Genomic DNA, 1147957 nt, shown 5'->3' on the forward strand with positions numbered 1-1147957 from the left:
TCCTCACACTTCCCTTCCTTCCCATTCCCTTATTCACCCCTTTCCTTCCATCTGAGCCCACTAACCTTTCTGCCCCCCCCCCCCCCCCCCCCGCACATCTCTGTAGTCTTTGGCTGGGAAATCCTGCCAGCCCTTTTGGGTTGCCTCTTTGTGAGGCCTATGAGTTACTGGTTTATAATTACACCGGTGCAGAATTCCAAAAATTCATATAGTTAGAAATTAAGCTGTCATTGAACCGACCCCCAAGAGTGACAAAGGCAAGGCTCTTGAAGTGGATGACAGGGATTCTGTTTTCTGGCAGGTAAGAATCATTCCCGCAGCAGATTAGCAGGGAGACACTATGACTTACAGGACAGAAAGAGAGAGAGAAAAGGACTGGAAGGAAAGAAATGTTGCGGAACAAGGTTGCTGAACTTGTCAGTGGCTGCGTGCCAGGACTTGTCCGTGCAGGATAAGAATGTGTGCCCCACCGGCGCGAGACAGAGCTCGGCTCAGGGTGAAAGGTGCAGGTGGATCCCTGTGTCCTACTGGTGTGAGGCGGAGCTCGGCTCAGGTGGATATAAACAGGTGGGATCCCATCACCTCTAGGGATTGTATCGGCAGACCTCTCCTTCTTAGTGAGCTGTGGAAGAGGAGAGGCATGAGGATGCTGTGGAGCAAGCAGCACACGAGAGAGCACCGCACACACGCAGCAAACCACGTAAGCATCTGACTTTTCTTGTCTTACTCTTAATGTGAATGCTTTTTATTTTTGTACTTTGCCCTCTGTTCTTACCCCCACACATGCACGCACCAGGCTGAGGCTGAGACTGTAAATCCCCAGGCAGCCACCGGCTGGAAAAGAAACGTCCAGTTAAAATGCAGCCACCCCCCTCCTCCCACCCACCCTAGAAATAATGAACCCTGCATGTCTTCTGCCATCAGGGGGTCACCGTTAGAAACCCTTCTGAAGAATGCATTTGATTTCTGCAATGGTGAAGCCGCCAGCCTCGTTCCCTCAGTAGAGCCAGTGGTGGCACTTAACTCAGCTCCAGGTCCCCCTGCAATGGTCGGCCCACCCTGATCTTCCGGCACCCACTGCAGTATAGGCTAAGCTAGGTAACTTCACAGATGGTGATGTGACAGAGGTTAGAAAACCAGGCCCAAACCAGAATCTCATGACAACATGAAGTTAGTCGGGTCACCCTTTGTCTGTGCCCCACCATGCGGCATCTCCTCTGTGGCCAAACTGATTCTCCACTTTGGAGGAATTATAAGTAGCTGAACAAAGAAGTTTCTCATGCTTAGCAGAAAGGCCTCTTCCCTGTGATCTCCTGCAGGTCTTTCCTGGGGTGGCTTTTTGACATGCAGTCACTTGTAATGTTTTGTAATTATTATTATTTTTTTTTTTTTGCAATGGGGAAGGGGGTGTTAGATGCACACCAAAATAAAGATACCAGTCCCTGCTTGCTGTATCCAGTCTCTGTCAAGATGGTGCTAACACAGGTCCTATAGCAAAAAGTGAAGATAGCAAAGCTGATTTAAATAAGGATTGATATCCTGCAGGCAGTCAAGCTCGTGCAGCTGACAGCTGGGAGATATACTTAGCTAGAGCAGTGTAGGCAGGGGCAATCTGGCAGACTGGGTGGGCCAATTGGTCCTCATTTGCTGTCATCTTTTTGTTATTATATAAATTTATATTTAATATATAACTGCAGCAACAACTAGCCCTTCATGGAAGGACTGAGAGGCACGAGGAGGATCTTTCAAAATTGTCAGACTTTTCTTTCCTATCAGCAGTGACCTGAAAACCAGGAAAAAAGAAAGTTAGATTTGTTTGTTACAGATATTGATTGGATTGTTTAAACACATCATTGCTGTTTGTTCAGTAACATTTTCACTCCCCAGTACACCTTACAATTATAATGCCTTAGACACATGCAGGCAGCCGCCACTGTGGTCCGTGATCATGATTATAGGGTTGCCAACAGTTCCGTGTCTTAAGAGACAGGCTGATACAATCCTGGTTTTAAACACCGAGCATGCATGGAAGTGCAGTTCTGAGTCCTTGAGAAAAATGAAACTACACGTTCTTGAATGCAATGGGGTAAAGCCAGTCTGGCCCGATGTCACAATGGACAGCACATTTTTGCAGCCTGGTGTTGTATAAACGTTTCCAGATGTTGAGGAGCAGGTGAGTCAGTCCTGGTTTTGTTTTGGGGTTGTTTTTTTTACCTCCAGTTTCAAAGTATTCTGGGAGTTCCTCGCTGGGAAATACTTGGACACAAACATTGCAAACCTAGTAGTGACTCAGGCATTCAACCTAAATTTGTGGCCTGTGTATGTGTTTGTGTTCCAGGAGGGAGATTTTATTGGCCAGTCCTGGTTTTTGAACTTGTATTGTATTTGTAGTAATTGATTCTATGCGTTGAAATAAGCGCTGTAGGTACCAGAATACATCAGGATGGGGGATGGCGTTGTCAGAAATCCAAGATTTATCTAAAATCTCCCTCCTGAAACTGAGTAATTTGGCTGTTCTGCGAGAGTTACTGTGCAAAAGGAGCTTTCACATACTTTAGAAGCTTACATAATCTCAGGAATCAAATCTAATCAGACTGGAAAGGGCTAAACTTGTTACGTTTGGCGGATCACGGGACTGCCCGGTGAGCTGCTACGCTCACCCCCACCACTGACCAATGCTGCCAGAGGCCTTCTGATGCGACAGAATGCTGCTGCCGTCGCTGCTGATGCTGCCACCCACTGCTAGTGCTGCCTTACTTTATGCGCACGCGTGTGCAGGTGCGTGCATAATATAGGCCCTGCAGCAGGAAACACTGGGCGGCACCTCCCGATGATGTCAGCCCGACTGGGCTATTTAAGCAAGGGTCCTGCAGCATTACTTCGCCTCAGCAACAGGTCTCCTGCCTTGCAGTATGTGTTGCTTGCGTGTTCCTGTTCTTCTGCGTTCCTGAATCCAGGTTTGTCCTCCAACCTTGCCTTCCAGCCTTGTCTTCTCCAGCCTTGCCTCCCAGCTATGCCTTGTCCAGCCTTGTCTTCTTCAGCCTTGCCTCATACAGCTTTGCCTTCCAGCCTTGTCTTCTCCAGCTTTGCCTTCCAGCTTTGCCTCGTCCACCTTGTCTTCTCCACCCTTGCCTCATACAGCTTTGCCTTCCAGCCTTGTCTTCTCCAGCTTTGCCTTCCAGCTTTGCCTCGTCCACCTTGTCTTCTCCACCCTTGCCTCATACAGCTTTGCCTTCCAGCCTTGCCTCGTCCACCTTGTCTTCTTCAGCCTCACTTGTTCTATCCACCTTGTCCAGTGTCTTCAGTGTGTCTTCGTCCACCCTTGGCTTGAGTCTCTGGATCTTGACCTCTTGCTTGGACTTGACCACGATTGCCTGCTGCCTAGACCTGCCCTGACCTTGGCCTGTCTTTGACTCTGTTTAGTCTGTTGTCTGCCCTAACCCCTGTGTGCCTTTGGATTCTAGTTCTCTTCACTGCCCTAGGGACCCAACTAGGGCAGCCACTGGAACCCAATGGCTCAACCTGTGGGGGAGGCAGCTGGTATAGATGAAGCTCCAGACAGTCCCACTACAGGGCACCTTTGCCAGCTAGGGTTTGGAACCGGGACCACTTTTTTTCAATTTGTTTATTTACTGATATTGCTGAGGTACTGGAGGGGAAGATATAATTATTAGCAGATGATACAAAAGTCTTTGGATAGATGTACCGAAGCAGTAGAAAAATGAAAGGGGATTTGAAAAAACTGGAAGATTTCTTAACATCCAGTCAGATGAATCCAGAACATATGGGTTATGCACCTCTACCAGCAGATGGAGATGGAGCAAACTGACGTCACAGTATATACACCCCTGCAGTGACATCAGCCTGACAGAATTTTCTACTTCCAGCAAATGGTGGACGAGCATCTCCCTACAGGAGATTGCTTTGATTTGAAAAAGGAGAAATAAAGAAATTAAATTCTCCCCGCTCTCCAGCGGTGATACCAAAAGGTCCCTCCCCCAGTTGAGAATTCCTGAAGTGATTTCTGTGGTCCCTCAGAGGTGTGCCTTGGTCCGGTAGCTGGTTGTCTTGGTTAGTGAGGACCCCAAAGGGAGTTGGAAGCGAGAAACCCCCAAGGAGCGGGTGTCTAGAGCTTCTGCTGGAGCAAGGCCCTTAGCGTGAAAGTGGCGTCTAAGCGTACAGCTTAGAGCAGGCAGAGTAGCGAAGCAAAGTCTTTGCAAACTCAAATTGGTAGCGGAAGCGGAGGCTAGATATACCCGGAGGTATTGATGTCATGCGGTGGGGCCACCCCCGAAGTTCCCGTCATGACGGGTATTTGAGCATCTGAGATGTGTGCGCTCGCGCCCTAGGAGGCCACAGGAGTGAGCATGGCAGATGGGGACGCCCATGCTGGTCTGGAAACGCCAAGGCCCTCGGCACCAGAGACAGCCATCTTGCCCAAAGATAGAGAAAGGGGAGAAAAAGAGGTAAGGCAGAGCGGTCGCAGCCATCTGCGACCAACGGACGCAACACAATGTCATTTGCCAAACCATTGAGAAATTACTATTTTCCCTATATGCATGACCTTGCACTTATCCACATTAAATTTCATCTGCCATTTGGATGCCCAATTTTCCAGTCTCACAAGTTCTTCCTGCAATTTATCACAATCTGCTTGTGATTTAACTACTCTGAACAATTTTGTATCATCTGCAAATCTGATTATCTCACTCGTCGTATTTCTTTCCAGATCATTTATAAATATATTGAAAAGTAAGGGTCCCAATACAGATCCCTGAGGCACTCCACTGCCCACTCCCTTCCACTAAGAAAATTGTCCATTTAATCCTACTCTCTGTTTCCTGTCTTTTAGCCAGTTTGCAATCCACGAAAGGACATCGCCATCTATCCCATGACCTTTTACTTTTCCTAGAAGCCTCTCATGAGGAACTTTGTCAAACGCCTTCTGAAAATCCAAGTATACTACATCTACCGGTTCACCTTTATCCACATGTTTATTAACTCCTTCAAAAAAGTGAAGCAGATTTGTGAGGCAAGACTTGCCTTGGGTAAAGCCATGTTGACTTTGTTCCATTAAACCATGTCTTTCTATATGTTCTGTGATTTTGATGTTTAGAACACATTCCACTATTTTTCCTGGCACTGAAGTCAGGCTATCCGGTCTGTAGTTTCCCGGATCACCCCTGGAGCCCTTTTTAAATATTGGGGTTACATTTGCTATCCTCCAGTCTTCAGGTACAATGGATGATTTTAATGATAGGTTACAAATTTTTACTAATAGGTCTGAAATTTCATTTTTTAGTTCCTTCAGAACTCTAGGGTGTATACCATCCGGTCCAGGTGACTTACTACTCTTCAGTTTGTCAATCAGGTCTACCACATCTTCTAGGTTCACCGTGATTTGATTCAGTCCATCTGAATCATTACCCATGAAAACCTTCTCAGTACGGGTACCTCCCCAAAATCCTCTTCAGTAAACACCGAAGCAAAGAAATCATTTAATCTTTCCACAATGGCCTTATCTTCTCTAATTGCCCCTTTAACCCCTCGATCATCTGTCCAACTGACTCCCTCACAGGCTTTCTGCTTTGGATATATTTTAAAAAGTTTTTACTGTGAGTTTTTGCCTCTGCGGCCAACTTCTTTTCAAATTCTCTCTTAGCCTGTCTTATCAATGTCTTACATTTAACTTGCCAACATTTATGCATTATCCTATTTTCTTCTGTTGGATCCTACAAACAGTCTAACTTCAGTTAGTCAGCCAGAGTGACTCACTGCTCTCTTGATTAACAAATGTTGGTACCTATTCAAACCCAATCACACTACCTCAACACCTTTCCAAGGTGAGTAACTGAGCTGAACTATTCAACCTTTTTACTTAGGTATACACTGCTCCTAGCTTATTTCTAGCTTCTGGCTACTTTTTGGGGTTTGGTTTTTTTTTAATACAAACATTCAGTTTGTATTAAATACAAACACTCATTTCTTTAAAAGTCTGCAGAACACTCAGTTCTGCAGACTTCGCAAAACAAAGGACTTCGCAAAACAAAGGACTTCTAAAGGTGCCTACAACATAGAGCACACCCCTAACACAAATAAGAGACCAAATGTTTTCCTTAGCAGGCCCCAAGTTGTGGAACTCCCTTCCAGAGTCATTACATCAGATAATAGAAAGAAAGAGTTTCAAATGGGAACTGAAAACATGGCTCTTTAGGAAAGTATGCAATCTAACATAAAATACCAACATGCCGATAACAATAACGTCAATGCGAGAACCTTAGATTATGTTAGTTGACTGAGCATTAAGCATTGAGCAATATAAAGTGTAACAAGACAACATACTGAGTATAACATGAAGGATGTTGAAATGGAAATTATAGGTTAACTTGTTAACTTGTACTTGATGCTTATGTTTGACCTAGAATATGTATTTGCTGTTGTGATGAGCTTGATTATGTCTGAATATGATCTAGAATATGTAATTGATGATGTATTGACCAAGAATATGAATGTTGACCCAGAATGGGAATGTTGACCCAAAATCTGAACGCTGATTATGTAAACTGTTGTGAGCTTATTTTGGAACAACGGTGTATATAAAACGCCTAAATAAATTAAAGATTTAAAGATTTGGATTTGGAATAACAAATGGTGATGTTTATAGAATGGGAGAATGCGGATGGAGTGTGGGGAAGGCCGACTGGTGGGATGTGCTTTTCAGTAACCCAATCATATGGTTACCATGGCAAGGACAGCTGTGACTATGTAAGTCTTCTTGATGGATGATGGAGTCTTCACCAATTGCGTAATTGAAAGAGGCAACGCTTAGCATTGTTTGGAATTGTAGAAGCCTACAGGCTATAATTTAGCTGCATAGTACTGTAAAACAAAAAAGTCTACCATAACCAAAACCCCACTGGGCTAGTCGGGCCACTGAAATAATAGGAAAGTAAGTTTTGCTCTGTGCTTTTCACCGTATTTCAGTTAAACCTACTCTGAGTTATTTAGGCTGTCTTACTGCATGCTGCTGTTATCCTGCCCCTTCTGATTTCACCCCCCACACCTTGACAATTGGGTGGCAGCACCAGTTATCTGTCTGGGCTAAGGAACACAAAGCCTCCTCTATGACCTTTAGTGTCTTTGCAGGGGTCACAAAATTTGCATGGGACAAGGTCACCGCTGAACCCCTGTAGCTCATATGTCTGTCATCCTCAGTTCATGTCTATGAGATGAGAAGCTCAAGGTCAAGTGAGTCATCACATGAAACTTGGGGGGGGGGGGGTGTTTCAAAAGGAACATTAGAAAATGATATCTGGGAACGTTCCGGATTTCCCCCTGAGACTCAAGGAATTTGCCTCAATTGCCAGATCGCAGGGAAACACTGAAAAACTCCAGCTACTTGCCTTCCTCAGTAAGCAGCAGTGAACAGGCGAGGAGGAGATGATTCTGGAGCACGTGGGGATTTGGGACTCAGCTGAGGGAGGAGAGAAGGTGTGTGCAAGTCAGAGGGCTGTGACTTATGGGAGAGGGGGAGGAGTAAAGAAGTACTGGGGTCAGGCAGAGGGGAAGGGGAAGAATGTTGGGTGTCATCACTGGAGGGAGTGAATGTTAGTGATGGTGGGTAGGTGGGGAATAAAGAAAGTATGGATAAGTGGGGGGTGGGGTGGAAGAGAGAAAGCTGATATATATTTTTTCTTCTCCCCTCCCCCCCTGCTAATGAACAGCAATTTCAGGGTGACCACAACTCAAAAGTTCTCAGGTATGCAGAAAATACATCATCACTGAGAGGGTGGTAGATGCCTGAAACGGGTTTGCCAGCTCATGAAAATGTCTTACTGACAGTCTGCAGATTTTTACCGACCACCTAACTTTATTAGGGGCACACATTTTACTATTGCCATTTTGCGCACAGCTGGACTTGCTATGCTAAAAGTCATCTCTTTACGCACCGCGACGTAGTCCTTGACTCCGTAGTGGTGCAGCCTCGCAGAGCTTGAGCCCATGGCGCCAAAGATAGACCTAGTCGCTCATGACATTTTTACTGACATTAAATTGTTTTTTACGGACATGTCATTTTTTTGTTCTTTTTTCAATAGATTTTCAGTAAATTTACTGACAGTTGTCAATCCTGGCCTGGAAAGGAGGAGATAGGGGCTAAAACAGTGGAAGGATCCAGGCATGCATGAAACAGATGTAAAAGGACCTTGGTGACAGGTGACAGGGGCAAGGAGGGGGAAGGCCAGCCACTGAATGGGGTCTGCAGCACCACAGTAAGCAGGTGTGGAATGGGCAGTCCCAAAGCAGATGTTGCTCCTGGACCTGTCCAGAGCTATTTGCTTCTTTTGCTAAGCTTGCTTCATTCCTGCTCCCTGTCTTCAGGACACTCCCAGGTCCCAGCCTCAGCTCTCCACCCGCAGCTCACATCCAGCATGCCCAAGCCAAGGGGGCTTCAGTAATAATAGTGGGAATCAGACATCCCACAGATTTCCATACCCCAAACATCGTGAAATTCCATTTACAATACAAACACTGGGGGTCAATTTCCCAAACTTAGGGGGCTAAATCGTCCCCTTTGAAAAATGAACTTGGGTGAGTGCTAAATTTAGCTACTGAAAGTGTGGGTGGCCCCATGGGATGGGGTTTGGGGAAAGTAAATTAGTTTCCTAATGCTTATTTTCAGCACTTAGCACCTAATTTAGGAGTCCAAATTTAGGGGAAAACAATTGCAGGGTTAAGTCTGGCCGGACCGATTTAAGTTCATTTTCAGTTTAGGTTTGACCTTCTTAACTGACAGGTCAAAATCTGAGCAGCTATATGAGGCAGTCCGGCCCTTTTTGAAACGTGACCCTGGTTGGCAATGGGAGGGAATTCCCTGTATTAGCTAAATTGTGCATGGCTGCCACTTAACAGTAAAATTAGTGCAGAAAACGTGGCACTGCACGAACATGAAATCTCTTGGAGGTAGTCAAAGCTGAAGGCTAGGACGGGGTTAACCGTATATGACGGTCAGTAATACTGACAGACGGAAGGAGACTTAAGGTCCATCCGATGAGAGATCCCCCCATCCCCCTCTCCATGCCCGCATTCTGCTGCATCACATGAGCCCCTATACCGTGCACACCAGGTTTAATGAGTAATCAGTTGCTATGGAATTGAAAGCACAAAACAGAGCTTGGAGAACTCGTCCCTAGGCTGGGGGGTATCTATACCTACACACTGCATTCCTGTCCCTTGGAGACAAAGGGAAATTGTTACTCGCCACCTGTCAGGTGACAGCCGACATTGATTCTGCCCTGTCTCAGATGTGACAGCCAGAAGAGGCCCATATTGAAAACACCCTGACCACCACCCCAACAGACAGTGATCACTGGAGTCAATTTTCCTAGCAACTAGAGCTGATCGATTTCGTCACTGTAATGGAAAATGAAACCATTGCTGGGAAATGCCCTCTGCTGTCACCGTGCACTCCACTGGACTCACATCCCCCCCCCCCCCCCCACACACACACACACACACACACTCTTTCTCTCACACTCACACACACAATCTCACACTCTTACACACATATATACACATTCTCTCACATACACACACTCTCTCTCTCTCTCTCTCTCTCAAGATGTGGGTATGTATGAGAGCCAGATACATGGAAAGTCATGGGAAGAAACTCTGATAACCAGTGAAGAAAACTGTTAATGAGTGGAATCAGAAGACTTGCCCATAGTGTGAGGGAACTTATCTTCCATTATCCAAACAAGTAGCAAAGTTTGGTGTAGCCCTGGTCTAAATTTGGAGACTATATGTATCTTTTTAATTGTACTTCACCTCTACTATTTAATCTCTACCATTAGTCAGATTGGGCAGATGGTTCTGCAGTACAAGATAATCTTTATTTGTCTGTTAATTTAAGTAATGTACTGAGAGAGATGACCTCTAGAGGGAGTATATCTCTGGTGTAGTCATCAGAATTTTGGCCTGTGGGGGTTGATTATTGAGACTCTGGAGCGGAGAAGGAGTTTGAAGTCCAAGGGAACAGAACCCTGGGTCCTGGGATATTCCTTGGGGCCTGCTGGTTTTTCCACTCCAGTAGGGCCTCTCCTTTCCCATGGATGCCGGTGTGCCAAAGAATAGCTCCTAGGTACATATGCCTTGCCTCTTGTCAAGTGCCGTGGGGGGAATTACAGACATTGCTATCTAGAATTGCAGTTTCTCACCAACAAGAATCCTATGCAGATGGGCTCAGGGCTACAACTAAGTAGTACTTGGCTTTGTCATGGTATCCTTGTATGATCCTGGAGCCAAGGGAGCCTTAATTGTTTTTTCTGCTGTCAAGGTTTAGAATCTGTGGGGTAGATTTTATAAGAAGTGCATGGGCGTACTTTTGTTCGCACAACCCTGCACAAACAAAAGTAGGCTGGATTTTAATAGATACGCGCGCAGCCGCGCATATCTTTTAAAATCCGGGGTTGGCACGCATAAGGGGGTGTACATTTGTGCACCCTGCGCGCGCTGCCCGTTCCCTCCAAGGCCGCTCTGAAATCAGATGCGGCCTCGGAGGGAATTTTTATTTTGTTCCCCCCCCCCACACCTTTCCCTCCCTTCCCCTACCTAACACACCCCCCAGCCCTAACTAAATTGCTTCCCCTACCTTTATTTTAAAAGTGACGCCTGCCAGCGCACCATTCTCCGGCCCAGGAGTACCCCGGAATGCTTCCGGGCCGGCACCACGCCCCCAACACTCCCCCCAAGCAAAGACCCGGGACTTACGCGCGTCCCGGGGCTTTGCGCGCAGCAGCAGCCTATGCAACATAGGCTCGGCGTGCGCAGGGGGAGCTTGGGGCAGATTTTCGCGGGGGGGGGGGGGGGGGGGGGTACGTGCGTATCTTATGCGCGTACCCCTTTGAAAATCTGCCCCTGTGTGTGTGTATAGAAGGCTGTCTGTTACAATTTCTTCAGTTTGGAGCCTGTGACTCCTTCCATTTTTATTTTTTACTGCTGGTACCTTAGAAGCTTAGCTAAAAGGATCTCTATATGCTCCACCGGTCAAAACCTCATTAAGAAAACGAGCAATCTCTACAGCTGGGCCCACCCTTTGGAACTCACTGCCTCCGGAGCTTCGCCAAGAACCATGTCATCAAACTTTTAAGAAACACCTCAACACATGGCTCTTCCGACAAACCTTCCCGGAGTCTCAAGAACACTCTGACACCGGTCAAAGGGCATAAAGGTCCACTTTGGGATCCATGATCATCCTTACTTCCCTTAGGGCCCGCTTACGCCTGATTTGGATAGTCCAAAGGTTACGAAAGATACCCTAGTAGATACATTAGTTCATGTTACGCCTATTAACACTGTTCGATGTTACATTTATTACTATTTAATATTTGCGTTCTATTGTTCAGACGCCTTGTTTAATGTAACGCCTTAGCCGTGACTGTTTTGTTATAATGGAAACCGATATGATTTGATATTTGTATCAAGAATGTCGGTATATAAAAATTCTAAATAAATAAATAAATAATAAAAGCTTGATAAGCTGGACCATAAAGCCATTGTGTGACTCCCTTTCTTGGATCCCCCGGTGTGGAAGAGGCCAGTGGATGACAACCTGGCAAAAGCGGTTGGATGGTCAGAGAGGAGAAAAGTGTTCGGGGGGTTCTGTTCCCTGCCCTACGGAGTGATGCACTGCTTTGCCCTCCGAACCTGATCCAATCGAACATCTCGCCAATCATATTTCTTTTTTTGTGAACAAGACCTCTTCGTTTATGTGGCCCCTAGCAGGGGTTACATGGGTTAAAAATAGGACCCAGATTATTTTCCAGCTGAGGATCAGATTTAAGAGACGAGCCTGAGGATCCAGACCTTGGTTTCGTTCCTCTGAAAGTAAAAATCTTTTCATTTCCCGGTACTTGTGCTTTGTGACTTTGTTCTCTCTGCCCCACCTTTCTTTCCCCTCCTGTCCCTGCTTTCCAGCTCCAGCGGTTCCAGGACGCCGGGCGGAAGGTGATGATCCTCCAGGCTGTCACCAAGCACATCATCCGCATCACCGAGGACGCCCTGGGCTCCAGATTCTGGGGAGATGTCAGCGTCCCAAGAACAAGGTCTCGCTGTAATTCAAAGGTGAGCCGAATCCCAAAAAGCTCGAAGCTCAGAAAGAGACTAAATGTTAAAAATAAATTAAAAAAAAGATTATCTGCCTGCCAACTCCCTGTAGGACTATTTGTAGGGTTTTTAGAAGCGATGGCACCGGAACCGGCCCGGTAGCAGCGCTGTGTCCTTGCACACAGAGGGCCTGGGTTTGATTCCTGGGTCAAGTCATCTGCGGGTACCGAGTTCACTGCCCCCAGTCCGTGTGACAGGATTTACAGCCCCTGAGCTCAAGGATCATGAAGGTGTGTGGCCCTCAGCTTGAGGACCATTGCAGCAACGACTGAGCTAGGTGGGGACATAAAATAGACACACAAAAAAAAAATCTGACCAGGTAGTTGAGAATGAAAACTTGTGGCACTGGATCTCAGCTGCAGTTCTGATTGTGCAGAAATGAAAGGAGCAGGAAGAGACCTCCAAGTCCAAAAGAGAAAATAAAAGTAATTGCGCATCTGAGGCACTTCATGTGACGTGCTGGGGGTCCTGCCTGCTGAGGGGCATCCTGGGGGTCCTTCCTTTGGTCATTAGTAAACAGATATGAGCTTTCTAGTCTCATTTCATACAAGCAAATCATTGGTTGATGATGGTAATAAATATCATGAAGTTGATTGCTAAGATGCCCAAACAATAAAAACCTTAATTTTTAGGGGTTAATGTACTCCCACCACCCATGGTAGATCTTTGTGCAAAATCGAAATGAACTAAGAGTTTGATTTCAATGACCTGTGGACTGCAGAGTTCTTAGATTTGGTCTGTGAACAAGTATAGAGCAAGGCAGGAAAAAAGCAGGACTGTAACTACACAGGCAACCAATGGAGGTACCATCAATAAGGTGGCTTATCGATGGTACCTCGCCCCTTCAATAATAGAAAATTAGATTAAAAATAAGACTAGAGTTCCATTAGTTATATTCAACCTTCTTAAAATCCAAGAAACTTCATTGGCAAGACAAATCTGTACGTGGTGCGTTGCCAAAGTACGAGAAGGCTGTCTAAGGTTGCTCCCTAGTGGTAATCCAAGGGAAAGCCCAAAAGAAACACAGTCACGGCAGGCTTTGTCTCTCAATGGAAGAATTACCTTCATGGCTCCGAAGCATCACGGCCCACAATCTGCCCCTAAAATCCAAGCATTGTTTTTAACCTGCAGGAATTCAGGCAGCCTCCTCATAAACATTCCTATAGATGTAACCAGGTCATATTCCACAGTTTTATACTCTCAGTGTAAAAAGAAAAATCATTTCTTTGGAGATGATGCAAGTTCATGTCTAATCTCAGAGAATGTTCTTTGTGCTTTTTAAGTAATTCTGGAGGTTGATAGCTCTGTTCCCTTGCATGATCCTTATACACCCTTTTATTATATTTATACAATGTAGTTAAGCTCTCTTATCAACTTTTAGTTTTCAGAGGAGGAGTCCTAGTTTAATCGTCCTTTCCTTGAAGGGCAGTCATGCATCCCTTTAATTTAGCTGCCTTTGCCAGTTGTTTTGCTAAAAGGCTCCAACTCTATCCTATACCCACCAGATGTAGTCTAACGAGGGCTTTATACACTGGACAGAGATTTCTTATTCCTCAGTTCTATGCACCAATATTTGCCCGGTCTAGGTGACTGCTGTCCAGTTTGGAATACCCATTTCTGATCCATTCACTTTTCATTCTTCAGTTTTGTGACCTGAATGCCTCAACTTGCACGTGTGCACAGTGAGACTTATCTACCTCCCAACAACCCACTCCTTCAAGAATATCCAGATCTCTTTTGTAGGAGCATGGTATCCAGAAAAGTGTTCATAAAGTGAAAAACAAAATCCTTCCAGAGAATTTATGAAAGGTTAAATGGGTGCAGATTTAATGCCAACCATCAGGGCTTGTCACTCATCACTCTGCACCACTTGAAATTAGAGATGGGCTGATCCACAATAATTTGTAATCTAGAGATTGTGGCCCTCAGACCACACAACTAGTGATCCATGATTTGTCCTGCTTTAAAAAAAAACTTCTTATTTCTTAAGCGGATAGTTTGCAAGGTACATATGCAACTGCAATCTGAACAATTCAGAGGCAAGCTGATCAGTGCAACAAATTGTAGATTGTGCATGCAGTAAGAACTATGCAAGGTGAGAATAGAATGTCTAATAATTCTTTGGTTTCACATCAATGCAAAGAAGTGTAATAGTTCCCAAACTTTTCTCAAATATTTTTATATGTTCTGAGTGATCCATTGAGAGAATATGACAATTCTTTGATCCAAGCAATTTCAAAAAATTGAGACCTCCAGCTATCTATTGCAGGGTCTGTTTCCAGAATTGCGCAATTGTAAATCTGGCAACATTTGTTAGATACATTTTTTCATTTTGCTAACTATGGAAAGATCACCCCAGTATCCCAATAAGGTTTGACTAGGTCTGGGAAGGGTACAAACTCAAAATCTATCTATGTAAATTTCTGTAAACGCCTTTGCCCAGAAATCTTGCACAATTGGACAGGTCCACCATACGTGCAAATGAAATCCCCTTGAACCACACTTCCTCCAACACCGTGTGCTCTACTTATGATTGAAGATATAATAAAACAAGAGAAATCTATAAGTACAGTGTAAGAGTCCAATCACTAAGTCCGTTCTTCTGTGACATATTGAATTATGGTGGGCCTTTTCCCGTATCTCACTCCAGACCTCAAGATCAATGGAAAGCTCAGCATTCCACCTTGTTATGAAAGAGAATAAATAAGAATCTCCTGCTTTTGTTTTGAGAAGTTCATGATAAAGGGCTGCAATATCTTTCTTTTTGGAGTTTCTGCTGCACAATGCCAGTTCCATTAAATTCATCTGTTTATTAATCCATTTGCTCATTCTCCATTTAGTAAGTGTCTGGTCGATTCTGGTATTTTGTATTTGTGAATCGAGTCGGTAAGGGAAAGCATATTTTCAGCCACCCAGCGCTGAGCTACAAATCGGAGACCTTTAGAGTCCCACGTTTCCAAATTATCAAAGAAGGAATTTACAGAAATGGAAGGATTATGCCAAATCAAGAAAATTGGTTTATTCATCCTACCGAAACCATTTCAAACCTGTTTCCATATCAGTAGAGTGCGAGCTGTCACTGGGCTACTTCTACAAATGTTCCTGATATTCAAATGTGATGGAGAGAAGATAAGCAAATAACTCAGGTCCATCTCTTTTACAAATGCTTTCTCAATTTCCAACTAACTGGAGGATAATGGAACTTTTAGAATGAAAAAAAACAAGTTCCAAAAATTCACTCTATCAAAAGGCCGTTGTGTTTAAATGGAACTGTTCATAATTCTGACCTCATACAATAGATGCTAGAGTATGATTTTTATGTGTAACATGTTTCTCTAGAATAATCCTAGGTCATGGATGTTTTTTTGTTGAAAAAGTTTTTATTTTTTTTTGGTGATTGCAGATAAAAATGTGACCTCTTATTTTTCTTGATTATAGTCCTGAGCCTGACACTTTTCAGTCTTTTGAGAGCCATGTCTGCATCAAGGGCATAAAAGAAGGGATTCAAATTAAATATTATTATTGGGAAGTCAATAAAAACATACGAGTAAACTGCTGAAGTATGTTAAAGCAAAATGTCATGCTGGTTATTCAGAAAAAGTGGCATCTTATCTTTTGGGTGATAACTGATTCAGCTGCAACTTAGATTTTGGGAATGAACGTGTTTACTGCTGCAGTTAAGCTAACCCGTAAACCACAAGTTACGTATTAAACCTCAATAAACAGGTTATGGATGGACCTCACCTTTCTTCTTAACATTAAAAATAGATTATATATTGAAGACCGTACTCCCCTGGCAAAGAGAGCACCATATCAGCAAAGATGGCCTAATCTCATTTTTCCTGTAAGGATAGACAACCATATCTGCAGACGGGCTGGATGTCCATGGCGATGGTCAAGTCCGGGGCAGGCTGCATTCAGACATGGTCAGAGGCAGGCAGAGTTCAGGCATAGTCGAGTATCAAACAAGCTGAAGTCAGAACCAGTGATCCATCTGAGGGTAGGCAAGATGGATAAGCAGGCAAGAAGCAAGGAACAGCACAGGTGGGCAGGCAATGACACAGAAGACACCAAAGAACTGAAGACTGACCACAAGATGAGGGCCTGACAAAGAACTGAAGACTGACCACGGACGAAGATGAGGATCAGGAACACAGAAACAAAGACCAGGAGCACAGGAACAAAGACTAGGAATGCTGAGGCAACTTGCTCATCTATACCATAGTCGACCTATTGCCGAGGCATATGTGACGGACCTTACGGTCACACCACCATTAAGATCTGGTTGAGTCCCCTGTTTTAGCTAGAGAGTGAATAGGTTAGAATAGAGAGAGGTGCCATTCAAATGCAGCTCCTCCCTTCTGTGGAGTCTGGAACGCCCGTCCCCCTGGAAGTCTATTTAGGAGCGCACCACAGTGAGCTCAGGAGGTCGTCTCTTTCTGTTAGCACAGAGTGCAGAGGTGATAGGAGCTTACTTTTTGTTGTTTTACAATCAATAAAGGCAGGTTAACCCAGTCTGTTGGTCCTGACCATGGTCGGGAGGGTTTTCCTTCCAGTTTACTCACCAGCTGGTTGGGGTATCCCTCTGGCTTGCTTTTGAGATTTTTATTAGGAGCCTCACTGGACACCTGGGCCTGTTTTGCAAGTAGGGATTGGGGATTGCAAGTAGCTCAGTTAAAACAAATTAAAGAAAATTATTTTTCAGTCAGTACATAGATAAGTTCTGGAATTCATGTGGTTACAGCAGTTACTGTAACTGGGTTTAAAAAAGGTTTGGATAAGTTCCTAGAGGAAAAATCCATAAACTGCTATTATGGTAATTAATAAACAATAGTAGCTTGTGATTTATCTATTGTTTGGGTACTTGCCAGGTTCTTAGGGCCTGGATTGGCCACTGTTGGAAACAGGATGCTGGGCTTGATGGACCCTTGGTCTGACTCAGTATGACATATCTTATGTTCTTATGTTCTTAATAATTTGCACATATTATCTTGCATATCCATTACTAATTGACTATGGCTAGCTCATTTTAACTAACTTTGTTTATTTTGATATGTTTTTAATGTCCCATATTTGATTTTAAGTTTTGTTATGTTTATGAATCAGTTTTGATGTATTTTATGAATATTTTCTATGTAAGCCACCTAAATATGCGTCCCCTCCTCACAAGGACATCACATGACCCCCCATTCGTCCTGGCTTTTGTGATCCCACCCAGCAATTCAGGATTCATGGTCTCTGGTCTGTGTGCAAGAGTTCCACTTGGCAGATTTTGTCTGAATAACTGAGAGGGTAACATCGTCCCCATAAGTGGAAACTGAAAGACAGTGCAAAGTGTGATTGTGGTCACCCAAACCAGACAATAAGCTGAAGTCCACGCCCATTTGTAGGCAGACTTGACTCTATAAATCGTGCTGTTACTCGAGCTATCCAACGGTTTACAAATCTGGCCCTGAGCATCTTATTTGTGCATACCTGCCAAATCCACCAGAAGAAGATGTGGGTAGCAGGCCTTTTTAGAATTATTTTAAACAAGATGTGGAGAGGACACAAGGAAAAGGGGACTGAAGTACCAACTATTTTGACTCTTTCTGAATGGTATTTCTGTCACTTATGAATTGCAAACTGAAATTTGTAATCTGGGGACTGTGACCCATTCATTTGACTGCTAGTGATCTGTTATTCATTTTGTTTCTTTGCGATCCTATTCACCGATTTGCAGATGCACATCATGATATGTGATTGGATAGGGAGTTCTGAATTATTTTATCCCGCCTCTACTACGAGTAGGTTCCACTAATCCTGACTTGTTAGAGCAGAGCTTTCCAAAGTGTGTGTCGCGACACTTTACTGTGTCGCCTGAGGTGTGCCGGTGTGTCGCGCAAGCCCGGTGCACGTGACACACCGGCAAGTGCAGGGACCGGGAACCCATGGCTCCGAGCCAGATATGCTGCATCTGGCTCGCAGACAAGTATCGCCACACTTTCCCGCTGACCCAGCTGCTCCCCGGTCCTCCTCCGCCCGGGCGGAACGCGGCAGGACAGCTGGAGTCAGCGGCACCGGCGTGCTCTCTTCTTCCCGCCCCCCCCCCCCCCCGGAAGAGGAAGTGGAGAGTATCGGGTGAGTGCGCGGCAAGAAGAGGCCACGCTAGTGCGCTCGGCATCGGCCCGAAGAAAAGAAGACTGCAGCGCGGCTCGGAGGAAAATGAAGAGGTTAGCGTTGGGAGGAGGCTGCTGCTGCTGCCGCAAGTTCCCGGGGTGGGGGAGAGAGAGAGTGAATGCTCGCTCATTCACTCTCTCTCTCCCCCACCCCCACCCCGGGAACTCGCGGCAGCAGCAGCAGCCTCCTCCCAACGCTAACCTCTTCATTTTCAGCCCTCGCGGAGGCGGAGTCCCATCGGCCGCGGTTGAACATTTTCCTCCGAGCCGCGCTGCAGTCTTCTTTTCTTCGGGCCGATGCCGAGCGCACTAGCGTGGCCTCTTCTTGCCGCGCACTCACCCGATACTCTCCACTTCCTCTTCCGGGCCGCGGGGCCCTGTGTGTGTGTATGAGAGAGTGAGAGATTGCATGTATGTGAATGATTGAGAGCCTGTACATGTGAAAGAGAGTATGTCTGTGATTGAGAGCCTGCCTGTGAGAGAGAGAGCATGAATGTAAGTTTACCATTGGGAACCTGTATGTATAAGTTTGTGATTGAAAACCTGTTTGTGTGAAAGAGTATGTGTGTATGATTGAGATCCTTTGTGTGTGAGAGAAATCATGTGTATGTATGATTAAGAGCCTGTGTGTATAAGTAAGAGAGAGATCATGTGTGTCTGTGTGTGATTGAGAGCTGGTTTAGGTGATGGAGCATGTGAGTATGTGATTGAGAGCCTGTGTTTAAATGAGAGAGAGAGATCATGTGTGTCTGTGTGTGATTGAGAGCTGATTTAGGTGAGGGAGCATGTGAGTATGTGATTGAGAGCCTGTGTGTAAATGAGAGAAAGAGAGGACATGTTTGTAAGCATGTGAATGAGAGTCTGTGTGTGAGAGAAAAAGACAGCATGTATGTGTGTGATTGAAAGCCTGTGTGTCTGTAAGCGTGAAAAGATAGACAGCATGTGTGTAAATGTGTAATTAAGAGCCTATATAAGTGAGAGAGAAAAAACATGTGCATATGTGAGTACTGAGAGCATGTGTGTATAGGTGTGTCATTGAGAGCCAGTGTGAGAGAGAGAGCGCTGGTATGTGACTGAGAGAGGAGAAAGTTCCAAGCAAACCACCCCTCCTCCTGCTAATTCAGAACAATCTCAGGACACCTGGATATCAAACGTTCCCAGGTATGCAGAGCAAAAAAATGTTTGTATCCTTATTATTTTTCATTACTGGGTCTTTGTGTCTGCTATTTTGAAATATTTTGTTGGTATCTGGAAATGTTTTATATGAGTTTTTAATTATTGGATATTCCACTCATCAGCTGTTTCGAAATATGTTCTTTTTGTTAGTACAGTTTTACTGCTGATGATTTTATATTTCTTGATTTGTTTTATAAGGATGGGTGATGTTTCTTTTTTCCTTTGTTACACTGCATACAACCTCTGGTTTGCTAGTAGACTGAATTACTGTGTCCCGAAATTATGTTTGTCTAAAAAGTGTGTCACCAACATGAAAAGTTTGGAAAGCTCTGCGCCTCCCAGCTTGCTGGTTTCTGATCCAAAGATAAAAGAATCCCCTTTTTTAGGTGTTCATTTACAAAGTAAAAGAGCGAGCACCTAATGCAAGGGTCCCCAAACTTTTTTTTTTTAAAAAAAACTCTATTTTTTTTTTATTTATTTATTTATTTTTTGTTTGAAATGTTTTATTGCTTAATAGTGTAACATTACAAATGCCCAGTCTGCATAGAAATGCACAACTGAATAGTGCAACAATACAAATGTCAATTCTGCATAGAAATGCACAACTTAAGAGTGCAACAATACAGATGTCAATTCTGCATAGAAATGCACAACCCAATAGTGTAACATTACAAATGTCAATTCTGCATAGAAACGCACAACGTAAGAGTGCAACATTATAAATGTCAATTCCGTATAGAAATGCACAACTCAGCATGTACTTGAAGAAAGTAATAAACAGCACAATAAAGAGTGAGCATAAAACAACAAATGCCTTGTCAAATGCCAATCAACTCACTTATGCACGGTATCAAAAATGAACACTGTAAGACATCAACAGGTACCTATAGTGCATAGATTCAAGATTCAATTCCCTCTTCCCTCCCCCCTCCCCCCTCCCTCTCTGTTTAACATGAGTGTTATATAGTATACTAAAATGAAAGCGCATAGTATGAAGGAAAAACGGCCTTTCCTATCCATTACCAAGTCCGGGGCCTGGCTGGCCCTTGGAGTCTCTTCCCTCGCTCATGGCACCGATGTGCCCACTAATGAGTCCTGGTTTCGTTTCCAAAGAGAAAACAGTCTCCAAGTGCGCCTGAAGGGGATCTCAGTGTGCCGGAGGTAAGCTGTGATTTCAGCCAGTCGATAGATTTGCTCCACTTTGTGTTGAATATCCGACAGCGAGGGGAGTCGGGATGATCTCCATCGCCTTGCAATTTCAATCCTGGCTGCTGTAAAAATAAAGTTAACCATGGTATTGGTGTGTTCCCTTCCTTGATGTAAAGGGAATCCCAGTAGGGCTTGTTGAGGAAGGACTGAAATGGGAGAATGATATAATTGGGTCAACCAGGCGTCCAAGACACACAAAAGGAAAACCATTCTTTTGCAATGCAGAACATCGGTTTACAGGAAGTAAATGACAAGAATATTCGCCCAGATGTTTGGCATATATTCTATATCATATAGCGCTAAATACATATCCAGTCCCAGAACAGATCTCTGGGGCACTCCACTATTCACTTTTCTCCATTGGGAAAATGTACCATTTAGCCCTACTCTGTTTTCTATCTTTTAACCAGTTGGCAATCTATAATAGGATATTGCCCCCTATCCCATGACATTTTAAAGTCCACTGTTCCACTGAAATTTGCTAATGCACGCTAAGTGAAAGAGAGTTGTGCATGTTGGATGCAACTGAACAAGTAAACGCCACTTCTACATATGTGCAGCCAAAAAGAGTACATCCTATATACTTGTTTTCTTACTTTGTGTAACAACCTTTCAAAAATCAGAGCAAATTATCTCTCCTGCTTCCTACCTCTAGGGATTTGCTCACATTGGGGTAGATTTTAAAACCCCTGCGCGCGTAAATCCTCCCAGATTTACGCACGCAGGGCACTCGCGCGCCCGCGCGCACAAAGTCCCGGGACGCGCGTAAGTCCCAGGGCTTCTAAAAGGGGCGGGAGGGGCGTGTCCGGGGGCGGTCCGGGGGCGTGGTGACGGTTCGGGGGCGGGCCGGGAGAGTGGTCCCGAGTCCCCCGGCACTGTGGCCTGTGCCGGGGGATGCCGGGGCGGCGCATGCAAGTTACGCCTGCTTCAAGCAGGCGTAACTTGCCCAACAAAGGTAGGGGGGGGGATTTAGGTAGAGCTGGGGGGTGGGGTAGATAGGGGAAGGGAGGGGAAGGTGGGGGGACGCGGAAGGAAAGTTCCCTCCGAGGCCGCTCTGATTTCGGAGCGGCCTCGGAGGGAACGGAGGCAGGCTGCGCAGCTCGGCGCGTGCAGGCTGCTGATTTTGCGCAGCCTTGCGCGCGCCGACCCCAGATTTTATAAGATACGCGCATATCTTATAAAATCTGGTGTACTTTTGTTCGCGCGCACGTATTTTTTGAAGATCTACCTCATTATTAAGAAATTTCAAAACACTGATGAGGTTGCTTTGACCTCTGAACCCGTGTTGATTGTAGCTAATTCTTCCCTGCCTTCCAAGATGCTTATTGATTCCCTACCTTGACAATTGCCTACCATGTCTTTCAAGTCAAGCTTGCTGAGCTGAAGTTAATCATTTCTGTTTTAGTATCCTTTTTAAAATAAGAGGCACCACATGAGTGGTCCAGCACCTTGCCTACTCTCGAATACAGCCCTTGAGACATGATATATTGATGAGCCCTTGTCTTTAGCGATTTATTGTAACTGAACCTTTTGTGGCACCTGTTAGAATGTACTATAGTACGCATTTACCTACATTAATTTATGTGCCTACATGTAAACCGTTGCGATGGTATATAACTTAGCGACGATATAGAAAAGATTTTAAATAAATAAATAAAATTACGTATGGGAGCCCCTTTCAAGGGTTTTTACAAGCTGCTTAAGAACTTTTGAATTAATGCCATCAGGACCTGGTACTTCAACCACTTGGTGTATTCCAATTTTACACTTACTGCTCTCTTTAATAAAGAAATTGTCATCTTTTGTTCTGTTCTGGATTGATTGATTACAGGGGTCTGCTCTGTCCATGACATTTTTCTAATAAATATAAATTGAAAGAAACCTTTAATATTTTTATTTTGACCCCACAGTTTCCTCCTGCTCCCTTGGGTTTTCAGTTCATTCGGAACCAGAGCTAAAATTTGGAACCATGAGCCTTCGTTTCCATCTATCTGGGGTTTTTTCCTTTATTTTATAATCCCCCCACCCAATTTACTTTGGTTCAGTCATTGCAGCGACAGCTCTCGCCTGTAATTTTGGACCCTAAATCCAGCCACTACGTTTAGCTGATGCCTAATGACTATGGCTCTCTCCCTCCCATAGACTGTGAATGTCACAGCATTTCTGTTTTCTTTACATCCCCTGTTGATCTTATGAATGATGATGTAGGCATGAAACTGAGCAAGGATTCACTTTTATCAGTGAGGTTTACTTGTCCCTAGTCAAAATTTACACACAAAATGGTATAAAAAAAGCTGTATGTTTTTCCCAATTTAATTTTAAGGGGGTTTTTTTTTTCCTCCAACCCGTCAATTTGTCCACAGAAAACTAAAGGTAAAAAGCAAAATTCCAAGAAGCAAGACCTTGCCTTTGATACCAACGACTTCAGAAGTCAGTATGAGGTAAGAAACAATGAGGGGAGAAGGGGGGATCCTTCATTCACTGATATCCCAAAAGGCAGCATGGGACCATTCAGAGGATCTCTGAGGGAGCAGTAGGGACTGTAGAGCTGAGTAATTGGTGTGGATGAGCAGACAAGATAAGCCATATGGTCTCATTCCGCCATCATGTTTCTTTTTGGTACTCTAGGGTCAGCCTTGGCTCTAATGATGTTCACGGTTATCCCACTTGCTAATTTTCTGTCTTGCCTCTCACTGCCTGAACAACAGAGGGAGCTAGAGGGAAACTGTTCTGCTGGCATATCATCCCAGTCTCTCCAAAAAGCAACTAAGTAGTTCATGAATAGCGTTCCCTAGGCTTTAAAGTGCAATTGTTCTTGGAGTCCTTATTCCTTGTCAGATAAAGTTACCGTACTCTCCTCCAGGTGAGTTCTTCCACCAAGGGACCCAGAAGGTACTGTGTGTGGGTAATTTAATGTATTAGGGAGGCAGTAGGATGACGTATTAGCAATTTGGTCATATCCAGATTCACAGCAGGAACGGCAACAAGTTGTTGCTGATTCTTTCCACCTTCACGTTATGTTCTTCCCACCCTCATTCCCTACAGGAAGGCATGAATGCGGGTGGCAGGCTATATGTGAACTGACTGGAAGAGGCTGGGACTGCAGTGCCTGTGAGGCGGGGGACTGTGGTACCTATTTCACACAGTGACTCCTGCTGGGAGAGGCAGGGACTTCTGGAAGCAACCATAACTATATCAGCTGTGATTTCTCTCACCACACACACACACACACACACAGTCAGTGCTTTTATCCCAGTCTTACCAGTAAGCCACTTCTTCGGAAAGAGTCTATCTGACTGGAGCAGCAATGACTTTTCCTACTGTTGGAACCTCCAGTGCCTGTACACAGCACCATTCTCACTAGTGAATCTCGTCAGGGGCGTTTAGGATCTGTGAGGCTGTGAGCTGGTTCCCCAGGGAGCCGGCACGACTGTGCTATTCTCTCGTTAGAATCAAGGCACCATTCTCCTTACTGACTCCTGTTAGGGTGGGGGAGGCAATGCACCATGTGCTCCTCCCTTCCTCCACTGCAAACCTCACATTTCACCACCACTGCCAGGACAGCACTCTCATAGGAAGCCACTTCCTAGCCTTAACTATGTCATTACCTGGCAATAGCAACACCACCACCCTCTTCAATATCCCTCCCCCTCATCATTCACTTCCATGGGCTTCAATGAGATCACCCTCATTAAATGTTTCTTCTCCTCATCCTTCATCTGCATAGATTTCAAAAGCCTCACTCTTTCTAATGTCATTGGGGTAGATATTGAAACACATCCATCTATGTAAGTTAGTCAGATAAGACTTATCTGGCTAACTTGCATGGGATATGCAGCATCACAGCTGTGCTCCTGAATATTCCCATGGAGAGCGCCACTTAGCCGGATAAGTCTTATTCTAGGTGGATAAGTTGCTACTTATCTGGCTAAGAAGGGCTGAATATCGGCCTCATTGAACCTATTGGATGTCAGAAGAATTCCCTCCCTCCTCTGTGGGTTCAGCAGGGTGAGAGAGATCCACAAGGGATCAGAATGAGGCAGTGGGGCAGTGACTCCGACTCAAAGTCCAGCTCTCTGCCCATCCTTCTCTCTCTCTCGTCCTTCCTCCACAGTTTACCTTTCCAGAGAAGGCCGTAGAGATTTCTTCACTCAGGCCGGAAGAGCGCTCGCTGGACGATGTTTGGTTCATCCGCAGCATGATGAGGGGCATACTCAGCTTCCGCCATTATAGCAACACCATGCAGCTGATGCTGGCCAGGGTCGTTCATTACAAGAGGTCAGTGAGGGCGGGGCAATGGACACCGGTCACACGCACCTCGCCGTGTTTCAGCGCTTTCACTCTTGCTTCAGTCTTCCTCTAATAGCTATGGGGGAAGAGGATGGGCGGGGCCACCGTCCATAATCAGCCTCTGTTGCTATCTTTGGCCTCTGCTGACCAGTGAACCGCTGAGTGCATGAAACACACCAGTCTGCAGAACTGGCTGCCCCAGTTACGGATCGTGCCCTTTCTGTGGGTGTTAGTGGTACGGAGACCCGCAGGAGAGTAAGCCAGGGGCCGCCGGTTGCTGGTGTACAATGTTTATTTTTTTTAAATCACAGTAGGGGATTTCTCTTTGGAAGTGTATTCAAAAGAGGAAATTTGGGGGCTGGCCCAATAGCCCGGTGGTAGGCTGATCCCCAGCCCCGACTTCTGCTCTTCTGGCTGGCGGGGGCTGGGGATGCTGCACAGACAGTGCAGGGAGGAGGGATCGCAGGCTCCCCCCCCGAGAATTTCTGCCATAATGGCTGGGTTATAATGGGAGGCAGGTGGGGCCTAATCATGGGAAAACCCCTGTCAGAGGTAGAAGAAACCCTGTGGCCCCTCAGCTTTGGATCCCACCCATAATAAAGGGCAATGCCTGGCGCTGTGGCAGGTCCCGCCTGTGCTGGACGCTCAGGTGAGGTGAGAGCTACGCAGCAAATACAAAATAATTACTACTTTCTAATCTGCCACTAATTCTCTGTCTGATCTAGGGCAAAGCTCTTTAATAGTTAATTTAATAGTTGTTTCACAATAGCTTGTAGTTTATTATAGATTACCCGTTCATTATTCACAATATGTTCCATGTAAACCGCCTCCCCGGCGATAGTTATCCATGTTAAATGTGAACCGGAGTGATATGTATTGTATACAGGAACTTCCGGTATATAAAAACCAAAAATAAATAAATAAATAAATAATAATATTATTCCAGCTTCTCTCTCCAGAGTGGAAGCTGCCATAATGTTTGGTTTGTATTCTTTTAATGGCAGGGGGGCTTTTATGGCCAAGTTTTGTTTCACTGAGGAGGAATTTTTTTTCCCCATTTTTTATTTGTTTCGGGAAACAGTGCGCGATATTTCCTGAAATAAAAAAAAAAATCTGAATTTTTGCAGGATTTTTTGTTGTTGTTGTTTGGAAACAATTGTTTTGTTTTTCCCTTTCATTTTCAAATGATTGCACATCCCTGCCATGCAAATCAGATTCCAAAAACTGAGAACCAGGGTCTCCTGGGTGGGTTGCGGGCAGCTTCTGCCATATTAAACCGTGAAGCGTGTTGGGATCCAGTTTGGATGAAAGACGTCATATAAATCCCAGCATATTATCAACACTAATAGTGACCTTACTCTTCCGGGGTTGTTTGCAAGAGTAAATGCATAGGAGAGAGCTCGCCCGACCAGGGCCTGGAGCATTCACTGCCAACCAGAGATCTCTCCTCGCGGGCCTAAAGGGGAGAGCATTCACTGCAGGCTGACCCTCGCTGCCAGGCCAGTCCAGGTATGGGGAAGCGGGGAACCGCCAAAGGCCAGGGTACCCTCCAGGAGCATCTGTGGGCTGCCGCTTATTAATGTAAGGAAAAAGCAAAAAATCGTGTTGCTAGAATTGAATATATCATATCAAAAAATGCAATGAATAATTATTTATAAACAGACCTTCATACCACTCAAGGCGAGGGGGAGCCAGAGTTCGAAAATTAATTCAACAGGAACAGAAATGGATCTTCCAGCTACAAACGGTTATTCCATCCGGATTAAATAATGAAAATTGAATGGAATGTCTTTTTCTAGTCGTTCCAACATTTTTCACAATTAACCATATAATTTCATTGGACTGTCACTCATGCTGGCCACGCCTACTAACATTCACATTAAAAACAGCGCCAACACGTAGCAGTTCATCAAATGACGTTTTGGCGCACTTGAGAAGCGATCTGGCATTCAGTAAGTAGTTCTTATTCTTGATCCTGTAACAAAACAATGTCCTTTGTTAAGTGGCATTAAAGTTTTTTGGTTATTATTCATTTTTTTCAGAAAAAAGTAAATTTTCCCGTGGAGATCTATGCAATTCATGCTTATAAAATGTTTCTCAGAATTTCATTCACAGCCCCTGAAGAAGCAGCAGCAAAACATGATATTGTGTTGGGCTTGCTCGATGGTTCAACAACGCGTCCTGCTGTTGCGCGTCCCGTCCGCGCTAGGCCCACACCCAGGCCTGCTTACCTTGCTCCTGCACTGTCAGGCCCCGGGCCGTCCTCTTCCGCTGCAAGTGCCTCCCGTCCATGGCAGCGTCTCCCAGGCCCTCCAAGTTGGGCCTAACTCCATGCCGGGGCGCGGCATCCTCTCTGGCGCTGGCTCCACCCCTAGGCGCGCATGCCTAGGGGTGGAGCCAGCGCTCCACCCCTAGGCATGCGCGGGAGCCAGCCCTTTAAAGGGCTGGCTCCCGCCCGGCCCTTTAAAGGGCCAAGGGCGGGAGCCAGCTCCGAGGCACAGCCCGATGACGTCATGTAAACCTTATATAAAAGTGAGGTCCTGACCCCCAGGACCTCGCCTTGGCAATTGGGTCGACATCATGGTGTTTTTTGCCTACTCCGTGTTCCAGCGTTCCTTGTTCCAGTGTCTCCTTGTTCCAGCGTCTTCCTGTTCCTGAGTCCTTCCCAGGTAGTACCCCTTCGGACTGACCTCTGGTACTGACCTCTGCCTGTCTGACCATTCTCCTGTCTGCCGCCTGGAACTGACCTCTGCCTGCCTGTCCATTCTCCTGTCTACTGCCTGGAACTGACCCTCACTTGCCTTGACTACGCTTGGACTGACCTTGGTATTGACCCCTGCTTAGGCTGACTACTTCTGGACTGATACTCTGGCTTTGACCCTTGCGCTTCACTCGGACACTCTCTTCTGGCCTACTGTGACTACCAGACCAGCCTGCTGGGAATCCACTCGCGGCTTCAACCCGACTAGACCCGCAGGCGCTGCCTGTCTCGCCCGGGAAACCTTCCGGAACTGTGACCTCCCTGAGGTCTCTGGGGCTTCCAGTTCAGGTCTAGTCCATACTATCTGCGTTAGCCGCGCACCCTTGCTCGTGGTGGGCACACCTCTCCGCTACCTCTCTGGGAGACCATCTGAGGCCCACCTAAGTCCAGGGTCCGGGTACCCAAGGGCTCAATCTGTGGAAACCCCGGACTGTTATTGGTGAAGCTCCAGTTAGCCTCTGTCTCCTCGTGTGCTCCGCCTCCTGGTGGCAGGCGCTCTCTGGGTCCGACCAGAGGGCCTACCAATCCTGCACCAGGCCAAGAGTCCACCTCCAGCGCAACATGAATAAAAAGACGAAAAAAGAAAGAAAGCAAAAGAAAGCAAAGGGACATTTTTTATTAGTACTTAAATTCAGAATGCACGATTTCAAGGCATTACACATTTTTTATATTTGGACCGATAATTATATGAGACCCGTTTGGTTATTAAGAACACAAATTGTTCATTCACCTTGGGTGGTATGAAGGTCTGTTTATAAATAATTATTCATTGCATTTTGGATATGATCTATTCAATCTAGCAACACGATTTTTGCTTTTTCCAGTGATTATTTTCGGTTGCAGCACATTTGGACTTTTTTTGTTTTGTGCTTGTTAATGTAAGGCCATTCTGGAAAATAGGGATTGGCCAAATGGCCAGAGGGGCGACTACTTTAGCTCTAGTTCTCATTGGAGCACAGGTCCAGGTATAAAGGTTAATGGTGATGGGAGCCACTTGGAAACGGTGAATCGCAGCACAGTCAGGGGAGACGTAACCGCTGGAGGGAGAATAATGAACAAAAACTACTACGCTACCGTTTAACTTTATAAAGGGATAGCATGATAAAATGAGGTAATTAGTTAGAAGGGCACTCCAAGGAGCAGTTACCAGAGTTAAGAGGGTGCAGCATGAGGCGTGGAGACTGTTTAAAATTGCTGTCTTGGCATCCTTGATAAAATGTATTCCACGGGTCACAAAGAAGAACAAATGTCTGCCAGCTCTGTGAAAAAGGGCTATTAAAGCTAAAAGTGGAAAATAGGAGTCACAAAGGAAAATAACAAAAGCTTTTTAAGTTAACACTGAAAACTAGAAACCCGGGTGAGAGTCAGGCAGGCCATTAGATGAATGGGGAAGGACGTTCAAGGGAGGAGAAGGCTATAGCAGAAAAACCAAATTAATTCTTTGCTCTATCGTCACTGTGTAGGGGGTGTTGGGGAGATTCCCCAAACCCGAGCTGTTTCTTTCGTAGGCGATGATTCAAAGGGACAGATGCAAATCAGTGTGAATCTGGGTGAGGTGCTGGAGCCATTCGATAAACTGAAGAGCCTGTACCCCGCCTTAAACTGTGGAATAAGCACAGGATAGCAAGTTTTTTTTAAATAAAAATAAACGAAACGAACCGGTGGCAGATTTAAAACCCGTTTAAGAAAGTATTTATCTCAGTCAGTGCACAGTTAAGCTGTCCCGTACTTATTCCTCAGGGGTCATGGTTAGTAGCATTGCTGGGTTTTACAAAGATTTGGACCAAGTTACTGGAGGCCAGGGGCATTTACAGTTATTAGCCAGGCAGATGTAGGGGCTGCCGCATTCTGGGAACGTGCGACAGGGGAGGGATCTTTCCATCCAGGCCTGCCGGGTACTTCCACGTGACCTGGGATGGCCACTGCGGGAGGCAGGATGCTGGCCTGGATGGACCCCCTGGTCTTGGCACTTCTTATGATCCTCTGCCAGGAAGGAGATTTTCGACCAGCCCTAGCTTTGAACTTACACCCGAAGACACCGTGGCAGGTGTAGTCCTTGCTTCCTCCATTTAAAATCAGCACTGCAGGCACCAAATGCATCAGAAATCCGAACCCCCTTCTTCGATGGGGATCACAAGCAGGGCTGCTGGGACTAGGCAGTCGCCTAGGGCGGCATCAGTGGGCAGGGTGCTGCCAAGGTAGGCTGTCTCTTCCAATAAACAGTAATTGTATGTCAGCAATACTTGGGGCAACTTAAACCCAAAGGTTCCTATTGTAAATCAGCATGTCCGACCGTAGTCTCCGCTCTTATCCATGGAAGAAACAGCATCACTGACTGGGAATAGTGGAGCCCCTAAGGCAGCGGCTGTAGAGCTGCGAAACTCGGCCTGAGTCGGGCAAGTTTATGGATACGTCTCTGCATCAATAAAGTGTCGGAAAAAGATCCAGGCATCTATTCTTTTGTGTTTACCTGACGGCTATCATAGATCGTCTACCTCTTTGTTTTCTTAGGGCATGCAAGGGTGCCATTTTCAAAATGTGAAAGGAGGGGATGACAGCAGTCGCGGGGCATTTGGTAGTTTTGTGTGACATGATGTAAGCAATTTGAGAGTGAGAGGCCATAACTCTATATATCTACCACTGTTAGAGGGACACATTCAACTCAGGATGGATTGGGGGGGGGGGGGGGGGGGGGGAGGGGCCGGTTACATTGCTCTGCCTAGGGCGCTACAGACCCTTGCACCGGCCCTGGTCACACAGCAGCTCTGATTCTGAGTTCTCCTGGGGAGAGAGCGTTTATGCAGTAAGACTAGGGCAGCTGAGACCCCGCAACGATATTTATTAATATCTCCGCTGCACTGCCACTGCGCACAGCGGTCCGTGAAGTAATGGGCATGGTTACGGTGTCCCTGTCTGAAAGAGCTCAGAATGACAGCTGACCACAGTCACAGAGTATGGGCAGGGGGTGGTCTTTAAGCTTGGTTCCCTAATGGTGTTCTTCCCGCCACGCCGCGCTGCCAGGCATTAGAACTAGCCCCCTACGGTTGGCCGCCAAGGCCCCAAAACCAGCCGATTTAGAATTTTCCTTGCTTTTCTCTGCTCCAGGTTTGGGAAACGCCGGGTCGTGGTCCGCAAAGGGCACCAGGGAGACAGTTTCTACTTTGTGTTCTCGGGGGTGATCGCCGTGACGCAGGACGAGGACGGCACCAGCGCGCTCCTGGACCCGGAGCCCATTCTGCTGCGGAAGGGAGCCAGCTTCGGGGTACATCTGGCGGCGCCGGGGCGAGCTGGGCGAGTCAGGCCTCCAGGGCTGGCAGGCAACCACCGGTTCCGCTTTGGAAGGAGAGCTGCCGTTTTGCTGTAGCCCCGTGAGTGGTGAAAGGCAGAGGCAGCGCCTCCACGCCATCAGACCGTGCGTGTTCTTCACTCTCACGGTCTGCGCGGCCACACGCCGTGGAGGCGGTGGCAGCTGCCAGGGTAGGCAAAAGCTACCCAATAGAAAATCCAATATGTTTTTATTAAAAAAAAAGAAATAAAAGTAAAAATACAGATTTTTTTTTTCCCAAAATTGTAGCGGTAGCTCTCCCCCCTTCCTGAGTTAATATGTGCGTTTGACCTGTGCCGTACGCACATTTTAAAGTTTTTACTCGTTTTTATCTCCCAATGCATTAGCATAGCATTAGCTTACTGCATTGCGAGTTTTTAAAAAAAATAATACTCTGGACGTTAAAAATGTGTGCAAAAAACCGTACACGTTCTAGTAGCGCCAAGATTATTGCATTGGCCTGTCTGCCTGGCTGACTTGCACAGCACCAGGAACTGTGCTTTGGTTTTTAATTTGCTGGTGGTTTTTATGGAACATTTTTGGTTCCTTTTTGTCAGTACGGCAGTCTGGTGCTTGCCAATAAGAGGAGGAAAGACATAAAAAGTTTCATAAACTCCATATAGTTCAATTTTTTTATTATGTTTAGGCAAGCAAAATATTCGGTGTATCAGCATCAAGCCAAAATGTTCATATTAAAAAACCAACGATCCCCCAAGTCTGTGTTAGCAGGGAGCGCAGGATTGCTAACAATCTCCTAGAAACCTAGCCAGTTCAAGATCTGAAACGGGGCAGACGAGATGATGCTGACAGAGCTTGCAAGGATAAATACTGACTTACCCAGCTACCTGATAGCGCCTTCCCACTGCCAGACAGACGGATAAATCAGTATTTATTCAGCGGCTGCCGGCACTTACCCAGAGAGTTACAGACTTTTGTTTTTAAATTTTTAAGCTTTTTTTTTTTTTCCCATAGCGCTGGAAACGTAATGCCAGCCCTGACCTAGGAGTTAGGTTTCCAGCGCTAAAGAAGGCGCGCCGGCCAGCTTCAGTCCCTGCATCGGGGAGTACTGCTGCTTAATGCCCTCATTTGCCTGGGATTTCCATGCCAGGGCGCCAAGCAGTAGTCCCATTAAGAAACACGCGTTTTCTGCGCGCAAAACTTACTCCCGACGCAGCAAGGAGTTTTGCGCCCAGAAAATGCGTGCTCAAGTGCGGGCGAAAAAAAGGTGAGTTCGAATGAGCAAACCTTCCTGCATCGGCCCGAGAGAGAGAGGGGGCACTCCTGTGGAGAAAGGAGCTCTCCACACGCTGGGTTTCCTGCCATTGTGGCCAGTTCTGTTGTTCCACGCGAGTTTGTGAGTCCTTTGATAATGTGGCTGAAATTTGACTTTGTCAGAGCTCCACCTACAGCTTCCAGCATCCCTATGAGGGAGCTCTTTTTTGTCGACCTCCCTCGATGGCCATCTCAGCCAGGTTGGCCCAAACACGCCGGCTCAGTCCTGGCTTCACCTCACGGCGTGCGTGGACTTGTAGCTCTGATTTCCCTAAGGTGACTGTAAGAGCTACATCTCCGTGTGTGCAATGGGGCAAAACCCAGGCCCGAATGAGTGTTTCCCGGGACCTGGGAGAGTTGGCAGCCCTAAGCAGCTTGTGATAGAAAAGCAGTGCTCTGAACGGCCGTTAAGGATTTTGCAAGCCTCTCTCTTTCTCTCTCCCTCGATAGTTGTATTGCAGTTCACTTATGATCCGTTGCTTCCTTCCGCCTCCTGTGTCGTATCTAGACCAAGTGAGGCTTCCCCCACACACCCCCAGCCACGCCTATTAAATGGAACCACAGCTGGCCTCACGCCGCTGGAAGGGCCCAAGCGGTGAGGAAGTGTTTCGTCCCGCAGTCACCGTCTGCTTGCATTTCTCCTCCTCTCCAGGAAGTGGCCTTGCTGAAGGGCCTCAGGAGAAACGCCACTGTCGTCTGCATGGAGGAGACCGAGTTCCTGGTGGTCGACAGGGATGAGTTTTTCAGGAACAAGCTGGACCAGGAGCTGCAAAAAGAGCTGGAGTACCGGTTCCGCTTCTTCAGGTACGTGCATGACCCGAAACGGGGGCCGGAGGGCCCGGAAAGCCGTGGAAATCAGTTAGAGGATTGTTCTGCTTTCAGGCGCACACTGGGGTAAAGTCCTCACACACCGTACTGCAGGGAGAGGCCTGGCGCCGTGGCGATTTAGGTCGGCCGCTGTCACATGGATACATGACGGCGGCTCTTCCTGAGCATGGCCCAAATAAAGGGTTGCAATCTAGACTGGGATTTGGCGAGATGGGTGGGACGGATTCCTAATGAAGAGCTTACTGCCAAGAAGTGTTTGCTGTTTTGAAAAAGAAGGAAGAGGAGTGAGGCGCTGTAAATTAGAGCCAGAACACTAGTAAAATGTAATCAATCCATCGTACAAGGTTTCAGTCTTAATAGGGACCATGAGTCCTGTTTTGCTGTCCTGGGGGAGGGGGGTTCCACAGCATTTATTCCCTGGGATACGTCTGGAAAATCTCACTTTGAGCATCGGTTTGCCGATATAAGAACATAAGAACATAAGAAATTGCCATGCTGGGTCAGACCAAGGGTCCATCAAGCCCAGCATCCTGTTTCCAACAGAGGCCAATCCAGGCCATAAGAACCTGGCAAGTACCCAAACACTAAGAAGATCCCATGCTACTGATGCAATTAATAGCAGAGGCTATTCCCTAAGTCAACTTGATTAGTATCTGTTAATGGATGTAAGATGTGCCATGGGGGTGCTGCTTAATGCAGGATAGGATTGAACCAAAATGTGTCTTCCAACAACTATTCAGGTGGATTTCAGCTGCAATCCAGCAATTTTGCTTTGCGCAAATTTCTTTTTTTTCTTTTTCTTTTGCATTTGAGGCCAAATAGTGATATGCCTGAAGGAGCTGTATGCAGAGGAGGAAGACAGTCCACCCAGAAAGAAGGGATGTGCCATGGACGGGACACCGTCTCCTGGGCTGGGCTTCCTTCTCAAACCAGCCCGGGAAGCTTAGGGCCATCGTTCCTTGCACCTTCTTCCACCTGCACCAGCCCTGCTACTTCTTACCAGTGCTCCTCTGGGCCTCTCTTGCACCCGTTTCCATGCCTGCATGCCCGCACTTCCTACTCGCCCGCCCCTGCCAGTGCGGACAGCTCCTGCTCCTCATAGGAGCTTAGGTTAGATATGTGCCATCTGGGGAGGCTGGGGCAGGGAGAGAAAAGCAAACCGCGAAACTCAAAATCAGCATTTGCTAACGATTGCAGGACATGCAGCCAAGGAGAGTGAGGCAGGGCAGCTAGCAGTTGTTAGGCCTGGAATTTTAGTCATGGTAGGTTGCGAGACCACAGATGTATAATCTAAAAAAAAACACACAATCACTTACCTTTGTGCTTTTCCCAATATCGGGCTGCCCTCTCAGATTTAATTTTGTTCTCTCCTAATTCCTTTCGTTTCTCTTTCCGTTTTCCTTTCCCTTCATGTTCTCCTCCTTCCTCTCCATCTGACACTGCTTTCTCGTGTATTTTGCTCATCTTTTCTCTGCTTCTTTCCCCTTTATTACTCTTTCACACCTCACTAACCTTATCTCTCACCATTCTCTCTCCCCCCCCCATCATGTTCTTCCACTCCTAATGTCTCTTCTAGCTTTCCCTCTGCCAGCCTTCCATCCATCTCTGTCTCCCCCGCTCTCTCTCATTCCCTCCCTTCCCATCTCTTCCCTGGTAGGTGTAAGGTGAGCTGCAGGTGCTTGCCCCCTCCCAGCCGTCTGCCCCCCAGGATCTCTCACCCTCTGTCACCCACAGGGCCTCTCGCATCCTCCCAGCCCTCTGTCACCCCCCATGGTCTCTCGTCCCCCTTCCCAGCCCTGTGTACTCTCTGCTCCCCCCAGAATCTCACCCCCCCTCCTTCCCTCTGTGCCCCCCCCCTGCTCTTTTCATGTCCCAGCCTGGCATCCCCCCCCCCCCCCACACACACACACGTTTCACCCCTCCCATTCTCACCCCTTTCGTCTTTCTTGTTTCTTTTTCCCCCCGTCCCGGATCTCTGCACTCTCTCTCCCCTCACCTTGTATAAAATAAGCTATGAGCTTGCGGGGTCAGGGATCGAGAGCAGGAGCTTTCTGGCCCTAGCAGCCTCTTCAAGTAGCAGCAAAAGAAGCAGTGGTAATTGTCTTTTTAATAAAAATAAATAAAAATGTACTGGGTCAGGATCAGCCGCGGCAGGAAAAGGTTTTCCAGAGCGGTGACCTGGTGGGAAATCAGCACCGCATAAACCATAAACACCATTCCTTCTTTCTTTCTGTCCTAGAGATTCCACTGCACTTTCCTCTTCCTGATGCTAACCCTCCCCCACTCTCTTCCTCCAAACATTACATTTACTGTTCTCATTCTCCGCTCCAACCCCAGCCCCAGCCATCCTCTCTTCTGCCTTGTCAACAGCTCCTAAACTTCAGAATTTTTTTTCCTGTCAGGCAGCTGTCAACACGTTCGCCTGCTTCAGGGGAAGAGGATGAGGAGGAGGATCGCTCAGCAATGTCCTGGAATTAGCACATCTAATTTTGCAGGCGGATAAGTGCCCTCTCGTGGCGGCAATTCAAAACGTATCGCAAAACGCAGCCAATCTAGCAGTTCATTTCTGGGGAAACAAAACACACGTGAGGTTCCATATAGGCAGAAGGACCGCCGTGTTAATCCGGTGTAGCAAAAAAATGGGGCGAGGCGGGCGGAGCCTTTATAGAAACGCCACTTAAATCAGGATAAAAGATGCAATTGGTCCCGCGGCTGGACATTTCACAGGCCAGTCAGAGCACACGCTACACAGAAGTTCACCCAACCGTGCACGAGACTCAGGCAACTAACTAGCGAGTGACCGAACAATCCTCCTTGCACAAATGCTAGCCCTGGGTCTTCCGTCGGTTTCAGCTCTTGGGACTTTAATTTGCGACCAGACGTTTGGACTCTGAGAAGTGTAATCGTTTACAAGATAAGTCTGAGGCTCTTTCCAGTTTTATTTAGATTATTATGAATTGAGGACACTTTGAGTGATAAATGCACACCTGTTTCACAAGTTTAAAATTAAAAAAAATGTTTTATAGGTGAATGATTATATGTATATACCTATTTGCTAGGACCTTTCTATAGCAATCATCTAGCACTATATATATATATATATATGACACCACATCAAAATTTTCTGGGTCAGAAATATTCAAATCCCTCCAAAAAAAAAAAAAAGTCCACCTTTCCAAGGCTGCTCCTCCCTGACCATGGCCTTCTTGACTTAACCATTTCCACAATATATAAAGTTTCTCTTATGTGTCTTGATGAGGTTATTTGCATGGAGCAGGGACTCTCTGTTATACATGTCTGTACAGATCTGCATATGCCTCGTAGCATTACTCTTATGTTTTCCGGCTCACTCGCCCCTCGCTGCCGGCCCGGGGAACGCCATCACCAACCGGCCACGCGGCAAGACACCGCCAACGGACTTCTTTGTGGCTAAACGCAGTCACCTCAACTCCTCTCCAGCATGCAGGGTTCAGGCCTTCTTAAAAGGCCCATGGGCGTAAAACTCCACCGGCGCCTACTGATGGCCATCAGGCCCTTTGCCCTATAAAGAGCTTCCCTCAGCAAAGGGTTGACCTCCTCCAGGTAGTGTGAGTTGCCACTTCAGATCTCCGTCTTCAGCCTTGTCTTGCCTCTTTTTCTCTTTAGCCTTCCTCATCTCCAGTCTTGCCTTCCTTGGACTGTCCCTTGGTACTGACCTTAGCCCGCGACCTGACCATCCTTGTCTGCCACCTGCCTCGACCACGGCCTGACTACGGAGCCTTTCTTAGCCTTCACCAGAAACACTCACCTAAGAGCTACCGGCCCCCGTAACCCAAAGGTTCAACCCGCGGAAAAAGGGGGCGGGCGGTATAGGTGAAGCTCCAGTTAAGTCTCTGCATCGTTTTCTGCCGGTTGGCAGTGAGGACCTACTGGGCCTTCCCAGTAGGTGGCATCAAGCTCACTCCAATACAAGGATCCACAACCCTAACTACCACAGAAGTAAGCAGTAGTAATAACAGTAATAGCAGCAGCAGCAGCAGCACTTTCAGCGTTTCATTAGTGTGATTATCACCCCTGGATCATGTTTATCTCGCCGTGTTTACTTCTGCCTCTTTACAGCCGATCCTAACCTGCTACAGTTAACTGCTGTCCTCCAAGGGCTGGCTTCCATGTACCACATGCACCCTGTGGAAGGAATTTTTCGACCCTAGGCAGTTTTCTCTTAAAGATAAAAGAATCTCTCAGCTTTTTATACATTTCAAAGACCCTTGTAGTAAATGGCAAAGCATTAGCAGTCACGTACATCCGAGGTGGGAATCCCACAAACTGAACAGTGGGCACTGTCCATAAACCGAAGATCACAAGTCTACCAGTGGCGCTAAAAGAGCAGGGGGGTCACAGAAGCACTGGTAAAAAGCCACTTGTCTCTTGACACGCCTGTGACGTCAGAGATGCTTTCTACTTGTCTGAACATCTGGCACTTTGAATTAGGCTATCTTCATACTTAAAAATATACTTCTGCTTACTACAGAGGAGCAATATATTATTTTAGCTCCTTTAATAAAGGTCACTTATTCCTTTGGCTTTTAATCAAACTCACATTGCTATTAAAGTAACTTGTCCTCTATCTAATAGTACCAGGAAAACCACAAGGCCTCTTCCTGTGAATGCTAACCGCACGCCGGCCTGCATAAGCCTTGAAGTTCTCTTCTGACGTGACTGTCACCTTTGCAGAGCAGCTCACCATAACATAGAAATTTAAGCTTTATTTATTCTTAAAGCAATCTCTTAAAGTTAACTTCTTAATTACTCATTTCAGGCTTACCCAATATTTCAGCATACAAGGCCTTACCCACATTATATTCCAGCAGACAAAAGCACAACTAAGCATAGGCCAGAACAGATCAGAAGGAGACCGGACCTAAGAAAATCTCAACAACACGATTAAACCATCGGCAGAAAATGGAAACCCCACCCAAACTTCCAATTTAGTGAAAATACTAGCCTTAATTATAGTGTCATCTTTTTTCTTTATGTGCATGCTGATGAAGGGTTGTGAACCTACTACCTCCCCTTTTTTTAATCTGGTAAAGTTTGTGCGCATGGTGAAACTGTATATGCATGCATTCAGGCGGCTGAAAATCCACATACCCGCATAGGACTGATGGCTTGCACGTATTAACTCTATTTTTACTCGTGTAAAAGGTGACCAAGGCTTTGAAAAAAAATTTCCCCCGCTGTGCTTTTCACCTCAGCAAGTCTTCCCCCACTGATGTAACTGGGAGCAGAATTCCCATTCTGTCAGCCAGCCCGCCCGCCACCCTTATTTAAACCATTCATTCACCATCAAAACGAATGTCAGACTGTGCCATTTTTTTTTCCCATCTTCTAAGAAATTTACAGAAAAGTGGGTGCTTGCCCGAAGCCCGTAGGCATCCTCTGGCAGAGTGAATCTCATGGTTTTCCATGCAGACTCTAGGGATGGCCCTGTACATATTTTTATTTATTTGTTTAAAAGGATTTATTGACCGCGTCCTCCAATGTTCAGGGAGGTTTACAAACAAAACATACATAATAAAGTATATATTATAAAAGTACATTATAAAATTCAGCAAATAAAATATATAAAATATCAGCTAAAATTAGATAAACACAAGCCAGGAAAAATCAAAACCAGACTATAAAATTTACATAGGGACATCTGTACTGTCTACTACAGTAACAGTGAATTGAACAAGCTCGGGATGAGTTCTCATGGCTGACAGATCGGATCCTATGCCTGTGCTGAAGAGGGGGAAACTCATGATGAGGTGGAAGTGCTGGGGGAGGGAGGGGCCAGTGCCAAAGGATAAACAATTCTGAAATATGCACCAGGGTTGCCAGCAGCCAAAACAGCTCAAACTCCATTGTGCTTTTTGTAACTTGCGGATCAGTAAAAGCATTACTCCCCCCCCCCCCCCCCCCCCCTTGATTGAAGTGCCGATGCGTTTACTCTTTCAACCACTGTTCTTGTCACCATCCTGCTTGCCTGTGGCAGGGCTTGAGCATTTGCTTTTGTGGTCAGTGCAGTTAGTATAGCTGTGTTTAAAAAAGGATTGGATAAGTTCTTGGAGGAGAAGTCCATTACCTGCTATTAAATTCACTTAGAGATTAGCCACTGCCATTAGCACTGGTTACATGGAATAGACTTAGTTTTTGGGTACTTGCCAGGTTCTTGTGGCCTGGTTTGGCCTCTGTTGGAAACAGAATGCTGGGCTTGATGGACCCTTGGTCTGACCCAGTATGGCATTTTCTTATGTTCTTATGTTCATCCTCCTCTCAGCCATGGGCAAGAGGAGCTTATCAGCTTATTGTGGTGGAGAAGGTGGAGTGGAGGCCAGAGAGTTATACAGAGTGAGACTGAAATAATTTTTGCCAGAACTAATACTCACCCCCATTGCTCTCCAGATCACTGGACCTTTTCTCTAGCTGGTCAGACGAGTCCCTGGAGAACCTGGCCGAGCACTGCAAAACAGAAGAGTGTCACTATAGTAGGGTGATAGTGAACGACACCAGTGAAACCAAGAATATCATCTTCGTCACTAAAGTAAGGAAGGTTTTATTTATTTATTATTTATTTTATTTATTGAAATTTCTATTCTGCCCTCTTACCTGATTATCTGTTCTGGTCGGATTACAACAGAGTAAATACAGTAACAATATAATAATTAAAACATCAATAAAAATACAATAGAACACAACAAGCAATTTAAATCATCTAGTGCATGCAAAATAATTACAATGCAGTATTATAGAACAATAAAATATCGTCAGTTCCTAAGACCTCTTAAAAGTCTCATTAAATAAGTGAGTCTTCACTGCTTTTCAAAATAGTTTATAATCAGAAAGTAGAAGAAGTTCTAAAGGTAATCCATTCCAGAGAACAGGAGCGACACAAGAAAATGTTTAATGATTATTTTCAAACGTTCTGATTAACGGACCATAATGTGCGAGAAGGAACGTTCTCAGCTACAAGCCTCATCAAGTAAACTAGATCTTCTGCATACACAACATGGGGTGCCAGGGTCAGTTTTTTTAAACTTTACATGTTGCTCAACTGGGAGCCAGTGTAAATTTACCAAAATCGGCGAGATATCACGGATTGAACTCCCTGATACCAACCGTGCTGCGACATTTACCAAATGTTGTGAGGCTCTTAGATCAGACTTTGACAAACCAATATATAAACTGTTACAGCAGTCAATAACAGACAAAAGACTGAATTACAGTCCTGAAATCACATTGATCAATGATATGCTTTAGGCAATGAAGCTTACACAATTAAAAAAAACCCTAACATTACACACAACCAACTATAGTTGAGCCATTAGACTAAAAGAAGTATCTAAAATAATGCCAAGTGTTGCGTTTGGCAGTCCCTGGGCTAACCCCACGAACTGTCACGCTCGTCTCCTGCTCGGATCTCTGCCACCCTCGACTGACGCCAGCATCCCTGTGTGGTAGGAGGCCACCAGTCCCTGGCTGCCAGGCTCCTGACTAGTGTGGTCGCTGCCCTCTTCGCGACCGACACGGTTGATGACACCCTGCGATACAGGCCTCCTTAGGTGCACATGCGCGCCTCAAGCTGAAATTTAAAGGGACTGCGTCGGGAGCCTGCCACGGTACCTATTGGTGACATCAGTCAGCTAAAGCCTATCAAAAGCTTCCAAATCCTGACTTCCTCGGCAATAAGTTAGCTTCTCCAAAGTGTGCTGGCCTCAGCATTCCTGTTCCCAGATCTTGGTTCCAGTATTCCAGTTCTTGTTCCTGTACTCCAGTTCTTATTCCTGAGTTCCTGGTCTTCACCTTCAGTTCGTGTCTTCTTCTGTGGTCAGTCTTGCCTGCCTCCAACCTCAGCTTGAACTTGACCTTGATTGCCTGCTGCCTGCCTTAACTGCTGCTCGACTCTGACTTCACTCCTTCTCTGTGTGCTGACTTGTACTTTTTGACTCGATGGATCTTCTCCTCCACAGAGGCCTGCGCCTAAGTCCAGCCAGCCCCAGCACCCAAGGACTCAACCTAAGGGGAATGGGGGCTGGTATTGGTGAAGCTCCAGTTGAGCCTCTGCTTTATCCAGCTCCGCCTGCCAACAGTGGGGGCCTGCAGGGCTCCTCTCTGCAGGTGACACCAACTCCACTTCAGTCCAAGGGTCCACGCCCACAACACCAAGTCACGGACTCAATCAGAGAAAACAATCAAATGCTCATCCACCTTTAAAGAAAGTATTTTAGACTCTGAACTATGAGAAACAAGTACTACTACTTTTTTTTTTTTTTTTTTTTTAATATTTAGAAAGAGGGCATTAGAACACATCCAATTCTTGATTCTTAGCACAGATTCACTTATTATATGTAACATAGACTAAAGAGTCAATCACAGGAAATAAAAGCTGCAAATGATTGGCGTACATACAGTAAATAATCCCTAGTTCCTACAACAAATGACCTAAAGGGAATAAATAGATATTATAAAGTAAAGCTAAAAGTAATGAGCCATGAGGGACACCAATGAAAATCTTTTGATCCTGTCTTTCTTCCTTTGTAGTGTCTCAGAGAGACCAGGCATGTGCTTTCTCCTCAATGCCACCATTATGTGCAGAGCACACTGCAGTGGAAGCCATGATCCAGTGTCAGTATAGTGCACGCAGGTTTGCCCCTTATGTGCATGCACTGGAATAGCACTGCACGGATTATACAGAAGAGGACCATTCAAAGAACTTACTGAATATCAGTAGTACTAATTGTAAACCGTCAAGGGGGGTTTAAACTGCTGGACTGGCTGACACGCCCCTTTTTGTGTAGTGCCACTGAATGCTTTCTACAAGCACCACATCAAAAAATGTTGAGTCAGGACATGCCCCTGACTGAAATGAACTGGACTTTTACCTATACCAGACCTGTTCTCTGCAAGCTCAGTCCTCAGATTCCAGGGGCCAGCAGGACTTAAGCAAGTGTCCCAAGGGGTAGCCAGAAAGAGAGAGTCCAAAGACAGGCTGAGGACAGGGCTTGCTGCAATCAGACAGTTACCGGGTACTAGCTGAGAGTCAGGGCAGGCAGCAAGCAAGGCATAGTCGGTATCTGTAGCTGAGGTCAGTGGCACACTGCGGGCACGAGAATGATCTGAGTCCATAGCAAGGTCAATACCAAGAGATCAGGCAGAGAAGGAACAGGAAGCAGGAGTGAGACAGGAACAAGGCAAGGCTGAGCAGGCTAAGTAGGCAGCTGCCAGCTGCCCTCCCACTGCCAGCTGCCCTCCCACCTTACTTACGATCCTAAGTCAGGGAAAAGACGACGTGTATGTTCCTCGGAAATAGACCCTTGTTTATCAGGACATAGCATTTAGAAAATAGCAGCAATTCCTATCTTTAACATCCTGGCTACTAAGCCCAGTTTTCCCTAAAGAAAGTTCTGTATCAAGGGTGATAACAAAACATGCCATAAACCTTAGCCTGCTTAAGATACTAATACTTATGACTAACTTACTTACCCCTGATTCTAACTTTCAGGCGATTCCTCTGTTTACCTCTGAAGTAAGTTCTGGCTGGAGTGCTGGAGAGCATGGGCAGGGGAGAGGCTTGCTTCCTGGCTTGGTGCTGGTTCTCACCCTTCATGATAGCAGGGAGATCTGGTTGGCCTCGGACCCTCCTTTCGCTTCCACGGACACTTCAGCACAGGTTCTCGCTCTCAGGGTTTTCTCCCCTCGTTTGCATACAGGATTTGTACCTCTTCTTCCTCTGGGGGGTCCGTGGCTTACCTCCTTGCTCCCTTTTGGTTTCAGGATCTCTCTGCCAGGGGGTCCATTGCTTTCTTTCTCTCAGGGCTGCTGTCCCCTAGAGGGGTCTTTTCTCTTTCTTTTTCCTTTCTTATACTTCCCAGCTGATAAATATGCATAACCTCGTGGTGGGTGAAGGGTCTCTTGCCGCATTGCAGGTCTTTTTCTTCTCCCCTCCTCATTACGTCAGGAGGGGTCCTGCCATGCTGCAGGACCTTTCTCCCCTCTCGTTTCTTTGGGGGGAAACTGCCATGTTGGCATGCATTGTCTCAGGCTGTCCTCCTTTCTTGAAAAGGTGGAGGGTCTCTGCTTGCTTGCTTGAATGTCCCTGACACTTGCTTAGGATCTTAAGTCGTATTTCTCTCCTGTCTGGTTTCTTTAATTGCACAGGAACTGACAAACAGGCACATCTGATAAGGCGTCCTTCTCTACATTAGGACAAGGCCTCTAGTTTCTACTGATGCAATGCAATTTAAAGTTCACCTGGGTAAAATTCCTTCTCTTGCTGTAGCAGGGTCTGGGCCTGTCAGAATTTACCCTGACATGGCTATTATAATTCATAATTGGTGCATCATTGGTAAACAGCAGATATCGCCCTACAGCTAGGCAGACTGGACAAGACAAGGCAGGCTGGTTCATGAACACAATGGGCAGGATCTGACACATGGCAGACAGGACCAGGAAGCAACATGCACTGTAGAGACTATAGGAGGACTAGTTACTGAGGCAAGGTATGGAGTGCGATTGGGGTTTAAATACCCCAACCATGTGATGTCATCACTGAGCGCCAGTGATCTGTTTCCCACCGGATGGCCTTGAAGAATCAGTGTTCCGTGCATATACATGCCTAGAGAAGAGCCAAGAGAAAGGTGGCAAGATGGCATGCAAGCTGTGCAAGCATTTGGGATGAGTGTGGCTGGTTGTAGGGCATCCCACAGCCGGCCAAAATGTTACATGAATGGTGGTCTATACTCCTTGGACTAAGATTTTTTTTGCCAACCAAACTATGTTGGGGATCTCCATTCTCCCTTCTCTTTCTCATGTATCTAACCTGCTCTATCCTCATTGCCAATGTCAGGAGTTTCCATGCTCTTCTCCTGTAATCGGTGCTATAATCTAATGACGCTGTCCTCAGTACTAAGGTATCAGATCTCCATGCTCTTCTTCCGTACTCAGTGCTATAACTGAATGCGTTCTTAGCACTTTAAATTTGGGGCCTTCTCAAACTCTTGTCTTTCCCATTCATATAGCATGGTGCTCTCCTCAGCCAAAAGGTGATACAAGATGACCTTCAGTTGTCCTACTCTCTGATACAAGCTCAGTACAGAAATTAGTTAAGCTAACTGCTGCTGGCCACACAATGTACCAGAAATGCATAGAATAATCTGTGTATCCAGTATACTTTTCAGTTGACTTTTCATTGGTTCAGATGGGCCCTGTGACATGAACAGGTGCCTCCAGCCTACTGCCTTTGGAGATGCTGTCTTCTGTAGTCTCGCCACACATTAATTGTTATAGCTTTACCTGTGGCAAGCACTGCCTGACATAGTAACGTGGGGACAGAGAGCAGGTGCATCCATGTCCCAGTAATCGTGTCTCTTCCGGACCGTTTGCAGGGTCACTGTGATGTCCTGCGATTGGTGGATCTCAGTCAGTGTCCTTCCTACCTGAAGTGGATCAAGCGGCAGGAGGCACTGCTTGGAAAACTGATGAGGAGCAGCCAGCCAGGTGAGCTCAATCCCAGGGTCAGCTAATGAGAATTGTATTTTTTAAAATGTATTTTAAAAAATGTATTCATGTAAGATTCCAGGCTTGTTTACAAAAATATAATCAACAACAATGGCATTCACATAGAAAGTTCAGGTTTTGAAAAATCATAGCACTAGCGTAAGCTTAGAAGACCATCATAATACCCGGCAGCAAGATAGACTGTATATTGTCAATTGGCTTGCACAGGTCATTAATAATCATAGGTCTCACAGCACCACAGCTGACCAAATATCTTTATACATTTTCTTATGCAGGTAAAATATCAAAAAGATTCACTTCCCTCATGAAGCATGGTCCTCTCTTTAGAAGATAGGAAGTGTATGGCTGTAGTGTGGCTGTAGTTTATCTGATTAGCAAACTTTTTTGCATTTCACATTCTAAATCTTTGCAGCAGTTACAAAAACATAAAATACAGAACATTTCCTTGTGACGTACATAACACATACACTAACAGAAAATACAAAACTTAAAATAGAATTAATTACATTAAAAAGCAAATCCATTTTAATGTTAAAAGTAACTGAAAACAATCAACAGAATGGAACCTCATTTATAATTACATGCGCCCCCTCTGTTATAAGTGGCCACTGCAAATAAGCCAAATGCTGGCAACTGACTGTACAGTATCGGCTCTGCAGGACCACAAGGAATGGAGGAGGAGGCGGTCATATAAAAAGAAACAGAAAATACACAAACTTAGAAAAATTAAAAAAAAAAAGTTTTTAAATTGTACATGCATTCACCTATAGTAAGTCTATTGTGACCTGAACTGAATCTTTAGAAACTGATAAGGGGCCCTAAATTCAAAACACTTAATCGTGCAAGTCAGGAGATTGCACGGAAAGGAAAGAATATGTGCCCATTTATACACAGGTGTGCCCTACATACTCCCCCCCCATGTCTTCAGCAATTTGCTGGAGTCTGCAGAATTTCGTCTCGTGGATTTGTATTTTTCTGGAATAGTCAACAGTTTGGGGTTCAGGACTAGGGCAGGGTTGGAAAAATGTTTAACAGAGATTAAGGGAACAAGACACTGGTAGGGCTTCTAAGACAATCAGTGCAACATCTGACAAAGTGGACTCTGTCCCAGAAAGCTCGTGCTTCGATACATTGGTTACTTTCTAAGGTGGCACCTGACCCCTGTCATGTGGAACTTCACTGTGATGGATTTAGAGTGCCAGTGCAGTCTTCTGGGGCTTGCAGTAATACGGGAACCTTTTGGGATGGGTGACTAGGTGAAATCAGCATTTCAGATATACAGATAATTACAGATTTGAAAGGGCTGAAGCCAGCGATTCGCATGGATTTACAGATATCAAAAATGGAGAAATAAGGGTCTATCAAACAAATTGTAGGTGATTCCTTTTTTTTTTTACTGGATTTAACTTAATGCATCTGTGATGAGAGCTAAATTCCCTTCATCAAGTCAGAGAAGAGACAATGCAGTTACATAGGGTTTAACTAGTACAAAGTCAGCAATGGCATGAGTTTGTCTGCATGCGCCATTAGAGCTTGATAGAGGAATTTGGGTAAAAAGAGGTTGACAGAGGTGGCAGAATTCTTGAAATGCTCATCACAAGTTTGAGCCAGTTCAATAATAAATTATCACCTGCAACTTTGTTTGCTGACCCATATTTTTACATATTCAAGTAAATTAACACAGCAACCATAAAACTTTGCTCAGATGCTAAAAAGTATAACCTGAAAGTAGAGCTAAGCCATATTAATCAGAACCTCCTATTCGAGCCATGATCTGTACGCCCAGTAGTAGGATTGCTGAACATAAAACAAACTGCAGATCATTTCTTGGGAGTTTCCTGGATCACTGCCCCTAGATCATGGTTTGGAGTGGCCCCACCTCCATACCAAAGTGATTTCTGGAAAAATGAGAGAATCAAGTTTGGCGATGGAGGAAGCGAGAGTTGCAACCCCTGGGACAGGGAATTTCAGCCATCGCTCTCCGGTGAGATCAGCTAGGTGTGGGGTGCACTTGTACCTGGTTCTGGAGGGAGCCATTCTCTGTGGCTTCTGGCCAAGGATTATTGCTGAGAAGGCTAGATTACACTGTGCGGAAGGGGTAAGAGAAGCTGGGTAGCTGGGAGTGAAGGCTTATAGCATAGTAGACCGAGTTTTTCGGCATGCTCCAATTTTGCTGGAAGCCAGAAGGTGCAGGAGGAAACTCCTGGGCCAAATAAACAGAAGAAAGGAAAGTTCATGCCCAAATTCACACATAGGCAGTTGCCTTCAGTGCCAAATGTTGAAGATGCCATCCGATCCCTATAACTGAGAAATCAGGGTTACTGCTCCAACCAGGAGAGTGCAGTTGTCAATGAGGGCTGAGGGGGAAGAATACTGGGGTCATCCTTGAAGGGGTAAAGAGTTGAGGGGAGAGAGAGAGAGAGAGAGAGAGACACTCGATAAGCAGTGGGTTGGGGCGAAAAAAAGAGAACAAGTTGATAATGCATTCCCCCTGCTAATCAACGGCAATCTCAAGGTGATCACAATCCAAAAGTTCCCAGGTGTGCCAATCCCATCTACAGCAACCGCCCAGAGCTTAGAGCATGACAGCAGGGATCCAGATGGCACAGAGTCTATCCCCTCCCTCCCTTTCCTCCAGCCAGGTCCAGAGTAGTAATGGAAAGAAATGAGAATGGGGCCTGTGAGTAGGCAGGTGCTAACAGGGCCCTGTAGCATTCTCCTCCCTCCCCACATGGTTTCCATAGGAACAGGAAGCCCTTGAGGAGAAGGAGGGCAGGGCCACTGAAGGACCTGTGAGCATGTGCCTGCTCACAGGCCCAATTCCATTTTCTTTCTATTGCTGCCACTGGCTGAGTACAGGAGAGGAAGGAAGGGAAGAAGGCGATCTGAGGGGTTGGGTGCAGATGGGAAGGAGTTGGGCAGGGGCACCGTACAACCCTCCCCCACTGCCAAGAGTGCTCAGGTTCCCCTCCGCCCCCTGCCAAGAGTGCCTGTGGGCACCAAAGTCACAAATCTAGCCCTGGGAATCCCAAATATAGAACTGAGATTTCTGAGGGATTTCTTTGCCCGGAAATTAATAGAGACTTCAGTCTTAGAGACATTCAGTTTACAGGAAGTTAAGAGAAAGTCATAAGCTGATCTTTCTTTTGTTCAAATCCTGTTTTCTCCTTGCAGAAACAAGGGCAGGAAAGAGGGATACAATTTTTGTCAAGTCCAAGGCTTCAGCGGCTCAGGCTAGGGACATACACAGTTCACTTCTCGCCTTTCCGGGTGGAAGAAACACGTGGCGGACCTCCATGGCTTCACAGGCCTTCTCAGATCTTGCTGCAGCAAAGGTGTCTTCCAGCAAGCCAAGGGTCACCCATGCCATCGCGCACCCCGGCAGTGCCAAGGAACCTGGCACTGTGAGGTTCAAGTAAGTCAACAGCTGGAGGCCTTCCAAGAATACCTAAAACGTCACACAAGGCAGAAGAAAATTTCTTATTCCAGGCTCTCCTTCTGATGTTACTCCAGAGTCTACCCCTTTTTCAAGCCTCATGCTGTAACCTCTTGTTCTAAATCTTTTCCGCTGAAAAAAGGTTCTACTTTCTGTGCATTATTTATACCTTCCCGGTATTTCAGTATCTCTTAAATGTCTTCCTCATCTCTCTTCTCCCCCAGGCTGACCCATTTAGGCACTTGACTCTCATCTCATGGGCAGGGGTGAATTTGGCCATCTGGCAGCTCTAGAAAATGTCAGAAGTGCCAGTCTTCTCGAGGGCCGGCAGCTGCTCCTCACATACTGGATTTCTGAGGCGTCTGAATTAATGTAGAAGGAAATTGCACATTCTGAATATACAACAACCCTGTTCCTCCATGAATTTGTTATGCTTAGGCTTGTGAAACCTTGGGCCAACAGGAGGATGGTATACCTTAGGAGGTGGATCCTTAGGGTCTCCCGTCGGGTGGCGAGGCGAGACAGAAGATGTGATTGGCTGACCCTCGGCACTGGAGACTAAGGCAACTGTGGTGAAGGCGAAGAGTCGAGACTTTGGAGAAGCCAACTGGGTCTTCGCCACTGGAAGCCCGCGGTCCCCCCGGGAGGAGCCCGTAGGGATCCGGGCCGCTGGGACTTAGGTGGATCTTTTGAGAGGTCAAGGAGTAGTGAGGACGGTGCAAGGGCTAACTGGAGCTTCATCCCTGGAAGCCCACGGTCCCCCCGGGAGGAGCCCGTAGGGACCTGGGCCGCTGGAGAAGATGGTCCAGAAGAAGTCCAAGGTCAAGTGCCAGAGGGTCGTCGCGTACCAATCCGAGGTCACACACCAAGGGATCGCCGCTTGCCAGTCCGAAGTCAGGAACCAGGAAGCAAGGATCCGTAGTACAAGAAAACTCACCGAAGCAAGCAGACCTGACCAACCACGAAAGTTGCCTCTGATCCGGTGCATGGAAAACAGCTGTGGTCAATTAAAGGGGCGAGGTCCCTTTAAATCTAGGAAGGAGGCACGGCCTCGTGCCTAAGATGGCGGCGGCCATCTTGGATTTTGGCCACGGAGGAAAGGCTGCCCAACGCCGTGAAGGAGGAGCAGGGACGGCTCCCAGCCCGGCATCCACCGTAGAGGCCTTGCCAAACCGTGGGACCAACGGGCATTGGGCCACTGACGTTTCCCCCAAAGTTGCCGCGGCGGGTCGCCGTCACTGGTCAGGTAGGGGACCGTGGCTGCGGCCGTCCACGGCCGCGGAACACAACACCATTGGATCTCTAATCATTTCCATCGCTTATCCGATGCCCCTGAATTATGCTGGAATTAGTCAGATGTGATTTATGATTGGCCCTTGTTGGCTAAGGTGCACCTGTCTGCGCCGGGTTATAACATTTTGTTAACTTTGCCTTGTGTCTTCAGAAAGAAAACATTGTCTTTGGTTTCTTTGGTTTTTTTTTTTAACAAGTGTCTGGACTTATTTGGTTTTATTTTTGGAGCCCGGTAGCTTCCTCCTCTGAGCTTCCAGCTCAGCTGGAACTGTTTTACATTCCCTCTCTGCCCACCTAGGCCCAGGTATTGCAGTGGAAGACCTAGGCTGGGGGCCGTGCTCCAGGGATCCATCCAGAGTCCTGCAATCATGGGCCCAGAGTTGGACACTGTTTCACGATGACTGAGATTCCCTCTCCCTTTATTCCCAGCCTTGGCTGGCCCGGGGAGCAGAACCCCTGACCTGGCTGACCCATTTATTCTTCAGTTTTGATGGTATAGGGAGCAGAATGTACTAGTGCCTGAAGTCTATAAAAGGCATCTCCGTGCATCCTGTAGATTAAATAAGGTCACCGTCTTCAGCTCCTGTACAATAGTGTCACCTGCCCTCTCAGTTATTCCCCCGCATCCCGTGGAATGCTGCCTTCCCTTCCACCATCTCCTATACAATGATGACTTTTCCTCTTTTGCATTAAGTGGAGCGGTGCCGTTTGCCATTTTCCCGTTCATTCTTCTCTCTCTGAATTTAGGGTGGCCACTAAGACAACCCCAGAATACAGGAGGAGATCCCCCTGGGTAAAAGCTGTACCAGACATTGTCATGTTTAAAAGGCCCTCCTCCCTGGCAGTAAGATCAGCAGCGGGAGGCCGGCAGCTTGGGGACGCAGTAAGCGCACGCTCTCAGTCTCTGCTCCTCTTCCTGTGCTTCCTAATTACACCACTCGCCCCGAGCGAAAGACGTGGGATGTGGAACACGGGCTTGCCTTGCTGTGTCCCCCCTCCCTGCACACCTGCCAATACTCTGTCCATAAGACCGTGCTCCCAGGAACTAGGAGGAACTGGTAAAATAAGAGAGGGAGATAAAGAGGAGCCTGGGGAGAGGGAAGACATCTCTTGTTCTTCACCAAGAGAAAGGAAAGGATAGCCAGAGAGGAATCCAAGAACAGGGGGAGATGGACGAAGGGTGAAAGATAGAAATGGAGGGAAAGGTGGGGAAAGAAAGAGGTAAATGGGAGGCGGGTAGGTGGAACCTGGAACAAGCAGGAGGAGCAGAAAAAAGCAGAAGGGAAGACAAGTATGAGATGAGTTGTATCCGTCTACATTTAGACCTGCTATTGAGCAGGTCTCATTTAGAAGGGCATCTTATCCAGCTAAGTTTAATTATCGCTACTTAGCCGGCTAAGTAGCACCATCCCGATCCGCCCACAGTTCGCCACAAAATTCTCCAGCTAAGAGTTAGCCGGATAAGTGACTTCTCCGACTATCTAGTGGCCACTGAACTTAAGCAGATATTCGGTGGCTGCTAGGTAGCCTGATAAGCTTACTTATCTGGCTATCAGCTAGCTGAATATCGGGCCCCCAATAATTAAAACTAATAAGAATTCCATTCTCGATCCCTGGGAACTTCTGATTTCCAGTCACCCTGAGATTATTGAGGATTAGTAGTGGGGGGGAGTGGGGAGGCTGCACAAATTCTATCCTGCAGGCCTCGCCCTCTCTTCTTTACCACCAGTGGGATGGGGTCCATGGCAGTGTAGCAGGGCCTCTTCTTAGGCCGCTGGCTGCATGGAGCTCACAGCAGCTCCCACCAGGTTGGGATCCGCAATGGTTGGGCAGGTTCTCTTCTTCTGCCACTGGTGGAGGCTTGGGGCACAGAGGAAAGGTCTTGGGGTACAGGCCCCGTGTGCCTGGAGCTAATGACATTCCTGGGAAGCTGCAAGTGGTTGAGGAGGAGGGAATGGAGGTAAATGCTGAAAAGGGGTGGAGACGAAGAGGATGAATGCTGGAGGTGAGTAGGGTCACCAACTGGCACCAAATTCACCTTGCAGGATTGATCCAGTGGCATATGTAGCAGACTCTTCCCGGGTTTCAGCATACAACCTGCTCTCTCCAGGGAAGTCTAATCTCCCAGAATTCACCTCACAGGATAGCAGTAAACAGATTTATTTCCTTCAAGAAAGAAAGCCACACTCTAGAATTGTTGTAATTCATACAAAGCATACATGACATAACTGAAATATCAATACAGAAAAAAAAACCAACTTTGTAATCAGAGCAATTATGTACAGACAAATAGCAGTCAACCATTACCTTAAAGAAAGACTTCTCCCAGGTTGATACCACTAGAGGGACCCAATGCAAGGGCAGGCCAGACTGTATGAACTACCTTTTTAAAAAGGGAAACATACACAAACCAGAAAGTATTGAGGAGAATTGCAGAATTTGAATTGAAACGTTTCATATATTCCACATGCAGAAACTTGCAGTCTGCCTTTCCTTAGGAAAATGCAATAGGGGAATTGGAATTAGAAGCTCTTGGGAGAGGTAAGGAGTGTGATTGCTGGGGGAAAGCATGAGGAGGGGTAAATGCCAGATGTGGTGAAGGGAGAAGGAGGGTGACTGAGAGCCAGAGGTAGGGATGGGCATAGAGATGGTGAAAGAGAGCCAGAGGAAGTATTTTGAAGGAGAAAGGGTTAAATGGGGAGAGAGGGAGAATGTGTGATGGGGGGGTTGATGTGTGAGAACCAGATGAGAAGGTGGAAGGGGAGCTATGCAAATGAGAGAGAAAATAATTGGGGGATGAGGGAGACAAACTGCAAGAGATGAGTGTCAAGTTGGAAGCTCCTGCAGTACAAAGGCACTGGGAATGGTGTCTAAATGCTAGGTTATTGTTAGACACTCCCTGACTTATGATGCACTGCAGGTACATTATAAATAAACAGGTACCTTCAGTCAAGCTTGCCAACACTCATGGTTAAGGTAAGGCTTAAATCCAGTCCATTTATCCATTCCAGATCAGTTGCACAGTAATTCCTCTTCATAGACAAACACAGTCAGTACTTGAGACACAACTTCTACTCATAGGGACCAACACAGAGCGTCAAGACTTTCACATCACACACAACACATCGGAAGAGCTCACGGCTCTATCCTCTGGGATCTCTTGGTGTTCCAGCACACCTTTTGGAAGGACCAGTCCGGATCTTCAGAGGCGGGGGCCATACCCCAGGCCATCCACAGTCTGAAGCTGGACTTCTTGGAGCCGTTCTATGTCTCTACACACAGCACACGAGTAGACTCGGGTTCAAGGCCGGCTACAACGCTTCTCACCCTAACAGGGAGCGGCCTGACCGCAGGCTCTTTTCCCTTTGCACGGGAATCCGGAGAGGGTAGGGGCCTGTGAGCATAGGCTTTAATCCCTAGGCTCACTGCACTTTAAGGACTGCTAGAGCGAAGGCTCAGGCGGAGATCCAGAACAGGCTTTCAGGACAGCGGGGGAGAAGAGAAACTCAGTGCGGGGATGATGGGAAGTGGAGAGAAGAGGGGTGGCTGTTGTGGGAGAAGGGAGCTAGATAGGAGATTTATGGGGGGAGCAGCCCTGTGAAGGGGAGATGGAGAGGGGGGGGGACCTGAAATGTTGGGACAGCGAACTGGAGGGTGAGAGATGAAGGACAGAAGAGGAATGAAGGAGGAAGGATGAGAGCCAGGTGTGAGTGGGCAGAGAATAACACGATGGTGATGTAAGGAAAAGATTTAGAGGCAGAGAAGAGAGAAATGAAGGAAAATTACTTAAAAGAGGAAAAGATAGTTGTCACTAGAGAGGAGGAAGTGTTGAAAGCAGGAGGGAATAAAGAAAGTAAAATGGAAAGCAGAGCCTGGAAAAGGAGTTAGTGGGCCTTCCTGTGGCACAGGCTGAAGATGTCACATCTTCCAAGAGTATATAAGGAAGTTCTTGCAACCAGCCAGCATTTCAGCAATAGGTCTCCTGGTTCCCTCTTGTTCCAGCCTTGTCTTGTTCTTGCCTTGTACCTTATTCTGTGTTCTTTGTCTTGATTCCTTGCCTTGTCCTTAGCTCCTCTGTGCTCTGTTCATTGTCCAGTTCCTTGCCTGTCCGTTCTTGCTTGTCCCCTTCCTTGCTTGTCCTATTTGTCTTTGACTGACTAACCGGATTCTGACCCTGGCCTGGCCTCTGTCCTTCTGCTGTCTGCCTCGACCTCTGGCTTGTTACTCAGTCTGCCATCTGCTACCTGCCTTGACCCATGCTTGCCTGGACTCTTCTCTTGGATTACTCTAGGGACGCACTAAGTCCTGCTGGCCCCTGGAATTCAAGGGCTCAGTTTGAAGGGAATGGGGCTGGTATAGGCGAAGCGCCAGTCGGTCCCTCCTCAGGGTTTCTCCACCAGCTGACGGGGTGGTCCTAGTGGGCTTGCTCACTAGGCAGCATCATCCACCCCTCTGCACTAGGCGTCCACTTCTTCAACAGGCATTACCATTCAGTGTTAAGTCATTGTAGGTTCCATGTAACATTTATTATCTTATGATGATGATGATGATGAACAGAAGACCCATCTAGTATCTTACAGTGGCAGAATATATTGCATTATTTGTTGATGATGGAAAAACTTAAGCAAAGGAAGATTCGTTGAGAGAAGTTTTTTTTAGGATATGGGAAGCATATTAAAATTATTACACATAAATCTAGAAGTGTGGTTTTATATGACTTATAGTTATTATACTTGTACACTAGAGAAGTGCCGAGTTTGTTTCTGCTAAATTTGCTTGTTTGAGTTTGATGCTGTTAGGGTGAGGGATAGAAGAATTATTGTATTACTACAAACCAGGAATTTGTTGATGACATGGTATGTGTGAAGCAATGCTATGTAGTATGCCTCATATGTGTTTCTAATTTCTTTAGTTAAAAAAAAAAGACAAAGCTAAAATGGGTTCTTAAAAAAAATGGAAAACTGACACAAATGATGAAAATAGGCACGAGCATAAGCACTGACAAGTTAGATGTAAAACAATAGTTAGACAAGTCAAGGGAGCCTTTGAGAAAAAGTTTGCCAGTAAGGCAAAAACTAATAACACTTTCAAGTACATTCAAAGCAAAAAGCCTCTGAGGGAGTTAGTTGGGCCACTAGATGACCAAGGGGGCAAAAGAGGTTTCAGGGAGGACAAGGAAAGAGCAGAAAAAAGGAATGAATTAAGAACATAAGAACACATGTCTCAGTCTTTAAGGGGGAGGATATTGGGAACATACCCACATCTGAAACATTTAATGGTAGAGACAACTGAGCAACTCAAACAATATCTGTGACAAAAGAGGATATAATAGATCAAATTGACAAACTAAGTGTAACAAATTGCCAGGACCGGATGGCATCCACCCCAGAGTTCTAAAAGAACTAAAAGATGAATTGCTAACCTGTTACTAGTACTCGGTAACTTGTCATTTACAAAAGCCATGATTCCTGAAGACTGGAAGGTGGCCAACGTGACATTATTTTTTTTTTAAAGGGTTCCAGGGGTGATCCAGGAAACTATAGACTGTTGAGATTGATGATGGTGCTGGGCAAAATGGAGGAAGCCATGCTTAAAACAAAATCGCTGGCCATATAGATAGACATGGCTTAATGGGGAAGAGCCAATATGATTTTAGCAAGGGGAAGACTTGTCTTACCAATCTTTTATAATTTTTTGAAGTTGTAAATAAACATGTAGATAAAGATGAGCCAGTTAATACAGCTTATTTGGATTGTGGTAACTTGGGCAATAGCCAGAATGAATAAGGAGTCAGACTCTGGCAGTTTCTCTTTTGTGCAATTTATTTACAGTGAAAACCGAAGTGCAAAGCAAAAAAAAAAACCAAATTATGCAGCTCATCTTAAAGTTCAGATAACACAGACACATCGCACATAGCAGGTTTTCTCTTTCAGTAGCTTCCTGCTTGCTCCCCAGGTCCTGTTTAACTCTTCTAGGCCCTGAGTTCTTATGGTCTGGTGAGGGGTTCTCTCTTCACCCAGGATTCCTTGTAGGTCTGGATCTTAAGAAAGACTGGGCGAGACAGCTGGGCCTGGTCCCTTGAGGTAGTCTGAGAGAGTTTCCTATAGACTCCCTCACATACCCTCCCTCCCCCTCAGCTCATCCTTGTCGGGATCAGCACCTGCTTGTACTAGGGACACCTTTCTTTAGACAGGAAATCTGCATTAGTGTTTTCCTTGCCTGTCATATTTTATGGTTCCTGGCTGTAGGGCCAGGAACCATAAAAGAGAGGATCAATGAACACCAGAGTTCTTTATTGAGCACAGAAAGTAATAGAAGCCCGACTTTCTGTGCTCAATAAAGAACTCTGGTGTTCATTGATCCTCTCTTTTTTGGTCGCTACTGCAATATTGGATCAATTTCCGATCTGTTTCTTTGGGCCAGGAACCATGTCATTACTCTCGCATTGAACTCCTTATTTCTATTCATCCATAGGAGCAGTTGGTAGCCCATTGCAAACATGAACTGCCGTCCAAGCAGGTAATATCGCAAGGCCTCTTAAGGCCCACTTGAATGCTAAGGCCTCCTTCTCAAATGTTGAGTAACACCTCTCCCGTGGAATCAGCTTCCGACTAATGTATGCCACAGGATGTTCTTGGCCGTCCTTCTATTGGACTAAGACTGCTCCCAAGCCTACTTCTGAGGCATTGGTCTGTACCATGAAAGGTTTGGTGAAGACCAGACTCTCAGGACTGGTTCAGAACGTAAGGCATTTTTCAAAGCCTGGAAGGACTCCAGTGCATCCGCTGATCACTGGACCTTCTCTGGTGCTTTCTTCAACAATAGCCTTGTGAGAGGCTCCACCTTCTTTAAGTAATTGGTGATAAACCTTTTGTAATACCTTGTGAGACCTAAGAATGCTCTCAATTTCGCTTTTGTTTGTAGTATTGGCACCCAGGTGATCACCTCAATCTTCTGTGGATGGACCTTGCCCTTCTCCAGATTGTAGCCAAGATACTGGATTTCTTGATCCCCCAGCAAGCACTTCTTAGGGTTAGCTGTTAGTCCTGCTTTCCTCAGACTGGTTAGAATAGCCTGGAGTTGACTTAGATGTGTCTTCCAATCTGGGCTGTACACCACAATGTCATCCAAGTAGGTGGCTGCATACCCTTGATGTGGGTGGAGCAGGTGGTCTACCAAGCATTGAAATATTGCAGGGTGTCATGGAGTCCAACAGGAGGATGGAAAACTGGAAAAGTCCCTCTGGCATCAAGAATGTAGACTTCTCCATCAATGTTGGCATGAGAAGTACCTGGCAATAGCTTTTTATAAGGTCCAGGATAAAGAAGAACTGGGCTAATGCCAGATGCTCAATCAGTTCAAGCACTTGTGGGATCGGGTACACGTCAAGTTTGAAGACCTCATTGACCTTTTTAAAGTCAGTGCAGAACCTTATACTCCCAGCTGGCTTCAGTACCAACACTATGGATGAGGACCAATCACTGTTCTATAACCCCGAGCAGGAGCATCTCCTTCCTTCGCTTTCAATGATGTGGCAACTGGCCTCAGGAATCAGATAGATTTGTTGTGGTACCACAAATCCAGGAGGCATAATGATGTCATGGTACAACTTGGGAGGTTCGAGAAGATCTACTTGTTTTCTCCAGCAGTTGCTTTATGTCGGCTGTCTGTGTGGTGGACAGCTGCTTTCTGAAAGGAAACTGGGTTTGGTCCACTTCAGGTCCAATCTCTGGACCAAAATCGTCTTCTTGCAACATGCCACACTTCTGTGCAATCCACTTCTTCAGAAGGATTATGTGGTAGATTTGAGTTCTCTTTCATTTATCTGGTTGGGCTATTTTGTAATCCATGGGTCCTGTTTTCTCCAAAACTTCATAGGGTCCTTGCCAGCGGGCTAACAACTTGCTTTCTGAAGATGGGAGGAAGACAAGGACACGGTACCCCCAGCTGGAATATTATTTGGACCATAGGATGATTGTAACTTGAGGCTTGGGTAGCCTAAGCCACCTCTAGGATTAGGCAGACTGCCTCCCCAGCCTTATTTAGGCAATTCAGCACTTGGAAAACATAGTTAATGAAGTTCTGTCCAAGGTTCCTTTCATCTTCTTAAGTCTTGCATGCTATATACAAGATTCCTCTTGGTTTCCTCTCATACAGCAACTCAAAAAGGGAAAACCCCAAGTAGCTCTGTAACACTTCGTGGATTGCGAACAGCACATAGGGTAGCAATGCATCCCAATTCTTGCCTTCTTCAACCACAAATTTTCTCAACATGTTTGAGCGTCTGATTGAAGCGCTCAACAAGGCCATCAGTCTGCAGGGGATACGGTCAGCCAAGACACTGAAATATGCAGAGTCTTGCATACTTCAGTGTCTTGGCTGACTTGCAAAATAAAACTCTGCATACTTCAGTCACTGAAGTATGCAGAGTTTTATTTTGAGCAAGGTGCAGAGTTGTTTCATTACTTGGATACAAACAGGGTTCCCTGGTCCATCAGGATCTCCTTGGGTAGCCCCAGTCATGAAAAAAACCTTCATTAATGCATGACCATTCGAGTTTTCATATTCCGTGGTGTAGTCCAGAATGATGAAAATGTACTTATTTCCTTGATTAGATCTTTCTAGTGGCCCCACAAGGTTGATGCCCACCCTTTCAAAAGGAGTCTTGATTATGGGCATTGATATGAGAGGTTCTGCCCATATGCTGGCAGGCATTGTGAGTTGGCAGGTAGGGCAGGATTGGCAATAAAACTGGACCTGTTTATGTAGGCCCAGCCAATAAACTGTGCTAATATCTTCTCTTGAGTCTTTTCTTTCCCCAAGTGACCCCATAGAAGGTGACTGTGAGCTAGTTGCATAACCTTCTGGTGATATGATTTTGTAACTAGGAGTTGTTCTATCAATTTCCTCTCCACACTTCCCTTTGTAATTCAGTAAAATAGGACCCCATTCATTATGAAATAAGAAGGAATAAGCTCTGTTAGCTGCATCCCAGGGACTAGCTTTCCTTCGTCCCTTTGTAAATGCTCCTGGGCTCACTTAAAGGACTCATCCTCCCTCTAGGCCTATTTGAAGCTGTCTGGGTCACCCCCCTTTTCCCACTCCAAGAGGCAAGGTAAGACATTCTGGGTAGGTTGCTGTTCTTTCCCTGACTCTGACCCTTCCTCCCCGGATGCCTCTAAATTAGCAATGTAAATATATTTGTCCTGTCGGCATTGCCTCCATGACTTAGGAGTCTTAGAGTCTTTATGATACAGATTTGGATATCCAAGGGAACGAGTTCTTGAAACTCTAATTATTCATTGTTGTGGTTGGATGAACCCATTGTGAGCTGATTCCAGAGACTTTTAAAAAGTTTGGACAGTCCCATCCTATCACCACAGGGTAGGGTAGCTAAGGAAGAACTCCCTCCTTAATTTGTCTTGGCTGACCGGGGTCTTCAATTGTACCTGGCTTGTTGGATACTTCTCAGTTCTAGTCAGTCTGGTCCTGCCATCTAGCTCAACCGCAATCTCAAAAGTAGAGACTTCCTGGCTGGGGACATCCATGAAATTACAAAAGTGTGAGGTCACATCATTAAAATCCATTGGTTCCTCTTCCCTGCGGGGACAGTCTCTGGCAAAATGGCCCCTTTCTCCACAGCTGAAACATGGCAGTAATGCAGAGGGTTGTGCTTGAGGTGAAAAGTTCGGCTGGATCTGCGCTACTGGTTGTCGGGGCCTCTGGCTCTTAGGAGTCCGACTTCTTCTACCCGGGTTAAGTGGTTTCTCTAGGATCCATAGTGACTCAGGCATGGTCTGGGCCTGGTAATAAGCTTCCGCTACTTCCAGCACCTTTTCAAGTGTAAGGTTTGGGTGTCGGCAGACCCACCGCCACATAAGTTGTTCCAGGTTGTCTAGGAATTGTTCCAGCAGAACCGCTTTGACTACCTCCACTCTGGTCTTCCCTTCTGGGTGCAGCCACTTCCAAGTGATATCTTTGAGTCTATGGAATAGGTTCCTTGGGTTTTCCCCAGCTTAAAGGACCTCCCTGCCAAAACTGCTATCGGTAGGCTTCTGGGGTGAGTCCCACTTTCTCTAGAATGGTGGCCTTGACCTTCCTGGTATGTGGCCCTCCCTTCTGGATTGGAGGTTTGGAAGGCATCTTGACTACTCCCAGTGAGTAGATTTCCCAGATAGGTAGCCCACTGAAGCCCCCTGGCCAACCTGCCAGTCAAGCTGAGCATTCAAAGTTTTTCAGGAAACCATCGGGGGTCTATCTTAAGTAGTGTGACAAGGGAGGAGGCCTGGTTACAGCAGTTTGCCCAGCTTGTGCATCACCTGTTCTCGCAGTGCCTGCTGCTGCTCAATTTGAGTTTGTAATTGCTGCTACCTTGTAGCAAGGACCTGGATCACTTCCTCCATCTTCCCTGCTTACCAAAATGCCTCTAAACTGGGTATTTCCCCAGGGTAAGGAGAGGTACAAAAAAAAAACCTGCTGGCCTGTCCTGCCCCGACTCACTACTTGAATCCTCACTGCACAGGCTGGGCTGCCCCTTTAGCCTGTTGTAGCTTCAGCTGGGTGAATGGACCTGGAAGGCCCCAGGAAAAAAAGGAAAAAAAAAACCTCTGCAGGGTTTGGGGTTTTTTTGTTAATTTTTCTTTCTGCTGCTGTGGCTGTGGGCTCCTGCCTGTGCTTCCTGCTTAGGCGAGAGATCCCACTGCTACCACCATATGTGGTAACTTGGGCGATAGTGACTTGGAAACAGACCAGAAGGAATAAGGATGCAGATTCTGGCTGTTTCCCTTTTGTGCAATTTATTTACAGTGAAAAACAAAGTACAAAACAAAAACAAATGATGCAGCTCACCTTAAAGTTCAGGTAACACAGAGACATCACACATAGCAGGTTTCCCCATACAGTGGCTTCCTGCCTGCTCCCTGGGGCCTGCTTAACCTTTCTAGGGCCTAAGTTCTTATAGTCCGGTGAGAAGTTCCTCCCTTCACCCAGGATTCCTTGTAGGTCTGAATATTAAGGAAGACCAGGTGACACAGCTGTGCCTGGTCTCTTAAGGTAGTCTGAGGAAGTTTTGCTATAGACTCCCTCAGATTTATTTTCAGAAGACTTTTGGCAAAGTCCTCCCTGAGAGACTCCTCAAGAAACTACAAAGTCATGGGATAGGAGGCAGTGTTCTGTTGTGGATTGGGAAGTGGTTAAAGAGCCAGAAATGGGGGTCGGGGGTCACATGATGCTGCAGTGATGGGAAGACACACATCTGACTAGTTCCCACTGTCCCTGATTAAAACATATATTTCAAATCCCTTTTTCATTCATTCTTAGACACTAAATGGCTGATAAAGATTTTAAGTCAATCCCCATATTTTAGGGGGAGACCCAGCCTCGCAATTGACACATTCTGGCAATAAAACCGCGGTTGACAAAACACATGTGGCTGATGAAATGGCAGCTGCAATGGAGGAGGAGATGGCCCTGAATGTGCCAGAATTGCCCAGCACTATGGTGGCAACTATGAATGCCATGAAGCAGCATTTGGCTGACAAGATCCACTCCAGCCTGGAGGCGAGGCTGGAGAAGGTAGTGGACCACGTGGGGCAACTGGTGTCAACGTCGGAGAGATGACTGCATGGATGGACAACGTGGTTAAACATGTGGAAGACATGGAGATTTCCCCTCGTGTTCACTACGCAACACTTAGAAGTTTTAGAATGCACGAGGAATTTGATGACCTATAAAATCGGAATTGCCAAAACAACCTGCACATAGTAAGCCTGCCGGAGAGAGTTGAAGGTAATGATCCAGCCAGGCTCCTGGCCACAAGGCTTCCTGCAGTGCTGAATTTGGAATGCAAACTTGGCAGGCTAAAAATAGATCAGGCGCAGAGGGCCCTAGTGCCTCCCCCTGCAGATAATGGCTGCCCAGAGCTTCTTATTCTGCACCTCCACCACTATGGAGATAAGAATTGGGTATTGGAGGCCAGTAGGAAACTCAAAGAGGTCACCTACCAAGGAAAACACATTTACTTTTCCCAAAACTTTTCAGAAGAGGTGCAGAAGGAGAGAGGGTCTTGTGGAGGTTAAGAAGGAGCAGGGTTGCGGCTCTCCCATGAATGGTGCTACCTTGTTCTTCAACGATTCTAAGGCGGCGATGCGTTTTGTACAGCAACTTGAGGCACTCAGGTCTGGAGCCGCCTGTCTTCATATCATGTATCCTTATCTATTTTAATTTTGTTACACTGGTGGAATTCATTGGGTCTGACTGAAGAAGGGGTTTGTCTGAGTGCGGGGTATCCAAAGAAACTGGTGGAGCAGGTTGGGGGTGTGAGGGCTATTCATTTTGGCTAATTTACGAGGCTAGGGGTTGGGTGGGGGAGCAATAATCACAAACTGGTATATTATTTTCCCTTTCATAGCTACTGTGCAGCTGGAATCCAGTGCATTAACTGCTCTGAATGGCTCTGATGAGAAATGCTCTGAAGGAGGTCTGCAGTTGCTCTGTGCATGGGCAGGCGATGGCGTCGCCATACAGAAACACGTGGCGGCAGACTGAAAAGCAGGGCAGCCGCCACACACTCACAGAGTGGCGAAAGATAAATGCTGCAGTGGCAGACCATCAGCCTACGCAGAGACTCTGCTGAGGGTTCAGAGAGGGGGCTGGGGAAAGGTGTGGAATTCTGGAAGGGAACAGGGGACGTGTGGTCATGTTAATGGAGGGACCATAAGGCGGGACTTGGTTTTCAATTTCTGTATCAGTGTTGCTGGGTCTCAGGGGATCTTTCACCCGGATACACTGTCAGTTCTGTAGGGAGGGGGGTGGGGGCAATGCTGTGCGGGAAGCAGATAGTTTTCTACCATGCCCTGAGACCACAAACATTTGGGGCATTGTTGTATGGTTGCTGTTGTTGGGGGAGGGAATGGGATGGGGCTTAAATGGTTAAAATGGAAGCAGATGCATCGACACAGGACAGGGATCCATGAGCAGCAGTCAAAAAAAATCAAACAGGATGTTAGGAAAGAACCGAAAGGGAATGGAGAATAAAACTGAAAATATCATATTGCCTCTGTAATCGAGCCATGATGTGACCTCACCTGGAGTACTGCGTGTGCAGTTCTGGTCGCCCTCCATCTCAAGAAAGACAGCATACCTAGAAAAGGTGCAGAGGAAGACAACACAAATAATAAAGGGGTTAGAACATCTCTCCTATGATGAAAGGCTACGCAGGCTGGGGGGCTCCTCAGCCTGGAAAAGAGACAGCGGAGAAGGGACACGGTAGAAGCTTATAAAATCATGAGCGGGGTGGAATAGGTAAATAAAGGATTGGTATTTACTCTTTTAAATAATACTAAAACAAGGGAACACGCCATGAAACCAACAACCAGCAAATTCAAAACAAATTGTAGAAAGTACTTTTTCACTGGGTGCACTATTAAGCTGTGAAATCTATGGCCAGAGGACATGATCAAGACGACGAGTTCCTGGAAGAAAAGTCCATAACATATTATTAGCCAGGAGGACTAAAAAAAAGCGAGTAACAGGAAATAAATCTACTTTATGGGATCCGCCAGGTACTTGTGATCTGAATTGGCCACAGGATGCTGGGCTCAATGGACTTTGGTCTGACCCAGCATAATAATTCTTATGCTCTTGAATGTAATTATCAAAATCTCAGGAGGAGACCATAGGGTCCCGAGCTCAGTGCTACTTTAAAAAAAAAACAAAAACCCCCACAAACAAAAATGAAGTTACCAGATCAAGGCCAGCTGCAACTCTACTTCTTCTATTTCAGCTGCAGTGGGGCAAAAGAACCAGGGTAAAAAAGGTTCCAGGAGAGTGACTGGGCAGAAAATCGCCACTGCTTGAGCCCTGTGGTCCCGAGTTCTGGGTCTTTTTAGTACCTGGCAGTACCTCTGCCTACCAGTATCTTGCAGTGATCCCCCTTTTCCTCCTGTAACTCTTGTAGCACGATGTCGCCCACTACTTCCTGTAGAATACTGCTGTGTAGTGTATCCTGAGTAATGGTGCCTTCCCCTCCTCTGCCTCCCACTCTCTTATGTGGAACGTGCTCTGGAAAGGGGGCGGTTCTAAATGACACCTTACTGTCTTTCAGAGATTCCTTCTTAACGCTTGAGGAGCTCGTCAGGAAGAAGTGGCGCGCTAGAGTGAAATCCAGGGCTCCCATGGGAGAAGCCTTACCGAGTCATCTTGTAGCATCGGCCTACCTGCGCATTGATGCCCTCCGACCCGGACAGTATTTCGTAAGTGTGCTCCACATCTCTTGCCTGTCTCTTGGGATCTGTACTACAAACACACCGATGAACCAGTTTCATTTTGACTGCATATAAAGCTGTAAGAGGCTCGGATCCTTCTTCTGGAAATCTTAAGAGGTGAAATGTGCATACATAGGGATCTATTGTCTTCTGCATTTTTTTTTCCCTAGGGACACAAAATATCCCGGTTAAAACGATGCACGCACAATTCCACCTGCTGTTTGCTGCACATAGTTTTGCTGAGAGAATTTACATGCACGCTTGTAAGTCCCAGCCCCGCCCTGACTCCACCCCCTCTGGAACGCCCCTCCCCTCTGCGCATAACAGCATGCACATAATTTTGGCTATCGGCTGCACAATTGTCTATAGGGCCATTTCTGCGGGCAAGGCACTATTTTACCCACAGAAGTCCCTTTTGGAAACGCTCCTCCCTGTGTTCAGACGCTCTGGAAGCTGGCATTAACTTATCTCCGTTCAGTAGCTGCCTGGTTAAGCAGGCGTCTCAGTAGAGAAGGCTTCTATCTGGAGGCAGAGATGTCATTTTCAAAATTCAGACCTGGAGCAGGAGTGGACACAAAGTTACCGAATGCAGGCACTCCTGCTGCGGCTATGAAGGGGTTTTATTTTACCTGGGAGGGTTTGTTTACTTGCTTATTCATTTCCAGCATCAATTTCCTCCCACTTTACAGAAAAGCTGTTTCTCTCCTTCTGCCTGTGCAGGCAGGGCCGGCGGAAGCACTAGGCGAACTAGGCGGTCGCCTAGGGCGCCAGCTTCCCGGGGGCGGCACTGCCCCGGTAAAATTAAGAGAGCTGCATTAAGCCGCCGCCGCCCCCCCGAAGCCGCTGCCAGCAGCCCGCCCCAAAAGACCCATCTGACCTCCCCCAGCGGTTCGCGTGCTCCCGGTCTCTCCCGCTGCTCTTTCTTCCCTGCTGCCGTTGCCGCCGGGCTATCAGCACGTTCAAGCCCAGCGGGAACGGCAGCGGTGCTAGAAAAAGCTGTGGCATGATCCGCGGCTGCCCTTTTCTTCCTCCCGCCCCCCCCCCCTGACCCGGAACAGGAAGTGATGCGCGGGAAGGAGAAAGAGTCGTGCCGCATGAAAAAAATAGCGGCAACAGCAGCATCGGCCCCCGAGCAATTGAAGCAGCCGGGAATCGGGAAAGGAGTCAGCAGCACGAGCCTCCTGCGGCCGATGGGATTCTTCCTTCTTGGCCTGCGGGGGCTGGAGGAGGAGGCTGTTGCAGCTACCATTTGTGCTGGGGGGGGGGGGGGGGGAGGAAGTGAGTGAGAGAAAGAGAGAGAAGCAGCCAGCCTGCCTGTGTGATTGAGAGCCTGTGTGTAAGTGAGAGAATGTATTTGATCGAGAGCATGTGTGTGTGATTGAAAGAAACTGGTCAGAGAGCTGATGTATGTGTATATGTGAGAGACAATGAAAGTGACTGCTCAAGGAGATGACTGATGTGTGAGAGTGTGAGACAGTCAGGGATGTGACTGATGTGTGAGTGTGTGTGAAAGAGAGAAAAAGCATGGAAGTGAGAACTCTGGGTATGTGAGAAAGCATGGGAGTAAGAAGCCTGGTGTGGTGGGGGTGTATGTGAAAGAAAGCATTGGAGTGAGAAGCCTGATTATGTGAGAGAGAGCATGGGAGTGGGAAGCCTGTGTGTGTGTGCATGTATGAGAGAGAGACTGGTTGGTAAGGTGACGGTGTGACTGGTGTGTATGTGAATGTGAGAGAGAGAGAATGTGATTCAGGGAATGAGAAGCCTGTGCACCTGGAGAGCGAGCATGGAAATGAGAGAGAGACTGGTGTATGTGTCTGTGTGATTGTAACAGAGAGAAAGTGATTATGGGAATGAGAAGTCTGTGCATGTGAAGAGAGTGAGCATGGGAGTGAGAACCTGGGTGTGTGTGAGACACAGCATGGGAGGGAGAAGCCTGTATATGTAAGACAGAACAGATGACTGGTGTGTGTTTGTGTGTATGTGAGAGAGAGAAAGAAAGTGATTATAGGAATGAGAAGCCTGTGCATGTGAAGAGTGAGCATGGGAGTGAGAACCTGGGTGTGTGTGAGACACACCATGGGAGGGAGAAGCCTGTATATGTAAGACAGAACAGGTGACTGGTGTGTGTTTGTGTGTATGTGAGAGAGAGAAAGAAAGTGATTATGGGAATGAGAAGCCTGTGCATGTGAAGAGTGAGCATGGGAGTGAGAAAGCTGGGAGTGTGTGAGATACAGCATGGGAGTGAGAAGCCTGTATATCTGAAAGAGAACATGGGAGTGGGAAGCCTGTGTGTGTGAATGCATGAGAGAGATCAGGTGACTGGTGTGTGTGTTTGTGTATGTGTGTGAGAGAAAGAAAGTGATTATGGGAATGAGAAGCCTGTGCATGTGGAGAGAACAAGCATGGGAGTGAGAGACTGGTGAGTGAGTGTGTGTGTGTGTGTGTGTGTGTGTGTGTGAGACAGAGAAAGTGATTATGAGAGTGAGAAGCCCGTATATGTAAGTAGAACACAGGAGTGGGAAGCCTGTGTGTGTGTATGGCATGAGAGAAACTGTTCAGGAAGGTGACTGGTGTGTGTGTCAAAGACTGTTTGGGAGATGATTGGTGTGTGAGAGACAGAAACTGGTCATGGGGGCATGACTGATATGGTGTGTGTGTGAGAGACATGGGCCTTAAGGAAGAGGACCATGAGTATAGAGCTTAGCCACTACTGCTGCTTCTGGTGTGTGCTACAGCCTGCATGGAAGGGGAGTAAGAGAGCTGCTGGAGGGGGTAAGTAAAGATGGCTTTTTAAGTTTATTTTTCTTGATTGACTGCCATTTTAATTATTTAATATTATGTGATGTGTCTGCTTTTTTTGTTTGAGCAACAAGTATAGCTTTGGTTTATGTTTATTTTATTTATTTTTATTTATTTATTTATAAAAGAGTTTCTATACCGTCGATAAGACAAATCATCTCAATGGTTTACATGGCATAAAAATGTCAAATAAGTGTTCTGTTATAAATACAGACTCTGTTATTTTCATTAATGCACAATGTAAGTTAATTGTGTGTGGAGGCGGGGGGGGGGGGGGGGGGGTGGCATAGCTGACGTTTCGCCTAGGGCGCCTAATACCCTTGCACCGGCCCTGTGTGCAGGTGTTTAAAGATGTTTATGAAGAGCCTTACGATGTCCCGCACAGCCTCCACTGAGACCATTTGGATATTATAAATGTGCTTCATGTTTTTTTATATTTATATTAGGTTGCTTGTATGTGTCTGCTCACATCCGCATAGCTTTGCTGGTGAAAAATCTCTCTCTCACTCTCACGTTTGTTTTTACCTGGTTCAGACCAGGCTGCCATTAAAGAGTAACTGTTGTGTTATTGGAGTAAAAGAGAGAACACATCCTGAGCTTTCTATTTCAGTTCTGTATGCAGAAGCGCTAAAAAAGGATTTTTATCTGAGCTGGACGTAAAGTTTAAGAGGTGTCTGTGGGTCATAAGGGTTTAGATTCATTGCGTGCAGGGACCCTGTAGTTCCCCTGTTTAGCTTAAGGGAAATCAGAGCTGCTCCTCTTCCCTCCATGCAATGTGATGGAGCTAAAATAGATTTAAATTGTCCTTTTATTGCCTAAGATGCTCTTCACCCATTTGTCCAAAGGAGTGTGGGGGCAATTTGCAGAGTCCCCTGGGTAGCCTGCAGATCCACAGGTGCAATTCAGCTCATCTTCGAAGGGAAACTCCCCACAGGGTTTCCCTTTTGCAAAGGTATCCGCTTGTACACAACAGGTACAAAAATACCCGTGGACTAAGCATCTGCTTTACAGTAAATGCACTTCTCCTCGCCCCCCTGCCCCTTTTCCCCATGTATGCACCTCACTGGGGGAGGGTAGTGGGGGGGGCAATTTGCCCACATAAATAATCTTTTGAAAATTTTCCTCCTGCAACATTTCTTCCTAATCCTTCTGTTACACTCGGCAGCTTACAGGCGGCCCCATGAGCCACTGCACTTACCCCCAACACAGCCGGATTCAGTACACACCCAGCATTTGATCTCGTGCCTCAAACCCAGTGCAACGTGACCAGAGACACTGGCCATCCTCCCATAGGTGCACGCGCAGAGCATGCCTGGAGCCTTAAAAGGGCTGCAGCAGGAAATCCCCGCGAGGGCCCTATGATGATGCTGGCAGCATTTCACTATTTGAGGATTTGTCAGACTCCTCTTCTCTGTCTTGGCAACAGGTCCCCTAGTCTCCTTCAGTCCCAGTGAGTGTTGCTATCCGTGTCTTATCCTTGCCTTGCTCCTTGGTTGTCGTTTTGTTCCTTGCTTGTCTTTGCCTTCTCTGTTTTTCCGTCCTTGGCCTGTTCCTTGCCCTCACCTTCTTTATGCCCTCGTCTCGTCTGTCTTGTTCTTTGTCTCTCTCTGTTCCTCTCCAGCTTGTCTCCCTGGTTCTGACCCTGCTTGGATCGTATCTTCACTTGCCTGCTGCCTGCCCTGACTTTCGCCTGTACAGACTTTTGCCTGGCCACTATCTCAGGGACCCTCCTAAGACCTGCCAGCCATCAAAACCCAAGGGCTCAACCTGCGGGGACGACTGTTGGTATAGGTGAAGCTCCAGCCTGACCCACTCGGTGTACGACCACCAGCTGTCGGAGCAAACTGGTTGGGCTTGCTCATTGGTAGCATCAATCACACCATAGCACAAGGGTCTGCAACCCTAACACCCTCTAAGCACTGGCAGTTTGTGAAATTAAGAACATAAGATGTACCATGCTGGGTCATGCCAAGGTCCATGGAGGCCAGCATCCTGTTTCTGATAAGGCCAATCCAGGTCACAAGTATCTGGCAGGAACCATAAAGTACATCTAATTCCTGTTACTCACTCCCAGGGATAGCAACAGCTTTCTTTAGTTGACCTGGCTAATAGTGTGTTATGGACTTTTCCAATATTAAAGAAAATCGCACCGTATGGGTGGTATGAAACGTCAACCCAAATTTGGTAAACCAACTCGGAAACATTAATGAAAATGTTATTAAGTGACCATCATAAAGAGACCCAACTGATAATACTTTTTTACCAGCAGTTCATAATCTAATAATCAGTCCTGTATAAGTCATATTGAAGTCCTTAATGTTGGACTCACTAATACAATGCATTTTTTGCATTAGACTCACTGATTCGATTCAATATTTTGTATTTTTTTAAAATGCAACTAAAGTACTTATCTTCTTACAAAGCACAATTGTCTTCTAGGAGAAGCAAAACATTCAAATCCTCTTGTCTGATCGGAAACCTGACCTGGGTCTGTGTTGCTTCAAGTACTGCATCAGGAGGCTTCTCTGGACTTTAAACAGCTGAAAATGAGGCCCCCTTCAGAAGGTGACTGGCAACCACTGCCTTCATCTTTTGGGTAAACAATATCTAAACATGGAAGTCTTGCCACAAATTCGACAACCAACTTAACCTGAAAAAATTCGTAAACACCACCACCAAAGAATGCTTCTTCAAATTTCAGGTACTAAAAAAACTAAAACTACTCCTACACCTCCGAGACTTCCGCTTGGTACTACAATCTATCATCCTATCCAAAGTGGATTACTGCAACTCCCTCCTTCTGGGTCTACCCGCCAACACAATTAAACCACTTCAGATGGTCCAGAACGCTGCTGCCAGGATCCTCACAAACACCAACAAAAGGGAACACATCATACCCATCCTGCAAAACCTTCACTGGTTACCAATCAAATTCAGGATTCTCTTTAAAGCCCTTATGATGATCCACAAGGCTTTGCACGATATCTCCCCTCTCAACCTAACATTCCAACTACGGCCATACATTTCAAGCAGACCCATCAGAAGAGCATACAAGGATACGCTTTTCGGCGCCCATCCGCCTTCCGCGCCACCTTACCTCTGTCGGGGCTAACGCGATCGGCGTGGCCCATTCGGGGCAAGAGCCTGCTCACCCCTCGTGAGCCAAGCAGAGACGAAAGCGGCATAAATTAAATTAAAGCGGAAGGGAAGTGAAGAAAAAGGAAAAAAAAACTAAACCCCGACGAAGCAGAGAGACATCGCGGTGAGTCCTAAACCGCGCCCCCAGGGCAGCCGGTCTATCAGCACGCAGCTAGAGCCCTTTAAACATTCGCGCTTCCCGGCGGCGTCGCACACACAAAGGAGCGCGACCTAAGGGGCCTGCCCCTTAGTGCGCCCCTTCGTGAGCCCCAGGAACCAGGACAGGGGCCCTTCCCGCCTACACCTCTCCTTCTACTATCCCACACCGAGATATCCACTGGATTCTTCTCCAGAGGGTCCACTCACCCCACATCTTAATCCTTTAGGACTACTGTACAGCAATCACCAGTAATTTACACCCTTCAGCAATGGTCAACCTACAGGTCGCTTAATGGACTCCCTTCTCTACTGAGGACTTAGATTTAGGACTAAGGCCCCCTCTTACGATAGTCTACCCCACCCCAGCATTGATGCAGTCGAGTCACAGCCAACATACTTACTCCTCATCCAGCATTCATCCAGCCTCATCCAGCCTTCATCCAGCATCATCATCCAGCCTCATCCAGCCTCTTACAGCATTCATCCAGCACTCAACCCATCCCCTATCGCATAACTAGACCATTATGCTACCGGGATTCCCAATTCCTATTCTTCACCGCAGCTTTTACAACACAAATAAAGCAACAATGCAATATCATCCACGCTCTTCCAAAACACTCATCCCGATCCTGATCACCCCTCTCAGCCAATTCCATGGTCTCGCTTTATTCTCCCTAACTCTTTTCAACGCACAATCCATCACTAAGAAAACTCTGATCCTCAATGACTATCTCCTAGACACCAAACCAGGTATCTGCGCCATAACGGAAACCTGGCTTAAACCAACAGATATAGCCCTAATAAATCAACTCCCCACACAGATGTATGACTTCTTTTCCCTCCCCCGTCTAAAGAAAAGGGGAGGGGGGACTACTTCTAGCAACCAAAAAAGAGTTAAGAGTCTCCCAACTCCCAGTAAAATTGGATTCAAAATTAGAAATGGGCCTCTTCAAAACATCCCAACTCCAAATCCTCTTACTCTATGCCCCTCCAGGCCTCCTTGATTCAGATGCCTCCCCCATAATAGAATTAATTGCAAAACCCATTAACCTGGACTCCCCCGCCGTGATCCTAGGAGATTTCAACCTTCATGTCAACAACAATACACGCACAACCAACTGTGAAGCCTTACTCTCCTCACTTACAGCCATGGGCTTCCAACAGATTATCAACAAGCCCACCTACAAAGCAGGCCACACACTGGACCTCATCTTCACGAACTCTGGTATCACACACTCATCCCCCCCTATTTGCACTCCGGTCCCCTGGTCGGATCACTCACTAATCTCCACTACTTTTTCAATAACAGAAACCCGTAACTCTCACCCCCCTCAATCTCAATTTTCCTACAGAAGATCTTGTTCTTCCGATGACCTCAGCTTCCACCTGGCTAAAGAACTTCCACACTTAAATCTTTCAGATCCCAACTCAGCCTTATCTTCCTGGAGCAATATCACAGAGGAAATAGCAAATAAATTATGTCCACTGTCAACAAAAACACTCAACCCAAATTCCCCAAAACGACAACCATGGTTCACCGATGACTTACGGAAACTCAAACAAATCCTCAGAAGTAAGGAAAACTTATGGCGCAAAACCCCTTGTCCCAGCACACTTTCCACCTACAAAACTGCCCTCCACCACTACAGGAACTCTACCCTAAAGGCAAAAAGGGATTTCTACGCTCTCAAGATTCACGACCTTACCTTCGACGCCAGAGCCCTCTTCTCCTACGTATCCGAACTAACACAACCTAACACACCGTCCATCCCCAATGAACAAACTCAATCCAAAGCCGATGAACTAGCCCTATTCTTCCAAAGTAAAATCACTAATCTCTTAACCCTCCTGCCACCGAGCCCCACACCTCTGACCAGCTACTACCACCTCCTCAACAAAAGAATCTCACTGGATTCGTTCGAACCTACTACCGCATTAGAGATCCAATCTCTGTTAAAGAAAATGAAACCTTCCTCCCATCCCTTCGACCTAATACCGTCAAAACTGCTCCTGCTAATACCCGAAAACCATCTCCAAACCACTAGCGGACATTATAAACTGTTCCTTATCACAGGGAATCTTCCCAGACGCCCTAAAAACCGCTTCTCTTAAACCACTACTAAAGAAACCAGACTTGGATCCCAAGAACCCAAATAACTTCCGCCCTATCTCCAACCTGCCTTTTGTAGCAAAGATTTTGGAAAAACTGGTCAATTCGCAACTCTCTAACTACCTCGAAGATTACAAAATACTACACCCCACACAATACGGGTTCCGCAAGGCTTTAAGCACTGAACATAAGAACATAAGAAAATGCCATACTGGGTCAGACCAAGGGTCCATCAAGCCCAGCATCCTGTTTCCAACAGTGGCCAATCCAGGCCATAAGAACCTGGTAAGTACCCAAAAACTAAGCCTATTCCATGTTACCATGGCAGTGGCTATTCTTTAAGTGAACTTAATAGCAGGTAATGGACTTCTCCTCCAAGAACTTATCCAAACCTTTTTTAAACGCAGCTATACTAACTGCACTAACCACATCCTCTGGCAACAAATTCCAGAGTTTAATTGTGCGTTGAGTAAAAAAAGAACTTTCTCCAATTAGTTTTAAATGTGCCCCATGCTAACTTCATGGAGTGCCCCCTAGTCTTTCTACTATCCGAAAGAGTAAATAACCAATTCACATCTACCCGTTCTAGACCTCTCATGATTTTAAACACCTCTATCATATCCCCCCCTCAGTCGTCTCTTCTCCAAGCTGAAAAGTCCTAACCTCTTTAGTCTTTCCTCATAGGGGAGTTGTTCCATTCCCCTTATCATTTTGGTAGCCCTTCTCTGTACCTTCTCCATCGCAATTATATCTTTTTTGAGATGCGGCGACCAGAATTGTACACAGTATTCGAGGTGCGGTCTCACCATGGAGCGATACAGAGGCATTATGACATTTTCCGTTTTATTCACCATTCCCTTTCTAATAATTCCCAACATTCTGTTTGCTTTTTTGACTGCCGCAGCACACTGAACCGACGATTTCAATGTGTTATCCACTATTACACCTAGATCTCTTTCTTGGGTTGTAGCACCTAATACGGAACCCAACATTGTTTAATTATAGCATGGGTTATTTTTCCCTATATACATCACCTTGCACTTATCCACATTAAATTTCATCTGCCATTTGGATGCCCAATTTTCCAGTCTCACAAGGTCTTCCTGCAATTTATCACAATCTGCTTGTGATTTAACTACTCTGAACAATTTTGTGTCATCTGCAAATTTGATTATCTCACTCGTCTTATTTCTTTCCAGATCATTTATAAATATATTGAAAAGTAAGGGTCCCAATACAGATCCCTGAGGCACTCCACTGTCCACTCCCTTCCACTGAGAAAATTGTCCATTTAATCCTACTCTCTGTTTCCTGTCTTTTAGCCAGTTTGCAATCCGCGAAAGGACATCGCCACCTATCCCATGACTTTTTACTTTTCCTAGAAGCCTCTCATGAGGAACTTTGTCAAACGCCTTCTGAAAATCCAAGTACACTATATCTACCGATTCACCTTTATCCACATGTTTATTAACTCCTTCAAAAAAGTGAAGCAGATTTGTGAGGCAAGACTTGCCCTGGGTAAAGCCATGCTGAGTTTGTTCCATTACTCTTATTGCTAACAGACCATCTCATCATGGGCTTGGACAAAGGACAATCATTCCTATTAATTCTATTGGACCTGTCGGCAGCCTTCGACACTGTCAATCATGCCACCCTCCTTAACCGCCTTTCGGACATTGGAATTACAGGCACTGCTCACTCATGGTTCAAAACATTCCTTTGTAACAGAGGTTACAAAGTTAAAATCAACAATAAAGAATCCCCACGCTACAATTCCTCACAAGGAGTTCCTCAAGGTTCCTCACTATCCCCAACTCTATTCAACATTTACCTTTTTCCTCTATGCCAACTGTTGACGAACCTACAACTAAAACATTTCTTATACGCCGACGACGTACAAATTCTGATACCCATCAAAGAATCTATCACAAACAATGGGAAAACTGCCTCCAAGAGATCAACCGACTCCTCGCAAACCTAAACCTAATTCTAAACTCTGCCAAAACGGAACTCCTCATCATCACCCCCAAAAACAGCAACTCCCCACAAATTGCTCCAGTCAACACCATTGTTACACAGCTAGAGACCTAGGGGTAGTAATAGACAAACATCTGAATTTAAAAACATTTATTAACAACACAACCAAGAACTGCTTCTACAAGCTGCAGGTAATCAAAAGAATGAAACCACTCCTACACTTTCATGACTTCCGAACAGTCTTACAATCCGTAATATTCTCCAAAATGGATTATTGCAACTCTATCTTACTAAGTCTCCCGTCCTCATCCATCAAACCACTTCAGATGCTCCAGAATGCGGCAGCCAGAATTCTGACAAATTCCAGAAGAAGAGACCACATCTCTCCCATTCTAATAAATCTACACTGGCTGCCAATACACTACAGAATCCTACACAAGTCCATCACCATCATCCACAAATCCATCCACTCCCAAGCCCCTCTTAACCTCCAAATCCCCCTCAAACTACACACATCATCCAGACCCATCAGAGAAGCCTACAAAGGATCCCTGACTGTTCCCCCAACTAAATCAACACACCTTATAGCATTCAGAGACCGGGCCTTTTCTACAGCGGGCCCCTCTCTTTGGAATACCTTACCACCTGATCTTAGACTTGAACCTTGCTTATTAACATTCAGAAAAAGGCTTAAGACTTGGCTATTTAAACAAGCCTTTCCCGAGTCTAATATCCATTGAGAGACTTGTGAAGGCTCACCGCCCGTGCTGCCCTGGGTGCCGCTCCACTGCCTCCGGTTCAGGCCCCTCGCGAGTCCTGGATATCCCTGGAGTCCCTCAGACTCACAGGACTCCCTGGGTTCAGGTCTCTGCCGGCCCTGGTTTTGCTGGGCTTCTGGGTTCTCTTTGTATGGCATGGGGTTGAAGCAGTCCCCCAACCCCCAAAGATAACACAGAGAGAGAGAGAGGTTCCTCAAAGCATTTTTATAAAGGAGAGTAGCTGAATCTGTTACATTGGCTCCGTCCCCTCAGGAGCTGAACAAATGACCCTGCCCCCGCTCTCCAGCAATCTAACCCCTTAACACATGTGCTGGAGCAAAGGTACTGTTTGAGCCCCCCCCCGGCTCTCCAGTTCCCCAGCAAACCCCCTTAACACATGTGCTGGATTAAAGGTACTGTTTGAGCCCCCCGGCTCTCCAGTTCACCCGCAAACACACCTGCCCTAACTTCCCTTAGGGTACAGGTTCTCTGTTTCCCTTTTCAGGCTAGGCTGTGCCCCTGAGACAGCTGGAGGATTCCTCTCCCCTGGAACCTACCTCCGTTTCCTTCTCCCCTTTGCTTCCTGGCACTGGCTTTTTCTGGCCACTGCTGCTACCTAGGCACGCCCTCTTCCTCTAGCTCCCCAGGCTCACCTGTGTGACTCATTAGTGTCAGAGTCTGACACCTGCTCGCCTCCAGGCTCTCTCTACAGGTCAGGTGGTGGTTCTAGGAACCTGGGATTTGTAGTTCTCGCCTTCACCTGCTCCCCCTGCTGGCTGGCTCTAGTATTACTAGCCGCCATATGGTATCTTATCCATTCCTGCCTCCGGCAGCGCTGCACTACATCACAGACTTTACTGCATTATTTATTTATTTATTTATTTATTTATTTAGAGTTTTTATATACCGGCAATAATGAAAACATATCTTGCTGGTTTACATAGAACGGGGGTGCGATAAATACATAGAACTTAAAAACATAGAACCAGAACTGAGGTGACAGAAGGTACAGTTACATTTAACAATGGAGGCCAAACTTATATACATAGAGAGACATTACCGCACAATGTAAATTAATTTACTTCTGTAAAGATTCTATTAATCATGTCTATTCTTCTCTTCTTCCTTCCCCAGTTTCAACAACCCTGTTATATTGTAACTTTTGCTTCCTCTGCACATGTTAAAAGAACAAAGTTATTGCACCCCCTGTTCTTTGTAAACCAGCATGATATGATTGTATCATGAATGCCGGTATAGAAAAGCTTTAAATAAATAAAATAAATAAATATATTCCACCAGCTAAAATCTCTTTAAGGAAGCACGCCCTCTCCACAGCGGGTCCTTCCCTTTGGAACTCACTCCCGCCGGACCTCCGTCATGAACACTGCCCCCTGGTTTTCAAAAAGAAACTGAAAACTTGGCTCTTCAGCCAGGCCTTTGCTGAGAGATAACCTGTGCATTTTGGCTTCCCAGGTTTATGTCCAACCATAGACCAGATTAGTGACTCTAACCCTCCTATCTACACCATCACTCCATACAGCCCCAGATCTCTGACTACTCTAGGAGACAAAGTCCTCATTAATCCCATAACCTAGCCACGGACCTTCGCTCAGCTACAAACCACTTAATCCCTCTATGAATCCTTCTAAATTAAATGCCTCAATGCACGGTGGTCCTCTTCCCTCACAGCCTCCTGTAGACCAAGTTAGCCTTCTCCCGTCGTCCATCGGTTTTTGCCACTTCCCAGATCCATGCTATCCAGTTACGCCACCTCTCCCTCTATGTCACTTTCTCCTAAAGACGATTTAGAAATTTTCATCAGGCATAGCCCTTTGTTTCTATTTTATGTCATTTTATTTATTTTATTTTTTCTTTATTAACCTTATGTTATCTTATTATTATTGTAACCCATTTTTACCTTCATTTCATTTATTATATTGTTATTTTACTATATCATAATGTATTGCTAATGTCCCACATGTTCAGTGTTTCGCATGTTCATTGTACAACTTGTTTCGCTGTATCCACCCCTCGGCGACAGTTCAGTTTCATATAAACCGGTGCGATATGTATCCTATACAGGATCATCAGTATATAAAAGTTAAAAATAAATAAATAAATAGATTTTTTGAAAGTACACCTCATAAAGTCTAGAGTAATGCACAATTTTATCATACAAAGGGTTTTGAAAATGCCAGAGGGCAAGTGAATTATACGAGAACATAAGAAATGCCAAGTTGGGTCAGAGCAAGGTCCATCGAGCCCAGCATCCAGTCTCTGACAGTGACCACTCCAGGGCACAAGTGCCCGTCAAATCTTCAATAGTTGATCTGTTTCTTGTATCTCACTCCCAGGGATAAGCGCCGGCTTTCCCAAGGTTACCTAGCTGATAACTATTCATGGACTTTTCCTTCAGGAACTCGTCCAGCCCGCTTTTGAATCTCACTGTCGGGCCAATACCACGGGCCCTCCTTTACATATTTTTCCTTACTGAATTGCACGCCCAGGAGAGTGGCCTGGGCATGTGACGGGAGAGCGGGCACTCGCCGGCTCTCCCGCGGGTTTTTCTGTATCATTCCATGGTGAGACCGCACCTTGAATACTGTGTACAATTCTGGTCGCCACATCTCAAAAAAGATATAACTGCGATGGAGAAGGTACAGAGAAGGGCTACCAAAATGATAAGGGGAATGGAACAGCTCCCCTATGAGGAAAGGCTGAAGAGGTTAGGGCTGTTCAGCTTGGAGAAGAGACGACTGAGGGGGGATATGATAGAGGTCTTTAAGATCATGAGAGGTCTTGAATGAGTAGATGTGACTTGGTTATTTACATTTTCGAATAATAGAAGGACTAGGGGGGATTCCATGAAATTAGCAAGTAGCACATTTAAGACTAATCGGAGAAAATTCTTTTTCACTCAACGCACAATAAATCTCTGGAATTTGTTGCCAGAGGATGTGGTTAGTGCAGTTAGTATAGATGGGTTCAAAAAAGGTTTGGATAAGTTCTTGGAGGAGAAGTCCATTTACAGCTATTAATCAAGTTTACTTAGGGAACAGCCACTGCTATTGATTGCATCAGTAGCATGGGATCTTCTTAGTGTTTGGATAATTGCCAGATTCTTGTGGCCTGGTTTGGCCTCTGTTGGAAACAGGATGCTGGGCTTGATGGACCCTTGGTCTGACCCAGCATGGCAATTTCTTATGTTTTACAGTACCTGAATGTAATCTGGTATGAAGTGCCATAAAGCAGAATATACTATAAATCAATTAAAGGAAGAAACAAATAACTGAAAGTGCAGGACCTTTTATTGACACTCTCTCCTTTCCTGTATAGACTCCAGGCTTCATTCCTGTATCCATACAGAAGAAATGGTTGAACAATGCAATCAAATAATTTTACTGGCAGTTTTACAGGATGGTTGAAACTGTCTGAAGTTTTTTACTTGTATAGAAGGTCACTGGAACGTTTTCTTATCGTGTCTTTTACAGTCATTTTGAAGGCAGGGCGCTTTCTGTGGGGGTGATTGTGATGTGTGGAAACATTGCTTAGACTTGTCCCTGTGTCATCCCCACCCCTCAGTACTTCTATCTATAGATACCTCTGCCACTTACTCATAAAGAAAGCTGGCATGCACACCCTCTTCACCCATTATTACCAAGCCAACGATCAAGGAAGGGGGGGATCAGTTGGAGGCTCTATCAATGATTTTTGCCAAGGGCACCATTAGCCCTAAAGCTGACTCACTCTGCTTGCAAGCTCTTGTCCTCTCCAAGTCTATTTCTTACCACATCTTTCTTTTCTATATCTATTTTACATTTCTGGCTTTGAAGAACAAAGTTATACTTATGATGTCCAAAGCATTTCCGACACCTAGAGCAACAAACAAGGGACGTTTCCATGACCAGAAATATAATTTTATTTATATAACAGTTTTTTTTATACCGGTATTCATGGCTACATCATCGGTTTACAGAGAACTTAACAAGAAATTACAAAAAACAGGGGATTATAGAACAGGGAAATTAAAATTACTTGCATTCTTCAGGGTTCGCCTCTTTTGGGTTGTCTGTTGAAGCCAATCTAGCTTGGGGTGGTGGTACATCATCATCAGCCACTAATACCCCACAGGTTCATAAACTTTCCAGCTTTCTCTTAAAAACACCAACTGATGCTGAGATTCTTTTTTATGGGAATGCTACACACACACATCGAACACTAGCATTGATGATGGAGGAGTAGCTTAGTGTTTAGAGCAGCAGGCTATGAACCAGGGAAGCTAGGGTTTAAATCCTGCTGCTGCTCCTTGTATCCTTGGGCAAGTCACTTCACTCTCTATTGCCTCAGGCTATGAACCAGGGAAGCTAGGGTTTAAATCCTGCTGCTGCTCCTTGTATCCTTGGGCAAGTCACTTCACTCTCTATTGCCTCAGGTATAGGGACTCATTTACTAAGCATTTTTCCCATAAACCCAGAATGGGAGAAAAGCCGTAATAAATCAGGCCCTTAGACTGTGAGCCCTCTGGGAAAAGGGAAATACCTGATTTGTAAGTGCCACAAGAGGCTGAATATAAATTAAAAAAATTATTTTATTTTTTGTTATTTAAATTTTTCCCTTCATATTTCCATTTATTTCTGATTTTTGCAGAGAGGTGTGGATATTGAGTACATCGAGTCATGTCTCGAGAAGGACGGCAGGCTGTGTCAGCAGGAGGTAATCTCTGACTAACGACGATGAGACCATTATTACAGACAATCTGGTTTACTATGTATGTTTTTAATTTGTAAACCGCGTGCATAGCTTGCTTTACAGGCCGTATATAAAGACAAATAAATAAAATAAATAATCCAAACTAAGGAGAGCTAAATAATCACTCTCAAACAGGTTTTCTGCTTCAGGAATTTCCCTAAAGGGATCTCACCTTCCTGTTGGAGACCCTACCTGATGAGATTCTCCCACCTTACAAAGCATCATCCTGAATATCTCCTCCAAATCAGGGAGATGGGCTTTCCAAAGCTGAAGGTCTCTTTTTACACCTCATGTCCTTTTTATGCCTTAGAGTTGTCTGGATGTGCCAGTACATAGAGACCCTAGAGCGATGGTCATCGTTAGTCAAGGCTCAGAGGTCATCCGAGTCAAGCTGGATAAATTCTGCGAGCTGGTGGATCTGCCCACTGTGCAAAAACTGAAGGAGGAGACACGGTATCCCAGGTAAAAGCCCCCAGAGAGGAGGGTGGGCTAGAGTGGCGGTCAGGGAAAACATGTCTGATAGAGGGAGGATGTTGTACTGAAAACTGATGAAGTGAACTACAAAGGGCCTGGGGGAAGGAGACACAATACTACTGCCTAGGTCAGTGTGTCCCAATCTTTTCAAGCCCTAGGCACTCTTACATTAACCAAAGTGTTGTGTGTAAGACCCACCTCTGCAGAGCAGGGACTGCTGACATGGAGAGAACTAGGGAAGCACTCAAAGCCCCACCAGTCTGTTTTCCAATTTTAAAACAAAGGAAGAAAAGGGGTGGAAACGCACATGGACCTAACACAATGGAGCAGCATTTCAATGACTTTTGAGATTAACTAATGCACCTGTGTCACGGAAGAAGACTCTGGCAGCTCCCGCACACTACCAGCATTAAGCGGATGTGGTTATAGACCAACATATACAGGCTCTTGGCTTATTCAAGAGTAACAACTGAGACATCAGACCTTTAATTTTAGTGTTCTTGGAGCATATCCCTTCCATTCCAGATATCTCTTTACCCAATCATACCTTACTCACTTTGTGGTCTAAAAAATGCCTTATTTGGAAATAAGCATACAAATCCCCCTGAGCCAGAGAATATTCATCCCTCAGGTAAGCAAAACTAGCACTACCCCTTTAGAAGCAACCTGCCCCAAGCAAATAAGCCCCAATCCTTCTCATTTTTGAAACATTCCTCTATGCAAAACCCAGCAAAAAGCCCCTGTTGTATTGTATTGGTATGAGTGGAGAGAGTCTCCCCCGTGTAACCAAATGTGTACAATATTTGTCCCATATCTTCAAACTATGTTTGACATATGGATTGTGTATTTTCCATGAAATTCTATATTTCTTTTCTACCCATATGTACGCTCGAGGGGGAGTTTTACTTGTAAAGGTTTGTTCTATAGATATCCATTGCTTAACTACCCCTCTCTGTTGCCAATCCACAATCACTCAGAAGTTGGAAAGCATGATAATAATTCTCTATATGTGATGCTCCCAAGCCTCCTACTCCTTTTAGCCTGTGTCTCCAAATAAAACTCTGAAATTTCTTTTGCATTTGATTAAACAAAGTTTTGGGAACCTCAATTGGAAGTGTTTGAAATAGATACGATAGTCATGCCAAGGCATTCATTTTCAGCACTGCCACTCTTCCTAGCCAAGAAATTAAGTCATTCAACCATATCTCCAAATCTTTGTATATTTTCCTCAACAGGGGAACATAATTTAACTCTAATAATTAATGTATGTGCACTGTAAGCCAGATACCCAAGTATCTAATATTTATTTATTTAGGCATTTTTTTTAATACCATATTTTCAGAATAAGATCACAATGGTTTACAAAATCAGCGTTCATATTCTTGGTTAACAATCACATTCTGTCTCAGCATTCATAATCTAGGTCAGCATCACAGCAGATATATGTTCTTGTTCATATTTGTGCATATTCTTGGTCAACTTTGCTATGCTGGATATGCGTGAAGTATCAGACTTTCTCCCCTGCTATTGAAGCAGAGAGCTATGCTGGATATGCATTGAAAGTGAAGTATCAGTCTTTCTCCCCTGCCGTTGAAGCAGAGAGCTACGATGGATATGCATTGAAAGTGAAGTATCAGGCTTATTTGGTTTGGGGTAGTAACTGCCATAACAAGCAAACTACTCCCCGCTTTTTTGTGAATGCAAATCCTTTTTTCCACATTTCCTCTTGCTGTTGAAGCTTAGAGCATTGTTGGAGTCGCATTAACCATGTATATGTTTATTGAATAAAGGTATTATCTCCAGGTAGTAGCCATCATTCCCGTGAGCCACCCACTCTTCATTCACATCCTCTAGACTTTATTTATTTATTTATTTATTTTTGGTTTTTATATACCGGACGTTCCTGTATAATATACATATCACTCCGGTTCACAGATAACAGAGATAACTATCGCCGGGATGGCGGTTTACATGGAACATAACTTTATGGATCCACAGTGTTTATCCCACGCCTCTTTGAAGTCCTTCACAGTTCTGGTCTTCACCACTTCCTCCGGAAAGGCATTCCAGGCATCCACCACCCTCTCCGTGAAGAAATACTTCCCGACATTGGTTCTGAGTCTTCCTCCCTGGAGTTTTAAATCGTGACCCCTGGTTCTGCTGATTTCTTTCCAACAGAAAAGGTTTGTCATTATCTTTGGATCATTAAAATCTTTCAAGTATCTGAAAGTCTGTATCATATCACCTCTTCTCCTCCTTTCCTCCAGGGTGTACATATTTAGATTCTTCAATCTCTCCTCATAAGTCATTCGATGAAGACCATCCACCTTTTTGGTCGCCCTTCTCTGGACCACATCCATCTCTCTCTGTCCCTTCGGAGATACGGTCTCCAGAACTGAGCATAGTTCTCCAGGTGAGGCCTCATCAAGGACCTGTATAAGGGGATAATCGCTTCCCTTTTCTTACGTGATATTTCTCTCTCTATGCAGCCCAGCTGTTGCGATCCCCCCTGCTGCTGTGCTACAGGAGGTCTCTTACCTTCCTCTGGAGGCCGCTCTGAAGCCAGGGCCTCGCCTGCGCAGCATCCAGGACTTGCTCCAGGGCCTGAGAGGCCTAGCTGCTCCTGAGGCATGCCTGTGGCTTGCAAGCCTCAGCGTTTGGACTTCCTGTTTGGCGACGCCCTTCTCCTAGGGGCTGGCCCGCAGCTCTCCACCTGACTTTATGGCCAGCGGTGGGCGGTCCTGGCAAGCTCCTCCCAGGGAGTTGCCTTCTGCCTCCAGTATTTAAGGACTGCCTGTTCACTTGCAAAGGGCCTTCGATCAGGCCTTACAGTTGGCTGTAACCGTGCTGATCCAGGTCTTCCATGGTTCCTAGTCCAGTGTCTTTGCCTGATGTCTGCTCCTGTTTCTGCCAGCCGAGGGGGCTTCGGATGTGAGTATCCCAGCATCGGAGTTCCTGTTCGCCTGAGTCTTCCCCGCACCCTCCTCAGCGTGGTCCGCGACCAGCCTTCCTGGGCTGTGTAGGGCGCGTCTGGGACAGGGTGGTCCGCGACTCAGTCCCACGGGCGGGCTGAGTAGGGCGCCCTGATGGACAGTGCAATGTTCCCGTCCAGCCTTGTCTTCAGTGTCTGCTTCAGCCCTTGTCCGGATGTCTACCTGTCTCTGCCTTGACCTGGTTCCTGAGCCTTCTGTCCTGTTGGGCCCTGGAGTGGCCAACAGGAGGGATTCGTCCCACGGGCTCTTGAGCTTCTGCCAGCCGAGGGGGCTTTGGATGTGAGTATCCCAGCATCGGAGTTCCTGCTCGCCTGGACCTTTCCTGTGTCTCGCTTCAGCCCTTGTCCTGATGTCTCCGTCTTGCTTCAGCCTGCTTCTGCCCCATTTGATGTCTTCTGTTTAAGGACTCTGTCTGCCCTCGCCTCTGTCCGGCCTGCTGCCCATTGCCGTTCCCTGCGGCAGGTCCGAAAGGGCCGGGAACAGTTGGAGGACCGTTCATTAGTCAACTTCCCCGTGTTGGCTACCATGGGCATGCAGGTCCGGCTGAGGGTCGGACTCCCTGCTTCTGTTCCTGCCTGCCTCGCTCACCATGCCTGCTCAGCTCACCTCCCACGGTGTGGCCTTGGGCTCCTCCTGGGGTCCTGCCGTGGCCCAAGGGCTCACCACCCGCCCGAGACGACCGCGCCCGCGCGCGCTCGTAACACCAGCATTCTTCTGGCTTTAGCTATCACCTTGTCACATTGTTTCGCCGACTTTAGATCGTTAGACACTGTCACCCCAAGGTCTCTCTCCTGCTCCATGCACATCAGCCCCCCATTGAATACAGTTCTTTCGGATTTCCACACCCCATAAGCATGACTCTACACTTCTTGGCATTGAATCTCAGCTGCCATATCTTCGACCACTCTTCCAGCTTCCTTAAATCCAGTCTCATTCTCTCCACTCCTTCCGGCGTGTCCACTCTGTTTCAGATCTTAGTGTAATCTGCAAACAGACAAACCTTACCTTCTATCTCGTCCACTATGTCGCTCACATAGATATTGAACAGGACCGGGCCCAACACCGATCCTTGCGGCACCCCGCTTAACCCCGCTCTCTCTTCAGAGTAAGTTCCATTTATCAGCACACATTGTCGTCTGTCCGTCAACTAGTTTGCAATCCAGGCCACCACCTTGGCACTCGCTCCTAAGCTTCTCATTTTATTCACCAGCCTCCTGTACGGGACCATATCAAAAGCCTTGCTGAAATCCAAGTAGATGACATTGAGCGCTCTTCTTTGATCCAAATCCCTAGTCACCCAGTCAAAAAAGTCAATCAGATTTGTCTGACAGGATCTTCCCCTGGTGAATCCATGCTGCCTCTGGTCCAGCAATTCTCCTGACTATAGATAGTTCACTATTCTTTCTTTCAGCAGCGACTCCATCACTTTTCCCACCACCGAGGTGAGGCTAACCGGCCTGTAGTTACCAGCCTCCTCTCTGCTCCCACTCTTGTGAAGCGGGACCACTACCGCTCTTCTCCAATCACTTGGCACCACTCCCATTTCTAGGGATCTATTGAACAGGTCACACAGCAAGGGGGTGATGTGGTCAAATTTCCTTGACCCTAGTTTTGGAGTAACTGTAGTGGTTTTAGTAAGCTTGAAGGTAGGCCTGGTAATATGGAGTTGCAGTAGTCTTAAGTTTGAAAATATTAGTGTTTGTAGGACAGTTTGGAAATCCTGTATTGATAGTAGAGGTTTCAACTGGTGTAGTATTCTCAGCTTGGTGTATCCTGTTTTTATTAATTTGCTTATATGCTTTTTCATAGTGAAGTTCTCATCGATCTGTATTCCTAGGTCCCGTACTTGATCTGAGGGAGCAATATTAATAATTCCTAGGTCTACTGTTGGCGGTTTGATTATCATTGTATCTCTCCTTAACCATACAATTTCAGTTTTTGGGGGTTTAGAGTTAGTTTCAGTTGTGAAAGTTTTTGTTGTATTTCCTTCATGTATGTTGATGGGAGAGGTGGTGAAGTTGCTGTCTGGTCTTCCCTGGCTGTAGAGGGAGCTTCACGTTGGGACTGGTTGGGGGGGGGCGGATAGCAGGGTAGTTCATTCCCGCCCTGTCTTTGCTTTCTGTGCCCAGAGCTTCTTTTTGCTGTTGCAGGCATGCTCTGGCTGGTGGTGCCTTCGGCTGCCCACCATCAACCAAAGAAAAAGGAGAGGCCCCCCTCAGCCATTGGAATGAAGCCAAAAAAAAAAAAAAAAAACCAGGCCTAACACTGACAAGGCCATTGGCCCAAAGAAAAGAAGCCCCGCAGGGCCATCGGCGACCCGAAGAAGAAAAGAGGCCTGCCGTCGCTGTTGGCCAGAAGAAAGAAAAAGGCCCCGCAGAGCCAATGGCAGACTCCCATCTCACCGATGACCCATAGAAGAGGAAAGGCCTCACAAGTGCGTCAGCCTGAAACAAAATTCAACCCCGTAGGGTACTCTTTCGGATAGTAGGGTACTCTTTCGGATAGTAGAAAGACTAGGGGGCACTCCATGAAGTTAGCATGGGGCACATTTAAAACTAATCGGAGAAAGTTCTTTTTTACTCAACGCACAATTAAACTCTGGAATTTGTTACCAGGGGATGTGGTCAGTGCAGTTAGTATAGCTGTGTTTAAAAAAGGATTGGATAAGTTCTTGGAGGAGAAGTCCATTACCTGCTATTAAGTTCACTTAGAGAATAGCCACTGCCATTAGCAATGGTTACATGGAATAGACTTAGTTTTTGGGTACTTGCCAGGTTCCTATGACCTGGATTGGCCACTGTTGGAAACAGGATGCTGGGCTTGATGGACCCTTGGTCTGACCCAGTAAGGCATTTTCTTATGTTCTTATGTTGCAACCCTGTCAGTGCTCCCCATCCTGCCGGCGACTTAAGAAAAAGAGGCCTGGAGGGCTATCGGCTAGAAGAAAGAAAAGGCCCCCACTGAGGCACTGGCCAACCCCATCCTGTCGGCAGCCAAAAGAAAAGGAGCCCAGACTGAGTTTGTGTATGTGTGAGAGAAAGAGTGCATGGGTGTGCGACAGAGAGAGAGAAAGATGGCACGGGTGAGATTGTATGTCTGCGAGAGAGTGAGTGCATGGGTGGCTGTGGGTGACCATGTGCTTATAAGGACAGAGAAGAAAGTTTGTGTGCTCTTCCCTCCCTCCAGTAATCTAAGAGAATCTCAGGGTGAGTGAAAATCAAAAGCTACCTGATATGGAGAGTGGGGGATTTTCAAAGCCTTATTAGTTTTAATTATTGAGGGTTGTTTTATGTGTCTGCTGGTTTGAAATATTTCATTGGTATTTGGTTAATTAAAAAAGAAAAATTATGAGTTCTTAATTATTGGATGTTATCCTATTTGTCAGCTGTTTTGAAATATTTATTCTTTTGATTTATATGGTTTTCTAATTATGATTAATGTTTTAAATGTCTTTATTTTATTGTTTGGTATTTTATGAGGCTTGGTGATGCTTGGGTTTTCTATATTTACTCTGCATACAGGTTTTGGCTTTTGGTTTCCAGTTCGGCTTTTGTCTGCATGTTTCTGTTTATGCTCTCTTTATTGTCATTTGATGAGGGTCTGTCTGTGTTCTGCTAGCGTGTAGTTTCTGTGTAGAGATCTATAGCAGCTTGGTTTGTTCTGTTTTCCTGATAGGAGATATATTAGTGTTTAAGGATTGCTGTCATATGTGTAGTGTTGCCTTTTCGTAAGTAAAGTTTGAGTTTGAGTGCTGTTGATTAATGCTGTTTTGCTATGGGAGGTTTATTACATTGTAATTGAAATTGTTTACTCATGGTTTTCCGAGGGCCAAGCCCACAGTCAACACGCGTTACAATAAACTTAATACCATATGGGTTCCAAGAGTCTTTTTATTTTTTTGCAGGGTTTTCTGGTTGGCACCACAGCTGTGTATGTAAATATAACATACATGTTATTTTAAGTGATTTTTTACCTCAGAAGAGTGTACTTTGAATGTGCTTTTTCATGTAAAATCTGTTATAAATGCATCATTTTTAATTGTTTGTGGAGAGGGCCATGGGTGGGGGGCACAAGGCTGCAAGTTTCACCTAGGATGTCTAATACCTTGCACCATTCCTGATCGAGAACCACACACAGAAAAGTGCATATGGAGAGAAAGAGGAGACCATAACAGCACCTGCAGCCACACAGAGGGAGAGAGAGGAAACAGAGACAGCAGGAGACTGGGAGCCTGGAGGGAGATCAGTGATATATTGGCCATAGAGGCAAAAACTCATAATAAAAACTTTAAAAAATATATCCGAAGCAAGAAACCTGTGAGGGAGTCGGTTGGACCATTAGATGACCGAGGGGTTAAAGGGGCTCTTAGGGAAGATAAGGCCATTGCAGAAAGACTAAATTAATTCTTTGCTTCCGTGTTTACTAATGAGGATGTTGGGGAGATACCAGTTCCGGAGGTGGTTTTCAGGAGTGATGAGTTAGACGAACTGAACGAAATCACTGTGAACCTGGAAGATGTAGTAGGCCAGATTGACAAACTAAAGAGTAGCAAATCACCTGGACTGGATGGCATGCATCCTAGGGTACTGAAGGAACTAAAAAATTAAATTTTTTTTTTTTTCAATTTGTACTTTATTAAATTTCTTAATACATTTTTAATGAAAAAGAAAAACAGGTAAATGTTTGGAACAACATTACCAAAGTTTTAACAAACATAAAAAGAAAAAAGGAAATTACTTTTATGTTTTACCAAGTTTAAGTCCTCTATCTGGGAAGCCATCAAATAAAAGAAAAACATTTAGGAAATATTCAATCAATGTGAATACTTAGAGCCATATTTCCATTTAAACCAGTTACATTATCCAATAAAAACTGTTATACATCCCTCATCCACCCTTATCAGATAGAAAAACTTCTAGGTGTGTAGAATCAAGAAAGATAAACTTAAAAAAAAAATTAAATTTCTAATCTTAAACCATTACTAAATGAAACGAACTTCTGAACTCTCCTACAAGCTCTAATATTTGCCAGCACTGACTACTGTAATGCCCTGCTATTAGGATTACCATACACGACAATAAGACCACTCCAAATACTCCAAAACTCAGCCGCAAGAATTCTGACTGGCAAAAGAAAAAGATCATATCACTGAAACACTAGCTGACCTACACTGGTTGCCAATTAAATACAGGGTAAAATATAAAACCCTTTCTACAATACATAAACTAATCCATGACGAAAAAGCTGAATGGCTAAACACAGCTGAATGGCTAAACACAGCACAGAAGCCTGAGATCTGCCAACAAAGCCCTCTTAACCATCCCCTCAGTCAAAACTGCAAAACTAACACAAGTCAGAGAAAGAGCACTATCATTGGCCGGACCGATACTATGGAACACCATGCCCATAGAGATAAGACTACAGAGAGATTTCAAGACTTTCAAAAAGAGCTTAAAGACATGGCTCTTTAGAGAAGCTTTTTCATAAAGCGAGCGAGAAAGAGAAAAACGCTGAAAGCTGTACACACAAAATCTTTATACAGCACTAAGCACATTATCTGTATGTATGTTATGCTTTGTTTATCGCACCTCTTAACTTGAATGTATAATCTAACAGTTTTTATTGTAGACAAAGGTCAGATTAGACAACAATGAACATTTAGCCATTATTATGAAACTATGTTACCGAGTTTATTAGGCACCTCCATTACCAATAATAGGAACAGATACATGTACAATTTACTATATGTGCCTCTATGTAAACCGTTGTGACGGTAAGCTACTGAACGACGGTATAGAAAATATTTTAAATAAATAAATAAATCTATTAGTTAAAATGTATAACTTATCATTAAAATCATCCATTGTACCTGAAGAATGGAGGGTGGCCAATGTAACCCCATTATTTAAAAAAGGCTCCAGGGGTGATCTGAGTAACTACAGATCAGTGAGCCTGACTTCAGTGCCGGGAAAAATAGTGGAAACTATTCTCAAGATCAAAATCGTAGAGCATATAGAAAGATATGGTTTAATGGAACACAGTCAACATGGATTTACCCAAGGGAAGTCTTGCGTAACAAATCTGCTTCATTTTTTTGAAGGAGTTAATAAAACGTGGATAAAAGTGAACCGGTAGACATAGTGTATTTGGATTTTCAGAAGGCGTTTGACAAAGTCCCTCATGAGAAGCTTCTAAGAAAACTAAAAAGTCATGGGATAGGAGGCAATGTCCTTTCATGGATTACAAGCTGGTTAAAAGACAAGAAACAGAGAGTAGGATTAAATGGTCAATTTTCTCAGTGGAAAAGGGTAAACTGTGGAGTGGCTCAGGAATCTGTACTTGGACCAGTGCTTTTCTATATATATATATATATATATATATATATATATATATATATATATATATATATATATATAAATGATCTGGAAAGGAATACGAGTGAGATTATCAAATTTGCGGATGATACAAAATTATTCAGAGTAGTTAAATCACAAGCGGATTGTGACACATTACAGGAGGACCTTGCAAGACTGGAAGATTGGGCATCCAAATGGCAGATGAAATTTAATGTGGACAAGTGCTAGGTGTTGCACATAGGGAAAAATAACCCTTGCTTTAGTTACACGATGTTAGGTTTCATATTAGGAGCTACCACCCAGGAAAAAGATCTAGGCATCATAGTGGATAATACTTTAAAATCGTCGGCTCAGTGTGCTGCAGCAGTCAAAAAAGCAAACAGAATGTTAGGAATTATTAGGAAGGGAATGGTTAATAAAACGGAAAATGCCATAATGCCTCTATATCGCTCCATGGTGAGACCGCACCTTGAATTCTGTGTACAGTTCTGGTGGCCACATCTCCAAAAAGATATAGTTGTGATGGAGAAGGTACAGAGAAGGGCAACCAAAATGATAAAGGGGATGGAACAGATCACCTATGAGGAAAGGCTGAAGAGGTTGATCTTGAGAATAGTTTCCACTATTTTTCCCGGCACTGAAGTCAGGCTCACTGATCTATAGTTACTCGGATCACCCCTGGAGCCTTTTTTAAATAATGGGGTTACATTGGCCACCCTCCAGCTTGGAGAAGAGACGGCTGAGGGGGGAAATGATAGAGGTCTTTAAGATCATGAGAGGTCTTGAACAAGTAGATGTGAATCGGTTATTTACACTTTCAAATAATAGAAGGACTAGGGGGCATTCCATGAAGTTAGCAAGTAGCACATTTAAGACTAATAGGAGAAAATTCTTTTTCACTCAACGCACAGTAAAGCTCTATAATTTGTTGCCAGAGGATGTGGTTAGTGCAGTTATTGTAGCTGGGTTCAAAAAAGATTTGGATAAGTTCTTGGTGGAGAAGTCCATTAACTGCTATTAATCAAGTTTACTTAGGGAATAGCCACTGCTATTAATTGCATGAGAAGGATGGGATCTTCTTAGTGTTTGGGTAATTGCCAGGTTCTTGTGGCCTGGTTTGGCCTCTTTTGGAAACAGGATGCTGGGCTTGATGGACCCTTGGTCTGACCCAGCATGGCAATTTCTTATGTTCTTATATTCCCCAAATTGTTGAGCACAGCAGTCTGTGTTTACTGTCTTATGTCAAGAAAATGCTATCTGCCTCCCATGGTACAGGGAGAAACTCATAGAGGGTCCAATAGAGTCCAGATTTATACATTAGACCAGTGGTTCTCAACCTTTTTTCGGCCGGGACACACCTGAAAGATGGTTCTCACATGCGTGACACACTGAACATGTGACCATCATGGGACTAAATGTAAACATGCACTCTGCATCCACAGGAATCCCCTCAACCCCCAGCAATGAGTGCAGAGCAGATCTAGGGCTTTACCCTGTACAACTCGCCATACAAAAAAGATATTCTGGTTCTGATGACATCTCAGTAAAAGCAAAACAAACTCCCTTTACTGGCAGGCACAATAGCCTTCCTTATGAAAAGACAGTAATTTACCACTAACGCAAGTCCTATGAGAAAACACAACAAATAAGACTGATACAAATGCCTACATCTTAGTAAAATACCTCACCTCTGTCACACACACAAAACCGACCTTCACCAAGTACATAAAGACCACAAATTATAAAAATGGATGCAGAAACTGGAATGGAAACTCAAAAAGCCACTCTGCATGCAGTGCAAACGTGGAGAAATGGAAAGAGAAATATAGCACCTAACAGTCCTAGGATCTGCAATAACGCACACAAACTAACCCGCACAAAGTTACACCTGGATTATGGAACACACTCAAACAGTAACAACCCTATCTATGAAAAGGCAATACTAATAAATGTTACAAACAGCTGATGAACAGAATAACATCCAACAATTAAAAACTCATAAAAATTATTAAAAACTGTCCAAATACCAGACATCACATAATACCCAATAATTAAAACGGTAGTCATTAAAAAAAGATAAACTTAAAAGGCCACCTTTGCTTACCCTCTCCAGCAACTCTCCTATTCCTTTCCCTTGCAGGCCTAATGCACATACCAGAAGTAGCAGTGGCTGCTGAAGCTCTGTCCTCATGGTCCTCTTCCTTATGGCCCACAACCAGTCACACACACACAGTCTCTGTCTCACACAGACCAGTCACCTCCCTGACCAGTCTCTGTCTCATACACACACACACATCAGTCGTCTCCATGAACAATCTCTCTCTCTCAGGGAAATACATCACCTCCCTGACCAGTCTCTGTCTCTCATACACATACTAGTCACTTCCCTGACCAATCTCTGTCTCTCTCACACACATACACCAGTCATCTCCCTGACCAGTCTCTCTCGCTCTCTCTCACAGAAACACATCACGTCCATGACCAGTCTCTCTCTCAATCACACACATGCTCGCTCACTTACATACAAGCTCTCAATCATACATAAATGCTCTCTCCCCCTCTGGTTTGCTGTCACTCATGACCTCCCCTCCTCCCCAGCACAAATGGCAGCTGCAGTAGCCTCCCTCTCCAGCCACTGCAGCCCGAGAATGAAAAATCCCATTAACATTGGGGGCTAACTCTGTTCTTTCTCCCATCACTGCTCACTGGATGCACTTCATTTTGGTCTGGGCTCACACTGCTGCCAGTACTTTATGCAAATACTTGGGAACCTTTGATTTACAGTCACCCTGAGTTTTCATCCATTAGTTGGCGTGGGGCAGGCTCCAAGGTATTCACACAAGCTTTCTCCTCTCATGCACAATGCACAGGCTAGGAAAATGGACACTCTAAAATTGAGTGTCCATTTTTCTAACTGGCTGACAGCCAACCTCGCCTGGGCGCTCACTGCCAAGGGGACGCTAGGGGCAACAATTTCCCCTAGCGCACATCTTCCGCTCCCTCCCTCCCAAGCAGGAAGAGTGGTGGGCCGTACAGCCTGAAGACAGCAGGAGGCCCACAGCACCACAGCCCAAAGAGCAGGAGGCCTGTGGGGCCATGGTGGAGCTCATCCCACCACGGTCCGATGATAAAGGGAGACCATGTGTGTTTGTGAGCTTGTATGCATGTGTGAATGAGTGAGAACCTGTGTGTGTGTGTGTGAGAACCTGTCTGAGTGTGTCACATATAGGCTCTCACAGGCACGTGCACACACAATGTATCTGTGGGGGTGAGGGAGAGGCAGCCTGTGTATGGTAGAGAGAGGGAATGTGTGAGAGAATGAATACGTTATTGTGCATGTGTGGGAGAGAGAAGATACAATTTGTGCAGCCCTACCTCCCCCAATCCATGACCATCTCAGGGTGACTGGAAATCAGATCCCAGGTATGGAGAGCAGATTTTTAAATCCTTATTAGTTGTAATTATTGGGTGTGATTTGATGATTCTGCTCTTGTAAACATTTTTTTAGGGGGTGGGAATAGTACATTTTTTAATTGGGTTTTTTATTCATCAGATTTTTTAAAATATTTTTTTGGTATTTGGGAAATGTTTGATATTCTATTCATTAACTGGTTTGAAATATTCTTTTTATGACTATGACTTTACTATTATGATTAATGTTTTATATTCCTTGATTTTATTTAATGTTTTATGAAGAATGGTAATATTTCTATTTTTCCATTGTTGCTCTGCATACAGAGGCTGACTTGTTGTGGTTTCCAGTTCAGTTCTTCTCAGCACATTTCTGTTTATACTTTCTGATCTCTTTATTCTGTATTTGGTCAGGCTCTCTCTGTATTCTGCATTTGTGAACAAGGTGAGGCATTTTGCTGGCATGTAATTTCTGTGTAGGGATTTATAGCAGCCTGGTTTCCTAATAAGAGCTTTTATTGGTGTTCTAGGGCCTGGTGTAATATGGGCAGTGTTGCCTTTTCATAGATAAGGTTGTTAGGGCTGTTTTGGTATGGGAGGTTTACTATATTGTGATGGTAATTAAGATTGCAGAGGGAGGGAAGAGGAATGCTGCCTGTAATTGAGAGGTCATAATTCTTGGCTGTTGAGAATTGCAGTGCTGATTTCTCAGCTCTGTTTTGCACAATCTTGATATTTGTTTTGCACAAAGAGCAATCCTCAACCAGTGCTGGCTGTCAGCTCCCCTCCTCCCCGAGTTGAAATGTGTTAAGCCTTTGCTGACCACACATTTTAACTCCCGATGCACTAGCATGACATTGGCTTACTGCATCAAGAATTAAAGCTGCTTGTACGTTAGAAACTGTGCGTTGAATTTCAGCGCACAGCTCTTTGCATTGGCCTGTTGGTTAGTTAGCTTGACTGCTGCATGTGGCTGCCAGAGCTCCTCCACTGCTGCTGGTTCCAGCACTTGGAGTCATTCTGGTACAAAGCAAGAACTGGCGATCCATTCCCTCCCAGAGCTCATGCTACAGCTGAGAATATGTGACTGCATACGTGCACAGAAAGTAGCTCCTGCACATTTAAGATCCAGCACTGGTGCCCTTTTGTTGCTGTGAGGTGCTGAGGGCAGAGCCCAGGTGGTGTTGTTGTTCTGGACCCAGACATCACGCAGTGACAAGGGCAGCTCAAGGCAATCTGCTCGCTTGAGGCGAAGAATGAAATGGCACCCACCTCTCTCCCGATATGGCCGTATGCAGGTGAAATCACCAAGGGCCAGGGCAGGGGGAAGGCAATGGAGGGTTGCTCAAGGTCATAAGAAATGGCAATAGGATTTGAATCCCGGCTTCCCTTGTTTGCAGTCCATTGCTCTAACCACTCAGTTTTTGGGCCTGTTATTTTTTTTGTTCTCAGTCTTCAGCGTCCACACTAGGAGGCGCCAGAGAACTGTTCAATGGGGCAAGAAAGCCTTTGGCCACCCCACCCCTCAGTCTAGAAATAGGACTCCTCCATTTCCTATTGCCTGTCTCCCACCCTTCTCCAGGATCTGCCCCCTGGGGGTGTGAGAGGTTGGTGAATGGTGGGAGTCTGGGTGTGTGACACACTCTCTCTTAGGGCTGATACAAGGGTATTAGATGCCCTAGGCAAACCTTACAGCCTTTCATTCCCCCTTCCCTCCCCTCTCCACATATTTAAAACTTATGCATTCTTTTCCATTTTAAAATTTATTAACTTCCCCAACCTAAAAAGGCAGATTGCATATGGAAAATAGACATTCAAAGTACAATCTTCTGAAGTAGAGATATCACTTACAGCAACATATATATTATATAGGCTTACACTGCAAAAAAGCACACTTTCAATAATAATACTTTAATAGACTTAATAAACTACCTTTCTCTTAGTAATCAAGGCAGTTTACTGGATCCCATATGGTATTAGGCCTATGGTAAAGTGCACTGGATGTGGACTTGGCCCACAGAAAGCCAGGAATACACTGAGCTATAATTCCAATATAGTAAGCCTTCCATATCATAACTGCCAGCACTCAACCTATGAAAAAGCCATACTGCAAATATTACATCAGGCCCTAAACACCAATACATCCCCTATTAGGAAAACAGATTGAAGCCAGGTTGTTGTAAATCCCTGCACAGAAACCACATGCTAGCAGAATACCTAAAGCCTCAGTCACACAAGCAGAACACACATAGACTCTCATCAAATACAGAATAAAGAGATCATAAAATATAAATTAAAGCGTACAAACAAAAACTGAACTGGAAATCACAAAAAGCCAAACTCTGTAAATAATGCAAACACAATCAAGAAATATTAAATATTAAACATACCAATAAAAAGAATGTCAAATCTGCTGATAAATTCAGCCAATTAAAAACACATATAAACATGTTTAAAATATTACCAAAACACCAATAAAATATTTTAAAACAGCAGATACATCACATCCAATAATTAAAACTAAAAAAGATATAAAAAAAAATCTCCCACTCTCCATACTTGGGAACGTTAGAGTTCCAGTCCTCCTGAGATTGTCATAGATTGGAGGAGGGTGCACAAACTTTAACCTCTCACATACATATATACAGGTACTCTCACACATGCACACACATGTGCGCAGGCACTCTCTCTCATAGACACACACATACACACCCACCCACCACCCTCTCATATACACACACAGGCTCTCACCCCCCTCCAACACATACACAAGCAGTTACCCATCTACCCAGGCAGGCAGTCACCCACACACCCATAGGGCCTAGGCCTTTTTTTCAGCTGCTAATAGGATGGGGGTCTGCTGTCAGCCACTGCGCCCTCCTCCTCTCTTAGGTCCCAGTTGCGGGGTGGGCGGCAGCAAAAGTCACGTTTATCGCAAGACTGGCCCCCGGCAGCAGGAGATGAAGTTTGGTAAATGCTACTCTTTCTGCCCAGGGTTAGGGTCGTATATTGCCACTGAGCAAATGGGGCAGGGGTTTGGTACGTGTTTTTAATTGGCTGAATTTATCAGCAGATTTGACATTCTTTTTATTGGTATGTTTAATGTTTTATATTTCTTAGTTGTGTTTGCATTGCTTACAAAGTGTGTGTGTGTGTGTGTGTGTATATATATATATATATATATATATATATATATGAGAGGATGATTTGAAAATTAACAGTTTGAAAAAAGAAAGAAGTAAACAAACAATAAAATATAGGCTTCCCGTGCCCCTCACTGGTTGAGTTTCGTGTGCGATTACATAACTAATTTTAATGTTACAATATGGCTTATGCAGCATTACCATGTACAAAGTTTCAGCCTAAAGAGAACTTGAGGTTAACGTTCTTAAAGCTAAGAGTTTCTAAAAAAAAAAAAAATAGAGAGAGGGATGTCATGAGACCGTGAATAAAGATAAGTATCACTCACCGGGAGCATCCCATACGATTAGGGGTAGAAAAACTCAAGCCAGAGTTTACGGGCCGATACAGTAAGGGGTGGTAGAAAGAGGTGCATTAGTGCCCATTGTACCCGCGTTTGCTGCACGCACAGTTCGGATCACCTACCGCTCGAAACTGTATTTAAATGGCATGCAAATGCAAGCCGCGTCCAACGCGCGTCCATGAAGCACAATCCATTTTACTGTATAGGCGCTATACAGCGCCTATACAGTATCCTGGGTATGCTGGTACCTGTCATTTCAAATGACATTTGAAATGACAGGTACCTGGTACCTGTCATTTCAAATGACAGGTACCAGCTGGACGTCCAGCCGGTCACGGCGTGTGCGCATGCGCCTTCGCTGCCTTGAGCGTCCATATTGGACCTACAGGGGTGCACGTATTCATCTTCGCCGGCGGGGCTGCTGAAGCCGCTCTCTCTCACCGCCCTTCTACTGCTGCTGCTGGGGGCTTGCGTGGCCGCGGCCAGGGCAGGTGAGCGGGAGCTGGGGGAAGTTTGGGACTGTGAAATTTCCTCTCTCTGCTTGGGCTTGGATTGGATTGGTTTGGTTTGGGACTGGGCGGGTTAGACTTATGCGGCGAAATTGTGAGTACACAGCGGGTTAAAAACGGGGTAACTGCGGCCGCGCTTTACTGTATCGGCCTGTTAGTGAGGCGGAATTGACTCCACCCTACGGTATGGAGGTCAGTGGGCGGGACAGAAGTGATGCCTGCTCGCGCCCTGGAGCTCAGTGAGGAGGACGGAACTGATCCATGCCCCGCCCGCTTTGGAGCTGGGCTGGCTGGACAGGAGTGCAGTGGCCTGGCTAACGTGAGGTGGGTTAGTGGAGGCAGGTTTCCTCTCCTTGAGGGCCTGTGGCTTAGCTTATCAGAATGGGGCAGGTGAAGATGTCTGCTAGGAAGTGGTTCACCAAGCCTCTTCTTCTTTGGGTCTCTCTCTTTGTCGGGATTGCAGTCGCCTTCATGAACAGGTCCGATGGGAGGGGAGAGAGGCTGCAGTATAATCTTATAAAGCTTGGATAGATATTATTTACCAGTTCCTTCGCTGACAAGACAAAATCAGTAGCAGTAGGGCTAAAATAAAAAGGCGTTGCCAAGATAATTTGTACAGTGTCCCTCCTTCATGTCTTGCTTGTTTGATATGGTTGAAGCAAAATCACTTTCAACAGTAGCAGAATTGTCAGGCTGGGTCCTCTGCTGCGGAAAGTTACTTTGTTAAAAGAGGCGCGGATGCATTTGCACAGCCCAGGGCAGTTCTTCATGAGGCAGGGTGAGGCGGTGGCTGCAGTAGAGGTGTTTTGGAGCTGCACTTTTTCTCACTTTAAAATTCTGCCGCCTGAGGCCACCGCCTCCATCTGCCTCATGATAGAACCGTCCCCGAGCAGTGGTTTGTTTCCGTGGCAATACCTGATCCAGTCTGACAATGATTGGGGGAAAAGCTGAGCTGGGCTAAATTTTACCCCATTGCGAGGGTGTAGTTCTGATTTCTCAAAGAAAAAATGAGCACAGCTTCATCGATGTATTGGAGTAAAAATCAGGAACAGCTCAGCTTGCCTCCTTTCACAGGGAGCTAATATCAGGGGTTGGCAACGCTGGTCCTCAGATGCCCCCAGTTGGTCAGGTTTTCAGGAAAGAATATGCAAGAGATAAATTTGTATGCACTGTCTCAACTGAATGCAAAGATCTACTTCATGCATGCACATTCATTAGGGTTACACTGAAAAACCGACCAGTTAGGAGCCCTTGAGGATCAGAGTTGCCCATCCTTGAGCTGGATGGGCAACTCCAGTCCTCAAGGGGTCACCCTAGGCCACCTTTACTTTTGGAGATCTGGGTTTAATTATAGCTAGAATGCAGAGACAATAGAAGTCTTAAAAGTCCATGGGTCTATAGCCTGGAGTTAGATACTTGTGTTTTGCAGTAAGCAAGATTGAGGTGATCAATTGCCCACTTGTAACAAAAATAACTTTATTGCTAAATGGCTTGTGAATGCATGCACAATAATACCAGGAGAAAAAAAAGAGGAAGAAGGCCTGGGATAAAGCAAGGGATTATTGTATGGACTTCTGGAAAATAAAGCACCACCCATACTGGCAGCAAAACGTCTCATTAATTCTACTTTTCTGTTCAGAGGTAATGTCCACAGCCTTTGGGGGGGGGGGGGGAGGGGAGGGGGAGGAGGGGGGAATAGGAGGAAGGCCAGTAGTGGTAGTAGTTCCCCTATTAATGACACAAAGGCAGCATCTATGGCCAGATTCAAGGTGCAATGTAATCTGTGGTCCATGGCTAATGACTATTGCTACAATTACTGGGCTAATTGGACAGGGGAGAGGGTTAAAAATAGGGGAAGCTATAAAGAACAGGAGATAATCATTAATCTTAAAAAAAATAACCTCCCCCCCCAAACAAAAACCAAAAAAAACCAACAACAAAACAAACAACTCCATGTATATTGGGCAGCTGCATGGCCTTTAGTGATGCAAATATTCAAAGAGAAAATCTGCCTTGGAAGTGAATATTATTTTGTGCTTGTTAAGATCCTGCAGAGATTCACAGAAACCTGCATTAAATGAGAAAGCATTGTTATTTCCTAGATGTTAGGATCCTGTAAAGACTCCGCATTAAACATTTATTATTTATTTATTTATTTAAGGTTTTTATATACCAACATTCATCTGGGATATCACATCGGTTTACATTAAATGTTAAAAACTGCACCTGAAATGCGCTTGACATATAACAAGAGAACAGGTATATATAGAACAAATTAACGGGGTACAAGCCTAGATGTATGCATGATAAATATGGGAGACAGGGAAGTTGAACGTAATGGTAACTTAAGGATTAGGGCTATTTACAATGAAAATACAATGCTATTTGAGATGAGGAAGATCTTGAAACAAGGAAGCCGAGGATCTATGCTGGGAGTGTATGATTAGGTGTACGCTTGTGCGAATAACCATGTCGTTAGGTTTTTTTTTTTTAATGTTTTTAGGCAGTCTTCTTGGCGGAGGTCTACAGGCATTTTGTTCCTTAGGGCAGGGCCAGCTAAGGAGAGAGCATGTGCGCTGGTAGAAGCCAGATTGTTGTTTCTTGGGGAGGAGGGTGCGTATGGAAGCAAGATATTGGCTTCGAGATGGTTTGGTGGGTTGGTGGAATACTAGAGAGTCATTGAACCAGTTCAATTCAGGGTTGTGGATTGCCTTGTGTATGATGGAGAGAGTTTTGTACTGGATTCAAGATGCTATGGGTAGCCAGTGCAGTTCCTTGAGCACGGGTGAAATGTGTTTGTAAGTATTCGTGCAACTGTGTTTTGCAAGATCTGCAGTGGGTAAGTGATGTTTTTAGGAAGGCCTAGGAGAAGTGAGTTACAATAATCAATTTGAGAATATAGTAGTTTGCAGTACTGTACGAAAGTCAGGTTGGTGGAGTAAAGGTTTCAATTTCTTTAGGGTGTGTAATTTAAAGAAGCATTCTTTCAGGGTGGTGTTGATGAATTTCTTGAAGTTGATTTGGTTGTCTAGCATGACCTCTAGATCTCGCACTTGTTGGGAAAAAGGGATAGATAGAGATTGTGGGTGATGTAGGAGGAGGTTAGAGGTCTGATTTTGTGGGGAGATAAGCATTATTTCAGTTTTTGCCGTGTTAAGGGCAAAGTGGATATTGGAGAGGAGTTGGTTGATAGCTAGGAGGGTTGATTTCCAGATGTTCATAGCTTTAGTCAATGTGACTGGTACTGGGATAAGAATCTGAACATCATCTGCATAGATATAGTGGGGAAGTTTGAGGTCAGATAGAAGATGACAGAGAGGAAGGAGATAAATGTTGAAAAGGGTTGAAGATAGCAAGGAGCCTTGTGGGACTCTTTGTACAAGAGGTATAGGTTTGGACACGAGTGGAGATTCGCAGAAACTGCATGAGCAGCGTGTGCTGTAGTCCCTGCACTGGGAAACCATGCACAGATAACTTGCGTAGTGCATTCTTTTCTAGGAAATCCTGCCCCCCCCCACCCCCAACAAGAAAAATCAGAACTTGTCACCGTGTCTCTCTCTGTCTCTTTTTTTATTTTTAAATACAACAGTGATAATAAGCTCTGCTGTATATTTCTGGAAGAGAACCGCTGGAAGATTTTCAAACGTGACCTCATCAGTGACCTAAAGCGAATGTCAGGTCCCTTGCGGAGCCTGAACCCCCGCGCCTCCCTTCCGCAACAGCATCAGGGGAGCGAATGGGATTTTGGAAGTCAAGGGATCTTACATTTGGGTCTAGAAGGCAAAGACAGGAAGGTAAGTGGCAGGGGATCAGAACATAAGGTGGGATCGCACAACACTGAGCTTTAGTTCCATTAGAAGGAATGACAATATAAGTTAATATTTAATGCAATAATCTACTGCCAGATCTAAGACACATCATGTTAAAATTAATTGAAAGGCAGGCCCTATTTTGCATCGATGTGACTGCCAGACCCCCCCCCCCCCCCCCAAAAAAAGCTGTCCTCCAGGCTATTGGGTGAACAGCTTGCTATAAACACCCAGATAGGACACGTTCAAACATGTTTTAAGCTTGTTAGACTGCCAAACTTTGGGGAATTCCTTTAGTAAACAGGAGTTTCAAAGGTAATACACTGAGAAATGACCTCCATCTACCTCTCCAGGGAAGCCTATTGACTGAAGGTGACCACACCCTGATTCATTTTCACCCCCAAAGGAGAAAGGTGGGCACCCTGTTCAAGGGACTGGCTTTTTTTTTTTTTTTTAAGACTCTTAGTCTGCTGCATCTCATGAGGATGCCAAGCTAGATAGAGAAGGATAAGTTTAGCTGATAATCCATTTTAAATTGGAATTCCCCAAACTAAATTTTACCATCAAAAACTGTTCCTGTGAATTTATTTTAAAAGGTTTAAAAAGTAATTGCAGGGAAGCAAACCAAATTTCTGACTCTTGCCTTACTTGCACGCCGGATCCCATTATTGTTAACTTTGGGATAAAAATCAAGGCAAAGTGGCCATATTGCCAATACAAAATTCTAGAAAAAAGTGGAAGTAAGCAGCACCCACTTCAAAGGAAAAGCAATCTTTGCATAAAATGCTAAAAGCTTTGCTTTTTTCTTTATCAGAATATACAGCATGTTGGAATTTGTGGCATTTGTTCCTACTGGGAGGGAGCTTTTCCTCCAACATCAAGGCCTTTGGCAGAGACTGTACACAGTGTCTGACCTGGTGCCTCTGCTCCTGTGCCCTGGTCTTTGTAAAAGCTCTATTTCTGATCCCATCCATTTTTTTTTCTCTCTCTCAGCTCTGGATAGCACCTGCAAACCCAAACCTTTTGGCATTGGACAGTAAAAAGATGGAAAAGCTGCCACCAGTGCAAAGGCTGATTCATGGCATAGATATCCCAAAAGTGTGTGGAAAGAGAGTCATGTGCTAATTGCTGGAGGTCTAGATTCAGATGACCAGTCCTGCCAGGACATCCGGGAGGCAAAAGAAAGGAGAATTTAATATATATACACACACATCACCACCACTACAGCTTAGTATATTTAATGAATGCCATGTGATAAAACTGTTCTAGTTCTGGAGCACTATGCCCTTTAATTCCGTGTGCAAAAAAAGTTCTCATGTGCAACATTCTATACACATTTGTACACGGTATTCTTCGAAACCTCATTTTCCTTTTCCTGTGTGTGCTGTTTTTCTGTGGGCACTAGTTTCACAACTTATGGGATGCACTGTCATACACAGTTTATGGGGAACATTAGTCTGAAGCAAAGGCTGTTATTTAATGAGCCTTGAGGACGTGAAATGCCACAACTTAAGAGCAAGATTCCAAGATCATTTTCTATGCATAGGGAATTGTATTTCTTGGTCATGCAGCTCACTTTAATTTCTGATTACATGACAAATGAACTCAGGCGGCTTTAGAAGCTTTCAGAAGCCAGCAAGAGCCTAAAAGTGACCTTGCTGAAGGTGAATCATTTCCCCTCATTATCTCTGAGAGTGATAAGGAATGTAGAGCAGAGCAATTGGGGTAGAGGGGCAAACTAGATAAACCACCTGGTCTAGTTCTGCCATCATGTTTCTATGTATCAGTCACAGGCTCATTGCAGCTGGTATTATTACTGGAACAAAAGAGGAAGTTGTCTGCAAATATAGCATAAAAAACCATTTGCCATTGAACTATTTCTCAGATATAATAATCTAGTAGGTATACAAGCAATGAGAATCATGACTGAGGTAGGAAATGTACTCAGAGCATACAATTATCACATTTATACTGTTGAGTAGCTATTTCAGCATGCCCAGTTTTTCAGCTGAGTTTAGCACTGTATTACTTTAAGAATGGTTCAAGGGTTGGACATTTCCAATTTCAAGGGATGTTGCAGAATTCAAGGCTTTGCATTTAAACTCCACAGACCACATGGGAACTAGAGGGCATTCAACTAAACCATTATCTTCATTACTACTTCAAAAAATAAACACAGTGGAGACTGGCAGGGAGGCACAGTTTACAACTACCAGTGAGATCTATAAGCCCAAGTAACACTATTAGCCCTCTGGGTTGTATGTAGTTCTCTTGGTTAGGATTCCTGCCATTTAAGAGCAGGGCTGATTCAGACTGGCTGCATTTCTTACCAATTTCAAGTGATGGATAGTCTTCCATGAGTGGGTGTGGTTTTAACTTTCTAAAAATATTTCAATACAACTTTAATTATTGAATTGAAGAAGGAAATAATAGAGTAATCCTGAGTTTGTAATACGATCCAGTGTGTTAGACTATGAACACTGGATCTCTGCTAGCTTGGTTTTGCTCAACTGTTCACAGAGATTTAGAAAGCAAAGAGGGACACTACAAAACAACCAGAGGAGAGCTGGTAGCCCTCTTGCAATCCAAGGCACCTTGATCGACAACCAATTAACAGTCATGTCAAACCCTCAAGTCCTTATGAGTCCCCCTGCTGCAGTCCCATCAATGAATCCTTGTTCCAAGAAGTCTTATATTGCACACAGTTCTTGAATAAGGATGATGTGGAGTAGCTGCACTTTGTCCTCTGGTTTTTCCAATGGGAATTTAGAGAGGACACAAATAAACATCTGTACAACCTGTCATGCTTCAAAAATAGCTGTCGTTCACTCTGGTCTTCCTGTTGCTGAATCAGGGAAGTGATTTGAAATACAAATTAAATACAAATTAAAAAATAATGAATCCTGGAAACTTTAAACTGGTGGTAAAAGTTTGGAAATCTTTCCAAGTATAGCTCATGAATAAGGGCAAGAGAGAATTAAATAATACTGCTTAATTAATAGCAGGCAGACTGCGTGGAAGGGGCTTTTCCAAGCCCATAGCAGCCAGAAAGTCTAGTGCAATTCAGGTTTCAATTGCCATTCTGCGACTGGTTAGCTACTGCCCAGAAGGGCTACATAAGCTAAATGGAGATTATTATTATTGGTTGAAATTTTGAAATATATTCAAACGCTTTGTGGGTTTGCATTGTGGGGTGTCTGTGGTGCTTTGCTGGGGATTGATCAATCTGATGCACTATGGGGACAGGTAGAGTGAACTATTGAGTTTAAATAGTAGCAGTGCTAAGGGAGAGAGAGAATTAAATAATTAAAGAATCCTGCCTAACTAACAGCAGGCAGACTGTTTTAAGAGGGGCTATCCCAAGCCCATAGCAGTTAGAAAGTCTAGTGCAATTCAGGTTTCAAGTGCCATTACCCATAAGAAAAAGCTCAATGAGCTGGATGACTCAGTCATCAGAGGCACTAATATGGGAACGCTTTTCGAGAGAAACACTATAGTTAAAGGCCTTCCAGGATCATCGACTGATATAAACGCTATTCAGATAATCAATGCAATCCAAGAAGAAAGGACTCTGAAGTTGATATTATCATCCACCTGGGAACCAGTGACCTTGCTAGAACATCCAAGTGATACAGAGAGATTTCCAGTCTCTGGCGAAGCAGATTAGTCACACAGCAAAAACTATTGCCTTTTCAGAAGTATTACCTGTTCATGATAAGGGGAAAGAGAGGCTAAGCCATATAGATACTTAGTGTAAGGAGCAAAGTTTTGGATATATTGGAGGCAACGGCCATGTATGGAACAGTGAAGGGTTCTATGTCAAAGATGGCTTACATCTGTCTGTGGCAGGAAAAAGGATCCTAAGGGATAAATTCAAATCCTACGCCATAAGGCATTTTGACAAGGGTGGCAGAAGGAAATTGGAAAGTCACCCCCCAAATTTAAAGCAAATGGATGAAGGGGATAACAAAAGTCAGCTGAATAAAGCACAAAAGAAGTCCAAGAAGAGCAGTAACCTGAAGGAGAGAAGCTGGAAAGCTATGATCACAAATGCTCGTAGTCTGGCCAATAAAATCCCAGACCTGCAAGCCCTAATGGTGGAAGTGGACTTGGACATCGTTGCTGTTACAGAGAGATTGTTCACGGATTCTCATGATTGGGATATGGCATTACCGGGTGATAAGTTGTAAAGGAAAAACAGAAAGGACAGAAAAGGAGAAGTAGCTCTTTATGTCAAAAACAATATCCAAGCAACTGAACTGCAAGGAAGGTGAGGTAGAGAAAAAGCATTATGAGCCGTCCTAAAAAAAAGATGATGGTGCATCCATTTTTATTGGAGTGGTTTACAGGCCTCCAACTCAAATGGAAAAACTTGACAGAGATCTGGTTGAAGACATCCAAAAGGCAGGAAAGAAGGGAGAAGTGTTGATTGTTGGCGATTTTATCTTCCGGATGTAGGCTGGAGAATCTCTTCTGTGGAATCTAACAGAAGTAGAGAGATAGTGGGATACCCTGCAAGGGGCTCTGTTCAAACAAATGGTAATGGAACCCACGAGGGAGGGAGCTTTACTCAATTAGTGCTCACTAAGGGAGATAATGTCTCTAATGTCCAGGTGGGTGCCCACCTCAGAACCAGTGATCATCAAATGATATAGTTTTTAATCGCAAATAGGATACAGAGAAGTCACACAAAGACCCGAGTTTTGAATTTCAAAAATACAGAGTTTGTTGAAATGGGGAAGTACCTGGAGGGAGAACTTGAAGACTGGGAGAAAATGAGAGATGTGGAACTACAGTGGGCCAAACTAAAAGGAGCAATAACCAAGGCAACTAATCTATATCAGGCCGATACAGTACATGATTGGACACGCGTTTGACACGCTAGCTTTACCCCTTATTCAGTAAGGGGTAATAGCGTGTCCAAGCCCCCGAACCTAATAGCACCCGCAACATGCAAATGCATGTTGATGGCCCTATTAGGTACTCCTGCGTGATTCAGAAAGCAAAATGTGCTGCCAAGCCAATTCAGAAATTAGCGCCTACCCAAAGGTAGGCGTTAGTTTCTCCGGGCACCGGGAAAGTGCACAGAAAAGCAGTAAAAACTGCTTTTCTGTGCACCCTCCGACTTAATATCATGGCGATATTAAGTCGAAGGTCCCGAAAGTTAAAAAAAAATAAATTTTTGAAATAGACCCGCGGCTTGAAAACCGGACGCTCAATTTTTCCGGCGTCCGATTTCCAAACCCATGGCTGTCAGTGGGCTCGAGAACAGACGCCGGCAAAATTGAGCGTCGGCTGTCCCTAGTCGGCTAGTGTCCCTAGCGCCTCTTTTTACTGCCGGCCCTAATTTAAATAATTTACTGTATCACGCGCACAGGAGAGTGGGCGCTCGCCAGCTCTCCCGCGATTTTTACTGTATCGGCCCGTATGTTAGGAAAGCAAGAGAAAAATGAAACCTATCTGGTTCTCAAAGGTGGCTGATAAAATAAAAGCTAAAAGAACAGCATTTAAGAAATATAAATGATCCCAAAGGGAGGATCACAAGGAAAAATATCTGGTGGAACTGAGGGAGACGAAGAAAGTAATCAAGGAAGCAAAAAGTCAAGCAGAAGAAAGGATTGCCAAAGAGGTAAAGTGAGGTGACAAAACATTTTTCAGATACATCAGAGAAAGGAGAAAAGTCTGAAGTGGTATAATGAAGATGAAAGGTGAAAAGGATCAATGTGTGAAGAGAGACTAAGAAATGGCGGAAATATTAAACAAATACTTCAGTTCAGTGTTCACTAAAGAAGTCCCTGGAGAAGGACCGTCGCTAGTTAACAAGACATTGGAGGGGGCTGGAGTAGACAGAACACCGTTTACAGAAGAGAATGTATGGGAAGAGCTAGGAAAAAAGTGGACAAAGCCATGGGGCCTGATAAAGTTCATCCCAGGATACTGAGGAAGCTCAAAGATGTGCTGGCACGTCTGCTGCACAACCTGTTCAATAGATCCCTGGAAATGGGAGTTGTGCCGAGTGACTGGAGAAGAGTGGGAGCAAAGAGGAGGCTGGAAACTACGGGCTGGTTAGCCTCACCTCAGTGGTGGGAAAAGAAACAGAAACTCTGCTGAAGGAAAGGATAGTGAATTATCTACACTTAGGATGATTGCTGGACCAGAGGCAGCATGGTTTCACCAGGGGAAAATCCTGACAGACAAATCTGATTGATTTTTTTGATTGGGTGACTAAAGAATTGGATCGAGGCAGTGTGCTCAATGCGATTTACTTGAATTTCAGCAAAGCCTTTGATACAGTCCCGCATAGGAGGCTTGTGAATAAAATGAGAAGCTTGGGAGTGAACACCAAGGTGGTGGTGTGGATTACAAATTGGTTGATGGACAAAAGACAGCATCTGATGGTAAATGGAACCTATGCTGAAAAGAAAGCAGTGTTAAGTGCAGTGCCACAGGGATCGGTGTTGGGACTGGTCCTGTTCAACATCTTTGAGAATGACATTGCGGAAGGGATAGAAGGTAAAGTTTGTCTAGTTGCAGATGATACTAAGATCTGCAACAGAATGGACACACCGGAAGGAGTAGAGAGAATGAGACAAGCTTGAAGAGAGGTCGAAGATATGGCAGCTGGGATTCAATGCTAAGAAGTGCAGAGCCATGCATCTGGGGTGTGGTAATCCAAAAGAGCTGTATGTGATGGAGGGGTAAAGGGCTGTTGTGCATGGAGTAAGAGAGGGAGCTTGGGGTGACAGTGTCTAGCAATCTGAAGTCAGCAATGTGACAAGGAGATAGCTAAAGCCAGAAGAATGCTGGGCTGCATAGAAGAATAATCAGTAAGATAAAGGAGGTTATAATCACCTTGGTACAGGTCCTTGGTGAGGCCTCACCTGGAATACTATTGTTCAGTTCTGGAGCCCTTATCTCAAAAGGGACAGCGACAGGATGGAGGTGGTCCAGAGAAGGGTGACAAAAATGGTGGGAGGTCTTCATAAAATGACATATGAGGAGAGGTTGAAGGAGGAGAGGAGGTGAGCAGAGATATGATACAGAGCTTCAGATACCTGAAAGGTTTTAACGATGCATATTCGACAAACCTTCTCCATTAGAAACTCCAGGGAGAACAACTCAGAACCACTGTCCGAATGCCCTTCTGGAGGAGGTAGTGAAAACAAAAATGGTGAAAGATTTCAAAGGGGCATGAGATAAACACTGTGTATCCCTAAAGACTAGAGGATGGAAAAGAACGCATGCTGGTGTGGCAGTTATTACCCTCAACCAATAAGCCTTCATACTGTTGATGAAACTCATTATTGCTCTCTGCTTTAACAGCAGGGGGAAAAGAGGAAAAGGGGAATTATTTTCGGACAGCAACCAACAAGGACGTTGAATTTTACGGTCTGGGAAAACAAATAAGCATGGGGATAACTTGCAGATGCGACTGTTACTACCCTTAACCAATAAGCCTTAAACTTGTGATGTAACTCCAACATTGCACTTGCTCAATGGCAAGAGGTAAAAGATAACGGGGAACTGGACTCAGACAGTAACTAACAAGGGCCCTGACTTTAACAGTTTGGGAATCTAAGTATGAGGGTAACTTGTATGCCATAGCAGATGCCACTCCCTGGTGCTACCATTAGAGGGGAGACCTGTATGGTGTGGCTGATGCTACCATAAGTTTGCAGGGCAGATTGGATGGACCGTTTCGTCCTTTTCTGCTGTCGTTTCTATGTATACTATATGGTATTTGTCATGCAAACTTTGGATGGTCATGTGACAAGAAAGGAGCAAGTGACAGTGACAACATTTTAATAGTGTAAACCCTGGTGCTTGTTGGCACACCGGCTAATATTGCTGGATCAGTGCATTTCAGTGAGACACTTTAAATATAAACATGTCTAGTCTTCACCATTGTTTTAAATCTTAGCATTTTGATTCTTGAAGGTTATGCACTGTTTAGAATAAAATGTATTTAGGGTTGCAGCCACAGGATTGGTTTTAATAGATCCCCTTCCCTAACTCTTTAGCTATGCTCATGCTTTACATATATCAATGAGATAGCTGCCTCCGTACGGGGCTGCTGATCAGTCTCAGCAAAGCAGAACCCCGATATACTAAGTTCACGATAGCAGAAGCAGCTAAGCAAGAAACAAAAATTACAGAACACTAATCTTTCCTTGGAAAGACATAAAAGAAGGAAAGAAGGCCTTAATGATTTTAATGGCCAGTTTATTTATCTCCCACAAAGAAAAGGGAGAGAGGTACAAGTAGCAAGAGACAATATGTGAAAACACACCTTTGACTATCAGTGGGATATCAGACACAAAGGGACTTGGCAACATAGATGTCTATGGTCCCAGAAGCATCAATCATTTATCTTTTGGAATACATCATTCTTTTAAAGCTGAGAACGATACTGAGCATGCCCAGTTTAAGTCCAACACAAACACAGAAAGATTTAAAAAAAATACAACCCTAAAAAATCAGGAGTCCAATCTCGTCCCGATATCTGCCAATGTTTCAACCAGATAAGTTTATACTTACCGTGTTTCCCCGAAAATAAGACCTCGTAGAGGTTTTGCCAAATTGCTAAATATAAGACCTCCCTCGAAAGTAAGACCTAGTACATAATTCATGTAAACGATCGAATTAGCTACGGTATTCCCTCCCATACAGTAACGCGCACCCCTGCCGTTTTGCCGCGCGTTTAACCTGCTAACTTACCGTCTACCCTTACCCCTGCGTTAGAGGCAGGAGTAAGGGTAAGCGGCAAACTTTCCCCCAGCCCCCGCTCACCTGCCCTGGCCGCGTCCATGGGTACTGGTCTCCAGGGCAGCCCCAGTCCTCTCCCCTCCTCCCGAAGCAACGAAAGCGGAAAAAAAGCAAAAAAGCAAAAAAAAAAAAAAAAAGCAAAAAAAAAAGTTGCAAGAGAGAGAGGGGAGCGAGGACGGGCAATCCTACGCTCGGGATTGCCTGTCCTTTCCCCTCCTCCCGAAGCAAGGCGGGAAAAGCAGCCTTGCTCCGGGAGGAGGGGAGAGGACTGGCAGAGTACGGTAAAGCAACGAAGTGACTTACTTTTTTCACAGCCCTCCTCCGGAGACGGATCGCGGCTCCCCTGCCTCCCGGCGAAGATGGATGCCTGCACGGGCGAAAGCGGCCCCTTGCATGCGATTGGGGCCGCTCAATGCGTGACGTCACGGCGTTTGGCGTCACGGCATGTGACGTCACGCATTGAGCGGCCCCAATCGCACGCACAGGGGCCGCTTTCGCCCGTGCAGGCATCCATCTTCGCCGGGAGGCAGGGGAGCCGCGATCCGTCTCCGGAGGAGGGCTGTGAAAAAAGTAAGTCACTTCGTTGCTTTACCGTACACTGCCAGTCCTCTCCCCTCCTCCCGGAGCAAGGCACGAAACACGGTAGCAGATGGTACGTTGCCTCTTCCTGCTGCAGTTCAATTCAATGGCAGCAGCCTCTATCTTCCTCTCGGGGGGCGGGAGAGGTTCATACACATTTTATTTTTTTGTACTAAATTGCTTTAGTGATGTGTTGCTTTAAAATTGTGTCGAATTGGTTGCATCAAGAAAATGTGGTTTATAAATTGTTAAATTCAAAGCCAGTGAAGAAAGGAAAGTGCAGAGTTGGAATGAGGATCTAGGTGTGTCTAATTCCATCCAGCACAAGTGAACTGATGCCGTGGGTAGAAGAGCTGTTCTGTGTGTGTGAAAAGCATGTCACTGACTACTGAATAACTATTTTAAAAAGACTTTTATTCAATCTGACATGGCCAGTTAAATCCTTTTATTTGTAGCAGGTGCAATAGTCGCTTTTTTAGGATGGATGTGCCCAGCAGGCCCTCGAGGAGCGAGTTCATTTTTTTGGTTCAACAATATACCGGTACCGGTATGTGAATTCTTCTTCATGGAAAAATAAGACATCCCCTGAAAATAAGGCCTAGTGCATCTTTGGTAGCAAAAATTAATATAAGACACTGTCTTATTTTCGAGGAAACAGGGTAATATTCCCCCATCAAAGGCTTTTCCGGCCCAAATGGTGGCTGATGCTGGGATGAGACTGGACACTCAGGGACTTACTCGATTTTTTAAAACCACTTTCTTTGTGTTGTGTTGGACTTAATGCTATAGAGAGTTCCCAATTTATCAGCTTTAAAACACACACACAAAAAGTAATGACATTTATTCTGATACTTCTGGTATTATAGGCAAAGACATACTGCCAAGTATCTTTGTGTCCGATTTCCTACTGAATGTTATTCAGAGGTGTGTGTCACACATTGTCTATTGTTATTTATACCAATCTCCATTTTCTTTTTGGGACATTACTGCTTTGGAGGTAGTGGTTTTGCCTTTTTTTTTTTATTTGGTACATCTGTTTATCTGAAACTTTTTTTTTTTGCGCTTTAAATTGTGTGAACCGAGCATACTATTTTTATGCATTGTATATAAAGCAACAAACATCGAGGGCTCTTTGTGCTTAATTCAAAGCCAAAACTAACACCCCCACAATGAGGGGGAGCAAAACGCAGTGATTTGTGTTTATGACAAACCCTAGTTACACTGCTCTGACTTCTTATATCTCAAAGTAAACTATGTCCAACAGTTAAAAAAAAAAAAAAAAAAAAAATTTCTAACAGCAAAGACTCCTAGCCTTTTCTTTTTTTAATTAGTTATCCCTTGAAGCCCCTTAAGTCACTCTATAATTTCAAAGCATGCGGGGAGAAGACAATGCGAATGAATTATGTAGGAAAAGTGTCACCACAGGAAGCACTCCAGTTAGCTAGCGTGATTACAGTAATGGAGGATGAATCACTCCATCACCGCGCACATACTCATGCTCTATCAATTGAGTCACACTGATGGCGGTCGCTTTTTGGAATAATTTAATTACAAAAAGACAAACAAAAATGTAAAATAAAGAGAATGAATATATGAAATAACTTGTTACAACTGAGTATTCAGTGAGGGGGGGGGGGGGGGGAGGAAGGGTAACAGAAAAGATGTCATCAATGCACCCAGCATGACAACTGTACATAATAAAAGTACATGCCATGCCCTTCACCATTCTGCTAGTGCACAGAACATACTGTTTATTTAGTCAGACACTACCTTGATGTTTTGTTAACATTTCAAAAGGTATTATACTGCAGGCTGAGGCGGCACTGTACTCTGACAATGGGTCCTGAAGGGGAGATGGGAACGTTTTTCAGCTTTAAATGGAAAATACAGGAGTACGCACTGGACACATGCTAACAGACACACAGAGAAGTTAGCACTGACATAAGTTGGAAACTTAGCAGCAGCAGCAGTGCCAATCAGTGACGCTCTAACTTTGAGTATTGTTGAGAGCCAAGCAAAGGCTCATGTTTCGAACTTGTGCTAATTTAACCCCTTTATATGTCAACTTTACAAAACAGCTCATAGCCTGTTGCACAAAATACATTTTAGGTCCTGGCTACTTATCCCCTGATATTATCATCATTAATATATCTATCTTGCTTTGCTCCCAGTCTTGGTGCCCCCCTCCCCCATCCATCATTTTCACATCACTTATGCACAGTGTCCTTGCTCTGAAGTAATACAGGGGTTGCAGTGCCTCTAGATGAATGATGGAAGCCATTTTGGTTACCGATGAAGACCAGGCAGGATGGAAGCACCGGTATGCTGTGTCTAGTATTGCACTGTGCCACCAAATCAAGAGGCATCACAGGGGTTGAGAGGAAGCTGCAGTAATCCACCCTGTTCCAAAACCGAGCTTCCAATGCCTATCAAGTGTATGCTCTGAGGCTTTTGGGCTATACTCAGTCTGAATCCACCTCTTGCATTGCTGATTCAACTGCGGATGCCAAACTGTCAGCTTGTCCTTTTAATCTTTCTCCTGCAAAGAGAACAGAAATCCCACTGAAACAGAACCTCCCAAACAATCACACCGGTAGGATGTGCCTTTGATGAACGGAAGGAAGGAGACTTTTGAAGTTTCATAATCAAATTGTGCACATTTCAAAAGTGGGCAACAGTGCTATCATCCAAGAAATTAAGAACATTTTATATTTATAAACACAGCTGTAGATGCAGCTACATTTTCTGAATGATAGGGGTATGTGGCAATACTGACGCAGGCCTGCAGACCAATGCTGGGCAGTAAGATCAGATGTGAATACCATAAGAGAAGGCACATCAAATGCAACGATCATAAACCAAATATAGTCATTCCCTTAAGAAGCCCAATTCAATGCCTATAAAGAACAACTGTCTGATCTAAACAGATTAAAGGAAAATACATATTCATTAGAACAAGTAAGAAAGGGAAAATTAAACAAAACAAATCAGAGATGTGCGAAGCCCGAACCTTTTGGGCTTCGCACATCTTTGTTTCTCGGCCCGCCGCAGGAAATTTCATATTTCCCATGTTTCGGGCCTTTTAAATTCAGGGGGACAAGAATTTCAGGTTAGTGAGCACTAACTCCCCGTTAGTGTGCGCTAACATTTTTACGTTAGCGCGCACTAATGTTGAGATTACTTACCTGATAATCTCCTTTTCCTTAGTGTAGACAGATGGACTCAGAACGAATGGGTATAGTATCCGCGTGCTAGCAGTTGGAGACGGATCTGACGTCAGCACGGGCGTATATATACCCCCACAGGAAGCGTAGCAACTTAGTAATCTTCCTTGCAAAAGCTGTTATGGATGTGTGTACTGATGCTCAGTGAAAAGTGAAACAGGATTCCCCTGACCGATTGACAGTGGCTGGAGACCGCCAGCATTCACAACCAGAAGGCGTGGACACCTGGTAGAGTGTACGCTCTTATGGAAACAGATGACATGGCGTACCTTGAATCGGTGAAACCCATGTACACAGGCAGCTGGGCGGGATGCTGAGTCCATCTGTCTACACTAAGGAAAAGGAGATTATTAGGTAAGTAATCTCAACATTTCCAGGCGTGTAGCCAGATGGACTTAGAACAAATGGGATGTACAAAAGCTTTACTCCCAGCCTGGGCGGGAGGCTGCCTGAGGACCATGTAGTACTGCCCTCGCAAATGCTGAGTCCTCCCTAGCCTGGACATCCAGACGGTAGAACCTGAGAAAGGTATGGAGGGAGGACCATGTCGCCGCTTTACATATTTCTGCAGGCGACAGCATCCTGGATTCCGCCCAAGATGCTGCTTGTGCTCTGGTAGAATGAGCCTTGACTTGTAGAGGCGGAGACTTCCCAGCCTCCACATAAGCTGCTCTGATAACTTCTTTAATCCAGCGGGCGATGGTGGGCCGAGAGGCCGCTTCCCCTTGTCGTTTCCCGCTGTGCAGGACGAACAGATGGTCTGTCTTTCGTAGTTCTTGTGTCACTTCCAGATATCTAGGCAACAGTCTGCCTATGTCGAGATGGCGTAGCAAACGTCCTTCTTCAGATTTCTTCAAACCTGCCGTGGTAGGCAAGGATATAGTCTGATTAAGGTGAAACCACTTTAGGTAAAAAGGAGGGAACCGTGCGAAGATGGATAGCCTCTGGGGTGATTGTCAGAAAGGGATCATGACAGGAAAGTGCTTGTAGCTCTGAGATGCGGCGTGCTGAACATACTGCCAGCAAGAACACCATCTTCAAGGTTAGAGAACGGAGAGACAGGCCCCGAAGGGGTCTGAAGGTAGATCCTGCGAGGAAATCCAAAACAAGATTGAGGTTCCATAAGGGCACAGGCCACTTCAGTGGCGGACGAATATGCTTGACTCCTTGCAGGAAGCGAGAAACATCTGGGTGCTTGGCGATGGTCTTGCCATCCCTCCTGGGGCCATAGCAAGACAGCACAGCCACCTGAACCTTGATGGAGCTGAGGGAGAGACCCTTCTGAAGTCCATCTTGCAGGAAATCCAACACAATAGGGATCGAGGTCACATGAGGATTGGTGCCATGAGTGTCGCACCATGCTTCAAATACTCTCCAGATCCTTACATAGGTGAGGGATGTGGAAAACTTGCGAGCTCGGAGGAGTGTATCTATCATGGGCTCAGAGTAACCTCTTTTCTTCAGTCTAGCCCTCTCAATGGCCAGACCGTAAGAGAGTATTGAGCCGGATCCTCGTGGAGGATGGGACCTTGACGTAGAAGGTCCCGGAGAGGAGGCAGGGGAAGAGGCTCCTCTGCCAGTAGTCTTCTCATGTCCGCGTACCAGGGTCTTCTTGGCCAGTCTGGTGCCACTAGAAGAACTAGGCCCTGGTGTTTCTGAATCTTGTGGATGATGGCGCCCAGCAGAGGCCACGGAGGAAAGGCGTATAGCAGAGTCCCTGGAGGCCATGGCTGAACCAGGGCATCGATTCCGCGTGAGAATGGGTCGCGCTTGCGGCTGAAGTATCTGGGCACTTGAGCATTGGACCTGTCCGCCAGTAAGTCCATGTCCGGAATCCCCCAGTGATCCACAATCATCTGGAAGGCTGTGGGTGACAGCTGCCACTCTTCCGGATTTAGACGTTCTCTGCTGAGGAAGTCTGCCGTGGTGTTGTCCTTCCCGGCAATGTGGACGGCGGAGATGTCCTGAAGATTCGCCTCTGCCCAAGCCATCAGTGGGGCGATCTCCAGAGATACTTGTCGGCTTCTGGTTCCGCCCTGACAGTTGATGTATGCCACCGTGGTGGCGTTGTCGGACATCACTCTGACTGCTCTGTTCTTCAGTTTGTGAGCAAATCGAAGGCATGCCAATCGGACTGCCCGAGCCTCTAGACGGTTGATGTTCCACGCTGACTCTTCTCCGCGCCACCGCCCTTGTGCGGTGAGTCCTTCGCTGTGTGCTCCCCAGCCGCTGGCATCTGTGGTGAGCAGGGTCCACGTGGGGGAGGACATCCTCGACCCCTTGCTCATGTGGTCGGTCTGCAGCCACCACCGTAACTGTGTCCGGACTCTGGCAGGCAGAGGTAGGTGCGTGGAATAGTTCTGTAGACGAGGGCTCCAGCGAGAGAGCAGGGAGTGTTGTAGAGGTCTCATATGGGCCCTTGCCCAAGGTACCACTTCCAGGGTGGATGCCATGAGACCAAGAACCTGCAGATAATCCCAAGCTATGGGCCGACTGGCTCCCAGCAAGTACTGGATACGCGTCTGAAGTTTCATCCTTCTCTTGGTAGTGAGACTGACTGTGTCTGCCTGCGTGTCGAACTGTACTCCCAGGTATTCCAGTGACTGGGAAGGCTGTAGGCAACTCTTGCTGAGGTTGATTACCCAGCCCAAGCTTTCCAGAAGGGCGATCACTCTGTCGGTTGTCCGATGACTCTCCTCTCGTGATTTCGCTCTGATCACCCAATCGTCTAGGTAGGGATGGACCAGAATTCCTTCCCGCCTGAGGGCCGCTGCTACCACGACAACCTCCTTGGTGAAGGTCCGCAGTGACGTGGCCAATCCGAAGGGCAGAGCCCGGAATTGGAAGTGGTGACCCAAAACCTTGAAGCGTAGGTAGCGCTGATGATCCGGATGGATCGGGATATGCAGGTAGGCTTCCGACAAGTCTAATGCCGTGAGGAATTCTCCTGGCTGTACTGCGGTCTTGACAGAGCGCAGAGTTTCCATGTGAAACCTCGGGACCCGTAAGTATCGATTGACGGACTTGAGGTCCAGGACCGGCCGAAAGGTGCCCCCTTTCTTGGGTACCATGAAATAAATGGAATAGTGTCCAGAATTCACTTCCCAGGCAGGTACTGGGATGATAGCGTTCAAGGACAGGAGCCTCGCCAAGGTAGCTTCCAGTGCTGCCTTCTTGTGTATGGGACATGACGATTCCACAAACTTGTCCGGAGGGAGATGATGAAAGTCCAGATAATAACCCTCTCGGATAATGGCGAGGACCCACTGGTCCGACGTGATCTCGACCCATCTGGGGTAGAAGAGGCTTAACCTGCCCCCTATGGCTCCGTCCCCCAGATGAATCGACAGATTCACATTGTGAGGCGCGGCCGGGACCTGAGCCCGGGCCTGCTCCCCTCTTGCGCTGCTTGGTCCGAAAGGACTGATTCCTGGCCTGAGGATGTGGTGCCTGGTAGCGACTCCTGTAAGGAACAAAGCGCTGTGAACTCCTGCCCCTGGAGGGCCTTGGAAAGGCACACTGGTTCCTTCTGAACCGATCTTCCGGTAGTCGAGGTACTGGAGAAGCGCCCCATGTGCTGGCCAGTTTATCAAGGTCGCTGCCAAACAGGAAAGAGCCCTTAAAGGGCAATCTGGTGAGGCGTGTCTTTGAAGGCGCATCGGCTGACCATTTCCTGATCCAGAGCTGCCTCCTGGCAGCTACGGAGGATGAGATCCCCTTGGCTGTTGTTCGGACTAGGTCTGATGCAGCATCCGTGAGGAACGAGAGAGCTGACTCCATGTCAGCTGCTGGAGCGTTGTTCCTAACCTGTGACAAACAGGCACGAGTCACCACTGTGCAGCAGGTTGCGATCCTCAAAGATAGAGCTGCCACCTCAAAGGTCTGTTTCAGAATGGCGTCCAGTCACCGGTCATGAGGCTCCTTGAGGGCCGTCCCCCCCTTCAACTGGAATGGTAGTGCGCTTGACCACAGCGCTAATCAAGGCGTCCACCTGAGGGCACGCCAGCAGGTCCTGAATAGCCGGTGCCAATGGGTACATGCCCGTCAAGGCCCGGCCCCCTTTGAAGGAAGCCGCTGGTGCCGCCCATTCTAAATCTATCAGTTGTTGTGCTGCTTGCAAGAATGGAAAATGGTGGGCTGTAGGACGAAGACCTTCCAGCAGGGGGTTCTGCGCAGAGGGTACCGTAGCGCTGGGACCTGTAATATCCAACTCCGCCAGACACTGAGACACCAGGTTGGAGAGATCCTCCTTGGGGAAGAACCGCCTCATGGTTCTATATGGCTCAATCCCTGGGGGAAGCTCCCCCTCGTCCAGGAGGTCAGACTCGTCCGGTGAAACCTCCTGGTCCAACTGATCTGGACTGTCCAGCGGCAGAAGGTCCCGCTCACGATAAGGGCGTGAGGGTCCAGGAACAGGATCTACAGGAGCCGCCACCGCAGCAGCCGCCGCAGTCACCGCAGGAACCGCCGAAACAGCAGGAACCGCAGGGCCTGGACGTGAAGCCGTTTGCATCTGTACAAAGGCATGAATCCCCTTAAAGAGATCCACCCAGGAAATTGAAGCAGCCTCTAATCGCCGGGGTACAAGATCCCCCGGGAGTCCCGATTGGTCGAGACTGACCGCTAAATCCAGGGTAGCCCCTGGGGAACTATCAGCAAATCGGGGATGAGACTGTTCCTGGCCCGAGGGTCCCACGGCCTCCTCACATTGGGCACATAGGGAGTCTGGCTCTTCACTGTGCGTGGCTCGAAGCTGGCATGCAGAGCAGAGGCCGAGGGCTTTAATGCCGGAGGCAGGCGGCGCCGCCGCTGAAGACGCTGAGGCATTCTGTTCCATTTGAAAAGTAAGCGCTGAATGAAAAGCGGCAACAATATACGCTTAATAGAACAGGCGCACAATAATAATATGCGGCAGCAATATGCGCTTAATACAACAGGCGCACAATAATAATATGCGGCAGCAATATGCGCTGAGCACCACAGGCACTTTAAGAATATGCGGCAGCAATATGCGCTTAATACAACAGGCGCTCAACAATAATAATAAGCGTCAGCTATATACGCTTAATAGAACAGGCGCTTAAGAATAATAATATGCGGCAGCTATATAGACAACAAGCGCTCAGCCATATGCAATATGCTCTCAGCAATAGGCGGCCATGAATACCCGCTCAATTGTATGCAATATGCTCTCAGCAATATGTGGTTAGCAATACACGCTCAATGGCATTCAATAGGCTCTCAGCAATAAGCGGTTAGCAATACCTGCTCAATGGCATTCAATAGGCTCTCAGCAATAAGCGGTTAGCAATACCCGCTCAATGGCATTCAATAGGCTCTCAGCAATAAGCGGTTAGCAATACACGCTCAATGGCATTCAATAGGCTCTCAGCAATAAGCGGTTAGCAATACACGCTCAATGGCATTCAATAGGCTCTCAGCAATAAGCGGTTAGCAATACACGCTCAACGGCATTCAATAGGCGCTCAGCAATAAGCGGTTAGCAATACACGCTCAATGGTATGTAATATGCTCTCAGTAATAAGGCAATATACGCACAATAAGGAATATAAGAGGCGCTTAGCATAGAGCTGCGCCTATTACGGGCGCTCAATACCTGAACAAGGCCCACAAAATGGCGCCCTCCACGGCGTGCCACGCCGCCGATCCTCTGTTCCTCGGAGACCAGAAATAAGAGATGTACGCCTTACCTGATCCTCGGTGCTTCCCGGCTGGAACTTGGGCGGTCTCTGGCTGCGGGGGGAGAGGGCAAGTACCTTCACCGCCGCGTTTGAGGATATGCACCCGCTGCCTCGTCCACGCCGGGACCGAGGCGCCTCGTATGCCTCACCCGAACCTCGCCCGGGGGCTATGTCCCTGCCGCGATTCGGCCACTGGACCGAGGACTTAGACCTCCGGGGGATCACGGAAATCACCCCGGGAAACTCTACTGGGGGAGGGACCTTAGGGTATCACCGCAGGAGTGCGGGGCTCGATGTTGTAATTGAAAGAAAGTAGAAAATAGAAAGTAGATTTGGAAAACACGCTCAGCGAGCGTGCAGGCTCTCCAAACTGCTTTGGAGACGGAAATTACTAAGTTGCTACGCTTCCTGTGGGGGTATATATATGCCCGTGCTGACGTCAGATCCGTCTCCAACTGCTAGCACGCGGATACTATACCCATTCGTTCTGAGTCCATCTGGCTACACGCCAGGAAATGGGGAGTTAGTGCGCGCTAAACCCGAAAATGAATTTTTCCCAAAATTTCAGGAAAAACTCGTTCGGGATTCGGGCTCCCCGAACCAGGACGAATTAGGCAATTTCGTTGAAATTGCCTAATTTGTCCTAGATGAATGTACATCCCTAAAACAAAGCTCTTTGTTAGTTCCACTGGTTCAGCCAGAAACAGTAGCACACAGTATGCTGCAATAGGGAGCTTTATTCTATGCAGGCTGAACACTCCCCTCCAGTAAAATGTAAGGCAAAAGGCCAAAGGTGAAGTGACAGCAGCAATATGAGACTATGGGAGTAAGAGAAAGGGATATCAATCTTGTACTGTGTATCAAGGGTACAGTACCCTACCGCAAGGATGCTATGAGCGTGTTCTATGTGGAAACAGACCAGCTGGTCGCAGCAAAAAGGCAGAAAGATAATAATAGTATAATAAGAATGAACTGATCAGACTTGTGAAAATAACCAAGGCTATAGAAATGTTAAAGTATGGTAAAGGTCAACATTTAAATTTCAAGTCTGCCTTCTGGGCTCAACTTACAAGAAATCATGACTTACAAAAATGCAGTTTTATTAGCATATAAGAGATAAAAGCATTAAGCAGGTAGAAAAGTTTTATGCTTACAAAGAAACTAACCCATTGCTGTGCAGATTTGGGGGACATGAATATATATAACCTATTGCATGCAGCCTTTGCCATACTTTAGCATTCTGACTAACCTTTAATGTACATTAACATTTCTACAGCCTTGGCTATTTCCACAAGTTTTATCAGTTCAACCTTATTATTCTATTATCTTTCTGCCTCTTCACCACCACCAACTGGTCTGTCTCCACAGAAACCTCCTCAAGGCACCCTTTACACTACAGCAATTAGTAAGTCTACTTTTGTATTACTTTTCGAATTCTTTAAGCTCAGAAACACACAAATACCCAATTCACACTGGATCTGCTTGGTCTACAGTGGCTATGGTGTCACAAATGACATCACACTATGAACCAATTGGATACCACTCTACAGGCTGGATGTATTAAAGATTTTTTTCCCATTTTGTATCTATGGACACAATGTATGATAATTTGTGAGTGTTCCAAATAGTTTTTCCAGAAGCTTAGAAAGCCACATGGCAGATGCTTGAAGAAATTCAAAAACAAACAACTTTGAGGTGTCTTATCCTAATTCTAATGCAAACAAAAAAGCAAGATGCAGATGATAATAATGGACTCAGAAATCAATCTAAAACAGCACATATCGCTAAAAGTAAAAGAAGGCTATGCAAAACTCATGGTACTCAGAAAACTAAAACCACTACTAACATGAACTGATTTCAGAATAGTACTTCAAGCACTAGTTTTCTCCAGCACAGACTACTGTAATGCCCTTTTACTAGGACTCCCAAATTCAACATTAAGGCCACTTCAAAACACAGCAGCTAGAATACTAACCGGAAAAAAAAGGAAGGACCATATAACTGAAACCCTGGAGGAATTACATTGGCTACCTATTGAACACAGAATTAAATACAAAGCCCTATGTACCATACATAAACTAATACATGATGAAAAATCAGACTGGCTAAACACAGCTTTGCGAGTGCACGTCTCACACAGAAACCTTCGATCGGCAAACAAAGCACTCTTAACCATTCCCTCAGTAAAAGCAGCGAGACTAACTCAGGTGAGAGAAAGGGCCTTATCTTTAGCAGGCCCCACACTTGGGAACACAATGCCTCTAGAGATCAGATTGCAAAGAGATCTCAAAACCTTTAAGAAAAGTTTAAAAACATGGCTTTTTAAACAAGCATGTTATAAAGAGACTAGAAAATGAAAATATACAGGAATAGGCAGAAGAACACCAGCACTATTCTAAGAATGTGCATTTTAATAATCTATGAACTCTACCTCACAATAAACGTAATTGTAAACACTATAAATATGATTTTTACCCGTGAACCGTACCTTACAGGTACACTTGGGTCATGACTAACTTCACTAAACAATTGATTGTCTTTAGCAATTTATTGTAACTGAACCTTTTATGGCACCTGTTAGAATGTACTACAGTATGCATTTACCTACATTAATTTATGTGCCTACATGTAAACCGTTGTGACGGTATAGAAAATAATTTAAATAAATAAAAATGTTTTAACATGGGTCTACTAGCAAAAGTGCACTGGCCAATCATACTGTAGCCTGGCTGAACATCTTCTCTCAGATGCAAAGGCATGAAGGGGAAGGCAGAGATCAGCAGGGGCTTAAGGCAATGTGGAAGAATGAAAGTGGGCAGACTAGGTGGGTCTCGGTTTCTCAGGTTTTTGTTTTAACTCCAAACAAACTGTTTATAGGCACCATCACATGGATGTTCAGCCATCTCCACCACAAAGAATGGGTGCCACTTTCTACCATGTGGAAGGAGGTTGCTGGATAGAATTTGTACATACCAATACTAATTTATGACAATGGCTTATTTGACTAGTTTTGCATTGCTCATGGAAATGAGAGACCAATAGGACTGGAAAGAGTCAGATACAGTGCAGGTAAATGCTATGCATGCTCTTGCTCTCCCACAATACTTTTTCCAGTGCACCTCCATCCTGACTATAAACCATCTGCAGTTCCAATCCTGTCCTCCACACACATAAAGCTTTGCCAGTGTGCCTCTGTTCTGACTTACAATTATATTGCTATCCTAGGGGAAGCAGAAACAGACAAGTGTGTCAAGCTGTGTGCCAGTTTTGTGAGTTTCTCTTCAAAGCAAATAGGCTCTCAGAGTCTATTGACACTGACATTTTCTGCTGTCAGCAGATTATCTGACAAATTGAATTTCTCTCTTAGATGCTTTAATTTGCCATTTATTGTAGAGATTCTCTCTTTATATGCAATTACCCAAGGCATCTTAATTCTTTCACTTGTCAAGTGATTTAAAACAAAATTCAATGCTGCATACATCCAGAGAATTAGAGACAGTACAGCAGGAAACAGAGAGCGAGAGAGAGAGAGACATTTGAAAGAGTATCCCAAGAAAGATGCAATTACATACATATGGCAAAATGTCAAATTATTATTATAGGAGGTTTTACAACCAAAGAAGATATATTTCTCCATTGGGCAAGCATCAAATTACAGCTCCATATCCTCAGATGTGCCAATTTAATTGTTTTTCTTCTCTACTCCAGAAACTTCTGGATTATCTTTTGGGCATGTGTGGGGCTTTCCATTCTAGTGTCACCGCATGACCTCCCCTCAGTCTACTTTTGTCCACTTCGTGAACGGTCACAAATCTCTTCACACGTCGCTGCAATCAGAACAATTTGGCTTCAAACTTTTTTCTTCTTCGAAAGAATCAACTATGGCATAGCAAGCTGTCCAAGGTTGTGAGAATATCTTGGTGAAAGATTTTGATGAGCCTATTGTAATATCCTTATGGTATTGTCCTCCAGGGGCAGCTAATGATATGGTGAATAGGGTTGTGGAAATAATTCTTACTCAAGCTTTGAAATTCCCTTATTTATTAGTTATGGGAAATTTTAATGTACAAATACATGTGAAAGATTGTAAAAAGGCAGATGATTTTTTGGAATCATTAAGGATAGGTGAGTTAGAACAAATAGTGTATGGACTTCCCATATAGGTAGAGGCATCTGTTTAGTGGAAAATTACCAGAAGAGTTCCAGGAGGCATTGCTAGGTCTTGAAACTGTCTTTGAAACTGTCTCACACTTAGATAACAGATCTGACAAATGTATCTCTTTATAGTTTTAAATACCACAATGAAGAGTTATAAAAAATGTATGTATTCAAGGTCAGTTAGTGTTCTCAGGACACTTAGAAATGTTAATGTCAGCTAATGTTTTTCACCTTGTGATCTTAAATCAAAGGAGTGTTGTACTAATCTCCTGGGCAAAAGTGTATTTAAGTAAAGTCAATTGGATATCTGATTAAGTCAGGCTCTCCAACCTTGGAGCTGACTTCCTTATGCGCATAAGAATAAAAACGTTTAATTCTGAGAAACATACAGTCTCTGTTGTTGTTGTGTCCTTGGTATAACTTTTTACATTGCAAGGGCACACAGATTTGATTTTTGGACCCCCCCTATGGCAAGAACACAGGGTAATTTAGAGTCTGTGAATTCAGACAGGCTCTAGTGGACTGATCACTAATTAACTGTAAATTTGAATATCATGCAAAATCTAAGAATAAGGTTGAGGAAGGCCAGCAACATCTACAGACTAATAAATTGGTAGACGTTTTACCAGACTTCGTGGATATTTATTTACCTAGTAAGGTAGAAAGTGTTAAAGACTGGTTAACAGGATGGTATTCTATGTTGGAACAGGGAGTGCACATGGCTGATTTGGCTGATATGAGAAAGGGGAGATTAGAATTATCTGCCAATTAAAGCCATTCTTGGATAGGCAGGCATTGAAATCAGCAGTTTATGCCCTAGTTATGGCAACAATCTATTACTGTAATAGTATCTATTGGGGCCTTGCTGGGGCATTAACCCAATGTCTGCAGATCATACAGAATATGGCAGCAAGAATTGTTATGGAATATTCAAGATGTGATTCAGCAAATCCACTTTTTTTTTTGTAACTTATGTTTATTCATTTTCACAATGGCAAAATTTTACAGACGAGATACAATCAGTGTAGTCTTCTCATGTCCGCGTACCAGGGTCTTCTTGGCCAGTCTGGTGCCACTAGAAGAACTAGGCCTCTGTACTTCTGAATCTTGTGTATAAGAGCGCCCACCAGGGGCCACGGAGGAAAGGCATATAGCAGCATCCCTGGAGGCCATGGCTGAACCAGAGCATCACTCCCGTGAGAGAACGGATCCCGCTTGCGGCTGAAGTATCTGGGCACTTGAGCATTGGACCTGTCCGCTAGTAAGTCCATGTCCGGAGTCCCCCACCGATCCACAATCATCTGGAAGGCTGTGGGGGACAGCTGCCATTCTCCCGGATTTAGGCTTTCCCTGCTGAGGAAGTCTGCCGCGGTGTTGTCCCTTCCGGCAATGTGGACGGCGGAGATGTCCTGGAGATTCACCTCTGCCCAAGCCATCAGCGGGGGCTATCTCTAGGGACACTTGTTGGCTTCTGGTTCCGCCTTGTTGGTTGATGTATGCCACCGTGGTGGCGTTGTCAGACATCACTCTGACTGCTCTGTTCTGCAATCTGTGAGCAAATCGCAGGCAGGCTAATCGGACTGCCCTTGCTTCTAGGCGGTTGATGTCCCACCCCGACTCTTCTTTGTTCCACCGCCCTTGGGCGGTGAGCTCTTCGCAGTGTGCTCCCCATCCGCTCAGGCTGGCATCTGTGGTGAGCAAGGTCCACGCGGGGGAGGACATCTTCGACCCCCTGCTCGTGTGGTCGGACTGCAACCACCACCGTAGCTGGTTCCACACTCTGGCGGGTAGAGGTAGATGCACGGTGTAGTTCTGTACACGTGGGCTCCACCGAGAGAGGAGGGAGTGTTGTAACGGTCTCATATGGGCCCTTGCCCATGGTACCACTTCCAGGGTGGATGCCATGAGACCGAGAACCTGTAGGTAATCCCAGGCTATGGGCCGGCTGGCTCCCATCAAGGACCGTAGATGGGTCTGGAGATTTAACCTTCTCCTGGTGGTTAGGCTGACTTTGTCTGCCTGGGTGTCGAACCGGACTCCCAGGTATTCCAGTGATTGGGAAGAATGTAGGTAACTCTTGCTTAGGTTGACTACCCATCCCAGGCTTTCCAGAAGGGCAATCACTCTGTTGGTTGCCCGATGGCTCTCCTCTCGGTATTTCGCTCTGATCAGCCAATCGTCTAGGTAGGGATGGACAAGGATTCCTTACCGTCTGAGCGCCGCTGCTACTGCTACGATCACCTTGGTGAATGTCCGCGGCGCCATGGCTAACCCGAAGGGCAAAGCCCGGAATTGAAAGTGCTGTCCCAGAACCTTGAAGAGTAGGTAGCGCTGATGATCCCGATGGATCGGGATATGCAGGTAGGCTTCTGACAAGTCTAAGGCCGTAAGGAATTCCCCTGGCTGTACTGCGGTCTTGACTGAGCGCAGAGTTTCCATGCGAAACCGCGGGACCCGTAAGTATTGGTTGACTGACTTGAGGTCCAATACGGACCGGAAAGTGCCCTCTTTCTTGGGTACCATGAAATAAATGGAATAATGCCCAAAATCCATTTCCCATGCAGGTACTGGGATTATGGCTTTCAAGGATAGGAGTCTCGCCAGGGTAGTTTCCATTGCTGCCTTCTTGTGGATTGGACACGGAGATTCCACAAATCTGTCCGGAGGGATGTGATGGAAATCCAGATAATACCCCTCTCGGATGATGGCGAGGACCCACTGGTCCGACGTAATCTCGACCCATCTGGGGTAGAAGAGGGTTAACCTGCCCCCTATGGCTTCGACCCCCGGATGGATCGGCTGATTCTCATTGGGGGGTGCGGCCGGGACCCGAACCCGAGCCGGCTCCCCTCTTGCGCTGCTTGGTCCGAAAGGACTGGTTCCTGGCCTGAGGACGGGGTGCCTGATAGCGACCCCTATAGGGAGTGAAGCATTGGGAGCTTCTACCTCTGGAGGGCCTCGGAAAGGCGCGCTGGTTCCTCTTGGACCTGTCTTCCAGAAGTCGAGGTACTGGAGAGGCGCCCCATGTGCTGGCCAGTCTATCTAGGTCACTGCCGAACAGAAGAGACCCCTTGAATGGCATTCTAGTGAGAAGTGTCTTCGAAGGAGCGTCAGCTGACCAGTTCCGTATCCAGAGCTGCCTCCTGGCTGCCACTGAGGATGAGACCCCCTTGGCTGTCGTACGGACTAGGTCGGAGGCGGCATCCGTAAGGAACGAAAGAGCTGACTCCAGGTCTGCTGCCAGAGCATTGTTCCTGACTTGTGACAAACAGGAACGCGTGACCACTGTGCAGCAGGTTGTAATTCGCAGCGACAGAGCTGCTACCTCAAAGGTTTGCTTCAGGATGGCGTCCATGCAACGGTCATGAGCATCCTTGAGGGCCGCCCCCCCCCTCTACTGGAATGGTAGTGTGCTTGACCACAGCGCTAACCAAGGTGTCCACCTGAGGGCACGCCAGCATATCCTTGATTGCCGGATCCAGGGGGTACATGCCCGACAGGGCCCGACCCCCTTTAAAGGATGCCTCCGGTGCATTCCACTCTAAATCAATCAGCTGTTGTGCTGCTTGCAGGAAGGGGAAATGGCAGGCTGTGGGATGAAGACCTTCGAGCAGGGGGTTCTGCGTAGATACCCCTATGGTGCTGGAGCCTGGAATAGCCAACTCCGTCAGGCACTGAGAGACCAGGTCGGAGAGATCCTCTTTGGGAAAGAACCTCCTCATAGTACGATATGGCTCTATCCCCGAGGGGAGTTCCCCCTCCTCGGGGGGTTCGGACTCATCCTCCGAGACATCTGAGTCCGCATGAGCAGGACTGTCCGGAGGCGGGTGCCCCAGATAAGGGCGCGAAGGTCCAGGGGTAGGGTCAGCTGCAGCAGGGCTTGGCTGGGAAGCTGACTGCACTGTACAAAGGCATGGTTCCCCTTAAATAAGTCCACCCAGGAAATGGAAGCAGTTTCTAGCCGGCGGGGTATCAAGTCCCCCGGAATTCCTGGCTGTTCAGGGTGCCCCGCTAGATCCGGGGTAGCCCCTGGGGAACTGTCGGTAAACCTCGGTTGAGACGGGTCCTGGCCCAAGGCTCCTACAGCCTCCTCATGTTGGGCACAAAGGGAGTCTGGCTCCTCGCCTTGTGCTGCTCTGAGCTGGCATGCTGAGTAGAGGCCGAGAGCTTTCACACCGGAAGCAGGAGGTGCCGCCTCTGAGAACGCCATGGCGTTTAATTGTTCCATCGCGGCTTGCGAAAGCAGAGCGCCGGCGCTTATTCTGCTAGAACAGCTCAACAATAATATGCGCTTAATAAAATGCGCTTAATGTACAATATGCGTTCAATATACAATATACGCCCAATAATATGCGGCCAACAATATGCGCTCAATAATAAACAATATGCGCTAAACAATATACAATATGCGCTCAATAATATGCGATCAGCAATATGCACTCAATAATATACAATATGCGCTCAATAATATGCGGTCAGCAATATGCGCTTAATAATATGCGGTCAGCAATATGCGCTCGATAATGTACAATATGCGCTCAATAATATGCGTTCAGCAATATGCGCTCAATAATATGCGTTCAGCAATATGCACTCAATAATATACGGCCAGCAATATGCGCTCAATAATATGCGTTCAGCAATATGCGCTCAATAATATGCGGCCAGCGATATGCGCTCAATAATATGACCAAACGCTGAGCAATAGAAATGCTGCGTTGTGCGCCCATCAACAGGCGCCTAACATGGGTGCTCAATACCTGAACAAGGCAGACAAAATGGCGACCTCCCCGGCGTGCCACATGTAGGCCACGCCGCCAATCCTCGTACCTCAGAGACCAAAAAGTAAGAGATGTACGCCTTATCTGATCCTCGGCGCTTCCCGGCTGTAACCCGGGCGGTCTCCGGCTGCGGGGGGAGAGGGGAAATACCTTCACCGCCGCGCTTGAGGAAATGCACCCGCTGCCTCTAAGCCACCGAACTTGCTCGGGGCTAAGTCCACGCCGGGACCGAGGCGCCTCTCAGCCAGGCCCGAGCCCTTCTCGCTCGGGGGCTAGGTCCCTGCCGCGATTTGGCCACCGGACCGAGGCATAGACCTCAGAGGGATCATGGAAATCACCCCGGGAAACTCAACTGGGGGAGTGACCCGAGGGTATCACCGCAGGAGTGCGGGGCTCGTCGTCTGAGAAATTTAGTAAGTAAAAAGTAGAAAATACAAAGTAGATTTGGAAAACGCGCTCAGCGAGCGTGCAGGAGCTCCAAACTGCTTTGGAGACGAAAATTACTGAGTTGCTTCACTTCCTGTGGGGGTATATGTACCCGTGCTGACGTCAGATCCGTCTCCAACTGCTAGCACGAGCACGCTATACCCACTTGTTCTGAGTCCATCTGGCTACACGCTAGGAAAACTTAGATTGTGAGCCCTCTGGGGATAGGGAAGTACCTACACTACCTGAATGTAAATCACTTTGAAGCGCTGTGAAAAATGGAATATAAATCATAAACAAATAAATAATAATATTTTCTTCAAGCCTTATATGGAGCTTCTCCAGCCGCTACCATCCAATATATACCGTGGCTATGTCCAAAGTCTGTTACTCTCTCTTGCGTAGCAAGATAGGGGTGGCTCGATATAACTTTGTATCTGGTACATTAAAAAAATCATCATCTTTTTATTGCTTATTGACAGGAAGCAGCAACCAAAATAAAACATGTCACACCTGTAAACTCTTAACAACTAATGTAGCTCCATGGTCTTTCGGCCTGACTCACACATTTTATATTTATTTTATTTAAAAGCTTTTATATACCGATGTTAATGTACTGGTACATATCATCATCATCATAGGACTTACTTATCAGCTCTGCAATGGCCCTTTGTGTTCTCTTCTCTAGTTTCTCCAGTTTCTTGGCCACGTCTCTCTTTAAATCCCTGCAAAGGAAGTCAGTGTTTACTTTCAAATAGAAATTCGCAAGGATGTGAGGGCAATGTCAGCAACAAACAAAGACGCAACACCCTTCTTTAAGGAAGCTATTGACTCCAATAAAGGAGCCAACCACCGTCGCCTTGCTACATCCGGCCAAGTTCTTCCTTCACATCTGGCCAAGGGAAAAGTTTATTTCTGTAGTTAACTCTGGGAAGGCTGTACAAACAAGTGTTTATTAAAATGCTGAAGGGACAACCTGCACAGTATACTGAGATGTGTCACAATCCGTGCTGACCAGAAGTACATTTTCCATCAGGGACTTTCCAGTTAGGTTTGAATGGGATGCATCCCTTATCCCCCATGATGATTTTTTGTTTTTTTTTTAACCCAGCAGTTTTCTTCTGCTCCTTTGTACTTCCAGCTCGAATGGAACAACCAGGGCTGGGATCTTTTCTCATGAGCCTTTATTTGCAACTATGTGGGGATTTTCTGCCAATTTTATAAAGCTCCTCGCTCCCAGCATACTTAATCTGGTCATTGCAGTGATGATCCTGGGCTGGGGGCCATACACTAGTTTTCTTCTAGAATCCTGCAATCCTGGGCCCTGAATCCAGTCACCCTTAAGCAATGACTATGCCTTTACAGCATTCCCAACCCCAGCTGAACTAAGGTACAGAAGACCTGATTCAGGAATCAAACTGGGTCATCTAAACCAGTGGTTCTCAACCTTTTTCCCATCATGACACACCTGACAGGCCACGCTCACACGTGTGACACACTGCTCATTACAATTCATGGCGGAAATAAAAAATCAAGGTCCAGTATTATTTTTATTGTTAAGAATGACACAAGGGAAAGATAAGTGCTCTGTCTGAACAGAAATTGCATAAATAGTAAACATCCCACACCAAAACACCAATTTCCAGGACTCAACCAGTAACCACCTTGCCTAAGAAAAGGCAACACTGAAAACATTACACCAGGCTTTAAGACACCAATACATCTATTAGGAAAACGGAACAAAGCTAGGCTGCTATAGAGCCCTACGCACCAGCAGAAAACCTCACCTCAGTCACATGTGCAGACCCTCACTAACAAAGAATAAAGAGACCATAAAGCATAAACAGAAACATGCAGACCAAAATTGAACTGGAAACCGCAACAAGCTAGAGAGACTGTATGCAGTACAATAAAGGAAAAAGAGAAACATCACCCATCCTTATAAAACAAACCAAGAAATATAAAATCAGTGACAGTAAAACCATACTAACAAAAAAAAAAAACCCAGATTATTTCAAAACAGCTGATGAATGGAATAGCCAATAATTAAAAGCCCATATCAAAAATTTCCAGATACCAATAAAATATTTCAAAACAGCAGACAAAGATCCAATAATGAAAAAGAAGGATAAAAAATGCTTTGCTCTGCATACCTGGGAACGCTTGATATCCAGGTGCCCTGAGATTGTTTTGAATTCGCAGAAGGAGGGATGCACACATTCATTCTCACACACACAGACCCCCCAGGCAGGCATCCATGCATTCACACAGATACACCCCCGGGCAGACTCCCATTCATACAAATGCACACACTAAAGGCAGACCCCCCTCGCTTTCTTTTGCCAGCAACCTCAGAGCCTCTCTCATTCCTCTGCTGCCACTGTCACTGCTGCAGCATGGCTACTGGGGTGGCGCTGATTGCTGCTACTGACACTGAAGCCTTCTCTGTGCAGGCCCCGTGGGCTTCCACTTCCTCCATGTTGATCTCGTACATTGTGAGATCCGCATAGAGAAAGTGCTACTCTTGCACATTACCAAAGATTACATGTGCCAATCACTAAAAAGTAATTTTTTTTTTTTTTACCTTTGCTGTCTGACCTTAGTTTTTTAATCGGTTGCTCACAGGCTTTTTTGTTCCACCTCCCCTTTCTTATATTTTTGCCAATTCCTTTCATATTGTCTTTTTTTCTATTTCTTTTCTCGCCATCTATCTTCTTCCCTTAAACATACAGTCAGGTTCTCATTCTCACATGCTTTCTCTCTCTCTCAGACACACACAGGCTCTCACTCTCACATGCTCTCTCTCATACAATCATTCATACACAGTCTCTCTCTTGCACATGCTGTCTGACTCTCACACTCCCAGGCTCTCTCTCACTCCCACATGCTGTCTTGCTCAAGCACAGGCTCTCACTGTCACATGCTCTCTCTCATACAATAATCATACACACAGGCTCTCACTGTCACATGCTGTCTCTCTCACACACACACACAGGCTCTCACATGCTGTCTCTGCAAACATTCAGGTCCTCACTCCCACACACAATCTCTCAACTCATCTCATACACGCACAGACACACGATTTCTCAACTCATCTCATACACGCACAGACACACAATCTCTCAATTCATCTCATACACGCACACAATCTCTCAACTCATCTCATACATGCACTCTACGGGCCCTCAGCCTCTCTCTTACCTCTGAGCCTCCTCTTCACGGGTCGTTGCAGGATGGGCTCTGCAGCGGCCCTGATCTTCTCAGGCCAATCCGCGGTGGGGACCCTGCTACCGGGCCTCCTCCTCTTCTCAGCCCGCTGCAACAACGCGGCTCTTCTTCTGCACACGGCTGATGCTCCTCCTCCTTCCTGCCCGTGCGGCTCTGGCAACATTTTTCTTCCGGGGCCGCGTGGGCAGGAAGGAGGAGGAGTACCTGCACGTTTAGACGTGACCTTTTTCTTCGGGCTGTGGTGACGTGAGCTCCACCACGGCCCTGCCGATCTTCCTGCTGTGTGTCTCCGGCACAGCACAGCGATATTTCACTTCTCAGCCGCCAGTGGGATGAGGTCCACATTGGCTCCCACTTGCCGGTGTGTCACGTGCACCGGGCTTGCGCGACACACTGGCACACTGCAGGCGACACACTAAAGTGTCGCGACACACACTTTGGAAAGCTCTGCCCTACAGGATATAGCACTTGTTTATCTGGGCCATAAAGCTGGCTTCCCTATCATGATTTTATCTATCATTTTTATTCAAACAGATTCCAAGATCAGTTTTTGATGAAATGTTTTTGCAGAAACGTATTTTTACAAGCAGAAACATTGAACAGTTTAAAAAAGAAAATAAATAAAAAGGATTAAAAATTAATAGTTTTAATTTTAAAGCAAAAATACATGTTTTTAAGTCCCAAAATATAGGTTGTACACCCAGAGCTTAATTTGTGAAGGAATGCCCTGGAATGGAGTTCTGACACACCTTTTCAGACTTAAAAGGCAGAGCAGCAGGGATTTTCTGCAGCCTGCAGGGAAGGAAAAAAGGAGAGGCTGAGCCTGGAGGAGACAGCAGAAAACAGCCTCTCTGCTCCCTTATCCAGCCCCTCCTCTCCTATTCTGTAGAGAAGGGGGAGGGGGGCGCAAACCTGAGGTGGACATTGCAGAGCAAACAAGACACAAAAATAGGCTGAATTAGCACAAGTTTGAACTTGTGAGCAGTAGAGCCAATATCAAAGCTTCAAGCCTGGCCTTGATAATTGGCACTACTGCTCACAAGTTCCAAACTTGTGCTAATTCAACCCATTTTTGTGTCTGTTACTCAGGACTTACTTTTTGGCAGAATAACCCAGAATGGTATTCTGCCCTCATTTTTTTCCAGGACCTGAGGGAATCAGAGCAGAGCCAGTGGTATAAATCTGTTTTGGTTCTCCTGCCAGTGGCAGCACAACTCATTTCTGGCCTCCCAGCCTTGGAGGAAGCAGAGTAGAGTGCGCTGGAGCTGCTTACTCTGAGATGAGAGCAGCCACATGGGCATGATTTCTGCATAATTTCCCACCATAACTAAGGAGGCCATGAGGGAGAACAGCCAAGGCTGAAGACTGTGAGCCCCATTGGTTTTGCCATTACAGGGTGTGTCAGCTTCCTAGTTCCACGTATACTTATTGCGCTGGTTTCCCTGGGCCCATCAGCTCTGCCACTGGTGTCCACGCTTGGGGAGTGGGAGGGGGCGAGTCCAGAGAGAGGGGAGGGTGAGTGAGTGAGGGGAGGTGGGCAAAAAAAAAGAGAGAGAGGGAATCAGAGGTGGATGAGAGGGGATGGGAGGGGCTGTGAGGTGTTATCAGCTAAAATCTTTTTCGGTTATGTCATTTTTTTTTTTCAATTCTTTGTGCAGATCCCCCACAATTTTCCTGAACCCCAATATAAGCCATCAACTCTCACAAGTTCCCCCATTCGATTTATATTGCACACTAAGTGAACCAAGTAAACCACATTCCATGGGAAATAATTTATAAGTACTGGCCCTCCTTTCAGCAGGATTGGGAGGCGACAATTTAAAAAAGGAAGACACACTAAAGCGTGCTGAGCACAGTAAGATGGGTGAATTAGCTAAAGACTGAAACTTGTGAATGCTGGTACAAGATAGTAAGTATTGAAGGGTTGATGATGCTATTGCTGCTCACAAATAACTGAAGTAATATGTGCTGGACAGCTGTGTTCTTTCTGTGCTGCGCGGTTGAAGAGAACGCCTGAATCACATATGAACAGCTGAAGCTGCTAATTAATTTTCTGGGCCTTGTCAGGACAGGGTGCAAGGGCACCGCGTCTGTTCCAGCACATCTAGAAAGCAGTTCCCACATGAGTCAGAGCTCATCCTATGGGAAGATAAGGTGGATATTACCGTTTGCTGCACACACTGCTGAAATACTTATGCACAGATGACAGTGCTTTTTTTTTTTTTTAAAACTAATACTACATTCTGAGAAATAAAGCAAGTTTACTTACCGTAATCTGGGCTCTCCATGGACAGCAGAATGAATTAGCCATGATATTATGGATAACGTCATCCAATGGTGCTGAACAGACTCTTCTTTCTCAGCTGATAGAGCTTTTGCTCTACTGAGCATGCATGGGAGTTCCTGCGTGAGTGTTGCTTCGTAAGCCTCTCAGATGATTGAAGAACTTAGCTTCAGCTCAGTAGTCAACTCTCCAGGGAGGTGGGCGGGTACTAAGCATGGCTATTTCATCCTGCTGTCTATGAAGAACTTTTCTCCATCGACAAGCAGGGCTGAATTAGCTATGACATTGGGGAGTCCCAAGCTGAGCATTACAGTGGCATTATTACTGAAAAAGCAACCTAGACCCCACGGTGGAGAATGGGCTACTGGGTGAACAAGCTGCATAAAAGTTCTTGCTCAAAGTTACTGCCACTTCTTGATAGATTGTCCAGACAGTAAAGGGATGTGAAGGTGAGAACTGACTACCAAGGTGCAGCTTTGCAAAATGTCTTCAACAGGTACAGCTTGCAGCTAAGCCACTGAGGTAGCCTTGGCTCTAACTTGATGAGCCTTGACAGAATGTGATCTGGAGGCTGACCAGAGCATAGCAATGCGTGATATAGCAAATGTTGCTTACCTGATGTAACAGGTGTTCTCACAGGACAGCAGGATGTTAGTCCTCACAAATGGGTGACATCGAGGATGGAGCCCACCACGGAAAACTTCTGTCAAAGTTTAAACAGAACTTTGACTGGCCCCTACTGGGCATGCCCAGCAAGGCACTGACCCTGCAGCCAGCAGGGGTCTCCCTTCAGTCTGATGTTCAAAGCTACAGGCAGTGCCTAGAAAGTAAAAACAAAACAAACCCAACACCGCGGGGTGGCGGGCGGGTTTCGTGAGGACTAACATCCTGCTGTCCTGTGAGAACACCTGTTACATCAGGTAAGCAACATTTGCTTTCTCACAGGACAAGCAGGATGGTTGTCCTCACAAATGGGTGAGTACCGAGCTGAGGATGTCCTGACTTGCACCAAATGCACCCAACGACGTGCAACAGGCACTACAACTGGGGTGGAATTTGGTAAAGGGCATCCGCACCCTACCGGGAAGGTGGAAGGGTGTTGGTACATCACGTTGGAAAAAGGTTACGCAAGACAGATTGGCCGAAGATGGAGTCCTGTCTTCCAGCTTTGTCCAAACAATAGTGGGCTGCAAAGGTATGGAGAGAACTCCAGGTTGCAGCCCTGCAGATGTCAGGAAGCGGCACCGATCGAAGGTGTGCCACTGACGTAGCCATGGCCCTCACAGAGTGTGCTTTGACACGGTCTTGAAAAGGAATGCCCGCTTGCTCATAGCAGAAAGCAATGGAGTCCGCCAACCAGGAGGAAAGAGCCTGCTTACCTACAGGTTGTCCTAACTTGTTAGGATGGAAAGAGACAAATAATTGAGTGCTCTTCCTGTGAGCAACTGTACGGTCTAGATAAAAAGCTAGAGCTCGTTTACAGTCTAGGGTATGCAGAGTTTGTTCCCCGGAGTTGGAGTGGGGCCTGGGAAAAAAGATAGGTAGTATTATGGATTGATTGATATGAAACTCAGAAACTACCTTAGGTAAAAATTTAGGGTGAGTGCGGAGTACCGCCCGGTCCTGCAGGAGTTTAGTGTAAGGCGGATAGGTAACTAGGGCCTGTAATTCACTAACCCTGCGAGCTGAAGTGATAGCCAAAAGGAATAACACTTTCCATGTGAGATACTTTAACTCACAGGAGTGCAGAGGTTCGAAAGGAGGTTTCATTAGACGACCAAGAACCAGATTAAGGTCCCAGGATGGGGCCGGAGGCCGTAAGGGTGGCTTCAGATGGAGCAAGCCTTTAAGAAAACGTGTTACTAGGGGTTGTACTGAAATAGGGACACCCTGTACACCTTTATGGAAGGCGGCTACCGCACTGACATGCATCCTAATGGAAGAGGTTTTAAGACCTGATTCAGAGAGATGCCATAAATAGTCCAAGAATTTGGAAATTGGACAGGAAAGGGGATCAAGGGACTGAGAAGTGCACCATGATGTGTACCTTTTCCATTTGTATGAGTAAGACTTTCTTGTGGAAGGCTTTCGTGAAGCTATCAGGACTCGAGAAACGGAATCTGAAAGGTTGAAAGGCTGAAGGACTAACCTTTCAACATCCATGCCGTCAGGGACAAGGCTTGGAGGTTGGGATGGAGGAGGCATCCGTCGTTTTGAGTGAGCAGATGCGGGTCCTTTCCCAGAGGAATGTGCCTGCGGATGGAGAGATCCTGGAGTATTGGAAACCATACTTGGCGTGGCCAGTAAGGTGCTATCAGGATCATGGTTCCTCCGTCCTGGCGTAGCTTCACGAGAGTCTTTGACACAAGAGGAAGTGGGGGGAATGCGTAGAGCAGACCGGTTGTCCACTTGAGGGAGAATGCATCCCTCGGCCGAGAGTTCTGGCTCCGAATGAGAGAGCAGTAATCGTCCACTTTGTGGTTCTGAGGGGACGCAAAGAGGTCTATGCGGGGAGAACCCCACTTGTGAAACAGAGAGGTCGCTATCAGAGGATCGAGTGACCACTCGTGCGGTCGGAAGACACGGCTCAGCCGGTCTGCCAATACATTGTCTACTCCCGGCAGGTAAGTGGCCCTGAGGTACATGGAGTGGGAGAGGGCTTCCGCCCAGATCTGCGCAGCTTCCTGACACAGAAGGAAGGAGCCTGTGCCTCCCTGCTTGTTTATGTACCACATGGCCACTTGGTTGTCCGTCTGGATTAAGATTATCTGATGAAAGAGATGATCTTTGAAAGTGCGGAGCGCATAGCGGATTGCTCGAAGTTCCAGGAAATTGATCTGGTGTTCGGCTTCCTCGTTGGACCATAACCCTTGGGTTTGAAAGTTGTCCACATGGGCTCCCCAACCGATGTGAGAAGCGTCGGTGGTTAGGATTACTTGCGGATCCGGTGGAAGAAAGGGTAAGCCCTGAAGGAGGTTGACCTGAGTCGTCCACCAGGTTAAGGATAGGCGCAGCGCTTGTGTGACTGTGACTATGGAGGACAGAGACTGAAAAGCTTGAATCCATTGGTGTCGTAGAGTCCATTGTGTTACTCTCATGGCTAGTCGGGTCATGGGAGTGACTTGAACCGAGGATGCCATGTGTCCTAGGAGAATGAGGAACTGGCGAGCCGTGGCCGTGTCTTGAGACTGGAGCTGGTGAGCTAGGGACATGAGAGTTTGGACCCGTTGAAGCGGAAGGTAGGCCTTTGCCTGTAAGGTGTCCAAGTCTGCCCCAATGAAAGATAAGGTTTGAGATGGGACGAAGCAAGATTTCTCGTAATTGACAAGAAACCCTAAGGAAAGGAGTGTGTTGATTGTCAATTGTAGGGAGGACCGGGCAATCTGAGGGGTGGAGGCCCTGATTAGCCAATCGTCCAGATAGGGGTATACGTGGACACCTTCCTTCCTGAGGAATGCTGCTACAACTACGAGGCATTTGGTGAAGACTCGTGGAGCAGATGCCAGACCGAAAGGCAGTACTCGGTATTGATAATGGTCGCGGCCTACTAGAAACCGCAGATATTTGCGATGGGATTGTGTTATCGCAATATGGGTATAAGCTTCCTTGAGGTCGAGGGAGCATAGCCAATCCCCTTTTTGCAGCAGAGGGAGTAACGTGCCCAGGGTTACCATCTTGAACTTTTCTTTTTGAAGGTACTTGTTGAGGGCCCGAAGGTCCAAAATTGGACGTAGCCCTCCTGACTTCTTTGGAATTAGGAAGTACCTGGAGTAAAATCCCTTGCCTCGTTGAGAGGGAGGGACAGGTTCTATAGCATTTGATTGCAAAAGGAGGGATACTTCCTGTTGTAATTGAGTGAAGTGGCTGGATAGACTCCACGCTTGAAGAGGCGGGGAGTCTGTCGGAAGAGTTATGAAATTGAGGTGGTAACCCTGTGCGATAATTGCCAGCACCCACTGGTCTGAGGTAATCCGTATCCAATGCTGTAAAAAGTGGCACAGACGACCCCCCACAGGGATGTGGGGGAGTGGGATATGGCATGTGCTCCGTGTCGGGAAGTCAAAGGCCTGCCGCAGGTCCGGGAGGTGGGGCTACAGCAGGTCTTTGTTTCCGAGGTTGGCGTAGCTGAGGTCTGGTGGAGGATCGAGCCGGACGAGGCCTAGTCGACGGAGGGTAATAACGACGTGGCCGAAAGAATGACTTTTTAGAGTCCTTCTTAGGTGGTGGTTTGGAGGATACCTCAGATGGAACAGACGAAAGTTGTTTCAACGTCTCGTGGTGATCCTTCAATTCCGCCACAATCTGTTGAATCTGTTCTCCGAACAGATTGTCCCCCAAGCAGGGTAAATCGGCTAGACGATCCTGGACCTCTGGGCGAAGGTTGGATGATTTTAACCAAGCCCAACGTCTGGCTGAGATGGCAGTAGCTGAGACTTTCGTGGAAGCATCGAAGATATCGTAGGCCGTTCTGATCTCGTGCTTCCCAGCTTCAAATCCTTTGTGAAGGAGGGCTTGAAGCTGTGGCTGGTATTGGTCCGGTAATGTGTCAGCGTAGTCCTGCATCTGTTTAAGGATAGCTCTGTTGTATTGAGTCATATAAAGTTGGTATGAAGCTATGCGAGATATCAACATAGCCCCATGATACACTTTCCTTCCCACACTATCAAGGAATTTGTTGTCCTTGATAGGGGGAGTGGAAGAGTGTGGTTTTAGGCGCTTGGCCTTCTTTTGCGCAGACTCAACTACAACAGAGCGATGATCCAGTTGAGACTTCTGAAATCCTGGTGCTGACTGAACGAGGTATGTTGAGTCAGCTTTTTTATTAACTGGCGACACAGATGAAGGTGATTCCCAGTTTTTCTTTAAAAGATCCAGAAATACCTGGTGAATGGGGATGGAAGCGATAATTTTTGGGGCATCCAGAAATTGGAGCAGCTCCATCATTTGGTGCCTGTCATCGGTCTCAGATTGCAGCTGAAAAGGCACAATTTCTGACATCTCCTTTACAAAATTTATAAAGGAGAGATCTTCAGGAGGAGATCGTTTTCTACTCTCTGTAGGAGATGGTGGGGATGGTAAATCTGTATCTGAAGATGTATCATCACCCCAGGTATCATAAGGATCATGTAGGGCTTGCAGTCCTGAAGGACCTGGTAGAGGATCCAAAGGCATCGATGGAATCGGTGCTGCAAGCGGAACTGTGAACGGCATCGAGGGCTTCGGGGCTACCGATGGAATCGGTGCCGATCTTGGAATCGATGGAGCCGAAGGATAAATCGGTGGAAAGGTATGTGAAGGCACCGATGGAACGACACCGGACGGGGGAATCCGGAACGGTGTTTCTCCTGTCGATGAATGTCCTTCCGGAGATGATGGTGTAGTCGGTGCTACTGGAATCACCGATGGAAGGGCTCGCATGAGTGCCTCCATACGATTTAGTATCGGTGCCAACGCTTCCACTAGAGGCTCGGTGGTCGGTTCCCTCCTCGGTGGCAGAGTCGGTGCTGAGGTCGGTGCCTGAGGCGGTGCCGGAATCGGTGCCGGAGGCGGTGCCGGTGGAGGCTGGAATCTTCGCATCGCATTCTCGATGGCCTCCTGGACCAGCCGGTCCAGTTCTGCCCGGAGACCAGGGGTAACCATACCCGGCTCGACGGGAGAGGGAGGCTGAGGCAGGGCCGGAAGTACCACCGTAACCGGTGGGATCACGGCCCCCGCACCCCGGGAGGGTGAGGGTTTCCTCGGTGCCTGCGAACGAGACGTGGACGGTGCCAGGTCTGACCGAGGCTTTTTCGTCGGTGGCTCGGCCTGTTCAGAGGTCGATGGTTGTGGATCCTCGACGGGCCGAGACTTGTGCCGTCGATGGCGATGCTTATCCTTCCGATCTCCTCGCCCATCCGGGGAGGGGACAGGAGTCGACGGCCGAGAAGTCATCGGTGGAGGACGGTCACCGGAGGGTTGACGATGGTGGTGCAACTTCGACGGTGCCGGTTCCGATGACGTCGATGCTATCGATGGCGTTGGGGTGGGTGCATGGAAGAGGAGCCCCATCTTCTCCATCCTGGCTTTACGACCCTTAGGTGTCATTAGGGCACATTTAGTGCAAGTCAGGACATCATGCTCACTTCCCAAACATAGAACACAGACCCGATGGGGATCTGTGATTGACATAGTCCGGGTGCAATCCGGACAACGACGGAACCCCGTCGCCATGGCCTAGGGCCAAATTTAGCCGCGGGATTGGTAAGTGCCAACAGGCCTCTAGGGCCAAAATCGACGGCAGTCGATGAAAATCGGCAAAAAACTTACCGGCTTTCGCGGAGGTGACAAAAATTTGTCGAAGGGAGACCCCTGAGGGGCAAATTTTCTTCGGAAAGAAAAAACCGAATTCCTGTCAGGAACGTGGTAAGAGAGCTCCTTTCACCGCGTGGCAGCTGCTGCGCGGAAAAAAGAAGACTGAAGGGAGACCCCTGCTGGCTGCAGGGTCAGTGCCTTGCTGGGCATGCCCAGTAGGGGCCAGTCAAAGTTCTGTTTAAACTTTGACAGAAGTTTTCCGTGGTGGGCTCCATCCTCGATGTCACCCATTTGTGAGGACAACCATCCTGCTTGTCCTGTGAGAAAGTCTGCTAGCCAGCTGGACAAACTGCACTTGGCAACTGCTATATCCAGTCCATTAGTATTATAGGAGATGAAAGGTTGTGAAGCCTAATAATGTGATTGAGTTCCTGTCAGACAATAAGCCAAAGCCCTCTTGCAGAAAAATAAATATAGGGCCCTCTCACTCTTGTGTGCATGTAGCCTTGGAAAGAATGTAGGTAATACAATGGCTTGATTCCAATGAAAAGCTAAACCACTTTTGGCAGAAATTTGAGGTAAATGTGAACCCCACTCTTATGGAAAAATAAAACGAGTAATGTACCAATGCCTGACGCTCACAGATTCTTCTAGCCACCATAATCATAATTAGGAAAATAACTTTCCATGTGAGGAACTTCAAGGAAGTCGACTTTAACTGTTCGTAGGAGGCTTCATGAATTTTGCCAATACTACATTGAGATCCCATGAACTTTGACATTAAAGGATGCATGCATATTGGTTTGCCATCCACTTGAACATGGTAATCCGCTATAGGCACTGAGATGCACTTTGACCGATGATGTACGGAGATTCGAGAAGGAGAGGGAGAATATGTACTGAAGCAACTCCCTTGGCTTGCAAGCGAACGAGTCCAGGGAGCTCTCTTGGCATCAAGAAATTTTGCTGATGATTTCCAGTTTTTTTGTCAAAGTACTCCCTACATGGTCCAATATAGTCAGCTTAATTGGAATCTGTCAGCCTTTGATAATGGTTCCATTACAACAAATTGGCCTTGAATATTTCCAAAACTGAATTTATGACAATTCTATGTTTGAACAATGATTCCATCCCTTGGAATGGCTGCCCTATGAGAAAAGACTAAAGAAGTTAGGGCTGCTCAGTTTGGAGACGAGGCGACTGATGGGGGGATATGATAGAAGTCTTCAAAATCATGAAAGGACTTGAACAAGTTAATGTAAATCGGTTATTTACTCTCTCAGATAAACAGAAGGACTAGGGGGCACTCCATGATGTTAGCAAGTAGCTCATTTAAAACAAATCAAAGAAAATTCTTTTTCACTCAGTGCATAGTTACGCTTTGGAATTCATTGCCAGAGGATGTGGTTACAGAAGTTAGTGTAACTGGGTTTAAAAAAGGTGTGAATAAGTTACTAGAGGAAAAATCCATAAACCGCTATTATGGTAATTAATAAGCAATAGTAGCTTGGGATGTATCTAATGTTTGGGTACTTGCCAGGTACTTGTGACTTGGATTGGCCACTGTTGGAAACAGGATACTGGGCTAGATGGACTCTTGGTCTGACCCAGTATGGCATATCTTATGTTCTTATATTCATTAATTTTGGACGAGCATAGGTTTTCCATTTTCTTGCATGCCAAGAGCCTTGGTGTATGGCTAGATACTAAACTATCTTTACATCACCACATTAGAATGGTCCTAAGAAATGTTTCTTTCAAGCTCCAGGTCCTTTGTGGCCTAAAGAATTTACTGGACTTTAAACTGGTGGTACAGGCTTCCATGTTATCTACGCTAGACTACTGTAATGTCATTTATGTAGGATTGCCAGCCTTATCACTGAGATCACTACAGCTGCTTTTGAACGCTACAGCTTGTCTAATCAGTGGAAAAAAACATACTGAACACATTACACCGATGCTATTCCAACTTCATCAGCTGCCTTTCTAGTTGCGGGTATGGTTTAAAATACTACTTATAACTCACAAACTGCTCAATGCTAGTTCTTTCCCATGGACACATTTTTTGCTACGAATTTACCAACCAACACGAACCCTTCGATCTCAGCAAAGATCATGAGAGGTCTTGAACGAGTAGATGTGACTCAGTTATTTACACTTTCGAATAATAGAAAGACTATGGGGCATTCCATGAAGTTAGCAAGTAGCACATTTAAGACTAATCAGAGAAAATTCTTTTTCACTCAACGCACAATAAAGCTCTGGAATTTGTTGCCAGAGGATGTGGTTAGTGCAGTTAGTGTAGCTGGGTTCAAAAAAGGTTTGGATAAGTTCTTAGAGGAGAAGTCCATTAATGGCTATTAATCAAGTTTACTTAGGGAATAGCCACTGCTATTAATTGCATCAGTAGCATGGGTTCTTCTTAGTGTTTGGGTAATTGCCAGGTTCTTGTGGCCTGGTTTTGGCCTCTGTTGGAAACAGGATGCTGGGCTTGATGGACCCTTGGGGTCTGACCCAGCATGGCAATTTCTTATGTTCTTTAAGAGGACTCCTTTAGGTACTTCTCAGCGAAAGCAGAATGATTGTCAGCGACAAGAGACTGTGCCTTCTTTGTGGCTGCATTCTCCATCTGGAATACAATTCCTAAAGTTTTAAGACTTATGGAATGCACAAAAACCTTTATAGCACTCCTGAAATCTTTTTTGCTGGGACTAGCTTTTGCTTTATATTGTGTGTTTAGAACACTTTCAAATTTGCAGATATAGATAACCTCCTAATACAGCTGCCCTCGAACACTTCCTCTCCTACTAGCGCATTTCATCTCCCTAACAAAAACATATCTCTTGAATCATTTGAACCCATCACCGCTTCAGAAATCCAAGCAGTTCTAAAGAAAATGAAACCTGCCTCTCATCCTTTCGACCAAATCCCCACTAAACTGCTCTTGATACTTCCCGACAGCATTTCCAAAACACTGGCCGACATCATAAACTGTTCACTATCTCAGGGAATCTTTCCGGACGACTTCAAACTGGCCTCTCTCAAACCATTCCTAAAGAAACCAAATCTGGATCCTAAAGATCCCAATAACTTGCGTCCAATTGCCAATCTTCCTCTTATAGCAAAGATCATGGAAAAATTAGTTAATACACAATTATTTGATTACATTGAAGATCACAAAATTCTGTTCCCCTCCCAATACGGATTCCGAAAAGCATTAAGTACAGAATCCCTTCTCATATCCCTGACAGACCACCTCATCATGGGCTTTGATAAAGGTCAATCTTTCTTACTGATACTCCTGGACCTCTCGGCAGCATTTGACACCGTTAACCACTTCATCCTCCTAAACCAACTGTCGAACATCGGAATTACAGGAACTGTATTCGCATGGTTCAAATCTTTCCTCAGCAACAGAGGCTACAAGGTTAGAATTCACAATAAAGAATCAGCCCGCTATAACTCCTCCGTAGGAGTTCCCCAGGGTTCTTCCTTATCCCCTACCCTCTTCAACATTTACCTTCTTCCACTATGCCAGCTACTAACCAAACTGAATCTAAAACACTTTCTATACGCTGACGATGTCCAGATCTTGATCCCCCTCAAAGAATCCATTACTAAAACACTTGAACATTGGGAAAACTGCCTCCAAGAAATCAACTGCCTCCTCGCTAGCCTAAACCTGATACTAAATTCATCTAAGACAGAACTTCTTCTCATCTCCCCAGAAAACAGTATTACCACTTCAAGTCCTCCAGCCAACCTACAAACATTCAAAGCTAGAGACTTAGGAGTAATAATCAACAATCGTCTGAATTTAAAATCATTTATCAACCAAACAACCAAGGACTGTTTCCATAAACTTCAGGTACTGAAAAGAATAAAACCACTCTTTCACTTTCAAGATTTCAGAACGATTCTGCAAGCAATAATCTTTTCCAAATTAGACTACTGTAAATCTACCTTACTCGGTGTCTCCCCTCATCTTATACCAAATCGCTTCAGATGGTCCAAAATGCGGCAGCCAGAATATTGACAAACACCAGGAGAAGAGACCACATATCCCCATCCTCAAAAACTTACACTGGCTGCCAGTTCATTTCAGAATTATTCATAAGTCCATCACCATTATCTATAAAGCCATCCATCACCATGCTCCACTACACCTACATATCCCACTCAGACAACATACCTCTTCCAGACCCATTAGAGAAGCATACAGAGGATCACTACAGGTACCACATACCAAAACCACTCATCATCTAACACTTAGAGATCGGGCATTCTCAACAGCAAGACCTGTGATATAGAATTCCATCCCACCTGATCTCAGACAAGAGCCTTGCCTTCCAACATTCAGAAAAAGACTTAAGACTTGGTTGTTTACACAAGCCTTTCCAGAGCCCAACTAAATCTCAATTTATCAACAACCATAGTCAGTCATTTCAGAACACTGTAAATAATTGCTCATCCTGATGTTAATTTCCTATAGCCTTTCTTTCTTTACCCAGTTGTGATTAACCCCTGTTTATCGTAACTTCAATGTTTCTCGTCACTTGTTACATTTTCAAGTTCTGCTTACACACCCTGTTAATTGTAAACCAGCATGATGTGATTTTATCATGAATGCCAGTATATAAAAACTCTAAATAAATAAATAAAAATAAAATATAAATGATTGTAGAAAAGGACCAAACGATCCATCCAGTCTGCCCAGCAAGCTTATGGTAGTATCTGCCACGCCGTCAGGTCACCCCCATACTTAACAGTTTCCCAACTGCAAAGGTCAGGGCCCTTATTTATTGCTGTCTGAGTCCAATTCCCTGTTATCTCTTGCCACTGAAGCAGAGAGCATTGTTGGAGTTGCATCAAAAGCATCAGGCTTATTGGTTAAGGGTAGTAATCGCCGTTCCAGCAAGTTACGCCCATGCACTTTTTTCTTCATTTCCATCCTTTAGCCTTTAGGGATTCAGTGTTTATCCCTTTGAATTCTTTCACTGTTTTTGTCTTCACCACTTCCTCCGGAAGGGCATTCCAGGCATCCACCACCCTCTCCATGAAGAAATATTTCCTGACGTTGGTTCTGAGTCTTCCTCCCTGGAGTTTCATTATGTGACCCCTGGTTCTACTGATTTCTTTCCAACGGAAAAGGTTTGTCAATTGTGCATCATTAAAACCTTTCAGGTATCTGAAGGTCTGTATCATATCTCTCCCCTGCACATCCTTTCCTCCAGGGCATATATATCTTTAGGTCCTTCAACCTCTTCTCATAAGTCATTTGATGGAGACCCCCCGCCCCCCACCATTTTGGATGCCCTTCTCTGGACTGCCTCTGTCCATTTTGAGACAGGATGGAGGTGGTCCATTACGACCTTGGCAATGGTTGCTTTCGCCTTAAATTAGCTTGTCTTATTTTTGTCTGTCTTAAGTTTGAATCTTGTACTAATTATGTATGCTATGTATATCGCTTAGGGCCCAGGCACAAGCAATGTAAGTAATCTGGTTGAAAGCTTCCTGGCAGAAACCATAAAGTCTTCAACTTCCTTGGCTAATGATAGTGAAGCCATTAGTGGGCGCTCAGTAACCACACCTTCAAGTTGAGAGAGGAAAGTTTTCAATGATATAAACAATCCTCCTCTTGAGTTAAAGTCAAAACATAACCCAGAGGGATCAGAAGGCTGACTGACAACTGGATGAGGTACAAAAGCCACACTTGGCCGGGCCATGCTGGAGCAATTACGATCAAGATTGCCTGATCCTTGAGCACGTTCTGCACTGTTCTGGCTACTAATGGAAGTGGCAGAAAAGCATACAGTAAATCTGCATCGCATTTTTGAGGAGAAAAGCATCCAGAGTTTATCTGAACTTGCTTCAAAGAATGGACCAGAATCTTTCCACCTTTCTATTGACTTCCGATGTGAACAAATTGATCGACAGGCAACCATAAAATTAAATAACCTGTCTGCCATTGCTTGATCTAAAGACCACTTGTGAGGAAAAAAACACTCTGCTACAGCAATCAGCCACCATCGGCAAAATGGGAATCTGCCGACCGTTCTGTGGGGTCTTTTTCTTTGTTCTGGCTGACAGCAACGATGGAGGCCACAAACGGCCCTACGGGACTTCTTCTCTTCTTTAGGCCAAAGACCTTGCTAGATTTTTGTTTGTTTTGCTCTTTTCCGAAAGTGCAGAGGGGCACCATCAGCCAGAGCATACAGAAGCAAAAAAGAAGCAGCAGCAAAGAGAACACGCAGAGTGGGAGCAGACTACCCTCCTACCCGCACCCCCCCCCCCCATCCTGATGTGAAGCTCCGCACAGTTGGCAACCCTAGTTGTGTTGCTTAAGGTGTGGAGTCTCTTTCTTAGTAGCTGAGGAGTGAAAAGCCAAGACCTTACCCTTTGTTTTGTTTTTTTTTCACGCCAAGCCAGTAGTAGCAACAACAGTAGCAGTGCCGTGGTCAGTACTAGACAACCCAAATTTCACCATCTCTATCGCTTCCTTCAATAGCCAGGCAGCAGCACAATTTGAGCAGGGCTTTAGCACTGCCGCATGCTCAATGAAGCTGTGCATCACGAGGCAGAAGAGGAGCACCGCAGTGACATGGGATGCTCATGCCACTCTGGTAACGTGAGGCATTGAGTCAGATGAGGCAGACGCTGCAGGGGCATTTTTTTTGGGGGGGGGGGGGGGGGGTGTCGCCTCACCCTGCCTCATTATAGAACCACCCCTGCTTTGTGATCTTCTACCATACAGATTGATCCTCCCCTCTACTGGAGGTGTCAAGGCCTAAGAGTTGAGACTTGTCAAAAACTAGGCTCAGATTTAGGCTAGGTTTGTTGCGGTGCTTTCACCTGTGGTCTCTCCCATTGACATCTGCAAGCCAGAAGCTGTTGCTGTAGAAGCATATGGTGTGCATGAAACTGATGGAACTGGCAGAAAGGGTGCCTCTGGAAGCAGGAGCGCTTAAAAGTAAAGTAAGGACATCTCAATGAGGACAGTTACTCAGAGTCCATTGAGAGAGACTGAAGAGCAACATGATGCGCCTTGATTTGGGCAACCATTTCTCTGAGCTGGTCTTCAAAAAGATTTACCCCAGAACACTGCATATCTGTCAACTTAAAATGCATGTCTTCTCGCAGACTATTGGCTTTCAACCAAGCAATTTCACATGCTCCAATGACTGCTGCTGCCGATGATCTGACTGTGGTATCAAATGATTCATATATTGAGCGAAAAAAATGTTCACACTCCTCTGTGTCTTAAAGAGCTTGCAGATACCCCAACTGGTTTCCTTCCCCCAACTCCAATAGTGGCTTCAGCTTCTCAATGCAATCATGCAAGTACTGCACCATATAAAATTAGTGGTCCCTAATGCGAGCATTGAGCTCTGAAAAAGTTTTTTCCTGTAGTAATCCAAGATTCTAGGGTCTTTGCCTGGTGGGGTATTGGAGAAAATCCTTGTTGTCTTTGCCTATTTCAGTGCCAATTCCACTATGACCAGTTGTTATGGTAGCTAGAGTACTTAAGGTCCAACTTCCTGGCTTGGGAACAGGATGTCAGATATTCCCACATTATTTGTAAAACTCACAGGATCAAATGCACCAGGATAACTGCGGGTTAAGCTGGAGTTTCCAGGATGTGGAGAAAATCTAAACCTCCATGTGGGAGTCCTTACCCTTGCGAATACAGACTCCTTGGGCCTTCTCCAGCTTACCCCAGAACTTGAAATAGGAGAAGTCTTCTGGTAATGAAGAATGCTCCAGAGAATCAGGTAGGGAATCAAAGGGAATGCCCATCAATCTTTCCTCCAAACTGAAGGGTAAGGGAACACTACCCAGGATCCCAATGATGATAAAAGCAACTGGGACAAGGTCCTTGGGTCATCTCAGAGAGAAATATTCCTGAGGCATGTCCTCAGAATGGCTGGACTCTGCAGCAAGAGAATGGTAGGAACTAGACTCCACCTCTGGGATCTTTGATGCGACCTTCCTCAGCATAGTAGTGAGAGGTACTCCCCCTTGGAAGAACAAATAATACTCTGGTCAGGAGAGATTGAAGATTACCCTCCTTGTCCCTAGCTGCAAGCATGGCAAAGAAAATCTTCACCAACTCTGCTACCTGGTCTATGAGCTGCTGTGTCCTTTGCCAGGAGTTGAGGGGGATGACATCATCTTCCAAATCCAATGTAGACTCTTCTTGTTATGAAACTCCCACTGGATTCCTAAAGGTGGCACCTTCCTGGAGCAACTGGACCAGTGGATGCATGGAAAACAATGACAGCACAGAACATATTGGGTCTGGTGTCTACAGGCAAAGCCCTTATTCCAAAACCCTCAGAGATATTGTCCTGGAGATAGGAAATGGTAAGTAAAGCAAATCTCCTTTGGGGCATCCTGCCCTCTTCAAGTACATTGAATGAGATGGGGTTAATTCTTATGTTGTGATAAACAGCTGCATCAGTTAAACTGAGGTCCGTTGCATTGACTATGTCAATGGCATGAATGCTTGTGTTCCGAAAGCTGGTGCATCGACGGTGTCAAGTGGTTTGTTGGCACAGAGCTCTAATAGGCCGATGGCTCCAAGGCTCAATATGGTGATGGAGCTGAATGCGCAGAGCCCAACCTTAGCCTCAATGGTGCTGCTGACTCTGACACTTGGTGTTTCTTCTTGTGCACCACCAAGCCCCAACAGGCCTGTGAAAAACTCAAGAACTCCTGTGAATGGCATTTCCGCACTTTGCCCAATCCTACTTTGCTAAACTCAGCACCAGGGGAGCTCAAGAAGGCTCCACTCCAGGAGAACGATTAACTTTAGCTCTTCACTGACTTGAGTAATCCTCCATCTTCCAGACTCTGGACTTCTGAGTCCTAGGAGACATCGACCACAATGGTAACATTTAGGTGCATTGTAGTCTGGCCCCAAACACTGATAGCAAATGTTGTGTCTCTTGATGAAAGACATCTTTCTGCCACACAAGCAGTCTCTGAAGCTGCTGAGTGTGGCCTTCTTAGAACTGTACATATCTTTTTTTTTAATTCCTAGCATTGAAAAGTGCTATTGAAGGGTTGCCAAGGCAGTGAGACAGCTTTAACAATATCATTGAAAAGAAAAAATAGAAAGCAAAATTAGAAAAAAATAAGTTAAAGAAAAAGGGTTCAATCTCGTGCTGCTCAGTAGAGCAAAAGCTCTATGAGCTAAGAGAGATAGATCCATTTGGCGCTGTCGGATGTTATCACCCACATGTCATGGCTAATTCAGTCCTACATGTCAACGGAGAAAGACTTAAGCCCAAGTAAACCAACCTTTAAACTAAACATAAAAGCAAACATTTGACACTTACCAATCAGGTTTTCTGGGGGCGAGATTTGCCAAGTCCTAAAAAAAAAGAAGAAATTTCAAAGAAAGCTTTTTCAGAAGAAGAGTGAATAGGTAAAGATTTGCACACACAAAAAATTATTTTCTGTAGTGCTACTAAATGTTCATAAGGCTGTACAGATACATTTGAGACCGTCAAGACAAATAAGAGGCATCAGGAAATGTATTTATTATGGAGAACATAGTTAACCTACCACTTCTTCAATGACAGGCTCTAGCTTTGCGGCTTCTAGCTGGTCCTTCACTTTCTCCTCCACTAGACGGTGCAATAAAACAAAGCATGAAATTACCAGAATAAGCATGACCAAAAAAAAACACTAATACAGAGAAAGTCATACTGAATCATATCTTATTGTTCTTCCAAGACGGAATAAGATTCTCTGCAGGCTGGGACCAACATAAGAATTATCCAGACACGATGATGTTGATGAGCTCATTTGGAGAAGGGACCTGTGTACTCTCTAACTCATTTATATAATCTTCTACGGATAATTCCTATGCTTGTCCCAGAAAAGGTTATGTAACAGCTAACAAAGAATTTAGTTTTCTCAAGGATAAATGCAGCTACTAGAACTCTGCACCTTCAAAGCATTTAACAAGTAATTATTTTAATTTTTTTTTTTAATTTCCAAATACACAGGCTAGCTTGTTATGAAAACAAACATTTAACATATTGCAGCATTCAAGACAGGCTCTATCCACATCTTTAAGGCTTTAGGGCAGGACATTTAGGGCATTATCTGTAATATGCTTTGCCTCTACACCTATGGAATACTAAAGCTCTGAAATATTTCAGGAAGGCCTTATAAACCTTCCCTTTCTCAGCCACTTTCAAAGACTTGCTGCCCGAACAGCTGACCGACAGGCCGATTCAGTACTGTGTGCTCAGCCAAGCGCACCGTTTAGCACCTGTTTGGCTGCATGTTTTCGATGCGTGTCTATTACCCTTTATACTGTAAGGGGTAATAGCGCCTTGAAAACACGCGGCCAAACTTGCATAAACTAATAGCGCTCATCACATGCAAATGCATGTTGATGAGCCTATTAGTTAGTCACCCGAGATACTGAAAGTAAAATGTGCGGCCAAGTCGCACATTTTACTCTCAGAAATTAACGCCTTCCCAAAGGCAGGCGTTAACCATAGACAGCTCCAGGTACATGTACAGAAAAGCAGAAAAAAATGCTTTTCTGTACACCCTCCAACTTAATATTATAGCGATATTAAGTCGGAGGCCCCAAAAATAAAAAATACCCAAAAACCTCTTGGAAAAAAAAATATCTGCCAGCCGGTCGACGTGTTCAAAAACGGACACTCAATTTTGCCGGCGTCCGTTTTCCGAACCTGCGGCTGTCAGCAGGTTCGAAAACAGACACCGGTAAAATTAAGCGTCAGTTGTTGGACCCGCTGACAGCCGCCGCTTTGACTAATAAGGAGGCGCTAGGGACGCACTAGTGTCCCTAGCACCTCCTTATTAGCGCGGGCCCTAATTTAAATAGAGAATCTCGCGCCCAGGAGAGGTGCCTGGGCACGCATCGGGAGAGTGGGCGCTGGCCTCGGTGCACCGACTCTCCCACAGGTTTTATATTGCATCAGCCTGCTGAGGCATCTCCTGTAAATTTTCCTCAGACAACTCTGAACTATCCCACAAGTTAGACTTTGCAAACCGTAAGCCTGCTTGGGTCTCTGTCTTGTTATTTTCTGTATGACTGTGTTCTTGTTTTAACTTGTTCTTATCTTTTATTATACTCTGCCACGAACCCTGAAGGGTGCAGGCAGGTCATAAGTGAATTTTAAATAAATAAGTAGTAAGAAAATCCCAAGCTGTAACTGGAGTGGGATGAAATGCGTTCCTGATCACTGGCAGAAAGATTTAGGAAAGACATTCTGGATAAAAGCAAATGCCACATAGCTGTAAGAATATGCTTAAAAACCATAGTAGCATGCCCCAGCATTTTGTCTATATAGCAAGGGTTTCAGTTACTTCTAATTACAGTTATTACTTGTCTACACCATACTGTAGCTTTTCCCTCATTCCTTGGAAATTGTTCCACTTTATTAGAGAGTGTGTATTGTTTTTTTAAGAAGAAATTCTACAGCATACTTCCCCATTCCTGAGCAATGCATCACCAGAAGGTGAAACACGAAACGCAGGTTTATGAGACCAATTCCAACCTATCCCTACCCAGGACCCACTTCATACAAATACACAGGAACTCACCAGAAAATCCAAATACCCTAAATGGCAGCTCTTACTGCCCACCCCAAACTCCCTCCCTTGCAATTTTAACTCTGTAAGTGTGTCAAACTGAAATATCCTTAGATCGTCATATGACGCCAGAGGGTGCCAGGTTCCACTATGGTTTTCCTGATGGCATTGCATCTGGTCATCCACTTGCAAGTCTTCTCTGCCCTGCCTTTGTCCCCTGACCCCCAATGGACTAATTAAATTGTTCTCAGATATACACACTATCTGCTGCGCATGTGCAGTCTGGCCAGAATATCCACATGACAAGACCCAAAGCTTACAGTGAGAGCACCAACTTTTACCAGACCTTTTAAAATGGGCATAAATTTAAAAAAAATGGAAAAACTTATTTAATTTATTTTAATATTTTTAAATTGTTTAATGTGAAAATTCCTTCTAGTATAATGTTGAGGAGAATGGGAAAAGAGAGTTGGTGATATGTTTTGAAGTATTGCTTAACCTACCTCAGCACCAGCGATCACCAAATGGTGTGGCTTGATATCGCAAATGGGATATAGAGAAGTCACCCAAAGACCCGAGTTTTGAATTTCAAAATAACGGACTTTGTCAAAATGGGGACATACCTGGAGGAAGAACTAGAAGACTGGGAGAAAATGAGAGAGGTGGAACAACAGTGGGCCAAACTGAAAGGAGCAATTACAAGAGCTACAAATCTATATTTTAGAAAAGTAAACAAAAGTGAGAGAAATAAGAAACCAATCTGGTTCTCAGAGGAGGTGGCTGATAAAATAAAAGCACAAAGAACAGCATTCAAGAAATATAAAGGATCCCAAAAAGAGGAACACAGGTAAGAATATCTGGTGAAACTGAGGGAGACGAAAAAAGAAATCAAGAAAGCAAAAGGTCAGGTGTAAAAAAGGATTGCCAAAGAGGTAAAGTGAGGAGACAAAATATTTTTCAGATATATCAGAGAAAGGTCCCAAGTGGTACAGTGAAATTAAAAGGAGACAAAGATCAACGGGGGGAGAGTGACGAAGAAATGGCTGAAATATTAAACAAATACTTCAGTTCGGTGTTCACTAGAGAAGACACTGGAGAAGGACCATCACTAGTTAACAAGACTGTGGATGGGGTTGGAGTAGACAAAACTCCATTTACAGAAGAGAATGTATGGGAAAAGCTAGGAAAACAAAGTGGGCAAGGCCATGGGGCCTGATGAGATACATCACAGGATACTGAAGGAGCTCAGAGATGCGCTGGCGGGTCCGCTGAAGGACCTGGAAACAGGATTGGTGCCGCAAGACTGGAGAAGAGCAGTTGTTGTCCTGCTTCACAAGAGTGGGTACAGAGAGAAGGCTGGAAACTACAGGTAAGTTAGCCTCACCTTGGTGGTGGGAAAATTAATGGAGACTATGCTGAAGGAAAGGATAGTGAACTATTCACAAACCGGTGGGTTGCTTGACCCAAGGCAGCATGGATTCACCAGAGGAAGGTCCTGTCAGACAAATCGGACTGATTTTTTTGATTGGGTGACTAAGGAATTGGATCGAGGAAGAGCACTCAACGTGATCAACTTGGATTTCAGCAAAGCTTTTGATACGGTCTCACATAGGAGGCTTGTGAATAAAATGAGAAGCTTGGCAATGAGCGCCAAGGTGGTGTCTTGGATTACAAACTTGTTGATGGACAAAAGACAGCATGTGATTATAAATGGAACCCACTCTGAAGGCAGAATGGTGTTAAGCGGAGTACCACAGGGATCAGTGTTGGGACCAGTTCTGTTCAACATCTTTGTGAGAGATATTGTGGAAGGGATAAATGGTAAATTTTGTCTATTTGCGGATGATACTAAGATCTGCAACAGAGTGGATACGCCGGAAGGAGTAAAGAGAATGAGACGTGATTTAAGGAAACTTGAACAGTGGTCGAAGATATGGCAGCTGGGATTCAATGCCAAGAAGTGCAGTCATGCATCTGGGGTGTGGTAATCCAAAAGAGCTGTATGTGATGGGTGGTGAAGTGCTGTTGTGCACACAGCAAGAGAGACACCTTGGGGTGATAGTGTCTAGTAAGCTGAAGATGGCGAAGCAATGTGACAAGGCGATAGCTACAGCCAGAAGAATGCTGGGCTGCAAAGAGAGAGGAATAACCAGTAAGAAAGAGGAGGTGATAATCCCCTTGTACAGGTCCTTGGTCAGGCCTCATCTGGAATATTGTATTCAATTTTGAAGGCCATATCTCAAAAGGGACAGAGTCAGGGTGACAAAAGGTCCCTCAAAAGGGACAAAAGAGAAGGGCAACAAAAATGGTGAGAAGTCTCCATTAAATGACTTATGAGGAGAGGTTGAAGAAATTAAATATGTATACTCTGGAGGAAAGGAGGCACAGGGGAGACATTTATTTATTTATTTAAATATTTTTATGCGGACGTTCGTTTGCACATCACATCAGTTCACAGACAGTTTAACGAGGTTTTGGTAACAGAGGAGGAGAAATGGGAAATTACTTTTTAACAGTTTTAAGATATGATACAGTTGGAAAAAAATCAGTAGAACTAGGGGTCACGGAATGAAACTCCAGGGAGGATGACTCAGAACCAACGTCAAGAAATATTTCTTCACGGAGAGGGTGGTGGATGCCTGGAATGCCCTTCCGGTGGAGGTGGAAAAGACAAAAACGGTGAAAGATTTCAAAGGGGTATGGGATAAATACTGTGGATCTCTAAATACTAAAGGATGGAAATGAAGAAAAGAGTGCAATGGGTGTAACTTGCTGGTGTGGTGGTTACTACCCTTAACCAATAAGCCTTCATACGGTTGATGCAACTTCAATGCTCTCTGCTTTAATGGCAGGTGGAAAAAAGGAAACGGGGAAATAGATTCAGAAAGCAACCAACAAGAACATTAAATTTTAAGGTCTGGGAAAACAAATAAGCATGGGAATAACTTGCTTATGTGGCTATTACTACTCTTAGGGGCTGATTTTAAAAGCCTTACGCGCGTAGAGGGAGTTACGAGTGTTGGACCTATTTTAGAAAGGTCCAGCGACACGCGTAAAGCCCCGGGACACGTCTGTCCCAGGGCTTTACTAAAGGGGTGGTGAGGGGGCAGGGCGGTCCAGGGAGGGGGCGGGGTCAGAGGCCTCTGACACAGCGGCCATTACTGCTGTATTGGAGGATCGCGTGCCGGCAGGCTGCCAGTGTGTGCAACCTGTGCCTGCCTATAGGCAGGCGCAAAAGGTATGTTAAAAAATTTAGGGGGTTTAGAGTAGGGCTGGGGGGGGGGGAAAGGTTAGAGAAAGGGGTGGGAAGGTCAGGCTAGGGGGAAGGGAATGGGGGAAGTAATAAAATTGGGCATACATGTGTGCGCGCCGGGTAGCACGTGCACATGTACGCCTGCGCGCTCCTTTTATTGTTAACGGTTTTTATTATGGATACCAACAATGACAGGAGTTACAGTCAAGATAGCGGCCTGGAGAAGTTGTGTACTGACTTCTACACAGACCTTGCAATAACAACATCCCAACAGATACCCAGCAACCTTCCCCCCCACCCGCCCACCCACCAGAAACGTATAAACAAATGTCCAAGGGTAGAAACCATGCACGTAGTCAAGCCTTCAGTAAGTCCAGCCAGTAGTAAATGTCCTCAAGAGTCACCGCTATGACAACCTCAGCAATCGTTGACGACCAAACTGCGGGAGCGATGAGACAGAGATTGCAAGTACGGGTCCCAAATCAGCAAAAACTGCCGTCGAGAGCGGGGATCCACTCGGGAGTCCAGTTCCTCCAGGCGTAACAAGTGGTGAAGTTGGTTGCGCCAAGTCCAAAAAGACGGAACATTAGAGTCCCGCCAATGCAACAATATAACTTTTTTCCCCACCATACACGCTTTGTGAATGAGAAGACGTTGACCTCTCTTTAAAGAGATACGGGGAAAATGACCAAAAAGAAAAAGTAATGGCGTTATAGGCAATTTAACTCCCAACAGGTCCATTAAATAAGACGCAATGCGTCCCCAGAATCGACGAACCTTAGGACAGGCCCAAAAGGAATGGGATAAATGCCCAACAGTTCCTTGACATTTACTGCAAAGCGCACTGAGGGTCAACCCTGAGCGATAAGCAATGTATGGGGAGATATAAGCCCTGCGCAAGAACTTAAAATGCATCTCCCTATAATACATATTGACGGTTATTTGATTAATTCGGCCAAAACTTGCCTTCAGAATAGAAGCTGTGAGAGCAAACAGCCCATCCCTATTCCAGCGTTCAAGCAGCATGGCATATGGTTCATGTTTCGTGAGGGATTTTAGAATTTTGTAATACAGAGACAGCCTGGGTACCTGCTGGATATTAAAACGCAGTACTTTATCCCATAAAGTCAAGACCTCCACCGGTCCAGGCTCTAACAGTAACGACTGAAAATAATGCTTAAGCTGGAGGTAAGAAAAGACATGTGAGGGATCCAAGCGATACCTAGATCGTAATTCAGGAAATGACAACAACTTACCCTCATCGTCAATTACGTGGCCCAACCTAGTAATACCCAGGGTCCGCCAGGTTTGAAACCCTTTAGTCTGGGAGCCAGGGAGAAAGGCACTATTCCCCTGTATAGGCAACAGCGGGACACACACCCGAGGGACCTTCAATAACTTTGTGACTATGCGCCAAGTCTCCCTCAATGGTTCAATTGACGGGGAATGAAGGATAGAGGAGGGGAGCCCTTGGGAGGGAGCCTGAACTACATAGGAGAGAGCATGGGGTGCAACCAATGCTGACTCCGCTGAGAGGTGTACGTAGGAAGATTTATCAAGCATCCAATCCCGAAGAAGACGGAGATTGCATGCCAAATTGTAAAGCTGCAAATCTGGGACTCCCAGACCTCCCTCCCCCCACCGCTCTTTAAGATCCACCAACGATATTCGTGCCTTCCCTCCCTTCCAAAGAAAATTACGAAGGGCTTTATCAATGGACCTAATATCCGGGCGCTTAAGTAAAAGAGGTAAGTTTTGCAAAAGAAACAACCATTTTGGCAAGAGCACCATCTTGAATAAATTAAGACGGCCACAGAGGGAGAGTGGCAAACCTTGCCAGGTGCGGAGCTTATCCAATGTCACTTGAAGTAGGGGTTTAACATTAGCCACATAGAGACTGTTAGGGGAGGTGGGGAGGATCACCCCCAAGTAACGTAGGGACCCGTCAGCCCACCGTAACGGAAAGGCACCCGGCCAACCTTCTCTAAGGGTGGCCAGATAGGCCAAGACTTCAGACTTGGTAGGATTAAGTCGAAGGCCGGCAAAGCTACCAAAGTGATCAAAAAGCTGCAGTAAGGGAGTTAGAGATCGTTGGGGCCTGGTCAAAAAAATCATAACATCGTCAGCAAAAGCCACATATTTGAGAATTTCTGTGTGCATGCGAATACCCCTTATCTGCGCAGTATTCAAAATAGTCAGTAACAGAGGTTCCAACTGTAGGAGAAAGAGCAACGGGGAAAGAGGACACCCCTGTCTGGTACCACGTGTAATAGAAAAAACCTCAGAGTGAGCATTATTAGCAACAATAACCGCAGTAGGCTCATGATACAATAACCGAACAGCATCGAGGAACCAGCCGTCAAACCCCATCGTTTGCAAAATGAAAAAAAGGTAACCCCACTCCACTCGGTCAAAGGCCTTTTCTGCATCAAAATTGATCAGAAGATAGGGCTCCTCCATCGATTGACTCATTTCCATGGCCGCTAAAATCTTGCGAATAGTAGTTAAAGCATAGCGTTTCCGCACAAATCCCACCTGATTTTCCCCAATCAGTGTAGGAAGCACGTCAGCCAGCCGATCAGCTAGGATTTTTGCCAATATCTTCTGATCAACATTAAGAAGCGAGATTGGCCTGTAGGAGGTTAAAGCTGTAGTGTCCTTGCCCGGTTTGGTAATGAGTGTGATATGAGCTTGATTAACAAGGAGGGGGTATTGACCCTAGGCAATTAAGGTATGATAAGTCTGAGCTAGAACGGGACTGACGAATTCCACCAAGCTTTGATAAAACTCCGCCGTGAACCCATCGGGCCCCGGCGCCTTAAAACGTTTGGATTGTAAAATCGCCCGATGGACTTCGTCCTGCTCTAGAGGGCGGCTAAGCTTCGCCTTCTGTTCCAGCGTGAGGACTGGCAAATCCAGCCGCTCGCAAAACTGAGCACAAACTTCCGGGTGCCAGCCTTCTGTAGTATACAAGCTAGAGAAAAATGTCTGAAACTGTGCAAGAATTGCTGTAGTATCAGTATGCAGGTCGCCAGCAGTCGTTCGTATTACTGGAATGTGTCTAGAGGTGCGTGACGCCTTCACTAAGTTATGCAACAATCGGCCCGACTTATTACTAAATTTATGCATTTGATATTGATAATAGAGGAGACTCTTTCTTTCCCGTTGGTGAAGGAGAGTGTTAATCTTCCCCTGCACCACCCGGTAAGCTTCCCTATCGCCCGGGAGATTAGTGCAAGCCAAACGCCGTTTAAGAGTCTGCAATTTAGTACTTAAGGTAAGAAGACTCTGATCCAGGACTTTCCTGCGGCGCGCAACATAGGAGATGATATCTCCGCGTAACACCGCCTTGGCCGTATACCAGAAAAGAACCGGGGTGGACTGATGCTCCTCATTAAGAGTCGCATAATCTTTCCAACGTAATCGTAAGTAGTCCTGGAAGGAACTATCATCTGCCAAAAAGTAAGGGTACCTCCATATCCGATTAACAGGTGCAGAAGGAGAGACCTGCACGTCCAACCAAACTGGAGCATGATCGGAGAGCGTAATATCACCAATACAAGCATCATTAACCTTAGTGAACTGTTTATCACTTATAAAGAAATAATCTAAGCGAGACCAAGTCGCATGGGCTCGAGATAAGTGAGTAAATTCCCTCTCTGTAGGATGTAATATCCTCCACACATCCAGAAGACGAACAGACTGCTCGAGCTGTAGTAAACTATTGCTAAGCACCCGATCCCTAGGGCTAATCGTGGATTTGTCGAGGTGTAAATTCCTGACAGCATTAAAATCCCCCCCCCAGAATAATGAAATCGTCCAAATATGGGAGCAGTAACCCCTGCAACGCACGCAGAAAACTCACAGTATCACTATTTGGTGCATATATATTACACAGTATGATGGAAACATTTTGGATTTTTACAACTAATACCAGATAACGACCTTGTGGATCCTTTAACTCCTGCATAATAGTAAAGGGTACATTTTTACCAAATAATATGGCAACCCCTGCGGACTTAGATGAGGCCGAAGCATAATATACATCCCCCACCCAACCTCTGCGGAGCTTGGCATGTTCTACATTGGTAAGATGGGTCTCTTGGAGGACCTGTTTCTTTCTAAGGTGATTCAATATTTTTGACCTCTTAATGGGCGAATTTATGCCACAGACATTCCAAGACATAAATCGAAGTCCACTAACCGGCATGAGCTAAGAAATTTACAGACATACCAATGAATAAACAGGTATCAGAACCAGGAAGGTTCTCCCAGCCAAAACCCCCCTGTGAAAACAGCCCTGTGTCATAACATAAAAGGACCTCCGGATCAATGTGCATGGAACCCATACCCTGCCAAACATAAAAAATAACCTTTCCCCTACCCTCCCCCCGTTCCCCCATCCCCTCCCAATCCAGGCTTACACGAATAGAAGCCACCACCATGCACACAAACACCCACCCCCCCTATCCCAACATTCCAGCCCCATCCAGTCAACAGATAAAAGAAGTAGGACCTGAGAGGCCCAGAGGAAGGCACAATCATAAAGATAATAGAAAAACCAGAAATTGAGGAACTTGTAGGACAGTCCAACAACTTGAACCCCGGAATTAGGGTCCTGAACCAAAGAGCAATAGGCAGGTCCGTCGCATACAACTGCAAGGAAACAAAAAGAAAAAAAAAATTGTAAGAAACAATGGGCAAGGACCAAAACTCAGCCAACCAAGGCCAAGGCATCCGGCAGAAATCCAGCCAGCTCCAGTACAGTCAGTCCGGGTCCGCACTGTTGTTAAGAGAATTCTGAGCGCTCCCACGATTAGAAGCACGCGCAAACTCCTGCGCCTCCGCCAGCTCCGTGAACCACTTGACACCTTCACGGGTGACTACCCGCAATCGAGCCGGATACACTAACGTGGCCCGATATCCCGAATTGATGAGTTGGGTGCACACTGGGGCTAGGACACGGCGTTTAGCTGACAAGGCGGCTGAAAAATCTTGAAACACCATGACCTTCGTATTCTCATACATTAACGCCTTGCCTGCCCGGGTAGCCTGCAAAATCTCCCCTTTATGCACAAAATTAAAAATTTTTGCAATAATGATGCGAGGCCGCTGGTCAGAGGCCCGTTTCTGGCCTAACCTATGAGCGCGTTCTATACGTAGGGGCCCATGCGCGTGGGTAAGACCCAATTCTTTTTGCAGCCAACCCTCCAAGAAAGGCACTAGGTCCCGGTCAGGTATAGTCTCCGGGAGGCCCAGGAACCGCAGATTCGACCGGCGAGACCGGTTTTCTAAATCTTCAAGCCGGTCTGCCTGCTTGGTAACCACCATTTTGAGTGCTGCGACCTCAGCCTCTACTGTCTGCGCCCCGTCCTGCAGATCAGACACCCGCTGTTCCAATGTAGAAAATCTCGCCTCACACCCCGCAAATGCCGAGGCAAGTTCGGTAAGTTTGGTCGAAATACTTTTGAGTTCGGGGCCCAACAGTTCTGATATCGCGGTTTTTATTTCGGAAATCGCCACCTTAGCCGGTGGGGGCGGGGTGACTGGCGCCATATTGGCTTGCACCTCCGAACCGCGCGGCTTATCTTTTTCCTTGTCCTTTTGTTTGAGCCGGGCTGCCATGTCACACACCAAGCCCAAATAGCGTGCAGAGCAAGTTCTCACAGTTCCTCGTGAAGTGCCTGGGTTAAAATAGCCGTGGATGGGGATGGATGCGGGAGGGTCGGCGCTGCGAGGGAAAAATCACGTCTTTCCCCTGCACTGCATCACGTGACCTCTGCGCGCTCCTTTTAAAATCTACCCCTTAACCAATAAGCCTGATACTTTTGATGCTATCATAGGCTTGCTGGGCAGTCTAGATGGACTGTTTGATCCTTTTCTGCCATCATTTCTATGTTTAAATGCTTTGCTATAAGGTTTTATTGTTACTGTATTAATTGAAATTCAATAAACATTTTTCCCAAAAAAATATTGATGCTTGTTAAGCAGGCAATTGTAAGTTGAAAGTGTCCTTGGTTAAAACAACCAAACTCCACCACCCCCCTCACCACATAACAAACTTACTACAGGTCCAAAATCAACTACGAAGTCAAATATTTTAAAGCACATGGAAACAATTTAACAATTATATATAATCACCTTTCTGGAGTTTCTGACTGTCATACACTGATGAAAAAATAAACTTATTGGACAGGTTAAGAATATGGGATGCTGATTTACCAAATTCACACCAGCACGAAGCTACATCTATACACTGTACAGAGAGTGGGAATAAACAGAGAAATTAGTCTGTTCCTGGAGTCCACATAGGCAACAGACCCTATTATATCCACACATGGTAGGGAGAACCTCATGAGAGGCAGAACAATTCTATCCTGGAAGAGAGGAGGTGCAGGGGAGATATGAAACAGAACTTCAGATACCTGAAAGGTTTGAATGATGTACAAACTTCAAACCTTTTCCATCAGAAAGGAAACAGTAGAACTAGGGGTCACAAAATGAACTCCAGTGGGGACGACTCTTCACAGAGAGGGTGGTGTATGCTTGCAATGTCCTTCTGGAGGAGGTGGCAAAGAAGAAAATAGTCAATGAATTCAAAGGGGCAAGGGATAAAAAACTGTGGATCCCTAAAGGCTAGAGGACAGAAATGAAGATGAGGGTGCATGGGGATAACTCTCATGGAGTGGCAGTTACTACCTTTAACAGAAACCATGGGGATTACTACCCTCAATCAATAGCCTTGATGCGTTGGACGTACCTGCAACATCGCTCCCTCCTTCGACAGCAGCGGGGGGAACTGGATACAGACAACATCCAACATGGTTTGATAAGATCAAGCATTTACTTAATCTTATCATACCCCTGACCACTTAGCCTTGTATTAGAGATTGTAATGAAATGTAATATAATGTAATATACTTACGGTTAATGTAATGTAATATACCGCATACTGTTAATGTAATGTACTGTTACATTAACTTACTGTTATGTAACATTAACTTTAACATTACATTAACTTACTGTTAATGTAATGTACATACCTAATCATTACCCCACTAGCTTTTTATTATATTGTACAGTGACACCCTTATATGCCCCTCTGTTCCATGATATTAGTTTGGTGCAATCCACTGTTGCGTCAATCCCTAGTTTTCTGTTTCGTAGTTCAAGATCTTAGCCTCTGCTATCACGTGTGTATTATATTTACTCTCTCCGAGACACTGTTTTCTGTATAAATGTTAAATGTTATCTGCTTGTTTTATTGGTTAATAATATATTATTCTTATCGGAATCCTTAGTTCTTTGTAATTGTTCTCTTTTGAAGCTCTGTTAATGTTCAATGTAATTGCTTTCATTTACTGAAGCACTGTTTCTGTTCAATGTAAACCGAACTGATTTGTAACCCCTTACAAGAATTTCGGTATATAAAACTGTTAAATAAATAAATAAATAATGTAATGTAATATAATTACGATTAATCTATCCATCTTCCTCTCTCTGGGTCCCTCTGACCTTTCTTCTCTCTACCCCGTTCCTTACGAATCCACCTGTTAGATGTAACTATCATTTTTCTTTCCATCTGTTAATTTGTTACCCCTGTTGTATGTATTACAAGCCTTCCCCGATCTATGACATCCCCTACTGCTACAACTAGGTATAGGATACCATGTATAGTGGATTACATTCAGTCCTGAATACTAGAGTCTATTATAGCCTTATGTATATATCTGTATATTATTTATTTCTGAGACTAAATACTACCTATTTCTATGCTAGCCACTACTCTGGCTTTTCCTCCTCCCAGTTCAAGTACCCCTGTTTATTGTAACTTTTCACTCTCTCCCTCTCTCCTAGCCTATTGTTCACGAAGTTGTTAATTTTAATGTTATTGCACCACTGTTTATTGTAAACCGATACGATATGATTGGTATCATGAGTGTCGGTATAAAAAAGACCTAAATAAATAAATAAATAAATAAACCGATATGATATTCATTTGAATGTCGGTATATAAAAGCTATAAATAAATAAACATGGGCCCTGACTTTTACAGTCTGAGGTGTTGACATGCAGACATGAGAGAAAAAGCACAAGTAGACTTCTACAGCCAAAGTCACAAAGCTAAGAATGTTAAGTAGCATTATCTGAATTATCAAGAAGACATAAGAGAAAATGCACAGGACGGCTTCTACGGCCAAGTCCCAAAGCAAAGAATGTCAAGCAGCATAGTCTGAACTTCAAGAAGGCTCCTCACCCAGTAAAAATGTTGCTAGCAGTAGTTTTTGAGTTTGACAGTTGCTTGGTTTTGATTGATTATAAATATTACTACCCCTATCATAAGGCTTTGAGGTAACCAGCATGGAGCAGCAGTTACTGCCCTTGAGAGAAACATGGGGTATCCTGCATGGCGCGATATATACTAACATAAGAAGCTTGCTGGGCAGACTGGATGGGCCATTTGGTCCTTTTCTGCCATCATTACTATGTTACGTCCCATCAGCTGCTACACACTAGGGGAATCTGTCTGTACGTTTACCACACACTTCTTATTTATTTAAAAAAATTTTGTATGCCGCTTAAACACAGCTGTAGGGAAATCACTGCATTTCCATTGTATCTTTAGATTTAGATCTTTCTACATACAGATCACATTCCTTGAATGCCACAGGCTCTGTCTGTACAATCTTCTAAGTAAGCATTTGTTTGCTATCTACATACCTTATCACTATGTTTACATACTGTGCTTTATAACAGAATTTTAGCACTGTAGTGCTCCCACTAGTTCTCTATGGTATGACTCAATTACTCTCTCTCCCTTGGCATGATCCAAGTTTGCTACAGCACATAAAAAAACAAAAAAAAAACTCCAGGAATTCCCTGCCCTATGTATATGGCCTGAATCCTCTAGCTTGATAAATACCAACAAACACATGGTATCTTCATTACAGTTTTCCCTTGGAGTGTTGTGGGGTGCTAGAACTTCCCACTATATACATATACACACGTATAACGAATTGTAATGTGTGAAAGGCAGGAAATCCAATCAAAATAAATATACAGTTTTGGTCTGTCAATTGTTGCCATGGTAACAGTTCCCAACAGCCATGAATCTGACCCAGGAAGCAGACACAGCATGAAAAGAGGATGTGATTGGCTGGGGAAGATAAACTGATGAAAGCAGCAGAAGCAGATAGTACCGAACCTTTTGATGAAGTGTGTTGGGGAGAGAAAGAGAAGGGAGGGAATGAGAGAGGGAACTGGCTTAGGAGGTGGGACAAAGTCAGGGATCAAATCCCATTGCCATGCCCTTTGACCTTGGGCGAGTCACTTCCTCTCCATTGTCTCAGGTACAAACAAACAGAGTCCTCTGGGGACAGAGAAATACCTACAGTCCCTGAATGTAATCTGTTTTAAAGTGCCTGAAAAAGTGGAATACAAATCACATAATAATAATGCTAAAGGAGGAGGAATCTTCCTCCATCCACTGACATGTTTTTCCAGTTATAAAAACCAGTTCCAAAATGTCCCTTTTCCCACTGTGTAAATCGAATTAGATTAGTAGTTCTAAGGCTCTGTCTAGTGCCTCCCCAAGAGCACCATCTGGTTTGCCAGTCGACTGGCATTTCTATCTCAGTTCTCTCAGTTGGCACAGGAGATGAGAACACCTGCACCAAGCACACCAGAATATCAGAATAGTAAGAAAAGTTGTGCATTGTGGAATCCCACCTCTGGGCTTCCAAATATTAACCACAGAAGGCTGAACATGCATGTTTAAGTCAACCTGAATGTACTCGGATAATTTCTTATCGGGCAGTAACCTACATGTATGTGGTGATGGTGCATGCACGGGAACAGGGAGACAATGCGTGAAGGAAAAAGCTGGTAGAATTTCCTGTTTTATTTTTAAGGAAAAAGGTGTGCATTAACAGTGAGGCTCCCATGGACTGTGATAAGAATAATGCTGTGGGCTTTTTGCTTCTTGAGCCAGCAGAGCTAGGGATGCCTCTCCCGTGGAGAGAGTCTGAGGACATGCACACTGCTGAAATCTACTGAGTTTTTAAAGGGAGCTCTGGTCTTTGAAGCCCTTCTGAGAACTGTCAGGGCAATAAGTGGGCAACAGAGAAGGAAGAGGGAATAAAAATAGAGGGAAAGGCCTCCCCCTACCCCTTCCCAGAATACTTGTGAAGAAAGGCTCGAGATGCCAGAGTCTCAGATGGGACAAGTTCCAGCTGAGCTGGAACCCTGAAAGGAGCAGGCAGCCATGATGCCATGCAAAAAAATTATATTGTAAATGGAAAGTTTAATCCAGGGGGTCCCCAAACTTTTAAAAGAAGGGCCGCATGTGAGATTTCAAACCAACAAGAGGGCCGGGGGAGGTGTTGCAGGATGGTTGTCCCTTGCAGTCTGGCATCTTTCCATGATTTGAAATGCTGCAGAAGAGGGGAGATAGATGGCAGGGTTCCTGCAGAGGTATGGCGGCTTGGGTAAACATATTTCTAGAAAGCTGGCGACCCTACCACCTGCCCCCCCCCCCCCCCCCATTTCTTTACCATGTGTATCTCTCCCCCGGTGACAGAGGAGAGGGGGTGAATGGCAGGGACATTCATTTGTGGCATAGTCTCTCTCATTCATACTGCCTATACACTCTTGCTTTCTTCTTACCTCCCCTTTCTCACCCTTCTTCTCTCATCTCAGACACACACCCCACTCAGGCTTGCTCAAAAGTGTACACAACCCCTCCCCCCCCCCCCTCCCCAACTATCCCTCCACCCACCCAGACACACACCCACACCCCCCCACACATGCATGCTCTTAGAACCTGGGTCTCTTCTTGAGCTTGGTCCTCCCTCTCTTTTCAGCAGCCAAGGGATGGGCCTTTGCGGTGGCCCCACCCAGCTTATCTTGCTCTTCAGTAGCCAGTAGGATGGGATCCCACTGGTGGCCCACCAAGTCCTTCCTCTCTCTTTGGCCACTACAGGATGGGCTCTGCGGAGGCCTGCCTGGCCTCTCTCGTAATTCGGCAGCCAGCAGGATGGGATCTGCAGGCAGTCACCACGGCATTGTCCTCTTCAGCTGCCGCAGGATGGTCTGCAGCAGGAGCTGATTTGAAAAGAATTACATCTCCTGCTGCCGCAGGTCCAGCCCCAACGTGTGTTGGTAGTGTGTGTGTGTGTTTAAGGGAGGATGACAGTCACTTTTCATCTGCTACCAGCACTTCTTTCTTCTTCCCTGGCACCGCACAAGACACTGACTTACTAGTGGGAGCTGGGAACCTTGCCAACACTTTCTGCTTCCCTCGCTACACTCTGTTAAAAAAAAAAAAAAAAAAAAAAAATGTAAACCTTGCCCTGCAGGCTACTCTGGCCACAGGCAAGAAAGTCTTTGGCAGGCTAAGCAAAATTTCACTTTGGTCCAGATGTAGCCTAAGGGACCATTAGTTTGGGGACCCCTGCTCTAATTGCTTTATATAGGATGCTGTGATTTTGTAAACTGTTTTTCCAAAACTGGTCCACTTTATTTTATCTTATTTAACAAGTTGTATACAGTCAAATCTGCTTTTACATAAAGTATAAGTGCATACATGACATAAAATTCCAAGACAGAAGAGAGAAAGTAGAGTTGCAGGTGTTCTCCAAGGATAGCAGGATGTTAGTCCTCACACATGGGTGATATAATTGAATGGAGCCTGGCACGGAAAAATGTCAAAATTTCTAGAAACTTTAACTGGCATACTGGGCATGCCCAGCATACCACTATCCTCACAGGGTCCCTCTTCAGTCTCGTAACATAGAATTACGAAAAAATAAAATAAACATAGGAGAAATCCAACTCCTCGGGGTGGTGGGAGGGTTTCGTGAGAACTAACATCCTGTTGTCCTAGAAGAACACGTTACACGTAAGCACCTCTGCTTTCTCCTAGGACAGGCAGTCCTCACACATAGGTGAATATCAAGCTACAGGCTGCTCCCGAGCAAAAAGAACCAACAGGCTCCTAACCGGGTGCCAACGGGCACAAAAAACAACGGTGCTGTTAACAGAAGGAGACAGTCTGAACCAGAACAATGGGCCCTAGGCAGGAAGAGTTGGGTTCTACAGCTGAAAGAGATTCTGAAGGACAGATTGGCTAAAGCTGCTATGTCGGCCATCCCTGTCCAGATAGTAGTGGGCGGCGAATGAGTGGAGAGAACTCCATGTCACAGTCTTGCAGATTGTGGCTACAGGTAACACTCATAAGTGGGCTATCGAAGTCATCATGGCTCTTACAGAGAGAGACTTGACGTGGCCTCCAAGCTGAAGGCACGCCCACACATAACAGAAGGAAATACAATCAGCCAGTTTGATAGTGTCTGCTTGGTAACTGCAACTCCCAATCTATTTTTGTCGAAATAGATGAAGAGCTGTGTGGGCTGCCTGTAGCCTGCTGTCTGCTCGAGGCAGAAAGCTAAGGCCCTCTTGCAATCCAAGTTGTGCAGAGCCCATTTGCCCTGGTGCAAATGAGGCCTGGGAAAAAAGGTGGGCAGAACGATTGACTGGTTAAGATGAAAATCAGTCACCATCTTAGGCAGGAGCTTAAGGTGAGTACGCAGGACCACCCTATCACGAAAGAATTTTGTGTAGGGCGGATACATCACCAATGCCTGAAGCTCGCTGACCCTGTGGACCAAAGTGACTGCAACCAAGAAAATGACCTTCCAGGTCAGGTACTTCAGGTGATAGGCGCACAAGGGCTCGAAAGGACCTTGCATGAGTCGAGTCAACATCATGTTAAGGACCAAGGACACAACAGGAGGCTGCACGGGTGGCTTCAGCTGAAGCAAACCCTGCATAATCCACCCCACCATGGACTGCATGGAGATGGGCATACCACCCACATCTTGATAATTAGCATTGATGGCACTCGAGTGTACTTTGACTAAATTGGTCTTTAAACCAGCCTCCAAAAAGTGTAACAAGTAGTCAAGCAACTTCGGAGTGGAGCAGGTGAACGGATCCAAGCCATGGCCCTCATACCAGACGGAAAACCTCTTCCACTTCAGGCTGTAATACTTCCTGGTGGAAGGCTTCCTGGAAGCTACCAGGACCCGAGACACATCATCAGAGAGGTTAAGGGGCTGCAGGACTAGCCTTTCAACATCCAGGCAGTAAGAAACAACTCCCTGAGGTTGGGATGGCGCAGCCTGCTCTGATCCTGCGTAATCAGGTCAGGGGAGGTCCCCAGACCAATCTGTTCTCTGACGGAGAGATTCCACAGGAGCGGGAACCAAACCTGTATCGGCCAATGAGGGGCAACGAGAATCATGTTCTCCTGTCCTGCCAGAGCTTCAAGAGAGTTTTCATCACCAGGAGAAGCGGAGGATACGCATACAGGTCCTTGCCCCAATGGCTGGGAAAGGCATTCGAGACTGGCCTTTTGTCTCCCCTGAACAGGGAGCAGAAGTGCCTCACTTTGCTGTTGCAGGGGGAGGCAAAGAGGTCCACATCTGGGATTCCCCAAAGTTGGAAGATGCGATCTGCCACTGCTGGATTCAGGGACTACTTGTGGAGTTGGAATGCTTGAGTCAGGCAGTCTGCCACCACATTCTCCGTCCCGGCCAGCTCCAGGAAGTTGATCTGGCACTGAGTTTCATGAGCAGACTACAGACCTTGCGTGCGGAGGCCGTCAATATGCGCGCCCCAACCCAGGGTGAATGCATCTATGGTAAATACAACTTGAGTCGGGAGAGACTGAAAAGGAACACCCTGCTCCAGATTGGGTAGCCTCTCCTACCAAGACAAGGAGATCTGGAGAGGTGGCATAATGTAGATGCGCACACTGAGGTCCTGGGTGGCCTGCTGCCACTGAGACCGCAGGGCCAAATAAGCCCTGCACATGTGCAACCAAGCCAAGGAGTAACATGGACAGACACAGTCATATGGCCCAGAAGGTGAAGCAAAAGGCGTGGCAAGACATGCCGGCTTCGGTGGACCAGACTCGCCAGAGACACAAGAGCAAGCACCCGATCATGGGGAAGATATGCCTTGACCTGAGCAGAGTCTAGCCGGGCACCAATAAAGCTCAACTGAGGCGATGGGGCGAGATGGGACTTCGGGAAGTTGATGACAAACTCAAGAGACTCCAGCACCTGAATGGTCAAACACAGAGAGTGAAGCACCCCCTCCTGGGTAGCGCTCTTGACCAGCCAGTCATCCAAATAGGGGAACACATGCACCCACAGTCAGCGGAGATGCGCACTCACTACTGCCAGACACTTGGTAAAGATCCGCAGGGACGAAGCAAGGTCAAATGGCAACACCCTGTACTGGAAGTATTTCTCACCCATCAGGAAACACAGATACTACTTGTGACCTGGGAAGACCTCGATGTGGGCTTATGCGTCCTTTAAATCGAGGGAGCAAAGCCAGTCCCCTCTTTGCAGGAGGGGAATTAGGGTGCCCAGCAAGACCATCTTGAATTTTTCTTTTTGAGAAATTTGTTCAAGGCTCTCAGATCCAAAATAGGATGGAGTCCCTCTGTTCTCTTTAGAATCAGGAAATAGCGTGAGTAGAATCCCTGCCCTTGCTGCCACAGAGGAACGGGTTTGACTGCTCTGGCCATTGCGAGGGTGGAGAGCTCCGTTTAGAGTATTTCCTGATGCTAGGACCGGCCCCGAGAAGGCCAAAGGGGAGAGTCTGTGGGAACACCCTGGAAGTTCAACCGGTACCCTCGACGAATGATGATGGACAAGACCCACTGCTCCGAGGTAACCTGGGGCCAGTGGTGCATAAAAAACCATAGCCGGCCTCTGACCGGAGGGCCTGGCGTTGAGGGTACAGTCTCAAGGCTTATGCTCCCCTGCAGCCAGCCAAAACCCAGTAGTGAGGCCCGGCTGGGGTGCCGGCTGAGGCATGGGGGTCTGTTGCTATCTACAGTGATCCTGGAAGTACAAGCGCGCGAGGCAGGAGGATAGTATTTTCTCTGGCGATAAAAGGACCTCCTGGAGCCCTGATGCAAAGACTTCCTGGCAGAGGATGGCGGGTCCAATGTACTGGCTGAGAGATGCTGAAGGGTTTCATGGTGATCCTTCAATTGAGCCACAGCATCTCTCACCTTATCCCCAAACAGGCTCTCACCAGTACAGGGCAGGTTCGCGAGCTTCTCCTGGACCTCTGGTCAGAGATCAGAGGCTCGGAGCCACGTGATTCTACAGGCGCCAATGCCTACTGCTGCCTCTCTAGCTACCATCTCAAAATCGTTGTAGATGGATCGCACCTCGTGTTTACCACACACCAGGCCCTGCTGAGCAACTGCCAAAAAAGCGTCCTGTTGCTGCTGGCAAGGTGCTCAGATAATTCCTGAACTTGCTTCAGAGGTTCTGAGTATACTGGGTCATGTACAACTGGGAGGAAGTGATATGAGCAATTAACATAGTGCCCTGGTACACCTTCCTACCCAAGGCATCCAATGCCTTCTGCTCCCGACCCGAAGTGTGGGTGCAGGAATGCTTGGCCTTTTTGAGGGCTGACTCCACCACTACTGACTGATGTGGAAGCTGACGCATCTCAAATCTCAAGGCCTGCTACACTAAATAAACCGCATCTGCCTTCCAATTGACCGGAGTAACGGAGATGGATTGCTCTCAAATCTGAAGGAGTAACTCCTTAAAAATATCATGGATGGGGAACAACCACTACCTCCTTCGGGGCATCGACAAACTGGAGGACCTCCAGCATCTTATGTCAGATATCCTCCTCTGACAAGAGCTGAAATGGAATGGCTTCCGCCATGACCCAGACAAAGCCTGCAAAGGTCAGGTCCTCCAGCAAGGACCGGTGCCTTTCCTCTGGAGGGGACGGGTCTGAGGGAAGACCTCACTACGGTCCCTGCCCAGGCATCTCGGATTGCGTATGAAGGGCATCGAGGGCACCATGGGCACTGAGGCCCCTGAGGGATCGGAAACCGGAATGGCCAACACCAGACGTGGTATCAAGGACCCCAACAGTGTGGCAAGCCGCAGTGAAACATCCTCGGAGAAATTTATGATGGGAATTGCACCGGATAGTGGAGGCTTCAGTGGCTGTCGGGGCATTGATGGACCCCCGGACACTGGTAGCTACTGCGTACACAAGATGCCCAGAAGGACATCCAGGCGCAGCAGCAGCGGCACCAACATTGCAGGTGCCTGCTCCGGCACTGGTGTAAGTACCGGTGGAGCCGGTGGCTCGATGCCCTGTAGAGCTCGGATCACCACCAGCTGCACCCTGCGGTCCAGCTCCTCTTGAAAATCCACTGAAGCCAGAACAGATTGAGGAGGAGAAGGTGTCACCAGAACTCCCTTGGAGCCCTGAGGGAAATTGGTGCCTGGCACTGATATCGGTATGGAATGCCAGGGACTCCCAAGTTCGATGGAGGTCAATGCCGCCTCTCCACGGGGTCGCTACAGTGGCATCGCGTTAGTCGCCGGTGCCGACCCAAGCCCAGTGCCGGGCAATGACGTTGACTGGTGGTAATGCTTCCGTGGCTTTCCTTGGTGCTTGGCCATGCTTTCCCTGGCACCGAGGATGGCTGAGATGATCCCGATGTCCTAGAGTGTGACTACATAGAGGATGGCCTACCTCCGGCCCCTCTCTGCCGAGAGGGCCCCGATGGAGGGGTGGACAGCAAGGGTTCTGTGTCCATAGGTTCCCCATGGCCTTTAGGCATTGATGCTCACAACGCCGAAGTCGACAGTTCAGATTTTTTGAACCCAAAAAGCTTCTCCATCTTATCTAGATGGGCATGATTGCCTTTGGGGTTCATTTGATCACAAGAATGATGCCCCTGGACATCATGTGATGCCCCCAGGCAGAGGATGCATAACTCGTTGAGATCCATGAGAGGCATGGTCTGCGGGCACTGGGGGCATCAGCAAAAAGTGGATGATGCCATAAAAAAAAGCCGGCAAGTGGTTAATGAGTACCGGCCACCAATCGAGTGACACACTGGGAATCGATTGCAAGGAAGGGGGGGGGGAAAAAAAAACCAAAATAAAACTTACCGTGCCTCCCTACAGAGGCACTGACCGTGAAGAGAAGGGCCCGGCACAGAAAATTTGATAACCGACCAGGAAAAATCTTTTAAAAAAAGAGCAGAGCTCCACAACCAGAAGATGAACGCTTTGCAGAAAAAAGCAACCGAAGAGGGACCTCGCATGGACGCGTGGAAAGTGGCATAAGTTTTCTGTGCCGGTCTCCATCCGATGATGTCACCTGTGTGTGAGGACTAGCATCATGATTGTCCTAGGAGAAAATAATGCTTCTCTTGCTGAAAGATACAAAAATAGTCAACAGCAGTCCCTGTTTTTTATATAATATGTCATGGCACAGAAGGTATGCTATAAAATTTCCAAAACCAGTCCCAAATAGCATCATATTTGCTCTTAGGATCCATCAAACAGTAATGTAACCTTTCAATGTTAGCTATAGTTCTTGTTTGAGCTCTCCAATTATCCATACTGGGATTAACTTTCCACCTAGAAGCAAATGAAAATCAGGCTGCCAGGAGCAATTGAGAAACCAGAACTCTACTATTCACTGGGACCCCTGAACCCGACCATTAACCAAGCAGCTCAAGAGCCTGTGACAAATATAAGGGGCTTCCAAGGATATCAGATATTTCCTGAGTCACAACTGCCCAGAACTGACTAATCCCACGGTATTCCAACCACATACGTAAACAGAAGCCCAGTGCTCCACACCCCCTCCAGCAGCTGAAGCTCATTCCGACCAATATATCTGTAAAGTAATATGGCATGTGGTAGGTCCTATGTAGCAACCTAATCGTCAGCTCTCACTTTTAGCACATATAGAGCTTTTATGCGCAGAGACCCACAGATGCGTCCAATCTTTCTCACTAAGCATGTGGTTCAGACTCTCGTTCCAGTTAGCAATGAGTCAGGGATTTCTACTGTTTCCAAACTTAGCTAGTAGACTACACCAATACATAAGTGAGATACTTTATCAATAAAGATGCAAAGAAGAAAGGTAAGATTCGAATAAATTAGGTGTTCAGGGAGGTTGTTTCATCTCCGTCACACGCAAGATATTCCTGCAAAGCTGGAGATAAAAGGCTCTTGAGCTCTCATCCAGGTCAAACTCTTCCTGTGGATCAGCAAAGGACCTGAGCCCCATCTCATCCCACAACTGCGCTGCAAACATAAGTCCTTGCCTTGCTCATGTCCAATAACCCCTCAAAAATATAAGTCCAGCTAATCCAAGGTTCTAAAAGATGAGAGAAAGAGGAGGTAGTCTTTCATTAGCAAGATCAAGGTGCCATAGAAACTCTCTCCACACTCCGACTGTGTGGGCCAAAAGGGGACTATTCCAACAAACCGTTTGAACAATAGAGGAGGGTGAGAGAAAAAGAAAAGAATGTAAACCCGAGTCTCCCACCAACGCCCTTTCACAAGAGAACCATGCAGGACCCCCCACCCCCATTGAAACCAGGATTTCAGACACTGCAATCTTGCTGCCCAATAGTAATAACAAAAATTTGGAAGTGCCATACCTCCTTGCTTCTTAGGCTGCCACAGAGTGCTGAGATTAATTCGCACAGGGTGGTTAGTTCCAAACTAATTTCATCACACGACTATGCAGCTCATCAAAAATCATAGCCAGGACATTACATGGTTAAGTGCAGAAAAAGGAACAGCAATTGAGGAAAAATGTGCATTTTAATCAAGTTGATCTGGCTGGCCCAGGATATTGTCAGGTTTTCCCCACTGCATCAAATCAGTTTTGACAGTGGCCAAAATAGGTGAAAAGTTAGGCAAAAATAAGTCTTTGGGAGAAGGAAAATTCTAACACTAAGATATGTAAACCCACCCCTCGCTATCATCAAAAAGGGATAACTCCCCAGGGATCAATATGCCAGTTTTCAGCGGAAAAAGTTTCCAACTTGGAATAATTTATCTTGTATCCAGAGATCTCCCTCATAAGGTCAGGAACAGATTTCTGAAGATCTGAGATATAAATAGCACATTATCTGCATATAAGGAAATTTTATGCTCCAAACCTCCCACCAGTAACCCTTTCCCTCCGAATGGCCACCGCCAGCGATTCTATTGCAAGGTCAAACAGCAATGAGGATAAGGAGCATCCCCGCCTCGTGCTCCTCCGAATATCAAAGAAAGGAGACAAAACTATTTATGAGCAATCTGGCTCTCGGGTTAGCACACAACTCATATTTTCCTTCAATAAATCTGTCGGGCAAACCAAAATACCCCAGAGTGGCAAACAGGTATGGCCAATATACCCTGTCAAAGCTTTAGGTTCATTTTATATTTTAACATATTTGAGAAAACGATCTTTCAAGTCCATCCCAGGAGCTGTCCAGACTACAATGCAGAGCAGTAGTGAAAAGCCCTTGGTTTTTATAGTTTGTTTTTGTTGTTTTTTCATATGCAATTTTCTCCTTGAAGCCCCATGTTTACTTTAATATAAGAGCATGGTAAAGGAACTCCATTTCTATCTCCATCATCATGTAAGAAATCATTTGAAACATTGGTGTCATTTTGAAAAAAATATAAAAGATGCAAAAAAGGAAGTTATATGGCATACACCAAGTTTACAGGAGGTTCCAGTAAGCACAGAGATGAGGAGAGAGCACGACAGAGATGCAGTTCCCTTCACAATGGCAGAATCTGTGCATTCCATGGCATCATTAAGGCAGTTCCTCTACCTCTCAGTTTTTAGAGAAGGAGATGCTGCCGTCAGGCTCTTGCTCCTTCAGCCAAGCGGTCACATGGTCCCCTCCCACCTGCAGACCATCAGAAATTTTGACATCACAACAGACCTTCTGCTGCCCAAGGTTTATTGGTCATAAGTTTTGTTTTTTTTAATGTGGGAACCTGGCTTCTCATGTTACTACATAAAAACATGGCCTGCTGTGACATCACAGTGACATCACTGCAGGACCTGGATGACTGCAACCACACAGGAAGCCCAATTCCCAATACTGCAGCAGCGCATTAACAAATTATAAAAGGGACTAATTTTTAAAAAGGCAAGAGTTTCCAAAATCATATCATCCTATGCAAGTGATAATAGCACTCATTTTTAATAATATTCATTAAAAAAAAAAATTCCACAGAGGTCTAATTTTAAAGGCAGATGCAGCACTAACACCTGGTACCCTTACTGTGCGAATTACCCAAGTATTTATTATCCAGGGCCTGTGACTATTTAAACAGATCATTTCTGTGGCCCATATGCCTTTTACATGTTATTTATTTAGATTTGTTTCCCATTTCTATCACAAAACTGCTTGTAGCAGCTTACAACCAGTAAAAATACAAAAACATGTATTCGCAGGTACAATATCTTCCCCACATTACTCTTAAGTCAACCATGTTTTTCTCTCCCTACAAGGCATACCAGAATGCAGCTAGCCAATGACTGGAAAAAGTGGTTCTTAGAGACCAAGGCTGAACCAATCAATACTGCTCCCAAATTCAAAGTAAGTTATTGTCAGTTTTCCCCACAGGGCCTGAATTCAACTCCTCCATAGCAGGACTGGACAAGATTTTGCACAGTACTGGCATCACATATAGAAGAGATTGCCTTTTTTCTAGTGTTTGCTGCTTCTCAAGTCAATCTGTCTCCCTGCACCTGCTGCTGAGCAGATGCACTTAGACATTCATTTTTCATAACAAGAATAATGCAGCTTAAGAAAGTTCCTTTCTGCAGTGACAGAAAACTTCAGGCATTGATTAAGCTCTTCATACTAGTTTGGCCAAAACATTGGTTGAACACCTACCAGAAGCTGGCTTGGCCTGGGGCATCTGCCTTTGCTTAAGGACCTCATCTTGTGGGATGTAGTTCCGTAGTTTCAGTTCCCTACAAAAGAGGAGACAAACGTTTAATGACCCTGTGATACAAGGCCAAACCTATCACTTATGATCACAGCTGCTATCTCAGATTTCCTGATTAAAGCTCTCCTGGATCTTAAGAACAAATTAATGTACTACAGAATAAAAAAAAAAACCCCACAGGCATAAGAATGAATGCTAAGGTTAATATTAGTTCTGTTTTGCTTACGTTGGTGTCACCCAGTATTTGAATTTTACTCTTAACATGAAATCAGAAGCCACTCTTTGTCTAACTCCAATGGCAGATTTGACTCACACTATGAGTTGCACTATAACTTGTTCCCCCAGAGTTATGTATCACTGTTTCCATACTAACATAGTAAATGATGGCAGAAAAAGACCAAAATGGTCCACTTAATCTGCCCAGTAAAGATTCATCCAATTTAGGTAGATGGACACACAAATTCCTTATGCAACCCAACCCCTACTCCTCCCTTCCCCATCTTTTATCTGTTCTCTCAACCTTTTACCCCAACCAATGTCCTCCACATTTTTCCTCAGAATGCCCGAAACCTGCCAAAGTTCGGACCTCCACCACTACTGCCAATAGGCCATTTCAAGCCCTGCCATCTTCAACTTTGCTTCCTACAAAACCAATACCCAATTCAATATCCAGGGTCTCCTTCTTGTATCTTCAATTGAAAAGGATAACGATTGTCTTCCTTACACTGAGATATATCACTGCAGAGCATTCCTCTGCCAGAGTGAGAGTTCCCTTTGCTATGCTCTATCAGCAGATCTTGGGCCTTCTCATCTGGCGCTATATGTCCATCAGCTTCAATCTTCTACCCACTGACAGTGCCAATAACATCTGGAAGCACTACTGCATGCTTTAAGCAATCAAACTAAAAGATGAAGAAACCGACCTTCAAGGATGCATTTCATAAAGCAGAATTGCTTACCTGTAAAGCAAAGTTACTTACCTATAAAAGGTGTTTTCCAAGGTCAGCAGGATGTCAGCCCTCACACATGGGTGACATCATCAGATGGAGCCCAGCATGGAAAACCTTTGTCAAAGTTTCTAGAAACTTTGACAGACACACTGAGCTTGCCCAGTATGCCACTATCCACACATCCATGCAGGGTCCCTCTTCAGTCTTATAATATAGAATTCGTGAAAAATAAAATAATAAACCGAAAGAAATCCAACTCTATGGGGTGGTGGGCAAGTTTTGTGAGGACTTGGAGAACACCTATGACAGGTAAGCAACTCTGCTTTCTCCAAGGACAAGCAAGTTGGTAGTCCTCACACATGGGTGAATACATAGCTACAGGCTGCTCCCAAACATAAGATATGCAGCAAACAGGTGCAAACATGCACAACAACCAGTGCTGCTATAACACTGGGAGAAAGCCTGCACTCGAATAAGGGGCCTGAGGCAGGAAGAGTTGGGTTTTTATGGCCGAAAAAGATTACGGAGGACCAACTGACCAAAATGACTGTTACGTCACCCATCTTTGTCCAAACATAACGAGAGGTGAAGGTGTGGAGGGAACTCCAGGTTGCCGCCCTGCAGATCTCGTAAATGGGCACTGCACATAATTGAGCTACCGAAGCTGACATGGCTCGAACAGAATAAGCCTTGACATGGCCCTCAAGTTGCATTCCGGTTGTGCACAGCAGAAATAAATACAATCCACTAGCCAGCTGGATACGGTCTGCTTAGTCACTGCGACTCCCAATCTGTTCTTGCCATTGGAGACAAAACTTTGCATGGACTGGCGGTGCGTCGCCATCCAGTCCAGGTAAAAACCAGGGCTCTTTTACAATCTAGAGTGTGCAGGACACGCTCACCCTGATGAGAGTGTGGCCTTGGGAAAAAAGGTGGGCAGAACAATGGATTGATTGAGATGGAACTCCAGACCACCTTCAGAAGGAACTTCGGATGTGTACGCAAAACTATCTTATCATGAAAAAAAATGTAGTATAAGGTGGGTATGATACTAAAGCCAGAAGTTTACTGACCCTGCGTGCTGAAGTGACCACTACTAGGAAGATGACCTTCCAGGATAGGTACTTCAGGTTGCAAGATCTCAGGGGCTCAAACGGTGCCCTCATGAGATGGATCAAGACCAAGTTGAGGTCCCAGGATACTGCCGGGGGTTGGAGACTTGAGCTGCAGTAAACCTTGCATAAAACACCCTACGAGCGGATGGGTTGAGATGGACGAGCCTTCCATCCCCTGATGATATGCTCTGATGGCACTAAGGTAAATATCTGTAATCTTATGCCCATTCAAGATAATGCACTTGACTGGTTTATAAAAACATCATGTCCTTGAATGCAGGCCCAGGAAAGGAGAAAGTGAGGAAAGACAAATGCTGCTACTATGATGGCCCCCTACCAGTCAACAAGTGGCATGGAGGGTATTTCTTCAAGGGGATAGCCACCCAGCTCTCAAGACCAGCAAGGGTTTCTTGTGTTGCCTATGCATACTCTCGGGGGGGGGGGGGGGGTGTAGGGAAGCGGAGTCGACAAAGACCACTGGGGACATTAGATCTATTGGTTCAAAGATGGAATATTTAGTATGTGATACCTTTTATTAAAGATGATGCTATACATGAATTTTCCACACCATATATGGTCTCTTCTTCAGACTACTCTAAAAAAAAAATAAATAAATAAAATAACTGAAGATGCATTGGTGATTCTTCACTTTCTTACGTTGTATGGTACTACTCATAGATAGCTGCAACAAGTTTTCTGCTTTCTTTGCTAGATACGAACATCTGATTCTCTGGGATTGTTGCTAATAAAACTGTTTACATTTTCTTTTCTGTGGATATTGACTTCTCACTGAATGACATAAATGGTTGTCTTAGACATCTGGATACAAACACTGGGACAAAAATGCCATTCACTACAGGAGAGCCCACTAACTTATTTTAGTCTTGTTTCCTATACAAAAACTGACTGGTTAAGATCATGTTATGTCTGTCTCCCCAATAATCGCTCATCCAATTTGTGTCATAGTCAGTAGGGATCACTGTGCCCTTGACTAACACTTTTCATGTGCCCTAGATGCCCAACTTCTACCCCGTTTCTTTTTACTCCCTACAGGAAAACCGGCCAGCTCAGAGCTCAAACAAGTCTGAGCAGACTGAGATGTCTTCACGCATGTCTTACAGCTGCCCAGCCTCTGGAGAGACTGCAGTAACACCAGCTGACTCCATTTCTTGTCTCGTTTTCTATAGGGACAAACCATCTCTTATGTTTAATGAGGTAGTTATTATGCATAAGGAATATTGTCATACCCTTGTGCAAATTTCTGTACCAAAGAAAGAAACAAGGCATGATGAAATTTACACATCGCCTTGTTTCAGCTTGCATATCAAACAATTCCCTTGGATCGTTCTCCTACTGCCATGCTAAAGTGCTATTAAAAAACAGAATGCATTAATTAGCATTGTTCCTTGACATAAAGAGTTAGTCATTAGTTGTGTAGTGCACACCTCTAGCATTTACTGCTGTATATGCGTGGGGGGAGGGGGGTTTAGGGAAAACCTGTAATTATGCCAAACTGACACCTCCAAGCCTCTACAGTATCAGCAACAATGCTTCGTTGAAATTCATCCTTCTGTGGAAGTTTCAAAGCAGCAATGCTAGGAAGCACAAGTCAAAGATAATTCAGTTGCAAGTTTAAACAAAGTAATTACAGCTACTACTTCATTTTGGAGCAGTATTTTATGTTGTGAGCAGAGCATTCCTACAATCTCCCTTGCAATTTATACAGACAAGGGCCGAAAGGACTTTTTCGGGGGGGGGGGGGGGGGGGGGGGGGGGGGGGGGTTTGTTTTGGTTTTTTTTAACACAATGAATATGAACATTACAAAAAGTACACATCTATTAATAAAAAAATATATATTTTAAACATGTTATATGCTGCCTTTCTAATCAAAGAACACAAAGCAGTTAACAAAAAACCCAGATCTATTAAAAAACAAAACAAAAAATCACACACACAAAAAGCAAACAAATTAAAATCAAGAATAAAGAATAACTCAGCACCTCACTTATGATCCCACCCAAAAGGCCAACCACCCAACACACCCAAGGAAATTCACCAAAGAAAATGATCTAATATGAACCCTATTTCCCCACTATCAGCATCGAAACAATGAAAACTGCACAGAACATAAGAACATGCCATACTGGGTCAGACCAAGGGTCCATCAAGTCCAGCATCCTGTTTCCAACAGTGGCCAATCCAGGCCATAAGAACCTGGCAAGTACCCAAAAACTAAGACTATTCCATGCTACAGTTGCTAGTAATAGCAGTGGCTATTTTCTAAGTCAACTTAATTAATAGCAGGTAATGGACTTCTCCTCCAAGAACTTATCCAATCCTTTTTTAAACCCAGCTACACTAACTGCACTAACCACATCCCCTGGCAACAAATTCCAAAGTTTAATTGTGCACTGAGTGAAAAAGAACTTTCTCCGATTAGTTTTAAATGTGCCACATGGTAACTTCTTGGAGTGCCCCTGACACACCTATAACACAATGTCCTAAAGGTTTTCATACCAAAAATTGACTGACAAAAATCAGATAAAATTGGGCCAACAGGCTTCCGCAAAACACTTTAGTAAACTGAAAAGCCATAGATAAAAAACCAGAGAGAAGCAAAAAAGACCCAACAATCTTTAAAAATTCAACTAATCCTCAGGCTCCACTAAATATTCAGGTTTTCAACTTCTTTCTAAAAGCAAGTAAGAAAAAGTATTTAAAAAAAAATAAAGTATTTTAGGACTAAAAGAAAATATAGAGAACTTGAAAAAGACCTAAAAAGGAGGTAAAAAGAAGTCAGGAATCAGCCAAGGTTACACACTGAGGAAATTAGCTGGTGTTTTGCTGTCTGGAACCAAGTATTCCCGCTCTCTAGGGGTATTCAAGTGTTACCCTACAAGTGTTGGCATGAAGTTCTTTCTGCCCAAACTTGTTTGAAATAACATGCTTAGGTCACTAGACATCCCTCTTGCAAGATGTTAACCTGTTACATGCCTCTGCAAACTTCATATTCACAGCTGCTTCGGAAAGTTTTCTATGTTTGCACAACAGATGGGGAGGACTGATGGTCTGGCATTAAGTGCATGGGGAGGGCACCAGAGCTCAGGATAAACAAGGTTCAGGTACCCACACACAGAAGTCATGCATTGAAATGAAAAACAGCCACCCCCGACGGTAGGAAAGGGACTTGAAGGGGGATTAGAGTCTTCTTCCGGCCCTCAGACGGCAGAGACTCTACAGAATGCAGCTGGCACACAGACTGGGAGGAGAAAAAAACCCAAAATGATTAAAAAATAGATGCAGAAGCCTGCCTGAAGTATGACCTGTGTGCCATAACAAGAAACCATGAAAACCACTAGCTGTCAATAAATCAAGAGGGATGCTTGTTAATGCTTCCCTCTTTTCAATCTTAACTCACTTCCCTTGGTTCTCTTTTCTTGTAATACATTACTTTCTAAGTTTTGATGATCCTTGCTGGAAAAGGTACAGGAGCAAGTACTACTGAAGTGGTTTCTAGCACTCCTCGCCCCATCCTTGATGGCTGTGAAAACTGCCTCTCCAATTGCTCCCTCCACTCAAGATCTGAAGTCATCACAAATCCAGGTCTTCTAAGAGCGTATTACACGAATCACAGAGTCACCCCCAGTCCTTTTCTTCTCCCCTTACTATAGCACACCGCAGCTGGGTCAATCTTTCCATTGTGACTGATACTTCCTACTAAAAGAGATGGAGTCTCATTAAAGAAAACACCACGTATGGAATCCAATGAATAGGTAGACATCGGCTCTGGGTGTGCAAGAGTTTGCTTCTTCCTGTGGGCATTTAATTGCTGCTCCAGACCAGCCAGTGTAATCCTCTCCTTAGGAAGGGGCCCAGCTGATTAGAATAGCAGTGTCACCCTCGAGACTCTTGAGCCTTTCATCTAGCAGGTCAGGCCTGTGGAAAAAATGATTCTCTTGGACTTAATGCAGCTCTACTGCGTCCCCTTTTAGCTTATCTTTCCTCTCTCATCCTGTTATATGTTCTCCCTTACATTGTGCCCTTCCTTGGTTATAAAAACCTGCTTCCCAACCTCTTTAGCCGTGTTAGTAAGATGCCTGCAGGAGGTTCTGATAAATATCAGTGTAATGGCCCAATGTACTTAATTTCATAATAGTGAAAATAGCTGGGGAGGCAGGTGGAGCTTTCAAAAATGTTTAAATATCTTCTCGGGAATGCAATAAAAAGCGTAACTGGAATAGCTTTAAAAAAATTGTTGATGGTCATGATGCTTTAAAGGGCATTTCAACATGCTTTAAGAGCACACTTCATGGAAGCCTTACTAGAAGCTATTAATGTACAGCCAAATGCTGCACAATAACACTTCTGAAATAAGCTGGAAAACGGCCCAACAGATATTTCCTGACTCACATGCTAGTGCAGCTCCTAATTCCACATGCTATCTTAAGGAGCCCCACCTTCCAGTCCTAGGTAACTAGTTTATAGGCCTGGGCGTCCTATCCTACATGACTAGTATATGGGCCCCAGCTCCAAGTGTTGAGCTCTAGTCTAGAGAAGAGCTCCTGTGTGCAAGTGTAAGGAACCTTTGCTTCCAATCTTGCTTCTTTTTTTTTTTTTTTTTTTTTTTTTTTTAAATAATCAAAGTATGGTCCCTGTTAGCAGCAGGACAAGGGCCAAATAATCTTGGTTTCCAAGATGAACATGATGTGACTAATTAAAGTCCTTTTCACAGTATAGTCTGTGGTCTTGGGCTAGAGCTTCAGGTCCCAGTACAACTAATGGAAATAATGCAAAGTGGCCATGTTCTGTAATGAGAATCAAGTCACTGGAGCATATCTAGGCAAGTGCTGTCCATTGTTCAAAGGTCAACAAGGACTTCATTTTGTATGAGTTTAGCTGGGCAGACTTTTAGCTGACTAGCTCAGACCTAGTCTTCCCCCACCAAATAAATTGTATAACCACAGATTTAAAATTGCTAATATCACTTTGTTTCACCCAGCAGGGAAACATCTGTAGGGGGTATAATGTTTTCGGCAATGCTACCATTTTTACCAATACACATCTCCCATACAAGGAAAAATGCATAACTCTAACTGGTGTGTAGAATGGAGCAGGGGGTGTTGTGCAAGGCTATAAGTTTCACCTAGGGCACCTAATACCCTTGTACCAGCCATGAGTTCGGGGGGGGGGGGGGGGGGGGGGGGGGGGGGGGGGTTGAGAAATGGTGTCAGTTTTTAAAGTTTGAATCACTGAAGGGAGCTGGGTGGGTTTTTTTGGTGGGCCCAGTGCAGAGAATGAACGAACATGGGAGCAGCACAGTAATTATTCACACAGGGCAGCAAAAAAGCTAGCACCGGTCCTGGTTGCAGAGACATGTGGGGAAAGCCACAGATCAATTACAGTGTTTGAAACTGCAACAGGAGTGAATCAGGTATAATAGACGGGCCTTATGGTCTTTATCTGCATCATATTGTAATGCTGCTGTGATTTATTTCACACCCTTGCCAGCACAGTTTCAACAGCTGATATATAATTGGTAATACATTTCCAATGGTAGACAATCAGGGGTAAATCTAATCACGCACATAACAAATATACTGCCAGCTCCAGAAGCAGGGGTTCAGCAGTAATCTTATATATGATGTAATGAACCTGGCCCCAGACGTTCTGCTCCTTTAGGCAAATCCAACAAGATCAAAGAAGATGCCAAACCACCCACACATTTTTTCAAAAGGCCTCAGAAATACAATTATTCACGCAATGCAGCCTAGAGAGCATGAGAAAGGCTCCATGTGGTTGAAATTCAAAAGCCATTTAGATGGCTATCTACCTGGGAAGATGTCCCCTTTTATACCTGCTCCCAATTTACTTTTTAGTCCAGTCCTCAGTCGCGGGCTAGGCACCAGAACTCCATCTGGAACTCTACAATCGCAGGCCCAAAGCCCAGCCACCAATGACCTCCCAGGGCTGTGGACGGTGCCTCCACAGCATTCCCGACCTGGCTGCACCCTAGTCTGTCTGCCTGGCCGTGCACGGCACTGCTACTCAGCCACTATTAATTCTGTAACTATGGGTTGCAATATTTCAGAGGTTAATAAGCAAGTGATGGTTGAATCTTTGAAACTTTAAATGCAAACTTCAGATCTGAGTAAATCTGTTTTTGTTCAAATGCCTGTTTATTGAAAATATTTATATTCTGCTCATTCCAGTAATCCTATTGAAGGCTCCTTAAAAAATAATTAACAGGTGAAATGTTTGGAAAAGCATCTTTGCATCATAAAAGTCTGCTAACTGAAGGACGTGGTCGTATAAGGCCATTCAAAGAGATGCTTAACAAGACTTTGAAGATTATTTTTTCTTTACATTGATATGACACTACTGGAAGTAATCAAGTCATCCATACAATTAGAAAAGTATGACTGAAAATACTGCCTGCTTACCATCTTTCTGTCCCCAATAATATAAAACAGGCACCTTCACACCAAAGTTAATTAATATATTTTATGAAGGACCCAATCGGTTTTAGGCCTCTCCACCATCTTGGCAAGGGAGTGTGTGTCAGTAAAGTGAGCCTAATGCATGTAATGTATTGGCAGTCATGTTTACAGTACACTGCTCCCTTGCTTGCTGCAAGTCAATGTGTCACATTCTCCAGCACTAAGCACGTAAGAAATACCTTGCTCAGTTCGTGGCCAGACAAATGGAGACATTTCCCAATTATCAACTATTTATTGTTCAGTTTTTTTTGCTGCACAGCATGCTCTACAGGAAATGAGTTGACAAGTTCTCATTAACAGTAAATACCCTCAGCAAGGAAGAATCCCTGATGAACTAAGTGTGGCACAAGCTCTTCTCGCTTCCATTTCACGCTCACTGGCTGTGGTATAAACATGTCTGATTATTTTCTGAATAGGTACCTTTCAGCATCGGCTTCTAAGTAATATTGTAAAAAAAAATGCACAACTTTAAAACTGATTCAAGGCATAAAGACAAGTTGTGAAAAGAAACTGCAACATAACTATACAATCAGTTTAAAATTCTGTTCCATATTTTAAGATCTGGAAACCAGATTTTATTATAGAGTCCAATTAGAGAGAGTATTTCTGTTTAATAATGTTGTGTGGGATATGTAACCTACACTGGATGAAAAAAATCGAGTGCAAAATTTTGAAATGTGGAAGATAATTTTACATTTAAGACACAGAAACACAGAACATGAAGGCAGATAAAAGACCATACAGCTAATCCAGTCTGTCCATCCACATCTCATGCTCAGCTTTATAGTCCCTTCCTATCCCTAAGAGATCCTCTGTGCTTGTCCCATGCTCTTTTAAATTTATTTTATTTAGACATTCTATATACCATTGTTTAATGTAAAGATCACAACAGTTTACAAAAATATCATACACAGGTGTAAATCAGTAAATAATGATCGAAACAGAGGTAGTATTCGTAAACAGGCATTAACATCTACCAATTGAAATGCTCCAATACATAATAACTAAAGATCTAGGATATAAGGTGAGAAGTATAGAAAACTAAAATAAAATATTACAAATTTCACATATTAGTCAGTACACTGTATTGAGATTCTTACAATCTGCTCATTGGAGGAGGAATAGCCTAGTGGTTAGAGCAGTGGATTATGAACCATTGCCTCAGGTACAAAACTTAGATTGTAAGCCCTCTGGGGATAGGGAAATACCTGAATGTAAACCAGTGTGATATCTCGATTGAGATCGAATGTCGGTATATAAAAATAACAAGCCGTTAAGCCCGTTAAAACAGGCTACATCCCTCTGTCTCTCACCTCCCCCTCATTCTCTCTCCCCTCACTCTTCACCACCCCCTACCTCCCTCCCTCCCCCACCCACTCCTCCCCACCCTCCCTCTCCTCTCACTCAGTCCCTCCCTCCCACTCAGTCTCACTCCCTCCCCCCTCCCTCTCACTCACTCAGTCCCACTCCCTCCGTCCTCTCCCTCAGTCCCACTCCCTCCCTCCCTCTCTCTCTCTCCCTCAGTCCCACTCACTCCCTCACTCAGTCCCTCCCCCTCACTCAGTCCCTCCCTCCCACTCAGTCTCACTCACTCCCTCCCCCTTCTCTCCCTCCCTCTCACTCACTCAGTCCCACTCACTCTCACTCAGTCCCCACTCCCTCCGTCCTCTCCCTCAGTCCCACTCCCTCCCTCCCTCTCTCTCCCTCAGTCCCACTCCCTCCCTCAGTCCCACTCACTCCCTCTCACTCAGTCCCCCCTCCCTCTCACTCAGTCCCTCCCCCTCACTCAATCCCTCCCTCCCCCCCTCTCTCACTCAGTCCCACTCACTCTCCCTCAGTCCCACTGCCTCCCTCTCTCTCCCAGTCCCACTCCCTCTCACTCAGTCCCCCCTCTCACTCAGTCCCACTCACTCCCTCCCTCCCTCTCACTCAGTCCCACTCCCTCACTCAATCCCTCCCTCCCACTCAGTCCCTCCCTCCCACTCTCTCTCTCCGTCCCTCCCTCCCACTCAGTCCGTCCCTCCCTCTCTCCCTCTCTCTCTCTTCTCCCTCCCTCGCTACTGGCCGCTACCGCCGCCCGCTACCGCCGTCGCCGCCGCTCGCTACCGCCGCCGCCCGCTGCCGGTACCGCCGCCGCCCGCTGCTGCCACTGGGCGCCGCCATTTTTTTTCTGACGCTGGCTCAGATCGACGTGCTCGCCCGCACATGCGCGGTAGAGCTGGTCTCTACTGCGCATTTGCGGGCCGTCGGTCAGAGCCCATTTATAAGGTAGATAGTAAATAAATAAAATAAATCTCTTATTAATTTATTCCTCATGTTTCAATTAATCTCTCTTGTCCTTCTTGTTATAGTAGATCTCTACTTTCTTATGATTTTTAAGTTAGGTGGAATGCATTTTTTAATAGCCCTGTTTTTAGCTCACATTTTAATCTCTTTCTATCTGGTATTAAACATAACATCTCAAGTAGAGAATTCCAGAGTTTTGGGCCCGCTATGGAGAACACACGATCTCTTACTTGCGTCAGATGTGTGCTCCATATTGTGGGAACAGTCAGTCGTCCTTTATTTTGAGATCTTAGTGTTCGCTGCGGTGTGTATGGTTGTAATGTCACATCTATCATACTTGTGTTGCTGAAATGAGTGATTCTGAATATTAACATTAATACTGTAAAATATATTCGGGATTGCACTGTCAGCCAGTGCAGTGAGATCAGCTCCTAACAAAAGTCTTGCTGAGGCATTTTGTAGTAATTGTAATGGTTTTAAGAGACATGCAGAAAGACCGAATAATAAGAAGTTACAGTAGTTTAGGTCTGAGAAAATTAGAGTTTGCAATACAGTTCTGAAGTCCTCGAAAGTTAATAAAGGTTTCACTCAATGCAATATACCTAAATGAATACAAGTTATGCCACGTTATGTGCTTTTTCATAGTGAGGTTCTCATCTAGCTGGATACCTAAGTCTTGTACTTGATTTGAGGGAGCAATTTGAAAATTACCCAGGTCTAATCGGTGGTTTAACTACTGAAGAGTTTCAACTTAGCCAAATGATTTCAGTCTTTTTTGGGGTTAGTGTTAGTTTAAGCTGTGATAGTTCCTGCTGTTTTGCTTTCATATAGCTTGAAAATGTCAATAATGTATTTTTAAATGATTTGGAGAATGGAATGTAAAACTGTATGTCGTCAGTATACAAGAAGAATGTGATTCCTAAATCGGCCAGTAATTTACACAGTGGAAGCATACAAATATTGAATAGTGTTGCCGAGAGAGCTGAGTCTTGAGGAACACCTGTATCAATACTGAAAGTATCAGATATGTGATTTCACAATTTGACTTGGAATATTCTATTGGATAGAAAAGAAGAGAACCATTTGAGAACACTATCGTCGATACCAATGTTGCTCAACTGATGGCACAACATGGTATGACCCACAGTGTCAAAGGCGGCTGTTAGGTCGATTAGCACAAGGACATAAGATTCATCAGTGTCAAACCCTCGTAAGACAGAGTCCATTAATGAGATGAGTAATGTTTCAGTTGAATGATGTTTCTTAAATCCAAATTGATTTGGGAAGAGAACATCTTGGTCTTCCAGGTGATTTACAAATTGGGATAACACTGCTTTTTCAAGTACTTTTGAGAGAAAAGACAAATTGGATATTAGACGATAGTTGTTCCAGTCATCGATTCTACCAGTTTTATTTTTAAGAATTGGTTTTATCACAGCTTGTTTTAACCCTTGTGGTACAATTCCTTCTGAGAGAGAATGATAAATTAAGGTGGGAAAGTTGGAGTGATAACACTGTGTACTTGTTTCAGGGAACTAGTTGGAATTGGGTCACATGGATAGCAGGATTGATTTTAGCAATGATTTGACTAATTTCAAGATTAGTTACTCTATTGAACATGGACCACTTAACCAGGCCAAGTGAATTTGTCTAGAAAGGATGTGCAAATTCATTGCAGGTAGCCTTTGAGAAGCTACAGTTATTTGAGATGGAAGATGATGGATCCTTAATTACTTTTTAAACATCAAAGAGCATTTTAGAATTAAAAATTACCCCATGAATCTGTTTAGCTTAGTAATCTTTTTTTTGCTTTATTGGTTAGTGCACAGTAATTTGTTAAGAGAGATTTATATTTTCCTAGGGATTTGGACGATGGGCTTTCCGCCATTGTTCCAGCAGGGCTGTTTCCAATTGATCCTTTTCACTGATGCTTGTCAGTGAAAGGACCAATCCCCTTTCAGGACAGCCTTCTGAAAGGGGATTGGTCCTTTCACTGACATGTGACAGTGAATGGACCATTGGCAGTAAGTGAAGGAGTGAATAAATTAAGTGCCCGATACTTAATGTTAATTTATTCACTCTCTTAAATCAGGTCAGAATTTGGGGATGCTGCTTTCTGTGGTTCCTCTTACTGTAATGCAACAATACTAATAGGAAGAACAACAGAAAGCAGGATTTTTTTTTCGTGAGCCCTTGATTGCGGTATGCTTTAATGCCTGCTCTTGGGCAGGCGTTAAATTTGCTGTGTTAAAATAAGTGCCTTGGCCACGCAGCAATTTTTGGCATTACAGGTAATAACTAATAACTTCATCTACATAGAATTTGCATATGATGAGTGCTATTAGCTACACGCTTGATTGGATGCACGTTTTGGATGCGCTAATCCCCGTATTTCATCAGCATAAGTCTAGTGTCCAAAACATGCGTCCAATTGCATGCTGACCCGAGTGCCCGATATTGCATTTCCCTGAAATGGTAGAGCATAGGAGCTGTAGCTGGAATCATAGGACTGAACATTTTGTACAGTTTCAGCATTCTTTCGAGCAATTTCAACATTGACCAAGTGGCAAGAGGGTAAAACGCCCATGGCTTGGTCTGCCATCTTTAAGATATCCATTGAAATACAGAAGTCTGTTTGAATTATAGTAAGTAGAGTATGGAATATTTTTGACCTGTTCAGTAACTTTAAGTAATGGTCCTTATTTTTTTTTCTTTTTAGAAATTTTCCCTGATGAAGGCATCTGCTTGACGCAGACACACAGGCAGTGATGTTATTTTGTGCAAGTCCAATGTCATTTGAGTGGATACATCTACCATGCTGTTTTAGTGATCTATCAATGCACTGCAAGAGCTAAGTGCCAATATTTTGTGATATTGTGGGACATTTTCCTGCAGAAGTCCAGTTTTACAATATTGTCTTTTCAGTATATTTTAAGAGTTCAGTGTGGGTATTTTGGGAAATTATTTTCAAGAAGAACGTTTAGTTTGTTATGATTAAGAGACAAATATATATATCTTTTAATATTGCTATTCTATCACAAACATTTTTGAGTCAGTTGGGACTTTAAATTGTGATTATATTAAAAAAACAAAAATAAAAATCACAAAAACGTTTCTTAGCATGGTATGTGATTATAATGTACAATGATTACACTATAGTGTTTATATTATGATTGTGTTCATAGTCAAAGCACCTTGTTTATGTTACCCTGTCTCATTCATTAAAACATTATCAGATTTGTATCCTGCATTATTGCAGGACAGATTTTCATGTATATACATATACTTTACTTCTTTAGTGTTTTTAAGAGGGTAACAGAGCTATCCCTCCTTACTTGATTGGAAAAACATTAAATTTTTGAATTGGACACTGTCACTCCCAATGGATTTAATCAGGCTATTGAATGAAATGTGCTCCTGTAATATATTTTGTGATTTGTCTGTTCTCTCCATGTTTCAGTGAGGCTATGGGGATTTTTTTTTAATTTAAATTTTTATTGAACCATCAACACCGCAGTCTCGCAAAGAATCACAGTGCACAGAGACATAAAATATCACATCCACTTCAAAAGCTTATCTATGGTACATAAAAAGATTTTTCCATTTTCTTCTCCCAAAAAGGTACCAATCCCCTTCCCCCTTAATCCCAGTAGCCCACGGAAGAGTCATTTTGATGAGTTTTCTCCCTCTGTGCTGCAATTTGTTTAATTGCAATTCTTTTTCCGCATTTCTCCAAGGATCCTCATTCTCTGATTTCATGACATTTCTTAATAGTTTGGGTAAAGATTTAGCAGCAAGTAGTAGCATTTTCTCCCTTTTCAGTGCAAATATGACTTCCTGAGCCTTTAGTCTACTGCAGATGGGTATTTGTAATCCTATGCAGTTTGACTTGCTTATGGGAATGTTTTAGCCCTTTTCTATAGTCACCGATTGTCTTGCATGCTGGGTTTGTCTTTGCTGGTGGCACCATTCTTGTGCTATGGCAAGTATCAGAGGACATTTTTTGTAAATTTTTCAGAGTCACTTATGTATTCATCTCTTAGCTTTGAGATAGTTTTAAAATATATCAGAAACATCTGCTTGACACAGTGTAATACAGGATTTTGATCCAGTAACTTGCTTTTGTTTTCTGTGGATGGCACGATGTTGGGTTGTGCATTTATATTATGAAATGCTATACAGTGCCATGATGAGCTGTTTGCTATTTCTCCACAGAATACAGGATTTTAAAATTCTCACAGAATCAGTTATGTATGATGATTCTCGTTTCCTGTTTTCATTGGCATTGATATCTTGTGAATGACCCTTTTTCCTGATTAAAGTTGTAAACTCCATGGAGCAAGGACTCTCTCTTATGTGTATCTGTACAGCGCTTTAGAAATAAGTAGTAGTAGTAGTAAATAGTAAAGATGGAGAAAGCTTGATGATGTGAATGTGGTTTCCCTTTTGGACTATTTGATATATCCTGAAGCAGGCACTATGTGCTAGGTGTAAGCATCTAGTACTGAAACACTGGCATGTGGCAGTCAGCTACTGTATGTTGAGAAAGGTCTCTGCCTTCTGGCTGCAATTTTTCTTCACTTTAAAGGAAGCATCAGATAAATAATTATACCCTATATAATATTTCTACCATGGACAGTTTTACACATTAAAAAATTGTGATCTATGATTACAGCTATTGTGAATGAGAAACTCCCATTTTATATATGAGAATCCCATTAAGCAACATACATTTTTCGTTCTTTCACCTTCTGTACTAAGCATACTGTATGTTTTAGGCTCGTTTTGCCACCGTTTTTCTGCTTTATATATGACAGGTACCTTGAATTTTAACTCACCTTAAGCACAAGTTTAGGAAAGCGAGTAATTAAATTCAAATTCCAAGGTTACATAACACAGTAACATAGTGGATGACAGCAGATAAGGATCAATTCTCTCATTCAGTTGTCTTCCTCTCTGGGTCTCTACCATTTTGGATGAACATATAAATTTCCATACTTAAGCACCATCTCCCTTCCCTTTATACCCAGCCTCTCCACCCTCCTACCACTGCTCTCCATATCTCTATCCTGCACATGTGAAATCCCATTAAATTGCTGACCTCTTATCTCTCCTGGTAGGTTATGCCAGGCACTATCATCTTCCTCTTTGTTCTTTGAAGACCCATATTTAATCAAACATACAGGCCTTCTCCCATGTCTTATCAAAAGCTTTGGAACAATCCAAACAGTTACCAAAACTAGTAAGGTTGCAGTCAGAGCAATTGCAGTGTGTTTGCGTAGAAGGGATTTATAAAAGCGAGTGGGCCTTTTATTATGTTATCTAAAATGTTTACCAACCTTTTAACCTAAAGACCTTCTGTACACAGTAAGGGGGTACAACTCGACCATCATCTTTCAAAGGAAACCCACATCTCACCTGTGTTAAAGATATCCTTCATGCATCTGTGGCAGATCTGCCAACTGTACAACTACTTTGAGAAAGGTGATCTAGCTACTGTCATACACTCACTGATCACCAGCCGCCTTGACTACTATAACTCCCTTTTTCAGGGCATCCCACAACACAACCTCAAATGCCTTCAACTGCAGAGCTATATTTTTGGTAAGGGTTAAATCAGACCATGTAATGTCAATTTTTCGTCAGCCAGTTGAGTGCAAGATAAAATTTAACACACATTTAGTCTTCAAATGTGTAAATCAACTGGACCCGGAATATCTTTCCCAACGTCTATTCTCTGACACTCCCACAAGGGAATGTCTATCTTCCCAAGCATGCCCTTTTATCCTCTCCTTTACTGGCTTCGGCTAGAGTAACACGCATGAGATTTCACACCTTCACCTGCTCTTCCCCTAAAATATGGAACAAATTATCTCTAGCACGGCATCAGGAAATAGTTACCTCTGGGTCTGGAAAAAAAAAAGTCAAAGCTTGGATGTTTAGCCAAGCCTTCCCCTAAACTCTATAGTTAACACTCTTCAATCTACTACCTACCTAAACTCTTTCTGATCTCAAGTCCCGCAGGATTCATCCACTTCTGGGTTATTTCTATGTCTTAATATTTCTCACACCTAGAATGCTTAACTTATTTTTTTTAACTATTTATATGCATTTTCTATACCCTATTAACCCACACATTTATTGCTTCCCCTTTACACCTCTTTCGTACCTATTTTAATGCCTCACTTATACCAAACGTACCTTACTTGCAAATCTACCTCATATCTGTATATTGTACCCATATATTCTCTCTTATATGCTAAATGATCTTCTTAGAATATATATATATATATATAATTTATTTATTTATGAACTTTTAATATACCGACATTCATAGGACATATCACGCCGGTTTACAAAAAACCGATGCAAGGCAGAAAATACAAAAAACAGGGAGGGGATAGGGGGAGCAGGCAAGAAAAGGGTGAGAGAGGGGCAGGGCAAGAACCGCGAGAAAAGATAGGGCAGATGGAGAGAGAGTAGCAAAAATAATAATTGAGCAAATATAAGAACAAAAAACATAAATGTAACTGGGTTCTAAATTATACAATAAGGCGAGGTACTTATTTACATTAAATTTATAGACGAATTACTTGTTTGGGTTATATCTTTAGCAAGACCGTATGTCTGGGAGGGGGGGACGGGGGAGCAGAGGGGAGAGAAACAGGGAGTAGAAAGGTGGGAGGGGAGAGCTTCCAGAGGCATGGGGGGAGTGGGCTGGGGGGGGAGAGGGATGGCGGGAAAGGGGTGAAAGGAAAGAGGACGGAGGCGGAAGCAGATAGGGAGTGGGCTAAGTTTGATTGGTATCTGGGTAGGCTTGCCTGAAAAGCCAAGTCTTGATGCCTTTTTTGAAGGTATGTAAGGAGGGCTCCAGTCGTAGGTAATATATAATCCACTTTGTGCCTATCTTTATGAAGATGGCCTATCAAACATTTATAAACAAAAATAAAATAGATCTTCATTTAAAATATGACTAATATTCTAGAAGGGTCATGATGAATCAGCTCCTTTCCTCTGGGGTCTCTTACTTGGACAGTTGCACTCTGACCCTCAAATGCTGATGGATTAAAGTAATGCAATCAGCTAATGAGGCTACTTTGTGATGTCCAACTTGTGCTGTAATGCCCGGGTAGAAATGCTGGATGTGAGATGCATTCATAAATTTAAGGATTCATGGTTTTGGTATGTCCTTCTTTCCATTATTTATGGTGACATTATGACGTGCCAGTCTTAATGCAAATAAAACTCAAAGAAATCAAGCAGCGGGCAGCCTTCAGGCTTTGCATGTCCTGCTTCATCGGGACACTGCAGCACTCCTTCGGTACAGATTGTTTTTGGCTCGCTGAGAATTTGAGCTCAATTTCTGGCTGTTTTTCAAGCTGAAGTGCTTATAAATTCAGTGTGACTTTGCTTGTTTGATTTCTGTAAGTAAACTCTGATTTCCTGGTAGATATCGCTTCCCACCCACCCAGCTTCCTGTTATTACATGAAGTCTGATCCCTGATTGGGGGCTGGAACTTCTGGTATCACTACTCATGCAGGCAAAACAGTTTCTGCTATTACTTCCATTATTCTGATGGTAATTAACATAGCAAGCCGAAGAATGAGGGCAATATTGCTGTGCAACGTAATATCAGAGTGGCAGCAATATTCATTAAAGTTCTGTAGAATCTTCAATGCTCTCCCATCTGGGTTCTTACCCTCCTGCTTTGAAAGAAAAGTTAGGTGAACTGCAAAATAACACAAAGCAGGCCATCTCTCCTTAATAAACTCACGCAATAGAAACGAGGCACATCATTAATAATGTTGCTCTTTAATTTCACTCAATATCTATTTGTGTAATAGTTGACCCTGCATCGGTTAACTTCTACAAGTGCCTCAAGATGTAATCCACCGCCTCTTGCCACACAATGGGCTTCAAGTGGTATCACCAATAGCACCTTTTTATCAGTCATCCGCTGGTTCACTATGCCTACCTAACTAATTATTAATGAACCACTATTTTTTCTTTTTTATTTGCAAAAAGTTTTCCAGACAAAAATCTTTTTTTTTTTTTTTTTTTTTTTAAAGCCACTTGAAAGTCCTGGAATATCACTACTAATTCTTCAATGCACCCTTTTAGCAGCTGATACTAACTTATGTTCCAGCTGATTTTACTGCCCACTTCAGGAGTTAAATCATTCTGCCCTGCTTTTCAGAGACCATTCCCCCTGACACCTCTGGCCAGCAAACAAACTTGTTTGTGGTATTGTAAGAACATAAGAACATGCCATACTGGGTCAGACCAAGGGTCCATCAAGCCCAGCATCCTGTTTCCAACAGTGACCAATCCAGGCCATAAGAACCTGGCAAGTACCCCAAAAACTAAGTCTATTCCATGTTACCGTTGCTAGTAATAGCAGTGGCTATTTTCTAAGTCAACTTAATTAATAGCAGGTAATGGACTTCTCCTCCAAGAACTTAGGCAATCCTTTTTTAAACACAGCTATACTAACTGCACTAACCACATCCTCTGGCAACAAATTCCAGAGTTTAATTGTGCGTTGAGTAAAAAAGAACTTTCTCCGATTAGTTTTAAATGTGCCACCCTTAATGGAGGGTAATACCCCCTAGTCTTTCTATTATCCGAAAGAGTAAATAACCGATTCACATCTACCCGTTCTAAACCTCTCATGATTTTAAACACCTCTATCATATCTCCCCTCAGCAGTCTCTTCTCCAAGCTGAAAAGTCCTAACCTCTTTAGTCTTTCCTCATAGGGGAGCTGTTCCATTCCCCTTATCATTTTGGTAAGGGGAATGGATAGTGCTTGAAGCCCACTGTGTAGCAAGAAGCAGTGGATTACATCTTGAGACACTTGTAGAAGTTAACCGATGCAGGGTCAACTATTACACAAATAGATATTGAGAGTGAAATTAAAGGGCAGCATTATTAATGATGCTCCTCTTTTCTGTTGTGTGAGTTTATTAAGAAAATTTGCCAGACTCAGGGCTGAGCTAGAGAGGGTTAGCAAAACAGTATCGCTGGCATGGAGGCCTCTGAAAAGGATGGGAATACATCTTACCGCTTGCTCAGGGATGACTTGAACAGAGGATTCACAGTCAACTGCCATGTTCTGCTCCTACACACCAAGTTTCCCATGCACTTGTACAGAAGCAGCCATTAGGGAGCCCAGTACAGGGATTACGTTACTAGAATGGCCTGCTGTGGCAAAGACTTTGAAAGAAACAGCAGAGATAGCCAAGAAAGAAAAACTGAGAGGGGGATGAACAATGAAGGGTACAGAGCTGGGAAATAACCACAGGGAAAGGGAAGCTCTTTGGCTGGCAGGTGCCTCAGCTTGCAGGGATAGCCAGCAAGTCCAGAGGTTAGTTACGGTGATCAGGCTGCCTGAGAAATACACTTATTCGACTTTTATTTAGATTTAGCTCATGCCGTTTCATTGGCAGCGCAAGCAAGCTATATTCAAGTACAATAGGTATTTCCCTGACCCAAAAGGGCTTACAATCTAAATGTGTACCTGAGACAATGGAGGATGAAGTGACTTGCTAAAGATCACAAGCATCGTCAGTGGGATTTGAACCCTGGTTTGCTTCCTTTTCTTTACTTCTGGGGCCTATTTTTCCTTTATGTAAATTCATTATTTATGTATTTATTTATTTATTTTACAAAGCATGCAATAAAATTTAACACAGCAAGAAACAAGTCAATGTGAGATGCAGAAAGTGAATACAGTTAGGTTATATTTCAGTAAATTTGTCCACAGGTTTCCAGATGTCAAGATGCTTCTGCAAATTTTTGAATTTCTCTGCCTCAACAATCTCAGATTTAGAAATCCTACGAAGAGCATTCCGGCAGAAGTTGAATTCACTAAGAGTATAATCTTAGAAGCTCTCACTTCACAAGAGACTACTGCTGTGCAAGACTGGACAGCAAGCAAGTGCATGAGCGAATGAATGCCCCACAGCACAACTCAGGCGCACACTAATTCACACGTGCCTGAGTTCAGTACTTCTCCCTGTCTCTTTTGGCACAGACTAGTTCAGTGAACAAATATTTGAAATGCTAAGCATTAAAAATAGCACCTAAGCATTGTGAGAATTGTAACATGGCTGAGGGAGATCGCAAGTCAACTTTAAATACTGACTTTACTAGCTTTGTACCTCCTGAATCTTCAGATTCCCACAAGCCCTTGGCTGCACTCGAAAGGCCTTAATTTCTATAAAGAGGCAAACTGCACAGGATCCAAATGACCCATCCAATCTGCTCAGCAAAGGGCTTAGGTTTGTAACTGCTGCTCTGTGCAGGTTACCCCCATGCAGAAATGTCACACCACAGGTTACCCTGCTTCTTCATTCCCATCCTTTAGCCATTAGGGATCTTCTGTGTTCATCTCGTACTCTTGAATTCCATTACCTTTCTAGTCTTCACCACCTCTTCTAAGAGGGCATTCCATGCATTCATCACCCTTTCCATGAAGAAATATTTCCCAATGCTGGTCCTGAGGTGAATCCCTTGGAGTTTCATATTATGACCTCTCGTTCTACAGTTCCCTTTCCATCAGAAAAGATTTGATTCTTGTGCTTTCGGGTACATAGAAATCTGTATCGTATCTCCTTTGTCCCTTCTCCTCCAAGACAACAAATAAAACTGAACAGGCTTTTAAGACCACGGAAGCAAAGTGTGTCACAAATAACACATGCAGGCAAATATGTAACTAATTTCTCTGCTCATTTAGGATAAATTAAGCCATGCACAAAAAAATTGAGCCTATGCAAATACATGTGTCTGCACTTACATTGTAAAGGACAACCATCATCCAAATTCAAGGAGACATTGTCCGGCTAGGTCTGGAGAAGGGACCTGCATGACCTCATTAGCTCTTGGGCATATTGACCACTGGATAATTTTCATTCTGGTTTCATAAACTACCACAACATCAGGCAAAGAATCTAGTTTTTTCCAGGACAAGCATGGTTACTAGATCTCTGCATTACAAAAGTACAAAATAGATTAGAATGTAAAAGGAATCATTTTGAAATTCCTAACTGAATTATCTAAAATGTGCTATTAGAAAAAATGGCAAGCAGCAGCTACTTACAAACCTTTTTTTATTTTTTATAGAAAATAATATTTAAACCTGCCACTGGCCACATTTAAATTCAAGCCTTGCTTTACTGACTAAGGTCTGGCAGGTTTTGACCTGGTGTTACATTTGTCTATGTATAAGCAAGTTTGCTTACCGTAAATGGTGTTTTCTGTAGATAGCAGAGTGAATGAGACATGCTGATTGGGTGTGACATCTCCTTGCGACGCAGCTCAAAACCTTCTCCTACAGCAGAGCTTTTTTGCTCTGCCCATGCGCGGGTGTTCGCGTGCAAGTGCCTCAGCCGTCATCAATGGTTTCTTTCAGTTGGTATGCAAGAGTACAGACTACGTCTGTCAAAGTCTGCCAGGAAGGTGGGCAGGTACACATGGCTCATTCACTCTATCTACAGAAAACAGCAAACTTGCTTTTTTCCGTCGATAAGCAAATGAAAGAGCCATGCTGACTGGGGAGTCCCAAGCTGAGGGTTGCTGCCTTTCGAGGAAGACTAGAACAGAAGATAAGTCAGAGCGCTTATAACTGTAACATGCAACCCAATCACCTAAGTGGCAGGTTCTGTATAATTTCTACTCTGGTTAACAATGTCTGTCCCACTGAACTGTGACTCAGACAGTTTGTCCAGACAATAACGCGCTGTGAAGGTATGGACTGAGGATCATGATGTCCACTATAGGCATGATCCTTAAGTGTGCCAGAGAGGTTACTGTGACTCTTATCTGATGTGCTTTAACCCTTCCAGGAAAAGGTGTGGAAGACATGGCATGATAGTGACGAATACAGTCCGTCAACCAGTTAGCTAATGTCCTTTTAGAAACTGCCACATCAAGATTGTTTGGATTATAGGAGATGAATAATTGCTGTGGGTTTGCATTCTTGCCTTATAGTAGGCAAGAGTTTGTTTATAACCCAGTGTATTTAGAGTCTTTATTTTTTGTGTACTATGGTGTTTGGGGAAGTACGTCGGAAAATAAAAGGATACATTTAAATGAAAAACCGATACAACTTTTGGCATAAATTTAGGGTGGGGCCATAACACCTTGCAAGGAAGGACTGCAGATATAGTGAGAAGTGGTTTTCAACGCTGTCATTTTGAATTTCTCCTTTGAGTGTCCTGTTTAACAAGCACAGGTCTCTCATGCATTTGGGAATTAGGAAGTATTAGGAGTAAAATCCCGTATTGTGGCGAGACGGTGGAACGGTCTGAATCACCTTTTGAGCTAGCAACTTGTTTGCTTCCTGTTGTAAGAGGGGGATTTGTCCGAGATGTCTTGTTGGTGGGAGATGCAAGGGCAAACGAAAGGGAGCTTTGAATTGTTCGCTGGTAAGGTAAACGGACGCCGATAAACTTGGCGTTGCATTTCCGGCAAACAGTATTTACGAAAACCAACACCAGGTTTATCGGCGTCAGTTTTCAGGGCTGTCCGCTGGTAAGGACTTGGTGTCGGTTTTCCTTATTGTTATACGCCGGTCACGAAAACCGATTGGGTTTGCGTTAGCAAGGTTGCGCTAGAGTCGCGCAAGCGAACCTAGCACCTCCTTGCTAACGCGACCCCCTAATTTTAATATTGCAAGGCGCCACACACCCCCCCCCGGGGTGTGTTGAGAGCGTGCGCTGACTTATTAGCGCCCGCTTTCTACGCGACTTTATTGCATCGGCCCCCAAGTTTGCTATTGATTAGCAGAGGAGGGGGAGGAATGCATATCAATTATCTCTGTCCCCTACCCAGCATCTCTTTCTCCACTAATCCACACTCTCTCACACACCCTTGCCTGATCGCACACTATATATATATCACTCACAGCTCCCTATCTTGTACTCCAGGGTGCCTTCTTCCTCCTCCCCCACTCTGACCTCAGCTGAGTCCCAAGTCCTGGGAATACACTCAACTGCAGAATAAGCTGTGTCTGCTCCTGCCCCTCCCCTCCTATTTTCCTCACATCCTGCTTTTTAAAAGAGGAGGGGAGGAGGTTGAAGCTGGAGTTGATATATCAGAGCAAAACACAATTGCGCTGCTCCTTTTACCAGCCCCTCCCCTCCTGCTTCCTGCCTGAAAAGAAGAGGCTAGACAGCAAATTGTGAATTCCTAGGAATGGGTAAAAAGATGGCACCAATGCATAAATCTGGGGCTACTGTCACTCATATCACCCCTCTCCCCCACGATATAAGTGGAACTGAGAGGTGTCTGATGCAGCCCAAATAACGATAACGCATTTAGTCTGTGTGCTCAACTTACATCAGCCCTCCCTAGAGCACAAGGCTCCATGTTTTCTCCATGAGCTGTAAGGCAGTGGAGGAGCAGTTATATGGAAGGATTAATTGTGGCACTCTATCTTGACTGTCTCTCATAAGGTTTCTTTTCTTTGACTGCATCTAATCGCAGATTCAAAGAATACAACTGGGTGAGGCGTGACTATTCGTGTGCACAACTCTTTAAAGCAGCACTCCATGGCTGAAACTTAGAAAGAAAAGTTGTTTTCATAGTATAGGCCTCCTTGATATTACAGGTGGGCTTGTAGGTTATATGTAACCTAGAGCATGTCGGCTGACCCCTCAGTCCTCAAGTTGAAAAGGAAAATGGAGTAAACAATAAGAAGCCAATTATTAGCACAGCACACTGCATGCAGATGAAGCTGTATAATTAAGAACTATAAATATTTCACATTTACTGTGAAGTTCAATTTAATCAGGAAATGCTTGGCTTAGTCAGTCTGCTGTTGGTCTATTAGCTTACAATTGGATTTTATCCCAACTTTCCATCAGGAACATCAGTTTAAAAAAAAACAAAACAAAAAACACAACTCTATGCAGCCCCCACCTGCTTCTCGCATGTCCTGCGCAGCCTCTCAGATTGCTGACCTTTCTTTCCAAGGTTTCTTCCCCAAAGAAACTGGAGATGTTGTCTTAAAAAGAGCATAAAACCTACTTGCACCCATCTTTCAAGAGTCATCAGAATAAACACTGCTGATAGGAACACAAAAAGGAAGTGGGATCTGGGCGAATGACCCAGCACAACATATGTGCAAAGGGCATGTTAGTCGCCACCACATTTCACTCTCAGCACTTCTAGAAAAGGAGCCACAAGACTTTGAAACTGTGCAGGCTGCAGCTCCTGATACGATTTTTGGTTACCCTGTTACTCAGTCAATCCAAATTCTTACAATTGATATAAAAATGTAAAACCAAAATAGGTTGAATCCAACGTATCTTGGGAACTGTCTGACATCGAATTCATATATACTATCTGGAGTCCACCAAGAGACCTGTTAATCATACTTCACCTCAGACTGGTGGCAAGATCCCAGTGCTGATGACATTCAGCTATTGATGCCACTCAACACTAACCAAGACACTGCCATCACCAACCTCAATAACTGCCTGGACAAAACGGCAAGCTGGCTACGCCAAAACAAAGCAAGCCTAAACCCCAAAAAAGACAGAAATGCTATGGATCAGAAAATACAAACCTAGCCTTCCTCACCCAAACGTGACCCTTGATGGAACAATAACCATTAGCTCCCAAACCTGAAGCCTGGGCTTCATTTTGGACTCCCAACTAACCACAAAATCTGAGACCCAAGCAGTGACCACAATGGCCTTCTTCCATCTCCACCCTTCCTGGATGACACTGCCTTTGTATTTGCTGTTCAATCTATAGTACTCTCCTGCCTAGACTATTGCAAATTTCTCTATGCTGGCATCTCTAACACCATTAACTGCTTCTTACAACTCATAAAACACTGCAGTCTGCTTAACAATAAATGTAAACAAACCAGTTCTAAAAACCCTGCAATGGCTCCCAATATTCTACTGCAGCAAATAAATCCTTAATCTTAGTCTTCCAATGCCCTGAAAGGCCTAGCACCTACCCACCTCAAAGGAACTCTAATCCCATACATACCTACTCGCTCCTTCTGCATGCTGGCACAAGCTCACCTAGTACTGCCATCCCTAGAACAATATGAGCCAACAACACAAGGAAGAAAACCTATGCAGATCAATCCCAACTCTGTGGGACTCTACTGCCCCACATCAGACCGGCCCCAGATCTACTGTCCTTCAGAAGACTGGTAAAAACAGTGTTATACAACAGTTAGGCCGATACAGTACAGTGCGCTCCACTGGAGTGCACTGTTAGCCCGCGTTTGGCCGCGTGTTTTCCACGCGCTATTTTTACCCCTTAGACAGTAAGGGGTAATAGCGCGTGGAAAATGTGCGGCCAATCCCCCCGAAACTAACAGCGCCCGCAACATGCAAATGCATGTTGATGGGCCTATTAATTATTCCCGCGCGATACAGAAAGTAAAATCTGCAGCGAAGTCGCACATTTTAATTTCTGCCAGCACCGGGAAAGTGTACAGAAAAGCAGAAAAAACTGTTTTTCTGTACACCTTCCGACTTAATATCAGCAATATTAAGTTGGAGGCCCCAAAATTAAAAAAAAATTAAAAATTAAAAAAAAATTAAAAGTCTGCCCGTGGCCCGGAAGACGGACGCTCAATTTAGCCGGCGTCCATTTTCCGAACCCGTGGCTGTCAGCGGATTCAAGAACCAAGGCCAGTAAAATTGAGAGTCAGCTGTCAAACCCGCTGACAGCCGCTTTTTCTGTCAAAAAGGAGGCGCTAGGGACGCGCTAGTGTCCCAAGCGCCTCCTTTTACCGCGGGCCCTAATTTACATACCTGGGCTTTCTGAATCACATGCCCAGAAGAGTGGCCTGTGCGCGCTTCGGGACAGTGGGCGCTCGCCGGCTCTCCCATGCGTTTTTCTGTATCGGCCCGAGTTTTAGCTAGCTAGAATAGTAGGGATAGTTCAGCATAGCTGGCTGAATACAATACAGATACTATTTATCAAGCTATAAAACAGTGCAATAATTAAATAAAAGGTTTCATTAGGCTGAAGAGATAGTGCTGAGCAGTGGGTTAATGCTGTAAACTGGTATAGAGGGGATTATGTACAAAGTTTTAGCAAGGTTTGTTTTACTGATTGGCATCAAAAGCTGCCTCAAAGAGCCAGATATAATGGTTCTATTTGTAACACATACTGATGAAGTACTCAACTACCTACGATGCACTACTGCTATTGTGCTTGCCAGTGTGAACTATTGCACTGTACCATACAAAACAGTTTTATCTGTAATATGCTTTGAACTCCCTGGTTGGAAAAGCATATTTAAAAAGAAACAATGATGATGAAAATGGAGGATCCCACTTTAGGAAGGTTCTTCCAGGGAACATCTCCAGCTTTAGCCATCTTCTGGATCACAAGGCTTTGTTTCAGATGTCAAGTTTTACTTCACGAAATTGGCATCTTTGCAAAATGTGACACCTTTTATTGAACCATCAAAAAACAAAAAAAGATAACCGAGTACATTCATTTCTTGTTCAAGTTCACAAAGGATCTCTGTGGTCTCAAAAGCTCTTGTGCTACAACATCTTTTTTCTGTTAGGCTAATAATAGGTATCACAGCCTACAAAGATTCAAGGTTTCTCTAGAACAAATACAGCCTCTAGAACTCTGCACTAGTCCATACAACTGTAATTTTCATGTAACACGGTAATATAACATAGTAGATAAGAGAGAAAAAATACCAATCGGCCCATCCACTATGCCCAGTTATCCCTGTCCATACTGTCAAGAATATATCCCAGCTGTTAGCCATAGAACTTGATCACACCTTAACCAAGACAATCTTTATCTTCATTCCTTGCATTCCACCTTCTTCATTAGCTGAGCATGCAAGATCTCCTATTTGGTAGACACCCAGCACATGTCCTCCCCCATATCTATCCACAGTCCTGTCAGCCACCCATACCAGCATGGTTGCTGCCAAAACATCCTGTGGCCTTTCCAGACAACGCCCCGCCACCACAAGAAGAAGGGGTCTGAGCGACTGAATTTCTGCTAGGACTTTTTGTCATTATTATATTTTCAGTGTGCCACTCAGACATAGCTGCTAATTAATGTCATCATTACTGCCTGACAGACAGAGCCAGTTGAGTAGTTTATGCTTTGTAAAAATAGCTAAGAGGTCACATTTGGGAAAAGGAATGACCCTACAATCTTTATAAGGTGGCTGAAAAATAACTTATGACCGATACAAAGGAGAGAAGTTAGAAACATTTCAGTCATCAACTTTCTATGCAATTCATTCAATGAGACCCTCCTTCTCTCTCCAGTAGTGCCTTGGCCTAACAGGATAAACAGTGGTCAGGCCATACACAGACACCAATTCCACTTCTCATTAAGTGGTAGGAAGATAAAGACCGCCAGAGAACCTGAGCTAGCTCATTCCTTGGTACCTTAGTGCCATTCATTGTCAGTCCATGACATGCTGGCCAGAGAGCTGGTTCCTCCATTGACCATACTAGGTAACTGCCTAGAGCAGAGGTGAGCAAACTAAGGCCCATGGGCCTTTTGGCCCGCATACATTTATTCGGTTGCTATTATGTCCAGCACTCAGATGATGAACACAACATCATCATCATCATGAGCCCATCGTCACACATATTAGGGGACCTCTTAAGACTACTTGTCAGCATTGGCAGGCCTCTATAGATTACTGCGGCTGAGGGCCTCTTGATAGTGGAGGGTGATCATGCTTGCAAGATGCGGGCTAATGAGCACAAGGAGGAACAATTTAAGAAAAATCATCAGAATCTTTTAGGCTGTTAACAGCAGCTGAAGGGAATCTCATTTTTTTCCTGTTGTCCTCTAGTCTCATGCTTAGCCCGTTTCTCTTATTAAAACATATACAAATGGCTGAAGGGCAGATGCAGTTGCTAATGGTTACCTGCCTCAGCTGGGACTCTTTGGTGGCGCACTGAGTTGAATCTGTCTTGCCTTCTTGGATTTACCTGATGGATTTTTAAAGTAACGCTTTTGTATTTTCTTTGCTGCTGATTTGTCCCTTTCACTATGTCTTGAAGTAGTATCATGTCACTACTGGTGAAGCTCTCTCAAAATATTACTGGCAATTTTTTTATTTTTAGTAAAGCTGTATTACCGGTAATCTTTTTGTTGCTGGTTTGTTCCTTTCACTGTTTCTTGGATTATTGCTACTTTACTAGCTTACTTGCCCAAACCTCAATGCTGCTGCTCTCGTTAAACATTGCTGACATATATATACATACACACATATACATACATACATATATATATATATATATGTGTGTGTGTGTGTGTGTGTGTGTGTGTGTGTGTGTGTGTGTGTGTGTGTGTGTTTGAAATGTGGTGTTTCATTAATGCTGCGAGTAGAAGAGTTTGTGATCTTTTGAATATTAATCCATAGAAATTGGATATTTAAAAATTTGTAAAACGTTTTTTTATGTACTTTTTAAGGAATGATAAGTATTCTTAGGTTTTTTGAATACTGTGTTATATACAATAAAAATAAAAGACAACAAAAATGATTTTTGGGTTCCTGCTTTAGTGATATTTTATATATATACAAGCCGTAAAGCCCGTTAAAACGGGCTACATCCCTCTGTCTCTCACCTCCCCCTCATTCTCTCTCCCCTCACTCTTCACCACCCCCCCTCCCCACCCACTCCTCTCCACCCTCCCTCTCCTCTCACTCAGTCCCCCCTCTCCCTCACTCCCCTCCCACTCAGTCCCCCCCTCTCCCTCCCACTCACTCAGTCCCCCTCTCCCTCCCTCCCACTCAGTCCCTCCCTTCACCCACCTCCATTTCCTCCCGGCGCCGTAAGCGCGACTTTCCGCAACCCTCACCCGGCTCCATTAACTCCTCCCGCTCCTGCCGGCAGATCTCGGGGGGGGGGGGGGGGGGTCACTCCCGCGCGCGCGGCAGTGACCCCCCCGAGATCTGCCGGCAGATCTGGGGAGGAGAAGTAGCGGCGCCGCTGCTTCTCCTCCCGCTCCTGCCGGCAGATCTCGGGGGGGTCACTGCCGCGCGCGCGGGAGTGACCCCCCCCCCCCCCCCCCCGAGATCTGCCGGCAGATCTGGGGAGGAGAAGCAGCGGCGCGGCGCCGCTGCTTCTCCTCCCGCTCCTGCGGCCCCACCGCCATTTTTTTTTTCTGACCGACGTCCTTGCCCGCACATGCGCAGTAGAGCTGCGCTCTACTGCGCATTTGCGGGCCGTCGGTCACAGGCCATTTATAAGGTAGATATATATATATATATATATAATATCATATAATATATATAATATCAGAAAACTACATTGGTTACCAGTAAATTTTAGATTCCTCTACAAATCAATCACCCTAATACACAAATCTATCCATCATCAACTCCATCTCGACCTTGAAATCCCCTTCAAATTACACTCTTCCAACAGACCAATTAGAGATATTCACAAAGGCACATTGAATTTCCCCCCTACCAAAGCCTCACGCCTTTCCTCTACAAAAGACAGAGCTTTTTCAATAGCAGGACCAGCTATATGGAACAACATTCCTTCAGGCCTCCGATTAGAACCTTGTCTAACTACGTTCAGAAAAAAACTCAAGACGTGGCTATTTCACCAAGCATTCGATGACCCTCCAGACAATCACTAATCATATTTTATCTCTCATGGACATAGAGGATAGAGGTCCACTATCCTTTTGAACGAAGGACAATCACAGGTTAAAACACATGATGCTCTAACCTAAATTCCTATTGTATTATGTTATAATTCCTTCTGCCTTTCTTTCTCCCAGCTTTAAGCTTCCCAAGTTTTTACTCCTTGTTAAATGTAACTTTGCCTTATTCTCCTCTCTTGTTAATTACTATTTTATTTATTGCTTCAGTTATACCCTTGTTCTATGTAAACCGATCCGATATGGTTATTACTATGAAGGTCGGTATAAAAAAGTGTTAAATAAATAAAAAAAAAAAAATATATATATATATATATATATATATATGTTTTGTTGGGTTTTTTTTAAGTAATGCTGTATAATTTTTAGGCTGTTGGTTTATTCCTCAGTGTCTAGTGGTGTTCATGTCACTGTTCATGTCAATTATGTATTTGAGTTCCAAGCTCCCTCACCCCCAAACTAGCTCTAGGAGTTGTGGAGAAAAATTTGTAACGTAGCTCTGGTAGAAAAACATTTGCCTACCCCTGACCTAGAACACAGCAATTTTGGGGACAGCATCAGGAGCTTCTATGCATGAGCATACAATAGAGAAGCATCTGCAGGGAATGGAGGGGGAGAAGGAGGAGAACCTGAAGCAGAGCACAGTGCATATCGAGCAACTCATTATGAGAATACTTTCCCTTCAGATGCTTTTAGAGTGGCAGTTTTCAAAAAGCCATTTTACCCAGCTAAAATCAGTATTTACACACATAAATGGTCCTCCTTACGTCCAATTATGTGTTGTTGTTTTTACAGGATTGTTCTGGGACATGATGGTTGGATCATTATGATTGTTGAGTTTAATTATCAAAATTGCAGCGGATAGGCTGACCTCAGGGTCTGAAGGTAATAGGAGAGAGGTGGGCACAGTACTGAAGGTTTGCCTAAGGTGCCTAATACCCTTGCATTGGCCCTGGCTGGGTAGTATAGACTCAGTTCTACTTGGCTCAGTGTATCAGATAACCAGCTCTGGGAATTCAATAGCACCTCATTCACTATTCACCTGTCTTCCACTTTGTTAAGCCTTCGCGTGTCAGCCCATTCATTACTGAGTTCAGAATGGATAATTCATTTGTGACAGGGTAAGGGTTTCCATGACACTGCCAAAGAGCAGGAGGAGAAAGACAAGAACACTCCACCTGCTCTAACACAGGTAAGAAAATCTTCAGACAGTTCCCTTTTTACATTCTGAATACCATTTTTTCCCACAAAAAACACATAGGATTAAACCCCCTCCAATTAATTACCTGTGCTTTACCTCTTCTTCTTCTTCTTCTTCTAAAACCTTCTTATTCTCTGGCTCTCCATCAACTTTAGTCTGCAAAAAGTCAAGAATCATCTGGTTATATTAATGCATTACTAAGGAATGTGCACTGAATTAGAGGAATACCTGCATGAAATCCACTTCAAAGTGGATTTCATGCAGGTACTATAACGCCAAAGGATTGGTTTATACAATTTGCGAGACTCACAAACTACCCCTTATTTTACCTCTAGATTTAGGAAAGTCAAACCGAACTAACCGATATGGCAAATACAGCTCAGATGTGCCACTGTGTAATCAGCATGAACCCTAGTCCAAGAAAGCCATACATATTGGGCTGAGAAATAACTAGTTCTTGTTTCTGCTGCTTCCAATTTTACGCATGAGCAATGGCCACACTGATTCTCTGAGAACATGTGACAAGGAAGACATCCTGAGCAATATGTGGGCTTTTGCTTCAAGCAAACTACACAAGAAAGGGAAAGGCGTCAGGGTCCACTTGTCCACATCACTAACTGCCAAGTGATTGTCATTAGGGAAACCAATTTATTTATTTACACATTTTATAGACCGCCATTCGGAATATACCATCATAATGGTTTACATAAATAATTTAAAACAAAACAGTTAAATAAAATAAAAACAAAATACAATCTTAATCAATAATACTATCAAAACAAAATAAAACATAAAATACAATAGACTCAAAATAATAACTCAAAAAGTCAATCATAGTAAAAGAAAACAAAACAATAAAATAAACCGCTAAAAACACAGGTGAAAAGCTTAGAGTTTTGCTGGACTCAGAAGTAACCATGCTTCCACACAAATCCAGGCAACAGGAAATTTATGTACTTATAAAATGTTTGCGCTGCATTATCCAATATTCTAAGCAGCTTACAAAATATATTTTGTAAAATTTTTAAAAAGTGTGCATTTTTCCCAGCCAACTATGTTTCTAAACATAAGGCACTTATCTGCAATCTGCCAAACTAAGGACTCAAGAGTCTAGCATTGCTGCAGTTACAGGATCTAATTAAACACCTCACTAAACAAGTGTATCTTCAGGACCTTTTTACATGTCTTAAAGCAAAACTCCTTCCAAAAAATGTCCGGTAGCCGGTTCCATAATATAGGGCTAGCTACTGCAAATCTTTCACGTGATTCTGCCAACCTCACTGCACGAACTGTGGCTACATCAGGGAAGCAGCAACCAGTGGATCTTAAACTTTGTTCTGGTCTGTAAATCTTCAACACTGAGCTAATGCAATACAGTGCCTTGTTATTCAGAGCTTGTGCATTAATTTTATTATTTTGGATTTTATTCTCCATTCAGCTGGTAGCCAATGGAGTGCAAAAATATATAAGCATAATATGATACTAACAGCTATATCCAGTGATGACCCGAGCAAGTGAATTCTGGATTATCTGAAAGGCCCTCAGGATGAAGCAGGAAGACCCTAAGTATATTGCATTACAGTAGTCTAGGCCTGCAATGATCAGAGCCTAAAGCACTGTGTGAAAATCATTTTCATCCAAGGCTTTAGCTTCCAGAACATCCAGAGCTTAAAAAGGCACTTCCCTCTTTCAATTATGTAGCTTATAAAGACTGCATCCTCTTATTGAAAAGACAAACTTAATCCCAGTAGTTCATGCCACGATAACCATAACACTCTGTTCAAGGGTCTACCAGATAAAGCCCTTCACATTCTCCAGTTAATACAAAACTGGCACATGAATGACAGAAGCATACAAGCCACACGACCATATTACACCTGTCCTACACAAACTACACTGGCTACCAGCCCCCTACAGAACCAAATTTAAAACCCTGATGCTAATTTTAAAGGCTCTAAGAAGAGATGGACTTATTTGAGAAAAAGGATGTCCTTATACATGTCTTCCAGAGCACTAAGACCCTCACTGGAAGCCTCTATAACTCAATCAACAAAAGAAATCAGAGCAGATGCCCATCCACAATCTTTCTCGGGAACAGCACCAGCCCTATGGAACTCTATGCCAGAAGAGCACTGCCAAATGCATGACTATTCACTTCTGGAAACAAGTAAAAACTTGACTCTTCCCCCAGGCCTTTTATGCCAAACCCATAACCACCTTCACTCTAGGAGGCAACTGCAGCCTTCCCACATGCTTTAGAGTTAAACTGACTGCAATAAACTGTCTGACATCTTTCTGAAGTCTTGAATGTGCTGCTACAGCCTATTGTTTTTGCTGAGATGTTAAGTTTAGTAACTAGAATTTTGATGAGATTTTGTTCAAGCTTAGTCATTATTGTTGATCTATTTCAAGTTCAGTCCCTACTGTGCACCTTAATATTGTTAAACTGCTAATGATCGCCGATTATATGCTGTGCCCCACCTTGGGAGAATTTCTTATTCAAAAAGGTGGCAATAAATCCAAGCAAATATTGAAGTGTAAGAAACAGAAAACGTTTTTTTAAAAAAAGGCAAGCAGGAAATTGGGGGGGGGGGGGGGGGCGCACTAATTGTACCTGTTGGACTGGAATTTTGTTCTATTTTCAATGTTTGGTGAAAAATTTAAAATAAAGGTGTTAAAAATGCAAAATATACACTTTTCAGTCTTTGTGGCAGCCCTTTTTAAGCTTTGGCTGTACAGAGTGCTGAGAAAGGGGTGAGACAAAGGTTAATCGTGGAAGAAGCTTGATCTGCAGCGATGGTTTGGGGATTAACACCGTGTAACACATTAAGTGATTCGCCCATCATGGGCACTGCAGGGCAGCAGCTTTAAGCACTCACAAAAGTAACCGTTTAAATGTGACCACCTTAATTGATTCCTGGATAGGCTTGCTATTTGCTGTGTGAACTTTCAAAATACTGGCTAATACACACTGAGTTTTGATTATTATTATTATTTTTTTTAAATAAAAAGGGACCACCGCAGCCAGGTTGCATTTACTTCTCATCTCAAACCTCTGCAGCCCTGAGCCACCTTCAAACGCAGGGGTTACAACCCCCACCACACCAGGGAAATCAGCAAGAAAACAAGCCTCATATTCTTAGCTTTCTACTTTTAAGCACTGAAAGTGGAGAGCCAGAAAAGGCGCATAACTGCGCAGCAGGTACAGTCAGGATAAAGGGATGACTAACAGAGCTTCAAGCCCTCACGTTATGGGGTAAAAGAAGAAATCACAGTTCAGAAGGAAATGAAACGTAGTAAACGACAGAAAGAAAAAAAAAATGACTCAAGTGATCCATCTAGTCTGCCCAGTATGTTATGAAGTGGAAGTGGAAAAGCTCACTGGACTCATCTTATTCTTCAGATCAGTGACCAGTTTCTTAAAGGGAAAATTATAATAAGCATATTTATATATAACAATGTAAAATTCTCCTGGCTACAAAGTCAAAGACATCAGGAATCAGTTTATAAGACTATTATAATGAAAAAAAATGTATGCTTTCATTCAAATGGAGACCTTTTGTTGCGAGCGTGGGGTGCGATTGCTTGCTCGAGAGAAAGTGAGCCCTTGGATCACGGCACGACCTCAGGGCGAGACTCCAAGGTAGGCACCATGGGAGGCGAACCTATCCAGGCACGGGCTAGACTTGGAGCGCAGCTTGAACTTGGAGCAAGCTCACTTAGACCTCCACTGAACCTGTATGCACAGAGTGAGACCTAATGCAATGCTGGTCTCTGGGGTAGCCCTCCAGTCACTTGAGAGCCCTTTCGGACCTGCCACTTGGAACAGCAAGTGCGTCAGGACAGATGAAGGCTGAGGACAGGACATGGCATGAGAAGGAACTAAGAGGAAGACACTGAAGGCTTGGAACTTGCATGGAGGCTCTGGAGACGAGGACCATGGACAAAGGCTCTGGAGACGAGGACCATGGACAAAGGCTCAGGTTCAGGTTAGAGTTCAGCTTCAAAGGGCACTGCACTGCAGCACGACCTACACAACCCAAGGGCTGTTTGCGGACCACACTGTCCCACTGTGTGCCCACAGATTGGTCGTGGTCCACGCCAGGAGTGAGACAGGCTCTGGACTGAGACTCAGACGAGGACAGGAGCCAGGACATCCCTTGGAACAAGGAACATGGCTTTGAAAAAGGATCAAGGAGATCCACTAGCTGGACAAGCTCCACGAGACCGGAACTAGAAACATGACTTGGAACTTGAAACTTGGAATTCTTGTCCCAGAGAAGACTTGGAGACAGGCCTTGTGCCAGGAGGTGCCCTACAGAACCCGCCGTGGACTGGTCATGGACCACGACACTGGCATACCTAGAGGAAGGCATACCTGGAAGGAGGAACTTGGAACAAGATTGGAACATCAGGAATTCTGAAGACTTGGAAGACAAAAAGCCAGGGACAAGCAAAGACACAGAAGACCTGGATGAGGCGGTGACTCCGAAGACTTGGACAAGGAACCAATGAGAGAACAGGAACATCCAACGAAGAACATGAAGACCATCAAGACAGGAACATGACCACAGAAGACCTTGAAGGAAGAAAAGCCATGGACAACCATAAGGATCCTTTCAAAGGCCCCAAGAAACTGGCAGAGAGCCCTTTTATAGGGCTGCTGAATTGATGAGGTGATGACATCAAAGAGGGCCGCAGAGCTTTTCCCACCACAGGATCTTTAAATTAACAGGAGAGGCGCGCATGTGCACCTAAGCAGAAGCCTGCGTCGGGCAGCATCCTGGCAATATAGCGAAGGTAGAGTTGTTGGCAGCCTCCCAGCTGAGAGATGGACAGCAGCAGCGGTGGTTCCCAGCTACGAAAATGGTAGGGGCGACACCAGACATTGGCAGCCCCACTGGCCCCAAGAACAACGTTGGCGACACTCTTGGCTGCTTAGAAAAGTAGCATCGGCTGTGGTCCAGCTGCAAAGGAGGGCCAAGGTGGCGGCTCAAGCTGAGAAGAGCCAGAAATGGCGGTGGCATTCAGGCTGCGGCTCCCATGGAGGCGTCAGGACTCCAAGCTGCAGGGAGAGCATGGGGCTTGCATCCAGCTGGCAGACAGGCGAGAGGCTGCTCGCGGGCTTGTCCTGTGATGGCATCGTTAACACCTTTCACATTAAAAAGCAATAAACCCGATCATCCTCTCCAGCACAGTGCAACAACATATGACTCCCAGTTCTGAATATCCCGGGGGCTTTGGGCACTTCAAGGTGGTGTTGTGTTTGGATTCCAATGTGAGAGGAAGAGGAGGCCACTATTTCTGTAGCAGCCCTGCTGGTGCAAGCATTACACCAAGAAGTGAGTCACAAAGACTTTCTCTCTCCAGGATCTGCTGCTGCCAGACTCCCTTTTATCTATGTAGGGAGGGGAAAAAAAGGAACTAAACTTTATTGGACAGCCACATAAAAGTGCTCACCTAGCTGGAAATTTGATTTCAGCAAACACTGGATTTCAGAACTAAACATTTTATAGTTGTCCTGAAAGCTCCTGGTCGGCTAGGCTGGCAACTTTACCAGGCTGTGCAATAAAGGTTCTCATAACCAATGTTAACATTCTCCTTTTAATGAAATCAATGAACATCCAAGAGGAAGAGAGACACAACCATAGAAAAGATGGACACTGGAGCTCAATGCAACAGAAGTTCATCTGCAATGGCCTGTGCAGGAGAGACCGAAAAGGAGATATTCCTCAGACAGTGTAATGCAGCAGTGCCTCCTGCTCATGGATCAGCAGCCTCCTCTGCCTTGTCTTGTCATCATAACCTGCACTACAGGTTCTCAGGGTACCCCCAATTAAAGATTCACCAGATATGTCTTTGCATGAATCTGGCCAAAAGATCATTTACATTTGCATACTTACCCAGAAAACCAAAGCAGTTTAGGGTATTCAAGAACTGGATCTGAGAACCACTGGCTGGGGGCCATTCTAACATCAGCCTTCCCAATGGGCTGGTGTCTGATGAAAAGGAACAGAGGGACTGCTTTTCAGTAACTAATTCAAAAGGAAAGGTTTTCTTTCCTGAAACAGGTCCATTTTATTAAAAAAAAAAAAAAGAAGCACACACTTCCTGGCAGTTTTGTTCTCACAGTAAGGATTCACCGCATTGAGGCACCACTACTTGAAAAACTCTTTCAGGTCGATCCAGTAAAGTGTGCTCCGTCGGAGCGCACTGTCACCCTGCTCTGGACGCGTGTTTTCCCTTACCCCTTATTCAGTAAGGGGAGGAAAACACGCGGCCCACCCGCGGCACCTAATAGCGCCCTCAACATGCAAATACATGTTGATGGCCCTATTAGGTATTCCCGAGCGATCCAGTAAGTAAAATGTGCAGCCAAGCCGCACATTTTACTCTAAGAAATTAGCGCCGCCCAAAGGTCGGCGCTAATTTCTTCCGGCGCCAGGGAAGTGCACAGAAAAGCAGTAAAAACTGCTTTTCTGTACACCCTCCGACTTAATATCATAGCGATATTAAGTCGGAGGTCCCCAAAAGTAAAAAAAAAAGTAAAAAAAAAAAAAAAAAAATTTTGAATTCGGCCCGCGGCTGTCGGGCCGAAAACCGGACGCTCAATTTTGCCGGCGTCCGGTTTCCGAGCCCGTTGGCTGTCAGCGGGCTCGAGAACAGACGCCGGCAAAATTGAGCGTCGGCTGTCAAACCCGCTGACAGCCGCCGCTCCAGGCCAAAAGGAGGCGCTAGGGACGCGCTAGTGTCCCTAGCGCCTCCTTTTCCTCGTTTGCACCGCGTCGCCTAATTTAAATACTGGATCGCTCGCACCGGCGAGGGGCCGGTGCGCGCACCGGGAGAGCGGGCGTTAGTCCGCTCTCCCACGGACTTTACTGGATCGGGCTGTTTGTAATTTAGCTGTCTACAAGAGCACAGTGATGCAGTAAACACTCTCTTAGAAATTCTCACTGGTAGCCAGATTTCTCAATTAGCACCAGCGGACTTAGTATTTTCTGGGTCTACACAAAAGGGATAAAACTGGCAAAAGTTTGGGCAAACAGATGGGAAAGAGTGCAGCAAACTATTCCAGGCTGCAACAATGTTTTAAAGAGACCCATGCTGCTCCTATAAAGTCACTGCAGGCGCTAAAATGCTCAGCTGCAGTTATAGAGCACAAGAAGCCCTATCTATAAAAACTGCCATTATTTAGCATGCTAAAGGTCATTTTCAAGCAATAACATTATCATATACATTACAGCAAAAGAGGACATGGGAAAAGCTGAAGCTCAGTACGCCTGCCTAGACTACCGCAACCTACTCTTGGTCTCCCCTTGAACCATCTCTCTCCAGGATAATGTATTCAAAATTCAGCTACGTGACTTATCTTCTTTCAAGGTTATGATGATCTTGTAAATCCTCTTCTCATGGCACTACATTGGCTCGCCATCCACTTCCACATTCAGTTCAAACTTCTTTTACAAGTGCATTCACTCTGCAGATCCTCATTAACTCTCCTTCCTTATCTATCCCTACACTCGCCTGTGTGACCTCCATTTATCAGACAAGCTGCACTTCTCATCCATCACCAACTCCCGACTCCGTGCTTTCCACCCTGCTGCACTGCATACCTGAAACAGCATTCCTGAGTTGGTGTGTCATGCCCTCTTCTCTGGCCATGTTCAAGTCCTGCCTAAAACCCCATCTTTTTGAGGTTGCTTTTAAACCTTAGGCTCTACCTAACAGCAGCCTAGTTGAGTTTGATCATTTTTCCTATAAAACATTTCCTGAAGCTTATTTGCGTCCTGAGCAGAGACTATCTACATATGTGATCTGTATACAGGGACCTTGATTTTCAGTTTAAATCAATTTTCATCCATAAATTCCCAGATTGTTCACCCTGATTTTTGTGTGTCAGACTCCCAGTGCAGGCAGAAAAGCCTGCTATATTTCAAGACCCTTCCTCTCCCTCCCCACCAAGCAATAAAAATGTGCCTCAGACCTTCTCCCGTCATCAGCCACACTCCCCTACAGGAGCCAAGAGGAATCTTGCAGGCTCAGCTCTGCTAACCTCATCTCTGTTCACCTGGGAAGCCACTGGTTAGGTAAAAGCTTTTCAGACGCACAGAGAGGAGATCACACACACACTGAGCCTGCACTGCTCCTTTCGGCTCCTGTAGAAGAGCATGGCGGCCATCAGAAGGGTCGGGCTACTGCTTTAGCTCCAGGAGAGGGCTGGAATGAAAGCACTGTTGCGTTGGCCAGAACATGGGCTCAGTCACCTACCACTACTCAAACTTCCTAGCAGGATTCCTGCCACTCTGGCTCAGTGCAGACTCATAAGGTACAAACCAACAAAGGTAAAATACGTTGATTCCAAAAACTCTATTATCTTAAACATGAAGGAATCATAGAATACAGTAATCATATTACATGTATCTTTAATTAATGGTCACAATAACTTTAAAATATTCCATAATCAAAAGCATCAGGATACAATGAAATTACATACAGTAGATGTGTTATCAATGCTTAATCATATATGTACACTTAGAAAAACAATATTCATATATATATACTCACACACAGAAAACTAATAATAATTGGCATCACAGAGACCTGGTGGAAGGAGGATAACCAATGGGACAGTGCTATATCAGGGTACAAATTATATCACAATGATAGGAAGGATCAACTTGGTGGGGGTGTGGCACTTTATGGCCGGGAGGGTATAGAGTACAACAGGATAAAGGTTGGGTAAGAGTATAGTGATAGGAGTATACTACCGTCCACCTGGACAAGATGGTCAGACAGATGATGAAATGCTAAGAGAAATCAGGGAAGCTAACCAATTTGGCAGTGCAGTAATAATGGGAGATTTCAATTACCCCAATATTGACTGGGTAAATATAACATCAGGACTTGCTAGAGACAAAGTTCCTGTATGTTATAAACGACTGCTTCATGGAGCAATTGGTACAGAAACTAATGAGAGAGGGAGATATTTTAGATTTAATTCATAGTGGAACGGAGGATTTGGTGAGAAGGTAATGGTGGTGGGGCCACTCAGCAATAGTGATCATGACATGATCAAATTTAAACTAATAACCAATAAGTAAATCTAGAGCTATAACACTAAATTTTCAAAAGAGAAACTTTGATAAAATGAGGAAAATAGGAAAAAACTGAAAGATGCAGCTGAAAAGGTTAAAAGTGTTCAACAGGCATGGACATTATTTAAAAATACAATCCTTTTTCAGAAAATTTCCTTTAATGTTTTATGGTCAAGCAATTAGAATATATCCGGATCTGGCCCAAATTACACAAATTAGAAGGAGAGAATTTCTCTTTTTAAGGCAGGATGTTGTATCTCTAGGATATGCCTTTACACTTCGTTATCCGTGTAAGTGTAGTTTGAAGAAAGGAGATGAATGTTTTATTTTTTTCCAAATAGATCAGCTTAGTCAATTCTTAGATGCTCGCAGACCTATAACATCTTCCCCGGCTGACTAGTAAGGGACATTAAAGTAATAATTCCAGTTAGTCCTATGTTAATGTCAATACTGCAATTATTTGATTCTTAAGATTCTCTCACTTTGTTTTTTCTCTTGCCTTCCAACTGTATCCATTTGAATTTCCTGCAAATTGTATTTAAATTGTCAACAGGTAGAAATTACGTTATATACTTCCTTTATATTTAAAGTTTCAAGAGTGGAAACTGGATAATAATTTTGTTTCTTGTAACGAATATTGATTTTATTTTATTGTATTTACTTTTATATCCAGAGTGTAGTAACTATACCTAAAGAAATACCTTCTTATTGTATTGGAAAATGATAAAGAATTAAAAAAAAAAAAACCAATCCTAGATGCTCAGTCCAGATGTATTCCACGCATTAAGAAAGGTGGAAGGAAGGCAAAACAATTACCGGCATGGTTAAAAGTTGAGGTAAGAGAGGCTAATTTTAGCCAAAAAAAACATCCTTCAAAAATTGGAAGAAGGATCCATCTGAAGAAAATAGGAAAAAGCATAAGCATTGTCAAGTTAAATATAAAACATTGATAAGACAGGCAAAGAGAGAATTTGAAATGAAGTTGGCCTAACAGGCAAAAACTCATAATAAAAACTTTTTAAAATATATCTGAAGCAAGAAACCTGTGAGGTGGTCAGCTGGACTGTTAGATGACCGAGGGCTAAAGGAGATCTTAGGGAAGATAAGACCATTGCAGAAAGACTAAATGAATTCTTTGCTTCCATGTTTACTAATGAGGATGTTGAGGTGATACCAGTTCCAGAGATGGTTTTCAAGGGTGATGCGTCAGATGAACCGAACGAAATCACTGTGAACCTGGAAGATGTAGTAGGCCAGATTGATAAACTAAAGAGTAACAAATCACTTGGACCAGATGGTATGCATCCTAGGGTACTGAAGGAACTAAAAAAATGAATTTTCTGATCTATTAGTTAAATTTTGTAACCTATCATTAAAATCATCCATTGTACCTGAAGACTAGAGGGTGCCAATGTAACCCCAATATTTTAAAAGGGCTCCAGGGGCGATCTGGAAAACTATAGACCAGTGAGCCTGACTTCAGTGCTGGGAAAAATAGTGGAAACTATTCTAAAGATCAAAATCATAGAGCATATAGAAAGACATGGTTTAATGGAACACAGTCAACATGGATTTACCCAAGAGAAGATTTACCTAACAAATCTGCTACTTTTTTTTGAAGGGGTTAATAAACATGTGGATAAAGTTGAACCGGTAGATGTAGTATATTTGAATTTTCAGAAGGTGTTTGACAAAGTCCCTCATGAGAGGCTTCTACGAAAACTAAAAAGTCATGGGATAGGAGGCGATGTCCTTTCATGGATTACAAACTGGTTAAAAGACAGGAAACAGAGAGTAGGATTAAATGGTCCATTTTCTCAGTGGAAAAGGGTAAACGGTGGAGTGCCTCAAGGATCTGTACTTGGACCGGTGCTTTTCAATATATTTATAGATGATCTGGAAAGGAATACGATGAGTGAGGTTATCAAATTCGCAGATGATACAAAATTATTCAGAGTAGTTAAATCACAAGCAGATTGTGATACATTACAGGAGAACCTTGCAAGACTGGAAGATTGGGCGTCCAAATGGCAGATGAAATTTAATGTGGACAAGTGCAAGGTGTTGCATATAGGGAAAAATAACCTTTGATGTAGTTACACAATGTTAGGTTCCACATTAGGAGCTACTACCCAGGAAAAAGATCTAGGCATCATAGTGGATAATACTTTGAAATCGTCAGCTCAGTGTGCTGGAGCAGACAAAAAAAGCAAACAATGTTAGGAATTATTAGGAAGGGAATGGTTAATAAAATGGAAAATGTCATAATGCTTCTGTATTGCTCCATGGTGAGACTGCACTTTGAATACTGTGTATAATTTTGGTCGCCGCATCTCAAAAAAGATATAGTTGCGATGGAGCAGGTACAGAGAAGGCCAACCAAAATGATAAAGGGGATGGAACAGCTCCCCTATGAGGAAATGCTGAAGAGGTTAGGGCTGTTCAGCTTGGAGAAGAGACGGCTGAGGGGGGATATGACAGAGGTCTTTAACGAGTAGATGTGAATCAGTTATTTACACTTTCGGATTATAGAAGGACTAGGGGGCACTCCCTTGAAGTTAGCAAGTAGCACATTTAAGACTAATCAGAGAAAATTCTTTTTTACTCAACGCACAATTAAGTTCTGGAATTTGTTGCCAGAGGATATGGTTAGTGCAGTTAGTGTAGCTGTATTTCAAAAAGGTTTGGATAACTTCTTTACTCCTGGGGGAATTCTGCACAAAAAAGTCTAAGATTCTGCACACAAAAACTTAAAATTCTGCAAAATTTATATTGGTCAAAATAACACAATTTACATGACAGTCTTTAAGTAATTACATTTTAAATACAGAAAAAGTTTATTACTTAAAGATGCAGAATTTTAAATATTTTCAGCAGAATTTCCCTAGAAATTCACTGTAAGTGTCCCTTCCACTCGCTCTCCCTACTCCCCTGGCCACTTTGCCCTGTCAGGCCCCAACTCCTCCACCTGCCAGTATCTCTCCCCTCCAGCTCTAGGCTCAACCCCTTCCACTCTATTGCCAGTCCCAGAGTTTTACCCCGTTCTCAGTACTGTCCCTCACACAGGCTCCCTCTGTCCCTCCCTCTCTCACACACATGCTCCCCCTCTCTAATACACATACATACACCCTCATACAGGCTCCCTCACACTCTCGCACAGACACATCCCCTCATACAGGGCCCTCTCTCTTGCATACACCCCCACACAAGCTCCCTTTCTCTTTCACCCATACGTACTCACACAGGCTACCTATGTCTCTCGCTCATGCACCCCTTCACACAGGCTCTGTCTCACACATACACAATCCCTTCACACAGGCTAGCATCCTCACATACACATAATCCCTTGTTCATACACACGAGCTCCCAATCTCACACACACACACACACTCCTTCACAATCTCCTCACATAGGCTCCCCTCTCTCTGAAACCAACACTGAAGCACCCCCCCCGCTCTTACCTCCCATGCTCTTTCACACCCTCCCCTCCCCTCATATAGACTCCCTCTCTCTGAAACCCGCACTCAAGCATCCCCCCACCCCTCCTTTACCTCCCATGCTCTCTCTCACACCCTCCTGCTCACACCCTCCCCTCCCCCCTCTCACACACACTCTCTCTCACCGGTATCCCCTCTTACTTCCCATGCTCTCTCTCTCTCATCCTCCCTTCCCCCACACCCTCTCCCCTCTCTCACACACACACACACATTCTCTCTCACCAGCATGCTGCGAATGGAGTGCGTCCCGCGTGGGGCTCGGGATGTGCTCTGTTTGCAACGAAGATGAAGGCCCGGGTGCACCCTTCAAGGGACACGGGGGCCTTCTATCTTCGCCGTGAGTGGAGCACACTCCATTCGCGGCACAAGGGGGCCTTCCCTTTTCGCCATATACGGCGCACCCGGGCCTTCATCTTCGCCGTGAATGGAGCGCATCCTGCAGCACACGCTCCGTTCGCGGCATGCCTGGGTCTCCTGTGCTATTTTCTGCGCAGAATTTGGCGCTTCTGCGCAAGGGGGAATTCTGTGCTCCGCGTAACGCAGAACTCCCCCAGGACTAGTTCTTGGAGGAGAAGTCCATTAACAATACTGCTCCCACGTGTATCTTCTTCTTCAGTTAATACTGTTCTCCTAGGATTGTTCTTCAGTTAATACTGTTTACTTAGTTTTGGTTTTAAGTTAATTCTGTTCATTGTAATGGTTTGTGCCACATACTTAGGCCTGTTTATTATTGTTCCCTGTAAACCGATACAATGTGAAAATGGTTATCGGTATATAAAACCCATTAAACAAATAAATAAATAAATAACTGCTATTAATCAAGTTGACTTAGGGACTGGCCCCTGCTATTACTGGCATCAGTAGCATGGGATCTTCTTGGTGTTTGGGTACTTGCCATTCATATATACCCAAAACGACAGTTACTATATATAATTACAATATGTCATTCAAATTTAAACATTGTATCCACTTCAAAACCAATAGTGCAATGTTCATGACAACTAGAGAACATGTATCACAAGGCATAAAACAGATATTAAAGCTGATGGTAAAAGAGACTTAGTTTTCAATGGGCTAGGTCTATTGTTGAAGTATATCCGTTTCAGAACAGAAGGGGAACTTGTAAGTCAACAACTTTTCCTATTGGAAAAAATAATTGTATAGCTGTCTCTCTATCAAAGCTGATGGTAAAAAAAATACTTTAGTACGATGTGTTCTTTTCCTGTGTAAAGGATTCACTATGCAGATGTGCGTCAGATGAGTCCCAACAAGGAAAATTCTCTTTGTTTCACCTTATCTAGGCTTCCTCGGGAGAGAAAGGTAAATCAATTGAAACCAGACATGCTATAGCATACTCCCAATGTTTATGACAACCTATTGGGGAACATCCAAATCAAATTACAGTTTTATCTAACGTCTGCATCAAGAGTAGTAAAATCAAAATACATTACCAGTTCCTTTTGGTGAGTTCGATTTCCACAACAATTTCTTATAAATCATTTTTACCAATGTGACTAGAGAGTTTTAAACATCAGGAGAATCTGTTCAAGCACATCTATATGTCACCGCTGTGTAGTTTTTCTTTTTCTAGGGCGATTTCATTGCATCTCCTTGCTATCACCATCGCACCATGCTATCCAGAAAACTAAGTATCTTTTACCACCAGCTTCAATATTTGTTTAATACCTTGGGATACATGTTCTCTGGTTGTCATGAACATTGCACTACTGGTTTTGAAGTGACACAATGTTTAAAATGTGAATGATATATTGTACTATATATATATATATATATATATATATATATATATATGGTAACTGTCTTTTCGGGTATATATGAATGGTTTGTAATATATTAGTCAGTTAGTAGTTTTCTGTGTGTGAGTATATATATGAGTTTAGTTTTTATAAGTGTACATGTATGGTTAAGCATTGCTAACACATCTATTGTATGTAATTTCATTGTATCCTGATTGCTTTTGATTATGGAATATTTTAAAGTAATTGTGACCATTAATGAAAGATACATGTAATATGATTATTGTATTCTATGATTCCTCAGTGCAGACTCAGACATGCAGTGCAAAGGCTGCGCTACACAGCTCGGGAACATGAACCATGGTGCCGAAAAAAAGATGGGGGGGGGGGGGGATTTTTGTGAGGGGAAAGAATGAAGAGTTTTAAGGGGGAAGAGAAATGGCTGAATTATTTGAAGAGGGCAGAGAGATAGGGGATGGATTCTTTGGGGGAAGGGAGGTGATTTTGGAGGGAGGGAGGAAGATTCTTGGGAGGAGAAGGTATATTTTTGGGGGGGGGGAGGAGGATATTTCTGGAAAGGAGGGACAATGAAAGAATGGGAGAAAGGGGAAATGCAGGGGAAAGGAAGTAAGGGATCTGTATCACTTGAAGAATCATTTGTAGGGAGGTAATATAGGCGGGTCAGTGGAAAAACCCAAATACAACCTGCCAACAAATAATTAGGTGCTTGTTTAGATTTGCTCCCCCAAGGCAGCTAGTCACCTCCTTCACGCCACCTTCCCTGCAGTCATCTAGCCCTCTCAAGTTTAAAATAATAATGCTGTGAGATATGGTCTTGGCTTTCTCTAAAAACCTAAATAACAAAAAAATGAGCTAGCACTACAATTCTTAAAATGTAAATTGTTCAGGAGAGAGACAGTGTGTGGGAACTCTGTGGAACCACCTACAGAGTTTTTCCATGTATGACTGTCCATCGTTGAAACAATTTAAATTTTAAGAATTGTAGTGCTAGGTTTTTTTGTTGTGGTTTTGATTATTTAACTAGCTAGTTGTATTTTGTGTTGTGTGTGTTTCTCTAAAAACCACATTTTTTATTGGCAGGTAGCTCAAAGCAAGTTACATCCAGGTACAGTAGGTAATTTCCCAGTACATGAAGAGCTTACCATCTAAATCTGTATATGAAGTGAGGTGATGGACAATGAAGTGACTTGCCCAAGGTCACAAGGAGCATTAGTGGGACCTGAATCCTTGCTTCTCTGGTTCTCTGCTTGTTTCTTTAACCACCTGGTTACTTCTGGATCCCTTCAGCAAGGTTTCTGAACCTACCCCTGCCAGATCTCACTTTTGTTTTGCCAAAAAGCAGGAAGGATAGAAGGGCTGGCTCCAGCTCAAGCTGCATGGACGTGGCAGACTTGAACCACTCTCTTTCTGCTGCTAGTGGAGAGAGATGATCTTGTGGGAGGTGCACAATCCTCTTGTGGATAACTGTGATGGCTGGGCTTGAAGAAGATTTGCATCAATGGGGATAAAGAGATTTCACAGTGGTGGAGAGATTGTAGGTCTGGAGAAAAGAAGCAAAGGTAGATTTTGAGGTTGCAGTAGGGCAGATCAGATGAAAAATCTAGAATCAGATTGAGGCAAGTAAGAGAATGGCAGCAGGGAGAAAGATTGTGAAGATGGCTGGGAAAAGTTGATAAATCTCATGTCCATCATCCAACCAAGTCCATCCTCCATTTTTCCAGGCTGCTACTCTTTCAATTTGCTGTGGTAGAGTTGAAGAGATACACAGTAAAAAGAGAACAAAAAACTGTAGTACAATGGCTCAGAACGTAAGGAGATTTTTGAAAGCTTTAAGAAATCCAAAACAGGAGAAGGGAGTGAAATGGAACGTTTATACGACAAATAGTGCAGCATCGAAATTGACACCCAGTCTGACTGAATTAAATAACATTTAGAGAGCAAACAACACTTAAAATTAAAAGAAGATGGGGAAAACAGAAACAAGCAAATAGAGGAATCCGCATTCATATGTGCACGGCAGAAAGAGTGACATCAACATAATGTAACATGTGAATTTGTCTGGGTACTATGTTTTTCAGGGCAGCCATTAGACCTTGGGGAATTTTTGTTAAAAATCTCTGTCCGATTAGGAGCAGACATGCAGGGTATTGTTGTGTGGTTGTTCCCCCAAATGCTAAAGGAGTTTTCAGATCTTGGGAGGATGGGGGGAGGGGGGGGAGAGTTTTCTCTATTAAGATCCGTTTTTAACATTGGAGCTTGGAGGTACCAGACAAAAAAGACACATCTGGGCCCAATTGTTCACACTCTGCCATTTGGAGTTTGAGAGACCTGGTTTGTTTTGGAGGGGAATAGAAAAAAAGAGACAGACATTAGAAAAGAAAGAACAGATATATTATAATTGAATGACTGTTGTTCTTATCTTGTCAGTCTCTTTCTTGGTATTTCACGTTATGATGTAGTTAGCTCTTTGATTTTCTGATGGATCACCAGATGTTCCAGATGCCCTAGCACAGCGATCTTGTTTCCTTTTTTCAATTTTGTTATAGAGAAGCCAGTACTAGTTTTGGCAAATCTACAGTTTGTAACATCAACAAACAGCCAAACAGTACCATCCTGTGTCTGTAAACTTTAAATGAATATGATCTTTCCTGGAATGACCTGGCAGCAGTGAACCAGGATTCAGCTTCCTGCTGCGCAAAGTTTACACAAGGATGTGAAGCTGAATGAAAAACCTGAATGTGTGGGTTTGTTTTGCTCTGCCCACCTACTACATTTTGCTCTCTCTCATGCAATGTCTATCCCCAAATTGGGTGATTTTTACAAATTTTTACAAATTCCAATACCAACAAGATGGTGTAGTTTCTTTTGGCTGTGCAGAGTGTACGAACAGCATGGCAAGTCAATACATCTTTTAGATCGTGAACTGTTCCAACAGCGAAAAAGCCAAAAAACTGAAAATGCAAGCAACCACACAAGAAGTGAGGTAAAACCTTCATACCAAATTTGAATTTCTGATTCATACAATGGTCAAAGTGTTTCAAGCACATAAGAAGCTAGAATTCTTTTCTAAGCAAGCTTTCTCTAATACAGGGGTATATGAGGTTCTAGCTAACAATATCACTGCAGAACTTTCTTGCAGAAGCGTATCTAGAGAGATTCCAGAAAAAAAAAAAATCTTTTCATGTCCATGCTCTCAGTTGATGAGTAGGAGACCCATATTGTTTTCAAAGTTTTCATGAAGAGCTGTCAAAGAAGTGGGAAGCTACTGTCACTCACAATCTGTCTCTTGAAGCTTTGCACAGCACTGCATCATTCTGGAAAGTAACTATGCTGTTTGACCCTCACTGCAAAAGTGATCTTCTGTTTAACAACAATTGCAATCAATTTTGTTCCATGTTCATCTCAGGTAAAATGGAAATGGATGAACATATTGTTTGCAGCCTTATTTGAGCAGTGGTGTAGCTGAAGCATTTCTGTCATTCCCCTGAAGAAGAAAATTACACTTTTGAAATGCTGCCCGTGTTGGGTTTCCTAAGGAAGATACTGCATCTCATCGAAGACTTATGGGTTTCTAAAGGAAGACACCACATCTCAACAAAGACTCCTAGCAGGCTCAGATAATTGCTTATGAATATAGAGTATTTCAGAAGGACTGAGTATTTAAAGGACCTTTTTAAAAAGTTATCATTTCAGCACTTAAAAAAAATGTTTCAAAAAATTAATTTTACAGCATAGTTGGAGGGGGGCGATGATGATGATATGGCTAACCAGTATTGTCAAGATTTCCTTCACATGCTTTGTTTGTCTTTTTTAGTGATCAGATAATCTAATAAGATTTGATTCCACAGCATGGCTGGCAGAGAAACTCTCTCTTAGCTCTTCACAAGTGTCTCATTGCTCATGATTACTTTTCCATTTAACCAAGATGCTTTATGACAAGCAGTTATCAAGGATCTTTAAATGGACCAAATTTCTTACAGTTGCTAGAAAATGATGTGCAGAAAAACAGTGTCAATGAACATCTGCTCTTAATGAAGTGCAATTCAGCCTCTGTTTAGACAAATCAACAGGCTTGTGATGTTGAAAGGACAGCTGTAATCATGCTGTGCTGTGTACTGTTTCAGAAGCGCAAGTGGCACAGACCATGTATCGGCTAGGACTTGTAAGGTAATTTTGATTTGAAAAAGGTCAATGTGCACTCTTGTAAATTTCCCTGAACACAGCCGTGCTCTGAACAGTCTCTAAAATTATGTCATCTACATTGGATTCAATTGGTCCATAAATAGTATCGCATACAGCACTAAACAAAGGATACAACAGGACACCAGGTTAGTCAGACCCATCTAATCTTCAAAAAAGACAAGCCTACTTTATCTCAGGCTTCAGCCTCCCTCCCCTACCACTAAAGGATCCTCTGTCCTGATCCCAGGCTTTCTTGAAGTCTGCTATTTTTGTCCTCACACTTTCATCAGAAAAAAAAACACAAAACTCTCCCATGCATCCACCATCCTCTTTTTTTTTTTTTGGTATTACTTTTTGTTTAAACAGATGGTACATACATCATTGATCAGATATAGACTGTTACAGTTTGCAATACTATAATGCAAGGATAAAAATACATGTGCAACATCACATGGTTTTGAGACTAAGCATAAACTCCCAACAGACAGCACATGGGTATCTGGATTACTACTCAGTTATTCAAATAATCCCAAAAAATTACCCAAAATCCCATCATTTATTTATTTATTGAGTTTTATATAACCGTCGTTTGGTTTCGCCATCACAAAGGTTTACAAAGTTTCAATGTTTAACAGAGTTTCCAAAAGGTTCTTGTGATTGTTAACATAGATATTGTCAGTTTTATAAATGTACCGTAGTTCATATGTCAAGCTATACAGGTTTCGGTTATGTGTTATGTTACTTTCTTGCATTGGTTCCACATGTCTGCATAGGATCATTAGGCGGGAGTGGTGTTTTAGAGTCATTGGGTAAGTTGGTAGGCTTTGGTAAACATCCAGGTTTTTAGATCTTTGAAGGTTTTTAAGTTTTGTTGTGTTCTGAGTTTGATTGGGAGGGTGTTCCAGAGTTTAGGGCTTCCTAGTGAAATTGCTCTCTTTTGAGTTGAGGTGAGTTGTTTGGAAAGAGCAGGTGGGATCTTTAATAGACCTTCATTAGCTTATCTGAGGTTTCTGTTTGGAGAGTGCAACTGTATGAATGTACTTAGCCAGTTTGTTTGTTTTTCATATATTATTTTGTGTAGTATGGATAGTATTTTGTATTCTATCCTAAATTTTATTGGGAGCCAGTGTAGTTATATAAGTGTAGGAGTAATGTGATCATGATTTTTAGATCCAGTGAGTATTCTTGCAGCTGTGTTTTGGAGGATTTGGAGTGGTCAAATGGTGGTGAAAGGTAAGTTGAAAAACAGGGAGTTACAGTAGTCCAGGTTGGAGAAGATGAGTAGTTGAAGGACTGTTCTGAAGTCAATGGTGGAGAGGAAAGGTTTTAAATGACGTAGGGTTAAGAGTTTGTGATATCTGTCTTTGATTTTAGTTGTGATGTGGTTCTTGAAGGAAAGTTCCTTGTCAATTATGACTCCAAGGTTGCGGGAATGATTGACAGGTGAGATTGCCGCTTTTTGGTTCATTAGGATGAGTGGTGGTAGCTGAGGAGCGTTGTTCTTTCTATCCAGTATGATTATTTCAGTCTTATCGAAGTTTAGAATGAGTTTCATGTTGGTAGTAGTTGCTTTATTTTGTTGAGGTAAGTGGCTGTTTTTTTGTAGGTTTCTTTCCAGTGCAGTGTATACATTATTTTCTTAAAGGCAACATCAAGTTGTCTTTCCCATTTAACAACATAAAAACATAAGAAATTGCCATGCTGCGTCAGACCAAGGGTCCATCAAGCCCAGCATCCTGTTTCCAACAGAGGCCAAACCAGGCCACAAGAACCTGGCAATTACCCAAACACTAAGAAGATCTCATTCAACATATCACGAGACACCAACCAATGGCAAAACAACCTAAAAATACCTGATGAAATTACAATGTCACGAAATGAAACTCCAGAGAGAATGACTCAGAATTAACATTTCTTCATGTAAAGTGGTGGATGACTAGAATGCCCTTCCAGAAGAGGTGGCGAGGATGAAAACAGTAAACAAATTCAAAAGAGCATGGGATAAACAATGTGGCGCTCTAAAGGCTAGAGGTTAGAAATTAAGAAAAGAGTGCATGGGGTTAACCTGTACGGAACGACAGTTATTACCCTTAATAGAAGGCATGGGAACTACTATTCTTAACCAATTAGCCTTGAAGTTTTTGATGCAACTGCAACATCGCTCTCTGCTTCGACTGCGATGGTGAAAAGGGAAATTGGATTTAGACGATAGTCAATGCTGAGCACTGAATTTTACAGTCCAGAGTACTGATACCAAGCACTTTTCCAATACAAAGTTACAATATCTCTAGTAGCATGAATACATTGTGCAAAAAGAACTTTATCCTTAGTAGAAAGCTGCATAGCAACATCTCTTCAATAACCCAACAAACCCAGAAGAGGTGTAAGTACAAAATCACATTTGCAGATCAGCTTAATTTCAGCCTCTATTTTCCCCCAAAATTAGAACACCAAGGAGCAGGACCACCAGTCATGAAAATATGAACCACTGAGGCTAACACAATGAAGAAGCTGATCTAGAGAAGTTTGGTAAAAACAATGGGTATATATACAAATGGTGTAGAGGAGTCTTATCATTACTTTCACTCTCCAAGCACACAGAGAGAATAAATGTGCTGAAAGCCAAAATTTCATCCCAATTTATATAAATGTAACTTGTAAAAATCCTTGTTCCATCTTCTAATAGGAGATTGCATCCACCTGGAAAGCTGCTCTGTATTCGTAAAACAGTTATGTATAACCATGATATAATCTGGCCTTTTAGATTAGGGGCTCTAAAGCATCTCTCCAAAGGATAAATTAGGATTTCAAGGTGCTTATCCCCCTATCCCTGTTTTTTTCAGGAATTTTTCCAATTGTAAGTAAATGTGTGGAAATGTCAACGTGATATGTCTTTTAGTTCTACAAATACAGCAATTCTGGCACCTCTGCACATCTGAGAGGAGTGGTCAAAAAGTGGGACATCCATAAACGATAGCAAATTATAGCAAAAGTTTATTTAGCTTCAAGCTTCAAAGGCGCAACAAGCAGTAATACATATGTAGAACACTTTCATGGTCCCCCGACATGGTCCGTGTTTCGACTGACTGCAGTGGGAGGGACCTCAATCCGGAGTTTCAGTGATACACTATGTACATCCCTCTAGATGCAGTCAACCGAACACGGTTTGTGTCTGTTCAATTGTGCATAGTGCTAGCTAACAGCAGGGTGAAATTAAGCCAAAAAAAATCTTTTAAAATTTGGAGAGACTAAGATACCCAAATTGGGGAACTCCTCGGGTATCTTTTTTAACCTACTCATACATTTTAGGATATGAAGTTTGTTAACTAGCAGAAGAATCTCAGATTTCCCAAAATAAATCTGATAGCCAGACACCACTCCATAATCATCCAACCATTGCATCAACCGAGGAGTCAACATATCTAAATTAGTCAATAAGATTAAAACACTGTAGGGGTATAATTAAATTTTAAGTTCTTCCCCCCTCAACTTTAAAGCCGCCGATTTCACCACAAGGTCTAATCACTTGAGCTAGGAGCTCAACTGCCAAGTCAAAAAGAGGAGAAAGTGGATTACCCTGTCTTGTTCCTCTAGAATTCAGAAAAGCAGATATTAGTTCATCATTCACTTGAACAAAGGCCCTTGGGGAGTTATACATAGCTCTTATCCATCTTCTGAATTCTTCTGGAAACCCAAATTTCTCTAGAACCCCAAATAAAGAAGGCCACCAAATTCTTTCAAATGCCTTATTGGCAGCTAGAGTAATGACTGCCCCTGAATCTTATATGGTTTTGCTATGTGAAGAATGTAAAAAAAGTCTTCTAATATTATTTGTGGACCACCTACCTTTTATGAACTCTGGTCCGGATGTATAATTAGAGTTAAAACGTTCTCCAGGTCCTTAGCCAAAATGTTTATATCCAAGTTAATTAATGAAATTGGCCTACAGGACCCCCACTTTTAAATAAGAAAAAGGGAGATGAATTGAAAGTATAATGTGCGCATCATTTAACTCAGCTATTGAAACAGGTGAGTTAAGACCAGGCAGGAGCACTGTACTGCACCTTTTATAAAAATCTGCAGGGTATGCTGGCCTCTTGCTTAATAATAAACTACCATTAGTGTTATGTATCTACAGCTCAGAGATTGGGGGGGGGGGGGGGGCATCAAAACTAGTAGCCTAGTGGCTACAGCAGTGGGCTATGAACCAGGGAAACCGGAGTTCAAATCCCACTGCTACTCCTTGTGACCTCAGGCAAATCACTTTACTCAAAATTACCTCAGGTACAAGCTGAAATTGTAAGCCCTCTGGGGATAGAGAAATATCTACGGTATCTGAATGTAATCTGCTTTGAAGCACCAAAAAGCGGAATATAAATCAAATAAATAGATACATTGTCTATTCATTAATTTTAGGAAGTATAATATTTCCCATAAAAGCCTCAACAGACAAGGTCACTTGTATGGAAAATTAAGAAGCTCTAGCAATGGAGACTGATGCGGAATTGGAAAGGAAAGAAGAAACCCAATGCACACAGAAATTCCATTAACATAACCAAAACCCTGAAGAAAAAGTTCATTGCGCTGGCAGACTCAGTCATCAGAGGCACTAATTTGGGAACTCTTTTCGAGGACAACACTATAGTTAAATGTTTTCCAAGATCCTCAACTGATAGAAATGCTAATCAGACAGTCAATGTAATGAATGAAGACATTAAGGACTTTGACGTTGACCTTATTATCCATCTTGGAACCAACGACCTTGCTAGAAACAACATCCAAGCTGTACCAAGAGATTTCCAGAATCTGGGGAAGTAAGAACATAAGAAATTGCCATACTGGGTTAGACCAAGGGTCCATCAATCCCAGCATCCTGTTTCCAACAGTAGCCAAAGCAGGCTACAAGTACCTGGCAAGTACCAAAACACTAAGGAGTTCCCATTCTACTGATGCCAGTAATAGCAGTGGCTATTTCTTAAGTCAACTTGATTAACAGCAGTTAATGACCTCCTCCTCCAATAACTTATACAAACCTTTTTTAAACCCAGCTACACTTGAGTTACGACCGGTTTGACTTACGAACAAGTTGTCCGGTTTTGAGTTACGAACAAATTTCGAGTTACGACCAAACGTTTTCCATGTTTGGGGGAGGGGGAGAGAAAGAGAGAGAGAGAGACTAGCCATAATGCCCTCATACTAGGTAGGTATTTGTACCCCTATATGAGGCCCACCTAGTTACTCGAGGTCAGGTGTAGGTATTAGTGTACGGGTTAGAGGCCACGTTGACATGCAGAGTGTGACATACGAACAGAACAATGCACTCTTGTGAAGATTTGATGACCTTCGGAGTGAGGAAACTCACCCAAAGATGAGATTTGTGCAATGTTCTCTCAACCTAGCTTGATGTTATCCAGGTAGCGAGTCCATATACATATATTGTAAAGGAACTGGTGGAGGAGGTAAAATTTTTGTTTCTGGTAGGCTAGGCACATTTTAGAACTTTTTGGTGAATACACTAGGAAATTATTGGTGTTTCTGGTAATTACAGACATTATACAACCATTTTTTTTTATTATTTATTTATTTAAAGGTTTTTTTTCTATACCGAGGTATGGCGATGTGCCTTCACCCCGGTTTACATGTACAACAACCAAATAAATTTGACAGTAGAATTTAACATTTAACAGTTTAAACATTTAACAGATTAACATTAAGAAGATTAACATTTAACAGATTAACATTTAACAGATTAACATTTAACAGATTAACAGTTAGCAGTAGCCAATTATAGAAATTGTTAGGTAAGGGGTGCTTTTGGGAGGTTTGGAATGCATTATGGGTATTTCCATTATTTCCTATGGAAAAAATAGTCTTGACTTACAACCAGCCCTCTGGAACCAATTGAGTTCGTAAGTCAAGGGTCCACTGCATCTCATCTTGATAAAGAATTTGTTAAAGATTTTTCACATGCCCCTGAAGAAGCACTGCTGTTGCGAAACACTGGCCGTGTTGGGTGCTTCTAAGAGATGTTTGAACATACTTCCTGGACTGGGGATTACAATTATAAAATATTTTGAAAAAAATTATTTTGAATAGTGTAATAAAGTTTTTGAAGGTGAATGATTGAGAAGACCGGTTGGTTTTGGTTGAAACACACAACGTTAGGCTTGCTGACACCTTCATTTAGGCTTTATTAATATTCTGATTTACAGTTCCCATTTGTTTTTGATTAGGTTACTTCCTTACTTGGGTAACTTTATGACTCTCTTTGATATTGAATTGTAATTTGAAATCTCCCATTATTACTGTACTGCCAAATTGGCTAGCTTCCCTGATTTCTATTAACATTTCGTAATTTGTCTGATCATTTTGGTCAGGTGGACGGTAGAATACTCCTATCACTATACTCTTACCCAAACACATGGGATTTCTACCCATATAGATTCTACTGAGCACTCTCTTGTATGATCTTTATCCTGTTGGACTATATACCCTCCCGGACATAAAGTGTTTCACCCCCACAAGTTGATCCTCCCTATCATCGTGATATAATTTGTACCCTGATATAGCACTGTCCCATTGGTTATCTTCCTTAAACCAGGTCTCTGAGATGCCAGTTATGTCAATCTCCTCATTTACTGCTATTTACACTAACTCTCCCATCTTACTTCTTAGTCTTCTGGCATTGGAATACAGACATTTCAAAGGGCGGTTTTTTTTGTTTGTATTAACAACCTGCTTTTCAGTTTATAGGGATAATTTGGAAATCTTTAGCTCAGGTGATTCTTTATTTATAGGTACATGGACTACATTTGCTTTTATTGGAACCTTCTCTTGAAATGCCCCAACTCTCCTGTTTCATTAGTATCCTTCAAAGATACATTCCTCTGAACCATGCACTGCTGAGTGACTGTCAGTTTCCCCCTTGTTCTAGCTCAAAAGCTGCTCTATCTCCTTTTTGAAAGTTAGCACCAGCAGCCTGGCTCCGCTCTGGTTAAAGTGGAGCCCATCCTTTCGGAAAAGTCTCCCCCTTCCCCAAAAGTTTGTCCAGTTCCTTATAAAACTGAATCCCTCTTTCCTGCACTATTGTCTCATCCATGCATTAAGACTCCGGAACTCTGCCTGCCTCTGTGGTCCTGCACGTGGAACAGAGAACATTTCAAAGAATGTCACCCTGAGGGTTCTAGATTTCAGCTTTCTGCCTAAAATCCTAAATTTAGTTTCCAGAACCTCCCTCCCACATTTTCCTATGTCACTGTTGCCCACATGTATCTGTTAAAACTGAGGGAGATGAAGAAAGAAATAAGGAACGCAAAAGATCTGGTGGAAGAAAGGATGTCCAAAGAGGTAAAGCGAGGAGACAAAACATTTTTAAGAAATATCAGTGAAAGAAGGGAGGTCAGAAGTGGTATATTGAAATTGAAAGGCGAGAAGGAGTAATGTGTAGGGAGTGACAAAGAAATGGCAGAAATATTAAACAAATACTTCAGTTCGGTATTCACTAAAGCGACCCTGAAGAAAGATTGTTGCTGGTTAACAAGACATAAGGTGGAGATGGAGTAGACAAAACTCCATTTACAGAAGCGAATGTATGGGAGGAGCTAGGCAAACTGAAAATGGACAAAGCCATAGGGCCGGATGAGTTACACCTCAGGATCCTGAATGAGTTCAGATGTTCTGGCAGGTCCGCTGAAGGACCTGTTCAATAGATCGCTGGAAACGGGAGTGATGCCGGCGAGACTGGAGTAGAGCAGTGGTAGTCCCGCTTCAAAAGAGTAGTAGCACAGAGGAGGCAGGAAACCACAGGCCGGTTAGCCTCACCTCAGTGGTTAGAAAATTATTGGAGACTCTGCTGAAGGAAAGTATAGTGAAATATCTACAATCTGGTGGGTTGCTGGACCCGAGCAAGCATGGATTCACCAGGGAACGATCCTGTCAGACAAATCTGATTGGGTGACTAGTGAATTGAATTGAGGAAGAATGCTCAATGTCATCTACTTGGATTTCAGCAGAGCTTTTGATACTGTCCCACATAGAAAGCTTGTGAATAAAATGAGAATCTTGGGAGTGAGTGCCAAAGTAGTGGCGTAGATTACAAACTGGTTGACTGAAAGGAGACTGAGTGTAATGGTAAATGGAATGTACTCCGAATAGAAAACCGTGTTGAGTAGAATGCCACAGGGTTCAGTACTGGGACCGGTTCTATTTAATATCTTTGTGATTGACATTGCAGAAGGGATAAGAAGGTCAAATTTGTCTATTTGTGGATGATACCAATGTCTGCAATAGAGTGGATATGCCTGAAGGAGTAGAGAGAATTAAAAATGATTTAAGAAAGCTTGAAGAGTGGTCGAAGACTTGGCAGCTGGGATTCAATGCCAAGAAGTGCAGAGTCCTGCATCTGGGATGCGGTAATCCAAAAGAGCTGTATCTGATGGGGGATGAAAGAGTGATGTGCACGGCCCAAGAGGTAATTTTGGGGTAATAGTGTCTGGAGATCTAAAGACAGCGAAGCAATGTGACAAGGCGATAGCTAAAGCCAGAAGAATGCTGGGCTGCATAGAGAGAGGAATAATCAGTAAGAAAAAGGAGGCGATACTTCCTTTGTACAGGTCCTTGGTGAGGCCTCACTTGGAGTACTGTTTTCCATTCTGGAGTCTGTAATTCAAAAGGAATAAAAGCAGGATAGAGGCGATCCAGAGAAGAAAGACCAAAATGGTGTGGGGCCTCTATGAAAGACTATGAAGAGAGACTGGAAGATCTGAATATGTATACTTATAGTCCCAGTTCATGAACCCTTGTTAATTGTAACTGCTTCTCTTCTCCATGTTTATCTATGTTTTTGGTTATATTTTTGCACCCCCGTTTTCTGTAAACCGACATGATGAGAACGAGTTCTTGAATGCCGGTATAAAAAAACCTTAAATAAATAAATAAATAAATAAATATACACTTGAAGAGAGGAGGTACAGGGGAAATAAGATAAAATCTTTCAGGTATCTGAATGTCAGTAATGATGCACTATTAACAAGCGTTTTCCAATGGAAAGAAATCAGTAGAACTAGGGGTCATGAAATTAAACTCCAGGGAGGACAACTCAGAACCAATGTCGGGAAATATTTCTTCATGGAAAGGTAGATGCCTGGAATACCCTTCTGGAGGTGGTGGTGAAGACAAAAACAGTGAAAGAATTCAAATGGGCATGGGATAAACATTGTGGATCCCTAAAGACTACATGATTAAACTGAAGAAATGAGTGCATGGGGGTAACTTGCTGGTGTGACGGTTACAACCCTTATCCAATAAACCTTTATACTGTTGATACCACTCCATCATTGCTCTCTACTTCAATGACAGGGGAAAAGGGGAATTGGATTCAGACAGCACCAATGAGGGCCCCAACTTCTACGTTCTGGGGAAACAAATAGGCATGGGAGCAACTTTCTGATGCGGAGATTACTACCCTTAACCAATACGCCTGATACTTTTGATGCAATTAAATGGTGCTCTCTGCTTCAATGGCAAGAAGTAATGAGGAACTGGATTCAAACAGAAACCAACAAGAGCAAGACTTTTACGGACTGGGAATCTGTTAAGCATGGGGGAAACCTGCATAGTGTGGCAGATGCTACCGTGGGCTTGTTGGGCAGACTGGATTGACCATTGGTCCTTTTCTGCTGTCATTGAAACAGTTCCAAACTCAGCATCATATCTCTAACAGTGGTCAGTCCAGATCACAAACACCAGGCAGGATCATAAAAAATAGATATATTTCTTGTTACTCACACTCGGTGATAGCAATAGCTTTTCCCTAGTCTACCTGATTAACAATGTTTTATGGATTTTTCCTCCAGGAACTTGTCCAAATATCTTTTAAACTCTGCCAGTCACCTTGACCACAACTTCTAGCAACAGCCTCCACAGTTTGATCATGCATTAAGTGACGTACTTTCTATGATTTGTTTTAAATCTGCTGGTTGTTAATTTCATGGTGCACCCCTTTGTTTTAGTATTATTTTAAAGTGTAAATAGCCATCCTTTACTTTCCCAGTCTAACCCACTCATGATTTTATAAACTTCTGTCATGTCCCTTCTCAGCGGTCTCTTTTCCAAACTGAAGAGCCCTAGCCTGTGTAGCCTCTCATCATAGAAAAGCAGTTCCATCCCCTTTATCATTATGGCACCTTGTTCTGCACCTTTTCTAGTTCTGCTATGTCTTTTTAGAAATGGAATAGCCAGAACTGCACACAGTAATATAGGTGTGGTCACACCATGGACGGCTACAGAGTTAATATGATATTTTCCGTTTTATTCTCTTTTCCTTTTTAGATCATTCTTAACATTCTAATTCCTCGTTTGACACTGAGCAGAGGATTTCAATATGGTATCCACAAGGACTCCAAGTGCCTTCTCCTGGGAGGAGATTCCTAATACAGTATTGACCAATGATTAAATATAAGGTGGAGTGTGAAAGTGAAGCTATGCTATACGATGAAGCCTATTATGAAGGTCAATGAAGCCTAGTATACATATTCACTTTAAAGGTTCTTGGTGAAGGAAATATTAATTTGTATACTTTGTGACTACAGGAAATAGTTACCATTGGTCCTACTCAGAATTCAATGGGCAACAATGAAAGTGTTACTGACCTAAAAAGGTCCTACTCTGTAGTATCTTGATATGCTGATCACGAATATGACCATGAAAAGTTTTTATTGGCTCTCGTTTTGAAGATATTTAATATAGTTCACTTTCTATGTTTAGTCATGTAAATTTATCCAGTAGGACTGTAAATAAGCCTAGAATGATGTAATATTGCATCATATTGCATAATACCATCATGCACACATCATCCAGAGTTTATTACATCATTTTCTGATGCAATGCAGTTCTACTGCCATGCTTCTGCTGAGTAAGCTGACGTCAGCAGTGTACTATATGAAGCCCAGTCAGAAAGGGTGAGCATCTGAAATATTCATGCTGGCTGACTACTGCTGGACACTCCGCAGAGATGCTCCCGAACAGGTGTACAAGAGACAAGCAAAGAAATCTAAGACGTAGTCTATGACTTCATTTTTCAAACGGTATTAACCATAGGTCTCCTATTATTGGCATACAATTCAAGATGTAATTATATTATTGCGTATTACAAAAAAAAACTAGAGCCAATTTTGCATTTTTACAGTCACATTCATGTTTAGCACATGGAAATTTATAAGAATTGACTAATTTCATTTCAGTAACATGACTTTTGTGAAAATTTGTTGCCTAGTGAGCTATTGGCATACAGTTCAAGATGTAATTATATTATTGCATATTACAAAAAAACTAGAGCCAATTTTGCATTTTCACAGTCACATTCGTGTTTAGCACATGGAAATGTATAAGAATTGACTAATTTCATTTCCGTAACATGACTTTTGTTAAAATTTGTTGCCCAGTGTTATCATCAATTTAAAGTCTGTGGTTACAGTGTTGGATTGCAGTAATTTTCCACAGAGTTTTGTTGTTTTTCATGATGTGGACAAACGTCTTCAGTTATTCAGAAGAACATGTAACTCAAGCATTACAAGGGACATTATTACTGGATGGTACTCCAGATAAAACAGACAACAAATCCTGGACACAACTAGCTGATCATCAAAAGCGTTTGGCTCGGTCAGAACTTAACACTGCTACTCTATTACAATACATTAAAGATGAAAGAATTCCCAGAGGTTTACGAATTAATTTGGAGCCGTCTATCTATGAAGAATGAAGATTTTTTTGACCAGGTGGCTTGCAATGTTGAACAAATGTTCTTTGGACATTATGCTTCTCCTCATAGAAACCACCAATAAACTATCTGAGACGGTTAAGATTGTGTGAAGAAACATCTTTTCTTCAGGCTCAAGAATCGCTGGAGGATTTTGACAAAAAATTACACGAACACAGGCAGATGATTGAAAAGTTCCATATTGATCTCAAACAAAGCAAAATAGCCAAATTAAGAAGAGATGAGAAGGATTATTCCACCAGTTACATCTATGCATGGCAACGTAGAACTATGAATAAACCCAGAAAAGTGGCTTTCGCCGGATCATCGGACGACTCCTCAAATAGTTCTGATGAAGATCAAATGACAACGTCTGTTACCAATAACACCTACAGAGGTTATGATCAGCGTCGAGGTAATTACCACCCCTTTAACAGAAACCAAGGACGGAGAAATTTTCGATATACTCGTCAACCACCATGGCCAGACCCCAGACAAGGTCACAAAGCCGACATCCAATGTGATCAATCTTTCGGACATGTTTTGACATCTACGCAGATAGAGGTATTGGACAAAGGATTGTCATACATACCATCCCATCATTATGATGCGTTTCAATGTCGCAGAGATCTTTTTCGGTTCTTTAGAAAACTTCAGGTGACACTCTTTTTTTCAACACAAACTCCGTCTTTAGATTGTTCGATTGTTCATCCCAAATTGAATTGGATTCCCCCCCCCCCCCCCCGGGGCAGTGGATTCCCACATAAAAACATATATGGATTTAATTCTTGAAGAAGTCTATCAGATAGCACAAGAAGTGTTTCCACCTCGATATAATTTGACTAGAACCCAAAATGATGCTCTTTAATCTCTAAAATCTAACCATTCGATCATTGTGAAACAAGCAGATAAAGGAGGAGCCATAGTGATACTTGAGAGGAAAATACATTAATATGGTTCTGGAACATCTTCGAGACCCTGGAAATTATGAAGTTTTAACACAAGACCCGGGCCCATCTCTACAAGATTCTATTGGCAAACTAATAGATGAAGGAAGAGTATTGGGCTTTCTGACAGCCAAGGAAGCGAGATTTCTAACAGTCAAATTTCCTACAACACCCACTATATATATGGTGCCAGAAATGCACAAAAATCTAGTGAACCCCCCCAGGGAGACCCATTGTGACTACCATTGGATCACTCCTGGAACCTCTATCGACTTTTGTGGACTATTTCTTACAACCCTTTGTTTCTCAAGCGAAATCGTACTTAAAGGACACAAAACAGATGTTGGTCAAACTACAGATATTTTATTCTGCAAATTGAGAGATAGAGATTAGCCTATGTCAATTATTAAAAGGGCTTACAAGCGACCGTTACATGCAGGACAGTGGTTACTTTTGGAGAAGACATCAAACCCAGAAATTCCTCTTGTATGCACTTTGACATATTCTGCTAAAGTATCGACCATAGCTTCAATCATTTTGCGCCACTGGCAAATTTTGCAGTTACATCAAGTCTTTAAGAACAGATCGATCATTGCCTATAGTCGTGGCAAGAACATTAGAGATTATGTGACACATTCATATTTATCACCGATTCCAGACAAAGATGCAGAGATGCAAACAGAAATGTGAATTGTGCCAACAGGCCATTGTTGGATCTAGCTGGACAGACAATACAGGCAGACTACACCACAGCTAATCAATTTTCAGATTGTTCGACGAGTAATGTGGCATATTTAATAACATGCCCTTGCAATCTACATTATGTAGGTCGTACAAAACGTACCATAAAATCTTGCCTTATTGAGCATCGGAGCTGCATTAGAATGGCCAAAATACAGGCACCAATAGTAGCACATTGTATTCAATATAATCATACTTTTTCCGATTTAAAATAGCGAGTTATTGAAGTGGTACACAAGAACCCAAGAGGAGGAGACCCAAAGATAGTTCTAAATCTGAGAAAACAGCGATGGATTTTTTGCCTGAACACCATCTGAAAGGTTTAAATGCTGCTGTGGAGTGGTACTCCTGTATTTAAGACTAATGGATTTTCAGTCACAAGTGGTGGGAGGTGGGCAATCTATTATATTTGAGAATTTCAGCCTTTGAAATATTTCAACATATTTAGAAATTTTCAGTGCATTTTGCATTCACATTTTATAATTCAGAGTTCTTGAAAGTCTTTTTTTGACATTTCAAAATGGCCGCTGAGGATTTCTATCCCGTTAGGTAATTGGAGCTTTAAAATCACTACTATAGTTCTCTATCACTTCAGCCTTTTTGATTGACAGCTTAGTCCTTTAAAAATGGTGCTACAATGGCAGTCTTTCTGCTGATACCGGAAATGAACGCCATCAAGTCATCATGTTGTAAGCGGAAAAATTGAATGCGTGAAAATAAGTTTGTTCCGGGCCTGTTTCAAAGTTTGACGTCCTCTAAACATCATGAGTTATTTTAAAATGAAGTGTTATAAATACTTTTTTCATGTATTACATCTGAACCTGTTTATATTTCAGTAAATGAGCCCTTGAAAAAAGATCGTTTCGACATTCGAAACACGGTCCCATGTCGGACAGTTTCTACCGGGCTATATGAACAAAGCAGCTTCTATATACAAAGCTAAGTAACATGACTGATAAGATTCGGTAACGATTTATAAGAGCACATTACAGGTGGCATTCACATGAGAGGATTTGCAAGTTAAAAATATAACAAAAATTAGACATCAGTATTGACCAATGATTAAATATAAGGTGGAGTGTGAAAGTGAAACTATGCTATACGATGAAGCCTATTATGAAGGTCAATGAAGCCTAGTATACATATTCACTTTAAAGGTTCTTGGTGAAGGAAATATCGATTTGGACACTTTTGGTATTCTTTGTGACCAGAGTAAGCCTTGATATGGCCCACTAGATTCAGTCCTGCCTGGGTATGACAAGAAAAGATGTTCTCTGCTAGCCAATTAGATAATGTCTATTTGGCAAAGGCATACCCAGTTTGTTAGTTTCAAAAGAAACAAAGAGCTGGCTGGAATTTCTAAGGGCTTCAGTCCATTCCAGGTAGAAGGCCAAGGCTCTCTTGCAGTCCAAACTATGCAGTGGAGAGATATTGCAGTTGCATAAAAAGAATCAATGTTTACTGGTTAAGGGTAGTAATCCCTGTGCCACCACACTGAGCAAGTTACCCCATGCATCCTTTTCTTCATTTCCGTCCTCTAGCCTTTAGGTATCCACAATGTTTATCCCATGCCCCTTTGAAGTCATTTACTCTTTTTGTCTTCACCACCTCCTCTAGAAAGGCATTACCCTCTCTGTGAAGAAATATTTCCTAAATTTGATTCATCCTCCCTGTAGTTTCATTTCATGAGCCCTTGTTCTACTGTTTCCTTTCAAACGGAAAAGGTTTGAAGTTCGTGCATCATTAAAACCTTTCAGGTATCTGAAGGTCTATATCATATCTCCCATGCACCACCTCTCTTTCAGGGTATCATATTTAGAGAGGGGATACAGGGGAGATATGATACAGACCTTCAGACAACGAAAAGGTTTTAATGATGCACAAACTTCAAACTTTTACCAAAAACAGACATACTGAGGTAGGGAGGGGGGGACAACAAAAAAATATACCCTTAAATACAGAACTCAAAAGCATGAACCGCTTGTTGTACACTTATTTACGAGTTGAAAACCGTACAAAAAAGTATCCTAAAAACTGATTATGTATATAGCCAAAACATTGGTAGTCGCAGATCTAGCGGGCAAGTCCTCATGATGCAGGCAGAAGCCAGCAAGTAATTATCCCCAAATCTTATCATAAATCAAAATTTACAACAGAGTTTCCATCACTCTGTAACAGAAGTTAGCCCCCTATGCACAAACAAACTCTGCACTTAAAGAGGCAAAGGACCTTTCTACAAACCAAGTTTTATACTGACTGACTAGGCACAAAATTCAGACACCTCACTGCCTATCACTTATGGCCCACAGTCTAGACCAGTGGTTCTCAACCTTTTTCCCATCGTGACACACGCTCTCATGTGTGACACACTGCTCATTACAATTCACAGCGGAAATAAAAAGTAAAGGTCCAGTAATTATTTTTATTGTTAAGAATGACAAAAGGAAAAGATACGTATTCTGTCTGAACAGAAATTGCATAAACAGTAAACATCCCACACCAGAATAGCACCAATTTCCAGCACTTAACAGTAACCACACCTTACCTAAGAAAAGGCAACACTTAAAATATTACACCAGGCCTTAAGACACCAATACATCTATTAGGAAAACGGACCAAGTCAGGCTGCTATAGAGCCCTACACAGAAACTACACGCCAGCAGAAAACCTCACCTAAATCACATGTACTGACCCTCACCTAACAAAGAATAAAGAGACCAAAACGCATAACTAGAAGCATGCAAAAACTGAATTGGAAACCGCAACAAGCCAGAGTCTCTGTATGCAGTGCAACAAAGGAAAAAAGAAACATCACCCATCCTTATAAAACAAATCAAGAAATATAAAATCAGTAGCAGTAAAACCATACTAACAAAAAGAACAGATTATTTCAAAACAGCTGATGAATGGAATATGCAATAATTAAAAACTCAAAAAATTTCTAGATACCAATAAAATATTTCAAAATAGCAGATACAAAGACCCAGTAATGAAAAATGATAAGGATACAAACATTTTTTTGCTCTGTATACCTGGGAATGTTTGATATCCAGGTGCCCTGAGATTGTTTTGAATTAGCAGAAGGATGGGTGGTGTGCTTGGAACTTTCTCCTTTCTCTGTCATACACCAGCGCTCTCTCAGACTGGCTCTCAATCACACATATATACACATGCTCTCTCACTTATATAGGCTCTTAATTACACATTTACACACATGCTGTCTCTTTTCACACTTACACGCACAGGCTTTCAATCACACACATACATGCTTTTTTTCTCTCACACACAGGCTCTCAATCATATACTCCCTCACCTAAACCAGCTCTCAATCACACACAGACACACATGCTCTGTCTCTCACTTATACACACAGGCTCTTAATCATATATACACATGATCTCTCTCACAGACAAAGGATCTCAATCATAAACTTACATTCATGCTCTCTTTCACATATACAAGCTCTCAATCATTCACAGATATGCTCTCTTTCACATATACAGTGTTCAGGATCTGTTGCCTGATGGGAGGAGCAATCAGATAAGCGTTATCATATAGGAGAGTTGTGGGTGGATCCTTGGGCCGGTAGCAGATGACAACGCCCCCGGGGAATGATCCCGAGAGGGATCACCGGTCAGGCTCAGAATTTGGAGACAAACACACACTAGTTCTTTTATTAGACAGTATACTGAACCACCAGAGATGGCAGTAGTGAGCTGGTAGCCCGGCTGGGCTGCAGTTCCTCAGATACTGGAATAGCGATCTCTGGAGGCTGAGCTGTAGAGAAATTTGAGATATAGTGAGTAGGCAGGGTATGCAGATGGTAACACACACACAATGTCCCAATGAAGCCCAGGAGCTGGAATGTATAGGCCCTCGAGGAGCGAGTACCTGGCTCTAGGGAAAGCTCAGAGAGAACGATGGTAACTCACTGATGTAGCTGATATAGTTGGTAGTGATGACTTCCAGGCAGAAGAGTATACGGAGAAAGTCTGGGAACGAGGGCCCTCGAGGAGCGAGTACAGGTTCCAGACTGTCACCTGAAAAATAAAGGGGAGAGCGAGGCCCCCGAGGAGCGGGTACCTCTGGTAAGTCCCAGGAGGCAGAGCAGCTAGGAAGTTGGAGCGAGTCTGATGACATTCCTTGCTAACTCGAACTGTTAGCAAATACTGAGACCTTAAATATCCGTCATGGGTGACGTCACTTTCGGGGGGACGCCCCCGAAGTTTGCGCCATCGCCGGTACTTCAATCGGGGCCACGCTGCGCGCGCACCCCTAGGCCTCCAGGAACATGGCGGATAGCAGCGATGAGCCAGTCCAGGAACGCCCGAGGACTTGTGGCAGAAGAATGCCACGAAGCCAATCTTCCCGCGGTCGGAGAGGGAGGCGCCAGAGAGGTAAGGAGGGCGGAGAGAGGGCGTCTGGCACCTAGGACATCATACAGGCTCTCAATCATTCATACACATGCTCTCTCACTCACACACATACAGGATTTCAAACACATGTGCTTGCTCATTCACTCTCTCTCCCCCTCCCCCCCGGAACTAGCGGCAGAGCAACCTCCTTCATTTTCAGCCCTCGCGGAGAAAGGAGTCCCATTGACCGCGGGGGCTGACGTAGTTCCTTATTTTACTCCGAGCTGCGCTACTCATCCTTCAGGCCGTGCCTCTCTTCTTTTCTTCGGGCCGATGCTGCCCGCACTAGCACGGTCTCTTCTTCCCGTGCACGCACCTGCTGCTCACCACTTCCTCTTCCGGGGAGTGGGAAGTAGAGACCATGCCAGTGCCGCTGACTCCAGCTGTTCTGCCGGGTTCCACCTGGGCTGTCAGCATTTTAAGCCCGGGTGGAGGAGGACCGGGGAAGCAGCTGGGTCAGCGGGGGACCAGGAAGTGTGGAGACACACCTGCGTGTTCTTGGCGACACACTGGTGTGTCGCGACACGCCACAGGGGAAGAACTGCTGGTCTAGTCTACCTATTGTGTTATCCATAAGCCTCAAAGAGGTGGTGTAGTCTGGAGATTAGATATTAGAAGAGAATCTCAAATTCCTAAGGTTGAATTTTTGCTCTACCACCGCCTGTCTGGGATCTGAGGCAAGCCACCTTACCTTCCTGAAGCTCAGGTTTAATCCTGGCTCTGCTGATGGTCAGGATTAGTTTATTAATTCATTAGTCACCTCTCGCACAATGATCGAAGCAAGGTCCAGTTAAAACATTTGTAAAATAAAACCACATGTACACAAACAATAATAAGATAAATGAACTGAGCTTACTAATACCTAAATGAGAAAACTGGCATAGTCACAACGTATTAAGAACATAAGAAATTGCCATGCTGGGTCAGACCAAGGGTTCATCAAGCCCAGCATCCTGTTTCCAACAGTGGCCAATCCAGGCCATAAGAACCTGGCAATTACCCAAACACTAAGAAGATCCCATGCTACTGAAGCAATTAATAGCAGTGGCTATTCCCTAAGTAAATTTGATTAATAGCCATTAATGGACTTCTCCTCCAAGAACTTATCCAAACCTTTTTTGAACCCAGCAACAAATTCCAGAGCTTTATTGTGGTTAGTGCAGTTAGTGTAACTGGGTTTAAAAAAGGATTGGATAAGTTCTTGGAGAAGAAGTCCATTACCTGCTATTAAGTTGACTTAGAAAATAGCCACTGGTATTACTAGCAACAGTAACATGGAATAGGCTTAGATTTTGGGTACTTGCAGGGTTCTTATGGCCTGGATTGACCACTGTTGGAAACAGGATGCTGGACTAGATGGACACTTGGTCTGACCCAGTATGGCATGTCATGTTACAAAATAGTGATTCCTCAACGTAAATTAACTCATTACTATGCCTTTATAAGCCATCCAGTCAACAAAAAATGTACTTGATGTTCCATCTCCAAGGTTGGCACACTTGGGCATTACTTGTGATAGGGCTTTTTTGGTTGCTGGCCCCTGCCTCTGGAATACTTAGCCAGAGTCCCTGTATGCAACCGTATTACCAAAAGACTTTAAGAAGGCATTAAAAACCTATTTATTCTCAAAAGCCTTCAGTGCTAACTAAAGTAGTGCCTGGATTTAAACTTATGCATATTACTTGGTACAGGCAATTTCTGTGGCTATCTCCTTCCTGTATGTTTTTTTGCTGTTTGTTTTTAAGATTATGGATCTGTTTTGATCATTATGTGCATGAAGTGGAATACAATTTTTTTTTTTTAATAAATGTTGCATCAAGCTTTTCTAATATTTTTTTACTTAACTGCATACTTCTGAAAGTATGCGACTTGACAACTTGAATCCTCCATTTACCCATAGCCAAAGTACAGGAATGCCAGAACCATGTCCTGACCATGGACCTCAAGCATGCTCCGAAGGAATCACATCTAGGGCTGAGAGGGACTTCTCCAGGGGTTAAGAAAAAAAAAAGAAGAAAAAAACTTGGAATCCAGTCAAAATGTTTAGAACTCAAGGATAACTATTTTCCCCATATAAACAAACTTTTTTGCTTGTTAATTTGTCTATTTTTTGTGGTGGTGGGGGGGTGTTCTTATTTTGCTCATTTATTTATTTTTTTGCTTTTTTTCCTCTCCCCATCTCTCATTTCCTCTTCTTTTGCCTGTTTTACTTCCCCTCCAATCTCTTTCCCCATTCCTTCCCTATCTCTTTTCTGTGTGTGTCAGGGGACCAGCTCCTCCTAACTATAGGATATATATATATATATATATATAAAATATCCTTTTGAGACCCAAGAACCACCTAAGAAACGTAATGGAACTCAAAGGGGCATGGGATAAATACAGAGGACCCCTAATGGCTAGAGGATAGAGTTGAAGAAAAGGGATAACCTATTGCTAACATTTCTAACAGGAGTAACCTGCATGGAGTGGGAGTTACCATCCAAACAACTTGCTGGGCAGACTGGATGGACCATTTCAATCTTTATCTGCCATCATTTTACTATGTTACTAACCAGTAAGACAGAACCCACATTTTTGTCCCAGCAACTACAACCCTCTTCTTTGTACTCTCCAGTTCAATCAGAACCAGCATGTTATCTAATGTGAATCTTCATTCGCAACTCCCTAGGGAATTCTGTAGGGCCAAAATGGTAACCCTACCCAGCTATGGTGACTTGGCAGCATTCAGCAGATTACTTTTAAAGGCTGTGAAGACCACATGTGATACCCCTGACTTAGAGGATACAAGGATAAAAGCCACAGATCAAGGCAAGCTTTGCGGTATTACAGCATAAATGGACAGAGGAAATAGGACTTGCAGTGCTTATCTGCTGCCACATTTTCTGTTTCTATATGAATCAGACTGCAGCAAGCAACTCATTTCACACAGTCCACACCACCTTCACCTTCAGTCACTACTGCTTATCTAGTAAAGCAAGCATCCTTGCACAGCTAATCGTTCTACACTCTATAATCCTTCCTGCAGGAAACATGCTAAATTTGTTATTCCATATCACTTTCTACTGCATGGCTCACTTCCTTCCAGAGCAACTAAAATATCTGTATTTTTTACTGCATTTCACAGCGATAAAGCAACACCAAATATAGAAGTTATTTATATTCAAGCTATTTTTCGACAAAACTAAACTCCTCAAGATACTGAACAACCTTTCATAATGAGAAATCTTTCCTGATCCAAGGGTGGGAAAGCTCAACAAAGAACAAAACTACAGAATGTACAATTTGCTGTCCAGGGAGAGGGAAAGAAAAGTCATCACATACCTGGTATTTGCCAGGAAGAGGACAACAGAAAATGTGCATTATAATCTCTTCAGGCAAAGGAAATGCAAAATCATGAAAATCAGAAAAGAATGGTTAAATAAACAAAACCCCAAGGATTCCCTGAGAGGTGTAATAAAAAAAAAAAGTCTTCTTTAAGCATGAGCTTCCATACTCCCATGAGATGATATTCTCAAGTTTGTCTGAAGTATTTCAGCTCTGAAAAATCATGGGTCTTGGATATAAAACAGGAGTGCATAACTCCAGGCCTGGAGGGCCACAAATGGATCTGGTTTTCAGCTATACAGCTGAGCCTCTCTCAGGAACATGCATTGTGGCTATCTTACGAAACAGACTGGAAAGTGGTCTGTCAAAGCCAGAAGGCAAATAGAAAGCAAGACAGACCAGTTGCCTTAGGTAAGGATTATTTATTCGCACATATCTCTTGATAAAAGCGCCCAACTCTGGCCGAGTTTCGCACAAGGCTGCTTCAGGGGTTACAAAATAACCAAACATTGAGGTAAGTATAAATAAATAAATACACAAGTATTAACATAAATAATAAAACACAAACCACAGGACATGTATAAGAAAATAATCACCTCATGGGTTGCCCCCCCTTTTTTTTTGCGATCACTAATCGCTCCACAATGATTTCTTACTGTTTATAAGAAAATTAATTTGAGTCATCCTTAAACTATATCGTAGAAAAAATGGTGGCCCCAGACAATTCCACGTTTTTAAATGATGCACTGGGCAACAAACACCCAGGTTATAAATATCAAAAGTGGGCATATTGCCAAGGATATGGCAGTCGAGCATAGAGAGCACACCATACCCCTAGAAATAAACAACTTTACTCATTAAAAAAAATAAAAATAAAGGAACTGGGACAAAACTAGTAAATATATGCAAACAAAAAGAGCAAAGAGATGGAAAGGTACAACAAATACCCAAGTCAGCACTGGATAGACCAAAAGGATGTAGAAAGCTGAAGGGAAGAGCAGGCCAGCTCTGGCCAGCGATAGTACCTTGGATGGCGAGAATGTGAGAACCAGAGATATTAGGACTCTATTGCCGAAGCTAACGAGGGCTGAAAAACTTTCTTTCCTATTTTTGTTAAAAAGAGATTCAAATTGAATTAATCTAGTATGAATTTTTTTAATAAAGGAGCTAGGATTTGCTTCCAAAGGTGGGCATCAGAATGATGCTCTTATAGGAATCATGAAAACATTCTATTTCATTTATTGTGTTGAGTTTAGACTTTGTTTCTGGAAGCTTTTCATTCTGAATCATGTCAAATCCAACCACTTGGGATAATATTTTCGTTTCACAATTTCTAAAAGAAGAATTGGATACTCCACCTTTATTTGCCTCCTCTTCAACTAATGAAGAAAATTAGACCAATATTATGCAGTTAAATAAGAGATTAATAAAAACCAATTTCCATGCAGGCATGTTAATCGAGTAATATAGGGTACAGGTTTATTCTACAGAGGTTAAGAATCAATAAAGAGCAGTGTCTATATGCAGAGCATAGTGATTTTGTTACAAAATGGAATCTAATTAGTAAGTGTTCACTAGACCATATGTTTTTATTTATCAAACAAGCCAAAGCTACAGCCAATCAAATTCAACTTGATCTAGATGGTTTTTTGAGAAATGTTCAGTCTCAAAGTGTTATTGAGGGTTATGATGTTCATTTTAAGGAACTACAGTCTAGATGGTGATCAGCAAGAGTGGATCACTTTAAAGAAGTTTCGTTTCTTAAGAATAGGCTATCTAGTAACCCCATCCTCCTGGACAACCAATTATCTCAGCTAAAAGTTCATTACTAGAGTCGCTCTCTATGTTTATGGATGTTATTTTGCGTCCATTAGTTCCAAAGCTTCCTTCCTAGATTTGTAACTCTTTGGATATTATAAACGTATTAGAACAATATGATGGTCCTTTTAATGATTTGTATCTGATCACAATAGATATTTCTTTGTACACATGCAAAATATTCAAGATGGTACTTCGAATATTTTGCATGATGCTTTAGAGACTAGAGAAGCTCCTGTTACAACACCCACATCATTTATTTGTGAATTGGCAGTTTTAGCCTTAAAAGATAATGTTTTCATGTTTGACAGACAATCCTACAAACAAATAAAAGATACCGCAATGGGTACCATAATTGCCCCAGATATGGCAAACCTTTATGTTGGTAATTTCAAAAATAGGTAGTTACCCCAGTATCCTTTTTTTCAGGATATCACTATGTAGCGATGCTTTACTGATGATATCCTAGTTTTGTGGACAGGTGGGAAAGAACTTGTTTCAGATTTTTAACAGGTTGAACTGTTGTGATTCTAAACTACAGTTTCTAGGTTTCTGTCATTTTTGGATATAGTGATTAAGTTATCCAACGGAAGATTTGATTTTTCTATCTACCAAAAGCCTACAAGACTTGGATTTCAGCAAAGCTTTTCATACAGTCCCGCACAGGAGGCTTGTGAATAAAATGAGAAGCTTAGGAGTGAGTGCCAAGGTGGTGGCCTGGATTGCAAACTGTTTGATGGATAGAAGACAATGTGCGATGGTAAATGGAACTTACTCTGAAGAGAGAGCGATGTTAAGCAGAGTGCCGCAAGGATTGGTGTTGGGACTGGTCCTGTTCAATATCTTTGTGAGCGACATTGCGGATGGGATAGAAGGTAAGGTTTGTCTTTTTGCGGATGATACGAAGATCTGCAACAGAGTGAACACACCGGAAGGAGTGGAGAGAATGAGATGGGATTTAAGGAAGCTGAAAGAGTGGTCAAAGATATGGCAGTTGAGATTAAATGCCAAGAAGTGCAGAGTCATGCATATGGGGAGTGGCAATCTGAAAGAACTGTATTTGATAGGGGGTGAAGGGCTGATATGCATGGAACAGGAAAGAGAGACCTTGGGATGATGGTGTCTAATGACCTAAAGTCGGCGAAACAATGTGACAAGGAGATAGCTAAAGCCAGAAGAATGCTAGGCTGCAAAGAGAGAGGAATATCTAGTAAGAGAAAGGAAGTGATGATCCCCTTGTACAGGGCCTTGGTGAGGCCTCACCTGGAGTACTGTGTTCAGTTCTGGAGATCGTACCTCCAAAGGGACAGAGACAGTCTGGAGGCAGTCCAGAGAAGGGCAACCAAAAAGGTGGATGGCCTTCATAAAATGACTTATGAGGAGAGATTGAAGAACCTAAATATGTACACCCTGGAAGAGAGGAGGAGCAGGGGTGATATGATACAGACATTTAGGTACTTGAAAGGTTTTAATGATCCATGGTCAACAATAAACCTTTTACGTTGGAAAAAAAAAAATCAGTAGAACCAGGGGGTCATGATTTGAAGCTCCAGGGAGGAAGACTCAGAACCAATGTCAGGAAGTATTTCTTCACGGAGAGGGTGGTGGATGCCTGGAATGCCCTTCCGGAGGAAGTGGTGAAGACTAAAACTGTGAAGGATTTCAAAGGGGCATGGGATAAACACTGTGGATCCATAAAGGCTAGAGGATGGGAATGAAGAGAAGAGCCATGGGGGTGGATTACTGGAGTGGAGGCTACTACCTGGTGATTACTACCCTTACTCAATAAGTCTTTGCATAGTTGATGCAACTCCAACATTGCTCTCTGCTTCAATGGCAAGGGGAAATGTGGAAAAGAGGATTTGCATTCAGACAACGACCAACAAGGACTGAACTTCACAATCTGGGTAAACAAATAAGCGTAGGGGTAGCTTGCATATTACAGCAGTTACTACCCTAAACCAATTAAGCCTGATACATCACTTTGAAAGCATATACAGCGATGCTCTCTGCTTCAAAGGCAAGGGGAAATGTGGAAAAGAGGATTTACATTCAGACATCCAACAAGGCATTGATCTGTGCAGTCTGGGTAAACAAGCATCGGGGTAACTTGCTTGATGCGGCGGTTACTACCTTTAACCATTAAGCCTTATGCTAACCTTTGATGCAACTCCAGCACCAATGCACCAATGACAGGGGATGGCAAGAAATTTGAATCAAACAGTTACCAACAAGGACCCTGAACTTGGTGGTTGATGAAACAGATTAAGTATGGGAAAATAAGTGTGGAAGCTTGCTGCGCAGACCAAATGGGCCGATTGGTCTTTTTCTGCCATCATTTCTATGTTTCTATGTTAAGACAGAAATACTTTCTTACACTATACTAGATGTCATCTACAACTCCTCAGAGATAACATATTTTGGCCATTTTTTGAGACTGAGGCATCTGTGTTCCTCTATTGAAGAATTTCAAAGCAGAGCAGTTGAGATGCATTTGATATTTTTGGAAAAAGATTATCTTCTCTCCATTATCAAGAAAACATACAAAAGTGCTAGATGGAATGACCGAGACTGCAAGCTTTTTAAGTTTGTGTAATTCACCCCAGAATTATAAAATACAAACGACTATTAGAAAATATTGGCAGATTTTACAATTATATCCTGTATTATAATGTGAAAGACTTGGTGGCTCACTCTGCTTTAGATGATGATCAAACAGTTCAGGACGAACAGAGGGGCCATTACTCTTGGAGGTGCTGTTCTGTTTGCTTTCAAGCTTCTAAAGGTAACACTTTACCACTGGAGTCCCTTCAGTTTTATAGATTACATTCATATACTAATTAATTTATGTGATTTGGTGCCTTTGTAAATTGATTTATATAGGGAAAACCAAGAAAGCACTCAAAAGAAAGAAGCCCGCTTGTAGAACATTGTTTAGCAGCATACCATTATTTTGAGGAGTTAAGATTCTCAGTATTGATCTTGTTCTTCATCAAGAACAAAAATTAATATACAAATTAGATACAGTACATTCAAATGGCCTTAATCGTGAAATTCATTGGTCATGTTTGCTTAAGCTTTAAACCAATAGTCTTTTGGAGGTGGGCTTAATATGAAGGAACTGTATTGTGATTTGCCAGGTAGCCCTTATATACTAAAACAGTGTTTCCCAACCCTCTCCAGAAGGCACACCTACCCAGTCAGGTTTTCAGGATTGCCACAATGAATAAACATGAGACAGATTTACATACACTGGGTCTCAATGTATGCAAATCTATCTTATGCATATTCATTATGGATAGACTGAAAACCTGACTGGTTAGGTGTATCTCCAGGAGAGGGCTGGGAACACTATACTAGAATGAATCTTGGTGTTTTTGAGCTGTACTGCCATTTTGAAAGATTTGAACTGAGAGCTCCGTAAAGTGATATGAGAGTATGAAAAGTGGTTGGTTTGTTTTATAATTTTACATTTTTGTTTTGCGTGTATGTGTATCGCTATATGTATTTTGTTTTTAGATACTGCCTGAAGAAGGCAGTCTTGTTACTACCAAAACATTGGCCATGTCAGGCAAGGTTTGAGTGAGCGCACTTTTGATATTTTCAGTTCATCTAAGACGACTTTGAATTTGCATTTACCAGATAAGTAAATTAAATTTTCTTTTGTGATAAGGGCCTTTTTCAACTATGAGGAATTTTTAGAGATGTTAAATAATAAATACAAATTATATATAGGTTTCGATGTAATTTTTGGAACTGGTAGATTTAATCTACTGTGCTTCAACAGGATTCTGTCTGAAGCCCCTTGAAGGCAAGACAGTGAATTATCATCTTAAGCATGTTTTGACTCTGATACCAAGTTCCAAAAGATTTCAGATTAATTAACTTTTTTATTGTTGTTTTGAAACATTTTACACAATGATAACTGATCTGAATCTATATACCAATTATATTACATCTCATTAACTAATGTAATGGTACCAGCCTTACCAATAAAAAGCACTTACATTTTAAACTCTCCCAGTGCTTGTAGTTATTGGAAAGGGAAAAGATTCCACAGCCAGCCAGCCACCCAACAAGAAAGAGCCTCGCAGGCTTGTAAAATGCCTGGTGGGGACACCAAACTTGTAAATGCGCACCCCCTCCTATCACAAAATATCATGGAGGTCATCCCTTGTGGGGTTACACTGGTATGTAAGTGGTAGGAGGTGATATCTTGGAACTGGAGCAGTGGGGGGAGCTGGGTATGTGGATACCTGTCAATTATCTATGCTCTTATTTCAAATAACATCCAATGTCTTGAAGATACAAGATCAGACTAATTGCCTCCTCCCTTCCTTACGCAGATGAGCCATATACCAACAAATAATGCCCTGCAATAAGCACACCAGCTTATTCTCACTCTCACTCTACTTATCAATATGTGCAAATGTTTTTGTGGTTTATGCGGATCCATTCAATATGTGCAAATGTTTTTGTGGTTTATGCGGATCCATTCAGTCAAGATGGAAACTTGGTTGACTGCACATTTTAATTCTGATATTATTACAGATGTCAGGTGCCATTTTAATATTTCATTGATTTTATGTTTGTTATATATTTTTTGGATGTTGCATTAACCACCAAGAATTATGATTAATGTAGCATAAAAGTTTTTAAAAACATATAACTGAAATGAGGACTGAGATTGCTCTTATAAAGCCTGAAACCTCAGTGTGACTGAAAACCAGAAAATACATGGGACAAATTTCCTCAAAGTAATATACCAGCCTGCCCACAACAATTCTTTAGACATACTGTGTCACTGTTTGTGCCATGCTGTGTTGTACCAAAAGGCAAGAGTTGGATTAGTTTTGCTGAGCCAGTCTGAACAAAGCCAGAGGTGAGACGAGCAAGTTTGCTTACCATAAACGGTGTTTTCCGTAGATAGCAGATGAATTAGCCATGCTGTCTGGGTACGTCCTCTGTGCCACTAGGTGGCAGCGCTCTCAAAGTCTAGGTAAATCTTTTAGCCAGATACTCCCTCCTTCCTGTATCATAACAGGATCACCTCAGGCTCCTCAGTCAGTATCAAAGCAAGGTAGGTATGCTAGAACTGTCCGGGGAGGCGGGCGGGTCAGCATGGCTAATTCATCTGTTATCTATGGAAAACACCATTTACGGTAAGCAAACTTGCTCTTTTCATGTAGATAAGCAGCTGAATTAGCCAAGCTCTCTGGGCGTCCCCAGCTGACGTATTGAGCTGTTAATGTGTGTAATTTGGTATATTCGCTTAATATGGGAGATTGAGGCGGACAGTTCCTATGAAGGTTATGTATGAGGAACAAGTGCTCTTCTGTAGGATAGTCCATCCTATTAACGCATCATCCGCAGTTTGTTTATCAAAACAGTAATGGGATGTGAAAGTGTGCAGCGATAACTATGCTGTCGCTTTACTGAGGTCTATAATGGGAACCACAGGTAGATGGGCCATCGGGGTGCAATTGCACGCACCCGGTGTGTCTTTGGATTCGTAGGTAAAGTTTGCTATCGTTGGAGATACAGTTCGATATAGACGTAGATAGAGTGCATTTTGTTACCGGAAGTTCCTGAGTGTTCAGATTGAACATAAGAACATAAGAAATTGCCATGCTGGGTCAGACCAAGGGTCCATCAAGCCCAGCATCCTGTTTCCAACAGAGGCCAAAAACCAGGCCACAAGAACCTGACAATTACCCAAACACTAAGAAGAACCCATGCTACTGATGCAATTAATAGCAGTGGCTATTCCCTAAGTATAATTGATTAATAGCCATTAATGGACTTCTCCTCCAAGAACTTATCCAAACCTTTTTTGAACCCAGCTACACTAACTGCACTAACTACCTTCTCTGGCAACAAATATAGAAAGAACTGTGAAGGTCTGTCAGGAAATGAGTGCGCTGTTTGTAGTAGTCTAGCACATGTACAGTCCAAAGGATGGAGTTTTCTCTCATTCCCATTCGCATGAGGATTTGAATGGAAAGTGGGTAAGGTGATGGTTTAGTTGATGTGGAAAGTTGAAATCACCTTCCCATGGAAGTACTTCCCATGAGAGATATCGAAGATGACTAGTGTCTAATGGTTCAAAGGGGTGGAAGTATTAGGTATTCAATAATCATAGAAACGTCCCACGGCACTGGAGACTAGTTTATGATATGAAATGGGCTCCCCATTGAGATGAATGTGGTAATCCACTACAGTGCATAAAGGAACACGGAGTGAGGAAACAGCAAGGCCCTCACTGCAGAGTAGATGAAGGTAGGAGAGAAGCTGTTCAGGTGGGCAGTTAACGGGTCAATACCCGTTGTTGAACACCAAGAAGCGTAGCGTGACCACTTTTAGTTGTAATTGAGTCTGGTTGACAGTTGTCCCAAGGACAGTAACATGTGCTGAAGATCAGGAGTGTGTTTAGGTGTTGGTATGTGACTTGGCCGATCCCCATGCAGTGAGGTGTAGGGAGGAGTGAAGAAGATGTGAGAGATCCCTTGTCCTGGGTGAGTAGTTGAGGGCTGCTGCCCTGAGGAATTGGGTCGCAGGTTGATAGGTGCAGTAAGTAGCTGCGCCATGGTTGCGTCGCCACACTGGCGCAATCGAGATCAGATTTGCTTGGTCTGCGATGCATCTCTGGATTGTACGAGAGATGAGTGGTATCGGAGGGAGCGCATACCATAGGTTGTGAGACCCATTGACTAGAAAAATGTGTGGAGGGACTTTCTGTGGGCTTGGGAAACCGAGAAGGTTTTCAGTTTTCTGTAGTCTCCTGTTGCAAACAGGTCGAGGGAAGGATGGCTCCCAATTGATAATATGTGTTGAGCCACCTTCTGGTATAATTCACATTCGTGGGGATGAAATATTCTGCTGAGCTTGTCTGCACTGGAGTTTTGGATTCCGGGCAGATAAGTTGCTTGAAGAAAAATTGAAGCACTCCAGTATCTGGAGTGCTTCCTTGTAGAGGTTTCAAGAACCTGACCCTTTGTCTTTGTTTATGTAGAACATCGTGATTTGGTTGTTCTTAAATGAATCATTACTATCTTCCCATGTAGGGAGTCTCCGAAGGCTCAAAGGGCATTTCTCACCGCCTTGAGTTCTCGTAGGTTCATGTATTGCGAACGGTAGTATGTGGTCCATAGATCCAGTGTCGATAATTGGTCTAGTTGAGCTCCCCAGCCCCTGGGGAACGCGTCCGTGGTGAGTATTATCTGATGTCGTAAGGAATTTAGGAACGAGCCCGTCGTAAGTTGACGGGAGTAGTCACCCTGAAGGTAGTTTTTTCATGCTGTTGGTGAGGGTAATGGGCAAACAATGGATGGAGAAATTGAATCCATTAGGTCCTTAGTTTCCATTGCAGGTGACACATATGCAGGTGTGTATGCGGGACCACATAGATGGATATTGTCATGTGACCTAGGATGGCCAGGATTTGTCTAGATGGTGAGGATCAAGTCAAAGAAATTATCACAAGGGTGCCTTGGCTAACTGTCACGGACAGGTAGTCAGGTAGGAAAGATCATGATGCTATGTTGTCGAAAAGGAGTACCAGTGCGCAATCCCTGGCGAGGATTCTTTAATCAGTAGAGACTCTCTATGAGAATTCCTATTCCGATTTGACGGAGGCTATAGTCCTGCATGTCAAGCGAAGCAGTGTTAATGAAGGTTAGAGCGGGGAAAGGCAGCACAAGTGCGGCGAAGATGAAAAAATGGAAGAAATCGGTCCGTATAGAATCTGAAGAGTAAGTACGGGTTGATCTGTGTGTTAGGACAGAACAAGAAGAAGAGGTTGCTTCTCACTAAAGGTGGTGGGAAATAGGGAGTCTAAGAAATCCACCAATGGGTCATGGAAGCTGGCAGAATTTGGAGAACACCGCCGTGTTTCCTGTGAAACTGAAAATTGAAGTCAACACCAGTGGGACAGGAAATGTAACCTGGTCAGTAGAATGATATAGATGAAATTCGTTTGACCTCCAGTTTGATGGATCAGCTACGGCAGAGACATGAGTTTTAGTTTCCATGCACATTGGTGAAAGAAGGATGTTCCCCTTGCACGTAACTTGCTATTGCATTGTGCAGTCTGCGAGGATAACTTAAGTAAAAGACTCAATTGTGTCTGTCGGTGTGCTACACATAAGAATGCAGGAAGACCAGGGTGGTTGGCATTCGACAGAATACTGTGCTTGTCCCTGGCAAAAAATGGCAGGATGCACAATTACTACTATTTGTTTTTAGCTGTGGAGATCATTGAAACCAGCTTATCTGCATATAAATAAAGAAGGTATCGTGAAGTATCCCATGTTCTGGGAGAGAAACTTTAGACTGGAGTCGTGTGTGGAAGACTACAATTCACAAAAATATTACCTTCTCCAGTGACGTAATAGTAGCGGATATTGGAGTGCTTGTTTAGCGAAACAAGATATTCAATGTCCCCAAGGCAGGGGGCTAGAAGAAGGTAAGACCCTCTTTTTTTTTTTTTTTTTTAATGTTATGTCTATATGCGAGGAAGATAGTCGTCCGTAGGCGGGAATCTTCCCTTGCCTGTTTTTTGTTTTTTTTTGGCAACGCTCAGTGCGAGTCAGAAAGACGGATCCACCAAAGGAGAGATTTCTCACCAAGTAGTGCAGTAGGGAGTGAGCAGCAGTCGCAGAGAAAGTAGCACTCCCGATAGGAGAACCTGAAGAAGATCTCTGTATGGGCCGACGGCGGAGGGAATTGGAGCCTTCTGGTGCATTAGGAGTCCTCGAAGGCAATGCGTGCCCTCATGGAGGGTTGTTAATAGCCAAGTGGAGTGGAGGAGTAGTCTGGCAGTTAGAGCAGAGGGCTCGAACCATGAGATCAGGGTTCAAGTCTCACAGTCACTCCTTGTGACCTTGGGCAAGACACTTTACCTTCCATTGCCATAGGTACAAACTTAGATTGTAAACCTCAGGGGATAGGGAAATATACACCATACCTGAATGTAATCCACTTTGAAGCACCGAGAGAAGAGAAAGGATTCACGGCGCCAAAGGGCAAAAACCATGATGTCCTTTGAGGCAGATGCATCGTGCGAGTTGCAGCCACCTTGGCAGCGAGGTACTTGGCCACACTATTACACACGGCTTAACGCTGCAATGCAGAACTGATCTGTCGACGCTGCACGCCCTCGCATTAGTGCGCCCCAATTGAATTGGTAGCCAGCAGTCATGGTAGCGTGTTGGCTTGCTCGTGGGCATGTTCCATTATTCATGTGGACACCTTGGTGATTCTGAGAGTGTCCCTCAAGTCTTGAAAGCGCTCATGTTCAATGGAGACTGTGCTACCTTCTGCACTGATCTATTTTTTTTTTTTGTACATGGCGCCCACATCGGTGACCCCAAGTGCCTGGCTTCCGTAGAAATGTCCTGGCGCCCTCGTCGCCCGTGTCCACACTACCGATGGCGCATGCAAAGTCCGCGCCAATAGTTGGTGCGCTGTCAACGCCTTGTGATTTGTAAAATAAAAAACATGCCAGTGTAACGCTGGACGACTCCCTGAGTCGTACCTGCTGAGAGGCTGGGTGCCTCGAACCTGCAGAAGTTCTAGCCCCGGCAGATGTCTTGCATGGATGCACCGGCAGATGCACTGTGTTGACATGCCAGCGTGCGTCGATGGTCGGCGCGCCCGGCACCTGCGCCGATACAGATACTCCTTTAGCGCTGTGGAGCAGTTTTTGCTCTGTTAATCAGTATCCAAAGGACTCAACTCGGAGCCGGACCCGCTAAACCGGGAGGCTACTGAGGAGCTAGAATTAGAAAACGGGGAAACAGCCCAATCGGGGCCCCCTGAAGTCATGCCTTGGCACGCCTGCAAGGAGTCAAGTCCTTTTCTGTCCGTGAGTTGACTTACAATTGATATAGTGCCCCTCCCTCTGGTTCCACTCAGTACCGGCCTGGACTGGAGAATGTACCGAGGAGGTTGAAGTGCAGGCATTGAATCGGCTGAGAGAGGGGGGAGGGGGTGCCCAGAGACGTTTAGAACAGTCTCGTGAGGGCACGTCTTCTGAAGCAGATTTCATTTATTTTATTTTGTCCTTTCCTCTATTTCTGTTTCTTGTGTTTTGAAGTGTTAATTATGTGTTTTCTAAGTAAATTGTGAGGAGAAGAAGAGAGCTCCGTGCACTCTGTTGCGCAGAAACAATTTGATTGAGGAGCCTGAGGTGATCCTGTCACGATACAGGAGGGAGGGAGTACCCAGCTAAAAGATTTACCTAGACTTTGAGAGCTCGCCACCTAGTGGCACGGAAGATGTACCCAGACAGCATGGCTAATTCAGCTGCTTATCTACGTGAAAAAGGTAATGTGGTGGGGACGCTTGGCAATAATAATCAAAATATGTCAAATCTGAATTAATGATTAGAAGGGGGACAGTAAGTAAATCCATGGCTCTAGCACTAAACTTTCAAAGGGGAAACTTTGATAAAATGAGAAAAATAGTTAATTTAAAAAAAAACAAAAACTGAAAAGTGCAGCTACAATGGTTAAGAGTGTGCAACAGACGTGAACACTGTTAAAAAAAATCCATCTTAGAAGCACAGTCCAGATGTATTCCATGCATTAAGAAAGGTGGAAGGAAGGCCAAATGAATGCCGGCATGGTTAAAAAGTGAGATGAGAGAGGCTATTTTAGTCAAAAGAAGTTCATTCAAAAATTGGAAGAAGGATCCATCAGAAGAAAATAGGATAAAGCATAAGCATTGTCAAGTTAAATGTAAGACATTGATAAGACATGCTAAGAGAGAATTTGAAAAGAAATTGATCATAGAGGCAAAATCTCATAATAAAAACGTTTTAAAATATATCCAAAGAGAAAGCCTGCAAGGGAGCTGATTGTACCGTTAGATGATCGAGGGGTTAAAGGGACTCTTAGGGAAGATAAGGCCATCACAGAAGGATTAAACGTTTTCATTGCTTCGTTGTTTACTGAAGAGGATGCTGGGGAGATACCCGTTCTGGAGACAGTTTTCAAAGGGTGACAATTCAGATGAACTGAACAAAATCACAATGAACCTGGAAGATGTAGTACGCCAGATTGACAAACTGAAGAATAGTAAATTACCTGGATTGGATGGTATACACTCAGGGTTCTGAAAGAACTCAAAAATGAAATTATTTCAGACCTATCACAATTAATTTGTAACCTATCATTAAAATCATCAGTTGTACCTGAAAATTGGAAGGTGGCCAAGAAACCTGGAGTGATCCAGGAAACTATAGACTGGTGAGCATGACTTTGGTGCCGGGAAAAATTGTGGAAACTGTTATAAAGAATAAAATCACAAAACATTTAGACATGGTTTAATGAGACACAGCTAGCATGGATTTACCCAAGGGAAGTCTTGCCTCACAAATCTCCTACATTTTTTAAAGGGGTGAATAAACATGCTACAAAGGTGAACCGACAGATGTAGTTTATTTGGATTTTCAGAAGGCGTGGGACAAAATCCCTCATGAGAAGCTTCTAAGGAAACTAAAAAGTCATGGGATAGGAGGCTATGTCTTTTTGTGAATTGCAAACTGGTTAAAAGAAAGGAAACAGAGTAGGATTAAATGGTCAGTTTTCACAGTGGAAAAAAGATAAAAAATAGAGTGCCTCAGGGATCTGTACTTGGACCAGTGCTTTTTAATATATTTATAAATGATCTGGAAAGGGGTTTGATGAGTGAGGTGATCAAATCTGCAGATGACACAAAATTATGCAGAGTAGTTAAATCTCAAGCGGATTATGATAAATTGCAAGAGGACCTTGTAAGACTGGAAGACTGGGCTTTCAAATGGCAGATGAAATTTAATGTGGACAAGTGCAAGGTGCTGCATATAGGGAAAAATAACCCTTGCTGTAGTTACATGATGTTAGGTTCCATCTTAGGAGTTACCACCCGGGAAAGGCATCATAGTGGATAATACATTGAAATAGTCGGCTCAGTGTGCTGTTGGCAGTAAAAAAAAAAAAGCAAACAGAATGTTAGGCATTCTTAGGAAGGGAATGACAAATAAAATTGTGGATGTCATAATGCTTCTGTATCTCTTCATATTGAGACTGCTTGAATACTGTGTGTAATTCTGGTCGCCACATCTCAAAAAAGGTATAGTTGCACTACAGAAAGTGCAGAGAAGGGCGACTAAAATGGTAAGGGTCATGTAACAGCTCCCCTATGAGGAAAGAGGTTAGGATTGTTCAGCTTGGAGAGGAGACAGCTGAGCGGGGATATGATAGAAATCTATAAAATCATGAAAGGACTTGAACAAGTTAATATAAATCAGTTATTTACTCTCTCAGATAATAGAAGGACTAGGGGGCACTCTATGAAGTTAGCAAGTAGCTCATTTAAAACAAATGGAAGAAAATTCTTTTTCACTCAGCGCATAGTTAAGCATTGGAATTCATTGCCAGAAGATGTTACGGCAGTTAGCGTAACTGGGTTTAAAAAAGTTTTGGATAAGTTCCTAGAGGAGAAGTCCATAAATTGCTTTTAATCATTAAGGAATAGTAGCTTGGGATCTAGTTAATGGTTGGTACTTGCCAGGCACTTGTGACTTGGATTGGTCACTGTTGGACACAAGATACTGGGCTTGTTGGTCTGGCCCAGTATGGCAAATCTTATGTTCTCATGTAAGTAGATGAGTTCTTAACAAGGTGCTACTTCACATTCCTTTGCCGTTAATCAATGCGTAGGACTCCTCTATGACAAAAGTTCCAGGAAAACAGCACATACAAAAGCTTTGATAAGAAGAGTGGGAGGGAGAGATGACAAATACATACAGAAGTTTTATTTTGAATACCTTAATAGGGAGAAAGATTCCCAAACATCTTAATCCGGCATATGTTTAAAAACTGCCAAGCGTGGTTGCAGTTTCTGTACCACGCTTCGAAGGGCTGTGTCATTATCTGCAGATAAAAAGGTGCCCGATAACAGATATTTGTTTCCATGGAGCCCACGCCAAAGCTCTATGGGGACAAGCTCCCAGAGTTACAACTGGAACCAAAAAGGCAGCTGATGGCTTACAGCTGAGCAGCTCATGCTGAGATGGAGCAGAATAGCTTTTGATTGGTTTTGATAGCTAATGAACAAAAAAAAAAAAAAAGTATACAAAACCCTCCCAGAACAGTTCTCCATTACCATGGCAATGTGAGCCTCAGATGGGATTAATCAGCACTGCTGTCATGAAATCAACAGGGGGAAAGCAGAATTAGATCACATCTTCTTCCTGAGGACTGATGCAAACCTGCACAAAGCAGACAGCTGGCCTTCCATGACATCTAACCTTGGCCGTGCCACTGGATCGGCGCTGCAAAGCTCTGCCTGTAGGCTTATATCCCAGATCCTGTCAGGCAAGGCTGAGAACAGCAGGCCCCCGGAACTCTCCAGCCACTGCTTTGCCACCCCCGTTACTTCCTTTTAAAGGTGGAAGGCAACATAACAAAAATCCCTGCAAAGCAGATGAGCACTTATGCCATTCAGGCTTCCAGTGTACATCCACAGAAGATATTTTTAAAGCGAACCTGGTTCTGACAGTCATGTAGATAATGTGCTTTATAATTACTCGGCATTCCCCGACTGTTTTCTTAACTGTATGTGTTGACAAGGCTCCCTGAGCTTCTGTATAAGAGGGCTAGAGGGCACTTGGCAGGCTGTTTGGTTTCAGGCGGATAGAATGGTGAATGGAATCCCATAAACTGTACAATCACTTGAGTTGCCCAAACCTACGATAAACTCTACAAGATTTTTTTTTTTTTTAAATGTACATTTTAAATGCAATCGCTCCCCACGCTCAGTTAGAATGGGATAGTGTCAGTGGTGAGGAATCATGCCATTGTGGGTAGAAACCTACATCAGAAAGGGGAACCAAATAAACAGTTGGACTTACCAAGCAGCGTGCCGTACTTTATAACTTAAAGACAGCTTCGTGTACTCAATCTAGCCTTTCAAAGCAGAGTGAGAAACCTCAAGAAGCCCTGACTAATGATAAAGCCACTCTGACACCAATTGGTAGCACCACAGTGGTCTCTAATTTAACCGAGATGCTTCAACAAGCAGGAAAAAAAAAAAAAAAGATGGGATGTAAAAAGTGAGTCATTTTTGTTATTTAAAATTTAAAAATGCATGCATGCTTCTTGGCACCAGAACATGTTATAAACAGTGTGAACCAATGAAATATACATGAAAGCATTACAATGTGGTTCCCACATGCTGAAAGCTTGCTGTCCCTTGATCTCATGGAGCACACATCCCCATCACGTTATCACCCACAGCGTACTCCAAGGTTGTATGATATCGCCTACAAAATTTTCTTCTAGGCATCCGTGGTTCTGTCTTGCTCCTTCTGTCAGTTCTCATTTGATTGTTCTGTCATCGGAAAGATTACAATATCTGTATGGGCAGAAAGGTTAAACGACTTGTTTCCACACAATAAGCAGCAGGTTGTGGACTGGACCGTGAACCTCTGGATTCCCCCTCCATGCTCTAACCCTACTGCCAGCCCTAGACATTTCGTTAAGTAAGAAACTCCTGTCTGCAGTTAATTACAATAATCACAGTGTTTTGGTCCGCTGGGAAAAAAACTCTCATTGCCCACCTTTACACACTGCAGCCACCATCCCTGGCAAGCTCCCCATGTTTCTAACACAATAACAAAAGCTGTAACCTAACAAGACATCTGGGGACTGAAGAACTCCCGAGCACTGGAAAGGCAAATAATTAAAAAAAAAAACTCTCCTGATATTAAGACTCTTTATAACCAGCTAGCTGTCGTAGATTGAGTGAACAATACTAGAGCAATTTCCTCCACCAGAAAGTATATAAACTGCAATCCTTATCTCACACCAACAGCAACCCAAGCACATTTCCTCCTTGCCTGTATCTTAACGCCACCTCTTCACTACTAGAAAGGTCAGAATCCAGACATTTCAATACGGGGGAAGTGCAAGGGAAGCCAAGCGGCAAGCTGGGAGAGAAACCAGCGGCATGTTTCACTGCCCCCCCCCCCCCCCCCCCCACCAAAACCTCACATTGTTCTATGAGTAATGGAAGAAGTGAAGCTCAAGCCTTCCTGAAGAGCATCGGAGCCAGCAGAATACGCTGGATTTTCTCAAAGCAAAGAGCCTGCATGGTCCTAAGACCCCAGGAAGCGCTACGCTGGCTCCACAGAGCCCAGCATCCTAGCCGGGTCCCTTAAAATACTCAGCAGGTCCGAATGGGGAATTCCAATCCCTGTTACTCCCAGAAGTAAGAAGTGGAGACACACACAAAGTCTAGTTGGCTAATAATTAACGAATCCTGTCCAAACCTCCTGTAATCAAGCTAGATTACTAGCCTTGACAACATTTTCCAGCAAATTTCACAGCTTTAATTGTGCATGGACTGAAAAAAATAAATACATCCTAGCTATGTTTCAAATCAGTTACCAGTTAGTTTCATGAAGTGTCCCCTAGTCCTAGTGCTATCTGAAAGAGTAAATAAGTGTTCCCGATTAACATGTTCCAAACTAATCATGATTTTATAAATCTCTAGCAAATCACCTCTCGGTCTTCTCTTCTCCAAGCTGAAGAGTCCTACCCGGTTTAGTCTTTCTTCATAAGGGAGTCATTCAATATCCTCTCTCATTTTTGTTGCCCTTCTCTGTACCTTTTCTAGTTCTGCTAAAGCTTTCTTGAGATGTGGCAACCAGAATTACATACAACACATCAGTGAGTGGTTGCACTATGGATCCATACAGAGACATTTTTGTTTTCTCTTCCTTTCCATATAATTCCATATAATTCAAAATAGAATTCCAATTACATTTGACTTCAAATTTACCTTTATAGGATTGTAAAGATATGAGGTAGGATCATATAGTCATCTAGATGTATCAGAACATGTGCTAAATGAAAAATAAGGAGTAATGCTGAAAAGGTCAGTACCCAGTGTATAAGAGATGTGTCTTTGAATAAGAAGTTCTAGGGATTGTAAAGGTCAGATGACCGAGCAGATGTCAATTCATTAAAAGAGACAAAGTGATTATCTTGGATTTTACAAGAAAGTCTGGACAAACAAACAGACCTTAACGTGATTTCTGAAGGTAAGGTATCAATCTTGCTTTGAGATGAAAAGAAAATTATTCCTTACCTGCTAATTTTCGTTCCTGTAGTACCATGGATCAGTCCAGACGGTGGGTTATGTCCCCCGTCCAGCAGATGGAGTCAGATCAGAGCTCGAGAGTGTCACCTCATCTACCAGCGCACCCTCTGCTGGAGCTCAGTATCATGAATAACAAAGCTCAAAAACGAGCAAGAAACATAAAACAATTTGGATCAAACAAACTGGCGTAAGTAAACACCAAGAACAAGAACAGGGACGACCCATAACTAGGTCGCAACAGTCAAACTTGTGAGGAGCTGTACCAACCCCCATAGCAAGAATATAGAAAGAGACAGCTACAGACACAAAGCCGAGCAGAGGCTCCCAGTCCCAAAGCGGTGGGCGTCTGGACTGATCCATGGTACTACAGGAACGAAAATTAGCAGGTAAGGAATAATTTTCTTTTCCCTGTACGTACCAGGATCAGTCCAGACGGTGGGATGTACCAAAGCTTCCCTAAACCGGGTGGGCCCCTGAGAGCCCTGCTCGGATAACCTGCTCGCCAAAGTGCTCAGAAGCCGAAGGCGGCAGGTGTAGCCGATAATGCCTAGCGAAGGTATGCAGTGACTTCCACGTCGCCGCCCGGCAGATCTCCTGTGGAGAGACCGCACGAGACTCCGCCCAGGACGCAGCTTGAGAGCGTGTAGAATGAGCTCTGACGCCCCTAGGCGGATCCCGACCGGACCCAATGTAAGACGCGGAAATGGCATCCTTGATCCAGCGGGCGATGGTCGTCTTTGATGCGGCGGAGCCCTTTTTAGGCCCCGACCAGAGCACAAACAGGTGATCGGAAACCCGGAAGTCATTGGTAACCTCCAGGTAGTGTAGGAGCACCCGCTTGACGTCCAAATGACGCAGAGACTTTGCATCCGCGGGAGAGAACGCTGGAAGCTCCACCGTCTGATTCATGTGGAAGGAGGAAACCACCTTCGGAAGGAAAGATGGTACCGTACGAAGCGAGATCCCCGCTTCTGAAATGCGTAGGTACGGTTCCCTGCAGGAGAGCGCTTGCAGTTCCGAGATGCGGCGGGCAGAGCAGATCGCTACCAGAAAAACGGTCTTCATAGTGAGGTCCTTCAGCGAGGTGCCATGTAGAGGCTCGAAAGGCGCGCCCGCCAGTACTCGAAGAACCAGGTTGAGGCTCCACGACGGACAGGGATCCCGGACCGGGGGCCGTAAATGTCGAACTCCCTTCAGGAAACGTGCGATATCCGGTTGGAGGGGCAGAGAGACTGTTGTCTGTACCAGGACATTCAGAGCCGCGACTTGCACTCGGAGAGAATTATATGCCAGTCCCTTATCCAGCCCGTCCTGCAAGAACTGAAGGATCAGTGGGACCGGCGCCTCCGTGGGACGGGCTCCATGGTCGACACACCAAGACTCGAAAACCTTCCAGACGCGAACGTAGGCTACGGAAGTGGAAGGCTTGCGCGCCCGGAGCATCGTGGAGATTACCGCCTCTGGATAGCCTCTGCGGCGGAGGCGGCGCCGTTCAAAAGCCAGGCCGCAAGACAAAAGAGTGCCGCCTGTTCGAAAAATACCGGTCCCTGTTGCAGGAGCCGGGGAAGATGACTCAGACGGATCGGCCCGTCCACCGACATGTGCAGCAGGTCTGCAAACCACGGCCGACGCGGCCACTCCGGCGCCACGAGAATCACGGGGCCGCTGTGATTCTCTATTCTGCGAAGTATTTTCCCCACCAAGGGCCAGGGAGGAAAAACATAGAGCAGCTGACCTTCTGGCCATGGCAGAGCGAGAGCGTCCACCCCCTCTGCCCCCCGCTCCCTTCTGCGACTGAAGAAGCGCGGGGCCTTGGCGTTGAGCGCGGTCGCCATCAAGTCCAGGCGGGGGGTTCCCCAGCGACGAACCAGTAGAGCCATCGCCTCGTCGGAGAGAGACCACTCGCCGGGATCCAGCCTTTGTCGACTCAGGTAATCTGCCTGAATGTTGTCCACGCCGGCAATGTGAGAGGCCGCAAGCCGAGCCAGGTGAAGTTCCGCCCATGCCATCAGAGGCGTGGTTTCGGCTGAAACCTGAGCGCTCCTCGTTCCTCCTTGACGATTGATGTAAGCCACAGTAGTCGCGTTGTCCGAGAGAATCCGTACTTCCCTGTTCCGAAGCAGGGGAAGGAAACGTTGGAGCGCGAGGCGCACTGCCCTGGTCTCCAGACGATTGATCGGCCACGTCGCCTCCACCGGAGACCATGTCCCCTGTGTGGCGCTGCGCTCGCAGACGGCGCCCCACCCCACGAGGCTGGCGTCGGTGGTCACCACCACCCAAGATGGAACTTCCAGAGAGACGCCGCGAGCCAGGTGAGCCGGGACCAGCCACCACTCTAGACTGTCGCGAGCCGACTGAAGAAGAGGCAGAATCACTTGATACTCCTGTGACAACGGTTTCCAACGAGAGAGCAGGGACGCCTGCAGCGGGCGTAGGTGTGCAAATGCCCAGGGAACCATGTCTATGGTGGATGCCATCACTCCCAGAAGCTGTAGATAATTCCAAGCGGTGGGTTCCGGCAAAGACGCGAAGTGTCTGATGTGCTCCTGCAAGGAGAGGGCCTTGTCCGCTCGTAGGAAGACCATGCCCTGTTGAGTGTCGAAGGTCGCCCCCAGAAAATCCAAGCGCTGGGAGGGAACTAGGGCACTTTTGGCCAGATTCACCACCCAGCCGAGAGAGCGAAGCATCTCCAACACTCTGGACACCGAAGCCTGTCCATGCGAGAAGGACTTTGCCCGCACCAGCCAGTCGTCCAGGTAGGGATGTACTAATATCCCCTCCCGCCGAAGGGCCGCCGCCACCACCACCATGATCTTGGTGAAAGTTCGAGGCGCCGTCGCGAGACCGAAAGGTAGAGCCCGGAATTGAAAATGCTGATCCAGAACTTTGAAGCGGAGATATCGTCTGTGGTCCGGACGTATAGGGATGTGTAGGTACGCCTCTGTCAGATCCAGAGAAGCCAGGAACTCCCCCTGGTGGACTGCTGCAATTACCGACCGCAACGTCTCCATGCGGAACCGACTGACCCGTAGTGAGCGGTTTACTTCCTTTAAGTCCAATATGGGTCTGAACGAATCGTCCTTTTTGGGAACTACGAAGTAGATGGAATAATGGCCCGAGCCCACCTCGGCGGAGGGAACGGGAACAATAGCCTCGATGTCCTGGAGCCGGTCCAACGTCTGTTGAACCGCCATCCGCTTGAGATCGGAGCCGCAAGGAGAGAAGACGAACCTGTCTCTTGGCGGACGGACAAACTCCAAGGCGTAACCGTGTTGTATGGTGTCCAGCACCCACTGGTCTGAGGTTATCTTTACCCACTCCTCGAAGAATGCCGTGAGCCTGCCCCCGATGGGCGGGCTGGAGGAGTGGGTCGCTCTGGCATCATTGGGAAGGCTTGGTGGAGGTATTCCCCTGTCCCGAGGCCTCTCTCGCGGGACGCCGCCCGCGAAAGGAACGGGACCAAGGCTGCGATCTACTGGGAGCTGCGCGAGAACCAGGCTGTCGGTACGACCTGTAACGCCGCTGTGCTCTAGCCCTGGTTCTAGTGAAAGCAAACGCTCGGTAAGGACGCTGTCTGTCTTCCGGCAGGCGATGTACCGAGTTCTCCCCCAGCGACTTGATGATTTCGTCGAGATCATTGCCAAATAGAAACTTCCCCCTAAAGGGAAGGGATCCCAGGCTCGATTTGGACGAGGCGTCCGCAGACCAATTACGCAGCCAGAGGAGTCTCCGAGCCGCCACCACCGAAACCATGGATCGAGCCAGCACCCGGAACAGATCATACAGGGCATCCGCCCCATAAGCAACAGCGGACTCCAGGCTGTCGGCCTGGGCGGCTTCCTCCGGAGGCAACTGCTGGGACGTCAAGAGCCGCTGAACCCAGAGAAGGCTGGCCCTCTGAGTCAAAGAAGTACACATGACGGCCCGCATTCCCAAGGCCGAAACTTCAAACACCCTCTTGAGAAACGTCTCCAGCTTGCGGTCTTGCGTGTCCCGTAGGGCCGTTCCGCCCGTGACGGGAATTGTCGTCCTTTTCGTCACCGCTGAGACCGCAGAGTCCACTTTCGGAAAGCGAATGAAATCCAAGAAATCCTCCGGCAAGGGATATAATTTTTCCATGGCCCGGGAAACCTTCAACGACGCCTCAGGGACGTCCCATTCCCCTGTGAGGAGCTGCAGGAAAGACTCATGTACTGGGAAAGCCTTTGCCCGAGGTCTGAGAGCGGCCAACACTGGGTCCCCCTTCTTTGATGATGTCGCGATCGCCGGAGCCACCGGTGCCGGAGGGTCCGGTGGGGGATCCAGATCCAGCTCCTGCAGGGTCTGCCGAAGGAGATCCTCCAGCTCTTCCTTATGAAAAATTCGCAAGGCGCGAGGATCGTCGCCCTCCGCCTGTCCCTCCTGGGGCGAAGGGTCCGAAGGATCCGAGGGGTCAAACCCCGACGGGGAAGCCGCTCCTACCAGCCGTGGCTGAGATGGCAAGGCCGAGGTCCCGGGAACTGCCCCAGCCGGAGGCAGGGACCCTGGAGGGGCGAGCGCAAGTTTAGGAACCTTAAGGCGCCGTGGGACCGGCTGAAGCACCTCCCGGATCTGCCAAGCCCTGCAAATAGGAAGTATGCAGCTTTAAAATAAAATCCGGAGAAAAAAATGGCAGCCCGGGAGGTGCAGCAGCCGCAGCCGGGTCCCCCTGATGCAGATGAGCAGGCCGACCTTCTTCGGGGCATCGGTGTAGGCGAGGGGGCCCCTTAACTGCGTCCTCATCCTCCGGCGAAATGGCAGCGCACGGATCCTCATCTAAAATGGCCGCCCTTCCCGCCCTCGGCGAAGAGGTGGCCGGCCCACGCTTCCCGGGCTGAGGCGAGGATGGCGTCGGAAACGCCCCCGAAGTGTGCGCCTCACCTTCCCCATCGGGAAGGCACCGGGGGCAGAGTCCCTCCCGCGAAAAGCGAGACCCCGGGTCTCCACAGGACTCACACCGGGAGAATCGCGGCATAGCCGTGCCGGCGAAAAGCAAAGCCTCGGGGGGGGGCCGAAAAACAAGATCGCACCACGGGGGGGCCGAAAGGCCTCTCCCTACCCGACAACGAGTCCCCCTGCACCGGCGGGAATCCCCCTGCCGGCGCGCCCAGGCCCGCGAGAAAGTTTGCCGGGCCGCGGGACCGAAGTGCTCAGTGGCCGGTAAGCCGACCAAAACAACAAAGCAAACAGCTGAAAAGAAAAAAACCACACTTACCCCGAAGTATAGAGAGGAAAGCGCAGAAGGAGGCAGAGCAGAGGAAAGCACGCCTCCTCAGAAATTAAACTACTTTTCAACTTTTTTTTTTTTTTTTTTTAACTTGATCCAAATTGTTAAAGACACAACAAAATGACAGGAAGAACTGTTAATAGAACGAAAATAAACCAAAAACCTGTCACACTGGGGAAGCACTGAATTCCCCAACTCGCATCTGCTGGAGTCAGAAAGATACTGAGCTCCAGCAGAGGGTGCGCTGGTAGATGAGGTGACACTCTCGAGCTCTGATCTGACTCCATCTGCTGGACGGGGGACATAACCCATCGTCTGGACTGATCCTGGTACGTACAGGGAAGGGGTAATTGTAATTTGTTCTAAAGTTTTGGGGCAAAGCAGCTGAATGCGTGAAGTGTTGTACAAGTTAATCTAGCAGATTAAGACTGGAAGATAGCTAATGTAACCCCTATTTAAAAAAGGCTCCAGGGGCGATCCGGGTAACTATAGACCAGTCAGCCTGACTTCAGTGCTGGGAAAAATAGTGGAAACTATTCAAGATCAAAATCATAGAGCATATAGAAAGACATGGTTTAATGGAACACAGTCAACATGGATTTACCCAAGGGAAGTCTTGCCTAACAAATCTGCTTCATTTTTTTGAAGGGGTTAATAAACATGTGGATAAAGGTGAGCCAGTAGATGTAGTGTATTTGGATTTTCAGAAGGTATTTGACAAAGTCCCTCATGAGAGGCTTCTAAGAAAACTAAAAAGTCATGGGATAGGAGGTGATGTCCTTTCGTGGATTACAAACTGGTTAAAAGACAGGAGACAGAGAGTAGGATTAAATGGTCAATTTTCTCAGTGGAAAAGGGTAAATAGTGGAGGGCCTCAGGGATCTGTACTTGGACTGGTGCTTTTCAATAATCATATAAATGATCTGGAAAGGAATACGACGAGTGAGGTTATCAAATTTGCGGATGATACAAAATTATTCAGAGTAGTTAAATCACAAGCAGATTGTGATACATTACAGGAGGACCTTGCAAGACTGGAAGATTGGGCATCCAAATGGCAGATGAAATTTAATGTGGACAAGTGCAAGGTGTGGCATATAGAAAAAAAAAAACCCTTGCTGTAGTTACACGATGTTAGGTTCCATATTAGGAGCTACCACCCAGGAAAAAGATCTAGGCATCATAGTGGATAATACTTTAAAATAGTCGGCTCAGTGTGCTGCAGCAGTCAAAAAAGCAAACAGAATGTTAGGAATTATTAGGAAGGGAATGGTTAATAAAACGGAACATGTCATAATGCCTCTATATCGCTCCATGGTGAGACCACACCTTGAATACTGTGTACAATTCTGGTCACCGCATCTGAAAAAAAAAGATATAGTTGCAATGAAGAGGGTACAGAGAAGGGCAACCAAAATGATAAAGGGGATGGAACAGCTCCCCTATGAGGAAAAGCTGAAAAGATTAGGGCTGTTCAGCTTGGAGAAGAGACGGCTGAGGGGGGATATGATAGAGGTCTTTAAGATCATGAGAGGTCTTGAATGAGTAGATGTGAATTGGTTAATTACACTTTCGAATAATAGAAGGACTAGGGGCACTCCATGAAGTTAGCAAGCAGCACATTTAAGACCTAATCGGAGAAAAGTTCTTTTTCACTTCAATGCACAATAAAGCTCTGGAATTTGTTGCCAGAGGATGTGGTTAGTGCAGTTAGTGTAGCTGGGTTTAAAAAAGAGTTTGGATAAGTTCTTGGAGGAGAAGTCCATTAACATGCTATTAATCAAGTTTACTTAGGGAATAGGCCACTGCTATTAATGTCATCAGTAGCTATGGGATCTTCTTAGTGTTTGGGTAATTGCCAGGTTTTTTTGGCCTGGTTTGGCCTCTGTTGGAAACAGGATGCTGGGCTTGATTGACCCTTGATCTGACTCAGTATGGCAATTTCTTATGTCCTTATGTTCTTAACTGCTTAATTTATCATGTCATTGTGAATCAGTAAAGTTTAACACAGGTGGTGCCAATTCACTCTGTATATGCTTTTGAAGGCAATTAGTTATATTGGAGCTTTAAGTATTTAGGAATGCTACAGAAGTACAAGGGTTGGACACTTATCCAACCAAGCTCTTCCATGTTTTTATTTGTGCTGTATTTCCTAAGGAATTCTGGAATATATTTTTCATTTGGCAGTTGTGGGGATGCTTAATGTTTAATACATTTTATTTCCAGACTATAAAACAACAAAAGGTGAACATTTTGGAAGGTATATAGACTTTCTATAGCCACTATATGCACCCAGCAGCGGGATATGTTACATGATTTGAAGAAAGTGTGGCAGAAATCCAGTGATCAGTGGTGGCAGTAAAAACAGATTTGACCAGTAGTTTTTATCAGCAAGTGGCTATTATCATTAGCATGCTCGAGGGAGCTCTGCCCTTATGCTTAGAGACATTTATGTAGCTGGCAGCTGGGTAAATATAATCAGGCTAAAGGCTCTGATAATACCTATTAAACAAATAAAACCTGATTGTGGTTTTTGAATATGCACTTTCCTGGTAAATAGAATCTGGTTGTGGTCTTTGGAGATTTTGTTGCATGGTAAACTTGCTGTACAACAGAGAGAGAACCCAGTTGTGACACATTACCTCTTGTGACTTCCCCTGGATATGTTTCTTGTGCTTTGAAACCCAGAGATATTTTCCACAAGCAAAGTTTTATTCCTCTTCACTGGGTACTATTTCAATGCTATAAAAAAAATATCTACATAAGGCTTCATTTAGCTTCTAAAGTATACAATACAGTACAGGACTCGGGTATGCCAAGATTTTGGGAGGAAACAAACTGAAACTTATCTGTACCTGCAGCCTGATTGAGATTCTCTTGGTCTCTTAAATATCACAAATAACATTTTCTGAGTGTTTTCCATAGCATAACCCAGTTACAGTGGTAACCCATGACTTGCCCTTCATCCACCCTTGGTAGGAGCTGTGTTCCTGGAGTCCTCTCCTCCCACCCAAGAGATGCCATAAGGGGGCAGAAAGCTGCAGTTTAGAAGTAAGACGAAAGGTGGTGGACTGGATTAGAAATTGTTTGCAGGACAGACAACAGAACATGCTAGTAAATGCAGTTGCAGAAATTCACTTCTTATCCCTGGGATTCTTCTTATCTCTGAAATTAATTGCCAGAGGATGTGGTGAAAGCCATTCGTGTAGCTGCATTTAAAAAAGGTTTGTATATGTTCCTGGAGGAAAAGTCCATAAACTGTTATTAAGGTGGAGTTGGAGAAATCCACTTCTTATCCCTGGGATAAGCAGCATGGTATCTATTTTCCCCTTGGGATCCTGCCAGGTACTCGTGACCTGGATTGGCCACTGTTGGAAACAGGATACTGGGCTTGATAGACCTTTGGTCTGACCCTGTATGGCAAACCTTATGTTCTTATGAGTTCACTCTGAAGAAAGAAATGTGATGAGCAGAGAGCCTCAGGGGGATCAGTCTTGTTCATTTTTTTTGTGAACGATATTTCAGAGGGGTCAGGATGAAAAGTTAATGTTTTTGTGGGTGATGCTAAGGTCTGCAACAGAATAGACATGCCTGAGGGAATAGACAGAATGAGTAATGATTTAAGAAAGCTTTGAGGAGTGGTTGACTATTGTAACTACATTTTTAGTACTGAATTTAGAGTTATGCGTTTCAGGTAAAGAAATCTTGCTAACACAATCCCTACAGTAAAGAAAGGTGGTGACAGCATTATGTTGTGGGAATGCAAACATAACTTCTAGCCTAATTTCAGAGAATGTAGACAGTCTTGGTAATATTTGCTGGGATGATATGACACATCTAGTTGGCCTGTAAGAGAATAAGTATGACAGCACACCATGGTAGACAGCTCTAATGAAAGACATAGAATTTTAAAAGCACTTCTACATTTTACTGGTAGCTAATTTAATTCACACAAAATCAGGGTTATGTGTTCAAAGTTTGCCACATCAAAAATAACCATGGCAGCTGTATTCTGTAAAAGTTGGAGTCTCCTTAAAACTAACCCTTTGCATCCTACACTTTATAATAATTAATTCTGGATGTAACAAATCTTAATTTCTGGTTTCTCTTAAAAAAAAAAAAAGTGGGGTACCAACTCCCTCTAGCTGAGGAGCACCTTTCAGCAGGACAGTGATCCTGAGCACAAAAAAAAAAAGGCAACAGTGGAGTGGCCCAGTCAAAGCACAGGCCTGACTGAATCCAATAGAAAATCTGTGGCAAGATTTGAAGATTGCAGTCCAAAGATGATCCCCAGCCAACTTGAAAGAACTTGAGCTCTTTTGCCAAGAAGAATGGGCAAAAAATGCACTCTCTCACTATGCAAAGTTGGTAGACATTTATCCTAAGTGACTTGTGGCTGTTATTGCTGCAAAATAGGGCTTCCACCAAGTATTGAGTCAAGGGGTGTAAAAATTTATACAGTTAAGACTTTTTGGTTGTTTTATTTTTAATTACTTTTGGAATATTTCTATAATTTGTTCTTTCACTATGAAAGTAGAGTATGTTGTGTAGATCAGTGAAGCTAACTCCTTTAATGCATTTTGATTTGTATTTTTTAGACAGCAGAAATGTGAAAGGGTGGGAAAACTTTGGCAAGGCACTGAATATGGTTCAGCAGTCAGAATTGAATAGAGTAAAGAAGAAAGCCTGTTGTGCAGGAGATGGACCCTTGGGCCGAGGTGGGGTTGATGCTACCCGCAGGGCAAGCCCTTCAGGTCCCCACGGTCGGCAGGCGCAGCTGGTTGACTGACGAGGCAGGCTGGAGCTTCACCAATACCAGCCCTCGTTCCCCGCAGATTGAGCCCTTGGGTACCGGGGCCGGCTGGACTTAGGTGGGCCTCTAAGATCTTCTCAGGGATGACAAGGTCAGCCAGGGGCCAGCAGCGGTTTTAGAAGTAGGTGGTCTGATCTGGACGGGGCTAACTTCATGGAGTGCTCCCTAGTCCTATTATTCGAAAGTGTAAATAACCGAGTCACATCTACTCGTTCTAGTCCTCTCATGACCTTAAAGACCTCTATCATATCCCCCCCTCAGCCATCTCTTCTCCAAGCTGAACAGCTCTAACCTCTTCAGCCTTTCCTCATAGGGGAGTTGTTCCATCCCCTTTATGATTTTGGTCACCCTTCTCTGTACCTTCTCCAGTGCAATTATATCTTTTTCAAGATGCGGCGACCAGAATTGTACACAGTATTCCAGGTGCAGTCTCACCATGGAGCGATACAGAGGCAATATGACATTTTCCGTTTAATTCATCATTCCCTTTCTAATAATTCCTAACATTGTTTGCTTTTTTGACTGCTGCAGCACACTGAGCCGACTATTTCAATGTATTATGCACTATGATGCCAAGATCTCTTTCCTGGGTGGTAATTCCCAACATAAAACCTAACACTGTGTAACTTCAGCAAGGGTTATTTTTCCCTATATGCAACACCTTGCACTTATCCACATTAAATTTCATCTGCCATTTGAATGCCCAATCTTCCACTCTTGCAAGATCCTCCTGCAATTTTTAACTTACTCCTGATATATTTAAAAAAAAATGTTATTATGAGTTTTTGCCTCTACGGCCAACTTCATTTCAAATTCTCTCTTCGCCTGTCTTATCAACGTTTTATACTTAGGAAAAAACATAAGCATTTTCTACAGATGGATCCTTCTTCCAATTTCTGAAGGATTTTTTTTGGCTTAAATAGCCTCTTTCGCCTCACTTTTTAACCATGTCAGTAATCGTTTTGCCTTCCTTCCACCTTTCTTAATGCGTGGAATACATCTGGACTGCACTTCTAAGATTGTGTTTTTAAACAATGACCAAGCCTGTTCAACACTTTTAACCTTTGCAGCTGCACCTTTCAGTTTTTTTTCTATTTTCCTCATTTTATCAAAGTTTCCCCTTTTGAAAATTTAGTGTTAGAGCTATAGATTTACTTATTGTCCCCCTTCCAGTTATTAGTTTAAATTTGATCATGTTATGATCACTATTCTCAAGAGGCCCCACTACTGTTACGTCTCTCACCAAATCCTGTGTTCCACTAGGAATTAAATCTAAAATAGCTCCATCTCTCCTTGGTTCCTGAACCAATTGCTCCATGAAGCAGTCATTTATTACATCCAGGAACTTTGTCTCTAGCAAGTCCTGATGTTACATTTACACAGTCAATATTGGGGTAACTGAATTTCCCATTATTACTGTACTGCCAAATTGGTTAGCTTCCCTGATTTCTCTTAACATTTCATCATCTGTCTGACCGTTTTGGTCAGGTGGATGGTAGTTTACTCCTATCACTATACTCTTACCCAACACACATGGGATTTCTACCCATATAGATTCTTCTGAGCATTCAGTCTCTTGTATGATCTTTATCCTCTTGAATTCTATACCCTCCCGGACATAAAGTGCCACACCCCCACCAAGTTGATCCTCCCTATCATTGCGATATAATTTGTACCCTGATATAGCACTGTCCCATTGGTTATCCTCCTTCCACCATGTCTCTGAGATGCCAGTTATGTCAATCTCATCATTTACTGCTATATACTCTAACTCTCCCATCTTATTTCTTAGACTTCTGGGACTGGCATACAGACATTTCAAAGTGTGTTTTTTGTTTGTATTAACAACCTACTTTTTAGTTGATAGGGACAATTTGGAAATCTTTAGCTCAGGTGATTTTTTATGTATAGTCACATGGACTACATTTGCTTTTATTGGAACCTCTCTGTTGGGATGCCCTAGCTCTCCTGTTTCATTAGTATCCTTCAAGGATACATTCCTCTGAACCATGACTGCTGAGGGACTGTCGGCTATCCCCCTTGCTCTAGTTTAAAAGCTGCTCTATTTCCTTTTTAAAAGTTAGTGCCAGCAGCCTGGGTCCACTCTGGTTAAGGTGGAGCCCATCCTTTCGGAAAAGTCTCCCCCAAAAGGTTCCCCAGTTCCTTACAAAACGGAATCCCTCTTCCCTGCACCATTGTCTCATCCATGAGAACATAAGAAAATGCCATACTGGGTCAGACCAAGGGTCCATCAAGCCCAGCATCCTGTTTCCAACAGTGGCCAATCCAGGCCATAAGAACCTGGCAAGTACCCAAAAACTAAGTCTATGCCATGTAACCATTGCTAATGGCAGTGGCTATTCTCTAAATGAACTTAATAGCAGGTAATGGACTTCTCCTCCAAGAACTTATCCAATCCTTTTTTAAACACAGCTATACTAACTGCACTAACCACATCCTCTGGCAACAAATTCCAGAGTTTAATTGTGCATTGAGTAAAAAAGAACTTTCTCAGATTAGTTTTAAATGTGCCCCATGCTAACTTCATGGAGTGTCCCCTAGTCTATTATCCGAAAGAGTAAATAACCGATTCACATCTACCCGTTCTAGACCTCTCATAATTTTAAACATCTCTATCATATCCCTCCTCAGCCATCTCTTCTCCAAGCTGAAAAGTCCTAACCTCTTTTGTCTTTCCTCATAGGGGAGCTGTTCCATTCCCCTTATCATTTTGGTAGCCCTTCTCTGTACCTTCTCCATCGCAATTATATCTTTTTTGAGATGCGGCAACCAGAATTGTACACAGTATTCAAGGTGCGGTCTGACCATGGAGCGATACATGCACTGAGACTCCGGAGCTCTGCCTGCCTCTGGGGACCTGCACGTGGAACAGGAAGTATTGATTATCTCTGCTGGACAGTACATTTCAAAGCAAGACCTAACCATGAGCACCAAAGTGTTGTCAAAAGAATTCTGGGACAAAGCTGTGGAAAGACACAGATCTGGGGATGGGTATAAAAGAACTGCAAAGTCTTTGAGCAACCCTTGGAACACAGTCAAGTTGATTATTAAGAAGTAGAAGGTGTATGGCACCACCAATACCCTGCCTAGATTCAGCTGTCCCTCTAAACTGGATGATGAAGCAAGAAGGGAGATCAAGGACGTAACAAGAATGCTAATGGAAAAAACAAGTTTGCTTACCGTAAACGTTGTTTCCGTAGATAGCAGGATGAATTAGCCATGCTGTCCTGGGATCTGTCAATCAGGTCCGGGAGGCGGAGCTTGATAAAGCAGAGGATAGATCTTTGTTCCCTCTGCGGCTGTGCGTGGGTTCCCGCGCAGGAAGTACAGATTCTCCTCAGTCTGTGATTAAGCAGTGGTCGATCGAAAAACAGTTGATTGCCAGGGAGGAGGGTGGGTCAGCATGGCTAATTCATCCTGCTATCTACGGAAACAACGTTTACGGTAAGCAAACTTGTTTTTTCCCGTCGATAGCAGGGATGAATTAGCCATGCTGTCCTGGGAGTTCCAAGCTCCCAATCACGTTCAGTGTATCTTTTTTTTTTTTTTTTGAACGTGAAATGGTTGTGGCAATCACTTCGTCTGAGCTGTTGCGGACTGTAGGATTATCTGACCTAACATCGTATCCGCCGTAGCTTGTTGATCCAAGCAGTAATGTGCTGTGAAAGTGTGAAGCGATGTCCAAGTCGCCGCCTTGCATATATCTATGGGCTGAATATTCCTGAGGTGAGTCCACGTGGTGGATAGGGCCCGCACTTGGTGAGCCTTCGGTTTTTGAAGTAATGGTAAGTTCTGTTTGTTATAGCAGAACTGGATGCATTGGATTATCCAGCTCGATATGGTCCGCTTTGTGACCGGAAGTCCAGGCCCTTTAGGGTCAAAGGACAAAAATAGTTGAGATGGTCGTGATGAAGCAGCCGTTCTATTTCTGTAATAAGCTAATGCTCTCTTACAATCTAGGGTATGTAGTAATGACTCGCGTTCATTGGCATGCGGTTTTGGAAAAAAGGTTGGTAGGTCAATAGTTTGATTAATATGAAATTGTGACACGACCTTTGGCAGGAAGGAGGGATGAGTCCTTAGTACTACCTTCTGATGGAAAAACTGTAGGTATGGTTCATAATGAACTAATGCCTGTAGTTCGCTTACACGCCTCGTTGAAGTGACTGCGACAAGAAATACTACTTTCCAGGTTAGGTATTTTAAGTGTGCGGATTCCATAGGTTCGAATGGAGAATGCATAAGTTGTTCTAATACTATGTTGATGTTCCATGGAACTGCCGGTTTCTTGGAAGGTGGTCTAATGTGGAGCATGCCCTTGAGAAATCGAGCCAGAAGAGGATGAGCCGCTATTGTTACATTATTAACTGGCCTATGGTAGGCTGCAATAGCGCTCAGATGGACTCGAATGGATGCTGTTGCTAAGCCCGCTTCGTAAAGGGTGTGCAGATAATCCAGTAATTGTTGTGGTGTGCAATCCACGGGAGATATCTGGTTCAAAAGACACCATGAGGTATATCTCTTCCACTTGTAACTATAGTTTAATCTAGTGGAGGGTTTTCTGGATTCGAGAAGTATGAGCTGTGCCCTCTGAGAAACTTCTTGTTGTGTTAGCAACCACCTGTCAGCCTCCAGGCTGTCAAATGGAGGGAGGAGTGTAGCGGATGGAGCAGGGTTCCCTGTTCCTGAAGAAGGTCTGGACGATTTGGGAGTCGGATCGGATCGTCCACTGAAAGGCGAAGGAGGTAACTGTACCATGGTTGGCGTGGCCAAGCTGGGGCAATGAGTATCATTTGTGCTCTGTCTGCTATGCACTTTTGTATGGTCCTGGTGATCAGGGGAATCGGTGGAAAGGCATATAGTAGGCCTGAAGACCACGTGATCAGAAAAGCATCCTGCGCTTGCTGGGATGGATGGAACAAAACTTGGGAAGCTGCGTGTTGTGTTCCGTAGCAAACAGGTCTATTGACGGAGTTCCCCACTTGTTGAATATGTGGAGTGTTACCTCTCCGTTGAGGGACCATTCGTGGGGATGAAATATACGACTTAATTTGTCCGCTCTTGTGTTTGCTATCCCTGGAAGATAAGTAGCCTGCAGATGGATGCTCTGTTTTTGAGCTAGGTGAAAAATCTGTAGTGTTTCTCTGCACAGGATCCAGGAGCCTGAGCCCCCCTGTTTGTTTATATAGAACATTGCTTCTTGATTGTCCGTATATACCATGAGTCTACGGCCACGCAAGAATGTCTGGAATGCCTGCAACGCCAGGCGAATGGCTCGCAGTTCCAGCAAGTTGATCTGCAGGGATTGTTCTGCTAACGTCCATAATCCCTGCGTCTCGTATACCTCTAGATGTGCTCCCCAGCCCTTTCGGGAAGCGTCTGTCGTGAGGACTGTGTTGTGTATGGGCTGTCGAAAGAGAGCCCCCTTCACTAGGGTGGATGGAAGGAGCCACCAAGATATGTCCCTGAGCATTTCCCTTGTTAAGAGGATTGATTGAGTGAGAGGCTGCGAATGCTGTTTCCACTGTCGTTTGAGTCCCCACTGTAATCTTCTCATGTGTAATTTGGTATTCGGAACTAGGAAATTGGCTGCTGCCATGTGGCCGAGGACTACTAGCACCTGACGTGCCGATGTTCTCCGCATTGTGCGTAACTTCAGTAAGAGCTGTCGTAACTGAAGTTGTCTGTCCTGCGGCAGATATGCTCTGGTTCGCGTAGTGTCCAGATATGCTCCTATAAATTGGAGTTGTTGCGTCGGTTGTAAGTGAGATTTTTGGAAGTTGACTACTAACCCCAATTGTTGCAAGCATCGTAGGATGCGATGTAGGTGAGAGTTGAGCAGTTCCCGGGTCGGAGCTACTACTAGCCAATCGTCCAAATAAGGGAAGATTGTCATTCCCTGTTGTCTGAGGTGAGCCACCACCACTACCATGCACTTGGTGAACACTCTGGGTGCAGCTGACAACCCAAAGGGGAGTACTCTGTACTGGTAATGATTGTGCTTGTAACGAAAGCATAGGTAACGCCAGGAAGAGGGGTGCATTGGAATGTGGGTGTATGCATCCTTCAGGTCGACTGAACACATCCAGTCGTTGGTCTGCAAGAGTGGAAGGATTGATTTCAGGGATACCATCTTGAATTTTTCCTTTATCAGAAATTTGTTGAGTTCCCGTAGATCTAGGATCGGACGTAGGCCGCCTGATTTCTTTGGAATGAGGAAGTAGGGGGAATAGAAACCTTGGTTGTGAAAGTTCTTGGGAAGAAGTGCTATGGCCTTTGCTTGACAAAGAAGGGATATTTCTTGTTGAAGCTGTGGGTGAGTCCGCAGCTGCCCTGGAGAGGTGAATTGTGGAAGGTGAGGCTTTGACTGAAAATGTAGATGATACCCCTGACGTACAATGTCGAGAACCCATTGGTCCGATGTTATGTGTTCCCACACCTGTAGACGAGCTTGGATTCGTCCCGGCGGTAGTGATGGATGTGGTGGTGGCATTAGATTCAAAAAGATTGAACCGGCTTAGCTGCCGCCGGTTGTGGTTGGGTTTGTTGGCGTGGCGCACGTTGTTTGCCCCTTCGTGGGATTTGAGCCGTGTGCTGGTTATTTTGTGGTCTATGGTATGTAGAATACGGTTGAGCACGGTATCCTTGATAAGAGCGATATGGACGACGTCCATATGACGATCTGCGAGGGTATGGGTAGCCCCGTCTGGAAGATTGGTAAGGTTGGTGTGATTGAAGCGACTGTACCGCTAATGCTTCTTCTTTTAGTTTTCCCACCGTCTCTTGTAGTTTGGTGCCGAAAAGGTGTTCTCCAGTGCATGGAAGGTTGGCGAGCTTCTCATGCACATCCTCTCTAATAGAGCTGGAGCGTAGCCACGCGGTCCTCCGCGCCGCTATGGCTGTGGCCGACGCTCTTGATGAAGTTTCCATTCCCTCGTACATGGAACGTAGGAGATGCCTTGAGCATTCCTCCATATCATGAAGTGTTTGTGGTAATTTCTCCGCTGTTGTGGAGAGGAATCCTTTAGTGGCCTGTATGCACTCGTACATGTATTGAATCATGTAAAATTGGTGGTGGATGATACGAGTAGTGAGCATTGAATTTTGATAGATTTTCCTACCAATTTCATCTAGGTACTTAAGGTCCTTATTGGGGGGATATGTGGCATGAAGCTTTTGTTTTCGAAATCGCTGCATTGCCGACTCCACCACTACTGATTCGTGAGGTAGTTGAGGGAGCGTGTACTGAGTTTCCTTCTTTATACGAAACTTAATATCTGATTTCCTAGATACTGCCTGTAGAGAGAAGGGAGTTTCCCATGACTTTAACATGAGTTTATGCAGGAGATCATGCGGCGGAAGGGTGGTGGGTTCCCCCGGTACATCAAAAATTTTTAGCAGTCCTAGGGTCTCTGCTCTAGGGTCAGGCTCCTTTAGGAATTGTAAATGGAGGATGTTCGCCATCTTTTCTAAAAAGCTAGGATATGACAAGTCCTCCAGAGGTGAGTATGGTTCCGGCTGAGTGTCTGGAACATCCGAGGGATATCCTGTGGATGAAGTGGGGGACTCAGCTGGTGATTGGAAGTGTTCTGATGAGGTCCAATGATGTGGAGAGGGTTGTGGAGTATCCCGATCAGGCGAGGTTGGTGTTTCATCCCTGTCAGGCGATGGGGGTGTGTCTTCCGATCCCGGTTTTGTGTTCCTGGGATCCTTCCCCAATTTGAATGATGATTCCAATGTGCTATAAAATCCCGCCAAGGATTGGGATAGTTGCCAGAACGCATCCTTGGTGGCTTTTGTCATTTCTGGTCTATGTTGGCTAATACTAGGTCCAGTCGCACCTTTTGGTGTGCTGGAGGTCTTGGATGGAGAGGATGCCTGGGAGGAAGTCACGTAAATAGGGGAATGTGATCTCCGTGACCTGGATCGTTTGGATGATCTGGAGGTGGAAGGGCTGACTGTCCTGTCCTGTCTGCGTCGATGGTGAGCTTCCCGTCCATGCGTAGAATGTCTTGCTTTTGAGATAGTCGAGTCATGGGAAGACTGTCTCTTGTAGTCCCTAGATTCTCTGGAAGGAGATTCCCTACTACGTTTGTGGGAATGCTCCCTATGATGTTTTGAGAGGGAGTACAATTCTGGACGTCTTCCCGTATGTTCCGTGACAAACCTTCCCTCTGGGCGTGTCAAGTTCTTTCCTGACTCTCTGTCACTTTTGTAGGATGAGTGAGGTGAGGCAGGGAGTGGTCGCTTCTTTGGACGTGTTTGTGACCCCAAATTGGAGGTTCTCTTCTTATGTACTCCTGTCTTGTGTGAGACCGATGGAATTGGTACCTTCTTTGGAGCTGATGTTTCTGGTGAATCAGCCCTGGAGCCCGGCTCCCGCGCCGTTGTCGGCGCCGTCGTTTCTTGCGCTGGTATGGGTGCCGGTGATTCATGTACTTTCGACGGCTCCGATATCTCCTGCTCCCGTGTCGGCGCTGGCGTTTTAGTCGGCGCCGTAAGAGACGGCGCGTGGCTGGATTTTCCCCGCGCCGAGTGAGTAGATGTTTTCGGCGCCGTCTGCTTCGGAACTCTATGATGGGCCGATTTTGTCTTGGCCTGGTGTTCTGATCCCGGCGCCGTACGGTGTTTGGAGATCGGCGCCGTTGAACTTGGCGCCGCCTCGTGACGTATCCTCGGCGCCGTGAGTGTCCGCGCCCCTGGACTCGGCGCCATCTTCTGCGCTGACTCACTCCGTGGAGTTTCCGGCGCCGTCTTATGTATTTTCTTATGCGCCATGTCTGCGCGCTTGTTTGGCGATAGGCCACACTTCGAGTCTCTGCTCGAAATACTGGGCGCTCCATGCTTCTCGGGAAAAACAGAGCCCTGTTTCCCTACCTTTTTGTCACTGGGGCGTGAGGTGTCCGACGACGCCGTCCTTGGAGCGGAATACTTTAACTTTTTCACCGGGCCCGGTGAAGAGTGTACCTCAGAGGGGTCTGAGGTACTTAGAAGTTCTTGTAAACGATATGCTCTTTGTCGCTTGGCTCTGGGAGACATTTTGGAGCAGAATTCGCAGTTCGGGACATCGTGGCTACCGCCTAGGCATCGGTAACACCGGTCATGGCCATCCGTGACCGACATCACCTTACCACAGCGGCAGCGCTTGAAGCCCGATTTTGACATTCTGAGGAGAGTGTTGGCTCCGCGTGCGATCCCGCGCGCGGAAAGAACAGACCGAGGAGAATCTGTACTTCCTGCGCGGGAACCCACGCGCAGCCGCAGAGGGAACAAAGATCTATCCTCTGCTTTATCAAGCTCCGCCTCCCGGACCTGATTGACAGATCCCAGGACAGCATGGCTAATTCATCCCTGCTATCGACGGGAAACTTTGAAAGCCCATATAACTAAAATGGTGTCCTTTACAAATTGCTAGCCATCAATGTGGCCATCATAATAGGCACCCCCGGCAGCAAACTACCTTCATTTGACTTCTAAGTAATCATAGGTCAAAAATTATTTTTTATATATATTCTGCAGATTAAATGCACTTATCTTATGAACATAAGAAGTTGCCATACTGGGTCAGACCAAGGGTCCATCAAGCCCAGCATCCTGTTTCCAACAGTGGCCAATCTAGGTTACAAGTACCTGGCAAGTACACAAACATTAAGTAGATCCCGTGCTACTAATGCCAGTAATAGCAGTGGCTATTCCCTAAGTCAACTTGATTAATAGCAGTTAATGGACTTCTCCTCCAAGAACTTATCCAAACCTTTTTTAAATCCAGTTACACTAACTGCACTAACCACATCCTCTGGCAACAAATTCCAAGCTTAATTGTGCTGAGTGAAAAATAATTTTATTTATTTGAAACTTTTATATACCGGCATTCAAAGGACATCACATCGGTTTACATTTTCTCCAGTTTGCTAACTTCATGGAGTACGCCCCTAGTCCTTCTATTGTCCGAAAGAGTAAACAACTGATTCACATTTACCCGTTCTAACCCTCTCATGATTTTATAGACCTCTATCATATCCCCCATCAGCCGTCTCTTCTCCAAGCTGAACAGCCCTAACCTCTTTAGCCTTTCCATCCCATTTATTCATTCTGGTCGCCCTTCTCTGTACCCAGCTTATTGAACATAAGAGTTGCATCAATATCAGCATTATCCAGGCTCTGACAGTAGCACATTGTTTGGAGTATACACATCAGTTTTATTACTCAGGTGGGGTATTCTGGAGCAAGTCAGAGAAACAAGAGGAGAGAATATACTACCCAGTTAAATTTGAGAGAATTTTGGAATTTTTATTTGGACATTGTAACTCCTCGGGGACTGAACCTGGAAATTGAATGGTACCCAACAATTTAAATACATAATAAAGTTTTTATTAGCGACACAGAGTACATAACAACCATTCCCTCATATGCTGACTCTGGCTTCTGGTATATTCTTTGGTGCTGAAAGTATACCATGGCGAAATGGGTAAAGCTTCTTCTACAAAAAGGACAACAGCTATTTTCTAATCTAAAAATCACTACTCTATAAGTTTTTAGTACAATTAGTCCATGTTATTTCTGCTTTCATACTGCTTTCAAATATTTAACTATGTATTTTGGGCACTTTGTAAATTTATAAGTTGGAGTGGATCAGATCTTACTTTTTACCTTTTATTTTAGTAAATGACAATGTCTTCTCAAAATATAAAAGAAACAATTAACATTACAAGATAAAATCCCCCTGATGCACACACTTGAAACACAGTCCTGTGTGGGAAGTTTGTTCTTCAGAGAGATTAAGTGCATTTTATCTGCATAATATAAAAAAAATTAAAAAATGAACTTTTGCCAATGATTAAACAGAAGGCAAATAAAGGTAGTTTGCTGCGGGGCGTGCCTATTATAATGGCCATATTGATGGCTAGCAATTTATAAAGACAACACTATTTTCGTTTTATGATATATTTGGGCTCTTCAGTTATAACACCACAGTCTTTGTTATTTCAACTTTGAAAGACCTGCAGATTTTCATGGTCAAGCCTGGTCAAAGTGTGCAAGCAAAACCAATATCCCACAAATCTGACCTGTATAGTAGGATGGCAAAAAGGAAATCATTATTCAAGAAAACCCACCCTTGAATCCCATCAGAAGTATGAAAGGAAACACTTGGAATATTATAGCCATGTGGCAAAATGTTTCGGGTCTGATGAAAATTAAAACAGAACTTTATGGTCTGAATACAAAGCATTAAGTTTGACACAAACCAAACACAGCACATCCCCTAGAGCAGCACTTCTCAACCGGTGTGTCGCGACACACTAGTGTGTCGCGGAACACCGCAAGGTGTGTCGCGTCTCCCGGGGTCCCACTACCCCGTTCTACTTTCCTTTTGCCTTTTTCCAGCTCACGCAGGCCAATTGGAAGCCTCCTTTCTTCCTACCCCCATTACACAATGGGAAGCCTCCTTCATTCTGCCTGCCCCCGCGCAGGCCAATCGGAAGCCTCCTCCCTACCAGTGGGAGTAGGAAGAAGGGAGGAAGCCTTTGATTGGCCGGTGAGGCAGGCATCAGAATGCCCGGGGATGGGGTGGGAGGAATAAAGTTTTGAACTCTGACGAAGCAAGATCGCGCAGTGAAGAGGAAACCCGACCCCCGACGAAGCAAAGCCGCCATGGGAGCCCATTCCCATGGCGGCGAAGAGGAGACCTGACCCCGACAAAGCAAGGCCGCCACAGCCTGTGGCGGCGAAGAGGAAACCCGACCGAGGCCACCACGGGAGCCCATTCCCACGGTGGCGAAAAAAGAAGGCCCGCCGGAGTAAAGCCGCGGAGGAACTGGAGCCCATCCCTGCAGCGAAGGAAGAAGATTTTGGTGAGAGCTGGTGCATCTGTGTGTGAATGAGTGCCTGGCTGAGAGCCGGTGCGTCTGTGTGTGAATGAGTGCCTGGCTGAGAGCCGGTGCGTCTGTGTATGTGAATGAGTGCCTGGCTGAGAGCCGGTGCGTCTGTGTATGTGAATGAGTGCCTGGCTGAGAGCCGGTGCGTCTGTGTATGTGAATGGGTGCCTGGCTGAGAGCCGGTGCGTCTGTGTATGTGAATGAGTGCCTGGCTGAGAGCCGGTGCGTCTGTGTATGTGAATGAGTGCCTGGCTGAGAGCCGGTGCGTCTGTGTGTGTGAATGAGTGCCTGGCTGAGAGCCGGTGCGTCTGTGTGTGTGAATGAGTGCCTGGCTGAGAGCCGGTGCGTCTGTGTGTGTGAATGAGTGCCTGGGTGAGAGCCGGTGCGTCTGTGTGTGTGAATGAGTGCCTGGGTGAGAGCCGGTGCGTCTGTGTATGTGAATGAGTGCCTGGCTGAGAGCCGGTGCGTCTGTGTATGTGAATGAGTGCCTGGCTAAGAGCCGGTGCGTCTGTGTATGTGAATGAGTGCCTGGCTAAGAGCCGGTGCGTCTGTGTATGTGAATGAGTGCCTGGGTGAGAGCCGGTGCGTCTGTGTATGTGAATGAGTGCCTGGCTGAGAGCCGGTGCGTCTGTGTATGTGAATGAGTGCCTGGCTGAGAGCCGGTGCGTCTGTGTATGTGAATGAGTGCCTGGCTGGGAGCCGGTGCGTCTGTGTATGTGAATGAGTGCCTGGCTGAGAGCCGGTGCGTCTGTGTATGTGAATGAGTGCCTGGCTGAGAGCCGGTGCGTCTGTGTATGTGAATGAGTGCCTGGCTGAGAGCTGGTGTGAATGGGTGCTTGGGTGAGAGCTGGTGTGGGTGTGAATGGGTGCTTGGGTGAGAGCTTGTGCATTTGGGTGTGAATGGATGTGTGGGTGGGTGTGAATGGATGCCTGGGTGAGAGCTTGTGTGGGTGGGTGTGAATGGATGCCTGGGTGAGAGCTTGTGTGGGTGGGTGTGAATGGATGCCTGGGTGAGAGCTTGTGTGGGTGGGTGTGAATGGATGCCTGGGTGAGAGCTTGTGTGTGTGGGTGTGAATGGGTGCCTGGGTGAGAGCTTGTGTGTGTGGGTGTGAATGGGTGCCTGGGTGAGAGCTTGTGTGTGGGTATGAATGGGTGCTTGGGTGAGAGCTTGTGTGTGTGGGTATGAATGGGTGCCTGGGTGAGAGCTGGTGTGTCTGTGTGTATGAATGGATGCCTGGGTGAGAGCTGGTGTGACTGTGTGTGAATGAGTGCCTGGGTGAGAGCTGGTGTGTCTGTGTGTGAATGGGTGCCTGGTTGAGAACTGATGTGTCTGTGTGTGAATGGGTGCCTGGGTGAGAGCTGGTGTGTCTGTGTATGAATGAGTGCCTGGTTGAGAGCTGGTGTGAATGGAAGCCTGGTTGAGAGCTGGTGTGAATGGGTGCCTGGGTGAGAGCTGGTGTGTCTGTGTGTGAATGGGTGCCTGGTTGAGAACTGATGTGTCTGTGTGTGAATGGGTGCCTGGGTGAGAGCTGGTGTGTCTGTGTATGAATGAGTGCCTGGTTGAGAGCTGGTGTGAATGGAAGCCTGGTTGAGAGCTGGTGTGAATGGGTGCCTGGGTGAGAGCTGGTGTGTCTGTGTGTGAATTAGTGCCTGGGTGAGAGCTGGGGTGTCTGTGTGTGAATGAGAGCTGATGTGTGTGGGTGTGAATGGAAGCCTGGGTGAGAGCTGGTGTGTGTGGGTGTGAATGGGTGCCCTGGTGAGAGGTGGTGTGTGTAGGTGTGAATGGAAGCCTGGGTGAGAGGTGGTGTGTGTGTGTGGGTGTGAATGGGTGCTTGGGTGAGAGCTGGTGTGTGTGGGTGTGAATGGAAGCCTGGGTGAGAGCTGGTGTGGGTGCGAGAGCATTTGTGTGTGATTGAGAGCTTGTATATAAGAGACCATGAGTGTGATTGAGAGAGAGACTGGTCAGGGAGGTGAGAGAGACCGAGACTGTTCGTGGGGTCTAATTGGAGGTATGTGTGTGAGTGACTGGTTGTGGGCGCCAAGGAAGAGGACAGTGAAGACAGAGCTTCAGCAGCCCTTGCTGCTTCCTGTGAGTGCTATTGGCCTGGAAGGGAAAGGAGTAGGAGAGTTGCTGGAGAGGGTAAGAAAAGGTGGCTTTTTAAATTTATTTTTCTTGATTGCCATTTTAATTATTGGGTATTATGCGATGTCTGCTGTTTTGAAATATTTTATTGATATTTGGACATGTTTTAATAATTTTTATGAGTTCTTAATTGTTGGATATTATTCTGTTCAGCAGCTGTTTTGTAACATTTTTAGTAAAGCTTTACAATTATTTCTGTGTGGGGCGCTATAGCAGCTTGGCTTATTCTGTTTTCCCAATAGGAAATATATTAGTGTTTAGGGCCTGGTTTAATAGTTGTATTCCTTAGATAGGGTTGTTACTGTTTGAGTGTGTTCCATAATACAGGTGTAACTTTGTGCGGGTTAGTTTGTGTGCATTATTGCAAATCCTGAGAGTCTGTTAGGTGCTATATTTCTCTTTTCACTTCTCCAGGTTCGCACTGCATGCAGAGTGGCTTTTTTGGTTTTCCATTCCAGTTTCTGTCTCCATATTTATAATTTGTGGTTTTTCTGTACTTGGTGAAGTTCAGTTCTGGGTGTGTGACAGAGGTGAGGTATTTTACTAGCATGTAGGCATTTGTATCAATCTTATTTGTTGTGTTTTCTCAATAGGATATGCATTAGTGGTAAATTACTGTCTTTTCATAAGGAAGGCTATTTTGCCTGGTAGTAAAAGGAGTTTGTTTTGCTTTTACTGGGATGTCATCAGAACCAGAATATCTTTTTTGTATGGCGAGTTGTACAGGGTAATGCTCTAGATCTGCTCTGCACTCATTGCTGGGGGTTGAGGGGATTCCGGTGGATACAGAGTGCATGTTTACATTTAGCCCTGTGACGGTCACATGCTCAGTGTGTCACGCATGTGAGAACCATCTGTCAGGTGTGTCCCGGCCAAAAAAAGGTTGAGAACCACTGCCCTAGAGAACCTCAGCTCTCCTGTGAAGCATGGTGGTGGCAGCATGTTCTGGGGATATTTCTCATTAGTAGAAATCAGGGCACTTGTCAGGAGATAAGTGACAATGAATGGATAAAAGTAAAGAATAGTCCTTAAGGAACACCTGCTGCCCTCTGCAAGAAAGCTGAAACTGGGATGGAAGTTGACCTTTCAGCATGACAATGACCTGAAGCACACAGCCAAAGTCTGATGCACTGATACAACAAAATATGAATAATGTTCAAGAAGGTGTAGACTTTCTGTAGCCACTGTATGACAAAGTAAACAATTATACAATGCAGGGGTGAAAACAGGTTTAGAAAATCTAGCCACCAAAAATGTCTAGGTGCTAGGGAAAATGTTCTCTTTTTCATTATTTTCCTTGTTATTTTATTTGGCTTGTCTTCTGTACTGTATTTTTTTGGTTTATTTTTTTGCTTTTTTTCCCCTTTATTTGTATTTTTTGTTTTTCTGAATTTTAGGCATCCAGATGACCTGGCTCCTGGGATTTTTTTCAGCACATACATTAGTAAGGGAGATTTCTTACTGCTGCTCTCCACATCCTCAGACTTTCCAGGGCATTATGCCCTGTACCTGAGATTATCCTAATGCAGAAAAGTAGAACTAAGACTTAGCAACACTTGGTTCCAACAGTTTGCCAACGAAAACACAAAAAATTACTACAAAATAAAATCCAGTCTTATTCTGTGGAACATATCTACTATAATATGAAAACAGTCTGCAGCCCACAGCTCATAACTTCTTCACAACTTTACTATGACTGGGATTGAGGGGATGCAAACACTAATAGAGGGCCAGACAAAATTTCACTAACATCACCAGAAAGTATGAAGGATCAAGCATTTATGATTTGCCAAAAAAACATTTATGTGATCAAGCACCGAAAACATAAGAAATTGCCATGCTAGGTCAGACCAAGGGTCTATCAAGCCCAGCATCCTGTTTCCAACAGAGGCCAAACCAAGCCACAAGAACCTGGCAATTATCCAAACACTACGAAGATTCCATTCAACATATCACGAGACACCAACCAATGGCAAAACAACCTAAAAATACCTGATGAAATTACAATGTCATGAAATGAAACTCCAGAAAGAACGACTCAGAATTAACATTTCTTCATGGAAAGTGGTGGATGACTAGAATGCCCTTCTAGAAGAGGTGGAGAGGATGAAAACAGTAAACAAATTAAAAAGTGTATGGGATAAACAATGTGGCGCTCTAAAGGCTAGAGGTTGGAAATTAAGAAAAGAGTGCATGGGGGTAACCTGTACGGAGCGACAGTTATTACCCTTAATAGAAGGCATGGGGACTACTATTCTTAACCAATTAGCCTTGATGTTTCTGATGCAACATCGCTCTCTGCTTCGACTGCGGTGATGAAAAAGGAAATTGGATTTAAATGATAGTCAATGCTGAGCACTGAATTTTACACTCCAGAGTACTGATACCCTGACATTAGGGAAAAAGCGCAGGACAGCTTCTACAATCAAATCCAAATACAAAGCACATTCAAGCAGCATTGTCTGAATTATCAAGAAGCTGCTCACCCCGTAAAAATGATGCTAGCAGTAATTTTGTTATAGATTTGACAGTTGCTTCATTTTGATTGTAAATAGTACTAATCTTAACATAAGACTTGGGGTAACTGGCACAGAGAGGCATTTACTACTCTTAACAGAAACATGGGGGTAACCTGCATGGAACGGCAGTTACAATCATAAAAAAATTGCTAGGCAGGCTAGACGGACCATTTGGTCTTTTTCTGCCGTCATTACTTTGTTACTATGTATACAATGTGCTGTAAACTCTGTCTCATTTCAACTGAGAAATGTGAAGTGCAGGCATACATGCGCTCGCCTGCAATCCTGAATTTTGGCATAGTGAGGGGATTTGACTTATTTGGGTTTGTCCCTCAGAGTCACCACCACTAGCAACAAGCTAGGTCTTAAAGGTCAACATGTAAACGCCCCTTCTCCTTTATTCTTAACACATTTAACGTTATTCTGTTTTTAAAACGTTTATTGCAAGGGAATTAGCGAGAAAATACTTTCTGACCGCATCTGTTCTGAGATGTCGGATCCGCACCTCCCCAGCCTCTCATCCCTTCCCTCCCCATGATAGACGGGTTTTGCTCTTCCGCTCCCCCACTGCAGGAATGGGAAGATCAATCCTTCCCCATTCAGGAATGACCCGACCCAGGACATATAGTCAATCCCCTACCTGTTAGATAACGGACTGTAGTCCCCTCTCCCGGTACGAATGCTTGCTTGCTCCCCGCGACTCCTGAATTATGGCAGCTCTGCACTCCCTCATGCTCGTGAACCCCAACACACTTCCTCCCCTCCCCTCCCGGCCCCCCTAGTACTGGCGCGCGCCACTTCCTCGCCTCCTGCCTGCAGCGCTTTGCCTTCCCCGGAACATTCTGGAAAGCCCGTGAAGGGGCGCACTCCTACCCTTCAAAACAGACCTGCAGCTGCTTCCCGCGCAACGCCTTCAAACGCTCTTTCCGGCGCAGGGCCTCCGCCTGCAGCCTTCCGACGTTGCCCGCCATCTTCCCAGAGTGCACCGGTTCTGCCAGGGATGCGCAATCCACCGCCGAGCACAGGTCGGCCGGCAGCTGGGCAATGGAGGCAGCTCAGGTGGCGGTGAGGAGCTTAGAGCGCATCGATTGGCGACTGGATTGTGTATAGTGATAGAAAGCACTAAAGGGAGAGGGAGACAGATGGCACGCTGTTTTCCATTCGGTGGGACAAATACTACAGCTTATTATTATTATTATTATTATTCAGTCCTATGTTTAAAAAAAAACTTCCGATCTAATGCATTTCCGTGCACTTCAGGACCTGTCCCTAGGGTGGCCAGTTCGGAATACCCCTAAAGAAAACCAAGTAATCAAAAAAAATGCAGGGCAAAAATTTGTGTGTATATATATATATATATACACATTTATATTTATATAAATATTTATATATATATATATACAAATATATATATATATATATAAATATATATATAAATGCTCCAGGTGCTAGTACTGAATCAGGCCCCTTCTGCCCCCATCAGTATGCCCTCCCCACGACCCTTTAACCTCGCAAACTAAGCAGATAAACTACTACTCCACTTCCATCTCCATTTCCATAGCATGCCTACTTTTCCATTCTTACATCTTTCTTGCCACCAACTCTCCTTTTTTCAAAAGAACATAAGATGTGCCATGCTGGGTCAGACCAAAGTCCGTTGATCGCTGTTACTGTTTCCAACAGTGACAGGCTTGGATCTCATGTATCCTACAGACCCGAAAAAGTAAATCTATTTTTTGTTAATCCTAGGGATAAGCAGTGGCTTTTCCAAGTCTACCTAGCTAATAAGAGTTTATGGATTACTTCTCCAGGAACTTGTCTAAATTTCTTTTAAAACCTGTTATACTAGTCACTTTAACCAACTTCTCTGGCAATAGATTCCACATCCTGATTATGCACGCAGTGAAAACAAATTTTCCTCTGCATTCTGTCAGGTCAATTCCACCAGTGGGTTATGCACCTCTGCCAGCAGCTTCCCTTCTCCCAGAATCCTTTGTGGTGCTGATCGTTAAGGAGGACCTGGCCAGACAGCTGTAGATGGTTTCTTACTGTAAGGTGATATGAGGGAATTTCCTGTACACTCCTTCACATACCCTCCCCCTCAGCTCACCCTTATTCAGTTCAGTGCCTGTCTGTACCAGAGACACCTCTCTGGACAGAAAATCCACACTGTTTTTCTTTCCTGTCCAGTCATATTTTATAGATGAAGGGCCAGGAAATATCTCATTACCCTCACATTGGACTCCTTATTTCTATTTATCCATAGGAGCAGTTGGTGGACCGTTACGTGTGAACTGCTATTCCAGCAGGTAGTACTGCAAGGCCTTTAAGGACCACTTGACTGCCAAGGCCTCCTTCTCAACTGTTAAATAACATGTCTCCCATGGCATCAGCTTCCGGCTAATGTATTCCATAGGATGTTCTTGGCCTCACTTCTCTTGGACTAGACTACTCCCAAGTCTACTTCTGAGGAATCAGTCTGCACCATGAAGGATTCAGTGAAGTCCGGACCTATCAGGATCAGTTCAGAGCATAACGCCTCTTTGTTGCATCCGTCAGTCTTCGACGGTTTCACCCCACCTACCTCTCTCTACTTGCGGCTCCTCCCGCTCATCTTGGATTGATGGCCGCCGCGGTGTCTGCTTGCCGTTCTCTCCGGCGTCCCCGGACCAGCTTTGGTGCTGCTTCCCGCCATTCTCCTTCAAGGTACCTCTAGGGCGCCGCCCTCATCTTTATCTTCACGTTGGCGCGAACCTCAGGGGCATCCCCCTGTTCTGACATCACGACTCCAGGGTATATCTGCCTACAGTATTTGCTAGCTCGTTGAGTTAGTAACAGGATTCGTACGGATGGGATTCGCTGTCCGTTCCTAAGCTACTCTGCCACTCCAGCTCTACCTGGAAGTCTTTCTACCCTTTGGGGTCGCTAACGGGGTACCTGCTCCTCAAGGGCCTCTCTGCTTCTTTCAGGTGCTATCAGGAAACCAGTACTCGCTCCTCGAGGGCCCATGTTCCCTGAGTCGCTGCCTGCTACTTCTACCCTTCTACTTGGAAGAACTAACTTACAGTCACCATCAGTGAGTACAGATAACATCTCTCTCTACAGTACTGCTTTGCCGGAATCAGGTACTCGCTCTTCGAGGCCTGCTCTCTGCTCTGGTGCCAGACCTCTCGTCTAGTGGAATCTCTGCTACTGGTAGTGAGTACAACACCATTGAGTCTCTCTGCTCTGAGGGATCAGGTACTCGCTCCTCGAGGACCTGCTCTCCCTGTCTCGGAGCTCTCCTATTTCTATTTGGGACTCTGAATGCTAATCTTATTGTGTACTCATATCTCTCAGTCTCTTTCCACTAAAGCACTGCTCAACAGAGGATCCGCTGTTCCAGCGTTCTGTGAGAGAGGCGCCCAGCTGGGCTCAACAACTACTACTCACTACTGCCACCTCTGGTGGTTCCATAAACTGTTTAATAAAAGATTCAAATCTGGGTTTGTCTGTCCGGAGTTTAGCCTGACACTGTGGTCCCTCACAGGACTGCCCCCGTGGGCGTGGTCAGCTGCCACAGTGTCCAAGGATCCACCCAAACACCATTAACCATAACACTCTTTCAGAGCTCGGAAGGCCTCCTCTGCTTCAGCTGACCACTGGACCTTCTCTGGTGTTTTCTTCAACAACAATCGGTTTTTTACTCTTTTGGATAATAGAAAGACTAGGGGGCATGCCATGAAGTTAGCATGTGGCACATTTAAAACTAATCGGAGAAAGTTCTTTTTCACTCAACGCACAATTAAACTCTGGAATTTGTTGCCAGAGGATGTGGTTAGTGCAGTTAGTATAGCTGTGTTTAAAAAAGGATTAGATAAGTTCTTGGGCGAGAAGTCCATTAACTGCTATTAATTAAGTTGACTTATATAAATACCACTGCTATTATTAGCAACGGTAACATGGAATAGACTTAGTTTTTGGGTACTTGCCATGTTCTTATGGCCTGGATTGGCCACTGTTGGAAACAGGATGCTGGGCTTGATGGACCCTTGCTCTGACCCAGTATGGCATGTTCTTATGTTCTAATCCCTCTAATACTATAAGGAATCAGGGCCCAGAAGGGTTAGAGAGGGCTCAGGGAACAGGCAGAAAGTCAGAATACCAACAGATGACTTATGTTCGATGCTTTTGGAACTGCAAGGAAAGACTACTGAGGTAAGCAGCCCTTGGAAGCTGTTTACTTTTTCTGTTTTTGTAAATAAAATTGTATAGAAGGAAACAGCCAGAGTCTGCCTCCTGTTTCCCAAGCCACGACTACCCAAGTTACCACAGACATACTGTACATCCAGAAGAAACATATTTTTTATCCAGGTCTTTCATCTTCTTGGTATTCTGACCATGGTTAGCAAGAGTGAGCCCCTTGAAAAAAATGTTTCTGCTGAATATCGCTGCGGCTTCCCAGTTACTAATTGTTTCATCTTGCATAAAAAGCATGTCATGAGAGACAAATAGTCACATGACATCCTAAAGAAAATGACGCTGCATCCTTGCCATCCAAAACTGGGGAGGGAGGAGGTGTAATCTAACTTTTGACACTCCTCAGCAAACGTATTGCTCTCTGTAATTCAACTTCCTACATTTCTATCCTCAGCTTTGGCTGTTGGTCAAAGGCACCATATAATATAACACAACAACAGTTTCTATTTCAATTATCTTCCATCTTATTTACCTATTAACTCATCTTCTCTCACATACTCTCTTATCCCTGTCCCTCTGCATAAATCTTTAACTTCTAATCTGCCCTGCTCTTGGTAGTCCTCCACTTCTATTCCGTCCTCCCTAAATCCTCTTCATTAGAAATGACTGCTTATAGTATTGCAGCCATCATCTAGTTATATTAGGAACTCGGGTTTTTGTTTTGTTTTGTTTTCTGGGATTACTTTTTTGCATTTACAAAATCAGAGCAGAGACTGTGATCCAAGAAAGGGAACATGTCAGAAAATACTCAGATTGTGACCTGCCCCTTGTGATTACTGAGTTCCCTAAAAATTGTCCCTTTCACCTCTCGTCTCTCCTTCTCCCTAGTGATCCCTTATTCCCCTGTCATCCCTATCAATCAAAAGCTTGTTACCTCCCTGTCGTCCTATATCTTCTTGCCTGAATCATCAGGAAAACTAGATCAGATCCAGCAGGAGTTGCAGATCCTTTATCAGGATGAGCTACCATATGAACGTTCCTCTGTCTCGCTAGACCATGAAATACACCAGACCCCTGACCACTTCATGACCTGTTCTCCCAATCGGCTAGACTTCCAAGTCCCATGCAGGACAGCAGACAACCTTCAGTTCTCTATTGCTTTAACCCTTGGTCTGACCCAGTATGGCGTGTTCTTAACTTGCCTGCCTGTTGTTACAGGATTCTCTGTGTACTTCCCCACTCCAATGCCTTCATCCTGTGTCTTTTCCTTACCTGTTGCCTTTTGTCATCATCCTCCTATTAATTTACTTTTAAAACCTTCTTCACTGGGTTGGCAAGTCTATGGGCAAAAATATTTTTCCTATTCCCTGTAAGAGATCCTATTTCTAAATGCCAGCATTCTTTCTGATACTACTGTAATATGATCCAAGAAACCAAAGCTCTGTCCTCAACATCATCCTCACTGCCATATGTTCATCTATAGATATATCTGTTCCTGGCCATACCTTTATCTTTGACCCAGGACTTAATATTTTGTTGCTCATAAGCAGGAACAGAGAATGGGGCAGGAGGAGAGATCAGACTGTGGGTGAGGGGAGGCAGCGTGTTATGGTGTCAGTCCTTTGATCCAGCATCGGCACATAGCCCTAAAGCTGGTGGAAGCAGGCTTCTCATCGCTGTCTTCAGAATTTACCGTGCTAGGCAGTTGTCTGCGTTGTTGATGTCTAAATCTGGGCCTGCTTTGACTGGAAGAATAGATGAGAACATTACCCGTGCCTTGTCCCTTTAAACTGTACTTCTTCCATGTTTTCCCTTTTAAGCTACTTAGGAGTACAGTTGGCAGCATCATAAGTGCCCAGGTGGATGAGTACGTTCAGTGCCGCCATTTTATATTATGCAGATAAAATGGACAGAGGATCTGTTAAATTTCAGCAACCTTTTTGGCTGCATCTTGAGTTCAGGATTCTGGCAGACAGCAGCACAGCTTGCCAGGTATGATCGCAGATCAGCAGGCAGAGCCTCTCTTCCATGCAGAAGGGAAGCACTGACATCAATGACATTGTTGTGGTGATCGGTCTCTGGAGTGCTCCACTTAGGGAATGAGATCCTTCTGTCATTCGAGGACCACAGATCAGACTTTGCCTTGCACTGGGTTCTGTACAAAGGGTTTCAGCACTGACTATAGACATTGGGCATCATCATTCTGCACGTCACTCCTCTGGAGTGCTGGGTAGTTGGGTGAGCTCGGATCTAGGGAACACTTGCCAGCACATTATCCTATCTGATTATTAGCTCGGTGAGCGAGTAGATTTAAGGACTTTTCCTTCCTGTTTGCCATTCCTCTCACTTCCCTTCAGGGACCAGCCTGGTTAGGATAAAAAAAAAAGCAGGATTTCTAGGGTGGGGGGCAGGGAAGGGGGAAATCATAGTTTTTCAAAGACAAGAAACAAATGTAAGCTCAAGTTGGTGCCCCTTGGTTTCCCTTTTATTAAAATAGGTACCAGACTAAGTACAATTCTACATCGGAGAGCCCTCTCCAGGTTTACCCAATCCAGTTTCAGCACATACAGTTTCTGAATGTAAGCAGAAGGGATCATTAATTCTGAAGGTATTTTTATGTTCACATTGTTACCTTGTCTCGCTGTCCTTCAGGTCTGCCACATGCCACCTGTGCTCTACATCTGCCTTGTGTGTCCTTCCTGTGCATAATGGGATCTCTCACCCTTAGTCCCAAAATCCTAATATGTACACATTTTTTTAACTCCTGGATTATATTTACTAGGCAGGAAAGATGTAAAGCTTTCCATGTCAGCCTACAATAACATGTTATACCAGATGCTGGTTTATAAATCAGAACAGTTTTGAATTTTAGTAGCAGTCACCCACATGATTCAGTCACTTTATGTCATTTTTCTTGGCTTTTTTTAAAATGTATGCTTTGCATTCCTGGCACTTTTTGCTGCCATGTTAATCAACAGCTCTCTTCATGAATTCCAAGTGCTTGGGGGAGTACTGGCCAGATGCAAAATACGGGCAGGAAGCCAAGTCAGGGATAAGCATTCAAGTTTCCTGAATGAGAAGATACACGAGACGGAAAAGGACTGAACCTCGCCAGTGAGTGCAGCTCGCAACTGTGTGACTTGAGAGCTGATGGCTGGTGGGCTTGGCAGAGCTAATGTCTTTATATTCATAGGGCTGGCAGGATACAATGGGACAGTAATGAAAGCACAGAGCTTAGAGACCCCCAGTGTTATTCCCTTATCCACCACTCACCTATTAGACAGAGACTTATATTCTCACATATCCTGACTGAGGGGGAGTGTTTCTGTAACTCACTGGTATGTTTAAGAAAGGTGTAACTTCCCACCTGCTGTGGTTCTGTTGTGGTTCTGTGACTGTACCAGGCAGGCTGCATTTGTGATGATATCGATCAGTGCAACTGACTGTGACGTCTTTTGCATCCATTTGGCAGCATTCCAATTTCAGAGTACAACTTCAGGGAGGACACAAGAACATAAGAAGTGCTATACTGGGTCAGAGCAAGCTCCATTAAGCCCAGCATCCAGTGTCCAACAGTGACCAGTCCAAGTTACACGTATTTGGCAGATCCTAAAAAGTAGATCCATTTCTTGTTGCTCCCATGGAAAAGTGATGGCTTTCTCAAGTCTACCTGGTTAATAACTATTTATGGATTTTTCTTCTAGAAACCTGTCCAAACCTCTTTTAAACCCCCTCTATGCTCGTCGCCTTGACCACATCCTCTAGCAACAAATTGTTAGCTTGATTGTGAACTGAGTGAAAAAATATTTTCTACAATTTGTTTTAAATTTGATGCCTGTTAGTTTCATGGAGTATCCTCTTGTTTTAGTATTTGAAAGGGTAAATAATTGTCCACTATTTACATCTTCCACCCCACTTGTGATTTTATAAACTTCTATCATATCCCCTCTCAGTCATTTTTTCTCCTAATCTGCTCAGCCTTTCTTCAAAGGGAGCCGTTCCATCTTTTCTGTCATTGTTGTTGTCCTTCTCTGAACCTTTGTTTTCTAGTTTCAGATGGGGTGACTAGAACTGCACATAATACTCAAGGTGCATTTGCATCATGGATCAGTACAAAGGCATTATGATAATCTCCAATTTATTTTCTAATCCTTTCCAAATAATTCCTAATGTTCTATTTGCTTTTTGACTACTACTGCACACTGACCAAAATATTTCAACGTATTGTCCTTTTCCTGAGTGGTGATTCCTAATATGGATCCTGACCTTGTGTACCTGTAGTTGAGATTATTTTGCCCTAGGTATATCACATTGCCCTTTTTCACATCATGTATCATCTGCTATTTAGATGCCCAGTCTTCTGGTCTCACAAGATCCTTCAGCAATTCCTCACAATCCGCTGCATTTTTAACTTTGAATAATTTTGTGTCATCTGCAAATTTAATTACTTCACTCATTGCTCCCTTTTCCAGATCACTTTTGAATATATTAAACAGCACAAATCCCAATACAGATCTATTTATATTGCCAGTGATTTTGATTTTAAGAATAGCTTCCACCATTTTGCCTGATCACCCCTGGAGCCATTTTTTAAAAACTGGCATCACATTGGCCACCATCCAGTCTTCTGCTACTGCGGCTGTTTTAAATGGTAGATTACAGATAGTAGAAACAGGTTTGCAATTTCATGTTTGAGTTCTTTTAGAACTCCAGGATGAATGCCATTTTGTTGTGTTCCGCGGCCGCGGATGTCCGCGATGGCAGCCCCCTACCTGACCGTGATGGCGACCCGCTGCGGCAGCATCAGGGGAAACATCTGTAGCCCGATGCCCATCGGTCTCAAGCGTCGGCGAGGCCCTCTGCGGTGGACGCCAGGCTGGGAGCCGTCCCTGCTCCTCCCTCGCAGCGTCGGGCAGCCTTTCCTCCGCAGCCGAAATCCAAGATGGCCGCTGCCATCTTGGGCGCGAGGCCGTGCCTCCTTCCTAGATTTAAAGGGACCTCGCCCCTTTAATTGACCTCAGCTGTTTCCTATGAGCCAGAGCAGAGGAAGTATATAAGGAGACTTCCTTTGCTCATTCCTTGACTTGGCAACGTCCTCTGTCAGCGTTGCTTGAGTCTGCTTGCTTCAGTGAGTCTTCTTGTGCTTCGGATCCTTGCTTCCTGGTTCCTGTCTCATCTCATTGATTCCTTGGTTCCTGACTTCGGATTGGCAAGCGGTGATTCCTGATGTGTGACTTCGGACTGGCAAGCGGCGATCCCTTGGTGTGTGACCTCGGACTGGTAAGCGACGACCCTCTGGCACTCGACCTTGGACTTCTTCTGGTCCATCGTCTCTAAGGGCCCACCTAAGTCCCAGCGGTCCAGGTCCCTACGGGCTCCTCCCGGGGGGAATGCGGGCTTCCAGGGGTGAAGCTCCAGTTAGCCCTTGCACCGTCCTCACGTCTCCTCGACCTCTCAAAGGTTCACCTAAGTCCCAGCGGTCCGGGTCCCTACAGGCTCCTCCCGGGGGGACCGTGGGCTTCCAGTGGCGAAGACCCAGTTGGCTTCTCCGACGTCTCGACTCTTCGCCTTCACCACAGTTGCCTCAGTCTCCAGTGCCGAGGGTCAGCTGGTCCCATCTTCTGTCTCGCCTTGCCACCCGACGGGAGACCCTAAGGATCCACCTCCTAAGGTATACCATCCTCCCGTCTGCCCAAGGGTTCACAAGCCTGAGCATAACACATTTGGTCCCAGTGATTTGCTATTCTTTAGTTTGTCAATGTGATATATTACATCTTCCAGTTCTGGGTTTCTAAAGTAGTATTTTTAAACAATATCCACCTGTCATGCAGACGTTTAACCATGGCACCCCCTCCTTGTAGTTTTTTTCTAATTAACTAATTTCCTCATTTTATTGTAGTCTCCCTTTTTAAAGTTAAATGCTACTGCAATAGTTTTACTTAGTATCTACCCTCCAGTGCCTATGTCAAATGTAACTGCATTATGATCGCTAATACCACTGGATCCATCACCTTTATCCCTTGCACTATTATACCCCCCACCATCTCTCAACTGTGGGATTTAGAATGGGCATGTCTAACAAACCTACACAACTAAAGGGTCTCCCAGGGATGGGGAGGAGAGGCTGGAACAGGAAATAGAAACATACAATAAAATAAAACCCACAATGTGTTATTATTACTATTGCAAATGATAGAAACAAAATCAGTGTATGCACATTTACATAATAGATTAGGATTCTTATATTCTATAGTAAACAGAGGCACATGGCATTATAGTAAAAGAAAAATGTATTAGCATTGGAAGATAAAGAAAATTACCTTTTTGTAAGTTATAAGAGAAAACCACTAAATTTATTTATTTATTTATTTATTTAGAAACTTTTATATACCGGTATTAGTGGGGACATCATACCGGTTTACATTTGAACAATAGAGGATTGAAATTACATTTTAACAGGGAGAGAGAACTGGGAGGGGGGATAACAAGGCGCAGAGTGGAAAGACAGTGTAACGTAACATTAACAGGCATAAATAAACAGTATAAACTAAATCTGTCCAGAGAAGGGCAACCAGAAAGGTGGATGGTCTTCATCGAATGACTTATGAGGAGAGATTGAAGAATCTAAATATGTACACCCTGGAGGAAAGGAGGAGCAGAGGTGATATGATACAGACTTTCAGATACTTGAAAGGTTTTAATGATCCAAATACAACAACAAACCTTTTCTGTCGGAAAAAAATCAGTAGAACCAGGGGTCACGATTTCAAACTCCAGGGAGGAAGACTCAGAACCAATGTCAGGAAGTATTTCTTCACGGAGAGGGTGGTGGATGCCTGGAATGCCCTTCCGGAGGAAGTGGTGAAGACCAGAACTGTAAAGGACTTCAAAGGGGCGTGGGATAAACATTGTGGATCCATAAAGTCTAGAGGACGTGAATGAAGAGTGGGTGGCTCGCGGGAATGACGGCTACTGCCTGCAGATAATATCCTTATTCAATAAACATACACATGGTTAATGCGACTCCAACATTGCTCTAAGCTTCAACGGCAAGAGGAAATGTGGAAAAAGATTTGCATTCACAAAAAGCAGGGAGTAGCTTGCTTGTTACGGCGGTTACTACCCCAAACCAAATAAGCCTGATACTTCACTTTCAATACATATCCAGCATAGCTCTCTGCTTCAACGGCAGGGGAGAAAGACAGATACTTCACGCATATCCAGCACAGCTCTCTGCTTCAACGGCAGGGGAGAAAGACCAATAATTCACGCATAGCTTTCTGCTTCAACGTCAGGGGAGAAAGTCCGATACTTCATGCATATCCAGCATAGCTCTCTGCTTCAACGGCAGGGGGAATGAACAAAAGTGGATCTATATACAGACAACAACCAACAAGGACTGAATTACATAGTCTGGGTAAACAAATAAGCATGGGTGTAGCTTGCTTATTGCGGCGGTTACTACCCCTAACTAATTAAGCTAGATATTCACTTAGATGCAGTTCCAATACTGCTCTCTACATTAATGGTGGGGGTGGAAGGGAAATAGAACCAAAAGGTTACTAAGAGCCAAGACTAACAGAAGTAAGAGAAAAATAAATAAAAAGTGCAAAGCTTACTGGGCAGACTGGATGGGCCGTTTGGTCTTCTTCTGCCGTCATTTCTATGTTTCTATGAATTCACAGTTCAAGAAAGATTTCAGAATTCCTACCTAAATTCTGGCCAGAATATTAGCATTAGTTCTCAGTTAATTCTCACATGATATTTGAATCCTTTAGAAGGACTTCTCTGCCGTTATGATTGATGAAGCAGCTGCTGCTTGGGGAGACTTGTTTTCCAGCATTCCATATGGATCTAGGATCTGCTTGCTTCCCAGAGAGGATTGTTCAAATCTCACAAAAAGAAACCATTTTCCTTCTCTACTTTAAATAAAACTGCGAAAAATCTTCCAAAACTTCTCTGAACTAAATTATCCTAATCAAAATAAAATTTATCTAAGAAAGTCACTTTAATTCTCTTGCTAAAAAAAAAAACACAACAAAAGGCTATGGGGGGATTAGCGTGTCCAAATTCATGTTGATGAGGCTATTAGCTATTACCCACTTACATAAAAAATAAATGTGTGCTCGACATGCACATTTATACTCTCAAAAATTATCGCCTGACCCGAAACAGGCATTAAGTCTTGAGGAGCCCCTAAAGTTAACAGAAAAGTAGAAAAAACTGCTTTACTGTAGTTCCTCCGACTTAATATCGTGGTCATATTAAGTCAGAGAAAACCAAAAAAGGAGCAAGGTAAAAAATAATTTAAAAAAAAAGTCTTGTCAGCGGTCAGGTTAGGAAAACGGATGCTCAATTAACAAGCGTCCCTTTTTCTACCTGTAGCTGTACACAGGTTAGGAAAACAGTCACTCGTTAAATTGAACGTCTGTTTTCTTAACCCGTGCACAGCAACTTCTCCCGGGTGCCTGATGCTGGGGAGTTGCGAGGGATGCACAATTTTCCCCTCGCGCCTCCTTTTTAATGCTTCACGCACCCGGAAGAGGTGGATGGGCGCACGTTAGGAAAGCAGGCGTCCAGTTTGCATACGCAGTTCTTTTGCATCCATATTGCACTGGCCTGTATGCTTGTTCCTGCTACCAGAATAAAAAGCAACAGAAGAGAAAATACTTTTACTTTCTTTCTCAGTCTGCAACCAGTTGTGGATAAACCTCAGAACTACATTTCTGTATCTCTCCTCTCTTTGTCTCTCTGCTCTCTCCCTCTTAAAAAAAAAAAAAAAAATCATTACCTTTTATATTAAAAAGGTTCATTAATATTCAGTCCCTTGCCCCTCACTGGCTCCAAGCAGGTTTTGCCCACCCAAGCTCTGATGCAAGAATATTTCATTTGTCAGTTCAAATTTAAAATAGTAAGTTACTCATAATAAATTCTAATATCTTTCTTTCCAGTCATATCCACTGGGTGTCAATATATTCTAGCAAAGAGTACACTACTGGCTTCCAGCCAAACACTCCCTTTAATATGACGGGGAAATGTAAATAACATTACACTTAAGTGAGAATGACTCTTCTGTCTGCGTCAAAGGAATATATGGCATTTGCATTGCACTGTAACCAACAAAGTGGCCAGGGGTTATCTCCTTTGAAATGTAATTCACCCTAGATAGGCAAGGAAACCACTTACTTATAACTATGGCCTGCATTCAATTGAGAACTCCATCTAAAGTAGATCCCCTCTTCTCAGTTCCATGACCACAACACTTTGTATTTCTTAACAATATTATTGCATGTGAACAATATAATCACTGTCATATTCAAAAAGGCAGGTAATAAATCTAAATAATAAATACAAATAAATATAGCAGGCAGTAATTTTTGAACCATTGCCTTGCTTGTTCTAATAAGTCCTTTCCTTTATATTTTAATGTGGTACATGTGGCTAATTAGAACAGTACAATGGCAATAGTGTTACCCTTTTCTTTGAAGTGGCATTGTTATGACCGTCGGTCACAGACGGCTGCGACCGCTGCAACTTACATCTTGTGCTGCCCTTCTCTCTTCTCCGGGCTTTCTCGCGGCAGGGGCTAGCCACTACCGCTGCATATCTCAGCTCTCCCAGGGTTCCTCGTGGCAGCCTGGACGCCGCCACCATCCTCACCAACTGTGGGCCTTCCTAGGCGTGCATGCGCGTGCCACCGGGCCCTCCATTGAAGACTGACGGCAGGAACCTCAGGGGCATCCCCGACTGATGACATCACTTGGTCTGGGTTCTTAAGCACCGCCGTCGCCCCTTGCTAGCTGACTTGGCAATGAGTTCCTTCTCTACTGCTGCTTGCTCCTGTTTCCTCGGACCCGTGGTGGCTGTATCGGTTCTACCTTGGACTCTGGACTCTGGCTCGGGTACCCGCTCCTTGGGGGTCTGCTTGCGCTCTTACCGGAGACCTGGTCTCCAGGCTTCTCCCGCTCCTCGGGCTAGCCCTGCGCTCTCCAGAACTTCTACCTGCTGGCCTCCCTGCTCCTCAGGGTTGCCTCTCAGAACTGCCTCACTACCTAGGAGACTCTACTCTGTGCTTCCCCGCTCCTCGGGGCAGTGCCTACATTTACACCGATGATTGCCTGCGCCAGAGACTGTACTCTCACCTCCCCACTTCTTGGGGTGGTGCCTCCGTACCTCTACTAGAGGTTCATTGTGCGCAGCCCCGTTCCTTGGGGTTGCTCATGTCATCACTCGGAGACTCGACTCAGGCTTCCCCGCTTCGCGGGACAGCTACATCATCTCATCAGTGCCTTCCTCGCTACGCCCCTCGAGGCTGCCTCTATGGCACCACCTGAACTTCCTGCCTTGCGCTCCCGCTCCTCAGGCCTGCATAGCACTGCTCTCTCGGAGGTCTCTACTCTGGCACTTGCTGTCCAGTCTAGCCTGTATACTGTGGGGTCCCTCTGAACCGAGTCTCTCACCTCGCTCCTCGGGACTCCCACAGACTCCTTTCCATCAGCTCCTGCGATCACGTGACTACAACGCAGGATGCTCTCTACACACTACTGCTGCTACTGACCTCGCCTCCCGACGGTGAGGAGCTGTGGAGCTCCTCCCCACAGGTGGTACCAACCCTCACCTCGGGCCAATGGCCCACGAATCCTAACAGGCATATCTCCAAAAGCACACAAAAACAATTTATACTAGAACTGACTTCACTGGTGCTTCTTCTCTCCTGCTTGTTTTATCCCAGTGGTGAATTCTTTCTATAGGGGAACACTGATGCTTATGGCCCAGGCGATGGTGTGAATCTCTCAACAATATGTGTCTGCTTATCAGGTTGTTTGCTCTAATTCTAGGCACAGATGGGCTGGACACAGGACGTCAAAAATTAAATCAATGTCCAATTAGTAATAACAGAAGTTACAGTTGAATGTCCTCTCTGGTGTGTGTCCAGCTCAAGTTCCTCAGGTGATTCCTATCACTCATGCCTGAATGTGTAAGAGGCCCAGTCCCTGGGCTTAAAAACCCACTCTGTGTGGGTTTTTTAAAACATTGAACAATCCTACCTGAGTCCAAAGTTGGTTTTGTCTTCCACCAAGCCTGTGCCTGTGACCCTATCACTTTTTCTTCCTTTCTTCTCCATCCTCAATCCGGTTGACCATTCAGGGGGAAAGGTCTGTAGCTGAAAGAGACAAAGCTATATAGCCCAGTCTCCATGGGAGAGGAGGGGATGACAGAAACCTCCTCTCAAACAAATAGGGAAATCGGAAAGCCTTTTCTCAAATATCCAAAGAACCTCTGGGGTGCTACTGCCACTGCAGTCCTTCTCTAACCTAGAAGATTACTAGCAGGTCTTCAGTGTCCTGGCCTCTGAATTCAGGGGCTGGCCATCTCTAGGAGGAACCCAGGCTGCATTTCTATAAAAAAAAACAACTCTCAAGGAGACAATCTTCTTAACTAAAGTCTCTGTTCTAAAGTTGAGATAGATCCTTAACAAGTAGGGAGCGGCTGGAAAAGACTTTCATAAAGAAATATCCTCAGTGAGGGGAATAGGCCTCATTCAAATGGAAAATACTCTGAGAGATACTCACTCTTCAAAAACTGAGCTCAAGGGCCACATTTAACCCTCTCCTAGCCCCCACTTATAGGAAAAAAGGGTCCACCCACTTCAGACAGCCTCTGAGGGAGGTGCTGATAAAAAAAGATATCTCCAGCTAGCTAACTAATTCCTAGGGTAGGGACCTAGGACCATCTAGTGGCCAACTGGGGGGTTGCAACAATGTAGTTGCTGTGATTTCTCCAATGGATCCATTGCAGTTCAGTGAGAAACCAGTCTTCCACTTATTGATGTATTACAATTTTTATGTATATTGATTGTCATGTTTGGCAGCTCGCATACTATCCTGCAAGACGCCACTCTAAACCCAACACCACCAGCTGATCCCGAAGCTGCTGCTCCTGTATCATGGCAGGAAGCCGCCGCATTCTTCCAAGGTTGCTCAGGGCGGTTCAGAATGCTGTCATGACACTCTCCTCCCAGCTTCCTCCTAGGTGTTATTAATTTTCAGAGTGGGTGACAATTTCATTTGGTGGGCCACTGCTCTAACCTGCTGAAGAATGAAGAACAGTCAAATAAACCTATGTGCAAACTTTGTTGAGGGCATCTTAAGACGCAGTTTCAGGTGCTTAACCATACCAGTTTTCCAGGCTTGAATTGTGCCAGCCGGCTCCCCTTGTCAGCTTGGTTTTTTAATCATCTAACAACTGTGGTGAGCAGCTAATGAGTTCTCTGCCATAGGTCCATGAGATCATGACTCATGCCATTGGCTGTGCAACAGGATACCAAAAGAGGGCCTGGGAGTGATACTCTAGAGTGGTACTTGAAATGCAGATGATCTGGTAGAGCTCCCAACATAACTGTTGTGGCAGAACTCTGCCATGGGAGGAAGGAAGCCCAGTCGTCTTGGCATTCATTGACATATGCTCACAGGAAGTTTTTGAGGATCTAGTTGACCCTTTCCGTCTGCCCATTACTTTGTGGGTGATATGCTGATGTGAAGTCCAGGTTGATGCCAAACCTTGAACAGAGACTTCTCCAAAACTAAGCTGTTAATTGAACTCCCCAATCTGAGAGGATATGAGAAGGGAGCCCATGTAGACGGAAGATATGTTGCACAAAGAGGCAGGCCAGTGACGGTGCAAAAGAAAGATTGAGGAGCGGTGTGAAGTGAACCATCTTAGAAAATCAATCTACCATGACCCATATCATAGTATGACCATTAGAGAGGTCAAGGGCCATAACAAAGTCAGTGGCCAGATGGGTCCAGGGTTCCTCAGGAGCCAGCAATGACTGTAACAGTCCCCAATGGTGAGCATGAGAGATATTATGTATTGCACAGGTAGGGCAGGATTCCAAGTAGAATTTCACAACTTGCTTCACTTGAGGCCATCAATAATAGCAAAGATTTAGTTCTAGGATTCTGGAGCCCGTGGGATGTCCTGCCAGGTGAGAATCATGAGCCCAGTTGAGTACCTTTTCCCTGAGTCATTTGGGAACTACAGTTTTCCCATCCAGTATGGGAACCACAGTCATGGCCACTAACTGCTGGGTCTATGATATAGTGAGAAGGTTCCAGGCATATTTGGTCTCAAAGCAACATGACAGAGCATCAACCTATTGGTTCTTCTCCACGGGACGATAACATATCTCAAAATCGAAGCGATTGATGAACAGCGACCACCTAACCTGTTGAGGATTTAACTGCTGGGTCTGTCGCAGATATTCCAAGTTCTTGTGGTCAATATAGATTATAATTGGGTGTCTAGCTCCTTCTAATAGGTGACACCACTACTCTAATGCCAGTTTCACCACCGGGAGCTCATGGTCCCAGAATGTATAGTTCTCTGCTGGAGTGAATTTTTTGGAGATATATGAGCAAGGCAAGAGGGTCATTGTGTTGAGCGAGAACAGCCTCTACCCCAAGGACAGAAGCATCTACCTCCCAGACGAAGGTCTGGGTGGCATAGATAAGGTTGTCATAAGAATTCTTGTTTGAGACAGTGAAAGGCTTAGATAGCCTCCTCTGGCCAATGCTTGGTGTCTGCGTCCTTCTTGGTAAGGGAGGTAAGTGGAGCCGCTAACAAGGAGTACCTGGGTTCAAGCTGCTGTAATAATTTGCAAAGCCCAGGAAGCATTGTAACGCCTTGAATCCAACAGGTTGGGGCCAATCTAGAATGCCCTTTACCTTTGCAAGGTCCATTCATAACCCATGTCAGGAAATGATATAACCCAGGAATTGCAGCTCTTCCTGTTCAAACATGTATTTCTCTATTTTGTGTATAAGTGGTGCTCCCGGATCCTCTGTAATACTTGCTTAACGAGCTCACAACATGGTGCCAGAGATCGTGATGAGATGAGTATATCATCTAAATACACCACTAAGTGAGAGTACAGAAGGTCTTGAAAGATCTCATTGACCATGTATTGGAAGATGGCGAGAGTGTTACATAGACCAAAAAGCATAACAAGATATTCATAATGGCCATCTCTGGCACTGAAGACCATCTTCCACTCGTCTTCTCGAATGCATATAAGATTTTAGGCCCCACGGAAGTCAAATTTGATGAAGATCTGCACCTCTCGAAGGCAGTTAAATAGTTCCTGTTAGGATTCGTGGGTTTCATGGACCCTTGGCCCGAGGTGGAGGTTAATACTACCTGAGGGGCAGAGCCCCACAGGTCCTCACCATCGGGAGGTGAGGTCAGCTGCAGCAGGGGACACAACTGTAGTTCAGTAGAGTGAGAACGTCCTGCGTCTCTGCCACGTGATCGCAGGTACCTGCACTGAGATATACTGTGAGGTGCCCCGAGGAGCGGGACGAAGAGGCACAGGACTGAAGATACAATGTACCAGAGCAGGAACCTCCGAGACCGAGGAGCGCTAGGCTGGCCCTGAGGAGTGGGGAGCGCGAAGACAGGATCTTCCGGAGGAGTGATGCAGAGACTGTCCCAAGGGACAGGACAGTGTAGTAACAGAGTCTCTGGTGTGATGATGTAGGGGCTGCCCTGAGGAACGGGGAAGCGTAGAGTAAAGCCAGTGGTGTAAAGATGATGGCACTGCCCCAAGGAGCGGGGAAATGTAGAGTCAAGTCTCAGATAAGGTGACGTAGAGGCTGCCCTGAGGAGCAGGGAGCGGAGAGATGGCATCTCAGATAGGCAGTGCTTGAGGCTACCCCGAGAAGCGGAGAAGCGAGCAGGCAGGACCTCTGGCGAGGAGCACAGGAGCTACCCCGAGGAATGGGGAAGCCTGGAGACCAGGTCTCCCAAGGAAGCGCAAGCAGGCCCCCGAGGAGTGGGTACCCGATCCAGAGTCCAAATCAGCAAGTGGAGATCCAAGGCAGGAACCATGGGTCCGGAGAGACAGGAACAAGCACCAGTCAGGCGAAGGAACTCGTTGCCAAGTCGGTTAGTGTAGGCCAAGGGAGGTGCTTATAAATCCCAAGCTTGTGATGTCATCAGTCGGGGATGCCCCTGAGGTTCCCACCATTGGGCCTTTAAAGGACGGCTCAGTGGCATGCGCGTGTGCCTAGGAAGGCCCGGAGTTGGTGTGTAGGTCGGTGGCATCACAGCCGCCATGAGGAGTCTCAAGAGCCAAGAGGTACGCAACAGTAGCGGCTAGCCACAGCCGCGAGTTCATCCGGAGAGAAGAGCAGGTCAATATATGACGTGTGTTGAGTCAGTCGTGGCCGCCCTCGGTTGACGGTCATAACAGTTCCTTAAAGAGGGGCACAGGGTAGCAATTCTTTCTAGTGATTGCACTGAGGCCCCTGTAATCTATACAGAGCTGAGGGAACTGTCCTTTTTCCCTGCAAAGAAGAAATCTGCTCCTACAGGGAATGAGGAAGGCTGGATGAAGTCCCTTTCTAAATTTTCTTTTATGTATTATGACATAGCTGTTGTCTTAGGTGGCGACAGAGGGTAAATCTGCCCTTGGGGTAGCATCTTTCCTGGTAGGAGGTCTATCAGGCAATCATACAATGGGGGCAAGGTCTCAGCCTGCTGCTTACTGAAGACATCTGAGTATGCTGCATACTGGGGCAGCGAGCCTGGGAAGGCAGAAGCGAAGGCCTGATCCATGGTAATGGGAGGCAGAAGCAGAGATAGACACATTTCAGCACATGTAGGACCCCTAATGAGCTAACTGCAGTGTGCCCCAATCAATAGATGGTTGGGGAAGGTGGAGCTAGGGCAGCCCCAGGATAACAGAGTTGACTGCCTTGGGTAGCACATAGAAAGTGATGGTTTCCTTATGGAGGAGACCCGTCTGTATGGTCAAAGATGTGGTGATCATAGTGAGATGACCTGTAAAAGGCTCACTGTAAACAGAAGAGATGATAATGGCGCTTTCCAAGGAGGTTGTGGGCAAGCTGTGCTGGCAGACCAACGACTCTTTGCTAAAGTTACCACCTGCCCTAGAGTCCAGAAATGCCTCGGTGTGGATCATAGACTCTCCTATGACAGGCACCAACAGTTGTAGAGAGGGAGGAATCTGACCTAGGGTTGCCTCTCTGACCAATCCTAGGTTCAGGAGTTTACCAACTTCTCAGGGCAGTGGCTGGCAAAGTGCCCCTGGCCAGCACAGTAGAGGCGGAGCCCTAATAATCTCCGTATCCATTTTTCCTCTTCGGAGAGCCTAGACCAACCAGGCTACATGGGTTCCTCAGCAAGGAGCATCGACTCTGGGCCAGGTGTGGGCACCAGGGGGCATTGAAAGTGAAGAGCCAGACAGATGAGCCGACGGGTTACTCTGCACTACCGGGCCCACTCTTGAAACCTCAGGTCCACCCAAATAGCCAGAGCGATCAGGCTTTCTAGTGTGGGAGAGATATCTTGCCCCGCCAGCTCATCTTTTATGCGGCCAGATAAGCCCTGCCAAAAGATGGCCGTCTGGCAATCCTCTCCCCAGTGGAGTTCGAAAGCTAGGTTACAGAATTGCACCGCATATTCGCCCACAGTGCATGTTCCCCGGTGGATTTGTAGTGCTTCTGTGGCTATGGACGAGGCACAACCTAGCTTATCAAACACCATGCAAAACTGATGAGGGATTCATCCAGGTTCTGGAGGAGTGGGTCATTACATTCCCATAACAGAGAGGTCCAGGCAAGAGCAGTGCCACCCATCAGGAAAAACATATATGTCACCATTGGGTGGTTGGACAGGGCCAACTGAAGCTCAAAATGCATCCGGCATTGGTTTATGAATCCCTGCGTTCCTTGGGATCCCCATGGTACCTAGGAGGCAGAGACAGGTGTGGCATGGGTCCAGGAAGACGGGCTGGCTCAGGTGGAGGTAGAGCTGCAGGGGCTGGTGCTGCATGGCATCCATTTGTGCCACTAGCTGTTCAGGCAGGCCAATCACTTGATTCAGAATTTCTTGCTGCTGATGGATATGCCGGACCAATCCTGGAATATCCTGGATGGCAAGCGAGTCCACCAGGTCCATGGCCTCAACAAACTTGTAATAGTAGTTTGTACTGTGGCGTGGTTGGCACAGCCTAGTAGATGAACCTACTAGGCTCACGCCGACAGCTGGCAAACATGCCCTTACCTGGGACAAGTCTGGACTTTCACCTATACCAGCCCTATTCCCCGCAGATTGAGCCTTTGGTTTCCAGGGGTTGGCAGGACTTAGACGATAGTCCCACAAGGCAGTCAGGAAGAGAGAGTCAGGGATCGAGCTGATATCAGGACAGGCAGTGGTCAGACAGTTACTGGGGTCAGGCCAAGGATCAGGGCAGGCACAAGTAAACATAGTCGAGGTCCATAGCAGAGGTCAGAGGCAGATAGCAGGCAAGAGAGTTGTCCAGGTCCATAGCAGTGACCAGTGGTAGGCAGCAGGCGAGAGTGTAGTTCAGGTCCAAGTAGTGGTCAATACCAAGGTAGACAAGCAAAGGACTAGGATGAGGTGAGACTAGAAGCAGTACAGGCAGGGTGGACTGGTCAAAGCAGGACAGACTAGATGATGCAAGGCAGGATGAGACGAGGCAGGCTGGACAAGGCAAGACAGGATGAGGAACACTGAAGCAACTCGCATTGCTAAGAATCAGGATGACCTATTTCTGAGGCAAGGTTGGAAGCGTGGCTGGGATTTAAGTTCCCAGCTGCGCCAAGGTCATCAACGAGTGCTGCTGCCTGAGTTCCCGCCGCAGGGCCTATATTATGTGCGTGCCTAAGGAGCGCCAGCCGGGAGCCATGGTGGCACTGGAGGGGTAGCGTCAACAGCATACTTCAGGTCTAGGCAGTGTCAGGGCAAGCGTGGTCGATCACGGGCCATCCCGTGACTGTCCAGAAGTGACACATTAACATCAGCATGTCCAAGCTTGATTGTTTTATACCTATTTTTCAAAGGTGCAAGGCATGGTTAATTGCTTAAAAATTCCTTGGGTGAGGGGTTCGTAACAAATTTTTCAAAGTCATTTAACATGTCTCACTGCTACTGTGCGTGTCTTAATGCTTCAAAATTCTGATCAAATCAAATTAAATCGCACTCATTAAATAAACAGTGCAGCATTGAAAGTCCAAGGATGGCTCTTTGGTAAAGATCCTTTATGTGATCAGCTTTTAAAGAGCCAGTCACCAGTTTTATGCTGCAATTTTTCAACTAGCCCTAAAATAGCAAGAGCCTGTTTTGTCAGCTTGGACCCAAAATTTATCCCACAGAGATTCAGGTAGTTAAACATTTTTGCCATATTTACCTAATTCAGACTCTGTGGTGTAAATATTCAAAAGCCTCACCATGATCTATATGCTGAGTCTGTATGAATGGATTTTTAGTATGCACATATTTTCACATCATTTAAGTTCATGCGCATATTTTTAGCTGCATAACAAGCTGATAGTCAAAGACAATGTGCGCAGATATGGTCACATAATGCTGCTGTAGCAGACAGAAGCTAAAGTGCTGAGCTTCTGCAGACTATTACTTTATCCTTCCTTCTATTAGTGCCGTCTAATGCTCAAAGGGGTAGATTTTTAAAGAAGCGCGTGCGCATCCATGTTCGCACGCTTCCTGGCGACTTAACTATCGCATCAAGGACGAATTAGCAGCCCGTGAGCTCCCTGATACCTTGGACTCCCTCATTGATCTCGCGGGACGAATTGATCGTCATTTGCAGGAACGCTCGCAAGAGATAAAGCATCCTAAGAAGATGACACCGGGAGTTCCACGCTCTCGTCCTGCTCGTTACACAGACCACTTCCATACCCAGTATCAAGGAGGAAGAACCCATGCAATTGGGCCGCAGTTACCTAACAGCCAAGGAGAGGTGTTATCTTAAAAGATTAGGCCTCTGCATGTATTGTGGGCAACCTGGCCATGCAGTTCCCTCCTGTGCTATCTGTCCGGCAAACTCGCAGACCTAGGATCTGCCGGAGGACTCTTCCTAGGTCTAACTTCTCCATCTCTTCCACTGACTCTTCCAGTCTCCATCATTTCGAATACACTCGAGTTCCACACTTTAGCCCTAGTTGACTCCGGAGCTGGGGGAAACTTCATACTCAGACAACTCGTAAAGCACCTACGAATTTCCACTGTCCAGACACCTACGCCACTGCTGCTGTCATCCATACACAGCGAGCCACTTCCTGGTGAGGTCACTTATTCTATTCAACCTATTCGTCTCCGCATGGGGTCGCTCCACTCGGAGACCATCTCCTTCCTGGTTTTGGATAAAGCTATATAAGCTGTACTTGGAATACCCTGGTTACAGACACACTCGCCCCAGTTTGATTGGAACACCTTGGGGAAGAGATTGCCATGGGAAATGTCTACAGGTGGTCACTCCCATGACATGCCTGACCACTGCCTCCTCCCTTCTGGGCCTACCTCAGCAACATGCATCCTATCAGGATGTATTCTCTAAGAGGGCAGCTGATACTTTGCCCCCTCACCGATCCTTTGCACCATTAATTTAGTACCTAATTCTGAGCCTCCCAGAGGAAGGGTGTACCCACGTTCTCTGTCAGAGACTCAGGCTATGTCAGCCTACATTCAAGAGAACTTGGCAAAGGGCTTCATCAGGCCTTCTAAGTCTCCAGCCAGGGCCGGAATCTTTTTTGTGGGTAAGAAGGATGGATCCCTTCGCCCATGAATAGACTACCGCGGATTAAATGAGATCACCATGAAGGACCGCTACTCATTGCCACTGATCTCTGAACTCTTTGTTCGGCTTCAAGGGGCCAAAATATTCACAAAGCTGGACCTCAGTTGGGCATACAACTTGGTCCGCATACGCCAGGGTGATGAATAGAAAACAGCATTTAATACCCGTGATGGCCATTTTGAATATTTAGTTATGCCCTTCGGCCTTTACAATGCCCAGTTGTATTTCAAAACATGATGAATGAAATCTTCAGGGACATGTTATACAGTTGTGTAGTAGTATATCTTGACGACATACTGGTCTTCTCTCAAAACCTATAGAGCCATCAAATAGACGTCACCAACGTCCTCCAAAGACTCAGGGATAACCACCCATATGCCAAATTAGAGAAATGTTCTTTCTATCAGGAATCCATTCCATTTCTTGGCTATGTGGTATCCAGCCAGGGATTCCAAATGGACCCGTAAAAGATCAAAAGCATCCGGGACTGGCCCCAACCTACTGGACTTAAGGCTTTGCAAAGATTTCTCGGATTCATGAACTACTACAGGTCCTTCATTCATCACTATTCCACCTTGACCACACCTCTTACAGCCATGACATGAAAGGGAGCCAACCCCTCTCACTGGTCTACAGAAGCCATTGATGCCTTTCAGAAACTTAAAGAAGCATTTATTCAGGAACCATGCCTACGCCATCCAAATCCCTGACGACCATTCATGGTCAAGGTAGATGCTTCGGACGTTGGAGTTGGTGCTGTCCTTAGTCAACACAGTGACACCCATACATTACATCCCTGCTCCTTCTCTCGGCATTTCTCTCCTGCCAAGCAAAATTATGGGATAGGAACAAGGAGCTACTTGCCATCAAATTGGCGTTCGAATAATGGCGTCCATGGCTCAAAAGTGCACAACACCAGATAACGGTTTACACTGACCATAAAAATCTTGAATACCTACGTCATGCACAACGCTTGAACCATAGACAAGCATGCTGGTCCCTATTTTTTAATCGATTTGATTTCTTATTGAAGTATCGTCCAGCGGACAAGAAAACCCGGGCAGATGCACTCTCCCGTTCCTTTGTTCCAGAAGATGTCCCGGACACACCACGACATATCATTGACCCTACCAGGGTATTTATCTCAGCCACATACACAGTTCCAGCCAGAAAAACAGTGGTACCTCTCTCCCTCAGGAAGAAGGTCCTCAGATGGGCCCATGATTCCCTGCTCGCAGGTCACCCTGAACAGGCCCGAACATTCACCACCTTACAGAGATACTATTGGTGGCCCTCTATTAAGGAAGACGTAAGGGCCTACGTAGAGTCATGTCCCACCTGCACGAGACAGAAACCTCCAGCCGGCCGTCCCTGGGGACTCCTCCAACCACTGTCTGCTCCTAGTGAACCATGGACACACATTGCTACAGACTTTATCATTGATCTATTTATTTATTTATTTTATTTATTTGTTAAAATTTCTACACCAGCATTTGGTGGGAACCGTCATATCGGTTTACAAGATTACATAAAAACATTTAAACTAAAAATAAAAAAATTTACAAATAATAAAATGACAATTCTAATAAGTTAAAACTTCATACAATTTTCATAATTATGGCCTAAAAGTGAGACATCTGGACAACAACATTCAACACTGTGACTAGCTCAACTATGTTTCTCCTCAGCCATTAGTTCTTTTTCTTTTGTGATTTTTTTGATTCACAGATTATTGTCACCATCATGAAACACTTGCTGAAAAAGCCATGTTTTGACTTTTTTTCTAAATGCCATTCTATTTGGTTCTAGCCGAAAGTCAACTGGTAACTTGTTCCAAATTTTTAGAGCAGCAAGTGATAGGGCTCTTTCCCTTACTGATGTTTTTTTTTTGCTGAGATCATTGAAGGAATGGATAGTAAGCCTTTATTGGCGGATCTCAGATCTTTTTGGGGTGTATGTACCTTTATTTGCCTTTGTCCAATGGTAATAATACCATTTGGGTCACCATTGACCGCTTTTCCAAAATGGCACATTTTGTGGCACTGCCTGGCTTACCGTCTGCCCCGGAATTAGCAAGGTTGTTCATCTGACACATCTTCTGTCTACATGGCATGCCTAAGCATATCCTCTCGGACAGAGGGTTTAGTTTACGGCTAAGTTTTGGAGATCCCTGTGCAAGAAATTTGACATCTCATTGGATCTTACTTCAGCTTACCACCCGCAAGCCAACGGACAGACAGAGAGAACGAACCTCACACTAAAACAATTCCTCAGAGCGATTGGTCTGAATTGCTTCCCTGGGCTGAATTCGCATCAATGTGCTTCAACTGGGACATCACCTTTTCAACTTGTTTACGGACGTCAGCCGTTACCTCCACTGCCACTGCCATTATCTGTAGCTTCTCCTGCAGCCCAGGCATCGAAGCAAGAATTACGTCAGTTGTTGGCGCACACAAGAGAACGTCTCCACAAGGCTGGACAATAGGCCAAGAAGTTCTATGATGCCTATCACAGACCCACTCCACAATTAGAACCCAGCGACAAGATATGGCTTAGTACCTGTTTCATCCACCTTAAACTACCATCAGTTCGATTTGCACCAAGGTACATAGGACCCTTTTCAGTTCTCCGCCGCCTGGGTCCAGTCATGTACAGTTTGAAGTTACCACCGGCACTCAGAATATATAATGCATTCCATATCTCCCTTCTGAAGCCACTCATCCTGTCGAAATTCTCCAGGAAAACACCGGAACCCCAGCCTCTCTCTGCCGAAGAAGACATCACATATCAAGTGGAAGACATCCTTGATGTAAGAAGACACGGCAGATGATGGGAGTATCTTATTTCCTGGGAGGGATTTGGTCCTAAGGAAAATGTTGGGAGCCTGCATGTAACATCCTCGACAAGGAGTTAATCCAGCAGTTCCACAGGTCATATCCTAGGAAGCCGAAACCCCCTGGGAGGGGCCCTAAGCAGGGGGATACTTTTACGCCTGTCAGTCGCAGATGGCTGCAACCTCTCATGCTCACCTCTTTTTTCCTGCTCCATCAAGTCTGGGAAGAAAAGCGGCCTCTGCTAATCCCTGCCGACCTCTCCGGCATTCCCGTGACAGTGTGGGTGCTGCTGACCACCATCTTGGACCAGGAATCACCTAGGCTCACTGATGAGTGGCAGTGGGTACCGGTCTTTGCAGGTAACAGCATTCAGATCACAGTAGTCAATACATGGCCTTAAAGTACCGTCCTTCTTCTTTACGAAAAAGAACCCAGCGCCTGCAGGGGATGTCGAGGGCCTGATGAATTCTTTGGCCAGGTTTTCCTTGATGTAAGCAGACATGGCCTGGGTCTCAGGAAGCGAAAGTGGATATGTTTTGCCCTTGGGAGGTGTGGTACCGGGTGACAGCTCAATTGGGCAGTTAAACTTCCGAAGAGGTGGTAAGATGTCGACTTGTTGCTTTGAGAAGACATCTTGGTAGTCAGAGTAGGGCATTGGTAGCCCAGGAAGGGTAATGGATGTTAGCACAGGTACAGACGGGGACACCAGTCGTAAGCAATGTGTTTGGCACCGAGAACCCCACTCGACGAGTTGGAGTGACTCCCAGTCGAAATGTGGGGAGTGTAATAGTAGCCAGGGTAAACCGAGGACAATGGGGTGTGCTGACTGTTTCAGGACCAGGAGAGGAATTTCTTCATCGTGAAGAGTCTCTATGGTCAGTCGGATGGCTAGGGTGCGATGGGTGATGCAATCAGGTAAGGGTTCTCCATGGATGGAGACTATTCGCAACGGAACCTCAAGGGGTTGAGTAGGAATCCAAACTAATGTGACTAGCTCTTCAAGAATAAAATTCCCACTGGCCCCAGTATCCACGAGGGTGGTGGTGGAAAAGGAATGTGCCTCCCTGAAGAGAGAGACGGGCAGCAGTAGTTGAGGGCCAGTAACTGTAGTGCCCAAGCTCGGGACCCCCGCCGGGCTTAGGCTTTGGAGTTTCCCGGACGCACTGGACAGGTCTGGATATGGTGGCCAGGACCCCCACAGTAGAGACAGAGACCAGACTTCTGCCTTCGGAGGCATTCCTCGGAAGTAAGACGACCGCAGTTGATCTGCATCAGTTCTTCCTTTGGCGGGGAAACCGCCGGTGGTGCCCTTGATCTGGGGCTAGCAGACCAAGGTGGTTCCGGGGCCGCTCATCATATGGCCCTTATTTCCCGATGCCATTCCTGGAGGCAGTGGGCAATCCGCCCAACCTAGGAGATGAGGTCCTCCAACAACGCAGGAATCTCTTGGGCTGCCAGTTCGTCTTTTAGAGCGGATGACAGACCTTTGAGATAGAGTGCCCACAGGGAATGGGACTCCTGGCAGAGGTGGAGGAGATGGTGTCCAGTGACCGCCTGTCGGCCCGTGTCATCAAAAGTGCGTCGGAATGTAGAAATGAAGTGAGGGAGCTGCTGTAGTAAGGAATCAGAATGCTCCCAAAGCAGGGAGGCCCATGCCAAGGCCTTCCCCTCCAAACACGATAGGATAAAAGTGATCTTTGTCACTTCATCTGGAAACAGAAAAGGTTGTAGCGCAAACTGCATGTAACACTGGTTAATGAAGCCTCGGCAGAGATGAGGGTCCCCATTAAATTGGGGAGGAGCTGGGAGGGCCAGCAGTGCCCGTGAGGGCGATGAACCAGAAGAAGCGCTGTTAGCGAGGGTCCCACGGTTGGCCATGGTGGACTCTTCGAGTTGTGACCGTAGTCTTTCGACCGAGATGGCAAATGCCTCAAGGAATTGCTGCTGCTCCCAGCCACATGTAGCCAGGCCTGGAATAGCCTGCAAGGCGGAGGACTCCGCCAAGTCCATGGCCTTGGCAACCTGTTGTGCTGGAGGTGGACCCTTGGCCTGGCGCTGGATTGGTACGGCCCTCTGAGGGATCCCAGAGGGCGCCTGCCACCAGGAGGCAGGGCACACAAGGAGACAGAGGCAAGCTGGAGCTTCACCAATAACGGCCTGGGGGTTCTGCGGGTTGAACCCTTGGATTTCCGGGCTGCCTGGGCTTAGGTGGGCCTCTAGGGTTCTCCCGGAGAGATGGTGGAGAGGTGTGCCCACCAAGAGTAGAGGTGCGTGGCTGATGGTGAACAGACAAGCTAGACTGGAACAGAAAGTACCAGAGACCACGGGTACGAGGCAGGAACTGAAGGTCCTCTGGGCAGGATAGGCAGTGCCTAGTGGTCTAGCTCGAGGAAGGCCGCAGACAGCATCAAGGCAGGTGGACCTGGTGGTCTCAGGAGAAGCAGAGTGACCAAATGGAATGCAAGAGTCAAAGCCAGGGTATCCGTCCGAGGAAGGTCAGCCAAAGCAAGGGTCAGTTCCAGGTATCAGTCTGAGCGTGGTTAAGGGCAAGCAGAGGTCAGTTCCAGGTATCAATCCAAGCGTGGTCAAAGGCAGGCAGAGGTCAGTTCCAGGTTGCAGTCCAAGCATGGTCAGAGGCAGGCAGAGGTCAGTTCCAGGTAGCAGTCCAAGCGTGGACAGAGGCAAGCAGAGGTCAGTACCAGGTATCAGTCTAAGCATAGTCAGAGGCAAGCCGAGGTCAGTACCGGGAATCAGTCCGAGATGGTACAACCTGGGTGGCAGAACGTGGAACAAGACTCAGGAACAAAGGAACACAGGAATAGGTGCTGGAACACAGGAAGGACCACGGGAACACAGGAGCAAACGCAGGAACACTGGAATAAGCACAAGAACATGGGAACACTGGAACAAGCACAGGAACAAGGACGGCAACTAGCTCACACAAGTGTGATGACCCGTTTGCCAAGGCGAGGACTGGGGGACTGAGCCCTGCCTTATATGCAGGGCTCAGGTGACATCATCGCTGGGCATCGCAGAATGGTTTCCCGCCGCGGCGCCTTTAAAGGTTGGCCCTGTGCACGCACGCGTGCCTAGGGGCCGACTGCAAGAAGGCGTGGCGCGGGCCTCTCCATGCCGTGAAGGACGCGGAGCACCAGAGCAAGAGGGAACCGGGTCCAGAGTGGAGGAGGACAAGGAACTAGGAGCCCGAGGGCACAGACGGCTGGTAGCAACCGTAGGAGAGACCGGGAGCAGTCGAGGCTGGGTCTGGAAGGTGAGCAGGACTGGTCGCAGCCCTAGTGCGACTGGGGCGCACAACACTGCTACTTTAAACAAAGTGCCTCCAATATCCAAGCCTGGAATAAGACTATCGCCTTGAATTTGCTGAAGCAAGGGATCAATAGCAATGATATATAAGAAAGGGGAAAGCGGGCATCCTTGCCTTACCCCTCTACTAACTGGAAATGCAAGGGCCTTCCTCCATTTGCTAAAATATGTCAGATAGGTAATGCAATACTTTTAGTGATATTTCCTGCAAATCCAAACCTTTAAAGGACTGAAAACATATAAGGCCATGAAACCCAGTTGAAAACCTTTTCTGAATCAAATCCCACAGCTAACGCTGGGAGCTTTCTTTGTTTACAGTATGAGATGGCAATTGTTAATTTAACTATGTGGATCCCAGCTGTTCTTCCTTTAACAAAACCAACTTGTACAGAGGATAAAATCTCGAGGAACACCAAACGTAATCTATCTGCTTTGTATATATTTTTAAATCACAGTTAAGTAAGGAAATAAGCCTATAAGATGTGGGTAAAGCAGGATCTTTTCCTGGTTTAGCTAGAACAGTTATATATGCTGTATTAAACCCCTCAAGAAAGAGACTTTGTTCTAGTGCTTGTGTAAAGAAATTTTATATGGGTTCTACAATGAGATCCTTTAGAACTGAATAATAATCCTAAAATAAACCATCCGGGCCCGGGGCTTTATTTGATTTACTTTCATTAATTACTTTCAAGAGTTCTGAAGGTCGGATTGGCCTGTAAAGCAATGCCAATTGAGTATCAGAGATACAAGGTAATGAAAGATTTTGAAAAAATAAATCTTCTTCTTGCACTCCCCCAGATCTATCCTCTGAGTACAATGATTTATAAAATAAATGCATAGCCTCACAAATATCAGGTCATTTTATGCCCCAAGTACCATTCGGGGATTTTAGCTTCTCTATAAAAAGTTTTCCTTTGTCATACCTTTACGGTACTTGCTGACATATTTTCTGCTTCATTTTCCTATCAAAAGAAAGTATGATGGGATTGTTGCAGCATTCCTTGTACTCTTTGCTGGAAACAAGCATTTAGGATAATTGGTAATCTTCTCTAGTCTCTTTTGAAAGCTGGTAAATCATTCTCTCCTTAGCCAACTTCAACTTCTCTTCCAATTGTAAAATCATTTTATTTAGAAGAGAATTCTTCCCTTTAACAAAGGAAATTATTTCTCCCCTTAGTATTGCCTCACCTGTTTCTCAAAAGAGAGCTGTATTATTAATATGTTCCTTATTATGCAACATATATTCCTTCCATTTCCAAATGACCACTTCTCCCTCTCTCACTTCTAGATTTATTTCATGTTGTGCAGGTAGATTCTTAGCCTGAGGTGGAGTTGACACTACCCTTGGGGAAGCCCCCATGGGTTCCCACCATCGGGAGGCAGAGCAAATTGGGAAACAGAGGCTGACTGGAGCTTTGCCAATACCAGCCCTCGTTCCACGGAGGTTGAGCCCTTGGGAACCAGGGCTGGCTGGTCTTAGGCGGGCCTCTGTGTGATTGATCCTGTGAAGGATGTTCAGGGCAGGGAGCCAGGGAGCAACGGAGGCACAGGGTCCGAAGGAGCTGAGTTCAAGATAGGGCCTGGATCTAGAAGCCCGGACAGGCTGAAGCAGATTAGAGAACAGGAACAGATTAAGTCCTGGCTTGTAAGTAGGCAAGATCCTAAGAAAGGCCAAGTCCAAGTAGATCTCATTGGAAGCAAAGTCAGGTTCAAGCTGGAGTCAGGGCAGGCGGCTGAAGACAAGGTCAGGTACTGTTGCGTCCGTCGGTCACAGACGGCTGCAACCGCTCTGCCTTACCTCTTTTTCTCCCCTTTCTCTCTCTTTGGGCAAGATGGCTGTCTCTGGTGCCGAGGGCCTCAGCATTTCCAGACCAGCATGGGCGTCCCCATCCGCCATGCTCACTCCCGTGGCCTCCTAGGGTGCGAGCGCGCACATCTCCAACGCTCAAATACACATCATGGTGGGAACCTCAGGGGCGGCCCCACCACATGATGTCAGTACCTTCCGCTACCAATTTGAGATAGCAAAGACTTTGCTTCGCTACTCTGCCTGCTCAAAGCTATTCGCTTAGACGCCACTTCCACGCTAAGGGCCTCGCTCCAGCATAAGCTGTAAACACCAGCTCCTCGGGGGTCTCTCGCTTCCAACTTCCCTTCGAGGTCCTCACTAACCAAGACAACCGCTCCTTGGGGGTCTTTTCTCTCTATTCATTTCCAGGATATTGGACCACTGGGTACTCACTCCTCGAGGGCCTATCTACTTCATATCCTGCACCACGAACCTTCGGTCCCACCATTCTACCATCAGGAAGACGCCTTCACTCTGTGAGTACCTCTACGAACCGGCGCTCCAACTCCACCCACCAGCCGCAGCGTTACCCGCACTGCGGGCTCCTGCCTATCGTGAACATCTGGGTGAGACTATACTTCTGAGCCTGTTGAGCGTATTGGCACCTCATGGATCAGTGTCTTACCTTCCTGCTTCACCATCTATTTACAGCAGAACAATAAAGACTCTATCCATTCTGTGTCTGCTATCTGTGTCAGCCTATCGCAGTGGTTCCCCACGGGGCTCCTCCCCATGGGCGGAGTTATTTCCATTGCGACCAAGGGTCCACAATGCCTCAAACACAACAGGTACAAGCTGAAGCCAGGGCAGGCGGCTGGAGACAAGGTCAGATGCAAGCAAGGGTCAGAGCCAGAGAATCCGTCCAAGACGTTGTCAGGATCAAGTGAGGGTCAAAACCAGGAATCTGTCCAAAGCATGTTCAGGAACAAGCAAGGGTCAAAGCCAGAAATCTGTCCAAAGGTAAATAGGAACAAGCAAAGGTCAGGAACAGGGAAATGGAACTTGGGAAGTGGAACAGAACAAGCACAGGAGCAGGAGCAGGAACAGGAACACAAAGGAGTAGCAACTAAGCACACGACAGGAAGCGTGGAGACCTGTTGTCAAGGCAAAGACTGGATGGCGGGGCCTGCCTTAAATAGCAGTGCCCGGAGGCATCATCATCCAGGGCCGCGGGAAGGTTTCCCGCTGCGGCCCCTTTAAAGTCGGGGAAGGCGTGTGACAGCCTAAGGCAGAGTAACTAGAACTAGGTGATGGCGGCATCTCCCCTCAGCGCGTGCGGGGAGACCCGATTGGGACTGGAGGAGGCCGCGAGCTGCCGGAGGAGCCTGGGAATACGGAAGGAGCACGAGCGCGTAGGCAACTGCCTACCGCTGCCAGAGAGGAAGGGCCAGGTCCGGGACCCAGGCGTCAGGGGTGAGTAGGGACGGTTGCGGGCCTGCCGCGGCCGAAACACGCAACAGCTCAGTCCAAACCGGGGTGTGGTCAGAAGTGCTTGAAATTCCTATTTGAGTCAACCAGATATGTGGGAATACTTCTTGGGAGCCCAAGATGTAATTTATTTGTGAAAGTGAAGTATGAACTCTGGACACATAAGTGTACTATTTAACTTCAGGATGTAAAATCCTCCAGACATCTAAAACTTTCAGATTACTACAGAGGAATGCTATACCCTTAGGGGCGGATTTTAAAAGGAGCGCGAATAGCCTACTTTTGTTTGCGCTCCAGGCGCAAACAAAAGTATGCTGGATTTTAGTAGATACGCGCGGAGCCGCGCGTATCTGCTAAAAACCTGGATCAGCGCGCGCAAGGCTATGGATTTTGTATAGCCGGCGCGCGCCGAGCCGCGCAGCCTACCCCCGTTCCCTCCAAGGCCGCTCCGAAATCGGAGCGGCCTCGGAGGGAATCCTCTAACGCCCTCCCCTCACCTTCCCCTCCCTTCCTCTACCTAACTCACCCGCCCGGCCCTGTCTACACCCCCCCTTACCTTTGTTGGGGGATTTACGCCTCCCAGAGGGAGGCGTAAATCCCCGCGCGCCAGCGGGCCTCCTGCGCGCCGGGCCGTGACCTGGGGGCGGGTACGGAGGGCGCGGCCACGCCCCCGGACCGCCCCGGGCCGTAGCCACGCCCCCGTACCCGCCCCCAAAACGCTGCCGACACGCCCCGAAAACGCCGCGACGACCGGGACCGCCCCCGACACGCCCCCCTCGGAGAACCCCGGGACTTACGCGAGTCCCGGGGCTCTGCGCGCGCCGGTAGGCCTATGTAAAATAGGCTTCCCGGCGCGCAGGGCCCTGCTCGCCTAAATCCGCCCGGTTTTGGGCGGATTTAGGCGAGCAGGGCTCTTAAAATCCGCCCCTTAGTATTTTGGGCATCCAACCAATGTAAATGGATTGGTAATTTATCTATCGCGGGGTCATGGACACAATTAAAATCCCCCGCTATGAAAAGAGAGCCTTGCCTGTTTACTGTTATTACTTACACAATCTTTTCAAATAAACTGTGAGCATACACATTAGGACCATATAAATTGCAAATAGTTATGTCTTTACTCTTCAATTTACCCACTAGGATTAAGAATCTGCCATCAGGATCTGAGATCTCTTTATAGATTTGAAAGGCGCTGTTTTTATGAAAAAGGGTAGCTACTCCACCTTTTTTCCCTTTTGCCTGCAAATAATAACAGGATCCAACCCATTCTTGCTTTAATTTTTTTACTTTCTAATTCTGATAGGTGAGTTTCTTGGATATATGCTACATCTGCTTTCTTTCTTTTGAGTTCCTGTAAAAGTTTTGCTCATTTGACGGGGGTATCTAAACCGTTCACATTCAACAAAATCAGCCTGAGAGGGTCACCCGTCCTCACATGAGATGAAATCATCAGACGTAATCGTCTGCTTTTTTTTTTCCTGAAGGCTCACCCAGCCTTGACCCTCAGAATTAACATGCCAGAACCTAAATAAAAATTGAAGGAGAAATTACCCAAGCCTTTTCCTCATTATCTCTTCCTTAACAACAGAGTCTTGCACTAAGTGTTCTGGTTCTATTGCATAACAAATGTTGATTTCTCCAAACCCTTCCCTTTTTGCATTGATCCCACCCATACACCATCCGTCTGGGTATGAAGGTCGTGTAATATGTGTGCAAGCACCATCCCTCCACCAGATACAAGCTTTCTTTGTGGCAGTAAAATTGCTAACCTTGCAGCATAAAGTTATTTGCCCTTTGATGTGAAACTTTTAACATTAAAAACATTTCCATCGAAAGTAAAAAAAAAAAGAAAAAGAAACAAGCAGAAAACATTTTAAATAATGACATCTCCCTATATGTTCCATTTACAGCCTAATAAGGTCCCTTTTGGAGCTGGTACAAACTCCCTAAAATTAACCATTGTACCATTTGGAAAGCCCCTAGGGCAGTGGTCCCCAAACCTGTCCTGGAGGGCCACCAGCCAGTCGGGTTTTTGGAATATCCACAATGAATATGCATGAGAGAAAATTTGCATATTATGGAGGCAGTGCATGCAAATTTTCTCTCGTGCATATTCATTGAGGATATCCCAAAAACCCGACTGGCTAGTGGCCTTCCAGGACAGGTTTGGGGACCATTGCCCTAGGGTCACCTCCAACATGACCCTGAATGATCACTTTTGTTCCTCCTCGAACGCAGTGATGTAGTTTAAATCGCTATGGATTGTATCGCTCCCAAGCAGGACCAACTCCCACAGAGCCCCGCACCAACTTCTAGCCAACCCGATGAGAGCGGTTCACACAGACTCAGGACAATGGCAGCGGGCCGTGATAAGTAACCTTGCTATTTCGTCTCCTAACTCATCTTACAGCTGACACTCACCAAAAGACTTCCAAGCTAGGGTTCCCCCTCCTTGTCTGTATCAACAACATAAGAACATGCCATATTGGGTCAGACCAACGGTCCATCAAGCCCAGCATCCTGTTTCCAACCGTGGCCAATCCAGGCCATAAGAACCCGGCAAGTACCCAAAAAGTCTATCCCATGCTACTGATGCTAGTAATAGCAGTGGCTATTTTCTATGTCAACTTAATTAATAGCAGATAATAGATTTCTCCTCCAAGAACGTATCCAATCCTTTTTTAAACACAGCTACACTAACTGCACTAACCACATCCCCTGGCAACAAATTCCAGAGTTTAATTGTGCGTTGAGTGAAAAAGAACTTTCTCCTACTAGTTTTAAATGTGCCACATGCTAACTTCATGGAGTGCCCCCTTGTCCATCTATTATCTGATCCACATTTACCCGTTCTAGACCTCTCATGATTTTAAACACCTCTATCATATCCTCCCTCAGCCGTTTCTTCTCCAAGCTGAAAAGTCCTAACCTCTTTAGTCTTTCCTCATAGGGGAGCTGTTCCATTCTCTTTATCATTTTGGTCGCCCTTCTCTGTACCTTCTCCATCGCAACTATATCTTTTTTGAGATGCGGCGACCAGAATTGTACACAGTATTCAAGGTGCGGTCTCACCATGGAGCGATACAGAGGCATTATGACATTTTCCGTTTTATGCACCATTCCCTTTCTAATAATTCCCAACATTCTGGTTGCTTTTTTGACTGCCACAGCACACTGAACCGACGATTTCAATGTGTTATCCGCTATGACGTCTAGATCTCTTTCTTGGGTGGTAACATCTAATAACATTGTGTAACTATGGCATGGGTTATTTTTCCCTATATGTATCACCTTGCACTTATCCACATTAAATTTCATCTGCTATTTGAATGCCCAATTTTCTAGTCTCACAAGGTCTTCCTGCAATTTATCACATTCCTCTTGTGATTTAACTACTCTGAATAATTTTATATCATCTGAAAATTTGATTACCTCACTCGTCGTATTCCTTTCTAGATCATTTATAAATATATTGAAAAGCATGATGTCTTCACAGTCTGGGATGTCAATTGTCTTTTGCTGAGAGAGCAAAGCATCCTGTCATGGCCCCCTCGTGACACAGGCACATATTCTCAATTAGGTAACTTTATTTGGAATGAGCGGGAGAATAGTAAACAGAGAGTTAAGAATAACTTCGAGAAACTCTTCAATTTTGGGAAATAGGATACCTGATATTTCCTTGATTTAAGGTAAGCCATCGAGGAAGGACTTAGCAGAGATGTGATCTTCGAAAATATGCGTATTCCCACCATGCCAGATCTAGAGGCAGGCAGGGATTTTTTTTCCATTAGCGAGGCACAAAGTGGGTTAAACTATTTTCGATATTTGGCTATCTTTGCTGAATAATCGTAAAAGAACCTAATTGTTTTTTTCCTAGTATTTCGCATCACGGATTTTATGGTAAGCCTTTAATGTTTGCTGCTTATGTGCCCAGTTCAGAAACATAGCAATTATAATTCTGGGACACTCATCCCCATCCTTTTTACTCCCCAAGTGATGCACTCTTTCTATCTTAAGTATTCCTTGTAGATCTGGTAATTTAAGTACCTCTGGGATCCAGCTCTCTAGGAACCCCTCAATATTGTGGTCTTCTACAGATTCAGGAATGCCTACCAAGCATACGATATTTCACCGGGATCTGTTTTCTAGATCCTCTATTTGTCTTCCTGTACAGCAACTTGGTTTTCTAGTGCTGCGATTTTCCTAGACATGGCAGTCGAGTCATCCTCGAGGCACAATAATCTGCCTTCGGTCATCTCTAGCCTCAGAGTTATTTCGGCAATTGAATCTTTGAGCTCCGATATTTGTGCTGAAATAACTTTCAGTCTAGCAGAGCTTCTGTCACCACATTCATTACTTTTGTCGTGAGAGTGTCCATTGCCTGCATGGATCTGTGGCCATTTATTCTTGCATTCCCTTCGGCTTCTGCTTGTCCATTTTTGCACCTTTCGTAGGCATGCTCATCAGGGATTTCTGCATATATATATAACAATTAACATAGATCTTCTTCTTTAGTTTTGAAATCCAGGCTAAAAAGTTTCAGATGCCAGCAGATTTGTTCGATATATGGGGAATGGTGCTTGGAGCCCTTACCAGCATGTCTGACTGGGCTCCCCACATCACGTGACCTCTCTTCTTTTTTTTATATATATAAACTCCAGACTGCAGGTTTTAACACTATCTGCCATCTGCTGGAGACAGAGAAATACTGAGGGATTGCAGGTGGCATACTGGGTTATGTACAGAATCAGTGAAACTTTCTCTGTCTCCATCTGCTGGCAAGGAGGCAAAACCCAAGAGTCTGGACTGATTTGGGTACATACAGGGAACATCTAATTTGGATCCTAGCACTGCGTACATTTAGGATAATATTTCCCTAACTTTATGAGGATGTGTATTATTGCATGTTATTTCCACCTGGTACTGCTTTCTTTCTAAATGTGCCTTGAAAAGAATATGTTGGTGCCCGGGACATTTAGAATTATATTTAGGGTTAGAAGTATCTTTTTATGGCTTGCAGGAATGTTGAAGGTGGATCTGACCTTTCCTTTCTTCCGCTTAGGGTCTGTCTTCTGTGACTGAGCATGTTCCTTTGCAGCAGTGCAGCCCTTGGCTGGAGGCCTCTGACTACGTCTTGTTGCAATCAGCTGAATTTCCTTCCTCTTAGATGTTCCAGCTTTAGACCCCACAAAGGAATGCCCCACACTTCCAGCAGCTGAGCTGGCCTCGTTGAAGAAAGTCTGGGGAAAAAAATGTCATTCCTGGCTGATAGGGTAGAAGCTATGAAAGTGATATTGTAAGGACTTTTCTCTGTACAGCATTGTGTACATCTGGTATGAGATATGCAAATGATGGAAGACGATAATAATGCATTTAATGCTAGGAATGCTCTGGGCATGAAAACCTAATAAAAATGACACCATTGCCTTTCTGCCCTCCCTCTCATCCCCACCCCTCGTAGAAAATGTGCAGAGGAACCTCAGACATGGAGACAGGGGGCTGAGCACTGAGTAAGCCCTCGATCAGTCCTTATTACACTCAGGAAAATAAATAACTGATAAGAAAAACGAGCTTAGCAGAACTGCTTGTTCTGTCATGCTGTTAATGTGCTATGCCAGCTACGTCTTCTTTTGCAAACCATGGAAAAATCAGCCCTATATTTTTTTTACATTTGCTTAAAAATAGATGTTTTCATTTTTTGTTTTCTTCTCTTTGCCCCACCACTTTCCTTAGACGGCATGGCCAGGTGGTTCAATTGACTTCCCTGAACCAGAAGGCTGCAGGGGGCGCCTCTTTTAAGGCGAATCTTCGGTGGCGCTCATCAGGGGTTGCCACAGTAGCAATTACCATCCTCGTTCCCTCCCCAGGCCTGAGTGCAAACTCCTCTGCAGCCCGCCCCATTCCAACCACCCCTGCAGTTAGAGGATCTGAACTCATCCCCAAAGCGCAGCACTAGGACCAGCCTGTGGCGGTGTATTTTTAGCATTTTAAATATTGCCAAGACACACTGAGGCCTCCTTGTGTAACATAAAGATTGGGTACAGTACTATAGAATATTCACATTCCACAAGGCTTTTTAAATATTTGCTCCTAGGCAGGGCATCTGCTTACACTAGTCAATTTAATAATAATTGACTTCTGTCTTGCATTTTTTTCTATCTTCTATCCCCACCCGCTCACACACACTGAATACTACAGTAGCAAATGTGTCATACTTCTAACTGCCTATGGCTGTATTTATGATGGATGAATTCCAGACATTTAGATCAAAGCATAGATCCCATTTCAAATCAGTGCCCTCAACAACCTAAAAAGAGGTACCGGTATATAACATCAGAATTTAGACGGATACACAAAAAAAAAATCCTTTTTGCCATACAGTGAAATTTATCTAAAAACAATTATGCATTAAGGCATCAAAATGTGACAACTACAGAGACAAAGCAAATCATGCTCATTTACTAATACTTTAAAAATACAATTTTTATTCAGCAAGAAAGCTAAACGTACAGCCAAATAGCATGATCGGCAGCAAGAGAGGGGAGAACCTTCCCCTACCACGTTTTGTCCAAAATGGTTCTTTATCAAGGGTGATAGGTTTATTTATTGATTTCTTATACTGCCAATTCAGAAATACATTCTGCCCAGGGTGGCGCTCACAGCGTTTACATAAAAACCATACTTGAAAAATACATTAAAAACCAGCATAACCTATACACCCACCCAACTCCCTCCCATAACTCACAACCCAAGTCTGGCCATCTCTAATGCCAGCTAATATCATAATACTACTTTTCCCACTATATGTAAACATAGTTTTCCAAACATCCTTAAACATTTATAAGTGCCCTGATTAATTCCAAATAAACACTTAACAAATAAATTATACAATTAAATTAGCCTAACTCTCAGTATAAAAATGTTTGACATTAAGGGCCGACAAACAATTTGTAGGTGATACCATTTTATTGGACTAACTTAGACGTCTATGACTAGCTTTCAAGAGTTCTGGCTTAAGAGAAAAGAATTGGCTGAACCCATATAAATCCGGTTTCACAAAAGGTCATGGAACAGAGACAGTCCTCATCACCTTATTGGATAGTCTCCTGAAATATCACAAAAAAAAGCCCAAAGGCAGTTCTAGTGTTATTGGATTTCTCAGCAGCCTTTGATACTGTACATCACAATATCATGATACCAAAGGCTAGCCCAAGCAGCAAGGTCTTAACCTGGTTTAACTTCTGTCTGTTGCGACTGTCGCTGCCTGACGTCTCCACTCCACCCACCTTACCTCTTTGGTGACTCCCTCTTTGGTTGATGGAAGTTTGGCTGCCGCGGCGTCACTTTGCCGACCTCCTCCGGCGTCCCCTGATCGGCTAGATGCTGCCTTCCGCCATGTTCTCCTGAGGCCTAAGGGCGCGCGTGCAGCGCAGCCCCGACTCAAGTACCAGCTGTGGCGCGAACCTCAGGGGCGTCCCCCTGAGATGACGTCACCATCACCAGATATTTAAGGTCTCTTGTTTTGATAGCTAATCGAGTTAGCAAAGGGTTTCCTACCTAGCTGCCTCCAGGTATCGCTGCGGACCTCCTCGGACTTTACCAGGGGTACCCGCTCCTCTGGGGCCTCGCTCTCTCTTGCTTTTCAGGTCACAGTCTGGAACCGGTACTCACTCCTCGAGGGCTCACGTTCTCAGACCTGCTACTGAATATACCTTCTGCCAGGAAGTCACCGCTGCCTACAACACCAGTGAGTTACCATCTCTCTCTCTCAGAGCTTTCCCTGGAACCAGGAACTCACTCCTCGAGGGCCTAATTCATTCCAGCCCCTGGGCTGCTTCAAGAGACTATTGTGTGAGTGTTACCATCAAGGTTCTGTTCCTGAACTCTGTATACTCTGCTTACTCACTGTCTCAGTTTCTCTACAGCTCAGCCATCCTGGGATCGCGGCGCTTCCAGCTCACTACTGCCACCTCTGGTGGTTCTCTAAAACAGTTTAATAAAAGAACTAATTGTGTGTCTGTCTCCCAACTCTGAGCCTGACCGGTGGTCCCTCTCGGGATCTTCCCCTGTGGGCGTGGTCATCTACTACTTGCCCAAGGATCCATCCACAATTATCACAAATAATAACACTGTCAGAGAGTACCAGTGTTTAGAGTGTGTGTCCTGTGCAGTGCCATGCTCACGGGGATGCTGTTGGACTCTCTCTCTTGTACCCTTCCATATGTCTTCAAGTAGGAGACTCAGGAATGCGGTGCAGGAGGTAGGAGGCTGCTGTCTATGGTGAAGGTGAAGGATTAGCCTGCAGGAAGGAAGATAGGAGACAAGATAAAGAGGAGCATGATGTTGGGTAGGAAAGGGACGAGAGAAAGAAGAGACTGCTAAGGAGAAAGAGAGGGGGATACTGGGAGAAAGAAAGCACAGCAGAAGGGATACTGGTACTAAGCAAAGGGTGGACACAATTGATGAAAACAGTTGGTATAAAGACCTACATCTAAATGGATAACGTACAACTGATACTGCCAATGGATCCAGACCCATCAACAGCTTTAAATAAACTACACACGTCTTGCAGCTGTTCAAGAATGAACAAAAAAACCCAACAAAATCCATTTGCATCCCAACAAAATGGAGATACTGTGGATACAGAACAAGCACAAACAAATCTCTGACCTGAAAATCCCATTTAGAACCTATGAACACCCATTAAAAAGCTTTGGAGTATTATTGGACATGGAGCTCACCATGCCGCCACAAATCCATGCAACAGTAAAGAGCTTCCACTTTAAATTATATAACTTACAAAAACTGCACCCACTCATTGAGAAGTCAAACCTATTCATAGTGGTCCATGCCATGGTAACCACATGACTGGTCTACTGCAATGCATTGTACAAGGGGCTAATGAATAAGGCCCTCCACAAACTCTGCTGCATAACTCATAGAAGGATGCAAACCACAATACCACATCACGCCTGTACTATCCAAGCTACACTGACTGCCAATCACATGCAGAACACTGACTAACTAGGCTCTACGAGGAGATGGAGCTATCTGGGCAAAAGGATCTCTTCACACATGCCTTCTAGACTACTAAGATCTGCACATGGAGCACCCATAACAATCCTATCAACCAAAGAAATCAGAAGAGCAAATTCACAAAACTGATCCTTCTCAGGAGTAGCATTTGCCCTTTGGACCTGTCTTCTAGAAGAGCTCCAGCAAATACACTACTACTCTTATTTCAGGAAACAAATATAAATCTGGCTTCTCTATCAGGCCTTTAATGCTAAACCCAAAACTCAAAGCTATTAAATTGACTATGGGAAACTGATTTGGCATTTCACCTTAAAATGCCTTAAACATGTTGATATCATCAGGACTTTTGCAATGGAGCTACTCATAGCATTAAAACTATTAGCTCTTAGGCATGGTTGTTGATCTATTTTGAGTTAGACCTGTGGCACACTTTAAATTTATTGAATTATATTGAGATATTGCTGCTACTCAAAACTGCTTACACTTTGTAATGTAAAGCTGCTAATTCTCCATTATGCTGTAACCCGTGTTGAGTGAAACTCGTTTTTCAAAAAAGCAGGAAATAAATCTAAGTAAAAATATATATATATATGAGGAGGAAATGATGTCACCAAGGGAGCCTGAGCAGGGAGCTCCTCCCCCTACCTCGCTGTTTGTGATTTAATGGAGCATCTAGAGCATTTTATTTTCTCTCCCCGTCTTGGGCGAAATCCCCTCTCAGAGCAGTACGATGGCTGCAAAAAGAAAATCCGTTGGCTTCCATCAGTTTTCCTATCAGAAGGGCAGCACTGCAGATGATGAGGATGGCTGTGATGGCGGTGGCCCTGATGGACTCGTGGAAGACGTGAGCCCCGATGATGCATTAAATATTACATTGGCAGACCTTCCTTCATGTGCAGAATTTAGGGACTGGTTCTGCAGTCTGAGAAAAGACCTGAAAGACTACGAAAGAGAGTTACTAGGAAGGATGGAATGTTACCGCGTGCACGCGGAGTGTGGTTGCCTCCATAGCAGGTGGTGAGCCCTTGGGCCACGGCAAGACTCAAGGGGGAGCCCCAAGCCACACCGTTAGAGGTGAGCCGGTGCAGGCATGGTGAGGCAGGCAGGAACAGAAGCAGGGGGTAAGGAGTGGAGTCTGACCCTCAGCCGGACCTACACGCCCATAGCAACCAACACTGGGAAGTTGATTGATGAACAGTCCTCCGACTGTTCCAAGCCCTTTCGGACCTGCCGCTGGGTACAGCATAGGGCGGCAGGCCGGATAGAGGCAAGGGCAGAAAGAGTCCTTAGAACTGAAGACATCAGACGGGGGCTGAAGCAAACATCCAAGACAGGGCTGAAACAAGACATCAAGGCAAGGGCTGAAGCAAGATACGGGCACTGTCTCTCAGGGCGCCCTACACAGCCAGCACGGCTGGACTGGTCACGGACCACCCTGTCCTACAATCGCGGGAGCGGACACTTGCAGGGAAGAGGAAGCGGTGGGTTACTGCACTCCTGGCAGTCAAGGCAGGGTAGGTTGCTGCACTCCTGGCAGCCGAAAGCAGGAAGGAAAAGCAGGAACTGGATCAGGCACTGGAACAGGAACAGACATCAGGTAACATCAGGAACAGACATCAAGGCAGAGACAGGACAAGGAGCCATCAAAGCAAGGCTGACCACGGAGGACCTGGATCGAGGAAGAGGTACAGACAACTGTAATGCTCAATCCAAAGGCCAGCTGGAACTGAAGAGGAAGCCCTTTTATACAGCTGAAGTGGGCAACTCCCTGGGAGGAGTTCACCTGGACCGCCCCTCACTGGCCCTATAAGTGAGGTGGAGAGCCGAGGAGCGGGGACGGGAGCGGGCCTCGCTGGGGATCGCTCTATTCTGAGCTGATCCCCGGCTACGAAGGGGACCGCTCCTGGAGGCCGGTGCACGGGGCCGTGGCCACCGGCCGGGTCAAGGCGCGGGTTTTCCGGGAGGATCCCTCCTGTCCGTTCGGCTGCGGGCAGGAGGAGGAGGACCTTTTCCACCTGGGGCTTCAGTGCCCCAGGCTCACCCCCTTCCTGTCCTTTTTGAAAGGTTTATTTTTGGGGGTTTTGGTTACATTTCACCCCGCACCACCTCATTTACGGGCGCGCACTGGGGAGGGGGCCTCTGCGCCAGAGGGACGCCTCGGTCAACTATCTCCCGTCCGCCGCCAGATCCTCAGTCTGCCGGTCGCGGCAGGAGATGTTGACCGAGGGCCGGTCCCTGGGGTGCGAGGTTCCTCTTCCGTTCGACGGTGCGCGCCTCGGCTGAAAGCGGAGCACTTCTGTGCTCTGTCCGCCGGGCGGGTAGAGGAGTTTACCCGCCGGTGGGCAGTGGACGGAGTGCTCTGCTCCCCTCCCCTCCCTCCCCTTTTTGAGTTAATCCCTTTGATTTGAGTTCTGTTTTGTTTTTGTGCACTTTTTGGGTGTCCCTTTGCCGTAAGGCCACTCTGTCCCCGAAAAAAAGAGAAAAAACAAAGGGAAGGGAACCACAAATTCCCAGACGTCCCCTGGAGAGGGCGTCTGGGACTAATAAAAAAATAAAAGGGGAGGGGGGAACTATTAAGACTAGAGAGGAGGCGAGAGTAGCCGCAAGACCACTCTGCCCCCCCAAAAGAAAACCAAAAAAGGGGAAGTCTAGAAACAAAAAAGGAAAACAACAGATCTCAGGCACCCCCTAGAGAAGGCGCCTGAGACTAAACAAATAAAGAAGGGAGGGGGGGGGGAGGGGAGCCTTAACAAAAAGACCACAGGGAACCCTGTGGCCTAAGAAGGAAGAAGAAACAGAGCCGCTTACCTCTGCTGCTGGTATAATTACCTGCTCCGGAAACCCTCACGAGCTGTCACCTGCAGGCCTGTCCGACAGGCTTCACCTGCCAGTCCATCACGCAAAGGGGGGGGGGGAGGGGAACACAGGGTGGCAGCTTACGCCAACACCATTGGTAGGCTAAGGGCTGCCTCACCCCATGTAAAAAGGTGGAGGGGGGAGGGGGGGGGTTCGACGACCTCAAGGGTAGGGGGCCCGCAATTTCCGCCAATAGGGCGGGGGATGGGGCAGGGAAGGGGAGGGGTCGCCGATTAAAAAAAAGGGAAGGGATCCTGATCGGGACCAAGGAAGGGAGGGGGGGGGGAAGGGAAGGGGCCCCCTCACCCCCACTGCTTTGATCCTTAGCGGGGGGGGGTGAGGGGAGGAAAGGTATAAAAAACAAAGGGGAAAAGGGGAAAAGTTGAATAGAGCTGTGAGGGCTACGCTCAGTCATCTCCTCGAGTTCCTTAAGAGCTCTGGAACGTACCTCATCAGGTCCCATTGTCTTGCGTCAGTATCTTGAACGCTCCCTCCACAGCCCCTTATATTGTTCCCTGTGGTCTATCACCCTCTCCTTCTAGTGTGAATCCTGAGCAAATATATTTGCTCAGGACATCTGCTTTATCTGATTCCTTTTCTCATAAGCCCCTGCTTTGAACTCAGGGTTTATTTTCCAATTATCAAAGACAGTGTTGGGTTGGTTCCTGCTTCCAGAGCCACAACTAAGACATTTTTAATGCCTGGAGCAGGCAAGCATATTTGCAGCTGCTCTCCCTGTCCTTCCCTCACCGATCTCCACTAGTTTCCCTCCATCCCTCTACCTTGATTTCCAGTCCTCTTTCTTTCTCTCTCTCTCTCTTCTTCTTCCCCACTCCCATCCCAACCTGGATGGAAGGAAGAGAGCTGCACGCTTCCCTTCCTGGCTATTCATTCGCTGCTAATCCAAGCGTGCATTTCAGTCATCTCCCCTCACCGCCACCAAGGGGCTCTGTGTCCTGCATAGCTGTCCCTCTCATCCCAAGCTGGAGCCTAGGCCCCTCCAACCTGTGGCTCCCCAGTGTATTTTATACTTAATGGCTGCGCCCAGTACAGGACAGCTCAAGTAAATTAGCACCACAAGACTTCCTCATCAGCCTTTCCTTTTAAGAAAGCGATTACATTGTAAAAGTTTATGAAAGATTAGTCCTGTGGGAATTCTGCGCTACCGCGGAGCGCAGAATTCCCAAAGAATTCTCCTCATGCACAGTTGTGCAGAATTTGGCAGGCCCTGGCGTGCCGCTAGCTTGCAGCAAGCCAGGGCCTGCTCCTTCTTCACCGTGAGCAGAGGCTGTCCCGCTCGCTGCATGCTGAGGCCTGCTCCTTCTTCGCCGTGAGCAGAGGCCATCCCACTCATGGGGAACATGAAGCAGGCCCAGGAGTGCTGCGAGCGGGACAGCCCCCGCTCATAGCGAAGAAGGAGCAAGCCTTGGTTAGAGTGAATGTGTGTGTATGTGTATGTGTATGTGTAAGACTGCGAGCCTGGGGGGGGGTGAGAGAGTGCATGTGTGAGGGTGCGTGGGTGTAGGTGCCAGAGAGAGGGAGCCTATGTGAGGAGATTGTGAAAGAGTGTGTACGTGTGTGAGAGATTGGGAGCTGATGTGTGTGAAAAAGGGATTGTATGTATGTGAGGGTGCTTGTTTGGGAGAGAGGGAACCTGTGTGAGGGTGCTTGTTTGTTTGTGAGAAAGGGAGCCTGTGTGAAGGGATATGTATGTGTGTATGTATGTGTGTGTGTGTGTGTGTGTTTGAGAGAGAGAGGGAGCCTATGTGTGTGGGGGGGTAAGCAAGAGAGGGAGCCAATGTGCAGGAGTGTGTGAGAGAGAGATATAGGTAGCCTATGTGTGAGAGAAAAAGGGAGGCTGTGTGGGGTGTGCGTGTGCGAGAGAGGGAGCCTGTATGAGGGTGGGTGGGTGTGTGCGTGCGTGCGAGAGAGGGGGATTCTGTATGAGGGTGTGTGTGCTTGAGAGAGAGGGAGTAGGGAGCCTGTACTGGGGATGTATGTGTACGAGAAAGAGAGAGGTGGGAGCCTGTATGAGGGGGTGTGTATATGCACTAGAGAGAGGGAGCCTGTGTTTGTGAGAGAGGGACAGAGGGAGTCAGTGTGAGGGGCAGTACTGAGAAAGGGGTCAAACTTAGGGAGTGGAGTTAGAGGAGAAGGGATTGAGCCTAGAAGGGGAGGGGAGAAATAGTGGCAGCTGGAAAAGTTGGGGCCTGAGAGGGCAAAGTGAAAGGAGACTGGCCAGGGGAGCAGGGAGAGAGGGTGGAAGAGACACTCTTAGTGAACTTCTAAGGAAATTCTGCTCAAAATATATTAAACTCTGCATCTTTAAGTAATAACTTGTTTCTGTATTACATTTTAAATGAATTACTTAAAGCCAATATAAAGTATGCAGAATTTTAAGTTTGTGTGTGCAGAATTCCCCCAGGAGTAAAAGATGCACAATCGCTTACAAAATAGTGGACACTGGTTTAAAGGGTTATCTTTCTTTCTGAAAGCTTGTGTGTGTGTGTGTGTGTGTCTCTGAAGAGTTAGTCTTTCATGTTCTCTATTTGAAGGAGTCGCTCTCCTGTAGGTGTTTCTGACTGAAAGGTTGTCTCTCTGTATGAAGGGCTATGTGTCTCAGTTAGATGGGGAAGAGGGTTGATAGGTTACATTTGTATGTCTCTTTCTGACCAAAATGTGTCTCTCTAAAAGGTTTATGTGTGCAATTGTCTGGTTCACTTTCTCTGAAGGGTTGTTTGCCTAGGTTTGTCTCTAGTGGATTTTTTTTCTCTGTTTGAAGGATTGTGTGCCTCTCTATCTTGCTCAGTGTATGAAGGGTTGTGTGTGTGTCTCTCTCTTTTTTCTGTGCATAGGCAGCAGAATGGTGCCATCAACTTTTTTCCCACATGGCATCAGCAACTAGGGCACCTGGAAGGGTGGGGGGAGGGGAGAGGGAGGAGAAGGGCCAGAGTTTATTTGGCTTTTGCAAACAAAAAAGATCTTCCTTGCCCCTACTGAAAGGTTGTGTCTCTGTTTGCAGTTATTCATGTCCAATTGAAGGGTTGTGGGTATGCGTCTGTCTGTGTTTTTATATTGTTGTGTACATCTCCCTGTATTTGAAAGACTTTTTTTGCAGTGTAGTGTGGTCTCTCTGTGTTTGAAAGTGTGTTTTTGCAGTGTTGTGTGTGTGTGTGTTTCTCTGTGCGTCTCTTTCCTGTTTGCACTAGTATGCATGCCTGTCTGATTGAAGGGCATCTTTCTAGGTTTCTTCAGTGTTGTGTGTGCCTCTCTGTATTTGAAAGGTTGGGTCTATTTGCAGTGCTGTGTATGTATGTATGTATGTATGTATGTTTCTGATTGAAGTTGGGTATGTATCCTTGTTTGCAGTATAGTGTGTCTGCATTTGAAAAGTTGTGTATCTCTGCAGTGCTGTTATGTGTCTGTCTCTCTTTGAGTCATAAATTGTATGCGTGTATCGCTATTTGCAGTTCTGTATGTGTGTGTGTCTCTGGCTGACTGAAGATCTTGTGGGTGTCTTTTTGTGTGAACCCTTATTGTAAATTCCCACTGTAACATCCTAAGCAGTGCGAGGCCCCTTTAAGGCTTCCACAAATCCCGCACTGGTCGCTAGGGGTCCCCTACCTGGCTTGACAGTTAGTTGAGTAGCAGAAGAGAAGAAGGGTGCTGTGGGAAGTATTTCCAGAAGTAACCCAGCTTCCGACGAAAAGCTTTTGAAGAAGGATCCTGACATTATTTGTCTGACCCGAAAAGAACGCACCCTCCTGACGTTTGCAGAGAAGCAAGCAAAGTTGCAGCCCCGCCCCTGCTGCCACGGAAGTTTCAGCCCGCAGGAAGGATTGCAGTAGCAAAGCCTATCCACATTACATGGTTGCAAGTCGAAACAACCCAATCCCAGCCATGTGCTCCAAATGATATTTTGTGAGAACTATTGTTGTCCATCCATTTATGTTTATAGCACTGAGGAGGTGTTTTTGTTTTTGCCTTACTGCCTCAGTAAACGCTCATCTGTAGCAATTCTCTGTGTTGAACTTTATTGTTGCTGAATGCCTCCAATGATTTAAGTGCAGCCAACACGCAGGAGTTACATTGAATTTGTTCTCCTCTTTTAATAGTGCAATAATAATAATAAAAAAAAAATTGCATCGTGAAGAAGCGAGATGAAAGTGAGGAGGTGTCTGTTTGTTGTTTCTTCCCCCTTGGAAAAGCCGAAGCGTGGAGGGAGAGGCCGCAGCGTTTACAGGTCTCTCTGATTGAAGGGTTGAGCAAGTCTCTCTCTCTCTCTCTCTTATCAGTTTCCCTCGCTGCGAGCAGTGGGAGGGAAGCCGGCAATACGGCAGGCGGCCATGGCCGAGGGAGGAGTGCACTGATCGCCCAGCGCGGAACTTCAGGGAGCTCCGGGACGGCGTCTTTCTCCCCCGCCCCCTCAGCGTATGGCAGGGTCGGGCGGCAGGTGCTAGGGCTGCCCTGCCGGGGACTGCGGATCCGGAGCCCCGAGCATGGCGTCCAAGGAGCGGCTGTACGAGCTCTGGATGCTCTATTACACCAAGGTGAGTCGCGTCGCGCCCTCCTCCTCTCCCCTGCCTTGCCGCCACCTGTAGCCGCGCAGACTCGGGCGGGGAGCGGGGCTACCCGGGCCGGGGAAGGCAGCAGGTGCATGCGCGTGAGATCGGGGGGGGGACGACACGCGGGGCGGCTGCCAGTCAGTCCTGGACGCTGCTGACCCCCCACCCTCCATACTAGCCCGGGGGGGGGGAGTTAAAGTCTGGAAGGGAGGGCGCGGGTCTGATCTCCTCTCAAGTTGTTTGCTCTGGCGGGAAGCACTTGTTTATCGTTTTTGGCAGGAGACGATTAGCAGCTCCCCTGTGGCACGGAGCTGCGAAGATCGCTAAGAAAAGAACGTGCATGTGGGTGGGAGGAAGGCAAGCGGCCAACCCTAGCCCTGGGATTTAATTGCGGAGCCTCAGCCCGAAAAGAGTTGAGCGATTAGAAAAAAGCGCTGACATTACCCCAAGTGTAGGGGGTAATGTCAGCGCCACCACCTGTGATTGTACCCGGATTGCCCTCCGCGTGCATCGGGGGGGGGGGGGGAGGCTCCTATTTTATTACTTCTCGTGCCACTCTCGGTCCTGGCTGTTGTTACTGATCTCCCCCCTCATATGGGAGGGTCAGAACAACATTTTGGGTGTAATAATCCTCCCTCCGATTTTCTGCCTAGTCAAACATGCAGTCCAGTTCAAGGCATTTTTAGGTTAATGGTTAAGCCGAGCGGGCGTGTGGCCAGCCATGCCGCGGGCGATCGGTGCCGGCTGGACCGCAGCTCCGCTTCCTTCCCCTGTGACTCTCTGGGTGCAGATTCCGACTCGGGACTTGGTTATTTATTGCTGTCCTGGTGTGCGGATGGGTTATGTTGTGTTTTGTTTTCTTTTTAATCCGAGCGCAAAGGGTTGCGGGATACATCCGTATAAAAGGCTGCTAAATGCAATTAAAATAAGATTTGCGATGCTGCCCGTGTCTCTGAAATGCGATGCTGCCCGTGTCTCTGAAATGCTTCCTGTTCCACGTGCAGGACCCCAGAGGCAGGCAGAGCTCCAGAGTTTCAATGCGTGGATGAGACGATGGTGTAGGGAAGAGGGATTCAGCTTTGTAAGGAACTGGGGAAACTTTTGGGGAAAGGGGAGACTTTTCCGAAAGGATGGGCTCCACCTTAACCAGAGTGGAACCAAGCTGCTGGCACTTTCAAAAAGGAGATAGAGCAGCTTTTAAACTAGAACAATGGGGAAAGCCGACAGTCACTCAGCAGTGCATGGTTCGGAGAAATGTATCCTTGAAGGATACTAATGAAACAGGAGAGTTAGGGCATCCCAACAGAGAGGTTCCATTAAAAGCAAATATAGTCCATATGCCTATATGTAAAAAATCACCAAAACTAATGATTTCCGAATTATCCCAAACAACTGAAAAGCAGGTTGTTAAAACAAACAAAAAACACACTTTGAAATGTCTGTATGCCAATGCCAGAAGTCTAAGAAGTAAGATGGGAGAGTTAGAGTGTATAGCAGCAAATGATGAGATTGACATAATTGGCATCACAGAAACTTGGTGGAAGGAGGATAACCAATGGGACAGTGCTATATCAGGGTACAAATTATATCGCAATGATAGGGAGGATCAACTTGGTGGGGGTGTGGCACTTTATGTCCGGGAGGGTATAGAGTCCAACAGGCTAAAGATCATACAAGAGACTAAATGCTCAGTAGAATCTATATGGGTAGAAATCCCATGTGTGTTGGGTAAGAGTATAGTGATAGGAGTATACTACCGTCCACCTGGACAAAATGGTCAGACAGATGATGAAATGCTAAGAGAAATCAGGGAAGCAAACCAATTTGGCAGTGCAATAATAATGGGAGATTTCAATTACCCCAATATTGACTGGGTAAATGTAACATCAGGACTTGCTAGAGATATAAAGTTCCTGGATGTAATAAATGATTGTTTCATGGAGCAATTGGTTCAGGAACCAACAAGAGAGGGAGCTATTTTAGATTTAATTCTTAGTGGAACACAGGATTTGGTGAGAGAGGTAACGGTGGTGGGGCCACTTGGCAACAGTGATCATAACATGATCAAATTTAAACTAATAACTGGTAGGGGGACAATAAGTAAATCTGCAGCTCTAACACTAAACTTTCAAAAGGGAAACTTTGATAAAATGAGGAAAATAGTCAGAAAAAAACTGAAAGGTGCAGCTGCAAAGGTTAAAAGTGTTCAACAGGCTTGGACATTGTTTAAAAATACAATCCTAGAGGCGCAGTCCATATGTATTCCACGCATTAAGAAAGGTGGAAGGAAGGCAAAACGATTACCGTCATGGTTAAAAGGTGAGGTGAAAGAGGCTATTTTAGCCAAAAAATCATCCTTCAAAAATTGGAAGAAAGATCCATCTGAAGAAAATAGGATAAAACATAAGCATTGTCAAGTTAAGTGTAAAACATTGATAAAACAAGCGAAGAGAGAATTTGAAATGAAGTTGGCCATAGAGGCAAAAACTCATAATAAAAACTTTTTTAAATATATCCAAAGCAAGAAACCTGTGAGGGAGTCGGTTGGACCATTAGATGACCGAGGGGTTAAAGGGGCTCTTAGGGAAGATAAGGCCATTGCAGAAAGACTAAATGAATTCTTTGCTTCCGTGTTTACTAGTGAGGATGTTGGGGAGATACCAGTTCCGGAGTTTGTTTTCAGGGGTGATGAGTCAGACGAACTGAACGAAATCACTGTCAACCTGGAAGATGTAGTAGGCCAGATTGACAAACTAAAGAGTAGCAAGTCACCTGGACCGGATGGTATGCATCCCAGGGTACTAAAGGAACTCAAAAATGAAATTTCTGACCTATTAGTTAAAATTTGTAACCTATCATTAAAATCATCCATTGTACCTGAAGACTGGAGGGTGGCCAATGTAACCCCAATATTTAAAAAAGGCTCCAGGGGTGATCCGGGTAACTATAGACCAGTGAGCCTAACTTCAGTGCCGGGAAAAATAGTGGAAACTATCCTCAAGATCAAAATTGTAGAGCATATAGAAAGACATGATTTAATGGGACACAGTCAACATGGATTTACCCAAGGGAAGTCTTGCCTAACAAACCTGCTTCATTTTTTTGAAGGGGTTAATAAACATGTGGATAAAGGTGAACCGGTAGATGTAGTGTATTTGGATTTTCAGAAGGCGTTTGACAAAGTCCCTCATGAGAGGCTTCTACGAAAACTAAAAAGTCATGGGATAGGAGGCGATGTCCTTTCGTGGATTACAAACTGGTTAAAAGACAGGAAACAGAGAGTAGGACTAAATGGTCAATTTTCTCAGTGGAAAAGGGTAAACAGTGGAGTGCCTCAGGGATCTGTACTTGGACCGGTGCTTTTCAATATATATATCAATGATCTGGAAAGGAATACGATGAGTGACGTTATCAAATTTGCAGATGATACAAAATTATTCAGAGTAGTTAAATCACAAGCAGACTGTGATACATTACAGGAGGACCTTGCAAGACTGGAAGATTGGGCATCCAAATGGCAGATGAAATTTAATGTGGACAAGTGCAAGGTGTTGCATATAGGGAAAAATAACCCTAGCTGTAGTTACACGATGTTAGGTTCCATATTAGGAGCTACCACCCAAGAAAGAGATCTAGGCGTCATAGTAGATAATACATTGAAATCGTCAGCTCAGTGTGCTGCAGCAGTCAAAAAAGCAAATAAAATGTTAGGAATTATTAGGAAGGGAATGGTTAATAAAACAGAAAATGTCATAATGCCTCTATATCGCTCCATGGTGAGACCACACCTTGAATACTGTGTACAATTCTGGTCGCCGTATCTCAAAAAAGATATAGTTGCAATGGAGAAGGTACAGAGAAGGGCAACCAAAATGATAAAGGGGATGGAACAGCTCCCCTATGAGGAAAGGCTGAAGAGGTTAGGGCTGTTCAGCTTGGAGAAGAGACGGCTGAGGGGGGATATCATAGAGGTCTTTAAGATCATGAGAGGTCTTGAACGAGTAGATGTGACTCGGTTATTTACACTTTCGAATAATAGAAGGACTAGGGGGCATTCCATGAAGTTAGCAAGTAGCACATTTAAGACTAATCGGAGAAAATTCTTTTTCACTCAACGCACAATAAATCTCTGGAATTTGTTGCCAGAGGATGTGGTTAGTGCAGTTAGTGTAGCTGGGTTCAAAAAAGGTTTGGATAAGTTCTTGGAAGAGAAGTCCATTAACTGCTATTAATCAAGTTTACTTAGGGAATAGTCACTGCTATTAATTGCATCAGTAGCATGGGATCTTCTAGGTGTTTGGGTAATTGCCAGGTTCTTGTGGCCTGGTTTGGCCTCTGTTGGAAACAGGATGCTGGGCTTGATGGACCCTTGGTCTGACCCAGCATGGCAATTTCTTATGTTCTTATGTTCTTATGGGACTTGGCACCCGTTGCTGGATCACGCCTGGGAGTTCTTTACCCCGGCGCTGCTCTACCAGGACAGGGAAACGAAGCACCAGGTGGTGGGGAAGAGGGCAGTTCCGCTTTTGTGCAGAGAGAGAGAGGTAGTTGAAGAATTGGCTTGTTTCTTTGAATAGTGATGGAGTGGATGTGCTAACAAGCCAGGAATCGTCTCCCTTTCGCTTCAGGCATGGCCGTTTGTTTGATTTCTTCTCTTCCTGGCGTGTGTGTGTGTGTGTGTGCGATTGTGCCTCTCCATGGTTTGGGTCCTCTTGCTGGGAAAGTAGATACTGCAATCGCACATCCTGCTCGTTCTCCTGTTAGAAATGACATATTCGGATAAGCATAAATCATTGGGCCAAAATGTTCAGACAGGTGGCAAGGGGAAGGCTCGCTTAATCGCTGGGGCCAGATCAGGAGTTGTGGGATTATGAATTTTTGTCATTTTTGTTATAGAGTACTTACTACTAGTGACTGGCCAAACAATGCCACGTTTCTACATTCTACGTTTCTGCATATCTTAAACAAGTGAGAAAAGTACTGCAGAGCAATTTGTATGAGTGTGTGTGTTTTTTTTTTTATTGCGAAATATTTATTTAAAATTGTTTGTATTTCACCTATACAAGAACAACTTTTTGTAAGTTAATCACAGACCTCCATACAGCAGCTGAAACCAAACAAGTTAAATATGTTATAAATTGATGTAAATCCAGTCTTACCACCACACCTCTGCATTGCATCCTTAGAGAAGAGGCTATTAGAGGTTTGTGGTCTTTTTTTTTTGGGGGGGGAAATGGGATGGGAGTGTTGCCTGCTGTCGTAGTAGACTCATCAGTTCCAAATTCTTGGGAGTGTGGTGGGCAAGAGCTCAGCAGCCTTGAGCAGATCCATCTGTGCTGGACCAGAAGATAGTGGCCCCTCATCCTAATGCTTCAATATCTCAGGTTAGGGACTCCCATCCCCAACTGTAGGTTAGTGTACTCACAATGGCCATAAGGTGGCAGTGTTGTCTGTTATCGGATACTGACACCTTGTGGCCAATGCTGATACTGCAGCCTCATCTTTCAAGAGAAAAAAACTTTATTTACTATTTTTTTTTGTTTTGTATTTTACATACCGTATTTTTCGCTCCATAAGACGCACTTTTTTTCCCCCAAAGGTGGGGGGAAAATGTATGTGCGTCTTATGGAGCGAATATAAAAAAAAAACCAAACAAAAATCTAACAACCCCCCCCCCCCCCCCCGACTCCCCCAAGACCTGCCGAATTAATTTCCTGCAACCCCCCACCCTCCTGACCCCCCCAAGACCTGCCAAACGTCCCTGGTGGTCCAGCGGGGGTCCGGGAATGATCTCCTGGGCGTGGGCCGTCGGCTGCCAGTAAACAAAATGGCGCCGACGGCCCTATGCCCTCACTATGTCACTGAGACCGACCGCTGCTATTGGTCGGTCTCAGTGACATAGTGAGGGCATAGGGCCGTCGGCGCCATTTTGTTTGCTGGCAGCCGACGGCCCTATGCCCTCACTATGTCACTGAGACCGATCGCTGCTATTGGTCGGTCTCAGTGACATAGTGAGGGCATAGGGCCGTCGGCTGCCAGTAAACAAAATGGCGCCGACGGCCCTATGCCCTCACTATGTCACTGAGACCGACCGCTGCTATTGGTCGGTCTCAGTGACATAGTGAGGGCATAGGGCCGTCGGCGCCATTTTGTTTACTGGCAGCCGACGGCTCACGCCCAGGAGATCGTTCCCGGACCGCTCCTGGACCCCCGCTGGACCACCAGGGACGTTTGGCAGGTCTTGGGGGGGTCAGGAGGGTGGGGGGTTGCAGGAAATTAATTCGGCAGGTCTTGGGGGGGTCAGGAGGGTGGGGGGTTGCAGGAAATTAATTCGGCAGGTCTTGGGGGGGGTCAGGGGGGTGGAGGTTGTTAATTTAAAGGGATGGGGGGGGGTTTTGGGGGTTCCCACAGAAAGAAAAATTTTCTGATCTGGGGAGTGGACCGAAATGGCCCTCCCCAGACCCGAAAACAAAATGGGGAGAAAAAAAAAAACTATGCACTCCCCTAATTTGCTCCATAAGACGCCCAGACGCAGAGCCGGTTTAGCACAATTTTTTTTTTTTTTTAATTTTCCCCCTCTGAATCCTAGGTGCGTCTTATGGTCAGGTGCGTCTTATGGAGCGAAAAATACGGTATGTCTTTTTTTTTTTCTTATTTCTACCATGCTTGTTCATATTAGTGAGTGGAAATTGGTCTTAGTCAGCAAGTGTTATGGGGAAAAGGTGTTTGGGTTTTTTTATTTAATTTATTCAGTTTATATTCAGCCTTTCAGACACTTCAAAGCGGATCACATTCAGATTATTTTGGTTGTGAGCTTTTATATAGATAAACCTATCCTGAATGGTTCAAGAATAAAGTGTATGCAGACACACGTTGAATACAAAAGCAATTTTTTTTCAAGTGTAAAACCCCCACAAAATTAAAATTAGGTATATATCATGCTCATCATTTAACAATTTATATTAAACTCATTTCTTGTATAGATTCAGTGCAAAAAAGTGCAATCATATACTTTGGAGGTGCAGAAATCCAAAGGAGTGATACATGATGGGGGGGGGGGGGGTGTGTGGAGAGAGGAGACTAATGTGCACCAGTCAGGAGAGGGACTTCGGGGTGACATTTGTGTGATGATGTCAAAGTAGTTAAGGCAGTGGCTAGAGCTGGAGAGATGCTACGGAGAGCGACAACCAGCAGATGAAAAAGGAGGGGGGTGTTGCCCCTGTACAGGTCATTGGTGTGACCTCATCTACCATACTGGGTCTCTTAATCCTGACAGCGGTAGCAACAATATTGCAAATAGCCCACTTCTAACACCCTGAAGAGCAGAGGCAAGAGGAGATGTGATATGAACAAAATAAGGTGCAGATAAAGGAAGCACAGCATAGCGATACTGCAGGTCATGGGGACAGCCAGATTGGTTCCAACAGGCCACAACTCCCTAGAAATTGGCAGGTTGGTGGTGGCTAAGATTATGGGGACCTAGGAGGCCAGATATTCAGGCAGCAGCCTTGCTGGTTTTAGTAGCTGTTTGGAATGTGGTGGGGCATTGTAGTGGTGGTGATGGGGGGGTGGGGGGCTGATTGGGAGAGCAGAGGGAGTTATTAGAATAAGTATAGGATCTTATATGATCATTTACCCAAGATGATAGAGAACCAATGCAGAAGACAACACAAACTGACTGGAAAGGGAATTATATCCTACAAATGGTCAAGCTTCTTTGGCTTTGTGAACCGTTTTTGTCGGACGCCCTCCGTGAAAATCGGTATATAAAATGTTTTAAATAAATAAATAAATAAAATGGATATATACTTGATGTTACAGATAAAAATAACCAGGCAAACTGGATGAGCCAACTGGATTTTCTTTGTGTCATCATCTACTTTGTTTCTTTAAGCTGCCTCCCTGTAATTTTCTGGTTCTCCTGGAGCCAGATATGTTGGTGATTAGTAATGACATCAACAACCCTGGATTCAATTGGCCCATCAGAGACTATGATGTCACAAATGACATCACACACCCTGATTGAGCCATTTGAATAGCTCTGTGTATGATGTGTTTATCGCTGCTTTCCAAACATGCCTTCCTGTGAGCAGCTTAAAGGTTGTACAAATACTAGCTTTGAAGGTAAAATTAAAAGCTGCAAAGTACCTAAAGAGTATAGTTTTCTTTTAATGGGTCCCAATAGATAGGTTTATGATTTGTGAATGGGTTATACATTTTGTGTTTGGCATTCCATCAAGACATTAGTAGAATTATGTTTTTATTCTCTGTAAAAGAGTCCTTTTTAAAAAAAAATATATATATATCTTTATAGAGGCAATGCACAAATCTTACAATTGCATATTAATAATCTAAATAAAATCAAAACCAGAAAAGAAAAACATTTTAGTATATGATCCATTTTAGTTTTAAACAACAAAAAAATTGCTCCCGCAGCTAACAGGAATAGACCTACACACATACATCCAACATTCATACAACCTCGGGTAAAGAAACTAACTATATACTGTCCAGGCTGATGTAAACGTTTCACTCATTATTATGCATCCTTTTGGCATCCAATTCTTCAATGGATCTCCATTCCTGCATTTGATCTATCCATGCTTGGGAGGTTGGAGAATCTACTTTCATCCAGCATTATAATGTAACTAACTTCACCAATAAAATTACAATCTGTGCAAATTTTTTAATACTGTGGACAAAACTGTATCCCACAACTCCTCTCCAGACAACAATTCCCCCAGAAAAGGTGATATTACACTTACCTTAAAAATCATATCCAACACAATGGCCCAAAAATAATACAAATTGGAACATAACATAAAATTATGAGTAGGACGCATCATTTTACATTTTTGGCATTGATCAGAGATCACAAGACACATTCGGTATAGATTTTGCACAGTAAAATAACTCCCATGCAAAATATGGTATTGCATCTCTTGCAATTTTGTATTAACCATTATCTTATTCGGTTTTTAAAATACATTACTTATCTGTTTATTTGTCACACTAGTACCAAAGTCAGAAGACCATTGATTTGCTAATTTTAATAGGATGTCCGGGGATGGCTTGTCCAGTCTCAATTTATACCGGTAGGAGATTTTCTTAAGACCTTTACCGACTTCCAACAATAAAAAAAATACATAAGGAGTTAGCAATGAAAAGAGTGGGCACTTGTCGCAACAAAGAAAACACACATACTGCCTAGCTGGTAAATAAGCATAGAAATTTAAATTAGGCAAATCATAAATTCTTGTTAAGTGTTCCTGGTGAAAATATATTTTCTAGTGCTGAAGATTGCATATCAAACATTTTTAAGACGTCTTCCCCCCTCCATTCTTGAAAAGCTGTATTTTGCCTACCGGTTTCAAAGTCAGGATTCCCCACAAATTGCAAGAAGCTAGAAATCTTAGTCTGATCCCCTCCATGCACATGTATGTTTCCATGCGCTGCGCACACCTTGGAATAGAGGATATGTTTTAAACTCCTTCGGGAGAGCTGCAGTGGGTAAATGCAGCGCTGCCCATGGTGAGAGGGGAGACAATCCAGACTCATCCAAACCTGGTGTGCAAAAATTGATATTTATGACTTTCCCATTCTCTTGCAAATCAAAATTGACGGGCAAAATTGTAAAAACGGAAATCAGGTTAATCTATGCCCCCCCCCCACCCCCCAAATATACATTCCTGCTTTAGTGTTGTATAGCCTATACGTCTAACTTTATTCCGCCACAAGAAACCTATTAGTGTCCTTTTCTTTTTAATATGAACTTTGAAAGTAGTTGGGCCGATAATAAATTTATAAATAAATATTACGTACTGTTCCCAATTCTTGCTATTGATGGGCAGTGACAAGCAGGGCCTCAGCACTGACCTTGGCTCCACACAACTGAAATTCACCAGTTCTAATCGCATTTTCATTGTCCTGTCTATCAACCAGGTAATGTCCCTTGCTGGCTTACCCACCTCTCAAAAAACCCAAAACCCAACCCCACCCCCTTCCTGGAGAAGGCTGTACTCCAGGATGCAGAAGCTGGGGCTGCACTTTATAACTTCTGCTCACTGCAGCTTGAAAACAACCAAGAAGAAAAGAGAGAGGCAAGCAAGGTGGATTTGAATTAAACCTTTGAAACAGCTTAGAATTATTTCTACCTGATCTGAGAATGTGATGCCAGACTGCCAGGTTTGGATCAAGTAATTGCATGCATATATATATATATATATATATATATATATATGTCAAAAAGAACCCCCAACGTAATAACGTGGGAGACAACTAGCACTCCTTACATATAATAATCCAATTTAAATACCCCACAATATTTAAAAATATCAACTTTTTATTAGTGTTTTGACACTCACCTTACAAATATATTAGTACAAAATTATATCAAATACATTATTTTAACATACATTAAAATTTCTAATCAGTCCAATGAATGTTAGCCCTCAATTCTCACCTAAGTACTAAACTCAATCTTACCCTCATTGGACTATTATTCTCTCTTTAGTGTTGTACTTGGTCTTCTGTAATGAATCCACCACTTAGTTATTAAACATTTTTATCTGCATAGCTTAATTACTACTGCTATGCCCATCAATCTTAACAAAAATTAGTGGTGTATTCTGTTTTGATGGTTCCATCTTCCATCCCGACAAGGACCTTGTTTCGCCAATGTTGGCTTCTTCAGGGGAATACTTGCATAGAGACCAAACATCAACAAAAACCAATGTCTTCTATTTCATATATCTGAAAATCACACAACTGTATTAAAACAGATTTTTTACCAGCATTAATCCCCCCTAACATCCATTATTATATATTTACCCACTCTTCGACAATATTCAAACATGTTCGTTAACCCATTTTTTTGTTATCAATATTCAAAAATATACCATGATGTTTCATTAATAATTACAACTAAAACCACAATATTTAAAAATTCTATCCTGATACCCACTCCTACCTGGACTTTAAAGGAATGGATTCAGACCAACACATTCAATTCACTCCGGCTAAGTAGCTCCAAATTTTAATTGTTAGAAAACTCCCGAATATGAATGTGAACCTATAATGTAATTTCAAGAAAAATTTTTCTTTACTCAATTAGATCCCCAAATTTAAAGCAATTTTTAAAAATTATTAATTTCAGAAAAATGGCTCAATTGTTCTTTTTAATCTGGCATCGTCTTAAGATGTTCCCACAGAAAAACTAATAGAACTTTACCTTTGCCTCATCACAAATTCGTCTCTACCGGCGTCAACCATGGATATATGGTTTACCCATTACCTCTATGCAGACGACATACAAATCCTCCTTCCGATCACAGAATCCCTTCAAAAAACCATCACGTACTGGAACGAATGCCTACAGCCCATCAAAAACCTACTCTCAAGCCTTAACTTAGTATTAAATGCTAATAAAACCGAAATGCTCATTGTCTCCCAGGATCCACGCACAATCTCTTCCAGCCTTTCTCTACCTAACACAAACAACTCGTTCTCATCTGACGTCAGAGACCTTGGAGCATGGCTAGATAATCATCTAAACCTAAAAAAGTTCGTAAACAATACTACAAAGGACTGCTTTTACAAACTGCAAGTCCTTAAAAAACTTAAAACCCTCCTTCACTTCTCCGACTTCAGGCTAGTACTGCAATCCATCATTCTTTCCAAGCTCGACTACTGCAACTCCCTGCTACTAGGTATTCCCGCCAACACTATCAAGCCATTACAGATGGTTCAGAATTCAGCGGCTAGAATTCTAACTAGCACTAACAAAAAAGACCATATCACCCCAATCCTTCGGAGCTTACATTGGCTACCCATTAAACAAAGGATACTCTATAAGGTACTCACTATCATCCACAAAGCGACAAACAATCTAGCCCCCATCACATTAAGCTCTCAACTCCAACCGCACACTTCCTCCAGACCAATCAGAAGCGCATACAGAGGAACACTGCATGCTCCGCAAATAAAATCATCATTGAGCAAACGTGCGCTATCTTCAGCAGGCCCACATCAGTGGAACAAGCTTCCCCCAGATCTTAGACTAGAACCCAGTCATCAAGAATTCAAAAAAAGACTGAAAACTTTTCTCTTCCAACAAGCTTACCCAGACGCTTAATCTTACTATGACTGACAGACTTCCATCCCTTAACTATGGACACTGTATAAAGTACTACTTTTAAGAATCTGCAACTGGACAATTATCTTTGAGCTCAAAAATTCACTTTATTTCATATATATATTAGGCATTGCCTATATTTATATTTATTGCTACGTTAAATAGTTATACTTCTTATATAAAATATTATATTTCTTTATTTATTATATAAAATATTATATTTCTTTATTACCAGTTAAAATATTATCACTTTATTTAGCACTATGTTAAATTGTCAACCAGTTATACTGTTCCATATGTTATACGGTTCCATGTAAAGCTCCGCTATCTGTTGAGCAGTTCTTCGTTTTATGTAAACCGGAGTGATTTGTAGTCCCTACTAGAACTTCGGTATATAAAAATTAAAAATAAATAAATAAAATAAATAAATATATACTTTCAAAGAATGTTCACTGGTTCTCATCACCTATGAACGTCACAAATTACATTTTTACATTACTTTAACACCTGTGAGACAGAACAAATAGCACTTTCTCCCGTTGTCTTTATACCTATTTAGATTACCTTTTCTTCCACAGTAAAACTACTATATTTTCACAATGATGTTACAGGTTCAAGCTCTCAAACTTCCAAATGACTCTCAAAGCAACTGCACGCTACCACTGTTCAATTTCTTCTCACTTAACTTCAAAGTCGTTCCTGGTAATTCTCAACCACCTTCATTCTCTATAGATTTAAAATCAAATAGATAACAACCCAAGCAGTTCTCTATCAACCTCCTATATCACAAACATCTGTCACACTCACCTTCCTCAGTGTAAAACCGTGCGTCGTCCTCAAAGGTTTTTCCATAATGAGGCTTCTCCTATCAAAACTGCCCTTATATACGCCTCCACGGTTTGCTATGACATCCAATCCCAACTCACGTCCAAATCTCTCTCCAATCAATACTCTTCTAAAGAATACGTATCATACGTAGTTAATTCCCTTCCACCGTATGTACTACCTATTCCTTTCCCCGTACATTGTGCTCTCACTTACACGAATGCTTCCCATTCTATTGTCAATTTCCAAACAAACATCAAATAAGCCAACAAACTTTGCCGAAGTAGTATTATAAATTGACGAGACCTCATATGTGTGGCGGGCTATTCAAAACACAAGCCTTACTGCCACTATTAGAAGCAATTGCGGTGATGTTAATAACTTTTGCACCGTCTTAACGTTATAATCATTGGTCTCACGGGAAGGATGGGTGTGTAACCGTGAACGTATAACAGTTTACAGAGCAGTGGGTTGTAAACAGTAGGTTATTTTTTCACTTATCGTAGCGTGGTGTTACAGATGGGGTATAACGCTGGCTCAGGCCCGACACGGCTCGTGTTTCGGAGAACCTTCTTCAGGGGCCGCTCAATGCCATTACTACAATATAATGAGAACAGGTTAAAAAACACCAAATAGGAATGTCTCAGACGCAAACCAAGGCTACTTAATACCTACAATTCCCAATACTGCTACCAGTTCCGCTACTAGGCTGCAAGTGTGTTCGGGCAGCAGGATCCGCCATCTTACCTCAGGTGGTTATATACATACCACCGTGGGCGGAGGCAGTGACGTAAAAACAGCTGACATGACGTATCAGGAACGCTAAATGAGGGAAGACCACTCGACAGAATCGTTGAGGCCAAATGGAGATTGTGCCGTAAGAGTATAAATCCACCATTGTTCCCGGACATTTAAATGTTGATCGTGGTCACCTCCACGAGGGTTGGGGAGTGTCTGTTCGAGGATCGTCCATCGGAGCTGGTCGAAACTGTGTCCCAACTGGGTGCAGTGATTTAAAACACGGTGCAGTGATTAAAACACGGCTGTTTGAACATCGCAGCCGGCTCAACACAGCTAATCTGGAGGCGCCCATGGTAAATCACTGCACCCAGTTGGGACACAGTTTCGACCAGCTCCGATGGACGATCCTCGAACAGACACTCCCCAACCCTCGTGGAGGTGACCACGATCAACATTTAAATGTCCGGGAACAATGGTGGATTTATACTCTTACGGCACAATCTCCATTTGGCCTCAACGATTCTGTCGAGTGGTCTTCCCTCATTTAGCGTTCCTGATACGTCATGTCAGCTGTTTTTACGTCACTGCCTCCGCCCACGGTGGTATGTATATAACCACCTGAGGTAAGATGGCGGATCCTGCTGCCCGAACACACTTGCAGCCTAGTAGCGGAACTGGTAGCAGTATTGGGAATTGTAGGTATTAAGTAGCCTTGGTTTGCGTCTGAGACATTCCTATTTGGTGTTTTTTAACCTGTTCTCATTATATTGTAGTAATGGCATTGAGCGGCCCCTGAAGAAGGTTCTCCGAAACACGAGCCGTGTCGGGCCTGAGCCAGCGTTATACCCCATCTGTAACACCACGCTACGATAAGTGAAAAAATAACCTACTGTTTACAACCCACTGCTCTGTAAACTGTTATACGTTCACGGTTACACACCCATCCTTCCCGTGAGACCAATGATTATAACGTTAAGACGGTGCAAAAGTTATTAACATCACCGCAATTGCTTCTAATAGTGGCAGTAAGGCTTGTGTTTTGAATAGCCCGCCACACATATGAGGTCTCGTCAATTTATAATACTACTTCGGCAAAGTTTGTTGGCTTATTTGATGTTTGTTTGGAAATTGACACTGAATTGGGGAGGGGAGAGAGTTTTTTTTTATTTGGCAAGAAAGCTATCCTGTACTTTTGGAGAGACTCATTCTCTTTGCTTTGTATCCTCGAGGAATGAGCTTCAAAGTCTTTTATTACGATGCAAAACGGAACACTTAAGCGGAATGCTGGATTTTTGTGAATTTGGCCTCTTGATCACCTTGAGCAAAGAAGTCTGATTTTGAATGATTTGGGTTAATTTGAAGTATCTGTTACATGAGTATACTTATATTGATATAGGCTAATACTTGAAGTTTTTATATTATTTTTTTGATGCTGGCTAAATATAAAGGAGGGATAGTTAGGTCTTGAAATCTATTAGAAATGATGCCCTTTTGTTTCATTATTGATGTAGTGTGTTAAGAGCCAAATACCACTATGTCAAATTTGTAAACAGATTTAAACATAGTCCAGAGTTTTCTCAAAGATGAGGAGAGTTTTAAGTCCCTGATCTCTGCAGCCTGGGATCCTGGCTTCCATGGTCCTTTGAAGCAGGCACAGTGAAGGGAAGCAGAGCTTGGGAAATTGGAGAGAATGGACAGAGGCCTACAAACACAGAGTTAATTTCACAGAAGCTGTATGTCCCCCCCCCCCCCTACTGAAATAGGACTAATTTAGAGTTAAAAAAAAAATCCAACTCCCCCATCCCAGGGGTGGTTCTTTACTCTCACTGTGGAAGAGGAGTGACAGAGCTTTGAGCAATGGGCTGGTAACTAAGCCAGGCTTCAAATCCCACCTCTCTCTCTCTGATGCTGCTTGTGATTTTGGGCAAATCACATCATCTCCCAGTGCCTCAGGCAACTACTTAGATTGTAAGCTATATGGCAGGGGTGGCCAACCTTTCACACACCAAGAGCCAAGAAGGGGAAGGTGGGACTATATCCTTCCAATCTGCCCACCCTGTCCTTGCCACTTTCTCTCTCAATCCTATTCTATTACCAGCAGTCTCTCTCTCTCTCTCTCTCAACCTTGCCACCAGTCTCTCAGTCCCCAAACTCTGTCCCCACCAGTCTCTCTCAATTTCATCCTGTCCCCACCAGTCTCTCTTGAACCCCGTCTCCCTCAATCCCTCCAGCCTATCTCCTCAAGTCTCAGCCCCCCACACTTTTCCTACTAGTGTCTCTCAATCCCATTCTGCCCTCCCAATCTCTCAGTCCTCCCACTCTGTCCCCCACTAGTCTCTCTCTCTCAGCAGCCTAGCATAACATTCCCCAAACCCTAGGAGAACAATGACATTAACCCTCCCTTCTTGCCACCTGTGCTACTCTGCTCCCCCTCTCTTCAACTTCTGCCCACCATTAGTATCTACTCTGCTTCCAACCCCTCTTACTCTCTCTCCCCTTTGACCCTCCCCTCCGGTACCTTCTCTGGTAATCTTGCATACACTCGCCACCATTATCACTTATGGCTCTCATACATCCACCGCCTTTCCAATACACTCACCCCTGAAGCATTCACCCCCCTCTTGCACTGCCCCTCTCCACCCCTGTATCTCTCTCTCTCACACAAATCCTTCCCCATCCAATCACCATCTCTGGCTCTCACCCCTCCAACTTCCTTTCTTCCGCTTGCCCCTGTCCCCCTTCATCCTCTCTAATTCTTTCTAACTCTTCCACTTTCACAACTTATGACTGTCACCCCCTCCCCCCAGCTCTTTCAAACATACCCCCCTCATCACCACCTCTGCCCCATCCTGATACCATTTCTATTTTTTCACCCTCCCCCCAATGACTACCACTGACTTTCTTGAACTCACATCATCCTAATGCCTTTCTCACACCCGTCTACTTCCTTCCCCCGTTCTTTTGAACCCCTTGTACCCCCATCACTGGCTCTCTCATGACTGCTCCACTCCCCCCTCATGGCTCACTTACAGTACCCTACCCTGGTCCCCTCGCACCTGTTGCAGAACAGGTTGACAGTGTGGGCCTTGGGGAGAAATAAGGTGCCAGACCATCCAATTTTCATTGCTGACTTTTGGGAGTTGAGGAAGGAAACAATATTCAGTCCCATCACCCATCTTCCTCACCCCAACTCTTGCAACATTCAACCCTTATCACGCCGTTGCCCTCTGAGGCATTCACATCTTCTTGCATAGCTTCTTCAAGCATTCAAACCCCTCTCCTCCTCCAACATTAATTTCATGTGCTGCTTCCCAAATATTCATTAACTACATCCCCCCCTTCTTTCCCCTGCCACAACTTATTTTGGCCTGATTGGAGCTCTCCCTCATTCTCTTTGCTGCCAGCTGAATCTCAAGTCTGGGGAAGACAGTCTTACGGGACCCTGGGGCTGGGTACTACTTCAGCTCCTTCACTTCAGACAGCAGCAGCTAAAAGGTCCCTCTACTCCAGGCAGCACAGGATGGTGAGAGCTGGAGCAGGTTGCTGTCCTGTTGGCTCCAGCTTCACCTGCTTTCTTTCCCCCCCAGCCAGGGCCGGTGCAAGGGGATTTGGCGCCCTAGGCGAGCCTTCTTCCTTGCGCCCCCCCCCCGGTCTCGGCCCCGACTCCTACCTCATTCTCAATCACGCCCGCTGACTGGGGTTTTCTGGGTCGCGAGCAGATTGGGCACTGCTTGCGGCCCGCCAAATCTCCACTCCTCTTTGCCACCACTTGCGGCCCCATATGGCTCGCACCCAGTGGCGCACCAAGGGTCTCCAGCGCCCAGGGGCCAATGCATTTGTGTGCCACAGAAAATCAGTGGCATCTCTAGACAGAAGAATTTGTTTTGGGTGGGGGGGGGGGGAGCCAAAATGACATTTCTTCATCACACCCACCTCTATAGCATGGATCCTGCTTTAAAATTGGTTATAAAAAAAGTGTTGTTAAAAAAGTCCAAAGGGTCCTCTGCATTATTTTAAAAAGCTGGCCAGTTTCACACTTCTAGTAAAACTACTATAAAATTATTTGATAGCCTCATTCAACTAATTCTATATGGATTATGAGAGTGAAGTCTGGAATATATAGGAAGGGACAGAATGTCAATACAAATCCTGCACCTCCAGTTCTGTATCTCTGTGCATCCACTGAAATTCCCCCAAACAATGGAGCTTGGATGTTTCCCTTACAGCTCATCATACTAAAAGATATTTTAAAATTCTGGTGTCACCTCACAGTAACAGCAGCACAAACACCTTCCACTGCCAGACACATTGTGAACTAACATAAAGCACCGCAAAAGAGACACCCAAAATCTATACTGCAATCCCATCATAACATAACAGTAATAACACCAAGGACTCAAACAACAATAACCCTTCCTGTGAAAAAGCAAGGGTAAATATTACACTGGGTCCTAGAATACCAATACTCCACCTACTGAGGAAACAAAACAAACCCGATTGCTATAGATCTCTATACAGTCACTTTATGCTAGCAGAATCTCTCATCATGGTCACACACACAGAGCAGAGACAGACCCTCACCAAATACAGAATACAAAATAAAGGAGCACAAATTAGAAAAAACTGAAATGGAAACCCCAAGAAGCCAGACTCTGTGTATTAGCAATGGAAAAACAGAACAACCATTCCTCATAAAACAAATAAAATCAAGAAACAAAGCATCAGTTATAATAGTAAAACCATACTAATAAAATATTTTAAAACTACTGATAAATAGAATTTCTATTAATTAAAATCATATACATTTTTTACAATTTCCCAAACACCAATAAAATATTTCAAAACAGTACATATATCAAATAACACACAATAATTAAAACTAATAAGGATTTTAAAAAGCCCCTGCTGTCCATACATGGGAGCTCTTGATTTCCAGTCACCCTGATATTGTCGAGGATTAGGAGGTTATCCTCTCTCTCTCACACATACTCACATGTCCATTCTCTCTCACACATACACTGTCACATACATACACATTCATGCTCTTATACCCAACCATAACCTCTCGCTCTCTCAGACACTGACACACTCTCAGGGTGTAAGACACTCTCTTTCCCCCCCCCCCCCCACTCACACACACTCTTACTCCCCTGGATTTTCTCATACACACTCATGCTCTCACTGGCTCCCTCACATACACACAAACACACACTCCCAGGCAAGCTCCCACTCGTTCTCACACAGACACACACACACACACAGGCAAGCTCCTAGTCATTCTCACACTGAACCCCAGGCAGGCTCCCATTCATTTTCACACCACTCCCTCTCCATCCCCCAGGCATGCACACATTCATTCTCACACACACAGACCCCCAGGCAGGCACCAATTTATTCTCACACACACACATACACCACAAACAGGCAGGCACATATTCTCACACATACAAACCCCAGGAAGACACCCATACATTCTCATACACAGACACACCCTCAGGCAGGCACCCATGCATTCACACACATACACCGCCAGGCAGACTCCCATTCATACACATGCACACACTAAAGGCAGACACCCCCTCTCTTTCTTTTGCCAGCAACCTCAGAGCCTCTCTCATCCCTCTGCTGCCACTGTCACTGCTGCTGTATGACTATTGCGGAGGTGCTGATTGCTGCTATTGGCACTGAAGCCCATTCTGCTGCCTCCTCTGTGCAGGCCCCATGGGCTTCCAGTTCCTCTATGCTGATCTCGTACATTGTGAGATCCGCATAGAGAAAGTGCTACTCTTGCACATTCCCAAAGATTACATGTTCCAATCAGTAAAAAGTAATTTATTTCTTTTTACATTTGCTGTCTGATCTTAGTTTTCTAATCGGTTGGTCACAGGCTTTTTTTTTTCCACCTTCCCTTTCTTATTTTTTTGCCAATTCCTTTTATAACATATTTCTTTTCTCTCCATCTGTCTGCTTCCCTCAAACACACAGTCAGGTTCTCATTCTTACATGCTTTCTCTCTCTCACATACACAGGCATTCTCACATGCTGTCCCTCATACAATTATTTATACACAGTCTCTCTCTTGCACATCCTAACTCTCACTCCCACATGCTGTCTTGCTCAAGCACAGGTTCTCACTGCCACATGCTCTCTCTCATACAATCATTCCTACACACAGGCTCTCACTGTCACATGCTGACTCACACACACACACACAGGCTCTCTCTCACTCCCACATGCTGTCTTGCTCAAGCACAGGCTCTCACTATCACATGCTGTCTCTCACACACAGAGGCTCTCCCATGCTGTCTCTGCAAACATTCAGGTCTTCACTCACACCCACACACACAGTCTCTCAACTCATCTCATACACGCACACCTACACACTGTACAAACCCTCAGTCTCTCTCTCACCTCTGGGCCTCCTCTTCACGGGCCACTGCAGGATGGGCTCTGCAGCGGCCCCGGTCTTCTCGAGCCGCGCTGATCCTCTTCTGCACGCGGCTGATGCTCCTCCTCTTTCCTGCCCGCGCGGCCCCGGCAACATTTTTCTTCCGGGGCCGCGCGGGCAGGAAGGAGGAGAAGTTCCTGCATTGGCTGATGCTCCTCCTCTTTCCTGCCCGCGCGGCCCCGGCAACATTTTTCTTCCGGGGCCGCGCGGGCAGGAAGGAGGAGAAGTTCCTGCATTGGCTGATGCTCCTCCTCTTTCCTGCCCGCGCGGCCCCGGCAACATTTTTCTTCCGGGGCCGCGCGGGCAGGAAGGAGGAGGAGGAGCACCAGCATGTTTAGACGCGACTGTACCACGGTCCTACCGATCTTCTTGCTGTGTGTATCCGGCACACAGCATAGCAATAGTTCACCGCTCAGCCGCCATTGGGATGACGTCCACCGGCGGCCATTGGCCATCAGCGGCTCGGCGCCCCCTAATGCTCAGCGCCCTAGGCGATCGCCTAGTTCGCCTAGTGCTTCCGCCGGCCCTGCCCCCAGCCTGTCCTCCATTGCTGGGGGGTTGGGGAATGAGCAGAGAAACTCCCACTGCTCCAGCCCGCCTGTTTTCTATCTCTGCAGCAGCACTGAGCTCAGGAGAGGGAAAGGGACTGGAGCAGAATGACTCTTCTCTGCTTTATTCAATTGTGTGTGTGCTTCCTGCTCCAGTCCTTCCCTTCCTTTACTCTCTACAGTGCTGCTCAGTTTCTAGGAGGGTAAGAGACATTTTGCACAGGAAAGAGCCGCAGGTTGGCCACCCTGCTCTGTGGGAAAGGGACTTACCGTACCTGAGTACCTATCATAAATCCTTATACAACTCAGCCCCAATGGATCTCACATTTCAGCTACGCACCCACAAATCCAAGAGACCAATCAGAAAAGCTTACCAAGGCACCCTATTCGTCCCTCAAGCCAAAACCTTGCTAAGTAATAGGGCACTATCCACTGCAGGTCCTACCCATTGGAACACCCTCCCACCAGAACTCAGACTCCTGCCAGACTTCGTTCAAGAAAAAACTGAAAACACGGCTATTCAGTCTTGCATTTCCTTGAAGGCCCACAATGTACTACCCACGACAACTTTAATTGGTTCTATTTGTTATAAATTCACCCTCCCCTATCTTACACCTTCTTTTCTTTTCGCCCCTCCACCCTATCTCCCATTCCCTGTGTCTGCCCCTATTCCACCCTCCCAGTATTCCTTCTAAATCCAGACAATCATTCACCTGATTTCGTTTTAACATTAATGGCACATTTACTCACATTCGCTATAAGAATTGTCACCAAAGGCTTCTAAATGTTTAAATGTTTAATTGTTCCTCGTTTTTTATGTAATGCTCGCAAGCACTATTATTTTGTTCCATGTTCTTTGTTCCATGTAATGCTACTAGGCAAGTTGAATTGTTTTACTGTAAACCGGTTTGATTTGCATCCAATGCAAGAAGATTGGTATATAAAAAAACCAAAAATAAATAAATCAATCAATCATTGTTGTGCAGTGCTGCATACACCCAGTAGCTCTATAAAGATGCTCAATACTGGGCTGGTGGCTGGTGGCTCAGGGTTGTGCAGTTCCATGTGGAAGATCCCCATTTCGATTCTTGGATCAGGTCTTTCGCACCCCGGGTTGGCTGTGGCAGCGTTCACAGCCTTGAACACCCCCCTCTGGAGGGTGGGAGAGGGAGTCTTGGTCCTCATGAAGGGGTGATGCCTGGTGGTCAGATTAAAAGTCTGTGGTACAAGGTTCCCCAAGGAGCCTTGGTGCCTGGCCACCGGCCCGGGAGCATCCTTGCAGCGATCAGGCTAGGAACAATGGAGAGATTTTATTTGAAAAGGGGGGGGGGGGGGGGAAATCTCACCAGCAGCTGCGAATTGAAGGCTCATGGGGTCAGACTCTCAGCCCTGGTTCCTCCAAGTGAGCTGGAAGAAAAAGGCAAATGGAAAAACTACCAGATGCCCCCTAAAAACCAAATACATCCTACCTAGGTCGTGCGTTTTACTACTTCTTTTTATAACCATATTTAATACTCGCCTTTGAAAAGCACCTGAAGGTGAGGCAGGCGGGGATCCTCCCGGTCCTGCTGGCAAGCTTTGCAGTTTGCCTTCGTCACGCTGGAGGCCTGCATTGCGCGCCATAAAATCACCTGTTTATTTTATACCAGGAAGGGCTTTCTGAGGCATAAACCTGAGGAAATGAGTCAAATAGCTGCAGTATTTTTTGAGCCTCTCCCCGGCTGTACTGGTGAGCGCAGTGTACACAGGGCAAAAGGGCAGGGCGTGTCGTACCCAGGCCCGTACGAGAAAGCACGAGGAGCGCGGGAAGGGCGGGAAAGTAAACACAGGCGCAGGGCCCTTAAAGCAACTTTCTCCCGGTCCGTGCTGCGTGCGCGGAGAGGAAGAGAAATAACGCCTGAATGACTTTTTTTTTTTAACACCCAGGGGTTTGGGAGCGGAAATTCAGGTGCCTGTTGAAGTACTCGCGTTGGCCTCCTGGCTTTTCTTGCAACCACTGAAAAAGGGAAGCCCGCAAAACCAGAAACGCAAGACAACGTTTGAGGATCATTTGCTAATATCTTGGGTTCGCGCGCTTTTGGCGCCTCCCTCGTGAAAAGAGGAAAAACCTGTTTGTCCGTCTATCGGTTTTACAGGGCAGAGACCGCCCCACCGGATGGGGAGACGCTTGTAAGTGGGGCCTAGAGAGACGATAACCGTTCGGTGCTGCATGCTCCTGAGTTTTCTCAGCCCGAAACCGCCCTTTAAAAGAAACCTAAGGCAGGATCGATGTTGGCATATCCAGCAGTCGGCTTTGCTGACCTGCTTTTGTTTGACACTGCAGTGCTAAATGACGAGGAGGTGACAGCATACTCGTGAGCGAGGGCGCCGGGGCTTCGCAGAGAGCTTCCAGGAAAGTCACAGGGCCTAAGCTCCTCCTCGGTTTTTATTTATTTATTTATTTTTAGATTTTTATATACCGGTGTTCCTATATGAAATAAAGATCACATCGGTTTACATTGAAACAGAACATGAAAATTGCCAAAAGGCATTACATAGAACAAGGCACTTCTCAGCACTTCAGTTTTTCTGGACGGTAGACGTCGGTAATGCCAAATATTTTTGGGTGACCTGTACCCCCCAAGGAATCTGGAAATCTCGCAGAAAGTTTTCATAAAAATCACGACCCAGAACATTTATGTAAATATTTCGAGCCTTGGCTAGGAATTTTTTGTTTTACATTTAATTTTTGTAGCGTAAGGTTGAAACTCTCATGGGAACCTCAAGCCCCTAGTGACATTACTTATTACTCCAGGGGAGACAAAAAAAAAAACTGCACAAGATGAGCTTAGGTTGCTTGATGCAATAAAACTACACATGGGACAGGACGATTCAGTTTACCTGACCCTTTGGGGGAGGGGACGGGGGAGTCTCCTCCCAGCAGTTTCTTCCTGCTCCCTTTTGGGACAATTGATTTCTGTTGGGCCTATAGTGCCATGAATGTTCATTTGCAGCTAGCCAGGGGTTTTATCCCTTACCAACTCACTTAGCTCAGTCATTGCAGGGACCTTCCTCTGCTAAGGGGGCCACACAGCATTCCTTCCAGGAGCCCTGCAATAATGGACCCTAAATCCTTCACCATTGTGCAATGACCATAACTCCCTTCTCTATAGGGGCTGTGAGTGTTGGTTCTGCAGCATCCCCAGCCCCAGGAATGGAACAGTTGAACCAGAAATCAAATCCATGATCGTGCGCCACTGAAGTCACCGGACCAGCCAGCTTTCATTGACTTTTGACTGAAATACCACTGCTTTAAGTCCGGTAAAGTGAAATTTTGGGAAAAATAAATGAAAATAAGCACAAAGCGCATGAAGTTGGGATTATGTGGTCTGCTTCCCTCCTTTGTTTTAAAACCGCATTTGTCCTGCCAGCCCCATGTTTGGGTTCAACGTAGCTGTTCTAAGCTGGGAGCTGTAGACCTGCCAGTTCTCAGCCAGGATTTGTTGTCTTGGCAGCTGAGACCCCGGATCCCTAGGTTCTTAAAAGAATTGTGGCTTAGGTCCATAGATTGGCCCTGAGAGTTTGATAATGAATACAATTATGATAACCTTCTCCTCTCCTTGCCAGCAGCTTAGTCCTCAGTCCTAGGAGCACAGACAGCTGTAGGTCTTCTGCTGTAGCTTTGCTCTGTCCGGGCCAGCTTTTTTCACCTCCACTTCTGTTCTCTGCACAGCCGGGAAAGAAGGGTCTGGTTTAGGGAGCAGAGTACTTCTTTGCTCCAGCCTCACCCTCTCCTTTCCTGTTCCCCCTTCTAAGCCCTGGGAAGTGGGAACAAAGCTGAAAGTTGGCAATTCAGGTCCTGTCAGAAGTGAAGACACTCAAACCACTTAATAATAATAAAAACCCCTAAAACAAAAATAAACAAAGTCACGGTGAAAAGCAACCCTTGTATGCCTGTTTATTTGTGCACACCAAAGATGTGAAGACAGTAACTGAAAGTGCTGATGGCTCTTAAGTTTCTGTGGCTGTTGGGCCCTGTTATTTTTGCTATTGCTGCTGCTGTTCTTTGCTTCCCCCGTGAAGTTGGGGGCCCCCTAGGTGATGCCTGTTTGCCCAGTGCTTAAACCAGCCCTGGCCATGGATGCTTCCGGAGCAGTAGACTGAGACTGCCTGGGCAACACTAGCACGATGGTGAATTCCTTTACTGTTTCAAGAAAAAAAACCCCCAAAAAACACAGCTAGTAAATACATAGTTATTCTGTCTCCAGTCTCCTGTTGTGGTCTCTTGTTCCGCACATTAGCATAGCCAGTGATGGGCCCCATAGTGGCTTCCAGGCATCCGCCTCCCATTGATGGACATCTTGTTTCTACCCTCTGTGGCTTCAGTAAATAACACGATCTTTCTTCCTTTTGTCACACTGCTTGCTTCTCTTCCAGCCTGGGTATCCTTGTACCACTGTTCCTCCTCTCTCTTTCTTTCTTCACCTCCGTCTCTACCTTTTTCGTAGAGTTCAGTGTGTGTAATTGTGCCATGTGTGGCCTCATCTTTGGCTTGTAAAGTGCCCTGGCCAGAAATGCCACAGAAATGTGTTAAGTACTACTAATCTATTTATTCATTGAGTCTTAAATTCCACGGTTTCCACAATCTTCAATGTGGATTACATAAAACACAATTAAAATTTAGCATAATAACAAAAATCAAATAAAACAATGTAAAATCATTAAAAAAAATATACAATTAATGCATAACACCATAAACGACTGAAGCATACACTTTTTAAATACTTTCTGGATGATCATAGAAAACCTGAACAGAAATTGTTGCTTTTGAAAGCCCAAGTAATCTTGATATTTATGGAGACCTAATGATAAAAGAGTTCCAGTGGTCTAAAGCTGCAATGCAAAATGACTTTTTCCTTTGTCTCCTGCAGGTAGTTAAGTATTTATGGAAGGAGACATTAATAACCCTTGTGTTGCAGATTGAAGAACTGGAGTTGAAACATATAGCTTTAGACTGAAGGCAAAAGCTTAAACTTAACATGCAAAGAGATGGGAAGCAAGACCCTCATATATGTACTAGCGCCCCAATGCAAACCAGAGACTATATGGACCCTAATGAATAGTTGCCAGTGCCAATTTTTCCAAACTACCAGTAGCCCAGGGCAGTCCCTTGATTTTTGTGCAGGTTGTCCTGTGTCACCTATGACTTGAATGCAGTGGTTCTCAGCTTGCTTGCAGAAGTGCCGCTGGTTTGGAAACGTTGGCTCTTGCCAACAGCACCCTTCATCAGGTGGGGATCATAGTTAGGGACCTTCGTTTTCAGTTTTTATTTTATTCTTCCTGGGATTTCTCAGTGTTTTGTTTTTTTATTATAACCATCGAAAATGGGAGAAAGTCTAGAAAAATTGTCATCTTTTTCCCCACTGATTTTCTCCCGTCTTTTGTTATAATAAATACTGAAAAATTCCCAGGAAAAAATGAAGTAAACACTGAAAATGAAGATCCCTGATCAATTTAGGAAGATGCATGCAGTCCTCTTTGGGCTGAAAGAGCTGGGCTGCCCATTTCTCGTGCATCGACCTGAAGGGAGGGGAGGGGAAGGAGCAATGGTGCTTAGGACTGTTAGTTTTCGGTTGCAGCTGAGTAAAGTGCGGCAGCTTGTGCCGAGATGCCTTTTTATTACCAGGGTCTGGAGGGGATTCTTAGCGCCGGTCTCTGGAGGTGAACGTGATTCATGGAAGGTGTGTCCCTGTTTGCACGTCCTCAGGCCACGTGGTCATTTGTCCTGCCCCAGAATACACATGGGCTGCATATTGCGCACCTTGGGTGAGGAAGTCCTTGAGTGTGCTTTTATCGTAGGTCAGTGGCCACCTTCTTTCCCCTATCACCCCTCCCCCTTGTTATTGTCTTTGACTTTGCACACAGGCCGGGGTGGGGGCTGATTTGCATTGCGTGGTGGGGGTAGGGCTTGCATGGCTGCTATGTAGGGGACGTGACTCTGGCTGGCAGGTAGCAGCACTGCTGGGACTCGGTAGCCAGCTGTTCTGTAAGTGTAGCGAATATCTTGAGAGCTCTTGAAACTTGGTGATTCCTCAGAATATTGTGCCTTTTAGGACAGCACTCCAAGCTGTAGCTTTTAACCATTTTGAAGTAAAACAATAAAAATAAAACATTTAGATTGCACTCCTCCCTTTCGTTCACAATTTGTTTAATTGCTGCTGGGATGTTTGTGTTGGACTTTTTTTTTTTTTTTTGAGCTCCTTGAGCCATTCCCATTAGTATAAATCCAATAAAATTGTGGGTGCTGCTGCACTGATCGCCCTTTGCATCCTTTGCAGCTTTGTGAAGCAGGAATAAAATGACTGGCTGAGTTGTCGTCCTTGCATCAGAGCTTTTCAATAATGGGGTAGAGGTGCACACACCCTTTTATTTCAAAATGTCATGTATTGTTTTGAATTTCCACCAGTTACTGCAGCATCTAGGCCATGCAATACTGGGTCACTGCAAATTTCATCGACTCCCCCCCCACACTCATGTCTGAGGATGGTTAATCTGGGTTCCTGTTCATACCCGGATCAGTTCAGACTCCTGGGACTATGCCTCCCTTCCAGCAGATGGAGACAGAGAAACTTTTTACTGGCATTGGCATATAACCCAGCGTGCCACCTGCAGTCCCTCAGTATTTCTATGTCTCCAGCAGATTGATACAGATGCAATCCCTACACTGGGAGAAAAAAAAAAAAAGAGAGATTTAAAAATGTATTCAGTTATCCTCCCAGAAGGTTGTGAAACCCTGGTAGGACTTTACCTCTTGCTGTTGAGGAAGATGAGCAGGCTTCCTCAGTTGTAAGTAAAGTTAAAAGAAAAAAAAAAAGAAGCAATAAGGCATTTATGGCCGGGTCGGCTGTGTTTGGGGTCCTTGGAGCCACTGCTGTGAGGCGAGCGTGTGGGCGGTGGAGTCTTGGCTGAGAGCACAGCGGGGCTGTTTTGCCTCGTGGTCGGGCCTCTCTGCAGTTGGGCTTCGGTTTATGGCGCATGGCAGTGCATGCTGCTTGTGCGGTGATGCCCGGGTACGTCTCTCTTGCACCGGGCAATGCTCCTGATGCCTTTTCTGGTGGAGAGGGCGGATCGGGGACTTTGGAGCCCACGCAGAAACGGCAGACTAGAGCCAAAACTAGCGTGGGAGTGCCTTTGCCAGTAGGTGCCCTCCCCCCACCGGGTGTGGGAAAGTTGGCCATGTAACCCGGGGCTGAGGACCTCTCTGAGCTGCTTCGGGGGAAGGGGGGTGGTGAGGACCTTCCCCCTTCCACTGTCCTGATGCGGTAGGGCATTTTTAATCAGAAGGAACCCGATTTTGAATGGGGTACGGGATCATTCTCAGGATATGTCAGATGATCCCGTGCCTTTTTCCTCTGAATGTATCCTGCCGATGCACGAAGCATATTTGGCATGGAAGGCAGCAAGGGGGCTGGGCCAGACTCGGGGGTCTGGTGCTCGGCGGCCAGCTAAGCAAGCTGGAAGTTCTGGGAGCTCGGTTCCGTGCAAGGCGTCCAGGGTCCTCTGGATGAAAACTGCGCTGGGCAGTCCAGATGTCGACTCCGACAACTCGGAAGGGTCTTCGCAGTTTCCAGTGTTTCTGGATCCATCCAGGCTGACACTGATCCAACTTTCCCCAATAAAGGTCCAGATGGATGAAGGTTTGGGGAAGGTGCCGGTGGCCGAGGGGGGTGACTCTAAGTTGGTATGTTTTATTCTAGAAAGCTGAGTTGTGGCCCTTAATTCTGCATGACCTCGAGCTGGGGATTAAGGTTCCTCAGGAGGAGTCCGATCAAGAGGGAGTGGACCTGGGCATGGATGATCTGAGGGGTCCAGCGAAAGCTCTTCCATTTCACAAGTCAATAAAAAAGCTGGTGGTCAGGGGGATACTCCTGAGACGGGCCTGAACGTAGGTCGGTTGATGGCGAAGTCGTATCCATTGCCGGATGGCCCCCTCGAATTGTTGGCACTCCCTAAGGTGGACGCATCAGTGTCTGCGGTCACTAAGAAGACCACTATTCTTGTGGCTGGTTCAGTTGGAGATTCATCTCAAAAATATATTTGAGGTGTTTGCATTGGGCATTCGGGCTGGGTTCAGCAGTTGCACGCCATGAAATTGCTATCTCCATCGGAGGTTAAGCAGGCAAACTGGAGGCAGCAGCGGCCTATGTGGCGGATGCCCTGTATGACCTGATCAGAACATCTTCGAGGATTATGATATCTGCGGTTTTGGTCAGAAGGCTCCTTTTGGTTAAGGATGTGTGGTCTAAGTCTTGGTTGGGAGTGTTACTGTTCAAGGGAAAGCTCTTATTTGGCGAGGACATAGAAGAGCTCGTAAAATGTCTCGGGGAGACCAAAGGGCATAGGCTGCCAGAAGACAGGCCCAGAGGTAGCAAAGGGTCCTTTGCAGGGCGTCCCGGTTTCAACCAAACAGGCAGTTTCATCCTGGTAGGCCCTCGGCGGGAGTTCAGAGGCAAGGCGCCGGGAGGCAGTAATCCTGAAACCAGTCCTTTCGAGGGGGCAGGAAGCTAGGCAGAGAAGGTCTTGGACAGGGCTCTGGCGGAGCCAAGTCCACCCAATGAAATGAGGTCAGTCCATTCCTCTCTTCCTCCTATTGGAGGGTGTCCGACTCTCTTTTAAGAGGAGTAGACCAAAATCATGTCAGACCTCAGCGTGATAAAGAGACGGTTGCATTTTAGAATTCTCTCACCCACTATGGGACTTATTCATGGTGTCCCCTTGCACTTTATTCCCAAAGAAAAGGGTAGTTCAAGAAACCGTGCAGCGGTTACAAGTTTTGAGAGCCGTGGTTCCAGTTCCGTTGGGGGAACAAAGGATGGGAAGTTATTTCATATATTTCATGGTTCCGAAAAAGGAGAGATCCTTCCATCCAGTTTTGGATTTAAAAAAGGTGACTGTTGATCTCAAGGTTCCTAGTTTTTGAATGGAAATGCTGCGATCAGTGATCGCAGCAGTGCACAAGGGAGAGTTCCTAGTGGCTCTAGACTTGACCAAAGCTTATCTACATATTCCGATTCACTCGGATTGCCAGAGATTTCTCCGCTTCATGATTCTCTGCAAGCATTTTCAGCTTTGTTCCCTTCCATTTGACTTGGCAACAGCACCACGGATGTTCACCAAGGCGATAGTGGTGGTGGCAGCAATGCTCAGAAGAAGAGGCATCTTGGCTCATCCATATCTGGATGACTGGCTCATCTAAGCAAAGTCGGAAGCTCTTGCTGTTCAGGCGGTGGCTCAAGTCTTGCAGCAACTGGAGGCACTGGGCTGGGTGGTGAATCAGGCAAAGAGTCATCTCACCCCCCTCTCAGGTTCTGGAGTTTTGGGAGCACGCTTCGACACAAGGGCAGGAAGAGTTTTCCTGACAGAGGGTTGATTCTCAAGTTGCAGAGTCAGGTATGCAGCCTCTTGGATGCAGAGACACCCAGGGTCTGGGATTACTTCTAGGTGTTCGGGTCTATGGCCTTGACATTAGAGCTAGTACCTTGGGCCTTTGCGCACCTGAGACCACTACAGTGGGCACTCCTTTCCCAGTGGGATCCTTTGTTGGAGCAGTTTCATCTTCCATTGTTTCTCGAGGAGCTTGCCAGGTCCAGCCTTTCATGATGGCTTGGTCAGGAGCATTTGAGGCGCGGAGTGGACTTAAGAGGTCCCAGACTGGATGGTGGTTACCGTGGATGCCAGTCTCTTTGGCTGGGGAGCTGTATGCCAGAATCAGTTGGCGCAGGGACAGTGGTCTGAGGAAGAAAAGTCCTGGTCTATCAATCATTTGGAAATCAGAGCAGTGAGGTATGCGTTGGTTGCATTTTTACCTCTGTTGAGCAATTGTGTGGTGTGCATCTTGTCGGACAACGCGACCACGGTGGCTTATATCAATCGACAAGGAGGAACCAGGAGTTGAGTGGTGGCCCAGGAAGCTCAGGAGTTGTTTCTTTGGGCAGAACAGCATCTAGCTATGCTAGCAGCCTCTCACATTGCCAGAGTGGACAATGTACAAGTGGACTTTCTCAGTTGCCAGAAGCTGGGTCCCGGAGAATGGGAGCTGTTGGAGGAGGCGATAGCTCTCATCGATGGGGTATTCCCCACCTGCACTCGATGGCATCATGGAAGAATGCCAAAGACCTCTGTTCTTCAGCTGCAGAAGAGAACACGGAGCGGAGGGAGTAGATGCTCTAGTGCTCCCTTGGGCCCCAAGGGATGATTCTTTGTGTTCCCTCTGTGGCCTCTGGTAGGAAAATTTATAAAACGAATAGAAAATCACCCCAGCAAGGTGATTCTGGTGGTGCTAAAGTGGCCACAGCACCCGTTGTTTGCGGACCTGGTTGAAATGGCAGTGGATGATCCACTGAGACTCGCACATTTGCCGAAACCTCTGTGGCAGGGTTCAATATTTTAAGAGAGGGCGGATCGCTTTTGTCTCGCGGCTTGGCTTTTGAGAGGAGATGTTTGGGAGAGATGATATTGGGAGGATGTTATTTCCACCCTGTTGCAGGCTAGAAAGACTTCCAACCATTTATCATATGTAAGGGTCTGGAAGATCTTTGAGTCCTGGTGCATGGGTCAAGGGATAGTCTCGTCTCAGGCCTCAATAACTCACATCTTGGCATTTTTGCAAAAAGGCTTGGTAAAAGGCTTAGATTTTAGCTCTCTTAAGGTTCAGGTTGTGGCCTTGGGCTGCCTGCGAGGCAAAGTGCATGGACCATCATTGGCTACTCACCAAACAGGCTGGACTCAGACTGGGTGTTCAAATGAAGTTCATTGATTATTTCCAAAACGTCAAATCACTGTCCCACAAGCATTCCACAAATGACTGTACATTTGAACTATTTACTTTGTCTCTCTGCTAGGGTGCTTGTGTCCATCTCTTTAGCTCCTGGAAGGGAGCTTGCCACGGACTCCTCATCTGTGCAAACAGCCCAGTAATTTGGGGAATCCTAGGGGGGAGCCTCGCCTTAAAAAAATCCTCTCTGATTCCAATGTTCTGTCTTTTGCCCACAGCTTGGGTCCTGATTCCTTTGGAGTGAAGATCCAGTTGGGAGTCTCCAGATCTTGATGTTACTCTCTTTCCTCTCTGTGTGAGAAGCCTGATGGTCAAATCTTGACAAAAGATCTCTATCTCCTTGCTCCAAGTTGTGAAGAGGGCTAGAAAAAAAAACAACTTCCACACTAACAAAAAGGGGTAAAATCCAAATGTCTCTATCCAAAATATCTCATGCTGGGTAGTGCTGTCACTGGTTTTGCATCCTATAGAGGGATCACTCCTAGATCTCCATTCCCTGATCTCAGAATTGGTGGGTTTCCCCTCTCCAAAGCACATGTTCCCCAGAACAAGAAAACCTTATCAGAAAGCTGACCAAAATCTACAAAAATCTTTCTCTTCAAAAAGGAGGCAGACGACACATCAGACAGGGTGTGTACTGATAAGGAGTCCCCTCTGAATTCAAGAAGAACATAAAATTGCATTTATGGGCCCAATTCAGCCGGGTAAAAGTAAAACTCCTCCTTATTCCTCAAGAAAATGACCACACTCTTTCTACTTGTAGTTCCCCCCCTTATGCCCTGGGACAGCCAATCACAGTCAGCTCAACAGAGAGACGGAAAGGAAATGGAAAATCCCACTGCTGTTACTAGTCCTGATGGTAAGGGACCTAGGGCCATCTAGTGGCGAACCGAAGGGTCGGCCACAATAATTTCTTTAGTTTACAAACATTTCGTTTCATGGAGTGTCCTTTTAGTCCTATACTTATTTGAAAGAGTAAATAAATGTCCTCTTATTTTACATGTTCCACACCTCACTCATGATTGTATAAACTCCAGTCATATCCCCTCTGTTGTCTTTTCTCCTAGCTGAAGAGCCCTACCCTGTTTAATCTTTCCTCCTAAAGGGAGACATTCAATCCCCTTCCTCATTTTTCTTGCCCTTCTCTTTACCTTTTTTCAGTGCTCCCACCCCTCTGCTCTCATTCTAACAGGAAGCTGCACTGCCGGAGAACCACCACGCTGATGGTGAGCGCAGCACTTTTACTGATGCCTGCGCTGCTGCTTGCTTCCTGCGTTTTGTGTTCTGTGGTAGCTTGCTGTGGGGTCTGTGGTTGTAGCTCTTTTAGTGCCCAGCCCGCAGTCACTGGGGGTCTGCAGAAACTCTTCCCTCCCCCCCCCCCCCTCAGCCACAATATTTCTTCTGGTAGCTAGCTGAAAGGATGTCACTCGTTGCCTAACCTCCTCCTTTTCTTTAGATAGCCATTGTTCTCTTTGTCATGTCCTGTGAAGAGTCTTGTTGTGTGCTTCCTTCGCCCTACTTTGGATGACTGGATTAATGTCCAGTTAGTTCCTCAGAATTCCATCGTTCCTGATCTTAAACTGGATTTGGTGTCTTTGTTGTCTGTATTCCAGGTCATAGAGATTTCTGCAGTCACATTTTTAGTTACCCTGCCTCATGCGCACTCAACTTACAAGTATTTATATGCCATCCTTCCAGAATGATCGGGGCGGTTTACAAAATAGAAACATACATAGTTTGTGAGACATAGAAAGTCACACAATTTACATTAATTTACCTTGATATAACACAGTTACATAACAGTATCAGTAAATCTCTCATTAAAATAAAACAGTTTCGTAGCAGCATCTCTAAATCTCTGACACTAGTCAAACTATTTTGGCATCGTAAACTCATTTTAAAGTAAGCAATAGAAGTAACAAGTGGTAATAGTGGTAGGAAATGCACAGTGTTCCTTCCAAAAGTGGTATCTGCAAGTTCATATAACTATCCTATTATGAAAACACTGAAGGCAAGGTGCCGAAGAAACAGCCATGAGAAAACAACACTTTCCAAGTGAGAAACGCAGTCCAGCTCGAGAGGTTTGAAAGGAAGATTTATGAATTGAGTTAGGACTATAGGGAGATCCCACAGCACTGGAGGCTTAACCAGAGTTTTGGAGTGCTACAGCCCTTTCCTGAGCTTCAATACCAAAGGATGGAAAGAGATCAGAGGCCCTTCCACCTGCTGGTGATGCACCACAATGGCATAGAGATGAGCCTTGACTTGAAAGTAGGCTAAGGCCTGAGGGTAAGAGGCAGAATAGGTACTGAAGCAAGTCCCTCGGGGCCGCAAGAGAGAGCATCCAGCTGGCTAACCCTTCACCAAGTTGAGAACCTCTTCCATTTGAAGTCCTAAGACTTTTGTGACTGAAGGTTTCCTGGCAGACATCAGAACATCCTCTACTTCTTTGGGTAGGAGGAAGAAGGAGGACCACAGCATGCTCAACATCCATGCTGCTAGGGCTAGCGATGGCAGAACCTGCCCTTCTGCTGTGTGATGAGTCGGAGATTTCCCCAATGGAATCAGAAACGAGAGAAGGACAAAATATGAAAACCACACTTGTCACGGTCCGGCTGATAATATGAGGATTATCTTCCCTTGACCTGAAGGACCTTCTGGACAGTCCTGGCAATTTAAAGGAATCAGTGGATATACATAGAATAAACCAGCACGGCATTGTAACACAAAAGCATCAAAAGCGGATATGTAGCTGCTCGGATGCATGGAGCAGAACTTCTTAATCTTTCTGTTGTCCTCTGAGGCAAAGAGGTAGATCACCAGCCTTCCCTAGTGACTGAACAAGCCATCCACAATTCCTTAATCCACAGGACCACTCTTGTGGTTGTAACATTCTGCTGAAGTGGTCCGCCAATTATTCCTGGAAGGTAGGGCACCCGGAGATGGGAATTGTGATGTCCTGCCTGTGACCAGAGGGTGTAAGAGCCTGTACCTCCCTGCTTGCTTGTGTATAACATGGTTGTCAGTCTCTGTAGCAAGATTCTCTTTCCTGATAAAAGGTGAGAGAAAGCCCTGAGAGTATGGCAGATGGCCCGCAGCTCCAGATGAGTCTGTTCCAGAGCTCACGTCCAACCCCTTGGTTGGATGAAAGGAAGAGTTGACCTGGCCCTGGTTTGGACTGTGGTCACAAAGCCATGAAAAGTGTCCCAGATACCCGGATGGCTGCCTTGAATATTGATTTTTAATCACTTCTTGTTTCCGGTCAGTAGAATTACTTTTGTTTCATCCAGGGAGTACATACACTTTTATTTGAACTACAGCACATTGTCTGTCTTATTGGAGTCTGCTGGAGATGATGGCACCCAGACCCTTCTCCACAGTGACCTGTAATGTGCTGGATTCGTCACATAGCCCATTGATTCTCATGTTCTGTCTTTCAGCTCCCTTGTTCAGTTGTTTGGGTCTTTTTTTGAAGGGGTAGCCTGTTCTCGGGTGTGCCCCCGCGGCACCTCGTGTCTTGGTGTTACCTGCGCTCTTTATCGCCCAGTTCTGTGTAGCCATCTCCAGGGCACTGATTTTAAATGGACCAACGGTGTCAGGCCCTACCACCAGACCTTGCCCCCGCTAAGGGACTCCTGCCCTCTTTACTGCAGCCAAGGCAGGGTGTCTTACTTGCTGAGGTCTAGCTGAGTGCCTTTGGCTGGATCAGATGCGTCTTTGTTCGTTCGTAGTAAAAGCCAGAAAAGTTCAAGGTGCCGAGGCAGCGTGGAGGGCCCACTACTGTGATTTTATTATTTTTTTTTCCCCCTGCTGGCCCTGGGAGCTGAAGGGGTGACTCGTGCTGGAGGTCTTCAGATAGCAAGGGGATTCTCCATCAGCTGAGTTTGTTATCCTAGGGAGAGGAAATGGGGGCTTTTTAAAAAAAAAAAAAAAAAAAAAAAAAGCTAGTTCTTGCTCTTAAGTACCTCTATGTACTTGCAGAAGGTACATGGTGAGTCATCCTACGTGACTGTCTTCAATGTAGAATATATTCCCGATGCTTCACATGACCTTTTGGTTTTGTTTTGACACAAACCGCTGAGATCTCGGTGTCAGTAACTGCTTGGTTTTCAGACTTAACGTTTGCTGAATTGTATAGACAGAGCCTCAGTGTTGCCAGAGGCCCAGTCCCCTCTCTTCTGACCCTTCCAGCAGGTAATTTTTTTTTCTTCTATTTTTAAACTCTTTTATTTCTTAACCACAGAGCAGCATCACATACACATTTACAGCAGGCCAATTTCTCAGAGGAAAAAATATGAACCATCTCTCCCATAACAATCCAAAATACATACATTGGCTTGCAAAAGTAATCAGCCCCCTAAAAAGTCCGCGGATTACAAACGACGCTTACACAGGTTGTTCCTGACAGTGAGGCTGATGCAATATGATGTGCAGTAAAACGGGCGCTTGTATTGCGCGCCTGTTTTCCTAAAACGCGCGCAAACACCTCTCCTGGGCAGCGATGCAGTATGCGTGCTAAAAAGGATGTGCTGGGGATTAGTTGTGTGTCCCTAACCTTCTGTATCAGGTGCCCAGGCTAGGAAAACAGACGCTCAATACGAGCGTCTTGTCTTCTCGTCCCGCAAAAGAAAAGCTGTTGTGTGAAATCCCCTGCAGTGACGAAGAGCAGTCGTGCTCAGAACAGGGACAGAGTCGCAGGTATCCCCTGTGGCAAAGATTTCAGCATCCTGATTATTGGCTGATTATCACCTGAGGTTATCCATCAAGTATTGCAGCCTCGCAAAATGTAAACAATTTTTTTACAGCTGCGTTAACAAGGGTGCGTTAGCCGAGCAGCAATTTTCTGCATCAGGGGGTAATAGCTAATATCCTCATCCACATGGAATTCACACGTGATGAGCGCTATTAGCTTTGCATGAGTTTGAATGTGCGTTTTGGACACGTTAATCCCTTTATTGCAATGGGGGTTAGTCTAGTGCATCCAAAACGCGCTTCTAATCGCTTGTTAAGCTGTTCGCTAGGCTGAGTGCACTTTATTGCATCGGCCCCAGTATGTTTATTGCAAACCAGTGTGCTCTTAAAGTAAAATTTCAAAGTCACAATTCATTATTTCTCTGCTTTCTGTGGAAGCTCCAAGTTTACACAGATGAAAAGATATTGCCCTAACAATTGGCTTACAATTGGCTTCTACCTGTAAATTATTTTTAAAAAAGGGTCAGCTTTTCTGGATAAAAGAGTCCTTAATTCCAGTACCACTGGTCAGAGTGTAAATCTGAATGAAAGCTGTGAAATGAAGACCAAAGAGCGTTCTAAGGAAATTAAAGATTAAGTTACAGACATGCACAAGATAAGAAAAGGCTACAAAATAATATCCAAGTGCTTGGATATCCCAGTGAGCACTGTTGGATCAATTGTGAGGAAGTGGTAACTGTAGCATACCACAAAGGCACTGCCTAGATAAATCCGTCCTTTAAAACTCAGCATCAGAGCAAGAAGGAGACTTGTGAGGGAGGCCACAGAGAGGCCAACAATCACTTTGAAGGGGCGACAGAGTTAAGTGGCTGAGACTGGAGTGGAGGTGCACCAGGCAACCATATCGAGAGCCAGCATACAACTGGCCTGCATGGGAGGATGCCCCGAAAGAAGCCGTTACTGAAGAAAAACCACATCAATGCATGTCTGGAATTTGCCAGAAAAAATCTGAGTGACCCAGCTAAAATGTGGGATAAGGTTTTGTGGTCTGTTGAGACAAAAATGGAGCTTTTGTCTAAAATTCAAAATACCATCCCAATAGTAAAGTATGAGGGTGGCAGCATCATGTTGTGGGGATGCTTTGCCCCAGTGGGATCTGGGCATCTTGTTAAAATTGAAGGACGGATGGATGGTGCAACATACAGGGAGATACTTCAGTATTCTAAAAACTAAAACTTGGGAATTCATCTTTCAGCAGGACAATGATCTCAAGCACAAGGCCAAAACAACACAGGAGTGGCTGAACAGCAAAAAGGCGAATGTTCTACAGTGGCCAAGTCAAAGTCCAGTCTTATTCCAATCCAGAATCTGTGGCACTATCTGAAAATTGCAGTCCATAAGTGTCATCCAACCAACCTGAAGCAAACCGGAGAGGAAGAATGGGCACAAATCAGTCCCAAACAGTGTGCAAAGCTGGTAGAAACTTACCCCAACAGACTTAAAGCTGTTATTGCAGCAAAAGGTGGTTCTACCAAGTACTAGTCTGAAGGGGTTGAATGCTTATGCAACAGCATTTTTCAGTTTTTTTTTATCTTATCTTATAAAAAAATGCAGAGAAATAATGAATTGTGACTCTGAAAATGTACTTTAAGAGCATACTGGTTTGCAATAAACATAATGTCTGGAACAATCTGTGAAAGTGTCATTTGTAATCCACACAAGTTTGCTGACTTTTTAGGGGGTTGAGTACTTTTGCAAGCCACTGTACATTACATTACAAGATACACCTTGCATATTCTCACAGCCTTTATGACAGAACCCATCTTAACCTCTACTTGGGATTGCTTTTCCTAAAATAAAGCCACTGTTTCTCCCAGATCTTCATGCATAATGTTGTCTTTCTTTTGTTTTTCTGTAAGTAAAGTTAGTTTTTTTTCAATTGAGCAATTTCCCGACCCTGGCTGCAGTAGTGGGCCGTTGTGGGAGCTGATCTCCCCATGGTCGTGATAGTAAACTGCTGAATTCACCAAGTGATCGAATAATTTGTTTCTCTAAGCTACCAACCTGATGCCTTTACAGACTGGGATTCTGATACCTTGCTTGTTGTGGTTTGCACCCCTTAGAAAGGAAGCAGTGTGCGTGTGTGATGAATTTCTTGTGTACAAAATATGTCAATGTGTTACAGAAAACAGTGTTGAGAAATCAGTTGTAGTACTGTGAACTTTAATTTTAAGAGGATGAGGGTGTTACATTTTTGATGCGTGTGTTAAGTTGATTCCACTCTTACCATCATTAAAATAACTGAAATGCAAAATGAATTCCTTAGACCCCCAATATAACCCTCCATCCCCCCCCCCCCACACTAAATGCGATGTTGTTTATCTTATGAGTATCTTTGCAGGTCATCTTACTCCTTAAACTGTGGGATCACAGAGGTGGGGCTGGGTTGTAGGATAACTCTCATTCTCCATTTGGTGTTCTCTGTTTTTGAGAATTCCTTGTGAGCTTCCCTGGCATTGCTTCCAGAAGTGTCCTGGAGGTTGAACTTTACTTCCTGGAGACTCCAGGACAGTCCCGGAGATCTGGTAAGCAGGGGGAGGTTTGCACATACTACTCAGCTAACGTTTGGCTGCCAAATACAAGCCACCATGCTCATCCTGGTCAATGGTGGTGCTAGGTAGATGGTGCTGGTTGGGTATATACAGAGAGGGCAGAGCAGCAATGACTGGATGCAGATATGAGATTGTAATACTTTTTTGAGCTGATTTTCTGAGCACCTTTCCTCCGGAAGCCTAGACCAGATGTTCTCTGTCATTTACAGTTTCTCAGCAGCCACCTCTGAGCAGACTGGGAGCCTGGTTTCTGGCCTCCGTACTGAAAAGTAGCTCCCAAAACGGAAAGGAGAAGTGTTACTGGCATCACTACCTCACCGCTACTACTTAAATCATTTCTGCAATGCTCCCAGGATACTGGCATGACTACCCCAAACCAAATGTGTCTGATACTTCACTTTCGATGCATATCCAGCATGGCTCTCTGCTTCAACGGCATGGGAGAAGACTGATACTTCACGCATTTCCAGCAGAGCTCTCTGCTTCAACAGCATGGGAGAAGACTGATACTTCACGCATTTCCAGCATAGCTCTCTGCTTCAACAGCATGGGAGAAGACTGATACTTCACGCATTTCCAGCATAGCTCTCTGCTTCAACAGCATGGGAGAAGACTGATACTTCACGCATTTCCAGCATAGCTCTCTGCTTCAACAGCATGGGAGAAGACTGATACTTCACGCATTTCCAGCATAGCTCTCTGCTTCAACAGCATGGGAGAAGACTGATACATCACGCATTTCCAGCAGAGCTCTCTGATTCAACAGCATGGGAGAAGACTGATACTTCACGCATTTCCAGCATAGCTCTCTGCTTCAACAGCATGGGAGAAGACTGATACTTCACGCATTTCCAGCATAGCTCTCTGCTTCAACAGCAGGGGAGAAGAAAAACAACCAATAAGGACTGTATAACATAGTCTGGGTAAAACTAATAAGCATGGGTGTAGCTTGCTTATTGCGGCGGTTACTACCCCTACTACCCCTAACTAATCAAGCTAGATATTTCAATGGTGGGGGTGGAAGGTAAATAGAACCAAGAGCTAAGAGAAACAGATAAGTATGAGAGAAAAAATGTGTGAAGCTTGCTGGGCAGACTGGATGGGCTGTTTGGTCTTCTTCTGCCGTCATTTCTATGTTTCTATGTTTCTATGATATATACACAGCACTGTACAGATTCACATAGGCGACAGTCCCTCCACCATGGAGCTTACAGTCTAGTCAAGAGAGAGACAGACGACAAATAAGATATTACTGCAATCGTGGTTAAAATCAACAACGAATGATGTGTATCGCTGTAGCTGGAACAAACAGACAAGGTTATGAGCAGGAAAAGCCTGGGTTTAAGGTTAGAAAACATAAAATATGTGGGTTCTTAGGCGAGACTGGTGCACGGTTAGAATGGAAGGTGCATGACACGCTCACGCGGGAAGGCTGTTCCTGGCACACGGAACACAGCAAGGTGGAACGTGCGGCGTCGGGAGTTGGCAGCGGAGGAGAAGGGCCCAGATAAGAGTAACTCGCCAAATGAATGGAGGTCAGGGGGAGGGCAAGAAGACAGGGGAAGTAATGAGGAGGGTGAAGAGCGAAGGCACTTGTAAAAGAAACCTGAACTGAATGCGGCAGCAGACGGGGAGCCTGCTCGCTGATAGTGAGGAGAAGGGTTACGGGATTATGTTAACGTGGGAGAAAGATAAAACCGCAGCTGAGTTTTTGGGATAAACCGTAGGGGAGAGAGACGGCTGAGGTGGAAACCTGTGAGGAACAGGTTGCAATAGTCTTTAAGTGAGAGGCAAAGTGGCTTTGTCCACAGATGGTCAGTGGAGAGCAAGGGCTCAGTCATGTCACACAAAGTCTCTCTCGCTGCTTTCCTTTAACCACTAGATCAGTGGTATTTGCTCCCAGCCCTCCAGGGCTAGAAACAGGCTGGGTTTTCAGGGCAGGCCTAATGAATATGCATGAGGGAGGTTTGCATACACCTCCCCACTGTATGCAAGTCTATCACATGCATGTTGGTTAGGAAATCCCTGAAAATCTGGCCTGTTTGCACCCCCCCCACCTTCCGACAGACATGGAGCATGCAGAGTGGCCATAGCATGTGTCCCAGTGCTGTATAGTATTATTACTGTTTTTGGCCTGGCAGTTTCCTCCTCCTCCTCCTCCTCCTCCTCTCTTGGACCACCAGCTGAATTGGAATTGGTTTCTCCTGGGCTACGGCGCTGCGAGCCGTTGTCGTTAACTAGCCAGGGTTTTTAACCTTGTTTTTAAACCCCACCCCTTTCTGACTAGCCCAGCCGTTACAGGGACTGTCCTTGGCTGGGGGCTCAGAGGTTGCAGCTCCCTCTGGAGCCTGCTCGCTAGGGTGTAGTGTGGAGGGTTAACATCCGCCTGTGCGGCTGCACTAATGTAGAGCTGAGCTCTTCTGAATCGGGGCTGGTACGAGTTTTATTTATTTACGTTTAGCTCGCGCCTGTAGGCCAGTTATGACTGGCTACATTCAGGCACAGCAGGCAGTTCCCTGCCCCAGAGGGCTTACGATCCAAGGGACCTTTTTAATAAAAGGTTTCCTCCCATTTGGTGTCTATGGGGGGAAAAATGCTTCGTAAATAGGACCCTGATTCTGTACCTGAGGCAAAGGTGGGGGCAGGGACTTGACCAAGGTCAATTTGAACCCCTGACTTCCCGCTGCTCTGGAAGATGCCAGCGCCCCCACTGCTCCTGAGCCACCTCATGAATCAAAGCTGCTCTCCCTCAGTGGCTTTTTTTGTTTGTTTGTTTTTTCAGACTGATCTGTGCTGTGGTGGCTACAAGCCTAAGGTAGAAGTAAGAGAGTTGCTAAACAATAAAAAAAAAAAACTACAAATAAAGGTTGGGTTCAATCCACCTTAGGATTTTGTGGGGATTATTTTTTTTTGCTTCTTTGTAATCTGCCGATGCTCTCGGAGGATGGATTCCATCTGAGCAGACCCCGGTGTGAGTGCTGTGCACATAAGCCAGGTGTGCAGCTGGGAGCCCTTGGGTTATGCTAGAATATTTTATTGGTGATCTTTATTTATTTATTTATTTTTTTATAACAAGGACAGAACTGCCCCTTTGATTATCTTCTTCCTCTCTTGGAATCTTTCCCAGGGGATTGATCCCTGTGTGGTTATTTTAAACAATGAGACCTCTTTTTTTTCTTCTGAACCAGGACTGCTAAATGCTTAATCCTGCTGTTAGGTGGCATATTGTGCTACTAGACTGTCTCAGTAGTGGCCTTGGGATTGTCGGGGCCTGGGGCAAGGATCAAAAGTGAAAACACTCTGGCGTGGACACCTGCAAGCTGAACGGTACCCATTCTGGTGCTGTGCATCCCTGCTTTGGGGTACTGATCAGCTGTAGGTGCTTGTCCCAGAGAGCTTACACTTTGATTTAATGTACATGCTTCCTGTTACAGGATGTTGGAGGGTGGTGGTGGTGAGAGCAGTAAGGGGCAAAACATTTTGCACCTATTGCGGTCGGTGTGCCAGCTTATTGCAGTGCTGCTCGACCAGGCAGAATTTCAGTTTAGTATTCTTCATCTCCTGCCGCTGGCACAGCGCTGGAAATGTAACTCCTAGGACCGAGGTGGAGTAAATTCACATTTCTACTGGCCATGTCTGTTGCTGTGCCCCGTGTGGTAGAAGCAGCCAGAAATTGCCACCTGGGCACAGCAATAGAACATTATTAGCCATGAGAAATTTGAGTTTATTCCAACTCAGACGTTAAATTTCCAGCATTAACAAAAAATGTGCCTTAAGCTGTCTGCCCTTTAGTGCACCTCCCTGCATTGCTGGGAAATAGCTGAAACCTTCATTAACCTGGGGATTTGCATGCACCCACATTAATCTTAACATGGGCTTTAACACAGATCTTTTTTTTTTCTGCAAAAAATCCCTTCTAAATACCTGGGTTAAGTTAGTGCTAAAAATCCATGCTAAAACATGGGTCAAACCTTGTGCTAAGATCAGAACATCTTATTATATTGGCTTCCTTGAATTTTACTCTGCTCTGATAGTCTTCTGCTCTTAGCATGCTAGAAAACAGTATTTTTGGATGCATAGTTTGTATTAAAGTTTATAGGTTCATTTTTTAATTGCTATGTACAGTATGTACTGTGCAAATCTTATTTAAAAAAAAAAAAAAAAGCCAGGGTTTGAGAGCAATACACTTTGAAAGCGAAGGGGTGGGAAGTTTTAGGGGGAGGCAAACATAGAAACAGAGAATCTGAGGGCAGATAAGAGTCCCAAAGACCCATCTAGTCTGCCTGGTTTATTTCCTGTTGCAGTGCCTCAGGCCCCAGTTAACCTGTTTTTCCCGCTTCTTTCTTTAGCAAGTAAGGATCCTCTGTGCTTATCCCATGGCTTCTTGAATTCTCTTGCTCTCTTTTCCTCCACCTCCTCCCCTGAGAGGCTCTTCCATGCGTTACTGCCCTTTCTGGGAAGAAATATTTTAATTAATTTATTTTATATAATTTATTCACAGTTCTTGTGATCCGCAAGCCTAGCAGTATTCAGTATGGAGAACAACAAACATAGGATCTCCTGCAAAGGCACAGACTATCCAGATGGGGGTCTTACTTTTTTTCCTGACTGGTCATGTCTCCCTGTGGAACCGTCTATTGTTCTGGCTTTGGCCACCTGCTTGCCATCTTCAGATGTGATCACCCTGAGGTTGCTCTCCTATTTGCCACATGGGCAGTCATTATTTCAGTCCTCATCGTGCCACGCCCTTGAATTTCTGCTTCCCAAATGCACGGCTCTGAACTTTTTTTTTTTTTTGCACAACAAGCTGCTCAACCGATCTTCAAATCTTCCTAGATCTCTTCTGTTTCTGTCTAGTAGTAGCGCTGTGCCAGTAGAAGAGCCTCAGGACAGCATTGCCTGCCAGAGGGAAGTCTTTGGCTAATTCCCGGATGTGCTTTCCTAGCACATTTCCAGGATGTCTTTTTATTGCTGAGCGATTCCTCGTTCCCAGGACATTAAAAAAAAAGGATCAAAATTAGAGCTAGAACTCAGATAATCACTTTTGAATAGCTGTAGTTTTGAAGTTTTATCGGGGTAGCTAAGTTATGGGGAAATTCAAGTTCTTTAAATATTGAGGAAATCTTAAAAACAATATCATTCTAACCTGCCAAAGGAAAAAAAAAAAAAAAGAATATTTAGGTTGTGAGAGTGAGCTATTTTACTGTTAACTAAAATAAAGATGATAATCTATTCTTAAAACGTGATTACCTGCCTTTCCCACATCAAAGTGGGATACAGAAAAACACATAATAGCAAACACATCATTCAAAATCAAACAGCAGGAGACATGGATAGAAATAACATTAAAACCTTGCTCCAATCTGCTTTACACGTTGCCTTGAAGGAACCAGATCTTAGAACCCCCCACTGCATCCCTTGGTCATATGTTCTGACAAGCCCATGCTAACTAAAGATTTTGAAGAAGCTAGCAAGCGCCTCATGGTATAACCATGTTTATGCTTTCTTCCTGAACCATAGGTAACTTGTTTTCAGCATGCAAATCACAAGGGATGGTATTCCCAGGGCCGGTGGAAGCACTAGGCGGACTAGCGACCGCCTAGGGCGTCACCGATCAGGGGGGCGGCATGGGCACGGTCTCTAATTCCTCCCGCCCACGCGGCGGGAAGGGAAAGCGCCACGGCACGGGCCCGCGCGGACGGGAAGAAGGAGAGACTGTGACCATGCCAGAGTAGGCGGGAAGAAGGAGATCACGGCCCTGGCCACAAGAAGAAGTGGGTACCGGCCCGGGCCGGTCTGCAGTGAAGAGCAGGAAAAGCAGCAGCAGCAGCCGAGCAGCGCGGCCCTGCCCACTCGGGGTATTCCATATAGACAGCGCAAAACAAGACTAACCAGGTGTTTATAACCTGCCTGCAGCATGGTTGAGTATTTTTTTTTAAGAAAAAAGTGAGTTGAATTTATGAGCCGAAGGTGTACTCCTGGGCAGAGTGATGCACTGTATTGCTAAAAAAAAACCCAAAAAACAAATTGGTAAAGGTAACCAGAAGACAGATGACCCCTTGGGGCGCACTGGCGACTTTCTTCGCTCTGCAGACTACAGGCTGAGCTTCTGGCTCTGTGTGACTGTGACTACGGTGCATGCTGATAGAACAGGTTTGCTGCTGAGGACTTGTCTGGTTCAGTGCATGGAATTTACTTTGTGTGCTTCTCTCTGTTTTTGTTTTTTGTCTGGTTTTTTTTTTTTTTTTTTTTTTTTAATTATCTCTGTAGCTGCCTCCTCGCTATTAATCTCTGCTCCTGGTGAGCCCCATGTACCAGCCCTGCATGGGGAGGGGGCTGAGGCAGTCTCTGCAGGCTGTCGTTTTATGGCCCACAGAACTCCCCCATCTCCCCCTTTCTATTCTTCATTCACTTAGGTGGAAGTTTGAAGCATGAAAATTAGCTGAAAAGAAATCCTCTTTTCTTTCTCCCTGCGCACATGGATGTCATAAGCGCTCGGTTAGGGTGTTTAATATATCGTGTGCAAATCAAAAGGCGGCAGATCAAGTGATAATCAAAAAGTGTGCATGCAGCATGGGTACAAATATATCCACATGCATCTGATGCTGTGCTGGAGGGATGCCAGTTACTAAGCAGCTTCCAGATCCCTGGCAGAAAATATGCTGGAGGGCTTTTCTTTTCTTTTTTTTTTAATGTTTTTAAGATACATTTTTTTTTTTTTTTTTAAATCAATAGCCCTGTGCGCTATAAAGTGAGAGGCCTGGGCTCTCGCTTGCTCTCTGGCTTGGCTGGGTGACCCGACTCTCTTACTTTCCAGTGGACTGGTCGCTGTCGGAGGCGGGGTCAGGTTGACCCAGCTTGGCACCTCTTATGTTCTTAAGGTAGGGAGCTGTGGCGCTTGCACTGTCCCAGACGCCTGTGAATGGAAGGGAGGAGCTTGAGCCAGCAGTTCCCTGAAGAGGGCTTTTCAAGTCAAGGGGGGGATATGATAGAGGTGTTTAAAATCATGAGAGGTCTAGAACGGGTAGATGTGAATCGGTTATTTACTCTTTCGGATAATAGAAAGACTAGGGGGCACTCCATGAAGTTAGCATGGGGCACATTTAAAACTAATCGGAGAAAGTTCTTTTTTACTCAACGCATAGTAAAGCTCTGGAATATGTTGCCAGAGGATGTGTTTAGTGCAGTTAGTATAGCTGTGTTTAAAAAAGGTTTGGATAAGTTCTTGAAGGAGAAGTCCATTACCTGCTATTAATTAAGTTGACTTAGAAATTAGCCACCGCTATTACTAGCAATGGAAACATGGGATAGACTTAGTTTTTGGGTACTTGCCAGGTTCTTATGGCCTGGATTGGCCACTGTTGGAGACAGGATGCTGGGCTTGATGGACCCTTGGTCTGACCCAGTATGGCATCTTCTTTTGTTCTTATGCTTCTTGCACCTCGTGGCCCTGGTGGGTGTAGGGAAGCCCCATGTGCAGGAACAGAAAAACTTGGTGGTTAGAAATGGTTTGCATCTGAGATTTTAACATAAGAGGTGCCATGCTGGGTCAGACTGATGGTCTAAGAGGTGGAGTCGCCTATGTATACCTGGCTTAATACCTGCTAATTGGCCTGGCCTCTCAAAATTAATGCAAGCCTCTCTTTAAACTTGGCTATACTAGTGGCCTTAACCACATTCTTCGGCAACAAATTCCACAGCTTAATTGTGCCCTGACTGACAAAATATGTTCTTAAATTTGTTTTAAATCTGCTAGTTAGTAGTTAGTTTTATGGACTGACCACTAGTCCTAGTGCTGTTTTGAAAGAGTAAATAAGTGTTCCCTCTTCACTTATTTCAGACCAGCTCATAACTTTACAAACCTCTATCCTATCCCATTTCAATCCTCTTATCTTTTAAACTGAAGAGCCCTATCCCGTTTTAGCCTTTCTTCATAAGGGAGCTGTTCCGACCCCCTAATCATTCTGTGTTGGACTTTTGTACTTTTGCCAGTTCTGCTACAGACGTGTAGATGTAGCAGGCACCCAGCGTGCCTCACATTTATTGAGTACCCGTGCATGCCTGGCAGGGTGGAGGCAGAGAGGGGACCCAAAGGATAGACAACACCATCAGTGGGTGGTAGACGGCTAAAATTTTCATTCTGACGCCTGAGGGGAAAAAAGGCTGCTTTTTTTTTGTACAGTAACACTTAAAATTACACAGGCTCTTGATAACTAGATGCAGTGATCGATCTCAACATGTCCGGAGTGTACCAGATGCACGCTGATGGGAGAAGAGATGTTCCACAGGAGATCGGGATTCCTAGCGTATCAATAAACCCCCAGTGACTGTGGCCTGGAAAATCCCATCAACCAGCCACTGCTGCGTTTAATATTTGTGATTGCTAAAAGTCGTTCCATCCAGCTAATGTTAATTCAAAATGCACAGTGGCTGTATGCATTGCGACTTGCTCATTTTATTTCTGTTATCTCTAGTGGATAGATACTTTTTATTTATTAGCGGTTATTTTTATTGTTTAATTTATTTATGCATTACTATGATTTATAAATTGCCAACCTAAACAAAAGCTCTAGGCGGATACAAAAAAGGTTTGGATAAGTTCTTGGAGGAGAAGTCCATTAACGGCGATTAATCAAGTTTACTTAGGGAATAGCCACTGCTATTAATTGCATCAGTAGCTTGGGATCTTCTTAGTGTTTGGGTAATTGCCAGGTTCTTGTGGCCTGGTTTTGGCCTCTGTTGGAAACAGGATGCTGGGCTTGATAGACCCTTGGTCTGACCCAGCATGGCAATTTCTTATGCTCTTATGCAGTAAAAATATATAACCCTGGTTTAAAAACCCCATCAAGGTAACAAAACAGTCACAAAATACATCACAGCGACACAGCAAACATAAAATACACAAAACAGAAAGTAGCAGACATGACTAGATTAGTGAAAAATCCTGTGTTTTGTGCGTTTTAATGAATTAACACTGATGCTTATCTCAGTCTAAAGCCATGCTCTAACTTTCCAGAAATTTTCAAAGATTAATTTTCTGATAGTTATTTCTACTTATTTTTAAATAGAGATTCCATGTAGCATAGTCAATATACTGAATGCCAATTATTCCTTTCTTCCCTTAAAGGAGCATTTTGAAAGTTATTGGGTCATAAACCTATCAGCGGCAGGGCTGATGATCTGTCTGCCTGCCGCATGCGTGCAGATGGAGGGCAGGTGACTGACCTGGTTCTCTCTTATTGCTGCTGTTTGCCGTACACTAAGTCAGAGCGCCGTGGTTGGACTCGAGGGAGTCAAAAGTCAGGACAGATTAAACAATAGTCGCCAGTGACATACTAATAAAAAAAAAAAATAATAATGTTTTCGTGTACTGCCTGGCTGGGTCAATGACATTTTTAGGTGTGGAATGAGCCTGCCATGACCAGCCGACACTGGCAATGTGTAAGGCTTTTTTTCTCTGTTTTTTAATTCTGAGAACAATACAATTGCTCAGCTTCGGGCAGGGTGTCTGTCATGCAGTGGTGGCCCAGCATCCTCCAGCTGGGCCTGTCAGGGGGAATGTCTAACGTTCTATGAGAGAGCATCAGGCCCGGAATTAGGAGGAAAATCACCTCTTACCGTAAAAGCAGACACTTTTTTTTTTTCAAATTCTGGGATTGTATTCCACCGCAGTGTAGTGGTGGAGACCCTTGACTTTTTGGAAGAGCCTTTTCGAACTTAATAAAGATCTGCGAAATCTCAAATTCAGGATGCTCTAATAAAGAAAGAATCCAACACCCATATATACATTAAAACATTAATTTAACTGTGTTCTTTATTATCCAAAAAGCTTTTTTTCCTTTTACATGACTTGATACAGCGCTGCCGGCTGTCTGGTTCATCGAATCATGCCTGATTTGCACTAATAAATTTCAGTAAATATATTCCACTGTTCCCATAAGCCATAAATTGATATTGGGTGTTAGAACAGAGGGCAGATATCTTCCCCTGTTGAACTAACTCTTCCTTGCTGAGAGAATTCACTTACGAATTCAAAGACGTAAGCGACCCGCCTGGTCCAGAATAAATGACATAAGATGGGAATGCTACTTCCTGTCTAGCGCTGAGAGTGATGGTAACAGCCGCCATACTTTCAGTCCATGGAAAAGGAGGAACTTTTTTTTTTTAAATTATGGAGGCTTTTTACAGAAGGGAGGACGGGTGAGGTTTGATCTCTTGCTTAGCTTCACCAAGCAGGCCGTTTTTGTTCAGTGCAGTGCAAAAGCGCTTTACAAAAAGGTGTCTTTAGCTGCTATAAAGGACCCTTCCATCACAGTCTTCACTTACCCTCCATTCTTTTAAGAAGGTTTTTTTTTTTTGTTTGTTTTTTTTTACAGGAAATGCACAGTGGATAAGGGAGCCTGGTCCAAGCACCTGACCAGATTAGTAGAACAGTCTAAGTAGCTGGAGAATCTGGTCGGGAACACCTGACCAGGCTGGTAAAGAAAAGAACAGCCTTAGCAACAGGGAAAATACAAACTGCATGGGGGGTAGGCAGCTCCAGACTTGGAGTGACCACAGTCTGGTCTGCTTTTCAGAATACCAGTGAGGTGTAGTGGCAGGCACTGCCTCCATTGTATGCAAATATACCTCGTGCATGTTCATTGCGGATATCCTGAAGACCAGGTCTGTTTGTGGCCCTCCAGGATCAGAGTTGCCTACCCCGATCTGAATTATCAGCGTGAGTAGTTCACTTGTAATTCGGTGTGACAGCTCTGCCTTTCCTGTTGCTTGGCTCTTCCTGAGTTACGTTGCATCACCATTGTAAGTTGAGTGACACCTCAAGGCAGAAGCTGCACTGGGCAGCCTTCTAAATCTCGCACAGCCTTGAGATGAGCAATTGAGGCTGCCCAAACCCCCATGACCTTGACACGTCCCTTGAAGCTCAGGCTTACCGGGATGTAACGGTGATAGAGCCATAGCGATCTTATGGCCAATTTGGCCTTGGCTGTAGGTGCTGCTCCTCAAACGGCGCCTCGCCGCCGGCTTGCTGCATGTGGCTATTATCCCAGGCCAGCATGTGGGAGGTGCAGTTTAGTTACAAGCTCCGGTGCACTCCTCCCACAGCAGAAGGAAAGGAGCGGAAGTTCTTCGCATCTATAACTGCCTGCTTCCTCCGCTGGCTCGCTAGGAAGCGTGATCCACAAGACCACAGGCCTCACGTGGGTCAAATGTCACAGTGAGCTGGTACTGGAGGAGGAAGCAGGCAGGAAGCAAAGGGTTTTTTTTGCATGGAAAAACATGTGCTAAAACTAATGTTTAAACCTGTGCTCGGATTAGCTTGCGTAAGTGCAAATCCTGTGTTAATGACCGTACAGGGCATTACCAAGTGATGTAAAGGGGGAGGGGGCGCATGCTAAAAGGCAAACTGCTTTGTGCACCCTTTTTGTAATGCCAGAAGTGGAGGGTGGCCAATGTAACCCCAATGTTTAAAAAAGGCTCCAGGGGCGATCCGGGTAACTATAGACCAGTGAGCCTGTCTTCAGTGCCGGGAAAAATAGTGGAAACTATTCTGAAGATCAAAATCATAGAGCATATAGAAAGAGATGATTTAATGGAACACAGTCAGCATGGATTTACCCAAGGGAAGTCTTGTGTAACAAATCTGCTTCATTTTTTTGAAGGAGTTAATAAATAAGTGGATAAAGGTGAACCGGTAGATGTAGTGTATTTGGATTTTCAGAAGGCGTTTGACAAAGTCCCTCATGAGAGGCTTCTACGAAAACTAAAAAGTCATGGGATAGGAGGCAATGTCCTTTCGTGGATTACAAACTGGTTAAAAGACAGGAAACAGAGAATAGGATTAAATGGACAATTTTCTCAGTGGAAAAGGGTAAACAGTGGAGTGCCTCAGGGATCTGTATTTGGACCGGTGCTTTTCAATATATTTATAAATGATCTGGAAAGGAATATGATGAGTGAGGTTATCAAATTTGCGGATGATACAAAATTATTCAGAGTAGTTACATCACAAGCAGATTGTGATACATTACAGGAGGACATTGCAAGACTGGAAGATTGGGCATCCAAATGGCAGATGAAATTTAATGTGGATAAGTGCAAGGTGATGCATATAGGGAAAAATAACCCTTGCTGTAGTTAAACGATGTTAGGTTCCATATTAGGAGCTATCACCCAGGAAAAAGATCTAAGTATCATAATGGATAAGTCTTTAAAATTGTCGGCTCAGTGTGCTGCAGCAGTCAAAAAAAGCAAACAGAATAAAATGGAAAATGTCACAATGACAGTATCGCTCCATGGTGAGACCGCATCTTGAGTACTGTGTACAATTCTGATCGTCGCATCTTAAAAAAGATATAGTTGAGATGGAGAAGGTACAGAGAAGGGCAACCAAAATGATAAAGGGGATGGAACAGCTCCCCTATGAGGAAAGGCTGAAGAGGTTAGGACTTTTCAGCTTGGAGAAGAGATGGCTGAGGGGGGATATGATAGAGGTCTTTAAGATCATGAGAGGTCTTGAACGAGTAGATGTGAATCGGTTATTTACTCTTTCAGATAATAGAAGGACTAGGGGGCATTCCATGAAGTTAGCAAGTAGCACATTTAAGACTAATCGGAGAAAGTTCTTTTTTACTGAACGCACAATTAAACTCTGGAATTTGTTGCCAGAGGATGTGGTTAGTGCAGTTAGTGTAGCTGTGTTCAAAAAAGGTTTGGATAAGTTCTTGGTGGAGAAGTCCATTAACGGCTATTAATCAAGTTTACTTATGGAATAGCCACTGCTATTAATTGCATCAGTAGCATGGGATCTTCTTACTGTTTGGGTAATTGCCAGGTTCTTGTGGCCTGGATTGGCCTCTCTTGGAAACAGGATGCTGGGCTTGATGGACCCGTGGTCTGACCCAGCATGGCAATTTCTTATGTTCTTAAGTTTAACTCCTGGCTCAGAGCAGGTGTTAAACTTAATTTGTATTTTTTTTGGCCAGACATAGCGGCTCTGAAGCAGGGCTGACTGGAAGAGCTGGTCTGAGACTCTTGAGTAGGCTCCCTAGGGGTTTATCTGGGATTTATTTATTTATTTTTAAAGAACCTGCAGTAGTAAAACTTAGGTTTTACTTTTTGGCCAGAACTGAAGTAGTAGGAAGATGTGGAAGCCGAGGCTTAGTGGAAGCGGGGAGGGAGAAACCTGGAAAGGTCGTTGGGAGCTGAGAGAGAGGGAGGGATTATTTTCCTTGCTTTCTCAGAGAGAGAGGGACCTCGTTAGCAGACGCCAGCGAAGCTGGCAGATGCGGATGTGCTCCTTGGCACAGATGCTGTGGGCCGGGTGCTGCTCTCCCCGGTAGATCTTGATTGCTTGGCTCATCTGGCTGGCACCACAGGTGAGAGACTTGTCTTAGCGGCAGCGCCAGCTCTCAGTCTGGGCACAACGGGCTCCTCGGCTCCTGCAGTTTGGTGCTGGTAGATCTCTGCCGTCCGCTCCAAAAGGTTCGGCGCCTTCACCACCTTGGTAATGCACTCCAGCAGGAGATTGCCGCGGCCGGCAGGCTCTGAGCCCACGATCCCGGGCAGCGACGATGACCGCATCTCCCTTGGGTGGTCCTGCAGCCCCCACTATCGCCTGAGCTCCATGATCGCGCTATGGAAAAACTTGCACCGTTGTTTGGCTTTCCCCAAAACAACCCAAAATGCTGGTTTTTAAATCTTTTTTTTTTTTGTTAATGCACATGTGCTGTTAAATGTTCACGCAGGCCTTTCCTAACTCCAACTCCATCTAACTCCCTTCATGCAACAAGCTCCGCTAATATTAGCGTTAACAGCCACCTCTTACAATGTTATTTATACATATATATAATCATCTGATCTTCATTTCCCTTCTCATTCCAAGTTATTGTTTTCCTTGTTATATGTAACTGCTTTTCTGCACTTTTGTTTAAATGGTAAAGTTTTTTATAATTACACCCCTGTTTCTTGTGAACCAGCATGATGAGACCACCTTCTTGAATGTTGGTATATAAAAAAGTTAAATAAATAAATAAAATAAATAAATGGCATGCAAATGACCAGTGAGTTAAAAAAAAACAACAAAAAACAAAGTGCTTTTTCCTTTCAGCGTGCTTTTTTTAAAAATGTATTATTTGCATGTCATTTAGCTTACTGCCTCCTGTGTTAAGCATTTTTTTCAACATGGGAGTAAAATGAAATCTGTGCTAAGAAAATTAGTGCTGATTTTAACTCCTGCTTTAATACGCCTGCCCCCAAATAAGGTTGCCAGGTCCTGGTCGTTGCCATGTCATGATGGGTAGTGACCGGTGAAAGGAAAACTCATGCTGTAGCTGAGAAGGGAGCTGCATCCTGTAAAAGCAGAAAGGGAACCTTGTTGCCTGACGCTAACCACCAAAGTAGACTCCATGATAGTGGAATAAGGTTTATTATTGAGGGGAGAGATTCTTGTGACTCGCTGGTGTCCGAGTTACCGAAATTCCCCCCACTCACTAATAACTGGTGAGAAGAGACGCTTGGTTTAAGGGGGTTTTTGGATAGTCTGTGATTGCCATATCCAAATGTCGTTTTGTTGAAAAAGATGTTAATTGAGCCTCTTATCTAACAGCTGCAGGCCGCTTAGGTCGGACTGTGACTGTCGTAATGTCCCCAAGCGGCTGACCCCAGCTGACTGGGGCAGCGATGGAAGGCTCTGCGTAATCGGAAAAGAAATGTTGTCCAAATCCAATCTTTTAGTAATATGCCAAACTTAAAAAAAATAAAATAAAATAAGAAAAGTGAGTAGAAATTTAAATATTTTGTGCACTACAAAAAACCAGTTCTTCTACCTCACTCCCTAGCAGTTACACTCCCTAAGCAGCAGCGCCCAAGGGGTATAACCGAGGGTGCACACGCAGGCTTCACAGCGGAAGTTGCATCACGGCACTTCGTGTCCTGTCCCCTTTTGCTTTTTTGGGGGGAGAATCCTTCTTGCATGTGGATATGTTGCAGCCGTCCACAGAAAGCTCCCGCACAAGGAAAATCACAGGGGCTCTCAGTCTGAAGCCGGAACCAGAAACTGTCCGAAGGAGCCTCCGCTTAGCACAGTAACTCAAGCCAGCACAGTATGGGCCTCTTCTGGGTGGGAAGGCTGCCGGCTCAGGGATTCTACCATTGCTGGAATGCCTCACAAGGCCGCCATTTTTTGTGTCGAGCGTGCCGCTGTAACCGGTGTCCTTCTCAAACAGCATGCCCCAGCACGCTGGTGTAATTTGAGGAAACTCTTTCCTGTCCTGTGGATGGTGGTAGCCAGGTGTCTGTGCCCTGAATTTTGTTGGCCAGTGTGGCACGTTGAGGCGGCTGCTTCCTGCTCCAGCTCCTCCCCTCCCGGGTAGGGAACAGGAGAGGAAGGGTTGAGCCTGGACAAGACACAGCAGGGCAGAGCAAAGCGGAGTTACTCTGCTCCCTAATTCTTCTCTTCTCCTCCTGCCCTGTGTAGGGAGCGCAGCAAAAAAGAGACCCTAACTCTCTCTCTTCTCCAGCCCCTTCCTCTTCTAGTTCCATGGCAAAAGGCAGCACATAGAGGGTAATGGGGGAAATGATAGGAGGGGTGGAGGGGGGAGAGAGTCAGCGAGGAAGTGGCTGTTGGGGGGAGAATGGAGCCAAATAGCAGGAGATGTATGGGAGAACAACCCTTTGATGGGGAGATGGAGGGCTGAGAAGGGCAAGTATTGGAACAGGGAGAACTGGGAACAAGTGTCCCAAGATTCACTGGCTGGAAATGTGGTAACTGTGCTCTCTCTTCCACTGGCAGGAGGAGAGCGGTGCTTCTGGCCTGCCTGGGCCTCCTCTGCCGGCTTCAGTCTGAATGCGTGGGGGACCTGCTGGCCCGGCGTGTTCGGATGTCGGCACGAGACGCGCATCCCTGAATAGTGCTACACTCTCCTCTGCCAGTAGGACCAGCTTTAGGGGTGTTACAATCTGTGGAGTCGCACAAGGTGCCATCGCTTTAGAGGCACTGCTGACTGCAGCCCTCCAGAGGGGGAGGGACTCCCCTTACCACAGAGGGCAGTGTGGAGGTCAACCACAGTGCTGAGGAGGAGGGAGGGGGAAGGGCGGTGTGAAGATCCTGCAAAAGTTAGTTGCTGTGCCACGAGGATTGAGCAAACTCGAAAGTGTGCCATGAAGCACTGCTGTACAGGATTACCACCGAGACAATGACGGAGATGGCTCGTTTCATTTTATCAGTATTTTATTGTGTATGTTTCACCATGAGGCGGCCTAAAAATAAACCATAGAACCAAAAAAGGCCGTACGAGGCTACTGGCCTCTTATTGCAATCTGTGCTTGCAGCTTGTAGCCGTAGGGCCACGATCAAGTGCATCGGGACATTTAGGAGGGCATTGGTAAACCTAGGGTTCCCAGTACACCACCTATTCCCACCCTTATCAACTGCAGATGTGGCCTGCAGCTTCCTCTCTCTCTCTCTCCCAAGGCTATGGCCCTTTTCAGTAGCAGCTAGGAGAAGGCTTGTAGCTGAAGAGCTGCACTGCCCATGCTTAGTTGGAATCCCTTTTCAATATGGAAATCTGTTCGGCACTCGGGCTGTTCCCGAAAGTGACCCAAAAGGAAGAAGGTGCTCGTGCCAGGGAAATGGGTCTGACCCCCCTGCAGGGTCTGCCTTTATTTCTCCTCATAGACACCTCGGTGGAAAGCAGAATTTGTTCCTTTCCTGAGAGGTGCAAGTTCTGCCTGCCGCAGGTCCCCCCTCGGCCAGGATGTTGTCTGTGAGGAAGGGGGGCCAGGGGTGGGGGGGGGGGGATGATGATCCCTGAAGTAGCCTGCCCTAAGAAATAAATAGGAGGGGAGGCTGCAGAGCTGCTTCCTGATTCCCCAGGAAAGGGGGGGGGGGGGGGGGGGAAGGACTCCGGCGAGTGTGAGAGATCCCTAGGTCTCCGCTAAATGCCCCCCCCCCCCAACTCGGGCTACAGATTACGGAGATGAGGAGGGCGCATACCAGCCCAGCCAGCGCCTCTTCTGAGGATGCCGGGAGTGGTATCTCCCACCTACGGGGAGGGGGTGTGGAGTAAGGAGGCATTTAGAGTTGAGTTTTGAGTAAGGATCGGCGTTCGTTTTATTGGCTTTACCCCCGAAGTAAGGGCAGCAGTATCTCTCTCTCTCCCTGTGACACTAGAGTTATGCAGGAATTTTATTCCGACTGCTTTCTAGCCCCAAAGAAGTTTTGAGGGCTTCCGGCTCGTTCTACACCTGAAATATTTCCGTGCAGTTCAGCCGTGTACCCTGAGGAATTCAGGTTCAGCCTTGGGGAACAGGATGATCCATGCGGGGTCCTTCCTCTCAGCCTGGCCTGAGTCCCCCAAGCCTGCTTCTGAAGCTGATTGCCAGGCTCGGGGTGTGGAGTTGTCAGTCTTTACCGTACCTGGATAATGTTCTTGTAAAGGCGATGGATGCACCCGAAGTGATGCGAGCCCTGCAACAGGGTAACGTTGTGGTTGCAAGAGCACAGGTGGATTGGCAATTGGGGTAAAAGATCTGTGAGCCCATCGCAGGATCTCTCTTGCTTTGGAGCAAGATTCTGTACCATTTTGGGAGTAGTCCATAGTACTAGAGAGCAAAGTCTCCTCACTGACCATGTGCACACAGCTGAAATTGACTCTGTGTCTGTGTGTGTATACATACACAGTATATGCATTTTTTTTTTTAAATCTAAAGTAACCTACAGTGTTCACGTTAGCGAACAAGCTGGTTATTTGCCTAGGAAGAGGAACTGTCTGCTTAGTGTGGTTTATTATTAAAAGAAAAAAGGAAGGCTTGATAGTGGCAAAGAGTTTTTTTGCGGCTTAATCAGCTTTTCCATTCCGGGTACTGCTCTGTGCAGACTCTCGGTGGGTAGCTGGGAACCTGCTACGGTTGCTTTCACCCTCGCCCTCCGTGAAGTGAATTGTCTGCGGAGAGTTCCTCTTCCTCTTGGCGTGGGGCAGGGAAAGCTTAGTAATAAGACACTTGGCGGATCAAGGCCTTTTTAATGGGCCCTGCACGGCCAGTTAAACGTCCTGCATCTGTTCTGGGCACCATTAAAGTTCACCGTTTCTTTCCTCAGACAAAAGAGGGCTGTTTGCTTACCCCCGCGTAGTAGTACAACCATTCTTTCTCTCTCTGTAGGTCATAAAAGTAAACAGTGAGTGTGCGGCGAGGGGAAACGTGACACTGAAACTGGAGAGGGAGGTGAAGTGTTTTGCTCGGTGTCCTGTAGCAGTTTCCTGTTTTATAGGTAGGATGTCTCTTGCCATTCATAGCTCATGCCACCTTGTTTTAGAGGTGAGGCAGAAATGTCCATGTGAGGTTTGTATTGGCCGCAGTCCAAGAGTTTGTAGGAGGAGGAATAGGTGGCCTTTTCGGGGAGTTTGCCTTCTGAATGAGATGGGTTTCTTTAAATGAGTTTCCGTGAAACGGCCCACTTCTCTCTATGCCTTCGCAAATGGTGCTAAATCTTGGCTACTAAAAGAGGAGGTCCCTTACCTGTTTTAGCAAATAGTGGGATTGTGAACAGAGAGTAAATTTCATCCAGCCTGGCCACAACTCTATTTGCTGCGCTGCAAGACATAGAGCAGGGTTATAATTCTAGCTCAGGTGCAGCCGGGTAAGGTCCGCTCTGCTGTATTCCATGGAGAGGCTGCGGGGAGGGGACGATCAGTGGCCACTGGGGCCAGAAGGAACAGGCGGGGGCTCTGGCCCAGAAGAACAGCAAAGGCTCAGTGCTGGGAGCGAGCAGTCGGTTGGAACCGGGGGCAGCAGCAGCCAGACTACAGAAGAAGGGAGGATGTGAGCAAGAGAAAGCCGGAGGGAGACTGATGAGCAAATGTCAAAAGAAAATGAACTAAAAAAAAAAGTAAACAAAAAACCCCCCAAGAATCTAGAAAGTGGAAAAAAACCCACTTTAAAAAACCCTAAAAACCTGTGAAAGTGTTTTTTGTTTTGTTTTTTCCCCCCCCCCAACCTTGGGCATCATGCAAGTTTCAGAATCTGCATGGGTAGATGTTGAGCTGCTGTATACAGGTACCCAGTACTTCTGAGATATCCCCCCCGCCTCCCCTTTACATTCAGTGCACAATGAAACTTGTAAGAGTGGACTGATGTGCAAGAGAGACGAGCCCGTGGAAAATGGAAGTAATATCTCCCTTTCATCCAAAGACCCTGCCAGAGGTTCTGGCCCGTTTCTTACCGTAGGAGGCATCATGAGAACAGGTAATGAGGCGACTGATGAATGGCCTAAGTGAACCGTTAAGAAGGCTCTCTATTCCTTTCATTTTTATTCGGTTCACCTGGTGCCCCATTATTCTGTCCTCTTGGCACCTTAAAGGTGCAAAAATTGCCTGAGTTCAGCACTCTACGGGTTTCTGTAAGTGAATTTAAAAACAAATGCTGGTCCAGCAGGTTTTTACTAGCTCAGCGGAAGGCAGCCTCTTTTGGGCTATGGTTTCACGATGATTGACTTGCAACAACTTGAGGTTTTTCTCCCATTTCACATCCTCCCCCCGCCTCCCAGCTAGCCCAGCCGTTGTGGGGATTGTCCTTGGCCAGGATCCTCGGGCTATGGCTTCTTTCAGATCCCTGGTATGCATGCTTCTTAAGTCTGGCCACCAGGAGTCGCCATTGTGCAATGACTGAGACTCACTCAGCATCCTGCAGCATCCTCATCCTAGGCTGACACGTGGAGCAGAGGCAAGGCTTGGGAATTGAGCGCGGGGGTCTCCCACGTGTCCACGCACGGCACAGTTGGGCAGGTCCTGCAGAAACATTTTCTCTTCAATGGACAGATGTAATTAGGAGTACAACCAAATGCACCACCATCCTACCACCCAAGAGATAAGAACATAAGAAGATGCCATACTGGGTCAGACCAAGGGTCCATCAAGCCCAGCATCCTGTTTCCAACAGTGGCCAATCCAGGCCATAAGAACCTGGCAAGTACCCAAAAACTAAGTCTATCCCATGTTACCATTGCTAATGGCAGTGGCTATTCTCTAAGTGAACTTAATAGCAGGTAATGGACTTCTCCTCCAATAACTTTTCAGTTCTTACAAAGAAGGAGGATAAGGGGGTAACTTGGTACCCTTTCATTTAAGAATCAACGCTTGGTCTGCTTAATCACCTCAGATACTCAGTGCCTTAAAGTAACACCCAGTTAGCTCCCCGGGTACCTGAAAACCAGTAGCTGGTGGCTTGAGGATGGAAATGAAGAAAAGGGGTAACCTGTGGCAACTTTTGGTGTGACATTCTGCACGGGGATAACCTGCATGGACCAGCAGCTGCCACCCCCAACCCCTTGCTGGGCAGACTGGGTTTTGCTATGTTCCGAGTTCAGAGGCTTGCCGTTACTTATTGTCTCTTTTTTATAGTTTAATGAAAGTGCACAGCCAATGCAGCCATTAAAAAAAAATAACCTTGGTATGAGGGGAGTCTGGAGGCAGTGGTAGGTAAGAGCGATTTTTCCTCCCTCACAGGCTGCAGAAGAACCAGATAACACGGCTCGCTGCAGGGAGACTGAAGTGCCATGTCCGGCTTTGTTGCAATATTACCTTGCGGTGTGCTCTGACTGGGGACCACCGGCCCTGGCCTCCTGCACAGGTTACGTCCATTTAGAATCCCAATGCTTATTAGAACGTCAACTCCATCTGCTGCTCAGATTCTGGCTCCCACCCTTCCCGGCCAGCTGTCACCGCCAGGAGGGATGAGGAAATATTTGTTTTTGTCTATTGCACTAGCCCAGAGAATAGTCCGTGATTTGAATAACAGCACCATAAGGCCTGCTTCTGTGTCACCAGAGAAACGCAAGCAGCGCCCCTCCTCTGCCCCCCCCCCCCCCCCACCTCACATGGCTCATCAGCCAGTGTACAGTGCAGGAGCCGGTATTACGCCGAGCCAAGCCTGTGCATCCCCGGAGCTGAAGGACACGTGGGCTTCGCGTGAACAGACTTCATGTACAGAACTGTTACCTGGCGTTGGCAGATCCAGGCATTCAAGACTCTCTGGTATTCTGCCTCCGCTTTGTGTTTCCTATGCGCGGTTTCAACAGATAACTCAACTCAGTCTTTGCTCACAGACGGACTCCAAACTTACATTAACCAGGTAAAACAATTAAAGAGCCTTGCTGTGCATAAACTGAAGATAAAGGGTAGGGCTGGCGCTAGCTCCTGCCGCCGCTGCTCCCCGTGTTGCTCTTCGCCGCCGGAAGAGGATATGAGCGCATACCCCCCTTTTCCAGCGGCGGCGAGCTCTCTCCGTCCTCTGCTGACCGGCTGGCCCGCCGCTTCCCCCGGGTGTTGCCGCTCCGTGCAGTTGCACGGGTTGGCGCCCTAGCACAGTCTGGGCCACTGAAATAAAGACAGGCAAAATGAGGATTATTCTTCTGCAGGGTTGGGTCAGATTTAGCTGCTGATGCATTCAGCCGGACAGGTCAGAGCTGAGTGAAAAACACACAAGAACCCCTTCCAGGTCCTTCTGCTTCCCAGTCAGAGCCCAGCTGCCTTGAAGAATGCAGGAGAAGGCAGTGAAACTGCAGGCTTGACCGCCAGTCGGTGGTGTAACAGAGACCAGAAACTGTGCAGGATAAAGCGTGCCCACCGCACTAGGAGCAGCAAGGCTGCTGTGTAAGCAAGACAACAGTTTTAAAAAAAACAAAACAAAACAGGAAAGCACCTATGGAGACGGGACGCTTTGTTAAGAGATGAAATTATTTATTTATTCATTTAAAAGCTTTTATATACCGAAGTTTAGCTAGAGGCCTTCACTCCGGTTTACAAGGTAAAACAACATTAAAATTAAAACTCCACAGCCCCTTCCCCTCACCCTCGTCAAACTTAAGACAGGCATTCAAAAAAAAAAAAAAAAAAAAAAAAATAGAGGGAATATTTTGTGTCATGATATTTGTGATTCAACAAAGAATTCAATAATTTTTAAAAAACCAGTGATTCTGTGCTGGCGACTTTTTTGGCTTTCTCTAGAAAAATCATAATTTTGTGTCTTTTCCGGATTCACCCATCGCCCCTAAATATACGGAGGTCCTTTAGCGTGGCTAGGTTCTCTCATACAGACCTGAGACTCCGTTTTAATCCTGGGAGAGGGTGGGGCTCTGGCTATATCCCTGTCTCCCTCCTCCTTCCTGTCTGAAGCAGTCCAGCTTTTAGATTACAGCAGATGGATGAATTCATGGATTTAATTAGGTCGTAGAACCCCCCCCCCCCCGATTGAAGTTCATAGTATTCTTAAGGTTGAGGCCGGGGTACCAGATAGAATTGAAAGCTTTTTGAAAGTTAATAAAACGTGCGAGTGTTCTCCTGAGGGGATGTTTTTCACATGCTTGTAGGTAAAGATGTAGGCCGTGCTTGCGGAGGATCCCAGTCTGACTGTTGCGCAAGCTTTTGTTGCTCATTAGAAGTTATCCTGCCCTTAGTTTTGAGGCCATTGCAGCACCACTTACTAATGTTACTGTTGACACGGATCCCTGCATAATTATTTGGATTAATGGTATCCTCATGTTTATAGATTGGTTAGTTATCCCATCTGACCGAGTCTTGAAGAAGTGGCCAAAGAATAGACATAGAATAAATCATTTTACAAGTGCTTTCTGGATTTGTTAATTGTTGTATTGGAACATTTTGTTTCCTAATCCTCCCTGGTCCGCATGCTTTTCTGGGCTTAAGTGTCTGGAACCATTCCTTGATTTCCTGCTGTTGTTCTAATCTAGAGACTCTGCAACGGGGTTTGATTTGGCTGCTCTCGTTATAGAGATGCTGGAAGGGTTCAGTTCAGATCTTGCTATTCTGGATTGCTGAATCAGGTTTGGTTTTCTGGTTTCAGTCACTTCCACATGTCCCAAAGAGAATTATCTATGGCCGTCTCAATTTCAGGCAGCTTAAGGGTCATGTTGTAACTTCTCAGGCTGTAAAAACAGGTGCTGCGCAAATCACCCCTGAGGAGCTGCCTTCAGGTTAGAGCATTTTCTCACCTTTTTATCTTGTGTTATTTTTACATTCCTTCTCAAACCCGTCTGCTTAGACCTGTTTTATTTGTTTTTTGATCCGGTTCCTTATGGCTGATTTTGCGGCTACCGATTTCCTTGCTGCTCTGTGGAAAAAAATTGTATTGAAATTGCTTGGCCCACATCCTCTGGGGTCTGACTGCCTGAAATAATAGTGTACTGATGGGTTTCCTAAGCTTTTGGCAATTTTTCTTCATTTTCTTCTGTCCATATTTATTTTGGGGTGGGGCACCGGGTGCTGGTATTTGCTTCTATGTACTGATGTATTGGACCATCTGACTGTGCTCTGATTGGCTAGATAAGGGTCTGACAATCTCAATCGTACATTAAAAGGTCGGTTTTTAAAACGAGCACGTGCGTATCGGCGCGCAAGCAAGGATTCTTAATGTACGTGCATATGTTTAAAATGCACCAACCACGCATAAGTATGCTCAGCTAGTGCCCGTGTCTTCCATAGGACCTTGTCGGCTTTTACGTGCCTATGTCAGCGAATTTTAAAACATGCTCACGCGAGGCCCATTCCCAGTTTTGCAGTGAGTCCGCCAGTTTGTCCGGTTACTAGCGAGGTCTTTCAGATCTCTCTGTCTTCTTCATCCAGTTGACCCGGACCCATCACCCTGTTTTATACGCCCCAAAACTATGGAGCTACAGACTTGCTCCTCCATTAGGAGCATCGGTAAAGTTACGCGGATACCTAGCCTACGCACGCTGCATTTTTTTGTTTTTTTAGAATTCAGAGTCACGCGTGTAAGTTGGGGTCCCCCACTCCGGACCGCGCATGCACCGCCCCTTTTCCACCTTCCTGTTCCTCACAGGTGCACAGGTACGTACGTGCACATTTTGTGGCCTATTAAAATCTACGTTGCTCGCGCACGGCCCACCTTCACGCGCGTGTGAATTTTTGCTCGAGCAAAGATACGACCAGAGAGAAATGTACAAAGTTGCAGATTGCTTCTGTTGAAGAACTGATTCAGTAAAATTTTTTTTTTTTTTTTTTTTAACACTGTTAAGTAGTCATGACTAGTTATTGGCGCACTACAGATTAAAAACGCAGTCAGTTCCTTGGGTCTTGGGTATATCCTTCCATTCTCCCCACTGAAAACGGGGAACCCATATCACGGGTTGAAGTGAGGCAGGGACTTAGCTTGGTACCGAGTATGAGTCCAATACTCCGCCCAGTTACCAGATATCTGTTCACTTTATTATTATTTATTGTTTGATATGCTACATGTAAAAAAAACCCAACAAATTATCCACATAGTTTACATACAAAATACATAGATTATCCTAAGATGACACCAGGGAAGAGGTTACAGGCATATACTGCTGCCTGTAATCAGTATTAATGCCCACTGAGGGAATGGTGCTTGGTGGAGAAAACGCAGAAATAAAAACAAAAACATTCCAGCGACAAGGTGAAAGCGAAGGGGTGATCAGGAGGTGACAGGCAGTGAGGAAAAGACTGTGAGCATAACTAAAGAGAATACGTTTTCTGCCCCCACAAAGGCTATTGTTGCTGCAGGGTATGTATCCTCTTTGCATTTACCGGGACTGTCTGTAAACAAAGCCGTTCCCTGGCACAAGGGGCCACTGGTTTGTGTGTGTGTAGGCGGGTCCGGGTCGTGTTTGCTCACTGCCTGGGGAGCACCACTGTATGCACGCTCACTGCTGACCTACTGAAGAGGATCTGGCCTGAGTCTGGCTGTAAAACTCAATCTGCTGTTTAGATTAATTCTTTGGGAAGTGTCAGACAGAATGTGCTCCCTGGCTGTGTGTGTAAGAGACCCCCCCCCCAAGCAGTATAATATGTCACAAGATTGCTAGAAGAAGAGGCTTCAGACGGTCCAAAAGCTTACAGAATTGGCCTCTTTTTTAGCCACTTTACTTTTCCTAAGTTCGGTTTCTGTTCCTGGACCATTTGCAGGAAGCGATAACTTTTTTCATCGCCACTACATAAGAATTATGCAAGGAAGGTGTACCTAGTGCTTGAAGGCCGCACGGGCTCCCTCGTCGGCCATCATAATGTGAGCTCAGTAGGAGGACGCGTAGCCAGGGCCAGCGGTAAGGGGGCATTTTGTCCAGGGCCCTAACACCGCAGGGGGATCCTGCGAAGCTGAGTTCTGACACGTCTTCAGAAATCACTTTGAGTATAAAAGGGCTGGACAAATCACATGTTGCCTAGATATTACATCCTGGCGCCCGGGATTTGCTGATGTTCGGCTCCGTCTCTTGCTCATCGTCCCTCCCAGTACCACCATCACGTGGCTCTGCATCTCCTGTATGCCCTTCCTGCCTCCCGACGCTGATGCCTCTTGGCTCCAATTCTCACCTACTCTCCCAGTGTCACCTCTGAGCTCTGTTGTCTCCCTCCTGATACTGTTGTAGTTCAGCTCCATGTCCCCCATCTGTTTTCCCTCTCTTGATGCTGCTGCTTCTCAGCTCCTTGTTGGTTTATTTATTCAAGCTTTTTACTCGCCTTCCCAGGAGTTAACCTGCCCAAAGTGAGGCACAAAAAAAAAAAAAAGAGCACAATAACAAAGAATTTTAGATATAATAGAAGTATACCCAGTAATACATCAAAACTAGACTAAAAACCGATGCAAATTATTTAGCAACAACCAGGTTAAAGTAACGGGACAAAGAAAATCAAAACACAAAACCATAAAATAGGCACATAAAAACAGAACATACAACCAATAAAAATAATTGCAATCAACAAAATAGTACTAAAGTAAATAATTTAAAAATTGCATCCCTCCCTAATCCTCTTTAACTAGCAGGAGGAGAGTGAGATTTCATGCGTCTTTAATCTCCTCGGCCATCTGGGATCCGCTTCATGCTTTGAACTACGCGAGGCCCCACAGTCTCATGAGACCTGCCAACTCTGCATGTTAAAACCAGGAGACTGAACCTGGTCGTGGGAAGAGGTGAATGCGGGTATGAATGCCTCTGTTCTGCTGGCCAAGGAGGATCAGCGTTGATGAGGGAGATGTCCGGAATAAGATACATGCAGTGGGGGCCCATTCCTTAGTTTTCTGCCCTGGGTCCCAGCATGTCTTAAGGTTGGCCCTGATTGCAGCCTGCAAAAAATCTCAAGAATCCCATTTTCTGTGTCAGAACGGAGATACTCCGCTTCTGGTTCACAAGCTTCGCGTGGCTCTTTTCATACCACAGAACTTTTTTATCACAGCCTGTCGTTTTTATGGATGCGAATCCCTTACAAGTCTAATGGTGGTGGCATATGGATGTAACTTTTTTTGGAGGCTTGTTTGGCTGCTAACATGTCTCACTGAACGAGAAAAGATTGAGCATCACTTGTTTCAAAAACATGCACAGCCAGACTTGCGTTTTCACCAACTGGAAATGCTGCTGTCATTTTTATTTATTTTAATTCTTTAAGCTGCACCCTGACGTTCCCCCGAACCCTTGGGAGTAGATGCCTTTACCCACCTGGAATGGGATCTGATTGGTTTCTTCAGAGCATGTGTTACCATTTCTGACATCATAGCTAACACAGACCAATTGGATTTAGTGAGTGGGAGGTGAGATGTGACCGTCTTTATTCTAGCATGGCAGTTCCCAAGAGGTACAAGGGAGTTGCAGAGGCTCTGTTTAAAGAGTTGGAAAAGCGATGTCTTATTTATTTTATTTATTTAAAATTTTTCTATACCGACATTCAATTCGGATATCAGATCGGTTTACAAGAAACTCAGGTAATTTAACACAGAAGCAGAGGCAAAAAGTTACAATAAACACTGTAAAAACACTGGAGAAATATGTCAAGCGGTTGAGTTTTGAATAGACTGTAGTGGAGAGAGAGATTTCCGGGGGAGACCTGTGAGGAGCAGATGTCAGGATTCTAAATGGAAGGTGAAGAGAGAATGGATAAGGGTTTTGTTGCGACCGTTGCTGCCCGACGTCTTCACTCCGCCCTCTTTACCTCTGTGGCGACTCCCTCCAGGTCTGAAGGATGGCTGGCTGCCACGGCGTCCCCCTGCCGTCTCTCTCTGGTGTCCCCGGGCCGGATCAACGCTGCAGATCCGCCATGATGCCTGAAGCCTAGGGCGCGTGTGCTCCGAGTGACGTACCAGCAAGGGCGCGAACCTCAGGGGCGTCCCCCTGAGATGATGTCATCCGCTTCCGATATTTAAAGGTCTCTGATATCGCTACTAGTTGAGTTAGCAAGGGTTGGGTTACTCTGCCTAAGCTACTCTGCCTCCTCGGACTTACCAGGGGTACCCGCTCCTCGGGGGCCTCACTCTCTCTCTTTGCCTTTCAGGTTACAGATAGGAACCGGTACTCGCTCCTCGAGGGCCCTCGTTCCTGACTATCTGCTGATTCTCTTCTGCCTGGAAGTCATCATTATCTACATCATTGTGAGTTACCATTGCCCTCTCAGAGCTTTCCCTGGAACCAGGTACTCGCTCCTCGAGGGCCTATCCTTTCCAGCTCCTGAGCTCCCTGAGACCAGTATGTAAGTGTTGTCATCTAGTTCTGTTCATGAACTCTGCATACCCTGCCTACTCATTGTCTACAGTTTCTCAACAGCTCAGCCTTCCAGGGATTGCTGTTACAGTATCTGAGGCACTTCAGCCCTACCGGGCACTCCAGCTCACTACTGCCACCTCTGGTGGTTTCAAGACCTGTTTAATAAAAGAACTAGTGTGTGTCTGTCTCCATACTCTGAGCCTAGCCGGTGGTCCCTCTCTGGATCTTCCCCCGGGGGCGTGGTCATCTGCCACCGGCCCAAGGATCCACTTACTACTATCTCCGGCAGTCTATAACAGATTGCTAAGTCCGCCTACGGAATATATCAGATTGACACTCCTATCTGATTGCTCCTCCCATCAGCATAGTGGATCATGACAGGTTTTGGTAGTGTGCTCGCTGGGTAACTTGTGGCAAAGTGGCTTTTCCCAGTATAACGCGATTAGTCGGCGGAGAGTAAGGATTTGGACCCATATCTCATGAAGTCTTTTGATATTGCTTTGTTTTAACAGCTAGGCCACACATTCTCCCCAACTTCTAGTTCATAACTTTTTTTTTTTTTTTTTTAAACCATTACCTTTTAAACCGTTACCTGGAGAATGTATAAGAATTGTTTGGTAGTGCGTTCAGAAATAAGGGATGGATTTTGGTGGTGATCTAGAAACAACCCCACATTTTTTTTGCGGTGTTTTGGATGTGAGAAGAGGAGAGAGAAGTCAAAAGGTTGCATGTTGAGTGGATTGGGCGGAAGCTCGCATTCTTCACAGAGACAGATAGCAGGAGGAGGCGGACATTGAGTGTGGGAGGTAAGAAGTTCTGTTCTGGTCATGGTAAGGTTGAGGTGATGGCAGGGCATCTAGGCAGTGATGTCGGACAAGTAGGCCTACGATTTGGGAATAGATTCTGGGTGAAAGTTCTTGTGCGGAGAGGCCGGTCTGGGAATCATTGGCCTAAAGCCATGGGAGGAGATCGGAGCACCAAGGGAATGACTCCAGAGAGAGAGGCACACTCGCCGATGGGATATACAAAGAGAAATGTTAGATGTGTAATGGAAGAGAAGAGAATCAGGGTGGGGCAGAGTTGGGAAGTCCAAGTGAGGACAGAGGATCAAGAGAGAGGTGGTGATCAGCGGTATTGAAAGTAGGGAATAAGTTGAGGATGACGAGGATCGAATAAATGCCCCTGGCCTAGGCCATGAAAAGAATTGGATGTGAAAAGGAGATAGGGGGAGGGGGGTGATAGCAGGGCAGTGAGGGTATTTTGACATGCAATGTGATCACAGTATGCCGGAAGGCAGCGAGAGAGGTTGCAGTGGAAAGTGATAGTTTGAGGGGGTGACTGCAGGGGGGGGGGGGGCATTGAACTGAGGAGCTGGGTGGGAATGGGATGAGAGGAACAAGCGGTAAGTTGGAGGAGAAGAGAAGATGGGCAGTTTCCTCTTCCATGATTTGAGAAAAGGATGAAAAGTTGGCAGGGGCTAAAGGAAGGGCAGAGCAATGAAATGGGGGGAGGTAGAGCAGGCCTGGTAGAGAACTCAAGATTAATCTTGTGAACTTTGTCATAGAAGAAATCCAGCCATTTTGTTGGGTAGAGAGAGAAGGGTGGAAAGAGGAGGACCGATGCTTTTTCATGTATTTATTTATAAATGATCTGGACAGGGGAATGATGAGTGAGGTGATCAGATTTGCAGATCTGACAAAATTATTCAGGGTAGTTAAATCTCAAGTGGATTGTGATAAATCACAGGAGGACCTTGTGAGACTGGAAGATTGGGCTTTCAAATGGCAGATGAAATTTAATGTGGACAAGTGCAAGGTGTTGCATTTAGGGAAAAATAACCCTTGCTGAAGTTACACAGTGTTAGGTTTTACGTTGGGAGTTACCACCCAGGAAAAAGATTTAGGCATCATAGTGGATAACACATTGAAATCGTCGGCTCAGTGTGCTGAGGAAGTGAAAAAAGCAAACAGAATGTTGGGAATTATTAGAAAGGGAATGGTGAATAAAACGGAAAATGTCATAATGCCTTTATATCGCTCCATGGTGAGACCGCACCTTGAATACTGTGTACAATTCTGGTCACCGCATCTCAAAAAAGATATAGTTGCAATGGAGAAAGTGCAGAGAAGAGCAACCAAAATGATAAAGGGCTACCAAGAACATAAGAACATAAGAAAATGCCATACTGGGTCAGACCAAGGGTCCATCAAGCCCAGCATCCTGTTTCCAACAGTGGCCAATTCAGGCCATAAGAACCTGGCAAGTACCCAAAAACTAAGTCTATTCCATGTTACTATTGCTAATGGCAGTGGCTATTCTCTAAGTGAACTTAATAGCAGGTAATGGACTTCTCCTCCAAGAACTTATCCAATCCTTTTTTAAACACAGCTATACTAACTGCACTAACCACATCCTCTGGCAACAAATTCCAGAGTTTAATTGTGCGTTGAGTGAAAAAGAACTTTCTCCGATTAGTTTTAAATGTGCTCCATGCTAACTTCATGATAAAGGGCATGGAACAGCTCCCCTATGAAGAAAGGCTTAAGAGGTTAGGGTTGCTTAGCTTGGAGAAGACATGGGTGAGGGGGGGAGGGGATATGATAGAGGTCTACAAAATCATGAAAGGACTTGAATGGGTAAATGTGAATTGGTTATTTACTCTTCTGGATAATACAAGGACTTGGGGGCACTCTATGAAGTTAGCAAGTAGCACAATTAAAACAAATCAGAGAAAATTCTTTTTCACTCAACGCACAATTAAGCTCTGGAATTCGTTGCCAGAGCATGTGGTTAAGGCAGTTAGTGTAGCCGGGTTCAAAAAATGTTTGGATAAGTTCCTGGAGGAGAAGTCCATAAACGGCTATTAATCAATAGGGAATAGCCTCTGCTTGTTGCCAGCATTAGTACCATGGAAGGTATTTAATCTTTGGGTACTTGCCAGATACTTGTGACTTGGATTGGCCACTGTTGGAAACAGGATAGTGGGCTTGATGGACCCTTGGTCTGAACCAGTATGATATGGCTTATCTTAAGTTCTTATGAGGCAGTTTGATGAGGGAGGTAAGTGAGGGAAACAGACTGTGAGGGTGGGAGACAAAGGTGTCTGTCAGACAGACATAGCAGGTTTGGTTAGTAAGTGCAGTAGTGAAGTGGAAGGAGGTGAGCATGAATTAGAAATGTAGGAAGTTGGCATAAGACAGGGATTTTAGCCAGCGACGCTCTGCAGAATGGGTGCAGGAATGAGGGAAATGCATGATGGAGCTGATCCAGAGGTCAAATAATTGTCTGGCAGGCGTGGGGGGATGAGGGAACGGGAGTCAGATGTGCAGGGAACTGGAGTGGTGATTATCAAAATACATGCCAAAAGCTGGTAAGCTGCCTTTCTCCTCGCCTTGCCCCCTCCCCCACCCCGCGTGTTGTATGAACACACCTAGGACTGCACTTGCAGTCTGACTGTAATTTTATCTCTGGGGTTTCTGGTGACACAGCGTCTTTGTCTCTTGGGAGGTTTCTAATGTCATCAGAAGCCTTTGGTAGAATTACAGCCTTACTATGTACAGTATCCTTTATTATTCCTTGTTTTGTTTCTCTTCGGTTCTATTTGTTTATTTTTCTTAAAGGGATACCTGTACAGGCCGACAGCCAGTTTTCCTGCTTTTAAGAAAAGTGTTTGTGTGTGTGAGAGTTGGAGACAGGTGGTGAGATGAGGAGGGCTGACTGCTTCACATGCAGATTTCTTTATGCAAACACTTTTTTTTATTATTTCACACGCCCTCATGTTCCAGAGAGGAATATTCAACCACAAAGCAAAAGGACCCGGATCAGAGAGTCCGAGTCAGGTTTCGGGGGTGGGGGGAGGGGGTGCGTTGCATCCCGCTTAGCTGCACTGTCCCGGGTTAGGATTTGGTGGGGGGGGGGGGGGGGGCGGGAAGGGGGAAGAGCAGACGCGGGGAGCAGGCAGAGACCCAGCCTATGCAAAAACCTGCTATGTTTGAGGACTGTGTGTTACCTGAAGTTAAGGTGAGCTGCATTATTTGTTTGATTTGGCTTTCTCACTGTAAATAAACTGCATCTAAGGAAACAGCCAAAATTTGCCTCCTTGTTTCTCTTGGCTGTTTGCTAAGCCACAACTGGCCACATTGCCACAGACCTATGCAGCATATTAGCCTTCGGCACTACAAACAAGCCTGTGCAGCGCATTGCAGAGATCTGAGCCAGGCCTGTGCAGCACAGTGTGATGCCACAGGAGCTTGTATGCATGGCGGTGGGTACTGTAAGATAGTGTGGCATTGTGGTACGATGTACCTCAGTAGAACAAAATCCCTATTTTTGGAATATGGTCATGCCAGGTATGCCCAACGTACTTCATGCTCCAGTCTCCATCTCTCCCCTTAAGGTCCAGTTTCTCCTCTTTCCCCCCTCAGTGCTCCTCTCCATCTCATGCTCAAATGCCCACAGATTCCTATCAGCACTTTTTTTTTTCTTCCTTCCTTTTCCCCTGCTTTTCTATCTCTTCCCTTTTATTTCTGTTAGGTTCTTCTCCATCTTCCCTTTCCTTCCTCAGGCTCCTCTTCCACTCACCTCTTCTCCTTCAGGATCCTCTCAGTTTCCTGGAGCATGGTATTTTGGGCAGAGCGGTGGCAGACCAGCGTTGTCGGGGACACGGCAAGCGACTGAACCTCGCTCGTGAGTCGGGGTGCATTGGATAAGATCTCAGTCTTTCGAATGTACTGCCACTGCCCTCCTTCATCTTTTGCTTTGTGCCAAAGAAACTTCCTTCTGGACCTCTTAAGGTGTACTATGGGTCAAGCAGCATACTGAGGCGCCTGGACCAGTCAGGGGTCAGCTCTCCCTCGTCCGGTCCACGCATGCACCACCGGTACTTAATCAGGCCGGTGGTGCCCAATTCAGTTTGGGACCATGCCTGTATCTTTCCCCCTCGTTTTCTTGGCCTCCGTATCTGGAAGATCTTCTTCTGTCGCTCCGTACGTAATGCAGGATGGTGGCTTGGTATTGACGCTTCCGTTAGCAGCGCCGTTCTTAATTTTTTCTTCTTTGCCAGCATGTCCAGTTTTCTTGCATCGAGCTTTGCATCAGTTGGAATGGGAAGGGCCGATGGTGATGACTATATTTCTTCATTATCTACAGTTCTACCAGGATCGTGACCCCCCCCCCAGTGTTTTTCTGGTACAGCGATGTCATAGTGTTCACCCAGCTCCCAGTGGATGAGCCGTGCTACCTTAGTTGGTCCCTGTGTGTGGCACTTACTACTACCAAGGACTCTCCCCCGCCCCCCTCCCCCCAAAAGAGTGAACAGTAGACAAACTAAGGGCTGTGAACAAGCCCCTTGCTCAAGGCAACCTTCCTTCTGACTAGCAGCAACACTTGCAGGCCGATGCAGTAAGGCCGTTTAACACCCGTTTGGCTGTGTGTTTTCGATTCGCTCTTATTACCCCTTATACTGTAAGGAGCAATAGCGTGTCGAAAAGACGCGGCCAACCCCCCCCCCCCCCCCCTCGAAAACTAATAGCGCTTATCACACGCAAATGCATGTCAATGAGCCTATTAGTTAGTCGTCCGGGATACTGAAAGTAAAATGTGCGGCCAAGCTGCACATTTTACTCTCAGAAATTGTCTGCCCAAGGGCAGGTGTTAAGTTCTAAACAACCTGGAAAAGTGTGCAGAAAATACTGCTCGTCTGTACACCCTCCGACTTAATAAATAAATAAAGAAAAATCTGCCCACCAGTTAGCGGGTTAGAAAAATGGATGCTCAATTTTACCAGGGTCCTTTTTCCTAACCCGTGGTTGTCAGCGGGTTAGGAAAACCGCCGCCAGTAAAATAGAGCGTTGGTTGTCGGACCCGCTGACAGCCAGCTCTACCGCTGATAAGGAGGCGCTAGGGACGCCTCCTTATTAACGCGCCGCCTCATTTAAATAGAGAATCGCGTGCCCAGGAGAGGTGCCCGGGCACGCGTCGGGAGAGCGGGCGCTCAACACGGAGCGCCCGCTCTCCCGCGATTTTTACAGTATCGGCCTGTTGGAGGGCTGCCTCAGGCCCTGTTTAGGGGTGGTGGAGCGCCAAGTCTCTCTTGGTGACACACAACATGGCCACTGACCCTAGTGGGCTGGCTGCGGGGATCACAGTAACTCAGAGGCAAGCTAGTTAATCTGCTATTCGGTAAAGGGAAAGAGAGCGAGCCGTCACTGGTCACTGTGTAATTGATGGCACTGGTATGTAGTAACCAAGTAATGCAACGCATCAGGAAGTTCCAATCCTTCCTCATGTTCTTATTCATAAATTTATGCCACCAAAGTAAACCGTGGAGGGAGATGACCATAGGTCAGGTAGGGTCTGGGATGCATAGTAGGCTGGGCGAGGTGTGTGTGTGTGTGTGTGTGTGTGTGTGTGTGTGTGTGTGTGTGTGTGTGTGTGTGTGTGTGTGTGTGTGTGGGGTGGGGGTGGGGGGTCCAAGTGATCCTTGTCTACCGACAACTATTTTGTTACTCCGAATTGAGATGCTGGATAAAGATTTCACTGCCTTATCTGGACTTATGAGAGCCCTGGTAGGAGGCCGGCGTCCATCCAAACAATAAGGTTTGTAATGCTGGATTCATGCCTGATCTCTGGCCCTGCAATAAATATTTATGGGTTATTGGTTTCCTCCGCTTGTGAAGTCCTTTCGGAATATGGCGTGTTTTTACGTAGCGAGCTATTGATGTACTCCAGTCTTCTATTCTCTTCCTTCTTCTGGGAGTCTGCCCATCCCCCCTCCCCCCGCTCTCCAGCAGCAGTGCTTGGGAAGGGCCAGGAATCAGCAGGGTAGTGTGGGACATTGGCAGGCTAAGGGGGAAAGCACTGTGTGTGGACAGTGGAGGTGATGGCGAATTAGGTTAAGTCTCGGAAAGGGAGGCGGGGGGGATAGTTGAGGGAAGCTCCTGTGCCAGTGACTGTAACAGAGGTGGGGAGGGGCAGTCATTATCTGGCAAGACAACTTACAAGCAGCAGAGTCCACCTGTGTGCAGCCAGCCTGAGCCCAGAAGAGACTCAGCAGCACCCCGTTGTGGAGTGCTGGGAGAATGGGGGTGTACAGGGAGGGGAGAGGGGAGGATGGTGGCTGCAAACCGCGGAAAAGGCAAGCAGTCAGTACAAGAACTTTGTGTGGTGCTGCTGCAGTGCCTGCTGGGAAAGAGGTGGAAACACTTCCTGATTAGGTAAGCAGCAGCACAACAGAAGAGTGTGTGTGTGTAGGTGTCTGTTTCTCAAAGAGAGAGTGGAGTGTATGTTGGAGAGAGTGTGTGTATACATGCCAGAGAGAGAGAGTGTGTGTGTGTGTCATAGTACGTCAGAGAAAGAATGAGTGAGTGTGTTGTCACCTGGATAGGAAACTAAGTTGGCGCCCAAGTTACTTGGTCAGAGTCTTGTACAATATGGTGAGTGGTATTTCTATTTAAATTATAGCAACTTTAATGCTGCAACTATGTAAACATATTTACATATTCAAATGAATGTCTGCTAATTTATATATGCAAGTTGCATATACATTTTTCCTACATTTTGTCTTTTTTTTTGTCCACTCATCCTTTTTGGAGGCGAGAGTCTTCCTCTCTGTGTACTCTGAGTTGGCAACCCTAATGTATGCTGTGCCCCTCTTTGTATCATAATTTTGTGGTTTTTCATTGTGAGCTCAGCCTTCCTTTCGGGCCGATACAGTAAAAACGCGGGAGAGCAGGCGTCCCGGTGCGTGCACAGGCCGCTCTCCTGTGCGCGCGATACAGTATCTTAATTTATTTAAATTAGGCCTGGCGGTAAAAAGAGGCGCTAGGGACACTAGCGCGTCCCTAGCGCCTCTTTTTTTGACGGAAGCGGCGGCGGCTGTCAGCGGGTTTGAGAGCTGACGCTCAATTTTGCCGGCGTTGGTTCTCGAGCCTGCTGACAGCCACGGGCTCGGAAACCGGACGCTGGCAAAATTGAGCGTCTGGTTTTCGACCCGACAGCTGTGGGCCCATTTTAAATTTTTTTTTTTTTTTTTAAATATTTTACTTTTTTAAACTTTCGGGACCTCCGACTTAATATCGCCATGATATTAAGTCGGAGGGTGCACAGAAAAGCAGTTTTTACTGCTTTTCTGTGCACTTTCCCAGTGCCAAGAGAAATTAACGCCTACCTTTGGGTAGGCGCTAATTTCTGAAAGCAAAATGTGCGGCTTGGCTGCACATTTTGCTTTCTGAATCGTGCGGGAATACCTAATAGGGCCATCAACGTGCATTTGCATGTTGCGGGCGCTATTAGGTTCCGGGGGGGGTTGGACGTGCGTTTTGGAACGCGAGTCCAAATGCCGGCTAACAGTATCGGGCCGTTTGTTGGATAGGTGCAGCTTGCATTGTGCATGTAAATTATTTTCTTAGGTTCCCTGCGCACTGCAAGAGGGGTCAGGACTTGTTCCGCAGGGCCCAGATCAGTGTTAGCAATACAGGTGTTCTTGCCTTAGCTCCCTGGGCCTTGGATTTAACTAAGGTTTCTCTCTTTGGCACAGAATGGGAGAAAAATATTTCTGAAGCTCGCTTTTCCCTTTTCTTTAACTTAAGGCTTGGAGCTGTACCCCCTCAGATGGTTTTATTCTTGTTTTTTGTTATGAGAAGCTGCAGCATTCGTAACACCAGCCTACTCACAGCGTTTGTGAAGTGTTGGATGGGGTGGGGAGGATGTGCATGTGAGCGTGTGTGTGTGTGTGTGTGTGGGGAGTGGTAGGCAGGGTTTCTCTGTAAGGAGATTGGAAACCCGCTGAAGGTTCCCCCCTCCCGTCACTAGCCTTGTCTTCTGACTGACTCATGCACTGCAGGGCGGAGGTTGGGGGGTGGATGCAGTTGCCTGTACATAGAATTGCTGCATATTTTGCAATTCCTGTATTTCAAGCCACTCAAACAATAAACAAGCAAATATTGTAAAGGTAGCAAAGCAAAGAAAGCCACAAGGAGTGGCATGCTTCTTAATCTTTTTGAGGCTCAGTTAGGTCCCTTTCCTGGCCTTGGGGGAGGGGGCAGGTCTTTGAAAGTTGGACCACAAGCCATGACTGGGTGTGCAGTGAGAGAGACTTTACTGTAAGCCTCATGTAGTGAGTGTGTCTGTGTGTGAGAGAGAGTGTGGTGTGTGTGTGCCACTTTATGCCTTCTAGAACGGAGATTCTCAACTCTGGCCTTTCTAGGTCACAGAGGAACCAAAGCATGCAAATGAACCCAGTTCTTGGAACAATTGCATGCAAATACATCTGCTAGATATTCATTGCAAAACATCCTGAAAACCAGACTTGTGTGCTGTCCTGGGATCCACTGCCCTAGGGTTTTTACCTGCTGACTCCCATGTTATTTTTCCCCAGAAAAAGCCGATCCGTTCTCAGATTTGCCCCATTGCATGCATGGACTTGTAGTCCCCTTGCTTTGCTCAGGGCGTTACCCTGGCAGAATTTATTTTAGACGCTTATAATGCGATTTCTGTGTTTTTAAAGCAGTATGTTTTATAATTTGTAAAGAATTTAGTGTCTTTTTATGTTGTTTTGGAAAAAGTTGTATAGTATTTTTACTGGTATCCTCTTTGGCCCTCAATCGCGGAATATAAACATGGAAATTAAATTAAACTACAGGCTCTTGCATTCAGTGGAATGTAGAAAACCAGGAGTGGATTTAGTCTGCCCTGAAAAAAAATGGAGCCGGTTGGTACTCACTGGGAAAGCATAGTAAAGTTGTATTTGTGCCACACACTGTCTTATTGTGCTTTTATGAAGCTGGGGTTGGGTTTTTTTTTTGTTTTGTTTTTTTTTTCATTTTGCTTTTTTTGGGGGGGGAGGGAAGAAAAACGCCTCCTGCAAATTTTTACAGGTGACTGAGTGCAGGTATAATTCGGAGTGATCGTGTGATAAGCTGAATTTTCTTGCACGGTCATGCAAGTTCTTTTGTGCAGTCCAAGCATTCTATTTCTTTTCGTTTTTTTTTTTTTTTAAAGCTATTAGCATGGGGTACGGGTGATGTTTGGATACTGGGAGACAGAAGAAAAGGCTCTGCATATGAAGCAGATGTCTGTCTGACAGGCCAGGGTTAACATTAAAAAAAAAAAAAAAATTAAATAAAATAAATGGCAGAGAGGTCAAATATTTTCTCTTGTGTATAGCTTCTGGTGCCAGTTTCCAAAACAAAGCCAGAAAAATGTTTGTGTTAAGAGGAGGAGAAAAATCTAGAAAATTCATAACATATTTTTTGGCTTACCGATTTGGCTTCCTGAAGTACGTGGCTCAGGTGCTTGTGTGCAGGCCAGCTGGTTTCCTATCCCCTCTCTCCCCCTGGCATTCTTCTACTCAAACTTCATATGTGATTCTTTACTAAATAATGTCTCTCTCTTACAAAGGACATGTCCGTAGGTAGTACTCCCATCCATTTCTTAGAGCGCTGCTTTGGGAAGATCTGCAGAATATTCTGGAAGGTAGGTGGTAGACATAGACAGTGTGAAATTTGGGTCCCCAAAGGAAGGGGCTGGTGAGGTGGTTTTTTTTTTTTTTTTCCCCCTTTGTCTGAGTTTTGGAGGAGGAAAGGAAGAAGATAACCGAGATTTCCTTTTCTTCTTGTCTTCTCCAAGTCTAAGGGAAAGAAACTAGTGAGGGTGTAAGAGTTTTCCCCATCTTATAGTTGATAGCTCTTACCGTTGGGATTTCTGTTTGCTGTTAGAAGAGAGAGTCCTGGAAATCAGTCAGCTGCCCTCTGCCGCCCTGGGAGGAGAAGTATTGGCGTCCTGCTTCATTCAGCGAGTGCGTCAAAGTGCCAGGCAGATGTTACGCCCGAGGAGGAAAAGGAGAGCATGCCCGTTTGGCACAGCAGGCGAGGCGAGAAAAGAAAGCCATGTCCAGCACGGTTCTACCGCTGAATGATCTCTCTCCAGTACAGTCTCTGTACATAATTCAGTGGCATGGCCTACCTACCACCGAAGATGTTATGACCACGTAACCCCTCTTTCAAATCTCTCTACACTGGCTTCCGCTCTGCTTCAGTATACCCTTTCATCTGTAAGTGCATTCACTCTTCGGCTCTTCGTTACCTCACTTTTCTTATTTCCCCATACGCCCCCCTCTCCCTCAGCTTCTCTCTTCTGCTAAACTGCTCTGATCTGTACCCTTTATCTCCAAATCTCATCTCTGTACCGAATGCCTGGGACAGTGGTTCCTGAGTGCTCGTGCCAGGCTTCCCGTCTGACTAGGTTCAAATCCGGCCTGAAAACATTACCTCTTTGAGACTGCTTTTGAAGACCTCAACTTTACGTCCTCCTGCTCATGCAGCAAATTTATCGGTCTGGGCTCTCCACCTAGGAGTGCATTTCTCAGCCTTGACAAAACAGAAGCTGATATTGCATGTAAGAAAAGGCTGAATTCCAATGGCTGCTTACAAAACAGAGCTCTCCTTGTAACATTCGCAGACTCCCAAACATCATACCTTGGTGCTTAATTAAAAGTTCTCCTCATTTTATAAACCCCACCTTTTTAAATCCTTAAATCGTGGCCTTGCTGTCTTAACTCAAGGCCGCTTATTTGTTTTTCCACGCGTGTCTTGTCTTGTCTGTCATGACTATGGTTCTTTTTATAACAGCTCACGTACATTTCTGGCCTGTCATAAGCAGGGCTGGATTTCCATTGTCTGCGCCCATGGGCACTGGGAGAGTGGAGGGCGCCCCCTTGCCGTCCCTTCTCCTGACACGCGGGTTGAGGGCGGAGGTCAACTCCTGGCCGCTTACTTAAAGTGGCGCTGTTGCAATCCCACGGCAGCAGCAACCTAGAAGAAATTCAATGTGTGGGGCCTGCAGCCCACGGCCGCACGGTCGAGGACCTGCCCCTTCCTTCCTCACAGACTTCCTGTTACTATGGAAACCCATGCAAGAGGCGGGACCTTGAGCATATGGCCATGGGCTGCAGGCCCCACGATGAATTTCTTCTAGGTTGCTGCTGCTGCCGCTGCCGCCACCACTGGATTGGAACAGCGCCACTTTAGATAAGTGGCTGGGAGGCCGGCAGGTCCCGATTGGAAGTGCAACAACAGTGGCAACACTCCGGCGCCTGTCAAAATTTGGCGCTGGAGGCATTTGCTGTTGCCTGAACCTGGGCCTGGTCATAAGCCTAAGCTGCATCAATATTCGTTTTGAAAAATTATCCCATGAAAACCACTGTGCAAAGTTACACCTCCTACTTGGGTTGTGGAAAGTGATTTTCTTTTTTTTTTTTTTTTGGGGTGGGTGATGTGGAATTTATACACGTACTTTTTAAAATCAAAAAGTATGCATGTAAATACAAACACTGCCTGGACTCCTCTCCCCCTCCCTGGAACATTTCAATGCGTCTAAAGTTATGCACATATGGGTGGGGGGGGGGGGGGGGGTATGCACGTAATTTTATGCACACATTAGCCAGGCAATTTTCCTGTTTTTACCTGTAGGAGTTTTTGAAAATGTACCCTCCCTGTGTTTCTGTACAGTGTTGCGTTCTGTGCTTATCGTGATGATAACATGGTGCATCCCAGGAGGAGAAAGGAGAGGAGGCTGTTCTGCGGTGCAGTAGAACTGTGGGCTGGGCCACATAGAAAAGGAACTCATGGAGCCGACTCAAACAAAACCAAAGGGGGTTCTGAGAGAGCTCAATTGTGAATGTACAGATTGAAGCTATGGAGTCATCTCCTAAGAATTGTACTCTGTCAAACTTTTTTGGGGGGGGGGGGGGGTTTAGTTTTTTTTTTTTTTTTAAAGTAAAGCTGATTTGGGTGAAACGCCAGTCCCTGGCATGGAAAGTACAATATCTGAGTCAAGGAGTGACTGATGATATTCCTAACCCTCAAGGATCTTGAAGTATAGCTTCTCTCCCCTCCTTTTGGGGAACGGACCTGCTGCTGAGACAAGTGTTATCAACCAGGCCTTTTAATGTGCCCCCCTCACATAGGAAGAATACAGAAAGAGGGGAGGGGGTCTACTTAGGTATATAGTAGAAGTCGATAAATATGGACTTCCTGGCCTCCGCTTATTAGGCCCAGCATCTGTAATCTACTTTGAAGTGTCTGAAAGACGGAATGTAAAATCAAACATGCACATAGTTGTCCCTGTCCACTGAGAATCCATCATCTTTTTCCCTTAATTACCAGCACCCTCTTTATCTGGCCAGAGCGTGGTTTAATTCCGTCTCTGTTTTGGTCACACCTACACCTCTCCTGGTAAGTGATAATATACATCCACAGCCCCCTCAGATAAGTTTAGTATTTCCTCACGTTGTGAATGTTTGTTTGGTTTCCCCTCTCCCTCTAGGTTCCGATCTGTCCAGTCTCTTGTCTAGGCACAGGCTGATCATCAGAGATAAGACTAACCAGCAATGCACCTTCTGCTAAGGCCTTGCGCTATGACAGCACCCCGGCCTCAGACCCGAAATAGAAGCTTTTGTGAAGTGGAGAAAACCACACTGAACAGAAATTCTGCCTGCCTGTGGCCCCCCACAGCCTGGGCCCTGTACATGCTACCAATGCTGCCATTGACCATCTTCTCAAAAGCAGTCAATTAAGAGATATCAGAATCTTATGTCTTAAACTCACATTTCCTCAAAACCTCTCCTGTGACTGAAAGCACAACAAGCATGTATCAGAGAATGAGTGTCGTCTTCATTGTTCCCTCTCCACCGTTCTCAGAGGAGAAGGTGTGGCCTAGTGGTTGGACCAGTGAGCCGAGAGCCAGGGAAATCTGAATGCAGAAGCATTTAACTTTAAAAATGCAGACAACATTAACATGAGGAAATTAAAAAAAAAAAAAAAAAAAAAGGTGTAATTACAAAGGATATGTTAGCACGAGGCATATACATTGTTTAAAAAGACCATATTGGACAGTGGTGTAGCAAGGGTCTCCAGTGCTGGGGAGTCAATACATTTGTGTTGACCCCACCTCCATGCTTCCCCCTCCCCCACTACCACCTCCATCCTCCTTGTAAAAATGCTTAAGGACACAGAAACAGCAGACATTGGGAAAAAAAAATACTAAAAGAGGTCCCTAGGCACCCTCTACAATCCAGCACCCAGGGGGGTGCCACAGATGTTAGAAGCTCAGATAGAATGTATTCCACACATCCTAAAAGACGTAGAAAGAAGACCAAATGACTGCCGGCATGGTTAAATACTGAAGTCAAAGAGGCAGTAAAAGCCAAAGGACATCTTTCAGAAAATGGAAAGCAGACCCAAATGAGGAAAATATGGAAGAGAGAAGCACTGGCAAGTTAGATGTAAAACCTTAAGGCAGGCCAAGAAAGAATTTGAAAAGAAGCTTGTCATAGAAATGAAAACATATGAACATATGTGAACATATGAAATTGCCATGCTGGGTCAGACCAAGGGTCCATCAAGCCCAGCATCCTGTTTCCAACAGAGGCCAAACCAGGCCACAAAAACCTGGCAATAACCCAAACACTAAGAAGATCCCATGCTATTGATGCAATTAATAGCAGTGGCTATTCCCTAAGTAAACTTGATTAATAGCCGTTAATGGGCTTCTCCTCCAAGAACTTATCCAAATCTTTTTTGAACCCAGCTACACTAACTGCACTAACCACATCCTCTGGCAACAAATGCCAGAGCTTTATTGTGCATTGAGTGAAAAAGAATTTTCTTCGATATTGCCAGGAAATTCGATCAAATGCTTTGTCTGCGTCTAAGAATAAAATGGCCCCAGGAATTTTCAATTTCCCAGCCAACTGAATAATATTTATCAGTCTTCTAGTATTGGCAACAGAGTTTCTTCCTTTTATGAAACCGGTCTGAATTAATCAGGATAGGCAACCAAAGCTCTAGCTGGAGTTGTAACACCATAGCTAATATTTTGATATCAGAGTTTATTAAGGATTTGGGTCTGTATGATCCACAAAGTAAGGGGTCCTTACCCAGCTTGGGAAGCAATGTAATAATAGAAACTTTTCAAGTACATTTGAAGCAAGAAACTTGTGAGGGAGTCAGTTGGTCTGCTAAATCAGTGGTCCCCAACCCTGTCCTGGGGGCCCACCAGCCAGTTGGGTTTTCAGGACATCCGCAATGAATATGCATGAGAGAAAATTTGCATGCACTGCCTCCATAACATGCAATTTTTCTCTCTTGCATATTCATTGTGGATATCCTGAAAACCCGACTGGCTGGTGGGCCCCCAGGACAGGGTTGGGGACCACGTGTGCTAAATGACCAAGAGGTAAAAGTGGTGCTCAGTGAGAAATGTTCTTTGATTTGTGATGATTCGGAGGAACTGAAGCAAATCACTGTGAAAATGGAGGATGGACTAGAGAAAACTGACAAGCTAAAAAGTAATAAATCACCAGCACTGAATGGTATTCAGTCCAAGGTTCTGAAAGATCTCAAATATGAACTTGCAGACAGGTTACAGGTGACTTAAAAACAGCGACTGGAAAGTGGCTAGTGTAATGCCAGTTTTTAAAAAGGATTCCAGAGGTGATCTGGGAAACTGGACCAGTGATCCAGAAGTTGATGCCAGGTAAAATGATAGAAGCTATTCTTAAAAACAAAATTACTGGCTATATGAGTAGACATGGCCTAATGGGGAAGAGACAGCATGGATTTAGCAAAGGGAAGTCTTGCCTTATTAATCTACTAGATATTTTTGAAGGTGTTAATAAACATGGATGAGGGTGAGCCAGTTGGTTATAGTGTGTGTTGATTTTCAAAAGGCATTTGACATTCTCTCATCAAAGAATCCTCAAGAAATTTAAAAAGCCATGGGATAGGAGGCAGTGGCCTATTGTGGACTGGTAACTGGTTAAAAGACAAGAAATGTAATCGCCAAAATCACAACATACACATGAGCTCACGTTTCGGCGGCATCTCGTGCGTTTTGCCATTAAGCTTAGACAAACAGTATGAGAAGGGTCTCCATTGATGAACTGAATGGTGGTAAAACCCCTGAAGCAGGCGGCAGAAACGCGAGCTCATGTCGGGTATTGATTTTGGTGATTGCATTGAGGGCGCACAGTGAGACCTTATACTTTTAAGATAAGTAATTAGAATTTTTTCTATGAACTTGTAGGTCCTTTACAATAATAAAAAAAACCAGTTAGGACGTTCAAAAAGAATCTCCTTTTGAACCGGCAGATGAATGAGATCTGAGGTGTCCGTTGCTGATCCCGCTCAGGACTCGTCGCGTGGCGAGAGGCGATGGATGTAAATTCAGGGAACACCGTTGTTTCTGATGCCGTGTTCTTAATTATTAATAGATTTAAAAGAATGGTTTGTGGAATGTTGATATTAGTAATTTTTTGATGCCTTAATCGATGTGGAAGTTTTAGATGGAAGGGGGGGGGTCTCTGCTTGTGTATATCGCAGTTCCTGCGTAAACCTACGTGTGTGCGGCATGTTGCGAGCTAGAGGTGAACGTATTTCATGAAACACGGGTACATCGTATGTGCAGGTTAGAAAGTTCTAGCCTAGATCTGCTCGCGGCCGTATACGTGCGTGTGTGTGCTACTGTGCATGTTTGTTTGGAAATTTATCCCTCCCTATGTTCAGCGTTCCAAAGCTATGATTAAAAACATAAAACTTTGGAGGCGCGAGGCCCACCTGGCTAGCAGTTGGTACGGCTGTCGCTGCTGGTTTAACCGACGCGGAGATTCCAGTAGCAGGGCAGGCCTGGCTCCTTGCCCACCGTCACAGGGCACTTTCCAGAGAAGGAACAGGAAGCTGCAGAAGGCTTGGCAGGCATAGCCTGAGGGTGTAAGGGGGCCTTGCCTACCCTGTTCTGCAAACTAGGGGAACTGTTTACTAAAGGTTTTCTCCCATTCTGTGTCTAGGGGGAAAATGCTAAGTAATTAGGGCCCTAGGATTTTAGACGAGTTTGAAGAGTTACTTTTGTTTTTGGAATATGGAATCCTTCTCGGCGGGTATCAGAGGGGAAATATCTGCAAACTGTTTGGCATCTGGGTAAAAAAATGTAACTTCCCCCCCCTCCCCAAATGATTAAAATGCAGACTAGGGTGAGTTGAGTGGCCAGTGGCTGTGGGGTGTAGGGGGCATGCTGGCAGCGCAGGCTGGGCGAAGCAGAACCTGTATCTGTTTGCCCGTTCAGTGAAGAAACGGATAGCTCTACCCTGACAAACAGCCAGCGGTCCCCCCCCCCCCCCCCTTCGTTGTTCCAGTTCTGGACCGCTAGCGAGCGGAGCTCAATAAGGCAAACGTCCGTTTCCTGTCGAGGCCTGTGCAGGTCTGGGCATGGTTTTTCCATAGGGGAAAATGCCAGTGTAATGTCTCTTGCATACCGGACTTGTTGACCCTTTCTATTTCTGAGGGCGACACTGCTTTTTGGGCCATTTTTCCCAGTCCCCACTGCCTCTGTATTAAATTGCATCTTTAACCAGGGCTTCCCCCTGCAGTGCTTGTCCATTGTTGGCTGTCCTGTGCTTCCTGTCCCACTGAGCCCCCACCGCCCTACGGTTTTTACTCACCTATACAGTCTTACTTTCTAGTTGCGTGTAGTTGGATGCTGTAACAATTAACAGCATTCTGTTGGATTGGCTTCGTATCCCTATAGGTGTATTTTTTGAGTCTGGCAGTCTTAATTAGGGGAACAGTTTGGCAGGATGTGTTGTTGGGCAGCTCTTGGTTTGTCAGCAGGTGGCGGACGGATATCTGGTGCAAAATCTCACATGCCTCTAGAAAGCTTCTTCAGACCTAGGCAGATTTGGTTGGTGTCCTCTAAAACGTCTCAGGCTGCCCTCCCGAAGAAACCCAACATTAACGTTGGCCGTGTAACCACCTCGCTGTGGATCCCTGCTGCCTTCTCTGATGGAGCAAAACAGATTTTTTTTTTTTAACCTTATTATTGTGATTTTCTTGAGGTCTAGCAGCATCCTCTTCCTTAGGGTATTTTGCCCACCTGACTTAAGGAGATAGTTTAGATCTGGTGAAAAAGATGTTCTTTTAGGAAAGCTTCCTGGGCAGTGGGCAGTGTGCATTGGGTTAGAAGATTAGCTTTTTATTCTCCCGGGTCTGTGTTCCTTTCAGTGCTTTCAGTAAGGCAAATGGGATGTAATAATGTTTTTCTCATTCTCCGATGGTTTGATCGTTGTTGTTCACAGTAGACCACAGGATGAGGTTCAGAAGAAGCTCCTTTAATAACGATATGATTATCTATCTGAAGGAATGACGATGGAAAAAAAGCAGCCCAGAAACAATATTGCAGGGTGAGGATTGGAACTTGTAGCAGAGGCACAATGAAAAGGGAAGCAATGTTTTCCTTTTCGAGGAGGACTCCCACCCATCACTCCGGGGAGGAGAAATTGACAATTTTGTGATAGGGTTCAGTTGCTAGACATGGCTGGGAGTTGCCTTGACATCAGTATGAACTAGGAAGTCACTGGTATATCCCCCTTGTGTGTGTGTGTGTGCATATTTAGTTTTATGGAGGACAGCTCCCCTTGTGTGCAAAGATTCACTTGAAGGGCAGGGTGACTGTTCAGGTATGGCTGGATTTAGTCAGATTTTTATTTTGTCTCCTGGGGGTAGCGGGGGTGGAGGTGGTGGTGTGGTAGAGGTGTTAGAATTACTCTCAATATCAATTGTACAAGAATAATACACGTTCCCCCCTCCGTTCTCTGCCTCAATCCGAGATTTGTGGCTCCAGAAGCCTCAGCGGGGGAAAATATCAGCTTTCTCATCACCTGGCCTTTGCTTAGACACATACCTGTATAGCTCAGTCAGGGTGCGGAGAAAGGATCGTGGTGAGGACTAATGCAAAGGTTATATCCACCCCTCCCTTGGCAACTCAAGCTCAAAATATGCTCTGTGCAGCCTGAACTTGTGGTACGTTCTCAAACAAAACCCATCTCAATCAAGCTGGGATTGCTTGGTGCAACGAGACCAGTCCTTCCTATTGTGTGTTTGCGGGGGGGGAAAAGCAAGATTAATCTGCATTCTGCTTTTTGTTGTGTTTAGTCTCGGAGCCATAGTGACTAAATCTGTCAACTTGCTGATTCACTTATCGGGTGGATTTTGAGATTTCCTTTTTTAGATTAAAAGATACTATCCACGATTATGATGGATTAATTATGAATACCTGCAATCTCTGTGCAAGGAGCAGGTGTATTGCTCCTTTGTTACAATTTAGCCTTCCTGTGGCAGCCCCCATTGCAGCATCAGCCAGGAACTGTGCAGGTACCTGCACGACATTTGACTTGGTCACTCCGGCTGATGACTATGACCAGTTCAGAGGTGGAGAGATGTGAAGTGAGGAGCGGATATAAAATGAGAGAGAGAAAGAGAGTGAGAGATGCTGCAGCTAGCAGGGAAATCCTGGACTCGCTTATGGGAGGCACACAAGTGAGGGGGTCAATATCGACCGTGGTACACCTATATGGGGGAAAGTGTTTCCGATTATTATAGTGGATAAACACCTGGCTGGTCGATGCGAAAGGTAAGGGTCATGAACTTAGAGCAGGGTTTCCCAAACTTTAGCTTGCAACCCCAAATGGGGGCCACAAAACTTTCAGCTGGAGTCATAGGGGTCTCAAATGGCAGCGTTCTTCAGCATTAGTAGTGGAAGACAGCATGGGGGCCTGTGAGCCAGCACACGTTCACAGACCCTGCAGTCGCACTGCACTTGCGTGAGTTTTGGTGGTAAGAGGAAGCCCCGTATGCGGCGGGATGAAGGCTGCTGTAGGTCTTGTGATTTTGCAGTAGCTCACCAGCCCCGTATTGACTTCCGTTAACTGAAGTTGCAGCCGCATTCAGGTTACTGGTTGGGCTTGGGACCAACCACGAGCGGAGGGCTAAACGTGCATGGGCCAGTAGAGATTGCCACCGTTCCCCCTCCCCTCACTCACCCCTAAACCTCCCCAAGAGGAGAATGTCGGCCCTGCCATCAACCTGCCCTCTCTTCCGACCCAGTGACCTTCACCTTTTATCTCAGGGCTCAAAAGAAAATGTTGCTGCTGACCATGGCCAGAGGGATGTTTGGAAGGGTTTGAGGGTTGGATCAGGTGGAGAGGAATTGGGTGAGAGAGAGGAAATGACAGAAGACTGACTGTGGGTTGCAAGAGAGGAGTTTGGGAGGGAGGCAGTGGGGGTGGGGGTGAGAATGAGGAGGGCGAGGATGACAGTGGGTTATAAAAAGGGCTTGGGGTGAGAGAGAGGATCAACTGGGATATGCAGAGAGGGCTGAGAGAGGGGATGAATAATATAAGAGCATCCGCTGGAGGGGCAGAGGTTGAAAGAGACGTTTTTAGTTATTTAAATTTAATATACCGCTTGTAAAGCAAGTTAACCAAGAGAGAGAGAATCATTTGGGGTGCAGGGAGGGTGAGAGTGAAGTGATTGTGGAGGGGAACTGCACCCCTACTGATGTTGCTAAACTAGAATCACGCTGGCTGAAGGTTTGAGGGAGCCCTGACTTAAGAGCATGGACCTTTTGAGATGTGGGGTGGGGGATGGCCAAGGTTCCAGGTGGAGTAGAGGAACAGAGGTCAAAAAAACAGGAGAGAGAGATTTTGAGGCAACAAAGCTTTCTGCTAGAAAAGCAAACAAAGGCAAAAGGAAAAAAAACAGTGACTGATAAGTTAAAGGCCAAAAGATAAGCATTCAGAATGTACACCGGATCCCAGAGGGAGGAGGAGAATGACAAAGAAGCTGTATGGTAGGGGAAAAAGTGTGAGGAGGCAGGAGAACAAAGATACAAACCATGGGAAAAAATAGCTAAGGCAGTACAGCAAGGAGACCACTCTGTCTTTAGCTGCGTTAGAGCTGGGGCGGGCCCAGAACTGGCCAGACAACATAATTGTTTGGACCCACATACCTTTTTGAAGTTGCCCTAATGTCCGGCCTGCCGACCGGTGAATGAGACGTTCATTTGCGGGCCTGTTCGGATAACATTCGGCGTTGGCAGGCCTCTCTTGGTGACCTCCAGGTGTGCAGCCGCAGGCCTCTTCTGATGATGCAGCGTTAGTGGGTCTGTTTTTATTGACGGTTGTGTCTGCAGGAGTAGTGGCAGGGTTTTTCTGTTGACGTGGCGTTAGGACCCCCCCCCTTTAAGGGGATGGACGGTGAGTTCCTTTAGGGTAAAGCCTGTTCCTGTGCCAGCACACTATAGAAGAAATTGTACCGGACGCTTTTCTGGCACAACTGTAGAAAAAAAAAAAAACAACACACAGAGGTCTTGGCTAGAGCAGAGGAGGAGAAAACTGCAGCAGCAAATCAAGGCCCTGACGGGTCAAGAGCACAGAGGCAGCCTCAGCTTTGATGTGGGGCTCCTCCGAGTTTGGCTCAAGGGCACCAAGGCAATGAGAGAAACTAAGGAGACTGATAGTTGGACAGGGGGGGAAAGAAAAAAAACCCCCAGACCTACTAATGAAATGTCCTTCATGCAGTGTTCACTGAAAAAGGTTTGTTTGAGGAAATGCATGCAAAGAGAGGTGCACCCCAGTAAAACTGAAAGGGGATAAGGCAGCGAGGCTAGTTGGGAAGCAGGTCACTTTAGCTGGCTTTGGAGTCAGCAAAGTCCGAATACTGCTTTAAGTGCTGTAACCCCCTTCCTCGCAGAGAGATGAGTGGAACAGGGGTCTGTTGCGGTCCTACAAGCTACGATAGTAAAAGCCAGCTTGATGGTCCTGCTTCGTGGCTTTGTATATGGGGGGGTTACCTCCAAGTCTCTTGTTCCTTTTGAGTTAGCGGATCGGAAGCGGCCCTTACTGGGGCTATGACCCCATGAGACTTCGTGTGCAGCCACCTGGGCTTTTTTTTTTTTTTTTTTTCCTTCCCTTTATAACCACAGTGACTTATTCCAGCATTTTTTTTTTGAGCCACAGTAGGAGACGGAGCTGCCCAAGGTGGACTGTTGCTTGACGTGGTGCAGATCCAGGACTGGCATGCACGGCCTTTGTGCTTGACAGCCAATTGTGTTGGTGTCCTGTTTGCCAAGTAAATAGATGTTTGTAATCTTAAGAGTACAGTGGTGCATTTTATTATACTGGTAAAGTTTTCGGTAATTACGTGACTCATAGTCTTGGGCACGGGTGGAGTTGAATCACTTTTTTTGCAAAACGCTTGCTGATGACAGGCTTCGAGGGCCCCTTTTTTTTTTTTTGGATCGAGCCCATAAAGTCTGCTTGCCAGACTGCTTCATTGCTTGTGAACTGGTTTTTCTGCAATGATTAAACCTCCAGGGCCTCTTCACTCTTAATTTCAGCCTTCGCACTTTAACTCGTGCCAAGCAATGCTGATCATTGATATCCTGAATTAGGTTCCTTTCATTTAGCATTCAGTCCTAGGAGAGTCTGCGATATGTCTGCTGCAGATAAATGACTGAGCCTGGGGAGAGGTGGACATGGTAGATAAAAGGATAATGCTTCGATTTTTCTCATATCTGGATGTGTACCATGCATTTGTCAAAACTGCAGAATCAGTGCAGAGAAAAACTACTCATTTAAAGGCTAGTTTATTCCTTTGAACAGGTCCTATTAACCATACAATTAATTTATATGGCTAGATATGAGAGCAGATTAGTGGTCTATAAAATCCAGGCTGGTTTGTTTATTATTCAAGTCCCCTTTCCACAAATGGCATGCACGGTTGACACATGAGCGCAGCATCAGCCTTGAGGGCAGGAGAGATGTTTCTTTGGAGTCTAGCCCTCAGCTCTGCTGTGGGTTTTTGTTTTTTTTTTGTCAACAGGGGCTTGCTATAGCAGTGACAGTCATCTTTCCTCTTTTCCCGGAGCTTGAGGGCATCGCCCGTCTGGCACACACCAGTATCCCACCACCACCAGCCCAGTGAGACAAAAAAATTCAAGATTCGGTTTTACAAGGCTGCAGCTGTGCGCCATGGGGTTGGCCCCCATCCATCACTGTTTGAGTTGATGCGATGCTTTCTCTGAGGAAGATAAACAGAAGCGCAGTGAATTTATTTTGTATTCATATAATTCTGTGCACTTGTGTAGGAGATGCTTGGTTTCTGATCAACAAAAGCATCCAATTTTTCACATTCTCTTCTCAAGTTTCTTTTTTCCCTCCAGTACATGCTGAAGAAAGAGGGGATATTAAGACACTACCTTCTTTCCTTTCTCAGATCTCCCTGCTGTAAGAAAGCTGACATGCATGCATTATTCACATATGAACTGAAGGTATATTGGCACTGTTTTGTGCTAATTCAAAGAAACCTTGGGGAGGGGGGAGGGGGTGGAGGCATTGAATAACCCCCTAGTGGAGATGGAGGGTGTGGGGCAAAAGCAGTTTCAATGGAAGAACATACAGGAAAAATATAGAAGATCCTTAGTGATAGGAAAACTAAGGGTAAGATTGAGATGCAGCAGAGACTGTGGTATTACTGTACGTAGGGAACGTTGGAAGGCCAGATGATGCCAGTATACTCTGGGATTATAGATGAGGGTTGACAGAAGCTTTAGGGTAATGCCAGAAGACTGACTGTGGGTTGCAAGAGAGGAGTTTTGGAGGGAGGCAGTGGGGGTGGGGGTGAGAATGAGGAGGGCGAGGATGACAGTGGGTTATAAAAAGGGCTGGGGGTGAGAGAGAGGATCAATTGGGGTATGCAAAGAGGACTCAGAGAGGGGATGAATAATGTAAGAGCATCCGCTGGAGGGGCAGAGGTTGAAAGGATGATGTTTTATTCTCTCTGTGATGTACCCAAATGAGACTGGTGGATCTGTTTGCATCCTCTCGGAACAGGAAGGTCCAACTCTTCTATTCCTTGGATGCCTTTGCCCTGACTTGGGGGCAGGGGTCTGCTGTACATGTATCCTCCAATCCCATGAGTGGCAAAAACTCTCTTTTGAAGCTCAGAGAGGACAAGGGTACCAGGATTCTCATAGCCTTCTTTTGGCCAAGATGTATCTGGTTCCTGCTCCTTCAGGAGATGGCCATCAGGGACCGATTAGACTGGGGAGGCCCGAAGTCTGCTGTGGAGGAGACTCACTCAGCCCCCTGGACGATTGACTTCCTCCGGTCCTGCCGAGTTTTTCTTCCGAAGGGCCAGTATCACCACTTGATGACGTCTGGTCTCTTTCTGGCAGTGGGGCTTCTTTGAAGATGAAGGGAGCCCAGCGTTGATCTTCTCTGTCCATCTGGGGAGATGATTTCGCGTGTTACCACCGATTCTTTTCCACCATCAGGTGGTGCCGGCCCCTTGAAACCTTTTCCAGGTATTGCTTCTAGCGGTGCTTGCTTTGTACCTCCCAAACCGGAGATTGTGACTTTGGATGCTGTTTGGGATTTAATGGCTCAATTTGGATCTGCTTTTTCCCCAATGCTCTTCTAAAATGGACTCTGTTGCTAATATCTGCTGATTTGGACTTTCAGCACCAGGTTGTGGCTGGGAAGATGAAGTTTTAAGATGGTAAAATTGGTAAAGGCTTCACTTATGCAGGCTCGTGGTAGTATTTCCAAAAGAGTTGAACTGATAGAAAATAGACTTCAGCATTTCAACCTCCATTTGTTGAATTGTCCTTGTGTTATTGGTGAATTACCTCAGTTAACTCTCTTCGTAGATATTTCTAGGAGGTTTTAAATATTTCCTCTGGTATGGTTTCTTCTCTTACTGAAGTCTATTTTCTACCTGGTTGGAATAATTCTCAAATTCCTTTTAATTTAGAGTTAACTACTTTTTTTTAAATCTTCAGAATATGAGGTAGCAGAGAGATTAACAATGATAGTCTCTTTCTTTGCTGAATCAGATTTAAGCACTGTGATGAAGGTTTATTCTCAACATATGAGCAAACAGTTTATGGGACAAAATGTATTTTTCCAGACTCAGCTTGTGTTACTCTAGAAAGGAAGAAAGGATTCCTGTTCTTGCATCAGGAAACCTGTGCTCTTGCAGCCTCCTCCTTTCTACGATATCCCTGTAAATGTGGGTAAAGTTTCAGCAGAACTCATGGATGTCTATTTTGCTCCTGAACAACTTAGGGCATTTATTAATTCTAAAAGATTGCTTGCTAGTCCTAACTCTTTAGTCACGTAGTCAGTCTATATACGTATTAACAAGAAATTTTCAACTATCACGCTAAGGTAGTTTCTTTTGTGGTTTTCTTCTTTATTCTTCTTGATTTCTGCCCCCTCTTTTTTTTTTCCCTTTATTTAGTTTGTGGACTACTGAGATTGTAAAGTTGTTTTTCTTACTGGAAGATATTTTGATATATTGTTTATCAATCATGTTTCTGTTCAAAGACTTTTTTGTGTTTTGTAATAATATATATAATCTAATAAATAAAAATGTAATCACAGTTATAGAAATCCATCCTTAAAATATAGGTCTTTTAATTTCTTTCTAAAAACCCTAACATCTGATTCTCTGCATAGCTCTACTGTCAAGGCATTACTCATTGTGGGAACCGCATAGAGGAATGCCGAGAACGAGTTATTTGCAGCCTATAATTCCTTATTGAGGGAACTACTAGCAGACTTGTTTCCAGAGATCTCAGTGCCCTGGTTGAAACATAATGTTGCCGCATAATTGACAACCTGCTGCATAATCAACATTCCTGAAGCTTTCCCATTTTTTAAATTCAGTCTTTTGAAGAAGGCTACAGGTTGCCTGCTTGACTTTAGTCTCTGCTTTCTCTCTGATCCTGCTCCAGCCCCTTCCTTCACAAACCACTTGTAGGTACCCTTTCCTTCTGTTGTTCCCTCCTACCTAGCTTCCTCCTGTCCTGAAATGAACAGGCAGGGAAAGGAGGGGTGAAGTTGGAGGGATGGAAAAAGCAGTCGAAATGTTTGATTCCCTCACAGATCTCTTAAATCCTTATCAAACCAAAAATGATTTTGATATAATTCCTGGATGAAGTGATGTCTCTTAGAAGAATTTCATCATTATACAAAGGTTGTTGCATCTGCCTATGTGGTCAACTGTAAATCAGCTTCAAAGACTTGGATGTGTTTTTTCGAAGTCTGCTCTTCTGGCATTAATTTCAATTTAAAGAAGCCTTGATGATTGGCACTTATTGCTGACAAATTTCAAACGTGTGTCTTTTACCATGTGTCCAATATATGCGCACATATCATGTATAATTAACAGCGTGATACACTGCTGACATTGAGAGCATTTTCACTATACATAAACTCAAATACTCAGGAAAGGACTTTCACAAAATATTAAAAAGATGATTGTATTGTATTTCAAGTCAAAACAAAAATGATATGTCAAAGTTAAAAGTTTGGAACATATGTCTGTGTTACGGCTATGGCTGCTGTGCAACCGCCTCACCACCAGGGGTCCCTCTAGAGCTGGCTCTCCTGACAGGCCCAGTCTATCTCCCTTCTCCTCTCTATGTTCTGGGCTTTCCCTTATAACCCTGCCTGACAGTTCCCTCGGTGCTTCGGCATCGAGCTCGCCTGGGCTCCCTGCTCTAGCCTTCCTTGCTTGCTGTGCGTGTGGTCCTTTGACCTTGCTTTGCCTAGCCTTGCCTTGGGGCCTTTTCTCTTGTCTTGCCTTGCGTGGCCTTCGGGCCTTCTACCTTGTCTTGCCTTGCCTTGCTTTGCGTGGCCTTCGGGCCTTCTACCTTGTCTTGCCTTGCTCTGCCTTGCGTGGCCTTCGGGCCTTCTGTCTTGCCTTGCCTTGCCTTGCCTTGCACGGCCTTCGGGCCTTCTACCTTGTCTTGCCTTGCCTTGCCTTGCGTGGCCTTTGGGCCTTCTACCTTGTCTTGCCTTGCCTTGCCTTGCGTGGCCTTCGGGCCTTCTGTCTTGCCTTGCCTTGCGCGGCCTTCGGGTCTTCTACCTTGTCTTGTCTTGCCTTGCCTTGTGCGGCCTTCGGGCCTTCTACCTTGTGCTGTGTATGGTCTTCGGACCCCCTGCCCTGCCTTGCTTACTGTGCATGCGGTCCTACGGGCCCTCTGCTCTACTGTCTGTGTGTGTTTGGCCTACGGGCTCTGCCCTGCTTACTGTGTGTGGCCTACGGGCCTTCTGTGTGGGTGTGGCCTACGGGCCTTCTGACCTGCCTTGCCCCGCTTACGGTGTGTGGCCTACGGGCCTTCTGTGTGGGTGTGGCCTACGGGCCTTCTGACCTGCCTTGCCCCGCTTACGGTGTGTGGCCTACGGGCCTTCTGTGTGTGTGTGGCCTACGGGCCTTCTGACCTGCCTTGCCCTGCTTACGGTGTGTGGCCTACGGGCCTTCTGACCTGCCTTGCCCCACTTACGGTGTCTGGCCTACGGGCCTTCTGTGTGTGTATGGCCTACGGGCCTTCTGACCTGCCTTGCTCTGCCTCCTGCCCTGACCCAGCCTGAACCTAGACACTGCTACCTGCCGCCTGCCCTGACCCAGCCTGAACCTAGACACTGCTATCTGCCTCCTGCCCTGACCCAGCCTGGACCCAGACCCTGCTAACTGCCGCCTGCCCTGACTCAGCCTAGACCCAGACACTGCTACTTGCTGTCTGCCCTGACCCAGCCGGGACCCAGACACGGTTTCCAGCCATCCCTGTCTCTCTCCACCTGGAGCCACCCTTTTGGGTGGTGTTCACTACCCCTGAACTCAGCCCAAGCGTAACAGTCTGCTTGATGAGAAACAGTTGATTTTTGTACTTGGTAAATTTTGTATTTATATAGCTTAAATATTGTATAAAAACGTGAATGTTTTTTAATACTAAATTGATTTTTTTTGCAAAGTTAGAAATATGAATCTTTATGCAAATTTGCTACATAATTGCCGCAGAATTTTTGTAATATAATTTATCTCTTGCCACAGAATCTTGAAAAATCTGCCTCAGGAAACTCGGGGATCTGACTATATCATGTTTTTTTGTATGCCACATCTCTACCACTGTTATATCCAAGTCAGCTCTTCTATAATTACTTTTAGATCTGGGATTTTATTTACAAAACTATGAGAATTAGTATACTAGCTTTCCATAAGTTGCCCTTTTTTCTTATTTCTCTATAAATGTTTAAAGATTTAGTTACTTGAGTGCTTTTATTTAACTTAGGGCTTTGCCCCCCCATACCCAATAATCCTAGTTTAAAGCCTTCCTTAGTGGGTTTGCCAGCCTGTTCTGGAAGATGCTGTGCTGCTTTTTTAACAGATGGACCCCAACTCTGCTCATCCAAGGAATATCATTCAAGGAAACCAAAATGCATTTCATTAATGTTATTGTCATTGTTCCAGATACTTCTCTGCCTTGCCACCTCCTCTCCCAGTTCTGCCACCTGTTTCCTGAAGAAATAGACCTGCAGGCATCTTTAATACTGAACCAGTTCCTCACTTTGGATCAGGATAACCATCTGGACAGTGGCATGATTAGTAACAGTGGTGACAGCTTTGATATTATGTTTCCTGGCCCTTCTTCTTATGTTAGGAGCTTTTGGTACTTGCTGAAAGAAATTAGAGAGACATATCAAAGTCCCTACCTTGTTCTCCTCTGTCCACCAAGTAGAATCAGCTTGTCTCTTTCTTATGGATGCTCTCTTCCATCTTTACACTCAGAATCCTTGTTTTTTTACTTGCTGTTTTAAAGTATGAGTGGTTTAACTTATCCTTTCAAATTACAATATGCACTTATATATCTATGTGGTGTGTAGTTTAGTATGGCTCCCTTTGTAGAATCTTGTTGCTTAAAGTATAAAAGTAAACCAGGCCAATTAAAAATAATTACCACAAAGATTTAATAAAATACTTCAAGCTCCTCCTACATTTAATTAATTTTTGTATCGTTTACAGATCAGCAAAATGTGTCCCTTTCCTAGTAGAAAGCAATATTTTCTCAAAGCAATGACAAGTCATTCTTCCTAGTCTGTTTTCCAGTGACCTACAATAGATTTGCTGTTTCTTTTATTCAAGGTAAATTTTGCACCTATAAGCACACTTACTTTACCAACCAACTAAATGGGCAGTAGGCTATATACCATGTTTGAGCAAGGGTATATTTTGCATTTATTTCTCCAAAGCACTATTTAGTTCCTATTTTGTGAATTTTCTCTCTGCTCTATAATTGAGCTATACTCTAAATACAGTATGTTAATTTGAGTCAGGGATGTGTAGGAAAAACAAACCAAGATACAGCTTGTTAAACGCCAAATTACACTTTATGATGCTTACCCAGGGATTCAAGAACACTTAGATTTTGTAGAAAGTATAATTTTTTTATTTAGCAATATAAGTATTCTTGGGAGATGCTGGATGCCATTTCTCTAACAAACTGACCACCAACATCTCATTGTATACATGAACTGATCCTTCTTTTATAGGTAAAATACAATATAGTACTAGATTAGAAATTCTAAAAGTGGTTGACTACCCAGAGAATCATTTACATAGATTGCCATGTCAACAGCATGATAGATTATCCCTAAACTACCCTGATTATTTCTCCAAGGTGGGGCCCATTTACCATCACTCTTTAGATAGTCCTTTGTTCTGTTAGAATCTTGCTGGTCAAGGCAATTCTCACATCTTAGGCTGTGTTTACAGATGCCCCTGTTAATGGTGCCCCTGTAGTGACAGTCTAGCCTGAAGTTCCAACCGTTTCCTTCCGCTTTTGTGACCCTATAATTAGGCATCACAAAGTGTCGCCAGCTTCAACTGCTGTCCAGGTGTCCTTGGAATTCTGCCAGGTCAGGCTCAGAAAGGCATTTAAAGTTCACATAGTCAGGAAGGCTAAGATAGCGGAGGATTCTGGGTCGGTTGCTGTCTCCATGTTGGTCTCAAGCTCAGGCACATATAGCAAGCTCTTGCCATTCCTCCTTTCTTCTTACCTTATTCATGTCAAACACCTCTAGCCAGCAGAGTCTGAGGATTGTTGTAGTGGAGGGTACCTATGACCAGGACAAAGAAGCATTTGAGGCCTCACTTCCACAAAGTAACTTGACAATGTGGCAACACTAGCCCTGATGTTAAGGTGTTGATGCAATGCCAAGTCACTTTGTGGAAGTGAGGCCTCAGATGTTCCTCAGTCTTGGCTATGGGTGCCCATCACTATTGCAGTACTAGGCTCTGCTGGCTAGAGGTGTTTGGGTTGTGCAGTTTTCAGGGCGATTCTATGAGTCAGGTTGTGGTTCCACTGCCCCCAAAATACCCCTGCAATGGCTGCCTCACTCTCCCTTTATATTCAGGATGCTAACCGCAGTGGGGTTCTCATGCCCCACTGCCAGGAAGACCATGGCTCTGCAGGGTGAGGTGCTAATGGGGTTCCCACTCTCCACCAGCAATGAAAGGACCTCTCTGGGGCCTCTGGATGATGCTCTGGCGGGTGTTCCTATTCCCCGCCAGCAAAAGACCCAGCGGATGCTGCTAGATGACATGCTGGCGGGAGTTCCCATTCCTCATCAGCAAAGGACCCTGTGTCACTTTGATTACCTGTTGGTGGGGTTCTCACATGCCGCCAGCAAGAGACCTTTGTATTCCACTGGATGAAGTGCTGGGCTCCTTGCTCGCAGGAGGCTGACCTTGTGGTGGATCTCATCTAGGCGTGACAGAGGGTGAGGCAGTGTGTGCGAGTGTGAAAGAGAGAGACAGGCTGCATATGTGTGGGAGAGGCAGTTTGCTTGTGTGCGTGTGGGGGGAGATGCAGCTTGTGTGTGTGGAGGGGAGAGGCAGCTTATGTCTCTGTGTATGAGAGAGGCAATTTAGGGTATGTATGTGTGAGAGGCAATTTGTGTGTGTGAAAGAGGCAGCTTTCTTTTGTGTGAGAGAGCCTGTTATGTGTGTGAGAGAACTTGTGTGTCTATTTGTGTGTGTGTGTGTGCATGTTTGAGGGAGAGAGGATACATCTTCTTGTCACCTTTTCCCCAATCCATGGCAATCTTAGGGTGACTAGAAATCAAAAGATCCCAGGCATGGAGTGGGGAATGTTTGTCTTATATTTTTAATTTTTGGATGTTATTTGATATGACTGTTTTGAAATATTTTATTGTGTTTTTGAAAACATTTAAAAAAAAATTTAAATTTAATTATTGGGTGATGATCTGTTCATCAGTAGTTTTTGAAATATTTATTTTTTTTATAGTTTTACTAAACAGGATTTGTGTGGATTGTTTTGTAATTTGTTGTATATTGCTTAGATTTTTATCAGTTAGGCAATTTAACAAATGATTTTTATATAAATAAAATTATGATTAGTGTGTTATGTTTTGTGATTTTATTTTTGTTATATTTATTTATTTATTTATTTAGGGTTTTTATATACCGATTTTCTTGATACAGATCAAATCAACTCGGTTTACATAGAACGATAGTACATTAACAATAACTAGTCAAACCTCAAAAGAGGAGACAGATTGGGAGCAGAAGGTAAAAAGTTACATTATAACAAGGGTGAGTAACTTGGAATTGGAAATGAAGAGAAAGATAATCAAAGTAGAGAGATATAACAGAGAGAAGGGGCTTGGAGCCAACCTCAGGAGAATAACTCTATCATTATAACATGATTATAAATATAAATTTATTTAATATAAATATAAAGTTATATAAAGTTAGATGGTGGTTTTGTTTTTCCATTGTTAGACTACATCTGTCTGGCATTGTGTGGTTTCCTGTTCAGTTTTTTTCTGCGCTTTTCTATTTTAACTTTACAGTGTTTGTATTCTTTATTTGCAGAGGGTCCGTCAATGTTGTGCATGTGTGACCAAGGTGAGTTATTCTGCTGGCATATAGTTTCTGTGTTAGAAATCTATAGCAGACTGACTTGTTTTGTTTTCCTAATAGGAGGTGTTGTGGTATTTTAGGGCTTGGTGTAATGTTTGCAGTGTTGCCTTTTCATAGGTAGGGTTGTTTCTGTTTGAGTGCTAGCATTTAGTGCTGTTTTGGTATGGGAGGTTTACTAAATTGTAATTATTTAGTTTACATACGGCTTTTTGAGGGCCAAGCCCTTATCAAATGCACTTTACAATAGGCCTAATACCATATGGGTTCAAAATGTCTTTTTTTTTTTTTTTTTTTGCAGTGTTTTCTGGTTGGCACATAGCAGTACATATAGAAATAATATATATGTTGGGATATTTTTATCTCAGAAAACTATGAATGTCCTTTTTCATGTAACATCTGTTATAAATGTGTAACCTTTTAATTATGTATGGTGAGAGTTGGGAGCAAGGGGGCGCAAGGCAGGAAAGTTTATATAAGGCACCTAATACTCTTGCATCAGTCTGGAGACTCCGACACACGCAGGGGCAAATGCTGGGGAAACTGAGTTAGTTAGGCTGTGGTGGTGGTGGGGGGGGGGGGGGTGTTCCTGGGAGTGTGCGGCAGGTTTGCCAGCTTCCTGGAAACATTAGCGCTCTCTGCCACTCCTCTGGGAACTCTAATCCCTGCTTTCCCCCTTCTGTAGCATTCCAAAGCATCAAAAGGGCCGGACTGCAAGGGAACTCACCCTTGGCCCTCTGGATGATTTGACCTGTGCTGTAATTTGGGGAATGGGGACACCAGCTCACCCCTCGCTTCAGGCAGCAGCTTGCCTTGAGCCACCCCTGGCAGTTTTGCAGCTTATCTGAGATAAGGTCTTTATGGTACTGCTGGCCTCGTCTGCTGAATGTTGGCAATAGTGGTGCATTGACATTGGCTCGTCCTTTTTTTTTTTTTTTCCTTATGTGGACACGTGACCCGTTCTGTGCTGCTGTCAGCACAAAATAGATTGCACCCAGCAACTTCTGGCGAAGTTTTAGCACGTCCAGGTGGAAAACTTTTTGAGTTAGCTGGCGGGAGGAGGGGTCTGCTTTAATTTAGAGTTGAAGGCTTTCTCTCATTGTTTCTGTGTTGTACTTTTCACTTTGAGGTCAGGCTGCTTTTGTGTGTAAAACAGCTGAGCAGTGGCTTAAGGTTAAACTGCTGTTTCCAGCATTCCGGAGAACTGGTCAAACTAACCTCATGTTTAGTGGCAAGCGTGTGTTGTGTGCCAAGGAACAAATGTATGTTTTGGAGCTCCACTTCAGTTTTTGAGTTTTATTGTGTTTTTGTATTAAATCGTGTTCAGGTTTCACAGAGAGGTGGGGGCTGGGAGTGGAATTTGGGACACTCATTTTTGGTCCCTCTCCAATCAATATCCGTTATGTCAAATCTCAGGAAATTCAGTCCAGTTACTTTTAAAGCTAAAAGTGGGTAAAAAAATGTTTTAGCTCAACTTTAACTGAAAAATTACTTTCAGTATCTTTTTTTGATATTTTCAAAATTTTGGCTTTAAAAAAAAAAAATAAAAAATTGGGGGTTTTAAAATTGCCGTGTAGGCAAGTGGTAAAAAAAAAAATAAAAAATCAGGAAGGGCAGAGGTAGGGCTGAAAAGAAAATGTCTGGTTTGCTAAGTTGACATGTCTGGGCACGGTTTTCACTATGGAAGTAGATTTGGATATCATATCAATGTGGATGTTCAGGATCCCTATGGAGACCTGTGCACACTACATTGGATCTCCAGAGGATTCAGTACTACCTTAGAGATTCATATCGCGGGCTATTTTAATATGCTGGGCTTCTTGGGGAAGCAGGTTGTCCAACTGGAGGCTGATACGCTAGTATATTATTGCACTGCAGCTAGACACTGTGAGTGCCATTTTTGGACCAGGTATCGCCATAAACATGTGGATAGCCTGCCAGTTTGGCTTGTCCCAAACTCTTCAACTTCTTCTGCTAGGACAGCAAGGGATAGCTGACATTCTGGCCTTTCACAAATTTTAGGTTTGGTTGCATTGATGCAGGTATTCCTGGCAGTAAAGCACTGCTGTAGATACAGATGTTGACTTCCTGTGGTGGCGTTTAGTGTGCATTACCATCTCAACGAAGAATAGTGATTTTTTTATTAACTGAAAAATGTGTATTTTTTTTGTGAATGCACAAGACTCTCATTTTCCCAGGAAATCCATAACATGAATTGGAGAAGAGGGCCTGATGTATATGAAAGCTGTGTTCTATAATGTCCATAAGAGTGAATGTTGGAGGAATACAAGCCCCCGGTAGTAAATCGTTATGCTCATCTCTGCATTTCTAGTTGGTATGTTAGTTCGCTGAATTCATCTGATAATTCTATCTGCAACTCGCCTTTCCCTTCCTTGGCTCATCTTTTTAAGGACCATACATGGTACAATTTAGAAAGTAGTGAAAACCAAAACAGATCTACAGTTCATTCTAATAAGTGATGAGTAGAAAGGTGAAACCTTAGGCTAAGATTGTCTCTTATGTTTCTAACTATTGAGCAAATCACTATGTTGATGACACGATTTTCCTGGGACAATAGATGTAGCAAAATATAGGGGACTGTATGGTAAGATAAACTAGCCAGTCTAAACCATTAGAAACCTACGGTCTTATGATGATTGCACCACTAATGTCATCTGAAATCACTATGATAGCCAAGGTCAACATGAGATTCTTGGCCCCTTTTTGATTTATGGTTACTGAACCCATTTCCTTTGGTAAAGAATCTGTTTAGAGTTGGAAGACAGATATGTCTCCTCTCTGAAACGATCCTACAGATTTCTTGAGGGACTGATAACTGTCAGTTTCTAGATATGATGTCTCTGAGTCCAGTGTGATGGTGGGCCTGGCATAAGGGCTGAGTCTAGATGGTTTAACCACAGCAGACTTTTCTAGAATGCTTGCAAGGAAAGAAGTTTAGCTGGTGAAAATATGTATGACCATCTATTCTTTGAGGGTTTTTAATTTTTCCTCTAGGCGCCTATGATGAATTTGTATACTCTGTGATGGCACTTGGCATGCTCTGATTTGGTTATGGGTATGTTTTACTTTGATGAGAAATAGTGCGTTACTTGTGTCAGTTATTGGTGGTCATTACCGTTCAACCTGGGCCTTTGGGTTTCAGAGCCACAGAATTGGACTGAAATGGCAGATAATAACCGTGAGGTCCATCTAGTCCCCATTTTTCTCTACCTACCTACTACAGTACTGCACTCCCTACTTAATTTCCAGCTTTACTGTCACCTGTGAGGATCGTCTGTACTTACCCCATGTTTTCCTGAATTCCGTCATTTTTGTTTTCACTCCCTCTCTTGGGAGTCTGTTCCATTTATCCATTATTTATTTTCCTGACAGTTTCCCCCCACTGCTCTTTTGGCCTTGGATCTGGCACCATGAGCCTTCATTCTTGACTATGAGGGGGATGTTTTTCCCTCTGATTTATATTTCCTCCTGAAGCGACAGCCTTCGGCTGGCAGGGCTCCTCCTTGGAATCCAGCAGACGTGGGCCCCGATTGCAGCCACCGGGTATCAGCAGTGTGCAGTGACTATGGCTTCCTCTTTTTCCCATGGGGCTATGATTGCTGCCCCCATAGCATTGCCGGCCTGGGCCAACCCGGGGAGTGGTAGACTTGAGTTAGCGGGCCGGTTCATTAATTACCATAACTAACTGATTTAAAAAAAAAAAAAAGATTGACTCCATGTTATAAAATTGGCTCGAATGTGCCCGTTCTAGCCTTTCTGGCGGCCCGATACAGTAAAATTGCGGGAGAGCGGGTGAGTGCACAGGCCACTCTCCTGTGCGTGCGATACAGTATTTTAAATTATTTTAATTAGGGCCGGCGGTAAAAAGAGGTGCTAGGGACACTAGCGCGTCCCTAGCGCCTCTTTTTTGACAGGAGCGGCAGCTGTCAACGGGTTTGACAGCCGACGTTCAATTTTGCCGGCGTCTGTTCTCGAGCCCGCTGACAGCCACGGGTTCGGAAGTCAGATGCTGGCAAAATTGAGCGTCCGGTTTTCGGCCCGTGAGACGCGGGCCCATTTTAAATTTTTTTATTTTTTACTTTTTTTAAACTTTTGGGGCCTCCGACTTAATATCGCCATGAAAACTGCTTCTCTGTGCACTTCCCCGGCACTGGCAGAAATTAGCGCCTACCTTTGGGTAGGCGCTAATTTCTTAAAGTAAAATGTGCGGCTTGGCTGCACATTTTATTTACTATATCGCGCGGGAATGACTAATAGGGCCATCAACATGCATTTGCATGTTGCGGGCATTATTTCATTGCCTTTTCTAGTTCTCTTCAGTTACACTGTCCTATACCTCTGACTAGCCTAGTCTCCAAGTTAACTACCCTTGTTATATGTAACTTCCGCTTCTAGTGAATTGTTACATGTAAACCGATCTGATATGAAATTTTTTCATGAAGGTCGGTATAGAAAAGTGTTAAATAAATAAATAAATTATTAGGTTCGGGGGGGTTGGACGCGCGTTTTGGACACTCTATTACCCCTTACTGAATAAGGGGTAAAGCTAGCGCGTCCAAAACGCGTGTCCAAATGCCGGCTAACAGTGCGCTCTGTCTGTATCGGCCCGCTAGGTAGCAGAGACTGAATGAAGCAGACTGGAGTAGAAGGAAATGTAAAAGTTGCACAGTAGCTAGAGCAGGGTTGTCTCAAGCAGGTCCTGGAGCATTCCTGAGCCTAGCAGTCTGGTTTTCAGGATATCCGCAGCGAACATGCATAAGAGAGATTTGTGTACAGGGAAAGCAGTACATGCAAATCAGTCTTGTGCATATTCATTGTGGATATCCTGACGAGGACTGGCTAAAGAGTACTTTCAGGACTAGCTTGAGAAACACTGCTCTAGAGGGCTGCCAGCTTCCTCTGCTTTTTTGTTTTTCCCCTTTGGACAGGCTAATTCCACTTCTGGCTTTTCCTCTGTTGATTTGCATGAAGATGCAGGGCTGCAAACCCTTTGCATGAAAGGGAGCAAAAATTAGGAGTGAATCAACCTGTTCGGAAAACAGAGAGCGCCAGCTGACAGCCCTACCAGGGCTGGGCTGGGCTTGGCTTTGATGTATCTTGGAGGAGGAAGCTGGCAAAGTGCATTACCTTGACTTTTTTTTCCCCCCCCCCCCACATACTGAATCGGTTCCCTCTCCGCCTCCCTTATTTTTTAAAGGTCGATAGTGTAGTCGCAGTAGAGAGAATCTCTTGAAGAAAGGGCAGACAACATGTTGACAGTGCCACCAGGAATGCCAGCTTTCTCCCTGCAGTTTTTCAAATGACGGTTCAGCCCAGTCGCGACCTGACTTGAAAGAGGTGAAATCGCATTCTCCGTAATTAACAGAGCATTTGACTTGGCTTTTAATTGACGGATTGCAGTGGGAGGAAGGAGCGCAGCCCCCTTTTGGCATGCGAAGCAAATACCTGCAGGGAGCACCTGCACTTTTCCTAAATACAGATGGTGCTTTCGGGCTTCGTGTTCTTAAGGGTGGAGCGTATAAAGGGGGAGGGAAAGTAAACCATGATTGGGGTGGGGTGAAACACTTGTTTGCCCCTCTGCTGCCCTCTTCTCCCCCACACCAAGATCCAGAATGTTTTGCTGTCAGGAAAGAATCGGGTAAAGCTGGACGGAGGTGAAATCCACAGGCTGAATCAGTTTAGGGCATGGCAGGCCCTGAGTCCCTTCCTGTCATCAAAGAATGCCAGCAAAGCTGCAGGGCACCGTGAGAAGGAAAGAGAGAAAAAAAATCAGGAGCACGTGGATAACAAGCAAGGAACGCAAACATCCAACAGGCAGGGAAGCTGCAGGTCCTCACTCTTCCTCCCCCCCCCCCCCCCCCCAAAAAAAAAGAGTTTCCAAACTCTGGTCCTCACATGCCTCAGCTTGGGCAGGATTTCAAGATAAGGCCAATATGTGTATATCGAGGTAAAACAGGAGGGCTGTTATGCAAATCAGCCTCATCCCGCATGTTCATTGTGAATAGTCTGAGAAATACTACTTAATACTACTGGGCATCGTTTCTAAAGCGCTCCTCAATATTATACGCAGCACTGAAGACCGTTCCTGCTGCGTGGAGCTTACAATTTTAATCAAGACATGTACATGATCTATGAGAAGTGTATTTCTTGTAAAGAAGTGGTTAAAATTTAAAAGCAGCTTCAGAAAGGTGAGGTTTTAGACTGGACTTGAATATGACCAAAAACGTTGACTTAGGAGGGATCTTCCAGGCCTATGGCGCAGCAAGGTGAAAAGTGCAGAGTTGGCGGTGGAGGAGAAGGGCTAAGGCCAACTTGCATGATGAACAGCGTTCATGAAGAAGGGTGTAGGGAGAGAAGTTGTAACATGGTGAGTAAAAGAAGCTTGAACTGTATTTAGAAGTGGGGAAGGAGCCAGAGTAGTGATTTGAGAAGAGACAGCTGAGATGGGACGTGATAGAAGTTTATAAAATCATGAGTGGGATGGAATGGGGAAATAAAGGATGGTTATTTACCCCTTCAGATAATACTAAAACAAGGGGACATTCCTTGAAATTAACAACCAGCAGATTTAAAACAAAATTATAGAAAATACTTTATCCCTCAGCACACTATCAAGCTGTGGAATCTATTGCCAGAGGAGATGATCAAGGCGACTAGCATAGTGGGGTTTAAAAAAGGTTTGGACAAGTTCTGGGAGAAAACGTTCATGACACATTATTAGCCAGGTAGACTATGGAAAGCTATTGCTTTCCCTGGGCATGAATATAAGGAATTAGGTCTACTTTATGAGAGCTAATTGAGGTTCTTGTACCTGGATTGGCCACTGTCAGGGATGAGTTGCTAAGCTCAATGGACTTTGGACTGACCTAGCATGGCAGTTCCTATGTTCAAATCAAATCAAAAATCGTGGGGAAACTCTTAATAATTCCAAATTCTATATGTAACCCTGTCTTGCATCAATAATCTATTAATCTAAAAACCTAAATTGGTTACCAATTCACTTCAGAATCATCTACACGTCCATTTCCATTATATACAAATCCATTCATCAACTTGCTACAATTGACCTGCAAATCCCTCTCCACTTACACAACTCCTCAAGACCTACCAGAGACGCAATCAGAGGATCACTCCAGGTACCTCCTACCAAAACCACTAGACATACTACCTTAAGAGATCGGGCCCTCTCCACAGCCGGTCCACCTTTATGGATCTCAGACTGGAGCCCTGCCTCCCAACCTTCAGGAAAAGACTTAAGACTTGGCTGTTTAAGCAAGCATTCCTGGACTCCAATTAATGTCTCACAACATCAACATATATAACACAGCCAGCTCAATTCCAGCTCTTTGTAAATAATGTTAGCTGTTGTTAACATTTCATTTTCCTTTTACCTCTCTCTTCTCCTAGTTCAATCATCCTTTTTATTTGTAACTGCCTTCTTCCGCACTATAGTTTTAGTTTGAAGTTTATTATGCACCCTTGTTTAACTGTAAACCAGCATGATGTGAGTAGTGTGTTCAGTTCTGGAGACCGTATCTACAAAGAGACAGAGACAAGATGGAAGCGGTACAGAGAAGGGCGACCAGAAAGGTGGAGGGTCTTCATCGGATGTCATACGAGGAGAGATTGAAGAATCTGAATATGTACACCCTGGAGGAAAGGAGGAGCAGGGGTGATATGATTCAGACCTTCAGATACTTGAAAAACTTTAACGATCCAAAGACAACGACAAACCTTTTCCGCCAGAAAAAAATCAGCAGAACCAGGGGTCACGAGCTGAGGCTCCAGGGAGGAAGACTAAGAACCAATGTCAGGAAGTATTTCTTCATGGAGAGAGTGGTGGATGCCTGGAATGCCCTTCCGGAGGAAGTGGTGAAGTCCAAAACTGTGAAGGACTTCAAAGGGGCGTGGGATAAACATTGTGGATCCATCAGGTCTAGAGGACGTGTATAAAGAGGAGGCAGCAAAACACTGCACGGAGTGGCAGTAGCCACAGAGGCATTCACGGAGCGGGATGCCAGTGGTTGGTGTTCCACCTTCATGGAGCGGAAGGATGGAGGGCTGCCATCTCCAAATTAAATTTAAAAAAACAAAAAACAAAAAACATGGGTGGGTAAGAGTATGAAAAATTAACAGAGAGTTCATAGGCTATAGGTATTACCAATTATTAGGCTTATTCAATATTTGTTGATAGTTAATGTGGCTTTCAATGCATACTTCACTTTCAATGCATATCCAGCATAGCTCTCTGCTTCAACAGCAGGGGAGAAGAAAAACTAATACTTCACGCATATCCAGCATAGCTCTCTGCTTCAACGGCAGGGGAGAAGAAAAACTGATACTTCACGCATATCCAGCATAGCTCTCTGCTTCAACAGCAGGGGAGAAGAAAAACTAATACTTCACGCATATCCAGCATAGCTCTCTGCTTCAACGGCAGGGGAGAAGAAAAAAGGATTCGCACTCACAAAGCGGGGAGTAGCTGGCTTGTTATGGCGGTTACTACCCCAAACCAAATAAGCCTGATACTTCACTTTCAATGCATATCCAGCATAGCTCTCTGCTTCAACGGCAGGGGAGAAGAAAAACTAATACTTCACGCATATCCAGCATAGCTCTCTGCTTCAACGGCAGGGGAGAAGAAAAACTAATACTTCAAGCATATCCAGCATAGCTCTCTGCTTCAACGGCAGGGGAGAAGAAAAAAGGATTCGCACTCACAAAGCGGGGAGTAGCTGGCTTGTTATGGCGGTTACTACCCCAAACCAAATAAGCCTGATACTTCACTTTCAATGCATATCCAGCATAGCTCTCTGCTTTAACGGCAGGGGAGAAGAAAAACAACCAATAAGGGCTGAATAACATAGTCTGGGTAAACAAATAAGTATGGGTGTAGCTTGCTTGTTGCGGCGGTTACTACCCCTACTACCCCTAACTAATCAAGCTTGATATTTCACTTGGATGCAGCTCCATCACTGCTCTCTACATTAATGGTGGGGGTGGAAGGGAAATAGAACCAAGGGTGGCTAAGAGCCAAGAGAAACAGATAAGTATGAAAGGAAAGATGTGCGAAGCTTGCTGGGCAGACTGGATGGGCCGATTGGTCTTCTGCCGTCATTTCTATGTCATTTCATTTCTATAAAAACCTTTAAATAAATAAATAAATAAATAAAAAAAAATAAATAAATAAATAAAATAAAATAATCAGTACCGCATCATCAAGCCAGACAGTGTGCCCTGCAATTCACGGGCCACCCGGACAGCTCAATCATGTGCCGATCAAACAGAAACAATGTTTTTAGTCTTTTTTTTTTTTTTAAATTGCAATTTAAAACATTGTTGAAAAACAATCAGTACCTTTGAAAGTTGTTAGTCCTGTTAAATTATTAGTGATCTAAGCCCAGCAGCAGCTGTTGTTTCGCACTGAGCTTCATCAGGAGCACTATGATTACGATGTAAATTCCAAATTCAACAAACGGACCTTCACCACTTAACAATCCTTATTTCATCTAACAGACTAAAAATATATAAAAATTAATTAAATGTTCTGGTAGCTCTAAAAGTTAGTACTTATCTTATAGTAGCAGTCATTATACCATTCATGAAGGACGAACGCGTCTCCTCGTGGTTCACAATAGGGAACGTTGGGAGCAGGCAGGCCTTAGTGACTTATCCACCTTATACTAAGTTTTATCATGACAGGGTGGTCTTGCCTACGCACCCTAAGTTCCTATCTAAGGTGGTGAAGGATTTCCTCTTAACCAGTCAATTTTCCTGCTAATTTTCTTTCCCAGGCCCCATTCGCACCAAGACGAACGAGCACTGCACCGTTTGGACTGCAAGTGAGCCGTAGCCCTCTATCTGGAGCGGCAGAAGCCAAGTCCACCCAGCTGTTTGTTTCTTTTGATAAAAAAAAAAATAGATTGGCCGTTGCCGTTGCCAGACAGACACTTTCCAGTTGGCTAGCAGATTGCATCTCCTTTTGTTATGTCCAGGCGGGACTGCATCTTGGGGGTCATGTTCAAGGCTCATTCTGTCAGAGCCGTGGCAATGTCGGTGGCCCACATGTGAGCAGTTCCCATGGAGGAGATCTGCAAAGCTGCGACATGGAGCTCTCTCCAAACGTTCACTTGTATTTATATACCATCATTCCAAAAGAAGATCACAACGGTTTGCAAAAACAACTTTCATTATGTAGGTCAACAAAATACAAGTTACAAGAGCGACATTCATATTACACTGGGGAACACAATTTTCGTTGAGTTAGATCTGACACTTGTTTTTGACTAACTTTTGACATCTTTATCCAAAAAATGACCCCGGTTTTTCTCTATCACGTCAACTTTTTAAGGTACAGGATACCCTCCCTTTGTCCCAAAAATCATACAAAATGTACATATGTCTGGTATATAAACTCACTCCTATCTAGACTTAACCTAGTACTTAATACGTCAAAAACAGAACTTTTGCTTATCACTCCAGATGAGAACCTTCAGCCTACCAACAACCTAACCTCACCACCAATGATCAATTCCACTCAAGTAAGAGACCTTGGGGTCACCTTAGACAAAAGGCTGAACCTCAAAGAATTTGTCAAGAACACAACGAAAGAATGCTATTATAAACTACATATTCTGAAAAAGCTGAAACCTCTCCTGCATTTTCAGGACTTCAGAACAGTCCTCCAAACAATACTATTTTCCAAAATCGATTACTGCAACTCTCTGCTTATAGACCTTCCAACCATAACCACAAAACCTCTACAAATGTTGCAGAACTCCGCCGCAAGGATTCTTACTAACACCAGCAGAAGTGAACACATAACACCCATACTAAAACACTTACACTGGCTCCCCATCAGATCCAGAATCATTTTCAAAGTGCTAACTATAACACACAAGAACATCCATTCACAAACGTCGCTAGATCTAAGCCTTCCACTTCGCCTACACGAGTCTTCACGACCAATCAGAAACAGATACTTAGGCACCTTACACGTACCTTCAGCCAAGTCCTCACTCAAGAAACGTGCATTCTCGACTGCCAGCCCCCTTCATTGGAATGCCCTCCCCACGGACATTCGCCTCGAAACGTGTACTCGAACATTCAAAAAGAAACTCAAGACCTGGCTCTTTACAAAAGCCTACACTTAAAGGTCTAGCTCAGAACCACATCCCAGAACTTGAATCATTCTCGCTTTTATAATCATATCAAACAACTCCAAATTTTATCCTTGGTCTCACAATTCCAAATCATTAAATATTTGAACATGCTACACCAATACCTCTTAATCCAGATGTAACCTTAGTTTTTGAAGTCTTCACTCCTATAGAAATAACCGCCAGTTCTTATTTACTTAACCCTATTCTGTAGACGTAAACTTTTCATGAAGACTGTAATCTGTAAACACCTGTATTTATTATAAGAACTTGTATTTACTATTTATATTTATTATTTAGCTATTAACATTGTTCTATTACCACTTGGTACTATTTCTCTCCTTCACCTCTAACTCTAAGTTCCTACTAAGTTAGCCATGTTATTTATACCCAATTGTTGGATGTAATTGTATATTTGTTTAATTGTTCAATCTGTTTGATGTAATTTTCTGTTCCTTGTTCTGTGTAAACCGAAGTGGTATGCACTAGTGCATGAACTCCGGTATATAAAAGCCTTTAAATAAATAAATAAATAAATACATACAGAGGAAATAAAAAATTATCTGAATATACTGCTTATTTAGAGTTATTTTATTCATACAAAGGCAATATATTGTTACTGTAAGTCAAATTGTGTACAAGTAGTAAAGTTCTGCTACCAAACATACATAATAAGGTAAAACTTTACGCTTATAGCTTTTCCGGCAGTGTTCAATCTGTGTATAATCTCGCCTGATGCTCCAACAATAGTCAGCTATCATATGTACATCCCATCTGCCCTGATACCGTGTCTCCATGACCTTCAAATCTTGGTGGAATCGGTCAACTTGCTCATCACTGACTGCACCAAGGTTTTTTGGGAAGTCAGGAAGATGGCTATGCAGAAAATGCACCTTGATGCTCATGTTGCAACGAAGCATTTTGAAGCTCTCCAAGAGTTTCTGGACAATTTCGGTGTAATTCTGTGCTTGTGTATTTCCAAGAAAGTCCTTGACAAGGTTTATGAATGACAACCAAGCATTCTTTTGGAGTTCTGACATTGTCCCGATTAAATTTTCATCTTTAATGAGCTGCCGAATCTGTGGACCATCAAACACACCGGCCTTTATCTTTTCAAACGACAGGCTTGGAAATGCCAAAATGAGATACTTGAAACAGTCTCCTTCAGTTGGCAAAGTTTTAACAAATTTCTTCATGAAACCCAGTTTTTTGTGCAGAGGTGGGAATATAAAATGTTCTTTCTGTCAACAAGTGGCTCGTGTAGAATGTTTGGATCACCAGGTTTGAGGTCAGATCTTGGAGGCTAATTCGACTGCCCCCAATGCTTCTCACGAGCTCTGCCTTCCCACATACACAGAAAACAGGGATAGGCTGTAGGGAAAAAACTTGATGTGATAGAAGAAAACTAACTGCAGTTTTGAAATCAGCATGCCTATTTAAGCCTAAAACAGCTGAAAAATCGAACTCAACAGGAATTATGTTAAAAATTGTTCCCCAGTGTTATAGGTCAACAATACACTTAAACATTTAAAATCATGTTAACTCGAAGGTTATATGGTTGTTTGTACTACATAATTTTCATTTCAATTGTCTTCATATATTAGTCAGGGATTTGTCTTAGGACGCTTTAAATCACTCATTATGTTTTGTTCCTACTTCTAAGAATGACTATGTTTTTTAACGTTGTGGTTCTCTGCGTTTTGATATATTGTGTTAAATCATATGCATTTTTGAAGAGCCAGGTTTTTAGCTCACGTTTGGATCTCTTTCTATCTGTTAACAGACATAACGTCTCTGGTAGAGAATTCCACAGCTTGGGCCTTGCTATGGAAAACATTCTGTCTCTTAGTTGGGTTAGATGTGTACTTCGTGTTGTAGGCACAGTTAGTAGCTCTTTATTTTGTGCTCTTAGTATTCGCTGTGGTGTGTATGTTTGGAGATTCACACCTGTCAAGCAGGGGATTCTCTCGTTGATGATGTTATGAATCAGTTGTTAGTACTTTATAATGGATTTTGGATTGTACTGGCAGCCAGTGCAGAGCTGTCAGTGAGGGGGTGATGTGGTCGGATTTCCATGCTCCTAATAGAAGCCTTGCAGAGGCATTTTGTAGTAACTCTAGCGGTTTTATAAGTCCAGAGGGTAGGCCTAGTAATAGGGAGTTGCAGTAATCTATATTTGAGAAAATTAGTGTTTGTAATATAGTGCTGAAGTCCTGGAATGTTAGTCATGGTTTTAACTGATGTAATATTCACAGCTTGGAGTATCCTGGTTTTTTTTTTGTTTTTTAATCTTTTCTTTATTGAACAATTTTTACTTTACTAACAACATCGCAAATGCATAGTATGACACTGATACAGTAATACATTCTCCAACTCCCCCCCCCCCCATCCCCTCCCCCCAATCCTTTCCCTACCCCTCAGGAGCCAGACTTCAGTCCACCCTAGAGCTATGAGTTATCCCTTGTAGAGACTGTATAGTCATAATCCGTGTATTGAGTAATAAGATCTCTCTTGGAAAGTGGAAGTCTGCCAGAATTTGTCCCAAATGGAATAGCAGGTAGATCAAGGCACCAAAGATTGGGTCCTGGCCGTCATATATTCATGCTGCAACAGTGTCACCAATCTAGAGTGCCAATGCACTCCTTGTGGTCTCTCGGTGGTAATTCACAAAGCCATAATCGTCTGTAGAGCAATGAGTACCGCTTTCCCCAAGAACACTTGATCCTGTGCCGTCAGTTTCAGTACCGTGTTGTTGAAGAGTCGCAGGAGGCATAGTTTAGGGTCACGGGGTATGCGCAATGATAGAATCCGGCTAAGACTGTCGAACACTTCCTCCCAGAAGAGAATCAACTGTTCACATTCCCATAGGCTGTGGAAGTAGGATCCTTTGCACTTCTGTCATTTCAAACAAATATCAGAATCACACAATTTAGCAGCATACATCCTAGTTCTAGACATGTACATACAGTGCAATACCTTGTCTCCCGGATCCTCACATTTTCGGACAGACTATAACAATTGTCTAAAACTTTGACAATGTCCTCCAATGCTAAGTACAGGTCGGCCTGTAGAACCCACTTATTTTGTATTGCCCTAAGAGCAGTAGGATCTGTGCTCTCTTTCAAAACTTTAGAGAAATCTGAACAGGAGTTGCCCCTGGGGTTCCTAGGTGTAAAATAATCTCGTAATCCTTCCCAAGCAGTCCCTAGCGGTTGTGAGCCAAATATGTGTGTAATGTAATACCTCACTTGTAAGTAGGCGAAGAAATCACGGGAGTCGAGCAAATATATGGCCTGCAGGTCTCCGAAACTACAAAGCACCCCTGTGCGCGAGTCATAGAATTGATGTACACAGTTTAAACCCTGAGCGCCCCATCTCCGTATTACCAAGCTATCAAGGCCTACCTCAAATTGCGGGTTCCCGCCCAGAGTGAGAAATGGAGTGACACACTTCCCCAGTGTGTCACTGTATTGCGGCATAAAAAGCTCCACGCCCTTCTGCCGGAGGTAAGTAGTAAGTGAGGTTTGCAGGAGGCTGTGAGCTAAGAATCTGCACAATATTTTCCGGCCTATAGGGGTATATCCCTGCTTTTAAAAAGTCTAATGATGTGAATTTCCCTGTCCCATCCAACCAATCCTGAACATGGCGCAGCATACAGGCCAGATTATAATTCCTCCAATTGGGACACCCCAAGCCCCCTTGGTTCCTACTCAATTGTAAGGTATATAGGGGCAAACGGGCAGGCCGTCCTCCCCACAGAAACCTCCGCATAACCCGATTAATCTTGGTTATCTCCCCTTTAGTTAGCCACAACGGCATGTGTTGCATAACATAGGGCCACTGGGGCAACTCCAACATCTTTAGCAAAAAGATTTTTCCCGTCAAAGTAGCCCAAATCTTCAATTTATTCTCCATGTTTTTAAGCAGAGGAGTTATGTTCGCCTCATGTATCCTATCCACATCTCTGACTAGTTGGAGTTCCAAGTACCTCATTTCTGTATGTACCCACCTCAACGGGAACTTCCCCACCCATCTCTCCTTGACTGTTTTACCTAACTCCATAGCTTCCGATTTGTTGGTATTAATTTTTAAACCTGCAAAAGACCCAAATAAAGCCTGATGTTTGAGAACCGACTCTAGCGAACTTTGAGGAGAGGTGAGGAAGACCAGTACGTCGTCTGCGAAAGCAGAGACCTTGAATTCCTGGCGCCCCCAAGTGAAACCCGCAATCAGGGGATCTGTCTCTATATTCCGAAGAAGTGGATCTATGGGTAAAATATACAAGAGGGGGGATAGCGGGCAACCCTGTCTAGTGCCTCTATGTAGGCAAAAATCCACTGACACGTGTATGGAGCATCCTGTTTTAATTAATTTGTTTATGTGCTTTTTCATTTTCCCAACCTAAGGCCTGTTGTTTGGGTTCAGGCTGTCTCCCCCTCTGTTACCAACAGCACTGTTGTTGTGTCCATTGGCACCTGGTTAGGTGTCTGTCGGCCTCTTTTTTTTTTGTGTTGGGGAGCAGCCTGTATCTAGGGATTCACCCATGTGTGAGGACTACTATCCTGCTTGTCCTCTGAGAAAGCAGATTTGCTTACCTGTGACAGCTATTTTCCGATGACAGCAGGATGTTAGTCCTCACGAAACCCACCCGCCTCCCCGCGGAGTTGGGTTTCTCCTATTTTTTTTATTTTATCATAATTCTATGTTACAAGACTGAAGAGTTAACCCCTTGTGGATGCGTGGTATAGGGCATGCTGAGCATGCTCAGTGTGCCTAGTCAAAGTTTTTGACAGAAGTTTTCCACATCTGGCTCCATCTGATGATGTCACCCATGTGTGAGGACTAACATCCTGCTGTCCTCGGAGAACACCTGTTACAGGTAGGGAACTGTGCTTAATCCTTCAATTGGGCAACAAGAAATGGATCTGTTCATTGGGATCTGCCAGGTAATTCCTGGAGATCCAGATGGGCCACTGTCTGTGATGGGATGCTAGGCTCAGTGGACCCATGGTTGGACCCAGCATGGTATGTCTGGCATTCTTGTGCTCTTTCCACTTCAGGCTTACCCTCTCCCCCTCCTGTTCCCTGCACAATGCTGTCTGGGAGAGGAGGGGCTGAAGCAGGAAGCAGAAGGTTGTCAGATAGTAGTGAGCACACCCTATTCCCTGTGGATGCCAGATAATAGACCTTTAATTGTACCACCACCACCACTACTACTGTTGCTGCTGCTGCTGCTACTGCAGCCAGATCAGTTGGGTAACCTGAGGCAGTGGCCTGCATCCTGCAAAATCTGGAGGTGGCCAAAAGATGATGTACTAGAATACATTTCCGGGGGTTATGTCCAGATATCCCCAGAGTTGACCACAAGAATAAAACGCTGCGCTTCCAACATCTTCATTATATGTTGTTTTTTTATAACTGTTGTAACTTGCCTTGAGCGCTTAGGTGATAAGACGACGTGTTGAGTAAAGCTGCCGGCGGTTGTTTGTTTTTTGGCTGCAGCCTGGGAACTTTGCAGATTAGAAGCTTGAGAGAGTCGGTGATTTCCTTCAAGTCCACACAGTTTGGGTTTGGGATAGGCTTTGGCCCTAGGCCTCAGTCTCCTGCCAGTAGAATATAGGCAGATCTGCCACTTGGGATAGGGAGAGTCCTGTATACAGCAAATTAAACGCTAGCTCTTGACAAGTCCTCCCCAGGCTCTCACATTTTGCTCTTTGGGAAGGCCAGGAGGAGGGAAGGTGTGTCTGTGTCTGTGGGTCTGTGTGGAGTGGGTGGGGACAGTCAGGAAGCTCCCCCTTGTGTTTAGTCTGTCTCAGACATTTCTTATAGGGTTAATATATTTAAGATTTTCTCTTCGTATTCTATATAAAGCCAACAGAAGGAAAAGAGGAGAAACGCCTACTCCTGGTTTTTCATACCTCATCAAGTATTAAAAGCTGTAAAAGCTTGTTGGGATGAAAGGTGCAGAATACCATCTAAGTGAAGATCTTGAGTCTTGCTAGAAAATCTGCTTCATGCAGGGAGCCTTCCACCTCTGCCTCACTCCTGACCATCCTCTTTCTCCCCTCCCCTCCCTTCCTCTGAACTCCTTCTCCCTTCCACACCCTGGTGTGTGCGATGGACCATCCCACTCCCACCCTAGCTATTGTCTGGCACTATCGGCTTTCATCTCCTGTAAGCCCCCCCCAAGGGCAGAACTTTCTGTACTTATTCACAGACTGGCCTGGGCACTTCCCCTTTGTCATTTAATGCTCTGGATGGCGTTGCCTTTGCAGTACAGTTACTGTGCGCTTCCCACCCTTCCCACCGGTTTCTGTAGAGCAGTGGAGGGGCGTTGACTGCATACCATGCATGGGAGAAACAAAAAACCCCTCAAGAGGGGCCGGGATGCTTTAGTGACTTGGGACAGGGCTGGGGAAGCCTTTCACCTCTTAAGTCAGCCAGCTCCACTTGAATGTTACCATCTGAAAGCCGATTGGTGGTTATATGGCAAGAGAGTTGGTGTCCCCAGACCTAAGAACTGGCACCAATCTGAATGGTTAATCCGTTTTAACCTAATCGATTTCTCCTTTACCTCCGTACTGTTATACTTCATGCATGGTGCCCGATGCAGATCGTTATATGAGACTGGGGGGTGCGAGGGGGAATTATTTTTGGGGGGGGGGCTTTCAACTCGAGGGGAAGAGAAACCCTACTGATACTTTGGCAGCACTACAAATCTACAGTTGCAGCTACCCAGAATTTGTCCCCATTTAACAAGCCCCCACCCTGCATTCTCCCCCTGCTTTCTGTGCAGCCATCGCAGTGACTGCCCTTGACCTGTGGCTCCCTCCGGATCCCGGAGTGCGTGCACCCCAAGTCCGGTCGCTGGCAGCAGCCGTCGCCCGATCACTTAAGACTTCTTGCACTGTCTTTTCCCTCTTTCCACCAGGGGGCTATGAATGTCGGCAGAAGACCCCCGTCAATGTTACAGGACGCCTGCCTTGTTTTCTTATGACTTTAGACCACCACTTTTTTTTTTTGCAGGGAGGAGGTGTCTGAGACAATCCATGATTTTTCCCCGGTGTCTGCAGGTACAAAACCCTAGCCCCCAGCATTGCAGACGGGGAGACCTCAGCTACTGCATGTGTCCTTGAGCAAACTCCTTCCTCCGTGTACTAGAAGTGTGTTCGTGCTACCTATGGATTTTTATAATTTAATTTCTTTTTCCCCATGTAATTCTTTTTGAATATCAGTCATCCTACAAGTAGGTTGGTCCCTTACTCCCATAAATATAATTCCAGCTCATTTTGCATATTATAATGGTAAAGTGCATTAGGATCCTGTTGGACTGTATGCATGTGTGTATTTATAGATAGATACAGATATTGATATAGATATCACATTTTTATCCAAATTATTATTGATATACTGAAAATATAAAAATAAAATATTTAGAGTAGTAAAAGCAACTGTACTCGTGGCATCCACAAGGCTTGGTGAGGGGTAAAGATTTGCTCTGGGTGTGTGTTTATAGAATGGTATTTGCAAAAGGGATTATCTACACATGCCCTCTTGTCTGAATTACGTTTCTCTTAACTCCTTTTAGTTCTCACTGCTGCCACAATTCCCCAGGTATCTCCTTTTTTCTCCCAGAACAGAAAATAATTTAATCAAAGCTTTAAAAAAAAAAAAAAAATACCCCCCCAGTTTTGATAGCTGGTTCACCAAGACAGGCGGCAGGTGTGTATTTGGCTTGAGCCAGAATGGCTTGTGCAGCACCTTGCCTCATAAGGTGCAATGTATTCACCGGGCCTGGATTTCGCTGCAGTTGGTTGTGCAACCCCATGTGTGTGTCTATAAAACTGTAAGGGGCTGTCTTTCAGAAGCATTCACTTCCCTACAAGCAGAGCTGGATGAGGGGGCAGGGAGAAGGAATGCTTTGTTTCAGCATAGTAAAAAATTCCAGTTAGCTATTGGGTACTGGGAGGTCCGGCAGAGCCCTGAAGCACTCATGAAATACTGTACGTGTCTCTGCAGGCCTCCCTTGACTGGGCTTCTCTCCTCTGCTGGTTGGGCTTCCTGAGCCAAGGCAGTGGAGTAATCTCTTCAAGTTGCAGTTCTCAGTCTAAGGATCAATATCCAAAAGTGGGTCACAGGGAAAGCTGTTAATAATTTATTTATTTATTTGGTGACTTTTCTATACCGTCGTTTAGAGCCTTTCCTTCACAACGGTTCACAGGCGGCACAAAATATAAAACAGTATAAAAGAAATATAAATGCATTACGTGCCAAACATCTTACTTAAAATACAATCTTACATAATAAAAACACAATAAACTAATACACTAAAACTTTAAGTATACACATCCCTTTTATCCATAAATTATAAAAATAAAATCTAAAAATGTATAAGATTACCATTTCAAAAAATAAATAAATAAAATCAAACCCTTTTATACGTCTCTGGTCTCTGTAACAAATGCCTGTGTAAACAGCCAAGTTTTAAGGTCTGTTTTAAACTGTTTATGCTCAGTACGTACTCTCAGTTCCTGAGGCATCGAATTCCACAATGCTGGGCCCGCTAATGGTATTGCTCTCTCACGAACTTGCGCAAGCCGTGCAGATTTTAGCGATGGTACAGGTAAAAGTGCTTTATTTGCAGAACGCAAGTTCCATTGTGGGACATGTAGTCGGAGTTTTGTATTAAGTCACTCTACGTTTTCACCGTATAAGATTTTATGAATGGTGCAAAGGATTTTATACTGAATTCTCTGTTCAATCGGGAGCCAATGTAAATTGGCTAATATTGGGGTGATATGATCTGTTCTTTTTGTGCCTGTTAAAATTCTGGCCGCAGTGTTCTGTAATATCTGCATCGGTCTTCTAACTGAATTTGGTAATCCCAGGAAGAAGGAGTTGCAGTAATCCGTACTCGTAAATAAAAGTGCTTGTAAAATTGTTCTAAAATCAGAAAAAGGTAACAGTGGTTTCAGATTTTTTAATAGCATTAGTTTTGTGTAACCCTCTCACTTTTGCTGATATGTGTTGTTTCAAGTTAAGTTCCCTGTCAACTATCACCTCTAAGTTTCGTACCGTATCTGCTAGCTCCATTACTTGTTATTTTTCATTGTGATTGGAGTTTGAATTATTTTTGATTGCTTCCTCTCGAGATGAATGAATTCGGTTTTATTTATGTTTCTGATTAATTCCATCTGCGTTAGTAATTATTTAATTATATCTAAATACAAGTTTGCTACTTCTAGTGTCTTTTCAATGGAATCATTAATTGGTAACACTAATTGAATGTCATCTGCATAAAGTATAAAATTCCAAGACCTGATAAAAGATGACAAAGCGGTAAAATATAAATATATTAAAAAGTGTTGCTGACAATGCAGATCCCTGCGGCACCCTCGTTTGTAACTCAATTTTTTCTGACAGTTTATCATTAATCTGAACCTGATAAAATCTATTGGATAAGAATGATTTGAACCATGTAAGTGTTGTTTTTGTCAATCCAATTTCTGTTCATCTCTGTAATAAAACAGTGTGGTTCACAGTATCAAATGCGGCTGACAAATCCAGTAAAATGAGCAAATATTGATTGCCATAGTCAAAACCTCGTAATATTCTGTCTGTCAGGGAAAGGAGTAGCATTTCAATACTGGAATTCTTCCTAAATCCGTGTTGTGCTGGGTATAGTATATTATTGACTTCTAAATGCTGAGTCAACTGTTTTTGAACCGATTTTTCTATTAATTTTGCTAAAAAGGACAAATGAGACACGGGTCTATAGTTATTTAATACTGTGTCATCCAAATTTTTTTTCTTAATAAAGGGGTAGATTTTTAAAAAATGCGCGTTCGCGTACTTTTGTTGGCGCACCAGTCGCAAACAAAAGTACGCTGATTTTAGTAGATACGCGCATATCTTCTAAAATCCAGGATCGGCGCGCGCAAGGCTGCCAATTTTGGGCAGCCTTGCGCGCCAATTTTGGGCAGCCCCCCGGCCCTATCTAAACCCCCCCCTACCTTTGTCGACGGATTTACGCCTCCCGGAGGGAGAAGTAAATCCACGCGTGCCAGCACTGGCGCGCCGAGACGCGACCCGGGGGCGGTTCCGGAGGGCGCGGTCACGCCCCCGGACCGCCCCGGGCCGAAACCACGCCCCCGGACCCGCCCCCAAAACGCCACGTCGATCGGCCCCGCCCCGACACGCCCCTGACAAAAAACCCCGAGACTTACGCGAGTCCCGGGGCTCTGCGCGCGCCGGCAGGCCTATGGAAAATAGGCGCACCGGCACGCAAGGCCCTGCTCGCATAAATCCGCCCAGATTTACGCGAGCAGGGCTTTTAAAATCCACCCGAATGGGTTTAATTATTGTTCCTTTAAGATTATCCGGAAATCCTCCTTCTTTTAGGGTTAAGTTTATAATTTCAGTTAAACATGGTGCAACTGTGTCAACTATGGGTTTCAGAGCGGTTATGGGTATTGAATCATTAATAGGATTAGCTGGGTTCATTTTTCTTATCATATTTTCAACTTCCGAAAGTGATACGCCCTCAGTCATCCCAAATATTTGTGCCTCGTACACACAATTTAATCTCTTGTTTCGTTGTTATATTTAAATTATTCCTCAGATTTTCAATTTTAGTTTTAAAAAATAAAGCGATTTCATCGCATCTGTGTTTTGCAAGTGATGACTGTGGCGAGTTTTTGTCTTTGATCAGATCATTAACTATTTCCTAGCGTGTAGCAGATGGACTCAGGATCAATGGGTAGTGTGCTCCTACCCATTGATCCTGGAGACGGAGTCCGATTTCAATCTGACGTCAGCCCCTAGTACATATATCCCTGCAGGAAGTGCAGCTCTTCAGTATTTCTCTGTCTCCATAGCAGTTTGGGACTCTACACACGCTTGCACAGCATTAGAAAATCCAAACCAAAGAAGAAAGAAAATTACAAACCAAAGAAGAAAATCTTACCTCTACAGACGAGCCCCGCTCTCCTGCGGTGCTACCTAAGGGTCCCTCCCCCAGTCGAGAATTCCTGAGGTGATTTCCGAGATCCCTCAGAGGTAGGCCTCGGTCCGGCAACCAGTTCCCTGTGTGGACTTAGCCCCCAGGAATGGGAGTGTCTGAGAGGCAGCAGGTGCAAGACCGAGCGCGGCGGTGAAGGTATATTCCCTCTTCCCCCGCAGCTGGAGACCACCTGGAATGAGACCGGGAAGCGAGACAAGGTAAGGGAGAAAACTTTTATTAAAGTCTCCAGTCTCCGAGGCTCGGTTAGCCACATAGATTGTCCATCCGGCATCTGTTAAATGGGGTTGAGCAGCCCCGTCCGGGCTAGACCCCGATCCAGTGCGAGGGTCCTCCCTCCGGGGGGGGGGGGGGGGGGGGTGTTTCGCCATCTTGCCCGCGTGGTCGTCAGTGCCATTCCCCCCCCCCCCCACCCTTGACCGCCGTATTGTCCGCACAACTGAGCCGTGCGCACAGCAGCTCACGCAAGGGAAAAAACAGTTTTTTCCAATTGGTCCACCAGTTTGTCCAGTTGATTTTGAGGTCTTCAAGACCCCCTCTGGTTCTTCATCCTGCAAGTCCCCCCACTTGACCCCCGAGCCTTCACACTGTGCTGAGAGCCCTAAAACTTGAGATCTCTAGACTTGTTCCTCATCAGGACCTGTAGTAAAGTTACGCAGATAACACGCAGTCCCAGGGTCAGCTTTTCTAAAATTCGGAGTTACGCGTGTCTTAGCCCCTTCCACCCCCTTATATTTGATGCGCGCGGGGGTACATATGCGCATACTTTGCGGCTTCTTAAAATTCGCGGTGGCCGTTTTTGCATGAGCAACGCTTTTAAAATCTACCTCTCAGTCGATTGTCTTGACCACGTCCTCTGGCAAGGGATTCCAGAGCTTGATTGTGCGCGAGAACATGCTTCCTACAATCAGGCCGATACAGTAAAGTGGGGCCACGGTTACCCCGCTCCTAACCCGCTTTCTACTCACTTTCCGGCCGCGTTAGCCCTTCCTGCGATACACTATCCCCTTTAACCCATTCTTACTGCCTCTTTAAATTACCGGGTACCCCTTCCGCCTGCGGCATGTATATTAAATGTAAACGATCGAATTAGCTATCCCCTCCCATACAGTAACGCGTGCCCCGACTATCGCTATTTTACCCTGCCATTTTGCCGCACGTTTAACCTGCTAACTTACCGCCTACCCTTACCCCTGCGTTAGAGGCAGGGGTAAGGGTAGGCGGCAAACTTTCCCCCAAAAGGAAACCTCTAAAAACCTAAAATCCCCTCCTCCCGAAGCGACTCGACATTACTTTTTGTTGCTTTCTTACTTTTTGTTGCTTTCAGCTCCTTCCCTTCTCTGCCGTCCTCCGGAGGGGGCAGCCGGTGGCGAAAGTGGCTTGCAGTGTTCCCCCCTGCGCAGGTCCCGGTTCTCCTGGCTCGGCCCTCATCAAATTGTCAAGTCAGGTGAGAGCCCACTGTTCTGTGCCCTCTCCAGTCACGGCGCAAGCGAAGCGAAGCGTACTTTCATTGGCCTGAGCGCCCGTCAATTTGGGCGCTCCAGCCAATGAAAGCACATAGACGGGCATGCGTGACGCATGCTGTGACGTCACGCGCGCCCGTCCATATGCGCCCAAATTGACGGGCGCTCAGCCAATGAAAGCACGCCCGTCTATGTGCTTTCATTGGCTGGAGCGCCTTCCTGCGATACACAATCCCCTTTAACCCATTCTTACCGCCTCTTTAAATCACCGGGTAACCCCTTCCGCCCGTCCATGTGCGCCCAAATTGACGGGCGCTTAGCCAATGAAAGCACGCCCGTCTATGTGCTTTCATTGGCTGGAGCGCCTTCCTGCGATACACAATCCCCTTTAACCCATTCTTACCGCCTCTTTAAATCACCGGGTAACCCCTTCCGCCCGTCCATGTGCGCCCAAATTGACGGGCGCTTAGCCAATGAAAGCACGCCCGTCTATGTGCTTTCATTGGCTGGAGCGCCCGTCAATTTGGGCGCTCCAGCCAATGAAAGCACATAGACGGGCGTGACGCACGCCGTGACGTCACGCGCGCCCATCTATGTGCGTTCATTGGCTGGAGCGCCCAAATTGACGGGCGCTCAGGCCAATGAAAGTACGCTTCTCTTCGCTCCGCTCGCGCCGTGACTGGAGAGGGCACAGAACAGTGGGCTCTCACCCGACTTCACAATTTGATGAGGGCCGAGCCAGGAGAACCGGGACCTGCGCGGGGGAGGAACGCTGCAAGCCGCTTTCGCCGCCGGCTGCCCCCTCCGGAGGGCGGCAGAGAAGGGAAGGGACTGAAAAGCACAGGACAGTGGGCTCTCACCCGACTTCACAATTTGATGAGGGCCGAGCCAGGAGAACCGGGACCTGCGCAGGGGAGGAACGCTGCAAGCCGCTTTCGCCGCCGGCTGCCCCCTCCGGAGGGCGGCAGAGAAGGAAAGGGGCTGAAAAGCAACAAAAGGTAAGTTGGCACATGTCGAGCCGCTTCAGGAGGAGGGGATTTTCGGTTTTTAGGTTTTCATGGGTTAAAGTTGGGATCCACTTCCTGGTGCCTGTCATTTCAAATGACATTTGAAATGACAGGTACCAGCGCACCCAGGATACTGTACAGGCGCTGTATTAAGTGCCTATACAGTAAAATGGGTTGCGCGGGCCTAACGCTTCGCAGACGCGGCTTGCATTTGCAAGCAATTTAAATAGAGTATCGAGTGGTGTGTGATCAGAACAGTGCGTGCGGCAAACGAGGGTGCACCCGGCACTGCCGCACTCTTTCTAACGCGGCCTTGCTGTATCGAGCCGAATGTGTGTTACAACTGCCGGTCGCTAGTTTCACAGTGTCCCCCTAGTCCTAGTGTTGCTTGGAAGGATAAATAACCGTTCCCTATTTACCCAGTCCACCCCACCCCCATAATTTTCAATTATGCCCTCTCTCTCAGTCATCTCCTCTCCAGGCTGAAGAGCCCTGATCTGTTAGGTCGCTCTCCTTAAGGGAGTTTTTCCTTCCTCGTTACCATTTTTGTCACCTTTCTCCACACCTTTTCTATGTCTGTTACGTCTTTTTTTTTTTTTTTTAAATGGAGCAAACAGAACTGCACACAGTACTCAAGGTGCAGCCTGTGCAAAGGCATTATGGTATTCCCAGTTTTGTCCTCTCGCTTCCTTTCCAAATATTCCTAACCCTTTTTGCCTGCTGCCGCACGCTGAGCCGAAGATTTCTAGGTATCATCCACGAGGAGCCAGCAGAAGGAACGAACTGCCGGGGGTGTGGCAGAGACATCTCTTGGTAGAATTATAATAATTATGAACCAAGACAGAGAGACCTATAATAAAGGAAACGTTTGCTGCTTGTGCACACCTTACCTTTCTCAGCAAGTCTGAAGTCTGTGCAGGCTGGACTGACCTTTCCAAAAGCCGGAGGAACTTACAGTCCTCGCTAGCCTGTGCACAATTTTGAATGCTTGGAGAAAATATATATATATATTTTTTGTAATGTTTGAAAATTCGTTTTTGCCTGTGAAGGACTGCACGTTGCGTGACTGAGCCAGGAAGAAGTTTTCAACCTGCCGGCGGGTGCAGTGCTAAGATAAGAACTGTTTCACGTTCCTACGCAGGCTCTCTTCTGGAATTACATTTCCCCGCAGACCTAGCAGGGGGTCCAGTTTGTCTCTGCCTGACCCTTTGGATTTGGTGGCGGATGAAGGAGAACGCCAGAGGACCATTTAAGCAGCTCCGGCTACTGTTCAGTCTCTCCCTGTCTCTCTCAGCCGCTCCATTTGCACCCCTGAGGCGGCTGATTAATCTGGATCCTCTCTCTTCCTGGATAGCCGGAGGTGAAGACTAAAGGCCCAACACACAGTTCCCCCCCCCCCTCCCCAGACTTGGGGGGGTCACGGGCAGTAATGGTGGTGGAAGGGCAGGGAAGAGGGTACGCGTCCTCTGTGTGAAACGTGAACGAGACTGAAAAAGAGCATATCCCGATGTGCTAGGGGGATACTTTTTTTGTCTGTGCAGTGTTTTCTCCACTGCTGTTGTAGGGGGATTGGTTTATTTAGTAGTGGTCCTGTTGGTGTTGGTGAAGGCAAAGGGAATGGCTCCTTCGCCAGGGACACGCGACTTCATCTTTACACTAAGGGGCAGGTTTTATAAACAGCGCGCGCAGGGTACATTTGTGCGCGCTATCCGGCGTGCACAAATGTACACCCGATTTTATAACATGTGCGCACTGCCACGTGCATGTTATAAAATCTGGGGTCGGCGCGCCCAAGGGGGTGCACACTTGTGCACCTTGTGCGCGCCGAGCCCTAGGGGAGCCCCCGTTGGCTTTCCCCATTCCCTCGGAGGGAACTTTTCTTCCGCTCCCCCCCCACCTTTCCCTCCCTTCCCCTATCTAACCCACCCCCCAGCCCTACCTAAATCCCCCCCCCACCTTATTTCAAGTAGATACGCCTGCCAGCGCGCGCAGGCCAATGGCCGGCGCGCCATCCCCCGGCACAGCCACTGTGCCGGAAGCCTCGGGACTGTCCCCGGACCTGCGCCACGCCCATGGCCCCTCCCCCTTTTCAAAGCCCTGGGACATACAGATCCTTACCAACACTCACAAATGCGACCACATCACCCCCAGTACTGCAACACCTCCATTGGCTACCAGTCACGGCAAGAATAACTTACAGAACTCTCACACTAGTCCACAAATCCCTCCACAACCAAGACATGCACTGGCTAAAAGAACACCTTACATATTTCACGATACAAACAGACCCACAAGACAGCAACACTGCATACACCGTCTCTCAAAGACTCTAAACTAAACTCCACCAAAGCTAGGGCTTTTTCACTAGCCACCCCCGCCCTCTGGAACAAGCTCCCCACATCAATACGTCAGGAAGCATGCCCCAAAAAAATTTAAGCAGGACCTGAAAACTTTCCTTTTCACACAAGCATACTCTGAACAACTCTCCTCCTTCCCGTAACGCCTCCCTCCTCCCACGATTTCTTTTCCCCTGCCCTTCGCGACACTTCTGTAAATAGTGCCGTGAATAGTATTACTCTTTTAAATCATATTTATAAGCCTTGTATTTTTTCGTAAGTTGTGAAACGTTGCTATTTTACCTAATCTGTATTCTCTCATGTTCTTTGTTGCACTGTAAAGCACTTGTTGCTGATTTCTGTTTGAATGTGAACCGATGAGATGTTCCCAAAGTTCATCGGTGTGTAAAAACTGCGAAATAAAATAAATAAATATAAAAAAAAAATTTTTTTTTTTTAAATTTCCCTCAAAATATATTTTGAAAGGAATCAATTTCATTTTCTGTGAGCCATTCCAATCTGAGAAGTTTTTGAGAGAGCATTCTCCGGTGACTAGTAAGTGTGTAATGTGAGGGTGATAATGTATTTTAGGGCTCTGCCTTATCTTTCACTCTATGGGATGTTTCCTATTATGCCTTTTTTTTTCTTTCTCTTTTCCCCTTCCTTTTATGTTTGGCATGAATTATAGGCTGTTTAATATATTTTTTACTGTTTTACTCTTGTATATATTGTCATCGCATTGTTTTTTCAAATGTTAATAGTCTGAAAATTTGTGAAATATCAATCAGTAAATATAAAATTCTAAAAAAAAAAAAAAAATTGCTATGTAACTCTAGCACTAAGAAGACTGGGGAAGCAGGAGACATGCTTTTTAGATGTATATGCAGTATATAGATTACATGCATACATTAATTAAACTGGAAATTGAGTGGTAGATGTTGCAGTTCATAGCATGGTCTTTTGGATAAAGACATGCGACGAATGTTTTCCACTCCTTCCAGCCCTGGCACAAGTATATGCACTTCTTGAAAAGTATGAGGAGGACCCAAGAACATTTTGAACCCTGGCCAATTGAATTAAGCTGAGAACAATTGTATTAAGGAGGAACAGCATTGGTCCTTTGAAGTCTGGTTTATCTGATTTGCACTCTGGAAAGGAGGGTTTTAGGTTAGGGTGCGCCTCCCAATGTTTGCAGATCAATCAAGTTTCAGAAATTCGAGCACATTTTGCAAATTGTGCAGTCTGGCCCTGGGCTGACTTGAGATGCCTTGTGTGCAGTAGCCCTTATCTGAACTGCACTGAGTGATCAGCAGCTCAGGCAACAAGGATCTTAGAGTGCTTCAAAGTTGTACTTTTAAGAGTGTAGAACAGGGAGAGGAGCAAGATGGCTGCTACCACAGACCCTGAGACAGTAGCTCTGATTATTATGATTTTTTTTTTTGCTTAATTATTGTTTTGCGCTGACCCCCCTCCTTGCAAAATGGGTAGGAAGGGGAAGCATGATTATTTATCTGCTGGCTCTAGTTATCTTCACCGCCCTAGGGACCTGCCTAAGTCCTGCTTAGCTGCCAGAACCCAAGGGCTCAACCTGTGTTGGGAGGGGGCTGGTAAAGGTGAAGCTACAGGACGCATTTGCCAGCTGGTGACGTAGGCCTCATGGATTCGCCCTCGAGACTGCTTCAACTACGCTGCAGCACGAAGGGCTCACACACCCACCGCCTTTCACATTGAGCGATACCTTTTATTGAATTCACAATACTTTTCTTGGCTAGCTTTCGAGAGCTAAAACTTTCTTTTTCAGGTCAGTATTTAAACGAGCAAAAGATGAGATTACCAGGAAACATAGAGAAGTGTGGCCGTCATAAAATGATATTGCTTGTTACCTTTTGATCACCCATCAAACCTCCCTCCTCCCTTCTTCCCTTTCCCTCCCCTCCTGTCAGTTGTACAGCCTTTTTATGGTTCACATATGGCAGCCACACTAGGTTATATTTCCTGGTAATGTTATCTTTTGCTCATTTGATTTATGACTTGAAGAAGAGTTTTTAGCTCTTGAAAGCTAGTCAAGAAATGTCCAATAAAAAGGTATTACCTGATATATTGTTAACTTTCATTTCTGTGCATAGTAGGGTATATTCAGCAGCTACCTTAGCCGGACTCCCAATGGTTGAATATTAACCTCAGAATTTTCTGTTGGGATTTTTACCTCCACAAGGGTTTTTCTCAGATATCCTCCTCATGCTTAAATTTGCTACTTTTGAATTTTTCCTCATTCATTGTGGCATCTTTCCTTTTAAAGGCTGATTGTACTTTAGCAGACCTCGTTAAGTCCATCTTCTCCAGTGCCTCTCTACCCTAAAAGAGTAATTAACTTTAGAACTGGTCAGTTGAAACTTATGATGGACAGATGATGTTAGTGTTACACTTATATTGAATGGACTTGATTACTGTAATGCTTTTATACCTGAGATTACCAGCTTCTTCTTGCTGTTCGGGTCTTAACAGGGACACACCTCGGATCATATTACCCTTGTATTATATTCGCTGCACTGTTTTCCGATAGCCTCAGGATGCAAATTTAAGATCATAACATTAATTCACAGAGCACAAGTGGGGAGACCTCAGTTTGTGTTAGCTCATTATTAAAGATATACAAACTTCTGAGGGCATTAAGATCTCTTGGTAGGAATCAGTTAGATATTGCTTCATGACACCATGTGTGCCTAGAAGACACTCAAACTAAGGCTTTTTATATTGTCCTCAGTTCTCAATCTGTTAGCTTGGGTGTCTAGAAAGTCAGTTAATCCTTATTGCCAGCTTCAAATACCAGAGAAAATTCAGTTTTAAATACCAAACAATATTTATTTGAACGAAGAACAGTTCAGTACTCATGGAATGGGAAAGCATCAAGAGTAGCTGCACAGAAAGGAGAGAGACTGACAGCTGTGATAAGTTCTGTCTGGAAGCTCAGTAGTCCGAAGGAGGCAACCTGAGCTGAGCTGAGAACAGAAGCTGTAGAATGTGAATGGTGAAAAGCAGTGCTTCTGTGTAGCTTGAAACAGGAGTCAGGAAGAGCTGCTAGCCTGTAGAGCGCCAAATTCGAACTAAAGGAAATCAAAGGAAGCAAACTGTCCCAGGCATTCCTAGTGGCAAGGGACCAATGAGAGCAGGCAAGAGAAAGCAGACAGAGAAACAAAGCAAAACAGGAAAGATCCAGTAAAGATCTTAGAATCATTTAAAAGAGAACCAGTCAAGAGAGAGAGCTCTACAACAAGTAGAGAACTCAAGCTGCGCAATATTAATAAAATAACATAAAGTGACAGCATAGTAAGCAAATATATATATATATTTTAATTATATCGCAAAGGCAAGAATACTTTTACAGTCACGGGACCACAATTATGTGATTCACTCCCTGATGATATTAGAACTATTAGGAAAACATTAAAAGTTGTTTGTTTGGTTTTTTTTTTGCTTAAAGAGGCATATGATGTTGAATAAGGTCCATCTTTGGTATTACCAGACTTGTTTAGTTAACATATGGTAAAGGCATGGTCGAGGATTGTGAAATCTCTTAGGAAATTGCTCTGAGATGGCAGTGTATGTGTGACATGTGTTTAATTTTATTGTGAATGCTTTTCTTTGTAAATTGCCTAAAATTATAAATAGCACAGTCAAGAAATTATTTTAAATAGGTAAATAAGAGCATGTACAAGCTGATCAAGTTCATACCGCTGCCCATCCGGAGATAAGAGTATGGCTAGCTCCTTCCCCCAGGAGACAGGAATGCCCTATCCTGGCATGCTGGAGAAGAGGAAAGGATTCCCCAGTTTGCAGGAAGTAGAAGTTGAACCATGCTTGTAATTCACTTTCATTATTTCTTGGGAACCCCCCAGATCATATTAATACAGCCTTCCTTTTTTTAAAATTTTTAATCCAATTCATTAATTTAAAGCAATTGCACTCTTTTTAACTCTTTATTCAACCAACAGCACATGATGGTTAGTTCTCCCAAACTTTAATTTCTTTCGGGATATTATTACTGGTGCATAACGGCATACTGTTGGTAGCTTGATGGTATTTTGGTCTCCTCCCTTTGGGTTTTGCTATGCAGAACTCGCAGACTTCCTGTCTACTTCCAATGTCATCAGTCTGTTCATTTTAGAGCAACCGTAGGTTTCTATCACGCTTACTCTTTACATTGATTATGATGGGCCTCCTGCAGATAGCAAGGCAGGACCCCATAGGTTTAGTTTGATACTATATTATGATAATAGGAGGGTTCTGCCCTAAAGTTCATTCTAGTGACGTGGGTGAATCCTTTGCACTGGCAGGGGGTAGGGAAGTGTAGGTATGGTCACAGATCATCCATAAGGTGAGCGGGTGCAGATAAAAAGCATTGGGAGGTTACAGTATTTGGGCAAGCCATCACTCTTCCAGGCTAGGTGGAAATGTGTCCAGCTGGGATTACAGCCATCAACATTTGAGGCGGCAGCTCTACCAGTTTTGGCTACAAGGAATGCATTGGGCTCTCCAAGCAGTAAAAACCTTTTTTAAAAGTCTTTCTCCAGCTGTAGTCCTTACCTCTTACTGTTGCGGGAGAAGGGTGGCACACAGTTAACATTTCTCCCTTTTGAACAAATGCATGGGTAGCTTGGGGGGTGGGTTCCAAGGTGGTGAATTGGACTAGAAATTGGCTGAACGATAGATGACAGAGGGTAGTGGTGAATGGAATTCAGTTGGAGGGGGACGGGGGGCGGAGAGGTGATTAGTGCACCTCCTCCAGGATCAGTTGTTAGTGATATTGTGGAAGGGTTAGATGGTAAAGTCGTAGTAAACGTAGTAGATGATGGCAGAGAGAGATCAAAATGGTCCATCCAGTCTGCCCAGCTCTATGCAGGTTACCCCATGCAGAAATGTCACACTTAAAGTTACCACAGGATACTCCATTTCTTCATTTCTGTCTTCTAGCCATTAGAGATCCTTTGAGCTTATCCCACATCCTTTTGAATACCATTAACGTTTTTGTCTTCAGCACTGCTTCCATGCATCACCACCCTTTCTGTGAAGAAATATTTCTTTACGTTGTTCCTGAGTCCTCCCCCTCCCCATCTGGCATTTCATATCACGGCCCCTAGTTTTATAGCTTCCTTTGATTCATGTGCATTATTAATACTTTCAAGTATTTATGTTTAACTCTGTTAATTAAATGTTTCCAAAATAGTAAATACACGAGGCAAGGAAGCTGTGTCTCATGCTCCTTTCAAGTACTTAAAAGTCTGTATCATGCCCCCTGTCTCTCTTCTGCTCTAGGATCACACAAAGGTATTCAACAGCGTGGACTTGCCTGAGGGAGGAGACAGCAGGCAAAGTGACCTAAAAAAAAGCTTAAGAAATGGTCAAAGGCTTGGCAGTTAAAATTATGTGTAAAAGTGTAGAGTCCTGCATTTGGGATGCAAAAATCCAAAGGAGCTGTACAGGGGAAGGGAGTTGCTGATGTGCATTGATCAAGAGAGAGAGCTAGGGGTGAGGGTCTCTGATAATCTCAAGCTGGCAAAATAATGTGACAAGGTTCTGGCCAGAGCTAGAGGGATGCGGAGCTGCTTAGAGAGGCATAACCAGTAGAAAAAAGGTGGTGAAAATGCCTCTGTACAGGACATTGTGTTCACTTCGGGGGGCCGGGTCTCAAAAAGGATAGAGACCGCCTTTCTCTGGACCGCCTCTAGTCTATGGGTATTGCAGCGAAAGTCATATGAGACTTCAGGACCTGAACATGTATATCCTAGAGGAGAGAGAGAGAGGAGGAATATGATACAGGCGTTTAAATACTCGAAAGATATTAACGCATGATTAAACCTTGTCCAATGAAAAGGAGACTGTAGAACTAGGGGCCCACAGTTTGAAGCTACCAGGAGGTAGATTCAGGAACAATATCAGAAAAGGTTTTTTTCATAGGAAGGGTGGTAGATGCATGGAATGCCCTCTTGGAGGAGAAAGCGAAGACAAAGACAGTAGCAGAAAATTCTGAAAAGCGTGGGATAGACAGAGAGGATCCCTTTGATTGGTAAAAAAAAAAAAAAGAAAGAAAACAAAATACTGGGGTAATGTGCATGGAGCAGTCATTCAACCCAAAACCACATTGAAACAATTGTATAGCTCTTCTAGGAAAGGCACAGGGGTAACATAGAAATGATGGCAGAAAAGGATCAGTGGTCCATCCAGTCTGCCCAGCAAGCTTCCCATGGTAGTATCTGCCATGCAGGTTACCCTCATGTATCAGTCAGTTTTGCTTGACGTGCTTTGCTTATGGACTTGGCCATAGAAACAGTCCTGTGGGTTGTTTTTTTTTTCCTTAATGTCTGCGCATCAGTACTCCAGACTGTAAAAAAAAAAAAAAAAAAAGTCATTACTCGTGTTGGTTGTCCCTGAATCCAAATTCCTTTGAAATGGAGAGCAATGTTGCAGTTGCTTATTTAAGGGTAGTAATCCATGTCTTCTGTAAAGGGTAGTAGCTTCTGCTTTGTTTAGGTCACTCCTGTGCTTATCAGTTTCCCAAACCGTAAAAGTCGGGACCCTCTTTGGTTGCTGTCTAAATCCAGTTCCCCTTTTCCCCTGCCGTTGAAGCAGAGAGCAAATGTTGGAGTTGCATCAAAGGTATCCAGGCTTATTGGTGAAGGGTAGTAACCGCCGTCCCAGCAAGTTACCCCCATGCACGCTTTCTTCGTTTCCTTTAGGACTTGGCTGTAGAAGCAGTCCTGGGCTTTTTCCCTTATGTCTGCAGGTCAGTATCCCAGACCATGGAAGTTGGGGTCCTCGGTTATCTTCTGAATCCAATTCCTCTTTTCACTCGCTGTCTAAGTGGCGAGCAATGTTGCAGTTGTATTAAAAGCATCAAAGCATTACAGTTAAGGGTAGTAATCTCCATGCTTTCTGGTAAGGGTAGTAACCGCTGAACCAGCAAGTTACCCCCCCTGCACGTTTATCTGATTGTTGTCCTCTAGCCTTTAGAGTTTCACAGTGTTTATTCCATACCCCTGTGAATTCTTTGACTGGTTTCTTATTCACCACCTCCTCTGGAAGGGACATTCCAGGCCTCCATCACCCTCTCCGTAAAGAAATATTTCCTGATGTTGGTTCTGAGTCGTCTCCCCCTGGATTTCCATTTTGTGACCCCTAGTTCTATTGTTTTCTTTCCAACGGAAAAGATTTGAAGTCTAAACATCATTGAAACCTTTTGGGTATTTGAAGGTCTGTATCCTATCTCCTCTGCACCTCCTTTCTTCCGAGGTGTACATATTCACATCCCTCAGCCATTCCTCATAAGTCTTCCGATACAGACCCCACACCACTTTTGTCGCTCTTCTCTAGACCACCTCCATCAGGTCTTGCGTGGAATGGCAGTTTAAACCCTAAACAGAAGGCAAGAGGTAACCTGCACAGAGTGCCAGTTATTATCCCAAATAAACTTGCTGGGAAGACTGGATAGACCACTCTGGTCTTTTTCTGCCGTCATTTATATTACTATGTTTTGAGCATAATAAAACAGGCCATTTCAGCATGCATGCCACCAGTTTTACAGTATCTATTAGGCCCTTCTAGCATGTAAGGTATTAGCATTAGAGAGCATCCAGGGACTATTGCAGTCTTCTGGCATAAAGACAGCAACTCTGCCAGTAGCTGAAAGGAGTCTCTTGTTGGCCAACAAGCCTTGTTATATGTAACCTCTTTTTCTGACTTCACACTTGAGAGAGGGGCACACCTTTGGGTGCTGCTGAGGCTACGCAGAACTCCGTGGAGCCCCCAGGGTTCTTTGGTCAGGGGAAATCAGGGTCTTGAAAGGGGGTCAGGATTTTCAGTTTCTGAACAAGAGGAGAAAAAAACTCTCTTCTCACACACTTGTTGAATGTTCCCCAACCAAAAATAAAGTTTACTAAAGTCAATGTTGATTTGCATTGTAATGGCTTTACAGAAAAAGAGGAAAAACAAGCTTCACACTTGAATCCAATAAAGAGAATTGTAAAGTAATCACAAGTAGAACTGTTTACATTGTTCCCTTGTAAGATCAGGATTTCCTGATTAAGGCTGTGGGAGTATGCTTGTCCTCTAGGGTAAATCCCTTGTATGTTAAATACTTTCAGGCCGATGGAGCGCACTGTTAACTCACATTTGGACGCGCGTTTTTGATGCGCTAGCTTTACCCCTTATACAGTAAGGAGTAATAGCGCGTCGAAAACGCGTGTCCAACCCCACGAAACTAATAGTGCCCGCAACATGCAAATGCATCTTGATGTCAGAGGCCCAAAAATTAAAAAAAAATAAAATTAAAAATCAGCCCGCGGGTTGGAAGACAGTCGTTCAATTTTGCCGGCATCTGTTTTCCGAACCCGTGGCTGTCAGTGGGTTTGAGAACCGATGCCGGAAAAAATGAGCGTCGGCTGTCAAACCCGTTGACAGCCGCCACGCCTGTCAAAAAGGAGGCGCTAGGGACGTGCTAGTGTCCCTAGCGCCTCCTTTTAGCGCGGGCCCTAATTTGCATAGGCCACCCTCCTGAATCGCGTGCCCAGGAGAGTGACCTGTGCGCGCGCTGGGAGAGCGGGCGCTCGCCAGCTCTCCCGCGCATTTTTCTGAATCAATGCATATCCAGCATAGTTCTCTGCTTCAACAGCAGGGGAGAAGAAAAACTGTTACTTCACACATCCAGCAGAGCTCTCTGCTTCAACGGCAGGGGAGAAGAAAAAAGGGTTCGCACTCACAAAGCAGGGAGTAGCTGGCTTGTTACGGCGGTTACTACCCCAAACCAAATGTGCCTGATACTTCACTTTCGATGCATATCCAGCATAGCTCTCTGCTTCAACGGCAGGGGAGAAGAAAAAAACTGATACCTCACGCATATCCAGCATAGCTCCCTGCTTCAACGGCAGGGGAGAAGATAAACAACCAATAAGGGCTGTATAACACAATCTGGGTAAAAACAAATAAGCATGGGTGTAGCTTGCTTATTGCGGCGGTTACTACCCCTACTACCTCTAACTAATCAAGCTAGATATTTCACTTGGATGCAGCTCCATCACCGCTCTCTACATTAATGGTGGGGGTGGAAGGGAAATAGAATCAAGAGCTAAGAGAAACAGATAAGTATGAGAGAAAAAATGAGGGAAGCTTGCTGGGCAGACTGGATGGGCCATTTGGTCTTCTTCTGCTTCATTTCTATGTTTCTATGTTTCTATGTCTGCTGTTCAGTGAAGCTCTTCTTTTCTCTTTTGGGCGGTACTTGGCAGTTACTGCTCCTTTGCTTCTCTTCAGCAAGGAATGGACCAGACTGGTACTCCTGCAAATATCCTTCAGCACCAGCACAACTCTTCGGCAGATTCACCAGAATGAGGCTTCTTATAACCACAAGCAACACTCCCTTCCCCCTCTCCACCTCACAAGACTGTAGTGTCTGCTTGCAACTTCACTGCAGGCCAGAAGTGGGAAAGAAAATGAATATAATTCCCTTCTCCTTCATAAACAAATAAAATACCACTCCGAGTGGTCATTCTAACACAGAATCAGGACCAAGCCAACAGAGTGCTTACTAGTAGGGAATGCGCAAAGAAACCATGCAGTCCTACTGCTACTCATTTCATCTTATATAAACCTTGATTTAGTGATGCCCTAATTTAGGATGGAAACAACTGCCCCTATATATAGGATACTTATCGCCTGCAATTCTTTTTTTTCTTATCGCTCAAAAATCTATTGGATGCATGATAGACTCAAAATGGGGTTGAATTAGCACAAGTTTGAAACTTGTGAGCAGTAGCATTAGTTGTCGAGGCTTCAACCCTATCTACCGTCCACTCGCGCATCTTTCATTTACATTCAGAATTCAATCTGAAAAATTTGTGGAGATAATATCGCACATTAATTTACCTCATGCTTGGATCAGAAATGGATGAACAGCATTTAGGCTGTAAATCTTAAGGAGTTGCCTTGGAAAACTGCAAAATATCAATAAGTGAACAGGTTTGTAGGTGGACCAATTGCTACTCTTATGGCCATGCCATAGCCAGCAAAAGAGCTACATTGAAAGTAGTTATAGACATTACTTTAATCTGCTGTCTGGGTTTCAGGATATTCCTCTAGTTTTTAATCTGTCCATAGGAGAGAATGTGTACGAGAATGACCGTGTGAAATAATAGAGGCTCCAACTGATTATTTTATAGCAAGAGCCGAACCATGGGAAAGGTTAACACAATATGGCCACCAGCTTTCATATACAAGTGACCTACAATTTTTGGTTTAGATATGCTTTTCAGCTTAGTCCAGGGAGTTCTTCCAGAGGACTCTGACAACCACCCATGAACACTGGCATTCGCTTTGTGGAAGAGCCTTGTTCGGGGGCAGAGTGGCGTATTGGGGCCAGTGGGCCAGTCACCCCAATAGCCTCAGCCCCATGTTTGCAGAACTGCTGCGACCAACATTGACCCCCTAGCAAACATCTCTGAGAGTGTGGGAGCCTCCCCCAAGGCTCTCTGCTTATGTTGCCTTTGTGTTTGTTTTCCCCATGGCAGCGGGGTTCATGGGCCTGCCCCTTCCACCCTCTTCCCTCCCCCCCACCATCACTGCGATGGCGGGAAACATTCCCACAACCTCCCACTCACACTTGTCCTGCCTCTGACTTTTGCCAGCGAGATGCAGCCAGGAGACCTCCTGCCACGGCCTCACCGCCGGCTGAATGCCTCCTGGCTCCCACAGCGTTCCTGTGTGGCGGGCTCCCTTCATCCTCCTGCCACAGCAAAACAATAATTAAAAAACAAAACAAAACAGATTTGGGGTTTTCCAGGCTGCAGACCTTCCCACACCAAATGGCCACCCTCTCTTTCAAAAGCTAACTCGGACCCTGCTCTTGTGGGGCCCTGCCTGGATTCTCCCAACCACTAATAAGTAAAACTTTGGATATCTGTTTGGAAAGTTGCTTTATCCAAAATGTAGGTAAAGTTGATGGCGCTGTGCTCAGATCACTATATCTCTGCCAGCCTCTGGTCGCCGGTTAGCTGTTTGCAGTTGCACATATGTAATGAAGCTGCAGCTGTCTATTCTTGTGGCTCCTTTTACTGTATAATCTGTATAACCACTGCTTGAACCAAAGTTTGCATGTATACCCACCACAGTGGGTTTCAATCTAGTCTTCCATAACCAGTAATTCAGCTTGTTGTGACCAGACATCACTGGAAAGGATATACGATTTTTTTTTCTCCCATTTTTTTTTTTTTTCTGTTTAGCTTCCAAAGTGGAACAGTTAAAAGGTGTCAGGTTGGGGACTTCCCTAAAAATGTATGAGTCACCTCCATATAAGCTGGATTTGTTCAAAAGTATTTGAGCAGAACCAAAATAGGAACTTGGCTTACATTTCTATGGGATAAAAGTATACAGGACAGGAATAACGCAAATGTAATCAAAGATCCAGTCCGGGTCAGTTAATACGACGATATCAGTCTTCTGCATGAGACTTCCAGAATACCCCATTCTGTTTATAGGAACGAGTACATAGATGGAAAAATATGAGCACTTGAGAGGCTCTCCAGGGCCAGTGGCTCAACTCATCTCAGCCTTGAGCCTTCAAGTTGCCAGAACACTAGGTGGTTTCCCTAGCAACCCCTTTTCAATCCCTGAAGACCAGTCCAGATCCTGGAGAGTAGGGCCATGGACCAGTGTAGCAGCCGTCTGAGCCGGACTCTGCTTAAGCCATTCTGTGGTTCTACCTGCAAGGCACCTGCTTCTGACTGGGCAGACCCCAGTTGAGACCCTGCTGGAGCACTCTCTGCCCTGATAAAAGGGAACCAGGCTTGGGGCCTCCTCTGGCACTGCGTATTGGAGGTCCATTCTATTCTGAATGCCACGTTCCAGCCTGAAAACTGAAGCATACAGGTGGAACACCAGTTATTTCCTGCTCTCTGCTTACGTTGCAGAAACCGATAGCAAAAGGTATTAAGAGCTGATAAACATATCTGCAGGATTCACTAAGTTTTACAAGTCAAGTAGTCTCTTCCTTCCCTGTTCTTTAGATTCTAACACAAGCCCAGGGATGAAAGTTCTTCGGTTGCCACAGTAACTATTACCCTCATCCCTGCTGTGATGGTGAATAACAAGCTTTCATTATTTATGCCTTTATTTCAAATGCTATTTCATGTTTCCAAGCAGTTGAAGATGGATTACACTGTTAATTGATCATGACCCAACATACATCTGCTTAAAGGGTCATAATCATTTTACAGATAGCGATACAACTTGGGCAAGCATCAACACACAACATTTCATAAAATACAATTTATCTAATTTAGCTATACAACGTCCACAAAATTAAAAATGCACACAATAAAATCCAAGGGTTAAAACCTATTAAACAATCAATATATTGGCACAATTTCGTATGGCGCCAACTTCAGCCCCCCCCTTAAGTAGTAGGAGGCCAGAACTATAGCAAAGAAAGATAACAGAGCTTATAGCCTTCTTTTGTCTGGTCAGTAGACTTGTGGTTGCTACTGTTGAATAGAAACAACAACTAATAATCAACCAGCCGGTGGGGCACTTGATCTAGTTTTGGCTAGAATCCATTTCTTCAGACCTAGAATGGGGATATTGAGGTGTCCTCTCCAGACAGCTGAAGCTTTTACCCCAGGAAGTGAATTATGGGCTCTTCAGAATTTGTTGCGAGGGAATGTGTTCGAGGTTAGTATATCTGAATTAAAAAAAATAATAATAATAATTGGAGGAGTTGAGTCACCTAATTCCAGCTGAAGTGTGGAGGTCCAGAGAGAGAGGCTTGCTGGCTGATTTGCAGACCTTGGTGTAATCGTTTGGCCTGGCTCTGCAGCGCTTCTGCACTTTCACAGAAAATCGCCATCAGGCAGTGTGAGAGGCAGCTCGATGCTGACGTCATCGAGGTCCTGGGCCTTAAATTCTTCTGCCCTGCCGCTGCCGGCACACCTAAGTCACGTGCCAAAGGGTTGCGACCCTGCTATTTTTTTTTTTCCTTTTCTGTGTTATGGGCAAGAAGAGAAGAGGGAAGATCATGTTGTCCCCCTGTTTCTACACCATTAAGAGGGCCAATGGATTCCCATGTGCCCCGTCCTCAATCAACACTGCATGTAACACTGAGTAACGATGTGGAGGACAACCCTCTCAGCTTTCCACCAACTATGTCTTGTGTTACATCAGGCGATCAAGTTTTACCCCAATATGACTATGTTCGTTCCACGCAGAGACTATATCTGGCCCCAGTGATCCGCCCCATATTTTGGAGGGGGGACGGGGACATCAAGGTGTTTCTCTTTCTCCTGAGTTGGGTCCTATTTATCTGCCCGTTCCTGATTCCCCAGACTCTTGGAGCTGGATGTGATACATCATCTGAACCCACAGAAGACTCATTAAGGGACATATGGAGAGTGGTAACAAGGACTGAAAAAGCAGTGTTTAGTTCTGTTACTCAATTCTGTTCTTTCTTATCTGGTGTTTCCTTAAAGCTAAGGAATCATCGGGGACAAACGTTAGTTTGAATGTTCATCATCAGATGGAGTCTTTTGAGAAGTCATTGAGGTTTAAAAACCTTAGGTGGTTGAATTTTCCAAAAAAAATATTCTATTGAAGTGTTACAATTTACTGAAGAGAAATCTATTTTGTTGTCTAAATTGTATTATATGCCAGATAAAGAAAGAAGATATCCAGTGAGGATGCAGGCAGTCTAGATGTACTTGCTCCTGTCTCTAGTCTTGAGGTTTCTGAATATCTTTATACTTCTAAAGCTAATATACCTACTAAGAATACAATGATCGTCACCTTTGCCCTAGAATCAGATAGGAATAGTTTTCTTTGGCAACATTTTAAATTTTGAGGGAAATTGTTCTGTGGTCAGCAGGTACAGGTTTTCCCAGATGTCTCATGGGAGATCCAGGTTAAGAGAAAGGCCTTTCTTTATTTGAAACCACGTGTTTGACCCCGTACAATTGGAGACTTTCTTAGTTAATAAGTCTGCTTGATCTCCCGTAGTTCAGACTGGGTGGGTTCTCAGTATGGCATATTGTTTGTAGTGTGGTTTGGAATATTTTTTTGTTCTCCTCCTAATTGTGGCCTTGATATGAATCCCTGTATGTTTTTTTAAATCTTTCTTTCCTAATTTTGTTGCTTTTAAATGTCTCATATCCTGGTTATGTCATTTAAATGATTAAAACTTATTAAATTAAAAAAAAAAAGGTTTGAACAAGTTTCTGGAGGACAAAGTCCACAAATAATTATTAGCGAAACAGACTTGGGGTGTCTCTGTCGCTTACTTGTAGGAGTGAGCAGTAGGAAACAGACTTTCCTATTGGGATTTGTCCGGTGCCTCCAAGTGGCCCGGCTTGGCTAGTATGTGATACAGGTTGCTGGCCTCGATGGCCCATTGGTTTGACCCAGCTTTGCACTTCTTACGTAATCTCAGGGTAACCTGGTTTGGTGGGTACAATATTTTATTGCTGCTGTGCTGGAGCATGGGGCAGATTTCTGTTACCAGCCTGGTAGTGTTAGACACATTCTCTGGGGGCCTCTTTCGTTTGATAGCTCCAGGAGACACTGCCAGTTGGATCACAGCTACCCAAAATATACGGGCAGAATCATTTTAACATTATTTGGAATACTGCCAATGCATTATACCTTATTTGTGAAGTAACGATTGATCATTTTTATTTAATAATATAATAAGGTTTGGGACTAACATCTTGCCTTTTATCCAGGTGGGATCCCACCGAATGTTAAAATTTAGCACGCTGATATACGTGTGGCCACCTCTGGGGTGAACTGACCACACATTTCTGATGATTGGGCTTTATGGCTGCTTCCACAGGAAACAGTGGCATTTGTTACCACCATCTGGTTACACTTTAATAAATTAAGGTATGGGAATATGAAATGACACAGAGTCTGTGGTAGAGCAGGACTAGAACCTGCATTCCGGGAGCTCTCCTGAGTTATCACTCAGTTTTCCGAGCACTAAGAACCTTCCTCCTCAATGTCTGTCTGCCTGACACCCAACGCCTGCTTTGTCATAAAGAAATGTACCACCAAAGTGGCTGGAATGCTAAACCCAGTGAGTCTGAGAGGTTGGTCGGTGGCTTTTTGTTGTAAACAATCCTCCTTTGTGACTGACTTCCGAATTGACAAGCAGAGATTTCTGTCCAAATGGAGCCTGTTCCTTGTCATTAAGAGGGCAATTTTTAAAGTCGTTTACCTGGGGTGAGCAATGATTTGCAAGGGTAAATTGGATGACTGAAATTGCCTTCCCTTAGGAGGGCCGAAAGCACGCACCATGCTGTTCTGTAACATGCACGCTTCTGGCCACATTAGGAGGAGGCGTTCTTGCGGGCGTGCTTAGGTCAGAGGAAGAAGGGAGAGGAAATAACTACACATAGGGGTCAATATAATAAAACCCGCACTAAAATCTGAATTAAATCTTAGTTCAGGTTTTATTTAATGCACAGATCAAATCCTCGGGTCCCCGTGTGATGCAGGAAACTAATGATATGCAAATAGACTAGGTGTAAAAAAAAAAAAAAGCACGCTAAACTGAAAGAATGTGCTTTTTTTGCTATTTGCATGCCATTCCACGAAAAAAACCAAACGAACCAAAAAACACATTCCCTGCATCCTTGAGTGGCCCATGGCCACTAGCCCAGTAGTATGGACAAATCAGCAAGCCTTCTTCTCTCCATCCAAATGCAAAAACCCTCCCTCTCTCCCAATGCAAAACTAATCTCTGGGGTTTGGGTAGTACAGCTGAACTGGCAAGTTTTCTTCCCTCCTTCCCAATGCAAAATCCCTCCGTCCGGAGTCAGGAGGCCTCCCCGACTTTGCTGAAACCAGCTCTGAAAACTCACCCGGGAACCCTAGCCAGAGAAGACTCCACCTGCTGGGCTGATCCCTCCCTTTCTAGCAAGTCATTGGTCTACCTGATATTAATGTATTCACTTTACTGACTACTGATTGGCCCCTGCACTGTCAGCTATCAGTGAAAGGATTAATCCTCTTTTAGAAGGCTGGCCTTTCTCTGTCATGTCACAATGAACATAAGAACATGCCATACTGGGTCAGACCAAGGGTCCATCAAGCCCAGCATCCTGTTTCCAACAGTGGCCAATCCAGGCCATAAGAACATGGCAAGTACCCAAAAAATAAGTCTATTTCATGTTACCATTGCTAGTAATAGCAGTGTCTATTTTCTAAGTCAACTTAATTAATAGCAGGTAATGGACTTTTCCTCCAAGATCTTATCCAATCCTTTTTTAAACACAGCTATACTAACTGCACTAACCACATCCTCTGGCAACAAATTCCAGAGCTTAATTGTGCACTGAGTGAAAAAGAACTTTCTCCGATTAGTTTTAAATGTGCCACATGTTAACTTCATGGAGTGCCCCCTAGTCTTTCTATTATCTGAAAGACTAAATAACCGATTCACATCTACCCGTTCTAGACCTCTCTTGATTTTAAACACCTCTATCATATCCCCCTTCAGCCATCTCTTCTCCAAGCTGAAAAGTCCTAACCTCTTTAGTCTTTCCTCATAGGGGAGCTGTTCCATTCCCCTTATCATTTTGGTAGCCCTTCTCTGTACCTTCTCCATCACAATTATATCTTTTTTGAGATGCGGTGACCAGAATTGTACACAGTATTCAAGGTGCGGTCTCACCATGGAGCGATACAGAGGCATTATGACATTTTCCGTTTTATTCACCATTCCCTTTCTAATAATTCCCAACATTCTGTTTGCTTTTTTGACTGCCGCAGCACACTGAACCGACGATTTCAATATGTTATCCACTATGACGCCTAGATCTTGGGTAGTAGCACCTAATATGGAACCTAACATTGTGTAACTATAGCATGGGTTATTTTTCCCTATATGCATCACTTTGCACTTATCCACATTACATTTCATCTGCCATTTCGATGCCCAATTTTCCAGTCTCACAAGGTCTTCCTGCAATTTATCACAATCTGCTTGTGATTTAACTACTCTGAACAATTTTGTATCATCTACAAATTTGATTACCTCACTCGTCGTATTTCTTTCCAGATCATTTATAAATATATTGAAAAATAAGGGTCCCAATACAGATCCCTGAGGCACTCCACTGCCCACTCCCTTCCACTGAGAAAATTGTCCATTTAATCCTACTCTCTGTTTCCTGTCTTTTAGCCAGTTTGTAATCCACGAAAGGACATCGCCACCTATACCATGACTTTTAACTTTTCCTAGAAGCCTCTCATGAGGAACTTTATCAAACGCCTTCTGAAAATCCAAGTACACTACATCTACCGGTTTACCTTTATCCACATGTTTATTAACTCCTTCAAAAAAGTGAAGCAGATTTGTGAGGCAAGACTTGCCTTGGGTAAAGCCATGCTGACTTTGTTCCATTAAACCATGTCTTTTCTATATGTTCTGTGATTTTCATATTTAGAACACTTTCCACTATTTTTCCTGGCAGTAAAGTCAAGCTAACCGGTCTGTAGTTTTCTGGATCGCCCCTGGAGCCCTTTTTAAATATTGGGGTTACATTTGCTATCCTCCAGTCTTCAGGTACAATGGATGATTTTAATGATAGGTTACAAATTTTTACAAATATGTCTGAAATTTCATTTTTTAGTTCCTTCAGAACCCTGGGGTGTATACCATCCGGTCCAGGTGATTTACTACTCTTCAGTTTGTCAATCAGGTCTACCACATCTTCTAGGTTCACCATGATTTGGTTCAGTCCATCGGAATCATTACCCATGAAAACCTTCTCCAGTACTGGTACCTCCCCAACATCCTCTTCAGTAAACACCGAAACAAAGAAATCATTTAATCTTTCCGCGATGGCCTTATCTTCTCTAAGTGCCCCTTTAACCCCTCGATCAACTAACTGTCTAACTGACTCCCTCACAGGTTTTCTGCTTCGGATATATTTAAAAAAGTTTTTACTGTGAGTTTTTGCCTCTATGGCCAACTTCTTTTCAAATTTTCTCTTAGCCTGTCTTATCAATGTCTTACCTTTAACTTGCCTACGCTTATGCATTATCCTATTTTCTTCTGTTGGATCCTATCACCTCTGGCTGGAGCTCCCCAGTGAGTTTTCTGATCTAGTTTTGGCAAAGTAGGGGCAGACCCCGGACCAAGGGTTTTTGCACTGGGAGGGAGGGAAGAAGATTTGCCAGCTTGGCCATGCTACCCGGACCCCAGACGGAGAGTTTCTGGAAGGAGGACTTGCCGACTGGGGTGCTCTGCTCTTTACTGTGGGGTTTAATTCCTGCCTTTCAGCAGATGCTAAGTTTCTCTTGGTAAAAGTCATCCTGCTAGGTTGCCTCAGCCTTAGCAACCTAGCATTGCAGGGTAATAGCTAATTAGATTATTACCCTGTAATTTGCATGCACCCAAGCTAAGCTTGCAGCTTTTTTTTTTTTTTTAGGGCGGGGTTTTTTGGTGCTAAAGCCCTCATTACATATCTGCCAGTTAGCACTGAAAACCCCACCTTAAACACGAGTAAAAACCCACGGCAGGCTTTGCGCAGCAGAGTTTTACATCGACCCCCTAGACTGCATTTTCCACTCTCTGTGCGCTAGTTTCTAATGGACAGAAAAAGCAGGTGCAAAAGCACCCATGGTAAGTTTCAAAGTGAAAGTGTGCACATTCTTCCCTTTCTAAAAAAACCGGTGAAGAGACACCTGCGGGCTTTGTGGCAATGCAGAGGGTTTGAAAATTGAGCCCCCTCAGCCTCAGTCTGTCGGGGTACCTGCAGGGCCGGTGCTAGCTTTTTTTTGCTGCCCTGTGCGAAAAATTACTGTGCTTCCCCCCCCCCCCCTCCAATTCATTCAGTGTCTGTCCCAGGCCTATCAAATAAAGCCCAGCTCTGTCCTGCAATCGATATTTTAAAAAAATGACATCACCCCCTACCCCAGAACCCATGAATAGGGAAGGGTATTAGGTACCCTAGGCAACATTACAGCCTTCCACAGACGCCACCCCCCCCCCCCCCCCCCCCCCCACACACACACATCCTTTACAGACACACACAATTAAATTATGCATTTATAATACATTTTACATGAAAAGAACATTGAAAAGTACAGTCTGCTAAGGCAAAAATAACACAACGTGCATATTATATTTACATGCACTCCTGTAGTGCCAACCATAAAACTCTGCAAAAAAGACACTTGGAACTCCTATGGAATTAGACTTTTTATTATCCGTATTAGGTCTGAGCTTGGCCCTCAGAAAGCCGTGAGCAAACAGAATTACCATTACAATATACTAAACCTCCCAACATTAATAACCTTATCTATGAAAAGGCAACACTGCACACATTATACAAGGCCCTAGAACATCAATAAAACTCTTATTAGGAAACCAGGATGCTATAGATCTCTTCATAGAAATTACATGCCAGCAAAATACTTTACCTTGATCACTTATGCAGAACACAGACAGACCCCCACCAAATACAGAATAAAGAGATCAGAAAGTATAAACAGAAACATGCTGAGAAGAACTGAATTAGAACCCACAATAAGCCAGCCTGTATATGCAGAGCAACAATGGAAAAATAGAAACATTACCATTCTTCATAAAAACATTACATAAAAATAAAGAAATATAAAACAATCATAATAGTAAAATCATATTTATAAAAAGAATAAATATTTCACAGTTAATGAATAAAACATACATTTCCAAAACACCAATAAAATATTTTAAAACATCTGATGAATAAAAAATGCAATAATTAAAAAAAGTTCTCTCCCCCCCCCAAATATTAAATAATTCAAAAGAGCAGAATTTATGAAATTACATCCAATAATTAAAACTAATAAGGGTTAAAAAAAAAAAAAATCTCCTGCTCTTCATTCCTGTGATCTTCTGATTTCCAGTTACCCTGAGATTGTCATGGATTGGGGGAGGTAGGGACTCCTAAATTTTATTTTCTCTCTCACACACACACACACAATAACACATTCATTCTCTCACACACTTCCTCTTTCTAGCATACACAGGCTCCTCTCCCTCACAGATACATTATGGGGCCGATGCAATACAGTGCGCTCAGCCGAGCGCGGATTAAATTGGTGCTAATCCACCCCTTAATGCAATAGGGGGATTAGCGCCTATTTAACACGCGTCCGACGCCGAGTGAATGAGATAGCGCTCATCACATGCAAATGCATGTGAATGAGGCTATTACTCATTCACTCCAATGCAAAAAAATAAATGTGCATCTCAGACGCACATTTATCGCTCAGCTATTAACGCCTGCCTGGAGCATTGAAGACCGATGCCGATATGCTCGGTGTCGGTTTTCATAACTGGCAGACTGCAGTTATGAAAACCGACGCTGAGTTTATTGGCGTCGGTGTTCATAACCGGCAGAACGCCGGTAACCGCGGGGTCGGGTTGGCAAGGAGGCGCTAAGGTCACGCAAGCGACACTAACGCCTCCTTGTTAGCGCAACCCCCTAATTTGTTTACAGCATGGCGCCCCCCTTGCGGGTGCTATGCGTGCATTCAAATGGGCACTGAAAAGTCAGTGCTCTCATACAGACACACACATACACACACACACACACACATAGGCCTTCACACAGGCACACACACCCATGCAGAAACACACATGCTCTGTCACTCACACTCATACACACATGGCCTCCTGTTATCTTCAGGCCGAAGCAGGATGAGCTCCACCACGGCCCCGCGAGCCTTCCTGATTGGATGGGGAGGGAAGAGCGGAAGCCCGCGCGCATACACGCAAATGGCCCTCGGCCTCTCTGACGGCCGGCGGCGGCTTGAGCGCCGGCGGTGTGCAGCCTCTCTCCTCCTTTGCTGCCGGCGGCCCCGCGGCTTCTCCTGCCGCCGTCGCCTCCCCCTGGTTGTGCGCGCCCTGTGCACATGCACAGTATGCGCAGCCGGTTGCGCCGGGCCTGGGTGCCTGCCTGAAGTGGAATGCGCGTGGGGGTTTGGATTTGCTGCCTCCCTATGCCTAAAGTGCTGACATGAGATGCTGGCGAGGCTGCTGCCTTGGAGCTGAGCTCTCTTGGGTCCTCTCTGCTAGGCAGAGTGCGTTTTTTAGCTTTGAGGAAAGACGTGAGCTCCCCCCCAGGATGGGCTGCCATGTGCTCCGCTTGCATACATGCAGTACGTGGTCCAGGCATTCTGTGTAGCTTGTAATCTGTTGCTTGGCTACTGTCGCCTGGTTACAGGAATACTTTTCAGCAGCTTTTCTTAAGTGGCCCCTCCATGTGCTTGGCATCATCTGATGAACATATTGCATTTTTATTTCTGCATTTTCATGGCAAGAAACAATAACCAGTGTTTAGTCTTTCTCCTTCACCTCGTAGCATGTAGAGGAGTGAACTTAAGGTGACTTGGGCCAAGAGGGAAAGAAAATTTGTGTTGGTTTGCACGTGCAAGATTTATGAGTTACAGCAAGTTCAGGTCGCTGTGAACTTTATTTTTTATTATTTATTTATTTAACACATTTTTCTGTACCGTCGTTCAGTTATACTGTCACAACGGTTTACAAAATTAAGAACATAAATACACAGTTATATTATAAAATCAGAATAATTAAGATAAGTTATGGCTTTTTACTGTTCTGTTTTAAAATTACATGTAAAATCAGGGACTTGAAAAGGGATTTAGCATAAAAAAAACCAAAAAAACCCCAAACTCCAAAACATTTGTTTTAGGGAAACTGATGTGGGCTGCCTAATAAGGGAACCTCAGCCACGACAGCGAGCTAAACCTGGTATGTGTTAACTTGTGGTCCATGTTAATAAAAGATCCTTAAACTGCTAAGAAATGCCTCGTTTGCAAAATGGTTTAAGCATTGTTTCTGAAGGGACATAAGAACATAAGAAGAACATAAGAAAATGCCATACTGGGTCAGACCAAGGGTCCATCAAGCCCAGCATCCTGTTTCCAACAGTGGCCAATCCAGGCCATAAGAACCTGGCAAGTACCCAAACACCAAGTCTATTCCATGTTACCATTGCTAATGGCAGTGGCTATTCTCTAACTCAACTTAATTAATAGCAGGAAATGGACTTCTCCTCCAAGAACTTATCCAATCCTTTTTTAAACACAGCTATACTAACTGCACTAACCACATTCGCTGGCAACAAATTCCAGAGTTTAATTGTGCGTTGAGTAAAAAAGAACTTTCTCCGATTAGTTTTAAATGTGCCCCATGCTAACTTCATGGAGTGCCCCCTAGTCTTTCTACTATCCGAAAGAGTAAATAACCGATTCACATCTACCCGTTCTAGACCTCTCGGGGGAAAAATTGAGCAGCCCCTTTTATTAGGATGGCCAAACAGAAAAATCCTGTCTCGGCAGTATTACGGAGTGGAGGAAAGTCGAGCGTGCTTTTGGAGGAAAACAGAAATACACAGACTGAACTTATTTCATGATTGGAGACCCTCTGTTGGATGAAAGGCGATGCAGCCAGGCTGAAGAAGAGTGAAAGGAAACATTTATTTGCATGGAAATTAATTATGAGCAATTGAAAAGCAGTTCTCGGTGAATCTAGGTTTTCTTTTATTCCGTTTTAGTGTTCTGATTGGTAGTTGCATAATTAGTCAAGGACTTGGAAAGGCACCTTAACCGAATATGGTGGAGAACAATGAGGCCACCTCAGACATTAGGACCTGGCAGTGGTTTCCTGTAGGAGTGTTTTATACCTCTTAATAATTATTATGTATGGACTGTAAAAGATATTTCCTCTTGAAAAAAACAAGCATAATGTTTTAGTTTGCTGAGCATCATTTTCTAGTAGCTGGTGAATGTTTTTTGGGCTAAACTGGGTTGAGTGGAAGGGACGGTGATGCGTAGGCTTTGTTAGCTCCTGGAGTTCTTCTGTCAGCTTTTAGCACATCTGTTTAGCCCTTAAAAAAGGCTCTATTGCTCTAATTACCTTTATAAGTATTATATGGACACATTTTTATTCAAAAAAGAAGGGTAATGACGCCAAAATTGCTTCGGACTATGAGAGGATAAAAGTTAATCCAGGAGAAATCAAGATGCTGGCTGAGCCAGGAATTGGTGACATGGAGAAAATAGTGGCCATTGTGTCGGATGACGTAGTGAAAGAGCTTTCTGAAAGCATGCCAGTGGCACTAGATCGTCTGAGCAGACCTCAGTCAGCGATGGATGAAACTAGAGAGGGATTCCAGTAGCAAGCCCAAAAAGATCATGGCTGTTGAGCAGAGAATTACATAATAATAATAATAATAATAGTCTCGGGAAGATAGAACAGATCTCATTGCTAGCAATTAGCATTAAAGAAAATGAAATTGTGTCAGAACGCATAGAAGAACATAGAACATAGGGGCTGCAGGAATAACAGCAGAGTCCTTGGGCTTCCTGAGACGGAGAACATCCCAAGGGAGCATCTTCTAGTGGCCAAATGCGAGAAGAAGAAATGGCTAGAAGTGCTAGACGATGGGGGTCCTGTGGAGCATTTTTGCTTTGAGGTTAGGAGTAGATACATATGACTGATGAAGAGAATTCAAAACTGAGGAAGGAGTGAGGGGGCCAGTGCGGCCCCACTTCCTACGCCAGAAGACAATGTGGGATGGCCATTCTGATCCACAAAACGCTCTCTTCTGTTTTTGGAAAAGACTTTAAAAGATGAAGAGGCGAGATAGGTTTTGATGTTGGGCTCTTTCTATGGGGTGAGATACCTCCTATGTAACGGGTATGTACCTAATGCTTATACGCCATTTTCCTTTGTTAAACTAATTGGGGGGGGGGGTGCGGGGGCGAGGGGGGGTGCGAATTTGGAGGTTCAAGAACCGGGATTGCTTGATGTTTGGAGAGCGCTACATTATGTTGAATCACAATACACTTTTTATTCTATTCCATGTGAATGTTACTCCCGGTTCCATTATTTATTAATTGCTGAAACCATGTTTCCTGTGGTACAGTCAGCATCCAAAGGCACCATCTGACTGTGCTGTAATATCTGTTAGGTCTCGAACTTGGCATCCCATCAGCAGTGCATTTATTGGAGAATGAAACCCCATTTCCCCCCCCCCCCCCCCCCCCAACCGATAAACGATGCTGGTTTTGGTAAGTATTTACAAGGGAAGTGGTCAGATTCCTCGCAATATAACACCCAACCTGTCACATCCCCCCTCCCTCGCTTTGTTCTGGGAAGCGGGGAGAGCAGTTCTCAGAGGGGAGGGGAGGGGATGGCGTATGTGTCAAAACGAAAAAGTCAGAGACACGGAAATATTGAAATTATCAAACGTTTTTTTATTAGGAAAAAAGGAATGTGTAGCACAAATGCCCTCAGAACAAAAATTAGAGTTGGACAGGGTTCAACTACACCTTCAATCATTTGTTACGTCAGAGAGCAATTCATTTCCATGTGATTTTATAAACATCAGTGTTACAGGTTTGAGAACAGTGCCAGAAAATCTTAGCAAGATTGGTGAAGAATGTAAAGCCAAGATCAGTTATAATAGGCATTGAAGATAAGCAGGGTTTACTTCACAGTGAAACAAGGGATATAATAAAAATTGTCACTGATTACTATAGTGAGCAATTTGGCAGAAAAGAGATGGACATAGAAATGCAAAATTCTTTTTTCTGGAGGGCTAGGATCTCTCAGCCAATAATTGACAATGAAGTCTTTAGGGCAATAGCAAATCTTCGGGCCGATTCAGTACGGTGCGCTCGGCTGAGTGCACCTTTAGCCCCCGTTTGGCCGCGCGTTTTCGACGTGCTATTTTTACCCCTTATACAGAAAGGGGTAAAAAAAAAGCAGAAAAAAACCCCAGAAAAAAACTGCTTTTCTGTACACCCTCCGACTTAATATCATAGCGATATTAAGTTGGAAGCCCCAAAGATTAAAAAAAAAAAATAATAATAATAATCGGCTCGCGGCCTGCGAGTTGGAAAACGGACACTCAGTTTTGCCGGCGTCCGTTTTCCAAACCTGTGGCTGTCAGCGGGTTCCAGAACCGACGCCGGTAAAATTAAGCGTCGGCTGTCAAACCCGCTGACAGCCGCCGCTTCTGTCAAAAAGGAGGCGCTAGGGACGCGCTAGTGTCCCTAGCGCCTCCTTTTTACCGTGGGCCCTCATTTGCATACCCTGGCTTCCTGAATCGCGCGCCCAGGAGAGTGGCCTGGGTGCACATCGGGAGAGCGGGCGCTCACCGGCTCTCCCGCGAGGTTTTCTGTATTGGCCCGCTTGTCAGTTAAAGCTTCAAGAATTGATGGACTTGGTACAGAGTTTTAAAAAATTCTGAAATTTCAGTTACTGGCTCCTCTAAAAGCTGTGGAAAATTGCATGTTTTGATATGGTTTCTTTTCACAGGAAGTAAATCAGGCGATTATAGTTGTGCTTCCAAAAAAGGGTAAAAGATTTAACTACAGCAAATGCATATTGGCCGATATTGCTATTAAATGCAGATCTGAAAATCTTAGCCACGATTTTAGCAGCACGCCTGAGCGTAGTGATCCCACATCTGGTGGCGTTGGACCAAGTGAGATTTTGTGAAAGGGGGCCATGTTGTGAAAAATATCCATAAGGTCCTGTTGGTAGTCTACAACAGAAAAACAAGAAGTATTCAAGAATTAATACTTAAGTTTGGATGCTGAAAAGGCTTTCAATAAAGAGATATAGAAATACATGTTTTGGGCACTTAGTGAAATGGGAATTAAGGGCTATTTTGTTGATTGGATCAAATTACTATATACTTCACTAGGGGCCAGGCTTCTTATTAATAGGCTGATGTTGGGTACATTTGAATTAAGGGGGGGACTGAGGTAGGGGTATCCTCTCTCCCAACTTACAAATTCTGCCAGGAGTATGTAAAGTTATGAGCACTTTAAGAAAACATGAATGATCAGATAAAACAAGTCAGTTTAATTTGAAACGCATTAAAAATTACTATCATGCATCACAGAATAGTACAATCATTAAACAAACCATAGCAATAAAGGAAATAAAATGGTCCTGTTCAAGAGTTTAAATACCCTTAGTTCTTAATATCGTGCATTGTACCCTTTTATATCAATGATGGCTTGCTGTCTTTTGTGATAGTTGTGAATGAGGCCATTTATTTTCTCCTGTGGTAAAGCTGCCCATTCTGGCAAAACACCTCCAGATCCTGTAAGTTCTTTGATTGTCTAGCATGAGCTGCACGTTTGAGTTCTCCCCAAAGTGACTCAATGATGTTGAGGTCAGGAGACTGTAATGGCCAGTCCAGAACTTTCACTTCCTTCTGCTGCAGCCACTGAAGGGTCAGACTTGGCCTTATGTTTCAGATCATTGTCATGTTGGAACATCCAAGTGCAACCCATGTTCAGTTTCCTGGCTCATGAATGTAAATTCTCCTCCAGTATTTTCTAATAAGATGCTGCATTTATCTTGCCACCAATTTTGACTAAATAACCCTATGCCACTGTAGCTCACAGCCCCCCCAAAACAGCAGCGATTCACCTCCATGCTTCATGGTAGGGATGGTGAACTTCCCTTTATAGGCCTTGTTGACTCCTTTCCAAACATAGCATTTATGTTTGGGATCATAAAATTAAATTTTGGTCTCATCACTTCAAATTATTTTCTTCCAGAAGTTTTGAAGCTTCTCTAGGTGCTCTTTGGGATAATGTAAGCGGGCTGTTTTGTGGCATTGGTGCAGCAATGGCTTTTTACTGGCAACTCTACTATGAAGCTTATTTTTGTCAGAGAAGCCTGTATTTCAATAGAAGTTTCTTGTGGGTTTTTCTTTGCATCCCAACAAATTTTCCTGGCAGTTGTGTCTGAAATCTTTCTTGGTCTACCTGACTGTGGCTTGGTATTAACAGAGCCCATAATTTTCCACTTCTTTATCAGAGTTTGAACAGTACTGATTGGTATTTTCAAATCTTGGGATATCTCTTTATATTCTTTACCTGATTTATAAAGTTGAACTACTTTGCTCGCAGATCCTTTGACAGTTCTTTTGCTTTCCCCATGCTTCAGTAACCATCAAAGTCAGTGCAGCCCTGGATGAAATGCACAAGGGTTTCTCAAGAGCTAAGAAACTCATTAACTGTTTATACACAGTCACAGGCACAGATGTGGATACCTACCCATCATTGCCATTTCGACCTGTGTGTGTCAGCTTTGGGTGTATGTTATCAGTCCAAACATTCAAGGTTATGCAAACTTTTGAACAGAACTATTTTATTATTTCCTTTATTGCTATGGTTTGTTTAAGATTGTGCTATTCTGTGACACATAATAGTTTAATTTGAAACACATTAAAAATAAAAGACATGTTTTGTCTGATCACTCATGTTTTCTTAAAATGCTACACATGTTACAGATTCTGTCAGTGGTATGTAAACTTATGATTGCAAATATATTCGATTTTAACTTTGGAGCCATTAGCAATAAAACTGAGAAACAAGGATATTTTTCATGGTATCACCATAGGGAGGCAGGAATTGAAACTGTCTATGTTTGCAAACAATATTCTGCTTTTTGTAGTCAACCCAAAGCAACATCTGGAGAAAATGGTGCAGAATATTTCTTTATTTGAATCATTTGCAGGTTTAAAATACATTTTGAAAAGTCTTACGGCAATGTCCCTGTGTTGTACTCTAGCAGTGCACAGGGAAGGACCTTTTCCCTTTAAATGATCAAAGACACACTTGACATATTAGGGGATAAGGTTTCCAAATGAGCTGTCTTACGTTTACTTATGCAAAGAAAATTTTAAAAGAAACAAATGCAACTCAGTATTTGGCAGGAATTACCATTATCCCTACTGGGGAGTAGTGCACTCTTTAAAAGGTACTCCTGCCAAAGATACTGTATGTTTTATTTATTAATTAAATGTATTTAACATCATTTATAAATTGCTTTTTAGATTTAAAAAAAATCAATATTCAATTACAATACATTAAAACTATCATAAATAAAACAAGCAAATCCATATAGGTAAGCTCTTCCACCACTAAAAATGTTAGACTACATATATTGCTATGTTGGGTAACACAAGTAGACCTGGCACTCTCTTAAAACTGATTTTGATAAGGTTCCTTTGGATAGGTAAGAGAGCTAGGGTGGGATTCAATAAGCTAATGAGTACCAAGGATTTGGGTGGTCTAGAAATTCCAACTATTAGACTATGTAATGTAGTGTGTCAGTTGCATTTTTTCGGGGAATGGGTCATGAAAGACTGTCAGTGTTGTACACCAGATTTAATAGACGATCTGATTTTCCCAGTTTCCCTTTTGGGAGTGTTGTATCTATTGGATGCCAGAATGCCTACTGATGTCCAAAATAATGTACTGATAGGGTCAGTGGTGCTGGCATGGAGGCATTTTCAATGTTGGTGAGGCTTTGATCCCAGCAAATCCTTGATTTTGCTGATAGTTGGTAACTTGGCACAGCACTGCCAATTTGCCATCAGGTTGCAGCTCCCTCTTATTCCTCAGAAATTACAAGGTGTATGAATAAAAATGCTTAATATATTCTAGGGCTTGAAAAATATCTTTTCATGCCTAAAAAAAAAAAAGTGCAACATTTGAGGGAGCGTGGGGGGTTGGGGAGGCTGTTATTCTTCTCAAGAGCCTTGCAGAGAATTGAAAAATGTATATATGAATGTCAGGCAATGATCTGAATTGTTTTGGTTCAATAACTGATAGAGGTAAAGCTGAAGTCTTGGCAACAGATGATTGCAGCTGCCTGGTGAGAGAGGAAAAAGTCTAAATAGCTGAGAAACACTGTTATGTTGTGACTTAGATTTTCTTCTATGCTGCTGCTGGTGACAGGAATGAATGCTTCTGCCTGCCATGGAATACCACTCCTTGGGCTTGATTTTCAGTATGTTTTTCCTGATTTCGTGTATATAGGAAGGCGGATTGCTTGTGCAGAATGACTACATCAAAGGTCAGTTATCACAAATGCCCTAGAGAACAACCAATGCACTGCTTGAAATTGAGGAAAGCATGATTTTAGGACCTGATTAAAACAATTAACTCAGAAAAGGAAAATGTAAGAAAGACTAAAGGAGAAGGTCAGGATCTGTGCTGTTACCCCAAATAAATCCAAATGAAAGAAAGATACATTTTCAGACCTTCCAATTAAAAGCAACCCCATCTTTTCTAACTTGCCCAGCCTCGTATCGCCCAGGGGCTTTTTGAGTTCTGCAGGTTTTCTTGGATTCTGCTGGAAAATCAGATCTGAGAGAGATGCTCGGGTGTTGCTCAGGCTGGAGATTCCAGCAAAAATGCAGCAGATGCGATCTGAAAATGCTGGCGACAAGGAATAGGAACTTGCATTATTCCTCCTGTTCAAAACCATGGCCGCCTCCTTAATACCAAACTCTCTATTTTTGTTTTGGAGCCATGTTTCACCTAAAAGGAAAGCTACCTGCTCTCACCTCGACAGTGCTGCCTGCACCCATCATATGTTAGAAGCTTTCTTTGCAGAAATATTCAGTCACGCCTCCCTCTCTTTGTACCTTCTTGCCACTTGACTCAATTAATCTAACGCTTTACTTTCAAACTCAATCTCTTTAGACTTCGGTTTGCCCAAAATGCTGTTGCATGACTGCTTACTTCCACCAAGAAACATGATTGCATTTCTCTGGTTTTCAACCTTGTAAAGATTTACAGCTCCAAGAAATAAAAAATAAATCTCCTCACAATGATAATTTATCCGAGGAATCGAGATGCTGAATAGTATAAAAATTTACATAGGAATTACATTTTTATTGGGAGGAGAAAGACCTTAGACATTAAAGCCAAAAATTGCAGGAGCAAAAAGGCTGTGTTGACTTCAATAATCGGTCAAAAAACCTCCAGACTCCCTTAATTACTTTTACTATAGTGAAACCAATTTATTAAAAATAATATATATGATTCCCACCCTAAGTAAAGTCCTTATAATGGAGCACCTGCAGAGCACAAAACTAGAGTAAAAGAATTGTACTTGTCTTTCATAATGTAACTGGCGATGTTAGGAGTGTCTGAAAACTGGGAGTGGCAGAAACAAGCCAGCACAGCCAACGTTTCATGCATTGGGCTGCTTCAGGGCGACGTTCCAAAATGGTAAAGAGACCAAAATGTTCAATTCATCATAAGTCCTTAAACATGAATATACAAGAAACACTCACTTAGCCTTGTAAGAAGCAGTAGCGTTGAAGTGGTTGCATGCGTACTGTTCTGTAATAAAGGCACAGGCACGCGATGGAGCAGATATATATTTGAAAGAGGTTAGAGCCTTTTTCAAAGATGGGAACAACTGGGGCTTCGTCATTTGGGGCACATTTGGGCCCAAGGACGGTTGGTTCCTATTGTAGATTTAGCATATAAATTTTCCCTAACCGAAGGGGAGACATTTTATTTTCTTTAGGTACAACATTATATCTCTGGGGTAAAGGTTCAGGAGGATCTTAAGAAAGGAAAATCTCTTTTTGCAGGTCTGTGTTCTGCTCCTCAGACTTCTAAAGGCCCTATCTCTAAGTTCTACTCTATTTTGAATAAAGAGCAGTCAAACTGGTTACCTGTTGTAGCCTGGGAGAAGGATTTGAAGGGGGAAATCCTAGAGGAAGAATGGGCGGCCTGTTTTATGGGTATTAAAGAGTTCAGTGCCATCTTAATAGTTGAGAACGGGTATAAATTACTTTTTTCTTGGTATCTTACACCGGAGCGGATACTCAGGATAAATCCTGGCGTTCAGAATGTATCCTGGAGGCACTGAGGGAGCAGAGGTTCCTCTCTTCATATATGGTGGGAATGTCCAAAGATACAAGCCTATTGGGATAAAATTAATTCACTGAATTTTGAAATAACGGGAAGTGTAGTAACCAAGGTCTCTAAAACATTGCTCTTGGGTATTCTGTCGTCAGTTTATAGATAGTCCTACAAAAAAAGTGGCAACTGATCTTTCAAATAATTATAGCAGCTAGATGTGAGCTAGATTTACACAGGAAAAAATCGGAAGCCCCAGGCTTCTTAGCAGTGTCGAGTTTGGAAAGTTCATTTTATGTCTCATTTAACCGAAATTAAACATTTCAAGCAATCTGGTGGCCGTTCAGATATGGAGTGCTGAAGGTTCGTAATCCTCTAGAAGTTATTTGAGTTTCTCTTATTTTTGTCTATGTAGGTTGAATTTGCTGGGAGGGAGGTTAATGATAGAAACTACTATGATGCTTTTGTTTGTTTGAATTTATTGTGCAATGTTCAGTGGCTGAAATTGTTGGCTGTATTGCTGAATTTGGTTTAATAAATACTTAAAAAGGAATAGAGTGGAGGAGTATTTTAATGGTTAGAACAGAGTCTTGTGAACCAGGGAAACAAGCGTTCAAATTCCCACTGCTGCTCCTTGTAACCTTTGGACAAGTCATTTTACCCTCCATTGCCTCGGATACAAATTTTGGCCTAGATTTACTAAGCCGCAATATGATTACAACAAACGCTGGATATAGTGCGGTATTCGGGCTTGAATCCCGCCTTTATTACAGTGAGCTGCTTTGCATGGTATTGGCATGAATGAATTTGCAAATCCATGCAAGGCAGCTCATGCAAACCTAATCCTATGCTAATAAAATAACATGGCTGATTTAAAAAAAATAAAAATCAGCCCCATTATTTTATCGTCTGTGAGGGAAGTGTAATTGGGATGGTAATGCGGGTCCCCAGTGGTCCAGCGATAAAATTTAAAGGGCCAATTGGCTTGAAACTCATCCTTCCCAAACATGAGAAAATACCTTCAGGGGTGTTTTGAGTCTCCCACTACCTGTAGAGGTGGCTTGTGTCCCAAAAGTGTAAAAACAAACAAACCAGAGTTTAAAACACACGGCGATGCCCCGCCCCCTTCCCAAACCCCCCACACAACAGAAAGCTTTAAACCCTGTGGTCCATCCCCCTTCCATCTAAGATATACCCTGGTGATCTGGGAAGAGGGCAATCCTACCCCCACTCTGTACCTTAAAAACGATCCCCTACGCTTTACTAAAGTCACTCTGTGGAAATCAATTCCTTGGCTCACACTTTGGCAGAAACAGCTCTGGGTTATTGCCCTGACTGAGAAGCTTACTTTTGTGCTGCAACATGAATCCTCACTGACTGATCAGATTTGGGGCCCTTATTGGGCTTATCACCCCGGTTAGAATGGTTACGTTTATTTGCAATGATACTGTGCATACCTTTAATAGAACCGTGTTGTTTTGCTTTGTTGGTTATTGCTTTGTTGTTGTACTTGTGATTGCCTCAGTATTCTCTCCAGTCATTTGTTATACTGTCTGCTGTATGGTTAAAATTAAAAGTTTAAAAAAAAAAAAAATTCCTTGTGGGCTAATAGGAACCCGGAGTGCCTCCTAGCTCTGGGCCCGATCACACCATTTTCCAAAATGGCGCCGGCGGGCCTTTGCCTCTATGGGGCAAAGGATGATCCTTATCGTATGGTAGGGGATTAATGGTTTCTGCTGGATGGGGGGTGGGGGATGACATGAGGTGCACATATCGGGGGGGGGGGGAGTCTTTGCTTGACTGAGGGGTTTCTGCCACTAAGGGGAGGGGTTTGGGGAAGGGCAGGGTATGGCTGCACAGTTTCAAAGCTGACACTTTTAATATTTGGAGTCTCCTCCACCTTGGAAGGCAGGGGGTGGCAGGGTCACGGAAGACCCCCCAGAGGGGATTTATCATGTTTCAAGAGGGCGGTGGTTTTAGGGCCTCGGGATGCCATTGCGCGAGTAGGCTCTCTTTCGCTTGGTGATTTTTTTTGATGCATGTTTGTCCCATGATAAAAAAAAAAATCGTGCGGTGATACTGCAACAATATTTTGTCAGGGAATGGCTAAATATTGTGGGCGTACCCCTCTCCCCCACAATAAAAAAAAAAATAAAAATTCACAGCTTGATAAATCTCTCCCTTAGATTGTAAGCCCTTGTGAGATAGGGAAGCACCTACAGTACTTGAATGTAATTCCCTTTGAAGTGCCAAAATGTGGAATATAAATATCAAAAACAGTAAATAAATAGCTCCTTTAACAAGTTCTAGAGTTTGAACCAATGAACATATAGCTCCAAATGGCTTGGAGATAGTCCTTTCCAATCAGGAGCTTAAACCAATGACCAATAGGAAGGCCAAAGATGGACCTTTAAATGGTCCATTGAAAAGTCCAAAAATCATTCTTGAAAATGTAGTGAATCAGATGCTCATAGACATAGACAATAGTAAGGCTGCAAACAAAAATTGATTACAAAAACAAACTTCATTCCATATTGGTGTTGAGCCCAGTGGTTAAACAGATTGAAGCTGATTAAAATCTGCTTCTGTTCTAAAAAGCTCAAAAGAATCTTGTGGTTCCCTCACCAGGTTTAAAAGTCAAGGGTCAATTGCAGAAATTCTCAAAGATTCAAACCTGTGAGGAAACTCACTCCAAGATGAGATTTGTGCAAGGTTCTCTCAGCCTAGCTTGATGGACTCTCTACCTGGGTAACTTCAAGCTAGGTGGAGAGAACATTGCCCAAATCTCATCTTTGGGTGAGTTTCCTCTCTCCGTAGGTCATCAGATCTTCACAAGAGAGCACTGTTCTGTTCGTACATGTCACGTTGAATGTCAAAGTGGCCCCTAACCCCCTACACTAATACCTAAACCTCACCTCGAGTTACTGGGTGGGCCACCCCTAGGGATACAAATACCTATCTAGGGAGAGGACATTATGGCTAGTCTCTCTCTCTCTCTCTCTCTCTCTCTCTCTCTCTCTCTCTCTCTCACACAGCTTAATACTACTGAAAAAGGTGTAGATAAAATAAGCATTAAGTCTGTGCAATAGCACTTCACAGATTGGCAAGCCCACTCCTCCTCTTTTTCAAATTTGCATTGCATCATACGATATGGTGCTATCACAAGCATTAACGGGGCTTTTCACATGCAATAAGCCCTTAACGCATGCGAAAACGCCTCAGCGCATTTTGATAAATGACCCCCTAAGTTTGTACCTGAGGCAATGGAGGGTAAAGTGACTTGCCCAAGGTGTCACAAGCATCGACAGCAGGACTCGAATCCTGATCTCCTGGTCATAGCCCACTGCTCTAACCACTAGGCTACTCCTCCACTCCAAATAAATAATAGAGGCCTTTTAATTTTGCCCACATAGATTTTTATGACACGAATGTTCAGTAGCATAAATCACCAAAATAGCAGAACACGTGGTGAAATATCTTTATGTCTAAATTTGCTTAGTTGGAAACGTACGTCTCCCCATCTCTTTCAGGATCCCAGTATGAAATAGCCCCACTGGGTCTTTAAACCTCTCTTGGCTTTCACTGCCATGCCTCAGGCTGCTGCCTTCGTCCTTCTAACCTTGCCGCGCTTGGTGCACGAGCGTTCTCCCTCTCGGCCCTTTCCCTCTGCAGCCATATTTCCTGTCTCCCTTCTTTCTGCTGTGTCTGTGCTTTCGAATCAGGGTTTAATCCCCCTCCAGATTTTTTCTCCTTTTGCACTTTCATTCTTTCTAATTTCCATTTCCCTGATTTTGTTGCAATTCTTTCCGGGGTACTTGTTTTGGGATCCACGTGCAGTATAATTCTTTTCTGTAGGCTTTCATATGTTACAGGCTGGCTGTTTAGGAAACAGCTTGCAAAGTGAAACTGAGCAGTTGTTTTAAGGTCTCCAGTGTTGACTTGACTAGGAGGCGCCTGCAGAGGTCAGATTTATAGGTGAGAACACGCTGTTTGTTTTCTAAAGTTCCAGTAGTAGCTGCCAAATCTGAACTCTTGGGCTCAGAGTGGTGGAAGAGATTTGATAGTGCCAAGCAGTCCCTGACACTCCTGCAAGGGTCATTTCATTAGGAAAAATTCAAACACAAACAGGCAAAAAGGAAGCAAAAATCAATAAATCAACAAAAGAGTTACAGAAACGTTCACTTTTTAATGGAGGAAAAGGCTTCACATACTACAAAACAGACATAAGTTCGTAATTTAGGTAAATAGAGTATAATCATTTCTGAAAACCCTCCATATTTCATAATGTGACCATACTGTCCTCTAAAAATATTTACAAAGTGAAGAGTCAAATTTAAATTCAGTGAGAAACAAAATAGCACATACACGAATACATGGTATTTTAAAAATTACAACTTACGTGCAAAAATCAGGGTCTCCGAGTAACTTTGCACGGGTGGAGCCAGCATTAACACAAATAAGTTGCTATTTTAAAACCGGCCAAAGTGATATGTGTACATCTTTTACTTGTGTATCTTTACTTCTGCTCAATATCCGGAGTCCGTGATTGTAAACATCGTTAAAGTGAAACTGGCAAGAGGGTCTGGGTGCAGTGGAGGAGCCGGGAGGGACTTCACGAGCTGCTGATGGACTGGGTGAACTGGTAGACTAATTGGTCAAACTGGTTATTTCATAGTTGCGTGCATGTTATTAAAATTCCCTGAATTACGCATGGAATGAAGGAGAAGCCTAGTGGTTAGAGCAGCGGGCTACGACCCAGGGTAACCAGGATTCAAAGCCCATGGCTGCTCCTTGTGACCTTGGGTAAGTCACTGGCACCCTCCATTGCCTCTGGGTCCAACTTACCCCTAGATTCATCAAAAAGTCTTAATAATGCTGTGATAACGCCCGCGCTAAGATAAAGGGGCGTGTTTGGTGGGCCTGGCAAAGAGGCAAAGGCTATATCTCTCAAACTAGACAGGAAAATCATTGCAGAACATTTCATTCCCTCTGTGTGACCCTCTGACTTTGCACCAGCTTCTTCCACAGACCGACAGATGCCTCTCGTGAACTCACACCATTGGGATGAAAGAGGATCTCGCTCAACAGTATCTTCAAACCAATGAGCGTTTTACATTTTTTTTTCCACTCTAGGGTTTTTAGCAGTCGGATAACAAACTTTAACATTCACTAGTTAAATTAGAGGTCACAACAAACATGCTTCCTCTAATACCCCTCTTCAGTTAATAACAAAACCTCTCCTTTCTTCCTTCGCCTCTGTCATGGGAACTAAAGAAATAGTCCTTCTTCCTGAGGGAGAGATAGTATCCATGCTCCTAACCCAGCTCCTCTCTTGGTTGAGGAGGTTGATGCCATGTAACCTGGTGGACAAATGGTAACTCTTAGGTGGCTTGGTGGCTCCGACCAGGAGTCTAGTCTTGCAGTCCTGGAGCCATGACGTTTGCTAGACCCTCAGTGGGCAGCAGGCAGAGAAAGAGATTCCTCCACCCTGGCGTCGTGCCAGCTTTCCATCCCAACTCAATAAAAAAAACAAAAACCAACCCCAAATACATTCCTGCTCTGAGCACCACCTTATGTTGATCCAAAGAATCTCCCCCTTGTGGTTCTCCCTCAAAACAATTCTCTTAAAGAAATAGACCAATCTCTTCTATAGACGTGACTCCCTTAGGACACATTACCATAGCCCCAACACTGGAGGCTAAGTGATGTCCTTTGAAATTCTTGCAAGGGGAAACCGGACCTGAATTAGGGCCCCTGTCACACTCAGGAGGATAAAGGCATGGGAAAAGGACAGCGTGACAGATTTGCCGACAGACTTCCGCAGAAGGGAGAACCCTTTGACCATCACAAACGTGGCTTTTGGAAAATTGTCCTAGGGTACGGAGCTAAAAGGTGCACATGTTTGCATCTGACTTACATCATCAACTTCAAGACATCTGGGGCCCGTTCACTGTCTCTAGCAGCAGACGGTGCTTTCATGGCGAATAATCCATTCACCCTCCTTTTATTTTTGGTGATATTTCCCCCCCCCCCTAAAGACACCTTTGTTAGTTCCTTCCATCCCCTTCTCATTGAAGACTCCTCACGTGCAGCCTGTCAGAGGCCAAGAGTTGTAGACTCCAGTCTGTCCTTTCGGTCGTGTTCCATTGCATTGGCTCCTGCTTACTTTATCCTCGCCCCCTCGCAGTCATGTGTGCCGTGCTTGTGCAGGTCACAGCAGGTTTGGTTTTCGGCAGTGCTTTGCCTGCTCGGAGCCCTCCGCTGGAATGCAGCCCGGGCATACCTGTGTTTTATAGTCTGACATTTTTAGCTTTGCCGTTTGTTCCTCAGGCTTACTCTGTAAACACCTCACAGCCTTTTGATTTTTCCAGGGCTTAGACTGGATGATACTTCTCGTATTTGGTAGAGGTGATGTGTTTACAATCAAGGCTTGAAAATTATGCTGGCGTCTTTCCCAGTCAGGGACCAGAAGCACTGCAAATGTTTCCCCTGGCAGCCTCTTTCCCTTCCCTTGCTTTCATTTCTTCCATCAACTTCATGTTCCCTCCCTCCCTCTTACAGTCATTCCCTCCCACCTGCAGTTTCTCTGGTCACCCTCTCTTGTAGCCACCCCATCCTATTTATTCCACCCTCCCCTGCAACTCTCCATCCCCTTCTTGAACCTCCATGGCCTGGTCTCACTTGCTTCTGACCCAGGGTCTACTCTTTTGCCACCATGTTGCCTTTGGCCTCCAGAGTGCGCTGCTGTTTGTCCTCGGATCCATGGAGGAAGATGAGGGGGGAAGAGAACGATTTTGTGGCTCTCCTCACCGTTCTGCTCACAGCCGCCTCAATCCAGGGAGGCACTGTCTGCTTCTGCCCACCGGTCACCATGGCTGGTAGGGGATCTGGCTGCAGGAGTGGTGCAGGGGGTACAGCAAGGTTGGCCCTCCCTTCTGGTTTGCTTAGGGCCAAGGGATGCTTGTGAGGAGCCTGCTGCTGTCTGTTCCCAGCAAATCCACAGGGGAGGGTAGTGAGGTTCCTGTTGCTGAGCTGCTCTGCTCCCAGGTTTGTGCAGCAGTTTCACGCATGAAGTCTTTATGAGCGTGTGCAGCCCAGTCCTGCACCTCTATGGGAGAGTTGCTAATTGGGTCCAGATTTGCCGGATAGATTTGATCCGATTTTAGGTTTACCTCATTTCCCGCAGGGGCTTGTTCTGATTTCCCTATTGCAGTCCCTATGAAAAGCAAGAATACAAGTCCTTGCCTGTAAGGGGGGGGGGGGGGTTAATCCAGGACTGGAACAACCCTGCTGGGTAAATATGGAGCCAGTTGTTAATCCTTTCTCTATGGGATTCACGGAATCCTTCAATGCATCCCTCTGTGTAAAGCTTCATCTTAGTAGAGGTGTCAGATAGCAGCAGGGATGGGATCTGGCTGCTTTAGGGGAGAGGGGGACTTGAGAGAGACTAAAGAAAAAGGGGAGGAGGTAGGTGGAAAGCTGAAGAGAGGGGAAGGAGTAATTGGCCATGGATGGAAGTGAAAAATTGAGATAAAGATAAGGGAGTGTGAGCCCCGATGGGCAGTTTTTTGCCTCTCACCAGCAGATAGACTTGGTCGGTCCCCTAGGACTATCTGGTTAGTTCTTCTAGCTCTATGGCTCACACTTCCTGATAGCGACCATCTTGTTCCTGTCTTCACGCACACAAAAATGTTGCCAAGCTTCCAGTGTGTAGGTTACCAGAGCTTGGCCATAAATTTTGTGGTGTGATATTGGTCCTTGACCTCCAGCTTCATCGTTAAGAGTCTTGCTTCCAGAGTTTGTCTCGCTATGCTTGATTTCCAGTCTTCCTGTTTGGTTCTTTGTTGCCCCGGTCTGTACTCTTGTGCTTCCGGTTCTCCTGCAGAGGTCTTACACTGCTTCTGTGGTCGCCTTCTTGTCTCCAGGTTGGACCTTCGTTACCATTAGTGTGCGCCTTTGTGTTTCCTGTTTCTCTTGTTTAAAGTCCTGCTATCCGCCAGCACCCAAGAGGAAGGCGGCTGACGCGGGCAGAAGATGTCTGTCTCTGCTCTTGTTAGAACCCACCATGCTCGCCCTGCCCGTAAGCCACCTGCTCTTGGCTTCAGGGACATTCCTCTGGCCGATTACATTGTCACAGGGAGGACTCCTTTGATCACTGTGAGAGGGATGAGAGGGGCTCTGGTTTCTGCAGGTTCTGCAGTACTTCTCCTGCGCCGCCTTCTGACGAATAAGACTTCATTCCCTTCCAACCAGCCGATGGCTCTGGGACAGGAATAAACAGCCGTAAAACCCCACCGTTGACTGACTAGAAGTAGAATGGAGTTTTGTTTGAGCCATGTTTTAACTTTTAGATATTTTCTCCTCAGATGTTCCTTGGTCACTTTTCTATTTATCTTGTGTGAATTAGCTATAAAAGTTCAGGCAGCCTGTGTTCTGTTTTGCTGAACGGGCGAGGGTAGATGTGCAAGAGGCATTATAGGGCATGCTTTCCAGCTAAATGTATCCTTCCTTCAGACTTCACACCATTTATTTCGTACTATGTTACAAATCCTCTGGTTTCTTCTGTGATCCTCCCTTGCACAGACTCTCCACTCACTTCGTTCTATCGGATAAGTCATGTGCAGGTTTCAAACTAGTTTTCCTTTTTTTTTTTTAAACCCAGAGATACCAAGCATTGCAGTAACCTGCAAATTCTTCAAGCTTCTAATATTTTCAATTTCAACATTTTTTGTACTTTGCTGATACAATGTCTTTAGCACTGGAGGGTTCTGTCTCATGTGTTGGAGTCTTGAGCAAAACCAACCGATTGCCACCAGCGGTCCTGAAAATTGTTACATTTGCAATTGGGAGTGCAGAATAAGCCTCTCTGGAGATGTTTGGCCTGCATTTCTTAGACCGACCACTAGATGTCACTGTGAGAGCAATGCATGCCCAGCCATGAGCAGTCCAATGTTTAGCATGCTCTAGATATGAGGCACTTGGTGACTGGCTTCTGATTACAAGCAAAAAAAACAAAACAAAAACCTAACACATCAGAAGGATGTTGAAGGTAATAACATATCATTCCACAGTAAAATCCAAATATATTAACTATTTATTATCTCCAGAAATTACAAACACGAAATAGATCTATTTTTTTAAATTACAAAATAGATGTAACTTGCAGATTGTATGCTCTGGAAGAGGATAATCAATTAAGAGATCCATTTACAATGTACATGTGAAATGTTTTCTTAGCTTTATTTGTCTGGGCTCCTACTGATCTCCTGCATGAATAAAAGATGGCCATTGGGTGGTTCTGGCTCCTCCTATCAGCAGGAGAGAGCGCTCCTGAATGAGCTTCTGCTTATAATGTGTGCACAGAATTAATATTTGTCAAGTGAATACTTAGCTTACCTTACTATGAGGCTGATTGCTCATATGAAGACGGTTACCATTCTGAACAGTTCCTACACTGCCATTGACTTTGTCACCACCCTCATAAATAGAAAAATTGCTCATGCTAAATAACTGAAAATGGCAAAATCCCACAAGGAATGAGTCAGCAGACTGAGAATTAATTTGTACGCCAATACACATAGCACTGTGGTCGTCTAGTCAAGTAAGGGCCTTATTTACTAAGCTTTTTTTCCCATAGACACAGAATGGGAGAAAAGGCTTATGTCCTTATGTAAATAAGTTTCTCAGTTACATCCTTAGCTGAACACAAGTCATCTTTCCATTTTGCCGCAAGATGCATCTTAAAATTTCACACTTTTTTTTTTTTAATAAAGGGTATACACCTTGTCTCACGCCCACTCCCTGATTTTAAAACTCTCTTCCCCTGAGTCTATGCCTCTTTTGTCCATACTACATTCCTATTTCACATGTATCTGTGCAATACCTACTTGAGGTTTTTGATGCAGAACTGCACGTCAGCACCCCCGGAGTAGTTAAGTAGGAAGAGCTCTCAAAGACATAAAAATTCCACGGCAGAGATAAAAAAAACCCCACAGTAAGCCCCATCCTTTTTTTATTTGTTTGTTTTACCTGCCAGCTGAATTATCTGAAACCCTTTTTCCTAGTATCCATTCTTTTAAAGCTTGGGGTGTGGGTGGGGGGCCTTCTGACAGCCTTATAACGTATATCTGGCTGTGAGCCTAATACGCAAAAGAGGGCCGAGCACCTCAATAGAGGTCCCTGTTAGATGCTAAAGCTGGGCCTTACATTTAGCACGTAAAGGACCCTAAACTTTTTTCCTGAACTTTTAACTTTAGGTGTCTTAAACTGAGCCGCATAAGTGTAAACCAGGTATAGGGACAGGTAAGGTGCTTAAGTTATATGCCCAGCGCTGGAAATTGGCACTGAAGGCCTTAACTTCATTTCCTCACCACCCTCCCCCGCCTTTTTAAGGTGCTTATATTTAGGCCCCTTCTGATTCAAGGCTCCCAAATTTAGGTGCTCAGGGCAGGCAAATTGTTTATTTCAAAAGTCTAGATCCCTAACGTTTGAATATCTGGCTCAGCGATGATGGCTTTTTTTTTTTTTTTTAGACTCGTTCTTCAGGTAACTATAGTACAGGGATTCAGACAGGGTGTTAAACCAGGCCCAGGTTTAGATATAGACAACACAGACCACTGCCAAATGCATCAAGTATCTAAGTTCCTGCTTGCTTTAGGTCCCTACTCTGGCACTGGTCTGAAGGGGTCCTGCAATGGAACTCACCATTCCCCTCCCCCACCATCCCCAAACTCCACTCTCCGGGCCTGCCTATGGGCTCCAAAATCGTAAAGACAGGCAGCCCTGTGTGGAACGAAACAGAATCCAGTTGGCAGGGATGGCTGCATAAGCAGTCTCACTATAACTAATTTCCTCTCTGTTCCCCATCCTTTTTAACTCATCTCGCCTAGGGGCCAATGCAATACAATGCGCTCACATGAGCGCATTGTTTAACCCGCTGTCGGACGCGGGTTAAATAGGCGCTAATCCACCCCCTAATGCAATAGGGGGATTAGCGCCTATTTAACGCGCGTCAAACGCGGAGTGAATGAGTTGGCGCTCATCACATGCAAATGCACGTGAATGAGGCTATTACTCATTCATTCCGCAGGCATGAATAGCTGAGCGCATGTAGAAGTACAGAAAAGCAGAAAAAACTGCTTTTCAGTACTTCAATAAAAAAAAAAAACCAAAACCTCGGCAGACCGAGTTTTTTATTTATTTATTTATTTAAAACTTTTTATATATCGACATTCATATGCATATCACATCGGTTCACAAGCAACAAGGGGCATAATAACTTAAACTGAGAAGTGAAAAATAAAGTTACATGTAACAGGGCTATGAAAGGAACAAGAGGGGATGAGGCGAGAAAATAAAAGGGTCACGATGACCTAGGACAGTCGTTAAGGAGAGTTTACCGGCATCGGTCTTCATAACCGGCAGCCACCGCGGGGTCGCGTTAGCAAGGAGGCATTAAGGTCACGCAAGCGACCCTGGCGCCTCCTTGCTAGCGTGACTCCCTAATTTGCATACTGCATGGCGCCGCCCCCCCCTTGCAGACGCCATGCGTGCGCTAAGAAAGCGGGCGCTGAAAAGTCAGCACCCACGTTCTGCAAAATGTATTGCATCGTCCCCCTAGTCTTTTGCACGCAGAAGTGACTCCTAAGGCTTCACTGTCCAAAGGGCTGTTCCATTCTGTGCAGGGAGAAAAAGCACCTGTGAAAGTGGAGTCCAGTATGTACATGCAGACTGGATGCAACGAATGCGTTTCTGCCACCACCTCGTGAAACTTTGCCTGCATTTGTTGCTAAAGTGATCCAAAAGTAGTGAGTAAAAGTTGTCTATTATTTAGATTCATCACCCACCTTGCTCAACAAGTAATTCACTCCGGGCGGGGTACAGCCTATTGGGATAACAGTAATTTACAACAGACAAACTGTACAGTACGGGCCACTGCCTGTGTGCTGATCTTGAAGATCTAGAGGTTCACTTGGAGGAGTGAAAATATCGCGAGATCATTTATTAATGATTCTTCTAGAGGCAGGGTTTCCCAAACGTGTGGTCCTCAGCACTCCAGCTCAGATCGGTTTTTCAGGATATGGACTGAATATTTGTGAGCTGTACCTGCATACCTTGGATCCAAACTCCAAATTAATTTCATGTTTTTTGCTTTGTTGAATAGCAGGCCTAGTTGAGAGTCCTGAGGAAAGCCTGGTGTAGAACACGTAGGAAGCAGCTGAGCATGATAAACCAATGTCTTTATACAATTTAATAGTACCAGTAGGACAATATCATAATTTTCTGCACAAAAGTCTTCTACTGGGACTCATATGCAAATAAGTGTAGCACAGAAACATAGAAATGATGGCAGAAAAGGACCAACGGTCTATCCAGTCAGCCCAGCAAGCTTATGGTAGTTTCTGCCGCGCCATACAAGTCAACCCCATACGTATCAGTTTCCTAGACCGTCAAAATCAGGGCCCTTGTTGTGTGCTGTTAAGTCCAATTCCCCGTCACTTCTTGCCGTTAAAGCAGAGAGCAAATGTTGGAGTTGCATCAAGAGTTTCAGGCTTATTGATAACTCCCGCATCTGCAAGTTCTTGGAGGAGAAGTCCATTACCTGCTATTAATTAAGTTGACTTAGAAAATAGCCACTGCTATTACTAGCAACGGTAACATGGAATAGACTTAGTTTTTGGGTACTTGCCAGGTTCTTATGGCCTGGATTGGCCACTGTTGGACACAGGATGCTGGGCTTGATGGACCCTTGGTCTGACCCAGTATGGCATGTTCTTATGTTCTTACCCCTATGCTTATTTATTTTCCCAGACCGCAAAATTCAATATCCTTGTTGGTTGCTGTCTGAATCTAATCCCCCTTTTCCCCTTATTGTTAAAGCAGGGAGTAATAATGGAGTTGCAACAACTGTATGAAGGCTTATTGGTTAAGGGTAGTAACCGCCACACCAACAAGTTACCCCCAAGCAGAAGCTTTCTTACAAAAAATTCTGATGGACAACTTTCTAAAAAAAGATAGCTGCATCTCAAGGACTACTGTTATCCTTTTTGCAAAAAACGGCCTGCGAAGGCGCTTTTGAGTGTATTTTAGCCCTGTAAACTTAGTTAATGAGCTGCTTTGCATGATTTTGCATTGCAGCAGTTCATTAACTTATTTATGCATAAACTTTTATAAGAGTAAACTTTCATGCATAGGTTTATTACATATTAAGCCAAAAAATTTAGCAAAGTTTGCTTTGTGCATAAAAAGGGAAATTTATGTGACCAACCCAGCTTTTTAATATTATTTAAATTTATCATTTGCTTAATGACATAAGCTTCTCTAAGCAAAGTACAATACAATCAAACAATAATAGCTGTGCAAGTTGCTCTTTTTATGCATGAAGCGGATTTTGTGAAACCTAGCATTCTTGAGTACTTCGGCCTCTAGGTTATCAAGCCAGTTCTGGAGAAACCTAGCTTGAAAGCTGGCTGGAGATGCCAAGCTTTCTCTTCCTCAGCTCTTCCACTGGTCTCTAGAAGGATCTTTTTTGTTTCCTGACAGACAGAGCTGGTTGGTCATGCAAAGCCTTCTTTGCAGTGTGTTTGATGCAAACCTCATCTGAATCTCAACAAAATGGAGACCATCTGGATACAAAACATGAACAGGCAGGCCCCTGACTTAAAAATCCCATTCAGAACCTATGCGATCTCATTAAAAATGAAGGTGAAAAGCCTCAGAGTCTTGCTGGACTCAGAACTAACCATGCTCCTACAAATCTGGGCAACATTAAAGAACTGCCACTTTCAATAATGTAAATTGAGGAGACCCTATCCTCTCATTGAGAAGATGAACCTAGTCACAGCAATCCGTGCTGTGGTAACCACATGGTTGGATTACTGCAATGCATATAAGAGATTAATAGAGAGAGGTCCTTTACATACGCCAGTCAACACAATACTCTACTGAATGACTGAGAGGGATGCAAGCTGCATAACCATATCACACTTGTCTTGCATAAACCACACTGGCTACTTCTCCCCTACGGAACCAAATTCAAAACCCTGGCACTGATTTTCAAGGCTCTAAAAGGAAACAGACCTCGATACCTGAGCGAGACGCTGACTTTCTACAAGCCATCCCGACCTCTAAGATCCTCACTTGGAGCCTCCATAACTCTTGTCAACAAAAGAAATCGAAAGAACTGATACCCCCTCAATAAACTTTCTTGTGGGCCAGCTCTACGGAAATCTCTCCCAGAAGAGCTTCGCCAAATGCATGACTGCTCTCAGTTCAGGAAGCAAGTAAATGCCCATCTCTTCCACCAGGCCTTTGATGCCAGAGCAGTTACTCCTGGGGGAATTCTGCAAACTTTATATTGGTTAAAATAACACAGTTTACATGACAGTCTTTAAGTAATTACATTTGAAATTAATACTGAAAAAAGTGATTACTTAGAGCATCAGAATTGTAAATATTTTGAGCAGAATTTCCCTAGAAATTCAGTGTAAGAGTGTCTCTTCCACTTGCTCTCCCTACTCCACTGCCACTTTGCCCTCTCAGGCCCCAACTCCTCCACCTGCCAGTATCTCTCCCTTCCACCTCTAGGCTCAGCCCCTTCCACTCTATCGCCACTCCCAGAGTTTGACCCCCGTTCTCAGTACTGCCCCTCACACAGGCTCCCTCTGTCTCTCCCTCTCTCACACACATGCTCCCCTCTCTCTAATACACATACACATACCCTCATACAGGGCCCTCTTTCTTGCATAAACACCCACACACAAGCTCCCTTTCTCTCTCACACATACATCCTCACACAGGCTATGTATTTCTCTCTCTCACGCACCCCTTCACACAGGCTCTGTGTCACACATACACAATCCCTTCACACAGGCTAGTACCCTCACACACGATCCCTTTTTCATACACACGCGCTCCCAATCTCTCACACACATACATACTCCTTCACAATCTCCTCCTATTGGCTCCCTCTCTCTGGCATCCCCCCCCCTCCCTGCTCTCTCACCTCCCATGCTCTCTCTCTCTCATACCCTCCTGCTCACCCTTCTGCTCTCTCACCCTCCCCGCCCCTCTCCCTGCTCTCACCCTCCCTTTTCTCATACCCCTCTCCCTTTCCTCTCACACACACACACATTCACTCTCACCGGGGCCTTTATCTCCACCGTGAGTGGAGCACACTCGCGGTGAAGATCCCTATGTGCATTAGAATTAAACGGGCTACAAGAAACTGCCCGACACCATTCTGAGTGCTTTGAATGTGCTGCTGCAAACTGGTGTTCTACTGAGCTGTTTATTAATTTCAAGTTTCGTCCTTACTGTTCACCTTTTTCCATCTAAAATTAAGCTGCTACATCCACTGGTCTCTGAGTGCGTGCTACCATCTCATACATTGTACCCCCCTCAGGTGAATTTTTTATTCATCCAAGGTGGATAATAAGTTCACATAACTAAATAGATGCCTTTTCACTTCTCCACTTCCTTGTGCTGTCCTTGAGTGGAAAGGAAATCCGTTTCTTTTATTGTGGTGAAATAGAATTGTTGCATCATCTTCAGAGAGGGGGGAGATGAAATAAATTAATAGAGAATGGGCCTGGTCATTATTACACTGGGTAGAGGGGGTTTTACCAGTTCCCTGCAGATAGTAGGCTCTGCATTTCTTAACACTGGAGATGTTTCTTGTGTCAGTTTTATTTCTGTCTCTGTTGTGCCTTCCATTTTGTGCACTGTTAGGGCAACCTGGTTGATTTTTAAGTAAGTGTGCCTTTTGGTTTATATCGTGCCTTTCATCTAAGGCAGATCCTCATGCACTCTTAAGAAACACAGGTGCAGCCATCCCTGGAGTGGATGGCCTGGTCTTTTGGACATCCTGCATATGAATTTTCTCTCGGTATATGCTTCGTCATGTCATATGTATCCATAGTATTTTCATCTCCTGCCTACCTTTCTTGAAATCTGTGACTGAACTCTTAAATTCTGGAGAGGGGGAAATTTCTGGAGGAGGATGAGTTTTGTGCAAGGGCTGAAAGCACAGATCCTTAAAACAGATTCTCCTGGCCCGCACCAGCTGCTAGGTGCTGGCCAAAGAGGAACGTCAGCCTGCCCCCCCCCCTCCAACTCACTCTTCCTGGAAGGGGGTGGGAGCGGGGAGAGACACCTACTGCAGCTGGATTGATCCACAGGAAGGGTCTGGCTCACATCCAGAGTCCCCGCTTGCCCCCTTGAGGTGGATAAACCCAGGAAGCAAAGGAGCAGCTTGCATATCTCTGTGTGTAAATGAGAAGAAAAGGGGTGTTGGCCAGCAACTCGTGTGGGGCTTGCCTGCCCAGCAGGGTGGATGAGAAGACCGTGATTGATTGGAGTTGTCGTGACTTCTACATTGTGGGCTTGTATTTTATCAGACTGTAGTTTCACCGATGCTGCCGTGCATGGATGCCACAACATTTTCTGCAGATGCACATAGAGGGGGAAAGCAATAAGACGCCCGCTCAAAACGGGTGCTCGTATCGAGCGCCTGATGTCATAACGCACGTGCAGCCATAATCTCCTGTGTGCCCAATGCAATATGTAAATCGGGGGAGCGGAAAACAAGGGCACGCTAAGACAGAATTGTGCATCTCTGGTGCTCAAAAGTTTATCGCATCGGGAGCCCGCAGTTGTAACGGGTGATCAGTATGAGCATCCATCTGACCTCGCTTCTTTTTGATTGTTTTGCTGAGGTGCTGAAGTTCATTTATTTATTTATTTATTTAAAGAGTCTTCTATACCGATGTTAGTTGAAACATCACCTCGGTTTACATGGACAAAAGCAACGGAAATTACAAGTAACAGGGGAAGGGTAAGGGGTACAAAAAAACCAATAGGAGAGCAGAGAAGCATAGGAACAAACAACAAGTGAACTATAATGTCAAAAGAACAAGGTCATAGTCAAATTCAGGTCATGATCCATCACAATTCAATATTCATCAAGGGTGTTGGGGAAAGGCTTGTTTGAATAGCCAGGTTTTGAGCTGGGCTCTGAATTTGGTGATGCAAGGTTCAAGTCTGAGGGTTGGGAGTGAGTTCCAGTGCATAGGTCCAGCAATGGAGAGCGCCCGATCCCTTGTAGCTGTGAGGTGTGCTTTCTTTAGGGATGGCACATGGAGGGACCCTTTGTTAGTGGTCCTTGTCGGTTGATTCGAGCAGGCAAATTGGAGGGGATCTACCAGCCAGTTAGAGTGATGGGAATATAAGGCTTTATGGATAATGGTCAGGGATTTAAAGAGGATGCGGGAGGGAATAGGGAGCCAGTGTAGGTCCTTCAGTATAGGGGAAATATGGTCGTATTTGTGAGCGTTGGAGAGGGTTCTGGCTACAGTGTTCTGGTGCATTTGGAGGGGCTTTAAGGAGGAGTAGGGTAGGCCAAGTAAGAGGGAGTTACAGTTCATCTCATCAGGTGTCCGTTGCTGCGGGCGTCTGAATTGCTGCGGCCATAAGAAAGGTGCACTTCCTTTTGATCAAATCAACATACATATATTTTTCTCTACCGCAAGCAGTAAACTCAAAGAGTCCGAATGATATTGAGGAAGATGAGGACACATTTTTCGCAACACGGAGGTTTATTATTTTTTGTTTCCCATGAGCCCTTGACTGGAGTTAACTTTACTCCACCTCCGGAACTGGAGATAAATTCCCTGTATTAGAAAATGGATGTCAGACACGCAGCCTTTGGGCTTGCTATTCTGCACTGAAGGGTAATAGTAAATGTTTTCATCTACGTGGAATTTACATGCGTTGGGTGCTATTAGGTATGCGTTTGTTAGGGCGCCTGTTTTGCGCAGTCTAATCTCCTTACTGCATCGGATGCTATTCTTCAGCATCCGGAATGTGCACCCAACTGAGAGTAATTCTGTGCGCTAGGCTGGGTGCCCCTTATTGCACTGGCCCCATAGTGTTGTCAGGGAACCATAATAATTCAGGTACTGAAACCCCCTCTTGGCCCCTGTCTATAATGTCAGCCATTAAATGAATATAAAATATTTGAGGAATACCAATAGTATCAGATCAAAATGTGTTCACAATGGCGTAATCTACAGGCTCTTGACCCAGAAAGCAACAGGGAAGTTGATCTATCGAAGCCGTGAAGTGAACAAAGAAGGAGATAGATTGAAATTAGTTATGAGCAACAAATCATGGGTGTGCAATAAAAAAAAATAATAAAATAAAAAATGTTAGCATTTACAATTGTTAATTAAAAAATCTAATGGAATTCTAAATAAATAATAATAGTATCTATACAAACAATAAAGTACTTAATTATAATGGCTCTTTTATTGTTGATAGTATCAATTTAAGGCAATACACAAACCATCATAGTCACGTCTCTAGACATTAAATCTATAATATTATATTATCCTAAATAAAATTTTTTTAAACTTTAACCACAGTTCTAAAAAGTTTTTTTGAGATTAAGGCTACTTATCTTTGTTTTTAATGTTATTTAAACCACTCTCTTCAAAAACAAATGCTCAGTACACATCCCGACTTTGCCAATGTTTCGACATATTCTCACCCATTCTTCAGGGGTATTTCATTAACTCTTCACAAATGGCCACTCTCAGCTCAATGCAATACATCAAAAAATGGTGGAAAGCAATGTAGGCCAGCAATCCTCTACGTAAAAGCCAGGAGGTGCTGTTGCATGGCCCAGTGCCCATAGCTGCAGTAACTATGTTGACAGAAGTTGCAAAGGTGAGTTTAAGGATTCCAGGAATTGCTTTTTGTAGTGAGAGTTTTCTCTTCTCAGCTAGATAAATGCCGGTGTCCCTTTTTCCTCACGCACCATAAAGAACAGGCTTGCCTCTCCTCATTGGAGACTGTCAAAGATGTTTGTAGGAGAAATCCTTCCCTATGACATTGCACCAAGAATGAAACTGGACAATTTTAGATGGGCCTTCTGGTCCTCCTCTGCCACATGATATTCTAAGTTTCAATACCTTTCTGATATTCTGTCCCTGCTGCGTATTTCCTCTGTGGGCAACCTAAACAGATAAGTTTAACTCAGTCTTTACTTTGCGGACATAGGAGGCTGCTGCTTCAGCTCCAAACTTTATTAATGCGTAAATCAAGTAAACAGTTTTACCGTACATAAATGTAAGAAAATAGCTGGGTCACCACAAGTAAAGGTAGGTAAAAGGAGGATTCACTTCTGGAGGGCTAAGGCAGAGACTGACTGCAGCTGACTCCACACTGGAGGAAAAACTCCCAGGATTCCCTGCTGTCAAGTCAGAAGTTAACCATTTAAAGCCAACTGCAGATTGAATGTAGCAGAAGCAGCGAATGTGCAGATTGACTACCAGAAATAGTAAAAAAAGAAACTATGCAGAGTAAAAGCTTAAACAATAGTACTAGCAAACAGAAACAGAAAAAGTTACTGTGGAAGCAGGAGAACAGTAAAGAAACAGGAAGGCACCTGTGGGGACAGGACATCTAATGATTCTTTAATGGTACATGGAAATCTTTTGAGTTCTTTGGCATGACGATGTAAGGATTGCTTACTGTGATGGAATGAACACTAGATTATAACATCACTGTATTATTGCAGTAGGTGGGATTAAATCCTTTGCAGTACATTTGCCTCTTGAGTTATTTCGCAGAGGCTATCGAGCTGCATTCCCATTGTCTCACTGGACAGGCAAGTTAACATGAGCGCAAGTCTGTTTCATGCGGCATGGCACCGTGTCAGAGCACGGTGCCTCAGATCTGGACATGCACGTTCAATTCCTCCATCTTCGTCCAAGTGCCTTGAAGGAGTAACTCCACCTCCCTGCCCTCGATCTTCCATCAGGGAAGGACTCCGGTAATCCTGTGAACTATTTCAGTTTATATGATGTCCTACTCCTAAAAGGAGCCAGGGCCGCTCACAACATCAAAATGCATCAAGGAATAATAAATACAATAGCATGTAAATATAATAGCTTAAAACTCCATAGCTATTCCCTCCTCACCCCTTCTCTCACAAGGGGTTAGGATAGCTAATAGCCAAATAATATTCCCACCCAAATCCTTATCCCCTCCCAAAAAAACAAACAAACACCCTACCCTCTTGGTCATTCCTGAAGGAGCAATCTCCCTTGAAATTGCTCCTTCAGGACCCCCCCCCCCCCTCGCCCCACAAGAGGTCAACCTGCAGTGATATAGGCAGGAGGGAGCAGGGGCCAACACTCACGGAGGCCGGCAGGAGCAGCAACCATTCATTCCAATGGAAGATGTCTCCGGAAGAAGGAGGAGAAGGGAGAACAAAGATAGCAAAAATGTCTCACCCCTTGGTATCATCTTCATCTCGTAGTATCTTCTGACTCGCTCCATGCTGAGGGCACTGATGATTATGTGTACACCAGTTGAAGCCTACAAAAAAAAAAAAAATCACAGAAGTGAATTTGAAAAATATTTTGTCTCGCATTGGTTCTTGTCTCCTCACTGAATCAGATGAGATGTCCAGCCCTGCACTCTTTCTCTCTCCCACTCCTCCTGGGGAGGATCCCCTGCCGACCGTGTGACAGTTTTGCACTGCTAACAGCTGCCACACTGACCTTATGTTGGCTTTTTTAGATCATGTCATATTGTTTAAAAAAAAAAAAAATCCATCAAGGGCCGATTTTTGAATCACCCCCCCGAGTGCCTAGGATCACCGACTAAAATTTAGTCGGTAATCCTGGGCAAATTTTCTGTGGTAATAGTTTTAGGATGAAAACGATCATAAACCTTGGCAGCTAAACTTCGTAGCCAAGATTTAGGACTGGAGTTCGGCGGTTGCATTTAATTATTTGTTCAAGATCACACAGCAAACGACAGGTGGAGGAGGAACTGAGCGTTTGTGCTAACTTGCCTGTCTGCCGAGAACATGGGATGCTGCTTGATAACCCCAGGCAGTAACACTGAGAAATAACTCCTAGGCCAGACCAGTTTTGGTGGATGGAATCCTATCTCTACTGCAGTCATTTAGCTGCCTACTGCTGAAAATTGCTGCCAAATGGGAATGTCTCCAGGGCTAGCCATTTTTTTTTTTCATGCAGCTGAATTTAGCCACTGAGAGAGGGAAAATTCCCCTGTGGGAGCCAGCAGCCTATAATATTGGCCCATATTTTTAAATCTTTCTAAAGACACCTCAGCTATGTGTGCAGGGTGGCGGGAAATGTCCTAACCAAAGGTCTGCACAAACAAGTCGAGTTCCTTACTGGAATATAAACGATTATTTCACAGTTTATGGGGCAGTTTGACTTAAGAGGTGGTATAACCTGCTAGCACAGTAATATCAGAATTGCTGCCTTGGGGCTACCGATCAAGATACATTATGTATAGGTTTGGAATGGTATGTAGAGAGGGTTTATTTTTTGGTTGTTTTAAAGGTTCTACATTTACTGTTAGAGGTGCAGCTGGCAGGCCGTTCTCCTGACGTTTTAGCCGGCCATGGATTTTTGTGGGTCTGAAGATTTACCCGATTCTTATCGCATCCCGACTGGGAGAGCCTCGAAGAACAGTGTAAGACATATGCTGGGCATCATGGATGTGTGTCTTCATCGTCATGGCGACATAGCTTGCACCACTGAAGGAGAATCCCAAGGCACAAAGTCCGTGGAGGCTTCTCCCAAAACTAAAGGCCGCTTTTTTTTTGTTTTTTTTTCTGTGATCCACCATGTCAGCAAACTGATCAGTGAGAGGTGTATTATGGGTAATTTAATTTTCTAACCTAAAGCTAGAATCCTTGGCACTAGAGTTCAACACTGCCTCTGCCTTCTTCTCGGGGTTCATGTTCCCTTTGTTGGAAACCTGCTGCCTAAAACAGCAGCTGCTTCTCTCCCTGGCCCCATCCTGTTCTCCTCCCCATGATTTCCGCATGCATCTTAGGAAATAAAAGATCTCGATAGCAAAGCTTTTTTAATTTGCATGACTGGGTTTTTTTTCCTCCTTCTTGTTTGGATCGTGTTGCCCGTAAACCGATGAAGGATAAGTCTGCCCTAGTGTTGTGGCGTGGAACAGTAAACGAGGTGAGGTATCTGCGCTCTCAGCAGAGAAAGGAGGTCAGGAAGCAGGAGAAGGCAGAAGCAACCTGTCAGCAATTAAACGGGGCCACGCGTAAGTAGTGACTCACGTCTCCTCACAGGGCCTATCCTGTTGGTAACAGATTGTTGGTTTTAACAAAGCGGTCCTGCCGCCTACATTTTTTTTTTTTTTTTTTAGTATGTACAAGGTGGTACCATGCACTCTTATCTTATTTGGCAGACTGAGAGTAGAATAGGAAAAATGTGTAGAGAGAAATGAGGAAAAAGCAGAAAAACTAAACAAATACTGCTGTTCGGTGTTCACTGAAGAAGGGAGTGGAAAAGAACTGAAGCTGGTTGGCAAGGGTACATATGGGAATGGAGTAAATACCGCACGATATACAGAGAGGGTGCATGACCCTCAGAGAATTGTACAGAATGAAGAAGTTGTGATCTCCTGGGACATTGCTATTCCAACAGATCAAAAGCTCAATGTAAGAAAACTGGTTATTGTGTTAAAGTAAAGCACAAGAACTGCATTGCTGATAGAAATGAGTAATAAGTGACTATTCTGTGCAATGTATGGAGAGAGAAAATCCTCCTGTATCAAATGATGTAATCGGAAACCAAGAAAATGTGGCAGAAAGATACAGAAAGAGTCGCAATTGTGTTGGGTGCCACTGGCGTGATTAAAAAGAATTTCCGGGCACCTCTAAACATGCTGCCCTTGAATATAACACCTTATTTAGTCCAGAAGGAAGCTCTCTTTGGCACAATGCAAGTGATAAGAAGGGCATTAGCAGTGAATTTGGGAAATGGAGATTATACTCAATATACCTTGGCTTATTTCATGAAGTTTATTCCTGTCAAGGTTTGCGCAAAATCAGTCCATTTGGAGACATTACCCTGAGAGTGTTTGGATGGAACTAACACAGCTGAGAATGGACAAAGCCATTGGGACTGGATGGGATGCATCCAAGAATATTACGGGAGCTCAGAGAGGTGCTGTGCTGTTGGGCTCATTGAAAGATTTGTTGAAATGATCCTGTGCAGATCAAGATGGGTGGACGTTGTTTCTTCATGAAAGTGATACGAGAGGAGGCTGGAAACTACAGTCTGGTTAGTCTAACCTCAGTGATAGGAAAATTAATGGAGACATTAGTGAAGGAAAGGATAGTGAAGTATCTACAATCTAGCAGCATAGTTTTAACCAGAGGAAGTGCCAGTCAAAGGAATCTTAATGGATTTTTTCAGTTGGGTGACTAGAGAATTAGATCAAGAGCGTGTACAGGATGTACTTGACTTGGATTTCAGCAAGGTTTTGGATACTTTCCTATGTTAAGAGGCTCATGAATAAAATGAGCAGCCTCAGGATGGGTCCCAAGGTGGTGGACTGGGTTAGAAACTGGTTGAGTGATTAGACAAGAGAGAGTGGTTGTAAAAGGGATTCACTCGGAGAGGAGAGAAATGGTTACTGAAGTGCCTCGGGGATCGGTCCTGGGGCCAGTAATGTTTGATATCTTAGTGACATTGCAGAGAGTTAAAAAATGAAGAGTGCCATTTTTGCAGATGATTCAAAAATCTGCAACAGAGTGGTAACCCCTGCGGGAGTAGATAGAATGAGAAGTGATCTAAAAAAGCTTGAGGTCAAATGCTTGGCATTTAAGATTCAGCGCAAACAAGTGCAAAGTCATGCATTTGGATTGCAGAAATCTGAGGGAGTGGAACACGTTGAGAGGTGAAGAGCTGATGTGCACTGCCCAGGAGAAAAACCTCGACCTGATAGTGTCTGATGATCTCAAGTTAGCAAAGCAGTGTGATAAGGCAGGGGTCAGTCCAGGAAGATGCCAGGAGCAGCATAACCAGCACAAAAAAAAAGGAGGAAATAATGCTTTTGTACAGGTGGTTGGTGAGGCCTCACCTGCAATACTGTGCTCAGTTCTTGAGACCAAACATCAGAAAGGATAGAGAGAGCTGGCAGTTCAGAGAGATGCAACCAAAATGGTGTGGCGTCTACACCGCAGCACACGAGATGAAACTGAAGGACCTTAACAACTGCCTGTCTGAACCAATTTCAACAGATTTCCTCATGAGTAACAAATCAAAGAACCAAAACCTGGGGTCCAGCTCTCCTGGACTTCCTCCTCTGCAGTAAGTGGCAGTGTGAGTGACCAGCGGGCACGTCTCCACCTCCTGAGTTTCTCAGAGAGGTTTTTCCAACTCTTAATAGCTGTAGGTCTTTAGCTTTGAGGAATCGAGGATAAAGCCGGTGATACTGACCAGGTGCAGGCTGTGGCATTGCAGTTGGTAGGGAGCATGGTAGGACTTCGATGGACCTTCCCATCTTTATCTGCAATTGCTCTCAGGTCCTCTTATTTTTTTGACAGCTTATTTCATTGTAGTCCACGGTTTCCCTTCTTTTTTTTTCTGTTTACTCATCACCCAAGACGACATGCCTGAGCGACACACGTCAGTGCCTTCGTCGGCTGAGATGTGTACCCCCTGTGCCGGTCCTTCGGTTAGCAGGGATCCCTGCAGTGGCAGCAGCCATGGTCCCTACCCCCTTCTCTGGGATCGAGCTGGTCCCCTCCCTGGCTGGCCTGACCCCTAGCTGCTTCCATGGGTCGGGAGACTGGAATACAAAGCTGCCTGTGCTGCAGCCTGGGCCACAGCTCTCCAAGCTGACTGCTGCCGTATCCAATGAACTGATTGATGACGTGTGCATGTTGGACATTTTTTTATTATTATATTTTTGTTTTAAGTTGTTGACCAGGCAAAAATCAGGTCAAGGCAAATACTTTGTTTTCAACTGGCGGGAGAGGGGAGGTCCTCAGACGTATATGGTAATAGGTCAGAGGGCGATGTCATTGACGTTTCTGGAGACGTGTGATGCAGTTTGGGCGGGGATTATCCATCTGTGAGTGTCGTAATTGGAGTTATGGGGAGCCGAAGCATGCGTTAGATTAGCTAGGGGTTACGCTTACCATCCAGAGACTGGAATGCCAAGTTATTTGGCAGAATGGTGAGGGGCCACAGGTGTACTGGCCAGTCTAAGCACACTGTGGTGGTTTTGACTCTGAAACTTGCGTGCTTATTTATTTATAAATTGCCAGCACTTCTGTTCTAGGTGGTTTACAATAATTAAGCAAACGTAAGCAATATAAAATACATCAAACAAGTTCTCAAAAATTCTCCCACATAGACATGTCACAAAATAGAACAAGCCACTACCATGTAAGTAACCCCATAAAAGGCCAGGCAAAACAAATTGTAACCGGCTCCAAAAGCCTCCACAGACAAATAAACCTTCAGCTGCTTTCTAAAAACTGTACACAAAGCCGGCCCTACCTGTGTTAAGGCCCGGTGGCGAGTCTCTTGCAATCATGTTTCCTTCACCCCTGGAACCGACAACAAAAAAGACCCTGCTGACCTCAAAGAGTGATTTAGGGCGATACCAAACGAGACCATTGTTTAAATACACTGGCTTATCCTGGTATAAAGCCCAATTAACCAGGGTCAAAGTTTAAAACTGTATACACTGTATAATCGAGAGCCGATGAAGAGCCGGCAACACGGGGAAAAAAATGGTCTATGAATGGACATCCTGAGACCAAACGTGCAACCGCTTTCAAAACCATTTACAAAGCCCTTAAATGACAACCAGGCAACCTGTTGTACAGAGCGTTGCAATTATTTTGAGGTAGTGCACACAAAAGCTTGGATAACTGTCTTAAAATTGGGCCTACCCAAAATAAATTTTGGGTAGGCCTAACTACTGCCACCCCTGCCTAACTACCACCTTAAATTGAGGCTGAAAATCAAAAGAGGAGTCAATGCACATCCTCAGATTCCTAACTGTATCAAAGATCATACTGCCGATTCCTCAACCTGCTCGTTTATTTTCTGCCTCTGGAAGGTGCGGGCAGGAAGCTGGGGAACGCTCTGACCAAGAGCGGGGGCACAGCTACTGCCAGGGCCGTTATTCATGTCCATCCCCCAGAGGTGGCTCGGTTATGCCTGCTACTCGGCGCTGCTTAGCACGTTTCCTCCAAGCGATGGTGGGATTCGTATGGACGTATCTGTACCTCTGCATGACGTAGTGTGGCGGCCGCGCAGCCCGTTTGGACATAACCCGTTGGCAGCCTCAGAACAAGATTTAGAGCGGTTATTTATGCAGCCAGACCTGGGTGTGTGCAACCATGGCCCAGGAATGCCCCCAAAACTGCCTTTATTTTATTTTTTTTTAATGGATAAATTTTGTGTGGGCAACGGTTTGCCAGTCAAAGTTAGCCATTGATGGGGGGGGGGGGGGGGGGTAATGGATTTCAAACATCAGGGTTTGTCCAGCTAAATCGAAAAGTTAGCTGGACAAACCCTTTGAACATAGACCTCATTGTATTCTGGAGAGGTGCGTTCACCTGCTGGACAGCAGGTGTAAAGCTTACTCTAAGAGAGTTAATCTTTTTAAGGACCAATTAACTATGGTTACCACATATGTGCCGGTAAACACAGAAACATAGAAATGACGGCAGAAAAAGACCAATCGGCCCATCCAGACTGCCCAGCAAGCTCCCACACTTATTTTCCCATACTTATCTGTTTCATCAACCACCAAGTTCAGGACCCTTGTTGGTAACTGTTTGATTCAAATTTCCTGCCACCCCCTGTCATTGATGCAGAGAATAATGTTGGAGTTGCATCAAAGGTGAGCATGAGGCTTAATGGTTAAAGGATAGTAACCACCACATCAAGCAAGTTACCCCAATGCTTGTTTACCCAGACTGCACAAATCAATGCCTTGTTGGTTGTTATCTGAATGCAAATCCTCTTTTCCACATTTCCCCTTGCCGTTGAAGCAGAGAGCAATGTTGGAGTTGCATTAACTATGCGAAGGCTTATTGAGACAGGGCAGTAATCACCAGCTAGTAGCCTCCACTCCAGTAATCCACCCCCATGGCTCTTCTCTTCATTCCCATCCTCTAGCCTTTATGGATCCACAGTGTTTATCCTATGTTAGTAGTCACCTTGACTTTTGTTAGGCTCAAAGCACAATGCTCAGCCCACATTCTGCTTTCCAGTGTAGTCCGAAGAGGTCTTGAATCCAGACCTGAGAGTTACGATTTCACCTACTACGCCGCCTCATCGTACCCGGACTATAACGCCTCCCCGCCAGCAGAGGTCTCCTCAGACCTCCGTTCCATGCTTTCCATGTTGGCTCCTTACTGTGCAGCCTGTGGTGCAGCCTCCTCCAGGAGTTCAGTGTGCCTGCTCTCCAGCCTTGCCAAGCTCCGACTCCTTGCCTGCACCACACCCAAGCCTCAGCCCTACCTAACCCTGCCTGTTCACTGCTGCAGTGTCTTCGCATTGAGTCTGCTTTGGCTCCTTGCCCTGACCCCTTCCTTGCTTTGTGGCTCCCATGCAGCGTCGCTTCTTGTAGCCTTGCGGCCTTCTTTAGGCCTTCCGCCTTGCCTCAACCTTAGCCTTGCGGCCTACTTAGGCTTTGTGGCCTACCTAGGTCTTTTCTAGTTCTGTGGTCTCTCTAGGCCTCCTATTCCTTCGAGCCTTTATGTTCGGTGCTCCTCATTCGTGTGTCCTGCCTCAGTTTGTGCTCTGCCCTAGTCCTTGTTCTCTGTCTGTCCTTAAGTCCAGTCCTTGCTTGCACTCACACCTCAGCTCTGGTCCTTGCCTGCATTCAAGATCCAGTTCCAGTCAAGCCTCGTCTAGCCAGCCCTGCACACCTGTTCAGCTCTTGTCTGGCCCTGCCATCTTGTAGTACTCCCAGGATGGTGTTCCCACTGCCCAGACCACCTGGTCCTAACGCTGAGTCTTCTCAGTGAACCATTGACTGGTACGGAGATGTTATCGCCAGGCTGGAATTCAGCTGTGGGTTCTTTATTTCTTTGCATGAAGAATGAAGTGCGAGGAGGAGAGGCTGTGTTTGTCCCCCGCAGGACTCGATTGGGCTTGGCGATGGACAGGTGGATATGCTCAGGAGGATGTCTTTAGGCCAATGTGCAGTTTGGATGCTTTTTTTTTTTCTTTCTTTCTTTCTTCTTAAGTGCTGGGCATGAGCGGCAAGCCGTACGCATAAAACGGTCTTCGTCGTGGTTTTTGATTGCACAGAAGAAGGAAGTGTTGTTCTCAGCTAATGTGACTTAGCATTTCCTGACTTTTTTTTTCTCTTCACTCTTGTCTTTTTTTTTTTTTTGCACAGCTTAGATGCTTTGTCTCCTCCTGTGTGTGTGTGTGTGTGTGTGTGCGTGTGTGTAGGGGTCGGAGTTCATTGGTCCTGGGTGCCTCCGGCTTTTGCCGTGGCATATCCTGGCGTGCACGTGACTGTGGTTTGGAGAGCCCTGGAGGGGGGCAGGCTTGATTCATGAATAGTGCTCTCTGGACTGGGTTAACCCCTCAGGGGCCCGCCGTCGCCGCTGCTACCACCACGACCTCTGGCCGTGCTCATCTGGCAATGGATCCGCCAGAGGGGTCGATGCAATTACCAGCAACTCGGTTTCAGGTAAGCGCTGCCAAAATGTTTTGCGTTGAGCAGCTTCGGCTCAAGGCGGTTCTTTAAAGTGATGGGTTACTACGTTCAGTCTCGGCCGATCAGCCCTCATTGAGCCTCTTGGTGTAACTGCCTCTTGCACGGATGCGTGCTCTGAAGCGAAGGGAAACTTGGATTTCATGGCAGGGTGAAACGGATATTTTATGACCTTCCTGAGAGTGTCTCTAATTGGACTGCTAATGCATTTAACTAATTGATTGACAATGTACATCTGTGTGTTTTGTGTAACAGGGTTGGGTTTGTTTTTTTTTGTGTGTAGTTTGTTGCTGATGAAAGACAAACTAAAGCGAACAGTTTGATTTCAGCTGGGTCTTGGAAGTAGTGCATGGCCATGCAGTGGGCTCAGACTGGATGCCAGTGGCAGAAGGACATGTCCTAAAGACTTCTGAATGTGTATGCAGAGGGAGAAAGAGAGAGCCCTGTGTGAGCACTGTTACTTTACAGTAGACAGATTAGTGTGAATAGGGTCTGCTTTCTTTTTTAAATTGGATTTTGCTTGCATAATAACACAGTAAATGTTGGTATATTTTGAGATGACTAAGCAAGGGCTTTCAGGTGAGGAGGGGTTGCACCTGAGTGGTGTCCGAAGCCAGCAATTTTTTTTTTTTTTTTTGTGCCAGGGCGATGCTGCTGAATGAGTTGCTGGCCCGGTTGGCTAGCAACCTGTTTCCTCTAGGTGTGGTGATTTCCTGCTGCCATTAGCACACCTCCAGTGGGTCGGTGGAGTGTAGAGGAGCATCGGTTTCCTTGCCCGCTGCTCAGCACAACAGCGTGAGGGATGTTCATGGAGCATGCAGTGGGGAGTGAGGGAGTGCAGGCTGGCAAAGGGGGAGAACTCAGAAGGGGAGGGGAGACATCGCGAAGGAAGAGGAGGAGGACCAGAGGCAGCGTGTGGCAAAGAGAAGGGTGTGAGACTCAGTATGGGAGGAGGTTGGGTGCGAGACACGCGGAAGGGAGAGACAGCAGAGGGAAGTGGACAAGAAGACACCATGGGGAGAAGAGGGATGAGAAAGGGGGCCAGAGTGACAATAGGGGCAGGGAGAACAGAGCTGCAAGGTAGCAAGAGGAGACTGTGCTCAGGCTTCCTGAAGGCGTCTGCAGAATTTGCTTAGTTTAGTTACCGATAATAGAAAATCCAAAGTAGGCACAAGACTGAGAAACCAGGTGCTGCAGACATCTGGACAGATGTCTGCAGCTGGAATGCATTTCTGTGAGAGTTGCCCCAGCATCTCGCGCATTCCCCTGCCACCCAGAGAAGCAGGAACCTGACCCAGGTCTGCAGCCTTGTAATACAGAGCACCAGACCCATAGGATAAACACATTTTTTAAAGATGTCACACAGCAGTGTTGCCTTCATGCAAGTGAAGAAGGGGAATGTACCATCCTGGTGAACTGCATTGGGCGTTCCTGGAAGCATGAGCACGTTTTTTCCGTCTGGGCCGGTGTTGTGATGACTTGTGTGGTCTCTGCGCTGGGGCTGGTTTTACACCTCCACCTCTGCACTGAAAAGGCCAAAGGGCAAATACCAGGCCCCATGGCAACTTTGCCCTCTGCCAGCGAGCGAGACCCAGGCGTACGGCAGAATATGCCAGCAGTGTGTCTGCCCTAGCAGAACTGAGCACACAGGAAACAAGATAGCGATCAAGGTCTGTTCTTTCATAACTGCTGCTTCTTATTCTCCTTGCGCTCTGAACAGCTTCCAGACTTTCTCCTGCTCAGGCTGGCCCGTATTTTATTCACAATCTCGATTCACTGTTGAGAAAGTTCACCTCTCTGAAGCAATAGGTTTGTCAGGTTTCTCCCTCCCTAGGCCTGGCAATTTATCGGGATACACATTCCTGTAAACATGGGCGACTTAGCCTGCAAGCTGAATACATGAAGAAATATTTGTTGGGGAGCTTTGAAATGAATTTCATTCTACTGGAAATATGGATTAGAATTCTTACGTTTTGGGGGGGGAAAAAAGGTTAAACCATGGAAAGTTGTTCTTCCTTTTATTGGTTGAATAAGTAGACCAGTGTCTCCCTGTCCTTTTTTTTGTATCTTGGCACTCCCTTTGCCATAATACGCCATCGCAAACCCCTCCTTCCCCACTCCCCTAGCATAATTCCCTTCTCTTCCCTTTCCTTTCTTCCCACTGCCATCCCCTGGCATAATCTCCCTCCCTTGCCCCATATCACCTGCCATAATCGCCTTTTCTCCTCTCCCCCTCCCCTAGGGAACTCACCAGTCCATCCTACCCACCCTTGACATCATCGACTGTCTCCTCCTCCCCCCCACCCCTAATTTTTTTGGTGTTTTTTTTAGCACTTAGTTGCCGCTGCCGCTCCTCCTCTGCCAGCTTCCTTCTGCAGTGGGAGCCACTCGGGACCCTGCATGGTTCCGCATGCAGAGGGAAAGCAGACAGAGGGAGGCGTTATTGGCCGGTAAGCCCTGCTCGCCGGCTCTTCCCTTTGCCGGATAGTGGAGAACGGTGCAAGATAAAAGAGGAAGCTGGCTGGCCGGCCGGTGGGAAAAACTTGCCAGCCAGAGCTCTTGCTGCAAGCGCACCTGTTGAGAAGCTCGGACGTAGGTGGAGCCTTAAGGTTGCACAATCCATGAAGAGGCCTAACAAAGCATTGTGACACTCACAAGCAAGGCTTCTAGAACCACTGCACAGGAAATCCTTTGATCTGAAGAAATCCTCGGTTAAAAGGATGGTGGTCATATTGCTTAAAGTTGAGATCTTTCTTTCTTTTTTAAATATTAAGTTGGAAAGTAGTTTCCTCTATTTATTTGACCCGGCAGTCAGCATTGCAAAAATTTTAGAGGTGGGTTTGTCTGGGTACCTTTTTGGGTTACCCAGACAAAACTCAAAATTTGAATATTTCCCCCCTAGTTGTCCGGCTAAGTTTTATCCGGGTGACTCATTACCCACACAAAATTTAGCCAGATGACAAGAGATGGCGATGGAGGCATTCTAGCGGCATGGGGACATTTTAGCCTCTGAGCACTGATGTTCTCTGCTACCCAGCCAGATTATTCTGGATGAAAAAATACCTGTCTATAAGGGTAAAAAGACTCTGCCCGGTCCCAACCTGGAGCTTGTCCCGCTGTGGGGGCCAGAGCTCTGTGCCTGAGCCAGAGGGGTGGAGTCCTTGACCTGAGACTGAGCAAGCAGAAAAGGTTTGCTCCTCTGTCCCAGCCTCCACCTGCAGCCTCGCCTCCCTGAGGATGTGAACTGCTCCTCAGGGCTTCACAAGGGATTGCTGGGGTTTTCTCAAGCTTCCCGGCAGCCATAGGGTTGAGGGCCGAGCTGTGGATTTAGGATCTGAAGCTCTGTTACGTTGTCCATGTTCTGAATTTTGTATTCTAGTATTTGCTCTGAACCTGAAGAACATAGAATATTATTCTAACCTGGACTGAACTTGGTAGTGAGGAGTAAATTTCCTGACCTATTCCGAGGCTATGTTAAGTTGAAAGGACCCACTTACTTTGTGTTAATCTTGTGAATAAAACCCTGCATTTGAATTCCTGAAAATCCTATATCCTCCAGGCTTTTGGCCGTAGCCTGACACTGTCCTAAAGTTATCCAGATCCATACCATTTTGCTCACCCTTCGCTTTGAGCATTGTGTCCAGTTCTAGTTGCCTCATCTCAAAAACGATATAGTGGAATACAAATAAAAGCCGCTGAGAGAAGGTTGACTAATGGAAGCGGCTGAGAGAAGGTTGACCAAAATGGTGTGGGGTCTGCACTAAAAGAGTTAAAAGATGAGATTGAAGAACCTAAATATGTATTATACTGGAGGTGAGATGATGCAGCCTTTTAAATACCTGAAGGGTATTAATAATGCACAGGAGTCAAACCATTTTCGATGGAAAGAAAACTATAGAACAAGGGGCTGTAATACGAAGCTTCCAAGAGGTCGAATCGGGACCAATGTCGGGGAAATATTTCTTCATGGAAAGGGTGGTGGATGCATGGAATGCCCTCCCGGAAGAGGTGGTGAGGACAAAGGCAGGGCATGGGATGAACACAGAGGATTCTTAGTGGATAATTGATGAAAACAAAGAAAAGGGTAACCTGTCTTGGCTGGGGTAACCTGCACAGAGCAACAATTACCCTAAGAATAACATTTAAAAATAAAAAACATAGAAAAGATTGCTGGACAGATTGGATGGACCACTTGCGTCTTTTTCTTCTGACATTTAATATGTTAGTATGTTAACATGTATCCGTGTGTATTCAGTGGAACACTTGGGTGTGTTCTGCTGAATATCTGGGTAACTTTACTGGATAACTTTCCTGCTCGCTGGCACAAATTGTTTGAACTCGTAGTGTAGACTTGAATACTATGTACAATTCTGGTCGCCGCATCTCAAAAAAGATATAATTGTGATGGAGAAGGTACAGAGAAGGGCTATCAAATGTTAAGGGGAATGGAACAACTCCCCTATGAGGAAAGACTAAAGAGTTTAGGACTTTTCAGCTTGGAGAAGAGACGACTGAGGGGGGATATGATAGAGGTGTTTAAAATCATGAGAGATCTAGAATGGGTAGATGTGAATCGGTTATTTACTCTTTCGGATAATAGAAAGACTAGGGGGCACTCCATGAAGTTAGCATGGGGCACATTTAAAACTAATCGGAGAAAGTTCTTTTTTACTCAACGCACAATTAAACTCTGGAATTTGTTGCCAGAGGATGTGGTTAGTGCAGTTAGTATAGCTGTGTTTAAAAAAGGATTGGATAAGTTCTTGGAGGAGAAGTCCATTACCTGCTATTAAGTTCACCTAGAGAATAGCCACTGCCATTAGCAATGGTAACATGGAATAGACTTAGTTTTTGGGTACTTGCCAGGTTCTTGTGGCCTGGATTGGCCACTGTTGGAAGCAGGATGCTGGGCTTGATGGACCCTTGGTCTGACCCAGTATGGCATTTTCTTATGTTCTTAAGAACCTAAACAACTTAAAAAAAAACATTCCTTGTCAGTACGAGATGTTTTCTCTGCTTTTTTTTTTAAAAGGGGTTTTAAAGTCTTGAAAATGCTGTAAATTTGTTTCTATTATAAATTCCTCTTGAAGGTGATGACATTGCACCGTGAACCAAAAGAGTCAGTTTTGCGAGGGAATGATTGCAGACGAAATTTAATGTGGACAAGTGCAACGTGTGATGCACATAGGGAAAAACAAAGCCTTAACCGTAGGTGCACCAATGCTTGGTTCCATATTAGGAATCCTCAGCCAGGAAAAGGATCTTGGTAGACAAAATGTTGAAATCCTCAGCTCGGTGTGTGGTAGCTGTCAGACAAAAATAAACAGAATGTTAGGAATGATTGGGAAGGGAGTGGAGACAAAGACTGTGACTATCATAATGCCTTCTGTAGTGATCCATGGTGCAGCCGCACTTTGAGTATTGTGTGCAGTTCTAGTTGCCTCATCTCAAAAAAAGATATAGCGGAATAAAAACAAATAGGTACAGAGAAGGGCAACAACAATGAAAAGGGGATGGAATAACTCTTATGAAGAAGAAAGGCTAAACAGGTTAAGGCTCTTCAGCTTGGAGAAGAGACAACTGAGAGGGATATGATGGAGGTTTATAAAATAATGAGTGGGCTGGATCAGGTAAATAGGGGAATGGCTATTTCTCCTTTCAAATAACACTAGAACAAGGGTCACTCCATGCCCTCATTGCACCAAGTTCTCCTTTCTCCTGCACTTGTGTATAGAGGGTGATGGATTCCCCCTCTCCCTTTGAAAAAGAGACACTTGGGGCTTTCTGTGCTTTCCTAGCTCCTCTTTTGGCCATATGAGTCCTTTCCATGTCTGCACTGCCTGTCCCGTGGAGGTTGGTATGCCACGCGACATTTTTGTTAATGCAAGTGTGCCTTGGGTGTGAAAAGGTTGGGAAACTCTGATCTAGTCCTTCCCCCTGCCTCCTCCAGGCAGGATCTACTTCAGATAAATCAACCTAGGCAGATGTTTCTATAACTTATTCTCGTGAACCCTACCCTCCCTTCCCTTCCCCAGGGAGGTTAAGGGTTATCTTCCCCTCACTTCCTGATGTTTAACCTAAATCTTCCCCGTTACAATTTAAACCCATTTCTTCTTGACCTTTCCTGAGTGGAGGTTGGAGGACGGCTTACTTCCAGCCTGTTTGTAATTTCCCTTTAATTATCTGAACATTGCTAATAACTCATCCCACCGTCGTCTCTTCTGTATCCTAAATAAATCCAACTCCTTCAGCCCTTCCTGGTAGGAAAGCATTAACGCTGGATTTTATAGCAGCATGACTGTTTGCAGTCCTAGCTTTGAGTTGCTCTTCGCTAGCCAGGTCTTCCTTAGGCCAGCTTTTCTTTCAGTGTTATTTGAAAAGAACTATTGATGCTTATTCGGTCTTTCTGCAAGTTTAACTCCCTAAGATTGCGCTTAGCTGTGGATGGTGATTTTGTAAGGTTTGGATCTCATCTCTTAAAACAATATTGGCCATTTTCCTAGCGTGTAGCCAGATGGACTCAGGACCAATGGGTATTGTGCTCTACTGATAGCAGATAGGAGATGGAGTCAGATTTCAAAGCTGACATCAGCCTACATATACCCGTGCAGCATGCTTAGCTCTTCAGTATTTCTCTGTCTCCAATAGCAGATGCGGATACTATCCAAAAGAGAATATTTATTTATTTATTTAAGGCTTTTATATACCGACTTTCTTGATACAGATCAAATCAACTCGGTTTACATCGAACAAAGCAGAACTATAACCAACCATATAACAAGTGACAATTTGAAGGAGCATGAAAGTTACATTCTAACAAGGTAGCCTTAACTGGGAGAAGGAAAAAAAGAGGGGGAGAACGAAGATAGATTACTATATACAATAAATAAAGTACTATTTACAATGGAGAATGGGAGGGAGGCTTCTAGTGCCCGTCCCCTTTTAAAACTGGCCTCTGGAGCATTCCATTCCAGGTCAATCAGTTCCTTGATGGGCTCCAACTTAGGAAAATAGCATGAGGCTTTACGGAGGTACACCAACATTTTTCGGAAACATTTACAAGAAAGAAAATTTACCTTTAAGAAGAGAGCCCCGCTTCTCCTGCGGTGAAACCTAATGGTCCCTCCCACAGTTGAGACTTTCCTGAGGTCAATTCGATATCCCTCCGAGGTGAGCCTTAGTCCACCAGCCGATTCCCAGCGTGTACGTAGCCCCCAGGGTGGCTGAAAGGCAGCGGGTGCAGATTCAAGCATGGTGGTGAAGGTATTTCCCTCTCCCCCCACAGCTGGAGACTGCCCGGCATGCGACTGGTAAGCACCGAGACCAGGTAAGGTAGAAACCTTTACTTCTAAGTCTCCGGTCTCCAAGGCTCGAACAGCCGTACTGACCTTCCTCTTCCGAGGTTTAAATCAGATTGAGCATCCTCCCTCTGGCTAGGCTCCGATCTGGTGCGAGGGTCCACACACGTGGAGACCCTCCGGTGGGGTCGCCATCTTGTTGCTGGGGTCGTCGGCGCCATCTTCCCCCCTCGCCGTCAATACACGTGGAGCAGGCCAGAAGCCCGAGGTGCCTAACTTGAGCGCGTCTGTAGAGATATGTGCTTAACTGCACGCACATCTCAGTTGTGTGCACAGCAGCACTCACAACTAGGCGGCACGCACAACTACGCGCATAACTGTGCCACGCACACAAAGCCCGCCACCTGCAAGCACAACTTGTGCGCAAGTACTGTGCATAACTTCTGTGCTCTCGACGCACACAACTCAGAGAATCCGCTCGCACAACTCTCGCATGGACGAGTTTTTTAAAGCCCTACACGCGCACAAACAATGGCACCTCCATCCAAGAAGGCCAAGGGACACTTCCTTTGCCCAGCCTGCCACCTGAGAGCTGCGCAGTCTGATTTAGAATCCCACCTGTGCCAGCAGTGCAAACAGAACCAGGGAGAACCAAATAAATACCTCCCACAGCCAGGAGCGGGATCCGGAACCACTCATGATGGCACCCTGGACCTATGTCCAACTCGGCGCCCCCACAGGAAAGTTCCTCTGGGGCTGCCACTACAATCCCTTCTGGTATCAACATGGACCCAGGAACCTTCTCCTCGGTGGAATTTTTCAAAGAGCTGCAAACCTTTGTCCGGGTGCAACCAGCCCCGCTGTCCACTTGCCTCAAACTCTGCCAGAAGCAAAAGCCCTTCCCAGCACCTCATGAGGCTCTCGAGACATGCCACTCCTATCCAAGAGCATCCCAGATGGGGATCCAGACACCGCAGATGAGGAAACAGACTCCCTGGAAGAAGGGGAAACCCCCCCCAGGGATAGAGCCATACCAGATCATGCTCAGATTCTTCCACAAGGACGAATTACCAGCCCTCGTGTCCCAAACTATGAAGACACTGGGTCTCCCAGGCAAGGACCCTACATTGGAACCGAAAAATGTTGGTGTACCTCCATAAAGCCTCATGCTATTTTCCTATGTTGAAGCCCATCAAGGAACTGATTGACCTGGAATGGAATGCTCCAGAGGCCAGTTTTAAAGGGGGACGGGCACTAGAAGCCCTATATCCGCTGGAACCCACGGCCAAGGAACTTCTACACTTCCCTAAAGTGGATGCTTTGATCTGTGCTGTCTCAAAATGCATCACGATCCCTGTGGAGGGAGGAGCGGCACTGAAGGACGCCCCAGTCAGAAGCTGGAAGCCATCCTTAAGCAGTCCTTTGATGTTTCAGCAATGAAGCTACAAATTGCCTCCTGCTGCACCTTGGGGGCATGTTCCTGTTTGATCCTCTCCAGAGACACTACCATGCCCGGAGAAGCGATGGAACCAGCAGTCTCCTTTCTCACTGATGCTACCGCAGACCTCGTGCGCACATCATCCAGGTATGTCGCCGCCGCAGTGGCTGCCAGAAGACAATTATGGCTCCGAAATTGGTCGGCTGACGCAACTTCCAAGGCGAACCTCACAAAAATGCCTTTTAAAGTATCTCTCCTGTTCGGGAGCGAACTGGAGAAGTTAGCCAACAAATGCGGGGAATCCCCAGTACCCCGATTACCTGAAGACAGGAACAAAAGAACATATCAGCGCTCCTCCCCCAGAAGAACCAAGGGTAGAGGATCTCATCGTTTTTAAACCTTACAGGGGCACATAGTCCCAAGCACTTCGTGCTTCAGGAAGGTTTCAGTCCTTTCAGAACAGGCATATTAAGAGAGAAGCATGCTCAGGGGCAGGCTCCGGCCGTGCCCCACAATGAGAACACGCAGACCCATCCACAGGAAGAAGACATAGAGGGCAGACTTACCCTCTTCTACCAAAGGTGGCTCGAAGTAACATCGGACAAGTGGGTCCTAACTATCATTCGAGAGGGGTATTCCCTGGAATTCGAAAGCATCCCCCCAGACAAATTTATGAGCTCACCGTGCCACTCCCACTCCAAGAGACTGGCAGTGGAAATCACACTAGTAAGACTACTCAGCCTGAAGGCAATAGCTCCGGTGCCCACGTCTCAACAAAATACTGGCCACTATTCCATCTATTTTATCGTTCCCAAGAAAGAAAGAACATTCCGGCCCATCCTGGACCTCAAGGCCGTCAACCGTTACCTGAAGTCACCACACTTCTGCATGGAAACCCTACACTCCGGTACAACCAGGAACATTCTTAACCTCTCTGGACATATCCGAAGCCTACCTTCACATCCCGGTCCATCAGGACCACCAATGCTTACTGCACTTTGTGATACTAGGCAATCATTACCAATTTCAAGCGCTACCCTTCGGACTAGTTACAACTCCCAGAACCTTCACCAAAATTATGGTGGTGGTAGCAGCACTGAGGAAAGAAGGAGTCCTGGTACATCCTTACTTGGACGATTGGCTGATCAGAGCAAAGTCTCCGGAGGAGAGTCTCCACACAACCACCAGAGTCAAGAACCTTCTACAAGAGCTCGGATGGGTCGTGAACACAGCCAAGAGCTGCATACAGCCCTCCCAATCACTAGAATACCTGCGAGTCTGGTTCAATACCAAGCTGACAAGGTCTACCTTCTCCCTCCAAGGAGAAGGAAACTGATGGGTCAATTGCAAAACCTGTTGAACTCGGCTCGCCCCAAGGTATGGGACTACCTTCAAGTCCTCTGCCTCATGACATCAACTCTGGAAGTTGTTCCGTGGGCAAGGTCCCATATGCGATGGAATCCAGTGTCCCAGAACTACTCAATTTGCCTCCAGCTATTAACAGAGGTTCGGCATCAGCTTCAATGGTGGCTACAGGAAGAACACCTAAGCAGAGGTGTAAACCTATCCGCACCGAAGTGGATCTTGCTCACCACGGACGCGAGTCTGCGAGGGTGGGTAGCCCACTGTCAGGAATTAACAGCCCAGGGACAATGGAACAAAGAAGAGGCGAAATGGAACATAAACCGCCTGGAAGCTCGAGCAGTCAGACTAGCCTGCCTTCGATTCAGCCACAGACTCTGAGGCGAGTCTGTCAGTCAAGTCGGACAACGCAATAACCGTGGCCTACATCAACCGCCAGGGAGGAACCAAGAAGCCAGCAGGTGTCTCTGGAAATGGACCCTCTCATGGAGTGGGCGGAAACAAACCTGCAAGGGATTTCGGCCACCCACATTGTGGGAAAAGACAACATCTCAGCGAATTATCTCAGTAGAGAGAGCCTAGACCCAGGGGAATGGTCTCTGGCGGACAAAGCCTTCCAGCCGATAGTGAATTGATGGGGTCCCCCAGTCATAGATCTCCTAGCAACTCGTCGCAATGCCCAAGTCTCCAGATTTTTCAGCCGCAGACGAGAACCACAATCTCAAGGAATCGATGCTCTCGTCCAGAACTGGCCAGAGGAAGACCTCCTGTACGCCTTCACACCCTGGCCGTTACTGGGCAGGGTCATTCACAAGATAGAGCACCACAGGAGACTAGTCCTACTAGTTGCCCCAGATTGGTCAAGAAGACCATGGTACGCAGGCATGCGAAGATTATTGGCGGGGAATCCTCTGCATCTACTGCCATACAGGGACCTTCTTCAGCAGGGACCGATCTCCAATGAAGACCCAGCTTGATTCTCTTACGGTATGGCCCTTGAGAGGACTAACCTAAAGAAGCGCAGCTACTCAAAAGCCGTGATTGACACCCTGCTCCGAGCACGCAAGTTCTCCACATCTCTGTCTTACATACGGATCTGGAGAGTATTTGAAGCCTGGTGTGAAGACCGCGCCCTCCTTCCGAGGACAGCCAAGATTCCCACGATCCTAGAATTCCTACAAGATGGCATACAGAAGGGGTTGTCGCTCAACTCCCTCAAGGTTCAAGTTGCAGCACTGGCCTGTTTCAGGTCCGAAGTGGACAGCATCAGACTACCAGCTCATCCTGATGTGTCTCGCTTCCTGAAAGGAGTCTAACAACTCCAGCCACCTCTAAAGTGGCCGGTGCCTCTATGGAACCTCAACCTAGTACTAGACTTCCTAGCAGGGGAGTCCTTCAGACAAACAAGTGGTCTGCCTCTACGCCTCTTGACCTTAAAGACAGTTTACTTGATCGCAATATGCTCAGCTCGGCGCATCTCCGAACGTCAAGCATTATCCTGTCGAGAACCGTTCCTCAGGTTCACCCCAGGCACCATACAGCTGCAAACGGTACCATCCGTCCTTCCAAAAGTGGCTTCCCAGTTCCATATGAACCAGACCATATCCTTACCATCACCAGATGAAAACAGGGATTCAGAAGACTCTCGCCTCCTTCGCCACCTGAATGTTGGCAGAATCCTAGTCCGATACCTCAAGAGATCAGAATCCTTGCGCAAAACTAATCACCTGTTTGTTCTTCACAGCGGGAAGAAACAAGGGGAAGCAGCATCGCGGGTGACCATAGCCCTCTGGATCAAAGAAGTAATTAATGCAGTCTACATAGAGGCAGGAAAACCACTACCTCTACAGGTCAAGGGGCAGTCTCCTGGGCTGAAACCAGGCTGCTTTCGCCAGCCGAGATCTGTTGGGCAGTGACATGGTCCTCCCTACACACCTTCTCCAGGTTCTACTGCCTGGATGTCCAGGCCAGGGAGGATACAGCCTTCGCAAGGGCAGCACTAAGTGGGCCACGGGCAGCCTCCCACCCGGTAGGGGAGTAGCTTTTGTACATCCCATTGGTCCTGAGTCCATCTGGCTACACGCTAGGAAATAGAGAAATTACTTACCTGATAATTTTGTTTTCCTTAGTGTAGACAGATGGACTCAGCATCCCGCCCACGGCTGCTCCAGACATAGAGAACCTCTGATATCAATCACGAGACTTTACGAGTAAGCCACGGTCTACCTCTATGTTAAGACACCTGCAGTTACCTAGGTGTCGGCGTTTATTGTATCAGTGCACCAGCGGTCTCCAGTGCCAAAACATTCTTATATATATAATCAGTTGAACCAGTTCAAGGTTAAACAAGTATACTCAAGTGTTATCAAGTATTAAGCAACATATATCCACACTGGCTTTTCAAAGAGAATACTGAAGAGCTAAGCATGCTGCATGGGTATATGTAGGTTGACGTCAGCTTTGAAATCTGACTCCATCTCCCATCTGCTATCAGGAGAGTACAATACCCATTGGTCCTGAGTCCATCTGTTTACACTAAGGAAAACGAAATTATCAGGTAAGTAGTAATTTCTTCATTGTAGGTGAAATAGTTTGAGATTATTAAGTTACCTGAGACTATAGTCTCTTTCTCTCGCCACTTATATCTTTACTTTTGGATGTGTGTGTGATGGACAAAGACTTGTTTCTGTTGCTATACTGTTCTGTCGTTTGGTTTGCATATAATACTGTTATCACTTACTGCAAGGATTGTCCCTGGTGAGTTTGACATGAGGCTGAGGGACCAAGTCCAGAGCTTTGAGGCAGAAGCATCTTCCCTGGCTTTACCAAATTGATGCTTTGACACTATTCATGGTAGAATGGTTCAAGCTAGTTTTCCTGAAAGTTACTGCAGAAAATAGCTGCAGGTAGGTGCTTTCCCATGGCAGGGGACAGGTTCATTACTCTTAGAGTTGTGATTATATGGAAGGATGTCTCTTTTGAAGTCTTCTGGGTTTTTTCCCTCCTCATTCCCTTTCTACACGCCATTGAAAGAAAACTGAGTCTGTGTCCCATTTCTGGCTTAGGAAACCCTATTGATAATTTGCTACTGTTCTGACTTTAAAACTTTGGCTTTGATCATGCATTTCTACTGTCTCCTGTGGTTGTTTCAGGCTGATGTTAGAAAACAGCTGATGAGCTCATCAAGCCTTGAAAAAACTGCCTTGAGGTTAGTTGTTTCAGTAGATCTGCCAAGGATAAATTTATAGCACCATGTCATGGGTCTTGGCCGTCCTGACTTAGGCCACCTCTATGTCCCCCTCTTCATTTCTCTCCCTTTCCCTTACCCCTGCTATGCTTTTTCTTCCTTTTCTGAAGTCACAGAGGAGGAAACTTTCCATTTTGTCTCCTTCTCCCATCTTCGTTCTCTGATCCAAATCCCACCCATCTTCTTAGGTCTATCTTTCCTGTGTCATCTTCTCTGTTACATCTGTCATTTCTTACTGCAGCCAGTCTTGCCACCTTAAAACATTCTGTTCTCACAGTACTTCTCAAAATACCTTCGCTGAACCTTATCTTCCGGGATAACTATAATCCAATCTCCCTCCTCCCTTTGGCAGCCAAACTACACAAGCCTGCTATCTCTCCCAGCTGCTTTGACCTTCTTGAATATCAAGCCCTTCTCAATCCATTCCAATCTGGCTTACACTTGCTGCATTCCACAGAGAAAGCTCTTGCCAACATCTCTAACAATCTCATCATGGCTAAGGCCAGGATTTATACTCTATCTTCATCTTCCTTGACCTGACTTTTGGCTTTGACATGATTTATAATTATCTAGTTCAGTGTTTCACAACCCTTTTCTGGAGGCAAACCTAACTAGTCTGCTTCTCAAACTATCCATAATGACTATGCACGAGATACATTTGTATAAATGGGTATTCAGTGTATGCAAATGTATCTCGTGCATATTCATTGTAGCAATCCTGAAAATCCAACTGATTAGATGTACCTTCAGGAGAGAGCCGGGAAACACGGATCTACTCATTGACAGCCAGTCTCAAAAGCAGTGAAGACACTCTCTTTTTCTTACCTCTCCCAACACACTTTCAGTATGTCCTGTAGTGGATCCACGGCTATCTCTTTATCAGTCTGTGTGCCCCAGGGCTCTGACCTGGTACCTCTTCTCTCTTTATTCTCATTCCCTTGGCACTCTGGTCTCCTCCTGGCTTTCAGTACCATCTTTAGGCTGATGACTGCCAGATCACCTCTCTGCACCAGAACTTTCACCCAGAATCCAGTCCCAGATCTCAGCTTGCTTGTTCAGCATTGCCATGTGGATGTCCCACCATCACCTTTATCTTAACTTGATGAAGGCAAAACTTATTTTTCCTCCTAAACCCATTTCTCTCTTCTCCCTCGTTCTGTCTCCATGGATAACACTATCATCCTCCCTGTCCTCTCAGCTTGCAATCCTATGGTGTCTGTAGCTCCTTTCTCACCTTCTCTGAACGCATCCAAAAGGCATTATAGCTTTATAATAATATAATTATCAAAACCTGCCCTTTCCTTTCGGAGCACACTACCAAAACCCTTAACTACTCTTTCATCATCTTCTGCTTAGACTACTGCTTATTGTAATAAGAGATTCGGGAAAGTTTTTGTCTTCTCTCTACTGTATGTCTTGACTAGATTGTAAGCTCCACAGAAAAGGGGCTGTCTTATGTGTATCTGTACAGTTCTGTGTAACATCTGCCAGCCCTATAAAAATTATACTAGTAGGAGTAGTAGTTGGGGTGAAGGACTGTTCAAGGCCAGCTTCACAGAGCGTTTATTCAGTCCTCATTATTACGGTATTGTTATTACCTAGTGAATTGGGAAACTGGGTTGAAACCAGTTTTAGTCTGCAAATTGAGTTGTTTCTAACTTCATGAAGAATATTTAAAACTGGTTTTAAAGTTTTAAATGAGGCTTGAATATTGCTGTCATGTTGAAGTTAGTCATGGAATAAAATATTATTGTCTTCTTTCATAGTCGCTGTATGTTTACTTTTGTGCATGTCATGATTGGACTTTGACCATTTGTTTATGGGTAGGATACAAATGTAATTTTGCATTTGATCTATTAATAATCATTTTGTTGATGTAGCATATGTTCAGGTATAATTCTGGCTAGGAACTGGAGAGTTGACAGAAAGCAACCTTAAGACTATGACAGTGAGAGTGACCTGGGGATCCCCAAATGAACTGTTAAATTGTAGGGACAGGAACGTGCTGCGCCCAGGCCCCCTGCTGGCCCAGGCACTACCTTCAGTAACCAGGGATGCATCTTAATTCGTGTATGAATTGACAGTGAAAAGCCGTTTGGTCTAGAACCAGAGGTTCTTGGATTGAGTGATCTAGAACCTGAGCTAGACAAGCAGACCTAAGGGAGGCATGTCCTGGTATACTTCTCTTCCCAGACTTCTCACGGCACGGCCTCTCTCCTCTTCTTCTTTCAGAAAGACTTGAATTACCTTCAGCAGTGGCTTGAGGCGTTTGTGACCAGCTTTGAAAGGATCATCACGGTGCGCTCTCTGGAGCCAAGAAGGTGAGTCTTTCTGATCCGAGTTGGAGGATAGCTTTTTATTTATTTATTTTTTTTTTTAAACTAGATGCCAGTAAACTTTTTTTTTGATTTTTGCTTTGACCCTTTGCAGTTCCCCTCCCACATTTCTCCTGCTTTCCATTCTGTCCCTGCTCCCAGCCTCTCCCTCCCCTTCCCTCTAGCCCAATGGCATACCATGGTTCTCTGATGCTTGGGGGCCAGCGCTTATATTTTCCCTTTCCTCCACCCCTGTCCTTCTCGTAACAATACTTAGTCACAGAAAATCACATTAATGATTATTGCCTCTCTCTGCACTGTGATTTTACCAGCTAACTCTCTCGGGGCACTTCAGATTGTACACAGTGTTGCAGCACATATCCTTACTGAAACGAGAATAGGGGAGCATATCACTCTGGTTGTGTATTCACTCTATTAGCTCCTGATTCAATAGCGAGTGAAGTTTTAAAATGTTCCCACTCATTCATAGGCTTCTAACTAAGGTTGACATTCCCTGGATTAATTCCATGCTGAGGATTAATGCTCTAGGACCCTAAGATCTGCCCACCAGGGAAAATTAGAGGTGACTGCCATGTGCCATGCACACGTTGTTGAGACACGCGACCAAGCTTTTTTGGTCACGGCTCTGTTGCTCTGGAACTCTCTCCCTGGATATCTCCAAGTAATGAACTCAAGCATTTAAGAAATCTTTACAGACCTTGCTTTTCAAAAATGCTTTTGAACTAGTGAACCAACCCCTTTTGGCAGCCATTTTCTTATCCTCCAGTTAGCTCAAGTTATGCTCTCATTTATTTATATTGCTGTTGTAGCTTTTATTGTATATGAGTTTTTTTAAAGGTATATTTTAATTGTCACCCACCCTGGGGTGCAGGATATACATTTATTTAAAATTAAACAACAATAGCAAAACAAAAGGAAACGTTACAAGTGTTCTGCTTCTGGCCTTTGGGGGGTGGCGGTGGGAGGACATTAAAAAAAAATTTATCTGAACTTTTCCATTTTTTTTCCCTTGGCCTTCAAATGTCGCTGTGGATTCCCCCTACTGCCTAAACAGTGTATACAACCTATGAAGTCTGTGACTATATGGAGACATTATAGGACACTGAGCAAAAGCAGAGGAAGCAACAAGATCTCCCCTGGGATAGACCAAAAAAAGAAAAACATTCTAAAACTGAAAATAATATAAATATTCAAAAGAATGAAACACAGAAACTTTCTTCCCAGGGTGAGGGAAACAAATTGTAATGACAATTTTTGGGCCTTGCCACTGCTAGATACTGCTGCTTTCTTTTCCTGTACTCTGCTGTAGACTGTAAGTTATCTGAGGACAAGCATGATGGTAGTCCTCACACATGGTTGTGTGAGGACTACCCTAAATCATAGCTCAGTGCTCTTGATATAAGAATTGCCAGACTGGGACAGACTGAGATCCATTAAGCCTATTATCCTGTTTCCAACAGTGGCCAATCTAGGTCAAAAGTACCTGGAGAGATCCCAAACAGTAGCTAGATGCCATGATGCTAACACCCAGGGATAAGCAGTGACTTTCCCTAAATCTATCTGGTTTATGGACTTTTCCTCCAAGAATTTGTCCAAACCTTTTTAAACTCAGCTATACTAGATGGCTTTACCATACCCTCTGGCAATGAATTCCAGAGCTTAATTGTGGGTTGAGTGAAAGAATGTTTTCCGATTTGTTTTAAATGTGCTACTTACGAACTTCATGGATTGGCCTCATATTTTTATATTATCTGAAAGAGTAAATAACCAATTCACATTTACCTGTTCTATTCCACTCAATATCTTAAAGACCTCTATCATATCCCACCTCAGCTGGCTCTTCTCCAAGCTGAATAGCCCTAACCTCTTTAGCTTTATATCATAGGGGAGCCATTCCATCCCCTTTATTGTTCTGGTTGCCCTTTTCTAAACTTCTTCCAGTTCAGAAATATCTTTTTTGAGATGCAGCGACCAGAATTGTACACAGTACTCTACATATGGTCTCACCATGGAGTGATAAAAAGGTATTATGACATTCTCTGTTTTATTCTCCATTCCTTTCCTAATAATTCCTAACATTCTGTTTGCTTTTTTGATCACCTCCACACACTGAGTCAAAGATTTCAAAATATTGTCTACAATGACACCCAGATCCTTTTCTGGGTTGTAACTCCTCATGTGGAACCTAACATCATGTAACTACAGTGTGGGTTACCTTTTGCTACATGCAACACTTTGCACTTGTCCACATTAAATTTCATCTGCCATTTAGATGCTCAGTCTCGTAAGGTCTTCCTGCAGTTTCTCACAATATGCTTGCGATTTTACTACTCAGAATAATTTTGTGTGATCTGCCAATCTGATCACCTCACTTGTTGTTCCCTTTTCCAAATTATTTATAAATATATTAAAAAGTACTGGTCCCAATACAGATCCCTGAGGCACTCCTCTGTTTACCTTTCTTCCCTGAGGAAACTGGCCTTTTATTCTTACTCTGTTTCCTAATTTTTAACCAGTTTGCAATCCACAGTAGTACATTGCTTCCTATCCCATGACTTTTTATTTTCCCTCAGGAGTCTCTCATGGGAGAATTTGTGAAATGCCTTCTGAAAATCCAAATACACTATATCCACCAGATATTAACCCCTTCAAATAAATAAGGCAGTCTGGTGAGGCAAGACTTCTTGTGTAAATCTATGCTGACTCTTTTGCATTAAATCATGCCTCTATATATTCTGTAATTTTACATTTTAGAATATTTATATTTTCTATTTTTCCCAGCACTAAAGTCAGACTCACTAATCTATAGTTTTCCAGATCACCCCGGAGCCCTTTTTAAAAATTGGCATCATGTTGGCCACCCTCCAGTCTTCAGGCACAGCAGACAATTTGAATGATCTATTATTAGCAATTTGTAATCCATTTGTAATTTCATTTCTTTCAGAACTCTGGGGTATAAACCATCTGATCTGGGTGATTTGCTACTCTTTAGTTTGTCTTCCAGGTTCACCGTGATTTGTTTCAGGTCTTCTGAATCATCACCATTAAATACAGTTTCCAGCATAGGTATCACCCCATTATCCTCTTCAGTAAACACTGAAGTAAAGAATTCATTTATAGGCTTTCCACTATGGCCTTGCCTAGCTTAACTGCCTTTTTTGCCCCTCAATCTTCTAACGTAGTGGTTCTCAACTCAGTCCTCAGGGCACACCTAGCCAGTCAGTTTTATAAGATATCTACAATGAATATGCATGAGATAGATTTGCATGCACTGCCTTCAATGTATTCAGATCTCTCTTATGTATATTCATTGTAGATATCCTGAAAACCTGACTGGTCAGGTATGCCCCGACAGGCCCAGCCGACCGGGTGTGCATACTGTGTATTTGCACAGGGTAGCACACTCGGGGGAGGCGGCAAGCTGGCAGCAGCAGGAGAGGTCGCAGGGCCGCCAGCAGCTGAAGAAGGAAAGAGCTTGCAAGCCACTGGCCATTGGAAAGGCTTGTGTTCTGTTTGTGTGTGCTCATGCACCTGTGCGCACAACTTCCTCTCCCCCCCCCCCCCCAATCAGGAGGCCTGCAGGGCCGTGATGGCGCTCATCCCATCACAGCCCAAAGACATCAGGAGGCCCATGGGAGAGCATGTGTGTGTCTGAGAACCTGTGTGTTTGTGCATGTGTGTGTCTGTGTGAGAACCTGTGTGTGTGTGTATGTGTGTATCTGTGTGAGAGCCTGTGTGTATGTGTGCCTGTGAGAGCCCATGTGTCTCATATAGGCTCTCATAGGCACACACACACACAATGTATCTGTGAGAGAGGGAGAACCTGTGTATGTTAGAGAGAGGGAGTGTGTGAGAGAATGAATGTATTATTGTGTGTGTTTGTGAGAGAGAAGTTAACATTTGGGCATCCCTACCTCCCCCAATTCACGACAATCTTAGGGTGATTGGAAATCAGAAGATCACAGGTATGGAGAGCAGGAGATTTTTTTAAAATCCATATTAGTTTTAATTATTGGGTATAATTTGATAATTCTGCTCTTTTGAAATCGGAATTTTTTTTGGGGGGGATAGAACATTTTAATTAGCTTTTATTATTCATGAGATGTTTTGAAATATTTTATTGGTGTATGGGAAACTTTGTATGTTCTCTTCATTAACTGTTTGAAATATTTATTATTTTTATGAATATGATTTTTTTTTTCCAAAACTTTTTTATTGAGGAGATCGGAACATTACAACACATTGAACCATAGCAAAATCCTATACAGACTGTCCGAATGCCCCATCAACATTTTAAATCATTTTCAGCCCACACCCCAACACCCCACCCCCCATCGATGTCTGCAAACAATCCGGTCTGGTACAAGTCCTCTCTCTTTACTCGGAGATTAATAGACAAAAGGGTCTCTTCCACACACGCAACTCAACAGATAAAGCCATCATAAAGGGAATAGTTGCTGAGTGAGTAGTGGGAGTGAACTACAGTAAGCCGACCATGTCTCGACAAACAGCTTCCTCCTCTTAGGTGTAAGAGATGTGAATAAGGAGCCATATTCCATCTGGAACAGTTCCGTCATCTGAGCCATCCATAAAGCCCCATCCGGTGGCGTGGGGGTCTAGCCAACGTATCAGTATACATTTTTTTGTCATCAAACATGCTTTTGCTCAAAACATAATATTATCATTATTCAAGGAGATCTCTCCTACATCATTATTTAGTAAGCCGAAAGAACAAGACCACTGGATTCTAGAGGAGAGAACATCAGATATCAGCAATCGCACCGATTCCCAAAATGTTTGGATTGCTGCACAGTCTCACAATGCATGAAGCAAAGAAGCAATTATAATTTTACTATTATGATTGTTTTATATTTCTTGATTTTATTATTTAATGTTTTCATGAAGAATGGTAATGTTTCTGTTTTACTGTTGTTGCTCTGCATATAGAGGCTGGCTTGTTGTGGGTTCCAGTTCAGATTTTCTTAGCATGTTTCTCTTTATACTTTTTTATTTCTTTATTCTGTATTTGATGAGGGTCTGTTTGTGTTCTGCATATGTGACTGAGGTGAGGTATTTTGATGGCATGTAATTTCTATGAAGGGATCTGTAGCAACCGGATTTCCTAATAAGAGTTTTATTGATGTTTTTGGGTCTTGTATAATGTGTGCAGCGTTGCCTTTTCATAGATAAGGTTGTTTTGGTATGGGAGGTTTATTATATTGTAATGGCAATTCTGTTTGTTTGCGGCTTTCTGAGGACCAAGCTCACATCCAATACGCATTACAATAAGTTTTATTCCATAGGAGTTCCAAGTGTCTTTTTTGCAGAGTTTTCTGGTTGGCCCCACAGGAGTGCATGTAAATATAATATGCATTGTTGTAAGTGTTACTTTTGCCTCAGCAGATTGTACTTTTGAATGTTCTTTTTCATGTAAAATTTATTGTAAATACATAATTGTGTGTCTCTGTAAAGGATGTGGGGTGTGGTGTGTGTGCAAGGCTGTAAGGTTTGTCTAGGGTACCTAATACCCTTCCCTATTCATGGGTTCTGGGGTGGGAGGGGGGATGTCAGTTTTTTAAAATATAGATTGCAGGATGGAGCTGGGCTTTATTTGGTGGGCCCGGGACAGACCCTGAATGAATCGGGGGGGGGGGGAAGGGGGGGACAGCACTGTAATTTTTCACACAAGACAACAAAAAAAGCTAGCACAGGTCCTGTGCCCAGAGGACTGGATTGAGAACTACCGATCTAAAGGTCCAGCTGACTCCCTCACATGTTTTCTGCTGCGGGTATATTTAAAAAAAAAAAAAAAAAAAAAAAAAAAAACGTTTTATTATGAGTTTTGCCTCTGTGGCCAGCTTCTTTTCAAATTCTCTTTTTGCCTGCCTTATTGGTGTTTTACATCTAACTTGCCAATGCCGATGCTTTTAAAGAGCAGGCATCGTGTATTGTAGAAGCTGGCAGCACCATCGCTGCGGTGCATGCTCTGCAGTTTGCATTGTTGCTGGAGCATATCGCCCTTAGTGTGAGGGTTTTGGGTGCGACCATTGCAAGAGTGGCCCATGATAATATTGATTATTGGGTGACGTGTTCCTTGTGTCTGTGATAGAATGCCATAGGTTACAATCCAGTGAGCATATACATATATGTATGTCTGCGGTGCATTGCTAAAATGAATTAAAATGGTCTTTAACGTGTGGTCGCCCTTCTCTGCACTTTCTCCAGTGCAACTGTATCTTTTTTGAGATGCGGCGACCAGAATTGTACACAGAATTCAAGGTGCGGTCTCACCATGGAGCGATACAGAGGCATTATGACATTTTCCGTTTTATTCTCCATTCCCTTCCTAATAATTCCTAACATTCTGTTTGCTTTTTGACCGCCACAGCACACGTCTAACAAAATTGTCCTTTTATCCCAAAAACTGATCTTAACACTGGAGTTGTTCCTTGCAGCAGGCCGCAACCTCTAGGGCAGCTCTTCCCTATCCCTGAGCACCCCAAACATGGAGTTCCCTGTGCCCCTTGCCCAGGAGAGGCCCAGATGTCTCACAAGGCTCCTACCACAAAAATTGTGAAAACCCAAAAACAACCCAGAGGGGAAATCCCAAACCTGCCATGGATTGCACTGGAAAAGGAAGACCCTCCCGACCCTGGTCAGTCTCTCCAGACAGGGTTTGCCTGGCTCTTCTGACTGGGCCTGAAAAATCCAACTCAGAAAAAGCTCCACACTGGGTGCCTTGAAGGAAGGACTTGTTGAGAGGAGCTCCTGGTCGTCTGTTTTTTGAATTCTTTGCCTTATCGATATGCCCCATACTAAAAGGAAGGGGAGGGTACCTCGACCGACCCTCCCCCCCTCCCCCCCAAAGCTTACCCAGGTTCAGACGACAATCCGGGAATTTTACACCGTTGCGGGGACAAATCCAGGAGAGTTGGCTGCGGTGGTTGAGTTGGAGCAAGCCTCACTACCGCACGACGAACTATCTCTGAGCCCTGGTGCACCGGATATTCCCTCCCCTCCCCCCCTATCTATGTCAGAGTGACTGGACCTGCAGCACCCCATGAGCCGAAGTTGCTTCAGGGAGGCGAAGTGCGCGAGGGAGCTCCTGTTGCTGGAACGACGGCGCAAACCCAGCGCGAGAATGTTCTAACCGCCCTGCGAGAAGCAAACAATCGGGGTGTTAAGCGGTGTAGGCAGCTCGCTGCCATCTATCATCACGCAAGGAAGGGTGGTGACTGGCCTAATGGAGCCCGGAACACCAGCGCAGAAACCACTGGTAAATATACCTGATCATCTTAGTGTTTGGGTAATTGCCAGGTTCTTGTGGCCTGGTTTGGCCTCTGTTGGAAACAGGATGCTGGGCTTGATGGACCCTTGGTCTGACCCAGCATAGCAATTTCTTATGTTCTTATGTAGTATTGCTAAGAAAACCTGATATTGTGACTCTTGATACATTATGGAACGCTGTGACAGTGCTTGAAAAAGCAATTGCTTCGTTAACAACTGCATTTACGAGCTTCCAAGACCAATTTAGTTTGGTAAATCCCGCGGTTCTGGCAAACTCAAGGGCGAGGTACGAGACTGGCAACATGAAGCGCCCTACACAGCCCGCCCGTGGGGCTGGTCACGGACCACAACAGGGGTTGCCGCTGGATACCAGGCTTTCAGCAGGTTCAGGAACAAGGTAAGGCATTCTCACGGACTTAGAAACGAGGTGCATGGCTTGCATCACGAAGCGCCCTACGCAGCCCCGCCCCGTGGGGCTGGTCACAGACCACGACATGGCTTGCCGCGAGGCACCAGGACATTTTGAAGATACAGGAACGAAGTGCTAGCTTTCAGGAGATTCAGGAACAAGGTAAATACTTCTCAGAGATTCAGAAACGAGGTACGTGGCTTGCATCACGAAGCGCCCTACTCAGCCCGCCCCGAGGGCTGGTCACGGACCACAACATGGCTTGCCGCGAGGTACCAGGACATTAACCAATGCAGGAACAAGGTGCTAGCTTACAGGAGATTCAAGAACAAGGTACTTAGCTTTCAGGCGAATACAGGAACAAGGTTTGCATCATCTGGGCTGGAAACATCAGGAGAGGAACATCAGGACTGGAACAACTGGACAAGGAGCTCCGACAGAGAACATGAAACACGGGACCTTGCAGAAGTGCTGGAACATGGACGACTTCCTGGAGCGAAGGATCTCAGGAGTGACCAACTCCTTGCGAAGGCCAAGACAGACTGAACGTTGAATCCCTTTGTAGAGCTGAGGTGGACAACGCCCAGGGAGGGGTCAGCAGGGGGCCACACCTGGCTGGCCCTTTAAGAGGAGCAGAGAGACGCGCGCTCGCGCCCTAGGAGGCTGGAGTGAAGAGCTGGAAGCTGGTGGCGTCCTCAGCCACGTGGAAGGCCAGGGAAGCAGTGGAGCAGCCCTGGGCTGGAGCTGGGTGAAGGCAGGTCAGTGGAGCAGCTCCCAGCTGCAAGGAATGAAGCAGGAGAAGGGCAGAGAGAGGTAAGGCTGGCTGCAGGCACCGGCAGAGAGAACAGAGAGCTGCAAGGACTGAAGCAGGAGAAGGGCTGACTGCAGGAACGGCTCCATGCCGTGAAGACAGCCCCAGGAGAAGAGGTAAGACTGCAGGCAGAGTAGAGAGCTGAAGCAGGCTGCAGGCACTGGCAGGGACGGCTTCCCAGCCAAGCAAGGACCCGGGCTTTAGCAGGCACCAACAGAGACGGCCTGCTGACTGAAGGGCCTGGGATCGCAGCAGCACGTCGGGAGAAGGCAGGAACAGCTGCGGGGACAGCCCCAGCTGATTCAGGGAGAAAGCAAGCAGAGTCAGCAGCCAGACTGGCTGTGGCTGTGAGAAGGTAAGAGCCTGCCCACGCTCTTTGCGGGCAGGATCACAACAATTCCTTCCGGTTTTAAACACTTAATCCCTTACTGTCCGGTTTGTACATTGCGCTCCTCCAAGAAAGGTTTTCCTTATCTTCCCCCCTCCCTCCTCCGTTATTAGGCTTGATATCACAATGGACACCTTCTTTAGCTGTCAGGCTCCTGCCCTATGGAATGACTTCCCCTCTGACCCACGGGCAGAATCAAACTATCTAAGATTTCCGAAAGCAGTAAAACCTTGCTTTTCTGTCAGGCTTTCAATTGTTAAAAACTATCTGAATGTGGCCTGAACACTTCTGTCAGACTAGCATGCTTTTTGCCTGTCTTTTTGTCTTTTGGGTACGTTATTATTTTATTTTCACTTAGTTTTATTGCTTTTTTGTGTTATTTCTTATTTGTTTTTTTGGTGTTGTTTTTTTAATGTCTATTTTATATGTTCTAATTATTACTAAGAAATGTTTTTTATTTTGTAAACTGCTTGGTTATTCTTAATTACATGCGGTATATAAAATTTAATAAAATGAAAAAAATGACAATGAAATGACTACTTAAAGGCAATGGAATGATGATGATATTTTTCTGCTTGTAGAGCACTTGTGTCCAGATCACTGTAGGGACATAGAAAACAATAAATGCTGTATCATGCTTGAGCACCTTCTAATGGAGCTTGACAAATCCCAAGTGCCAGGTCACCCTGGTGACCAGAAAGTTTGCCCGGGGCACCTGGGGTTTTTGTGCCACCACCGCTGCTGGAAGGGCTGTTCACTTCAGTGGGCACCACAAAGTTCTGAGTTATTGCCGCACAATGCCTGAACTTCTGCACTGGTCTCCCAGTCTCACGGGAGTTCAGGCACTGCGCAGCTCAAACTTGCCAAGAGCCATGCGGTGCTGACCAAAGAGAGCAGCTCTTCCAGCAGAAGCAGCCAGAAGCTGTGAGGGAGAGGGGTACCAACTAGCTGGAGTCTGGGGATGGTGATTGTGACTGCGTGGCTGGGTGGAGAGAGGAGGGGGATGATTGGGTGAGTGGTGGCCTAGCTGGGAGATGGCCGGCTGACTGAGGAGAGGCTGGGTGGCTAGATTGGGGAAGGAGGGGGAATGGCTGATTGGGGGGGGGGGGGGGCAGGTTGGGGGTGACTCGCTGGCTAACTGGTGAGCACGGGTTTGGAGGGCTGCTCTGCTGATTAACTGGGGAGTGACTGGATGGGTGGCTGGATGGGAGGACAAGGGAGGCGGCAGACTAGGGAGTGACTAAGTGGAATTTGCTGGTTGGGGGTTGAGAAAGATAAGGAGACTGATAGGGAGGAGGGGTATTTGAGAGAGAGATTTGTGGGGACCTGCATTAAATTGAAATTAAGTGCCCAATTTTGCTAAGATTGTTTTCCCCATAGACATAGAATAGAAAACAGCCTAAATCAGGCCCTAAAGGAGTTGTAGCAGACCTTGGAAGGGGATTCCCCTCACCTCAGCTCCAGTTGCTGGCTCCCATCTTTATGCATTGGCTCCTAGGTCCAGAGAAAATTTGTCAAGGCCTGCCCTATTTTCAGCCATGTTCAGCCAGGGAGTACTGAGGTAATTTACATTAGGAGGCGTGAGGTGGCATTGATTAGGATGGGGTAAGATTGTTTACGGTAGGAGATTCTAGGAGTCAGGCCCTGTGCAGTAGGTAGTAGGTCTCATATTCCTCCTCCCTCCCTCCCCATCCCCATCTCACCCCTCTACTCTCTTCTCATATGGTCAGTCCTGGGTTTGGTGGAGATCTTCAGGCAGTAGCGGCAATAGGAATACAAATCGGTTCAAAGCCTGTGAAATGGGCACTCGTAGGCCTTGCAGTGGCCCAGCCATTACATTGGTTTCCTTAGTAACGGGAAGCCCTGGAGGGAGGAGGTAGTGGTTGCCATAGGGCTTGTGAGCATGTACCAGCTCACAGTCCCTAGGCTGTTTTTTCTTCCTGTTGTTGCCACTGCCTAAAGATTTCTGTCTGTGGTGGGCTTCTTTCATCTTTAGGTTGATGTCAGGCTCTCAGGTCCCCCTGTAGTGTGGAAGCCCTAGGCAGTTGCCTTCCTTGCCTCCCTGACTCCAACCCTGAAAGCCCAACTGTTACACAGAAATCCCCATCTCTCTCTCTCCCTCCCTTCCTCCATTCCTCTACCAGCATGGATAATGCCAAAATCTGACATCTGTGCAGAAACTGTGATAGGTTGATAGAAGTGGTGCGTATCAGGAGATCTAGGCTTTTCATTTCTCTCCGCTGAAGCTTGTTTCTTCACTTGTGTAACATCAGCTTTTTTGCCACCCTGCCGTCCAAACTGTTTCTGCTGAGGGCAACTGGCCTAAGTTTGCCTAGCAGTTAAACTGGCCATGCCTGGAATTAGCTCTCATCCTGTTCATAGAAACAAAAATGATCTCAGCAGTTAAAGGATCGCTCTGTCAACCAAGCCTGCCTGTTTGAGACTGCCTAGTGTGCTGCTGCCACAGATTCTGCTTAATCTGTGATCTTTCCTCTCCCTCCTTCTGCCACTGAGGCCCACATTTCTCTTCTTTAATCTGTTACATGCGTAAGTGAGTTTTATCACTGTTGTAGCCCTACACCTCCTTAGTGAAAAAAGTATTATCGGAGAAAATTCTTTTTCACTCAACGCACAATAAAGCTTTGGAATTTGTTGCCAGAGGATTTGGTTAGTGCAGTTAGTGTAGTTGGGTTCAAAAACAGTTTGGATAAGTTCTTGGAGGAGAAGTCCATTAACTGCTATTAATCAAGTTTACTTATGGACAGGGCCGGTGCAAGGGGATTTGGCGCCCTAGGCGAGCCTTCTCCCTTGCGCCCCCCCCCCCCCCCCCCGGTCTCGGCCCCGACCCTTACCTCATTCTCGATCACGCCCGCTGACTGGGGTTTTCTGGGTCGCAAGCAGGTTGGGCACTGCTTGCGGCCTGCCAAACTCCACTCCTCTTTGCCACCACTTGCGGCTCCATATGGCTCGCACCCAGTGACGCACCAAGGGTCTCCGGTGCCCGGGGGCCAATGCATGTGTGCCTCTCCAGCATCCCCCCTTAATCCTTCTTGTACTAATGCTTAAGGTCACAGAAAATCAGTGGTGTCTCCAGACAGAAGAATTGGGGGGGGGGGGGGGGCGCCAAAATGACATTTCTTCATCTCACCCACCTCTATAGCATGGATCCTGCTTTAAAATTGGTTATTAAAAAAAAGTGTTAATAAAAAAGTCCAAAGGGTCCTCTGCGTTATTTTAAAAAGCTGGCCAGTTTCACACTATAAAATTATGTTGATAGCCTCAGTCAACTGATTCTATGTGGCTATGAGAGTGAAGTCAGGAATATATAGGAAGGAACAGAATGTCAATATAAATCCTGTACCTCCAGTTCTGTAACTCTGTGCATCCACTGAAATGCCCCCCAAACAATGGAGCTTGGATGTTTCCCTTACAGCTCATCATACTGAAAGATATTTTCAAATTCTGGTGTCACTTCACAGTAACAGCAGCACAAACAGCTTCCACTGCCAGGCACATTGTGAACTAACACAAAACACCACAAAAAAGACACTCAAAATCTATACTGCAATCCCATCATAACATAACAGTAATAACACCAAGGACTCAAACAACAATAACCCTACCTGTGAATAAGCAAGGGTAAATATTACACTGGGTCCTAGAATACCAATACTCCACCTACTGAGGAAACAAAACAAACCCGATTGCTATAGATCCCTATGCTAGCAGAATCTCTCATCATGGTCACACACACAGAGCAGAGACAGACCCTCACCAAATACAGAATACAAAATAAAGGAGCACAAATTAGAAAAAACTGAAATGGAAACCCCAAGAAGCCAGACTCTGTGTATTAACAATGGAAAAACAGAACCACCATTCTTCATAAAACAAATAAAATCAAGAAACATAAAGCATCAGTTATAATAGTAAAACCATACTAATAAAATAATATTTTAAAACTACTGATAAATAGAATTTCTATTAATTAAAATCATATACATTTTTTACAATTTCCTAAAACCAATAAAATATTTCAAAACAGCACATATATCAAATAACACACAATAATTAAAACTAATAAGGATTTTAAAAAGCCCCTGCTGTCCATACATGGGAGCTCTTGATTGAGGTTATCCTCTCTCTCTCACACATACTCACATGTCCATTCTCTCTCACACATACACTGTCACATACATACACATTCATGCTCTTATACCCAACCATAACCTCTCGCTCTCACAGACACTGACACACTCAGGCTCTAAGGCACTCTCTCCCCCTCCACACACCCCCCCCACCCCACAAACTCTTACTCCCCTGGATTTTCTCATACACACTCATGCTCTCACTGGCTCCCTCACATACACACAAACACACACTCCCAGGCAAGCTTCCAATCGTTCTCACACAAACACACACACACACACACACAGGCAAGCTCCCAGTCATTCTCACACTGACCCCCAGGCGGGCTCCCATTCATTTTCACACCACTCCCTCCCCATCCCCCAGGCATGCACACATTCATTCTCACACCCAGACCCCCAGGCAGGCACCAATTTATTCTCACACACACACACACATACAGCACAAACAGGCAGGCACCTATTCTCACACATACAAACCCCAGGAAGACACCCATTCATTCTCATACACAGACACACCCTCAGGCAGGCACCCATGCATTCACACACATACACCGCCAGGCAAACTCCCATTCATACACATGCACACACTAAAGGCAGAGACCCCCCTCTCTTTCTTTTGCCAGCAACCTCAGAGCCTCTCTCATTCCTCTGCTGCCACTGTCACTGTTGCTGTATGGCTATTGCGGAGGTGCTGATTGCTACTATTGGCACTGAAGCCCATTCTGCTGCCTCCTCTGTGCAGGCCTCATGGTACATTGTGAGATCCGCATAGAGAAAGTGCTACTCTTGCACATTCCCAAAGATTACATGTTCCAATCAGTAAAAAATAATTTATTTTTTTTTACATTTGCTGTCTGATCTTAGTTTTCTAATCAGTTGGTCACAGGCTTTTTTTTTTTCCACCTTCCCTTTCTTATTTTTTTGCCAATTCCTTTTATAACATATTTCTTTTCTCTCCATCTGTCTTCTTCCCTCAAACACACAGTCAGGTTCTCATTCTCACATGCTTTCTCTCTCTCTCACACACACACATATACACAGGCACTCACTCTCACATGCTCTCTCTCATACAATCATGTATACACCGTCTCTCTCTTGCACATGCTGTCTGACTCTGGCACACAGGCTCTCTCTCACTCCCACATGCTGTCTTGCTCAAGCACAGGCTCTCATTGTCACATGCTCTCTCTCATACAATCATTCATACACACAGTCTCTCACTGGCACATGCTGTCTGACTCTGGCACACAGGCTCTCTTTCACTCCCACATGCTGTCTTGCTCAAGCACAGGCTCTCACTGTCACATGCTGTCTCTCTCACACACACACAGAGGCTCTCACATGCTGTCTCTGCAAACATTCAGGTCCTCACTCCCACACACAGTCTCTCAACTCATCTCATACACGCACACATACACACTGTACAAACCCTCAGTCTCTCTCTCACCTCTGGGCCTCCTCTTCACGGCCGCTGCAGGATGGGCTCTGCAGCGGCCCCGGACTTCTCGAGCCGCGCTGCTCCTCTTCTGTACGCGGCTGATGCTCCTCCTCTTTCCTGCCCGCGCGGCTCCGGCAACATTTTTTTTCCGGGGCCGCGCGGGCAGGAAGGAGGAGAAGCTCCTGCATTGGCTGATGATCCTCCTCCTTCCTGCCCGCGCGGCTCCGGCAACATTTTTCTTCCGGGGCCGCGCGGGCAGGAAGGAGGAGAAGCTCCTGCATTGGCTGATGCACCTCCTCCTTCCTGCCCGCGCGGCTCCGGCAACATTTTTCTTCCGGGGCCGCGCGGGCAGGAAGGAGCTGGAGCACCAGCATGTTTAGACGCGATTGTTTTCTTCCGGCCGTGGTGACTTGAGCTCCACCACGGCCCCGCCGATCTTCTTGCTGTGTGTATTCGGCACACAGCATAGCAGTAGTTCACCGCTCAGCCGCTATTGGGATGACGTCCACCGGCGGCCATTGGCCATCAGCGGCTCGGCGCCCCCTAATGCTCAGCGCCCTAGGCGATCGCCTAGTTCGCCTAGTGCTTCCGCCGGCCCTGCTTATGGAATAGCCACTGCTATTAATTGCATCAGTAGCATGGGATCTTCTTGATGTTTGGGTAATTGCCAGGTTCTTGTGGCCTGGTTTGGCCTCTGTTGGAAACAGGATGCTGGGCTTGATGGACCCTTGGTCAGACCCAGCATGGCAATTTCTTATGTTCTTGCTTTCTTTTTATGCCTCCTACCTTTTAGCTTCATACGATGAATGCTTCCATGACTTGGGGGGGGGGGGGGGTGCTGGTTTGCAGACATTAGGGAAGAAGCTTCTCCAGGGAAGATCTATAGCAAAACATGTTCAAGCAGCGTTGTCTGAATTATCAGGACGGCCGCTCATCCCGTAAAAACGTTGCTAGTAGTAGTTTCGTTATGGGTGTGGCAGTTGCTTGGTTTTGATTGTTAATATTACTACTGTTAACATAGGGTTTGGGGATAACCTGCACAGAGCGGCAGCTAATACCCTTAACAGAAACATGGGGTGTAACCTCATTGCTATGTCATATTGCCATGATTCCTTATCTGTCAGTTTTTCTTTCTATGGAAAATGCTACCCTTTTGTTAACTTATTAAAGTTCATTAGACATCTGAATGTTTGTAGCCGAGCTCCCCTTCTTTTCCTTCCTTTTTCAGTAGTGAGTACATCTTTAGATCTTTAAGGGCCTTGTTTGCTGAGAGGTTGATATTCAAGTTGGGCTTAAGTTGGTTAAGTTCCAGCGTAACCGGCTTAAGTGGTGCTGTTTAAAGATTTGGCTGTGCTGAGTGGGCGTGACTTGGCCAGCTGAATAAGTGAAGGACAGGGCGGGGTCATTCCGTGGTGGAGCTATTTATCCAGATAATTTAGATGATTTGGTGCCGATTTTCGGCTTTATCTGACTTAGCCAAGTAAGTCTAGGACAGCTATTTGGCTGTCCCATAGTGGGCCCTGCCTCTGAATTTCTTGGCCAAGTTTACCGGGCTAGCTTGGTCGGCTAGAAGGTGCCCGAATATTGGCTTCTTAAGCCCCTCCCCCCCATATAGTCAGAATGGGAAAAATCCCATCGAAAATCGATCCTTGAGTCTCTCTCTCTCTCTCTCTCTGCAGGCCATGCTCTGTTTTTGTGGCTCTCCTTTGAACTGCCTCCGCCTGTGCTTTTGTAGATGTGGTCTGCAGTTAGTCAAGTTGGGGACTTGCCAGAGACCTGTAGAGAGGTGGTAATATTTTCCTGTTTCTAACCAAGCATAGAAAGAGGGAAGTAATACTATAGTGTAATATTACTTCCCTTTTTCTGCTCCCAAGTGTAATATTAACTTTCTCAGCTTCTATGTCACACTGACTGCCTATTTTCACATCTCTTTCAGAGTAGGATCTACAAATGGGTTTGTTTTGCAAACACCATTACAGGTCTAATGTACCTGGAGATTGGAGGGTGGCCAGTGTGATGCCAATCTTTAAAAAGGGCTCCAGGCATGATCTGGGAAAATTATAGCCCGGTGAGCCTGACGTCAGTCCTGAGAAATAATAGAAACTATTGTAAACAATAAAATCACAGAACATAACGATAGACATGGTTTAATGGGACACAGCCAGCATGGATTTACCCAAGTGAAGTCTTGCCTCACCAATCTGCAACATTTTTTTTTTTTTGGAAGGGGTGAATAAATGTGTGGAATAATGGTGAACTGATGGATGTAGTGTATTTGGATTTTCAGAAGGCGTTTGACAAAGTCCCCCATGAGAAACTCCTCAGGAAATTCAAAAGTCATGGGATTGGAGGCAATGCACTATTGTGGATTGCAGACTGGTTAAAAGACAGGAAGCAGAGAGTAGGACTAAATGGGCAGTTTTCTCATTGAAGGAAAGTCAATAGTGGCGTGCCCCAAGGATCTGGGACCAGTGCTTTTTAATATATTTATAAATGATATGGAAAAAGGGAATAAGGAGTGAGGTGATCAAATTTGCAGATGACACAAAATTATTCCAAATTGTTAAATCGTAAGCGCTTTGGGAGGCACTTGCTGGAGGACCTTGGGAGACTGCTCGTTCAAATTGCAGTTGAAATTTAATGTGGGCAAGCGCAAAGTGATGCACATAGGGAAAAATAATCCAGCCTTTAGTAACATGATGTTAGGTTCCATTTTTGGCATTAGCACCCTGGAAAGGAATCTAGACATCATCGTGGACAATACATATTGAAATCCTCGGCTCAGCGTGCAGCTGCAGTCAAAAAAAGCAAACAATGTTAGAAATTATTAGGAAGGGAGACCATAGTGGAGAGACTAAATTAAGTCTTCAAAAAAGAACTAAAAACATGGTTGTTTAGACAATCATTCACAGACTGATATGACAAATCCTGGTTTATCCCACTTCTTGATTTCTGTAACAAGCCTCTTTCTATTTATTTAAGTTACATATTGCCTACTGATAACTTGTTCTACTCTGCCTTTTGCCGAGATGTTATATTTATTATCTGTAATTATCCTTAACATATAACTCGTTCTCTGTATGAAGTTGTATAACTCGTTCTCTGTATGAAGTTGTTTCAGCTGTAAACCGGGGTGAAGGCACTCAGCTATACTTCTGTATATAATTATTCTCCTCTATCTCTTTTATTTCTTATAATCCCAGTTCATGATCCCTTGTTAATTGTAACTGCTTCTCTTCTCCACGTTTAGTTATGTTTTTGGTTATATTTCTGCACCCCTGTTTTCTGTAAACCGACATGATGAGAACGAGTTCTTGAATGCCGGTATAAAAAAACCTTAAATAAAATAAATAAATAAATATAAATAAATAAATAAATATTTTAACTGAGGAAGATATAAAAGAGATAACCATGCCAGAAATTATATTTAAACATAAAGGTGATGATTCAGAGGAATTGAAACAAATATCAGTGAACCTAGAAGATGTAGTAAGCAAATTGACAAACTAAAGAATTGCAAATCACCTGGACCAGAGGGTATACATCCCAAAATGTTGAAATAACAACCGAAAAATGAAATTGCAGATCTGCTGCTTCTGATCCAGGGTGAGAGGTTTGCTGCTTCTGATCCAGGGTGAGAGGTTTGCTGCTTCTGATCCAGGGTGAGAGGTTTGCTGCTTCTGATCCAGGGTGAGAGGTTTGCTGCCTCAGAGCGGGGATACTTCTCCACCCCACTGCGGGGATCCTCAGGAACAGCTCCTTACAGTGCCGTTTTAGAAGCACCACCACAGAAACTTTACTGGGTGGCTCTCTATACCCACCAGTGGTGTGCAGTCGGGGCCTTCAAGGATTCAGTGAATCCCCGGCCCTAACCAATTTCCTTAATGTGTTTGGCGTTTTTTTTTGTATTCTTTTGTAACATTTGTTTTCTTTGAGTCGGGCAACAATAAATCAAACCAATGCTGTCATCCACCATGCTATCCACAGGGGGCCTGGCCGCAGGAGTCGCATTTACGTGAACATCATCTCCTGCTGCAGCAGGGCCAGTCTTGCAGCTCTTATCACGAGATCGACCCCGCGGTAGCAGATGACGATGCAGCAGTGCGACTGTTGCTACAAACCCGTGATCTGGCAGGCTACCGTGGAGCCGAGTGTAAATCCCGTGGCTGCCAGCAGAGCCCATCCCATTGATGGCTGAAGATGAGTCCCGGAAGGCCAGTGCAGAGCCCCCTACTGCGGCGACCAAAGGAAGGACCCGCGACCTTGCAGCATGAGAAAGAGGCAAACAAGTGACTGGGAAGGCCCTCAGTCTGTGTGAGTGAGAGTGAGAGAGAGAGTGTAAAAGCGAGCAAGCCACCAAATGCGAAGTGCCTGTGTGTATGTATGTGTGAGAGTCACTGAGTGTGAGAGAGTGCCTGTGTGTATGTATGTGTGAGAGTCACTGAGTGTGAGAGAGTGCCTGTGTGTATGTATGTGTGAGAGTCACTGAGTGTGAGAGAGTGCCTGTGTGTATGTATGTGTGAGAGTCACTGAGTGTGAGAGAGTGCCTGTGTGTGTGAGGGAGAGAGAGCCACTGAGCGTGACTATGTCTGTTTGAGACAGTAGGGGGCAGGGGCCACTGAGTTTGAGCGTGCATGTGTGTGAGGGAAAGAGAGCCACTGAGTGTGCAAGCTCTGTCCGCATCATTTCGTATGCATCATTTTAAATCTTGAACTGCCTAGGTTTCTATGAGATTGTTAGCAATCCTGGGTGGACTGTGCTATGGGTATTAAATGCTGTTTCATTGTAACTCTTAATCTCATTCGAGTTTCCCACAACCGCCGGGCTCCCTCCCAGTCTTCATGAAACATGGCCCGTGTTGGGTGACCATTGATTTCTTGGTATGAACATTCTGGCTTCATGATGATACATTGATTATTTTGCTTGCCTAAACATAATAAAACATTGAACTATATATTTGGCATTATGAAATGTTTTATCTCCTTCCTCCTCTGATTGGTTATTCATCTTTGGTGATTGGACTTTTGCCTATTATTGTTGCTTGCCAGTGAAGGAGAGAGGCCCACTGAATGTGAGTGTGCATGTGTGTGAGAGAGAGAGAGAGTGCCTTTTTTGTGTGCGAGCCACTTAGTGTAAGAGAGTGTCATTTTTGTGTGAGAAAGGTCCTATGGGGCAGAGGGCACGCGCATACTCCCCGAAAACCTGCCCCAACCTCCCCCTGCGCACCGAGCCTATGTTGAATAGGCTCGGCGGTGCGCGCAAGCCCCGGGACGTGCGAACTCCCGGGGCTTTGCTAGGGGGTGTGTCGGGGGCGTGTCGCGGCGGCGCGTCATTCGGGAGTGGGGCTGTGGGCGTGATTCCGGCCCGGGGGGCATTTCGGGGGCGTGGCCGAGGCCTCTGACACCGCTCCCGCGCCGGGGAATTGCATGCCGGCCGGCGGGCGCGAGTTACGCCTGCCTCAGGCAGTTGTAACTTTTCTAACAAAGGTGGGGGGGGGGGTTAGGGAGGGGAATGGAGGGGAAGGTGCGGGGGGGTGGAAGGAAAGTTCCCTCCGAAGGCCGCTCCGATTTTGGAGCGGCCTCAGAGGGAATGGAGGCAGGCTTTGCAACTCGGCGCGCGCAGGCTGCCAATTTTGGGATTTTAATAGAAACGCGCATAGCCACACGTATCCTTTAAAATCCGGCGTACTTTTATAAAATCTACCCCTAAGTGTGTGAAAGCCACACACACACACACACACACACACACACACACAGGCATTCTTCCACTCAGTGGCGCGTTCTCACACACACACAAAGGCACTCTCTCACACTTAGTGGCTTTCACATCCACATACGTGTGTGTGTGTGTGTGTGTGTGTGTGTGTGTGTATGTGTGTGGAGGGGAGGGAGAGGGAAGGAAGATAGAGTTTGTGGACCCTCTCCCCTGCCAACCAATCCAGGACAATCTCAGGCAAATGGAAATCAATGGTTCCCAGGTATGGAGAGCAGTGGATTTTTTTTTAATTCCTTTTAGTTCTAATTATTTTATATGTCTGCTGTTTTTAAATATTGATGTAATATTTGCAGTGCTGCTCTTGATGTTTGAATCTTGGGAATTATTGTCTTGATATGGCAGATTTGTCTCTTGGGGTAGCTGTATTCTGGATAGACTGTGATAGCTTTTATTGGATCTATGTAAGTATTACCCAAAATACTGTACATGCGCTATTGAGACAATACGGACCCCGTCTTTAGATGTGCTGTCTCTGATCTGACATCTGAAGAAGGGACCTGTTTAGTTTTAAAAGCTTTTGTACGATATTTTTAGGTACAGGTTTTGTTTTTCTGTTTTGTAGGTATTTTTAGGCAGCCTGACTTGTTCTGTTTACCAAACAGGTGCTATGTTGATGTTTTAGTGCCTAATATAATATTTGCAGTGCTGCCTTTTTATAGGAAGGGCTGTTACTGTCTGAGTGCCGGCAGTTAGTGTTGTTTTGGTATGGGAGGTTTACTCTATTGTAATTTGTTTATTCATAGCTTTCTGATGGTCAAATCTACATCCAGTGCATGTTACAAAAGGGCTATTACCATATGGGTTCTAACTGTCTTTTGTATGTTGGGGAGAGGGGACAGAGGAAGTGAAGACTTGGGGGGTGGGGGGGGGGGGTATAGGCGGGGAGAGGGCATGGAGGAAGTGAGACTGCTAGTGACTGGGGGGGGGGGGGGGGGCGGGAATGGAGATGGAAGTGGAGAGAGACTGTATCCCTTACTATAAATGTCACCGCATGCCACTGATACCCACTAAAGGATTCTGGAGACACTGGGGAAAGAGGGCAGGCTTTCCCCTTTCTCCAAACTCCTGCAGAAAGATGAGAGACTAAACGTCTGTCTTTCTGTCTGTCTCTCAGCACCAAACCCACAGACTAGCACTTTTCTTGAGCATCGCCGACCAACCTCCTGGACTGCACCATTGTGGCCACTCCTAGAGGGGAATGCCATAGCAAATGGTTCAGTCCACTCACTATTCTGACAATCTCATGAAGTCCTCAATACGTCACTCGACGGAATAAGTAAGCTCTGGAATTCTTTGCCAGAGGATCTGGTTAAGGCAAGTATTGTAGCTGGGTGTAAAAAAGGTTTGGATAAGTTCCTGGAGAAGAAGTCCATAAACTGCTAAGGAAATAGCCACTACCTGTTGCCAGCATGGGATCTATTTAATGTTTGGGTACTTGCCAGGTACTAGTGCCTTAGATTGGCCACTGTTGGAGACAGGATACCACCAGTGACTTGATGGACCCTTGGTCTGACCCAGAATGGCATTTCTTATGTTCTTACGTTCCTCTGGAGGGAGGAGCATACGCCTTAGTAGGGGACCGTAAGCCCTTCACGCTAGCATAACCAGCCCGTATCAACGCTTCTTAACAGGATTTATACGTAGTTTGAAATGTGGCTCACCAAGATCAGCCGTCCAGTGAGAAACAGCTTCATGTTTCCATGAGGCATTACTTTCACTATTGCTTGCAAATCAGGAATTTGCACTCCTACCGCCTGGCTTATACTAGGGCGAGCTACTGTTAGAGCAGAAAAAGGTTTGTTTTATTTTTATTTTGTTACGTTGGCTTTTAAGAGAATTGTTTTAATGTGTTAAATTCTGAATGTTATTTTGTTAACCGTCCCAGGCAAAGGTTTTGTAGGGTGCAGAATACAAGATTTTAGAATAAATAAATAAGCTCCTGGAAGCCTCCATCCCTGTAACACGCATATCATGGCCTTGAGTTGTGAACTGTGATCCATAGCTTCTCCCCCTTCCGCCTGCTCTCTTCACCCCCCCTCCCTCCCCCCAGCCTCTCCCCATCCTCCAGCAAGGATAAGCCCTCAGGGGTTATGGGCAGGCCAGCAGCTAAACCTGAGGAGTCCCAGTGAATGAAATGGGGCGGGGGCAGGGGAGACAAATCTCTCTTTGATTTTCCCTTGCTAGGTTTGTTTTCATGTCCTCTCCCCTTACTTAGGTCTGCATTAATATAGGAAGTTGTTGCCACACTTGTGCATTACATTATCTCGCAGAAATACATGTTGTCCTCCTTATTCCTTTCCTCCCCTCCCAGTTTTCGGTGTTCTTAAAAGAAGCTGCTGACATGTGCAAGACCCACACCAGTCTGGGCCCCAGAAGCTAGGCCTCCCCTCTAAAAGCAGCCAAGCACCGGGACTCTGCTCTCTCCTTAGTACCCGAACCAGAAATGGAGCTCTCCCCAAATCCCCCGGCATTCGGATACTTTGCACGGACATTCTGGCACGAGACCATCCTCCTCCCCTTGTCTTCTTTCCGTGAAGCCATTCCAAACCTCATGTTTTCTGCTTACAGCCATCCAGGACTTTGATTTTCTGTCCCAAAACTTCAAAATGCATGGCCGCTGCCCCAAGAGCTCCCCACCCTACCAAATCCACGAGCCAGCCAGGGCGGTCTGCCAGGGTCCAGGTGCCCTCTGCCACGGCAGGGTCATGCCAGGGTGACTGGTTGCTTTTTTTCGGCTCTCCTCTCCATATTTCAGCTTGTGCTGCCTTGGAAGATGTGGCCACACTTCTGGCATTACATCTGCTTGAAGGCATTACTCTCTGTTCCCACATCGCCACTTTCCCTAGCACCCCCGCACGCAGAGAAATGTAATGCAATTTCCTGAGCACTTTCTCCACTCTCTGTCACGGAAGCAAAGAGCTAAAACTTCCCTTTCTGTTTTGTTAAATGCTGCTCCTGCTGTATTGTCTAGCACATAATTATCTGTGGGAAAATGTTTCAGATTTAGCCCCCTTTCATTCACTCAGACTCCTCAGATTTAGCTGCTGGCCTGTCCATATAAAAAATTGCTGGCTATCATCCTCCAGCTCGAGTCTTGCCATCCCAGAACCAAAAGCTCTTACAGACACCTTCCCCAGAATCCACCAGACTGGTAATAACCCGCGAAAGATCCTTCTCCACAGCTGGCCCCATCATTTGGAACTCACTCCCTGCACAAATCCGTCTTATAACCGGCTCTAAAGATTTCAAAAAAGCGCTGAAAACCCACTTATTCAAATGTGCCTTTCCAGATTAACTACCTTGATCCCATTCTACTCCGATTCTACACTACCACCTTTTCATCTTCCCCTCCTCTTTGCTTCTCCCCATCTTCTCTTTCTTTGTTTTGTTCATTTATTATTTGTTATTATTTTATATTTATTTTATAGTCTGTTTTTAACTATAATTTTAAATTTTGTTTTAAAATATTATTATTCATTTGTTACTTTTATTCATTTTTATCTTTATGTATGTTTTCATTGTAAACCGCCCTGTACTTTGGAGGGTGTGGTATATAAGTATTTTAAATAAATACATAAATATAGAGTGAAAGAAGAAGAAAAGGCAATATAAAAACCTATAAAGTGTTCAATTAATTAAACTACTTTCTAATTACAAAAAGTGAACACTAATGCATCATTTTGTATCCCACACAATTAAAATTATTTATTTGAACAATTGCATTTCAAGATTCAATGCTGCACTTAGTCTAGTCCATCCCCCTTTCTTTAGCAAGGTCTTTCTTTACATAAACCATCCCAGACTGGTGTTGGCCAAGTTTGCTCTTAGTGCTTCAGAGCTACCCTGTGCTGCTTCCACGTGTGGGGAATGTGCTTCCCTGCTGTTTTAGCCAGTTTGATTTAAACTTGTGGGCCATGGACCGGCCAGCATGGTTTTGTGCACACAGACGTGTGGTCTCGGTGAGAGAGATTTCTAGGAGGGCAGAGGGTGGCGACCTGCTGGCTTAAGCAGATATTGGTAGGATGGTTGGTCTGTGGCGTGCCGGTCAACTCCTGTCATTTTTATCCTTAGCCAATAAGCCTTGATGCTTTATACGCAACTGCAACTTTGCTCCCCGCTTAGATGGCTATGGGACGGAAATGACGAATGGCGTGCAGGGGAGTAACTTGCTAGTGCAGCAGTTAATACCCTTAACAGATGCTCCCCGCTTAGATGGCAAGGGGGCGGGGGGGAAGGAGGAGGAGGAATTGGATTCAAAAAACAACCGAGGGGCCCCAGCTTCTATGGTCTGGGACACTGATACACAGCCGTAAGGGAAAAGCCCAGGGCTGCTTCTACGGCCAAGTCCTAAAGGAAATGAAGAAAATGTGCAGAGGGGTAACTTGCTGGTACGGCGGTTACTACCCTTAGCAGAAGGCATGGAGACTACTAACCAATACGTCTTGATGCTTTAAATGCAACTGAAACATTGCTCCCCACTTCAACGGCAGGGGAAAAGGGGGAATTGGATTCAGACAGCATCAGAGGGGGCCCCCAACTTCTACGGTCTGGGGTACTGATATGCAGACATAAGGGAAGAAGCACAGGGCTACTACGGCCAAGTCCATAAGCAAAGTGCGTCAAGCAACACTGTCTGGATCTTCAAGAAAGCTCATCACCCAGTAAAAATATGTTACTAGCTTAAATTTTCATGTGTATCGTACGATTTGGGGATAACTGCACAGAGCGACAGTTACCACCTTTAAGGGAAATATGGGCATAACCTGCACAGAGTGGCAGTTACTACCTTAAGCTTGCTGGGCAGACTGGATGGACCATCTGGTCCTTTTCTGCCATCATTACTATGCTAATGGGTTTTAGTAGAGTCGAGGTGCCCTGCATTCGCAGGAGGGCAGGAACCAATCCTGTCTACAGACAAAGCTCTTTCGCCTCTGATTTTTCAATGGTGTCAGCCAGAGGTAGGGGAAAGAAGTAGCAAAGGTAAAGCTCGCTTGTTAGCCAGCTGTGTCCTCTGTATCCCAGTCATGAAATTACGAAGGTAGGAGGGCCCAGAAAAAGCGTTCATGATTTTTACGGTATCTCCCCTCTGAACCTAACCTGAGGTGATGTGCATTATCGTCCTGCTTTTTCTGGGTGGTACTTCTGCGGTTTCAGATCAGGATCCTGGAAGCCCTGGCTGCCTGCCATGACAGATTGCCAATTTGACAGTTTTGATCAGAAGCTGCACGTCTTCAGCCCAGCATCCGAGAAACCCTTTTGAAACTATGGTTCCTTTTTCGTTCCAAAAATGAAACACTGCAGAGTTGGGAATGAAGAAGAAGCATCTCTCCCTACCCCCCCTGCTCCACACTTTCTGTGACAGTCGAAACAGGGGCAAGTGAGAGATACCAAAGCAGGTGTCATTTTGGGGGATGGTTGGTGGTGTGTTGAGGTTGAAACATGGATGGAATCGGCAGTGTATATTACCCCACTGCGCTTAGCTGGTTGAATTAATATTTATCACTGAGTGAATACAATTCTGGCAAGTGCAGTGTTGATGTTATTATCGTCTGTCAGAAAAGCAGAAAGGTGAGAGCGCATTCAGAGCTTTTCTGAGGGTAGGTGCTCCCTGGAATTCTCACAGTCTTTGTCTGTAGTTTTGTGTTGCACGTGGAGTGTGACATCTCAGAGGGCATGGGGTAAATGCCCCATAATGCCGTGAAGGGGGCGGGGCTTATGTGAGACCTCATCTACTGTTGTTGGTGGAAAGTTCTGGAACTGGAGGAAGACTAAGTATTCACTAGGAAAAAAAAGTCTTTGCCACATTACCTAGGCTTATTTATTCTTTTATGCTCCTCCCATGTGGTGTTGCAACACAGGCCTTCCAGACCTTCAAAGGAGATATTTTCAGTTTTATATGGCAGGGGAAGCTTCCCAGGTTAAAATACGATGCCATGGTTAAAACTAGGGAAGCAGGAGCGCTTGGGTTACCCCGCTTCCAATGGTACTATTGGGCGTAGAGATTATTGTGTCTGCGCGTATGACTGGGTGCAGACCCAACGCAGTCATGGATGTCTTTGGAGGAGGAAGGAGCAAGAGGTTGTAGTTTGGCATCCCTGTTGCATATTCTGTTTCTGTCCATACATATAGGAGGATTACGTGGGGACATCTTATAATTGTGCGTACACTCAAAACTTGGCAGGTAGTGACTTGCCATATTCAATCAATGGACGTTGCTTGGTCTTACATAACATCTTTAGTGAGTAATCCCAACCCCTCACCTCATATATTCTCGCCTGATATGGAACAGTGGGCAGCAGAAGGGCTGAGATTTTTGGGACAATCGGGAGATTATCAAATACCTATTATGACTCGCTATTTATATTTACATCTACATAAAGATATCATAGACATTATTAGGGATAATCCAGATATCAAGGATAGCAAGGGGGTCAAAGGAGTGTTAAGTTGTAAAAGAAGAGCAAGACATTTAATATCTGTCTTATATATCGCACTCCAATCAGTGTTATGTGAGAAAGAAGAATCAGAAAAACTCATACAGGTAGGGAACTCAGATTTAAATGTTGACTAGATAGTAAGGACTGGAAATAATCTGGAAAATGTCATGACATATCACTATATGTTACAGAGGACAAGAACTACTGTATAAGCTGTTAAGTTATACTGCACACCAGTTTTGGGTTTTTTTGCAAAGTTCAGTAGTGCGAGTAAATATTGCTGGAGAGGGTGCAGACAGACAGGAACGTATCTTCACATGTGGCGGGATTGTCAGTAAACTCAAATGTTTTCATCTGAAGTGTCAGATTGTATTTCAGACGTATGTGGACAGCAATTAATAGTAAATGCTACTCTTAAGAGGCCATAGGAAACTGGTGGACACGTGCTGCACACGGCACAAGTAACAGTGGCTCATCAGCGGAAGCGGACCCCAACTATTCTGTGTTGGGAAAATAAGGTGTGGATATCGCTGTAATGGAGAAACTAACTTATATGTGTTAAAATCAGTCAGACAGATAATTGCAGTGTGGAGGCCATATTGGACATGGCGAGAAAAAGACGCTAGTTAATCTGCTGTGAAGTGCTATTGTATTGATATACCTATGTTAAGTCACTTTATTATGACTTTGTTTTATTTAAATCTTTATAAATAAAGAGTTTAAAAAAAGAGGGTTTTTTTTGCTTAGGTGGTAATGGAGTACTATCCTTGAAAGCAGCCCTTGAACAAGCTGAAATTAAAGTTGCATTGGTTGATGTGCTCACAGTGTGAGTTTACTCGCACTTAGGACACTATTGTTGACTTAGTCTGTGGGAGAACCCTCGCTGGTCTAGTTTCAGGATCTCCATAATTAACATGCATGAGGTATAGAGGCATACATAGAGTTGAAGAACCGGGCTGATGCATGCAAATATATCTCATTTTGAGGATAGGGAGGGAGAGGAGACTCCTCCAGGTGTCCTTGTCACTAATCGGTGAAGAAGTCACAGATTTGAAAGAATCTGTTAACGGCCGGGATGGCAACTCTTCTGCTATATCTCCTGGTTTTGGACAGAGACCACAACTCTTATGTCACAAAGGCTGCCCTTTGACGTTCCCGCTGACCTGAACTGAATTTGCATGGGTGGCCTAGAGCTATAATGCTGGGACAGGTTCTCTTAAGCCATCCGGTCTCTGTATACAAATATGTTTCGTGCATTTTCGCAAATCTTGCAGCTGGTACAGAATGCATAGTTACTTCTACAAGTGAGAGACTGACACCTGTACTAGAGTCATTACACTAGCTCCTGGTGATTTATTGCACACAGTTGAAGGTTTTATGTTTAGAAGACAATATTCAGAGAACAGGCTAGCAGCACGTTATGTGGATAAAGTTTTATGTGCGTAACTTTGTCTGGATATTAAGCGGGACATACCTAGACAAGTCTGGCATTGAATATATCCAGATAAAGTAATGCACATAGCTGTACCTGGATTACTTTAGGACAGGTATTTTTCTGACTAGAAATGCGAGTGTAACTTTAGCCAGACTGCGCACACTGGCTAAAGTTGAGCCCTGACCCTGGGACACCTCCAAAGCTGCTTTTTTTTTAAAAATCTGGATAAATGTTTATATTCATGTGGTGATTTTGTGCCCGCAATTTATCTGCTCAGTAAGGGATGGGGGTGTGGGGAGACAAAGCCTTTGAATATCAACCTCTTAGTTTTTAAAGTTGATCATGGTTGGTGGGTGGGTTATTTGCCCTCTTGCATCTCTCTGAGGCCAATATTCAAAGCTGAATGTCTACAGTATGTACTGTAAGTTAGCCGGATAAGACTTATCTGGCTACCTTACTTGCTTGCTGAATATCCCCGTCAAAATCACTACTTAGCCGGATAATTGTTATCCGGCTAAGTTTAGACCTATTGAGCAAGTCTAACTTATCCAGCTAACGTAACCAGGTAAGTACAAATATCACTACTTATCCAGGTAAGTTAACTGGAAAAGTAGTGCCGCCCACAACGTATCTGGCTATCTACTTTGTGTCGGTGAACATAGGAGCTGCGATCATCCCAAAGACTCTTTCTTTATGCCGCCTTTGAAAGATGCCTGCTTGATGTGATAGGACTTTTAGCTGCACTGGTCATTAACTCTGGAATCTTTTGTGCCTTGAGACTCATCTTTTTGTGGGATTTCAGAAAGAAAAAATGCATTTGCATTTGGTCATTCTTAACAGCTTTCAGTTAATTTTTTGCAGCCACATTTCATCTTGGTGGGGGCCTGATTTGGGGGGAAAGGGGGGATCAGCACAGATCAGGATATTGTATTTTATGATGTGTGTGTATTGTAATTATATATAATTATTGTATGATTTTGTAATCTTATGCTAGAATTTATTTTGAATTTGTATTTTTGGTTAGTTATTCTGTTTTGTGTAAAATGTTTGCTATATATAGTTTGTTAGTTTGTATGCTATTTATACCTTGTGTTTTTAATGCATTGCTCCTTGCTTGGAGTATCTGGGTAATCAAGCAGTTAAAAACTGAAACATAAATATTCATTCTGGACAGCCAGAACAGCTAGCATACTGCCAAGGGTTGGGAGGAGAAACACTACCTTAGAAGATGGCTTCATGGGTGTTTTTTGAACATTTCTAGTAAGAATTTCTCCAGCTTGTTTGACTCTCTTTCAGGTGGGCTAACATGACAGCTGCAGTTCTTTTCTGAAAGTTTACTGAACTTTTGGGGCCCACAGGTGAATGTCTTTTGAGTAAAAGGTGCTATGTAAATTCTAACTGTTGGTAGGATCCTGGGATTTGTAGGCCCACGTACAGCCTGCCTTGTTTTCTGAGCCTCCTCGCTGACATGTGTCTTCTTCCTTCCCCCGACAGGCCAGAGGATTCGGCGTCTGAGATCCCACTGCTGCCTCGTGATGTGCTGGAGGTGCTGAGCCAGCAGCTGGGACACTGCGTTCACAAGTTATCCGGCAGCGAGGAGACAGCCGAGGCAGGTCTTGGCCAGGCACTCCTGCTCATCAAATTTTTCATCATCATCTGCAGGTACCAACTCGCTGTCCTAAGGGAACAGTTTGAGGTTTTAGGGTGCAGTTTAAAAGAGAACTCATAATCTTTCTTTTTTTTTTAACATTTTTTGTTCTTAATGTTCAAAATACGTAATTATTTCTCTCAAACAGCTGGTGGTGCTCAGAGGGATCAATGAGTAATTTAAAAAATACTTTTTTTTTTTAATGTATTAATTTTGTGTTTAAGTGGCTCTGTCTGGGTGCTCAGCGGGTTAACAATCGGTCATTTCAGTTCATAGCAAAGGAAGGAACCTCAATATTAGATTTTGGGGTGCTGGTGGGAGGGGGAGGTAGGGGTTTTTAATGAGGCAAGGCCTGCACATTTATGTGAGGCCCACTTAGGTGTGCGAATAGGGTAGGACATGGCTATCCGACTTGAAATCAGGTGATTTTTTTTTCTCACCCAACCAATGAAATTCTTCCTTAGATGCTATAAGATCCCATTTCCTGACTCTGTGAGCAGAACAGAAAATGTGCGATCCTCTAAGAAATGCTTACAGCAAAAAAAATCTCACGCATAAATTCTCCCTGTTCCTCCCCCGCTGGCATCGGCAGTGCCACCGTACCTAGGGACTAACCAGTGTAACTGATTCCGTTGATGAAGTAGGCTACGTTAGCAGCTGACGACACATCATTGCCCTTTGCTTGTTCAGCTGCATTCAGCATTGTTGCATTTTCCCCGGGCTGAATGCCGGTGGTTTGAGCAGACAGGAAGGTGGGTGGTAGGCAAGGAGGAATGGTGGAGCTGGAAAGAAAGGGGCAGATCTTCTTTTTTTTTTTTTCTTTGGAGTTCTGTATTTTCTCATGAACCTGGATAACACTGGGGGTACGTGGGAACAAATACAGGAATGTGCGAACCAAACAAAGAAGGAAACGTTTTGGGAAAACGAGCAGCGGTTGCTCTCTCTCGCTGAGTTTCAATTTACCCTGCTGTCAGTGCTTACGTTTGGATTCCCTTTGAAGTACATGGAGTTCTGCTAACTTACTGCTAGCATTGTGTTCATACACAGTGCAGAACTTCAAATCCCAGAATGCTGAGAACTGGAGCTGGGTCTAGTGCCCCCTGATGACTGGAAGATAGTTGAGGTTTGCTTACGTGTCTGGAATAACAGTCAAAGTCTGACGTCATGGTGGCGTAGATGGGGTATCCAAGTTTGGACAATATGGAGGGCACATGCAGAGTATCTAAAGTCGGGCAGCATGGAGATGGTGTCTGTGGTGTATCCAAGGTTGGGCATTATGGGGCGTGTCTGCAGAGAACTAGAGGTCAGGCTGCTTGAGGGGATGTATGTGAGGTATCCCAGATCTGCCCGCCTGGGGGCTGGGGGGGTATCCGAGATAATGAGGTCTGGCAGGGTTGAGGGTACCGCATGGGTTAGCTAAGGTCAAAGAGGATCGGAAAAACGTGCAGGAAATGACCAGCTTCGTCCTCAGAACCAGAATCTCATGCACATGATGGAGAGGGAGAGAGGTGCTGGGTGTGTACGATGACCTCCACCTCCCCACGTTGGCGTTTGAATAAAGGGGGAATATTCAGCACGTTGGAGTCACACCTGGTGGTGAGCGTCTGGCAACACTCGCCAGTCCCTATTCATTCCCAGTGCAGAGGTCTGAATCCACCCCCTTGACAGCAACACAGAGAAACCTGTAGCACTGCGCTTACTCAAAGTTGGAGTGCGCCACAGGGCTATAGTTAGAAACAAGCAGCTTTTAAGCAGACTCCAGTGGTTCTGGCTTTGCCAGATCAGATAAGCAGGTCCCTGTCCTGGCTTGACATTTTCCATCCATGACAACTTTGCAAGGTGGAAATTCTCCTGATGTAATCGGGAGGGTTGTCCAGCAGATTTCTTTGAAGCCGCTTGCTTTTCAACATAAAGCACTAACGTATTTTCCGTGTTGAAGGGCCTTACATAGTTTGTTTTTTTTATTGACTAACATTCTGTTAGAAGGAAGGAACCTGGGTAAATTCAACAGCTTCTTCCTCTTCCTGCTACAGTCTCAGCAGAGTCACGTGTTAGCAGTTATCCCACAGGAATAGGACAGTGCTGTGCAGATGCCATGCTCCCGGGCAGATTTGGAACAGCTGCCTCTTTTTTTTTTTTTTTCGGTTCAGTGAATTTTTGGTGCTTGTGAAAAACAGCAGTTTGACAGCTCTGGAAACAAAGGTCTCCATTTATTTTTGCGGCAAAGGGACAACCCAGGCAGCAGTAGTACGAGCTTCTCTTGTGGTAATTTTGGAAAGATTTATTTTATGTCTGCACTTGCTGCAGGTTTAATCCTCTATTTGACCAGATTATGAACAGTTTCATGTCCCCAGTGGGGTCAGGTGCAGGACACTAACACCTCCTATATTCTACATGAGCTTAATCGCTGCTGAAAGGCCAAGAAAGAAGCTTATATTTGGTCTAAGCTATCAAAAATACAACCAGAGATTGATTTTTTTCTTTCACTTTAAGTTTTTTTTTTTTTTAATTCAGCTGGCTAGTACATTGAATCAGGAAAAACTAACAGGATCACAAAGAGAATAACAAACGCCTGACCCAAAGAACCCCCTCCCTCCCTTCCCCACCCCAATCTACAGACATTCAACCAAAAACATGGTTCATCCCCTAAAATCCGAATGGGCATTGAAAAATGTGACAACAGTTCCCAAAGCTTTGGCATCTTACTAAAGCCAGCCTTCATCTTTTCAGTTAAAACCTCCCATTTCCAGCATCAGTTCCAGATAACCCCTCTCTCGTCAAAGGAGAGGACTTAGGCTTCCAGGTTTTTGGGAGTTTTTTAGCATCACTTTCCAGCTCTCCAAGCAAAGTTTCTTAATTAGGATCCTTAGTCTTTCCCCCTGTGAATGTTTAAGAACCTAAACAACTTAAAAAAAAAAAGTATCTTGGATAGAACAAAGTCCAAGGCTGCTCTTCACATCAAAACCATCATAACAGCTGGGCAGAGGGAGGAGGTAAAGTTGCCACGGAGTGGGCGGAGCTTCACAGGAATGTGCCCGCCGCCATTATGCTCACTAGCAACCCCCGGATTTTTTTTTGTTGTTGTTAAATAAAAGTTTTAATCTTCCCGGTTCAGCTAGGGCCAAACAGATTCATGGCCCCAGTAAGGCAGGATCGCATGGCACTAACTCACTCGTTACATTACATAGGCTCTTCATCTTAGCCAAGTGGTTGTTCTCTGATCATAGCTCAGACTGGACATTTGTTTTTAGCCAAAAAGAGGCCGAGCAAAATTGCCATGGTAAGAGTGGATTTTCAGTTGTCTGATTTCAGTTCGTTTCCTATCCACAACCATTTTACCACCTCAGTTCTTAGATTTATTTATTATTTATTTAGAACTTTTCTATACCGACTTTCATGAATATACTTATCACATCGGGTTACATCGAACGAGGGTTACATCAAACAAGGGATAGGTATGAACACTGGTAGATGTGGTTAAAATCCATCACTGACCAGTAGCGATTGAATAACTGTAGAACGAACAAATAACAGCGGGTAACGAGAAGAAAATGTAAGCAGGTCGGTTAATTTAACAGGTCGGTTAATATGATACCAAAGGCACCTTATGGCAAGATGCTGAAGATTATTAAATGGAAGGTATTAAAGAGAAATACAGTGCTAAAGATCAATACAAACTTGATGCTTAGGATCAGTAAAACAAGAAGCTTAAGATCAGTATGGGAATGAATCAACGAGGATTCCAGTCAGTGCCAAGGTTTTGGGTGGCAGGGACTGCATGCCTCTCGCCTCCCTTCGGTTTTATGTTTCTTTTTTTTAATGTAGAAGTTCTCTCTTTTTTTTTTTTTTTACTCTGTCTCTGTATGCATCTGTCATTGCAAACCTCAAAGGCTAAAGAAGTGCCGTTCAGTTGGTAGGCGTCAAAAGCAGCAAACAGTTTGGGTTTAGAGACCAGGGTAGTGTTCTTGGAGACTATGAAATGGTTGGCTTTTGTCTAGAATTGTGCTCGACAGATTTTCCATGAACTGTACCTGTGTTGTTTTCCTTACCCAGTCTGTAGTGTAAGGAATAGTAAAGCACTTCAAATGGGCAGCTATAGTGAATTTTGTGGCCAGTGGTAGGAAATCGGACAAACATGCTTGTCTCATCCCCTAAATGTAAATCTTTCTAACCATTTCTGGTGTGCAGGCAGTCGTGGCCTCCCCCCCTCCCCCCAACAGTGTCTATGACTTGTTCTTGGCAGAAGATCAGCATCGCCTTCTGTAGCCCACGACAGAAGGCGATGCTGTCCCCAGTCAGGGGACAGCATCGCCTTCTGTCGTGGGCTACAGAAGGCGATGCTGTCCCCTGGACTGGGGACAGCATCGCCAGTCCAGGGGTCCCCAGTCCAGGTGGGAACCAGTTCTGAACCTGCTTACTTGCAGGGATCTAATGAGTTCAGGCTCTTCCAGGGCAGTGTTGATTGTGGAGGCAGGGTTGTTATCATCTGTGCTGATGTTATATAGCAATTGGTAGCATGCATGGCCTCAAAACTCCTTTCCTGCAGAAAAGTAGTTTCACTGGACAAACTCATTGCACATGCTTAAAGGCACCCTGCTCAGACTGTGTCTACTGCACTCTGCAGGAGAGTCAGGCTAGGCCTAGCGGTGACTTGGTAGATAATTTTATATTGACTATCCGAGTGAGTAGCACAGAGGGAAGGTTGACTTAGGGGTCTGGCAAGTTAAAAACCAATTACGTATAGCAAACTGTGCTTTGCATTTTTTCTCCTATTAGTTTTGGAATTTAACATTGATGATATGCACATCTTTCATCACCGGGAAGGGGGGAAGGGGAATATGACGGACGCGTTAAAATACCTCAAAGGTATAAATAATGCAAAAAAAAAAAAAGCAAGTGGACAGGAAGTTCTAGAACAAGGGGATCACACTATGAGGCTGAAATGGGGGAGGGAGGGGGGAGACTCGGAAGTGACGTAAGGAAATATTTCTGTGCAGATATGGTGGTAAATGCATGGAGTGACCTCCCAGTACAGATGGTGGAAGCAAAAATTAGTGACCAGATTCGAGTATTCGGAGTCACAAAGATGGGAAGAAAAATCCAGAGATCATCTGGGGTCTATGACATTGCAGCAGGAAGTAAAATTGGGCAGACTGGATGGGTCCTTTGGTTAGGGTGTCAAATATTTCCATGTCTGGGAGAGCCAAGCTGAGCCAATCCTGGTTTTACCCCACTGTAAACACACAAATCAAATTACATTTTTCTGTAATTTTCCCTGCATGCAATGGAGTGAAACCAGGACTGATTCAGCTTGGGCCCCAGGACATGGAGCTACATTATCACCCTAATTCAGTTGTTTATCTGCTGTCATATTCCATGTTTTGTCCGGGTTGATATATGCCTTGTTTTTACTAATGCGTTATGTAATTAATTATGTTCTATGTGATGTATTTCCTTATGTGTTCCTTGCTGAGAACAAGTTATTGGATTAATGGAATATAAATGCTTTCAAATAAATAGCTATTTGCATTCTGTGCACAATAGCCTTTTAATTTTAATTGTGCTTGCAATGCCCGGTCTTCGAACTTACCCCTTACAAAAGGTTTATGCTTGAATAAACAAGCCACACTAAACAGGTACAGTCAAATAAAAAGCAGCTTCCTCCTGCAGCTCGGTTTTCATCCGTTATTAATAGCTCCCCGTTGGATCGTGCAGGTCAGACATACTGACATCACCTGTTTGCTGCAGGCTTAGAGCGGCAAACCCAGGCTTATCTTTGTCAGGGGCTGTGCCGTCTGGTCCCTTATTTTCCAGTTTTCTACTTTTCATGCAGTCCAGTCACTAGCAGTTTTGCTTTTCTGGGGGGGGAAAGTGATAGATGGAAGAACCAGAGACACTGGGTTGGGAGTCGGAAACCAGGATGGGCCTGCAGTGTCTAAGCAGGCACAGTGTTTGGTTGGCAGCCCAGAGTTTGCTGCTTGCAGCTCCTAAGTGTTGGAGGGTTCCCATTATCGAAACTGAGATTCTGCTAGCACATAAGGGACCGTAAGACCCATCTAGTCTGTTCTCTTTCATTCTTTGCTGTAATGCCATAGACATCATTTGTCTTCCATCTTTTCCCTTCACTTCTTTGCAAACTAAAAATCCTTCTGTGCTTTATCTCACGCTTTCTTGATTTCTGTTACTATTTGGCTTCCGCTGGAAAGCTGTTCCATGTATCTGCGACCCCTTTCTGTGAAGAAATATTTCCTAATGTTGCTCTTAAGTCTAATCCCAACATAAGAGGCATTGCCCAATAGTAATAACAAAAACCCTCAACCAAGAAATGTGGAAGAGAAAAAATTAATAGAGAAAACATATGTAAGCGCACATGCCTCCCTCCCGACACTGCGGGAAGAAAGGATGTGAGTTCCTATTGTGAGGGTCATGAAGGATGGTAGACTGGGACTCTCGGTGGAGCGGAACTCAGGAGTAGACAGAGCAATTCACTTCATACACTGGGTTCAGTTTTCCATGGACTTGTATATATTGAGGTAGTGAATGGCAACTCCAAAGTATCACAGGATCCAATATTTATAAAAGCAAAAAAGTAAATACATTTCCTGAACATACCTAGATCAGTCCAGACAAGTGGGTTTTGCATCCCTACTAGCAGATGGAGTCAGAGAAAACAAAACTTTGAGCATTGCTACATAACAGAGAGCGCCATCTGCAGCCTCTTCAGTATTTCTCTGACTCCAGCAGATGGTAGAGGTTGCAAACCTGCAGTCAGAGAGAAAAAAAAATGATATTAAGAAGAGAAGGCTAGAGGAAGATTCATCGGCAGCTCTCTGAGGTGTTAGGCTCCTTGGTGTGGACCATCCCTCAGGTCGAGCTGGGCGTCCGGGGGGATTGGAACCCCTATCAGTTGCTTGCTCCCATCATGCCGGTGATCTTGATAACCAAGGGAGTGGCTTCCTTAAGACTGCCGAAGCCCTGTCTGCCAGGCCCTGGATCCAGGAAAGTATCCCTGCTTGGTTTATGATGTTTTTGCTGGCAGGTAAAGTTTTGAAAAAAAAAAAGGGCAAACAGTTTGAGAGCTGGGGGGCGGACAGCACGGCCTGCAGTGGTTGCAGGAGCCTTTAAGCAGTGGAGCTGCTGGCGGAGCAGACAGTGGGACGCATTGGGGCAGGCCCAACTCGCGCCCAGGAGTCCCAGGAAGGAGTTGCGCTGGGAGTTTGGCTCTGAGGCGTTCGGTGATGATGCGGCGCTTTGGACGTGGCCGTGTTTGGTTTCCCGCATTCCACCGGGCCTGCGATAGGTTTCCCTGCTGCGGCAGCCAACTTTTTTTTCCTGTGTGTTTGTCGGCAACGAAGGGTGTGAGAGGCGCTGCTCGGGTGAGCCCTGAAGGTCGGCTGCTGGGAGACTGCAAGGCATTTGGCAGTGCAGGGGTGCACGCACGATGGTGTATAAAACTGCTTATGGAGGCCCTGCCGCGAATGTGGCATGTAGGCAGCATGCTTAAACTCCCGTTCCCCTCTGCGCGGGCTGCGCCTCGGGAGAGGAGGGTTCCTCAGTGGGCGTTAAGTGTTAGTTATCTCCGTCACCACCAGGGGTGGTGTCAGCAGCGCCAAGGAGACGGGGCCCCAGGTTGTGATGCACCTGCAGGGGACCATGAACGGGTGTCCTCTTCAGCGGGGGAGCCTTTAGACTCTCCCCCTTCTCTGCCTTCGGTGGATCAGGAGAGTCTGAGGACTCTGAGGACAGTCAAGGACAGAGGCCTGATGGTCTGGATGATTTTTTGCCAGAAGTTTTGCTTCTAATGCACAAAGCCTTTCCTGGCAAGGAAGGGGGTGAAGGATAAGAGGTCGTGAGATGGGCCTTCATCCCCCACGCCAAGGGGTCTAAGAGGGCCGCACAGGACCCGGGGATTGCTGCAGCGCTTGAGTCTGCCTCATGCGGAGCCTGCATTGGACCCCAGTTATGGGGAGGATTTGGATGATCCACAGGATAACCCTTTGGACTGTCAAGGGGTGGATCCGGATGCTGATGGGGATGGTAGCACCTGGGACGGATCCCGATGTGGTTAAGGATGACCGGATCAAGGATGATTTCCCGGTTCCAGATTTCCCGATCCCAGAGTGGTTCGTTTTATTTAAGAAGGAGGAACTACGCCCCTCTTAGTCTCCAGGTGTTGGAGGAATCGGATACAGAGGCATCAATCCAAGTCTTGGATGGACAGCTGGCCCTCCGAGTGCTTTTCCATTGCCTAAGAAGATCCGGAAGTTGGTAACTCGGGAGTGGGACTTCCTGGAGGTGGGCCTCAAGGTGGGCAGAGCTATTGCGAAGCTTGTTACCCCCCTGATGGAAGGGACGACTTTGGAGATCCTTCAGGTGCCACAAGTTGGATGCTGTGGTTTCGGCGGTCACTGACGAAGACGAACATCCTGGTGGCGGGTGCGGCCGCTCTTTGAAGGATGTGCAGGACTGCAAGATGGAGATTTCAACTCAGCGCGGAAACCTCAAATATGTGCTTAAGTCTATGACAGCAGTGTTGTGCCAGCCTGGTGCAGAGGGCCTGCCTATGTTGGGGTGCAGAAGGCCCCAAGAGCCAGACTTTCCGTGAGGGATAGCCCTTTACCGGCAACCTGCTTAGAGGCTGGAGTCGTGTATGTAGCAGATGTTCTGTACGTTTCAGTTCGGACATTGGCGAGGAATATGGTTTCGATGGTGGCGGCCCGCAGATCAGTTCAGAGACCCATCCTGTCAATGCCGAAAGACTGTTTTTTTGTCAACTGGTGGTTCAAGTTGTTTGCTTTTCAGTGTATGGGGCAGTTTTTGATCATGGTTTGGGTTTTTCAAATTTAGTTTTTTGGGAGTGTTTTGGGCGCCAGTTCTGTGGGGGGTTCCAACGCTATCCGTTTCCCTATTCACTCGAGAGAGTGGTTGGGAGAACAGGTCAATATTGAAGAGACTGCAGGTGGCAGTCTCTCTTATGTAGCAATGTCTCAAAGTTTTGTTTCTCTGACTTCATATACTGATAGGGATACAAAACCCACTTTTCTGGACTGATCTGTGGTATTACAGGAACGAAAATTAGCAGGTAAGAACCAATTTTCTTTTAATTTTTGTATTCCAGGGAACAGGTAATTATTTAAATTATGTTCCTCCTTCTTATATTGAAATGCACACAGCTCCAAAGTCCATTTACACCTTAATTATGAGGCAAATCCACATGCAAGTTTGTGTGTCTGATACACTTCTCAGATTGTGATGCTACCAGGCCCGGATTTAGGCAGAAGCAGCACAGGCAACTGCCTAGGTGCCAGATTTTGAAGGCACCAAATATCCAGGCCAAAGAGAAGTGCAACTGTGCCGAGGAGGAGCCTGTTCCCGTCTTCCACGTCAGAGGGGCACTGCTAAGGCACTCTGGGACTCTGGAGAGAGGTAGTGGTAGAGGGACTTCAACCATTATCTGACTTCTGAGGTTTTCTGCTCCCCCTGCCTTTTGATTTTCTGCCTGATAACACTCTGCACTGCCACCAGGCCCACAGGGCCTTGCTCCAGTTTGTTTTATTTTACTTACCAGAAACCCTCTTAAAAAAAAACAGAGGGTAGTGTTATCCCCCGTTCCAAGGTTTAAAGCCAAATGAATGCCGATGAAAACTGATGCCATTGTGTTCTTCAACTCCATCCATTGGGGCTGATGCAATAAATATGTGCTGAAAGCGGGCGCTGAGCATTTCAGCGCCTGTTTTCCTAATGCGCACCAGGCACCCCTCCTGGGGGTGCCATGCAATATTTAAGTTAAGGGTCGCGCTATCAAGGAGGTGCTAGGATCGCTTGCGCGCCCCTAGCGCTTCCTTGAGCATGGGAGCCTGTGAGCGTCAGCCATCTGCCGGTCAGGAAAACGGACGCCAAATTTATTGGCGTCTGTTTTCCTAAACGGCGCACAGCCAGCGGTTCAAGAAAGGAACACTTGTTAACTGAACGTCCGTTTCCTGCACCCGACTGCCGGCGCTTTTTTTTTTTTTTATTTTAAAGATTTGTTCCTCCTACTTAATATCGCAACAATATTAAGTAGGAGGCTGTACTGAAAAGCAGTTTTTTTCTGCTTTTCCGTATTATTTTTAGCGCGCTCAGCAATTAACGCCTGCTCCGGGCAGGCGTTAATTTCTGGGTGCAAAAATGTGTGTCTTAGATGCACCTTTTTTTGCATTCGGAGTGAATAGCTAATAGCCTCGTTCACATGCATTTGCACGTGATGAGCGCTGTTAGTTTCACTCCTTGTTGGACACGGGTTAAACAGTGCTTTCGGCTGAAATGCACTGGATTGCATCAGCCCCATAAACCGTAAACATTTTGTGGCGTATAGACCGAAAACACATCGGTTCTGTTTACCCTTTTTTTTGCTCCCTCCCTGGATGTAAAGCTCGCCAGCATGATTATCTGGGTTATTTCTGTGTATGCATGCTATGGGGCATGCTGCAAAGGTACCCCGACGCCGCTCTGCCATCAGATAACAGCCATGAAGATAGTTCATTGGATGCAGCTAAAATGAATGTGTGCGTGGCATCATTCTTTAGTGTACTTAAGGGTTCTCAGCATCTGCATTTGCGGCCGAATTGCATGTTTTATGCTTCACAAGACAGCTTAGGAAGATGACCACATGTATATACAGTTATAAAAATTTTGCTGGAAAGTACCACCATTTACCAGTTTCTTTATTTTTAACCCTTAGGAGACTGATTAAGGGGATTTTTTTGGAGGGGATATTTTACGTTTATTTTGCAGATAGACTTTGGATAACCGCTGGAGCTTGTTAAAGTGCCCAGAGAGGTTGTATTCTGACTTGGAGGGGGGTTGGGGCACGAAATTGGTGTAACTAGTCGGCCAAAAAAAGAACTTTAAGATAGTGGGTTATATTCATTAGTCAGGCTGCACTATTGAAGATAACTCTAAAATGAGCCAGATAAGTTTATTTGGCTAGCTTTGCTATCCAGGCAGTGACTGAATATGAACCTCTAAAGATCTAGTACTGGTGATCCATGCAATTAAAGCAACAATAGCAAGAAATTAGTGCAAGGAAAGACTTTTCATGGAGCTAATTCATCCCTGGGTATGCATTTCAGAATACAGAAACATAGTCCATGAATCTCATCTTTGCCTTTATCTAGGGACTTTCGTTTTCAGTTTTTATTTTATTTTTCCTGGGAATTTATTATAGCAAACAAAAATGGGAGAATCAGCGACCAGGGAAAAAACTGAAATGACGATGCCTACCTTTATATTATTTGGACACACAAGGAAATGCTAAGTTATAATTGACAATTGGGAAAGTTTGCATGTTGTTCACCCAAATTTCACTGATTATTCCACTGGCCAGATACAGATTTTAAATTGACTTTGCAAAAGTTTGATCATATTGTAATTAGTCTGTGATTATAACACAGGCAGGCTAATTTTAGAAGCCATTTTCACAGTTATAATAATCTTTTGCCTATGGACCTAAGCTCGTGTGACAGGGTCAAAGAGGTACCCAAGACTGGCGCAATTTTGAAAATGATGTTGGCCCTGGAGCATAAGAGGTGCTCTAGTCTTCTACGTTAGACTACCAGGGCTAATAGTAAGTACACTGGGGGCGGGGCTCTGATTTCTTTGGACAAAGGGAAGGAGTTTTGAGAAAACTCCGCACCTGCTTTCAGCGCATTTTAATTGCATCGGCCCCATGGTATTTTTCCAGGTCAGCTAAGGAAATAGGGCAAGATTGACAAACCTGCAGTATTCGGTTATTTATCTTACATTTCTTTGCCAGTAAGAGTGACTTACATTTTATAAAGTGTAGAGCAATATAAATAACATCAAAAGAGATGTAGTCCCAACAACCACGATCCATTATTTGATTTTATACTTGATATGCATTATCATCCGAATTTTAAAATTGGGGGGTGTGTAAGAATATATTAACTGATTAATATATAACTGATGGAGAAAATTGTCAACAAGCAACTGTCAGAATACCTGGAAGATCATAATATTCTATCCCGGCTCAATATGGTTTCCGAAACGCCTCCTAAACACCGAATCTCTATTACTATCTCTTCACTGACACCATCCTCATTAACCTGGAGAAAAACAATCGTACCTGCTTGTTCTTCTTGATCTTTCTGCTGCGTTTGACACGGTAAAACTCACGATACTTATAGACCAACTTGCCAATATAGGGATCAAAGGCACAGCTCTAAGATGGTTCCAGTCCTTCTTAAGCAACAGATTCTACAAAGTTAGAAATAAACAACAAAGAATCGCATCCAGTCCTCACAGATCTAGGAGTCCCACAAGGTTCCTCACTTTCACCCACCCTCTTCAATATCTACCTCCTCCCTCTCTGCACACTTACTCTCAAACCTCAAGCTTACACACTACCTCTATGCAGACGACATACAAATCCTTCTCCCGATCTCAGAATCCCTTTGAAAAAACCATCACATACTGGAACGAATGCCTACAGCCGATTAAAAACATTCTCTCAAACCTAACCTAATATTAAATGACAATAAAACCGAAAATGCTCATTGTTTCCCAGGATCCCCTTACAATCTCATCAACCTCTCTCATAACTCAAATAGCAAGTTCTCACCCGACGTCAGAGACCTTGGAGCCTGGCTAGACAACCATCTAAACCTAAAAAAGTTCGTAAACACTACCACTAAGGACTGCTTTTACAAACTGCAAGTCCTTAAAAAACTTAAACCCCTCCTCTACTTCTCGGACTTCAGGCTCGTTCTGCAATCCATCATACTATCAAAGCTCGACTATTGCAACTCCCTTCTGCTAGGTCTACCCTTCAACACCATCAAACCATTACAGATGGTACAGAATTCCGCTGCTAGAATCCTCACAAGTTCTAACAAAAAAGACCATATCACCCCAATCCTTCGTAACTTACATTGGCTTCCCATCAAATATAGGATACCCAATAAGATACTCACAATAGTACACAAAGCAATATACAATCTGGCTCCTATCATGCTAAGCACTCAACTTCAACCGCATACATCTTCCAGACCAATTAGAAGCGCATACAAAGGAACACTGCATGTCCCACAAGTAAAATCAGCATTGAGCAAACGAGCATTATCTTCAGCTGGACCCCACCAGTGGAACGCTCTCCCCCCAGATCTAAGACTAGAACCCAGTCATCAAGAGTTCAAAAAAAGACTGAAGACCTGGCTTTTCCAACAAGCCTTCCCAGATTCTCAATGATACTTAGACAAGAGGACTTCCTAAATAATAGTATCCCTAAATTATCGACATCTCACCAATTCCTACTATCAGGACTCCACAACTGCTCAATCAATTTTTGAATCCATAAGTTCACTATATTACTCTTATTGTATCTATATGGTAGATTTGACAGGTCATCTCTACTACGTTAAATAGTTAAATTGTATGTACATATTATATTATATTTATTATTACTATGTTAAATTGACATCCGGTTTTATTGTTCCTTATGTTCTACAGTTCTATGTAAAGCCCCCATCCGCTGTTGGGCAGTTCATCATTTTATGTAAACCGGAGTGATTTGTAATTCCCACAAGAACTTCGGTATATAAAAATTAAAAATAAATAAATAAATAAATATTATTATTTATATTTTTAATTTTTCTATACCGATGTTCCTGTATACAATATATATCGCACCGGTTTACATGGAACTGAACTGACGCCTCTGGGGCGGAAGACATTGTAACATGTTGACAAAGAACTTTAAGGGAGAACATTCATGAACAAGATAAACCGAGGCAGGGTACAGAACTAGATACAAAGTGAGGGTATCCACAGGTGATATATAAGGTATAACAATTAGAAAGGAGTATGTACAGTGTTATGGATACCGTCTGTCTGTCTGTCTGACTTTTCATCAGGTTTTAGCTCTCGGGGAAGGCTTGGGTGAATAGCCAGGACTTTAGCTTCTTTTTGAAAGTTGCTAGGCAGGGTTCTTGGCGGAGGTCTGGCGGAAGCCTGTTCCAAAGGAGGGGGCCTGCAGTGGACAAAGCTCGTTTCCTCAGTGAAGTTGTAGCCGGGTGGGTTTGAAGCATGTTCTGGTATGCACTTCTGATCGGTCTCTTTGAGGTGTGCTGCTGTAGTCGAAAAGAAAGGTTGAGGGGAGAGATGTTGTGAAGAGCCTTGTGGATCATCATGATTGCTTTAAAGTGTATCCTGAATTTTATAGGTAGCCAGTGAAGGTTCTGGAGGATAGGGGTAATGTGTTCCCTTTTTTTGGTGTTAGTAAGGATTCTAGCCGCCGCGTTCTGGACCATCTGAAGTGGTTTGATGGTGCTGGCGGGCAGGCCCAGGAGGAGAGAGTTGCAATAATCCAGTTTTGGGAGAATGATAGATTGAAGTACTAGGCGGAAATCTCTGAAGTGTAGGAGAGGTTTTAGTTTTTTTAATACCTGCAATGTGAAGAAGCATTCTCTGGTGGTGTTGTTTACGAACTTGCTGAAGTTGAGTTGGTTGTCTAGGAGCACCCCAAGATCTCTTACTTGCGGTGTGTGGTCGATCGGTGTGTGGGAGAGTTGTGAAGAAGTAGGCGGGTTGAGCAGGGTGCAATTATCTGGAGCTATTATGAGGATTTCTGTTTTACTGGTGTTTAGTACAAGGTTGAGGCTACAAAGCAGGTTGTTTATTACTGTGAGGCAGCTGTTCCAGTAAGACCACGTTTTGTGGAGAGATTCAGTTATTGGGATGAGGATCTGAATGTCATCCGCGTATAGGAAGTGAGTTAGCTTGAGGCTGGATAGAAGATGGCAGAGAGGGAGGAGATAAATGTTGAATAGTGTCGGTGAGAGGGATGATCCTTGTGGTACTCCATGTTTCGATCTGATGGGGTGTGACTCTTTGTTGTTGATCCTCACTTTGTAGTGCCTGTTTTCAAGGAAAGATTTAAACCAGTTGAGCGCCACTCCTGTTATGCCGATGTCTACCAGGCGCTGGATGAGGCACGAGTGGTTCACGGTATCGAACGCTGAGGAGAGATCCAGTAATGCGAGAAGGAATGGTTGACCTTTTTCCTGATTAATGAGAATGGAGTCAGAGAGAGAGGTTAGGAGTGATTCGGTGTTCAGTGATTTTCGGAATCCGAATTGGTTAGAGGTGAGAATGTTGTTTTCTTCTAAGAATTCAGATAGTTGTCTGTTTACAACCTTTTCCATGATTTTGGCGATCATTGGTAGGTTAGCAATGGGTCTGAAATTGGCTGGGTCCGTGGGTGGTAGGTTGGGTTTTTTAAGGAGGGGTTTGAGTATTGCAAGTTTAAATTGATCCGGGACTTGGCCTTGAGACAGCGAGCAGTTTATGATGTCAGCAATGGGTTTGGTGATGATGTTTGGAATGGAGAACAGCAGATTGGATGGGATGTGGTCTGATGGGTGGGAGGAGGGCTTCATCTTCTTGAGGATGTTTTCTATTTCTAGAGCAGACGTCAGCTCGAGGGCGGCAAGCGACGTTGGGTTTGTGTTGTGTTGCTGTCGCTGAGGAGTTGTGTGTAAGTGTTGGGGGCCGGTGGTGGATGAGTAGTTTGGTTGAGGAGAGGGCCCATTGAGTGGTGCGATGAGGGTGTCGATTTTTTTCTCAAAGTAGACCGCCAGTTCGTTGGCTTTGTTTGAAGCTTGTGCGTCTGGTATTAGGGGTGTAATTGGTTTTGTAAGAGCTGATACATAGGAGAACAGAGCTCTAGAGTCAAAGATAAAGTGATGGATCTTTTTAGAGAAGAATTCTTTCTTGGTTCTATTGATGCTGTTTCTGTATGCATTTAGGCAGGACTGGGGGATACGTGCGTGGCTGGGCCATGCACACACCAAGCGCATTTTAAAAACGGCTCAGCCACGTGCGTATCTCCTGATAAGTGCAGAAGTGCAGGGCTTGATCAAAGGGGCGGGGTCTGAGCAGGATGGGGCGGGACGGAGGCAGCAGTCATTAGGCCCTGTCCTGGGGAAGCGTGCGCCGGAACTCACTTCAGCTATTCAGATGAAGTAAGTTCTGAAATAACATAAAAAAAAAGGTATGGAAAGGGGTTTTAGGGGTCGGGAAGGAGAGGGGAAAAGGGAGGCATAGTAGGAAGGGGTATAGGGATGTTCCCTCCCAGGCTGCTTCTTAATTGGAGTAGACTGGAAGGGAACTGGGAAAGGCCTATTTGTGTTGCCGCACGTATTTTTAAAAAATCTTCCCCCCCCCCCACGCTCATTAGACTACACCTGTCCGCACCTGCACGCTCTGATTTTAAAATTGGACACGCGTGTGCACGTGGATATTGCATGCATGTTATAAAATCGGCATGTGCCGGGAACCGCATGCACATGGACGCGCGCGTGCGGGACTTAAAATCAACCCATAAAGTATTATATTGGGTCCATGCTACCATTCATATTAAGTGAAATAAACTGAGCTCACCACAAACAATTGGGAATGTCGTCTGACAGTCCCTGTAAATATATATGTGGTGCAGATTTAGTAGTTTAGTGTAACCCTGGTATTGTCTATAAAAGTGGAGTTTAGTATGTCCTGTTGCTTGTGCTACAGTATGGTGACCTTCAAACCATCATTTATTTATTTATTTTATTTTATTTAAAATCTTTTCTATACCGTCGTTTAGTAGAATACCGTCATAACGGTTCACATATAGTACATTGTATATGCAATTGTTCCTATTATTAGTAATGGAGGTGCCTGATGATCTCGGTAACATCGTTTCTTAGTAGTGGCTAAGAGTTTAGTGATGATTAATCTGACCTGTGACTGAGATAAAGACTGTTAAATTATACATTTAATTTAGAAGGTGCAGTAGACAGACCATGACATACATACATATAATGTGCTAGTGCTGTATGAAGATTGGCTTGAATGCAGTTTTGAAATTGTATGTATGGGATGCTGGTGCCTACGGCGTATGCCCAAACATTGCTTATGACTTGTCCATTTATTACACTGTTCTTCCTAATCAATTTGGCTTTAAATTTTCTTTTCGTTTTTTGAAATAGCGCTTTTGAAGTCTGTGGCTTAAGTCATGCTGATGCACAGATTTCCCCCTCTAAACCAGGACTTTCCTACATCTCTCGTGGTGTCCCCACAGCCAGTTAGGTTTCCACAATGAATAAGCATGAGATAAATTTGCATGATTTGGTAGCTTGGCATATGCACGTTTTTATTGTCTTATGCATATTCATTGTGGAAATTCAATGGCTGCAGGGTCACCAGGGCAGGTTTGGTGTACCTCTGAAATGCAGAAATCTGTGTTTCTGGTCCTCACCCTCTTTTCCGACATGAAGAGCATACCCAGCTGGGCATGCATGTGTTGCCTCTTCTGTTATTCCTCAGCAGGGAGTTTGTGGCATGGTCTCTGGCTGGTGTTGGGAACCTCTGCTTCTCTGGAACAGATGGGCCTAACCACAGATTCCCCTGTGAATAAATCTGTGTTGAGGTCTTGGCTAAGGGGGAAGAGGGCCAGAGATTGCGGTTGGCATGGCAGCCGTGTCCTAAATCTGTCCCTCTGTTTTGCTTTCTCACAGGAATTTGGAAAACGTGGAAGATGACAGGGAACTGGTCTTTGTGCATCAGGTGACCGACCTACTGGGTGCCTGTATAAGCAGGGTGAGTCTGTATTTTCTCTGGGCTTTTACATTGGCTTCTTGGTGGTGGCAGCACAGCGGGCGCTCTGGGACGTGCACGAGAGCTACTTCGCTTTGGGCACCCAGGCCACAGTTCTTATGCCACACATGTGGAGACTGGCAGTAGGAAACCACCTGTGATCAGTCTCTCTGCAGCATGGAACCATGAATAGTTGGGGGGAAAAACCCCAACCTTGTATATAATGCGCATAAACACACATCATGTCCATTGAATGTTTGCTATGGTGGCTGACTAAGCCAGCCATTCTTTTGAGAACCAGATGTACCTGGCATCAGTAATCACTGTTTTTCTGTCTCTGAGTAAAAAAACACTGTGTAGGAACACAAGTACTATATTTGGCAAATCTGACTATCAATAAACCAGTCATGGAAAATATTAATTCTAAGGGAAAGAACAGTGATTGTCAGCGGTGAGGAGATTTCATAGTTTCTGAAGCTGAGGACCAGTATTTCTCCACTGTTGTGTTGGCGTGGCAGCCTTTATGATACAATTCAGGGAGAAAAAAACAAATTGCAGGAGAAAAAAAGATGCTTGATGTCCTTAGATTGTTAATTGATGAAGAAGAATTCGCAAGTTGAAAAGGATTAGACGTGTGATTCATATCCACATTGTGACAAGCATTGATCCTACCAAAGACCATTTGAGACTTCATGTCTTCCGGTGTCATCCAGCCACAAAGAACAATTCCATCTGCGTTGTCACCAATTCCACAAACCACATACAATTGGTTCCCCTATTACTACACATCATGGGGATAATCTTCTAACTCCTTGCATTGGTGCAGATTCCCCCGGTATTTATTTATTTATTTATTTATTTATTTTAATCACGGGCTTTGTCTCGATTTTTTTTTTTTTTTTAAATGAAAGTGCCTGCATAGTTTCATTTTGTAAACGATTCCTGCATGCATTTACATCTGCTTATATGCATATAGAGTTGGAAATTTAAAATGGTGCACATCGATGCAGATCCCTCCCCAGTCCCCCTCCCCGGGGATGCCTTTTCTCGCTCCGGGTAAAGTTGTGCTCGTAGTGGCGCTAGTTGCATAAGTTTACCCGCACACAGGGTGGATAATTTAATGAGAAAAAAATTTTCTGTAAACGAAGCACTGTGAAAATGCCTTTCAAAATGACTCCTCCATACATTTAGTTAACAATAAAAATCAAATTAAAACTATTGTTAAGGCAAAATGATGTCTTAGCAGAGAGGACCTTGCAGGCCCTGGACCTTTCGAAAGGGGTATCTTGCATGCTGGTGGAGTCCAGGAAACCTTCCACTAGGAAATCTTACAGTCTGAAGAGGAAGAGGTTCTCAGTCTGGTGTGAGGGACACGGGTTGGACCCGTTCTCCTGTTCCACCTCGAAGCTCCTGTACTACCTGTTGCATCTCTCCAAGACTGGCATGAAGATCACCTCCGTGAGGGTCCACCTCAGTGCTATTGGGGCCTGCCACCTTAGGGTGGACGGCTCACCCATCTCAACCCATCCGCTGGTGGGGCTCTGCATGCGAGGCCTACTACAGATCAAGCCTCCGATTAGGCCACCGGCGATATCGTGGGACCTCAATGTGGTCTTGGCCCACTTGATGAGAGCCCCATTTGAGCCTCTGTGGTGTTGTGACCTGAAGTATCTGTCCTGGAAGGTTATCTTCCAGGTTGCAGTCACCTCTGCACGCAGGGTCAGCAAACTTCAGGCTCTGCTGTCATACCCTCCTTATACAAAATGTTTTCATGATAAGGTGGTTCTGCGCACTCATCCTAAGTTCCTTCCTAAGGAGGTAATGGACTTCCATCTCAATCAGTCTATAGTCCTACCCACCTTTTTTCCAAAGCCACATTCACACCAGGGCAAGCGAGCTCTGCACACCCTGGACTGCAAAAGAGCCCTAGCCTTTTATCTAGAGCGTACGGTGAGCCATAGGCAATGCACACAACTCTTTGTCTCGTTTGACAAAAATAGACTCAGAGTTGCAGTGTCCAAGTAGACCTTATTGAACTGGTTGGCAGATTGTATTTCATTCTGCTTCACACAGGTGGGACTGCAGCTTGGCTGCCATGTTAAGGCTCATTCTGTACAAGCCATGGCAGCATTGGTTGCCCACTTGTGTGCAGTGCCCGTGGGTGAGATCTGCAGGGCTGCAACCTGAAGTTATCTCCATACTTTTGCCGCCCATTGTTGCCTGGATAAGGACAGTCGACGTGACAGCAGTTTTGGTCAGTCGATCCTCCGTAATCTTTTTCAATTGTGAAACCCAACTCTGCCTACCTTAGGCCCTGGGGTTGGGTTCAGGTTGTCTCCCAGTTTATAGCAGCACGACGTGTTGTGCACGTTGGTACCTGTTAAGTGCTGGCTCCCTATAGTTGAGAGCAGCCTGTAGCTACATATTCACCCGTGTGTGAGGACTACCATCCTGCTTGTCCTAGGAGAAAACAGATTTGCTTACTTGTAACAGGTGTTATCCTAGGACAGCAGGATGTTAGTCCTCATGAAACCCGCCCGCTGCCCTGAAGAGTTGGGTTTCTTCGGTGTTTGTTTTATTTTATTGGAATTCTATGTTACGAGACTGAAGAAGGACCCCGCATGGACACGAGGATAGTGGCATGCTGGGCATGCTCAGTGTGTCGGTCAAAGTTCTAGAAACTTTGACAGTTTTCCGTTCCGGGCTCCATCTGATGATGTCACCTATGTTTGAGGACTAACATCCTCCTGTCCTAGGAGAACACCTGTTACAGGTAAGCAACTCTGCTTTCTCAATTAACGTATTCAGAGTTCCCAAAGCACGATGATAGAGGATTGAGGTGGGGAAGAGAGAATTGCAGTCAGCCCACATTTCATTAATAACACTCGGTAAACTGCAAACTCATGTTTTTTTACATTTAGGGTCTGACTTACTACGACTTCTTTCTCCATTTTGTGTTTATGGTGGGGGAAAAACCCTAGTAAAATCCAAGCTCTTAGTTATTCTGAGAGCTGATTCCCCTAATAAATCTTGTTTACTGCTGCCTGGTACATAACACAGGCTCTTAAGTGAGAGCAGTTCCTTTTCTATTATTGACTGCTTAATAGTTCACTTTATGTTTGATTCCGTGATCCTGTCTCAGTGAGAGCTGTGGCTGCAAATATAAGTTAAGAAATATAGGTATGGATCAGAGGTGGTCTAGATTTGACATGCCTGTGTGCGTGTGTCGCTCTGTACATTTATTTTAAATAACGCAAAAAAAAAAATCAAGATCTCCTTTGATCTGAGGGTTTCAGATGAAAGCAAACTATGCACAATTGAACTGGTTTTGAAGAAAAAAAAAGAGATCCAGAAAGCACTTGATTGGTTGGAGAGAGTAAGTAAAGCTGTCTGCTTGAATGCCTTGTGGGTCAGGTATTACCTCTGTCCCCAGAATTAGGCACATCTGTGAGCCATGAAGGTGATGGCCTGACCGTGGGGTCATTCGTAGTGACTGAGATACTTGGCACTCAGTGGGAAGGCACACACTCTCATTCTCTCTCTCTCTCCCTCAGATTCAAACAACTTTATGGACATGACAATGTTGCATGTGTTGCCAAAGTAATATATAGAACAATTTAAATAAAAAGAAGGGAAACTACTTGACTTATTACCATTTTGTAATATAAGGTACAGGTTACGGAAAGTACATCATCAGGGACACGTCTGAGTTTTTGGTGCTGGTCCATCTGGTCTGGTGGCAGGATACCTCATATTTTGCTGCTGTAGCTGCTGTTTCTCCTCTTTCCCCCAGTATTAATGAAACGTTTTCTGCTCATGATTTGTGAAGTCTTTGATTTTCTCTTGCTAGTTTGGGGAAATGTGCATCCCTGATATGCTTTGCAGAGCAAAAGAGGACATGGTATAATCTGTTTCTGCATTGCATACAGAGTCTGGTTTCTTGGGGTTTCCAGTTTAGTTTTTTGTCTGTATCTTTTTGTTCTAATGCGTGATCTTTAATCCTCCCTGCCCCCCCCGCCTTTGAAAGGAAAACTAATCTGATTTGCAGTCCTTAGTAATCAGAATGAGTTTTTGCCTTGATTTCTAGGTGGACTGAGGATGATTCAGTTTGGTACCAAATTATAATGTTAAATGTATATAACCAAATAGATTTAGTTCAGCTCTAATTTTCTATTTCTGTATATGTTTATTTGAATGTGTGCCTGTGTATAAATATATATATATATCTCTGTGTATGTGGATTGGACAGACTTCCTCCTTTGAATGCCTCTTGATGTTTCTCTGTCTCTTTTTTTTGCCCCTGCAGTTGAAGAGCAGACCCTCAGAGCAGCTCTTGCCGGCGGAGTCTCCGTTGGAGAACATCGCTGTCTATGCATTACACCTCTTTGAGTGTCTCTTTGACCCGTACCAGACCTGGAGGAGGCACTTGAGCGGGTGAGCGAGGTGGAGGCAGCGAATAGAAGTGGCTGGAATCAGGGCCTGGAACTGGAATTGGGCAAGACCCCCAATGTCCCCCTCTAAAATAAATAATAATAATGATGATAATAAATATATGGTGTGACAAAAAGCTGTAGAAGGACGTGGTGGGCAATGTAGAAAGAAAGCAGCATAGGCAGCAGCTGTGAGATGTGTGCGCATCCTCCTCCCGTGGCTCTTAGTGTGTAGATGAAGGAGACACCAGAAATAATGACCCCTTCCATTCCCCCCTCATTGGCTCTTTATGGATCCTAAACTTTGGGGAAACTTTGAAGAAAGCTACCCCTGCCCTGCTTTTGGCTGGCCGAAGTTTCCCAGGCTTCAGTAAAAAAAAAAAAAAAAAAAGGTTTCCAAGGGCTGCCCAGAATCTGAGCAATGAACGAAAGTTGGTTTTTTTTGTTTGTTTGTTTGTTTTGTTTGTTTGTTTTTTCCTCATTGATTTGAAAACGGAGAGTTTCTGCAGTAAGGAGACCTGGTCAAACTTGGGCTTAAGCCTAATTGTGCTTGGTGATGGACCCCTTAGGGGGTTGCCAATGGTTCTGGTTTTTTTTTAACATAGAAACCAAAATACAGTATGCGAGTTGGCCTGGTGGTTCAGCCTCCTCGCTGGGAGCTGTGCAGGGTGTGCTTGCTCTGCTTTGGGGTTTGCTAACTTTCAAATATTAAAGAACCAGCCAGCCCTGCTCCTCCCCTCCCCACCATGGAAGGGCCCCTGCTCAGTACGAAAAGGTCCGTGGGGTAGGGTAGAGGAGAGGCTGGGAGGGATGACCTTTGGAGAAGGAGGGGGAAAGAGGCTTTGCTAGTGCGGAGGCCGCGCCAGTTACTTGCTTGGTTTAAAGGTCCTGCCAGTCTCTTTAGGTTGATTCGATTTAATAAGGAAAGCGGCCAGTTGCAACTCCCACTCCCTGCAGGTCACCCGGCTGTAACTGCTGCACTGTGCAGGTTGCCCCCGTGCAGAAGCGTCACACTTAAGGTTTCCGCGGGTTACCCAGTTTCTTCATTTCCATCCTGTAGCCTCTAGGGATCCTCTGTTCTTGTAACCACATCCTTTTGGAGTTCCCGTTCTTATCTCTTCCAGAAGGGCTTACCACGCATCCACCACCCTTTCCATGAAGACAATAGTTCCCGAGGCTTGTTAATGAGTCTTACCCCCATTGAGTTTCCTATCATGACTCCTACTTCTGCACCAGCCAGCGACAGCAGCAGGTTGCCACGCTCCTGGGGGTGGCATGGGGGGGGGGGTTGACCTGCATGGAGTAGGAGTTACGGCCACACTGAGCACAGTGGATGGACCATTTGGGTCTTTATCTGCAGTCATTTACTACTTTATTATATTACCCCCTCCCCCTCCCCCCCTCCCCCCCTCACTTCTCTGCCTCGAAATTCACCACTGCTCTTTCTGCTTTCAGGGAAGTTGTCAGCTGGAAGGAGAGAAATAAATACAAGTTTGTGCCGGCCACTTTGCCTCCAGAATTCTGCACTTTTTTCCAAGGTGAGTTCAAGGCACAGATAGTCGACGTTATATTTTATTTCTAACCACGCACGTCTGCAGATGTAGCATTTATTTGGATTAAGGCCATCTTCAGGATAGAAATAAAGTCTGATATACACTAGAAACATGCAGTTGGTGTATATGATGTATATTCGGGAGTAGATATCCATCGCGCTCTGTATATTAATATCTGAAAAGGGGACCTGTCCTACCATACATGACATCAGAACATACATATACTTCAAATTTTAAAAAAAACAACAAACCATAGAAAAATGTGTGTCTACATTTAGTCTATATGGAAGCGGAAGACCCAACTCAGGGATCGAACCGGAAGATCTTCTGCACTTACCTCTGAGCCCCGTGCCTTCATTCCACTAAAAAAAACCTAACAGAAAACAGCATTTCTGTGCACGTGGAAATGTTTGCCTAGACAGGGACCCCAGATAGATAAGGAAACTGCAAATTGCAGTTACTAAAACGGTTCAAAATGTACTTTTTTTTTTCTGGTATCTAAGAAAATACATTAGGATGACTTTTAAGGAAAAGCTTCCCCCACTGCTCCCTAAAAGTGTTTTCCCACAATGAAGGCTGCGGCTTTGGCCCCTCCTGGGTGCTCCCTGCTATTTTGACGTTTGCACTGATGAAGAATCCACAAGGTCACTGGCCAGTATGTTCTGTGGAAACGCCTCAGCACAGGGACGTGTGTACCACGGGACAGAACTGATCATCGGTGATCGTTTTATGTCACTCTTTAGAGACTGGAGAGCTCTAAGCGTCTTGCAGTAGATTACAGTGATTAAAGCTGTGGTGTGCAAGCGGAGCAGTTGGTGCAGTACGGTGCATTGCATACATTGCTCAATCACAGAAACATGACATACGGCCCATCTAGTTTGCCCATCCGCCCATTGATTTCGCTTTATAATGCCCATCACTCCCTTAGAGATCCCCCCTGTATTTTATCCCATGCTTTCTTGAATTCAGATACCACTTTTGTCTCCACCACCTCCACTGGGAGGCCCGTTCCATGCATCCACAACCCTCTCTGTAAAGAAATATTTCCTAAGATAACTCTTGAGCCTACTCTCTTTCATCCTCCTCCCATGATCTTTTGTTCCAGGGCCTCCTTTCCGTTGCACAGAAACCTTTGAGATATTTGAATATCTCTGTCATATCTCCCCTATCTCGCCTTTCCTCTACAGTATACATGTTTAGATCTTTAAGTCCATCCCCATATGATTTAGAACAAGGTTCACTGACCGTTTTAGTAGCCACCCTCTTGACCGGCTCCATCTTGCTAGTATCTGTTTGAAGGTGCAGGCTCCAGAATTGTGTACACAGTATTCAAAGTGAGATCTTACCAAGGACCTCTACAGAGGAAATATCACCTTCTTTTTTTTTTCTGCTGACCATTCCTGTCCCTATGCAGCCAAGCATCTTTTTGGCTTTTGCCGTCACTTTATCCACCTGTTTGGCCACCTTAAGATCATTGACCCTGCCCTTCTTTCGTGCTTAGAAGAATTTAACCTCCACTACTGTACCTCTCCCTTGGGTTTTTGCACCCTAAATGCATTACTCTGCATTTTTTAGCATTAAATCTTAGCTGCCAGACCCTAGACCAGAGCTTCCCAACCTTTTTATATCAGGGCACCCTTTCGAGTTTGCTTGATCCTCGTGGCGCACCAAAACAAAGTTTACAGTGTCACGTATATTCATATGACCATACATTCAGGAAGCAGCTGAAAGCTCACTACTTCCAGCTGCCTTTAACATTAACTTTTGCCTACTTCCTGTGTATACGTCTTACTGCTGGTTTTGTATGCTTTGCTTTGCCTAATCCTCCTTTTGTTGCTCACTGCATGTTGTCTGTTGCTATATTTTATTGCCTTGTCTTGTGTCGCTAAACTGTTGCCTTTTTTGTCTATTGCTTGCTTTTATTTTGATACTGTGACGCTCAGCACTAAACCCTGATATGGGCGATATTAAAGAGCCTGTAAAATAAAATAAATAAAATGCCAGGAAATGTTCTTCTAACTAAGTTGCACAGCACTACCTTCTCTCCTCAAGGGCCAACCCCCAACAATAATCTTTTCTGTCTAAACCCAACCCCCCCCTTCAAGAAGCCAATGCCAATTTCCTTCTCCTCAACACCCAGTGTTTCCTTTTAAGGATTGGTTTGGATGTGAACACAAATTTTTGGTTACATTACCCTGTAAGCACTGCTTTCTTTGATGCAAAAAGCCCATTATTTTTATGCTCACATCAATCCAATCCTTAAAGGGAACATTGCCTAAGTCCATCCTTTGCTTCAAATAATTGCCTAATATCTACTAACTGCAGTGAAAAGGAATTGAAATAAATATTTTCAGCAATAAGATTCAAAACTGTTTTCTGCTTGCAGGGGAAATTAATAAAGAGCAAACTTTTGTTAAAATAGAAATGAAGGGATGACCATAAGGCAGTAAAAGCCCGTGATGAGAAGTACTGTCATTTTCACAGAAAGAATTAACATTACACAAGACAGACCCTCGCCAAAACAAAATAGAAAGGCCATAAAATATGGGGTACATTTTAAAAAACTGCGCCCCGCGCGTACTTTTGTTCGCGTGACCGGCGCAAACAAAAGTACGCCAGATTTTAATAGATACGAACGTAGCTTTTAAAATTCGGGGTCGGCACGTGCAAGGCTGCGCAAAATCGGCAGCCTGCGTGCGCCGAGCCGCACAGCCTGCCTCCGTTTCCTCCGAGGCCGCTCCAAAATCGGAGCGGCCTCAGAGGGAACTTTCCTTCCACCCCCCCACACCTTCCCCTCCCTTCCCCTCCCTAACCCACCCCCCACCTTTGTTTGAGAAGTTACGCCTGCCCTGGACCGGCTGCCGGCATGTGATTCCCCGGCCCGGGAGCAGTTTCGGAGGCCTCAGCCATGCCCCCGAAACGACCCCAGACTGGAACCACGCCCGTGGCCCCGCCCCTAGATGACACGCCGCCGTGGCACGCCCCCAACACGCCCCCCAGGAATCCCCCGGGACTTACGCACATCCTGAGGCTTGAACGTGCCGCTGAGCCTATTCAACATAGGCTCGGCGCGCGCAGGGGGAGGTTGGGGCAGTTTTTCGGGGGGTACACGCATTTCTTACGCACGTACCCCTTTGAAAATCTGCCCCTATAAATACATAAAAATGTGCCAACAAAAAATGAACTGGAAACCACAAGCTCAACTGTATTATGCAGTGCAGCAATGGAAAAACAGAAACATCATTCCTCACAAAACATCAAGCGATAAAATCAAGACATAAAACATTCATAATATTGAAATCTTACTAATTAAAAGAATAAATGGAGCCCCATCACACATCTTATGTCAAAGTTTCTAGAACTTTGACTTGGCACACTAAGCATGCCCAGCATGGCCTTAACCATGCGTCCACTTGGGGTACCTTTCCAGTTCTCTTTTTCTGTGGAGCTGTAAGCATCATGGTGTGAGAGAGCTCACTTGGTTGTTTTTTTTGGCTTTTTGGAAAATTCTTGTTTCTTGAGTTTTTTTAATTTCTTTCCTCACGGTTTGCGATACCAGGTCCCTCTCAGTGCTTCCCTGTAGTGCTCCTATTCAGGATGTTCAATGTTTCTAGTATGTTTCCTTTTGCAGTCGATTCCCCCATGGCGACGGTGCTTCAGTGCCTGATGGCCATTGATGCTTGCCGCCATCAATTCTGATTTTGTGGCCCTTTTGTTTCATCCCATCATGGCCACATCTGGTTTTTGGCAATGCTCCCAGTGCCTGAGGGCATGTCCATTACAGACCCTCACAAGATATGGGTCCTCTACCTGGGGGCATCACATGATGTCCAGGGTTGCCACTTATGCGCATAGATGACATCGAAAAGACGTTGACTTCAGCATAACAAGATGGAACAGCTCTTTGGTCTGAAGAAGACCGAGTCATCGGCAATGGCGGTATCAGCCTTGATGGACCTTGAAGACACACTGATGGACACCATGCCATTGACATCAGCGAGACTGTCTTGCGACCAGTGGATAGAGGCGCTGGAGACTGACCACCATTGATCTCCAGGCCGAGGATGTTGGGTTCCTCATCATCTGCCTTGGCACCAGGGAAGAACTGGTCCAAGCATTGGTGCCGGGCCCTGTTGATGCATGGTTCCGGGCATGGGGACACATCGACTCAAGCTGCGATACCCCTGAAGCGACCCCACGGCGAGGAGTGCCAGTCCTCCATTGGTGCTGGGGTCCACGACAGTCTCCACGGACCTGAGGCAAATCACTGATCCACTTTGCGGGTTTGAAAAAGATCTGGCCACCCCTCCTTCCTCCCAGTCTGTGTTGGTCGAATCCGCTCTCAAGAAAGCCAACGGGTCTCTGACCCATTTCTCGGTGCCCCGAGTAAAGGACCACAGAGTAATGGACGCTCTTGGGAGAAAAGTCTTTCAAAAGGCCATGCTTATTGCCCGTATTGCTTCCTACCAGTTCTACATGAGCCAGAATTCACGGGACATCTGGAATCAAGTGCAGGAGGTGGCTGAGCATCTGGCTCAACAGCAGAGTACACCCTCATGTCACGTATGCATAAGGGCCTGGAATGCAGAAAACATGAGGTCCAAGCGACCTATGATTTTTTCGAGATGGCATTGATGATCTCTGCGGCCTTGGATCTCCAACCAGAGGTACAGGAATGACTCACTGATGTGCGTGTACTGGGGAGAATCTTTTCAGAGATAAGGTGAGGAACATGGTGGACCATCATGAAACCCTTCAACATCTCTCCGCTAGCACTAGGGACCTGTCCTCTTCTTCTAGGAGGCCAGTGAGAACGAGCCAGAGAAAGTACTATCTTCCACCTTCTCACTCCCGTCAATTTCATCAGAGCTCCCACAGCTATTGTAGGCAGCAGAAAGCTCCCAAGTCCCTACGGCGCCTCAGTCAACTCCAGGGATGAGGTTTTGATTGGTTCGTTTGGAGTGTATGGCAGTCGCCCATACCTGGGATGTTGAACTGTACATCAGGGGCAGGCTGCAGTTCTTCGTGAACCAGTAGCTCAGTATAACCTTGGACCAGTGGTTCTGTCCATCATCCGTCAAGGGTACCAATTGAATCTATTGGGTGTCTTGCCAAATTGCCCTCCGAGCCTGTTTTGGGGGTTGGTAGCACATCAGGAGGTACTGTTAGCAGAGCTCTCCTCTCTCTTAACAGCCAAAGCAGTTGAACCTGTCCCACCAGGGCAAAGAGGGCTAGATTCTACTCCAGGTACTTCCTGTTTTCAAAGAGAACAGGACTCCATCCCATACTAGACCTAAGGACCTTGAACAAATTTCTAAATAAATAAAAAAAATGAAAAGTTCAAGATAATTTTCCTGGGCACCTTGACACCCCCCCCCCCCCCCTTTGCAAAAAGGGAACTGGCTATGCTCCTTCAATCTAAAGGGATCTTCCCCAGTCACAGGAAGTATCTCCGATTTGTGGTGGGAAAACGGCACTTCCAGTACTGGGAGTTGCCGTTCAGGCTAGTATCAGCCTCATGAGTCTTCACAAAATGCCTGGCACACCTCTGTAGGCTGGGGGAGGATGTTTTCCCCTATCTGGACAATTGGCTGGTCAAGAGCACATCTCAGGCAGGGGCCATCAGGACCACATACTTGATCATCTGGGTGTTGGAGTTGCTAGGGTTTGTCATCAACTACCCGAAGTCCCATCTCAGCCTGCCACCTCAATTGAACTTCATAGGAGCCCTGCTAGACACGGCTCAGGCCAAGGCCTTCCTGCCTCGTCAAAGGGCTGTCAATTTGGCGGCCATCATGGCAGAGATTAAGCAGAGCCAGCAGGTGTCAGCCTGGTACATGTTATGACTGTTGGGCCACATGGCTGCAACTGTCCATGTCACTCCCATAGCATGATTATACATGCGCAGAGTCCAATGGATCCTGAGGTTGCAGTGGTGCCAGGCTACTCAGATGGCATCCAAATCGACAACCAGGTAGCTATGTGGTATGTCGTCAAGCAGTGAGGCATGGGATTGTACCTCTTGTATCAGGAAGTGGTCCATATCTGTCCATAGGTCCTGTCCATGATGCTCAGGGCCAGTTACCCTGAGATTGTTGTGACCTGAAGTACCTGACCTGGAAGATCATATTTTTGATGGTGGTCACCTCAGCACGTAGGGTCGGCGAGTTCCAGGCCTTAGTTTTATTATGACAGGGTGGTCATGCGTACACACCCTAAGGTGGTGACGGACTTCCATCTTAACCAAACACATTTTTTCCCAGGCCCCATTCGCACCAAGGCAAATGAGTACTGCACAATTTGGACTGCAAGCGAGCCTTAACCTTCTACCTGGAGCAGACTGAAACCCATAGACAATCCACCCAACTTTTTATTTCTTTTGATAGGAATAGCTTGGGCGTTGCCATTGAGAAACAGACACTATCCAATTGGTTAGCAGATTGCATCTCCTTCTGTTATGCTGAGGTGGGACTGAATCCTGGGGGTCATGTCAAGGCTTATTCTGTCAGAGCCATGTCCGCGTCGGTGGCTCACTTGCAAACAGTTCCCATGGAGGAGATCTGCAAGGCTGTGGCAAGGAGTTCTCTCCACACATTTACATTGCACTATTGTCTGGATAGGGATAGCTGACACTACAGTAGGTTTGGCCAGTTTGTCCTGCGGAACCTGTTTGAGGTGTAGAACCAACTCTCCCCGCCTAGGGCCCATTGTTTGGGTTCAGGCTGTCTCCCCCTCTGTTATCAACAGCTCTGTTGTTGTTGGGCCTGTTAGCACCTGGGTGGATGTCTCTTGGTCCACTTCTGTTTTGGGGAGCACCCTTTAGCTAGGGATTCACCCATGTGTGAGGTCTACGATCCAGCTTGTCCTCAGAGAAAGAGTTGCTTACCTGTAACAGGATGTCAGCCCTCTCAAAACCCGCCATGGAGTTGGGTTTCTCTTAATTTTCAGTTATATACATAATTCTATGTTATAAGACTGGCGAGGGACCCCAGGTGGACGCGTGATTTAGGGCATGTTGGGCATGCTCAGTGTACAAAGTCAAAATTCTAGAAACTTTGACATAAGTTTTCCATGTCGAGCTCCTTCTGATGATGTATGAGGACTAACATCCTGCTGTCCTTGGAGAACATCTGTTATAGGTAAGGAACTGTAACAGCCAACAAACATCCAATAATTTAAAAAAACTTGTTATAAATTTCCCAAAATGATGACAAAATATTTCAAAACAGCAGAAATATCAAACATCACCCAATAATTAAAATAAGCATTAAAAAAATTCCTGCTCGCCATACTCGAGATCTTTTGAATTCCAGTTACCCTGAGATTGTCATGAATTGGGGAGGGAGTGTTGAACAAACTTTATCTTGTCTCTCTCACATACACTCAATAACACATTCATTCTCTCACACACTTCCTCTCTCATATACACGCCTATACTCTCACACACAATCTCACTCTCTCACATACACAGGCTCTCTCTCCCTCATAGACACATTATTTGTGTGTTTTTGTGCCTGTGAGAGCCTGTATGTGACACTTAGGCTCACAGAGGCACACATAAAAGCAGTCTCCCAAACTCACTCTCTCTCACAGGCACACACACAAGCAGGCTCCCAATCTCTCTCACAGGCACAGACACACAAGTAAGCACCCGGTCCTTCTCTCTCTGACAGGCACACACACAAGCAGCCTTCTAATCCCTCTGTCTCTCTCTGGCACACACACATGCTCCCAGTCTCTCTCTCTCAGGCACCCATTCAAGCAGACACCTAATCCCTCTATCACAGGCACACACCCAGGCAGGCTCTCAGTTTCTCTCTCACACACACAGACAGACACACAAGAGGGCTCCTAATCTCTCTCTCTCTCTCTTTCTCTCATGGGCACACCTGCAAGGAGGCTCCCAATCTCTCTGTCACTCACACTCAGGCATACAAACAAGCAGGCTCCTAATCTCTCTCTCTCACACACACAGATATGCTCATATACAAGCTCTCTCTCTCTGTCGCACACACATACAGACATGCTCACACACAAGCTGTTTCATGTTCTCTCCCCACTATATGCTCTTGTTTTCTCTCTTTTTCTCCCTGGGGTGTACAGGCAGCAGCAGCTACCTCCTTGGACCCATGCAGCATCACTCACAAGCTCACACATGCTATTGCTCACACACACCCAAAGTTTCACATATGTTATTGCTCACACATACACACACACCCCTCATGCACACGCTATTTCACTCACACAACCTCTTGCAAAGGCTATTGCTCAAACTCACTCACACAAGCTCTCACTCTCTCTCTCTCTCTCTCTCTCTTTCTGTCTTACTCCATTGAATGTGCATTTTGCCAGCGGCAGCAGTCTCTTCTCTTTGGCCCTGCTGCCAATGCTCTTCCACTGCGTGGAATGACTTCGCCGCCTTCTCTCTTTGGCCATGTGGCCCAAGCCCGATGCGGCAACATTCTCACTAAGGTTGTGCGGCCCAGGTCCAACGCAGCAACATTTTGTTTATAGCTGCGTGGCCTGGACTCCTCTGTGAACATTCTTCAGCCGTGTAGCCCAGGCCCAATCAGTAGCCTTCTCTCTTCAGCCCTATGGCTCGGGCCTTGTGCAGCAGCTTTCTCTTGGGCCACACAGCTAGGCTCGACACAGCAATTTTCTGTCTTCAGCCACGGGGCCCAGGCTCACTCAGCAGCCTTCTTTCTTCACCCCAGGCCCAGCTGGGCTTGAAAACATTAGAGCTACTGAGACTCTGGGCACTGAGCTTCAGACTCTGGGCATGGGGCCTGTTTTCTCTGTGCTACCGATGCCCCTTCTGCAGTGCAGCACTACCGTAGGAGAAAGAAGGGGGGAAGGGAGACCACTGCATCACAGTAGGGATCTTACTGCGGAACCCCTGGGGGCCATAGCACAGTGGCTGCCCTAGACCATTCCCTCAAGCTTTGCTAGTTCCGTCGTCATGTTTTTCATTGCTTCCTGGCTGTCCACCTTGTAGCAGATTTTGGTATCATTGGCAAAAAGAAAAACCTTTCTCGACAATCCTTCTGCTATGCTGCTTAAGAAAATGTTGAAATCAGGACAGGTAGTAACGGTGGGTATAAACAGTGCAAGGCAGTCTAGCAGGGCCGATGCAAGGGTATTGGCTGCCTTAGGCGACCCTTGCGCTGCCCCCCCTCCACCTGGTCGCGCTCCCTCCCCCGATCGCGCCCCCCCCTACCTGTTTCGGCGCCGACTGTATGCTTCTCATGGCCACGAGCAGCCCTGAGAAGCACACAGTCTCTATTTCTCTTTGCCACGAGCGGGATAGGCCCCGCTTGCGGCACCACGTGGCTGCTCTTCAGCGCCCCCCTACGGCTCGGCGCCCTAGGCGACCGCCGAAGTTCACCTAATGGACGCGCCGGCCCTGCAGTCTAGGGAACTAGAGTATATTCAGAGCTTTAACAGGGATCATGTTACTGGTTAGACCTGAATGCTGCCTCCAAGAGCCAGGTTTTCACCATTTCCCTGAAGGATAGTAGATCTGAAGTGAGTCTGATGGTGATAGAAAGTCCCACAGGGTTGGGAGAGATCCTGCAAAGGTTGTCTTCCTGCTGGCCCACGTGGTGAAGGAACTCACTCATATAGTAGGACATACATTGCACCTTGTCTTTCTTTCTCAGTTTATTGAGGCTGATAGGTTGTTGGAAGAGCTGTCACTGTTGTAGCTGCCCTGAACAGATAGTTTTCTTATAAGACTGACTCTCTGTTACCAATCCCTTGCTCTTTTAGATTATTCAGGCTTGACAAATTCTGATTCTAGGGCTAAGATTGATGAAGAGCAATTTTAGCTCTAGTTGGGAAGCTAGCTGTTTCTCTCACAGGGGACATGACTAATTACTTAGTAAGTCCTTGGAATAAAAGCATTACTGAGATACTTGATTGAAATGCACCCATGAGAACTTTATGTATTTGCCTTACTAAAACTGCTTTGTGGTTCTCAGGGGGGCCTTTGCTCTGAGAAAAGAGTAGGCTGGTGTCTTGAGGGCCATTGGAGAAAACCTTTAGCAAATACAGACAAAAAGGTCTGGCAATAACATGTTAAGAAGTGCTCTAATTTTATTTTAAAGGCAAAGGGTTTTTTGGGTTGGTTTTTTTTTTACTGCTTCAATAGCCTCCTCTAAGAATAGCACTAGAGAGTTGTTTACCATGATTAAGGGGCTGCTACACCAAGCTTCTTTCCCTGTAAATACCTCAAGAGTTTATTCCAGGTTGTGAGAAATATGTCTTTTATTGTAATCTCAGGTGGCCAGGTTCTATGCTGAGACGGAGAATAGACACAGAATTCTGATCTCCCAGATGATGGTGAATAGTTTGAAGCTCTTGTCCTTACATGAAGCTTCTGTGATTGATAAGTCTCAGTCTATGACAAACTTTCAGACTGTTAATGTAGAGGAAATCAAGCACTATTTGGGAGAAATACCGGGGGCCACCTACCTACCTTCTTAAAACGACATGGACTGGCTGCAGGGCTCATGAGCTTTTCAATCACCAGGGTCTCTCTCACGCCCCATATTAAATTGACCTCCTCCCCCCAATAAAAAGAAAAAAACAGCAATGCATGAGATGTCAACAACTAGTCAGTCAAGCCAGCCAGCCACTCGTTCCCCCCACCCCGGTGAAACATTCATCTCCCCTCTTCCCTCCTGCCAGCCCCCGTCTCCCATGGTCTTTCTTATCCTTCTCCTTGCTGTCCTCTTGTCTTGGCCTGCGTGAGCTCCTGCTCTTGGGTGCTCTGCCATTCTGGTGCTCAGGTAACGCAAGGTGGAAGGGGATGGAGAGGTGACGTGAAGAGATGGGAGGAGGGTTTTAGAAGAGTGATGCGCAAATGACAGCCACTTCGTGACCCAGCATGTTGCCATGTACTGGTAGTTGAGAAACAGTGTACTAGATCCTTGTCCATCTCAACTGTTTAAGACTCCAGAGGAGGGATTATCTGAATGGTTACGTTTAAAATGGCCTTATGTCCTACCCTGCGTTAAAAGTTCTATTTTTTGCTCAGTGCTTAAGAAGTCTTCTTTGGACCCTGAGGTTTGTGATAATTATCGGCCAGTATCCATCCTTCAATTTCCATGAAAACTAATTGAAAGATTAGTAGCATCTCATCTTCCAGCTTTCCTTGAGAAAGCGAGAGGGTTGAATTCATATCGGATGGGGGTTAAGGGCTGGTTTCAGCACGGAGACAGGACTCTTGTTTTTATCTGAGAACATAAGGTGCCATGTTGATCGAGGCGGCTTTTCATTGTTAATCTTATTGGATCTGTCTAATGCCTTTGATACTGTAGATTACCCTATTTAACTTAAGAGACTTGCTGATTGAACTTTGGAGGTACTGTTCTCCATTGATGAAGTTTTTTTTTTTTATCTGGTAGAACACAGGCAGTAAGCCTTTTAGCTTGTGGAATCCCTCAGGGATCTTCTATCTTCTGTTCTATTTTACATATACGGTGTATATATATATTTTTTTTCAGCCTTTTTCCCAAGATTATTGGGATGAGCAATTTGGGATAAAGTGTTACCTATATGCAGATGGCATTCAGATATTTCTCCTCCTTTACTCAGATGATGTTGGCATTCTTAATATGTGATTGGATGGTAGAGAATAAGCTAAAGTTAAACAGAAAAAAATCCAGAAGATCAACGGGATAGCACAGAAGAGTGTTGCAGAGTTGGAAGTGTGTAAATTTTTGTTTTCTATGCACCACCACCTAAAACTGGTGCTCAGGGTGGTGCACAGCAAAGGTTAGTATATTTACAGTACGGATCAATATAATGGTGGTAACAATACAAAAGTAGTACCACAAATAGAAGCATTGATCAGTACAATAATGGTAAGTTACATAAGAACATAATGAGATAGAGGGATTGTACTGAGCAGTTGAGAGTGAGAAAGGCATCCTAGGTAGTTTCACTGTTCAAAGCGATTGGCGTGGAGTTGGGATTGATTCAGCGCAGTTCTAGGTAGAGATCTTTGAGCCAGACCACGTGAGGGTGAGTTGTCAGCATATTCTAGGAAGTTGGACCTAAATGGCCAAGCCTTGAAGTCTTTCCTGAAACCTAGGTAATCACTGATGGCTTTTGCTTCCAGAATTTGGGTCCCAGACATGAGAAGGTTTTATTTTTGTTTGTTTCGGACAGTTTGCCCAGGACCGTGGATGGGAATGCATTGGTGGATCTCTTGGGAGGGGCAGAGTGTTATAACTTGAGTATATAGGTTCAGACATTCTCTGAGGTATATTAGGCCCTTATTTAATGTGTTGAAGACTGTTGAGAGATTTTGAACTTGATCCTGCCGGTAATGCGTGAACAGTCTAAACTGAGGGTGATGTGATCTGATAGTTTTAAACCCAGCAGCAGGCTCACTGCTGTGTTTTGGAGAAGTTGAAGGCGGACTTGTGTGTGTTGTAGCCCTGCGTATAGAGAGTTGCAGTAGCCTGTCTTGTGGTGACCTGAGCCTGAGCCTGTAGGAAAGATAGGAGGCATTTTAGCATTGTTCCCTCGATGCTAAGGATCTCTGGCCGTGAGATTAGGAAGTTGTGGTCTTTGGTGTCCAGGAAGATTATGAAGGAATCAATGCCTGTGACTAGGATCCTTCTTAGGTCTTCTTTCAAAGCTCTCAGTGTTGTTTCCTTGCTATAGCCCGCATGGAACCTTGATTGATGAGGGTTGAGGAATTGCCCACTTTTCACCAAGTCAGTTAATTGAAACACAGTCGTTCTTTCAATTAGTTTCCCTAGGTAGGGTAGGTTGAAGATAGGTCTGTAATTATTGATTACGATTCTGTCAAGATTTGTTGTTTTTAGCCTGGATCTTATTATGGTCTTTCATCTTCTGTAGTAGAGGGGGTCCAGAATGTGGTAGAATCATTCTTTTGTCAGCCAAATGGGACTTGGGTCAAGGTTGCAGTAGATGGGTTTAACTGTGGTAACTAGATCTTTTATTGCCATTTTAGTCAGCATGTCAAAAGTAGAGGTCTGTGGCTTGAGGGGTCTGGGGGTGGGTGTTGTATGTGTTTCCTTGGGTATAATTTTTGGTTCCTGGTGATCCAGGTAGGCCTCATCAATTTTGTCCTGATCTTGTCAACTTCTTCCCTGAAGAAGTCAGAGTTGGAAGCTAAGTTTTCTGGGATTTCAATGGCTGAGAGGGTTCTTTTTGGGCGAGGGTGGAGACGGGGTGGGGGGGGGGAGCACTTTGCTTAGTTTGTTCACTATTTTGAAGAGGGCCTTACGTCTGTTTTTCGCTTTGGCTATTTTGTATGAGAAGGTTTTATTTATTTTACTTTCAGTTTCTAATTTCATTGCTGTATGTTTTGTGGTGTCGCCTGTAGGTTAATTTGTCATCTTGATTTAGGGAGTGGCAACAATTTTTTTTTTTTAATTTAGATCATAGTTCCTTAGTAAATCAGGGAGGGTGGCTGTCAGAGCTTTTTATCTTGACTAGAACTATTTTGTCTACTCAAAGACAATGATTACATTGTGTTAGCAACAAGTAGAGTCTGCAGAATTTTCAAATATTGTGTACAAAATTCTCCCAGTAATAAAATGTCTCTCTGTATTCTTCAGAGTTCTGAGAAATGGGTCCTCAGTATCTAGAAATTGCCTGGTATTTTATACCCCTAGGAGAGCTTTGAGATCAGCTCAGGAAGCCTTTCTAAGTACGAGATTTGCGCTTTATGAAATCTAGGCCAGAGAGTTTTCCTCAGCGGTACCCCATCTTTGGAACATTTTGCCAGAGCACATTAAAAATGTTAATTAGCTGGCTTTTAGGAAAAATGTAAAAAGCTGGTGGCTCTCTCAGCTGCGAGATCTAGGTGGGTTTGGCTTCAAGCTTCCCTGTTTTTAACCCTGATAATACTGGCTTTTAAAGTGGGGTTTTAATTGGATTAAGCCATACTGGTGATTAGACCAGACTGATCATCATCTCTTTATTATTTTAACACTATTGTTTATGATTTGCAGCTTTGTGGTTTTGTTTGGTGCCTTTTCCTTTTTGAATCAGCAGGTATCCTTTTTTGCTGCTTTGGAAATTGTATTATTTAATTATCTATTGACTCTTGGGTCTGTTTTATCTATTACATCCTGTTGATTTGAATTGCTTGTCTGTAGTACTGTAGGTTGGTCTTTTTATTTTATGTATTTTGTTGATTTTATTGCTGATCTGTATTTTGCATGATGTATATTGATGATTTGATATTTTTACCTGCGTGTACGTTGCCTGGGACAGTCTTCTCTGGAAAGTCAGTTAAGAAGTCAGTAAATTTAAGCAGCCTTTTGGAGTGGTTGTGTCATGCTCCTCCTTGGCCATATCCAAATCCTGCCTAAAATCAGATCTCTTAGAGGTGGCTTTTAAAACTTAAACCCTGGTTCTTCCTGATCAAAGCCTTCTTGATTTAACCACGTCTATAGAAAACAAAACTTCTCTTATTATATCTTATCTGTGTATCTTGACTAGAAATTGTAAGCTCTGTGGAGTAGGCACTGTGTCTCGTGTATGTGTGTGCTGCATATGTTTTGTAGTGCCTTATAAATTTCCAGCAGTAGTAGTTTACCTAACTGTAAATGGGTGGGAATAATCACATTCTCTTATAAATTGCATATAAAAGTCTTTTTAAATTGCCATATGACCAATGGTAATTTTATAAACAAAACCCTGAGAGTAAGCTGTGTGTTAGGAATGTTATCCTGGGACATAAAGCGCCTGACCTGACACTGCACTTTAGCCAGGTGGCTTGGCATCAGGAGAGAGGCTGAATGTAGGTGCGCGATGCGCATCCCTAGCCTCGACTGGTCCAAGGAGAAGCCAGGCCTGGGACAGCAGAATGAGATTGGGGGGGGGGGAGGCTGATGTGCACGGACTAAGAGCGGGATCTTGGGATGATAGTTTCTGGCAATCTGAAGATGGTGATGCAATGTGACAAGGTGGTAGCTAAAGCCAGAAGACTGCTGGGCTGCATAGAGAGAGAGAGAGAGAGAGAGGACCTTGGTGAGGTCTCACCTGGAGTACTGTGTTCAGCTCTGGCGACGACCGTATGTCCAAAGGGACAGAGACAGGATGGAGACGGTCCAGACAAGGGCAACCAAAATGGTGTGGGGTCAGAATCAGAAAACCTATGAGGCGAGACTGAAGAATATGAATATGTATACCCTGGAAGAGAGGAGGCACGGGGTTGATATGATACAGACCTTCAAATACCTAAAAGGTTTTAATGATGTGCAAACGTCAAAACTTTTCTGTTGAAAAGAAATCGGTAGAACTAGGGGTCACGAAATGAAACTCCAAGGAGGACGCCTCAGAACCAACATCAGAAAATATTTCTTCACGGAGATGGTGGTGGATGCCTGGAATGCCCTTCCGGAGGAGGCGGTGAAGACAAAAACAGTGAAAGAATTCAAAAGGGCATGGGATAAGCACTCTGGATCCTTAAAGGCTAAAGGATGGAAATGAAGAAAAGAGTGCATAGAGTAATTTGATGGTGAGGCAGTTATTACCCTTAACCAATAAGCCTTCATACTGTTAATGCAGCTCCATCATTGCTCTCTGCTTCAATGGCAGGGGGAGAAGGGGAATGGATTCGTTCAGCATCCGAGGTCCCTGACTTTTACAGACTGGGGAAACAAGCATGGGGGTAACTTGCTGATGCGGCGGTTACTACCCTTAACCAATAAGACTGATAATTTGATGCAACTCTTAACATATGCAAGGCATAATGGGGAACTGGATCCAACAGCAATCCACGAAGGCTACTGTGGGGAAACTGATAAGCACGGGGGGGGGGGGTTGGTGTAACGGGGAACGGGATTCAAACAGCAACCAATGAGAGGGCCCTGACTTTTATGTTCTGGGAAACATTTAAGCAGGGGGTAACCTACATGGCACAGCACAAACTACCACAAGCTTACTGGGCAGACTGGATGGACCATTTGGTCCTTTTCTGCCGTCATTTCTGTGCTTCTCTGATCCCACTGATAACTTTGCAGGCTGTTGTAGAATTACCCCCCTCCCTGTGTGCATCATGAGATTATTGGCCTCAGGTCTGGGAATAAACTACTTTCCCTTGCTATAAGAAATCTGTACCTCTTAAACAGGAAACTTGGTTAGCAGTGAGTTTCAGTGTCTGTATAAACTCTGGGTTTGTTTGTTTTTTTAGCCACTCACAGTTCCTGCAGACAGAGTGATACAGATGTGAGTAGTGGTTTGGAGGAGGGGTGGCGATGGGTCGATACTCTCAGGTCAGCCAGCTGTGCCTCCTTAGCCCTCCCTCCCCCTTGTCGTTTGCTGTTGTGGAAAGTTGTCACCAGCACGTCTTTCAGCTCTTCACTTCCTGCCTCTCTTCCTGAAGGAAATGTTTGTCTTGGGGGCTCGTTTCCTGCCGCAGAAACGGACGCTCCCAGTACTAACCCAGCTGCAGGGCCGCTGCCTCTTCATCGGACACGAGGAGACGAGCGGCCTGCTCTGCATTATGCCGAGGTTCATTTGAACCTCGTGGGCTGATCTGTGCAGCGCTCTCGATGAGAGCCTGTTTTATCTCTGCTCACTGTGATGCGGGCTCCCTTGAGAAAAGGAGTTCATGTGCGTTCATTCGCCGGGCACCCTGACGTGCAGGAGAGATCCTGCTGTTCTCAGGCCGTGCGGCGCACATGGAGCTGGACACGCATCTCTCTCTGCATCTGACTGATGGGCTCCTGCTAAAAGCTGCGCCCTCTGCAAAAGTTGTTTGAGTTGATCATTTACCTTTAATTCAGTTTTTTTTTTTTTTTTTTTTTTTTATGGTGCTTTCCCATGAAAGAATGCAGAGTAGCTTCCGGGACAGGTAGATTAGAGGGAAACTAAGAAAATAAACAAACAGACCTCCGCGTACGTCATTCACTAGTGCTACAGGCCAATATTCCCCAGGCAACTCCCTGTGAGATCCTCTACTCCAAGATACAAAACGCCACACTCACACCCTGAGTCCTTACAACGGTTGATTCCAGAAATAGGTTTTATTATGTGCTCGGTTACGCTTCAGAAAGCAATATAACAGAAATAATACATAGATATAGTAAAAACAATGGTTATCATAATAAAAACCAGCTATACAATCATCGTATTCACTTTTATATACTATTTTTATATTTTTTTTCAAAAAAATAGTTTATAAAAGTGAATAAGGTGATTCTGTAGCTGGTATGCACTCTTGAGATGTCACCGTGAAATTCTCAAGGTCAGGTTAACTGGTTGCAAAGGTAACTGATCACAAACCCAGCCCTTCAAGTTACTGGAGATTTTGCCCTTCTCTCAGAGAACTGGTGCCAAAATCCAAACTTCTAGAAATCTTGCTAAACGTCAATCCTCTTCCATTCTCCAAATCCCCACTCTCCTTGGGTACCATCTACCAGGGAAGCAGACAGACCCAGAAGGAGAGGCAGTGACCCTGATCACATGCTCAGGGAGGGGGGGGGGGGGATTTATAACCCTGAGCCGCAGCCCACAGAAAGGTGGGAACATAGCAGGGGGAGGACCCCAAAGATGCAGAAACCCCTAGATGCTGAAAACAGGGCATAAACTAGTAGCCGACGCTACAAATGTAACCACATTTTCTATAACAAATACATCTCCTGAGATCTCATATTTATTTTGTCTATGCGTCTTGGCTAGATAGGAAGCTCTGCAGAGAAGCTTATGTCAGTTATGTGTATCCACGCAATGCTGTGTATGGCTTGTAGTGCTATGGAAATAAGGTGTGGTAGTAGAAATAGTGTTATGGAACAATAATTTGGAATGAATTCATCTTATTGAGAGACGATTCTGCACTGTATAGTAGGGATGTGAATCGTGTCCTCGATCATCTTAACGATCGATTTCGGCTGGGAGGGGGAGGGAATCGTATTGTTGCCGTTTGGGGGGGTAAAATATCGTGAAAAATCGTTAAAAATCGTTTAAAAATCGAAAATCGAAAAAACCGGCACATTAAAACCCCCTAAAACCCACCCCCGACCCTTTAAATTAAATCCCCCACCCTCCCGAACCCCATCCCTCGCCGGAACATCGTTAAAAATCGAAAAATCGAAAAATCGAAAAACCGGCACACTAAAACCCCCTAAAACCCACCCCCGACCCTTTAAATTAAATCCCCCACCCTCCCGAACCCCCCCCCCAAATAACTTAAATAACCTGCGGGTCCAGCGGCGGTCCGGAACGGGCTCCTGCTCCTCAATCTTGTCGTCTTCAGCCGGCGCCATTTTCCAAAATGGCGCCGAAAAATGGCGGCGGCCATAGACGAAAAAGATTGGACGGCAGGAGGTCCTTCCGGACCCCCGCTGGACTTTTGGCAAGTCTCGTGGGGGTCAGGAGGCCCCCCACAAGCTGGCCAAAAGTTCCTGGAGGTCCAGCGGGGGTCAGGGAGCGATTTCCCGCCGCGAATCGTTTTCGTACGGAAAATGGCGCCGGCAGGAGATCGACTGCAGGAGGTCGTTCAGCGAGGCGCCGGAACCCTCGCTGAACGACCTCCTGCAGTCGATCTCCTGCCGGCGCCATTTTCCGTACGGCCGGCGCCATTTTCCGTACGAAAACGATTCGCGGCGGGAAATCGCTCCCTGACCCCCGCTGGACCTCCAGGAACTTTTGGCCAGCTTGTGGGGGGCCTCCTGACCCCCACGAGACTTGCCAAAAGTCCAGCGGGGGTCCGGAAGGACCTCCTGCCGTCCAATCTTTTTCGTCTATGGCCGCCGCCATTTTTCGGCGCCATTTTGGAAAATGGCGCCGGCTGAAGACGACAAGATTCAGGAGCAGGAGCCCGTTCCGGACCGCTGCCGTTCCGGACCGCCGCTGGACCCGCAGGTTATTTAAGTTATTTGGGGGGGGTTCGGGAGGGTGGGGGATTTAATTTAAAGGGTCGGGGGTGGGTTTTAGGGGGTTTTAGTGTGCCGGCTCACGATTCTAACGATTTATAACGATAAATCATTAGAATCTGTATTGTATTGTGTTCCATAACGGTTTAAGACGATATTAAAATTATCGGACGATAATTTTAATCGTCCTAAAACGATTCACATCCCTACTGTATAGTTCTCTTCCCCTCCCCAATCACCCGTAGGCAGACCAACTAAAGCTGGGCACAGGCATTTCAAAATATTTCTACATATGTATATGTTTGTACTTGAAAGGGAAACTTTTCAAATCCCTTCCAGGGCCCTCTTTCCATGTTTCCTTGCAAGGAAGAGAAGATCCTTACTTTTATTGTGCGTGCAATCAGGCACCCACATCTGCACCTTTAGAAATATAAAAGCTGCCATTTAGGGGGTCATTTTGTAATACCATATGCATAAGTTAGCAGGCAAATGCAAGCATGTCTACAGCGGGCCCATGCTTATGAGACTCTCTTCCTAGTGAATTGGGACTTCAATCTAATTATCAAACTTTTAAAAAAGATCTTAAGACCTGGCTCTTTACAAAGGCTTTTGGAGAAGAGATTATATTTTGGAGAAGAGCCTTATATTTTAGACTTTTATCTAAAGCTGTGTTGTGAACATATGGAGAGACTACTACTATTTTATTTTAGTAATGTTTTATTAGTTATTTTATTTTACACTTTTTTTATTTCTGTTCTTATTGTTAATCTGTTTTCATATTTTCAGTTTAACTATTAATTTTTATGGCATGTTTTATCCTAATTTTACATTTTTTGTATATTGCTTATGAGTTTTATTATGAATTTTTGTATTGTATTTATATTTGATATTTGTGAACCGATATGATTGAGTACAGAATATAAATAAATAACTAAAATTAATGTCCGCTTATCCCACCAAATCTACCCAGGCACAGATAGCACCTGCTAAAATGGCCAATACAAATTTACTGAGAAAATGTGTGTATGCGCACACCTCAAAATGCAAAAAGTGTGCATCTAGGTGCAAACCCCTCTCCAGCTCTGCCCTAGAAACTCTTCTGCTCAGTCCGGAAACTTGTGGGCATAAGTTTACCCACATCCCGATTGGGCAGTTTTATAAAAGGCCATTTCTGCACAAAATTTAGTAGACAGTTTTAGCAATGTCCATGTCTGCCTTCTTAAGGTGTAAGTAAACTTTTCTTATCATTTCTGCAATACAAAGTCTAAATTTCATGTTGCAAATATGAAGAACCTGGGCTTTGGAACTCAGCCAATTTTAAGACCTGGAGCTGGAGTGGAACTGATTAGTTTTTTGTGGTTTTTTTAAGCTGTGCTCTGGAGCTGGAGCTAGCACAGAGCTGGAATCGGAATGGAGCAGAGCTCTGGAGCTGTTCCACTGTCTGCCATTTTAAAACCCTGAGAGAGAAGACAGCATTCTGCAAATGCTGAGAAAATCATTTTGATAAATTGTGACATATCCATGAGTATGCAGTGAAAGGGGGATATTGGAGGGGGAAAAAAAGCTGTTTTATAAGGGACAAACTGGCAACAAATTTTTGTTTTAGTGTGCAATTAATGTTGTAAAATGAAGATACTGTGACAATTGTTTAAAAGAGAAATATATCACTTTCCCAACCCTATTCATGATGCCAGAGTTACTGACCTGTTAGATATACAAATAAAACAATTCAGGTTTAATAAACAGCTGTTAAGTAGCATCTTTTTTTTTTCACTCAAATGCATAATTATCTTGGGATATTTATTATCGAATAGCATTAGTTTTCTTTACATTGCTTCCCGTCATGGTTCCGGAGCTGGAGCCTGGTAAAAGTTGCTGGAGCTGCTCCAGACCTTGCAGCTGTGAGGGTCTGTCTTGATTCTGGAGCTGGAGCTAGATTACTGGAGCCGCTCTGGATCCGGAACTGGCGACCCGGAGCATAACCAAGCCCTAGTTACAAGAACGCTGACCCCTTGCCCTTCAGTGCCCTTCAGTGCGTGAAATGGTGGATGCAGGATAGAGCTGCACAGCTAAAACCTGAGAGCACGGGGGGGGGGGGGGGGGGGAGGGGCTCTTATGTAAGATACGACACCACGTCCTACAATGAAGGGAGGAGGAGATGAAGAACAGGCAGGCGCAGAAAATCTCCATACTCTGTGCCCCCCCCCCCCACCTGCAAAGTGCAGTGGCTGATGCAGATCGGTGAGGGGGGGGGGCTGAGAACTTCTTGGGGGCTGACAGCTCGTAGGCCAGGGCTTCCCGAATCTGTCCTGGTGACCCCACAGCCACTCAGGTTTGTAGGGTAATCTGCAGTCTATTTGCATGTATTGGAGACCTAGAACATGCAAATTGATCTGATGGGTATCCGTCATGGGTGTTCTGAAAACCTGACTGACTGTGGGCGATTTATTTTGATTGTACACTTGATGTTTTTGTGGTCCGCCTCGAGCATAATGTTTTGGGGGGGGAGGAGGAATATAAAATTAAGTCAACAAATTGGTTTGAGAAGCCCTATTTTAGGATGTCCTTAGCCATCCGTTTTTCCTCGGCATCCCTGGAAACGCGGTAGGTCCTGATTTATTGTCCCCGCTCACGCACTGTTAAATCTAGGGATCTGGTGTTATTCCCCAGCTTTCTAGTTTAGTAAAAAAGTAAAAAAATTGCTTTTCCACCATCTTTCTTCTACAGAGAGTTTCCAGAATGGGGAACGCCTGTCGGGGCCTCTCAAGTTGCGACTCATCCACCTCATTGGAGCCATTATCACTGGCAGTCAGGTAACTTTTTATTGCTGTTAATATTTTTCTCTGGCAGCTTTTCTCCTTAGCATGGGACTTTCTGCCCAATCAGGACCTGCTTTACTGCTGCACGCAGGCAGGCTGACAGGAGAAGCCCAGAGCTGAGGCTCCATGGCTGTCTTATCAACGACCTTGGGTTTTTTGGGGGTTTTTTTTTAAATTTAATTTTTATTTCTTTCAACTCAAAAGCAAGGCAATAAACATCTTACATGTGTAAATAGAATGGTGTTAACAATATAGCTCATATTATGATTAATATGATATTTTTACAGGGAAACAAATCAATCGTTATAACAACTTCTTCTAACAGCAGTCTCTCATAGGAAAAAGTATTGGAGGGGCTGGCATATAAAGGGAGAACAAAGGAAAACATTATAATGGAATGAAATTGACTTAACGTGAAACTTTAGAGAATTCCTCTAGTAGATCATTTCCGGGATCTCTGTTGACCAGGAGGAGATGGCATTATAATCGCGCTCCTGGATTTTAATTGCTCAGGGAAGAAAAAGATATAGGAATCGTTCTGACCTCTTATTCCGCACTTACAGGGATATTTAAGGATAAAGGTGTAACCCAATGCAATCACTTGAGCTCTCAAAGACCCCAAAATCACGCCTCCTAAGCTGCGTCACCCTAGAGAAGTCAGGGAAAACTCGTATAGTTTGTCCGTAGAAATCTGAGGAGATATTTTTAAAGTATCTGCTCATTGTATCATTCAGCTCTTGTTCCGTTATAAGTGAAACAAGCAGAGTAGCCCTCTCAGTGGCAACATCAGACGAATCCTCAAGAAATTGTGTTGGGTTAACAATGCCTTCTGCTTGACCTCCACGAACACTTTCTTTGCTAGGGTTAGGCAAGAAGTAGGGTTTATTTATAGCAGGTGTTTTATCCAGGTCAAATCCAAGGTTTGGGTGAAAAAAAGTTTTTTTTTAAGGTGGTATAAACTGCTTCACCCAGCACTCTGGGGAAATTGATAAAACACAGATTCAAATGCTTAGAATGATTTTCTAAATATTCAAGTCTCCGTGAGCAGGACCCACAATCTTTTATAAGTTTAACATCAGTTGTTTGGGTTTCAACCAGTGACGGCTGAGTGGCTGCCATTTGATTCCTCATTTCCTGAAATTGGGTATCAAATACAACATTTTGTGCATTTACCTTTGTATTTAAGTTTTCAACTTCAACCCTGGCAAACTTTCATTGTGCTACCAAAGCTCACTATTAGGCCCCATAACGTTTCCAAAGTTGTTATTGCCAGTTTAATCGGGGGCTGAAAACACTCACTCCCCAATTCCAGCTTGTGCCTCTCTCAATGGTTCCCGCGTCGACTCTTCAGCTTTCCCTCCTCACTCCTCTGCTTCTTTACCCAGTAGCAAAAGGAGTAGGCGAAAGTAAAAGTTGAGAAAAGGTAGAACTGCCTCCGGTATTCCAGGAGAGGAGCCGGAGTCCTGGCTGGGCTCCTCCACTCTGACCCCTCGTCGCAGTCGCATCGCTGATGATCTCATCGTGGACTGCAAGCTCCAGGGGAGAGGTACGCAGGAAACCGGAGCCGGCGGGAAACGCCGGTCTGGGGGACGTAGCGTGGTTTCCCCCGGTGACTGCGGTGCTCCCTCACCGCCAGCCGCAACGGGGAGAGTTTTTCCCCTGTACAACCGTCCCGACTGCATATGAAGATATTAGTCGCTGGTCCGACGGAAGGGAAACCGTTTGGGGGGGGAACACGCGGCCCCGACCTTTCCTCTTAGAAGGGCATAATCAAGGTAACAATTTTCGGTAACTCGGGAGAAGCGTTTCACGGCAGCCACTCACGCCGCCATCTTGGCCCCTCACTGTCCTCACGACCTTGGGTTTTTTACCCCTTGGTGTCCCATCAGATCAGGCAGGGGGGGGCAGCATGATGTCATTTTGACTGGAGGTGGGGGCCTGAACAAACCAACCAAGCCCTGTCTTGCCTCCTCTTCCCTCTCCCCTCCCCCACCATACATTTCATCCCTTTTGTGGCTCCCATTGCTGTCCAGAATCCCCCCCCTAATTCCCTCGCTCCCCCCACCCCTAGCCAGCATCCCTCTGCTCCCCTCTCTCCCCCTTCACATTGCCCCCTTCCTCTGGCTTCCAACCGGCAGAAGAGTCTCGCCCCAGTCCCGGCTTTCCCTCCTCCTTATTGGCCACCGCCTTTGGGCTGGCAAAAGATGTCAGGAAACAGTGGAGGGAGGGAGTGGAGGGTTCTCCGCCTTAGACTTCTTTCCCTCCACAACCACCTCCACACCCCCTCCCCTCTCCCCCATCCCAGCACTTCCCAAATTCAAAGGACTGAGACTCAAACTCTGCTTCCTCTGCCACTTCACCTGGTGGCACAAGAGACTCCTCAGACTGATTCAGGGCTAATGTTCCTTAAACTGAGATGGAGAGAAGGAGATGGGTTGAGGGGGGGAACAGAGTGGCGAGTGCCTCCACAGCAGTGCACACGGCCGTTTCCTTGCAGGACGTTGCGCGAGTTGTGCACGTGACACGCGTGTGCCACGGGAGAGAGTGAATGCGGTACAGCTGAGGTCCGCGAGCTGCAGAAAGAGGCCTTCTCCCTTTCATTACAGTGAGCCCTGAGCTGAAAATGGTCTCTTCGTGGCCTTTTGGCTGAGAACCTGAGCAATATATCTTAGCTCCATGACGATGTAAATTTAGGAGTGAATTTTCAAAAGCGCATGCATACATAAAACACCTTTTTTAAAAAATTTTTTTACATGTATGTACAGGCCTTTTGAAAATTACCTCCAGGGCTGTGCGTGTAAAAGAACGCGCAGAAGCAGTTTTATTCTACCTAAAGAAACTTTCTTTAAATTTCTTAAGAAATTGTTGGGGTTTTTGGAAAATGATCTACCAATTATAAATATATGTTATTTCCTGCCAAAAAGAATTTCTAATTTAAATACTCCTGACCAACCATTTCAGGGAAATCTTTCAGAATTTCTAGAGAATTCTAATCAAGTGATAGACCGGGGAACTTTAATAGTTACCTTTATAAATTACCTAGACCTGAATAAGGTTATGAAGAAATATTTTTCCAAGTACCCAGTCACACTTTATGGGAAAAATGTTAAGATCTTCCCTGATTTAGCTTTAACAACTCAATTGCGGAGGAAAGAGTTTCTAGTACTCCGTCAAGAGGTTGTATCCTTAGGGTATTCATTTACACTAAGGTTTCCTTGCAAATGTTTGATAAAAAAGGATCAGGAGACATTTGTCTTCTTCATCTCTGATCATTTGAGAAGTTTCATTGAGCAAAGGAAGCTAGTCACTTCATCCCCATTATAGCTAATATTAAGAGAAAGAGCAGGAAACTCTATGTATTTGCTTTCTATTAAGAATATATTTTGTTAGATTTGACTACCAGTCTTAACTTAAATGCCTTAGCCTTTTTGATTGTGCTGTACTATATTACTTTGAATATTCAAGTGGAATATGTTTAAGTTTCTAAGGCTGACATTTATCTTATTTAATTTGAATTATGAGACATATTTGTTTATAAAATATTATGTCAGTAATAATATTTTTTAGGAATATGATTTACTTATTGTGATTCCACTTAAACATTGTGAAGTTAAGTATTGGAAATGATAAATTAAAAATTAAAAAAAAAAAAAAAAGAAGCAGTTTTATTCCTGCTTTTACAATGCTTCAACGAGGTGTTCCAAAGGGGCGGGGCTGGGGGCGGGGAACCCAACCGCGCGCGCGCGTTTTCTAAAATCAGAAGTACGCGTGAACGTTTACGGCCTGCTCCCGTTGCAGGCCGTAAAAGGGCGCCTGTCGGCCGCGCAAGGGTTGGGCGTGTGCCCGCCCATTTTCACGGCAGTCTTAAGCATGCAGGTCCGCTTTGGAAATTACGGCCGGGGGGGGCTGTGTTTAATTTGCACACGCGGACCTCAGCTCTGAGAGCTGTGTTATAAAATTGGCCTCCCTGTTCTCAGGCCCCCCCCCCCCCTCCTCTCTGGCTGAATTCAAGTTGCACCTAAAACCCCACCTTGCTGGTTTTGGCTTTCTCTCGTTAAAACATGTTTACTGTAAAAGGTAAGTGAGTCCTCTGTAAGCCCCTCTTCTAGTTGTGGCTTATACTGGGTCAGACCAAGGGTCCATCAAGCCCGGCATCCTCTTTCCAGCCGTGGCCAATCCAAGTCGCAAGTACCCAACTGTAGAAGGCATTCAGGGTCCTACTTTGGATGAAAGATACAAAAAATGGCAAGTTTTACTGGTGGTAACTTACCCATTTATACAGAGGCACCCTTCTCTAGGACCTTTACTGCCCAGGGCATCCTGGGGATAGGACTTGGTTTCTTGAAGGCCTTTGCCTACCTTTTTGGTCCTGCTGCGATTATTTGTTTATTTATTTTTGGCCGTTATTCGTGTTCCCTCTGCTGGTCCCTTGTGTGTATGTCACAGACCGCCGGGCATGTCCGTAAATGTGACACGTGACCACTAGCCTTTTCTTTCTTTCAGCACAATGCGCTTCTCCTCATCACGCCGGGATTGGTGGAGGTGCTCATGCTGGTCCTCCAGAGTTGGTGTTGCCCGGGAAACCAGGGCCCCAAGGACCCCAGGATGCTGCAGCTGACCTTGATGAGCTTGATCGGGATGATTCACATTCTGCACTCCAGCAGCCCGGCCCGGCGCCGGGTGGAAATCGGGGCCATCCTGGACAGCTACTTCAGGGTCCTTAACGCCGACCGGCCCGTGGCGACCCTGGAAGGAGAGTCTGCCAGCCGCTGGGAAGAGGAGCTCCTCACACTCCGGATCAGCATGCTCCGTATGTACCTCACTGGGCTTAAAAAGACGCATAGCGTTGATTCCCATGTGTATTTTAGGTGGGTAAAAGCTGCTTGGTTTTCCACGCAGCTTTTTGAAAATTGGTGTTTGAAAATTGTAAGCACTCAATTAAATTACAGTGCACTTTATTTTCTCTTGTTTTTAATACTCATTTTTTTAATCTGGCAGCTTGTGGTTGCTGAAGCAGTCTCAAACCCACCACAATCTGGATCCATCAGCTTTCAGTTAAACATCCCCCATTTTTCTCGTGGTTTCTGTCCAGAATGCTTGCCAGGTAACACAAGTTCCCTGGCCGGCCCAGGACTGGAGGAGACATTTCCTCTCAGACAGACCCTCACAATGCTACCGTTTTGCCTGCTGGGATTGCTGCATTAATAGTAAGCGCCTTCCATCCATCCTACTCCAGAGCTGAAGTTTGTTGTCTCCGACACCCTAGGGCCCCCGGGGGTGGCCCGGCAAGCACGGCCCTGAATATATATATAGGATGGGTTCTGCTAACTACGGTCAATTTTCAAAGTCCTGTCCGGCGAATGGATCTGGCTGTTAACCAGTAGCGTGTGTGCAGTCGACCACTTGGAGCATTCAGGATGAAGCAGGGTGGATGTGGGAGCTTTTAAGGCTGTACACAAGAACAGTAAGCATGTGCTGCTGTTTGTTTCATTTAGTGTGCACACTTTAAAAAAAAAAAAATTTATTGTATACGTGCACAAAAGATTGCGCAATCAAATATGTGCGTACTAAGTCGATTTAGTGTGCACTGAAACGAAATGAGAAAACATCCTAAAACAAATTTCAGCTGCACACCATTAAAGAATAGCAGGTGGTTTTATTTTTCACATGTAATCAGTTCATTCACTTTTGGTTATGAGGTGTGAAAGGTTTGATGTGGTTAAATTATTAACCCAAAGGAAACATTGGGAGATGTTGTTATTTTTTAAATTGTGACCTTTCAGGCAGAGAGCTGATAGATGTGTTCTTTCAGTTTTCTCTTTCTTTCATGCCCGTAGGGTGCCTGTCTTAGCTATGAGGGACAGCCCAATGATTCCCTGTTTTGCCCTGTGTCCTGAGCAATAGGTTGGCATTCCCACTCCAAGTTGTAAACATTCGTCAGAGACACTTCCCGTGGTTTCCCTTTAAAATAAAATTTAAAAAAAAAATGTTGCCAGCGCCGCAGGGAGTCTTCACCCGTGTACTCTGCAGTTTCAAAAGTGCCCGGGGGGGGGAGAGGCAGGAGGTATGTCAGTAACGGATCCCTCCGTCACAGGGTGTGCGCCGGCCATCTGACCAAAGACCTCTGGTGCCCCTTTCCCATTACAGTGCTTATTTATCTCAAGTCCTTCGGGGACCTGATTTTCCTACTTAGAGAGAAACACTACAAATCCCAAGATGCCTTGAGAGAGCCTGTTTCTGGAGGGAGATGCTTTGTCCGTTGGACTTGCTATCACCATGCCTTGTGTGGTACTTGTAGTCCTAGTTTCATCAGTTTTAAAGAATCAGTGCTGTGGGTAGCCAAAGTCCACTGAGGGGAGGGGGGGGGGGGGTCTCAGAAAAGCCAAAAATTCTCCTTACAGAAACCTGGGCTTCTGGAAGCTCTGGAAGGGCATAGAAAGGAAAAAATAATAGGCAGGGCCCAAACCAATCAAGTGCAAGGTGAGTGGTTGGGTTGTGCAGGGGGCAGGGGAGAAGCAGAGATGAAGAAGCTGGACGGGAATGCCGTGAGATGTGGCGAGGGCCTTGCATGGAGGGCATGGCACCGGGAGCATTGAGGCCTGGAGTCAAAACGAAGCCTTGACTTCAGCTTTAAACAAACATCCCTCTCATTAGGAAACTTGGCAGGAAAGAATTAGAGCATTATAAAAACAAAGGACAGACCAGGCAAATGGACCTATCTGTAAACATTGAAATGCTTCAGAACATTCCTGATGCTTTAAATTCATTGGTTTTGGTTTTTTTGTTTTTGTTTTTGCTACCTTAAGATGTGAAAAGCAATTTTGCCATGCCTCGTAGCTGCAGAAAGTATTGGGGATACAGTTTCCTGCCTGGGAGAAAGGCAACATTTAAAAATATATATATTGCTTTTCCTAACTGCAAATCAGAGTGTGGCAGTGTGCAGTCAATAATACACAAGTTATAGCATCATATAGCAAAACAGAGTGACGTACATCAGAAATAAAAGGCCTGCAGCCAGCAGAACAGGGTATTCCCTGCACGTACCCAGATCAGTCCAGACAGTGGGTTGTCTCCCCCTTCCAGCAGATGGAGTCGGAGGAGAAAAGCTTGCAATAAGAAGCAGGCCTACAGTTAATAGAGAAAGCAGTCAAAACTGCTAGCAAGTTACCGCGGACAGAACAATCTCATCATAGTCAGCCTGGCCCCCTCTCTTTCGGTCGGTAGGAAGTTGGTCCTGCAGGGAATACTGGTGACCCCTGCAGCTCCTCTGTGTGTCGCGTGGCCCCATTTTAATTAACACTCCAGCAGGGGGGCGCGTGCCAGAACGGGGCTGTGCCGCAGGGCTTTCCGAGGGTGTGCGCCTCCGTTCGATAAGGCTTGTGCACCCACGGGAGGACGCAGCGAGCAAAGAGGTTCTGTTTCTTCATGATTGCCCTTCAATTCCTTTGTGTTCCCAGTGGCAATTTTAATCTCTTCATGGGCCTTCTCCAAGGCTGCCTGCACTCCTCCTCGATAGGAGCTTGCACAGAGCTGGCACTAATAACACCCTCCACCACCACCTCCATTGCAGAAGAAAATAACTATTTTCAGAAATGTATCTGCCCCCCTACGGGTCTATGGTATCATAAAAAAAAAAAGCACCGTGCACCTTCCAGACAATTATCCGGCCATAGGTGTTGGAACTAGGAGTGCCGGCTTCCATGAAAGCGTAGAACATGACGGCAAATAAGGACCCAAAGGCTCACCCAGTCTGCCCAGTTTACTGCCTGGTGCGCCACCTTAGACCCTGGTAGATCTCTGGCTCTCCCGTCACTCCTTCTTTTGCTAAGGATCCACCATGCGAAAATACAGCTTTGCTCTTCTCCCTTCCATTATAAAAATTGTTCCGACTCCCCTTTCTCCAGTCAGTAATTCAGTGGGCGCTTTTTTTTTTTTTTTTTTACTGTTGTCCCGAAATCATCCACGCAAGGGACACTAAGTCCAAGTAAAGTGTCCCCCCTCTCCTGGTTGCCCGATTTGTTGCTTTGGTTAGCTGCCTTGTTCCCATGATGCTGTCGCGCTTCCGTTCACAGAGCAATAATCTTATCCTTTCTCACAGGACAAGCAGGATGGTAGTCCTCACAAATGGGTGACATCGAGGATGGAGCCCTGTACGGAAAACTTTTCTGTCAAAGTTTCAACAAGCTTTGACTGACACTGGCACACTGGGTGCACTGAGCATGCCCAGCCTGCAATTATCCCTGTGAGCCACAGGTGTCTCCCTCAGTCTTCTTTTTTCCGCTCTGCAGTCAGCATAGCGGTTGGAGCTCTGTGAGGATTTTTTTAACTAATTACCTCATGGAAACACTTAACTTTTCACTTCAAAAAACACTTTTCCCTGCACAGGTCTCCCTCCGCGTACGTTTTTACGACGCTCGGTGAGTACTAATTCTTATTTTTCGGTCGGTTTCTGTCACTATCTTAAGGCTGTTAACTGACTGAAGCCTTCCCTTCCCCCATTTTTCAGTTAGCTTTAAACAGCTTGCGAGTATCTCTGTGACACTCTGCTTGCTTATGCTAGTGGGGTAGGGATTTTTTCCTTAACTTTAGGACCTCTGTAGCTTCAAGTCCTTCGTTCCCTGGTACCCTCACGCAGTCGATACCCTATCGCTACACCGGGACCCTCCTAAACCGCCCTGGGCTTTTATATGTTATCAGCGCCCCTCCCCCCACGGTGCCCTGATGCCTTTATCCATGTTTTTTGCTTTTCAGTGCTACCAGGCTTTTTCCTCCTACGCACTGTTTTTTTCCTTGGGCTTCCTCGGTGCCGTCCCTACCCGGATGCATGCCATTGACGCACACGCTGTTAGTCACTGCCATGCATACTCGGGTCGCCGCCACCGCTGCCCGAGACACTTTTTAACGATCCCAGGGTCACTTCATCGATGCCACCCCCCCTTTTGGGGATGCCATCGATGCCCCATCCTCCCCACCGATGTCCAGCCCTTTTCCATCGGTGGGCATCGGTGCCACATCGATTCGTCGGTGGGCATCGATGCCGGATGGTCCCCATCGGTGGACATCGGTGCCGGATGGTCCCCATCGGTGGACATCGGTGCCGGATGGCTTGTCCGTCGATGGCATTGGTGCCGGATGGCCGTCCGTCGATGGCATTGGTGCCAGGTCCTTTTGCATCGATGGACACCGATGCCCAGGTGTTTCATCCATGGGCATCTATGTTAGAATGCATCCATCGAGGGCAGTCGATGCCAGGCTGCTCCCATCGGTGAAATTCGATGCCCAGGTGGGTCCCATCGGTGGGTATCCATGCCGGCTCGATTCCGTGGATGGGCGTTGATGCCAATGCCAGCCTTATGGCTGGCATCGATGCCCATGCCGATTCCAGGACTGGCGTTGATGCCGGGATGGAATTCATCGACTGGGAGATCCATGCCATCGATTCCATACGTGTCCATATCGATGCCACCGACACACGTGTCTGGGGCACCGATGCCATGTACACTTGGAAATCTGAGTCTGTCCAAATCGATACCGTCAACGTCTGTGGCCCTATAGTTGATGCCCGTGGCCATGCCACAAACGGCATAAATGCCCGCCTCCATGCATCGATGCCCTCGACACCTCCGTTTTCCTTCGGTGTCCTTGACGCCCTATTGATTCGACTTCGACTCAGTCGATGCCGGTATCTTTTTCAATAACGGCAATGTTTTTCGATTATTCGATTCCACATCGTTTCAAAGATACCTATGCCACTGCTGTCAGTGCCCGTCACTGTCATCATTCTCCTGGCCAGTCATCGACGATTTTTCATACCCATTTTGATGATATCCTCGAAGCCCCTTAGGTTGCCTTCAATATCGTCAATACCGACATAGCACCGCCACATAATACCCTCGCCTCCTCACATTGCTCCACGCTTTGGGTTCTTTTTTAAGCCCCGTATTAGCTTAAGACACTCCATTGTGTCAGGAGCAGAGCAGGCGTGCTGACAGTTCGTCATCGATCGCCTTCCAGGACGACGAGGGCTTCCATCTCGGCGCTGGGGAAAGACCGGGCCGAGCACCGTGGCACCCATCATCGCCGACATCGTGATCGTCCGCCGCTGACGCCATCCAGCACATCGGTGCCATCCTTCTCCAGGCTGGACAACGCTCGGGCAGAGCGACATCACCACTGCCATCAGCACTGTTCCTACAGTTTTGGCAGTCCTTGGTGATCCAGAACTTCCGGATCCAGGTCCGACAGCTTCTGCATTGGCGTCACGACACATCGAGCCGCTGGGACGAGGGAAGGGAACATGAGTTCCGTTAGGGCTCCTCTGTTCCTGGCGTGCCCCACCGTCAAGTGGTGTGGGACTATGGCCATCTGTTACACTTAGCAGTCTAAACGCCACTCACGCCTGGCCTGTCTCCTCTGTACCTGTGCCACCATACCGGGTTTCAGAGCGAGATGGACGTTTACGTCCCCGGCCTTACCCTCGAGGACTCCGGAGACCGTCGGAGTCAACAATCTTCACCGGCTCGTCTTGCGGCGATCCACGTCAGATGGTAAGTACCCGCTTCGGCGGCATTCCCATAGAGTTGTGTTCTCCCATTCGGACCGTGGTTCGAAAAGTTCTGGGTCATGTGCATTTTAGAACTGTATTAGTGTCACATATCGCTATGTTAGCTATGTTAGCCACAATATCAGGAGAACCCCTCTATCTTCTTGGGATTGCAGCAGGGCTTCTTCTCTTGTCAGTAACAAGTCCCTGTGCCGACCAATGCTCTGACTCTTGGTTCCCTCCCAACCAAGGTCCAGCTGCATTGGCTGATCTGCTAAACATGAGATTCAGCAACCATTGCCCCATGTACAAGTCCACCTTGAGGCCTGGCCACAGGTCTCAGTGTCTCCTTGTACAGCATACAGAAATGCGGGTACCACTTACCGCTCACACACCTGCAGGAGCCTACATGATATCCTCCATTGGGACACCTCCTGGTCTCCCATCTGGTCAGATATCAGAGCGGCCACCCCACCTTGTACCAAAGTCCCGGTACACTCCCCCAGGCGCTACGAAGTGCAGAGGGGAGAAGGGAGGGGGGTTGGGGAGTTTTAATTGCACTATTCTTTCTTTTAACAGAAAATAGTTACTCTCCGCACATCCTGGACCTAAGAAAATCCAACTTTCTTTAGACGTCACAGGTACAATGGTATCTTTGGTTACCATCACTCCATACTGCAGTAAGTACATTATTTTAATGTTTCTATGTGCTTTATGGTGAGTCAACATTACAACCCCAAGCTCTGCCGCTGGCACCAGCTTCGGTAAGTGAACTGTCTCTTGCATCACTGTTGGTGAATGCTGTTTTCTCTGCGGAGTGTAACATCATTCACTTTCCTTGCATAGACTACTGCTAACCACTTTCAGTACATGCAAGGAGCTCTCACTTTTTTCAGGACTCACTATACATTAACTAACTGGGATTACTGTCACTGCCATAAATCCCTTCTGTAACACTTCTGGACACCACAGTCTTAAGACCCTCTTGTCCAGCATGCGCACAGACATTCTGATACATTGTTATATGTCCCTGCGCATATTTTCCATAACCTCAGCCTTTCAACTTTTCATGGTTGGGCTATGGGGTTTCTTCCCACTATGCATTTTTCTCATAATTCAAAACTGCTATGGGTTGTATTCAGTGACATTCTATACTCAATGGACCTAAGTGGTTTCATTGCTTTCGTCCCTGATTCTTATCCCAGTTCGAACTACGACCTAGTCTCCTTCGACTCATGCTCGCAATTCCTTAGGGTTATAAAGTTTCTCCTGAAAGCTGTCAACCCATTATGCATCTATTGCACTCCAGCATAGTTTCTCATAAACTTCCTGGACGTTGCACCCATGAGTTATGCCCTTATGCCTTCCAATACTGCTTTTGCAACAATTCTTTGTGCATACAGACAGACAGCATAGGGACAATGTGCTTTCCAACTCATAAGCACGCATTACCTCTTAGCTGCTCTGCTAGACAGCTGCGCAGCTCTACCCTTGGCCCTTGTTCACTTCATGCGTCCTTGGGCCACATATCTAAGAGATTTAATGAACGCTCTATCAGACCTTCTCCACGTAGGTTCTATCCTCTCGAATGGTCTCAATTACATGTGTACAGGGCAAATCTTTTAACGCTGAGTTTAACTAAACTTTCCTCGGCGTCTGCATCATTCCATACGATGCACAGGTTCTGCTCCCTGCACATGTTTCCTATGCGTTCCCTTAGATGCCTTTTCTTCCATCAAAGGCCTCTTCAATATATCTCTTCTGCTGCCTCTCGTAGCCAGCATTCTTCTAATGTTGAACTGGTATGGGGTTCAGTATTCTTTTCCCCACTCCCTGACTGAGATCAGTATGCTTTCCCATACTTCTCAATCCATCATATCAGTAACCTTTTATTCTCTCACCAGTCAGTCCCAAATCATAGACTTACTGATGTTCTTAGGTTCTGGTAGCGTCACAAAACCTTCTAAACATAAATCTTGCCGTTTAATATGGCAGGCTTTACCTCCTGACGCTAAAAAAAAAAAAAAAAAAGAGGTATTACCCCTTTTACTTTTCCACCATTTTTTCTTACTCCCTCGGATTCTGTTCTCCAGACATCCTCCACATAGATACACCTTTCTCTTAGGAGGTGTATCGTTTTGGGAGTTGGGTTCCCGTTTTCGGTAATCCTCTCTGAGTCGGCTTACCATGGATTATCCACTGATCAAGCCGCCTCTATTTCTCTAATCACGGAATGAACATATATATTCTCCTTATAAGTCTCATACATTCTACGTTTGAGCCTTTCCATTCCTCTCTTCCACAGTTTGGCAAGGGAACTTCTTTCCCTCTTAATGTCATTCCTGCCAGCAGGGTCCGTGAGTTATGCACTCTTTCCATACTCACCTGACTCCGTTCCTCTGCCACTGAGTAGTTCTACGCATTCAACTTTCTATCCTTTTCAGGTAGATGTTGTATCTCCTTTCCTCAGGAAATACTCTATTAATTTTTCCTAACCTCTCTCTCTCGCCCTAGGGAGAGACTGGGTTTTCCACATTCCTGGACAGTAATGCTGCGCTTACATTCTATCTACATTGCACTGCATTCCATGTGAATTCCACTTGACTCTTTCCTTCATGCAAGGGTCAAGCTGCTACTTCCAGTGGCCACACAGACCTAATCCTTCTGATTAAGTGGTCTATATTTCCTTTCCTACCAACAAGCAGACATTTCACTACAACACTGTGGGTATCCACATACTGTTGTGTCCGTCTTAGCCTTAACAGCTTCCCTTTGGTTACTGCTGCTTGTACTTTTTTATCAGGTTGCAGCCTGGAGTCCTCTCCATACCTTCGCAGCCTATTATTGCTTACATTTGACTAGCCGGCATGCTCCATGTTTGGCCAGTCCGCCTACTCTTACTTTTTTCAATTCACTACCCAACATCCTTCCACGAACCCATTATGGTGTTGCGGATGCCCTCCGTTCCCATTTCCACCTCAGTCGTTACGCCTTTGCGCATCTGCGGTGTATCTGGTGCATTCCTGGGCATCCTCAGCTCGGTACTCACCCATTTGTGAGGACTACCATCCTGCTTGTCCTGTGAGAAAGCAAATGTTGCTTACCTGATGTAACAGGTGTTCTCACAGGACAGCAGGATGTTAGTCCTCACGAAACCCGCCCGCCACCCCGCGGAGTTGGGTCTGTATACTTTTATTTTAGTTTCGCTTGCGCTTTTTAGCTATAAGACGAGACTGAGGGAGACACCTGTGGCTCACAGGGATAATTGCAGGCTGGGCATGCTCAGTGCACCCAGTGTGCCAGTGTCAGTCAAAGCTTGTTGAAACTTTGACAGAAAAGTTTTCCGTACAGGGCTCCATCCTCGATGTCACCCATTTGTGAGGACTAACATCCTGCTGTCCTGTGAGAACACCTGTTACATCAGGTAAGCAACATTTGCTTTGTCTCGGTTTCCGTTGATTTGTATTTTTGTTTGTTTTCTTTTAAAATCCTTATGCAGGTGCCATCCCAGAAATGTTGCACTGTGCAGACAGGCCGGTCCTGCAGGCGATTTTCCTCAGCAACAACTGCTTTGAACACGTCATAAGGCTGATCCAGAACAGCAAGGTGAGGAGAGAGAGGCCTGTGAGGGGGCAGGGCACCAGGGCGCCGGGGAGGAGCTTGCATGGCACGCTGCCTTCTTGTTTCTTTGACAGCGCAGACGACAGAAAAGGATCCCCATGGGGGCCCATCCAGTCCGCCAGGTCTTCCCTATTCGCACCGCTTAGGCTGTGACACAGAGCCGTACGAGCTTGACCTCTCGTACAGTGTGGCTGCTTCTCCAGGAAGGTTTCTGAGGGAGGGATTCTTGGCAGGGATCGTATTGGTTTCCACTGTGTTTTTTTTGTTTGCTGGATGCTGCTTGCCCTGCATTTGTTGTGCAAATTCTTCACACTTCTACAGCTTCCTCCTGTGTGTTTTTTTTTCTAGAGGGTGTGTATGTGTGGGGGGGGGGGGGATGGATAAAGAGAGACCGCTGTTTTATTTAGACAAGATAATTTTGGAGGTTTTTCTGCAGTCAGGATAGGCATGAGGGGTATTGAATCTGACTTCCCAGGCTGGGGGCGGGCAAGTGGGGCAAAATCCTGGGGATTGTGCTGTCGATGGGATGATAGCGAGCAGCTAAAGTAACGGGGCTGAGGCAACTGAAATCGGATACCGCTGAGCCCAATCTTAAATGCTCAGCCAGACACCAGCCTTGGATTTGTGCACAGGCCTACTAGGCCTCTGCTTAGGGGGCTAAAAAGTGAAGGTAGCACAGCTTCCACCTGCCAGCCAGCACCATAGACTGCCAATGCCACCCAAGCCTGAATCTCCAGTAGCATTTTACCCCTTTCTCAGCGGACCTCTGATTTCATTCCCCTACTTGCAGACTCCCGAGGTCACATCCCCCCCCACCCATAGCCCCTCTGATGCCATTACCTCATCCTGCGGACCTCCTAGGGTGGGGATCGGATACTTGAAATAAACCAGGGAGGGGTGGCACAGGAAGAATGAACTGGGAGGAAAGGGGAAGAAAATAGAATGAGTGGGCAGTGGGCAGTGTGCAGACTGGAATTGGAGCTACGCGGTTGGGGGAAGGGGAGGAAACTGGAATCAGAGGTTCGCTGCGCTGGGGAGCAGAGAGACTAATTTTGAAGGTAAGCGGGTCAAGAGGAGAGAACGGATAAAGCAGGGCTTCCCAAATCTGTCCTGGGGACCCCACAGCCAGTCGGGTGTTCAGGATATCCACAATGAATATGCATGAGATACATTTTGTATCTGGGATAAAGGATGGTTATTTACCCTTTCAAATAATACTAAAACAAAGGGACTCTCCATGAAACTAACAACCAGCAGGTTTAAAACAAATTATAGAAAGTACTTTTTTATCAAGCTGTGGAATATGTTGCCAGAATACAGTGGTCAAACCAATTAGAATAGCAGGATTTAAAAGGGACTTGAACAAGTTCCTAGAGGAAAAGTCCACAACTCATTACTTAGGGGCCGATGCAAAAAAAAAAAAAAAAGCGCGGAAGGCGGGCGCTGAAAAGTCAGTGCCCGTTTTCTTAACACACACATGGCGTCCGCAGGGGGGGGCGGTGCCATGCTATATGCAAATTAGGGGGTCACGCTAGCAAGGAGGCACTAGGGTTGCTTGGGCGCCCCTAGCGCCTCCTTACTAACACGAATCCACAACGGCGTTGGTCTTCATAATTCGGCGGTCTGCCGAGGTATTTTTTTCTTTTTTTTTTTTAACTTAAGTACAGAAAAGCAGTTTTGCATGTGACGAGCACTATCACATTCACTCCATGTTGGACGCTTGTTAAATAGGCGCTAATCCACCCCCTAATGCAATAGGGGGATTAGCGCATATTTATCGCGCGTCCAACTGCGGGTTATACAGTGCGCTCGGCTGAGCACACTGTATTGCATTGGCCCCTTAGCATGTAGACAGATGGACTCAGGATTAGTGGGTTCTGTTCCCCTGCCAGCAGATGGAGATGGAGCAAGCTGACTTCACAGTATATATAACCCTGCAGTGACCCTGTCAGTATTCTCCGTCTCCAGCAGATGATGGACGTGCATCTCCCGATGGGGATTGCTTCAGATTTTGGAGGGAGAATTTTAAATTAAGAAGGAAAGGTCCCTCCCCCGGTTGAGAATTCCTGAGGTGATTTCCGTGGTCCTCCAAATGTGTGCCTTGGTCCGGTAGCTGGGTTTCCCGGCATTAACTTAGCTGATTGTACAGCTTAAAGGCAGCGGGTGCAGGAGGCCAAGCACGGCGGTGACGGCTGATGCCCTCTCCCCCCGCAGCCGGAGACTGTCTCTGTACTCAGCCGGTAAGGGCTGAGCTCAGATAAGGTTTTTTTTTAAAAAATGTTTTTTTTACTTTAAGAAACAGAGACAGAAGGTTTTGTAGGACTTCCTGTGGTCTCCATGCTCGGTGCACTGTTCCAACGTTCATTCCCACACCCGTGGGGGTTTGGGGAACTGGGCAGCCTGGCAGGTTGAGCAGCCTCAGTGGCATAGGCCCCGCAGTTAGGCCTTTTGCCTGCAGACCGTGTGGTAGGCCGCGGTGGCCTGTTCTTGCGCATACTTTACTGCCCTCTGCAGGACGTTGGCTCTGCGCACGTGTTGTGCACTCAGTTTTGGGTGCACCTTTTGCGCGCACGAGTTTTAAGCATAGTGGTGTGTTCAAGCTTTGGCCCACAAGTTGTACATGTGTTTTGCGGCACTTACTTTTGAGGCACCTAGTTTTTGTGCGCTTACATTTTTTATAAGTGAGCCATTTGGACGCATATTCACAGTCGCATTGCACTGATGGCACCGGCGAACAAGAAACCTAAGCGCCTTTTTCTCTGTGTTGCCTGTCATATTTGGGCTTCTCAGCCTGACCTGTCCTCTAACACAGTAGTTCTCAACAGTTGTGTCAGGACACACTAGTGTGTCACAAGGTCCCGGGAGGTGTGTCGCAGATCCAGCAGAAGGCTGCTCTTTCCTCATCAGTCTGGGCAGGAGTTTGCTGACTTTTCCTTTTGGGTACGACAGGAAGCTGCTCTTGCTTCCTTCTCTTCCTGGCCCAGTGGGAGGTTGTTGCCTCCTTCACCCAGATCAGAGCGAGATATCGTAAGGTACCGGCGGGACACCAACTTTATCTTCCTCTGCCTGGCCTGGCAGTGCGGCTGCCGATGCTCTCTTTACCCCATGGGACCTGGATGTGAAAGCAGGAGCATGAGGGAGAGAGGTGCGCGCTCTATAGATCCACTGCTGACTTCTGCTGCCTCCTCATCTTCTTCCTCTCCTCGGTGCTTCTTGCCCTCTTCTGCTGCTGGTAAAAAGGGAAGGAGACTCTGGATTGGACTGAAGGCTTTTCTGCTGGCTGGGAGCCAGGAGAAGGGGAAATGTGCTGGGCAGGAAGGCGTGGGGAGATAGGGAGGAAAAGATGAGGGAAAGGAGTTTGTGGTTCCGGAGGAGGGAGAGGTGGAGGCGGGAGGGGATTGAGGGCTGCTGGGCAGGGAGGAGAGAAGAAAGTGGAGGCAGAGATGGAGGTGTGGGGGCTTCTGGGTTGGGAGAGAGGGGAGGTCGGGGGATGATGAGCAGGAACGGGTGGGAAAGAGGTGGTCAGATGTAAGCAGGGTAGGGAAGGGCAGGGAGACTTGAGGAGGGGAGAGAGGGAGCATGGGGAAGAGGATGTGGGGGGTGGGGGTGACAGGAATGTTGGACAGAGTTATGAACATGTGAAGGGATGATTGAGTAGTTGGGAGAAGTGAGGGGTGATGAGGGTGTGGAGTGACTGGGTACAAGGGCCACACTATGTCAGTTTTGAGAATATGCATTTCTTCTCTCTTTGAAGTTTGCTTAGTGTAGGAGGAAATATATTTCTGTTTCTAGTTCTTCAGTTTTGCACTGCATGCAGAAGGTGTTCTTGGGGTTTCCATTCCAGGTTTTGTTTCCTCATTTGTAATTTGTGTTATTTTATTCTATATTTGGTGAAGTCAGGTCTGTCTTTGTGACTGAGATGAGGTACTTTACTAGCATGTAGGGATTTGTATCAGTCTTATTTGTTGTGTTTTCTCACTATGATATTGCACTGGTGGTGAACTGCTGCCTTTTCATGGGTAGGGCTATTGCTGTTTCATTTCTTGGAGTTAGTGCTGCTGCGGTATGGCAGGTTTGATAAACATGTACAGAGTGGGGTTTTTTCCCCCCCCAGGTTTTATATTATTTTACAATGAACTTGGTAGCAGAGAGAGTTGGTGATGCTGTTATTGAGATGAGACCTGAATCAGAATATCCTTTTTTATATGGTGAGATGAACAGGGAAATGTTTTACTTCTGCTCTGCACCCATTGTTAGGAAGCGGGAGGGGACTCCTGTGGATGCAGAACATTTGCTTATATTTGCTCCTGTGATGGTCATATGTTCAGTGTGTCATGCATGTGAGCATCATCTCTCAGGTGTGTTCTGATAGAAAAAAGGTTGAGAACCACTGCTTTCACATGTGTGAGCACTGTTTGGATGCTCAGGGAGAGTTGTCTTCCTCAGAATTTGCTAAGTCTGGATCTTTTATCCTGATGATGATCTGGTTTTGGCGCTGTCTGGAGTTACGCCAGACCTTGGTACTCCCTTGACTGGCTCTTCCACTGGCGATGGCAGTTCAGTGGGCCCCACTCCAGTTCCTTCTGGGTTTGGACTGGATTCGGCTGCTTTTTCTTGTGTGGAGTTTTTTCAGGTTTATAAGCCTTTCTTCAGGCACAGTCCTCAGCTTCGCCCAAACCTGTCAGGTCGGACCCTCAGCCGGTGGTTTCTCCCTCTTCCAGTCCAATGGTTAAGCGGCGGGGCACGTCTCTGTTCACTGCGGGTATTCCCGACAGGAGTCCGGATGGCACTGATGATGAGGCAGATCCAGACTCCCTTGAAGATGGGGAAATTCCTCCGGGGCTGGAACCGTATCAGACCATGTTACGGTTCTATCATAGAGACGAACTGCTGGGCCTGATTTCCCAGATCTTGAAGATGTTGGGTGTTCCTAGTCCAGATTCCTTGACGGAGTTGAAGAATCCCATTTTGCTTTCCGTGCCTCGTGTTTTTTCCTTGTTATGGACACCATTCAGGAATTGATTGATCTTGAATGGGATGCCCAGAGACAAATTTCAAAGGGGGTAGGACATTGGAAGGCCTGTACCCCCTGGATCCAGCTGTGAGAGAGTGTTTATGTTTTCCCAAATGGATGCACTGGTCTGTGCTGTCTCTAAGTGGATGACTATCCCTGTGGAGCCTCCAAAGCTAATCTTACGAAAATGCTTTTTAAAGGCTTGCTCTTGTTTGGGAGCGAGTTGGAGAAACTGGTCAGAAAGTGGGGCGAATCGCCAGTTCCTCGGTTGTCGGAGGATAAGAAGCAAGTGCAGTGCCCCTTCGGTATGAGGGGTTGTCTCCAGGGTTCCAAGCGGTTTCATCCCTACAGAGGGTCAACCTTTCAGAGGACTCTGCCTTTCAGTAGATCTCAGTCCATTCGTCCCAGACAGCCCAAGAGAGGAGCAGGCTCGGGTGTTGGATCTTCCCGAGCTTCCCAATGAAGGTTTGCCGACCAACCTTCGGGAACAAGAGATAAGGGGACTTCTCTCTCTCTTTTATCAGAGGTGGGTCAAGATCACATTGGATCAGTGGGTCCTGGAGGTAATACGAGAAAGATATGCGCTGGAATTTCACAGTATTCATCGAGACGTGTTCATAGTGTCTCCTTGCCACTCCCCACAAAAAAAAGCAGGCAGTGGAGTCTACGCTTCTAAGGCTCCTCAGGCTGAGGGCTGTAGTTCCTATGCCCATGTTTCAAGAAAGTATGGGGCGATATTTCATTTATTTTTGTTGTGCCCAAGAAGGAGGGTTCCTTTCGTCCATCCTGGATCTCAAAAGTGTCAACCGTCATTTGAGAGTGACTCATTTTTGCATGGAAATCATGCGGTCTGTGATAATGGCCATTTGGTCGGGGGAATTTCTGACCTTCCTAGATCTGTCCAAGACCTAGCTTCAGATTCCCATCTGGAACACCAAGCAGTCTGTGTGATGTTGGTCAATGCGATGATTGTGGCCTACATAAATTGCCAGGGAGGAACCAAGAGCTAGCAAGTGTCACAGAAAATAGACCAGCTTATGGAATGGGCAGAAGGACATCTACAGATGATCTCAGCCTCTCATTTTGCAGGAACAGACAACAGAGCAGACTTTCTCAGCAGAGAGAATCTGGACCCAGGAGAATGGGTGGTGGTAACCAAGGCAGTTCAGCTGATAGTGGATCGCTGGGACCTTGCATTCCTAGACTTGCTGACGACTTCTCGCAATACGAAGGTTCCTTGATTCTTCACTCGCAGGAGAGATCTGTGGTCCTTGGGCATAGATGCTCTTGTACAGGTCTGTCCAGAAGACAGGTTGCTTTATGCCTTTCCTCTGTGGCTCTTGTTGGGCAGGATAATGTGCAACATCGAAGGCCACAGGGAGCTGGTACTTCTGGTGGCACCAGACTGGCCCAGGTGTCTGTGGTATGCAGATCTATGAAGATTCCTGGTGGAGACCCCCCTTTGTCTTCTGCTGCACATGGATCTGTTGGAGCTGATAACAGTTCTTTACGAGAATCTGACTCTGTTCTGTCTTACAGTTTGGCTCACCTGTTGAAGCGTGGATATTTTTCTGTGGTGATTGCCACCTTATTCCTCGCTTGAAAGTTCTCCACTTCCTTAGCCTATATGCAGGTTTGGAGAATATTTGAGGCCTGGTGTGAGGAGTGGGGTATTCTTCCTCGTTCAGTTAAGATCCCGATCATGCTGGATTTTTTGCAGAATGGGTTGAATAAAGAATTGGCCCTTAATTCCTTGAAGGTACAGGTTGTGGTTCTTGCTTATTTCAGAGGCCCGGTGAATGGTGATTCCTTATCATCTCATCCTGATGTGGCCCGTTTTTTGAAGGGAGTGAAGCATGTTTGGCCTCCCTTGAGGTTACCTGTTCCTTTGTGGAGTCTTAATTTGGTGCTGCATTTCTTGGCAGGCCCTATATTCTGAACGCTGCGTAACCTTTCTTTGCGGTTATTGCCCTTGAAGACAGTGTTCCTGGTGGCTCTAAATTCTGTGCGTCAAGTTTCTGAGCTGTAGGTCTTGTCTTGTCAAGAGCCATTCCTTCGGGTGACTTCAGGAGCATTGAAGCTGCGTACTGTTCCATCCTCCTTGCCTCGGAAATTCATTTGAATCAGTCCATTTCCTTGCTGTCACTGGATAAGGTCAGGGGCTCGTCGGAGTATCACCTCCTGTGTCCCTTTGTTGTCAAGGAGACTTGTCGTGCGGTATTTGGAGGTTTCTGAACCTTTCCAGAAGACGGATCACCTGTTTGTCCTCCATGGTGGAAGGAAGCAGGGTGAACCAGATTCACGGACAACATTAAGGATTAAGGAGGTGGTCACGGCTGCCTATGTGGATGCAGAAAAGCTGTTGCCTACTTCGGTTAGGGCTCATTCCATTAGGGCTCAGGCAGTGTCATAGGCGGAGGTTAGATTGTTTTCTCCTGTCGATATCTGCCGAGCTGTGATGTGGTCATCCTTACATACTTTTTCCAGGTTTTATTGTCTGGATGTGCAGGCCTGGGAGGATACAGCCTTTACATGTGTGGTGTTGACTGGACCTTGGGCAGTCTCCCACCCTGTTCGGGAGTAGCTTTGGTACATCCCACTGGTCCTGAGTCCATCTGTCTACACTCTAGGAAATGGAGAAATGACTTACCTGATAATTTCGTTTTCCTTAGTGTTGACAGATGGACTGAGCTTCCTGCCCTCGGCTGCCGAATGATTGTGTCAGTAGTCCTCCTCTGGGGGCTCCAGGTCCCGAGGGCTTACTGATAAATATTCATCCAGTCCCTAGATTGGGATAACTAAGTTCTTACTTGAGTTCAGTATTTCTTGCTGGTTGAATACAGTTTTTTGTTAGTCTGTCCACAGTTGCTTTTGAAGAGAATACTGGCAGGCTGGAATCACTACAGGAGTATATCTACTCTGACGTCAGCTTGCTCCGTCTCCATCTGCTGTCAGGGGAGCATACACCACTGATCCTGAGACCATCTGTCTACAGTAAGGAAAACAAAATTATCAGGTAAGTAATTTCTCCATTAGCCAGGTAGACTACAGAAAGCCATTGCTATCCCTGGGAGAGAGTAACAAGAAATAGATCTACTTTTTTGGGATCTGCTGGGTATTTGTGACTCGGACTGGCCATTGTCGGAGGGAAAATGCTGGGCTCAGTGGACCTTTGTCTGATCCAGCATGGCATTTCTTATGTTCTTATGAATTTGGAGGTTCAGAGTGGGAGGGAATGGAATTGTGGAGTTATGTGGAAAGAGGAAAGGGGAGAATATGGCATTGGAGGTATGCCAGGAAGGGCATACCTCCAATGCCCTTCCTGGGCATTGGAGGGCATACCTCCAATGGGCTCAGAAGAATGTTGGGGAGTGGGTGTATGGAATTGGATATATACTGATGGGGGGGGGGAAGAATCATGGAATTTGGAGGTACATGGTAGCGGGAAAGGGGAGAGAAGTAGCAGAGGTCCACTTGAGTGGGTTGGGGGGGAAAGGGTGACACAACACTGGCAGTGTCTAGGGATATCAAAAGCCGAAATCTGATGCTGCCAGGCACCTGATCTTGGCTCAAGATACAGAAATAATTAGTTACTCAGTAAACAGTGTCTATCTGGAAGGCAGTTAAGAGGAGTTGAGATTTTGTGCAAAGCTGAGGGCCTTTATCTCAGGTATTATAATGCTTGTGAACACCTTATTAGGGCTGAGACCAGAAGATGTTAGAAGCACTCATAGTGATTCAAATCCTTATTTTATTGATCTAAAAGATAATGGATTTTGATTCCCATGTCTGTCTTTCCTGTGTATATTTTTTAAATTGCCTTTAAGGACTAGTACAGATAAATTGGAGGCTCTGCTATTGTTTATTTGTTTGTTGAGTTTTATATACCGTCATTCGGTGAAGCCATCACAACGGTTTACAAGATTCAGATTGTAATTCTCTTAACAATTGTGAAAAAAGGTATAACAGGATGCATATTAAACAAAAGATTAATCATTTATAGTCCAGAAGAGAATCATTTTTGAGTGAGGAGGGTTTGTTTGGAGCTGGTTGGAGACAAGTTATTTTGTGGATTTGATTGGAAGTTCCTTTGAGTATTAGGATGATGTGAAGTTTGAATGTCAATGTAGACTTTGTGAAACAACCATGTTTTTAGGTCTTTTTTGAAAGTTTTGAGGTTAGGTTGGGTTCTCGGATCTTTTGGGAGGGAGTTCCAAATTTTAGGGCAGGCAATGGAAAAAGCTCTTTCTCTGGTTGTTGTCAAGTTAGCATCTCTGATGGGGGGGACATTTAAGTGTCTTGAGTTGTTTGAGCGTAAGTTTCTTTGAGGATTCTGGGGGGTTATGTTTAAGCCAGTTAGTCCTTGATGTTCATTGTTTAGTATTTTTTGTATGATGGTCATGGATTTTTGTTCAATTCGTGCTTTAATTGGAAGCCAGTGTAGTGAAATCAATATGGGCGTTATGTGGTCATTTCTCTTTGTTCCTGTCAGAATTCTGGCTGCAGAATTCTGCAAAATCTGTAAAGGTTTGAGGTTGGAAGATGGTATTCCAATCAGTAGGGAGTTGCAGTAGTCGATGGTAGAGAATATGAGTAGCTGTAATACAGTTCTGAAGTCATAAGGGTTAAGAAACGGTTTTAAACGTCTTAGGGTTAGTAGTTTGTGATATCCCTCTTTGATTTTGTTTGATATATGGTTCTTGAATGAAAGTTCTTTGTCAATAATTCCAAGGTTTTTGGTGTGGGTGACAGAGAGAATAGAGTTCATTTGATTGTCAAGTAAAGGTAAGGGTGGTGGAGTTGGATTGGGTTTTTTTGTCCATGAGGATTATTTCAGTTTTGTTGATGTTGATTATGAGTTTCAGTGAAGTTAGGAGATGTTTAATTGAGGCAAGTAGGGCGGATGTTTCTTTGTATGTGTCTTCTATTGAATTTAGGATGGGAATTAGAAGTTGAATGTCATCAACTACTGTCAAGCTTTCTTAAATCATTTTTCATTCTCACTACTCCTTCAGGTGTATCCACCTGAACAAAGAGAACAATAAACGTTTTCTGATCCAGGGAGTGGACAGAAATGGCCCTCCCCAGACCCGAAAATGAAATGAGAATCTGCAATTTTTACTGAAATTTCACAGGAGAGAGTTGCACCAACAGAAAACAAGAAATAAAGGACAATAAAGATCATTTCCTCTTCACTCAGGCAGGCCAAGCCACACCAGTGGGTTATGCACCTCTGCCAGCAGATGGAGACGGAGTAAAGCTGGCTCGCTGACATCATGGATTTATAGCCTTACCCTGCAAGAATTCTCCATCTCCAGCAGATGGTTGACATGCATCTCCCTACTGGGGATTGCTTGTAAAAAAAAAAAAAAAGATTTTGGAGCACCGCTTGAGTTCAGTTTTGTTCTTTTCTCAGTTGAGCATTTTAAGTCTGGGAGCCTAACTGGCCTAGACTTAGAAAAAAAAAGAAGCGGTTTGAAGACGAGGGAGTGCTCAGGGGTGAAGGCTTGTCCCCTCTCCCTCGTAGCCAGTGACCCGATCATGCTCTCAGCCAGGGAAAGGCTGAGCTCAGGTAAAAACCCAGTAATTTTTTTTTTTCCCTTCTCTTAAGTGTCTCTTACCCCTCTTCCCTCTCACTTCTCTGGGGAGGTAATGTAGAGTGGAGCTGGCTCGGGCTCAGCGGGTTGAACAGCCTTTGGCTAGGCCCCACTCCTCAGGCTCGGTTCTGATAGTTGCGTGATAGGCCGCAGAAGCAAATTTTCCCGCGAGCAGACATGTTGGATGCATTCTCGCTGTGTGGTGGGGCACTGATGTAAGCGTGCATGTGCACGCAAGGCCGCAGCCTATATTTGTGCACATAAGTACTCATGGAGTCCTTGTGTGTGTGTGGGTGTACGTATGTGTACGTGTGTGTGTACGTATGTGTACGTGTGTGTACGACTGCAGTCTGGTTTGTGGGCACGGATTTGCACGTGTACTACCGGATATTGTTGGTAGCACGTAAGATGTCGTCTAGAGTCCACTGCAGGAAGACTGTGGCGTGGGTTACAAAATGATCTAAGCTCCTAGCTAATCTGTGAGGCTTGCCATATAATAGGTCAATTTAGCTTCACTTTCTTTAAAAACCTGTGTCAGCGATGCTTGGAGGTGCAAGGTGGTTTGGCCATCACGGATTTTGCCGATGTTGGACCATACCCTCAGGAGGGGAGGGGGGGTGGAACGCGACATGGCAGACATGACTCCCCTTGTTCCCGATGACAGAGACATCTCCGACAGAAGAGTTTGAAGAGGGTCAGGTTTTGGGTCTGTGTGGGCCCCAGTTTGGATCCATCCTTCTTTTCCTGGGTGGAATTTTTCCAGGGTCTGCAGACGTTTCTGCAAGGGTGCCCAGCCGGGGCGAAGCAACCTATCAATAAGGTTTCACGTGCTCGGGGCCCACCTTGTCAGCTACTGCAGGCCAAGCGCTGAAGGCAGGCTGTCCATGGTAATGTTCAGGGGGATGTGGATTCTAATACATCAGATGACCCTGATGGGGACTTGGATTTTCTCCCCTTTGGAGGGAGAAATTCCACCTTATCTGGAGCCGCTTCGGGCTCTGCTCTGTTTTATCACAGAGAGGAGTTGGCGAGTCTTTTGATTTGCACCCTGAAGACGCTAGGTGTGTATGGGGGGGTGATGCTGCGGGCTCGCAAAAGAAGGATCCCAAATTGATCACCTTACACAAGGCTTCATGTTTCTTTCCTCTCCTGGATCCCATTCAAGAGTTGATTGACCTTGAATGGAGCACCCCAGAGGCAAATTTTAAAGGGGAGCACGCTTTAGCCAGTTTGTATCCCTTGGATCCGAAGGCAAGAGATCAGTTGTGATTCCCTAAGTTGGACGCCTTGGTACGCGCCGTGACCAAGCGAACTGCCATTCCAGTGGAAGGAGGGACAGCCCTCAAAGATGCTCAGGATGAGGAGAATTGAGGTTATCCTTAAGCAGGCCTTTAAAGCGTTGGCAATGAATCTGCAGATTGCTTCTTGCTGCCGGCCTAGTGGCTTAGCTGGTTTGCGTCTCTCTCAGGAAATGCAAGGCACAGGGTCCAATGGTAGATGTCCCATTGCCTAGTCAGGTTAGGGCGCAATCCACTAGGGCTCAGGCGGTATCATGGGTGGAGCTTAGATTATTGTCTCCTGTTGAGATTTGCCGAGCGGCAATGTGGTGGTCCTTAGACACGTCCTTCGCACATTCGGTGTTGACGGGACTGTGGGCATCCTCCAGCCCTGTTCAGGAGTAGCTTTGGCACAACGCACTAGTGTGCATTGACCTGCCTGAGTGCAGGGGAAGGAGAAATTACTACTTAACTTGATAATTTCCTTTCCTCTAAAGAAGGCAGGCCAATCCACAACACACCCTGGGCTGCCTACTTGTTTTTAGTTTGTCCCTTAGGACTGGCAGCGAAGTGTGTTACTTCTGTTGGTTCATTTAGTGACTGGTAAGTGCCATAACCAGCTCCTGCAGTTAGTGCGTGTTAATTCTTTTAATTGAGCTCAGTGTTCCCATTTGGTTGGAATCGTGAGGGGTTGACTGTTAGTAGTCATATTCAGGTAGAAAGAGATTTAAATGTGAGCTAAAAACATGGCTATTCAAAACTGTATATAATCTTAACTTAAAAACATCAGAATATACTGAGCCACAAAGACAAGAAGGACGAAAGATAATAATCAGATCATAAAGAATAAATGAAACGAGAGAATGTAAGATTCTCAAAACAACCCTCTGACTAAGATGTGAAAACTATCATTTTGTTTTAATTTTCCATACTCTGGCCTTAAATACCTTATCAATTAAATCATGCTCGATAATTTCACTTGATAAATATTAATGCCTGTCTATGAATACCACCTCTGTAACCAATCATTTGTTGAGGAATAACGATGAATGTCACTTTGAACACAGTTGTGATCTATACATGGAACAACGGTATATAAAATGTCTAAATAAATAAATAAATGTCCACGTAAAATCAGTTTGTCCACAGTTTTGGCTATTCTAGAGAATACTGGCGGGGTAATGTCAGGGCAGGGCTATATATATCCATGATGTCAGCGAGTCAGCTTTTCATCGTCTCCATCTGCTGGCAGAGGCGCATAGCCCACTGGTGTGGATTGGCCTGCCTTCTTTAGAGCGGAAAGGAAATTATCGGGTTAAGTAGTAATTTCTCCAGTGGTGCATTTTTTTTTAAATTTATGGTTCAGTTTGCTTGTTTAATGTATTCTGTGGTATATCACATGCAAAGTCTACTGGTATTGTTGCAGAATGCTGGAGTATAACATTCAGTAAAGTTTGCAGAAAGAAGAGAAAAATCTTGATAATAGGACAGACACGGCCTGTAGGAGACAGCTCGGTGTTGTCATAATTTCTCGGGTACCATGTGTGGGAGACAGCACAGTACTACCTTGACTTCTTAGGCACTGCCTGCGTGAGACAGCACGGTGCCTGCGCAATACTGCAGATGCTGCTGGGGTCCAGGTGGGATGAATGTCCGTATTGAAGAGATATTCATCTTGGATGTTGCGGAATACATGACTTTTAAATAAATAAATACATAAATAAAATGGCTTGGTGCCGTGAAGACATTGCCAGGTGCTGGGAGGGACAGCACAGTTCCTCAGAGAGCTGCTTCCTCTTTGTATGTTTATAACATGTTGCATATATCATTGTCTGTTTTCTTTTTTTTTTTTTTTTGCTGGTTCCTGGTCTCTGTGGCTGATGTGATTTCTCTAACCCCATTCTTGACAGCTCTATCTGAGCGGTAGGCGTAAACCTGACGAGGGTGGGAGTGATCTCGCCACTCGGTTACTGACCGAAATCGATATCAAAAAGGTATTGCACTTTGCTTCTGGCATTGAAGGAATGCTTCCTGTGCTTTTTTTCTTCTCTCTCTCTCTCTCTCTCTTTTTGTGATTCAGCTTTAACAAACGGTTGATGTCAGCAGGGTATCCGCAGGGAGCGCTGTAAGACTGCCTTAATTTCCAGGCATTGGAGGAAGGGGGTGAGAAAGAGTTAGCCGAGAGCTGTGTGATTTATAGTAGGAAGCCGCAGCTCCGTGCTGTGGAGGATGGTAGAAATTTATAGAGCATCTTTCATGCAAAAGTATTCTAAAATTCTTTACCTTCACATAAAACTTGTACATATGGGCAATGGCAAAAACACAAGACCTCCGTAACACTGCAACAGAGCAGAATAGAGCAAGCGCACTACTTGGATTCACAAGGGGGGGCGGGGTCAAAAGCGGGTGTTCCGAAGGCCCACTGGGGTCTGGGAATCGACACACGTAGTAATTCTGAGAAGCCTGGAGCAGAGGCATTAGGTGTGCAGGGCAGTTTAATGACTAGGCCTCAAACACGTGAAGCTGTGGAATCTATTTCCCAAAGATGTGATCCAGGCGACTAGCATAGCGGGGTTTAAAATAGGCTTGAACGAGTCCCTTCTGGAAAAGTCCATATCTTATAATTACGGGCTGATATACAGTAAAGTGCGCACTATTAGCCTGCGTTTGGCCGCAAGTTTTCGACATGCAGCCAACCCCCCCCCCCCGAAACTAATAGCGCCCGCAACGTGCAAATGCATGTTGATGGGCCTATTGGTTATTCCCGCGTGAAACAGAAAGTAAAATGTGCAGTGAAGCCGCACATTTTACTTTCAGAAATTAACACCTGCTAATTTCGGGCTGATACAGAAAGAAGCGCGGGAGAGCCGGCGAGCGCCGGCTCTCCCAACATGCGCACAGGCCAGTGTCCTGGGCGCGCAAATCAGTATCTGTCCGCATGCAAATGAGGGCCTGCGGTAAAAGGAGGCGCTAGGGACACTAGCGCATCCCTAGCGCCTCCTTTTTGACCAAAGCGGCGGCTGTCAGCGGGTTTGGCAGCCGATGCTCAATTTTACTGGCCTCGGTTCTCAAACCCACTGACAGCCACGGGTTCGGAAAACAGACACGGGCTAAATTGAGCGTCCGTCTTCCATCCTGCGGGCCGTGGGCAGTTTATAATTTTTTTTTTTAATTTTTTTTTTTTTTTTAATTTTTAATTTTTTTTTTTAATTTTGGGGCCTCCGACTTAATATCGCTATGATATTAAGTCAGAGGGTGTACAGAAAAGCAGTTTTTTCTCTTTTTCTGTGCACTTTCCCAGTGCTGGCCGAAATTAACACTTGCCTTTGACAGGCATTAATTTCTGAAAGTAAAATGTGCAGCTTCTCTGCACATTTTACTTTCTGTATCACGCGGGAATAACTAATAGGGCCATCAACATGCATTTGCATGTTGCGGGTGCTATTAGTTTCGGGGGGGGAGGGGGTTGGCCACGCGTTTTCGACGCGCTATTACCCCTTACTGTATAAGGGGTAAAATTAGCACATCAAAAACGCACGGTCAAACGCAGGCTAACAGTGCGCTCCACCGGAGCGCACTTTACTATATCGCCTGAAAGGCAGGCGTTAATTTCGGCCAGCACCGGGTAAGTGTACAGAAAAGCAGAAAAAAACTGCTTTTCTGTACACCCTCCAACTTAATATCATAGCGATATTAAGTCTGAGGCCCCAAAAATAAAAAAAAAATAAAAAATATATTAAAAAAAAAAGAAATCGGCCCGCGGGTTGGAAGACGGACGCTCAATTTAGCCGGCATCCTTTTTCCAAACCTGTGGCTGTCAGCAGGTTTGAGAACCGACGCCAGTAAAATCAAGCGTCTGCTGTCAAACCCGCTGACAGCCACCGCTTCTGTCCAAAAAGGAGGCACTAGGGACGCACTAGTGCCCCTAGCGCCTCCTTTTACCGCGGGCCCTCATTTGCATGCGGGCCGATACTGAATCGCGCGCCCAGGACACTGGCCTGTGTGCGCGTCGGGAGAGCGGACGCTCGCCGGCTCTCCTGCGCTTCTTTCTGTATCAGCCCGTTAGCCAGGTAGACTAAAGAAAGCTATTACTATCCCTGAGAGTAACAGGAATTAGATCACCTTTAAGTGATCTGCTGGGTACTTGCGACCTGGATTGGCCACTGTTGGAGACAGGCTGCTAGGCTTGATGAGTTTTGGTCTGACCAAGCATAGCATACCTTATGTTCTTACTTTTCACAAGATGACCGTTGCACAGCCTGGCCTGTGAGAATTCCCCCTCCAGAAAATTTGAAACGCCCCGATTAGGTTCAGAAAAGACTGTGCCTTTTGCTATACGTATCCTTGTTAAGTTCTGTATGATACCTTTTGCAAAAGCAATGAGGACACACGCTGATAATACTAAATGTTTGTGCTTATTTATGGTGTGCATCCTCTACCTCCCATCAACACACAATACCCACACGCACATAATACCCACACACCCACAAAATAAATCAAAGAGGATTCCAGTACCACAAGAGCCTCTTCACACTAATTGTCCCCAGAGCAGTGCAACCGAGACCCTCTCAAAATGGGTAATTGAATTAAATCACTACTGGGGGGAGGGGAGGAGAGGTCAGACTAGTTGAGTCAGTCCTTTAGTGCCAATACCACTGAACTGGATTTAATTATAACAGACTTCCGTGAAACCAAGCTTGAAGCTGGCCCCAGAGCCAGGTTTGGTGGCCTTGCAGTGTAGACGTTGATGGATCTTATCGACTTTGTTAGAGCCAGTTTAACCACACTAGTGATGTGCAGATGGGCCTTTTGTGGCTTATCTTCTCGTATCTTGTTCTCACAAATGCTGACATCACCTCTTTGTATAAGGCAGGTCCTCTTGGTTGCCTAGCCGTGTGATGTGGTAGCTTCGGTTTCTTTGAGCTGCTCGCTTCTCTGCTTGTGTGCTTTGTGTATCCCTTGTCCTGTCTATCTGGGAGTGGTTTGTCGGCTGGGGTTACATCACATCCTTTCTAACAGGACATCTGATGCAGTTGTCCAACAGCAGCAGCGCGAGTCTGTGGCATCTTTCGTGTCACAGATGACCTTCTTGAGAGGATGTGTTGTAACGTTTACAAAATATTGAAAGCCACTGAACCTCTCAGCATTTCATTTCTAAATGTGCAGCGATGGGGATACTGAAGCTGTGGGTGGCTGGGGAGGAAAGGCACCCATGTTTACCTATCCAACACCTCCTTAGCAGATTGTTATCACAATGGCAGAGTCCACAAAAGCTTGCATCTCCCCTCTTGTGAGTATTAGGATTTGCCAAGCAAGCATGTCATGCCACTAGCCAAGTTTCTGTGGAGCTCCATGGTTGGTTGGGGGGGGGGGGGTGAACTTGGCCCCACCTTGCCTCAACCACTTCTGTCTTTGAATTGCAGGAGGCAGGTGGAAGTGCCAGACTTCTATCAGTCTCATTTTCTCAAGTGCGTTCATAAGTCGCCTCTGAGCTCTTGCCTCTGTGTCAGGAAGGCCCACTGCAGACCTGAATTCCTTACAGACAGTAAAACCTCGGCGAGGACAGGACAGAGCCTCTGTCTGACTCACTGCCTCTCCCCCGGCCACTCGCAGCTCCTCTGTACGGCCTTTCCTACAGGTGACATGGGGGTAGAAGCCCGAGGTTAAATGGGAGGGTAAAACTCTGAGACAACGTGCACCAAACTATCGTCAAAGTTGCCTTGGGGAGGGGAGAAATGGTCATTTATTTGGGAGAAAGAATACATATTTAAAGTGAAGAAAAGGAGGAGTAATATTTGGAGAGGGGCTAGAGATTTAGGAGCCAGTTTCTAGGGAAAGGTAGGCTTCTGAGCATCCCTCGTACTAAAACTGCCCACAGTGGCAGTAGCGTTTGGCAAATAAAAATCTAGAGATCCACTTTGTAGCCCCTGTCCTGATCTGGGAGGTTCATGGCACTACCCAGGCCCTTCCTTCACTGGGTAGGTAGGGAGATCACTTTTTCAAGGCCCATATGGCTTTCTTGCTTCTGGGGCTTTTCTGCACACCTGTCCAGAAACCACTTAGCCAAAAACCACACTGCCCGCCAGAGCTGTTCAAAAAATAAAATCCTTTCCCGGTCCTTGATGGGAGGCAGTGAACTCTGAGCAGCGTGCTGAATCCAGCGCGCCAAAATAGTTCAGCAAGTGAAGGTGGATAGCAGGAAAAATAAACTCAGTCTCTCACATAATCTCCAAATGCTGCACACTCATGAGCAGGTAAGCTCACTGGGGCGGGAACCCTCTCTGGGATCTTTCCTGGTATCTGCTCTGGATGCAGCTCTCCTCTTTCTCTCTGTGACCCCTATCTCTCTTTTTTTCTCTTCCACTCTCTTCATAGGTGAACTTGTGGCTGATTCCTCTGTCAGTCTGCAGGATCTTTCCCAGCTGGGCAGTTTTTCATGAAACCTCCACCAAGAGCAATCCTTTTTTTTTTCTCTCTCTCAGACTTCTCTGAGCACTTTCTCTGGACAGATGAGGAATAGGGACTTAATCCTCTCTTCCTTGTTACTGCTTAACCTGTCAGAAATTCGCTCTTTGGACCCCCACCCAGGTTGCCTTCCGTCCTTGAAGACCTGGGAAGCCCAAACTTGGGGCCCCAGGCACCTTCCTAAGACAGGAATACTTCTTCTCCAGGCAACTCTTGGCTTCGTTTCCTTTGGGGGGGGGGGGGAAAGACGCATAGGGACACTTCAGCCAGCACCTTCCTAGCAGAAACATAGAAATGTCGGCAGAAGAAGACCAAACGGCCCATCAAGTCTGCCCAGAAAAGCACCTCGGGACTCCCCCCCTATTTGGCCACAGGAGTTTTGTTAAACCTAAGACACCTCCCACTGGGGTGTGTCAAACCTCTCTTAACCGCGCCCACTCTAATCTGATGCTATTCGCAAGGGCCAGGGTCCGTTAAGACCACTGATCTTTGTACTAGCAAGGGGTAAATTTGAGGGGGATTCCCTTGCACCGATATTTAAAACTGAAATCTTTTTAGGCAGCGAGGCCTTTCCATTGCTATGTTTTTTTGTCAGGCCAACGAAAGGTTTGGTCCGGGGAAAAGATGGCTCTTGGAACTCTGCCCTGCTTTCAGCTGAGAAAGAACTAGGTCGAGATGTGTGGATTTCGGTGCTCCTGAGGCAGCACTCGGTACACCCAGACTGCTTCACTGTTCCCCCACCCGTTCCTTGCAGAAGCTGTTCTTGGAGAGCCAGTCAGGCTGGAGCTGGCCTGTTCTTTAATTAGATCCTTTACCGAAGTGTAAGAGTCTTAAGTGCATCGTGCACTTTCAGCTGAAAGTTGGAACTGAGCTTTAACAAAGGAAGACGCAGCAGCACATGAAATGCAACGGCTGAGAGGTGGCAGGGGCTTGCACTGGGCTTTCAATCGTTCTCTTCCTTTCAGAACTGCAAAGACTGTTCTTCTCTTCTTTGTTAGGCTTGTTGTGGAAAAGATTGATCTTTTGCTGCTTGGTTTTTTTTTTTTGCTCGCTGTTTGCCTGTTGAGAGTGCCGTGCGCATGCTGAGCTGTAGAGCGATGCTCGATGTCAGCTTTTTAAATGGCGGGAAGGGGCTGGGGGAGGGGAAGACTCCTCACGTGTTGTGAATGTTTGTTCGGCAGTGCCTGTGCACGGTTCAGGGTGTGAAGAGATTTGCCGCTGCCAAGGGGCCCACCACCCCTTTCCTTCTCGAAGCATGCAGGGTCTGCCGACCATCCTGAGTCAAGGCTATAAATCACCCAGAAGAAAGGTTGCAGGGTGGGAGGGGGTGATGTACATTTCTCTTCAGCTGTCAGCAGTGGCCAGGAATGGCACCTCTGCGCCCCCCCCCCCCCCCCCCCCCCGCTTGGCAAAGTACACACCCGCTTGGGTTTTCAGGATTTCCATGGCGGATATGCATGAGATCTATTTTGCATGCCAAGGAGGTAGTGCATGTAGATAGGTCTCCTGCACATGCATCGTGAAAATCCCGACAGCCTGGCAGGGTTGCGGTTGGTCGTTAAGAACAGAGTTTGTGCACATCTACACTAATGCTTTAAGAAAAAAAAATATTGCCCTTTATTATAAATGTATATTTTCACCTGTTTATTCCTAGATGCTGCCTCATTTTTCCCCCCCCTCGTGTATTATGGCTTGGTTAGCATGCAACATATGGCCATAGATGTTTTTTTATCTGGTGTACGAAATCTCAGACCCAGCGACAATGAATTACCAGATATCACGCTTGTTCCTTTTTTCTCTAGGCTAGGGGTGGACAGCTTCACTCCTGAAGAGCCACAAACAGACCTGGCTTTCAGGATATCCACAGTAACTGCCAAAGGATGGCACGAAAAGAAGCTTCTAAAGTACACACGCACCCTTCGCATGCACACATCCCACACTACTGCACACCCTTTGCATGCACCCATCCCACACCCCTGCACACACACGCATCATGCACACAACTGCTCCCAGCACACCCGTACCCACTCAGGCTTCCACCTCCCCCCACCTACACACTCAGCATATCCCCAAAATACTCACATATCCCCTTACACACACATTACCCCACACGCATACGGACCTACCTCAACACATACCACGACACCTGCACATACCCACTTACATACTTCCCAGACACCCCGTGCACACAACCCATTCACACACATCCAACTTACACGCAGCTCCCCCAACACCTTCAAAACTACATCTGCTCCCTACAAACAGTCATATACCAAAAAAAAAACCACATGCAGCAAGCCCTCCACAATCTCTTCCTATTCATACAGCTCCCTACCGACTGAAACACACACATAGCCCCCCCCCCCCCCCCCACCAACACTCACTCATCCATGCATGCACGCAGATAGGCCCCCACGTACTCCACCTATATCTCAAAACCCACACGCACACATCCTCCATTCCCCTCAAACACCCCCCACCCCTATACACAGCCCTTCAACAAGTCGAGGTGGGAAAGCATTCCTGAAGCCAAGCCTCTGCATGAGGTCCTATTTGATTTTTTTTAAGACCTGAATCTTTGGTCAGATTTAAGGAATAGACTAACCTCACTTTCCTCCCCTGCCCCCTCTCCCCACCACTACACACACACACACTCAATCAATCACACACACACACAATCACTCACACACACACACAATTACACAATCCCACACACACACACAATTACACAATCTCACACACACACAATCACACACACAATCACACACTCAATCACACACACAATCACACAATCACACACACACAATCACACACATTCAACCACACACACACACACACAATCAATCTCACACGCACACACACACAATCAATCACAAACACACAGGTGTTTTGTGTACACAATTAATTTTGCATTTGCATCAATTTTAAAATTCTTGCTATTTTTACCTCTGCACAAAGGAAACATGCAAAACTTATCCTTAAAAACCATACAAATCATTCTCTTGCACAGTTTTCAAATAGTGCAAATCTTATCCCTGGCTTAATTTTGGCGCAGGATGAAAAGATTTGGGGGGGTGGGGTGGAATTGTGTAGGCTAGAGAATGTGCAGGAATTTCTCTTAATCCTTAAATTGGACCCTGCATCGTTCACAAATTGATTCACCTCCATTCTCCAGTTTCTTCCTGATGCTCAGAGCCTCCCAGGTTCTGTTTTGCAGCCTTCTCTGGAGTGGGTGGGTGGGTGGTGGGTCTGACAGAATATGTGCATGAAAGTTTCCAAAGGGTTGAGTGGACTGAGAACTATAATTTCTTTTTTTTTTTTTTGACTCTCAGTAGTTGTTTTCCTTCAGCTCCTATGTACTTCCAGCTCAGTCGGAACTAGGGCTGGGATCCTGGTGCCCTAAGCTTTCATTAGCAACTACTTGGGGATTTTTTTTTCCCCCCTCTCTTATCTCCCCTCGGGAGCTCAAATTTAATCCAATCATTACAGTGACAGTCCTGGGCCAGGGGCCATGCACGCCTTCCGCAACCACTAGGTGTCGTCCTTGGGCAAGGACCGTGATTCCCTTCCCGAGAGGGTGCTTGGGACTGTGAATAGCTGCCTTTGGCAACATCTACAGCCTCGGCTGACCCAGGAAGCGGAAGATACGGCTTGGGGATAGATCTGGGGACTTTGCCCATGGAATTGCACTGCAGTTTACCAGCTGAGCTACTGGACCAGTTGGGTTACAAAAGTGACTGGTTTTGGTCAGCACAGAGAGTCTGTAGCAGAGAGGATGCTCTAACCCTTCACTGTCACGTCTGACGAACTCCTGCCCTCCCTCTCTGCGTCCTGGTACGTTGTGCATTGGATATTGGTGTGCAGCGCTTCCTGGGTACTGTAAATTATTTCACAGCTTCACTGGAAAGAGTCACCTTTCCTTAAGTATGTTTCCAGTTCTTCCTTTTTTAAGTTCTTGGAGTCCGGGGGTGCCTGAAATGGGCAGCATTAAAAAAAACCACGTACCCTTTTCTGAAGGTCCACTGCTTTTCGCCTTTGCGTGTGCCCCCTCCAAGAGGAAGCACTAATGATTCAGTCCTTTTTGTAGCAATGTCCTGAGCAAGACCAAAATCACCAGCACCTTGGCCCTGTAAAATTTTAGAAACTAATGTGCATGAGAGAGAATTGCTCAGCTGTCCCTTTAAAAGATGTTCCATGTTTTTTAGCTAATTTTCTTTTGTCTCCTTTTAGTTCGGTACAAGGAAAAATTGTGTCATTTTTTTTTTTTAATCTGCAACTAATTGTTTATATTTATTTTTAAACAGCAGGGAAAATGGAAAGTTGGGTGATTTGCTGTTTTACCACATTTTCCAACTTCTACAGAGCTAGACAGCATCCTTTCAGTTGAAATTGGCTAGAAACGGCTCTGGTTCTTCTCTCATTTCCCCTTATCTCCTTGACCCTGACCAGCAGGTACTCGTGTTGCAGATCTCTGGTGAAAGCAGTAGGAAGTGCGTTTCTCTTCTGCTGCTCTTTGTGTTCTAGGCTGGAAGAGGTTGTGCCAGGCACTGAATGACACAACCACTTACTTTGCAAATAAGGGTGAAAAATAGAGGCAACATAATCACAGTCTTCCTTTTAAGCATGACGCTTCGGTGCAGCTCATTTTGCACATTTGTTCACCATTCTGCATGGTTTGGGAAGTGATATAGCAATAGTTTTAAATGCATTTTGTTTCCCGGTAGCTTTGTCTTATGCCAAGCATTATGCTTCAGGTACACTGTGCCCTATGGGCAGCCGGCCTCGTTGAGTTCAACCTTTGCGCGCCCTTGCCCTGGGGCGTTCTGTGGCAGCCGGTCATCTCCGAAAGCCAGACCTCAGCACCTCTCGTGTGTCTCTTCTAGGTCTTCGATAATGGCTCCGACTCCATCACGGTGCACGCCATAGGAGTGCTGACCTCAATCATGAGCAACTCTCCATCAGTCAAGGTAATGGCAGCCCAGCACAGGGCCCACAGCACAAGTGAACGAAAGAGCAGAATTACAGAACTTGGATTTGTTTGGTGAATGGAAGGCTCATGCCATGGCAACTCATTTATTTTTTTGGGATGAGGATAGGGTTTTGGATGAAAGTTTTAATTTCAAGGTAACTTTAGTTTTTATGTGTATTATTCAAGAATGATGCGGGCAGTGCAAATACACACACACACACACACACACAAAGATTGTGTTATCTAGAGAATAAAAAAGGAATGTATTGCAGAAGTTTACTGTGAATATCAGGTGAATCTCTTCGACCATAAGCCATTTGGAGCTGAGTCTTTTTATTTCTATCTTTTTATCTTTCATTTATATTCTGATTTTACTGAGGGAGTACAAGGCTGATCATAACGTTTAAAATGTGCAGATAAATATTATCATCTAACATCTAAAATGTACAAAGATGTCTTATAACTAGAAAGTTCTTAAAACACAAGCATTAGTAGATATTATGAATTAAATCACATAATAAAAACATGAAGTAATACAGTGCAAGTATAATGTACAAGGTGGCCCATGGAAAAGTAACCCGCCTCCGATACCAGTGCTGGAAGGCAGGCTACTTTTCCATGGGCCACTCTGTACATTGCAACTAGTTTCTGTACTGCAGAATATGTGAAAAAATGATCAGTTTGCTAGTGTTATCAGTTGGGTACTCATTAAAACAACATCAGTTGTACGCAGGAGGTGTGATTGAGGTAAGCCCCCCAATACCCTCCTGCTTCTCTGTATTTGCACGTGTGACTCTACTGTTCACCTTCTGGGGTCTCTCTCTGTTTTTTGAGATGTATTTTTGTTTCTTTTTTTTTTTTTTAGGAAGTGTTTAAAGAGCGGATTGGTTACTCCCACCTGTACGAAGTTTTAAAGAGTCAAAGCCAGCCCACCAAGCGTCTCCTGCAAGAGCTTCTGAACATGGTAAAGAAAAAGCAGTTCAGTGTACCCTTGCACATAAGTCTGGCAGCGGCTTTGAGACCAACGCTGTGCAGGCAGCCCACAGCCAAAGATAAACTCAACCTGCTCTGCCCATGATACCAAGCCAAAAACAGAGTCACGGAGAGTCAGTTTGTCAGAGAGGGCTGTGCCGTCTCTTGTGCTGCATTGTCTGTGGCACTGTCACTAATTTTGTGCTGAATGACCATGATTTTATCTAGTTCATGTGTGCAATTTTTGTTTTTCTTTGCCACATTTGACTCATTAAGTCACCCTTCAGCCTTGACCTCTTCTCTGTGAGCATCGGTGGTTTGTGTAGAGCCCAGCCCAAGTGATGACATGCTTTGCAGTAGGGATGCTACGTGCTGCCTCTCCTCCGGGCTAGGATGAGGAGGATGGAGATGGTAATGATGAAGCTTTCAATGCTGTGCTTGCTTTGCAGCAGTCACAACGGTCCATTAGCCAGTCATCATCAAGGCGAGTTAACACAATCTAAAATACATAAAGCATATCAACAATAAAACAACACAAATACAAGGTAATAAAAACAGTGGGAGCTCTGATTGTCATAGTGACATCTGCACACACATACATACCCGAAGATTCAAGACCCATGATGCACATAGGGAAAAATAACCCTTGCTGTAGTTACACGATGTTAGGTTCCATGTTAGGAGCTACCACCCAGGAAAAAGATCTAGGCATCATAGTGGATAATACTTTAAAATCGTCGGCTCAGTGTGCTGCAGCAGTCAAAAAAGCAAATAGAATGTTAGGAATTATTAGGAAGGGAATGGTTAATAGAACGGAAAATGTCATAATGCCTCTGTATCGCTCCATGGTGAGACCGCACCTTGAATACTGTGTGCAATTCTGGTCGCTGCATCTCAAAAAAGATATAGTTGCGATGGAGAAGGTACAGAGAAGGGCAACCAAAATGATAAAGGGGGTGGAACAGCTCCCCTATGAGGAAAGGCTGAAGAGGTTAGGGCTGTTCAGCTTGGAGAAGAGACGGCTGAGTGGGGATATGATAGAGGTCTTTAAGATCATGAGAGGTCTTGAACGAGTAGATGTGACTCGGTTATTTACACTTTCGAATAATAGAAGGACTAGGGGGCATTCCATGAAGTTAGCAAGTAACACATTTAAGACTAATCGGAGAAAATTCTTTTTCACTCAACGCACAATAAAGCTCTGGAATTTGTTGCCAGAGAAGGTAGTTAGTGCAGTTAGTGTAGCTGGGTTCAAAAAAGGTTTGGATAAGTTCTTGGAGGAGAAGTCCATTAATGGCTATTAATCAATTATACTTAGGGAATAGCCACTGCTATTAATTGCATCAGTAGCATGGGTTCTTCTTAGTGTTTGGGTAATTGCCAGGTTCTTGTGGCCTGGTTTTTGGCCTCTGTTGGAAACAGGATGCTGGGCTTGATGGACCCTTGGTCTGTCCCAGCATGGCAATTTCTTATGTTCTTATGTTCTTAGCACCCATTCAGGTGTAGTAAGCACTCCTGAAAGGCACTCTAGAGTAACTGACAACAAATCTTCCTTCTCTAGGGTGGAGACTCCTTTAGAATTGACTTAAACATGACTGTAACCCTGCCTTGGGGGAGAGTCCACCTTCCCAGCCTTGGAAAGCGTTGGATTACTCATCCAAGGTGCGGGAAAGACTTGGGTTCTGTGAAATGGAGACATGAATGCTCCTGCAGGGCCACCAAGAAGGTGTCACAGTCCGCAAATGAAAAATAAAACAGTCCACTGCAGAATGTGTGTCTCAAACCCATGAACGATTTTACTGAAAAATTGGCAAAGTTTACCAGATACAAGGAAAGAATTGGAAAAACTCAATCCAACAATGCAGTAGTCAAGAAGCAGCTTAACAGTTCTTTAAAAATCTCTAAGTCACGTATGCAAAAAGAGTCTTATTCAACTTGTCTTCTCTCCCACTGAAAAACGCTACATCTTTTTCCACTGGCTTTCTGTTGCTCAGCTCACAGAACAAGTATAGAGTCTTTCTTGAAAGTTCCCAAAGTACTCTCAGACTCACAAAGCAGACCAATGTCTTCTGATGGTTTAAAAGTTCTTGGGTTACTCTTGCTGCTGTTAGAAGAGTTATTCCTCTTCCACAGATCTCCCAAACTGGAAATCCAGGGCAGGCACCAGTCCTTGTTCCCTGTATGTACCCGGATCAGTCCAGACACCTGGTTGTGACTCCGCGCCAGCAGATGGAGACAGAGCAAAACTTGACGGGCTCCCTACATATAGTAAGGTGCCACCCACAGCCCCCCAGTCTTACTCTGTCTCCAGCAGATGGGGCAGGTCCACCCACAGTCTCTGGGATCCCTGGGATAGTTAGTCAGGGATAAAGGAATTTGAGAATTTTATTTTTACAATAGTGTAGCTTAATTTACAAAAAAAAAAGAAAAAGAAGAAGATTGGAAAGGTTTTAGCTTCAAGGAAGTCTCCCGTCGGTGGAGCCTCCCAGGGGGTTTACAAGGTCCCGAGGGGATCATTGCCCCTGGTTGAGGCCGCTGCTGAGGGTCGAGGACCCGGCCGTGCCTGGCAGCAGCGTCGGGGGTGACACCGGGGAGCCCGGTTCACTCGCCCCCGCAGGAGCAGACAGTCTTCAGTACCTCGGCCAGCGGCTAAGTATTGCAAACAAAAAAAAAAAAGGTTTCGGCTTTATTTTTTCTGACGCGCCGGCTCTCTCTCTCTCTTCTCTCTCCGGTTCTCCTCGTCGGGGCTGCGCGGGGGAACGGCGAAAATTTGTTTTTTGCTCTTACTTTGGTGGTGCCTTTGGTCAGGGATGCCCAGGGGGACTGCTTGCCGCGCGTGTGGGTCGGCGCGCGCGCGGGTCTCACGAGCCGGTGTTTGCGCGAACTGCGTGTCGGGGGGTGAAGGTCCTTCGGAGGGCGGTCGAGGGGGCCATTCTCGGGGGTCCCGATCGCCGCCACGCGCCGTGTCTGCAGCAGCTGACAGGGCCAATCCGTTCCCGCTTAGCGCGGGAACGGCGGCCATTTTGAATACAGTCAGGGAGGCAACGAGGAAAGCCCTGGGAAATGGCGACCAGCCGCCCCCCCTGTCTCCTCAGCGTCGCGGTTCGAAGGGGGAGGTCCCAGGGGCCCAGGAAGCGGGGAGTTTGGTTTCGAGGGAGGACTCCTCCGATTCTGAGGGTTCTTTCTCAGAAGATTTTGCCTTGCTTTTAAAAAAATTAGCAAAATACAAGCGCTCCAAACACAGACCACAGAAGGCCCCAGGGGGCAGGGAGGGTCGCTCCCAACCCCAGAAGAGATCGATCCGACAGGCGAAAGCTCCGGGTCCACCCAGGGAAAAGAGGCCATCGTGAGGGGACTCGCGGAACTATGATACGGACTCTACCTCCTCCTCGGAGGAGGGGGCGGTCTCGGAGACCGCGGAAGGGCCCGAGGGGCTCGATAATCAAGATCCAGTCAAGCCGGGAACAGAAAAAGGGGCGCTAGCGGCGGATGGGGATGACCCCAAGGTCGTGCGGCTCTTCAAGCGCGAGGAGCTGATTCCCCTTATCCCGGCGATCCTCGATGAACTCGGGGTGGAGGCCCCACCGGTAGAGACCCATCAGGGGGCGAATATGGACCCAGTCCTCTTGGGCCTCGCGGGGCCCGCGGTGGCTTTCCCGTTCCATTTTTCGGCATCCAACATTCTGTTCCGGGAATGGGATACCCCGGAGTTAGGCCTGAAGGTGAGTAAGGCGATGGACAAGTTATATCCTCTGCCGGAGGATGTATTGGAATTGCTGCATCTCCCACGAGTGGACGCCGCGGTGTCGGCAGTGACGAAGAGGTCTACCATTCCTGTCACCGGAGCTACCGCGCTCCGGGATATCCAGGATCGGAAGCTGGAGGTGCAACTCAAGAAGGTTTTTGAGGTCTCCGCCCTGGGAGTCAGGGCGGCCATTTGTAGTAATTTTGCGTTGCGGGCAGGGCTCCGCTGGGCCCAAACTTTGCAGGCGAATGCTGGCCTCTCCGTCGGGGAGGCCTCGCAGGCGGATCACTTGGAAGCGGTGATAGCTTACAGCGCGGACGCTATGCACGACCTGCTGAGAACATCAGCCAGGGCCATGGTGTCGGCAGTCTCTGCCCACCGTCTTCTCTGGCTCCGGAACTGGGCGGCGGATGGTACGTCTAAAGCCCACCTGGGCTCATTGCCTTTCAAGGGAAAGCTATTATTTGGTAAGCAGTTGGACGATCTGATGCAGTTCCTCAGCGAGAACAAGGCTTTTAAATTGCCGGAGGACAGGCCCAGACATCGTTCGACCTTCTCCCCAAGGAACCGTTTTCGATCCAACCGGCGACAGCGACCGCAGAGATCGGCGAGGGCGGGACAGTCCTACCGTTCGAACTCTGCTAGACCTTCCTCATGGTCTCAGTCCTTTCGAGGGAAGAGGTTTAACAGGACTGGCGGAACCCCGTCGGGATCGGGGTCCAAGTCGGCCCAATGAAACGAGAAGGGTCCGTTCCTCGCAGCAGCCTCAGAGGCCATCCCACAGGTGGGGGCGAGGCTCGCCTTGTTTTACCAGGAATGGACCAAGATAACTTCAGACCAGTGGGTTCTCGGCGTAATAAGGAACAGCTACGCGTTAGATTTTGCTCGTCTACCGTGGGACAAGTTCCTCGTCTCTCCTTGCAAGGCTCTTTTCAAAAGGGACGCTGTCCGAGCGACCCTGCGACGTCTGGAAGATCTCGGCGCCATTTCTCCCGTGCCATCGACACAACGGGGACTGGGAAGATACTCCATTTACTTCGTGGTCCCGAAGAAAGACGGCTCCTTCCGTCCCATCCTCGACCTCAAGGGAGTCAACAGATGCCTTCGCATTCCGCGTTTCAAGATGGAAACGATCCGCTCGGTAGTGGCCGCGGTTCGTCCGGGCGAATTTCTGGCGTCGCTGGATCTTACGGAAGCGTATCTCCACATCGGCATTCAGCCGTCCTACCACAAATATTTGAGGTTTTGCGTCCTAGGCAGGCACTATCAGTTCAGAGCTCTTCCGTTCGGTCTCGCCACGGCTCCACGCACCTTTACCAAAGTCATGGTGGTAGTGGCGGCCCAACTCCGGAGGGAAGGGCTCCTGGTTCACCCTTACCTAGACGATTGGCTCATCCGGGCCAAGTCCGAAGCCAAATGTCGACAAGCGATTGCCCGGGTCCTACAGCTCTTGCGCTCTCTCGGCTGGGTAGTCAACCTCTCCAAGAGTCAGCTACAGCCTACTCAGCGGTTAGAGTACCTGGGGGCCTTGTTCGACACAGAGAGGGCCAGGGTGTTTCTGACTCAAGAGAGAGTAGTCAAGCTACAGCGACAGGTGAGACGTCTGTTGTCCATGCGGTGCCCGCTGGTCTGCGATTATCTGATGGTCTTGGGTTCCATGGCATCGACGCTCGCCTTGGTTCCCTGGGCTTTTGCTCATCTGCGACCATTACAGTCAGCGTTACTGTCCCGTTGGAAGCCGGTCTCGGAAGAGTTTCATCGACCGCTGCCACTCACGGACCGGGCCAGGGACAGTCTGCATTGGTGGCTCTCCACCGACCACTTGATGTGCGGAGTCTCCCTGCTCATGCCCACCTGGACGGTGGTGACGACAGACGCCAGTCTCTCCGGCTGGGGAGCGGTCTGTGGGAGCCGCTCGGTGCAAGGTCAGTGGTCGAGTCAGCAGTCGCTGTGGTCATCAACCGGTTAGAGACCAAGGCGGTGTCGTTGGCGTTACGAGCCTTTCTCCCGTGGATTCGGGGACGAGCGGTCCGGGTTCTGTCGGACAATGCGACCACAGTGGCCTATATCAATCGCCAGGGAGGTACAAGGAGCCAACAAGTGGCGGAGGAGGCGAGTCTGTTGATGGCCTGGGCGGAACAGCACCTCAGCGGCATAGCGGCGTCTCACATCGCAGGGGTGGACAACGTTCAGGCGGATTTCCTCAGTCGCCATCGGCTGGATCCAGGAGAGTGGGAGCTACCGGAGGTAGCGTTTCGGCGCATCTGTGCCAGGTGGGGACGGCCCCACCTGGATCTCATGGCCACCGCTCTCAACACAAAGGCTCCACGGTTCTTCAGCCGACGGAGGGAGCGGGGCGCGGAAGGCGTAGATGCATTGGTGCTTCCCTGGCCCACGGACGTGTTACTTTGTGTTCCCTCCGTGGCCTCTGATCGGAAAGGTTCTGCGTCGGATAGAATTGCACCCGGCGGCGGTGATTTTGGTGGCACCGGAGTGGCCACGGTGGCCGTGGTTCGCAGATCTCATTCAGTTGGCGGCGGAGCCTCCGCTTCGATTTCACGGGGACGCGTCCATCCTTCAACAAGGACCACTTTTGTCTCGCGGCCTGGCTTTTGAAAGGGCGCGTTTGAGGAATAAGGGGTACTCCGAGTCCGTGATTGCGACTTTGTAGAGGGCTCGGAAACAGTCTACGTCCCTAACCTACATGCGGGTCTGGACAGTCTTTGAGGACTGGTGCGGTACTCGTGACATAGATCCTATACGTCCAGCTGTGCCGGCGGTCCTCGAGTTTCTTCAAGAAGGTCTCTCGAAGGGACTGTCTTGGAGTACCTTGAAGGTCCAGATCGCTGCGCTTGGTTGTCTCAGGGGTAAGGTCCAGGGAGTGTCCTTGGCCTGTCATCCGGATGTGGTGCGTTTTCTTCGTGGGGCTAAGCACTTGTGCCCTCCTGTCCGAAACCCTTGTCCGTCCTGGAATTTGAATTGCGTACTATCAGCCCTCTGTGGGGCACCTTTTGAACCAATCAAGCACGCGACTCTGAAGGATCTTACGCTGAAGGCCGTGTTTTTGGTAGCGATTACGTCTGCTCGTCGAGTCTCGGAGTTACAGGCGTTGTCCTGTAGAGAGCCGTTTCTGCGTTTTTCGGAGACCGGGGTCTCCCTACGGACTGTCCCATCCTTTTTGCCCAAGGTGGTATCCTCTTTTCACTTGAATCAATCCGTAGACCTGCCTGGTTTTTCAGTCATGGATCCGGGGGACAAGAGGTCGAGAGACTTGCGCAGACTCGATGTTCGCAGGATTCTCATTCGTTATCTGGAGGTGACTAATGCCTTCCGGGTGTCTGACCATTTGTTTGTCCTCTGATCCGGACCTCGCCGGGGGTCTGCGGCTTCGCGGGCCACGATTGCGCGTTGGCTCAAAGAGGCGATTGGTTCAGCGTATCTTCTGCAGGGGAAGTTGGCACCTAGGGGACTTCGTGCTCATTCCACTAGGGCGCAGGCCACGTCCTGGGCTGAGGTTTCTCAGGTGTCCTCGCAGGAGATCTGTAAAGCGGCGACGTGGAAGTCGTTGCATATGTTTACTAAGCATTACAGACTCGATGTCCAGGCAGCTGAGGCTCAGGGTTTTGGAGCGAGTGTTCTCCGAGCGGGACTCTCTGCTTCCCACCCTCAGTAATTTGCTCTGGTACATCCCAGGTGTCTGGACTGATCCGGGTACGTACAGGGAAAGGAAAATTAGTTCTTACCTGATAATTTTCGTTCCTGTAGTACCACGGATCAGTCCAGGCTCCCGTCCGTCTGTTCTGCTTCCGATGAAGAGTGAGAGAGTCCGCTCGTTTGCTTTTCGGGCTGCATTATTGCGAGTTTTTGGCATACAGCCTCTTGCCTCTGGTTCTGTTGGTTTTCTGTTTTCTGCCAGGGGTGTGTTCTGAATTGGCATATATATTGCAGTTTATAGTTAGTTAGTCGGGCACTTGTTTTGCTTTGACAGTACGTTCGACTGAGGGGCTGTGGGTGGCACCTTACTATATGTAGGGAGCCCGTCAAGTTTTGCTCTGTCTCCATCTGCTGGCGCGGAGTCACAACCCAGGTGTCTGGACTGATCCGTGGTACTACAGAAACGAAAATTATCAGGTAAGAACTAATTTTCCTTTATCCCTCCTTTCTCCAAGCCCAATGCCACATACTTCACCCAGACTCTTTCTGCTTCCAGGCTAAGACTCTTATCAGCTCGCACTTTCTCCACACTTCTTGGATCTTCTCCCACTGCCTCATGGAGGCACTTTTTATATCACCTTCTAACCCATCCCCTTTGGAAAAAGGATCCTCATGTCACTCACCACCAGCAAGAACTTCCTCTGAACCTCTCATATGAACTCTCCATTGCTGGAAGGTTCCTAATAGCAAAGTATAGAACCATATAGATGTCAGACGACCATCATTCTACTTTCTTCCACCAGAAAATTCCCTTACTACACTGAGATTGACACCCCTCACTTGACTGTCCTCCAGAATTGTTGTCACCGATTTTGAGCCTTTTCCTTGATTTGTAACAGTTACGATGTCGTCATGTGCTTTTAGTTGACTGTTAAGACGGTCATCCCTAGTTAGCCACATGATTTGATCACATTCCAGCTTGTATCCTCCAGGGCCACAGGCAGGCGTACTGATTTGTGCCAATGTGTTTTCTTTTTATCAATAGGCTGTGGAAGGGGATCACAGCTCCTTCCCAGGACAGGTCATACGCAATGAGCAGCCTCTGTTGATCCTTGTCCAGTGGATTCCAGACCTTCCATCCCACGATCTTCAGATCTTCGTGTCCAGCTGGCTGAAGAGCATATGTGACTCTTCTTTGCAGAGCCAAATGACTTGTGTGGAAGCAGGCATGGTCAGCTGCCTCTTGTCTGCCCTCTGCTCTGACCAGCAACTGGACAGCAAGTGTGCGGAGAACCTCATCCATATCCTGCAACTGCTGGGCAGGCTGTCCATTCGGCCTGGAGAGCTCCGCCAGCTGATAAAACTGCTGCGCACAGACAATGGAATCCATCCCTACTCCACCCAGGTCATTAGGGCCATGTCCGCCATGGCGAGGAAGGAGGGGCCAGAAAGGGCATTGCAGTACTTTGACCTGACGCCAAGTATGTCTGGTATTATGGTGCCTGCCATACAGAAGTGGCCTGGCAGTGGCTTTGCCTTCCACGCCTGGGTCTGTCTCAATGAGGATTTAAGTGATGGGCACGAGACATTGGGACTAAAGAGGAAACAGCTGTACAGGTATATATTAAGCTTTATGCTTGGGGAAGCAATCAAGTAGGGTACTGCAGTGGGTACAGATAATGTACAAGAGCTAAATATTTTTCAGAGGAAAGGGAAGTTCTAGACCAAGGGATCATACTATGAGGATCCAAGAGGATAGACTCAGGAGTAACATCGGAAAATATTTCTTCACAGAAAGGGTGGTTGATGAATGGAATGCCACCCGGGGGGGGGGACGAAAGCGACAATGGTAACAGAAAGAATGGAATAAGCACAGAGGATCCTTAGTTAAGGGGAAGTAAAGTTAAAACTGAAATCAGATGTTCTAGTTGTTTCTAGAAAACAAAAGACCAGCAGCAGACAATATCAAGACTCCCAGTCTATAGCAAGTTGATCCATGCCTGGCTTTACTTTGGGTTTACACAAGTACATCTGGAGGTTTTACCTGCACAGGGGGCTCTCAGGGAATCTTGCCTGCTCAGTTCTGGGAAAGTCAGGTCATTGTGAAAGCTGGAATGGATCAAGCGCTCGCACAACTTGCATTTCCATATTCCGCACTTTCCCTTGCGGCATCTACCGCTGGTGTGATTGAATGGTGCAAACTGTCTTTTCACATCTTGAATGATCTCATTTTACAATAATGGTAAAAAGGTAGCAGTAAAGGGGAGTAAGGCTTAAACTTTGCTTCCCATATCTTCATGCCACACTAAATGTTCTGTGATTGTTACACAACATTGTTAATGCTTTGAGTGCTGAGAGGGGAGGGGGAATTGCACAGTCCATGTCAATCGTGTCAAAACCGGGACATTGTGTAAATGAGGCCTTCCATTTCTCTCCCAGCGTCTCACGTACACAGTTTTACATGCGAGGGCGAGCGTAGCAAACCCTTCCCTATTTTCAGAGCTTGAACACTGAGAAGAGAATTTCTCGGAGAACAAGCAGGATGGCAGCCCTTACACATAGGTGACATCATCAGATGGAGCCCGGCACAGAACTTTGATCTCAAAGATTCTAGAGCTTTCAAAAATGCCCTACTGAGCATGTGCTGCTGTAGTTATCAGCCTACCCCCTAGGCAGAGTCCCTCTGTCTCTTTTTGTTTTTCTGCAGAGCCGTGTGGTCACAGTATTCAGCTTTGCTCTCTCTCCTTACAGTATTTGTTGTGATTTTTTTCTGGAGCTGCAGCTATTTTTCTTTTCTTTTCCTTGCAGTAGCTTTTTTTTTTTTTTTCTCTTCTATTCAACTTTCTGCCAGCTGCGAGGTAGGACTTAATCACTGTGCAGCATGCAGAGTCTAATTTTATTCCTTAATAAATAAATGCTTCATCTGCAGTTTAGTTTCTGTTTCCTCTCCTTGTTCTGTATGTTTTTGTGCTTTTTGTCTGGTGCTGTCAGGACTTACAGCATGCAATCCATGAGTGATCCACGTAGGCCACTGAGCTTGGGGACTTGCCTGAGTTCAACCTGGGCAGGAGTTCCATGTTGTTTCATTGATTTATCGACATCAGTGGAGGCGAAGACAGTAAAGGGATTGAGGACCGCACTGTTCCTGTGGGGGGGAGAGCTCATCCTCCCCACATTCTAGGGAATAGTCTCCATGGGTAGCATCCCTGGACGACATAGCCTCCCCTCCTGCTTGCCAGTGCTGGCAGTGCAATCTCCTTGTGAAAGGGTGAGCAGGAGCCTGGGCAAGCAGCCCCATGGAAGCTATCAGGCATGTTTGCCGGTGATGCCATTCGTGACTGCTCTTGATGATGTCGACCACCATTGCCACCAGGGGGCTCTGGGATCTCCATTGAGCTCTTTATTGCCCTCAAGGCTTTCAACTGCTGGGACATGGGGTTTTTGAGAGCCCTCGAGCACCATGGAAGCCTCGGACCACAAGGGCTTTGGGCCTGGGGCAACTGCAGCGCCAGGGTTGCCATCGACATGAGGCACCCTGGAGCACTGGGACATCCAGAGTGCACCATGGCCTGGTGCCCTCAAGGCTATCAAGCGTTGGCATGCCGATGAACCCCCTTTGCAGTATCTGGAAGGGCATTGAGGTGTACCATTGATGGCATAAGGCTGTCAGGTGCCATGGGCACTGAGGCTTTCGGGTGCCTGGAGCTGCCGTACAATGGCAAAAGGTGCTGGGATCATGGGGCATTGGAGGCCCCACGGGGCTTTGAGCACCATCGGTGCTGCTGAGCGCTGGAGTTGCTGTTGAGGCTAGTGTCAGCCTTAGGCACTGGCATGGATGCCATCGAGCCCAATTCATCGATGCTCTTGGTTGTATAGCTGAGCTGAGGGGAACTGTTGAGGACACTGGCCGTCGATTGATTGTTTTGGGCATCCAGTGACGCATTGGTGCCTCAAGGCCTCTGTCCTTGGGTACCATGGGCATCATCGGTACCGCTTGACCATCGACTCCTTCGGGCACCTATCTCCATTGTTGCCGCCGACCCTTGGACGTTTTCGGCCTGCAGTGTTTGTGAGTCATCAGTGACTTTGGGTGCCACCCAGTTGTCGTCTGCAGGTGCACAGTCAAGCACCATTGGAGCCCTAGGCTCGGTGTCATTGGTGCCATATATGTAATTCGTCACTTGTGAGCGTCGAGGGTGCTATTGGAACTAGGAACGAGATTCCCACTGTGGGCATCAGTGGACACGGTTGGATGCTGCAGGGCACCACTGCAGAGCACCATGGGCACTATTGGTACCCATGGTCTTTCCTTCCACCTTTATACAGCGGAGAAGGCGGTGGGCCATCTATGACCCCAATTCAAGGGCTATGATCAGCCTCTTGAAGCATTGTCAAGTACTATAGGCACCTTGGGTCAACACCAGCCACCATCAGGGACAGCGATAGTCAGAACCCCAGTGGCACTAGGGATGCCCTCATCACACTGTACAGGCTGACTCCATTAGGAGTTAGTGTAATAGTGGAGCGCATCATGCATTGTCAAGGGGTCATCTACTCTTCCAAGCGCCACAGGCACTGATGGGCGCGTTCTCTCTGTCAGTGCCATGCACAGCCATGCCAGAGGAAACAGGACCACCATCGTTGCATCAAGGTATCTGCTTCCTCATTTGTGTCACACCCTAGGGTGCCATGGGACACTAGCGAGGAGGGCGCCATTACACACTCTTGGATTGCTTCTTAGCCATGCGCAGCTGCCGACTTTAACAGGTGCCATCTGCAAGATGGGGTAACACTGCATGAGTACTGGTCATCGTGCTTTTAAAAGCATGTTGCCCTCTAGGGTAGGTGAAATTGTGTCTCTGTTTTTTCCTCATGGTGAACACAACAGGTTGTGTGCGCTGCTGCCACAAGACTGACCTAAGACTGCATTCCTGGTCAAATCACTAGGGGCGTGGATATCAGGAGAGTAGTGTCGGGAGTCTTTCCCTCCCACGGAAGAGGGGTATGTCTTTTGACCCCTCCCATGTTAGCTTATGTTGAATCCCTTTAGGGGGGAAGCCTCTGGGACTCCATTCCTTGCAGGTCTGTTACCAAACTTCAGCCTCAATTCTTTTGAATTGGTGCATATCCTTGCAGTCCAGGACCTGCAGGCATTGGGGGGACTTCTGCGGTGGACATTGGACTGTTCTTGCTGGTCCATGGATTACTGGCCACCTGTGACTGGTTTGGTCGCTTATGAACCTTAGCGATCAGCAACAGTAACCCAATCTCTCTTGGAGAGTAGGAAAGTTTTTTGGAACCGGGAAGCACCAATTCCCATTGCTTTCCTGTCCCTTCGGAAAGGGGATGTAAGTAGGTTTTTCAGAGGCAACCCTTTTGGGTTCCCCCTTGGCACTGGGTTGTCCAGCCCTTCAAGGAGGTGGCCCTTGTTATGAGTTTCCTGAAAAAGGGTTTTCTATTACCTGTGAGATCTGAGAGCAAGTTGGGCATTAGTGCTCTTTCTTAGCTCAACCTAAGGTGCAGCAGATCTTTTTCATGAGGGAATTATTCCGGATTCGGTTGTACTCAGTGATTCCCCTTCTGAGCAGCTTCTGGTAAAGATTAGGGATTTCTGCCGCTCGGGAGACACACCTTTGATATCTGCTGAGCACAATGTGTGGTTCTTGCAGATGCCAACTCTTGCCAGTCATTCTCGCATGCAGGACCCCACCTCAATGAGGAGGGTTCTGGTCCATTGCTTCCCAGTTGGCATGCATGCCTTTCAAACTCTCGCCATATCCATGGTTGCGTGAATTAGGGGATGAAGGAACCCACAACAGAGGTGCTTTACTTTTGTTGTGGTGTCGTATGAGCTATACTTCCCCCTTTTAGGGATAACCCTGTCTGTGGGCAGGGAGGTCCTGGTTCATGCAACTGTTGTTCCACATACTGGAATGCGTGATTCCTTGGGGAAAGTATACGTAATTATGGCATTGGGTATTGATACCTAGGCCAGATTGTTGGGCAGTCTGTTCCGTGATCAGTCTGACCATGCCCTGGTACCCCTTGGGTTGCCAGGCCAGTAAAGAAATCCTGTTTCTATGGGGGTTTGCACTTACGGCATCCCTGCTTTCTGTCACTTGGTGAAGATTTCTTCCCTAGGAGGCTCGCTCTCTGTTTCGGCTATTCCTACCATCTCAGAGGTCTACCTCAGAGGGAGGGGGAGAAACTCCCTACTGGAATCAGCAGTGAGTTGTTTGGTTGGGCTTTTTCTTATCCCTGCAGCCCCAGGGTCTGCCTCCTTGTGTTCTTCGCTCCTTATGACTTCTGGTTGGAATGTCGAGGCTAGGGGGGAGAAAAGCTAGGGCATTCATGGAACATCTTAATATATGGCTGGTTATTTTCATGGCCTTTAGCCTTTCATACTTTACTGGGTTGACTGAGCCCTGCAGAGCCGTCATGAATTTGCCTTTGTTTGGAACCACTCGTTAGCGTCCCCAGTACTTTGCATTTAATCTGGAAAACAATTATCTGCAGGAGATGCTGCTGCACTCTCTATTAACTGTTACAAGCTCATCTGATTCCTCTGCAGGGCTCTTCTACGTATTCATCACTCCTACATAATTGGCCGTACCGCTCATCCTTTGGGCTTCTGTCCCTCCCAACGCAGCCCATGTGATGAAACACGATCTGTGTCAAGGGACCAAAAATCTGTTCTCTTCAAGCAACTGTGAATAAACAATGAATATATTAAAATTAATTCTATGTTAAGTTTCTTCGATTGAGCTCTGTAAGACAAGGTTCCATGAATATAACCAGCGCTATACTGCCTACTGCTGTGGTCTGTACCTATTACTGTATACCGCTCATTGTCTCCACCACTCATTAGCTTTTGCACATCTTAATATATATACCTGCAGGGATCAGTACACCACCTTTTCCCTGTTTTTTCACCAAGTTCTGGCCAGTGTACTGCCTTTAGCCTTTCATACGTTACTGGGTTGACCAGAGTGCCTCCCTGCTCACCTGAGCTCTCCTGTGGACACAATGCATAGGCCCACCCTTGACAGGGTGGAGTGACAGTGAGCTTCACACCTAGCTTTCCCTACATGGGGGGGTTTTGGGCTAGTGATTATGGTCAGGGATTGCCTTTCATTCCCTGACCTCTTGACGTCTGTCCTGAGTGGTCAGATCTGTCTAGTACTTTGGCAGGCAAGATCTGCAACAGACCTGGCTGCTGTTGCCGCTTCTTCCAATTGTTGCTCGGGTTTTTCTGCCCATTGCGCCTATCAGCCAGTCATGGGGCGCACTTCTGAAAATAACATTCTGTCCTTCAGTGGCTAGTGGCCTGCTGTTTTTTTCTGGAGGGGTCTCTGGCCCCAATTCGATTTTTCAGTGGTCTGCGACACCAAAGGAAACTGTGCGGTCTTCATCCAAGAGTGTTTTTTCTTCTTGGTTGATTTTCTAGGCCTTTTCCTGTACACAGGAGGATTTAGACCTACTTTGTTTGTCAGGGTTCACTAATCTGAAACCCTGACTATAAAATTTTTCATGAGGCAAAAGTATGCTTCTTGCTGGACTTCGCTTCGTGACCCTGCCTAAGGCGCCTCTGCTACGCATCCGGGTTTCGTGTCTCAGTCTGTTCTTTGGTTTTCTTTTGTAGAATCAGACTCTTTTCCCATCTAGACCCATTTTTGGTTGGGTTGCCTCACAGGCAAATGGGAGAAAGGTGGGGCATTCAGCACTGCAGGGTTTCCCATTTTGTCATGTTTTCAGCAGCCTGTAGCTAGGAATTCACCCATGTGTGAGGACTGCCATCCTACTTGTCCTCGGAGAAAGCAGAGTTGCTTACCTGTAACAGGTGTTCTCCGAGGACAGCAAGATGCCAGTCCTCACGAAACCCACCTGTCTCCCCGGGGAGTTGGTTTCTCCATGTATTAGCTATACCATGGACTGAGGGTCTCTGCCTAGGTAGGGGGCAGGGTGATAACTACACTTGCTTAGTAGGGCATGTTTGAAAGCTCTAGAGTCGTTGAGGTCAAAGTTCCAGGCCGGGCTCCATCCGATGAAGTCATCCATATGTGAGTATTGGCATCCTGCTGTCCTCGGAGGACACCTGCTACATGTTATCAACTCTGTTTTCTCATTGGGGGTCACCTTTTTCTTACAGTGCACTGTGTTCAGAAAAAAGGTTTCACTTCTGAGAGCTAGAACCCTTCAGTACGTTTTATTATTATGCTGTGAAAAATAGGCTATAAGCAGACATTTTCACTAGCATTTGTTCTAAAACCACAAAAACACTTGAGCATAATGAATGAGGCCATGCGAGTGTCTTAGATGATTTGCTTGTCTGCAAGGACCCGAGTTCCTTTTCCATGGATCATTTTGTTTCATCCTAGCTGCTTATTTCCTTTTAAAAGAGATGTTTATTTGGGTCGGGGTTGGAGGGGGGAGGTTGCATACACATCTGTTTTCTCAGTGGATTCAGAAAAAAATGTAACTGCAATTTCCAGAGGATTGCAGGCATCAGACAGATGATGTACTCAGTATCTTGACTCTATAACTCTAGAAGTCAAATACATACAATCTGAGGTTTCGTTGCATAAGAGGCAGGCCTCTTTCAATGGAAAGGCGGCTCTGGAACAAAGGATCATGAGATGAGGGTGAAAGGCTGTAGACTGAAGAATAACCTAAGGAAGTATTTCTTTACAGAAAGGCATGCAGCAGATTCCCAGTGGAGGTAGCAAAAATTAGGACCATATCTGATTTCAAGTTAGCAATGGACAAGCACAGAGGATCTCAGGGTTTGTAGAGCTAAACACTTGTTGTGGATGGGAAGACTAGATATGACGGCAGAAAGACGATTAAGTCCTATTTCTATGTTTCTAACTTTGAACAGCGTTACTCACTAATATCTCCTGTAGAATAAAGAGGGAACTTATTATCATTATCTACCAGCTGAATTGCTTAGAAAGAGAGCCCTGTGCTGCTACTGCAAGAAACATATCCTTTCTTTCGTTCCTCTTCCTGCAATAGCTTTTTCACGGCCAGCGGGACGGGCTTTGAGGCGTTCTTCACCACGGACGGCATGCTGGTGGTGGCAGTTTGCACAAAGAAGGAGTACATGACGGTGGCATTGCCCGAAGTTCACTTCAATGACTCAGCCTGGGTGAGTGCCAACCTCCCTCGTTCCTGAACAAGGAGCAGAGACTGGGGGGGGGGGGGGGGAGTGGAGGACTGGCATGGAGAGTGCTCCGGGCAGAAGGAGATGTAGAGGAGAGTTGAGAGTCTAGAGAGGGGGGAGTATGGATTGGAGGAAGGGAAGTGGGAGCTGTTAAGGCTGCAGCGCTGTTTGAACCTCATTCCGTGGAGATTCCGGGATTTGTGGTTCTGCGCGCTGAATTAACAAAAGCAGTTCTGCAAGGCCAGGATGCCTAAAGAAGGAAATTAAATACAATTACAGTAGAAATCAAAAGGGACTCGTCTTGGAATGTCCCCGACGGCTGGGAGATTGTTGGCAACAAGGATAAACTTGGGAGCTGGAAAGGGAAGCCCCGGCATGACGAGGAAGGCGCTGAGATGGATCAGCAGCCCTGTGGGTCTTGGTATTTGCCGTGGGGCATGTGGCAAGTCTGGGGAACAGCGCAGTCCTGCGGCCTTATTGCCAGCGCAAGGCTGCAATGTGCAGAAGGTTTTTGATCTTGCATTGCTGGATAAAATATACATTACGTCGGTAACTTTCAAACCGGCACGTGGGGACACATTGACGCATGTGCATCGGTGTGCGCCCAGGGACGCGGCGTTTTTATCACATGCGCGCACGTTTGCATGTAATTTTAAGAGTGCGAGCATCTGGCTGCATAAATCCCGATTCTGCCGTGTGAATCGTAGTATTTTAAAACAGGTGCGCATCCTCGCCATGACCAGTTTCACTAGTTCGTCCGGTCCAGAGTTAGGTCCTCGAAACCCCCCCTGGTTTAATAGTCTGCATTGTGGAAAGCATGAGGAGGGATCTAGTACAGCTAGAGGATTAGTCTAGAGTCTGCCAGCTAACATTTAGTGATAAATAATTGAGTCATGAATTTTAGCTGCAAAAAAAATAAAGGAACAGTGCAGCACAGGGGTGAAATTCTTCTAAGCTTGAAAGAATGGGATCTGAGGGTATTAATATCTGATGATCTGAAGGTGACCAAACAGGTGGATAAAGGTGACAGCAAAAGCTAGAAAGATGCTTAGCTGCATAGGGAGAGGAATGGTCAGCAGAACACTGAGGTGACATTGCCTCTGTAGAAGTGCCTGGTGATACCTGTTTTGAAATACTGAATACAATTCTGGAGGCTGCACCTTCAAAAGGTTATAAACCGGTGGAATCTGTCCAGAGGGTGGCTACTAAAATAGTCAGTGGTCTTCTTTCTAAGCACACGGGGACAGACTTAAAGATTTAAACATGTATGCCCTAGAGAAAAGGTAGGATAGGGGAGATATAATAGAGACATTTAAATACCTCCAAGGTATCAGTGCACAGCTGAGCCTTTTCAATGGAAAGGAGGCTCTAGAACAAGGGGTCATGGGATGAGGGTGAAAAGGGATTAGCTCAGGAGTAATCTAAGAAAACAGTTCTATACAGAGAGGGTGGTAGATGTATAGAACAGCCTCCTAGTAGAGGTGGCGACAAGGACAGTATCTGAATTCAAGAAAGCATGGGATAGATGCAGAAGGTCTCTGAGGGAGTGGTAGGGGTTGTAGAACTGAGTAGTTGTGTGCATGGGCAGACTAGGTAGGCTGTATGGTCTTTTTTGCCATCACATTTCTATGACAGCCTATGAGGGAGTCTATAGGAAACTCCCTCAGACTACCTTAAGGGACTGGGCACAGCTGTCTCGCCTCCTTAAGATCCAAACCCACAAAGAATCCTGGGTGAAGAGAGGAGCTCCTCACCAGTGTAGGAGAACTCAGGGCCTAGAAGGGTTAGACAGGCCCCGGGGAGCAAGCAGGAAGCCAGCCTATGCTAAAACCTGCTGTCTTTGAGGTGTGTACTACCTGAACTTTAAGGTGAGCTGCATTGTTTCTTTGTTTTGCTTTGTACCTCGTGTTTTTCACTGTAAATAAATTGCATAAAAGGAAATGGGCTGTTTCCAAGACGCTATTGCCCAAGTTACCACACAGCCATAATATCCAGATCCGCCTCTATCAAGAAGTGCAAGTGAGGAATTTGGTTACCTAGTCTATGAGCATTTGTGCTCATAAGCTTTCAGATATCAATTCTTCCATATCTTTGATACTGGTATTTTTCTTTCTTGCCCACTCCCCACTTTGTTCTCCATGTTGTGTACCATTAACTTTGTCCAATATATATTTTTGCGTGTTTCTCCACTTAGCCTCATTTGTTTGTTTAGGGGGTGACAAGCCATTTAATCCATCTTCCTGCTTCCAGGCAGGATCAGCCATACCTGTAGTCATCTCAGACAGATGCGTGGCTTGCCCGCCCTTAGAAAGCTCCAGTGGACAGAGATTCCCCCTACTTCCCAGAGTAAACATGTTCCAGCACTGGACTACCCCTTCCTAACGCCTACCCCTAACTCTTCTCTGCTGTGTAATGCGCGCCCATCGCTTGTTTCTCAGCACTGTGTGGATATCGTGCATGTCGCTGGACGGCGCCCCTTTGGACACAACGTGGTGAACCTGTACACGGATGGGCAGCTGAGAAAAGTGGCACAGCTGCGCTTCCCTTCCCTTAACGAGGTGAGTCCTCACCCGAGACAACTTCTGCCGAGGCCCTGCGGCACCTTCCGACTCTTCGCCGCGACCCAAAAGCAAGGGGGCGTTCATCGGAAGCAGCGAAGGCTAGGGAAGAAAAGAGGGAGGGGAGGGAAGGATTTTATTATGAATTCATTTTTATAGCACTCATAGTGTACGTTAATAAAGATACATCATTACAGGGATACAATGAGTTAACCCAAGTAATACGAGGACAATAGGCTAGGGAAGGTGCCTTTCCAAAAGAGGGTTACGCACTCAGAGGAAAGGGAGCTTATCTAAGGGGGAGAGGGCAACAGCAAAAGCCGTACGGTAGTAAGTCACAGAGGCAGGTGCTGGATTTTAGGAAGACTGTTGGAAAGCTTCTCCGAAGATACACATCTTCAGGTGGCTTTACCAGCAGGATCCAAGCATCTGTAGACTCGTCATGTCAAAATGGCTTAGCAAAGCAGCACCAAAAGTGTAGAGCTGCAGTGCGGTGAATCCAAGAGACCTCTCTGCCTCCCCGGAGGCCGTGAAGCTGGTTGGAAGTGTCAGACTGAAGCTGAAGGTAGAGTGTGGGGAGGGGGGGGGGGGAGTCACAGCACAGTCAGGAGTGAGAGCCGGAGGATGAGGGGCGGCAGTGAGCTCTGCATGTAGCCACGTCTGCGTATCTTCGGGGCAGCTTTATTTTCATATATAGCTTTTCTTTTTTTTTTTTTTAGTGGTTTCCTGCAAAACCCCCATCAACAAGAGATCTAATTCTTTTTAGTGGTCTCCGAAAGCAGGCGTATGGCACCCGCGCCGGGCTTCGGTGTCTGTAATTTCCTGACCTGATCTCCTTTGCGGTTTCTTTCAGTTCTTCACCTATTGCTGCATCGGATCTGCCGGCAACAGGACGACGACAACCACCGTCTTGACCTCTCTCTCCCACTCCCCAGACCTCAAGTTTGCCTCGCACTCCTCGCTGAGCCGGTCTCAGTCGTTCCCGGCCACCGCGGCCAGCCACTCCTGGAGTCCGGGGGCCGTTCAGTACCCCAGGGAGGGCTTGGTGTCCACCATCGTGGCAGGGATGCAGGACACGGATTGGGGCACCCCGACCTCGCTGGGAGGGCAGCTGGGGTCAGTGTCCATCTTCCACGAAGCCTTAACTTCAGCCCAAGTCAAAGTACTTTTCTCTTCAGGTGAGTCCAAGCTCCAAGGTTTAGTCTGTTCCCATATTTTCGTGGGCAGTGGGGGGGACAGGACGGGACATTCTCAATAAACCTTTTTTTTTGGTATTGTATTGGGTATATTCTTATTCTCAGAGTAAAAATGCACATTGGATCAGATACTCTCTGGTTTTCTCTTCAGATCAGATACATCGGGCGTTGGGCTCTTAGGTCTCCTTTGAGGTGGGAGGCAAGCATGGGGTCTCTGCTATGAGATGAGGTTGATCTCTTCTTGGCTCAGATCGAGACCCTGAGGAGTCGCTGCACTGCTCCTTGTCCCCACTGGGGACATATAATGATGTAAAGACCTCCGCCAAAACGGGAGGCTTATATCTCCTTAAAAAAAAAAAAATGCTCTGATATATTTATTCTTCCCATCTGACAAGGAATCACAGCCACCCTCATTTGTTGTGAGGGTGCAGGTGGGAAGGTTTTGCCACAGGTCTATCGTTGTTCATAGGTCGTACAAGTTGGATGAGTGCATAAGGCAGCTGCTTTCTGCAAGAACAGTGTCACTATTTAGTTTTACGGTGAGTAAGGAGCGTGACAGCAGGTAAATTATGGGTGGCAACCTGTTAGACTGACAGGGTTGTTGAAGCTGAGGAATTACAGGTTAGGGAGCATCTTAGTTACCACAAACTCTCTACATCAGAGGAGCTTTCAGGAGTCAAGGGATAAATGGCTGTATCTGTAATAATGGCAGTCACAGATTGCTCAAGTGCTCCCGTAAGAGTATTGCTGGGTTCATCCTAACAATCCAGTAATCAACTCTAGTCCCTGGGGAGAGGTAAGCAAGAACTCGCTCCTCCTCCCGATGGGTCCAGTTATACACTGCAAACCAGACCTGTTTGTGGCCCTCCGAGGACCAGAGTTTGAATAACCTGGGTTTAAACACTCCCAGACCCAGTGCTAAATAGATAAGAAATGCCGTTCGCTCTCCCCCCCCCTCTGCATGTAAGATGGAGTTTTCCCTCGACGTGGCTGCGGATAAACCTCCTAACTTCACCATCATCTGCTTCCCTCCCTCACCCAGGGCCGAACGTTACGACCCCGTTTAAGCCGGAGGGTGAACTCTCTGAACTTGGCTACAAGCTGCTGCTGTACTACACTCCGCAGGTGAGGAGAGGCTCGGTGGTTGGGGGGGGGGAACGACCCTCCTGTCCTCCGCAGCCCAGGAAGGTGTAATCTGGGATTATTTATTTTAATTGGGCTCTCGGTGGCTGCTAGAAGTGTGGTTAGGGCCTGGTCCCCGAGGGAATGCAAATGGGTCCAGATTTCCAGATAAATGGGCTGTGCAAATGAACCTGGTTCTCGGACCAAATCTGCACAGATGTGTCTGCTGAATATTCAATTGTTTAGAGCCTGAGAACCAGGGCTGTCTGTAGCCCTTGAGGACCAGGGTCGAGCACCTCTGCTACGAGCTGATTTAATGCATTTTCCCCAGGGTTTGCACATGGGTAAACTACAGACAGTGGTATTTTCCACGCTCTGCTGGGCGTGCCACAGTGGGTTTTTGGTGAATTTTCTCCCCCCTCTGGCACAAGTCACCTGTACTCACTTTCCCTCCCTTGTCCACTCCACCCCTATCCAAGATTGGGTGAATGGTATGGTCAAAGAATATATTATTTTTCCTTAGTTGTTTACTAAAATGGACTTGGCTTTATGCCTTGAAGCTGAAAGAAGGGTCATAGAGGAAGAGGAACACCTGTTGCCAGCCCAGAGAGTGTCTCCCGCCTCTGGGTGTTCCTGTTCATCTATGACCCCTTGAGCTTTGAGGATCATCTGTGACCCTTCTTTTCTGTGCTTGATCCGGCACATTTTGTGCTTATGGCAACAAACATCATGGAATTATGCTTAGAACCAAATTTGCATCTTAGGACCTGGATTCAGCACATGGACAATGGAGATGTGCTAGGACAGAAAGTTGTTCTCTCCCAGTTTAAATGGTTATTCTTGGTTTTATGTAAAGTAGCTTGGCTGCCATGTTAGTCCATATCAGTGCATGAAAGTAAAGGTCAATAGACATAAAAAAAATAAAGGTGAAGTTTTTATTGGACTAAATACATTTCTTTTGTTTGTTGACCTTTATTTCTGTGTTCTTTGTTTTGCAAATTCCTAAATACTGAAACTTAAAAAAGAATGAAATAAGGAGGTGCTAATCAAAAGTTGGGGATGGTAATTAGAAAGAAAAAAAGAAAAGTATAAAATGATTAGGGACAAAGCAGAGAAAAGGTGCCTGGAGAGGAAGACAGAGATGTTCTAAACCAGCAGCGAACATGCAAAAGGAACCAAGAGAAATGAAATGGGACCAGTAAAATAACTGGAAACGTGCCGTGCCGTGCATTAATTTCTATATTTCGTGGGAGCCTCGGGAATGCTATGCAGGAGGAAGGAGGCTTCTGTCTGGCGGCAGGTGAAGGATCAGCCCTGCAGGGAGGAGGAGGAAAAGAGGGGATGTTGCTGGCCAGGAGAGAGAGAGGGGGGAGGGGGGATGCTGGGTGCTATATGGGCAGGGGGGAAAGAGAGCAGGGCAGGGAGGATACCGGTGCCAGGCAGAGAGGGAAAGGAGCGTGTGTTGGGGGAGAGGGGAGGAAGACCTGGGTGTCCAGTACCGGGGGTCACTGAAAAGGAGGTAGTGCAGTGTCAGGACTGCTGCCAAGGTGGGAGGCGCCAATTTCAGATTTCGCACAGGGCTTCGGTCAGCCTGGAAGCCTGGCCCTGTGCGTATTAAAAAAGTAACGTGCTCCTTGCTGCTAGATCGGGGATCCCTTGGGTCCCCCAGTCTTCCCAGTCACCCTCCACTTCCTGCAACACCACCAGGGCAACTCGATCTCTGTAGACTGTATTTGGAGGTTTGTGGAGGGGGGGGGGGGGAGGGAGGAAATGGGAAAATAAAATGTTCAGAAATGAAAGTGGCTGTGAAAGCATGCACTCCCTGTACGTACCCAGATCAGTCCAGACTCCCCCCAGCAGATGGGGGACTGAGAAAGTTTCACCGATACCGCCACCTACCACCAGGTGTCACCTGCAGCCTCTCGGTATTTCTCCGTCTCCAGCAGACGGTGGAGGTGCATAACCTGCCGTCTGCGGTCTGATTTAAAAAAAAAAAAAAAAAAAGAAAGAAGAGGAAAGAAGGAATTTAAGCGTGCCTTCCGGGGGGGTTGTGAGGTCCTGGTGGGGGCCATCCCCGCTGGTTTGTGAGGCGAACGAGCAGGGGGGTTGGGGATCCTGATTGCTCTGTACCTTGGCACCGGTTCAGGGTGAATAGCTGGTGGCTCCAGTTTCCACGCCCCTGAAGGAGGACCAGAGCCTGCTGGCAGTCTTTCTGAGAGAATTGCCATTTTATTTGATTAAAGTTAAAAAAAAAAAAAAAAAAGGTTAATTTAACCGTGTGAGCTTTGGCAGAGAACTGGAAGAGATGAGTGAGCATTCAGGGCGTGAGGTATACAATACGCTGGTGCCGCTGCCCCGAATGCCTTAACGCGCACACGATAAAGGTGGTTGTACCGGTGGTGTTGCTGGGCGTCCTCCCTGGCACACCCCGTGCCAGGGAGGACGCCCAGCAACACTGCTCGGGGAAATGCACGTTCCCCAGCCAGTGGGAGTGGGAAGGGGGGTTCCTCCTCTTTCAGAGTCAGGCCTAGACTTTAGAGAAAAGCAAGAACATTTGTAAGTCTTTACTTTTGCCCTCTGGTTTTCGGTCGTGAAGAAGCTTTGAGAGGAAATCAAAAGGAGCCGGCGGTGAACTAGGCCCTTTATTCTGAGGCCTAGTGATCCTGCAGCTCGGTGGCTTGTATGGAGCGGAGATCCTGGGGGTGTTCCAAGAGGAGGGGTGAGAGTAAAAGGAAATGTGCTCACCCCCCTGCACACTCTTGGCCCATCCTCTGCACACAGCTGCTTGGAGATCTTACACATGGGAAGCCAGGTCGTCCCACTATATAAAATCTCTCCTTGTTCCTATTTTTTAATTATTTAATTGAGAGAACATTCTCTAATTACATTTGTGATGATGCCAACCATGATGAAGAATTGTTTCTTTTCTTTTCTTGTTTTGTTTTTTTAATGTAATTATTTTCTGTTTACAGTAGTTTCCAAAATAAAATACTTCAGATTTAGGGCCTGATCGACTAAGCTTTTTTCCCATAGACAGAATGGAAGGAAAGCTTTCGAGAATAAGGCCCTTAGCATTTTACAAAAGAAAAAGCATGACAAATCATGCTTTGGAAATATTTAAATACAAGAAAAAAAAAAGGAGCCTTAGTTAATAAAGGAAAAGAATAAATATCTCCATATGGTTGCTACTGGTCCACAAAAGAAGAGGGAATTTCCCAGACCTATAGAATATTAGAGAAGAAAGGGAAAATAAGAAAATAGAAACACAGCTGCTAGTATTGCAATCCTAAAATTCTTTCATTTTTGGATTTGTTGGCATTTTGCAGGCATGTAAAAACAACATCTGCTTGGACCTCTCTCCAAACCATTTATTTGATGGGAGGCTGACTGGACACAAAGTGGTGAATTGGGATATTAAGGTACAGACTCTTTATGGATCTCTTTCTCTGTCTGTCTTCTTCTCATTGTCTCTAAACTTGTTCTGGCTCTTTCTTTCATTGCTTCTCTGTCTATTTAAAATATTTTTTTCCCCTCCAATCAGGTTAGCAATGCCCAGCATTGGTATGCAGGCACTTCCTTGTTGGCACGCCCTTGTGGCTTAGAATATCAGCACCACAATCATTTCAAAGTTTGCCAGCCAGCTGAGCCGCTCTCATGCATCGTGATCGTTTTCAGAATTCATGGGCTGGCATTCTAGATTGGAGCAGCGTGTGGGGGAGGCGTGTATAGCACTGGGAGGATCTTGTCAAAGTGATCCCTCTTCCTGGTGTGGTAGGACCTTATTGGAATGGGAGGCAGACGGTTGACATAGCGGTGTTGCCGGTTTTTGGCATTAGGCATCGCAATAAGGATTGCCAGTTGAGGATGTGCATGGGGAAAATATTTGTTTTGATTGGATTCTGGTTTCATTTCAATTTTTAAATTCATTTTTGTCGAAAAAGAACAAAAACTTAAGTTTTTTGAGTTTTGGATTGGAAATGACACACAATGAAATAACAGATTTTGTTGGTATCTCCCAGTCATTTTAAAAGTTCAGCATATCCCATTAGCAATCCCTGATGTATATGTTTGCCTCTCCAACACACACACACACTCTCTCTCTCTCTGTCACATTTTTTGGATGCTGGTACATTAGGGGTTCTTTGATGAAAAAATGAAAAGCAAACTCTAGAGGATCTCACCTTGTCTGGACCCGTACGGATATATCATCCACACCAAGCCCCGCAGGACTCAAGACACCAGCGAGATTTCCAACCTTCATGATGTTTTTCACTGCAGAGCTGCACTGCTCCTGTTCCTTTTCTCTGGTTATGGTGTTAGTCTTGCCGGAGTGAGAAGCACGCAGACCCCCATTCCATTTATAGATCTTTGTTACTATTACGTCACGGCTGAAGCGAAGGTGGCCATCATGAGTACGGTTCGCAGTGTGATTGTAGTAGCTCTTTTCGCTGTGTTGCACTCAGTAATAGTCCCGGGTTACTTTATCCGAGAAGTCCAGAGAGCTTAGTCCAGTGGTGGATCTAAATTGGCTGAACAGGACAGTGGTAGAATTGGACTTCTGGAACATAATCCCTGGCCTCTTGTTTTTCAAGCCCTCAGACTGGTGGTTATTTTGTAACCTGCCTAGAATAGTGATAGATGATTTCCTGGCATGTAGCCAGATGGACTCAGCATGAATGGGATAGTATCCCATTCGTACTGAGTCCATCTGTCTACACTAAGGAAAAGAAGATTACCAGGTAAGTAATCTAAACATTTCCTGGCGTGTAGCCAGATGGACTCAGTACGAATGGGATACTATCCCATTCATGCTGAGTCCATCTGTCTACACTAAGGAAAAGAAGATTACCAGGTAAGTAATCTAAACATTAATGAAGACTTTAAATACATACGTTAGATGTACTTTGTGGAGCACGTAATCTCTTCATTTGGTGGCAGTGAATAATTGCCAGTTTCAGGACAGACTGCTATTCTTCAGACTAGTGACAGTACCAAGGGTATTCATGAAAGTCCAAGTGATTCTATAGCCGTATAGAATACAGGCTATAGAATCACTAGGACTACAGGAATCTTCATGAGATGAGAGCTGTCTCATATCAGAAAGCCATCTTAGTAAGGAACAAGCTAATAATATCTGTAAAGATGGCTCATAACCTGATCATCAATTGGGAAAAACATTTCCTATTCCTAACTGAGGATCTGGATCAAGATTCTGTATGCTGACAGAGCTCGTCATGCTGCCGGAAGACAAGGTGTCACTGATAATGGAGGGATCAATTGGATCTGAAACACAGAATAGTGTTCTCACTTATTTGGCTAGATGGCCTCAATCATAGCAGTGGTTCTTCAACGCGTACTACGTGCTGCTGATCTAAACCTGCTTGAGACAGATATGGAAGGTAGTGGTAGGAACCTGGGATGAGAGAGAGAGAGAGAGAGGAATACAAATGAATAAGCCAATTGATCTTTATCTGCTGTTGTCACCTATGAGAGTAATTAAGCCATTTGTCCCCTGCTTTGACAGTGAGGAAGAGGCTCTCTGTGACTCCTGGGGGTTGATTCTTCCAATGTTTTGGACTCCAGTGCATTGGGGGGCTTCCCCTCTGAACCATCTCCTCCCAATGACAGAAGGAAGTCTTCACCTGAAGATCTCACCTTTGCAGGTTTCATCCAGTTGATGGTGAAGGCCATCCCTTTTCATTTACAAACGGAGGATACCCGACACAAAATGCTAGATATTCTTTGGTACGTGACGTCACCTAAGGAGATCATGGCAGTCCCAGTGCATGACATCCTTTGGAGTTACTGTTAACACCTGCTCTCAGTGCCCTTCAGTCAATATGAAGGCTTAATCTATCTCGTCCAGAAGGATTTTGGATTTGACAAGGGTCATTTGCCTCTCCAATTGATGGTTGTCAAATTCACTCTCAAGAAGACTATGTGCACTTGGACCCATTCCTCAGCACCCCTGGAGAAGGATCAGAGGGCTATCGATGCTCTTGGGAGAAAGGTGTTTCAGGGTGCCAATCCTTTCACCCACATAGCGGCCTACCAGCTCTACATGGTCCAGTATATACCTGACATCCTGCAGCAGGTGCAGGAAGTGACAGAGCAGTTACCTCAGAAGCAACAGGACACTCTACAGTCGCTGGTGCATAATGGTCTGGAGTGCGGAAAACACTGGGTCAGATTGACCTATGATGTTTTTGAGACTGCATTGAGAGTCTTTGCAGAAGGGATTGGCACCTGTAGACTAACCTGCCTGTGGGCTTCGGATCTCTGTCAGGCAGCACAGGAGTGACTCGTTGACATTGCCGTACACTGGAGAGAATATCTTCGAGGATAAGGTGAAGGACGCGGTGGCCCAAATCCGGGACCACCATGCAACACTCCAGCAGCTCTCCGCTGGCACTAAGGACCCAGCCTCCTCATTCAGGGGGTCTTTGAGATATCCACCACCTCAGCCCCGTCAGCAGCAACAGGTCCCTTGTAGCCATCCCAGGCCATAGAGGGTCCCAAGCCTCAGCTATTGCTTTTTTAACTCTAAGGATGGGTTTAAACTGGATCACAGGGAGCATAGCAGAGTCTGCCATACCTCGGCTATGCTCCCCGTGGGTCCTCACCATTGTTCAAGGAGGGTAGATTAAACCTTTTGAATGCTCTGCTAGATTGCCCCCCCCAACCCCCAAGCCCTTTTTGGGGACCGGTGGCACGTCAGTAAGTGCTTTTAGTGGAGGCTTCCTCCCTCTTAATGGCCAGAGTAGTCGAGCCTGTACCACCAGGGCAAAGAGGGTGGAGGTTCTACTCTCGATATTTCCTGATTTTAAAGAAAACAGGGGATCTCCATCCCAACCTAGACCTAAGAGCCTTGAACAAGTTTCTAAGAAAAGAAATGTTCAAGATGGTTCCCTGGGCACCTTTATCCCCTTCTTGCAAAAAGGAGACTGGCTACTTCCTCAATCTGAAGGATGCGTACACTCACTTTGAGATTTTTCCCGGCACTGGAAGTATCTCGGTTTCATGGTGGGAAAACAGCACTTCCAATACTGCCTTCTGCCATTTGTGCTAGCGTCAGCCACATGTGTCTTGATGAAATGTTTAACCATGGTGGCAGCTCACCTTTGTAGACTGGAAGTCCTTCTTCCCCTATCTGGACAATTGGCTGGTCAAGAGCACCTCTCGGGCAGGGGCCAAAGAGTCCATGTGCTTGACCATACGGGTGCTGGAGTCACTAGGGTTTGTCATCAACCAGCCCCAGACCCATCTCAGGCTGTCACCATGATTGGACTTCATTGGAGCCCTGCTAGACATGGCTCAAGCCAAGGCCTTCCTGCTCTGGGAATGGGCCATCAATTGGATGACCATCGCAGCAGAGATTCAAGCAAGCCGGCAAGTTTCAGCATGACATGTTAAGGCTCTTGAGCCACATAGCTGCAACAATACATGTCACTCCCTTAACACATTTACACATGCAGAGAGCCCAATGGACTTTAAGGTCCCAGTGGTGACAAGCAACGCAGGATCTACAGGACTGCATCCGAGCTACCCCATCTCTCAGAGACTCTGTCCTGGTGTTGGGAAATTGGGGTTATCCTTCCAGAGTCCTTGGATCTAAATTGGGCTCTGCTCCCAGGGTCTGTTGTCTGCTCAGGAACAACTGTGTCAAATCAACTTCTGGAACTCCAGGCAATCAGGTATGCTCTATGTGCTTTCAGAGGTGGGTTGTCCAACAAAATTGTGCTGATACAGACAGACAACCAAGTGTCTATGCGGTATATCAACAAGCAGGAAGGTATGAGATTGTAATCTCCTGTGTCAGGAAGCGGTTCAGATATGGTCATGGGCCCTCCCCATGGGACAGTGCTCAGGGCCATGAGTTGGAATGGAGAATGTGATTGCGGACAGACTGAGTTGCTCCTTCAGATCCCCCATGAATGGTCTCTGGATCAAGAGGTTGTGAATTGGATCTTCTGCCTGTGGGGAAGCCCAATCTGTTTGCAGTGCCTTGGAACAGGAAGGTTCCTCAATTCTGCTCCCTATACAGAGAATACAGCAGACCAGTCTCAGATGCCTTCAACCACCATTGGGGCACGGGTCTCCTATACGCAAATTCTCCAGCTCCACTGGTGGTAAAGACTTTGATGAAGCTTCACAAGGGCAAAAGGACCATGATCATCACAGCCCCTCATTAGCCAAGAAAAGTTTGGTTTCCACTCATCTGGGAGATGTCCATCCGGAAACCGATCAGACTGGGGGCTTCTCCAAATCTCATCACTCAGGATCAAGGGAAGTTGCACAATCCCCTTTCCTGTCACTCAAAGCCTGGATGTTGAAAGGCTGATCCTGCAACCACTTGTGTCGCATGCTTGTAGCTTCTAGAAAGCCTTCCACTAGAAAGTCTTTTGGACTGAAGTGGAGGAGGTTTCGCATGTGATATGAGCAGAAGGCCCTATATCCTTTCTCCTGCTCGTCACAGAAACTGCTTGACTACCTTCTACACCTTTTGGAAGCTGGTCTGAAGACCAACTCCATTAGGGTTAATCTGAGTGCAATTGGCACATATTACCATGGTGTAGAGCAGGGGTCGGGAACCCATGGCTCGCGAGCCAGATCTGGCTCTTTTGAGGGCTGCATCTGGCTCGCAGACAAGTATCGCCACACTTTCCTGTCCCCCGCTGACCCAGCTGCTCCCCGGTCCTCCTCCGCCCGGGCTTAAAATGCTGTCAGCCCGGGCGGAACGCAGCCGAAAAGCTGGAGTCGCCCCCCCTCCCCCCTGCGGCCCGGAAGAGGAAGCGTTGAGAATCGGGTGCATGCGCGGGAAGCAGAGACGACGCTAGTGTGGTCTCTTCTTCCCGCCCCCCCCTGGCCCGAAAGAGGAAGTGGAGAGCATCGGGTGCGTGCGCGGGAAGCAGAGACGACGCTAGTGTGGTCTCTTCTTCCCGCCCCCCCCCCCCCCCCCGTGGCCCGAGAGGAAGTGGAGAGCATTGGGTGTGTGCACGACGAAAAGAAGACTGTGCAGCGTGGATCAAAGGTAAATAAGAGTTTCAACCGCGGCCGATGGGACTCCGCCTCCGCGAGGGCTGAAAACGAAGGAGGTTAGCGTTGTGAGGAGGCTGCTGCTGCCGCGAGTTCCCGGGGTGGGGGTGGGGGAGAGAGAGAGTGAATGAGCGAGCAAGCATGTGTGTTTGAGATCCTGTGTGTGTGAGTGAGAGATTGCATGTATGTGAATGATTGAGAGCCTGTATATGTGAAAGAGAGTATGTCTGTGATTGAGAGCCTGCCTGTGAGAGAGAGAGCATGAATGTAAGTTTACCATTGGGAACCTGTTTGTGTAAGTTTGTGATTGAAAATCTGTTTGTGTGAAAGAGTATGTGTGTATGATTGAGATCCTTTGTGTGTGAGAGAAATCATGTGTATGTATGATTAAGAGCCTGTGTGTATAAGTAAGAGAGAGATCATGTGTGTCTGTGTGTGATTTGAGAGCTGATTTAGGTGATGGAGCATGTGAGTATGTGATTGAGAGCCTGTGTGTAAATGAGAGAAAGAGAGAGCATGTTTGTAAGCATGTGAATGAGAGTCTGTGTGTGAGAAAAAGACAACATGTATTTATGTGATTGAAAGCCTGTGTGTGTGTGTGTGTGTAAGCGTGAAAAGATAGACAGCATGTGTGTAAATGTGTAATTAAGAGCCTATATAAGTGAGAGAGAAAAAGTATGTGTATATGTGAGTGACTGAGAGCATGTGTGTATAGGTGTGTAATTAAGAGCCAGTGTGAGAGAGAGCGCTGGTATGTGACTGAGAGAGGAGAAAGTTCCAAGCAAACCACCCCGCCTCCTGCTAATTCAGAACAATCTCAGGACACCTGGATATCAAACGTTCCCAGGTATGCAGAGCAAAAAAATTTTTGTATCATTATTTTTCATTACTGGGTCTTTGTGTCTGCTATTTTGAAATATTTTGTTGGTATCTGGAAATTTTTTATATGAGTTTTTAAATATTGGATATTCCACTCATCAGCTGTTTCAAAATATGTTCTTTTTGTTAGTACAGTTTTACTGCTGATGATTTTATATTTCTTGATTTGTTTTATAAGGATGGGTGATGTTTCTTTTTTCCTTTGTTACACTGCATACAGAGATTACTGTATGGAGGGAATAGGTAAGAGTAGGTTAAAGGGGATTGTGTATCGCGGGTTGGACTAACGCGGCCGGAAAGCGGGTAGAAAGCGGGTTAGAAGCAGGGTAACCGCGGCCGCACTTTACTGTATCGACCTGTAATTGCAGAAACCCTTTTATCGAAGAAGATGGCTAAAAGAAAAAAAGATGAGGAGTATCGTACTTTTCAGCAGGAATGGACAGAGGAATTCGCCTTTGTGGAGAGAGCAGGTTCTGCAGTGTGTCTAATATGCAATGATAAAATTGCATCGATGAAACGGTCAAATATAAAGCGGCATTTCGACACACACCATACTACATTTGCATCGAAATATCCTGCGGGGAACATCAGGAAGAAAGCATGTCAAGAGCTACTGTGCAGAGTGCAAGCTAGTCAGCAGCAACTCCGTGTTTGGACCCAACAAGGTGACTGGAATTCGGCTAGCTTTGCTGGTGCTTTAGCAATTGTGAGAAACGGAAAGCCATTCACAGATGGGGAGTATGCCAAAACATTCATGCTTGATGTTGCCAGTGAACTTTTTGACGACTTTTCGAATAAAGACAAAATAATCAAACGAATAAAGGACATGCCTCTGTCGGCAAGAACTGTTCATGATCGTACCATCATGATGGCAAATCAAATTGAGGCAACACAAGTGAAGGACATAAATGCAGCACTATTCTTTTCTCTCGCTTTGGATGAGTCAACAGACATAAGCCATTTATCCCAGTTCAGCGTGATTGCAAGGTATGCTGTCGGTGACACACTACGTGAGGAAAGTCTTGCTGTTTTGCCGATGAAAGGGACAACAAGAGGGGAGGATTTATTCAAGTCTTTCACTGAGTTCGCTAAAGAAAAAAATCTACCGATGGATAAACTTATTTCGGTATGTACTGATGGTGCTCCATGCATGGTGGGGAAAAACAGAGGATTCGTAGCGCTTCTTCGTGAACATGAAAAGAGACCCATCCTAAGTTTTCACTGCATCCTACATCAGGAGGCGCTTTGTGCTCAGATGTGTGGCGAGCAGCTTGGTGAGGTGATGTCACTGGTCATTCAGGTGGTCAACTTTATTGTTGCCCGAGCTTTAAATGATCGCCAGTTTAAAACACTGCTGGATGAAGTTGGGAATAATTATCCTGGTCTGCTTCTGCACAGCAATGTGCGTTGGTTGTCAAGAGGGAAGGTGCTCAGCCGTTTCGCAGCTTGTCTGAGTGAAATCCGGACTTTTCTTGAAATGAAAAACATCGAGCATCCTGAGTTAGCTAACACTGAGTGGCTCCTGAAGTTCTACTATCTCGTGGACATGACTGAACATCTGAACCAGCTCAATGTGAAAATGCAAGGCATTGGAAATACAGTCTTATCCCTTCAACAAGCAGTGTTTGCATTTGAAAACAAGTTAGAACTCTTCATTGCCGACATTGAAACAGGTCGTTTACTACACTTTGAAAAACTGGGAGAGTTTAAAGATGCATGTACAGCAAGTGACCCTGCTCAACATCTTGATCTTCAGCAGCTAGCGGGCTTCACGTCTAATCTCCTGCATTCGTTCAAAGCGCGCTTTGGAGAATTTCGTGAGCGCACTTGTCTTTTTAGGTTCATCACCCATCCACACGAGTGTACAGTGGACAGTGCCGACCTAAGTTACATCCCCGGTGCCTCCGTCAGAGATTTTGAGCTACAAGCTGCTGACCTGAAGGCCTCAGACATGTGGGTGAATAAGTTCAAGTCACTGAATGAAGATTTGGAAACACTTGCACGACAGCAAGCAGAGCTGGCGAGCAAACACAAGTGGGGAGAAATGAAAAAACTTCAACCCGCAGACCAGCTGATTATCAAAACTTGGAACTTGCTTCCCGTCACATACCACACACTGCAGCATGTGAGTATTGCTGTACTGACAATGTTTGGCTCTACGTATGCATGCGAGCAGTCTTTCTCACATCTAAAGAACATTAAGACCAACCTACGATCACGTTTAACGGATGGAACTCTCAACGCCTGCATGAAGCTTAACCTCACCACGTATCAACCAGACTACAAAGCCATCAGCAAAACCATGCAGCACCAGAAGTCACATTAATGGTAAGAAGTACTTTATTCACAGGGGGGGGACTAAGATTGCGCCCCTGAGAGGGAGTGAATTCACATCGCTCCGGACCTACGCTAACACCTCCAAACACTGCAATCATGATAAAGGTCGGTGTACTTGAACAGGACACAAATCCAAAGTTTTTGGAGCATTAATGCTACAATGGTCTCAGAAAGGATTTCATCTTTAAGAAGAATAGAATTGATAGAGAATTATGAGACATTTAAATTTGAGACTTTTGAATTTCCCCATAATTGCAGGGGAGATACCCTTGTTAACTTTCAAAACATTTGCAATGGAGGTTTTGAAGATTCCTCAGACTGAGATACCAGCTACTAAAAAGTTATTTTTTCTTCCAAAGAAAAGTAGCACACCGATCACTTTTTCCCCACAGACGTCAGAGATGCATAACAGGGCTAGTAATTTGTAATCGTTTCCTTTTATTACTCCTCGTATAGTTTCTTCTCCCCCCCCTATGTTTCCTATGTAATAAGAAAACGATGTTTGTAATAAGAATCTTTGGATTTTGTTTCAAAGTTAAGGGTGAAAATTGCCCAATATTGACATTATAATTTCTGTATATTCTGATACAATATATAAAGTTGTATATTTGTTGTAAAAGCTGATAAATAAAAAAAAAAAAAAAAAAAAGAAGTACTTTATTCATCATTGGTTAGCAACAGCATAACAACGTTATTAAAAAGAATTCAGAGACTTATTGTGCTTTAAAAGTGTTGGTCTTACATAAAATGCACATATTTACTTGTATTTAGTTTTAAACATATTGTATGGCTCTCATGGAATTACATTTTAAAATATGTGGCGTTCATGGCTCTCTCAGCCAAAAAGGTTCCTGACCCCTGGTGTAGAGGGTAAACCCATCTTTGTACAGCCTATGGTTATATGTATGTTTTATGCGAGGTCTGCTTCAATTGAAGCCTACCCTAAGGCCTCCCGCGATGTCTTGGGACCTCAACGTAGTGATGGCGCAACTGATGAAAGCTCCTTATGAGCCACTGCACTCCTATTGCCTGAATTACCTGACCTGGAAGGTCATATTTTTGGTGGTGGTCACTTCAGCACACAGGGTCAGTGAGCTCCTGGCCTTAGTGACTTATCCACCTTACACTATGTTTTTTAATGATAGGGTGGTCTTGTGTATGTGTTCCTGCTTAAGGTGGTGTCAGACTTTCATTTTAATCAATCCATTGTCCTGCCAACATTCTTTCCCAGGCCCCATTCACACCAAAACGAACAAGGCCTACACAGTTTGGATTGCAAGAGAGCCTTGGCCATCTGTCTGGAATGGACACAAGCCCATAGACAAGCCATCCAACTTTTCACTTCCTTTGACCAGACCAAGTTGAGGATCACCATTGACAAGCAGATGTTTTCCAATTGGCTAGCAGACTGCATCTACTTTTCTTATGTTCAGGTGGGATTGCATCTTGGGGGTCAAGCTTAAGCCTTACTCTGTTTGAGCCCATTTGCAATCAGTCCCCATGGAGGAGATCTGCTGAGCTGTGATGTGGAGTTCTCTCCTCACATTCACATCACAATATTGTTTGGATAGGGATGGCCAGTCTGTCCTTCAGAACCTGCTAGAGGTGCAGAATCCAGCTTTGTTTCCTCCTAGGGCCCGTTCTTTCTGTTCAGGCTGCCTCCTCTCCTGTAACCAACAAAACTTGTTGTTGTTGTGCCCAACTGGCACCTGTTTTGTTGGGCCCCATTTTTGTTTGGGGGAGGGGCCGCCTGTATCTAGGGATTCACTCACGTGTGAGGACTGCCATCCTGCTGTCGTCGAGGAACACCTGTTACAGGTAAGCAACTCTGCTTTCACCTGCAGAAATTGGCTTTTTGAAAACAGCCCTCACTGTGTGTGGGTGAACTTATGTAAATAGTGCACCTGCATGCCTGACTTTACCTGCATTGTGAGAAAAGGTGTTCCCTGGGGTGTGGTTGGGGAAGGGCTTACACTTCCACATCCACGTTGGAATTTTCAAAAGTATGCTTGCATCTTTTCTCAGGAAAACTACCTGCACCAAAATAACAGGCATAAATGAGTGTGGATAGTTTTCCTGAGAGAAGTATGTGGGTACTTTCACTGAACATTGCGATAAAGCCTGCAGATAAAAAGTGCCTGCGGGCTTTGCCCTAGTGTGAGGCGGTTAAAGAATGAGTCCCTATGATAATATGCGACTGCAGAATTGGCACCTACCACATCTAGACTTCGCTGCCTGTCTTGGTTATCCAGGGAAGAGGAGGACTCTCTGTGGAGGACCAAGAGAGAAAACTCGGGAAAGGGTAGACATACTGTACATATATATATTAAGTGCTTTTATCCCACTCTTTTTGGAGTGTATTTTTCATATATATATATATATATATATATATATATATATATATATACTTTTATGTTCTGCTGAGGAAAGAATAGGAACAGTGCATGTCTTCATGAAAAGCACTGCAAGAGTTGGGAGCCTCATTGGTTTCCTGAATTCATCGGGTGATGCCATAACCCTGTGGTCCTTACTGCTGTGAGACAACAAAATAGAAATGGGCAGGCAATCAAAATTCTTCTTTCTGCGTGACTCGTCCAGGAAATGATGTTGGCTGGTAATAGGAAGGCATTGCTTGATAATGTTTGCACCTTAAAGAATAATATATTTTTATTCGTTTTTACTATGCAGTAACTCGGTGTGTATAGAGAGATTTTTAACCAGTAAATGGAATGGGGATGAGCTGTAAATCATGTAACAACCTCATAATGTGTATTGGGGGTGAGGTTTAATTTTGCATGTTCCCACTTAAATACTTGAGGATGCTTAACAGGATGCTTCTCATTCTCCCCACAGGATGTGGTAAACTGTGTCGGTGGGATGGGTGTGCTGCTTCCCCTCCTCCACCAGGTGGCTGCACAAGGAAAAGAGGCAGAAGACGACAAGGAGACCCATGACTTGGTTGGTCCAGAGTTGACGTCTTCAAAGAATCCCCAAGGAATGCTGCTCCCTCTTGGGAAGTCTGCGGGTAATAACTGATTCCTTATGGCATCTGGGGTCATTGTCTAGATCACTTACATGCTTCCACCCTTTTTGAACTTTAATTGATGGATTTGTTTTTTAAATAGTTGTATGCAAAACTTACAATTGTACAAGCGGCATTTAAATCTATGGGCTTGTAGTTCAAAAGGTAGCTCTATATATTATCCTGACTGAGAAGGCAACAGCTTTGGAATAGAAGAATACTTTTCTCTGTTATTTTGTGCTTCCTCTAGTTGACACGGTTTCCTGTTACCCTCCAACCCCTTGATGGGACCTATCAAGAAGTTACTTGATGATTGGATTGTCTTTGTTGCTGTAGCACTTAAAATGGTAGCATTCAGCCTGAGGCCTAGGAAGCTGTACTTGTGACTCTGTTGGGACCTCTTCCATTCAGCTGAATTATTTGGGAAGGTGCAGAATTGATGCATAGATGTTAAGATTATCAAATTCTGGCTACTGAACAGTCAGTTCACTAGCAACATGACACAATGGGAGGATAACTTTCAAACAACTTTGTGCGGCAGCATGTATGTGTCCATGCGCATATTTGCTGTAGTATTTTATAATATGCGTGTATGATATGTGCGTGTTTTATAAAATCTACCATGCAACATATGCGTGTATGTAGGCTTACGAGCGAATACATGCCATGCATGGAAACCAAGCATATCAATGGACTGAATGCGTGTACTTTATCTACCTGTATATACATGCGAATATTTTACATGTGAAAGTAAACTAGGACTTATTTGCGTAAGCCCTAAGTCAGCCGATTTTAAAACATGCGCACGTCAAGGAAACTAACCAGTTTACCAATTAGTCTACCAGTTTGCCAAGTCCTTGTCCAGGTCAGCAAGACCCTTCTGGTTCTTCAGCCGAAATCCCTGTAGTCTTCCCAGGCCGGTCAGTACTACACAATAAATACATTTAAGGTCACTTACACCTGATAATTTGCAGCTGTAAAAATGTGTAAGTTTGAAAACGTACGCATGTGTAAGTGTCTTTTAAAATAGCGACTTATGTGCGTAACTGTTAGCCATGCCTCTACCCTGCCCCTTTTTCACACATGTACAACACGCCCATGGGAAAGTGACCATATGCGCGTATTTTCGACTTTTATAAAACATTGAATACTTGAGTAGAGGCTACTTACGCACGAATATGCTATATTTTGTACACGAAATGTTTTTAAAATTCCCCTTTAAGCGATAAAGGCCAAGAACCGTGGATGTAAAAAGCTGAGTAGCTCCCGTGGGCCTCGCCTTTCATGGGGTAGTGGTGTCCTTGCCCATGCAAGTTCTCCTCTCTTCCTCCGGCTCTGATCCTTGGAGGCACTCTGTTGTACTGAAGGAGACAGTAAAATAACGTCTGGTGTTTTCCCTTCATTCTGTCTTTCCTTTAATTAAACTGTCTGGACTTGAGGCTTTATGAAAGTGAATAATGTGAACGGCTTTACAGTTGCATTTTGTGTACAGTGCATATTCTTTAAAATATTGTAGCACAGAGACCAGTATTAAAAAAAAACCAAAAAAAAACTAAACTAAATTTGGGCACCTAAGTTAGGTGCCTAATTTCAGCTGAATGTAGGTGCCTAACTTTAGGGTCCTAAAACCAAAGCTGCCTAAATTTAGGACTGCTACTCACTCTCCTCCTAACTTATGTAGGCAGCGCTGGAAATCAGTGTTGTGCCCCTAACTTCGTTCCCTCGACCTGACTTCTTCCTTGGTCTTGTCCACTGTTTGGCACCTAAATGTAGGTTAGGAAGAGAAATGTAGGCGCCCAGATAATTTCATAAGTTAGGCGCCTAGATCTTTTGAATATCTGGTACCGACTGAAACCTGCGATGAGTTTATAAAACACGAGTAAAACTGACTTACACCAGATTTAACCCTGTTATCGGTGGAAGGACTCAAGTACTTCTGGAGTTGTTTCTCTAGCCCTTGCTTGATTTTTTGGGGTTTTTTTTTTTTCCTTCCCTTCTGTAGAAGGCAGGCTGGAGAGGAACAGCGTGGCAGCTTTCTTGCTGATGGTGAAGAACTTCATCCAGTACCACGCTGTGAACCAGGAGAGCCTGCTGCAATGCCAAGGGCCGGCAATCATCGGAGCTTTGCTGCAGAAGGTAGGCAAGGCCTGGGATACTAAGCGAAGGGTCTCCCTTTGGGTACGTGAATGATTTTTTTTTTTTAACCTGCGTTGCCAAGCAACCTCCAACAGAATATCATGCGAGTTGCAAATGGGAAGCCGGATAGAGTTGTCTCGATATTATCTAGCGTACTCGCCAACCAGATTTCTGTGTTTGCTTTATGCCGGAAACCATTGTCTCAGTCAGTGAGCCTTAAGCTGTAGCGAACATTAGTTGAGGCTAGAAGGATACCATTGGTTGAATAAAGGACAGGGCGGAAAAAAATGGAAGAGAGATGCATGGAAGGGGAGATAGGGTGTAGGGGAGTTTTCCATTGTCTGACAGCAGCAATGCCTCTTGCAAGTGGGCGCAATCCTAGGCACAAGTGCACTTGCCTTTGACTTGTGTGCCCTTCCCTTCAGCTCTCACATCAGTGTACAGCCACTGCCATAAGGACAGTACTGGGGGGCGGGTGGGCGGGGATTTTGTAAACTCATGCATAAGGTGGCTGGCAAATAATGTGCAGAAGTTACAACAGTTTTCAAAGCGGACTTAGGCTTTGAAAATTATCCTGGCAAAAACCACTACACGCACCTGCTGTTTGCTGCGTGTAGTTTTGCCGAGATAATTTGCATGCACACTTTTTAAAATCATAAGAAGTTTGTGCGTAAGGCCCAGTCCTGTCCACACTCCTCCAGAAAGCGCCTCTCCTAAGCACGTAAAATGATGCATACATAGTGTGCATGCACAGTTGTTTAAAAGAGGCCATTTCTGCAGATAAGCATCACTTTATCCACAGAGGTCCCTTTGAAAATGACCTCCCTATATGTATATGTATATATATATATATATATATATATATATATATATATATATATATATATATATATATATATATATATATATAGGGCTGCCACCTGGCTCCATGTGATAAGGATCCAGTCCTGGCATTACCCCATAGCCGGCAGGGCCTTGTACTTTTGAGAATTCCGTTGAGGTCCTTAAGAAAATCAGAACTAGAATTCCGTGTGTGCAACGGGGCGAAAGCTAGGATTGGATCAGCCCATTACTTATGACTTGGAGCCAGGGTGGCAAGCCTATTGAATGTGGCATTCTTCTTACAAAAGCATTTCCAAGTCCTTTCTGGTCACAGCATGGAAGGTAGAGTAAACTTCATCACAGTTTGTTAATAGACTGAGATGAAAATTAGCACTCGAGGCAAAAGAGAAGAGGGGTGGTTCTGAAAGGGAGCGTGAAAGAAGGGAAGAAAACTGGTGCAGCAACAGAGAACGACACACTGCGTGCTGTGCTCAGAAGATATGTCGGCGAAGAGAGGAAAGCAGAGTTGGAAGAGCGGATGGAAAAGAGGGGCTGATAAATAGAATTAAGGCCAGAGAGCGAGAGTGGAATCCTAGGAAGATTTTGAAAACCATTCCTCGGGAAGAGAAAGGAAGTGCTGGGATTCTGTGAGGCCCGGCCTGCTCTTTGTGTAAGGGGTGAGGAAGGTGGAGCAGCAGTCTGGACATTGCTCGTTGTCAGGTTTTAGCTGGGGGTGAACGTGGCCAAAATCACTGCACAGGGCACGGCCCAGAATAATCGCCAGGTAAGCCATGTTCCCTACCTTACTGGGTACAGCTAGATAAGCAGGTCCGGCAAGCAGAGGTGGCTGGCGAGGGAAACTACAGTCTAAAACCAGAGTAGTCTGCCCAAAAGGAAAGAGGCAAGGAAAAGCCAGAGCAAGACTGGAGATAGGGAGGAGTCAGGAGGAAGTGGGGGATGCCCAGCAAACAGGAAACACATGTACAAAGGCTTGGAACAAGAGCAGATGAAAAGCCACTTTATCTCCCGTTGCCTCAAGTACCCATTTACAAGTACATTTTAAAAGGAGCGCGCGCCCATAAACGTGGGCATGCAGGGAAAGATACGCTCAATTTTATATCATGCGTGCAAGTACACGCATATCATTAAAAAATATCCCTGCCACGCGTATGTGTGCAGTCTTTACTCGTGCTCTCTTTCTCTCTCCCCCAGTGTTCAGGATCCCTCTGGCTCAAAATCTCCAGACTTGCGCCTCATCAGGACCAGTAGTAAAATTAAGCAGGAAACATGGCAAAGCCATGTTCAGCCTTGCAAAATTCGGGGGTAATTTTTTGTGGCATGGACTAGTACCTGACTTCTAATAACGCTGTAAACCGCCTTGCACATCGTTTGGAAAGGCGAGTTGAAAACCCCAAAATTATTTATTGTTAACCAGTAAAGCAGAATGGCAGGAAGAGGAAGTAAATAGTGCTTCCAGTCATATTGTAGGTACTGAGAGCCGTGCTGAGCCCTGCAGAAATTGAGCTATCCAGGGTAAGGTCATGTAGTTGGGAAGTGTCCTGGACCAGCCTGACAGGATAACTCACTGGCTAAGAGCTCAGTGCTTTGGCATCCCTGACCACCCCTTCTCCCCCCCCTTGGTGCTGTTATCTGAGCACCTCTCAACGCTGAAGACGAGATTCAGAAGACCATAGAAAAGAGAGTGTTCACTACCCCGCAGGGGTAGTGAACACTCTATCTACACAGCTAGTCAGGCCCAGGGATTGAACCTAGGTCTTCCTCATAGCACTGCCCAGCAGCGGCTTGGCCCACGCGTCTGCTGTTCTAATGGAACAAAAGTTTGCTTTTCTGTCTTGTTTTTTTTTTTCACCCAAAGAGTGATTTTTTTTTTTTTTTTTAGGTAGAAACAGAGAAGAAAGTAGGGTTTGCAACAGTTCTAGTATTTTCTGAAGGATATGCGTTTGTAATCATTGGAGTGAGTCAGATAAGTTCCCAGTGGTGCTCGTGCCATAAAATATTTGAGTGTGGCAACCCTGAAGAAAAAGATCTGCATTTCAGGGGTCACACGGGCAAACTCATCTGCACGCATGCACACACACACACACACACACACACCTCCTTGCCACGCCAATGTGCACATCCACATCCCCTCCCACTCCGATTGCTGCATTCATCAACAATATATAAATAGTTTTTCTTAACTTTAAAATGTATATTGAATTTCTCAAATAAGTACACAAGCAAAATTTGCAAGTACTCCTGTATTGTAAATAGCATTGCATGAATAAACATTTTGCCCCTTTTGAGTTCAACAATTCCTTTAGGAGAAATTCAGTCAACTAAAGGAACTTAAACCCAAAATGAAACTCTTTGTGTTTCTGCTTCCTCAATATACTTAAGTGAAAAAGTCTGAGTCCTCTCTTTAAAAGACATCAACAAGTTTTGCTAATTCTCTACTATTATTTACCCTTGAGTCTCATGGTCTGCTAGTGGGCCCTGCACTTGCTCTCTCTCTCCTGGAGTGCATTTCTGTTTGGGGTGAGCAGGCTCTGATACCCCACCCCCCCTCTCTCTGGGTCTTGCCCTCTTGTCCTGGAGAGCGCTTCTGTTTGGAGATGAGCAGGCTCTGATGCCCCCCTCTCTCTCTCTCTCTCTGGGACTCCCCCTCCCCTCTCCAGGTCTCTAGCCTGATGATGGACATGAATGTGCTGATGGCATCCCAGCTGCTGATGGATCAGGTGGCCTCTGAGGGCAATGGCCTGCTGCTCCATCTCCTGTACCAGCATCTCCTCTTTGATTTCCGCATTTGGAGCAACGGTGACTTTGCTGTCAGACTAGGTAATGTCTGCCCTCTTCTGGGGCACCACTGGTGGAGACATTTGGGTAGCGTCATAATGGCAATACCAGCTTTCTTTTTTAGAGGAGGGTGGGACTCCTCTCTCTCTTTTGGGGGGGACAAAAATGGTTCAGTCTTGCATTTTTTGTGTCCTAACTGATCCCTTACTGCAATGTAAGCAGTCTCAGATATGACCTTTGGGGGGAGGGGGGGCCTCCAACATGATGACCAAAATATGCAAATAGACCATAAACTAGAGTCGCTGCATGCAAAAAAAATGAAAAAAAACCAAAACCTCATGAATATGCATAGCAGATGTCCTGAAAACCAAGCCTGTCTGCAGCTTTGGAGGGCAGGAATTTGACATGACCAATGTGAAGACATTGTTATCTTTCTTCTTTACAAATTCATCATTCCCTGTGCGTACCCGGATCAGTCCAGACTCCTGGGTTTACGCATCCCTTCCAGCAGATGGAGAGAAATACCAGATTAATTTTTTTTAGGTATCAAGGGCAATTTTTAGAAGGATCTGAAGGAGGCAGCTGGCTAGATATGGGGCACTGAAATTTTTAGAGCTACTGAGCAGCTAAATATAGTCACCTAGTTTAACTAGGCAGCTCCACATAGCTGCTCCAGTTTGCGGCAGGTCCCATGGGGCGGGGGGCAAGGGGGACATAGTTGGCCAGCGCTAAAATTTCAGTGCCAGCTGGCAAAGTCCTGGAGCTAGCCCTGACAAAGGACAGTCTAGGGAGCTGCGTTAAAGGCGGCTAAATCCATTTTCAGTCACAATCTGGCCTGCTGAAAAAGTGCTGACATCTAGCAGGTTAGTTGTGGTTTAATCACCTTTGTTGCCATTATTGTGTGTTTTTACTTTGTATTTAGCTCACAATCCTTTCTGGCTTTATTTTTCCTGTCCCGCCTCCCCTCAGCAACTTTAGGTGTCCAGTTCAATTAAAACCAGCCTCAGATGGGGGGGGGTATAGTGCCGCGAGCCTTCATTCAGTGCTTTCTCTCCGCGCACCCCCCCCCCCCCCCCCCCCCCCCCCCGGTTTTAACTCCCTCTCCCTTCCTGCGTAATTGCAGCCATGATGGGCGGTAATTTTGAAAGCACCTGGAGTGTTCCCCTTTGAAAGTGCATGTTTATTTATCATGTAAACCGCATGGATAATTTGTTTTTACAAGTAGTATATATAATCCAATAAATAAAATAAAGGTTGGCTAGGGAATGCGATACTTTTGTACCTGAGTACCTGGCACCCTGCGCATCCCCCCCGACCTAAAACAGCACCGAGTTATTAGCCAGGAGCTACAGACCACAGCTCCATGACGGCGAATGGAATCCAAACCTCTTGCGTCTCCGCGCCAGATCCAGAGCTCTCACTTCAGCCACGGCTGCAGCATGGGTGGGCACGGTTGGAACCTTTCCATAGAAGTAGTGCCTTTCTGAGCCAGCACCTGAATAGCTCCCGCGATGGTTTGTCATCCCATCTTAGCACACGGCGTACGCTCCTGTTTTTTTTTTTCTCTCTTCTCCTGTCCTAATGCCATTTTGCTCACAGGTCACATTCAATACCTTTCTGGTATCATCAAGGACCACAAGCAGAAGATCAGAAAGAAGTATGGGGTGCAGTACCTCCTGGACTCCGTCAGGCGGTATTACGGGTGAGTGGGCCGCGCTCACAACAACCAGAGGGAATATGTTCTCTGTGTCTGTAAACCTGCCTCCAAACTCCCGCTGGCCTCCGCTTTCCTCCACTGCTCGGCTGCCTTTTCTGATCTCCTGCAGAACTCTGAGGCTCAGCCCCTCCCTGTGTATTCTCTTATGGGCCGACTCAGTAAAGTCCGCGGGAGAGCAGACTAACGCCCGCTCTCCCGGCGCACGCACAGGCCACTTGCCTGTGCGCGCGATCCTGTATTTAAATTAGGTGGTGCGGTAGAAACGGGAAAAAGGAGGCGCTAGGGACACTAGCACATCCCTAGCGCCTCCTTTTAGCCCGGAGCGGCGGCTGTCAGCGGGTTTGACACCCGACGCTCAATTTTGCCGGCGTCGGTTCTCGAGCCCGCTGACAGCCATGGACTCGGAAACCGTACGCCAGCAAAATTGAGCGTCCGGTTTTCTGCCCAACAGACGCCGGCCCATTTAAACATTTTTTTTTATTTTTTATTTTTTTACTTTGTTTACTCTTGGGAACCTCCGACTTAATATCGCCATGATATTAAGTCGGAGGGTGCACAGAAAAGCAGTTTTTACTGCTTTTCTGTGCACTTTCCCGGTGCCGGCAGAAACTAGCGCCTACTTTTGGGTAGGTGCTAATTTCTTAAAGTAAAATGTGCGGCTTGGCTGCACATTTTACTTTCTGTATTGCGCGGGAATACCTAATAGGGCCATCAACATGCATTTGCATGTCGAGGGCGCTATTAGGTGCCACGGGTTGGACGTCCGTTTTCCGCCCCTTACTGAATAAGGGGTAAGGGAAAGCGCGCGTCCAAGGCAGGTTAACAATGCGCTCCGTCTGAGTGCACTGTACTGTATCGGCCTGTTAGATTGTAAACTGTAGGGGACAGTGATTCTCCTAATGTCCTAATCTCTCTGTGTTGCTTCTGAGCCCTCCTGAGCACTTATGTCTACATCGTAAGAAGCTGCCTCCCTTGATATGGTGATGCATTTTTATATGTTCTACATTTTTCATTCTGTCTGCTTATTGTCTCTCAATAAACACCAATAGACAGTTCTTTGTAAACTTGGATTGCATATTTTAAACAGAGAGTCTTAAGGCAGAGAATGACCACAAGGCCCATTTTCCCTTCCTGCTTCATGGTCCTCCCACTTCTTCTTCACTTTCCCACAAATCCTCTCTGCCTAGCTCATAATTACTGTCACTGTCTTGTGCTTCCACCAGCACCACCTCCTCCATCTGCCACCCATTCTGTGTAGAAATATTTTCTTGTGTTATTTCTGGGTTTATCTCCCTTTTTCTAACCAGCAACATTGCTCAGACCCTCTGAAATATACTGGTCTTACCTATAAATAGTATAGCAGAACATCTAAATGTGATAAATTCTGGATAACTAGCATTCTAGCAAATAACAATTTCCTCAATTCTGAGTGAATTCTTCTAGCATCCTCTTTACAGCCCAGCCCATCTGTCTAAGAATTGCTAAAGAAAAAAGGGCAGAGTAAGGAAAAAGAACTGCTGAATGGAAATGGTTACATTTTAAATAAGGTATGTTGGTATTCTGTTTTTCAGTGCACAGAAGGAAAATCAAATTACAGCAGATGATGTGAAAACTGTGCAGACAACCTTATTTAGCCTGGTCAAGGATTTCCTTTCGAAGAACTTCTCATCAGAAGATCTGCAAAGCATCATGAGCTACTTGACAGCAGTAAAGGACGAGGATCAGGTACTGGCTGGTTGACCGATGGCAGAGGTTGTCCAATGCAGGATACAGTGACAGAGATTAGGTCGTAGTAGATATGATGATGATGGATGCTAACTTGACCAATGGTGGTGTTTGGCATTGGAAGTTAAGTTGTTTTCTGTTGGATGCGATGATGGTGATTAGGTGCACTGATGGCAGATGTGATGATAGAAGTCTGGTTAGTGTGTAACAGTTGTTGTGATGGTGCATTTCATTTAATTTATTAAAATGTATTAATCACTGAACGCAAAATAGGTCTAAGCGATTTACAATAAAACAATACATAAAACAATACATAAAACAATTTGATTACGTCTTATACAAAATAACAGAGCAATAACAAATTGTCTATCTTAATTTGGTGCCTATTGTGGTGAAGATTTTGGTAACCAAGGTTACTTTAGCTTGTGAAAAATGCAGGATTGATAGTAGGTATGCCTTTGGCGGGTGGACTGGAATAACATCTGATGTGTCCAAATTTTGGTTCCCTGATTTCTAATCTGTAGATAAAAGTTAGCTGGGGGTGGTGGAGCTGTGGTAAATGAGGTTAATTTGTCTGATAGTTTTTATGTTGATGGAGGCTAGATTGACTAAGAGTCCTTGTGTTGATGAAGGTTAGGTTGGTTATTGCTGGATTCTCTCCACTTAGCATAACTATTCTAATATAGGTGGAAGACAAATAATTTTAAATAAATGTGTTCCTGGAGGTTGGTTGACTGGTGTTGGTTATTCTGACGGAAGTTATTTTATCTTTGCTTTTAGGTCAGAGGCCAGTTGGGATAGTACTGTGATATAGCTTAGCATTTTTCATCAATAAACAAGCTGAATTAGCCATGCTGTCTTGGGCAACATTATCCAACAGTGCGTGGTTTGGACCTTCTCAAAGCAGCAGAGCTTTGCTGCTCTGCCTATGTGTGGCGGTTCCTGCGCAATTACTCCATTCATAGCTCCTCATTTGTTTTTCTGTGCCAAGGCACAGACATGAAGATCCTTCTTGCTCTCCTCAGTTCTCTTCTTTCATGTAATTTCACAGCATGCGATCCCCAAAACAGCACTTTTCAGTGCTCCGATGTCAAAGAGGGCTCCGGGTTTTAAGTATTGCCAGTGCGACCACATAATGTCCATGACGGATGGCCATAATTATTATTATCTCTGCCTAGGGCAAGACCGTAATCAGGTTTTGTGCAGAGATTGCGGCCACATGTCACCCCAGGTGCGCCATCAAAGGGCCAAAATGATCGACAGACTGTGCATCAAAGATGCTGGATCGCGGTCTCAAACGACCTCATGTCCTCACCGAGGCACTCAAAGTACTCATCACCAGGGCCCAAGGCGCAGCAATGGGAACCTCATAGAAGTATTGTGTTGATAGGCCCACCGAAACTATCACAAAAAGACAAACATTGGAAACCACCTATCGCCAGATCCCTCTTAAGTAAGGGCATTGCTTCGGGATAGAGCCGACACTTGCAAAGGCAAAACTTAGCTCTGATCCCAGCATCGTCCGAGTCGAAGAATGCGGTGTCAACGACTCAGTCCACTCAGTCAAAATCTACATCAATGACTGCGACTGCGACTGCTTTGGACGTGTCGACTAAGGACGCAGGCCAACCAACGCAGACCAGGCCAGCAGCGCACCTGTGCCTTCTCGAGGCCACGCATATGCTTCAACTATGAAGCATACGAAGCACCAGACGTCGAAATCGACCTCAGTTTCCAAACACACAGTGCAGGAAGTGCAACCGTGGCCAGAACCAGAGAATCACACCTCACAGAAACGGCGTCCAATGCCAGAAAGCTCCAAGTCCAGAGATTCCAAAAAAAGAAATCACAAAGCATCCCAGACTGCTTGGTGGAAATGGAGCCAATTCTGCAGTCATATTCTGATACCATGGACATCTCCTGGGAGATTACCATTGGTGATGTCTTCGGGCTCTTCCCAAAGTGGTCGACCGGTATATTCAAACTTGTCTCTGGAAGTCCTTGCAAGACGTACTGTTCCCAAGGAACATAAAACAATATGAGGAACCCTTACAACATAGGCCTTGCTTCTCTCCAGCACTGGATATCCAATTGGCAGCTATTCCACCACCTAAGATCTATAAGCGGTCTTCAAGTTCTCCTCATCATCATACTGCTTCATTAAAGAGGAGTCTACCTATTTCCCCAGGATCCAAATCATCACAATCAATGGAGCAAATTTCGGCCATATTAAAGAAGTTCTTCATTTCCTAGCATGTACACAGGACCAGTGGGTTATGCTCCCCTGCCAACAGATGGAGACGGAACAAGCTGAAGTCACAGTAAATATACTCCTGCAGTGACCCCAGCCTGCCAGTATTCTCCATCTCCAGCAGATGGTGGATGTGCATCTACCTATAGGGATTGCTGTGAATTTTGGAAGCAGAATTTTATATTGAAAAATGAAAGCCCTACTCTCCTGCAGTGATGCCTGAAGGTCCCTCTTCCCCCAGTTGAGAAAATCCTGAGGTGATTTCGTGGTCCCTCAGAGAGGTGTGCCTTGGTCTAGTAGCCGTTCCCAGCGTGGACTTTGCTGCTTGTGCAGCTGAAAGGCAGTTGCTACAGGAGGCCAAGAGCAGCGGTTACAGAACATGCCCTCTTCCCCCACAGCCGGAGATCTTCTCTGTACTCAGCCAGTGAGCACTGAGCTACGGTAAGTTTAAAAAGAAAAAAAGAAATTACTTACAGAGACAGACAGGGGGTTTTAGGCCTTCCTTCGGTCTCCGTGCTCGGTGTGCCTTTCCGACGTCGTTCCTGCTGCTGCTGGGGTTAGGTGAACTGGGCAGCCTAGTGGGTTGAGCGGTCCCTATGCGGAAGACCCCACAGTAGGATTTTCTCAGCGCACCGTGTGGTAGGCCGCAGCGGCATTTTTGCGCTGTGCATGCCTTACTGCTCTCTACAGGTCGTCTGTGTGCGCAGTGCGTCGGCTCTGTGCATGCATTGTGCGTGACATTTATGCACACAACCTTTTTGAGCATGGTGATATTTTTCAGCTGGGCACACTTGTGCTTCATTTTGGGGCGCCTTGATTTTGTGCATGCAAATTTTTAAAGTGAGAGTCATTTCAACGCACAGTTACCGCCGCTTATGGCGCTGGTAAACAAGAAGCCTAAGTGCCTTTCTCTTTGTGTTGCCTGTCATATTAGGGCTTCTCAGCCTGACCTATCTTCAAACATGTGTCAGCGCTGTTCAGATGCTAAGCCTGGATCCTCCCATTCTGATGATGGCCTGGTTACGGCTTTGGTTGAAAGTGCGCCAAATCTTGGTACTCCCTTGACTGGCTCCTCTGCAGGAAAAGGCAGTTCAGTTGGTCCCTCTCCAGCACCTTCAGGGTTTGGTCTGGATCTGGCTGCTTTTTCTTGGGTGGAGCTTTGCTCAGGCGCAGTCCTCCGCTTCACCCTCTCCTGTCAGGTCGGACCCTCAGCCGGTGGCCCCTCCCTCTTCCAATCCTATGGTTAAGCACTGTAGCATGCCTAGGTTCGCCACAGGTATCCCTGGTGGGGACCCGGATGGCATGGATGATGAGGCGAATCCTGATTCCTTGGAAGATGGGGAAATTCCTCCTGGTTTGGAGCCGTATCAAACTATATTACCTTTCTTTCATAGAGATGAACTTTTGGCCCTAATTTCCCAGACATTGAAGATGCTGGGAGTGTCAAGGGCAGATTCTATGTCAGAGCCGAAGAAGAATCTCATCTTGGTTTCTTTGCGTAAAGTGAAGTTGCATACCTGTGTTCTCCTAGGACAGCAGGATGTTAGTCCTCACATATGGGTGACATCATCAGATGGAGCCCAGCATGGAAAACATCTGTCCAGCATGCCACTATCCACACATCCACGTGGGGTCTCTCTTCAGTCTCATAAGTAGATTACGAAAAAATAAAATAACAAACTACAGGAACCCAACTCCACAGGGTGGCGGGTGGGTTTGCTGAGGACTAACATCCTGCTGTCCTAGGAGAACACCTATTACAGGTAAGCAACTTTGCTTTCTTCTAGGACAAGCATGATGGTAGTCCTCACATGTGGGTGAATCCCTAGCTACAGGCTGGCCCCGAAAAATAATGGGACCAACAAACAGGTGCTAACGGGTACATCAACAGAGATGCTGTTCGTAACAGTGGGGGCAGTCTGAATACAAACCAGGACCTTAGGTAGAAAGAGTTGAGTTCACAGCTGAAAGAGGTTCCTGAGGACTGTCTGGCCGAATCTGTTATCCTGGCGGCCGTCCCTGACCGGATAATAATGAGCTGCGAAGGTGTTGAGAGAACTCCATGTCACAGCTTTGCAGATCTCCCCCATTGGAACTGCATGCAGGTGAGCCACAGAAGTCGCCCTGGCTCTGACAGAATGAGCCATGACGTGGCCCCCCAGTTGCCTGGACATAGCAGAAGGAAATGCAGCCTGGACATAGCAGAAGGAAATGCAGTCAGGTGGAGTCTGCTTAGCAGCAGCCACACCCAACCTTTTAGAGTCAGAAGAGACAAAGAGCTGTGTGGACTGCCTATGGCCTGCCGTCCGGTTCAGGTAGAAGGCCAAAGCCCTCTTACAATCGAGTGTATGCAGCACCCTTTCCCCTTGATTGGAATGAGGCCTAAGGAAGAAAATAGGCAGGATGATGGATTGGTTAAGATGGAAATCTGTCACCACCTTCGGCAGGAACTTACAGTGTATGCGTGGAATCACCAAGTCATGGAAGAATCTTGTGTAGGGTGGATAAGTCACCAAGACATGTAGTTCACTGACCCTGAGTGCCAACGTGATCGCTACCAAGAATATGACCTTCCAGGTCAAATACTTGAGGGTAGAGGAGTGCAGTGGTTCAAACGGTGGCTTCATCAGCTGGGCCAATACCACGTTAAGGTCCCAAGCAACCATAGGGGGCCTCAGGGGAAGGCCGCAGCTGAATCAACCCATGCATGAATCACCCTACCATAGGTTGCATTGAGATGGGCGAACCGTCCACTTCCTGATGGTAAGTGCCTATGGCGCTCAGATGTACCCAAACGGAGTTGGTTTTAAGTTCAGCCTCCGAGAGGTGCAGCAGGTAATCCGGGAGTTGCCAGATGGGAGAAGGAGTCGAGATCCTTCTGCTCACACCAGACGGTAAACCTTCTGCATTTTGCAACATAAGACTTCCTGGTGGAAGGCTTTCTCAAAGTCACCAAGACCTGGGATACCTCTTCTGAGAGGTCAAGATACTGCAAAATTAACCGTTCAACATCCATGCTGTGAGTGACAGGGTCCGGAGGTTGGGGTGGTGTAGGGATGTGGCTTGTGGCCTGATAGTTTGAAGGACATTTTTTGTGTACAAGTGTGTGTTTGAGAGAGAGAGAGAGAGAGAGAGAGTGTGTGTGTGAGAGAGTAATGTGCCAGTCACTTTTCTGGCTAGCACCTATTTTTCCTGCTGGTAATCTTTTTATCAGTTCAGTTTAATAAATGTCTATTTTGATTTCTTTTCCTGCAGTTGTCCATGTTCCTCTCTCATTTTTTCTTCACTCTTTCTTTTTCATTTATTCCGTATTCTTTCTCTTGTCTTGTTTTTTCTTCAACTTTTTTTTATCAAAATGTACTTTCTCTATCTAATAGAGAGCAAGTGCACTGGAGGTTAGAGATTGGGAACCTACAAGAGACCTGGGTTCAGATCTTTCTTCTGCCCCTGAAGCCCATAGGGGAATCTTAGGGCAAGTTGCTCTATCTCTTTCTACTTTAGGATCCCACTTAGGGGGCAATAATGACACACATGTTTACCCCATTGAAAACATAGTTTGATTATTGCCCCCCCCCCTGCCCACTGAAAAATAGAGAGAGATTAAGTATTTTGCCTTGCCCAGAGTCATGAGGAAATCTAGGGATTGAGGGGATTTGAACTTGCATTCCAGGACATCTATTGAATCATTGCTCCGACCTCTAAGCTTTGTCTGTGCTACTTACTTGTTTTTGATTGAGGAATGTTAAGAGTATTGAAGATTATTTATGTATCGGTTGTATGATGTTTGTTTCTTTGTGTGTCATGTTTTAATTGAAATCAAATAAAAGTAAAATAAACACAGAGGCCACTGCTCCCTTTCCTCTCGTGGACTGCTAGCAAGAGGCCAACCCCACAGTTACCTGAGCTTCTCCCGACTTAACAAACAATCCAGGCGGCAGTCAGCGAAGCATAGCCCTCTGGAAAGTGTCATCTTGATTGAGTGGTAATCTCCTCCTGTCCCCTCTTTCCTCTCTGTGGCCGCAGGTGTGTGGAGTGCTCGAGGTGATCCAGGGCCTGCTTAAAGGCAGCTCCTCTCAGGAGCAGGTCTGCAGCTTCCTGTTCGATGCCGGAAATGTGGAGGCGCTGTACACGCTGCTGGTGCAGAGGAAGTTCTCCGACGAAGTGCGGGAGAGAGTCTTCAGAGTAAGCCAGGCCTTCAGGAGCTGGTTCTGGGGAGCTTTTTATTTATTTAATTTTTTTTTGTATTCTTATATAGCTGTCACACCATGCATGCCAGATTGTATCTAGAGGAGAAAAGAAAAGAGGGAAGGAGGCAAGGTTTAAATTGTATTTTTAAAAATTAGGACTGAAACACTTGGGCTAATGCTTTAAAACAATGAACCCTTGGTATTTTTCATATTCTGTGTACGACGTTCCTTGGGAATGAATTTGGTTGGCCCCAGTGAATACCCCATGGGGGCTTGCACCGTGCCATCTGATGCACACGCTGTCAAATTTTGCCTCTGCACTCAGTCTCTACAAGTGACAGTCACTGCAGGCAGTGTTTACAGTGTTGTTCTAAGGGTGTACTTGGCACAGTCTGGGCCTCACCCCTTCATATACACAAACCCACAAATTAGCTGCTGAGCACTGTGATAGTATAAAGCTGTAAGTTCAGTCCTGATCCTTGCAGCCCCACCTGACCATAATCCGGTGCTGGCATTGGAAACCGTGGCGCTTCCCTTCTCCACCAGAATATCCTCCGACCAACACCCTACAGCTTGGCTGCCGTCGTGCTCCGGCCTACCACACAGGCCCTTCCCCTCCTCCACCCTTGACAGATGCTCGCTCACTCTCTCTTTTGCTCTCACCTGCTCAGATCCTGTATAAGATGCTGAAATGTGAGAAGGTGAACGAGAGAAACAAGCACCGGCTTAAGCTGAAAGAGATCGGCTACCAGGGGCTCATCTCCTGCCTGAACGAGATTCCGGTGTCCATGCTGCTCATCCGCTGCCTCTCGGAACAAGTCCTGGTATCCGGTAAGCCACTCAAGCTTCCATGTCTTCTGTATGTAGACCCGGTAATCGTGGGCATTCTGTTTGTCAGTGAACGTTTGTTTTGATTTTCCTTCAAATCGAAAATAGAGCCGCCTTCTCAAGTGACCGCTCCATTGCCAACCTCATTCCATGCCAGTGTGAGATGTTGGTTTGGTCCTTATATTTCTGACCCCCAAGCTCAATAAGGGCCCAGTTGCACTGGCATGAGAATTAGAAGGACACACCTAAATAGCTATAGAGTTAGGCCAGCATCATTGAGATTTGTCAGTTTCCCTGTACGTACCCAGATCAGTCCAGACCATGGGTTGAGCCTCCTTTCCAGCAGGTGGAGACAGACCAAAACTGAAAGGGTATCTTATATGAGGACAGAGCCTACCCTGTAGCCCTTCAGTATTTGTCTGTCTCCAGCAGGTGGAACAGCTCACCCTGTGGTTCCCTGTTAACTTCTGCTTGTCCCTTCTGGGCATTTTTTCTTTCTGTGTGTCTATCGTGTTTGGATCAAGCAAGTATTTCTGAGTTATTGTTTTAAAAAAAAAAGTGTGAACTCTGTGCATCCTTCACAGGAGGCGGGGGCCTAGGGGGGCTTGGCCCCTTGTTTTATATAGCTTAGGCTTCCTTTTCCCGGTGATCCTCGGCTGCAGGGGTGAAAATTGGTGGTGCCTAGGCCAGCATCATTGAGATTTGTCAGATGGCCAATAAGTCCAGGTGGCAGTGTTCGGCCTATTTTCTCACATTGCCTATGACACTGGTTCTCAACCCAGTCCTCGGGGAAACAATCCAGCCAGTCGGTATGATCAAGATATCCACAGTGAATATGCGGGAGATAGATCGGCACTCAATGGAAGCAGGGCATGCAAATCTATCTCTTGCATATTCATTGTGGATATCCTGAAAACCCAACCAGCTAGTTATGTCCTTAGGACTGGGTTGGGAATCGCTGCTGTATGAGATATTGATCAAGGAAACTTAGATCAAACTTGCTTATTGGCTGTTCATGTTAGGAAGGGAAGGAAGTACTTGGATCATTGCAGTGAGTGCAACAGTACTTCTTATGGATTTTACGTTTGTGCTTTTTCTATATAATGGCTTCTGATGTGGGTCTGTTTGTATCCAAGGATGCTTGTGGAACAGGGAGAGCCTTGCATGATGACAGTGCTATCTGTCTTCTGGTTTTAGCCTGTGAAATGCTGTGTTAGAGGCCGTGGGCTCACAGCAGCTTGGGAAAATGCCAGTGGAAATTTCAGTCACTCTGTAGACTGACTAATGCATTCCTTTTTATTCTGGGATTTTTTTTTTTCCTTTTGCGGGCCTAGATTCCTGTCCAAACTACAAGGACCTGATGGCGGTGGTTTTCCTCTCCCACAGAGCTGAGCTGACCGTGCGACTGGATGTCTGCCGAAAGGTAAGAGTGGTAGTATGAGTAACCGAGGTCCAGGTTGGTGTCTGTCAGAATGTTTCACAGGACTCCTCTTGCCCCTCCAGTTACTGATTGAAGATTGCGTAGAATCCCCATCTGGGCACAGTCAGCCTGAGTGGGACACTACGGGCCATGTACCTTCATAATTTGCAAAGCAGTTTGCCAAAGAAAAAGCCTGGTGGCTTAGCTCAAGGCATTTTTTCAGATTAGAAATTTGGATTCAGACTAAAGCAGCCGGGTGCATTGCACTTCTGATAAGCTGAATCTCACGCCAGTGTTCTGTTTTTCCCTTTTCACGTCCATAAAGGGAAATACAGAGCGACACATCCAGCACTAAGGAGCTGGAACATTAGCTGATCAGTTTCCCCTGAAATGGCCTGAAGCTTCCATTGACTCTCACTCATTTCAGACTCTGCTGCCTTCTTTGCCTCACTGTGAGATGCGCTCTCTGCATTCAGTTTCTCTTTCCAATGTGGACGGAGTCTCAACAATTTCATATGGATTGCAGCTTGAGCCCCACTCTCTCAGGTCTTCCTTGCTCTCCTATCTGAGTCTCTCTGCTCACTGAGCATTGGGCACCCTGGCTGCTCTTGCTTACAGTGCACACTCGCGTGGCAACCCAGTAGTTAACCTGCTGGTTCTGTTGTGGGCCAGGCTGGCTCTTCAGCACAAATGGACTCAAGTCGCAGGAGAAAGTATCTAAATGATGTACTGGTTAAAGGAGAAAGTGCAGCGAGGGAAAGAATTTGTGGAGGGGAACTATGCAGAAACAGAAATTACTAGCCCATTACGCTTACATAGCATTGTCAGAAGAAAGGGATACTGAGGGATCAGAGTTAACAAAGGGTTGTAATGTACAGTTGGCTCAGAAGTAAGGTAAGGAAGTATTTCTTCCTAGAAACATACATAGGGGCCGATTTTCAAAGAATTTAGCCTCCTAGCTTTTGGAATTAGGCTTCTACATTGGCCCTTTTGAAAATTTACTAGGGCTGAGTGCCTTAAATATAGGCACCTAGTTTCACCAGGTGCTTAAATTTTGGAGCCAGAAATGTGGGAGGCAGTGGGGGCGGAGTTAGGACGGGGAAACAAAGTTAGGCTGTTAGCACTGATTTTCAGACCAAGGATTCTAAATCTAGGTCTAAGTTTGAGGCACCTAAATTTATGTGAATTTTCAGCTGAAAACTTAGGTTTCTAAGTTCAGCTGAAAATATGTCTCTAACTTAGGACCCTCAATTTAGGAACTCAGCTGTTTTTGAAATATTGCCCCCATAGCGACATAGTAATTGATGGCAGAAACAGACCAAAATGACCCATCCAGTCTGCCCAGTCTTCTTCCGTGTTGGGTAGATGAGCATACAAATTTCCATAATCTAATTCCAATCAAAGATTCCATTGAAAATTCTCTGAAACGGGTTAAAATATATATTCCCTGTACGTACCTGGATCAGTCCAGACAGTGGGTTATGTCCCCAATCCAGCAGATGGAGTCAGCACAAGCTTTGAGGGGGCGTATCCATATATACTACTACCCCCTCTGCAGGAGTTCAGTATCTTCTGACTCCAGCAGATGCGAGTAGGGGAATCAGGCTTCCCCTCCTTTTTCTTCACTTTCTTGCTTGATTATGGCTTGTTGTTGTCTTTTTCTGTGGATCAAGTTTGTATCAAGTTTGTATTAAGTTTAAAAAAAAAAAAAAAAAGGCAGAGTTCTTTCAACTTCTGGGGAGTGGCTTATCTTCCTTGTCTCTTCTCTGCGGCCTTGCTGTTTATTTCTCGTTGCAGCCAGGGGTAAGTTTGTTTTTCCTTTGTAGTTTTTTCCTTTACAGCTCAGCCCCCGGTGCCCGCGAAAGCCGGTGGAGCCGGCCTCTTCGCTCTTTACTCCCTCACCCGCGGCCATTTTACAGCTCCTCATGGGCTGCTGAGCCATTTAGGGAAAGATGTCTGGGGCGGGTCGTGTGGCCAGGAAGGCCCCCCCCGCGGCACCCTCCTCTATTTTCAGACAGCGGGCAGTGCGGGCCGACCGGGCCCCCCCGCAGCGGCGCCTTTGTGCGCGTGGCCCCCCCCGTGGCTTTTTCTTTTCTCCTGCAGCGATCCCGATGCCGCGGCCGTCCCGCTGTGCGGCCTGCGGAGACCCGGGGTCCCGGATTTCCCGGGAGGGCATCTGTGCACGATGCCTTCCCGGGGGGGAAGGTACCTCACAGTCCCTGACTGATTTCTCTTTTTTGCCCGGGCGGTGCGGGCCGGCCACTCCGCCATTTTTGGCGGGAACGGCGGCCATTTTACATTCTGAGCGCCCTGAGGCGCAGGCCACGAGGGGGAACGGATCCCTGGAGGCCACGAGGGAGAACGGATCCCTGGAGGACTCTACCAGCGGGGGTGTTCCCCCGATTTTGGTGCAGGAACCAAGCACCCAGAGCCAGGGAGCAGGAACCACGCCGCCCCCGAAGCGCACCCGAGCAGGCCGGGGTTCTCTCCGGAGTTTATCTTGCTCATGCATACCGCTTATCTGCAGGGGCTGGAAGCACCTGTGGGACCCCCCCCCCTCCTAAGATCCCTCGGATGTCGCCCTCGACGCCGGCCCCCCCCGACCCTCCGGGAGTGGGGGCCTCCCGCCTTCCTATCCGGGTCCGATCCACGCCCGCGGCAGTGGGGGCGGTGCCAGACCCAGCGGGACATGGACTTGACCTCCCGGACGGGGGACAAGGGGACGGCACACAGGAGGGGGATGATCCACGTACCCTACGCCTCTTCCAGAGGGAAGAGCTGGACGACCTCATCCCGCAGATCATCCAAGAATTAGATTTGGATCCGCCACCAGACCCGCCTGCCCCAGTAGCTCCCGCTGTCATCACTTCTTCAAGGAAGGGAGATCCTGTCCTGGCGGCACTCCGGCCGAGGGCTCAGGCTTTTCCCATTCATGACTCGTTTTTACAACTTCTCACCAGGGAATGGGACACCCCGGAGGCCTCCCTGAAGAGCAGCCGGGCTATGGAAAAGCTGTACCCGCTCCCCGAAGATTTTCTGGACCTCATCAAGGTCCCAAAGGTGGACTCCGCAGTGTCGGCGGTCACGAAGAGGACGACTATCCCAGTGACGGGAGGTGCGGCGTTGCGGGACACACAGGATCGTAAGTTGGAAGTTTTCCTTAAGCGGGTTTTCGAGGTCTCCGCTCTGGGTATGCGGGCGGTGATGTGCAGTTCGCTTGCCCAGCGGGCTAGTCTCCTTTGGGTGCAACAACTCCTCACGTCTCAGAACCTGCCGTCCGATGAGGCTGCCCAGGCAGATCGGCTAGAAGCCGCAGTGGCGTATGGGGCGGACGCCTAGAACGACCTTTTTCGGGTCCTCGCAAGATCCATGGTTTCGGTAGTGGCAGCACGACGACTACTGTGGCTACGCAATTGGGCGTCTGATACGTCCTCTAAGTCCAGTCTGGGCTCTCTTCCCTTCAGGGGCAAGTTCCTCTTCGGGGAGGATTTGGACCAGATCATCAAGTCCCTGGGGGAGAACGCTGTTCATCGGCTGCCGGAGGATAGGTTTCGACCATCCAGAGCGTTTTCTTCTTCTCGGACCAGAGCCAGAGCGCAACGGCGCTACAGGGGCTACAGACAGACGGGCTCCCGGCCATCCGCCCCCAGGTCTCAGCCCTGGTTGCGCGCCTTCCGCGGGCATCGGCCCGCACGCACTACTCCCGGAACCGGGAACCCCTATACCAAGTCTTCACAATGATGCCAGTCTCGCCCACTCCCCTGTCCCCAGGATTGGGGACCGACTAACGTATTTCTAAGCGGAGTGGGCACGGATCACCTCGGACCAGTGGGTCCTGGATACCATAAAACACGGCTACGCATTGGAATTTGTCCGCCCCCCGCAGGGAAGGTTCATCTTTTCCCCCTGTGGCTCGGACCTCAAGAGAGGAGCGGTGCAGCTGACTCTGGACAGACTCCGGGAGATAGGCGCTACTGCGCCCGTGCCCTTCGGAGAGGTGGGCTCGGGCCACTATTCCATCTATTTCGTCGTACCAAAGAAGGACGGTTCCTTCCGGCCTATCCTAGTCCTCAAGGAAGTCAACAAATCCCTTTGAGTCGTTCGGTTCCGCATGGAAACGCTCCGGTCAGTGATTGCGGCGGTGCATCGGGGGGAGTTCCTCGCCTCCCTGGACTTAACGGAGGCCTACCTGCACATTCCCATCCGCCCGGACCACCACAGTTTCCTTCGTTTCAAAATTCTGGACCAGCATTTTCAGTTCACGGCTCTCGCGTTTGGATTGGCGCCGGCGCTGCACACCTTCACCAAGATCATGGTAGTTGTGGCGGCAGCTCTCCGGAAGGAGGGCATCCTGGTTCATCCTTATCTGGACGATTGGCTCCTCCGGGCGAAGTCATTCGATCATGGACGCTCAGCGGTGACTCGAGTAGTACGGTTTCTACATTCCCTGGGATGGGTAGTGAACTTCTCCAAGAGCTCCCTCATGCCCTCGCAACGCTTGGGTTTTTTTTTGGGGGCAACTTTCGACACCCTACTGGGCAAAGTTTTTCTGCGCCAGGACAAAGCTCAATCCTTGCGGGATCACACACGACGGTTCTCTGCGTTACCAGAGCCCACCTCCTGGGACTACCTGCAACTCCTGGGAGTGATGGGGTCCACCATCGACCTTGTACCTTGGGCTTTTGCGCACCTCAGGACCTTACAGTGGGCGCTCTTCTCCCGTTGGAAACCAGTATTGCAGGACTATCAGATGATTCTCCCGCTCCCACAGAATGCCAGGGACAGTCTGGGCTGGTGGTTGGATCCGCCGAACCTGGCCCGTGGCATGTCCCTCGATCTGCCAAATTGGGTGGTGGTGACCACCTATGCCAGTCTAGCAGGCTGGGGTGCAGTCTGCGATCGAAGCGCCACGCAGGGGACGTGGTCCACGGTGGAGGCGAAGTGGTCAATCAACCGTCTGGAAACCAGAGCGTCCGGCTAGCTCTGCGACATTTCCTCCCGCTTCTTCGGAACCGAGAAGTCAGAATCCTATCGGACAACGCTACCACCATGGTCTACATCAACCGACAAGGAGGCACGCGCAGCCCGCAGGTCGCGCTCGAGGCGGCGCTGCTGATGCAATGGGCGGAGCGTCATCTCGTCCGGCTAGCGGCCTCGCACGTCGCCGGTGTGGACAACGTCCAGGCGGACTTCCTCAGTCGTCAACTGCTGGACCCGGAGAGTGGTCTCTCTCCGACAAAGCAATGCAACTTCTCGTCCATCGGTGGGGGGCCCCCCACTTGGATCTGATGGCGTCCGCTCTCAACGCCAAGGCTCCACGCTTCTTCAGTCGCCGGAGAGAGCGCGGAGGGAGTGGATGCCCTGGTCCTCCCGTGGCCGCCATATCTTTCTTTTCCACCATGGCCCCTGGTGGGCAGGATGCTCCGCAGAATAGAAAGCCATCAGGGGACCGTGGTTTTCGTCACCCCAGAATGGCCCAGGCGACCCTGGTTTGCGGACCTGCTACAGCTGGTGATCGACGGGCCAATCAGGCTGGGGCACCTCCCCCAGCTCCTACATCAGGGCCCGGTATTTTTCGAGCAGGCAGAATTCTTCTGTCTTGCAGCCTGGCTTTTGAGAGGCGCCGCCTCCGGCGTCGGGGCTACCTGGAGGCGGTAGTATCCACGCTATTGCGGGCACGATAGACATCGGCCTATGTTCGAGTCTGGAAGGTGTTCGAGCTGTGGTGTACCAGCCAGGCCACGAGACCCGCTAAGGCTTCTGTACCTCAGATCCTTCAGTTTCCACAGGCAGGGGTGGAAAAAGGGCTCACCTATAATTCACTACGGGTTCAGGTGGCCGCCCTTGGTTCGCTGTTGAGCGATGGGGGCTCTCTTCTACAGCATCCTGACATTGCTCGTTTTCTCAAGGGTGTCAAGCATATGCGTCCTCCGTTACGGGACCCTTGTCCCTCCTGGAGTCTTAACCTTGTGCTTTGCTCCCTGTCGGGACCACCGTTCGAGCCGCTGCGCAGTGCAACGATAAAGGATCTCACTCTCAAGACTGTATTTCTTGTGACCATCTGTTCCGCTCGACGCATCTCGGAGATGCAGGCTCTGTCGTGTAGAGAGCCCTATCTCCGTTTCTCCGACTCTGGAGTTTCGCTTCGCACCGTTCCCTCCTTCCTTCCGAAGGTGGTTTCTGCATTCCATGTGAACCAGACGGTGGAGTTGCTGTCCTTCTCTTCCTCAGAGCCGAAGTCTCTCCGTCTCTTGAATGTCAAGCGCACTCTGCGCCTCTATCTGGAGGCTACAAATGAGTTCCTGACCTCTGACCATCTCTTCGTACTCTGGGCCGGTCCTAAGAAGGGGTCTCAGGCCTCGAAGACTACCATTGCCAGATGGCTGAAGGCCGGCATTGCTGCTTCCTACATTGGGGCGGGTCGGACTCCCCCACCCGGAATCATAGCGCATTCTACACGTTCTCAGGCGGCTTCCTGGGCGGAGGTTCGCTCGGTATCCTCGCAGGAAATTTGTAGGGCAGCCACCTGGAAATCGTTACACACGTTCTCGAGACACTATTGTCTGCACCTCGCCTCTTCAGTCTCTGGACACTTTGGCGAGCAGGTTCTCCGAGCAGGCCTCGCAGGACCCCACCCGATTTAGGGAAGCTTGGGTACATCCCACTGTCTGGACTGATCCAGGTACGTACAGGGAAAAGAAAATTATTACTTACCTGCTAATTTTCGTTCCTGTAGTACCATGGATCAGTCCAGACGCCCACCGCGTTTGGGTTCTTGATCCTGCTCAGCTCTGCGCTGCTTCTTGCTCGCAGTGTTCTGTGTCTTCACAGTCGTCTCTTTTCGCTGTTTTCACAGCTCCCTACAAGTTGGTAGGATGTTTGCAGTTACTTGTTGCGGTTACAATTGTTTTCATTATCTGTTTCCACAAACTTGATCCTTCGGGGGTTTCTACTCTGGCTTTGATATACTCGATACTGAACTCCTGCAGAGGGGGTAGTAGTATATATGGATACGCCCCCTCAAAGCTTGTGCTGACTCCATCTGCTGGATTGGGGACATAACCCACTGTCTGGACTGATCCATGGTACTACAGGAACGAAAATTAGCAGGTAAGTAATAATTTTCTTTTTCTGCAATGCAACAACTGTTAACACACATGAAACTTGTATTGAATAATCAAAAAAACTGAAATCGTATTACTAAATAAAAAAATGAACACCTAATATGCCTATTGTTTTTAAAGCCGGTTCTATACATATTGACTTAACCAGACATGCACGTGATCTTGGGATCATTATCGATAGCGTTCCCTGTACGTACCAGGATCAGTCCAGACCGTGGGTTATGTCCCCCTTCCAGCAGATGGAGTCAGAGCAAAAACTGAGAGGGCAGTAGGGATGTGAATCGTTTTTTGACAATTTAAAATATCATCCGATATTTTTTAAATCGTCAAAAATCGTTAAAGAGTGCGATACAATAGAAATTCCCCCGATTTATTGTGAAAAATCGTTAATTGGGTTTGTGTCTACTAACGGGAGTTATTTTATATTATATTTTATATTATATGTAAAATATAATTATATTATATGTAAAATGTAATATAATTATTTTATGTTATTATATATTATACCCCTGTTCCATTGTAAACCGGTACGATAAGACCTTCGTCTTGAGTATCGGTATAGTAAAAGAATTTAAATAAATAAATAAATAAATATTTGGGGGGAGGGCGGGAAAACCGGCACACCAAAACAACCCCTAAACCCACCCCGACCCTTTAAAACTAATCCCTTACCTTCCCCCACCCTCCCAAACCCCCCCAAAACGTTTTAAAATCACCTGGTGGTCCAGTGGAAGCCCCGGGACCGTCGGCTGCCACTAATAAAAATGGCGCCGATGGCCCGATAAAAAAAAAAAAACACCCCGACCCTTTAAAACTGACCCCTTAGCCTTCCCCACCCTCCCGACCCCCCCCAAAAAGTTTTAAAATTACCTGGTGGTCCAGTGGGGGTGCCGGGAGCAATCTCCCGCTCTCGGGCCGTCGGCTGCCACTAATAAAAATGGCGCCGATGGCCCTTTGCCCTTACCATGTGACAGGGTATCCGTGCCATTGGCTGGCCCCTGTCACATGGTAGGAGCACTGGATGGCCGGCGCCCAGACCCTTGAGCGCCCAAATTGAACGTACACCTCCCCAGCGCCATCTTGCAGCTTGTGACGTCACCCCTGACCCTTGAGTGCCCAAATTGAACGTACACCTCCCCAGTGCCATCTTGCAGCTTGTGACGTCACCCCTGACCGCCCAAATTGAACGTACAGGCGGTGCATGAACGCACGCCGTGGTCACGCCTGTACGTTCAATTTGGGCTCAGATTCTAGGCAACCCTCCTTTCGAGACACTGAAAAGAGCTACCCTCAAAGACCTTGCTCTGAAGACTGTTTTCCTGGTGTCCATTTGTTCTTCCCGCCGGATCTCAGAGCTTCAAGCTTTGTCATGCAGAGAGCCTTACCTCCGTTTCACAGATCCGGGTGTATCCTTGAGCACAGTACCATCTTTCCTGCCAAAGATGGTCTTGGCCTTTCATATGAATCAGTCTGTGGAACTCCCATCCTTTCCGGACGAGGATCCCAGAGAACTTAGACGGCTCGAAGTCAAGCGCAACCTCATTCGATATCTGGAAGTTACTAATGAATTCCGCCTATCGGACCATCTCTTTGTCCTGTGGAGCAGACCAAAAAGGGGGAACAAGGCTTCTAAAACCACAATTACTCGCTGGTTAAAGGAAGCAATCTCTTCAGCGTAAGTAGGTGCTGGTCGGCCACCTCCAGAGGGTATCGCAAGCAGCTCAAGCAGCTTCCTGGGCAGAAAGCCAGGCTGTCTTGCCACAGGAGATATGCAGAGCAGCTACCTGGAAATCATTGCACACCTTTGCACGTCACTATCGCTTAAATCTCCAATTGCCGGGTTTTGGCTCCTTTGGCACTCAGGTCATTTGAGCAGGGCTATCCGGGGCCCACCCTACGTAGGGAAGCTTTGGTACATCCCACTATCTGGACTGATCCGGGTACATACAGGGAAAAGAAAATTATTCCTTACCTGGTAATTTTCGTTCCTGTTGTATCACGGATCAGTCCAGACACCCACCCTAAGAGTAGATATGGGTTTTGAGATCATCCACGCAGTACTTTTGATTATCAGCTCGATTGATTTACAGTATGAGGTCTGTTTCGTGTATTACCAATGGTTCCTTTTGCAAGTTTGTTCTCACTACAATTTCAACTCAACACATTCTTGCACATAGTTACAGTTTCAGGTTGGTTTACTTGATCCATTCAATTGTTTCTTCTTGCTTTGATATACTTAATACTGAAAGGACGCAGAGGGTGCTCGAGGCTATAAGAGGGCACCTTTCAAACTTTTCTCTGTCTCCATCTGCTGGAAGGGAGACACAACCCACTGTCTGGACTGATCCATAGTACTACAGGAATGAAAATTAACAGGTAAGGAATAATTTTCTTTTATACGACACAATATGGTCACCCTATTGGTAATATAGGAGGACTTTACTCATCTATCTGTTGAAGCATTGCTGTCATTGACAAACGTAATGTAATATTTGCAATGTCTTGGTATAACTCTATAATATGCTTGTTACACTCATATTGCGTTATTCATTTGGCTTAACAGGGGGGTGGGTAAGAGGGTTGTTATTGTTCTTACATCTCTGTATTAGCTTATGCTTTTTATACTGTTAAAACTAGTAAAGAGTTTAAAAAAAAAAAGCAAACAGAATTATTAGGAATTATTAGGAAGGGAATGGTCAATACGCACTTTGAGTACTGTGTACAGTTCTGGTCACCACATCTCAAAAAAGATATACTTGCAATGGAGAAGGTACAGAGAAGGGTGACCAAAATGATAAAGGCTAAAGAGGTTAGGGCTGTTCAGCTTGGAGAAGAGACGGCTGAGGGGGGGATATGATAGAGGTCTTTAAAATCATGAGAGGTCTAGAATGGGTAAATGTGAATCAGTTATTTACTCTTTCAGATAATAGAAGGGGGCACTCCATGAAGTTAGCAAGGAGCACATTTAAAACTAATTGAAGAAAATTATTTCACTCAATGCACAATTAAACTCTGGAATTTGTTGCCAGGGGATGTGGTTAGTACAGTTAGTGTAGTTGGGTTTAAAAAAGGTTTGGATAAGTTCTTGGAGGAGAAGTTCATTAACTGCTATTAATCAAGTTGACTTAGTAATAGCAGAGGCCATTCCCTGGCATCAGTAGCATGGGATCTACTTAGTTTTTGGGTACTTGCCAGGTTCTTATGGCATGGATTGGTCTCTGTTGGAAACAGGATGCTGGGCTTGATGGACCCTTGGTCTGACCCAGTATGGCAATTTCTTATGTCCTTATGTTCTCCAACTCTTTGATCTGCTGCTCAAAATCAGTATGTTGAGCTTTCCACTCTTTATTCTTATGACTTACATAGGCAATAATATGACCCCTGAGCACTGCTTTTAAGGATTCCCACCAAAGTGTAGGATGATAGTCTGTCCCTGGGTTATGCCTATGAAAATCCCTCATCACCTCCTCAAATTTTTCTCGAAATGCCTTCTGGCCCAATAAAGAAACTTTTAATCGCCATACCCAACCCGTACCTGCTTGCACCCCCGCTTTATGAGATAAGGAAATAGCATGATGGTCAGAAATAATGCAGGTCAACATGTGCAAGTCCAGAGCAGAGACAGCCAGGGTCTTGCTGCATGAGAAAAAAAATCAATCCAGCTGTAAGTACCTTATCTGGGAGAGTAATATCTATAATTTCTACAGCCCAGATTCCATGCCCTCCAAACATCAACTGAGTCATACAAGCACATTAATTCTTGACCCTGCTCCCACCAGCTACATTAGTTCATTTCCCTCCCGATCTGTCTCTGCGAGCATCTACACATTCATTCCAATCCCCCCCCCCCCCCGCCACACACACACACACACACACACACACACACACACACACAATCGGGTAGTGTCAAATCCCAGAAGAACTTGCTGTAGTTTAGTACGAAATTCCCCCAATCCTATATTAGGGCCATAAAGATTCACATAAGTAATGGTTTGACCATAGAGACTCCCTTCTAGAATGACATAGCACCCTTCTGGATCGCAGCAGAATCAGTGCACCTTTAGAGGAAAATGTTTGTTTATCAAAAAACTACCCCATGGCATCAGGAGGAATAGGAAACTGCATAAACAGCACCCACCCAGGCATTCTTCAATTTTTCATGTTCTTGTCCCTCTAAATGGGTTTCCTGTAAAAATGCCAGATCTGCTTTCTCTTTCCTCAAGAATTGTAGAATCCTTGACTGCTTAACAGGGGTGGCAATCCCTCGTACATTTAAAGAGATTATCTTAACCTCTGCCATGATGGAATTCAATTTTTTTTGTTACAAAATCCTATTTGCACTCCCATGCCATCCAACGAGACCCGCTTGTCTGAGCAATAAACTGTGCTAAGCTGGGCACACTTTTACTACGTACAGTACCAGAAACCTCCCCTCCCACAATAACTTTCCCACTCAAACCCTCACCTCTGAATCATCTCACAGCAAACACTCCCCTCCCTTCTTCACCCACCCAACCCCCACCCCCCTACAACAATCAAAAAAAATCAGCTTGATGGCATGCCTTCCAACTCTCCCCCTATCAGGCAGTATGTTCTGGCTTCTCCATCCTCCGACCCACTCCCCCACCAGTTCCCCCAAACAGGCAACAAGCTCCTCCAGAGTTCTAACTGGGGTCTGGAGGCCATTACCTCGTGCCAGAACCAACCCCTTGCCCACCAAAACTACAAAAATAAAAAAACAGCATATAAGAAAAATGCCAAACTTCCCAAACTCCCCCCATCAAGGAGATGTAACCCCGCACTTCGAACCAGTAGCCACCCCCCCCCCCGGGCATGCATAGCAGAATAGACTCCACCCCCCCCCCCCCCAAAAAATATTCTAATATGTATTAGTATTACTCCACAGCTTATAGGTATAGATAACTAAGCTCAGTACAAAAAAGGAACATTTGCCCTCATCCTCCAGGGCAATATAGGCTGTGAAGAAACAAAGAAGATTCAGCAAACAGACTTCAGCCCTTTAGCCAGAGCGCCAGAACTTCAGGACACCATCTCTTTTGAAGAGGTGGATCCACCTGAATTTCTACATAGTCTTCAGCCTCCTTTGTCCACTCTTTGCCATTTGGTGGCCTCCTTTCACATCACAGGTCTGGATGAGAATTACTTAGAGTGTGGCGGGACCAAGATACTAGCTGCTCTCAAAATGACATCTGCCTCTGCGTGTTTTAACTCTAGATGTGACACCTTCGATAGTAAAGAATAGTAGGAAAGGAAATAACCATCGATACTTAATCTCCTCCTTGCACAGTATTGCTGTGATCTCTCGCATCTCTTGACTTTTTTAGCGTGCGATAGGATGACCATTCCACATCTAAGTAGGCTGCTTTTGAGCAAGATTACAGATTTGGTCTTTTAGCCAATAAGCATGGAAGTACGCAGTAATGTCCCTAGATTTATTTGGGATGCGTGGGCTCAGCGCCAGTGTGCCCTTTCCAGCTCTATGGTAGGTTCAGTCTCCTCACTGCCCTGAGACTGCATGATCCCTCTGCAGATGCCAACTACCAGCACTTTACAGTCCTCATCCTTGGACGTCTCCGGCAACCCTCTAAAATGCAAGTTACATCTCCTAGCACGGTTTTCCAAATCTTCCAGTTTGTCCTGAAATTATGTTATGTTCCTTCTGCAGCGCCTGATATTTTCCATCCAGCTGCATTAGGGACTCTGACTGGGCATTCACGCAGTTTTCTGTGTCATCTACTCTGCGACCCAGCTCAGTAATTTCCTCTCTCAGCTCTGACATTAAGACCAGGATCTCTTGTTTATTATGCCTCATGTCAGAACGGAGCTCACAAAACCAGCTCCTGAACTCCTCTTGTGTGGGTAAGCCATTTCCTGCCTGCGAATTATCAACAGGCGTGCTATCCCCACATTGCTCTAGTGAGTGTTAAGCGCCATGCCATTTTTTTATTGACGCTTATGTCCAGAGATACAAGAACACTTAGATTTTTGTATAAAGCATAATTTTTTATTGATCAATATAAGTATTCTTGGGAGATGCTGATGCCATTTCTCTTACAAACTGTCCACCAGCATCTCATAGTATACAGGAAGTGATCCTTCTTTTATAGATAACATACAATATTGTAGAAGATTCTAGCATTGCGTGACTGCCAAAGAATCATTTACATAGGTTGTCATGTCAACCGCATGATGTGATTATCCCTGAACTGCCCTGATTACTTCTCCCAGATGGGGCCCATTTACCATCACTTTCTAGATAGTCCTTTGTTCTGTTAGAATCTTGCTGGTCAGGGCATCTGAAGTTGTGTTTACAGATACTGCTGAGAATAGTGCCTTTTATTGTGACCGGATAGCCTGAAGTTCCCACCGTTGTCTTCTTCTTTTATGACCCTATAATTAAGCATCATAGGTGGAGCCAGCTTGACTACCTGTCCAGATGTCCTAGGAATTCTGCAAGTCATGCTCAGCAAGTCACTTTGAGGTCACAGAGGCTAAGAGAGCAGAGGATTCTGGGGCAATTACCATTCTCCATGTTGGTTTTCTGTTCAGGCACACTCCTCATGAGCTGCGGCCATCTTGCCTCCCATCCCCCACTGACTCACTCTGCTGTTCGCCAGTTTTTTTTAATACAAAAACTGCTGGAAGTCAGGGGTTTTTTTTCCTGGCCATCCTACCAGGTTTACTACAGCTTTGGAGAGGATAGGCACTCTGTTTCGCCGGCGGGGGGAACTCGTTTTGCTGCAAATTCTTCCCGGGGGAGGTCGGAGTGTGCGATCAGGCCTCCATTCCGCCCACTCATGTCACCAGAAGTCTAATTTTTAACATTTAAGAAAAATCTGAAAACTTGGCTTTTTAAACAGGCATATGATAGTAACGACGTAAATAAGACATTAGCCTTAGCCTTATCCAGATTAAGAAATATGTTGGGGCTGGGATTATGAACAACTGAAGTCTGAATCTTAATTTTTGTTTTTATGTAGAATAATTTGGTTTTTTTAATGATTTATTTGTAGTTTTAATGTTTTTTTTAATGATTTTAATGTATTTTATATTTTATTGAATTCTGGTTATTATCATTTTTTATGTTGTAAACCATTATGATTGTCTACAGAATGATGGTATACAAATATAAATAAATATTCAAACCAACACCAATTCCCCTGAACTTTCAACCCCTTTCCTACCACTGCCCACCATATCAGTTCCAAGTGGCAACTGCATGGAATTTCTTCCCAGTGGTGGTGAAAAAAGTACTAGAAGTTGAGGAAGAGCCTGGGGCTTGCCCAGAGGATCCTCAGCCGTGGTAGAGTCTGTGGTGACCACTATGTAAAAGAAGTGGGCAACCTGGGTGAGCCTTGCAGTCTTTATCTGCTTTCACTGTCCAGGTTTCTGTGACTTTGTGAATGCTTCTAGCAAACAATAGAGGAGAGCCAAAACTTACTCTGATTCAATGACTGTCATACACTCCTGATTGAATCCTACCAAAATAAGTCTGATATCTTTGTCAAACAGTTCCGACGGGGCTTGATGAAAGTCTGGACAGCTGAAGGGATATGTTCTTTTTTCTGGTATCTAATAAATATTTTATTCTAGTTAAGAACTAGCCAATTAGAAGTGCGGTTGCATTTGTCTTTGTCCAGCAGGCCATACTGTCATATCCTATAAATGTCTTGGTGAATATAAGAGGCCCAAATTCAGCATTTTTGTCTGGCTGAGTTTGGCACTTAGCCGGAGAAACATCAGGATTTAAAAATCCTGCCAGTCTAGCCATTTCTGACATAGCTGGATAAGTGGTTATCTGGATAAAAACCTAGCCAGCATTGTCAGGGACAGTGTAGGGGTGATCCGGGGCAGAGTGCTGTCATCTGGCTAAGTTATCCAGATAATCCCCATTTCCAATACTATGTGGCTAAGCTAGCAGGATAACTCTAGAACAGCTGAGCCAGATAAACCTGTTCGGCTAACTTTAAGATAGCCAGGCATATTTAGCATCAAGTTAACTGGCCATCTTTCCTAGTCAGCCAGCGGCTCAGTGTGTGCCTCTTAGAGAATATTTTTGTTGTACATGAAGTCACTTCATTCTGGTCCTTTCTTCTCTTTTCCGTGTTTAGCTTTTTCACTTGATTTACTCTCAACACGATATTGTGCATCATCTGGCAAAGCAAGCTGGCTGGCAGGATACCTTGACCAAGCTCTATGTGAAAGAATCCTATGAGTCACGGCAGCTCAGCCTTAGCAGCTCCACCAACAGCTATAGCCTGGAACTGATGAAGGATGCTGACCATGGGAGGGGCTTCAACTCCGAGGCGGAGAAAGAGATATTGGACAACATGCATCTCCAATCAGACCTTCCAGATGCTGATGTCTTCCACCCACTTAGTTATGAAGCCTCTGATCAAGAAATGTCTGAAGGGTTTTCGGATCACTCCATGTCTCCAATCGGCAAGGAGAAGCCCTTTCACTCCTATAACTTCAAGTCTTTTGACTCTTTGGATCGTGCCAGCCACTCTTCGTCCAACACTATTGACATTCCTGGGTCAGAAGAAGTCCATTCTGGGGAGACGCTCCCATTTGATAACAGCTACCACCCAATGTCTCCCTTTATTATGTCACCCTTTGACTTCCGACTAGAACTGGCAAGCTCCAGCTCATTCGCCACAGTGGAGAGTGGGAATCAGACCCCGGTCAGCATCCCAGAAACACCCTCTCCACTGGAGACCTTCAAACCATTTCCTGGCATGCGTATTCGGAAAAGCTCCAGCCTGTCCAACGTACTGGACGAGAGCAGCTACCAGGAGACTCTGCCCAGTGACAATGTCTCCAACACCAGCAACCCCCAGGTAAGCCGCCTCTCTTGACTGGCTAAGGTGCGTGCTGACCCTTCCGCTGGCACTTTGGGTCGAGGAGCAGACAGAGCGAAGAGAAAAGGAGAGGGAAGGAATAGAAACTTCTTCCTCTCCCTGCCCCACACCCAATTGTGTGTATTTATTTTATTTATTTATTTATTTATTTATTTTATTTATAAACTTTGGAACATGCCATCACAACGGTTCACAATATAATAAAAATAAAATAGTTGTCTGTAAAACAAATAAAAATACAATAATAACAATAAATTAAACAATAAAAATCATAATAATAAAAAGGAGCATTTAGAAAATATTAACAACCAGCCTTAAAGTCCCTAAAGATAAAGATAATACATAAAATATAAATACCAATAAAGTCATTAATAATTATTAATAAATAAATCATCTTGTAAGGTGAAATTCCAAGCTGGTTTAAAGCCTCTACGGGCATCTTTTATCGGAAAAAGAAGAGTTTATGTTGAACCTCTCTGGTATGTAGACCCGAGCAATTTTCCAGTATTCGTACCTTAAAGAAGTACCATCAGAGATCTTTAAAGTAACATATACAGTGGCTTGCAAAAGTATTCAAGCCCCTAAAAAAAGTCAGCAATTTTGTGTTGATTACAAATGACACTTAACACAGATTGTTCCAATAGTATGTTTATTGCAAACCAGCATGCTCTTAAATGTTCAAAGTCACAATTCATTATTTCTCTGCATATTTTGTAAAATAAAATAAAAACTGAAAAATATTGCTTGCATAAATATTCAACCCCTTCAGACTAGTACTTGGTAGAACCACCTTTTGCTGCAATAACAGCTTTAAGTCAGTTGGTGTAAGATTCTACCAGCTTTGCACACTGTTTGGGACTGATTTTTGCCCATTCTTCCCCTCCGGTTTGCTTCAGGTTGGTTGGATGACACTTATGGACTGCAATTTTACATAGAAACATAGAAATGACGGCAGAAGAAGACCAAACGGCCCATCCAGTCTGCCCAGCAAGCCTCACACATTTTTTCTCTCATACTTATCTGTTTCTCTTAGCTCTTGGTTCTATTTCCCTTCCACCCCCACCATTAATGTAGAGAGCAGTGATGGAGCTGCATCCAAGTGAAATGTCTAGCTTGATTAGTTAGGGGTAGTAGGGGTAGTAACCGCCGCAATAAGCAAGCTGCACCCATGCTTATTTGTTTTACCCAGACTATGTTATACAGCCCTTATTGGTTGTTTTTCTTTTCCCCTGCTGTTGAAGCAGAGAGCTATGCTGGAAATGCGTGATGTATCAGTCTTTCTCCCATGCCGTTGAAGCAGAGAGCTCTGCTGGATGTGTGAAGTATCAGTTTTTCTTCAGCCCTGCCGTTGAAGCAGAGAGCCATGCTGGATATGCATCGAAAGTGAAGTATCAGGCACATTTGGTTTGGGGTAGTAACCGCCGTAACAAGCCAGCTACTCCCCGCTTTGTGAGTGCGAACCCTTTTTTCTTCTCCCCTGCCGTTGAAGTAGAGCGCTCTGCTGGATGTGTGAAGTATCAGTTTTTCTTCAGCCCTGCCGTTGAAGCAGAGAACTATGCTGGATATGCATTGAAAGTGAAGTATCAGGCTTATTTTCAAATAGTGCCACAGATTCTGGATTGGAATAAGACTGGACTTTGACTTGGCCACTGTAGAACATTCACCTTTTTGCTGTTCAGCCACTCCTGTGTTGCTTTAGCCTTGTGCTTGGGATCATTGTCCTGCTAATAGGTGAATTTTCTCCCAAATTTTAATTTTTAGCAGGCTGAAGCAGGTTGTCTTGCAGGTTCTTCCTATATGTTGCACCATGCACCCATCCTTCAATTTTAACAAGATGCTAAGTCTCCGGCTGAGGCAAAGCATCCCCACGACATGATGCTGCACCCACATACTTTACTATTGGGATGGTATTTGTGAGGAATGGGCAGCGTTATGTTTGCACCAAACATAAGAGTTTTGAATTTTGGCCAAAAAACTCAATTTTTGTCTTTTTTGACCACAAAACTTTATCCCATATTTTAGCTGGATCACTCTGATGCTTGCTGGCAAATTCCAGATGTGCTTTGATGTGGTTTTTCGTCAGTAATGGCTTCTTTCTAGCCACCCTCCCATGCAGGCCAGTTGTATGCATAGCTCTTAATATGGTTGCTTGGTGCACCTCCATTCCAGTCTCAGCCACAGAACTCAAAGTGGTCGTTGGCCTCTCTGTCTTCCCTCACAAGTCTCCTTGCTCCGATGCTGAGTTTTAAGGAACGGATTTATCTAGGCAGTGCCTGGGTGGCATGATACAGTTACCACTTCCTCACAACTGATCCAACCGTGGTCACTGGGATATCCAATCACTTAGGAGAAGGCTACAAAATAACATCTATCTTGTGCATGTCTGTAACTTAATCTTTAATTTCCTTAGAACGCTCTTTGGTCTTCATTTTGACAGCTTTCCTTCAGATTCACACTCTGACCAATGGTACTGGAATTAGGGAAAAACTGACCTTTCTTAATGATTCACAGGTAGAGATCAATTGTAAGTCAATTCTTAGGGCAATATCTTTCACCTGTGTAAACTTGGAGCTTCCACAGCACAAGGGTTGAATACTTATGCAAGCAGTATTTTTCAGTTTTTAATTTTATTTTACAAAAAATGCAGAGAAATAATGAATTATGACTTTGAAAATGTACTTGAAGAGCACACTGGTTTGCAATAAATATAATGTCTGGAACAATCTGTGTCGTTTGTAATTCTCACAAATCTGCTGACATTTTAGGGGGGTCAAATACTTTTGCAGGCCACTGTATCTATTCCTGTAAATGAACACACTAATCACATGCCATGGGAGGCTGCAATTTTGGAAACTACATCTATTTCAAAGCAAAAAACAAAGTCCTTTTTTGTCTACTTCTTTGTAACACAAAACCCTGCAAAATGTCGCTCAGAAACTATATAGGAAACCTGCTATATCAGTACAGCATTACCTCCTAGATCTCAACAGCAACAACCCTGCATGAAAAGGCAACACTAAATATTCCACCTCGTCATAATTAGAACAAAGTGGATTACTACAGAACCTACATGCTAGCAGAATACGTCACCTCTGTCACACATATAGAACCCAGACCCTCATCAAATACAGCATTGGGGATCACAAATTAGAAAAAGAAATATGCAGTTCCTGTTTATACCCCGGATCAGTCCAGACAAGTGGGTTTATGCATCCCTACCAGCAGATGGAGGCAGAGAACAAAACCTTTGAGGCACTGCTACATAACCAAAAGTGTCACCTGTGGTCCCTCAATATTTCTCTTGTCTCCAGCAGATGGTAGAGGTGCAAACCTGCAGTCTGGAGTTTGATTTTAAAAAAAAAGACAGAAGATTCCTGGAAGGCTCCCCCAGGTGTTAGGTTCCTTCATGGGCCATCCCTTGGGTTGAGCAGGGCGAGCGGGGGGGTTGGTGACCCCTGAGCTAGCTCAGCCCTTATCGGTCAGGGGAGATGAATGCCAGGAGTCCTGGTTCCCTCACCCCCTCTGAGTCCTCACCTCCAGAGATGCTCCCTCTGCATCCAGAAGCAGGGAAGTAGCTCTTTTCTTTGTGCTTTCATTGTTTGCTGATTATTTCCTTTCAGGCCGATACAGTAAAAATCGCGGGAGAGCGGGCAAGTGCCCGCTCTCCTGTGCAAGCAATTCAGTAAATTAATTTATTTAAATTAGGGCCCGCGGTAAAAAGAGGCGCTAGGGACACTAGCGCATCCCTAGCGCCTCTTTTTTGACAGGTGCGGCAGCTGTCAGTGGGTTTGACAGCTGATGCTCAATTTTGCCGGCGTCAGTTCTCAAACCCGCTGACAGCCATGGGTTCGGAAACCGGACGCCGGCAAAATTGAGCGTCCGATTTGTGAGATGCGGGCCGATTTCAAAAAATTTTTTTTTTACTTTTTTTAACTTTCGGGACCTCCGACTTAATATCACCATGATATTAAGTCGGAGGGTGCACAGAAAAGCAGTTTTTACTGCTTTTCTGTGCACTTTCCTGGTGCCAAGAGAAATTAACGCCTACCTTTGGGTAGGCGCTAATTTCTGAAAGTAAAATGTGTGGCTTGGCTGCACATTTTACTTTCTGAATCGCGCGGGAATACCTAATAGGGCCGTCAACATGCATTTGCATGTTGCGGGCGAATAAGGGGTAAAGCTAGCGCGTCGAAAAAGCGCGTCCAAATGCGGGTTAACAGTGCGCTCCGCTGGAGCGCACTGTACTGTATCGGCCCGTTTATTTGGTGCTGTGCCTTAAAAAAAAAAAATAAATAAAAAAGAAGCAGCAGCAGATGCTGTGAAGGGAGCTGCTAAGGTGCTGATTGGCCAAACTGCCAGGAGGCAGCGCTGGGTGAGTGAGGGCAAAAATCTCCTGATTGCCAGACCAGATGCTTGCTTAGCATCAGGGACGCGCTGCTGGCAGTATTTGTTCAACGGCAGGGGCTATTTTTAGGCCCAACCGCAATTCAAGCCAATGCCCATTTAGCACGGGAAAGGTTACCGCAGATGCGGTGTGTCAGGAATTCGACTCAGTACAACCGCGTTGCAAGTGGAGGGTGCCTAGGGAGTGGCTGGGACCTCTGCAGGCCCATCGGGGGGTGGTCAGACCACAAGGTCGGCTAGGCCGGTGCTGCAGGCCTGGGGGGGGGGGGGGGGGGTTGGAGGCACTGGTGGCCATTTTGAGAGCACATGGCAGGAGCTACGAGGCTGCTTCAGAGCCTCAGGTCTCCCCTCCTGATAAAACCTAGTAACTGATCCTTGAAGGAAAATGTTTAAGTGGGATGTTACCAAGCTGTGCCACAGAAAAGGAGAGGCCTGCAAGTTTTTGTAGCGTCCTGTCCCCCTCCCCCCCCCCCCCCCCCCCCCCCCCCCCACACACACACAAATATAGAAAACACCCCAAGATATTTCCTAAAAGAAAGTCTGACACTTCTTGTGCTACATTTCACATATTTTATTTTCATACAAGATTATCAGATTATTCATGGTTCAGACATAACAAGAGTTGGCCGTTCTCAGAGATTCCTGTTAACCTGTTTTGGTTTTTACGCCTGCATTCATTCACGATGTCTGTCTTTTTGCTTCTTTTGTTGCTTTGTCGCCGCCACTGCACCCCGCTGTCCTGCCAGCAAACACCAGAGGAGGAGCTGTGCAACCTGCTGACGAACATCATCTTCTCGGTGACGTGGAGAGGGGTGGAGGGGCACGACGACGGGGCGTGGAAGGAGCGCGGCCAGGTCTTCTCCGTCCTGACCAAGCTGGGCACGTCCTGCGAGCTGGTGCGGCCACCGGATGAGATCAAGAAGAGGTTGGTGTCTCTGCATGGCTTAAGGTAGTCCGGGAGGGGGCGGAAAGGCTATGGGTGAGCAAGTGGAGGCACTTCAGGCAGCGGCAAACGATGAGAAGAAGTTTGATGACAAATGGGAGAAAGTCAGCTGTCCTTTAATTCAGGCAAGGGCTCTTGGGCTTCTGCAGGAGCTGGGGAATGGATGCTGCACCACAATGAATTTGGAAATTTGGGGTACAGTTCTTGGGGGGTGGGGGGGGGGCAGGGCATGGTGGAAAACATACTCAGACATTTATTTATGTATTTGAAAATTTACCACATAGCCTATAAAAATGTACAATAGAAGCATTTTTCAGTTTTAACGTACATAATAAAATGCACAATAAAACCAATTACCTACAATGCAGCATTGCATATGTAAACTACCAACTGCCATTACCAACCCCCCACCCCCAACACCCCAGTAGTGAGAAACTGTTGCATATAGAAGGGAAAGGCTCTTTCATGGATTAGGATTTTAGATTTAATTACTCACCTTCCCAGATTCCAGCTCAGGTGAGTTATACACGTAGGGACAGTTGGTCGGTCACTTCCTCAAAGAGCTTTAGTCTAAGGGGCTCATTCAGTAAGCTGGAGTATTTTTTCCCAGAGGGGAAAACATTGCGGGAGTGAAAAAGCCACAGTGCTAGGCCTTACTGCTTTGTGATTTTCACTGTACTTTTCTTCGCAGATAAATACCTTGTGGGAAAAATACCGCAATAGTAAATGATCACCAAAGATCACACAACAGCGGACCTGGGACTGTGGGGCAGCCATTACTTAAAGGCCCCCACCCCTGGAAGTAATTAAAACAACCCTGGAGTCTTCCTAGACCCTCTGTCTCCCCTCTCCTGTGCCCCCCACCTTGTCACCCCTGAAGGCAGCTATAATTTTAAAAAAGTAAATTTTAAATGTGGCGCAGATCCCACCCCACAGCTCCAACCACTCACCTTCTTAAAACAAAATCCAGTCCCTGGAGGCTGGATCTCCCCACTCCCACCCTAGCCCACCTTATGGATCTTCCCACTCACAATTCCATCCCTGGTGGTCCGGTGAGGGCCTGGAGCACCTCCTAGGCTGTGGGCCCAGCGGTGGCCATTTTTCAAAATGGTGCTACCTGGTTTTTGCCTCTAGGGCCTAAGGCCATATGAATCCATTTTGAAAATTGGCCTGTTGTCGAGCCTGAAGCCTAGGAGGCACTCCGGGCCTTCACTGGACCACCAGCGTTAAAACTGTGAGTTGGGGGAGCTGGAATTTTTGATAGAGAGGGATTGGGAGTTGTGGGAAGGGGCTTGCGCCACACTTAAAATTTGTTCAATTTTTTTTAAAACGACGGTCACTTCCAGGGGCAGTGTGTGGGGAGGGAACAGGGAGCCTAGGCAGACCTCTGAAGTTGTTTTCATTGCTTTTTTGAGGTGGGGGGGGGGTGTTAACTTGGGGCCATTGTTCTCTTTAAGCCATGTCCCCAGGAGCATCTGAATGGGCAATGACCTCCTGATGCTCCCGGGGGAAGTTAGCTACAACTCTTGAGTTCTAACTTCATGTCAAGTAATGCAGCTTGCATTTTTTTTTTTGGCAAGCCATATTATTTTTTTTTTTTTCAATTCTTTATTTATAGTGTTTTTTTCAAACAAATACAAGGAATATACCTTGACAAGCCATATTATTTGATTTACATGACTTGATTAGTATCAAGCGGGTTGGCATGCATTTAAATGCTTAGCAGCTCATTTAAGCATGCGCGGTGCCGGGGCTGAAATAACACGAGGTATTTGAAATTACTCCCCGCGTTAGGCCATTTAACTGTGCAAAAAAACAGCAAGGTCCATTTTCAGACACAGTCCGACTAGCAAAGTTAGCCGGATAAAATTATCTGGCTAACTTTGGAGCTATATTCAGTAGTGAAATCGCACTATTGAATCTAGGAGGCTGTCTTTGAGTTAGGGCAGCTCTTTGGCCCGACCAGACTTAGCCGGCTAAATTCTAGCAAGCTATCTTATTAGCCGGCTAGAATTTAGCTGGATAAGTGCCCAAACATTAATTTAGCTGGCTAACCTCTGAGTTACCCCGCTAAACGCTTTTGAATATGGGTATAGGACAGAGTCCACAAAGTCTTCTTCTGTCTCCATCTGCTGGTGGGGAGGCAAAACCCAGCTGTCCTGGACTGATCCGGGTACGTACAGGGAAGGATTTCTATGTTTTATGCGTGGTAGATGGCGTAACATGGTTTAGTGAATGAGCCCCCGAAGTTAGTACCTGAGGCAGTGGAGGGGGTGAAGTGACTTGCCCAAGGTCAGAAGGAGCATCAGGAGGAGAAGCTGGTCGCGGTCTGCTGTGCTAACCACTAGGCTGCTCCTCTGCTCCTTTACTTACTGAATATGCTGCTGATGTGACTGATCCTGAATTTGGTGAGCAAGACATTTGTTTGGAGCCGGAAGGCTGTTGGTTCAGACACCGAGCTTCCTGGATGCTGAAAAGGACCGTGGTACTGCAAAGGGACTGGCGGTTTAGCAAATTAAGGAAGAAGGCAACCAATGAACAGGCAGGCTGATGTTTTCAGTCTTGAGATGGGGCGTTGTCTAAATGTGTGGAACCGGGAGCATCAGTATTTTATACTTTTCTCTTTCAAGGAAAGTTCAATCCCTGTATGTACCCGGATCAATCCAGACTCCTGGGTTATGCCTTCCTTCCTGCAGGTGGAGTCAGAGAAAGTTTTACTGACACTGCTACTTAACCACATTGGGTTACCTGCAGTTCCTCAGTATTTCTCTGACTCCATTAGATGGTAGGTGGGTGCAAACCTATAGTTCTGCGACTGAGACAATTTTTATTTTTACTTTTATTTTGAGCCTTCCTCCCGGGGATTTATTAATTTTTTTTTCTGAATCCTGAGGAGTTCTCCCTATCCGGTTGAGGCAGGCGGGCCGGGGGTTGGTGACCCTTGTGTGTGCCCGAGCCGAGTACCTGTGGGGTGTAAATCTGGTGGTCCAGATCCCTCCCCTTCACGAGGCCGCTTGGTTGGCTGCAGGCTCTAAGTACAGGTTTTTTGTCTGGGATAGCCTTATATATATTTTTTGTTTGATTATAGGCTCTGTCATGTTTTTAAGGAGTTTGTGTGGTTCCCTCTATTACCTTAAAGCATTCTTGATGTGCACAATGAACTTAGTTCTTTTGAGAAAAAATAAAATGTGTTTTTTAGGCCTATGGACAGAATTTACGGAAAAAGAAAGGCCTCTCGTTGTTCCTAAAGCTGCCTTTCTGTGCTTTCCTCTTCTCCCCTTTCAGCCTCTTGGAGATGATGCTGGAGTCTGCGTTCACAGACATCAAGGAGTCCACAGCGGGCGCCTTACCCTGTCTCACGCACAACGTTCTCAAGCTGCTGAGGCTCCTCCAGGATTTCTTGTTTTCAGAGGGACACAGCAACCAGGCCCTCTGGAGTGAGAAGGTTTGGATGTTCTGTTAAAGCTTTTTCTTTGGTTTGGTGAAGCTTAGTGCTAGGGTGAGGAAGAGGCAAGTAGGCAAAGCTTTGGTGAACCGGGAGCTTCCGCTGCCCGCGGCAACTCAGCAAATTTAGTAAGTCCAGGGATGGCTGGGACCAAGTTCTTGTTGAAATGTCTGTCATAGCTCTTCATTTTGGGTATCCTGACCCCTTGAATCGTTTGAGGGTGTTGAGCATCCCAGTTGGTCATCTCTGCTGCAGCTCAGTCTAAGTAGTAGTAATAAAAAAAAAAAAAAAGTCAACCCAGATATATTTTTTTTTCCCTGAAGGTGAAGAGTTTTAGGCTATCAATTGTCTCTTCCACCCATGTAACTTCCAGAGAGATTTCAGAAGGACTTAAAGACGAGGCTTTGCATTCAGCATCACTGGGGGATCCAACAGAGTACATATAGAAAGCTATTCTCAGAGGCCTTGATCAGCCATGGTTCACATGGGTCATGAAGAGTGCACATCTATAGTGCAGTGACAAGACAAACCACTCCCAAAGATGATCCCTATAGTAGGACCTGGGCCAGACCAGAATGCAACACTGAAGTGTGTAGCACAGCCTCCTGCGTCATTATTCCCTGTTCTGATGGTTGCTTGAGTTTGGGAGGTCCATCGGTTTCTGTTACATGCAATAAATCATTAGAAATATCATAAAACTAGGTGGACTTATTGTTCTAAGAATCTTCAGAGGGATAGCCAGGTTAATCTGGTGTAGCAAAAATGACATAAGAACATAAGAAATTGCTATTCTGGGTCAGACCAAGGGTCCATCAAGCCCAGCATCCTGTTTCCAACAGAGGCCAAACCAGGCCGCAGGAACCTGGCAAGTACCCAAAAACGAATTGCTACTGATGCAATTAATAGCAGTGGCTATTCCCTAAGTAAACTTGTCAGAAGGTGGCACTTTTAGTTTTAAGATGCACTCAGTTGCCAAGCAACCTCTTCTATATATGTGAAATTTCCTGCATTAATGTGGGTGCTATGTGTATATTTTTTTTGTTGTGAAAATTACAAGTAAATTAATATATATGTATGTCATAGTAAAAAAAAGATAAAAAAAGCGCACTCACATGGCCCTTGACAGAAGCAGTCTCAGGACCTGCTCTGGACCGCTGTCAGATTGCCCAGCTATTGCAGTAAAACAGTGACTATTCCTTGCTCATCCCTGGTACTCCTCAATTATAACATCAGTCCCTTCCCTAAGACACCGGGTGATCCAATCCTGTGCTGCTGGGTTTACCTACAGATCAGCTCAGGACGGGGAGACCCGAGTCCTGGATCAGGACCAAGCTGGCACAGCACCATAGACTAACACTAGCCCCTGAAATATGAGTTAACTTTATGGTAGCTAGTATCTAAAGGTTATTATTTATTACTTATAAAGTGCCATCAACACACACAGCACTGTACATAGAGGACGGGAAAAAGAATGTGACAGTTGAATAGAAAACATTTACAAAAACAACTATGAAGAGACATAAGGGAAAGGCAGTATTTTTTTTTCTCTTCATTCAAAACTCATGAGTGCTAGATAAGACAGATTTTTGAAGACTATCCTTTGCAACGTAGTAAACAGGGAGGGAGAATGTGTAAGAGTGCATGCGTGAAGCTTGCTGGGCAGACTGGATGGGCCGATTGATCTTTTTCTGCCGTCATTTCTGTGTTTCTATGTTTAAGCAATTGAACACTTGTTCACGGCCATCTGAGTTGCTTGTGAACAAATGAAGTACCGAGGCCTAGGATGGCGAAGCCCTGAGGGAGAGCGGAAAGCAGCCTTGACTGTGAATACCATCTGATGTTTTGCCTTTGCTTTCCTCCTGGCATAGATCTTCGAAGGCGTCAGCAGCCTGCTGGATAAGCTGGGGGTGTGGTATCACCTGGCCAATGGGACCTCAGACCTGAAAGAAATGGCTCAGATTGGCCTGCGGATCATCACGGGATACGTCACGCTGGAGGACACGCAGGTAAATGGGATCGTGTCACCGTGAGCCGCTTGTGAGATGAGCTTTAACCAGCTCTGTCACCAAAAAAATAAAATCCCATGCAATCTGCAGAGTGTTTGGCTAGCTGACGAGATTTAAGATCGCCAGTTTTCCTGATTAACTGTTTTCTTCCCGAGATTATATTGTTTCAGATTTGTGAAAGCCTCTCTCGTTAAACACGCCCAACATTATCAATCTGAAGTAAATCAGAAACCCATTCCTTGACTCTCATCAAATCTCAATGGAGTCATCACATTGATATATAGCTTGGCTGTGGGTTAGTCCACCTGAATGCACAGAAATAAAGCTTAACAAATAAAAACAAATATATATATTTTAGTAGACTAACTTAATACATTATTTGTGTAAAGCATGAAGAGTGAGCCCAAAGAAAATGTGTGTTAAAAACAGGATGTTTCTGTAACGAAAGGTGCCTATCAAGATTTAGAAATTGTCAAAAAGCAGGACCCCTCCCCCTGTGGCTTGGGCCCCGGGGAAGGTGAATCTGTCCAGGCCTCACGTCCTTCGAGGCTGGAGGTGCTGTGCGATGGTTCAGAGAGGGAGGGAAACTGGCTGTCACCACTGTAGTGGATTCTGCCGAGGATGTGCCTCAGAGGAGACTCCCCTCCGACCCTCGGGTCAGTGAGGGTCCCCTGAATTGTCTGGGTAGGGGAGAGCAAGCAGAGATCACCAAGGGGGGGAAATTGTGAAAAAGACCCCTCCCCCCCCCCAAAAAAAGCGTAAAACATAAAGGGGTAGATTTTCAAACACGGCGCGTTCATGTACTTTTGCTGGCGCATCAGGCGCAAGCAAAAGTACGCGGGATTTTAGTAGATACGTGCGTAGTCGCGCGTATCCGCTAAAATCTTGGATCGGCGCGCGCAAGGCTATCGATTCTGTATAGCCGGCGCGCACCGAGCCGCGCAGCCTACCCCCGTTCGCCTCGGAGGGAACTTTCTTTTGCCCTCCCCTTACCTTCCCCTCCCTTCCCCTACCTAACCCACCCGCCCGGCCCTGTCTAAACCCCCCCCTTACCTTTGTCGGGGGATTTACGCCTCCCGGAGGGAGACGTAAATCCCCGTGCGCCAGCGGGCCGCTAGCGCGCCGGGACACGACATGGGTGCGGGTACGGAGGGCGCGGCCACGCCCCCGGGCCCGCCCCCAAAACGCTGCCGGCACGCCCCGAAAACGGCGCGGCGCTCGGCCCCGCCCCCTGACACGCCCCCCTCCGAAAACCCCGGGACTTACGCGAGTCCCGGGGCTCTGCGCGCGCCGGTAGGCCTATGTAAAATAGGCTCACCGGCGAGCAGGGCTCTTAAAATCCGCCCCAAAATGTATGGAAAGGTCCACGGTGAGGTTTTAAAATAAGGTACATAGAGAAATGGTGCTGGGCCTTAGGGATTCACAGCAAGATGGAAGGACTAGATGAAGAAAACCAGAGAGAACATCTGCTTATTGGAATGGTGTGTTCCACCCTAGAACATGCTGCTACAAGCTATTGTTTTACTAAGATGTGTATTTTCCCATGTTCAGTTCTATTGTTGAATTATCTCAGGATGAATCCTTGTCTATCCTTCTTTAGATTCAGAAATTGTTAGGTAATAAACCCAAATACATAAATAGTGATAATAGCGTCATTTCCACCCTGTGCTTGCAGCCATGTGGTTCAGGCAACAGAAATGTGCTATTGGGCCCATCTTCCCTGGAGGTGGCTGCATGCAGGAGCTTGAAGTGATAAGTATTGCACAGCTTGTTAACACCCTGTTTTCTGCTGGTCGGATATCCAAATGTGTGTCTGTGTGTGTGTGTGTGTTCCCGAAGCATCCCATTGTAGATCCTGATGCCTTATCAGTCCAATCTATTATCTTTCCACCACGAGGAAGTAGACAGCACCAGTCTGATGGCCTTCGCAACTCTTGTGACCCCTTCTTGTGATTCTTCCATCAGTGCTACTGCTAGACATGGGACTGTCTTATGATTTCTTTAATTACTGTAAAACATCCGTGAGTGGTAAGTTAAGAGAATGGGTCTTGTCTGCAGTAGCAATTATTGTATGAGTGCTAAGGTGCACAGGTTTGGAGTGGATTGAAACCCTTTCCTCATGGTACGCCACTGGCCTAAGATAAGCCACTAGGAGCACCATGTATAATAGAGATGTGCAGCAGGGACGGATTCATCCCATTCGGTATTCGTATTCGTCGGGACCCAAATCTGTTGCATCCGTTCTCGGGGGACCCCAATCTGTTCGTTAGTTACATATGTATTCGTTTCCCAAAAAAAACCCCATCCCAACCCTTTAAATTTAATTTACTACAACCCCCCCCCCCCCACCTTCCTGACCCCCTCAAGACTTGCCAAAAGTCCCTGGTGGTCCAGCGGGGGTCCTGGAGCGATCTCCTGCACTCAGGCTGCTGGTATTCAAAATGGCGCCGATAGCCTTTGCCCTTACTATGTCACAGGAGCTACCGGTGCCATTGGTCGGCCATGTCACATGGTAGGAGCAATGGACGGCCGGTGCCATCTTGTGCTCCTACCATGTGACAGGGGCCGACCTGTCACATGGCTATCGGCGCCATTTTGAATACTGGCAGCCGACGGCCCGATTGCAGGAGATCGCTCCAGGACCCCTGCTAGACCACCAGGGATCCCCTGTGACATAGTAAGGGCAAAGGCTATCGGCGCCATTTTGAATACTGGCAACCAACGGCCCAATTGCAGGAGATCACTCCAGGACCCCCGCTGGACCACCAGGGACTTTTAGCAAACACTCCAGTACCCCCGATAGCCCGAGTGCAGGAGATCGCTCCAGGGCCCCCGCTGGACCACCAGGGACTTTTGGCAAGTCTTGGTGGGGGGGTCAGGAGGGTGGGGGTTTATTCGTTAGTGATACGTTGTATTCGTGGGGGTTCGCCATACGTTTTGTGACCCCCACGAATACAACGAATATGGCATATACGTTGCGGATTGCCAATACGTTGCAAACGAATGCACATCCCTAATGTATAATATCTAATACCCTACAGAGAAATCTCCCAGGCTGGACCTGTAGGGTGGAGCTAGGAATTTGGTAAGAGATGTAAAAATGCAAACTTTACAAAAGAATCTTGGGATAGCTGAGATATAGCCTCCAGAACTGAGCACAGTATTCAGGGTGAGGCTTCACCAGTGACATGTAAAGAGGCCTTATTACCTCTTTTTCTGCAGGTTATGCCTCTCCTCCTGGCTTTGGACACCACCTGTCACCCCCACCTGTCACCCCAAGGCCTCTCTCCACTAGGTGGTGAAGAGTTGATGTGCCCTGACCAGGAGAGGGACCTTGGGGTGATTGTGTTGGATGATGTCAAGGTAGTGAAACAATGTGATAAGTCAGTGACTAAACCAGGAAGGTGCTTGGATGCATAGGGAGAGGCATAACCAATAAAATAAGAGCAGTAGTAATGCCTCTTTTCAGGTCATTGGTGAGGCCTCACCTAGAATACTTTGTTCAGTTCTGGAAGACCTGTCTCAGTAAGGATAGAGAGAGGCTAGAGACAGTCCACAGAAAGGAAACCAAAATGCTGCAGGGTTTGTTTCAACAGCCCTATGAGATGAGACTGAATAAACTTAATAAGTATACCCCAAAAGAGAGGAGATATGGGTTGGTGGGGAGGTATGATGCAGACATTTAAGTACCTGAAAGGTATTAATGCACAAGAAGCAATGCTTTATTCAAAGGAAAGGAAGCTGTAGAACTAGGGGTCACGATATAAAGTTCCAAGGAACTTTAAGAAATAATTATTTCATGGAGAGGGTAGTGGTTGCCCGGAATGCCCTCCCAGAGGAGGTGGTGAAGACAAAAACAGCAACAGACTTAAAAAAAAAATTTTTTTTAAAAAAGCATGGGATAAACACAGAAGATACTTAATGGGAAGAGTAGGACATGAAGCAAAGTAGTAATCTGCACAGAGAGACAGTTACAGCCGGAAACAGCAGTGATATGTTTGCATTGTTCTTCCTAGAAGATGTGAGGAAACCTGCACGACGCTGCAGTTACAACCCTAAAAGAGTCAGAACAGTATTGGATGTTGGGTTATGTGTGGAAATTTGGTCTGCTTTGGGTAGCTGTGCATACAATTGTTACTGGGCAGACTGGATGGGCCATTTTGGTTCTTGTCTGCCGTAATTTCCTATGTAACTAAAAGATTCATTGCCATGCTGAACTGATTGGATGGGATGTAACCCTGGGATTCATGGAATATGACTATCGTTTATACGTGGCTTGTAGTATGATGCAATATTTCATAAAAATAATAATGCCTGTCCTGTGGTGTTCTCCTACAGTCAGCATGGCTTTACCCAAGGGAAGTCTTGCCTCATAAAGCTGCTTCATTTTTTTGAAGGGGTTAATAAACGTGGATAAAGGTGAACCGGTAGATGTAGTGTATTTGGATTTTCAAAAGGCATTCGACAAAGTCCCTCATGAGAGGCTTCTAAGAAAACTAAAAAGCCATGGGATAGGAGGCAATGTCCTTTTGTGGATTAGAAACTGGTTAAAAGACAGGAAACAGAATAGGATTAAATGGTCAATTTTCTCAGTGCAAAAGGGTAAACAGTGGAGTGCCTCAGGTATCTGTACTTGGACCGGTGCTTTTCAATACATATATAAATGATCTGGAAAGGAATATGATGAGTGAGGTAAAGAGGTTGGGACTGTTCAGCCTGGAGAAGAGATGGCTGAGGGGGGATATGATAGAGGTCTTTAAAATCATGAGATGTCTAGAATGGGTAAATGTGAATTGGTTATTTGCTCTTTCGGATAATAAAAGGACTAGGGAGCACTCCATGAAGTTAGCAAGTAGCACATATAAAACTAATTGGAGAAAATTCTTTCATTCAGCGCACAATTAAGCTCTGGAATTTGTTGCCAGAGGATGTGGTTAGTGCAGTTAGTGTAGCTGGGTTCAAAAAAGGTTTGGATAAGTTCTTGGAGGAGAAGTCCATTACTGCTATTACTGGCATCAGTAGCATGGGATCTGCTTAGTGTTTGGGTACTTGCCAGTTACTTGTAGCCTGGATTGGCCACTGTTGGAAACAGAATTCTGGGCTTGATGGACCCTTAGTCTGACCCAGTTTGGCAATTTCTTATGTTCTCATGTTCTCCTCCTCCTCAGATGCATTCTTCAGCCTTTGTAAAGCTCCACAGCCTTCTACAGACGGCCTCAGCGCCCAGGAGGGAGGAGGCAAGCTATCTGCTTGGAAAACTGGAAACCCCTCTCATGCAGTCCCTGTACGCCAAGTCGGAGACGTTCTCCTGGCTGGTGCCCATCATCCGCACGCTCATGGACCAGTGCTTCGAGTCCCTGCAGCTGCAGTACCACCTGCCCTCGCTGCCCCCCACCAACGGCAGCCCTACCTTCTACGAGGACTTCCAGCAGTTCTGCACCTCCCTCGAGTGGAAGATCTTCATCGAGAAGCATGTAGGTGGCCGATGAAAAGGACCGTGGATCCACCAGGTGGCCGGAGAGCTTTAATCACTAGGTGGCTGTGCTATCGGCCCAGCTCTTTTTCATAAGTGCTTGTCCGCTTCCTTCCTGATCTACTAGAGGCAGCAGATTTCCTCCCTCACAATTAGAGTGTTAGGATATTTCCTTACTATGAGCGAGCATTTTAATGTATCATCTTCCACTCTTCTCCCCTCCCCCCCCCCTCCCCACCACCACTACGCCTCCAGGGTGCACAAGGTTGCATGGCCTGACTCGCAGTCCAGAGGTGCCCCTAGTAGGAGGCTATTCTGGAGAGCTGCTGTCGTCGCACATCTGAAATAGCTGGATAGTTTTAAATGGTGCACAGCTGGCAGTTTAAGCAAACCAAGGGTAATTTTCATAAGGATTTACATGCCTAAAACTGGGTTTTATATATGTGAATGTACTTTCCGTATGTAAATGGGCTCTTGAAATTTGCTACAATATATGCCATCGAATGGTCCATAGGTTTTATGCGCATAAGTGCACTTTAAGCGTGAAAATTACTACGATAGTATATTACATTTATGCAAATAACTCCTTTGAAAATTACCTCCTAAAGGTCTAGGGGTCCATTTTCAGCCTCTGTGCGGCTCGGCTGCTTAGCTGGATAAACATATCTGGCTAACATTAGGACAGCCCTATGGCCCGACCAGAGTTAGCCACATAGGTTAAGCGGCTAACTCTGAATATTGGAATTAGCTGCATAACTTATGTGGCTAACTCTGCTCCGCCCAGAAACGCCTCCTGCCTATCCCCGGAATGCCTCCCACTTATGCGCCTAAATTCTAGGCGCATATGGCGATGCATATCGCCAGTTAGTCATTTAATTGGATAACTTTTCAGTTATCCGTCTAAACGGCTTCTGAATATCAGCCTTCTAGTTTACACAGCTTTCTTTCCCCCCCTAAAGATATGGAATGTGAGAAATGTCTTGGTGATTTGTATCCTAAAACATTAAAGTCCAGCTTTTTCTTTTCATTTTTTTTTTCATTTATGAGAGAATAGTGATATGCAAAGTTTCTGGAAGTTTCTTCTGCTTGGTTGTTCCCCACCATTCTCAAATAAATGAGGCCCTGCTAGGCTGGTTGTCATCAGAGCCTGTGCATGGGTCAAAGCAGGAAAACAGCATGAGCTCTGGTTATAATAAAAAAAAATGTGCTTTTATTTCAGTTATTAAAAAAAACAGTGAAGTCGATAGTCAAAGGCTTTGCCTGAATAACTTGTGGAGTTAACCGGACAAAAAACGAGATTTCGAAAACTCGCCACCACCCCTCCCATTCCCCAGCTAAGTTTTGTCTGGGAAACTTATTACCCACACAAAATGTAGCAGGTAAAAAAAAAATGGTGCTAAAGGTTAGCTAGCGAGCACTGATATTCATCGCTACTCAGCTAAAGTTATCTGGGTAATTCTCCTAGGACAGCAGGATGTTAGTCCTCACACATGGGTGACATCATCAGATGGAGCCCGGCACAGAAAATGTCTGTCAGAGTTTCTAGACCTTTGACTGGCACACTGAGCATGCCCAGCGTGGCACTATCCACACGGCCACGTGTGGTGCTGTTGCCTCACTGTAGCAGAGCTCTGCTCTGTTCTCTAATTTTTCTTGATTTTTTTTGTACACCTTCACGCTGGGTCCCCCTTTCCTGGTCCCCCCCCTCCCCCCCCTAGTGAGTAGGGCAGCGTGGTGAATTTATATCTTATTTGTGGTTGGTTCCGGGAGGGTTTTGGCATCTGTGTCCACCCTGTAATGACCACTTACCGGCTCGAGGCATGGCCTCCTCCGGGTTTCAGCGATGCCCGCAGTGCTCGTGGACATTGTCTTTGATCAGCATGATTTTTGTATTTTTTGCCTGGGGGCAATCGCACGATATCTGGAGTTGCTGGTTTTGCGACCAGATGACTCTTAAAGGTCGTCAGGCGCATTTAGATAAAATGGAAAAGCTTTTTTGGCCCCGGGAAGTTGGGATCGTCCATGCCGGCATCAGACATATCGATGCCGCGGGGTCGAGGAGAGCCCATGGCCATCAAGCCATCGGATCGTTCCTCCTGTGCCAGCAGGCAGTTCAGATTCGGTCTTGGGCTTGCTCTCAGAATATAATACTTCGAGCTGTATACCTGGCGGGGACAGAGAACATAGTGGCAGACCGCCTCAGTCGGGCTTTTCGGCCACACGAGTGGTTCCTGGACCCGGCGGTAGCGCACACGATCTTCCATCATTGGGGAATCCCAGACGTGGATCTGTTTGCCTCCCCCTTTTGCTCCCTCTACGGGGAAGACGGCAAACCAGCCTCGGATGCCTTTGCCCGCAAGGGGCTTTTCTACGCATATCCTCTGCTTCCGCTGGTGATGAGGACGCTCCGGCAGGATGGGGGAACCATGATCCTCATAGCACCCTAATGGCCACGGCAAGCTTGCTTCCCACTCCTGCAGGACCTCTTGGTCTGGAACCCGATCAGTCTGTGGCTCTCCCCAACCTTAGTCACACAGGATCAGGGCGGGACCTCAGAGTATTGTCTCTGATGACCTGAATGTTGAAAGGCTAGTATTGTAGCCCCTGGCATTGTCTTTTCCCTGTACGTACCAGTATCAGTCCAGACTGCTGGGTTATGCCTCCCCTCCAGCAGATGGAGTCAGAGAAAAGCTGAAAAGGCACCCCCTAGATATACCGGAGTGCCACCTGCGATCCTTCAGTATCTTCTCTGACTCCAGCAGATTGAGAGGCATAACCTGCGGTCCTGATCCTTTCAAAAAATTCTACCTTGGGTGTACAGGTTCGAGTGTATGGTGCCTTTGACTAGATCAATTTAGTTTATTTAACAGGCAGTAAAAAAACAAACAAACAAGTAAGATCTTTAATTTTCTCTGATTGTCTCACGCGCTGTGCAGGGGTTTGGATAGAGGCAGGCTTGGCAGGGCCGAGCCCTAAAGCCTCATACCCGGAGCTAGTCAGTCCCTAGGTGACCAGGGGGAGTATTTACCGGTGGGCCGGTCCTTCTCCCCCCAGTTTTACATATACCAGAGGCTTGTCCGAACCTGTACACCCAATGTAGAATTCTTTGAAAAGATCAGGACCGCAGGTTATGCCTCTCAATCTGCTGGAGTCAGAGAAGATACTGAAGGATCGCAGGTGGCACTCCGGTATATCTAGGGGGTGCTTTTCAGCTTTTCTCTGACTCCATCTGCTGGAGGGGAGGCATAACCCAGCAGTCTGGACTGATCCTAGGTACTACAGGAACGAAAATTATCAGGTAAGAAACTAATTTTCCTATGATGTATCTCGAGTTCTGGTTGCCTCCAGGAAGCTTTTGACTAGAAAGTTGTACAGCCTGAAGTGGAGGAGGTTTGCTGTCTGGTGTGAGCAGCATGGGTTGGACCTGTTTACCTGCTCCACCCCTAAGCTCTTGGACTATCTGTTGCACCTGTCAGAAGCTGGTTTAAAGACCAACTTAGTCAGAGTGCATCTCAGTGCCATTGAGGCATATCATCACGGGGTGAATGGTACGCCCATCTCAGTGCAACCCTTAGTTGGGCGGTTCATGTGTGGTCTGCTTCAGTTGATGCTCCCTCTGCGTCCTCCGCCTGTATCTTGGGACCTTAATGTGGTCTTGGCTCGCCTCATGAAGGACCCCTTTGAACCTATGCACACATGAGACCTGAAATATCTGACCTGGAAGGTCATATTCTTGGTCGCTGTCATCTCAGCGCATTGGGTCAGTGAACTTCAAGCATTGGTGACGTGCCCACCTTATAAGAAGTTCTTCCATGATAGGGTGGTTCTCCGTACTCACCTTAAGTTCCTGCCTAAGATGGTATCGGACTTCCATCTGAACCAGTTTATCGTCCTACCAACCTTCTGCCCGAGACCTCATTCGCATCCAGGCAAACGGGCCTTGCATACTTTGGATTGTAAGAGGGCCTTGGAGTTCTGCCTTGAGAGGACGGCAGGCCATGGACAGTCCACACAACTCTTCCTCTCGTTTGATAAGAACAGAATGGGAGTTGCTGTAGTAGCCAAACATACCCTGTCTACCTGGCTACCGGACTGCATCTTGTTCTGCTATGCGCAAGCAGGATTGCAGCTTGAGGGCCATGTTAAGGCTCACTCCATCTGGGCCATGGCAACTTCAGTGGCTAACTTGCGAGCGGTCCCGGTGTCGAAGATCTGCAGAGCTGCGACATGGAGTTCTCTTTTATACGTTCACAGCTCACTATTGCTTGGACAGAGACTGCCGCCAGGATGGTAGCTTCAGCCAATCTGTCCTCCGAAACCTTTTTTGGGTCTAAACCCAACTCTTCCGCCTAGGGCCTTGTTTTTCGGGTTCAGGCTGTCTTCCTCCATTGCCAAATATATCAAACAACATACCCGTGTGACATCCTACAAACCTTTATTTGTTACAACTTTTGTTTTAAAAAGAACATAAATATAATCTATACATACAGTACATCATATTACATGTCACGATCATTCATACTCTCATTCATACTCTCGTGACATGTAATATGATGTATGTATAGATTATATTTATGTTCTTTTTAAAACAAAAGTTGTAACAAATAAAGGTTTGTAAGATGTCACACGGGTATGTTGTTTAATATATTTGATATAATGATAATACCTGTTTAATTTACCCTCACATGTATGTGGATGACCATTCCTCCATTACCAACAGCACCTAGGTTGTTGTGCCAGTTGGCACCTGTTTGGAATCTGTTGGTCTGTTCCGTCCGGAAACAGCCTGCAGCTAGGTATTTACCAATGTGTGAGGGCTACCATCCTGCTTGTCTTAGGAGAAAGCAGAGTTGCTTACCTATAACAGATGTTCTCCTAGGACAGCAGGATGTTAGTCCTCATGAAACCCGCCTGCCACCCCGTGAAGTTGGGTTTCATTTTAAGTTTATTATTTTATTTTTGTAATTTTCTGTAACGAGACTGAAGGGGGGGGGCCCTGCGTGGTTGCGAGGATAGTGGCATGCCGGGCATGCTCAGTGTGCCAGTCAAAGTTCTAGAAACTGTGACAGAAGTTTTCTGTGCAGGACTCCATCTGATGATGTCACCTATGTGTGAGGACTACCATCCTCCTGTCCTAGGAGAACACCTGTTACAGGTAAGCAGCTCTGCTTTTTGGTAGGAAAAATAGCTGTGCTAGAGTTACTGGGGTATAGTCAGTAGAACACTTATCCAAGTATGTTCTGCTGAATATCCTGCTCAGGTACCTTTCCTGTTCACTGACTCACTCAGCATTGACCTCAGTATAACAACAAGAACAAGACTGAGGAGGGCACTGCCTCTTGGTCTTTATTAAGGAGGGCAGGGCTCCTCGGATCTTCTCAGTCTGAGGTGGGTCCCGCCCTTCTGTCCCTTCTTGTTTCCGTGTTTCTGACACCACTGATGCTTTCCTGTTCTCCCTGGACAGATTCAGCCCACCATGTTTCAGTTTGAAATGGACACGTTTACCAGGAGTCATGACCAGATGTCAAATTTCTGGAATGGCTGCTATGATGCGCTGATGAGCAGCTCTTCCCGGAGGGAGAAGGAGAAAGAAGACAGTAAAAGGAAATTCCAGGTAAATGCTGCGCTGGAAGGGACTGGTTTCACACATCTCACCTCACCAGTAGTTCCCTCCTTTTGGTTTCATTGCGCAAGAGAATGAAAAAGGTCCGCTTTGGCCCCAGGAAAGCTGGACACAGCTCTTTGAGTGCAGATTTTGAATCCTTATTCCTGAAAAGTATTCTTTCACTTTGGGGAAAATGGAAAGAGATTTTGTCCTCCCTATATAGGAAGGAGATTCTCTGGCAACAAAAAAAACCTATTTGGATTTTCAGAAGGTGTTCGACAAAGTCCTTCATGAGAGGCTTCTAAGAAAACTAAAAAGTCATGGGATAGGTGGCGATGTCCTTTCATGGATTGCAAACTGGCTAAAAGACAGGAAACAGAGTGTAGGATTAAATGGACAATTTTCTCAGTGGAAGGGAGTGGGCAGTGGAGTGCCTCAGGGATCTGTATTGGGATCCTTACTTTTCAATATATTTATAAATGATCTGGAAAGGGGTACAAGTGAGGTGATCAAATTTGGAGATGATACAGAATTATGCAGAGTAGTTAAATCTCAAGTGAATTGTGATGAATTGCAGGAGGATCTTGCGAGACTGGAAAATTGGGCATACAAATGGAAGATGAATTTAATGTGGGCAAGTGCAAGGTGATGCATATAGGGAAAAATAACCCTTGTTGTAGTTACATGATGTTAGGTTCCATCTTAGGAGTTACTACCCAGGAAAGGCATCATAGTGGATAATACATTGAAATTGTCAGCTCAGTGTACTGTGGCGATCAAAAAAGCAAACAGAATGTTAGGAATTATTAAGAAGGGAATGGCAAATAAAATGATGGATGTCATAATGCCTCTGTATCGCTCCATGGTGAGACGCATCTTGAATACTGTGCACAATTCTGGTCGCCGCATCTCAAAAAAGATATTGTTGCATTGGAGAAAGTGCAGAGAAGGGCGACCAAAATGATAAGTAGCATGGAAGGCTGCCGTAGGAGGTAAGGATAAGGAAGTTAGGGCTATTCAGTTTGGAGAAGAGACCACTGATGGGGGGATATGATAGAGAACTACAAAATCATGAAAGGACTTGAACAAGTTAATGTAAATCAGTTATTTGCTCTCAGATAATAGGACTAGGGGGCACTCCATGAAGTTAGCAAGTAGCTCAATTAAAACAAATCGAAGAAAATTATTTTTCACTCTGGAATTCATTGCCAGAGGATGTGGTTAGTACAGTTAGTGTAGCTGGGTTTAAAAAAGCTTTGGATAAGTTTCTAGAGGAAAACTCCATAAACTGCTATTAATTATTAAGCAATAGTAGCTTGAGATGTATTTAATGTTTGGGTACTTGCCAGGTACTTGTGACTTGGATTGGCCACTGTTGGAAACAAGATACTAGGCTTGATGGACCCTTGGTCTGACCCAGGATGGCAATTCTTATGTTCTTATGTTCTCCCTTGAACTTTTTCTGGATCTCTGCAGTTTGGGTGTAGATGAGACATCTCTCATCCTTCTGTCTCTCCTGCACACAGATATTCCCTCTTTAAGACGTTTCAGGTGCTAGCAGCTCTGCAAGGGAGCCCCGAGTACCATGAGTCAATGTTATTAACTAAAAATAAATGGGTAAAGTGGCATCAGGTTTTTCAACTGTCAGTTAAATTAACTGACATTCAGTTGAAAAAACAAAACAAAAAAAAAACATGAACAAAAACACCCTGTGGCCCTGCAAACTGCCTATGGAGTTTCAGAATTGTCTGTGGGTGCTTTTTACCCATGGACTGTGCACCAAATAGCAAAGGGGAAAATTGCTCTGGGTCCAGAGTAGCCACAGACTTTTCCCGCCCATCGTTCCTGTGGGTAAAATTCCTATGGAAAACAACACATGTAGATCTAAAGTACAGTCTACTCGTGTTATTTTACGATCCCACCCAGAGTACAGTCCTCGGGAATGCCCCTGCTCAATCCGGCTGAAAGCGCGGGTGCTGTGGGGATCCCCGCAGCGCGTCCTTGGAGCCGGATTGAGTGAGGACAATTTTAAGACAGGCTGGTTTACCACCCGGGGAAGTGGCTTTGAAAATTTGCCATTCCTGTTCATGCCCCAGATCAGTCAGTGCCACCTGCTACTTAACTCTCGGTTAAGTAGCAGGTGACACTGCTACTTAACCGAGAGTGCCACCTGCAGTCCCTCAGTATTTCTGTCGCCAGCTGATTGTAGAGGTGCAAACCTGAATCCTGTAATTAAAAAAAAAAAAAAGAAAGAAAGAAAAATTAGAGGAAAAAGACTGAACGAAGTAGAAGCAGAGGATAGCACGAAGGACTTCATGGAGGCTCCCTGAGGTGTTAGGTTACTTCGTGGGCCATCCCTCAGGTTGAGCAGTGAGCTGGAGATCCCTGTATTGGCTCGACCGTCAGCATCCAGAGGGGGCTGACAGCCCAAGGGTCCTGGTTCCCTCTCCCTCTCTGAGGCCTCTCTCCTTCAGCCAGAAGCAGGGAAGTATTCTTTTTTTTGCAAGGCTCTCTTGCTTTTAAAAAAAAAAAAAAAAAGGGAAGATAGCAAGGTGCAGAGCAGGACTGCTTGTGGGGCTGCACCCGTGTGTCGGCACTAGAATCGGGGGTGAGAGAAGGGAGCCCACGGCTCGGCTGGAGCACCGGGAGGTGTTTTCCCCAAAGTCGAGGGTCTACGTTTTGGGTGCCGGCAGCAACGGGGGCCGTAAGCGTTGGCAGTATTTGACGGGCCAGCCTCAACGAACGCGGAGGCGGGATGTAAAATGTGCGTCCAGCCCGGTGCTCTCGCCGCTTGGTGACAAGTGGAAAGAGAACGCAGTACAAATTTCTCATTTTATTTTGTTGTGGGGGCGGATGGTGGTTCTTTTTGTAGAATCTGTTGCTGGAGCCAACCATGAGACGGGCAAAGCAGGAGAACATGCGCTACGCCAACGTCCTGAAGCAGATCACCAGCCATCACAACGCCGTGCTGCGACAGTGGAAGTCGTTGTGCCGCCTCCTGACTTGCCAGCGGGGTGCCTGGGCTGAGCGGTGAGAAGCCTGAGGGGGAGGGGTGGGGGACGGGGAGAGGAGGGCAGGCAGGTCTGTGGGCTTTTGTCGGGGGAGGGGGGGGGCCCAATTTGGTAGTGTTGGCTTGAAACGTGCCCTGCTTTTGATTTAAAGAAAAATAACAACTGATTAGCGGTTGGCGGCCTGCAAAATTTCTAAACCTAAGTTACCTCTTGCATTCCAGGAGTGCTCCCACATGCAAAATTGTGTGCCAGGCCCCTGTTTTTGTGGTGTCTGTTGTACTGTGATTCTGAGCTGTTGCTTTGCATTCCGACCCTCCTGCGTTTTGCCCAGAAGGAGAGTATAAAGTACACCTTACTTTGAGTTTGTCTGTACATTTCTCTCTTCTCATGCAACCCGCCTCAAATCCATTTGAATCTTGATTTCCCTGTACATACACGGATCAGTCCAGACTCCTGGGTTGTGCCTCCCTTCCAGCAGATGGAGGCGGAGAATGTTTTACTGACACTGCTGCTTAACCACTCGTGCTACCCGCAGTCCCTCAGTATGTCTCTGTCTCCAGCAGATGGAGACAGAGAACGTTTTACTGACACTGCTGCTTAACCACTCGTGCTACCCGCAGTCCCTCAGTATGTCTCTGTCTCCAGCAGATGGAGACAGAGAACGTTTTACTGACACTGCTGCTTAACCACTCGTGCTACCCGCAGTCCCTCAGTATGTCTCTGTCTCCAGCAGATGGTGGATAGGTGCAAACCTGCAGTTCTAAGACTTGAGACCATTTTTATTTTTCACTTTTGTTTTCCCTTTTTGAGCCTTCCTCCCGGAGGTTTATTTTTTTTTCTGGATCCTGAGGGATTCTCCCTGTCCGGTTGAGGCGGGCGACCCGGGCGCCCATGGGGTGTAAATCTGGATTTCCAGATTCCTCCCCTTCACAGGCCGCTTGGGTCGTTGCAGGCCGCTGCAGGCTCTAGGTACCCTTCTTTTTCTGAGACAGCCTGTATTTTGCTATTATGTGAGGCTCTGTCTCAGTGTTGTAAGGGCTCCTTTTTTTTTTTTTAACTTAACTATTAAGTATTTTTGTGTCTGCAGCAGATGGTGGCGGAGCAAAACCTGCAGACTGAGGATTAGTTAAAAAAAAATAAAATAAAAAAATAAATCAGGCAAAGTTTATGAGTGAAGAGTACCTGCCAAAAGGCAGGTCCTGGTGGGGCCATCCCTTCTGGCCTGGAGGTTGGGAACCCTTGTTGGCTCGGTCCTTATCGCCGTTGGGGGTGGATAACTGGTGGTGCTAGCTCCCTCCCCACCAGGAGGATGCCCAGAGCCTGCTACTAAGCTTCAGGAAGCTTCAGGAAAGTGGTCTGTTGCATTTTCTCTTAAAGTTTTCGAGTAAAAAAAAAAAAAAAAAGGGAGTAGTTTTCTTTTTGTTTGTTTCTCCATCGGGGCGCTCTGTTCATGCCATGGGATAAGGAGCGGGAGTGTTATTCTCACCACATAACTGGTCAACAAGCTGCAAAGCTCCTTGGGGTGAGGAGGAGTGGAGAGTCCGCTCGATCTGTTGTTGTAAATAGACTGTAGAATGGCTCAGGTTTCATTTGGTCTTTTCGGCTGGTAACAGAGCCGCATCCTACTGCTGGTTCAGGGGCACGTGTTATGTGGGGATGTGTTTGTTTATGTTCAGTGGTATCTTGGCTTGGGTACAGTCAATACTGAGTGACTGCAGGTGGCAGACCAGGTTATATGCCAGTGCCAGCGAAACTTTCTCTGTCTCCATCTGTGGTACTACAGGAACGAAAATTAGCAGGTAAGAACCAATTTTCCTTTCGACGTCTCAAGTTGGTAAGTTTGCCACCTGAAAGACCCCTTCCCAGCTTCAGGAGCAGTCCTGGTGGGCCTTCCCCTAGTAGCCACAATTTCCAGGATGCTTGCTTTGGCTCTCCCCCGGTGAGATACCCTCGGGCCGTGCCCCCAATCCTCGTTGGGGGATGGAGTGGCTGTTCTGGTAGGGTAGCTCCCATCTCCCTGTGGGAACGGGAGCTCCCCTACCAGATGGGAGCTGCAGACACTAAGTGCTTCGCCCTGGCTCTTCCTTCTCTCTCCTCTATTCCTTAGTGGTGCAATAAATAAATAAATAAACCAAGAGAAGGGTAAAAGAGAGTGGAAACTGCCCCAGTGGGAGAAGGGCTCCCTCGCGATTCGGAGCGCGGGCACAGATTGTGCAGGTACTGAGAGGGGCCCACTCAGGCAGTGCTAGAATCAGGAATGGGTGGAAGTAGGCGTGGGCCCAACTGTATGTGCATCGGCACCTCAGCGTTTCTAGCCAGCAGGCATAACAAAGAGCGACATCTTAAGGCGGAGGAGATGCCCTGCCTGGAGGACTAAGAGAGTCTCTACGGTGCCAAGTTCCCTCTGCCCTCTCTGCACTTCTCACCTGACTATGGAGGAACACAGCCCCTCCCTTCCTCTTCCCTGGTAGATCAGGCAGCCGGTGATGCGTCTACAAGCAGGGAAGATGGGGGACAGGATGAAGTAAACACTCTGCAGCTAAGTGGCATTCCAAGTAACCTAAAAGTCTCAGATCTACCCTCAGCTGCTTTATCGGAGAACAAGCATGGGAAGCCCAGCAAGCTGAGAACCTCCGTGGGTGGGGGACTCTCAGGGGCTTTCTCATAAGAACATAAGAACATGCCATACTGGGTCAGACCGAGGGTCCATCAAGCCCAGCATCCTGTTTCCAACAGTGGCCAGTCCAGGCCATAAGAACCTGGCAAGTACCCAAAAACCAAGTCTATCCTAAGCTACTGATGCTAGTAATAGCAGTGGCTATTTTCTAAGTCAACTTAATTAATAGCAAGTAATGGACTTCTCCTCCAAGAACTTATCCAATCCTTTTTTAAATCCAGCTACACTAACTGCACTAACCACATCCCCTGGAAGTTGTCCTGCATATGCATCAGGCTTACCAGGCCATGCAAAATAACCAGGGGCCCATCTTCCTCCTTAAAGTTTATTATTTTAAAAAGATGCAGAGAGGGTTTGCTGTGGGGTGGCACAATTTCCCCAACTATAAGTTGCTGGCTTTTGGGCAGCTTGGCACTAGTTCCTACCACCCTTTGGCAGTGTTCTTTGTGCTGCCATCACTACCCGGCATCTGTCGGCATGCCATGAGGCTCGGCTTGTGCAGCGTGCGGGGATGTACGCACGCAACTTTTCCATGACGGGAAATGCACCTGATGCCTCTCTGGTGGGGAGGGCTCTTTGGGGACCACAGTGGACAGCAAACAATTGAGTCATCGTGAGTTTTGGAGACTCACCAGTATGGCAGCCCATCAGGGATCCCTTCCCGCTGAGTGCAGGAACAGCGGCCATTTTGTCAAACTTCAGTGCAGCCGCAAAGGGGGAGGGGAATCTCCCTCCTTCGTTGTCTCCTGAGGTGGGGACCCTCAGGAAGGATCCATATGCGAGAGGGCCCCTCTCTGGGAGTGAGGACAACCTCCAGGGGATTCTTACACATCCTCCACTTTTTCCTCAGAATTTGTGCTGTTGTTACACAAAGCTTATAAAGCCAGGAATCCCCTGTGGCGCAGGGTGGATCAGGGGATGCCAATGAGGCCTGCGAAGAGTATCAGGCCCTCAGGGGTTTCAGGGGCCATGAGAGTCTGGCATGTTCCAGGGCCCTCAGCTCTGATGCCTCCTGTGGAGGGTTCTTCAGAAGAATCAGGGGCAGATGAGGGGCGAGTGCAGGATCCCCCAAGCTCAGATCTGTTTGTGTCAAAGCAGGATCTGGATGAGGACTTGTCGAAGGCTGCGACTGTCGATGGTGATGATCCCAAGATGGTATGGTTGTTCCACAAGGAAGAGTTGGCCCCCCTTATTTCCACAGTCCTACAGGAGCTAGGCATAGAGATACGACGAGAGAATTCCGAGTTGGGAGCCGTGGACCTGGTCATGGTTGGCCTTGGGGGTCTGACGAGGTCTTTTTCATTCCACCAGTCAGCACCTTGCTATTTAGGGAGTGGGATACTCTCTGAAGGTCAGTTGGGCCATGGATAAATGATATCCTTTGCCAGAGGATGCGCTTGATCTTCTGAAGGTCCCGAAGGTGGATGCCAAAACCACCCGAAGGTGGTTTTGGCAGTTACTAAGAAGACATCCATCCAAGTGGCTAATTCTATTGCTTTGAAGGACCTTCAGGATATAGAAACCTGGAGGTGTACCTCAAGAAGATTTTCGAGGTGTCTGCCCTTGGCGTTCGAGCTGCTGTAGTTGTAGTAGTTTTATTTTGAGGGCTGGCTTATGCTGGGTACAACAGTTACAGGTGGAATTTGAGACCAGACAAGTAGAGCATCTAGAACCTTCTCTATATTAAAAATTGAAGAAGTTCTTGAGAAAAACATTGAAGTGTTATCAGAAAAGAGAAAACAAACACAATGCATGCAGAATTTCAAGATCCATAAACAAAAGAAAAATCTAATTGAGATGGATAACTCTGTCAACAGTCAACAGTGGCACAACTGCAAAAGGAAAGAGTGAAGTGAATAACAAATCTCAAATAAAGTCTCATAAGGCATCCAGGAAAAGCAGTAACCTTAAAGAGAGTACCTGGAAGGCTATGACCACAAATGCTCATAGTTTGGGAAATAAAATCCCAGATCTGCAGGCCCTAATGACTGAGGCAGAATTGGACATTGTTGCTATCACAGAGACATGGTTCACAGAATCTCATGATTGGGATACAACAATACCAGGCTACAACTTGTTAAGGAAGGACAGAGAGGATAGAAAAGGGGGAGGTGTGGCTCTTTATGTCAGAAACAACATCCAAGCATCTGAGCTGCAAGGAAGTTGGGGGCAAGGAAGAAGCACTATGGGTCGACCTAAAAAAAGATGACGGAGCATCCATTTATATTGGAGTGGTTTACAGACCTCCAAACCAAAAGGAAGAGATGGACAGAAATCTGGTTGAAGACATCCATAAGATAGGTAAGAAGGGAGAAGTGGTGATAGTTGGTGACTTTAATATGCCAGATGTAGACTGGAAAATCCCATCTGCAGAAACTAAAAATAGTAGAGCGATAGTGGATGCCATGTAAGTATCTTTGTTCAAACAAATGGTATTGGAACCCACGAGAGAAGGAACTATACTCGACTTAGTGCTCACTAATGGAGATAATGTCTCCGATGTCCCGGTGGGCACCCACCTCAGCACCAGTGATCATCAAACGGTATGGTTTAATATCACTAAAAGAATAGGGAAAAGAACCACAAAGACCCGAGTTTTACAGTTCAAAAACACAGACTTTGAGGAAATGGGGAAGTACCTGGAGGAAGAACTAAAAGGATGGGAGAACGAGAGAGATGTGGACCAGCAGTGGACCAATCTAAAAGGAGCAATCACCAAGGCAACTACTCTATATGTTAGAAATGTAAAGAAAAGCAAAAGAAAATTGAAACCTATCTGGTTCTCAAAGGAGGTGGCTGACAAAATTAAAGCTAAAAGAACAGCATTCAAGAAATATAAAAGATCCCAAAGGGAGGAACACCAAGAAGAATATCTGATTCAACTGGGCTATGCGATGCCTGCCTCACCGGCCCAATCAAAGGCTTCCTCCCTTCTTCCGACTCCCACTGGCAGGTAGAACAGAGGAGGCTTCCGATTGGCCTGCACAGGGGCAGGCAGAATGAAAGAGGTTTCCCATTGGGCAGTGGGGGTAGGAAGCAAGGAGGCTTCCAATTGGTCTGCGGGGGCTGGAAAAAGGGAGAAGGAACGTACAACGGGGCAGTAGGACACCGGGAGAAGCGACACACCTGCCGGTGTTTGGCGACATATTGGTGTGTCGCAACACACCGGTTGAGAATCGCTGTTCTAGACAGTCAAAACTGTCCTGTCTGTACAGGATGCTTCTGTATTTGTGAAACACTTGTTTCATTGCAGTAATGTTATGCAGTGATGTGCAGTGCCCTGCTTTGATGTGTTGTGCTACATGATCAATCCTTTTCTCGCCCTCTTCCTAGTAACCCTGCAGAAATGAAGTGGAAGCTATCAACTGCTGAAACCTATTCAAGAAGAAGACTGAAGTTGGTCCCCAATTATAATTTTGACTCCCACACTGAGGCTAGTGCACTCCGTGACAATTTGGGTAAGAAGAATGCAGGAAGATTAAAAGGCTGCATCTTGTTTGGTAATCTTTTGGTTTTACACTGATACCCAGGCTCACTAGTTCATGTCATACAGCCCTGTATAATATCCAGGCTGTCTTCAGCCACAGTAATTTGAACTTAAAGTTCTACTGATGGCCCAGGAACATAGAAAAACATTGAAGAGTACATGTGCAGGATCTGGGGACATTGAAAAACACTAAAGAATAAACATGCAGGGCCCAGGGATATAGAACAACACTGAAGGATACATGTGCAGGGCATCATGACATAGAGGAACACTGAAGAACACATGTTGAGGGCCTGGGTCTAAGAAGCGCACTAAAGAACGCCTGTACATGGCCTGGGAACCCCAAAGGATACACTTTCAGGACCCAGGGACCTAGAACCACTCTGAAGGATACACGTGCAGGACCCAGGGACCTCGAACCACTCTGAAGGATACACGTGCAGGACCCAGGGACCTAGAACCACTCTGAAGGATACACGTGCGGAACATGGGGATGTAGAACCATTCAGAAGGATACACATGCAGGGCACGGAGATGTAAACTTATACTGAAGAACTCACGGCAGGGCCCGGGGACATAGAACCACACTGAATGATACATGTGTAGAGCACGAGGATGTAGAACCATACTGAAGGATACACGTGCAGGGCACAGGAACGTAGAACCACCTTGAAGGATACACGTGCAGGGCACAGGAATGTAGAACCACCTTGAAGGATACACGTGCAGGGCACCGGAACGTAGAACCACCTTGAAGGATACACATGCAATGCACAGGGTCATAGAACCATATTGAAGGATACATTGCAGGGCACAGGAACGTAGAACCATACTGAAGGATTTGGGGTAGATTTTCAAACCGCGCGAATTGGTGTACTTTTGCTGGAGCATCAGGCGCAAGCAAAAGTACGCGGGATTTTAGTAGATACGCGCGTATCCGCTAAAATCCTGGATCGGCGCGCGCAAGGCTATCGATTCCATATAGCCGGCGCGCACCAAGCCGCGCAGCCTACCCCCGTTCCCTCCGAGGCCGCTCCGAAATCGGAGCGGCCTCGGAGGGAACTTTCTTTTGCCCTCCCCTCACCTTCCCCTCCCTTCCCCTACCTAACCCACCCGCCCGGCCCTGTCTAAACCCCCCCCCTTACCTTTGTCGGGGGATTTACGCCTCCCGGAGGGAGACGTAAATCCCCGCGCGCCAGCGGGCCGCTAGCGCGCTGGGACGCAACCTGGGAGCGGGTACGGAGGGCGCGGCCACGCCCCCGGACCGCCCCAGGCCGTAACCACGCCCCGGGCCCGCCCCCAAAATGCTGCCGACACGCCCCCAAAACACCGTGCCGACCGGGCCCGCCCCCGACACGCCCCCCTCAGAAAACCCTGGGACTTACGCGAGTCCCGGGGCTCTGCGCGCGCCGGTAGGCCTATGTAAAATAGGCGCACCGGCGCGCAGGGCCCTGCTCGCCTAAATCCGCCCGGATTTAGGCGGATTTAGGCGAGCAGGGCTCTTAAAATCCGCCCCTATGTGTACAGGGCACAGAGACGTAGAACCACCTTGAAGGATGCACATGCAATGCACAGGGTCATAGAACCATACTGAAGGATGCATTGCAAGGCACAGGGACGTAGAACCATACTGAAGGATATGTGTACAGGGCACAGGGTCGTAGAACCATACTGAAGGATATGTGTACAGGGCACAGGGGTGTAGAACCATACTGAAGGATATGTGTACAGGGCACAGGGACGTAGAACCATACTGAAGGATATGTGTACAGGGCACAGGGACGTAGAACCATACTGAAGGATGCATTGCAAGGCACAGGGTCGTAGAACCATACTGAAGGATATGTGTACAGGGCACAGGGACGTAGAACCATACTGAAGGATATGTGTACAGGGCACAGGGGTGTAGAACCATACTGAAGGATATGTATACAGGGCACAGGGACGTAGAACCATACTGAAGGATATGTGTACAGGGCACAGGGGTGTAGAACCATACTGAAGGATATGTGTACAGGGCACAGGGACGTAGAACCATACTGAAGGATATGTGTACAGGGCACGGGGTGTAGAACCCCACTGAAGAGCTCACGTGCAGGGCCCAGGAACACGCAAGGATACACTGCAGGGCCCGGGTACATAGAAAATATGTACATACATATCTCAGACATGGAAGGACAGTGCATATCTAGAAATATGTGTATCAATTGTAATTAAATCTGAAAAGCCTGATTTATGGATGGTATTTTCTCGATAGGTACAGAATAGGAGAGAAACTTGGCTATTTTGTTCCTGAAGCTTTTACTCTGGATAGATATAATTACTAAATGCAGCTTCAGTACCACCCCAACTTTTGTTTTAAAAATTAGTCCACAGAACTAGCAAAATGGTCTCTGCTAGCCTTTGTGACATTTTTATTTTGTTCCCTGTACGTACCCCAGCTCAATCCAGACTGCTGGGTTTTGCCTCCCTTCCAGCAGATGGAGACAGAGAAAAACTTGAAAAGTACCCCCTCTTAACCTGGTGTGCCACCTGCATCTCTTCAGTATTTCTATGTCTCCAGCAGATGGAGGTGGTGCAAAACCTGCGGTCTTGACCGATTCTTCAGTTTAAAAAAAAAAAAAAGAATTTCTATTTTAAACAAAAAAAAAAAGGATCAAGCAGGATATTAAAGAGGTGCATCCTCTCAGGGGGGTAGGCAGGTCCTAGTGGGGTCATCCCCCCTTGTAGTAGGTCTCGGGGAGTTGGGGTTAGTAACCCCGCAGGGCTTCAGTATGGTAAGGCAACAGGGGTGACTACCTGTAGTCCGGTCCCCTCCCCCTTATTCCCGACCTGATAAAGAACAGCCTATCAGCTTTCTTTGCTTCTCGCTGCTGCTGCTGCAAAAAAAAAAAAAAAAAAAAGTAAAAGCAAACAGGAGATATTTGGTCGGTGGCTCTCCGGGACGATAACAAGCAGGCTCTTTCTCTGGAGCAGCGTTCATTGTCGGGTGTGCTCCGGGGTTCCGTTGGTGCCTGCACAGAAGCACGTTTCCCCTGTCCCGTTGGCGCTTTCCCTGCCGTTCCCCCATGCTGTGTCCGGTGCGCTATGTGGCCTGTGGGGAGTCCGCTTCTCAGTTCTCCCGTTCTAGGCTTTGTGCCAGGTGCCTCCCTGGGGGGGAAGGGTCACTCGGAGCAGAGGCCAGGGTTTCTGGCTAAGTCCTGCGGTGCGGCGAAATGATCTGCCACTCAAGAAGACCAGGCCGATCCGTTCCCGCTGAGCGCGAGAACGGCGGCTATCTTGAATTCCTTTGCCGACACGCGGGCTAAGGCATGGGGGGGAGGGAATCTCCTGCCCGATCTATCTCCTGTTTCCGGCAGTCCTGAGGCCCTTCAGTATCCGTCCCAGGAATTTTCAGATGGCGAGCCCGATCCCCTGGTGGGGGAGGTGGGCAGTCCAAATGCCTTTTCATTGGATTTTGTGCTGTTATTGCATGAGGCCTTCATGGCTACCCAGACTCAGCAGAGTGGGGGTCCACAGCAGGGATGTCCTGAGGGGCCCCCCAAAAAGATTCCCAGGCGCCTAGAGTCCCAGGGGTCCCTTCGAGTCAAGAAATTGCAGGGCCCATCACTTCCTGGGGATGGGGCCCCTATTCTAGATGCTTCTGGCACCGGTGCTTCAAACGCTTTCATGGTTCCTTCGCCCCTGCCTGGGACAGATCCAGACGAAAAGCTGGGGAAGGCATCGCCTCTGGAAAGAGATGACTCGAAGGTTGTTCGTCTATTCCACTGGGAAGAATTGGACCCTCTCATCCCGTGGGTCGTGTCAGAGCTCGGAGTAGAGTTCCCTCAGGAACTCTATTCCGGGTTCGGTGGATCTGGTCCTGTCGGGGTTGCGGGGCCCAGCCAGGACTTTTCCATTTCATCCCATGGTTCAACAGTTGATGATCCGGGAGTGGGATGTCCTGGAATCAGGCCTGTGAGTGGATCGGGCTAGGGACAAACTTTATCCTTTGCCCAAGGAGACTTTGGAGCTTTTGAAGTTTCCCAAAGTGGACACCTCGGTGTCGACCATAACGAAGAGAACCACGATCTTGGTTGCAGGAGCGGCAACCCTCAAGGACCTCCAGGATAGGAAGTGCGAGGCTCATTTGAAGTGGATATTCGAAGTTTCGACACTGGGTATCTGGGTGGCTGCCTGTAGCAGCTTCATGCTCTGGGCGGGCCTCCGCTGGGTGCAACATCTATTGACTTCCAGAGACCTTCCTCCTCAGGAATCAGTGCAGGCAGTTGCATATGGGGCGGATGATTTATATGATCTTCTGCGTACTTCCTCCAGTTTCAGCAAGGAGGCTGCTGTAGTTACGCAACTGGTCGGCCAGTGTTTCCTCCAGAGCCCAGTTGAGTGCTTTGCCTTTCAAGGGAAAGTTTCTCTTTGGTGAAGACTTGGAGCACCTGATCAAGTCGCTGGGAGAGAACAAGGTTCACAAACTCCCGTAGGGTAAGCCTAAGTGTTCGAGAGGTTTCCTTCCATTTTAGGGGACAATGGCAATTCCGGCAGAGCAGGGCGCCAGCTTCGGGTCAGAGACAGCCCGCTGGGAGGTCACAAGCCTGGTCTCATTCCTTTCGGGGCTGTAGACCCTCTCGCAACAGGGTCAGTTCTGTGTCCACCGGAGCCAACTCCACTCAGTGAGATGCGGTTGGCCCATTCCTCGGTTCCTCTGGTGGGTGGACGGCTGTCCAGTTTTTGCAAGGAGTGGGTCAAGATAACCTCCGACCAGTGGGTTCTAAACATCGTAAAACATGGCTACGGATTAGAATTTGCTCCAAGACCTCTTTATAGTCTCCCCTTATGGCTCTTGCATGAAAGAACAGATTGTTTGCCAAACCCTTAACCAGCTGAACTGTCTCAGGGCCATCGTTCCCATCCCCCAGGTGGAGTGGTTGACGCTACTCCATCTATTTCATGGTCCCGAAGAAGGAGGGCTCCTTTCGGCCGATCCTGGACCTGAAAAAGGTAAACAGGGCCCTCAAAGTTCCACATTTCTGAATGGAGACCCTGCGCTCGGTCATTGCGGCGATCCACAGCAGCGAGTTTTTGGCTTCCCTGGATTTAACGGCAGCGTACTTGCATATCGCTATTCACAGGGATCACCAGAGGTTTCTTCAGTTCATGATCCTCGGCATGCATTTCTAGTTCTGTGCCCTTCCATTCGGTCTAGCTACGGCACCTCGCACATTCACCAAGGTAATGGTGGTGGTGGTGGCAACTCTCAGGAGGGAAGGCATGCTGGTTCACCCGTATCTGGATGACTAGTTCATTCGGGCGAAGTTGAGAGTTCTCTGTGAGAATGCGGTCACCAAAGTCATGCGACTTCTGGAATCCCTCGGATGGATCGTCAATCAGGCCAAGAGCAGCCTTCTCCCGTCTCAAGTGCTGGACTTCTTGGGAGCCAGGTTCGACACCCTTGTGAGCAAAGAGTTCCTCCAACCGGACTGGATACTCAAATTGATGCAGCAGGTCCGTCATCTCTTGTCGCTTCCTCTCCCCAAGGTCTGGGACTATTTGCAGGTCCTCGGCTCCATGGCGTCCACGCTGGAGTTGCTCCCGTGGACATTTGCTCATATGAGACCATTACAGAGAACGTTACTCTCCTGTTGGGATCCGAAGTCGGAAAAATTTCAGGTCCCCTTACCACTCACAGAGTCCGCCATGTCCAGTCTTGGATGGTGGCTTGTTCTGGATCACTTGAGTCTCGGAGTGGACCTTAGAGTACCTCAGTGGGTGGTAGTGACCACGGATGCCAGTCTCTAAGGTTGGGGAGAGGTCTGCCGGCCCAGATCAGTCCAGGGCCAGTGGTCATTGGAAGAGGCAAGCTGGTCCATCAATCGCCTGGAAACAAGTGTGGTTTGTTTGGTGCTGCAGCATTCCTGCCTCTGGTACGCAACCAAGCTGTCAGAGTCTTGCCTGACAATGCGACAACAGTTGTCTACATCAACTGGCAAAGGGGCACTAGGAGTCGGCCAGTAGCTGCAGAAGCGGAGCAACTCATTGCCTGGGCGAAATGGCATCTCACCCTTCTGGCTGCATCATACATTGCGGGAATCAACAACATGCAAGCGGATTTTCGGAGCCGTCAGAGGATAGACTCCGAAGAGAGGAAAGTTTCTGACGAAGCAATGAACCTTGTCTCTCACAGATGGGCCCCTCCCCCCCCCATCTGGACTTGATGGCAACTCAAAGAAATGCCAAGTTTCCTCGCTTTTTCAGTCGCAGAATGGAACATGGAGCGGATGCACTGGTGCTTCCGTGGCCGACCAAAGTGCTTCTTTATGCCTTTCCTCCATGGCCTCTGATTGGTTAGATTCTCCGATAGATAGAGGTCCAACCAGGGAAGGTAATCCTGGTGGTCCCGGAGTGGCCCCGATGACAGTAGTACGTGGACCTAGTCAAACTCTTGATGGATGGTCCCCTGAGACTTGGTCATCTTCCAAATCTGCTTCGTCAAGGCCCTATATTTTTTGAGCAGGCAGATCACTTCTATCTAGCGGCCTGGCTTTTGAAAGGCGGCAATTTCCAGAAGAAATGATTACTATTCTACTGAAAGTGCAAAAGACCTCTACTTCATTGACTTTCATCAGAGTATGGAGGGTTTTCGAATCATGGTGTCGCGAGCAGGGCGTTCTCCCCCACCAGTCCTTGGTGGTGCAGATTCTGGCATTTTTACAGTGAGGCTTAGTCAAAGGGTTGTCCTTCAGTTCCCTCCGGGTTCAGGTGGCGGCATTGGTGTGTTTCATAGGCAAGGTTCACTTCTGTTCAGCACCGTGATGTGGACAGCTCCTCGGACAGAGAGATGCTCACATCAAAATTAATAACACTTTTCAAATTTTACATACATGCTAATATATATATATATATATATAATTGCTTTTGGAAAAAAATAGAAATGAGACCTCATCAAAATGCCTCCTCGAGTTCCTGATCAGTCTGCCCACATGCTCTCTGCGAACTCCCGGCAGTTAGGATGGCCACAGACTTACTGGCTGAAACTCGGCCTACTCATGCTGCAGACTAGTCATCGTTTTGCCAAAACTGTTGCCAGAGTTGACACAGCTCTTCTGTTGAAATTAAAGATTTCACGATAGGGTGTTCATTGCTTGTCTCTTCAGAGAGAGTTTGACTTTTTTTCACATTCTTTTCTTTCTTTTCTAATAAAATCTACACAATCGTATTAAAATAAAAACCACAAATACAAAACCTGCTCATAGTAACCCAAAACTGAATAATGAAGCATCTCATCTTATTCGTGTGGGTGCTTGTTCACAGACGTTTTGAACGTGCTTTGGGGAGATTTTAGAGAATCCATGCTTGCTCAAGAAGAAAAAGGTTTTTAGCTTGCTCTTAAACATCCTGAGCTCATATGGTAAAGCATTCCAGGGAACAGCTATGGGAAATGCTAGTTCCCTGTATGTACCCAGATCAGTCCAGACTCCTGGGTTTTGCCTCCCTGCCAGCAGATAGAGACAGAGGAAGTTTTACTGATTTAACCATGTGTGCCACCTGCAGTTCCTCTGTATTTCTCTGTTTCCAGGAGAATGGTAGATGGCGCAAAACCAGCAGTTCCTGTATATACTCAGATCATTCCAGACCAGTGGGTTATGATTCCCTACCAGCAGATGGAGTCAGAGACAAAACTTTGGACATTGCTACATATGAGAGAGTGCCACCTGCAGCCCCTCAGTATCTCTTTGACTCCAGCAGATGGTAGAGATGCTAACCTGCAGTCTAGGATTCAGATTAAAAAAAGAAAAACAGCCTTGTTGTCTTATCCCCTCAGGTAAGCCTCCGGAGTCAGCCAGGGTGGTGGGGACTGTGTCCTGAAGCCTGGTGCGGGGCAGAGCAGGCTGTGAGGAGGTTGGCAGCCCGGGGCTCCAGGTGGGCCTGACAGCTTTTGCGCTTCTCGGCTGAGTGGGGAAGGTTTCCTCGGCCCTCCCATGGGTTCGCCCTTTCGGGCCTTCCTGCGGTGCGGGAGGCACGGTTGGGACCAGAAGCAGCGCATTGTGGGAGCTTTGGTTTGCTGGCTGAGGTACTTTTCCAAGGCACTATCGTCTGGATGTAGGGTACACAGGGGTTCCCATCTTTTGGCGAAGGTGTTCTGCGAGCAGCACTCTCCAGGTCTCACCCTGGGTAGGGAAGCTTTGATACATCCCAGGAGTCTGGACTGATCTGGGTACGTAAAGATAAAGGAAAATTGCTTCTTACCTGCTAATTTTCGCTCCTGTAGTACCACAGATCAGTCCAGAACCTGCCCGTTTGGTAGAGGGGGAGAGTAATCTGCTCATTCTGTTTTTATAGTATGTAATACAGGATTGTTTAAATAAGATTAATTAGTTGAAGAGAGTTTTCTGGTTTTGAAAGTTTTGAGGGTTTTGGATAGATTTTTCTTTCTCATTCTAGCTTGGATACAGACTAATACTGAGGAATGCAGGTGACACACGTGGTTAAGTATCAGTTAAATTTTCTCTGTCTCCATCTGCTGGCAGGGAGGCAAAACCCAGGAGTCTGGATTGATCTGTGGTACTGCAGGATCAAAAATTAGCAGGTAAGAACCAATTTTCCTTTCTTGGCTTAAAGTGACGAGGACTTTGCAAGGGAAGTTAGAGGAGGTGTTGAAATCTTGGCCACTTGCCAACGGCACCTTGCTCTTCTGGTTTGATGATGTAACTAGGATTTGCAGAACATTTAAGACAGCCATGAAGGGGGGACGTATGTGTCCTCAAAGACCGTGTGCAGAGTACAGTGCTATGCATGTGACCTGCAAGGCAACACAGGTTATCAATGAGGGATGCAATACCAGTTCTGTTGGTTTATAGCAAGTGAAGAGTTCCCCCATGTTTCTTTCAGGTGCAGAGCACTTGCAGAACTTAGAGAGTTCTCTACCACTGGCCGTAGCCAGAGAAGCAAAAGTCAGCGAGCTGGAGGATGACCAGCTTGGCGATGAGGATCTCCAGTTCCTCGATAACCTTCACCAGTAAGACACCCCTGTATGCTTATTCCGTGTCTCTCTTGGTCTTACTGATGCACATCTGGTAGTCTGTATATCTAACACACGAATATCAAAAGTGTGTGGTCAACTTCATTTCAGTTGTTGTAGATCACTCCCTGAACGACCTCACAAACAGGGTTCTTAAGAGAATTTCAGAACTGCACAGATGATGAAACACTTTGGAACAAAAGAATTTAATAAGGACATTGGCTTTCGCACCTATTATCAGAAAATAGGCCCCTTGGAACTGTAAAGTTTTAGGGGCTGATATTCAGCCGCAGAGCGGCTAGTTAAGTTAGCCGGATATAGCTATCCGAGCCGCTGAATATCCCCAGCTATCTTAAAAGTTAGCCAGATAAGTATATCTGACCAACTTTAGGACAGCCCTATGGCGCGATCGGAGTTAGCCGTGTAAATTATGCAGCTAACTCTGCTCCGCCCACCCCTGGAATGCCCCCGACTTATGCGGCTACAATGTAGCCACATACGGCTTCGAATATAGCCAGATAGCCATTTAGACGGATAACGTTTCAGTTATCCGTCTAAATGGCTTTTGAATATCAAACTCTTCCTGTCTGTGGCACCCCTTCCGCTGCACCATATCCTATTATTGAGCAGTAATGGTATATGCAGACAACCTAGCTCACTCGTATTTAAACCCGCTGTGACTGCGCCACCTCTTCACTGAGCTGATGAAGGGAGTTTAGCTCTCCAATGCTAGTCACAGATGTATTGCGTGTGTCCAGTAAAAAGGCTGACTCTTACTTCTACATATTCAAATGGGCTAACCTGGCCACTACAGTGCTCTGTTCAAATATATGCCAATGGCCACGTTCACCCAGGTTTTTAATCTGTTTTCGGTGGTGGGGCACAGGGAGCACCTAAATATTTTTCTTTAGTTGCCCTGTCGACCAGGATTTTGGCCGAGGTAGTGTGGGGATCTTGGCAGGGCTCAGGGCCTCACATGCTCATGTTGCCACTGTGTGGAAATCTTACTTGTGAAGGATGGAGCCCAAAGAGCCGAACCAGAAGGAGAAGCTGGTGATTGCAGAGGACTGCGAGCTCATCACCATCGTGGCTGTGGTACCCGGGCGCCTGGAAGTCACCACTCAACACATCTACTTCTACGACTGCAGCAGTGAAAAGGAGGAGACGGAGGAGGGTAAGGCTGGCCTGACCGCAGCAGTTTACTTGCACGGTTCTTGTGCCATTACTGCACCTATTAATTGGGCCCAAAATAAGGAAATATTCTACATATTCTGCTCAACTGCAGAGTTTCAGTATTTAATTTGTTAATTTGATTTACCGCTTGTTATGGAAAAAAAACAAAACCTCCAAGCAGTGTACAATAATAATAATTATTATAAAATCCATTACCCACCCCCCAGCATAGTCAAATATAAAAATGATCCTACTCTAAAATAATTATAATAAAATTTCAGGCCATTAAAATAAACCCCTCCCCCATCCTCTACTATTCATCCAATCCACTAAAATATTAGACCACAAAACTTCTTTCAATTTGACATTTCAAATTTGATAGTAAATTATACTTATCAAACCACCTTTATTAGGAAGGGAATGGCAAATAAAAGGGTGTATGCCATAATGCTTCTGTATCCACTCCATGGTGAGACCGCACCTTGAAATACTGTGTGCAATTTTGGTTGCCGCATCTCAAAAAAATATATAATTGCGATGGAGAAGGTACAGAGAATGGCTACCAAAATAAGGGGCATGGAACGACTCCCCTATGAGGAAAGGCTAAAGAGGTTAGGGTTGTTCAGCTTGGAGAAGAGAGGGCTGAGGGGGGAAATGATAGAGGTCTACAAAATAAGGAAATTAACCTGAACAGGTTAATGTAAATGGTAGGGATGCAAATTCCACTTGTCTGGACTGATCTGGGTATGAACAGGAAATGGTACTTTAGAATATAAGAACATAAGATATGCCATACTGGGTCATATAGATATGACCATACTGGGTCAGACCAAGGGTCCATCAAGCCTAGCATCCTGTGTCCAGCGGTGACCAATCCAAGTCACAAATACCTGGCATTAAATAGATCCCAAGCTAATATTCCTTATTGATTAAAAGCAGTTTATGGACTTCTCCTCCAGGAACTTATCCAAACCTTTTTTAAGCCCAGTTACACTAACTGCCTTAACCACATCCTCTGGCAATGAATTCCAGAACTTAGCTATGAATTAAGTGAAAAAGAATTTTCTCTGATTTGTTTTAAATGTGCTACTTGCTAACTTCATGGAGTGCACCCTAGTCCTTCTATTATCTGAGAAAGTAAATAACCAATAAAATCTGACAACCCCCTCAGTTTCTCAATATTTCGTCTCTCGGTAGTCAACCCCAGAAATAACTGTGCACAGTCTGATGATAATCAGTCTTGAAAAGTTTCAAGAAATAATTATGCTTTAAGCAACCTTCAAAATTTCAAATACTTCCCTGTCTGTGATAGTTATGTTTGCTGTAGGAGAAGACTGAAGCCTCTGCAGATTGCAAGGCTTCTTAATGCATCAGTTTAAGAATTGCCCAGCAGTGATGTAGCACATTAGTTTTCGGGACCCTGTGTGAATTGTCTCCTGACATTCTGAAAACGAGTCTGTATAACCCGCTTCTTGGGTTAATTTATTCATTGGCCCAATAAAAGGAATAAGAATATGCCATACTGGGTCAGACCAAGGGTCCATCAAGCCCAGCATCCTGTTTCCAACAGTGGCCAATCCAGGCCATAAGAACCTATTCCATGTTACCATTGCTAATGGCAGTGGCTATTCTCTAAGTCAACTTAATAGCAGGTAATGGACTTCTCCTCCAAGAACTTATCCAATCCTTTTTTAAACATAGCTATACTAACTGCACTAACCACATCCTCTGGCAACAAATTCCAGAGTTTAATTGTGCGTTGAGTAAAAAAGAACTTTCTCCGATTAGTTTTAAATGTGCCACATGCTAACTTCATGGAGTGCCCCCTAGTCTTTCTACTATCCAAAAGAGTAAATAACCGATTCACATCTACTCGTTCTAGACCTCTCATGATTTTAAACACCTCTATCATATCCCCCCTCAGTCGTCTCTTCTCCAAGCTGAATGGCAACCTTCAGAGCTCAATATGTGACAGGAGAGAGGTAGAAGTTGCTGAGCGAATTCATCTTCAAACCACAGCCCTTCTGCCGTCCCTGTTTAGGATGGGGATTTTGACTCTGCTGGAATTGAAAGCGAGTCCTTAACTTCTTTCCGGCTTCCTGTGCCCCACCGCAGGGATTGGTTATGATTTCAAGCGGCCTCTGTCTCAGCTGCGGGAGGTCCATCTTCGCCGCTATAATCTCCGGAGGTCAGCGCTGGAGTTCTTTTTCATTGACCAGTCAAACTACTTCGTCAACTTCAAGAAAAAGGTTAGAAACATCTCTCTCTCTCTCATGCTGTCCTCGTTCTCTGTGCAAGGCATTCTAAATATACCTCTCATGTCAACACAATATCCACATCGTAACCTCTAAACTTCTCACTAAGTCGTTATAAAATATCTAAAGGTTATATATGAGTGCTTGAACTGTTTTTCATTTTGACATGGTGTGTACAGAGCCTCTATCACTGTGTCTACTGCGTTATTGTTTGCTTTACAATTCGGCAAAAATGATTGAACATTAACATATCTAAAGGGACGGTCATATAATTTGCGTGGGGTGTTTGAGCATTCCTCTTTGCTTTAGCATATAATCATCATGTCCCAAGCAGTCACTTGTTTGCAATTATATAATATGTATTTAAAATCTATATATGAGTATTGGCATCACTTCCCTTCATAACGCTGTAGTCTACAGTGCGTGCTCAACGCAAAACTGTGTTCAAGGCTCTCTGCTTCAGGAGCAAACCTTCTTTTCAAATTGCTCCAAGCTTTTTTCATTCTGACAGCATATCTACCTACAACTGAAAATGCACAAGGCAGGAATTTCAGTGCTTCAGAAGAGCCAAGCAAGATGGTAGTCCTCATCATGGGTGACATCATCAGATGGAGCCCGGCAAGGAAAACGTATGTCAAAGTTTCTAGAACTGGTGGTATATGCCCAGCATGCCCTATACTATGCATCCACATGGGGTTCCTCTTCATTCTCTTTTTTATCCTGCGGAGCTTTCGCATCACGGTGATCTGAACTCATGGCTTTTCTTCGAAATTGCCTTGGAAAACTTCCTGCTGATTATTTTTGGGTTTTTGAGACTTTTTCTCAGCACAGATCCCTCTCTGGTTCCCCTTAGCCTTCCAGTCAGGTTTCTTGGCAGTTCGGTAAGTTTATTTTCACTTCCGTTCCCCTCCATGGCAGCGATGCCTCTGTGTCCCCCCAAATTCGGTACCCCACCACCACCGTTCCTCATTTTTTGCCATTTTGTTTGCCATTTTGTTCATGGCCTCATCGGGTTTCCGTCGGTGCCCGAGGGCCATGTCCATCATGGACCCACACAATGTGTATATCCTCTGCCTGAGGGCATCGCATTATGTCCGAGGCTGCCGCTTGGGTGACCAAATGACACCAAAGGGATGTTGTGCTCATCTTGATAAGATGGAGAAGCTCTTCGGAGCGAGAAAGTCCAAGCCATCAACATCAGTATCGGTGGCATCAACGCCTAAGGACAGTGGAGCCGCACCGATGGACACCGAGCCATCGACATTGGCGGTGCTGTTGGCTCTATCGATGCCATCGGTAGATAGGGGCGCCAGGGCCAGCCCTGTCAGTCTCTTCCAGGTCGAGGATATAGGGTTCAGCGTCATCGACTTCGGCGCAGAGGAAAGACCAGGCCGAGGAAAAAGAGAAGCCGAGGAAGCATTGACATCGGTCACCTTCGATGCACGGTTCCAGGATCGGCAAGGCACTGGTGCTTGCTTTGATGCCCCCAAAGCGACCCCACGGCGAGGAGTGCCCATCCTCCATCGATGCCAGGGGTCCGTGATGGTCACCATTGGTCCTGGTGTCAGTTGCCGATCCACCTCGGGGATTCAAGGAAGATCTGGCCACCCCTCCTGTTTCCCAGTCCGTTTTGGCATTAGCAACTTTAGAGGACGAGTTGGAGCGTAGACTCCAGCTGGAAGTCAACCGGGCCCTGTAGGGCATTGAGCTGGTGGCACCAACCGTGCCGATGCCCACGCTATCCCTGCTGGAACCACTGCTGGAACTGCTCAGTGTGCTCATCGGTGTACTATCGACTCAGCTAGTGTCAGTTCCTGAGAGACCATCGATGCCCGGCGGGACACCAATGCTTCCCCGAATCATGCAGTTCTTGTTGCTGGTTCTTCCAAGGAGGAAGCTCCATCGAGGCTGGCAGCCTTCTGTCCAGCTTTGCTGGCTCTGGCACTGATGCCACCAATGCCCAGGCCTCTAGATTGAAGGCCAAGCACCTAGGATCCCATCCCCTGTGGATTACAGTGAGGATGAGGCACCTTATGACCTCTGGGAGAATGTCACTGAAAAATCCTCCTCAGAGGACTCAGAGGGTCTCTCCTTAGAACTGTCTTCTCCAGAGGAATGAAGGAGGTCTCCGCAGAAGGATCTGACCTTCGCACGGTTTGTGAGGGCGATGGCAGAGGCTGTCCCATTTCATTTGATGACAGAGTATGCCAGACACAAGATGCTGGAAATTCTCCAGTTTGTGGAGGCTCCTAAATTGATCATGGCAGTCTCTGTGCATGAGATCTTTAAGGTGTTGCTGTTGAGGATTTGGGAGCACTCACTCACAGTACCTCCAGTGAATAGGACAGCGGATGGGGTGTACCTCATCCAACAGTCTACCAAATTCGAAAAGTTTCAGCTGGCACACCAATTGGTGGTGGTCGAATCCACTCTCAAAAGGGCCAAGCACTCTAGGACCCATACCTTGTCGCCCCCAGAGAAGGATCACAGAGCGATGGACGCTCTTGGGAGAAAGGTATTTCAGTGGACCATGTTCATTGCCCGCATCACCTTCTACCAGCTCTATATGAACCAATACTCTTGCAACCTCTGGAAGCAGATGCAGGAGGCAGCCGAGTGGCTGCCTCATCAGCAACAAGACACCTTCTTGTCGCTGGAGCATCAGGGCCTGGAGTGTGGAAAACACGAAGTTCGTTCCACCTATGATGTTTTCAAGAGTCTCTGCAGTTGGAATTGGCGCCCCCAAAATGGCATGGCTGCGGGCCTCGGATCTCTGACCCGAGGTACAGGAAAGACTCGCTGACTTGCCGTGTACAGGAGAGAATCTCTTCGGAGAGAAGGTGAGGGATGCGGTAGCCCAGTTGCAGGATCACCATGAGACCCTCCAGCATTTCTCCACCAGCACTTCGGACCCTCCCTCCTCAGCCAGGAAGTCTGTGATGCAGGGTCAGAGGAGATTGTTCTACCACCAGAGGAAGTACTATCCTCTGGCCCCCTTGCTCCTGTTCGCAGGGGGTAAGCTCCTGAGGCCGTCGCAGGCAGCAGCAAGCTCCCAAGCCCCAGCTGGTGGCCCAGCCAAATCCCGGGATGGAGTTTTGACTGGATCATAGGGAGCATAAGCCAACCACCTGTACCCAAGATACTGGACCCCCCTAGTCGGGGGCAAGTTACAGTTCTTTACAAATCGGTGGCCCAGTATAACCTTGGATCAGTGGGTTCTGGTCATCATCCGCCAAGGATACCAACTGAATCTATTGGTTGTCTCGTCAAATTCTCCTTCCTGCCCATTTTGGGAGCCGATAGTACATCAGGAGGTATCGTCAAGGGAGCTCTCCGCTCTCTTAATGGCCAGAGCGTTCGAGCCTGTCCCACCAAGGCAAAGAGGGCAGGGATTCTACTCCCGGTACTTCCTGATTCCAAAGAGAACAGGGTGACTCCGTCCCATCCTAGACCTGAGGGCCTTGAACAGGTTTCTAAAAAAAGAAAAGTTCAAGATGGTTTCCCTGGGCACCCTGATTCCCCTCCTGCATACACTCACATCAAGATCTTTCCAAGTCACAGAAAGTATCTCATATTTCTGGTGGGAAAACTGCACTTCCAGTACAGTGTTGCCATTCGAGCTAGTGTCAACCCCACAAGTCTTTACAAAGCGCCTGGCCATGGTGGGGGGCGCACCTCTGCAGGCTGGGAGTGCATGTTTCCCTTTACTTGGATGGTTGGCTAGTCAAGGCACCTCTCAGGCAGGGGCAGATTGGTTCTTGCGCTTGACCATCCAGGTGTTGGAGTCACTAGGGTTCATCATCAACTATCTGAAGTCCCATCTCAGTCCGTTACTTCAATTGGACATCATACGAGCCCTACTAGACACGGCTCAGGCAAAAGCCTTCCTGCCACGATCCAGGGCGGTCACCATGGCGAACAAGCACTGCACAGTTTGATTGCAAGAGAACCTTAGCCTTCTACCTGGCATGGACAATCTATCCAACTTTTTATGTCTTTTGACAGGAATAGATTGGGAGTTGATGTTGCCAAAAAGACACTATCCAATTGGCTAGCAGATTGCATCTCCTTCTGTTATGCCCAGGTGGGACTACATCTTGAGAGTCATGTCAAGGCTCATTCTGCCAGAGCTATGACAACATCGATGACTCACTTGTGAGCAGTTCCCATGGAGGAGATCTTCAAGGCTGTGACATGGATTTCTCGCAACACATTCGCATCTCACTACTGTCTGGATAGGGATGGTCGCCGTGACAGTAGGTTCGGCCAGTCTGGCCTCCGGAATTTCTTTGAAGGGTAGAACCCAACTCTCCATGCGTAGGGTCCATTGTTTGGGTTCAGGCTGGCTTCCCCTCTGTTAGCAACAGCACTGTTGTTGTGCCCTTTGATACTTGGTTGGTGCTTGTTGGTCTCCTTTTTGTGTTGGGAAGCAGCCTATAGCTAGGGATTCACCCATGTGTGAGAACTACCATCCTGCTTGTCCTAGGAGAAAGCAGAGTTGTTTACCTGTAATAGGTGTTCTCCGAGGACAGCAGTATGTTAGCACTCGTGAAATTTTCCCACCACCCCGTGGAGTTGGGTTTCTCCTATTTTTTGTTTATCATAATTCTATGTTACAAGATTGAAGAGGGACTCCGTGTGGACGGGTGGTATAGGGCATGCCAGATATGCTCAGTGTGCCTAGTCAAAATTCTAGAAACTTTGACATGTTTTTTGTGCTGGACTCCATCAGATGATGTCACCTATGTGTGAGGACAAACACCCTGCTGTCCTAGGAGAACACCTTTTACAGGTAAGCAACTGCTATACTGCAGCATCATTCACCATGTTCCCATGGTGGATATTTTCATTCTTTTTCCGTTAGTTCATAGAAACCTTTTTTTTTAAATGTATTTATCATTGATACTTTTGAATTAGAAGGGAATAACATTATCTTGAATATATAGTATATAATCTGACCACCCTCTGGGGAAATCTCTGGTTGATCAATGCTTGTCTATATGACATCTGTTAAGGAGAATACATCACTATTGGTATGGGGGGAAAATACCAATCTGAGTGCTAGTTCTTTAAGAGATGTCAAATGGAGATGATGCTTTGAACTAATGGGAAAAGGATGTTCCTGTTCAGTCCAAACAAGTGGGTATTGTATCCCTACCAGCAGATGGAGGCAGAGAACAAAACTTTGGGAGTGCCACCTGCAGTTCCTCAGTATTTCTCTGTCTCCATCAGATGGTAAAGGTGCAATCCTGCAGTCTGTTTAAAGAAAAAAAAAAAGGAAAAGGAAAGAAGACAGAATTTGATGCGGTGCTCCCTGAGGAGTTAGGTACCTTTTGCGGACCATCCTTCAGGTGGAACTAGGCAAGTGGGGGGGCTATCCCTGTCTGGATTTAGCCCGCTTCTTTCGGAGGGACTGATTCCAGGAGACTGACTCCCTCATTGCCTGCAAGGTCTCCTCCTTTACACCATTTTCCTCCTGGCAGGGAAGTATTTCTGTTTCTTTGTGTTACGTTTTGTGTTAAATTTTTAAAAGAAAAAAGACTAGAATGTCCTTCCAAAAGACAGAAGGAGGTCTCGTTGAGAGGTTCTGGTGGCTTGCTCTGACGACTGGGCCTGGGGCACGATACAGGAACTGGGGATGATCCCAATGGGGTGGATCCTGATACTGATCTGGATGCATACAAGGATGACCCTGATCCGGATGAGATGCCGGTGACAGAGGGAGATGACCTGAGAGTCATCTGCTTGTTTAGGAAAGAGGAGCTGCATCCCCTGATTCCTCCAAGTTTGGGAGGAATTGGGATTAAGGTCGCTCAAGAGGAGAATCATACACGAGGGTGAAAATCCAGTCCTGGATGTACTTGAGGGGGTCCTCCTTGTGCCTTTCCATTGCCTAAGAAGATTCAAAAATTGGTGAACCGTGAATGGGATTCCCTAGAAGCAGGCAGTGGCAGAGCTTTGATGGAAGAGACCTTAGGCCTGTTGAAGCTGCCGAAGGTGGATGCGGCAGTCTCTGCCGTGACCAAGAAGACAACTTGTCGCAGTGGCGGGATCAGCCGCCCTGAAAGATGCTCAGGATCGTGGACTGGAGATGCAGTTAAAATGGATGTTTGAGGTTTCTGCTTTGAGTCTCCAGGCCGGCGATCTGTGGCAGTCTGGTGCAGAGGCTCATGAGCATGGTTATACACCACCTAGCAGCTCCATGCAGGCAGCGCGCCTGGAAGCTGGAGTGGCTTATGGGCAATGCCTGCTCTGTAGGATTTGGGGCGCACGGCAGCCAGAAGCATGGTTTCGGCAGTAGCGGCTCGCGGGCTTTTGTGGTTACAGAATTGGTCAGCGGACAATGTGGTCCAAGTCCCAGCGGTGTAATCTCCCCTTCAAAAGGGAAACCCCTGTTTGGGGAGGATCTGGACCAGCTTACGAAGAGCTTGGGGGCAGTGGAAAAGGAATAGCTTGCTTGAGGATAAAAAGAATGCCAAGAAGAGTTTTCCCTGCCCGAACTAATGACCTGGCAGTATATGATTGGCTGCTCTGAAACACTGAAATTCCCGCCTTGTAGGTTTACAGTTTCAGAGATGTACCCTGAAGCTTTCGGAATGAAAATGATTAGAAGCAGTTTGAAAACCAAGGTTTGCTCCTGAAGCAGACAGCCTGGACACAGAAAACCGTGTCTGGCATGCACTCCAGACTAAAGAGTTATGAAGGGAAGTGATGCCAGAACTCATATATAGAATTTAAATACATATAAAATAATTGAAAAAAAGTGACTGCTTGGGACATGATGATTATATGTTTAATGCAAAGAGGGACCCACCTGAGACCCCAGCACTGAATTACATAACCATCCTTTTAGATATTTTATAACCACCTAGAGAAAAGTTTAAATGGTTACAGTGTGGATATGGTGGCTTTTCCTAGGTTGAATTACAAATATACCACCGGTTGTGCTCCTGAACTATTAACCTGTGAATCACGTGAGGATCCTGTTTAGATGGAAGATGCATGATATAAACATATTTTATTACCTTTTTACACCAGTCATAACAAACAGTTTGGCACCTAGCAAGTGGAGCACAGCTGCAGGAAACACTGAACCAAATGCGTGTCTGTCTCTCCCGGTCTCTGAACACATCTCGGGTGCTCCGTGAGATGCTAGATGCTATGCGGATCGGCTGCTTTGCCCGCAGAGAGGGTGGGGCAATCCCATTTCTTGAGGTCCTTGAGAGATCGTCATGATGAAGATGACTACAGCCACCTGGATCAAAACGCAGAGCCAGATTCCTCCTTAGAATTGTTCTTTAAAAAAAAAAATAAACAAACTTGAATTTGGTTGAATTTGTGTTTGACTCCATCCTGGCCTGGTGGTCTCAGGATTTTTGAGGTAGAGTTTCTTAGCTCAAACGGAGGAGGGAGGATGCTCAGCTGGTGGCATGCCTCACTGCATTCCTCCTGGTTCCTTTATCCATCCCTTTTATAATTGGTATTTATTTTAAAAAAATGTTTTTAAAGGAGAGACCGCATTTGAAGCCTGTTTAAAAAAAAACCAAAAAAAAGCCTTGAAACTGATGGCAGGTAAAAGAATTCCAGTCCCAAGTACTCTGTGCATTTCCACACCCTGCAGCAGCACTGCAGACTTCCCTTGCTCTCCACCCCTGCTCTGTGTAGCTTTCTGTTGCACCTGATCTGTCCTTCTCCATCTTGTATCCATAGGTCAGGAACAAAGTTTACTCTCGTGTCCTCAGCCTGCACCCTCCGAACCAGTTCTCCTTCGGTAGTCGGTCTCCCCAGGAGCTGCTGAAAGCCACAGGGTTGACGCAGGTAATACTCTTGTCAGTCACTGTCCAGTCTTCATGTACTGTGTGAATAAAACTGGAAGAAGCAGCAATACAAATTACCAGTAGCACATGAAAAACTAATTAATGTAGAAGTGATGCTTTCTTTTAGTGTTCCCGGTTTCTTCCTACCCTTCCCCCCCCCGCTGCACTCCCATATCCACTATCTTTCTTGACAAAAATGTGTTCTGCGGGTCCTATGTTTCTCTAACACACAGGAGGGAAGAGTTCCCGTAGCTCTTGTGCTCTGTATGGAAGGTCCTGTGTTTGCTTTTGTGAGGCTGCAACGTTTTAAGGCAATGGTAATTGGAAAACCAGGGCCGTGTGAGGTAGTATGATGTTTGGAGTAGCAAGAGCAGCCCAGATGTGCAAGATCCAGCTCAGATGTGCTGCATCTCCTGGGGCTGGCTCTGAATTCTTAATCATGTGCCACAGTGGTTGGGCCATATGAATGATGCCCTCAGTGAATAGAGCCAAGAGGAAAGCAGTGTTACCCTATTCCTGAAAGCGGACCCCCATGTGATGAGACCATTGCCTGATTACATGCAGGGACTTTACCAACCTGTCTATCCCTTTCACTGTACCTTGTACCCGAAGAACAGCTATTCTCTTGGCTGCATCCATATTTTCTGCCCTTTCTCCCTCTCCAGGCACACAGGTAAATGCAAGGAAAAGCTCAGAAGCAAGCCTGCCCAGCTGCTCAGCATTAGTGCTAAGGGAGCTGGATTTGAAGCCTGGGTTAGGACTCCGTACCTCTGATCAGGGCTGGGGGATGCTGCAAAGGCAACATTCACAGCACATGGGAACCCCCGCTGGCTTAACAGTGACACCTGCTGGCCAGAATCAGGGACCACGATTACTCCAAAGGGAGTGACCCCTTGCCAAGGCCAGCTGATGAAATGGCCTGTCTAAGTAAGGGATATTAAACTAGGGGTACAAATTCCCTGGGTAGTTGTGAAGGTGAGTTCATGCCACCGGATGCTAGCCCAGGATCGACTAAGCTGGTGCAGAGGTAAGAAAGAGGTATTGGAAGAAATACAGAATTATAAGTTACCGGGTGCAGCCAAGTATGTGAAGCTGAATTCCAGCTCTTCCTCTGAATCTTAAGTGACCTTGGATAAGTCCCTTTATCTCCCTGTGCTGTAGTTTACCCAGCTGTCATCGGGTAATAATAACCCTGTTGCTGTCCCATCTCCTGCCTCCATCGGAGGCCCTCAGGTAATCAACAAGAGCACTGCTTCCAAGCCATCTGCCTTTAGAGATGGCTGCTGGCTTTCTTCTTCCCCTAAACCGTGAACGGCTTTGGGATTTTGGACCAAAGATGCTGTGCAATCCCAAATCACCGTTACTGAGCAGGGCTTGTTTTTCAGTTCTCAACTTCTCCTGGCGCACCTTGTTCCTATGTCGGACAGCACCAGGGCATTCTCCTTTTGGGCGTGCCCGTTTCATCGTCTCCTTCTCTTTCAGAAATGGGTCTGGAGGGAGATCTCCAACTTTGAATATCTGATGCAGTTGAACACCATCGCGGGGCGGACGTACAATGACCTCTCCCAGTACCCGGTGGTAAGCCCTTGGGGGAGGGGGGGGGAGATGTGGGCACAGCCGAGGTTCTGCAGGGCACCATCATGTTTTCCATGCCGATGGGCAGTCCATGGCACAGGCGGGACCAAAGCAGCCATGCTGTCAAGATAATGCAGATAAACCAGACACAGCCCAGAAGGTCCCTCTCTTCCGGTCTAACTGGTTATTTCAGAGCTAAGTTGATGCCTGAGGACACTTAAAGGATTTTTTTAATTACTCCTGCTTAGCACTTCCACCATTGTGAGGGCAATTACAAAGGGCATTTGCCTGGGTAACCAAGGAGTTGCCAGGTAAATCCCTGTGAATTAAAATTGCCCTTCTCTCAGCGACTAAAAGAATGCACGTGGTTTCACAGCTGCGGCAAAAAGGGGGCCTTCCTGGAGGGGCAAAGAGATGGGGGCGAGATGGGAAATGTACACGTGGGGATTTAATTTTCAAATCCCTGCACTGGTTTTGGCACAAGGATCCACCCCATGTTTCAAAAGGACCCACCCCATTTTCAAAAGGAAACTCTGCAGGGCCTGCAACTCTGCAGGCCCTGCAAAATACCCCGCCCCCCTGCCATGAATCAAACATCTGCCCCCTCCTTCCCCTGCTAACCAGATCCTTCCTGGAGTCCCATGCAAACACCACCACACTGACCCATACACAGCAGCAAGACAGCATGAATGACTGAAAGTGGCCTTGAGAGAGGATTTTATTTATTTTATTTTATTTTTTTTGCAGATAATTATTATTTGTTTGATTTAATTGAATTTCATTCAGTAAATACACCATCACAGCAGTTAACAAAAAAAATTGATAACACATTAAATTCAGTAAAAATAGACATTGAAAATTGTAAAATAAACATTTAAAAAAACAAACAATATAAAATAAAGGAAAAAAATGATCATAATAAAAAGGTGCATAGCCATTTATTACAAAAATTAAAATAAAAATAATCCCTGCAGAGACACACATTAAGGCAAAATCTGACACCCAAAGAGGGAAGAAATGGAAGTCGGCAGCTTCCAGGGTGATTCTCTCCAAGGTTCTGGCAAGTTCTGCCGCCGTGAAAGAATCCGGCAAACACTTCAAGGCTGCCTGTGGAGGATCTAGGTAGCGCTAGGTATAGTAGATGGTACCGGTCATTCCTTTCAAAGTGTGGCTTTTCCAACCATGGTTACTGTAGATACCCACCTCCTGAGCAGCAGCAGGCACATTGGATCATACTAGGTTAGGCACTTTACTTACAATAGCTACAAGCTTGCTGGATACATTTTTGGCTCGCGAACACTTCTTACAACCTGCAGGCTTGTTTTACACCTCTTGCATTTGGATACCTGAATAAAGTATGTATTTTTAAAGCAGGGAGGGATAATGCTGGCCTGGGCTGTGAGGTCGAAAGAAGAGAGCACTGATGCGCAGCCCTCAAGAATCATTTTTACCATATGTTACTGGTGGGAGCAGCATGGTGACTGGGCTCGGGGAGGGGGAGGAGAGATTTACCGTTTTCCCTTCTTTTTCCATGTAGTTTCCATGGATTCTGCAGGACTATACCTCGGAAACTCTTGACCTGAGTAACCCGGACGTTTTCCGGGACCTTTCAAAACCTATAGGTGTTGTGAATGAGAAGCATGCCAAGGAGGTGAAGGAAAAGTGAGTTATTAGGAGGGGAGGAGCATCGTAGAGCTATGATTAGGGATTGTCTCACAGAGATAGGGGTCGCTTCTCCTATTTGGCAGGCCACCTTTCTTAAAAATATCATCCTTCCCAATAAAAGCATCAGGAATCTTTTCCTATTTCCGCCATCGGTATGAAGAAAAGAGGATCCCAGCATGTGAACTTTTAAAATGGGTACTTCTAAAGTAGTTGTAAGGACTTCTACAAGTTATTATTGACCAAGTAGATGCTACTTAATAATAACTTACAGTACGGACTGAAAATTAATTGTGAAGAAAATATTACAAGGCAGATGAAAACTCCAAGTAGCTCAGAAGCCTACCAGTCACAGGAGTGACCTGCCCCATCTTCAGCATTGCATATCGGCTTCCTGTTTCTGTTTGATTGCCTAATCCATTTCCATAATGTATAAGGTTGATATTTTTTCAATGCCATTTCTTTCATCCAGCTATTACTGGTACAGTGCTGAATGTCTTAAGTTTTTGGTACTTTTTTTGAGATAAATTGAACAAATTTTATCCATCTCCTTGTCTAGTCCTTCACCACCACTGACTCTGCCTCAGTGACACTGTGCATGAGAGGGGATCTGGTGTCACTTTGTCTGCACCAGCGACGCCCTGAGTGAGAGGGGAACTGGTGTTGGTCTGCACCGGCGATGCCCTGCCTGAGAGGGGGAGCTGGTGTTGCTTGGTCTGCCCAGCGATGCCCTGCGTGAGAGGGGGAGCTGGTGTTGCTTGGTCTGCCCAGCGATGCCCTGCATGAGAGGGGGAGCTGGTGTTGCTTGGTCTGCACCAGCAACGCCCTGTGTGAGAGGGGGATCTGGTTTCGCTTAGTCTGCCCAGCGATGCCCTGTGTGAGAAGGGGACTGGTGGCACACTGATTGCCCCAGTGCTCTCTGGCCAGTCGTGGCAAGTGAGGAGTATGAGTTGTTTAGTCCTGCCCTTCTTCCTCATTCTCTGCCACCTCTTGTGGTTATCCCACAGATATAGAGCTATCACGTTCCTAGAATTAAATCCGTAAGACTTTGCAAGGGCTGCTTGGCCTGGGCAGTTGAGAGGGACCAGCATCTTCAACTTCTCCCCAGCCCTGTTTGAAATTTTGCTAAGAGGCACATTCTCCCAGGTGCCCGCTGCCCTCCCAAGATTAAATCTAGCGTCCGGTGTACTAGCTTTCTTTCAGAGTGCATGCATGCCCCTACCTGGTTAGTCACTCAGTCCACTTTTTTTTGCTCGCTTAGATATGAGAGCTTCGAAGACCCCACAGGCACCATTGATAAGTTTCACTATGGCACCCACTACTCGAACGCAGCCGGCGTGATGCACTATATGATCCGGATGGAACCTTTCACCACACTGCACATCCAGCTACAGAGTGGCAGGTGAGACACAGACACAGAGACACATGCACTTCAGCATTGCTTGCTCCTCCACCTTTGTCCTCCCCCCACTACCAGGGATTTTCCCAGTGCTGCTTCTGCAGGCCTCTCTGGCACTGCCTGCTTCTCCAAATTAGTTTTCTCCTCTACCACTCTCCCCACTACTACTACTATTACTACTACACATCCTCCACAATCTCCATACCCCTTCCTTAGAGAGATTCCAGAACAGTAGCTAATCTGCCATGCCAAACCAACATTTACACCCAGAATTCAAACAGCTACAATCTGGCCTATGAAAAGATGGTAATGTAAATATACTATAGTGTGCTCTAGAACACCAATACACCTTCCTTTGGGAGGTGCAAATTGGAAAACAGAACAAGCTGGACTGCTACAGTTCCCTACACAGGAACCACATTCTAACAGAGCATACCTCACCTTGGTCATTCATGGAGAACACAGGTAGACCCTCACCAAATACAGAATAAGGGGCTGCAGATGATAACTGAATTGGAAACCCTGAGAAGCCAGACTCTGTATGCAGGGAAACACTGGAGAAATAGGAACAGAAATGCATTTTCTCTTGTGCTGCACATATCCCAAAACTATCAGGAGAAAATAGGAAAATTGGTTCTTACCTGCTAATTTTCATTCCTGTATTACCACAGATCAGTCCAGACTCCTGGGTTTTGCCTACCCTCCAGGAGATGGAGACAGAGAAAGATTTACTGACACTGCCACCTAAGCTGAGGTGCCACCTGCAATCCCTCAGTATTAATCTGTACCCAAACCAGAAAAGCAAACAAACAACTAGGCTCCTCTGAATGAACAGGGGGAGAAGGAAACCCCTCAAAAAATGAAACTGCGCCCACACCAGGAAAGAAAAGAATCATGTAGGACTAACAGAACCTCTGCCATTCTTCAGAAAGCGGACAGAAAAGACAGACAAATCGAGCAAACTCTCCCAACTACCCAAATCTTCCAGAGAGTGGAACTCTGGACTGATCCGTGGTACTACAGGAATGAAAGTTAGCAGGTAAGAACCAATTTTCCTTTTCCCTGTACATACCCAGATCAGTCCAGACTCCTGGAATGTACCAAAGCTTCCCTAAACAGGGTGGGACTTGAAGAGTCCCACTCAAAGCACACTTTCACCAAATCCCCTGGTCCCTGGGGCCTGTACATCCAAACGATAATGTCTGGTGAAAGTATGCAATGACTTCCAAGTAGCTGCTCTGCAAGTCTCCTGTGGAGAAACCAGCTGACACTCGGCCCAAGAGGCTGACTGAGAACGAGTAGAATGCACCCGAAGACCCTCTGGAATCGGGAGCCTTTGACATATATACGCCGAACTAATAGCTTCCTTCAACCACTGCACAATGGTTGCTTTCGATGCTTTATGCCCCTTTTTGGCACCGCGCCACAGAACAAAAAGATGATCTGACAAGCAAAAACTGTTGGTGACCTCCAAGTACCATAACAGAGCACACTTGACGTCCAAACATCTTAAGTCGTTAGAACCCGGCTCCGAGGGATCCAAAGCTGAGAAGGATGGGAGCTCCTCTGATTGATTTAAGTGAAAAGGCGACACCACCTTAGGTAAAAAGGAAGGAACCATCCTCAAGGCACCCCATCGTCCGAGATTCTCAAAAAGGGCTCCCTGCAAGATAGAGCCTGAAGCTCGGAAATCCTACAAGCCGAACAGATAGCCACCAAGAAAACCACTTTCAATGTGAGATCCTTCATCGTCGTATGCCTCAGAGGTTCAAAAGTAGGCACGCACGTACTCTTTAAGACCAAATTCAGGCTCCAGGAAGGACACGGCTGTCGGACTGGAGGGCGTAATTGTTTCACTCCCTGAAGAAAACGCACCATATCCAGATGAGCTGAAAGAGCAATTCCGCAAACCTTACCTCACAGACAACCTAAAGCCACCACTTGAACCTGGAGAGAATTAAAGGATAACTCTTTGATCAAGCCATCCTGGAGAAAGGCCAAAATATGACCCAGCTGCTGAACAAAACACGCTACAAAGGAATCTGAGCTCTGGTGCTGCCGTGGACTCGAGGGATTCTTTTGTCTTCCCTCCCGTGGCCTCTGGTGGACAAGGGATTATGGTGGATAGAGAAATATCCAGGCAACGTGATTGTGGTAGCTCCAAGTGGCCACATTGACCATGCTTCCAAGATCTATTTATTTTATTACATGTTAGTTATTTACTACATAAATTCACGCTACTATCTATTTTATTACATGTTAATTATTTACTATATATATTCACGTTATTTGATGAGTCACTGTTGTCTATTTAATATTTATATTCTTATGTTCAGAAACTCCGTTTATTGTAACGCCTTACCGCGACAGTTTTGTTTTATGGAAACCGACCTGATTTGATATTTGTATCGAGAATGTCAGTATATAAAAATGCTAAATAAATAAATCTGATCAACATAGCCATTAATGAGTCCCTGAGGTTCGGACATTGATCGACTGTTTTCCACCAGGGCCCAATATTTTTGGGTCACTTCTGTCTCATGGCTTAGCTGCTGAGAGGAGACAACTGAGATGGAGCGGATATTCCAAAGTGATTATTTCCACCTTCTACATCCTTGACATAAGTGCGAATTTGGAGGATCTTCAAGTTCTAGTCTGCTGTTGATGGAGTGCAGCCTCAGTCTGTTCAGGCTCATGTGTCACATATTTTGACTTTTCTATAGAAAGGTTCTGGTTAAGGGACTGGCCTTTTAAATGAGTGTCCAGGTAGCGACATTGGGTTGTCTCCAGGTTGTCTCCAGGGTAAGGTGCAAGGGTATCCTCTGTCCCCACATCTGGATGTTCTGTGCTTCCTTCAGGGAGCTAAAAACTTGTGTCCTCTGGTGTGGAACATTTGTCTATCTTGGAATCTGAATCTAATCATTAGAGTATTGTGCGAGGCTCTGTTTGAACCACTAAAGAGAGCTACAGTTAAAGACTTGACTCTTAAAGTGGTTTTCTTGGTTGCTATTTGTTTAGCCAGGAGAATTTTGGAGCTCCAGGTGCTGTCGTGTTGAGATCCCTTCCTACAGATGTCTAATTCGAGGGGTATCTTTATGCATGGTGCCTTCTTTTCTGCCTGAGGTAGTCTCGACGTTCCATCTTAGTTAGACAGTAGAGCTTTCAGCTTTTATGGATTTAGATTCCTCTATACTTTATGCGGGGGAGCTTAGGCTCTTAGATTGGAGGCTTGCATTATTGAGGTATCTAAAAATCACTTATGATTTCCATAGATCGCATCTTCTCTTTGTAGATCGTATCACCTCTTTGTACTGTGGAGTGGTTCAGAGAAGGGAAATAAGTCTAAGGCTACAACTGTGCAGTGGCTGAAGGAAGCGATCGAGTCGACTTACATTTCTAAAGGGTGCCTTCTGCTGAGGGGTTTAGGGGCGCTCTTGATGCATTCTCAGGCGACTTTCTGTGCTGAGTCATATCAAGTGTCTCTGCATGAAATTAACTGTGTGGCTACTGGGAAGTCACCCACTTTTGCTAGGCATTATCGCTTGGATGTCGGGGCTCTGGCTTCCATGTGCTTTAGTGAGAGTGTTCTATGAGCGGAACTCTCCACGATCCACCCAAATTAAGGGGAGCTTAGGTACATCCCAGGAGTCTGGACTGATCTGAGTACATATAGGGAAAGGAAAATTGGTTTTTACCTGCTAATTTTCTTTCCTGTAGTACCACAGATCAGTCCAGAGACCTGCCCATTTACAGGGGGGTAGAGTCCACCTCTCGTATTGTTGCTTTGTATATAGTGTGGAGTTGGAGGTTTTCAGTGCTGATCGCTTATGTTAAATTTGGGAAATGAGTTTTCTGTTGTCTTTTTGGGCAACTTCACATTCTTCTGGTTCGTTGGAGGGGAGCAAGTTTGCTTAGAAGCTTGCTTAGAAATGTATGGTTGTTGCTTTCATTTTGGCTTGGGTACAGGTTAATACTGAGGGACTGCAGGTGACACAGTGCGTTATGTACAATGTCAATGAAACTTTCTCTGTCTCAATCTGCTGGTAGGGAGGCAGAACCCAGGAGTCTGTACTGATCTGTGGTACTACAGGAACAAAAATTAGCAGGTAAGAACCAATTTTTCTATCCCCCATACCATACTACTACTACCACCACCACTGCCACCCCTAAAAAACAACAAAGAAGAGAATAAAAGGTTAAAGGCAAATTTATTTCTGAAAGTTTTTTTGAAAGTATTTGAAAGTATTTTTGAAAGTATTTGAAAGTATTTTTGAAAGTATTTTTTTGAAAGTATTTTTGAAAAAACTCAAAACTTGGCTCTTCTTACAAGCCTTCCCTGATCCATCAAACTTTCACTAGATAACTACTCAGCTTTTGAATATGGAACTTCGCCCCGCCAATATTCACCTCATTTACTAGTTTGGACATATCACAATGTACTTAATTTAATACCTTCTTAAGGCTTCTCTTTTTCCAGCTGAACCAGCTTCCAAGTTCAAGGTCCTTGTTATTATGTAACTTTTTGCTTCTCTGCTCTTGTCTCTTACCACAAAATTTGCTCCTTATGTTATGTTACGTTATACTGATCTACCCCTGTTCGATGTAAACCGACCTGATATGGTATTCAACCTTGAAGGTCGGTATAGAAAAATGTTAAATAAATAAATAAATAAATAAAGTATACTCTTATGATTGATTGATTTTGTTTTTCACATTAAAAGTCTGACACTGGTTGAATCTGGCTATTGTTATCTGGTTGGTGCTTCACTCTCTCAGTCATATCATGTTCCAGGGTAAAGGGGATGTGTTGTGCTTGAAGCAGATTTGTAGCCTCTCTTGCTCCCCTTCTCCACTCCCTACTATTTTTATTCTTTTTAATTGCAGGGAAATAAAGGTTAAACAGAAAAAAAATAATACGAGGGGATACCTTTCATTGCATCAAATTTGATACATTTCTCAACTAGCATTTGGGAGCCTGAGCTCCCTTCATCGAATGATTGAAAGCAAAGTTCTAAAATAAAAGGTGATGAGACCAGGCTGGAGCAGGCTGAACTTGGAAGCAAAGACAGGAAATATTTTTTTCCTGGACAAGGGTGCTGGATGCATGGAATGGCTTCCCCAGGGGAGGCGGTAGGGACAAAAACAGGAACGGAATTCACGAAAGCACCATTAGTGGTGGGGAAGTACGGAGGATAAAGAGAAAAGGGTGGAGCGGGGCCTGCAGAGTTTGCTGTGGGCGGGAGGGGAACTCGAGCGCACCAGATGGGTCTGGAGGTCTTTCCCTTCCATCACATTCCCTCTCTCTGTGTTTCTTCTACTGCAAGGTTTGATTGCTCGGACCGCCAGTTCCACTCGATCCCCGCCGCCTGGCAGGCCCGCTTGGAGAATCCCGTGGATGTGAAGGAGTTAATCCCTGAATTCTTCTATTTCACCGACTTCCTGGAGAATGGAAATGGTAATGGCCTAAGGGGGGGGGGGGCCTCCGGCAGGTTTGGGGAATGTCTCTGTGCCTGTAGTGGAAGGGACTATTTATACCTATTGGTGTCCGGTTGGTGCTTCATTCTCTCAGTTTTTCTCTCCTGCTTCTTTGGGCTTCTGGCCTCAGTCAAAATCGGCCTCAGCTGGACTATGGTGCCATGAGCCTTCATTCACGACTGCCCAGGTGTTTTTTTCCCCTGCTTGATAACCCCCCCCCCAGTCACCTAACCCAGGCTTTAGAATGTCAGCCGTTGGCCAGTAGGTGCTTACCCTGAACCTGACCACTAGGTGTCACCATTGTATGATGACTAAGACTTCCTCCCCGGGATGGGGCTATGGGGGCACTGCCTCCACAGCATCCCCCAACATCAGCCGGCCCAGGGAGCAGAAGCCAAGCTGGGGACTCAAACTCCGGTTTTCCACATGAGTTTGAGATACTTGTGGGACCCGCTTTTCAAACAATTCTGAGCTTCCTAAAGTAGGTCCCTAAATTTTAAGAGATTTTCAATCAAAATTAGGCACCCTAAATTATTGGCCAAATATTCACCTAAATTTTGGCATCTAAAACTCAGGTCTCTAAATGTAGGCCTACATTCAGGATTGCTACGCTAGGTGCCCAGTGTTGAAAATCAGTGCTATGTCCCTGACTCTGCCCCCATGGCTACCCACTTTCTAAGCTCCTAAATTTAAGTGCTCAGTGCTAGTCAGTTTTCAAGGGGGATGATTTAGGGGCCTAAGCACTTTGTCCCCTGAATGAATAAAGTAATAATAATAGAAAAGATTGCAGAAAAAAATCCTGTTCAAACACTGGGCTGTTGGCACTAAAATGTAAGTGACAGGGGCTCGAGGACTCCAAATGACCCCCTCTCATTGATGATAAGATGTCTGTGGCCATTTTCAAATAATTTGGAGGGGGGGGGGGGAGAAATTAGACTTTAAGAAACAATGGTCAACTAATTAGTGTATTTAGTGCCACTGGTGAAGAATAGTTGGGCCCTTGATGGGGAGGATAGGGGCAGGCCTCAGAGCTCAGAGCTCTGGGATTAGCATGTGTCAGTCAGAAGGGTAAGAACTGGAGCCTGAAAAATGAGAGAGATTTGCCAGTAATTGTCTCAGGTGGCCTCAGGAGAGTCATTCAATGTAATAAAGCAACTGGGAAAGCTAGCAATATGCTCGTTTGCAAAAAGTAGAGGCATGGCCAGTAGGAAAAAGGAGGTAATACTGTCCTTGGATAGGTCACTAGAGAGACAGCACACGTACCGTGTTCACCTCAGGAGGCCGTGCTTTCATAAGGACATTGAGAGGATGGAAGAAGGCCTACTAAAATGATACAAGAACGGCAACACAGACACTACAGAGAGAGGCTTAAGAACTCAAAGTATACTCACTGAAGGAAAGGAGAGATTGGAGGGGGGAGGACATGACAGAAATATTTACATATTTTGAAAGGCTTTAATAAAGTGCAGTGAGGTGAAATTTTCCATTGAAAAGGAGATTCAAAGATAAGATGTCATGATATGAAGCTGCAGGGAGGGAAGGTACAAAAGAAACCAGAAAATGCTTCTTTTCATAGAGGGTAGTGGATGCCTGGAATAATCTTCCAGGAGGGTGGATGGCAATAAATGATTATAGAAAATATGGCTGTGATAACCTGAAGAGTATCATGTTTCCCTGTATGCACTCAGATCAGTCTAGACTCCTGGGTTTTGCCTCCCTGCCAGCAAATGGAAACAGAAACAGTTTCACTGACACTGTACATAACCCAATGTGTCACCTGCACTCCCTCAGTATTTCTGTGTCTCCTGCAGTTTGGAGAGAGAGAGAAAAAAGGTTAAAAGACTCAATTTCTGGATCCACCCAGGGAGTTATGAGGTCCTGGTGGGGACCATTCCCCTTGGTTTGAGGTAGACGAGCAGGGGGTTGGTGACCCTTCTGATAGCTTGGTCCGGAGGTCCGTGGGGTAGACATCTGGTGGTTCAATCCCTCATCCCCCATGAGACAGCGGTGGAATCTGCTGGCAGTTCTGCACTGAAAGCCCAGTGGAGCAGGGAAGTATCCCTTTTATACAGTTTGTTCTGGGCTGGATCGCTAAAGTTTGGCACAAGGAAACTGATATAGCCAGTGGTCTGGCCCTTTTCTGATCTGCCATGTGGCCCGCGCTCCTAGAACCTGAACTGCTGCACCAAAGGAAAGTATTGATTTCTATGTATCTTTATTTGTTCTCAGAGAGTTAAAAATTGCCTGCGGAGGAGACCAGGTGTTAGCTCCATGGCGCTGAGGGACTGTTCCTCTGCTTGCCGTTGAGGTGCTAGTGGTGCCGCAATTGCAGGGAGGAACAGCATGTGCATACAGCAAAAGCGGCATGGCGTTCGGAGGTCTCGGTCGAGCAAGACCGCACCAGTAGAACAAACCTTGTGGTTGACAGGGTCTAGTGCTGAGGCTTTCCTCGTCAGTGCGGAAACGGTGGCCATTTTTTATTCCCTAGCAGCATTGGCGGGAGAGGCAGGGGAATCTTCTCCTCGACTGTCGCCGGCGGTTCCCTGTCCCACAGAGGTGCAGAGAGACACTTGCACTGAGGAGGAGTCTCTGGTTCTGGTAGAGATCTCCTGCCAGTTTTAATTTGCTTATGCACAAATCATGTTTAGCGGGATGCTGGCTCTTGGCCCTTGGCCCCAGTCTCCAAGGATTCTCAGCCAGTCGAGGCCTAAGCTGTTGAGAAGCTCTTCAGGCTGATGATTTTCGGTGCCAGATGTTAAACTCATCCGGGCCTAAACACGCTTGAAGGTGCAGGTAGGCAATGGTTCTTTTCCTGCGTGCATAGGCATGTAAGCGCATTTTTGCCATGTGGTGATTGCATGTGCAAGGACCTGTGTGCATAAGGCCATGGCCTAGATTTAAGTACATACATCTGCGACCTAGACTTGAGCGCGTAATTGTGCAGATACTTGAGCGCATATTTGTGTAGGTACTTGTGCATGCGGATAAAGTTAGACTCCAGGGAATGGGAGCTGTCTGAGGTAGCGATGTGTCTCATTCACAGTGGATGGGGGTATCCCGACCAAAGAGAACACCAAGTTGTCACGGTTTTACAGCAGCTGAACAGAACACGGTACAAGGGAATCGGAGCTTTGGTGCTGCCATGGACTCGAGGGATTCTTTTGTCTTCCCCCCGTGGCCTCTGGTGGACAAGGGATTACAGTGGATGGAGAAACATCTGGGCAACATGAACATGATAGCTCCAGCATGGCCACTTCGACCATACTTCCCAGATCTGATTAACATGGCCATAGACGGGCCCCTGAGATTCGGACATTGGTGACTGTTTTCCACCTTGGCCTAATATATTTGGGTCAGGCAGCTCACTTCTGTCTCGTGGTTTCACTTCTGAGAGGAGACATCTGAGATGGAGGGGATATTCCGAAGTGGTTATTTCTACATTATTATAGGCTAGGCAATCTTCTACATCCTTGACAAATGTGCGAATTTGGAGGATCTTTGTGCCCTGGTCTGCTGTTGACAGAGTGCAGCCTCACTCTGTTCAGGCTATGGTGTCGCATATTTTGGCTTTTCTACAGAAAGGTTCTGGTCAAGGGACTGGCCTTTAATTCTCTGAGAGTCCAGTTAGCGACACTGGGTTGTCTCTGGGGGAAGGTGCAAGGGTGTCCTCTGTCCACACATCTGGATGTTATATGGTTCCTTCAGGGAGCTAATAACTTGCATCCTCAGGTGCGGAACATTTGTCCATCTTGGAATCTGAATGTAGTCATTAGAGGATTGTGTGAGGCTTACTTTGAACCACTAAGGACTTGAATTTTAAAGTGGTTTTCTTGGTGGCTATTTGTTTAGCCAGAGAATTTAAGAGCTCCAGGCACTGTCGTGTCGAGATCCCTTCCTGCAGGTGTCTGATTCGGGGGTATCGTTATGAATGGTGCCTTCTTTTCTGCCTTGGTGTTCCATCTTAGACAGTAGAGCTTCCAGTTTTTATGGATTTGGATTCCTCTATACCTCACGCGGGGGACCTTAGGCTCTTAGATTGGAGGCTTGCATTATTGAGGTATCTAAATGTCACTTATGATTTTCATAGATCGTATCTCCTCTTTATAGATCAGATCACCTCTTTGTACTGTGGAGTGGTCCAAGGAAGGGAAATAAGTCATCTAAGGCTACAATTGTGCCATGGCTGAAGGAAGCGATCGAGTTGACTTAAATTTCTAATGGGTGCCCACTACCAAGGGGTTTAGTGGCGCACTTGACTTTTTTTCAGGCAACTTCCCGAGCCGAGTCACAACAGGTATCTCTGCATGAAATTTGCTGGGCAGCTACTGGGAGGTCATTGCACACTTTTGCTAGGCATTATCATTTGGATGTGGGAGATCCGGCTTCCATGTGCTTTAGTTAGTGTTCTACGAGAGACTCACCCATTTACTGGGGGGGAGAGTCCACTGCTCGTACTGTTTCTTTGTATATAGTGCGAGTTGTTGGAGGTTTTTCAATGTTAATTGCTTATGTTAAATTTAGGAAATGAGTTTTCCTTTGTCTTTTTGGGCAACCTCACCTTCTTCCAGCTTGTTGGAGGGGAGCGAGCTTGCTTAGAAATTTAAGGTTGTTGCCATCATCTTGGCTTGGGTACAGGTCATTACTGAGGAACTGCAGGTGGCTCACTGGGTTATGTACAGTGTCAGTGAAACTTTCTCTGTCTCCATCTGCTGGCAGAGAGGCAAAACCCAGGAGTCTGGACTGATCTGTGGTACTATAGGAACGAAAATTAGCAGGTAAGAACCAATTTTCCTTTAGCCTGATATGAAACTACCATCACATTCCACAAACAATTTTTTTTTATTAAATTCATTCTGCTAGTGCTTCATACAGTCCATTTTTTTGTGATTAGAGGGTGGTTTTGGAAGGTACACTTTGCAAGTTTTCACCTTCGGTGGAGATTATTGGTGTTTTTTAGAGATGTGATTCGGCCAAACCTTTCGGTTCGACCTTCGTTATCGGTCCGCAGTTCGGACCGATTTTATTTTGGCTGCCCCCAAAACGATACCCAAAACCCACCCCAGCCCTTCAAATTTACTTAATTACAACAGGGTTGTAAAAAAAAAACAAACAAAAAAACAACCCATACCCACCCCAACCCTTCAAATTTACTTAATTGCAAACCCCCCCCCATCCTCCCGGAACCCCCCCCCCCCAAAACTTGCCAAAATTCCCTGGTGGTCCAGCAGGGGTCCTGGGAGCGATCTCCCGCTCTCGGGCCATCAGCTGCCAGTAATCAAAATGGCGCCGATGGCCCTTTGCCCTTACCGTGTGACAGGGGCTATCTGTGCCATTGGCCAGCCTCTGTCACATGGTAGGGAGCAATGGACAGCCGGCGCCATCTTATAAAATTGGCGCCATTTTGATTAGTGGCAGCTGACGGCCCGAGAGGGGGAGATCACTCCCACTGGACCACCAGGGACTTTCGTAAGTCTTGGGGGGGGGGGGGGTCGGTAGGATGGGGTTGCAATTAATTAAATTTGAAGGGTCGGGGTGTGTTTTGGGGGTTTGTTGGGTTTTAAAACACTAAGAAAACCACACAAAATTTCGTGGTTTTTCTTATCGTTTCGTTGCCCCCCCGAAACGCGACAAAATAGGAAATATCGTCTCTATTTCCTGTTTCGTTGCAAACGAATGCACATCCCTAGTATTTTTGGCATAATCTTCCAGCAGAGGTAGTGGCAGACAAAAGCATGACACAATTCAAACATACTTGCGACAGGCTCAGAGAATAGTGATAAGAGCAGGTTCCCTGTACGTACCAGGATCAGTCCAGGACACCTGGGTTGTGACTCCGCACCAGTAGGTGGAGACAGAGCAAAACTTGTGGGTGTGAGTCATATATGACCCTGTGCCAGCCACAGCCCCTCAGTCTTACTCTGTCTCCAGTAGGTGGTGCAGGTGCAGTCACAGCCTCTGCCTGCACTGATTCTGTTAGTTAGTCAGGTTTTTCTTTGGATTTTCCTTTCAATTGAATTTTCCTTTTAAAGTTGTATTTTTAGTGAGTGAAGTCCTGTCCGCCCTGCCTCCCAGGGGGGTTGCGAGGTTCTGAGGGGACCACCCCCCCTGGTTGAGGCCGCTGCTAGGGTCGAGGACCCGGCTTTCTAGTAGCAGCGCAAGGGGTGACACCGGGGAGCCCGGTTCACTCACCCCCTCCTGCAACAGGGCTCCAGGACCGTGGACAGCGTGAAGTTAAAAAAAAACAAAAAAAAACAGGTTTGGTTTTATTTCTTGTGCTGGCTCTCTGTTTTCTCTAGCGCTGCCGCTCCGGTCAGTCGGGGGGGAGGCACTGATCGCGGGGGGGCTGGCGCGGATTTGATTTTTCTTTTTCTCGGCCTGTCAGCCGCGTTGCGCCTCAGTCTCGCCGCGTTTCGCCGCCATGCCGCGTGGTTCTTCGTGCCGGGCCTGTGGCTCGGCGCGCGCGCGGCTCTCGAGGGACGGCCTGTGTTTTTTTCTTGCGTTCCGGGCGAAGAAGGATCGTCGGGGGTGCCTCGGGGGGCCCGTTCCCGGGCCTCGCGATCGCCGACGCGCAGCGGTGCCTCAGCTGAGAGGCAGCAGGACCTCTTCCCGCTAAGCGCGGGAGTGGCGGCCATCTTGGCCACAGGCTAAGAAATCGCGCGGAAACCGGTAGGGACCGCGGCCTTGCCTCCCACGTTTTCCCCATAGTTGGGGCCTGACGGGGGGGGGTCGCTCCGGGGGGGTCTCGATCTCGGGAGGGCTCCGGAGATGATTCCTCCGAATCGGGTTCGTTTTCAGATGTTTTTGCGCTGCTTTTGCGTAAGGTGCTTAAATGCAAGCGTAGCAAGCGCAAACACAAGGAAGCCCCTGGGGGGGCCCCGGTAAGCGCGCCCCGAAGCAGCGGAAGGCTAAGGATGTCGGGGGGTTCCGACAGCCCCGCGGGGGAGGCGGCCTCCGCGGGGCGCCCCACAGGAGTCCGATTCGGAACTTTCCTCCGCGACGGACACGGATTTCTCAGAGGAGCCCCCGAGGGGGGCCGAGGAGATGGCGGGGGACGGCTCCTCTCAGCCCGGTGGGGGCAAAGGAGCACAGCCGGCGGACGGGGATGATCCCAAGGGGGTCCGCCTATTCCGAAGTGAAGAACTGTCCCCCTTAATCCCGGCCATCCTCCAGGAACTAGGAATCGAGGCTCCGCCGGTGGTGGTCCGGCAGGAGGCCAACAGGGTCTCGGTTCTCCTCGGTCTCACGGGACCGGCGGTGGCGTTTCCTTTTCACTTCTCATCGATATTTTGTTTAAAGAATGGGATACGCTGGAGCTGGGATTGAAGGTCAGTAAGGCCACGGATAAGCTTTATCTGCTCCCGGAGGACGCGCTGGAGCTGCTCAGACTTCCAAAAGTGGACTCTGCAGTCTCGGCGGTGACGAAGAGGTCCACCATTCCGGTCACGGGAGCGACGGCTCTCAGGGACATCCAGGACAGGAAGCTGGAAGTGCAGCTTCAGAAGATTTCGAGATGTCCGCCCAGGGGGTGCTGGCCGCTATCTGCACTGACTTCGCGATGCGATGAGCCCAGGTCCTGCAGGCGAACGCTGGTCTGTCACCGGAAGAGGCGTCGCAGGCTGATCGTTTAGAGGCAGCGATAGCATACGGAGCGGATGCCCTCCCTGATCTATTGCGTACCTCTGCCAGGTCCATGGTGGCGGCCGTCTCGGTACGTCGTCTCTTGTGGCTGCGGAACTGGGCAGCGGATGGCTCATCTAAAGCTCACCTCGGAGCCCGGCCGTTCAGAGGGAAATTGTTGTTCGGCAAGGACTTAGATGACCTGATGGTGTCCCCGGGGGAGAACAGGGCCTTCAAACTGCCCGAGGATAGGTTCAGAGCGCGGTCCTCGTTTTCCTCCAGACCCCGGTTCCGCGGTTCCAGGAAGTCGCGTCCCCCTCGTTCCTCAGGACCTTCGTATCGATCTTCTTCCTCACGGACTCCTCAGTGGCAGCAGTCCTTTCGGGGGAAGCGGTTCGGTAGACCAGGGGGAGCCCTGACCGGAGGGGGTCCCAAGGCTTCCCAATGAAGTGCGGTCAGCCCGTTCCTCGCCGCAACCTCGGCGCGTGACCCCAAATGTCGGGGCGCGGCTAACGTTGTTTCTCGAGGAATGGGCCAGGGTGACGTCGGAACAGTGGGTCCTCGATGTGAGAGAACACGGTTACGCGTTGGATTTCTTTCGTACCCCAGCGGCCAAGTTCCTCATCTCCCCTTGCAAGGCTCCGGAGAAGTAGGATGCGGTGCTAGGCACCATCCGACGCTTGGAAAGCTTAGGAGCTTTGGTTCCAGTCCCAAGCCATCAGCACGGAGAAGGCCGTTACTCCATTTACTTCATCGTACCAAAGAAGGACGGCACGTCCAGACCGATCCTGGACCTCAAAGGCGTGAACAGATGTCTACGTGTCCCTCACTTCAAGATGGAAACAATTCGTTCGGTCATTGCTTCGGTGCGGCCGGGCAAATTCCTGGCTTCCCTAGATCTCACAGAGGCGTACCTTCACGTGGGCATTCGGCCGGCGTTCCAGCAGTTCCTGCGGTTCTGCATCCTGGGGCGGCATTATCAGTTCCGGGCGCTGCCGGTTGGTCTCGCGACGGCTCCTCGCCCGTTCACGAAAGTGATGGTGGTAGTGGCGCAGCGGCGGCGCGCAGGCTTCCTGGTTCATCCTTACCTGGACGATATTGATTCGCGCAAAGTCCGAGGAACAGTGCCAGTGGGCAGTAACCAGAGTCCTACAGGTTGTGCAGTCTCGAGGCTGGGTAATCAATTTTGCAAAGAGTCAGCTAGTTCCGAACCGGACCCTAGAATACCTGGGAGCTGTCTTCGTCACGAAACAGGGCAAAGTGTTCCTCTCCCAGGAACGCAGGTGCAAGCTGCAGTCTCAGGTCCGGAGGTTACTGTCTCTTCACACTCCTCGAGTCAGCGATTACCTGATGGTTCTGGGCTCCATGGCTTCAACACTCGCACTGGTTCCCTGGGGCGTTCGCTCATCTGCGGCCGTTGCAGTCGTCTTTACTATCCCGATGGAAGCCTGTCTCGGAGGAGTTCTTCCTGCCTCTTCCACTCGAGGGACAGGCGAGATCCAGTCTCCGTTGGTGGCTCGATTCCAAGCATCTGTCCTGTGGGGTGTCCCTGGTGGTACCCGATTGGACGGTGGTGACCACGGACACCAGTCTTTCCGGCTGGGGAGCAGTTTTGCCGAGGGAGGTCAGTCCAAGGCCTGTGGTCAGCGTCAACCGTCTAGAGACCAGAGCGGTCCGTCTGGCGCTGAAGGCTTTCTTGCTGTTGGCAAGGGGACAGGCGGTCCGAGTGTTATCGGACCACGCGACCACCGTGGCCTACATCAATCGTCAAGGAGGGACAAGGAGTCCTCAAGTGGCGGTGGAGGCGCAGCTCCTGATGGCCTGGTCAGAACACACTCTCGGCAACATGGCCTGGTCAGAACACACTCTCGGCAACATCGCAGCCTCCCACATTGCAGAGGTCGACATTGTCCAGACGGATTTTTTTTTTTTTTTTCTCAGCCGTCACCGCCTCGATCCCGGGGAGTGGGAGTTGGCGGACGAAGCGTTTCGTCTCATCTGCCGGACGTGGGGAGTTCCCCACATGGATCTGATGGCCACGTGGCACAACACGAAAGGCCCCGCGATTTTACAGTTGGCGTCGGGAACGAGGAGCAGAGGGCGTCGATGCGCTGGTGCTTCCGTGGCCGACGGACGTACTGCTGTACGTGTTCCCCCGTGGCCGATGATAGGCAAGATTCTACGACGTATAGAGTTGCATCCGTACAATGTGATCTTGATGGCTCCGGAGTGGCCTCGTCGGCCGTGGTTCGCAGATCTCGTTCGCGGGGCTCCTGCGTCAGGGTCCCGTTTGTTTGGAGGATGCGGATCACTTCTGTCTCGCGGCGTGGATTTTGAGAGGAATCGCTGTTAGAGAAAAGGTTACTCAGATGCGGCGATAGCCACATTGCTGACGTCCAGGAAGCAGTCTACGTCCCTAGCTTATGTCCGGGTCTGGGAGGTGTTTGAAGATTGGTGCGTGTCGCGGGGAGTGGATCCCACTTCCGCTTCGGTTCCGGTTATCCTAACGTTTCTCCAGGCCGGTCTAGCCAAGGGCGTGCAGTTCGTTACGGGTCCAGGTAGCGGCGTTTGGTTGTTTGCGGGGTAAGGTTCGTGGAACCTCTCTGGCCCTACATCCGGATATCTCCCGTTTCCTTCGGGGGGCCAAACGTCTCCGTCCTCCTTTGCGTCCGTCTTGGAATCTTAACAGGGTTCTATCCGCCTTAGGCTCGGCCCCGTCCGAGCCCTTGAGGCGTGCGACTACTAAGGACTTTACGTTGAAGACAGTGTTTTTTGGTGGCAATCGCCTCGGCATGGCGTTTTTCGGAGTTGCAGGCCTGGTTTCGTCTTTCCACGTCAATCAGTCAGTGGAGTTCCCGGCCTTTGCGGTAGGGGAGTCCACCGATCCCCATTCTAGGGAACTGCGGAAGCTGGACGTGCGGAAGTCCCTTCTTCGTTACTTGGAGGTTACTAATCCGTTGGAGGTTACTAATCCGTTCCGGGTAACGGACCATCTGTTCGTTTTTGTTCTCTGGTCCGAAGAAAGGGGCCGCTGCTTCCCGCACGACGATCGTCCGTTGGCTCAAGGAGGCCATTGGTTCGGCGTATTTTTTGCGGGGAAAACCGCTTCCAGTGGGTCTTCGGGCTCACTCGGCTCGTTCTCAGGCTGCGTCTTGGGCAGAAGCTTCTCAGGTGTCGCCTCAAGAGATTTGTAGGGCGGCTACCTGGAAATCTTTACATGCCTTTATCCGGCACTACCGGATGGATGTCCGGGCTACAGATGCCGGGAGTTTTGGAGAGAGGGTGCTCCGAGCGGGACTCTCTGCTTCCCACCCTCGGTAACTTAGCTCTGGTACATCCCAGGTGTCCTGGACTGATCCTGGTACGTACAGGGAAAGGAAAATTAGTTTCTTACCTGATAATTTTCGTTCCTGTAGTACCAAGGATCAGTCCAGGATCCCGCCCGCAGGGCTTCGCTGAAGTAACGGAGAGTCCGCTCATTAATTTTCGTAGTTCAGTTTTGCTGATCGCTTGTTTAGCTCTCCCGGTTGGGGAGCCCGGTTCCGCCTGGAGTTCGGGTGGTTTGATTTTGAATTGGTAGTATGTTTTGGGGTTTTGTAACTTGGTTGAGATGCTACTTTGACATTACGTAAGACTGAGGGGCTGTGGCTGGCACAGGGTCATATATGACTCACACCCACAAGTTTTGCTCTGTCTCCACCTACTGGTGCGGAGTCACAACCCAGGTGTCTTGGACTGATCCTTGGTACTACAGGAACGAAAATTATCAGGTAAGAAACTAATTTTCCTTTACAGGCAATACGAATGAGTGTTTGCCCCAAGCGTCTGGAATTTGGAGGGCCAAAGAGGGGAAAACGCAGGTTGGTGGTCAGATTGGAGGTAGAACTGCATCAGGCTTGGTTAAACCCTAAGAGCAGCAGTAGGGCTGCATTTGGGCTGTCATGGGTAAACCATTACTACCTAGAGTAATCTGCACAGATCAACTGTTACAAGCCTTATAGCAGTCCAATTGCATCTGGTCTCCAAGGAGGCTAGGGCAGTGATGGCGAGTCCTCGAGTGCCACAAATGGGCCAAGTTTTCAGGATATCCGCAATGAATATGCATGAGATAGATTTGCATACAATGGAGGCATCCTGTCCAAGAAAACAAGTTTAAAGTGCTGTCTTGGGACTCCTAGAGGGAAAACATTTGGGTAGACTGGATATCTGCTAGAATCCACGGTTTACTTTAGTATGATGGAAACTTTTTAGTTTTTTTCGCCACGGGACTCGTTGAGGACGACATTTTGAAAAACACCCTGCCACAGAGAAGCCAGATCTAGCTGACTGTTTTCACTTTTAATGCAGGCAATCCTGGGGACGTGGTGAGGGAGGGGAGAAAACTATGCACACACACAGCTAGATTTTCAAATTATAGGCAGGTGGTGTTCCTCCAAAACCACAGCCAGCCATGCAGATGGTGGGGTTTCTTTCTGAAACTTAACTCGAGCTGCGTAGGTACAAAAGCCTTTGCGTACTTTAGTAGCTAGCTCAAAATTGCACCCCCTCCCCTTCCCCGATACGCTCCCTGAGCAGGTCCTAACTGCATGATTTGCCCCCTGCCCACCAGCAAACTGGGACCTCATCCACCTTTTTCCCATCAGGAAGTGTCCTATGACTGGACCCCCAGCCCCATGCCACCTGTGCCCTGCTTCTCCAGCATGCCAAAACCACAGGTATTTTGCATCCTTTCCCTTATGTCAGCTGCAAGAAATGCAGTGCTATATTTTTAGCATTGTTGGCTAAGAATAATCTTTTCTTTTTTTTTTTTTTTTTCCTTTTTCTCATTAGGGTTCGATCTCGGGAGCCTTCAGATGTCTGCCGACAAGGTGAACGATGTTGTCCTCCCAAAATGGGCCCGATCCAGAGAAGACTTTATCTGCAAACACAGACAAGCTCTGGTAAGATGGGACGTGATCTGATCCAGCCTTATCTTTCCCACAGGAAGGGTTTGCCATAGGCCCGAACATCCACCTCTTCATGTTAGCAGGACGCCAACCGTAACTTCCTGTCCCAACTCCTGCTTTCTCTGTTTGGCTCGAAAACGCAGTGCACGAAATGGCACTATTGTTACTTTGTTTGGATCCAATACGAAAACCTATGACGTGTTATTTCATGGGGGTGGAAGAGGGAGTTGGGGCCGTGTTCGTCTTGCAGTTTGTTTGTAATCTGACCCCGTGTAGTGCATGAGAATATTGCTGCGATTCCTCTCCGTGTCTGCTAGGAGTCGGAATACGTGTCCGCTCACCTCCATGAGTGGATCGACCTGATCTTCGGATTCAAGCAGAGGGGTCCTGCAGCTGTGGAGGCCCTGAACGTCTTCTATTACTGCACCTATGAGGGTAAGAGGCCGCCTGGCATGGGTAATGCACAGGGATTTTAGCGCTCGGCACCTACTTGCAATAGTATGGGGTTTATTTCTCGACAGGTCCTGGCCCTGGTCCTCCCTCCATCTGTGGGTGTCCACTTTTCAATGCTAGGATGCATGAAACAAGGGAGATGGTGGTAGAGGAGACACGTCTGTCTGAGATGGTTTGGGTACAGTGGCTCCTGCAAGCATTCAGTGGATGGTCTAGATGTCCTCTTGAGGTCCCTTCCAGCCCTATCTTCCTATGATTGTAGGCTTTTATCCCACAGATGATAGACAAGGAGCTTCCCTGCCACCGAAGCACCACAGACCCAGGTTTGCCGACAGGTTTAGGCCTTTCTGGGGGGGGGGGGGCGGGCAGAAGCACCCCTAGCTCTCCTTTATGTGTATATGGTAGGGAGGAGGACCAATAATCTGAACATTTTTACAGCATATGAGTCCTGAATCTTCCTCACTGGGATCCCATTGTAATTCAACCCACTGCCCTATTTGGGATCCTCTTCTGTTTCCCCTCCCTCCTTTTGCTCCAAACCTCCCTCATTAGATCTTTGACAGATCAACATATTTGGAGTAATTTCTTGTCCAAGAAACTTCATGCAAGGTTTCGGCATCAGCTGTCACACAGGCGTAGACGCCGGTGGCTGCGAGGTGAGATTTGTGTCCTACTCGCTACTTACGTACCAACCTGTAAAGTTTCAGCAAAACCTGCATTTTCTGCATGGGATGCTCAGCTGTTCCTGAAGGTCTTGTGGACTCATCTTGAAGTAGCTTTTCTCAAAATATCCCTGGGACCAGATATGAGTACAATATTTGGTCATGATTGGGGATTTTTTTGTCTGTCGTATTTTTGTATAATCTTGCTCCTTTTACTAAACCTTCCTCCCCCATTCCTGAGTCCCCCTCCTCAGCTGACTCTGCTATGTTCATGCTTTGCATGTTATCAGCGTGGGGGGCTTTAACGAGAAACGGCCCAGCCGGACACTCCCTGACCCACTCCACTGACTTGGATTCATTATGGTGGAAGAGATTAAATAGGAAGACTCTTTAGAATACTTTTAAGTGCCTTGTAATTCAAAATGTAATGTAATGTAAAGCAGCATGATGTGATTTTATCATGAATGCCGGTATATAAAAACCTTAAATAAATAAATAAATAAAATAAAATAAAATCCAAAGGAAGGAGCTTGCCTTGTGGCTCAAAATGTAATGCTGTGGCTCTGGAAGGTGGTGCGCTCAGGAAGGGAGGGGGAGGGGGGGGAAGGCTGCTTCCAACCCACGAGAGACGCTGAGGGGCGCACGTCTTACAAGAGGTGTCCCTGCGGCTCTCGCTTGGGCAAGGGTTGCTGCAGCTACACAGGCAATGCTATCCGGGGGGGGGGGGGGGGAGGGTGGGCAGTGGGAATCGGAGGGTGAGGGCAACGTACAATTACAAACCGAGAGGGGAGGGAGGTCTTCGTGGTTTTCTGTGCCTGTCTGCAAGGTGGGCCTGGCTGCTTTTAGAGAGGGATCTAGGCGAGAGCTGGGAAGAGGATGGCAGGGAAACAAGTTTAATGGGGGAATGGTGGAAGATGAGCGGAGCAGCAGGGAAACGTGTGAGTGGGAGAGGAGGTAATGAAAGGCAACGCATCCTAGAAATATGGTATAAGAAGCTTGCCAAGCCTGTCTTGGCTTCGGTTCCCTCCTCTCGTCACGGCTGAGGCTCCTGGGGAGTTTCGGCCTGCTTGCCCCGCCAGGCTTGTCCACCTTCTCTTACTGATGCAGAGATGCAGAGAGTCTGGCAGTAGATAAAGACCACGGGGCCCATCCAGCCTGCAGGTTCGCTCTTTCTGAGGCAGAACCGCAGGCCCTGCTTGCTCTATCTACCCTGGCTTCCCCTTTGAAAAAGCCTGTCCTTCCCTGTACGTACCTGGATCAGTCCAGACCGTGGGTTATGTCCCCATTCCAGCAGATGGAGTCAGCCAAACCCCCACCCCCTTTTTAGTCTTCTTTATTCTGAATTTAAAAAAAAAAAAAAAGTCAAGAACATCTTGACAGTAGAAAATCAAGGAAGCTTATCCTCTGCATAAAATACAAGAAAAACAGTATTTAAAAGAATATCGGTGTAAGCTTCTCTGCCACCCTATTTATTTATTTGTCTTTATGTACCGATATTCGTGGGAACATCACATCGGTTTACAACATAAGCGATAGAATATACAACAAATTAAATAATTAATTAAAATACGTGTAAATAAAATGGACAGAATATTTCAAAAGAAAGACGTCCTTAAAGATGGTAAAATACATTATAAAAGATAAAGTAAAACAAAATTTAAAAAAATCATAAGCAAGGATAGCGTCTCATACATGAAATAAAATCTAAAAAAGTCAAAACTTTGGGTCATGATACAGATGTCGTGTTCCGGTTATGTGCTCCTCCCTACCACCCCACACCTTTACTCCCTCCCACCACTGCAAACCTCAGCTTCTAACCTCCTCCCCCCCCCCCCGGTGAGCCGTGAGGCAGCAGAGCCGCGCAAGGCCGCTCAGGAACTGGCATTACTCCGTCTTTCATCGCAGCATTCCCCTCCTCTCCCCTCCCCTCCTTACCTATCCAGACTGAGCGGCCTGTTCATTTCTAGGAGCTGTGGACCTGGATGCTATTGCTGACGAGGCGGAGCGGAAGGCTGTAGAAGGCATCATCAGCAATTTTGGACAGACGCCGTGCCAGCTCCTTAAGGTAATGGGATCTGAACAGAAAGCCCCATGTGATAGAGTAAGGGGGGGCACCTTCACCCAGTCTGAGCGTTACAGATAGGATAGACTCAAATCTTTTCACGCACGCCACATCCCAGGGTGCATTTCAGAGCACAAAGCTGCATAGCCGTATTGACCCAGAAGAAAACTTGCACCTTTATAGGTTATGAGATCTTTTGTTGGTTGAAGAAAAAGACATCATAGTACATATTTTCATGTCTGCAGATGACTACAATGCCTTTTTTTCTTTCAGCTGATTCAGGGGGGCAATTATCAAAAAAGCCCGCATAGTTGCAAAGTCCACTGGTCTTCTTACCTTTTGCACCAGTTCTGGAAGGGAAAGCACGAGCATGCTTTTCCTTTCAAAACTGCCCAGGGGAAAAAAACACCCAAAGAGCACCTGCTATTCCTGTGGAGGATCTTTCCCTTCAAAATAACCTGCTTAGTTTTGAAACTGCAAAACTACGTGCACTGTTGCTTCTCCCAACTTACCGCCTACCTCTAAGCCCGCTTACTTTTTCTTGGGGTAAAAGTAGGCCCATCCCTTATCCTCCTGCTACATCAGTCATTACAAATGGGATTTCCCTCCTCCACCGCTGACGGAGTCAGAGGACATCTTTTTCATGACCCAACTCGGGGGGTACAAAGGAGGTGTGGTCCTGACCAAGAACCAGTAGTTCTCGGTCTCCAGCAACTGTGTACACATGAAGAGGATGTAGCTGGGAGTCAGGGTGTACCTTGGCCTGGTGGAGTCCTTGTCTCTCCTGGGACAAACTACCCCTTGAGGTTATTTCTCCCAGTGGGAGCAGTCTCCCAGGCTCTGCCCCGGTCTAGCGCCTGGATCATCCTAGTGGTGGCAGTTCCCATGCCCTGCCCTGGATGAGTTCCTGGAGGTCCCTCCCAGTTGCCTGCAGGCCTGCTGAACCTCCAGAGAATGGGGCCTGGCCCCCTCAGTACCTTGCGGGAGCTGTGGAATCCCCAGAGCACGAGAGCAGTCGCTTAGCTGCAGAGAGTGGTTCCTGGATTCTCAGACGACTTGCAAGGTACCCTCGCGCTCTCCACCTCTGCCTCCCTCTCTCCCAGGTGAAGGAGCCGCAGAAGTAAGTGGAAGCTGGGTCTGCTACCAGCAGCTAAGTAGCAGATGAGCCGGTTTCTTTTCAGATATATATATATATATATATATGCTGGAGAGAAGGCAGCAGCGGCACATACTGCAGGGGAACAGGTATAACTCCCTGCTATTATGCTTGTCCTGGTTGTTTCTATAGCTTTATGTGATACACCTGTGAGCGTTTCAAGGAGGCTGGGCAAGGTCTGCAAGAATACTGCAAGGCTGAACTTTACTCAGCGGGGGGGGGGGGGAGGGGGTTGTCAACCTGCATAGGTTAATTAGTATTTAGCAAGTAAGCCAGGGTAGCAGACTCATTTATCTTGAGCTGATAACTCCTTTATTGGTAGTAGCCCTGCTCAACGTATTACCTGTTGCAGTGTGGCTCAGTTGTTCAGGTGCAATGCCCTTCAGCAAAGTGGTAGCCTAATGGGTTAAAATGTTAAAGGAATTCTGTATCGAATTCTTAAAGGCATTCAGAGCTTACCTGAGATGGATATGAAGAGAGCAGTAGTTAACAAGACATGCGAAGTTGCCTGACCACACCCTCCACTAATGCTGGCTGGATCTGGTATGGGGAAAGCACTTACAAACAGGCCGATACAGTACAGTGCGCTCCGGTGGAGCGCACTGCTAACCCTCATTTGGACGCGCGTTTTAAATGCGCTACCTTTACCCCTTATTCAGTAAGGGGTAATAACGCGTCGAAAACACGCATCCTACATCCTGTAGGTCCCTGCACAGCTAGACAAACTTAAGAACATAAGAAATTGCCATGCTGGGTCAGACCAAGGGTCCATCAAGCCCAGCATCCTGTTTCCAACAGTGGCCAATCCAGGCCATAAGAACTTGGCAATTACCCAAACACTAAGAAGATCCCATGCTACTGATGCAATTAATAGCAGTGGCTATTCCCTAAGTAAACTTGATTAATAGCTGTTAATGGACTTCTCCTCCAAGAACTCATCTAAACCTTTTTTGAACCCAGCTACACTAAGGGGCGGATTTTAAGAGCCCTGCTCGCCTAAATCCGCCCAAAACCGGGCGGATTTAGGCGAGCAGGGCCCTGCGCGCCGGTGAGCCTATTTTACATAGGCCTACCGGCGCGCGCAGAGCCCCGGGACTCGCGTAAGTCCCGGGGTTTTTTGGAGGGGGGCGTGTCGGGGGCGGGACCGAGCGCAGCGGCGTTTTTGGGGCGTGTCAGGAGCGTTCTGGGGGCGGGCCCGGGGGCGTGGCTACGGCCTGGGGTGGTCCAGGGGCGTGGCCGCGCCCTCCGGACCCGCCCCCAGGTTGCGTCCTGGCGCGCTAGCGGCCCGCTGGCGCGCGGGGATTTACTTCTCCCTCCAGGAGGCGTAAATCCCCCGACAAAGGTAAGTGAGGGGTTTAGACAGGGCCAGGCGGGTGGGTTAGGTAGGGGAAGGTGAGGGGAGGGCAAAGGAAAGTTCCCTTCGAGGCCGCTCCGATTTCGGAGCGGCCTCGGAGGGAACGGAGGTAGGCTGCGCGGCTCAGCGCGCGCCGGCTATACGGAATCGATAGCCTTGCGCGCGCCGATCCCGGATTTTAGCGGCTACGCGCGTATCTACTAAAATCCAGCGTACTTTTGTTGGCTCCTGGAGCGCCAACAAAAGTACGCCTATTCGCGGTATTTGAAAATCTACCCCTAACTGCACTAAAACACATCCTCTGGCAACAAATTCCAGAGCTTTATTGTGCGTTGAGTGAAAAAGAATTTTCTCTGATTAGTTTTAAATGTGCTACTTGCTAACTTCATGGAGTGCCCCCTAGTCTTTCTATTATCCGAAAAAGTAAATAACTAATTCACATCTACTCGTTCAAGACCTCTCATGATCTTAAAGACCTCTATCATATCCCCCCTCAGCCATCTCTTCTCCCAGCTGAACAGCCCTAACCTCTTTAGCCTTTCCTCTTTGGGGAGTTTTTCCAACCCCTTTATCATTTTGGTCGCCCTTCTCTGTACCTTCTCCAGGGCAACTATATCTTTTTTGAAATGCGGTGACCAGAATTGTACACAGTACTCAATGTGCGGTCTCACCGTGGTGTCATACAGAGTCATTATGACATTTTCTGTTTATTCACTATTCCCTTCCCAATAATTCCTAACATTCTGTTTACTTTTTTGACTGCCACAACACACTGAGCCGACGATTTCAATGTACTTTCCACTATGATGCCTAGATCTTTTTCCTGGGTGGTAACTCCTAATATGGAACCTAACATTGTGTAACTACTGCAAGGGTTATTTTTCTCTATATGCAACACCTTGCGCTTGTCCATATTCAATTTCATCTGCCATTTGGATGCTCAATCTTCCAGTCTTACAAGGTCCTCCTGCAATTTATCACAATCCACTTGTGATTTAACTACCCTGAATAATTTTGTATCATCTGCAAATTTGATTATCTCATCAAATTCCTTTCCAGATCATTTATAAATATATTGAAAAGCACTGGTCCAAGGACAGATCCCTGAGGCACCCCACTGTTTACCCTTTTCCACTGTGAAAATTGACCATTTAATCCTACTCTCTGTTTCCTGTCTTTTAACCAGTTTGTAATCCAAGAAAGGACATCGCCTCCTATACCATGACATTTTAGTTTTCTTAGAAGCCTCTCATGAGGAACTTTGTCAAACACCTTCTGAAAATCCAAATGCACTACATCTTCCAGTTCATCTTTATCCATATTTTTATTAACCCCTTCAAAAAAATAAAGCAGATTTGTGAGGCAAGACTTCCCTTGGGTAAATACATGTTGACTGTGTTGTGTTAAACCATGTCTTTCTATATGCTCTGTGATTTTGATCTTTAGAATAGTTTCCACTATTTTTCCCAGCACTGAAGTCAGGCTCACTGGTCTATAGTTTCCCGGATCGCCCCTGGAGCCCTTTTTAAATATTGGGGTTACATTGGCCACCCTCCAGTCTTCAGATACAATGGATGATTTTAATGATAGCTAACAAATTTTAACTAACAGATCTGAAGTTTCATTTTTTAGTTCCTTCAGAACCCTGGGATGCATACCATCTGGTCCAGGAGATTTGCTATTTTACTATTTTTTTACTATGTCTTCCAGGTTCACAGAGATTTGGTTCAGTTCATCTGACTCATCACCCTTGAAAACCATCTCCGGAACCAGTATTTCCCCAATATCCTCATTAGTAAACACAGAATCAAATAATTCATTTAGTCTTTTTGCAATGGTCTTATCTTCCCTAAGAGCCCCTTTAACCCCTTGGTCAAAGGTCCAACCGACTCCGTCGCAGGTTTCTTGCTTCGGATATATTTTAAAGTGTTTTATTATGAATTTTTGCCTCTACGGCCAACTTCATTTCAAATTCTCTCTTAGCCTGCCTTATCAATGTTTTGCACTTAACTTGACAATGCATATGCTTTTTCCTATTTTCTTCAGATGGATCCTTTTTTCCAATTTTTGAAGGATTTTTTTTTGGCTAAAATAGCTTCTTTCACCTCACCTTTTAACCATGCCAATAATCATTTTGGCTTCCACCTTTCTTAACGTGTGGAATACATCTGGACTGCGCCTCTAGGATTGTATTTTTAAACAATGTTCGCGCCTGTTGTACACTTTTAACCTTTGCAGCTGCACCTTTCAGTTTTTTTCTATTTTCCTCATTTTATCAAAGTTTCTCTTTTGAAAATTTAGTGTTAGAGCAGTAGATTTACTTATTGTCCCCCTTCCAGTCATTAGTTCAAATTTGATCATGTTATGATCATTATTGCCAAGCGTTCCCACCACCATTACCTCTCTCAGCAAATCCTGCGGTCCACTAAGAATTAAATCTAAAATAGCTCCCTCTCTTGTTGTTTCCTGAACCAATTGCTCCATGAAGCAGCCATTTATTCCATCTAGGAGCTTTGTCTCTAGCATGTCCTGATGTTACATTTACCCAGTCGGGTAATTGAAATCTGATCTTGAGTTCCAGTTCCTGCTTGCCACCTCATCTCGCCAAGTCCTACCATCCAACCTCGTTCTCCCTGTCCTACTGTCTTCATCCTCCCAGTGACTTCCTCTCCTGCCCCTGGACTAACTAACAGATCTGACCATAGCCTGAACCCTGACTATTCTCGCCTGCTGTTTGCCTCCTACCTCAGCCTGGACCATGATCTTCCTCGTCAGCTGCCACGACCGATATTTCTCAATTTCTACCTTCCAAGAGACTCCTGCCTAAGTCCTGCTGGCCCCTAGAATCCAAGGGCTCAACTTATGGGGAAAGGGGCTGGTATAGGTGAAGCCCTAGACCAGTCTCATACCAGCCTAGTCCCACCCGCTGTCAGGGAGGAACTACAGAGCCTTCCCTGTAGACTGAGTCAACCTCCTCACAGTAACAAGGGTCCAAGAAACTTACATAAGCCCTTTTAGGCAGGGGTTCTGCGAGCCTCCATTTGTGGAGGCAAGGAGGCCCAAGCCAATTAGTAGGGGCAGCAGTCAGACCAGATGGCAATAGCCTTAGCATTCTAGGAAGGGAATAGGTACAAACTGGGGAAGATGGCCTCAAGAAGAGCATGGTCTTGGCATCCTGTCAATATGGCGGTTTGATTAAAAAAAAAAAATTGTCAGTTACCTACATGATCCCCATTTCTGGATGGAGGCTGTGATTAAGGATATTGTTGGTGATGCCAGGAGAATTCCCGGTGTCTTCAGACTTAATGGAACCCTCACCATCATATTCCCATCTGAGTGTATCACCAAAGCCCAGTAAGGCTCTGTGTATGGGACAATATTGTCCAGTTCTAAGCATAGTTTTCAATCTAGCATCAGCGCCAAAACCTTCATCAAGGTTGAGACAGCAGCCTGCATATACGCAGAGCACTATGTCGCATTCATACTTCGGCATCTGTCTTACAAGCACCAAGGCAGCTCAGGGAGCCATCAGGCCTCCAGAATAATATACCACCTCCTCCGGCAATTCAAGTTGGGTTGGGAATAGAATGGAATATAATTCAGATGCTAAAGGCCCTGAGCAGGTGGCCCCTCGGGCCATTTAAATAGATATCCATGAAGGGCCATTTTGGGAATGGTCTTACTCAAAGGAATTTGCTTGACAAAGATGCAACCAAGAGTGGCAGGCTCGGTACTGCAGAGATTAGGCAGCTCAAGCTCCCTGAGCTGCCTTGGTGCTTGTAAGACAGATGCCTAAGTATGAACAGCGGGTACAGTTTAAAACTCTATGCATTTTGCATAAGGCAATACACGGAAAAAAGGTTGAATGGCTGAACGCCACAATACGGCTACATACACCGCAGAGAGACTTAAGATCTGTCAACAAAGGCTTACTATCCATTCCGTCAATGGTATCAGCAAAATTAACAGCAGTAAGGGAAAGAGCACTATAACTTGCCGGCCCAAAAATGTGGAACAACCTACCAGTTGATATACGACTTGAAACAAATATGGCAACATTCAGAACAAAGGTCAAAGCATGGCTCTTTCAACAAGTATTTAATGAAGGCGACAGTAATTGAGAAACAAGATCTAAACGCGGAGAGACGATGAGTAAGACAGATTGTTGAATGTTCTGTATTTTGTGTTTTTTGTTTAGGACTATTTATTTTAAATTGTAATGGAAGTTAAACTTATTAGCAACACTGTTTTATTGTTTGGTATTTTTTATTCTGTTTTAAGTGTAATATGATATGATATAAACCGATATGACGGTTCTACCAAATACTGGTATAGAAATTTAAATAAATAAATAAGGAACTTCTCAAGGTTTGGTTCCTTCTTCCTACCTGAGCTAGTATCAGCTTCAATGGGAAACTAAGGCCCATCCAGATCTTGGCAGTGGTGGCTGTCAGGAAAAATTTAAAACTCACTATTCTTAAATATATTTCAGATTCTCTGGACATTCCTAAAATTCTAGAGGAGCAAATGAGCTGTTCACTGATACTTGGTGCCCAAGAAGGAGCCTCTAAGGCCTCCATACCAGATGAATTTAAGAGGCAGTAGCATTAGTCTGTCTATTATCAGGATAGCAGGTCCCAGTAGGGCTCCGAGCTCACTCTACAAGGGCACAAGCCTCATCCTGGGCAGAAGCCTCGCCTCGCCAGAAGAAACTGGCAGGGCAGCGGCGTGGTCATCGTTGCACCTTCTTGAACACCTTAAATTGGTTATACAGCCCGAGTTAGGCACTATCTTCAAGGCAAGGATTGGTAACACAACCCAACTTCACTCGCCCCAGTTAAGGGAAAGCTTTTCTATATCCCATTTATAATGACTGGTCTAACGGAATGGTAAGGAAAGTAAAATTTTACTTATCTGATAACTTACTTTCCTTGAATACTGCTAGGCCACTCAGCATCCCATGCAAGAAGACAAGGGCCAGGAAGGTCAGGGGGACTAAGGGCATCAAGTGAAGTGTGACTGACCAGCGCCCTCCTTCTACTGCCTATATCCTTCTCTCATCTTACATTTGTGCCTCGCTCAGAAGGGGTCCCAGTAGTGTATGGTCAAGAATAACGTATAAAGGGGATTTCTGGAGCTTTGGCAGTAGGCTATTGGTTCTGGTCAGGGCCACACCTCTTATATGCCCCTGAGCAAGGTCATGAAAAAAGGTGTCCTCTGTCTGTGGAGGAGGGAAATCCCATTTGTAATGACTGGTCTGGCAGTATTCAAGGAAAGTAAATGATCAGGTAAGTCTAATTTTACCATTTTTGATCCTCCATGCATGCATATACCTGTGAAAAGGGTGGATGGATTTCAGATGGTCTGTTTGCCCAGGTAGATGGCTTTTGAAATTGCCCTTTAAAGGTCACAGAGACTCCAGAGATCAGTGTTCTGGAGTGAGCCAAGGAAGGAATGATAAACGTTTGAGTGCCTGCAGTCAGAAATTCCAGGCCCACAAACTGCATCAGACATAACAGGAACCAGAGGGTTCAAGGCAGACGAGGCTGCTCCCATTTCTTGCACAGGCTCACATGCAAACTGCCTGAAGGTCATTTTTAAAGATTTCTCTGGAAGGGATTTTTATTTTTATTATTTTACAAGGGGGGAGTATAGTAAGGTTTTGTACGCAGGCAACTGAGAAAGCAAAGAGGTAAATTCCCTGGAAGTATCTGTGTGAAGCTGGCCGATATGAGATCTTCTAATTGATATGCTGATGGTCAAGTATCCCTTGTTGGCTGAGGGAATCATGAAGCAAACCTGAGTAGTTTTGGCAGCAAAAAGTAGTACAATTCTGAGCAGAAGGTCATGAAAATGTTTGACAGAAGTCGCTGCCACAGTAATTCACAAAGGAGAGTGTTTGTAGCACTGTTTCTGTCCGGTAGAGAATTGCATGGTACGTTTAGAAAAGGCCCCCCAAAGGACTTCAGTCTTAGTGCATCAGATCAGAGTGTACTCCTGTTCTCCACGGACAAGCAAGGAACAAATTCAGCCTCAGACGAGGGATGGCATCATCTGATGGTGCCAACATGGACATGATCTTGCAGAGCTCAGAAATACAGCTCTTTCTGAACATGCATGGGAGTTCCTGTCTCCATCTGCTGGAAGGGAGGCAAAACCCAGGAGTCTGGACTGATCTGTGGTACTACAGGAACAAAAATTAGCAGGTAAGAACCAATTTTTCCTTTTAAAACCCTTTAAGTGCAGCATCAGCAACTGCAAAACAGGCCCATGAACTAGAGATAGGACAACTGAAATATATAGAACTGTCAACTCAGAAACCAACACCTAGTATTTGTTTACAAGCTAACCTTCATAACCAAACATCTTCCAGTGTGGGCAACAGGGGGGGGGAAAGGCTTCAGTCTTTCTATTTCAGTGGTCCCTGATACTTCCTTATACCCGAGAAATCAGGCAGCCTGTGCCCTGTCTTGGACTTAAAAGAGCTGAACAGATATTTCAAAAGGGAAAAGTTCAAAATGGAACTCCCTCACCATCATCCTTCTTATTTAGAAGTAAACTATTGATTAACCACCTTTGATTTCAAAGCTGCGTGCACGTATATTGCCATCCATCTAAACCACAGGAAATATCTCAAGTTCACAATAGAGGAAGAACAATATCAGTACAAAGTTCTCCCGTTCAGCCTTTCGGCAACCTCAAGGGTCTTCATAAAGTGTCTAGCTGTGATAGCGGCTTATGTAAGGAAAAGCAATGTCTTAGTTTTTCTATACTTACATGATTGGCTAATATCAAGCAGATCTTTAAAGGAAGACAAAATGTGTACATTTGAAATTCAAACTGTTCTCTAACTGGGAGCCATCCTCAACTACAACAAAGTCCCCCATCTAACACCATCTCATTACCTGAGTTTTTAGGAGCACGATTGGACACTCAAACTGGAAAAGCCTTCCTTTTCTTCAAAGAATGAGCAAACTATTTATTTATTTATTTATTTATTTATTTGTCTTACATACCGTACAACAGATGCCAGATCGGTTCACAAATACGAAACAGTATTATAAAAATTACAATCAATATAACAATCATGCCTGACCATAAAGTTTACCCCCCTCCATTAAAACCAGACCCTACATTACACATTCAGCAATGAGACCATCATCTACCCACCCCAGACTTAATCCATCTGTGAGAACGAGCAGTGATTCCCGCAGGCCTGGAGACAAACGAGTCTGAGTCCAGCCTATCTTAAAACAGTGTATTTTTATTACAGCATCACACATGCACAGCAGTAGACTGTCTTCCCTTCAGAACAGTGTAATCTCTTTACTTACAGTTCAGTACTGCTTCCCTCAATACTCACAGTTCAGCTTTGTCTCATCTCAGTGTTACGTTACAGGAGCTGCATTTCTCCTGGAGACCTGGGCCTGGTCTGTTTATCCCCACCTGGATCCTAGCTCTTATTCCCCAGTCTCTGGTTATGCCCTCTGAGCCCCAACTACCCTACAGGATCCTGCCCATAGAACATACTCTCCTTAAGGAATTTAAAGTGGATCGGGCGTCTAGCCTGGTCCTGCACAGGTAAATAGGGGAACCATCTCACACCATCCACAAATGACAAACAATAAGACCCTTATTATGATAGAAAAAGCCACACTTTTACCTTTTTCCTGAAACTGAGATGATTTCTTTCAACTCTTACCTCTAAGGGCACCGAGTTCTAATAATACAATTAGTTTGTGCACTTCCCAACCAGAGGTCAGTTTCAGCCAGAAGATTCATGGATGTTCTCATGTGGCAGCCACAGTCCATTTGGCACCCTTTGTGCAGCTGCACATGAAAACGTTGCAATGACATTGAAATCAACATAGTTAGTATTTTGCAAGATAACTGCTTTTAGTTCCTCTCTTATGTTCTCTGGAACGGTGGAATCAAACACCCAGTCTTCTATTGAGGCATGTCTTCCATCCTTTTCTCTTTCAAGAAACTTTGACCATGGCTGCTTCCAGCCAAACCTCAGGAGCACATGTAGGCACAGACTGTTGTCAAGGGATTTGGTCCAAACAGGAACAAAAACTTCACATAAATATTTTGGAAATGAAGGCCATTTTCAAAGCACTCATAGCGTTCAAATCTTTCGTAAAAGGGAAAGTGCGATGGATTCAAATCGACATTGTAACAACATATTATATAAACAAACAGAGGAATAGGGTCTCTGAGATTGTGTCAAGAAGTGATCAAAATATAAATTTGGCATTAGAAGATTATGGCAGTATTACTGCAGGAAGGAAGCTGTCTACAAGGAAGTTCCTTCAACTTCAAAAGGAAAAGAATCTGTATTGGCGTAATTCTCAAAACCAAAACCCCTTTCAATGCAAAACTTCCACATTGCTACAATACCTTCTTCACTTCCCCAAGTCAAGATTAAAATCCAACTCAGTTGGGATACATCTAAGTACTATTTATTTATTGTTTATTTAAAATTTCTTACAGGCCACTTATTGTAGCCCTAAGCGGCATACAGAATAAAATATTCACAAAAAAAGAACACTAAAACATGATGACTAAAACAGATCAAAACAAATTATCAGCATATCACCCTCGTTCTGAACACCTGCCGGTATCCCGCCTTCCGCTGGTAGCAAGATTTATTAAAGGTCTTTTTCATCTTTATTCTCCTATAAGGGATCTACTAACTCAATGGGACCTAAACCTAATTTTTTTCAAGATTGATGAATCTTTCATTTGAATCTATGGTGTCTTATGATACCATATTTCTGACTTGGAAAGTTCTCTTTCTCATAGCAGTTTCTCTTCAGCTCATAGAGTAAACAGACTTTAGGCTCTAATAGCGGGAGCCCACCTCCCCCTACCCCCAAGTACAACCAAATATTTAAAAACAGAGTAGTACTAAGTTTCTACGAAAAGTAGTTTCTCAGTTCCATTTGAATCAATCTCTAGTCCTGCCATTCTTTTTCCCCAGACCTCATTCCAGTAAAGCAGAACAAGTACTCCACATCTTAGACTGCAGAAGAGCCCTGCTATTTTACTTAGAGAGGACAAAGTCTCACAGGAAATTTGAACATAAGAAGTTCCATGCTGGCTCAGACCAAGGCCCATCGAGCCCAGCATCCTGACTCCAACAGTGGCCAGTCTGAGTCGCAAGTACCTGAAAGATCCCCCATTAGTTGATCTTTTTCTTTCATCTCACTCCCAGTGATAAGCACTTGCTTTCCCAAGCCTACCTGGCTCAGGCGTTCATCCGTCATGACCCAAATAAATAAGAGTATCCAGTCAGGAAGCAGACACTTGCATCTTGACTATCTGAGAGCATTGCTTTTTGTTATAAAGATAAAGCTATAAACCTTCCCAAAAAAAAAAAAAAATCAAAGCTCATCTCATTCAAGCAAATGCAACTTCAGAAGAATTTTTCCACTCTGCCTCTATTCAGGATATCTGCAAAACAACTACTAATGTAAAAGTATGGTCTTCTGGCCATACTTTTGTCAAACATTATTGTCTAGAAAAAGACTTTTGCAGATATAGTGCCTTTGGTCAAGCAGTTCTGGAGAATCTCTTCAAATAACAGCTTCAACTCTCCCACCATTGACATACAACCATGTTGCATATTCCTCATAAGAGAACCAGAAATCTATTTTTGTAACTCTCAGCTTGGGAACCCCGACTTGTGCGGCTGAATTTGTTCCTGCTCGTCCACAGAGAAAGCAAAGTTACTAACCTGTAACAGGTGTTCTCTGTAGACAGCAGGACAAATCAGCCACACAATCCCACACTCGTCCTCTTAGGGTTCAAACTCAACTAGTGAAAAGATGTAGGACTGGTGCATGGGCTCAGATTTGTCTTTCTGAGCTCTGAGAGAGCATGTCCTTGTTGGCACCATTGGATGATGTCATCCCAGTTGTGTAGCTGATTAGTCCTGTAGTCTTTGGAGACCACCTGCTGCAAGTAAGCAACTTTGCTTTCTCTGCCAACGACTTGGCCTTTACTTACCCAGACAATGTTATCTGATAAGAGATACCATTGACCATGTTTGTAGAAATTCATTTCACAAAGTGCAATGAGAGAACGAATTAGATGTCTGTTACTTGCTAGAGAAGAAGCTGTCTGCTTTTTGCCTTTCACATGCAAGGAAATCAAATTAGATTTAGCTTTTATCTTTCTAGTTTTGCTTCCATAAAGTGATGAACCTTTCCTTATCTTGGGCTGTTAACTCTAACAGGAAAATAAAATACTACCCAATATGGTTGCCTGTCCCTGCATTTCACTCACTCACGCTCTGCTTTTTCTCCTTTGTGTCGCTGAAGGAGCCGCACCCAGCACGTCTCTCTGCAGAAGATGCTACCAAGAGGTTGGCCAAGCTGGACGCCTACTCCCCCAACGTCTTTGAGAACCTGGGAGAGCTTAAATCTTTCTTTGTTGAGGTAGGGTGACTCCTTTTCCTTTCCCCTAACCCCCTTCAGGAGTCTGAAATTTAATCGGGATACTGAGAATGCTATGACTTTTCCTTCCCATCAATGCCTCTTCTGGTACTTGTTGTATAAATTAAGGCAACAGATTACATACCTACAGTCGGCATCATAAGGCAGATCAGTGTGCTGCCACAGCAGAGGTCTTGGGTCCTTTCTGAGAGACACAGACTGCTGGAAATTATGACCCTGATGGAGACTAGCATTGTCAAAAAGATTGGGTGAGCCTGAGCTCTACTATTTTAAGTAATTGACATAAGAAACTCCATGAGGGAGCTCAAAATAGACCCTCCTCCATCCAAAGCCCACAGCCTTTTCAGAGCCAGCAGGGTTGCTAACTGGTAGGCTTTTTGCTTGTGCGTGTCTAAACTATGTGTTCCTTTTGCCATTACATAGTCAAGGCGCTGGTTTTGCTCACTTTCGTCAGTCATTTTTGTTTCCCTCTGAATTTCCAGATTTATTCCATGTTAATTTGCCCTCTAAAACAATTGACATCTGATTCCCATCAGTTACAGGGTGTACCTGGAACTCCCAGCATCACCGCAAAGGGTGTGCAGTTCTCTGCAAGTTATGATTTAGCTGAACGTAAGATGAAGCTAAAAGGAAAAGAGCCCACTGCTTTACCTGTCTATTTATCATCATCATCATCATCGTTCTTGTTTGTTTATGGCACGCTTTTCCAGCCACAGACTTCAAAGAGTGTTACGCTGGGGACCTCAGCCATCTTAGCCTCTTAACTGACCAATACTCCCCCTTTTCCCTCCCCTTCCCTTAACCTTGCTTCTTGGTAGATTTCTGTTGCATCAGTTGGCTTGTTCCACTGTGGGCAGTGGAGGGGGGAGATTTTACCCATGTTCCTCTCCCACAAACATGCACAGACACCCCAATGCAACGAGGAATACCTTCTGCAAACCTTTTTTTTTTTTTTGAACAACATAAACTTTATTGATGTAAACCCCCCACCCCCTTTGTGCACTTTGGCTACTGACTAGGGGCACATTTGGGTGCTGCAGGGCATCGGCTAGCTTGGTTTGATCCTTGGAGTTCTTTAATGGAAGGAAGCAATAGTTTAGGGGCCCACAGGGTTAGGACACGTGCACCAGATTTGGTGGGGGGGGGGAGAGAAAATCCACTGTCCACACCAGCAAGTATTGTTCAAAAATTAAAAGTGCTTACTGATGTAAAAGATGCAGTTAAATCAAAAAGACATGTGGAGGACTGTATTCAAAGGGGTTTTTCCAACTAACTTTAGGAGTTAACCGGATAATCCCAGAGTTTCGAATGCTCCACCCCCATCTAAAACTTAGCCAATGTCAGGGGCAATCAGTAGGAATGGCTGCATTTTATCTGGTTAGCATGGAATAATGATGTTGTCTGGGTAACTCTGGTCAGAAAAATTCTGTCCTAAAATTAGATGGATAACAAAAAAAAAAGAAACCAACTAGCCGCTGAGCAACGGCCAGTTTTCCTCTCCCCCCCCCTCCCCCTCCCCCTCCCCTCCCCCCACCACTGTTAGGGATAAAAAAAAAAATGTAGCTGTCGTCAAACAGGCCCATGCTCACTCCCGATATATTTTACATTTAAGATGCATCATTTTCTGTCCCCAACCTTCAAAAAAGGTTTTGTCAAAAATCCCTGCTCTCAAACCCTAAAAAGCCTCCCCAGTTCAGAACAGGAGGAGGAGACGCTGTTACCTCTTCCCACTTTGCTTAATTTTAAGTGCCAGAAGCGCCAAAAGCTAGCAGCATTTAGTATGAAATAATTCATTGCACTCGGGCAACCGTTTGACTGGTACTAGCCCAGCTACTTTTTTGAAAGTCATACCAGCTTGCGCGGAAGATGGCAGTGACAGGATTCAGTGCAGCTTGCCCAATCACCTCTTTCATGAACTGTCCTTTGCGTCTCAGGTGATAATGGACGGTGTCCCGCTAGTGAAGGTCGAGGTGCCGAAAAACCAAGCGCACTCCTTCATCACTCAGGGATCTCCAGACGTGCTGGTGAGTGTAACGGAGTCCATGCTTATTTCTTTAGAAAGTCCAGTTTCCGGTTTGCAAGGCGCTGGATGCAAGCACCGACCGTACACGAGTTAAAGAAATAAAGCCTAAAACTCATTAAGGTTAACTTTCAAAGGGTTTAACAGATAACTATGGGAGTCAGCCAGTCAAAAATCTGCTTTTAAAAATGTTCCCTCACTAACTAGCTATGTTTAACCATGCCAAGATCACAGAGGTGGTGAAAACTTGGCACACCATGAAATATTTTAGGTTGTACGGAATGTAAAAGAGTAAGAACCAGAAGCCAGGATGGCTTCTGTAATGTTCCTTGTGAATCAGTTTATGAATCAACCGTCTGCTCAACCACACTTGCAACAAGAGATCCAGAACCATACCTGTAATCTGGCTATTTGTAATGGATCACAATCTTAAGAACTCGATAGAAATAATCCTGTGCTAACAAGGTGTAAATAACCAAGTTCCTGATCAAAATACCTGGATTCCTGGCAGACTTTTGTTGTTGTTTTTTTTTTACTTGTGATTTCAGATTGTGACTTTCTGGTTCATCTCTGTTGACAGTTGTATCTGAAAACAATGGCAGTGTACAGAAATGGGGAAGAGATTGCTTTTGAAACAGATTATTAACCTAGAATTTCAGTTTATTTGAACGCCCTTGCTAAGTGCCAGTTATTGTGCAAGAGGCTTGGGTCTGATCAGGTCATATCTTCCTGTTCCTCAAGTCAGCCAGCACTGGGGTTGCTGTGGAGCAGGGGTGGGCACTTTCGGTCCTCGAGGGCCACAAACCAGTCTGGTTTTCAGGATATCCCTAATGAATATGCATGAGAGAGATTTGCATGCACTCTGCCTCAGTTGTATGCAAATCTATGTCATGCATATTCATTAGGATATCCTAAAACCTCGACAGGTTTGTGGCCCTCGAGGACTGGAATTGCCCACCCCTGCTGTGGAGGCATCGTTAACACTGGGAGTCTTGGCCCTTGTGCAGCAGGGACACCTAGTGGATGGACTCAGGGTACATATGTATCAGGTTCTGGGGGTAGACATGGTCTGTGGTCCATAGCAATATCTGGACTAGGTGAGCAGTCATAAAATAGGCACCTGTAGTCCAATACTGTGTTTCTCAAGCCAGTCCAAGAATATACTCCCTAGCCCAGTGCTTTCCAAACCTGTCCTGGGGACCCCACAGCCAACTGCATGTTCAGGATATCCGCAATGAATATGCATGAGATAAATTTGTATTTTCGTAGGTTTCCAGTGTTGGCAAATTTGTGTCATACATATTCATTGGATATCCTGAAAGCCTGACTGTATGGGGTCCTAGTGATAGGTTTGGGGGGAAACCCACCTCTATCAGAACCAGCTTCTTTTGGGCTTGTGTTTTTCAAGCTGGTGCTGGAGTACCCCATAATCAGTCTGGTTTTCATGACATCCACAAAGAATTTGCATGAGAGAGATTTTCTTGCATTGCTTCCTTTTAGAGTACTCCTGGACTGGCCTGAGAAATACTGTGTTGGGCTATGGGACCATGATCTTCATTTATAGGTAGCCAGAGTTTTTTTTCCACCTAGTCCAGCCATTACCAGGGGGCCACAGATCATGGCTCCCTCCAGAACCTTATTACATGTGCACCCTAACTCCAGCCACTAGATGTCACTGCCACACAATGGCCAAGACTCCCAGCCCTGTCCTTCAATCTCCCTCCTCTCTAGGTCACAGTGAGTGCGAATGGGTTGCTAGGAATCCACAGCTGGTTGCCGTACGACAAAAACATCTCCAATTACTTCACCTTCACCAAGGACCCCACTATCTCCAATGTCAAGTAAGCTCTGTCCTCAGTCTGTCTGTCTGTCTATGAGCATTTTAGCATAGAGGAAGGCATTCCCTTGGAGGGGATGTAGCCTTGGCAGATCTCAATGCATCCAAGAACAAGACAGGAGAGGATGATCTGAACCCGTTGGGAACCTGGAATTTTGGTGAGTTGGTTGGGGATCTAAAAGCAGAGAGGAAGGGAGGGTACTGAAAACTTTGGATACAAATTCAAATCCCCGATGCTGTGGACTTGCTTATTAGTCCCCCAGTCTGGGTCACATTAACCCCCTTGTGCCTCGATTTCTCCGGATCACTAAGAGACCGATGCAATACAGTGCACTCTGCCGAGCGCACTGTATAACCTGCACTCGGACGCGGGTTAAATAGGCGCTAATCCACTCTAACAATGGGATCAGCGCCTATTTAACGCGCATCCGACGCGGAGTGAATGCAATAGCTCTCATCACATGCAAATGCATGAGAATGAGCCTATTACTCATTGCCTCTGCATTCAAAAAAAAAGTTTGCGTCTCAGACGCACATTTTGCTCTCGGATATTAACGCCTGCCTGGAGCAGGCATTAATAGATGAGCGCATGTAAAAGAAGTACAAAAAAAGCAGAAAAAACTTCTTTTCTATACTTCTATTTTTTTTAAACCTCGGCAGACCGCCAATTTTACCGGCGTCTGTTTTCATAACCGGCAGCCGCGGTGGGGTCGCGTTAGCAAGGAGGCGCTAAGGTCGCGCAACCCCCTAATTTGTGTATAGCATGGCGCCCCCCCTTGCAGACACTGACTTTTCAGCGCCCGCTTTCCGCGCTTTTTATTGCATCGGCCCCATAGTCGGGGTGGTGGAAAAAGAAAATTGGTTCTTACCTGCTAATTTTCGTTCCTGTAGTACCACAAATCAGTGCAGACTCCTGGGTTTTGCCTCCCTGCCAGCAGATGGAGACAGAGAAAGTTTCACAGGCACCGCCTCGTAAACCGGTGTGTCATCTGCATCTCCTCAGTATTAACCAGTACCCAAGTATAAAAATCTTTAACAAAACGTTCAACCAATTAACCTTACTATATCCCCTGGATTGAGCAGAGGACAAGGAAAATCGCTAGTAAATTTATAACACTTCGTAAAAGGACTAATGGGCAACCTATGCTATTATTCAGGATTAATCAGAATTATTACAGTATACAGATCGAACAGACTCTCCAAATTCCCTCTCCCCCATCTTGCAGGACTCTGGCAGATCTGTGGTACTACAGGAACGAAAATTAGCAGGTAAGAACCAATTCTCCTTTCCCTGTAGGTACCCAGATCAGTCCAGACTCCTGGGATGTACCAAAGCTTCCCTAACTGGGGTGGGATTGTGAGAGACCACTCATAGAACGCTTTCACTAAAATTGCCGTCATCCAGGGTCTGGACATCCAATCTGTAGTATCTGGCAAAGGCATGTAAACATTTTCTAGTAGCCACCGTGCAAATCTCTTGTGGTGAAATTAGTTGGCACTCTGCCCAGGAGACTGCTTACGAAAGGGTAGAATGAGCCGTTGACCGCAACAGATATATGCGGAAACAATAGCCTCCTTCAACCAATGCACCCTCATGGCCTTTAACCCTTTTGACCCTTTTTTGCACCATTCCAAAGCACAGAAATGTGATCCGACAAACTAAAACAGTAAGTGACCTCCAGATAACTCAACAAAGCCCTTCGGACAGCCAACTGTCTTAATTCCTTTGCAAGAGGCGTACAAAACTCTAGATTTGTAAAGGCCGGAACCTCCATCAACTGAATTAGGTGGAACACTGAAATTACCTTTGGTTGAAAAGATGGGACCATCCTTAGAGAGATTCCGGAATCTGTAATCTGCAAAAAGAGTTCCCTACATGACAAAGCTTGAAGTTCAGACACTCTTCTGGATGAACAAATTGCCACCAAGAAAACAACTTTCAGAGTCAGATCTTTAATGGTGGCTCTCTTAAGAGGCTCATACGGAAGTTTGAACAAGCCCTTGAGGACCACATGAAGGTGAAAGGCGGCTCTTGGCCAGGTTCACAATCTAACCCAAGGATCTCAAGTGGTGCAGTGCCTTCACAGGATCTGGAATTCATGTTTCAATACCCATGTGGGCAAGGTCTTCCTCACGGCAGAGCAGATTCTCAAGCTACAAACACAAGTTCGGAACCTGTTGGAGACCCCAAGGTCTGTGATTACTTGCAGGTCCTCAGTTCCATGGCCTCTACTTTGGAGCTGGTCCCATGGTCCCCATATGAGACCACTACAGAAAGCTTTGCTATCCCGGTGGGATCTGATTTCAGAGCAGTTTCACCTTCTGCTACCGCTTTCAGAGGATGCCGAATGAGCCAATCGTCCAGATATGGATGAACCAGCAACCCCTCCTTTCTGAGGGCTGCTGCTACCACCACCATTGCCTAGATGAAAGTCGTCTGAGCAGTGGCTAGACCGAAGGGGAGAGCACAAAACTGAAAATGCTTTCCAAGGATCATGAACCTGAGTTATCTCTGATGATCCCGGCGAATCCCAATGTGCAAATACACCTCCGGTAGATCCAGGGAAGCCAAAAATTCCCTGCTTCGCACCTCCGCTATGACAGACCTGAGAGTCTCCATCCTGAAACGGGGAACTTTGAGGGCCACGTTCACCTTCTTCAGGTCTAGGATCAGACAAAATGTCCTTTCCTTCTTCAGCACCACAAAATAAATGGAATACCTTCCCATCCCCCACTCCTCCTGGGGGATGGGAACGATGGCCCCAGCATTCTTAGCCTTTGGATGGTCTGTTGAACGACAGGTTTCTTCACTGGCGAAGCACAGGGAGATACCATGAACAGGCTTCTTAGCAGCTGAGCAAATTCTAAAGCGTAGCCTTGTTCTATCATGCTTAGAACCCACTGGCCCAATGTAATCTTGATCCATTCCTTGTAAAAAAAAAAAAAAAAGAGTCGGCCTATCCCTCATGGCTGGGATTGAGGAGTGGGACGGCCTCGCTTGATTGTGCGGATTTGGCTCCGCTAGGCCCTTGGCCGGAGCCGTCTGTTTGCTCTATGTCCACAAAAGGACTGGGACAAGGACTGAATCCTCCCGAGGTCTGCCTCTGGCCTGTGCCTGGAACCCTGCTCTGAAGGAATCATCTTTGGCATCAAAAGCGAGAGCGAACCAGCAGAAAACTTTTTGGCCCTTTAAGTTTGTCTTCTGGTAGCTTGTGCACCTTGTTATCTTATTATCTGAGCTGCTTTATCAACTCCTTTCCAAAAAGGAGCTTTCCCTTAAAAGGGAGCGCCCCAAGCTGTGCTTTTGACGAAATGTCTGCCGACCAGTTTCACAACCACAAGAGTCTCCTAGCTGGTACTGCAGAGACCGCTGTTCTAGAAGAGATGTGAATAAGATCTTATAAAGTGTCAGCTGTGTAGGCTACCGCTGCTTCTAAGCACTCCACCTGCTTTAATTCCTGGGGTGAGAGATCCCTGGCACTCTGTAACTGTCGCACCCATCTGAGGCTTGCCCGAAGCATAAAACCTCTGCATACTGCAGCATGGATGCCCAGACCAAAGACTTCAAAAATCTTTGTGAGATGCACCTCAAGCTTCCTGTCCTGCAGATCTTTCAGAGTTGCTGCACCAGCTACTGGAATGGTGGTTCTCTTAGTAACCGCCGACACAGAAGCATCCACCTTCGACACCCTCAAGAGCTCCAGGGTCTCCTCAGACAAAGGATAAAGCTTATCCATAACCCTACTAACCTTAGGACCAGTTTCCGGAGTTTCCCACTCCCCTATCATCAATTGCTTGACCATCCTATGGAAGGGAAAAGTTCTGGCTGGGCCTCTCAAACCAGCCATGACCAATCCACTGTGTCCTGGTCCAGCTCCTCCTGCGGAACCGCTATTCCCAACTCCGTTAGGATGTGTGGAATCATAAGACCCAGCTCTTCCCTCTGAAACAAGTGGAACGATCTTAGGATCATCCCCTTCCATGGCCAGAATCTTTCCAGACTCTCCCTCCTGATCCAGGCCACTGTTGGAAAGAGAGACACCGAGGGTGACCATCTCCCGAGGGCAACCCCTGGTCGGACTCCTCCGAGGAAATTTTATCTGCAGTCCCTTGCATCGCAGGACCTCTAACCTTATGGATCCTTTTGGTCCCCAGCATCTCCGACAACCTAGGCACCTTTTTAGGTGGACCCTTCGGAGCCCTGCGTTTGGAGGAGCAACTCAGCTTGGCCTGACTGGCCAGATATGCTTTGTGCAATAAAAGAATAAAATCTGGAGAAAATTGAGAAGGAACACACAAATCCCCCTCCAGGGGATCGGAATCCCCTCCTGACTGCTCCCCTAGGGACACCCCCCCCCCCCCCCCGGGCCTCCTCGGGGCTAGAATCGGCCGGTGACAGCGCTGAACGGAGATCCTCTCCCCCTGTTGTGCTCTCCGCAGCCATGAAACTTTTCAAGATGTCCGCCATTCCCATGCTTATCAGGAATGGGTCGGCCGCTTCCTCCACCTGTCAGGGCCACGCTGCTTAGATGACGCTGCTACAGATTCCCCACGAAGGGCCCTCCCCACCGGAGAGGCAGCGGGAGCATTGCTTCCCCGTGGAGAGCCGCAAGCAGTGCTCCCCACACACAGAGCAGTGGCTTGGCACGCCTAACCGCGCAGCAGACGCCGGAGACGGTGAACGGGATCGGGAGCCGCAGGGCGATTCAGCCTGAGCGCCCTGCCTTTGTCTGGGGTGAACACTGGAAAAAAAAACAATCACCGCTTCTTTTCTTGCTTTTTTTTTTTAAACTTTACTAACAAGAAAGAAAAAGAAAAAAGTTTACTTCCCTGAAGAAGGATGGCAGAGGCTTCCCACGATCCTCGCTGAGGGGGAGGGAGCCAGACCACTGACTGCCACCCCCGGCATATCCGAAAGAGCAAATCTGGGGTCCCCAGCCCCTGCTCGTCCTTAACCTGCTCCCAGGAGGGATGGTCCCACCAGGACCTGCCAACCTCCTGGAAGGAAAGTCTGAACAAAGTCCAAGAATACCTAAGACCCGAGTACTTCTTAACTTTTTTTTTTTTTTTAAATTAGGGTACAAAACCACAGGTTTTGCACCACTTCCATCTGCGGGAGACAGAGAAATACTGAGGAGATGCAGGTAGCACACTGGTTTAAGAGGCGGTACTTGTGAAACTTTCTCTGTCTCCATCTGCTGGAAGGGAGGCAAAACCCAGGAGTCTGGACTGATCTGGGTACATACAGGGAATGTGCCTTCTTCCCAGAAATGGCTGCATGTGTGGTTATGAAGTATTAAACAGTAGAGATGAGCTTCGGGTTAGAATTTCGTGTCAAGTTTGTTTTGGGCCCCCCGCGGGATTTCGTTTTTCCCGTGGTTCGGTGTTTTTTTTTTCAGGAGCCCTGATTTTCGAGTTAGTGCGCGCTAACTTCGATAGTGCGCACTAACTCTGCCAAGTTAGTGCGCACTATCGGGAGTTAGCACTCACTAACTCCCGTTTGTGTGCACTAACCCAAAAATGAATGTTTTCCAAAATTTTGGAAAACATTCAATCGTTTTTCGATTCTCCCGAACCATTCCAAATTAGGAAATTTCAAGGGAAAAACGATTGCGCATCCCTATTAAACAGTAAAGTATCTGAGGGTCTTGTGCAGAGAAGAGACCCTATTTAAAAGCAAATTACTATTATTATTATTATTAATTATTTTCAAAGCCTGTTTAAATCAATTTTATTTTGGCTGATTATGGTCTTGAGTTCTTTTCCCCTAAGTGACCCTCACAAAAAAATTAAAACACATCCAAAAGCACTAGAAAGCACTTATGTGAAATCATTTCATGCCTTCAGCATCCAACGGTCTAGATTTGTAAAATCTATAATGATGGATTCATCTCAACAGTCAGATTTATGTTCTTAACCAACATTAAACAGTTTGAATACTACAGGGGGAGAGGAAAAGAAGGGCAGCCAGAAAATCCTAAACCAATGGTCTAGCTCCCATAAGCAGCCTTTACGGTGGCTGATGGCAAGTTGATGCATGCAAAAGGTTGGGATGATTCCACATCACTGGGCATAGGCTCAATGTGTCCTGCCTTTGGCCCCCACTGCATCTAAGCACCTGCAGCTCTGCTTTCCTTAATAAAGAGGGGCAACAAGTCTGTAGAGAGGACAGGCTGTGATGCAGATAGCTGGACGTTGAACCACTGTGCGCTTGATTTCCATGCACGGTTTTAACACTCAGATTAAAATATTTTTTAACTCCCGCTGCAATAAGCAAATGCATCGGGAATTAAAAAAAAAACAAAAAACTAGTTGCCTGTAAAATGTGTGTGCTGCACATGCCGAATGCACATTTTAACTCCGGAAAGGGGGGGGGGGAGGGGCGCCTATGACAGGCAGATCGCGCTCCAGGTAAGTGGCTGCAGCTGCCGCCACTTAACTGGATAAATTCTGGCTTATGGCATTATGACACCTGTGTAAATTGATATATTTTAGCATCATTATTTTTATGTGCCTTCCTTCAAACCGTTGTGACGGTATCCCATTTAACGACGGTATAGAAAAGATTTTAAAATAAATAAATAATCAGGCTGTCTGACAAGATTCGCTGTTGCCACTTAGCCAGATAAATCAGTCATCTGGCTAAGTAGTAGCAAACTCTTCCAGATAGTCAGATAGGTACTAACTTATCCGGCTAAGTGGCAGTGGTGAACCTCGCCAGATAGCCGGATAAGTCAGTATTTATTCGGCTAAGTTGCCACAACTCTACTTGGATAAGTCAGTACTTACACACAAAGTGTTTCTGACATATTTTTTTTTCCATTTTCTTTTCTTTTTTTATGGGTTTTAAGTGCCAGCTCAGTAGTGCTGGAAACTTAATTCCATCTCTGATCTAGGAGTTAAGTTTCTAGCACTAAGAAAATCCCAGCTGGGCCAATGCACCTCTCTGCATCAGGGGTAATGCTTTTAATGCCCTCATTTGCATGGGCTAACCGTGCAAAGGTGCTAAGCATTTTTCACAGTTTTCAATGCATAATTTGTGCTGGTAAAATTCTTTCACTCATTGGTAGTGTAAGTTTTTACCTGCAAAAAATGTGCGTTGAAGTGAGGGTAAAACCGTGCAGAAGGCACTTTATTGCATCGGCCTGTCAATGGGGGATAAAACAGACAGGGCTGGCTCGGCCTCTGTGCCATGACAAGGAGGTCTCCGATCCTGGAACCATTTAAACATCTGTAACTCCGTCCCGAGATGCTGATTTCTAATTCCAGCAATCCTTTTCCCTTTGTATTTTCTGCTTGTGTTTTTTTTAACGCCCGTCGTTATCATTGAGTGTTGTGAGGCCTGGTTTCCTGCGGTTTGATTTCGGGTGGCACCGTGCGTATGCTGAATAGGTGTGAGCAGATTTTGGGCAGTGGCTGTAAGCACTCTTCTCTTTTCTCTCTGCCAGAACCCAGCGTCTCCTCTGCGGCCCCTTCTCTCCGGGAGTCGAGCTGTCCTCCAAGACCCTGACTGTGTCTCATGACGGGAAGCTGCTATTCAGTGGGGGTCACTGGGATAACAGCCTGCGGGTCACCTCCCTCAGCAAGGGGAAGGTGATAGGACACATCATCAGGCACATAGGTATGATCCCGAAAAGGGGGTACAGGGCCCTCCCCCCCAACCTACCCACCCCAGGTATCGGATTCAGCCCCCCCCCCCCCCACACACACACACATTTCCTCCAACGCTGGGCTTCTCTACTTATGCTAAAGCTGTGATTAAATGTTGCCGTGAGTAGGGCAGTCTGTCAGCGAAATGCCAGGAAACGGGCAGGACTGGCCTGCTGCCATTATTTAATCCTCCTTGAGGACCTCGTGCACAATAGTGTCTCCTCAGGGAAAATGGCAACAGAAGAGCTGTGGCAGCCCAGTCACCAGCCTCTCAGGCTTAGAGCCTTAAGTAACAAAAAACAAAACAAAAAAAAAAAGGGCTGTGTCACGAGAGCTATTGCTGTTCCTCCCTTCACTATCTCCATTTGCCCCTTTCCCCTTCCTGTTATCTGCTCCACCTCTTTCCCTCTGTCATCCTGAGGCATAATCCTTCTCCTTTCCCTTTTTCGCATCTCTGGTCTCTTAATATATTTTTTCTCGGGCCGGAGGTGGGGTGGGGGGGGGGGAGGAGGTACAGTTTCACCACTGGACTTGTACACGAACCGCCAGCGGGCCATATGTATCCCTGGGATATGTAGTTCCCTTTTTTCTTCTGAGACTAAACAGGACTGCAGATGCCCTGCATGCGCTGGGATAGGTTCCGTGTCTGCCGGTCACCAGTGCTCTGGTTCCCTGCAGCAGCGCAGGGATAGATTGCTGCAGCTCAGGTTTTGAAATCCTGTCGCTTGTATGCATCCAATTGCACGCTGCTCTGCGTTAATTAGCGTACACCAGAAGCCAATTTTACTGAAAACCCTCATCTGAAATATTTTCCGGAAATAAAACAGTTCTGCGATTTTTGCTGTGTGTATCTGAATAATTTGCCGTCTTTCGTTATTTTGAGGTCCACGTTCAAAAGCCATTTACACGGATAGCGAAATAGTTATCTGTCTGCATGGCCTATTTGGCTATATTCAGCCTTATGAGTTAGCCAGCTAGAATGTAGCCAGATAAGTTAGGGGTGTTCCAGGGGCGTAACTGGGAGGAGTTGAGTTAACCAGCTAACTCCAAAATTGAGTTAACCGGATGACTTAGCCAACTAAGGGGTTGATTTTAAAAACAGCACGCGGCCTTCCATGTGCGCACGGTTCCCGATCTGATGGCCGCACGCACATGCATGCCGGATTTCAAAATCCACGTGCACAGGGGAGCAAATTTTCGTTAAATACGCACTGAGACACCATCGGGCCTTCCCCAGCTCCCTCCCAGTCCGCTCCAATTAAGGAGCGGACTGGGAGGGAACTTTCCTACCCACCCACCCCCTACCCCCCACCTAAACTTCCTTCCTCTTCCCCTCTCCTCCCCACCCACTAAACCTAACCTACCTTGCCCAAATTTTTTTATTTTATTACTTACTGCTTTTCTGGAGCAGCGGTAATCTCTGCGCGCCGGCCCCCTGCCAGCGCGTGCTTTCCCGGAACAGCAGCTAATGGCCGCTGTCCCAGCCGGCTCCCTTCCCACCCCTCCCCGCCTATACCACGCCCATGGCCCACCCCTTTTTTAGTGCCCAGCATGTGTGCGCGTATTGGTGGTTACACACGTGGCCGGGCCCGTTAGAAAATGCGCGCGGCATGCACAGGGCCCGGCTGCGCACGTAACTGCCGGTGTTTGAGCGCGTGGCCCTTTGAAAATTAGGCCTTTAGTCTGGTTGAGTCAAAGAGCTGTCCTAAACTTAGCCGGCTACCTCTTACGATAGCTGGCTATATCCAGTAGAGCGGCTGCACTGTGGAATATGCGGCTAACTTTGCTATCCAGACTGTCTGACTATAGACATCTTTGTTCCTTTCACTTTTACAATTCATTCTTCCTTTTGTATATTACTTCTCATTTCTTTTTCTTTCTCTACTGCCTTTCTCCATTCTCCCTCCCCTTCCAGAGGTTTCTCTCTTCCTTCCCATCTGTCCCCGGCCCCCCCCCCCCACCCCCCCCACTGGTCTATTCTTGTCTCCTTCCTCCAGTCTCTCCCCTTCTTCACTTGCCTCTTCTCCCATCCCTCCATGCTGTCATCTCTTCCTCTTTCCCCGTATTTTGTCCTCTCCTCTTGGTTTTTCTAGAGACTCCCCCCACCTCCCAAATGCAGATGCCACTGCTTTCATTATCCAGGTTCTTGTTTTGCCACTTTTTCACCCCCTGCCTCTCTCTCGCTATCTGCTGGTTCTGCTGCCTTCCTCTTTCATTCCCTTTCATTCGTTTCTTCTCTCCCTGCCGACACTCACTGCTTCCTTTTCCCTATCTAGTCAAGTGCCCCCTCATAAGAACATAAGAACATGCCATACTGGGTCAGACCAAGGGTCCATCGAGCCCAGCATCCTGTATCCAGCAGTGGCCAATCCAAGTCACAAGTACCTGGCAAGTACCCAAGCATTAAATGAATAGATCCCACGCCTCCAGTCCTTATTGATAAATAGCAGTTCCCTGTACGTACCCAGATCAGTCCAGACTCCTGACTCCTGGGTTTTGCCTCCCTTCCAGCAGATGGGAGACAGAGAAAGTTTTATTGATAGTTGCATATAACCTGGTGTGCCACCTGCAGTCCCTCAGTATTTCTCTGTCTCCAGAAGATGGTAGATGAGCAAAACCTGCAGTCTGGACTTAGTTTAATAAAAAAAAAAAAAAAGAAGAAGAAGAGTTGGTGATTCCTCCCAGGAGGTTGGCAGGCTCTGCTGGGGCTATCCCTCTTGAGGTGGACGAGTTGAGGGCCCTTAGTTCGCTCGGTCCTTAATCACCTGGGAGTTGAAAGCTGGTAGTTCCTGCTCCCTTTTCTCCAGGAGAATCAAAGGAGCCTGCTACCGATCTTCAGCACAGGGAAGTGTGCCTTTTGTCTTGTTGTATCTTTGCTGGCTGGTTTGGTTAAAATTTAAAAAAACAAAAAGCAGCTGCAGAAGAAACATTTCAGGAGAGAACGAGGCTCTCCCTTTTCGATGTAGTGTGCGGCTCACGCTGAGTGGGGCTCAGTGTTAACAAACTCAGCCCCTTGCTCCTTTTTCCTCCGGTGTCTATCTCCTGCGGCCGACCGCTTTAAGAGCATGCCACCATGGCGCTAAATGTGCAGGCTGTGGTGATTCGTGCGCAACGGCTGCTGCTTTCGGTGCCTCCCGGAGGGAGAGGGCAGTTTGGGTTTGTCCATGGGGGAGGGGGGTCTGAGTGGCAGCGCAAGTCGGGAGGACTTTGCAGGGGCCGCAGGAAGCCTCGGACCCGTTCCCCTTCAGTGCGGGAGCGGCGGCTATCTTGGCCACATTCGTGGGGCGGCAGGCTGCTGCTATTGAAGCCGTGAAGGGGGAGGGGGATTTCCCTCCTTCACTATCCTCAGCTGATTTGGGCCCCGAACAGACCTGGGGGGCCCTTGGGGGTAGGGTGGGGGTGGCAATCACCTCCTGGGAGAGGTTTTAGATAGTTCTACCTATTTTTCGACGGATTTTGTAATGTTAATGCAAATGGATTATCTGGCCCGCGGGGCAGCAGGGGCCCATGCATGGAACTTCTGCTGGGTCTCGGCTCAGGAAGAAATCCAGAACCACAGGGAGGCTGTGGGTATCGGGGTTTGCTGAGCCCTTGGGGGAGCCCTCACAGCATGCCGGGGTGGACGATCTATCAGAGGATCCTGGGGTCAGTATTCTGGCTGGTTCTGGTCCTCCTCAGCAGATCCTCTTCTTGGGGGGGGGGGGGGGGTTTGGGATTCCAAAGAGCAGGGGGAAGGCCCGCCTGTGGACAGTAATGATCCGAGGGTGGTGCATCTGTTCCACAGGGAGGAGTTGGAGTTCCTGAACCCCCATGTTTTGGGGGAACTAGGAATAAAGCTTCTGGAAAAAAGATCCGATCAGGAGGATGTGGACCCAGTCATGGTTGGCTTACAGGACCCAGCAGAGACTTTTCCTGTTCACAAGTCTGTCAAGAAGTTGAAGGTCAGGGAGTGGGATACTCCGGAGACCAGCCTGAAGGTGGGCTGGGCAAAGGATAAGTTATATCCTTTGCCCGAGGACATTCTGGAGCTCTTGTGAGTTCCAAAGGTGGATGTCTACATGTCGGCTGTAACAAAGGAAACAACGACTTTGGTAACTGGTTTGACAGCCTTGAAGGATCTACAGGAAGGAAACTTGAAGTCCATCTGAAACAATATCTTTGAGTTATTAGTACTCAGCATTCAGCCAGTGGTGTGCAGCAGTTTCATGCTTCGAGTAGGGCTGCGTTGGGTTCAACAGCTGCAGTCTGACAAGTCCATGTCCTTTCCGGAGGCGAAGCAGGCAGAACGGCTGGAAGCTGTGGTAACCTATGGTGCAGATGCACTGTATGACCTTATCAAGATGTCCTCTAGGACCATAATATCAGCGGTCTCAGCAAGGAGACTGCTTTGGTTAAGGGCCTTGTCGGCAGATGTGACGTCCAAGTTTCAATTAGGACTGCTACCTTTCAAGAGGAAGCTACTTTTTGGAGAAGATTTGGAGGAGATGATAAAGCATCTTGGGAACAATAAAGTGCACAAGTTGCCTGAAGGTAGGCCTAGAGGGGCAAGGAATTCCTCTTCTGGGCATGCTTACTTCCAGGGGAACAGGCATTTTCATCAAGGAAGGTTGTCAGCAGGTGTCCACAAACAGGCCTCGGGGAGGCAACAGTCCTGGAACCAGCCTTTTCGTGGGCAAAAGCCGGACAGAGATGGTTCTGGAGCCAAATCAGTATAATGATGCAAGGCCGGTCCACTCCTTCGCCCCGCTGATAGGGGGTCAATTGATTCCTTTTTTTGAGGACTGGACCAGGATCACTACGGACCAGTGGGTCTTAAGCATGATAATACAAGGTTATGCTTTAGAATTTGCTCATCCGCTTCGAGATCTTGCGCCTCTCCAGATAAGAGATGGGTGGTACAGCAGACTCTAGACCGGCAACGGATGCTAAGAGCCATTGTCCTGGTTCCCGTGAAGGAGCATGGGAAAGGACGTTACTCCATTTACTTCGTGGTTCCAAAGATATGAAGGAGGTGAATGTGGCTCTCAAGGTCCTTCGTTTTTACATGGAGACGCTCTACTAAGTCATTGCAGTGGTTCACAAGGGAGAGTCCTTGGCATCCCTGGATGTGACCGAGGCCTAATTGCATATAAGCATCAGGCCCGACCATCAGAGGTTTTTGCGGTTTCAGATCCTCAGCAGGCATTTTCAGCTTTGCACCCTGCCGTTTGGGCTGATGATGGTCCCAAGGATTTTCACCAAGGCAATGGAGGTGGTGGGAGCAGCCCATAGGAAGGAAGGAGTGCTAGGACATCCATATCTAGACTAGCTCATTCAGGCAAAGTCGGAGGCCCACTGCAGATTTAGTGCTGCAGTGCTTGCAGTCACTTGGTTGGATTGTGAATTGGTCTAAGATCAGCCCGTCCCATCTCAAGTGTTGGAATTTCTGGGAGCACACTTCATTGCCAAGCTGGGGAAGGTTTCCCTACAGAGGAGCGCATTGTCAAGTTGCAATCACGGATTGTTGGAGAGCCAAATGCCCAGGGTCTGGGATTACCTACATTTTATTTATTTATTTATTTAAAATTTTTATATACCGACATTCATCCAGGATATCATATCGGTTCACATTGTAACATAAACTGGCGCTAGGCATGGCGCTTTACATTGAACGATTAAAACATGCGAACAAGGTATTAAAAGGGGGTGGGAGATAACATGGGAAAGTTTGCATTAAATTATATTATAGCAACGTTCTCGGCTCCATGTCATCCATGTTGGAACTCATGCCTTGGGCGTTTGCTCATATGAGGCCTCTACAGGCAGCGTTACTTTCCTGCTGGGGTCTGTTCTTGGAGAAGTTTTCAGCTTCCTCTGCCACTTATAGAATTAGCCAGATCCAGTCTCTTGGGGTGGCTTGGTCAGGACCACTTGTATCAAGGTATGGACTTGGAAGTTCTGGAGTGGACAGTAGTTACCACCGATGCCAGCCTTTCCAGTTGGGGAGCTGTCTGCTAGGTTCAGTCGGTACAAGGCCAGTGGTTGGTGGAAGAAGCGTCATGGTCTGTTAATCGGTTAGCGCTGAATACATTTCTTCCTCTCTTGTGTGGCTGCCCACTCAGGATCTTGTCCAACAATTCGACAACGGTGGCATATATCAACAGGTAGGGTGATACCCAGAGTTGTGCGGTGGCTCAGAGGGCTCGGGAGCTAATCCACTGGGCAGAGCAGCATCTGGTACTGATAATGGCTTCTCACACAGCCAGGAACAACAGTATGTAAGCGGATTGTCTCAGCTGTCAACAGGAGGCTCCCAGAGAGTGGGAGCTGTCAGAGGAAGCAATAGCTCTCATCTGTTACAGGTGGGGCAAGCCTCATCTGTTACAGGTGGGGCAAGCCTCATCTGTTACAGGTGGGGCAAGCCTCAGTGAAATGCCAAGGTATCCCGCTGCTTCAGTCGCAGAAGAGAACACAGAGCAGAGGTACTCGATGTCTTTGTCCTTCCTTGGCAGTGGAACAATCTGCTGTGTGTTTCCACCATGGCCATTTGGTGGGCAAGATTTTGCAGTGTGTGGAGAGTCATTTGGGAGGCGTGATTCTGGTGGCTCCAGAATGGCCTCAAGAGACCTTGGTTTGCAGATCTGATCAATCTAGCAGTAGATGGCCCGTTGAGATTCGCTCATCTGCCAAAGCTTCTGCATCAAGGTCCAATATTTTCAGATCAGGCAGCTCGCGTCTGTCTTGCAGCTTGGTTCTTGAGAGGAAACGCTTAAGAGAAAAGGTTTTCTCTGAGGATATTATTTCTACTCTATTATAGACTAGAAAGTCTTCCACCTCCTTGTCCTATGTGAGAGTCTGAAGAGTTTTTGAAGATTGGTGCATGGAGTAGGGGGGTGGTCCCTATGCGAGCTTCCGTAACACATATCCTTACCTTTTTGCAAAGAGATTTGGAGAAGGGTTTGGTCTTTAACTCCCTCAAGAGTTTGAGAGGCAGCGTTAGGTTGTCTTCAAACCAAGGTACAAAGAACGGCTTTGGCTGCTCATCAGAATGTGGTGTGTTTCCTTCGGGGGGGGGGGGGGGGGGGTGTGAAACATTTGCGCCATCTGCTCCACAAGCTGTGTCTCTCCTGAAGCCTTAACTTAGTCCTCAAAGGCATGAATGGTGGTGCCTTTTGAGCCTCTTAGAAGGACTACTATAAAAGTTCTCACTTTGAAGGTGGTTTTCTTGGTGGCCATTTGTTCCACTAAGCGAATCTTGGAGCTTCAGCCGTTCTCGTGTAGAGATCCTTTCTTGCGAAGTTCAGATTTGGGCGTCTCCTTGCGGATGGTTCCAGCGTTTCTGCCGAAGGTGATGTTGTCTTTTCACTCAGATCAGTCAGTGGACCTTCCAAGTTACTAACAGCTTCTGGTTGTCTGATCACCTTTTTGTGCTCTGGAGTGGTGTGAAAAAAAAAAAAAAGGAACATAAGTTATCAAAAGCCACAGTTGCGCAGTGGTTGAAGGAAGCCAGGGTCAAGGTCATCCTGACCCAGAGGGGTTGAAGGCTCATTCTACCCTTTCTCAGGAGGCCTCCTGGACATAGTGTCAGCAATTTTTGGCGCAAGAGATTTGCAGGGCAGCTTCTTAGAAGTCTTTGCACACATTCGCCAGGCGTTATTGTTTGGAAGTCCAGGTCCCAGAGGCCATGTGCTTTGGTGAGAGTGTACTTCGAGCGGGACTCATGCAGTCCCACCCCATTTAGGGAAGCTTTGGTACATCCCTGGAGTCTAAACTGATCTGGGTACGTACAGGGAAAGGAAAATTGGTTCTTACCTGCTAATATTTGTTCCTGTAGTACCACAGATCAGTCCAGAGTCCCGCCCAGTTGATGTGGGGATAATTGGAGAGTCCACTCGATCTGTTATTGTAAATAGACTGAAGCATGTTACAGGTTTTGTTTGGGCCTTCATGGTTTTTCAGGGGAACAAGTTTATCTGTTTTAAGTTTCCACTTCCCACTGATAGTTCAGGAGCTACTTATGGGTGATTAATGTTGCATTTTTTCTACTATCTTGGCTTTGGTACAGGTCAATACCGAGGGACTGCAGATGGCACAACGGGTTATATGCCAGTGTCAGCAAAACTTTCTCTGTCTCCATCTGCTGAAAGGGAGGCAAAACCCAGGAGTCTGGACTGATCTGTGGTACTACAGGAACGAAAATTAGCAGATAAGAACCAATTTTCCTTTTATGGACTTCTGCTCTAGGAACTTATCCAAAACGTTTTTAAAACCAGCTACACTTACTGCCATAACCACATCCTCTGGCAATGAATTCCAGAGCTTAATTATGCGTTGAGTGAAAAAGAATTTTCTCTGATTTGTTTTAAATGAGCTACTTGCGAACTTCTTGGAGTGTCCTCTAGTCTGTGTATTATGCGAACGAGTAAATAACCGATTCACATTTACTCAATTAAGTCCTTTCATGATTTTGTAGACCTCTGTCTTATCCCCTGTCAGCCATATCTTTTCCAAGCTGAACAGCCCTAACCTCTTTAGCCTTTCCTCATAGGGGAGCATTTCATCCCCTTTATCATTTTGGTTGCACTTTTGTGTACTTTCTCCAGTGCAACTATATCTTTTTTGAGGTGTGGTGACCAGAATTGCACACAGTATTCAAAGTGCAGTCTCACCATGGAGTAATACAGGGGCATTATAACATCCACCATTTAATTCACCATTCCCTTCCTAATAATTCCGAACATTCTGTTTGCTTTTTTGACCACAACAGCACACTGAACCGACAATGTCAATTTATTATCCACTATGACACCTAGATCTCTTTCTTGGGTAGTAGCACCTAATATGGAACCTAACATCGTGTAACCACAGCAAGGGTTATTTTTCCCTATATGCATCACCTTGCACTTGTCCACCGTAAATTTCCTCTGCCATTTGGAAGTGCAGTCTTCCAGTCTTACAAGGTCCTCCTGCAATTTATGACAATCCACTTGAGATTTAACTACACATAATTTTGTGACATCCACAAATTTAAGCTCTCACTCATTGTGCCCCTTTCCAGATAATTTATAAATATATTAAAAAGCACCGGTTCCTGAGGCACTCCACTGTTTACCTTTTTCCACTGTGAAAACAGACCATTTAATACTACTGTCTGTTTCCTGTCTTTTAACCAGTTTGCAATCCACAAAAGGATATCGCCTCCCCATAACTTTTTAGTTTTCTTAGAAGCCTCTCATGCGGGACTTTGTTGAACGCCTTCTGAAAATCCAAATACGCCACATCTACGGGTTCACTTTTGTTCACATGTTTATTTACCTCTTCATAAAACTGTAGGAGATTTGTGAGGCAAGACTTTCCTTGGGTAAGTCCATGCTGGCTGTGTGCCATTAAACCATGTCTATCTAAATGTTCTGTGATTTTATTCTTTATAACAGTTTCCACAATTTTTCCCAGCCCTGAAGTCAGGCTCTCACTGGTCTATAGTTTCCCGGATCTCCTCTGAAGCCTTTTTAAACTATCAGAGTTACGTTGGCCACCCTCCACCTGCAAATTTTTACAAATAGGTCTGAAATTTAATTTTTGGGTTCTTTCAGGACCTTGGATGTATACCATCCAGTCCAGGCAATTTACTACTCTCCAGTTTGTCAATCTGGCCTACTACATCTTCCAGGTTCACCATACTTTGGTTCAGTTCCTCTGAATCATCACCCTTGAAAACCATATGCAGAATGGGTATCCCTCCAACATCCTCTTCAGTAAACGCAGGAGCAAAGAATTTGTTTATTCTTTTTGCAATGGCCTTATCTTCCTTAAGTGCCCCTTTAAACCCCCTATCATCTAACGGTCCTACCAACTCCCTCACAGGCTTCCTGCTTCAGATAGATTTAAAAGAGTTTTTATTATGAGTTTTTGCCTCTATGACCAACTTCTTTTCAAATTCTCTCTTAGTCTATCTTATCAATGTCTTCCAGTGCTTATGCTTTATCCTATTTTCCTCTGATGGATCCTTCTTCCAGTTTTTGAATGAAGATCTTGTGGCTAAAATAGCCTTTTTCACCACATTTTTTAATCATGCCGGCAATCATTTGGCTTTCCTTCCACCTTTCTTAATGTGTGGAATACATCTGGATTGCACTTCTAAGATGGTGTTTTTAAATAATGTCGATGCCTGTTGCACAGTCTTAACCTTTGTAGCTGCACCTTTCAGGGTTTTTGGTTTTTTTTTACTATTTTCCTCATTTTGCTAGTTTCCCTTTTGAAAGTTTAGTGCTAGAGCCATGGATTTATTTACTTGTCCCCCTTCCTGTCAATAATTCAAATTTGATAATGTTATGATCACTATTGCCAAGCAGCCTCACCACCATTACCTCTCTCACCAGATCCTACTCTCCACTGAGAATTAGATCTAAAATTGCTCCCTCCCTCGTTGGTTCCTGAACCAATTGCTCCATAAAATCATCATTTATTCCATCCAGGAGCTTTACTTCTCTCACATGTCCTGATGTGTCATTTACCCAGTCAGTATTGGAGTAATTGAAATCTCCCATTATTGCCGCACTACCAATTTGGTTAGCTTCCCTGATTTCTCTTAGCATTTCACTGTCCATCTCATCGTTTTGGCCAGGTGGACGTAGTATACTCCTATCACTATACTCTTTCCCCAACACACAAGGGATTTCTACCCATAAAGGTCCAATTGTTCACTGCCGCACTCTCTAGCCACTGGCCCACCTTGCTCCTGCTGGTTGCCCCTGGCCTGTGATTCCATTTTTTTCCTGGTACAACATAGCCCACTATAAGCAGAATCACCCCAATCGTACATCTGCTCAGCATGTGTGACCTGATTGAAATAAATTGTTTTCCTTCTTTCAGACATTGTCACATGCCTGGCTTTTGACCTCTGCGGAATCTACCTCATTTCTGGTTCCCGAGACACCACCTGTATGATCTGGCAGGTCCTGCAGCAGGTAAGATGCCCCACACCACCAGCTGCAGGGCTGAACTTGCAGGAAAGTAAAGTGCAGCTGCCCTGCAGTTTGAGAGCTCTGTCATGTGTGTATTATTTGCTTTTTTAGTTTTTTTTATGTTTCTTTTTTTTTTTTTTTTTTTTGTTTTGGGTCAGGGTGGATTGTCTTCCGGTTTGGCCCCTAAACCTGTGCAAGTGCTGTATGGCCATGATGAGGAGGTGACTTGCGTTGCCCTCAGCACTGAATTGGACATGGCCGTGTCAGGTTCCAAGGTAAGGGCGCTGCTCTGGGGCAGATCATCAGCAGGGATGTTCTCCCCTCCTGACCTCCTTCCATGTCACTGACAGATTCCGGGGTTTTTCTTTTCTCCCCTTTCAGAAAGCTCCCTTAGATGTTTCAGGCACCCCCCCTGTCCCTTCTCTGATAAATCTCTGCTTTAAAGCCCCCCATCCTTTGGCCACTTCAAAGCGTATAACCTTGAAATGCTCCCCTCCCTTATCCATGTGTCCCCAGTGAGTGCATCTCTCTGTTTTACAGCACAGTGTCCCCTTAGGCTGAATTTGTAGCTTTATCAGCTCTGTTAATCTTAAGAGTAACGAGTGCTGGAAGATGAATCTGCTCAGCAATAATGCTGTAAGCCCCTTATACTGAAGCTCTTCTCTGATGGTACAGGAGTCAAAGGGGAGCCGAGAGAATCCCCTTAGTTGCAGAAAACATGTTCTTAAAGTTTATCTATCCTTTTCAGAGTGGAAAACTTCACATGAGTGTGCCCGGGTTGGTGCTGCTCTTTCACAGTCAGACTGAGTGCTGACTTTACGAACTGCAGGCAAGACGGAGGAAAAATATTGTAACGCTCCACCCTGCGAGCTGCACGGGATCCTTCACCTAGAGATGTCTTGTGATGGAAAATTCCCGCAAAACATCTAGCCCTGAGAGGAGTCGAGTGGGGGGTGAGGGGGGAGGACATTGCCCCTGCACGACTGAGGAAGCGGGGAACCCTGTGTCCTGATGCTCCGGAAAGAGGAGCAGCAGAGGGGATACATCTCCGAATCCTCCCTCTCCCCGTGAACGGGCCGATGCGGTAAAGTGCACCCAGCCTAGCCCATGGGTTTAGGCTGGGTGGTTAGGCGTGCGTTTTGGGCAATCGAGAACAGCGTCTGATGCAGTAGGGAGATTAGTGCGCCCAAAATGAGTGCCCTAACAAACTCGTCGTACCTGAAAGCACCCAACGCATTATCTATTACTGCGCGATGCAGGAAAGCACACCCAAAGGCTGGGCATCCAGCACATTTTTTTAATGCAGGGAATTTAACTCCAGCTCCGGAGGTGGAGTAAAATTAACTCGCAGACAAAGGGCTCATGAAAAACATTTTAAAAATATGATCCTCTGTGTTGTGAGCAATGTGTCCCGCTCCTCAGTTTCATCCTGACTCTTGTATTTACTGTTTGCAGTGGAGAAAAACACTGCAAACAGTAAATTTGATCAAAAAAGAAGTGCACCTTTGTTATAAGGGCACAATTTAGAGGCCCGAGCGATGGGCGCCTGATTATAATAAACTTCAGCATTGCAATCAGTGCCTCAGCAAAATAACCACAAAGAGGCACGATCAAAATGGATGCTCGTATTGAGCACCTGCTGCAAATGTGGGCAACCAATGTAAAAAAACAAAAACAAAAAACTCTTTTGAGTGCCAGAAACGCACTTTTTTTTACACTGCCCTGATTTTCCACTCATTTCAGTACTGCATCAGGCGCACAGGGGATGTAGCTGCACATGCGTTAGGGTAAACGGGCACTCAATCCGAGCACCCGTTTTGAACACACATCTTATTGCATCGGCCTGGAAATCAGAGTTGGAGAAAGCTGAGGAGCTGGGGGCGGGGGGGGGGGGGGAGGTTTGAAAGGATTCATTTTTGGCTACATGGAGAGAGGTCTTTAATGAAGAAGTAGCATTGTTAGCTGTCTTAGAAACGCTGAATGAAATAAAGTCGTGCTCCCTCACGTAACCTGGCTCTTGTGAACCTGTTTCCTCTTCGGTATCTCTGAACAGTATTCCGTAGGTTTGGTTTCTCTTTTACTTCAGACTTCTCGGTGATGTTTAACTTACGAATGAGATTTGGAGGAGAGAATTATTAGATCATCTTTCTTCTTTGTATGAGGGAAGAGACGGGATGGAGAGTTTTTTGTATGGTTTTCTCTGAGACTGCACAGTGCTATTTTTGGGTCATAGATATATATAGATAGATCAGGGTCTTTCCGGCTCATACGCACATTATGATAAGTACTGTATATATACAGCTCTCAGCAGACTTTTCACCTATACAAACTTAACCCATTATGTTTCAGTGTCCTATTTAGAGGATAGCTTCTTAAAACATTTGGGACATAATGGGCTACGGTGTAACAAATAGAATAAAATCCCACCCCCCATCTCGCATCCTCTATAAAACCCTCACCACTATTCACAAAGCCATATATGCACACAATTCCGATTGGCTTGACGAGCCCCTGCGCCTCACATGCCCTAATTGACCTACCAGGACCTCTAACAAAGGGACCCTCCATGTCCCTTCATTAAAGAAAGCTCACCTCACATCCACAAGGGAACGGGCATTTTCCATTGCTGGCCCCCACGCATTGGAACTCACTCCCAACCTACCTCAGACTAGAACCAGGCATCATCAAATTCAGATCCCAGCTAAAGACCTGGCTTTTCAAACAAGCCTTCCCCCAAAACCCATAACAGCCCCCCTTAACAATTTCCCCTTGTAATGCACAATGTTATAACGTTTAATGAATTGCCTTTGCACTTGTTTTCAAGGTTTCAAATTTGCCTGTTGCATTGCCTCTCTGCCTTCTATTCTTTCCTATTGGTTTAACTTATATCCCCCCCCCCCCCCTTTCCCCTGTTTTTTGTAACTTTCCGCTTTTTTAGTTCAATGTAAACCAATATGATGGGTTGTTTGTTTTTTTTTTACTAATATCGGTATAGAAGACTCGTTAAATAAATAAATAAACGTTCATTATCAACACTAACAAAATTGACTGATGCATCTAAAGCAGGAGGCCAGGCGTTTTAGATTTTTCTGTACATTCTGTTGATAGGATGGAACAATAATTATCCACACCATCCGCCGGGGCCAGTTCTTGAAGTCCATAAAGCCCCCCTGCGAAAGCTCGTTGCCCCTGACAGTCTCTGCCCTGATGGTGGGCTCGGAGGGGCAGATCATCGTCCAGACCACCATAGAGGGCCGAGCTTCTCTGAAGGTGAGCGCCATGCTTCTGAGTTCGGTAGGAAACCCACAACTTGGTCCGAGCCGGATAGAAGTGGGGGGAGAGGGGGTGGAATTTAACATTTTGTCTTCACAGTGATGGGGATGAAGAAAGGGAACATGTGGTGGGGGGGAGGGGAGCTGTAATTCCGTCCTGACAGTTTTGATGGGCATTTAATTTCATTTATAAATTGCTTTCCTATGTGAGCCCAACATAATGTAAAAGAGCTTCTGTGTAAAAAAGCAGAAACGTAATAAAGGAAGAGATAACAGAGAGCAAAAAGAACTATTGTTAGAAAAAGAAAAATTGAGGAGACAGACAGAGGAGGAGGAGGCGGGACTGTGTGCAATGATTCTTATTCAGGTAAAGCATGGCAACACAATTTTGACTCACTGCTGCACAAAATTCTTCTTGTGTATTAGTAAGTGCTGCACAAGCCTATATCTTGTATGTTTGCTTTGTTATACTGCCACCCGGTGATCAGTGCTAGTATTGATTAGCTTAGTTGCACTGCAGGGGCCATGTAACCTTTGATCTAGGTCATTAGAGCTGCATTGTGATTGATCTGATCTTCCTGAGTGGACATCACTTGTTTGTTTGTGCATTTCCTTCCTCAGAGTGTCATCTTTTTTCCTAAATGGTCCACAGAGACTCCAAGGCATCCGGGGGCAATTGTTCACCGGGCAGGGAATTTTCCGTTTTAGAGAAAGGCTAACCAACAAAACTCCTGCGACACCCCCTCTGCCTCTCTGTATAGGCTCCTAAAGAAAGCAGTGCCTTTTTACTTACTGAATCCAGCTAAAGTATGCAAGAAAAACGCATTAGAGAGCTTGCACAGTTATTCTTGATTTCATTTCATCTTATAGTGTTATGTTTGCTCATTGTTCTGAAATAAATGTTTGGAAGTTATCTAAAGTTGGATCAGCAGTTCTCTATCTGTCTAATGGCAAAGGAAAGAAAAGACATGATGCAAGGGCGAAACCACAAATATTTTGACGAGAAGTGGGGGGGGGGGGGAAGCAATTTCCAAATTGCCAACATTTCTGCTAAGTCTGCAGGCATTTTCTCTTTTGAGAGTTGCCTAAGCAGAAGTTACCCACAGAAACTTGCTCCTTTTTTTTTTCTGCAGATATATTTTCCGATGGATGGAAAAGATGTGCATATTTTTCTCAGAGGACAAGCAAGGTGTTGATCCTTGCACATGGGTGACATTATCAGATGGAATCCAGCACGGAACTTTGACATCCAAGCTTCTAGAACAGTGGCTCTCAACCCTGTCCTGGGGACCCCCCCAGCCAGTTGGGTTTTCAGGATATCCACAATGAATATGCATGAGAGAAAATTTGCATGTTATGGAGGCAGTGTATGCAAATTTTCTCTCATGCATATTCATTGTGGATAACCTGAAAACCCAACTGGCTGGGGGGGTCCCCAGGACAGGATTGAGAACCACTGTTCTAGAAGCTTTGAGCATTCCCTCTTGGAGATTTTGCAGTCTTAGTCACTGTCGGGGACAACAGGAATCTGTTGTGGTTTAACCAAAATAAACACTTTGTACTGGCAATTTAAGAAAGACCTTTTATTGGAATATTCCAGGAGAGTGAGCGATTGCCAGCCAGGCAGTTCAGAAGCAGTCTCGGAGAGCATTGTTCACACATTAGGTTAAATCTGTTATGGTTAGTGGTGTTTGGGTGGATCCTTGGACACTGTGGCAGCTGACCACGCCCACGGGGGGCAGTCCCGTGAGGGACCACAGGCTAAACTCCGGACAAACACAGATTTGAATCTTTTATTAAACAGTTTGTGGAACCACCAGAGGTGGCAGTAGTGAGTAGTAGATGTTGAGCCCAGTTGGGCACGTCTCACACAGAAACGCTGGAACAGCGGATCCTCTGCAGGGCAGTGCTGTAGTAGAAAGAGACTGAGAGTTATGAGCACACAATAAGATTAACATTCAGAGTCCCCATGTAGAAATAGGAGAAGCTCCGAGACAGGGAGAGCAGGCCCTCGAGGAGCGAGTACCTGATCCCTTAGAGCTGAGAGACTCGGTAGAGTTGTACTCACTTAGCAGTAGCAGAGATTCTACTAGACGAGAGGTCTGGCACCGGAGCAGAGAGCAGGCCCTCGAGGAGCGAGTACCTGGTTCCAGTGAAGCAGTACTGTGGAGAGAGATGGTTTCTGTACTCACTGATGGTAACTGTAAGTTAGTTCTTCCAAGTAGAAGGGTAGAGGTTGCAGGCAGCGACACAGGGAGCATGGGCCCTCGAGGAGCAAGTACCGGTTTCCTGATAGCACCTGAAAGAGGCAAATAGGCCCCCTGAGGAGTGGGTACCCCGTTAGAGACCCCGAAGGGTAGTAAGAGTTCCAGATAGCACTGGAGTGGAAGAGTAGCTTAGGAACGGAGAGCGAATCCCATCCGTACGAATCCTGTTGCCAACTCAACGAGCTAGCAAATACTGTAGGCAGATATACCCTGAAGTCGTGACGTCAGAACAGGGGGATGCCCCTGAGGTTCGCGCCAACATAGAGTTAAAGATGAGGGCGGCGTGTGCGCGCGCCCTAGAGGTACCTTGAAGGAGAATGGTGGGAGGCAGCACCAAAGCCGATCTGGGGACGCCGGAGGGGACGGCAAGCAGACGCTGCAGTGGCCATCAGTCCAAGGTGAGCGGGAGGAGCCGCAAGTAGAGAGAGGTAGGCGGGGCGAAGCCATTGAAGACCGACGGACGCAACAAAATCCAGTTTACACACCAATAAGCTAGTTTGTTTTTTCATAATATTTTCCTGTTTGGTTGATGTTAACGCAACATCATCTTAATAGGATGGTGGTATAATATTATCTCATATATATTGAGTTGTGATTCTTGTAAGTCATATGATATCTTATATATTGAGTTCAAAAGACTGGGACGAAACCTAAGACTAACTTGATATCTTTTTTTTACTTTTGGCCTACATTTCAGAATATTATGACATGTCAGCAATTTTCAGTAATTCTACAAGTCAATCAGTATAAATTCACTGTCACTACTAATTTACTACTAATTTAGTGTCACTACTAATCGTCGGTACAGTGTGCTGCGGCAGTCAAAAAAGCAAACAGAATGTTGGGAATTATTAGAAAGGGAATGGTGACGGCTCCCTCCTGTGGTGACGGCTGGTATACCTTATCAGGCTTGGGATGAACACTTCCCCTCTCATCTTCTCATAGCCGGTACAGAGATGGGCGTGTCATGCTCCATCTTCAGAGCGTCTGAAAACTCCGGACTGGACTCTGGATTAGAGGATTCAGAATATACTGGCACATGGTTAGGGGGGTGAACACCCTCTGTCCTCAGAGCCCCGGACTGGACTCTGGATTAGCAGATTCAGAATATACTGGCACATGGTCGGGGGGGGGGGGGGGGGGGTGAACAACCTCTGTCCTCAGAGCCCCGGACTGGACTCTGGATTAGAGGATTCAGAATATACTGGCACATGGTCGGGGGGGTGAACACCCTCTGTCCTCAGAGCCCCGGACTGGACTCTGGATTAGAGGAATCAGAATATACTGGCACATGGTCAGGAGGGGTGAACACCCTCTGTCCTCAGAGCCCCGGACTGGACTCTGGATTAGAGGATTCAGAATATACTGGCACATGGTCAGGAGGGGTGAACACCCTCTGTCCTCAGAGCTCTGGACTGGACTCTGGAATGGAGGATCCACAGCCAGCCAAAAATTCCAGGACCTCAGGATTTTTAACTTGTTCTCTTTTTAGATCTGCATGCAACACTTCATTGCTTTGCTTTATAAGCTGAGTTATCTTTACACAGCTCCTTTCCTTGAATAGCATTATGTAAAATTGAATTCTGATTACAATTTTGATACTTGCTCACTTGAGCTCTGACATCAATTAACTCTTGGCCCCTCTCATGCACCATTTTGCTGGAGAGATGTCAGTTGCAGATTTAAAATATCAACTTTCATTTTCTGACTATCAGATACAGACAGAGCTGATTCCAGTGGCAGAATCCACCCAGCTTTGATTTGATTTAACTCTTCAAGCATTTATGGCATACAGATTGCAGAAGTCTGCTTACTCGTATGACGGGCATCAATCTGGCTGTATCGCATCTCAGTCCTGTCCACTACTGGATTAGGATTCCAATCCCTGGATTGCACCTTTAATAATCTGCAAACACATATAAGCTTTTTAAAGTGCTCACTAAGGTCACTTTTACTTTTCTGGAAAGGCATTCTCAATACATTTAATAGTTTGAACATTCTCACAAAATCAATAACATGTTTGCATTTCATCTCTGCCTGTATTTCAGGAGAGAAATCAAAATGCCTTTGGTCCTGTGCTCTCTTTTGATGCAACAGGTGGCACACGCTCTTGGACCATGGCAGGTCTGTCCCTCCCCCTGTATCAGGCTCAGTGGCTCTAATGAAGGGGGGGGGTGCATTCTCCTATTTGAAGCGAGATGGAAAATCTCCAGTGGATTTGGAAGGTGCATTTCGCAAGCCAGCAGAGATTTCTCTTAACTCTGGACAGCTGATTCTACCTAGAGAATCCTCCGTCTCATTCTTGGAGAGCATTAGAACATTTTCTGGCAACAATACAAACTGCTTTTGGGCTGTGTCACCTTTTTGGACTTCAGTCAGCGGTAAGCACAAGTTTTCAATCTGCTTTTGTAAGACAGATATATCATCTTTTTGTTGCACTCTCAAGATCTGCAAGCTTGTTAATCAAAAGTCTTAATCACCTCATTATTTGTGTGACAATGTCTTGACTCACAAATAATGAAGCAAGTTCATTTAAATCATTTTACAACTCATATTGAGAACCTGTGGATTTTGTGCTTGGTTTGCCAGGTAACAAATTTTGTATTAACATGGAGCTAATTCCAAAAACCATTTTTTAGAATCAACTACAAACAAATCATGAGAATTATATCTTTCTTCACCAAGCCATTATGGCAAACTGTATTTAAAGAGTTTTATAGCTGGGAAGAAGGAGGGAGCAGGCCAAGATGGCAGCTTGAAGGCCAGAGCGTCGCCGTTACCTCTTAAATCATATTTAGTTAAGTTTCTTACCTGATGGATCGCAAGAGGAAAGGCAGGTGTATGGCTGTCCCCGCGGGCCCCCATTTGCATCTACTCCGTGTGCCTCGAAGGACGTTCATGCCATCCGGGAACAAGAAATGCCGTTGACAGAGCAGCCATTGGGGAATAGAGGAGGGGAAAATTTGCCTTCCGTTTTCCCTGGGCTCCATGGAATCGTTAATTCCTGCGATGAGGATGTTTCCCTCTGACCCAGCCTTGATGCGGGATTATCTTGATGCGGTCTGGAAAGACACGTCCGGATGACGGAGTGGCGACTCCCCTGGGTGCGGTAAACGCTGAGAGACCTTTGCCTGGCAGCGAATTCCAATGAGTCGGCGTTTTCTTCCCCTCAGTCAGACTCGGCACCAGGGCAGGGAGAGCCTGGAAGAGGTACTGTTTCTTCTCTCTCTCTTTGAATGGAGATTCCTTTACATGGCGGTCCTTTGTGCTGCCTGCAGTTTGTTTTGTTTTTTTCCTTGAGACTATTTGAGAAACCATTGAAGACCTAGAACAATTGATAACATCCCAAGTTGGATCTATGCAAGGCACAGTTCAAGCCTTAGAGACACGAATTATGGGGCTGGAAAATGCCAAAGAAAACACTGTTTCACAATTGGCTGATGTTATAACACAAGTTTAACCTATTTAAAACCACTACAAGAAGCTTTGATTAAAGATAATAAAATTCTTTCAAACCAGGTTGAAAGCCTTGAGAATACTATGTGGCGAAAGAATTGATTTTCCTTCTGTTCCCATAGTTTCTTCTCGAGATATGTTTAAGAAGTGTATGTTGGAATTTTTAAAAATCTCTAAAAATGCTTTGCCTCCTATTGCTAGAATTTAGTATTTGCCACCATCAAGGAAGGAAATTGAGGGTAGGCGATCTCGGGAGCCCTCTATAAGATTGGATAACCCCTTGGATGTCACGGCGTTTTTGAAAATACCTCATTCATCTATAGCCAAGCCTTCTACTTTATTGATCCACCCTAGTTTTAGACGCTGACTGAGACTGGCTTCTCAGGACATATTTTAGATACCATGGTGGCGCCTTTCTATAGTGCAAAACAGTGGTGTTTCCAGATGTTTTGGGTTACACAGAAGAAAAGGAAGCAATTTCTTTTAATGAGACTTAGGATATTACAGTTAGGGGGTCAGTGTTTTCTCAAATTTCCCTGTAAATGTTAACTGAACCTGAAGTTCCTGTTTAGGGGATTATTATGTCCTTTATTCTTAGGTACTCCTGGGTCAGCTGTTTAGTGTGCTATTTTTTTTTATAAGAGTAATTTTTTCCTTTAAGATAGTGTTCTTGGTATCTGCTCCAGATTATGGACTATCTTTAGCTGAGAGTCATCATTGCAATTCTTCTATTTTCTTTTTTCTTTTATTGTTTGTATCAGCTTGAGGTTTTCCTTTCTCAAGTTTATCTGGATGTATATTTGGAAATTGCATAAACAAAATATTAAAAAACAAAACAAAACATTTTTATAGCCGTGCAGCATTTAGCCTTACTTTCGTTTTTACATATCGCAGGGAAAAACAACCTTGATTTTTCCCAGGCAGAAGTAATACATTTCTTTCTTATCTGAAACTGCCAGTAACTCAGAGCTGATTAACCCATTAGAGGCAAGAATAAAGACTCCAACTGCACATTATAACATAATTTCAGTGGAAATTATACCAAAATGACATCACTTGATGCTTTAACAAGAATCTATGCTTGCTTAAACAGAAAATCTCAGTGCAAATATCTGCGTTTCTCACAGGACAAGCAGGATGGTAGTCCTCACATATGGGTGACATCATCAGGATGGAGCCCAATCACGGAACACTTCTGTCAAAGTTTCCAGAACTTTGACTGGCCCCTACTGGGCATGCCCAGCATGGCACTAACCCTGCAGCCAGCAGGGGTCCCCCTTCAGTCTTCTTTTTTCCATGCAGCAGTAGCCTCGCGGTTTAGGAGCTCTGAACACATTCCTGACAGGAATTTTTTCCTCACGGACTTATTTAAAATATCTTGCCCCACAGGGGTCCCTCCTCTAACTTTCTCTGGCCGCTGTACTCCGGTAAGTTTTTTCGCCTTTTTTCGTTGGTTACCGTCGAGTTTGGTCCTTGCGGCCTACTGGCCATCGACTGTACCGCGGCTCGATTTTTTCTATGGCCATGGCGTCGGGTTTTCTTCGGTGCCCGGATTGTACTCGCACCATGTCGATCACAGACCCTCATAGAGTCTGTGTAATGTGCTTAGGCCGTGAGCATGATGTCCTGACTTGCACCAAATGTGCCCTCATGACACCAAAAGGTCGCAAAGCCAGAATGGAGAAGATAGGACTCCTCTTCCATGCTCACACCCTGACGCCGTCCATCGCATCGACGTCATCGGAACTGGACCCGTCGAAGTCACACCAACATTGACAACCGTCCGGTGACCGCCCGCCATCGACGTCTTCACGGCCATCGACTCCCGTTTCTCCCCCTCAAGATCGAGGGGATCGAAGGGAGAAACATCGCCATTGACATCGTAAGTCTCGGACCGTCGAGGGAGCGAAATCATCGTCCTGCCCGAACCCCCCCCCCCGCCATGCCTGATCGCGGACGCTGGTCTGAGGAGACGGCCTGGCACCCACATTACCGCGGGCCTCCCAGACTGCGCTCCTCCTGCCCTTCCAGTATTGGAGCATCCCACACACAGCATTGTATTACCTAAGACCTTGTTAAATCTTGGGCAGCTTTTGGTGTTTTTTTTTAATTGGTTTCTCTTGCTGCTACCCAAACTGTGCTGTCACCAACTGTGAGTCAGTAAAGAGATGATATTGTTTTCCAGATTCAAGCAAGATTTATGCAGCTGTATGGGATATTCAATAAGTGATTGCTGTATGTGTAGAAGTGAAGAGAACAAAGATGATCGGTGTCAAAGGGATTCTTTATTAGAACTGTGCCCAACTCTGGCCAAGTTTCGCTCTTGTTAGAGCTGCCTCAGGGGCTGTGCTGATGAGTTCTTATGTTCAGAAAACCTTTCAATTGGAAGCTTCAGAGAATTGCTGGGACAAAGCTTAAAAAGTCCATGTCACCAGTTCCTATATTTGTTGCACCAAATGTTTGAGACCAAACACTGTCATTGCATATAATTTGTCTCAAGAGGAGTGTCAAATTCACATTGGAAAAACATCGAACCTGCAATGCATAGCTGTATGTGTAGAAGGAAAATGCTGCTATTGTTCTTTTTAATGCTAAAAGGACTCATTTGGCATTCCTGGTGCTATACCCCATGTCTTCTTTTTATGCCATTTGATTCACCTCCTCTCACCAGCTGCTTTCTGCGCTCTCTCGTTTTGTGGCTACAGGACAAGTTTGCCATGCACCTGTACTCAGTGAATGGCAGACACTTGGCCTCTGCACTCTTGGACGAGGAGGTCACTGCCATCTGCATTACACAGGAGTTCGTGGTCATGGGGACGCTGCAGTGTGCACTCCACATCTGGGACCTCCACAGGTAATGTTCCCTCTCATCCGATCAAAAAGTTAAGTGTGCCATGGAGCCCCAGAAAGCATCGAAGGACAGGCAACGTCAGTTAGCAGAACAGGGCATACATTGGTATTCAGCAGTATGAGCTGCCTCCAGTGTGTACCATCTGGCTCCATTATTTACAGTATAGGCTGATCCAGTCCTGGTTTTAACTTCAGTCATGTGCATACATTTGTGGTTCAGATCTTCCTAAGAAAAGGAGGACCACAAGTCCCAGTGTACACGGGGCTAAAACTCAGGAATGGATCAGCTTGTCCGGAAAATGATGGAGCCTTTGCTAAGGCTCATCGTGCATCTCCATTGACATGGACATTGTAGAATGCAATTTTCAAACACTGAATAACCAACTCTACACTGTAAGTTTTATATTATGTTATTGTTATATTACATTATAACGTATTCTATGGCAGTTTTCAAAGCCACACCCCCCCCCCCCCGGTAAATTGTCTTATTGGAAAATCTCCTTCCTCTGTCCAACCAAGAGCACGCATGGACTTCCACAAATGCATGTCCTTTTAGCTAGGTTACAAAAGTGCAATCCTGGTGAGGGAGGTAAACAGCATGTATTTGGTTTTCATATATATGCACACTTATTTTATTTTATCCTCTCTCGGCCACCTGCAGGTGCAAGATATGCCTGCAGTTTATGCTAGATGACTTTAAAAAGTTGGCTGCAAAGCAATTACAGTAAAAGTGCCCCGCAGTCTTTGCAACTAGCTGGCCTGTAGAAAAGTTGTGTCCTGAAACGTCCAATCGAGGGAGAAAGCATTGGTATGAAGAGATCACTGGTGGGGGGGGGGGGGTGAGTATTTATGCTCAGGAGGGAGATCTTTAGCCCATACCTGACTGAGGGTCACACTTCAGATAATGACCTTGAGCAGATTCCTCTGTTACAGTATTAATGTGCGGCAATCAATTAAACTGGACAATAGCACTCTAATGTGGCATAAACAATTTAATAAGTGCACACACCAATAGTGCACAAAATTTAAATACAAAGGCTTTGTATAACTACGTATTTACGTTTTGTATTTAAATTTTGTGCACTATTGGTGTGTGCACTTATTAAATTGTTTATGCCACATTAGAGTGCTATTGTCCAGTTTAATTGATTGCCGCACATTAATTTGCTGTGATTAATCTAAATGTGTGTGCCTTTAACTCCGCCCTTCTTGCATGCTTGTTACAGTATTAAACCAAGAACATCTTGCATGTAATTCTTCCTTTCTTCTTGTCTGCACCTTCGTCACCCTCCGTATTATGTTCAAACAGTTGTTGTCTTAAGTTGTGTCTCCTTACCTCCTCTTATCAATAAGTCTTTTTTTCTTTCTTGCCTCCACCTCTCATCCCTCCAGCCTGAAGCCAGTGGTGCCCCCACTGCCCATGAAGGTCCCGGTTCACTCTGTCTCGGTGACTAAAGAGAGCAGCCACATCCTGGTGGGTTTGGATGATGGGAAGCTGATCGTAGTGGGAGCCGGTCAGCAGTCGGAGGTAAGCGTGGTCAGACTTGTCCTATTTCCACTGCCCCAGCTCTCTCTGGTTCCGGGCAGTTAGAACATGAGTGGGATCCATGCCCCTGGGTCTCAGAAAGTCTCTCTCTTGTTTCTTTCTATAAACATATTCACAAAAAAACGTCCTCGATGCAATCAAACAGATGTCAGCTTGCAATAAAGGAGTAAACCTCTGTGAAAGACACACCCCCCCCTCCCAGCTTTGCTGCAAGCCGTGAACAACAGCCCCTCCCGACATGGCATTTATATATTTATTTATTTTATGTTAAAAGGTTTTTATTCCACTTATAACAATGGATCGTGTTAAGCGGATTACATGAAAATTTAATGACTGGTTTAATGGTTTCCTTGCTAAGCTTACTGGTCCTATGTAATCCCTCCCCCAAACCTGTTCATTGTACTTTCCACCTGCTGTTATGCTGTAAACCGATATGATGTCGCTACGAATATCAGTATAGAAAAGTTTATAAATAAATAAATTAATTAAAATAGTTCCGAGCAATTAGGAATAAAATACAATGACATACATCATTAACATATAAAATAGAACAACAAAACAAAAATATTCTTAACTCCTATTTACGACAACACTATAGAGATACAGGTAAGAGACAGTACCTGCTCCATGGAGCTTACAATCTTGTGAAGATAAACAGACCAGACAAATACGTTTTTGGAAAGAGACAGGGATAAGATTTAAAGTCTGAAAGGTAGTTGAATTTAATTAAAGTTCCCTGTACGTACCCAGATCAGTCCAGGCTCCTGGGTTTTGCCTCCCTTCCAGTAGACGGAGACAGAGAAACCTTTGCTGACACTGCCACATAACCTGCTGTGCGACCTGCAGGGCCTCGGTATTTCTCTGTCTCCAGCAGATGAGAGATGTGCAAAACCTGCAGTCTGGAAATTAGGTTTTAAAAAAAAAAAAGAGAGAGAGAGAAATAGACTTCCTCCCAGGAGGTTGGTAGGTCCTGGTGGGACCATCCCTCCTGGTGCTGAGGTGGATGAGCAGGGAGTTGGGGTCCCTAATATAGCTCGGTCCTTTCGCTGGTGGGGCCAGTTCCCTCTCCCCCAGGAGGACCTGCAGTGCCTTAAAGGGAAGCAACTTTAAAGTTTAAAAAAAAAAAAAAAAGTTTCTTTTTTTTGTAAGTGTCGGTCGACCCAGGGTGGAGATCGGAGAGGCAGCTTTGCAGAGGCTCAGCTGCAGCGGCTTTCGCTGTGTTTCTCTGGCGTCCTCTGGGCGGCTGCTTGCACATGTGGTCGGGCAGGCTGACGTCATGCCGGGCGGCAGTAAGTGCTCCACATGGGGGAGCTTTTTGCCAGACTGAGTCGGCGGAAGAGGCGTTGTGGTCTGTCAATCAGATAGAAACGAGAGTGGTGAGGTTCGTGTTGCGTAGCTTTCTGCCTTGCTTGCACGGTTGGCCACTAAGGATCTTATCGGACCATGCGACGACGATAGCTCACGTCAACCGACAGAGTCTGGCGGTGGCTCAGGAAGCCCAGGAGTTAATTCGCTGGGCAGAGCAGTATCTGGCGTTATTGGCGGCATCTCACGTAGCCAGGATAGACAGTGTAAAGGCGTACGTTCCCTGTACGTACCTGGATCAGCCCAGAGCCTGGGTTATGTCACCAATCCAGCAGAGGGAGGCAGAGAAAACATTCTACTGACTCTGACGTATACCCTGCAGCACCACCTGCAGTCACTCAGTATTTCTCTGTCTCCCAGCAGAGGGAGGCAGAGAAAACATTCTAATGACTCTGACGTATACCCTGCAGCACCACCTGCAGTCACTCAGTATTTCTCTGTCTCCCAGCAGAGGGAGGCAGAGAAAACATTCCAATGACTCTGACGTATACCCTGGAGCACCACCTGCAGTCCCTCAGTATTTCTCTGTTCCCTGTACATACCTGGATCAGCCCAGACCCTGGGTTATGTCACCAATCCAGCAGAGGGAGGCAGAGAAAACATTCTAATGACTCTGACGTATACCCTGGAGCACCACCTGCAGTCCCTCAGTATTTCTCTGTCTCCCAGCAGAGGGAGGCAGAGAAAACATTCCAATGACTCTGACGTATACCCTGGAGCACCACCTGCAGTCCCTCAGTATTTCTCTGTCTCCCAGCAGAGGGAGGCAGAGAAAACATTCTAATGACTCTGACGTATACCCTGGAGCACCACCTGCAGTCCCTCAGTATTTCTCTGTTCCCTGTACATACCTGGATCAGCCCAGACCCTGGGTTATGTCACCAATCCAGCAGAGGGAGGCAGAGAAAACATTCTAATGACTCTGACGTATACCCTGGAGCACCACCTGCAGTCCCTCAGTATTTCTCTGTCTCCCAGCAGAGGGAGGCAGAGAAAACATTCCAATGACTCTGACGTATACCCTGGAGCACCACCTGCAGTCACTCAGTATTTCTCTGTCTCCCAGCAGAGGGAGGCAGAGAAAACATTCTAATGACTCTGACGTATACCCTGGAGCACCACCTGCAGTCACTCAGTATTTCTCTGTCTCCCAGCAGAGGGAGGCAGAGAAGTCATTCTAATGACTCTGACGTATACCCTGCAGCACCACCTGCAGCCACTCAGTATTTCTCTGTCTCCCAGCAGAGGGAGGCAGAGAAAACATTCCAATGACTCTGACGTATACCCTGGAGCACCACCTGCAGTCCCTCAGTATTTCTCTGTTCCCTGTACATACCTGGATCAGCCCAGACCCTGGGTTATGTCACCAATCCAGCAGAGGGAGGCAGAGAAAACATTCTAATGACTCTGACGTATACCCTGCAGCGCCACCTGCAGTCACTCAGTATTTCTCTGTCTCCCAGCAGAGGGAGGCAGAGAAGTCATTCTAATGACTCTGACGTATACCCTGGAGCACCACCTGCAGTCCCTCAGTATTTCTCTGTCTCCCAGCAGAGGGAGGCAGAGAAGTCATTCCAATGACTCTGACGTATACCCTGGAGCACCACCTGCAGTCACTCAGTATTTCTCTGTCTCCCAGCAGAGGGAGGCAGAGAAGTCATTCTAATGACTCTGACGTATACCCTGCAGCGCCACCTGCAGTCACTCAGTATTTCTCTGTCTCCCAGCAGAGGGAGGCAGAGAAGTCATTCTAATGACTCTGACGTATACCCTGGAGCACCACCTGCAGTCCCTCAGTATTTCTCTGTCTCCCAGCAGAGGGAGGCAGAGAAGTCATTCTAATGACTCTGACGTATACCCTGGAGCACCACCTGCAGTCACTCAGTATTTCTCTGTCTCCCAGCAGAGGGAGGCAGAGAAGTCATTCTAATGACTCTGACGTATACCCTGGAGCACCACCTGCAGTCACTCAGTATTTCTCTGTCTCCCAGCAGAGGGAGGCAGAGAAAACATTCCAATGACTCTGACGTATACCCTGGAGCACCACCTGCAGTCACTCAGTATTTCTCTGTCTCCCAGCAGAGGGAGGCAGAGAAGTCATTCTAATGACTCTGACGTATACCCTGGAGCGCCACCTGCAGTCACTCAGTATTTCTCTGTCTCCCAGCAGAGGGAGGCAGAGAAAACATTCCAATGACTCTGACGTATACCCTGGAGCACCACCTGCAGTCACTCAGTATTTCTCTGTCTCCCAGCAGAGGGAGGCAGAGAAAACATTCTAATGACTCTGACGTATACCCTGGAGCACCACCTGCAGTCACTCAGTATTTCTCTGTCTCCCAGCAGAGGGAGGCAGAGAAGTCATTCTAATGACTCTGACGTATACCCTGGAGCGCCACCTGCAGTCACTCAGTATTTCTCTGTCTCCCAGCAGAGGGAGGCAGAGAAAACATTCCAATGACTCTGACGTATACCCTGGAGCACCACCTGCAGTCACTCAGTATTTCTCTGTCTCCCAGCAGAGGGAGGCAGAGAAGTCATTCTAATGACTCTGACGTATACCCTGGAGCACCACCTGCAGTCACTCAGTATTTCTCTGTCTCCCAGCAGAGGGAGGCAGAGAAGTCATTCTAATGACTCTGACGTATACCCTGGAGCACCACCTGCAGTCACTCAGTATTTCTCTGTCTCCCAGCAGAGGGAGGCAGAGAAAACATTCCAATGACTCTGACGTATACCCTGCAGCACCACCTGCAGTCACTCAGTATTTCTCTGTCTCCCAGCAGAGGGAGGCAGAGAAGTCATTCTAATGACTCTGACGTATACCCTGCAGCACCACCTGCAGTCACTCAGTATTTCTCTGTCTCCCAGCAGAGGGAGGCAGAGAAGTCATTCTAATGACTCTGACGTATACCCTGGAGCACCACCTGCAGTCACTCAGTATTTCTCTGTCTCCCAGCAGAGGGAGGCAGAGAAAACATTCTAATGACTCTGACGTATACCCTGGAGCACCACCTGCAGTCACTCAGTATTTCTCTGTCTCCCAGCAGAGGGAGGCAGAGAAAACATTCTAATGACTCTGACGTATACCCTGGAGCACCACCTGCAGTCACTCAGTATTTCTCTGTCTCCCAGCAGAGGTGGACGTCCCTAGCCCCTGCAGTCTGTGGTAGTTTGTTATTTTTTAGTCAGGCAGTTTAGGAGTTTAATTTTTTGCAGACTTTCTTTTTCTTTTGAAGAGAGCCTGTTTTTTTCATTTAAGTTATTTTTAAAAAAAAAAAAGGTTTTATTTTTCTTCACAGCCGTTTCACTGCCTCCTGGGAGGACTATCCCTCCTGGTTTTTGAGGCTGCCGGAGTTGGGGAGGTTTTGAACCCAGCAACAACTCCTGGCAGGGGTGATACCGGGGGGCCCGGCTCACTCACCCTACTTGGAGCAGCTCCTGGAGGCCGTGGCGTTTCGGTCAGGTAAAAAATAAAAATAAAAATAATTCTTCACAGCTGAATCGTTGTTTACTTACCTTTTGGTGTTCGGTGGGCCCGTGCTTTTGTTTTTCACCGGGGTTTCTTTTAGTTTTTTAGTTTATTTCATACTTTTTATTTCGCGCCGTTTTTTCTTTATAATGCCGCGAGGCGCGGCCTGCCGCACTTGTGGAGATGCGCGAGCGCGTCTCTCCAGGGAGAGTCTCTGTTCATCCTGTCTCCCCGGGGGGGAAGGCTCATCAAGTTTGCCGATAACAAAAGGGACTCGGCCACTTCGCGCGGCCCCAAAACCTCGGCCCAGCTGCTCTCCTGCCCCGGACTCATTTTGCTGCAGTGCTGGAACTGAGGCACTCCTATCTACTCTGAGGGTGGTGACACAACAAGCTATTCAGGGTGCTTCTGACCCGCCTCCGCTGTCATCGCAGCCGGCGGTCCCTGGGGGGGGGGACAAGCCACGCGAAACAGGGCCATATTTATCGGCTGAAAGCCTGGAGGAGATTTCAGATTCTTCTTCCTCTTCTCCTACCTTTTCAGGGGATTTTCTTCATTTTCTTCGCAAAGCTTGCAAATCTAAGAAATTTCATAAGAGACATAAGAGTCTCTCATCTCAACAGAGGTTAAAGCCACATTCCTCTAAAAGGGCTAGTTCCACGGATTTGGGAGTGGGGTCAGCTCTGAAGCATCCCCTTCGTCCGGGTCCGGATCAGACAATTTTTTCTTCTTCAGATGATTCTGAGCATGGCTCTTTACCTATCCCGGACAAGTCCTTGCCGGAGGGGGATTTAAATGAAGACCCTGCTTTGAGTATTAGTTCAGACCCTCATGTTGCAGATGGGGGATGACCTGAAAGTAGTCTGCCTGTTTACAAGAGAGGAACTTAGTCCCTTAATTCCAGCAATTTTACTGGAATTGGGTCTCAAGGCTCCAGTGAAGGATTCTCGGATGGGTGGCGTTGACCCAGTGTTGCTTGGCCTTAAAGGTCCCACGACATAATTTCCTTTTCATCTTTCTCTCACTGACCTTATATACCGGGAGTGGGATACTCCTGAGTTGGGGCTTAAGGTAGCAAGAGCCATGGAAAAATTGTATCCATTACCTGAGGAAGCTTTGGAAATTTGAAAATTTCCTAAGGTGGATGCCGCTGTTTCAGCCGTCACTAAGAAAACAACTATTCCAGTAACTGGGGCTACGGCTCTTAAAGATCTCCAAGATCATAAGCTGGAGGTTCAGCTTAAGCGAATTTTTGAGGTTTCTGTTCTTGGTGTGCGGGCGGCCATGTGTAGTAGCTTGGCTTTGCGAGCTGGACTAAGATGGGTCCAGGCTTTACAAAACAATTCTTCCCTCTCTGAAGAGGAAGTTGCTCAGGCTGGTAGACTGGAAGCTACAGTTGCTTATAGTGCAGATGCTTTATATGATCTCATTAGGACCTCAGCTCACTCTATCGTTGCTTCTGTATCGGCTTGCAGACTTCTCTGGTTGAGGAATTGGTCCGCAGACGCATCCTCCAAAGCTCAATTAGGGGCTTTACCCTTTAAGGGAAAATTATTATTTGGTAAGGAATTGGAAGATTTAATTTTGTCCCTAGGGGAAAGTAAGATTCACAAATTGCCAGAGGACCGTCCTAGACCTAGAAGCTTTTTTTCATCTCGCTCTCGTTTTCAGTCTAACAGAAGATTTCGTTCTTCTCGTCCGTCAGCTCCTCCAGCTAAACAGTCTTCAGGTAGACAACAGAATTGGTCTCAGTCCTTTCGGGACCGCCGCTTTGGTAGACCTGGAACTTCCCAAGTCTCAGGAGGCACAAAGTCTGTCCGATGAGATAAGGCCGGTCCTTTCTCCGGTTCCCGTCATAGGGGGCAGGCTGTCTCTGTTTTACGGAGAATGGGCCAGATGTACGTCTGATCAATGGGTTCTATCCAAGACTCGCTACAGTGTTTAAGCGACCTAGGAGCTATAGTTCCAGTTCCAACATCGGAAAGGTCGTTATTCAATTTTCTTCGTCGTTCCCGAACAGGAAGGAACCTTTCGTCCCATTCTTGATCTCGAAAGAGTCAACCGTTGTCTAAGGATTCCATAGTTCCAGATGGAGACTCTTCAGTCTGTCATAGCTTCGGTTCACAGAGGAGAATTTCTAGCATCTCTCGACCTCACTGAAGCTTATCTTCATATCTGCATTCGATCCGATCATCAGAAGTTCCTCAGGTTTTGCATTCTAGTGCAACATTATCAATTCAGGGCTCTCCCGTTCGGATTAGCCACAGCTCCCAGAACATTTACCAAGATAATGGTTGTGGTGGCCGCTCAACTAAGGAAGGAGGGCCTGTTGGTACATCTGTACCTGGACAACTGGTTGATTCGAGCAAAGTCGGAATCTCTTTGTTATTATACAATCAACAGGGTAATCAGCCTTTTGCAGTCTCTAGGCTGGGTGATCAACGAAGACAAGAGTCACCTATTACCTTCCCAATCTCTGGAGTTTTTGGGTGCATGGTTCGACACTCTTCAAGGGATAGTGTTCCTTCCAGAGCATCGCCTTCTCAAGCTTCAGTCACAAATTCGAGACTTACAGTCTATTCCTATTCCTTGTGTGCGGGATTACATGATAGTTTTAGGTTCAATGTCCTCTACTCTGGAGTTGGTTCCCTGGGCCTTTGCGCACATGAGACCACTTCAGTCTGCATTGCTTTCATGATGGAATCCGGTTTCGGAACTATACCACCTTCCCCTTCCTCTTACAGAGACGGCTCGTTCCAGCCTAGATTGTTGGTTACAGACAGCGAATCTGCAACGATGTGTAGCGCTAGAGATTCCGGAATGGACTGTGGTCACTACAACGCCAGTCTTTCAGGCTGGGGAGCAGTATGTCAAAATACATCTGTTCAGGGTCAGTGGTCCGAAGAGGAAGCGCAGTGGTCGATCAATCTTTTAGAGACCAGAACGGTTCGTTTAGCCTTAATCGCTCTTCAAGCTCTCCTTTGCGGGAAGTCGGTACGGGCTCTTTCCGACAATGCGACCACAGTAGCGTACATCAACCGTCGGGGAGGAACCCGAAACTTTCTGGTAGCTCAGGAAGCACAACAACTGATTGCCTGGGCGGAGCAACATCTGCTCAGCATGTTCCGCCAGAAGGATTTCGGAACTTCAGGCTTTGTCATTTAGGGATCCTTTTTTGAGAATTATGGATTCCGGAGTCTCATTGTGTGCAGTTCCTTCCTTCCTTACTTCCTTCTGAAGGTGGTATCGTCATTCCCTAGAGTCAATCGGTAGAGCTTCCAGCCTTCCCAAACCTAGATGCGGCAGCACCTCATGCGAGAAAATTGAGACTCTTGGGTATAAAGTGGGTGTTGTTGCGGTATCTTAAGGTCACTAATAGTTTCTGGCTTTCGGATCATCTTTTTGTACTATGGAGTGGTGAAAAAAAGGAACATGAGGCTTCAAAATCTACCATAGTGCGGTGGTTGAAGGAAGTGATTTTGGGGTACATCTATCAAGGTTGCTCTATCCCTGAGGGTTTAAGGGCTCAATCTTCTCTGTCACAAGCAGTATCTTGGGCCGCTTGTGACAGAGGTATCACCACAAGAGATTTGTAGGGCAGCTACTTGGAAGTTGTTGCACGCTTTCTCCAGGCATTATCGTTTGGATGTCCAAGTTCCAGAGGCCATAGGCTTTAGTGAAAGTGTACTTTGAGCGGGACTCTCGCAGTCCCACCCTGTTTAAGGAAGCTTGGGTACATCCCAGGAGTCTGGATTGATCTGGGTATGCACGGGAAAAGGAAAATTGGTTCTTACCTGCTAATTTTTGTTCCTGTAGTAACACGGATCAGTCCAGAGTCCTGCTCAGTTGGTGTGGGGAGATTTTGTCGATCTCTTATTGTAAATAGGCTGAAGTATGGCACAGGTTTGTTTAGTTTCTCACATTATTAAGGTTGGAAAAGTGTTTTCATTATAAGGTTCCACTTCCTACTGCTCATTTAGGGGAACATGATTAGGTTACTTGTTTTTTTCATTGTTATCTTGGCTTGGGTACAGGTCAATACTGAGGGACTGCAGGTGGCACAGCAGGTTATGTGGCAATGACAGCAAAACTTTCTCTGTATCCATCTGCTGGAAGGGAGGCAAAACCCAGGAGTCTGGACTGATCTGTGGTACTACAGGAATGAAAATAGCAGATAAGAACCCATTTTCATATAGTGGTCATATTGGCCAACTGAGTAAATCTGCGAGAAGTTGACTGTGTTCCCCATAAACAGTCTACATTACATAATAAAAGTAGGAAATGGGGTGGCAGAGTGATGGGATAGGATGAGAGGAGCTAAGTAGTACAGATTAGTTCTTCTAAGCCAGCCTCCAGTGCTCTGGCACATGTTGCACATTAGAAGAGACCTGAAAATCGAATTATTGCCAAATCTCAGCAGCACATTTCGGTGAATACCCTGCTCAGAGAGGATCCTTGCAGAGGTCATGCCTGTAAATTATTATCGGAGAATGGCTGATAAGCCCAAACTGACAGAACTGTGCATACAGAAATCCTCCTACACTCCATGAGCCTGGTCATGAGCAAGGCTGAGCATTTTTGGCCTGTAAGAAAGTTGAAGATGCTGTGAGATAAATTTTACTGCGCATATATCCAGAACCTTCTAAAGTCAACATGCATAAGTGTGCATGCTCACCTCAGGGGGACTGCTGCTAAGCCCAGGATCCCACCAAGACCCCAGGGAGGCCAGGCATTCTCTGCAGAAACACTTGGGGGCTGCTCTTCCAATCATAAGTGCCAACTTTTCAAAAGAAAAGTAGGGGTGCTACTACTAAACCTAGCACACAGTGAGGGTGTTTGCTCAATATTGGGGGTACTCAAGCACCCAATGCACAAACAGAGCTGGCACCTATGCTTCCAGTACTCTCTGGGGAGCAGTTCTGCAAACTGTCAAGTGACTTCTTGTTCCGAAAGTGCATATATGTTTTTCTCACAGGACAAGCAGGATGGTGGTCCTCACATATGGGTGACATCACAGGATGGAGCCCAATCACGGAACACTTTTGTCAAAGTTTCTAGAACTTTGATTGGCACCTACTGGGCATGCCCAGGATGGCACTAACCCTGCAACCAGCAGGGGTCCCCCTTCAGTCTTCTTTTTTCCACGCAGCAGTAGCCATGCGGGTTAAGAAGCTCTACAGAGATTCCTGACAGGAATTTTCCTCACGGAATTACTTCATAATTAATACCCCTCAGGGGTCTCCCTATTCAATTTTTTACTTTCGCGGTGATCCGGTAAGTTTTTTACCCAGTTCCGATCGATTCCCGTCGAGTTTGGCCCTGTGGCATACTGGCCGTCGACCGCACCATGGTTAAATTTTTTTTTCAAAGGCCATGGCTTGGGGGTTCCATTGGTGCCCTGACTGCGCTCGCACAATGTCCATCACAGACCCCCATAAAGTCTATGTAATGTGCCTTGGGTGTGAGCATGATGTCCTGACTTGCACCAAATGTGCCGTAATGACACCAAAAGGTCGCAAAGCCAGAATGGAGATGTAACTTCTCTTTAGGTCTCAAACTCTGACTCCGTCCATAACATCGACGTCGTCCGAACCGGTGCCATCTCCATCGAGCCAGTATCTGGCACCGGCCGATGACCGTCCAGCATCGACGACTTCCCGGCCATCGACTACCTCTGTTCCCCCTCAGGACCGAGGGGATTGTCGAGAGAAACATCAACATCAACATCGACACCGTGAACCTCGGACCATCGACGAAGGCAAATCATCGACCTCGCCATCGTCCAAGCCACCGCCAAAGAAACCCCGTCCAGAAAAGGCATCGACCCTTTCTGAGTCCGGGTCACCAAGGCAACCCTCACCCAGATGGGTAATGGGAGCCGCGACTCCACTTTTAACAGTGGTCCCTCCGGCTACGCCTCTGCCTCCTTCTCCCCTTCCGGAACCGGGGCTGATCGCTCCAGGTCTCCGTGAAGAGCTGGACCGGATGGTTCAGGAGGTCATCGGCAAGGCGATGCAGAGATTCCAGATTCTTCCGACGCCGAAGCCAATTCCTGAACCGACCATCAATCCCATTCCGGTAGCGCTGGCACCGCTGCTCTCGAAGATGGAAGCACTACTAGCCGCTTTTCCTCCAATGGATCTGGGGACACCGACGGTTCCAGTGCCCTCTCCACTTCCTCTGTCATCGGGAGGAGAAACACCGTTCCTTCTTCCTCCATTGGGAGTCCTGCCGATGCCTCAACCATCGATGTCACCAATACCGTTACTGCCATCAGGGCCGCCGATCCGTCCATTGATGCCCTCTGTACCTTCATCGATGCCTCCGGTGACTCCCTCGATGCCTTCGGAGCCTAGACCGGGACCTTCGGGAATACCTTCGTCCCGTCCATCTAAGGTTCCTGGAGGGCACGGTGATGAACCCTATGATACATGGACCGATGACTCGTCCCAGGACACCGATGATTTACCATCACCACCCTCTCCTACCGAAAGCAGGAAATGTTCGCCTCCAGAGGACTTGTCCTTCATTAATTTTGTGAAGGAAATGTCTGAGTTAGTTCCTGTCCAACTGCAGACTGAACAGGATGATAGACACCAGATGATGGAGCTTCTACAATTTCTGGACGCTCCTAAAGAAATCACCTCTATCCCTATCCATCAAGTTCTTCTGGATCTTCTGAAGAAGAATTGGGAACACCCTGGTTCGGTGGCACCAGTCAACCGAAAGGCAGATACCACATATTTGGTCCATTCAGCTCCAGGGTTCCAAACACCCCAATTGGATCACCAGTCCATAGTTGTTTAGTCTGCCCAAAAGAAAGCCCAGCGCTCAAAGCCTCATTCTTCCTTCCCTCCAGGCAAAGAGCAGAAATTCCTGGATGCCATTGGTTGGCGTGTCTTCCAGGGATCAATGCTTATCTCTCTGATCGCCTCTTACCAGCTTTATATGACCCAGTACAACAGGGTCCTATTCAAACAAATACAGGACTTAGCAGAGTCACTGCCTCAGCAATTCCAGGAACAGCTACAAACCCTGGTTCACAAAGGATTTGAAGTGGGAAAATATGACATTTTTGACACCGCTTCCAGGGTATCTGCAGCTGCCATTTCTGCAAGAAGATGGGCCTGGCTTAAGTCTTCGGACCTATGTCCTGAACAGATTGTCCGATCTGCCTTGTATTGGGGACAGTCTGTTTGGTGAACAGATCCAGCAAACAGTGGCGCAGCTCAAGGATCATTATGAGACTCTTCGCCAACTCTCTCTGATGCCTTCTGAATATCCGGCCAAGCAAGCATTCAGGAAGGACTCCAAAAAGTCGTTCTACCGTCAAAGGAAGTCCTTTCCACCACCTTCTAGGTCGCTCCACTAAGCCTTTCCAGAAGGCCCAGTCCCAACAAACTCGTAAGCCAAATCCACAGGCAGCTCCTCAGCCAGGCCCTGCTTCTGGTTTTTGACTCATTCATAGAGAGCAACAGCCAGCTTCCACTGCCGCATGTACCAGTAGGAGGTCAGTTGTGCCATTTCAACAACATTTGGCACACAATCACCTCGGACCAGTGGGTTCTTGCTATAATCTCTCAAGGTTATCACCTGAACTTTCTATCCATTCCACCAGATTCCCCACCTTGGCCGACATGGGGAACATCAGACCACTCACTATTCCTGGATCAGGAGGTCTCCCTCCTCCTTCGATCCAGAGCAATCGAACCAGTGCCCTACTCCCAACAGGGCCTCGGATTCTATTCCCAGTACTTTCTAATTCCCAAAAAGTCAGGCGGCGTTCGTCCAATTCTGGACCTGCATGCCCTCAACAAGTACTTCCAACGAGAAAAGTTCAAGATGGTAACCTTGGGTTCCCTCCTTCCTCTTCTGCAAAGGGAAAACTGGCTCTGCTTTCTAAACCTCCAGGACGCTTATACACACATTGCGATAACTCCGTCTCATCGCAAATTTCTGAGATTCCTGGTAGACCCAAAGCACTGTCAATACAGAGTACTCCCATTCGGCCTAGCATCTGCACCACGAGTTTTCACCAAGTGTTTTGTAGTAGTAGCAGCCTTCCTCAGGACCCAAGGTGTTCACGTCTACCCCTATCTCGACGATTGGTTGATCAGGGCTCCCACTCAGCAAGCTGCTCTGACGTCCCTATGTCTTACTTTACACACTCTGATCTCTCTAGGATTTCTCATCAATTACAAAAAATCCTGCTTAGTCCCATCTCAAACTTTGTCATTCATAGAGGCAGACTTGGACACCTTCAAAGCAAAGGCATTTCTGCCTCGAGAACGAGCTCTCACTCTCACTTCTCTCACACACCAGCTACAAACTCAACAACGCTCAACTGCACGCCATTTCCTCATCTTACTGGGACACATGGCATCCTCAGTGCATGCTACCCCAATGGCCCTCTTGGCCATGAGAGTCATGCAGTGGACTCTACGGTCACAAGGGACTCAATCCATTCAACCACTATCAACCATTGTCCACATCACCAACCCACTTCGTCAGTCTCTAGCTTGGTGGAAAAATCAGACCAGTCTCCTCCAAGGCCTACCTTTCCAGACTCCAGATCGGTGGATGCTGCCAGCCTTGGCTGGGGAGCACATGTTGCCAATTTACAAACTCAAGGGTCTTGGTCTCCAGAGGAAGCCAAACACCAAATCAATTTCCTAGAGTTACGAGCAATCAAATATGCTCTCAGAGTGTTTCAGGATCGCCTCTCCCACTAGGTCATCCTGATTCAGACAGACAACCAGGTGGCAATGCGGTACATCAACAAGCAGGGAGGGACGGGCTCCTACCTCCTGTGTCAAGAAGCTGCACAGATATGGGCGGAGGCCCTTTCCCACTCGATGTACCTCAGGGCCACCTACTTGCCGGGAGTGGACAATGTATTGGCAGACAGGCTGAGTCGCACTTTTCAACCGCACGAGTGGTCTCTCAACCCCACAGTAACGAACTCAATATTCCAACGTTGGGGTTACCCTTACATAGACCTCTTTGCATGACCTCAAAACCGCAAAGTAGAGAACTTTTGCTCGCTCACTCGCAGCTAACATTCACTACCAAAAAATGCGTTCTCCCTCTCATGGGCCACCGATCTCTTCTATGTATTCCCTCCACTTCTCTCAAAGACTCTCGTGAAGCTACATCAGGACAAGGGAACCATGATCCTGATAGCCCCTCACTGGCCACGCCAAGTGTGGTTTCCGATTCTTCAGGACCTCTCCATTCGCAGGCACATTCCCCTGGGGAAGTACCCGCTTCTGGTCACTCAGAACGACGGGTGCCTACGCAACCCCAATCTTCAGGCCTTGTTCCTGACTGCCTGGATGTTGAAAGGTTAATTCTTCAGCCGCTCAACCTTTCAGAACCAGTTTCCCATGTCCTGATTGCTTCACGGAAGCCTTCCACGAGAAAGTCTTATTTTTACAAATGGAACAGGTTTAAGTCATGGTGTTCCTCCCTGTCCCTTGATCCTTTCACTTGTTCCACCACGAAGTTTCTGGACTACCTATGGCACCTATCAGAGTCAGGTCTAAAAACGTTTTCCATCAGGATGCATGTCAGTGCAGTAGCCACCTTCCATAAAGGTGTTGGGGATGTTCCCATTTCAGTACAACCCCTTGTCACACGATTTTTGAAGGGCTTGCTCCACCTCAAACCTCCACTGCGCCCTCCGGCCCCTTCTTGGGACCTTAACCTAGTTTTGGGTCGGCTCATGAAACCACCATTCAAGCCTCTCCAATCCTGTGATCTTCGCTATCTCACATGGAAAGTGATTTTTCTTCTGGCAATCACATCTGCTCGCAGGGTTAGTGAGTTATAGGCTCTAGTACCTACCCACCTTACACTAAACTTCTGCACGACCGGGTAGTACTCCGCACTCACCCTATGTTTTTGCCTGAGGTAGTATCGGACTTTCACATTAATCAATCCATCATACTACCTACCTTCTTTCCCAGGCCCCATTCTAATCCAGGAGAATATGCTCTGCATACCCTTGACTGTAAACGGGCTCTAGCATTCTATCTAGACCGTACAGCTGCCCACAGGGAAAGCACTCAACTGCTTGTTTCTTTCCATTCCACCAGATTGGGGCAACCTGTGGGTAAGCAGACTCTCTCCTCCTGGTTAGCGGACTGCATATCCTTTTGCTATCAGCAAGCAGGCATTCCACTTCAAAACCGTGTTAAAGCACACTCTATCAGGTCCATGGCAACTTCAGTAGCGCACCTACGGTCGGTGCAGCTTCCTGATATTTGTAGGGCTGCTACCTGGAGTTCTCTCCATACCTTTACAGCCCATTATTGTTTGGACAAGGCTGGTAGACAAGATTCCATCTTCGGCCAATCTGTCTTGTGCAACCTTTTTGCAACTTGATGTACCAACACCCTTCTGCCTGCCCGTTAGGGTTCAGGATGGCCTCTACCAAATTACACCCCAGTTGTTTTGCCGGTTGCACGTCTTGAGTACATTTGGTGCATACCTTGGACATCCTCAGCTCGGTACTCACCCATATGTGAGGACTACCATCCTGCTTGACCTGTGAGAAAGCAAATGTTGTTTATCTGTAACAGGTGTTCTCACAGGACAGCAGGATGTTAGTCCTCACGAAATCCGCCCGCCACCCCACGGTGTTGGGTTTGTTACGTTTTCTTATTCTATTTTTTGGCACTTACTTTAGCTTTTAAACAAGACTGAAGGGGGACCCCTGCTGGCTGCAGGTTTGGTGCTATGCTGGGCATGCCCAGTAGGTGCCAGTCAAAGTTCTAGAAACTTTGACAAAAGTGTTCCGTGATTGGGCTCCATCCTGTGATGTCACCCATATGAGAGGACTAACATCCTGCTGTCCTGTGAGAACACCTGTTACAGGTAAGCAACATTTGCTTTACTCCTGCTGCCCTTCTCTTCCTCCAGTGCAGCGATATCCTGCAAGGAGGACCAAGGGATGCTGCTGTATTCCTTCTGTTAATGTATCATTAAGATATGCCTTTAAAAATCGCACCAAATGAGGAGTATGATTTTTTTTTCCTCCCCATGCCAGGATATTTGTTCAGTTGGATGATGAACTGCTTAAAGCTTCAACCAAAAAGTTTTCATTTTGCGATTTTTTTTTTTTCTTTCTAGGTGAAAACGGGACAGTTTACCAGAAGGCTGTGGAGTTCCCAACGCCGCATCTCCCAGGTGTCCTCAGGAGAAACGGAGTACAACCCGGCCGAGGGAAAGTAAAAGGAGCATTCTTGGGCTGTGGCCCGCTTGAGTAGGTGAGGGGAGGACTCCTCAGGAACTCCAAAACCCCCCTCCATGGGGAGGAGCCAACAGCACAAGGACACCCCTTGACCTGAGAAGAGCAAAGGTTGCCACCTTAGCTGCCCGCCGTGCGCCTGGTGGCCACCGCACTGTGACATTCAACTGAACCTCTTTTTCCAGACCTATAGCTGTCCTCGTCTTCTGCCTCAGGGCCAGAATCCGGAGCGGGTTGTTTTTGGTTTTTTTTTTTTAATCTTTTACGCCACTGAAAAGGGAAATTGCTCCTTTGGCACCTCAGAGCCACCGGTTTCCACATCTGGATCTGCAGCTGTGACATTCTAAGCAAAGGTGGTCGGGGGGGGGGAGGGAAGATAAGCTGGAGGTTGGGCTTCTCCGATTTCCACTCCGTTTCCCCTCGTCTTATCCAGACGGAGGTCGGAGGAGGATGGAGGCAGGAGGAGGTTGGGAAAACGTGGCACGTCAAACCCCTGCTTACATGCGTACAAAAAAAGAAAATGGGGGGGGGGGTAGGAGCTACAAAAAAAAAAAAAGTGTAAAGCTATTGTCAGCGTGCGACTTGACGATTCTCTGACGTCTTAAGTTGTCGATGGGGGGCGGGGGGCTTATTGCACTATAGAGAAAGCTGTACCAAAATCGAGGAGAGAGGAAAATTAAAATAAGACAATATCAGGGGAGGAGGAGGCAAGTCCACCACGTTCTAAGAGCTTTAATGTGTGGAGGCACTGCAAAGTACGACAGGAGAGTGACATTTTCTAGAGGCAGACACACAGGAAATTGCCGCAGTGCGGTACCGCCCCATGTGAACTCCTCCCCCCGGCTGGCCCCCACGGTGCGGACTGCCGTGTCGTCCCCCCCCACGTCTGCCCTTGTACTGAACCTGCAAGCTGCCGCCCTGGGGACGAGAACCGCGTGCCTTCTGCTGAGATTACCAGGCCTCTCTGGGATGAGGTGTGAGAGATGGATCGGTGCCTAGGGCCCGCTGTGGCAGGGAAACCCGTTTCCAGATCCTGAGTATAAGAGGCTTTTTAATAATAATAATAATAAAAAAAAGATATATATATTTATGTATACAAATTAAAGGGGAAAGCCAGAAGCTGAGCATCGGAGCAGGCATCTAAGTGACATGTAAACAACTCTGGGGGGGGAAAGCAGGGCTCTTTCCCCTCTCAGAAAAGCTTCTGGTGCCAGCTCACATTTGTTTGAGGAGGGGGAGAGGGTCTTAAGGCGTAATTTGTAAATTGCTGTGAGGAAAGGGTTAAATAGCGGAGCGTCTTTATTGTTTATACAAATTTTATTCTGACTACAGTGGAGATCATGATCATTATCTTGAGGTGATTCTTTTTACGGTTGACAAAATTTTTATATAATGCGCTACAAAAAAAAAAAAAAAAAAAACCAACCCCAAAACAAACCTCTGTCTGTGCTGTGTCATTGATGCAGTCCACTTTTATTTATTTTTTTTTTTGGGGGGGGGGGGGGAGGGGAAATGCACAAGCGTTCAGGAGAGGAGATGGTTTTCCTCCTCAAAATTCAGGGCCTCGCCAGTTCTCCGTAACATTTTCATGTCCAAGGGTGTGGTGCTGCTTAGGATTTGCTAAACCTCACACCCAGGTCAGCCCGGAGAGGCTGATCCGGTCCTGGTTGTCCCCCCTTGCGTGCATGCGTTTGTAGTTCTGATTTTCTTAGGGGGGGGGGGGAGCTGGTGGGAAAATCAGAGCTTACAAATCTACGCAAGTATCCGGGAGGCAGAACCAGGACCCCGGATCAGGCTGGTTCAGTTCTGATGAGGAGTTTGCGGGGAGGGGAAGAGTGAAGGGATGACTAGATCAGATTATTTTCTGCTTTGCTCACAGAGCTAGAGGCAGGAATTTAAATAATAAAATAAATAAACAACCACACAATTGAAATAGCAGGTAAGTGGCGGTAAAATCACAGGAGAAAGCAGCCATACACACAGAAAGCTTTAAAGTTTTATAGAGTTAGACAGATCACGTCTACCTCAACTATGCATGTGCTTAATTGTATTTATTTACTATAAAACAGGACACTGTTACAAACGTTTGCCAGTATGAAAGCCTCCTGGCCCTGTCACCTGAACGCCGTCTTGGGTCCCTTACCAGAAGAGAGAGAGAAGCCAGGGGCCTGAGCTCTTAAAGTTTTGAAGCATCGCTGAGTAACTCACATGTAATGAGGTCATTGTGGCCTTTCCCTGCTGCTTTGCTGGAACAGGGGAATATTCTTCATGGATATAAGTAACTTATAATAAGGGTTTTTTTCTGTAAAATGATTATTCAAAACCTTATTCCCCCTATTCTTTTCTCTTTTCTTGGGCTGTCCAGTTTGTATATTTGTACGCTAAAAAACCAGTTGCTCACATATTTTTGCCCCCGTGGGCTTATCTTGCCTGCGTTTTCTCTTGTGTTATCTTCACAGTTCATCCAGATTAAAAGGGGGGGGGGGGGGGGGGGGGGAATCATCATCATGCAAATAGAGCTGCCACGGAAACGTTAATTTAATCTGTGTAGAAAAGCGCACGCCCTCATTTCAGGTAGCGGCGGCTGGCGTGGGCGTCCCTTCCAGCAGAATTCTTTGCGTCTGGGTGAGGAGAGGGGCAAGGAGCCACCTCAGGGCACAGCCACCTGGCACCTCACGTTCTGGTGCATGAAATCGTAAGCCGACGGTTGGCTGGCTTTCTAACGGCCACGGGATCCCCCCCCCTGGGCTTTGCGGAAGGGGGCAGGAAGGACGGAGCCGTCACCGCCGCGTCTGCTGCGTGAGAGTATCGTGTTCAAATCAGAGTGCAATATCTGCATCTTTTAGCAGATATCTTACTGCACCTACTGTAGCTGTTTGTATAGAAACAAAATTGTATTTTTTTTTTTTGTAATGAAACACTTTTTAATGTTAGTATAAATAAGCATTTCTGCCAGCTCTTTTTTTTTTTTATTTGACTTTTCAGTATCTGAAAATAATTGTTTTTGTTTCTACTTGACTCTCTATTGCGGTTTCTGAAAAAAGAATCGTGCGTGATTCACGCAGAAAGCCCCCAGATAATGCCAGCTCATCAGGGACAGGCTGAGCTGGTCATGGTTTTAGTCCTCCTCTTCCTCCTCCCCCCAAAAAAATTTGCATCTGTGGACTTATAATTCCAGTTTCTACCAGAAGGGGCAGAATGTTCCGATCCAGATGTAAATGCGGAGGGGCAGGACAGGACAGGCTCAGCCCTGGTTATCCTACCTGTATATCAGCTTATCTTGTGAACAGTAGTGGTGCGGTTTTGTTGTTAGACGGGGAGCTTTTCCCAAGACCATTTGAGGATATCTTCTGGTACATTTTGTTCCTCTGCTGCATCAGTCTCGTAGGTGGTGGGCAGGACAGATAGTGTCCTGGGCATCCTATGTTGATCCACTTTGCAGGGCAATTTATCAAAATGGCTGCTTTGGACCCTGGTTTAGCGTGAGCATTTCCTTACGTCTCGTGTCCTCCTGTATTTTCCATGGAGTCAAACACCTGTTACAGCGAAACACAGTAAGGCAGCGCTGGGTGCACTGCATTGAGCTTTTCCATTTCATCTGTAAATGCAAAAAGCCCCCCCCAAAGAACAATTGTCTGTGATGCCCTAATGGGGTGAGAAGGAGGTTATTGTAAGGGCCTGTGTGTACATATGGCCCTTGTGACCGGGCCGCACACCTGCAAGGGGAGATGCCCTTTCCTGAGCTGAGCGCGTAGCAGGTGAGGCTGGAAGAGCAGAAGGAGGAGCCTAGGTCACACCTGTAGCCAATCCTGTGGCAGTGAACAAAATCTTTCCTGACCACCCCCTCTCCCCAAATCTACGGCCATGAGCTCAAACAGCTGGATCGATACTTTTCAGTCGTGGTCACACTCACCAATATCCTTTTCCTCCAAAATTTTGTCCAGTTTGCTTTTGAAGCTTTTGAGTGCTAAAATGAGGAGCAGAATTTTTTTTAGGTGTTAAAGGGTGAAACCGTGCTCACAGCTGGAGCTTCAGAAGCATAATGCATAAATGGTTACAGTGGACGGTAGAAAGGACAGTGGCTGTGGTGGGGAAGAGCGTGAGAGAGGATGGAGCTGATGCTCATCACCTCTTAACAAGCTCCTCTCTGTCATCCTTGCTGCCCTCCTCCTCCGGAATTAACCAACAAAGCGTAAAAGAAAAAAAATCCATAATCATCATATTATTGTTTTAATACAATGAAGTTAGTATTATTGTGGGTAATACTCTAAATAGACTGCAAAGTTTTAATTTGCAGATACTTTTCAGTAAGGCTCAGGGAAGGGGGAGGGAGGTGTTTCTACAGTCACCACTTTACCCATCGGTGTAGAAAAGGGAGAAATGCAAGTTTTGCCACTGAAGAAACCCAGCACTACCTCAGCCCCCTCCAAGCCAACAAAGGGGGGGGGAGGGGATAAGAGATCAAAATTGACAGGCCCAGGTCTGTGTCTTTGTGAAAACCTATTCTTTAAATTATGATTTCAGAGATGAATACACAACTGCGAACCATGCCTTAAACTTGAAAAAAATTGCCTTACTTTGTACATTAATTGTCCTTTTGGTTTTGTTATCATATATGGTGTATGTGATCTTTAAGAGAAAAAAAATACCAAAAAAATGGATAAATATCTTTTTGTAATAAATAAAGGCCTGCCTTGTTTTTTTTGCCTTCCTTTTTGTCTGCTTGTCTCTTTCTCCCCTCTAATGATATTTTGTCTGCACACAACAAATAAAAGGAAGTGAATGCAAAATGCTTTGGGGGGGTTTCTAGAAAGTGTGTTTATCTAGTGCCTGCAAGGAAAGTGACGGTACTTAAGATTGTACCCCTATGGCTCTTTTGTCACAAGCATTCTGCCATCCAGCAGCAGCTCAGGATGCTGGAGACCTGAATTTAGCTCCTGGATCTGGCTCATTCCTATTTGTAGCCCAGATAAGTGGATTTATTTTTCTTACTGTAAACCATTGTGATGTATTTTCGAACGGTATACAAAACCTTTTAAATAAAATAAATAAATTTATGCATCATTACCAGCAGATGGAGGCAAAGATCAAAACTTTGAGGCACTGCTACATATCCATGAGTGCAACCTGCAGTCCTTCAGTATTTCTTTATCTCCAGCAGATGGTAGAAGTGCAAACCTGCAGTCTGGAGTTTCCAAAAAATAATACAAAAGAGAAGAGATTTTGGCTCCCCCGAGGTGTTAGGTTCCTTCGTGGGCCATCCCTCAGGTAAAGCAGTGCACGCGGGAGGTTGGTGATCCCTGTTCTAGCTCGGCCCTTGTCATCAGTGGGAGTGAAAGCCTGGGGTCCTGGGTTCTGGGTCCCTGGCACCCTCAGCGCGCAGCCTCCTTCCAGAAGCGAGGAAGTATTTTGGTTTTATTCCCTTGCCTGGCCTATGTGAGTGGTGTGTGTGTTTCTTTAAGTAAAAAAATAAAAAAGGAAGCAGGGCTGAGGTAGCGATCGATTGAAAGGCTGATTTCATTCTCCGCCGGGAGGAGGTAAGGGTGAGCGGGACTTTATTCCATCGTCCGACAGGGCCGGGTGCCTTAAAGCGCCGGACAGCATCAATGTTAGTTCACATCAGTAGGGGCTATTTTTAGGCAGACATGCCACCTCCCACACAAAGCAGGAAAAGCTGTCTAGGTAGCAGATTGAAATAGGGTCGGTTCTCTGCGACCGTGTTTTGCCTGGAATGCATCTCCGGAGGGGTTGGGACTTCTGTGGGACCCCTGGGGTGGCAGGAGCACAAGGTTGGCTTGGCTGGTTCTAGAGACCCTGGAGGGTCAGAGGAGCTGGTGGCCATTTTGGCTGCATGTGGTGGGAGTCAGGCTGCTACTTTAGAGCCTCAGGACACCCCTCCCATGCTGGTTCCCACTGAGCAGTGCCCTGCTGGTTGCAGGGAAGGGGAAGAGGCTCAGGGGGACATGGAACAGGACCCTTGTTCTTCAGATCTTGCTCTTTTCCTCCATAAGTCCTATTTGGCAAGGAAGGAGGCTGGGATCAAGAGGACTTTGCACAGGAAGTCCCAGGCAGCCAAGAAGCATAAGGATCGGAAGTATGCCAAATTGGGAGGGATCCTGTGACTTTTGAGGCTCAGATGGCCCGCTGTGAAGGAAGGCCGATCAGATGCAGGAACGTCCAGTGAATCCGGACAAGTACCTTGTTAGTGCTTTGGTGGATCCAATGCAGGATCTAGACGAGTTCCCAATCATGGAGGGCGACGATCCTCGGATGGTCCACCTATTCCGTAGGGATGAGCTGAGTCCGCTAATTCCCCAGGTGCTGAATAAGTTGGGGATTAAGGTCACAGGAGGATTCAGACAATGAGGGGGTAAACTTGGTCCTGGAGGGGCTACGGGGACCCCCTAAGGCTTTTCTTTTGCCTAAAAAAGTGAAGAAGGTGGTTCAGGAGTGGGAGTCTCCCAAAGCGGGCCTGAAGGTAGCCAGGACTATGGCTACGTTATATCACTTACCAGAACAGACCTTGGAGTTGTGGAAGATTCCCAAGGTGGATGCGGAGGCGTCTGCGGTTACCAAGAAGACGACCAACCCGCTGGCAGGTTCAGCCACTCTAAAGGATATCCAGTATCAGAAACTGGAGATTCTTCTTAAGAGGCTATTTGAGGTTTCAGCTTTGAGCCTTCGTGCAGCAGTGTGCAGAAGCTTGATGCAGAGAGCCTGCTTGTACTGGGTGCAGAAGGCGCACAATAAGCAGTCGGGATCAGTGGCTGAGGTGGCTCAAGCTACCCGCTTGGTAGCAGGAGTGGCCTATGTGGCAGATGCCTTTTATGACATGATCCGGACTTCCACTAGGAGTATGGTCTCTGTGGTTGTGGTGCGGAGACTCCTATGGCTGGGAAATTGGTCAGCAGATGTGTAGTCTAAAGCCCTGCTGTCTAATCTCCTCTTCAAGGGCAAACTGCTGTTTGGGGAGGATCTGGAGCAGCTCATGAAGCAGTTGGAGGAGTCGAAGGGTAATAAGTTACCTGAAGACAGGTAAACCCCCAAGAAGTCCTTTCCTACGTGAGCTCAGTTCAGAGAGGTGAGGAGATTTCACTAATGGCAGGAGCCCTGGGCCTGTGGTGCAAAAACAGAATTCTGGCAGACAGTCCTTTCAAGCACAATGCAGAACTCTGAGGGAGGGTGGGTCCCAGGGAGGGGACAGAAATAAGATTGGCCAATGCAGGTGAGGTAGAACGCCCCTATCTGGTGGCTATTGGAGGGAGGTTGTCCCTCTTTTACGAGGAGTGGACCAGGATCATGTCGGACCAGTGGATCCTGGAGGGGGTAAGAGACGGCTATGCCTTCGAATTTTCTTGTCCGCTCAGGGACGCCTTTGGAATCTCCCACTGCGTCTTCTGGTCCAAGGGGAAGCAGTGCGGGATACTTTACAATGGCTGCAGCTCAGGAAGGAAGGTATCCTGGTGCACTTGTACGTGGACGAGTGGCTAGTATGGGCGAAGTCAGAAGTGGAGTGTTGTCACTTAGTCCATCAGGTCCTGCAGCTCCTGGATTCATTGGGATGGGTGTCATATCTGGCAAAAAGTCACTTGAAGCCGGCCCAGTCTTTGGAATATCTGGGGATGTGCTTTGATACCCGGATAGGAAAGGTGTTTCTGACTACAGAGAGAGTAGTCAAGTTGCAGAATCAGATCCTTCAACTGCTGCGGTGGTCTGTTCCCAAGGGGTGGGATTATTTACAGGTGCTGGGTTCCATGGCTTCTACACTGGAATTGGCTCCTTGGGCCTTTGCTCACATGCGCCTCTGCAGAGGGCTCTGTTATCCCGTTGGAATCCCCTTTCGGAGGAATTTCAGCTTCCTTTACCGCTTATGGAGGATGCCAGGTCCAGTCTCTCCTGGTGAGTGTCTCAGCACAATCTCTAGAAAGGGATAGCTCTGGAAGTGCCCAACTGGGTGGTGGTGACCACAGACGCCAATCTCTCAGGTTGGGGGGAGATTTGACAAGGGAAATTGGCCCAGGGTCAGTGGTCAGAGGAGGCGTCCTGGTCCATCAATCGGCTGGAAACCAGAGCAGATCGCAGGGCCTTGCTGGTGTTTTTCCCGCTCATTCAAGGGAAGCCAGTGCGAGTGTTCTCAGACAATGCGAAAATGGTGACTTAAATCAATCATCAGGGCAGAACAAAGAATCGTCTAGTGGCGCTGAAGGCACAAGAGCTATTTTTTTGGGCGGAGAGCCATTTGGTGGGAATAGCTTTGTCCCGAGTGGCTGGAGTGGACAATGTGCAAGCGGATTATCTCAGCAGACACTCTCTGGTTCCGAAGGAATGGGAGCTGTTGGCAGAGGCCTTTTGCCTTGGTTCAGGGCCAGGTGGGACAGGCCGGTGATGGACCTCATGGCAACTCTGGGAAATAAGAAGATGGTTCACTTTTTCAGTCGCAGAAGGGAGGTCAGTTTGGACAGCATTGACGCTTTCGTTCAGCCGTGGCCGGCAAATTTGTTACTGTATGTGTTTCCCTCATGGCCTCTTCTAGGTCGGGTGCTGTGGCGCATCAAGCTTCATGCGGGCAGAGTGATTCTGGTGGTGCCTGAGTGGCCGCGGTTTGCGGACCTAATTTGTCTAGCAATGGACGGTCCCGTTTGCTTGGCCCATCTGTCAGGGTTGTTACGGCAGGGACCCATATTTTCAGACCGGGCAGATTGCTTCTTCTAGCGGCTTGGCTTTTGAGAGGTAACCCTCCGCTTGAAGGGATATTCAGAGCCAGTGATTATGACTTTGCTTCAGGTTAAGGAGGCCTTCCATGTCGTTGGCTTATGTCTGAGTTTGGAGGGTGTTCAAATCTTGGTGTTTGCAGAACAAGGTGCAACCTTTAAAGGTGGACGTCCTGCAGGTTTTGGCCTTTTTGTAAAGCGGCTTGGCTAAGGGTTTGGCCTATAATTCCTTTAGTGTTCAGGTGAGTCCCTTCAAGATAGGATTCAGGGAAGACCGCTGGCGTCTCATCCGGATGTGGTTCATTTTCTCAAGGGAGCAAAGTATCTGCGTCCTCCGGTCTGGAAGATTTGACCAGCCTGGAATCTTAGTTTGGTTCTTCAGGGGCTGTTTCTCTGCCCTTTGAACCGATTAGGAGGGCTTCTTTAAAGGATTTAACATAGAAGGCTGTTTGCCGCCAGACCTACGCTTGGAACACTGTCCAAACACCTTTTTAAAAAAAAGTTAAAAACCTGGTTATTCAAACAAGCATTCACTTAATCCCATCCTAGTCTCTGCACTCCTCCCAGTTTCCAAAACTCCAACTATGTAACCCTTTCACTACCTAACTTTCCTATAGCCTATAGCCATCTCTGGTAAACTGAGCTATCTGCTCAGTTAGAAGGATATCTGAGCTGCAAGTGTTGTCGTCTAGGGGACCCTTTCCTGTGCTTTTCGGAGGATGGGGTTTCTTTACATAAGGTTCCTTCCTTTTTGCTTAAGGTGGCTTCCTCTTTTTATATTTACCAGGTTGTCGAGCTATTGGCCTCTCCGAAATTGTTAGTGTTACACCTGTCGGTCGCAGATGGCTGTGACCACTCATACTCACTTCTTTCTTTTCTGCACCATCGATTCTGGGAAGAATGGCAGCCGCCGCCAACCTACCTGGCGTTCCCGAGAGGGTGTGGGCGATGCCGACCGCCATCTTGTTTCAGGAATCACCTAAGCTGCGCGCATGGGCCACCTTTTGTACACGTTATGGTGGGAACCTCGGGGGCGTCCCCTCTGGATGACGTCAACTCGCTGCTGTACTTAAGCTGACTGGCCCTATGCTTCTATGAGTTAGCAAGGAGTTCCCTCATTGCTGAAACTGCTCCATCCTTGGACTTCCGGTTCCAGATTTCTCACTTGGTGTTTGAACGCTCTGGGTACCTGCTCCTCAGGGCCCCTTCCGCTTTCCTAGCTATCCGCTCCTTGGAGGGCCTTCCTGCCTTGGACCTGTCCTGCTTCTCGGGACACTCGTGGAACTACTTCTTGTGAGTACTTTACTACGGACTTCAACGACACTAAGCCTTACTGAGATTCTCTATGGTGTACCCCGTGTCTCGTACCACTATCATATCTTCCTCAGTAGGAGTCGCTCTCGTCTTCCCTGCACTGCTGGTTATTGCCACACCATCTACAGGATCCACCACGGATCCCTGCATCTCGGACTACTTCATCTTCACCGCAGAACAATATCCTCGGCGTACCCCGCGCTGCGGGCCACTACCGGATTTTCACATCGGAGGTATCACCTTGGGTATACCCCTCTGCTCTGAACCGTACTTTAACTACACCTCCTGCTCCGCAGGCTTTACGTTTCTTTCCTTCCTTTATAATAAAGTCTCTACCTTACAGCTGTGTCCTACACCACTGAGACCACGTCTACTGACGGTGAGGCTCACAGGGCTCCTCCCTGTGGGCTGAGACACCTCTCACCTCGGCCAGGGTTCACATTCTTACAAAAACATAACAGTTAGCGGATGCTCCTATGGCGAGGGAGTTTCACTTGTTGTGTGACAAATTATTTTACAATATCATAATGTGATGAATGCTTTTGGAGATCTGATCATCTGTTTGTCCTGTTCAGTGGCACAAAGAAGTGAAATAAGGCTTCCAAGAGCATAATTGCATGATGGTTAAAAGAGATGATAGCTTCGGCTTACGTCTGTAAGGCCCGGTTGGTACAGGAGGGGGTAAAAGCACATTCCACTAGAGCACAGGCAACCTCTCAGGTGGAGTGTCAACTGCTTTCTCCGCAGGAGATTTGTAGGGCGGTGACATAGTCTACTCTTCACACTTTTACCAAACACTACCACTTGGATGAGCGGGCGCTGGAGAAGGCGTCTTTTGGGGAAAATGTGTTGCACGTAAGTCTTGCAATTTCCTGCCCTGAATAGCGGGGCTTGGGTACATCCCACTTGTCTGGACTAATCTGGGGTACGAACAGGAAAGGAAAATTGGTTCTTGCCTGCTAATTTTCATTCCTGAAGTACCACAGATCAGTCTGAAGACCCGTCCCCATCTTTCAAAATACTTCCTTGCTTCTGGATGTTGCTGAGCTGGTATGTGATATAATCAGATTAACGAGAAGCGAACATAGTTTGGTACATGTTTTGTTGTAAGATGAGGGGGCTCCAACTTTGAGTCTCTGCCCAACGTTTACTGGGGTTTAAGTTAGACATCTTGGCTTGGGTACAGGTCAATACTGAGGGACTGCAGGAGGCACGCTTCGAAACGTAGCAGTGCCTCAAAGTTTTGTGTTCTGCCTCCATCGTCTGGTAGGGATGCATCAACCACTTGTCTGGCCTGATCTGTGATACTTCAGGATCGAAAATTAGCATGTAAGAAATAATTTTTCCTTTCTTTGGATCAACAAGGGCTGGAGACCTCCACCACCGAGAATTGAAGGAGACTCAGCAGCACTACCTACTGGCTCTCTGAAGCACACACTTGTGCCAGTTTCTGGACGGGACTGCAGTGCATGTTGCTCAGCTGGCAGACTGTCACTGCAATAGTTGTGCTAGATGGGAAAGGGAAAAAGATGGGAGGAACTTCCAAATATGTTAGTGACATCTTGTGGTACCATAGCTCAGTTAGGGGAAGTTCCAGTTGAAGTGAAAACGTAAAGGTGTAGGAGGAAGCAGCGGGGTCTTCCATCCCTCATCACCCAAACCTTCCTTTACAAGGTTAATATACAATTATCACCCAATTACATCTCGTGGTGTTTCTGTCTGCTTCAAAGGGGTGGACAGCTGCATTGGCCTTTACCGGATTTTAACCTGGGAGACACGGAGTTACATAGATGTTTGTGGAAAGTGTCTTGGAGCTCCAAGGCTCATCGGAAGAGCTATATGTGATACAATGCAGCCCCATTTATACCATCATTGAGCTTAAAGTTGCATTGTCAGGTGGGAGGTGAGGGAGAGAAATGGCAATATTGGAGTTGGCAATTGCCAGAAACTTACCTAAATTCTGTGCTGACTTATTTCATGCAAGATTAGATATTAGTGTTGGAAGGTTTAACAAGGTTCCACCTTTGCCTTTCCCACTATTATGAATCCAAGTAAATCCAGATGGTGACCGCATCAGAAGTTAGCACAGACTCCTGCAGCGGGGCGCCTGCCCGGTGGCAGTGCTGTGTTCTGCCTTGCAGAGGGGTCCAGGATTTGATTCCCGGTCAGGGCTTTAATTCCCTGAGGCTGCTGGCTATCAGCTTTTTATAATGATTGTTACACTAATTAAAAGGAAGAGTACAACATCCTTACTGGATTGCATAGTGTAACAGCACTGACCAGAGATGATTGGCTTCTAAGGTTTCGTAGAAAGAAATATTTTTTGTCAAGGTGAACTCACAGCGCTGCAAGCAATAGACAAACCCCAAACACCAAGGGAGCCAGTTACACACATTCTAGGTGGGTATCCTAAATATCCAGTCAGCAGTGGGGTCACCAGGACGGGGTTTGAGGAACCACTGTTCTAGATCTTAAGAAACTGACTGGTTCTGTGCACTTCTGCACCCCCCCCCCCCCCCCTTCTCTGGACAGAATCCCTTCATGCACTCATTCAAGCTGTTAGATTTATTTATTTATTTACACATTTATAATCCACAATAGCAAAGATCTAGGTGGAGTACGATAAGAACATTCCTAAATCCCCAAATGAAGATAAATTCAAACAAAAAAAAACAAACCACAATCAAGCGCTACTGTGGAAGACGGAAAACGGAACAACTGAGCATGAGATAAAAAAAGACCAATCCCATAGATATACTGCTGATGCCATACCACCTTCCATTGATGAATTGGCAGCACAGCTTTCAGCTCTATGAATTAAAGGTTTGCACATACAAATCTTTTTTTAAGACAGGCAGTAAAGCCTCAGCCCCATTGGGTTCCCTACTAAAGTGTAACTGTAGAAAGGCTGTGCCTGAAGAACAGAGTAGTAAAGGAGTATATCCTCTATTTTTTTTTAATCTGTATTAGCAGCATAAAAGACCATCCTAATATTTTACAGCACCATATAAGGAATTGCCATGCTGGGTCAGACCAAGGGTCCATCAAGCCCAGCATCTTGTTTCCAACAGAGGCCAAACCAGGCCACAAGAACCTGGCAATTACCCAAACACTAAGAAGATCCCATGCTACTGATGCAATTAATAGCAGTGGCTATTCCCTAAATAAACTTGATTAATAGCTGTTAATGGACTTCTCCTCCAAGAACTTATCCAAACCTTTTTTGAACCCAGCTACACTAACTGCACTAACCACATCCTCTGGCAACAGATTCCAGAGCTTTACTGTGCGTTGAGTGAAAAAGAATTTTCTCCGATTAGTCTTAAATGTGCTACTTGCTAACTTCATGGAATGTCCCCTAGTCCTTCTATTATTCGAAAGTGTAAATAACCGATTCACATCTACTCGTTCAAGACCTCTCATGATCTTAAAGACCTCTATCATATTCCCCCTCAGCCGTCTCTTCTCCAAGCTGAACAGCCCTAACCTCTTCAGCTGTTCCATTCCCTTTATCATTTTGGTTGCCCTTCTCCATCACAACTATATCTTTTTTGAGATGCAGCGACCAGAATTGTCCACAGAATTCAAGGTGCGGTCTCACCATGGAGCGATATAGAGGTATTATGACATTTTCCATTTTATTAACCATTTCCTTCTAATAATTCCTAACATTCTGTTTGCTTTTTTGACTGCTGCAGCACACTGAGCCGACGATTTTAAAGTATTATCCACTATGATGCCTAGATCTTTTTCCTGGGTGGTAGCTCCTAATATGGAACCTAACCGTGTAATTACAGCAAGGGTTATTTTTCCCTATATGCAACACCTTGCACTTGTCCACATTAAATTTCATCTGCCATTTGGATGCCCAATCTTCCAGTCTTGCAAGGTCCTCCTGTAATATATCACAATCCGCTTGTGATTTAACTACTCTGAATAATTTTGTATCATCTGCAAATTTGATAACCTCACTCTTCGTATTCCTTTCCAGATCATTTAGATATATATTGAAAAGCACCGGTCCAAGTACAGATCCCTGAGGCACTCCACTGTTTAACCTTTTCCACTGAGAAAATTGACCATTTAATCCTACTCTCTGTTTCCTGTCTTTTAACCAGTTTGTAATCCATGAAAGGACATTGCCTCTTATCCCATGACTTTTTAGTTTTCTTATAAGCCTCTCATGAGGGACTTTGTCAAACGCCTTCTGAAAATCCAAATACACTACATCTACCGGTTCACCTTTATCCACATGTTTATTAACCCCGTCAAAAAAATGAAGCAGATTTCTTAGGCAAGACTTCCCTTGGGTAAATCCATGTTGACTATGTTCCATTAAACCATGTCTTTCTATATGCTCTACGATTTTGATCTTGAGAATAGTTTCCATTATTTTTCCCATCACTGAAGTCAGGCTCACTGGTCTATAGTTACCTGGATTGCCCCTGGAGCCTTTTTTAAACATTGGGGTTACATTGGCCACCCTCCAATCTTCAGGTACAATGGATTATTTTAATGATAGGTTACAAATTTTAACTAATAGTTCAGAAATTTCATTTTTTAGTTCCTTCAGTACCCTAAGATGCATACCATCTGGTCCAGGTGATTTGCTACTCTTTAGTTTGTCAATCTGGCCTACTACATCTTCCAGGTTCACAATGATTTTGTTCAGTTCGTCTGACTCATCACCCCTGAAAACCATCTCCGGAACTGGTATCTCACCAACATCCTCATTAGTAAACACGGAAGCAAAGAATTAATTTAGTCTTTCTGCAATGGTCTTATCTTCCTTAAGATCTCCTTTAGCCCTCGGTCATCTAACAGTCCAGCTGACCACCTCACAGGTTTCTTGCTTCAGATATATTTTAAAAAGTTTTTATTATGAGTTTTTGCCTGTTAGGCCAACTTCATTTCAAATTCTCTCTTCGCCTGTCTTATCAATGTTTTACACTTAACTTGACAATGCTTATGTTTTATCCTATTTTCTTCAGATGGATCCTTCTTCCAATTTTTGAAGGATGTTTTTTTTGGCTAAAATAGCCTCTTTCACCTCACCTTTTAACCATGATGGTAATTGTTTTGCCTTCCTTCCACCTTTCTTAATGTGTGGAATTCATGTGGACTGCACCTCTAGGATTGTATTTTTAAACAATGTCCATGCCTGTTGAACACTTTTAACCTTTGCAGCTGCACCTTTCAGTTTTTTTCTAACTATTTTCCTCATTTTATCAAAGTTTCCCTTTTGAAAGTTTAGTGTTAGAGCTTCAGATTTACTTATTGTCCCCCTTCCAGTTATTAGTTTAAATTTGATCATGTTATGATCACTATTGCCAAGCGGCCCCACCACCGTTACCTCTCTCACCAAATCCTGTGTTCCACTAAGAATTAAATCTAAAATAGCTCCCTCTCTTGTTGGTTCCTGAACCAATTGCTCCATGAAGCAGTCATTTATTACCTCCAGGAACTTTATATCTCTAGCAAGTCCTGATGTTACATTTACCCAGTCAATATTGGGGTAATTGAAATCTGATAATGAAGGGCACAAAATAGTATTTTAAATTTAAACCCGCCTGTATGAAGCAGTGGCGTAGCCACGGGTGGGCCTGGGTGGGCAGGTGCCCACCCAACTTAGACCCAGGCCCACCCAACTGGCACCGGAACTGCAAGGCTGTCGCGGGATCCCATCCCCGCGACAGCGAACAAGAGAACCCACGCCTCGCGCGCCATCACGGCACACGTGGGGAAGCGCTGCTGCGGCCGTATGGCCAACCGGTCTTCCTGTTGAGGGGGGGGGAGCAGAAGCGCCGCGCGCAGCTTCCGCTTCCTCCCCCCAATGCAGGAAGATCAGCTGCCTCTCCTGCTGCCACCCGTTCTCCTGCTATCTTCGGACCAAACGGCCCGCCGAATTTCCTGTTTGGGAAGCGGAAGCGCCGCGCACAGCTTCCGCTTTCTCCCCCAAAGCAGGAAGATCAGCTGCCTCTCCTGCTGCCACCGGCCTCCTGCTATCTTCGGGCGTCGGGCCGTACTGCCCGCCGATCTTCCTGCTTGGGGTGGGGAGGGAGGAAGCGGACGTTGTGCGCTGCGCTTCCGCTCCCCCCCCCCCCGACAGGAAGTTCGGACGCCCGAAGATAGCAGGAGTCCGGTGGCAGCAGGAGAGGCAGCTGATCTTCCTGCTCTGGGGGAGAAAGCGGAAGCTGTGCACGTGCTTGAATGTGTATGTGTGGATGAGAATGGGAGTGTGTGTGGGTGAAAACTGGAGCCTGGGTGTGTATGTGGGTGAGAATGGAAGCTTGAATATGTGGGTGAATGGGAGCTCGAATGTGTGTATGTGTGGTTGAGAATGGGAGCCTGGGTTTGTGGGTGGGTGAGAATGGGAGCTTGAATGTGTGTATATATGGGTGAGAATGAGAGCCTGGGTTTGTGTGGGTGGGTGAGAATGGAAGCTTGAATATGTGGATAAGAATGGGTGCTTGAATGTGTGTATGTGTGGGTGAGAATAGTACCTTAAATGTGTATATGTATGGATGAGAATGGGAGCTTGAATATGTGTGGGTGAGACTGGGAGCATGGGTTTGTGGGTGAGAATGGGAGTCTGGGTTTATGTGTGTGGGTGAGAATGGGTGCCTGGATGTGCGTCTGTGTGTGCATAAGAATATAAGCCTGGGGAGGGGTGAGAAAGTGAGAACTTGAATGTGAGCTTGTGGGGGGGGGGGAGGGAGAGCATATGAGAGTGAGAGCTTGAGTGTGTGAGAGGGAGTCTGTGAGAGAAAGCGTGTATGTGTGTGTGGAAGGGAAGAAGACAGTAATAGAAGAAAGACACTGAAAAGGAATTAGGAAATGAGCTATAAGGGAAAAAATGGGAAAAAGAGACCAGGACCAACTGATTAGAAAAATACAAAGATCAGACAACAAAGGTAAAAATATATATCTATATTTTGAGATGTTAGCAATTTAAATATAAGCAACACAACCGCTCTCTCAAAATTTATGGACAGGTAGGAGCCGTGTATAAAATCGTAATAATAAGAAGGCTAAAGTACCACAAATCACCGTGAATTATGTTTGTATCATTAAGTAAACCTCATACTTAGGCGTAGATGTGAATGCTATGCTGCACAATTTGGCATTATTTATCAGTAAAAAAACAACTAGTAGACCTGCATGCCTACAGCCCACCCATGTTAACCTTGTGCCCACCCAAAAAATCAATTCTGGCTACGCCACTGGTATGAAGGTGTCAGCAAGCCTGACATTGTGTATCTCAACAGATACCAGTCGGTCTTCTAATCATTCACCTTCATGTATTTATTATATTTTATTCCAAAAACATTTTTTTTGCTTTTTATATTTTTTGTAAAAAGTCCCCGATCCTTAGAGAGCTTTTAAAATATCTAAGAGTCTATTGCTGTCTTACCATTTTGTGCAGGTGGACGGTAGTATACTCCTGTCACTTGTGAGGCTGCTGCGACGGGGGCTGCTTGTTCCTTTATAAGGTCAGGCCCCTTGTAGGTGTGTGGATCTTTAGTTAGAATGCAAAGTGAGTGGTTTTTTTTTCTTTTGCTTTACTTTTTTTTTTTCTTTGCTGTAAAATAAAAGGCAGGAGAAATAAACATGTACATACATAAACAACCAACCATCCAAACCACAGCATAAAACATTAAGCAAGTACTCAAAACCAATTATGCTGAACAGAGGGTAAGTCTACTGCCGTAGAGTGACCCCAGATAATTAAATGGAGTATTTGTTTTGCGGTTTTGTTAAGAAGAAATTCTAGGCTCCTCTACATTGTGGCCAGGATTTGGGAGAAGAATCCATAGACTCTCTCTTCTGAGTCTCATCCTTTTTTGAGGAGGAGAACTGGTTTATTTTGGATTTTCATTTAAGAGAGGTTTTCCACCTTTTTCCCCCTTTTTGAATACTGGGAATGCTTTGGTCCTCTTTTTTTTCCCCCCTGTTTCTCTCCAGCTGAGACTTGGAGCACCCACCTAACCAAGAGGCCGCTGGAGGCAGCTGTACATTGAAATTCAGTGCACAGTTTCCTAACACACAAGCTATTTTATTTTGTATAAATCCCCTAGCAGTAAGCCAATGCCATGCTAATGCAGTGGGAGTTAAAAAGTGTGTATCCCAAGTTCAGCATTGGCTGAAGCACATTTTAACTCGAAAAGGAGGGGGTGTAGAGTTACAAGAAGGGAAATCAATCTAGCAAGCACTTCCTGCTGCTGGAGCTCAAAGGAAGATTTTAATGAGTCCTACCATGCACAGAGCAAAGGAAGGGGAGCTCAACATTAACTCTTCAGAGTTTTGTCAAATGATATTAACCACAGGAATACATCTTGAAGAAGCTAAACACCCTTTCCTGCAGCTCTCAGCCCAAACATACTTTTTCTGTACATAAAATACTGAGTTGCGGTCCTGGCACCAAACTCAAGCTAGCACTGAAACGTCCAATGCTAAGAAAACCTGGGTTAGGCCACTGCACCTCCGTGCACTGGGGGGGAGGGGGGAGTAATGCTTAATGCAGGGCTTCCCAGACCTATCTTGGGGACCCCCAGCCACTCCGAATTTCAGGATATCCTCAATGAATATGCATAAGATAAATTTGCACATTTGTTCTTGGAGCCTGAGAAAGGTGGAAGTTCAGCCTGAGCAGGAGGAGAGAAAAGCAAGGTTTGCTGCACTCAACCCTCTCACAGCAGGAGATACAAGTGAGGAAAAAGGGAAACAGTGTTGCCCTTCCTGTCGGCGCCCGGAAGCCCTATAACATTCCCTGCTTGTGCTGAGCAAATTTTCCTATCTGTTTGAATTTAAATGTCATTGTCGTCCAGTTTGGATTTTAGCTAAGTGGACTGTGCCTATGCTCGGCTACCCGCCTGGGCAGGTGCCATGCTCCTGTTTTCTACATGAGCTGGCGGACTGTAATACATTCTGTCCCAGTGGCTTAATGTCCTATAGGAGTAGGGGGTTTTCAGGGACACCCACACTAAACAAACTTTCACGGAGACCGTAACCTTTGCTCTAACCCAGGATTGCTTGTAGCAATATCCACTCCCTGGGCTAATAAGTAAGCAGAGCGGGCGCCTTAGTCCCCGCCCCCTCGATCACGTGACAGGCACAGCCTCACGTGACAGCTTTCGCGTCTTCCCCGTGCCCTTTGCTCCGGGAGTGGAGGCAGAGTTGTGTTGCCTGCAGGTACGGTGCCAGCGTGATACTGAGGCGGAAGGGGGATTATTGGGGGGGGTGGGATGCGTGCTTTTGCTGCCGTGGGGGGGTCTGTCATTACCCCCAAACTCTAGGCAGGGAATGGGACCGAAATCCTGCATCTTCAGGTCTGGAAAGCGATACTCCTCCCCAACAAGGGGACTAAGAGTAGACTTGGGATGCTTCCCCCTCGCCTTTCAGAGAAGACGATTTAAATTCTGGTTGCAGCCCGGTAGCAGCACTACAAACTCCCTGCACTACCAGCTACTCTGTGAAGTAATTCTAAACTCTTTAAGAAAATAAAACGCACAGCACCCTTGTGGCAAACTTCCACCCCATCCCAGTGTACTAATTCCCACGACTTGAACAGTAAAAAGTCAGCCTATGAACAGGCAGCAGTGCAAAGATTGCCACTTCAGTACATCTCTGCTTTGAGTTGTGCAGATTGGAAAAGCGAGCTAGCGGATCCCTCCACACAGGATTGCAGGCTCGCAGAATACTTCGCCTCGGCCACCCGTCCAGAGCACTGACAGACCTTCGCCAAATGCAGAATAAATGAACACAGACTGGAACTAGAAATATGCAACCTCCGTTTTTAAAGTTGTGATTAATCCATGACCAACAATGAGTTTCCAGGGTTCAAGCTTTTGGTGTTATGCAAGCTGAACTACTGTAACCGAAAAATCTCTGTGAGGTATTTGTTAGCTCAGTATGCGGCAGTTAGGGTCATTACTAAATCTAAGTGATAAGAGTGCTTCACACTTAAATCAATAAATAGTTGCATTGCTAACCAGTGGTACAGCAGTCGAAGTTTAAAACTTTGACCCTGATGTACAATGTTATTTATTTTGATGGGTCACGTTGCTTAGCTAATCTAGTTTCATGTTATATTCTGCCCAGGGTGCCATCTTTTTGTGTATAAAAGCTTAATGAGACCAGATCCTGTGCATTTTCCATAGCTGGCCCTATTCTTAGGAATAACTTGCCGTCTGAGCTGCGAACCGAGACTATCTGCACTTTCGTAAGAAATTGCAAGTTCTTTTATTCAATCGAGCTTCTTTTATGATACTGATTTCTTACTGATTTTGAACTGATGTTGTTATGTGCTTAATTTCCTATATAGTAAATCTTTTTTTGTGTGGTTCTAGAATTCTGAATGTCCATTGTGATCCACGAATGCTTTTGAAAATTGCAGATTACAAACTCAAAAATAATCTGAACTGGAAGCCCTCAGAAGCCGGATTCTATATGCAGTGCAACACTGGAGAAATAGAAATAAATGTAATTTCCTCCTGTGCTGTGCAAAATGTAGAGATATCAGGGATGCAAGTTTTTAAAATTAAGAGAGAGAATCAAAGACTTCCCCCAAGAAATGAGCAGGAAAAACTCTTTGTAAATACCGGAGGAAAGAGGAGAAACTGTGGCTATAGCAGCAGAGTAAATTGTATCCTGCTGCCGGGCCAGAAACAAAATCTGACCAGGGCCAGCACCAAAACCTTGGAATTGTCCTTGTTACTGTTCTCGCTGTACACTGTAACTTTATTACTATACTGTATATAATTTTCCTCCTCTTTAATTTTCTAACCATGATACATATTACTTTGGCAATGCATACAATTTGTCAGGGAAAGAAAGTTTCCTGAATCTGAAAGCTTGAGAAAGACAAACTCTGAGTAGGGTAGTTCTGCTTCTCCTAAGAAAGGCCGAACTCGTTCTCCAGGCATGCGATGGGGCAATGAGCTCCCGTGAAGCCGCAACCCCGACTCAGGGATTTTTTCTTTCCTGGTTTTTTTTTTTTTTTTGCCTATGGAAATCATGTTTATAGAGTAAAGCCAGTATCCTAAATAGCTGGAGAGAACCTTGGATGAAGGGCTGAGAACTTTGCACCCTGAACTAGTCGGTATTGCTGACTGCATGGAAGGTTTTTATCTTTTTTTTTTTTTTTTTGAGACCTTGAAAGTTTCTTCTTGTGACTTTAGTGCAAATCTTAACCCTAATGAGTGTTCTTGCATCTTCAGAAACATTCAGAATTCAATTGCCTTTGAAAATGAAAACAAGAGTAAATCTTTTATTCACTGATCTCAGCTTGCAGGTAAATAAGTAGAATTGTAAATCCAGCAGAGGATGCAGTAAATTTAAAGCTCTGTAAATCTGTTCCGTGGGCAGTGACTGTAGATAGAAACCAGGAATCTGACAACTAAGGACTGTAAAGCCCATCTAGTCTGCCCAGTGTCAGTCTGGTTGTAATGCCATAGAAACCAGTGGATCTCTGGTTTCCCCCTCAAGTTTTTATAACTAAAGATCTTCTGTACTTTCATCAGGCTTTTTAAAAATTCTGTTACTATTTTTGCCTTCATTACTTCACATCGAAAGCTTTTTTTTTTTTTCACTCCAAATCAATTTTTGAATTATGGTAGTATCTGGGAACTTTTGAATTGTGATCATGATGATTTGGTGTGGATTTGTAATTTGCAGGTGGGGATGGTACACATCACCTTTCCCTCTCTCACTTTCCCTGCTCCAGGGATGACCCCCAGCACTCTTCCTCTTCCCTGACTGCAGCCACTCCCTTCCTAGTCATGAGCACACAGGACTTCTGTAAGGAATCTCATTTGGCAAAGAACCAGTCCTCAGTTTCCTGATCTATCTCATATCCTCTCCTTCCAAGTAGTATGCAGGGAATAGAAGGGGAGGAGGGAGGCTAAGGCTGGAGCAGACAGGGAAGATCTACTGAACTCCCTAATGCAGTCCCTCCTCTCTTGTACAGAGGATAGGAGGAGAGGGGGATGAGGTTGGCATGAACAGAGTAAAGAAGAGTTACTCTGCTTCCTAATCCAGCACCTCTTCTACTATTTCTCCTTCCTGCCAAATAGCCCTCAGGGAAGGGGAGGGGCTATTATACCAGGAAATCTTTGTATACCAGCCCCTCCTCTCCTGGAGGGGAGACCTGAGATTTCATTGAAATTCCTGAGTCTCCTGCTCAAGTTTGGAGAATTCCCAGGTATGATGATGGCAGTAGAATGGCCGAGATTATACAGAAGAGGATGGGCTTTTAACTAACCAACATTTTGTTTAAAAACAATAATAAAAAGACACCACAGAGCATCTACACTTGAATGTTAGCTAAAAGGCTGATTAAAGAACCTTCCTGAGCTCACAGAACTGAATGGACCATAACATAGAGATGTCAACTTATCACACAAAAGGGGACCCCTATCCACCCCATCTCACTCTTACCTGTGCTCTAGTTTTCTGGCTCATGTGGACTTTCACATCAGATGTGACAGTTTTTTTCTGAGGAAATTAAGCTCCCCTTCCTTTCCTAGCAGCCGTCATAGTACTATCGCTGGGTTTTTGCTGGTGGGAGCTGGCACAAAAAGAGAGCAGCATGGGGTAGTGGAATGAAACGTTGATAAATCCTTCCCAGTTCCATCACCCGACACGCACACACAGTCCTCCAGTCAAACTCAGTTTGGACAGAGTTTTTTTTTTAACCGGTGAGACGTGGTGACTCATGGCTCCACTGGGTGACCACCTGACTCTGGGTTTCTAAGGAACCTGGCGACTCAGTCCTGATAACTTTTTTTTTTTTTAAATTATAAATCTTTATTAACATCAGCAGGAAATAGATCATAATACAAGTACAAGGAAAACTTTCAATAACAAATGGTATATCTCCCAACAACACAAAAGGCTCTCAATATAATCTCCCCCCTCAGCTACATCTTGAGTGCTTTGTTCTTATACACCTAAGAAGCAGAACACAATATAAAGCATACAGGAAGCCCCATCCCGGATATCAAAGCAAAGGCAGTGGCACATCAGTCACTAGGGGAGCATCTATAAAGTATTTAGAACTACACTGCGAGCTTGAGAGGACAAACTAAAAATATATATTTTTCCCAAATTTAATAAAAAAAATCTCTTTTTCATGTTGAAATTAGTAGTGTTTGACAAAGCCATCGATTCCATAGACCTGTCATGTAAGGAATTCCTCCACTGCCCGCAAGACGGAGCGGTCTCCTCACGCCATCCTAACGAAATTGATTTCTTTCCCAGTATAAATTCTTTACGAACAAAAAGAGAGCATCAGCTTTAGTCAGAATAAACTTTGACAAATCTTTTTCAAATAAGACCACCTCTGGCAGCAAAGGGGACCGCAGCTTCTGTAAATAATTTAACGCCTGCTGCCAAAACAGGCCCGAAAGGCACGGGTCAGAGACCCTTCATTTAGTTTGCATTTTAAACATAACAGCGAGAGCGTTAGTTTAGCACGAAATGCCAACCGCTGAGGAAAAATAAGCTCTCTGCAAGAACCTGAACTGTAGTTCACATAAATACATATTTAAGGACAGGGTTTTTGCCCCTTTAAAACAAACGCCCTTCTCAGTAATGGTAAAAGCAGCCTCTTTAGTCCATCTACTGGCAGCCACCCCAAATATATTACATTGGGACAGTTTTTGTAACGCTCTGTAAAAGAATGATATGGACATTTTCCTCCTCTCCGTATGAAAAAAATTCCTCTATCTTCGTTCCCCACTGCTTGCGACGACGACTCCCAGTGTAATGGCCCAAAATAATGCTTTAATTGCCGATAAGAGAAAGCATCATTAGCTCGAAGGCCATATTGATTGCATAAGTCCTGGAGTGATAAAATCGTTCCATCAACAGCTAAGAGCTGGTGTAGAACAGTAAGTCCGGCTGAGTGCTAAAAAGAAAATAATTTTGATTGGAAGCCCGGTGAGAAATCTAAATACCCCCGGTAGGTAAAAAGGGGGAGCAAATGCTTGGTAACTTCAAGCGAGTCAGGACTGTACGCGAAGCCCACCGGAGAGGAGAGGTTGAGATGATGTTCAAATTCTTCTTGCCAAACTATGGCCGAACATATCCCATTTGCCAGGATCACTGCTTGCGGGTTATAATACAGTAATGTAACAATTTTAGTAAAGAAGCAATGTAATCCCATACTCTCTATAATTCAAAAAAGATAAGGCATTCCACCTATCGAATGCTTTTTCAGCATTGAAACTAACCATTATGAAAAGAGTATAGGGTTTTTTTTTACTAGATAGTAAGCTGCAAAAAGTCCGAATATTAGCCCCCCGAACAAAAACCAACCTGACTTTGTTCAATATAATTTGGCAAATACAATGCCAACCTATCAGCCAAGATCTTAGCCAGAAGCTTTTGATCAAAATAGATCAAATAGATTGGCCTGTAAGAGGAGTCCAAGGTTGGATCTTTCCCTGGTTTAGGGATATAACTGTAATTGCAGCTGACGCTGAGGTAACATGAAATGCAAGCTGCAGCCCAGAAGCAGGCATGATGGGACCAGTACGCACAGTGTTGCCTGACAGAAAAGTCAGGCAATAAAATGTGAGACCGCAGTTCCTCTAGCCCCCTCCGATCAAACTCCAGCCTAGGTTTGTTTCAAATATGCATAATAAACGGCAGCTGTTGACAGATAAGGACATCTTGGCTCACCCGGTCTGCCCAGCTGCCTCTTCTTACTGAGACCCTGCTTTATCTGGCCATGTCCTTCCCTTGTCCTTACCACCACGCTCTGTCTCTGTCCCAATGGTATTTGAATTCCATCACGGTTTTGGTTGATCCTCCCAGGGCCAGCCCTGTACACGGGGCACTGCCACGCTCAAAAGGCCACCTCCTTTGTCCAGTTGGCCCTCTGTCTCAATGCTCAAGTTACACAACAGAGAGGTTGTGTAACTTGAGCATTGCAGAGAAGGCCACCCGGAGACGTGGCTGGAGCAGAGATATTTTGATTGAGACGGAAGGAAAGCCCGTGTCTTTGAAGGGACTTCCTCTGCCCCAGAGATCTCCAGCAGGGAACCCCCATCCTGCACAGGACAATACTTTTATCTTGTTACCTCTGAGCCAGCCACCCTCCCTCTCAGCTTCTTGTCGGGTCCCCTTATCCTTGAGCTCCCGTGGGAAACGCTACCCTCTCGCACTTTGTTGAAGGCTGCTGGATAATTGAACATTTCTGTCTTGCCTCTTTCCAGTGCTGGTGCCGCAGTTGGACGATGTGGATTGGTCAGCCCGTGGAGAAGCTGCCAACGCCAGCGTTCGTGGTGGACCTTGATGTCGTGAAGAAGAATGCCGGGAAGATGATAGAGCGGGCCCAGGTGCTAGGAACTCATCTGAGACCACACATGAAAACCCATAAACCCTGTACGTGTGTATGTATTTATTTATTTGATGCCTTTTTTATACCGGCATTCATGACAGAATCATATCATGTTGGTTTACATAAAACTGGGAAACAATAACCTTAAATACATTAACATAGTAAAGAAGTAAAAAAGTTACAATAAAACGGGGGTAAACAAAACTGGGGGGAAGAAGAAGACAGAGCATAGGAAACTAGAAAATAAAACCAGTTATTTGGAGAGTTCTACGAATTCAAGAAATGTTCATTGTGGTGTATGTGGATGATATTCTGATGGAAGGATTTTTTTTTTTTTTAAATGGGGAGAGAGCTTTCCTTCATCCTGTACCCTATGTTCTTTATCAAAGGGTAGAAATTAAAGGGGGAGATATACTTCAAAGCTCTACTGCTGCTTCCCTAGAATATCGAGGTAGCTCGCATTCAGGAATGGTTTAAGTTAAAGATATCGGATTAAAATTGTAAAAAATATCTTTGCATGTATTCGCTTACATTTACTTACTATTGTTTATTACTTTGTGCTTATTAATATTATTGTACATTTTTTGTTGTGATTCTCATTGTGTAGTGTTAACATTGTTTGGTTTCATTCTGTTTTTACAGTAGTGAAATCAAAATACATTCTGCTTTTCCGATATCAGTATATGTAAGTAGCGTGTCTGTGTGGGAATTGTAAAGACAAATGGCTCTCCACCTGGCGGCCTTTTTCCACATCCGAGAAGTAGTCTTTACTCAAAATGAACTTCTTAAATTGAAAGAATCTCACCGACAGTGCATTTAGTTCGGGTTCCATCCATCCGCACCCGGCCTGCACAAACTGTATCTGGTAATAGTAATTAAAGAAACTCAGAATAGCTGAAAATCAGAATCAGTCAAAATACAAAATCAATCCAGCTATATAGGGAACTCTATGAGACACTTACTTTGCAACCGTCATACGTAGCCGCAGTAGAATGATGGCTTATAATATCAAGCCCTTGCAACTCTGGGCTTGAATAATCATAGGTTGCTGTGAGTGTTTAGAATGCAAACATTGTGTAACCACTACTAATGTCTGCACACCGCTTTCCACCAGTTGGGTAAATGATATCTTACGTCCTGAAGTGCTCGCTCCAACACAGCAGTGTTTCGGAGTGTAGACTCCTTCCTCAGGGAACTTCAGGGAGGTAGTTGACTGGTGCAATTCTGTGTGGAAATGCAATTATGAAGAGTTCTGAAAAAATGCCAAAAGGCTATTAATATGACAAATGGCTGAGATTTGGAAGAAAAAACATAAACTTATTATTCTACATGTATAAATTCTACATGTATAAATTCATCTGTAAAGGAAATTTCCCTGCACCCCAATTGTACTGCCCTTTCATGTTGTTTCAGCGATCTCAGCCAGTGTTATTCACCGCTATTTGACTGACCACAATTATCATTTCACAGTAAGTTTATGTTTTTTCTTCCAAATCTCAGCCATTTGTCATATTAATAGCCTTTTGGCATTTTTTCAGAACTCTTCATAATTGCATTTCCACACAGAATTGCACCAGTCAACTACCTCCCTGAAGTTCCCTGAGGAAGGAGTCTACACTCCGAAACACTGCTGTGTTGGAGCGAGCACTTCAGGACGTAAGATATCATTTACCCAACTGGTGGAAAGCGGTGTGCAGACATTAGTAGTGGTTACACAATGTTTGCATTCTAAACACTCACAGCAACCTATGATTATTCAAGCCCAGAGTTGCAAGGGCTTGATATTATAAGCCATCATTCTACTGCGGCTACGTATGACGGTTGCAAAGTAAGTGTCTCATAGAGTTCCCTATATAGCTGGATTGATTTTGTATTCAAACTGTATCTGGAGCAGCTCCACCCCTATACGTAGAGCATCCTGTCGGGTGCTGGGGAAGTATAATTAGGGATTTCAGTCTCTCCTGCTGGGATCTGTTCCAGGCAGATGTGGTGGGCTCTTACTCATGGAATGTGCCCCTGCAGTTCCTATACTAAAGAAAGGCGAGCCGGGCGTGTCCGGGCACGCCGCCGGTAACACAGGCTCGAGCCCAGGAGTTAGCAGCAGGCGGGCCAAGGGGGGGGGGGGGGGGGAGGGGAGAGAAGGAGAGGGGCACCAATGGGAGGCGGCGGAATCAAACGCTGCCTCGCCATTGGTAGAGCATAGGGCAAAAAGTAAGATAGAGCAGGGAGTAAGGCAGTTGGGAACCAGGCAGCGAGACAGCAGGAGTTCTTGCTAGCGGTGTCTGATTCCCAATTGCGTGCGTTTGCGGCCCGCGGGTTTGCCTTCCCGGTTTTTCGTGGCTCTTACTCATGGAATGTGCCCCTGCAGTTCCTATACTAAGGGTCAGTGACACTAGTGGGGAACCAGGGAGAGTCCCGACAGTCTTGAGAAGCCGTGGTATGACTTGCCTTTCCCAGAGCTCTTAAGGCTTTGCTGGACGTTTTTGGCACTACATAAGTGGGTAAATGTTTTGGAGAAAAGCATCCAGTAAATGATGTAATACTCTACTGCAGCAGAACAAAAGCAGCCAGGGAGCAGTTGGGGGATTTGCATCATACGGTCCCATGATCTAAGCACAACAGGCCTAGCTGTAGGCAAATTTTGGATAACCCTTAACTAAACTTTCAGAGCCCAGAAATTTACGCACAACCTGTGTAAATTAGAACAGTGTGCACTGCAGCAGGTAGAGAAAATGGACACATTGGAGGGGCCTTTGTGGTCGTTTTCTGCCGTTATGTTCTCTGTTTCTGTACTATTGCAAAACTTAGTTTCATGCAATTGAAAACTTTTTCACATTTTTTTTTTGGGGTGATTTTTTCATTTCTGGGACCTTCAAGTGAACTGTATCAGGAATAATGCCATGACGGGATTGGGCAGTAATAGAATCCTCAGCTTGAAGCGAATCTACTTCCTGATCCTGGCATGGACTCGTAACATGTTTTCAGCAGGATGCTTGTCCTTCAGTAGTGATGTCTGCTCTTCCCCTGGCCCTGAATATTCCTAGCATTATTATCCCTTCCCCTTCAGGGAAGGTGGAGATCTCATGACGGGTGGCACCCGCAGGCGAATTGTTGTGGCCACGTTGGCTGAAGCCCGCTTCTATGCCGGTGGGGGTTTTGACGACATCCTGTATGCCTACCCGTTGCCCTTTGACAAAGTGGAGGAATGCGCCGCCTTATCCGAACAACTGGAGGCCTTCCAGGTGCTGATTGATAACCGAGAGGCTCTGGTGCAGCTGAGGAAGAGGAAGTTGGGAGGCGGCAAGCGCTGGCTGCTCTGGCTGAAGTTGGACTGTGAAAACGGCAGAGGTGAGTCGGGGGGTGCTCAGCAGCTCTCGCTATTTCATTTCCCGGACGACCTGGCGAGAATATGCTCTCGCTTTGCTGGACTGCAAAAATGATCTTTGCTTGAGGGAACCCAGTGCCGAACCTTTCACTCTGAGCCGTCCAAAGCAGATACAAGTTTTTGTGAAATAAGGAAATGTGCGTTTTTTTTTTTGTGAAAAGAAAATAGGTCAAATTAATGCCAAATTTATGCATTAAAAACACTGCAAAATTCAGTGGGCCATGGCTAATGTGTGTCTGTGAAATGGCGATGACGAATGATGTGAAAAGTGGCATTGCCCCCAAAAACTTCACAAGAGGGGAAAATCCAAATGTCCTCACTTTCTCACTTGGGTATGGGAACAAAAATGTGTATGTCTTCAGAGGTGAGAAACTGGATTTGCAGTGGCTATTTATTTTGTCCTGTATTTATTTTTGCTGACTGGGGTTACCCTTCAGGGACATCTCGTTTTCCAACAGAACACGGCACACCCCCATCCCCCATAGTATGCCGCCAGCAGCGAAAAGTATAGTCCTGGTATAGCTGGACTATATCAAGTAACCGTAGTTTGCATGGTTTATTAAGTTATAAGAATCGGCGTACTGGGGGAAGAGGGGTAAAATCAGATTTTCCAAAATTGTTTTTTTTTTTTCCCTTTAAAAATTGGGGGTCTTTCTATTTCTTGGAAATCAAAATGATGCTCTCAGCGGCAGAAGGGGCTTACAAGGCCCGGAAAGCTTATATAAGAGTCATCATTCGACAAGTCATATTGTTGGTCCAAAAAAAAAAAAAAAAAGCTGCGCACAATCTGCAAAGAATCCAGATTTCCAAGAAATGTGAGAATTCGTCTAGATTTGGAAGCAAAGAATCTTTGAATTTTAAAAAAATTAAAAAATGAACATGACTCTTTGACTTCTTCAGTGTGGCTGCTGCAAGCTCCTGGCTTCGCTAGTCAGATTGATGGCAGTCACTATTAGCCCTAAAAAAAAATAATGTAAAATGCAAAGCCTGAACTGGCAGTGATGGATGGGATGCTAATATTGCTAATTTCCTGCCTGCCTTGAATGTGTTTTGAGTGGCTGTCCTAGAAACTATTTGCTAACTTAAAAAATAAATCTCTTGCTTTGTGCAGCCTGAGGTTTCATCCCAACCCCCAGAGGGCTGTGCACCGGTGTCACCTTTGCTGACGCTGAGAAGGCGTGTTCGGTCGGATTGATCATTGCGCATAGATCCGACAGCCCCACGTAATGGTTCACAAGGAGACGGAGACAGACGTCTTCTCAAATCCATTTCTGTTCAAAGCTGGGGCTTGCCTTAGATGTTTGTTCAAGTAGAGAAACACTGCTACAATGTAGTGGCCTGCCGTAGGAGGCAGTGGGGGAAGGGGCCATGGAGTCGAGGAAGAGGGTAGGAAGGGGCATGAGAGATGGTGGTGGAGGAGGAGAAATACCAGTGAGTATAAAAGAGGCGTTTGGCCCTCTGAAACCCTAAAATGTGCCTCACGTTTGATGAGCACTTTTACTACTACTTTGTTTTTAATGTGATGCATTAGGATGCTACGGTGACATCACATCAGTTCCATATATGGAAGCCCATTCCTGCTGTGACATCACATCAGTTCCATATATGGAAGCCCATTCCTTTTATGATATCCAGCCCTTCCATATGTCACACCAGCCCCGGCCTTCCTTGTCCCCACTCTGAAGGGGAGGGTAACTGGGTGTGGTTCATTCCTGAGCAGAAAGGATGTTTCACTTCTAGGACCTTCTACTATCCTGGACAGTAAATTTTTTGACAGATGGTGCATTTACCGGGTGAAGAATCAGTTCTCTGATTCACACGCTCCTAACAATTCAGATGCGATCTCCTTGCTGTGCAGTAGCAGTTTCTGGCTAGGCTTTGGGAGTTCCTACACTCTCTAGGGATAGCCTTGCTACCTGAAATCCTGTGTAGCTGCACTTTTGCAGAAACAGAGCCCGCTCCTCACCTTTCCCTGAAGTACCACTTCGGCACAGACTCCTCTTCTCCCTGGTATGAAGTACCTTGCTGGAACATTGCTACGCTGACTGAGCAAGTCGGTTTAATTCTCCTTGTTCTTGAGAAATCACTGCAGATTGCTGCGTGGCTCCCGGATCCCTTCTGGACTGTTCCATGGCTAGGATTCCTTCCGTCACTGCAGATACTTGCCAATGCTTGGGAAACCCTCACTCCTCGACCTTAGGACTCTTAAGAAGTGCTAGCTGCTCTTTTGTTTCCCCCTCTTCCTCCTCGGCAGAGGGAGAGAGCTCACAGACCCTCCACCTTTGTTTAAGCAGCCGCCGCCCTGCCTCCTGCAGCGATGAACTATCTCGAACGCCAGGAATCTCTTATGTACCCTTGCAAATATGGTGCTCTCAAAATGGGCTGCGCTTTATACTCCTTATATCCAAATGTCCCTGTAAATGGGCCACAGTAGGGAATCTAAGGGGGGTCCCTACACTTATATGGAGCCCCATTCCTGCATTAACATCAGCAGTCCGGCTCTGTTTCTGCAGTGATGACAGCAGACCAGTTCCACATATGGAGACCATTTACTTGATTTAGTCTTTGGGTCTTATATGACAATTTCCAAAGGGAAATTGACCTTTTGGGGTACAGAAAAGGTTTTATGGACTGATCATTTCTTGATAAGTTTTTAGGGGATTTAGGTGGAAAGGATCAGATAAGAGCATCAACAATCTTCTCGTAAATGGGGCGGAAATAGATTCTGAGAATTTTTATGTCAAAGTGGATGAGTTGGTGGATGGTTTTCGGATGAAGTTGGAGGAGGGAGATTTTGGGAGTTTGCGTAGAGGTTGGTATAATTTGATGGAACAGACTATGAAGGAAGAGAGTGTGGAAAGTAAGAGAGAGAATGAATAGGAAGAGAGCATCTTTCCTTTGATACACAGTTGAATTGTCTGAGCTTAAGAGAGGTTGCTGTCGCCTGGAGAGACAATGGCATAGAATGTATAGTTGAGTATAGGAATTTACGGCGAAGGGCGAATACGGTTTATTTTAAGGAAATTGTTTTAGCAAAGAAGAAGTATTATATGAGAGGAGCGAAATCTGTGGATTTTTTGGGGAGTAAAATCGTTAGTGGGAGCTTGATCTAAAAATAATTCAATTTTTGATGGGGATTCTTAATTGTGAAACCTTAGCACAGTTTTTTGTTTTTTTTAAGAAAAAGTTGATTCATTAGTGGAGGGGTTGGAAGAGGTAAGGGGGAGAGGGTAGCTTTAATTTGGAGGTTTTTGATTCATTATCTTTATTGGAAGTGAAGCAGTTGCTTGCTCAGGTCAGACCTTCCGGTTTTTGTTTAGATGCCTGTCTGCCTTGGTTGATCCGGGGCTGATCAGATAAACCGATCGTTTGGCTTCAAATGTTGATTAATAATTCCTTGAGCTCAGGTGTAGTACCTATGAGTTGCACATCTGCTGTCGTCTCACCGCACCGGAAGAATGGTATCTTGGATCCCAGATTATGTAGTAGCTCTAGACCGGTGTCGAATTTCTTTTGTTGGCTAAAGTATTGGAAAAAGCTGTTACTAAGCAAATTTCTGATTACCGGGAACTGGCGGAGCTTCTGGACCCAGCTCAAGCTTGCTTCAGATATGGACGCAGTACAGAGTCTCTGTTGGTCTCATTGATGGCTGACGCCCCCCTGTTATTGGATAAAGATGAAGGAGCTTTGTTAGTGCTATTAAGATTTATCAAGCGCTTTTGATTTGGTGGATCATCAGTTGTTGAGTTGGCGTGAAGCATTAGGTAGGAAGGGATTGGTTTGGAAATGTTTGCAGAGCTTTCTGTATGAGAGGAAACAAGTGGCTATCATTTCAAGGGAAGCTCAATGACAGTTGATATTAGCTGTGGTGTTCCACAGGGATCTTCCCTTTCACCCGTTTTGTTTAATATCTTTGTGTCAAGTGGGGAAGATCATTCGAAAGGCTGTTTTTTTTTTTGGTTCTTTTTTACCTTATATCTACAAAGATGACGTGCAGATTTTGGTTCCACTGAGAACAGATCTGAAAGACTGTTTGTTGATTGTTTGGATTCTTTGAACATTTGGTTAAATATGAACAAGTTGGTTTTAAATACTGGATGGAAAAACAGAGATTCTGTCTTTAGGGAGTGGAGAGGTGGGAAGTTCCTTTGAAATTGATGGGTGTGGATGTCTTTCCAGAATCCGAATGTAGCCAGCTCACCTCCGTTTTTAACAGACTTGCTTATCCTCAGCTGCAAGGCATGTCTAAGAGCTGGTTTGCTTTAGAGAATGTTGCATTTGGGCTGCAGGCTACTCCTCCGATGGTGGTTGGCAATCTCAGCCCCAGCAGCCCTTAAGGTGGCATGTGCAACACACAGCCCCGCAGTGTGATGGGCTCAGTCAGCATGTGGATGTGTCAGAATATGGATGGGAGCTGAAGAGGCTCCGGCTGTGAAGTTAAGCAAGGGCCCACCCCTGCAAAGGCCTTCTGCCTCAAGAGAAACTCAGCAGAGCATCTCGAAGGCGAAAGCCTTCATTTGATCCTTGAAGCTAGGAAAAAGCAATCGAGAATGAGCTATTGGTTTGATTCAGGGCACACACTACAGGATCGGAACAGTTCGGAACCATCAGGAGAAGAGAATCTGTTTTTCCTTCAGGGGCAATCTAGGGGCCAGCCCCAGGATAATATCCAGGAACCCCCACCTTCCAAAAGGCCCAGGAGGGCTATAATGTTCCCTGGCTGGGAACTTTTGTCTCAGAATTTGAGGTTGAGGCGCAAAGCTTATCTAGCAGTGCAGGGCTCTAGGCGTTCTAGTTTCTTGAGTCCAGAAGAATTAAACACTCGCCCCCTCCTAGGGTCAGCTGCCGAGGGGCAATCCTAAACCCCTGTAAGAAGACCCTCAAGACCCGGGCCTCCAGATCTCCTGGAGGAAGAGAGAGAGAGCTAGCATTGCATATCAGTAACTCCTATAAAATATGCCTTTTCCAGGAAAAGGAAACCAGCATCCCTCTTTTCTAAGCTACTCACTCCCACAAGTTCTTTTTGGCAATGGAAGGGGACCCTTCCCACTAGTGTATTGAGAAGTCATCAAGGATGTCCCCCTTCAGGAGCAAGGGTGCTCAGTGAAGTGGATATCGTAGATAAAGAAAAGACATGCTAGGTAATGTGACCCCCCCCCCCACACACACACACTGCCTGAGAGGAGGAATAGTCTACTCTCAATCTCCCAAGCGCATCTCAGCAGATATGCTAACATTATGGTAGAAGGTGGGGGTCAGCACTGAAGGGTCAGTATATTGACCAAAATAGACCTCTTTGGGCGAGAGCTCTGCAAGCCTTCATTTCCGGAGGCAGTGGGGCCTGAGCCACCTAATATGGGGTGACCCAGTCAACCCAGGTTCTTCCCGGATGGCAGTAGACTTAGCATTTTGGGCAGGGGATAGGTACAAACTAGTGAGGATACTTTCAAGGGCGCTGACCTCAGAGGCCCTAAGAGAATGCTGGCACCTTGTAATACAGGGGTATTGTAATACAGGGTATTGTAATACAGGGGTATTGTAATACAGGGGTATTGTAATACAGGGTATTGTAATACAGGGGGTATTGTAATACAGGGGTATTGTAATACAGGGGTATTGTAATACAGGGTATTGGTATTGTAATACAGGGTATTGTAATACAGGGTATTGTAATACAGGGGTATTGTAATACGGGGTATTGTAATACGGGGTATTGTAATACAGGGGTATTGTAATACAGGGGTATTGTAATACGGGGTATTGTAATACGGGGGTATTGTAATACGGGGGTATTGTAATACGGGGGTATTGTAATACAGGGGTATTGTAATACAGGGGTATTGTAATCAGGGGTATTGTAATACAGGGTATTGTAATACAGGGGTATTGTAATACGGGGGTATTGTAATACGGGGTATTGTAATACAGGGTATTGTAATACGGGGTATTGTAATACGGGGGTATTGTAATACAGGGTATTGTAATACGGGGTATTGTAATACGGGGGTATTGTAATACAGGGTATTGTAATACGGGGTATTGTAATACAGGGTATTGTAATACGGGGTATTGTAATACAGGGGTATTGTAATACAGGGTATTGTAAAAAAAAAAAAAAGGGAGTCACCAGTTACCTACATGCGCTCCACTGTCGGATGGAGGCAGCGGTTGGGGAAATTGCTGGGGAGGCCAGGAGCTTCGGACTTAGCAGGACCTCATCGTCATATTCCCATCCACGTGTATCACCGGAGTCTGGCAAGGCTCCGTGTATGGGGCAAAGCTGACCACTTCCAGGGGTGGCATCGACCTAGCAACAGCCCCCAAAAACCTTCACCCAGGTCACGATAGTGATGCCAGCAGCTCAGAACATGCAGGGCACTAGGCCGCACTCGTACTGCGGCGCCTGGCGTATGAGCCCAAGGCAGCTCAGGATCCATCAGGCCTCCAGAATAAGACCCCACCTCCTGTGATAGTCAGACTGGGTTGGGAATAGAGTGGGATAGCATTTGGATGCTAAAGGTCTGAAGCAAAAGTAGCCCCTCGGGCCATCGAATGGCCACCCATGAAGGGACCATTCCATGAACGGACTGACCTGAAGGAATTCGTTTGGCAAAGATGCGTTTCAGAGCGGCAGGCTCAGTTCTGCAGAGATAGTTATCCAGGAATGTTTCAAGGCCCGGTTCCATCTTTCTTACCCGAGCTAGGGTCGGCTTTCTATGGGAAGCAGAGGCCCGTCCAGATCGCAGCAGGGGTTACTGTCAGGGAAAGTTTATTAAATATACATAGGATTCTCTTGACACACCTGACATTATAGAAGAACAGTCAAGCTGTTATTGCTACTTTGTGCCCAAGATGGGGTAGATGGCCTCTAGGGTCACCATACCAGAGGGATCAAGGAGGCAATAGCGTTGGGCCACCTATTATCAGGATAGCAGGGCTCCGGGCTCACTCTACGAGGGCAGAAGCCTCATCCTGGGCAGAGGCACCTCAGCCTCGCCAGACGAAACTGGCAGGGCAGCGGCGCGGTCATCCTTGCGCCTTCTTGAACACCAGAAATTCTTCCCACGTTCCGAGTCAGGGGCTGCCTTCGAGGCCAGGACTGGTAAGGCAACCCTGTTTCCCACCCCCCCCCCCCCCCAAGCCCAACAAGGGGAAGCTTTGGTGTATCCCAGTTGTAATGACAGGTCTGGCAGGATAAGGAAAGGAAAGTTAGACTTACTTACCTGATAATTTACTTTCCTCGATTGCTGCTATACCAGTCAGCATCCAGCCCAGGACGACAAGGGCGAGGAAGGTCAGGGGGACTAAGGGTATCGAGTGAGGTGCAACTGACAAGCGGTCCTCCTGTTGGCCTGCATCCTTTCATCTTACATTTGTGCCTCGCTCAGAACGGGTCGTTGCGGATTACAAATACGTAGGAAACGAATGCACATCCTTAGTCTTTAGAGAGGTGAGAGAATTTGTTTAAAAACAGGGAGTGTCTATTCGAGCTCTCTCAGCTGAGGAGGGAGAGACGTGTGGTGTGGCCCTTTCAGTGCCTCTCCTTCTAGCCATGTTTAAAAGCATCCCCATGCCCTGAACTTCCCTCTTCCCCACCCTCCAATTCTCTTCAAAAAGAAAAGGCAGAGGTAGACGCAGGAAATGTAAAGCAGAGTTTCATTTTAAGTTGTTTTTTCTTTTCTTTCTTTTGGGCAGCAGTTTCTTCCAATTCTTTGGGTTTCCAGTTCAGTAGGAATGTGCCTCATCTGAGGTCACCTCCACCCCCTTTTTATTCCCTCTTCCCTTTCCATTCTTCTCCAGCCATGGCCGTGGCCGTCCTCTGGCTGAGACCTAGCCAGTAGGGGCTACATGTTGAGTAATGGCTGGGCCGCGATGGCAGCCTTCACAGTGTCCCCAGCCCAAGAAGCAGGAGTCGAACCCAGGCCCAAATAATTCCCTCTCATTACACTGCACCAGCTCCTTGCTCTTGTTACCAGAGGGAGAGCGATGCAGAGAACAGTCTCCCCCCTGTGGCATTTTGAGTTGATTTTTCCCAGCAGGGGAAAAAAAAAAAGAAATGTGAGGAGAACTGCCTTGTACTGCCATGGGTCTGTTTGCACCACACGCTGCTCTGCTTCTGCTAGCGTCTAAACAAACACAGTGATTCAAAAGGCTGAGTTTTTTTCCTGTCCCTCTGCTCTTTTCACCTTTTCCATCTGTAGCAAGGAAGGGTCCGGTTTATAGCAGAGGAATGACGTGGTTGGGTGTTTCTCTTCCTTTTGAGGGGTCACCTCTCACAGTGGGCGGGAGAAGTCAGGAGTCCCGTTGAAGCAGGACTCGGCTGCTGTTCTAATTTTAAATAAACTGAAATGGTGATGTAAAAAGTTAAGTGCAGCACTCACGGCCTTTTCTCATCCATAATTTACCTTCCCAGCTGGTGTGAGGCACACAGACCCCGGGGCTCTGGAGCTGGCTAAGGCAATAGCCCAGATGAAGGAGGTGGAACTGGTGGGAGTGTATGCCCACTGTGGAAACACCTACGGCTGCAGTGGTGTACAGGAAATCCAAGCCATTGCCCAGGCAACCACCACAGCTACCCTGCAGTTTATGGACAAGTAAGTGAAAGGTCTTGGCTAAATGTGAATGTCAGGTTTTTGGGTTTTTTAAATTTTATTTTTATGCAACACAGTGTCACATGATCCTATGAACCATTATAAAACATACAGAACAAAAACAGTCCTAACCCCTCCCCAGCCCACCTTCCACCCCTCCCCCAACTCAGTTCAGTAGAAAGGCTTCACTCCGGTCAGCCAACCATGTTGTAAACGATGCCCAAATGGCCTCGAAATTCTCCACCCTGTTCTGTTTCAGAGCTGTAAGCTTCTCCATTTGGTAAATAAACAAAAGTCTCTTACATACTGCAAGCTTACTAGGCGCCATCTTGATCTTCCAAAATGCTGCAATTGAACATCTTGCCGCAATTAAGATCTTCATAACCATCCAATTTGTCCTCCTTAGCATCCCGTCAGCCGATGCCGAGAGCAAAAAGGATAACGGATATTTGTCCATTATGAAAGCCTGTAATGTCCGGAATTAGTATAAGGCAATTATAGGACATGACCACCACACATGTCCCATCGTCCCTCTTTCCCCATACTCCCTCCAACATTGGTCAGACATAGCAGGAAACATTGAGTTCAATCGAGCTGGGCTATAGTACCATCTTAGGTATATTTTAAGAGTTTTCTCCCAATTGTGTGGACAATGAAGTTTTCGCTACTCGCCATCAAATACTCCAAATTTAGTCGTCTTCAGAACAATCCAAATCCTTAACCCAATCCTGCTCATGTTTAAGAAGAGCATCTTCAGGAGGGTAACGCAAATGTCTATAAATTTTTGAAATAAACCCTTGAATAGATAGCCTTTTAGTACAATATGTTTCAAAGAGTGAAAGTCCCTTCCCATTTTGCCCCCACTGTACTATGTATGTAATTGCGGGCTTGTAGATAGGCATGAACGTCTCCCCTTCCCAGATCATGTTTCTCCTTCAAATGTGCAAAAGACATCCACCCCTGTGGAGAAAGAGTTTGACCCAATTGAACCAAACCCTTCCTTTCCCATTTTTTGAAATCTAGCGTTATCTAGCCCACTCTTGAAATCCTCCTCATATCTGATCCACGTCAGTGGTGGATATTCTCCCCAATCTCTCTGTGTATCCCACACTTCCAACATCCTCCTTGTCAATGGGTTACGTATACCTTTCCCTCTATGGGAGCCCCGTCCGACCCATAGCAACGCCTGCAGCGGGGAGTTTTGGAAAATGTGCTTCATTGCCCTTCCTTTAAACCATTCTAGGCACGCTTTTTCCTGTGCCACTCTTATAGTGCTTTCCCAAGCACCCGTCCCGTCAGATGTAAACAAGACAGCGGCAAGACAGGCGATGGCTCTTCTGCTGCCAAAGAAAACCTAAAACGTGTGTCTGAATTCGATTCAGTTCTCCAGGGGCCAGAGCCGTAGGAAGAACGTAAAACATTCATCTTCAAAACTGCTAATCTACCTACCCAAGTTAATTTGTCTCTCTCCACGTTTGCCTATCCAAACTTAATCCCTTAATTAAAGTTGAGTAATTCAGCTGTGATAAACGGACAATATCTCTTCTTATTTTCTCCCCTAGATATTTAACATGATGAACGGCCCAGCTAAATGGAAATCTATCTTTTAGTCGATCTGTCAATCCTGGCACCAGGGATATATTTAAGATTTCAGATTTACCCCTATTTACTTTAAAATCCGGCTACTTTCCATAATGTCCCAACTCTTGTCACCACTATTGGTAGGGAGACCAAGGGGCTAGATACAGTAAACATCACATCGACTGCGAACAACGCTATCTTATAATCTATTTCTCCGATCTGGATTCACCTAACCTCCTTATTAGTTCAGATCCTCTCAGCTAAAGGTTCCATCACCAATGCAAAGAAGAGTGGGGACCTTTCTGGTTTCCCGCCCCGACAGCAAGATGTCAGAATACCCTCCATTTACTTTCACACGTGCCCGAGGGAAATTGTATAACCTTGTGTGAAAGTTCTGCCCCCAAGCCATATTTCTCCAATACTTTATACATAAAAGCCCATTGCACCCTATCGAAGCCTTTCTCTGCTTCAGTTTCCAGTAAGAGTGCCTCCTGATTCGAAGCCCAAATTAAATTAAAAACTTTCTAAATCCGAGGTACCTCTCCCAGTGCTAAAGCCAGATTGATCCTCGTGTATCAGTGAAGGCCTTTCTCTTGCCAGCCTATCTGCCAGTATGTTCACAAGAAGTTTCACATCAATATTGAGCAGCTGTATAGGCCTATATATGACCCACAATTGGAGTTATACCTCTCCTTCATGAATGTGTTGGTTTATAGTCCTAGATCCTTTTGTACGAGCCCAATGAGCAGCAACAGTAGCTCTTAATGTAGCCCTGTGAGGGGTAAGAGAACAGTAGCATTAAATAGTAGATAAATGCCAAGTGCCCTACCCCCTACCCTCAATTTGTCCAGTTGTTCCTGTCTATACTGCTGTAGCTAAGGATATCTCCCAGCTGTTAGATGAATAAGCTTGACCCACTGCAGATATCGCTCCTTATCCAAGCCAGCTCTGTTGTCTTTCTGTTTGGTTCTCTACCACTGTGTAGAATGAGTTTACAAGTTTAGATACTTTATTTGTTTATTTAGGCATGTTATATACCATCTTTCCTAATAAAGATCACAACAGTTCACAAGAGACCTTCATAGATCATGGTTTAACACCATGACTGGCTGTACCTGAAGGATGGAAATACGGTGAGGGCTCTGCGCTAGCAGGGAGCTTTAGCATTTTTAAAGATACTTATCATCCGTGAAACTGTGATTTGATTATTTAGTCAAAGTTTGGATTGTAAATCAGGCAAAGGTGTCATTAGCAGAATCAAGCCCATTAGAACATGTTTCTGAGGGGAAGGGAGAACGGCTTGATCCGCATGATTACAAAACGGTTTGGCAATCCGTGTGTTCCCCCCTCGCTAAAAATAGCTGCTCTCCCTTCCATAGACTCTAATAGCATCGCCCTCCGTAATATCAGAGTTATTCCAGTACAGCTTTCTGCAGTCTTTCTCACTCTGAATCCACAGCTGGACCTGCATTTCCCCTATTGAGGGCAAGATTTCCTGCAGAAAGGGGCTGCTTTTTATTTGTGCATCTCACACCCAGCTCTTGCAGTGTTCCCAGCCTCCTCTTCCCTTCCCCCGGCAGGCGCATGCATGCACAATCTCCATGGAGAAGCTGGAAAGGTCAGTCACGCTTGCGAGTGATGTCATCCAGTAGTGCCGAGGATGGACGCGCATAGCTGTGAAGTCTAAATTTTTGTGTTGTGCTGAGCGTGTGTGGTGTACTGCACGTGCCCAGTGGTTGAGTGAGGTCCCCTCTGTCTTTTTTTTCTTTCAAGGACCACATAGGGCAGGTCCCATGGTGCTGTGATCATTTGATTGTGGTGTTCTCTCAGAAAACTCGGGTTTTTCATTTTCAGCTGTCTCTTTTTTTTTTTTTTCTCTCTCTCTGTCTTGACTTTCTCTGCAATGGCCCTACACCATCTGGCAGACTCCTGCTCTCTAGAGAGAACCTTTTTCTTCAGTTTGCCTGATTCCCTGTTCCCTGCCATAGCTGAAAAGAGAGCCACGGGGTTTGTGGTGTACTGATTGTGACATAAAAATGTCCATCACAGGTGAGGCATTCCTGTGTTCCCCGGGTGTATGTGTCAATGTTTTAAAACATTGTAATGTGGCCGAGCAGATTCAGGATCCATGATATTTTCCAAACTATCCCAAAGCCGCTTGACTTCGAGAAGCTGGAATTGAGACAGGGCAGGCTGAAACATATCCACACTCATGAAGAGACAGGCTGAAACGCATCTACTGGCTCTGCACGAAGTGTGAACTAGTTGAGGGCGTTCATTGTTGAGCAGCAGATTCAGACCGCAAAACCTTTGCAAGCCATCAGTTCCCTATGCAGCCCTTCAGGCCTGGGAGGCAGCCTCTCAATGTCCAGTGCATCATCACAGGCCGCTTCGGTGCGAGAAGCATCGATGCCCGCACCTGTGGAGGCTCTCAACATTAAGGCCATCGAGAACATCTAACCTCCTCTTGCCTTCTCTAGTGACCCCCAAGCCTGGGTCTTCAATGATTACCTTCTGCTGACCATTGGTTGCCAATTTCATAGCAAATCATAGTTCAAGGTCTTTATATTAATACAGAAAGCATTAGGTGAAGAAACTCCCATCTATGCGAGTTCCTTACTCAAAATCTACAAGCCCTCATGGCTGCTGAGATCACCTGGAGATAATTTACGAGATGTGCTGTCTCTGAACATGGTGCATCTTGAGAGGACATGCATGCGAGTGTTTAATGTTGTAGGGTCCCCACAGCTGTGGACTTCCCTTCCAGATGAGTTAAAGCTGATCGAGGGAACTCAAGCCTTCCAAAAGAAACTGGAGCGTCTTTATTTTAAGGAAGGCCTTTGGTTAGGGACCTGCTAGTCTTTGTTGTTGCCTGGCATGTTTGTCACCTGATTAGTTTGGCTCTGTTTACTATTTAGGGTATGGAAGATTTTAGTGTTCATCTGGCTTCCAGATTTGGCTTAGTGTGGAGTCCTCTCCATAAGTAAGATAACTGATGCTCTCTTGTCTTTTTTTGTTTTTATCCTTGGTCTTATTCTTTGTTGTGTAGACTTATCTGGTTGTGCATGCTCTAATTGTTTTCCGCCTAGAATGCAGGATTGTGCGGACTGGAAATTTTTCAATGTTAAGAGAACGTCAGGCGTTGGTAACTTCCCTGCTGCGTACAAAACGTTCTCAACAACAGAGATGACGGCAGAAAAGAACCAAATGATCCGCCCAGTCTGCCCAGCAAGCTTATGCCAGGATATCTACAGTGAATATGCCTGAGGTATATTTGCATAAATACAGAATGGGCAGCCAAAGGAGGGGATCTTAGTCAGTGCGTCATGCGGGCATCGTCGCACTGACGCACGTAAAGTATTATTACAGCACAGAGAGCTGGACAGACCTTCCTCGGAGCCCCGTGCAAACCTTGAATGGACAGGTAAGCACAAGACCCCCATGCAGGAGGAGTCACACCGATGCATGCAAAGCAGGAAGGCAGCGCGAACGGCTGACAAGCAGCCTCCTGGAAGAACCTTTTTAAGAGCCGGAGATTGCAGTTATAATAATAATAATTAAAAAAAAAAAAAAAGTCCATGCTTCTTGTTTCAAAAATTGTAAACATGTAGAGTAATTTAGAAAAGCATTGCAGCAGGTGAAACTGTGCTCTACACGTGGACAAGGCTGGCTGTAAAATCGCCCACCTGATGCCGAGGGTAACCTTGCATGCATATGTACTGTGTGCACGTAGATTTATCCAGAGGGCGTGGGAAGCGGGCTTTGCACTTTCAGGCATATTTTTTCCATTTTCAACAATATGGAGGTCATTTTCAAAGAAGTTACCCGTGTACATTTATTTATTTATTTATTTATTTTATTTATTTAAAAACTTTTCTATACCGTCATTAAGTACCATCATAACGGTTTACAATAAGGCACAAACATTAATATTGGAAACAGAAAATAAATTCTGGTGCTAAACAAGTGCCAAGACTTAACGGTAACATAGCTCATAAAAATATACATAATTGGCAGTGTTATATCATGTCCATTCTTTATTGTAACAGATTTTAAAATCTAGAGCTTATACAGATTTAAAAACAAAAGTAGTAGTAAATGTAACATACTATTGTAGCAATTTTCAAAAGGACTTACAAATTAATATCCTATGGGCAATTCAATGGAATTTATTGTAGCAATTTTCAAAAGACCATTTACAAGGGTAAAGTACATTTGCACGTGTAAAACCTAATTTTAAACACACAATGGCTCTTGAAAAATCAGGTCTTTTGCGTGCAGAAATTTCAAAGCGAGTTTGCACAAGTTCACTTTGAAAATTGGTGATGCTTATGCATGTACTTGTGCAAGCTGTTAACAAACTTACCCCCTTAATAAAGAATATATGGGTATATTAAGACAAAAAAATGAAGGCCAAGGAAGGACTTGAATGAGGAACTTATTTTTTCTCCAATCTGAACAGCCCCAACCTCTTTAGCCTTTCTTCATCGGGGCGCCATTCCATCCCCTTTATCGTTTTGTTCTCCCTTCTCTGTACCTTCTCCACTGAAACCTTTCCCTATGTGCATCAGTTTGTACTTGTCTATGTTACATTTCAACTGCATTTGGATGCCCCAGTCTTCCAGTCTCGCAAAGTCTTCCTGTAATTTGTCACAATCTGCTTGTGATTTAACGACTTGGAATAATTTTGTCTGCAACTTGATCACGTTACTCGTCGTTCCCCTTTCCAGATTGTTTATAAATATATTAAAAAGCACCGGTCCACGATTAGAACCACTGTTTCCCCTTCTTCACTGAGAAAACTGATCGTTTAGTCCTATTCTCTGTTTCCTATCTTCTAATCAGTTGGTCTCAAGGCAGATTACGAAAAAATTAAATGAAGGAAACCATTTGTGACTAGTTGAACCCATATTATAGAAACATAGAAATGACAGCAGAAGAAGACTAAACGGCCCATCCAGTCTGCCCAGCAAGGTTTCACACTCTTTTTTTTCTCATACTTATCAGTTTCTCTTGGCTCTTAGTAACCTTTTGGTTCTATTTCCCTTCCACCCCCACCATTAATGTAGAGATCAGTGATGGAGCTGCATCTAAGTGTAATATCTAGCTTAATTAGTTAGGGGTAGTAACCGCCGCAATAAGCAAGCTACACTGGGACCAGTTCTGTGCCATGGCCTTTTCTGAAGATGGGTTGGTACTGGTGTTAGTACTCATCTAGGAAATCTAAGAGTTGGAGGTAAACTATTTTTTTTTCCACCACCTTGGATGGGAAGGCAAGGATGGGGAGAGGCTGACAGTTGATTATTTTAGGATTAGTGCCAGGTGTCTTTAGGAGAGGTTTGATGGTAGCCTTTTTGAGTGAGCTGGGTAGTAGCCCTAGGTTAGAATGGCATTCATCATCTTGGTTAGCCAGGGGGCTGGGTCCTGTTTCAGGTTACTGATGTATGGTCTAATGGGCTCAAGGACTGGCTCACACCCTGGAGAATCTCTTCCAACTCCAGTGGAGTGATTGTCCTAAAGTCATACAACCGGATAAAGTCAGGGGGGGATTGCAAAGAATTTGTTAGATGTTCCTGCATTGTTTTACGTTTTCCTTTGTAGTCACATGCCAGGTCTTGTCGGGGATAAATAGGAACTTCAGTTAGCTATCTTGAGTTATCTCTAATACGAAAATAAATGAAGAGTGAAACCAAAAATTTCCCTTTTTCTCTTTTCTCATCACTAGAGGGAGCCAAGTGCACAGCATAATTGCAGACTTGCCGTCCCTGGTACAGACAAGGCCCTACTAGGACTCAGTTTGTGGTGACACGGCCATTTTTAAAAAAAAATTTTTGCAGCAGGGGGTCCCCTGTCAGATATCCTCCCAGGATGTTTAGTTGCTTACAGACAGGATGGCACATTCCATCCCTCTTCCATCCTTTCGCTGCCCAAATGTAAGATCCTAGGAGAAGGACATGTGCTGGACCTTCACAAAATGTGGTATTCCTCAAAAATCAAGTGGCGAAAGACTCCTCTGAGCCGTACGAGGTCCCCTCCTAGGGCAATGGCTCATGGAAATGCTGAGCATGAGTTAGAAGAAGGAGGAGGTATGGGAGAGGGGCAGTGTAAGTCGGGCAGACTAGATTAGGCCATGCCGTCTTTTTCCGCCATCGTGTTGTCTGTGTTTTTCCTCTGTTAATTCCTCCCACAGAGACAGCTGAGGCCCAGCCAGCCTGTGCCCGCTCAGTATGGGATGGAGCACAGCTCTGCAGGGGAGACAGGAATATTCAGTCTAATTGGAAGCAGGAAACCCTTATAAGCAGTGCTTTTGTTGTCTCCTAAGCAGAGACATATTGAAGCATGGCAAAGAAAAATTGGGGAGTGATTTTTTGCAGTGCAGAAAAGATTGTATTTGAGATGTAATTGTAGGGTGGGGAGGGGAGAACGCATGCCTGGGAAAATGAGCGATCCCCCCCTTTCTCTGCTCACCATGGGTTAGGGGCATTTTTCATGGGCTTTATCAGACCAGTGTACTCAAAGTTTGCCCTCATTAAGCCTCCATTCACCAAGAGGCCTTGTGTTTCTGGCCTCTGATCATATATGCCAGCACCTGGATTAAGGACCCTCTTGTTTTGTTTTTTTTGCCATCGCTCCTCATTCCGACTTGAAAATTTTAAAAAGATGGTATTTTCTCAGATCTGTTTCTGAGGACCTTTCCCTCTGCTGGGAGGAAGCGGATCATCTTCCTTTGAGGACTTCCAGTGCAGGTGCTATTGGCCTGCTCTCAGCAGCATGGCGTATTGCTTTTATGGTTGGTTTGTTTTTTTTTTAGGTGTAGCTCATGCCCTGTTTGTTGGTAGCTTAAGGTTAAGTTACATTCAACTGCTGTAGATATTTCCCTGTCCCCAGAGGGCTTACAGTCTAAGGGCCTGATTTACTAAACAGCTTTCCCATAGAAGAGGAATGGAGGAAATCCTTCATAAATCAGGTCCTGAGTTTGCACCTGAGGGTGACGTGACTTGCCCAAAATCACAAGGAGCAGCACTGAGATTTGAATCCTAGCTTTTCCTTGGTTCTTGGCCTGCTGCTCTAACCACTAAGCTGCTCCTCCATTCCAACCTACGGAGAGCACTGTTCTGGGAAGTACTCCGACACCATCCTGTCCAGTAATAATGACTGCTTATCATTTTTATAGTACTGGATGTATGCAGGACATTGGTGGTGGTCAAATACAGTAAAAGGGAGATAGTGACTTTTCTAAGGTCAGTGGAGGAAGTTGCATTTGAACCTTGGCTTCCTGGATCTCAGCCCATTGGGGTAATTAATTACCGGGTCATGCCTCTTTTTGCTGCAAGTGGTCTCCTCCCACTTCCTCCGCCTGCTGAGAGTTCTGGTACATAGATGTGTGATTGAACTAGACCGGGGATGGCAAAATTCAGTCCTAGAGTGCCACAAGCGGGTCAGTTTTTCAGGATATCTACAGTGAATAGGCATGAGAGAGATTTGCATGCCCTGCCTTTGTTGTATGCAAATCTATCTCGGGCATGTTCATTGTAGATATCCTGAAAACTTGGCCTGTTTGCGGTGCGTGAGGACTGGAGTTCACCATTACTGAACTAAAATGTGCCTGTCTACGGGCTTTCATGCACCCCTTTCAATTTGGTGCACACAGTACAAAACCCAGTATGGGGATGAATTAAGGGTGCCATGGGCCCAATTTGTATGCCCCATTCTTGCTATGTCACCTATGTAAATATTATTTACCCTTAGCTTTAATCTGACCCTGTATGGGCCAGCTCTAGTTTTAAACCCCAGGTTCCTCCCCCATCTTTTCCCCTCTTTTAATCTATCACATTTCCAGGAGCCTGGGCTTGGTTAATCTTCCTGCTAGATGACTTCACTGAGAACACAGAAGAACTGAGGCTCTTCAGTAAAGTACATTCAAATGTTTGTCACCATATTGATTCCAGCAAAAAAAAAAAAAAAGAGTACTTAAGATGTTTCAGTATATTTGTGTTGGGCCAATAATACAAATTCTGAGAAGATGGTATTGTGATTGAGCTTCTGGGGCCTTGGATGTCTCTGCCTTATTGGTCCAGTGAAAGACAGCACAACCTCCATGATAATCTGTTCATCAGTAAACATGAATGTGGCTCACAACACATTAGGAATGCACCTTGCTGAAACTGGGGGGAAGGGTAGAAGTAATTCAGAAGTAATTGGAGGGCGAAGGTAGGACATCCTCGCTACAATACGTAAGGTGCAGGCCCATCCTGCCCTTCGCTGCCCAGCAAGATCTCCGATTCTGTGTCAGCCATTGAATCACACAAGCAGCAAATCTCATTTCAAAAAGTCACCAATGCCGTCATCACAAACTAAAATAGTTATAAACTGTAAGAAGAGCTACCCTGAGAACCTTAAGGGTCAAGTGTGATAGTATATCGCTGAGTGATATTGATTGGGGAGTTTTAAGAGACTGGGATGATGTGACCGGTAGTTCTCATCTACTGGCTGTGCCTGCCACTAGTATCTGTTAGTCTGTTACTATGGAATATGTTTAAATAAAGTTTATTGAAAGGCATGCCCTGCTTTGGTAAACATGGTGGCTGAAGCCTGGAGCACAATTTGGTGCTTTCTGATCTACCGAATTGCATTCTCATCAAGAGGAAGGTTGTAAACACAAAGGGGTAGGCTTCCAGGGAAGGACAAGCCAGAGCAGAACAAAAGAACAGGTAAGTAAAGGACAAGCAAAAAGGAGAGGAACAAGTAAACTTCCCTCTCTTGTCGCCTATGGACTGTAAGGGATACCTGGCTCCAAACTGGATGTTTTTCCGGTCCCAGTAGGAAAATTATGAGGTTGCAACTAGACTGAACCAGAAAAAAACCCCAAAACAAGGTGAGTAATGCTTCCCTGCACTCCATAATGGGGAGGGATTGTTTATGCATTTATCAGCATCTCACACTCTCTGAGGCAGACAATCAGAAGGATACAAAAGTACTCTGTGCACTCAGAAGCCATTTCCACCCTTCTGTAATGTTCTTTCTGAGCAATATAATTTGAAACCATTGATCAGCATGTCACCAAGCTATGTCAGCAAGCTGCAACGTGAATTTGGAGGTCTACATGATGAGCTCATTCGTGATCGCATAGTATGCAGGACAAAAGATGCCTGTGTCAGGGTGAAGAAGCCCAGCTCAACTTGCAACGAGCTGTTAACATGAGCAGAAGTGAGGTTGCTGATCTGCAGCGGAAGAAAATCTGTGCACGCAATGCAGAGACACAAATGGTGACGCTCACAGTGAAGAGACGACGGGCAAAGAGAGAGCCCAAGCAAGGGTACACGCGTGACCCAGGCATACACCAGAGGAGGGAACGGCAGCCAAGGCAGAGACCACAGTGCCCAGCGTCTGGGGAGATAATGCCGAAAATGCAAGAAAAAGATGCAAGCAGAAATCAAATGGCGACAAGGCCCACAGGTAGCAGATGCAGAAAACAGCATTCCTGATGAATCCGTTTTTACTACCATGCAACTGGCTCAGGTCCCTGTGTCATCTTCCTTGTGTGATCCTCAGCTCAGGGAACACTTTCAGATTCACAGATTCAGTCACAAAAGATACTGGGGCTAAATCACACACACGGTCGCAATCCACTCTCTTCAACCTGGTTTAGTGGATTCTTCAGTGGGGAAAGGAGGGAGGAAAGGATATCCTCCAGGGCCCAAGGCGTTAAGTGCGTCAGTCATCACGTACATTTTGAAAGGAGCAGAGGGGATGCTTGATTGGTGTTCCAGCGTAAAGGTTTTAAATGGAGCACTTGTGAAATAAAATGAACCTGACACAGAATGCACTTTTCCTTTGGTGAATCCACAATCCAGAAATTAATACTTGAATCAGCAACTGTGTGGTCCCTTCTGTCTGTTACTGTTGTTCCTTTCTGAAATTTAGAGCTTCCATCAGTTGCTTCAGTTGGAATTTAGGGCCTACTGGGACACCGTACATCAGCCATGCCCTCCAGTTTAGACATCCTTGTAAAAATGTTGGAGTATTGAGGTAGCTCTGGTTAGATCCTTTGCTTCACTTCCACACCTCTACTTCTCTTTTGTACCAGTTAGGTACCTCCTCTCTCCTGCTTCCTCTGGGTACTGGATGAGTAGCCTCGCCTTCTCCAAGATTTTTGCCTGTGAGCGCAGATGCTCTCGGTATAAGCGAATCAAATGGGGAAATGAACAAGTCCCTCCCTCCCTCCCCCCCCCACCTCACAAAAAGATGAAAATAAGGGTGGAAAAAACTTCCTTTCAACTGAAGATCCAAAATAAAGAATCTTCTCTAACCTCAATAGATAAAAACAATCAGAAAGTCCCTTAAATCTCCACAATCCATATCCCCCTGAATTGGCTTAGGATTTCTCCAGCATAACGTTAACTGAAAAAAAAACCAAACCTCTCCCTTTAGATTTTCAACTTAAAAATCTACCTTTAGAGGTCTATATCTAATTATAGATCCGGGAAGGAATGGCAGCAGCAGCCTCGCTTGGGAGTGCTGTGGCTCTTCTCCTTAGAGAAGATAAGGCCATCGCGGAAAGATTAAATGATTTCTTTGCTTCGGTGTTTACTGAAGAGGATGTTGGGGAGGTACCCGTACTGGAGAAGGTATTCAGATGGACTGAATCAAATCACGGTGAACCTAGAAGATGTGATAGACCTGATTGACAAACTGAAGAGTAGTAAATCACCTGGACCGGATGGTATACACACCAGAGTTCTGAAGGAACTAAAAATTGAAATTTCAGACCTATTAGTAAAAGTTTGTAACCTATCATTAAAATCATCCATTGTACCTGAAGACTGGAGGATAGCTAATGTAACCCCCATATTTTAAAAAAGGCTCCAGGGGAGATCCGGGAAATTACAGACCGGTTAGCCTGACTTCAGTGCCAGGAAAAATAGTGGAAAGTGTTCTAAACATCAAAATCACAGAACATATAGAAAGACATGGTTTAATGGAACAAAGTCAGCATGGCTTTACCCAGGGCAAGTCTTGCCTCAGAAATCTGCTTCACTTTTTTGAAGGAGTTAATAAACATGTGGATAAAGGTGAACCGGTAGATGTAGTGTACTTGGATTTTCAAAAGGCATTTGACAAAGTTCCTCATGAGAGGCTTCTAGGAAAAGTAAAAAGTCATGGGATAGGTGGCGATGTCCTTTCGTGAATTACAAACTGGCTAAAAGACAGGAAACAGAGAGTAGGATTAAATGGACAATTTTCTCAGTTGAAGGGAGTGGACAGTGGAGTGCCTCAGGGATCTGTACTGGGACCCTTACTTTTCAATATATTTATAAATGATCTGGAAAGAAATACGACGAGTGAGGTAATCAAATTTGCAGATGATACAAAATTGTTCAGAGTAGTTAAATCACAAGCAGATTGTGATAAATTGCAGGAAGACCTTGTGAGGCTGGAAAATTGGGCATCTAAATGGCAGATGAAATTTAATGTGGACAAGTGCAAGGTGATGATTATAGGGAAAAATAACCCATGCTATAGTTACACAATGTTAGGTTCCATATTAGGTGCTACTACCCAAGAAAGAGATCTAGGCGTCATAGTGGATAACACATTGTAATCATTGGTTCAGTGTGCTGCGGCAGTCAAAAAAGCAAACAGAATGTTAGGAATTATTAGAAAGGGAATGGTGAATAAAACGGAAAATGTCATAGTGCCTCTGTATCGCTCCATGGTGAGACCGCACCTTGAATATTGTGTACAATTCTGGTCGCCGCATCTCAAAAAAAATATAATTGCGATAGAGAAGGTACAGAGAAGGGCTACCAAAATGATAAAGGGAATGGAACAGCTCCCCTATGAGGAAAGACTAAAGAGGTTAGGACTTTTCAGCTTGGAGAAGAGACGGCTGAGGGGGGATATGATAGTTTTTTTAAATCATGAGAGGTCTAGAACGGGTAGATGTGAATCGTTTTTTTACTCTTTCGGATAATAGAAAGACTAGGGGGCACTCCATGAAGTTAGCATGTGGCACATTTAAAACTAATCGGAGAAAGTTCTTTTTTACTCAACGCACAATTAAACTCTGGAATTTGTTGCCAGAGGATGTGGTTAGTGCAGTTAGTATAGCGGTGTTTAAAAAAGGATTGGATAAGTTCTTGGACGAGAAGTCCATTACCTGCTATTAATTAAGTTGACTTAGATAATAACCACCGCTATTACTAGCAACGGTAACATGGAATAGACTTAGTTTTTGGGTATTTGCCAGGTTCTTATGGCCTGGATTGGCCACTGTTGGAATCAGGACGCTGGGCTTGATGGACCCTTGGTCTGACCCAGTATGGCATGATCTTATGTTCTTAAGTCAGCCTTCAACACTTAACAGAGTCAAAAAAGATGAGGTTTGTATTGCAGTTTTTATTATATTATGTTGTTTTTATTCTTTATTTTTTTTTTTTTTTATTTTATCATTTGAGCCAGATGCTTATGTAATGTCATAAGATCTTGCCAAGTCTGTGTTGTGCTTGCTGTTTTCCATATCTCTCAGCATAGTAGATACATGATCATCTGTGTAACTAAAGACCTGAGACCATGGCACAATATGTGGTGGTAAGAACAACATACTGAATTTTACCCAATGAATGTGCCATCAGTGTTAAATGAAAATCCCAAAATTATAACTTGACGGTGTGCAACAGGATTGAAGGAAGCACTGAACTACCATCAACAAAATCCTCATTCATTTGTGCTTTAAATGTTTAACTGCAATCATAATAGGCACTCCTGGCATTATGCCTTCATTTCCTTATTAATAATCATATGGCTTTATTAGGCTAATGTTCAAAAAATTTCTTTTTTTTTTTTTTGCAGTTAAAAACTTATCTTAGCAGTCAGCTGATTCAATCACCCCGACATAGTCCACGTTTCAAAAATCGTGTTTCTGCATCAGGGATTCATCAGAATAGACCGGTTAGTTTGATAATTGTTGACTTTCTTCTAAAACATAAAACACATAAATGAAACGAGTAAAATGTCAATAGTGGGCTGAAAAAGAGGACATGAGTGGGAGCCTGAGTGTGAGTGAGAGCATTATTTTGTATTTATTTATAAATAGAACACAACAAGTGCAGTAAATATTTCCTAGTCCTTATTACTTCCAATGTGTTTTATTGCATCACTTCATCATATTCAAGCGGCAACTCCACTGTTATAATAATTCAAGTCGGGGGACCCAACTTAACTTGATTATAACAGTGGAGTTGCCGCTTGAAGATGAATGATGAAGTGATTCAATAAACACATTGGAAGTAATATGGACTAGGAAATATTTACTGCACTTGTTGTGTTCTATATGTAATATATGCTAAGTGCAGCATTTGCTCGTTTTATCTCTGGAGTATTTATTTATAAACCACTTATCAGTAAATCTTAATGGTGTACATATCTAAAACATACATAATATCAATCAGAGAGCACAAACAATCACAATTCTCAGGCTGATACAGTACAGTACGCTCCGGCGGAGCGCACTGTTAGCTCGGGTTTGGCCGCACGTTTTCGACGCGTTAGCTTTACCCCTTATACAGTAAGGGGTAATAGTGTGTCGAAAATGCACGGCCAACCCCCCCGAAGCTAATAGCGCCCACAACATGCAAATGCATGTTGATGGCCCTATTAGTTATTCCTGCGCGATCCAGAAAGCAAAATGTGCAGCGAAGCCGCACATTTTACTTTCAAAAATTAACGCCTGCCCAAAGGCTGGCGTTAATTTCTGCCGGTGCCGGGTAAGTACAGAAAAGCACAAAAAACTGCTACACCCTCTGACTTAATATCACAGCGATATCAAGTCTGAGGCCCCAAAAATAAAAAAAAAAAGTAAAAATTAAAAAAAAATAATTAAAAATCTGTCCCCGGCCCACGGGTCTGAAGACGGACGCTCAATTATGCCGGCGTCCATTTTCCTAACCCGTAGCTGTCAGCGGGTTCGAGAACCGATGCTAGAAAAATTGAGCGTCGGCTGTCAAACCCGCAGACAGTCGCCGCTCCTGTCAAAAAGGAGGCACTAGGGACGCGCTAGTGTCCCTAGCGCCTCCTTTTACCGCGGGCCCTAATTTGCATAGGCCCACCCTCCTGAATCGCGTGCCCAGGAGAGTGGCCTGGGCGCTCGCTGGCTCTCCGGTGCGTTTTTCTGTATCGGCCTGAATGTAATACAATTTACATCATTACAAAAAATATTAAACAAAGTACAATTCTAATAGTTACATGCATCTTTCTACATATGACCATTATTTTATTCACCTCTTAATACTAACCAACCCGTAAAGTCCTAAAATATTTCATTAAAAAAAACAAGTTTTTAATGCTATTTTAAATAATTTATAATCCCCAAAAGGAAACACATTTTCAGGTAATGAATTCCAGATCAACGGTCTGGCTACTGATACGGCTCTAGCGTGAGTTGCATTCAGATGAGCATGTTTAATCGAAGGAATCATTAAGAAAGGTTTGTTAGCCATAGGCAGCTCTCTTTGTGGAATGTACCATTGTAATCTGGCCCCCAACCCACACTAGGTATAAGATTTTAAACTTAATCCTAGCCTCTACAGGCAGCCAATGGTGATGACAGAGGGCAGGCATAATATGGTCATAGCTTCCAACTCCAATTAGCACTCCTACAGGCGAATTTTGAAGTAGTTGTAGAGGCTTAATGACATTCTTTGGCAAACCCAAAGGTAGTGAATTACACTAATCCACTTTATTTAAAATCAGTGTTTTGGATTTTAAATCGGCCACGCACTGCACACATTTTAAAAAGGGCCCAGCCATGAGCGTAAATGATGATACGCACATTAGTGCCGGACCCTGACAAATGGGCGGGCCGGGGGGGAATGGGGATGGGGCGGTCCAGGGGGCAGGCGGGGACAGCACCGTTCATCGCTGTCCCGGAGTCTCGAACGCCGACCAGCTGCCGGCGCACGCAAAGGTTAACCTTTTTAACCTTTTGTCGAACAAAAGGTTAAAAAAAAAATAAATAGCAAATTAGAGGGAGGGGAGGAGAGGGGACGAGGAAGGGAGGTTAGGGTAGGAAAGTTCCCTCCCAGTCTGCTCCTAAATTGGAGCGAACTGGGGGAGCCCCGATTTTTATAACATTCAATGCCGATGCGCGCATGTTATAAAATTGGTGCATCCGTGTGCGCGCGCGCACATTTTAAAATCTACCCTTTACTCTCCAAATATGGTTTCTAGCGATGCAATAACTGCAATCTAAAATACCCTGTTCTTACCGAATTCAAGACATGTTCCTTCATCAATAACCCGGAATCAATCCAGGGCCCCAGATCACACACCACCCCAGATAATTTAAAATCAACCTTTTCAAACAAAAAAGCCAGACATTCACCCATCTTCAAATCACCTTTATTTAATACCATTATTTCAGACTTACTCACATTCAGTGATAAACAACTCTGATTCAACCAGTTTTTAATTATCTGGAGATAGGATTTCAGATTGTGTGTGTGAGTGAACATGGGAGAGTAAGGGCCTCTGTGTGAAAGTGGGTTAGAGTGAGAGTGTGAGTGAGAGCCAGTATGGGTGAGAGGAGAGAAGAAACAAAGAGAAAGGAAACTCTGAAAAATGAATTAGGAAAGGACAAATGAGGGAAAGTAGGGAAAAAAGAACCTAGGACCAACCAATTTGAAAAATTAAAAAAATCAGACAAAGATTAAAAAAAATTATTTTGAGATTTTAGCAATTAGAATGTGCATCTTTGGGAATGTGCATTTCTTATATTTTTGTATTTTGCTCTTTCTTTAGAATTTTAGAGTCTCTTTTCTATTTCAGTTTTGTCTGCATGTTTCCTTTTCTAATTTGTAGTCCCTTATTTCTGACTTAGATTAGAGCTGGACTGTATTCTTCTGCATGCGTGATAGAGGAGCAGTATGTCTGCTAGCGTGTAGTTTCTCTGTAGGGAATAATAGCACTCCAGCTTGTTCTGTTACCCCAGTAGGTGGTGTATTTATATTCTGGCCCTGGTGTAATACTGTTGCCTTTTCATAGGTAAGGTTGCTGTTTGAGTCCTGAGAGTTAGTGCTGTTATGGCATGGGTAAGATAAGCTTCCAGGTGTCCTTTTTCTTGCAGGGGTTTGTGTCACTTCACAAAGATGGCAATTTTGAAACAAGCGCAAGTGTTTCCATACTCGCACATCTCGGTGCGCAAGGGACGTGTCACTGGAATTTTAAATTGGACATGCACTTGTGCTCACATGTTATTAAATACCCCAACCGTGCATAAGTATGCTCCTAATTTAAAGAGGCTACTCGCAGAAAGCTAGCTTGCATGCGTCTTCCGTAGGATTTTGTCTGCTTTTACACGCATATGTAGACAGATTTTAAAACATGCTCGCGCAAGGCACGTTCCCAGTTTGCCAGTTAGTCCGCTGGTTTGTCCAGGTAATATCAAGGCCTTTCAGACCCCTCTCGTTCTTCATCCTGCACAACCCCCCCAGTTGATTCGCACCCTTCACCCTGTCCTGTAAGCCCTAAAACTCGAGATCTACAGACTTGCTTCTCATCAGGATCAGTAGTAAATTTACATGGATATCTAAGCAATGCGCGCTGTGGGTTTCTGTTTTAAAATGCAGAGCCACATGTGTCAGTGTTGTCCATGCCCATACCCCACCCTTTTCCCTTCTTTGTCGTGCATGCATGGGTACATGCGCGTGTGATTTGCGGCTTTTTAAAATCCACGTTGCTCGCGTACAGCCGACATACGCACATACGTGGGCATTTTTATGCAAGCAGTACTTTTAAAATCGACTCCAAAGTGTTTAGCATTGTAGGGATTTTGTTTGCTGAGGTGACACCAAAATTTGAATATATATATATATTTTTTTTTGCAAGTTGGTTTGTAATGTGAGCTGGCCTAGTTCTGCTCTGCACCTGTTATGATTATTGACTGATTCTAAGATTCTCTATTGTATTTCTAGGGTTAAAGAGGTGGGGGGCAGTTAAACAGGGGTAAACAATGGCGCCGACGCAATACAGTGCGCTCAGCCGAGCGCACGGGTTGTATAGGTGCTAATTAATCCCCTTTTGCAATAAGGGGATTGGTGCCTCTACAACGCACGTTCAACGCGGAATGAATCAAATGCATGTGATTGAGGCTATTAGCATTCACTCCCGATGCAAAAAAAAAAAAAATGTGCATCTAGTACGCACATTTAGTGAACAGAAATTAATGCCTGCCTGGAGCAGGCGTTAATTACTGAGCGCTCCTTAAACCAGTACAGAAAAGCAGAAAAAAACTTCTTTTCTGTACTGCCTCCTACTTTAATATTGTTGCGATATTAAGTAGGAGGAAAAAAGTAAACAAATTTAACCAAAAAAAAAGTTTTAAAAAAACGCCGGCATTCCTGTACATACCCAGATCAGTTCAGACCAGTGGGTTATACACTCCCACCAGCAGATGGAGGCAGAGAACAAACTTTGAGGCACTGCTATATCCAAGTGTGCCACCTGCAGCTCCCCAGTATTTCTCTGTCTCCAGCAGATGGTGGTGCATACCTGCAGCTCTGAGCTGAGTTTGGATTTCTTGCTCCTCGGGATGCCAGGTTCAGTTTTCTGGACCATCCCTCGAGTAGAGCCGGGCGAACAGGGGGGGAGGGGGAGGGGGTGTTGGATACCCCTGGCAGTGCTAGCCCGTGTGATCCGGGACTCCTGATAGCCAGGGGACTGGCTCCCTCTCCATGACCGTGGGTTCAGGGAAGTAACCCCTTTGCGGAAAGTTTTTTTTTTTCCTGCTTTCGTTAAGTTTTGTTGGGGGGAAAAAAAGTGCCTTTTTTTTTTCTTCTGTCCCGCGGCTCACCGGGTGAATCAGTTTGCTCAGTGGGGCTAGGTCAGACAGGCCCTGATTTCGATTCTCTGAAGAGGGGGGAGCTAGCAGCCTTTAGTGGAGCCTTCTCCGTGAGGGGAAGGGCCTCCTAGGCGGTCCCGAGTCTATTTTTGGCGGGGGGGCATTTTTTATTTTTTTTTTCAGCTTCCATGAGGCTCCCTGAAGGTGCTGAGACTGATTTTTGCCAGCGATTATTTTGGGCAACATCAGTTCTCTAAGGCAGCACTTGATTCCTCCCGGGGCGGGGGGAGTGCCCTTGGGCCACTTTTGGAGCACTGCAATGGCAGAGAAGCCACTGGTAGAACCCTGCAAGGCTTGTGGGGTATGGTCTCCCTATTTGAACACCCTCTCGCTTTGCACTAGTGCTGTGGGAGTGGACCTCAGTTAAGGGGTCTAAGCCTCGGAAGGCCGCACGCGGATCGGGCGCCGGCACTGGGTCCAAAGGTAGGGCTTCGGCGTCCGCTGCTCCCCCTGTGGGAAAAGATTCCCAGGATGACCCTCCTCCGCTGTCTCCCGCGGTGCGGGAACTGAGACCGGAGGACTTGTGGGCCACGGAGTCTGATTCCAGCGGTGATGACGCTGGCCTGGGCGGTTTTTCGCCGGAATTTGTGCTCCTGATGCATAAGGCATTCCTGGCAAGGAAGTTTGCGAAGCGCAGATCTCTGGAGGGGAGTGTGGGGGCCCCGAAGTGTCCTCATCTCCAAGCGGACAATCGTACTTCCCACGCTGCCTTGGCGCGGGAAGATTTGGATGGCTCGGACGACCCGTTGGGGGACGAGGTTCCCCCTCCCCCAGGTGACACCGCTGACGATCAGGGGAAGGTCCCCCTGGACTTGGATGCAGGCGATGGCGACCAGTGTCAGGTGGATCCTGGCTCAGAAGGCGACGATCTCCGCGTGTTCCGGTTGTTCAGGAAGGAGGAGCTGCGGCCCCTTATTCCCAGGTGCTTGAGGAACTGGGGTTGAAACTCTCTGTCTGGAAGAATCCGAAAGTGATGGCGTGAACCCGGTCCTGGATGGCCTCCGGGGCCCGCCTAGCGCTTTCCCCATCCTGAAGAAGATTCAGAAGCTCATTAGTCGTGAGTGGGAGTCCCCGGACACAGGTCTTAAGGTCGGCCGGGCAATGCAAAAGTTATTTCCACTACTTGATAGGCACTTGGAACGCCTTAAGGTCCCTAAGGTGGACACGGCGGTATCGGCAGTCACTAGGAAAACTACCATCCCAGTGGTGGGGGCTGCGGCACTTCGAGATGTGCAAGACCACAAGCTGGAATTGCAGCTGAAACGCTTGTTCAAAGTCTCCTCATTGGGCCTTCAGGCAGCAGTGTGTGCGAGCATGATGCAGCGGGCATGTTTTTGTTGGATTCAGAAACCGCAAGAAGCAACGTCTTCGGGTGTCCTGTCCATGTCTCAGGCGGCCCGCCTGGAGGCGGAGGTCGCTTATGTGGCGGATGCCTTATATCCCTGGTGCGAGTGTCTGCCCAGACCATGGTGTCTTCGGTAGTGGCTCAATGGCTTCTGTGGCTCCTCAATTGGGCGGTAGATGTTTCTTCTAAGTCGCAATTGTGTAATCTTCCCTTTTGGGGGAAATTACTATTTGGAGAGGATTTGGACCAGCTGATGAAATCTCTGGGAGAATCCAAGGGCAATAAGTCCTTCGTTCCACGGACCCGGTTTTGGACTCCCGAAGAACCATATGTGGGAGGGATGCTTCCTCTTCTGGTGCCAAGCAGTCCACTTCTCACCCACAGTCCTTTCGCAGTGCCAGCCAGCCTACAAGAGGAGGCCTCAGGCAGGGGGCTGGAGCCAGTAAACCTGCCCAATGAAGTCAGGCCAGCCCACCCCTCATGCGGGACGATCGGGGGCAGGTTGTCCCATTTTTATGAGGAGTAGGCCAAGATCACTTCAGATCACTGGGTGCTGGACGTGGTAAAGGACGGTTACACCTTAGAATTTTCTCAGCTTCTTGGGGAGATTTTCCTGGAATCGCGCTGCGTTTCCCGCAACAAGTGGGCCCTGGTGGAAGGCATCCTGCAAAGATTGTTGGATCAGCAGGCTATCGTCCCCGTACTGGGTGGGGGTGGTATTCCATTTATTTCATGGTTCCCAAGAAAGAGGGGACTTTCCACCCCATTCTGGACCTGCAGAAGGTGAATTGCAGACTGAAGGTCCCCTGCTTTCAGATGGAGACTCTCTGAACTGTTAATCTTGGCGGTCCGGAAGGGGGAATTCCTCGCTTCTCTGGATCTCACCAAAGCTTACCTGCACATCCCGACTCTCAGCGATCACTGGAAGTTTTTGCGCTTCAAGATTCTGGGTCATCATTTCCAGTTCCAAGCGCTTCCATTCGGCCTGGCGATGGCCCCACGCACCTTTACCCAAGGTGATGGTCGTGGTGGCAGCGGCTCTCTGGCAGGAAGGGGTGATGATTCACCTGTATCTCGACGATTGGCTGATTCGAGCCAAGTTGAAAGAGGTCTGCGTGCGGGCGGTACGCCGGGTGACCCATTGCCTTCAGTCCCTCTGTTGGGTGATCAATGAGGCAAAGATTCATCTGATCCTTTCCAGTCCCTGGAATATTTGGGACCCCGCTTCGACACCTTGCTGGGCAGGGTGTTCCTGACAATGGATAGGATGTGCAAACTGCAGCAGCAGGTGCGTCTTCTTGTGCATCTCCCGATCCCCAGTGTGTGGGACTTTCTGCAAGTCCTAGGGTCCATGGCATCGACGTTGGAGTTGGTCCCTTGAGCATTCGCTCACCTGAGACCGTTGCAGAGAGAACTCCTGTCTCGGTGGAATCCGGTATCGGAACAGTACCAGTTACCGTTGTCATTGTCACCACAGGCCCTGTTAGAAGCCAACTTGCAAAAGGGAATGCCCCTTGAAGTCCTGGATTGGGTGATCATGTCAATGGATGCAAGTCTCCAGGGCTGGGGAGCAGTGTGCCTGGATCATGCGGCCCAGTGTCTCTGGTCCCTGCCCGAACGGTCATGGTCCATCAATCGCCTAGAGACAAGAGTAGTCCACAAGGCGTTGGTGGCCTTTCAGTTCCTGGTGCAGGGGAGGATAGTTCGTGCCTTCTTGGACAACGCCATCATGGTGGCTTATCTCAATCAGCAGGAAGGAACCCAGAGTGTGGCCGTGGCTCAGGAGGCTCGCCTCCTGTTTGCGCAGGCCGAGCTTCATCTGGAAGGAAACAAGCCTCTCATGTGGCAGGTGTGGGCAACGTGCAGGTGGACTTCCTCAGCCGTCAGCAGCTGGACCCCAGGGAATGGAAGCTGTCCTGGGAGGCTTGGAATCACATTTGTGCCACATGGGGAGCCCCCCAGCTGGACCTCATGGCAACCCACCTCAACTCACAGACAGATTGGCTCTTCAGCTGAAAGAAGGAAGTCGGGGTGGTGGGAATCAACGCCCTAGTTTACAAGTGGCCAACCGGAATCCTCCTGTATGTCTTCCCGCCTTGGCCACTGATCGGACGAGTCCTGCGGCACATAGAAGCTCATCCCGGTCTGGTAATCCTGGTGGCCCCGGAGTGGCCATGGCGGCTGTGGTTTGCAGATCTGGTCCATCTGGCAACCGAAGGTCCATTGCGTCTGGCTCATCTACCGGACCTCTTACATCAAGGTCCCATCTTTTCGGTTCGGGAGGATCGCTTCTCTCTCAAGGCCTGGCTTTTGAAAGGCAGAGGTTACGAATGAAGGGGTATTCGGAACAGGTGATTTCCACCCTACTGCAGGCCAGGCGGCCCTCGACTTCTATGGCTCACGTCCGGGTGTGGAAGGTGTTTGAAGCCTAGTGTGATCAACAAGGTTTAGTGCCATTGTCGGTATCCATTCCTCGGGTTTTGGCTTTTCTGCAGCAGAGGTTGTCAAAAGGCTTGGCTTATAACTCCCTGCAAGTTCAGGTTTCGGCTCTAGGCTTTCCTCAGAGGTCGGATAGGCAGCAGACCCTGGCCAGCCACCTGGATGTAGCCCGTTTTCTGAAAGGGTTAAAGCATCTTCGACCTCCGATTCATAAGAAGTGCCTGGAGTGGAATCTCAACCTAGTCCTACGTGCGCTCTGTGATCCCCTCTTTGAGCCTCTGGGGCATGCCTCTCTGAAAGACCTCACTTTGAAGGTTGTGTTTTTGATGGCCATTTGCTTCGCTTGGCTTATTTCAGAATTGTAGGCCCTGTCCTGTAGGGATTCCTTCCTCTGCATTTCGGCGGATAAGGTGTCCCTGCATATGGTGCCCTCCTTTTTGCTAAAAGTGGTGTCTGCCTTCCATGTTAATCAGACCGTGGAATTGCCTTGTTTTCCCGAATGGTCTCGTGACTCAGCTTCAGGAAGAGATGTGCATCTTCTCGATGTTTGCCGGATTCTCCTTCATTATTTGAAGGTCACTAACTCCTTTTGGAAGTCGGACCACCTTTTTGATTTGCTTCCTTGGCTCGCTGGCTGAAGGAAATGATTTGCTTGGCCTACATCGGCAAGGGGTGATCCGTTCCAGCCGGATTGAAAGCTCACTCAACAAAGGCGCAAGCAGCTTCTTGGGCGGAGTGTCAGTTGTCGCCTAAAGAGATTTGTAGGTCCTCCCTGCATACCTTTACAAGACTTTACTGTCTGGATGTCAAGGCTCCGGACCAAGCGCTTTTTGGAGAAAATGTTCTGTGAGCGGGTCTTTCGGGTTCCCGCCCGGTGTAATGTGGCTTTGGCACATCCTGCTGGTCTTGACTGATCTGGGTATGTACAGGAAAGGAAAATTGGTTCTTACCTGCTAATTTTCGTTCCTGTAATACCACAGATCAGTCCAGGGTCCCACCCGGGTGCTACTGCCGAAAGACTGATTTACCTGGACTTAAGCGGCTGTACATAGGAAGCCTATCAGAATGCATTTATGCCAATTTGGTGATAGGAACCGTGGTTCGGACCTGGGGTTTTCAGGTTCGAGGCCTTTTTTGCTTTGGCCCTTGAGGGTATTTCTTTCATGGTCGCCCTTTTTTAGGGAGTTAAATTTTTTTTTTGTCTGTCGTTTCTTGGCTTGGGTATGGATAAATACTGAGGAGCTGCAGGTGGCACACTTGGTATATAGCAGTGCCTCAAAGTTTGTTCTCTGCCTCCGTCTGCTGGTGGGCGTGCATAACCCACTGGTCTGGACTGATCTGTGGTACTACAGGATCGAAAATTAGCAGGTAAGAACCAATTTTCCTGTAGGGTGCAGGAAATGGACGCTCAATTGAGAAGCGTCCGTTTCCTGAACCCCCTGGCTGTGCGGTGTTTAGGAAAACCGATGACGATAAACTCGGCGACCCCCTAATTTAAATATTGCATGGCGCCCCCAGGGGGGGCACCTGGGGGCGCGTTGAGAAAGCGGGCACTGACTGTTCAGCACCCGCTTTCTGCGCCAAAGTATTTTATCGGCCCCGATGTCAGGGATCTGCAATTTTACATCAGGGGCCTTGACGCGTTTTCTTTGGATCTAGGAGTGAGTGGCTGAGAGCTCTTTCAGCCTTCATACTGTCCCCTCCAAATCTGAGGAGTTAGAGTGGGGGGGGGGGGGGGGTAGCATTTTGTCCCCACTTTGAGGTCTGCCACAGTTATTTTGTGGCCTGATTTACTGAGGCTATTGCCTCATTTTGTTTTGTCTGTGGAGAAAAAAGCCTCAGTAAATCAGGCTGATCCCCCCCCCCCCTACTCCCTGCAAGCAATCTACTGGCAATGTGCCAGTGCCCCCCCCCCGGACCGGTGAAGCAAAGAGGCAGTCACGTCAAGCTCAGCAATTGCAATGGCCTGGCATCCCACCATCTCCCTCTTTCTCTCACTCTCTCTCTCTTTCGTCCTCCAGCTGTGTCTGTTACCTCTTCTTGTCCCCGGCAGTCACTTCCTCTCAGTCAATACTCATTCTTGTCCCAGAGTCTCCTTTTCTCTCACTCCCCCCCCCCCCCACTCTTGTCCCTTGCAATTTCAGCCTAACTCCCCCCACCCCAGCCATCCATCCCATACCCCCGGCTAACCTGTCACTCTCCTCCCCCATCCACCCCCCCCCCCCCCCCCACAACTAGCTAGCCCCAGTCAGCCACAACTCCCCAGATTCCAGCCGATTACCCCCGGCTGTGGCTGCTTTCGCCGAGAAAGCAAGGGCTCAGTGCAGGTCATCACCGCACGGCTCTCTGTGAGTTTGAGACACGCAGCGCCCAGACTCGAGATGAGTTTGGGCTCTGCCTGCCTGCCTCAAACTCGCCGAGACCCATGCACAGTGACCGGCAGGGAACAGCTGATCCCCGCAGTGCTGGCAGCACTAGGGGTAGCTGGAGCGGCCTACGGGCGTCCCGGGCGCCGCAGTGAAATTTCAGCTTGCCATGGCGACCCGAGACCTGTCACGTCCTGTTTTATGTGGGTCTCAAGCTGCAACCTGAGCAGCCTTCTGCTATCTGCCACGACTGAAAAAAAACAATAAAAAAACCACACCATCCAGGACTTTGCAAAAAATGGATACGTAATTGAATAGTAAGCAGCGATTTATTTGGAATCCAACCGCTCCGCGCACCTTTTTATAAGTGAATGTTTAAGGGCGTGCATGTTATATGGAATGCGATCAGGCCCACGGTGTTCCATCGCAGGGTACCCCAGGATCCTTAAAAGCCCAGGAAGGGTCATTATGGGAATGAGGTGGGCAAGCGGCAGCTTATCCAGGGAGTTCCCCTGGAGAAAACCTTTAGAAAACTTGATCTCAGAATAAAGCATTTCCGGAGAGCACAGTTTTAAAGATAAATTTACTAATGATGTCAGTCCTTTAACAACTTTTATCTATTCAGCCTCTCCCAACTTTTTATCCAACAAAAAAAAAACAAAAAACCCCGCACCGTACACCCAGTGGTAATTTTCTTAAAAAAAAACAGGTCTAGGCCTTTACCTCCTAAGACACAAGTTTAGAAAGGTTCAAAGTTTGTGCCGAAAGGTTGCGGGTCAGCGACCCGGCGTGATCTGGGCTGAAAGTCCCCGCCACCTACCCACTTGGGGAAGCACTGCGGAGAAAGGTTTGTTCTCTTCAAAGAGCGGATTCCTTTTGCTGCCCTGTTCTGCCGTCTCTCTTGTTGCATCAGTAGATGTTCGGCGGCCGCTGGCCTCGAGTCCCCTCTCTAAAGCCAAGGGACAACACGAACAGTTTGCACCTTACGATATCGTTGGGTTCCTTCGAGAGCTCCAGACACTTTTTCTCTTGTCACAGCGAGCTTTGAAAGCCCCAGGAGTGCAGCCTCGCCTTTGGATAACTCCTTTCGCTGACCCGGTGAAAGAGATGGAACCCTGCACAGAATCCACTTTTGCCCGGGAACCGGCGCGGCCCCTGGAACTCTGCACTCTGAGGCAGATACAACCAGGACCAATTAAAATGGGGTGAACCTGCCGTGATGGTCCAATCTGTGAGCAAGGCGCTTTGGTAAGGACATAAAAGCATCCTTTGATTTACCTTCCCTGAGGACCACCCCTGAGGTTCACGCTTCCCATCAGCAGCATCCCAGCTGGCTGCCTCCATATGAGCAGTGAGCCCCTTCGGCACCAGTCCTGGATGTTCTGGGCCGGTGTTAACAGAGAGGGCTTTGTGTACCACTGTCGCCCGTTTTCCTGTAATCTGGTCAAGTAGGTTCCAAATCCAGGCCTCCAGAATCCCCGACAGGCCTGGGTTTTCAGGGTATTCATTAGATGTTATCTGCATGCATCCGGACAAAAAGTCAAGCTGATGTTTGCATAATTTGCCGGTTACCCGGCGATCCAGACCTGTTAGGGGTGCTTGGGACCTGAGTTCTGGAAACCACTGGTAGGGGACTGTCTCTCCCGTGTTGTGATGTTTTATAAGCATTCAAGCAAGCAATAAACGGGCCTGTGACAGGCAGAACCCATAATACGTTACCGTGGTAATATTCCAGCGGCACGTGAGACTTCTGTCAGGGAGTCGCATTCACGCAAAATGAATTCTACTCACTTCCCCAGCCCCTCCCCATCTCAGCCATTCCATCATCCCATCCTGGCTGCAGGGTCTTCTTTCAACGATGAGCAAGAAATAACTGCAATTTCCTTTCAGTGACTAATAGTGGAGCGAGGCCTGGGGGGAAGTGCAAGGTCAGGAGGCGGAGAGCCATGCTATGCTCTTTAAATTTCTTCTTTTTTTGAATGCATCCTTCCTGTGGATGTAGGCAGCAAAGACATATGTAACACAGGGCCCTGAAGGCTGAAACTGCGACCCTTCAGTGTATAGTGCAGAAGCCGCAAACAGGGCTGTTTTAAGAGTAACCAAAACATTATATATATATATATATATAAATAGAGAGAGAGAGAGGACTTGCCCTCCTCAAGTGGGGCATTTAGCATCTGGATTCACATCGGCTTTATGACAAGTTTCCTTTTGTTGCTTATAAGACATTAACGGGCCGATACAGTAAAAACGCGGGAGAGCGGGCGCGCACCCAGGCCACTCTCCTGGTGCACGCGATTCAGTATTTTAATTTATTAAAATTAGGCCCGGCGGTAAAAAGAGGCACTAGGGACGCTACCGCGTCCCTAGCGCCTCTTTTTTGACAGAAGCAGTGGCTGTCAGCGGGTTTGACAGCCGACGCTCAATTTCGCCGGCGTCGGTTCTCAAATCCGCTGACAGCCACGGGTTTGGAAACCGGACGCCGGCAAAATTGAGCATCCAGTTTTCAACCCACCAGCCACGGACCCATTTAAAATTTTTTTTTTTATATTTTTTACTTTTTTAAACTTTCGGGACCTCCGACTTAATATCGCCATGATATTAAGTCGGAGGGTGCACAGAAAAGCAGTTTTTACTGCTTTTCTGTGCACTTTCCCGGTGCCCGGAGAAATTAGCGCCGACCTTTGGATAGGCACTAATTTCTGAAAATAAAATGTGCGGTAGGTAGGGCAGTGGAGCATTTCAGCACTGTGGGGGGGGGGGGGGGGGGAGGGAGGGGACAGCCCGATCTCAGTACTGGGCAATAAATGGGGCAGGCATGCAAACCGGGAGATTTCTTCTGTATTGAGGAGGGCTGCAGGAATCACGGCCTGACAGGGCCATGTGAGACATTCTGGCGGGAGGCAGGAGATCGGGTCGTTGTCCCTTTTACTTCATTTTTTTTAAGGTGTTGACAGCGGTACTTAACCGGATATCTTTAAAAAATTTCTGGCTAGGTAGCATGTTATCCGACCACAGAAGGCCGGCTATAGTCAAATAGAGCCGGTTAAGTTTTTAAGTTATCCAGCCTCATGTACCAAAGAGGTTATAAATATCCCTAGGGATGCAAACCCAACATACTTATAAACCTCATGAGACTGATTCCCCATAAAACCTATATGCCAAGCTTTATTTAGCAAACTGTATATGTCGCCTTAGCCTAATCATGTGACCCCCCCCCCCCAGCTCTGCATTTTTAAAAGACAAGAAATAAATGCCCCCCCTCGAAGAATTCAAACCCCTGTATGATCTTATCTGACCCGAGTTTCAAGCTGAGCCAGGAATTCTTCCCAGTCTGGAAAATCTCTGATGGCCATCAGAAGCCTCCCAGCGTGGATTCCGCCCGCCGTTGTTCGGCAGCCTCTCTTCCTCTCCCGGGCACTCTGGTCTCTGCTTCAGGAAGCGCCGCAGTCGTCTCCATTTGTTGCAGTTCAAAGTGCTGGTGCTAGTCGCATCCAGCTTTGGAGGGTGTCTTTTCAAATGCTGGTGTAAAGCAGGCTCTAGCTGCAGAGAGTCTGCGTGTTCTGTGCTGCTTGTGCTATTTCTTGGTTTATCTCGGCACAACTTTAGCCATCTGACGTAATGTGCGACACCAGACATGTTTACTGGTCGTCCGGTCAGATAGGCCCTCTGGTCGATTTGCTCATCACGTCAGGTTTTTCAAGAGGCCATCTTATTTATTTATTTATTTTATATACCGACATTCAATCTGAGATATCACATCAGTTTACATGCAGGTACTGTAGGTATTTCCCTATCCTCAGAGGGCTCACAATCTAAGTTTATACCTGAGGCAACAGAGGGTAAAGTGACTTGCCCAAGGTCACGAGGAGCGACAGCGGGACTCGAACTCTGGTCTCCTGGTTCATAGCCCACTGCTCTAACCACTAGGCTATTCCAAAAAGGTTATCAGTACATCAAAATGCCATCCACTTCTGAAATGTGCGTGGGGAAAAAATAATCCCGATTACAGGTACACACATTAGAAATCACCTCGCCTTGTGGACAATACTTTGAAATCCTCGGATTAGTGTGCGGCAGTGGTCAAAAAAGCAAATACAATTTTAGGAATTATTTTGATAAAGAAGTTTGACTGCCATGTTAGGCCACTTGAAATGTATTAAGCTAGTCTAATAAATATTCCCTTATATATATATATATTTTTTTTTTGTTTTTATTTGTTAACTTTTTCTGGGTAGTTTTTGGAAAGAAGTGGAGAATAAAATAGAGAATTTCATAATGCCACTTTATCGAGCCATGGTGTTATCGCACCTTGAGTTTTGCATTATATTTTTGTCACCTCACCTCCAGGACCAGTGCAAGGGTATTAGGCGCCCTAGGCAAAAATATAGATTATCAATAGAGCAATACCATACTAATAAAAAGAATAAATATTTCAAACAGTTGACAAATAGAACAGCATCCAGTAATTTAAAAGTCATACAGATTTTCCAAATATTGATAAACTATTTAAAAACAGCCAATACATACAGCACCCAATAATTAAAATTAATAAAATAAAAATCCCCTGCAGTCCATAACTGGGATCTTTTGATTTCCAGATGCCCTGAGATTGTGTGAGTAAACGTGTATATATCAATGAGAAGAAAAGGTTTGTGAGCAACATCCGCTCTCCTCCCCCCTGCTAATCCACAACAGACACACACACACAAGCACGTGCTTTCTCTCATACATACAGACATGCTCTCTCATATTTACAAACATACACAGACATGCGCTCTTATCACACACAGACATGTCCTCTCTCTCATTCATACACATACACAGACTTGCATTCTTTCACTCTCATACACACACACGATCGCGCTCTCATACATAAAGACACACGATCGCTGTCATACATATACACACAGTCGTGCTCTCTCATATATACACACAAACATGCACGCTTTCACTTGTATACGCACCGCTCTCATATATATGTGTACCTCTTTCACATACATGCTGTCTCTCATACATATGTATACATACATGCTGTCTCATACATACACACACAGATCAGACATGCCCTCTCTCTCTTTGTGTCTCAAACATATACACACAAACATGTTCTCTGTCTCATATTTACATATACAGACATGCTCTCTCTCATACATACACACACAGACCTGCTCTCATACGTACACATTCACAGACATGCACTGTCTCGTACATACCTACACAGGCATGCCCTCTTTCTCTCTCTGTCTCATACATACATAAATACATACACACACAGGCTGTCTCTTACTGCTCCTCCCCCAAAAGCACAAGGCCGACAGTAACATCCTCCTACTTCAGGCCATGCGGCCCACAGAGCTCCTCCTCTTTCTTCAGGCCTGTAGGCGCTGACCCTTCTGTTCCTAACACCCGAGGCTTATGCTGCTCCTCCTATAGCTGAACAGGGACCGGGGCAAATGTTACTTCTTTCAGTGCGAGCGGGGGGCCATGCTGCTTATTCCGGCCCGCGCTGCTGTTCCTAGCTCCTCCTACGGTTTAGTTCCATAGGCCCGGGACTGATACTGCTATTCTTCTGCATCTGCTAGCAATTGCATGGCCTGTCTCTCTCCCCGCCCGTGCGGGACCGATCTGCGGCGCTTTCTGTTCTGGGCCACGTGGGTAGGAAGGAGAGGCAATGCCATCGCCGCTGCCTCCCTGACTGGTGGCACTCTAGGGGTCCGCTAGTGCTTCCACCAGCCCTGATCACTTAAAAAAAAAACCCCCATAGTGGAATCAGAAGTAGTACCGAGAAGGGCTAAAAAAGATGAAACTGCACCCTTATGATGAAAGGCTACACAGGTTAGGCTGTTCAGCCTGGAAAAGAGGGGATATAATGTTTATAAAATCATGGGTGGAATGGGTAAACAGGGGATGGTGATTTACCCTTTCATATCATATTAAAACAAGGGGACATTCCATGAAACTAACAACCATTAGATTTTAAAACACAGCATAGAAAGTATTTTTTCACTCCACGTACAGTAAAGCTATGAAATCTGTTGCCAGAGGACGTGGTCAAGGCAATTAATATAGCGTACATTTAAAGAGGTTTGGGCAAGTTCTGGAGGAAAAGTCCATAAACAATTAACCAGGCAGACTCGGGAAATCCATAATTATCCTTGAGAGTGAGCAAGAAGAAATTGATTTACTTCAGAAAAAAAAAACCATTTAAAAAAAGCACCTAAAATTTAGCCCGAGATACTGCTATCCCTTTGTCTTGCGCTGTCCTAACTCACTTTCCAGAAAAAAAGCAGACTTGACACAATTCAATATTTATTTATTTATTTAAAATAATTTATATACCGGAGGTTCCTGTATAATATACATATCACCCCGGTTCACAGTTTTTACATTGAAGTCAGCATGTGTAAATTTCTGATTAACAAAGGAAGAAAAAATAGATCTGAATAACTCGTTGTGGGCTTGAAAAGACTTTTCTTCGTGTTCTTGGCTCTAGGGGAAAGCTTGTTTGAAAAGCCAAGTCTTAAGTTTCCCTTTAAATGTAGAGTGGCATGGTTCCAAATGAAGGTCTGGAGGGAGCGAGTTCCAAAGTGAAGGGCCCGCTGTGGATAATGCACGTTTCCTCAGAACGGATTTCGCAGGTTGTGTGATTAGTCTGTTCTGATAGGCGCTTCTGGTTGGTTTCACAGATGTGTGTAATTGAATTTGGAATGTTAGGTTGAGAGGTGCGATGTTGTGTAAGGCCTTATGTATCATCATTAAAGACTTGAACTGGATCCTGTATTTAATCGGAAGCCAGTGGAGATGGTGGAGAATTGGGGTGATATGATCTCTCTTTTTGGCATTTGATAGAATTCTTGCAGAGGCGTTCAGGACCATCTGAAGTGGTTTGATGGTGCATGCTGGAAGGCCTAGGAGGAGAGAGTTACAGTAATCCAGCTTTGGGAGTATGATGGCTTGTAAAACCATGCGGAAGTCTCTGTATAGGAGGAGAGGTTTGAGTTTCTTTAATGTTTGAAGTTTAAAGAAACATTCTTTTGTTGTGTTGTTGACGAATTTGTTGAGACTGAGTCTGTTGTCTATGATGACTCCCAGGTCTCTAACTTGTTGCGTGGTGGAGAGCCCTGCGGTGACCGGATGTTGATTAGTGTTAGAATGTGAGGAAGGGGTATAGTTTTCCGGAGTTATAATGAGGATTTCAGTTTTGTTTTTGTTTAGAACCAAGTTGAGGCTGGTGAGTAGATTGTTGATAGCTGACAGACATTTATTCCAGAATGATATGGCTTTGTGTATGGAATCTTCTATAGGGATGAGGATTTGAATATCATCCGCGTATAGGTAATGTCTTAGCTTAAGGTTAGTGAGAAGTTGACAAAGTGGGAGTAGATAAATATTGAAAAGAGTCGGGGAGAGGGATGATCCTTGTGGTACCCCCCTTTTGGATTCGATGGTGTGGGACTCTTTGTTATTTATCTTGACCTTGTATGTTCTGTTCTCCAAAAACGATTTGAACCAGTTAAAAGCTACTCTTGCAATGCCGATGTCTATTAGGCGTTGCAGGAGGCATGAGTGGTTAACGGTATCAAACGCTGATGAAAGATCCAGGAGAGCGAGGAGGCAAGGTTGGCCCTTTTCTAGGTTGAAAATGATAGTGTCTGATAATGATGTTAATAATGATTCGGTATTCATAGACTTACGAAAGCCAAATTGGTTTGAGGTGAGGATGTTGTTTTCGTCAAGATATTCTGTAAGTTGTTTGTTTACAACTTTCTCCATAACTCTGGCAATCAACGGGATAGGCTACACCTGACCCTGCAAATAAAAGTTATTGTACCTGTAGCTTAATTCTAATTTGATTATAGTCCACCTTGAGGCCCTCTTTGGAAAAAGACAAAACCTTGAGTATTTGAAAATAATTAGACAATACTTTTTGTGATCTAGCAGGTACTTGTGACTCTGACTGACCACTGTCGGAGACAGGATGCTGAATTTAGTGGACCTTGGTCTGACCCAGCATGGCATTTCTTTTGTCCTTGGGCCCATTAGTCACTATTCCTCTAGTGCTTCGATTTTGTCTTGAATTACTGATCAGGACCCCAAATCAGCAGAGGAGATGCCTTGTCCAGAAGGGATAGAGAAGAACCTGCAAATAGGACGCACCGTCAAGGTGTGTCTGATTGATAGCGAATGGTACCTAAGAACATAAGATATGCCATACTGGGTCAAACCAAGAGTCCATCAAGCCCAGCATCCTGTTTCCAACAGCGGCCAATCCTGTTTCCAACAGCGGAAAATCCGCAGACATTAAATAAATCTCAAGCTACTACTGCTTATTAATTAATAGTAGTTTATGGAATTTTCATCTAGGAACTTATCCAAACCTTTTTTAAACCCAGTTACACTAACTGCACTAACCACATCCTCTGGCATTGAATTCTAGAGCCTAGCTATGTGCTGAGTGAAAAATAAATTTCTTCTGGGGACAATAGAGTCGACCCATGTACCATTTTCTCTACTGTATTATGGGGTCTATATTCATTTGTCCCATGTACTTTTATTTGAAATTAATAAACACATTTAAACATAAAAGGGTAGATTTTAAAAAGGCCGTGCGTCGAGCCTATTTTCAAAAAGGCCCAGCCATGCACATAAAGTCGGGTACACACATAAGTGCGGGCCTTCCTGAAAGGGGCAGGCCGGGGGGGCGGGACATTGTTTGCTGTCCCGAACACCCGGCTCCTGGCACGAGCAACTTACTTCAGCTCGGGAGCTGAAGTAAGTTACTGAAACAAGGTAAAAAAAACAAACAAACTAGCATTTAGGGGGTGGGAAGGTGAGGTGGGGGAAGGCTGCGATGTATCGCAGTGCGAATTTTGCTAAACCGTGCCCCCCCCCTTGACGCACGCATGTTATAAAATGGGCGTGTCCATGTGTGCTCACCGGGTAGCGCACGCAGCTATTAAAATCTACCCCAGAGTGATCCCAAAGCACTGGTTCATTCCAATCCAGATCAGGGACACGGTCTGTTGACCTTGGCAGAGATGCATCAAGCAATTCTCCGTTAGCCAGACCCAGTCTGCTTCCCCCAAAGGCCTGAGAGATGTAGGCCACTATGAATTGATCCATATGGTCAAGGATTGGACTCTCTTGCTGTGGTAGTGAGTGTCCCAGGCCAAAGCCATCTTTGAAAGTAGGCTAACAACTGTGTCCACCTTGATAGCGTCCATACTATAAACTTGTGAATGTAATTGAATCCAGAGTTTACGTGGATTGAGGAATACACAGAGCTTTTTTTTCTTGGTTCTGTCAAATTTTTTTGGGAGAGGCATTCAAGGCTTCGCGAGTGGGTGGACAGATGGGGACGACGACCTTTCATCTTGGACCAGATTTAGGCCCCTGTAGGGTATTGACTTGCTGATAGTCTGTAAAACTAGGTAGATGGGTGGTAATCCTGAAAAAAATGTTTATTACCAGGGAATAAAACCCAGTGTTAATTGATGTGTAAAGACAAAAGAGCCTGACATTTCTAGAAATAGTAAGTATGTTTGCCAAAGCTCTTGTCCAGTTTCATTACTAAAGATTTTATTTAAGAAGAAAGTACTGATTTTGGAGTCCTGGGGGACGTGTTAATTCTGTCCAAGAACCTATAAAACTCTCAGGCCAGACAACGGAGGAATGCTTCTCCTTTCTGGGATGTAATCCCATAATCCTTCATATTAGCTGCAGCTCTTCCAGGGATATTTATCATTAACAGCTTACAGCTGCTTTCCCTATAATGCTCCTCCACTGGCAAGGTCCTACTGGAAACCACTTCTGTTTATAGTTTCATGAAGTGCTGTAAACGGAACAGTGTATTACTTTAAACAGAGGGGTGAGACGCCGCAGTGCAAAGACGAGAGGTTTATTTTCTCTTTAGGTCACTCAGGGGTGCATGCCCCCCCCCCCCAGCCTGAATACCTCAGTGCCAGCCCGAGGTCAGGATCAGATGGCAATAATGATAGGGCAGTAGCAGCAATCTTACGTAGTGCTGCTTGAACCAGATACAGTACTGCTACCCACTACGAATCATTTCTAATTCTGCTGAGAGGGGAGTAATGTGATCCGGTTGTCTTGATAAGTACAAAAGCAGTGGAGTTAGCATTTCAGCGCCCGATTCAACTCATTTGGCCTGGCCATTGGCTTGTGGGGGACGGTAGGCTGACAATAAATGTACTTTGTTCCGAAGAGTCTGGTAAGTTCTTGCCAAAACCGGGCTGTGAACTGTGTTCTGTGATCTGAGATGATGAGGGATGGCAGGCCATGTAGTCTTCATTAAGAAACATTTAGGAGCCATTCTTTTTATTGAGGGGGAGACCTGCGGTAGGGAAGAAATATGGGGTCTTTCAGAGAGAGTCCACGGCCACCAGGCTTGGTGACCTGCCCTTGCACTGGGGGGCAATTCTGTAATAAAATACACTGAGACCCGTTCCCCTGGCCTGGATGGGGGTTGGTAAGGGCAGGAGTAACCCTTGTGGCTTATCCTTTAGCATTTTTTTGGGTCTGGTGCATGCTTCACAGGCCATTACATCTCTAGGATTCACCGGTCATCGGAAACTATGATTATCAATGCCATTGTTCCACATGTTACAGGATGACCTGCTAGTTGAGAGTCACGGCATATCTGAGGACTTAGTCATAGGGGACCCCTTCTGGCCCATACAGCTTATTCTTCTTGTATACACATTTTCCCTGCCAATGATAAGTTTTGTTCTTTTCCAGGCTTGAATAGTTGCCATTTCTTTTCCTGGGCAAAGGGGGTCTGTATTTGAAACGTCCTTGATTCATTGCAGTAGGTCCATATTCCTGATACGCATTGCAGAGGTTTGGGGTCTGAGGATGGTTGTTGGTTGTCAGGATTGATGGGGCTTGAACTGGTGACCCCCAGAAAGCAGAGGCCGGGAAGCTGCAGAGGCGCCAGGGGGATATTTGCCCTCCAGTTGCCAGGTAGTTAGATGCATCCTCGTAAGGTCCCATTGGTTCAGCACAGGGTGTGTGCCCTGCTTGGTGAAAATGTATAAGAAGAGAAATAGACCCACCCACACCTTTGCTGGTACTACAGACTCCCGAGATACGTCCTCTGGAACTGTTGCTCGTCTGTCCTCGTTCTTTCTCTGCATCCAGAATTGCAGACCTGCTCCAGTATTCCTGCGCCCGCATCCAGCTCTGCAGTCCTGAACCTTAGCGTGCTCCAGTTTTAAAGATGCAGGCTGAGATGCCTCCCAAGCTAGTCCTGGTTTTTACTGGCCTTGGCCCAACCTTCATCTGGACACCTAGCCTCTTAAGGTACGCCATCTCCTAATGGTACCATGCGCTAGCAGCTGGGCAAATCGGGATATTTTAAGCTGAGACTGTTGAGTGGATTGAAATATATTTTAAAGATGATTTTCGGCTAGTATTGCAGTCTCTTCTTCTAACGTTTGCTTGATTATTGTAATGCCTTGTATGTAGGGCTACCAAAGTCTTCTATCCAAGTTGTGCAATTGCCACAAAAAAATTCAGCAGCATGCCTTATCATGCCTGAACTCGGGGAGCTTCACTGGCTCACTATTGTCCAACAGATTCATTTTAAAATACTAACGCTTGTATTGGCGACGCCACATGTGGATCGGTCTGCACATCTGTTACATCTGCTTCAGTGGTATTCCTCACCCTGTCATCTTCGATCTGCTGACCACCTTTGGCTAGTCATCCTTTCATCTAGAGCCATTAGGTTACAAGAAACACTGTTTATGCTGTAATTGGCCCTTGTTTATGGAATTCCCTTACCCATAGCTCTGAGAGAGCTGTTAAGATGGTAAGACTTTCCACAAATAGGGTTAAAAGCTCCCTCTTTTTCACAGACTTCGGTTATTGCGAACTGAATTTGCAGGTCAGTCAGTTTGGCATAGGAATATCTGTTCCATTAGAGGTTTTATTTGTTTGTGAGAATATTGCTTTATGCGTGACTTTGTAATCCGTCTTGAATGATATTAATTGAAGGGGGCGGAATATAAACATTTTTAAATAAATAAATTGAAAGGGCTCTCAGTATGAGCTCTCCCGTGGGGAAACTTTCACTCTTTTCGGTACCAGAGAAATGTACTTCACACACACACACAGCCATTTGTTCCCAAGCTCCGTGGCTTATTCACATGGAGAAGTTGCAGCAAACAGTTATAAAACAAAACATTCATCAACAGCCATTTTGCAGTAAACGGTATTCATAGCTCTCTTACCCTGCTCCTGTCATGGGGCAAGGCTGGGATTTCCCTCAGCGGGGGCATGGCCAGGCTGGGTCCTTCTGCCTATTACCAGCCCCCCCCCCCCCCCCCCCCCCCCCCGGCAGGCTGAGCGCTCGGGGTTCTGGTGGTCGGCAGAACTTAACCGAAAGTGGACAAGTCGCGTGTAGAAGCATTGCTGGAACCGAAACACCTCACGGTCTGGGAGCTGGAACGGAGCGCTCTGCCCAGATAGTCACGTCTAGCAGACCGGCACCCTCCTGCTACCACTGGAATTCTCTAGGACTAAGTCCCCTATACCAGTGATCCCCCAAAACCGTTCTGTGGGACACCCCCCCCCACCAGCCAGTCAGGTTTCCAGGATATCCGCAATGAATATGCGCGAGATAAATTTGCATGCTGTGGAGGTAGCGTATGCTGGTCTATCTAACGCATAATCACTGCCGGGATCCTGAAAACCCGACCGGCACGGGGTCCTCCAGCAGCACAGGTTTGGGATCCGCTATATATACCATAAACGTATTGACGCTTGGTAGTGAGGAATACTTCCCCCACATGCAGGGATGTGATGTGGAATTTTATTTAGCTCTCTCCGAAGGGTCATCTTAGGACGCCCTGCTGCTTCTTCCGCCGCACTTTTCCTTTTCCGTGTCCAGGGCAGAACGTGCTTTCTCTTGCCTTGGGGGAATGATCTTGCCACTTTGTCAAGGATCTCTGCATACTCTCTGCTCCATTAGAGAAAGAACTAACTCCAATTTCTTTCTCTCAAGGGAAACATCAAACTGGAAACTTTCCCACCTAAGAGCTCTCTAGCTCATCTTTTGCCTCCGTCTGCTTTATAGGAAAGAGTAACTCAAACCATATGGCCCTTTCCCACACAAACCCTTGCACACATTGTGCTGGCAGAAACGAGCTGCTGTATACCTGAAGGGGGTGCAAAGGGATTGTACCTGCCTCTGCCCTGATTTGGAGACTGATTTTACAGACATCTTTAGAGCTGTTTCCACCCTGGGGCCTTCCCTGAACTGGGTATCTGGTGAAGTTTGCAGGTTTTCCTCCCCAGGCAATAAGTTGTTGTTCTGCTGTTTGCTATTGAAATCCTCCTTGGGTTTAAGGGTTCCTCAGCGCTCTGTGAGCTTCCGCTGCCACTCCTTGGGGGCAGAGAAACTCCTGGGGTAAATCCCCAGGGTTGATTACCTTCTTTTAATCCAGAACGCAAATCCACCTCTTGAGAAAGATTAGGTAACTTCCCCTGGAAACCCAGGAGTATGGGATGGCACCCCCTTTCACTTAGGAACACCCCTTGATTCTTTCACTCAGAATCCCCCTGGACTCCAAGCTCTGCTCCCTCTCTAAAGGTCTGGGTAACTCCACCCTTGATCCCCAGCCACATTTCCTAGAGGAGAGCTAGAAAGGAATAACAGAGAACCTTCTGGATTCCTCTCGTATTGAAACATACTCCTCCTCTCTAGGCCCCCTCCCACGTGTCTTCTCGCTGACCCCATAGATACAAGTCTGGAAGACACATCCCATTAGTAAGGGACACTTTTTTGGAACGCCCTCAATGATGATATTTTAGGCTTTTCTGCCTATATTTTTCCAACTTTAATTTTGTCGTTGCAGAAATAAAATAAGTCTGAGCAAGCAATTTGCATTTTATGACTGAAGACATTGGGTAACCTACATGAAGTGGCCATGGTTAAAAATTAGAATTCAATGAGTATGGGCAAGGCTGGGCATTACGGACAGTGGCTTCACTAGCTCTGGTGGCTGTGTGGATTATTAGAAAACTTGATAATAAGGGCCGGCCCGAGGGCTCAAGTGACAAATGCTGTGTGTACTGCCATGCGGAAGGTCCCCAGTTTGATCGGAGTTGTCTCTTCCCCTCCTCGGGTTAGCGGGGGGATAAGGGAGTCACGGTCATTGCTTAAGGGTGATACCTGGTGGCCAGATTCTGTGCCCAGGCGTGCAAGGTTCAAGAAGAAGCCCTGGTACGTGTCCCTTGACTGAGGCCAGTCGCTGCAATGACCAGACTATGCTGGGGGGAGGGGGGGAGGAGATTATAAAATAGGGGAACATTTCCTAGGTACTTGTGAATGAAGGTTCATGGCTTCAGCTCCCCGCTCCTGTTCCAATGATTATAAAATAGGGGAACATTTCCCAGGTACTTGTGAATGAAGGTTCATGGCTTCAGATCCCCACTCCTGTTCCAATGAAGCTGGAATTAGAAAGGGTCTCCCCCCCTTCCCAATGCATTCTGGGAGCTGTGGAGCTGTCTGTACGCAACCCCCTGACTGGGCACATAGAATGTGAAGGGTGTCTGATGCCTGTTTATGAGCTAAGCACCAGTCTTCTGGTGGGTTCAAAGAAACAAAAAATGGTGAAGCAGATGGTGGAGTAGAACTGGCTCAAGGTAAGGGCTGTATTTATCATGCTGGATGGAGGAAACTCCACCAAAACACCTCTTTCCCCCCTCTGCAAACCTCCTGACCGCTCACCAGTCTTCTGTCTCGATGGATACCTTTCAAACAAAAAAAAAAATCTCAACTTCCAGCAGTCAAGTTAGAATAATTATGAAATGCACTTGATCAGGTTCCCAGGGTCTTACAGTATATATATTACAGCATCAGCAATAACAAAACACTCCCCAAAATATTCATGGCAGGAGGCCAAGCAGTTCAATAATTATGCCCCTTCTTCATCAGTTCGGAAAGAAATTCGGTGCTCACATCTATTCACATTTTTCCCAGTGGTGGCCATATCTGTACAGTTCCCCTTGGTGACATTCAAGTACCCACCCGGGCTATCAACTGAACGCCTCCCAGTCGCCTCAGCAGGGAATCCCTTTACGGCTCAGACCTCTGGTCCTCCTTGTCTGGACCCCCCACTTAGAATTCCATGGGGTTCCCCCTGGGAGGGACCCTCTTCAGCACCCTTGGGCCTTACCCCTTGAGGGAGAAAGCACCTTCAGCTGCCAGGTGGCTCTAGCCTAAACTTTTGAGCACCCGTCTTTATGGAACCAAACGCACTCCCTCTAGAAAAGCCTTTTCCCATTTTCCGTTAAAGAGGACACACTGGTGGGAAAAAAAACAAACACTGGCTGTAATGCTCTCCCAAAGGAACACTCAAAACCCTTTAGTTAAATGATGTCACCATCAAATTCCTCATAACTCACAACAGAGGTTAAGAGACTCCCCTCCCAGAATTTCTCCAGTGGCCAACTACTGGTAACCCAGAGCCAGAAAAATGGGGCCCTGTCACATTCGAATGGAAGGAGCAGATGATCACGGGTGCCACAGTGCACTGGAATAGAAGATCAAAGGCAGGCCTGGCCAGGGTTCGGTTGTTGGTAGTTCTTCATTAATGGCTGTAGTGCTATTAAAGCAATCTTCAGTTGGTGACTCGGGCTTGGCTGAGTAAATCAGGTGAGCTGGGGGGGTGGGGGTATGTGACCTGCTGATTAGTTATGTTCTTAGGGCCTAGCTTACCAGGTTACTCCGTTTTTTTAACTGTACTGGCTCGGTTTGAAAGAAATTGAACCCAAGGAATTATGGTCAGCTCTCCCGTCCCCTCCTCGTCCCCCCTGTTTGCTGAAAGTATAATCCGGGGGGGGGGGACGGGGGATGACAGGGCTGCCTTTACTCAGCTGGGTTTATTTCAGAGCATGAGTGTGTGGCAATGGGGGCTTTGCTTGGGGCCTCCTTAGTATAACAACATCCATCACATCTGCTTATTCTGCAGCTGCTGCAAATGCTAAACATGCACTAAATCACCCAGGGTGAGGAGCTCGCAGCCGCGCTGCGGTGCTGACTCTGGGTGATAGTTACCAGAGGATGGGCCTGGGTTTGTTTAGGGTCGCTGTGCATATGGTGGGCCATAGGTGAAGGATTTCCCAGCAGAAATCAAACTCTGCACAAATCCAGGGATTTAGGACCCTAACCCTCGCTCTGGTGCCCCCCCCCTCCCCCATGCCTCTCTGGTTGGGCTGTATTTCAGGGATGCTATTTTGTTCCTTCCACATCCTTTTTTTCATCCGCTGCTGCTCATTGCCACCGTGCCCACTCTCCCTCTCTGAGAAGGGGGGGAAGAGTATGTAGTGCCTTCCCTCCAACCAGGATCTCATACTTTACAATTTAATACTTCAAAACTAAACAAGAATTAGGAGTCTCGCAGCACATTTCTAATGTCTGGAGTGCGTGGAAACTTACAAATGGGTGTTAAGAAGAAATAATATTATTGGTTAGACTGAGGCATGGGAGATGAAAAGATTTGTCTTTAAGTCGGACAAACCCGTATAGAAATTCCTATTTCACACTCGCCTCAAAGGCTTATGTCTGCACAGTGCACGCATGCCGCTCTGTAGGACAAGTCGGTGCTTTAGACTTAATGGTCCAACTGCTGTCAGCGCTACACTAGACAGGGCTGTGCTGGAGGAGGCTCTTGGGAGCCCTTTGTTACATTATCTACCGCTAGCCAAAAAACATCTCACCGAGAGGAACAGATCTGGCAAGAGACCTTCGATAAGAAACCGATGGTGGCGAAAGCCCCGTAAAAAAAAAAAAAAAAGATTGGACTTGCATCGACGCCACCAGATCAGATCGCGCTTCCTGTAAGCGTATTCCAGATGCGGAACCTTGCTGCGAATGCAGTCATCCTGCAGGCACCTCGCTGGACTTACCAGAAACACACTTTCTTGATGACTGACCAGTAGTTGTTGTTGTTGGGGTTTTTTTTATTTGATTAATCTCACTGTTATGGAAATGTACAGTATCTGAATGTAATCTGCTTTGAAGTATCTGAAAGGCGGAATATAAATTAAATATAAATCGAAATGATGTACAGGTAAAAAAAAAATATAGTTAAACAAATAATCGTATAAAAAAATTTTAAAAACCCAAAAGATTATGAATAATAATAAAAAGTAAATAAACAGGAACCCATAAAATGAAATTTAGAAAACAGAATCACTGTATATTATTATAAATAAAAAATTAAGTAATATACTTATGATAAAAAAAATAGCATAATATCCAATGAAACAGTTAAAATAAAAACAGAAAAATATTAAAAACCTTTGGATTACAATAAAAATACAATCAATGTGAACCTGCCTAGACTATTCAAAAACAGGAAAAAAGACCAAAAAGTTAGAGATTGTAAAACAAGGGGAGCCTATCGGGTTGGGTAGACGGGGGAAAAAGGAAAGGTTTTACAGCTTTCCTAAATTTAAGAGAATCCTTTTCAAGTCGAATGGTTAAAGGAAATGAGTTCCAGGAGCTGGGAGTTAAGTAGGATATGTGAATTTCTCTCATGGCCTCTAGCCTACTTTTCCCTATGTGATGAAAAAACTAAAAGTCCTTGTTGAGATGATTTGAGAAGCCGGCGTGGATGAAGAAAAATAATGGGACTGGCAAGATATGAGGGAGGGAGTGCCTCACCGTGGGGCCTTGAAGGCTGGGCATCCAATCTGAAATTGTGCCAGGCTGTGACGGACTATTTTCTACTGACTCAGGAAGAGGTAATCTTACAGGAAATACTTTAGCGCACACAACAAACAGTGAGGAAACCTATTCCTAGAATCTCCCACTCCCTCCCTTCATTCCTGCCTCGATGACCTCTGGTGGTACTGAGCTGCTGCCTTGATCCAGTCACATCGGGATCAGTGCGGTGCAGACGTTTGTGATGACACCGCAACCCTCAACCCCAAGTTTATATTTTTGTTCTCTCTCCCACATCTCCCCTTCCCCTCTCTCCCCCTCCCCCTCCCCTTCTTGTTACTCTTCCCTAATTACTTCCCTCTCCTTCCTAGTTTCCCTATCTAATTTTCCACCTTTCATTCCCTTCTCTCCCTTTTTAAGTTCCTCTGTCCCAGACACTGGTTTTTTATCTCCCCTCTGCTTCTTCTCCCCTCCCCCTCTCTCCCATCTACCTCTCCACCTTCCTTATTCCTTTTTAGTTCTCATCGCCGTCTTTCAGGTTTCTCTCCCTTTCCCCATCACTCCTATCCCCTCCCTGGTTACTCTTCCCTTCTCAAGAACATAAGAACATGTCATACTGGGTCAGACCAAAGATCCATTAAGCCCAGTATCCTGTTTCCAACAGTGGCCAATCCAGGTCACAGGAACCTGGCAGGATCCCAAATGGTTGATAGATTCCAAACTGCTTATCCCAGGGAGATGTTTATATTCCACTTTTTAGCTCTTCAAAACAGATTGCATGCAGATATTTCCCTATCCCCAGAGGACTTACAATCTAAGTTTTTGTACTGGGGCATTCTCCCTCTCTTCCCCCTGCTGAAGTCAGAATGGTGAAGGCAACAGCAGCAGACAGGTCCATGGCAAAGGCATCCCAGTCCCTGCAGCTGTTTCTTACTCCTCAACATTGCGTGATTTCTTTCTGAAGAAGCAGCGTGCCCTGGAGGGAGAAGTGCATGTTCTCTGTGTCCCTGCGTGGCTGGACTGCAGGCTTCTGCTGCTGCCGTCACCACACTGACTTAAGTAGCAGAGAGCAAGGGCAGATGGAAGAGTGGACGGCAGTTGGAGCCAGATCAAAATGAATGCCTTGTTTTCAGCTGAGTCCCAGAGCCACATGGGGATACTGCGACTTGCCCAGTATCATGGAGGGGAGCCGGTGGCTGAGGTGCTTCTTGAATTTATAACCCAGGACACCATCTGAATCGCAGTCCACTAATCTTTTCCTTTGCCCTAAAATATGTAAGATATCGCAAATACACCTCCATTAGTCAATTGCATTGCTGTCAGCCTCTAAACCCATATTATAGAAACAATATTTTTTTTGTGAATTATATGGGGTTGACAATTTTAGAGGAATAAAGATAATCACACAGACTATTGTATGTCTGCATATAATAGTCATAAAATGGTTTGAACATACAGTATTAATAATGATTTCATGTTAGTTGAAGAAAGGGAGACGTCATGAAAGAGTAAAAGAACTATGTCGGGCCAGTCCGGTGACTCGGTGGTAGCACTGTGCATGAAGTCAGGCTTCGGGTCCTGGACATCTCCCTGAATCGTGTTTAAATCCCATTATAGTGTTGGCTTCTATCGCCATAGACTGTTCCAGTCTTCTTCATCTTCCCTCTTTGGACCTTACAAGCACTATACTGAATAACACCCAGGTCCCATTCTAGGTCTTGCCACCGAGCTTTGAGCCGCAATCTAAGGCTCCTGGTCGAGAATTGCTACTGCGATACTAGGATTGGGAGAGGGAACCCAGGAGCCAAGAGGGAACTGGCTCATGTCGCTGTAGCCCATTTAAAAACCACTTCTAATTGAGCTGGAAGCTCAAAGTACAAGGAAGGAGACTTTTGCGTCATAAAACAGAAAGAACTATGCTAATTAAAACATGATGCATTTGAGAGAATGTGGCTGAAATGTACTATTTAACACACCAATATAAAATTTAAATATATCCAAATTACAGAGTCCTGTTATCAAATAGCCAAAGCGATGCACATGATCATCACTAATACTACAAAAAGAAGAACCGTACACTTATATGAGTGCTTAATCATGGGCTTGCAGACATTGTCTCTGTATGTCATTACCATTTCCTCCTGTTGCTGAGGGAAGAGATGCCTTCAAAATTGGTTATATCCATTAAAGACTGAATCCAATGATATGTTTTACTAGTGAACAGGAGCTTTCCCGTTTATGAAAATGTTTTTCTTAGCTGGAGAGCAAATAGATTTTGTAAGCAAGTTAATTTGGGGATGCATAAGCATTTAGCCAGATAACTCAGAAATTATCTGGCTAAAATGAAGATTTCGGCACTTAGAGGTGTTCCAGAGGTGAAACTGGGAGGAGTTGAATTACACAAATAAGTTATCTGGCTAACTCCAGTATTCAGAGTTAGCCAGCTGAATCTGATTGGGCCAAAGAGTTGCCCTAAAGTGAGCCAGATAATGTTAGCTGGCTATATTCAGTATTGCAGCTGGTACTATTGAATGTACCTCCAAAGTTAGCCAGTTCAGTTTATCCAGCTAACTTTGTTATCCAGACAGTGATTGGATATGAGCCACAGTGCATGCATTGCCTCCATTGTATGCAGACATATCTCATGCGTAGTCACTATGGATATCATCCTGTAAACCAAGCCTGTTTGTGGCTCTTGAGGACCAGAGCTGGCCTCTCCTATATTGGAAAATGAAGCAGCTCCAGGAATGGAAAATGAGGTGATGTATGAAAGGAATGTAGTCACCCAGTGTACCCAGAAACCCGTAAACATTATCAAATATCATAAAAGGAAGCAACTTCTGCTAGGAGACTTGTGGTCATCAGAGGAACCAATTTGGGTTAGTAACATAACAGTTAAGAGCTTTCCAGGAGCCTCAGCCAGTAGAAATATTAACCAGAGGGTCCTTGCAATTATAAAGGAAAGTAGAGACTCTAGTATCGATGTTATCATCCATCTGGAGACCAATGACCTTGCTAGAAATGGTATCTCTGCAGTACAGGAAGATTTCCAAAGTCTAGGGAAGAAGATTAGACACATGGCAAAGAGTATTGCTTCTTCAAAAATATTACCTGTTCGTGGAAAGGGGAAGGAAAGACTCTGTTGATTAGATAATTTCAGTTCATGGCTCAAAACATGGTATAAAGCAAGTGGTTTGGGATACATTGGAGACTGGGGCTTTACAAAGAGTAGTAAAAGGGTATACGGTAAGAATGGCCTACATTTGTCTTTGGCAGGAAAGAGGATGCTAAGCGAGAAATTCAGATCATACGTTATTAGACATTTAAACTTGAGAGCGGGAGTGGCAGGAGGTAGCCAATGAAATTGCAATGTCACTCCCAAGCAATACAGGAATTGGGAGGAGAAAATTACAAAATCAATCAGCTCAAATTAGAAAAGGTGACTAAGAAGAGCAGGAAACCAAGGGAGAAAAGTTGGAAAGCTATGACCACAAGTGCTCGTAGTCCAGGCAATAAAATCCCAGACCTGCAGGTCTAATCGTGGAAGTGGACTTGGACATAGTTGCTGTTTCACTGAGTCTCATGATTGGGATACGGCTATAACTTGATAAGGAAGAGCGGAAAAGGGAGAGGAGTAGCTCTTTTTGTCAAAAACAATATCCAAGTAGCTGAAATGCAAGGGATGTGGGGTAGGGAAGAAGCATTATGGGCTGTCCTAAAAAAGATGGTGCTTCTATTTATATTGGTGAGGTCTACAGACCTCTGACTCAGGCAGAAGAACAAGATGGAGATCTGGTTGAAGACATCCGAAAGGTGGGAAAGAAGGGAGATGTGTTGCTCGTTGGAGATTTTAGTCGACCAGATGTTTATTGGCGCATCCCCTCTGTGGAATCTACAAGAAGTAGAGAGATAGTGGACGCCCTTCAAGGGGCTCTGCTCAAACAAATGGTAATGGAACCTACGAGGGAGGGTAAGATACTCTATCTAGTGCTCATAAATAGGGATGATGTCTCTAATGTCCGGGTAGGTACCCACCTGAGGACTACTGATTATCAGACAGTATAGTTTGAAATTGCAAGTAAGATACAGAGAAGACACCCAAAGACCTGAGTTTTGAATTTCAAAAATACAGACTTTGTCAAAATGGGAGTGTTCCTGGAGGAAGAGGTAATGGATGAGGTGGAACAACAATGGGCCATATTAAAAGGAACTATTACAAAGGCAACAAATCTATATGTTAGAAAAGTAAACAAAAGTAAGAGGAAAAAGAAACTGATCAGGTTCTCAAAGATGGTGACTGAAAAAATACAGGCAAAAAAAACAGCATTCAAGAAGTATAAAGGTTCCCAAAAAGAGGAATACAGGGAAGAATTCCTGGTGAAACCGAGGGAGACAAAGAAATCAGGAAAACAAAAGGACAAGCGGAAGAAAGGATTGCTAAAGAGGTAAAGCAAGGTGATAAAACATTTTTCAGATTTATAAGAGAAAGAAGGGAGACCCGAAGTGGTATAGTGAAATTGAAAGGTGACATGGAGCAATGTGTGGAGGGAGACGAGGAAATGGCAGAAATATTAAACAAATATTTCAGTTTGAAGACTCTGGAGAAGGATCATTGATGATTGAAAAGACTGAAAATGGGAATGGGGTCGACGAAACTCCGTTTACGGAAAAGAATGTATGGGAAGAGCTAGGAAAACTGAAAGAGTACGAGGCCGTGGAGCCAGATGAATTACATTTCAAGATACTGAGGGAGCTCAGAGATGTGCTAGCAGGTCCACTGAAAGACCTGTTCAATAGATCCTTGAATTTGGGAGTGGTACAGGGTGACTGGAAAAGAGCAGTGATGGTTCCGCTACACAAGAGTGGTAGCAGAAAAGAGATTAGAAACTATAGGCCGGTTAGCCTCACCTCGCTGGTAGAAAATGAATGGAGTCTCTGCTGAAGTGAAGGATAGTTTACCTACAATCTGGTGGGTTGCTGGAACTGAGGCAGCATGGATTCACTGGGGGGGAGGTCCTAACAAAAAAACCTGATTGATTTTTTTGATTAGGTGACTAGAGAATTGGATCAAGGAAGAGCGCTCGATGTAACATACTTGGATTTCAGCAAAAGTTTTGATACGGTCCCGCATAGGAGGCTCAAGAATAAAATGAGAAGCTTGGGAGACGGCACCAAGTTGATGGAGTGTACCACTGACTGACAGGAGACAGCGTGTAATGGTAAATGGAACCTACTCTGAAGAGAGAATAGTGTTAAGTGGAGTGCCTCAGGGATTGTTTTTGGGTCCAGTTTTGTTCAATATCTATGAGAGCTACATTACGGAAATGATAGAAGGTAAAGTTTGTATATTTGCGACTGATACTAAGATCAGCAATAGAGTGGGCACACCTGAAGGATAGAGAGAATGAAAAGTGATTTTAGAAAGCATGAAGAGTGGTCAAAGACTTAGCTGCTGGGATTGAAGGCCAAAACGCACAGTGCAATAATCGGAAAGAGCTGTATGTGATGGGGGGTGAAAGTCTAATGTGCACAAAGTGGGAGAGGGACCTAGGGGTGATAGTGTCTGACGATCTGAAGGCAGCAAAGCAGTGTGCCAAGGAGATAGCTAAAACCAGAAGAATACTGAGCTGCAAAAATATATATAGAGAGAGCAATTAGCAGTAAGAAAAAGGAGGTGATACAACTCCTTGGTGAGGCCTCAACTGGAGTACTGTGTTTAGTTCTGGAGACCGTATCTCAAAAAAATAGAGGACAGGATGGAGGTGGTCCAGAGAAGGGCAACCAATATGATATAGGGTCTGTATTGGAAGACTTAAGAGGAGAAACTGAAGGATCTCCCCTGCACCTCCTCTCCTGGATATGCCAACATAAGGGGAGACAACTTATATGAACATAAGATATGCCATACTGAGTCAGACCAAGGATCCATCCTGTTTTAACAGTGGCCAATCCAAGTCACAAGTACCTGGCAAGTACCCAAACATTAAATAGATCTCAAGCTACTGTACCTTATTGATTAATAGTTTGTGGATTTTCCCTCTTAAGAATGTATCCAAACTTTTTTTAATCCCAGTTACACTAACTGCCGGAACCACATCCTCTGGCATTGAATTCCAGAGCTTAACTATGCGTTGAGTGAAAAATAATTTTCTTTGATTTGTTTTAAATGAGCTACTTACTAACTTCATGGAATGCCCCCTAATCAGGGGGCATCACTATCAGGAAATATTTCTTCACGAGGGTAAGGGTGGTAGATGCCTGGAATGCCCTTCCGGAAGAATTGATAAGGACCAAAACAGTAAACAGATTCAAAAAAAGGCATGAGATAATTACTGTGGATGACTAAAGGCTAGAGCATGGAAATGAAAAAAGGATGCATGGGGGTGGGATTAAGAAATAGCACATGTGCATTGCATTTTCAAATATACATGTGCTTTTCCCAGCCAAATTTAGCTTGCATAAAAAGCAGCTAACTAGTTCGCTTTCATGATTTTGATGCAATTGCAACATCTCTCTCTCTGCATCAGCAGCAGGAGTAAAAGTGGGCTTGGATTCAAATGACCTCCAACTGTGCCCTGACTTTTATGGTCTGGGATATTGATGCGTAGTCATTAGGGAAAAAGTGCAAGACTGCTTCTATGGCCAAGTCCAAAAGCAAAGCACATTCATGCAGCATTTCTGAATTATCAAGGCTGCTCACCCCATAAAAATGTTGCTAGTGGTATTATTACCCTTTACATAAGGCTTGGGGGTATCCTAAATGGAGCAGCAGTTACCACAATAAGAAACTTGCTGGGCCGACTGGATGGACCATTTGGTCTCTTTCTGCTGTCATCTTACTATGTTTAGAACAAGCGGTCATGAGTGGTTAGACTCATGAGGACTCTGGATGTAGGGAATAGACTTCTGGAGGAGGAGGTGATGGAGACAACAATGGTAATAGAATTCAAAAAATCTTGGGATAGGCCCAGAGCATGGTTAATGGTAGAGAAGCAGTGGGGTAACTTGCACGCAGCAGTGATTACAACTCATAACAGCAGTCTGCATTAGGCTTCAAGAAGGCATAGAGATAATCTCCATGGAACAATTGTTACAACCCTAACCAGCAGTGATATGACTGCATCAGGTGGGGGTAAGCGCAGTTAGGCAGTTACAACCCCAAAGAGCAGAGCTATGACCGTATCAGGTTTCCAAGATGACTGGAGGAACCTGCATGGAGAGACCATGATCAAAACCCAAACTTCAATGAGCATGGGAAGATGCATTTTTTTGGACAACAGCTTCACTAATTTTGGTGGTTGTATGGGATTATTACAAAACTTGGCAAGACGTGGAAGGGAGCTCGGGTGTTGAAAGAATCAAAGTTGAAGATGACAAGGCCTGAAATGACCTACCAGTGAAGGTGGTGGAGGCCAGCATTTCTAACAGATTTTGAGCTTGCTTGGGACAGATATGGCAGGCATTGGCGAGTAAACAGTTGCGAGGTCAGGTAAGAGACAGAATTGCTGGGAGAGGGAAGAAGTTAGTTGTTGTGTTGCATATGGGAATTTATATGCTCATCTACCCAAAATGAAAGAATATGAACTGGGCAGATTGGATGGGCAAATGTGGTCTTTATCTGTCCTTCTCCACTGAACCTCATGGCTTGCCACACTGTTTGCTGCCCACATTCAGGCCGATAACGCTCATTACATGTAACATACATGTAGATGAGGCTATTAGCTAATCCCCGCGATGCAAAAAATTTCCCATGCAGCCAGTGCGCCCTTGTAATATGGCAAATTTTACGCCAGCCAGGGGCTGTATATTGTGCCGGTAGCGGGAGAAAACGGAAGCTCGTATTGAGCGTCCATTTCCTAACCTGCACTGACAGCCACCTTTCCTGGGCACCCGATGACGAGGCGCTAGGAACACACAACATCCCCTAGCATCTTCCTTTTACCGCGGCAGCCAATTTAAATATTAAATCAGGCACCCGGGAAAGGTGGATCAGTGTGCGTTAGGTCAGCAGGTGCTCAATCACGCGCGCCCGTTTTATGCACGCCAATATTGTATCAGCCTGACTTATGTTAGGCCGGCAAACACTCTACTACAGTCCTTAAACTGCCTCAACCTTTCCCCTGGCACTGTCCATCCAACTTAACAGCTATTTCCCTCCCCCCCCCCCCCCCCCCAATCTCGTATTTATAAACTTCACCCCGGATTTCCTTGCCCATCCCCAATTTTAAGTGTAGGAATTTGATATTATTTATTGTTGAAATTATGCCTTATGATTTTACAGTATATTATCTTGCTGTTACCTATGTTTACTGCTCATACTACATGCTCGCAATCACTTTGTGGCTGTACCCTATGCTCATTGTAACCCTCCTATCTTGATTACCACTATGACATTTTTCTCCAATTTATATATTACTACCTATTATTGAGCCTCCATCTGAAACATGCTCTGAACTTTATTGCTGGAAGAGCATAAAAAAAAAAATAGATGATGATGATGATCTATTATTTTAGGATAGGAAGAGCAAAATTCTAGTAATTGTATGTGCTATAGTTAAACACTGTTTCCATATTCCATTGTTTAGTTAGTACTTATTTTAACCAGTACTTGTTTCTGAAAGGACTGGAATTTCAGGTATTTGCCACAGCCGCCTCTAATGTCTCTGCATTTCCCAGCATGTACAGAATGGATGAGTTTCATTGAGTAGGAGTCTCTCTGACATTTAATCTACAACCTAGAAAAAAATATGTTGCTGTTGGTAATGCATCTGCTGGCTTCTGAGGTCCCAGGCCTGCACTTCAGTACTTCCCAGTGTTGAGTTTGGGGAGCTGCATCCTGGCCACTCATGGAGAATAGGATTACTTCTATCCCATTCCCCGCTTCTGTTTTGTTTTCTTTGGATTTAAAGAGGGTTCTGCATCTCTCCACATGCACCTAAGGGGAAAGAAATGACTCTTTGTGGTTTTCTTATTTGATATTGATCCATTTGAACAGTTTTACCAGCTTTAAAGTGCAATGCACAATGCTTGATCATATTTTCTGGTTGTGTATTGTGCCAAGAAGTCACGTGCTGTATTTGCGCCTAACTTTCACCGTACTACATGAGCAAATCTGGACAGAAGCCGCGTGCCGTGTTCCCATCCTAAGAGTATGCCAAAGTAAGGCTAAAAGAGTATATATGACCCGACCTCCAAATCATAATGAGTAAGAGAGACAAAATAAAAGCCAATGCTCAGGGAACGGCGCACTCCATCGTGGGTGCAATTTTCAAAACAGCCCACCCAGGAACAAAATCCCTGGGTTCTTTTGCACCTGCAAACTTTGTACCAATTTTCAAAGGAAAAGTCCACCCATTCTTTCCCTGTGAAAATTGCCCACGGCTGCAGCTGCTTTTCATGCAGGCTAAATTTGGCTGGTAAAAGCACACTTAGCATGTGGGCATTGCATTTCCAAATATATTTCCTAATCCCACCCAAAACATTCCCCTGGGAACACCTCCCCTTAACCTGCCTGCCCCCACAGGTGCTTTTACCTAAGTTAAGGGTAGTTTCATATAGCATTTTTGGCCTGGATAAATCAGTATTTACCCAGATAAACAGCTTTTGATAATTGTCCTGCCTGTGACCCAATCTATTTGTGACATCTCGCTTCGGCCTCAGGGTAAGTTTTGGACTCCTGGACGATCTGGATTCCCTGTCTGCCTGGTGCATGATGGCCCATCTTCCGTAAGCCAACGGAGCAGGAATCCCACACAATCAGCCGATGCTCTCTGTAGAACCCGGTGCTGCTCACATCTGATGGGCAGAAACTCATCCAAGAGAGAGGGCACATAAGAAAAGCTGCAGTGTTCGTATTTGAAGGCAGGGGTGAGAGGGGAGGTATGGGTAGAGCTGATCTCGTGGAATATAAAAAATAAATAAAGTAAGACAAAATATGTTCTTTATTCAAATAAATGACTTTACCAACTTTTTGCACTCTCTCCCTCCTAATAACAGGGAGTGTCACCCTCTGTGGGTTTTCCTAGGCGATCTCCTGCTTGTTTCTAAGAGCAGGAGACCCAGGGTTGGTGTTATACTGGGGGTCGGAGAAAGTGCGAGAACGGTAGGGGCCAGAGAGTGTGCAGGCAGGGATGGAGGCGTGAAGATGCAACAGGCTCCCATATTTAACCAAACAATCTTTAAAACTGTGACGGTCTGTGTTGGCCTGAACCTGAAGAGCTGTTTCATTGAGTCATGTGACGGAGCAAAGAGTTAATCAGAACGTATTAAAGTGGAGGTGTATCTAGGGAACCTTAGAGAGACCTGAGACAGGCTCCAGGGTTCTTTCCCATAATGAAGAAAGCCCTCCCTGATACAGACATCACAGTTCTCATCGTTGGTATGTAACAACCAGTCCTTGCACCATCTTGAGATTCCCAAGGTGTTTGCTCTTTTATTTGAAGTTTATGAACCTCTGCTTTAATTTGGAAGTAAACAGTCCTTTATACGCTCCAACCAAAGCAACAGGCACAAGATCTTACATACATGTCCCATCTTGCAGAGGATTAAGCATGAGCTTAAAGGCAACTCCGTATTCCTCTGGAGGTCCTCGCGCAATAGGGATACCTGAATGTCCATGCAACGCTCATCGGCAGGCATAGGAGCCAACTTTTCAGAAAGATTGAGGATGCTAAACTCAACACACATTTCCCCTCCCTCCCACAATAAGAGAGTTTGGTCAATATTGGGATGCTAAAGCATCTAAAGCACCCACAGAACTGCCACCTATGTCAGTAGGGCCAGTGGTATGGGATTAGGAGCCCTAGGCAAACCTTCAGCTCTGTGTGCCCCTATCCCCCAGCCCAGTTAACTTTCAGGACCTTAAGCCCCCCCCTAACATTTTGATAATTAAACTCAGACATAATCCCCCTATCACCACCCCTCCCAGAAAGATCCTGTAAAAAACACATAACTGGACATCAAATTTTAAAGTTTTAAACTTTATTTCATATACATTCACTTGTATATATAATGTAAAATGTTTCATAATTATGTTACAGTGTCTGAATGTATCATCTGTGATTTATTTGGGGGGGGGGGGTGGACTGTCAGTAAAATCAACAACTATATACATTTATAACTTAAACCAAATCCATACCATATATTGGATAGAGGTAGTCTCTGAAATGGCTGGCTGAGCTGAACTGGGATGTTTTCCCTTATAGTGCATCAAACAAAAGAAATGTCAAATTCTGGTGTCACCTCAGTAACAGTGACACAAACTCCCTCCATCACACTCTGTGAAATAACACAAAACCCTACAAAAAAAAGACATTCAGAATATATGTAGTAAGCCTGCTGCAGCAGAACCAGAGCCATTGCTGTGCGGTGGCTGCAGCTGGTTTTCAGCAGCCCCCCCAGAAGAAGCTGCTGCCCGAGGCAACCGCCTAGTTCGCCTAATGGATAAGCCAGCCCTGCTCGTGGCTCAGACCCTTGAACCCAAATGAATACAACTTCAGATGTTGGATTCGGATGGGAAGCATCCCATTGATCTTCTTATCCTGGTGATCCCTCGCAAATCAGATAGGCTCAGTCTGCCAACCTACAGATAAAAATACCACAAATGATAAAAAGGAAGCAAGGAGAACTTCAAAGTGCAGCTTGATATATTGCCTCATATGGACTCCAGAAGGAAGCTCCCTTTGGCACCAGGCAAGTCGTAAGAATGGCATTACTGGAAATTTGAGAGGCTGAGATCATACCAGAGCTACCCTGACTTATGAGTGAGGTTCACTCCTGTCATTGAGCAAGGTGAAGCAGTTGCCTCAGGTTGAACGTTTCTGGGACGCCACCAAGAAACGACCCATGCCCAGCTGGCAGAAAGAAGATCCCACGTAGCAGCAGCGCAGCGAATGACGTGCTGGCAGGCTCCCACCCCTCCACTGTCAGGAAGAAGACCGCACGGGGGAGGGGAGCAAAGGGGAAGGTCAGAGGCGTGTAAGTGAAAGGGGAGAGAAGAAAAAAGGCAGGGAGGAATTGAGGGAAGGAGAAGGGAAGAGGTGAAAGAGTGGGGTAGGAGAGAGGAGTGAGGGGAAAAGGAGAGTGGTGGGGGAATAGGGAAGAGAAGTAGGGACGGAGCAAGATTGTATGGGGTGGCGTGAGTGGTAGAGGGTATACCACACACACCTTCCCCCACCAGTCACCAATCTCCCACTCCCCTGGTGGGGGGGGGGGTAGATGATGGGAAAGGCTGGGAGGACGGGTTCCCAGGAATGTGGCACGGTTGCCACAGATTGTGATAAATTGCAGGAAGACCTTGCGAGACTGGAAAATTGGGCATCCAAATGGCAGAGGAAATTTAATGTGGATAAGTGCAAGGTGATGCATATAGGGAAAAATAACCCATGCTGTGGTTACACGATGTTAGGTTCCATATTAGGTGCTATAACCCAAGAAAGAGATTTGGCGTCACAGTGGATAACACATTGAAATCGTCGGTTCAGTGGGCTGTGGCAGTCAAAAAAGCAAACAGAATGTTGGGAATTATTAGAAAGGGAATGGAGAATAAAATGGAAAATGTCATAATGCCTCTGTATCGCTCCATGGTGAGACTGCACCTTGAATACTATGTACAATTCTGGTCGCTGCATCTCAAAAAAGATATAATTGCGATGGAGAAGGTACAGAGAAGGGCAACCAAAATGATAAGGGGAATGGAAAAGCTCCCCTATGAGGAAAGACTAAAGAGGTTAGGACTTTTCAGCTTGGAGAAGAGACAACTGAGGGGGGATATGATAGAGGTGTTTAAAATCATGAGAGGTCTAGAACGGGTAGATGTGAATCGGTTATTTACTCTTTCGGATAGTAGAAAGACTAGGGGGCACTCCATGAAGTTAGCATGGGGCACATTTAAAACTAATCGGAGAAAGTTCTTTTTTACTCAACGCACAATTAAACTCTGGAATTTGTTGCCAGAGGATGTGGTTAGTGCAGTTAGTACAGCTGTGTTTAAAAAAGGATTGGATAAGTTCTTGGAGGAGAAGTCCATTACCTGCTATTAAGTTCACTTAGAGAATAGCCACTGCCATTAGCATTGGTTACATGGAATAGACTTAGTGTTTGGGTACTTGCCAGGTTCTTATGGCCTGGATTGGCCACTGTTGGAAACAGGATGCTGGGCTTGATGGACCCTTGGTCTGACCCAGTATGGCATGTTCTTATGTTCCTAGAAATATTATTACTTTCGCTCTCTGTGACATCTCTGGGAACCCTGACCCCTGCCTCCCTCCTCCTCAGGGGGGAATGCCATCTGAGCCCTCGCCCCGTGGATCAGCTCCTGCAGCTTTTCACTCTCAGGGGTCCTGTCACTCCCCAGCCTGGAGGCGGCTCGGGATTCCTCTGGAAGTGTTGGCACCCCCCTGACGTGCACATAGCTTAAATGCACACGGAAACGGGGGTGCGCGGAGCCAAGGGTAAAACCATCTCTGAATTAAAGCATGGACTTAAATCATTTTTAATTAGAGGCCACAGTGAGCTTAAACTAGGATGAGAGGCCTGAGGGAAGGATTTGGATGAAATATGGTTAGAGCTTGCGCTAGTCAGTACAGTACAGTAACACAACTGATATTTCTTCATATTCAAAGCTGTTTCTTCAGCTAACGCGGTGCTTTACTCATGCAAATGAACACATTGGAAATTGCCCACCTGCTCTGCAGGTAAAATTACGAGTGGGTGTTCTACAGTTGCCTTGAGCGATTTTTTTTTTTTAATTAATATGGAAAGAGCGACTGATAAAGTATTTTTAAACAAAATAATACATTATGGGGCGGATTTTCAGAGCCCTGCTCGCCGGTGAGCCTATTTTACATAGGCTCACCGGCGCGCGCAGAGCCCCGGGACTCGCGTAAGTCCCGGGGTTCTCCGAGGGGGGCGTGTCGGGGGCATGTTGGGGGGGGGCCCGGTCGTCGCGGCGTTTCGGGGGCGTGTCGGCAGCGTTTTGGGGGCGGGTATGGGGGCGTGGCTACGGCCCGGGGCGGTCCAGGGGTGTGGCCGCGCCCTCCGTACCCGCCCCCAGGTCGCGGCCCAGCGCGCAGGAGGCCCGCTCGCGCGTGGGGATTTACTTCTCCTTCCGGGAGGCATAAATCCCCGGAGAAAGGTAAGGGGGGGGTGTAGACAGGGCCGGGCGGGTGGGTTAGGTAGAGGAAGGGAGGGGAAGGTGAGGGGAGGGCGTTAGAGGATTCCCTCCAAGGCCGCTCTGATTTCGGAGCGGCCTTGGAGGGAACGGGGGTAGGCTGCGCGGCTTGGCGCGCACCGGCTATACAAAATCGATAGCCTTGCGCGCGCCGATCCAGCGTACTTTTGTTTGCGCCTGGAGCGCAAACAAAAGTAGGCCTATTCGCGGAGTCTGAAAATCCGCCCCTTTATCCTCATACTTTGAAAGAAATGCCATGCTGGGTCAGACCAGATGTCCATCAAGCCCGGCATCCCGTCTCCGACCGTGGCCAGTCCAGGTCACAAGCGCCTGGCAGGATCCCAAAGATTCCTTGCTTACAACTCGGGGGATAAGCAGAGGCTTTCCCAGGTCTGCAGGGCTGCTAATGGTTTATGGACTTTTCCAAATAACAAAAACCACACTAGGCTGGGGGGGGGGGGGGGGGGGAAATACAGACACTATCCAGACAAGTTTCCAGAGAAATCCTCTTCTCCTCGTGACTCCAAACTTCACTCTGGTAGGCGTTCCCAGGCAGGAAAAGTCTTTTCCTCTGACACCAGCTGGTACACTCATCCACCACTCTCACGGGACTCCCGTGCTTAAAATCCTCTCCTCGCTCTGCCCCCCCCCCCCCCCCCAGAAAAAGTCCTGGAAGAGATCGGCGCCTGCTTTTCCCATGGCCACTTTTCTGTGCCAGAGGTGTGTAGTTCTGCAAGTCAGGAAACGTGACATTTCCAGCCACCTGACAATTTTCATGCACCAAATCATTTTCTGGAGGAAAGCAACAGTTTTGTTACCGAGCTTGAGCCCCCCCAAAGTAATCCAGTTTTAATCGTACATGAAAACGTACGACACAGTTTCACGTGTTTATTAGTCATATGTAATGCAGAGTATATGCCGACGTGCCACAGAATCATCCCAGAACTTCCTCGTTCTTGTCACAGAGCCTACCCTTATGCTGAACCCGGGATTTTGCTAAACAGGGTATTGTAGCCTTGGTATTTGGCACAGCTGTGCCAGTTAACAGTGCACAGCCGCAGTGGCTGGAAATCATGGACTGGCACTGGGGAGGCTGCGACCTTTTAGGCAGCATAGATAAGCTCCCCAGGGCGGCAAGCTGCAGGGTGGGACTGAAACCACTCCCCACAGATCCTCACGGCTACCGCCCCACTTCCCGCTCCATCCTCTGGTTGGCCTCTCCTGCCTTTTGCCCACATTCCCTGCAAGCACCATTTCCCCTCTCCTCTCTTCCAATAAGTGAGGCGGCACCATCTGAGCCCTGCAAGATAGCTTTGTGTGGAAAGTATCACGGCGTAAGGGATGTCTCTTGTCAACAAGCAGGGCTAACTTGGCCCCTGACACGTGGGTGACGTCATCTCATGGTGCCAGACGTACCCATCTCTTCGAGCTCGGGCATGCAAGGATCTCGATATTGGATGCATTACTCTGGTTTGCACTTTGTACCCTTACGGCACTGTAGAAGTATTATGGCATGGTTAGATGCCCCCAGGAATGCAGCAGTGGTTTTCGCAGTTACTGCTCTCGCAGAGGAAGGTGTCCCATCCCCGGTCCAGGCATACATCCTCCAAATGGTGAGGGTCAGGAGGACCCTGCTGCCTGTTCAGAAGCTCAGCCAGCTCTCTTTCTGCAGGTTTATCATTGGAAAATGCCCCAAGCCAGAACACCTCAGCAGGCAAAAATGTAAAAAAAATTAAATTAAATTAAGCACGGCCAAAAAGAAATTTGCTCTCTAAACCAGGTGAGAATCCAGGTAGGCTTAAAAAATGAATTCACTCCACTGAAAAGAGCATAGCAGCGGGGCTCCAAGTCCACAGAGCAAAGGGTGGACTGGGCTACAGCACAGAGAAAGGTAAATACTTCCCTTATTCAAAATATTGGCGGAGACGGGATTAAATCGGATAAGAAAAGTGCAAGCAACCCTCAAGGCTGGTAAGAAAGTTCAAAGAATTCTCATAAGCTTCAGTGTAATGTAACTCAAAAAAATAAAAGGTGCTATACTAATCTTTGTTACTACAGACATATAGCTCTCTCCTGAACAATAATATACACCATTTGGAAGATAATCAGAAACATAGAATATGACTGTAGATAAGGCCTGTCTCGTCTGACCAATTGATTTCTTAGTGCATGCCATAGACCCCAGTTGATCTCTGTCTGCTCCCCCAGGGATGTCCACTCTGTTGCAGATTTTAATGTCATCTGCAAGAAGGCAAACTTTTCCTACTCACTTCCCCACGCTATTGCTCATGAAGGATATTAAGAAGAGCCTTGAAACACTCCGCTCATCGACCTTCTCTCCTTAGAGTGAGCTCTGTTTACCATTTACCCTCTGTCTTACACTCAGCCACTTTCCAAACCAGTCCACCACTTCGGATCCACCACCAGGTTGCTCAGTTTTGATTCTTCTCTGTGGGACGGTATCAGAATCTCTGTGGATATCCAAATAATATCACATTCAGTGCACACCCTTGATCTAATTACTAGTAACGCAATCAAAGATATTGATCAGGTTTGTTTGACACAATCTTCTTTCTTGGATCCTGCCACTTGCTGAATTCAAGATAGAAGAAATAATATGATGTCAGTTAAGGCCCTCTAGTCTACCTAATTTTATTCTTGAGTAGCATGATGTACTACAGTTGATCCCTGTACTTCTTTGCAACAAGAGATCTGCTGTGCCCAGTCCATGTTTTCTTGAATTTTGTCTCCACCTCCAATGGAAGGCCATGCCAGACATCTACCAACCTTTCCATGAAGAGATATTTCCTGATGTTGCTCTTGAGTGTACCCTCATGGAACCTCGTACTGTGACCTGCAGAGTATTCTTTCTTCTGATAAAAAGTTTTCTGCTTCAGCATTTATACTTTTTGAGGTATCTGAATATCTCTATCATCTCTCTCCCCATCTCTCCTTTCCTGTAGGGTATGCACATTTAGGTCCTCAAATCTACTCTCATCTGACTTTTGATGCAGAACCTTCACCATTTTGCTAGCCTTTCACCCTGTTTGTTTGTATCCTTTCTGAGGTATGGTCTCTGGAACTGCGCACAATATTCTAGTTGAGGTCTCCCCAATGACTTGTACAGAGGCATTGCCACCGCCTGTTTGTTTTCTGTTGGTTATGTCTCTCCCCATGCACCATAGCATCCCTCTGGCTCAGGCTTCTGCCTTATTACCACTGCTTATCATTTAACACTGCTAGAAGCGCACATACACACAAGAGACACTCCCTCCTCTGAAGAGCTTACAGTTTCTTCATGAAAAAGAGAATTCGGGAGTCTGATACTTTGAGTTTCACCATACATGATCACTGAGAGTTCTCTCTAGAACATAAGAACATAAGAAATTGCCATGCTGGGTCAGACCAAGGGTCCATCAAGCCCAGCATCCTGTTTCCAACAGAGGCCAAACCAGGCCACAAGAACCTGGCAATTACCCAAACACTAAGAAGATCCCATGCTACTGATGCAATTAATAGCAGTGGCTATTCCCTAAGTATAATTGATTAATAGCCATTAATGGACTTCTCCTCCAAGAACTTATCCAAACCTTTTTTGAACCCAGCTACACTAACTGCACTAACTACCTCCTCTGGCAACAAATTCCAGAGCTTTACTGTGCATCTCAATATTTCATCTGCATTGTGTACCGATTCTGCACTTTTTTGCTTTCAGTCTTAACTGCCAAGCACTCAGCCACTCCTCAGGCTTTCTTGACTCACTTTTCATTCTGTAATCTCCCTCGGGATTGCCCAGGCCATCGCGGATCTTAGTGTTAGTAAAATGGCAAACTTTTATCACTAACCATCCATTCTACCATATACATCCTAAAGACATTGAACAGGACTGATCCCAGTGACATTGCACTGCTTTCCTCGGAGTGAATTTCATTTACCGCCACCCTCGTCTGTCTGTCGCTCAACCAGTTTCAAACCCAATCCACCACCTTGGAACTCACCATTCAGCTGCTCGGTTTGTTTACAGCATTATGAACCTCCTGTGCAGCACAGAATCAGAGGCTTTGCTGAAACCCAAATCCACATCTAGTGCATGTCCATGATTGAATTTCTCAAAGAAATTGATCAGATGTGTTGGAAACAATCTTCCTTTGGTAAAATCATACTGCCTCTGATCCTACATCCTGCTGTATTCATCATACTTTACTATTCTTTCTCTTAGTAGAGCCTCCATTAAAAGTTTTCCACGTTTGAGGTGAAGTTAATTATCTGTAATTTCCAACCTCCTCCCTATTACCATTTCTATGAAGAGGAGCAACATCAAACCTCCAGTTCAACAGACCATTTCTGTTTCCAAAAATCGATTGAACAGATCCATCAGCACACTAACTAAAACTTCTCTGAGCAACCTTAATGGCCTGGGAGGTGTTGCATCTAGCCCTATAAATCTGCTTTTTGCTTTGCTGGTTCCATATGAACATTTTGTTCTGTGTATAGTGTGGCATCTATACTACTACTATATGTACCCCTTTCAGCTCTCACGCTTATAAGTACATGTTTAGCATTGCTGCATTTTCCTTGTCATCTACACCTGCTTCCTTTTCTTCTCTTTGTCTTGCAGTCTCACCTCAGCACTTCCTCCTTTTACTGAGATACCCTTGTTTTATTGCCTTAGCTGTCTTTCTTCTGCTGACATACATTTGCTGTTCTATCGCCTCCACTTCTCTCAGTTTTTCCAGATATTACACACACACACACACAATCCAGGCAGGCTCCCATTCACACACACACACACACACGCAATATCCAGGCAGGCTGCCATACACTCACACACACACACAGTATCCAGACAGGCTGCCATACACACACAGATACACAACCCAGGCTGGCTCCCATTCACACACACACAACCCAGGCTGGCTCCCATGCTCACACACACACACACACACAATCCAGGCTGGCTGCCATACACACACACACACACACACACACACACAACCCAGGCTGGCTCCCATTCTCACACACACACACACACAACCCAGGTTGGCTCCCATTCTCACACACACACACACACACACAACCCAGGCTGGCTCCCATTCTCACACACACACACACACAACCCAGGCTGGCTCCCATTCTCACACACACACACACACAACCCAGGTTGGCTCCCATTCTCACACACACACACATACACACACACACACACACACACAATCCAGGCTGGCTGCCATTCACATACAGATACACAACCCAGCCTCACTCCCGTTCACACACACACACACAACCCAGGCTGGCTCCCATTCTCATACACACACACACACACACAATCCAGGCAGGCTGCCATTCACATACAGATACACAACCCAGCCTCACTCCCATTCACACACATACACACACACACACACACACAACCCAGGCAGGCTCCTTTCTCTCATGCAGGCAGAGTTCCTTTTTCTCCCAATGAGTGCTCCTGCCCCGCACCTCACTGGGAGAATAAGGGCAGGACATTGTTCTGCTACTCCTCCTCATGTGCCAGCCCTGCCCTCACTCCCCTCCACAAAACTTGTAGGGCAGTATTTCATCTATCCTGACCTTGTGCATTGCGAGATCAGCATAGAGGAAGTGCCAGCCCCATGAGTTTTGAATACTATAGGGCCCTCTTCTTCTGCTCCATTCGAGTCGTGTCATGCACATGTTGAGGTGTGGCAGACAGGCCTTTTCTTTTCTCAGCTGACGGTGGGTTGGGGATCCACTGGCAACCTCCCAGGCCTCTTATTTCTTCAGTTGCTCTTAGGAGGGGTCCACCCACCACTGGCCGCATGATCCTCTCCTTTCTTCATCCCCCAGTGGGATGGGATCCACCAGTGGCTACAGGGTTTTCCTTTCTTGGGTTCCTCACTTCTGCTACTGCCCCCCCCCCTCGATGTGCCACCCTGTACAGTTGCATAATTTGCACAACTTTCCTAGCACAAAGATTTGTAATCCTTACTATATCTCCTATTAGTTTAGCCTACTGTTCTACGTCACAAAGATCGTCCCACCCCACCAGGGCCTCCTTAAGGTAGTCCTCCATTTTAACCAAGGTAGTATTCTTGAAGTCGAAAACCCTGATCCTTGTGTGACCCTCTCTCTGCTTTTGCTCTGATATTAAACCATGCTGTCTGATCACTGGAACTCAGGTGACCACCTACCTGGACATTAGAAACACTCAAGGAACAAAAAACTGAGTGGCCTCTAACATAAAGTAAGAACATGCCATACTGGATCAGACCAAGGGTCCATCAAGCCCAGCATCCTGTTTCCAACAGTGGCCAATCCAGGTCATAAGTACCTGGTAGTATCCCAAAAGGTAAATAGATTCCATTTTGCTTATCCCAAGAATAAGCAGTGGATGTTCGCAAATCCACCTAAATAATGGTTTATGGACTATTCCTCCAGGAACTTGTCTAAACCTTTCTTTAAACCCATCTACACTAACAGCTTTCACCACATCCTCTGGCAACAAATTCCAGAGCTTAATTATGCATTGAGTAAAAATATATTTTCTCCTTATACTTCGTTCTTGGTATTTACTGGGCTATCTCCCCCCTGGATTTCCTATTTATTGAGGGATGTTACCTATTTCCTGTTTGATTTTGATTAATGTAGGAAGGATTATATCGAATTTCAGTGTACCTCTAATTTCTTTCACAAGTGTAATTGTGTTAATTTGAAATGCAATAAAAATAAAATTAAAAAAAAATGTTCTCCTCTGTGTTCTACATGTACTACTTAGTAATTTCATTGTATGTCCCCTAATCTTTTTACTTTTTGAAAGAGTAAACAACCGATTCATATTTTCTCGTTCCACTCCACTCATTTTATAGATCTCTGTCATATCTCCCTTCAGCCATCTCTTCTCCAAGCTGAGGAGTCCTAACCTCTTTAGCCTTTCCTCATAGTAGAATCGTTCCCTCCCCAGTCACCCTTCTCTGTACCTTTTCTAATTCTGCTATATATTTTTTGAGATGTGGGGACGAGAACTGCACACAAATCCTCAAGATGAGGTCGCGCCGTGGAGCGATACAGAGGCATTATGATGTTCTGTGTTTTATTCTCCAGTCCTTTCCTAATAATTCCCAGCATTCTATTTGCTTTCTTGGCTTCTGCTGCTTCACACTGAGCAGAAGATTTCGGCGTATTACCCATCGCAGCATGAGAGAAGGACAAGGTCTTTTATTTTTTTGCAGGTTTAATGCTCCTGCTTTTCTAATGGTTGTTATGTAATCATGTCTGTATTGGGGTCAAACGGCAGAGTGCTATCTCCCACCTGCCCCCAAATATATATCATACAGGTTATCAGTTTTAATCAAAAGATCAAGCAGAGACCATCCTCGGCTCATTGCTCAGACTTGTGGCTTGGATCACAGCCAAAAAAGACACCGAGAGCAATGTTCCAATTATTTGAGCCGAGGAAAAGATGGAAAAGCTGCCAGAGACTCGGCCGCCGTTCGGGGACAGGCCTCTCCCGTTCGGCCGGTTTGTGCAAAAGTTAAGCGAGGACAGACTTGTATAACTTGGGACATGGAAAGCACGTGATTCCCCTTTCACCGAGGGTTTTACAAGAGGTCACTTCTTCTTTGCCCCTTTTTTGAAAATATCACCGAAAAGTGGGCATAGTGCAAAATCTTTCGACAGAGTGTAGCAAAACAACCAAGAAACAAAAAAACAAAAAAAAAAGATTGTAGAGCAATTCAGGCGAGCGCTTTCTAAAATCTGTGACCGTAAAACATGTTATAGGTTTAAGCACAGTCCCACCGAGCGCCCTATGGCGGTGGGGCAGAGGCTGCAGCTGCCTGTGCACAGAGACATCTTCACCAGGCCAGAAGGTTCGGTCATCCCCTCCTCCCCCCACGCACAACACACTGGGTTTGAATTGCACCGGGCCCTGTACCAGGACACAGTCCCCGTCCAGAACTAAACCGACACAGATTATGTAAGAACCGTCATGAATAAGCCTTTCTGGATCTCAACAGGCAGGAATTCCAGTTTTCCAAACTGATTTATGAGGGAGGAAGTCTACTGTTGTTGGCTGAGTTGAGAAACTCTGCTGGGTGTAAAGACCCAGTCTCTGTTTTTCTTTTGTTTTGTTTTTTTTAATCTCATGTATTTTTTTCACCATTTTGGGCTATTTTCTGGGATACAGTATTTTGGTTTCTAGCTTTAGTATTCTGTAGGTGTACCTTATCCTGAAAATTTGGTTGATGTAGGTCGAATGGTTTAGGGGATAATGTGTACAGACTGACGCAGCAAATACGTGAGCAGGTTTGTTGTTGTTTGTTTGGGTTTTTTTTAGAAAAAAAGCTGTCAAAAAATTAATATGAATAAATGAATTATTGCTGTCATGCTTCCTTAGAGTAACACTTTTGTTTCCTGAATAATTGTGTTATCCTTTCTGCTACGGTCTGATCCACATTATACAGACAAACCGTCCATTGGGGGAATTATATAGAGACCCTTCAAATTACTACACTTGGCAACCAGTTAACCTGAATTATTTTTTAATAGTTATTTTTGGTCTGGCAGTTTCCTCCAGCTCAATCAGATCTAAGGCTGGACCAGGGATTTTTTTTTCCACCTATTTTGAATCCCTTCCCAACTCGCTTCATCCAGTCTGTGGAAGGAAAAAATTCTAGGTCGAGGGCCACACACCGGGACTCCTTCTGGAATCCTGCAGTCATGATCCCAAAATCCGGCCTCCAGGGGTTTGCCATTGCACGATGCCTGGGGCACCCTCCCCCCCCCGGGGCTGTGGATGCTGTCTCCGTGGCACCCATGGCACCCCCACCCAGGCCGGTCCCGGAGGCAGAAGATCTGACCTGGGAATGGAAGCCTAGGTCCTCTACACCATAGCAGACAACTCACCCCTGCTGAACCACTGGGCTAGCACGCTTGGATTTCTTTGTAAAGGCTTCTGGCTTAGCCCTCTGTGCCACCAATCAATCACCTGGGTAACCTTCTAACCCAGAGCTGTCCAGACTTTTCATGTGGGTGATACACTTTTTAGACAAACATAATTTTACGACACAGTAATTCAGTCTACTAGCAAACCAGAGGTTAAAGGTTAAACGAACGAAATGTATTTTGACAATTTATGTATGTTTCCTTAAATATATACATAATAAAATGTTTCACGACACAACCTATCTCGTGAAAACCTTTCATTTATATTAAAAATAATAATATATAATATTCCAAAATTAATGTTATTGTTATAATTTATGAAACAAATTGTCCCCCACACACTCATCTCTCCCCCCCCCCCAAGCACATGGCTGTCCCCCACACACTCATCTCCCCCTCAAGCACGTCTGTCCCCCACACACTCATCTCTTCCCCCCCCCCCTAGCACATGGCTGTCCCCCCACACACTCATCTCTCTCCCCCCCCCCAAGCACATGGCTGTCCCCCACACACTCATCTCTCTCCCCCCCCCCAAGCACATGGCTGTCCCCCACACACTCATCTCTCTCCCCCCCCCCCAAGCACATGGCTTTTCCCCACACACTCATCTCTATCCCCCCCCCCAAGCACATGGCTGTCCCTCACACACTCATCTCTCTCCCCCCCCCCCAGCACATGGCTGTCCCCCACACACTCATCTCTATCCCCCCCCCAAGCACATGGCTGTCCCTCACACACTCATCTCTCTCCCCCCCCCCCCCAGCTCATGGCTGTCCCCCACACACTCATCTCTCCCCCCCCCAAGCACATGGCTGTCCCCCACACACTCATCTCTCTCCCCCCCCCAGCACATGGCTGTCCCCCACACACTCATCTCTCTCCCCCCCCCCAAGCACATGGCTGTCCCCCACACACTCATCTCTCTCCCCCCCCCCCAAGCACATGGCTGTCCCCCACACACTCATCTCTCTCCCCCCCCCCAAGCACATGGCTGTCCCCCACACACTCATCTCTCTCCCCCCCCCCCCAGCACATGGCTGTCCCCCACACACTCATCTCTATCCCCCCCCAAGCACATGGCTGTCCCTCACACACTCATCTCTCTCCCCCCCCCCCCAGCACATGGCTGTCCCCCACACACTCATCTCTATCCCCCCCCCCCAAGCACATGGCTGTCCCCCACACACTCATCTCTCTCCCCCCCCCCCAAGCACATGGCTGTCCCCCACACACTCATCTCTATCCCCCCCCCCCAAGCACATGGCTGTCCCTCACACACTCATCTCTCTCCCCCCCCCCAGCACATGGCTGTCCCCCACACACTCATCTCTCCCTCTCCCCCCCCCCCCCCCCCCCAAGATTGTAATGTAATATAATGTAATATACCTATGGATAATATAATTCAATACTCTGCTATTGTATCGCACTAAAATGTTAATGGATTGTAATAAAGTTTCGGTTAATCTTTTCCTAAATTCTGTATCTTTCTTCCTCTCTGTAGGTCCCTCTGACCATTCTTCTCTCCACCCCATTCCTTATGAATCCCCTGTTAGATGTAACTATCAATTTCCTTTCCAACTGTAAAGTTGTTACCCCTGTTTTATAAAAACAGGGGTAAAAACTCCAAATAAATAAATAAAAATGCCTGGCCCACACACACTCATCTCTCCCCCCCCCCCCCAAGCACATGTCTGGCCCCCACACCCATGTACCTCTTCTTTTTGATTGCTGCCAGTTAAGTGCTTCACTCCCTTCAGGGTTCAAGCCTGCCCTGGTACATAACACCTTCCAGGATCACCAGACACTGCTGCTTGCAGTCAGTACTCCTCGTGGCCAGGCCTCAGCAGCAGCAGCAGCCAATGACAGGGACAGCTGGGCTCAAGTCCCACCCACCAAGCCCCCCAAAAAACTTCGATTGACAGCAAAAATCGCCCATTCATAAGCAACCCACGAACTGAAAATAAAAAGTGCATCTCTAGGAAAAAAAAGCCCAAACTAGCGTCGGAGTTGACCGGGCTTTTGCGACACCCCTGCACACTGCAGGCGACACAGTAACGTGTCACGACGCACAGTTTGGAAAGCTCTGCTCTAACCCTTACAGCCACAGCTCTTACAAGTCAATACCGGAAGGACAAGTGCAGAAGGAGAGCGAGCGAGAGAGAGAGAGTGAGAACATACGAAATCTACTACCCAAACACAAAACAGATGAAGAGTCAAGAGTTGTTTAAAGTTTCCCACTGCAAAAAAAAAAGCAAACCCTTGGGTTTGATCTTTAAAAAATGCTCCAAGCACTGTAAATTCAATTGTATTTTCTTTTTCCCATGTGAAAGGTCTAAACCCAAATTGGTGTTCGGTCAATCAGAAACCCTAAGGGATTTTTCCTCTCAGACCCTGCGAACAGCTTTTTTGTTTTCTTTTAAGACGTAGTCTTGAAATGTTTTCGGGACGGATTCCTTTCCAATCCCACTCCCTGTCAATGGCCGTTTCGGCCCCTGTACAACAGGAACGGGACGCTGGCCCAGACGGGCTTTTGGTGCCACCCAGTTTGACAGTTCTCAAGTTCTCAGAGCAGTAAGGTCCGCTTTGCTGTAGAGTAAATAACTGTGTTTCTCCCAGGCTGGTTCAGTGCCTGACACGCTGACAGATGTTGTGCTCCGACCAAGGACTTGTAACAGGATCTCTGCAAGGCGCGGCGAAGGGACCACATGCACTTATATCTCTATAAGCGACTCGACTGTCTGCGCTGAAGGGCCCTACCCGAGAGGGTCTCACTTTATTCTTGAGAGGCAGCAGGTTGCGTCAACCAACAATGGTGAGTCCCTGTCCCGCTGGCTAACGGGGCTCAGGTGCTGACTGGCCACCTTCTGACCCGCGCTTCTGGGTTTCCGTTCCCAGCAGGAGGGGAGGAAGGGTAAAGCCTTTCAAAAGCCCGTAGACTTCCTGTAAAAGGTTTTCCGATTATTACAGTAAAAGAAGCACCCTGCACAGGCCAGCTGCCCTCCAAAAATAAATCCTTTCACCGCATACTTGATTGCAGATGCAGAAGTCACAAAGTGCACACTTTGGAAAAGTGCACCTCAGTAACAGAAATAAAAGTTCCAGGAGGAAAATCACAGACAGAGTCACTGCACTCCCTGGCAGCAGGCACTCTTCACAAGGGACCCTCCCTGGCCACTTCCCCCATGGTACCTGCAAACTGGACGCCGACTCCCTTTCCCGGTAGGAACTGGAGACTCTTGATGCACTGTAGAAATTCCCAGGTTTACGCTTTCCTGCACGCAGCACCAATGTAAGACCCTCTCCCTGCAAGGCAGTCTTCCCTCTCATGCTCTACATGGAAAATCCTTTCCCTCTAAATCACCGAAGAAATCTCTCTCAGATGAGTATGGGATTGAGGCCCCTCTTCTTTGAGACCTCTTGCCTGGTTCTTTGGAATATCTTGGAAGCCCAATCTGGGACCCCAAGACAAATAAATCTCCCCTGACCGTGAGGGCCTGTGAATTCCCAGCCTTGGGTCCACCAGTCACGCATTCAGAACAGGAGATGGAGAAGAAATAATTCTCTCTTGGAAAGAGCCCCAATCCGTGCTGGCTCACGCATTTTGTTAAACCACTCACTTCAGATAGAGACCTCTCACTGGGTGGGGGTGTCAGGCACACCCCTGTGCTGGTACTTCCTCTGACCTCATCTGCCAGGGTCCATGCAGACACTGACGTCAGTAGTCAGGGACACTTTGGTGACTCCCTTACAATGCAAAATATCAGAGAAAAGGATTCTTGCAGCCAGATAATAATAGTGACTGAGGCCAATATTTAGCATTTCTTAACCAGATAAATAGGGACTTATCCAGCTAAGTGGCAGCCGCTGAATATCCGGCTGTGTTCAGCGGCTGCCACTTAACTGGATAAGTATTTATCCAGCTAAGCAAATAACCAGCTATCTTGTGGGTAGGCAATGGGAGGATTGAAGTGGGGCAACTTATCCGGTTGACTTAACCGGATGCTTATATTCAGCTTTATCTGGTTATGTTAACTGAATAAGTTAGATCTGTTATCTGGATATAACTTATTCGGCTAACTAGAAGTTATCCGGTTATATTCAGCAGCATAGCTGTGCCGCTGAATATCCCTTCTAACTTAACCATATAAGTTATATCCGGATAACCAGATATCTTTAACTATTGGGCCAGGACATACAGTCTCTCCACCTCAACTCATTACTGTTCCACCCAAAAAAAAGAAAAGTCATAATGCCTGTTACCCTGCTTTTCTGGTTTACGAAGCAGACTGTTATCAGATGGAAAGTTTATTAAATTCAGATAGGAAACTCGATCCTTCTCCTTAGAGTAACTTCCAACCATGTCACGCCCATTGAGTGATTTCCCGCCAGCATGGTTCCCTCTTACCACCAGTAAAACACTCTGGGATCACCATTCCTTTGCCACTTGCAAATCAACGTGGGTCTCATCACGAATACACTTGCCTACGTGAAGCCTTACACTGGTCCTTATTTGGGATGATTTATGGGTTGGTCAGTTCCATCTGCCTGCTGGATTTATGGATGGTTCTTAGAGACTGGACATGGCGCTGTTCCTGCTTCACACCTTGCAACTCCTAAACCTAAGAGCTGGGTGCTGTTCACGGCTACCTCCCAGGATAGCCACTAACTGGTCTCTCTACCTACCACTAAGGGTTTCCTTACTCCTCCCACAGAAGGAGTGTGTTTTTGTATTATAACTCTCTTGCAGCTCTAGAAAAAGGAACAAACAACAATAGGGTCCCCCTGGATCCTCCCGCATTAAAGACCCCACTACAAGTGGTAGGGGCTCATTGTAATTCCACATCACCATACGTTCTTCAGAAAATGCTAGCGTGCTGGTGGTCAGTGGCACACATTGTCATGCTGGTGGTCAGTGGCACACGTTGTGCTGGTGGTCAGTGGCACGTGTTGTGCTGGTGGTCAGTGACAAACGTCATGCTGGTGGTCAGTGGTACACGTTGTCCTGGTCAGTGGCACGTGTTGTGCTGGTGGTCAGTGACAAATGTGCTGGTGGTCAGTGACAAACGTCATGCTGGTGGTCAGTGTACACGTTGTCCTGGTCAGTGGTACACATGCTGGTGGTCAGTGGTACATGTGCTGGTGGTCAGTGCACATGTGCTGGTGGCCAGTGGCACGTCATGCTGGTGGTCAGTGGCACAGATGCTGGTGGTCAGTGGTACATGTGCTGGTGGTCAGTGACACGTGCTGGTGGTCAGTGGCACACTTTGTCACGCTGGTGGTCAGTGACACACATTGTTGTACTGGTGGTCAGTGGTATACGTTGTGCTGGTCAGTGGTACGTGTTGTCATGCTGGTGGTCAGTGACACGTGCTGGTGGTCAGTGGCACATTTTGTCATGCTGGTGGTCAGTGGTACATGTGCTGATGGTCAGTGACACACATTGTTGTACTGGTGGTCAGTGGTATACGTTGTGCTGGTCAGTGATACGTGTTACATAAGAACATAAGAAAATGCCATACTGGGTCAGACCAAGGGTCCATCAAGCCCAGCATCCTGTTTCCAACAGTGGCCAATCCAGGCCATAAGAACCTGGCAAGTACCATGCTGGTGGTCAGTGACACATGTTGTGCTGGTGGTCAGAGGCACACATTGTGCTGGTGGTCAGTGGCACATGTTGTCGTGCTGGTGGTCAGGGGTACATGTTGTCATGCTGGTGGTCAGTGGCACATGTCGTGCTGGTGGTCAGTGACACCCATTGTTGCTGGTGGCAGCATTCCTCTATCCGGACTCGTACAAGCTTGGATACCTAGAGCACTCATTCCACAGCCACGGCTAGCACCGGCTGTGTGTGCGCTGTGCCAGTCTAAGTGACTGCCTTTAACTCGCTGGTCATCCTCTGACGAATGAGAAGCCAGAGGTGTGTGAACCCAGGCTCACGGTTTGAATGGTAAAAATGTGTTTTCATTACCTGTCCACATTTTCTTATCTCACATCAGGTCTTTCCGTGAAACTGGCCGGGCACCAGAGAACCCAACACCCTGAATCCGTTCTTGTTATAAATGGTCTTTTCACAGTGCTAGAATCTATAAACTAATTCTCAGATTTTTAATTTACTGTAAGTGAAATATATTTTAATAGGTGCAGCCACTGATTTTATACTTGGTGCGATTACCGGTTCTTTTACCTTATTTTATGCCTGCTGCTTTAAATATTTTTTAATCTCATGCTTGATGCAATTGGACCCCCAGTAGCCAAACTACTGCTGAGTCTCGCTATGTGCCTCTCCTTAGAAGACATGCTCCTCCTTTTATGTTCATTCACTCTCATTTTCACAGCCTCCCTGAGGGAAATTCCTTTATAATTATTTATTTATTTATTTCGAGGCTTTTATATACCGAAGTATAGCAGATTGCCTTCACTCCGGTTTACCTGGTAACAACTTAATACAATTTAATTTAATAACATTGGAACAACTTATTATACTAGGAATGGTGTTCCTAGTTAAGAGCTAAGATGTGCTAAGTTAAGAGCTCTGATGTGCTGAAAGATTTATACTGAACAGAAGAACATAAGAAATTGCCTTACTGGGTCAGACCAAGGGTCCATCAAGCCCAGCGTCCTGTCTCCAGCAGTGGAGTGCTGCGCATGAAATATCCATTTGTTGTTGTAAATCTGAAATGTGCATTATTCACATGTTTTAACACGCTTTTAGGTACTCCACCTTTTTCATTTTTGTGACCTCGGTGATTGTTCGTGTACCAATACCTTTTGTGTATGGAATTTCTTGTGTTTGCCATTTCGGATTAAATGAAAAGTAAAAATAAATAAATTAGGAGAGGGTCTGAAGCAGAGGGCAAGGATGCTGGCATCTTCCAAGGCATTACTAATGTACAGTAAGGGGAAGGAAAGGCTACGCCACCCCAGCATCTTCAATACCTGGCTGAAGAGCTGCTGTAGAGGAGGGAGTTGGGGATATCTTGGAGGCTGCGGCTGTCCTCGGAGAGGCAAAAGAATGGCTTGCATCTGTCTGAAAGGGGAACCAGAATCCGGGGTTAAAATGTTCAGCCTAGAGGGATGGGGTGATGGATGGACAGTTGTTAAACTGGAACGTCGCTGCCCCCCCCCCCCCCCCCCCCCCCAGTAGAGAAAGGCCGTAAGGACAGAAGCACACAAAGCCATCCGCCCAGCTCCTTTACTCTCTAGTCTAGAAGGAGCACCCTCAAACTGTTTCCCATCCCCCGCCCCTGGAGCATGCCCTGTGCCCCTGCCCCCCGGGCCATTCACGCCGTTCTGCACAGGGCGACTGGGGCACGCCAGCTGGATTCATAATAGAGGGGTACGCGTGCCATGGGGCAGAAACCAGGACTGGCCCAGTTCCCCCCCCCCCCTCCCCCATAGACACGGAGCTATACAGTAACCCTAGGATGAAGTAAAGAGCGAGGCGGCAGACCAGCAGATGGGAAATGGTTTGAAACGTCCATAATCAAAGCCAGGGGAAGGAGAGCAGCATGGGAGCCTGTCAGCTGATAAAAATGAAGGAAAACCAGGAAACCGTCGGGTGGAGACGCTATCTTTAGAAGAGTAATAGCAGATGTTTAAAAATGCAGGTTGTAGACACTTCTAAGGTCCCAAAATGGCGCGTGAGGAAAAGACCTTGGTGCTCCTGAAAGTTTCCCATCTTTCGGCACTCATTAGCCCAATTGCATGGTTGGCTTTCTTTTAACTACCTTTAGCATTCAGGCTGTGGCAGCAGCGGCTTCTGCTGTGGGTTTGCCTCTGGGTTTTATTTTCAGGTGGGGGGGTGGGTGGGTTTCCTTGATTTCTTTGCAGCTCCTTAATTAGTATTGAATAGAAAGAAGTTAGGGCTCAGGGTTTTAGTGAGGTTTTTTTTCGTTTTAATTAAAAAAAAAAAAAAAAATTTGTCGCTGAGATGCCTGTAAGTGTCTCATCCGGCCAGTATGCCAGCGTCCGTCCCGATTAATGTATGTCTGTCACCTGCGTGCAGGGACTTTGCACAAAGAAGCAGTGGCAGGAAGGGGGGTGGTCTGTGTGATCCTGATGTGAACACCACTGGCTCTCTGCGGCTTCCAGCTTATTTCTTTGCCCAACCCTGGAAGCAGTGCCACCATTCCTCCTCCTGTGCCTTGACCCCTCTACAAGGCCGTAGCCATCATCTAGTCTGCGTATATATATCCACCCACCCCAGAGGTGGCTGCGCATGGGGTACACGTAATAATGCGTTCTGAAACGGCAGCTCAAAGGCAAATTGCTTATGGCCACGTCAGTAGTGTCCAGAGCTCACCAGGCAGTCTCTTCAGCCATGCTGGCTTTGTAAAGATCTTGGAGGGCTGCCCGAGTCTCAGGCAGGCTTAATACAGAAAGACAGTACCGAGATGACTCAGACAGGCTCACTACACAGAGAAACAGGTGAGATGCCTGAGAAAAATGCAGTACAGACAGCGGGACAGCATCAAGATGTCTTAGGCAGGCTCAGGACCTAAGAAAATAAGAACATGCCATACTGGGTCAGACCAAGGGTCCATCAAGCCCAGCATCCTGTGTCCACAGTGGCAAATTCAAGTCACAGGTAACTGGCAAGTAACCAAATGTTAAATAGACCTCAAGCTACTATTCCTTATTGATTAATAGCAGTTTGTGTACTTCTACTTTAGGAACTTATCCAAACCTTCTTTAAACCCAGCTCTACTAACTGCCATAACCACATCCTCTGGCAATGAATTCCAGAGCTTAGCTATGCATTGAGTGAAAAATAATTTTCTCTGATTTGTTTTAAATGAGTTGCTTGCTAACTTCATGGAGTGCCCCCTACATACAGGCCAATACAGAACAGTGCGCTCAGCTGAGCGCACCGTTTAGCCCCCGTTTGGCTGCGTGTTTTAGACGCGCTATTATTACCCCTTATACTGTAAGGGGTAATAGCGCAAGGAAAACGCGCGGCCAACCTCCCCGAAACTAATAGCGCTCATCACATGCAAATGCATGTTGATGAGCCTATTAGTTATTTCCCCGAAATACTGAGAGTAAAATGTGCGACCAAAGGCAGGCGTTAACCATTGATGGCACCGGGTAAGTGTACAGAAAAGCAGAAAAAATGCTTTTCTGTACACCCTCTGACCTAATATCATAGCGATATTAAGTCGTAGGCCCCCCCAAAAAAACAAAGTTCTTTAAAAAAAAAAAAAAAAAAAATCTGACCGCGGGTTCCAAAACGGACGCTCAATTTTGCAGGCATCCATTTTCCGAATCCATGGCTGTCAGCAGGTTCGTAAACAGATGCCGGTAATATTAAGCGTCGGTTGTCAGACCCGCTGACAGCCGCCACTTCCACTAATAAGGAGGCGCTAGGGACGCGTTAGTGTCCATAGCGCCTCCTTATTAGCGCAGGCCCTAATTTAAATACGGGAGAGCGGACGCTCAATGCGGAGCGCCGGCTGTCCCGAAGGTGTTTTTTTGAATCGGTCTGATAGAGAGGCAGTGCTGAAATACCTCAGGGCAGGCTCAGCGCAGAAAGAGACTGCCCTGGGATGTCACCGGCAGGTTCCCTGTAGCGAGACAGCGCTGAGATGTCTCAGGCAGGCTCACCATAGACAGCCCTTAGATCTCTCAGCTGAGCTCCGCGTCTCCAGAAGCTTTTGTGTATGTGTGTGTGTGTCCGTGTGTGTGTGTGTCTCCTTGTGTGTGTGTGTCTCCTTGTGTGTGTGTGTGTGTCCGTGTGTGTGCGTGTGTGTCCGTGTGTGCGTGCGTGTGTGTGTGTGTGTGTGCGCGTGCGTGTGTGTTTGTCCGTGCATGTGTGTGTGTCCGTGCGTGTGTGTGTGTCCGTGTGTGTGTGTGTGTCCGTGTGTGTGTGCATGCGTGTGTGCGTGTGTGTGTGTGTGCATGCGTGTGTGTATCCGTGTGTCTGTGTGTGTGTGTGTCTGTGTGTGTGCGTGTGTCTGTGTGTGTGTCTGTGTGTGTGTGTGTCCCCGTGTGTGCGTGTGTGTGTGTGTCCGTGTGTGTGTCCGTGTGTCTGTGTGTGTGTCTGTGTGTGTGTGTGTCTGTGTGTGTGTCTGTGTGTGTGTGTGTCCCCGTGTCTGTGTGTGTGTGTGTCCCCGTGTGTGTGTGTCCATGCTCTGAAATAAGCTCATAAAAAGGCTCTTGAAATCCAAGGAGTTAAGGGGCAGTAAAAGTGGCGCTATTACTGTTTCTTTTTAATAATTCATTTAGGATCAGTGAAAAAGCTCCTGCCAAGTTACCTTTCCGGTGTCCCCCTCCCCCACCAGCGCACACCCTGAGGGGGGGGGCGCTACAGCTGTCACCTCTGTTCCTCAGAAAAAAAGACAAGGCCTTCAGGTGAACAAAAAAAAAAGCAGCTCTTTGAAGCAGGCGATTTCCAGGCAGCAGGTTATCCCCTGGGATTTACGAGCCTCTCTGCCTGAGAGCACAAAGCCCAGGATAAAAGGGACTTCAGTTTCCCCCTTCCCCACCTGAATTGCTGCTGACTTTCCGTCTATCACTTAGGTGCGATGTCTCCAAGGGAGAGAGAAGTGTTCCTGCTTCCCAGTTCCCATCCCTCCTGAACCGTCTGCTTTATTTGCCCTTCTCATTCATTTCTCTGGCATTCTCTCTCTCTTTTGACTTTTTCTCTTTCCTTCACTCTCATTTTCATCAAGGCGGGTTTTTCTTCTCCCCCCCTCCCCTTGATCTCTCCGCATGTGTTCATTCTTTTAACGTATCCTCCTCCTCATCCTCATTCATACCCTGCTCTCACTCTCTCTCAGAGCATTTCAGGACCAGTCCAATGCACCTCTGGTCTTCGCTCGCTCTCCGTCTGTCTCTTGGCGCGTGCACGGCGGAAGCTGATGCACCAGCATGGGGGGGTGGGGGGGTGGGGAGACGGCTGTCCTCGTGGCTGCCGCAGGCCAGGAACAGACCCCGGGGTAGTAACCTGCCGAGAGGCCCGAGGCTCACTTCCTACCGCTGCTGCCTGCGCTTAAACCTCTCACGCCATCCCCAATGCCGAGTTTCCCAGATAAAAGGGGACGATTTTGTAGCTGCTTGCGCAGTAACAAAGTCTGCGGGTACTTTTCACTCACAGACCCTACGGAGATTTCCCAAAGGGAAGACTTTCCCTTTGAAAATTGTCCCAGGGAAAGCCACCTGCACAGGTTGACACCTGCTGATTTGGCGCGGGTGGTGTTTTCTGAGAAAAATTACGCGCACGCTTTTGAATTATTTTTTTTTTAAACCGTGCACAGAAGCGCAAACCTTTCTCCAGCCTTGTTCTCGCCCCCCCCCCCCCCGCACACTGCTGCAGATAAAGTTATGTGTGCAGCAGTGCCATGTGCGTAACTTCACCCGCACACAGGGGAAGCAAATATTCAAAGAGCACTGTTTCACCCACGGACTTACTCTCTGTAGAAACATAGAAATGATGGCAGAAGACGACCAAACGGCCCATCCAGTCTGCCCAGCAGGTTTCTCTAAAGGAACTGGAGCCCTCTGTTCTTGTATCCACCCACCCATAAATTATCTTACTACACCTAATTCCACCTCCCCAAACAAGATTTCTGTTCCGAAGGCAGCGGAGTTTGCATCTTTCTCCTTGGACAAAACATCAAAGTCACCTGAGGCCCCACCGATCTCGGGTTTAATATAAGAGCGAAGGCAGAGTGTGTGTGTGTGTGGGGGGGGGGGGGGGGGGGTCGCACAAAGGTCAAGGTCCTGGGCTTCGAAAATGCCAACTTTGTGAAGAGGGGAAAGGTACCTTAGGGGGGCAGGGGCAGGGTGGGAAGATCCAGGGTGAAGGGAGAATAATAAAGGAGCCACTGCAAGGGAAAGTCAATAAAAGGAAAAGAAGAAAAAAAATCTGTGCTTTTCAAAAGAGATAGCTGAGGAAGTAAGGGCTAAGAGATTAACATTGGAAATCTCAGAGACGGAATGTCAGAGCGGAGGACAGGGAAAGATATTTGGAAGAGCTGAAGGAAATAGGGAAGATGCAACTGGAGGAAAAGAAAAGTAGCCCTGTAAAGCAAGGTGTCAAGGCCTCTTCTTTTTAATATACATGAGTGAAAGAGGAACGTGCAGAGGTGCTCTGCCTGACTGTACCTTGCCTGGAGCTTGGATTTCAAAAAGGCCAATAATTAAATCTAAAATCCAAATATAGAAAAAAAGTATAAGGGGGGGCCCCTTAAATGGTCAAAGAGGTCCCAACGCAACCTCAAAACCTTTTCTAAAAGAGTTTGCCAATTTAGGACCTACCCCTAGGGCTGCTCAGCTGACTTACGATCTTCCTGCCGTCGCCGTGCAATGCGAAAGGCTTCACTGAAATCCAAGTATGCCACATCCAGTGCTTGCCCTGATGCGATTCTCTCATCATCTGGTCGATCAAATGCATCACACGTGTTTGACGTGATCTTTCTTCCTCCAGCCACACCGGCTGTGCAAGGATGTTAGGTACCTTAGGAGAGCCTTTACCTTTGCACCCCTGAGGTTTGGATGGTTTAAACTTGATCGTGATTCCTCCCGCCACCACCACCACCCCTCGCAGAACAATCCTGTCAAAAAAAAAAAAAAAAATCCCAATTGGACACAAGGAGCACAATTTTCCAAATCCATTTACGCTGGTATATGTCGATACGCCTGGATAAAAGGATTTTTTTGAAACTTGCCCTCCAAATCCAGATACCTATATTGCAAGTATGTTTCAGAAATGGTATCGCAGTGCGTGATGAATCTGTGATTTTTGGGAGCAGACCGGAAAAAAATAATTAAAGGAATCCATACAGAGGTGAGCCGCTGAATAGTAAAGTTATTCGAGTAACTGTGCTCAGATGGAAACTTAGAACATGATGGCAGATAAAGACCACAGGGCCAGTCCAGTCTGCCCATCCACATCTCCTGTCCAGCTTTATTGCCCCTTCCTATCCCTCAGAGACTCTCTGTGCTTGTCCCATGTGCTCTGGGATTCTGATACGGTTTTCTTCATCACCACCTCCTCGAGGAGGCCGGTCCTTTCTGTAACGAAATATTTCCCTAAATTACTTACGAGTCGTACCAGTTCACCCTCATCCCAGGACACCTCCCGTTTCAGAGCCTCCTTCCGTTGAAAGAGGCCCGCCTCCTATGTATTTATTCCTTGGAGGTATTTAGATGTCTCTTATCATATCTCCCCTTTCCTCCAGAGTATACATGTTTAGACCTTTGCCTCAATAGGCTTTATGATGAAGACCGTTGCCCATCTTAGTAGTGCGTTCTGTACCTACTCCATCTGGTTTATGCCGTTATAAAAGTGCAGTCTCACCAGAGATCGACACAGAGGCAATAGCACCTCTTTTTCCCTGCTGGCTATTCCTCTCTCTGTGCTCCTAAGCATCCTTCTGGCTTTTACTGATTGCCATATCCCACCACAAGATCATCAGCTACGATCACACTCAGATCCCATTCTTGTTTTGTGCACAGAATTTCACCCTCTATTCTGTACCATTTCCTTGGGAATTTGCAACCCAAAGGCATGACCCTGCTTTTTCAGCATTAAATTTCGGTTGCCGTTCCTCATGGTCTTCTAACCATAGCCGAAAACAGATCTAAAATTCTCCATTTAGACTGACCTACTAGCATCTCTTCGTCTCACCAGCTCTCAACTTCTCTTCCAAATCCATTTCAGCCCTTGCTTATTTCCCCATGCCTAGGGCTTCTCCTAATCTTTATTCTAATTTTTTAAAGCAGTGATGATACTAAGATTGCTGAAAAATCAACTTGATTGTGCATTTGCTCTGCCGCTACTTGTTTCGGTCTTAGTCCAAAAGTTTTCTCTCTGTTTTTTTAAATCAGTACATATTGGGGTAATTTTGAAACAGCTTGCATAAGAAAGCTGTCAAATTCACACTCAGAGCAAACTTGCATGCATATTTTCACCTTGAAACTTATCCTAGCAAAACGATCTGTACACAATTATACTTGCTAATTTGTATGCAGAAAGTTTTCAGGGAAATGTATACGCATAGCTTTCAAAATGCAAAAGTAAAAATAATTTGTTATTAAATTTTGCCATGGCTGAACTTGTGTGCTTCTCACACAATGGCAGTCTTTTTCCCGATGTGCAGTCTTGCACTTTATCTGTTTTGGGCAATCCAATCTCCTTCTCAGAAAATGTTAAGAACCCAGGCTTTGTGTTTGATTCCCATTTAGCTTTTAAGCTGCAAATTCAATCTGCTTATGCTCGGGGTATTTTAAGCTGCGTCTATATATGTTAGAGCATAAGGATTTTCATGATGTTGTCCAGGTCTTTGTCGTGAGTACCACCGATTGCTGTAATTCCCTTTACCGGGATTGGCCGTGTCTTATCTTAGAGTTTTACGGATCCTTCAAAATTCTGCAGGTTTTGGGGGCTAAATTTACAGAACGTGTTACCCCTTTGTTATACCAACTGCATTGGCTTCCGGTACAACAGTGAATCGTTTAAAGTCCTGATTTTTATTTTTAAAGTTTTAAAAATGAATGGCCCCCTTCTCTTAAAGGAATTGTTACATTTTTATCAGCCCTCTCATACCTTACGTTCTTCTACTAAATTGTTGTTGGATACTCCTTCCATAAAAGTGGCTCACTGATGCGATATGCGACGTTGTGTTTTTTGATATTGGGTCTATTTTATGGATTTCTTTCCCTGACTTTTTGCAGGATCTTCCTATTTTCCGTAAGCAATTGAAAGCCTTTTTATTTTAGAAGCATTTCGGTCTTAGGGAGGTTAGGCCAAGTGCGTTTTTTGTATAGATGATGGGCCATTGTCATTTTGATTTGATTAATATCATTTTGTTTGTTTTGTATGTTGTACTGTTGTCTAATGTCTAATTTTGTATGTTATGTTTTTATTATTTTAATGTTGTTATTCTGTACTCCGCCTAGCATGTTTGGGCATTATGGGCGGAAAATAAATATATTAAATAAATAAATAAAATAATTGTAAGCATGTAGGTCCAAATCCCTCTTAAATTCCATCCCCAAGAACACCGCTGCTCATTTCAGGTAAACATATGTGCATATAGGCTAGACGCTCCTAAGTTTACCCAGATGTTGGGCAGGCAGTTTTATAAGAAGGGGCACAACGATTATTAAATGTAGTATCAAATATTCTGAAAAACCTTTTACAAACTATTAAGAACACGGCATCAGCAACAATGGTGTAACCTGATTTACGTCCCCCGCTGCTCGTCACGCAATGGGCCATAAGCGGTATCAGCAATGACACCTCAGATTTCATTCATTTGCCGGTTCAAAGCACAATTTTTAATTATTTTAAATTAAATATATCAATTATTTTAAACGTGGATGTGAAATAAAAACCTACACTGAAGTCATTTACTTCGCCACTTTTAACTCACAATGTCACTCTACAAAAATTACTTATCTTAAAAAGACAAAGAGGTCTTGTGTAAACGTGTAGAAAACTCCAAACTCAGAACAAATTTCTTTTTTTTTTAAATATCATCTTTTATTAGGATCAAAGGAAGAACAAACATAGGCAAAATATATAGCCAACCAGCTGACATATAGGTTACAATACAGCCAAAATTGTCGGTATAACAGCAGACATCTAAAGGTTTTCCCAAAGATCCAATTTTCACGTTTTTGTAGCAACGCCCTCCCTCCCCCCTTACCCTCCTGTTATGTTTTTGTAAGAATGTGAACCCTTGGGCTGAGATGAGAGGTGTCTCCGCCCACAGGGAGGAGCTCTGTGAGCCTCACTGTCAGCAGGCATAGTCTCAGTGACATGGAACACAGCTAGAAGTAGAGACTTTATTATAAAGGAAGGAAATTTAATGTCCACAGAACTGGAGATGTAGTAGAGCAATGGGGAATACCCAGAGTGAGAACACAAGTGAGAAGATCCAGTGATGACCCGCGGAGCGGGTTTTGTCAGGGATCCCCTCTGATGAGTGTAGGCACCTCAGGAATACAGGTTCGGTAGGGGCCCACAGAGCGGGGTATGCCAAGGACGTCTGTACAGTAGATGTTGAAGAACTGGTAGAGATGCCGGAACCCGGAAGTGGCTCTCGTAGTTGGTGTGTCAATACTCTGTAGCACAGGAAATGCTGAATAGCTTCTACTGATGGAAGGCGGTAGTGGCCCAAGGCTCGGGGTACACCGTGGGATTCCTCAATACAGTTCGAATAGTAGAAGTCAGTAGAGGTACTCACAAGAGATGGTTCCAGGAGAGAGAGAGACCTGTGAAGCAGGTCTGGTAGCAGTCAGGCAGGTAGGCCGTTCGAGGAGCGGATAACCGATAATGCAGGGGAGCCCCCGAGAAGCAGGTACTCAGAGCGTTGGATGCCAAGACCAAAGTCAGGACAGGAAGTCCTTGAATGAGGCGGATTCAGCAGGACGGAACACCTTGCTAACTCGTAGAAGGCAAGGGCTGGTCAGGTTAAATACAATAGCGGATTGACGTCATCGGGAGGGGATGCCCCGAGGTTCCCGCCATGACGTGTATTTGAGCATCAGAGCTGTGCACGCTCGCGCCCTAGGAGGCCACGGGAGTGAGCATGGAGGATGGGAACGCCCATGCTGGTCTGAAAACGCCAAGGCCCACAGCACTCGGCACCGGAGACAGCCATCTTGCCCAGAGAGAGGGAAAGGGGAGAAAAAGAGGTAAGGCAGAGTGGTCGCAGCCATCTGCGATTGACGGACGCGACAAGAATAACGCAAGTCCTTTTTGTATGCCAGGAGTGTGACTAATTCCATGCAGTAGGCTAATAAGTCAATCAAAAGAAAATAACTGACATCGCACGTTAGGCCAGTTTTTCTTGAGTGATTAGTATAATTTATTACTCCTTTACTTTCCTAGCCAGGAGTCACATTCTTGTTTTTCTTTGAATATAAGAACATGTATGTTTGTATTGGTTGTTAAGATTATTTGAATTCCCTTTACTTCATTTGTAAAATACATGTCTTATTTTACCTGGCGATTAAATAATACTTTGTGAAAAAATGCAATAAAATATGAATTTTTAAAAAAAAAAGAAATTTGGAGGATTACCATGTCCTGAAAAAAAGCCTCTCTACCTCCAAAGAAAAAGGATGGGCTGTGTATATTTGGCGATAGTATTGGGTGAAAGCCTGTAAAATATCTGCGATTCCGGTAACCGTGCCAGAGTCGCCCCTTAATCGCTTAATGACCCCCCAAGTGCCTCTGTTACCCTTGATCAGCTTGGCCAATAATTTCCCTGGTTTGTTCCCTCACTGATAGAGTCTAAATTTATAAAAGATTATGCTGGGCCTTAAGGGTAAGAAGAGCGTTCAATTCCTTGCGGGTTAACATTAGCTCTCTTTTTGTAATGTCATCCAGGGTTTGGGTATGGGAACGCTTCAGGGCAATCAACTTCTTGGTTAGCGCCAGCAATTTGGAATTGAGTTTTTTCCTTTGACTAACCTGATATGCTAAAATATGCTCCCGTAGAACTGCCTTGGCTGCATTCCAGAAGACAATATCGTCCACCTCACCCCCCCATTTAGGGTACAGTATTCTTCCCACTTAGCTTTTAAAAAGGGGGCAAATTTAGGGTCTTCATACAGCCAGGGAGGCATTTTCCAAATCCTGGGAATTCTACCCTCTGAACTCAGGCCCAGATGACAGACCACCAAATCGTGGTCAGAGAGGGGGGTGGGTTCTATAGAACTCTTCTCCGCCCTGGCATACAGCGATTCTGTGAGGAGCAAATAGTCCAGGCGGGTGTACAAATTGTGAGGGTGGGAGAAATGCGTAAATCCCACCTCGTCTAAATGCATCGCCCTCCAGATGTCAATTAGTTGCAAATCTTTACATAGAAAGCGAATACCCATATCCCCCTGGTTTTTATGAGGGTTTTTTGCCGGTGTACAATCAATACTGGGGTTATCCGTGAGTTGAAGTCTCCCCCCATGAGAATACTATACTGCCCCCACTCAGTCAGCTTAGAGACCAGACAAGTAAAGAAGTGATGAGAATATTGGTTCAGGGCATGAACATTGACCAATAAGACCTTCAGACCCTGCAACAGTCCCTGCACTATGAGATATCTGCCCTCTGGATCAACCACAGTACTCTCCACTTGGAAGGACAGGGATTTGGGCAATTAACACTGCCACCCCACGTTGGCTGGTGGGAAAAAGACGAATAAAAGACCTGGCCCACCCATTCCCTTCTCAGCTTTTATTTATTTAATTATATTCCGCTTTTGACACTTTTTTCAGCACTTTCAAAGCAGATTACATTCAGGTACTGTAAGTATTTCTCTATCCCCAGAGGGCTTACAATCTAAGTTTGTACCTGAGGCAATGGAAGGTGAAGTGACTTGCCCAGGGTTGATATTCAGCATTGGTTAAATGAGTCTCTTGTAGAAAGGCAACATTTACTAGGGGTGTGCATTCGTTTTGACCGCATATGTAAAACGCAACTTTTTTTTTTTTTTAACTTAAAAAAGTGATGAGGCGAAAACGATCGGATTTCCAACGTATTCAACATAGCTATGTTGAATACGTTGGAAATCGCGATTGTTGATCCTAAATAAAAATTTAAACCCCTCACCCTCCTTAATCCCCCCCAAGACTTACCAAAACTCCCTGGTGGTCCAGCGGGGAGTCAGGACGCCATTTCTGTATTCCTTTGCCCCCCCAAGCTGGCCAAAAGTTCCGGTTGGGTCCAACGAGGGTCCCGGAGCGAACGCGCGGCGAATCACGTGACGTCCGCGTCACTCCGACATGACGCCGATGACACGTGCTCCTCGCAAAGGAATACAGGAATGGCGTCCTGACTCCCCGCTCGACCACCAGGGAGTTTTGGTAAGTCTTGGGGGGGGATTAAGGAGGGTGAGGGGTTTAAATTTTTATTTAGGGAACCGGTGCACGTATGGACATAGCCTCAACTTATGGAATTCTTCATATGTCCATATTGAACGACTACTCGAAATACCCGCTTACCCCATGGCAAAGCTTACTAACACCAGAAATAGAGCTCTCTCCATAGCGGGGCCAAAACTTTGGAACGCCCTACCATGCTACCTCACCACTATCAGCGATAATAAATCATTCAAAAAAGAACTGAAAACGTGGATCTTCAGCCAGACTTTGTAACCTTTTTACCTCTGAGGAGGACTTTGTAACCTTTTTACCTCTGAGGAGGACTTTTAAACAACTTTCAACGATAATTTAGGCTAATTACAATTGTGATGCCTTAGTCCACCCCTCCTACTCCCCTCTTCTCTTCTCCTCTTCTTTACCCCTTCCTCCTCCCCTTTCCCCCCCCCCTCTTGCCCTCCCCTTGCCCCTACCCCTCGCCTCTTCCCCCCTCCTTCCGCTCCATCATACCCCCCTACCCCTACCTTCTACCTCTCTCTCCCCCCCCTCTTTCCTTTCATTTCCCACTCATACTTTCTTGTGTTTAGAGCACGCGTTTGTATCTACCTTCCTCGTTTTTCGTTTCTATATTCATTTTCGTTATTTGACTTAAGATATTTTAGTTATTTCCTGTTACAACCTGTTCCATGACCTGCTATATGCATATACTTTCGTTTCACAAAGTTCTATGTATAATTGTTTTGTTTCAATGTAAACCGGGGTGAAGGCTTGTGCTAAACCTCGGTATATAAAAGCTACAAATAAATAAAATAAAATAAAATAAATATTGGCCGAAATTGACCCCCCCTTTCGACTTATGGACTTATGAACATAAACTTTTTGTCTGCACATCCCTAACATTTACCCCTTTATGTTTAAGTTCTTGGAGCATTTTTTTTCTCGTTATGGGGGAATTAAGTCCCGCTATGTTTAAGGTACTAATGACAATATTAGCCATAAAAAAAGGACCAACAGTTACCGATGCTTCTCTGTTCTCCCCTTACAGCAGGAAGGGCTCCCAGCAGAGGCCCTCCCATGGTGCTGTACCAACTGTGTATGGAAAAAAACCCAAAAAAGAAACAATCATGCTGTAGGTCAATGGTCCAAGAACTCTCTATCCCACCCACAAGTTGGGCACACACGTACACACTCTCACCCCAACATACAAACCCCATTTCCCATATTCAGATCAACCTCTACACCCAAAGTCCCAGGTCTACCCCGCTTATACGGTTTCTGCCACCCATAATATAATACCATGGGTATTGGGATTGATTTGTTTGTTTGTTTGTTTGTTTGTTTATTTATTTATTTATTTAAAAGCCTTTATATACCGGTATTCGTAAGTACATCATATTGGTTTACATGAAACTTAACGCAGTACACAGAACATTGCATGGTGAACGAGGGTGATATAACAATGGGAAAAAGATAAATAAAGGAAATTTAAATTGGGATGAAATGATGAAATGAGAGAGATTTAAATTGGGATGGTTGGAGAGAGTAACAGTCAACTAATACAAAATGTAATGGAAAATACAATGACAGTATAACTTAAGGTGGTTTAAAAGCCAATTAATACAAAATATAATAGAAAATACAATGACGGTATAAATTAAGGTGGCTTTTAGGGAGCCAAGGATGTTGTAGGGATGTGTTTAGAGAGAGGATCGCTATTCGGGGAATGCCTGTTTAAAGAGCCAGGTCTTTAGTTGTTTTTTTTTTATTTTTGGGTGCATTGCTCTAGACATAGGTCGGGGGCATGGAGATCCAGATAGTGGGTCCTGCTATTGATAATGCTTGTTCTTTAGTAGAGTTGAGGAGTGTGGTCTTGGGAGAAGGAGTATGTAGGGTTCCTTTATATGCTGATCTAATGGGTCGGTTGGAGGATTGGTGTCTGAGGGAATCGTTTAGCCAGTGCATATTACTGTTGTGTAGGGTTTTGTGAATGATTGAGAGATTATTGTAGAGAATTCTAAAGGAAATTGGGAGCCAGTGGAGGTCTTTAAGGATAGGGGTGATATGATCCTTTTTGCGGGTGTTCGTTAAAATTGTAGCGGAGGCATTTTGCAGAATTTGGAGAGGTTTGATGGTGTTGGTGGGGAGTCCTAGGAGTAGGGAATTACAGTAGTCAATTAAAAAAAAAAATGGTGGCCTGCAGGACAGTACGGAAATCATTAAAATGGAGGAGGGGTCTCAGTTTTTTGAGGACATGAAATAACACTCTTTTATAGTTGCGTTAATGAATTTTTTTAGATTTAGTTGGTTGTCAATCGTGATGCCAAGGTCTCGTACATGTTGCACGAATGAAATGGGAGAGGGAAGGGGGTTGCTATGAGTGGGTGGTGTGTGAGTTCTTCACATTTGATTTTAGATTCCTCATTTGGAATGGGGGTGGTGAGATTTTGGTGAGGTTGGTTACATAGGAGAAAAGGGCTTTGGCATTGTATTGATAGCTATGGATTTTGGTTGCATAATAGTCATGTTTAGTGTTGAGGATGGTGATTCTGTAAGTGTGGAGAGAGGTTTTGTATGTGCCAAGTGGTTAGGAATGGGTCTCTGCCCCATTTCCTTTCTTTTATTCTGAGTTCATGTTTCAGTTTTTTAAGTTCTGGCAAATACCAGGGTTTTTTGTTGTTGAGTGAGTGCTTTATTTTTTTGGTAGTAAGGGGGCATAGTTTATTAGCAATTTTGCTGGTGAGAAGGTTCCAAGTGGAGAGAGCAGATTCTGCGCTTGAGAGGTCTAGTTTGTTAATGGAGTTGTCGAGTGCGGTAATTCAATCTTCTTTGTGACAGGGTTTCCTGAATTCTATGGTGTTGATGTGTGTAGGATGGGGAGTGGATGTTTGCTTTATGGCTAGGTTGGCTTTGATGAGGGAGTGGTCTGACCACGGGATGGGTATGCAGGATGGTTTGAAAGTGGAATGAATGCACGAGTTAACAAAAATTAGATCGAGTGTGTGCCCGGCTATGTGTGTAGGGGAAGTAATGATTTGTTTGAAGCCCGGGGCTTTAAAGGCGTTTAACAATGTTTCGCAGGAGGTTGGAGGGATGGTGTCCACGTGGAGGTTAAAGTCTCCAAGTATGATGGCAGGGATGAACCAAGAACTCTGGGATTCCGGAGAGTCCGTGACTGTCACCTAGAAACAGGTTCCCCTTGATTGAAAAGCTTGCTGCAGGTCTTTTCCCGGTCAATGCCCTCTTAGAAAATTCTGGCCGATGATGTCTCTGAAAACTTTTCTCTCACTACTCCAGTTGCAGGCCATCCACAAAACTACATGCCTCCTCCTTAGTGTTGAAAATCCTGGCTTCTCCCCGATGGAACACCCTCAGTTTTGCAAAGAATTGTAGGGCAAAGTGAATCCCCTTCTGGTACAACTGCGAGCAGTAGGGGGTCATTTCCCTATGTGCCGCTAGTACTCTAGCTGAGAAATCCGGGAATATCAAACTTTTATGTCCTTCATATTGCAACTCTTTTTTTTTCATATAGGCTTGGAGTATGTTATGTTTATCTATGTAATGTAGATAGCGTGCTATGGCTTGGCGTAGTCTCCGGTTCGGCTCTGCCTGTGGGCCTAACCGGTGGGCCCTTTCCACCAGAATAGGTCTGCCCGTCACCTCGACTTCAAGCGCAGTGGGTAACCAGCTTTCGAACCAGTGGTGCGGGGCATCCGACTGTAAGGGCTCTGGTAGGCCCACCACCTGTACATTGTTCCACCGAGCTCAGTTTTTGAGTTTGTCTACTTTGTCTTCCAGATCTTGATTTTTTGCATGCAGGGCCACCATGTTATTATCGGTATCCTCTTGCCGTTCTTCTTGACGTGTAACCCGGGTTTCCATGGCCGCCAGTCGAGTCTGATCATTGGCCCACTTATCATGTAGTTCATCTAAAGTTGACTGTAACTTCTGCAGCTGGTCATTCAGCGCGGCGGAGACCGCATGGGTGATTTCCCTAATCAGCGTGTCCGACACCCCCTCAGGGGAAAGCATGATCTCCGCCGCCATCTTGTCCTCAGTCCTAGTGGTCTTGTCCGGCGGAGGTTTGCGTAGCCGACTCGTCATCCTTGGATTTTTCCCAACTGCGACTTAAGTTCAAATCGATCAGCAGACTATAGCGCCTCGACTTATCCGAGAAAGGGGCCGTTTCCAGAGAGGGGAATAGCAGCAAAATATGAATTTTGTCGCGGACTCTCAAGGAGCACGGACAAAATGTTTCAGGACCCAGTTGTGTCCCTGTGGTGTATCTGTCTCCAGAACAAATTTCTTTTGCATCTTCACTGGTTGTTCAAGACTCTCAGAATGCCTGATGTGAACCCACGTTTTGGCAGACAAGCACCGACTGCTTCAGAAGTAATAGTCTAACAGGGTCATTTAACAAAATGCATTATCACAAACTTTACATAAGAACATAAGAAAATGCCATACTGGGTCAGACCAAGGGTCCATCAAGCCCAGCATCCTGTTTCCAACAGTGGCCAATCCAGGCCATAAGAACCTGGCAAGTACCCAAAAACTAAGTCTATTCCATGTAACCATTGCTAATGGCAGTGGCTATTCTCTAAGTGAACTTAATAGCAGGTAATGGACTTCTCCTCTAAGAACTTATCCAATCCTTTTTTAAACACAGCTATACTAACTGCACGAACCACATTCTCTGGCAACAAATTCCAGAGTTTAATTGTGCGTTGAGTAAAAAAGAACTTTCTCCGATTAGTTTTAAATGTGCCCCATGCTAACTTCATGGAGTGTCCCCTAGTCTTTCTACTATCCGAAAGAGTAAATAACCGATTCACATCTACCCGTTCTAGACCTCTCATGATTTTAAACACCTCTATCATATCCCCCCTCAGTCGTCTCTTCTCCAAGCTGAAAAGTCCTAACTCTTCTCCAAGCTGAAAAGTCCTAACCTCTTTAGTCTTTCCTCATAGGATATGTGATATTTATTGCAACATGAATGCAAATTTTTTGAATTTATTCAAAGGGGTGGGATTTGGGAAGGATGGGCATTATCACACAGTGCGTTAGCATAATGCATGCTATCGCACATTTTTAATACTGGAAATAATTACACCTTTTTTCCTGGTGCTAAGCTGTGTGATATGCATAGTAGTCAACTCTTTATACCACTATAGGAGGGCCAGCTAATAACTCGAGGTGAGGTTTTGGTAGTGATCTAAGGTTTTGGAGCCAGTTTTACATGCACACTGTGATGTACAAACAGCACAGTACACATCAGTAAAGATCTGACATGATTTGGAGTGAGAAAAGACACACAAAGATGAGATTTCTACAGTGTTCTCTCACCCTAGCTTGATAGTACCCTGGAAGAGAGTCCATCAAGCTAGGTCGAGAGAACATTGTAGAAATCTCATCTTTTAAAGATTCTCTCTCTCTCTCTTTCTCACACAGAGCAACTAGGGAAAGTTGGTTTAAGTACGCCCCGCCAACTGAAGAAGCAATGTGACCAACGACCACACATAAAATATTCACTAAAGGAACCTAGCAAGGCCAAATGGTTGAACTGTTCCCAAGCGGTAAATCCATCACTGTTCATTGCAGATTAACACTGTATCGATATCTCAACCCCAAACACTGGTATTCAAAACCTCCAATAACGAAAAGGTGAAGTCAGCAAAAGTGTGTCCTCTCTCCTGACAATGGGTAAATAAGGGCTTCTAATCTCTTATGTTTAATCGTGCTCCGGTGCTCAAAAATCCACGTGCGAACTGGATGCATGGTCTTTCCAACGTATGTTAATAAACATGTACCCCACATGATGTACACTACACAAGAGGAAGCACAAGAAGTGACTGTCTTCAAAGTATAGCTGGACAACTTCTCAAGTGGCAAATCTTCACCACTAAGCGACTGAGCACATACCAAACAGTTCCCACTGGGATGCTGTCAAGGCTGTCCCACTAGATCCATCATTGACCCTTTGGATCTATCAAACTCAGAACTAATGACCATATCTCTGATATTTCTGCCTCTAGTTAGTGCAAAGAAAGATCTATCATTAAATGCAGAATGTAGACCTAAAATCCCCTAATTCCATTTGACAATCCACTGAATTTTATGAATATAAGGGGAATATGGCAAAATGCAAACCGGGTGGGAAGTGGTCTCATGAGCTTGTGGTAACAGTAACAACTCCCTCTTCACCCATTTTGCTCTCTTGTATGCATGTACCAGTAGAGCAGTTTTTTAAATTGAGGAGATTGTGTTCCAATCTCAATGAATGTAGGTTGTGCGCTAAGGAGATGTTTCAGTCTTTCACTAGAAGAGGGTATCTTCTCTCCGTTGTGCAATGTGCATACAAGAGAGCATACCCTGGAGGAGAGGAGGTGCAGAAGAGATATGATACAGACCTTCAGATACCTGAAAGGTTTTAGTGATGCACAATCAACAAACCTTCTCCATTTGAAATAAATTAGTAGAACTAGGGGTCATGAAATGAAACTCCAGGGAGGAAGACTCAGAACCAACATCATGAAATATTTCTTCACAGAGAGGGTGGTGGCTGCCTGGAATGCCCTTTCAGAGGAGGTGGTGAAGGCAAAAACAGTGAAAGATTTCAAAGGGGCATGGGATAAACACTGTAGATCCCTAAAGACTAAAGAATGGAAATGAAGAAAAAAGTGTATAGGGGTAACTTGGTGGTGTGGCTGTTACTACCCTTAACCAATAAGCCTTCATGCTGTTGATATAACTCCAATATTGCTCTCTCCTCCAGTGATGGGGGGGGGGGGGGAGAAAAAAAGGGAGGGGGGATCAGATTCAGACAGCAACCAACAAGGACACTAAATTTTAAGGTCTGGGAAAACAAATAAGAATGGGGATAACTTGCTGATGCGACTGTTACTACCCTTAACCAGTAAGTAACTTTTGATGCTACCATAAGCTTGCTGGGCAAACTAGATGGGCCTTTAGGTCCTTTTCTGCCATCATTTCTATTTTTCTATGTTTATACTTTGAAGACAGCCACTTCTTGTGCTTCCTCTTGTGTCATGGTCATCATGATAGTCCTTGCTCTGAAGAGCTTACAGTCTAATTAAGACAAACATATGGGGAAAAGGAAACTTTGGGAATTTCATTTATTAAGACTGATTAAAAACAGTTTGCTATTAACTTTTCATTTCATGCTTATACACCGCCTTTCTGTTGGTTATTATTATTTATTTGTGAATATTTGATATCCTGCCTTTTTTTCCAAAGTTGGCCTCAAGGCAGATTACAATACATTTCAATGAGCAGAGGCAATGGAACGGCTTTCAGTGGAATCAGAATTTGCTTAGATAAACCCACTTGTGACTAATTTCAAGACCCAGTTGTGGCCCTGTGGTGTATAACACAGTTCCTCATCAGGAGTTCAGGATGTTGGGCCGCAGATGTGGGTCTTGTGGGAAGGCCTGGATGAAAAGCCTCGCCCTAGCTTGTCTCCTGAACCTAAGGGTAGCCTGGCTTCAGGTGCAGGGCTGGTGGTACTTTGTTCCAAATTTTTGATGCGTAACAGCCGAAAGCACGGAGTCTCCTGCAGGGCAATCTTGACATCAGTCAGCGGAGGAGAGGACAGAAGAGCCATTATGGCGGACCGGAGTTCCCACATCCCCTCGTGATTTTACAAACCTCTGTCATATCCCCATCTCCGTCATGTTAATTGTAAACCGATCCGATATGGTTATTTACTATGAAGGTCGGTATATAAAACTGTTAAATAAATAAATAAAAATCTCTTCTGCAAGCTGAAGAGCCCTAATCTGTTTAGCATTTCTTCAGAAGGGAGCTGAGCCATCCTCTCTATCGTTTTTGTTGCATTTTGATGCATTTTTTTTTTAGTTCTGCTATATCCTTTTAGAGCTGGGGTGGCACACGATTCGCAAGGCATGGCCACTCCCTTGGATTGATGTGGAAGCAATTTTTCCATTCCTTTCTGAGTAATTCCTAACATTCCATTTGCTTTTCTAGCCCCGGCTGCACACTGAGCTGGGGATTTCAAGGTATTGTCCACGGTGGCTCCCAAGATCCTTTTCCCTGGGTGGTGACTCCTAACATGGAGCCCAGCACGAGTTAAGTCTCTTCAGTTTCTCCAGTTTGCTTGGGTTTTTTTTTTTGCTTGTCTCCTCTGCCCTTCCACCCTTCTTGGTCTCTCTCGTCCATGAGTTGCTGTTATCTTTGCTTGGTTTGTATTGTGCTCACAATAGCTCAGACATCTGAAAGCTGCTCTTGTTGTCGCTGCTCTTGTTGTCTGGTTTTTTCATTCTTGTTTCCCAGCTCGGTTCCTGTTTTCCCAGTTGAGGTTTCACAGAAGGAGCTCTTTGTTTAAGAGGAAGGAGCTATTCAGGTAGCCTAACCCTGAACCAAAGCGGGAGGAACGTGCAGGATACCCTGGAGCAGGCTGGCACTCTCAGGATTTCACTGCCAAGCATATCATTGATCACTTTTTTACTGGCTGGCACCGACTCTGCTTTTTCGACATGCTAAATTTGCAAAAGTACACTTGGGCTGTTCTTTTCTTACAAGGCCTTTCGTTGTCTTGGTAATATGCTTGACTAAGAAGATTTTTTTTTCTCTCTCTCTTTTTCCACATTTCCAAATAAAACCTATTTTCTGGACACCTAGAACCAGCGTGGAAAAGTGGCGTTGTGCCCTCCGAGACTCACGTTTCCAAAACACAAACTATTGTGTTGCATCCTGGTGAGACCTGGGGTGCATCTTCATCTCCTGGTCAGTCAGCAGACCTCCAGCAAAGATGCCAGCGTGAAATTTGCTGGAGAGACCAGGCGTGGATCTGATGTCAACACTGAAGCTTGACTGATGTGGGGGGTTTTTGTTTTTTTTTGGAGGGGGTGTTCTTTTGTGCTGAGCCCATTTTTCAGTGCGGTAGCTAAAATTCAGAAGAATTGTCAAGACTGATCTCTAACAGGTGGAGCAGGTTTTTAAAAGAAAAAGGAGCTTTGACTTCTCCTCCTCCTCCTCCAACCAGAAATGTGCATGGAAGCGCCACAGAGAAAATGGTAACTCTTTCTAATAAAAGAGGCGAGGTGTTAATGTGATGCACAAGCTGGTGACACAATAGGCCTTTTGTGAGGAGGCAGTTCAAGGGCTGCACTTGAGTATTAATGCACAAAGGAAAACCTCTCCTGCTTTTCTTGGCTCCTCTGTGGTACCCCTGCCACTTTGCCAAAAATATTTCTGTTGGAGTCTATTTATTTATTGGCCATTCCCTTTTTTATTCTCTCTTAGTGTTTGTGGAGGATGTGTTTTTCAGCAGTACCATTCATCGTCCCTTCTTCACACCAGTCACCAGTTGGTGGTATGGGATAAAGCACCGCTTTGGAATAAAACATTTCAGAACTGGCTAGTAACATTTTGCTGGCTAGCAATGACTGAGTGACTGGTTGCTTGCTTTTTTTTTTTTTTTTTATCCTGTCTCTTTTTTTTTTTTCCTCCTTCCCATCAAACCTTAATAAAGTGGATATCATCTAGGTCTGGATGTTTGCTATGACAAAAAATGGGCAGATTTCAGTCTAGGTGTGACCCGGGCTCGCCCGCTATCAGACCATGACATATGCTTGAGTTTACATTCTTTCTGTCTCACTTTCTTGCTGTGTCTTCCTGTTTGGCAGGGGTGCGGTAACTTCCAGATCTCCTGGTATCTGTAGCGCTCGCTCCTATCAAATGGGCAACCCTAGCTATCTTGCACTTTCCTTGATTTTTTCCCACATCCCGTCTAACAGATCAAAGTGTGTGACAGCTTGCATGGCCAAACATCCAGACGCAGTAAGAGTCACACCCAGTGTGTAACTGTCTGACTAGATAGATATATCACTGTAACAGCGGCTTTTAGCTCAACAAAGCCTAAAGTATCCTGAGTGCTCTAAGCCCCAGAAACTAAGCACAGCAATCCTGCTTAGGAAATGGCATGAGAACACCGCTGGGCCTCATGTATGCCAATGGGTTTACCATATCTTTGCATGCCTTTGAGACCAATAGATTGCTAGCTAGCCTGTATATTCTGAGCCATACCCTACAAACTGGCTACAAGAGCCAACAACTACAACCCAAGGGATCAATCCCCAGCTAAATCAGCAGATTTTCAGCAAAATTCCTGGAAATCTCAGGCACATCTCGGGCATCCCTCAGGAGAGTGTGCTGGTCTTGCTTCTGCTGTATCTTGGTTTTAGTGGCCGGATTGTCCAGAGGAGCACAGCCTGTAATGGGTGTTTGACACCAAGGCAAGCCAGACAGTTTGATGTGACGGCCCATGGTCAAACCCAAGCCGAGGGGCCTGACTTGTCTCTGTGAGTCAAAATACAAACCAGGCCAACTTACACAACATTGACGTCAGTCCCAACCAAATAAGATAAACAGGTTTCTAACTTTTTATATAATCGTTTGTTGGATGTTCATATCATTCTCCATCTCAGTGTCTCCCTCTCTCTCTGTCTCTCCTTTCTTTTTCTTTTGTCTCTCCGCATGTGTATTAGATTAGTTGTAGCTTTCCTTTTGTCTCTTTCTAGCCAAACTTTTTCTATTTTAAACTGTCTGAGAACTCATACTTCACTGGTCTCTACCACCTATCCCTGTGTGTTTCTCTCTTCCTGCATCTCACTTTACCCTTGGGTCTCTCTCCCTCCCTGTCTCCTCTTTTCCCCTCCTTCCCTCTAATTTGCTTCTTCTTTCCTGTTTTATTTCCTCTCCCCGTGCCCCTGAACATGGCAGCAGAACCCTCCCTGGAGTCAAACCCCCCTCCCCAGCAGAATATGTCTCCCCCGCGCTTTCCTTCATCCACACTCCTCTCCATTAGGAACCTGTGACACCCTTTTAACCCAGCAGCACTCTTCCCACCCAGGAACCAGACTCACACTTTATCTAAAGCAGCCCTTTATCCCCTTCCTTTCCTCACCGTTCCCCTCGACTTAACCATTTCAGCTGCTGAGCACCACTGCCACCTACTCTCCTCCCCCCCTCTTCGGATGGTCACAACATTTTTGGCTCCTAATGCGTGTTGCAGCTAGATGCATAGGCTCTGCCACTGAAACGAAAGCCTCTTGCCCGTTCATCTTCTGCAGTTCCACCGAGCCACACGCTCTCTCTCTCTCTCTCTCGCAGCCTCACAGAGGACAGCCACATTCTCATCTCCGGTGGCATCACTGGGGGTCCACGACGGCTCACAGCTCCCGGCACCCATCGTTTTTCCCAGAGATGTCTTGGGAGGAGGAGGACTTACCCAGAGCCCTAACCCCAGCTTGAGCCTTTAGTGGCTCAGCCAACCCCAGGAAAGAGTTGAAAAACAAGCAGTTTGGGGAAAAATGATTAGCCTAATTTCCTAGAGATAACTCGGCGGCTAGCAGACATGGTTCCATTTGACTCAGGACCACTTTTCTGTCAAACTGAGATGGGGAAGTTCAATGCTTGTTTCATTTTACAAAAATATGAAATTCTAATTTATCAAATCCTTCTGTAGGACATCCCTCAACCCTTCTCCCATCTCAGGAGGATGGCATGGAACAGCTTCGCAGTGGGAGCTGAAGGGGCAAACTCGGCAACAAAATACGAGAAAGCATGGGACCAGCACAGAGATGAGTCCTATGAGCAAAGAAAAGGTAGTGGAAGCAAATATAGTATCAGAATTCAAGAAAGAATGTCACAGGCAGAGAGGAATCTTATAAACAGGGAAGAGAAGGCAATGTCAGAGATCAAATAAGGTCTGCAGTATTGCAGTAGGTAAAGAAAAATGGGCGGGCTAGATGGGTCCTGCGGCCTTTATCTTCCATCCTAATCTATGTTACGTTTCTAGCTTTGGAGTATGGTTTAATTAAAAGGGCCAATTAAAGGCTTGTTTGCCACGGTTTAAGTATTGTAGAACTGAAAAGATAATCTAAAATGCTTGGTTACTAAGCCCATTCACTGCTGTGACTCATGATCATTCTCCAAACATTGGCAAGGATAAAGACAAGTTAAAGCAAGATTTGTATTTCACTCAGACTATAGAAGCACAGGAGCATACGCAATTATCATTCAGAATATATACACTTATTGTCATAATGCAAGACAGGGGAAACGGGGAGGTGGATGATGTTAATCTGCATCTTAACTTGGCAGTAACATTTATCCCACATAAAATGGGCTATGGGAGTGAAAGTTCAGTTACTACATTGGATAATTGGGCTATTGGTGTAGTCTCTCATCTCCCAGGTCAAGAGAGGGCCTCACTAGCTGAAACTATTGAGTTAATGTATTCTCTTTCACATTGCTATCAAAAGGTAATGATAGTTGACAATTTTAATATATATATATATGGATTAGCACTCCTCTAGTCACAGTTGAGAGTTTGCTATGTCTCGTGAAAACTTTGGATTTGCACAGTTGATTAATTGCTCCACTCATCGTACAGGCCATATTTCAGATTTACTTTTGGCCCCCACTGTTTTAATTGATCAAGATGTTATCTATCACTGATCTGAAAAACGATGAAGTTTTATAGACAGATTATTTTTTGTTAAGTTTTAAATTTTGGCCAGGACAAATTATCATCTACACCTGGACCAGGGGATGGAGAGAAAATATATCTGGGTGCTATTGATGCTGATAAATTCGGCAAAGAGTGGAGGGTGAACAGGGATGATATCTCATTAAGCTCGTCAATAGCTCTTGCAGATTCTCCTTTCACAGTTTTTGTCTAATATTACTGAGAAGATTGCCCCCTGGAAATCCACGAATCGTTGAATATGAGAGCCTGTGTTCCGTAGTTTAATGCCTCATGATCAAGAATAAGGGCATGTACCAATCTGAAAGGCTATGATGAAAAAAACCAAATTAACAGGGTCATTCATCAAAATGCATTCTGGCGGTAACGCATTCAATAATAGCACTATCGAGCGGCACGATTTTGAGAAGGGGTGGGATTTATGAAAATGAAGGGCAATATCACACTGTGCGTTTAGCTGTGCCATATAACCAAATCGGCCGTAAAGCAATTCGCGATAAATTTTTCAAATTGCATTTCAGCCATTTCTGAGCTTGGGAGAGGGAGGGAGGGAGAGAGAGCGAGCACCTTTGGGGAGGCCTTCACACTATGCAACTATTTATATGCCTATAGGAGGGCCAGCTAATAGCTTGAGGTGAGGTGTTAGTGGTGGTTTAGGGGGCCAGTTTTTCATGCATAGAGAGACGTATGAACAGCACAGTACACCTCTGTGAAGATTTGACGTCATTTGGAGTGAGGAAAGTCTCACAAACTTGAAATTTTGTACTATGTTATCTCGCCCTAGCTTGAAGGTATCCTGTTAAAGAGTCCATCAAGCTAGGGCAAGAGAACACACCCCTTCTCCTTATTGCGAGCGTTAGGCCTGCGATATTGCAGCATTTTGATGAATTTAGGGGTAAGTGACTAAGCAAGCATTTGTTTTTGCTAGGGTGATGTAAAAGAAAGAAGTTAAGAGGATTAGGAAGTTTTTCTATTCCTCACACTTGAATTCATGTCTGAATCGCCCCTGGGAACTATTTGCTGTTGTTTCCCATTAGGTAGATCCTCTGAAGGAAACCCAAAGTAAGGATTTTTTTAGATTCTGAATTGTTTTTCCAATATTTCAGTGATAAATTGAAGAGGATACGGGAAGTGATGGGTGATAGGGTTGAACAAATGGATAGCAGTGGGATCATTTTGACTGGAAGTAGGTGGAATAGTTTACAACCTCTTGAGGTGGAAGGGGTTATGAGCAAATTAAAGTAATGTTTTTGACCTTTAGATCCAAGCCCTTTCTGGTTTTTAAATATTTTATGTGAGGATTTTCTAGATACTATAACATCATTTATTAACCTCTCACTAGGAGGAGTAGTACCTGCACCTTTTAAGAGAGCTGTAGCTCACCCTGTTATAAAGAGCCCTGTCTATTCAAGATCCAGCTAACTACTGTCCTATTTCAAATCTCCCTTCATCAAAGGAAGATTTTGGAAAAACTTGTGTTGATACAGTTAAGTGATTTTTTTTCTCGATGGCAATCATTTGTTAAATGAACAACAGAGTAGATTCCGTGCAGGTCACGGTAAGAAGACCCCTGTTACTTTCTTTGTCCAATTACGTTCTGTGGGAATTAGATCAAGGCTGGGCACTTACTGTATTATTATTAAATGCTTCTGCTGCCTTTGACTCAGTTTCTCATGAGTTTTTACTGTGGAGGAAGGCTGAAGTGGGCATAGGAGGGACAGATGCTAAATGGTTTTCCTCCTTTTTAAACGGATGGTTTACAGGCGTCTTCCTGGAAAGCTATGACATCTGGTGTGCTGCACGGTTTCATCCCTGTCCCCACCACTTTGTTAAATGTCTATCTGCAGCTCCTTTGTCTTAAATTAGAGGAACAGGAGTTTTTTTTCAAGGTGCATGCTGATGACTTATAACCATTATTCCTTGCTTCTAAGACTTTTTCTGTTACCCTGATTCATATTTCTGACCTTCTGGGGATAGTTAGCCCATGGATGAAGGAGAATAAGCTTATGTGAAATATTGCAAAACAGAAGCTTTTGGGATTTCTCGACATTCTTTAACTCCTGATTCTCTTCCCAACCTTTTTTTTCCAGGGTTCTAATAATCCACCTATTGCTTGGGACAATGTAACCAGGGCTTAAAGCTGAGGTGAAAACTGTATTTTTTTTTTATTTTTTTTTTAAATTAAGAAAATTGCAAAGGCTCATATCTTAGATAAAGGTGATTTTAGAAGGGTTATCCAAGCTTTTGTTTTGCTCACCCTAGAGTACTGTAATATTTTATACATTGGTTTTACTAAAGTGTAACTGTTACCGAGCGGGGGCGCTGCGGAGCGATCCCGCTGGGGTTTTAATGTACCCTTGGGCCCCTGGCACGACCCCGCACCAAGGGTAGGTGAGCGTGGACCCGGCCCCCAGCCGGACCTGCGTGCCTCGGGAACCAACATGTGGAATCTTGGAGAGGAACGGTCCTCCGACCGTTCCCGGCCCTTTCGGACCTGCCGCTGGGATGGCACGAGGCAGCAGGCCGGACACGGGACACGGGCAGACGAAGGTCCAAAGCCGGAGACGAAGACTGGGGAACCATAGACGTAGACAGACGCTGAAGCAGGATACCATGGACATGGAGGCTGACACAAACAGGAGGGATGACGATGGCACTGTCCCTCAGGGCGCCCTACACAGCCAGCACGGCTGGACTGGTCGTGGAGCACCCTGTCCCACAAGCGCGGGAGCGGAAGCAGCGCAAGGAAAGCAATATGCTGCAAACGCAGTCCTGGGAATATACTGCACTCCTGGCAGCCAAAAGCAGGTGCTGCACTCCTGGCAGCCGAAAGCAGGATCAAGGCATCAAAGACAAGGCAGGTCCTGAACTCCTGGCAGCCTACCACAAGTTCAAGCAACAAAGTAGAGGCAGTTACGAACACTATGGAACGTCAAGGACCAGCAGGGCGTGCAAGACAAGGACACGAAGCTGGAGGAGAGGCCAGCCAGCGCACTGGAAGCAGCAGCAACAACCAGAGTCTTGTAACTCCATGCAAGGCGAAGTATGAATGCAGAAGCAAGGCTTTTATAGTCCAGAAACAGGCAACTCCCTGGGAGGAGTCTAGATGGTCCGCCCCTCGCTGGCCCTATAACTGTGGAGAGGAGCAGCGGGCTCGCCCCCTTAGGAGAAGGGCGTGGCCAGAACCAGGAAGTCCAAGCACCACAAGCAGCCTCAGGCAGGCCCCTAGAACACTGAGGCCTCCCAGGCCCTGGAGCTAATCCTGGACACTTGCTCAAGCGAGGCCCTGGCTTCAGAGCGGCCTCCAAAGAAAAGGTAAGATGCCTCCTGAGGGGCAACCACAGGAGGGATCGTAACAGTTACCTTGAAATTGTTGAATTTATTTATCTTTATTTAAAATGTATTAATCACTTATGCATGAGCACTAAGCAATGGACAATTTAAACATTCATAAAGTATAGAAATATCACAGAAAGGCATCAGTGAAGAACATATTAAAAACATATAAAATGACAAATATTACTGCATAAAACCTGGAAAAGCTGAAAAATGTTAGAAGTAACCTGTCTGAACAGAAATGTTTTCAGCATGGTTTTAAAAGTTTATTATGCACTCCGCTAATCTGAAAGCCTCAGGTAAAGGGGCTGCAATAGAGAAGGCACATTCTCTTGTGGTGGTAAGACGGGCATGCTGTATAGATGGTACGTCTAAAAGCCCCCCTCTGTGACAATCTCAGTTGATGTGAGGTATAACAGATGCACAGAAGAGCGTTGCACCATGGCAGGTCTGAAATAGAGGCTGTTATGCCAATCTTATACAAACCTTTTTTGGCTAATGGGGGAGCCAATGAAGATCAGTGAGAATTGGTGAGATATGGTCTCTTGGCTTGGTTCCTGATATTAATCGCGCTGCTGAATTGACTAATAACTGTAGCAGCTTCAGTGACATAGCCGGGAGACCAATATAGATAGAGTTGCAATAGTCCACCAAAGGCAGAATGCCCCCTTGCGCTACAGTGTGAAAGTCAGATTTCTCCAGGAGGTGTTTTAAACCACACAGAATTCGTAATTTGTAGAAACCAGATTTAATAACTGCCTTGACATGGGGATGGAAGGAGAGAGAGATGGATCTCTCGGGACACCGAGATTTTTTTTTTATATTGGAGCATAGGGAGAATGTGGTGTTATCATGGAATTCTGCGGCTCAGTTAGTTTCTGGGTTTCCCAGTGCTGCAAGATTATCATTGGCTCCCAGTTTCGAACAGGAATAAAATTTAAGATCCCATTTTTTGGTGTTTCGAGCTTTGCACGATGAAGATCCTTTACGTTTACAAAGTCAGGCGACACAGTATGTACCAGCTGGTTCATCGAGATCTTTGAATCGGCACTTATTGACAATCCCCGGGGGAAATGCTACATGTTTATAAGTAGCTCATCCCCATGCATTTTCTTTTATAGGTCCTCTGTGGTGGAATAATATTCCATTAAGCTTGCGGCAGATGTAGGACTATAAACCTTTTAGAAAGCAATTAAAAGCCTATTTGTTTCAAGAAGCCTTTGATGGAGATTAGGGGGAGATGTTTCTAATTATTTTCTATTATTTTTATGTCTAGCTTTGATATTGTCGTTGTCTGTCACTTTTAAATATAAATGTCGCCTTGTAATCTACAGAGGTTCTGGTAATAGGCAGAATAGAAGCTGTTTGAATGAAAGAAAAAAAAAAAAGAGGATTTACCAGGACTCGGGACATAGCAAAAATTATACATATATTTGTTTATTTGGAATAGGTAATAATTTTCAAAAGGCTCCATAATCCCAAACCAGTACGAATCTGTATGAAAACGAAAGCGACTGAGCACTGAAAAGCTTCTGTTCTATTCCTCCTTGCTTATTCCATTAGTGCATGGATAATACTTTCACTCTTTTCTTTCTACCAAATGGCGCAAATACGCTCAAGCTCTGATTTTCAGATAGAAAGAAAGCTTAAGCTCGGGGGGTCTGCAGCCTTCGATATGAGGGGACAGGATGTGTTGGCTTCCTGAAGTAAAACTGCATTCCCCTGACCCATCAGGTTATTGCATTCGCTGTCTAAGCTGCCATCTCCTGTTGCTTCTGAGGGCCATGATCACATTGAACCGCTGCAACCGTGATGGAGCGCGCCAGGAAGGTCTGGCAAGACAGCAGTCTTGGAAGACGCGACACTGAAACATAACGACAGTAATTTCCAAAAGCATTTCCACATGTAGAAGGCGGTTTTATGTACATAAATGGGGCTTTTTGAAAATTAGGCAGGAAACTGCGTGCGCAAGCGGTTTCATGCGTGCTTTTATGCGTACATGAAAGGCGATCTCTGGGGTGGAGTTGCGGCCTGCCTTTGATTTTTTTTAAAAGCATGTGTCCAAATGTATGCGTACACTTTTCCGCCTGCTCCCCAGTTGTTTACGTTTTGTATGCAGACGTCGGCCCCAACGTGGGATGTTGTAAAATTAATCCTCCAAATTTCCACCAGATGGTGCATCTGCAAATTCAAAAAGCAGAAGTAATAATTAACATGAAAAACAAACAAGAGTGAGACTTCCGTTTTAAGAGCTTTTTCAAGGCAGCCTTCCTGTAGTGAGAGGAAAGGACATAGTGATGTCCTCGACAGGGAATTCTGGGAGCCCCTTCTTAAAACCAAATGGGGAGGCTTTGGGCAGTATTGAGAGGCCTTTGGTAAGAAATCGGCAGCCCATCCACCGGAAAGAGCAGAGCCATTGGCGGGGATGGGCTTGAGCACCAGGCAGGGGAGCACCGGCATGCCGTGCTGGCACTGTTGCTGCAGTGGCAGAAATAATTTCCTGCAAGGGGGATCAAGCGCATGGGTGCGTGCTTAAACGCCACGGTGACGGTGGCCGGGTCACTGAAGGGAGGGCAGGTGGAGAAGTAGCCCACTGGTTAGAGCAGTGGGCAGGGAAGCCAGGGTTCAAATCCCACTGCCGCCCCTTGTGACCTTGGCCAAGTCACTTCATCCTCCGTTGCCTCGGGTAGAAACCTCGGGGGGGGTCATTTACTAAGCTGTGGTATTCCCCCCCCGAAAGGGAAAATACTATGGGGGGGAGGCGCATTACTAAGCTGCAGCACTCAGTGGTCCAAAGGGGCCCGGCTTGCGATCTTTCAGGAAAGCTGTGTTATTTTGTTTGCATGAAATTACCTAGTAATGAGCTGCTTTGAATGCGTTTGGGCGATACCTAGGGTTAAATAGTGATTACTGCAACTCTCCGTGCTTAGGCCTTCCAGCAAGTTCACTGCGTGCATGGCGGATAGTTCAAAATGATGCTGCACGCTTGTTGACAGGGTCCCGTACGACCGAGCATTTTACTCCCTTGTACGCTCTTCACACTGGATCCCCGGTTCAGTGGAAAATTGACTACGTAAGTTATGCTTATTCATAAACTGATGGACAATAGGAAAGTATCGATTAATTGCATCCAGCGTCTCTGTGTACTACCCAGCTGGCTAATGTTAAAGAGAGCGCACGTTCGCCCATAAACACGTGAGCAATTTTATGTTGTGCGCACACATAACAGGCGTATCGTTTAAAATACACTGCCGCGTGCGATCTTAAGAGGGAGCTCGAGCAAATGTCCCGCATATATTGCCACCGGGGCTTTAGCGGCTTTTATACGCATGTGCTCACACAAGGGGAAAACTTTTTTTCATGTCCTTGAGAGTGAGAATATGGCACTATATAGGAATATATATATATATATATATATATATCTCCCACTGTAAGAGGGGCACTTTCAACTCAGGTTGGGTTTGTGAAGGGTGCGGTGTTATTTGGTGTTCTACAGACCCTTGCACTCTGGCCGTGAGGGAGGGAATGAAGGACTTGAACGGGTAGATGTAAATCGGTTATTTACTCTTTCAGACAATAGAAGGACTAGGGGGCACTCCATGAAGTTAGCATGTGGCACATTTAAAGCTAATCAGAGAAAGTTCTTTTTCATTCAATTAATAATTAAGCTCTGGAATTCACTACCAGAGGATGTGGTTACGGACTGTTAGTGTATCTGGATTTAAAAAAGGTTTGGATAAGGTTCTCATGATTCAAAACCACCCTGAGCTGAAAGTGCCCCTCTTACAGTGGTAGATAGATAAGGTGTCATGTTGTCTCTCTTTCAGTGCGCGCTCTCTCTCTCTCCTGAGTATATATGGTAGTTCAGCAGACTTGAAGACTCCAAATCCTCATGCTGTTATATTCCCCCCCCCCCCAGGACCCCCCAATTCCCACCCGTACTTTATGGCTTCTTAAAATTCGCATTGCCCGCGCACTGCCCACATACTCATGTACAGGGCTATTTTTGCGCGAGCAATACTTTTAAAATCTACCTGTAGGGTTTTAAGTTCTTCCCAACAAGGCAAATTAGAAATTCCCTATATCCGCTTTGCCATTCTTGTAGAGACTATAGCTGGCCCTAGAACCTGAAATGAAATCCCTACCTTCCTTTAGACTCTGACAGTTTCACAGGCATTGAAGACATCATTGTTCAGGAACGCCTACAGCCTTGCAGGGTAGTTAAATAGTCATTCCTTCTACTACACCAGGCTTGTTTTATAGAGCAGATTTTGTCAACCGCTCCTTGCCTGTCTCTTGTTGATTGTTGTATTGTCCTATTTTCTGTTGCTGCTATTATGTGTGTTTTAGTTGCGCCCCCGTCGGAAGAACGCGGGCTATAAATCATTTTAAATAGAATAAATAACACGCGGTATTGAAGATTCCGTGTTGTATCGCTGTTGCACTAGCATGGCTTAGTAAATTAAGGCCCTTAAGATCGTAAGCCCTCCCTACCTGCAGTACCCGAACATAACTCGCCTTGAGCTATCAAAGAAAAGGCCTGAGCTAAATATAATTCAACCCAACTGTTAGCCTCCTTCAAGTATGTAGCGCCATCAGATGCCTTCCCTGATAGAGAAACCATCGGGCTTAATTCTGTTAATGCATATATCGGATATTATGTGTGTTTTTTTATGTATCCCCACCCCGATCCTTGGAGAGCGCGGGCTAAAAATGAGTTTTAAATGAATAAATGAATAAATAATATATGCGCGTCCATAACAAACCCCCCCCCATGCAAAACGGGGTTAGCCCATCCAAAACAGGCGTCCAATAGAGCGCGTAGCTAATAGCGCTCGTCAGGTGTAAATCCGTGTTGATGAGGCTGTTAGCTATCCTCACCCTCACTGGCCTGACTGTGTTTCTGCTTCAGGAGCAGGGGGGGTTTCTCTTCAGTTGAAGAGGCTGCCGGGAGCTACCAGGCCTGCAACTCACAAAGAAGCAGCAGAGAGCTTGTCCAACGTACGTTCCCCTGTCATTCAGTAGCTTTTAACTATCCCCATGGGCTTCCTGCCAGAATAAATGTTTCCATTCAGCCTTCCTCATTAACAGAGCAGCTCCCCCCCCCCCCCCCCCCCCCCCCCCAGCATCTGATTAACAATTATTTTAAAGGATTAGCCATGAAATCCTCTGCTTTGACCTTGAATTGTTTGCAAACTTTTTTTGTTTTTGAAGGAAGAGGTCACCTCTGGGGGAGGGGGGGGGGGCAGGATGCCGTTCGTTCATGTTTGATTTGGAGGGAACGCGGGAGGAGGGGGGCGCGCGAGTGCCTATCTTCGTTTGGTTGTTGTAAGCTAATTTTTCCATACCTTCCTGAAAGGAAACTTGCTGAAAATTTGCAAAATAAAGAATTTAAAAAACAAAAAATCTCAGAAGAGAGAGGAAATGACACTGCTGTGGCAGGGAGAGAGGCTGGCGGTTCGAAAGGCCCAGGGAACGTGCCGCCATCCCCAAGCCAGCAACGAACTCCATCAGGGCCGTCTTTCCAACTCTCACATCTTTAGGCAGCTGTAATTCTACCAACCGGAGCCACAAATCCCAGAATGTTTAGAGAAGGGAGTTAAAAACCCAAGGCCGGCTTTAAGAGTCCTTAAACGATTTGGAGTTAAGTTGGCAGCCGGGAGGCAAAGAATAGAAGCAAACTCCAGCCTCGGAGAGCTGTTTTAGGAAACATAATAATAATAAGTTGGATTTATATCAGCAGCTTTTACTCCAAGCAGTAGCCTTATTATTGTCACAAATGTAAACATAGTTCTTTTATTATTATCATTTATCACTTTCAAATACATAATAAAGAACGATATTCCCTTATTTTAAGCTTTCAGGGTTGCGAACAATTCTGCCGAAACATAAGGCATGTTGTACCTAAAATAAATAGACTTAGTTTTTGGGTACTTGCCAGGTTCTTATGGCCTGGATTGGCCACTGTTGGAAACAGGATGCTGGGCTTGATGGACCCTTGGTCTGACCCAGTATGGCATTTTCTAAAAAAAAAAAAAAATAATATTGCTGAAGATAGATCTAAGACAAAAAGACCAAGATGAGGCAGAGGAAGCTTTAGCATGAACATAATTTCGTTAGAAACACACAGAAGAGGAGAAGACTACAATGTTATTTTCAAAATGGGGTAAACCGAGGTGCATGGAGATAAGTGACTCGCCCAGGGTCGCACGGAGAGTCCGTGACAGAGCTGGGATTAAAACCAAGGCACAGGGAGACAGAGTGACTCGCCCAGGGTCGTACCGAGAGCCCGTGATTCAGAACCAAGCCAAAGGGAGAGGAATACTAAGTTCTTTTTGGGTTTTTTTAAATTTGTTAGCATGAAGTTAGCAAGTAGCACATTTAAGACTAATCAGAGAAAATTCTTTTTCACTCAACGCACAATAAAGCTCTAGAATTTGTTGCCAGAGGATGTGGTTAGTGCAGTTAGTGTAGCTGGGTTCAAAAAAGGTTTGGATAAGTTCTTGGAGAAGTCTATTAACGGCTATTAATCAAGTTTACTTAGGTAATAGCCACTGCTATTAATTGCATCAGTAGCATGGGATCTTCTTAGTGTTTGGGTAATTGCCAGGTTCTTGTGGCCTGGTTTGGCCTCTGTTGGAAACAGGATGCTGGGCTGGATGGACCCTTGGTCTGACCCAGCATGGCAATTTCTTATGTTCTTATGTTCCTTAGACAAGAAATCCTTTCCAGTAAGCTGAGATTTAGCTCTTATTACCATACTTTTCAAGGCCACTACAGTATACCTGAATCCTATCAGTCTATTTACTTATATGTGGAAGATTCACCTTATGAACTGTGCTTGGAAAATGTGACTAAAATTTATTATAGAAGGGAACTCGTATTCATTATGGATTCTGTGATAGCAGCGGAAGCCTGAAAGCAAATTACAAAATGCAGTACTTGTGATTTTAGTGTGGGCTGTCTGAGGGGTTTTTTTCCCCCCTTTCATATAAGAAACGTGTGCCGTCCAGATCAATAACTCTGAGATTTAAAATTAAATTTAATAATTGAAAAATAGATTAAAAAATTGTAGCACCAGTGGGTTGTTTTTTTCATAGACGTAGTCTTGAAATTCTACCAAAGAATTTGCATCCTTTGCAAGTTCTGCCCATTGGCTGGTTGTAAAGGGCATAGCACGGATGAAGCCAACAGCTTAAAGTTTATTTGGAAATCTAAAAGTCTAGAATTGGCTTTAAGAAATTGACATGGGACAGGAAGCTAGGTGGGGTTGCCTTGCTGCATTTAAAATTATACAATGTAACTTGCCAATTGCAACATAACAATAAATTGTATCAGAGATGCTGGTAAATCTGGGGTTATTAAGAGATTATACTCCCCGAAACATTTATTACATCTGCCTTGGCATAAAATTCCCGTTTCTGCTAAGAGCCCTGTGTTAAGCAGACTGGTTCTCATGGTTTGGAGAGAGTTATGGGAAACGTGGAGGTTAATCCTACTCTCTCAGCTTTTCCCCTGCTGTTTGGTAATGGAGGTTTTGAACCTGGTGTAAGGGAATCTGTTTTTTTATGAATTGGGCAGGTAAGGAAGTAGATGATTTCAGAGTTGATCAATGTCAATGGGGGGTGGTATTGTGTCTTTTGCCTAACTACGGCATATCTAATAATCAGTTTTACGCTTACCTGCCAAGGCAGGCATTGTATTACATCTCTGACGAAGAGAAACCCAGATCATTAAAAAGATGGATCACTTGACTAGCTAATCCATGACATGAAAAAGGAAGGGAATTTGCTTTCCTTATGGCATGGGCCCGCATTTTCCTATCCGGACCTGGGGGGGCACATATAACTCACAGGTCGATCCAGTAAAGTGTGCTCCGTCGGAGCGCACTGTCAGCCTGCTCTGGACGCGTGTTTTCCCTTACCCCTTATTCAGTAAGGGGAGGAAAACACGCGGCCCACCCGCGGCACCTAATAGCGCCCTCAACATGCAAATGCATGTTGAGGGCGCTATTAGGTATGCGCGCGGGATCCAGTAAGTAAAATGTGCAGCCAAGCCGCACATTTTACTCTAAGAAATTAGCGCCGACCCAAAGGTCGGCGCTAATTTCTTCCGGCGCCAGGAAAGTGCACAGAAAAGCAGTAAAAACTGCTTTTCTGTGCACCCTCCAACTTAATATCATAGCGATATTAAGTCAGAGGTCCCCAAAAGTAAAAAAAAGTAAAAAAAAAATAAAAATAAAAATTTGAATTCGGCCCGCGTCCGGTTTCCGAGCCCGTGGCTGTCAGCGGGCTCGAGAACCGACGCCGGCAAAATTGAGCGTCGGCTGTCAAACCCGCTGACAGCTGCCGGTCCGGGCCAAAAGGAGGCGCTAGGGACGCGCTAGTGTCCCTAGCGCCTCCTTTCCCTCGTTTGCACCGCGTCGCCTAATTTGCATGCTGGAGCATACTGGATAGCTCGCACCGGCAAAGGGCCGGTGCGTGCGCCGGGAGAGCGGGCGTTCGTCCGCTCTCCCGCGGTTTTACAGTATCGGGCTGTCAGTCTGGCTTTCTGGCTAGCCACAATGAGTGTGCATGAGATAGGTTTGCAGACACTCTGTCTACATAAGAGGAGCCTCGGGCCAGCGGTTTCTGACAGGGGCCAGTCTGGGTCATCTAGAAAGAACCCCGGAGATGCTAATAGGAAAGTCCATTCCCTATTGCTCACGCCTAGAGGTACAAAGTGGAGACGCCCAAGCCTATCAGACTAATAATTGTTCATGGACCTCCCCTCCAGGACAGTTCTTAGCATCTATAATCTCATGCACAAGCATTGTGGATAACCTGAAAACTAGGAAAGTTAGGTCTGCCTCCACGGCTGGGTTGGGAACCAGCAGTATATAGAATATGTAGGTGTGAGCTGGAACTACTATTGGAATCTCCTGGAAATGAATGGCAGTTCAGACGCAACAAAAATATCTCTCTGGAGGATATGGGATTCTTTTTTTTTTTTTTATCAAGTTGAGGATGCCAGTGGAAGCGAATATGAAGAAAATATGATTAAAAATTATATTCCTGATTTTAAAAAAGCATTTACACACTTCAAATTGGGTTTTACACATGTGAATGCACTCTACACGTGTAAGTGTACTTTTGAAAATATGATAGGTTTTAAACATGTAAGTGTACTTTAAGCACATAAAAGAGCTTTTGAAAATTGCCATGATGATATGTTGCAGTTAGGTGATTAACTCCTTTGAAAATTACCTCCTAAAAGTAGAGGTTATGTAGATCAGGTTAAGAGTCACAGGATGAGTCTGCTTCAGTCTATTTTATTTTTTATTGTATGTTCTTTTAATTATTCATTTATTTTGTGATAGTATAATAATGTGTGACTATTTATTTTTCATTTTGTTGTGTATTATAATTGGTTAGGAGTGTGCATTTCATGAGATTATTTCTTATTTACTGTGTTTTTTTAATGTTTTCTTTGTGAGTCACCTCAACCTTTGGATTGTGCATTCAATAAGAACGTTTAATTAAATAAATAAAAAAATAAATTGCTGCATTTCAGATGGCGCAGAGAGACTCTCAAAACACTTTTTTGGGAAGCAGTTTGGGCTCAACTGAAGAAAATTACAAACGGAAAATGTCATAATGCCTGTGTATCGCTCCATGGTGAGACTGCACCTTGAATACTGTGTACAATTCTGGTCACCGCATCTCAAAAAAGATATAGTTGCGATGGAGAAGGTACAGAGAAGGGCAACCAAAATGATAAGGGGAATGGAACAGCTCCCCTATGAGGAAAGACTAAAGAGGTTAGGACTTTTCAGCTTGGAGAAGAGACAGCTAAGGGGGGATATGATAGAAGTGTTTAAAATCATGAGAGGTCAAGAATGGGTAGATGTGAATCGGTTATTTACTCTTTCAGAAAATAGATGCAGCCCTCGATGCAGTCGAGACGTGCAGCCTTGATGCTGCCACAGCCCTCAATGCCATCAGGGTGTGTGATGATGCCGTGGCCGCTTCCGTGGTGAGTGGCCTCAATGCCATCGCAAGGCATGGTCGTGATGCAGAACTGTCCCGTTACCATCAATGCCTTTGATGCCATTCAGGTGTGGGGTCGCCAAGAAGGCCATTGGGTGTGTTGGCCACCTATGTTTCTCTCAACTATATCGAGCACCACCAACTAAGCACTGGGATCGCCCTTGAGTGCCCTGGTCAACCCTGAGGCATTGTCCACCAGGGCTCTTGAGAGCCCTTGAGTGCCACTGAAGCCCTTGGGCGACAGGGATTTCAACCTTGGATGGATTGAGCGCCAGGGTCGCCATCTACTCAAGGCACCCTGGTATACAGAGGCTTCCAGGAGCAGTGGTCCAGTGCTCTTGAGGCTCTTTGGCGGTGTCCCAACAGGACACTGAGGAGCACTGTGCTGTCCCATCACAGGCTATGGCTATTGGGCACCATGCTGATAATCTCAGGAGCCCTGAGCTGTTGGGATTGGAGGTCATTGGAGACCCCGCCTGGATTCGTGCACTAGCAAGGCTATCAGCCATAGCCACTGGCAAAAGACACAATTGAACTTGCAGCATCAATGCTCTCGGACAAATAGGTGAGCTGAGGGGGAACAGTCGATGGCACGGGCAGACATTGGTTCCTTTGGGGATCGAGTCATGTTGGGGCTGCAGAGCCTCTGCCTGCAGACGCCCCTGGTATCCTTGGTACCACCAGACCATCAATACCTTTGGGCACTGAGGTCTCTATCGGTGCCATTGGGCGTTCATTGTACACGAGCTCCTGTGGTGCCAGAGATGGTGCTATATACTGTCGAACTGATCCTGATTCGGTCAAACACCATCAAAGCCCTGGGCGCAGGGTCATTTGTTGCCCTGATGTGACCCTTTACGGGTGAGCGCCATAGTGCTATGGGCCCTACGGGCACTGTCACCTCTGAGGGTACCAATGGATGTCAGAGGATATGACCGCAGGGCTTCATGGGCATTGTCGATCGCCAGGGACTTTGCTGCTGTTGTTCCCTGAGGGAATCGAAGATGAGCCATTCCTGACACAGTTTCAAGGTCTTTGTTCGGTCTCTTGGGGCATTATCAGATACTGGAGGGGGCGACACCATAGAACGCCACCCTCCACCGTGCCATATCCAGTGCACCAGTGATACTGGGGATGCTGTCGTCACACTATTCCTGTTCTCTCCACTGTCAGCGACTGTGACAGTAGAGCACAGCATGCGTGGTCGGGTACGACAGGGCATCTACTCTGAACACCTCAGGCAATGGCAGGTAGCATTCTCCCTGTTCCAGTGAAACCCCAATATTTAAAAAGGGCTCCAGGGGCGATCCGGGGCGATCCGGGAAACTACAGACCGGTTAGCCTGACTTCAGTGCCAGGAAAAATAGTGGAAAGTGTTATAAACATCAAAATCACAGAACATATAGAAAGACATGGTTTAATGGAACAAAGTCTGCATGGCTTTACCCAGGGCAAGTCTTGCCTCACAAATCTGCTTCACTTTTTTGAAGGAGTTAATAAACATGTGGATAAAGGTGAACCGGTAGATGTAGTATACTTGGATTTTCAGAAGGCGTTTGACAAAGTTCCTCATGAGAGGCTTCTAGGAAAAGTAAAAAGTCATGGGATAGGTGGCGATGTCCTTTCGTGGATTGCAAACTGGCTAAAAGACAGGAAACAGAGAGTAGGATTAAATGGGCAATTTTCTCAGTGGAAGGGAGTGGACAGTGGAGTACCTCAGGGTTCTGTGTTGGGACCCTTACTGTTCAATATATTTATAAATGATCTGGAAAGAAATACGACGAGTGAGATAATCAAATTTGCAGATGACACAAAATTGTGCAGAGTAGTTAAATCACAAGCAGATTGTGATAAATTGCAGGAAGACCTTGTGAGACTGGAAAATTGGGCATCCAAATGGCAGATGAAATTTAATGTGGATAAGTGCAAGGTGATGCATATAGGGAAAAATAACCCATGCTATAATTACACAATGTTGGGTTCCATATTAGGTGCTACAACCCAAGAAAGAGATCTAGGTGTCATAGTGGATAACACATTGAAATCGTCGGTTCAGTGTGCTGCAGCAGTCAAAAAAGCAAACAGAATGTTGGGAATTATTAGAAAAGGAATGATGAATAAAACGGAAAATGTCATAATGCCTCTGTATCACTCCATGGTGAGACCGCACCTTGAATACTGTGTACAATTCTGGTCGCCGCATCTCAAAAAAGATATAATTGCGATGGAGAAGGTACAGAGAAGGGCTACCAAAATGATAAGGGGAATGGAACAACTCCCCTATGAGGAAAGACTAAAGAGGTTAGGACTTTTCAGCTTGGAGAAGAGACGACTGAGGGGGGATATGATAGAGGTGTTTAAAATCATGAGAGGTCTAGAACGGGTAGATGTGAATCGGTTATTTACTCTTTCGGATAGTAGAAGGACTAGGGGACACTCCATGAAGTTAGCATGGGGCACATTTAAAACTAATCGGAGAAAGTTCTTTTTTACTCAACGCACAATTAAACTCTGGAATTTGTTGCCAGAGAATGTGGTTCGTGCAGTTAGTATAGCTGTGTTTAAAAAGGATTGGATAAGTTCTTGGAGGAGAAGTCCATTACCTGCTATTAAGTTCACTTAGAGAATAGCCACTGCCATTAGCAATGGTTACATGGAATAGACTTAGTTTTTGGGTACTTGCCAGGTTCTTATGGCTTGGATTGGCCACTGTTGGAAACAGGATGCTGGGCTTGATGGACCCTTGGTCTGACCCAGTATGGCATTTTCTTATGTTCTTATGTTCTTATCTTTCCACTCTTGATTAAAGCTTTTTATACTCCTACTCGTTCTGGGGGTCCTTTGGATTCAGATGTCTCGTCAAGAGTTGAACTATCAAGTGGATAAGCTTAACATTTGGCAGATTTTCTTCAAGATTCTCATTTGGTTATTTCTTCTAGGGCTACTCTGCCAGTTGATTTGGCACTTGAATCAGACAAAATCTGGACTCTAAGGATGTTTTTCATGTTAAACAAAATCTGTTTTCTAGGGTTAACGATAGCTATTTTCCTGATGTTTCTAGGTTTACTCAGTTGAAGCATAAGTCTGTCCTGAGTAAGAAAGTAGCGGTGCTATCACTCGAAGCACTTTTAGGCTAAGCTTTCTATGCAAGTGTGAAATAAGCAACGTGAGTAAGAAGATATTCGTAGGAATAGCCATGTTAATCTGGTAATGCAAAAATGACATGAGGCGGGTGGCACCTTACACCCTAACCATTTTATTGAGGCATGAGATTTCAAGGACAGAATCCACTTCTTCAGATGCATGCGATGAACCTGACCTATTAAATTTGTTTCTTCAGGCCAGGATCAGGCCTAATAATGAGGAGAATGGAATATAAATGGCTAATATTATTGAGGATAATATTATACTGACTTGTTGCCATTGAAATGGAAAATACTAGGCTCCTCCATCTGTGGTCTTATTTAGAGGTTGCAGGATTAGTTTATTTCCTGGAATGGTTTCTTTTTTCTTTTGAGATTTCCTTGTAACCTTGTTATTTTCAGAAATACTTGTTACTCTGTGTATATGAAATTAAAATCCATACGCGGATTACAATAAATAATAGTACACATGCAGCGAATACCCTGTTTGTGCGGTTAACATCATTGAGAGGTGCTACGGGTCCAGGTCCAAGTCTAGATGGGGGTTGGGGGAGAGAGCAGAGGGTGGGGGGGAAGCTATCGTCCTGAGCCCATAGCATAGTCACTCATAACTACCGTCAAAGGCTCACACTCCAACTCAGTAATCACAATCAAATGCGAGTGTCCAGTATAACAGCAAAGAAGCCAAAATTAGTAGAATGGGTAAAAAGAACTGATCACAACCGTGTCCATCCGTTCAACCAGTGCATTGGTAAAAAGAAAGGAAAATAATAATGTATTAAAGAACCTATACCACCATTTCTCCTAAATTAATTTAAACCCCCAATCTAGCATATATGTATGTCATATAGAACAAAGTTACAAAATGTAAACATAAACTTTTTATTATAATAAACAATTCTATCCAAATATAGAAACAACTAAAATTAATTTGATAAATCACCATTCACACATCACATAAAAAATAGCCTCTCTAACAGAAGTCAACTAACTATTCAATATACATGAATTTAAAAATCTTTACCTGATTAACATGTCACTAGCTATCTATATGATAAACATCAGAGCCCTAATGCACGATCTCACTGTGAACATCTCAGCCCTAATGTACCCAACAAAGTCCAAAGTGGAATTCAAAATAAACAGTTTACTGCAACTTAAATAGGAGAATCCAGGCCAAAATCACAAAGATCAAAAATAACATAAAAAATGTAAGTGCAATGAAAACAATGGTTTCCTTATCCATGTTAGATCTTCTCAGTACTCTCCCTCCTCTTGCATCTTCATCCATATTCTTACCAGTGAGGGTGGGATAACTGGAATGTAACTCCAGCATAAGCTGGTCAAGGTGGAAAAAATATCCCCCAGCACAAAAACTTCAGAAACAAATCCCCCAAAGGGATCAAAATTATTAAACTGTAATTCACAATTGCGCAAGAGTCCAGCCCTTCTCACCCTTGCTCCCTCTGGCAGAAATATCTTTGACTTCAGCCTTCGAGATCCCAATGTGATGCCCTTCCATCCGAACTGAACCAGTTTGTATCCAAAAATCTCTTCACCCTACCAAAAAAAAAATCCTAAACCCTAACTCCTTCCTAAAATCTCAGTTGCTTGAGATCCAGGGTTGATTTCTGGTTTCTGTCCTTCTTGCTAGCTCCTTACCCACTCTCCAGTCGCCTTCCCACTGAAGACTGAGCATGCTCATGGGGATGTTTATATCCCACACAAGCCTTCCCCAAAAAAGGTGGGGTTATGGCAAAGAGGAGGAACTCTGAATATTCTGCCAATATAACGTCAGGGTGGTCACGCTCAGATGACTTTGTGTTTTGCGTATTGTCCACCGACAAAACCAACTGTATTAGTCCCGACAAGCTCTGAACCCCAACACTGAGATGGCCACAGCCCTTGCAATGCAAAGCTCCAGGCTCTGTTTGCTACATCTACATTTACAGTCCAAAGTGCGCATATCTTTCATATCCAGCTGCTCTCCTTCTTGTGGTTGGTTGGTGGCTTTCATTGGTACCAAAAACTTTTTCTGCTGAAATATTTTTAAATACATCCTTTTAATTTTAGTATTAGGAGGAATTTTTAGCAGATATGTGTGTTAATTCTAGGTATTTTATTGATTATTTATTGTATTTGTTTTATAGGTTTTAATCAATGCTATTATACTTTTGTGTTGCATTTTATTTATTTATTTAGAATTTTTATATACCGAAATTCTTGTTGGGAAACAAATCAGTCCGGTTTACAGGTAACAACAATAATGCCATGGGACGGGAAACAGTGCCCCTGGCTTTACAAGAAACATATTAAACAAGGCTTTACATGAAACATAATGAACAGTAACGATTCAAAGAATCTACATAAGGTAACTTCTCTGGGTTAGGGACAAACTAGATGGTTTTAGATAAAGATGAACTAAGGCTGGTTAAAATATAACTTGGTTAGATTTCCCTGGAGTATACACAATAAATACAATATAAAATAAACTTAAACTTAAACTGCATATGAATGTTATAACATGTACACCGATATGATGTATTTTTTGTGAATACCGGTATAAAAATGTGGAATAAAATAAATAAATGAATAAAGTTATCACATCTCCTTGCACCCCTGTATCCAGCTTCAACTTTATTTGCTTTGGGGTTTTCCCCGTTGCTAACAACACAAATACTTGGTCAGGCTGCTCCTTTTCGGGAGCGTTCATAAACTTGGGAATGTCTGCTGCTGAGAAGTCACTGAGTCCTCCTGTGAATCCACGCTGATATCCTGCACATCTTAGCAACATGATTGTGTTATTTGTGACACATCTGTCCGTATGCAGGGCAGCTTTGCCGTGCAGGTTTGTTCCCACCCCTGAAACATGTCTTTTGTCCGCTTTTCATTGTGCCTGTTTTTGTGCCTTAGGGCTGTGCCTGCTTTGCCCCACTTCATGCACATTACCTGATGGTCATTAACCTTAACTGGGCTTGTGTGCTGCTTCATGAGTTCTTGCAGTGTCAAATGCTGTGTTTAGTTTTACATCAGCACCTAGAATTATCAATTTTTCTTGCACCTTTGAACAATTTGTGCCAAATACAGTTCTGTCACAGATCATGTCATCAGTTTCAGCAAAGGCACAACAGTCTCTAGTGAACAGTTTTAGATCTGTCACAGATTGTGTTCTCTTGGTTCATTTGCACTCTTTTGTACCCTTTTGTAGAATTTGTCTCGTAAATATTGGGTTTGCCTCAAGGGTCACATAATCTTCATACCTTTTTGTAATAGGCACTGAGTTGCTGACAATCTTTCCATAAATATCCCTACCTTTCTCTCCAGCACTTATCTTCCTCTTCCTTTGAAGAGGTCTGTTGAAGATGGGCTCAGCTCCAGGGGGTGTGATGCTCTCCCAGTCCATGCTGGGCAGCTGGATGCCTAGAAACTCCACGATCAGTTGGAAATGCTGTAGTCCGTTTGTGTGTGCTTGCAAGTCTGTGGACTGCAAACTCTTCCAGCTTTTGACACCATTATTTGGTTTTACCTATTTAGTGTAGAACAGGCTGCGAGATATAAATTATTAATAAACACTCTAGACATGTCTGCTTAAAATTGGTTATATTAAATGGTAACTGCAAAACCACAAAATGGCTCCCTTAACTGTTCCCTACCAACAAGTCCCTGAACTCTAGATAGTTGCATTAAGTATAGTGACACCTAGTGTCTGACACAATGTTCCAGCCCCATAATAGACCCATCTGACTCAATCCCCATTCTCTCTCATTTCTTAAACACGAAAGAGCACAAAACCTGGGGAAATTCCCTGTTGTAGCTTATAGGAGAGGTGAATACTTCTTTCCAGGAGATAGCCGAGATCTGTGTGAATGAGCGGTCCATTTAAAGATGTCTGATTTCCTCTAATGTATTTGTTTGAAAGCATGTCCGAGAGTAAGTTGCAAGATGCTGGCCTTTTGAAGCAATGATAAGCAGGTTTTGCACAACTATTCCCTGAGGCAGAGATAAGTAGATCGCAAAACCTGGTACTGCATCAGCATTTATTTGATTCAACTATTTTGGTCTGTTAAGTTATTTTTTTTGTCCTCTCTTTGAGTTGACTGTGTGCCATAAAATCTGGATTGAAGATTCAATAGAAAGAGTGGTCAGAATTTTAACAAGTGAAGTCTATTTCCGCCTTTAAGATAATGCTATGTTTAAGAAGAAAACATTTTTAAATGCAAATTTTAAAAAGGAGTATAAATAAGTCTGCTTTTCAGATCTATGATTACAACATGCAGTAAAGCTTAGATATACCTGTGTGGTATAAATGGTTAAGTGCTACTGATATGAAGGTCCCTTTTCTGACATTTGCTGATTTGTAGAAAACTAAAAATGAAATTTTATGTGAATGTTCAGCAGTTTCATTGATTATAGAGTTAACTACGTTAAGCTAGTTGAAGCTTTTTTCTCTCCCTGGTGACCTTCCTACATATCCTACGGGACTTGGTTGTTGTATCTCTGGTTTGTTTTTTGTTTTTTTGTTTATGTATATCTAATTTGGATAATTTTGTTATTGAAAAATCATGTGCGTATGACTTCCCTTGAGAAGACCATTGTTTATTACCTGTCTGATTGCAATCTCTTTCATGAAATATGCATAATATGGACACAGTTGAAAGAACTACAGAATATATATTCATATATCAGAAACACTAAAGTTATAATTCATAAGGAACAGAATGAAGCCAAGCTCAGGCTAGGTCATTGATTTCAGAGATTGCCAGAGCAATGGAAAATAAGGTGTTCTGTCGCAACATGGTTTGCAGTCTGGGAAGGGGGAATCATTTTCACAGGTGGGGTTGGTTGGCAGCTCCATGTGAAATAGGTTAGTTCAGCAGCGAGAACCCAGTTCAGATGTGGTGAGGACATCCACTCTGCATTAACCGAGCTTATCTAAAGGGATGAAAATATTGATGTGTTTCTAGGTTGAACTCTGCTATTGCTGGACAGGAGCAAGAAGAAGTAGAGTGTTGGTCTTGGAAGACGTATCAGTGATTTTAGTCTAGAGATGAAGCCCAATCACAGAGATAGCAAACGCTGGCTCTTAAGAGCTAGAATATTTAGCAGGATATTCACAATGGGCCAGATTTTCGAACTCAGCGTGCACAAATCTACGCCTGATTTTTTAACATGAGCGTGCAATCGCGCGCATGTTATAAAATCTGGGGTCGGCGCGCGCAAGGGGGCGCACCTTGCGCACGCTGAGCCCTAGGGGAGCCCCGATGGCTTTCCCCATTCCCTCCGAGGCAGCTCCGAAATCGGAGCGGCCTCAGAGGGAACTTTCCTTTTGCTCCCCCCCCGACCTTCCCCTATCTAACCCACGCCCCAGCCCTACCTAAATCCCCCCCTACCTTTATTATTTAAGTTGCGCCTGCCCTTGGGCAGGCGTAGGTTGCATGTGCTGGCCAAGTAGGCCTTCGGAGGCCTCTGGCCATGCCCCTGCCCCGCCCCTTTTTTCAAGCCCCGGGACATACGCGCGTCGCCAAGCCTATGCAAAATAGGCTCGGCGCGCACAGGAGGGGTTTAAAAGGGTTACGCACATAACCCTTTTAAAATCCGCCCAATGAATATTTATACAGTTTGTCGGCAAGCAATGTTAGTTTGCATATTTTGATTATTCTGAAAATGAGGGCCAACTTCTGCATTCCAACTCTTGGAGCAGTAGCCTAGTGTTAGAGCAGCGGGCTGAAAAGCAGGAAAACAAGGGTTCAAGTCCCACTGCCCCTCCTTGGGCAAGTCACTTTACCCTCCATTGCCTCAGGTACAAACTTAGGGCCTGATTCATCAAGGCTTTTTCCCGTAGACACAGAATGGTGAATCGGGCAGGGAAATAATTTACCTCCACTACCTGAATGTCATTTGCTCTGAAGTGCTGAAAAAGCAGAATACAAAATAAATAAGTAAATCGTCTTTGTTGTATAAGGAATCGTGAGTAAACCTTCAAGGTAGGAGCTATTGTAAGGGGCCAGTGTGCTCTAAGCGCATTGTCAGCTCTGGGAGGCTGACGCAATGAAGTGCGCACAGGGTTGCACGCAGTTGGACATGCGTTTTGGAAGCGCTAGACTAGCGCCGGATGCAGCAAGGAGACTAGCGCATCCAAAACACAAACCCGATGGTGTCCGTCAGATGCTAATTGCATGTAGATGAGGACATTAGCTATCGCCCCCGATGCAGTAAAGCGCTGGCCGCCCAGCGCACATTTTGTAATTTGGAAAATTTAACTCCAGCCTCTGAGATGGAGTAAAGTCGGCTTGCAGTCAAGGACTCATGAAAAACATTAAAAAAAAATAGTTTCTCTGTGCTGTGATAAGTGTTCCCTCCCCCTTAGTATCATTGTGACACTTTACTATACCGTTTTCAGTGCAGAAAAATAATTGTATATTTTCACTTCATTAAAAAAAATACCTCCACACAGTTTGGACGTCCATAGCAAGAGGCGCTTAATATTTTGCTGAGGTTGCTGAAGTGAATTATATAAAAAAAAAAAAGAAGCGGGATGCAAACAGACGCTCATATTGAGCGCTTGTTGCAATAAACTATTAAGCACTATGGACGCTCAAATCTCCGTTAGTGCACCCTTTTTAACGCTGCCTCTCAGTTCGATATTGCATTGGGCACCCAGGGGATTCGGCTGCACCCACGTTAGGACATTCTCAGCACTTGCCTGGGTATGGTATGGTCTGAAATCAAAGATGGTTTTATGGGGAAAAAAAATTGTCCAAAGAAATAGGTTCCACATTGTGAAATGGGTGAGGAGACGAGCAGCAGCAGCATGCTATATATACCTACTGAAAAACTTGGGAAAGTCACATGAAGGGGCTACACTGATCAAGACAAGACAGTGGACCCTTGAGTTACAACCAGCTTGACTTGCAAACAACTTGGGCAACAACCAAAATTTTAGTTTTGAGTTACAACCAAAGTCTTGAGTTACAACCTGAATGCCGGCCAAGGCCATGTGTATCCGCTCGTGCATGCGGTTGCTTCTAATTGGGCGTTTTTTCCTGTCCGTCGTGTTTTTTTGGGCTTGATGGGTGGGACTTCTGCTCTGCTGCTGCAGTGATTGGCTGCTGCTGCTGCCGATGAGGCCTGTCCATCTCAGCCGCACCCAGAGCTGCAAATGTTCACAGGAGCGCGTAGGCAGACCCGGCACGGCATTGCAGCAAGCAACAGCATCACTGGTGACCAAGGAAGCTTCTGTGCAGCAGCAGAAAGGGAGTGTAGCACTCAGCTGGCTACAGCAAGGTATCAGGAGGGGAGGAATGAGTGTTTGGGGGCCAGAGATGTGCTCTGAGGGGGTGGGGAGGGAGGAATCCTCCCCATGCTCCCTTCCTGCAAGCCAAAGAAGTCAACTTGAATGGTGAGTACGGTATGAAATTGTTGTTTCTGGTAGGCTAGGCACATTTTATAACTTTTTAGTGAGTATACTAGGAAAATTATAGGTGTTTCTGGTAATTATGCACATTATACAAACTTTTTTTATTATGAAAATGTTAGGTAAGGGGTGCTTTGGGAGGTTCGGAACACATTATGGGTATTTCCATTATTTCTTATGGAAAAAATAGTCTTAACTTAAAACCAACTTGAGTTACAACCAGCCCTCTGGAATGAATTGAGTTCATAAGTCAAGGGTCCACTGTATATCCATTTCTAAGCAGATAATCAATACATTATAGATAAAACACATAGACATTCCATAAAACAATATGTGACACATAAACAAACTTAAACAAAATATTTATTTATTATTTTTATATACCGACATTCGATCTGAGATATCACATCAGTTTACATTCAGGTACTGTAGGTATTTCCATAGCTATCCATTTCTAAGCAGATAATCAATACATTATAGATAAAACACATAGACATTCCATAAAATAATATGTGACACATAAACAAACAAACAAAATATTTATTATTTTTATATGCCGACGTTCGATCTGAGATATCACATCGGTTTACATTCAGGTACTGTAGGTATTTCCCTATCCCCAGAGGGCTCACAATCTAACAGGCTGATACAGAAAAACGCGCAGGAAAGCTGGCGAACGCCCGCTCTCCCGGCGTGTGCACAGGCCACTCTCTTGGGCGCGTGAATCAGGAGGGCGGCCTATGCAAATTAGGGCCCACGGTAAAAGGAGGCGCTAGGGACACTAGCGCGTCCCTAGCGCCTCCTTTTTGACAGAAGCGGTGGCTGTCAGCGGGTTTGACAGCCGACCCTCAATTTTGCCGGCGTCAGTTCTCAAACCCGCTGACAGCGGGTTTGAGAACTTTTTTTTTTTAATTTTTACTTTTTTTTTACTTTTGAGGCCTCTGACTTAATATCGCTATGATATTAAGTCGGAGGGTGTACAGAAAAGCATTTTTTTCTGCTTTTCTGTACACTTCCCCGGCGCCAGCAGAAATTAATGCCTGCCTTTGGGCAGGTGTTAATTTCTGAAAGTAAAATGTGGCCTTACTGTATAAGGGGAAAAGCTAGCATGTTGAAAACACATGTCCAAGCCTGGGCTAACAGTGTGCTCTATACTGTATCGGCAACAGAGGGTAAAGTGACTAGAGTCTAAAGTGGGACTTGAACCCTGGTCTCCTGGTTCGTAGCCCACTGCTCTAACCACTAGGCTATTCCTCCTCCCAAACATCAATCACAAGTAAGCAGGGTTAAGAAACTGGCAAATGTAACATATAAATGATGAAAGGCAAACTTAAGCATATCAGAGAAGTGAGGATCATAATGTGGCTCCTGGATCAAAGGTGACTTCAAAAAAAGGAGGCAAGAAGAGATAGGGAAAAGAACCGCGGTTCACCCTTACCAATAAGCTTTTTTCCCCACATCAGGACCCCAACTCACCGTCTTCAAGGCATGCTATTTTATTCTTAGCACTTTCCATTCATCCATTGGCCCAATAACTTTCGCTAAAGTGAACCCATAAGCTTCGAAATTTGTGTGAGGGCCAACCAGGGTCCTGGAATTTAACTTATAGAAATTCAGAACTTGATCAGTGAAAAATTGGAAAATGCTAGAATAGCCGTGCATAAGTACAGTTTGGCCTAATTTGTTGCTTATTAAGTAGTTCTACCCGAAGACACCCATCTTTTGAGGTGCATTCTGTAAGGCTCAGTGAATCCTACCTCTCATCATTTCCATAGCCATGTCAATCTAACCTCCTATAGGACTCCATGTCACCCCCCCCACTTACTACTTAACTTTCTGGGGCAAAGGTTTCCAAAGCTATTGTATCCATCTCATCCAATCTGACAACACTGTCAGTGAATTAGAGTAACAGATTCAGTAGCTTGATTTTGAGGGAAGTGCTATGACTGAGGACTCCTGAAAATATCCAGTAACTGCACTCCCAAATATGACTTAATGTAACATGGAGTAAATCCAAATTAATCATTTCTATCAGTAGGATGGTGCCTGTAATATAGTAGCTTACCTGGTTTTCAGTACTCTTTTAGCTAGTGGGCCTGCCTGAAACTTGAGAAGCTGGTTGAGCTTTGACATCCATGAACATTTCCTAGGCTACTACCTTCTGTACTCTTGTGGCCTCATCTAGACCAGTCCAGTGACAATACATTGGTCTCACTCAGTCAGTTATTACTTCTATTAATGAGATTTGTGTGGGGTTTTGGGGTTTTTTTTTTTTCCAGATGGAAGAACTTAATTTCCTCCCTGGGTTAATATTCATTAGGAAAAGGAAAAAAAGCTCTCAAACTCAACCTGGAGATCTTCTCCAGATAAAAGTTAAAAGCACATTATGAACAGGAGAGCCTTAATGAAATTCCACAGATCCATTTCTAGATACAGCAGGCATGCAGAAACCCCTTTCTTTAGATTGTTTTGTGAATTCCAGAGGATCGGGATTAGAAAGTAATATGTCTTAACTGGTTACGTCTAATTTTAGTGGCCCCTTATTGTTTTCTGAATTTTTAGATGATAAGAGGCTCATTTTTTGGGCACCATTGCAGAAGAACTAATGGAAGTCCTTCTGCAAACAAGGATGGCGTCTTCATCCCTTTCTTCCCACCATCATTCAGGGGTTAATTTTCAAAGCTATTTTCGTGAATGAAACACTTGTTTCAGTGCTTGTGAGATGGTTATTAATAAGAGCATAAGAAATGCCATACTGGATCAGACCAAGCTCTATCGAGCCTAGTATCCTGTTTCAACAGTGTCCAGTTGAGGTCGCAAGAACCTGGCAGGTCCCATCATATAGATATAATTCCTGTTACTCGCCGCCAGGGATAGCAATAGCTTTCTCTAGTCTTCTACCCAGCTGCTAATATTTTATGAACTTTTCCTCCTGGATTTTGATCAAACCTCTTTAAACCCCACTATGCTAGTTAAAAATGAAATAGCTATCACAGCCTGATTGTGCACTAAGTGAAAAAGTACTTTGTACAATTTGATTTGAATCTGCTGGCTGTTAGTGTTATATTACGGGAACGCTAGGAGAGTGATCCCAACTTGAGGGGAATGTGTGCACTTGGACCTCGGCACGATCCCAGACGAATCCAAGACAGCACCAAGGACTGGTGAGGCATTTCCTCTGCTGGACCTGCATGCTTCTGGAAAGCCAACAACATTATGTTGGTTATTGAACAGTCTCCGACCGTTCCCAGCCCTTTCGGACCTGCCGCTTAGGATCGGCAAGAAGCAGCAGGCCGGACTGAGGATGAGGGCAGATGGAGGCCTTGTGACACAGAAGACTCGCGATGAGAAGACTCTGGAAGTGGTTGAGGAGCTTGGAAGACTCTCGACGAGACGAGGACCTCGGAAGACTCTTGGATGAGACGAGAAGCTGGAAAGGTTCGGACATTGGCACTGTCTCTCAGGGCGCCCTACACAGCCCACTGACATGGGCAGGCCCAATGGGGTGGTCGTGGACCACCCTGTCCCACTGCATGCCCTACACAATCTGAAGAGGCTGGTCACGGACCACGCAGAGAGTGGGACAAGCGCAGGAAGGGAATCCAGCTGAGACGAAACTCCAATGATGAGGCCAGGTATCATCTGGAGAACCACAGGAGCTGGAGGGTCAAGAGAACTCAGAAACACAGGAAGAGAATCCAGGTGAGATGAGATTCCAGTGACGAAGCAAGGTGTCATCTGGAGAACCATAGGAGCTGGAGGGTCCAGAGGACTCAGAAACACAGGAAAAGAATCCAGCTGAGATGAGACTCAAATGATGAAGCAAGGTGTCATCTGGAGAACCACAGGAGTTGGAGGGTCCGGAGGACTCGGAAACACAGGAAGAGAATCCAGCTGAGACGAGACTCCAATGATGAAGCAAGGTGTCATCTGGAGGCCCACAGGAGCTGGCGGATCAAGGAAGACTCGAAAGCACAGGAAGTGGAACATCAGGAAGTGAAACATCAGGAAGCCTGGACTAGGAACCTCAAAACTTGAAGACATGGAACATCAGGAAGCCACAGGAAGCCACAAGAAGCAAGATAAGACATGGAGTTCCAACGAAGAACGAAGATCTGATGGAGCGCTGGAAGATGAGACTTTCAGAGACAAGTAACTCCAATGCAAGGCCAAGCTGAAGTGCAGGAGAAGCCTCTTATAGGGCTGAGGCAGGAAGCAGTCCTTAGGTGGGGCCCAGGGCATATCCAGCCGTGGGCCCTTTAAATCTGGTGAGGAGGCGCGGCTGTACGCCTAGAGCAGGAAACAGGAAGCTGTGCAGGACCATGGTCAGCGGCCCTGCACAGACGCCGACGACGGAGAAGCAGGGCTGGGCCGAGGAGCAGGCCCCGACAGCAGCGGCTCCTGCCACTGCAGGAGGGTCAAAGGCGGCTCCGGCTTCCAGGAGAGACTGAGGACTGCGGCCTCTGGCCGCAAAGATGAAAATGACATCGGCTGCAGCCCTAGCTGCGCTGAGTCACAGCGGCAAGGCCTGTCATGCCGGGGAGGTACCCTGAAGTCTGCGGCTCCTGCCGCGGTGAAGATGCCGAGCTGACTGCGGCTCCTGCCACGAGGAACATCAGCGGCTCCTGCCGCATAGGAGATGGCAGCACCAGAGGTGAGAGGCCTGCTCGTGGGGAGTAGTTCTGCGGGCAGGATTCATAACAGTTAGTTTCATGGAAGGTCCTCTTTTTTAGTATTATTTGAAAGAGTAAATAACCTTCCTTTATTTGCCTGGTTGACCCTATTCATGCTTTATAAACTTCTGCCATGTCTCTCTTAGCAGTCTCTTTTCCAAACTGAAGAGCCCTAGCCTACATAGCCTCACCATAGGAGAAATGATTAACATAGAAACATAGAAATGACGGCAGAAAAAGATCAATCGGCCCATCCAGTCTGCCCAGCAAGCTCCCACACTTATTTTCCCATACTTATCTGTTTCACCAACCATCAAGTTCAGGGCCCTTGTTGGTAACTGTTTGATTCAAATTTCCTGCCATCCCCTGTTATTGATGCAGAGAATAATATTGGAGTTGCATCAAAGGTGAGCATAAGGTTTAATGGTTAAGGGTATTAACCGACGCATCAAGCAAGTTACCCCGATGCTTGTTTACCCAGACTGCACAGATCAATGCCTTGTTGGATGTTGTCTGAATGTAAATCCTGTTTTCCACATTTCCCCCTGCCGTTGAAGCAGAGAACAACGCTGTATATGCATTCAAAGTGATGTATCAGGCTTAATTGGTTTAGGTTAGTAAACGCTGTAAAAAGCAAGCTACCCCATGCTTATTTGTTTACCCAGATTGTGAAGTTCAGTCCTTGTTGGTTGTTGTCTGAATGCAAATCCTAAATCCTCTTTTCCACATTTCCCCCTGCTGTAGAAGCAGAGAGCAATGCTGTATATGCATTCAAAGTGATGTATCAGCCTTAATTGGTTTAGGGTAGTAACTGCTGTAATAAACAAGCTACTCCACGCTTATTTGTTTACCCAGATTGATTGTGAAGTTCCGTCCTTGTTGGTTGTTATCTGAATGCAAATCCTCTTTTCCACATTTCCCCTAGCCGTTGAAGCAGAGAGCAATGTTGAAGTTGCATTATCCATGCGAAGGCTTATCAAGTAAGGGTAATAATCACCAGGTACTAGCCTCCACTCCAGTAATCCACCTTCATGGCTCTTCTCTTCATTCCCATCCTCTAGCCTTTATGGATCCACAGGGTTTATCTCACGCTCCTTTGAAATCCTTCACAGTTTTTGTCTTCACCACTTCCTCCGAAAGGGCAGTCCAGGCATCCACCACCCTTTCCGTGAAGAAATACTTCCTGACATTGGTTCTGAGTCTTCCTCTCTGGAGCTTCAAATCGTGGCCGCTAGTTCTACTGATTATTTTCCATGCCCTTTATGTTGGTACATGGAGGTGTAACATCTCTTCATGCTAGGATCAAGTCAGTGCGCCATGACACCTGAAAACTCAAACAATCATGTGTCTGGTGCTTATGTTTTAACATAAACATCTGTATTTTTTTTATTTTCTTCTTGATCCACTAGCTTGCTCCACAAGGTCTTGGGCTTGTAGCCCAGTCAGAACCTGATCCAGCTGGGTTCAGAGTTTTATGAGCCATCATTTATAGCCATCTGAGTTTTTTCCCCAATTTTTATTCCATCAGCTTCTTCTTTCTGTAACCCAACCATTGCATCAATAGTCATTGGCCAGGGGTCACAGACCTCGGCTCCCTTCAGAATCAGGTACCCATGCACCATGAATCCCACCTATAGGTGTTGCTTTTGCACTATTATTGGGACTTTTCCTCCCTTACCACAGTGAGGGAGGATGGGTGGGAGAGGTGGCTGTGAATGCTGACGCTGTAATAGCCCTAGGCCTTGCCAACCCAATAAATAGAAGCTGGGTCCAGGAATTCAACCTAGATTACCGAATATAAACTTTACTCTAAAAGAAAGTTGGATCCTTTATGGCTATACAGTGTTTCACAGCCCAAGAATAGCGATAGTATCAGTTAAATATTAAGTGCCAAGGCACTGTTCTTTGAAATTATTTGACTATTTGTGGCAGTTGTCCTCAACCCCTGGGAGCAGCCATGTTTACAACAATGTCCTAAATGACCTCACATGGAATGGGATCTTATTTGTTGATGCAGTGGTTATAATATAGTTTGGGACATTAGCTGATATAGACCAATCAGATACAGCAAGTATTGGGTAATTTGTGACTCTTTTGTTAACATGGCTGCTCCCAAAGTTTCAAGAGAATTGCTTGGGGTAGACAGAGGAGGAGTAAAGGGGAAGACTCTTTTCACATAATGCCTTCACACTACTCTTTTTTTTTTTTTTTAATTTATAGTTTATTAGATTTTTCACATTTATTACAATCATGAAAAAACATAACTCTCATGCCCAATAACCATAATGATAAAAACAATAATTACTACAGTAATTTCCCATATTTGGCATAACCATAATCGGGGGAGACTTTTTAAATCATAAATATAGATATACAACACAATGTTTATATATACTCATATAAATTTATAAGGAAGGAAGTGGAGTATTTTGATTTGTCTGAACGTCGGTCTCCAAATTCTCTACTTGAACCTTATCAGTTAGAAATGTTTCCAAATGTATCGGATCACTAAATCCAAACTTCTTCCCTTGATAATTAACATAACAAGTACAGGGAAATTTTAAAAAGAACGTGGCACCTAGCGCCACGACTCTAGGCTTCAAGGAAAGAAAATATTTCCTTCTAGCCTGGGTGGGGCGGGCCACGTCCGGTAATATTTGGATTTTCTGTCCACAGAAGGAGACATTTCTATTTAGAAAATACTTTTTGAATAGAACATCCTTGTCCAACTCTGCAATAAAGGAGACAAATAAAATTGCCCTATTTTCAATAATGTCCAGTGACTCTTCAAGAAAAGTTGTCACTCCCAAGGTTGCATCTCTATTCTGTAAAGAATTAGATGCAACCTTTTTTGTGAAATAATATATTTTAGACAACCTGGGGATATCTTTTTCTTCATAACTTAATATCTCCTTTAGGAATTTTTTAAACATCTCCATGGGGGATAATAACTGTGTTATAGGGAAATTAAGTATTCTCAAATTTTTAATTTTCAATAAATTTTCTGTAGCCTCAATTTCTCTATGCATGAATAAACTATCCCTCATGAAGACGTTTTCAGAATTAACCATTAATTGCATCTTAGTATTCATACCAGTAATATTCTTTTCACAATCCTCTATCTTTTTCTTTTGTTCTATTAAAGCAATTCTATTGTCATTTATCACAGATGACAGAGTACTATTCATCATAGTTATATTTTTGTCAAGCTTAGATATCATACACCATAAATCTGACAAAGTAATATTTTCTGGAACTATACCAGTATTACTTTCATTGGAAATTAAAGGTAGGGCTAATACTGGATTTACTAAAGGCAATTCTTTTATCCCATTGGATTTATCGGCCTGTATAAGGCCTAAATCCCTCTGGTCCAATCCTACCGTATTTCTAGCCATCACAGCTAATGGGGAGCTGGATGACTGAGGTGGAGACGTCGGTCCCTCGCCTGGACTTAAGGAGGCTTGAGAAATACCTCCCAAACTGTCCATTTCTGGCGCTTCCATCTGTCTTAAAACATGATGGTCCATCGGGCCTCTTCTCTGTTGACTTAAAATGGGTGAGGAGGTGAAAACCTTCACCTTCCTTTTCCTCCCCATTGAGGAATAGTAAGGAAGTTAGAGTTCCGTCCAGACTCCGGACTAAGCCGGACCAAGCCGCGCGCGCCCCTTCGGCAACGCGGCTGTGGTGTGCCGCCGCGACGCCAAAGTTAAAGGGGCTAACCCCGCCTCCTCCACGTCATCCAGCGGCGCTTATCTCTCTCTCACCTGCAAGATACAATTCGCAGGGCCCACAGCTGGGTAAGTCTGAAGTCTCTCAAAGGAACCCTCTCCGCTTCCTGTCCTCGCTTCCCGGACTTGCGACGCCAAAGTTAAAGGGGCTAACCCCGCCTCCTCCACGTCATCCAGCGGCGCCAATCTCTCTCTCACCTGCAAGATACAATTCGCAGGGCCCACAGCTGGGTAAGTCTGAAGTCTCTCAAAGGAACCCTCTCCACTTCCTGTCCTCGCTCCCCCCTTCACACTACTCTTAACATGCACCAGGGGTTAAACTTTGGCCATTTGAGGGTCCCAGCAAGCATTGCCCATGCCTCAGCTTCACCAGTGTATATTCCTCTCTCTTGTTGCAACCTCCCACCTATCAACTGGGTTTCTACTTGCCTTTAGGAAAGTACCCTGCCCACAAGCTATTCCCTGAGAGTTTTCTGGGGCCACTGTAACGCCATAAATCTGTGGTCTCTCAATTCCCAGAAAAATTCTCATAAACCACATGTCCAAAACACTGGGATCATTTGCCTGGGATACTAATAAGCTACAATATAACACTAATAAACTAAAAAGTTTATTATTAAAAGACAGAACAGTGAACAAAAAAGATTTTAAATAAAATTGCATTACAAGAGTCAGGGAAAAAAAGGAATTTCACAGTAGCACTAATTAGTTTGACTGAATCTATCTGCAGAGTTAAACACTACACCTGTTTCCGTCAGCTGTGAGAGTCCTGATAAGATCAGCTCAGACACTGATAGCTGACTCTTTCTGGCTGCAGTTTATTAGCAAGGCCGACAGAGCTCAGGCTGTCTCAGATATTATTTGTCGCTGTCAGCTATATGATCTCTCCTCTCTGTCCTTGTCAACTCACAGCCAGATCTCTCAGCTGGCTCTGTCTCTCCTGATACTGAAACATTAAAAAGTGAACTTCCAAAACATTACACATGTAAAAATGAGTATTTACATGAGAAAGTAACCTGTACATGAGTATTCCATTTTTTTTATAAACTTCAAATATATGTGCATATAACTGCTTTCATGTGCACATATACAATATGAGTAGATTTTAAAAGCATTGTGTGCACAAAACGGCCACATATGCACATAACTGAGCCATGCAGGAGCAATGCAAATTTTAAAAAGCCGGGAAGGGCGCGCGTACTGAAAAAGTAGGCGGAAAAGGGGAAGGTCATGGGCAGTCCAGAGTTGGGGACAGCATTGATGCACCTAATCCCTAATTTTCCTCAGCCAGTGTAACTTTGCTCCTCAGTAGGCATCTGACAAACATGAGCGTGAGACAAAGACAGCGAGAGAGAGAGAGACTCTTTATAAGGCTCAGCCTGACCCTCAATATATGGACCATTGTAAGGGGGCACTTTGATTCGGGGTGAGTTTCGGGAGGTGGGTTGGGGGGGGGGGGTGTCACAGACACATTCAGTGTTGAAAATTCTAACGAGGGGAGATGATTTGTACACTGCATTGAGCTGAGCCTTATAAAGATTCTCTGTCTCACTCATATTTTATAACCTGCGCGCACACTTTATAAAATAGCGCGTATCTTTGGGGGCACACGCATGGCCCTTCTACCCATATATGTATAAAAAAGGGGTGGGATGGGGCAGGGCCAACACTTATGTGCAAAAGTTTCTATTTTACAGGACAGGCTTGTATTTGTGCACTCGTGTAAGTTTACATTTGTCAATTATCTGTTGCAAGTAATGATAAACGTGTTTATTGTATACTAGTGGCCAGGTGGGAGATCTGGGTGAACTGTGAGGGAGTTAAGACAGGAGAGTCTCAATGTCTGGGACTGACTGGTGAAACTGGTAGTTTCACTCCTCTGTGTATGTTTCAAAATTGACCTTGCAAAAGCCGACTTACGCAAGTCCTATTTTATTTGCATGCGTAAAATACACACCTGTATGCTTTTACAATAGGTGAGTGCAGTACGCGCGCCCAATACGTGGTTTCAATGCATTGCATGAATTTGTGCAATAGCCAACGTATGCCCACATGGTGTGGGGTAGATATACGCGTATTTTATAAAATGCACATTTATCATACGTGCATTTTGTAAAAAACTATAGTAAATCTGTGCACGGGCACATACACGCATGTATGCCACCATATGTGATTGTCTGAAAGTTGTTCTTCCCTGTCAGCAGTTTGGCTCTGATCTTTTGATTCACTCTGCTGCTGGTGACAATGGAACATTGCATTGTTATACTGCTACCTGTTCTGCAGTTCAAAATCGTCGGGGGGGGGGGGGGGGGGGAAATGTTCTCAAAGGGAATTTTACACCACTGTACAGTACAAATTCTTTGACTAATGTACACCATTGTGGTGATTGTATTTACAGTAAAAGTTTTTGTTGCCAAGATATATTGATCGGGTATTTATGTTCGTCACGCATCAGTTCACGTCGCAGATAAATAATATTAACAGTTAGAACTCCTGTTTCACCACAGTGCTGCTTAAGGATTTTCACAAATCACCAGTTAACAGTATGAAGGTGAGTGAGCACTGCTGTTTTCTTCATGCATCTTTGAAATACTGCAGAATACGTAGAACGTACAACTTTGTTTTTGAAATGCATGGAGGCCACAGCAACTGTCTAAGATCTTGCAGTGGCTGAAGATAATTGCCAATTTCATGTAACATGCTTAGAAAAATGGTTGAACTAGAACAAGCTTGAAACGTGTAAGCTATAGCGCCAATCATCAAGGCTTCAACCCCAGCTACTGTAACACTCGTGTTTCCATGGCATGTCCTGAACATAAGAGACCATACTGGGTCTTACCAATGGTCCACTCAACCCAGTATCCTGCCTCCGACAGTAGCCACTTTGGGTCACTTGAAAGTACCCAGCACACCCCCAGCAGGAAAATCCATTCCATATTGCAAATTCCCAGAAGTAATAGGTGGAGACACCCAAGTCGGTCTGGCTAATAATTATTTCTGGACCTGTCCTCCCGTGGGATTAAATGGTGTCATACCATGCCAACTCTGCCACAGAATATCATGACATGGTTGCACTTGACCCATTGCACTGCTGCAGGGCACCATAAAAGTTTGCAGTTTTTGTCTCATAATGGGCCACAGTGAAAGAGATGTATAGACAGAAGACTGGGGGGAAGGTCGGAGGGGGGGGGGGGGGTCTCCTGTACTGGCTGTGCCGGGCCACTGCTATGAGGCAGTTAACAATCTAGTAGTGTCTTCAGGGAAGGGGCGGACCCCTGTTATAGCATTACTTTAGTGAAACCACATCAGTGGCAGCTCCTGGAGCAGTTGTTTAGCATCCCAATGGCTCAGTGAGCAGAGCTCTGCCCTACGGTCTGTCCTACAGGGGAGAGTGTCTCACAGATGTTCATTCATTGCAACACCCCCCAGCATCAGCCCAGGGCTCTGGAACAATGCAAAAAAAAAAAAAAAGAAAGAAATCAAAACAAAACCCAGCCTGCTTTCTTAAAATAAAACCAGCTAAGACTGCTTCCCATTTGCACTGTACTGTCAAGAAACCAGCGCATGGATACACAAATGGCATATGGTGGATATTTTATAATAAATAGAAACATCTGCAGAAGTCTGAATTCTTGCATGGCAGTGATGCTGCATTCCTGTTAGAGCCCATTCACAGTGAGCCCTGGGAACACACACTCATGGAGTTCAGCACTTGACAAAGCATTGATAGGTGCAAGTTTCAAGCTTGTATTTTAATCGTAGATGAGGTCCATATTCCTTCACTGGCCAGCTTGGAAAGCTAGCAGGATAATATACCCAGCCATCTTACAACTAAGTGGCATTATCTTGGTACTTACCCAGATAATGCCAATTCACCTTTAGAATGCCCCCAGAACACCTCTGACATTGCTGGATAAGTTTTCGGCAAGAAGGATTTTTTTTAAATCCCGATGTTAGTCCAGCTAAGTGCCAGACTTAGCCAGACAAACGTTCTGGACCTCAGATGTTTTTAAACATAAGCCAGTTGAATGTTGCTGCTAGCTACTCCCTTCTGTGGTATTTATAGTTAGATATTTGGGCAGATGTGTAATTAGAGTGAATAGACGTGAGGGGTGGGTGTAGTTGGGTTGGAAGGTGTCAGTAGGTGCATAGGTATAATTGGATAGGCAGTCGTAAATCCGTGGGTAGCAGAAGGTAGTAATTAAAATATTTCCTCCTGCTCCATGCAATGCCGACCCGACATTAAACAGTTGTTAGTTACCCAGTTACAGCTGTTGTTCATTTTATCTGTCTCAGAATGGTAAAGGCTAGGTTTTAAACTTGTGTGCTGCAGGGGTTGGCCAGACTTCACAGGGTGATGCTAGCAGCAGCATTGTCCATCTAGCCATGAGTAGATAAGCAGGAAGTGAGCTATTAAGTGTAAGAAGATGAATAATGATAAACAGTTTGGCAGATGCGTGCAGATGGGTGGGTAGATGTAAGAGGTTATAAATGAATAGGTCGGGCGCATAAAATGTGTGCACAGATGTTATTGCAAATAGGTGGCCAGGTACAAATGAACAGGTAGACATAAAGCAAATAGGTCTAAGTGGGCCAGGTGCCTGTGAACAGGTAGGGATAAGTGGTCAATGGGTCTCTATCTGCTGTTATCTTTGATGAGGTCAGTATTCAGAGGGTTTGTCCAGGTATCCTAATATTTAAACATCCTTCACTTCACCCCCGCCCACTTGCTCCCTGGCTATATTTCGTGTGGGCACCTTATTGCCTAACCTGGGTGAAAAGAAGCATCACTGGGTACCTTCCTAGGGTACCGTTTCACTTGGTCCGGGCAGTGCTGGCTGAACAAAGCTCTCTGCTTCTTCCAGGGAACAGGAGGAGAGGGAGTGAGGCCGGAGGGGACAGATCACAGCAGAGAAGCACTGCTCGGCTCCCTAAACTTGGGCCCCCCCCCCCCCCCCCCCCATCATTTCTCAGCGACTGACCCGGGAAAAAGGGCTGAATATGACTACGGTGCTATTCTAGCAATTGTTGTAAAAAGTCAAGGACTGAATGTGGACAATAAGCAAAACATCACGGAAAATATAACTGCAGAAGCTTTTAATTTGTGTGAGCTCTTTGACTTTAGTGCCTGGCTGTTTCTTACGTATTTCACATTTCAAAATTCTCTTTGAAGATTATTTAGTGCCATCCATGGGGGGGTGGGGGTAATTTCCCGTCCTGGTCTCCTTTACGGCCCCGTTGCCTGTCCTCTTTGGAGATCTTTATTGTACCCTCCTCCTTTTCTTACTGCATAGGTTCTGTAGGCTCTCTTGCTATCTTCTTTCCCCTTTCTCCTCATGTGCCTGCACTCATCTCAGTAGCCTCCTCGCCTTCCACCAACTGCTCTCATAAGAACATAAGAACAGGCCATACTGGGTCAGACCAAGGGTCCATCAAGCCCAGCATCCTATTTCCAACAGTGGCCAATCCAGGCCATAAGAACCTGGCAAGTACCCAAAAACTAAGTCTGTTCCATGTTACCGTTGCTAGTAATAGCAGTGGCTATTTTCTAAGTCAATAGCAGGTAATGGACTTCTCCTCCAAGAACTTATCCAATCCTTTTTTAAACACTGCTACACTAACTGCACTAACCACATCCTCTGGCAACAAATTCCAGAGTTTAATTGTGCATTGAGTGAAAAAGAACTTTCTCCGATTAGTTTTAAATGTGCCACATGCTAACTTCATGGAGTGCCCCCTAGTCCTTCTATTATCCGAAAGAGTGAATAACCGATTCACATCTACCCGTTCCAGACCTCTCATGATTTTAATCACCTCTATCATATCCCCCCTCAGCCATCTCTTCTCCAAGCTGAAAAGTCCTAACCTCTTTAGTTTTTCCTCATAGGGGAGCTGTTCCATTCCCCTTATCATTTTGGTAGCCCTTCTCTGTACTTTCTCCATCGCAATTCTATCTTTTTTGAGATGCGGCGACCAGAATTGTACACAGTATTAAAGGTGCGGTATTACCATGGAGCGATACAGAGGCATTATGACATTTTCCGTTTTATTCACCATTCCCTTTCTAATAATTCCCAACATTCTGTTTGCTTTTTTGACTGCCGCAGCACGCTGCACCGACGATTTCAATGTGTTATCCACTATGACGCCTAGATCTCTTTCTTGGGTAGAAGCACCTAATATGGAACCTAACATTGTGTAATTATAGCATGGGTTATTTTTCCCTATATGCATCACCTTGCACTTATCCACATTAAATTTCATCTGCCATTTGGATGCCCTATTTTCCAGTCTCACAAGGTCTTCCTACAATTTATCACAATCTGCTTGTGATTTAACTACTCTGAACAATTTTGTATCATCTGCAAATTTGATTATCTCACTCATTGTATTTCTTTCCAGATCATTTATAAATATATTGAAAAGTAAGGGTCCCAATACAGATCCCTGAGGCACTCCACTGCCCACTCCCTTCCACTGAGAAAATTGTCCATTTAATCATACTCTCTGTTTCCTGTCTTTTAGCCAGTTTGTAATCCACGAAAGGACATCGCCACCTAGCCCATGACTTTTTACTTTTCCTAGAAGCCTCTCATGAGGAACTTTGTCAAATGCCTTCTGCAAATCCAAGTACACTACATCTACCGGTTCACCTTTATCCACATGTTTATTAACTCCTTCAAAAAAGTGAAGCAGATTTGTGAGGCAAGACTTGCCTTGGGTAAAGCCATGCTGACTTTGTCCATTAAACCATGTCTTTCTATATGTTCTGTGATTTTGATATTTAGAACACTTTCCACTATTTTTCCTGGCACTGAAATCAGGTTAACCGGTCTGTAGTTTCCTGGATCGCCCCTGGAGCCCTTTTTAAATATTGAGGTTACATTAGCTATCCTCCAGTCTTCAGGTACAATGGATGATTTTAATGATAGGTTACAAATTTTTACTAATAGGTCTGAAATTTCATTTTTTAGTTCCTTCAGAACTCTGGGGTGAATACCATCTGGTCCAGGTGATTTACTACTCTTCAGTTTGTCAATCAGGTCTACCACATTTTCTAGGTTCATCATGATTTGGTTCAGTCCATCTGAATCATTACCCATGAAAAGCTTCTCCAGTACGGGTACCTCCCCAACATCCTCTTCAGTAAACACCGAAGCAAAGAAATCATTTAATCTTTCCGCGATGGCCTTATCTTCTCTAAGTGCCCCTTTAACCCCTCGATCATCTAACGGTCCAACTGGCTCCCTCACAGGCTTTTTGCTTCGGATATATTAAAAATGTTTTTACTGTGAGTTTTTGCCTCTATGGCCAACTTCTTTTCAAATTCTCTCTTAGCCTGTCTTACCAATGTCTTACATTTAACTTGCCAACACTTATGCATTATCCTATTTTCTTCTGTTGGATCCTTCTTCCAATGTTTGAATGAAGATCTTTTGGCTAAAATAGCTTCTTTCACCTCCCCTTTTAACCATGCCGGTAATCGTTTTGCCTTCTTTCCACCTTTTTTAATGTGTGGAATACATCTGGACTGTGCTTCTAGGATTGTATTTTTTAATAATGACCACGCCTCTTGCACACTTTTTATCTTTGTAGCTGCTCCTTTCAGTTTTTTTCTAACAATTTTTCTCATTTTATCAAAGTTTCCCTTTTGGAAGTTTAGCACAAGAGCCGTGGATTTGCTTACTATCCCCTTCCAGTCATTAATTCAAATTTGATCATATTATGATCACTATTGCCAAGCGGCCCCACCACTGTTACCTCTCTCACCAAATCCTGTGCTCCATTGAGAATTAGATCTAAAATTGCTCCCTCTCTTGTCAGTTCCTGAACCAATTGCGCCATAAAAATGTCATTTATTCCATCCAGGAACCTTATATCTCTAGCATGTACCGATAATACATTTACCCAGTCAATATTGGGGTAATTGAAGTCTCCCATTATTACCACACTACCAATTTGGTTAGCTTCCCTAATTTCTCTTAGCATTTCACTGTCAGCCTCACCATCTTGACCAGGCGGACGGTAATATACTCCAGTCACTATAGTCTTCCCCGACACACAAGGGATTTCTACCCATAAAGATTCAGTTGTACATTTAGTGTCATGCAGAATGTTTATCCTGTTGGACTCTATGCCATCCCTGACATAAAGCGCCTCACCGCCTCCCAGGTGCTCCTCTCTGTCATTGCGATATAATTTGTACCCCGGTACAGCACTGTCCTATTGGTTGTCCTCCTTCCACCATGTCTCTGAGATGCCAATTAAGTCTGTCATCATTCACTGCTATACATGCTAATTCTCCCATCTTACTTCTTAGACTTCTGGCATTAGCATACAAACATTTCAAAGTTTGTTTTTTATTTGTATTTTCATTCTGCTTTTTAATTGATAGGGATAAGTTAGCATTTTTTAGCTCAGGTGAGTTTTTAGTTACAGGCACTTGGACTACTTTTCTTTTTATTGGAACCTCACTGTCGGGATGCCCTAATTCTAATGCATCATTACTATCCTTTGAAGATACCTCTCTCCGAACCATGCGCTGCTGAGCGACTGTTGGCTTTCCCCTTTGTTCTAGTTTAAAAGCTGCTCTATCTCCTTTTTAAAGGTTAGCGCCAGCAGTCTGGTTCCACCCTGGTTAAGGTGGAGCCCATCCCTTCGGAAGAGACTCCCCCTTTCCCAAAAGGTTCCCCAGTTCCTAACAAAACTGAATCCCTCTTCCTTGCACCAACGACTCATCCATGCATTGAGACTCTGGAGCTCTGCCTGCCTTTGGTGACCTGCATGTGGAACAGGGAGCATTTCAGAGAATGCTACCCTGGAGGTTCTGGATTTAAGCTTTCCACCTAAGAGCCTAAATTTGGCTTCCAGAACCTCCCTCCCACATTTTCCCATGTCGTTGGTGCCCACATGTACCACGACAGCCGGCTCCTCCCCAGCACTGTCTAAAATCCTATCTAGGTGACGCGTGAGGTCCGCCACCTTCGCACCAGGTAGGCATGTTACCAGGCGATCCTCACGCCCACCAGCCACCCAGCTGTCTACATTCCTAATAATCGAATCACCAGCTATGATGGCCAACCTAACCCTTCCCTCCTGGGCAGTAGGCCTTGGGGAGATATCCTCGATGCGAAAGGACAGTGCATCGTCTGGAGAGCAGGTCCTTGCTACAAGATCCTTTCCTGCTGCACCAGGTTGATGCTCTCCAATCTTGAGAACTTCTTCCTCCAAGGCAGCACCTGTGCTGCCAGTCTGAAGTTTGGAATTGGCTACTATGTCCCTGAAGGTCTCATCTATTTACCTCTCTGTCTGCCTCAGCTCCTCCAGGCCTGCCACTCTAGCCTCCAGAGATCGGACTCGTTCTCTGAGAGCCAGGAGCTCGTTGCATCGCATGCACATGTACAATTTCTCACTGGCGGGTAAAAAATCAAACATGGTGACACTCGATGCAAAAGACTGGGAAGCCCCCCTCTTGCTGCTGGACTGCTGCCTTCATCTCAATTTTGTTTAGTTCCTAGTTAAGTTTTAGGTTGATATGGGAGTAGGAATGTGTCTAACGTCCTTTATATGTCTGGTAGTGGCCTACAGGGGAATGATCAAACTCTCAATAAAGTTTTGTTGTTTTTGTTGGTTTTTGGGTTTGTTTGTTTTTTTTGTGACAGTGACACCTGCCTATAAATTAAAGGATGAGCTAGGAGTAGGTGGGCAAGGGGTGGGAGGTTTGGAAAATACAAACAGTCTAACTTCAGTTAGTCAGCCAGAGTGACTCACTGCTCTCTTGATTAACAATTGTTGGTACCTAATCAAACCAAATCACACTACCTCAACACCTTTCCAAGGTGAGTAACTGAACTGAACTTTTCAACCTTTTTGCTTAGGTATACACTGCTCCTAGCTTATTTCTAGCTTCTGGCTACTTTTTTTTTTTAATACAAACACTCAGTTCTGCTTACTAGCTGCCTTACAGACTTTTAAAAATAAACACACTAACTACTGCTTACTAGCTGCCTTACTGACTGACTATTTAAAAATACAGTCTAACTTCTGTTTATTCTCTTCCTTACTATTAAAAGCACAAACACACTAAGTAATATTTCCAAATAGTTAACTTTGCCCCAATACTTTTAAAAAAGACAATGTCCCAAGCAAAAACTTACTGATTCCTTTCAGCCACCAGCAAGGTGATCTTCTCCTCTCAGTGCTCCCACTGGGGTCTTTCAGCTCTCTCGGGATCCTGCTTCTCTCTCGCTATCTCCTTTTGCCAGATTTGAATTTCCACACATGCCCTCCAGCAGGTCACTTCTTATGAATGCCTCTTTAAGCATCAGTTAATAAAAATACAAACTTTGTTTCAGTGCTTATGAGGTGGTCATTAATGTTGGTGCAGTGGAGGCATTAACACCTCTCCATGTTAGGATGAAATCAATGCCCCATGACACCTGGAAACTCAAATAGTCATGGTGTCTGGTACTTATATTTATAATATAAACATCTCTATTTTATTTTTATTTTGTCTAGCCAGCTTTCTCCTCAAGGGCTCGGGCTCCTTGTTCAAACAGAACCTGATCAGCTGGGTTTATAGTGCCTTCAAGTATTCTGTAAGTGGAATTCTGGTGTACAAATATCATAGGCCGGCTTCATCTGGTGTACAATTGCCTTAGGCCTGCTTGACCCAAGGCATTGATGACCCTATGTAATTCCTCTGCTATCTTGTTGGCCCTCTCTTCAAAGCTCCTCCCAGTTTCATTTGTTTTCCTAAAATTTATCTCAGAGTTTCTGCCTTTTCCCTCACATGGGCAGAGTCCTCTCTATCCTGTAAGAGCAATTCCCCAGATCCTCACTCTCCAGAGCTGGCTTGCCTTTCTCTAGATCTCCTATACAGCTCCAGCTGCTTGGGCAAGCTTACCACCATCTGCAATTGCTCCCTCTTCTTTTCATGGGCCTGTGCTTCATTGAATTCAGCCTTCTTCTCTAACAGCGACCCAGACAGATTACCTCTTGCTCATGTTTTATCCTTAAGTTCCTGCTTAGTATTTGTATGCTGTAAAGCATCTTCCAGTTTTGTTCTTAGGGTCTTCAACACTTCATTACTCACTTGCTTCTGTTTCTCTGCCCCGACTCGTTCAGACATCAGCTCCTTCTGCAGTGCACTCGCCCCAGATTCACATCCACTTGGTATCTTCCAAGCTGTCTTCACCTGAGTAGCCCCGTCCTCTATGCAGACCATGGCAGTCTGCAGTTCTACCTTCTTCTTGGCTAGCTACACTTTAAGCTCCAACATCTAGCGACTGAGATCAGTATGGTCTCCTTGTAACTTGAGCTGTATCTTCTCAAGTTTCTGCTGTTCCTTCCCTTCTTGCCACAGGCATCCCTTTATCTCAGTATTCATGGCCTTATGTTTTATCTTCAGCTTGGCCAGGTTCTTGAGCTGTGCCCTCTCCTCACTTATTTATTTTATTTAATAATTTTATATACCGACTTTTCATGCAAGCATATCAAATTGGTTTACAGTAGTTAGCAAATCCTTTCAGTATGTTCTTATTTAAATACTTTGTTCCAAAATGTAGATACTTCTGACATGTTTCTAGCATCTCAGCTCATGGCCAGTTGATGTTCATGATAGTCTATGGGATTTCAGCCATTACCACTTTTCCAAATTGGATTTATATTTTTATTGAAATTGTTTATTTTTCTAGCTGTTATGTTGTATATTAATTATAATATATGTGTTATGTTTATTCTCCTAGGACAAACAGGATGGTAGTCCTCACACATGGGAGGCATCATCAGATGGAGCCCAGCACGGAAAACTTATGACCAACACACTGAGCATGCCCAACATGCCACTATCCACGTGTCCTCGCTGGGTCCCTCTTCAATCTCCCTTTTTCTGCAAAGCTAGTGCCTTGTGATTGTGGAGCTCATGCTTCTTTTGTGGAAAACATTTTGTTTCCGTCCCAAGTCCCGTCGGGTCCCTCTGCGCTTTTGGGATACTTTTTGTGCGTCATGGTAAGTGCTTCATTGTTCACGGTCGATTGCCAAAGGTGCTGCTCCCCGGTAGCCGCCGGGTATCGACCGTGGACTGTGCTGTCTTTACCATGGCGTTGTCCGGTTTCCGCCATTACCCCCAGAGCCCCCAGACTGTGTCCATCACAGACCCCTTGAGGTCTGATTTTGTGCCTGGGGGTTTCGCATGATGTCCAGGGTTGCGATCTTTGTGCCCAAATGATTCTTAAGAGTCGCTGTGTGCACCTGGACAAAAGGGAAAAATTGCTCAGCACCAAAAAGTCTGAGCCTTCAACTTCGGCATCAGGGGCATTGACACCCAAGAGGCAGGAGGTCTAGGCAACCCCAGCTCCTTTGGTGTCCCCTTCCACTGTCGGGTTCCCGGGTAGAGCCCGGCGTGGGGGTTCGTCCAATGTCGGTTTATTCTCATTCCAGGTCTGGCTCCTCATCATCCACCTTGGTGCCGGGGAAAAACCAGACAGAGCATCAGGAGAAGTGAAGAAAACATTACCATCGATCGCCATCGTTACATGGTTCCAAACTTGGGAAAGCACCGGCACTGACCGAGCTGCCCCCCGGAATGGCCCCGTGCTGAGGAAGCATTGCTTTTCATTGAACCCAAGGGACGGTGGCGGGCACCAATCCCCCTTGAGGCTCCGGGGGAGATATGGTTTCACTACCTCCTCCTCAAGCTTTCCTTATACTCGTCAGCATTCGAAAAGGAGTTGGAATGTTGTATGTGGCTAGCAGTCAGCCGGGCCCTGCAGAGCATCGAGCCCCCGGTCCCACCGGTGCTGCCATTGCCACTGGAGCCCGTTCCATCAGTGCTTGCACCTTTACTGGAGCGACTGGATTTGCTGCTCGGTGCTTTGCTGAATCAGCCTCTCCTGATGCCCCAGGCACCCTCCCTGACACAGGGGGCATCGGTGTGGCCTCCATCGGAGACTATCCCAGTGATTGACTCCTCCAATAAGGGGGGGGGGGGGCGTTGGGATCATTGGCAACGCCCTTGCGGGCGACACCCCTGTCGGTAGTACCCCTCCTGGGTCCTTTGGACTCGGTGCTCTTGGGGCCACCGGTTCCCCTGGTGATCCCAGTACCCATGGCACCTCAAGGGCCGGAGCACACTTTGGTTCCAATGGTTCTGTTGGAGCCCGCACCTCTGCCCTCGGGGCTATGGAGGCCTTTGGGGTCTCAGCACAAGAGTTCATTGGGGGCTCCACTTGTGGTGTCCCTGGGCACACAGAGTGAGGAGGATACCCCCTATGATCCTTAGGAGGATAAGGCATCGCCGTCCTCTGTGGAGGACTCCGAGGGTTTCACCTCTGAACCCTCCCCTCCAGAGGAGAGTCGTAAGTCTCCAACGGAAGACGTAACCTTTGTCGAGTTTGTGAGAGCCATGGTGGAATCGGTGCCTTTTCAGCTCTTGACTGAGCAGAATTCCAGGCATAAGATGCTAGAAGTCCTCCAATTTGTGGATGCCCTGAAGGAGATGGTTGCAGTACCGGTACACAACATTTTCAAAGATATGTTCGTCTGGTTGTGGGAGCATCCCATTTCCATCCTGCTAGTAAACCGAAAAACGGATGTGGTCTACTTGGTGCAACCCACCATGGGATTTGAACGCCGATAGCTTCCTTACTAGTCAGTAGTGGTGGAATCCACCTTAAAGAAGGCGAAGAGGTCACGGACCCATGCTTCGGCTCCTCCAGGTTGTGACAGATTCTAGAGACTTGGGGGTTTCTGATGAACTACCTGAAGTCTCAGCTGGTTCCATCTTGACACCTAGACTTCATTGGGGCCAGGTTTGACACTGCCCAGGGCAAGGCTTTTTTGTCCTGGGACAGAGTGCTGTCCCTGGTGTCTTTGACGTGGGTGATCTCTTGGAGCTGCCAAGCCTCTGCGCACAAGTTCTTACGTCTCTTGGGGCACATGGCGGTGACGGTTCATGTTACGCCCTTTGCTCGGCTCCACATGCACAGAACACAGTGGATTTTGCGCTCCCATGGCGTCAGGCTACCCAGGACATTCAGACATGTGTTATAGTTACTGCACCACTCTGAGAATCCCTGTTATGGTAGGAGGCACTATCCAACCTAGAGGTAAGCATTACTTTCTAGGTTTCTCCTCCTCAGGTCACTGTCACTACGGATGCTTCCCACCTTGGTTGGGGAGCCCATGTTGTAGATCTCCACACCCAGGGTCGATGGTACATGCAGGAGCAGCGTTTCTAAATCAATTTCCTGGAGCTCTGAAAGATTCAGTGCGCTCTGGGGGCATTCTGGGAATACCTGGCCAACAAAGTAGTCCTGGTTCAAACCGACAACCAAGTGGCGATGTGGTATCTGAACCTCTGCCAGGAGGTAGTAGATCTGGTCCTGGGCTGTCTCGCAGGGCATCCTCCTTTGAGTCATATACCTACTAGGGACTGAGAATGTGAAGGCATATGCTCCAAGTTGTTCATTCTGCCCTCACGAACGGTCCCTGAAACAGGAGGTTGCGGATTGGATCTTCCACCTTTGGGGAACCCCGGACATAGATCTGTTTGCTTTCCTGTGCAACAAGAAAGTAGACCAATTCTGCTCTCTGTTCAGGATGGTCGGTTGGGAGACCGGCCTCAGATGCCTTTGCTCACCACTGGGGCACCGGCCTCCTATAGACATACCCCCTGCTTCCACTGGTATCGAAGACTCTCCTGAAACTCCAGCAGAACCAGGGAAAAATGATCCTAATCATGCCGTATTGGCCACAGCAGATCTGGTTCCCGCTTCTACAGGATCTGTCCTCCCGGGCCCCGATGTCTTTGGGGACCTCTCCGGACCTGATCATGCAGTATCAAGGCAGGTTGTGCCATCCCAACCTCCAGTCTTTGGCTCTCATGGCTTGGATCTTGACTGGATGACCCTGCAGAACCTGGGCCTCTTGGAAAAGGTGTCTCGGTTCTGGTAGAATCCAGAAAGCCTTCCACTAGGAAATCTTACAATCTCAAGAGGAAGAGGTTCTTGGGCTGGTGTAAGGGACACAGTTTGGACCCATTCTCCTGCTCCACCTCAAAACTTCTGGACTACCTTTTATGCCTCATCGAGGCTGGCTTGAAGACCACCTCCGTGAGGGTCTACCTCAGTGCTATTGGAGCATATCACCATGGAGGGATGGCTTGCCCATCTCCAAGCCGCCTGTTCTGGGGCGCTTCATGTGGGGACTGCTCCAGCTCAAGCCAAAGATCTGTCCTTCGTCAGTTTCCTGGAATCTCAGTGTGGTTTTAGCCCACCTTATTGAGGGCCCCATTTGAGCCCCTGCGACCTTGTGACCTGAAATGCCTGTCTCGGAAGGTCCTTTTTCTGGTTGCAGTCACCTCAGCATGCAGGGTCAGCGAGCTTCAGGCTTTGGTTTTCATACTCACCTTATACAAAATTCTTTCAAGACAAGGTAGTTCTGCGTATGCATCCTAAGTTGCTACCGAAGGTAGTGATGGAGTTCCATCTCAATCAGTCTATCATCCTACACACTTTCTTTTCAAAGCCACATTCCCTCAAGGGTGAGGAGGCCCTACACATGCTAGATTGTAAAAGAGCCCTGGCTTTTTACCTGGACCGTACAGCGGCCCACAGGCAGTCCACACAGCTCTTTATATCCTTTGACAGAAACAGATTGGGTGTTGAAGTGTCCAAGCAGACCTTGTCCAACTGGCTAGTGGATTGTATATCTTTCTGCTATGCACAGACTGGACTACAGCTTGGGGATACGTCACAGCTCATTCTGTGCTAACCATGGTAGCTTCGGTAGCCCACTTGTGTGTGGTGCCCATGGATGAGATCTGCAGGGCACCACACACAAGTGAAGTGGAGTTCCTTCCACATCTTCACCTCTCATTACTGTCTGGATAAAGATGGCCAATGTGACAGCAGTTTCGGTCAGTCAGTCCTCCATAACCTTTTTCAGCAGTGAAACCCAAATCTTCCTACCTCGGGCCCTTTATTCGGATTCAGGCTGTCTCCCTCTGTTGCTGTTGGCACCAAGGTTGTTGTGCCTGTTGGCACCTGGTTAGGTGCCTGTCGGTCTTGCTTGCTGTTCAGGAGCAGCCTGTAGCTATTTATTCACCCATGTATGAGGACTACCATCCTGCTTGTCCTAAGAGAAAGCAGAGTTGCTTACCTGTAACAGGTGTTCTCTTAGGACAGCAGGATGTTAGTCTTCACGAATCCCACCCACCTCCCTGCGGAGTTGGTTTCTCTTTGGGTTTGTTATTTTGTTATTATATTTTTCACAAGTTCTATAGGCTTGCCCATCTCCAAGAGGGACCCCGCGTGGATAGTGGCTTACTGGGCATGCTCAGTGTGTCGGTCAAAGTTTCTAGAAACCTTGACAGACGTTTTCTGTGCCGGGCTCCATCTGATGATGTCACCCATGTGTGAGGACTAACATCCTGCTGGCCTAGGAGAACACCTGTTACAGGTAAGCAACTCTGCTTTATTATTAATATATTAATTATAATTACCCGGATAAAAAAGAAGGAGCACAGAAGCATTCTGGGGGGTGGGCCTGGTTTGGCCTCTGTTGGAAACAGGATGCTGGGCTTGATGGACCCTTGGTCTGACCCAGCATGGCAATTCCTTATGTTCTTATGTTCTTAGCGGTGTAGCATTGAACATGGTCATGGTGGAGAACAGGTCTGAAGTTACCTAGATAAACTTATCTGGTTAATTTTAAACCTAACTGGGTATATTCAGTAGGACTTAACCAATTACGTTTCCTGTTGAATATCGAGGCCAGCTTTAGGCAGGTAAATTTACTTGGCTAACTTTCCCCTGCCTGAACCACTCAATAATGATCTCTATATTTGTCTCCTTTACTATTTTATTATGATGATATATGCTTTGAGCACTTTTATGGTAAGGCATGTTATACTGTAAATAAAAAACTGATTGACTGATTGTGGTACTAATAAACCCTGTCAGCCCCTATTGCAACTTAATCTTCTTCTCAGTCTCATGCTTTAAGCTCACTTTGTTCTCTTTTATGTGCTGGTCTGAATTCTCCTACCAACATCTCGTGTTTTCTCATAGACCCAGAATAGGATAAAAGGCTTAGTGAATCAGGCTCTAAGTGTAAGTTTATGAGCGTAGGTTAATAGATGTTGATGGATGGATGAAAGTGAAGAGGCAGATGGAACTAGATGGATATCTATAAGTTGAAGAGTGTAAGTTGATGGATAGATGTAAGTGAAGAGCCAGAATGTATACCAGGTGATTAAGCGTCAGTAAGCTGAAGAGTGTACACTGATGAATAAGTATACGTGAAGAGGTAGAAGTTATTTAGTGGGTGAATCTAAATAAGTTGAGGAATATAAGCTGATAGATAGGTGTAAGTGGATAAGTGTAGGTTGATGGATAGTGAAGAGGTAGATGCTACTAGGTGGTTAAGTATAAGAAAGTTGATGAGTGTAAGTCAATGGAAAGGTGTAAGTAAAGCAGTAGATGTTACTGGGTGGATATGTGTAAGTAAAAAGGTGGATAAGTGTAAGTTGGTAAATATGAGTAAGTGAAATGGTAGATGTTAGAAATTGGACAAGTGTAATTAAGTTGGAGAATATAAGCAGATGGATAGGTGTAAGTGAGGAGGTAGCTGTTACTAGGTGGATAAGAGACAGTGAAAAGGCAAATGTAAGTAGGAGGGTGGATGTTATGTAGCTGACCCTCATAGACCTCTTTTAAGGATGCTCTCGAGCACTGATGTGATGGGAGCTGGCAGTGGTCCTAAGAATTCCATTGTTTCAATGCGAGTCTCATCAGCAGTTGTGAAATTCTGAAATCCCAGAGACTCCTGCCAAGTTTCAGAGAGACCTAGAAAAGAAAACAAAGAATGTGAATCAGCCCTTCTCATGGCTGAAAAGATAAAAAAGAAATAATAAGAGCAGTGTTCAGGAGCCTCTTCACCCCCAGGGGCTTCAAATAAAGCAGCCATTTATGATTAACTTGGGCAGAGAATTGATCTCTCATATTCTTACAGTCCGTTACAGCATAACTTTGATGCATTACTGGCAGTGACACTCAGAGCAACAACAGATCTTTACATTTGAGATGCCCCTTTAGGCACATAACTGAATTCTTCTCTTCTTATGTCTCTATTGTGTCAGAGGCTTGCATACTTTTCATATTTTCAAGAGCACGCTTCTATTTTTAGAAACATGATTCCCCCTTTTCTCTTTGTGAAACGACCTGCCGTTCCAGCATGTTGCAGGGCCCCAGAGAAGACCTGAGGGGCCAGGAAACTCAAAAGTCTTTGCATTACCTCCCACGTGAAAACCTAGGAGGGTTTTCATAAGAACATAAGAAAATGCCATACTGGGTCAGACCAAGGGTCTATCAAGCCCACTATCCTGTTTCCAACAGCGGCCAATCCAAGTCACAAGTACCTAGCAACTACCCAAGCATTAAATAAATCTCAAGCTACTATTGTTTATTAATTAATAGCAGTTTATGGATTTTTCCTCTAGGAACTTAACCAAACCATTTTTAAACCCAGTTACATTAACTGCTGTAACCACATCCTCTGGCAATGAATTCCAGAGCTTAACACCTGCGCTGAGTGAAAAAGAATTTTCTTTGATTTGTTTTAAATGAGCTACTTGCTAACTTTATGGAATGCCCCCTAGTCCTTCTATTACCTGAGAGAGTAAATAACCGATTTACATTAACTTTTTCAAGTCCTTTCATGATTTTGTAGACTTCTATCATTTCCCCCCTCAGTCATCTCTTCTCCAAACTGAACAACCCAAACTTCCTTAGCCTTACCTCATAGGGCAACCTTCCATGTCATTTATCATTTTGGTCGCTCTTCTCTGCACTTTCTCCAGTGCAACTATATCTTTTTTGAGGTGAGGCGACCAGAACTGCACACAGTATTCAAGGTGCAGTCTCACCATGGAGCGATACAGAGCCATTATGATATCCATCATTTTATTTGTTATTCCCTTCTTAATAATTCCTAAATTCTGTTTGCTTTTTTGATTGCCACAGCACACTGAGCCGAGAATTTCAATGTATTATCCACTATGACACCTAGATCTCTTTCCTGGATGGTAACTCCTAAGATAGAAGCTAACATTGTGTAACTACAGCAAGGTTTACTTTTCCCTATATGTATCACTTTGCACTTGTCCATGTTAAATTTCATCTGCCATTTGGAAGCCCAATCTTCCAGTCTCGCAAAGTCCTCCTGCAATTTATCATAATCCGCTTGAGATTTAACTGCTCTGCATAATTTTGTGTCATCTGCAAATTTGATCACCTAACTCCTTGTATTCCTTTCCAGATCATTTAGATATATATTAAAAAGCACTGGTCCAAGTACAGATCCCTGAGGATACAATACACTCCACTGTTTACCTTTTTCGACTGTGAAAACAGACCATTTAATCTTACACTCTGTTTCCTGTCTTTTAACCAGCTTGTAATCCATGAAAGAACATTGCCTCTTATCCCATGACATTTTAGTTTTCTTAGAAGCCTCTCATGCAGGACTTTGTCGAACGCCTTCTGAAAATCCAAATACACCACATCTACCGGTTCACTTTTGTCCACATGTTTTTTCACCCCTTCAAAAAAAAGTAGGTGATTTGTGAGGCAACGCTTCCCTTGGGTAAATCCATGCTGGCTGTGTCCCATTAAACCATGTTTATCTAAATGTTTTATGATTTTATTCTTTATAACAGTTTCCACAATTTTTCCTGGCACTGAAGTCAGGCTCACCAGTCTGTAGTTTTCTGGATCACCCCTGGAGCCTTTTTAAATAGCAGGGTTACATTGGTCATCTTCCAGTCTTCAGGCACAGTAGATGATTTTAATGATAGGTTACAAATTAATTGAAATAGGTCTGAAATTTCATGTTTTAGTTCTGTCAGAACCCTGGCGTGTATGCCATCCGGTCCAGGTGATTTATTAGTCTTCAGTTTATCAATCTGGCTGTGATTTGGTTCACTTCTTTTGTTTTTCTGGTAATACTCGGGTATTAAGGCCCAGCATGTAAAACTTTACCCAGTTATTGTATGGGTCCACCCTAATTTCTGTATGCTTTAGTTAAGAAAGGTCATGTTTCATAAAGCTGTGCAGATGACAGTGGATAGCACAACCTGATCGGAAAGGTTTCAGAATGCAAGCCTCTTTCAAGAGGCTTTCTATACTACACACTGTGAGCAGAGAACTAAGCGTTCGTTACCTTTTATGATGGGCTTCAACTGGTCAAAAACTTACCTTCTGGTCCTCTGTGGGTAGTTTTAGGCACGGACTTGATCTCTTGCATAAAACATAGAACCTTTATCTTCTGGCTGGGGATTGGGTTCTCACTTTGTATGGAACTCCCCCACTCCCACCCACCCCCATATCTCTGGCAGTCAGGGAGGATGTAGGGAGATCTTTACACCATAAGGTGCTGCTCTGTGCTTCCTCAGGCAAGAGATTGGAGAGAGCTGTATTGAGAGGATAGAAGATTTAGAGAACCATTCCAGGCGCAGGAATTTACATTTTAGGGGAGTGCCAGAGAGGTCTGAATATGGAGACTGCAGCCAGATTATTTCCAGCCTCTCCATTTCGATATTAAGTCAGGCTGAAGAGTCAGCGGAGCTGCCCCTAATTGAACTTGACAGAGCACACCGCTCACTCGGCACCCCCCTGGGCCAATTTTCCACGTGATAATATTGTCTGTTTTTATAAATTTGTCATAAAAGAGAGGCTCTGGAGACACATCCAGCCGTATGCTTTGAAGACAAGGTGAAAGAGAAATATATCCAGTAGAGCTTTCTAGGGCTGTGGAAAGGTATTTGTGTGGGAAGTGAATGGTGGGGAAATGGCAGGAAAAGCAAACTGCCCTCAGAAGAGTTTTACTCAGGGTCGCGTTACGTGACACCAGTTCCATGAAGTGAACTAAACGAGTGCCACCAGCGCCCAGCCTGTACTGTTTATGGAAAAAGAGTCTCTTTGGAAGCCATTTTTCAAGCTGTCCTTTGTGGGACAAAGGCTGTGGCTACGGTTTTACCTGTGGACTTTGCCCCGGAGTTTCAAGGCGCTTCAGACCTTGCCATTTGGGTACAGAGGGCGTTCAGATGCTTGCATCTGCTTTTATTCTCAATGGAGCAAGGTGCGTGCTTTCGGCCACGTTTCCGGAGGGCAGTTTTCAGACTGCCGACAAATGCAGGTAAAAATGCTTTTTTTACCAGCAGAAAGGGCTTTGAAAGCTGCCCTCTTAAAACATTATTTTCCTACATGTGACACCAGTACAGGCTGTCAGGTTATCATCTTCCAATCTGTTCTCGTTCTTAGAAGAACACTTGGCATGCATGTGCTACTCCTACAACTGACTTCCTCTTGCAGTATGTCCACGCCTGCTGAGCTTTGTACCAGATGTTTTTTACCTCTGCGAGAACCCCCCCCCCCCCCTGGTTCCCACGTGATACCCTTGAAAGTTGGCGGGTTACGCAAGCAGGACCTGTAGGTACCGTGATTAGCAAAGGTCTGCATCTTGTCGTATCAAATGTTCTTAAATCGCTGCTGCGGAAGGAAGGGCCTCGTGGTTCTGCTTCGTGATTTTCAGTGTTTTGCACCATGGATGGGGGATGTTTATGGCAGATCGGCTTCAGCCCTTCCTTGCAGCCTCCCTTTTGCCGTTTGATTGCATATACTTCCTCTCTCTACTTACCCGAACCTTACTGTTCAAACATCACAAATGCGTTTGTGGCACTGGATAGACAATAATAATAATCAATCTCCTGTTCCATGGCATGATGATGCTATCTCTTGTGATACCACTGGTGAATGCTGGAGCAGATCAAGAGGAAGGTCTGGGTTCTGAGCATCTTACCGGGCGCGGTGATGGAATGGCAGGCGTTGGGTAACCTTACTCTATGAGTTTTAGCTCCGCAGTGCTGTATGGCTGGTAGATGAGTGTGGTGAATGCCAGAAGCCTGAGTTGGGCAAGTTATCATCTCTGCTCATTAGCCAGATAGCCAAGCAGATACTTTTTTGTACACAGCCCCAGAACTTCTTCAGCTCTTCTAAATGTTTCACCAAAGCGAAAACATCTGAAAATTCCCCCAGCCCCAGGTCTGAGGGCAGTGCCGCTTGAGCTCTTGGCAAGAACTGCAGTTTGCTTCATTGCCTATAGGATGATGTTGTGGGGTGGCACCAAGCTTTAATCTGCCAAAGAGGTTCTTGGCAAGGGAGAGAGAGTAAAGACTGGAACCAATACAGAATATTCTGTGGCGCTGAGTCCTGGAGCTCCCCCACCTGTAAGCTAATTGATGGTTAGAAGAGTGTCGGGTATCGCAGTGCTGGCAGCGCTAAAATGCTGGTGGAAATAGCAACAATAGGGTGGAGGTGGGAGACTTGTGTGTGGGGGGGGGGGGGGGACGACAAGAAGAGAATCCTGTTCAGAGGTGGAAATGAGAAAATATTGCCACAGCTTTCCCCAGCTGCCTTTCTGTTGCCTGACTTTCTTTATGTTAAATCAATTTTTATTAACATTTCAAACATGTGAATAACATGAAACATTCACTGGTGGAACAACTCGGAAGCACTGGTGGACTCTTCCCAGTGGCCCCCATGTGCAAGATGTAATCCCCTCCCCCTCCCCTTGCAAGGCCTCTCCTTCTCATACTTGTTGCTTAAGGATACCCGAGAACAAAAAGAAAAGAGCGAAGGAATCCCACATAATATACTATCACAAAAAAAAAAGAAGGGAAAACGATATGAGTTACTGAAAAGTGTTGCCCACTTGTGAAATTGTGAACATTGTCACTAAATTATTTGTATTATTTTTTATATTATTTTCTATTTTATTTAATTTTTATATGAATGGACCACATCAGCAAGCCAGACAGCGTTATCTCCTGTGGCTATAGAGATCGCTCAGTCTTGTCAGTCATTTGCGGTACATTCTTAAGATGGAACTTATCAAGTGCTGCAACGATGTGAACCGTATCAGATTCAATAGTCTCGCTGTCCAAACATGTGTCGAGAACGCGAGTATCGGATAATTAATTCAAGACAAGTTAAAATTCAATAGAAAGTTTGCTTAAGGAGACCCAACATTAATAATGGCTCAGATCCGCCCCTCAAAAGTCATTCAGAATCTCACTAGGAGCGTTAGGCGGTAAGGGTTGCATGTAGAAGCCCCATATCTGCAAGAGGACCTTTTTCTTCCGATGCAAGTAGATTTTCTCTGCATATTTCTCGAACACGCACATGCTGTGTACCTGATTTCTCCCTTGGGTATGCGTCGGCAGGTGCTCTTTCATCCAGCATTGCAAAATAACTTTTTTTTTTGCCAACAAGAGGATTTTCTGTAACCACAGTCTCGCATATTTTTTTTTTTACCTATAGCAATGCCAGTCAAATTATCAAAAAAGAAGAATCTTGGTTTGCAAAGGCAGTTAAGATCCCTGTCACCCTGTGAACATATGTAAGAATTCCCCCCCCCCCCAAAATAACAATATCCTGGCATTCCCAGAATTGATGCCCTAGAGTTCCAGGATGGGACCCGCACGTTAATATTTCAGTATCTATAAGGTTCATTGTACAAGCTAGTTTCTGAGAAATATAATAGCACATTAAAAGTTTGTACTGCGTTTCCCATAACATAATATAGCAGGTAATCGAACAAAATCTCTTACAGCATTGCACATACTGTTTTAACATGAGATGAAACTCCCTCCCCAACCGTGCATCAGTTTCCCATACTCCACTTGAGTCTTACTTCCTATGAATTTCCAGCTTAGGAAGGATATCGTGTGCCGATCAGAGTCCTCCACATCAAATGGTTCAGCCAGGAGCTCCCTACTTTCCTGTGTCCTGTTCTGCCCACCCAAGGATTGTAATTATTAATGCCTAACTAGTAAATACGAGAATAAACGCTTTTGATCTGGTCTGGTTCTCAGGATACCCACGATGAATATGCATAAGGTCTATTTTCGTGCGCTGCCTTCATTGTATGCAAATATATCTAAGGCATGTTTATTCTAAATGTCCGGGAAACCAGATCTGTTTGTGGACCAGGAGTTGCCTACCCCTGTCCTGTGCCTTAACCCCAAGACAAGGGATCCCCCTCCTGTTTCTCTTCGGGAGAATTGCTTTCTGCCCCTGGATCAGAATTGCTGCTGGCTCTAGTCCCAGCTGAGAAGGACCGTAGAAGAAACGATGCTTAGCTTGTTCCTTGCCGTCCTCGGTATTAGGATAACAGCACATTATTCTAACTGTTTTCACAGGAAACCTGTCTTTTCACAGCTGGGATCTGGCATCTTACCCGGGGACTGCTCCTTCAGAGGGGTAGAGGGCTGTCTCCTGGGCCAGCTGCTCCTCGGAGCCCAGCCCAGCCCCAGACACGCTGAGCTGGGCCTTTTGAGTGCACAACGTACATTAGGGATGTGGAAGCTGGAAAAGGTTCATTTTTTGTAATTTAAGGGTTTTTTTCTATTCATTTTTTTTTGGGGGGGGGGGGTTGTATTAATTTTATTTTGGTTTCCATTTAGTATGCACTAAATAAAATATAGTAGGTGCTAAATCCATTTAGCGGTCGCTCTTTTTTTTCTTAGTGCGCATTGATTTGATTTAGTGCACACTAAGAACTAAATCTGAATAAAATGAATGCACATCTCTAAGGTACATAGCAATACAGTAAACGATTGCAAATAAAGTCCTGCTTGGCTGGTCCGGTCTGCCCAGCAAAGTGTTTCGGGTAGTAACTGCCTGCCACTCCGCCTAGATCGGCCGCATGCTTTGAATTGCTCCCCTGTAATCTGGCCTGAGTTCCCTCACTTCCTCCGGCTCCGTGTCTCCTCCTCCTGGCAGGGGAGAGAGGGGCCCAGCCAGCCAGGGGACATTTCTCCACTATTATCAGTTCACACAAGTCTCTCTTCTTTTAATTGGGTTTTGCAAGAGCGGTGTGCTGGAGTCCAGATTCCTCTCCAGAAGGCTCCTTAGAGATTACTTTTTCCACCTAACGTGTGGCAATTTAGTGCACATCTTTCCAGCCTGCGTGTGCAGTCTTGCATGCAACGTGCATCGTGCCTCCTTCAGAGGTTTTTTTTTTTTGTTTGTTTTTTTAAATCAAACATTTTCATCCTGTCTTGGTTGCTGAATTAGCTGGTTTAAAATTGATTTTTCTTTTCAAGGGTAAACCGAGCAGCTCCCCCGGCTTCTGCTGCCTACATCTGACTCGCCGGTTCTTTTGTTCTGCCTCTTTCTTTTTCAATATCTCATTGATTTCTTCATTGTGTTTCCTTTTCATCCCTGATTCTCCTTCCCTTTTCTTTGTTCTTTCTTCACTCGTCCGTCTCTCTCTCTTTCTGTATCAGATCCTGCAGGTCTCCTGCGTTTTGCTGGAGCTTGAGCTTTTCTGCATCTTGAGCGCTCCCTTCCCTGAGCCTTCTTTTGTTTTGTTCTCTGTCCTTGTCCATCTCCCTTTCTCAGTCGTCTTCTCTCCCTCATGTCAATCTCCTTTCCCTCTGGCTACCTCTACCCCTCTCTCTCATGTCAGGGGTGCTCAAACCTGTCCTCGGGTTCCTTCCCCCCCCCACCCCAGCCAGTTGGGTTTTCAGGATAGCTCTAATGAATATACATGAGAAATATTTGCATAGATTGGAGGCAGTTCAGGCAAATAATTCTCATGCATATTCATTAGAGATATCCTGAAAACTCAGCCGACTGGGAAGGGGGGCCCGCAAGGACCGGTTTGAGCACCCCCCTGCTCTACCTGACCCTCAGTACCCCCTCTTCCACGCCTTCATTCCCCCAGCCCCCCGTTCTCCCTTACGTAGTCTATAGGCTAGGGAAGAACGACATGAGATGGAAGAGGCAAAAACCTGTTTCACTGTGACGGTAGTTGTCTTTAATTCTCCTGTCCTGCTGGTGCACTTCCGCTTGACCGATCACACTGGGCTTACCGAGGCACAAATATTATGCCTCAGCAAGCCCAGTACGAGGGTCCTTTTGTATGGCTGATACTGCGATGAGGTGGGGAGGGCAATATTCGACCACTGAGCAGCTCGACTAGTTAGCCGGATAAACTTATGCGGCTAACTAGCAGGGTATATTCAGCGGCACGGTCACGTTCCTCGTGACCTTGGGCAAGACACTTCACTCTCCAATGCCTCAGGTACAAACTTAGGGCCTGATTCATCGAGGCGTTTTCCCCGTAGACACAGAGTGGGAGAAAAGCCTTAGTGAATCAGGCAGATAAGACTGGGAGCCCAGCTGCAGTAGCTGAATGTCATCCGCTCTTAAGTGTCTTAAAGGTGGAATACAAATCAAATCAATGAACCTTAAAGTTAGCCGGGTATGTTCATCCGGCTAACTCTAGGACAGGTCAGCAGCATGACCAGAGTTAGCCGGAGAAATTAAGCGGTTAAATCCTAATATCGGAGCTAGCCAGTTAACTTTTCCAGCTAACTCTGCTCCTCGCTAGAATGCCCCTGACGTCTCCGGCGAAACTCTGGCCAGATAAGTCTCTAAACATGCCGGTTTTGCCATTATAACGGATAACTTTGCGGTTATCTGTCTAAATGGCATCTGAATATCAACCTCAAGATGTATTAACTGTGAATCCAGAATATAATTAGGGTCACTTTTGCCTTTCCCTTAGGACTGTATTTTTTTTGGAGGTACTTCAGGAGAAGGGGGAGCCCCAGGATGAATGGGGGCCCCGTGTCACCTTTCTTTGTTTGCCAGACCTCAGTCAACCATGGATTTCGTAGGCACAAAGGGATGGGACTGGGAGGATAGGCAAGATGCAGGTGGGGTGCAGTTATGCACCTTATAGAAAACTTAGAGGTACATTTACTAAGCTGTGATAAGGTAGGACGTGCAGAAAAAAAAGCGTTTTAACATGATGAGCCCATATTGCAGCGATGCTATGAGATATTCACAATATTGCACGTTTTCCCCAAAAAATCCACCCCATTGAAATTTGCATGCATTTGTAAACTCTATGCATTTGCATGCATAGAGTTTACAAAAGCAGCTAATACATAGGTAATCCTATGCAAATAAAATAACGCGATTTGCCTAAAATAAAAGCAAGCCGTATTGCTATAATAAATTTTCAAGAGTTGTAGTTAACTGATCCCAGGGACACTGGGACGTTAACATGCATCCCAATGTCCCCAGGATGCTTCTTAAAGGGCCATGCAGTCCAAAACAAACCCCCACCCATGTGCAAAATCTCCTCCCCTTGGAAGACGACCTCCCCCCCCCCTCCACTGCCTGTAGAGGCAGCACAGCCTTAAAAGTGTGTAAAAATATGGATTTAAAAATTGTGCGGTGATGCTCTGCCCCCTTCTCAAACCCCTCCCCTTTGTTACACATAACCCACCCCCCCCAATCCAAATACCCATCACGTGAGAGAATCAAAGGTCAGTCTGCGCCAGACCTGCCTGAAGCTAGAGGGTGCTCCGGGCCACCACTGGACCACCAGGATGTCGTCTCTTAGATAAGGGGGAAGTCCACGGGAACAAGAGAAGGGTCCCTAGGCCTCCAGAGTGTCACTTCTAAGGGGGGGAGGGAGCCAGTAAACTACCAGGGTGGAGGGGCTCATACTGGGGGCATGGGAGTTTGGTTTGAATAGGGAGTATTGGGGTTGGGGGCTATATGTAACAAAGGGGGAGGGGTTTGGGAAGGAGCAGGGCATCACCGTGCAACTTTAAAATATATTTTTTATACTTTTTAAGAGTCTACTAAGATCCCAGGGGCGGGGGGAGCATTTTTGCTCATTGGGGAGAAAGGGGTTTTGGGCTGCCTGGCCCTTTAACATAATGGCGGTCCCAGGCGAAATGGGCCGCCGTGATATGCTTTTCCCCATTTCTTAGTAATATTTTTTATCGACTGATTTTATCTACGATAAAAAAGTTTGCAGTGAAACCGCCACGTTATTTTCCTGGGGAGGGATAAATATCCAGAGAACGCCCCTCCCCCCTCGGTATTTCGCTGCTCCCGCTATAAAACATCACAGCTTGATACACGACCCCCATTAGATTGTAATTGGGCAGCATTTTAAGATCTGATTCTGAAAGTGTATCAGAAAGGAGAGAGAGACAAATACCATCTGATGGGGGGGGATGTAAAGATTTAAGCAGTTTGCAGTGTGTCGCACTACCGCATTAAAAACAGTCAAGATATTGTACACTTTTGTAAACCGTTATGATGGCTCAACCGAATAACGGTATATAAAACTCATCAAATAAATAAATAAATTAGTATCAATATTTCATGTTTTATACAGTTGTGAGCACCCAGCTCAACTGGTCACACACCAAAAACAATGTGTAATAGAGGATTTGTGTCACAAGAGAAAGAGTACGTCTCTTTTAGACCCTCCGGTGAAGTGGGACACAAGAGCACAGTTCTCCAGCTGTCTTTCTCCAAATAGCATTCATGCATGTTGGGTCCCACCGAAAACAATCTCTTTACCAAAGAAGTTTATAACAGTGAAAATATTTATGGCGAACCATCCACTTGTACTATTTTCTCTGCTGCTCTGGCGATAGGACAGGATGAGATTTACTGACAAATGTCACACTTGGTACAGTGAATCCACGTGAACGCTTCTCGCTGAACTGCGGCCAGATAATCCCACAGGCCGGCAATGCTTTCTCCAAAGACCTCTACCACAGAAGACCTTGGATATTAGAAATACAGTAGCTTTTTGCCTGTTGCAGCTGCTTCCTGCTCCTTACTTATTATATCGTCTCTCCTTGAAAGTCGCTTTTTTTGCTGGCCTTCCAAGAAAATGAATTTCCTTGGCACTGGCAGGTTTAGGACTAGCGTTTCTCACTCCAGACTTGGGATTCCTTTCTCATTGGAATCCCAAGCTCATCTCTGTTCTCACTGCTTTCTGCAAGGAAATGTCTAACCTGCTTCCTTCCTCTAACCAGGACTTCTTCGGACTGAAACCTTTCCTCTAGGACAGCGGTGGGCATTTCTGGTCCTTGAGAATCACCATCCGGTCGGGTTTTCAGGACATCCTTTAATCAATATACAAGAGACATATCTGCATATAATTGAGGCAGTCTTCATGCAGATCTAACTCATGCATATTCATTAGGGATATCATGAAAACCCAACCAGTTGGTGGCCCTTGAGGACCTGAATTGCCTACCCTTGCTGTAGGGTCTCTGCATTGCCATCTACCGGCAGAAACCGCCAACTGCACTCACTATACTGGAACATTCTCTATACCAGGGAATGTAACTATTCCTTATTAGGGCAACGTACACTATAATATGGACAAGGAGTCCCCATGAAACAGTCAAAGCACAAAGTTCTCAGGTGGCAGATGTATCAAATGCATTCAATAGCTTTTTCTATGTGGCGAGGAACCAAAAGCAAAAGTGAGTAGCACGAGAGACAAGGATGCAGGAAGAGAGAATGAGCAAAGAAAAGAATAAAGCTGACGGAGAAACTGGATGAAAATTTGCTGTCCATCTAACTGCTTCTGGCGAGCTGCGCTTCTCTCTTGCACTTCGAACTTAGGAATCAGGTCCAAATATTCTTAAAAACATTCCAATTTATTGTTGAATTTGTAAATTACTCTTCCATGAGGTTGGCACCATACCTATCACCCAAACCCGGTGTTGTGCAACTTCATAGTAGAAATCGTTTATGCATTTAATGAAATAGCATGCCTTGTCTATTGTGCCTGTCTAGATGTGTTATTCCCGAGAAGTCTTGAAGGATACCGATGTACAGCATGCCAGAAGTGTTTCTCTGCAGTGTCTGGTTAATAGATATCCATGTGCTCTTATAGAGCACACATTTATTGCATTCCCAGGGAAGAGTTCTGTCATTCTTCCACTGAGGACTGTTCAGAAAAAAACCCTGTAAGGTCTGGATCGTTATTTTAAAGTGCTTGAGCTTTTTGCTCTGGCTTACAAGTATCTCTTCCCACTAGTGGTCTGGAAGCATTTCCGTAAGATCTGCTTCCCATTCCCTCTTGATTTTATCTCGTGTCCCTCTGGGAAGTGCCTTGGCTATTAGCAACCTATTCGCAGAGGAAATTGTGTGTCTCAGCCTAGCAGTGATTTTTAAGTAAACTGGCGTGGGCAGGCAATCAGTTTCCTAAGCTAATTTTCATGCTGGCATCCTGAGAACTGGGGTTAATCTCAGCGTTCCCAGGCCTGTGCTCTGAGGCTCAAGAGAGAGGCCCGTTGCAGGAAAAATACAGAGATCTGCAAATAATGTAGCACTTAAGGTTCAGCAGGTGGATGAACCTTTAGTTACATCCCTAAGACCACTGCATGCCCAACATCCAGGATTCTTTAGGAAGAAGATTTTGGGGAACAGAACTGTAGAGAGAGAACAGTGTCAGCGTGCATTAGAGAAGGGGACTCAGTCTCTAGTAAAGAGAAAGTGGGACAGTGGTAACTATTTTGACCACTGTAGAAATATTTACTAAATAAATGGAACTGGAACAAATAAAAGAATATTTAGGTAGTTGGATCACCGGAAAAAAAACCCAAAAACGAAATACTTGGGAGAGCAATGGATGATTTTGAGGCTGCTAAGAATGTCTTAGGAGGAACTTAGATGTAACGCCAAAGAAAAGGTTACTGAGGTTGGCCTAGTAGCTCAATGGCAAAAATAGAGGCCCTGGCTACTGCACTTTGGACCAGTTGGGGCTGGGGATGCATTCACAGCCCTTGGGGGGAGGGAGAGAGTCTTGCCCATTGCTCAACATCAACACTTAGAGCTCCGACTTAAGGCCCATGTTAGCCAGGTTCCAGAGGTAGCGCCGTGGCTGAGACCACTGGCTGAGGGCTGCCACTGCAGTGGCTGGACTGAGCTGGCAGGGAGATCTTAAAAATAGGGCAAAACCTCCCAGGTAGTTATGAATGAAAGTTTACAGTGTTGTAGCCCAACTGAAGCCAGTTCCAGCTGAGCTGGAAGCCCACAGATGGAGGCCAAAAATAAAAGGCTACCAAGTGCACAAGGGCTTCTCACTGGTAGCTTGGGTAAGACATTCTAAAATAAAATGCACGTGTTGGAAATGTGATGCTCTAGAAGAAGTCAGAAGGTCATCTTTGCTGGATGTCGAGCAAAAGTAACAGAGGCAAGGAGAGGGCAGTCTGGGGTGATGACATTAAAAAAAATGCTCCAGATCTGAAACATGAGCTGAACGCCATAGCTCCTCTAACCTTCATATCAAAGATGGCTCTTGATGTCGATGGTGATGATGATGGATCTGCCTCCTAGAGATGGAGAGTTTCAGGTGTTTCCTTTGAACACAAGTGGATCGACATGATCCTAAGGCTCTTTTCCGCCATTTGTTTCTTTATAGGCTTCGGCAGGCAGGAGTGCAGTGCCCAAGATCCAGCACTGGCTCCACGCCCTCTTGCAGTCATCCTGTGCCTGACATGGGTAAACTCAGCGAAGTGCACCCAGGAAACTACATCTTCTACGGTAAGGGAGAATCATGGGAGATTGGGCATGGTGCCAGTGCTCAATGAAAACATTCCCAGGCTGCAGCAGGGCCTGTCCTGTTGAAACCAGGCAGTGGCAAGCTTATTTTTAAATTTGAATACATAGGCATTATTTATAGAAAGCGATCGCAGTGTACCTGCTGCACAAGACATGCCTAAAGTTCCCTTTTAAAATTATCCCACGGAAAGTACTGACGTAAGCTGCACCTGCTATTTGGTGCTTACATATTTTTCTTGAAAGTTTGCACATATACTTCTCAAGATCGAAAAGTATGTATGTAAGTGCTAACCCCAGCCAGACTCTGCTCCTGGAAGTCCTCTGCACACAGACCCCGGGCACATTTTGTAACTTGCCATTTACACTCACAAACCACCGTTTTATGTGCATAAGTGGCTTTTAAAATTGCCCCCTAAGTTTGAGCAGGTGCAGTTATGGAATTACCCCATTATCTCAGGACAGTGCCCCCAAACCTCATGCAAGGCTTTTTCGAGAGCAGATTACTTCCTACTGAGCTACCACTCCTCGGTCTTTCTTCCCAGACTCCCAGCCAACTGCCAGCCAGACCCAGCCCTGGTTAGCTCTCAAAGTCTTACAGGATCAGAGGTCCATATCTGTAAGCTAAATGACTTGCTGAAGGTCACATGGTGAATTGAGAAGGTCATACTGCACAATACTGCCAGCCCAAAACTGGGTGAAGAGGGAAGTGGACTTCTGGGTATAGTATAATGATCAGTGTAGTGTTCCCAGGGGCAAATGAAGTACTCAAGCCTCATGCATTATGATTTTATGTGTAACCCTTTAGGCATGAGAGTCAACATGCAGTGCTATGCATTGGGAAGGGGAGCAGAAGACAGGATCTCGCAATGATTTTGCTGGTGCTGTCTCCTTTGATCTATTATTTGAGGTGCAGGATCTGAATATAAACTTTGAAGTGCCGAAAAGTTAAATAAAAATAAGTAAATTATATCTCATTTTACCTTTCCTTTCCTTTCTCTATTAGACGCACAGCAGATGATGATTGGTTCTTGCAAGCTGGAGGACGTAGCTGTCCGAGTGCTGACAAGGGTCATAGGTCACTACCCTCATCGCAACCAGCTGCTGGTGGACTGTGGCTGGACTGGACTCAGTCTACACAGCCTTGGGCAGTTGCCATCAGGATACGCCATCATCGAAGACCATCCAGAATTGAAGTAAGTAGAAACGGACACGGCACCAAAGGTTGGAGGGGGGGAGCGGAATTAAAGTGCACACTCGTTCTGTCACCTCAGTGTCTGAATGGAATTTCATGGTGTCCTTTACAGAGATACAAACCTGCTGTATTCTTTTTATAACAATCTGATTCTGTGGTCTAATAATTAGAGCACAGAGCTATGGAAACCTCGAGCCTCAGATTCCTGTGGTTCTCATACCTAAATGAGTATCTCATAACAAAACACAGTCAGATACTACTATTAGCAGCTTATACAGCTTTTATGCTATCTTGTTGTCTTGTCTAGCTGAAGCCGGGGTAAGTGGCAAGGTCCAAGCCTGGTTCAAGTCCTTCCTCTCAGACAGGCAACAAGCAGTACATTTTGCTGATCTCAAGTCCATACCATGGATTTGAGGACTGTGGGTGTCCCCCAAGGCTCCATACAATCCTCATTGCTATTCAACATATACACAACCGATCCAGACTTTTAACATAAAAGCCTATATCTATGCTCATGCTGCCAATTGACCAAGATCTGAAAACAGCTATAAAGAAGCTTAGCGCATGAGTTGGAGCCATGCCAGAGTGGTCAAAACAATGACAAGCCAAATCTAGGCAAGTCCAAGACCTGAAAATCCCATTCAGAATATATGAACTTTAGTTAAAAACACAGGTCAAAAGTCTTGGAGTTTTACTGGATCCAGAACTTGCCCTGCTTCCACAAATCCAAGCAACAGTAAATGGCTGCTCTTGTGTCCGTGGACACTTAGGTTGAGGTGAGATTGGCTCTACCTGCAGGAAGGAGCCCTACAGGTTCTCACCATCAACAGGTGGACCCAGGTGAAGCAAAGACTAGTCAGGAGCTTCACCTATACCAGCCCACGTTTCCTCAGGTTGAGCCTTTGAGTGCCAGGGCTGACAGGACTTAGGCGAGGGTCTCTGCTGATGATTGGAGTCATGGTCCAAGATCAGGCAAGGGTCAAAAGCAGGCAGCAATCAGACATATCAGGAATACATGCATGGGTCACAACCAGGTGTCCATCGGAGGCAGAAGAAGAGGGGTGGATAGACCTGAGGCAGGCTAGGCAGACAAAGACTGGAATAGACTGAGATGAAGGTTAAAAACAACCCATGGATTGCCAAACACAACAGTACCCTCCCCCTTCCCCTCCACAATTAAGCCCCTCTCCCCCGAGGCTTTCTAGGGTACCGCTGATTAAAGTCTTTTAGGAGGTTGGGATGCCATTAATTTTCCTCTGGACCGTAATTCTTCCAGGAGATCAAATATTCTATTTTCTTGCCCCTCAGGACTTCTTGGACTTCGTATATTGTGTTTCCTTCTGAAACAACAGCTTTGGTACTAACTGGAATAGACTATTGTAATTCTGTATACATCGGTGTCCCTCAGAACATCAAGAGACCACTTCAGCTTATCTAAAACTCTGCAGCTCGATTGCTCACTAACACTAAACCTCAGGACCGCATTACTCCAGTATAGTACTCAATAAACTGGTTGCCAGTCTAATGGCGAATAACATATAAAATACTCTCCATTATTCACAACTAAATACACAGTATTTATTGGTTACTTTCAACCCTACACATTCATGTACCCTCCCAAAACTTAAGGTCATCAAGGCAAAGCTTACTTGAAATACAGAACATAAGAACATAAGAAAATGCCATACTGGGTCAGACCAAGGGTCCATCAAGCCCAGCATCCTGTTTCCAACAGTGGCCAATCCAGGCCATAAGAATCTGGCAAGTACCCAAAAACTAAGTCTATTCCATGTAACCATTGCTAATGGCAGTGGCTATTCTCTAAGTGAACTTAATAGCAGAGTTCGTGCCCGTCTCATACTAGATTGGCAGTTACATGAGACCAAGCCTTCTCGATTGTAGGTCCCACTGTTTGGAATTCGATCCCTCCATCCATTAGACTAATACCCAATGCCAAAGATTTTAAGAAAGCCTTGAAAAGCTACTTATTCAGTCAGGCATATCCAGATGCCAGTAATATGTAACATTCTCCAAGGACAGTAGGTTATGATTTTTTGCCCAGTCCAGATGTCTGCAATGTGTAACATCCTTCAAGGCCTGTAAGTTTACGCTTTTAGCCCAGTCCAGCACAACTGATTTTATAACACACAATTTTCAGTGTTTAGTTTTGATGTCGCTTGTTATTTGTTTTTCCTTTATGAATGTTTTTTCTTTTACTGTGAATGTTTTTTTTTACTGTAACCCGCCCCGAACATTGGAGGATGTGGGTAACAAGTTCTTTTAAATAAATAAATAAAAACATCTCCTGGGATTCAGGTGGCACTCTTGAGTGCCAAGAAAGCACTAAGGACTTGAATAGTGAGACATGAAACATGTGTTGAATTTTTAGAGTGGGCAGCAATTTCAACTGCTAAGTGACAGGGTCTAGTTGCCTTAACACTGGGAAAGGACCAATGAAGCATGTTGCCAAACGCAGCAAAGGAAGCCGCAAGTGTAGGTGTCAGTTATTTAGCCAGACTTTCTCACTCGTCTTGAATTGGGGGCTGGCCTCCTTCAGGCATCTACAATTTTTCTGGCTTGTGCTGCCGCCTTTTCAATCAATTGATTAGTTTGTTGCCACAGGTCATGCAGTTCTTGTGCCTAGAGTTGAGCCACAGGTGAAGGAACTGTCATGGGTAGTGGCAACAGAAGTAGAAGCTGCTTCCCATAGATTAGTTCAAAAGGGAAAGAGCCAGTGGTGCGTTAATGTGATTGTTGTGGGAAAATTCGGCACAAGGCAGGAGAGTGGCCCAGTCATCCTAGCACTCACTGACGTAGGAGTGGAGGAATGTTTTATGTGTTCAGTTAGTACGCACCATTTGCCTGTTGGCCTGTGGATGATAGAGCGTTGTATAGCAAGCATGATTCCAAACTTCTTGCAGAGGGAGCACCAGTACCTGGCAGTGAACTGAACTCCTCTATTAAATAAGATGTGCTTCAGCAGGCCATAAAAGCAGAAGACATCGAGTATGAAAAGGCATGCCAATTCTGGAGCAGAAGGAAGGCTGGATAATGGGACAAAGTGTGCCATCTTGGAGAAATGATCAATCTCCACCGCGTTAGAGATAGGGAGGTCCATGATAAAGCCTGTGGACAATTAGGTCCTGAGTTCCCTGGGGCCTGGCAATGGCTGTAAAAGCCCCCAGGGTCGGCCATGCAAAGTCTTTTGCTGTGCGTAGGTGGGACACGAATCGATATAGGCCTTGAGGTCCTGCTTCACTTGGGGCCATCAGTAGTGCCATTGAAGCTGTTCAAGAGTTCGTGCCCGTCCAATATGTCCTGCTTCATGGGAGTCATGGGCCCATTTTAATACTTTTTTGCCCAATCTGGAAGGGACTACTGTCTTCCCTAGAGCAACGGGTTCCAATGTGGCCAGAAGTATCTTAATGGGGTCGATGATATGTCTTGAGGTTCCAGAACATCCTTGGTCTGAAAAGAATGAGAAAGGGCATCTGTTCATTGATTCTTGAGTACAGAGTAGTATCAGAACAAGGATCAGTGGGCCTATCTAGAGTTAAACTGCTGAGCTTGATGTAGCTATTCAAGGTTCTTGTGGTGTGTGTATATGGTAATGCAATGTTGAGCCCACTCAAGAAGATGACACCATTCTTTTAAGGCCAACTTGATTGCCAGACACTCACAATCTCCAACACTGTAGGTACGCTCAGCCAGAGATAATTTCTTGGGAAAAAAGAACACTGATGAAGTATCCCTTCAGAGCTGTGTTGGCTGAGGACAGCCCTTACCCCAAGGGTAGAGGCATCTACCTCCAGAATGAAGGGCTATATGAGATCCGGGTGGCATAGGCAAGATCCATGGGCAAAGGCATCCTTTAACTTCTGAAAAGCCTCAGTGGCCTCTAGTGGCCAATCCTTGGGGTTGGTGCCCTTGTGGGTAAGAGCGGTAAGCAGGGCTGCCAGGAAGGAGTAAATAGGGATAAACTGGTAGTAATAATTAGCAAATCCTAGGAACTTTGCAAGACCACTCCAGGACAGCTGTTACCTTGGCTGGGTCCATCTGAAATCCATCTTGTTAGACTATGTACCCAAGGAAGGGGAGTTCCTCTTGCTCAAACAGACATTTCTCCAGTTTAGTGTAGAGATTATTTTCCCGAAGGCGCTGAAGAATGGTTTGAACATCTCTATAATGGGAGCTCAAAGTCTGGGAAAAGATCAGTATGTCATCCAGGTATACGACCACATAAGTGTACAGCAGGTCACAAAAAATCTCATTAACCATTTTCTGAAAGACCACAGGGGCGCTGCAGAGCCCAAAAGGCATTACCAAATACTTGTAGTGCCCATTGTGGATCTTCCATTCATCTCCATCCTTGATGCACACAAGTTTGTACATGCCCCAGAGGTCCAGTTTCATGAATATCTTGTTGCCCTGTAGGCAATCTAAGAGCTCAGTTATTAAAGGTAGGGGGTCTCAGTCCTTCTTAGTAATATCGTTCAGGTTGAAGTAGCGTATACATGGTCTGAGAGATCTGTCTTTCTTCGCAACAAAAAAGAAACCAGCTCCTGCCAGAGAAGAGGAGGGTTGGATGAATCCATGGGCTGGGTTCTCTTGGAGTAGGCCAAAATGTCCTGTGTCTCGGGTGGAGATAGAGGGTAACCTGGCTCTGTGGAGGCATAGCTTTGAAAATGAGTTGGATGCTGCAGTCATACATGCAATGAGGAGGCAGGATCTTGGCACTCTTCTTAGAAAAGACATCCTTATAATCTGCATATTGAGGTGAGAAGCCTGGAAGGGTGGAAGCCATGGTCACTGGATACCAAGCAGGAATTTGTACATCCTTGCCCCCAAACAGGCAAGCTCCAACATGGACCAATCAAAGTGAAGTTGATGTTGGAGCCATGGCAGACCAAATATGGTGAGATTAATGACTCTGGGGATCACATGAAAGCTGATCCTCTCTGAGTGCAAGAGGCTAATGCGTAAGGTTAGCGGCATGGTGGTTCAGGTAACCTGTCCCAGGAGTGGAATCCCATAGACTGAAGATATGACCAGCAGAGGAGTCGTCTGGACACTGGGTATTTGTAGCTTGGTGACCAGGTCCTGTAAAATGAAATTTCTTCCAGAGCCGGAGTCCACAAAGGATTGGGTGGAGAAACACATCGGGCCCAGTTCCAGTGTGACCGGCAGGAGAAGTTGGTGAGCCAGAACTCATAATTTGCATTCCTGACCTCTTGGGACAGTGAGCCAGGAGATGGCCTCAAGCCACACAATAGAGACAGAGTCTGCAATGGACCCTCTCTTCTGGGACTAGACAGCAGTGGCCCAATTGCATCGGTTCCTCCAAGGGAGATGAAGAGGCTGTAGGGCTGACAGTAGCAGGCAAGAGCTGGCATTATTTATTTATTTATTTATTTAACATTTTTCTATACCGACCTTCATGGTTAAATACCATATCAGGACGGTTTACATCGAACAGGGATAAAAATAATTAGGTAAAGGAAGAGACAAAGTTACATTAAACGAGGACCGTGAACTTGGAAGCTTAGGTAGCTGGAAGAAAAGAGATAAAGTTAAGTTAAAGAAAAGAGAAATAACAAATTCCGGACTAGAGATAGTTCAGAATAGAATTAGTCCACATGTTCGAGTTGGTATCCATGCTGTCCAGGAATCAGATGAGGGGAGGTATAATTGTTCGTATAATTGTTCGTGAGTAGATAAAGTCTAATGTGTATCCCAGGGTTCTGGGAAGGCTAGGCGGAACAACCACGTTTTGAGTTTTTTTTTAAAAGCATTGGAAGCGAGGTGCCAAGGAGAACACGTCTGTGTGCCGGACGGGTCTCTCTGACCCTTTCCTGCAAACATCACTCTATCTTTCCTGCTAGGGCCAAGAGGACCTCCAGTGAGGTGAAGAGTTCCAGGCTGGCAAGCTCATCCTTAATCTCCCCAGAGAGACCTTCCAAGAAGAAGGCAACCAAGCTGTCCTCCCACCAATTTAGTGCAGAGACCAGAGTTCTGAATTCCATAGCATACTCGCCCAGACTCCATCGCAGCTGCTTATCCTGGCTCCTCAAAGACAGAGCAAAATTGTTCCATGAACTGCTGGAGATCGAACATTGAGAAAACAAGGTTTTAGAAACAAACAAGTAATCCAGTTGAGATTTGGATGGGTGTGCTTCAGTAATGTGAGTATAATCCCTAGTACTCGGGTTGAGCGTTCTCCATGTGTCAATAATTTGCAGTGTTTCACAGAAAAAATTAAGCTCCTTCACCATATCATGTGACCCCCTGTTGAGCACCTTTTTATTGCTGAAATGAAATGTTTATTTGCTGCTATGTTAATTTCTGCTACCTAAATTGTTATGCTCCATCTATTTTTGTAAAGATGCAAACGGCCTTCACATATCTGCTCTTACTCTAATGTAATGTAAACTGCTTTGGGTGAACTTCATATTCAAAAAGGCAGGATCTAAATCCAAATAAACGGTTCTCATACCTAAATGAGTATCTCATAACTAAAAGTTTTCAGATACTACAATTAGCAGTTTATACAGTTGATTTATTGTAATTTTTCTACTATTGCATTTTGAATATGTTCCATCTGAGGCTTTTTTATTAATCTGGCTTTTTAGAAAGGTCAGGAAATTTTAACTAACTAACTACTGCTACTTGCGCACTAGTAGAAATCATTTAACTTACTCTTTCTTAGCCTTAACCTCATTATGTATTTTCCTTAATCATTCTTTTCCCACACCGTCAGGCCGATGCAATAAGACACGCACAAAAAAACACAGGCGCTCAATATGAGCACCAATTTCCTAATGCAAAAGAAATCAAAGCAGCTTATAAAACCGGGCGCTCTAGGGAGAAATGTGCGTTTCTGGTGCTCAAAAAAAGTATATTGCATCGGGCGCAGGGACATCTAAATTGTGCGTTCCTAGCAGAAAGTGCATCACTTACATGAAGTTAAAGAAATCTGCAGTTGGGCTGTTTAACAAATGGAAAGGAATCACCCACGATCTTTAAGGTGTCCTTTAGCTAATTATCATACTCTGCTCCATTATGCCCTATATACTTTTTTTAAATTACCAAATAACTAAACCCTATACTAATTTATCTAAGCATCTCTATCCTATAAGGGGCACATTTTTTGCAATGCAGAGGTCCAAATTTTTTGTTTCTCATTAGCCCTTGACTGCAAGTAAACTTTACTTCATCTTAAGGGCTGAAGTTAATTTTCTGGCGTAAAAAAAAATGCACGTTGGGTGCCCAGCCTTTGGGTGTGTGTTCCTGCATTGGGCGGTAATAGGGTAATGTCTTCATGCCCATAGAATTGACATGCGTCGGGCACTATCGAGTCCGCATTTCTCAGGGCACGCGTTTTGGACTCGCTAATCTTCTTACTGCATCGTACACTATTCTTGTGCACTCAAAACGCATGCTCAACTGCGAGCAAACCCATGCGCTAGATTGGGCACGCCTTATAACATCGCCCCGTCATTGTGGTGTAGCGCACCTATAGGTGTTGCCTCATCTCCACCCCAGTGCGGGCTGCATACTGGGGCTCTCTGCTTTTTTGGAAAGGACCATGCTGTCAGTTCTTGCATGATGTAGAGTACATTTAGGGAAAGAATTATTTCTCATTCATCATGAAGCGCATAACGCTCAAGGATGGGAGGAGTCAAGTGCTGGTTTTAGGCGCGCTCTCTTCTGGCAGGAGCAGAAAAAATACACTCGACATTTAACAGATAGCCATTATGGTGGCAATCTTTAAAGGGATTTCTGCAGGAAAACTGGAGTTTCCCAACAGAAGAAAGCCCTGTACAAACTGCCTGCCCCTCCCCCCCCCCATGCAGAGAAAAGGGGCAGCACTGGGGGAGGAGTTAGGATGAGCCAAGCAGACTATGCCTGTGGCCACCATGCGTCGGTAGTGAGTTCCCCTATAAAAATCAGCTTGCAGGCCTGCAGTTACAAAGTTTGGAGGGGAGGGCTTGAAAATCACCCTCTGTCTTTAATCTGGCACTTTCCTTCTGCTCCTTTGGGCCCTCTTGTTGGTCTACAGCACCATGAATTTCATTCACAGCTAGCCAGGGTTTTCTACCAAATCTGCCCAGCCCTCCCAACAAGTCTTCAGCAAAGGGCCACAAACGTAGCTCCCCGCAGAACGCCGCCAACGTGAACCCTAAGCCTGACTGAGACTCTTTTTCTGCATCCCCCTTCGTAGGGACTGTGAATGCCACCTCTGCATCATCCCTAGGCCAGGGTAGCCCAGGAAGAAGCCTGACCCTGGAATCAAACCCAAAAGACTTGCGAGGGGAGACTTGATGACCTAAAAAATGTATATCTTGGAGGAGCGTTGAGATGGGGGGATATGACATAGGCTGTTGAATACCTGACAGATATTAATGATGCACACGATTTGATTTTTTCCAATGGAACTAGGGATCCACAATATGAAATTCTAGGACGGAAGTCTCAGGAACAATGTCAAGAAACATTTTTTCACAGAAAGGGTGGTGCATGAATGGAATGCCTTCCTGGAAGAGGGGATGAAGAAAAGAATGGTAACGGAATTCAAAAAGGGTGTGGGATAAACACAGAGGATCCCTATTGACTAGAGGATGGAAATGAAAAAAACAGGATAAACCTGTGATAACTTTTGCTTTAGTATTTCTGCATGCGGGTAACCAGCGTGGAGTAGCAGTTACACCCTTGAGCACCCTGCTGGGCAGACTGGATGGACCATTTAGGTCTTTATCTGCCATCAAGTACTATGTTACTATCTCATCCATATGGCTGTGCATGACACTTGCCACTGGCCAGTCAGCCATTCGCTGTTCTATGGAAGCTGTATGTGGCTAGTATTTTTTTAAAGCTGTTATACATTTGTTTCAGGCTGTTCTGCTTTGAATGTCAGAGTGGCTTTAGGATGTCTTTACCGCTAGGGTTGTCACCTTCCCCACTTCTACCTGAAAAGTCTGATCCACTTCTGGTTTTGCACCATTGCACGCATGGAAAAATGGGGCAAAAATCCAGGACTGGATCAATCTCTTGGGATTCACTGGAAGGGGTGTAAGCAGTGACAGCAGCCACACGTGGTATGTGACATCACTGCATTTCAGTTCCTCTTCGTGCCTGTTTCCTACACGGAGGGTAAATGCACACTGGAAAAGACTAAACTGGCCAATCAGGCTGGCTGAGCTGTCCTCCTCAACTTATTGCCTTCTCTGTGTGGAAGAGATGGTAATTTTGAACCCAGCCCTACATTTTGAAAGATTCCCGACAGCTTTTGTAGAAGTTGAAAAAAAAATTGTAGTTGTCGCTGAAAGAATATGATTTAGGAAAGATTCTTCTGCAAGCTCACTATCTACAAAAGACATCAGCGACGTCTTTCAAGGCTGAAAAGAAATGAACAAACCTGAATATTGCACTGTTGACAGATTTGAATTTATTACTGGCCTTTCCCAAATCCAAGCTCAAGGCGGGTTTCAGTAGGCATTTCCCTGCCCCAGGAGGGCGTACAATCTAAAATGGTATCTGGAACACTGAAGAATTAAGTGACTTGCCCAAGGTGAAAGGAATGTTAGTAGTAGGGGAAGCACGATTTGAATTCTGCTTCCCCTGATTTGTATTCCCCTGTTCTAACCACTAGGCTGTTGCTCCTGATGGTGGGATACTCTTCCCTTTAAGGATGATCTTTTATCTCTGCACTGGTCACAGCCAGCACCCTCACAGCCATGACAGGTCCCAAACTGTTGCAGTATTCCAGTGTGGCAAATATAAACACGGAATCGATAGCTCTTATGGTGCCAGGATCCCCTCTGCAAGGCCATGTGAGCACACTGTGGGGCCGATGCAAAAAAAAAGCACGGAAAGCGGGCGCTGAAAGGTCAGCGCCCGCTTTCTTAACGTGTGCATGACGCCCGCAAGGGGGGCCAAGGGGACCAGGAGAATGAGAATGCTAGGGGTGTGCATTCGTTTGCAAAGTATTGGCAATCCATAACGTATATGCTGTATTCGTGTGGGTCATGAAATGTATGGCGAACCCCCACGAATACAACATATCACTAAAGAATAAACCCCCACCCTCCTGACCCCCCCCCCAAGACTTGCCAAAAGTACCTGGTGGTCCAGCGGGGGCCCTGGAGCGATCTCCTGCACTCGGGCTGTCGGCTGCAGATATTCAAAATGGCGCCTATAGCCTTTGCCCTTACTATGTCACAGGGGCTACCGGTGCCATTGGTCGGCCCTTGTCACATAGTAGGAGCACAAGATGGCGCCGGCCGTCCATTGCTCCTACCATGTGACAGGGGCCGACCAATGGCACAGTCTGCTGGAAAATTCAGGATTAATCTCATGAATCTTTTCATGGAAGAAGTCTATGACACAAGAAGTTTATGACAATTAAATAATTAAAGATCAATCTTTTTTCTTATTAGATAATTCTTTATCTTCTAAGACTAATAGTAATAATTATGCAAAAAATCTTTTGGGATAAAATTAACATTCTGAGGAAAAATTTTACTGTTTGTACTTCATTGAGAGCACCTAAGCATTCATATGGTTTAACTACATGGGATTCTTTTGAATCTATAACAGTACTTGAAATTGGCGAAATAATAGCTAAAATTAATACTGCCTTCCATCCTCTTGATCCTATTCCAGTTCATTCATTGAAAGAAGTGCAGCAGATTATTATTCCCACAATTACTAATTTAGTCATTCTTTTTTTATCGTAAGGACTTGTCCCAGCTAGTTTAAAACAAGCTGTGTTAAAGCTTATACTTAAATCTAAAACTAGGAGGAATGATGATTGGAGTAATTATGCACCAATTTGAAATCGTTCCTTTTTGTCTAAAGTTCTTGAAAAAGTTGCACTGTCTCAACTAGTCCATCGTTTAAAAGATCAGGATATTCTTTTTCCTAACCAATTTGGGTTTCGCAAGCATCATTCAACTGAAACTCTTCTTCTTTCCGACTCAGTTTTACAAGGATTTGATTCCGGAGAATCTTATTTTCTCGTCTTAATCGACTTGACTCCGGCCTTTGATGCAGTCGATCATTATTTATTACTTCATCGATTGATTGAGATTGGCGATAGTGTTCTTAAGTGGTTTTCTTCTTTGGGGTAGATCATTTCAGGTCAAACTTGGTAATCATTTTTCTGATGTGTCCCATATTGAAATGGGTGTGCAGCAGGGCTCGTCCCTCTCAGCCACCCTTTTCAATATTTATATGCTTCCTTTATGTTAATTGTTAGCAGGTTTGGGAATTCCATTTTATCTCTGTGCTGATGATGTACAATTTTACATCCCCTTCACTGAGTCACTTGAACATACTGCTTCTTTGATTTCTATTTACATGAAGCCTGTTCAAGTGTTGTCACAACTCAAACTGACATTAAATGCTAGTAGGACTGAAATTATTTGGCTGAACAGAAATCTTTCTATGTATAAACCGTCTGTCCTTGCTCTAGGTACTGTTAACATCATCCTATCGGATCAAGTACATAAGTATTCAACTAGATGAGAGTTTCTCTATGAAGAAGCATATCAATAAGTTAATCAATTTGGGTCTTGCAAAATTGCATTTGTTACAATGATTAAACCTTTATTAACTTTTGAAGTCTTTCGATCAGTAATGCAGACCCTCATTTTCTCGAATCTGGAGTTTTATGTATAATTAGGTAAGATCTATTACTCGACTGTTTTGGAGTTCTTTCTCTTGTTTCTTCTGTTTTAATTTGTTTAATTTGTTTAATTGTGCTAAACTGCTTTAATTGTTCCTTAAATTTTTTAAATTTAAATTTTTATATTTTTAATTGTATTAATTCGTCTTTAATTGTTTTCAACTGTTTTACTGTTCCATGTAAAGCCCTTGGGCGCCCACTATTGCCGCAGGCTCTTTTCTTTGTTACATGTAAACCGGATTGATTTGTACATTGTATAAGAACTTCGGTATATAAAAACTAAAAATAAATAAATAAATAAATAAATAAATTGTTTGGCCTTCCTGCTAGTACGCTGAGACTTCTGCAGAATGTTTTGGTTAGACTTTTATTAGGGTGCCAAAAATGTGATTATATTATGCCTAATTTGATTTCATTGCACTGGTTACCAGTGCAATGTATTTATTTATTTAAACATTTTATATACCGTCGTTCCATGTATAGATCAAAAGGGTTTACCAAGTAGCATTCATAGTTATAACTCATCAAACAAACAATGATTGGTTATAAAGGTGGTATTCACAGACAGGCATTAATATTTGTCAAGTTAACTTTTCAGGAACATCTTTATAATTGATCTAGTACTTATGGCAAAGTGTACTGAAAATTAGAAAGAGGTGATATTATTTACATCTTAGTGGGTTGTTTTGAGATTCTTACATTCTCTTATTTGATTTTTCTTCATGATTTGGGTATTCTCTTTTGTCTTTCTTGTCTCTGTGGCTCTATATTTTCAGATGTTTTTAAGTTAAATTATAAGCATTTTTGAATAGCCATGTTTTTAGCTCAGATTTACATTTCTTTCTATTTGGTAAAATATGTAACGACTCAGGCATAGCATTCCATAGCTTTAGATTCGGTATAAAAGTCTCACCCTAATTTTTAACATTATTTATTCTAATGAGGCTGGATGGATAGGTGCAGCATTGCATTTGTATACTCCACAATGAACATTGAGATCCCAAAATAAAGGTTTTTTGGTTAACTGAAGTAAGAGACTGTCCATTTTTCATAGCAGGCCCTAAGCTGTGGAATTTAATGCCATAAATGTTATGTACTTTAACTGATGGTAAGAGATTTAAATGTTAATTGAAAACTAGTTATTTAAAATGCTTACAAACTTATTTAAGAGAGATACAGAGATTGTGACTTTGTAATAGAGCTGAGAATATAATCGTTAGTGATGAGAGAAATTAAAGTTACATATATTTTAGACATGAAAGTTACTTGTAATGAGATGACTATTTTATTTGATGTGTATTTTATTTTTATTATTTGGTCTATGAGTGTTTTTTTTTTTTTCATTATATTGATACTATGTATGTCACCTGTAAACTGTTGTGATCTTTATGTCGAATGACAGGAAATAAAATGTTTAAATAATATAAAAATAAGTTTGGAAGATGGGCAGTTTCCTCTTCTAATTTTCAGAAAAGGAAGAAAGTGTGGCAGGGGTCAAGGGAAGAGGAGGTGAGAGAAGTATGTGTGTGTGTGTGTGAGGGAAACAGTCTGCTGGAGAATTCAGGATTAATCTCATGAATCTTTTCATGGAAGAAGTCTGTCAGAGTCTGGGCAAAGACTGAAGGGGGGATGAGAGGCAGAGGCAATTTAAGGAGGGGGGTTTAGTGTGGCAAAGCGACAACAAAGGTTGGAGGCAAAGGTGTTTGTCAGATGGACATAATAATCTTGCTTGACAAGTGTAATAGCAAAATGGAAGGGGGTGAGCATGAATTTGAAATGTATGAAGTCAATATGAGCATGGGACTTCATCCAGAGACACTCTAAAGAGTGGATGCAGGAACATAGGAAACAAACTCTGGAGGTGAGCCAAGGCTGGGGTACCTTACAGAGGGGGAGGGGTGGGGCAAGAGTAACCAAAGCAGAGTTTAGTATTATAACAAGAAAGTGTCTTATCAACAGGCCCTGACAAGTTTGTAGCAGACAGGAGAGATGAAATAATACCACAAGCACCAATATTCTTGACATTCCTGAGGGTAACTGGACGAAACCACAAGTGAGGGTGGTTAAGTGTGAGAGTTAACAGATGATGGTCAGAGAGGGGAAGAGCAGAGGTGGAGAAACCTGAAAAAAGGCAGTTTGAAGAAAGGACTAGGTCAAGACAGTGGCCTTGATGATAAGCGAGAGCCATACAGCACAATTGGAGATTTGAGGTAAAAGAATCACAGGGGTCATTAACATTAAAGTCCCCAAGAATAAGGGAAGGGGAAGACAGGAATCAAAATCAGCAAGGAAGAAGGAGGAGGATGATTAGGAAGATGATAGATGATAGTCAAAATGGACTAAAAAAATGGAGAGGACCTCAAATGAAGGAGTGGGCTTGAGCTGGGAGAAGGGTTGAAACCTGCAGGAGGAAGAGAGTAGCATTTTGACAGCCCTGCCTCAGCCTACCGAGTATGGTATATGGGAGAACCCATAATCTCCGTGACAGCAGCATAGGAAGCAAAATCCTTTGGGGAAAGCCAAGCCTCAAGTCAAAGAAATACGATGGCGGAACGAGAGATAAAAGAGGTCACAAATGTAGGCAGGCTTACTGGAAACAGAGCAGGTGTTCACAGGGAACAGGAGAAAGGGAGGGAAGAGACAAGAAAGAGAGCGGGTAAGGGATAAGATTGGAGGGGTGACAGGAGGACATACACAGATGCAGCTGGAAGGCCAGAATTCTGCTGAAAGGAGGAGGAGATGAAGAGTGCAGTGACAGTGACAAGCAAAAGATGATCTCAGAAGCGAGGTGAAGGCTGGATGAGAATTACAATATTTTGAAGCTTGAGAGCAATCTATGAGGTAGAAGAGAGAATTGCTGGGGAGGTGGAAAATATAGACAGTGGAATTTGATGCTTATGGTTTTCAGGGGGAATAAGATTGGGGAGAGTAAGCATTGGAAAGAGTAAGAAGAGTGGAACCACTAGAAATAAACAGAAGGAAAAAATGCTGCTGACCTGAGGTAGTTATATGGTATATATTATGAGGCTTGAGAGGTCGCATTTTGACAGTCAGTAAACCAATTTGACAAAAGTAGATATAGTCACACTACTGCCTGTGGGTTTATTATAGAAAAATCCAGGGCGCATTACTGAAGAAAGATTGTCTTATTAGAACAGGAATTCAATGACATAACGATCCATCTCTGATCAATCAATGAGATCCCCCAGGAGGGTGGATGAAAAGAGATGATTCTCCAGTAACATCACAAGGACTCGCACCTAACTCGTGGCTTTTACCATTCATGAGCTATGAAAACACCTCCCCTTCAGAACACTGAGAACAAAGCTGTTGTCTAATAGAAAAACACGATGTATTTTGTAAATATATATTTAATGTACTGTTATTTTCAAATGTTAGACCGAGAGCTCATCCAGATTTGATTGCTGTTGCCTTTGTCTCATCTTGCAGGTTGGTGGGCATGACTCAGGAACATGGGCGGATTGAACCTATCTCAGGTCAACTGGATTTCAGTAGGTTCCCTCTCGGAAGCCTCCTGTCCCTGGTTCCTTATCATGTAAGTGTGACTCCAGAGTTATGAGCATATACATATACAGCAGGTTATGAGTATGGCCATTTCATTGCATGGCCACCTTAAGGCTCTGATAATGACATCAACCAAAATGTATATTGATTAACTAGCTGATTTCTACCTCTGTAGAGAACTCTAGTTCTCCAGAGAAAAGAACCTTAGGCTATATAAAGGGATGATGAGCCGAGCTGATTTGCCCTCAAGCATGTAAGTACAATGTTATTATCTGTACTTCTATTTTGGAAATACGCTCTTCATTCAGTGTGTTAACAGAAAATCACCCAAGAAAATAGATTGAGATATTAGCTTTGTGGGGTGATTTAATCTTTGTTTGTCTCCCCCTCTACAGAGGCCAGCATACTAAGAACCATTCCTTTGGCATTGTTAGCAATCATTAATCTTGTTTGTTTAAGCCTTCATTGGCCACATGTCTACCCAAATACTTATGGTGTTTTTCTCTCTACTAATTGTCTAAAGAGCTATAATGAGACTGGGAAGGTTTGCTAAGGATGCCTTTCCAGTTTGATAGTTTGAAACTTCATGGAGAGATTTGGGCGTCAGAGGCCACTAAAGTTATCCCAGGGAGCGAATAACAGGGGATATGCTGGATACTTGCAACCTGCCCGGTCTGGCCACTGTCAGATACAGGATGCTGGGCTTGATGGACCTTGGTCAAACCCAGCACGTCATTCCTTACTTTCTTATGTAACAATGAAATGGACCATGAGGTTCAACAGAAAGTCTCCAGAAGGTCCCTGCTTCCAATCTCCAAGGCACTTGTATCTAGCCAATCAAAGGAACTGAATTAGTTTGATCCCTACTGGCTAAGCTAGATTGAACTAGTAACCTACAAATAAAAGGATCAATATCCCTATTCCTGTTCATACCCCAGATCAGTCAAGATAAGTAGGTTTTGCATCCCTACCAGCAGATGAATAAAAACTTTTCAGGCACTGCTACTTAACCAAGAGTGCCACCTGCGATCCCTCATTCGGGCAAAGTCAGAAATGGAATGTCACTGTTCCATTCGATGGGTTACAGAGCGTCTAAGGTCCCTGGGCTGGGTGATAAACCTAGCGAAGAGCCACCTGGATTTGTCTCAATCACTAGAATATCTGGGAGCACGATTTGACACTCAGGCAAGGTGTTTCTTACCCCAAAGAGGGTAGTCAAGTTGCAGTCACAAGTGATTCGGCTGCTGGATCTGTCAGTTCCCAAAGTCTGGGATTATTTACAAGTGCTGGGTTCCATGGCCTTTACTCTGGAATTGGTGCCATGGGTCTTTGCTCACATGCAACCTCTTCAGAAGGCGCTCCTGTCGGAGGATTTCAGCTACTATTGCCACTCCAAGAGGAATCCAGATCCAGTCTCTCGTGGTGGCTATCACATCCCAATTTGGGGAAAGGAGAGGATCTAGAGGTTGCGGACTGGGTGGTTGTGACCACAGATGCCAGTCTCGGTGGTTGGGAAGCGGTATGTCAGGGACTGACAGCCCAAGGGCAGTGATTACCGGTGGAGGAATCCTGGTCAATCAATCGTCTGGAAACGAGAGCATTTTGCAGGGCATTACTGGTCTTACTTCCTCAGATTCAGGGGTGTGCGTGTTATCGGACAGTGTGATAACAGTGGCCTATATCGATTGGGCGGGTGAAACGCAGAGTCGATTAGTGGCTCAGGAACTCTTTGCCTGGCAGGGGCGTCATCTAGCAATACTAGCAGCTTCGCACCTGGCAGGTGTGGACATCAGGCAGGCAGACTATCTCAGCAGGTAACAGCTGGACCCGGGAGAATGGGAGCTGTCAGCTGAGGTCTTTACCTCATTTGGCACAGGTAGGGCGAGCCCCAGTTTGATCTCATGGCAACGTGGAAGAATGCGATCAGGTTTTTCAGTCACCGGAGGGAATTTCCCTGAAGGTATCAATGCTGTGGATCAGCTGTGGTCAGTGAGACTTCTGCCGTATGTATTTCCCCCGTGACCGCTCGTAGGATGAGTGTTATGGTGCATCAAACAACATCCAGGAAGAGTGATCCTGGTGGTGCCAGAATGGCTGCGCCAACCGTGGTTTGCAGATCTAGTCTAGCTGGCGGTAGTCGGGCCTGTCCAGTTAAGTCACTTGAGGGGATTGCTATGCCAAGGGCTCATCTTTTTGGAGCGGGCAGATCACGTCTGTCTAGCGGCCTGGCTTTTGACAGGCGACACTTCTGCTTGAAGGGGTATTCAGTGCCGGTGATTACTACTCTCCTTCAGACTAGGTCTTCTACTTCTTTGGCGTATGTCTGAGTCTGGAGCGTGTTTGAGTCCTGGTGTGGAGTTCATGACACTGATCCTTTGCAGGTGAACATTGCCCAGGTCTTGGCCTTTTTGCAAGATAGCTTGTCAAAGGATTTAGCCTATAATTCTCTCTGAGTCCAGGTAGCAGCCTTGGGCTGTTTCCGAGGGAGGCTTCAAGGATGGCTGTTAGCATCTCATCCGGACATAGTATGTTTTCTTAAAGGAGCAAAGCATTTGTGTCCTCCGTTTCATAGAATTTTTACGTCTTGGAATCTTAATCTGGTTCTTCGAGTATTGTGTGGGCCTCCTTTTGAACCATTAAGAAGAGCATCTTTGAAGGACCTTACCCTGAAAACTGTATTCCTGGTGGCGATTTGTTTGGTTAGGCAAATTTCAGAGCTACAAGCCTTATCATGCAGGGATCCTTTTTTGCAGATTTCGGACAACGGAGTCTCATTGCTTGCAGTGCCTTCCTTTTTGCCCAAAGTCATGTCGACCAGTGGAATTGATGGGCTTTCCATGCCTGACGTCTGATTCATCCTATGCAAGAGAGCTTCACCTTTTGGACATGCATCAGGTCCTATTACGGTATCTCAAGGTGACAAATGACTTTCAGAGGTCAGACCTTCTCTTTGTTTTATTCAGTCGACCAAAGAAGGGTTGCAAAGTGGTGAAAAGCACGATTGCAAGATGGTTGAAGGAGGCAATTATTTTGGCCTATATCTGTAAGGGTCTGTCGGTGTAGGCAGCTTCCTGGGTGGTGTGTCAGTATCCCACTGCCTGATCTAGGGTATGAACAGGAAAGGAAAATTGGTTCTTACCTGCTAATTTTCATTCCAGGAATACCACAGATCAGTCCAAACTCCCATCCCCTTATTATTACAAAAGACTTTTCCCGCTTCTGGATGCTGCTGGTAATGCAGAATTTGAATGAGTGATGCATAAATAGAGCAAGATTGTACATAGTTTTAAGCTATTTTGAGATTGGAAGTTTTTTCATTGCCCTAACATGAGGGTTCAGTTTTGTTGGGGGTTCCAACTTATTTCTCAGCTCGGTCTAGAGGGAGAAATCCCTGGTGTTTGGGGAAGTAATCATCTTGGCTTGGGTACAGGTCAATACTGAGGGACTGCAGGTGGCACTCTCGGTTAAGTAGCAGTGCCTGAAAAGTTTTTATTCTCTGCCTCCATCTGCTGGTAGGGCTGCAAAACCCACTTGTCTGGACTGATCTGTGGTATTCCAGGAATGAAAATTAGCAGGTAAGAACCAAATTTCCTTTACTCCAGAGGTTAACCTTGTCATATATAACTGAGTCTGTCTGCAGAGGTGGGGGTTCAGCTTATAGGATCTCAACTCTTTAGCTTCTTGTGCTGATCCCTCTTTAATGTCCATGTTAAAATCAGCAAATAATTTGTGCTATTTGCTGGTTTAATATAGGTTAGCAATCACAAACTTCTACCCTTTCACCACTGTATTCCAGCGTACCTTACTTGTGAACCCACAAACACAAAACAATCGTATCACTGGTCAATAATTCATATGAATAAATCTTGCCAAGTATATGTAGGCCCCTCACTCTGAGGGTCTGTCAAATCATACAGACTCCTACATAGGTATGGGGCCACCTTGCTTTAATTATACCATCGTTTTTAAAATTTTTTGAAAATTTTTTTTAACTTTTTTTAAAATGTCAAACAGACTATTCAATGGTCAGCATTCAATGGTCAGCATTCAGTCATCGCTTTTCATAGCACAAAGGTTTCAAAAGATACGAGAGGAACCATCAATACTCATCTGCTCCCATGTTTTGGCTGGTCTCCCTCTCTCTCGTATCTTTTGAAACCTTTGTGCTATGAAAAGCGATGACTGAATGCTGACCATTGAATGCTGACCATTGAATAGTCTGTTTGACATTTTAAAAAAAGTTAAAAAAAATTTTCAAAAAATTTTAAAAACGATGGTATAATTAAAGCAAGGTGGCCCCATACCTATGTAGGAGTCTGTATGATTTGACAGACCCTCAGAGTGAGGGGCCTACATATACTTGGCAAGATTTATTCATATGAATTATTGACCAGTGATACGATTGTTTTGTGTTAATATAGGTTAGAACATAGACCTAGGAGTCATAAAGGGCAATTAGGAAAGAAAAGCTTTAAAAAGTGTTAGATATCTTTTTTAATTAAAACAGAAATAAAAGTAGTAGATATGATGGGAGTAGTACAGTGTAATAACTGTGGGACAGCAGTCTTTAGAGAGACCTGGAGCCTTCAGTGTTACCCTGCCTGTGCCTATCTCTCTGGACTAAGGACAGAGATGGCTCAGCTCAGGGTACAATTTTAGCAAATCCTTTTGACACTGGTCCCCAAAGAGGTTGACTGCGGTAGAAACTGATAAGAGTGGCAGACAACAAAGACTAGTGGAAAATGGAGTCCATTCTAAGGAAAGAAGGGCGATCAGAGGGGTACTTTAGGGATCTAAGAAAGCTTGAAGAATGGTCAGGTGTATGGTGACTAAGATTCAGTGCAATTAAAAAAAAAATAAAAAATTGAGGAGTTGTATATTTCAGGTATAGAAATCCACAAGAGTAGTATACAATGGGTGTGATGAGACATCAATGTATTCAAACAATTCAGTTGAGAGATATCAGGGTGACAATATCTGATAAACCCAAGGTGACAAAGCAGTGGCCAGAGCCAGAGTCATGCTAGGTTACATAGAGGTATAACCAGCATATAAAGGAGGTGATAATGTCTCTGGACAAGTTGGTGAGATCTCATCTGGAGTACTATGTCCAGTCCTGGAGGCTGTACCTTTCAAAAGGATAAAGACAGCGCAGAGGCAGTCTGGAGAAGGATTGCCAAAGGCCTAGATATGTATAACCTAGAAGAAAAGTATGATAGAGACATTAAAATACCACAAAAGCATAAATAATGTGAAAGTGTCAAGCATTCTTTAGTGGAAAAGGATTTCTAGAACAAGAGGTCATGATGTGAGGCTCAGAGGGATAGACTTGGGTAACAGAAATTATTTTTTCCCTGAAAAGTGGATACCAGGAACAATCTCTCAGTGGAGATATGCTTGCTTTTCCTGTCCTCTCTGCGCCCGCTGTTCGGAGTTGAGCGATCATGTTCCCTGTGACCTTTTCTTGGTAGAATACTGCAGACCTTGGTCACTGCCTTCTCGCAGCCCATGGCCCCTGCTCGTCCCTGGTGGTTCCTCCATACAAGTACTAGCCAGAGCCAATCCTGCTTAACCTCTGAGATTTAAGTTGCTCAGGCTCTTCCAGGCCGTTTTTTTCTAGGCCTGGTGGAGGTGTTGGAGGCAAAAGCAGTAACAGAATCATAATAATAATAATAATAATAATAATAAAAACCCCACATGGGATAAGCACAGAGGATCTTTAGCTGCAAAGGAGTGAAGGGAAAGATGGAGATCAAATGGAGGTTTGTGGTACTACAAGAATAAATTAGCCAGACAGGTTTTATGGTCCTCATGTGCCATCATATCCTAGGTTTCATTTGGTTAAAATGCATGTGAAGTGAGCACGTTCCTCGTCACCCCAGGTGTGGGGAGTTTCATGTAATATTCACCTTTTTTCCCTAAATACTGTGAGGCCGCTGATCTTGTCCTCTCTTTGTTGGGTTCTGCAGTCCTGCGCAACAGCAGCAATGCATTCCATCTATTACGTCCATGCAGAAGGGAAGGTTGTGGCCACATGGACACCCATCAGAGGCTGGTAGAGGGGACGCAAGGTTAAGGCGGAGAATAATGCTCCCCTGGGCGCGATGTGAAGTGATGGACCAGGATTACAAAGGATGCATCATGAGACTAAATATTAAATTTACCAGTGCCCAGGAAAGGTCTTTAATGTGATGTTTTGATTCATATCGATTGATTTTCTAAAAATGTTTCAGTATTCATCAGTAAAACCTGTCAGAAGGTTAATGGAACTGTAAAGAATTCAGTAATGAACTAACACAATTAAAAATAAAGATGCCTTGATAAGTTGGAATTAAAGGGCCAGATGTACTAAAGGCTTTGCTCTCATTTTGTATCTGTGGGTAAAATACAGACTGGCCAGTGCAATAACTGTGCATTAAGAACCTATGCATTGAAATTCAGTGCACAGTTTTTTTGGTTTTTTTTTTATTCTATTTTTATTAAATTCTCACAATATTACATTGAACCAATGCATATAGAAAAAATCAGAAAAAAAAAGAAAAAAAATCACATATTTCTCTATACCAAAATTCAAAAACATAAGAAATTATCTTATCTGAGTATTATAGGAACTCGCAGGGGGCATACATTAAAGCAGATTATGCTGAACTTATTACAAAGAAAACTGCATAGAAATTATACCTTTCTCAAAAAACCAACTCTTTCTAGAGGTTTTCATGAGTAGGAGTCCAGATACTGTCTCAGCTGTTCCTCCTTGGTGAAAATGTATCTATTATTTTGATATACAATTATACGTCTGCAAGGAAATCTAAGATAAAACTTAGCACCTCTAGCCATTACTTCATTTTTCATCGAAAGAAAAGCCTTCCTTTTCTCCTGCATTTTTTCTTGTGATATCAGGAAACATTCTAATTTGCTTTCCATTGAATAATTGTTGTTGTTTTCGGAAATATAACTGAAGGATCTTATCTCTATTTTCTTGCTGCACAAATGTGACCAAAAGCGTGGCTCTCTCCTCTATCATAGTTTCATAGGATTTCTCAATTATGTCCAAAAGATTATCAGATGACTTTTCCTCCTGATCTTTTTTTTCCTGTTTAGAAGGCAGGTAAATTATTTTTGAAATCAGGGGCAATGATGTTTCTATATACCCTAATATGTTTATTAGATAGCTCTTAAATAGATCTTTTGCTGGCAGCCATCTTGTCCGAGGAAAATTAAGCATTCTTAAGTTTGTTTTCCTCAATTCATTCTCAAAGTAATCAATCTTCTTTAACATAATCATATCTGATTTTATCAGGTTACATTGAACCTCTTTTATCATCTTTTACCTCTGACTCAGTCATTTTAACTTTAGCTTCTATTTCAGTAATAGCCTTCTCTTGAAATTGTGCTTTACTTTGATTACCTTTCACCAGTGTCCATTATAGCTCTCTTCAACGTTGTTAACACTTTCCAGACTTCCTCTAATGTAATCTTAACTGGCATTTCCAGCAAAGAAGGAAGCTGAATTTGTATTTCTGGCTCCAATTCTCCTACCTCAAGAGGTCTCCTAACACCATCTCCTTGTTGTTCTTCCTCCAACCGGGCCCTGGAGCCATGTTGTATCTGGCTCGCCGAAGCACTCGGATCCAAACCGCTGCTTCTCTGGGCTACCGGTGTCCTCGATGTAAGTTGTTCCGACATCAGTCCAATCTGGGTTTCCCCCTCTCCCCCTAGGGGCCCCCTTGGTGGCGTTGGTTTAGTTGGCGCACCGGGGCTCAGGGATGTTTCTTCAGCCATAGCGGCCTGCAGCTGCTCTCTGCTGGTCTCGCCTGCAGCTCCCGCTTCCGGTTCAGGGTGTAATGCTCTTCCAAATGCTTCCTCAATCCTTGGCTGCCTCGTCGAGCCCAAAGGTGTAGAGGTAATATTTTCTCGCAGTTTTGCTTTGCGTTTAGTATGTGGCATTTTCCAGTTCTCAGAAATCAATTTTGAAGGAAATCGCAATCGTAAAACTATATTTTTCAATGGCTACATGTCTCTGTGTGGTGGCCATCTTGCCCCAGTGCACAGTTTTAATGCACAAGTTACTTTTTTTTTTTTACTCCCAATGCAGTTAGTTATTGCATCTGGAGATAAGATGTGCATACGATGAGTTAAAATGAGCGGGCAGCACAGGCTGAATGCACATTTTAACTCGGGAGGGGAGGGCTTGAATGGGAGAGAGTGTATAAAAGCCGATCTTTTGTTGTACACCTAATATAGGAACATAACTTTTGTTGTGCTCTTGGTCGGCTAGCTGGCCATGATTAAACTTAAAAAATAAACACACTGTTGAGTCACTGCCGCTTGCCATCACAGGTAGGGAAGTGAATCCCAGCAGTAAACTTTACCAGGAGTGAAGCTTCTAGCATTAAGGAAGTGTGTGCTCAGCCAGCGCACATTTTGTGTAGGTAAAACGCCTTCCTGCAGCAGGAGTAATGTTACCTGCACAAAACGTACTACATGTTAACTATGGGCAAAACCGTGCGTTCAGCTGAACGCACTTTGTTGCATCAGCCTGTAAGTGTTCTGGGTCTTGAAGCCTTGGTCTCCCAATTCCCAGAATGCATTGCAATGAGCAATCTAAAAAAAACCCAAAAAGCTCCACAGCAGATGTTTCGCAGGTTTTGGCATGTGTATGCAATAGAGAAGCGTAGCTTTTACGGTAGAGGCACTATGTATAAATGGGGGTCCTTTTTAAATTTTCTTGCTATGGGTGCAGAAGCCCAAATTGCTGGCATCCATCCACAACCCCTACAAGTATTACCTGCACCTTGTAGTCCCCAGGAGAACACATCTGCAGGATATATTTGGAAAAAGAAAGCCAGCAGTGTGTGATTTAAAGCACGTCCTGTTTTATGAAGCCCTTGTTGATTACATCTTGTGCGATACAGGAATCCAATGTTTTCTGCACTTGATACAAGAGAACTCGTTGCCCAGTGTCTGGTTGGTCCTTGCCTGTGTACACATGGTTTTTTTTATCTCATCAATAATAAAAATTAATTTTGAAGGAAATTTTGAGCAGGACTATGGGATGCGTGATTTTTTTAAAGTTTATGTTAAGTTTATGGTCCATCTGCTGCAGACCATGCCCTCAGAATGGAAGGCTTCCTCCAAATGTAATGATGATCAGTATTTCTCAGGGATGGCTCCGGCAGGACTGCCTTGTCACGTGGAGCCATCAGTGTACACAGAGTTGGACAAGACCATTCACGTGACCACAGCGTCCCTTCCTCAAAGAGCTTACACACTCTGTTGTTTGAGCACAGATGGGTGAAGTGATTTATTCAAGATCCAAAGGGAGCAGCACACAGGGAAATCAGACTGGGATCCCCTGTTTCACCGTTTGGCGCTCTAGCCTTTGCATTACACGAGCAAATAAAACCTCCCTAAAATTCACCGGAGAAAGCAAATGGACAGCCCTACTGAAGAGGTATAATGAAAGCAATTCCACAGGAAGATAACGCGACTTATTCAAAGTCACACCGAGAGACTGCTGTACAAGGAGGTAGGAGGGCGGACTGTGCCCGAGAAGTACACTTCTGTTCGGTATGCTTGCCCGATGTGTGTAAAAGCAAAGACTAAACTACTCCCTCCTCCTATGCACCTCCAGCCTCTACTGGGCTCCTACTAAACATTTTGTATAGTGCTACATGATACACAGAGAGAGGGGAGACAGTCCTAGCACAGTAGAGCTTAGAGTCGAGTCAACAAGGCAGTCTTTGAGCATAGGGCTACTTTAGTGGATCTATTTTGTAAAGTCTAAGGAAGGAAACAGGCCCCGGGAAAAGATGAGGGAAGGACCCTTTGCTTTTGCTAGTTGAGGTGAGTTGCATGCAGACACGGCTCCTGTAGACAGAATGCAGTCAAGATGTGTAGCTAGCATGTGCTCGCTCGCTCTCCTTGCCCCTCTCCTTCAGCAGGTGGCCTGCTCACAGTGGAATCTGTGGTAGAATCTGCAATAGAAACTTTTATCAGAGGGAAAATTTCAGAGCCAAACAGCTGCAGTCAAAGAAGGTAGTGACTGACTATGACTGCTGTTACCGCTACTGTACATAACTGTCAGCACATACAGGAGATGCCTCCTGCCCCACACAGCCCATCATCTGGCCACAACACACATGTCCTGCGACAGCTGTGAAATTAGTTGAACAACAAGGGAATGATTGGGGAAGAGGCAGATCAGGAGCTGAAAGCAGTGGCAAAAAGGTGTTTTTTTTTTTTGATTGGGGATTGGGATGTGGATACTGCCTGTGCCATGAGCCTTCATTTGCAAGTTCCCTGGGGTTTCCCCCCTATTTTTATATATTCCCCCCCCCCCTCAGCCGCCAACATAGCCTTAACCGCCTTTAGCCTGGGACCAAGACTGTGCCTCCCTCAGGAACTCGGCCAGCAGCTGTGCACCTCTGGTCTGCCCACTGGGTGCCGTCATGCATTGACTGAAACTCGAAGCTGTGGTCACGGCCTCCGCTGCATCCCCAGCACCAGTCAAGCAGAAGCGCAGAAGCCAGGATCTCGTAGAAGGCGGCATGCGGCACCTGCCACCAGGCTGCCAGGATAAATGATGTTTCAATTTCTAGGAGGAAGCGGACATTTCATTTTCAAAGTAGAACTCCTTCCAGGTTTGGATGAAGGTAGAATTTAAGCTGAAATTGTAATATCTCTTCCCCAATAACCATTCACTGTAACCTCCACAGTACCTTCATAATAGAAGTATACTGAAAATATTATCACATAATTGTTAGTACAGCAAATTGAGAGGTAAGTAGAAGTGGAGTTCTTTGCTCTCAAACTCTTACAATTTGAAGAACAGATATACCAAGGTTTTTAGATAGACACAAAATAGAAATGAATGCACAGCACAGTTTTAAATTTGTTGACCGAGAAAGTGGTTACTCAGGGAGATGATGTGACAATGTCATTTGCCACAATTTTTAGAGACTATTTTTACTTAATTTGCACACTTTTAGTTGATTTATTAATTGTTCTTAAGACCATAGATTTGCATAGCGCTTTTTATGTTTTTATTACAGACTATTTTATTTACATTTTGGGGTAGATTTTTAAAGAGGAGTGCATGGGTACATTTGTGCGTGCTACCCGGCACGCACAAATGTACACCCGATTTTATAACATGCGCACGCTGCCGCACGCATGTTATAAAATCCAGGGTCAGCGCGCGCAAGTCAAGCAGAAGAGCTCTGAAATCGGAGCGGCCTCAGAGGGAACTTTTCTTCCGCTCCCCCCCCAGCCTTCCCCTATCTAACCCACCACCCAGCCCTACCTAATTCCCCCCCCCCCCCCCACACCTTATCTCAAGTATTTGGCGTATCTTGCGCACGCCGGCTGACTGCCGGCGCACCATCCCCCAACACAGCCACTGTGCCGGAAGCCTCGGTCCTGCCCCCGGACCACACCTGGACTTGTGCCACGCCCCTGCCCCCTTCCCGACCCTTTTTCAAAGCCCCGGGACATACGCGCGACCCGGGGCTTGTGCGCGCGCCGCCGAGCCTATGCAAAATAGGCTCGGCGGCGCGCAGGAGAGTTTTTAAAGGGTTACGCGTGTATATTACGTGCGTAACCCTTTGAAAATCTACCCCTATGCTTTTATGTTTTCATTGCTGTGTTTTATTATCACATTTTTTTTTTGTTTAGATATATTTTACAGGAATTTGTATACGTTTGAAATGTTTGTAAATGTTGAAATGTTGTGATGGCTAGTCTAAACAACAGCATATAAAAGCCTAACAAATAAATGAATAAAGTAAAATAAATAATCCGAAGTTACACCGAGAGTCAGTGACAGCAGGTAGACTTCGACCCATTTTCCCAGGCCTTACTCTAGAATCAGAGACCTAAAACTGCCCTTCAGTGTCTCCGCCGGGTCTTGGCGTAGGCAGGTCGGATGGATGTGGATCCCATGGAACAGCATCAGCTCATTGGTTCACACTCTTGCAGTTAACTTTGGGCAGGGTTAAGTGATAAGAGCATGCATTGCAGCTCATTCTAAGGCTATGATTCTATGGTTTTTGATTTTGACTACTGATTAATAAATAATTAAGGGGGGTGGGCATGTGTGAGTGTGAAAGCAGTAACAACCAAATCTGATTTTAGGCTAAATTGCAGTCAGCAATAACAAAACACAAGATCAAGATTTTTAGAAGAAAAGATGTAGATAAAATTCCTGAAAGCATCTTCTGTAGCCATTCTCACAATGACAACTCCAAATAAATCCGAGCGTGGACGCGCTGATCTTTATCAAATGGCTCAAATTTCCATTCAGCAGCACACTGATGAAAGTAAATATGAATACAGCATGGACAGCTGAATCCTATCTTTTAATGCAAACAAACAACTATTACTAATACTTATTATCTGGACAAGTTCTTGGAAGAAAAATTCATAAGAAATTATTAGCCAGGTAGACTTGGGTAAAGGCACCACTTATCCCTGGGTGTGGGCAATAAGAAATAGACCTGCTCTTTCAGATCATCCAGATACTTCCTAGGGATCTGGACTGGCCTCTATCGGAAACAGGATAAGAACATAAGAAGATGCCATACTGGGTCAGACCAAGGGTCCATCAAGCCCAGCATCCTGTTTCCAACAGTGGCCAATCCAGGCCATAAGAACCTGGCAAGTACCCAAAAACTAAGACTATTCCATGTTACCATTGCTAATGGCAGTGGCTATTCTCTAAGCGAACTTAATAGCAGGTAATGGACTTCTCCTCCAAGAACTTATCCAATCCTTTTTTAAACACAGCTATACTAACTGCACTGACCACATCCTCTGGCAACAAATTCCAGAGTTTAATTGTGCGTTGAGTAAAAAAGAACTTTCTCCGATTAGTTTTAAATGTGCCCCATGCTAACTTCATGGAGTGCCCCCTAGTCTTTCTACTATCCGAAAGAGTAAATAACCGATTCACATCTACCCGTTCTAGACCTCTCATGATTTTAAACATCTCTATCATATCCCCCCTCAGCCATCTCTTCTCCAAGCTGAAAAGTCCTAACCTCTTTAGTCTTTCCTCATAGGGGAGCTGTTCAATCCCCTTTATCATTTTGGTCGCTCTTCTCTGTACCTTCTCCATCGCAATTATATCTTTTTTGAAATGCGGCGACCAGAATTGTATACAGTATTCAAGGTGCGGTCTCACCATGGAGCGATACAGAGGCATTATGACATTTTCCGTTTTATTCACCATTCCCTTTCTAATAATTCCCAACATTCTGTTTGCTTTTTTGACTGCCGCAGCACACTGAACCGATGATTTCAATGTGTTATCCACTATGAAGCCTAGATCTCTTTCTTGGGTTGTAGCACCTAATAAGGAACCCAACATTGTGTAATTATAGCATGGGTTATTTTTCCCTATATGCATCACCTTGCACTTATCCACATTAAATTTCATCTGCCATTTGGATGCCCAATTTTTCAGTCTTACAAGGTCTTCCTGCAATTTATCACAATCTGCTTGTGATTTAACTACTCTGAACAATTTTGTGTCATCTGCAAATTTGATTATCTCACTCGTCGTATTTCTTTCCAGATCATTTATAAATATATTGAAAAGTAAGGGTCCCAATACAGATCCCTGAGGCACTCCACTGTCCACTCCCTTCCACTGAGAAAATTGTCCATTTAATCCTACTCTCTGTTTCCTGTCTTTTAGCCAGTTTGCAATCCACGAAAGGACATCACCACCTATCCCATGACTTTTTACTTTTCCTAGAAGCCTCTCATGAGGAACTTTGTCAAACGCCTTCTGAAAATCCAAGTACACTACATCTACCGGTTCACCTTTATCCACATGTTTATTAACTCCTTCAAAAAAGTGAAGCAGATTTGTGAGGCAAGACTTGCCCTGGGTAAAGCCATGCTGACTTTGTTCCATTAAACCATGTCTTTCTATATGTTCTGTGATTTTGATATTTAGAACACTTTCTACTATATTTCCTGGCACTGAAGTCAGGCTAACCGGTCTGTAGTTTCCCAGATCACCCCTGGAGCCCTTTTTAAATATTGGGGTTACATTTGCTATCCTCCAGTCATCAGGAACAATGGATGATTTTAATGATAAGTTACAAACTTTTACTAATAGGTCTGAAATTTCATTTTTTAGTTCCTTCAGAACTCTGGGGTGTATACCATCTGGTCCAGGTGATTTACTACTCTTCATTTTGTCAATCAGGCCTACCACATCTTCTAGGTTCACTGTGATTTGATTCAGTCCATCTGAATCATTACCCATGAAAACCTTCTCCATTACGGGTACCTCCCCAACATCCTCTTCAGTAAACACTGAAGCAAAGAAATCATTTAATCTTTCCACGATGGCCTTATCTTCTCTAAATGCCCCTTTAACCCCTCGATCATCTAACGGTTCAACTGACTCCCTCACAGGCTTTCTGCTTCGGATATATTTTAAAATGTTTTTACTGTGAGTTTTTGCCTCTACAGCCAAATTCTTTTCAAATTCTCTCTTAGCCTGTCTTATCAATGTCTTACATTTAACTTGCCAACGTTTATGCTTTATCCTATTTTCTTCTGTTAGATCCTTCTTCCAATTTTTGAATGAAGATCTTTTGGCTAAAATAGCTTCTTTCACCTCCCCTTTTAATCATGCCGGTAATCGTTTTGCCTTCTTTCCACCTTTCTTAATGTGTGGAATACATCTAGACTGTGTTTCTAGAATGGTATTTTTGAACAATGACCACGCCTCTTGGACATTTTTTACTTTTGTAGCTGCTCCTTTCAGTTTTTTTCTAACTATTTTTCTCATTTTATCAAAGTTTCCCTTTTGAAAGTTTAGCTCGAGAGCCTTGGATTTGCACACTGTTCCTCTTCCAGTCATTAAATCAAATTTGATCATATTATGATCACTATTGCCAAGCGGCCCCACCACCGTTACTTCTCTCACCAAGTCCTGTGCTCCACTGAGAATTAGATCTAAAATTGCTCCCTCTCTCGTTGGTTCCTGAACCAATTGCTCCATAAAGCTATCATTTATTCCATCCAGGAACGTTATCTCTCTAGCGTGTCCCGATGATACATTTACCCAGTCAATATTGGGGTAATTGAAGTCTCCCATTATTACTGCACTACCAATTTGGTCTTGATGGACCCAGCATAGCACTTCTTATGTTCCATAGCCCTCCTGCACACTGCCTGATACTCCCACGCATTGCTCTAGTGAGGGCACAGCTAATCGCAAGCTATGGTGCTCACTTGCCCACGAGGCAGCTCTTATCACAAACGTGGGTTATGATATAGGAAGACTGACCCTCCTAAGCATCTCTCCTCCTGTTTCTGATGCATTCTTGTTATTCAAGTGGTCCCAATTCATCATGGCTGGGACACTCAGGAGATGTCTCCCCTCCCCTCCCCTACCAATTCCCCAGCTTCTCTGCAGCCTCTGGTGGAGTTGCAGCCCACGAAAGTTCCATCTCCTGGGACTTCTCAGCTAACCATCACCTGGCTCAATGCTCCCTCCAGCACCTGCTCCATGGCATCCAGGACCTTGCGCAAAACAGGAGAAACAGTGGGGGATTCTTCAGCCTCCACAACTACTCCTATCAGCTGAGCGACAGGGTCCAAGCCACTCCCAGCTGACATACGGCACCTCATTTGGTGAAGGAAATATGGAAACATGACCGCAGAAAAAGACCATACAGCTACTTAGCTCTACAGTCCCTACCACTCCCTCAGAGATCCCCTGTGCTTGTCCCATGCTTTCTCGAATTCAGGTGGTCCCTGACCATGCGACCTGTAATGGGATGAGGCAGGACTATGGGAGCAGCTCTTAGGTGAGACTTGACTCGCCACCATAAAAGCCTTGACTTTATGACCTGTAGCTGAATGAGGTGTCACTATGCAAAATGTTGCCAATCAAGGCTCGTGAGCTGGTGACCCACTTTTAGTAGCTGCTGATCCAAGAACAAGCCATCATCACTGCAGATCACAGGCAGTATGCTGAAACATACGAAATTACACATCAGCCCAGGGGCCAGAGCAGTGTCATGACTGACCGGTGGGCACCAATACCAGTGCAGTGCACTCTGTTTTAGGATTCCGTTTGTTATTCCATTGTGCTGTTGGCTCACTATTAGTAGTCGTAGTTTGAGGATTTTTTGGCACAGTGGCCATAGCATGCCACACGTGCATTAGTTCAATACATTTTACATATTTTAATTATTATTAATCATCATCATAATAATCATTGAGGTTCACATAAATCCTGGTGGACTTTACAGGTTCACCCTTCAGACAGTGTCTGTGCAGCCACCTCTGGGGTAGATGGACCCAGAATACATTCCTAGCACCTGAGAAAAAACAAAAACAGGAAGGTTTCTAAGAGATTATGGGAGAGGAAGAATTCGTTACTATTGTTATTACCTCAATTACAGCTGGGTAAACCTAGGTCCAAGGTCACACACAGAGAGGCGGATGGCACTCAGATCCAAGTCGCTCTCCTAACTTGCAGGTCAGTACCTTAAATACTAGCCCTGTAATTAGAGCTGACAAACTGGGTGCACCTCGCATTGACACTGAGTGATGGTTTCATCAGCGGGTGCACATTCCGATCAGCTCAGAGTGCAAATTCTTCCTCACGTCACAAGCAGTCTCCTCTCCAAACTGACCACAAGTTTCATGGAGCCACACGACCAAGACTCCACATCATAAAAAGGACTTTCCCAGCTTGCTTTCCCTGAGGCTTACCACAAGTCAGCATTGTCAAAACTGGATATCAAAATATTTACTTTTGACTTTGTACCATCTCTTCCTGCTTGTATAATTTTTGAAGATTATCAATGAAAAGTATATTGGACAAAATATATGTTCCCCTTTATTGCTTCTTTAATTGCTTCCCGTGCCGTGCTTCCATGTTTCTGCCAGTGTTTGCATTTCCCAGTTCTGTCTGTCCTCAAAAAGGGGTTTGTGCAAGCCTTGTTTTTGGTTTTTTTTTTTTGCTCTGTGGATCTTAGTGCCTTTGGTGTCACCATCAAAACAGAGTTCCACCAAGATGTATAGTCAGAAAGCGCTAAAAGGAGAAGAAAAATGAAACAAGGCTTGTAACATGAAGAAGGCACCAAACAGCTCCATATTTTCGGAATCATTTCTAGTTTTGGGCAAATGCATATTTGGACCCATAGTCCTGCTTTTCAAAGTCTGTAAATGCAAGGAGAGGTAGGGGCAGAAATCCAGGTGTGGCTGCAAACTAGGTTTAAAGGTCTATCCATGGGCCAGCCTAGTGGCTTAGCAGCAGTGCTGTCTGCTGCAATGCACTCAGATTGTAAGCTCTTTGGGGCAGGGAGCTATCATACATTAATACTTCTCACCATTAGTACAGCACTGTGTACATTTCATTGCACCATAAAAATTGTAATTATTTTATCACATAGACCTGGGTTAATTCCTGGCTGCAGAGGCAGCATCCAGAGCCTCTGAAGGAAAGGGAGTGTGGCACCATAAGCGTTCTGTGGCTGGCCAGAGAATAAATAGACCCAGGCTACACTCTGGCTTGTCTTTCATCAACCATTAGTAATAAGCAACAGAAAAACTTGATTACCATAGCAATTCTTTAAACAAGAAAACAGCAATGTAGATTACAGTTCAGCAGTAGTGGTCTTTTCTAGGCTTCCTTCTCATCCCGGGGGCCTCCTCTCCCCTCCTGGGCCTGGCTAGTTATTTATTTATTTCAAAAATATAACGAACCTGCCGAACTAACAGGTCGATCCAGTAAAGTGTGCTCCGTCGGAGCGCACTGTCACCCTGCTCTGGACGCGTGTTTTCCCTTACCCCTTATTCAGTAAGGGGAGGAAAACACGCGGCCCACCCGCGGCACCTAATAGCGCCCTCAACATGCAAATGCATGTTGATGGCCCTATTAGGTATTCCCGAGCGATCTAGTAAGTAAAATGTGCAGCCAAGCCGCACATTTTACTCTAAGAAATTAGCGCCGCCCAAAGGTCGGCGCTAATTTCTTCCGGCGCCAGGGAAGTGCACAGAAAAGCAGTAAAAACTGCTTTTCTGTGCACCCTCCGACTTAATATCATAGCGATATTAAGTCGGAGGTCCCCAAAAGTATAAAAAAGTAAAAAAAAAAAAAAAAAAAAATTTTGAATTCGGCCCGCGGCTGTCGGGCCGAAAACCGGACGCTCAATTTTGCCGGCGTCCGGTTTCCGAGCCCGTGGCTGTCAGCGGGCTCGAGAACCGACGCCGGCAAAATTGAGCGTCGGCTGTCAAACCCGCTGACAGCCGCCGCTGCAGACCAAAAGGAGGCGCTAGGGACGCGCTAGTGTCCCTAGCGCCTCCTTTTCCTCGTTTGCACCGCGTCGCCTAATTTAAATACTGGATCGCGCGCACCGGCGAGGGGCCGGTGCGCGCGCCGGGAGAGCGGGCATTAGTCCGCTCTCCCACGGACTTTACTGGATCGGGCTGTAAGTGGGTTACAACAGTTATAAAATGGCATAAACGTCATATAAAAACAACATTAAGCATTAAAACATTTCCCATTCAGGCCGATACAGTAAGGACGCGTAAGAAAGAGTGCGGCAGTGCCGGGCGCACCCTCGTTTGCCGTGCGCGCAATTTGGTTCACATACCGCTCAATACAGTATTCAAATGAGACGCAAATGCAAGCGGCGTCCAAAGCGCGTCCATGAAGCGTTAGGCATGCGCAATCCATTTTACAGTATAGAGCGGTATACAGCACCTATACAGTATCCTGGGTGCGCTGGTACCTGTCATTTGAAATGTCATTCCACCAGGTAAGTTCTTTTCTACAGACCCCGCTGCCTTGAGCACCCGGCTGGATGTCCGAGCCGCGACCTTGGACGTCCGGCTTGGACGACCAGCTGGGCGCTCAAGGCAGCGGGAAGGCCCATGAAAGGACGCCGCGACCTCCCTGCTAAACTGCTCCGCCACGCTCGGGGAGGAGAAGAAGGGAAGGCTTTCGGGGTCTCCAGCTCCCCTCTCCTCACAGGTTGAACTTTCCGGAAAGCTGGCGGGGGGGGGGGGGGGGTGTCGCCTGCCTCTTTAGGGCGTCCCCACGGAGAGGAAAGGGTTAACCCCCCCTCCCTGACTCCCCCGGCTGCAGGGATACCGTGAATTAGAACTCTGATTCTATGCCTGCGGCGGCAGGGCAAGCGGGCCCAGTTCGGGCCTTCCCAGCTGCCCGGCACTAGAGTGAAAGGAACATGTTTTAAAAGACTTTTGTGCAGAGGGAGATCCAGAGGGGGCGAAGATACAGCTCAAGGCAGCGGGAAGCCGACTGAACACCACACTAACGCCAGGGGTCAGGGTAGGCGGTAAATTTGCAGGTTAAAGACGCGGCAAAATAGCTGGTTAAAAAGGCGATAATCTGGGCGCACGTTACTGTATGGGAGGGAATAGCTAAATGGATCATTAACATATCATATACATGCGGCGGGCGGAGATGGATACGGGTCCGTTTCAGTAAGCGGTAAGGACGCGTAAAACCGGATACTGAATCGCGGGTTAGCCATAGGCGTCCAAAATGCGCGTCCAAAGCGGGTTAAAAACAGGGTAACCGCGGCCGCGCTTTACTGTCTCGGCCCGCTTGTTAGCTGTTAAATAAAAACTCTTGTCTAGAGGTTATACAAACTGAAAACTAGTTATTCCTTCCCCCCAGGGAAGCGCCTCTGGACCGGGATTGCCTGCTGCTTACAGGGCTGAAGGTGGAGCGGGCCAGATATCTAGAGCTGGTCCTGTAAGGTATTCTGGAGTTTTCCCCCACTAGGGATGTGCAGGAGTAAAAAAATGTGTTTAATTTTTCATTTCGGTTTTTGGGATGTTTTTTCCCCCCACAAATTTGGTTTCCTATAAGGGTAGATTTTGAAAGGTGCGCGCGCTTCCCGGCACACACGCATGGATGCGCTGCGTTTAGAACATGTGCGCGCGGCAGGCGCAAGGGGGTGGGGTGGGGAGACTAATGCAATTTCCGCGCGGCAGCGCATCCCGACCTTCCCCAGTTCCCTACCTCCTACCCTAACTTCCCTTCCCCTCTCCTCCCTAACCCCTAAATCCTACCTTTTTGCTTTCTTTTTTGTTGTTTTCCACCTTACTTCAGGGCTCGAACTGAAGTAAGTTGCGCGCTGCGGCAGAGCGATCAATGGCGCTGCCCCAGCCAGCCCACCTCCCCGCCCCACTCCCCGGCCCTCACCTTCAAAGAGGCCCGGCACTTACGTGCGTACCGGGGTTTACGTGCATGGTCAGGCCCCTTTGAAAATGTGTCCAGCGCACACAAGGCCCGGCCTCACGCGTAAACCCCAGGATTTACGCGTGCGGCCCTTTGAAAATCTATCCCTTAATGTTCAATTCATTTCTTTTGTTTAAAAAGATGAAAAGAATCAAACATTTAAGAAAAGGGACCTTCCAAGGCCTCCCAACCACACTACCCAATCCTCCCACCAGGAATAATGCCGGGGCCAGCATCCCCCCCCCCCCTTCACCTACCTGTTCCAGTGGGAATCCACTGGCGAGGCCTAGGACGAAGCCTCGGCGGGTTGCTGCAGCCTCAGACTGGACTCTAAACAAGGTTGAAGATTTGAGGCCTGGTCCGGAGGCCGAGGCCCGATGCTGGGGCCTCAGCCTAGGCCAGAGCCCAGCGCCAGAAGCTGCCCTGGAGGCCGGGTCCCGATGCCTGGTTCTCAGCCTAGGGTCAGGCCCAGGCCTCGGTCATCCTCTTCACAGGTCTTCTACCTTCTTTCTTCTTGTTGGTAATGATGCCATCTGCTGGGATCATGTCGCAGAAGAAGGTATCATTACCAACAAGAAGAAAGAAGACAGAAGAACCGCTGGACCTGGGCCCTGGGCTAGGCAGAAGCCCTGGCATTAGGACCCAGCCTCCGGTTCGGGCTTGGGCTCCGGCCTAGGCTGAGGCCTCCGGCATTGAGACCCGGCCTCTGGACTGGTGCCCAGCATCAGGCTGAAGCCCAGGCCTTGGGACTTGGCCTGGCCACAGCTTTGGATACCCGATGGATCAGGCAGGTAATATTTTGGAAGGACCTGGGCCTTTCCTCAGGACCCAGCCTCCAGGCCGAGCCCTGGCGTTGGGCCTGGGCGTAGGCTCTTGCTTAGGTAGAGGACCCAGCCTCCGGACTGACACATAACATTGGGCCTGGGCCGAGGGCCAGTCATCGGGACCCAGCCTCTAGACCTGGCCCCCTGGGCCCGGGCTTTGGCCTAGGTCTCAAGGTCGAAGATTTGAGGCCTGGTCCGGAGGCCAAGGCCTGATGCCTGGGGTTCAGCCTAGGCCAGAGCCCGGGCCCGGCACCAGGAGACGACCTGGAGGCCGGGTCCCGATGCCTAGTTCTCGCCCTAGGATCAGGCCCAGGCCTCAGTTATACTCTTCATAGGTTTTCTATCTTCTTGTTGGTAATGATGCCATCTGCTGAGGAGCATCATTACTAACAAGAAGACAGAAGAACCACTGGGCCCTGGGCTAGGCGGAAGCCCCAGCATTAGGACCTAGCCTCCGGATCAGGCCTGGGCTCTGGCTTAGGCTGAGGCCCCCAGCATTGGAACCCGGCCTCTGGACTGGTGCCCAGCATCAGGCTAAGCCCAGGCCTTGGGACCTGGCCTGGCCACAGCTTTGGATACCCGATGGATCAGGTAATTTTTTGGGAGGACCTGGGCCTTCCTCAGGATCTGGCCTCAGCCCGAGCCCTGGCGTTGTGCCTGGGCCTAGACTCTTGCTTAGGCAGAGGATCCGGCCTCAGGACCCAGCCTCTGGACTGGGACATGACGTTGGGCCTGGGCTGAGGCCATCATCAGGATCAGGCCTGTGCCCATGCATTTGCCTAGGCCTCAGGACCCAGCCTGGCTGGGGCCTGGGCCTTTCCCCTGGGCCTTTCCTCGGGTCTCGGCCAAGGCCCTGGTGTTGGTCCAGGCCAGGACCATGGCCCCTGCTTTAAGCGCCGGCTTTGGGCCTAGGCGCCGGCATCATGCTTAGGCGTAGGCCACGTTGCCTGCTTTGGGCCTGGGCCACCTGGGCGAAAGCCTGACCAGAAGTTTTGACCAAACAAATAATATTTGTTTAATTCAGAGGGCCCCTCAATTTGTTTGGGGGCCCCTGAATGAAACAAATTGGCCCTTATTCACTGTGTTTTGCAAAGTCACAACCCTATCTCCTGAATGCTACTTCACAGGGAGCCCCAGTCATTGTGCAACAGTGACACCTGATGGCTGTACTTAGGGTCCACAGTTGTACAGTTCCGGTATGAGCCCTGGTACATGACTCCTGATTTATGACTGTTGGAGCAATGGCTGTGCTAAATGAGTTGGAAGGGGGATATAAAAAACAGGAGGAAAACTCTTTGGATAGTTGTGATTAAAAGCTGTTGGTTTCTAAGGCCAGCCAAGGCATGTTCTGATTGAGCTGGAAAGCAAAAGGAGCCAGAAATAAAGTGCCTATCCATAGCTTACGTTTCTACTCCATCCTAAAGTGTGTGGAGCAGAGATTCACAGCACCTCTGCATAATCTGTTGTACAGCACCATGGCTCGAGGCACCATATAAATGCTAAACTAAACAAATAAATGCAGAATACTTAAACAGGAGACTCCCTCTTTTTCAGTTAAAACAAACATTACCATTTTTCTGCAGTCTCCTCTTGAAATTTCTCTTCCTTCAGTGCATTTCAGCAGAGATCAACAGAATACAATTGGAGAGGCTGTGATGCCTTTTATAAACATTCCCCACCTATCCTGTTTCCTGGGACCAAAACCGCAAGAAATATTCTAATTCCCATTGTGGGGCCCCCGCCCCTCCCATGCCCTTTCAGCAAATCTCTCTCTCTTTTAAGAGCGTTTCAGTGTAAAATGAATACTAAATGCACACAACTTGTTTTGTAATCCACCATGAGACCACGCGTGGAAAAGGGCAGATCATAATGTCTAGAAATAAATCACCACAAGCCAGAAGAGCGGAGTGGCACGGCGTTTCAACGTGGCCGACTGCTGCCGCCAACGTGCTGCCGTGCCCCCTTTGAAGCGAGCGCTTGGCTTGGAAAGTATGCATTTCTAGTGATTGTACAAATTTTGTATTTATTAATAAAAAATTTTATTTAAAAAAAGCTTTCTCCCAGCGGCACCTCAGAAAAGGCTTCCCGGGGATGAGCTCTCCGGGCCCATTTCATCAGGGCTGGCATTCTTTCCGAATGTTTCCATTGTTGCGCTCTCCTCCAGCCCGGGACCTTCCTCCCCTTCCCACACATTCGCAGGCCATAAAAGCTGTAGCTGCGGGGAGTGGATGTACTCAGCAGCCTGGGAGGGGATGACACATTCCTGCAAGCACAATAAACTCATTAGGGGGAAGAGAGGACTGGAAGCAGGGGCTTAGTCTATCTGGTTTCAATAAATGTAACAGAGGAATGTTTAAGTCTTTTGAAGAAGAGCTGGAGCCTTTTCAAAACTAAAGTCTCATGTTTTAAGCGCCCGGCAAGATTTACTGTGTGTGCAGGCAAGGCAAGCAGGCAGGGATGGGCAGAAGGAGAAAGCCTTCCCTGTGCCACCCTCCAGGCCCTATTTACTAAGTGGTTGGGTTTTTTTGTTTTGTTTTTTTTCCCTGTAGACACAGACATGCCCAAAAAACGGGCGGTCACATTGAGCATCCATTTTCCTAAGGCGCGTGCATCCACATCCCCTGTGCGCCCAATGCAATATTCTAATAAGAAAGACACTGAAGCAGTGTACATAAAGGGCACGCTAGCGAGAAATGTGCGTTTCTGGCACGCAAAAGTATATTGCATCGGGCGCAGGGACGTCTGAACTGCGCCCTTCCTAGCAAAAGCACATCGCTTACATGAAGTTAGAGAAATCTGCAATTGTGTTGTTTACCGAAAGGAATCACCCACGGATTTTTTTTTAAGTTTATTTATTTATTTATTTATTTATTTATTTATTTAAAGTCTCTTCTATACCAATAGCCGTTCACACATCGCATCGGTTTACATCAGAACAAATAACTTTTGGGCAGAGCCCTTACAAGTAACATTCGAGGACATAATAACTGAACTAATTACATTATGAATAAAAGGAGTAACAAGAGCAAATATAGTAAGCAGAGAATATAGATAGAGCTGATTGGTAGAAATAGGTCATTTAAAATTAATAAGTAAGTAAAAGTTATCCTTAGCTAATCAACACCCTCTGCTCCACTACTTCCCATATACATTTTTTTATTTTTTGTTCTAATCTCCAATAACTAAATCTCATACTAATCTCTCTAAAGAAATCTACCCTACAAGGGGGACATTTTTCACAACACAAAAGGCCCAAATTTTTTATGTTTCTTATGAGCCCTTAACTGCGAGTGAATTTTACTCCACCTTCAGAGCTGGAGTTAATTTTCTGGCGTGCACAGCCTTTGGGCACGCTTTCCTGCATTGGACGCTATAGGTAACGTCTTCGTTTCCATGGAATGTACGTGCGTTGGGCGCTATGAGATAACGTGTTTGATAGGGCGCATGTTTTGGATGCACCAATCTCCTTAATGTATCGGTCCTATCGGATGCTGTGAAGCTGAACCGTGAGTAAACCCAAGGGCTAGGCTGGGAACAGCTGACTGCATGGGCCTGAACGTGGGAGAAAATCTCTAGTAAACAGGCCCTTCGTTTAGCTGAAGCAGAGAATCGTGCATGGTGTTTGTCGTACTTTAGAAGCTGGGATGAGGAAGGGCAGACTGATACTTACTTTCTTTACAATCACAGGGCAGCAGCCAAGGCTGGAGCAAGGGATTCGGCGCCCTAGGCACCTTCTGCCTTGCGCCCGCACCATCCGCTCTCCCCCAGTCGCACGCCCGCCTGGTCGTGCCGCTCCCCCCCCGGTGCACCGCCATCCTGATCTCTGCCCCGATCACGCTGGGCCGCTAGCAGCTGAATCTCTGCTCCTACTCCTTGCCACCACTCTCTGCCGGCGGCCCCTAATGGTCAGTACCCTAGGCCCAGGCCTAGTTTGTCCGGTGGTTCCGCCGGCCCTGGCTGCAGCGTTTTCTGTACAATTTCCCTCTGGGTGGTGTGGTGAGTAGGGCACAGAGCCTGGGACACCCACAGGGTTAGAAGGGAAGAGTGGTGGGGAAGGATCAGAGCTTGGGACACCCACAGGGTCAGCAGGATAGCATGGTGGGTAGAGCACAGAGCTTGGGACGCCCATAGACTCCAGTTCCATTTCCCTATCCAATATTTACTCTGCCACCTCCAGTATCAGGCCGATACAGTACAGTGCGCTCCAACGAAGCGCACTGTTAACCTGCCATTGAACGCGCGTTTTCCCTTACCCCTTATTCAGTAAGGGGCGGAAAACGCGCGTCCAACCCGCCGAACCTAATAGCGCCCACATTTTACTTTCAGAAATTAGCGCCTACCCAAAGGTAGGCGCTAATTTCTGCCGGCACCGGGAGAGTGCACAGAAAAGCAGTAAAAACTGCTTTTCTGTGCACCCTCCGACTTAATATCATGGCGATATTCGGAGGTCCTGAAGAGTAAAAAAAAGTTAAAAAAGAAAAAATGGAAGTCGGCCGGCGGCTGTCAGGTTGAAAACCAGACGCTCAATTTTGCCGGCGTCCAGTTTACGAGCCCGTGGCTGTCAGCGGGCTCGAGAACAGATGCCGGCAAAATTGAGCGTCGGCTGTCAAACCCGTTGACAGCCGCCGCTCCTATCAAAAAGGAGGCACTAGGGACGCGCTAGTGTCCCTAGCGCCTCCTTTTGCCCGTTTCTACCGCCGGGCCTCATTTAAATACTGTATCGCGCGCAAAGGCGAGTGGCCTGTGTGCACGCCGGGAGAGCGGTCATTCACGACTTTACTGAATCGGCCTGCTTGTCAGGTAACCACCACTCTGTAACTTGTGCTCCCAGTCAGGTTATAATCTCATCAGGAAACGGGTATTGTACCCATTTGAAGCATCTTGTGCAGTACTATGTATGCTTATGGTGCCATGAACAACAAAATGGAGAAGGAACAAAGAAATATGTAGGGCTCCTGGAAGTCATTATTTTTGTTATTGAACCTGCGTTTGGTGGGCTATTAAATAATCATCAAAATCCCCCACCCCACCAAATAAAGGAGCCATACATAGATTTTAGAATAATTCAGACTGGGTATTCCTAAAAGATAAAAGCTAATCGAAAGGGCTGGCAGATTCTGAGCCAAAATGTGACTATGAAATCATTCTATATTTGCTGCTTTTGGGTGTTGTATGTATTTATTTGTTCATATTTATAAATTCGTCCCTCCCCCAGGCGCAAGGCAAAAATACATAGCATGCAGCATAAAATATCAGTCAACTGAAGTATAACATAAAATCCAATACAAACAATACCTTAGTTACCCAAGGTATAAAATCAAATTATATAATCAGCAAACAGTCATAATAATTAGGCATAGATTACTGAACATAATATTTAAAAAATGCCTCAACTCCCTAGGACAAGAGTTCCACAGATGTGGACCAACACAAGAAGTAGCCCTTTAATATGGATCTGAATATTTGATCATCAATAGGATCTCCTGAGATGATCTTAATGGTCTACCCTAGAGCATAAGATCTTAGAAGGTCATGTAAGGACGGAGGACTCGTATCGTTTGTTGATCTAAAAAGAGTTTTAAATTTACAGCAAAAGCTAACCAGCAGCCAGTGAAGGCTATTTAATGCCACTATAATATGTTCATGAAGGTGCAGGATTAAAAGTAGTTGGGTTGCAGTATTTTGGATTAAGTATGGAAGGTTGGTTGGTTTTTTTTTTTATAAGCCCACATAAAGAGCAATATTTATTTGATTCATATTCCACCTTTCAGGCACTTCAAAGAAGGTTAAATTGAGATACTGTAGGTACTTCTCTGACCCCAGAAGGGCTCACAGTCTAAATTTGTACCTGTGGCAACGGAGGATGAAGTGACTGGCTCAAGGTCACAATGAGCAGGCGTGGGATTTGAACCCTGAACACTGCTCTAACCAGTACTGTTACTCCTTGCAGTAATTGTACCTTGGTGTCACTAAGTGTCTGCAATATTGTAAGACTTATCCTTTTGCAACATATAAGGAAGAAGGCTGTAATCCCACTACTAATCCCAAAATAAACCCCTAGATTTGAGAGGGCCCCATAGATTTTATAATACTAAGATTACAAAACATCCCTCGTTTTCAGGGACTGTCCCCAAATCTGCAGATTTATCCCCAGCTGCTCAACATCACAATTAAATTGTCCCTGAATTCAGCTAGCATCCTGCACACCCTCCCTTTGCTGTGGCAGCACACAGAAGCAGTATTAAGAGCCAAATCTGCCAACGTGCCTGGTGCTGCCACAGAGAGAGGAGGAAGACCAGCAGCAGAGGATGTAGCCGGCAGAAGAAAAAGAAGGACCTCGGTGGCGAAAGCTGAAGGTGACCCTGCCTGACCAGTTATGGGAGCAGCAGAACCCCGCTCTCAAATCTCGGTGCTAGGAGCAGCAAGGTCTGGTGGAAGTTGTTTGCAGGTCAGCAGTGGCATAGGCAGCAGGACACAATTTGGCTGGTGGTGGGAGCAGGAAAGCTTGGGGCCCCCACCCCACCCAGGTGATGGAAGCCGCAAAACCTGGGCTAGCAGGAGGACTCTGGGTCCCCACCGGTGGTGAGAGCACAGGAAGGACCATGTGAGAAGGTAGAGGGAGGAGGTTGCAGAGGATCCGGGCACTGAAAGAAGCAGCAGGAGGAGCGTGGACGTATTTTGGCAGGTGTGGAGACCTAGAGGGAAGGGCGTTGTGGGGCCCACAGAAAACACGGCATAACCTATGATTGTTGGGAAGGGGGTGAAGGAACCAAAGAGGGGAGCAGGAGGAGAGGTCTTTGAATGGTGGGGGAGGGGGGTTGTGACTGGGAGAGGGCTGACGGAGCCAGAGAGGGGAGTGGGCGAGGGATTGTTGCAGCTGGGGAAGGGGCAGCAGTTGATGGAACCAAGAAAGAAGATGGAGGGGAGGGAGCAAGAGATGATAGAGCCATGGAGGGTGGTGCAGGTGGAGATGGAGCTGAGAAGGGGGAACAGGGACGTTGGAACCGGGAAGGGGGATGATAATGAAAGGGCAAATCGGGTTTGGAAGTGGAAGAGGTGACGGAACTGAGGAGGGGGATAGGATGAATGGGTGAGTGGGGATGAAACAAGGAGAGGGTTATTAAGCGTGAGGGAGCAAGAAGTGGCAAATCCAGCAAGGATGGTGCAGGTAGTGATGAAAATGAAGGGGGGGGGGAACAGGGATGTTGGACCCGAGGAGGGGGGGGGGTGAAGGGTCAAGAGAACCAGGAAGGGGGGTGTGAGGGGGCAGGGGCTATGACGACAGAAACTGAAAGAGGGGCTGGGGAAGGCATTTTGGAACTAGGAGCCGGGGTGAATGGGAAAGTAGAGATGAAACCTGGGGGAGGGGGGTGAGGGAGCAGGAAGCTTTAATTGGGCCCTAGATATTTTGTGACAACAAACTTTAAATAATTTACTTTCGGAATAAGGACATTCCCTTAGCAGAATGGGGACAGTCCCCCAGGCACCTCTGTCCGCCATGTCGCGCCCTGCAAATTAAATGATCTCTCATTAATGATATTACAGGAACCACTGTCTCAAGATTAACTCTCTCACTCTCTCTCTCTCTATATATATATATTTACTGTATATTATGTATATCATCAGATATGACCATATGGTGTGAAAGTGTATCACACAGCTTACTTTTTTCTTTTCCAAAATATTTAGGAACCAGTACAAATTGCCTAGGCTGTATCTTTACTGGTTTGCAGTGTGGCAGCACAGATAAGATTACAATAAGAGGTCATAGTGGAAGGAAGGGTTAGTACAGAAGCACAGATTCAAAGAGACTTTTTTTTTCCCCCCATCATGTGCCTCTGGAAAAAAAAAATCTCTAATGAATAAGGCTCAGAGTTGGGTGGATTGTCGTGCGATTGTAGTTCTGGGCCTGGCTTCCTGTTCTGCTCCCTCCCTTCACCCCCTGCCCACTGGGTTGTCCGGAGATCAAAGGCATGGGGCAGCTGCCACTGTCCATCTGGGCGGATTAATACGGGCCTGAAGGTCCTGCCTAGAAGCCCCCCTTCCGTGCACAGAATCTACGAGGTACACAAGATCAGAGGGACAAGAGCAGTTCAGTTTTATCTAAACAAAGGAGTTATTTAGATAACACTTCTTGATAGGGCGGGTGACCTGCAAGGCCCGGCAGCGGATCCCAGTTAGGAAAGGAGATAGGCCACAACTGCCCATACATAGCACAGCAAGGGGCTCCGCGGCTCCGGCCTTGCGTGGAGCAGTGGCGCTTTTAGCCCGGGCATTTCTTCATGGAGAGCGCACGCCTGGACGCTGCAGCACAGCAGGGGCAGCATCCAGGCTTTCGGCAGCGTGGGGAGCACATCTAGAAACCTCAAGCGTAGCTGCTGCTGCCTGCTTACTCCTGGGCTGCTTGGGCCCAAAGAAGACAGGACACGCGGGTTGAAAAAAAAAATACTATCATCCACATCAGCATGCAAAAGCTCTCAAAGCAGAAATGCATTTTGTTTTGGGTGGACGTGTGCAGACCTACACTGCTGTTGGACAATTTATTATGTGAATCGGGGGGGGGAGATGGCTCTCTCCCGCAATGTTCCCTCGAATTACTTTTACAAAGGTGGGGTACACTGCTGTTGCAATATAACTTTGCAAAGGGGGCGAGGTGTTTCCTATCTTGTGCTGCGTCTAACCTCCGTGAGCTATTTCTACCGTTACTCCGCCACCAGGTACCCAAGCCCTCCCTCTTCCATCTCTTCTCTTCATTGCCCTCTTCTCAGTCCTCCTTAGCTTGTCACCCATCTTTCAGCTTTCACCTACCCCGCTACTTTTTCCTCTCTCTCCTACACTTCCATTGCCTTTGTCTTATCTCCTCCACCTCCTTTCCCATCCCCTCACCTTTCTTACATTTTGCCTCCACCAACCCTCCATTTTCCTCCCTTTCCCCAGCATCTGCCTCTTCTCCTCTTTCCTCCTTCCCCAGTATCCATCTCGCCACATACTTTCCCCCTTCCCTTACTTCACAAGCCCCTGTGGGCCGCCTCCGCCTCTGACTGGGAGTCAAGACATCACATTCCAGCAACAAGCTCAGTTTGGACCCCTACCGAGGCAGAACCACAGAAGGGGGGACTCAGCTGATTGGCCACAGGTAGGAGCAAGAAATAAAAAGGACCCAGAAAAATGGAGATTCCAATACACCGCCCCCCCCCCATCAGAGCAGGACTCCTATAGGCCAGTTGGAGTATTCACTCAGGCTCAGATGATTGGCTGCAGGAGGCAAGTGGGCGGGAGGATTTAGGCAGCCTGGGCTAATTTGCCAGTAGGCAACCAGGAAGTGGAACTAGAAAGCACTGGCAGCCAAATGGAGTCCTGGCTGCAGATACAGCAGTGAAATGCACACCGAAGCAACTGAGAGGACATGTTGGCTGCTATAAACATCTCTTCTTTTAGACAATTTAGTTTCAGTATTTAAATTAAAAATAAATAATGATTTTTTTTTTAAGTTGAAAACATTTAATTGCCTTCCCAAGCCTAAGAGATTGTCCAAGGCATTGTACAGCCGCAAGCAATAATATAAGACATCAAAATAATTATGAAACATTAAAATATAGTCCAAATATGTAATTAAAACAAGAGCAGATTTAAAATATGCCTGGAAACAAAACATATCACACAGCCTGGAGATTACAACCTTATGAGAAACAAGCACATATCTAAGATTTCCTCAGATTTTAATCCACCAGAGCATCTTCTTAAATTAGTACCCTAATTCTTTTGCAAAGGCTTTTTATTTCATTTCTGAAGCGTTATTAGCATTTTTTATTTTTTTAGATTGCTTTCTGCTTAACCAATCCCACTGCTATTGATCAAAGTAAATCAGGGGTCCTGCTTTGCTACTCCTCATCAGAGCTCAATGCAGGCATCCCATGAATATGTGTAAAACATGAACACAGCACAGACACCTGAAGAATGGATGTTCAGCAGAACCCATGCAAGTGTCACACTGATACAGGGAATTGCTGTAGTCAACTAAAGCAGGAATGAGCCTGAAGACAGCTGCCCCCTGCTGCCTGTTGCAGGCCCTGGAGCAACCACTGCAGCTTAGGGATGGTGAAGGACAGATGGAAAGAGAAAAAAACTAAAAAAAAAAATTGTAGAAAAAAAAATACAAATAGATGCACTTAAAAAAAAAAAAGCCAAAAATAAAGTAATCTAAAAATAACTTTTACAAAAACAAGGTCACAAAGAAAATACATTTTTATCCTGCTTCCTAAAAAAAATGTTAGCTGGAGCCCAAGTTTTCTATATACATTTCCACTTCTGAAAAATAGTGAGGATCCAAGAAGAGGAGATCAGTAAAGATACAACAGAGCTGAATCAAGCAAGGTGAAGGTTTGCAAATTGTAGCCGGAAGAGCTGCAGTCACTGGGAGCGTACAAGGTGCCCTCAAGGCCCTGGAAGTTTGATCATGGGGAGCCCATTGATCGTGGGGCCCGATCATAAGAAGATGCTGGCGTCCAGGGGATTGAGCTAGGATTCTGAAAAGGGGGCTCAGGGTGCGTGAAGATGGAGTGGGGCAACATCACATGTAACACAATACGAAATATGTGGAAGTTACATAGAAATTCATCCAACAAATACCATCTATAGAGAGGCCACGAAGGTGCCATAAAGTCTTTCAGAACTTTGTGGCATTCAGGCTCATTTATTTCCATTTCTCTGCAGCAGCTCTCATCCTTTCTCTCTGTTTGTAAGCCTTCTGCATATTCGTCATTAAAGTGTCCTGTGTCTTTTGTCGTACCACTTTTTCATCCCAGAACCACAGACAACATACACAGCCAGGGGCGGGCGGATTCCTGCTGACGACCGGCCCGGGGATTCGCTGCCCAGGCCAGCCCAGGAGATACCACGTGGTCTGCCGAGCGCGGCTCTGTCACAGCCGCGCTCAGCAGACCACATGACTAGAGCGACCGGCCCACCGGGGGATGCCCGATCCCCCCATAGGGCAATCCGCCCCTGTACACAGCCAGCCAAACCACGCACACAGGACATACAAAGCCTCTCGGACATATCCAGCCACGCACACACATGTTGTTCACCTAACCACAATCTCTCTCACACATACTCACAGTCCCAGCCAAAGCCTTTCACATAGACACCCAAAGTCTCAGAGGGGTATGAATAGAGTAACCAGATGGTCCTGTGTCTCAGTTTTGCTTATAGTCTCACCTGTTTTATATAAACTGGAATTGCAAGTCCATAGCTGCAGTAGGGCAAAACCAGGACCGGTTCAGTTTATTGTTTGTAGTGTGTCCCTCAGTTGGCCTGCTGGCTAGAACCGGAGAGCTAGAATACTGGGGTTCATCCGGTGGGGGGAAGTGGAGGAGGATAACCTCCTGCACCCTTGGTGCTGTCATGGATGCTGTCTTCCAAAGTCATGTTTGTTACCCCACTTCTTGTCCCTGGCCAGGGGAGTCCTCAGTGGGGAAAACTCTTTCCAGTTGGGGTACTGGTAGCTTAAAGAATCATAAAGTCCAGTAATGGTGTTCAAAATAAAAGTTCACTTGAGCTTAAAAATAAGAATCCAGGCCACTATAGAAAAAAATTAGAAACAGCATCAACAGAATCAAAATAAAAAGCATCAAAACACAGAAATGATGGCAGAAAAGGACCAAACGGTCCATCCAGTCTGCCCAGTAAGCATATGGTAGCATCTGCCGTGCCACACAGGTCACCTTCATACTTATCAGTTTCCCAGACCATCAGAGTCAGGGCTCTTGTTGGTTGCTGCCTGAGTCCAATTCCCCGTTACCTCTTGCCTGTGAAGCAGAGAGCAATGTTGGAGATGCATCCCCTGCTTATTTGTTTTCCCAGACTGTAAAATTCAAAGTCTTTGTTGGTTGCTGTCTGAATCTAATTCCCCTTTTCCTCTTTCAACCCTGCCGTTAAAGCAGAGAGCAATAATGGAGTTGCATCAACCGATGAAGGCTTATTGGTTAAGGGTAGTACATAAGAACATAAGAAATTGCCAGGCTGAGTCAGACCAAGGGTCCATTAAGCTCAGCATCCTGTTTCCAACAGAGGCCAAACCAAACCACAAGAACTTGGCAATTACCCAAACACCAAGAAGATCCCATGCTACTGATGCAATTAATAGCAGGTGGCTATTCCCTAAGTCAGAGCTTTCCAAAGTGTGTGTCGCAACACTTTAGTGTGTCGCCTGAGGTGTGCCGGTGTGTCGCGCAAGCCCGGTGCACGTGACACACCGGCAAGTGGGAGCCAAGGCGGCCGCCGGTGGACCTCATCCCACTGGCGGCTGAGCAGTGAAGGTTCGCTGGGCTGGGCTGGGCTGTGTGCCGGAGATACAGCAGGAAGATCGGCAGGGCCGTGGTGGAGCTTACGTCACCACGGCCCGAAGAAAAAGGTCACGCAGGTGCACTTCCTCCTTTCTGCCCACGTGGCCCCGGAAGAAAAATGTTGCTGGAGCCGCACGGGCAGGAAGGAGGAGGAGCATCAGCCGCGTGCAGAAGAGGAGCAGTGGGCTGAGAAGAGGAGGAGGCCTGGTAGCAGGGTTCCCACCGCGGATCGGCCCGCGAAGAACAGGGACGCCGCTGCTGCGGATCGGCCCGCGAAGATCAGGGACGCCGCTGCCACGGATTGGCCCACGAAGAACAGGAACGCCGCTGCCGCGGATCGGCCCGCAAAGATCAGGGCCGCCGCTGCTGCGGATCGGCCTGCGAAGAACAGGGCCACTGCAGAGCCCATCCTGCAGTGACCCGTGAAGAGGAGCCCAGAGGTAAGAGAGAGGCTGAGGGCCCGTAGAGTGCGTGTATGAGATGAGTTGAGAGATTGTGTGCGGGAGTGAGGACCTGAATGTTTGCAGAGACAGCATGTGAGAGCCTGTGTGTGTATGAGAGAGAGACAGCATGTGACAGTGAGAGCCTGTGCTTGAGCAAGACAGCATGTGGGAGTGAGAGAGAGCCTGGGTGTGTGAGAGTCAGACAGCATGTGCAAGAGAAAGACTGTGTATGAATGATTGTATGACAGAGAGCATGTGGGAGTGAGAGCCTGTGTGTGTGTGTGTGTGTGTGTGTGTGAGAGAGAGAGAAAGCATGTGAGAATGAGAACCTGACTGTGTGTTTGAGGGAAGAAGATAGATGGAGAGAAAAGAAATAGAAAAAAAGACAATATGAAAGGAATTGGCAAAAAAATAAGAAAGGGAAGGTGGAACAAAAAAGCCTGTGACCAACCAATTAGAAAACTAAGATCAGACAGCAAAGGTAAAAAAAAATAAATAAATTACTTTTTAGTGATTGGCACATGTAATCTTTGGTAATGTGCAAGAGTAGCACTTTCTCTATGCGGATCTCACAATGTACAAGATCAACATGGAGGAAGTGGAAGCCCACGGGGCCTGCACAGAGGAGGCAGCAGAATGGGCTTCAGTGCCAATAGCAGCAATCAGCGCCTCCCTAATAGCTACGCGGCAGCAGTGACAGTGGCAACAGAGGAATGAGAGAGGCTCCGAGGTTGCTGGCAAAAGAAAGAAAGGGGGTCTGCCTTTAGTGTGTGCATGTGTATGAATGGGACTCTGCCTGGGGGTGCATGTGTGTGAATGCATGGGTGCCTGCCTGAGGGTCTGTGTGTGTGAGAATGAATGTGTGCATACCTGGGGGATGGTGAGGGAGTGGTGTGAAAATGAATGGGAGTCTGTCTGGGGGTGTATGTGTGTGCATGGGGGCCTGCCTGAGGGTGTGTCTGTGTATGAGAATGTATGGGTGTCTTCCTGGGGTTTGTATGTGTGAGAATAGGTGCCTGCCTGTGTGTGATGTATGTGTGTGAGAATGAATTGGTGCCTGCCTGGGGGTCTGTGTGTGTGAGAATGAATGTGTGCATGCCTGAGGGAGTGGTTTGAAATTGAATGGAAGCCTGCCTGGGGGTCAGTTTCAGTGTGTGAGAATGACTGGGAGCTTGCCTGGGTGTGTGTGTGTTTGTGTGTATGTGAGGGAGCCAGTGAGAGTGAGAGCATGAGTGTGTATGAGAAAATCCAGGGGAGTAAGAGTTTGTGGGGGGGGGGGGGGGTGGAGGGGGAGAGAGTGTCTTAGAGCCTGAGAGTGTGTCAGTGTCTGTGAGAGCGAGAAGTTATGGTGAGTATAAGAGCATGAATGTGTATGTATGTGACAGTGTATGTGTGAGAGAGAATGGACATATGAGTATGTGTGAGAGAGAGAGGATAACCTCCTAATCCTCAACAATATCAGGGTGACTGGAAATCTAGAGCTCCCACGTATGGACAGCAGGGGCTTTTTAAAATCCTTATTAGATTTAATTATTGGGTGTTATTTGATATATGTGCTGTTTTTAAATATTTTATTGGTATTTGGGAAATTGTAAAAAATGTATATGATTTTAATTAATAGAAATTCTATTTATCAGTAGTTTTAAAATATTCTTTTATTAGTATGGTTTTACTATTATAACTGATGCTTTATGTTTCTTGATTTTATTTGTTTTATGAGGAATGGTGGTTCTGTTTTTCCATTGTTAATACACAGAGTCTGGCTTCTTGGGGTTTTCATTTCAGTTTTTGTCTAATTTGTGCTTCTTTATTTTGTATTCTGTATTTGGTGAGGGTCTGTCTCTGCTCTGTGTGTGTGACCATGATGAGAGATTCTGCTAGCATAGGGATCTATAGCAATCTGGTTTGTTTTGTTTCCTCAGTAGGTGGTGTATTGGTATTCTCGGATCCAGTGTAATATTTACCCTTGCTTTTTCACAGGTAGGGTTATTATTGTTTGAGTCCTTGGTGTTATTACTGTTGTGTTACAATGGGATTGCAGTATAGATTTTGAGTGTCTTTTTTGCGAGGTTTTGTGTTAGTTCACAATGTGCCTGGCAGTGGAAGGTGTTTGTGCTGCTGTTACTGTGAGGTGACCCCAGAATTTGAAAATATCTTTTAGTATGATGAGCTGTAAGGGAAACATCCAAGCTCCATTGTTTGGGGGAATTTCAGTGGATGCACAGAGTTACAGAACCGGAGGTGCAGGATTTGTATTGACATTCTGTCCCTTCCTATAAATTCCAGACTTCACTCTCAAAGCCATATAGAATTAGTTGAATGAGGCTATCAAATAATTTTATAGTGTGAAACTGGCCAGCTTTTTAAAATTACGCAGAAGACCCTTTGGACTTTCTTATTAACACCAAATATTCAAAATCTGTGTTCATCCCATCAAGCTCATATATCTCATTAAAGAGGTAAATTGAATAACACAATAACTTTGTTTTATTATTGTTATTCATAAATTAGAACAATAACATTAATCTTGGAATATTATATATTTTTAATATAAATGAAAGGTTTTCACAAGATAGGTTGTGTCGTGAAACATTTTATTATGTATATATTTAAGGAAACATACATAAATTGTCAAAATACATTTCGTTTGTTTAACCTTTAACCTCTGGTTTGCTAGTAGACTGAATTACTGTGTCCCGAAATTATGTTTGTCTAAAAAGTATATCACCCACATGAAAAGTTTGGAAAACTCTGGTGTAGGGGGTTAGGGGCCACTTTGACATTCTCTCTCTCTCCCCCCCCCCCCATGGCTAGGCTGGTGCTCCAGGAGCTTCAAACCTACTAAAACAGGACTTTCTGGAGACATCTTACCGCCCCGTAACGCAAGCTATCGCACGGCTTAACGCTACTGAAAAAGGTGTAGTTAAAATCGGCGTTAAGCCTGTGCGATAGCACCTCGCAGACTGGCAAACCCAGCCCACTCCCCACCCCTAACTCCTCCTCTTTTTTTGGATTTGCATCGCACCATACGATACGGTCCTATCGCATGCGTTAAAGGAGGTTTCGCATGCGTTAACGGCACTTTTCGCATGCAATAAGCCCTTAACGCATGCGAAAACACCTTAGCGCATTTTGATAAATGACCCCCTTATTCAGCTAAGTAGTACCTTTCCCACTACATAGACGGACAAGTGTGAATTTATTCATATAAGTAGCGGCACTTATCTGGCTATATTCCAATTAATCCAGCTAAGTAGCGGCAGGCCTACGTAGCTGGATAAATCTGAAAAGCACTATGTGTCCGTCTAAGTAGCGTTTTTTTCGGACTTATCCAGCTACGTGCTGCTACTTTGTCTGATAAATTGGCATTTGTCCGGATAAGTCCAGACTCGCGTGGCACATGCTTTTGCATAAGTGAGCATAAATGGGCGGACACGAGCAGTTTTGAAAGTTATCATCTTAACGTGAGAGGTGGAAATAGTCTGTCATTTTAATTATTGCTGGTTGTAGGCAGGATGTTTGTGTGTGTGTGTGTGTGAGAGAGAGAGGGCTCTCAGTAAGGGAGCATGGTTTGTCATGGGATGGTCATCCTGGAGAGGTGGGAGGTAAAAAATGTGGGTTAAAATATATCGTAAAGCGAGGAGACAGCATGGGAAAGTTCGGCAGCCCCACCAATAGTTTCTCAAGCTCCTTCTGTTCAGGATTCAGTCCAAAGCAATAACAGATCGGGGTGGCTCAGTGGTCCAGAGATGACTCAGGGCACTGCTATGCAGGAGACCTGGGTTCAGTTTCTAAGCTCAGCTTGAGTTCTCAGTGCCAGTAGATGCTGAGGACACTGTGAAATAGGCATTCACCCCCCCCCCCTCCCCCCGCATACACACACACACACACTCCCAGTAGAGATTGCCAGCAGTCTGTGCCTCTCAGCCAGAGAGCACTGTTACTGCAATGGCTGGGCTAGATGGGAAAGGGGAGAGTGAATAAAATGGAGCGAAAAAAAAAAAAAAAGTTGGATGGCTTCAAAATGAAGGTTCTGAACGCTCTAAGTTTCACTCAGGGCAGGTTCTGACTGAGCCGAAAACCCAAAGCAGCAGGGTGGGTGGATTAGCCACAGCCCACCCACTTTGGGTTCAGGCCCGTCCAATCCGTGCTGTACAGCAGCTCTGGTGCCACAGGGCTGCAAGGGAGCTCATCCCATGGTGGCCCAAGAAAATGAGGCCTTGCCGCTAGGAGGGCCCAGAAGAGAAGGGGGGAGACCCTGATGGTGGGGTGTGTGTGTGTGTGTGTTTGTGTGTGTATGTGTGAGAGAGAGAGCATGGGAGTGAGAAGCTTATGTGAATACTAAATACCAAGAAATAATGTTTAAAATTCTATATCACAGTTATATTGATACTGTTAAAGTGCACCAGACTGGTATTATATATTCTGCAGTATGCAAAAAGTGTCTGATCCATAATCCGGCCTGTTGCTTGCCCAGTAGGTAGTGTATTAGTGTTCTAGGGCAGGATATAATATTTGCATTGCTGCCTTTTCATAGATAAGATAGCTGCTGTTTGAGTCCTGAAAGTTAGTGCTGTTATTGTACAGTATGGCCAGGTTCTAGGTGGGGGTTTTTTTGGGTTTTTTTTTTACAGGGGCTTGTGTTACTTGACAGTGGAGGGAGTTTGTTTTGCTGTTACTGAGGTGACACCAAAATTTGATTTTTTTTTTATTTTTTTTTGCATGCTGTGTTGTAATGTGAACTGTCTTAGATCTTATGATTATTATTATTATTGCTATGTTATTGTAGTTATGATATTCTCTGTGTTTTCGGAAAGAGGATTTATAAAAGAATGCATTAATTATTATGTGATTGGATCTGATCTTTCTGTTAAGTGTTCTTTGTTTATTTTTTACATGATATTGTAAACTGCAATAAATATTGTATAAAACAAATTAATACAGATTAATAAGGCATTTTTAATGTTGGTAAATGCTTGAAAAAATAATTAAAATATTGTAAAGCATCACTCATGATGCATGACGGTTGTTGCAGACTGCTTAGAAATCTATTGTCAGTTGCACTCTAAGGCATTATTTAACGATAAGAGTATAACTATTAAGGCCTAGTCCTTTATGACTGCCCACCTATGTTAACCTTGGGCTCCCCATAAAAAAAAAAAAAAATCAGTTCTGGCTACCCCACTGGGTGAGAGACTGAGTAATGTGAATTGAGAAGCAGGAGGGAAACAGTAAACAGGAGCTGGAGTGATGGGGGGGGGGGGGAGTGCTGAGGGAGCTATGTGGTCTGGGGTGAAAGAGTGAGCAATGTAAACTGAGGAAGAGGGAAGGGGTGAAAGAGTGAGTAATGGGGGTGCTGGTAGTGATGATTTTGTGCTGTGTCATGAAAGGTCACCGACCTGAAAACATTTTCAATTATCCTGGAGGAGGAGAAGAGCTGCTGCCTGCTCTTGAAGTGCCTGGATGGATACTATAAGAGAAAGGCTGCTGGGGTTAAATCAGGTGGCAGACACAATGAGGGTTTGTGGAGTGAGATTTGGTGTACACCTCTCCCCCCATTTATTACCCCATCACTCTCCTTCAACCCTCACTTTTTTTTTTTTTTTACAAAATGTCCCCTGAGGTCTAGGTCACAGTGGGGGAGGGAGGAAGGTTCAGAGAGTGAGAATGGGAGCTGGAGATGGGGGGGGGGGGGGGGAACTGTTGAGCAATCAAGATCATGTTCTCCTTTTTCATGTAAAATATATCTGTTATTATAAATGCAAAATGTGTGTTCATATTAATGCCCAATATTAATTTTTCTATATGTGTGTGCTAGGGTTGCCAATAAATACCCTTGCATCCACCTGGCTGGAGCTCCTACCATTGCCTCTCTTATTGCCTGTTTGTGCGGTTCACCGTTTGCATAAGAAGACATCATGAAAAGGACTATCGAGGTTCGGGAAGTATCGGGTAATATTAGCTCCTCTCTCTGCTCTGATTTCCTGGCTAGGGGTATTATCCCTGGAGGTTCCCTGGCTTTTCCCCATGAGGCCTGAACCTCTCAAAGTTTGAGAGCGCCTGGTTGATACTGCAGGCCCCCTGATAAAAGGTGCCAGTTTTACTGCCCTTTGAAACTTTTACGACCATTTTGTCTCCCGGGGAAGGCCTTTGATATCAGCAAATACAAACGTACCCTCAAAATGCCCCTGGGGGCTTCCCCTCCCCCAGGCCCCCAATTCTGCCTTTAATGGTGCCTGTAAAGTTGTTTATTGGAGGTGCAGTCTCCTGGCCCCCTGCTGTCCTTTTGTGTCCTTCTAATTGCTCTGTGTAAGGAGATGCAAATGCCGAGCAAGGCGTTTGGGGGAAGGGTGGGAGGGAAATCGCAGGGCCCCGGTTTTTGGAATGCAAAATGATCGCAGAATATAAAACAAAAAAAAAGAAAGAAACGGGCATCATCACTTCATTTGAAAAGAGCAAAACAGCCCGAAACCTCTTTCTTTCTTTTTCTCTCACATTCAGTTAACGCTATTCGTAATCAAAACTTCCAGCATGTTAACCCTTGGTGGATTATTGCTAGTCCTCCGTACAAATCTCTGCGACAATATAAGAGTTCCGTCTCCTGCCTGTCACCTAACCCTCCCATTTTATTAACTGGGGCGCAGCGATCTAGCAGCTTCGTGGGTCCTGCAGGACACTGGATTCTTTCTCTGCATTGAGCCCGGACCGACGTAGAAGGATGAAGGAATCCTATGTAATATCGATAGGATTCCTTCCTTCCGACCAAGGTCTCTGGATAATTCTTTTGCTTGTCCAGTCGAAAGTATCACAATCTGCCAAGGGATCACCAGTCCTTATTTCCAAAAAAACGGATGGGTAGGGAAGTCAGGATAGACTAGTTTCCTCACACAGCTAGTGATTCTGCCAACCCCGTGTTTTCTTGAATTTTTGCCTTCATCATCTCCACTGAGATTCTCTTCCATGCTTTCCACCACCTTTTCAGTGCAAAAGTTAAGACATTTATGATTTACATACATGCACTCTCTTCCAACCTGCACTGCCAAGAGCAGACTGTGTTTACGGGCATTATTGAATTGTCTCTGGCTGTATCTGTAGACTGAATTTGATGGTAAAGTGTGAGAGGAGATGCCTATAGGTGAGATATTATACTGAATGCTATTGTATCACAGTGGGGATATTTAGTAGGTTTTAAGGGTTAGAGACTGAAAGGAATGAGCAAAGGAATACAAGAGTTTGCAAACCAGTTTCCTTGTACATAAAATAGCACATCATCTGCATGAGATGATGTGCTATTTTATAACCTTTTGTTATATCCTATAACCTTTTGTTCCATGTACTACTGTTATAATATGTTATAATTGTTTTTTGGTTACCATGTTATAATGTAAAATAGGGCGGACTACGCCCTATTCTCTTGGTTATCTGGAAACCGATGTGATATCTCGATTGAATGTCGGTATATAAAAGAAATAAATAAATAATAATAATAATGAGGAAATTCCCTGCAACTTCTGGAAGAGAAAATATCCAGAGAGAGAGAGAGAAAAAAAAGAAAATTATGCAAGCTAAATCGTATGCAAGAAGCAGAGCCTGCTGTAGAGACAGGGAGTGGGGGGAGGGAGGGGGGTGGACAGGAGCCCACACTTCCTGCATACAGTGACCTCTGGTCTGCAAGTTGAGCCCTCGCACCAGGGGGCCTAACAACATCTACCTGCAAGTCCACCTCCTCCTTTGAGCTTTTAGGATCCTGTGGGCTGTTTCCCCAGGGCCTTGTGCACCATAAAAGCCCTTTGTACTGCACTATCAGGGAAATTGGGTTGTGAAGGTCTGCAGATCTCAAGAGTTTGCTTTATGGCGGATGCCTGAGTCGGGGCAGTGCTTTGTATTTTATAGGATGCTTTACACCCTTTCACACATTGAATTCTTCAAACAGGGAATTCTCTGATAGCAGGGAAATCTTTCATGAAGCGAAAAAAAAAAAGAGATATTGTTAATTCCTTGGGCCAAACTAGATTATTTTCATGCAAACCTCCACCTTAAAACCTTAAAATTAAATTGTGCATTTGGATTTAATTGCACATCAGGTACAGTAGGTAGGTACTTTGCCAAAAAGAGTGCTTATAATAAAATAGTGCCTGGCTGAGGCAACGGAGGGAGAATTGTCCACGGTATGTCCCTGGGAGAAACGGGATTTGAATCCTGGTTTCCCTGCTCCCTAACCTATTGCTCTAGCCCCTTCCTCCACTGTCACCCTCCGTTTGCGGCTGATTTACAAATGCAGAAAGAAGGGGAATCAGAAATGAATCAGGAACCTGCAGGCCGGTAGTGTGCCTATGCGTGCGTGCATACAAGTGAGTGCAAGTCCACGCCATCGTGAATCTGACACATTTCCTTATGTTTCACATATTCAATAAGAGAGAGAGAGAGAGGGATACGGTGCATCTCCCGAGAGAATGAAGCTGAGCGCAGAAAACCTGCATAAATCACGTTTTATGTGTACAAATCCCAGGCGCGGGACCCCAGACCCATGAACTCCCGAGTACAGCCCCGAAGACTAATCCTAGCCACAGAAACTTTACCTCTGGCCAAGAGTTAATGTTCCAACATAAAGAAAATATGAATTAAGCCCTTGCTCCTCTCTGCAACGGGGAAGTAACAGCTGATGCCAACATTAACTTGGGGTATGCGTGCAAAAGTGCGAAACTGTGCGCACATTTTGTGTGTGCAAAGTACTTTGCCACACGAGGAGTGAAGTTCTTCACACAGGAGAATGTGCTGACGAGAGTTAGTCTATGAGGCTGAACATGGAGATGGGGTGCCGGAGTTCTGTACCCAGGATGTATGCGCAGAAAATGTGATTTATGTGGGTTCTCTGCATACAGACTACCATCACAGATTTCATGCTCTTAACTCATGTTTTATGCATACAGTTTAGGAGCATAAGTTGTGCTACTTACTTTCTGTATGCTTTGTGACGGCTACTGCCTGGAGATAATACCCTTATTCAATAAACATACACACGGTTAATGCGTGTGTATGTTTATAAGCTTCAATGGCAAGAGGAAATGAGGGAAAAAGGATTTGCATTCACAAAAAAGCGGGGAGTAGCTTGCTTGTTATGGCAGTTACTACCCCAAACCAATAAGCCTGATACTTTACTTTCAATACATATCCAGCATAGCTCTCTGCTTCAACAGCAGGGGAGAAAGACCGATACTTCACGCATATCCAGCATAGCTCTCTGCTTCAACGGCAGGGGAGAAAGTCTGATACTTCACTTTCAATGCATATCCAGCATAACTCTCTGCTTCAATGGCAGGGGGGAATGAAGAAAAGTGGATCTATATACAGAAAACAACAAACAAGGACTGAATTACATAGTCTGGGTAAACAAGCATGGGTGTAGCTTGCTTATTGCGGCGGTTACTACCCCTAACTAAGCTAGATATTCACTTAGATGCAGTTCCAACACTGCTCTCTACATTAATGGTGGGGGTGGAAGGGAAATAGAACCAAAAGGTTACTAGGAGCCAAGACTAACAGAAGTATGAGAAGAAAAAAAAAGTGCAAAGCTTGCTGGGCAGACTGGATGGGCCGTTTTGGTCTTCTTCTGCCGTCATTTCTATGTTTCTAACCTGGGAACATAACTTATACCCCTAACTCATGTTTTGGGCGTCCAATTTAGGAGCCTAAATTGCGCCTCTAACTTGGAGGCTTGTGCTGTAGGTCCAACCATCACTTTTCCTGTTCTGTGCGTGTTGTGTACGTGTGACACAGTGCAGCCTGTGTCACCGTACAGAATGGCACAAAGCCTTGTAAACGCTCAGGTGGCGTACCCAGGTTTGAACTACTCATTCAGGATCTGGGGACCAAGGCGTGGGCCATGCAACACCTTCTTAGCATCCTTCCCAAATTCTGAGACTTTTCTTTCACACAGAAATATGTAATTTCATGCAAAGTCGGGTTTAAATGACGTTCCCTGTTAGGTCCCTGCTACGCTGCACAGCAGTTGCATACATTTAGCACCTTGTGCCTGCCTGACTCGTGTTAATTACTCGTATCTCTCTGTGGATGAGTTTATATTAAGCTTGTACACTATCACCACTGTAAAATAATAAAGAGTATAAGCCACAGTACTGTGAATGATAGCCATTGCCATATCCTCTGCGTCTTCTTTGCATTGTGGTTGAGAGTCTGATACGTTGTGCATTTTAATGCTTTGTTAATTAAGCATGGGTGTTTTAAAAAAATATATTTGGGGTCCTGGAATGATGCTGTTCTTGTCTATGTGAGAGTTCACTCAAGGCCACTTGCTACTATTTAAGGCAGCCTGAGCGCTTTTTTTTTCCTCTCCACCACCCCTCTTTTCTAGTGAATGTGGTGCTCGAGAGAAAATGCTGGATCCACAGCAGCGGAATTCAAAGTCATCCCTTTATCCCCAGAACGGGTACAGCACGGGCAGTAGCAGGGCAAGCTGCCCCACAGGTTGCCCTGCTAGGCTTCCTCAGGCTTGCTCTGGAGGGAACATCTCCAGAGGTGAGAGGGTTATTCAGGCTCCAGGCTCAGGGAGTCTGCGCCTTCCCTGCAGAGACTGCCAGCATGGGTGCCATTTTGCGCCAAATTGTAATGGTGGTTTTTAGTGATGGGGGATGCCTGTCTGCTGGGACCAGGACTCAGACCAGAAACTAATTTCACCTAGGCTGCCAAATAGCTTTTCAGATGCTAACAATGTCTAATCATTACCGGATCTTAACCAGTGACCCAGATGCAAAAGGCTCTTGTACCCCTCTGCTGTCTAAATCCCTTGGCTCCTTGCTTTCTACTTTATCCTAATTTGCCCGTTCACAGACCTCTGTCTGGCAGTGCATCTTCCTTTGGTTTTAGTTGAATTTAGTAGATGCATTAAGTAGCCAAACATTGTCCTTCTGTCAGCTGTTCCTTGTCTTCTGCAGGACAGATCACCCAGGGGACTCTGGGGGTGACCTAACAAGGGCGGTGGCTTAGGAAGTTTGCTCGGTTGGCTTAGAGGGCATTGGGTAAATCTCCTAGTCATAGTCCCAACCCCAGTCATCAATCTCCCCCATCAACACCACTGTCGTCTTCACCTATTGAGACTGGGAGACAAGCGCACTGGGAGACCAGAGAGAAATCCGCATTTACTCTGTGGACAGGAAGGCTGAGTGCAGACATTCTGAAGCACTTTCTAAAAAGCGAGACGTTTGCATTACTGTTGTTGTTATCATTATTATTATTATCAAAGTATTTATAAAATGGCTGAGAAAAAAAAAATATCAGGCATTGTGATTCACTGGGCAGGATCATCCGACTGAGCCCCGGTCCTTGGAAATACATTCAGAGAGTGTAGACCGGCTCGGGTAGACATAAAAGAATGAACTATTAAATCCCTGTTCATTATTCTAACAGAAACACAGAGTAGGCAGTCAGTAGGATGTAGGGATTGAAGCCTGTCCATACATTTGGAAGAGGGTGTCCAAACGCGTGGGCATTCTCCCAGGGAGGCCAACGGAAAAGAGTTATAGCAGGGGATCTAGTCTATTGGAAAGTGGGGGAGGCATTGGGTACGAGATATCTAAAACAAATACTGCAGGATGGAGCGTTACGACTCTTTTTTGAGTCTGGAGGTGGGGTTTGGTCTGCTAAGGCAGTGGTCCCCAACCCTGTCCTGGGGGCCCACCAGCCAGTCGGGTTTTCAGGATATCCACAATGAATATGCATGAGAGAAAATGTGCATGCACTGCCTCCATAACATGCAAAATGTTCCTCATGCATATTAGCAGGCAATGTTCTCTCATGCATATCATTGTGGTATATCCTGAAAACCCCGACTGGCTGGGGGCCCCCAGAACAGGGTTGGGGACCACGTGTGCTAAAGGCAAGAAGTTTGGAAGTATTTACTAGGGATGTGCATACGTTTTATTCATGTTTTGTTTTAGTGCGCACGAATGCGACTTAATAAGTACTAAAACAAAAATTATCAGAAAAAAACCCCCCAAAGCAAACGATAAAAATAAAACGAAAATAAAAAGGAATATTTTCTGGCTGCACATCCCTAGTATTTACAGGTTACGCTTAGGAGTTGTCTGCAGAGTAAAATATTTGGAGAGGGTTTAGTTTGTTGTACCTCAGATTTAGATAATTATTTAAATTTAAATAAATGAGCATTAATGCTTAAAGCATCTTCTAGTTGATATATTCCCCTGTTGGAGAGGGGTGGGGTAGGAAGTGATCTAAAAAATAACCTTGACACACTAAGGATGAGTTGGGAAAGAGAATACAGTATTGGACTGAATGGGACTAGTTGAAAGGACATTTTGGTTTGACCATGCTAGGTGTGACCTCTTGCATAGGCCGTACTGGATCCATGTAAGATTTAGTATTTCGAATCAGGGCCTTTTCCTCCTTATGTTGGAGGGGCTGTGCTGTAATTGGTGCATATCTGCATATGCTTTGGCAAATCCCCCCACCAATTAACACGTTTTGGAATGAGATGCCTGACTAGGAGCCCTGAACTCATTTTTTTTTTGGGGCCAGATTCATTAAGGCTTTTCTCCCATTTTGTATCTATGGGGAAAACCCCTGAGTGAATCAGGTACTTTGTTTGGTATCTGTTTCATGACGGCGTCTCCTGTTGATAATGACGTACACATTTTCAGCAGCTCCCTTTCACTAAGGGGCAGATTTTCAAAGGGATACACGCGTACCCCCCCCCCCCCGAAAACCTGCCCCAAGTTCCCCCTGCGTGTGCAAGCCCCGGGATGCGCGTAAGTCCCAGGGCTTTCCTGGGGAGGGGGGGGGGGCGCGTGTCGGGGGATGTGTTGCGGTGGAGCGTCATCTGGGGCGGAGCTGTGGGCGTGGTTCCGGCCCGGGGGCATGGCCGAGGCCTCCGAAACTGCTCCTGGGCCGGGGAATCGCGCGGCCGGCGCACACGTAACTTTTCAAACAAAGGTAGGGGGGAGGTTTAGATAAGGCTAAGGTAGGGGAAGGTGCAGGGGGGGGGGGGGGAAGGAAAGTTCCCTCCGAGGCCGCTCCGATTTCGGAGCGGCCTCGGAGGGAATGGAGGCAGGCTGCGCGGCTCGGCACAGGCTGCCGATTTTGCACAGCCTTGCGCGCGCCGACCCCGGATTTTAAAGGATACGCGCAGCCACACGGGTATCTATTAAAATCCGGCGTACTCTTGCTTGTGCCTGGTGCGCGAACAAAAGTACGCACGGGCGTACTTTTTTAAAATCTACCCCACAGTGTATGTGTGTGGCCATTGATGTGATGCAAAACCCAAATGGCATATCTTTGCAGACTATAATAAAGCAGAAATATGGCCAGAAGTAGTGCTAGAGCAGTGATGGCGAACTCCAGTCCTCGAGTGTCACAAACGGGCCGGGTTTTCAGGATTTCTACAATGAATATGCATGAGAGAGATTTGCATGCACTGCCTCCATTGTATGCCAATCTCTTTCATGCATATTCATCGTGGATATCCTGAAAACCCGGCCCGTTGGTGGCACTCGAGGGCTGGAGTTCGCCATCTCTGTGCTAAATTGTAATTATCCTTGGTCGGTGTGTTATATTAAGGCAGGGTAAAATTGTTAAATGTCGACTTTTTAATGGAAGGATACAGGTTTAGCGGTGGGTGTCCTTCGGGGAAGAAGAGGTGGTGGTAGGGGGTTTGGTGTATTGGTTCTTAAGGGATTGTATATTGCATGAGATTGTACTTTTAAAATGTTTCAAGAGATGCGTAAATCTGTGAAAGGATTTCTCAAGAAAAACTGGTGAAACAAAAAGAATAACAGGCAGCCACAATGAGTGTCAAGGCAGCTTTATCCACATCACAGTCCACACCAATTTCACCGAAACTTCAACTAACACATCTAAGTGTACAGTATAACATTATATGCATTTAAGTATACGTTTGAAGTAAATCATACTTTTGTAAAGCTCAAGGCATTTTATAAGTTGAATACCATGCTTCTGGGTGTACGTTCAAGGTTTTCCTATTGCATTTCCCAGGGATCAGATAAGCTTCTGCTTAAACGTGTTCCCCTTAATGCAGACTGCCATTTGGTGAAAACTGGATTATTTGCAGGCTATGAGGCCTTGTCCTGAACCAACATAAGAATTATCCAAAGGCGGTGTTGTACGTGAGATTTCGGGACAATGCCAGTCCCCTCCTGGGAGCAACATCTGAAGAAGAGATCTATGTGGTCTCAAAAGTTCATTTGCAGGGCTGCTTTTATCTACAGGCAAAAGGGGACAGCTGCTGCCCACAGGCCCTGCATGAATCGCCTAGGCTTTCCCCAGATGACTATATTAGCCAGTAACCACATAACTCAGGCAGCAGCCAACAGCCCTCTGCTTCTGCTCCAGCTACCCTCCTCCCAGGCAGAGAACAGGAGGGGAGGGGGTGAGCCTAGAGCAGACAAAGAGCAAAGCACAGTAAAGAAGAGTCACTCTGCTCTCTAATCCAGTCCCTCCCCTCCTGTCATTCAGGGCAGGAAGCCTGGAGCAAACCTTATAGAGCAAAGAATAGCCATTCTGCTCCATAACTGGGCCCCTCCTCTCGTCTTGTTCACCCTCCCTTCCTGTCTGCAGGGAACAGGAGAGGAGGAGGGTGAAGCTGGAATGGAAACCAAACTGAAGAAAAGTTTTTATTTGTATATTTACATACTGCCTTCCAGGTCCAAGGATCCCTGAAAGTAGTGTACACCATTTTTGTCTGCATACATTTCTGTTTCTAATTTGTGGTCACTTATTTGGTGAGGGTCTGGGTTGTGCATGTGAGACCAAGGTGAAGTATTCTCCTAGCGCAGGGGTCAGGAACCTTTTTGGCTGAGAAAGCCATAAACGCCACATATTTTAAAATGTCATTCCATGAGAGCCATACAATATGTTTAAAACTAAATACAAGTAAATGTGTGCATTTTATGTAAGATCACACTTTTAAAGTACAATAAGTCTCTGAAAATATTACACCAGGCCTTAAGACACCAATACATCTCCTATTAGGAAAACGGACCAAGTCAGGCTGCTATAGAGTCCTACACAGAAACTACACGCCAGCAGAAAACCTCACCTGAATCACGTGCTGTCCCTCACCTAACATAGAATAAAGAGACCAAAACGCATAACAAGAAGCATGCAGACAAAAACTGAATTGGAAACTGCAACAAGCCAGAGTCTCTGTATGCAGTGTAACAAAGGAAAAAAGAAACATCACCCATCCTTATAAAACAAATCAAGAAATATAAAATCATCAGCAGTAAAACTGTACTAACAAAAAGAACATATTTCGAAACAGCTGATGAGTGGAATATTCAATAATTAAAAACTCATATAAAACATTTCCAGATACCAACAAAATATTTCAAAATAGCAGACACAAAGACCCAGTAATGAAAAATAAGGATACAAAAATTTTTTGCTCTGCATACCTGGGAACGTTTGATATCAGGTGTCCTGAGATTGTTCTGAATTAGCAGGAGGTGGGGTGGTTTGCTTGGAACTTTCTCCTCTCTCAGTCACATACCAGCGCTCTCTCTCACACTGGCTCTCAATTACACACCTATACACACATGCTCTCAGTACTCACATATACCCATGGTTTTTCTCTCTCACTTATATAGGCTCTTAATTACGCATTTACACACATGCTATCTTTTCACGCTTACACACACACACAGGCTTTCAATCACATAAATACATGCTGTCTTTTTCTCTCACACACAGACTCTCATTCACATGCTTACAAACATGTCCTCTCTTTCTCTCATTTACACACAGGCTCTCAATCACATACTCACATGCTCCCTCACCTAAATCAGCTCTCAATCACACACAGACACACATGGTCTCTCTCTCTCATTTAAACACAGGCTCTCAATCACATACTCACATGCTCCATCACCTAAACCAGCTCTCAATCACACACAGACACACATGATCTCTCTCTTACTTATACACACATGCTCTTAATCATACATACACATGATTTCTCTCACACACAAAGGATCTCAATCATACACACATACTCTTTCACACAAACAGGTTTTCAATCACAAACTTACACATACAGGTTCCCAATGGTAAACTTACATTCATGCTCTCTCTCTCTCTCTCACAGGCAGGCTCTCAATCGCAGACATACTCTCTTTCACATGTACAGGCTCTCAATCATTCACATACATGCATCTCTCTCTCTCTCACACACACACACAGCCCCCCCCCCCCCCACTGCGGCCCGGAAGAGGAGAGTGGCTCACTCTCTCTCTCCCCCACCCCGGGAACTCGCGGCAGCAGCAGCCTCCTCCCAACGCTAACCTCTTCATTTTCAGCCCTCGCGGAGGCGGAGTCCCATCGGCCGCGGTTGAACCTCTTCATTTTCCTCCGAGCCGCGCTGCAGTCTCTTTTCTTCGGGCCGATGCCGAGCGCACTAGCGTGGCCTCTTCTTGCCGCGCAGGCACCCGATACTCTCCACTTCCTCTTCCGGGCCGCGCGGGGGGCGGGAAGAAGAGAGCACGCCGGTGCCGCTGACTCCAGCTATCCTGCCGCGTTCCGCCCGGGCTGACAGCATTTTAAGCCCGGGCGGAGGAGGACCGGGGAGCAGCTGGGTCATCGGGACAAGTGTGGCGACTGTCTGCGAGCCAGATGCAGCCCTCAAAAGAGCCATATCTGGCTCGCGAGCCATGGGTTCCCGACCCCTGGCTTAGGGTATCCTGCACCTCAGACCTCGGGTCCCTCTCTTCATTCAACTACCGAAGGATGTTTATCAGCACTGCTACCCTGTGAGTATCACTACGCTCCAGCTCTCCTCATTCCACCCTTCAGGTTCACGGCTTATCCCGCGCTGCGGAACACTACTGGGCCTTTGCTACATCTGGGTGAGACCTTCATCTACAGAGTCTGTCTGAGCTTACTGTGATATCGCTGGACTACAGCACTGTCCGTTCCTTGGGCAAGATTTTACTCATCAGCTGCAGTATCATAAAGCTTTCTCTCCTCAGCGTCTGCTTGCTAAAAGTCTAACCAATCGCTGTGGTTCCCCAGGGGGCCCCTCCCCGTGGGAGGAGTCATCGCCCCTTCGACCAAGAGTCCACAATATGCCACAAACCCATCAAATCCATTCCCCACTCCAGGGAATGGTGTGATCCTGCCCGCCTCTGCTGGGAGGCTGTGAGCGTTTCAGCCAGGCAGAGGAGTGTAGTAGGATCCTACTGAGGTTTTGAGAAGGGGACAGCACTAGGAAAACAATTGAAAATTCAGGTAAAAAGACACGGGAAGGAGGGGACTGGTGCTGGGTTGCACGTGTACGTCACATGCTTATCTAACCAAAGACACGGGAAGGAGGGGACTGGTGCTGGGTTGCACGCGACGTCGCATGCATATCTAATCAAAGACACGGGAAGGAGGGGACTGGTGCTGGGTTGCACGCGTATGTCGCATGCTTATCTAACCAAAGACACGGGAAGGAGGGGACTGGTGCTGGGTTGCACGTGTACGTCGCATGCTTATCTAACCAAAGACACGGGAAGGAGGGGACTGGTGCTGGGTTGCACGCGTACGTCGCATGCTTATCTAACCAAACACACGGGAAGGAGGGGACTGGTGCTGGGTTGCACGTGTACGTCGCATGCTTATCTAACCAAAGACACGGGTAGGAGGGGACTGGTGCTGGGTTGCACGTGTACATCGCATGCTTATCTAACCAAAGACACGGGTAGGAGGGGACTGGTGCTGGGTTGCACGTGTACGTCGCATGCTTATCTAACTAAAGACACGGGTAGGAGGGGACTGGTGCTGGGTTGCACGTGTACGTCGCATGCTTATCTAACCAAAGACACGGGAAGGAGGGGACAGGTGCTGGGTTGCACGTGTACGTCGCATGCTTATCTAACCAAAGACACGGGAAGGAGGGGACTGGTGCTGGGTTGCACGTGTACGTCGCATGCTTATCTAACCAAAGACACGGGAAGGAGGGGACTGGGGCTGGGTTGCACGTGTACGTCGCATGCTTATCTAACCAAAGACACGGGAAGGAGGGGACTGGTGCTGGGTTGCACGTGTATATCGCATGCTTATCTAACCAAAGACACAGGAAGGAGGGGACTGGTGCTGGGCTGCACGTGTACGTCGTATGCTTATCTAACCAAAGACACGGGAAGGAGGGGACAGGTGCTGGGTTCCACGTGTACATCGCATGCTTATCTAAGCAAAGACACGGGAAGGAGGGGACTGGTGCTGGGCTGCACGTGTACGTCGTATGCTTATCTAACCAAAGACACGGGAAGGAGGGGACAGGTGCTGGGTTGCACGTGTACATCGCATGTTTGTCTAACCAAAGACACGGGAAGGAGGGGACTGGTGCTGGGTTGCACGTGTACGTCACATGCTTATCTAACCAAAGACATGGGAAGGAGGGGACTGGTGCTGGGTTGCACGTGTACATCGCATGTTTGTCTAACCAAAGACACGGGAAGGAGGGGACTGGTGCTGGGTTGCACGTGTACGTCACATGCTTATCTAACCAAAGACACGGGAAGGAGGGGACTGGTGCTGGGTTGCACATGTGCGTCGCATGTTTGTCTAACCAAAGACACGGGAAGGAGGGGACTGGTGCTGGGTTGCACGTGTACGTCACATGCTTATCTAACCAAAGTCACAGGAAGGAGGGGACTGGTGCTGGGTTGCACGTGTACGTCACATGCTTATCTAACCAAAGTCACAGGAAGGAGGGGACTGGTACTGGGTTGCACATGTACGTCGCATGCTTATCTAACCAAAGACACGGGAAGGAGGGGACTGGTGCTGGGTTGCACGTGTACGTCACATGCTTATCTAACCAAAGACACGGGAAGGAGGGGACTGGTGCTGGGTTGCACGTGTACGTCACATGCTTATCTAACCAAAGTCACGGGAAGGAGGGGACAGGTGCTGGGTTGCACGTGTACGTCACATGCTTATCTAACCAAAGTCACGGGAAGGAGGGGACAGGTGCTGGGTTGCACGTGTACATCGCATGCTTATCTAAGCAAAGACACGGGAAGGAGGGGACAGGTGCTGGGTTGCACGTGTACATCGCATGCTTATCTAAGCAAAGACACGGGAAGGAGGGGACTGGTGCTGGGTTGCACATGTACGTCGCATGTTTGTCTAACCAAAGACATGGGAAGGAGGGGACTGGTGCTGGGTTGCACATGTGCGTCGCATGTTTGTCTAACCAAAGACATGGGAAGGAGGGGTCTGGTGCTAGGTTGCACGTGTACGTCACATGCTTATCTAAGCAAAGACACGGGAAGGAGGGGACTGATGCTGGGTTGCACATGTGCGTCGCATGTTTGTCTAACCAAAGACACGGGAAGGAGGGGACAGGTGCTGGGTTGCACATGTACATCACATGCTTATCTAACCAAAGACACGGGAAGGAGGGGACAGGTGCTGGGTTGCACATGTACATCACATGCTTATCTAACCAAAGACACGGGAAGGAGGGGACAGGTGCTGGGTTGCACGTGTACGTCACATGCTTATCTAACCAAAGTCACGGGAAGGAGGGGACAGGTGCTGGGTTGCACGTGTACGTCGCATGCTTATCTAACCAAAGTCACGGGAAGGAGGGGACAGGTGCTGGGTTGCACGTGTACGTCGCATGTTTGTCTAACCAAAGACACGGGAAGGAGGGGTCTGGTGCTGGGTTGCACATGTACGTCGCATGTTTGTCTAACCAAAGACACGGGAAGGAGGGGTCTGGTGCTGGGTTGCACATGTGCGTCGCATGTTTGTCTAACCAAAGACATGGGTAGGAGGGGACTGGTGCTGGGTTGCACATGTGCGTCGCATGCTTGTCCAACCAAAGACATGGGTAGGAGGGGACTGGTGCTGGGTTGCACATGTACGTCGCATGCTTGTCTAACCAAAGACACGGGAAGAAGGGGACTGGTGCTGGGTTGCACGTGTACATCGCAGGTTTGTCTAACCAAAGACACGGGAAGGAGGGGACTGGTGCTAGGTTGCACGTGTACATCGCATGTTTGTCTAACCAAAGACACGGGAAGGAGGGGCTGGAGCTGGGTTGCACGTGTACGTCGCATGCTTGTCTAACCAAAGACATGGGTAGGAGGGGACTGGTGCTGGGTTGCACTTGTACGTCGCAGGTTTGTCTAACCAAAGACACGGGAAGGATGGGCTGGAGCTGGGTTGCACGTGTACATCGCATGTTTGTCTAACTAAAGACACGGGAAGGAGGGGTCTGGTGCTGGGTTGCACATGTGCGTCGCATGTTTGTCTAACCAAAGACATGGGTAGGAGGGGACTGGTGCTGGGTTGCACATGTGCGTCGCATGCTTGTCCAACCAAAGACATGGGTAGGAGGGGACTGGTGCTGGGTTGCACATGTACGTCGCATGCTTGTCTAACCAAAGACACGGGAAGAAGGGGACTGGTGCTGGGTTGCACGTGTACATCGCAGGTTTGTCTAACCAAAGACACGGGAAGGAGGGGACTGGTGCTAGGTTGCACGTGTACATCGCATGTTTGTCTAACCAAAGACACGGGAAGGAGGGGCTGGAGCTGGGTTGCACGTGTACGTCGCATGTTGTCTAACCAAAGACATGGGTAGGAGGGGACTGGTGCTGGGTTGCACTTGTACGTCGCAGGTTTGTCTAACCAAAGACACGGGAAGGAGGGGCTGGAGCTGGGTTGCACGTGTACATCGCATGTTTGTCTAACTAAAGACACGGGAAGGAGGGGTCTGGTGCTGGGTTGCACTTGTACGTCGCAGGTTTGTCTAACCAAAGACACGGGAAGGAGGGGTCTGGTGCTGGGTTGCACGTGTACGTCGCATGCTTGTCTAACCAAAGACACGGGAAGGAGGGATCTGGTACTGGGTTGCACATGTACGTCGCATGCTTGTCTAACCAAAGCGAAGAATCTCAGCTTGTCAGAGTGAATGGATCAATCGGGTCTATTTCTTTCCCTACCATCATTTAGTGTATTTACTATGAGAGATTTCTTCTGGAGTGAGGACGTCTGTGTTGTAAATACCTGCAACTGTTTTAGCTCAACAATAAATGCACACTATTGGGAACCCCAGTCCTAAGTGTGTGGTGTGCCTTTTACGAGAAAATCTGTGCTCTCTGCCATCGTGGGCCAATTTCAACATCTGCAGCACCCCTTGAATGGGACCCACTTGCCTGCCTCTCCTGTAACCAGGATTTTGGGATGCATGCTACAAACAGATATATTTAGAATTATTTTCTTTTTTTCGTGATTGAACATTGGATTTGGATTGAATGACTCACCTTTCCAAACTTGTGCTCAGGGTGAGTTACAATTCAGGTATGGCAGGCAGATCCCTGCCCCAGAAAGGTTTGATGCAAGGCAGGACAAAGTGACTTGTCTAAGGTCACAAGAAACATCGGCCGGAGAAGCAGGATTTGAACCTTGGTTTCCCTGGGTCTCATCTAGCTGCTCCAAGCACTAGGCCGCTCCTCCGCCCCATTGCAGACAACGTCTCAGGATGATGCCCACCCCGGGAGGCTCAGGGCCGCTCCTGGTTTTACTCCCAGGTCCTTCGTAAACTGAAGAGTCCGCAGATGCTGAGTGGGAGTCAATGCAGGAGCGGCTCGGCCTCTGCTTTTCTGACACAGAGCTCCGTGGTCACCTTTCCGAGGTCTCTGATGCTGCTCACTCCGAAGACGAAGGCGTCACTTGATCTGCCAGGGAATGTGCCTTACATCTCCAGCTACGCTGGCGAGGCCGTGCCTGGCAGTTTCCCGAGATTGGCAAACAAGCACCAGGCTTGCCGCAGTCCTGAATGCAGATACAGAACGAGTCTGGGACATGGCTGCAGGAAATTCATTCAGCCACCTTCCCCGCACCACTTCTCTTGCCCCCCTCTTGCCACAGACACCAGGAAAAAAGGGAAAGGGGAGACGTGATAACAAAATTTAAAATATCTGGCCGGCTTCAAATGAAGTACGAGAAGGAAGCCTTCTTCATGGAAGCCTCAAGAGGCCATGATTTGAAGCTGGAAGCAGAGAAGGCTCAGAGGTCACCGGGGGGGGGGGAGGAGGAATACTGCTTTCCGGAGAGAGTCCTGACTGTCTATCCGACCATGTGACAGCCTGGGGAAAGCTAAGGAGAGGGAGGAAGAGAGTCTGCAGTGACAGAGAGGGAAGGAGCAAGTGCTGGGGGCTCAGGTTCTTACCTGCAAACAGCTACTATATTACTAAAAGGGGTTTGTAGTTAACATCAACTTTTAACCACATAACTCTAGGCAGCTAAAATAAAAATTCCCCTTCTGTTATCCCACCACTCACCCCGCCAAAATCTGTTAGGACAAAATCACCATGCACACTGATTTAGTTAGACAAAAAAAAATGGGTCTGGGTCAGGGTCTGGGCATACCTGGGGCTAGGTTTTCCCATTTATCTGGTTAGGGAAATATTCAGTGTTAAAGCGGCTACGTTTCTCCATCTAAGTGGGAGCCACACAGATAGTTGCCCTAAATCTAACTGCACAAACTCTGTGTGGTTAAATATAACTGGGCATTAAGCTGCAAGGTTAGCAGGTCAGCTGTGGCTGATAATCTGGACACAGTTAACTGGTTAAAATTAAATTACCTGGTTAACTTCACAGCTCAGCAGCTCTTTGATAAAATCTACCTCTGGGTTCCTTCCAGAACCTTCAAAATCTAGACCAGAGGTCTAGGTCTCTGAGCCCTGACGGATTCGACGTGTGCCACTCGGTGCCACCGCCCCACCTGGCCCTGGAGTGCCTGCCAGGGGCATTTGCTAGATTCAGGGGCTGACTCTGCTGTCGCACAGCTGGCCTGGGAGATTTTTCAAGTGTTCAAGGGGATTTCTGGACCAGTCTGATCAATGTCCCAGCGGAAACCTCCAGTCCCCAGCCCCCAAGGGGAGGGTGAATTTGTTTTGAGCAACTGTGCAACCCAAGCTTTGTGGATCATCTCAGCTCAGCTGTGGAGAGAGGGTGGGTTAGACCCAGAGCCTTGACTGTGAGCTCCTGGGCTTCTTCCTTGGCTGAAGCCCCAGTTTTAAATGATATTTCACTATGGGTTTTGAGTTTACTAATTAGAGGCAGGCGCTGAGCTCTCTTCCAGCACTGGAGAGCTGATCCGTTCATTTAAGATTTCTGTGCTTTCAGAAGGTATTGCTCTGGAAACATCTGCTGGTGAGCAAAGAAACGTTCTTTCTAATCTTGGGCACACACACACACATACATAAATATATTCTGAACACCAAAGAGAGAGGGGGAACCACATGTTTATAGTTTACATCTCTGTGCCACCTAAGTACAGCTGCAAATGGTCCAACAATACATAAAAGAAATAATGCAACACTTCACAACATAACCAATGATGGCTAATTTTAAGTAGTAGTCACATTTCTGGAGCTCTCCTTCACTCTCCGTAGGGAGGATTGAGCATGTGGGTGAATAGTGGTGTAATCATTACAGCCTTGTGCGGAGTGAAAGAAACCTGCCCTCGCCATGTGCTGGCTACTGCAGGGGTGGGAAAAGAAATCTAGTCTTCAGGATAACTAAAATTCTGCACATGAACTTGGTACATGGACCTCCCCCCCCCCTCCCCCTCCAGTGTGTGTGCAAATAAATGCTCTGAACATTCAAGGTGGACATGCTGACAATCAGACCTGTTTACGGCCCCCGGGACCAGATTCGAACACTCCTGGCCTTTCAGCAGTATGATGCAAAATGCTATCCTCGTGTCGATATTCAATGTTCATGGACACACATCCCCCCCGCCCCCGACATGGCCAATGTTAACAAGACATCCAAAATGACATCACAGAGGATGGTTATCTGACTTGGCCCTAGTAGATGTACTATCGGTTATGACATCATGGCCAAGTCTGACCTAAGTAGATGCGGTGTTGGCAGGGTCACTTGTGAAACCTTTCTCATCGTGACCGCACAATACACGATGCATTTTCTTTATATTTGTGAAATGTGCCCGGTATGTGGCACACGTGGGCCTTGCTTCAGAGGATTCCTATGGCTGTGAGAGATCTGGTATCATTCTTAAGACAGAGGACCTTAAGCCACAGATGGGCAGTGCAGGAATTAATACACAGGGCGGTTGCTGGACACAATGGCATCCAAGGCGAGGGTTGATTTTCTTGCCCTTTGCCTCTTCCCTTCTTGGGCTTGCATTCTCGCTTGCAGGCCGATGCAATAAAGTGCGCCCGACCTAGTGCACGGGTTTACTCGCAGTTGGGAGCGCGTGTCCGGCACGCGGTAATAGCATCCGATACCGGGAGGAGATTAGCGCATCTGAAATGTGCGCCCTAACAAACGCGTACCTAATAGCGTCCATCACATGTCAATTCCATGTAGACGAGGACATTAGCTATTACCGGGCCGGTGTGGGAAAGCGCACCCCAAAGGCTGAGCAACCAAAACGCATTTTCTTAATGCGGGGAATTTAACTCCAGTTCAGGAGGTGGAGTAAAGTTAACCTGCAGTCAAGGGCTTATGAGAAACATTAAAAAATATGGTCCTCCGTGTTGTGGTAAATGTGTCCTCCTCCTCCTCAGTATCATCCGGACTCCTGAATTTACTGCTCCCAGTGGAGAAAAATATATGTGCATCGATTTGATCAAAAAGAAGTGCACTTATAAACTGATTCCCTTCACTACACTACAGGAGACTTTTGGCTTATCAGAGGGTGATATTTTCTCAAGCTTGCAACTCCAGCATTTCCTTCAGTCAGAACAGGATGGCCGAGATTTAGCATTAGGAAAGACACAATTCGAACGCTGGTGTGATCAGGGAAATACCCTCCACCGAGCGATTTCCCAAGTATAAAGCTTTGTAAACAAAGACCCATCAGTGAAGCCGGGCATATATGAAGGCGTGAGAGATAGATCTAGGAAAGGAGATCCCGGATGATATGTGGGACTCTATTTTCTTGCACACAAAGAAGAGCTCTCCATATACTACTCTAGCAGAGAATAGCTATAAGATTCTCCTAAGAAGTCAACCAAAACCTTTAAAAAAGAATTAAAAACCTGGCTTTTCACCAGAGCCTACTCAGACGTACTCAACCAACAACACCATCAGACCCACACATAATACAACATCAAGTAAACAGAGATACCATCTTGTCCACCCATGAACTCTCATCTCAGCCATGAAACTCATGAAACGCCATTTAAGAGCTTTTCCGACATATAGTAACTATCACTTTTCCTGTTGATTCTACCATTATTACTTTTTCAAATATTTTACCCTCTGTAGAAATCCTGATGTTACTTTTCCCACCTATTTTGATTATTGTAAACCGTTATGATGGTGAAACCAAATGACAGTATACAAAACATGTTAAATAAAATAAATAAATAAATAAGATGGTATTACACGCCGGACAGGATACATAAATTTAAGCAGTCACAGGACCCTCGGTGTTGGAAAGGCTGCGACCAGACCGGTACATTTTTTCACATGTGGTGGTCTTGCCCCCATGTCACTTTGTTTTGGAATGTCCTTTCTCATATTATACAGAACATTATTGGTGAACAGGTACAACTCACACCGGAGACTGTTCTTTTGAACCTACCTTTAGGGATTAACACGGTGGCAGAAGGTACAATGCGTTTAGTTATAATGGCAGCACGCTGTGAGCTAGCATTGCTCTGGCGGTCCAATAATATACCAACAGGTGGGGATACGATCAGACTGGCTAGGCCATGCCAATTTCACGAACAGGCTTCAATGGGCCTGTAATCGAAACCATCCTGGCAACTTATATGGATACGGTTGCAAAAAGCCGATGCAAAGCCGTAGGAGGAGGTACAGCGGGACAAGTTAGGAATATTTAATTGCTGAATAACCATTGTTTACTAGACAACTGGAGGTTCGTGCATTTCCTTGCATTTACTACTCCCAAACAGTACTACTGGGGGGGGGGGGGGGGGGGGAATGGGGGAGAGTGGGGGGGAGGGGATAATAAAACAAAATGTGAAACTGTTGAGAATGACTGTAACCTTTATTTTACATCTTGTTTGTACTTTGCTTTTCAAACCAAATATTGTATATGCACGTTTTTAATAAAATTATAACCTCCCCAAAAAAAGAAGTGCACTTTGCTTATGACTGCACAATTTAGATATCAGTAAAGTCTATGAACCTCAGCAAAATGAGCACAAAGAAGCACAATCAAAGCAGACACTGGAATTGAGCCCCCGTTGAAATAGGTACCCGATGCAATAAACTCCTTTGAGCCCCAAAACCGCACAATTCCCCCCTTAGCGCCCTTTTTTTTTTTTTTAACGCTGCCCCAATTTCCCTCTCATTTAAAGACTGCATCGGGTGCACAGGGGATGAGGCTGCTCGCGCATTAGGAAAGCAGGCACTCAATATGAGCGCCCGTTTTGAGCGTGCATCTTGTTGCATTGGCCTGACTGAGACTGGTTTAAAAAGGGCAGTGCGGCACCCCCCTCCACCGGCTTGACACGCCCCGTAGGACAGTCCTGTTAACACAGCTTAAGAAATGGTGGAGAGAAGTCAAGCGGGGCGATTGATTAGCTGGCAGTGGCCATGCACTGAGAACGTCTGGCACAGTCAACAGAGCCTGGGAACCGACCAATGGCCCGGCAGTATTTACAGAGCCTGATGACATCATAGTGTGCTGCAGCTTCCCTAGAATTTCAACCACAAACTCTCAACAGGTAGGAAAGAAATAATAATAATAATAAATCAACAGCTGATAGTTTTAACTTCAAAGCAAACCCCCTAGGTTTTCATGCACAAGCGCGGTCACATAACAGGGCGCGGCGCGTGCGAAAGGATTCTGTCACACTTTCTGGGCTGAGCATGGAAATCCTTAAATGCGTCCCCTTGTGTTTTCTAATGTTGCGTATGTACCTGAGCAGGGGAGAACAAACAAAAGGATTTTGGTGAAAGAAATGTCTATTCCGTTCTGTGCTCCTCTGCTCAGCTTGTCAAGGCTTACAGGCCGATGCAATAAAGTGCGCGTAAAAAAACCGGGCGTCCAGACTGCGCATACAATCCATCTCTCTCGGGCGCCCGACGCAAAAGGCAAGTGAGCTGCCGCACTAAAAAGGAGGCGCTGGGGATAAATCTCGCGTCCCTGGCGCTTCCATGGCATCGGGTTTGCCCAGGAGCCCTGGCTGTGTGCGGGTTAGGAAAACGGATGCTCAATTTTAAGAGCGCCCATTTTCCTAACCTAACCACTGTCAAAAATGTATTTTTTTTTGGGGGGGGGGGGGGGGGTTTCATGTTGCTGCTTTCTGTGGTTCCTCCTACTTAGTATTGTGGTGAGAGTAAGTCGGAGGAACCACAGAAAAGCAGTATTTTCTGCATTTCTGTTCAGGGTTTGGGGCACCTCAAGACTTAATGCCAGCTCCGGGGCTAGCATCCATTTTTGATGGATGCTAGCCCCGGAGCTGGTGCACGGTCGGGTGCACCGTCGGGTGCACGGTGATTTTTTTCACATCGTGGGGTAATAGCCTCATCGACAGGTGATTTACATGTGGTGAGCCCTTTTAGCTACATGCTGGTTTGGACACGCGTTTTGGATGCGCTGATTCCTCATATTGCATCAGGGCTTATTGGTAGCGCATCCAAAACGTGTGTCCAACCACGGGTTAACCTGTGCATGATATTGCATCCACCTATTAGACTACATCTGCAGTGCTCTTAGCTGATAACAGTGCCTCATGCCCTCTCCCAGAAGAAAGCCAGAGATATCCTTCTCCTGGCTGGTAAAGGCCTGAGAAATGCCTCTGCTGAAGGTTATTAACATTACCATCAAGTATCAAGAACTGCATATTTGGTAAAATCCGATAAAAGGTGGGGTGGGATCAGAGTTTTATTTATATCTAGTTTCATAACCACATTATTTGAGAGCGGGAGTTACACATTTCTAAATCACTTAAAAGAATCTGGAGCTTTATAGTCTGTCTTTTAGGACTGATCAGCCACAACAGGTAGTATGTGTTGTGTCCACCCAGGGCTTAAAATCTAAGAGGTAGATTTTAAGTGCTGGGCGCGGGCGCACACATGTGTGCATTTGCCGGCGCGTGCACATGAACGGGATGATTTTAAAACATACGTGCGTGTATGTGCGTATACGCGCATGTGTTTTCAAATCGGCTATCCGCATGTCCATGTGCGCCCGATTTCAGATTGATGCGTGCATTGTGCGTGCAAATGCCACCTTGCTCGAATACGCGGGGGGGGAGATTTTATTAGACACACGCGCCAGCGCCAGTAACCATTTAGTCAGTTCATGGCCAGTTAACCAATCGGCCTTCCTAGCCCGCCCTGTTACTTTGCCTACCTTTTACCCTGTTAGGCCAGATCCCCCTAAACCGCGCTAAGTACCCTATTTTTTTTTTAATTTTATGACTTACACGCCATCCATAGCAGAAGTAAAGTTACGGGGTAGGGGACCCCGGCTCGCGCTTGTGCATGTAAATAGGTACGCGTAGAAATCATGCCTCAGCCCCGGCCTGCCCCGTGCCCCGCCCAGACCATGCCCATTCCTCGCCCCTTTCCCCCCTCCCCAAATTTTTTGTGTGCGTAACGGGAGATACTCGCGCTGTTGCGGGCCTTTTAAAATCCGTGCGGTGCCTGCGCGCGGCCCAGACATGTGCATGTCTCCCGGTTTTGGCGCACGCAAGCCTTTTATAAATCGACCAGCAAGTTTGTACCTGGGGGAATGGAGGTGGAAGTGACTTGCCCAGGGTCACAAAGAACAGAAGCCGGGTTTGAACCCCTGACTTCCCTGCCTCCTGTTCTATTCGCTAGGCTACTCCTGCACTCTGACCTCTGGGAAGGGCTCTGATGCTGTCCTGGACAGTAATCATTATTTCTATACACTAAATGCATGCAGTACAATATATGCTAACCCCAGAGAGTTAGCAATCGTAGGACCTGATTTACTAAAGCTTTTCTCCCATTCTGTGTCAGTGGGAAAATATGCTTGGTAAATGAGGCTCTGATTTGGATGCCTGAAACAATGTGACTTACCTAAGGTCACCAGGAGTGTCAGTGGTAAAGTGGGATCTGAACCCTGTTATATCCCCAGTTCTCAGCCTGCTCTAACCCACTGGGCCGGCTCCTCAGCAAAATGGCAGATTGCTGTGGGTCACATGCATGCCCTCGCCGTGAAGCCCCCAGCAGCACAGAGCCCTGGCCGCAGGCAACAACTGCAAGACCTATCTGACAAAGAGGACCTCAGTCAGTCTATAAAGTGCCACCAAGCTTTGTGGCACATGAACGGGTTGTTGTGATCTTGTTTCCGCCTCAGAGCCGGCTGCACAAGTGCTCTGCACTTTGAATGAAAGACACTATAGTGAAGTCAACCTGCTTCCTTTCAGCCGGCTGTGCGCCTCCACCTCTTCTTGACAATGGTAGGACACCTTAATTCCAATGGATTAACACGTATAGCTCCACAGCGGTTACACTTTCAAAAGGGCTTTATTTGCCCTAGGCAGAGGAGGAGAGAAAGTTAATTCCGTCTGTAAATAAGGGCCAGCAACCGGTGCCCTGGTACTGCAGAAGTGAAGCCATGATGTCACCATTTGGCTAGAAAACCCCTGTATTTTCCCTTCAAGGTCAGTGAATTAATTTGGAAATGGGAGAAGAGCAGCCCGAGTTAATGACATGCTTTGTTATATAGCACAAAATTCAGAACTGCTCCGTTAATACCCTGGGGACAGGCTGGTTCAGTGAATTGACAAAGAGGGCGCAGAACCTTTCACCTCTGTGTTCCTGCTTCAGCTATCGATGACGGAAAGACATTAAGTTCTTCAGTGCCCCCCCCCCCATGAAATGAGCTGGTGATCTCAGTCCAGTCCATGTCTTCACAAGAGGTGCCCAACATCCTGAAAAAAGAAAACAAAACCCAGTGCTTTCACAACTTCTACCCTGGTTGGCATTCTCCTTGTGAAGGAAAACCCGAATGCATCCAGAAATTCTAAACGTCTTTCTCACCCTTACAAATACCCACTCCAGGGCAAGGCTGAGACAAACTGGCAGGGCAATATAAAGAAGCTTGTATTGTAGACACCCTCTCTGTACCCGTTTTATGGTGAGGCAGTGTGTGAGAGACTCTGAATCTGTGAGAGAGAAAGAGAGAGAGAAGCTTGCACAATTACTGCCTATGCTTTACCTGTTCTGTGGTGGGGCAGTGTGTGAGAGACTCTGAATCTGTGTGTCTGTGTGTGTGAGTGAGAGAGAGAGAGAAGCTTGCACAGTTACTGCCCGTGCTGTACCTGTTCTGTGGTGGGGCAGTGTGTGAGAGACTCTGAATCTGTGTGTGTGTGTGTGTGTGTGTGTGTGAGAGAGAGAGAGAGAGAGAGAGAGAAGCTTGCACAGTTACTGCCCGTGCTGTACCTGTTCTATGGTGGGGCAGTGTGTGAGAGACTCTGAATCTGTGTGTGTGTGTGTGTGTGAGAGAGAGAGAAGCTTGCACAATTACTGCCTATGCTGTACCTGTTCTGTGGTGGGGCAGTGTGTGAGAGACTCTGAATGTGTGTGTGTGTGTGTGAGAGAGAGAGAAGCTTGCAGTTACTGCCCGTGCTGTACCTGTTCTGTGGTGGGGCAGTGTGTGAGAGACTCTGAATCTGTGTGTGTGTGTGTGTGTGAGAGAGAGAGAGAGAGAGAGAAGCTTGCACAGTTACTGCCTATGCTGTACCTGTTCTGTGGTGGGGCAGTGTGTGAGATACTCTGAATCTGTGTGTGTGTGTGAGAGAGAGAGAGAGAAGCTTGCACAGTTACTGCCTATGCTGTACTTGTTCTGTGGTGGGGCAGTGTGTGAGAGACTCTGAATCTGTGTGTGTGTGTGTGTGTGTGTGTGTGAGAGAGAGAGAAGCTTGCACAGTTACTGCCCATGCTGTACCTGTTCTGTGGTGGGGCAGTGTGTGAGAGACTCTGAATCTGTGTGTGTGTGTGTGAGAGAGAGAGAGAGAGAGAGAGAGAGAGAGAGAGAGAGAGAAGCTTGCACAGTTACTGCCCATGCTGTATCTGTTCTGTGGTGCAACAGTGTGTGTGTGTGTGTGTGTGTGTGTCTGTGTGTGTGTGAAGGAAACTTGCACTGCTATCACAAGAAGAACTGAAGGAAAAAGAAATCTCCCTGTCAAAATAATTTCCCAGAAGGAAAACAAAGCAAGAAAATCAGGAGAAATGAGACAGAGGATTGGGAAGCTAATTCAGACCAGATCTGAAACTCAGCAGAAATTAACCCTATCAGCCTAGACAGCATGCAAGGAAGCCTCGGGGAGAGGAGAAGGCTAGCTGTATGGAATGCATGGAATGGTCTTCCTAGAGGAG

The 1147957-nt window shown here is 45.7% G+C and overlaps 4 protein-coding genes across 10 annotated transcripts; 3 read left to right on the top strand and 1 right to left on the bottom strand.

The window, feature by feature from the left end:
• The first annotated feature begins 510 nt into the window (after window positions 1-510).
• LOC115083213 lies at window positions 511-100477 on the top strand. The gene is made up of 16 exons (XM_029587020.1): window positions 511-700; window positions 11974-12165; window positions 23099-23146; window positions 24820-24983; window positions 30862-31018; window positions 33006-33157; window positions 39608-39746; window positions 44587-44698; window positions 47894-48134; window positions 50196-50331; window positions 52621-52834; window positions 60814-61054; window positions 63553-63700; window positions 79301-79366; window positions 79713-79864; window positions 100219-100477. Exons 1-16 carry the CDS (start codon window positions 641-643, stop codon window positions 100475-100477), a joined length of 2481 nt encoding a protein of 826 aa, XP_029442880.1. The 5' UTR covers window positions 511-640.
• A 10827-nt stretch (window positions 100478-111304) lies between these two features.
• On the bottom strand, window positions 111305-292601 carry CCDC12 (coiled-coil domain containing 12). The gene is made up of 7 exons (XM_029588228.1): window positions 292450-292601; window positions 207327-207397; window positions 175490-175569; window positions 149448-149509; window positions 149219-149253; window positions 128723-128799; window positions 111305-112322 (listed from the first exon to the last, which is right to left on the bottom strand). Exons 1-7 carry the CDS (start codon window positions 292531-292533, stop codon window positions 112246-112248), a joined length of 486 nt encoding a protein of 161 aa, XP_029444088.1. The 5' UTR covers window positions 292534-292601; the 3' UTR covers window positions 111305-112245.
• Window positions 292602-340360: 47759 nt separating this feature from the next.
• Window positions 340361-868851, top strand: NBEAL2 (neurobeachin like 2). Of its 4 annotated transcripts, none has more exons than XM_029588231.1 (55): window positions 340361-341260; window positions 541120-541208; window positions 570849-571016; window positions 588555-588636; window positions 592940-593067; window positions 594519-594601; window positions 616210-616295; window positions 620805-621111; window positions 630344-630450; window positions 644264-644347; window positions 653702-653785; window positions 654653-654751; window positions 663204-663775; window positions 671174-671306; window positions 673760-673879; window positions 674733-675057; window positions 676118-676200; window positions 679524-679616; window positions 691303-691474; window positions 693474-693607; window positions 697108-697267; window positions 698825-698927; window positions 700514-700667; window positions 706942-707100; window positions 707777-707936; window positions 709268-709356; window positions 724610-725338; window positions 730510-730688; window positions 733992-734151; window positions 736020-736157; window positions 741326-741631; window positions 747095-747244; window positions 750108-750265; window positions 756257-756381; window positions 765294-765420; window positions 766440-766597; window positions 768712-768845; window positions 776562-776669; window positions 778151-778246; window positions 779781-779905; window positions 781167-781307; window positions 786629-786759; window positions 799227-799336; window positions 799660-799777; window positions 802425-802522; window positions 815355-815471; window positions 817424-817513; window positions 819241-819350; window positions 826795-826967; window positions 837848-837942; window positions 838098-838214; window positions 841048-841209; window positions 849640-849788; window positions 851177-851312; window positions 867301-868851. In XM_029588231.1, the coding sequence occupies exons 1-55, from the start codon at window positions 341210-341212 to the stop codon at window positions 867400-867402; spliced, it is 8367 nt and encodes a 2788-aa protein (XP_029444091.1). In that variant the 5' UTR covers window positions 340361-341209; the 3' UTR covers window positions 867403-868851. The 4 variants fall into 4 exon arrangements, with proteins under 4 accessions (XP_029444091.1, XP_029444092.1, XP_029444089.1 ...); XM_029588229.1 differs by lacking the exon at window positions 340361-341260 and adding an exon at window positions 525291-525518; XM_029588230.1 differs by lacking the exons at window positions 340361-341260; window positions 644264-644347 and adding an exon at window positions 525291-525518.
• Window positions 868852-886507: 17656 nt separating this feature from the next.
• LOC115084002 (D-threo-3-hydroxyaspartate dehydratase-like) lies at window positions 886508-1091787 on the top strand. Of its 4 annotated transcripts, none has more exons than XM_029588236.1 (8): window positions 886508-886635; window positions 892665-892837; window positions 895857-896137; window positions 904588-904768; window positions 1066209-1066330; window positions 1067352-1067541; window positions 1082677-1082782; window positions 1088721-1091787. In XM_029588236.1, exons 2-8 carry the CDS (start codon window positions 892686-892688, stop codon window positions 1088808-1088810), a joined length of 1122 nt encoding a protein of 373 aa, XP_029444096.1. In that variant the 5' UTR covers window positions 886508-886635; window positions 892665-892685; the 3' UTR covers window positions 1088811-1091787. The 4 variants fall into 4 exon arrangements, with proteins under 4 accessions (XP_029444096.1, XP_029444093.1, XP_029444095.1 ...); XM_029588233.1 differs by having other exon boundaries at window positions 886509-886635; window positions 892665-892833; XM_029588235.1 differs by lacking the exon at window positions 886508-886635 and adding an exon at window positions 886735-887338 and having other exon boundaries at window positions 892665-892833.
• Window positions 1091788-1147957: the final 56170 nt, after the last annotated feature.

Source organism: Rhinatrema bivittatum, chromosome 2 (genome assembly GCF_901001135.1).
Source record: "Rhinatrema bivittatum chromosome 2, aRhiBiv1.1, whole genome shotgun sequence".
Taxonomy (NCBI): Eukaryota; Metazoa; Chordata; class Amphibia; order Gymnophiona; family Rhinatrematidae; genus Rhinatrema; species Rhinatrema bivittatum.

Bases quoted from the DNA above. Each gene is read 5' to 3' on its own strand.
- LOC115084002 (XM_029588236.1), top strand. From the start codon at position 892,686: ATGTGGATTGGTCAGCCCGTGGAGAAGCTGCCAACGCCAGCGTTCGTG. The intron at 904,769-1,066,208 runs GTAAGTGAAAGG...GTTTCTTTATAG, and splicing joins ACCCTGCAGTTTATGGACAA to GCTTCGGCAGGCAGGAGTGC. The intron at 1,082,783-1,088,720 runs GTAAGTGTGACT...TGGGTTCTGCAG, and splicing joins TGTCCCTGGTTCCTTATCAT to TCCTGCGCAACAGCAGCAAT.
- LOC115083213 (XM_029587020.1), top strand. From the start codon at position 641: ATGAGGATGCTGTGGAGCAAGCAGCACACGAGAGAGCACCGCACACAC. The intron at 24,984-30,861 runs GTCAGTGAGGGC...TCTCTGCTCCAG, and splicing joins AGGGTCGTTCATTACAAGAG to GTTTGGGAAACGCCGGGTCG. The intron at 61,055-63,552 runs GTCGGAGAGATG...ACTGTCTTTCAG, and splicing joins GTGGGGCAACTGGTGTCAAC to AGATTCCTTCTTAACGCTTG.
- NBEAL2 (XM_029588229.1), top strand. From the start codon at position 525,381: ATGAATAGTGCTCTCTGGACTGGGTTAACCCCTCAGGGGCCCGCCGTC. The intron at 621,112-630,343 runs GTATGTACCTCA...ATCCTTATGCAG, and splicing joins ACTCCGGATCAGCATGCTCC to GTGCCATCCCAGAAATGTTG. The intron at 747,245-750,107 runs GTAAATGCTGCG...TTCTTTTTGTAG, and splicing joins ACAGTAAAAGGAAATTCCAG to AATCTGTTGCTGGAGCCAAC.
- CCDC12 (XM_029588228.1), bottom strand. From the start codon at position 292,533: ATGGCGGGCAACGTCGGAAGGCTGCAGGCGGAGGCCCTGCGCCGGAAA. The intron at 175,570-207,326 runs GTAATTAATTGG...CCTCTTTTGTAG, and splicing joins GAAGAAGAGGTAAAGCACAG to GGAACTGAAACTACGGAACT. The intron at 149,254-149,447 runs GTAGGTTAACTA...CTTTTTTTTTAG, and splicing joins AGCCTGTCATTGAAGAAGTG to GACTTGGCAAATCTCGCCCC.